Source organism: Meleagris gallopavo, chromosome 7 (genome assembly GCF_905368555.1).
Source record: "Meleagris gallopavo chromosome 7, MGAL_WU_HG_1.1, whole genome shotgun sequence".
Taxonomy (NCBI): Eukaryota; Metazoa; Chordata; class Aves; order Galliformes; family Phasianidae; genus Meleagris; species Meleagris gallopavo.
Genome location: NC_139410.1, coordinates 2,429,695 through 3,497,957, shown reverse-complemented (window position 1 = coordinate 3,497,957; position 1,068,263 = coordinate 2,429,695). Strand labels below are relative to the sequence as shown.

General features: G+C 37.2%; 6 protein-coding genes, 4 long non-coding RNA genes and 1 pseudogene across 40 annotated transcripts; 7 read left to right on the top strand and 4 right to left on the bottom strand.

Moving 5' to 3' along the window:
* Positions 1-58,503: 58,503 nt before the first annotated feature.
* Positions 58,504-289,969, bottom strand: LOC104911625 (uncharacterized). Its single transcript, XR_014884394.1, has 15 exons — positions 289,834-289,969; positions 287,295-287,372; positions 272,815-272,920; positions 221,362-221,515; positions 220,394-220,572; positions 219,423-219,612; positions 206,160-206,196; positions 203,548-205,430; positions 202,320-202,460; positions 201,584-201,740; positions 199,907-200,035; positions 195,541-195,658; positions 183,012-183,151; positions 158,639-158,778; positions 58,504-61,417 (listed from the first exon to the last, which is right to left on the bottom strand). It is a non-coding gene; the product is annotated as an uncharacterized LOC104911625 (long non-coding RNA).
* LOC146543926 (uncharacterized) lies at positions 191,649-216,226 on the top strand. The gene is made up of 3 exons (XR_014884395.1): positions 191,649-192,009; positions 210,711-210,801; positions 211,890-216,226. It is a non-coding gene; the product is annotated as an uncharacterized LOC146543926 (long non-coding RNA).
* Positions 289,970-408,491: 118,522 nt separating the features above from the next.
* On the top strand, positions 408,492-420,623 carry ZC3H15 (zinc finger CCCH-type containing 15). The gene is made up of 10 exons (XM_085227638.1): positions 408,492-408,728; positions 410,078-410,179; positions 412,490-412,601; positions 414,141-414,293; positions 415,652-415,743; positions 416,428-416,610; positions 417,350-417,496; positions 417,644-417,748; positions 418,041-418,167; positions 418,703-420,623. The coding sequence occupies exons 1-10, from the start codon at positions 408,651-408,653 to the stop codon at positions 418,894-418,896; spliced, it is 1,293 nt and encodes a 430-aa protein (XP_085083764.1). The 5' UTR covers positions 408,492-408,650; the 3' UTR covers positions 418,897-420,623.
* An 8,437-nt stretch (positions 420,624-429,060) lies between these two features.
* Positions 429,061-476,558, top strand: ITGAV (integrin subunit alpha V). Its single transcript, XM_085227635.1, has 31 exons — positions 429,061-429,396; positions 432,468-432,595; positions 443,952-444,043; positions 444,536-444,650; positions 446,004-446,065; positions 447,689-447,734; positions 448,793-448,918; positions 450,780-450,824; positions 451,021-451,064; positions 451,151-451,207; positions 451,733-451,785; positions 452,224-452,426; positions 454,490-454,681; positions 454,798-454,843; positions 455,434-455,535; positions 456,848-456,906; positions 457,987-458,141; positions 459,236-459,373; positions 460,010-460,077; positions 461,020-461,167; positions 461,875-461,967; positions 463,158-463,237; positions 465,283-465,363; positions 466,090-466,195; positions 467,112-467,270; positions 468,265-468,378; positions 469,216-469,329; positions 469,424-469,531; positions 470,517-470,639; positions 471,042-471,151; positions 473,496-476,558. Exons 1-30 carry the CDS (start codon positions 429,245-429,247, stop codon positions 471,135-471,137), a joined length of 3,105 nt encoding a protein of 1,034 aa, XP_085083761.1. The 5' UTR covers positions 429,061-429,244; the 3' UTR covers positions 471,138-471,151; positions 473,496-476,558.
* A 3,287-nt stretch (positions 476,559-479,845) lies between these two features.
* FAM171B (family with sequence similarity 171 member B) lies at positions 479,846-515,515 on the top strand. The gene is made up of 8 exons (XM_085227637.1): positions 479,846-480,139; positions 499,615-499,848; positions 500,566-500,658; positions 501,013-501,171; positions 503,038-503,205; positions 506,805-506,921; positions 507,743-507,866; positions 508,188-515,515. Exons 1-8 carry the CDS (start codon positions 479,992-479,994, stop codon positions 509,521-509,523), a joined length of 2,379 nt encoding a protein of 792 aa, XP_085083763.1. The 5' UTR covers positions 479,846-479,991; the 3' UTR covers positions 509,524-515,515.
* Positions 515,516-517,131: 1,616 nt separating this feature from the next.
* Positions 517,132-521,035, bottom strand: ZSWIM2 (zinc finger SWIM-type containing 2; annotated as a pseudogene).
* Positions 521,036-521,326: 291 nt separating this feature from the next.
* Positions 521,327-689,086, top strand: LOC104911628 (uncharacterized). Of its 6 annotated transcripts, none has more exons than XR_014884272.1 (7): positions 521,327-521,518; positions 543,155-543,244; positions 548,918-549,007; positions 622,520-622,580; positions 630,901-631,052; positions 632,870-632,971; positions 635,167-640,783. It is a non-coding gene; the product is annotated as an uncharacterized LOC104911628 (long non-coding RNA). The 6 variants fall into 6 exon arrangements; XR_014884270.1 differs by lacking the exon at positions 548,918-549,007 and adding an exon at positions 682,946-689,086 and having other exon boundaries at positions 521,331-521,518; positions 635,167-635,343; XR_014884271.1 differs by lacking the exon at positions 548,918-549,007 and adding an exon at positions 676,259-677,952 and having other exon boundaries at positions 521,331-521,518; positions 635,167-635,343.
* CALCRL (calcitonin receptor like receptor) lies at positions 640,062-705,108 on the bottom strand. 2 transcript variants are annotated; one of them, XM_010713340.4, is made up of 14 exons: positions 704,976-705,108; positions 701,096-701,502; positions 668,841-668,940; positions 667,680-667,824; positions 666,200-666,310; positions 665,204-665,316; positions 664,072-664,163; positions 658,987-659,113; positions 657,670-657,823; positions 656,397-656,457; positions 656,212-656,278; positions 649,893-650,111; positions 649,510-649,551; positions 640,062-643,801 (listed from the first exon to the last, which is right to left on the bottom strand). In XM_010713340.4, the coding sequence occupies exons 3-14, from the start codon at positions 668,889-668,891 to the stop codon at positions 643,580-643,582; spliced, it is 1,404 nt and encodes a 467-aa protein (XP_010711642.1). In that variant the 5' UTR covers positions 668,892-668,940; positions 701,096-701,502; positions 704,976-705,108; the 3' UTR covers positions 640,062-643,579. The 2 variants fall into 2 exon arrangements, with proteins under 2 accessions (XP_010711642.1, XP_031409989.1); XM_031554129.2 differs by lacking the exon at positions 704,976-705,108 and having other exon boundaries at positions 701,096-703,142.
* On the top strand, positions 699,617-707,588 carry LOC146543924 (uncharacterized). The gene is made up of 2 exons (XR_014884273.1): positions 699,617-700,490; positions 703,130-707,588. It is a non-coding gene; the product is annotated as an uncharacterized LOC146543924 (long non-coding RNA).
* TFPI (tissue factor pathway inhibitor) lies at positions 706,763-891,346 on the bottom strand. Of its 12 annotated transcripts, none has more exons than XM_085227624.1 (16): positions 891,204-891,346; positions 888,951-889,105; positions 839,592-839,664; positions 816,149-816,322; positions 758,274-758,399; positions 744,086-744,157; positions 734,144-734,212; positions 732,819-732,892; positions 723,479-723,597; positions 718,994-719,194; positions 716,054-716,092; positions 715,039-715,215; positions 714,174-714,269; positions 713,593-713,688; positions 707,405-707,587; positions 706,763-707,046 (listed from the first exon to the last, which is right to left on the bottom strand). In XM_085227624.1, the coding sequence occupies exons 8-16, from the start codon at positions 732,821-732,823 to the stop codon at positions 706,937-706,939; spliced, it is 1,026 nt and encodes a 341-aa protein (XP_085083750.1). In that variant the 5' UTR covers positions 732,824-732,892; positions 734,144-734,212; positions 744,086-744,157; positions 758,274-758,399; positions 816,149-816,322; positions 839,592-839,664; positions 888,951-889,105; positions 891,204-891,346; the 3' UTR covers positions 706,763-706,936. The 12 variants fall into 12 exon arrangements, with proteins under 12 accessions (XP_085083750.1, XP_085083749.1, XP_085083752.1 ...); XM_085227623.1 differs by lacking the exon at positions 891,204-891,346 and adding an exon at positions 890,410-890,708; XM_085227626.1 differs by lacking the exon at positions 891,204-891,346 and adding an exon at positions 890,410-890,708 and having other exon boundaries at positions 758,274-758,388.
* Positions 890,785-1,057,040, top strand: GULP1 (GULP PTB domain containing engulfment adaptor 1). 14 transcript variants are annotated; one of them, XM_085227609.1, is made up of 15 exons: positions 890,792-890,967; positions 956,358-956,559; positions 959,651-959,741; positions 972,209-972,270; positions 997,439-997,510; positions 1,003,960-1,004,058; positions 1,006,325-1,006,462; positions 1,007,483-1,007,599; positions 1,007,973-1,008,065; positions 1,014,222-1,014,449; positions 1,017,201-1,017,339; positions 1,023,739-1,023,833; positions 1,033,883-1,033,938; positions 1,034,873-1,035,003; positions 1,036,214-1,036,317. In XM_085227609.1, the coding sequence occupies exons 3-15, from the start codon at positions 959,714-959,716 to the stop codon at positions 1,036,300-1,036,302; spliced, it is 1,347 nt and encodes a 448-aa protein (XP_085083735.1). In that variant the 5' UTR covers positions 890,792-890,967; positions 956,358-956,559; positions 959,651-959,713; the 3' UTR covers positions 1,036,303-1,036,317. The 14 variants fall into 14 exon arrangements, with proteins under 14 accessions (XP_085083743.1, XP_085083738.1, XP_085083735.1 ...); XM_085227608.1 differs by lacking the exon at positions 956,358-956,559 and adding an exon at positions 929,933-930,120; XM_085227611.1 differs by lacking the exon at positions 956,358-956,559 and adding an exon at positions 916,569-916,798.
* The last annotated feature ends 11,223 nt before the right edge of the window (positions 1,057,041-1,068,263 follow it).

Genomic DNA, 1,068,263 nt, shown 5'->3' with positions numbered 1-1,068,263 from the left:
TACCTTTTCCCAGCAATTTAAGTTCAATTTATTCTAAGTTGTTAATAATTTTATAACATTGCATAATTATTTATTTACTGTAATTGCTTTCAATAGTGTATAAACCTAAAATAAAAGACTAATAACCATCAGGTGTAATCATTTGCTAACACGGTATTGCCTTCGGTTCTAGACCTGTTAGTATAGGTGACATAGTATGTAAGAGCAAAACCAATAGAAAAATAATTCACAAGTTAAGTTTTAAATTGAACGCAGTAATTGAAACAAAGTAATAAAATATTTTGAGTTGGAATTGTTATTAAGTATTAAACTTATAGTAACTTATATAACAGTAGCTTCACTTTGACATTTATCTGGTATTTTCAATTAAATGTATGGTTTTAGCAGTCTAATTTATAAGTAAACATTATTTCAAATGATAAATAATGGAATTTTTATCATTCTAAATAAGCTCCACCAAACTTGCTTAATTAGTCTACTTTTGAATCTTCAAGTTTACTCAGAACTTCTGTTTTTTTTTTTTTGTTTGTTTATGTTCCTGTTCAGTTTGCCAGTTCATAGAGTTACTGGATTCTTTTCCTCATGTAAACACTGAAACTGATACTATCCCCTTTAATCCACCTGAATCACAGGAATTAAATCTTCAGCCTGCAGTGATGACCCTAAATTAGGTGATAGATTTTCTTAAGTGGTCCCACAGAACAGCTCTGCAGAGAAATGATTGAAAGTTAATCTGTTCCGCTGAGATGAGAAGTGTATCTTTGTCCTTGGGAAGCTGCAGTCTGTCCAGGCAGTGACCTTCTTGGAGCCGTACCATTTCTCAGGTAACATGAGCCATAGAGTAACGTCCTTATAGGATCTTTCAGGCATTAAGAATCATCATCTCACAGTGCTATCGGCAGTCTGAAGTTATCAGTCACTTTTGTCACGTCTGTAAGTACATAGAATGCCAATACGTAGGAAGAGCAGAAGAATCATTGTTCATTTGGTTTCATTCACAAACTAGGAAGTATGCAAGTTTCTGAAGAAGAAAAACCTTGAGATTCTACTGGAGTGAGCAATGTACGTAGAAACTGCTGATGACAAAGAGTAAATAAAATACCTTTTAAGGAAGATTATAGAATAGGAACGTTTGCTGTTATCTTTTGCTGTTAGCATTTGCTGTAATCAAACAGCAGTCAAAATACTATGAAGCAGTTTGTCGCCTTTACTTGCAACGTTAACTTTTTACTGGTTCATAAACTTTTTACACTCAAAGAAATTAATTTAGATGTGATCTTCAGACTGCGCCTTAAAAGGCCATTGGAACATCCATTTCTCTTTAATACATACTATAGGGGATAATGTGCTCCCCAAATACAGTTTACATTATGGCTGTATTTTTTCTGTTGAGTTCATTTTTCGTAATTGTACGTTTTTTTCGGAATACATCTTTTACATTATAATATCATTAAGTTGACATGCTGCATTTAAAATCCAATTTGTAAATGTGTTTGGTCAGATTCTGAATTGGTGCAAATCAGTGTACAGCTCCTGATTTCAGTGGCATTTTATTGGTTTGTGCCAGCTGAAAATCACTCATGCTTTGGCATTAAAGATTATGTTAACTTTCTCAGAAGAAGGCAATACGTTGCGACCACACGAATGTATTTCTAAGACAGTTATTTGTCTGTAATTAAGGTGGCAAATTTTAATCTATTGAGTATTTCAACATGGTGCTCTGTCTACATATTCTGATCCCCATACATTAATTTCCTGATTTATGACTGTACATTGCCTAAAGACGTGTATGTACCCAGCAGTGTACATATGTATGCAATATGCTTGCCTTCTGTACAATTAAAAAATGTTAACTCTTTTTCTTCAAAGGACATTTTTACTGTGTAGAGACCATTTGATATTTTTAAATTAAGATGAGTTATTAATGTGTATGTGGTTTTGTAGATCACTTTGTTTTAATGTTTACATTAGCTGTGACCTTGTATATTATTTTATTTATAGCCTTCCTTTTTGTCCTCATTTCAGGAACTCTATAAAGTATTCTCTTTTTCTGTTTGTCTCCGACTAAGATTCTCAGTATTTCTTGAAACGTGTACGTTTATGAATAAGAACCAGATTTTCTTCTTACTTTCTATTTTTTACTATTTTATTTTTTGGAAAAAAAAAAAAATACCAACTGTAAGAATTATTAGACTTCCTGATTTTTGTTTCAAGGTTCTTTCTTATTTCATGCAGTTTATATAAGGCTGGAAGAATCTCTACCAAGTCTGAATTTTGACCTATTGGTGAAACTCTGAAACCAACGAATTTTAAGGAAGCTTTGCCATTAATATAACTCAGGATTTATTTTGATCTGGGACATTAGGGCTCTTTATTTATGAAATGCCCTAATCTTGCTTTCAATTGAATAATAATTTCATGAGGTATTTTGAAAAGCACAACTCAGTAAAGAAGGCTTAATCCATTCTAAGTCATTCTTTTACCTCCTTTGCTGTCAGGATATTTTTGTAATTAATGGCCATAAAGCTATCTTTAAAGTTTATTTTGTATGTCATCTGTGCTTGAAAACATGTACATGCACCTTCTATTCTGATACCAAAGAAGAAAATGCAGTCAATCAAAAACCTGGGTTTTCTACCTGTACAGGCATGTTTAGAAGGTTTTAGTAAGCAGGACTATGTTCGTACCACACTGAGATCAATTCATGTATCAGTGGTCTTTATTTTTGCTGGGATAAGATCAAAATGTGCAAATCCCTGTAGAGAAAAAAAGCATAATTAAGTAAGCTTCAAATGTGAATCCACGATGAGTATAATATTATGTATATTAATTAAAGAAGGTTACTGTAAAATAAGCAGTGGTGTTTCTGTTTGCTATGAATGAGATTTCCAAGATTGTTTTGGTTAAAAAAGAAACAAATTCTTTGTCTTTTTTTTTTTATTTTTTAAAGAAACAACAAACAGGCAAGTACATTTGTAAATGGATTTTTTTAACGAATTGTAGGTGGTACGTGGACACTTTCCTTGTGGATGAGAAACAGCAGGTAAGTATTGCACATAACAAATCATACGTTTTCTAAAGAAACATCTTGCATTTCTAGTGCATTCATATGTCAGTACTTGGTTTAGCCCAGTGATGGCTCTTATGTTAAGAGTTAACTATTGAAATAAAGACGAGGCGGTCTCTGTAAGACATTCTGAAGAGATGAAACCTGCAACTGTCAGTGCCTAAATAGTACTTTTTGCTTGTGAAATGGTCACTGGAAATAGAATTTCACTTGGATTTTAGTGGTGATGCTTATATGTATGTATACAAGTGTGCACGTGTGCTGTGGCACGCGCATACCGGGATACTGGTTCAGGATTCTTCTTTTCTGAACGTAACTTTGCAATGAACCATAGTGAAGCAGTGGTGAGAATGGCTTGTTTGAGCAGAGCTGAATGGAAGGAACTATTGAGAGGGAGGAATAGTGACACAGTATGAACAGAGAAAGTAGGTGATTACTGTGTAATAAGCATGTTTTTTTCTCTCTAGCCTGCAGAAAATTTGTTTCAAAGTATGTATTTTTTTGTTGTTGTATTTTTTTTTTTTACTGTTCTGCTCTATTTTTATGTCTTTTTCCACTTAAATGAGGAGTGCTATTTTCCTTAGTATGCCTTTTGGTGGCTGGTCTGTCAATCCATCGTATTGTTGGAAAAAACAAAAAGCAAAAGAACAGTATATAGAGAGAAGATTTGCATAAGTTTGCTGTAAATAGAATCCCACTTCTCTCTGGAGAAATTATTCAATAGAATGAGTCTTCTGTGTGCAAAGCAAACGTTGCTCTCTGCCACTGCTGGCAGCTGCATAACTGCTCCCTCCTTCTGTTATCATGCTGCCCTCTAGAAGCAGAAGAAATAAAGGGAAGGTGTTTTGATCAGCCAGCTCTGGTTTACCCAGAACTAGGTACAGAGGAACCTGCTGGAGAATTATCCATGCTCTTCACAGCAGAGTTATGATCTTAAGTACAGTGAACGTTGCAGTCACTGAACGTTTTTCAGCTCTTCTGTGAGTAAATTACAGCCAGCTTAAAAGAAGCACAGAAGTGGAAATACTATGTAAAGGTGGTTTTCAACAATGAATAAGATATTTAAAAAATTAGGTCCTATACTGCCTCTTTAGTGATAGGCATGCTGAGTTTTCCAAATTGCAGACTTTCTGCAATGGAAACTACTAAGAAATTGCCAAATAATTGGTTGGGCAAGGAAATGAACTCCTAGCAAAAGGTCACTGTCTCATGGGCATCTGAGCAGATCCTTTGGTAGGACAGAGTGCAGGACCTGCTTCTTGTTCTGTTGCTAACACTCCTGTTTTTGCACTGGGAGGTGTTGAAGCCGGCAGTAGGATAAGGGAGCACGTACAGCCTGTCTGGTGCTGATGCGTGGCTTGTGGACATGTCCACCAGCTGTCTGCAGACTGATGTCATGTTAGCTGAAAGAGCTGGATCTCAGACTAAGTTACTGGGGTCCACTGAATTAAGGCACCGATGCCCATGTGTGGTAGAGATCAATCAGGACTTTGCTCATGGGGTGGGACAGGGAGTGCTTCGGAAAGGTAAGAGAAAACCTAATCTAGGTTTGTTTTCCTTAAAACGACATGGATAATATATGTATTGTTGGTTAAGAAAAAAAGGGAAAACATTATTCAGCTTTTAAAAGCAGAGTAAAGAGAAGTTTAGGGATGAGATAAGGAATATCAATCACAAAGCTACCAGGAAGGAATTTTCAGATGTAAGAAATGGATAGCGTAGAATAAGAACCATATAACATTTACAATATAAAATGTCCTTAGACATACAATATCTGGGTAACTTTAACCAGTCCTGTAAGTCTTCAGTGCAGCACTGGGAGTACATGTGCAGCCCTAAGTTATGGAAGGAGGCATGCCCTATTAGAACCCACAGAGTGACTGGTAAACAGGGTGCTCTGTTAGACTTTGATTTCATCACTGGTCTTGAAGGACAACAGGGAATCCTTCACAGATCACTTCCTAGAGGAAAGCATACTTACTTTTGTAGAAAAAAAAACAACCAAAGTTCGTGGAGGTAACATTCACAGAGATAGATGGCAACAGGAGCAGCAGGATAGGTGAATCCTGAGGCACCAGGGGAACTAATTACCTGGAAAGGTTTCAGCAGCAAACCCCTATCAGAATGCTTTTCACAGAGAACGAAGCTGTGTAGAAACATGAGTGGAGACTGTCTGCAGCTGCACATCTGAGAGGTTCTATTTGAGATTTAAATGCTTTTAGACTTCACACTGCTGTATCACAGTGTGATGTACTGTATCAAAGCTGCTTCGTTCCATCATTTGCCATTATCATGCAGGGTTTTGTAGCTTAACATAGCTGATAGATGTGATTTGATACATCACAAGGAGATGCGTCAGCAGGAACATCTGAAAACGACACAATTTTCGTAAATGCTGTGGTTACAAAAATGTTCTTCTTGTGAGTTACTTGAACATAAAAGTGTAAGCATTTTGAGAATGGTGCTGAGACCTCTTTTGGGGATATTTGGGGAACTTTAAAGACATAACTTTGCAACAGGAAGAAATAACAAAGGATTAAGCAGATATTATCAGACAGAGAATTTTCTTTTTGGTAAGTTTTATATGATTTTGGCAACAAGAAAACAAAATTTTTATGATCACCAGGGATTCTTCGTTTGTGGCCACTCAGCACGCACAGCTGTCTGAAATCCAGCAGTCTTGTAGGCAGAGAAAGCTCCATAGAATAACTGGCAAGCTGTCTTTTCATCTTCAAAATCCATAATGCATGTATATACATACTGTTAATAATTCATTACTAATGGAGAGCTCTTGCCCAAGAGCACATTTCCCTATCACAGAAAATGAATTGTTTAATGATGTCTAGGATAGATCTAAGTAGATCTAAGTCCTGCCCTTATAGAACAGTTCTATCTATGCAGTGCACACTTCCATAAACAGTCACTGCAGTTTAAGAAGAGTGAAAATAAAGAGTGTAAGACTATTTAAGCAATATGCAAAGTAAACATATATATATATATATATATTTTTTTTTTTCCTGGAGCCAAAATACCAACTGCTCACAGTATCAAATATTCTTTGATAGCTTTCAAGGCTGACCCTAGTGCTTCTAGAGGATGAACTTCATGATAGACTGGATTTAAATTAGCAGGTAGGCAAAACTCTGTTTTGGAGTTTCTAAATGTTTCAGTTGAGATGTTAGGTAGAAAGGAGTCTCTAACTGCTCAGTCTGGTGCTGTCACTAAGTGGAGAGTGGCTTTCAAGACTCAAGCAGAAGGATGCACCTACTGTGTCCAGAGTGTTGACAAAATGCAGGGTAAGGAGATGGCAGTGGGTGTGTTGCAGAGATGGGTGAAACCACGAGGAATGGGAAGGGGGCCATTACAGCAGTATTTTGTGTATTTCCTAGGTCCTCTGTGCATTAGGCAACTGATAGTTTTCATGTTTTTCAATACGAGATAGGATTTTGTTTTTCCTTGGAAATAAATAATAATGGAAGACTCAATAGTGACTGAAATCTTGTTTTTCAAACCTCAGCAACTGAGATTTTCCTCATGAGAGTAAGAGCCTTGGTAATGCTGTGTCCTGCTAGAGCTCTCCCAGAGTGTCTTCCACAGAAGACTGCTTCTGATCATCAGAAGTGAGCATATCCAGGTACCTGACGGACTGAGTTTCTCATGTTTTACATGTGCTCAGTTTTCCCTATAGTTTCACGTATCTCTGGTAAAAATGCACTATTTCAGTGTAGAGTTCCTTCAGACTGAAATTATTTTTCATCACGATTTGGTTATACATATTTCCGGTGTTCACTGTGGGATAATTCCACTTCTTTTTTTTTTTTCCCTTTTCTACTAAGTAATTACTTGTTACTAGTACACAGAATTTTGTTTGTTTTGCCTCTGAAACTGAATTAGTGATTCCAGCAAGCAACATGTGGCTCTCTTATGTGATATCAAATATACAAATACGATGGGGGTCTTTTGCTTTTCAAGATTCATTTAAAACATTAATAAATAGGTACTGGATTGACCTAAAATCATGCATTTTTTTCTGCTCATCTACAATATCTACATCTGATTGAGTTGCTCTGAATGTGTCTTTGTAGCTTGAACTACTCTGTCAGTACACTTATTTATCTCAGAAATCTCATGCTGAGGTCTGGGTAATTCATTTTTGCAGACAAACTTTTCAACAGGGTCTATGTTTGACAGCTTTGTGCATCTTGGGGAATTTCCAAAGCCATTAAAAGGCTCTGAATGCTCTTTTTGATTCTATGTTAAAAAAAAAAAAGTTTTGACTTCTCTCTTTCCACAAATCTATCACGCTGCTTATCAGTCTCATGAACTCAGCCATTTCCTTGGGGTTTTAGCATAATAAGCTAAACTCAATTCTCATTTCCTCCTAACTCTGTGGTCTTTTGATGCTGTTTGTCAGGCTAAAGCAATGTTTTTTTAAAGCTACTAGTACCTCAGCTAGAGAAAAAGAAGATGAAGAAACACACTTCTCTTCATGGGGACTCATTTTGCATTGCAAAATGCAAAGGGAAAAAAAAAAAAAAAAGGAAAAATACCCCTTCTTACTACTGGCTTGCACTTGAGGTATACAGCCTTCTAGTTGCATTGTAGGGGTTCAGGAAGGATTTCTGTTACTGCTAGGCAGATGCTTCAACACATGCAGGATCCTGGAACTGCTGTTATACTGTGAGGAGTGTGGGTTGCAGATGTGATATTCATCTCAGTCACAAACATGTTATGTGGCTTAGGACAAATACTTTCCCTCTTTATTCCTTCAGGAGACTGAAACAATTGCAATTACCTACTAGTGTAGTGGGTACACTTATCTTCTACCATAGTACGAATAGATGAAATGCATTTTAGTGACTTGTAAGTTAAATAATGTTTTCAGGCAGAAAAAGACAATGTTTTCCATGTTAACAAATTGACTTTTAATGAAAAAAAAACACTATTTACATCATAAAAACTTGTGAATCAATTTTCAACTAGCATCTACAAGCAATGTTAAGTAGAATTAATCAACTTTTCTGATAATTTTTTTTCCACACCATCAATAAAATGTATAGTTCTTTTACTTTAGAATAAGGAAGCATAATCTGAAATTGACTGTGAATTCTAATGGATATTACCTTTTCCTGAATAATTACCTCCAATCAATTAAAACGATTATAGAAACACACTTGCTTCAAGTTATTTCATTCATCACTATAATGGGCTCATAACCCACACTAACATTACGTAACAGGCTTGATCAGGAAAAGGTAAAGATATTAGGAGAATAAACCTTGTAAAATCGAGGCAACAGGGAGGCATTCCACAGCAGCTCTGGTGATACTTGGACACCTTGCAAGCTGTTCCACAGGATGTTCTGTCACCTAACTAGGACAGAAATAGAGACAAACACTGCTGTGCAAATGAGTTGGGTCCAAGATTCTATTTAGACTGTAAACACTGGCCAAGTTTCATGGAGATTGCGGCACTCTGGAGTGATGATGCTCACTAGTGTCACTAATCTAACTTAGAATCAATTTCTTCAGACCCTGGCTCTTAGCCTCTGCTCAGTTTGAGTAATAAGTTCATAAAAGGGAATGGTCCAAATGACAAAGTTCTGTTCCTTTTAAAGGACGTGAAGAATTATCCAGGACCATATATTTATCTTGATTTTGATCTAGTATATATTGTGAAGACATTTAAACCGGTTTTAACAGTTTTCTAAAGTAAGAGCTCATTCCACTCTCACTAACAGTAAATAACTCTTTCATGAATATGGATATCTCTCCGCATTTTAGAATGGTAATTTTTTTTTTTTTTTTTATATGTAATGAGAAAAATCTATGTTGGAAAATAGCCTGGAAAGAAGAGTACAATCAAACAACAACAGATTCCAACGTATGTATGTGCACATGGGGATATGTATGTATATTGAGAAAACAAGCATAGAAAGCCAACTTATCTTGCATAGCAGAAATTACAAAATATGGATGGTTGTCCATTCAACCCAAATTCTGCTTAGCAAGATAATAAGAAAAAATAAGCAACCAAGAGAGCCTGCCTTTCAGTTAACAGACTGGCAGATTTCATATGCAAAGTGCTTTCTCTCAGGGGGAAATAATAAACTAAATAGGCTTTCCAACATTTGTGGGTGCTGCAAGTACCTTACACAGTGCAGTGCAGATTGATTTGGGCGGATCTGCTACTGTGCCAGTGAAGGCAGCTGCATGCGAGCAGTGGGACAATGGTCTTCAACATGTCCAAACTGCAGAAATTGTACCTGATAATTGCTTGGAAAATGCTAATTGGTGCATGTTAGGTCTGTGCTAAGCGATATATTGAAACACATAACCAGGTACAATCAGTGCTCTGTAACTATCTAAAGCAAACCTGAATTTATCAGTGATAGGCAGCTGAAATACCTAGGATAAAGTTAGAAAGTGCAGGAAATTGTTGATCAATGACATGGTTTACTTCTTACCACAAAATATATAGCTCTTACAAAATGAAATAACCCAAAGTGCTGGAGTGAAAGCAGTATCACGTGGTCAGCCATTCTTAAAAACACAATCATCCTTTTTTTTTTTTTTTTTTTTTTTAAGCAAAAATTGATTTGCAGGTAGGCTTATGGCTGCTTGAATGACCTCAGAAGCCCATCCAGCTCATTTTCAGCTTTGTTTCTGAAGAACAGCATAGGAGAGGTCAGAGACAACAGATCTGGTAATGCTCTGGAGATGGCTGCTAAGCAGGTACTACACGTATCAGGCGCATCTGATCTTACCAAAAAAGCAATTTCTTGTTTTTCTTTTGCTACACAACTGTTTTGCTGTTTTGTTTTTTTTCTCCTTAGTGTGTTGTTTAGTGTACTTTAAAATCAGAAACTAATTGTGCATTTTGGAAATGCACAATTTTAAATAACTCTCTTTACAGGGAGCGTGACGACCAGTGTTTTTTTTGTGTGTATTTATAGTAGGTTATTGCTGGCTACAAATTTCAGATGGAAAAAAGGCAGCATAGCCCACAACAAAAGTACAGATACATTTCTTTCAGATCATATTGAAAGAATGTGATTTTTTTTTTCCTCTATTATTCAGCGATTAACTTCCACTTAGCTTAATGTTCTAGATGGATGCTGTGTCATGAGATAGAGCACGTATGGTTATCATAGGTCTGGTACATACAGTGAGCTTCTAAACAGAAAGTAGTACATTTGAATGGCATATTTTGATATCAGCAATGAACTATTTTCAGATAGGATATTTACCAGCCTGATATTTGGAAATAAGCTTTATCCAAAAAAGTTAAGAAACTTAATATGCACGCCATCAAAAGACAAGACTTTTCTAGCCACGTGTGAACACGTAACTTCTTGTTAGCTTGTACATGTTCCATAGCTAAAGAGACCTGAACAGGCCTTTCATGCCTATTGCATTCTACTTCTCATCAGGTTTACTCTGTCATGATTAATGTTTTCCCTTCCAACCACCTTAATTCTTTTTGGAGGCTAAGGAGCATGATCTTAGTTGAAGCTGTTATGAATTTAATTCTGATCTGTAAAGAGATTATACTCTAAAGCAAACAGTTTCATTTTGACCGTTTTAATCAATGGCTTTCAATTACATAGAGGGAAAACCTGATAGCTGTAAGCATTCCTTACCAGAGGGTAGATCCTAACCCTGTTACTTATTTGCATTGCCTGCTATTCAGATGTCCATGGTTTAAAATGCAAGCTCCAGAATCGATGCCGTATCTGCAAACGCATTTCAAGTGCAGGGTCTCTAACTAACAAAGGGATCTTAATATGAGCAGCCAGGCAGGTAACCATTTTCTCTTGGGCGCACTGAATCTATAAAACGAGTGGGTATTCTCATTTCTCTCGTCATCTCTTAGCTGCATTTTGTTTTGAAGATTCCTGATGATGTTTGCCTCAATTTAAACTTAAACTTTAGACTCATCTACTAATGACTCAAATATTCTACAGTAACTTGCTTTTCATGTGTATAATTAATGAATATAAAGATCTTATGAAATAAACAAGAGTTTGGCTAAGCAGGTTATAATAACAAAAAGAGAATAGAGAGAATGCTTACCCGCATCCTAGGCTTACTGGAAAACTCCAGAGGAGGGATTTCCAGAAGAGATCCTTCCCCACTGACAGTCAGCTCTTAAACGGGTCTAGGAGAGGTGCAGCCAGGCTCCACCCCTTCCTGCAGCACGGGTGAATTCCTCGCCTCAGGAGATCAATCAGAGGTTCAGGCTATGATTCAGCAGTTTCCATACATCATGCCTTGGTTTTGGTTAGTTGGTTGGTTTGGTTTGTTGATCTTTTTTTCCCTCTGATTCGCATTTCCATTTACAATGGTGTGTAATCCTCCCACATGTGCATTCTGGTGTTGCAGTAGAGAAAGTATTGGGAAAATAACAGTTAATCTTGGGAGCTTATAAGGCAAAATCTAATCTCATTAAAAAATATGTAGGCAGGACTTCACTTGAATAACTAAAGTTCAGCTTGTTGTGAATTTCATAGTGCAGAGACAATAAGCAATGAACTAAAGATGAAAATATCCTGGTTGAAATAATGCCCAGAATTGATATTCACTCTGTGCCAAAGATATGCACATGGTTGAAGTCCAACAGAGCTCTTTACCGAGTGAATTCAAGTAAGTACACCTTATGAATGGGCAAAGAACTTTTTCTGAAACATTCATTGGGTTTCCTCGTAGCTACTTCAGATTACACTGTAATAATTCTCTGTAAGAAGAACTTATCTTCATAAATCATCACGTGAACCTATTATAGCTGCTTTTGTATTTTGGTGCAACTCTATACAGATACATCAATAAGTATCTGCAGAGTAGGTAGAATACATTTTATACATCCATCAAGACTGTTAGGTAAATTATAGCCATCTGTTGCATGGCAACAAAACGTAGCAGAATATTGGTGGGAAGCTTCAACCCCTACTGCCATTTTACCAGCATCCACTGCTGACACTGTGGGCCAACAGAATAAAGTGGGAAGCAGTACTTTTGGAGCAGCCCTCGTATATGCCTGACTCATTTTCTAGTATAATAATATTCAGAGTAAAGTAATATTTTCAAATTATGAAAAACAACAAGTTAAACAGAATGACTGATTTCATGCAGCTATGCTTGTGTCCCATCTTCTTTACAATATTTGAATAGAGTAAATTGCTATTAAGATTTTTTCCTCTTTAATGTTTTAAAAACCAGGACATAAAATACATTGTGAGGTGAATTGTAACATACTGCAGCTGTTACAGCCTTCAACTGCTTAAATTTGTCACAGATAAAGTCATTCTCCTGGATTTTGGAATGTATATTTACATGAACATAATGGAAACGTATATTTCAAATGCAGTATTACATTTGGTAAGTATTTCATGTATATTTCTTACAATTCAGATTTTATATTAATCAATCAGTGAGTATTCTTCAACACAAAAATCTCAAAACATGTGAGGAAAGCCAAACTTCACTATGTTGCCATTATCTTTGCTGTGATGGAAAAATTTCTCAACAGTTCCAGCTGATAAAACTAAAAGCCTTGGTTAGATCTCAGTGGGGGAATACAGCGTGATTTTTTAAAACATTAAAAAAACCCACAACATTCTTATGTTTTAAAACTATTAATTTTTTCAGTTGCACAGAAGTGTTGGGGATTAAGTCTGAACATTTTGATAGAATCTCAATGCCAACTTCTATGGGAAGAAAAGAATTTGAAGTTCCTCATGCATGTAAATATGCATGCAGAAAATATATATAATTTAATTCAGACAGTGGTGGGAGAGGTTATTCAGAGACAGTGTGGACCATTAATCATTAGAGGCTTTCAAGTATCAGGTGGAGCTATGGCCAACCCACTACCTTGAGTAGAATACAGATCCTACTGATTTTAGCAGGGGTACATGGCTAAAAGTCAGCTCTAACAGGAGTGATATTTTTCAGGGATCTCTGACAAGTCTCAGGCTTGGAGGCAGAGGTAAGTTGGCATCTCCATTGGGATCTGTCAAAACAAACTCTCAGCAATTCAGATCTGGATTTTTGTGGGTGGCATTCAAATCCCAGACTATTTTAGAAATGAAGAAAGGCTTTAAGCAACTCTATTTGAATTTTCCTTCGCCTTATATCACGGGCACAATAATCATTTGTGAAATTGTGAAACAAAAGAATGACAGGTGACTACACATAATGGCAGCTTTCATGACAGCAGAAGTGAAGTACAAGGAGGAAATCAAAACATACGTCAAAGAGAGGGCTACTTTGCAAGTACTGGAAGAATCTGACTCAGACTTTCATACAGTGAGTATATTTGAAAAAGCTGTAATAATACTCTCATTTCAAAGACATCCCCCTCTGATGATTTAATGCCATCCATAGGTCTTACCCCCACCTTCAGGCTCACTGACGTTCCCTGAGAGGTTCTTCTTAACTTACTGAGTCTGGCACTGATGTAGTTTACAGAGATTTTTTTTGAAGTCTTGGTTCTGGTCATTTTGAGATAACAGGAATAAACTCATGGCTCCTTAGGTAATTATAACATATCTGTGTGCACTCAAGATTTCATCTACTTGATGAAATGGAAGATATTGATCAGGAGCTTGTAATTCTTTCATGGAAAATCAGTGATCCAGATGAACTCTGTGCTAGTTGCCTCCCTAAAAAGCACCAGTAGTTCAGTGTGTGCATGGCACTCCCATTAAAGACAGTGATGTTTCAAGGAGAGTGAGGACCCTGGACTGAACCAGTGTGAAATTGGTGAAGATACCTCCATATGGAGACAAAACTTCTTGTAATATGTTTTAAAAGGTACATTGTTACACTCAAAGTTCTGTTATGGGAAAAAAAGACATGCATATAATGTGTAAAACTAAGAATTTATGGTGATGATAATTGAAATCTTAATCATGTAATTACTGTTATTATTAGTTCAGGTTTAACAATTACAGGATGGGAAAAAAAAAAAAAAAAGGTAAGGAAAAGAGTATCATTACATTAAGGCTCAGTAATAACAATACAGTTCAATTAATTGTAGACATGTTCCTTGCTGCCATCCCCTGCGCTAGGAGCAACATAAAGTTGGTGTTGATGCTTCCTTTCTCCTCATCCTGGGGATTACTTAAGGTCTTTTTTGAGTATCTACTAAAACCTTTTACAACTTGCTTTTTCTTCATTGGTCTGTAAGTCTATGTAACCTGCAAAGCTGCTGTACGTGGAGCAGTTAGATACATTTTTTTAGCCCTAAAAATGTTTCTGGTGTGCTCCAAGATCTTCAGTCTGACTCTGCCCGTTGTCCTCTGTTTGTATCCCATGTCCTCATTCGAGGCTTTAGCCATCACACCGGGCCTGTGTTTCTCCATGCTGTGTCATTACATTAGAAGCATCACTATTTTGTTCTACACAGAACAAGAGCTTGTTACTACTGTCTGTACAAAACTATTGCAATGCTGTACATATAAAAAATATATATGCTTTTACAGCAAAATAAAGACCAGTAAAGCCAAGAGAAGTCCAGACCGAATGCACCCCACAAGCTTCTCTCCAGAGGCTTAGTGAACTTGGTAGCTGTGCAGGTGACTCGTTACTAGAAATGGCAATCAGGAAACAGTGCCACTGATCCCCCTACATTTTAGTAGTAATCATCTTCAGTGATTAATGCTGTTTCTCCTTTTAGAGCCTGAGAATTGAATGAGTTCAGTGTAATAAATTCTTTCAGATTTTGTTATGCTCACTGAGATAACTGCAGAGCTCTGTGACAGAGGGACACTTCAGCCACTAAGCATCTTGGCCTTAGCAAATGACATTTACTTTACCTCTTCTGACTTGTAAAAGGGAATCTTCCTTCTCTCTGTAGTGATCAGGAACTTGATCCAGTCTTTCTTGGATGCATCGTTGAGTCAGATCACATTTTTTATTTATGCTTTCCTTATAATACAGGTTATCTTCTGTTCTGACAACGGACATTGTCTAATTTGTATAGATTTCATCAATAGTTGATGCGTTTTTAACAAATCATAATCATTCTGTATACTCATTCACTACAGGAAGTGAAATGTTTTCATTTGTAGATAGTAAGGGAATTGCTACTTTTATCAATAATTTTAGTGTTGTTTTCTATCAATACAGAATGCATTAAATATCTTTCAAAACTTCAAATCTTCAAATTCAAAGTAGGTAGGTCACTCTGAAAGCAACGCCTCCTATTTATTTCCATGGAAACGAAAACAGCACTATTTGATAGAGAAAATTCTCAGCTACAAAACACTCCTTTTCAGCACGCTCACCACCATTAGCTTTCCATTTTTACCAGCAATGACAAAGAGCCTACATGCTGCGCTTGCAAAAATCTGTACTGTGGAGAAGATTCACTGTTTCACAGCTGCTACAATGGTGTTGTTGCTAGGAAAATGATGCCACAACATCCATCTTTTATTGGGCTGAACAGATGGAAGTCAAAAGGCACCAAATCTGGACTATTATGTGTGTGCATTAGGAAGACTGGCAGTGTGCTCCATGGTCTTTAAATTGGTTTGGGGCCTGGCATTATTATGTTACAAGAAAAGGTTATCATCTTCTCAAGCCTGACTCAGGAAGTGCAAACCTTCAGCTCAGTCAGTGTTGCAGTGCAGCAGTAAGAGATGGTGGCTTGCTGGGTTCCAGTAAATCCAGAAGCACCATGCCTTTCCTATCCAAAAAAACAGCGCACATCACTTCTACTTGCTGAGGGCTGCATCTTGAACTTTGTCTTCAGTGAGGAACTCACATGTTGCCGCTCCATCGACTGCTGTTTTTACTCCAGCTCTTAGTGGTGATACGTCTCATCACTAGTAGTGATGTGATCCACGAAACTGTCACCTTCAGCCTCATATGGGTTCTCTTGGTCCTGACAAACACACATACAGTGTTCTTTCTGTTCCTGTGTGGGACCCAAGTGGTGCAAACTTCATGATTTTTCAATGTCACCACTATGGTTTCTAACTCACTGAAGCCGATATTCACCTCTGTACACAATTGCCTGGTCATAATCAGACGATTCTCTCTGATGAGCTGATCGGGATGCTCTTCATTTTGTGGGGTGACAGCTGTGCATGGCTGTCTGGAATGTGGGTTCTCTTTCACGTCTCTGTTGCCACCGCTGAAATGCACCACCCAACCCTCACTGTGCTTGCATCCACTGTTTGGTCTCTGTAAACATTCACCAAGTGTTGATGAATGTCAGTGGCTGCCATTTTTTCCATATGGAGGACACACTATTGCTTCATGTGTACTTCCACGTTGGATGCTATTTTGTCAGACTCCTCCTCTGGTTGCCATCTGTCACACAGCAACAAGTTATGATGGGATATTGGTGGGACGGTTCAACCTCTACTGCCATACCACCAACATCCGCCTCTGAAGTCGAGGGACAGCAGAATAAAATAGGAGGCATTACTTTTGGAGCAGACTTTGTCATTTAAGGTACTGTTCAGTTACAGTGGCAGGACTGTTCTGGATTCTGCTTCAGCATCGAGAGCTTCAAGTCATTCTTCTACTCCTGTGAGATTATCTACCTTATCTACCTTATTTGCCAGCCATCATTTACAGACCACACTGATAGCAGCAGTAAAAATATACTTTCTTATATACTTAGCCTTAAAACATATGCCTAAGTATTTCTACTCATAAACTTTCTTAGCTTGCTCTGTAGCTTTCATTCCGATTTTCCTTTGAATATATTTCTGTGTAGAAGTTACTTAATGGAGGTGCATTTCCCATTGATAATAGAATCATGGAATCATAGAATCACAAGGTTGGAAACGACCTGTAAGATCATCCCCAAGCATATAACGCTGCATGGGGTTGTTGCGGCCAAAGTGCCGGACCTGACACTTGGCTTTGTTGAACCTCATCCCATTCATCTCGGCCCAGCGATCTAGCTTATCTAGATCCCTCTATAGGGCCTCCCTACCCTCAGGCAGATCCACACCACCTCCCAACTTGGTGTTATCTGCAACTCAATCCCCTCATCTAGGTTGTCAATAAATATATTAAACAGGATAGGCCCAGTACTGGCCCCTGGGGGACAACACTCGTAACGGATCGCCAGTTCGACTTAACTCCACTAACCACTACCCTTTGGGCACGGCCGTCTAGCTCGTTCCTTACTCAAAGAAGGGTATACCTGTCCTGGCCATGGGCAGCCAGTTTCCCCAGAAAAATCCTGTGAGAGATCATGTCAAAGGCTTTGCTGAAGTCTAGGCAGACTACATCAACAGCCCTTCCCTCATCTACCAGACTGGTCACCCAGTCATAGAAGGAGATGAGGTTGGTCAAGCACAACCTGCCTTTCAGGTCGATCCCCTGGACACCACGCATGTGCTGTGCAATCTCACCCAAGATGTTTTGCTCAATTACTTTCCCCAGTACCGAGGTCAGGCTGACAGGCCTGTAGTTCCCCGGATCCTCCTTACGGACCTTCTTGAAGATGGGAGTCGCATCAGCGAGCCTCCAATCCTCTGGGACCTCTCCAGTTAACCAGGAGCACTGATAGATGGCGGAGAGCGGCTCAGCAATCACCCCCGCCAGCTTCCTCAGCACCAGACGGTGTAGCCCATCCAGTTCCATGGACTTGTGACAGTCCAGATGGAGGAGGAGCTCTCTGACTGTCTCCACCTGAATCGCTGGGGGTATATTCTGAGTAGCATCCCAGACTTCAAGATCAGGGCATAAAATGCCCGGGGGATAGCTGGTCTGGCTATTAAATGCAGATGTAAAGAAGGCGTTGAGGACCTCAGCCTTTTCCTTATCCTCAGTGGCCACATTCCCTGCTGCATCAAGTAAGGGATGAAAATTATCCTTGGTTCTTCTTTTACCGTTGATATATTTATAAAAGGATTTGTTATTCTTCTACTGCAGTGGCCAACCTGAGTTCAAGCTGGGCTTTTGCCTTTGTAACTTCCTCCCTGCATACCTTAGCTACTTTCTTGTAATCTCCCCAAGTAGCCTATCCCTTCTTCCAGAGGACGTAGACTCTCTTTTTCTCCCTGAGTCTCAACAATAGTCCCCGGCTCATCCACACCGGTCGTCTTCCCCTACGGCTCGCCTTACGGTACTCAGGGACAGCCTGTTCTTGCGCCTTTGAGATTTCCATCTTGAGGAGCATCCAGGCCTCCTGGGCCCCTTTACGACTCTCGAGGGATTTGTGCTACAAGCATCCTGACCACTAAACCACTTAGGAGAAGGAATGAACGAATGCATCTTAGACAACTAATGTGTTTTTTTTTTTAATTTTAGTTTGCACATACTTCACTTTTCTAGAAAAGGTAATTTTAGTCAGGGTTATCACTGTACTGTAAAACTACAATTAAACTTTTGCCTGAACTTGCAAGTATTGCTCTGCAACACAAACCCAAGGCAAAGATTGCTGACCTGCCAGTATAGATCTGAATTCTCTGTTGGCGTTTTGCAGCAATGGTCTCCACAGTTCCTTGCCAAGGAAACATGCAGCTTGTAAGAAAATCCATTAACTATCTGCCGTTTGTTTTCTACAGCAGTTTCCTCTTATTCCTCACCTGGCGAAGTGACAGAATATCTATAAGAACATGAGAGTCTCTCCAGTCTTTTATTTTCTAATAACCCTTCCCATAGCATCATAGTTTTGATCAACTCCACAATACTGCAAATTCATGACTACTTTGTGAAAGGGAAAGAGCCCAGAATGCAGCAGAGGAAGATACTGATGGTAATGCAAGATAATAAGAAATTAATTTACATTGGCATGAGCTGGCAATTTTAGGGAGGAAATAATACAGCAGATGGTGACTTTATTCCCCAAACGAAACCTGAAATGCAAGGACTTCCGCAAGGTCTTTGTTGAGCAACAAAAGCAGTAAATTTGCATTCTCTATTCATCACTACCCCCATCACTATCAAATAACACCAGGTAGGGGCAAAATATATTTCAACATTATATGCGTTGCACTAGACAGAGATTTAAGAGGAACAGGATGGAAAAGCTATTATACTGACTGTTCTCAACTGACATGTCTCTAGACTCCATAGATCAAACTTTGACCTGCATAGAAAGCGTAGTGGCCAAATAAGAGTGATAGATCTGACTGTATTTCTGATACATATTAGAACAAATGTGGCTCCAAAACCAGTAGTGAAAAGAGAAAAAGAACGAACAGAAAGCAGTTACAGCCAATAGAATTAGCTATAATTTGCAGTGAATGGTTATATAAGAATAACTGGTAAAAGCACTCCTTATATAATTTCTTGTTAATTTTCTTCTATGTATTGGTTAATTTATGTAGTCTTACTATATTAAGCAATTTTTTGTGGTGAATATTATTTAGGTTGCTCAAGACAATTAATATGCTACAATTTTGCTTCTGGATCCTCTGAGCAAATTTAATATTATTTATCGGTGACGAGAAGAAAGGAATTCACATTAGTAGCATTTTGAAGTCAGCAAACAATGTATGCAATAAATAATGCACCTATTATTAGTTAACAAATGACTGGCCGTGGGATGCTGGTGGCTCACAAAATAATGGGCAAAAGTTAATTTAATTAGCCTCTGTTATGTTACTTGGACGTTTCATTAAATGTATTTTCTCTGGTCAGAGCAGACTTAGGAAAAATTGTCCAAGTTGGAAAAGGCTCAGCAGAATACACAAAATACAGCGCTGATGCACAACGACGCCGAAAACAAAAGAACAAAAAGATAAGACAGATGTGGTAACACGTAGCATAGGAGAGAGAAATTGTTATGAAAACAAGGTATGGCCTGTAGGCTAATAGAAATTAAAATAATTAGGAGCATATAAAATGTTCATAAAATTAGGACAGGGAGAGCCTGTTTAAAATTTATTTTTAACGGAATTAATTAAGAATAAAAAACAATCTTTTTTTTTTTTTTTTTTTCTTCTGATGAGCAACAGTGAGCACAGAACTTGAGGTGTTCTCTAGAAATGGGACTTCTGAATTACTCCAGGCTGCTTTTTAATGTCAGTGCAAACTTAACAGGTGAGGAACTTCCATTCAGCCCCAGTCTGAAGCAAAACGGGAATCAAGGAGGCCACTAAGTAGGAATGAGGGAAAAAGGGAAAGAATTTTAGCAAGTTTTATATAGAGAAACAATTTGGATTTGGGGAATTCTGGAATCGCTTCCAACTCTGATTGTTGTAGGAGAAACATCAGGTTTGTTTGTGTTCAGCAAGTACTGTTTTTCTTTAAAGTTAAGTAAGGTACTACTGAGTATCCAGGAAAGTTAGGCAAAAGGAGCCCCTTCTCTGCAAAGAAACACACTTCTCAGCTACTAAGTGCCCAAACCTTAAAGTTCCCAACAAACTGAATCTCTAAATCCCAAATGGTGTTTTCCTACTGCATGGCCAAGATCTTTGTCACTTTTCTTCCCCATAAATGCCTATTACCTTGCATATAGAATAGCATTATTTTGCCGTGTGTCCAGATGACAGATGATGCCTTACAGGCTGTGTTTAAAGCACTTCACCCTCCTGCCCATGTGTTATTTTCATGTAAACTTCAAATACTGTGCTTTTAAATTCTTACCACATCAAAACAATTTTTCAGTGGATTCAGGTTTAGGTGTATCTGCGTTCATAGTTCATTCTCTAATTGATGCATAACATGCATCTGATTCAAAATTTTTTTAAAAGGACAGCTCTTTCCTGATGCATTTGTTTAAGAATTCCCCAAACTTAATTTTAATATATACTGTGAGACTTTTTAGGGATTCTTGTCCTTTTCCTGGAGAGCCAATGATGGCACTCAGTGTGTCTCTTAACAACCTGCCAAAACAAAGCTCTGCTCCTATTACTTGTAATCTGCCAACAGTTTGGCCAAATTCCTCCAATAAGAGTAAGGACAGCCATACCAGGCAACATGTAGCGTCCCACAGTCCCATGACAACATTTGTCCCAACTTCCTACTACGTTTGGCTCCTGGGAGTAGACTTTTAGAACAACTCCTAGTTCCATATCGCAAGATTTATTTATTTCATCCCTTGGGTTCCTGTCTCAGGGGCAGCAGAAAACCAAGTACCACACAGAGCTCAAACCTGAGGCAAAGCCAACAGCAGCAACAGGAGTCGGAGTCAAGCAGTGCTTCTTACAGCACAATTCCTCTGTCACCCTGTCACAGCAACCTATAGAACACCCTTGAAAGACTTGGAAATTAGGACTCTTCCTGATGAACACACATATGAATGTTATCATTTTAAACTGCAAGCTAGTCAAAAAAAGATGTGGCACTGAAGGGCATGGTTAGTGGTATGGTGGTGATGGTGGATGGTTGGACTATGTGATCCTAATTGTCTTTTCTGACCTTAACAATTCTACGGTTCTAATCGTAGCTGAGTCATTTCCTTCTAAAATGAACAAAACAATTGTTAGAGTTATTAACACGAAGCACAGCAAATTGTTGTTACTGTCTAAAAAAAAAACAAAAAGCAGCTGTAAGTTCCCTAATGGGCTGCCACATGGCTGCAATGGAAAGCATTCCAAGGTGTCAGTGGAATGAACGTGCCTCTACATAAATCCTTACAGCCAAGTTCTCACCTTTGCTACTGAGGGCTGAAAAGGCATTGCCTCTATTTTGAACATACCTAAAAAAAAAATAAAGATTAGCACTGTGTTTGGAGTCTTACAAATGAGTACTTATTTGTCTTCGGCAGTTGTCCCTGTTTTGTGTTCCACTGCAAATAAGGAGCTTAATCTGAAGCTAATTCAATCCAGCACTGCATCTTGGAGCTCTAGCGACAGGCGTGAAATTGTTTTATCTTTTTTGTTCTTGGTGCACGGCGCTGATTGGGTGAGCATGTGGACCATCTGCTGCCGAGGTAACTCTGGGGATCCTTGTCAAATTGATTGTGCTCAGAAACAACTGAGACAGAGGAAAAATAGAGTTTCTAATTACATTTTACCCGGGATCTTGTTCGACTCTAGGAAGTGGTAATTCAAAAATAAATGGCTTTGGTGGGCATCTTAGAATCTTTAATTAACAAATTACTCCATTAACGCACACATTGTTTTCCAGGTGAGTGAGATCATTTGCCCCTGGGGCTTTTCTTCCATATGCCTTCTTTTCCTCCAGCTAAATGTGTAGCAAATTGAAGTATTCATTTTGATTATATAAAGCACACGGGTATACAATTATATAAAAAGAAAGATGACATTTGTTTCCCCTTTTCCCCAGGGCCCCTGCAGACTCACCCCTCCCTGAAAAACATGGCATACGTTTATTACGCTATATATTTTCTGTTATTGAATTTTTCCTTTCTTTTTCCTCTGTCTTTTTGTAAGGGTGTTTTTGAAACGAGCCTTTACTGGAAACAACAGGAGAATGGTTATTTACAAGTTGCCACTAAAATAATGAGATTTTCTCCCAGAGGTTTTGTATGATATGTGTCTCTGCTGTGTGACCAATTTGGAAATTTTAGGAATGGATTTATTTCACGATGTCAAACGTAAACAATATATTTTCTAAACTTAATGAACACGTATCAAATATTTATGGAAATACAGTTAGCTTAAAGTTTAGTTTTATTAAATGCTTCTTAATTATTTATGCCTTATTGAATAACTAATCTGTATTTGACTTCCTTTTTATATATTATTTTACACAGAAGCTTTCCGTATAAACGGGGAATCAATTCCGGAGCCTATACTCTGCTGGATGTGCTCCCGTTCCACTCCAGTCCCAATGGTTACTGGAGCAGTAAATGAAATAATGGGAAAGTTAGCTTGAATATGTAACATGGCAACACTGTCTGTGAACTAAATGAAATCGCCAGTGATTTCTGAAGCATAATTTAATGGTGAAACATGCAGGGTAATTTTTTTTTTTTTTGGGGGGGGGGGGGAGGGTAGAAGATGAATGTAAAATAGGGTCTGAAGTGTGTAAAATAGATTCAAAGCAGTGCTCCCAAGTCGTGGTTGCTTTTCTTTCACAGAACTATAGAATCGTTTGAGTTGGAAGGGATCATGAAGGACATCTAGTCCAACTGCCCTGCACTGAACAGGTACACCTAGAGCTCCATCAGGTGCTCAGAGCCCTGTCCAGCCTGGCCTTGAATGTCTCCAGGCAGGACATCCACCACCCCTCTGGACAACTTGTTTCCGATGTATAGAACATTTCATGGACTTTGAATCTAACCGCTACTGCTTGATGCTCTTCTTACTCCATATCCTCGGTCTTAGGAATTATTCCTTTCTCCAAGAAAAGGGCTCAGGATTTTATCCACATCTGACCTCATCCCACCACGTCTTTTGGATGACTGTTCTGGTGCTTCCTCCTGGAAACTCAGCTCGAGGAAGTTCACTTCTGATTCCTCATCTCCTCTGCTGTTCTCACTGCTCGAAGAGGAGAATGTGCATTTATGTATATAGGTATGTACGGATCTTTTCTGTTTTTGTATTTTTATATAAAATCTGCTTCCAACTTCAACATCCAGGCTGCACGTTACACATTCTGCGTGGAGTTACTTTGTATGACAACACCTCCCTCTCTGATATTTTGCTCTGTGACAGTTATGATGAGTGCTATCTTCCATGTTATTAAATGACAACGTGAGCATATGCTGGCTTGTCACTGTAGCAAACAATGACTTGTAGCTCTCTTGAAAATTCACATGCTTTTTATTGCTCCTTGAGAAAATAGCACACATCACTGCTGCGGTTCTGGTCGTTTTCCTGATTGCTGGAGGATTTCCCCTCTATTACCTCTGCATTTTCTGTGTTGCCAGGTGTGAAATGAACAGAATCATAAAGTCAGGCTGGTTTGGAGAACAAAAACAGCAGCACAGCCTGCACTGATGGGATAAGAGCATACCAAGAATGTAAAAATGCTTGGAGCTATTGGCTATTCAACACAGGTGAGATATAGTACAGTGTAAAAGATATATTTACAAATTATTGTAATTAGAAGAGCTTGTAATATATATTACTTACTCAGGAAAATATTTCATCTTGTCCTTAAATTTAAATATGTGCTAAAACCCTCCTGAGGGCAATAGGACTGCTACGCTTCCTTAAAAGCAAGCTATATTGATTTTAAACATCAATAATTCCCTAAAAATGACTGGGACTGATCTGTTTACTAGTTACAATAGGGGTTTCAGCAGTTAGATGACAGTATCCTTGATTCAGTTCCCAATGAGATATTATTGGGAACTGTAAGATATTTTGAAATGTTGCCGTTGAGTTGAATAGCAACTGTCTCCTAAGATGTAGCAGTGAGAATGGGTTTTAAAGCTGGTTTCCAAGCCTTATGAATTCCAGATTTAATGAATTTTGAGTGCTATTAATGAGAACGGCCAGGTAAGTTGTATGGGGATTGTGATCCAAAGAGTTAGAAATGATGAGAGACCAGTGAACTGAGGAACTGTGCAGCTTCAGCCTGAGTGCTGTGTTAGGGACAGCAGTACACTTAGACTAAAAATTCCTTCGGGGCCTGATCAAAACCATTCCAGGTACAACAGGTTGGCTGTATCTGAGGCCCAAAGGATAAAAATGGCCAACAGCAGCCGAGGAGGGGGAGAGCAGTGGGAGGTGACCTTGTGCCTTAATGACCCTGAGCAGCAACACCTGTGTACCATTCCCACCTACCTGTGTGGACTCTTTCAGTTATGCCTGGGGCAGCCTGTGCTACACAGTCTTGTTCCAACTTCTGGGGGTGCAGGACCTGCAAACAGCTAGGAGACAAAATGGTGAGTAATGCATTTTGGCTGGCTTTCTCTGTTTTTATTGCCTCATCTACGAATAACGTTTATTTCAGACAATATGCAAACATTTATAATTAATTATAGGCACCTAGAGTAAAATAATAGGATTTGTTAAGGTGTTCTGCTGGTGGTATTTTTTCTCTATGAAGTGTTAACAAGGAGCCAGCGTTTAATTATATTCATTCTGATTTATAATCTTTGAGGAAAAGAATAAATGCCAAAAGCTTATCAATAAGTGAGTCAGGCGAAGCATATGAGGAGGAAAAACATATATCGGTAAACATTTGTTGTGTTTTGAGGAGAGCGTCTGAACATTTGTCGTCTTTTGCCTTATGAGGAAAGAGATGTCTTTCTGTTTATGAGGTCTGGGAATAGGCGATTATTGAACACGTTGTCTTACTGGAAGGATGAGTGGAGCACGAAGGGCTCCGCAGACTAATGGCAGGCAGGTGGAGGAGCTGACAGTGAGTCTTTTGTTGTACTTAAAGCATTGTTGCATTTGAATTAGTTTTAACGTGTTTAATCCTCGCCATAAGGCCGAGCACGCGGGGCAGGAGGCTTTGCTGGTGCTTTACCGTCCTTCGGAAGGATGCAGAGCTGCTCTGCACCTTTTCCTCCCTGCTGCTTTGTTTGTTCGTTTCCTGATGTCATTATTAGTTGCGGATTGGCCTTAATGGGCTCTTCTAAAGCTGCGATCTGTTCAACGTGGAGTTTGTCGGCCGGTATTGCTCTAGTGTTAGAGCACAGTTAGAGCACAGGCCGCCATTTGGCCAGCACGAGTAGGGGCTGCCATCTCCGTCACCCCCCAGGCAGGTGCTGTGGAACTGCTGCAGGGTAACGGAAGCGTCGTCTTCGTATCTGTAAAACACCCTGACGAATTTTCTTTTAAACGCCTTTTGAAGCGTGTTCTCTACAATAAGTAAATACTGCTCATCAACTAGGAAGAGAAGTGCTAGGTTGGCCTTTGTTGGTTTTGTTTTTCCTTGCAAAACGTTCTTCTGCTGTTGCTAACAGGTGGAAGCTGCTCCGCAGCAAAATGAGACGAAGCAAAAGGCCTGTCCTGAACAGGTGTTGAAAGCTGAAAGGTGTTGAGCTGAGTGCCAGAGGGCTGCTACGCCGCCAGGGCAAAGCCAGCGCTTGCATGTAGATGCAGCTGTGATGGGTGCACCCTCCAGCTGTACCTATTTCCATAGACCAAAATACTTAAGCGCTTTATTTTGGAGCGGAAGGCAGAAGCAGAGCGTTCGGTGAGGCTGGTTACTGATCCTGAGCTCAGCAGGGTTCCAGAACGTCCCTTTTGTCACTCAGCTCCTGTGCTGAGTCACCTGCAGTCCCTGTGGAAGCGATAAGGACCCTTTAACGAGGCACTGTTAACTCGGGCATTTGCTCTGATGTATTGAAGCTGTGAGACATCTCAGTGAGTTCTCACGGTGTTGGTCAGATTTGTCATCAGATTTCTCCCCTCCTGTTCTTCAGCCGTAAAAAGAGCTGTTCACAGACGGCGGAGATGGTACGGGGAGCGGCTGCGGGGTGAGGGGTGTTTTGCTCTGGTAAGGTGGGGCTCAGAAGTAAAGGGACGAGTGCAAATTTCTGAGTTGAACGTCCGATTGCAATTCTGTGCGCTCCATTTGAGAGTTCCCGGGTGATGTGTTTATATCAACTGGAAACGAAGCTGAACTATACAAAAGGAAATAGTTTTGGAATCTTGAAGCCTGTCCTGACATCCCTTTATGAAAACGGAGAGCAAGGCTGTATATTTTTTTGCTTTTCACGGGACTGTTTAGCCAATAGATCAAATACAGGCGCTCTCCTCGAGCCCCGGCTGCAGCTCAGCGGCGTTCGGCTGTTGCAGAGCGCTGGGCAGGAAGGGTGTGCCTGGGTTAACCCGTGCTGTTAGTCCCATCCATAGGAATGCCTGGATAATACATTCCACTTTCAGAGCAAGAGGTAGCATGTTATTTTAGGTGTGTTTTTTTTTTTTCTTTCGCCTTCAGCGCTTAATAAGATATTTTTTCCTCAGCTAATTCCAGTACCCGACTGAAATGCCACCAGTGTTAATAGGATAGCAGAGTAAATGTCAAGAGCCAAAGGGACCACGGCAGTGTGTATTTGCCACATGCAGGAGCAGTACTTTACGGACGATATGGAATTTATAGGCACTGCTGTAATATCGTAGATGTGCCTCTTTTGTTGGAATGTGACATACATCAGTGTTCAAGTAGTCAGGCTGTTGCAGCAGCAGCTCCCTTTGCTCTCTGTACTTTTGCTGTGTTGCTGTGGAGCTGTGCAGTCCCCCTGATGTACTATCAACTGGAGCAGGTAAAACTGGCCCCTGAATATTATTTATTGGCCTGTGAATGCAGATTACATACACACTTTATTACCTGCTAATTTACCACCTGCTGGTTGAAGGATGGGGGAAGTCTGCTATTTGTTTTATAGGAATACATTATGCCATTAACCTTTCACTCCTATGGGCCATGAGGAAGAATTCCCTCAGTTAAATCACTGCTCTAATAATGCTCTACAAATGAAAACAATGATTTATTGAACCTCATGGTGTCTAATAAACATAAATTATATGCTAACGCTCTGTATATCGCAAAGATCATACATACAGCTAGTTGCTCTTTTCAGGGACTGCTTGCCTTCTCTCAGAAATGCAGAATCAGAGTCATTAAGGCTGGAAATGACAGCTAAGATTATCTTACCCCCCCAGGGGGGCGGCTGGCTGCAGGGCTCTGGCTCTGTGCTCCATGGAAAGGAGGTGGTGCCTTCGCTGGTCGTCACTGCTTTGCACAAATTCGTGTGTTAGTATTCCAGCTGAGCCTGCTCCTGGGGTGTTTTGAGAATCACCACTATTGGAGCAGAGGTGGCCGTACTTGATGCAGGTTTGTTGAGGTGCTCACGCGCTGAGGTTTCTGACTGGTTCAGATCATCGCTCCTGTACTGCCCGTGCCTGATAGAAAAGGGAATGCTGTTCAGGAAGAGCTCTTCTGGAGTCCTCACAAACTGAGGAGCTCTATCAATGTACACAGAGGGTCTGGCCTCATAGTGCTGTAAATTGCTTTTGTCTCCTTTTCCCTCTCGTTCCTCTGTCGTCTTCATTTCCCTCTCTGTTTTTACAGACTTTAGACCAAGTTCGCTTGTTGTTTTTTTTTTTTTCTCTCTGAGAGAGTACATTTGCAAAAAATGCAGCATTTGTGCTGTATCACCTCCAAAGTCTCTCCCATCTATTTCAAGCATTGCCAATTAGAATTCTTTGCGATGTTTGTGACACTCACCTTGGTAACTTGGCATTCAGAGTGCCTGCTGCTTTTTAAGCTACTGATAAAGAACTGTCTGAAATAGTTTCACACGTGGTTTGTGAATCCTCAGTCAGAGCTCTTCTGACACTGCTGCTGTGAAGCATTTCTCCTTGGCTTTACAGTTGTTTAACAAATTGCTTTACAGGAACTCTTGGTCTTGAAAATTAAGTAATCTCTTTTCCTCTTGTAAACATTTATTTCCTACAAATAAAACATCAGTGGCTCTAACGCCATTTTTAGTAGATAGAGATAAGTCTAGGATGCGACCAAGATGCAGCAAACATTGAAGTGATTAAGCATGTGGTCTCTCTCGTGTGACCTCATTTTTCTTTTTGTTCTTTGTCCAGGTGTTTTTCCCATGCCATTAAGTTGCTTCCTAGCAAAGCCATTTCATGCATCTTTGTTCTGCCTCTAAGTTTAAGAACTAGTTTAGAACCTGAAATAAAATGGATGTAGTTGCTGTTTTCCCTTTGATGGTATTTCTAACCGTCTTCAATAAATGTATCGATTTGCTGCTCCTGTGATCAGTAAGCTTAAAGCTAAGGCACGAACATCTTCCTTCTAACAGCAGGTTAAAAGAAGATGAATCAAACTTAAATAATTAGATCCCATGTAGATGACTTAAAAATAGAGCTAACAAAAAAGCTGATCTTGTACGGTGAAGGAATTAAGCCAGAAATACTCTCCCCTCGAAAGTATACTGTTCTGTAGTTCCTTGTACTTAAGGCACTCAAAGAAAAGGTTTACGTGATCAAATGATGAGAATGGTGGCATCAATTTACTTTAATTGACCACAGATAGCAGAAATTAATGGGACAGCCATGGTCCTGTTTGATACTTGTAGTGTATCTAGGAAGAGTACTGAAAACAAGGATGTTTACTCTAGGCCCTTGTCAGAAATTTTATGCCTAATTTTCAGCGTATTAATTAGTACAGTTAGATTATATCCTTGAGGTTGTTTCTATTTTAAAAACAGAACTCTGAATTCTATGGGTCTGGGGTGTGAATTGGTCGCTAACACGCTTTACCCATGTAATGCTCCTTTCATCTTACTCTTTTTCTTTTTTTTTCTTTTTTTTTTTTTTTTTTTTTTTAAATTGCAGGGTTAGGTTGTTAAGAATGAGGTGGAAGCTACAAACAGCTTATTCAGATACTGTTACAAACAGCAACAATCGCAGATTACAGCAAACTGTAAGAAAGCCGCGGACTGGAAGGTAGATGTCATCTCCTAAAAGCTTCTTCCATTTCCCCAAGTGCTGCCTGCTAAATTTTTTTTTTTTTTTTTCTTGTATGAGTATTTGGTAAAGTCAGTTCAGTTTCCATTTGAAATAGTTGACCATGGCACATGAAGGTGAGATGCAGTTGATCTTGTAGAAGCAGGCATGGGTAGGAAAAGTTAACTAGCTCTATAGGTATGTCACATCCTAATCTCTGCAGCTTGTTCCAAATCCTGGCTAGCAGTGCATGTGCTGGTTTGCAGGTTGGGTCAGATGTTTGCTTAAAATTTTGGTGAGCAACTACAGTTTCAAGTAATTATCCGTTCAGTTTGGCTAATGGGTCTAAATACTATATTCAAAAGTTAATTATCAAATTACAGGATGCATCCCGTCAGCGAGTGGGTAGCTGTGCACAGAGGGTTCCTCTGTGTGCTCCCAGCTTGTTTGAGGGAGAATAATCCAATTCAAGCATCCACTTGAGGGAAATCAAATGATCTGGAGACTCTTTAGAGTCAATCTAGTCAGCTTCTGCTTACCTTCAAGCTTGATAACTTAGGAAAATGGCACTCTATCATCATGATCCAGATATTTATAAACAACCATTTTTCACATTTTTATTGGAGATATAATCATGATTGATGCCACAACTGTGGTGGCTCATATCAGGGACTAATCAATATATGTTACTGAGCCGAGGTCACAGTTAAGTAATAGAAGACCTTCAGTGTTCTTTTGGTTCCCTGGTTTTCAGAGAAAAAGAAAATGCACTCAGACAGTTTGCTCTTGCTCCTCCTGTGCTTCCTTACAGCTTCTGCGTTTATTGCACTACTACAGCAAAACCTGACAACTTTGTGGTCTCACAGCTATGTAGTTCCTATGGTTGTCTCTAAAATTGCTCCTTGGGCTTCTTGTTGGAGGTGCAAACATTTCTCACTCTACCTGGCTGCTGTTTGCTGCTCCCTGAGCATGCGTATAGCCACAGTGTGAGCTGTCATTCAAGTGATGGACCAAATACAAAATGTGCATGGGGGAAGCTGAGGGCCCTGTGGAGGGGCTGTTAGCAACAAGGGGAAGCTGGATGCTTGGCTGTTCCTCACAGTACGATGCAGGAGGAGTGGGGTAAGGCGAGAGGTACGAGGTGGAGTAGCTCAGTGGGTTAACAGTGCACAGACTGGGTAGAAGATGAATGTCTTGTGTAGGAAATCAGGGTTCATTAGCTCTGCTCCTTGCAGAAAAACATGGTATTAATTGCCTTTGGTCTCCTGGGGAACCAGTAGCTGCGTTTGAAACTTTTCTGCTTCTTATTGTGTGATCACTGAGGCATGCTCTGAACAGGAGGATGTCTTTGATGCTGGCAGATCAAAACCTGTAAGGGAAATCTTCTGAGATGAGGCAACCTGAATCGCCCGAGCCACCTTTTAATGAAACAGAGACCTCTCTCTGGAATAAAGGAGTAAGTGTTGCTAGGGACTGGAAGTATGAAGCCTGCGTTCTGTAACAGCTGATGCTTTCTGGGGCACAGCCGGTGCCTGCAAGGCAAAGGAGAAATTACTTGAGGATTTCTATTGAAGGTGGGGAGAAGAGCTGAGTAGCTGTAAGTGGGAGTGAAAGGGCAGCCTGACATGATTTGTGGTTAACATGAGTTCTGCTGCTTGCAAGTGTGAAATACATGAAGCGGGAGCTTTAGAAAATAGCTCTCAGTGCTGGGTAGCGTGGCCCAGGACTTTCTTTCCCTGTAGATGTTGTTATATTTTGAATCTCTATGTTTAATTTGAGGCTTTCCGTCCATTTGAGCGTCGTGACACTGAGAATTGACTTCGTGTGGATGAAGTCTACGCTGAGGGATTGTTTCATCTCTTTAACAGTGAATATATGAGAGGTGGAGAGAGAGAACTTGTTGTGCGTGGTGTTTGCATGAGACATAGTTCCCAGTTGTGATTTCCCTCTTCATCCTCTCTGCATTCTTCTGCTCATGCATCACTATTCTTAGTGATTTCTTTCACCACAGTCACCTGAGATCGGGCTGTTTATTTTCTTATCTGTAAAGGTAGCCAGTTTGCAGATATGCCTTTGGAATGTATGGCATAAATTACTAGATAGTGCTGATGCAGAGAGAAATACCGTGATGTGCAAACCCCAACCTCCCTGAAGGATGACACGATGCATAATTCTCTGCAACAGCTCTTTACCTAGACAGGCTCTGATTCCATGCTGCAAGCCCTGTGGTGTGCAAAACCTTGGGCCAACTCCACAGTGGTAACAGTTTGTTTTCTGTGCTGTTTCCGAAGGGGCACTTTGAACAAAAGCAGTAAAACACAGGTGGAATTTAGTTTGAACCATCGTACTATTTGACAAAATTCATGTCACTAGAAAGTGCTTTGGTAGGAATGGACGGCCCTGGGTGTAAAACATAAGCTATGTGTTGTGTATGTGTGTGACTGAGTAAGCCGTGGAGTGATGTGACTGGGGAGTTCTTAGGAGCTTTCTGATGAAACCTATTGCCAGCAAGCTTATCTACATTCATCCAATATCCTTAATTGATTTTTTTTTTTTTAACATAACGCAATTGATAACAGTGATTAGTCTGCAATAATTGTGAAACAGGAGAGCTCCCAGTTAGATGGTAGAGTAATAGCTCAGAAGCAGAAAAAATCTGGGAGATTAGTTACTAGAAATGTTATTTTGCTGAAAATACAGAAATGCATTAAAACAGACAAGTGCATTAACAAACGTAAAATAAGCTTTTTATTACTTCATTTTTTTTTTCCTGTAGAATTCAAAGCTTTGGCATTCCAAGTAACACTGGAAGTGGAAATCTCAGCAGCACTGCATTAATTTTTCAAGCCTTAATGTGCCAGATAGGGAATAAGTTATTACATCTGTTGCCCTCTGGGAGAAAGAATGAAAAGCAAAAATGATTCTCCACCATTAGGATGGAGCCACTGAATAATGGCTGATACAAGCAGCGGCGTGGTGGAAGAAAAGCTTACAGCAGCTTTTGTGTCATCATTAGGGGTGAACATTTCTCTGTATAACTAGTGTAGCAAGATTAGGAAACATGGCAGGGCTTATTTGTTCTTCTCAAGGGGCTCTTTACAATTATGAGAGAATTTCAAATGAGTACCTCGTGCGCAGCCGTGGCTGATCTATGTGAGACTCTTATTTTTTTCCTAAGTTAAATTTACAGCTTGCACAAACTGCTTCAAGGGTACATGGGAGAAAATGCAAGCCAATGAGTGCACTGTGGCTCTCAAGCTGTGGTGCCTTCAGGCAGGTTGATGTGTTGCTCATCTCTGCAGGGAGGGACCTGGAGCAAGGAAGGAGTGGGCTCCTGCCCGGTAGGAACAAATCCATGGGGTTCTTGTCCCTCTAGGTTTCTTACTAACTGTTGTCTGGGTAGTAAGTACAGCTGTGAAGCTTTGTAAGGGATAGCCTGGCAGATAAACAGAGAGGTAGCCCCAGTCTTGAGTAGACAAGTATGGGAATTACGTAGGTGTCCATGAAGGCTCCAGGAGACAGAAGAGGATGCCAAATCCCTGCTACGCTGTTGCTTTTACGTGTCGCAAAGCGTCTCAGCCATTAGGCATCTTTGAGCGGTATGAAAGGCTTTGCTAATACGGTACAGAGCTGAAGAAGATCAAGGGATTATCTTCCTAGAGGTCCAGCTACTGTGCTTTTATATGCTGTTAAAGCCGTTGCTGTGTTGTTTAGACAAGTTTGTTGAAAAGATACTCAGATCATGAAAGAGGAAAACCACTGCAGGGCTTTTCCTAATTATTTATTTCCGTGATTCTGAAGGGCATGACCTCTTCCTGGCTCCTCATTGGAATGTCAGGTGCTATCATGACATGTGGAGGAAGGAAGCCAGCTGAGATCAAGTACTTAAGGCCTTTTAGAATCTCTCTTTCCTTTGGTGAAAAGAAAATTAGAATACTAAGTATAGATTTTTCAACTTCATCTTTATTGAATCAATCTTAAAGTAGCTTTTTAAGTTGCTTTATTGTAGGCTGCCATTGACTGGAGATCTAAGGACAGCTCATTTCACCCGATGGAGCTGGCTGTTTTGTCTGAGAGTCTTCGTGGGTATTTCTGCTAATTAGTATTGAAGTGATATTATTTTCATGGAATGGCTATGCCTTGTCAAGGGTTTGTCTGAGATCTGTGATACTGAATGCTGTGGCAATTTACTGGACCGCAGGACATAATGCATCAACAAAGCATGTTTTAAGCCTGATGTGAGCTAATAGAGAAAGTAAGTGAAAACTAAAGCAGCTAATGGAAATGTTCTGTTGCTAATTCATTGCAAATTCTATCCAACTGCACTGCTTTATTGAGGCAACCTAGCAACAGCGTTTGATTGTTGCTTCCATTCATTCTTTAATTTTCATGATACTTGTATTTGGGCAAAGCCAGAGCAGTTGCTAGTATGTAGATTTAGCTGAAATCACCCTTGATTCATCACTGTTTAATTAAAGGTTGTTGGACATCTTGGGTGTAGTCTGTGTGGAGTGGATATACCTTAAACCTTACCCAGCTGAATCTGACAGCTCATCCCTAAATCCTGACAGGTTATGTGCTCATATTGAATAAATCAACATTGTCCTTTGAAAATCAACGTAGTTGTGCTACTGTCAACAGGTCTGAAATGAGGAACCTTCCTAATCATAAGCACTTTACGTGGCATTGACAGTACGGAGCAGTGGTGTGCTGAATGTGAAATCGTTTGTTTGTAAATGCAGAGTAAATATGTCTCTGTATTGTGTGTGTAAACATGCAGAAAGCCAAAAAGCTTTCTCACTGTTCTTGCCTCTCTGCTAACTTGCAATTAGCTCTATGTGTTGAACTAACAGAAGACTCCTCGAAAACGTGTGTAAATTATTTTTTCATTCTTGAAGTCCACCTTACCTGAGAGGTCAGCTGTAGCTAAAGGCATGTAGAGGTCACTGCACAACAGCTTGGGAAAGGATGATTCTGCAGGTGTTAGAGTGAGTCCAGCAATTATAAGTAAGGGGTAGATCTTCTCTTGCGAAGGGCAGTCTGTCTCAGAGGTAGATTAATATTGACATATCCCCTTTAGAGAAGAAGCTCAGAAATGACAGCCATTTGGATTTCTGTCTGGAAATGCTGTCAACACCCATGCATCGTGGGGAAAAAAAAAAACAAACTGTGGTCTCTTGGCTGCCTGCGGCTGCAGCCATCTGTTTGGATGGCATATTCCTCTCCTAGCTTGGTTGGAGTGGTTCACTAGGACTTTGTGGGTGCCAGGCAGCAGTAGCTGGAGAAGAGCAGGCCGTATATCTCAACACAGACTGCGTTTTGTTATCAGGAGCCCTCATTCTGCATGACTGCAATAGCACTGCAAGTATCCTTGCTTTGCCAACATTTGTTTGGTACTTACTTGTCAAAGTAAAGGAAGAGAGATGAGGGAAACAATCCTTGTACAGTACTGCAGTGAGTACTTTAAGCTATATAGTGTGGGACAATCCAAATGCCTTTGAAGTGATAATCTCCCAAGCTTTCAGACCGATTGTGAAGAACCACTGCGTTTTTGTTACCCAGTGAATCAGCTGGGACTTGTAGTATAGAATTGCTCATTCAGTTCCAGGATGGAAGGCAGTCAAAAGAGCTAATTGCATTGCTATTGGGTATGGACACAGCACTTTAAAAAACAAACAAAAAAAAAAACAACCACATTTATTAACCATGTCTTAAAAGTGGGAAGATGTGCAGAGCTAGAAGATACTGCAACTGTAAGATATTTTTATATGCTGTGGATTTCACTTATTTTTTTGTTCTACATTTAAGAATAGGATGATTTTGCTCAGGAAAAAAAAATCACCCCTGATTATTAATTTATTAGATATTTAATAGACTGATGTTTATCTCAGTTAACTTCTTTGGTTTTGTATAAGAGCTTTTTAGGTAACAAAAAACTACCAATTCCCTTACGCTCAATCAAAGTAACAGCGCTCAAGTGTCACTTGGGGTATGATGTTACAGAGCATCAAATCCCTGAAGATTCAGAACAGCACGTGTTTCCTGTGCTTTGTGTGAAGGTGTTGCACTCTGGCTTCCACATTCTGTGGAACATGCAGTGTCTCTGCCTTTGAAGGTGACAACAAGTATTCAGATCCGCTCTCTCTGTTACAAACTCTGTGCTGTGTCTGTTTGCTTTCCATATCACAGAATACCACGTCCACAGGTGCCACTAAATGACATAATAGCCGGGCTGTGTGGTTAGATTGAAAAGAGTTTATCTTCTCAGTTGTGTGTTTATTCAAGTGTGAATGTAACCAGAGCCTGTGCTGGAACTGCAGAAGGGGGCTGTGCGTTGTCAGACCTTGTGGGAAGGAGAGGTTCCTTCTTCCTGTCAGCACCTTAGATTTTAGTTCTTCTGGTTCTGCTATCTGAAAGTGCAAGGTGCTTGGGAGGATTGAAAATGCAAGCTATCCGCTAACAAGACAGGCTTTTGAGGTTAGTGGCTGAGAGCCCCACGAGTTCCCTTTGTAAAACAGAGCTAGATTTATAGGTAACATCAGGTACTAATTTTCCCTTTGTCAAAAAGCAGTGTTTTAAAAGGTTTTTTTTTTTTTTCTTTCAAACTGTAGAAAAATGAGATCTCTTTATTACATGGTTCCTGTTCAGTCTTTCCTGATTGTAGAACTGCACCTAGTCTTCATCTGAAATGTGTGTTGTTTGGCCTTTTTACCTAAAAAGCCTCATTGCTTCTTACATGTAACTATTATTCCTTTTTTTCTCTAACCACATCTTTCTCTCTCATATGCCATGATAATTTAATAATTTTCTTTTTTTGTGAGATCCCTGATTATTTTTTTTGACCATGTCAGTATTCACACTGAACATCACATTAATATTCACATTAATGTCACCATCTCACAAAAAGAAAAAAAACTGCTGAGTGTTCTTGGTTTGTATTTTGACTAAATTGCTTGAGAACTATTAAACACAGAACAGTTTCCTAGCACAAACTACAGATTACGGATAATCTTCCTGAACCCAGCGGCCTCTACAGCAGTGAAATCAGGAAATAGCGGTCTGTCAGCAATGTGTGGACTGGTGGCAGTGGGGAAGCTGGACCACTGTACCTCCAACTCCGCTGCAACACATGCAGGTGTACGTGAGGAAGCCATCCAAGTCCTCCTCAGTGACCTAGTGCCTTCCACATCTCCCCTGGTGACAGGGTGCCTTTCAATCACTATCATACTCAGCATTGCCTGCACTGGGAGGAGCAGTGCAGGAAGCACAGTCCACCTGTGCCTGGCTTCCAAGAACCTTTCACCCTTGGCAAGACAAATGATGCCACCACATTAATGATCTTGTAATTTCAGAGGGTTTTGTAAACACTTCCAGCAGACTTTCTCCCCATGATGATGCAAGGCCTAATGGTAGCACCTTTCCCAATCCACTCAGGGTTGACTGAGGGTAAATATTGCAACATGTTCTGTGCACATACTCTTTGCGATTATGGGACTGCGTCTGTAGGAAAAGCCATGTTTTGCAAGCAGTTAAAAAATCTCCTACAGCAGCTCTTCTTTGTCTCTTACGTACTTTGTCTCTAGAAAATAGACTCATTTTTCTTTGGCAGGTTTCCGGCTATAAAAACTGACTGTGGGCTAAAAAGCCAGCACGTCAATGAGATTGTTAATTTCCTTTTGAGAGGATCATTAAGTGGAAATACACTTGTTTTGGGGAAAAAAAAAAAATATATAAAAAATGTAGCTTCAATTTTATTTAATTTTATTTGCTCCTAATCTCTTTGTAAATTTATTTTTCTGCTTTTATCCATTTTTCCTTTTCGCACTTTGTGAATGTTGCCATAGTTACACATAAATTGCTGATAATTTCGCTCACTAAAGGAAATAAAACAATTTTTTTTCTCCATCTATATCTTGGTAGTTAAGAAGGAAAAAGCTTTTGCTTGTAACAATAAGAGCTGTCCTCCTCCACCACCCACCTTCTTGTTGGTTGTGACCATTGCAGTGGCAGTATTTTTCTGGCTTATTTTTAACTGATGATTCAGAGTCTTAGAAACGCAATTCCACGATCAGAAACAACTGCGGTAGGTGTTAATATTTGAATGGGATGTGGTAAGACCTGGAAATCTGTAATGCCCAACACGTCAGGCTCTGAGAAACCATGCTGATCTCCTAATGTTTTCAGCAGTTAAGTATCGCTGGGCAGAGGTGTGAAAGTTTAAGTTCATTCTTCAAATGTGGGAGGTGTCTCCAGTTTCTCCTTGCTTAAAGAACATGAGAATTTCAGTGTCTGTCATGAAGTTTGACACTGTCTCATCCCTTTGCTTTTGTGGTTTGTTTCCTTTGGAAAAGTGCTGGTCCCTATTCTCCAATGTCTGCTTTCACAATGTTCATCTCCAAAGAGAAAAATCAGTAGGAATTTGAAAGTAAGGATTGTAGGGCTTGAAGAATTTCAGCTTACACTTCAGATGTCTGACAGGCTGGAGAATACATTCAGGCATAACAAGAGGAAATGATGCATCTCTGTGTAAAAATGCATCTTAATCTGTCTTCTGTAATACTGTTGTCTTAAAATGAAACTTTTTAAAATAAACACAGAAAAGGAAGCCTCGTAAAAAGGGTATTTTCTCTTGAAGAGGTATGAAGTCAGATGGTAGACTTTTTCTTTAAAAGGAAACGAACGAAATTTGTTGTTTTGCTGTTTATACTCATTTGAGGTGGGGCAAATTGAATATAATGGCTTAGTTCTTCATATGGCAATTCCTGTTTTTCTCTAGGGGAATGTACTTCTGTATATGAAAATGTTTCCTTAACAATAATTCCCAGATGCGTGGCAGAAATATCATCTTCTGTGTCACTCAAAGTTGTTTGCGTCATTATTTGCAGTATTGCTGAGTTTACCCTTCTGGTTTCTGCAGTTGAATATTCTATTATGCTTAATTTCAGTAGTTAGTATGGTAGAGTCGTAACTGTGTTTCACAGTGATTTTTTTTTTTTTTTTTTCCAAGTTGTTTTGGGGCATTCATTTGCACAGACTTGTACATTGCATTGTAGAGTGATGCTGTGAAATTCATACATCTGTCTGGATTTTGAATGGGAAGTTATTTTTTTTTCAAGTGTTTTGGGTCACTTTGCTGTCATACCGTATGAATAGAACTATAGCTGCACAAGTGTCACTGTGTATTGTTGTTACAGGTGAGTGCCCTGCATGCAGAAGGAGACTGAGATGATGTTTTAGAAATACATCTGTGTGTAGGTGCAAGTGGAGTACAAGCCCAGTGTGCACTTGTGGGTTTCATTCTGTGCTCGAAACAGAGCAAAAGCAAGTAATGCACGCAGCTGTAAGAAGGAAATCATTGCACAATGCAAGTGGATGCCTGGCAAGCCCAACAGTGTGCCTAGCTCTGAGCAGCACTTTGGTGTTGGCCAAAACTTGGGAATTGGCATCAAGGACAGCTGGTTGTCAGTCCTGAGTGCAGCAACAGGCTCGACTGTCTGTGACCATCTACACTTGGCCACCCACCTCTATCTGCAGTCCATCAGCTCACAGAATCATAGAATGGCCCAGGTTGGAAGGGAACTCAGGGAACTGTTAATCTCTGGCTTGAAAGCTCAGCCCTTAATTGAGCTGGTTTTGGTGTGACCGCTTCCAGTGCTGTTCCTGAATTATTGGTTGGGCTTAGCATTTACTGAGGACCCATGCATTGTAGATGGCCCTGTTGCTGTTACCATAGCTGCTCACCTGTATCAACGGCCACACCAGCGAGGTCTGTGCCCAGGCTGCACAGGATCACTCTTGTCTTCTTGTTGGTTTGTAGTATATTTTTTTTTGCCTTGCTTGGTTGATTTTCCTTTTTTTGGTTTAAGAGGAGGGTAATTGAGTGACCTAATAGACGGTGTTTTTTCTAAGTACTGACCAAGATGAATGTGCCTTACACTTACCAATGTGCTCAAACTTTAACTCTTTGCTTTGAATTCAGTTTAATGCTGCCCGTTCAGTAGTTCCTCCTTTTTTTGCTGAAATTATCAGGAACTTCACAATGAATTCAGCTGAGTTCACTACAATGAATGAATATATTAAAATAACATATTACAATGAGAGGAGCTAATGGTTTAGTATTTCAAAGTAAGTTGTGTCTGGGAAAATAGCAGATATGTTACAGATGTTTTCCTTTCCATGGCCTTTTTAAGCACAGTATATCTGAGGGAACTTAAGTTGTTTTCGTTTTTTTCCTCCTGGATGATTCCAGACGTTTGTGCCAGGGGAGGTTTAGGTTGGATATCAGGCAAAACTTCACAGAAAGGGCTGTTAAGCACTGGAATAGGCTCCCTGGGAGGTGGTTGAGTCACCATCCCTGGATGTGTTAAAAAAAACCATTTGGATGTGGTGCTCAGGGACGTGATTTAGCAGAGGGTTGTTAGAGTTGGGTAGGATTGTGGTTGGTCTTGATGATCTTTAAGGTCTTTTCCAATTTGAGTAATTCTATGATTCTATGAAATGCTCTTTAAGGAAAATTGCTGTGTATTAACAGGACATGATGAAAAAAGAAAGCAATAGGAAATGTCTGAACTATAAAGGCTGTTCAGTTAAGAATTATTATTATTGTATGTAAGAATTAAATAAATGAACCACAAATGGGAAATAAGTCCTCAGGGGTAAATTGATGAATCTGTATTCTAACTTTCACCCCTTGTAGGAATTGAGGGTGGTGTTGTGTTTGTGAAGATCTATATGAATTTTCATTGAAGTCCAAACACTTCGGACTGTGCTTTAAAGTTAATAGCTTTTTGATGTGATTGAGCTAGCTATTTTGAGGGGAAAAAAATGTCAGGAGCAATGCTAATAAGTTTTAGGCAAACTATAAATTCAGTTTTTGGAACATAAACTTGAAGTGTTGTAAAGGTAATAGATGTACTAAAGAACTGGTATGTGATTTCTATGAAATGTAAGAGCAAACTTTTCTAGGATGCAGTTCTTTCTTTATTATAGTATCCAAAGCTACGTTAAGTTCTAACAAAGCTTTGCATATATTGAATCTTCACTAATTTGCTGAAAAATATGTTATTTCCCAAGTTACTCTCTAAAACTAGACCTGTGGGTTCCTGGTGAAGCAATATGCAATAGAATCATTTAGAAAGCATTTGGAGTTGAGAAATTCTATGTAGAAAAACATTTATCTGAACTTCTTATGGTCTAATGCAGTGGTCTAAGATTTTCTGGACTAAGTTGATTTTTAATTGCACAGTGGTAATGGAGAAATGGGTATGTTACTTAATAGCCTTATAAGAAAATCTGAAATCTAATTTTGTCTAGCTGGTAGCTTGGCAAATTTATAACGTTGATCTGACTTCTGTATTTCTGAAGAACACAGTGAAAAATATCAAAGTATATTACTGCATTAATTTCCTCAGAAGTGCTTTTTCTTCGAGTCACCATCCATGGACGTGTTTAACAACCATTTGGATGTGGTGCTCAGAGACATGATTTAGCAGAGGGTTGTTAGGGTGGTATGGGTAGGTTGTGGTTGGACTCGACCGTCTTGAAGGTCTTTTCCAACCTGAGTGATTCTATGATTCTGACATATACATGCCAGCTGTCTTTGTGAAACCACGTGAAGTGATCACTGTAGTACAATCAGTATGAAAATAATAGAGTTTTTACATCATTCTTTTTGTGGCTAGTGCGTGTTACTTAGTTTTATGTGCAGCTTCTTCAGTTCTCTGCCTGATGAGTCCGTATTATTTTGTTCAAATCCATTCCAGTTGTGCTTCGGTCTCCTAGCTAGCTAGTGTATTTTTTCAGCCAGTAAAAGGAAGAGGACAAGTCGACCCTCTTATTTTGACTTGCTGAAGAATTCCTTTTGTGACTTCGCCTCTTCAATATCTGCAGTGCTGGGATAAGAGATTCAGAAATTGCAGACTTTTTGGAGATAAGCTCAGTAATAGTAGGCGAGGCAGTATTTTCTAATGCTGCTCCATGAAAAACTTTCTCATAGAAATACTAGTTTCGGCAAATGCTGACAATAAGTGGGTAACTGCTGCACGTGTTGATGGATTATTGATCAAAAATACTTGCTGATTAAAAATGTAGTTTGTTTTGATACTTCATTAGACCTTCTTGACTGTAATCATGCAAGCTTGGATTTAGGAGCACTGAGTGGGTTAGCCCAGCAGCAAATGAGGTATGCAGCATTCACTCCTGTATTGTTTAACTCCCAAGACTCCAACTTAGACCACTGTTGTCCCTTGTATCTTTTTATGTTTTCCAGTGCCAAATACTGTGGACTAATTATTTTGTTTGATATCCGTGGGAAAAGTTTAAATCTGTTTAGAAGTCCTCCAAGTATACAGCTACTACATTTTGATATGATATAGAGGAAAAGATATGAGACTTGACAAGATCTATAGGGAGTTAGAGGGATTTTTGCTTAGGAATGGTATGCATTCCTCCTTTTAATCTTCTGGGATTATTATTGCTATTTTATCAAGGTTACAACACACTTGTCGCCTTACTCCATCATTCATTAATTTCAAACCCATGATTCCCAGGTTGTCATCTTCAGTATTTTCACTGAGTTTAGCTTCTGTAATGACATTAATTGCAACATACATACATTACTGCTGCTTCGCTAGGTTTAGCAATGCCTTCAAGGTTTTGCTGAATGGTGGAACTTTAACTGCTCTTCCAGTTCTGTGACTCCACTGCATGTCTTCTAAAGAACTATCCTTTAAGTGCTTAACTCCCTAGTAGATTTGATTGTTAAGATGAACAGATGCATGGTGTTCACAAAACTCTTGTGTCACTTCATGGGTGGATTTGCTACCGTTAGAGATGAAATACCGGTCTGACGTATTTTGTTGAAAGCTGATGCAGAGAACTGAGGACAGGGGTGTGTGGAGATCAAGCGAAGGTGAGACAGCAAAATTACTGTTCAAGCGGCAGAGCGTTACTTGTGTAACTTAATGTTACAAGTTAGTGCCATCGAGAGTGTAGGGAAATCCTGTCTGGCTAGCATGGGGAGCTCAGGGTCAGAAACTGCCAGAAGGAAGTGCTGAGATGCAAGACCAATAAACCTGAGGATGTGGCCTTGCATGCTGCACTGTGCGGGGTGCTCTGAATGTAAAATGTTCACGCTTGGATTATGCAAAGCACAAGCAGTTTGTATCAGTTCTTAGATGTGCTGCAGGTATGGTTTAACTGAGAAACACTTGTAGAAGATCAGACAGATGTAGGATTCGACACCTATGCATTATGCAGTTATTAACTCCCCGTTGAAGCTCTGACTGGGTTACTAATAGCATGTAGGAGTGCATGTGTTGCCCTGGGTTTTAATGAAGAGTCAATTATTACATTCTTTCACCACGTTGACATGTGGATCTTGATTCATAAAGGATAGTTGGAATAACAAGACACATTAGCAGTGTTGTCAATAACTGCATAATTATAATTAAAAGATACTGAGGCTGTTTCAAATGAATTTTGAAGGCTAACGTTCTTCAGTATTAACCATTCTGGTATGATGATAATATAAAGCTGATCTGGGCGTAGTTTCACAAAGCATCGTCTGACTTGATTAGCTAGGAATTAGACATCAGAATATCTGTCTGTTTTAAGATAGCAAAAACTCTGAGGACACGAAAGAAACAAACTTGTGTGTAACCACTCAGAATAGTCAGTAGATAGTTGGGGGTGGGGGAGTGGAGGGAGAAGAACCCAAGGCCTTTAAATGGAGGGGAAGAACTTGGGAAAACTGGCAGGACAAAGAATGCCTGGAAGTCTTCCAACAGATTTTAGTAACATCTGTGTCGTAAACTGGAGAAACAGAATTGCTTGCTTGTCTGTTAATTAGGAAGGCTGATATGTTGATATGTGAAAAATGAAATTTGAATAATAAACCTGTCATGAGGACTGCCAGGCATTTTTCTCCCTATATGAATATTCCGAGGTGAGAAGAATGTCTTTTGTGCTTTGATGAATTGCTTAGTACAGCTCTGGGCTGAACGCTCCAAAAGTTGTTCTGAAAACCAATACTTTCTCCCCGTTCTAAAACTTAAAAGCTTTAGGGAATGCCAGCTCAAGGCTGAGTTCTCAGCAGTCTTGGAATTTCTGACATCATGCTGAAAAGCTCTTTCTTTTCAAGGTAGAAGTCAACACTTCCATGGCAGGATGGAGCTCTCCCTCAGCATGGGAAGACCATGCTCACTGGTTTCATTTTGGCTTCATAGAGTGAGCAATTCTTTGAGATGGGCTAAAGCTGCTAAATAAATGCAATAAATGGGATCGAACAAGTCTTGGGGGAAAAATAAGTAAGCTGGGCATTTCGAGACAGTTGCCTTTGTAGAAACTGAGATTACAGAGCACGCCTTTGTAAGAGTTTAGCTAGCTATAATAGAGGTTAAACAACATTTAAAAGATGCTATTTACTGCTACTGTTGTGATTATAGAGGAATGATCTGATCGTTGTGTTCGGTACTTTTGTGCAGCAGTCAGGAAAGACAATATAGAGTGTTGAAACACAGCTTTCTTCTTTAAAGCAGCGTTCTTTGCTGTTACTGGGCATTTGTATTTCCTGGCCATAAGCACATTGTATTTCAAACAAAGCTTAATGAAAAAGGAAAACACTTTGGTTTTTCTTAAGACGTAGAACTGAAGTTAATCTTTCTTGGATAAGAAAGCAGGTACTAAACTATTTCTACTACTTGAGCTGATGTTTAGCCCACCAGAACCAAGGCAGGACAGGGAAGCCTGTTGGAGGCATTCAAGGCCAGGCTGGATGTGGCTCTGGGCAGCCTGGTCTAGTAGTTGGCGACCCTGCCCACGGCAGGGGGTTTGAAACTAGATGGTCTTTGAGGTCTCGTTCAACCCAGGACATTCTATGATTCTGTGAAGCCCCCAGACCATTTCTTCCACTCTTCTGAAGACAAAAATACCCACTCTGTTTTTTTGGTTGCTGACTGTAAATGACTCTCCTGCCTCCATCTGCCTGCACTTGTCTGGGGATTCTTCTGCTGATCTTAAATAACCAGGTAGAGAAGGAGCAATTTTATCCTCAGCACCTTAAAACCTACTATCTGCAGAGCAGGGCGTAAGGAAGGTACGTCTGTGTATTTCATCGAGCGCTTGTTGTTCATGCTTCAGTTAATGCCAGCCATTAATCTGTCATTTGTGTCAATGGCATTTAAATTATACAACACAGGAAAGCGGTTAGGACCTTCCAGAAGATGACAACAATTAGTGCACTTAACTTGTATGGAGAGCTACTGCTTGTTTTCTGAATGGTTTCTCTGAGATCCCTCATACAGCCTGGACCTTCTCTGTATGTCTGTAAATGTAATTTGTAAATTGATTTCAATGAGACATTATTTTAAGTTGTCTCTTCTCTGCTTGTAAGCCCTGAATGTAATTGAGCTAGTTTAGTTGTTGAGTTGTTGCTAGTATATACATACCAACAACTGTGGTGAATTGACGGGATGCTAATTCAAAGTGAGCAAATACTATTCAAAGGTCAAAGTAAGTAAGAAATGATGTGAAATATTTCCAGATCACTGCCTGAATTGTGATGCTAATGCTACTATTTTTAAGTCGTATTGGCTTTTTTTTGTTGTTGTTCTTAGCAATAAGTCTAATTAAAGAAGAATAACCTATTTTGAAAAAAGTTTAAAATATGTTGGCTCCTTCTCACAGGTGACAGTGACAGGACATGTAATTGTTTTATGTTGCGCCAAAGAAAGTTCAGGTTGAATATTAAGAAAAACTTCCTCTAAGAGTGGTGATGAATTGGAACAGGCTGCTCAGGGAGGTGGAGTCCCTGGAGGTGTTCAAGGGATGTGGATAGCTGGCATGGTGGGGGTGAGTAGGGATTGGATTAGGTCATCTTAGTGGTCTTCTCCAACCTTGATAATTCTACATATCACAACTGTGATATCTCAAATATATAATAATGTGCTGTCCTGGTCCCGCAGTACTGGTGGAGAAGCTGAGGAGGTGCAGGCTGCTCTGGTGAGGACTGACCTGTCCTTTCCTGGTCTGTGCTTGGATCAGGCCTGTTAATTCTTGTCGGTGAGGAACATCTGAGAGATTTCAGGCCAGCTGATGCAGTTCGAAAGTTTGGACAGAATGATGGTGATTTATTACACCTCCATTTTTTTCAGCTGAAGTTGAATGAGCAAATAAAATGCAAACATATATTAGCTTAGAAATACATTTTTATGTTGTTATACCCAGGGTTTTCCTCTTTAAATATTTAGAGTAAATGTATTCGTAGCATTGTATATTATGTCTGTAGAAATGCCTTTGCAGTTTGTCAATGTGTTACAAAAAAAATGGCAAATACTCTTTTCTAATAGAAAACATAAAAATTGAAGGCAGTAGGACTAGCAAAAGTTATGTCCCAAAGAGACATTGCTCCCTGTGTTCCGTATTTGAAATTCAAATTGTAATTACAATATTGTACTTTGAGATCTTTTTAACAGTGACTTAGATCCTTCCCAGTAATCATTTCTGTATAATGACGAGGTACTGCAGGCGATACATAAATATCTGTGACGGTTATGGTTGGCTATTTTAATCCTGGGTATGGACTGCTAGATGAGCGTTAAAATGACTTGAAAATATTGCACGTGCCACTAAGAAATGCCTGGAATGTTTATAGTGACCATCTAAGATGTCGGTTTTCAGGACAATAGAGCTGGCATTTTTTGGAGTACAAAACCATGCACCTCCTTAAACATTCCCGCCAGTAGCCCCAGTGTAATATCTCATGCATGTGCTGTCGTTGTGGTGTATCTGTGAGAATGTACCTGTAGTGCCATGCCGTGATAGTGTGTAAACTGCAGTACATCAGACTGTGACTTGACCTTTTATCATAGCCAGAGGTTGGTGAGATGTACTCTGCATCATAGTTAGTTTGGTGTGGCATAAATGTGGTTTTCAAGGAAGCTTGTGACTGGCTGGTAGAGAGTGCAGCAAAGTGGGCTAATGCTGTGAGGTATATGAGTAGGTTTACTGCAATAAATTCTTTGCTAATCTGAGGTATTTCAGTAGTCATGTCCTCATCCTCCCTGTGGAAAAAGTCTAACCTTTTCACTCCAAAAAAAAAAAAAAAAAAAAAAAAAAAAACCTTCAAAATATGTGCGTGCATGAATTGACATCAAAGACATTTATTTTAAGAAAGTGTACTTTAAGGTTAGCATGTATATGCGTAATCAGGCCCTCCTATGATATGAAAAGCTGGAAGTCAGGTTGTCAGAACTACAGTTGTTTTCGTGAGGACCAGTGCTGCAAAGCTGAGATAAAGTATCACTAATTTACATTGGACACTTTGATACACTTTTAATAAATGCATCTTGTCTGTGTTGAAGGACTGTAAAATGCAGTAGGTCTTCTGCTGAGAGCAGCGACAACACCTCATATATGTTTAAAATGCTGTTACTTTTCCAGAACCAATAAACTACAAACAATATAAGCATTCCTTATTGAATTTTAAGGAACCGAAGTACCCGACTTCAAAAACAGGAAAACAAAATACAACTTCTTTTGTGGGTGGTAGGGAGCAGGCAGTGTGCGTGCCTGAAAGAAAGCTGCATGGTGGTAATTATTACAGCTCCACAGAGAAATTAATCAGTACTGCTCTAACATAGTCATTTTAAATTTTTTTTGCTACATGTTCCTCACATTTCTACAAACCTTTTTCATTCTAGTGCTTTTATTCTATTGCAGCCCATGCTATTGTACTTGTTTTGGTTCCTGTGGTGTTCTTCCTATCCTAAAAATCCAGAAGCAATTGTTTTAAACAGCAGCAGATGGATTCTGTATATTAGTACCTGGAGGCTTTTCTACCTGGAGAAGAATATCTTGGCTTGAGCTTTGGGTAGCTTTGCAGTATATAAATCCCTACAGTACGTCATGAGGCAGGAAATACAAAACTCCATTCCTTGTTGTGTGACAGCTCCAAGCTGTCCACAAACCAGGTACAGCGCCTTGTGTCCTCACTTACTCATCTTTGGTGACGTATTCCATGTAGAAGAACCTACAGTCTACTGCAGGAGGTGAAAACCAAGAGAAAAGACTGTGATAAAAATTACAAACCTGAGCCGTCCAACTGCAAGTAGTGCTGGCTGATTTATTTTTTGTGCATTGTATTTAATATATAGATCTAGTTCTTAGTACAAAACCAAGTTAATTAGTAATTGGAATGATTTCATTTCCTTTAACTACAGGCATATCTATTTGCAGTGATATTCTTAAAATGAGTGATTTAGAGTGAGTCTACTCTAGGAATACTCTGCTTATAAATAACTCATTTTACAGGTTGATGCATGAAAACCAGTAATCAGCAGTGAGTTATGATATGGTTTGGCTTTTTGTAGCTACCCATTGAGGAAGCGCAGAAAAGTTAAAATTGGTCCATCTGTTCTGAAAGAAGGACAGAAAAAAGAAGCATCAGCATAGGATTGCAAAGCGAGAGAAACTAGAGGCTTTGTCCTTTTCCCAAATTTTATGTTGTTAACCGTATTTACAGAAGTATGTATTTGAAGGATGAATCTCTAAATAAAAATCTTGCATGCATATAGATGTCTATGTAATATAAATCTATGGAGACAAAAAATCATATATAAGCACTCAAGCATGTATTCTGTTTTTGTGTTCACTATTATGAATTGTGATTTTTTAATAAGGAAAAAAACAGGATTAGTGTCAATATCTTGGTTTTTTTTTTCCCCGATCAAGATACTAAGTCACCATTTGAGGAACACTGGCAAAGATCGCAGATAGGCTGGACTCCACGATCCTTATAAGTCTCTTTCAACAATTCTGTGATTGAAATGAGAATATTTGAGTTGGAGGGGACCTTTAAAGGTCATCTAGTCCAACTACCCTGCAGTGAACACAGACATCTATATCCCAGGTGATAGAACATGAGTTGCACTGTTCAGCTGCAGAAGAAAGACTTCAGCTCACATGTTAAAAAAAAAAAAAAAAAAAAGGGGGAAAAAAAAGAACATAATGGAACATCCACAACAGTTCAGTGGAGCTCAAAATTACAGCTGAGGAATGATCAGTTAAATCTCAAAAAATTGCAGGAGGGAAATAGAGTGAAAAATTAGTTTTTGAATATTAGCACGCAATGGTCCAGCCATCATTATAAATAAGATCATCATCTGATGTCATTTAGGTTTTACATATGGATTTCTTGTCTCACAATGCGTCATGAAGATCTGCTCGCAGGCAGGCAAAATCCAAGCAGTTCTTTTTGAAACAGTCTGGTATTCTTTGAACAAAGGTTTCTTCAAGGAGCATAGGTGTGTACGTTGCTGCCACCTACATTAGCCAAAGACCTTTATACAGAGCAGTTGCTCGTTGACCAGCCAACGTGGCTGAGTGCTCTCCGTGAGGGTTTGTGAAAGCTTGGTGCAATTTCTCAGGGTTGTTGGAATACAAAGCACTAAACATCAAGCTGGAATCAACTTTGGCTTTCACCATTTGTCAGTGATCAGGTACAAATCTCTAAGCCAAGGGGAAAACGTTCAGGACTGTCAAGTCAGCAGAGGTTGGATGTGAAGAACGTGTCTATTTCCTGACAGAATAAGCAAGAACTGCTAATTAAGGCTGAATTCTCATTGTAGGAGTTGAGGAAAACTTTCTGGATTTTCCTTGCATTTTCCCCCAAGGAGAACTGAACTCTACACTGGAGTATGCTGCTTTTCAGGCATCCAGATGAATCTCACTCAAGTCTAAGGATGGAGTTGCTCTTACTGATACACCATTCTTTTCTTATGTTGCATTGATTCATACAAATTTTGTCTCTACTTTTCCAGACCGTTTCATTGCTATATGAAATATTTTTTTGCTGGAGGGTTAGGTGTCTGTAAGTCCATGACTCATGTCTATCTGAGCAACTACAGACTTGTGAACTAAGCGAATGGGTAAGGTTGGAAGGGACACTAGGAGCTCATCTTGTCAAATCCAACATTAATGTTGTTGGTAAAATGTTTCTTCACGTATACTTGGCAATGCACTTCTCCCCCCAGATCTCCTTCCAGTTTGTCTGCATCTTTCTCGGCTGTGTCAGTTCTTCAGGAATGGTAGATTTGGGATCAACGGTGTGTAATGAATGCATTTAATTAGCTCCATTGTCTGCGATGACATCTTTATTATATAGTGTAAAATCTAAGTAATGCTATTTGCTGCCACATGACTTTGTCTAATTAGGTATCAGTTCTTTATCTCAGTTTGTTTCTTGCTTACTTGTATAACATCATCTTTGTGTCAAAAAGCTGTTTTAATGAGACCTCCTCCCTCTGGCCACAGCATTCCCAATGTCCTAGCTTTTTTTTTTTCCTCCTAATTTGCTATGTTGATTACTAATGTATCTCTTTTGGTATTTTACTGTTGGTAAGATTGTGAGGGGTTTTACCTAAAAGCTGAAGTTCTGATGTGTCCTTTGAGACTTGCCCTTATTTGTACCACTCTGCTCTTCTACTTAGGCTGGCTGCTATGATACAACAGATCTTTTTGCTCTGATGCTGGTGGTAGGATGTCTGTTTTGTTTGGTTGGAAAACACATACGTGCTCTGTGACTTATTTTGTGGACTGTGTTTTTCTTCCTGAAAATTCAGTGGATCAGGAGAGTTTCTCAGAAGAGAAGGGCTGGTCAGGGAAATATGAGGAGATGGCCATGATCACGTGAGTTTGCCTTAGGGGGAAAAGGGTGTTTTTTATTTCTCTCCAGGTAAATTGCGTTATTCTTGGTAGTTTATAATTTTTTAATGATCGTTGAATTTTGTCTGACTGCAGAAGGGACCTGGATGTAATTTGGACTGCATTTACTTTGTAACTATGTAATACCAGGATTGTATAGACGTAAATAGATATGTCAGCTCCCAAGTGTCTTGTTTTTGAATATGTTTTACCTTCTGAGCATCCTTACCTTGTTGGCTTTTTGTTTGTTTCCAAAAGACCATCTTACATATATCAACATGTTGACAACTCTGCATGTGCTATATATGTTGAACGCTTTCAACTTTGTACAACCTGTCTTAGGTATTGTTCTATCTGATTATTTGCTACTCCTTCTAGTTTAGGAATTTCTTAGGAATTTTTCTGTCATCTGCTCGAGGTGGGTAGTGAAGCCACTGATCACTTACTTAGAGCCAGATTACTCACAGCTGTTACCTTAATGAACTTTGTTACACCAAAACATCAAAAAGGTCTTTACTAAAGTATTTTGAAACTACTGGGTGATTTCAGACACATCTAGAAGTAGTCCATATAATAAACAACTGTTAATTTCAAACCAAAATATTAGAGAGATAGAAGTGTTATCTCATGGAACTAGGAATTCCTTTTAAAATCAAATCTGTTTTCTCTCAGATGATTACAACAAAAATGGTTAACTTTTCAGTGAGGCTTCAGTTGGGAGATTCAGAGCTTTAAAGATGTGTTTTAAATGAAGCACATATCTGGAAGCCTGCTTTAGGAAACTGCATGGTGCAAGTCATTGTCATAGCAAACGCTGTAACCTATACATCCCTTTGCTCTTTATCTCTTTATTTTTATTTTTTTTCTTACCCTTAAGGAAAACGGTCACAGGAAAGATTTCTGCTTATTAAACAACAGAGGTGTTATTAGTTTACTGCAGCTGTTTTCAGGTCCCAGTAATGGAACTCTGACTGCTGGCCTGGAAAGTCTTTTCTATCTAAGAAGCCTGAATTCAGTCAAGGGTGCAAACAAGTAATGGGGAAAATTAGGGAAATGATTCTGTGTTGAAGGAGTGTGGAAAAGTTTTCTGTATTTAGCCTAGAAGTACGGGGCAAGAAAATCTACTGGGTCTTCTCCAGTCCTGCGTACTGGTGACGTTAGGACCACATCAGTTCTGCTTAGGTGATGTTTATTTCTCCAGTAGTGTTAAAGTATCTAATCCATCAGAGTTCAGCATTGTGTGTCGGCAGCCTTCTGATGACCTAAAGTGTAGTACTGCGTCTGCATTGCATTCATTAGAATAATTCACTTAAAGACAACAGGTTAATCCAAGGCTTACCATCGCCTTTGTTCGTGCCTTGACGTACATCAAATATTGTTCTATGGTCAAAGCCTATCCATTTTGAGATTGCTCCAATTGGTCCTGGAAAACAGCAGTATTTAACAAGAGTATCCAATTGATCAGGGAGGGAAGGCATCACAAAAATGTCTCCAACTGCTCATGCTTGCTAGTCCTCATCTTTCTGAAGTTGTGCTCTGCAGCTCCAACAAGTCAGACATCTTTCCCTTAAAATCTAAGGGAATACCTGAAGTAATGTCTCCTGATTAAGTAGAGGATGCCTCTGCCTATGGCTCCATGTTTTTATTTTTTTATTAGCATATCAATTCTGACTTAACAACAGGTAATATATCCAATATTTATTCTCTACAGACTCTTAGAGGCTTGGTGCTATTCATAGACCAGAAGTCTCTTTCTTCAAGATTGTCTTAAATAACTCGCATAGACTATAGAATTTTAAGGGTTTTGTAAGGATGCAGGAATGAATAAATGCTACTTTGGTTGCTAGAAGGAAATCCCTTTCTGTATGTGAGATGTTACACGTTTAACGTTGCCATTGCAAAGTAGGGAATTAGACTATCTGTGTTAAACTGATGGTTAAAAGAATACGTTTTGGAAGGTAAAAAAAACAAACAAACAAAAAAACATTCTTAAATCCAGCTGAAATAAATTTTGTTTAGTTGTTACTTGATCTTTTATTCTTTAGCTGTTTTTTGAGGTCCTAGCTGAAATCAGGGTCTTACTTTAATAAATAACTGAATTTACATGTAACAAGAGATGGGATGTGCACAGTAGAATTTGCAATGGGCTTTAGAGAAAATTTACAAAAGGTCAGAGAAAGGAACCTTTATCTCAGTTGAATGAATAGAAAACCAAAACACAGTGAACAGAAGTGATTTCCATATAATTGCTCAGCGAGTTTCTGCGGGAACAAGAGCAACATCTACATCTATGAGACCTGATGACTTGCCTGGAAACTAAGTCAATTCTCATTTAGATTATTATTATTATTTTTTTTTTTAATGAGATTGTGTATTGAAGTTCTTAATGATTCTTACTTGAAAGAAGCTTTAGAAATAGTAATTTCTGTAACTGAGTAACTTCAAAAGCACCTCAGCATGGCTCAGAAAAAAAATCTCAAGTGATAGTTCTGCTGTAAGATGTAAATAATAGAGGTAAATGGGGACTAACTGCTGGCTTAGAGAGGGAAAAGCCCTCCAAAGTGTGATACGGATGGTATTTCAGAGTTGCTGAATGTTGTCCTGTGGAACTGGGAAGTGGGTGTCTTGATGCAAGGATTTCCAATTGCAGTAAATTTCTGGTTTTATAGCTTCCCAATAAAATAGACTTTTTTGTATTTCCAATTATTTCTTCAAGGTTTCTGATAGCTAATGCCAGATGTTGTGTTAGCCTGACTGACTGCTGAAGATGTGCTCATCTGTTTTGATCGTGTCCTATGCAAATTAATTATGGTCATTGTTTCTCATATTCTCTACATAATAAAATTGCAGAATCACTTCATGATATGCTTTTGCCTTATTAATTGTGTAGTATGAAACTTAATAGTGGACAATACTAACAATGTTAAAGAATAATTTTCAGTTAAGTATGGTCTTACAGCTTTCCAGGGTTAATGGTTTTCTCTTAGAATCATCATTGTTCTCTCTAACTCTGTGAGTATGTAGAGTTCCTTAACATAATGATGCACACACACACAAACACACAGTACTTGTTTTTCTGCGTAGCGCGATAAGCGTCGCAAAGAAGCGGTGAGATTTTTATGGTAAAGCAACCTGGATGTCAGTCACTCCTGACCCTGGATTTTCCAGACACAATGAAGTCCAAAGAGGTGACACATACTTGTGGAGGAGAAATTGGCTTTGAGTTTCTCTTTTGTTAGCAAAGACAATTTTAGTAGCAAGAAATGAGGTGAATGTAAAGTGTGCCTGCCAGTTGTCTGACATTTCAGAGCTCCAGAACGAATGCCCTCTTGAGTGGGGGAAAAAAAAACAACTGTGTGCTAAAATACCTGGTGTTCACAGTCCATACATCTTCTCAGAGAGAAGAGCTCAAGAAACCCATTGTTGCTGTAAACAATTTATTCTTCAGTGATTTTCTGTAACAATGCTTTCCTGGGTCTAGCTGGTGTTATTTGAAACTACTCATGAAAAATGTAAGAGATGTCAAGCAGCTGAGCAGCATTTAGGGAAATAGTTAGATAAAAACCTACAAAATCATGATTGAAATACTATTTGATGAATGCAGGGAAGCCTCCTTACTCTGCTGAGCTAATGAATAATGTTTGAGCAGGACGGACTTTATCACTGCCATTTGGACAGTGCCCTCAAATACAGACTGAAAACACCCAGCACCTCTGAAATGCTAAGGTTTCATTGGTGATGCAGGTGGTGTTTATGAGGACCTATGTTTCGTTGGTTTACTTTGAAGTCCTTCTTTATGTGGATGGGACAGGTTGGATACTAGGTAAGTACGTTCTTTGCAGGAGTGATCAGTCACTGGAATGGGCTGCCCAGGGAGGTGGTGGAGTCAGCATCCCTGGAGGTGTTCAAGAAACATTTAGATGCGTCACTGAGGAACATGGTTTTTTGGGAAGTGGTGGCAGTAGGTGGATGGTTGGACTACATGTTCTTGGATGTCTTTTCCAGTCTTGGTGATTGTATGGTTCTGTGTGCAGTGCGCTGTTTACGGAGAAGCTCTGTTTACTGGGTTAACTCAGTGCAGACTTAATGTTTTTCCCATAGGTCATCCAGGACATTCAGCACATCATTTTGCTGGTTTGTGTAGAAAGTACTCTTGATCTCTACACTTAAAGATAGATTTATTTATTTTTTTCTTGTGAACGTAATACAGAATTGTAATGACCATAATCTGTCTATTTACAGTCACAGGAAGAAAATAGGTTTTTTCATGCACATGCTATTTTACTTTTTCTGTATCTTAATTTTGTCCCGTAGCAATCGATGTACAATCAATGAATATACAGATAATATAGTATATCCAGGAGTTTGGCTGATGTAATTATACTAGACTAGGAAAGAAGGACACTCACCCTATCCTGGGCTCGCATGGTAAACTTTGGTGGAATGGATCTCCAGAAGAGATCCTTCCCCACTGGCAGTCAGCTCTTAAATGGGTCTAGGAGAGGTGCAGCCAGGCTTCACTCTTTTCTGCAGCACAGCTTCACCTGTGCTTCTGTGGCTGACTCATTGCTCATCTCTGGTGACCAGAGGTTCAGGCTGTGATTCAGCAGCCCCATACAAATAGACATAAGGTTTGTTTTCCTGCTGATCTGTTCGTTGAATGAAAACTCCTCCTAAGAACATTGCTATATGCGAGGTGCTTCAGAAGTGTTGTGTATCATTTAAATATGCACCTTAGATAAAATGGAAGGATACCACCCTGTTTAAATAGAGACATTAAAAAATTTGTCTTTATTTCTCTGTATTGTACGTTAGGTATATTTTTTCATTTTTTCCTGTGGAAAGTGTATTCTGTTATCCCATGTTAACAGCAAGAAATTAACGGTGTGAATAGAAAGCATAGAGAATAAAATGGACCCAGAATGCCTAGGATCTGTTCCTAAGTCTGTTGTTGAATAATTATTCTGGCTGATGCCTACAAACAAATATACCTGTGTTTTCACCTTGTGTATTCTTCCTTCTCTCCCTTTTTCTTATCTCTTTCTCTCATTTCGCTGCCCAAACTTGTTTGCTCACAGGTACATTTGTTTGGAGCTTTCAAGAAGGAGAGTCCCAGGGAGCAAAGCTTACTTAATGTAAGTTGCATATCAAAACAGATTCAGGGCATACACGTGTGCCCTGAAAGGTATCATGCACTTTAAAACTGAGTTTTGTGTTTTCATTAATATTACTGTCTAGAGAGATAGCATGTATATGGATGACATGACAGCGCAAGTTTCTTGGGAGTGGTGAGGAATCATACATGGCATTTTGTTTCTGGGTAGCTGGTGATGTAGTGGACAGGCTGCTGGCTCAGGCGTTCGTCTTCTCAGCTGTATCTGTAAATGAAGTGTCATGTTGAACAAGTCCTCCTTTATTGGTATTTCATCTCATCTTTTCCTGATTAAAATTTATGCCTGTGCATGTATGTATAAAAACGGGGATAAAAAGATCCACGTATTACGGATGACCGGGGATTACTTTCACACATAGAGTACCCAATTTTAGAGCGCAGATGGGAGAAAAACCCACAAAGGAAGTCAGAGCACCTGTTCTTAGCAAACATGACAGCCTGCCAACATTTCAGCCTGAGATGTGCTTAAGACTGTGACAAAGATAACCAGAAATTACTGTGCACTGGGATAGCAAATTAAAATGCAGAAGTCAGCGAGGCCACAGGATATTGGATTTAAGACCATGACGAGGTTGTCAGCGCTGATGACATTACGTGGCTGGGAAAATATATTGGTGTGCTTGATGCGTACACTGAGAGCATCTGATATTCAGATGCTGAAACCTGGCAAAGTCTGAGTCAAATCCTTGGAAAAAAATGCCACGTTAAGCAACTGAGCATCCGTGAGTTAGTTAACGACAGGGATCTGAAGCAAGTTTGAATGTATGTAATGTGAAAGATACAGAAGAAATATTCTGGAATAATTTCCTGTTTCAGACATAAGAAATTATCTGAAATGGTACCTAAATGTGGAGTTTGCTACAGTTAAATACTCACTGAGATAGCAACTGATAAATTTAAACTGCTTTTGCCTTTTCATGTGAAATGTGCATTTGACGAGTTACTTTGCACTAATCTGCCTTGTTGAACTTTGACTGTGTTTGTGATGTGCGACCCTATCTCTGTCAAGGACAAAGCTGGCCCCAGTCGGTGTTTCCAGAGTTCAGAGTGGATGCAAGGAGGCAGCTTTCAATGGAGCATGTGCATTTCATAACAAAAAAATTCTATAGGTAACGGTCAAACTTCCAGGAAAAAAAAATGATAGAGAGCCATGAAAAGCAAAAACACCAACTGAAGCTCAGGAAGTTCCTTAGCTGCAGGCTGGTGTAAGCTGCAGGGTTTACCTGGCGATGTGACCGTATCCTTACCTTGTTCCTGTGCTCCCTCCTGGCACATCCAATCGTTGCTGCTCTTGGAGGTAGGACAGTAATTGTTAATTATAAACTGAACATCCAGGAAAGTGAACTGGCTTGGAGAACCCTGTGATCTGCTTTCTGACTCTGAGTTTACCTTGCCGTGTTCCTCCTAGTGTTGCCACTGAGGTTTTAAGAAAGAAAGGATAACATCCATAAGTTAGAGCTGCGAGTTTTCTGAGCGATGCACATTTGTTTCGTTGCTGCTAAGAAGATAAAAGTTGTGTTATTTCTCAGAGCACAACTTAAATACCTAAGTTCTTAACTCATGTGTTTTGGCGTGGCATTTAAGTCAGTATGAATTTCATTCGTTCGCATCCACCTCCCAATTTGCTAATCGAGCAGAACATCTTGTATTTTTTGATCTTTGGAACAGGTGTGAGTTTTCTTTTGTTTGTTTTACTAGGCCAGATGATTTTGTGAGTGTTTTATGGATAACAGTATGAGATGTGATGGACACATTAAAGCATTTTGTCCTTTGCCTTGTCGAACTTAATCTTTTGACTCAAAAAGGGCAATATTTCTGACAAAACATAATCTCCTATCATTTCTGGCCACACATCCAACCTATAATGTTATCTGACAGTAAATGCAGAGCTTCATCAAATCACTCATCTTCCCATGTTTCAGCAATAATTTTGAGGGAATCTGAATAAATTACTTCTTGAATGGTACAGCTGCTCTCCAGCAGCAGAACTAATGAATTGTCATGACTGGGAAAAAGGGAGAGGTGCCTTGCATCCCTAATCTGAGAGAGTTGACAGGATGATGCCTGATCAGCTTTAGTCACCATCCCTAATTACACGCGGAGAAATTAGAGCCACTTTCAAGTTAATGGCTGGTAAACACCTTGTGACAATTAAAGTGCCTCCATTTAAGAAGGGAATGGGAAGAATGCCTTGTGCTGCTCCACTGACCCTGCTGTGGTTGGTGCCCAACCCAAATTAGTCTAAATGGCCCTAGACCCTAGGGGGCTAGCGGGTCTTTTTGAAACTCCTTGTAGTAGCTTTTCATTACCCATAGCCTTCTGGTTCCATAGTCATTCTGGGCACAAAAATGATCGACATTCCCATTAAGCTTTTGTTTGTACAGACATATTAACACTTTGAAGGCAAGTCCGCTCTGTCATGAGGAAGAATCCATTATTCTCCTTCATAAAATCTTCTGAGTAGGCAGTGCCGTTACGATAATGGCAGTGGTGCATTGGTTATGCCAACAATAAAAATCATCTGCACTGTGTTTATATCTGTAGATACTAAATCTAGTACACCAGTTGTACCTTCAGAATGAATCTGAGTGAACTGTGAATAGTAACTAAAGCTGCAGAGCTTTAAATCAATCCTAGTGCTCCATAAAAGCCAGGAGTACCTTGTCAGGTTTGGAAATGTTAATGAAGTAGCTGGCAGACCTGACTCGAATTAGAATTTGAAAATCAAATTTCACTGTGCTCATCATTTTTTCTTCTTTTCCTTCCTTCTGGTACGGCAGAGCAAGTACAGAATGCAGATCTCTGATATGCAGACTAAGGTGGAAGCAGTAAGTGAGGAAGGTAAGTAAAGATACTAAAAATTGAATGAATTGAGGAGGAGTTTAAATATGAAATACTGTGCGCTATTCTGTGCTGCTTTAATGCTGCTCAATATTTATGACCTCTGGAATTTTCCTTTCAGGCCTATTGCAGTATTCATTCCCTCTGCTGTGTAACAGGCGAAATCTAAAATCAGTATATTTCTTCATATTCTGATGATGTCCTGATGAGGCCAGTATTTTGTCAAGGAACGAAAATTAAAGCATTTAAGAAGAAAAAAGATGATTTTAAAGCTAAGGAAAATCATGGAGTTTATTTATATCCAGTAAACTAGAGTAACTCAATTCGTTTAACTTTTCAAAAAGACAACCTAGAAGGGATTTGATTGCTATTATGTGAATAGTTCATCCCTGACAAAAAGGAGTTGACGGAGAGGCCTCTGATTTTTCAGAGAAAGACATAATATACTTTGATTTATGGCGAAATTCTAATGAGATACTAGTCTCAAATATTTAATCTTCTGAAAATAAAGGGGAGTCCAAATGCAAATTTTCTATGTCCTGTCATCTTATGCCTAAATTCTGGAAGTTATTCCTTATGAGAAGATGAAAGAGAAATAGGGAAACTAAGTGCAATAGAGGTTTAGCTCACTTGTTTGTATCACCCTTTGATATGCTTATTGGTCTGGAAGGTCTTTACAGTGTGAAAATGATCAGTGAAAGTTAAGATGCTGTCCTGTTTTTTATTAACTGTAATTAAATACTGAGTTCAATATGATTTTAAAAAAATAAAACAAAACACAGAGGGTGTTGCAACTGAATTTCTGGTTTCTTCCTCCTCATTACATTCACTTTCTGTGACTTGACATTTGTATTTGAATGCAAAAAAGATCTTTGTTATCAGACAACTATCTAAACCTCATTGGAGAGGCTTTCCCCAGTTAGACTTATGCACAAAGAGTTGGTCTGTGCAGAAGTCTGCATAGGAATACAGGTAGAGATGAAAGCAAAATAAACAACTTAATTTAGAAAATAGGAAAATGTAGAGATGAAGTTTGGTTATGCATTCCAATTTCAGAAAGTCACGGATATGCCTATCACTGGGTTGATACCTGCTTACGTATATGGAAACTTTTTATAGGAAAGCCCTATTTATGCATTCAGCTTGAGGGAAATTAAATCTGATTGAAGTTTGTAAAATTTAATTTAAGTGAAATCGCACCTGCTAGTGGAGGAGAAAAATATTGAGTTCAGAACTACGCATTACTTATTTTCCTCAGGAGGTGCTCATTCATGCTCCTAAAGCTCCAAACTGAGTTGGAGCTTTGAAAACGTGAGTTGGTAACCAGTCTTATCTATTAGACTGCCTCTTTTGGAACAATTATGGACTCTTTGTTCTTATTTTCCTCTGATGTTACATGACATGTGACTCCTATTTGACTATCACGAAAGACTCTTGAAAGATGAAATTCAGTTCCGTCGGAACATCTTTCAAAATCACAAATATGAGGAATTCATAGGCTTCTACCTCCATAATTGTTTCATTAGATAGAGTTGGGCCAAAGTAGTAGTAGTCACATTTATTTAAATCTTGTGACAGGTTCATGTAAGAAAAGTTACCAACAGCACGATGATAAATATATGTGAAACCATTACATTTTGATTTCACTTAATATTACCATTGGTTATTTTTTACACTGTACCTTCTTACTATCATAGCATTAATCTTCACCAAGACTAACAGTTTTCCTGAATGCCTTTCTAGGGGTACCTTTACATTCTCGAAATAATATAGTATTGATTAAAAAAGATTATTCAGAAATGTACTAGCCACTTCGATTTTGTGTGTTATGTGGCTTGATAAGTAGTTTTGTTAGTTCCAACAATCCTTCCAGTACAGAGGCAAAGATTTAACTCAAGTTTTTCATCCAAGCACAATTACACATGGCAGTTCTTTTATGTATTTTATCCACTAATAATACAGACTTTTAAGCAATAGCACTATACCAATAAGCCTTCAGTTTTTAAAGGTTTTTTTTCTTAATTTAGAAATATTTACACTCAGTGTTTGGATTATTTTATTCCATGATTCCCTAGTAAATGTTAGTATGTCTATCAGAAAAATGTTGTTTGTGTTGGATTAAGAATTGTTCTTGTAGGTAATATCGGAAAACTGCTTTCAAGGGGAAAATTGCTACTTGAATATATTTCTCATGAAGTACTCACATAATCATCATTCTGCTGTCACAATAAGCCGTAAAGTTATTTGATTTTTAAAAAGCTTAAGCCTGGTAAGGAAACAATATTTTCTTGTTGGCATGTCTAAAACTATTTCTTTTTTTTGCTGTACTTTATATGAACTTAAGAGCCTCTTGTAAAAATAAAAATAAAAAAAAAATGATACAGATCAACATACGTTGACTTTTGTTTTCTGCCAGTGGTAGTAGTTGGATGGAATGCTTATCTCTACATATTCACAAATATTCCGCTGGGAGCATTACAGCATTCACCATGCAAGTAGAGAGGTCAGAAATGCCAGTGAGTTGAAATGTTGATGTGGAGAAAAAAAACATTATCTTTTCAAAATTAATGACTGGCATTTTTCATACGTCAAGCTTTATGTAATAAAATGGATGTAAAGGAGTTATCTTTTCTTGTAATATGCCTTGGTTGTCAAAAAACAAAGTAGTTGCATAAAATCATAACTTCTGTTAAGAAATAAGAGGTAGTGTTCTTGACCAACTCTTTGCAGACCTCATGGCAACTGGAAATCGAAGTGCAGCCTTGTAGAGTAGCTTGCTTTCATGTTTTCTCCATGGTGCTTAATGGTATCTACAATGACTAAATGCAACATGTTCCAAAGGGTGCAGTAAATTGAGGCCTTAATTAACCAGCTTTGGTTTTGGGTCTGAATTAATTAAAACCTTGACAGGTACAAAACTCTTAATAGCTTTCCATTAGAAGCAGCTACACAACATTACTACACTTCGACGACATAAAAGCAAAACAGAGGAACACCTGTTAGTGCCCAAGGATCCATTTAAATTTATTCAGGAATGTCCTGCACAGATGTGGGGCTCTTATTTTTATTATTTTTTCTTTTTAGAAAATCTCGTAACATGATACGTGACCACTCTAGTCTTAGTGTCTGCCATCACGTCTAAATTGACTGCAAACAACTCTTTTGTTGTTTGTTGAGCTGCTTTCCACTGCTGTAACTTCTTGAAGTAGTTTCCTGCATTGTGAAAGAGAAGGGGCTGCTGAGTAGTGAGCCAAAGTGACGGACCACCAGCTTCAGAGGAGGACACGTGGAAGAGGCAAGGACTTCACGTATAGCCTGGCACCTTGTTAGGCTGGTGACTGGTGAAATGCAGTGTTCATCTTGCTGTAACCTGTGGTATGTTCTTTTTCTCAGAAAAAAAAGAAGGAGGAAAAAAGCAGAAGATCGTTTTAAGAGAGAAGCAGCAGCTATGGTAAGCTAGCTTGAATTTCTACAGATGCTTTCAAATCGTAGATTTTCTTAAATCTTTCTTAGAAACGTACTGTATAGTTTGTATAATGCTTAAAATGTCAGATATCACTTTGCCACAGATTTCACATGACAAGTTTGTTTTACACTGATGGATTTCAGACTTTTCTGAAGAGATAACTTATACCTTAATTATATTTAATGTTTGATTTTTACACGGAGTTCATTTTATGCAATAATCGTTCATAGCTTTCAACAGTCCAGACTGGAAGGGACCATTACAAAATTTACCAGTAAGATAGCAGTGTCACAGAAGAATAGGAATTGCTTTGCACAACAAGAAGAAAAACCCAAAAAATGTCAGATGTCTTCAAAATGCAGGAAGTCAGCTGCATGTGAAAGCTTATTTCCTATCAGATGCTTTTCTTACATTCAGTTCTAGACTTTTGCTTTAAAGGTGCTTTTCACTTCTATTCCTCTACTTGAAATATATTCACCCAAATATCTGAACTGCCATTTCCCAAGGAAGATCAGAGCTTATGGCAGTGCTGCTGCAATAAAGTTAATCTTTGACGTTAGGGGCATCAGGAGCAATACCATGGTGTAGAAATAATGAGCTATGAGGGCAGCCGTGTTTTTTCAGGCACTGGTGCCGAGTGAGGAATCCTAGTGCAGAATGAGGGCGTGCTGCCTTCTGGTGAATATATCTACCAGATTTTAGGCTCACCTGCAGTGATGCTGGCTGCAAAGGCATTTGGCATTAATTGACCACATATGGTGCGTGAAAGATGTCAAGTTGTGTGGTGAAAGGTGATAGATAAATGTAGAGTGAACAAACAAAAGCATTTTACCAGAGTATATGAGGCAACTGAAATAACTCGTGGTAATGCTGTATGTTAAGGCAAGGAAGCCTCCTAGATGAAGTAATACCCTGTAGCAGTGCCTGTAGAATCACAGAATCTTTTGAATTGGCAGGGATGCTCAAAGGCCGTCTAGTCTAGCTCCACTGCAATGAACGGCAAAGTGCACGGCTATATCAGGGCGGTCAGAGCCTGGTCCAGCCTGACCTAGAAAGTCTCCAGGAACGGGGCATCCACCACATCACTGAGCAACCTGTGCCAATGTCTCACCACCCTCACTGGAAAAGACTTTTTTCTTACAACTAACCTAAATATCCCCTCTTTAAATTTGAAACCATTTCCCTTTGTCCTGTCACCACGCTGCTGAAGAGTCAGTCCCCTTCTTTCCTGTAGCTCCCCTTTAGATACTGACAGGCTGCTGTCAGGTTGCCTTGCAGCCTTGTCTTCTCCAGGCTGAACAGCCCCAGCTCTCTCAGCCTGTTCTCCTAAGGAAGATGTTCTATCCTTTGGATTGTTTTTGTGGCCCTCCTACAGATGCTCCAAGAGATTTTTTCAAGCATTTCACTTCAATTTGCATTCATGGAAGGGTACATTTAGATGTTTCTTTTTTATTTATTATATCTTTTTAATTTGGACAAATTATGCTTCTAGGATTTTCTGCCCTGGGGATAAAATCTTACTCTTTGCTTACCATTTCAGCATGTGTCCCGCTGCCATTACCAACTTCTCGTGTTAAAGTTTCTCTTGTACAAAGTCCACTTGCAATGATGTGGTTTTGGGATGTGTTTGTTTTTCCCAAGAGCTGATGGGCTGCTGTCATTCCAGGCATCTCTTAAATGTGCTCATCTCGTCATCCTGCTGAACCTGCCTGTTTCCACAGTTTGCATAATTGGTGTTTCTGTAGGTGATGCACTTACACAATTCTTGGAGGTGCATGTGAAACGATCTTGAATGATGGGGGAGTGTTGGAAAAGACAGAGATGAGAAGTTCCAGCTGTTTGTACTCCTATTTCATTTTTAAACATGGATGGACAAGGGAGAGAAAAGCAAGGGGAGAGAAAAGAAAAGATTTGGGGATTGCAAATGTTTCTGTGCCGGTAACACGCTGTTTTTCAGCTCCAAAATAATTCTCTGTTGTGTGGAAATGAAGTGGTTTACCCAGCAGAAAATAAGTGTTGCTGCTGTGTTGTTTTTGGCAGGAGTTGGTGGTTCATCATTTGGACACATCAGGTACTTACTCTGTGGCTGTCGTGTAATTTTAAAATGACAGTGTTGCAAACGTTGACAAAATTATGGAGTATTGATTGGTGGTAGAAAAGTAGCAGGGCTGGGAACATGCATCTATGCAGTACTGTTTTGAAAGTGAATTGGAAAAGCACTTTTCTTTTTGCTAGTTTGTTTGCTGTGCTCGATCTCCGATTCACCAGGAGGGGAACTAGGAAATTGTGGACTATCTGGGAATCTCCCTCTGTTGTGTTGGATATTGTATCGCTAGCGTTTCCTGTTCCCAGCAATTTTAAAGACTTCAGGATGGGACACAGCTGTTTAGGCTGAACTTGGTACAGAGGCATAATGCCACTTCTTTAGTAAGTTCCTTGTATTGCTGTTAAAAACAAAGGTCACTTCCACCTGTAGTGTCTTTCTAAGACAAAAAGATGATGCGCCTCTAAGCTTTCTGGTATTATTGATACATTTTAGTGTTGGCTGGTTTACTACTTGTTTCTTACTGATCCTTGGGTTGGCAGTGACATTGCAAAGCTGAACTCAGTAAATGTATTTGTTCTGATTTCAGTGAATTTTAGCTTTCTCTAAGCGTAACCATTGTTATGGTTCTTCTTCTACGTTTTCTACACTACAGACAGTGCATAGTGTATGCTTAAGCATCTGAAAAGTATTAGAAAGTGTGGCTGTGGTGGCACATGAGTAATGCTACTGGCAATAGAAGAAAACAACCTTTTGAAGGTCAGCTTACCACAAATCCAGAAAATGTTTGTCATGCCCAGAGAATTGATCTGAAATTTGATCAATCTGGGAGAACAAATCACAGCAGAAAGCATGCATTAGAACTATCCCTTACTGAAATTCCCAGTGGAGTTTGTTTTATGGAAGCAGACTTAAATATGTGTATTAGTAACAGGCATAGCATGCTGGAAGGAAGCTTTGTAGAATATGTGCAACACAAAACAAAATTCAGTGTACAATGCAAGAGGCATACAAGTGTATTCTCCCTGCTCCCCACTGTCATCCTCCCAGAGATGGTAACACTGGAACTACAGAAAAATGGCAGGGGCAGCAAAAAGAGTAACGTGTACATCAGTGCTTCCAAGCAGACTAACGCTTTTCCTCTGTGCTGTGGAAAGCTGGCTTTAAATATGAGTAGTTAAAAACATTAACCATATGAAACTGATTTTGTACATCTTAGTGGTAGTATTTTATATTATATAACCAAAAAGAAATGCTAACTATATCCTTAAGGGGACAGTAAAGCAGAAGGGACAGGAGTGACTAACTCCTAAGGGTTGCTGCTAGCTGCTAGCTCCTTGTAGTGCAAACTTGACCTGAATTTAAGAAAAAAATAATAAAAAAAAAAAAAAAAATGAAGACTCTTTGTCATAAAACTAAGTGTATGTTGTAGTGCCAATTATTTTAAAATAACAAAAACGAAAAAAAGATGTCTTTTTGAGAAAGAGTAAAAGCCATTGTAAAAGTATTAGATTTATCTCAGGGTTTCTCTGGGTCTACAACATACAATTGTTTTCATTGTTTATAGGTCAGGGCAAAGGGGCGAGGAAACCTTTGTCCTATAGCTGTGCCAATGCATGTTACGAAGTCAGTGTCTACATAAACTGAGAGAAGGCAAAACCCAAATAAAAAGCTTTGTCTGGTATTACTGGTGATACCTAAGGTTACCAGTAAACAACAAAAGGTACTTCTACAAAACAGAGAGCTTGCACAGGTCTTTTCCCCTGAATAGCAAATAAGGCATAACCCTAAACCTGGCAGATCTGCTCTGCACCTATTGAACCAATTTTGGCTTTCACAGTTCGCGCTAACATGAGTTGGAACAACTGTAATATCTGTAGAGCAGAGGAGGAGGAAAAAAATCTGCTGTAGTATTCGGTTTGAAATTATTTTCAGCCAGAATGCTGAATTTAGTACACAGTACAATTCCTCCTAAACAAAGGGGGATAGCTTGGAAAGGAAGGAGACGAGCAACATAGCTTAAGAGAAATTTCAAGTGCAGCTGTATAAACTGAATATTACTTTTGCTCCTGCTGTTTACCTATAATAATTATTGAAGAAACAAGTCTAGGTAATTTATCCCTTTCTTCTGCTATTTTTTTTCTACTCACCTTTATTCTAAGAATTTCTAATCAATAGCTCTATTTTGTCTTTCATCCACAGTATTGAAGGACAGAGCTTCTATGCAAAATTAAAAGCGGTGTAAATCCACAGCAATTGTTAGGATTGGCTGTTGATTACTTGCCCGACAGTAATGATTTCATTAGCTCCTAGCAGTAGGCCTTCGTTCTGGGGTCAGCAATGGCTAAGTAGTGATGTGTAAGCTCTATTGTGCTAACGTAGCCTCAAAATCTCCAAATCAAACACAGCTTTATCCCAGTTCTCTCATTTTTTTTTTTTTAATTAGCTAATATGTATTGGGCTTTTTTCTTTTTCATCCCCTTGCTTTCTCGGATGAGCTCAGATGATCTTTGATACTTGCATTTGCTTGCTCTGCGATTGGATCACGTGAACTCAAACCCACGGGGCTCCGAAACAAGAGCAGCAGCAAAAGATGAAGATTGCAGTAAGGTAGAAAGGACATATGTTTGCCGATAGATCGCTCTGGTTTTGATGTGGCGAGCATCAAAATGTAAAGATAAAGCAGCAGTGGCGTTTTCAACACCGTGCTGCAGAAGTAGACAATGTGAATCTTATTGCTTGGTTTATGATTATGCAGTATTGCTTTCAGAAGCTCACTTGTTGGTCTGTGGTCTGCTATGGCAGGCATGTCCAACCCGTGGCCCAGCACATCTCGCGTTGTGGCTGCCCCTGCTCTACGCCATCATGGCAGCAGCTCTTCCTGTCTTGTGCCCAGCACCAACCAAACGTTGGTGTGATGCAAACCCCTTCTGGTGAGAAACCGGGGCACGGGGAAGGTGCGGTGCAGTGCCAACTCTTATGGTAAACTTATGGCGAGTAAGTTTTAGAGCTTTGGCTAAGTCCTGTGAGCAGTGAAAAACTCGCAGCCGTGCTTTCCATTTTGATAAAGGAATTTGAGTTTTAAGATTGCTGAAAAAATCATCCATTTTTTTTGGTTCATTTACAACTCTATTTTCAGTCGACATAAATAAATTATTTGTGAATTTTGAAATGGAATATTTTATCTCTTCACCAAACTTTCCTAAGTCCTCTCTTACCAGAGGGAAACATTCCTCAGTTATAGCAGAATAGCATCTGACGTGGAAATGCGTACGAAGCAAAGGTTGAATTCTCCCCTGTAGAAAAAAATGTCACCCGTTGATGCTCATACACTTACTGAATGTGTATGGAGACCAAACAATGGATGTGAGCATGGTGAGGCTGTGAGTGGTGTGTTTCAGCAGTGACAACAGGGACAGTGGATCATCTCTGCTAATCTCTGTTGAAAAATCTGGTACAGATTTTTCTAAGTGTGGAATGTGGGCTTTTGTTCATCACTGGCAAAAATGCACAGCTAACGGGAGTTGACAACGTGGAAAAATACTGATTTGTATTTGGGAATTTGCTCCATCAAATAGTGTTATTGTGCTCTTTGTATCTGCTTTGGTTTCCATGGAAATACACGTAGGTCACTCCTACAAAAGTAATGTCTCCTGTATACGTGGCCCAAGGCATTTCCTCTTCACTCACTGTGGCCCAGGCAAGCCAAAACGTTGGACACCCGTGTGCTATGATCTCCTTCACAGCCTCCTGCTTTCACAGAAGCACTCTGGGGGCTATTTTTAGCTGAACGTAATGATTGCTGTAGCTGCTATTCCAGTACTTCACGTTGGTGTGGATTGGGTTTTCGTGTTGCTTGCATTTATTTTTGAGAGGGCTTTAAATCTTGTTAGAGGAGATAACTTGGCCTTTCACGTACTGTATCTTGATCTGAAGACGTGAAGATCTTGCAGAGCAGTAAAAAAGAAGTCCTAACTTAAGTGAAGCACTTGATCATTTATGAATCAATTAATAGGTGTGATTGGCTAGCTTCCCGTGGCACAACTGTATACCACTTGCTTCATACATCAGATGCATTTTCTATATAGTAAATTGTAAAATCTGAAAGCTTTTACTCAGTTTTTAGGCACAAAATGTTATTTTTGTATTAAATATAAGGGTAAGATTTTGTCTTAAAATACAAATCTAGTTGTCTTGTAACGGCAATTGGTTCTGACTAGATTTCTTTGCCTTAAAAGGGAACTTAGAGTCATAGTGTAAGAGCCTTCTTGATTGGCCATCTAGCTATGGGAAATATAAACTGCTTCATACAAATACTACTCTTCTCAATTTTTATATGAATTTTCAGAGGCTCTACCTAAGTGTTAAGCTTCCTTTATAGAAGCGCAGGCAATAAAATAGTTGCTGCTGCCAGCTTGTATGCCTGAAAGCTCAGGGTTTTTTGTCCTAACTGTATGAGGTGTTTTTTTTTTTTGTTGTTGTTTTTTTAATAAAAAATGTTAACTTTTTACACAAACTTGTCTGACATAGAGGAGAAAAATATCTTTCACTTGAAATAAAATATCAGTTATATTTAATGATTAAAACAAATCATTGTAAGGGAAGACAGAAGGCAACTGGAAGAAAAATCTGGGGAGTGGCAAGCTGTACAAGCCCCTGGTTCTGAAAATGGATCTTAGTTTTCTTGGTAGAACTGAGTTTTCAAGAGTAGTTGCAAGTAGCAAATTAACAAAGTATTCAATAGAGTTTAAATCTTGTTCTATTAAATACCAAATAAATCCTAAACTAAACAGTAAATGGTTTGCAGCTGAGCGATGCCTCATCTTTCAAAAGCCCCGATCACTGAAGCTAGAGGAGCTCAATAAGCATTAACCAATTCTTAGTGGGTAAATGGAAACTGCGAAAGCAAAAGGTGGCGAGAAGTATTTGAGGGCTTTGCTTGTGTATGCACAAGGGTGGAGCCGTTTTGCAGTATGTCAGGGGAAGAAGATGGAGCTGTGAGTGATGCTTGCAGTACAGCTTGATGGCACTGCACAGGCTTGGAATACTTCAGAGCTTCAAAACCACTTGTTTTCGTGCTTCCATACTTTGGGATCTACAAATGAAGAGAATCTGTCAGTCAGATTGTACACAGTGCTCTGGATCGAAAACAAGGAGATGCTCACAGAGGTGGTGTATACCCCTCTCCATAGACGCTCAAGGTAAGACTGGATGGGGATCTGAGCACTCTGAGCTGTGAGTGTCCCTGTTCGTTGCGGGGAAGTTGGACTTGATGCCCTCTGTATGTCCTTTCCAATTCAAACAATTCTATGATTTTAAGTGTTAAGTATGTTACCTGGCCAAGATTAGGGTTAGCTCTCTAGAGGCAGAAGAGGAGTATGCTAGGCAAAAGTAACACCCTTAACGGTTGCGGGCTTTTAAGGGTTTCAACCGTGCATGTTCATAAAGTGGATCAGAAAGGTCCAGCCAACCAGATAAGCTGTCAGCAAGGGTTTCTTTATTCTGAGGTTCTCTTTTCTTGGAAAATTTCTTAACAAAAAGAAAGAACACTAAGAGCGTTCAGCCTTGGAAATTATATTTCACCATGTGAGTGACATACATGTTGTTAAAGCATGCCTCAAATTTGCCAATCGTCATCTTCATCGTAAAAATTCATGCTATTATGGATATATAGAGCACACAGTGTGATAATATCTTGCTTCTTGCAGCTCATGCATTGTCTCCCCAGAAGTATATCTGCAACCACCTGAGAGCCCAAGCCTGTAAGATCTGAAACCTTTTGCATGGTATCTGATTGGCTGAGGGACCTGAGAGGTCACCTGTGCAGCTCAATTTCTCTCCGCTTCACAAGCGGAGGTGTGTGCATGAAAAACCTTGCCTTCCTTTTTTTGCAGCTGTGAACTAAAAATATTTGGCATAGGTAAAGCTTCTGCCTTGTATTTTTCAGTTTCCTCATCGAGGTGCTTTCCTCCTTCTCTAACTTCAGCTGCTCCAAAGGATGCAAGGAACAAAACGGTCTGCAAATGCTTCTCTCCGCTGACACTAGCAAGGTAGGAGGTCAATTACGTGGGACAGCTAAAAGGCACTTCCTGAGCTGAGGACAACTCAGTGTGGCATGTATCAACGATGACAGCATTTTTATTGAGAGCTCTGCCAGGGAGGGCTGCCTTACAGCTGCCTCTGTTGAGCAGCCAATGCATGGTCTCTCCTCCCTCCTTTAGCCAAAATTCTGTTTTGTGACAGAAATCTTATTTAAGTCTCATATCCCAGAACAGCAGTCAGTAATGTGCAGCTCAGACAGTTTCTGTAGGAAATAAATTTTCCAATTGTGTCACAGACTAGAATTGCAAACATGGAACGTTTAGAACTAGAAACATTCAGCTTGCTGGTCAGTTATCAGTGTGCCTTTCAGCTGTCGATTATATTAGTGAGGCTGGAAATAAATATATTTATTATTGTTATTTTCAGAAGGGATTTAATGTGTTTAAAATGACGATTGTGTAAGCAGCGTTAGATGCTAAATGCTGCTATCTTACTATGAAGAAATAAAATTACCATGAACTAAGACCAACTGAAAAAAATAAATAAATGCAGTCGTATGGATTTGTTGCTTTGTTTTCTGCCTGCTACAGACAGTTTAAATGAAAGAACAAATGACAGGATCGTTGCAGAACAAGTCTGCTTCGCATGATGATGAATAGCACAGGCCAATGCCTAAAGGAGCACTGAGCACCCAGCCCTGGAAGTCTGAGACACCATTTCCTAGGGGAGAGGGAAAGGGACAGCTCTCTCCTAGCACTTGCTCTGGTTTGTCAGCATTCAGAGAAACAGACTCACATGATAAAAGCTGCGTAGTATAGGTCATTAACACAGTATTCTATCTGCTGCTTCAGTGCAAAGGTTTTAACATAGCACCTTCTTTCCCACGTGTGTTTGATATTAATGCTTAAAAAAAAAAATTATGTTATGTTTGTTTTCTCTAGGGTGTTGTGCCAATTCCTACATCAGCGCCCCTTCATCCGGGTCCCCAGAACTCTGCGAGTGCTGTACTCTGTAGCTAGGAGCCATAGAGTTGGGCATTCTGACTGCATGCTGCCTGTGTGCCTAAATGGCATGTACAGTGAACTAGCTGTGTATTTGAATGTGTCTTTTCTGGGCTGTGCTGAGATCTGCAGACTTTCATGAAATGGTTTCAAGTTTCCATTTACGCTTACTGCTCCTCATGAGCGTTCCTTGCCTCCATCTTAAGGTGTTTGTCAGATGCTAACAGTGCAGTCCAACTGGGACTGCAGTATGCTCTGGAACTCAGTCTGTGCGTTCTGAGAAATTTGTTAAGCTAAACACAGTGGTGTTCTCCACAACCACGACTCTGAAAACATACGGTTGATGAAAGCAATCACTGGAGTCACTTCACTAACGCAGTTTTGAGCGTGCTTTTCAGCTTGCTTCTCCAGCCATCTCTCGTCTGTGTGTGTGTTGTGGCAGCCTTAGCAAACCTTTTGCGTGCGTGGGAGAACTGCAGTCCTCCTCTTGAACTGTATCCGTGGGACACACCAACACTGCACGTTTCTTTTCCAAATGCTGCCAGTGAATTTTGGGCGTCCATTTTCTGAAAGCGTTTCTGATCTATTTAATGAATGGTTTCTGTGAATATTAATTCTGTGTGTATATTGTGAGAAGTCTAATGATGCTTTACTCTCTCTTTCATTCTCTGCCTCCGTCACCCAGCAGTTATAAAGGCAGGGACTTTGCCTCCTCAGTGAAACACTTACTGTCAGTAGCAATATTTTAGAGGAACAGACTTTTATGTGAAGGTCAGGGAATTTCGTAAGGATCATAATTGCCTAAAGGCTTCGTTAACCTTTACAAAATACTTGCCGCTGCATCGCACAACATACGATTAAACGACCGTTAACATCCAGAGCGATAAATGAATGTAACAACCTCGAGGTATCGCAAAGAGTATTGATGCTGCCCAATACTGATCTCCCATCATGAGTCTTATTGCAGAGAACAGACTAGAAATACGATGCTCTGCCTATGATGAAGCCTTGTTTCTGTGGTGTAGGTAATCCAAGTATTTACCTGCGTTAGTGCTGGTGGAACGTTAGGGTCAGGTGGCACAGTAGCATAGCCTTCTTTCTGCAAGTATTCCAGAAACCATCTCGAGATCTTAAACATTTAAAGTAATGAGTCCCAGCCCTTTATTTTGAGTAGATACCAGAGACTGGAATCCTGTGATATCCTGAAAATTTTTTTATCCAGATACATGGCTTATGGTCCACGTTCTGTTAAAGAGCCCCAGAAAAATTAGATGAGCACCTTCTTAAACTACCTGTCCAAACTCTTGTTTAGCCGAAAGAAATGAAGATTTGTGTGCTATTAACATAGCAGAAGCAGAAAAGCTGGTCCAGTCTCAGCTTTGTTATTTGTGTTTATCTCTAGCATTCATGTGTAGCAAGCGGTCAGGAACTCTTCTTTGTGAAGCCAACAACTGACGTGAAATAAAGCAGACAAGTAACGTGTTGAATTGGGAAAAATTCATGCTCTGTGAACCAGTGACACAATTAGAAATTTAGAGAAAATATTGACGTGCACACTGAAACAAAGGTAAACACAACCAAATAAGGTTGAAGATAACACACGTATTCTTGTTGGACAAAGTAGAACTGTGGTGCTTTGAATCTTTAATTTAGCCTCATCTTGGTACTTTAGTACTGGAGAAGGCCACCTGAGGAGTTCCTCTTTCCTTCATTTATTCAGATTCTCTGAATATGGCTGTGTAATAATTTTCTTAAATGCTGTCCATGGTGCGCTCGTGGCTACAGTATCCAAACTTGAGGGAATAAATCTATGCAGTACCATTTAATTGTACAGAATTACACAGAGATGAGAAACCAAAAACGACTGACTTCACTGTGTTAATAATAATTTCAGATGTAATGGAAGAAATGTTTTCAGTGCTGGCTTGCTGTTGTTTTGCATTTGCTTTCAGCGAGTTTGTTATCTTTTGTGGGTTTGTCTTAAAATTTCAAGTTTTAACTAATGTTTAAAGCTGCACATGTAGTTTTGTGTGCCTTCAGATGGAGTTATAAGTAGCAAGCACTGAAAATCTGATTTTTCGCTAGTGAATTCTCATATTGCAGATGGAGAACAACACTCACAAAGCTCACAGGCCAGCTTATCATAAACTTTTTTTATGCTGAGAGTATTTCCATAATAAAGAAGGAACTGAGCTATTCTATTTTTGCTTGTCCATTTGTAATCTAGCCAATTTAAGATAATTTAAATGGATTTGAATTAGAGGCGTACCATACATTGCTTTAGAAGTCTTTGCTCTCTCTTTTGTGGAAAAAATATTGTCTCTGATTTCCTTATTTTCCTTTTTTCTTGTGCCAATCATTCCTTTAGTAAGCAAAAATGATAGCATGAGAGGTGATGAAGAGGACAGAGCGCTGTGTCACGCAAAAGACCCAGAGGCTGAGGCTATGAAACCTGACTGAGATTAGAGCGGGCAGAAGAAAGCAGACAGGGAGAGGCAGAGAAGTAGAAAAGCTAAGTGTTACGGACTGGCTGAAACTCAGAAATTAGTTACAGTCAAGGATTGTGCTACGGCTATATAAAAGAACGCACAGCAGTGCAACACGTGAGCTGTATATACGGGATTCTCTTAAAAAGGGAGAAATTCACATGTTAAAAAGATAGCGGAGAGTTCTGAATGGGAAAAGCAAAGGCTCTCAGTGAGCTTATGAAGAGGCTAATATTATTCTCCAGTCCTGTGAGCTGCTAAGCTTGTACAGGTTCTAGTAAATATTGGATACCAGCACTGCAACAGAGGCATAAAATTCGTACTGAGGCATTGTCAAATACTTTTATGTGGCTTTTCATTTATTTCCTAGGTAACTTGCCCCTCATTTTCTATGGTTTATTAAATAGTTGGGTAAGCACATAATGATGCATAATGCCACTCTGAAATGAGATTTTTGATTCTCCCTCTGCTAATATCAGGCCTGTGCGTACGCGTGATTGGGCTGTTCTGCAAAGCTTCTTTCTTTCCACCTTCTCTGGATATTTTTTGTTTCTTTGTGAAAACTTAAACTTGGGCTTTCTGTTTTTTCATGAGTCTGCGAACACCATGCCACTTGAAAAAAGAATTAGGGTTAGCTGAAATAGGCTTGTACTACGAAAGCACCAGGAAAACAGTTTTCTACCTATTTTGTTGTTGTTTGCAAGTTTGGTTAAAACATTTAGGGGGAATTACCACCTGCTCATCATCACAAGCAGGAAAGAAAGGTGATGCTGTTACCTAGCAACATCACCTCCAAATAACCGGGTATTTTCAGATATTGTGCAACATTATAAAGAAGAAAAAATCACAGTTTGAACTCAGGTGAATGTTTTATTGGAAACTTAGTTCTGAGCCTACTGTTAGAAAAGCCATTTTCCTTAAGCTTCTTTGCAGCGTAGAAAAAAAGTCTGAAATGTGACTTCTTTGTTTTTTACTTTTTTTTTTTCTTTGAGAGCCAAAACTTACACTGCATCTATTCAAAAAAGCTGTAGTGATTTCTCATTATCCCAACATGTTCTGTATTGAGCCATGCACAGGCTTGTCTTCAGATGAGGTACTCCGTAGATCTCTGTTAGGAACTTCCAAGTAAAACCATGAGAGGTGTTGGCCTTCTCAATAGCACATAATAAAGAATCTAATGTCTAATTATACAGTGAGAAGCAGCGCATTGTGTCAGGTAAAAATCATACTTGCAGCATTATGGGCGCGATGTCGTTACGTTCAAGTGCATCATCAATCCCCAGCAGGCGGAGTTTACTGTATGCCCTGATCCTGTAATTAGTTGTTATTGCTGCTTTCACTGCAGAGACCTCAGCCTGCCTAGACCAGTGGCAATACACTAGAAAAATAATGAGGAAATGTGTATTATACTAATTTTCCTGTAATCTAAAGAAATGTAAATAAATAGGAACAAACAAAATAGAAGATAATGAGAGTTAAATGAGGTGAATTTAAACTATGCAAAAATAACATTAAATCGATTTTTATTGCTACCTTTTTGAGGAGATCTTCTTGGTTTAAACGTTAGTCTGTCAAGGAAGTAGATAGGGAAAAAAAAAATCATCTTTTCTGGTTTTAAGGTAGTCACAAGTTAATGTTCTTGGCCTGCTAAAATAGCTTTTTCTGATCTTAGCTCTGATGCGGCAATTCCCATCTCGTTACTGTTTTGGTAGAGCTGAATGGGTACCTATTCCTACCACGCCAGTCCCATGCAGTACACTTTCTTGTGTTTGCCAAAACAATGTAAGAATTACAAAAAGGAAAAGCCTAGGAAAGGAAATCCAGAGTGCAGTCTCATACAAGGTCCTGCACATGCCATGGTGGGCATCCGTGCTACGTCGGGACTGTGACAATGATTGCGCGTTGTTGGTTTTGGAACTGAGTTTGTGTATGCGTGTGGTAATTTGAGCAGTATTTGGGAGACAGAAGACCTTGTCAAATAAGTAAAGCTGATATATCAAGTAGCATAATCACAATCTTACATAACCTAATATTCAGACGTCGTATCAGTGGTTCCCTAAATCCATTGGATCGGGTTGGAAGTAATATGCAATAAGCCAACAATACCATTTAGTCTTTTGAATGTAGAATGTCTATCCTCCTCACATTGTTTGACTGCACTTAGACATTTCCTATTTAAATTTGCATTTTCGACTTCATCTGCTTCTTGTCTGGCCAGTCCTTGAATTCTTTTTTAAGATTCCTGAGCTGTTATAGTCTGCACGGTACTCATTTTAGACTGTGGATGAACATGACGCAGTAATGGTGATGGATTACTTTTATACGTTAGCATTTGAATTTCAAATCTGCAAACCATTCATACTTTCTCCCCTTCTCTCATGAAAAAAAAAATGAACGTACTGAGAAATAGTCAACTTCTTCTACTGTCTTAAATGAAAAAGAACAGGACCAAACTGTAAGCCATCATCAGCAGTTCAAGTAAATATTATTAATTGATTTATTTATTTTACAGAGCTGTCATTGGGCAAGAGGAGGAGAAATGAGACTGGAGAAAATAAGAGATAAAATGACATCATTCTGTAGGAAAGGTAACAGACTGGCTTTTTTTTTTTCTTAATGCCCCATACTGAGACGTCTGCAGATTTCACATGTACGTGCCATGGTGACAGACATGAAAGCGTTCACAAAAGTTAATGTAGTCTCAAAGTAATTAACTGGCAAAGAAACTACTTAGCCCTATCTGGGGTATTGCTGTTTTACTGCAGCGATAGCTTTGATTTCACTTCATGTAATATAATTTATTCACTTTTTCCTCTATCACTATATAAAGTGTTAATGGGAGAATGCTTTCAGTGTTCCTCTGGGGAGACACCCTGCTGAAGGGTGAGCTCACAGATCACTAGGCTAAAAATTGTTCTTACAACATGTCCGGTATTTCCCAGCCTCGAGACAGATTATTAAGACTGTTATCAGATGACTTCTGTACCAGAAATTTATCTCGTTTTTGGTAATAGCTTAAAGAAGGTAGTTGCAGTACTTGGGAGGCCTTAACTGGATAACAGGGTGGCTATGGAGATGGGAAGTGTTTCCCTCCCAGAGACTAGCTGTTTGGTGTGTTGTTTGGGAATGAGATGTTACTAAACCTAAGAACAGCAATTGTGCTTTTAATCTCTTTTGTTTCTGATGTATTGGAAACTGGGAAGGGTAAAAAGAAAGAATGGAGTTAAAGATTTCAGCCACAAAAGGTTTTGTGAGAATTATTGAAAGCGTACTTTCTGTATTTATAAATATTTATGTGGTTCCACAAACAAATGACGGGAAAAATGTGTCAAAATACTTCAGTGAAAGCCTCTTGTCTCCCCAAGAGAAGAGGGGGAAAAAAAAAAAAAGACGGTATAAAAATTCTTCTAAAAGTGTTTGTAGCATGCTGTAAAATATTGTTGTAATCGTTATTGATATTTGCAGTCTGGGAGCCATGAGGATTAATCATGCCCCTAATTTCTGAAGCTATGAATAAGCAAAGTAATTTAGTTGAACTTTCATTGACGTCTTGCCAGCGTATGTGCTCATGAATGTAATTTGTCTGTTAGGCACATACTTCGGCAGTTAATTTAATACTTAAATGCCAATAAAAATTACCTATATGGTAATCTGTGGAATTCCGATGTTGTGGGGGGAACGTCGTTCCTTTAATGCTGTTGTGCCTCAGGATTGCATCCGCAAATAGAAGGTATGTAAGAAACACCTGAAGTCCAATGATGTTAAAAGATGCAATAATTGGTCTTGAGAAAATGCAGACAAAAAAGTATTTACCTCAGGGATGCAGTATGGTTTCAGCTCTGAAAAACCATGTATTTATGCAGATTGCCCACTATGACAGTGGAATAACCAGGTGGACCAAACAGCCCAGAGTTTTTTCTACTTAACTGCAGTGGCAAAAAAGCCAAATGCCTCGCTTGCGTTGCACTTTAGTCCTATAGATCCAATAGATTCACGACATCTCACAATGTCTTCTTATCTCCACAGTGAAGAGAGGAAGAGAGAGAGAACTCCTTGGCTAACAAATCCCAAGACGCAGAGCATGCTCAGTGAGACTAAACATAGCCCTGGGTCAAGGAGATGGAACTATAGGTGCCAGGCTGCTAACGAGGATTGCAGCCAAAAACTATTAATTTCAAAAGTAAGAGTGGATAAGTAGCTTTTGCAACTGATGTTTTTCTATGTGATGCCAGCCTATAGACTCATGTTGGAAATGTTATATAGCCGTGAGCAGGTGCAACTGATGAGCAGATCAGTGCATCCACTGAAAAGCCTGAAGAACACAGAGGTAGAGCGGAGACGAGAGATACTATGGGCTAAAACAGGAACCACAACTTAATGAATGAGAAATTCCACATCCTGGGACAAGTTTTGAGAGAGCGCATACTCTCCCAAGTTTTCCCCAAATGAAGAGACCCAATTAGATGTATTGCAGCCTTCCACATACTGACTGCATCGCAACCTTGCACACGTTTGCATGCCTTTACATGCACTTAAACAGGTTTGAACGCATTTGAAGGCCTTTACACGCATAAGCAAACAGTTGCATGCCTTTGCACAACTTTGCACGTTTGCACACACCTATATGCCTTTGCACACATTTACACATTTTTGCACTCATTTGCACATACATACGTGCCTTTGCACGCTCTTGTATGCTCTTACACGAATTTGCATGCTCTTACACATTGTTGCACGCCCTTACATGCTCTTGCACGTTCTTACATGCAATTGCACGTCCTTACATGTGATTGCATACTCTTAAACACTGCAGCACGCTCATACACTCTCCCACACGCTATTGCACGGTTTTACACGCTGTTGAATGCCATTGCATGCTGTTGCACACAGTTGCACACCGTTGCAAGCTGTTACATGCTCTTACACGCTGTCGTACGCTGTTGCACGCTCTTACAGGCTGATGCACACTGTTGCACGCTCTTGCAAACCGTTGCACATTGTTGCACACCCTTACACGCTACTGAACACGGTTACACACAGTTACACACCGTTGCACGCTCTAACACGTCGTTGCACGCTGTTGCACGCTCATGCACACTGTTGCACGCTGTTACACGCTCTTACACACTGTTGCACGCCATTGCACGCTCTTGCATGCTGTTGCACGCTGTTACACGCTCTTACACACCGTTACACGCTCTTGCACGCGTTACACGCTCTCACGCTGCTACACGCTCTTAACGCGTTGCATGCCGTTACACACTCTTACAGGCCGTTCCCTGCTCTTACACGCCGTTGCACGCTCTTACACGCCGTTGCACGCTGTTACACGCTGTTACACGCCGTTGCACGCTCTTACACGCTCTTACACGACGTTACACGCTCTTACTCGCTGTTGCACGCCGTTCAACGCTCTTACACGACGTTACATGCCGTTGCACGCTGTTGCACGCTCTTACACGCCGTTGCACGCTGTTACAAGCTGTTGCACACCGTTACACGCTGTTACACACCATTGCACGCCGTTACACGCTGTTGCACGCCTTTGCACGCTGTTACACGCTCTTACACATGTAAGAGCATGCAACAGCGTGTAAGAGCCTGCAACGGTGTGTAACAGCGTGCAACGGCGTGTAAGAGCGTGCAACAGCGTGTAAGAGCGTGCAACGGCGTGTAAGAGCGTGCAACGGCGTGTAAGAGCGTGCAACAGCATGCAACAGTGTGTAACAGCGTGCAACGGCGTGTAAGAGCGTGTAACAGCGTGCAAAGGCGTGTAAGAGCGTGTAACAGCGTGCAACGGCGTGGAACGGCGTGTAAGAGCGTGTAACAGCGTGGAACGGCGTGTAACAGTGTGTAACAGCGTGCAACGGCGTGTAAGAGCGTGCAACGGCATGTAACAGCGTGTAAGAGCGTGTAACAGCGTGCAATGGCGTGGAACGGCGTGTAAGAGCGTGCAACAGCGTGCAACAGCGTGTAAGAGCGTGCAACGGCGTGTAAGAGCGTGCAACGGCGTGTAAGAGCGTGTAATGGCGTGCAACAGCGTGTAAGAGCGTTCAACGGCGTGTAAGAGCGTGCAACGGCGTGTAAGAGCGTGTAATGGCGTGCAACGGCGTGCAACAGCGTGTAAGAGCGTGTAACAGCGTGCAACGGCGTGTAACAGCGTGCAACAGCGTGTAAGAGCATGCAACGGCGTGTAAGAGCGTGTAACAGCGAGTAACAGCGTGTAAGAGCGTGCAACAGAGTGCAACGGCGTGTAACAGCGTGCAACAGCGTGTAAGAGCGTGTAACAGCGTGCAACGGCGTGGAACGGCGTGTAAGAGCGTGTAACAGCGTGGAACGGCGTGTAACAGCGTGTAACAGCGTGTAACAGCGTGTAACAGCGTGTAAGAGCGTGTAAGAGCGTGTAAGAGCGTGCAACAGCGTGTAAGAGCGTGTAACAGCATGCAATGGCGTGGAACGGCGTGTAAGAGCGTGCAACGGCGTGTAAGAGCGTGTAACAGCGTGCAACAGCGTGTAAGAGCGTGCAACGGTGTGTAAGAGCGTGCAACGGCGTGTATGAGCGTGTAAGAGCGTGCAACAGCGTGTAAGAGCGTGCAACGGCGTGTTATAGTGTGCAACAGCGTGTAACGGCATGCAACGGCGTGTAAGAGCGTTGAACAGCGTGTAAGAGCGTGTAAGAGCCTGCAACAGCTTGTAAGAGCGTGTAACAGCGTGCAACAGCGTGTAACAGCGTGTAAGAGCGTGTAAGAGCGTGTAACAGCGTGCAACGGCGTGTAAGAGCGTGTAATGGCGTGCAACGGCGTGCAACAGCGTGTAAGAGCGTGCAACAGTGTGCAACGGCGTGTAACAGCGTGCAACAGCGTGTAAGAGCGTGCAGCGGCGTGTAAGAGCGTGCAACGGCGTGCAACAGCGTGTAAGAGCGTGCAGCGGCGTGTAAGAGCGTGTAACAGCGTGTAAAGGCGTGTAAGAGCGTGTAAGAGCGTTGAACGGCGTGTAAGAGCGTGCAACGGCGTGTAAGAGCGTGTAATGGCGTGCAACAGCGTGTAAGAGCGTTCAACGGCGTGTAAGAGCGTGCAACGGTGTGTAAGAGCGTGTAATGGCGTGCAACAGCGTGTAACAGCGTGTAAGAGCGTTCAACGGCGTGTAAGAGCGTGCAACAGCGTGTAAGAGCGTGTAACGTCGTGTAGGAGCGTGTAACAGCGTGTAAGAGTGTGCAACGGCGTGTAACAGTGTGCAACAGCGTGTAACGGCATGCAACGGCGTGTAAGAGCGTTGAACAGCGTGTAAGAGCGTGTAAGAGCCTGCAACAGCTTGTAAGAGCGTGTAACAGCGTGCAACAGCGTGTAACAGCGTGTAAGAGCGTGCAACGGCATGTAACAGCGTGTAACGGCGTGTAACAGCGTGCAATGGCGTGGAACGGCGTGTAAGAGCGTGCAACGGCGTGTAAGAGCGTGTAACAGCGTGCAACAGCGTGTAAGACGGTGTAAGAGCGTGTAACAGCGTGCAACAGCGTGTATGAGCGTGTAAGAGCGTGCAACAGCGTGTAAGAGCGTGCAACGGCGTGTAACAGCGTGTAAGAGCGTGCAACAGCGTGTAAGAGCGTGTAACGGCGTGCAACGGCGTGCAACGGCGTGTAAGAGCGTGCAACGGCGTGTAAGAGCGTGTAATGGCGTGCAACAGCGTGTAAGAGCGTGTAACGGCGTGTAACAGCGTGTAACAGCGTGTAACAGCGTGCAACGGCGTGTAAGAGCGTGCAATGGCGTGTAAGAGCGTGCAACGGCGTGTAAGAGCGTGCAACGGCGTGTAAGAGCGTGCAACGGCGTGTAAGAGCGTGTAACAGCGTGTAACGGCGTGTAACGGCGTGTAAGAGCGTGCAACAGTGTGCAACGGCGTGTAAGAGCGTGCAACAGCGTGTAAGAGCGTGCAACGGCGTGTAAGAGCGTGTAATGGCGTGCAACAGCGTGTAACAGCGTGTAATGGCGTGCAACGGCGTGTAAGAGCGTGTAACAGCGTGTAACAGCGTGCAACGGCGTGTAGCAGCGTGTAACGGCGTGTAAGAGCGTGTAACAGCGTGCAACAGCGTGTAAGAGCGTGTAAGAGCGTGTAAGAGCGTGCAACGGTGTGCAACAGCGTGTAACAGCGTGCAACAGCGTGTAAGAGCGTGCAACGGCGTGTAAGAGCGTGTAAGGGCATGTAACAGCGTGGAAAGGCGTGCAACAGCGTGTAAGAGCATGCAACGGCGTGTAAGAGCGTGCAACAGCGTGGAACGGCGTGTAAGAGCGTGTAACAGCGTGTAACGGCGTGTAACAGTGTGTAACAGCGTGCAACAGCGTGTAAGAGCGTGCAACGGCGTGTAAGGTTGTGTAATGGCGTGCAACAGTGTGTAACAGCGTTCAACGGCGTGTAAGAGCGTGCAACAGCGTGTGTGAGCGTGCAACGGCGTGTAAGAGCGTGCAACAGCGTGTAAGAGCGTGTAACGGTGTGTAAGAGCGTGTAACGGCGTGCAACAGCGTGTAAGAGCGTGTAACGGTGTGTAGGAGCGTGTAACAGCGTGTAAGAGTGTGCAACGGCGTGTAAGAGCATGCAAAGCTGTGTAAGAGCGTGTAACGGTGTGTAGGAGCGTGTAACAGGGTGTAACAGCGTGTAACGGCGTGTAAGAGTGTGCAACAGCGTGTAAGAGCGTGCAACGGCGTGTAAGAGCGTGCAACAGCGTGTAAGAGGATGTAACGGTGTGTAACTGCGTGTAAGAGCGTGCAACAGTGTAAGAGTGTGCAACAGTGTGCAATCGCATGTAAGAGCGTGCAAAGGCGTGTAAACGTGTGCAAGTGCATGTTAATGCATGTGTGGGCATGCAAATGCGTGCAAGAGTGTGTAAGGGTATCCAAACGTGGATAAGAGCATGCAATTGTGTTTAAGGGCTTGCAAATGCATGTAAGAGCATGGAAACACGTGCAAATGCGTGTAAGGGTGTGCAAACACATGTAAGAGCATTTAAGAGCATGTAAGACCCCTGATTTTCCCCATCGTTATTCAGAGAAGTAATTAAAAGCTTAATTCTTAGTGTCTTACGCATTTTTACACTTTTTACACTGATAGTGTTCTAACATTACCTCTTGGTGAGGTCTCTCTGGTTATACTCACAATATTAACGTGCTGCTGAATACAAGATCGTTTTAACATTTTACTGCAAATAGGTGCTACCGCATTTCAAGGATCATCTCATTAATTGACTTAGAAAGCTCATAGGCCAAACAACTTGAGATGCCTGAGCTTCCCCATGTGAAATTCTTCACACTTTCAGATTGTTACTGTCACTGTACCTTTGTCCCATATAGGTTATTTACGCTATTATATGGAGGTAGCATAGTAACCATTCCAGATGGAACACCAGTGACTCTAAAGAAAGGTTCCCAACTCTCAATCCCCTGAACTTTAAGAACATCAGCTATTCAGAACATAACAAATACTGAAAATTATCTATTTAATGGAAAAGGAAAACAACAACAACCACCAAAACAGCTATTTTATAAAATAGTCATTTTGGCACCCTGAATATACAATGGTTTGGACAACTTTTACATTGTAAAGCATCTACTATTTTTCTGTATATTTTAAGTTAGTCCTAATGAGAAAAAGAGTTTCTAGTCTGTCCTTGCGATGTTAAATTAGCCGCCATTCCAAACATTACGAAATAGAATATCTTTCTCTATTCAGTGTAACAGAACCAATTTGCTGCAATTGTGTCATTAAATGCCAAATGCAGCTAGTATGAAAAATGGGAGCAGCTTGGCCATTTTTCTCTGGCCCTGTCATCTGAACACAACTGCCTGCAAGAAGGAATACCATCATCCATATGCTTTCTGTCAGCCTGCATGACAAATGCAACACGTTCTTTGTGCTTCCAGCAAATATACAGAGAAAATGATATACAAAGCCTCACTCTGTTCTGATTTTTGGAGAGAAGGCATTACACACAAAAAAATGTATCATCTGCACATTGATCAGCATATTCAATCATTGCAGCTGGGAGCTTTTTTTTTTTTTCTCATTTCAGTTCTACGGAGTTTGAAGCCAAGCAAAATATATTTTTGAGTCACTGGGGCTCAATGGTCTGTGATCTCCATCCACCAATACGCGCAGTGTGACCACTCAGTCAGGGCACACACATGCTCTCAAGGCCTTGCAGTACCAGCAGTTTCCCCTCCTTGCCACAGCTGGATCAGCAACAAGAGGAGAACCAAGGCAACAGAGAAGCTTGCTGTCCTATGCCACAAACATTCCCTGAACTTACAGGGAAAACTACCTCATACAGATTGCTGTTATTTCCATTACCTTTCAGTGACTACCCTCTTTGACTAAAAGGCAAAATTAATTTTCCAAGTGACTCTTTTATCCAAGTGGTAGCTCCAAAAAAAAAAAGTAAAAATAAAAAATCAGGATGATCATAGATTTAGCTTTCCGGATTGCAATGACAATGAACCAAAGACCACAGCCAAGCAACTAATATCTGTGCATAAAAACCACCAAGATGATCATGGATTCACAGATCATAGATTTAGCTTATTAAACTGCAATGACAGTTTACTGTATGTGGTATTAGGTTCAATAAGAACTGAGGGGAAAAAAAAAAAAAAAAAAGCTGATCATAGATTCAGCTTCTTGCAATGGAATGATAATGAACCAGACTACCTCCAATCAACTAAGATCTGTGCAAAAAAACCCACCAAGAGTATCATGGATTCATAGATAATACATTCAGCTTACCACATTGCAATGCCAGCAAACCAAAGACGACACCCAATCAACTAATATCTGTGCAAAAAACCCACTACGATGATTATGGATTCATAGATCGTACATTCAGCTTACAAGGCTGCAGTGACAACAAACCAAAGACCACAACCAATTAACTAAGATCTCTGCAAAAAAAAACCCACCAAGCTGATCCTGGATTCATAATCATAGATTCAGCTTCCTACACTGCAATGACAACAAACCAAAGACCACATCCAATACTCTATGATCTGTGTAAAAAAACCACCACGCTGATCATGGATTCATAATCATAGATTCAGCTTCCTACATTGCAATGACAATTCAGTGAATGTGGCCTTACAATCACTAAGATCTGTGGGGGAAAAAAAAAGTTGATCATGGATTCATAGCTCATATATTCAGCTTCTTACAACGTAAGGACAGTGAACCAGAGACCACATCCAGGCAACTAATATCTGTGCAAAAAACCCACCAAAATGATTGTGGATTCATAGATCATAGATTCAGCTTCCCACATTGCAGTGATAACAAACCAAAGACCACAGCCAATCAACTAAGATCTGTGCTCTTGATGATTTCTCCATTTCCATTTTACTTGCCTCATTCTGCAAGATAAGGCTTCTACAGAAACATAAGCTGATTGATTGAAAAATATTGTATGGAGAAAATTAATAATGTTATGCTCATCCTAAAAAGAAAGGTCAAATTACTGAGACCTGTACTGCAGCTACATGGAGTGGGAAAAAAAAAAAAAAAAAAAAACAAAAAACAAAAACCAAACAAAAAAAAAAAAAAAAACACCTCTAAAAAGAAGCAGTTTCCCACTAGATGTCTGACTTACGACAGCATCCCTAAAGCCCATAGAGTGATACATTAACATGTCTGGTTGACCAGAGAGACTCTAGATGGCTAGAGGGTTATCTTTATGCTTTTAGGCAGCTAAACCTAAAAGGCATTAATGTTAATGAAATAATTAACCTTTTAACTGATATTTCATGTTTATCACTCAATCACTTTCTCTTTTAATTTCTTTCAAATTTTTCAAGTAATATTTCTGAATATTAATAGTTGTATATTTCACAACTGCTAGGTAACTCTGGTAGCAATTCCTCTTCCAGAAGAACACCACTGAAGTAGGAGATGCTAGTGATTATCTTATTGAAGGGACTATTTTTGAAAAACTCCTCTAAAATCCATATGCACAGTAACCGCTATTTGCTAGACAAAATAGTTGCCCATGTGTGCAATTGTTTCCACTGAATACTGAAATAGACATCTGCACAGACAAATGGATGCACATGCCAATTTCCTCCTAAGCTTTATAGACAGAGGATTGATCCAAAAACCACAAGAGCTTTTTGGAATTATTCCCATTCATTTCAGGGATTTTGCCCACAGATGTTATTTCCAATCTTACTCCATTGCTCTTATTTAGACTTATAGCATAGCAAACCTGATATTAAATCAAATCAAGCTCAAATACTCTAAGCAGGGATAATTTCAAGAGGAAAGCTTGATAGTCACTAAGTAAGCAAGCACGAATCATTAGATATCTTTTCCTGCAGTGGACATTTCCAAGCAAAGGTCAGTCTCACACACATATGCACAGGGCACTGTGAGCGGAGCAAATACGGCCAAGGAGGCAGCAGTAACCTCTGGAACTGCTCAATTAGCACAGGAATGGATTTTCCTCTAGAAAACCTCAAATTTCCTTTCTTTTTTTTTTTTTCCCCTCTCTTTTTTTATTAAGTAATGGCAGTTTAGTAAGATGAGTCATTCTTCTGGGCTTGCTGATTACGGTTTGAGCATGTTTAATTCACATCTGATTACGCGCAATATAGAAGGGTCCAAAAGGAATAGTTTATAAAGGAGATAAATTTATATAGAGTAGCCAAGTGCCTACTAAGGGAGAGTACAGCCATCTATAAATATTTAGAATTAAACAGCAAAGAAAGTATAACTGCAAATAAACAAAAACAAGGGAAGATAAAAACCAAGAAGGCAGGACGCTTAGCAGCACAGCCAGTTATAGAGAAAGAGGCAGAATCTCTGTAGTAAGTTCTGTACCAACAGATATTCATCTACAGTCAGTCCAAGTCTACAATCTCAAACATTGTTCATGAAGTATCAGAGGACAGCTAAAAGGTTCAACTAATAATCTTAGTGGACGTACGTTTCTAATTTTCAGTTACGGTTTAAGATAAATATCTACAAATGCCTGCTCTTCCTACCTATTAGAAAGCCGTATCTGGTCAAAGTAGCAAAATAGTTAGTAATTCACCAAAATAGGCATTACTACATTTGAAACATCATTTTATGCTAACAATGTGCTGAAAATGTCAACTCTTTTTCATCTCTCTCCGGGATTTGATTTCTATCCTCCCTCCTTTATGTTTAGGAGCACTTCTGTATATAAATGCGTGTACACGACGTATGTACCCTTGTGCAGGGATTACGTGGTGCACCCCTCCCTTGATTTGGCAAACAGGTTTCATTCAGTATAGTTAAAATATTGACACAGATTCCAAGTTGCCTTCCAATTCCACCAATTTAAGAGGAGGAAATATTCCATTGCTTCTATTCAGAATACAACACCATCAAAAAGAAAGATTAAGCAAAAATTTTTTTAATATTTCCAATGAAACCTACATCGCTTTTGTGACGGTTCTCCCCTCCCTTAGCACGTCTCACTGGAGTGCTTTATAGCTAGTCTATGCTGTGCCATAGACTGGTGCTTTTTGCCGCATCCCACGAGCCACAGCTGATTATTTCCACTGAGCTCAGCTTTATTGTAGTATTCAACGCTCTCGAGATACCTCCAAAACACTGCATCTTTCACAGTCATACATAGTCACTTTTAATTACAGACAGGCTTAGATCAGAAGCTCATTTTAATCAGTAGATATTATTTAATTAGTAGATAGGGAAGAATTTTGTCTTATTTCAGACAAATTAAGGTATCTAATTCCTGAACAATAAAGCAGGATTTAGGAGAGGGAAGGCCATGTTGCTGTTTCCAGTTTTGGTCAAGAAGCACCAAAAGATTCCAGCGTACAGACAACTTGGGCTTGCACTCAAGCCTTTCCACAGATTGCAGGTAGTGCTCAGCTTGTGCAAGGAGACTGTCACATCATCTCTCAACAAAAGACACCTGCTTGTTTGTTTTTTTCTTTTAACAGAAATTAAAATTATATCCTTGCAAGAATGTATCGCAATTATTGCACGTATTTTTCCCCAGGCTACAGAAGATATTGCACAGAGATCACCTTTGGAGTATCTAAATTCTATCTATCAGTATTCTTCCTTTCAAAATTCTTCTAAAAGGTTAAAAAAAAAAAAAAGCTACACTGCTCATCAGTTTTACACTTCTGGATGCAGATAAGTTTGAAAGAATAGAAAAAGGTTAAGAACAGAAAGAAATACCAAGAGAAGTGAACAATGGATATTTCTCCACAATTTATTCTATGAAGATTTTGGCAGAGAGTTAGTAAATTAATGTGTATGTTGGGAGTAAGAGGCATAGTGAGTCTTTTGGAAAAGCAGTATTTTACTGATGTGATTTTTTTTTTGTCTTAATTAAGTAGGGCTGGGTGTGAGAATTAATTTGTATTAAAAATGTGCCTATGCTTTTATTATACGCTCTTAAAGTATCAAATTCATAATCTCTAGAGTACAGAGAAATAACTCTGAATAATCCTAGTTACTACTCAGCTTCATCTTGGTTGCACTGCTAAATTCTGAAGTGGTTATTGCCTGTATATATTGAAAAATAAATAATGAGATCTTAATCTCTTCTTGTAATCTTTTGCTTTCATAGGCAGCAAATACCATAACCTGTATGTAACACTGTGTGATTTATGCCTTATCTCCTACTCAGTTATTAGATTTCCTCTCAGAGAACAGTGTTTTGTTTTCTAAGTATGCATAAAAATAGAGTGGAATATCAAAAAGAATTTAGGGTTTTCTGTAATGCTTTTGGAAAACTTGTGGTTACTTTAAATAGTTCCCTTATTCTCATAAAATCGTAATCATTCCCATTTTCAGTTTGAATTAAGTGGAAAATGTCAAGTCTCATTTTCATTGAAATTTCTTACTTCAGTGTGAATGTGACCAAAACAGGCTTCGAGCGTAGATAACTGCTTAAGCTAGAAAACATTTCAAGTACAATAGTTACGTCCTTACTGTAGGCAGAGCCTACAGCATTGCTGCTATTCATTTATCAGCATATGTAAAAGTAATGAATATATAGGAGAAAAGTTCCTGGCTCAAAATGAGTTCTGGAAAGCGTGATTTTACCCTGCCTTTTGGCCGATAACATCCAACTTCAGTTTTTGCTTGCCTGCTATTTCCATCTTACTCAATGAATTCCCAGATAAGAATTTTACTAAGCAATTGACTGAGAAAACTTTCAAAACCAGTTACTCTGACCTTGCCAATATAAATGGTAGCAATTAATGTGAAATTTAAATTTTTATATCCTCCTTTATTGTTGTTGTCCTGTTCCCATTACTTTTAGTGGTGCTAATTATTTTTCACTTGTCTCAGAAATTCATCTCACTTTTCATTATGTTAGACTACATTTTGCACCCTCAGGCGACCAAGTCTAGGCTTTTCTCAAGATGATGAGAAACCTTTCAAAGAAAGTTGATAGTGTCCAAAGAAGTCATAGAGATGGGCAAGATGATTGCACTCTTCATTTCCTAATTTCATTTACAGCCACTACAGTATAAACAACTCATAGTATCTTTTATCTGTGTGTTATCAGACAAAACAAGACGATGACCACTAACTTTGTCCCCTTAAATCACATCCTGCCATAGCTTTTTAAAGTCAAAGACAGTTTTGCTATCATTGATATTAAAAGCAGCAAACCTTTTAAAGTTTTTAACAACATCTAAAATGGCAGGGAGACCTCCACTCCCTCTATGAAAAGAAAGGGAAAAACCAGGTTGGAAATCTTAAAAAATAGCAGTTTACTATCAAAATGGAAGTGGTTTTTTGTTTTGTTTTGTTTGTTTGTTTGTTTTTCCCTGACAGGCTTATTCTCATTCCTTGACACTTTTACGTTAAAAAAAAACCAAAAACCTTATATGTTTCTTTTTATTGGATTCTTGTGGTCAATTAATGCTTTTGTAACACTGCAACTAATGACAAAAACATCTATTTTGCACCTAGTAATTATTTAACCCAGTAATTTAAGCTAATCTTTGCAATGAACTATTAACGTACTACTTACTGAAATTGCACATAGCTAAGTATTTCTGCATAAACTAAGATATTATTTTCAGGTGGTTTTTTTTTTTTTTCCAATGCTTATCCTTTATTAAAGTATTTGATTATCCTTCTAAAAGAGCTATAGTCCTATTCTATTAAATCTGTTAGCTCAGTGCAGTGTCCATATAATGCTAAAACTCCATTGTCCTGGTACTAGGAATGAGAATCTATGTAGATTGCTCCAAAAGTAATGCCTCCTATTTACTTCCAAGGAAACTACAACAAACGCAAAGAGCACAATCACACGATTTGTTAGAGCAAATTCTCAGCTACAAAACACTATTTTTCAACATGGCCACCACCACTAGCTATGCATTTTCACCAGCAATGAACAAGAGCCTGCGTGCCAGCTTAGAAATATCTACATGGCTGTCCTGAATGTGGTTTGTTTTTCACGTTGCTGTCACCACTGCTGAAACACATCACCCACCACCTCCCTGTGCTCACATCCACTGTTTGGTCACCATAAGTGTCCAGCAAACATCAGTGAATGTCAGTGGATACCATTTTTTCTGCACGGAGGAATTCAGTGACACACCTTTGCTTCATCTGCACTTCCATGTCAGATGCCATTCTGTCAGCCTACCCCTCTGCTGCCTTCTGTCACACTGAATTTTTGGTCCATATATTTCCAAAGTGATGAATATTTCTCTTATTTTCATGATCTGTGGTACTTACTCGCAGTAACAAATACAAAGACACACAGTCCAGACCCTTTATCTATGAAATAAATTGACCTAGAGAGTCCTGCTTTAGCTTTGGACAGAGAGTTCAGTGAGGCAACTCAGTCCCATTTAAGACACTTTGCAATGTTCTTTTTTTTGGTGCATGCGTGTAGAATTTTAGATTTCACTGCTTTTCTCTACAATTTTTAGACTGTGAAGAGCATTTTTGAAAACGTCCTTATGAAGATACTACTAAAGGTATACTAAAGTGGGACGTTCTGGAAAACATCCTTTATGACAGAAATTACTCATACTATCACCACAAGGTGGTGGGTATTTTGTTGTTGTTTTTGTTTTTTTGTTTGTTTGTTTGTTTTTTGCTCAGGTGACTTCTTTAGCAAAGTAGCTGATCTTTAAGAAAAGGGAGGTACGAAGACCTAGAGAGAGAAAGCCAAGTCATGGCAATGGCTGGCATTGCGCTCACACAAAGGCAGATGTTAGACTATCATAGATGATTGTTTTATTTACCCTGCGTTTTCCTATCAGTGTGCTACGAGAGAAGTTTTTGCAGCTAGAAACCTACTTCTCTTTGAAAGAGATTCTGTATGTAATTGCTTGTATTTATCAATAAATTCTTTAAGTCTTTTAAGGCAGCTAATAGCAAACTGTTAGGGAAGCAGCTAGGTATAGCAGAAACTATGCTTCTTAAGTGAAAATAAAAGCATGCTAGTTTATGCAAAATCATAGCAGAGGGAACTAAAAGGAATATCGCAACATACCAAGTGACGAAGTTAATATTGAGCACACCACACATGATGCTGAAATACTGGACTGTGCTGAGCACAATGCTTTCTTCTTTCTAAGCATTCAGAGTTATTTTCTGTCCAGTCATGTATAAAATTCCACTTCGTATTAAGCTCTTATGTAGCATGCCAATAAATAAATAACAAATCCCCCTTGGCAATATACATTACCTTGCTCTGAATTGCTATAAATTTTTCACATAATTCAGTTGCTCTCATGTTCTGAGAACATACAGACAAACTGTTCACTGTACAGTCATTTGCAGCACAAATCATTTGTAAACCCATTCTACAGAGAACTCTTTCTCCCCATACGCACACATACTAAGCTTTTAATAAATTTCTGGGATAATTTTTCCTGAATTCACTGGATTCCAGTCCAAATGCATCCCTTGCTATGTCTGAGTGGCATCACTTGCTATCTTTAAGTCCTTTAAAATGCCAGGAGGTAGGGAAGCGTATTTCTGAGAAAGTGGAATCCCTCCAAGTACTTTCGTGATGCAAAACAAAAATCAACTGAATTCAGAAAGAAGCCTCTACTGTTTTTCTGGTAACAGGAATTCCATTGGAAAAAAAAAAAACAAAACAAAACAAAACAACCACAAATCTAGAAAAAAAAGTCTTGCATTACTGGTGCATTTCAGAGCTCAAAAGCAACATGAACACAGCTCAGTTGTCTGAGTAAACTGAGCTCCTTCCTGTAGAGAAGATCATACCTAGCAGAGTACCTCCAAGAGAATACATCCCATTCTTTGTTCCTTTGCTCTGTTTTTGTATCTTGCTCAACAATAGCAGTTTTCACTTTCACATCTCATTGTTGGTTGTTTTTTTTTTTTTTTCTCACAATATATGCATTCACCACATACAGCAGCTTCTGCTTAGAGTAAAAGACCTTCAGTGCACTGCTCCAACCATTTCTGTCTCAGACATATCCAGAGCATTGCTTACTTCAACTACACTGAACTCTCTCTATAACCAACTTGTTCCTTTGGCATTGCTTTAGAGGAGAAAGCGACAAAGCCTCTGAGCCTGTGCAATTTCTGTGCTTCAGCAGCTCTTCCTTGAATACTTTCAATGCCTGTAAATCAGATTATTCTTGCTCTGCTTTCCTAACGTAAAGGGAAGGAAAGGAGAAGATAAAGATGACTTTCAGAAGTGCTGAGAATTCATCAGAGTTGGCCGACGTTAGGTGCTCTGTTGCTCTTAATATCACTGCCAAATTTATGAGAACCTGAATTGAAAATGCAGCTCTGTACACCTGAAAAGTAGGTGCAAACAGGGCTCACCAGGTAGTCTCTATTTACTTATTTCTTGCTTACTAGTTTTGGCTTCTTGTGTTCATCCAACCATACGAACAACTCAGGTACTCCCTAACTCAACAATGCAAGTTCAGACTATTTACTGTAATCTTCCTGGCTTTGCAAATCCATAAAACACCACATAAATTACTGCACAAGGGTAAATGTGGGAGTAATTACAAAAACAAAAGATTTGCAGAACATCTGTACAAAAAGCCAATTCTCATTTGGAATAACTGTTTTCTTGCCTATTGATTTGTAACCACAGCATGAAATCCAGAAACTTAACTAAGCATTTGCTTTCCAAGAGGGGAGGATACGAACACTGGAAACAACGTTGTTCACTATATAATTACTCGCATTCCAAAATCACAGATACAAGCTTCACAGGGCAGGATGCATCCTCCAGCACACTCACAAATTCTTAATATGAGTTAAATCTGACACAAAAAACTAATGTCTTGTGTTGGAGCCACACTGCTCAGGTCAGTGAGGTTAATGAGGCTGGGGTCAATGCCTAGGTCAGAAAACACCAAAAACCAAAGCAAGGATGGTCAGAAACACAAAGGTAATACAATCTTATTTCGGCCCTGTGATTCAACGCTTCCCTTAAGAAGCGTCCTGGAGAGGTTAACTGCTGGCAACCTTTAACGGAATGACTAAATAACACCTGTAAGATCTGCTCCTTAAATATAGACTAGTTACATAAAAGTAGCATTAAGTACGTGTTTTATCCAGATACATCTACATTTTATACATATTAATAAATTAAATATAGGTATATAACCTACAGAAGACATTTTATATTCCACAACTTAATTTCCACTTTACATCTGATTTTTAGAAAGAAAAAAAGACAAAATGGCAAGCCCTTTTTCCTCATTAGATACAACCGTAAGCATTGTTTTCAACAGCCAGCTCTTTCATTTCACACCCAGACACTTGCTCTATCTGGGGGCAGGAATAAAGCGCAGAGCTGTCGATCTTAAATGTATTCAGGAATCTTATTTTTTCTGAAATTCATACAGGGAAATGTAACCTGCCCTTTAGCTTCTAGTTCTGTAAAATTGCTGTCATAACGCTGAATAATAGCATTAAGTAGTCTCCGTGAGATAGTGGGACAGTGATCTTAAGCACTGGGAATGTTACGGCTGTAGTTGACTTTCACACCCACGCTGCCAGACTTCCACAACAAGCAGCGTGCCCGTGAATTAGCATGAAATTCAGAGTGGCTCTCACCCCTACAGCGTGAAGGAATAATTCACAGCTCTGAGCCTCTCCAGATCCTGAGAGCATCAGGCGGGAGCCCCAGCAGACCCAGCCTGGCAGACGGACGGCTGCGTGCACAGCTTGGGCTCACCAGACGGCCGCATGCCGTGTGAGAATTCAGCTCCAGTGCTAAGCGTCACTACTACACTGATATCAAGAGCAAAATTATTTTTTCTCAAGTCTTGGGGGAACACTAGCTCCCAAATACGCGTGCTTTCACCTGTAATCCGTGCCTGTCACGCTGATAACAGACTAGTTCTGCTCCTCAGTGAGGCTAGAGATGTTATTCTGGTGAAACAAAACCACGTATGGCAGCATCCATTTGTGTTTGGCCTTGCCTCAGTGTCTCCATTTTAATAGATAACAATATCTTGCAGGGAAATTCAGAGAATTAGGAAAGACCTCCAAGATGATCAAGGTCAACCATCAACCTGACCTACCATGAGATGTCTGGCAGTAAGGGACGCGTGGTGAGTTCTTGCACGTTCTTGCACAAACAAGAGAATAAAAATTGCACAACTGAAAAGTATTTTGCAAATGGAAGAGACATGCAGTAATTTTCATGGAAAAAGTTTCCAAAGTATTATAGGTGGGAGACTAAGCTTTGTAGTCCTGCGGTTTTGATTTTCACATTAGCAGCCATTGGAGACTGTTCCTCTAAATGGTTCAAGTGCTAATAGAGACATACCAAATTTCTGGTGGTACCTGTTACTATGGTGAATATCACTACTTGTTGACAAAAAAAAAAAAAAAAAGTAGTTCTGCTGTGACCGAGCTTTTGTTGAAAGCTTCTGGAAATCCTATAAGAACTTAATTTTGTTCTCCCAAACCGCTTACACTTGCCAAAGAAGTCAAGTCTATGACACAATCTCTAGAAATCCTAGCTGACGTTCACAGTTGCTTTTCAGTGAGTCCATTTTGCAAAGAGACTCAGTAAAGGTCAGTCTCTGATGAAACAATAGAAGACAGAGTTAATGACTCACATCTGCAATTTTGAATTATTCAGCTAACGCTGGAATACTAACCAGAGACACAATAAACAGTGGCTAATACAAGTTATGCATGTTTTATAAAGGAAAACTGTACCCTCTGGAGTATATTACACTCATTTCTGAAAAGAGCAACAGTATTTTCACAAGCATCTAAGACCAGACTTCAGCTTTCTGCAGTGAAACTTCCCACTAAGTTAAACAGGACTTTTATCTAGTTAAAGTAGACAGAGTCCAATCTATCAAACACACATATCTACTTTTATGTCTTAAAAACAGGCGGAAATTTCACCATCACGATCAACTACTGACTAAAGGATATTTTCCCTGCAGCGTATGCAACTCTCCTTTGCAAAGACACACTCACAAGGAGTAATAACATGTTGGCCACATCAGTACGATCACAGCGGTGCAAGATGTCTTGATGAATGCCTGGGATTTGCCAGGCTCTCCTCAACTGTTCACAGCTTTCAACACTCCTCCTACGTTGTTCATAGCTCTCAACAGGGAGATTATGGGGTTAGCAGAAGGGGTTAAATGTGACCAAATTACCTTTTCCCGCTGTTGGGAAGAGAGTCTAGCACGGAAATGCCAAACAAAACCCAGAGGAACTGAGAAAATAGAAAATAGCAATTACTGGACTGTGCATAATTGCACACAATTTCAGGCAACTCACAGGCAGACTGCAGTCTTAGGAAACCTGGGCACTTGCAATGTTCCAGTCAGCCACTACCTTCTTCCAATCGCTTATAGCTGGAAAAACATGTACAACTTTGTTTCTCAGTTATCCAGGAGAACTTTCCAGTGAACTTGCGGGGGTGATGTCTCCACTGCTACTGGTCTCTGTGTTATTAATATCAAGCTTGCAAGACAGAGAATAGTAAAGCAAACAAGCAGGATTAACAGCTAAGCTCCAAACATCCACAGAAGTGCTTGGCATGAAATTACAGTCTGCAAAGGCATAATATAAGGTGAAAAGAAAATTTCACTTCAAGTAAGTGACTCATGAACACCTCTGATGATGGAGAGAGGCATCAGGAGAGCACAGCCACGGGCTGTTAGCTCCAGACCTGTATTTATCTATATCTGGCCAAGTCAGTATTTTTGTAACTGACTGTGCTACACTGAAAGCGCAGCTCACTGAGCTGTTAGCCATTTCCTTGCACTTCTCATCTTTTTCTTCTATAACTGTTTCCCTATCCTTAGCTTGGGAAGATAGTACCATGTAACATCGACCTGCCAGCAGAATATTTGTTCCTCCAAGGAATAAGCGGCGCTACTTCTAAACAAAAAAGTCTCTACTGAACCGTTACAGCTGCTCTTTTAACTCCATTACAGAGCAGTCAGCCAGGAACAGAAGATGACTTAAGGCAGGAGAACTCACGACCCACCAGGAATGCTACCTTATTTCCAGCTGTGGAGTTGTGACCCCTCAGGAGCTGAACCATTTAAGAAGTGCCCAGCTATCATAGAATCTGTCATCCGAATGCTGCACTCTGTCTTCAGAAGAGCTCTTTCATTCACAAAGATACTAGCAGGGAGTTCAAGTGCCATCTCTCTGTCATCTCTTGCACGGCGATTCCATCTCCTCCAGTTAATAAGGTTAAAACAGAGTCTGACAGTAAAGTAGCACTGAACTAAAAGTGAAACTTCAGTTATTTCTATTCCAGAGTTTCTGCTAAATGCGCCATCTTCTCCTCTAGATTTTACTTCAAGGGAAAGACTCGAAATGTTTGGAGAAATAGCATCACTGCACTCACACTGCACATCCCTGTCCAAGCAACAAATTCAGTTTTCCATTACTCCAAGCACAAAGATGGATGAAACTCTTTAAATTCAATGCATGGATTTGGAATTAATAACTAAGTTTATGATCAACTTTGAGTGGGCCGGCTGTCTTCAAAGTTTCAGTAAACTTCTGCCAGTTTTAAATTCTCTACGTGTAAATAAAACATATACTTTTCCCATAGGTTTCAGCTGGGAGTCCATACCATAAAGCTGCATTTGAACTGATTTTGCTCATACAGGGCCGGTTTGCTCTTCTGAAGAGCCAAAAAAATTGGTTTGCTAGTTTTTAAACAACCTGATGGTTCCTTTTCAAATATACAGAACAGCATTTTCTGCAGGATGCCTTTGCTCAATCCTGTAGAGCAAAAGAATTAAGATGTACGAAGTTAAAAATGGAGATTAAAAAGAATACAAGCAGAGCTCAAATTAAATGAGTCTCTTATTTTTTTATTTTTAATAAAGGCAAGGTGGAATACCAAAGCCATGGCAGGTACTACTGGGAGATAAGAGAATAAAGCCACTGCAACTAGATTATAAAACAAAATGCAAAGAGGTATTCGAGGTAAAATAATTTAGGTCCATGAATCTGGAAGGATCGATAGTACTGGATATGCAAATGGTTTAAGGGACAGAAAATGAAAATAATCGCACCTTATTTTTGTTGTTAAATACAAAATTCTCATTTCCAGACCATTTCTTCATACTGGAAGGAAAACACAACTCCAACTCATATTTCTGACTCAAAAACAAACAAACAAAAACAAACCTGATAAAAATCTTTTTTTTTTTTTTTTTTTTTTTAATCTCAAACTTAAACCTTCCTATAAAGTAGAGGCAAATAACTGTCTTTTAAGTGTCCCTTCATCAAAAACCAAATACATTGCTGAGACTGATGTAACAGTTCTTACCATCTATTTGGTACTCACAAAAAAAAAAAAAAAAAAGAATCATTCATCAAATCTACTGCTGTAACCCATGGCTCATAGCCACGTTTCCCCCTTCCGTCCAACACAAACTGTGTAGTACTCATCACCATTGTACACTATTATGGCAGATCTGCTAAATGCAAAAGTTAGGCTGATTGGAAATTCTACTGGTACACAGAATACCTTTACAATATATTACACCTTCCTATTTCGATTAAACTTATTACTTCATATTTCAGCAGAGGTAAATATTCCCTTAGTGGGAAAATATTGTCTGTGTGTGTAAGACTTAATGACATAAAGTAAATTGCGCTGTTGGTTTGAGTTAGACATGCAATACACTTCAGTAATGTGCTATTTCCTTCTGTATATGATGCAATTCTAAGGAAAACATGATTAAAAAAAAATTGCTTGAGATTTCCGTTTATTGCTTTAAAGGTTATTACTCACATCAGCTTTGTACTGTTTTTTCCCTCATCAATTTCCATTATCATTTTGATTCAGAGCAATTCTCTCTTTATAGGTTTGCCCAACAGACTTTAAGTGAATGTAGTACACTGATTAAAAAGAGAGCAAAATAAAATAGAGGCCTGCTGATTCAAAACATTTTGAAAGATAGTTCAGTTAACAAGATCCTTGTTTCACATTTTCATTGAAAGACATTTTCCTCTGAAATCTCTACATGCAGTCTTCTCCAATCATTACCATACGTTAACTTCGCCCAGGAACTGTTCCTATTTATTAGAAACTGCACAGAAAGATGCAACCAATGCTTTCCTTTCCAATGCTTATTTTCCAACATAGCAAAGAATGTTTGCCTCTCTAACAAAAGAACATCAGATATACGAATGCCAAGCAAACTGCAGTACAGCAGAAACAGAAATCAGAGCTGTTTGTGATTAGTGGCTAAGTCAGACTTCCAAAACACTTGTTGAAGAACCAGAGTGGCTGGTCCCACGTGTTGTATCACTTGTTCACCTCAAACTGGTTCCTGTGCAGTCAAGAAACCGAATGAACTGAGGGCCCTCTGATGAGAAACAATTTTCTACACAGACATAAAATAGTCTACGATGCTTTTAAAACAAGTCTGTTAAGTATAGCTCTTTACACTGACTTTCATCTTTCCTTAAATACTAATTACTATTCAAGACAAGATTTTAGGATAACAATACGTTAAGCAGAGATGTCTCATTTTTCACTTGCTGAGTCTTGCCTAGCAGATTTTCATTGAGTTCAGTCTGACTAGAATTAATTTCTTATTCAAGTTGTTCATTCATGCAGTTTTTACTCCTTGCTGCTCAGCTGCCTGGAGTAAGGTACTCTAACAGTACTGAGTGTCTGAATGTACAGAAGAGATAACGGTATATTGTCGCCATATCGCTGTACGTTGCTCATTACTTGTGGACTAATGACACAAAGTCAAGTATATAATGCAGATACTCTAAGCATATGCAGGTGAAGTTCATTACTGAAAACGTAACAAAAGATAATAAAACAGTTATGACAAACAGTTGTCAGGAGTGCTGTAGACAGGATTGGTCCATCTTCAGCTGAGGTGCACAGTCTCCTACCAACCTGAGAAGAAGCACCTATCCTGGAGCAGAACAAGGGACCATCTCAACCTGTACCCTCTGCCTGCTATTAGCCAGAAAATGATACATGGAAAAGATGCAGAATAAGACTAATAGTTACAATGGCTTCCCCAGTTATGTACTAAGCATCAATCATTCTCAGCTAAGACGCGATGTAAAGCTATCATTTACTTATCCACTACAAAAAGAAAAAAATGGAAATTTACAAAAGGCTTTCCACAACTGAGAACAAAAGGTTTAAAAATAAATGAGTAAATAAATAAGAACCGAGACACCACCCTGGGAAATGTAATCATTTCATTAAGTCTGTATCTTAAAGTTCTGTGTGACTGTATGCGTGCAAAATTATAATAAACTCAGAGTCTAGAAAATAAGCTTACAACTAATACCAAGCTGGCTGTTTTGGGGCAGAGAGAGGCCACTTTGCAATTCCTTACGGCTGTAGTTCTCCACAACACAGCTATTTTCTGACTCATGCAGTAAAACTTGGGCCAGCTCACTAGAACTTGCCATGTACATCACTGGAGGACCTCCCGTGGAGCCTTCCAAACGCCTGTCCAGGCTGATTGCTACCCTTCTGAATTGCAAATCGTAATTCTCATACCAGTTCTACCTTGATAAACACATTTTTGTAGAATGCATTAAAGCAGCTGCGCTGCATAGTGCAGCAGAATTTTGCAGTGTCAAGAGAGAGTTAGAAAGCTCTGTTATTGGTGAGCATCTTTGAAACCTCCTAAACTTATGATATGGCTGGGGATTTCTTGCTTGTTCCCAGTTAGTTTTCTGTACCTGGATGTTCTATGGTGAGTTCCACTTTGCACTGCAAAAGCACTTTATCAGTTTAGAGGTACGGTTTGAAGGACTAATGCTTCTTTCTTAGGGGGCAGTTACATGCGGCGGGGAAAAACTAACCGATTCACTGAAGGTAGCACTTCCCTAATTCCATCTGCAAGAATTCAGCCACCTCTAGGCAGTGCATTCCTTTACTACATGTAGACCCACTTCTGTGTATCAGTAGAATCACAGTTTAACCTGAATTCCTTCTTTCCAACTTTATCCTTTGCCTATTTGGAAACGCACACGAGAAATTCAGCCTCCTAGTCTAGTGCAGAATTCTGAAAGGATTAAATAAAATTCTGAGCAAACATAATATTGTTATCCTTTTTCTCAGGAAGGCTGATGGATTATTAAGTGCTCTGTGGTTTTCCGACTAGGGAAGCAAGCTAATTTGGGACATGCCTTGGCTTACATTAGCAGGATTTTTATACATTTGCCTCATCAACTGGATTATGAGAAAGAGCAAAGTCTTTTAGAGAGAATTTTTTAGGTTTGCAACAGCAAACCTAACAACATCTAAAAATAATTTCTAAAAGCTAAAAAGATTACTTCATGTATGAACAACTGGCAACATGCAGTCTTTTATAACTGCTAGGGGAGGTTTCTGTTACCCATCTGAACTCTCCTCAGACCAAATGAAAAAAATAGCAAATTTATGTTTATTTTAAGATATAAGGTAAAACACCTACCTTAGAAAAAAAATGAATGCCATATATCAAAGCCACAATAAACATGAGTGGATGTAGCACATACATACATACCCACTGATAAAATACTGACTAGTAAAAATAGCCATACTCTTGAGCTTTCTGTATTCAGGTACCTCTCATGCTTGATGCAATTTGAGATGTAACCCAACAAGTGAGCTTTGGGCACCAACAGATAAATTCTTTTGTGGGATGAAAGAAAACTAATTACTACAGACACTTCTATGCTGGAGCAGTTTTGGGGCTCCAGATCTGACCTCTGATAACACAGCTGCTGAGTACATGGGATTCCCTTGCTCAGTGCTCACGAAGCATCACACGACCCTACAATTTTATCGCAAACAATATTTTTGCAGACTTCCATTCAGTTTGCTCACTAGTTGCATGACATCAGACCTGAGTGCTCCCGTGTGGCATATATTCTTTAGGTGACTTGAACATTCTGTTTGATGAGAAGTTCTTCAGCTTAGCTTTCCTGCAAGTTTGTTTAAGACTATGTTCTTTCCCTTCTTTTAGCAGGTGCCAGGGGAAAAAAAAATAAAAAAAAAATAAAAAAAAAAGGCAGGCAACTGCTCATTTCTTTCTGGTGCTTTGCTATACGGTTATTCTCTTTTTAGTCTATCTAAAATCCGTGACTGCTAGGTAACTCTCCCCAGATATGAAGCAAAATTTTAGTGAGCCATAAAGTCTGGAATTTAAATTTGTTTATTTTGATTACCATTAATTCCTAGTGTGACCATCGCTGCTCACTGTAATTTAACACATACTGCACACTTTAATACAGCTTAGGCAGTGGGCTCCAGCTCCAATGAACAAATGACCGTATTGAATGGCCCGTTCAAGTCACTGACTTTTCCTATTTTTTCTTGGTCACACAGAGTACCGTATGTAAAGGACTGAAGCATTAAATTAGGTGATGCTCAGAACTTGTAAGTTTCTTCTCACATTGCCAAGCTACTGAAGCTGAAGTGTAAACATTTGTTGGGTTAAGAATCGCATTCGTTTTTTCAAAACAGAAACATTATTGTGTGCACATTTGCTCAACTTAAGGGAAGATTTCTTAAGGCCAAGAGAGAGAAACTGCTCTGATCTTGGGGTTCCAAGTTGAATTGGAATTGGAGCAGTTTGTTGATTCATTAATGATGTAATTAATTGGAAATAGTGAGCTCTAACTGCAGGATCCGATTCAACAATAAAGCAGCTAAACCAAGCTATTCAACATGTATTTTCTAAGCACTCATCACTAAGTAAGCCCAAGAAGTCCAAAACACACAGAGCTACGTGCACATACTCAACTGACATGAAGTAATTTCAGGCAGAATGTTTTCTATCCCCGATGCCTTCATACCTAAGCAAAATATACCTGATACTATATTAACCATTATTTTCCATAGTTTCATTTGAAGCTGTCACTTTTGCAACATGACATTTTTTACTCAGATTTTAAGATATGAGTATAACACAAACTTGATAGGTATTTGATAATGAAAAATTTCAGTGTATATCCAGGAAAATAATTAAGGTGAATTAATCTTCAAATTTAATACGTTGCTATTGAAGAAAAAGCATAAATGCATACACCAAAAAAAAAATGAGGCAGTCTCAGTCAACTTTTTTTTCTTCCTTTCTAAGCTTTGGAAGGCAACCTACATTAAGAAGGACTGAATTTTAAGTTGTTTGCCGCAAGTACAAACAGCATTTCTTATCACATGACATCACTGCTGGGAAGACACGTTCAACCAATCTATAAAGTTCCAGCACTGCCCGGATTGAGTGAAAATCAAGTATTTATCTGATTTGCTGTATTGGACTGTGCTTGCTGCCAGCATCCTTGAGAACAAGGACAGCATTGCCCACTTTGCTATTAACAATTCTTCAGTTCTCAGGAAAGTGCAGCTTTGTTTCTAGTACATTAAACATCTTCCCTAGCGCATTTCTTAAGCTTCTCCAACAACAACAGAACCCAACATCATAGTGTTTATCCGTATTACACCTTTTCAGGGTCCAAAGAACATCTATTCTTTTATTACTGTTAAAAAAAAATAATGAGTCATCATGTAAAGCATCAGCAGGAAGCTATTAAAGAAACACCAAGCATTATTGATCTTACTGTCTGGAAATCCATCATACTCACAAATCCTGTCAGAAGCCAGCTTAGATAGTAACATCTCAACTGATCACTGCTGGAAGTACCTCACATAAATAAAGACACAGCCACACATTTGAGAACCACCATGGATTATACACTGTGTAGTACTGTGCTGTTTATGTTCACTTCAAACCTTCCCATGCCAACTTAAACGCCAAAGTTCTGGGCCTACTAAGAGTCAATTTACAGCAATCTGTAAAGACTGATCTGTCACAGAAAACTTACTTCCACAAAGATTCTCAATATCTCTTTAGCCTATACTGCATGCTAATGTAATAACCTGATGCAGCGTCTGGGTATGGGAATATCCATCACTTCTGACATTCCAGAATAAATTAGTAAGCTTTTCAGCACTGAAGGACTTCTAATTCTCTCTGCCTTTAATAAGCAGTAAGGATGGCCATGCCACTGCCATGTCCTAGCACAGGAAGCCTCAAATACAGGGTTAGAGTGGAAGACTGCACCTGAACCAACAGCTGCAATGCATTCTGCTGATTCACTGTTTGCAGGCGATGCACCTACTCTCCTTCAGACAACTTGGTTTTTACATGTTTGGATTAAGGGGTATTTCTGAAGAGAAAACAGGCTCCTCTTTAGATGCTTACAGGGATGGAAGAAAGATTCTTACCATTGTGAGAAAGGACAAAGTTCTTCATTAGCTGGAAATCACACATTTCAGGTATACTGCATCTCTGCAGTGTTCTGCCATCCATTCATAAAGAATACTTATCCACTTCCCTTTCAAAAAGGATCAGGACGTACTTAAGCTGGTCTGAAGATACACAGAACTCATCTAATTACTATTATTAGTGTTTAATCCTCATATATAAATACAAGAGCAACCAGATGGGAAGTTACTCAAGTGAGAAGAGAAATTCAATTCTTTTTCTGCATGACTTTTGAAAATAATATAATGGAAGATTACATTCATTATATTGTTGCATTTTCCCTCGTTAGTGAGGGCTAAAAATAATAAGTACATCAAAATACAGATGGTGATAGATTGATGGTTGGACTAGATGATCTTAGTGGTCTTTTCACAGAATCACAGAACGGCCAGGTTGGAAGGGACCTCGAGGATCATGAATCTCCAACCCCCTGCCACACACAGGGCCACCAACCTCCCCATGAGGTTTTTCAACCTTATTGATTCTGTGATTCTGTACTAACAGACGGTATGCAGATATTGTTAGTATTCATTTAAGGCTGATTTTTACCACGAAATTGCCACAAAAAAGAAGCTACCACAGCAGCAAAGCCTCCAGAAGGGAAGACCTTAAAACTTCTCAAAATATTATACTAAATTAAAACATCTGTAGCCACGTGCCTGTAATTTTACATTTGGACAGATTACTTGAGTGAAATGCAATCAACTTACTTTTAAAGATCTCACTACGGTTCGCAGATGCTAAAGCAATCATAATTAACATCTGAGTTGTCATTCCTTACACACCAAGTTTTTATTCAGATCTGATCTTCAGACTCAAGGTCAGGCTTTGGAATGCTGAAATCTCTTGTCACCAAATATCTAGCATGATTAAACTAAAATGCTTAAACATCTGGTTAGACTAAAATACAGTTGTTCAACGAGTTTTAAAAAATTAAAAAACAGAACTGATTGCAGATTTGTTAACCTGAGGCAATAATTTGACTGCTTATCTCTATTTCATCAGCGTATCTTTTTATGTTGAAGAAAGCAGACGCTAGATTACTGCTTTAATCAGCATCATAAAGCATCCTGCTTCTCTCTGCTTCCTAACAGCTGGTTTTAGAGGAAAAAGGTTTATTTGGTGGCTGAATTGGAAGATCTCCAAGGACATTCTGAGCTGCCACATCTGTAAAGTTGGACTTTCAAAGCAGGCTGGGAGTTATAATAAATTGCAAGCTTATAGTTTCCCAAACCATGAGGTTTTCTATGTAATAAAATAAAAAATCATCAAGATAAATTCGTTATCTCCAATACAGAAGTCTACTTCTGTAGACTCATAATTTAACATAATGTGAATTATATCTTGTTTTGCCATCATGACAGAAAAAAAAATGCTACTTCCTTTAGATAAATCAACTTAAAGTATAATTCCATAAAACAGAAGCCATATTTCACTATGAATAATGCTACTAAACTGAGAAATTTGTGTGGAAATTCACTTTTTTAAAAAAGAAAAAAATCCCAAATCTCCATTACAGCAGAAGAGACCATGCAAGCAGAGCAAACTGAGACTGTATGGCATGACAGGGATGTAAAAAGCCTCCTTTTTTGCCCTAATTGCAGTAAGGGGCCCAAGAAATTTTATTTTAGATAGAAAATGAGATTTTTAGAAGCCCTTTATGTCAGCTCATTACTACTTCTACTGAAATCTGCTTTTATGCGATTCTGAGCGTCTATAAAATTCCAAAAGTACGAAGTAAAAATAAAATTAAAAAAAAAAAAGGAAAAAAAATCACACAAAAAGTAGTGTTAAGGAAAAATTCTGATATTTAAAGCCGTGTAACTAGAATTACCTCAAGTTATTATTATAACAAGAAGATATTTCATTTGAAGATGGCATTTAAGTTTGTTACCACCAGCTTGGATCTGGGAGCTTTCTAGTGAGGATTACTGCTAGAAAAAGGAGTATCTCTTCTCATGTCACATTACTTTATATCATGCAAATTTCACTGTTATATATATCCAAAATACTGCTGTGCAGAACTATTCTAAATGTCATACTTATAGGTGGAATGAAGCTCCCAGATCATAAACGCTCTGAAAAGAGGCCCAGATTTGCTCATGCTGCCTCAGTTTGAAGATTGATTCAGCTTCTCTTTGGCGATATGTTTAGTCCTTCTACTGCCGGTGTTAATTCTTCTCTTAGGGAAATTGAACTACCGTTACACTACACATTATCTTCACTTTAGCTTTTGAACAAATACTACTGAAAAACAAAAATCCCTCACTCTCCCAGTGATTTCAGCTTGAGTCATCATGCAATCAGTTACAAAGAGTAAGAAAAGGTAAAGAACAACGCACCAAAACTTAGACATTAAGCATGTCCAGGTTGCAACATCATCATTTGATATGTTGACTCAATCTTGCACTAAGAAAACCACTTCCAAGTAGAATCATAGAGGTACATTAGACTTGAGCATGTGTTTCCATATAATACTGCAAAGATTTCTTATTCTGCTACAGAAGAAGCCAGTAGTAATTCAATTGAATTAGAACAGACTGCCTGAAATCCACAACCTGCACCTGGGAACTCTCTGGTCCCACCAGGATTACTTTCTTTTGCAGGTATCTCTATTACACCTCCAGCAATATCGATTTTGAAGAAAGGAAAGAAAAAAAACGGGGGGAAGGGGAGAGGCAAAAGCATGTTCAACAAACCCATACTTACTTATTAGAACATTCTGCACAGATATAATAATTCATTTCAAGAGGTTAAGGTCAGGCTTAGATGTTTTCCTAAGTGGCAACCTAGACCTTAGTTCTGTACGTACCCACTGTACAGTCAACTAAGTGTGGTTGGAAAGAGTAGCGTAGTGAGATAGCAAAGGATCAAACAGAGAAGGAATGCTCACCCAAAGATTTAGGCTCACGATGAAAAGCTCCACAAAGGAGGAATCTCCAAACAGAGATCCTCCTCCAGTGTTAGTCAGCCCCTAAATGGGGTCTAGGTGAATTGCCTTCACTTGTGCTCCCATAGAAGGGAGGTGGGGGTGAAAATTCTATCTAGAAGACAAAATGTAATTCTTTTTATCTCTCATTTTATATCTCCTCCTTCGAGTGCGTTGACAAATTTACATTTTGACTTTGGCATTATCCGTTTTATAACAGTACATGCCCATATACACCTACAGTATATAACCTTTGCAGTGTGTGCCTAACATACGTGGTATATTACCTGTGTTTGTACCCTGGAAAACAAGTGGGAAGCTTTTAATTCTTTCTGAGGTGATTTCTATGTACCAAAAAGACTTACAGAGAGGTTAGCCTGGGAATTGTTTGATTTTATTGCTGGGGCCTAGGAATATATTCTCTTCTCCCATTTACGTGAATTGACAGTTTCTATTCACCAAAGGAAAAGCAAGCAACAGAAAAGCTTCTTGGTTTGATGGATGGCCAGGTGAGTTCTGAAAACATTTTTAGACTAGAATAAGCACAAGGTTTTCTTTGTTTGCTCCTTTTTTTTTTTTTTTTTTTTTTTTTTTTTTTTTTTTTTTTTTGAGTACTAGAGCATTCTGGAAACAAGCTGCCCCAGAGCTAACAACATTCAGTTATTACTTTACTAGCTAAGAAATCATTGAAATTTCAAGAGCTAAAGACCAATGGCTTCTGTTCTGCCTGACATAAAAATTCTTCCAGTACACGATAATTTGGAAACAGTTTTGTTACATTTTGATTAATCTTGATATAGTTTTTGCAATTTCCATCTGCAAATAGGAACATTCTAGTAAGTGGAAAGAGGAAGATCCACAATTCGTGTGGGGAAAGAAAGGAGGAGAAAAAAAAAAGAAAGGTATTTCACAAAGCTTTGTTTCATTTTGTTTTCCGCAGCACATAAAAAAGAAGAAAAAGGAAATAACACCTGAATAGGGAACCAGGCACCAGGACTATTCTCAAGGGAAGAGCTTTTTACCAAACCCAGGTACAGCATTTCCAAGCATCAAGAATTAACATGCAAACTGGAGAACACTAACGACACCAAACTCCTGCTTTTCCTCAAGAACCTTGGCTCAGCAAATGCCTACAACAGAAGATTCCCACACACTAAGCAGTTAATCACCAGTCCAATTCATTAAGTCCACATCCAAACCCAACCTTGACAATTGTGATAGAATGGTTAACAGATACGTGGTCTAATTGTTAATCTGTAAATGACAAATCTGATAAAGCACCAAACCTGACCTCTTATGCTTTTTTGTTTGCTTTTTCATAACCTCCGTCTACCAGCAGAGAGTCTAAAGCTCTGCGTAGTCAATTGTTCCTTACAATTAACTGTGCTTTGTACTATCAAAAGAAAATAAATCCACCTTTGGAGAGGGAGAACAGACCGAAATGATGTTGGCAAATAAAGCTAAAATAAACTAACAAAATGAAACAAAGTGCAGTGTATTCAATTACATAAAATTAGTAAATATTCTCCCACACATATGGGGAAAAATGAACATAAGATTGAACTAATAGGATTATGCAAAAGAAGCTACTAATAATAGGCCTGTAATTAATCTCTTTCAGTCTAGGGGCTTGCCTATAATCATTCTTCATGTGCATAATCTAATTTGGGCAAAAACTAATTTTATTCAAAGGACACATCTTACAACAACCCTCCAATTTGAGAGGACTACTGCTCCTAATCGAGTTATGGTTCGGCAGATGGTACAGAGTCCACACATCTTCTGTGCTTAGTCCTTTTCCATGCTGTGTTTTCTGATAAGGAGGAGAAAGTTTACTGGGACCATTAAAACACAGTTCACTGGGTATGCTGAATGGTAACGGATTAAATACAACCGAAGAGTATTTCTCAGAAAACCTCATGACTTCCATAAGTTATCATTATGATAACTGTTTTGCTGTCTTAGTACTCTTTCCCTCTACCCCCTAGCACTTTATTTTCCAGAGGTAATAAGGTGATTTTGGAGGGAGGAAAACGTAACAAACCCATAAAAACACACTACACAGTATTTTAGTATGTGTGCACGTCTGTATGTTTATCTAAAGCAACACATTCTTATATAAAAGTTTTCTACATTTAAGAAATAGGTTATATTTGTAACAACTGTTGACTACGGATTTAATAAAATATCTCAACATTTTAGTTTCACGGAAGAACAAGAGCTCAAACAAGGGAAAAACCCAGAGAAAGAAGGAAAAAATTTCTGCAGAAATTCTTTTTGAACCACTAAGTTTTTTGGGGAGGAGAAAAAAACAAACAAACAAACAAAAAAAAACATCAACCCATGAAGTATATTCAAAATACTTTTCCACTACCCTCAGCAAGTTTGCTGATGATACGAAGTTGGGAGGATTGGCTGACACGCCTGAAGGCTGTGCTGCCATTCAGCGAGACCTGGACAGGATGGAGAGCTGGGCAGTAAGAAACCGGATGAGGTTCAACAAAAGCAAGTGTAGGGTCTTACACCTAGGGAGGAATAATTGCATGCACCAATACAGGCTGGGGGATGAGCTGCTGGAGAGGAGCTCTGCAGAGAGGGACCTGGGCGTCCTGGTGGATGACAGGTTGGCCATGAGCCAGCAGTGTGCCCTCGTGGCCAAAAAGGCCAATGGCATTCTGGGGTGCATTAAGAAGAGCGTGTCCAGCAGGTCGAGGGAGGTGATCCTCCCCCTCTACTCTGCCCTGGTAAGGCCTCATCTGGAGTACTGTGTCCAGTTCTGGGCTCCCCAGTACAAAAAAGACAGGGATCTCTTGGAAAGAGTCCAGCGGAGGGCCACAAAGTTGGTGAAGGGCCTGGAGCATCTCCCCTATGAAGAAAGGCTAAGTAAACTGGGTCTGTTTAGCCTTGAGAAAAGAAGACTGAGAGGGGACCTGATCCAGGTTTATAAATATCTGAGGTGTGGCGGCCATAGTGGTGAGGCCAGTCTCTTTTCAGTGGTACGTGGAGACAGGACGAGGGGAAACGGACATAAGCTGCAGCATAGGAAGTTTCGCACGAATGTGCGTAAGAACTTCTTCACGGTGAGGGTGACGGAGCACTGGAACAGGCTGCCCAGGGAGGTTGTGGAGTCTCCTTCTCTGGAGATATTCAAGTCTCGCCTGGACGCCTACCTGTGCGACCTGGTGTAGGGAACCTGCTTTGGCAGGGGGGTTGGTCTCGATGATCTCTAGAGGTCCCTTCCAACCCCTACAATTCTGTGATTCTGTGATTCTGTAATAAAATTTTTTAACCTCCATAACCAAGTCATAGCTCCTCAGAGGACTAACAAAACATTCTCTCTCCCTCTTTAACCCAATTTATTTTGCCCAGTTACTTCATTAGGGAACACCACTGCTGGAAATCCAGGAATTCTCTGAAATGTATTCATTTTCTGCCTTCATAAAGTGCAATGTATTGCAACTAATAAATGAGACCAGTATTGCTTCACAGCTCTTACAGCGAGACCTACTATCTTTTGGTTATGAACCATGCATAAAACAAGCCTCCAGCTGGTGATCTTGAAGGCTTCAAGCATTGTCACTTCAGCCCCATAAGTCTCACATTTGCTCTTCATTCTTGAGCCTCAAAGAGGCAGCCTTTATTTAACTGATTCCATATGGAAATTTAAGTTTGCTCTGAACAAATGGGATGCATTAGTACAGCCTTCTGTGAGAGATATTGCAAGCTCCATGTTGATTTATTATTAATACATAGAAAAAGTGGGCTGATGTCAGAAACCTCAACTGCATGTTAATTAAAAAACCAACATAACCAACAGTTCCCTATCATGGGCTATTGAGGTCTTACTAAGAGTGAAAGTAAGAGGAAAAGGACTAAAGCTGGAATTCAGAGGAACTAAAGAGACTATGGAATCACAGAATCATAGAATGGCCTGGGTTGAAAAGGACCACAATGATCATCTAGTTTCAAACCCCCTGCTATATGTAGGGTCGCCAACCAGCAAACCAGGCTGCCCAGAGCCACATCCAGCCTGGCCTTGAATGCCTGCAGGGATGGGGCATCCGCAACCTCCTTGGGCAACCTATTCCAGTGCCTCACCACCCTCTGTGTGAAAAACTTCCTCCTAATACTCAACCTAAACCTCCCCTTTCTCAGTTTAAAACCATTTCCCCTTGTCCTATCACTAGAGATCAATCTCAACAGAACTTGGAGCAAAGTCTGTGGAGCTGCTGTGTCATTTGGATTGTGACATGAAAAGATGTATTCCTTTGTTTACAGTTTAAAAGCTGACTGAAATGGAGAAGCTGCAGTAATGCAGGGCATAGGCATAGATCAACACAATACACAACCTGTCCCAAGAAATGACAGGAAACGTAACTATTCAGTGGACAAACCCTTTGGAGTTAGAAGAGATGCAAGATGCTTCCATGGCTACCAGAGTTTTATATGAAATTAAAACAAACCAGTATAACTACCAGTCAGAACAAAACTGAAGAGTACTTGGAAAAATAAAAGAGGAAAAGAAGCCACCTTGGAAGGTAAAGGGTAGTTAAACAATTGTTTTGCATGCAGAAGAATTAAAAGAAATGATCCTTCCTACAGGCACAGCATGCACAAATCCATAAACAAAGAGTAGGCACCAGCAACGCAGGACATAAGGGTATCTATTACATCTTAACAGTAATATGAGAATGCTGTTATAATAAAAACATTAAAAAAAGCAATCCAGAAAAAATGATCTTAAATCCCAAGTCTGTGTTGATTGTATTGCAAAGGCACCAAATTCTGTTTTGCCCAGAACCTTTTCAGAAGTCTTCCAGGAAGAAGCATCGTAAAGCAAGCCCCTGTGCCTGGCAGCATGCCAGCTGACTGGGTTCATAACACTGTATGTCTTGGTCTCTCCATGAACTGCACCAGAAGCCAGTGAGATACAAAATCTGCTTGTACTCTGTTCATCTCAAACATACTATGTCGGGCTCAATTAGTCAAGGTAGATTTTTTTTTTTTTACTACTCGTATGTACATACATAATCTGACCCCAAGACAACATACAGATACTAAAGCACGCTTCTGTTTCATCTCAATTCTCCCTGTTACTCACTTCTCTTCATAAACATGCTGTTGCCCTTCCATACTGTTATCTGCTTGCAGTCTGGCAATGCCAAGTTGGACAGAAGTTCTGAGATTTCATAAAAACACTTATAAAATGTCACAAGCTTCAGTGACTCTAGGGATTAGATGTATTTAGAAATGCTGTGTAATCTTCAGCGTGCTGCAAGCAACCATGTCTTGGGATTAAAATATATAAAGACCTGTCATGACTCTGATATACTTAATATCTGCTTAGTGACATCTCATTTAGAGAAAGGATTCATTAGCCTCAAAATGCTATTTTTTGGTTGTTTTTTTTTTTTTTTCTTTTACCAGCAATATGAGATGTGAGGTTGAGCTAATGCTTTCTTTTTGAAAGTAACATTTTCAGAGTTACTGTCTGAATGGATTCCGATCATAGCAGCCTGAAATTTGTCACAATGTGGTGTCAGGGGAGAAAAAAATATCGAAATCCATTAAATGAACCTCACAGAACATGACTGCAACTTGATGTCCAGTTGTTTCAGCTCCCTAAAGAAAGGAAACCTTATATCAAAAAGACTAGATTTTGTCTGCTAAGCATCCTCAGAAACAGCCAGTCTTAGAGTGCTATGGTGAAAACTGAATCAAGCTAGGTATTTTTATGCAAGAAGGAATAATAAATCCTGAGCAGGTGCAGTGGTTAATTTTCATAATGTTCTTGGTTCTGCAGCAAATACAGCGTTACAAGGTAAAATAGATTTTAACAAATTTTGTTTTGACACCAACTGCCATTCAAATGAATGTGAAAGCACCCTCATTTATTTTAATGACAACTGGCTTGAAAATACTTGCAAATAAGACAATATTATATAAAGGAAAAAAAATCAATCACATTTCATAAATAAAATGCTAAAAATAATGATGCTCTGGTCTTCACCGTGCTTGAACATCATAGAAAAGAGTGAGTAAGCAAAGCCAGAAAAATAATAGATAACGTGTGTGTTAAATTTACACTCAACGCCTCTGTCATTCCAACAAAAGAGCACTAATGCTGAAAGCCAAACAATGCCAAAACCAAAGTGAACCTCCAGGTACCCAAAGAAAGACAGCCTCTTAGGGATTCTGGTGAAGCAGCTGCCTCCAAACAACTAGAGGTTCTGAAATAATAGTTCTCCCAATCCTTAATTCAGCAGCCTCAGGTTTATAGCCAAACCCACCAATCAATACATACAACAAAAAAGAAGGATGCTGCTAGCCTGGTCCGGAGCTAGACTCAACCATTTCATTAATCAAAAAGAATGAACACATACTTTGTCTTGTATGCTCTTATTTTTATTTTCTGATGTTTGTGATATCTTCACTTTCAATATTGACTAAATCCCAAACAAAAACTCCAAGAGAAGGTAGTCTGTCATATTTGCTATCTATATTTTCTATATTTCCCAGCATATTTTCAATTTCCTGTAAGTAACAGCATCATTGTATTAAACAGTGCAACTGAAATGCAATTCATTTTGATACCTGCAATCACGACCTGTAATTATCATGTAACTGGAGAACTATAATCAAGGAGGTAGCTCAGTTTCATATTTTATACATCTCACAGGGAGAACTCTATGATGGTGCCACTAAATAGGAAAAAGTCTACAAGCTAAAAGGTTAGCTCTCTGAGTACACTTTTTAAAGTCATTGTTATTTGAGAGGGTCAACCAAAAAAAAAAAAAAAAAAAAAAAAAAAAAAAACCTGTTTTTTTGGTGAGAGAAGTAACTAGCTTCTGCAATGACACCTTTTAAATGAAATTGCAGTGTAAGTCCATGAGATGCTTCTATAAAGACATTACAAAGATGTCTTTTATAGATCTGCTTTAGACATATTGAGTTCTCTGTGCTATCACGGTTCCACAATAGCAATGTGGAATTTCAATTATTTAAAAATTAATGACCCTCATATCACCCTACTTCTGAGGGCTTGCATTCTCAGGTAGAGCCCTTATAGTGTCAATAAAATGATAAGTTCTGCTTTTTAGCAAACACATGGAAAAAGGAATTATTAAAATATCCTAAAACAAGTAACCACAAAACTATTTGATATTTGTTTATATTTGCTTAAAGCAGAGAATTTTAGCACCTGTACTATTGCTGACGGTTACAGAAGAGATCATCAATGGCAAAATTCCTATCACAACAGCTTCTGAACTTTATTTCAAAGAACATATTTTAACATTTTTATTATAGTGGGTTTTGGTTTGTTTGCTACATTGTGGTTGGTTTTGATTTGCTTTTCTGTCCAATACACCGCGACACCCAAGTCTCAGGACTTTGCACTTGCCATTTTTCTGATTTACTAGAAATAAATGCTTCATTAATTGGCAATGTACTTCTGATTTTCCCTTTTTCCTTTAGAAGTGCAGATGATCCGCTAAGGTTTCTCAAATTATGAAGTCAACAAAAAAAAATAAATTGGTACAAACTGGAATCCATAAGATTTCCATCTATCTTACACAAGCACCTGGTAATTTTTCTTTTGCTGCATGCTGTAAATCCATACCGATGTTTCACATATCAACACAAGCACTGAGATCTGAGTCACCAGAACAACTTTTGAGGCTTCTGTAGTATTCACTTTGAATAGCCCGGTAACATTGTGCCAGCAAAGCTAAACTCGTGAAATTAATAATTATAACACGGTATTTCTCATTTTCCTGTACCCATGCATTTGCACGCATTAACACACGTGCACTGATGCCTATTAGTCTACTATTATGAATTGTGTTGTTATGGAGCAGAAAAGATACCACCTACCAAGATTTCACATCTCCAGGGCTGTTCTTAGAAAGGAGACAAAATATGGCTGTGCTTTGCATACCTTTGGGGACGGTGATTCTGACCTTTACACCGCCATTCAGTGGCACCCTTGATGGAATAAGACAATATCACTGCTTTACACACTGACTTTTGTCTCTTTAATATTTGTCTCTTTATTTGAGTGTGAGATGGTGGCAGTCTTGGTCCTTACCTTCACTCCTAACAGCTTCTGTCTACATATTATTTCAGAGTCTCTTTTTTTTATTCACCAATCTTAGGGTCTCAAAAACCTTTATGCAACTGAGTTGTGACCTTGTTGATCTAGCTACCGTCAAACCCTGCTTCATTTGTCCTTCTATCATTTATTTCTTCTGGTGCTTCCACATCCTTATATTCCTACCCACATTTCTGTCACGCAAATCTTCTAATTTCTATTACAGATCTCTACAATGTGTTTCATAACGGACCAGCGCTCAAACTTTGGGCTACCCTATTTCCTTCTAGATTAAATAGTTCCTAGAAAGGCCTGAAAATGAGATGCAGAATCAGATGAACGGAAAACTGATCTCTCAATCCACCCACACAGGATCTGAGCCAACAAAATCATTCGTATTCTTTTAATTGCACAAATTGCCAAGGTTTTGTTTTGTTTTTTCAATTTGAGATGACAACCAAAGTGAAAAAGAAATTCTGCAGATGTGTCCAAGTTTCCTCCTACACAAACAAAAATTCAATTTGTTCCAGCACTTGGGTGACCCATGCTGTGATGAACTTTTCCATTATCTTCTTATTCTGTGATTGTGTAATTATCTTGAGAGATATTCATGTAAAAATGACATTTTATCTGGTGAATAATTTACAGGTTGGCAAAGTTTAAATACATACAAATGACACAGTTATTATTAATGTCAGTTAGACCCAAGAGAACAAGTAGGAACCTGAGGAGATGACATGCTATTCTTTCACCAACTCATGCAAGCAAGACTCATGGGGTCTCTCAATACAATACTCTCCATCTCACCTGCAGTTCCCAAAATTATCTCAAATACGAGCTGGGCATGGATTTATTTTAATTCAGTAAGACCAGTGAAGGAATTCCATAGGCAATGTACAGAGTGCCATGCCCTGACAGCAATACCTGCCGCACCAAAAGATATTTTAGCTCTATACGATACACAAGAAACATGATTCTATTTAAAATTGGAATACCGAAACAAGACTGCCAGTGTTCAGGTAAATTAGCCATGCTAACTTAATACCAGAACAGGCGAAATTCTCAGCTGTCCGCTGCAGAAGGTTTGGGAGAACACTTGCATTTAGGATGCAATGTATCAAGGCAATGTGTGCTCTTCAGTGTCATAATCCAATGAGAGTATACCAATCATATATAAAGGGGTCTTTTTTTCTTCTTCTCTCATACTTATCCTTTCCTTACTAGCTGATCTAAAAGATAGATTCCTATTTTTTTCAGCTATCACAGAGCAAATATTGGTTTGGCAAAGGGCAAAAGAAAGATGTGGAGGTCAAGACTAGAAGATGATAGATGGTGAATGAGCTAGATGACAGGCCCAAGAATAAGGGTGTTCTGTCTAATAAGAACAGGAAGACTGAAAGAAGAAGATCAAAGCTCACATTCTGATACTGACACTGATCAAAAGGAGAAAGAGCAAGTGTTAGATAATACTTCACAAGCTGAACTGACTGAAAATAATTTGTACAAGCTTCAGGTACTAAAAATATACTTAAAAATTACATAAAAATTGCAAAATAAGCCTTAGCTGAGTTTTGGCTTACTAAAAAAAACCTTCAGTGTACTATGTCAGAATGTCATGGATTTGATTTATCCTTTATCTCTCCAGTGGGCAATCTAATACATCAGTACTCGTCTCCAAAACACTTAACACATGAGTATACACTATTAATCTCAAAAACCAAATCATTTTATCTAAATTTCAGGCAACAAAATTTCTTAGTAAAAAAGCAAGAAAAAGGATTAACAGAAAAGAAATCTCTGCAGAAATCCCATTTCATACTTGTCTTTTGAACCTGATGGATGGATGTAGAAAGCAACTAATTATTATGACAGCTAGCGACTGAAGATAAACTGCTCTTTTTAAGAATTCCCTCTGCAACCATTTCTCCCACTGAATCCAACCCAAAACATAATGAAAAGATTTCCACTACATCCAAAGGAGGGATTAAACAGCCATAAGTTTTCAATAACGTGCTGTCTGGAATGCTAATTATGAAGCTCCTTTTATGAATAATTTTGCTTTGGATCTTATGTCCTTGAGCTAAAGCCCATAACTTCTATCAGTATTAATGAAAATTATACATTCTGATCCACAGAGATCAGAAAGGTTTTCTAAAAAATCTCAATATAGCCAGTCTTGTTTAACTATGTTAATTTTCATCTTGATTTTTAGCAGGTGCTGCATGACAAGGATATATATACATATTTTCATTCCTTTCCAAAAATTCATGTAAATAAGCATGGCAACATAAATGCAGTAATTTTTAATTAACATCTGAGTTAACTGGTTAATTAATTCAAACCAAGCTTTTAAAAGATATCCTTAAAAGGCAGCAAACACAGACACTTGTGAGCAAAGGTGACGCAAAAAAACCAGAGCTTGAATGTAGCAAACACAGGTGATGGGAACCAAGAGTCTAAAGAAAATTCTTCAGCAGCAGGGTCTTATTCTGATATATAAACTCTCTCTGCATAAGGAAAGAGACCAGTAATGCCTGCATCATCATAGAATATCCCAAGCTGGAAGGGATCAACGGCATGAAGTTCAACTCCTAGCTCCACACAAGGCCATCCAAAATCCAGCCTACGTTTAAGAGCTTCGTCCAAACACCTCTTGAACTCCTGCAGCTTGGGGCCATGCCCACTGCCCTTTAATGAAGAATCTTTTCCCAGCACTCAGGTGGCCTTTCCCTAACATCTTCATGCCATTCATAAAATGATACAATGGCTTGGGTTGGAAGGGGCCTTAAGGACCTTCAAGTTCCAACCTTCCTGCTGAAGGCAAGGTTGCCAACTGCTAGATCAAGCACCACATCAAGTTGCCCAGGGGTCCATGCACCTGGCCTTGAACACTTCCAGGGACAGAGCATTCACAACCAATCTGGGCAACCTGCGCCAACACTTCACCACTCTCTCAGTGAAAAATTTCCCTGTGACATCAAATCTAAATCTTCCCTCCTTTAGTTTAGAACCATTCCGCCTTGTCCTATCACTATCTGCCTGTGTCAAAAGTTGATTTCCCTCCTATTTAATAATTTCCCTTTGAATACTGGAAAGCCCTAATGAGGTCTTCCCTCAGCCTCCTCTTCTCCAGACTGAACAAGCCCAGCTTCTTTAGCCTGTCTTAATAGGAGAATTGCTCCAACCCTAACACCATTACAAAAAAACCTTAACTATGATCCTATGTCAAAGATAATTGCAAGTAGTATACTAGGTGTTACAGTACTGATTATCTGGAATTAACAGTGATAAGGACAAAAAATAAAACAGACTACCCACTAGACTCTAGACACTCCATCAGGCCTATACCTGAAAAACTTGGTGCGGGCAGGTAGATTCACAGCACATATATTTGCAAGAAAGGCTTGTACCTTGAGTATGGTAGGAAAGAAAACAGAATGGCAACATTAACACTAGTCATGTGTGCCATTAATATAATTCCTCTTCAGAAATATTATTGTTTCAATATTGCTAATAAAAGGTGTGTTGTTTATTAGCACATTAAGGTGGCATCCATTTATCAGAAATGTGTTTATGCATGTGTTTTAAGTATTATAACTACATTTTTCACTTACGTTTTATGTCTCCCATTTAAAAGGGAAAAGCCAGACTTCAACTAACAAAACTACAGTGACTTTGCTTCAAGTTTTAAATTGAGTCCATCAGCCACACAACATTACACCACGCAGAGAGGTCAGGAAATAAAAACTGAAATATATAACAATTTTGCTGACAAATAGGCTTTTAAAGATGCAAATATAGGAAGATATTCTGCACACTGAATCAGTCAGCTTGTATATCTATAAGTTTGAAATAAAAAAGAAAAAAGGGAACTTAGAGAAAAGAAGAGTGTTAGGAAAAAATAAAAAGATTAACTACAGTCATGCGTTAGTATCTGTCAAAATCTAAGGAGAAATATTTATGGCTTATATCCTACTCACTCCTATACTGTACAGACTAACAAAGATAGCCAGGCTAAAAAAAAATAATCCATAATCCACTAAAGCCAAATGGAAAATTAAAAATAAAAATGTTGTCAAGTGAAGCAAGATTCTATCCAAAGGCTGGATCATAGAAGCACAGAATCATTAAGGCTAGAAAAGACTTGTAAGATCATCCAAGTCCAACTGTTTACCTACAACCAATATTACCCAATAAACCACGTCCCTAAAATCTACGTCCCTAAAGATTGTCATATCGGAACCTATTTTAGAATTTCTTGGATCAGGATAAGTTTGATCCTATGCTAAACAATTTCAGTATAAGTTAGCAAAGTGAGCAAACAAGCACTCCAATGATGGTCAGTAAGAAAGCTACTTCAGCAAATCAGCACATTTCTACCTCACCGGGTGTCTTGCCTCATTTCAAAGTTAGTGTATTTTGCTTTTATGGTGGTGGAATATCATGTCATTCCCTCAAATCTCCTACCATAGATACTCAAAGTCACTCCCAGATTTCAGTGGACAATCATAAGATTATTTAAAATACACACCAATTTTAGAAAGCTTTACTTAACCGCTGTAATTCCAAAGGCAGATGCATTACAGACCCACAAGGAGTACGCACAAAATCACTGTTCTAAACATCTTCTTACTTATATAGCACAAACTGTCCCTATTCTCCCATTTTATACCCCTGAACAAAGATTTCCAGAATCCAACTCTGCTAATAGTACTCTCCACCAGTTGCTGAGACTTTGAGAAATTCCCAGAGTTCGAGAAATATTGACTCTGAATGCCATTATATGCATTACATTTAGCAATCAGTTCCCTCCATTTGTGCGCCTCCTAAAACAGATTAAGAAAGCTTTGAGGAAAAAAGGTTCTTTCACCTTTTTTATTCATGTTGAAGAACTTTTCCGTTGACCTCATTCTGACTTTTAATGCAGTAAGGAAAAAAAAAAAAAAAAGTGACAGATTTTCCTTTTTGGGGGAAGAAAAACAACATATTTTTCTTCCAAATTGCTTTTCAGGATTTCATTTCTACAGAAACATACCGAAAAATACAATCTTCATAAATTCCTGAAAGCTTTAGTTTGAAATTATTACTTAATTTGACCAAACTGAAGTACTCCATACATTCACAGATCTCTACTACTGGGAGCTTCCAAGTCTGAATAAGTTACTAGAAGATCTCCTGCTGTGCTATATCAAGTTCTTCATATTCCCCTCTGCTGAAAGTAGTACTGAAAGAGCTGAAAGTTCTTACTTTTGAGGAACACAAAACTGTGCTTTTCCAAGTGAAATTAGTTCTGAATGACATACTGTGAGCATAAAGAGCAGCTCACAATTCAGACTGGAATTCTATCAGCATAGTTTTTACATTTATCTACTTGAAGTATCAATTTTTTTCCTCCTGAAGATTACCACGGATACCTATTTTTGTCCTACATTCTCATACAAATGTATTTCAAGGAATAGAGTTTTTCAACAATTTTCTTCTGCATGTGGGAGATCGAGGGCTACATTTTGCTAAAAGCACTACAGCAAAACTCATATCAGCTTATCAGAAGGAATGTGAAAAATATCTTACTATTAGAAGGGATTCTATAGGTACATTGGTGAGAAGGCAGACCAAGAGGAGTGTATTCCCCCCCGCCACACGAAAACAGAGAACTCACTAATAGAGACATGGAGAAGTCGGGGACTTAAAGAGAGCTCATAAAACAGGAGGGAGGCTGACTTTTTACATGGGCAGATAGTGACACGAGCAGGAAGATTGGCATTAAACTAAAAGAGGAGAGATTTAGATTAGATGTTAGAAAGAAGTTTTTCACCGAGAGGGTGGTGAGGCACATGCAGGTTGGATAAGGCCTTATCTATTCCTAACAATACGTGGTCAGGTACTCATATCAAGAGCCTGAGCTCTTGACCAGAAATTGACATGGAAAAGAGGGGAGAACACCTTCGGCAAAGACGCAGAAAATATAAAACCATGTGATGATGATTACCACAGAAACAATCCCTCATGTTTTTGGAAACTAAAAATGAGGTCTTAAGGAACCAACAGAAGTTTCTCATCCTTTCTACAAGTTATGTGTTTTCCGTATGCATGTTTATATCTCAGCTTGCGTACCTTATAACTTAGTACCTACTTGTTTATCATGAAAAACCGTTTGTGGAAAGGGTACGTAGCCAGGATGCGGGAAAACAGCTTCTGAATCTCCCTCTCAGCTGGCCTGGGACCTCCCCAGTATGCAAGCCCATGGACCCAAACCTGCAGCTGATGCATCAACAAGAGACATCATATAACCTTACCTACCCTAGTTTACTTTCCCTGGAATACCGATTAGTTATGGACTGTAAGTGTAACAGCCTGCTCAGAATACATTTAATAAACCTGTCTGAGTGCACCTGATCTGTATCAGGGAAGTGTGCACTAGTCACCACCTTCCCACAGAACATCAAGGGTTTCATATGCAGACACACGTGTTCTCGGGAAATGAGAAAAACAGGAAGAAATGGAGCATGTACGAAAAAGAACAAAGATGAGGAAGGTTCAGACAAGCAAAGCATAGTGTCTGAAAATGGATGACTAGCTTTTTATCGATTTCTTTCCACATCTTTAGGAATCAAATTACTTAAGACTCACTTTGGAGCTCCCAGGTTCTTGCTCATGAGATTTAGCTTTGACTTAGTAATCCTAACCTGTGACACATCTGTTCTAATTTATTATATTCAAGTCCAAAAAAAGGATTCATGCCTCCTTCCTGTCTTTCTACTGATGTGATATTCTCTGGGTACAAAAGAGGTCATTAGGCTTAATGTAGGTCATCAGGATGCATGCTGATTTTCTAGTGAATGTAATGCAAAGTGATATTAAGCGTTTAAAAAAAAAAAACAATAAAAACACACAGCTAAAACATAAGGCACTGCAGAGACAGTCAAAGATTGAGATTGATACTCTCCTGAGGGAGAAAGTAATTGCAGAGCACACAGAACACAAGTTACATTCTGCTTTCCAAAAATGAACTTCTCTGTGCAGTAATAATATAAAAATAAAGGTTACAGTTAAGAACAGTGGTTACAGGTGAATGCACAAGGAGTCTACTTAGCAAGATGAGAAGGAGGAAGACCCAGCCCAAAGGGGATGCTGAAACTTTTCATCAGTGGGCCCTCTGTGATCACTGTGGACTTTGTAGAGCATAAAATAAGTGTATTCTTCTAAACTTGTATCTCTAATGTTGCAATTAGCAGTCACTAATCCGTCATTGCCTTAACGTGTTTGAGTTTGAGTTACAAAAATAATACTGTAATGCCTCTGTTTAGATCAGGAGTTTTCTAAAATGTTATTATAATCTGTTGTTTTAGCCAGAGGCTGTGCAGCAAGCTTTGATAAGTAATGAGTTTTATTCCATATTCCTAGCCAAAGCCCAGTTAACACTCTCATTTTTCTACTAAATCCTTTGTGAACTTTTACATATAAAAATATTTCTGCTTTGAGCTGTTTCAAAAGCCACGCATTCAATACAGCAGGTCAAGGAGAACCTCCCACATCACGGCTGACTGGAGTTTGTTATGGAGATAAATCATCCTACGTGCAAACTTCATAGTCATTTTGTGTATCCTCCCATGCACTTCTAAACTTTTAGATAAAAATATGAACTTTGCATGTAGTAGTTACACTAGCTGCTATTTAAGTGGTGATCATTTTGCCTACTAGGAGAAAAGTGAGATCGTGGCAGGTCAGGTCAGGTCTAAGAAACAGCTCGGAAGAGAAAAAAATACATAAAATAAATGTGTGTATTTTCATGGAATCACTTGCTCCAGTGCAGACAGACCTATAAGAAGTTGTCAGCAGTGAAATAAGAAACCTACAGTCATATCCAACAAGAGGTGATAAAAACAACTCACACTGTGTATTTGAATAATTTCATGATAAGGGAGATTACATCAGAATCCAAAAATTCTTGTGTTACTCCTTCTGACAGCAGGAAGAGCCTGTAACATCATTTCAGTATGTTAGAAATGGATTTCTGGAAAGAGAATGCAAAACTCTGCTTACATACAGAGGGCTTATATAGTTAGGGCTTAGAGTTGTGTGTGCTTGCAGCCCAGAAGGCCAACAGCATCCTGACCCGCATCACCAGAAGGAGGGGCAGCTGGGAGAGGGAGGGGATTGTCCCCCTCTACTCTGCCCTCATGAGCTCCAACATGAAGTTCTGCGTAAAAGTTTTGGGCCACCAGCACAGCAGGGATGTGGAGTTGCTGGAGCGGGTCCAGAGGAGAACCAGGAAAGATTGACCAGGTGCTCCTCTCCTATGGAGAAAGATTGAGGGCATTGAGCTTGTTCAGCTTGGAGAAGAGAAGGTTTCTGGGAGATTGTTGAGGCCTTCGAGTACTTGAAGGGAGATTACAAGCTGGAGGAGGACTGACTGTTTACATGGTCTGACAGTGATAGGACAGGGGCAAACAGCTTTAAACTAAAAGAGGGAAATGGTACTCAGTAATTCTCATTTTCCAGTACTGACTGTCACAGACCAGCAAATTATGTCAAGAAGTCCTTAATATTTCCGTTTCTCACTTCATTATTTGTAAATAGTGGAATAATTATTTTTTTCTTCACGATGTGGTGACAAGATGAATTACTGCTTACAGCATACATCGCCACTGTGTATGCAGAAATGTAAAATATCAAAGATGGTAACAGGGAAATCACTGCAGTTCTTTTGTAATTTCTTTATGCTAGACCGTTCATTGGGGGCCTAAGTCATCCAACTGCAACATTACATTTATGTATGTACATGTACACGTATCACATATTTGTATGTGCATATGTATGTACACGTTTGTGTGGGGGTGTGCATAAACAGATCCGCTGTAATAAGGCACAAATTAGAGCCATCTCATTTCTGCACTGTGGCCCAGAGTAGAAAATCCAGGTTGAATTCTGTTATCAGATCATCATTACAGCTGTGGAAGGATTGGGAAATGCACTCTCAAAAAACTTCAAATTACCTTATATGAGGCATGTCATTACTGGATCATACTGATAATTGAACTGAGAGCATGAGATTATTTTTGTTATGTCACTCAAAATTCACAGCCACAGGGCAGTGTATTCTCCTTACCTTAAGTTTCATTTATGCAATACTGAAAACATGTAATCAGCTCAGAGGTTTTAAGCCATTTCAAGAATTACAGATTCGAGTTTTCCTCTCTCCTCATCACATACACCTTATACAAACAAAATCATCCTATCTGCTGTTAATAAGGGAAGGCAAATCCCATGAGGATCATGAGCACACAGCACATCTTAATAATGATTCCAAAATTAAAAGCCAGAGGGACTTATTTTCCCTCTCTCTGAGGTCTTCCAGCAAAATATTGATTCTTGCTGATCTCTTTCCATTAATATATTTCTTTCTTACAGCCTGAATGATTGCGTTCAAGTGCTTAGTAACTCTCAAATCATGTACATCTCCTGGGGCTGCAAAGAGCTTTGGTTTTAAAAGTAATTTGTTTCAAATGAGGCCTTATGAATCCTAATGTGAGGGTCAGGGCCTTGGGGAAAAAAGAAAAAGTAAATTTTCAGGGATAACGTGTGTGAGAATCCACAAGTTTTAAAACCATGTAGGGGTTTGACAGAATAAATATTCAATTACAGAACTTTTAAAAATCACCTACCCTTAATAACCTCCTGTGAAAACCTAATACTGTTAGAAAGAGTGTTTTTGAGCCTTTCTGTTCACAAAAATATGGACTACTAGAACAACAAGAAACGTAGCTAGTAGCCTGCAACCTTTGGTAACCCTGAAGTGAGATGGCGTCAATTCAAAGGAGGAAAAAAATTGAGCCATAATGCTTAAAAAGACTTAGTTCCAAAATATTGTCAAGGCAGTACAGTCTCATCCAACAAGTCCATAGGGGCTGTACGATGCCCAAGGATTTCTCCTTGTTGAGTTACCCCACCAGGCAGAGAACTCAGCGCTACCATTTTATGAAATAATCACCAACTATCTGCAAGACATGTTTCTACTACATTACATTTTTTATCAAATCCAGTTCCCTTGCCATTAAAATTCGACCAAGATAATGAAACACGATCGTATATGCGAACCACAGAATACATCAGCACAGAACAGATCCACTTACAGGAAAGACATCAGGATTGTACATTTTGGCCACACAGGATGACAAAAGATGTACTCCCCCAACGCATCCTACTTAGCTAAAGGAAATCTTGAAGCTTTTTTTATTTTTAATTTCAGTGCGATATATGTTGAACACCTTCAGTGCAAAGCCCATCGTAACACTTAAGCTGGAACTGAAGTACCAACTAAGCCTCAAAGGGACAGTGGGATGAGTAAAAGGTTTCACTTCCAACGACATAATCTTTATGTTGTTTTGCATGAGTTCTTTAAAAACTACCAGTGGTTGCAAGCTGTCTGGAAAGCCCTGGTATGCCAAATTCACAATCACAAGCAGTCACAAAATCCCATGCAGCAAGGTCAGAGAACCTGCAGCAGGAGTAACTAACACTGAAGGAATGGAGCTGAAGGAGAAAATACCGTTCTCTAGAGGTGGATTAGACACTTTGCCTCTTCTGAACAGCGCTGTAATCCATCTAGGTAAAGCCAGATATGAGACTATTATTACAAATGCATAGAATTGGGATGTCATTTTAAGATCTGTCCTCTTCCGGACAATCTTTAAGAGAATTGTTCAGTTATCAGATCTGTCAGACTATAAGACCTTCAAGTTTTCCTACGATAGCTAAACCAGACAAGTCTGCAAAACAAAGATTTGGGCACTAAATTTCGAATCTACTCAGTGACAGGCTCCCCAGGGCAGTCACAGCAGTGAATTGCTAGAGCTCAAGAAGCACCTGGACACCACTCTCAGACATATGGTCTGATTTTTAGGTGGTCCTGTATGCAGCCAGGAGATAGACTCAATGATCGTTATGGGTGCCTTCCAACTTGGGATATTCTATAAGTATCAGTCAGGTTCAGGCCTTTTGTCAACAGAACGAAGTAGGTCAGATGGTTCATCCCTCACCCTAACAGATCACACCAGGTGAAACCTTGCAGAAGTTTCAAAGGAAGGAAAACATTTCCTTTTTCATTATATGCAAGTCAAATGATTTTCAATACAAAATAAAAGATTCAACCTGAGACTCATGGACCGTCATTTGTTCTGCTTCATCCATCATACCTGCTTAGCAGCATAATGCCATTTATTGGTGCAGGCAGAGGAGGGGGCAGCCACAGGTCTCTCCACCACAGTTGCTAAAGATATAAGTTTATACTGGTATATTGATGGAGTGGGCCTGTCAGAGAAACCACATTTCCCCTCCTAAGAGGATTTGGTTCCCTGAATAAATAGGGCATGCTATCAAACTATTTTTGCTTATCCAGGGGATATGCTGCAACTTTCAAAGTGCAAAATTTGATGGATTGGAAAAATTGCCAGCTGTCCACCCTGTAATATGGTTTGTTACATCTCAGAAGAGGTCCTATCTCTACAACATAAGAAGCCTGGAGACAACTGCAGCTCAGCATAAATTTCTTAGCAGGGACTCTAAGCTTTTACAGATAGGTTTAGCTTCAGTTTGAATCCAAAAATTGACCAAATTGAACCAGACCCCAAATTTAAACACGTAGAAACGTGAATCACTGACAACTAAATTGCTTCCTTTCAGAAAGCTCTGATTTTCCAGATCTGGTTATTTTCCATTTAGTTCTCTCTACTCAGATATGCAATATCTAAAATAGACAGCAAACTTATTAACATTCATCATCCGTTGTCAATAACTTAAGACACTGCCAATCCCCAAATTATCCAATAAAGCAAAACTACATACTGAATTTTCACTTCATATATCATCTTTGTCTTCAGTGAACTTGCTGCAGTCTGAAGATGTGGGAATTTCTTTTTCTTGCAGAAAGAACATAAAGCAACAACAAATCATTAATTAAAGGAAGCAAACAAAAATACACTGTACCACTTCTGTTAGCTGCTAAAATTACTATTAAATGAAATCAGAGGATAGCTTTTAGTTCCCTTCACTTTTTTTTTTGTACTGTTAAAGTCAATTTGATTTCATGCATACACTAGGTATCACATTACTTGACACATTTTTCACCAAGTACTATGCTAAGAAGCAGATGTTTTAGATGTTATTGCCATCCAGAGGAAGATGCCTTAAGCACATGGGTGCATGCACGCATACGCATGCCTAGAGACCCCTGTTGTAGCTTTATGTATGTACCAAGTAATATAAAATAGGGCTGTTATGCTTAGATTGCTGAAAGTAAACCTCCTAGTTCAACATTAAAGTGATTAACAGGAGCATGGCTGAATGTGAAAGCGGCAAGGTAGGTGCAGAAGTTAATGTACTCTTTGTATTTATGACATTACTGCATCTTCCCACCTGCTCCCACTGAGGCACAGATATTTCTCCCCATTTCAACAACAATACAACCTACCAGCACATCCTGATCATCATAATTCCCATCTGCCACCACAAACACGAGATCACCAGAAATGATATGTTCCACTTCATTTGACCTTTTCTTGTAAAAATACATTAAACATGTATAAAGATTGCACATTTGCTTTCATTGATTTCAGAAGGTATTCAACCTGAAAGCAACAGAACATGGATTTCAGGACCTGTCAGACACTCAATTTACTGCTATTCTGGGTACCAAAGCACACAGGGCTCAGAGAACATAAAAAACAAAGCTATAGTTACATGCTCAGAATACAGAGGATCCAAAACACAAATATTTGCCAAGTTTCCCAAGTCTGACTTTCATTAATTTGCACGTTTGCTATGCAGGCTACTTAGGGACAGTATATTTTCTGTTCACTCTCTCATTTGAATACTAAATATTAATATATTCTGTAGCTATTGCTGCATAAAAGTTTATATGTGTATGTGCACGAACATGAGTATAAATATTTATACGCACACCTACCTAATTATTAGGGCTTTTCTCCTGCACATTTACATATAGGCTTAGAGGCAGAAATGTCCTTACTGACTTCCAACTGGACTACACCCACATTTAAAATCCTATATCCCGGCACTAATGTTATCCTGCACAAAACAGGATCAGACTTTCGGGCTTTGCAGATCATCTTCTTGCAGAAAGAGATATCAGTGGCAAAAGGCATAAAAACAATCTATGTGCAAATCCAGTGTGCAAAATAAATGAATAATTATTGATAAATAATGATCTTTCTATAGAGTTCAACAAGCCATGTGAAACAAACACGTGGAAGAGCACTGATCTCCAGCCACTCACCCACAGTAACACAGAAGATTTCACAGCCTACTGGTGCATGCTGCAGCTGGTTACCCAAGGACTGTGGATTATAAGACAGTAATTAAAAAAAAAAAAAAGAATTTATCATGAGATTTCAACAGTTGGTTTAGGAATTTACTGTTACTATTTCATCTCATCAGGCCCCAATCAGGATTTCTGTCACATTGCTTATAATTCATGTAATTAAACTCATTGTGTTTCTGAAAGAATTTAGGCTATTTCAGTTTTCTGAAAGAAATTTTTTTAAGCCCTCCAAATGAGGTACTAGCCATATAAACGGGCACAGAACTTGCATTCCTTACATTTGAGACTGGAAGGATCTTTGTGTAGAAGACCTACGTGATGTAGAAGGCAGCGCACTAAGTATGGCAGCTTTTTTTTTTTTTTTTTTAATTATTTTAAGCAAAGAGGGGGGTGGGGGGCAAAAAAGACATTCATAGACTTTTTGTTGTTGTTGCAACAGATTGCCAGTTGTTATGGGCTTCTAGTTGATTCCCATTTCCTTTATTTTGTAATGAGGAGTTGCTAGACTGGTTTGGAGAACCATTGCTATTTGTATATCCTCGCTCCATATTGCATTGCATATCGTAGGTGTAAATCAAGACTCTTCTTTCTTTTAAATTGCTAGCTGGCCCACAGAAGTGCACAAGCAGCTGCTTCAGTCCAGATGAAGCCACTGAGTGCTTTCGGTAATCACACTGCACAGGGAATACCTCCAGTTACTAGATACTCTCAAGCCATTCTCTGCAATCAATGCTAGTTTTCTTGGTCACATAATTACTGGATGGTCTGGACAGAAGTAAGTGATACTAAGAACTTAAATTTTGGTTCTTTCTGTCATCGGATTTTTATAATTGGTATTAGCATTAGTATTATTAGTATTTTTAGGAAGGCACAAAAGCCTATTCTTTCATTTAAATAAGTTTACCATTAAGCTTATTTGTAAAGACAGGCCTCAGATGAAATTAGAAATCCCAAATGATTCATGATGAGGTCCACACTAATTTTACAGCATTACTTCTTATGTGAAATTTCTATGTGCCAGATTGGAAGGTTTGTTTTTTTTTTTTTCTGGTAGGGAAAAAAATGCTTCAAAACACTCCCTAGAGAACAAAATATGGCTGTCACATTGAAGATAACATATTTAACATAACATATTTAATCTCTTTGTTACATTACAGCAACTTTAATAAGCTTTATTGTACCCTGCTTCTGTATAGCAACCCTCAAAAAAAAAAAAAAAAAAATCACTTCGTAAACAGCACGATGGTCTGTATGTCTCTACCCACTTAACAATTAGATTAGTGCCTTCGAAATAGTCAAAGGCAGCAGTAAATTCCTTTCATAAAGGCTGGCAAACACAGCAAGCACATCAGTCATTCGTCAAAGCACAGATGACAGCTACTTTCCAATTTTCAGTGATTCCGTTCAATTTAGATTCAAATTAAATATGATTTCTATCTTCCTATTGTAAACCTTGCACCACTCAAGACCCATATACTGGTACTTCATCTTTATTTATCTTAACGCCTCACTGAAACACATTCCGTTACTGACATGAAATTCTTTAAGAATGCTGACTACGCACAAAATATGTTCCAGTTTTTAAACAATTCTTTTAAAACTTGCACCTGGAGACCAGAAATAAATTATGCAATTACATCTAAATGTATCATAACAGTTAAAAAAAAGTGCTTTAGCCTCATCCTTATCTCCTGCCTGAGGTGGCTGATGCAAACTTAGTCTCCATTTGCTACATGCTCAAAATGAACAGCAAAGTGCCACACGTTGTAATGAGTAGCACTGAAGCACAGAACCCATGTAGCCTGTGTATGGATCATGCAGCTAACTCAGTAACAACCACGAGCCCAAGCAGCACGCTTCTGTTTTGTAACAAGCAGTGCAAACTCACACTGTGGCTTAGACCTTTATTTCTATTATTTGGTAGTGTGAACTGCTGACATTTTCCATTCTCATATGAGCAGGGCAGAAAACATCTTGTATATTATCTATAACTGCAGGAATGAATGAAGCTATTCAGAACCTCATAATCTGTGCAACAAAAGAACAGCCAGGGATGATTATCTGGGATAAAATACTTCAGTATAAGAAGAGATGATCTGACAGAACAGAGCTAGCTGTTGTCACAATCATAGCTCAAGTGGTGAGACATGCAAGATAAAGCAGCATTAACTCAATCAACTAAAAGCCAAAGAAGAGTTAACAAGTAGTTAAGTGGAATCATACGGATGAAATCCATAGGAAAAAAACTCACAAATATTATAAAATTACCTAATTAAAAGTAAATGGCGAGACCAGCAAGTTATCTATAAGCATTTAAATACATTCACAAACTCGCCGTGCTAATATATCTCCACTCAGGCAGAGCACACAGCTCATCTTGGAAAAGACTGCTGAGAAAGATGAGCTTTCAAATACTCCCTTGAGGATGAGCAAAACAGAAGTTTTGGAGTGTGCTGGAAAAAAAAGCTAATTTAGATATTTGAGACTTTGAAATGCTTCATGGCTTCTTTTCCATCTACAGGTCTGCAATTAAAGACAGATGTTAAACATATGCTTCAGTCTATTTCAATTTAGAAAGTCAGTCAAGCGTACGCTCCAGGCTTACATTCTGCACAGGAATCATTGTTGAAGTGGGGAGTTTAGTAATAAGTAATACTTAACTCTTAAATAATGGCTTGGATTAGTGATCTGAAGGTGTTTAATGGAGGAAATCACTATCATTAGCTTCATTTTTACTTCTGGGAGACAGATGTGAAGCGATTTGTCTCCAGACATACAAAAGGCCAACAAAAATCCTATAAGTAAAACGCACATCATCCAGCTCTAAATTCAAACTTCTAGTCTCTGCAGTTGTCCAATAATGCAACTACCCCAAATCTTCTATTTGGTATAAAAATGGAACTATGTCAATACAGTAAATCATTAAACGGTGCTCCAAAAATAGTTAACTATCAGATCCTCATATGTTCAACAATAGAACATACATAGAACATAGCCAAATTGAATTTCTTGCAATGATGCAAACAGATACACAAATTGATTAAGCAATTCAAGTCCTGACCTGCGAAAAAGTTGGCAGTCCGCACTCAAGATGTTTTCCTCCACTGCATTCATGATTTCTAAAATAGTCTCCTCTTCTGGCAGCAGCACGTGCAGAAGAGACACTCATGTGACCAAAACCCTGATGTTCCTTCATTGCTTAATCATCCAAGCAAGCCTTACCACTGCTTCTTTGAATTCTCCAGCATAAGATTCACGCAATGTTTAAAAAGATGTGCCATGGGACCCCTCAGTAGCCAGCATAACAGCTCAAGCGATTCCAGCTTTTAATCACTAGCAACAGTCATTGAAATAAGATAATTTCAGATATCATCGGAGAAAAGCTGGTTGAACAGACAGAGGTGATCACAAACCAGACGATTTATTCAGGATTCATGGGTGTTTTAACACAAGAGTCGGTGTTTTGCAACTGTTATTTTAGTATATTCTTGAGAACAGCATGTTAACAAGACTACAGTAATGCTTATGTTTGGAAAAATCAGACCCTCAGAGTTTCATTACTTATTTTGTAATTATTTTAACTATTCCCTCAGCAAGAGTGTTGTTGCTTACTTCTTTAGATTTCACAGTTTCCGTACAGAATTGCCTTTTAACAGCCTCTCTCTGGGCTCCCACAACCTTAATTCACTTGAAAACTGTATACAAATCTCTGTGCCATCTGGTAACTTTTTGCAATGTAATTATCCTGATAAATGTATGCAGGATATTAGACATTTTCCATTACAGAGGTGACTAATGTTGCTTCCGTATTTACAAATCTGTCTGCAGAATTCTGTTGCAGGTCCACTTGAGACAGCTAACACACTTGTTCATTTAAATTTATATCTCACGGAAACCTGACGCCAAGGTTTTGTGCCAAACGTTACTTAAATTATGCACTGCTATTTAATAAAATCAATTTTCTGCCTTGTAAACTAGACACACAAAGTAATAAAAATATCTTAGAATGTGTTTGCACATTTTTACTATGTTGCCAAATGAAATTTTGGATCAAGTTATTTTTGTGCGACAGGAGGGAAAATAATACTGCAATTCATTTTTTTTTCCTCTCCCTCTGGGAATTTTAGGAAGATTGGTAGTTGTGTGTCTAGACGTTCAGGTAGGAGAGCAGATTTTGAAGTTTATGTCTAAGTACAGTATGTGATGACAGTCACATGAATATCATGCTACAAAATGTGAAGAAAAGCCAAGACAATCCAAATACTTAGCAACACCAAACAAGTCTGGAAAATAAGTAGAAATCATTCAAAAATGAAAAAAAAAAAAAAACAAACAAAAAATCAACAAAACAACAAAATTTGCCACCGAGCAGCTCAGGGCTATGCTCTAATGTAAATAAGCATTTACCTAAAAGTTTGAATATGACATGTCAAAAGGCCCAACTTCTGTCACCAAGTTCAACCTTCCTCTAAGTATCCGCTCTTTACTTCTGAACATACAGAAAACTTGCATCGTAACAATCCAAATTCAAGAATGCCTCAAAACACAAAGGCTGTAAGGGTCTACTTTTGAAACCTTCTAAAAACTACAGAAATAAAAGTGAAAATAAGGATGCGGCTCATCTGCATGTAGCCACTGCTTTGACACACAACACTTGATCACAAAAGAAGTCATTAAGGTGTTGTATTTACCCTGCTGGAGTGTTTTGATTTCTGTTTCAAATACTAAATCACTGTTTATTTACTGCTGTTTCTTGGGAAAGTTTTAAAAATAGAAATTATCTACAGATGCGTTACATAAAACTAAGTACTTTTAACACTAGAATCATGCAAGTAATTGATTATTTTTCAAGTTTTTCAGCGAAAAGAAGTCAATTGAAATAATTTTTCTTCACTCCAACAAGTTTTTCAGGAATTATGACAGTTTCTTTAGAAACTGACATTTAGAGTAAGAAAGAAATGCTTTTTAAAAGAATTCAGATCAAGTGTTTTCTTTGCTCTCCTCAAGATGTTCAGAAAATAACTGACATGAATTTTTAAACACCTCAGTTAATGCTGAACATACTGTTTTAATCATTTCCTTTTTTAAAAAAAACACCTGGAAATTTGATGTTAGTATAAATCTTCCTACAGATACCATTATGAGTACAGAAATGCTTTTTATCGGAATCCTTATTTCCTTCCATTTCAGTGACGCGTTGTGCTATAACAACAACTTCCAACCGTATCCAAATCAGTAGCTGGAAGGAGGGAGCCCAGGGAGACGTAATGGATAAGAGAGAGCAATTTAGCATCACAGCAAGGCAGTTATAGTAAAAACTGGGGGAAAAAATGCAATAGGTGTGCAGCAGGTAAGTTCTTTGGGCACCTTACGCATGAAGAAATCACTCACTAGGGCACAGTGAGGCATGCAAATGTTTGAAGTATATAAAACACCCAGCATTCTGGTGCAATCAGGAAACAGGGAACGAGAGCATTTCTAGATGATTTGTACATTAGGAATGGTACATCTTCCTCGTTAGATTAATTGAGAAGTAGGAGAGATAGCAATTGTGCAGATGTCACTGAATGCTGCAGCAATATGCACAGCTGTCAGCATCAGGTATGGTGCCATTGTGCTTAATGCTTACATGGCCTGCATGTGACAGCCTCAATAATGAAACGCTAGTTAGAAAGAGAGCAGAAATATAGCTGCCTGCTCCAAAGAAATTAGATGGCACCAAATCGCCTGGAAACAGCTGCCAGAAAACTGTTTGAGTTATACAACTTGAGGTTTTCAGAGCAGTAGCAATAGATAATTTGCCCAAGCTCAGCAAAAACCATCTAGCAGTGCCAGAGGGACCAGAACTGGGTTTACTTAGTGCTCCAAGGGGAGACAGAGTAGATGTCTTTTCACAACTGAAATATATTCATTCATACTCATTTGCAGTTTCGACGAGACACAATTAGCCATGGGAAATAAGGTTGATTCACAGAAAAGGACAAATTATTGCAAGTGTGTGATGGAAAAGTTCAGACTCACTCTTTTCTGCAAGACCAAACAGTGTAAATCTGATTTCTAATTACAAGTCTACCAGGAATGATACAAAACATGGACTGGAAGTTACACAGCTTCCTCAGTAGGTTACTGTGAGCTATGCGAGCAGCGTCAGATGCACTTATGTAGAAGAAAAATAATTAAAAAACAAAACCAACAACTTATGTTATGTCAGATGTCACAGTCACTCACTAATTATTTCAATAATAATTTTTCTAAGACTTTTCATGCAGGAGATTCTCCTGTGTTTACAACTACCTATCACCTGCTGTGCAAATCTCTTAACAGCTGAACTGCCGCAGCGAGCAAAGCCACAGGAGGAAATAATGATGTTCAGCTCATCATGCTCACATCTCAGCGAGCAGCGTTTAAGTTGACCATGACTCTCGGCAGCAGTAAAATAATTTAAAAATCTTTGTTCAAATATATACTCAGACTCTAATTAAACATAGCAACTTCGGAGTCTAGATCAAAGTATTTGCAGCATATCGTGGCATCGTCCACAGAAACCAGATCCCAGCCATTCAAGAGTATCAAAAAACCCCTTTCATGTTGTCAATGTCCTGCTGGAGCTTTCTTATACCTCGCATATACTTGAAACTTGCTGACCTTTGCGAGAAATATGAATTTTTAAAAATTGAAAACCCAGGATTGAAAGATAAGGAAAGGGCTATTTTTCTACTAATCAGATTGTATTCAGCCACTGAGATCACTACCACAATTAGCTTAGAATTTCTCCTTAACTTAACACTTATAATCAAGGATACCAGTGAAGTTGATCTTCTAAAATCTCACAGTTATGTTGCTCTATTTTTCATAGCTTCAAGTATTTCTGCAAACTTCAAAGACAGATCTAACTTCCTAATTTTTTCTACTAAAGACTGATTTCTCATCACAAATCTCCCGAGGAATGCAGTTTATTTATCAAGTCACAAATCATTCCTCTTGTTTTGATGACAGTTATTTAAATGTTTTGATGATTTCTTTGTGTAAAAGAAAAGAAGAAGCTGTCTAAAACACACAGATGTTCAGCACTGATTCCCAAACATTCATTTACCGATTATTTCATTATCAATATAAAAGCAAATATTGAGAAAAGTTAGCAGAGTCTGTTGTCAAGCTAATTACTTTTCCTATACCACTGTTTAATTCTTGTAGGAACGTGCTGACAACACCATTCTCTTTCAGTGACTTGCTACTGATGTTGCTTTCCAGTACTAATTGTGCATTATTAAAAATTAGGATGAAATGATGACACTCAAGTACTACGATATTCACACAAACTTGCATCAGTTAACTTGCAGTAAAGCAAAACATACATCTCCACAGGCAGTGAATACAATTCCTTCTAAGAAAATAGTTAAAAATACTCTATTTAGCTTACTGACTTGCTGAATTCACTTAAATGCTTTCTTTATATTTTATTGGCAATATAATGCTGGTTCTTCAGTATATTAATAGAGCTCATAAATGAATATAAAATATTAAAGAAGGTTGGACTTCATTTCTGATAAAACCAACATATATGCGCTGAATTCTAATACATTGGTTAGCAACCCTCTCATGGACAGCAGCAGGGACATCCACAAACAAAGCAGGTCATGGTTTGCATTTGCATAAACGCAGATTTTTTTGTAATTGTAAGGAATGTAGAATACTGTCCTCAAATCTCTCATGTAAGTGCCCAAGACAGATTATTTTTCAAGCATTATTTCAAGTGAATCATTTCATCCACTCCTCAGACCAACTTAACCCTATAATCATGGCTGAGAACTTTGTTCTCAAGTCTTGCTTTTAAAAGAGAATTCATATGCAGGCAAACATTTTCTATCAATTACATCAGTATACTTTAAAAATCCCCACATAGCTATGGAAAAGAACCTCTCAGATACACGATTTGATGTGATACATCGAAGCACAGAGTTCACAGTATAAAAAGAAAGCGTAGCCAAGATTACCCTTTATTTTAGGCTCACCGAACCTGGGTAGCAATGTATTTGAAAATGTTAGTGTGCCATTTTAGGCACTTCATATCTTTAAAATTTCCTTAATTATTTCTTTTACTCTTGACAAACTGGTACAAGGATTTATATTGCTGTGCAGCAACATTTTTCCCCCTGCTCCATAATCACTTTCAAGTACGTAAACAACTGAATTAAACAGCACCACACTGTCTTCCCTATAAAAAGCTTACAGGGATAAGAAGCCTTGCTTCTCAGAAGTTTCAGCTAAGAACTAAGTTGGGGGTCCTTTACTCCCTCAGAAACTCTACAAAACAAACACGACAGTTATCCCTGCCAGCTGCAGTTCTACCAAGTTTTACTAGCCAATCCTGATATGCGAATCATGTAGAGGCAATAATTATTTTGTTAATAAGCTTATGGCTTCACATGTACACCTCTGTCCACCCTTCGACGGCAGGAAACAATAGCAGCTGCTTTGCCATGTAATACTCAAGGTAATGCACTCTACAAGCCCTCACAAAGCAGGGTAAGTACACAGTTCTCCAGCAGCTATTCAGGGTGAGGAAAAGGAAAGGAATCACATGCTGTTCTTTGAAATGAGAATCACAAACAAAAATTACTGAGGAAAAGTAAATGGGCATGGAGGTAAACAAATAAAAACCTTTGCTGCTTTGGCTTTACCTTTTGATGTGCTCTTTTTACCCAAGAGAAGCCAACAAGCAGGCTTCAACTGGGATGTCAGTGACAGCAATTCAGGGACAAGATGCATTTATTTTTAATCAAGAAAGAGGGAAGGAGCTGTTAAGACAAATTCAAGAATTGAAGTGGAGAAGGCCATACCGAAGGCTGATCCAGCAGGTCAAGATCCACTTCGGATTTACAGCAGCTAAGACAAGAAAGTAAGTTAAAGAAACACAGAAGACTGTTTCAACTTGTTACTGGTGCAACTTATTTCAGTAAACATCCATAAAAGCAATAAAGGACAAAAACAAGGATTTTATCTAACGTTCTCCACAGTACTGAAGTTAAATTCCAATCAAACTTACGGCCTAAGGAGATTTTTCCTCAATATTCTGACAGTCACAGGGCTGTTTACCACCAACCTACTATCTTATCCAGTCTCTCTATTCCTAGCAAACCAAACAGTAGGAGGAGAAATATACTTTACGAAAGATGACTACAGTAAAAGAGACAAATATTTGGAGAATGAAAAGGGACGTCTTGACTATTTCAGTCAAGGATCTCCAGGTGAGAAAAATGAGAGCATATTTTGCAGTCTCAGGGTGATATTTCTCTGTGCCTCTTTAGCTTCTAATTTGGTGTATGATTCATAGGTCCTGACTTTTACCAATGCCTTTGTATCATCTCACAGTGCAAATCCAAAAAGAAAAATCTTTTGACAGCAAGAAAAATAATAAAAATAGTGTATTTCTCATTTCGACATAATTATAATCTAAATAAAAGTAGAAGCAGAATGACGCTTTAATTCACTTTCTGGTTATTCATCAAATAAAAGCTAACAGCACTGTATGCTGTGAATTTGTTCTTTCCTTTGTTATAATCAAATATGTCAAACCACAAAACAAAAATTCCTCAGTCTCCACAAGCGATACTGAGCAGTGCTTTGTGTGTCTGCTTTCACTCCCGAAACCTTTCTTAGCTTCACTTTCACACAAAAAGCTCATTGCTCAATCGTCTGATTTTGCAGAATGCTGCCCAGTTTATATCTCCTGTCCGGTTCTTTCTTGAGATCCAAGTGGCTTTGGTATCGATTTCTCCAACAGGACATGGAGTGCATACTACTGAAGAATGCTGAAGCTGTGGCATTCTGATCTTCAACATTGACCATCAAGTGCCTGCAGCTATAAAAGGACTTCCACACTGACACTTAAATTGCAGTAATTTTCAGTGACTTCGGTGCCTACTTTGCTATTTGCATGCTGCAAGTGTATGAAAAACAGTTGAAAGGCCAGAGCAGAGAATAGAACTGAAGGTTCTCGCCCCTCCCCTACAAAGCACAGGAAAACAATTCAAGCCCTCCTGCTTATTGTCACAAAAAAAGATGGTGGCATCAAAAATAGAAGCTAACCAGGTGAAATGGCAGGGACTCGATGAGAAAAGAACATGTATGCTGTGAAGGAAATTGCTCTTTCAGTAGACTCCACGAAAAAGAATTAAATACAATAAACTGTATGTAATTCATATACCTGACATTCTTGATAACCTTTCTTTATCATGATGGCAGAGGTGCCCACAGTGATTTCAAAGAACTACAGCAGCTCTTCTATGAACCTGCATGTCTGCAGGTAACTTATTAGCTGGTATCGATAGGCAGGGAAAAAAAAAAAAAAAAAAAAAAAAAAAACAGAATTTCCTGCCTTCAATAAAATGAAATCTAGCTTAATTATAACACCTTAGCACAAGCTGCACAACATGAGCGTCACAACAAGCTCTCGGCATTTTCAGAAGTTATTCTGAATGACATTTTCATGTAAAAGATTTGGGGAAGGTGACTAATTTTTTATAAAGTGTTACTCAATTATGTCTCTAGTGTTTGCAATTATGGAGTTTTGAGAAGCTGAAGCAATAACATGTTCTCATTAATTTATACAGCAATAACAATTCTGGCATGAGGTTAGCATCACAGGCCAATAGAACAGATGAGCAGGCAAAACTGTCTCTCACTGAAAAGACAATAAGGCCTCAGTAGACTTGCCTGCAAAGTCCATAACTAATAAGTATTTGCACAGAATGATTGATGGGAAGACCTTTGCCAACCTTTTGGGATGTGTGCGTGGGAGGCAAGCATCCAAGAACAGGACAAGAAAAGAATTCCATATGGTTACACATACCTCTTGCTTTCACTAGAGTTAATGAGATACTAGTGAAGTGATGCAAAAAGATACAAACACTTTATCATGATTTAAGTCAGTATTTACTGCATTTCAAACCTCTATCGTAGCCAGTATTGGCCTTGAAAAACTTTTTGCAAATATTAATTACAGCTAAGTTTGCAAAAATCAAGTTTGCAACAGAGTACTCTAATGAGCACTTCATTCAAGAACGCCCTGGCATAGGAAACATTGTTTAATTATTTAATCACGTTAAACCTGTAAAAGATGAACAATGAAACATTTTGACATCAAAGCCCACTGACAGGTTTCTTCTGTCAAATGGTGATTTTTTTTTCTTTTTAGTGATCAAATATTTCACTCTTCATCTAGGAACACGGTCACCCTGGGAATTACAGTCATCATACTTACTCCTGTTGGCATAGTTACACTTAAACTGGTAAGACACACCCAACACTAAATGAAAAACAGGATTTTTAGAAATAATGGTGTACTTTCATATTTACTGTTGGTTAGCCACGTACCAAAGTGCCTTGATATAAAGCTGAAGATCGCTAACTGAAAAATACACAATGTAAAAGTACAATGCTTTACTTGGTTTCTAAATCAGATGGCTCGCCTATACCTGTTGCCATTTTCAGCCAATTTCTAAAGACATCGCTCATTCCTGATTCTCCAAAGCCTGATTGTTCTTAACAGAAAAAAAGCAGTATTTATCAAAATATGTGTCAATCTTTTACTTTGCATTTCGTTTTGCACAGCCCTGCATCCTGGACAAACACATACATTGTTCTGTTTCAGAGATCTAGTTAGATTTTCTTAATCCTGTAAATAATCTATTAGTGTTCTAAGGGAAGGTAATGATGTTTATTTATGTAACAACTAATTTCAGGATTAGATATTTGATAATACTGAAATGAATATTAGCTTCCTATATTCAATCTTTTGTTCTACGCTTCAATTTTCTGCCAACTCTTCTACTAATGTTATTTCTTTACACATTACCTTCTTAAATAAAATAAAAACAAGTAATTACACTGAAATCAAGTATATTGAAGGAGAAAAAAATAGATTTACCAGGACTTCAAAATGAGAAGGCATAGTCTTTACTTTTTCACTGCTTTGTCTGTATCCCTTGCTGTGGGACCAAAATTGACGCCATCATCAGGCAAAATTCTCCTCTGCAGTAACTTCTACAACCCTCTGCTACCCAGTGATGCCCAAGTGCCACTTCAGCACAGAACAGGTTCCCCAAATCAAGTGGGTACTGCTGTTTGGGCCAGGGTCCCCTTCTCACGTCAGAGCAGACCATGGTCACAAGGAGATTGGAGGGAGCAGCCTGCTCTCACTTTCATTTGCCTCCTGAAGTCAAGGAATTCAGCCATCTGGATTTATGCACAGAGTTATCACAGCAGACCATTTAAATGCAGAGTAGTTATTACCATTAATTACTTTTACAATTCAATTAACAAATAACTTTCATTGAATGAGCACAGACACCGAGACACGTTTCAAAATTGATTTAGCATGGACCACTCCCATGGATATTCACTGAAGTTTAACGTACAAAGCAACAGCAGCAAACTCAGCTGTAAGGAAAGGGTTTTGCAGCATGGACTAAAGCACTTAGCTTTGCTCTTGGCTTTCCCACCACCTCTGAGAAGGCACCATCAACACAGAGAAGGACCAGTGGTGTTGGTGCAGTGGCCTCATAGCAACTGCGTACACAAACTGTCAGAATCTCACACTCAATAGAAGGTGGTAAAAGGGTATTTGGCTGTCTGTATTTATTTATTCCAAACACTGCAGAAACTAACACTGGAGGTGCTGAATGAAAACAGCATTGGAAGGGTGGAGGAGAAGAAAAAAGGGAAACACAACCGCAGGGTCAACTCAGCGTAGACATTTTTGTACAAAGGTGCTGATATCCTAATGCATTTCTTTCCTCCTTCTGGAATAAACACTTGAGAACGGAGATAGATGATTAAGAAGGAAAATAAGTCCTCTTTGTTGTATTTTCCAAAATGCTCTAAAACAAAAGGAGGCAATGGAATCTTGACTTATTTTCTGTTGGCAGGTAGATGAAGGCAATGGGCTTTGGAAAGATTCTCGGGATTATATTTTCATTTCAGCAAGTCACTTTTTGTCTGTGGGATGGATGACTGGACACAAGGTATGTTAAAGTGAAAGGCTAAGAATACCAGGTGATCATTTGCTACAAGACATCAACACAAACTGTCTCCTTAGATTCCTAATCTCGATTTCTAATCTTCCCAGGTTGGCTCCTCACCAGTGACTGCAGAGGCAGCGAGATGATTCATCTTTGCCTCCAGCTCAAGTGCCAGATGCTTTTCACAGGGTTAATTAAAGGCACTTGCTAATTACATGTCCTTAACATGTATAGATAGCCACATGCACTGCCCTTTTTTCTCTGCACTGTCAGTCCTTACAATTGCTTTAAGAAGGTGAAGGCTATGCAGTGTGGCCACGTGCTGTGTGACCGACTCTGTGGGAGCCTACCCTGGTGATGCTTAGCCATCTGCCACGCAAAGCATTTTTTCCACTGACAAGTGTATTCTCTTCCCCTCCTCGAGCATTTTTCCCCGTTTTGCCAGTGCTTAATATACAGGTTACAAACCAGCCCCTCAATCACATGCTAGAAAGGAATTCACATTAAAAAGAGTTTATTTTTTATACGATGTAATTTGAGATTTTTCTCCCATATAATGATGCTACTCTCCTTTATATTGGATAAAGTTACAATTAGTGAATAAGTAAGAAGGGTGAATAATTGAAAAAGACAAAATACACTGTTATAAATATCAAGCTTTTCAGAACAGATAGGTGGGTTGTGACAACGCTGCAGTAATGCAATAGGATGCTCCCAACAGGCACACAGCATTTTCAGCCTGTTGTTATGCAAAACAGAATATGAATTCTATTAAGGAAATCACCATTGCTGGCCCCCTGATCCTCCAGGCACAGTCTTGTATAGAAGACAGCCAGGATACCAGGGACACTGTTACACACAAAAGTGCTTTCTGTGTTTTTTACAATGACATTTTGATACCTGACACGTTTTGAAGACCTGAACTTTCTTCTCCTCCACATCCTCATTGCTGGAAACACTGGCTATCAAGAAGGAGGAAGCAATTCTTTTGCACTAATCTCATTTCGTGTTCTTTCTTACTTCATCTGAATTTGCAATTTCAATGGAGGAAAGAAAACTGTAACCTCATACATGAAATCTGAATGACATTTTCCCTTCCCTGCAGGCTAGATGTCACTAATACCATTAGGAGAAATCACTTGGAACAATCTGCACACGGGACTTACATCCTGCCTAGAGCCATAGCATATGAAAACTGAAGTGAAAAATGAGAAAACATTGCAGAACCAGAGTGGATTTTAGTTTCTCTAAATGAAAATAGAGAAAAAAATGTGGTCACTTACTACAAACACTCCAGGAAGATAAACACCAGAGAGTGGAAAAGGTGATGTCAGGACAAGAATAAATGACAACAAGAGGGGCATCAATATGTTTAGGCTGAAATAGTAGTCAGCTGAGCTTCTAGAACAACCTCTGACTTGGAAAGGTAAAGTCCATCATCTAATACTACGTTGTATGTGATGGATGACTCAAGATCTCTTTTGTGTTCTTATCTCCTTAGGCCTTGATCTCTTATTGTTACTGAGGTGCTGTTAGTCAGCGTGACTGCAGTGTTTAAGACATAAAACAGCACATGAATCTATTCAGAACTGTGCAAATGGGTATACCCTATCATTTTATGTTGAATATGGAATCTGCTCTGATTATTCAAAACAGTTAATGTAAGTGTACAAAAAAATATACCGACGATAGATCTAAAGCCTTCCACTTTTACCTCGTGTATACTTAGAAAATAGAAACAGCACTGACCTTTTCAGTTATGCTTTAGCAGCGGGATCTGCCTGCTAATATTTCAATAATTTGTTCTTAACTAGCTTTCTTTTCTGAGCATACATAGCTGACACAGTGGCTTAATTCGTGACAATTCAATTCTCAGGTGACAAAGCACAAATCACAGCAGCTGGGTACACAAACAGTCAGAATCTCATACTCAATAGAAGGTGGTAAAAGAGTATTTGGGACACTTGCTGTTATTTGCACCTCTAACAGCAGTTGGGAACGTAGCCAAAACTCTGTGATGCTGGTGACAAGCCGACAAATCCCTTCTATCTAAGTGACTGATAAACTCTTTCCCATAATAGTAATTGTTTTCCACAACCTCTGAGAATTATTTCTACCCTTTCTACCCAGCCTCCTATAGCTGTTCACCAACCACGTCCCAGCTTCTCATAGTTAAACAAGCCATTTCTTCAGAAGTGCTGAGAGCAGAAGATGAATAGAGCTTGCTCCCACCCCAACACCCAGCACTTCCTCCATCATTTCTTCTTAACAAGATGACTGGCTTCAAAAAATAGGATGATAAAAAATTAAGCCAAATAGAAAGAGAAGGGCAGAAGAGAGGACTAGAGGAGAAAATCTGCACATTGGATACAGAAAATAAATGTCTCTTTACTAAACCAACGTATAATTTTCAGGTTTACCCAGCCTCCCTCCCAGAACTTATTCTGCACAGTGTCATAGGACCTAACCTGTTGTACAAGCATTTACTTTAGAGGTCAATGTGAGAACCAAACACCAGCCTTAGGGCTGCTCAAGTCCTCACTGCAGTTCATGTACCATGAAAGTATCATTCTTGGAGAAAAAAGCATATTTTGTAGCAGTAAGATCTGGTATATTGTTCTATACAAATATTAAGTGTCATCTAAATTAAGATTACAGAACCATTTTGACATGGTTATACCTGAATAAAAAGTGTTATTGCCAGTATTACCGTCATATAAAATAATTACATCCCAAACAATACTCTATTAATAATTGGCAAATCAGGTCATCTCATTATCTCTCACCTAGGATCACACTGTGATGGCAGCATTTACTGCATGCCTCTGAGCTGCTCTCCTTTCATTTTACTTCAGACTTGCGGAACAGGAGGGGGTGAATCATGACAACGTTCAGAAAGGAATTATTTATAAAGAAGCACAGTAAAAAAGCCAGACTATTCTGGCACTGTAAAGCAATTACAGCTTGTATTTACTTTGGGGCAGCGTCGTGGTCCTATTATTTTTATAGGAAAAAAGAAAGGCCTCTGTTTTGGTTCCAGACTTTTTTGACGATAATACATGGTTATCAAAGCTGCAGCTTTGGCCATGATCTGGACATGCAACCTTGGTTTTAAAATTTTCAGTTACCTTTGAAGAACAAAGGGATTTTTTGGTAGTTTTTATTCAGGCTTTTCAATATCAACTCAGAAGATCAGTGTCTCTAGTTGAAACTCCTCATTAAAACGCTTAATTGAAATAGAGTCTATATAAAAAAAAAACAAAACAACAATCCCTAATGGTTCAGTTACTTGTTATTTAATGCTCCAAACAACTACTGACTTTCTTTCAATGATGTCTTACATGCAGAGACTCAGTGGTGTTGAAGAATTATAAATCACTTCCATGCATTCCTTTCCTTGACAAAACATGACATTTACTAAAATTTTACTTGAAATTGTGTTAATAAAAAAGGAAAAACCATATTTGGAAATTATAACAAATGTGGTAAGTAAAACTGAATGAACTAATTGAAATGTTAAAAATATGATTAGAATGCACATGAAAATAAACACAGTGCAAGCCGGTAATAAAACCATATTTATGGAGAACTAATAAATCAGTTCCTGCTGGTGAATAAATCTTCATGCCGCATACAGAAGAAGCCAATTTGACCATCCCAGTTATTAGGACAATATTTACCAAAACACAAACTGTCTGAATCACTAAAATTCCACGAGATGATTTGGGCATTATCTGATATAAGAACTGAGTGAGTACAACAGGATCAAAGCACGGTGACCATCAGAGCCTGTGGGCAGGGAGGAAGGGAAGCACCACCATCAGAAAAGGTAGGTTTTCATTCCACCTCAGTGAAGTTACATTTATTATATATTATATACGTTCCATATAAAATGTGCTCTTTTAAATGAATGACATTTCAGATAATAGTAAAGATGGATTTTTCCTTATTTTTGCCTTCTAGTTTTGGGTAAAATACTTTTATTTCTGATACTTATCTTCCATACGAAGCTTCGGGTTATATTTATGGCCAAGTCATAAAGCAGAAAGACAATAGTGAAATTTCAGGACACATTTTTCTCACACTGTTTACATCTAAAGCAAGCTATATTGAGGTTGGTTGGCACCCCTGTAGAGTTTGTTGGCAGTTGTAGTGCTAACACTGACTCTGGAGTCAGTCTCCTCATTTAACATTCTGAAAAGATGACACCTTGTACTAAATTTACTCTTGTTATGAATAATACGTTGTCTGTTAACATAAAAGAACAAACAGCTCCTTTTATGAGGAAAAAATGTGTATTTTCTTATGTTTTTCTAATCTACTCAGCATCTAGAACCATCACTTTATGACTGGGTGTGTAAGACAGCAATAGGAGAAGTAAACAAACATCAGAACAAAATTTTGGCAGGAGGACAGCCTTTGGGAACTGCTCGGAGATGCATTTTTTTTATTTTTTACTTTTAAAGGCTGGTCAGTCAGCCTTTAATCAGGGGCTCACTATGCACAGTCACTCTTAGCTTCATTCCCCACCACACTGAAGAAACACAACAGAACAAACAAGGTACGACGATAAGATGCAAATGCCCATGACAGGGCTTCACTTTCATGCCTGTGCACCTCCTCCTCAGTTTTGTCATATATATTCAAGATGAAACATAAAACTTACAACACTACTTTCATGAATGGATTACATTATCACAAAATACAGTTGAGTCATAAAATATAGGTATAATTAAATCTCAGCATTTTAGTCTACCCCTCGCACCATACTAGGTAGAGACATATTTTGGGACAGCTAACACAAATGACTGAGATTTAAAAATACTTACTATGGGTTACTTAATTTCAAGAACTTTCCCTGTGGATTAAATTATCTTTTAATTAATACATTTGCAAAAATATAGAATAAAGCATTTTTTCTCCTTTCTGTTTAAACACAATAAGTGTTTTAAATCACTCAGCAAATCCTACAGAAAATTCAGGCATCTGATACTGCTAACAGTAACACAACCTGACCCATTTGTAACAGACAATCCATCAGACTTCCTAAATGCCCGCTCCTGGTCACAGGTGACATAGGGAATCTTATTCTGATAGCAGAAATGCATGGGTTTTAGACAGCCACACATGCACCCACTTCATCAACATTTACATCACAGTACAGTCTTAAATTTGACGTAGTCACATTATATAGTCACTTACAGATATGCATGGTCAAATAAACTAGAAAAAAAAAATTACATGTGCCATGACATACCAGAGCAAGATAAAACATTCTCCATACTGTAAAAACTACTTTGAAAGCAGTTGTTCTTTGTTTACAGCAAAGTTTATCTTAACTAGTAAAACTTTTTCTGTACATGCAGGTGATAGCTTTCTTGTGTCAGAATTCAGACTTGGCACCTATTCTTACATGTGGTCACTGAGAGTTGTTTCTGACTCTGCATTTGAATTCTGTATATGAATGTAATGCAATTAAGTAAGTTTTTTTGTTGGTGTGGTTTTTTTGTTTGGTTGGTTTTTTTTTAAATAATATCACGTATCTATACAAATAATATATTTGCTTTCACCTATATGTTTCATACATGCAGTATCTAGTTTAAAACTTCCCTGAAAATTAAAGAGATGCTCCTTCACTCCCACATGGAAGATGAAGGAGCAGATTTGCACCAGGTTTTCACCCCCACAAAATTTACCAACCAGACATCATCTACCTTCTAGATGATACCATATCTTTTCTAATTTGATACTAACCTAAGGTTTAAAAGCCTCATTTTTTGCAGAACATCCCAAAAAGGACAAAATCAGGTTTGTTTTATAAATTCAAAACCATAACCACTGTAAGCATGCCTGCCAAGGAGCACACATCTTTGTGTAGCATTTTCACTTATTCACAAGTGATGGCCTTTAATCCCCAAGCTAGTCACTGCTGACTACTTTGAAGATTATGCAAACAACTAACTCTGCTTAGTCAAGCAGGGAAAGGGAAAACTGCTTATCTACAGTTGTTACATGCATGCATGCACTGTCTTTCTGAGATCATTCAAAAGAATGAAAACTTCACAACAATAACAAACATCCCTGCTATTAAAGGATTAAACATGGGGATATGGGACCAAGTTTTCTGATGATGTCAGATCTCATTCACATGTTACAAAATGTGTATTTTCAGAACATTTTTAAAAAGCTTAAAATAATTGCCATGGTTTCATGCTGGCAAATTGACAGAACTCTCAGAACAACATAATCTTCAAAAGATAGTACTGGCAAAACAAAAGAAATCCTTGTAGCTGATAACCTTTAATCTATGATACAGTTAAAAAAAAAAGCCCAAACAAAACTTAGATTTAAGGATCATAATAATGCTTCCAGTTACATGGATTAAGAGGGAAAAAAATGTAAGCAGGTAGTATGCTTATTAATTAAGAATACATTAAGAGTAGACACAATGAGTTTCACAATGAGAACAGATCATTTCTTCTGGCTTATACTTAATATCATGATGCACATTATTTACTGGATTCCTAAGAACCAAGCCATGTTTTTTGAACATCACACTTACACCTGAGTAAAGCACCTGTTCTGCAGCGGTCATATTGACCAACCTCGAACACCCAAAAGAGGAATTAAACCAGAAATTAAACCAAATAATGCAGCTAGCTAAACAAGATGCTAATATAAACATAACAAAAAAAATAACAAATTTAAGGCAAAAAAAACACAACACAATACAAAAACCACCGACCAAATGAGACAGTATTCATGTGGGTAAACAAAAAGCTCTAAGTATATTAGGACACTGCGAGCTACCTGACTACTGAAGGTCAGTCATATTTCTGCCTGAAAGCCCATAAATGCCTCAACAAGTAATGAGGAAATTCCTCTTTATCTCAGGTGGGTGTGATCAGAAAGATATATAGTACCAAAAAAAAAAAAAAAAAAAAAAAAAAAACCACAGTGCACAGTGTCATGCATACATTTTATGCTATTTTATTGCTAGCTTTCTATCTTTCCTGGGAGCTACTGCTTTTATCTATAGATAGCAATTGTTTCAGGTTACAAGAGGCTGGAATAAATTTGCAAACAGTTTACTTCAACATCAATTTCTTCAGTGCCTAAACATACTTACATTTCCCATTTTCTTGAGAAGATAACTTTTTATCTACCTTGTGAGCATGCTATTGGAAACATGCTCTGCAGTGGTCCCCTAAACGCTGTACAATAAAATGCTTAAAAGTAGTATTATTGTCATGATGTCTTGGTCCATCCAACATGAATTGCTGATTAGTCTTACTAAACAACTTACAGAAACGAGTGGTTTGAAAGCACATTGCCTTCCTACACATTAGTGTTCTGCAGGCTACTGACTCATGCAACCTCTTCCAGTGACTGCACCAGCTTGGTGGTCTTTTGATCCTTAGTCTGAAAACCTTAGCTCACAGTCTAACAGACGTAGGTCTCATACAGCCTTCCTTTTATTTACCAAAGTATTATTGGCAATAACTTCAAGGTCCTGACCTTAATTTTCAGAGGCCAACAAAAACTAAGCCTGCAATGCAAATCCTCAGTCTACTCTCTCCTCACAACAATAACCTTGGTTATTAAATGTGGGAGGAGAAAGGCTGCAGAAGGAAGTTCTTCAGACAACACTATTGCAATTTGATCTATATAGTACATGTCACGTGGCAGAACCTAGAGTAAGCTTTGAGGCTTTTGCTGTTCAGGTGTGCAAGGAAAAGCAGCTGAACTGAAGAGCAATCACCTTGCACTTAATGCTGCAAGTCTCTAACAGAATCTGATCGTCGATTAGAAAGACCTGAAAATCACTTGAAAAAAAAAAAAACAAAAAAAAAAACAACCAAGAGGCACTGGACACCACAATTTGCTTATGAAAGAGCAAGTTCACAAACTCTCAAAAAAGAAAAACTAAAACAATAATGCCATAAATGTTAAGCTTCAGTACTATGCATAGCAATTTGAATGGCAAGGTGGGAGAAAATGATATGCAACTATTTTAGGAATGATCTTTGCATTCAACACATCATTTTAACAGTAACACATAGCACGCCAAAGTGTGCCAGCAGTTTTGAAGACTAAAATTATCAAGTGAGAAAAGAGAGCATCATTGGGCAAGCTTTAGAGGCCTGAAAGAAACATCAGTTGACAATGTGATACGTAACTATTTTAGCCAACTTTTGGACACAACTTTCTATCTATATGTAACCAAGTGGTAATCAGCTTCAAAAACCATGGGGGATTTGTCTTCCTCTCTTTTCTTGTAGAAATCTACAACTGTGTAAAACAAAATAAAACAAAACAAAAAAACCCAAACATTAGTTCTACAGTCAGTACAGCTTCGCTAGGGATAATCACAGCTATTCCAAGTTTGTTAACAGGTTTCTTCATTGATGAGAAGCAAAGAAACTGATTTCAAATGGTTGTTTGGAAAAAGCAGAGCAGATTATGTGTCTCTTCAGCTTTTTTTTTTTTTTGCTTACCCTCTTTATTTAGATTTGATTTAGCTTCAGCAACACAAAGCTGAATACAACAATTTTAAAAATCTGGTCAAAGTTTAATATGATGGGTTTCATTCTGGGGTGACACTTCACTATAACAATGACATAAAATACTTGGGAAACAAAACAACAAGGGGATAAAGAGATAAGGTTTTGGTTTATCTGATTGGGCTCAACAAACAGAAACAAACAACAAAGTTTTCTGTTTTGAGGCAACAAAACAGTGAAGAAAAAAGTAAAATGGATGAAATCCACATAACCACCAGTTAGTAATTATTTTTGAAGCAAGCCATAAGAGATATGAAACCGAGGAAGAAGAACATCGGGACCAAGTTTTGCAGGCTTCAACCTGTTTGTGCTGGCCAGGCAGAACTCTTTCAGGGTGACTAATAGATAAAACTACCAAAAGGAGGAAGGGTGAGGCACACCCTTATGCTACCATGAAGTCAGTTCCATTCCTTCCAGGTGAAACCATGTCAAATTGCTATCTAGAATGCTGTTCATCTGGGTGACCTTAAAAAATTATATCTACACAATAAACAAAACAATTGCAGTAGAATTATTTGTAGAAAGACCCTGCCAGGTCAGACACGGGTATCTAAATCTAAATCTGACATACTATTTCTGAATTGCATTTATTAAATTCAGTAGGAAATCTGGTATTACCAATACAGAAACAGTAATCCACTTAAGCCAAAGAAAAATCATTTAAGTCTAATAACTGACAACTAATGCAGCTCAAGCACTGTGTGGTTGGAAACTACATTTCAATTCTGAGAGAGAAGTGGGAATATATTTATTGATACAATATAATGACTTAATAAAGACAACTGACTTAAAAAGATATGCAGTGGCAAGGTACCCTTAATTATTTACAACAAAGGCATAGGGGTAAACACCCATCTCTGAGAGGCCTCACTGAGTCACAGGGTTCAGAATGGATCCCTTTTCTTTCTAAACTCCTTCTCAGAGGAACCTGCATGCAGCTGAATCCAGTCCTAGACTCAGACTTGTTTAATGGTTTATGTTTAAGGGATTACATGTGCACAAAGATATAACCTTAGCAAAGCTAAGAAACCTTAAAGCTATTAATCACTGAATGAGGATCTGAATGAATGAGAAGCTGAATGCAAGGTGTCAAGCTACAGGGAATCTCTGTGCAGGCATAGTCTTGAAGGCATCCCTACGCGAGGAGGGTTCTCAGTTGCTGAACCTTGTGTCTGATGGTCTTTTTTTCAGCCCTTCAATGTGAGACAGATTTATGGTTGCTATTTCTCTTAGCAAGACAGTCTTATCAGTCCTGAGCTGGGCCTTGGACTTCTCATTGCCTGTCTGAACGAGGCCTTGTGCATAACGGCCAGGTCAAAGGAGAAACTAGAAGGGGAACAAGCAGGACACCATTACATAGTTCAAGCCTATTTCATATATTCTTGGAAAATAAACTCATTTTTCCACTTAACATTTTAAATGGGGAATCATGGTTTTGATGCTTGAACAAGCCTAACTTGTTTCCTTAGTCCAAAATTTCTAAGAAGACTAGGAAAACATACAGTGAAAATGTTGAGAAAATGTATTCTAGACTTGATTTGTTTTGTAGTTTAGTTCTTGAATAAGAACTTATGCTTAGATATTTCAAGGCTAATGAACAGCATGATCTCAAGAGGCAATATCAACTGATAGATGCAGTAGAACCATTAGAAACAATTGCATTATATTGCCAACACTAATACAAATCTTAAAAAAGCAATTCTCGTAGAGACTGTTTTCATAAACCCTGTTATAACCCAATTACATCTTAAGCTATCAGCAGATTTAGTTGTTATCATTCTAGAAAGCAAGATAAAAATTTAAATTATTGCTCCTGTGGAGCACCAAGAGCTCTGATAACACTTGTGTTGTTCTGTTGATTGTTTGGAACAGGCTGCACTGACGTGAACTGGAACTGAATTGATTACTGAACATGCTACTTCCATTACTATCCTTCCCAAGAACATCACATAACTTCTCCTTCTTTTAATCACATTTCATTTCTGGAGAGAGACCGATTCCACGTCTAGGAAGTAGAAAAAGATTTTAAAGAGCACCATGAGCTGCCCTGTTATCAGAATTGATATTGCATCCCAGAGAATACAATAAATGTGCTCATTTAGACAAAGTTATTCTTCCTACTAGCAGAGCAGATAAGCAGTTAGTCAAAGCTGAGTATATTTGTTCCTTTGTTATTTCAGTTGCCCTTCCAGGAACACATGAGCAGACTGTCACCTTTAATTGAAGGAATCTATGAGGTATGCATTACGCTGTGTACTCTCACCATCGCTTAAAAACATCTGTGCCTTTTAAAGAAAATAATAAAAAAAAAGAAAGCAAAACAATCCAACAAGTCACAAGAAGGCAATCACCTTCTCTTGATCAAATCCAGCCAACGGACTGAAATATTTAGGGAGGGGATGACAAAGAACACACAGAGTAAGAGGCTGCATAAAAATTGTTTCCATAGAAATCTTGTCCTCTAAAGCAGTGATAGAAATCACCATGGTAACTAACTTGGAGAGTTATGATGGAGATTTGAAATTCTTCCTGTTTAAGGACTGCTGCACTAGCAACTGCATTCCTCTCAAGGAAAAGTTCAAGATGTATGCTTACATACACACACACACACACACACACGCACACAATATTACATAGAATTTCTTAGCAAATTTCTGTCTGAAAGTTTAATACACGGTTTAAATGATTTTAGAGCTTTTGTTTCAATTAACAACATGAATTGCAAGCCAAAACAAATAAAAATAAAAATACACATCAAGATATGCCAGATACTGTTTGAGAGCACTCTATAAAAATAAAAATCAAGAATTTGGTAGAAGATAAGGAAATTTCAGTGATTCTATTTTCATTCCAAACAACAGCCATAAATACTTTGGTGCATCCATCTCTTTTAAAGGAATCAGCATTACCATAGGCATACAGAAACAATTTTTCCCTGTTCCTGTGAACCAGACAACGTATTCTCTATGACGTACAAATTATGTCAGCTACCTTTATATCCTAACTCTAGGAGTGTTTTTGGTCTGTTTATTCATAGTCATACTATTTTAGAAAGAAAAAGCAATCAGACAGTGACCTCCAGCTGCTGACCACATTTGAGAAGAAAAAAAAGCAGCTGATAAGAATGATTAAATAACTCTCTTATCTGAATAATACTTAATTTCTCACAGGAGGTTGCAAAGCCTTAAGGTATAAACAAATAGTTCTTCATTTTCCCCTCATTTTCACAGAATAATTTTGCTGCTGCCATCAGTTTCAAGCAGTGACATTCACTCAGAAATCCTATTCCGAGGAAATTTGCAATGGAAGCTAATTTAGATAATTGAAATGGTGAAAGTTATCATGATGAAGAGCTCTCTTGGCCTTCCTTAAGTCCATCCTCCCTGCTGTTTTTAAGTCAGAGACAGGTGAATAACTCCCTATCAAATATTAGCCTGTTTAAAACATAAATTTATTTCAAATACAAGGGCTATTTTTGGAGATCAGGCGACATACTACTATGAAGCTTTAACATGTTCACATCTTCCTGCTTCATTATTCTGTACATAGTGTGCTTAAGACTATACATAAGAATTCCAGCATTTAAATGTAATCATAAAACAGAAGATGCTGTGGTGAAACTCAGCATAATGCATTTGCTGGTCCAGTGCCTTTCCTTAACTGAAGGGTAGCCACCCTTCAGAGTCTGAATGTGGGAGCTCTAACTAATAAGCTAATGGGAGTCTTTACAGTTTTCTAACAGCTGGCTTGTATAGAAACAAGATATCTTGGCACAGAGAATTATTTACACCCATGTAATTTCAGCACAACAGATGATTTGCCACATAACAATAGAAAGCTGCAAAATAAGTGATTTGAGAAAGAAATGATTATCCCAGCTTTGGCTGAACTTCTCTTCCATCATGAACTCAACAATCGAGATTGCTGATATGGAGAGGGACTATTTTAGCAGTTCAAGAAAACCTCCATACTTGGCATGCAATCAGCAGCAACAAAAACAATACAAAAACAAACCAACTCATCACACAACACTCATTCTCTAAAGTATATGTAGTTTTTATGTAGTTGTACTCCTCTAAACTATTTTTACAGGACATTTTAAATGGGCTGGACATTTTTCTTTACGTCACAGATTTTTACATGTTATCCTATTGCTAAATATGACTAGTTGCTAAAATGCTATATTTACGCAATGTAGTTAAATTTCTCTTGCCCTGTGAATTATAATCAAGAAGAGAGAAAATGCAATTGTTTTTTTTTTTTTCCTACTGAAAATAGTTGTTTTGCCTTTCAGTGACATACAGTTTTTCTCTGCTTTACAAAGCCATTTGAAACACTCATGAAATACTTAAATTAATAGTAAGAAAAAACCATCTCCAGAAAAATACTTCTGCTTCCTTCTACAGCTCTAGCTCAGGTTGAGGTCAGAAGGTTTGATAGCAAGACTTATGCCATAAAGATGTACAAAGAAAGAAGAGGATTTCTAACTGGCAGAACAAGTTAAAACCATATTACAAAGATAGATAAAAAATGAATCAAATTTTTAAATCAATGTCACTGATAAAGGCAGGTGGTTCCTTTCACCTTGTTGCTTTTGTGGAACACCTCATACCTTTGCTGTACTACATTTATTCACGATTAATGCCTAGGACAAAAGTAGGTAACTGCAGGTTCATCAACTGCAAAACAATTCTTTAAAAATTGCAGATTATCTTCGGGAAGTCTGGATTGCTCTGTGCCTGCCTTCAGCTCACAGTCTTTGAGAGTTCAAGTTTGGACTGAATCCAATGCAAAAGGGAAGCCTTCACCACCAGTCAGCTTTTCTCTCATTACTACCTCCTTGATTCTTTTCCCCCTTGATAAAGCTGATTCATTTATCTGTGTAGACCTAAGCAGCCACCATCAAATGCTTCTTCCTGATGCAGTTCTGATATTGTTGATGGCAACCTCCCTCACCTAGTATAACAGTCATCCAGGCTTTTAATTATAAAGAAGGGAAACAGACTTGGGCCATACTAGCCAGAAAAAAACATGCTCATCCTTCCACTTCTCCTGAAGGTTGATAGGTGTTTTTCACTAATGTATAAGGGAACAGCAAAGAATCACAGAATGGCTTGGTTTGGAAGAGACCTCAAAGATCATCTAGTTCTAGCCTCCTTGTCTAGCAGACATTCGGGTGGTTGAAATCCCTAATCAAGATGAGAGCCTGTGAGTGCAGCACTTCTTGTAGTTGAAGCAAGAATGCCTCATCATTGAGTCTCGTAGCTCTATAATACTGGAGCTGTCACTGTGGCAGCCAAAATACTGACACATGTGAGTCCTTAGCTCATAAGAAACCTTCTTGGAAAGAGAGATGGAAAAAAAACTCTCTCAGCCTCCATGAAATGGTTGCTTCCAGTTAAGCATCTGAGGAAGAAAATCCACTGCCCTCAGTGCATATCTATAATCATCTGTTTAGCCAACTGCCATCTCTTCAGTAAGGTGAATCAAATAAGAAACAACAAACATCGCTACTAGGGAAACAAACACACCTACTCTACCAACATAACAACCAATAAGTAATGGTATCAGCATAGAAAAAATAGATTAAAATCTATAGAACAAGGCAAAAACATACTGTCAGAATATCAGAAACAATACATTCAAGAGTATTTTCTTGCTGTAATACACTTAAGATTAAATACTCTTTGGATGTATCTTTTGAATTCAATAATAACTCCTTAGGGAGCGTTTCAGAGAGTAGAAGTTACTGTGTATTTGGAATTACTCAGATGATTTGTCACCTCACCTTTATACGGCTAAGCTCATCACAGGAACCACTACACATTTAGCATCCTTTCACTAAAGGCTTAATGATATCGCTATGTCATATCCTTTAGAGGAGGCCACATCAAATTTGAAGTCAGCCTTTCACATCCCCCTGCATGAGACTATTAAATCCAAGTGCTTGAAACAAGATCTTATTAAGATTACACAGTAAGACTGGGAATACTACCGAGCACCTTAGAGTCAGCTTCACACTAATGCTGATTTCAAAGATTCACTGGTTGAGCATCTTAATTAGCCATAGGCCAATAGACTGTTCAGCCTCCTCAGCTCAAATTTTCTGAAAGGTTGACAATTGCAATGTTTTGTTTTCCTTATGTGCTTAGTTTTGGCTATTTCACTCTCTTCGGTCACCCTCAAAGTATTTTTCAGTAGTGCATCAGCCTCGTTCAGATTTGACCTGGAATATGCCATATATGTGAAAAACACCCTTAGAGTTCTTTACTTTTTGAAATTTAAAAAGAATAAATAAAATTATCTGTTGTAGACAAGGCAGCAATTAAATGGTTGTATTATGCAGCTACATTAATATCTTCCTTCTGAAGTCCCCAGTCATTCCCCATTATTAACACAAGATTCAGTACCTAACCCTTTCCAGAATTTATTAGACAAGGAGTTTCCTTCAATATTGCTTCTCGTGGTCTATTTTTTTTAATATCTTGATTGCAACTCTGACAGAGAGAGACAGCTCCACAAACACCAAACCTAATTTTCCTTGTGCTTATCTAAACAGAAACAAAATACATTGTCCATAAAAATGAGACTTCTGAGCCTGAATTGGAATCAAAAGCAAAATAAAACCCAAATTGCAACATGCACAAAAGCCTTGTTTTATCTACATGATCAATGTTATTTGAGTTCAAATGAAAATCCTAATGACTCAGTGAATGAAGAGACATGGGAACATTTTATTTGTAACACATGGAGTTCTATTTACAGAAGGATTCTACTCACAGGTTTCAAACACAACTCATTACACTTGTAACTTCTAACTGTGCTCTGTTCTTCACCCAATACATACCCTTAGCAAAAACCTTTAAAACTAAAGATGTTGCTTGCTATTCAGTACCTTGACAACTCACCATTTTTGGTGATTTAGTCCTCAAAAGAGGGGGGAAAAAAAAAAAAAAAAAAAAAAAAAAAAATCATGAAGAGAAAACGATAAAACAACTCTTCTCCTCTGATTAACCAAAATCCAAAGTCTTTTTGTCTTGAGACAGTATTCCCAGAACCTTTACATCATCTGAAGGATCTGCAAGGACAGTGCTCTGATTTCCATATCTTATACTGGTCACAAATATTCTCAGTGATATCTGTTTTGGTTTATCCCCTCTGGACAAGTACTGACTGAATACCCGCAGGAACCTTAAGAATGAATCTTTAGGTCTCACTTGCTGGAGACATTAGTGATTTCCATAATCACTAGTTCATTAATTCATTCTGCCCAACTAAGTGAATATTTACATTTCTCATGGAAACCCAAGGGGTTAGAACAGGTTCATTAGGACAGATTAAAAAAAATCATTTCTCCCTAGTCTAAAATAGCTCAACTCTAAAGGATGAATTAAGTGTCTTTAGAAATTGGGTATGTCTCAGTTTCTTTAAAGTGAGAATTCAATTCATTTAAATCCCATCAGAACCATAAGCACTTGTTGGTGAAAAGGGTGGAAGGCAGCACAGCCTTTTCCTGTGTATCTTGTTTTTATCTTTTATTGTCTTGCATTTGTTAAGAAAAAAAATCAAAATACTACTACAAGAGGAAGAAATTCACTTCTTAAAAACCATTTTCTAATTTTATATTTTACAAAAAAAAAAAATCAAAATAAACAGCAAAAAATCTAGAAAAATAAATTTCTAATTGTAATTTTGTTTTGATCAACCAGTCCTCTCTTCCAACTTATTTCCAGATGTGGAGAAGGAATGAAATATGTCAAAACAGACCAGCACTGATAAGAAAAACATGCTTCTACAAATGCTGTGTGCTCACTTTACAGAGTGAGTATCCAAATTATAAACAACACTTCTAAAACCTAGTAGAGGCCAATCAAATGCACCTGAAAGTTGTTAAATTTTTCTTTGATCAAGCTACATTGACTATCTAATTACTCAGAAAAATTATTGCTGTCTAATGGAGAAAAAAAGGAAAAAAAATTCATCTAGGTTCCCAATTAAATGTTTCTCTTGGGATTCAAGAAAGCAGTTATGTCAGCTATATCTGAGAGTTCTACATAATGCCAGGCTTCCTTCCTTGAGCAGCTGGAAATGGTTCCAACAAAACCCAGCAGCACAGTACTCCACCTCTTGTCATTTTGAACCAGCTTGTGAAAGTCTGATAGACTTCCCAGAAGCACTTGGTATGGGGATTGAATTTCACAAGGCAAAAATTCTTTTTGAACTTTCTCAAGAATGGCTAGGCACATTTTAGATTTAAGTGTTTCTGACCAACTCTTCAATTAGCAGGCATACATCCTGACCAGAAAGTTGAAACAGTATCTGCTGCATGGTCCCAACTCTAAATACGCTCTTATTTAGTATGAAGGAAGAAAAAAACCAAACCTTCCTTGCATGATCAAAAGATATAATACTTTCAAAAGATGCTTTAATGGACCATCAGTTCCTCATCACAACTTTTGGTTACAAATTCTATAAGGAGGGGAAAAAGGGAATAAATATTCTTTTCTATATTTTCTTTATCCCTTGGACAGGTAAAATAACACAAGAAAAAATCCATGGGATGTAATAGTAATGTGAAATAACTTTAGCTTAACATTAATCAAGCTTAATGGCTTGATACTCATTCACCAATAATAGTTGTGAGATACTAGCACAATATGCATTGGCTGGTGTGTTCTATTCAGTTACCAGTAAGAAAAGAAAAGAAAGCACAGTTGCATAAATGACAGAAAGAATTTCATACCGATTATAACAAGGCATGAATCTTCTCTCTGAGGGCAAGCCATTTGTGTCCTGTACTGGACAATTAATGTCATTAAAGAAAGTAGAATTAATAGCTCTCATTAAAAGCATCTGGAGAATTTCAGAGCTACAATAACTGTGATCAACCCACAATGCTGAAGTAGAAGTCAAGGTTACATCCTTTACTCCTGCCTTCAACTTCTGCTGTATTAGCTTTTATTTATTACATTACAAAGTCACTGTGTCACACATAGAATCACAGAATGGCTTAGGTTGGAGGGGACCTCAAGGATCAAGTTCCAATCCCTGGCCACAGGCAGGGTCACCAACCACTAGATCATGTACTCGATCAGGTTGTGCAGAGCACCATCCAACCTGGCCTCGAACACCTCCACAGATGGGGCACCCGCAGACACTCTGGGCAACCTGTGCCAGCACTTCACCACCCTCTCAGTGAAAAACTGCTCCTTGAAATCTAATCTGCATCTTCCCTTTAGTTTAAAACTATTCCCCCTATCTCTATCTACCAATGTAAAAAGTTGATTTCCCTCCTGTTTATAAACTCCCTTTAAATATTGGAAAGCTATAACGAGGTCTCCATGCAGCCTTCTCCAGACTGAAGAAGTTCAGCTCCTCTAGCCTGTCTTCATAGAAAGAGGTGTTGCAGCCCTAAGACAGTTATGGAAAAACCTTAACTATCATCCTTATCAAAGATAATCACAAGCAGTATATTTACTGTGTTAGAATACTGATTACCTGGAATCATCTTACAGTTATCATCACAGAGAAGAACATCCTGAGTTGGAACAGACCCTCAAAGATCAAGTCCAACTCCTGTCTCCACACAGGACCACCCAAACTTCAAACCTTCTAAGTGAAAACATTGTCCAAACTCTTCTTGAGCCCGGGCAGCTCAGTCCCTGGGCAGCCTGTTCCATGCCTATTGCCCTCTGGTGCAGAACACTTTACTCACACCCATACTGACCCTCCTCGGCGCAACTCTATGCTGTTCCCTCAGCACGTGTGATCTCAAAGAGCTCTAATTAATAAGATTTGTAAGAGTTTTTAAAAAATGGCAACAACAGTCGGCACATAAGAGAACACTTGAACCTTCCAATCAAAATAGCTGTCCTACCTTTTGCAGTCACAGTCTGAGCCTCTTGACCAGCAGAATTTATGCAGCGCTCAAAGTTTTAAGGTCAAGACTTGCACACAGCGCTTGCGGAGAGATCCTGCATCAAGAAGTGAAGGAGCACCGGTTCAGATCTTCCACATCTGAAAACAAACAGATTAACAGAACCTGCATCATCTTTACCACAAGTTTTTGTAAACCTCTTGCCAGGAGCCTAGGTTAATTTTTATACACCTCAGCAGTGCAAACTTGTCTTGGATACAGTGAGACAACTGCTAAGTTGTAAAAAAAAGACTCGTGAGAAACTTGAGAGAGCTAAGCAAGGCAGAAAGGTAAAACTACAGGGAGAGGTGAGACTGCTCTGGCCGTGATAGCTAGCACCTCCTGAATTCAGGAGGCAAAACAACAGTATGAGAAGGTGTAAAACCGTATGGGGGGAAAAACATCAAGCTGGAAGACAGCAACTCACTAACTGTGAGATTAAGCGCATTTCAAGTACAGCAGTGAGAAAAAAACGTAACTTATCTTCATACATACGTGAAGATACATAAATGAGCCAGCTGAGAGAGAAAGAGACAGCTGCAACAGTCTCATACCCTGAATATTTCCTTTCTATACCTGGGAGAAAAGATTAAGCTATATCAAACATTCTGGACATAAGGTTTCTGATGTTGAATTGCCAAGAGAGTACTAGCTTTGATTTAATAACAAAATCCAGTGACCTTATTTAAAAGAGAGTAGGACTTGAGCTTAACATCCATTAGAGCAAGAAGTCAAATATTCTTCTATTTTCTGTAACTATTTAAAATTGTCATTTTGCAGTGCACTGTTTTAGAAAATGCTGTTTTTCTTCATTCTATTGAAAACAATAGTCACCTAGTAGAAGAATTTGTTGATATATCATTAAAAATTAAGAGAGGGGAGCATTTTCTTTAAAACTATTCACCACCAAAATTTCAAAAGGCATCTTAAATCTACCATTTGTATGCCTATTAATTCTTTCATGATAACATATAACAATTTAAGCACTTCACAAATGAAAAGCACCTAAGAGGTTGGAAGTACAGCCTTGTGAAATTTCCAGAAATAGCTGCAAAATAGGTGATGCATCTACTAGAGAATCTTGTGAGAAAAGAAGATAGAGCATTGAATACTGAATACAAGTTGTGCCTTAAACTTGTTTCTCAAGGTGATTAAAAACCAGTCAATTTATTTACACTGATCAAGCACCCTTCAATGACACTTCACCAAAACTGAAAAAAAAAGAAAAAAAAAAATCCCCACCAAATTATCTCCTCTAGACCAAATATTACTGGACGTGAAATAGTATCAATGGTATAAAATGGCATGAGCATTTCAAACAGTATTTCTCAATAATGTAGAGAAAACATCTATATATGATATATAAAACATTGGAGAAAAACTCAAATATGATGCCCCAGCAAAGGAGCATTGATGAAATATCCTTTCTAGACCTCCTGCCCCTACAAGGGTACAGTATATTTCCCATTTACAGGCAGAACAAATCATGACCATCAAATAAGTTTTAGGTGCAACTTTGCAAAGATCAAGCCTTCACATCTTCTTTAGTATATATAGCCATTTTAATCTCCTTTAATATATATATACACACACACACACTAAAATATATTTAAGTATTAATAATTAGTATATATATAATATGTATTAGCATGAAAGAAGAGCTCTACTGTGCAGTGTCTGAACACTGGAAGACATTGCTCACAAAGGCTGTAAAGTCTTATCCTTGGAGATTTTCAAAATCTCCTAGACAACTGCTTTAGATGCCCTTGCTTGAATAGGGGGATCTGGTGACCTCCAGAAGTCCCTGCCAACATCAGTCGTTCTGAAATGCCAAAATGGAATTCAACATCCTCACATAAACACAGGAAATCTTTGTAGTTCATTAAGTTCAACCATAATCCTTAATTTCTTTACCCAGAAAATGGAAGCTATATTGATGTGTTTCTCATCAGCTAGCAGGAAAGGGGAGAAAGGACGAAGTGCAAGAAAATCTCCCATTAATTCACAAATACAAGCAAGGAAGAGCTGAAGCATGTATCCACAATAAAGTTCACCTCTTCATATGAAACTATCCTCCCCTGCCTCACTATTTCTCAAGTTACAGTTACCACAGTCCCTTAGTTCCAAGGCTCTCATTAAGGTGCACAACACGATGCTGACTTGCCATCAGGCAACCACCTGTCCTGTGCAGAGCTACACAGAGCCCATGTAAGAAATGGTTTACGCTCACCTAACAAACATACGTGTGCATTATCTTCCATCTGTTATCACCACAAACAAGCAGCAATAAATGCTGAAAGAAAATTAAGTGGATGCTTCTAACAGCTTTCCTTACTGTTTATCAAACAAAAATGCAAACTTGAACTCCCTGGATATAATGCCAAATCCTGGGGAAGAATCACTCCTCTTTCTTATCATGCTTCTCCTACTTGCTGCCTACTTTCTCCAGACCAACAACCACAAAGAATTTCCACATCTCAACTAGTCAACACTCAAGGCAATAGGCCTTTTATGGGAAAAGCTAGGACCACATCACAGGGAACGTAGAGGAAAAAACCTTTTCTTCAAATAAACATTTTAGCTTTAGGGTTTGATGAGAGCATGAGTTCAGTTTTAGCATTTAATTTACATTGTGACTACCAGAATTAAGGAACGAGCTAGAGGTCATCCTAATTTAACTTGGTCACTCAGGAATTATCTTCGCAGTACAGGCCTTGTAATTGGCCACAAGTTGCTTAGTTTATCATGAGAAGCAAAGTGGCCAAAGTGCTGTTTAAATCCAAGTGTTGCACTACCATAAACCCTGTGACAGGTTTATGAATGATGCTTAGTCTACTGTTTTGAGATCGAGTAATCGGCAGCACACAGTGAGGTTAAACCTAAGACTGTTGGTCCTCCAGATAATAGAGAATGCTTGTTTATCATGCCTGTGAATAGGTCAAATGTTTAGCTCTATTTCAGTTAAAATATGATAATTTAAATCTGTAGAGCAGCGCATCCTTTTTTCTTCACAGAATGGTGTAATCTATAAAGGCTTTAGGAAACAAAACCACAACATTATAAATTATAGATATTCAATCAGTTGCTCTCCAATTTTAACATAGCTTACTTCCTCGTCTTGTCAATAAATTTCAGCAGAAGGTTACATACACTGAAGTTTGAGTTGTGTCAAAAACAAAGCTGCAGCCTGCTTCCCAGGATGTGTTTACATGCATTATTATTGTTTAATCTTCTTTCTAATTTCCCAAGCAATGCATTTTCCCTCCTCTGTCATTTATTTTGAATGCATCATGTTCACAAATGCTGATTACTTTTCTGCTAGGGATTTTCGCCATCTGTGCTAACACAGTTCTGAAAGAGCTGTATACAATAGGAAGAAGAGATAATAGTCGTTAACATGAAACAACAATAAGAGACCTAAATTTGTAAGCTCCAACTTTGCCTATAGTTTATGATTAATGGAAACGAGCGCTTACTGAAAGCTGATTATGTGCTTCATTTTGTGTGAAGCCTAAGGGGCTGAGACTTAGAAGACTAAAATCCCTCAAATTCCACCCAATTTGATGTCCCTCTCAAATTAACTTAGTTGGTTCAATCACTGAGTCAGCACAATCTATGCAATAAAAGTCATTAGAATAGACTTTCTTTTGCCTTGCTAAGGAAAGTATCAAGATCAGAGCTGATGAAGCAGCACAAGACAGCACAGCATCCACTGAAAATTACATTTTCTTTGAGCTTAAAATTAATGATTTTTAAAGCATTACTTGAACTCTAACTTTCGCTTTGAGTTTAGACAAAGGCCATATTTCAGTTCTCTAGCTGGGTGTACAGGACAACCAGAAAATTGTGAGAGCTGGGATCGTCATTGCTATGGGAGTTGGGGTGCAGAGAGGAGGTCCCCAAGCCCATGCAGCCCTTCACCAGCCTCTCAGCTCCCCTCACCACATCACTTTCACTTATGTGAATTTTTACCCGACCTTCACACACTCTTACAGACACAAATCGACTGATCTTGAGTAACTTTTGTACTTAAGTTTTGTAATTTACTCTTAGTGCCTCACCCTGCCAAATGAATAGAACTAAGAGAACTCACTAAAACATAAACCACGCAATTAGAAGCAACAAAGGAAGAACACAATAAAAATAAAACAAAACCCTATAAAACAGAAATATCCCTACAACTCATCCCTCCATTACCCCCCAAAAAACACAGCCTGCAGCTGCTTTAACAAAGTCCTCATTCAAAGAAAGGATACCTCTACATTAATAGCAGTCAGTTTGGGTTTCATTTGACATTTCCAAATAAGAGTATTAAAGATGCCTATAGTGTTTTCAAGAATGTTATTTGGAATCATCAGGAAAGTGGACAACACCATCCCTTCCCTTCGTCTCCTAAGATAAAGACTTCGATTACTCCAACTTTAAACAGACAAAGGATAAATGAAACACTAGGCTCAACATGAGTACTAACAGCATTTCTGTAACTGTACACTGTGCATCTCAGAAAGAAGCCAGACCGTACCTTGTAGCAATTGAATTCCTTTTTGTTGTTGTTGTTTGAAGAAATAGCTACCAATTGTTTCTTATGCTACTGTTCATTAATTCTTATGGCCTTCTTGGCATTCATGTCTTCTATTCTGCTCCACCTACCTCTCAAGCACACTCAGACTAGTGCATCCATGTCATTTCTATGCAGCTGTTCCCAGCTTCCAAAGACAGAGCTCCAGCTGCCACAAGTCAGCAACACACTTTTTTTTTTTTCCTTCTAAAAATCAAACCTACCAACTGCTTGCAAAGTGGCAAGCAAATATTATAGTGTCCTTTACACAAACAATCAATATTATTGAATCTAAGTTGTTCTATTTTGGAAGAAAATTAAGTTCTCGGTTGCATAAGAATTGAGGGCAAGAAAAGGAAGAATAAACCAGCTACTTTACCCTTCCTTTCTTTTCTCTCAATAGCTGCCTCAAGGTTTTCATTGAATTACCAGCGAGCGGACATTCATGGCAAATAAATTACCAGGTTAAAGTGGTTTAAACAATCAAGGCCACAACTGGAGAAAAACTGTTCAACAACATCCAGCTTCGTGTTCTCAAATTGCTACGAGGGGTGTGAGCTCACAGGTTTTTGAAGATACATCTAAGGAGCTGATACAGAGAGACTTTGTATGAAAGAGGCACAGTGAGACAACTGTCTCTAAGTAGTGGTCATCTCTCCACCCCCCGAGCCTCAGCCTTCCCAGTCTTTCAGTTCCCTCTGCTGTGCTGGTTTCTGACCTTATGTGCTCACTCCAATAAGCCAGAACAAGATAAGAAGTAGTTAGTTTCTAGCTTGTGCAGTGAAAGACTGGGCACAGGGAGAATGCTCTGAAAGAAGTGCAGTCAGCTGCTTTGCCTGACTCCTGAAATTGTACCCCTGTGATAACAAATAATTTTGGTTGCTGTTGCTCTCTGAAATTTTTTTGAAAGAAGTAATCAAGTATGCTACTTCATTTAATTCCTATTCATTTATCTTCAAGGTCCTAACTAATAACGACCTTGTGACTGGCAACCACACAATAGCTCCGTATTTCTGTAATTTATTCCAATACTTTTCTTTTTCCTTTTTTTTTTTCTGTTAATTTATTCCACTATTTGATGGAAGATAAGAGTACTTCTGAGATGTCTATCCTAGAGAAAAAATTAATAACCCTAAAGAATGTTCCTTTTCCGATCCTTTGAAAAGTGACAGGCTATAATCCCAACATAAAGGATCTAAATTAGAGCTAAAATAAAGGCTTAAAATTATTTAATGATTAGGGTATTTAATATAATTACTTTCAAATGGCAAAAATAATCAGAACATTCAGAATTATCTATATAAAATAAGTAATAAAGTATCACACTGCAGTCTCAGTAGTGCAGCAACTAAATTTAGAAATGACATTAAAATGCAGATTCCCCTTTCAAATCCTATCCCTCCACGCCTTAAACCAAATCAGTTCATCAGACTGTTTCTAACTAAATATGTAGGTTGTTCTGAAAGTAATGACACACATTTATATACATGAGAACTATAACTGATACAAACAGCACAATAACACTATTTGACGGAGCAAATTCCCGCCTACAAAACACTCTTTGTCAACACAGCTACCACCATTAGCTGTACTTTCCACCAGCAATGAACAAGAGCCTGCGTGCTGCACTTTATAAGACTGCTCCAGCAGAGGTGACCCAGTGCAGCCACTGCTGACATGCACCACCCACCACCTCTCTGTGTTCGCATAAAACAGGAGGCAGAACTTTTGGAGAAGCCTTCATAAAATGGACCTGAGTTCACTATCAAAGAAGTTCCACCTGCAATATTTCTTGCTCTATAGCTTTCAGTTGCAACAGTTTAAAATTCATTCCACTACATTCGGCTCACAATTATGCAGTCCTTTTTAATGCCTCATCAGCACTCTGAGAAAATCATAACCACCCATTTTATACTTAAATTCCCAGATTTTCATATTTTTAGAAAAATCAATAGCTATAACCTTAAGTTACAATAATAAAAACGTCCATGTTACTGCAGTTTTAGATAAGGCTTTACAGTTCTTGGTAAATGTTAGCTTTGCAGAATATGCAAACACTCTTCTACTGCCTGTCAATAGAAAACTATGGCATTGAAATCAAGTTATGTTCTACTTTATAGATCTTATTTTATCTGAAATATATTTTCAAATCAATTCAGATTTTTATATATATATATATATATAAAAATATATATATATATATATATATATATAAGAAATTAATTCTATTAGTTGCATCATATAGAGAGGAGGAGTTCTGGTGCCTTTTAGAAACATCTACCATAGCAGACTGTTTGCTTCCTTCCAAGGCAGCTTTGCCATGATACGCTTGTTTTGTATAGGAATACCAAAGCAAATACTCTTCTCTGAAATATTTGATTGATATTCAGCTGAGGTTCTACAATTTTGGGGCTTCTCTGACAGAAGTTGCACAGTTTTGCTTAACAAAGAAATTATTTGCAATTCCCTCATTGTTACATTTTTGTACCAGCTCTCAAAGAACGTGAACGATTGTGAACTATTAAAACATAGTCCCACTATTTGTGATACTTCATGACAAAAAAATACAAAAGGGAAAAAGTTACTCAAGTTTCAGCTACGTGAAATCCACTTCAGTCCTTCAGGAAACAGTAAATGAAGCATTGAGATTTTGTGGGGTTTTTTGCTTATTTAAGAAAAGTTAAAATTGTGAGATAATTACATTTGTTATAGAACTACTCTCAAAGAATGAACGCAGAAGTTTATTTTGAAGATTTAAGTAAAACAAGTAATCACACATTCAAGGTCATGCCGGATGGGGAAAAATGGAAATCTAACAGCAAAGTCAGAAGTATGAGATCTAAGATATCCCACCCTAAATTCTGGTACAAGAGTCTGTCAAGCAGTACTAAGAAGAAAAATACTGATAATAGCATATTAATAGCTGTCAGTAGTCTTATGATGAGGATCTATTAGTAACAGCTATAAATGCTCCTATATTAGCCTCTTTTTTCCCCAGTATGAACTAATCATATTGCAAGACAGATGCAATCCTTTCCCTCTGCCATCATGAATTAGAAAGCTCTTGATTAAAAAAAAAAAAAAAAAAATCTTTAGAGTACAAATTAAGAGAGTCATCTGAAGATTCAGAATTGATTTCCAATAATTCCTGTAAGCCTGGAGGGACTCCAAAAGCAGTGGCTATATTTAAACCCAGTGAGATGACTCAGCCAACCTCTGCCCATCAGAGATCTAAATAAAGGAATGGCATTCTTCCATGCAGAACTATTAATAAAGTTTTTACCAAGATTAAATAGATAAGACAGTCAGGTTTTTTGCAGATAGAATTTATTTATTTATTTATTTATTTTAAAGGTTTTGATGTGAGGTCCTTTGTATTTAAGCCCTCTCTTACAGGCTGGATCACAAACAAGATTTGTTTCCTAGGAATTTCAACTGTAGGAGGATCCACACTTAATTGTTGACTGTGCCCCAATTGCCTGACATTACACAAAAAAAAAAACACAGCTGACATGCCTAGCTCACATCCATTACTTTTCCAATACCACTTTAAGGATTGCATTCTAATACACAAGATTGAGAGTGCAATGGCACAGTACATGGTTTACTTTAGACTTCATCTGAAAGCTAGAACCTACCAGTGTAGCGAGGAGCACTGCTGTTCAATTCAGTGGGACTAGTTTTATATTTCCAAAGTTTTTACAAGCATGTGATGTTTAAATTTCTGTCTGAGAATAGAAAAAAAAAACAATTTCTGGTCAACAAAACCAGTTTATAGTTTACAACTTGCTAGCAGTCCTAGAGACAGACATGAATTCCAAGGCGTTGCATGGAAAAAGACAGAGCAACACTAAAGGAAATGCACATAAATATTACTGTAATTACTTTTCTGATGGATCAGTCTGGTCTAAGCCATCACTAACATCTTCAGCTGTCATTGCAGTTACAGGAACTAAAGATACCCAGCAGGTCATTCGTATCTCTTGGGATGTGTCTTAAATTAACTCCAATGACGTGACTTCAGCAATAGCTAAGAAACTCGAACTTGGTCTATTAAGGGGACAATTTAAACTTAACTTCCACAGTTCCTCATTTCAAATTTAATTTTTACTACAAATTCTGCACAAAATAATTGCAACATAAATAAAAAGCTGAGGTGCTCTCCTGATAGACCTCAAAATCATGAAAAAAAAAAAAATAACAGTACTAAGAGGGCTATCCAGACCAAAATAAGTCAAGTAAAAAAGTCATTTGTAACATTTTCAAGTGCTATTTTCCTCTTTTTCTGTTTTTGGGAGAAACCTTGGCAAGTACATCCAAACCTGTCCCAAAAGGAGTGTTAATCAAAACTTTTCAAATATCATCAAGGATCTATTGAAATAATTTCAACATCTTTTTAGGGAAGATTCACTCATCATTAATCAAATGTCAAAGAGCTCCTAGGACTAACCGTTTGCAGATGAGCGGGAAGGCTAACATACTGACTCCAACCCAAACTGCCAAATATTTCTAGTGAGAGTAAAGAGATCAGATTGCATTCTTCAGCCAACAGCATTGGCAGGCTACTGTTACCAAAACTCACTGTATATAATAGCATAAAACCTAAGGCGTTTCTTAACAAGGAGGAATATTTATCATTGTTAAAGCAATAATGCTGAGCAAAATACAGCTGCTTTGAAAATATTACTCTATTACAAGGTTATGTATAGGCAAAGTATTTGTTTACAGTAAAATCACAACACTACTCAAAATGTGAACATGCCCATTTCAATTTCTGCTAACAGCTAAAAGAAGAGCCATGTCTTTCTCAGCTATTAGAGTGCTCTGGCAGCAAGACAGAATTCCAGCTATTTTCTTTAATAAGTGGATGGAGGCATTGTTTGGCTCGTATCAGACTGAGTTTACACATGTAAGTGTTTAATTTGCCCCTAAGATGAGGAACAAAATAAGCTATGCACAGAAGTTTTGCCACATCACAGCTATACGTAATCTCAGAAGGCCTCAGTGCCAGGGCAGAAAGAGGCCACTGGTGTCGCAAGCAGTGTCAGAAACATCAGGGAAAGGGTTAAGGATGCAGATCTTCACTTCTCCAGGCGTTGGATTTGGCTTAAGACTTGTTCAAGAACTTGATCAAGCTGTAACAACAACAGCACAAGCCACCATGAGCTGTACAGTCCAGGAGTAATCTCCATGCTCATGCTAACCAAGGAGTTTGTCTGTGTCCCCTCGGGTCACCACCACTTCGAAGCCTCACACAACAGGTATCCCATGACCCAGCTGTGTTTTGGGATCATTATTTAGTCCCAATTTTACTCCAATATTCACGCTCAGGTACCAAGCTTGCTGCTAACAGTAAGACTGCCAGTGTTAAAAAGGTAGGAGAAAAGAACAAGAGAGACAAGAAATTAGTCTTCCCATTAAAAAAAAAAAACATAATAGCATGACTGGAGTATTAATAACTGCTCCTACACTGCATGATTAGAACCTAGAAAATACAGCTTTCATTATTTTTAGCAGAAGGAAAATAGGCCAAATATGCTGGCATCCTTTTACTAAAGCTTTCTTACAGATACCCTTCAGGCAAGAAGCTCAGGTCAAGTTAAACATATGAATATGCATACTGAATGAAATGTAAATATATTTACAGTTATGTCACTCTGCAACGGAAAGACAGACTTGCATTCCCTTGAAGTGAGGTCAGAGGAAAATAGAGAGAGGTAAAAAAAAAAAACAAACAGCTAAATACAAATGTTGAGAACTTGGGATAATAGAAAACTTAGGCATAATCTTTAAGAAATGAAGATAAATATGCTATACCTGGGGAAATGGTAACTTCATGGATTATGTCAAAGATGAAGACATGCATAATTGATTTAGCTAGCTTAAGACAAATGAGACACATGGGGAGCCAAGAAAGTAATAGCTTTAAGGAACATCCATTAAGCTTAACTAAGTAAAATACAGTTTAGAACATGAAGAGTAGCTACCATAATTTAGATGTTTCTAGTTCCCATATTTTCATTAGTGGATACATTTCAGACCTCGCTGACAAAGGAACAGTTCTAGTTTGAGGAAAAAAATCCACACACACACACACACACACGCACAATATATATATACACACACAAGAACAGATCAATTTGCCATCAGTGAGCTTAGGGACCTGTTCACGCTAATATTAGTGATAAACGTAAGCATGATCCTGTGCTTAAAGCATGGAAAATGAGAAAAAAAATTCAGTCCAGTAAAATTCAGCCTGGCTGCAGATTCACAATTTGCATAGCACAGTTAAGCTTTTTTATATTTTTTTTCTTAAGAATTCTACTGCAATTCAAGACAACGCATAGAAGCAAAACTGATTTGTTATTTATGTTCCCTAGGAAAATGGTTTGAGCACCTTGACAGCTTTTTGGGCATAGCTGCTCTGCATGGACTGTAGACAAATTTTTTTTTTCTTTCAGAAACATAAAAGAGGATTTAACCACGAGACAACCTCTGCACTTGCTGCCCTTATGGGTTCTCACTCTTGAAATCTTTTCCATCTTCCTTGATCTTCCCTTGTGTATATGTTTCCATATACATAACCATTCTTCTATTACAGCCACACATACACATAAATTTAACTATATTGGTTTGCCATTCAGTGAGATTACGTTGATCCTTCCTGGCAAAACTAGATGCAAGAACTGAATGAGTTCTGACTCATTCAGTATGTAAAAAAAACCTAACTAATCACTGGATTAAACAGCACTAAACTTTTCACTGTCACTGTAAACACACATTCAAGCACTTATTTTTGTGGAGAAAAACTTAAACAAAGCATTAGCATGGAACACTGGACATTATACAATATACTTACCATGCTCTAGAAATCATAAAGTAACACAAAAAGTTCATAGATTCCAATGCTTTTAAATTGCAGTCAAACTACTTGCAGAGTACAAGGAATAGATCAGGAAATAGATGTTGTTATACACACTACTATTAAGTTGCATCAAAAGCAACTTCAAAAACAGTTAAAAAAAAAAAAAAAAGCAACCAACGGTTTTTACTTCAAGAATATCAGCATTACCAGAACTATTTGTAAATATAAGCCTGAGAAGCTGTTTGCACAGAAATTCTTAAAGCCTTGATCCATGCATGTTATTGTTAACATCCCAAAATTAAGTTCCTTAGAGGTAGTATTAGAAGTGCTATGCAGAATCACCATCGCTGGATCTAAAAAAAATTCAGTAACATCTGATTTTCTTCTTCAGAGCTGGAAACAGCAGTTGTTACAGCTCAGCAACTTATTGTGTTCAAGGTCTGTCTGCCTTGAGACACGTCCCTGGCTATTACACAGCCTTTGCTTTTGCCCTCAATCTTTCAAGGAAGGAAAGATATAAGGAAGGACTACACGTTTGTTTGTGTAGTCAAGCTATCCCAGCTGTTCCCTCTTCCTTCCCCTACTAGCTGCAGTCAATAGTGACGTGGTTAAAAAGAAATAACAAATTTTTAAAAGTTTTCTGCACTGCAACTGTCCCAATTAATAACTGAGCCATCCAAGGAGCCATCAGTTGGATTAATCATCCTTATCAGAAGGCAGTTCAGAGTTTTCCTAATGGCAACACGCACAGCGGTAGTACGGTACGAACACAGATTTGTTAATAGACACGAGGGCTCTGAGGTTGCTGCAGATCAACAAAGAATTTCTTGTGCAAAAAAAGCTAATCATGTCATCTTTGGATACTGCAATATGCAAATAAGTGAGCTGCTCAGAATTAACATTTGTAATTTGTTTTGACACTATACTGCCCCTGAATTTTAAATTATACCACACATTTTAGTAGATGGCTTTCTTTTTCAGTAGATTTAATTTAGATACATTTTGATTTAAATAAATTTGGACAGTTGCCGTGCATTTTGAAGAAGAGAAATAAGATTCAAAATAACTTGTAGAAGAAAATAAGGGGGCTGCTCTGAAAGTAACGCCTCCTGTTTTGTTGTGTTGGCCCACGACATCAGAGGTGGATGTTGCTGGTATGACAGCAGAGGTTGAACCTTCCCATGAATATTTCATTACATTTTATTGCTGTGTGACAGATGGCAGCACAGTATACGGCTATGCAGATATTTTTTTTTTTAATTTTTTATTTATTTATTTTTTACAAGCATAGCATGCAGGCTGTTGTTGATTGCTGGTGAAAATGCATAGCTAATGGTGATGTCTATGTTAATAAATAGTGCTTAGTAGCTAAGAATTTTCTCTATCCCATGACATTCTTGCACTCGTTGCATCTGCTGTAGCTTCCACAGTAATAAACAGGAGGATTTAATTTTGGAGCAACCTATGAGTAAGTAGGCATAGGCAAAAGCAGCATTTCCAGTCTGTTCTGTTGCTTGCTAGTCATAGTAAGTCAAGAAAAGGACCCAATAAATAGGATCACAGTGTAAGTTAGCTAGGTTAAAGGTAATTGTTAACCTTCTCCTACATTTTTTTTTTAATTGAAGGCTGTCAAATACAATTTGTTACTAGAAAACATGATCTGATTACTGTGACTACTAGCCCCACCTCATTAATGATACAAATCTATAGTGCTAAAGCCAACTATTATCAGCCAAAGATCTGTTCCTGCACCTTCATGAAGAGATGCATGATTATTTAAAAGCAAGACTTCAGACTTGCTTTTAGACACAATCAGCCATAACAATTGGAAAGCTCCCACCTGACATCAGAAAAATATATAAGTATATATTTTTTATTTCCTCTGCAATAGCAATGCTATTGAAGTGGCATACTATGAGCACACACCATATTCAAAGATGTTGGTAAACACAAATTCTACAGTAGCACAAATGCTTTCTACTCCAAAGACAAATTCTTTTCTATATATGCACACACACAATTATTACAGAAGATTTGTCTGTTCTGCTCAAAACATTCTTTACAGAGATATATTTACCAATAAATACATGTTTTTATACAGAAAGCTACTAAGTTAGATGCTTTAAGAAGTAAAGTGATAAGAAAGTTTTTTGGGGGGGGATGGAATATATGTTGCATCCCAATTAATTCTTCATTTTGCTTAGCATGACATAATTTGTTCCATGCAGTGTAAGTTACAAGTATGCTATTAAACCAGTTCTGCTCATCTTTTGGAACACGATGCTTGTCCATGCTTGCTGTATGAAAAGCTTTGTTTCTGCAGATCCAGCAAAGCTGATCATGTCTACATAAAAATGCTGAGACGTAGTATGTATACACCTCTACTGAAGCTTTAGGGGATTTGGTGGTTTGTGTTCATTAAAATTAATATACAGGGAGAAAAAACTGTACTAATTAGATGACTGACTTTCACCTAAGCACAATTTAACTTCAGGAAAATACATCTCACTGGGAATGGAATGCAGTGATGCTAACACGCACCTACCAAGCCTCACTTACCCTAGCAATACTCCTCAGCACATCTTCCCATCTGATCACGCAGCCAACCAAGCTAAGCAATTACTTAGCTTCTTCCTCTGATAGGAAACGTGTCTCTATGTGTGTCTAGATAACATTTAATATAAGGCAACTTCCTCTTAGTCAAACTGATCAATAAATTTAGTCAGTTTATCTGTGCCAGTTCTAAGGGTAATTTCCAGGACCATATGAGAAGCAGTATCACCCACTGAAATCAAGCAAAATTGTCACTCCTCTAACTTTGGAAGAATTTTACCCACAGAACTCAATGCTGAATGTATTTAGAGTGCCTTGCTGACTTATTTTCAACATAACATATTTTCAACAAGAAAGTTGAATTCATATCTGTAAAAAGGGAATTGTTCAAGTATTTCTTCCTTACTAGTTGTAGTTTTTGACTCCAGAAAATATAGGAAAGTTGAATTTCATTATGTTTGTGGGTGTTTGTTTTTTTTTTAAACTATGCTTTAAAATAATATTAATAATTAAGTACTTTCCAGATATTTTTTGCTTCCTTTTACAGCCTGAGCAGTCATGTTTCATGTAATCATTCAGATATTTTTAAAAACAGAAAGCACTGTGAAAAACAAAGTTAAGTGAATACTTAGATGTTTTGGAAGAAACACAAATATTCCCAGGCACTGTAAAAGCTCAATTGAAAAGGTGATACCTAGCACTTTCAATCTGTACAAGAGACTATTTGTCAAGTAGTCAAGCCAAGAAATGACCACAGAACATCTGGCAATTTATTTACAGCTCCGTGCATTTTAGTTCTAGAAATTTTATTTCTAAATTCTTTGGAAATCAAGAATTTGGATAGCTTAACTGTTTCCTCCAAACACCAAGATGAAAAATGAGGGGGGATACTGTTTCTCTCTTAATTACCTGTTATTACAGTGAAATAAAGGGGGAAAAATTGACACAGACATACAAAATATACAAAAACACCGAATCTAATGTTTGGAAAAGTTACTTTACATTACAGTGTCAAATGTAAAATAAATAAATAAATGATTTCCCCAGATATTTGGGTTACATTTTGAAGAGCTTTTCAAATTTCACTTGGACCTTACTGGTAATTTTGCAAGTATGGGATAAAAGGAAAGTCAAATGATCACAGATGTGTAGAGACATGTGCAGAAATATGGCAAACCACTGTAGAAGACCACTACCTTGGTACACACAGTGCCGGTTGACCAGATAGCTTCAGTTAATACACCCTTCAGAACAAGTGCAGACAGATAAGATGGCAGCTCTGAAGAATTATTTCAATATTAAAACAGCCCTTAATTGTGTAAGATGTGTTTCTGTCAATACATATCAATGTCTACCATAAAATATACACCTCTTTTTTTTTTGTTTTTGAGGGAGTAGCTGCGATTAAATAATGCTGATCTTCCCAGTTTTCCAGTGGGGTTAGAAGAGCTGAAGTAGCAGGTTGGGAAATGGACTTTTCATTAAACAAGCAGTCAAGCAGCATGTGTTACTATTGTCTACTGTACATCAAGTTGCAAAATTTTTCTGAGATCTCAGAGTCCCTGGCTGATGGGCCAGCAAGTATAGATTTTTCAAATTAGACAGAAGTGACAGCCTCACATCAGCTTTTGTGCTAGTAAAGACATGCAGAAATGTCTTCAATAGTCATTTCTCTGGTTTTAATTAGAATTTGGTCTTCTCTGTCCAGAACCTAAGGGGAATGTTTAACCAGTAACCTCTGAAACCAGCAGCAGTTAATGAAAAACACTCAGAAATTCAGAGCATTAGTTACAATACTGAAAATTAAGATCTACTAGAACAGGCACTACTGGTTCTCCTATAGCACATGGCTTTTGAGTCCACTACAAGCTTCAGAAAACTGAACCATCACCGTCTATCACTGCATGCTACACTCTAAATAATAATTTCCGTAAGTTGATTAGGAAAGCATGCAAGATTCTCAATATTTTATCAGAGATATAAGAGGCTTCTCTTATTCTTGCACTGTACAGGAGCACATATATGTTGCCTTCATCTTTCCTTGTCCTCAGTTGAATTTAACGTATTTCATAACTTCTGCTTTCCCCTAGAGCCCCTCAGCCTATTTCTGCTTAAACTATAGAATGTAAAACATTCACAAAAGCATCTAAACGGGGAAAGGTCCTTATGAATCACGGAGCTAATCATACAGCTTCACTCATGCCGTCACCTGAATGGTTAATCTCACAACAGTGCAAAGGGAATACAGGCAATGCAAGTCCGTACAGTTAAATAGCTTTCATTCAGGACCTGTATCAAATGACTATTTTGCTCTCCCGTTAACGTCTCCCTTTCTTTGTACTGCAATTTTCTTTAGCTTTCAGTAAGTCACTAAAATTAATTAAAAAAAAAATAAAATAGAGAGAGTGACTGCTTGTTCAAGAAACAATCACAAGCTTTCTTTAAAAAAGGTTGCAAAGCCCCCGAATGGTCAAGGTGACATCACTTTCCCCCTCAATTTTCAGCCACTTTGTTTAGTTTACAGTGCATAACTTGGGTCCGAAAAGCTGTAGGCTATTATTAAAAGAAACATTTAGCAGATTGTAGTATCAGAAATTTCCCAACACCTAATGATGATAAGGATTACAAAAAACAATTTTAATGCTGGCTGATCATTATCCTAGCAACACTAAAGCAGAGAAATGATCCCCTGCTTTCTATTTTTTTTAAGGAAGTTCTTCACACAAAAAAATAAGTATTCTCTTCAACCTTTATGACTTAACTTTAGGCAAAGGGAAAATACAGCCAAGAGAACAATCAAAAGTTCTTCTCTCTCAGTAGTGCAGCTATACCAAGACTACTTAACAGAGTGTTGCAGACAGTGTAAGCCAGCTAAAAGTTCCCCGGGTAGAGTAAATCAACCTAAGTACTGAGATCAGAGGAACTGTATTCTCATGCCTCCCCTCCAGCTCAGGCCCTCAGACCCTGGAATGGACCCTTTCGATGTTTGATTTGAAGTGTTAGGATGCTGTAAAGTGCAAATTGTGGATGTAATCAATTGCAGTAGCCTGTAATCTTCAATGGAAGCAAATATAGCTCAACATGGGGTCTTTAAAGAAAACTATCCCCAGAAATCAGCAGCCACAAGCAGTTCTTGACATAAACCTTGCTAATACAATCATATCCTTTCTCACATAGTGTCTTTTTGTTGATTAATGAAAATAGCATTCTAGCTTCTGTATCAGTCCAAGTAGTGGCTGGAAGTTAAGGACAATACAACTACTCTATATTTAACTGATTACATCTATAGCTTTTCCTTCTTTCTTTTTCTCCCCTATTTCACCAGCTTCCTGGTTACTGGTCTTGTTGAAGGATCACTTTCTGAAGAAGCTTTAGATCCAACTGAACTGCTGGTCAAGCTTCCATTTCCCATGTAAGTTTGTTCACTGGCTATTTATGACAACATGCGATGGTAAGAAATTAAAACAAACAAGCCAACCCCTAAAACCAACCCATTTAAATGTAAACAATTTATTTTGTTCCTTAACTAAAAATAATAATGGGCATTCCCAATCTTTCTCTTGTTGCGCAAGTACAAGGTAATCCTTTTATCAGACTGTCTAGTGAAGGCATGACTCTGTGGCAGCCTTCCACCTCTGATACTTAAAACTTCTACCTTTCATAATTCCAGAGGGAGTTCAGCTTCTTCCCATTAAAAATGAATAATAAAATTCAAAGCATTCACCATAATGGGGTTAGAAAGAGATGTTTTGCTTCTTATAGCTATATCAGTGATTGAAAAGCCAGTTGAAACCATTGTAAAATTAGGGAAGAGGTCATCAATACATGGCCAGTGAGAAAAAGCTTCTTAAAAAGAGCTTTTGGATTTAATTAAAAGATTATTTCTTGCTGGAGGGAAAGAAGACCAGTGCTAATTATTTATTTCTCTTGACCTGAGTTGAAACTCTAAGAAAATTTCTATTTTCTTCTCTTTTCATTTTTTTCCTTTATCTGTAATACCTACTCCAAGGCCAGCAGTCATGGCAAGGTCTGCTTCTTGTCTACTCTGCCCTGGTGAGGCCGTATCTGGAACTCTGGGTCGAGTTCTGGGTTCCCCAATTCAAGACAGACAGGGATCTTCTAGAGAAGGTCCAGTGGAGAGCCACAAATGTGATTAGGAGCCTTCTGCGTCTCCCTTATGAGGAAAGGCTGAGAGATCAGGGGCTTTTCAGTCTGGAGAAGACTGATAGATCCTATCAATGCTGACAAATAAAAGGTGGGTGACAAGTGGATGAGCCCAGCAACAGAAGAAAGGGCAAAAGTTATAAAACTAGAAGATAGGAAGTAAAATATCAGCACTAGAAAGAACTTTACTTAGAGGGTGATGGAGCAGACAGCTGGAACAGACAGCCCAGAAAGGTTGAGGAGTCTCCTCTGGAGATAACGAAAACCCACCTGGATGCTTTCCTGTGCAACCTATTGTAGGAAACCTGCTTTAACAAAGGGGTTGGACTAGATGATCTCCAGATGTCCAATCCAAACCCTATGATTCTGTGATTCCGATAGATTCTCTTCTCCAGACTGAAGAAACCCAGCTCCTTCAACTTCTCTTCATAGGACAGGTGCTCCAGCCCTCTGATCATCTTCACAGCTCTCCTCTGGACCTGCTTTAACAGCTCCACGTACATTTTGTGCTGGGGTCACCAGATCTGGTTGCAGGACTTCAGATAGGGGCTCATGAGAGCAGAAGGGAGGGAGACATTTACCTCCTTTGCCCTGCTGCCACCCCTCTGTTGATGCAGCCCAGGATACTATTGGCATTCCAGGCTTCAAGAGCACAGTGCTGGCTCATGTCCAACTTTTCATCCATCAGGACCCCCAGGTCCTCATCCATAGGGCTGCTCTCAGTGCATTCTTCTCACAGTCAGTACTAGTGTCTAGGATTGCCTCGACCCAAGTGCAGCACCTTGCACTTGGCCTTGTTGAACCTCGTTAGATTCTCAAGGGCTCGCTTTTCAAGCCTGTCCAGGTTCCTTCTGGATGGCGTGCCTCCCTTCTGTTGTGCCAACTGCACCACTCAGCTTAGTGCTGTCAGCAAACTTGCTGAGTGTACATTCAGTCCTACTGTCTGTATCATTGATAAAGATGTTGAAGAGCACTAGTCCCAAGACAGACCCCTGAAGGACACCACACATGACTGGTCTCCATCTGAACATAAAGTCATTGACAGCAACTCTGGCTATGACCATCCAATCAATTTCTAATCCACCTAATAGTCCAGCTTTCAAATACAGATTTCTCCAACTTAGAGATAAGGATGTTGTATGGGACCATGTGTAAGGCCTTGCACAAGTCCAGACAGATGAAATCAACTGCTCTTCCTTTGTCCACTGATGCTGTTACACCATAGCATAAGGCAGTTAGGTTAGTCAGGCACTTATCTCCCTTTTGAAGCCATGCTGGCTGCCTCAGATCACCTCCTCATCTTGCATGTGCCTTAACATCTCTTCCAGGAGGATCCACTCCATGATCCTCTTAGGGAGAGAGGTAAGGCACACGAGCCTCACTGCTGTCTGCAGTGGATATGTTATTGTTGTCTAGGCAAAATTTACATTTAGCTTGCTCCAAAAGTAATGCCTCCTTTTTATTTTTATGGGAACTACAACAGCTACAAGGAGTGCAAGAGCACCATTGGATAGAGCAAGTTCTCAGTTACAAAACACTGTTTATGAACATAGACACCGCCATTAGCTATGTACTTTCACCAGCAATCAGCAAGAGCCTACATGCTGCGCTTTTAAAATCTGCATAGCCATCCAGAATGTAGCTTATCTTTTGTGTCACTGTCACCATTAATGAAACGCACCACCATCTGCCTCACTGTGCTGACATCCGCTGTTTGCTCTCCATAAACATTCAGCGAGTGACAATGCATGTCAGTCAGTTCCATTTTTTCCAGTACGAAGGAATTCAGTGACACACCTCCTTCATTCACACTTCCATGTCAGACGCCGTTCTGTCAGACTGCCCCTCTCTTGTCGTCTGCCACATGGCACCAAAATGTAACGGAATACTGGTGGGACGGTTCAACTTCTACTGCCATACCATCACCATCCGTTTCTGACATTTTGGGTCAATATAATAAATTGAGGCATTACTTTCAGAGTAGCCTTCATATATATACATAAATACATACATTTTGTTACCATCACTTTCCACAAGAGGGTCCGCGTGTTAAAAAGTTGAGACCATGTGCTATACCATCTCCTTTATCATTGCTTTAAACACAAGTTTTGCTAAACACACTTAATATACTTTAGCCAATAAATTCTCTATACTTCCAGACATAATGCTATATTGAAACAAGTTTAAAACTGTGCCAAAGAGCTAATAGCAAGGAAATGTATAACTACAAAACATACCATATGCCTCACTGTTAAGAGAAAATTTGTGATCATGCTCATCAGTTCTATAGGAGGCACACTCATTCACAACGCTGACAGAAATTACTGCAGTATTTTGTTTGAAGTTGAGAGTTATTTACCAAATAGATTTGAGGATCTTCCAGCTTGTTAAAGGTGCTAGCGGTTAATGTGTGCTATTTTTGAAAAAGGAAATGAGCTTCAGAAACGAGTTTGATTTTTCTGTCAAAAAGTCAAACTGTACTTGAAGTTGTGCATCATTTATCTGTCTGAATGTGCCGAGATGCTTTAAGGAAAAATTATACTCCATATTTCTCAGACAATGTGCCTTCAATAAGGCAAATATACATGAGCTTCCTGGCTATTGTACTGTACCTCTTAAACTAAGAATGTTTATATGAGTATTCAATTGTGCTATTCACACTGCTCAAAAAAAAAAAAAAAAGTATCTACAAAAAAGTGCTTTTTAATCTCAATTTAACTTTAGCACACATTATCAAAAGTCATCTGAATAAAATAGACAAGGGAAAGCCTGATAAATGATCCTTCATTTCTACATTTTGTATGTGATATCATGGACAACTTTTGCTGCACTGCACTCGTCTGTCAGGTTGCCTGTGAAAATGAACAGCCAAAAACTTATGTTGTCTTTCTTTACAGAAATTTCCATTAGAAGCACAAGAAAAAAAAAAAAAAGGGAGGTGGTCATTGCACATGCAGGGATGGCTTAAACAGCCAGAAGTGGTTTAGAGTAAGTTTTATCTATTTTATTGATTAATCATGATTCTAAATTTTAGCATGCATTTCCCAAAATGATTAATTTTCTAGTTAATTCAAAACAATAAATAAGGCTTTCAGAAAGAGATCATTAAAGTGGGAAGAAAAAAAATAACTAAGTAGCGTATTACGTAGTATGTTATTTGGGGGGAAGGAAGGAAGTTTTCACGAGAAAAAACACAGAATTCAAATCCTGGTGCCAAAAGATAAGTGGATAATTTGACATCTTGTTTCCAGCCTCACAGCTGGAAATTCCCTGTTAGCATCTGGTCTTGTATCACAATCTTGGAGGTGCACAGGACAGCTGTCTGTACACAACCTGTTAACTAACCAGCAGTTGCTGGTAATGACAAGTCACTACATTACAAGTCTAGATAAATCTAAATTATGTATAAAGATGAATATGACAAAAATACATATGTGAGTAGCTGTAAAAGTAATGGATTCTATTCTCTCTTTCAAGTGAGAATAGCTGTCAATAAATGGTTCAATTGAAAATACCTCGTGCTTAAACATAAACAACAGCAAGAAAGAGAGATCAGAATCCCCAGAAAAATTCCTCTTGCAAATTCTGGTAATGGTTGGAAAGCCTGCTCACAGAAATCAAAAAGCATGGAAGATGTTCTTTGCGCTCAGAGCCCACACCTGCGTATAAACGAAACATGGCAGTGATCACCATGAAAACAGCAAAGTAATCCTCTTTACAAATCATACATGTTCAGTACAAAGAAAACAAAATTGCTCAAAGAAAGATTTTCTGAATGAACTCAGAAAGCAAATTGGGAAATGTTTAATCTTTGTTGCTTTTCCTCAATTTAATTTTGAATCCATACTTTGTGTTACTTTACTTTACCCTTGTTGTGTTACTTTACCCCAGCTACATGAGTGTATAGCAGGTTTTTTGATAGCAAAGCCTGAGTAAGGTAAGTTGTGGTACTGTTTTTGATACAAGTGCTATGTGCTATGGCCCAGTTCCAAGCCCAGCTGTCACGCTCGGAGCACTGCAAACTTACTGTATCTACATCTGTCCCATACTACATCTTTGAAACATAACATGTCATTAGCAGATAAATTCATGCGTATCAGGGAGATAGTCATGGTACTAGATAAACTTACAGTAAAATAATAATAACATACTATATTATTTATTATATAATTTTATATAATTTTATGTAATTATTATATATTATTATAACTCTATTTCTAAGTTATATATAAAAAAAAAAAGCTAACAAGCAATGCTTCAAACTATCTTTCAAATAATGCTTTCCTGCTTGTGCAATCTAACGTGAACATTCAGATTCTTAAGAGCATTGTCTTTTAAACTTTTCTGAGCTGCTACAGCAGATCATTCAAACAAACTGTACATACCAGGTTTTCCAAGCAAAATGCTGGAGGCACAACCAGAGCACCGTTAAATCTAAGCTGAACAAATACACACAGAAGCATCGTTGGTTTACCCCGAGTGACTCCTGTATTCAGCTGGTTACCCCACTACTGAGTGAACACATCATAGGCTTGTCAGCCTCTGGTTACCACATGTTCCTGTGGTACACCCTCAGAGCCAGTGAAGTGGGAATCACCCGACTACAGGGCGGGTGGACAGAAAGTGCACCTCAGGCTGGAAGCAGCAGATGGTGGTTATGCTCGTTTGTATTAGATTCATACACAAAGCAGTTTTAACTTATTCATAAAAAGAGCCACTGAAAGATTTCATGGAAGTCTGAGACACCCTTCTATTCATTTTTGAAAGTGGATTTCAGGTTAGAAAATGAAAGAGATGCACCGGGTAAGGCTGCTTCAAAGAAGCCACACAATCGGGTTACCTAATTTTTCATAATGTAATCTTTTTCATAATATAATCATAAGCCATTTATTAATTATTGCCAGGTAGGCACATTATTAGTTGCATTAACACAAAGAGGCATCACCTACATGGTGGAGCACAGCCTCCACAGGAGCCTGTGGTACCATTTCAGCCCTCAGAGAGCAGTAAACCCAACATACGGCAACACAGACTCCTAAAATACCAGGAAATATGAGAGATGTGCAGAAAAATCTAGTTAGCTCCATTAATTACTGAGCAGGAGTAGGAACTTTATGATCTACCCACTGATTCATATGAACTAACCCCATTCAGTGGATGCTGTTTGAAGATACTCTGTGCTGTCTCCAGGCTCAAAGCTGTGTTAATGAGGGCAGCTCTCCCACAGAGGGAGCTGACAACACTGCAGCAGGCAACAGAGGCTCTGGCACCATGCTGAATCTTGAAAAGAAAGCCTGCTTCCACCCATTTTAATGCCTTCATTTCCACGTGAACATTCAGCAAAGATAATTCAATATACAGTGATTTGCTAGCCAAGTTACAGAGCAATAATGTACATAAAACAGAAGAAATAAGCATAAATTGTTGAGGAACACTAGTCTGAGAGTTCATTGTAATGAGCTGAGGCAGGGATATGTAATGGCTATTATGTTTCACTAACACAGATGTTTCCTTGCTTTTCAAATACATCTTACAAAAACATTTGCATCTATGAAATATTTTTTTACTGATTTCAAGCTAGAATTCCATGACACAGTACATTTGAGGCTAATGTTAGGAAATATGTAGGTGCACAAGGTGTCCCAACGCTACAGTTTAAATAACTGAGTTTCCAGACACGAGTGTTCTAAACAACACCAGTGCACACAACTTTACACGAGCAACTCGCTACGCCATCCAGATAACAGCATATAGTTCAAATGAACTGTTTCAAACATCAGCAACACACATTTTGTGCAAGAGTACAGTGCTGTACTGTACCAAATCCATTTGTACAACACGAACTTCTGAAATCTACATCTCCCTAATGCAGTCTCCTCCACAGATGAAAAATACTTCGATAACCTGAAACATAAACTCTCCCTAAAGCACTAGGGAAGAAGTACTGCAGATATAAATTAACCTTACTCCTTACTTGACATTAGATATACACTCCTCCTCACTCCTCAGGGGCTTGGGTTTTGCTTTAATAGTCACCTTTTGAACTGCTCTACTCATACACAAGTTTTAAAAAAATGCAGTTTCCCACTCTTAAAGAAGAGGAGAAAAATGACTTCACTCTTAAATACAAGTGTAATGTTAAAGAAACAGTGAGTAAAGTCATGAAATAAACTGTAAAATTAAATTAAACTTACCTGATTTCTTGCTAGCGTGCTATTTCAGACAACAGGAAGTGATTATATTTTCATGAAGGTAGAAAGTAAGCTTTATCTCACTGACTTTATTCTCAACACTTCAATCTTCCAGAGGTACTCCTGCTGCAAGCTCCATTACACTGAAAGAATAAATAATACAAATATAACTTGGTCACAAAAAAAAACACCGTAGTTGTAGTTACTTATAACAATCCCATTGATTACCAGTCATTATCTCATAATTATGCTTGTAAATAATTATGCACATTTTCAAGGAATATAAACTTTAAACCTTTTCGTATTTACAAGTTCTATCTTTTTACCTTGTTTTTTTTAATGCTGTTGAAGATGTCTAACTGTAAACCATTGTAATTGAAGTCGTGAATAATATAGCAATTAAGGAGGTATCAATCTTGCTCTTCAGCAGAGTTGGAAAACCTTTTTTGCAAATTAGGGTGCATGTACTGAAGGCCCTGATGGCCAAGTGTATACCATAATTCCCAACTTGCTAGTCTAGTTATCTTGCAAAGATTTCATTCCAACATTCCTGCCTGGCAACAGGCTTCTACTTCATGAAAAATCTATAGAAAAAAACTGGCATCCTCTTCTTTTCCTTTTCAGTCGGGGAGAACACCAGCTGGGCTAAATAGAGAACACAAATGTTTTCAATTGTATTCACCTGGCAGCAGTAGAGACAATTCTTCAACAGAGAAGGAACAAACTGAGAGTGGTGTAGATGCCTCAAATGACTAACCAGGTTTGCAAGAAGATAAATCAGAGTTTGGGAAAGGAAGGCTGAAAATTTTATTAAGGTAAAATCAGAAATCATTGATATGTTTTTCCAACAAATCCGTATTTATTTATGTATAACTAGAAATAATGAAGAAAATACATTTTAGGTGTGTAGAACAAGTCTAAAGGCCCAGAGAAAGACAGACAAGGAAGAATAAGAATCATGGGTTTCTTTCTTATTTAAAAGAGATGTACTGAGTCACAGTGACATCCTTCACAGAAATACACTTTTTATGTGTCATCCAAGGCATTTAATTGTATCTGATAAATTCCGCATAGATTGTATTTGATAAAATTAATTGGCTACAAGTTGCACTCTATGAAACTGTCCTGTGCCACACTTTCTGACTCAGTGATTCCTGAACACCATACATTATCGACAATAAAACTCAAAAATCCCAAACAAAAAATACCAACCCTCTGAGAGTATGTAAAAAAATAGAAATAAAAAGGCAATGAAAGGAGGTTAGCTAGAAATACAGGATTCCCTTTGCAACACCTGGCAAAACATTTGCTGTTTTGAAGGATTACAGTAAATCTGTTCATCAATAAATCAGGTAAAACAACTTCCCTGTGCAGAGTATTTTTGGAGGAGTACTAAAGCTGCAGGAGGAGATTGCTGCATTTCATGTAAGATGACAGCTGCCACATAGGTTTGCATTTAAAATTTTTCAGAGGAAAAAATATGTTGCAGAAATAGATAGATACATGCAGAAGCTAAAGATTAACAATGATGGAAGTTCTATTCTTGAGAAATAATATAACTGGGAAAAAGGTTAATACAACAGTTCACCCACTTAGAGCACGAGCTTGAAGTTAACATCCATCTTTTTCTCTCAATAATAAAGGAATGAGTCGCTCAGATTCTTCAAAACAGTGAAAGACACAAATGTTTAGCTAATCAAGTTTCTTAACCTTGCCGAAATTACAAATGTTATAATTTAAGAGTAAGCCATATTGAAATGAAATTAATTTAGAAGTACATATTTAAAATTTCCATTTACATAAGAGGCAAGTTTTGAAACTTGGCAGAATAAAGTGTGAAAGAGAACACTTTTAACATAACTGAGCCGATGTAAGTGGCTGCAGTAAGAAGACAATGGCTGTCCTTTTACATCAGGATACACAAAAACTGAAGCCTAGAAGTTTTCTGCATTTTGATGCTAGGTCAAAAATTGAGCTCAGTTGTTGAATAGGAAAGGTGGCCTGAACATTCACTGATGAAGATAAAAGGTGACACGTTGTTAAAGAGCAGTGCTGCAGAACAACAAACTGCCCTGAACTTGGGGGTGGGCCTGTGCAAACTTTTCCTCTTTTTGTGGCTGCCCTTTATGTCCTCCCAAAAAGATTAAAAGGATTTTAAGCTAGAAGGAGTTGCGTTGGAATATAGGCCAACATATTTAATGCTGGAGAAGCAACTGGGCAAGTAAAAATAGAAAAAGGATTTATAAGCAACTCTGCCTTCTGCAATCTTCATTTCCACTGAAATTCTGAGTTGAAGCAAATTCTGCCCAGTCCTTTCCAGCCCCCAGGAGCCTCATTTATTTAATCCCCTCTGATGCTGCTCCTTGCTGTAGAATCCTAACTGCTACTGTGAATCACTTGTGTCCTCCAAGATGGTCTTTCCCTGACTGTGCTCAATGGATCCCAGGGGAAGAAAAAATGTCCTGCTACTATTTTTCCCCATGGGGATCCTCTGTCCTGGTCACTCCATTGAAGAACCTAGCGTGTAATGGGAGCACATAAGTAAAATCATCCTTCAGAGTTAACATTAGCTGAAAATACTAAAAGCAACACAATAACACCATCAGTAATAGAGACATGAACTGGGAGAGATTTGGAGCCTGCAGGCACACCTTCTAGAGCATTACATTAAAACAGACTGAAATTAAGTCCAGAGCTGCATCTTGTCAGTGCTGCACCATGTGTGTGCCCATCTGATTCAAAGACAACAGAGCTGCTCAATTTCACTTGAAACGTAGACGTTAAGATAACGATTTTCAGAAATACTTCCAAGAAAGTCAGCTATAGCTAACAAAGCAGGGTACTCAGCATGGCACACTTCCAACCTGTCTTAACAATTTGAAATAAAACTGATAAGGCTCACTTCATAAGCCAAAAATGCAAGGGCTGCCTCCTATTTTATTCTGTTGGCCCATGTCAGAGGCAAATGTTGGTATACTGGTATATACTCAGTGGAGGCTAAACCTTCCCACCAATATTCTGCTACATTTTGTTGCTGTGCAACAGATGGCAGCAGAGGGGCAGGCTGACATAGAAGTGCACAGAAAGCAAAAGGGTGGAATTGAATTCCTCCATGTGGAAAAAACGGCACCCAGTATGCTTGCTGAATGCTTATGGAGACCAAACAGTGGATGTGAGCACAGTGAGGCAGTGGGTGGTGTGTTTCAGTAGTGCTGACAGTGATGTGAAAGACAATCTGCTGCAATCTGGATCGCCATGCACAGCTGTTGCATCACAAAATGAAGAGCGTCTTGATCAGCTCATTCATACAAATCAGCTAGTGGTGGTAAATGTGCTGAAAAATAGTGTTTTGTAGCCAAGAATTTGCTCGATCAAACAGTATTCTTGTGCTCTTTGTATCTGTTCTAGTTTCCATGGAAATAAATAGGAAGCATTACTTTCAGAGCGACCTATGTACAGGCTAAGTAGAAAAGCTAACTGTGCCACAAGAAAAATTTACCCCCAAAGCAAAGCCAAGATTTGTTTCTCTAGTCTTGGAAACAAGCAAGCAAACAAGCCCTAGCTCTGGAAATCTTAATTCTCTCTCTCTTTTCTGCCATCCTTTTCTAGAGCATACTTGGCTAAACAAGAAATTACATACATTTGTTTTCACTAAGCATACGGTATCAGAAATGAACATCTCTGGCAACAGTCTGCAATTTAATGGGAACGGATTTAAGGAACGTTTCATGTCATATGAGTAACATCATTTTAAGCTCTTCTTATCCTCAGCTCCTAGACGACAGTGATGTGCAAATTAATATAACGCTTAAACTGCAGAATTATAAAAAATAATCTAATGTTTTTTTTTTCCACCAGAAAATTAGACAAAAAAATATCCGGGTTAAAAGAAACGGACATCAGAGTTGGTTACTTGCACATAGATAAAGCAAAACAAACATAATTATGCTTCTTAAAAATGATGCTGTGCATAACTTTGAGGGGAAAGAGCAGCTCTAAGTAGTTGTGTGTTACCCAAAGCCTTGCAATGCTTTGGAGTCGGAAGCCAGGACTAAGAGTACGTCAGAGAAATATGTGAAGTTATCTCCTAATCATTTGACTTGTTGGATGTCCTGACATGGGACGCAGATTCAAGCAGTTTTATCTGAGTGCAAATGCCTTCTGTGAAAGCCTTGGAGGACTATGAAGACAGAGAAGAAGGATTCTTTATACAGTCTCGTTGAAGATGTCAATTTCTAGTGTGCATATTCAAAGTAACTCAAAAAAAACTTAGCTGAAAGCAATTCAACATTAGGTTTTTTGTTTGTTTAATCTCAAACAAGCATATTCTGGCACAAGACCAGTTTCCAATCAAGGAATTGAATAATTCAATAATCGCTAGCATTTTCTGTCAAAAAACTTCACAAAGTCTCATCAAAAGGACTGCATTCTTCTAGGGCTAAACAGAAGGATGAGAGACAACTGCATTTCAGCACATCATTGACAGAACTCAGCAGGTATCACTACAAGAAGAGTTACAAAGCATATTTCATTGAAGGCAAAGTACTATAATAGGAATTTCATTTTGCACATGAATGTTTCCTGTGTGATATTTTCCAGTTTGTTTATTCATCAGCTGAAACTTACGACTACAAATGTGAAGGTGACACGAGCAGTGAATTTTGTATTTTCAAAGTGTAAGACGGGGTATTAACCTTTTAATGACTCTTCATTCAAACCCAGATTTCAGAGTAAAAAGTAAAATAACCTATTGTCTCTGTAACATTAAGCAAGAGAGGAAATCCACGTTCACAGTGTGGAGAAACACTGCATACAAAAGATTTGATGCTGCCTGAATGTGTTTGGTCACATAGTGACCCACAACCAGCAGGATCATCAATGGAGCAAAATAAAAATATACTTGAAAATTTAGCTCAAAGGCTTCCTATTGGTTCTGATCCAGAAAGACATCTTCCAAAAGCTTTTTTTTTTTTTTTAATTTAATTAAAATAAATATGCAAGAGAGCCTAATTCCAAACGTCAGTAAATGCATAGTGAACTTACTTTAGTAGGGGTCCAACAGGCTCAGAGAACTGATAACAGATGTTACAGAGAAAAGTTACGAAGACTACTTAGAAAAGAAGGACAAGAACAAAACAGGAAATACAGGATTTCAATTTCCTGGGATGTGAACCACAGGTAGTTTAAAAACATAAAAATCTTATGTATGACTACCATCAGATATTTTTTCTTTTTTGAGTACTCTTCTTTTAAGGCAAGAATCTAGATACGAAGTAGATAAATGTTATCTGAAAATAATTCCTAAGAGCTGTAAAATGTTCAATCACTAGTTTTCCACAACCCAGAAAATAAACTAGCAGGCATAGCAAGCGACTTTTTTTCCTGTGCTCTATGGGGTTTTATCAGGAAGAATATACCTTTTCCTATGCCCAATTTATCTAGAGGAGGAATTAGATGTATTACCCAGCCAGGCCTTTTCCTACATTGGGTTACTGCTGTATGGCATTCTAGACAGGCAGTTTTCCTCTATTTAATTATGCCTACCACCCACATGTGTGAAGTCAACCTCACATACTTGACTTTCCATTAGGAGCAGCGTATACTTTTTGGGAATATTCTGTCAACCTGTAACATATCATGAGTTAGCAGCTTTCTTGACATTATCAGCTAAATGTGAGACAGTAAGAATGTGGAAAATCCTCATTCACTACCGACTTCAAGCCAGGGAATCAGGGCCAAGGGAACTCTGGAGAGATAATCTATGGCATCAGTATCCAAAATAGGAAAGTATTATTTTTCTTACACTGACTAACTGTCAGAAAAATTAAGACCCATACCTTTGGTTCCTGAGTCGTTCCAGATTTTAGATCGTTAAGCTGAGTGTCTTGTTTATGGCCATGCACTTAATGTGCAGCATTTACTGAGATGCTGTAAGTGCTTTCTAGCATTAGAAGTGATCATTTATTGCAACTAACTTGACTTCAGTCTACTTCAGACAAAATTTCCATGATGCAGGTCATAGATTTTCTCACTGGCCTCTAAAGAGAACCAAAACCATCTCCTCCTTCTGCCCAATTTCATTAATGAAAAAACAGGGCCTTCATACAGCCCTCATCCAAGATCTACAAACGAAAGCTGAGTATCAGTGCAGTTTCCTTCCAGTGCAGAAATACCTTGTCTCTTTAATTCTTTTAGATGTTAATTAAGACATTTTTTTTCTCTTAAAAAGTGCTCTGTAGATTCAGACTAGCAAAGGATATGTCATGCTATGTTTTAGTTGCTATGGTAACTAATTCTTTCTGAAAGAGAGAAACAAAACAAATTTGTACATGTCCCTTTTTCACTATGAACAAAGAAGTTCTAAATAGTCTTTATTTTGCAGCCCATTGCCTTCCTTTGTTTCATTCTTATGTAAAAATGTTTACAACTGATTTAGTACAGAAAATAAGTTTTTTTTTCTTTCCAAATGAGCATTCTGAGTTTCTCATTTTCATGGAGTATCAGAAAAGCAATTCAAACTCAGAAATAAAAGGAATTTGTGAAAGAGGATTGATTCAGATCCAGCTCTGTGAATGATTTTTTCATTTGTGTGAAGGTATAAGACGAATGAAGAGTCTTTAGAGGACATAGTTTGGGTTAGAAATGGTTACATTTCCTAGAAAAAGAATAGCTGGTGCAGAATTAGGGCAAATCTTACCATATTGCTCTACTTCTATCTGTCTTGAAGCAGAAGAAGAACTTCAGGTCTGGAAAGATTCTTCGTGTATTAACAGCCTCTATCCTTGCAGTGGAATGCAGATTTGGTTTATATTGCCCTCTTACTCATTACGAGGTATCTCATGCCTTACGTATTGTTTACTGCTGACAGAGAAATTCTGAGCTGTGCTTGCTGTGTCTGACAGTGGCACAGAATAACTCTTCAAAGAGAACTATTGCTATCAACTGGATAAAAGAGAAATGGCCTCCTGAAACCTCTGTATCACTCAGTAGCCTTCTGAAGCTCTCCCAGTTTGGTCAGCCTTCTCTACAGACCCTCAAACAAAACAGCCACTGCAAGCAGCAGCCCTTTGCCCCATCACAGCAGTGCACCTGCTGCAATGACAACACAAAAACACTGCAACAAAAGAGAGAAGTGGCCGTTTCTAAAGCTAAAATAAGAAAAAAAAGGTGATGGTGGTTGGTAAGAATGAAAACAAAGTTTTGGTTTAAAAAAAAAAAAAAACTCCCCAAATGACATAAAAAGAAGCATAATTTGTATTTCTTCTCTCCTTCTTTTCCTTCTCTCCTCATTACAAAAAAACGAGCAATTACATTCATTGGCTTTGTTATCAATGTGCGGGCAAAGGACATCCATGTTTCACCACACAGAAAACTGCAGAAAAAAAGCTTTTCCACAAACATCACTTAGGAATTACAACCATTCAATAAATGGCTCCACTTGAAAAAACTCCAAGCATCAAATTATATTTGTTCACCTGCCTACAACAACAACAAAGTCATCTACATAAGATAAATGTAGCTCAGCTGCAACAATGCTCCCCTTCAAATGGTAGCATGTCAGAACTGGTATTCTATAAAGGAGAGGAAAATCCTTAATTGCTGCCTTCCCTTAAGAGGAAACAAGCACAACGAATATGTGCATTGCGCATCACCATTTTCTGTATTTAGAAGAAAGAATAGGGGGAAAAAAAAATGCTTATTGCAGAAAAGAGTTCAATGATCATGACTGATTTTCCAGTATCCATATCAAGAGCTGGATGAAGTCGTTTGCACCCTCAGATAAAATCCTGCATGTCCTAAGAGACGCTACAACAGAGATGAGAGTTATCTGGAGAAGCTTTAATTCTGGCCTCTATTATATGGAATATTTTGTTTTAATGGTGTCAGCAAAGCAACTGCAGGAAAGAAAGGAAACCAGGTAGAAACTAACCTGGAAGTATGACTAGCAAATAACGTAAAGGATGTAGATCTCTGAAAATAAAGTGGCATACCCATACCTAAGGGGAAAGGAAGAGCTGCAAAGGCTTCTGGAAATGTTTAGGGCAATTTCAGACCAGCTAATTACACAGTTGAGGGAGCTGAGCTCAGATAGCTCTGGTGATGGCAATAGAGCTGCTTCATCTAGGTCACAGAACTGCTAAGGCTGAGGTTTTTCTGTCTGAAGGACTTTTATAGCTCCCATCTGCATAGTATCTAAGAGTCTTACACACTTTCAATGTGTTTATTCTCAAAACATCCCTGTGAGGCTCCGAAGCATCAATATCACCATTTTATTTATAGGAAACTAAAGTTCAAAGACCAGCAGGAAGGTCAGTTAGTTGTCATCGTGCTCCCCACTCCACCCCCAGGTCTGGGATCTTACTGACCCTGTCCTCATGGGATGCACCAGATGAATGCGACCCTAGGGCTCTGTCCTTTGCCAGGGCCCAGCTGCCAGCAGAAAGCAGTTGCAAGCTGAATGTATTATATCTTTCAAAGCCATTATCTTAGCATCCAAACACTCAGTGTAGTTTGGCCAAATACCAGCAAAAGTCCATGAGGAGAACAAAATAACAAATCACCAGTGTCTGGGGCTGGTAAACAGGAAGACTGTTACTCTACTAGCAGCAGAAAGCTCTGGAACTCCACAGAAGACACTAGTTCTAATGGAAATGAGGCTGGGAGACTAGCATGCAGAACTGATACATTTTTCCAAAATTAACAGTCAGTTCTTACAAAAGTATTTTCACTGAATTTAAAACACTTAAATTTCATATTTTTGATACAGAAAAATATTTTATCCATTTTTTATACATTAGCAGCAACAAAAATCAACTAGAGAACCCTCTTCCTGCAAGTTGCTGTGCGTATCAACTGCTATTCTAAGATACATTTTATCTTTTGAAACTGCATCTGTCAGCCTTGAACAACAGTCATTACATCTGAAGTATTCAACTAGAAAACCTGCCAAGACTCAACACAATGAACAGGGATGACGGATGTCAATCATTTCTTCTGACAGGTCAGATGCTAATTTTTGCTTTAACAGCTTCGGTTTTGCAGCATTTAAAGTAAAACAGTAATTCCCACTGGAATTACGAAAGACCAATAATCTACAATTACTAGCATGTGAACTAAGTATCAAGTAGGTACAATAGGGGCAGCAAAGGCAGAGTACTGCTATCTATCGAGCCAGAAACAGATTTGCGCCACGATGGAAATACTCTTACAGAAGTTAAAAGGGAAACCTCAAACCTGACGAGAAAGGTTTACTCTTTATTTGCTCTATTTGATTCAATTACACAAGTCCAGAAGGTCCTAATTTGAAAAAGTGACATCTTAGTTTTTCCCTCCTGGACAAATACCAAGCTTTTTCCTTCTACCGTTCTGAAGAATGCTGTAGGAATGTAAGAAATGATCTTTGGAATGTAACTGATTCTTTAAGGGTTATTGACCATTGCTTCCACAGAAAAATGTCAGGGTGACAAACGTGTTTAAAAGACAACCATTTTTAATGTTGGATTCAATGTCAGGTAACTAATTAAATATGCACTTTATGTTTTATTTGTGCAATGATGATGCTATCAGCAGCATACTAATGCAATACAATAGGCCAGAGAAATTCTGCTATCCAAATATCTATTCTGCACAGAACCTACAGCAAGTCCACTTTGCTATAAGAGAAATGAACACTGCAGTAGGAGAAAGTCAAAGTTATGATGTCAGATGCTGAGCTGTCTCCATGTCCACAAGTTTTGTTCTTTCTGGCAGACAGCTTTGAGTATACTCCTCCACCTCAATCCATCCCATTCAATCCAGGATTGATAAAGTAGGAAACAGACGTGAGACGTGAGACAAAATTACAGATGAATAGGCAAGGGCAACTAGGAGGAGAAAAAAAGATTTAAAAAAATTTAAAAGATTTGTCCTCACTATTAATTCTATCTGTTCTCCATCAATATCTGCATGTGATAATTTATTAAGTGCCAGACTCTACACTTCAGACATAAATGGGAAAATCTATAGACAGGTTTGGAATGTATCTATAATGTACCTCCTAGTTCTCGATAAGTAAAACCCAGGAACCTACTTGCTTAGTCTTAAAAATGACAGCTTAAGCAATTTGTAGCTCCTCTTATATTCAATGGATTTGATTCTGTTATCATACAATAATCACGCATTGGCATATCTCAAGCATGTACAACAGTACATACATAGAAATTGTTGCAGTTTTCAGGAGTCTGTCTCAGCATCTAGGAAGTATTTTGACAAACATGACTGCAAAGTCTGTGCACGAGGCCCACAGTCTGAACAGCCAGACACTACAGCAGACCACATGCTGCCACACTCACAAAGCAAAGCAAGCTCTTTTTAGCAGGAGTTATTAGCTTAGCACAAAGCACACACACAGACTGACAGGTACGGTTATAAAGGCAGCACATACAGAAAGCTTGGGATATGGAAGGAATGAGCTCTCACCATTCAGAAACAAACAAACAAAAATCAACAAGCAGAAGGATAACAAAACTATGTAGATACATCTCATTCTTGATGACAGAAAATGAAAATAATGCACAAATCAAAACACTGGAATCTGGTCAGAAGACCAAAAGTAGGAATCCAATACTGAGGCCAGTTCAGAAGCCTCCTATCAATCATGTGGAAAAGCAATGAGATGGATTTATGACAATTTAATGCTCTTATTTTCCTATAATAATAATATTACATTTTAAGAAGAGCAAGTCACTGGAGTGGACAAAAAGATGACAACTTTTCTGTCACATAAAACCTTCAGGAGCCTTCAGCTTTTTAATCTGAACAGTTTTTCTTTTGTTTACATTAAGCACCATAGTTACAACCACATTAACACGACATTTCTCTCCTGTATATCACAGTCTCTGCCCAAAAACAGTAAGAATACTGCATCCTATGAACGGCACAAATCCTTTGAACTTTGATGCTTACTCACTAATGTTAAACATCTCATCACCACCATCAGAGAGCTTTTTACATTTTATTCATGAACAGTAGAAGAGATGCTAATAAGTTTTAACTCAAGGGTGCTATGTAACATAACTAAGCCCATATGGTTTAGCTCATGCATCCAGCTTTCCAAGATTATTTTAATATGCATACTTTGGTCCTTGCAGTCAGACCAGACAAGCTGGGATTTTACTTGTTATCTTTTTTTTTGTTGTTTTGTCCTCACCATCTGTTTTAGGAATCCTTGAATTTATAACATAGAGGTCATTTTTTCAGCACACAGGAAATTGGGTTTTATTAATAAGGAAGAAGTTGGCAAGAATTAAATGAATATATACATTTTAATTAATGTATAGTGTTTTTGACCGTGTAATTTTGAAGTATTTGATAAACTGCTTGTGTGATTCCTAGGGGGAAATCTGGAAAGAATGGGCCGAAGAAAGAGTTTTTTAGTCAGATCATCTGGAATCTGGTTTAGATTCGTCATATTTAAGACACATTCTCATTTTTTTGGTGTGTGTATAAGTAGGAAACTGTAACAGCACCATAACAAAGTGCAGCAATGTAGCGAAAGGGAGGAAGTTGTCTAAAAGTAAAAGTTGACCTGAGAAACATTTCACTTAGACTCTCAGATTCTCACACTTGCCAGAACATGAATATTTGGTTTCCTGTGCTTCTTGTCCAAGATTTGTTGTGATGACAGGAATGATAACAGATGGCAGCTGTCAAGGTTTTGTCACATCTAAGTGGTTCTTTGTAGGGTGATGACAATGTTCAAGTCATGGATAGATGTTTTTGAGACCTTCCAGAGCTTGCAGAGCAGCTCTCCATCCTGACCTATCTCTGTGGGACATCAGAAGCCATTATTGTCCTGTGTCTCCAAAACTGGGTGCCTCATGAAATCAGACCCAGGTACACTGATTTCTGGGTGGCCTTCCAACTCTGGTAGATTAAAATAAGCCATTCAGAAAGCCTCCTTCCTCATGTTTGCTCCTTTGGTGCTTCCCTACTCTGATATTCCCACTGGCCTATTACAGTTCTCGGCATCTTTCTGCATGCATGTTTGTATGTATACTGCTTTTAGAGGGAATCATCAATGCTTAGAGTCAAGCATTACTTTAGGGAATACTTTGTAAGATATGAATGATTATTCAAACATACCTTTCGGATGTAAAAACACCTGACAAGAGAACCCTACGCTCCTCATAGAGTATAATGCGGCAGATCTGCACAGCTACATGGAAATACACTTCTCCTCTATGACAATGGGAAGAATCTCATAAAACAGCACTTCTAGAGATATTGAAACAGTGAGCACTACCATGAAGTTTCCCACTGCTTCACTCATATGGAATGTCAACAGCATCACTGTTCTTTCTGGGAAGAAGGACAAGGGATGTAGGTACTGACATTCAAAGGACACAGAATACGTGGAACCTCCACCTGAAAATTTAGGCAGAAAACTCAACAGTTAATGTTATTTAACCAATTTTTGAAATAATGCAGGAGGAACATGAGGATTTAGGATTGTGATACCATAGATATGTGTATACTGCATGCGTATACTCACAAGGCTGTTGGTTCACAGCTGGATGAGTTTCCCTGATATCAAAATGGCAAGAGAGGCACAGGCATGCTCGATAATTCTTTTGCATTTCTTGGGATAGGACAGCATTTTCCTTTGCTATCTGAAAAACAGTCATAGAGCAAGTGAAATATTAGTTACATGGTACATCACCTTTAGTAATGACTTTCGTAATAGATTTCTGAGATGTGATTTTTTTTTTTAGGATTTAAAGAGCAAATTTCTTACTATTATACTATTGACAATTCTGGGAATAGTTTGTTGTTGCTTTAACTAGATAACTGAAAAATTTTATTTTGAACCTTACTGTGTTGAGGAATTCAAAGCTCTGGGTATTTCTTTCAGTGAGTATTTGTGTGGTTTTGTTTCTCCAGCTTTACAGAATGCATACACCACGCTACATAAAAATAAGGTCAACTTTTATGAGTCTTTGACACTTGAAAACAGTTAAGAATCATCTGGAAGCTCAAAAGTTTCTTGTTGATTTCCCTGCTGTATACAAAATGCCAGACTGAGTTCTAGAAAACCTTCACTTCTATAACAGATAATATATTCCATCTAAATTAAATGCACAGAATTTACAGGAGAAAGAAATAATGGTCAAAATCCCAAAGACCTCAATTAGCAACACAACAGGATCCAAGCTTACTGAATATTCAAATGATACCAACAAAACACAGCAGGTTTTACACCTTATTTCAGCTCCCACTTCCCTCCATACACCCATCCTGTATTTGCAGGTCAGACAAATTTAATGCATGAGCACATGAGCTTTTCTCAGCTCCCTCTGAGGGGAGGCCCCCCCACAGCATCATGGCCGTCCATCACATTGAAGTGATGGGACAGAGCTTTGCTTCCCCTGGCAGGGACGGGTTAGTGGTGAGCCTCTGCCAGCCCCTGCTCATTCTTCACTGACTCTTGCAGCCCAAGACAAAATCCTACAATGTCTTGTCATCCCCAGCAGCATCCGTCAGAGGCTGCCCATCAGCTCAAGCACTCTGCTGGTGTCTCCAGCTTACCATGCCTCAGCACGTTGGCACTACAGAGTAACAGGGACAAAAGGTTTGCCTCTCCAAATCTGAATTTTTATCTGCCTTTGTTTTTGTTCTGAAATCATTCTAAAATGCACAAATGTTAATCTGTTAATCTGAATGGAATAAATTATCAAGTCCCAACATCAGCTATGATGACAAGTAGGGAGGAGTAACCTTAACCCCAATGGTCTCTGTGAAAGGCGATGAACTGTGACCAGACAATGGTAAATGGTCAGTCATATATTCACACGTACAAATGATGCTTAGTGTTATTATTGTGGAGGATACTGTGGACAAGGAGCAACGTTTAACCACTTTGGTAACTCTTCACAATTAAAGCATTTAATTCAGCAAGCTGCAGAAACATAAGCATTATGTGCAGTGCTTTTACAGGAATGCTCAAACCATTTTAAAATTGTTTCCGGTTAGATAACATTTATATACATAATTGAAGGTTACAACCCCAATCAAGCTACTTTTTCTTTGGACTTACACATCAGCAGCCCACAAAGTTTTAAAAGTTCTAAGCATTTCTAAAAATTAAATTCTCACATTGCACTTAATTATATGTTTCTTTCCAATTGTCAAAAGTAGAGCAGCTTTTGAATGGAAAGCGGAACTTCTGAGTGCAGCCACTCACGTGAACACAACCTGAAAATGAGTACTGTTAGAGGATCTGTATCATGCCTCTAAGAGGATGGGAAATAACTTGAGCAGAGTCCTTCAGAGGTTCTGCAGTTGTAGAATGACAAACAGCAACACAACGCCGTGCCATCTCTGAGATTCTTAGAAATCACAGATACTGAGACATCTTTTTCTACTGTTGTACACATTCACATACAGGTACTAGTTTCCCAACAAAACTGCTACTATTTTTTTTTAGACAAAAACGTAAATACTGAGGAAATGATTCCAGATGTTCCATACAGAGGTACTTTTTTTTTTTTTTTTTTTTTTTTTTTTTTTGGTAACAACATTGTATGAGTCTGCAGCAATTTACTGCTTTTCTTTCTGAAGAATTTTTGAGGCAGGCTCCTAAATTAGGTTGGCTCTTCCCTCACTCCAGTTGCAGAGAGCTCATTGATTTCACTGTCTGCAGGCTGATGGAGATCAAGTCTTTATCCTTCACTTTTTAATTTTTTTTTTTCAGCTCAGTATTGTAGCAAAGCACGTACAGAAAGTTCCATGAAACTTTCAGAAATGTACTACAGAATCCCATTAATATTAGTGACCGTGTTGGCCTGCCTGAATCTTAATCTAGGTATTTTCAGTACTGATCTTAACAATGCTATTGAGACTGCTCTCATATTAAATATGTTAATATCTCCTACATGTACTCAATAGATTGAATTTTAATTTTTAAAAAGGTTTTTTAACACTCCACAGCAATCACAGTTTTTGAGTAAAAACATTTAGTGGTACACAACAGTAATCAATATTTACATGACTGAAGGAGAAAGAGAAGAACTTAAGTACAAGCATGTGTTCCTCCCATCGGGTATATCTGGAGAGTGAGACAGTTACAACTCAATAGACAGCAAAGCAGTTTTCCCACAAGATTAAATGTACCAGTAGGGGTGTGCATACAGAAACTCAAGATATATGCATAATTTAAGTCCGTAGGGACAGCATACACCAATATAAGATCTTCCCCAGTCATATGCCAATGAAACTGTCCAAAAGAGCATGAATTAAAGAATATGAAGACAGAACAAAGTCAGAAGTGCAGCCATATACGTGATGCTCTTTGCATTCCAGCTTTGGCTTCATGCAAAAATAATATAGAGTTGAAGTGCGAAAAAAAGCATTTACTGTGTGTGATGTTTCTTGCAGTTACTTGAATAAACTGTGAAAAACAAAACAGTACTCTGTGTTTGGGCAGTGTAAAGAAGAGTGACTGAGTAATAAGGACAGTAGTTAATGGAGCAGGCTATTAAATGAATGATAATGAAACTTGGAACAACAAATAGATAAGTGACTGATCATGCAGTATTGCTAGGCATTCAAAATACAAATGCAGAGGGGACGTGGTCTGCCCATAGGTTATACAACTCATCACAGCTACCTAAATGCCAAGGAAACCCAGAACACAATCAGATCACGTGGAAATTTTGCCCAGACTTAATTCAGCTATGAACAAGCACAGGTCTGAGAGGATGAGTATGTTGTTAGACAAAGCAAGGCAACAGATAACTTGGAATTGAAATACAACGAACAATTAGAGATAAATTATTGAATCTTTGGAAAATGTTGTTCCTGAGGCTCACGGGGATTTTAGTTCTAGCACTGCATTGCAACCAAGGGGGTTACAGTAATGTATCTAAACAGAGGACTACTTCATGCACAGAAGTACTGTACCCTTTAAAAATAACCATTTTTGGAAGCTCAGGACAACTGTATGAGCCTGGGATGAAGTGATGCTTCCCATCTCTGAGCTTCCAGCAGCTTCCAAGCTGACAGTTCCCTCCCCAGTATTGATTATGCAACTTTCCATCATTTTTCTAATCCTATTTTGAATCCATCACAACTTTTTGTATCTAAAAAAGTCCCTGGCTCAGAGTTTCTCGATTTAATTATGCACAACACAAAGAAGTTCCTCTTTTCATTTGATATAAACTGTCTGCCTGATCATTTCATTTTGTGTGCCTTGGTTTATTTCTTTTGAATAGTGAATAATCATTCCCTCAAGACTTCCACCATGTCATTCAGGATTGTATAGATCTCTATAATAACCATTCACGGTCATTTCTTTTCTAAGCTGTAGAGTCTTAGCTATTTCAATTCTTCTGCATGTTGAAGGTGTTCAGTATCTCTGATCATTATTCTCTGCATTTTTCTAGGTTACTACACCCTTTTCTGAAATGAGGAGAGCAGACATAGCTTACATTTAAATGTGAGTCCCCCACAATTGTGTGGAGCTGTACAATGATTTTCCATTTCATCTTTTTCAGTGTTTTCTGACACCTTCACTTTTCTGCCCACCATCTAAAACCAAGATAACATCTGCAGGTAACCACAGACCAGCTTACAATAATGGCATATTTAGAACATATCAAGCTATTAAAAAGTTTTGTTCGTTTGTTTCTGTCCGTGTGTATGGTGTTTTATGATCAACCGAATTTAATCTGCTACCACTTGGCACTATGAGATCATAAAACTCTTCATTCCATGCTTTTAACTCCCTAATGTCAGCTAACTTTGCTATTCATCCCTTCTTGCTTACACAGGAATATGTCAGATAGGAACCACTCCAGCATCCCACTGAAAACAAAAGGCCATTTTCCCCCCTTTTTGCATTCTAAATTTACGTTGCTTACCAGTTTCTGAGAATACCTTATTTTTCATCTCCTTATGGGGTAATTCCATTAACACACAGTCAGAAAGTCTCAATGAAGTCTTTAGTGTGCTTCAAGGCAAGTTTTCAAATGAAGTGGCACAGAGTATAGCTATGGAAGAAATGAAGAGCTGTAAATACATATGTTTCAGAGAGGGTCAAAATACTCAAGGATCACAATAAAAGATGAATTTATTGCAATTAAATATGCCTTTAAAAAAAAAATCTTCAAGAAATAACAACCTAATACTATAAACAAAGAAATAGCTGTGCTGGAAGTTGCAATTATTTAGATTAGAACTAGAATGCATTGTTTTTAAACAGTGAGAACAATGAAACACTCAGAAGCATCCAAACACATAACCAGCAACAGCAGTGGATTCTCTACCATGAACAATATTTCTCAAAAGTATCTGTTAGTCTAAGTAAAATTATTTCTTGTAAATTCTATGTTTTATTATATGAAAGTTATTAAACCGTTCTAATGGCATTTTCTGAGCTCAGTCTAGAATCTACTTCTTGCTTTATTAATTCCTTTTTTTGGCTCAATTTTCTGTAAAACATACAATCGATCTATTTCCATGGGTTTCTAGGCACAGTCTGGAAATCACAGTCTGGACACAGATATTAGCTTGCTAAAACAGTTAATAATTTTCTCTCTGTATTCCCATCCTAAGAAATGTACTATATTATATCCCTTCACACTGAGTCATTTGCAACCAGTGTACCACTTGAGACTCCTCTTACGCAAACACTTGGGTTAAGTATTTAACTGCTACCAAATCTCTTCCTTGCTTCCTCTGTCTAGACAACCTGTGTTCAGTACTACATCTACATGCAAAAGAAGTAGCTGACCCCTTTTGATTTAAATTTCAAGCTAAACTGCTGTAGAGAGCCTATGATGGATGCAGAATAAATAAGCTGTTTAAGAAAGCAATAGATGTCTGCTCTTATCTCCTTGAGTGATGCTGATCTAATGCCTGTATTCTAAAATTGCTGTGTGGATCTCCCACGTGGCAAAAGGCAGCCAGCATGGACAATGAGTGGGCTCACTGCTTCCAGCCTTATAATTATACAATTATCTCTGTCTAATACACTGTTTCAGAATTGTCTGAGCTGAAAACCTTAAGTTTGATCAATGCTATATTGACTTGTACAGCATTTTTTTTCTACAGTCAAATGCCATATTTATGTTCTAGCCAGCTTTAGCTTACACTGAGTGTACTGACTTCAGCTTTTTCATACGATCTCAGTGTGTATCTACATCTACTGTCCTTGCTCCAAGCTCCATTAAGAAAAAGAAAATATATTTGTTTGTAACGCAGAGGCTGTGCTATTTTTATTTTTTTTTTCCTGCAGTGCTGAAAAATGTGCCCAAGCACATCACAAAGCAATGCTTGCAATCTGTAGCTTACTGTCTGTACCGCTGACAGTTTAGAGATCAAATAATGAAGTGTGAGGGGTGTGCTGATCACTGCCGACCTGGTTATGTTACATTTCAAGAAGAGATGTGGAGCAGACTCACAACATCCAACACCACTCAACAGCTCATTAATCAGCAGCCTGCTGATCTCTTGTCCTCTTTGCTATTCCACTCAGCTAGAAACTATGTTTATACAGGAGCTCTCAAGGAAGTTGTTTCTACAAAGGAGACAAATACCTGTCTGGTCTTTCTTCTGGCTGTGGAACGTGCTCATTGCCAAGCCCGGCTAAGGCTCTCTGGATAAACAGATGTTTCTCTCAGAAGCAAGAAACATGGGAAACCACATAACCATAGATCTCTCTTCAGTCCAACTAGGATCCAATATAAACTCTCTCTGAGAGGATTAAAAGAACCGAAGAGGCATTTTCAAACAGTTCCCAATGCACATACCCTTCCTTCTCCAACACCCCCCCCAAAAAACTACTAATATGCTCAAAATGCAGAAATTAAGCAGACCCAAGATTAAGCACGAATTCAGGTAAACAGAGGAAATCCAGTAAAGTTTGCTTCTAAATTGGGCAGCATAATGAATGCTCACTCTGAGCTGCCTGGTTTTGCAAAACAAACAGGTAAGCACACCTACTTGCTATTTACTCTTAAGCATCAGGGTAGCCCTGTTGAGGATTTCCTTCTGCAAACTGCAACTCGAGAAGCACAAAATGAGGAGTGGGAGGTTTGGCAGAACTGTACAGGGGCAGTAGAAATGGGACTACACAATGGACAATGTCATGCAGTCACGGAGATGGAAGGGTAGGGCAGTGAGATTTCAGTGAAACTTGCTTGAGAAGGGCTTACTGAAGATCCAAGGATTTAGGCTATCGCTTTTTGTTGAAAACATTGCTTTCCAAGAGATTTCTTTGTGTTAGTGATGGACAGATACACTGTTTGAAACTAATTGTGGTAAGAGACTTACAACTCTTGAAATATTGCATTCTATTTCCACAGAAAACATTCATTTCTTATGCCTTTGGGAAAGGCCATGCTGGGAGGCTGTATTTCATGTTCCTGATGTCCTTCACAAGAGCTCCACACAAGATCAGCACTATGGTGAAAACTGAAAGCATAGAAAGAAATGGTTTTCAGACACACAATTGCAGAATCATAAGGATTGGAATGGACCTCTGGAAGTCATCTAGCCTAACCTCACTGCTAAAGCAGGTTCCCTAGAGTAGATTACACAGGAAAGCATCCAGGCAGGTCTTGAATATCTCCAGAAAAGGAGACTCCACAGCCTCCCTGGGCAGCCTATTCCAGTGCTCTGTCACCCTCGCAGTAAAGAAGTTATTTCTCACATTCAAAGGTGGCAATCCTTAGCCTTTACTGAGTTCCACAGTAATGAGGATCATTACAGCCCAGATACAATATGCAGAATTATACACATACTCCAGTAAAGATTAAAACCCAAAAACATGAAGATTATCTTCACTGTAATGAAGACAAAGCCAAATTAAAGCAGAAGTAGTCTTTAGCCAGAATTAGTAAGACAAAGCACAGTTGAAACTTCACCTGGTAGCAGTTTTCCACATAATTCTTATTTACTATTCCAACAGATATTTTTGTATCTTATTGTCAGCAATCACCCGAGGATTTATGCAACAAGGATCAATTATTTAAAGGAGCAACAAAAATGCTAAAGATTTTTCTTACTGTAAACCGTCTATGATCTTATACGAGAATGGAATAGAATAATACAGAACAGCTCTATTGGAAGTGACCCCAGAAACCACCAAGTACAACTGTCTGACCACGTCAGAGACAAAAATTAAAGCACATTATCAAGGGCACCGTCCAAATGCTTCCTGCACATGGACAGGCATGGGGCACTGACCACCTCCTCCAGGAAAGGTGTTCAGCATTTCATAGGGACCACTAAAATCACCTGTTAAGAGAACAGCTACAACACCATAAACACTTTACCTGTTGTTAACCATCCCACTCTGAAAATAATATTTTAATAAATCTTTAAAGAAGTGCCTTTTCATTAAGCACAGCTCATTTACGTGCATTAGAAACTGTGCTGCTGGTTGACTTGAAATAGAAGATGATGCATGGAGAGACTAATTTCTGTAACTGTAGAATGTTGTGGGATGATGGAACTGGTGTGAACATGCAGAAATTTCACAGTAAGAAATATTACTGACCTGTTAACATGACAGGGAGCCAGTGCCTCATTTATGTGGTTTTCCAGTTCCTTCATTTTTCTTTCCTTTTTCTTTTTATCTTACAGAACCCATTCACTTTGCATGGTTATGTCAATTAAAAACAAAACAACAAAACCACGCACAACAAACAAGAAAAAAACATTTTTTTCTTAGAGGTGAAAAAAAAAAAGTAATTATTTTGTCCTGGTAAATCTATCAGTGAATATATGAAAAAAACCATCATTTGTTAGAAGTGATACACACAGCATGGCATACGATAGTAGAAATTAATTTTCTTGCTGCAATTTTTTAATAATTTATTACTTGTAAGACTTCTGTGCTCAGCACTTTAAACTGAAATCAAAGCTCTGTCACTTCAGATGCTCCTTAAAGCAAAAGTGGGGGGTGATGGGTAATGGAAGCTGAAGGTGAGTAAGGGACTGACAACCACAGTAATGGTTTTTCACATCACTGACATTTAAAAATTCATTAAATTAAATAATTCTGCCTGCAGAAAGATAATTAACTGGCCATCTGGGCAAGTGCTATTAAAAAAAGAAAGTCAGAAAAGGACAAACAACCAAAAAACCCACCACAAACAAACATAATGATTCCTATGCATTATATCAATATTTTCCACTAGCAGTGGGAAATGTTAGGTCGAGTCTCTAATTAAATGGACAGAATTACTACCTCTTCAAATTCAGATAATGCTCTATCACAATTAATACATAATTGGCTTTCTATTATTCTGCTTTTCCACTCCTAAGTTTAAAACATTGGACTATTTTTCACACTCACCTGCTGATGAAATTAGAATTGGCACTATCTTTGGATGCTTGATGTTAAATTGACAATATTTCAAGAATAATGCAAAAACTGCGTAACAGGAGAAAACCACCACATGATCCAAGTGCATTTGCTTACACACAGCCTGCTCCACAATTGCAAAATCCATTTTCACTCTTGTACCTCACAACTTTCTCCCTACAGGAAAGCATCTCCTCAGCTCTAACTTCCAATAGTCTTCCATAGTTATGAACAAACAAGATATAAAAATGAACATATATATGCTGAAATCAGTATATAAAGCATCAGTGAGGTAACTAGCTGTTCTTTACAGTCCAAAGTCCAGCTCCGCATGGAGCCTAAGAATGGGAGGAAGTGAGGCAAGGAATTTAAGCAGCCCTTCAGACTTGTCTCTTCTGTTTGGAAGCAGCCAGCAGGCAGGGAAGCACGGCTGAAGGCAGGAGGATATCACTCACTTCCTTGCCTAGTCTGCTGCACACACAATAGGTTATTTTAAATTAATGATGCCCTACTTTTAAGGGAGAAAGAGGCTACTCAACTTCAATATGGACTGCTGAATTAGACAGCAGTGGCAGCTTCTAAACTCATCACTGGGTAATGTGATATAGTGATACCATGGTGTACATCATACTTCACACACAAGACAAACCCTTCACGAGAGGGCAGAACACCGCAGAGCATCCCAAATTTTTACTCCCTGTCAGTATATGCTAGAAGTGAATATACAGCTTGGGCAGGGGAATGCTATTTTCAGCAGCCTTTATCAAAAGTCAGGAAGCCTCATTTAAACAAGAAACATCATCTGTCAATGCAGGAAAGAGAATGAATGATAATATTTGTTTAAAAACTGCCAAGCAATGATTCAACATTCATCAGCTCACTTCATTCTCATCAGCAATATTGAAATATCCAATTTAGAAACCTTTCACTTTTCCTTTTCAGATGATGGTATGTTTTTAAACTTGTTTTATAGAGAATAATCAGTAATAATACTTCCCTTATTTCTGTGAAATCAGGAGACGATTCAAGAAATAATTTCCATTTCATCTGGAACATTTTCCCTTCTGCAGTACCTGTGGAATCAAGTCGATTGTCTGTCTTCTTCAGAAATCATTAGCTCTCTAGTGCAAACCCTCTCTTAAGATGCTTTTATTACTTCTGAAAGCTCTGTCTCCTAATGGACCGAATGTAATTGAGTACAGATGATATTTGCAATGGATAGACAATCCAAACTTCCAAGCAATTGCTCAGCATTGAGTTACCTTGAATGCACAAATAAGACTGTTATTGTTATTAATATTTATTCATTGAGCTCTACACTGTGGGCATATGAAAATGTTATGCAATCTTCTAGCCCACAGGCCCAGTTCAGACTCTCTTTTCCCTTCATTAGAAAAACAAAGAAAGCACTACATCCCACAGAAAAACAAAGACTTTATGATCTTCATCTTATTTGCTTTGAAAAACCTCCTGCAGACTTCAATGGGATTTGGATTAGACTTTCTATGAATTACAGAAACAAGATCCCTTTTTTAGTATACTGTAAAAGTCATCTAACTAGGAACTAATTAATGTTTTGACATTTTAGAATAGTACTTGGTATTTAAATGAAATATTTCCAAAGATCATTGACCTTGATATCAATCAATGTGATTACCAACATGAAAAATATGTAATTCTCGTAATGCTATGGATTAGCATGCTCAGAATGATACACAAGTCATACTAGCAGTACTAAAGAGCTTAAGAAAAAAATCTTAAGAAAAAATTTAAATAGCAAAAAAGAAAATTCAAATACTGACCTTTTAGAAACATCCAATAGCTTAGATATTTGTTTATCTGAAATGACAAGAAATCAAAGAGGGAAGGAATTAAGATTGAGGGTTAGCGTTTCAGGATTCACATTTTTGCTCTTATCCAGAATGGAGGCTCATTAATTAATTCCTTTATTCTACACACACAGAGAAGTGAGAAAGTAAAAAGAAGATCTGCTAAACTGCTAACACTTGCTAAAATTATTATCACTAATCTAGCTTGTTTTTTTTTTCCTATTCATATTTTTCCACCTTAAGTTGGATGTGTGAGAATAATTTCATAAAAACTTACAAAACTGAAAAATACATCCGAGGGTTTACAGATGGCATTGAACTGTCTTTGTTTGAATCTGCTAGTAAAAAGCACCAGCTTTTTTTTTCATGTTGGTAATCACATTGATGAAACCAAAGGGCAATCAGTAGGGTATGCCATGGTTTTGTTTTCAGGGGTGGGTTCAAAGTGCATTCAGAGTGGGTTGGGGATGCACATCCCAACATTCAGCTTTTGTTGCTGCCACTTGCCTACAGTCATGCTCAAGTTATGTTGGTACCTCCTATGTGCCTCACATATGAAGAAGCACACGTGGAGGAAAAAAATATATATATTATATTGTGGTTTGCATGCAAGACAATGACTGTCTATTCAGAACAAGATTTCTTAGCTATTTTCTCCCTTTGATATGTTTCATTTGAAAAAGGAAAGCAGCATCAATTAGCAGGGGTGCCTACAAATCAAAAAAAGTATCACAGCATTCGGAATATAAATCCTTTGCTGTTTTAGTGTCTTTCGCTTATTTTATATACATGCAAAAACCTTTTTTAAGTGTAATCTTGGATGAAAAACTAGTCCATAGCCTTCTCTAACTGCCACTTTTGTCATATTTTTGTCATTTAAAGCTTTCATGAAAAATGAAAGAAAATCAATTCACAGCAGAACTGTTTTCTACAGCACTTTATCAGGAAGAAATCTAAGCAGGTTGTTCAGTGCCTTCAGTTATTTATCAACTTATTCTACTTTTGTCTTCTTCCAAGCTTCATGCCTCCTCTTAAATTCCACTTCGGATATTTTTTGCCACTTTTCCCACTATCTTCTTTCATGTGACAATGTGTCAGTCATTTGCTAGCATGGGAATGTTCCCCAGCTATCAGTCAACAATCTTATTCCTTCAGGAGTCTGACAGCACATCACCAGAAAGCAATCCATCCCATCAGTCAAGCATCAGACAAGTCTGTTAATGCACATAGCTATTCATATCATAAAAATATATGAAATAAATAAAAAATCAATTGTATTATTATGCAGTAACTTTCTAACAAGGCACTAACAAAACCTCCATTCGATTTGTGTTTTATCATATAAAAACTTAAAACCTACACTGGGGTTGAGTACCTTCCTGGATGGAGACTCACTTCACTTTACGTTTGTCTTCACACACCATACCCAGATTTCCAGGCTTGAATAAATCTGTCTGGTCTGACTTTATCACAGCTAAATCTAAGCACATGACAGAATTTCCAAAATTTTGGAGCACTGGCCCCTCCCTCATCAATGCATGGAGGCAGACATATCCCAAAGGTAACAGAGATGCTAGGAGGGTTCTGCCACCTCTGGAAGTACCTACCTACTACTCTTTACAAATACCCTAAAGAGAACCTGGGTGATCATGGCTCTCTGACCACACATATTTCAGTACCAGCATTAGACATACATTCTTCTGTCCTTTCCTGCTGTACCTAGGTAAAGTGCCAATGTTTTATTTTTATGCAGTGCATATAGTGTTCCAATTTTCAGCACAGGGATGCTGTTCTGTGGGCCACGGGCACTTGTGGGCAGGTTTTTCAAGGCGCAGATACACGTTTAAATTTTAAGACATCCTTAGGCAGAAATTAAGAGCTCAGGCAGCTCTTTGCATCTGTAAACAACATTAGAAGAGACGCAGAACGCTTAAAGCAGAATGATTAACAGCAACAGCATAAGCACGGAATAACTAAAGATTTGTACCCGCACAGCAAGAGCAGCTCAGTGAAAAAAATGAAAATGCATAAGCCTAATGTGTGCTCCGTCACAGGAGAGTTAAGATGTAATCAGTTATTTAAATTAAAATGTCTAAGCATCAAAAATGTCTAAATACATTAAGGCAATGGCGTTTAGCCAGAAAATGCTGAAGTCCGTATCTAAGAATATTTCCAACTGGGGGGTGGGTATGAACTCAAGAGTCTAAAGGTGGGGGGAAAAAGAGCTCAGAGCATACTGCTGTTCAGAATTGAAACTTTGAGGAGTTAATACATACAAGATGCTACACGGCTATAAGATGGCTCTTACTATCACAGAGAAATGACGGCTACGGTTACAAGAGCTTCTGCTATTTTATGCTTATGCTAGAAGCAGGAAGCAATACATGAATGGAGAACGAAGCACATGCAAATGCAGTAATGACTCATTGAATATGTCCTCTCCTTACACCTGTAATTCTGAGCAAAAATACTCTGCCATTAAACAAAACTGTAAGAAACAACATCAGTAGGAAATGTTTACATTAGGCCCTAACAAAGTGCCAGCACTCAAGTATTCCTGGAGGTGTATTCAGCTCTACTACAGAAGAGTAAAAAGGTAAGAAAATACATGCAGAATGAGGTCTAGATAAAATATCTGAAATTACAATTCTTTTTTTTCTCTCACTGAAAAAGAATCTGATTGAGATAAATAGGTCATAAAAGGACAATCTTGTTTTACCTGTGCAGTATTAAGGTTGCAAGCATACTAGGAAGCACAGCTGGAGAAGAACTGAAGAAAATGTCACGTTTCAAGGGAAGTATTATATGACTGCCTTACATAGCATTATTAGCACCTGCAATTTTTCCCACAACCCTGGAAAATATGCCTATCCAGTGTGTTGAATTGAGGGCTGCACTGACATTACTCTCATTTCAACCACAAGTAATGCTGAACGTCTGCCAACATTAAAAGAAGGTACTTCAAAACTGAAGGCAGCTAGGACTCAGTGTCAAAAAAAGAAGTGCTTTTTACTTTGAAACTGAAATGCAGACTACAGGACTCAGGAAGAGAGGAAAACTGTTTCTATGAGAGGCAAGTTCATGACAACTGAATGAATCTCAGTAATGTTGAAGACAGTTTGGCATGTATGCATCTACGTAAAGAATGGATCTTCTTTGTTATGTCCTATATAGTTGGACCAATTTTGTAAAATAATGTGAAAACACCCCCCAAGAAAGGTTATTTAGGCGTATTTTAATATACTCTTCCAAGCTACAGTAAAACAAAAACCTAAAAAATCAAATAGAATTATTAAAAAAAATCACTTTCAGAATGTCACAAAATTCCTTTTTATCAAGCTGGCATGTAGTACATGACTTGCAAACCTCAGCAGTGAAGTTCACCAGAGCAGCTGGCTGTGCAGAGTACTCAGCTTTTGTCTGAAACTCAGATGATTAAGTCCTAGTGGGCAGCACAACACCAGCATGGATCCTCTCTCTCTTTACTTAAACCAATCTAGCTCAGCAGTGGTCCTAGAGATTGTATTATTCATAGAAAATTATAATTAGACACCTGTAAAAGTTTCATCCACTAGGGGTAGAGAAAATCAGAGGATCCTAATGTTATCTCAAAGGCAGCAGCATGTAGTGTCTGCTGTTAGGGTAAGGTCAGGAATACAGAAATAGGGTTATAAAATCATTGTAAGCTGTGTAGCACAAAATTCATCGTTCATTCACAAAACAAGACGAGCTGCTTGCTTCAGCTACACACTATTCTTTTCTTGTGAGTGAAATCCATGGTTTATAAATACATAGAACAGATCTCAAAAAAGCAGCGAAGAGATATCTGCAGCATCACATGTAGCAGAAAAGGCTATTGTTCCTTCTTGTTCATGAAAGCCTGAATTCTGCCACAGATAGACTTTGTACATCTGTATTAATAGCAAATGTTCCTATTAAAGGAACTGCATGTTCAAGAAGGTTACAAGGACAAGGAAAGGTGTTGAAAACCAATTCTACATAACACAGAATGCTCATAAAACATTTCTTAGGCAGGTTCTTCCAGAGGCTTGGTCTCAAATATTACATGTTATTTTAAGGATCCTCTGAAATAAGGGTGAAATTAATCGTTTTTTAACATTCTCATTTCCATCACATAGTCCAGTTTCTAAATCTTGGTTTTTACGTGTTTGTTTGTTTTTTAAGAATGGGATGAATACATTGTTAAAAGAAGTTTGTACAAAGCAATTTTTTTCCTAAATCTATAATCTCTGATGAGATTAAACCTTCATCAGCTTTGGATGGACAGGAAGGCAAGCACAGAGCTAATCCAACCCAGGATGGATGAACAAAGTAGAGCAGTAGTGTGATATACATACAGTTAAGCCAAAAGAACCTGACATGTATCAGATGCCTTAAGAGCATAGAGTCATAGGCCCTCCAGAACACCACATATCATTCAGGCATCTTGCTTTCTAAGAGCACTTAAGAAAATAACTCTTGCACTACATGGCTTTTTTTTTTTTTTTTTTTCTCTCTCTGAAGGAAAAGAGGCCAAGATGTAGTGCATCTTTTTAGGAACGCTGGACAGCAGGAGAGTCTACAGAACTGAGCAGCTGAGAGATTGAACGCTAGGGTAAGAGAGCAAAACTCTCCACATCTAAGATTTCAAAGAAAAAATTTATCCCTGTAGCTTTAAAAGCATGTATTTTACTTTGTAATCTAGGAATAATAATTGGCTCAACACTGAGCCGAAGAGTGACATAGCATATAGCTATGTTGTGCTCTTTCTCTTGTTTTCTGTCTATGCAGGTGAATTTTCCTCTTCTCTCTGTTGCATGATTAATATGAAGTGGCGTATTTCTTGCAGCAACTAAGTAGATTATTTTCTTGTGAGCAGAAGAGCTGCTTTAAAAAGGCCTGTATCACTTTTGAAAATAGGAGTTAAGCATGTGAGTAAATTATAAATCTCTGCTGAGAATTTCACCCTTATTCTACCGTGTGGCTCATATCTCCATCTGTAGCCTGGAGATAAGAGCTTTTCAATGTTGCTGTTTCTAGCATCTTGGGAATACGATGGCTACAGAAAAAGAGACACAGCAGCAATGAGCACTCAAGCTGGCACAATGGCAGTGCTGAACTGATAGCATCCTTTTTCATATGCCATGGAAAAACGCTACTAATCGTATCAGTTTAACTATGCAGATTCATACCAACCTAGAATTTGGCCTCTTGTGGTTTGTTTGACATAAAACTTATGGAGATCTATATATGAAATCATATAAAATAACGAGAGTATATTCCTGTTCCTGTCTGACTTCCTGTACCATAACCAAAATAAAACACTTACTCTTACATTATGAGAATTTCCTTAATGGAATAGCGGGCAGATATATGTGACACAGGATCACTAATAAGACAGTCTGAAAAACAGCTGATCTTCAAATTCATTTACTTACTCAGCAAAACTGATGCTCCCTGCTACATTTACCTTCCAAAAGGTCTCTGTCTAGGCAAAGTAAGAAAGTAAAAGCAGCAGGCAAAAAGATAGTTAACAACCTGAGCTGAACCTGAAAGTAGAGTGTTTCTCTCAGGTGCTGACTGAAACCACTGCATTAGCTCTACCTTGGGATACACTGTAAAGGGGAAAATATTTAAAACTTTCGAGCACTTTCTGATAAGCTGTGGTTATTTCCATCCAAGCTCACAGATTTAATTTTTCAGCTGCTATCAGAACCCAAGGAAAGCTGAACTTCAGAAGATGTGATGGCTTTGGAGAAGAACCCATCAATGCCTGAACTGAGACAAGTGCAACGTGGTCTTCTGTGGGTGCACAGCTAAAGCATTTCCCTGTGCATGTGAAAACGCACCTGGGAGACCAACAAAGAATTTGTATTTGTTAGAGTCAAAATACTTTAAAATATTCTTTTCTTTTATATTCAATTCCTATTTTTGCTGTACTCAAATATCAGAAAGCAATGCTTAATGCCTCAGTTACAAAATGAGAATACCCACTGGAATAACGACGATTTAGCACTTGTTTTTTCCTCTTAATTTCACATCGCCACAGGCAGAATTTTTGTTGCAAAGCAGCCTACTCGCGGAAAAGGCTTTTTATGTTTCCTCTCCACGTGGTGGCAGCAGTGAGGGAGCTGAGCCGGCCGTGAGGCGCGGGTCGGGCACAAAATGGCCGCCGGCTGAGGCACCGCGTGGGCTGCGCTGCGCACAGCTCCTCGGCCGCGGGGTGGGACTGAGCGCCTCGTGTGGGGCTGCACGGAATGCCGGCCAATCTGGTAGCGTTGTCTCCATTGTAAAGGGCTGATTTGGCCCGGGTTCCCTTCTGGCCCGGGCCTGGAGTGGACGCCTCACTGGAGACCAACCCCCACCTCTGGGTTCTGTTTGATCCACTCAGCTCTGATAATGTGATGAATATGAGGTTTGTAACAAGAAATATTAATAACAAAGCCCTCACATCCTTCAGTATCACAGATTCCCACAAACTCTCTGCTGCTTTTTCTATACACACAGAGCATGCAACTTCCCCCCACCCGCATGACTCCTGTGCCAATAGGGAAACCCAGAGTTTATGACTAAAACCAGAATGAGTATTCACCCAAGACACATGTAGTCAGCAGTAAGCATCACAGCATCGTTGGTTCTAGCAAGATCCATGCATGCTCTCGGTTCATCACACCTGGTAAACAGCACATGCCCCCATCTTGCACAGAGCACTTTCTGTCTAAGTACTTATTATAATGACAGTATTAATTACAATTATCATCAGCTGATAGTGCTGCAGTATTTGCACACCATTTTGTCAATTACTCTGCTGATGTAATGAAATGTGAGCACAGCAGGGAAGCAAAGCGATCCTATGCTAATCGATCAAAACCCAGAAGCTGCCAGGCTCTCAGCAGTTTGAGGGCACAATCACTCCAGTTTGGACGACTGTGAAGGCAAAGGCATAATAATTTGCTGACATGCCAGCTCTTAATGAGCAGAGCAAGCAAAAATGCAAGGAGTCTCTCTCTCACACACACACACACACGCACGCACGCACAAACAAAGGCACTTTGAAGCTGTAGGAGCAGAGCAGTAGACACACTAATGGGAAATTGTTTCCTGTTTCTAAGCAAGAAAATAGGGTGGTTGAGATCTGGCTACTCTTTTATGCCCCGAATTTCATTCTGAGTATTTATAATCAGAGCTAGCACTTTCTGGAATTTTATAATTCAAGTCTGCTAATACTGCTGATGCAAATCACGCGTGAAATATTAATCTGGGTTAGAGACACATACTCTGCTACTTTCCTTCCTCTTTCACATAACATTTTGGTATGTGCTTTCTGTAGATTTCTTTTTCCTCATTCCTTGAAATTCAGTAAAGGATCAGAATCAATGCTCCAACATAACTCCCTAGAGAAAACTAGTCCTAGTCTAGAAATTCATTAAATGACCTAAATAAGGATGTATGAATAATACTTAACTGTGAATGAGAGGAAGCAGAACTATTCAGAAAGGATATTCAGAACTTCTGTTATGGGAGAATACAATTAGTCAATTAATCAATGCAATGAAATGCTGCCTCTGTGAACCCCCCCTCTAGTGTCCTTGTAGTAACAAATTTTGTACAGCTGGCAAATTCAAAAAAAAGCAATCACAAGAACCATTTTGCAAGTTAGGGAAACCATAAATAGCATTCAAGACTAAATATTAATTATAACAAGTATCATTCAAACGCCTTACAGAATTCTGAGATACTAATGAAGTCTGTTAAGAGCAATAAACAGGTTTACAAATTAAACTACTGGGTTATGTCTTAGACAAGCTTCAGTTTGCTGGAGCTTTTTGTATCATGAGGTTCTTTTGCCTCTTGATACAATAAATTCAATTTCACATGTTCACTGTGACATCCTATTAAACTGCTATATAGGTAAAACATCAGAGAAACATTTTGCAATTTCTCAATAACCCTGATAATTTTTTTTGAAAACAGAACAGAAAGTGTTCCTCTGTAGCATTATAATTTTAATTCATTCACTAGAAGAAAAACAAAAAAAAGGCAAGTATAGTTTCTGCTTCAGCTAAAATAAGATTATGCAACATATTTGTGCTGAGTTTTAGCACCTGAATTTTTCATTATGATTAATTTGACTGTGTTTCTTTTTTTGTTTGTTTGTTTTTTGTTTTTAATCCTGAAGTCTTTAATATTATCAAGTCACAAAAGACTAATGATCACAGGATTTCCTTTCACTTGTGCATCTGCTACCCAAACAAACTGTTGAACCAACTCTGGACACTTAAATTTAGACTAGAAATGAAAACTAGAGATGAGAAGCAAGGAGTGAGATGGTCAGAAGACAAAAAGAGAAAGAAAAAGAGAGTTTCTATGTACACATAACGTAGGAACTATCTATGTGTTTTGATTGATCAAAACAAATGAAGGCTGAGCAGGACAGAGATGTTTTTTAAGCCAGTAGCAAACACACATATTCTGATCCATCGAACTTAAAGCAGTTGGATTAAGAAGAAATTAAAAGGAAGAAAAGTCATTTTTTTTTTAATTAAAAATCTTATAAAATCTCAGTGTACAAGGAATCTTGCTGCATGCAAAAAACAGCTTCTAATAATGGCTACAAACATCACAGAAACTTTTAACTGTAACTTTTCATTAACCAAAGCTTACTAGAAAGTTGTTGTTTTTACTTAAAAATTTATAATTAAACTGCACCACCATGGATATGGGGTGACAATAGGAACACATTGCAATGTAGCTAGTGGCAGATGGATTAAAAAAAAACCAAACCACTTGTGATGTTTCCAAGAGCTTATTAAAAGCAAAGGACTAGTTGAAATATTACCAGAAAGTTAATTTGTGAAAAATTATACATATTCTACTATAATTTCTATATAACTTCTTTTTATTTTAGCATCCAGTGCCGAAATTGACTTATTTTTACTGTCAAGAATTCATCCAGTATTTCCCTGCAAAGCAAAACAATGCCACTGATAGGGAGAATTCGAGCCTTTGTTTGATTTTCTTTGTTCCCCCTGGCAATAACTGAAGGAAGATTTTGTGCAAAAGCCTGAAGGAAATCACTCAAGTGTATAAAGCTACATGCCACTGGAAACAAAGCTGCTGGTGACAGAAGTTAATGATGATCGTTACTGTGCCACTACCTAAGAGGGTTTACAGCCCAAGCAGCAAAACAACAGGTGTGATAATATTCTACTCTGTTTTTTTGTTGTGTAATTATATATATCTCTTAGAGAAATGGTCTGTAGATTGAAATCCCAGATAATGAAGGCAGCGGGGCTCTACAGAGCAGGCATCACCATCAGCCTGCTCACTCCTCAAGGCAGAGAGGCATCTCCAAGTCCTCAGAGCTGGGCAAGGTGTGGGATGCTGGGGCATGCCTTTCATTATGAGAGTTTTAATGTATCGACCTGTGCTTGGAGTCATTTCTCTATAGCTCTATGTCATTTCCAGCTTATTTCCTACTTACTCACCTCCCTTCAATCACAGTTGAGCAACTGCTGCACACCATGAGGATATGGAAGCGTCATGCTACTTTTTATGACCTTCTGCAACGTATAAATAGCCTGACATTAAGATCTATTTTTCTTTCAACTTAGACTCACTTCAAAACCTTCTTTTCAAGAGTAAGACTGAAAAAAAACAACCCCAAACCAGACATGCCTCATAGCTCATCCTGTTACCTGCTTCTTAGGTACTGAGGCCAGGCGAGAGGAATCAAGCCCTTTTCTTAATACAGTCTTTGTATTACAATTTATCTGCTTTGAAGAAAGCTACGATTACCTATTCACCTAATCCCTTTGATTCAACTAGTTAAAGGCAAAGTAAAAACAGAGTATAATATAATCCTAAAATATAATATTAATATATTCCTAAAAAATGCTCACTGTTAAAGCTGATGTCAGCAGCACGCTCCTAGTCAATCCTGATGTTAACCCTTACTTTATATAATTGTTTTATATAACATTCACATATAAATGTGTGAAAAAAGGATCTGAGGACTTTTTCCATTATTTTGTGACTTATGTTCCACTAGTGTCATTAGAAATTGAAATGTATATTACAAAAAAAACTGCTGTTTTTTCAGCTTCAGCTTATTAGTGAATACATACTTTATTATAATGTTCTTTTTATTATTCTAGGTTTTGATAACGTTGGTTATCTTTAATTACTAACTTCTAGAAGGTTAAGAAAACTTTTTCCTTCAAATTACTATAGGAAATAGGCTACATGAAAAAAAATTTCTCTACCCCCTTATAATAAGAATTCCACATTTCATGTTTTGTGCAGCATTAACAGATGTGAAGTTAGTGAAAAACCTATATTCCTTATTCCCCTCAACTTTTTTGAATCAGAGAGAATGAAAGAGAAAGATGTCCATAAGGGCAAGCCAGGATGTCCGAAATCTGTGCTGGAAATCTGTCACCAGCACCGCAGGTTTTGCTGCAAAAAGCACAGCAGTTGGTGGCGTGGGCAGCCAAAGAAGCAACAAGGTCGTTCAAGGAGCTGCCATCACAGACCTGGAGGCTGCTAGAAAAATACTGGAGTTGTAGCAACTGCATTTAAAAAACAGAAAGCTCACGATTTAAGCTGTTTCAAGCCACTAGGACTGCTACTCCATCCTGTTCTGGTTTAGTCAGTAATAAAGAAGATCTGTGCATTCAATTCTTTGCAGATGGTGCAGAAGCCATTTTTCTAAGGTTAAACATTGAGTTTTATTTTATGTTAGGTTACACAGGTCCAGCAGGCCACCAGATAGCAAAATTAAAAGTTATTTCTCACGGCATCCTTGTCTGGCTAATACGATAAGGACCTCCTTTGACAGTGAAGCATATGAGAACAGAAAACATGCATTTTGGCTAGAGAGCAAATAAACAACGAGACACTTCTAAGAGATACAGAAGAATCTGGGCCATTGTGACAAACTTCTCCGTTTGCAGTCCTGTACATTCAAGATAGATAAGAGTAAAGAATATGCACAGAGGTTATTTTTGTTTCATGGCATAAATCAGCTGGTACCACTAGAGCTGGGAACTCTCCTGATCACAAGAGATGCACGTAAGCAACTCAGCAGATGTGCTTTCCAAAAAAATGTACACTCCCTACTTTGTAGAGGGAAATTTAACCTTAAAATCATCTAGTGCTGTGCACACAAACAGAGATCTCTCACTGCTTAACAATGTTGAAGGGGAAATGAGAAAGGGAGAAAGTAATTTCCTAGTTGTTATTTATCTGGATTTCTGTGCACAAGTTTTGTCTCAAAAGCCATAGGACAAAGTGTCTCAATTCAGATCTTTCCAGTTCAGTAGAGAAAAGGATGGGGAATGTTTTTAGTAACAGAGAATCATGCGAGTCCTAAGTTGGCACACTGCACTACTATTCACATAGCACTAACTTCAGTAAGCTAAAGGCTGTTTGTGCCTTATGTCTTCTGAACATTGTTTTACTTTTGGATGATATGGAAAAAGTTGCAGGGAAGATGGGAAAAACCAGTCACTCTGGCACTTTCAAACCCATGGGTATAAATTGCTGAATGCTATCTTTGTCTTGGAAAGGCAGCACTGCAGAGATTTTTTACATTACCTGTTTAATTCATTATTGGCACTCTGTGGAGTCAGTGGACCTCCTCTGCAGATAGAAGCATACATTTGGGGCCAGGATGGTAATAAACACGTAAAAAGTTTGGATTTACTGGTTAAGAATGCTGGCGTGAAACTTAAACAAAGTTGATCTTACTGCGGATGCGTCCACTGCTTCTTTCTGGTATAGCATCTTAAACCTCCTGTAGTTTGTAAATTGTTTTTTCTGGAATTTATTCAGATGTGAGTTCCTTATCTGCCTACATAACCATGGATTAACCAAGCGGAATGGCAGCCATGAGACCACAAAAAACATTTTGCCCGAACAGATGGTAACTCCCAAAAAAATCCTAACCATCACAGACCAAAATAAATGATATTCTACAAGTATCGGAAAGTTTTGGTAAAAAGCAGCACCATGAAAATGGGAAGAGTGGAAGAGAAAAACCTCAAGATGAATTCACGTGTTTAAATTAACAGCTTTTAATACCGAGACTCGTAACCATTGCTTTTTCAAGGCAATCAGTCTTGTGACAGCCACTAATAGTAATGATCTGGATTTCTTAATGAAATAGGTGTGCAATAAGTAAGCCAGACAGCATCTAGAACATTGGTTTTTCTTTCCTTAGTCGTTGATAACATCAGAAAGGTGGCAGTACCTAATAAACAACTCTCACCACTCTGAATTTGAATTAGGAAAGTTAATCAAATTTTCTGGGTGACTAAAACTTTCCATGCTAAAATGCTGATCAAGAGAATTTCCAAAACTGAATAACAGGTAATATCAAGGAAGCAATTAATTTTTATTTTAATACTGTATTCTGATAAATTTTAAAAAATATGGAATTATTAGCAATCATTTATGCTTTCTTAATAAGGATTGTGATATTAACTTCACATATATGGAAAATTGCAGTAGCGCTAAGTGTTACAATGTGAAAGTAGATATTTATGGCATAAAAATGACTTCTGTGTATTTACTCATTTTCAGCAGCTATAAGCTGTTTACTTTTACCTCATGCTCCAAAGCAGACTGTTGTCAAGCAATGTAAGAAGGTATTTTTAGGCTGTTTAGACATGACTACTGAAGTAGAGTGTGTTAGAACCAGGTCTTGAAACTAGTTTTCTTCACTCATACGAGTTGAAGAATTCAGTTTCACCCAACCACTTAACAAAATGATTATACTTCATAGTCATTCCATTCATTTCTTTGAATTCACATGCATACTTTGATTTGAAAAGTTCAGATAATTCTGTTGATATCTCAAGACGAATAAACAGAAAAGGTTTTCACAGAAAAATAGGTTGGGGATGAAGGGCCAGGAGAAATGTGGCAAGAGAGGAAAAAACTATTTAGATTTGAAATAAATAACTAAATAAATATACAAGTAGGAAATGCAAGTGGACTAGAAGACAAGCAGACCTCTTGTATCTCCCTTAAAACAAGCATATATCTCTGAAAAAAAGTTACTCATCCAAGACAGAAAAATAACCTGGGGTAGAGTAGGACCTCTGGAAAGATCACAGTTCAAGTAACAACTCGTGTAAGCTTGAAACCACTCTCATATTTCACTATGATTTTCATAATCACTGAACACTGCAGAAAGCATTTTCTAAAACTAATTTATCTATTTTTACTCACTTGCCTGTTTGCTGTGATCTTCTTAGGAGATCCATTTCCAGAAGTCCTCGGTTGAAATTGAGATGTCATTGCTTTAGAATGAAGATGCATTAAAATGAGAGTGGAACAGCAATCAAAGGGAGATTTTATCTTCTCCCTGTTTTTTTTTTTTTTCTTTGTTCATTTGTTTTTTCCACAATGGCCACAGAACCTGAAAAAAAAAATCAAAAACATCCCAAAACTTAGAGCATATAGTTTAAAAAATAATCACAAAATAAGCATATGGATACAATATATTCTTTTGTGCTTTGAACTTTGAGGTGAAACTAAGACATGTACTCTGAAATGCTTTCCATTCTACTGTTTCAAATACTGTTTCAAATCAGTAACTTGATTTAGTGAATTGTGAGTCTTCTATTTGCAATACCAGATTCCAACAATGACAAATACTGAACTGCAAAGGAGAAACCACTGGAATTACAGGATCAGGGATCTACTTCAGATATATTTTTGGATACTGGCACACCATAATGAATAATTTAGCAATTCTAGACTTAATGGGTAGAAGTGCAGCATTCGGCTGCCCGCCAATCCCAAATACATGGATTGCACAACTACATAAAGTAATGATCTGCAACTTTACTGAACCCAAAAGTATCACCTAGAAGAGATACAGACAAAAGTGTTGTGCGATCTTTAGGTTTTTCCATTAATTCAGTGTTTAGAAAGTATCAGGTCAGTGTCCCTTCAAGTGGAATGTCTTCATTTGTCCTTACTATAACCATTTTTAAATAAGAGATCTAGCTTCAATGAGCAACACTATCAGAAGCAAGGAAGTGCAAAAGCATCAGGAGGTCCCAGTGATGAATAATTATTAGGTGGTATGATAAGGCTGTTTGAGGGTCTCTGCTCCATCTTACAGAAAAGCAACATTCCCCCAGAATGTCTCAGAAAAAGAGCAAAGATTATGAAATAAACATTGCATGTGTTACCAATAGTTACTGATTCCAGGAATACTCATCATGGAAAGCAGGATCTCCTTTTGCAAACTGTATTTGTCCAGCTTTTGTTTCACATTAGAAAGAGCGAAGAATTTCTTTGATTCAGCACAATAACATAGGCATTTTTTCATGTCATCTTCAATATGAGTCCTCTTTTTTCCAGTGATTCACTGGCAGGGCAGAAATAATAAAAAAAAAATATATATATATATATATATATAGCCACAAAGCAGCTATATGAAGCAGTACACCAGTTGGAGACTAAAGTGGAAGAAAATCAAAACGATGCTGTCAGAGCCAGGATAACTTAAAAGAGACACAAAGTAAGAAGAATAGACTTCAAAAGAGAAGACATTTATTTTTAAAAATTGATGTATTTCATGTCTTAAGAGAACCCAGCCTGGAAAATTCCAGTCATTTAAAGATCCAAATAGTATAACTTACTAGAGCAAAGTTTTGGGTTTTTTTTTCCACTCTTCTTAACATACCATTAATCATAACTGAAATTAATCTACTTTTATTTTTTCTTTATTGACAACTTGTCAGGTTAGCTCAGAAATCAAGCTTAATTTTCAAAGTAAACTTCTATAAACAAACAATATCTTCACGACAACTTATAACGGTTCTGGGGAAAGAAACACCATGAGGTGATGTTAATGTGTTGTAAAAACACTGTTAAGATAGTTAACAGTCTGATTTCACATTCATCTGTGCATACACCACAAGATGGAATAATTGCAATAAACTTTCGATAACAAACCAGTGTTGGATGCTCATTTAATAGGGGTTAGTTAACCTTCTGAAACATGGCATGTTGGACTCCAGTATCCATATCTAAGGAACTAACTGTGAAAGCAGTGTGGGTACTGCATTTTTCACAGACATAAATTGCACATTTCAAACCCTATGACTCAGCAGCAAGTAACATGCATTGACAACCAATAAAAAGAAAATCTCACCATATCTCTCACTCTCAAGAGCTGCCTTCCTTCCTTCCACCTGAATTCTCAGCCTCTTCCCTCTGTCACCACTTATTTTATGCAAGTATATGAGGTTTTGGGTGATCTGGAGATTTATTCACACTTAACAGGAATGAAATGTCTCAAGACAATGCTGCAAATAGAAAGAACAATCCCAAATTACAGTACATACATTTCAGGTATTTTATTCTTATATTTTTCAGTTTGCTGTATCAAGCAGGAACGCCCTCAAATTTCACTGAAATAAAATAATAATATGTTTCATATAAATAACTTCATAGTCAATAAAATTATCTCTCATTTATTTTTCACACTGTTTCACAAGACCAATTTAAACAGAATAAGCCAAATTTCTGTTCAACTTTAAGTCAATGTGCAGTCATTTCACCTAAGCAAAGCTCACCACATGTATGTTCTGGGGTTTGTGCACATTACTAAATAAACAAGTGGGATAATGAACTCAAACCAAATAAAACCATATTTTATTCATTTTATTCCACATTCAAAACCACGAAAGGTCCTTCAAACATGTGACAGAAACAGTGCTTTGCACAAGCAAGGTTTGTGGACCTGTTTGTGGATGTTTTTCAATATTTCTAAGATATATGCTTGAAGTAATGTGTGCAATTTAGCTTCTGCTTTATTTACTTTCCAGGCTATGTATACTTTGAAGGTACAGTGAATAAAGATTAGTACAAAATGAAAGCAACTTTTCAGAAGTGGAAGACGTCACTGCAAATGAAGTTTACTCTTTTTCTACAGTATAATAATATGCAGTAAATAACCTAATATATACGAGCCATACATTTTAACGTAAGGCTAAAATATAATTATACCTACTTCAAACAATTAAGTAACAAAGACACTAAGGCCAAAATAATATATAAACCATATGAATACAAATAATTGTCTTCAAATTCATTTTAGCAGCTTAAGAGAAAATAAGCCATATATTTCTGCATGCCTTGAGAACTTTTATGAACAACTGCAGACTTAAAATTATCAGGAGTATCAGAGATAATAAAAGGCTATTTCATGTTTTTACATTTATTCTTATTGGAGACAACTGAGAACAGATGTGAAAAGGCAAAGTGTGCCCCCATACTTTCAGCCAGATTCTCTAACCTCAGTGCACCAGAACTTCACCCGTTCTGTACAGAAACCACATCAAAACCAAGTTCCAAATGTCAACAAGCTCAGCAATAATTTTCAAAGGAATCTGAACACAGAATCAGCTCCTTAACTGTTTTACGTTTGCCTTTCGAGGATGCTTCACTACACACATATTTAGTTACCTGGTTTTACAAACTTGCTTATTCTAGCGGAACATCAGGGAAAACAAGAGTTTAATTTAACACCTCTGTTTATCATAGACTTAGCTATGCTACAAGACCTTTCCAATTTCAAATAGAGTGAAACAAATAAAACATAGGTGCCAGGTTCATTAGCATTTAATGAATAACAAATTAACTTGCCTCCGCTAGTAATCTGAACTTGTCTTACTCCAGAGTTTTTCAATTATATTATCTTCTTTCATGCAAATTAAAGGACTACACAAGCACAATTAAATGTGGCAGCCACAAACAATGGGAAAACTACTCAAAAAAGAAGGAACTTTTTATTCAGAGCAGACAACTGGCAGCTCTCTTCAACTTTATCCATTGTAATTAACCCAAGAAATAGATATTAAGATTGGATTTCTAAAATAAACTAAGACTTGTTTCAGCTATTTGTCTTCTTCCCTCCTTTCCTTTTCGATTTTGGTTTCTTAAGATTAAGCTGATGAATACTCTATCTCCTCTGTTGTACTCACGGATTTGCACTGAAGGGCATAAATGCAGACCCAAGAGCTGACTGTAGCTCTTTCTCTCCTTTACAATATTCTTTATCATTTTTCTGATTTTCAGAAAGGGAGATTTTAGGGTAGGACAGTGAGGAGAGGAAGTGGGTGGCATAATGTACATTGATTTTGTATTAATGAATCACAAAGCCAATCTTAATCAATACTTGAAACGGCCCCTATTTAAACCAGTGGACATTTGTCCACTGGCCTGAGCAGAGATGCAACCTGTTGCACATCAAGCTAGTTAAACTAGTAAAATTCATTAATAAATGGGTGCAGTACTCTTTTTCCCTTCTGTGTACTACAGTAACTTAGTATGCAGTCTGGTTCTGAGTGACTTTTCCATGCCTATAAGCACCAACTCTGTTCAGCTCAGTGAAAACACTGCTCTGTTTGCTGATGTGAATAAATATCTGCGTTTTCCTCCTCCTTTGTAACTGACAAACGTTAAAGGACTTAATTAAAGTTTAATTAATCATAAAGGACTTAGTGTTTAATTAAACATTAAGCATTAAAGTCACAAACACACTTCTGCAAACAAGAGATGGAGCAGATGAGTCACTGGGAGACTTTGTAAAGAATTGTTTCATCAGTCCTCTGGACTCCAACCATCCCTTCCAGAGCTTCAAGCTTACAGAAGCACAGCCACTGCATTGAATTATGGCACAGCTGTAGTTCAAAATAATGATCTCCACAAATTTTTTGTATGCTCACGCTTGCATTTCAGACCACAGAAGTTCTTTTCAAGAAATCAAGGGATTTTTCATCACAGGGCAGGGTAGAACCTACAAAGTTCTACTGTTGTGCCCCATGACTCGCTAATGAAGGCATAGTTGATACATATATACACCAGATAACAGGAAGAGGAAAGACCTTAAAACGTGTTGATGCTAACAGTTTGGAAGACTCGACCATAAGCTGCTGGCAAAACAATTACATGAAATTCTGTCCATGAAGTTTCTGGTATACAAGAAACCAAACAACCGATCTTTGTCACTTCCATGCCATGTTACACAGAATACATACTTCGAGGTTAGACATGAGAATAACCTATTTAAAAGCAAAACCAACAAACTGTGCCACCTATTTCAGATGAGTTAGTTTTGTCTTGCAGATGTTGCAGAACTTTCTTCCCCCATAAAGTCATCCTCAGGCATCTCAAAAATCATTTAAATTACTTTTTATCATTATAACCTCTCAAGGAGATTGGTGATTATTTGCATGCTTTTTTGATATTGATCTCTACTAAAAGTAACATAAAGCTTGTACCGCCAAGTACTAGGAGCAAAAGTACAGGTATCTGGATTCTCACTATTCAGCAGCAAGACACCTCTGACTCTCCAGTGAGCAATGAATGCAGGCCAGAGAGTAAATCAGCGTTAGAGCACACTGCAGCCCCTTCTTCTGCCCTAGAAACCAAGCAAAATTAAATGAACTCATTTTGTAACCTCTGGAGAATGTTCTAGGTAGGTAAACTGGCAGAGCAAGGACAGCAGGTTGATTTCCAATAGAAGTCATCTTTAAATTAATAGGATATGAAAATCCTTTCCTTGCCATGTAACATTTGTCACCAGTATTTACTGGTATAAGCAGAGGTAACGAGGACATAAACAAGCTTTGACTTCCTCAGAGAAGCATTCTGGCAACAGTATTTAAGTCCGATACAGTCACATAGCTGTTTGCTCTATTTCTGCATTGTACTTAAATACACATTTAGGACAACACTGCATTTGTTATAATTTCTAAGTGGGTATGAAAAGTGATTTCACAGCACAAAGAAAACTATAGAATCTGCAATCCAGTGCAGCAGCAGACTGAGCTGTTGTTTTTTTTTCCCCTGTAATATCTCATTTCCTTCTATGCTTTAAGGTTGAACAAGAACAGATGTGAAATGTTGTGATCACTGGTTTTTTCTGCAAAGAGAGTAGTTTAATGGCTCTGTGTCACAGGCAACAGCTTCCCACGCTTAATTCTGTGATCTTAGCAATGTTGCAAACTATCTAAGCAAAAAAATGCATTCTGTTGTTTAGAGCCTTCTCTAAAGTTTTTTGGTTTACAGTGATTAGCAAAACCACCAAGTTTTTAACTCGATTTTCATGTGTAAATTGGAATGTTAGTAGTACAGAAAACTTCATGGGCAGGCAAGGAGGCTTTGGGGCTTTTCTGTATTACTAAAGAAACTTGCAAAAACTGGGAGATGTACAGCATTAAAAAAATCAGAAGTACTTATCAAATGTAGACAATAACAATAAAAACTCTGACACCAAAAGGACAGAATAAAATAAAGCAAGATGTATGTGAGTGCACGAGGAAGTACCTTTCCATCTCTCTCTGTAAGAAGGTGTCTCAAAAGGGTTTGTGCATGTGGAATAAATAGAGGGATGCCTATTCTTGGCATCATTCAGATCAGTTGTGCAAATTGTGCAGTTACTGTGCTTTAAAGATTATAAAACGAGTGTTTCACTTGTGCCTTTTGTTCAGATGTTACAGACATGTTCTAGCTCACTTGCAAGACTGGATGAGATTTATGATGCATCTCTGTTCCTACAAACCTCCACAGATGGTATCCAGCACTTCAGACCTCTTAGCATTACTGTTATCTTAAGGAACAACACTGACCATTTCTATCCTATTTGATGTCAAAAAAGTACTTCTGAAAAACTCAAATCTAGACTTCAGTGCTCCACACTGCCTTGTCCTGACTTTTTCCACTAAACTTTGGCTATACAGAAGTAGTTATTAACTCCATATTTTCTAATGGCCCACTTGTGTCCACTGATGGCAGTAACAAACATTTCAGTTATCAGATCTCAGTGCAGAAAACAGCAAACCCTTAAGTACAGGACCAATTGGCAGTCCCCCCTATGAGAGCTGAACCAAAGCAAACCCTCAGTAAAACAGTGACTACAAGAGCAGAATGCCCCTGGATTCTTTGTCTTCCTACCAGCAGTCTGTATCATGTGCACTTAATGATGATTCTGCTCAAACTGAACTCTCTTACCCTGTTCTCTACTCACAAGAACTACATTTACATGTCTACATAACTCTGATTTATTTTTAAATGCTTTTGCCATTCTCAATAATCAGAACAAAATTATGAAATGTAAAGCGCTTCTAACAACACGTTTCAGTTTTCAGTTTAGTTGATAATGTTGATTTAGGTTTAACTTAGTACAATTACACTTGCATTTCAAATCATCTCTCTTTTACTGAAGTCATGCTATTTCTGCTCCAATTGCCTTTCCACATTCTCTACCACAGCAGTATGCTTTTAGCACAGTTTTTTTTCTCTTGAGTCAAATTAACTTGCAGCTCATTGCATAGTCTTACTTTTGAAAATGCTCACATTTCAATATTTTGATTAAATTATGGGGTTGATTCAGATAAATTCTTCACATAGCAATTCTTCTGTCTTCAGCAGAGGAGTTAGGTGTGTAATGAATGCAAAAGTTTTTGCATGTAACAAACACAAATTAAAATATCACGGCTGCTTTGCTGGTCATTCTCATGTTTTGTTTTGTTCTGTTTTTCAGTAACTTCTGACAAAATAAATTATTGCAACTTATTGCTTTCATTTATATACATTAGACATTGATCTATGTGTAGGGTCCAAGTGAAACCGTTGGTTTTTATCACCCAGCCTTGAATTTGAGGGAGTTTTCTATCTAGGTATGCATAAACAAAGGTAGGAATAATTAAAAACTATTCAGAAGCCATACGATAATAAATGGAGTCAATGACATATCTTTCACGAATATTTGTCTGATATTTTCCTGATCAGAAATTTCTCTTTGTTTACCTGCACATTCCAGGGACTTCAGATTTATGCATGTTGGTACATGGGGACGATGAGGTGGCAATACACACATCTCTTCATTCTCCTTATTCAGTCAGTGTGCCAAGATGACAAGTTACCTGACTTCAGTACTACGCTTTTCAGAGGTTTTGGCTGTTACTAAGAGGTATACAGGGCAACGGATATGCAGAAGAGTGGAGATGTCAAGCTGTAATCAGGTTTCTAAATGTGGGCAGACAACAATTCACCCCAAATACACCTATAGTCCTTTGTAAAAGCATATGTACCAGGACATTCTCTCCTTCAAGGAAGTGTGTCATTTTGGAAGTAACGTAGTACCTGTTGCAGAATAAGAACCCTCAAATTTATGCTTCTAAAGATAGGCATACAGGGAAAGACTTAAGAATATTCTGGCACAGCAAATCATTAAAAAAGAAAAAAAAAAAAGATGACATAAAAGAAAATAAATAGGGAAAATTACTTAACTCTCTTTCATCTCTACTCCTATTATCTAGAGCAGTTTTACCCAAGCCTTCAAGAAAATACGAAGTTCAGCTGATAGAAGGTCAAAAACAACACTTTTCAGTATGACAAAGCCTGAAAGTTGGATCACAAAGGGGCACAACAGACCACAGTCCTGCAAAAGTTAAATGCACCGTCCAAGTTGCTCACTGCTCATTTTATAGGCTTTTATTCTATTTCTTCCAATTGTTTCAAAATTTATTTCCACACTCATTCCGTGCTGATGAAAGGCACTGCGAAGCAACAGCAGTAAAATGCTCCTGAAAAGTCACGCAGGGCTTTATACATAAAACAGCTGGAGAATGGGCTAAATTGAGAACTGCACGTGCACTCTGCAGGAATTGAAACTTTAAAAAGAGACAACGGATGCTATTCAGGGAAGACAGAAAAGTGACAGTGAGAATGGATTTAGATGAGATACAGTCAAACCTCTCATTCAGTTTCTATCTGCAAATCACTAAATGTGGTTGTAGCAATAATAGTCTAGGAAGTCATACACTGTTTCAACAATCCATTTATCTTAAATTAAATTTCTAAAGTATAACCTAAAGCAAAGTTATCATTTTTCCTTTTTTATTCAAGCTATGGTTCACTTATTGTAGTGCTTTTGGGAGCTTTGCCAGTTAATAATTGAAGAGGTCATTTTGTTATGAATTGCTTCTTCCTTTACCGTCCTATTTATTTACTATGTCCACAGTGAAGTGAAATTTCAAATTTCTGAAGGCCTCCCAGATGTCACAGCTACTGCCAGCTCCATGTTTTAGCAGTCTTTCATACCTTTTTATTTATTTTATTTATTTATTTAACAAGAGGTTTTCTAAGCTAAGCCAATAACAGTATGTAATGTAGGGAACATATTTGCCTGTTTTTTTTTTTTTTTTTCTTCAAACAAACTCACTGCTCATCAAAAAATAAAATATCATAGTAAAGAAAAAACCCATAGTCACAAATATTTTTTATCAAGGATAGGCCAAAAACAGAAAGAAGTAAGGGAACAGCCAATATTTTAACCGACTGTCGTGTCTTCTGATGGTAAGAAATATACTGTTAGAAATTCTTTAATTAAATTCAAAACTGGGAAGATAATCTGCCATTCCCATATATACAAGAAGGAGTCGCATGTGCAACATTAGCAGCCAGGTCAACAGATCTTCCCACCTTTTTCTACTGAATTGAATTTATATGGCAAATAGCAGTTCTTATAAATTTATGTCCACAAGTATACCAATGATGCTGTAGTTACAGTTGTGTATGTTGCATGGAAAGGACTTGGATTGTTCTAAGCGATCATAGCTCATTTCCTTCCACGTACATTCATGCACTTCTCGGATCGTAACATGCTATTAATTAATACTGAAAAATGCATCCAGTACTTCCCATTTGCCAACACGTGATCTTTGTGAATAAACTGATACGGTGGACAAATTGTTACATTTGGAAAATCTGGGGGACAAATGATCTTTCATTGGGTGCAGAAGTTCTGACAGTCATTTTTCCTATCTTTCAGATAAATCTTTTCTCCCGATTTACTATCAGAGATTATTTCCTCTACATTTACATCCAAAAAAATTTAGAAAAATGTAGAATGAATGTAACAAAATACTATAGAAGTACTATCGTAGATTAGTACAGCTTAATATTATATAAAACTCAGACAGTAAGAAACAGTAAGAAAAATAGAAATTGATTCATTTAAGTAATAAAATGGCTTTGGACTTAAAACTCAGACATCTTCCTTTCACCAAATCATTCAGCAACTTTTCTTTAAAAAGAAAACCCAGCAGCAAAGATCTCACGTGGAACAATCACTGCTGTCTTCCTGCACTTCATCTTCCCCTTAATGACATACCTATCAGCCTAGCCATTCAAAAATGTTGTATTTCGTACTTCTGATCAAGCTCAATCCACTGTCCTTCAGTCTCCAATGGGCACATTGAGACATACAAATGTGAAAGTAGGACATGGCTTAGTGGGCATGGTGGGGATGGGTTGACGATGGACCAGATGATCTTAGCAATCTTTTCCAGCTGTAAGGATTCTGTGATTCTGTGAACCTTTTAGTTGGACAAATGCCACTGACATCTGAAACACCCATCATCTATTGGCACTGTACAATTGTACAAAACATAAAGAAAATGCAAGCAGAAAAAAAGCTTAGCAAATCCTACAAGAGACAACCTGCAAAAATAATTACACAGAACTTTGTGTATGAATTTCCTAAGCAAGAGCTCAAATGTTCACCACGCTCTGTAGTGTGCCTATACATTGGAACCCATTGTGAGCAATGTGTCAGATAGGAGCGATGCTGCCAGAAAATTCTCAGGCCAGCAAACACCCTGCAGCCCTGATGGCAAGAGCTGAGGAGATGCGAGACAACCGATGCTTTGCTCTTGTGTGCATGCAGTTAATAACATGCGGAGCCAATCCACACATTACAACCAGCTTTAAATCCTTTCAGTACCTGGCTCTGCTGCCCTGTGTAATCACAGAGAAATGCTGTGTGTACAACCTAGCGGCAGATATAAAAACGGACAGCCCGATGCCAATTCATAATGTGCTTTATTGCTTCAATTACAGAGCAATTAAAATGCAGTTCTTACTCCAGCTTTGCAACCCATGACATTTGACTTTTCTGGAGGTAACACTTTGGGATTTATCTAACATCCTGTTGGAACAGTCACAGACAATTTAACTTCTCTGGAATATATTAGTTTATGCTGCTGCTATAAAGGATCCAAATTGAATTCCCCACAGGGATTTTTAACTGCCACACTAAGATGTACAAAGCAGTTTTTTCTTTAACGACAGGGACTGCAATAATGACTGCTGAATTTCATTTTGATAATGACAGATGTTATGAAGACAAAACAGGAATTCTTAATGAGACTTTGAGTGATATTACCCCATTTTCATATACTTACATGATTTCAAATTTCATGCTAGTAAAAAGATACCGCTTATTTTTATTTGCTATGTTGCATCAGTTTATCTCTGATTCTCAGTTTCTCTATTCATAGTTTTTAACTTGAACTACTGTAAAAATCTCAGCTTCTTGCAGTACTGTACTGCCTGCTTGCCAAAGTTTCCGTGTACTTTTTAAATTACATTAGGTGACAATATTATAGCACATTCTTAGTTTTCTACGAATCTATAAACCACCCAAACTGCCTATGCCTTCAGAACACAGCACACTTCTCACTCCTGCCTACCAAGAGAACAGCGGTGTCCCAGTTATCTCCGGGCTCGGATGTCACCCATTGGATGCACCAAAAGACGAGAACGCTTACCCTTACACACACTGAGCTGATAGACAGGAAAAAGAAAGCAGTACTTCCGAAGGCCCTTACATTTTGTGTGGAATACTAAACCCACACCACCGCCTTCTGAGTTTATGACTGCACATACAAATAACGCCGTATATTCTGCTTATCTCCTGAAAAGCCAGCAGCACAATGTATTTGAGAACAGCCGCCAATTTCTACCCACATCCTCACATGATATTTTCAATGCACAGTAGCTACTGTATCCAACACAGCCAGCATGAAAGTGAACACAAACTAATGGCAACCATTTGAGTAGTTCTCTGAATTATTAATAAACGACAACTATGGAAACCATTTAATATGACTCATTAAGCTGATTAACTCCCTGTTTCAAGAGTTAACGGCTGTTCTAGTAGAAGGGAAGGTAGGAATTAGTAGATAAATAATGATTATTAGAAAAGCAGAGCTTTTTGGAGCAATTGTCAAGCTAGAGAGAAAGCGTTACTCAAAAGTCTCAGGGAGGACTTTGAGAAATCGGTGCAACAAAATGAGAAGGAACCAGTAAAGAGATAGATTATTGGATGACACGTGGAGAAGGGAGTAAGGAGAAGTCTGTAATTTGTACGGGCTGTAAAATGCAGCCACCATAAATTAAACCTGGAGATATAGAACTAGTGCTGACCTGAGAGCTACTGTTCCTCTGGGGATGCTTCAATTCACATTCCACTATTTGTGTTTTCCAGGGCAGTTTCAGCATTGTCTCACCATACTGTTTATTATGTTATGATTGATTAAGGGAATAAAATTCACACGCACAAAATCAGAATATATCTTGACACAGTTAATGAGATTATCTAAACCGCTTTTATCTCCTTTAGCAATTTAAATGTGAACTGGCTGAAGGAAGAATTAGCCATTTTACGGTGTACGGAATTAAATTAACGATGATTATTTAGTGATGTAAAATTGATGCATTTTAATCAGCAGCGCATCTATTTTCATGCAAGTATTTTCCCCACGTATCAAGTGCAGAATAAAGACAAAGCAGATAAAAATTCCACAAATAACTATAGCCTGTATTAGAGGATGTATTTTCTTCTATTTTTAGAAAAACTCCATTATTATCACACCTCCTTTTCTTTTTCCTGTACAGAAAAGCACTATTAGAGGAGAACCTACAAAGATGTTACAGAATCATGACGTTCTGTATCCCATCCACACGGCAGCTTTTCACAAGACAACTGGCATTAACATTACAAATTCTTTAATATTCAATGAAAGCCCAATAAAATCCATCCAAAGCCTGCAGCAACATATTCGAAGTGCCACAAAATAGCTTGTAGATACCAAAAAATGGTATCTACAAGCTCTCATGGTATCTGCTCTCATTATTTGAAACCAATTCCAAAAACATCCCACAGGTGCCGACACAAACACCATAAATTCTTATCTCACATTGAAATTCTCCAATTAATTTGGAAGAGTCATAAGATTTGAATAATTATGTATTTGGTTGTTATTAAAAACGAGTCACTAAGTGCTATATAAATATGTTATATAATAACCAACTGCTTTGTTGTGTATATTTGCGCATCTATATTTTCTCTGGAATTTATTATACTCTTTTAATGTACCAGAACAAGTATTTACTATTACTATTTATTAGCTTTCATACCTTGCAAATTAATATAAAGCAGTCTAAATTATAAACAGCTGTATATTTTTCCTAATTTTTATTCCATCGTGTAAAGAACTCAAAGACTGACCAAACAAAATCCCACTTGTTTATAAAGGAGGCTTTTAATGGGTATTCTGTTTTTAAAAAGTAAAGAAATAACTTCACTTTTTCTTTTCCCTATGTGCAATGCAATCTATAGCAGAACCTAGAAAAACTAGGTGAAAATTCTGATTTAAAAGAAACTATAAATATAACACAGAATATATAAAAGATGTAATAACTCCTTCAGAACGTAAAACTAATAATTTTTAAATAAATATTTGAGACCAGACAAATCAAAGCTCGTGAAAAGTGACTATTCTGAGACAATCACAGGCTTGACTCAATCTGTTGTACTGGACAAGGCCAGAAACAGATTTATGTAAATAACAGAGCGAGAAAGAGCATCAAAAATTTAACAACATAAGAAGTTATTGTATGGTTGCTTGCTATATGTAGAGCTCAAAGTACATACCTGATTCATAGGCATATGAACTGGGCATGCACATTGCTTAAATATACCTATTTAAGGCTGTGCAGAATACAAGCCCTCAGTTTCTTACACAGGTGATGAGGCGCTGGCACACTCTGCTCAGAGAACCTCTGGATGCTCCATCCCTGGAGATAATCAAGGCCAGGTTGGATGGGGCCCTGCACAGCCGGATCGGGTGGCTGGCAGTGCTGCCCCATGGCAAACGGTTGAAACAAGATGATGTTTCCAACCCAAGCTATTCCATGACTGTGATTCTCTGTTTCCCCTTGACCCCCGACCAACCAGCTGGACAGGCCCCCTTTCACTGCAGAATCCACAAGGATGGCACTCAACTAGGTTGTACCTTGACACGCAGTCAGGACACAACCAGAGTGTACAGTAGGTGTAAAGTCTGCTGGGGAGGCCCACCAACTGCTTGAGTATCTACATAAGCTGATGTAGCTGGTTTTGTAAATGTCTACACATTTGATGAATAAAGGCAACTCTTAAATTTTTCCTTCTTCAGATCAATTGTATGTTAAAGCTAGGACTAATTCAGTTTTGTGATTCTTCCAAACACATGCTTATTTGAGAGAATTTTTATAATTTCTTTTAGTATTCTAGCTTTCTATTTAAGTAATAAAAGAAATTTCTTTACCTATACTGATATATAATTAATTTTGTAAAGAAAGCTAAGAATTCCAGTGGAATTCAAATGAGTCTGAAAAATCTTATATATTGATATTACATTGCTAACGTTTCAGGTAGATCACCTTATCTGAGTTCTCTTAGCTACCAAGTTGCCTTTGAAAACAGCATAGCCATGTTTTTCCTTGAAATAAATCTCCTTTTCTATTGTATTTATATAAATAAAAAGCTGCACCTATGCTCAGAAGGGATTTATGCAAGCAAAAGTTTGTCTTCTGCAGAAGACCAAACTGCATAATCATAATGGGTCCCCTCTGCCTTAGTATTTATGAATCAATCTCTGAATTATTACTTTTATTGTCCCTGATGAATGCTATGCTGCATTTCAGTTTCTGTTGATAGTGCAATACCTCAAGGAGCAAATACAAACAAACATGTGGAGGATCTACCAACTCAGGCATAATGCTTTAGCTTTACTTGTGCTACTGTGGGGATTTAGATACTAATACTAAATTACTTCATTATTGGACTGGAACCCTCCAAAGGCAATCCCAACTTTCCAAATCATACAGTCTTTATTTGATAAGCAGGAAGAATAAGAGTGGAGCAGAAGCTCAAATCATCTTATTTTGTCAGTTAAGAAACTACACAGCACTAAATATGTTTTACTGATATATTTATGAAGACTTTCTTGTTATCTACACTAGTACACAGGCAGTGAAGTAGACGTACTACTGAGACCAGGCTGCATTCCCAGTTCAGTTGTTTTGCACAGATCTGATGGCACAAAGCAGACAGAAAGCCAATTTTTTCAGAGCTAGAGAACTGCTCTGAACAGCAACAGATTAGCTATTGTTTGTCCTTCAAAAAATTAAGGCTTGGGGAAAAATGCCGCAGCATGGCTATTCCTCCTCATTTGTAATTCCTCTTAACTCACCAGTCACACATCACCACGCAAGGTTATACAGACCACTGACATCTCAAAGGTGTGGGGAATGTTTTGTATTTGCATCATGAAAGCCAAGCTGCCTCATTCCAGATGGAAAGACAAGGGAAGAGCAGGAAAAGGGAGAAGCCTCAGGAGTGGATCTGGGGAAATAGAAGGATAAGTTCAGTGTCACCAGGTGATGTGCACAGCTTGCTTCTGCTTGGGAACCCTTGTGGACAGCACTGAATTAGATACTCTAATGCACTGAGAGACACTGAGGCAGGACTGCAATGTGAAATATTGCTGGTAGGGACCAAGAGGTGACATTTGCAAGGTTAGAAACTAAGTCAGGAATCTCTTCTCCCACTCTCAATAAAAACAGTTAATACTCTCAGTTCAAGGCATGAGCTGCCTCCCAAGGGGAACAAATTGTTTCACACAACTCCTTTAGCAGCCAATATTTTGTCAATATTTTTCCAACACTGGGATTGCTAGAATTAAAACATGGCCTTTTCTAAAAGGCTATTTCAGAAATGTATTCTCTCTTACTGCAATAGTTACTTGAATACCTAAGTGCATTCCTCACAAATACAACTTTTAACAAAATGTATTTCTATTATTTGTATCACCATACTTTCTAAAATAGAAGGTATACTAAGAAACTGTAAAAGTGCAATGTACCTTACTGCTTGCTCTTTCCTTTCATCTTAAAGCTTGATCACGTGCAGCTGTTCAACCTGCTTTTGGACTGCTACCTTCTTTGCTGAGGGCAGTGAAGCCTTTACTCAACCAAAGCAATCACACTGCATGATTTGTCAACCATTTTATTAGTTCTAAGAGGGAAATGTTTATTTGTTAAGAATAAATCTGACAAATTAATATTGTGTTTAATATACTAGTGCTTAAGCACAGCTGTGCAAACAAAGGACAAAAGCAAAATTTAGATAACGTCCTTTTGCTCATAAAATGCTTCTTCAAGTGTTTAGCCTTATGTTACACCATATGTCATTGACTGCAATGAAGTTGAGTAATACTGCTGTCATTTTACTTGGTATGTTTACTACTTTAATAGATTGAACAGATATAAACCCATTGCCATGAATTAAGTAGAGTTGTTTTGTAGTGCTGGACTGCACAATGACTACAAATATAGTCACTGCCATAAAAAAACTAAAAATCAAGAGAGACTGTCGGTACAGAAGAGACAACTTCATGTTGTCTCTAAAGAAATGAAGTGCAAGATGTAAGGCAATTTTTGAATCAGATTTTCAGCATCCAGGTAGGGGACACAGTTAGATGTTAGGAGGAAATTCTTTACTCAGAAGGCAATGAGTCCCTGGCACAGGCTGCCCAGTGAAGCTGGAACGAAATTAAAACAGTAAATGATAAGACTTTACATGATGCCTGTGAGTGGCAAAAAATACATATATAATTAAATCACAACAGATTTTTTTTTTTTTTTTTTTCCAGGACCAGAGCATCATTCTGTTAAATTGTTATACTCATTAATAATATCAGGATAAACTTACCCTCATCTCTAACATACGCATCTTAAGGTCTTAAACATGTATATAGGACCTTAATTTGTTTGGAAAAACAGCCAGGCACTAGAAGAAGGCATAGAACACCCTGAGTTGGAAAGGACCCACAAGAATGAGAGGTTTCAACTCATTACATTGCAGCCATCAGCCCTAATTTCAAATCAGAACCACTCCACATTTTCCCTCACAACAATCTGCTGACTCAAATAATGGAATCCTTTAAGAATAATCTCATAGGTTAGCATAGCAATCACACAGAGTTGTCTTCATCTCTACAGGAAGATATGCCTAGAGAAGATATAAATTAAGCCAACTGCGTAGTGTGAAAGACAAGGTTTAAATCGAAGTATCTCTTAAAAGATTAAACAGCCACTTAACACTTTTTTTTTTCCATTATATATCTATTAAAAAAAAACAACAACAACAGAACTGAGATCTAAATTTGAGATGAGTCAAGGAGGTTCGAGATCCTGGTTTTGAACAAGAGCAAAATCTCTAAATGCCCTCTGATGTTCCCTCTGTCCCCACATACGTTATTGTCTAACAAAGCTGTGTCTAAGAGATTCCTTTCAGATTGTATGAAAACAAAAGGTCTGGGAGTCACAATCATGACACCGTAAGATCAGGGATGGAAAGTTCGGAGGTGACAGAAAGGCAAAATAATTAGTTTACACAATTCAGTGTCCAAATAACCTGTCAGATGAAAAGAGCTTTCAGACCTCTCTTTCCTCATCAACTTTGATTCCTTTTTACTTTAACAGTTCACAGAGAGACTTACTAGGAGAGCTGTATACCTATTGACAGTTAAGATTTGAATTATTAAGGTGAACTGAAATGAAATGCCCTTGTTTCCCGCACCACTGAACATCCCAGATGTGGCATCTCTTTTATTAGTGATGAAAATACTATCTTATTCTCACCATCCCAAAGTTTTCTGAAGGTTCAAGATAGCAACTTCAGTGGCAGCCTAGGATATTGAATATACTTATTCAAGAGACAAGACTTCTCTTGTGATTGTTCAATGGTATTTCTGCCCTTGAAATTTTGAATGGTACAATCCAAACTCAAATTCATAAAATGAGTATTACAATATTGAAGTATGCCAGTGCATATTTATTAATTTTTTCTGCAATAGCGCAATGTAAGATGACACACATCTCAGGACATTCATTAATTGAAGCAATAAAATTCATCAGAACTTTATAAACTAAAGATATCAGGAATAGACATATACTATACTATAGACGTATACTAGAATTATATATATATATATAAATATAGCATATATATACAATATGCTATATTATATAGCATAATAGATGTATACTAGAATTCTCTACATTCATTCAACAGTCTGTAAGTTTTTATAAGTTCCAACTGACTGAAACTATCTGACATCTTACCAGTATCTCTTATATATATATTTACATATATGATATATATATATATATATATCATATAATATCACAGAATCACAGAATTGTAGGGGTTGGAAGGGACCTCTAGAGATCATCGAGACCAACCCTCCAATATATGTAACATATATAACACTTTAAACATTTAAACTTAAATTTAAATATATATTACATAAAATATTTTTCGTCAATCTTATCTCTGTGCCAGGAAATATTACAGAGCAGATCCTCTTGGAAGCTATGCTAAGATTCATGGAAGGCAGGGAGCTGACATGGCTTCACCCAGGGCAAATACTGCTTGACCAACCTAGCTATCTATAATGGTGTCACTGCATCAATGGACTAGGGAAGAGTCACTGATGTCATTCATCTTGCCTTCAGTAAGGCCCACAGCATCCTTCTCTCCAAATTGCAAAGATGGATTTGATGAATGAATTCAATGAATGAAGAACTGGCTGCAGGATCGAGTCAGAGAGTAGTGGTCAATGGCTCAATGACTGGATGGAGATCAGTGATGAATGGTCTCCCAGAAGGATCAATGATGGGATCAGTACTCTTTAATATTTTCATCAATGACAATGATAGTGGGGTCAAGTACACAAGTTTGCTGATAACACCAAGCTGTGGGGTGCAATCGATGCACCAAAGGGACAGGATGCCATCCAGAGGGACCTAGATGGGCTGAGCAGCGGGCCCGGTTTCAGTGAGTCACATGAGGTTCAACAAATCCAAACGCACCTTGCATTCTTGCACCTGGGTCGAGGCTGCCCTCACTACCAGTATAAGCTGGGGGTTGTAAGAATTGAGCACAGCCTGGTGGATGGGAAGCTGGACATGAGCCAGCAGTGTGCTCTGGCTGCCCAGAAAGCCAACATTGTCCTGGACTGCATCAAAAGAAGTGCAGCCAGCAGGTCAAGGGAGGCGATCCTCTCCCTCTGCTCTGCATTGGTGATGTGTCACCTGAAGTAATGCATCCAGATGTGCAGTTCTCAGTACAGAAGAGACAAGGATCTGTTGGAGCATATTCAACGGAGGGTCACAAAAATGATCCAAGGGATGGAACACCTCTCCTACAAGGACAGGCTGAGAGAGCTGGGACTATTCAGCCTGGAAAAAAGAAGGCTCCGAGGTGACCTCATAGCAGCCTTTCAATATCTAAAGGGGAGATATAGAAAAGAAGGGACAGACTCTTTAGCAGGAAAATGGTGACAGGACAAGAGAAAAGACAGGACAAGTAAGAAGATCTACGTTGGATATGAGGAAGAAGTTTTTCATAGTGAGAGTGGTGAGGCATCAGAACAGATTGCCAAGATGTGATTGATGTCCCTGCAGACTTCCAAGGCGAGGCTGGATTAGGCCCTGGGCAGTCTGATCTAGCTGTGCATGTCCCTGTTCATCGCAGGGGAGTTGGACTAGATGACCTTTACAGGTCCCTTCCAACTCTAAAGATTCTATGATTCTGTATATGCAAAACATGTCTTCAATAACTAGTGATTCTAGGGGAAAAACGGACAAGAATCTATGCAAGTATTCCACAGGCTCTGCTATAGATTATCAGCATTCATAGGCATTCTTAAATAGTAATTCCAAGTACAGTATTTTATATACCAATACTCAAGTGAGTTGTACTATTGATCACTGCATATTCTATGTTTTGTAGAAATACATTGTTGGGGGCTACATCCAAGACATAAATTATACAGTCCTATTTGAAACAAATTTATTGCCCATGTTTGACTATCACTAGAGGCCCTAGACTTACTGTAATACGCCAGCCCTCTGAGAACCTTTGTCTACTTTCTAAAATCAGCAATTTGGTCAAATATTTTACTTTTCCCCCTTCACAGTGTTCTTTTCAGCTTACTCCACCCTTCTAAATGCAACAATAATAAAACACACACACATACACAAAAAAAAAAAAAAAAAAAACCAATAAAAATGTCAGGAGTTATATCCACTGTGAGTAAACATTTCATTACTTCAAAATTCCTTTCAGGAATATACAGAACTTGACTACCTCTGAAGAAGTTCCAGTGTAGATTCACAGAATGACTTGGGTTGGAAAGAACCTGAAAGCCCACCCAGTTACAACTTCCTGCCATGGGCAGGGGCCCATCCAGCCTGGGCTTGAACAACTCCAGTTGCTGTCCAGTTGCGTCTCTGGGCCCCATACGCCAGTGCCTCACCACCCTCTGGATAAACTACTTTCTTCCTAACATCTGATATAAATTTTCCCTCTTTTTGTTAAAAGCTATTTCCCTTTTTCCAGTTACAATTGTTATTAAAAAGTTTTCTTTTTATTATTCTTGTTTTCTTTTCTTTTCATACCATACCATCTGCTAGCAAAAAAGACCAAATGTATGACAAACACGACCAAGTGTAGAAACAATAACTAGAGCAATTTTTCAGCAAGTTAACAATTTCATTCTTCACATTTTACCTCCACATCAGTTAAATAAATCATTATAACCACCCAAATACTGTAATCGAATAAAATACCTTATTACATTTTTATCATTTCTGTCCTTCATGAAAAGTACTTATGATCTTCTCAGAGTCCCAAAAGAGATTTCCAACTGACACAGCTTTGAAGAGCAATCAGGTATTGCTCTTTAAAAGGAGGCTTAACCATAATCAAGCAAGGCAGGCTGCCAGTTCTCCCGCAATCCCAAATGGATCCTATTCCATTATGCATCCTCCCTCTTCTTCAATTCATGCTGAACTTAACTAAAAGCCTTGCGTGAGCAATTTGAGGGGTTGCATCTTGCTTGAAAATGGCAAGCAGTCACTCACTCCAGCAAGGATAGATCAAAGAAAACAGGATAAAAGATAGAGCCAATTACATCATTGCTTTTTCTAAGCTGTTCGATAAATCAGCAGCTCAGCATCTGTGATATTTCAAGAAGCTCGGTTTTAAATTATTTGTAAAAATTCATCCCCCACTTAGTCCATATTTTTCAAGCCATTGAAGCAGTTGCTGTTGAAAACATGACCCACCATAGTGATAAAAACCAAATGCAAAGGGGACTTATTCAGCCAAAATAGAAAATCTTTTCACTAAAGAAGAATTTAGCATAGCAAGGTTGGAAAAGACCTCTAAGATCATCAGTCCATCCATCCATCTCCAATATTTCTCCTTAAACCATGTCCCTCAGTACAACATCTAAATGTTTCTTGAATACCTCCATAGACAGTGAGTCCACCACCCCCCTTGGGCAGCCTATTCCAGTGCCTCACCACTCTCTCAGAGAATTTTTTCCTAACATCCAACCCGAATTCAACTTGAGGTCATTCCCTAAAGTTGTATTGCTAGTTAGGTGGAAGAGGCTGGCTCCCACCTCACTACAGCCTCCCTTCAGGCAGTTGTAGAGAGCAATAAGGCCTCCTCTTCAGACCAAACAATCCCAGATCTCCCCAAGAGACCTGCACTCCAGATCCTTTCACCAGCTCCACTGCCCTTCTCTGAGGCTTCAGGGACGCAGTCTTTCTTGTACTGAGGGGCCCAAAACTCAACACAATAGCCAAAATGCAGCCTGACTAGGGCAAAGCATATATCTTCATAAATGCAGATGTTTTATAACTGCTTGCACTTACTTGTAATGCATTACTGTTTTACTTTACTGTTGTAAGTGGATAAGTCTTCAAGCAAAAATTAAGACAAACAATAACTTAGACTTTATGTTTGACTTAGTCAAAGCTGAGTACTTCATGCTTTATCTGCCAGTGCTAAAATTTACTGAGAAGGCTATGCTTTTCGCAGAGCCAACAGCTCCAGCACATAGAAATCATTTAATTTCAAAATCCCAACTTCCTTGAAGCTCTTTGAAAATATCGCCCACAAATATTTTTCATTGGGTACTTTCCACGTTTAATAAAATAGGTGCTCATATTTTATATAATGCAGCTATGATGGTCTAAGGACAATAAGCAAACTAGTGTAGTTTGAAATGTTTGCATCTGTTTGGGTTTCACTACAGAGGCAAGAAATTTAAGCATTAGTAGTGAATCATTAAGCATGGAATAGTCAGAAGAAAATAGAAAGTTTCTTCAAGATTCTGCTAAGTTTATATTCTCAGTAGGATTTTTTACACTGCTATATCCTCTTGTGAAGTAGTATTTTAGGATGGGGAAGAACTTTATCAATGAAAAATAGACAAACAACAATTACAATTAAAAAAAAAAACAAGCAAACAAGTTTCTTGTGTGGAGGAAGATTCTGTATGGTGGCTTAATTGCAATGAAGAATTACCAGAACTGGCTAACAAAAGACATGCTTCAATTGAATTTGGGGATGAATAAATAAATGATCCCTTTTTTTCTCTTCAATAGGCACAGCAAAAATTAGTTGTATCTTTTCAGTATGCTAGGTATTCAGGAACTGTAACAACACAGACAGGGAAAGAGTGTGAATGGTAAATACAACTGTTCTATGTTCATAAACTATAAATGCAAGAGCTGCTCCAAAAGTAATGTCTCCTGTATTATGATGTTGGCTCATGATGCCAAAGGCAAATGGTGGTATGGCAGCAGAGGTTGAACCTTCCCACCAATACTCCACCACATTGTGTTGCTGTGTGACAGATGGCAGCAGAGGGGCAGGCTGACATGATAGAGCATATGAAGCAAAGGCGTGTCACAGAATTTCAGCATCTTTAGTCTGAAGAGAAAACAAATGCAATATTGTCCTTTATGTGGAGACAGTTCATTGTCAAGTAGGGTCCTATAAAATGAGCAGAAAATGTAATACTTATCCCAATTTGACTGTCTTCTTCACCTAGAGCACATAAGAGTACATTTAACACTGTGTTCTCATTAAAACCATATTGAGCAAGGTCTAGTTAATTGGAGCAGGAAGGAGGCATCTTTCCTATTAAAGCCTTCAGCCTCGGTGCCCATGTTAATCTGTATTCATTCCTCTTTTCTGACAGCAAGTGTCATTGGATTTATTTCACTGAATTACAGTGGTGCACTAGTGAATTCTACTTGCAGTTTAAATTGATCATATTTTTTAGGCAGATAATAGTATAACCATTAGATGAGCCAAACTCCTAATTTATCAACATCTTATTTAGGTAACTCTTGAAAGAAGCAGCTATCTTAAGATTCTAGGAAAAAATTAAATACTTATTTTTAGCAAAAATGAATTAAATTCCTGTCCTATCCTGATCAGAGATATTGTAACAGTTTTGTTTCAGACCTCTATCTAATAAAGCCCTGTGAAATTCTGAAACCTTTGAAGCTGAGTTGCTTAAGTTCTTTGGATGGGAACAGTAATGACAAATACTTCTCTTACAAATGTTTTACTCCACCTTCCATAAGGCAGAACTCCAAAGACAGGACCTTGCTGCCCAATGCATCATGCCTGGATGTCTGCACATGCTGTAACTTGATCACATGCTATGAGGCAACAGAAATTTCACAGCTCACAGGAGAATTAATGACAGGCTGGAGACAGTAGGCAGGTGAGAACATGTAATTACTTCCCCAGTGTTGGCAGAGTAATAAAATCTATCATGGAATTTCTTACCCTGCTTTTTCCCATCATTGTTGCTACAACTCCTAGCACATTTTCTACTACAGATTCAAAGATTAAAAAGTGACAGATTCATATTCATTTTAAATCAGCTTCTTTCTCTACTACAGAAATACTTTTTTTTCTTTTTTTCCCTCCATGTTAATACCAGGTAGCGATTGTTTAGTTCACTTGACACTGAACTGTAGAAAAATCAAATCTTTTTAATATAGTGATTCATGCTGATGACAGTTCTTCAATGTGACATCTCCCCCATCACCCCCCCGGACTTAAGTAATTAGGAATTTGTTTCCTCATCTTCTAATATTACAGAAAGGAAATGCGAAAATGTAAAAGAAAATTCATTAAATGCTGAAAATCCACTCAAAAACAAGTTTTTGGTCATTTATTATCCATCAGTTAGCCTGAACTTATGTTTTTTTTTTTTAAGCTGTCAATCAAATTCCATGTGACTACAACAAACCTTTGCAACAAAACACTGATACGTGGGATCATATATAGGTATGTACATAGATTGTGGTACCCATAAATCATTCTGCTATTTGACTACAGTTCCCTTTTCATTTGAATGAGATTTCTGACGTGACAGTTTTTACTCCAAGCCATCTTCCTTTAAGAGGCATGGAATTTAATGTGCCAGAATACCAAAAATATTCTTCCTGAAGCAGAAATTCATAGTGGGAGGAGTGTTGGAGGATGGTAAATAACGACAGAAGAAAAAAAAGCAAAAGCTGCAAAAATGTTTCTCCTTAAACCCAAGTACAGTAGTGGACCCAATTAATTGTCCACCTGGTGCCCTAGTCTTTTCTAAGCTAAAAGTTACTTAGGGAAAATAAAATCAATGAAAGCATACATAGCTGCTTCCCTTTCATATCCTCCAGCCTCCAAACATCTCTATCTCAGAGGAATTCCTTTTAATTTTGAATTATTCATTTTATTTTTCTCCAATATTTGTTAATTAATCCTTTTAATGGGTAATAATTTGGCAAGTACCACTTAATCTCTTAATTCTTGTTTTCAATTTATATATGATAAATAATCCTTATTCCCACTTGTCAGCAAGATTTACTGCAGATTTTTATAAGACCAAGTACATGAGCATACTTTTTTGTAGATCATACTAAGTTATGGAGCGCCTGCTGAAAAAGTTCTGCTCTCATTTTTGCTGTGATTTGGAATTTAAACGGAAAATCAGAAGTCAGATATTGCCTTTAAAGAAAAACAAACAGAGACCCAAATCAACCAAGCCTCAAAAAGAGAACAAGAATTTTGATGTAAACTACTTAGATTCAGTCCCAGGATCCATTTTTTCTGTTCTCTGTCTCAACTGGATACAAACCAGTTGGTAATTCAGGCATATAAGTACAGTCATGCACCTTAACTATCTCGATTAATAGGATGAAGATAAATATTTTGGATATAATAATCAATTTTCAGTTTTGTTAACTGTTAGAAGAATAACTATTGGTTGGGAAGTTAGCTTTAACTAACAGCTCACAAGTAACTTGAAACATTAGACCCAGCCTGTAGTGGTCAGGACTTCTGTTCACCATACAGGATTTCTAACTTGCTTTAAGCTTGCATAACTTTCAAGTGAAGCAAAGCTTTTACTTGCATTTGATTTCTGTCTCTCTTCACTAAGACTTCTATTCAACTACCCATTCAATTATTTCTCTACCGTAGTTTATGCCAACAGACTCTCCTCCTGATTAGATGTATTTTGGTCTTAATTCCACTAATATATTTGGTTCACCTCTAAGGTTCAACCTTACCATAAAACTTGAACCAATTAATTCTAGTGAACAAATAATTTAATTCCATCAGAGAAGCGTAAGACATTCTACATAATTTGTTCTGCTCAGGGAAACACAGAAAAGCAACCCCCAAAATGTTCTAGGATTGAAAGATAACAACCATACACATCCTTAAAAAAATCTAGAAAGACTACAATGTATTTCTTGTGTCTTTCTGTACAAATAAGGTGCTCACTTCCTTTTTGACCAAAAGCCCTATAACTCTATCACATTATTTTCTCATTGATGAGATGCAGTCAGGTCATAAAAAGTCAGGTCATAAATTTGAGAACAGGAATAATGATAAATCCATTCCTGATTTTTTTTTTTTTTCCTCTTCAATAACTATTTACCTTATATTTTAGTGTGTTTCAAAGGAAAAACATTGTTCACGAGGTTGGTTTTTAGCAAAAGGTGCAAGTTAAGCTGTGATCGCCTGAGGATGACAAAAATTAGTAAGGCTAGCAGCCAAAGACAGTGGGCAGCGTGCAGGCAGTCAGTGTGAATATTGAGAGATCCTGTTTTTGAGAGGTATGTAAATGGTTAGAATAAACAGTCGAGTGAGGTATAAAAACTAAGATTTCTATAGTTAAGAACAAGTATGTAAGAACCGAAAAAAAAACAACTAAACCAAAATAAAATAAGAGAACATTTGGACCTGCTTCCTTCAGTCATGAATCTTCCCACCACTGTTAAACCACAGAAAAAGAGCAGGAACTAAACCATGAGAAAAATCACCAGCTGCCTAGAATATCCTTGCATTAAGTGATTTTTTTTCCAAGTATTACAAAAACTGTGCACCTTTCATAGATAAAACACTCTTCTTTTTTTCATTTTATTTCACTTTATATATATTAACATAAAATATTTCATGTGAAGTTATGCACTAGCTAGTTTAATGGTCATTTCTTTTTGCCTTAAATATAATTCTTGGTCAAGTGCACAGTGCTGGGGTTTGTGAAGCTATAGTGTTCAGAATAACAAGTCATGCCTGGCTGCCAGATGGAATTCAGGCCTTCCATAAATGCCTGCAGCTTGTTTATAACTGGCTCTTTTTATTGGTGGTTATTTTGCATATCTTTTATTGGCAACTTCTTGTAGATGAAGCTGCAAGGTAAATGGAATCATTCAGACCCGAGGGGAAAATCTACATGCATTCCAAGAGAGGAGAAAATTCTTCACTTGAATTAGTGTCCTCAAACTCCTTGGCTTGCTTTCCCCAAGAGAATTTTTTTTTCCTATCATTTGATCCCTACCATTCAATCCATTTCTGCTAGAAAAACATTTGGGAAGTAAAGGTCATCCAGCCAGCTCCTGTTGAGTTTTTCACAATGGCATGTTGCTATTTAGAATCACCCAGGTTGGAAAAGACCTTAAAGATCATAGAGTCCAACCACAACCTAACCATGCTACCCTAACAACCCTCCACTAAGTAATGTCCCTGAGCACCACATCCAAATGGATTTTAAACACATCCAGCTAAGGTGATTCAATCACCTCCCTGGGGAGCCTATTACAGCACTTAACAGCCCTTTCTCTAAAGACGTTTTTCCTAATATCCAAACTAAACTAACCCTGGTGCAACCTAAGGCCATTTCCCCTCAATTTATGGCTATCTGAAGTCTAGACTGGGAGGTGATCATTTATCCCTCTTGTCTGGCTTTAGCACTATAATATCACTTTAATAAGACAGCAGACTACCACAACACAGTGATAGCTTTCAGTTATTACCCATCTGCATCAGCTGTGAATCGGTGACCAAAAAGCAAAACACTGCAAGCCCATTTCCAAATGCCTGAGCTTTCCAGCCTTCTAGAACTCTTAGCACTCACCTTTCAGGGTATGCATAGTTACAGTGGCTCACCATATGCCACTGCATTCTGTAATACCTCATCCTTCTACTTTACCTTGATCAAAATAAAATGTAAAATGAAATTCACCAGAAATATCTTGCCTTACATGTATCTGTGAGAACTGTCTAAAATATCTGACAGAAAAACATCACGTTTGTTGTCAACACTGCACAGACAACATACTGTATGAAAAAGTAGTTGGGATGTTCACTAGTATTTTATCAATAAAGTCACTGGAGAAATAGAAAGACGTGCATGCAATCAAAGTGAGTTGTAAGTCGTATCGGAGATTGTCAGCAAGAGTTTTAATATAATGGCAATATTTTAGAAGATCATGATGAGAACTACACAAAAAAATTAGAAAGTGATTTTTTAATATAGTGACTTAAAAAGAATTACATTTTTACAGTACTTCACCAGACTGTATGAAAATTATTTCTATTTGCCAGCTCCCTTTTAAGTATATTTTTTCTAGTTTTTATGACTGGCTGTAATCACTAAGCCAACTGCATTGTTTTAAGTAGATATAATGAAATTAATACAAAGAATATTCTAAAATGACACTATTAAATGAGGCCAATTCATCACTGTCCAATATGAGGTAGATACCGCTATTATTGCTTCTTACTTTCAGAATAATTGGATTTTTTTTTCCACAACTGCAATCTTCTTGGAGCAATAATGACATCTCAAAGCCAAAAAAGCTGATTCACTTTTTTTGAAACTTAATTTTAGGAGTATGTGCAGATCAGAAGAGCGATTTTCCTCCAGAGATTAATTTTCAGAGTGGCAAAGAGAGAGAAAGACCTGGCTGATAAGAAACACTTCATTATCTGCCAAGTGCAAAAAAAAAAAATATATATATATATATATATATATATCTTTCAGGATCTTCTGCGTGCAGTTTTCCATTTGCTCACCCTGCCTTCGTGAGAAGACAGAAATTCTTTGTGGCAGTGTAAAATAGTGCAGATGTAAGCATGCGCAGGAAGAGCCTCTAAGAATTATTACCTAAACAAATTGGTATCTTGTATGTAATGTTCAAACTACAACTAAAACACAGAAGAGAATGCAATAATTAAAGATTACATTACTTATGGTACAGAAGATTTTCCAGATATAATTAGGATATATAACCTGATGGCTCCATACTGACACAGAAAACTTTCTGTTATCATGGACTAAAAAAAAAAAACAACTATCTTCTGAAGTCTCACAGTAAGACAGTCTTGTGGGTACAAGCAGCCAGCCTATCTGGAACTAAGAATTCATATCAACTGGCAGTGACGTTATAGCAGGCTCATAAGATGTGATAGAAAAGAGAAATATTTGTCCATACTATAGATCATAAAAACAACAGTTGATACGATCTGAAAAGTAACAGGATAACTCAGGAGCAGTATATGCATGCATAGCCTGACAGAGATTTAACAGGTTGCCTCCCACTATCATGTAATGAAAAAAAAAACAGAACATTCGTGAGATGATGATTTAAGAGAGGACAGGATTCGCTGCCTGATTTTCAGAACCTATTTCATTACAACCTTCACAAATCATGAAGCATTAAATTCCTAAGCGTAGGTTTATCATCTGGAAAATGATGTGAAAAAGAAAAATCTTCTGCCAAAAAGTAAACATTCTGCTATGCCTATTACATGAATGTTCCGTAAAACTTAGATGTTATTATCCTGCCACACACTGCAAAAAGAACTTTTTTTTTTTTGAGTACATCTGCCAAGGTTTTACAGAATCACAGAATCACAGAATTGTAGGGGTTGGAAGGGACCTCTAGAGATCATCGAGACCAACCCCCCTGCCAAAGCAGGTTCCCTACACCAGGTCGCACAGGTAGGCGTCCAGGCGAGACTTGAATATCTCCAGAGAAGGAGACTCCACAACCTCCCTGGGCAGCCTGTTCCAGTGCTCCGTCACCCTCACCGTGAAGAAGTTCTTACGCACATTCGTGCGAAACTTCCTATGCTGCAGCTTATGTCCGTTTCCCCTCGTCCTGTCTCCACGTACCACTGAAAAGAGACTGGCCTCACCACTATGGCCGCCACACCTCAGATATTTATAAACCTGGATCAGGTCCCCTCTCAGTCTTCTTTTCTCAAGGCTAAACAGACCCAGTTTACTTAGCCTTTCTTCATAGGGGAGATGCTCCAGGCCCTTCACCATCTTTGTGGCCCTCCGCTGGACTCTTTCCAAGAGATCCCTGTCTTTTTTGTACTGGGGAGCCCAGAACTGGACACAGTACTCCAGATGAGGCCTTACCAGGGCAGAGTAGAGGGGGAGGATCACCTCCCTCGACCTGCTGGACACGCTCTTTTTAATGCACCCCAGAATGCCATTGGCCTTTTTGGCCACGAGGGCACACTGCTGGCTCATGGCCAATAAACTTAATATATATTATAAATATATTATATATATAATATATATATATATTATATATATATATATATATATATTTATATATATATATTATATAATTATAAATAAGTTTTACCTTCTAATTCAACAGCTGAGATTGTTTGTAAAAGAATTTTCCAAACTTGTTAGTGAATTTGAGTCAACAGTTTTATAAAAGTATCCGAACCCTGAAAAGCAAATTTGTTTGGATGTACTCAACTTAATAGAGCCTCAAGTGACCCATTAAATTTTGTTCATTAGACACACTGAAATAGTTTACGTAAATCACTTAATCCCAACAAATTTTATGTCAAGCACCATTTGTTTTGTACTCATGTGAGACATCTAGTCAGCAGAAGTTCAAGTAGGATGTAATAGAAAGAACAATGTACATTAGTGATAGCTACTGATAATCCCATAATACACTCAACAAGCCTATTTCTTAGCCCAAGAGACACCTAAGCACCAGTAAGAAAACAGATATCCTCCTTTTCATTGTGTGCAGGTACATTCATCCCACAAATCTATAGTTCATAAAACTATTTAAAAAAACCTTATTGTTTTTTTTTTTTCTCCTCAGTAAATCAGAAAAAAAACAGAAGGGCAAGTGGCTGATGCTTCCATGTATTATGAAAAATCAAGCTAAAGATGTGTTTTCCTATTCTTCATATCTAAGGATCATGATCTGTGCAGTTAGCTCATGGTTTCTCAGCATATAAGCAGAATGAATTTATTTTTTCCTTTCTCAGGATTGCCCCTGCTATGAAGAGGGTAACAGTTCAGTTAAGGCTGTCATGAAGGCAGTTCTAATTTGTCTCAATAAAATAAGCCTGACTTTTTTTCTCTAATTGTGTCATCTCTGTAGTTTTCAAATCAATACATTCAAGAGAGGTCAGTTACCACACTGAGTTACTGACTAACTCCCACTGGGAGATACTGCTGAGATGAACAGAATATTTACCTACTGGGCAGACATGCTGATGTATATGATTTTGTCTGCATATGCACTTCTTAAACTTTCATTCAGATGCATATTTCAAGCCTGGCAAGAAAATTAGATGTTCCATGAGCCTTCATATTTGTCCCCTAAGGTCCATCTACTCTGAATGGACTAGATGGATGGTCCATCTAGTCTAATTCTTTATCAATAAAGAATCTAGCAATTAATGAGGAAGGGGGAACACTTCTTCCATAATGAAATCAAACACTCCTCCTAAAAAAAACCTCACAATGCTAACTGGAAACAGCAATGTTTTCCAGATAGTCACTCACCTACAGTAGGTAGAACCACATACTTTGTTTGCTATATATCTGCATGTTACCATGCAGGCTTACAACAGGTTTGACTTATACTTTGAAAGAAGGACAGAAAATTGTCCATTTGAGCCTCTGTACTCCCATTTTTCAAGCAGATTAATTACAGTCCATAAACTGTAGAACTGTTAGTATAGCAGCACTTCAGAGAATGGATGATTAAAAATATCTACATTCTTCTAGAAAGAAACAATTAATTGATATTGGTGTTTTTTTTTTTTAATCCAGTAGAAATATATAATAAAATCTAAAGGCAAATGATGAGAGATTCAAAAGACATCTGTGAAATCGGACAATATAAAATAAAAGACACTATAGATCGTTGCAGAAGCATGCACACTTAAAAAACATAATCTACTTGGATAACTTGTTGAAAAAAACACTAAGAAAATCTCAGTATTCCTACTAACATCATTTTCACAGTTTCAGTACGCTTACAGAGAAGATGACTGAACTTAGACAAACAAAAAAAAAGAGAGATGGAAAAGCAAGAGTAATTTGTTTTTGTTTCTTCATCTCAGAAAGGAAATAAAAGAGAAATGAAGAAACGAAGGATTTACTTACTTGGTGGGAGTTAGGGCACGTGACATTAACCCATGAGTTACAGCATCGCCTAAGAGGTTACTTGTGTGCTCTATATACTTTGTCCTCACAAAGCAATATCAAAAAAATCAAAGCAATTATCATTAAAAAAAACCAATGTATAAGTCTAAGCATGATAAGCGATTGAGATTAAGGGACAGCGAGAAGGCCAGGCATACAGTAGCTTTAGCAATTACCATTTAACAATTTATTTTACACATGTGAAGCATTGTACATTTAAAGTATCCAAAGATTAGGTTTGATATAGTAACACAAAGAATGGAAATTCTCATGCATCATGAGTGTAAGACTTGATTTAATTGTTGTGATTAGGGAGATATAAGGCCTAGAAGACACTAATTTGACTTAATCCATTAACTTTTACACTCACTTATTCTCTGAGACACTGGACAAGCTGTAAGAGTAGATGGACAGATAGCCTACCATAATGGTGGGAGTCTTAAACTGCTACATAAATTGAATTTGAAACAGTCCTGATATTTTATTCTTACCAATTACTTATCCTTTTTAAAATGAAGAATCAGGTTTTTTTTGGATTCCTAAAGAGAATTATATTTAAGGTCATATGAATAGCAGAAAACTAATTTGAAGTAATTTAAAGAATGTGGAAGATCCTGTGGAAGACCCAGCAATCCCTAGGACAACTAAAGCTATCAGAATACAGACTTTGAAATTAAAAACATTTATATTGCACACCATATTTCCCCTCTACTGCCTGAGGTCAAACCATTACTAGGCTTTAATACTGATACATATAATCAGTTTCAATTAACTAATAACCACTCTTAGTTAGTTATGACCAAAAATGCATTTTGCTCTAAATACCTCTATCTCTGTTATTCAGAAATACAATGCTGTGAAGACACGAATACGTTTTCTTTAAATAGTATTTAAATCATAATGTACAGTAACTAGAACCACAGATTAAAAGCAAGCTAGAAATATGTTGGTGATTTCCAACTTGTCCCTTTCCTACAGTTCACCTCTTATGTTCCCCTTGTTAACAGTTTTACAAAAAAATCTACAGAAAGGCGCTTCATTTCCCTAAACATCTCCATGACGACTCTTCACATTAACAAAACTTGTACTTACAATGAAATTTTGGGATGAATTTCTAGACTTTAAAGACTACCAACATTTTAACAAACAACTTAATGTGCTGAAGATTTCCTTTCTGACAGAGGCAATAATTCTCCTGGATTTGGATGGGCTTCTGTTTATTCAATAATTCACTTGTGACGGACAAGCATATTGCAGTTCTAGCACTGGAAACGCATTAGGACGGTGATTCATCTGTAATACCTGCACTTACAGAGTACCTATTTCTCATGATAAAGAAAAAAGCTCAATTAGAATCACAGAGTATCCCCAGGGATATTGCAAGGGACCAACAAGGATGGTCAAATCCAACACACGGCTACGCAGAGAGCCACCAAAAATTCAAACCCCATGTCTGAGAGCATTGTCCAAATGCTCCTCAAACTGGAGCAAATTGGGGCTGGGACCACTAAGCAAAACGGTCTGTGTAAGCTGTTTTTTTTTTTTTCTTTTTTTTTTAATACCATCAAGAGAAGGGCTAAATTTGTTTCTTTTGTTTAAGTTAGATACCATTTTCTCTTTTCCATACAATTCTTACATAAGTTCTGTGTAGTAAACTCAGCTTGATGTTAATCCTCTGTATTTGTTGACATTTTATGGCCTAAAGACTTATAGTACATCTCAGTCATTTTGGTGTGGTTTTTTTTGTTTTGTTTTGTTTTTTTTTTCCCTGCTGGAAAGTAGGTAGTTGAAATTCTTTAAGGAAGTACAGATATATTGAATGATGCTGATAATTGACTCTTCATATTTGTTATGGATATTAGCTACATGTGACATTGTATCACGTTTAAAAGTTTATTATTTTATTTATTAATACGAAGTGACTTAGTGGGAGAAAAAATGTTAACCAAATAGCTAACATATTGTCAAGCAGGGCTTTTTGAATTTTTTTTATCCGTCTCTTAACTTCTAAGACGTAAAGAAAATTACACTTTGTTTTATAAATATGTTGGAGACGTGCACAGTAAATTAATATGACTTTGTCTGCTTGGACCTGAGAACTCATATTTCCAGCATTTGGTTAATACGACAGAATACCTTTGTAGGTTATGACGGAAAGCAACCAAGTGTACGAATGCACAACACTCATTCTTAGGTTGTTAGTTGTTGTGTTTCATCTGAAGGCAATAGAGCAAGGACAGATTAAATCAGCTCAGGTTCTGGCCTGATATGGACAGTAAAACTCTGCCCTTATAAAGAGCACTGAGGAAATGCGTGCAGCTCCCACAACAATGCTGGTGAACCTAAAAGAATGTTTACTACATGTCAGTTTGGTTCCTCATTTCTCTTCTGTTGTTGCTATTCTATACTGATAGAGGAAATTCTAATTCTTGTCTTCTCTTTCTCTGAATAATAAATGAGATACTTGCAAATTACCTCATTTGAGCGGCTCCTGCTTACCACTGTCACATGTGATATCCTGTTACATCTTCCACTTTGATGCCTTGCATCATGTTTCACATAGACAGAAATTAAATGCAATGGTGAGAAATTGCAAAGCAAGAAGAGGAATTTATTTCTCCAGTATTTATCACTTGATTCAGAAACATGGACAGAAATCAACACATTTAAATGAATGTCAAGCTTTTCATCTCTGCAGTACAGTGCAAATAACATCTGAGTATGTGGCTGCACTGTGTGATAAGACATACCAAAATATTTTGACGTATTCAATAAGCTGCTGAACAAGTCTAAAATACTCAAGGAATTGACAAGCTGTAAGTAAGAGACATGTCAGCATGGCAGGGGGGGTGAACTGAGAAATGCAGGAAAGGGATAAATTCTTGCCTGTTTTGTTTCTGTAAAGAAGCAATAGAACGAAAAGGAGCATGAGCTAGTAAGTGAAATTTCATTTAACATACCAAAACCTTATCTCAAGTTTGACACAGCCAACCAGCCTCTATTATCAACACGAATGTAACAGCGTTAAAGAAAATCTCATTTTCTTTTAAAGGACAAACCAGTGTATCTGTTGGGCCAGAAGTATGAACCTCCCTATTCTCTATAAACTGCCTAACTCCAATTGTTTGCTTGGTTGGTTGCTAAATGCTCGTTTACACATTTATTGAGGACGCTGCCTTTCAGAGGCTTAAATGGTAACATCCCTTCTATGTCAGATCCTGTTCGTCTCTCCAAGAATTTATTTCTGTAAATACACATATACACTTTTACAAAAAGGAAATGTCAAAGATGTTGCAAGAGAACAGCGATTTACTCGATATGCTCAAAATGTCACTACTACTCTTTCAGTAATATGAAGTATCATACAGCAAGTTTTAGCTGTACTTTTTTTTATTAAACACTTCATTGATTTTCAGATGCCTTTAAAGTCATTATCTTTTTTTTTTTTAAAGACTACCTCCTTTGATTTAAGCTGCTGCAAAGAAATTTCAGTTTGACTTGTCAAGAAATAACTCCTTCTCAACAATTTGAAGAAAAATGTTTGTCCTAGCAAAAAAAGTAATACACAGAACTCTCCTGTCCTCTGACAGCAAAACATGAATATTTTTTTCCTTAAAGAAAGCAAGAGAAGCTAGATTAAAAAACTGGGGCGGGAGAGAAAAGAAAATAGGATTGAAATATGAAATCTGTGCTTCATGTGACCCCGATGCAGTCCAAATTGACATCAGTGTGGTCAGACTTTGGCAGTCATCTGGTAAGGCTGAGCTGTAAGTGCTTGGTGTCAGGAGTTAACACTGGCAGCGAGCTGAATTCCTCATCAGAGCACACTTTGTGTCACTCGCCCTCCTCTGCTTATGCATAACAAGCACCCATTCTTCTTTCCCTTTGGCTATTTTAACCTAAGGTCATCTTTAGTCAGTGTATTTTTAATCTGATGCGAATTTTTATCTATCTAATGGAGGCTCCCATCTCTTCCAGGCCTCCTTTTTCAGCACTTCTGCCTGCCTTCTTAATCAACTGTATGCTCTTCATTCCCAATCAGCTCCTCTTTCCTAATTTCCTTGTATTTCTGACCTTACTGTATCCATTCATCTCTGCCAAACCTCCACCCTTGCACCACTACTGCTCACCTGCTATATTAATTCCTGCCATCCTGTATCAGTGCTATTTGAAATTAATAATGTGAAACATTTGGTAAGTCCCGTTTGCATTAATGCAAATGGTTTTAAATTGCCTGGCTAAATCACAGCAGAGATTGGATAAATAGAGCTTTTAAGATGGAGTAAAAACTAAAAGGGGAGGGAAAATACCCACCTCCAAAAAGAAGCAAGCACACGACAGTCATTTCAAATTGATTTGGGGGTGTATGTGAAAATATTGAACTTATTAGTTTAGTGCAGAGCAACAATAACAGAAAGCAAACAAGGAATGAGTTCACAGTAGAAAATGGAAAGAACAAAAATCAATTATAGTTTAATGTATCAGTATTATGCAAGGCAGCCTTATATTCCACTTGAAGCACCCAGGAAAATATTAAGCAATATATTATAGAAAGATATTGAGTTACAGGACGAGAAAACCAGAGAATTATTGAAATATTTCAGTTACTCCATAAATTAAAGAGTTCATCTGACTCACAAGCTTTGGAAGGAGGGGAGTAAGCTCACATTAGGTCTAGGAAATACTAAAACATACCGTAATTTTTACTGAATTTTAAAAGCATTTGCTGTTTCTCATGGATTTCCTATCAGCAACTATTTATGAGTACTGCTCAGCTGATGGAGCAACTCCTAATTCTTTTTTTAATCTTCAAGTAGTCAATATGAATAATCATATACCCTCAAATGTGTATGCATATGCATACGGAATTGCGGGATAACAGATCAAGTATTTGCAGTTGCCCACACACACACTTACAACAGCCTGATTAAGAAATATCAACCTAAAGCAAACAAATGTAGCATCTCTTCTGAAGACACGCGTATTGGAAAAGTAACTCAATTTACGTAGTATCACAGTTGTTCCTAGAACCTCAGCCAAAAAGGGGGATTTTTACCAAGGCAAAGACAGCAGTTGTTACTTGCACACACACCGCTAGATGTTCTGAGCTCCTCCTCCCTTATACTACCGTCTCACTTTAAAGCTCAGATAGAGAGCAAAAAAACACAAAGTCAATACAGTATTCACTGAAAGTGCCATAAATTTCTCATTAAAAGACCGCTTCATATACAATATGCAACTTCGACGTATTTAAACAAAAAAAATCCAACCTCTCCAAAAACAATTTTCAATCCTTCTATCAATGCATTTTGCACAGTTAATAACAAGCAGCTTGCGTATGGCAGCCCATCAAAAAAATCTGTGTATATGAGGTACGCACAGCACTGTACAGTGAGTGTAAGTAATCAGTGAGATAGTATTCAAAGCTGTAGAAAACGTACTGCGCGCCAGCTATTATGATTTTAAAAGCTTGAGTACATTTCAATAGATAAAATGCACTGATAAGAAACATGTGAAGATACTAGTAAGAAAATACATAATTCTACGCAAAATAATCAATTACGGTTTATAATAGGGAGCCACTGCCAAATTTGATTTATCAAAGCATCCCCGCAGCCATCGATACTGTGCTGCTCGTTCCCAGGAACAGAAGCTGCATGCTGCCTTGAGCGATTAACAGAAATTACAGCAACAAATACCAAATCCCAGCTTTGCCTAAATATGACAAATAATCAATATATCTGCATTCACTTTTGAACACAGATGAGGAGGAACACGATATCCTGAGCTTATACAAGAACTTGGCTGAAGAGAAGCACGATAGCCTGAGTTTATGCAAGAATAAATAATGCCAGAACTATCCACTGCTCCTATTTATTTTCCCCTTCATCGCCTTGTCAGGATTTCTTTTTCTAGCTGGAGCCAGGATTTGAGACATGATATATTGCCTAGCTTGCATGAACATGGCTCAGGTTATACACTGTTCCTATGGTCTCTCATGACATATAATCCTCCTGCAAGGCCAAATAACGAACCATTACATTTCACATTGCTCTTTATGAGTCAATAGAATTCATAAATTTGAAACAAGCAGCTCCTAGAAGAGTGAAGCAAAGCTAACTCAGCAGAAGTGAGCTGTAATACAGCTGTCTGCAGTATGCACTTGTAGTCCTTCACCCAGGTCATTGAAATCTTCTTTGCCTCAAAACTGCCACTGAAGCTAAAATAACTAAAACAGGGACCTTCCAAGAACTGCTGCAAAGAGGAACTTGAATCTTAAAATCTGCACAGAAATTCATTTCCCAGCCCAATGTGCCTGATAGAGGTAATGCATCTTTGGCTTAAAGCAAGCGACAAAAACAGAATTTGAGGGACTAAGATTAGAGTAGTTATGCACAAAACTTCCTTGAAACAAACACTCTGCAAAGAATCAACAAGGAAGACTGGATCAATCACTTCAAAGTTAGATGAGCATTATCTCCAGTTCATCATTAGAGCTGCTGGCAAGACTCCTTAAGTGCGAGAGGCATTCATTGTGCTGGTCCTCAGCCATGGCACATACGTCTCCCACTAAGCCAGATGGAAGAGACAATGGAGCATGAAGAGCTGTAAGCCTGAAATGGATTACGATGCTTAGTGATTATATTCACTGCACTTTATCTATTTTTTTTTTTTTTCAAATTCGCACTTACTTTCAAAGATATGAAAAAAAAAACAACTAAAAAAATTATATAGTTCTCCCTAGCTTTTTATGCGCAAGATTGCATTCAAAATGCAAACAAGATACACAAAACCTGGGCATATCTGACCACACCTGGAGATTTTTCCCTCATTCAATCCTGATCATTATAATTAAGCATGATTACACAATTCAGAACTGAATTCCATACTTTAAAGCTATTCTTCATCCTGAACTGAAAACAATATTTTCCATCCTTAGAGATAAAGATAGCAGACATAAAATTAAGCACAAAGCATCCTCACAAATATTGGCTTGATAGCAGCACCTGCAATTGCTCAGACTATCACCTGGCCATTTTCACTTCAAAGGTGCACGTGTATCCAGTAGATCCATAAGGATGGAATGCACCACTCCATTTCCTAGCTAGCACCAAAAAGGCCAGGCCTTTCTGTTCTTTTGTCTGCCTCCATTTTATAGGAAACTATTTACATAGGTTGCTCAAATAGTAATGTCGCTTACTTATTTCCACGGAAACTAAAACAGATACAAAGAGCACAATTTGAGAGAAAATTCTCTAGTACAAAATACTATTTTTTAACACAGTCACCACCATCAGATATGCATTCTCACCAGCAATGAAGAAGAGCCTGCGTGCTGTGCTTGTAAAAATCTGCTCCAGCAGAGGTGACTGACTGTCATTTCGTCACTGCTGAAACGTACCACCCACCTCCTCACCACGCTTGGTCTCCACAAACAGTCAGCAAATATCCATTAATGTCAGTGGGTGCTTTTTTCCCACAATGAGGAATTCAGTGACAGAGATGCCATTGTGCCAACCTGTCCCCCTGCTGCCATCTGTCACATGGCAGCACGATGTAACGGGACATTAAAGGGAAGGTTCAACCTCTGCTGCCATACCACCAACATCCACCTCTGACATCGTGGGCCAAAAGAATAAAACAGGCGGCATTACTTTCTGCACAGACCTCAGACAGTGCTTCAACACAACACTTCACTGAAACGTATCATGCCAGATGCATTCCATTACAATGATGAGTCAGAACATTCAGCTCACTATTTCTTGTAATGTGCAGGAAACTAACCAAGCAGAGGTAAACATATTGAAATACCATCTTTGATATCAGTAGAAATTTGATCAAGCAGTGACCGAAAATCTTTTCATATTTCTTTCTGAGCTTTTATAACCTCACTGAAGGTTTTTAAAACAGGACAAATTCGTGACCTTAAGAGGGAAAGAAAAAGAGAAGCAGTAAAATACTTCCATTAGCATTCCCTCTGTATGAGCTTTTCAACCATCACCAGCCACCTCAGAACCGGATCAAATCAGAAGGCGTAGACTTAACTTCTTCCTAAAATAGCATTTTGTTGCTCTGCAGCACAGAACTATTTTTAGCTGGTCATCATCAACTCATCTATCCCTTGCATGCTGTAAAGGGTCCATAACTGCTTTGTTTTCTATTTAATATGTTCTTAAGACATATATCTGAAACAGCATCTCAAAACTACTGCTGGCAAAGATGTGCCACGGGAGCATGAATAATAGATTTGAGAACAAACTCATTCAAGTCAATGCAAGTCTAAAATATTCTGGTGATTCTCAACACCTCTGTGTGACTCTTTGAGCACAGCTCATCGTTTTAGGTAGAAGGCTAGAAGGCTGCTTTTAAGCATTGTACAAGATGTTGTTCATTAATAGCAGTAGTTAATTGTTAACTTCATTTAGGAAAAGATAATGCCTGGAGCTGCATATGTTTAAGTGTGTGTCAGCAACTAGCTGAAATGACTGAGTGATAGCTGGACACATGAAGAGATCCTCCAAAACCATTACATGCAATATATTATCCACTGAGAGTCTTACAATTATATCAAGTTTTCTTCTAACATCTGCAATTTTGACATGCTTGTATAAGTAACCCTCTGTCAGCCATGTGAAACATGCTTTGTGGAATTAAGAATTCGGCAAGAGAACTGCAAACCATTGCTACAACCAGCTGGAGCACCACATTTCCTTATTTTTTAACTCTCTTTTTGAGAACTGAATTGTGTAGATCAGTATATGCCAAAATAATACAATGTATTTTCTCTACACAATCCATACATTTACAGATCTACCTTTCAAAGAGTATATTAGACATAGCTGTATTTCACAAATTATTGATCTTTTTTCATTAGTCAGACAGAAGCAGCTCAGTTCAGGTTTAAACACTACCTTCCCAAGCAGTTACTCCTTTTATATCATGTATTCAGATGGAAGAAATTTCTCTTAAGACTGTTTGATGTTGCAGCGTTCTAAACATTAAATGACATGTTGATGTTTGCCCATTATATTTCTGGTATCAGATATAACAAAGAAGAACAAATGCAAAACGAAACGCTATACTTGTCATCTAATTCTAGATTGAAGATAGATGATTTGACATGCAATTGTGCAAAAATGTCAATGGCAGTGAAGTAGTTCAAGGTAATAAAGCTACTTTCATTGGATAGAACGCCATATCCCATGCATGTACTAAAAATAAATAGATACAGATACTATATACATAGAGAAAGGAAAACTGGGAAACTGAAGATCTTACAATTGCGTGTGATACTAGGAAAGAAGCTTACCTGTTTCTTCTCAGGCCCTTATACAGACTACTTAAATATGGAATACAATCTGATTTATTAATAATACAGAGCTTTATTTTTTATGACAAGACAAGGGAAGAAGTTCCTCCTACTGCCTCTCCAAATAGAAAACACACTAACCGATAGGTTTGATTTTCCTTTGGGCTGGTAGTTTCTAAACATTGCAGTGATTTTGCTTCAATGCAAACAGATACTACAATTTTTTTTTCCTCTTATGGCAAATTTAGATGTCACTGAAACGTCCCATAGTTCCCAGGTTAACTTCCAATGTGCCTAAGCAACACAGATTATTAACATGAATGCATACGTAGAAGAAACAGATGCAAAATACTGATTAGATACTTGCTGAAGTGATTGAACGTCCCCTCAAGTTAAAAGACGCAGGGCATATCCTTATCAGCTTTCTGACAAGTCAGCAGAATCAGAAGGGTTTGGACAAATACAGACCAATTTTATCTGGTGTTGAGCGTAGGATTACAGGGGAAATTGTACCAACACTTCCAAAGTAAACTTACAGCTTATGGTCTTGACTCCTTTAGATCTATTTGGATTTGCTTGCTTACTCAGTATCTTGGAAACTGGATCATGAGTCATCTCAGATAAAAGACAGTCAGTGAAAACTATTTATAAAAAGGAATAGCAGTGAATGGATAAAGCCAGTGAGGATTTCTAAAACTAAAGTACAGCTTAAAGAATTTACTTTTTCCCAATAAACTTGTTTTCTTGCCCATATTTCTACTTAAATATGGTCTTAGTTAATTTAATAGAATGACAGAATGGTTTGGGTTGGAAGGGACCTTTAAGATCATCTGGTTCCAACCCCTTGCTATAGGCAGGGACACCTCCCTTTAGGCCAGGCTGCTTACAGTACCATCCAGCCTGGCCTTGACTGCTTCCATTTCTACCTGCTGTCTTCTTCACCCCAGTTCCCTTACAGTTCTACTCCTGAACTTTTGTTTTCTATTTTTCACCCAGAAGTCCTGGAAAACTTTAAAAAAAAAAAAAAAATCCACAAAAAACAACATATATCCTGTTGCACTAGAGAGAACATGATAAATGTAATTTCATAAAATTCTTAACCAAGTTTCCAGGTCAGAAAATGCCAGTAGTGTTCAAATCTCTAACATGTAAACTTCTTGAACACTGTTGGTGCTTATTATTCCATGAAACAGTAGAAAAAGTTACTTACTATCTAAATTATGAAGCATCAACTGCATTCTTGAAGACAAATCAAAATGCAACATGTTCAGAGAGACATGATCAAAATAGGATGCAGAACTCTTAGAATAAAAAACAAACAAATAAGCAACAGCCTGGTTTTCAACTCAATAAGCTAATGAACATTATTTTTCATTATAATTTTCAAATATTTGATTCCGCATGGTGTCAAATGTAATGTGACAAACAAGAACACATGTGAATATAAATTTTTAGTAAATATTCAGTCAAGGAAAGACGCTTTTCAGATTTGCAAAACATGTCATGAATAATCTCACTCATTTTAGAGCAAAATAGTTGATTCAATTAAATAAAAAGAACGACTACTGTGCTTTTCTAACTAGATATACTCAAATACTAAATATATTAAAATTTAGATGAAAAACTAAGGTAGCTCCTTCAGGATTCAAGCTATTTTATTTCCTATTGTCCACACTTAGTTTATTTCTTGATAGTTTCAGGATTAAAGCAAAGTTGTGTACTTCATATTTAGTGGTACAATCTAGAAGTTTGTCTTAAAAATAAGATATTTCTGTTCCAAGTAGATTTTCTACAAGTTGTTATAGCTTCTTTTCACTTCTATTTTGGTAATCAGCTATTAAATCATTTCTATCTCAATGTCTTCCTAGAGAGAATTTATTTAAATAAAAGCAATTGGAAAGAACCCCTCCATGGCTTCAGCAAAGCTGCTAGTCAGACTTCCCTTTAATTCATCTTGTAAAGTTAAAGCTTTAAAAACCGTAACTCCTTTCATTGTACATCATGGCTTCTCTCACAGTCTATGAGACTATGAGAGACATTTCCTATGACTATCCAGAGGCTATCAGTTCCAAGTCTCAGATAACTCTAGTTTTCTTTTGCACTCTTATTTTCAGTCTAAAACAACATTAATCAACTTTAATACGATGTCTCTTAAGGTTACAAAACTTGATTGCCATTTGAAAGATTTCATTTCTAAACTCTGATTAGCAATATAATCAACAACAATACGATCCCTCAAGCCTTCCTCCTGCACTAAAGCTTCTTTAAAGCTTTTCATTAAAGCGTCTTTCTTCCTCCTTTCGACTCAGTGCATCATTTCAGGGCCAATTCTCCATTTTTCATATTATAGAGAAATTTATCTTCAAACTCTACTCCAGTACTCACAATTACTTAAAATCTAGAAGTTGAGATTGTAAGGTACAAGTCCACAACCCCTTGAAATAGTATTCCTACACATCAAGTTAAAAGAAACCAATTTCACGCTGTCTATTCAGAAGTTTTTTTCAATCCCTTGAAGAGGAGTTAGCTAGAGAAATCTTTACAGCTAGAATTAATGGTGACTCTTTTTCTGTGAGATGATCCAAAAATACTGTAATATGGCCCATACTGACAGCACAGAAGTCTCTTATTATGAGAGCCTCAAGGCTGCTGGCAGCAGTCCTGCTAAAGTCCAGGAAATCACAAGCACACCTGGAGCTGCCCTTTGTGCCACTGCTCATTCACCCATCATTAGATTCAGAGAAAAAAAAAAATTACATTATCCTTCTATATACGTTAAAGTAAGTCTTCTGTTTCCACAACAGAGTGGAAGCTAAGACTGGTGGTATTCCTTCCAACTTTTTCCTACCAATAGCAGGAGAAAGGTGAGTTTGGTCTAGATTTTCACTTATGGAAAGATGGATTTTATTTCTGTTTATACGAAAACTGGACCAAGATGGGCAACATGGAGTTACACACTGTAGTATTTTATGTCATGAAAAATTAGATGATTTCTCCATGAAAATCTTCATGGTCCCTTTAAGTACTTTGTGCACATCACAGATTGCCTTATTTCTTTCTTCCTGCTCTGCCACCTCCACGACATCCATTCCACTATTCACAGCCTTGAGCTACGTGCCAGCATTTGCAGATACAAGTTGATCTGCTGTAACCTTTTCTTGTTTGGCTGCACCCATGCTGAATTTTCTCCTGAGAAGCTGGAGGCAGGAGGCAAAACAAAACAGCACATACAAATCTAACAGAAGTGTGATTCTAAAGGACAAGGACAGTTGAGAAACTGTACAGATGACAGAGTCCCAATGGTTTGAGCATGCGTGCATGCACTCCTTACTGATTTCAATCATTTACATCGTCTTTAACGCTACACAAGTTGGCATCACTGAAGCGAAGTGCTGCCTTGATATAAAATTAGTCCCAGAATAAATGTTACAATGATCTATTTTAATGAAGGGGGCTCAGAAGGTTGAAAAACCTTCTCTCTTTGCCATTTTTTCTAAAGAGGAGTCCTCAAGCATTTCTTTATACCGCAAAGTACAAATTCCCTCCTGCAATAGTCCATATAGAAAATAAATCACAGCAGTTTTCTTAAACTCTCATCATTTGAAAACCAAAATCACCTTTATGCTCTTTGCAAAGCTTAAACATTCCGTATGCCTGAAAGCAATGCGCGCTTCCATTGCTTTTTTTATACACAGTAATTTTATTAAGGGGATTTCATTTTCAAAGGAAATTGAACAAAGCAATTTAGAAGTACTCAGAGGAATAATGAGCAGTAGTGAATTTTGGTGGATGAAGGAGTTATTTCCTACTTATTTTTCTATTACACGTTCGAATTAGAAATGTGTATAAATGATCAAGTAGGAAAAAGCCACATAATCAGCATCATAAAAAGAGAAAAAGAAACAGTACATGATACCACAGATCTGTTAATAACTATTTTGTTAAGATGATCAGAATAGACTTGAAACTGCATGATTAAAAAAAAAACCTATTTAATAGTGGGAGAAAACACTCATATTTGAAACCTCAAAGAAGCCTACTCCAGAGAGAACATTTGAGGTAAAAAGGAAAAAATGAAAAAAAACTTAATTGTTCGTTACCAGTGGTGTCCTCGATTGTAAATCAAACAAGAGAGTCTTGAAACTGGAATGATATCCATAACTACTCTGTACAATTAAGGAATGCAAGGACTGGGGCACAAAATAAACAATGAATGAATGAATGTAGATGAGCACAAGATCGTGAATTCACATTCACAATAATACATAACACATCACATAAGGTATCACAGGAGAATTGTGGAAACATAAGTTCTTTGTTGGGGTCTTTGGAGGGGGGACAGGGGGGCTTTTTTTTTTATTTGTTTTGGTTTTGTTTTTCTTTTTTTCTTTAAGAGTTAAGAGCAGAAAAAAGAGATTAAAAAGAATTCTGCTAAGGATCAGGATCACTGACTCGGAGACACTGCATGTGGATCAGAAGAGGAGGCACTCACAGACCAATGCCCTCAGAAAAAGTAAATAAAATGTGAAATTGAGAAGTCAAAGATCAGACAACTTGCTCTGTTTCATGAGATCAGTTTTTAGATGTAAGTAGACAGAAAAATGATGTAATGTATTAGGCAGTGAAGAAGTTGTTACCTAAAACAGCAATAACAACAGCAGAACTACAAATACTGACTGCATGTATTTGGTTCCAGCACATGCTGAGGGAATATTTGGAAAGGTTGAACACACAGGATCTTCTGAAGAAATTAAATTGAAGTAATGATCCACCTACTACTCTGTACAAAACAAAAGTTAAGAAAAGTTTGGAGGCTTGCAACAATAGAGAATAACATTGGTGATACACATATAAAAGCAGCAAGTGATGATTTCATCATTCTGAATCTTATTTATCGTCCACAAAAAGTAGCAAAATAATTAGAGAATCAAGCAGCTAAAGAGATACAAAAAGGGACAGAATAGCTTCTTAATATTTCTACCACAAACTCTTCTGAGAACATTTCACTTTTCAAAAGAATTAGAAAAAACGAATAAAATGGAAAACATATTCATTGTGCTGCAGTCAAGGAACTTCTAAAGACTTAAAAAGTGCTATCAGAATAATTTACTCTGAAACTATGAGCATCCATGAAAATTGCTATTTAGTGCTACTCCAATCATGTAATTTTACAGAGTACAAAGGAATTCAGTAGAAATCAAACTATATACTAAATTTGAAAGGGTTCCAAGCAACAGTAAAGAGAAATAAAACTAGGGAGAAGAAAGAATGCGTAATTAACCATTTAACCCTGATCCAAACTTCACTCAAATCAACCAGAGTATTTCTGCTAGTATTAATGAACTTGATATGATGTGATTTCCTAAGTTACGGGCAAGACAGACACTAAGAAAGAAATATTCTGAGGGAAGAAAGAATTTACAAAAAGAATCATGCTGCAACGATTAACCTTAATAATAAGTAGAGTTAATAGCTCAGCTTTACAAGTATAGACGGTAAATTTTCAGAGGTGAAATTTGAGATTCACATACAAAAATAAGGCTTGTGACAGACTCAATTCTTATACACGTACCTCCTTGCTTCTTCAGTTCAAAGTAGTGATGGAAAGTGGAAGAAATATTTAGATGAAAAAATGCATTTCTGAATCCAAGATTCATCAGCAACCCACTGAAATCTCCTCGTGTGGCCTCTCAGAGTTCAGCGTGGTTTCAGTGACTTCTGAATGAGATTGCAGGAAATTCCAACTTGAGTAGGTCAGACCACTACTATATATGCCAACATAACTGCGTATTATCTTTTTACTTTTACATTCAATTAACGTTATATCAAAATCACTCAAAGAAAGATTTTGCTAAGTTATCTTAAGTACTGGGATTTTCATTTTTTAAATTGTTCTAGGTAGAGAATTAGTGGAGAAGGAAATGTGCTCCCGTAGTTTGAGATAAAAGAAAGCTCTAAGAAATCATGCTGATAACATGGCCACATCACTGCATGCACTGTACTACAACAACTGGCTTGTAAAGGAAGGCGGGGGAAGAAGAAACAGTACCTTCTCAATATATTTGTTTGTTTTAAATACGCGTTCACTTGTGGTTGACCACTGACATCTTAAGCCTGATTAGAGTTGCAGCATAGGGCTTGTGTTTATTTACAAGTTTATCACTATAGATCTCATTAAGAAGGTGCTCAATTTACAAACACTCAGTAAAAAAAAAGTTTTTTAAAAAAGATGTTTAGCATTTATTTTGTGGTTTTCATTTTCCTCGCTCTCTGTACTGCAGCAACCACCAACCACAGTATGTAATTAACAGTCAGGTAATTACAGTGAGTTCAGAGTGCTTTCAGAAATCACTGCCCTCTTCATCCAACTCTGTGCAGACCTACCATCCACGGCAATGCAAGATGAAATGTTTTAGCATATGCATCTTGCTGCGAAGGATTGTTGAATCCATCCTCTAGGCCCAACCTAGAGATTCAGAACATTTCTTCTTTATTTCTGATTTTTAAGCACAATGCATTCCAAATGAGGACATAAACATGTAATTAAAATGAGAGCTAAATTGTTATTCAGAGTGAAGAGATAATCCTGCAGTCATAATTCACTCCTAGAAAAGTTGCAGCTGCCACAAAGTCCAAGCCTTTCACCAAAGCCATGTAGAACAGATTCTGCGTTTCTGAGAAGTATGTCAACACCTCTGACTTTCTGAATTCTCTGTTGGCAAAACCAAGTTGTAGCAGATGCAAAGACTTTCCATTACTGTCACAGAAAAGCTCCTCTAGCTTTTTTTCTTCCACAGAAGCTTCTTCTTCAGTATAATAATATCAGTTACATTAAAAATATTTGGAATAAGTTGATTATTTGGTGAGTTATCTCCTATGAGTGGTCTTACTAAGCACAGCACGTTGCAATTACAAAACTCTTCTTCGATTGCATATTAGATAGCTCATAAATTTTTCAAACCCAAATATAACCGATGAGTTACACTAAACTGTCTCTTAAAAATAATGCTCTAAGAAGACGGCTGGAAGAGCACAACACATGCTACTGATCCCAAGGGCTACAGTCATTCCATACCTGCACCCAAATCTGCCTCTAGTCTGATGAGGGATACACACCAGACCTCTTCTTCCCTTGCCTACACTCACTTCTGCATCTAAGAACTCAAGAATTATTAATGGTGATCTCTTAATACAAGAGGTGACACTTCCCCAAAGCACATCTGACAACTTTAAAGTCATCCCTGCTGAGAAAAGCAGCTTTTGAACACCATCCTGGAGATCTTTACAATGACTATTGTCCTGCACAGGCAGGCATTCAACTTTGAGCTGTGCTGATATTTTATGTGAATTAATGTTTTAACTGAGATTATTTCTGAGGTATGAATAAAACAACAAGGAAGACAAGTTCAAGAAATACATGCAAATTTACAGACTGTGACCTTAATCTCTCTTAACAGTACTGTATGTCACTAGATTATTTTTCATTTACTCTGGAGAATCCTGTGCCCCATCACGCTGCATACAAGGCACTGTGAATCTACAACAAGCTTTCAGATAAGCTGGGTGCAGCAACATCCATCAGTGACTTCGTGCTCTCAAGTGCTTTCATGCAATTATACAGTGCATCATGTTACTTCAAAGCTGAAATAGCTTGTCTGTTTCTACACAACTGTTAAAAATACATCATATTTTTTCAGAGGTATATATATATTTTCAAATATTCTAAGTTCTGTGCAAATTAACAGTTGTTAGAGGTTTTCTTGTTTATTGTTGTGAAGGCAATAGGACAGGAATTCTTGTTCGGTAGAAGTTAATAATTTTCATGCAATTCAAAGTATTTTAGCTCCACATTTTCCAACAACAGTAAAGGAAAGTGTTATTTGGCCAGTATTAGAAAGAGCTTTCATTCTCACGGATTTATATGTATATGCAATGCTCTCATTCATGTCTGAAGCTCATCACAAATAGCTAAGAACACGCAGTGCCTATCCCAGTAAATCATACTCTATTCAGATTACAAATGTACTAGGACTTGCTCTTTGGTGAGACTTAAGACGTTTTTCTCCTCATGTTCGAAACAGTATTTTCTCATAACATTTTCATAAGATGAGAAGCTATTATTTTTTCAGGTGCAGTAAATGCTAAATTAACATGCCAATAAGACTTGCGAATTTAAATTGATTATCTTTGATTTCTTTCAAGTACCAATTAACTGCCATTTTACCAACTAGAATTAGAAACAGTTACGTGCATGCAGACGGTCACATAGCAGGGACGTTTCTCCATTTACAACAGAGAAATAATTTACTGCAGGCATGAAACACAATGCAAATGCTATAGTAAAACAGTACTGTTGCTGATCCCACTAGCAACTGTGCTATGTACTGTAATTCTTCCAGCACATTATCTCCTACAGTATAGAGGACTTGTAAGACATTTACTGCACATCATCATAAAGTAAGGAATCATCTCTGAGAAGTCAATAATTACTTGTCTAAGTTCATTTTTATTAGCAGAGCTGCAGATGTTAACGGGTTAAATCCTATAGTTAGGTAGGCATGTTTTTTAACTGCTCTGTCAAAATGATACAATTCCAGAGAGTATCTACAGAAAACTTCTAATTTGTAAACAATGCTTTATACATGCATAATTGTACTCCTAAAGGGAAATATATCTAAGTTAATAAATGCAGTGAGTAAATTAAGCCTTTTTTGCACAAAACACATCTACACAGCCATTAATTTTCATTCATTATACAAGTTTAGCATGCTCCAGTATCACCAAAGCAGCAAGGCTGACTTCTCTGAACTGCTGTCTTCCTCCAGCCCCTTCATCAACAGTCTCCAGGCTGAGGTCCTCACACCTAGCATGATGCCTGCTTTCCTAACAATGCTTGCACTGCATGTTCTTTATTTCTCTTTCCTGTATTTTCACTGCTCCTCCTTTTTTTTTTTTTCCTCCACATGGAATGAGAGACAAATGCAAGTCAAAGTGAACAGCATGTTAGGTGTGCTCAGCAGGGGGATCTCCAGATTGCACTGTGTGGCTGATCCCCATCTTGGCTACAGAACAGCAGTCCCTTACAAATGCCAACCCAGCATTCACAGATCCATCTCAATTAACTGAATCCTCAGACCATAGAGTTTTACAGAGACCAAAGACCTGCAGTTACTGACAGATCCAACAGCTGAGTCAGCACTGCACAAAGAAGGCTTCTTTACACTTAGATCCAATTTAGACTTAGTTTTAGCAATCATCATAACTATTTTATTATCAAATACTCTATAATCCACAGAGATAACACAGGAAAACAAAAAACACCTAAATAGCAGCACTCAGAGCTGTAAGAATTAAAACTGATAAATTGTTTCACGTCTGCTTCACAAGCAATTGGAAACTAAGAGGTTTATTGTTGGCTTGCTGTTTGCTTCTAACTGATCTGCAGTCATTTAAGCAAGATTTGTATTCACACTTTAATATTTAATAAAATACGTTGGATGCTAAGTGCATCACTCTAAAGATGCTGATTATATTACAGTAAAATGCTAACTTTCCAACTTGCTGTATTAATCAATAAGGTTGCCTCAGTTGCACAAAGATGATTAAATTTTCATTGCAATTCACTAAAAGTAAGATTAGCTATAAATATTTTAACAAAGATAATAAAAGAAGACTTAATATTTTATTTATTGTGAATAGCATTTTTAAAACACCTTTCAAAAAAAAAAACAGTTTTAAAGATTTTTTTTCTAGAAATTGATTTTTAAGAACTAATGAAAAAGTTATGGAGATGAAATTCTTTGCCTGGGTATCTGGCTTTTCACAGTACTCACAGAATGAGTCTTCTTACCTTCAGTGTTTTGAACGAGAACTGAAGTGAGGGACACCTTTCAGAATCAAGATGTAAGTTTGGATCCTACGTACCTCCAAGAAAGGAATAGAAACAGAACTTCTAAGTCTTACCCATTTGGTTAACAAAGTACAAGGCCTGAAAGGTCAAATTTATTCTACTTTTCTTCACATAAGACAGTGAAGTTGCCCTGGAAGATCACACAGGTAGCCAGGGAGAGCTTAACTCTCAGCAATTCCTCTTGAAGAACACAGAAGGCAACTCCAAAGTCAGGTTAGAAATTGTGTGTGCTGGAGTGGCCACGTTCCCAGTTGGATTGCCCTGAAACAGTGGTTCATAGCAATAGGAAAGTCACTGCATAAAGTCTGTCTTTTGAAGCTCAACACAGATGCTGTTGTCTGCTGCTCTTATTGTAGCTGTGACTAACAGAAACATCACAGGAGCAAGAAGAGACTGAACAATACCATGGGGAATACATGCCCATGCTCAAACTGTTGAGGAGCAAATTCTACACTTAAGTAACTTGACCAATTTGGACAGATATATATATGTGTAGCAGAGAAAGGTTAATTTCATATTTTTCTGATGTAATCAACCTGGGTTTTAGACTATACTTAAAGAAATATGACAAAGGATCAATTAAAAACAACATTCCTGTTAACACCATTTTGATGTGAGATTTCAAAGAAAGCACTCTCAATGTATCAAGCAGAATTTCTGCCACGGCACTACCAGCAGCTGGAACTGTATACACATATTGAAATCTCACATTTGACTCTGGAACTTCATCCTTGGTTGTTTCCCATAAGAAGGAACTTTTGATTGCACCTATATTTCATCAAAATGCTACCAGTACAAGAGAGATCTCACACTGATTGTGCTACGGTTCCCCTGGCCTGTAAAAGTGCACATCAACCCAATCACCCAGTGGATCTTGTAGCACATGTACCAACCTATACATCAGAAATGCTTACGGAAAAAAAGGTTTTTGCAAGTAGATCACACTAGCTCTAGAAACAAGTTTTAGAAATTAGCAGGCATTGGAACCATAAGAGAAAATAGAATAAAATAGAACTGTACCCCAGAAGGATAAAAAAAAAAACATAGAAAATAAGGTAGAGCAGCATGCACCTGGGGTACATCACCTCTAGCAGGACCAGGAACAGAAATTTAAGTTTGCAGCAGCAACTGCTGTTCATGTACCAGTGCCTGGTGCAGCCAAGCCTGGCCTGATAATGCATGCTAAGTAAGCATAAATTAAACAACGCACAAGGAACACGACAACAAAATATTTTTATAATGCAGTTTTACATGGAATAACTTATTTCAGACTCAACCGTTGGATACCAGACCAGTGTTCATGTTTAGAGAAAAAGGAATAAAGAAAAAAAAGACAGTTATGAGGTAGAGTGGCCAGAGGAAGCAGATTTCAGTTTATGATTACACTGGGCAAACTGCATTACATGGACTGGAAGGCTCATCGTTACTTTTTAAAAACGAGATTGAAAACATTTTAATGGGTTTTATTTTCTCTATTGATTGCATTCTGTTGCAAAATCCCTCGTGTTTTATTTTTTTAGCTGCAAGTGGACAGCAGCAATAAAAGAAAAAGTCGTTATTTACTTTTCCTTCTTGTACCTCTCTTCCCTTTGTAATTATCACAAATAAGTTTTAGAAGTGACATCCATTCACTTCTTTCAATCATGATAGATTCTGACTATACACAAGGATAAGAGTTATTTCATCTCTGGAATGTACATTTCCACTAACATTAACTGTTGCCTGGCTTGCTACATCTGAAGAAGTAGTTTATTTTAATTTATGATCACATTAACTGTGTCTGGGGTATTAGTCCCACAGTGCTTTAGTTCTAGGATAATTCTAATTGTGTTAAGTCTCTCATTTGAGTAATTCCTGTAGGTAGCATTATCTCTTAAATCTAGCCTACGCAGTCATGAAGGACACACAGTTTATTAAGTAAGGTTGTAAATGATTCAAGTATATAATATTCACACCATTAGACGCTTCATAGGTAGCTTCAGCCTAGTTTGAATTCATTCCTCATTTAGAAAGCCAAATTTAAAAGTATCCCTAAGGCACAGAACGTGAAAGACAACTCAATACCATCTGTGCTGTGCAATCTAAGATATTACTTCTCATATTGATGCATGAAATGTAAGAATAAAGAATAAATACTCATTTGAAGGCCCTATACAATCTGCTAGACTCTAGGAGCTGGGAAAATGTCTCAATGCTATCAGTGGTTATCGGTAGTGGTAGATTCAAAGGAACTGAATATTTTTATTAGAAGCAGCAGAATTCTGCCTGAAATTAACTTCTACGTTTTGAAATGAAGAATGATTTACCTTAGCAGTTGCAATTTTTGTCTAGCAAATATATTTCAGCACTTATTTCTATGATTAGAAAGACGTAATCTCAGCAAATAGGCAACAGTTGTCACCCCCCACCCTTTCTCCTTTTCAAAAAACTTATTCCCTATGAAATTTCCAGTTCATTTAACTACTATTCCAGTAAATATAAAATTATCTTTTAAAAAAAACCAAACAACTCTACTTGTCACAGTAGTTTGTAACAACTTCCCAGAGTGACACCTAGTGATACCTGTATTTATAGGCAGCATTCGGTTTTTCTTTTCGAGTCCTTACTTCATTCACCAAGGCAGGCTACTCCAATACTTCACAATGCTTTCATGTTTCTGTTTTCAACTCTGAGTAAAAAAAATAATAGTAATAATAATAAAAAAAACAGTAATTCAAAAAGACATAAGTAAGATGTTTGAGCTTTATCATAACTTGGCTAGAACTGATGAAAGAAATGATTGGATCTAACCTAGATTAATTAGTCAATTAGCACTGTCCACAAAAAATGATTACGTACGTCAGATTCAAATATAATGCAATTTTTCATTTTCTGAAACCTAAGCACAAGTGGCCCACGTTTGTACTATTCAGGCAGGAGAACAATATTCTTAATATGTACCATGCACTTTGTACTCTTTGCAAACACTAATACATCAATGAGTTTTTCAAGTTCCAGAATTTGAGTACTGCCCAAACTTTCTACTGCATCTTACCGCACGTTAAAGCCTTAAAGCACTGTAAAGCTCTTCATCATAATAATTCACCTGAAGCTCAGTTTTCCTCTAAAAATTAGTTGGCCTATTAGTAAATTTAGATAAGAAAACGTGCGAAGATCAGAACAAAATAACTAGGGTTTTTTTCTGTTTGTCCTGTTTTTATTTTTGCATGATAATACAAAAAATAGTGCAATAAGAAATCTCTTCAGTTGAAAAACAAAAGTATATTCAAAGACTGTGGATGTGTCATACGTTAACATTGTGGACGGTTGCAAACAGTTCTTAACAAAAAAAATATTTTAAACAGGGTATCAGTAACCATGTTTAAAGGTTGACTTTGAGGACTTGTATGTTGAAGATGCCTGGTTTTAACATTAGAGGGGTGACAGCTTAGGACAATTTTTGTCTTCCTGACCTGATATAATAAAGATGCAGCTTGCAATCCTTCAAACTGTAGTGTAGAGATTAATAAACTTTACATTTTCCTTAATGAAAATACACTGCGTTTAGATTTTAATTGTTGCATATAAGATAAAATGTACTTTGTTGTTATACATGCGCCGCATGCCAAGACAATCATAGCATGAAGAAGAAAGGTGTAACCAGTCTGGCAGATGTTTGCTGCATCTCATTGCAGTACCATTTCCCCGGGCACTGCCTAAGGCAACAATCAGCAGCAAAGCCCAACGTGAACATCAGAAAGAGGAAAATCACAAATGCAAATATTAATAGTCGCAGCCAATCCCTTAACTTCAGACAGACTGGCTGAGCAAACTGACTACGCAAACCTTACTTACATCACCTGCTCATTCTACTCAGGCCCAAGGGTTACAAATCATATCAAAGGAACATTGATCAAAATGAAAAAGAACTTGGAGATTTTGCCAGAAACATTTATTTGATCCAGAAATTGGCAATTCTTTTTAGAGTAAGATAAAGTAGATTTCAGATATTTTACAGGAAGCATCAGAGCCCTTTTTTTATGCTCTTGAGTATTCTAAGTATTATAACACAACTGAGTTTTGGTATTAAAAAAAAAAAAACAGCACGCTGGTTTAATCTCCAAGACAATTATTTAGCTATTATTTAATATGAAGCCCTAAACCTACGCACATGTGTGAGAACATACTCAACTCAGTTTAATGTGAAAAACTCAAAAACATTACCAAATGGCCACCCTTACAGTAAGGTCCAGCAGAAATCAAGTAGCATACATTAAAAGAAATATGTAAATGAATTAAGAGAGTATTCTTAAATATATTTGGTAATCAACTAACCCCAATTCCAGGCTCCCTTAGGTACAATATCCGAAACAGATGGTTATCTTTTCACCTCCCAAAAGAAGTGGCATTTGATAATTAAATTTTGATCACCTACCATCTGCCTGCTAATGATTAGCAGCAACAGAATCATTTATCTGAACATACTTGAGGAGAAATAAATTTTGGACACTTTTGAGGAATTTGATCATCTTATTTACCTACGAAGTAATACAGACTCCAAGGTCTTCATTTCTTCTGTCAAACTATGAATCTTTGCTCAGAAATTAACTGAAAAAGCATCTGTATTGAAATATTAAGTTTACTCTAAAGATATGCACATAGATCCGTAGCCACAATTCCATAGTTTCTAAGAAAGTCAAGAATGTTAAGTGAAACCAGAATAGCTCCGCAACAATAAGAAAACTAAAACCTCTTGATTTCAAAGCTATTAATTGAAAACAACAGGCAAAGCTCAAAGCTGACCCTTAGACAGTCGTACATTTAATGTAGGGAGGCTTCTCCCCTGCGCAGCTGCTTCTTTGAAGCAAGCCTTGCTTTCAGCGACTACAGCAAGGTTTTTATAGAGCATAAAATTATCCAGCAAGCACAGTCTAACTTCAAGTAGAAAAAAATCATTTTTCCTCAGTGGAAAACATAAAATGGTTTGGAAAAAAAGGTCCTTGTACTCTCTGTGAGGCTAAGTTCTTGTTCTTTTTAGTTCAGCAACTCTTAGACTGCCTGAAGTTAACAAAGACCAAAAAGTCACATCTGTGGATCTACAGGAAAGACCTCATTTCTTCAGTTCTGAGGTTTGGCTGCTATCTCTGCAAGTAACATCCACTGACCCTCTCAGGACTCTCCTACTCTACTGCTTGGACTGTCTTCCCATACAGTATCCAGTTCTCTCCAGTCATCATCATGTTCCTCTCCCTGCCTATTGAGCCCAGAAGTACCTAAGCTAGAACATGGTAGACCAGTAGTCTTCTTAGCTCTTGTACTACTTGTAGATTTTAATACAGCACATACAAGGCTGAAAAATAAATATGTTGTCCATTTCTACCATCTGTCATACACCTCACTCCAACAGAAGAGTGAGAATAATTCTTTCAGGATGTGGAATTGCAATGTTTGTCCCTACGGGGATGCTCCTGAACAGTCAGTGGCATTGATACCTTGGCCTGTCAGTGTTTCTATTTGCATGCCATATGTTTGCAAGAAAAAAAATTAATTCATGTCTTTTGAATTCTCGTTCTTTACAGCATTTTATCATTTCAGAAGTGTAGCTTCAGTAAAAGGTTTTCCACAAATACAAGGTAGTTCTTTAAGAGACTTTGCCAAGCATTCCTTCTCCTTGCTTGGATACAGGAAATTATGCTTTTTCTGACACAAACTTTAGAGTATTTAACATTCCCTTCTCATCCTCTGATACTCAGCTGCCACCAGAGCAGATTCTGAAATACCTGTGGATAGAGCAGTAGACTATTTTGAGGGAGAAGCCTTATGTCCATTCCATCAGACCTGACTTAGGTTTTCCGTATTTTAGTCATCAGCAGTCTTTGCGTTCAGTAAACCAACGCAGTAACATCCCACAGGTCCTGTGAATAACATGATTTCTCTTTTGTGGTAAGAATTTTGCACTTCAGTAACACATCTGATATGACTGGATGTGAATTTATGGTGTCATATCTGTTGGGAGTCTTGAAGCCTCACCAACAAAAATGTCATTTTCTGTTAGTTTCCAGCAAAAAGAAAACAAGATCTATTAAACAACTACCTCTTTTCAGTAACATTAAGATGCATTCCAAAGAGGTACAGGAATTCCTCAAAGTCTGGCCAATGGTTCACTTGGTTACAGTTTTTTTTTTTTAAATCAGATAATCAAGCACACACAGATTCCCTCAAATTAAAGCCATTCTCCTACCTGAAGTAAAATTGGGCCTCACTAGAATATAAGGGTCAGAATATTGAATGACAGAATATCCCGAGTTAAAAGGAACCCACAAAGACCACCGAGTCCAACTCCTGTTTTCACACAGGACCAAACAAAAATCAGACCGCATGTCTGAGAGCACTATCATATATTTATATATATATATATATATATATATATACATACACACACACACACACACACGTGTATGTGCATGTATGTTTATACACACCTTTAAATAGAATGCATATAAATTTATGAGGGCTGCTCCAAAAGTAAGATCTCCTATTCTGTTCTGATGGCCCACAACATCAGATGCTGAAGTCATCTGTACAGCAGTTGTGGTCAAACCTTCCCACCTACATTGTGCTACAATTTGTTCCCATGCCACAGATAGAAGCAGAGATGCAGTCTGACTAAATAGCACCTGAAATTGAAGCGCATATGAAGGAAAGGTGTGCCAATGAATTCCTCCGCGTGGAAAAAATGGCACTCATAGACATTTAATGAATGGTTGTTGGATGTTTATGGAGATCAAACACTGGATGTGAGCACAGTGAGATGACGCCTTTCAGCAGTGGCAACACTGAAAGACAAGCCATGTTATGGACAGCCCTGCAGTTTCTTACAAGCATGGCGTGGAGGCTAGCAAAAATACATAGCAAATTGTGGTGACTGTTGAAAAAGACTGCTTTGCAACTGAGAATTTGCTCTATCAAGCAGTGTTATTGTCTTCTTCGTATCTATTGTAGTTTCTATGAAATTAAATAGCAGATGTCACTTTTGGAGCAACCTTCGTATTTGATGGTTTCTTACTCGGTCTCTCTCTGCTAGCATTATCTGAAATCTATTCTACTTTTTAATAGCTGAAGATAAATACTACCATCTAAAACAAAATCAACAATTAGTTTAATATATTTTTATAACAAACAAGTTAAACAATAAGCTTCAAATCTGTACAGAGATCATATTCAACATTCCTATTTATCAGACTTTTTTTGTACCTTAACTCGCATTTTCATACATCTTCTCCTTTTCTCCTTCATATACCTTTAGAACATCTGTTATTATGTGAATCATCTTGCCAACCTGAATAATTTAAAAGGAGTCTCTTAATCTACAAGCATGGAGTCTATTTTTGTTACATTTTTCTTCCCAACTGCCACCAACTCTATTTGTTGAAAAAATGATTTCTACATCTGTAGCTGTATAATACTCAAATTCTAAATACAAGAAATGGCAGGCATCTATTCCATTTCAGAGTGTTTTTGCACGAATCTTCAAACGTGATGTGCTGCAAAGTTTCTCTTTTTTTTTTTCCTTCCAGAATAATTTTTTTTTTTTTTTTTTTTTTCCAAAATGCTTTTAATGGGGAATTCCCAGTGTTGTTCAGCCTGGGAAGTTTAAGGAGAAAAGATTTATAAGTATTAAAAGGTTTTATAAGACTCAGCATTACATAGTTACAAAAAGCAAGTAAATTGTTTGCTACATGACTATTTTTTGAAGTTTGAAATGGAAGTAATAACTTCAATGCTAATTCTAGCTATTCCTGACTTTCTTTACTATAAACCTACCCTCTATTACTAGCATGAATTTGTTGGCATTTAGACTCTGGCAGCCCTTGCCCTCTCTAACCTTCTCAAGGTTTTATCATCCCCGAACTCTTGTCAAACAAGATCTAGACAAGCAAATAATACCTAATTCCAAAAGCCAAAGCCAGTCACAAAATGATACTCCAAAACAACCATGCAAATTTGTACAGAAAGACTGATTCCAAAATTTATCTTCACAGATGAGCAATGTGGAACACCCCTGAATATCCCATGACCCACCTAATCTTCCTTGTTGAGATAAACTTATTTTCTTCCTAAGAATGTTACATGAATAAATTCTGCAAAATCGGGCATGGAGCACATCACCCCATATGTGTAGAGTTGTTCATTTCCTCAAGGTTCTAACTTGAGTTTTAGTGCTTGCTTATTCCTGAATGCTACAGAGGGAAATATTTGTTTTATTAAACGCTGGCTTATTCATAACTTAAGTCATATTCTCCTTAATATGGTTAAATTAACCAGTACGCAATAATTAAATAGCAATTCTGCACCAGCTTGAATGCTATGGTGTAATATCAATTACACCACCACAATAAAAAGCCTTGTAGTATGAATGGCCCTGCACCAGTGCAGTGAACAGGTGGCAGATAAATACCACCTGAGGCATGTGCAGCTTTTTAAAGACATTACTGAAGGAAATGTCCATTAATATCTCACACTCGCAGAAACCTCGTACTTTTTCAGGTTCTCAGTTTTATTTTGTTCACTGCTACACACTGAGGTAGGATTTATTTATTTTGTGCAGAGCGGAATAGCTCGATAAACTCCAAAAACTGGGAGAGTGAAAGGAAACGTAACACGACGTGGGAAAAGACACACGATTTTGTTCATCTGCATACGCAGCATGAGAACAAGTTTTTATTATCCTCCTCTGAAGCTGCAAGTATTAACCCCAAGGCAGCCATCACTTAACTACTTCACCAATCAAATAAAGGAGGCAAGTGAGTTGGCTGGAGCTTCTAAGTGGTGTTACGCATCAATCAATCATTTGAACTACTGCACAGCAGTAAGAAAATGCAAACCAGATAGAAAGCTAGATTTCTCTCCTTTTTGTCAAGTTTTGTTTTCATAAAATTGGAGATGCCCAGAACACAGTGCTTCCAACAAGTATAGGCTAGCCACTAAGATCATCGTAACAGACATGGGTTTTGTATTTTTTTTTTTTTCATTTTTTCTGTTGCTTTGAGGACATCAGAGACCAACAGCATGTAATAGTTGTTAAATAACAGCAGAGCAGAAAACAGCTGGCACTACACCTGCAGATTTAGTCCTCGTTATTCTGCTCCTGATGAACACTTGCAGTTAATTCATTTTGAACTTCTCTTCCCTTCTCTATTAACTTCTGCAGTAAACTGCAGAAAAGAAATCCTTGATAAAATAATAATACATAAAGTAAGGAGCAGCAGGCTTTTCTCAACACCTATCTTAAAGATTATGTTTAGAAATAATACATGATAACTGACTACAAGAACCCTGAAATGCCAAGAACACTGGAAAACGACCTTGAGTGAGAGAAGAAATACTTGGCTTCTCTGAGAAACTGCACCTCCATATAAATGTTTTGTTGTTTACACAAGAATATTTCTGGGTTATTAGGAAAACTAAACTGAACATCAGGAAGGTGTATTTGGGGCTCTGGTGTTCTGTGTCCAAATTCAGTTGCACACCATCTTCTGCAGATCCAGTGTAAGGCATTCTTAAGTACTGCCTTATGTCTCATGGTCCATTTCTGGATCAAACTCCAATCTCCTATTTACCTTGCATTAGCTTGCTACTTCATGCAGAGCTAATGGCATCTGAAGTCATCAGTCATTCCCACTGTACTCTGAGGCTGGCAGTGAAAGTCTAAGGTAGTAAATGCCCATTACCCACTCCTCTTCATCACAGCACGTACCAAATGGGGACAGTTATGTTTATAGAGAGGAAAACTATCATCTCTGCTATTGTAAGATTATATTGATGGCAAATTTGCTCCCACCTGTGATATTACTTGTGGGCATTTCGAGTCATCACTCACTGTGGCTACAAGGAGTCACAGAGTAATGAGGTAACATGTAGACAGGCAACTGGGCTCCCACACTGATTCAAGTGTTCTCCTTTCTCATCCACACACTATCTTATGAGGACAGAACAGAAAAAAATATTCCAGACTTGCTACTGATCTGCATGTTTCTGACGCAAATGTCACCCTTAATGCTGTGAAGCCAAATATTTTGATGGCCTTCTAAACATGGCAAAATATTGTCTTTCTTGACTTGTGATGAACACTTGCTTCCTAGTCATAAATCCTACACTGTTATTAAATTCAGCTGCTGCATTTTTTCTTCTCTAATAATTTACATCTGACTGAGTATAGAGACAGGTATTTACTTGAAGTATATTTATTTTGGTATTATCTTCAACTTCAAATTTCTAAGAAAAGCCTTGAATGTTACATATTGCCACATTCATTTTTGAGGATTTACACATTTACAGTTTCAGCATCAAGATGAATTGCATGAAAATGTAAGGCATTAGAGCAAGCCTGGGAATATTTTTCTAATCACTTATAGTTTAACAATCTGAGCACGGGGCTTTCATTTCCACAAGCATCACACTGCCTACTCTGTATAGCAATGCAGTCAACTCCTCATTTGCAAGCAGTGTGGCAACTGGGAAATTATCCCTCTCACGTCCAAAACGGTTCACATGTGATTCACCTAAGGTGATAAACACAATTGTTCCAGATACATTGAGCCTTACTGCAGATGACAGTTAAACCAAGAGGTTTGGGGGTTTTAATTACTTGCCATTAGTACTATTTTTTGTTTGCATCACTCATTTTTCCCTCCCAACTTCACAAGAAACTTATTTCTTAATCATTTCAGAGCATCAGAGATGCACAGCCTTGCAGAGAATTCAGAATGTCAGCCCTTCTGGAACCGCACAGCTTAGTCTTAGATACGGGTATCAAACATGACAACAGAAAGAAAAAATGAAAGAAAGATGCAGTGCAGTGATGGTATTGCAGAAACTAACAATTCTAATACCTTAGAAACACACAGCACCAAGATACAGAAAGCCCAGCCACTAACTTGTTCACATAGCTCATGTCTTCCACACTCTGCTACTGGCTATGGAAAAGCATCACTAAAGATAAAATAAAAAGCAACACTCCTCTTGAACTCTTCACAGGTTCTTTTGTTGTTTTTTTTTTTTGTCACAAGGACTGTCTCTACACTGCTCTTTTATTTCTGCATGTGTACATTAGCTATGCCACCACGCAAAAGCTGCATGTCTAAGTGCCCTGTACACTTAAGTCCTTGAGACTACAGACAACAGAGTCAAATCTCCTACAAGGAGACTGGAAACATATGTAACAGGCTGGAGGGCAGCCAGGGGTGACCCAGTATGAACAATTTAATCTACTGGACCTTGGATCCTAGCACAAACCTGTAAAAATTATTTCTGGAATTACAAAAGAGGACAACTACTCTCAATTAAAAGAATAAACAGTTCCATTTATCTTAAATTATTTAATGCAAGTCAAAGCATAACAACATTGCACATTAGTAAAATACACATAGAAACTGTAACTATTAGCATGACTAGTATGTGTTGCAACACTGAAGGCATTATTGTATTATAAATATTCATTCAAATTGTAATTTCTTATAGTAATGTTACACCTGCAGGAAAAAATATATACAGAAAACCTGAAGTGTTTTAATAAATATTGAAAGCAAACCATTTAAGTACTACATAAACATATTGGCTACATAAACTTTATTGCTTACTGATGAAGACACAGGGATGCAGAATATCCCTGGGATTTGAAAAGGTATCATTAATTACCACTGCAATCACAAGGCAACTATTTCTGTGCTCTTTTTGGTTTGCCTTCTACTCATTCCAGTTCATATTCCCCTTCTTGGGAAACAGATCTGAACTTGCACATCACATTCCATCTACAACTTCTTTGCTCACCCCAACTCCTAAACACACTGCCCTCACACCATCTTCCTCAGCCATCTCCAGCTATTGAGTCACTGACATCCACTCTTCTGTATTCAGAACTGGGATTATCATCTCGCATTTCTTAGTATGGAATTTTTCCCCTTCTTCATTGCTCCATTCCCTCAGGTGATTCAGTTTTTGCTACACAATTTAATAATGTTCTTCCGTACTGATTTTTCCCTCCTAACTTTTAACAGGACATTTTGATTAGCATATTATAGTTTTATGGTCTAAGGTCAGTAATGCAAATAAGTCAGGACTAGCTCTGAAACAGCTCACTGATGTTATCCAGTATTAGTATTCTTAGGGTCTCTTAGGTTCCATTTTTGGCACAATTTCAGGACTCCAGTGTGCCGTTCATCTCTTCGGTATCCTTTACCACACAAGTCTTCTGCACTACTTTAACTGGGGGCAGCGGCTGTCCTCCTGAAAACACTGGCAGCCAACCTGAGGTTCCATTCAAATAGAAATTAATTAGTGTTTTCAAGATCTACGTTGAATCAGAACCACAGTTTTTTCTCTTACACTCAAAATTTAAGTAAATATATGAATAACAACTGTGGTGATATCACCTATCAGAAACATTTAAATATAGTCTTTGGGATAGAGAAAAAAAGACCTTCCAAGCTTGCAGCTGCTCAGCAAACCCCAAAAGATTGCTTAAGTTAGCTACACAGACTTAGCAACCATCAGGTGCTGCAAACAAATTGCTCTGCAAGATCAGCTGCAAACTGCCAGCAGGAATAGCAGGACACAGTCCAAGCCACAGTGAAACACACAGCCTCAGCCTGGCACATCCCTACCACTGCTCCAGACAGCCCCATCCACTCACACCACATCCTCTGGGAAGGAAACCTAAAGACAGCTCAAGAAAAAACAACTCTGCTACACTAAATCAGATTATTTTAGCGCGATCTCTCTAATCTGTATCAATGCTGAACTTCCCCACATTTATGCCTTTATCATCTTACACATTTTTTCTCTCTTGACCAAAAGGTCTGTCTTGCCTGTACAATTTAGCTTTAATTACCAACTGTGAACGTATTTCTTCTACTCACCTGGATACACAATCAGACTGAAAATATTAAAAGAACTTATTCCTTAGCAAGTGATTACATACATTATGTCCTCCAGTATTCTAAAATTGCTCTACCCAATTTTCACAACATGAATGTTTATGAAATAGGTTAACATTCATACATTCTCAAGCTACCAACTCATCAAGCAACAACAAAATAGCAAGTAACAGGTATCTCAGAATTGTGCTTGGGTGGTTCGTAGGGGATAGAAGTGAAGCAGAATTAATGCATTGAGGTTGAAAAGAGAATTGGAACAAAATCAACTGTTTCTAAGGTTAGAAATCCTCTCCTAGGAGCCTGTATGAGTTAAAACTCCTAATCCCAAAGAGTTATTCGCCTAGAAGCTAATGCAGAAAAACAAACAGATGAATGAAATTCAAGTGATATTTCTACAAAGCAAGAATTCTAAATTAACAATTAAAAATAAATATTAATGCCTTAGGAAAGTAGAAGAGCATTTAGACCTTAAACCTTCGCCAATTTTATGTTTTCTATAGATAAAAATCACAAGTGAAAAGGAATAGTACACACACATTTTTACATATATGTATAAAATGCACGCGGACACACAGACACTGACAAAAATGGGATTTTTTGACCATTAATTATAAATATTATCAACGTAAGTAAAATATAAGTATTGTAAATATGAAATAAATTTAAGTAATAATATAATAAGTATTATTAAAACCTCCGTATTACACAAAAATAATCGTCACCTATTTCCTCATGGGACAACAAAATAAAAATTCAGTTTGACTAATCACTGCTTTATTAACAGAGAACTAATAACTTGGAATATTATGGCTAAACTGTATTGCTAACTCTGGTGTTTTTTTTTCAGCACCATTAACCTAGGAGTTTAAAGATGCAAAATAGCAAATCATTTTCTAGTTCCACTCACAAATTCTGTCTTAAAATTCTTTCTACTAAAAAAGTACTGTTCGTATTAGACTCGCGAGGCACACTCAGTTCTCGTAGGCGCTTTCAAGTCTTTTCAGATGGCGCTTTTAATAGCAGCAAACATTAAGAAAGCCAGCACATCACACCATCAGAAGAAAAGATCAGGGCACTGGACTGTCTGCATGCTTTCCACTAACTGTATAATCATCCAAAATCTATACTATGAACAGGAGAAAACTATATCAAAATAGCCATGCCCTATCTTATCCCTTTCTACCTTAAAGCAGTGTCCTAAAGAAGTGTGAAACCTGTAGCCATTTTTTAAGTATTTTCACTCATCCAAAAACCCGGTTGGAATACTGTGTATATTTGGGACACCTGGAACATCACACCACATGTGCAATTGCCTCCGTCAGTCACATATAACGTACTTGAAGCACACGGGACCACAGTTTTATTTTCCTCACATATGAACTCACATAGATCTAGCTCAGGCATTTACAAGCACATATGCAGCAAGTTAAGAAGCAGCAATCGTTTTACAAGATCTAGAAGCTTAGTCTCAGCAGTGCTTTCTGCTAACATACTACTGAATTGAGCAGTTTTTTTCCTATAGAAACACAGTGAAGAACTGCAGCGAATGCAATACTAGCAAGAGCTTTTACGTATCATATCTATATGCACCTTTGTATTATGGACCAATATCTTCATTTCACATTCTTCAAACTACTTTCTGCCTTGACAGTTCCATTTGTTTCCCATTTTTAATGTATCTGGAGTCAATGTCTACAAACACTTTAAAACTACTCCTAGGATTTCCACGTCTTTGCCTCATGACTTAAGACCTCCTCTTTTTTTTTTTTTTTTGGTTTGTTTTTTAATTTCTCCCATCCTTGATCAAAGTGCTTTTAGTTTAAGTAATAATTAAATACAACAGTAAGGTTGTAGAAGTTTAAAGAGTAAAAGCCACAAGGCTATCAAGTGCTTTTCTCTTCAGTGATGTAATGGGAGAAATGGGCCATACTGATGGCCATGAAATGGGATGTAGCCTGGAACAGGAGACTGAGAAGCCAACAGACAGACTGCAAAGTGTGACACAGACCCTCTGAGGAGAATGAACATTTTATTTTGTTTATGATCTGGACAGACCAACGCAGAGTGCCTGTGGACACTGCCCATGCTCGTGACACCATCTGGTTGTATGATCCACAAATTGATTTCACCACCTAACACCCCTGAAGGACATCACATTTCTATGAACATGCCAGAGAATTTTTATTTCAACTTCACTGCTTTTACATTCTGCACGTGTGACCAATAAAAAAATTACGTGACATTTCTGTAGTGCCTCCCCTAGAATTTCAAGTGTAGTTCATCCAGAAAAGCAAACCCAATAAAGCCATTGCTTTTAAGCAGTGGTGCAAATTTCTGACAATTCTTTTAAACAGTGCAAGCTACTTTGTGTCAGCTCCTCCACTGGTTGGTACTACCATATTGCTATGATGGTGTTCTAAAATACTAGAATATTTTTCCTCAAAGAAATGATCACGTTTTTAGTTTTGGGGAAAAAATATATTACAATCCACGTTTTCACTGACATGACGTTGCCTGCTACACATTGCCTGTGTTTTCATCTCACCAGGTAAGGTTATGAAGCAGAAATATTTCCAGGAAATTACTACCTTTGCTTGGGCTAGAAGAGTGCAATTCCATGCTGTTTCAATCAGTTTTATTCACAGCAACAAATAAATAACAAATAAAATAAATGGCACCAAAGTATAGAACAAAGCAGCGTTGACCTCTCTTAAGAAAGATACGTTGCAGATCTTTAAAATTCCTGCTGCTGCTGAGCTTAGCTCTCCAGTGCTAGGCATTGTCATGCCTTATCATAGCAGATGCAAACGTTAGTAAAATGGACTGCGAGTAGTAAAAAAGTAGGTTTGAAAACACAAAGAGGTCATTTCGCTTGCCCACTCAGAAATTTATTCCAATAGCTGAATAGATCAATGCAGCCCATGCTGTGTGTTGGCTAATGAGCAGGCAAAAGCTGGAGGACACTGCCACTGAAAGTGAAAATTTAGAATTGCAAAAAAAATTATAAATGATTTAAAAGACCAATATCTCAACAATAATGAGACTTAAGCTCTAACAAGTTTCAGTTATTTTGCAAGAGGTGCCTTAACAAGTTAGTAGATTGTTTCACCTGAGCTTACTTGAATTTTAGGAATTAAGACTTTCCTTGCAGGCAAGGGGCCTGCAGTATGACAGCGATGACGTTTTGTTCAGCACAATATAGGACACGGTTGTTGCTACTGGTTTTAAATTTGAGCATTAAGAATGCCAGCTGAAGCAAGTTAAGCACTTTCCGTCTGTTGATTATTTAGAGAAACTGGAGAACCGCCTGGATTCAACCTGATGGTAGTTGTACTTACTGTCTATTTGCTTGTTCCAACACAAAAAAAAAAAACAAAACAAGAGGATATACGCTGCTTGCATTTTTGCCTGGGGGACAGAAGCTTTATATTGTAGTTAATGGACCATCGACAAACAGAAAATTAATCTGGCAAGAACTGACTGATGTTGTGCAAATCAGAAGCATGGTCCATTTTGAAAATAATTAATCCAGCCAACAGAGAAATGAAATGTCAGTTATTCTGGACACAAAAAGTTCAGCATACAAGTCAAAGAAACAAAGTCGTTTTTTGGAAAGAGTTTACCATACGTAGGGAAACATTACGTTTTGGAAATGGCATACACAGTACCCATCCTAATTTAAAGCAATGTTATCTAGAAATGTTCCATTTCTGTAGCTGTTGATAAAGAATACTGATCCTTATCTAGTCTACTGAACATTTTAAACATGACATTATGAAACATCACAGTCCTAACCTATAAGGTCTTCTGAAGTACATTGGTGAACAGAATCAAAAATAATTTTATCAAAAAGATTGTTTAAGCATCAAGAAGATAACCTGAAACAGGAAGAATGCACTGAGGGAATCACCGATTCATTCAGACTTTTATACTGATTAGAACAGTAAGCACAAAATGTGGTTGTAACATTCAAAACCTTAAAGCCACGTTTTTCCTCATTTTGGTGATCGCGTACTCTATCTCACCAACTCTTTGTACTGCAATTTCATCCCTCTACACTGACCTCTTAAAACCAGATGTAAACAGTCCATATCAAATCTATTCTTTGCACACGTGTAAGCTGCTTACCAGACAAGTCTGAAAGGAGGAGCTCAGCAGCACATTGTTCATCTTGTGCTTCAGACTGAAAGAAGTTTTACCTGAGGGCTAGAAACAAACACAACAGTGAGTCTGATTGCATTACTTATTTGGCATACTTCTTAACTTTGGGGGATTATACATCAGCCCATAAGGACATTCTTTCACCATACAAGTTTCAATACAAAGAATACATATCTATTGTAAAAGAGCAAAGATATTCATTGAAACAGCAACCAACTAAAGCGTTAAGGGATTTTTTTGGTAGCATACAGCACTGTATCCAGACACAATCTGACTTCTCACAGTCAAATCAAACTAACATCAAAATAATATGTTTTGTTCTTGAGCAAACAGCTTCCATTACCAGAGAGAGAAAGTAGTTAAAATTAACACGTTGATCAAGCTGTACATGCGTTAGTCACACAATTATTCTTTGCTACATCGCTAAATATATATTGACACAACTAACAAGTTTTTAATTACTTCATATATAAAGACAAGGGCATTTTCATCTTTGCTTAGATGAAGATAAACACGCTGAATTCAACGGCCATTCTCTATGTGCTTCACCTTCTGTGTACTCTAGTTCTCTCATTAACCTCTGCAGATATGCACAACTTCTTTAACATTAAAAACAGATATCAAGTTATTCATATCCAACTCCTTTGAACAACTCAGATCCAGTCAGCTGAAAAAAAAAAAAAACCTCACAAACTAATCTGGGGAAAAACAAGGCAGTTTTCTTCACAACAAAATTCCTTGTTACAATTGTGACTTACGGCCACATCAGGCTCAGAGTCATCTGCTAAACAGTTTAACTGTTCAACAGGGGGAAAATATGGCCAACTGTTACAGAAGGAGTGATGACAATTAATGCTACAAACTACCGAAACTCAAGAAGGTAGGCAAGAACCCGGTCCACTTCACTTGTATAGTGGAGATAGGCTAACTAATTTAACTGTTAGTACATTAGTACAGTACAGGCAGAGATTTGGTTGCCACCAAAATTGAGGAAAAGGCATTTGCAGGCAAAACTTGCTTTCCAACATCATATTCAGATACCTTTTTAAATTTTTGCTGAAAACAATCCTTCTCCCCTTAGTACTAGAATAGAATGTAAAGTGCATGTGTAAATTGAGTACATAAGTATCTTAATTCTATATCTTAATTGGCAATAAAAACAATGCATCTGAGAAGACAGCGTGGTTTACGCGTGAGATTCCTTCATTGTTTGGGTGCCAAAGTGCCTCAAAAAAATTGTTCTATCATCATGTCATACACAAGTTATCATGTATATTATGCTAACACACTAAACAATTAAATCACAATTTGTCCAATTCTGAAACTCAAGTTTACAAGCAACAACTCTTTTGAAGTGGAGAAAACTTGAGAATAATAGAATGTATGACATATTTAAGTTGCAGGAATGAACAAGTATGGCCATTCTGCCTGTACACGCTCAGACAGTGTTCTAAGTAAACTGAACAAAAGTATCTCCTCAAGCACTTAAAATTATTTTAAAAACCATTATTCAGAAATTTTTGTTTGTAGCTACTTCTGAAACTAAAGAACAGCCATGAGCACTAAATTGCATAGGACTTTTGTACATCTAATAAAAAGCACCATGTTTATTGTTAGCTTTAACAATAGCTGAACCAAGTCAGACAGGCAGAGCTGTTTCTTCAGCTACCCTAGGAATGTCTACAAATACAGTTGAAAAATAGTAGGCAGAGCCAAACTAGCAGAAACTCATGTTATTTTAGCTGTACAGATTCCCCAGGGAGATTTTCATTTGGAGTGCTGTCTGGACTGAATACAGAAAATGTAAAATCCAGTTCAAAGAACGGATCAAAACTTCTGGAGCTTATTTTTTTTAACTAACTTTCTTTCTTGCTTTGTTTTTCAACCTCCCAGCAAACAATTATTGCATTACAAACAGCCTCCTTACTGTATCTTCCTTATGTATATAGATCTTACACACATACAAAAGGCCTTTCTACTCTGTTCTACAACTTTCCCATACATATTTTATTCCAAAACAAAACAAACAAAAAACAAAAAACCCATACCAGAAACATATCCCACTCCAGAACAAGGTTCTTTTTGCTGAAAATTGAATATATTTTTTTTATTTTTAAAACTAACACTTGAATTTTGAAAACCTTAAGCCCAGTTCCCTATTTGCAAGTAGCTTATCATTCAAGGAGGAAAGAAACCAAAGCATGTACCGCACAAATCCATTTTTATCATTAAAATTTCTTCATCCAAAAACTTCAGTGCTTATTAACGAATTCTAACACACTTATCAGATGAGTTCTGATGTGCATGTTTGTTGTTTCATGGCTGATAAGCCACTGAATTTAATCTAAAATTCATCATTACTGTAATTCCCTCTTCAGCATTCTGCTCCCACACAAATTCCTGAGTACGTACACTTCCCTGCAGATCCCATCTGAAAGAGATGCTGCATCACGCAACTCACTCAAACACACACAGGTACGTAACAAAAGCAAAAATAAACAAAGACCTGTAATACTGCTCTGTAGTAAGACTTCATGAACTCCAGTGCATGTTCACCTTATTCCAGCGTAGTCCCTGAGCTCATCACAATCTCTTTCAGTGGAGAGGTATTCTGCAAATCGTAGCAATCCTCCTGCTGTGCTCAGAATCACCAACAACTGCAACACATACTTTTCTGGTATTGACATGACCTTGCCGATGGTGAGCAAAGCTTAAGAGTCACTGTCACACAGCTTGCCAGCTAGGGAAAAGAGAACAGCTTCTCTCTTTCTTTTTTCCAAAAAGAAAAAGCCAGTACTTCACATCATCTCCCAAGGCACAGTTTGAAATATTATTTCCATCGTTAAAACCTTTAGTTAAATTGGACAAAAAAATTAACTTCGCTTCTGCTGTTGCAAGTCCTGAAAAAAACATTAAGTGAAATCTCTTCCACTTCTAATACAGGTCTGAAGTAAGTATAACCACCACGTAAATACTGCCTGGCACTGTGACTGCATGGTAAATAAAGAAAAATTATCGGGCAGCAGTTTTACTTGTATTCCTTTGAATAGAGCTTTCAACAAGAGCCTCCTGTCTAGGTGATAACTGAAGTACAAACACCATGCAAAGATATGGACACAGCTCTCTTCTAAACAGTACTTTTTTTTTTTTTCTTTCCATTTTTGGATTTAACATCAAATTCTCCAATAGCTCCAATGGAAACATTTCTGAAGGAAGGACTCCCAATTTTAATCTATCTTCAATGAGCAGATGGTTTTCAGCTGCTAGCTTCATCATTACTGCTATTGTATCTCACTAATGCCACAGCAGAAATATACAAGATTAACACCTAATTTTGCAATGTTGTCAAAGGCCCTACTCAAGATACAAATTTCTAACATAAGGAAAAAAATGACAGCGGGTGCAGAAGAAGCTTTGCTGACAGGAGCACTATCTGAATCAGAATACAGTTCCAAATACCAGATCCAGTCTCATCTACTCATATTAAAGCCAACATTTCCATACTGAAAAACATCAAGAAGTTTAACAAAAAAATGAGTTTAACAAAAGAAATAGTAGATCATTAAACATCATTATTTAAAAAAAAATGTAATAAACATAGGTAGAACTGTGAATTATCTGCAGCCTAAATCCAGCCTCACGGTATATACTTTTCCCATTAATTGCAAAATGCTGTTTATTTCTTACTTGGTTTTAACAGTTTTTTTAAGGACTGCTTAATACTGATTAGGAATTGAAAAGAAGTCATTTGCAATACATCAATAATTAACATACATGGTAGGTCAGAGGCACAGACCAAAAGCAGACTGCTGCCTGCTTATTGAGTATACTTTTTATTTTTCCAAAATAAAAGCACCTCTCTCATTCTTAAGGCAAGAGAGAAGAAATGCACTGATTTTTCTTGTAAAGTACTGCGTGAGGTTGTTCGTTTATGCCTTTAAATATAAATATATTTCAAGATAAAGGAAACATTCTTCAGTGGAATGTTTTTTTTCCATGACTACAGTAGTTACTTCCCTAAATACTTTAATGCATGCCTACATGTATGCAGCTACTACACTCCTCAGTCCTCCATGAAATAGCAAAATGCTATGCTTCCTCTATTTCATACAGATGTTATGGTAAGGACAATGCAGAGAACAACATGTAATAGTTTGTATAATAGTTTCAGCTCCCGCTGGAGGATTCATTTTGCAAGAGTTCTGTCTACATGAGCAAACTGTCACTAAAATTATTTCTAAAGGAGCTGTGTGTTTATTACCCACTGGCCATGGGTACCAGAACACGTAGAAAGACTCTGGAACATTAAGGCAGTAAACCAAAAACATACGTGAAGCCACAGATGCATATAAACGAGTGGCTGGGCCTGAGTCACAGTGCTTAGACACACAGCTTGGTAAAGTAAAACAGGATCAACTACGTATTTTTTAATCTGAGTGCTGGCAATGATGGGCTTTGACCATCAAAGCCGCTCTGACTAAACATTTCTCCAACATCAGACAGGGTAAACATAAATAAAAACCAAAAAGTTGGCTCAAAACACAAAGAAGAGAAATGAAAATGGTGTTTACTTTTAAACAAAAAGTTTAAGGAGGAGCTTCTCAGTGTGTGTGTGTGTATCTGAAGGAAGGAACAAAGACTACAGAATCAGAGTCTTCTCAGTGTTGCACAGTGAAAGGACAAGAGGCAAATGCTCAAACTTAAACATGGGAAATTGCATTTAAACAAAAATAAAGGGGAGACCATCTTTTTTTCTTATTTATATATCAACTGTAGTAGTAGTTAAGCACTAGAATTGGTTGCACAGAGATCCAGCTTTGGAGATATTCACAGATGTTGCACAGGCTCAGTGCAACACTTCAACTACCTACTTTAGCTGACCCTTCTGTAAGCATGAGGCACAACTAGATGAAACCAAAACATCACTACCAACCTTAAAGGTTCTGAAATTCTAAGTACATAGATCACTCTGAAATTAAGATCTCCTGTTTATTTTCATTGAAATTTAACAGTGCCATTGCAGTAATTCAGATGAACAATCAAAAGGAGAAGAAAATCTTATCCCTGGCCCCACAGCAACAAGTAATTAAATACTGCAGAAAATAAATTAACTCTAGCAGAAAATAAATTCACTTGAGCTGTTTATACAATTTCACAAAGCATGTAGCAATTGTCTTGTTTCTTGTAACACCAGCTTTAAGTACCTGATTCAGATCCCATATAAATCGGTGAAGTTCCTTCTGTTTACTTCAATAGACTTGGAATGGAAGTTTATCAGATTTGTATGCAATTTACTACGCAGACAAGTAGAGAGCTTAGTAAAGAGAAAATTTGTTTCCTTCTGAAGTCAGTGGGAAAAATGCAATAGTGGTGACAGTTTGTGTTTCTTCCTCTAATTCAGTATAACTTTTTCTAGTCCAACAGAAAATCCTTAACAACAGCAATAGAAGAGCTCACATTGAAACCCCAGAAGAAATCAAAACAAGGCAGTGAGCCATCTCTGAACTTAGTTCAGCTACACAACACTGAGAGAGCTAAAATCTTTTGCAAAAAAAAAAAAAAAAAAAAAAACCAACATAAACAAGCCAATCCCAGAGGGTAACACGCAGAAAAAAAAATTTAAAGCACTGCAAATCCTATTTTTTTCCTGAGAGAAGCACACTAAGTAAACGAGAAATACTTGGTAGAAGCTGCCTACACGTGTTCAGATTTTGACAGAACCTCCAAATTTCAGATTTTTGTAAGCTTCCACGTGGTTACTAGTTACCTATTTAGTCACTTGAATCACATAACATCCAACAGCATTATACCAAAGCACATAGACTCCTCTGGCTCTCTCTGAACCATTTTAATACTGAATATAAAAGTTTGTTATTGTTTATGAGACAATTGTCTTCTAGCTAACATACCTATTTCTTTATGTAAAACATACCCTAAATCTCATATTTTTCAAGTATTGCTCTTTTATAATAAGCCCTTAGTTAACTGTACATCAAATAACTCTCTTGCAAAGCACCTTCGAATTAAGGCAAGGGGCTGAACCACCACCAAAGGGAATCCTGTCAGTAAAGTAAGCAAACAATGGGGTAACAAGTAAGCAGGTGAGATTGGTACAAAAATGCAAGTCCTCATTGAAATATATTTTCATCACCTGTTTTTTTTTTTTTTTTTTAAACATATGAATCACATAATTATCTTACGATTTATCTTTCCCTTTGCTTTTTCCTCCTCAAGGTTAAGTCTTCCCCAACATTCCATGAAACGCACAGACTGTTTCTACCACAAACTTGACTGATGAAAAAATACCATCTGCTGTTAAAAGAGGGAATAAGTTGACAATTTAGAAGAAAAAAAAAGGGCATTTAAAGAAGAGTTAGAATTTTAGTGGACCTAATTAAAAACTATACATTAAAAGCAATCTTTTTAAGAGGAAATCAACAGGTTGTGATCAGCAATATCAATTTAGTGAGAATGCCCTGCGCATTTTAACAAGCTAGTCATTACAGTACAATCATTTAGATGAAAATAAATGGCACTGTGTAAAACAAACCTGACTGCACAGTTTAAATATTAATAAAGACATCCAGAAGAAGAGAATTGCAGTATCAGGCAAGAGAGTACTTCTAAACAACGTATTGGTCAATTTAAGTTACGGTCATGTCCATAACATTTTCCATGAGCTTTTGAAATTGCTTCAATAGGTTTCAATCAGCAATCAATACAGTGTTTTCAGAAATTGATAGAAGATAAATATAGACACTGCTTCTTACTGACCTTCAGTGAGATAAAAGTTGGGTCTAAGTAAGTTCAAGAGATTGCTTTCTTTAATCACTCTAGGGTACTTGAATTTGCTTTCCCATGTGGAAGGAATTTCATCGTAACACAAGTGTCCCTAGATCATTAAAGGAGTCTAAAACATATTTAAGACAAGTGGATGACTCAGGCAGCAAGCAGTGCAGCAGATGAACACAAACACATAGACACATAAACATAATGCATCAGTTAAGGCATGAATTTCCAGTTAATCAGATGCTTATTATACGTACACGATTCATTACGTTTCCTCTCATCTTTCTTTCACCCCGTTACCATAAAACCCATGGCACAAACATACCTTCTGTAAGCCAAGATCTACTAGCAATTCAACAGTAAACTTAAAATTATAAGATCAATAGCTGTGATTAACCAATCCATCCTCTCTTCTTTAAACATGAATAAAAGTGATCCGGATAAAACCTCCTCTTACCTTTGAACATAGAGCACCAATCAGCATTGACTTGGCTTTGATCCCTCAAAACAGCTATCAAAGAGCAGATTGGGTACAATATAACAGCCAGGAAACCATCTCTTGAGGTCTGGGGGGGGTCTTTGGATCCTTTCCTAAAAGCTGTTTGCTATTACCCATCATCTAGCACTTAAAAGGTCAAAATACGAGAACAATTTAGTATGACTATTTCTTGTATTTTTTTTTTTTTTTAATTTACACAGTGATACAATGTGTATTATTGAATGACACTCCACACAGGAAAAAAACAACAACATAGATATGGTATAGAAACATAGAAACTTCAAGGTGAGCTGTATGCTTCTTTTCAGTGGAAAAGTATTTGCTGAATGTTTAACTCAAAGACAACACTTAATATTTCTTAAATAAATGAATATTAAGCACTTTGCCAGGCCTTTCAGGTCTTGACTGGCTCTCCTTCAAGACACGTTGCTGCATATTAACAGGGACTTGCTGGAATTGGCCAAACAAGAGGAAATATTTCTAAGAAGCACTCACTTAACTCCTTACACAACTTTTGTCAAATGGCAAGTTCTCAAAATTAGAGGTAGTACCTGATGGAATCTTCACCTGAGATCAGGGATAATTGCTCCCCAGATATTAAGGGGACTCTAAACAAAGCTAGCAGCAGTTATGACATAGTAGAATGTGGTTAACACCACAGAGCACTTTGGAATAGAAACTTCACCAGTCAGAAGACATGCTGACTATTAAGAGACACGTATGACAACTGAAACCAAGGAGTGAACACTGGACAGGGCTATACAAAGGTACAATGAGACATGAGTTTATCTGGAAGGAAATAATGCTGTTTCAAATTGTAGTGTACCAAGACTTACTTGTCTTTGCTTTGTTTGATGTTGAATATTTTACTACTGTTTTCTTTGTTGTTATTATTGTTTTTCATATTAGATGTTTGCCTCCATGGACTAAGCCTGTTGCTTGTCTTAAAACAGGCCTATGATATACAGTTGTTAATGGCAAGACAACAGGCCACATAACTTCATTATTTTGCTTGAGTTCAGTTACTAATCGCATTTAAAAACGCAAGTAACTCTACATGATCTTTTGCCAGTTTAGGAATTGGGTGGTTACTTCACGACAACATGAGAACAAAGGTAGATCCTAAGATAACGCTTTGAGATAAACATAGAGAAATCTTGGTTATATTTACATCAAAACAGATTCTCTACATGTATCAATACAATCCTTGCTTCATCATAGTGAAAAAAAATCAGCATATGTGATAGAAACAGGCCTCTACTGACAAAATAACAGTCTGTAGTTTAACAAATTTAATTATATGTATAATTAATTATGCATAGTAATACATAATACAGCTAACCACTGCATAGGGACCAAAAGCAGATACATGCAATTTGTTTACATATCACACTTTAATCTGCTAATTCCGCATACTCAAATTCAACATATTTTTTCACAACAACAGTGATTCTTTGGGAACTGTTACTTACAGTTACTTACAGTTCAGTCAGTACAGTCTGCTGTAATATTTTTTAGTAAGAGATTTGAATTTTTTTTCCTATAGGACTATATAAAACACTTTACGATTCATCTAGAAATATACAAAGGCTTGGCTCCAATAAGCAGAACTTCTGAAGCTTAATTATACTTTTTCTAGCTTGTCCTAATGCTGTAGCATTAAGGAAATCATTAAATTCAAAAAATTTCAGTTCACATTTTTAGTCTGAATTGATTCTGTTCATTTATTTCTAATCTGTTGCTTCGAAGAAGAAAAGAGCCACACTGTGTATACATGTCCAGTATAGGTGTTTCCAGATACTCATATAATCAAACAGAATTCAGTGCACTCCAAATTGGCTCATTTTTTTCTGTGCAGAGCAGAAACAACTTTCCAGAGAATTAAAGAAACAGTTACTGTTATTTGGTAGATAACAATGAAGGTTTACCTGATAAAATTTACTTTTGCTAAAACCACAAATTATTACAAATGCAGGCAAGCGTGCATTTCACTTTGTTTGGTATTGATGGTACTGTTTGTTATTCATTACTTTTCTCCCATGTTTTGTCTATATTTTCATAACAGTGTCTGTTTCCAGCTATAGCATCTACCTCAGACTGCCCTCATTATTAACATGCGAGAGAATATTCTCTAAGACTTGCACCATGCTGGCTGTGAAGCATGATTCAAATCCACAGCTCTCCAATTTAGAGATTAGTATATAGTGCAGAACCACGTCAAAAGCCTTGCACAAATATGATATCAATTGCCATTCATTTGTTCACCATTGCCATCACTCCATCACAGAAGGCCACAAGATGGATGAGGCACATTCTGCCCTTGGCAAAGCCCTTCTGGCTGTCTCAGATCACCTGCTTATCCCTTACATGCCGTAACATCCTTTTTCAGGAAAATCCACTGCATGATCTCCCCAGGCACAGGCATGAGGATCACCAGCCTGTAATTCTCCAGGCCTTCCTTTCTACATTTCTTAAAAATTGAGAATGATGTTTCCTATTTCCAGTCACCAGGGACTTCACCTGACAGCCATGATTTTTCAAATACAATGGAGAGCTGCTTGGCAACCACATGAGCCAGTTCCTTTGGTACCCTGGGATGCACGCCATCCAGTCCCATAGGCTTGTACGTTCAGTCTCATGAGGTGGTCACAGATGTGTCCTCCTCTTACAGTGGGGGACAGTTTGCTCCCCCAGCCTCTGCTCAGAAGTTCAGAGACAAAAGAAGCATGGAAAGCCTGAATGCTGATGAACACTAAAGAAAAAAACTCATTGAGTACACTAGCTTTCTCCATGTCTGCTGAAGCCAGTTCTCTCTTCTCATTTATCAGACGGAGTACGCTCTCCTTTGCCTGCCTCTTCTGACCAACAGAACTCAAGAATCCCATTACTTTTTACACTCCCGTGGAAAAGTTAGCATCCTCTTGAATCCTTGCTCTGTTTGAGTGCAAAGGTCTACATTCCTTGCTCCTACATCAGATAAAATTGGTGGATTAAGATCATTTGTGCCCTTTTCTTTATTCCCCAAACATTTTAATTTAGTTTGTAGCAACTGTTCCTTTTCTCCACCCCCACCCCCACACCACGTGTATTTATATTCTTACTTTTCCTTTTTTTAAAGCTCTTTCTTTCTGTTCAGTAGTGTGGGTTAGCTCCAGGGACAAATACGAACATGAAAACCTGCGCATTCGTATCAAACATGAGAGACAGTTTACATGTAATCCATTTCCAAACTACATATCTCTTCAAAATGAAATTAGGAAATACAACAGAAGTGTAGTAGTCAATTACTTTAAGGCAAGTTATCAAGTGTATGTAGAAGCAAAATCAAATCAGATAACTTACTGCATCTTAATTACTAGCAATGCTCTTTCTTGTATGCGAGGAGCTAAATATTCATTAATTCTGAGCAATTAAAAATAATGAAATGAAATTGTGATGCTGGAGTTTGAAATTAGGTATACCAGAGTTCACTAAGAAATGTGTGAATTAGCTTCTTAACATTTTCTATCAGGAACCTTCCAGGAGTGCTGTACTGACAAAATATTTACTATAAATGTATGCAGCTCAGGAAGCTGAGGAAAAGATTAAAACAAATATTTGTTCTAGACACATGGGAGGACAACAGCCTGTATCGTTACGCATTCTATGCAGTTGTGTGTTTAATACAAATGACAAGAACTGAACTCGCCATTCACAGTGTGCTCAGGGGTACTATTTTGCATCTTGAGAAAAACAGCATTGTGGATCTGAGCCAAAATAAAAAAGCAGAAAAACATCGTCTGCCATTGAACATTCATTGAGTGTACTTAAAGCTAACAGGACTCTGGATCCTGCTTACATAAACACCCTATTACCCAGCTCCCTTCCAGTTGTGAAGTACAATCATTTTCTCTTTGAAAAGTTATTACTAACTGCAAAAACAGTCCATCAAGAATCTTCTGTAGATTTTAGCCAGCTATTATCCAACCTTCAACAAGTAAATGCTATTAAAAGCCTTCAGAGGCATAATGGACAACAATTTATCAGAACTCGCACAACTGATATTGAAGCCTGAAATAAACTAAGAGACACGAATGAAGTAACAGTGGACAAGGTTAGTTTTCTTAAGCTTAACTTACAGAAAGAAATTTAACATTCTTTTAAGTCAACTTACTTTTTCCTCAACAATTCATGCCATCTCACAACAGACCTTTACATTATTACTGTTATATGGTCTATATTTATGAGTACTTAGGTTCACACAAGCAGGTATCATTACATACAAATCTTCTAATTTAGCACTATAGCCATCTCACTGCCTGAGAACTATTTTTACCCACATTGCCATTCCAAATATACAATATTGTTTAAAACTTGAGACTCAACTTTTACCTTGTAAATTCTTGCTAGAAATATGTTGGAACTACTTATTTAGTTGAATAACACCTATGAGAAAGTCATTAAGTCTCTACCTTGAGGAGACATCAGGTAACGAACACTGAGAAACAAGTAATACATTCCTTTTTCAGGTCCTTCTCCTATAGAGAGAATTGTTGTGTAATATTCAACCTGACAGTTAATTAAAGCGTATCTCCAGGATAAGAAAAATTAATTCTTTTCAAAAGAAAGTTTATAATTTTAATGAATAGAAATTCCTCCATTTGGGGAACTTCTTCTAAAATACAAATACAGTGAAATACCAACATGTTCAGTTCTCACTACTTGATTTTGTTTTTGCAGGAAGTAAGTTTTTCCTTCGATAATATTCCAGTATTATTTTACTTCAGTGAGCTGTAAAACTGCCCAGCTTTTAGCAAAACAGTCACTGCTGGAATGCGGGAAGGGAAAACAATACGTGGTACTGGGACACAGGTAGGAAGCTCTGACAGTCTGGGAGCTGGTGCCTATTGCACAAGCGATCTGGGAAGAAGGCTCATAAGCAAGTGTTGGGGTAGAAGTGGTGATGAATGCCACCACAAGGTAAAAGGAGAAAAAAGAAGCAGCAAGTATTTCTGCCTCTTTAAAAATACCACTTATATTTTTGTACAATCTTTCACTTCTGTGGACATTTTAATGCCTTCAGTCTCTACACCTTAATTTCTTCCTGTTTGTATAGCTTCTCTGCCCTAGTAACTTTATATTTTCCTGGAGTTAAATCTCCTACACATTTCAAAGTTGGTAAAATGGAGTAATTTTTTGGTACATTACACCTGGTTGAGTATTTACTGGATCAGGTCATTTTATAGTCTGAAAATAAATGGTATGTGCATGTATATGTTGACTCTTTGCCACACCTTTTAAGTATTAGAAAGAAAAATAAAGTGTACTTTTTCCTTTCAAGTCATACTTTGTAAAGAGCAATGAAGCTGAAACTTACATTCAATTTGAGACAGCATGGACTTCATACAATTCACTTTAGGCTTCATCAAGAATTCATTTTGTATTTAATGTATCTTTTATTTGTTAAAATCACAAAACATAAATTAGTCCTGAACTGATTTACTGGATTATTCTTCTGGATTTGCTTAGAAAGAAATCATACTACAATTACACCCACAACTATTTAGTAACCTTGAGTTATCTCCATTAGATAAATTGTAATTGAATTACTTAAAAGCCAATATGATGATAAGCCAAGTCCTTGCACCTATATTTTATTAATTTTCATTTTAAATTTTTATTTTTAATATTTTTAAATTTAGTATTTAATATTTTAATATTCACTAATCAACATGTAGTGTAAATTAAGATACATTAAACATCTTAGCCTATTACGCTGATGATGAAGTGATGAAGATCTGCTGTAGGTTGTGCTTAATATGCAATAGCTAAACAAACTACTGAAAACAATGGATAACTCCTTCAAGTGACTAGCCTTCATACAAATTTTCTGTTCTTTGATGGTCATAATGGATTGCTTTGTTAGATTGCACAGAGCCCCATATAGCTGGCTGGTGGAAGGGCTGAATAAATAAGGGATGTCATCCATATAATAATGTGCTACATCCCAAAGAATGAAAAATAAACCAGAGTTCGCCCTTCAGGGATGCCTGCTACTTTTCTTTTCTTACTTCTCCTGATCTAAGACTTCACTTGACCCTGATTGGGTTCAACCACATAGGCCCAGAACCTATGAAGCCTCACTACACAAGGGCTGTTCCAAAAGCAATGCCTCCTATTTTATCAAGTCAGCCCACAGTGTCACAAGTGGATGTTGGTAGTATGGCAGCAGAGGCTGAACCTTCCCACCAACATTCCATTTTGATGCCACGTGAGAGATGGCAGCAGAGGGGCAACCTGACAAAATGGCATCCAACAGAGAAGTGCAGATGAAGCAAAGGTGTGTCACTGAATTCCTCCATGTGGAAAAATGGCACCCACTGACATTCCGTGACACTTGCCGAATATTTATGGAGAACAAGCAGTGAATGTGAGCATAGTGAGGCATGGGGTGGGACATTTCAGCAGTGGTGACAGCAGCCGTGGGTCACCTCTGCTGGTGCAGATTTTTCTGAGCACAGCACGCAGACTCTTGTTCACCACTGGTGATAATGCACAGCTAATGGTGGTGGATACATTGAAGTAGAACATTTGGTTACCTATAATCTCATTTTGCTCTATCCAATAGCGTTATTGCACTTTTTGTGTAGGTTGTAATAGGAAAAGAAATAAATAGGAGGTATTACTTTCAAAGCAACCTAATCATGTCCTCTCTCTCACTTCTATTTATTCAAATCTTTATGTGTTTCTCAATACTTACGTTGTATACAACACATTTTTCACAGGAAAGTCCATTTCAAAAATGTATTATTAAAAATTCTCTGACACGACCAGTATGAAGAAACACTTCATCCGGTCTGGATAATCCCATCTCCAAAATCAACTGAAGCTCCATGAATGGAGTATTCAAACCGTCTGCACCAGACACAAGGTAGGAATCAGTGTTCCACATTCAGCTCAACAAAGCTGCCCAGGAATATCCAAAATTTTAGCCCCATGGCACTTCACTGAAAACAAGCAACTGTATCAGAAAAGATTCTCATATGTACGTCACAACCAAACACCACTCTTCTGATCCTTGTTATTCTCACTTGGGAGAACTTTCTCTGAAGTCCTTTTAGGAGGCTTCTAGAACATTTTAAGATTAATTTTATACATTTTTTAAACACATTTATTTGCATTAGCCACAAAATGAGTTGTATTCAAAGACCTGAACAAGTTGACAAGTTCCACCAAGGTTGTAATAAAGTCTCCATCTGAGAAGTTGCTCAAAACCCTACCAGATGGGCGGGCAGCCTGTTACAGCTGACCTGCCTGAGCCAAGAAGGTAGAACAGACTATTACCAAACGTCTCTTGCAACCTCACTGATTTTCTGATTAGTGCTGTCCTTAATAGGGCAGGAGTAAATATTGTTTTCTGAGAAAACTACTTTTATGTCATAGATCCATTACCAAATATGAATTTTCATTACAAAACAAGGTGGACAGTTTACCGTAAACTTCATTTATTTTAGCATCATTCTAACAAAGGAGCATCTTATCTAAGATCTTCTAAATGTCAACAGTACGAATTGTCCTACATCATATAGTTTAAGCCTCAGTAGTCAAACAGAATTGAATGAAAGCTTCGATTTCTCAAACACGTGTTAATAGTTGTCATTTAGCTTCTATAAAAACATCTAAAAGCTCGTCTTTACGCTATAGATCTTTCAAAAAGAAATACATTGATGTCACTTAGGGATATTAGTTCTTTTATTCTGTAAAACAGTAGACAACAGATATAATTACACTGTAATCTTAATGATAAATTGTTTTTATACCACCTGAAGATCAAGTATTTAATTCTTCAGTCTAGGAGTGATCCTAAGAAAACTTGATACTATGTTGACTCAAATTTCTAAATGGTTTATATGTAAATAACTATATATAAATAATAATAAGTTTCTATTTATCATTCAAAGACTTTACTACTGCAGAAATACTGGATTCAAAAGAAGCTCGGGAATACGAGGCTCTCAGAAAAAAGGTTTCCTTTTGACATACAGAGTCATTCAAAACTGCAATGTAGAGAGTTGCAAACAGATCTCACAGCATCTTTGTTCTTTGGCTCCATACAGACATTCACATCACACAACATGTAGGATACCTGACAGCACCACACATCCGGTACAACACTGCCTCACTTCAGTCTTTTAAAGCCATTCATTAGATGTCTATTTTCTGGCATGCATATAGTCCTGCCTAGCAAATAAGGAGGAATCACCAAATACAAGCATAAAATGAGTTCTAGTCACAAAATTGTTTTCCTAATACTTGTCAACAATCAACTGTAACTAATATGTTTGCTACATTCATCAAAAAAATAAGAAATCATGCGGAGAGTACAAAATACACCTATTCAGTAGATTAAAATACACAGCTCAATGTAAGAGCCTGCGTTTATACATATTGAATCTTCCCAGTGCACATCCCATCTCCTCTAAAAGCCTTGAGATAAGAGTTGGTGGAAGGAATAATGCAACAAATACTTATTTAATGCTTTCCATGCTCTTTTTTTTTTTTTTTTTGGCTTTTATATATGCATACTCATTTCCATTTCATTTCCATTATTGCTTTAAGATACACTCCTTACACTGTGTGCCCAATGGACTACCGAGTTTGAAAAATAGCAGAAATAAACAGCAATACAAGGAATGAATTTTTTTGAGCTTATGGGAATCCTAATACTTTCTACAGCTCTGAAAATAGTAGAGGAGCTTTTTTTTTTTTTCTCTTTTTTACTCATTGTTGAATGTCAGCTGTCTAAAATGGCCATGATTACCGTATAAAAGTATCAGATTTAAGATACTTGTTGTAGGAATGTATTATATGTAATACATACTCCTTGAAGTCTCCGAATACCTAATTCCTGCCCCAAAATAAGACTTGCTAAAGTAATTGTAAAAACGTGCTGCAGCCAAACTATCTGTTTCAGAACTACAGTATATATTGCTTCTTTCTCCCTCATATGAAAAAGCAAAGATGAGAAGCAACATAGTCTAATATTGCCAATAAAATTGATAGGTTCAAAAACATTAAAAGTAAAATGCAGCCTAACAGCCGTAGCTTCGGAAGGCTGAAGTCTCTCTAGTGACAAGAGCACCACCTAGAGACTAACCAAGGCATCCTCCTGTCGTTTTTGCCCCGAGAACTATCCTTCAGTTCCCATATCAAAACCTAAAATATTTTAGCTGTCACAAACTGTTATTTCCCAACAGTGTAGTTTTAAAGAATTTTGATCAGCTCACTGCCAGGCTGCATTTTCTTACAAAACGGCTCTACTAGTAGAACGTGAGCATTTTAGGCTAAGAGAGTTGCAAAAATACAGGAAGTAACACTACAATTACCTGTTCTTTATCTCAAGTGATTAAGCGATACTGGTATTTACCAGGCTAAGTTTGACCTTGCAAAGATGCGAAGCCCATTTATCTTGGATTATTCCACTAGAATAAAAAGTTCACTGCATTATCATTATCAAATTATCAGTTCATTCATCATTGTTCAAGTCAATAAAAGACAAAGTAAGAACAAACTCACGTTGACTACAAAATCCTCCTTCAAAGCCTCAGTTAGTGGTCACAAGGCAACCAGCTGGCCATCAAAACTAGAGAAACTGGCTGCCATCCCAAATAATTTAGTAGTACTACTCAACAGTAAGGAGGACATCCTGCTGTTGGTGAACTGCACGGAAGGGAGTAAGTTGTTTTCATTTTCACACAACACTACAATTAAAATGCCATGGTTTAAGCACAGAAGAAAACCTTCAGGGCCAGAATTGTCTTTTATTCATAACTATCTCAAAATACTTGTGCAAATATACAGGCGTTAAATCTTGGTCACTGTCATTTATTTTTTGTTCATAATCTATTACCTTACAATAGCCCTGAAGAATTCTAAGTAGCAGATCATGACCTGCAGAAAACTGCAAGAACTGCAGAAAAGCAAAATAAAAGGGGAGTTGTTGCCTTGAATGTATGTCATAACCCATGGTCATATGCAGAAGACTTCAGGCATTATAACCATACTGATAGAGGAAAACGAAGGAAAAAAAAATCTCCCATTTGATCGTGTCAGTATGCCAGGTCAAAGTCCAAATGTTACCAACTCATAGCCTGTAATTGTTAAAGAACATTCAGGAACAACTTTGAAGCATTTTTCACAACTTATTAGAAAGAAATTTAATTTACTGCTCAGTTTAGAAAAGAGTTATGAGTTCCCAAGTGTTCAAAGACTTTTAGCAATACTGCAGACTCATGGCTTATATACAAAGCTATTAAAGCTGAGAAACTAAAATTTGAATAGTAGATGACGTGGACCAAAATGACAAGTTCAACAAGTCATTCTTGCCGCAACAATCCAGACAGAAACGAGCAGCAAGGCATCAATTTGTCAGAGGCAGAAACACGGATTTTTGAAATGATGGGGTCCTGACACAGTATCAGTTATGTGAATTGATAGGTTAGGGTATATCATAGAGATGTCATGCAGAAGGAATATCAAATACCTACAGACAACCCAAAGGTGAAACAGTAGTTAAGTTCTTGTCAATGAGGCCTATATTGAGTACCAACTTCTTCACAGCTTCAATCAAGCTGTTCTGATGCTTCTATGAACTGCGGGAGAATTCAGGAATTCCGTTTTCACGTAATGCTGCATTAGACTCAACTCAACTGAAACAAAGTCCTTACTAAACAGCTATTCAACTTCTCCCTCTTTCTTAGTCAATGACATAACTGTACTACTTAAATACTAAAAACTCACTGGCCGTGAGAAGCCACTGGAGAATACATCAAGTTCACTACTCTGAGTAAGGGAACACCTGTTTTCTGGATTCTTTATCATAAGCTTATTGCTAGTTCATGTGAAGATTTATGCAATCAACACTAAATACCTGAAAATAACGACTTGATTAAGAGAATGTCTAACAGGAAGTTCAAGACTGAAAAGCAGTGTCAGAAACTATTAGTTTTAGAGCCTCCTTCAATTAGAAAACCAAGGATGGAAAAAGAATTTTCATTCTTTTTTAAGGCAGACAAATCCAATGACTAAAATTGCTTTTCAAGGCACAAAAAGCCTCACACTCTGAAGAAATTTAACTTCATTTCCCCACAAACACCCCAATTACACTGGGAATTGTCCTTAGCTATAGGTAGAAAACGCCATTTTTCTACTCTCAACAGGAGGAACAACTCTTTTTCCCTAAGCCAGGCTCATACTGAGGATACCTATTAGATTTTACTTTTGATGGATTTTTCTCATTTATTTAATCCACCAAGGGCTAGTAGGGTAGTTGTAGGAAGTACATTTGCCAGATTTCAAGTTGTGATTATCACAATCATGACAGTTAGCATTTACCAGCCAAGGCAGCAAACAAAAAAATATCGACTCCGGACCACAGTGCAGCAGGTTCCTGACAAACACTCTAAGGCAAGCATGCACTTATTTTCATGAGGAATTGACAAAAGATGATGGAATTTTTTTTTTTTTTTTTTTTTTAAATACAATGCCACGGACATGATCTTTCTTTTGACACAGTTGGAGACAAATTGCTAGCAATTTAGTAATTCAGAAGGAGCACCAATGCTGTTTCAGAATCAATGTAAAGCATTTCAGGCTGTCAGGGCCTTATCACTTGCCCCGGTATTAAGAAACTCTATATTTTAGAGTACAGATTTAAACCCAACCTTTATGCAATTATCTTTCACGTGAAAACTTCCGCTATTCCCTTCAAAGTCTCAGTACTTTTCAGAATCTATTAGACATCTTCAGATAGAAGTTAATTTTTTATCTCAGTGTTTCTTATTTACATTAGCAAAGTATCTCTGAAAAAACATGAAGCAAAAAAGGACATAATCCTGTTCACATTATTCCTCAGCAGAAAGACCCTCCCAAGCAGCACTTTATCTATAAGTCATTCAAAAATTGTTGTAGTGAATTCCAACTATTAGGTTGTGCTTTGTTTTGATCGTTTTGGTCTAGACTCTCCAGTCCTCTAGGTCTTATTCTATATACCTGCTTGTTACTCAGGTGTTTGTGACTACAGTTTGACAATTGCACCCAATCATAGCATATTCCACAGAGAAGTTTGTTGATATGTACTTATAAGCAAGGGAAGGTAGTGACTATGCAACGGTTTAACTGAACCTATTTGACCACTCATACAAGCTGCTGTCAGGGATTTCATTGTTGGAGGCCCTATACATTCACGGTCCCTTTGACATTGGGCCATTCGAGTCCTTTCTTTTGGTATGGATGATGCTAACACCTGATTATGACTGTTTTACTGTGACTAATACAGCTCTGCTTGTCCAGACCTAATTCCTCTCTTTCTTCTATCTTAGCCACTTTTTTTTTCTCAGAGTAACAAGAGTTCAAATCTTATCATTTAAATGCTGCATTACAATAGCCTCTTGTGAAGAGAAACACAGAAAACTTGAAGACGTTTTTCGTGATAATTCCAGTAAAATTACTTAAGTATTTCTGAAAGCTTTACGCTTCCCCAAATCACAACGTTTTTCATACCTGTCAAGTATTCCCCTTATTCAAAGTGTCTTTCACTTGGTTTCCTTGCAAAGAGAGCATTGTTCGAGCCCTTGTTAGCTGAATACAACCTCGTTTAGCATTTGAAATTAACTCCTGCAAAGTCTATTCAGACAAGCAACTCAAGGACATCTCAAGTTTCAGAAAAATAAGTTAAAAGGATCAACAGAACACTGAACTACCTTAGAAAATAAATACATTTCTCCTTAAGTTTTGATTTTATTTGGGCAAAGTCAAAATCTGGTAGTACCACAACCACCAAAGCAATGAAAAATCTATAAAAACTCAATTTCAAACCAATTGATTTTTTTCTTTTTTTTTTTTATTGTTGTTTTGTTTTTGTTTTTTTGTTTGTTTGTTTTTTGAGAAAGCTTTCCTTTCTAAGTGTTGTGATAATCCAAAAAAGTCAGCAGCATTAAAAGCCTTCTGCAGGGAGAGCCTCAACTGAAAGTGAAGAATTTGGCCAACTAGTTTTATCGATAGGACGGTCTCAGACATTTTGACTCAATTGTTAGGTTTCTCTAAAAGTTGTGTTAATAAGTTTTGAATGTAGGTATAACCTCCATGAAAGATGTAACACAACGTTTAAGCAACACTATGTACTTTGTAACAACGTGAGTACCAAAAAAAAAAATGCATTTTTATGCCTGTAACACTTTAAAAAAACAGCATGTACCAAAATTCAGTGTGCCATAAGAATGAAGTGAAATTAAGTCACGCGCTTCAAGTAATAAAGAATTAGATTTTGAGTGATATTATAAGAAAAACTAAGTAGTAGCCAAATGTGAAGCATATAAAGACATCAATAATGCAGTTAATTTACCATAATACAGAAGTTCATGCCATCAGAGATGGAAAAAATAAATAGCTAGTTAAAACGTTTTTCTTCAAATTAAGTGAACTTTTTTTCTGTTTGCTTGGATCAGAAAGAAAAAAAACAATCTGCCTAGAGTATTTCTTGAAGTGTGAAAGCAATTATTTTGAAATATGTTCAACACTTGAGGAAAACAAGCAGGTCAAATATAATTTTGGCTGATTTTCAAGTGAGATGTCCTCATTGGGTGGGATTAGTTTCACTCTTGCTATTTAGTTTTGTGAAGGTTTTTTGTTTTTTTAAGAGCTTCTTTTTAAAGAAGTTTAGACTTAGCACCAAACTGCTGACTAAATGCAGGATTCTACCCCACTTAATCTTGAAATCAAATTACGCTTAATCTTTTGAGGCCTATGTCTAATTTTTTTCATATATACACAGTAAAACGGGGTCAAACTCTCAAAGTAAGAAAACGTATATGTTTCTATCAGGACTTACACTTGGATGCCTTTCAAATTAACCTACTGACACGAAAAGCCTTTGCAAACTACAAGTCAGGTAGTGAGATTTTGAGCTTTAAAACAACACCGGCTGAAATGATTATTAGAATTGAGCACCATAGAAGAGCATCCCATCTGTAGTTACAGAATAAGTGCTTGTCCAAGCAGAATATTATCTTCCTAACACCTTTAGAAAGGATACAAAGGAAGAGGGGAAATGGACAAAGGCAGGGAATCAAGGCCAACTAACATTGCATAACATAATGTGAAAAAAGTAAGCGCTTCTCTCCAATTAATAGTCCTTTTTTGGGACTCAGCCATTACGCATGCAGAAAGTCACTGCTGTAACTACAGAAGCTAGAAGAATATTGTCAATGTTGAAAGGCCTTTTAATTTTAGCTGACTACTTTTTGATCCATACCCTCTTCCATATGATTATCCAACCTCCACTGAAGATTTCTGAGTGTCAGTAAGTGGAAACATGAGGCTGCGTAAACTGAGTTGTAATTACTTTTTTAAATCTTTAGCTTCAGACAGGCATTCAGCTTTTGCATTACTGCTATCAATCCAGCTACCTGGGGCAGCTGTAAATATGCTCCAAAGGAAATATTCATTGAATATCTCAGTATAACAATATGCAGTGCATCACATTTGTCTAGCACTGTATTACTAACATAAAGCTTAAATATAACATATCGAAGTAGTAGTACTACATTAAATGTAGTTTGCATCCCTGCTGTATATTACCAGCAGGGAGACACAAATAGTTGTCTCAATAAAAAGAAAAATTTCATTTTCTAATAGTATAAATACAAAGAATATGGTTTGCAAATGCATAAAAAAAATCAAAATGGGGTTGAATCCTCTTATCATTCTGATAGAACAGGAGAATGGATAAACTCAGATTAACGCATGTATCTGTTTCCTGGAAACCTTGTGACATTTCAATTAAAAATAGGAATTGATAGGTTACCTTCCAGTATCCTTTAAAAGAACAACAACAACAACAAAAATCACAAAACGCTCAAACATTCCTGATCTCGTTCAGTGAAAAAAAAACCCTCAAAGCTCACTGGGACAAGAGAGAGTTTTTCATTTAAGTCAGTAGGGAATTTTGAAAATTATTACCAGCTCTTTAATGTCTGAACAAAATCCCACAGCGTAACACGGGATTTCCCACCTCTGCTTTACTTTACAAAAAGTTGTTTAGCTGCAAATCTCAGCTTCCAATATACGAAGTACAGATAAGCTGTGACGATTTTTCTGTAATTATCTTCCTAACATAATAGGTAAATAAGAAATTACACTGCCTCTAGTGCTGTGAAATTAATATGAACAAATGCATGCAATAACTGCTTGTGGCAGGCTTTTAAGAACAACAAAAACCTCAGAAGTGCAATGAATAGAACATGTTTTCCAAAAAATCTTGCAAGGTAGTTCTAATGAATCTTTCATGGTTCAATAATCTATTGTATTAGGTCATTCTCCTGATGAAGCTATGTTCAAATCTCATTATATTATTCAGAAGGCGCTAGTGTTATTGAGTTTCTTGTAATTAACAAGCTATTTGTTGGAATTTCCCTTGCTTGTGGCATGCAGTGTTTTATAATTGAAGAAGGGTTGTGACAAATATTCTGCATTTAAGTAGAACATAAAATATCATACACAAATAATACCTTCATTCAGCAGCCAGGATGCACTTAAAGCTTTGGGCAGAATCCTCTTTCTATCAGATCCTTCCTCCACTGTCATCTCTGCTTTTCAATGCAAAGCAAAGAACTAATGTTAATGGTGAATGCTCTGAAGAAAGCACACCAAGTGGTCCCTAAAGCTGTGCATAATTAATAGAAAATCAATCAGTTTTGTATAGGGGATCAAGTAAATCCCACTCAAAATAACCAGCCTCATCGTAAGTTGCTATTTCCAACAGAAATTAATTGTGTGAACAGCAAAAATCTAAAATAAACATGTGTGGGGAAAAAAAAAACAACCAACATTGCCATCATTTCAGCACAGAGAGAAAAACTGGAAGGCACTTTCAGAATAAGGTTTACAGTCTCAGGACCTGTCAGCATATAGGCAATATTTTTCCTGTTATAGTCAGGTAAGAGGAAAAAAAGAAAAAGAATAAATGGCACCGTATGACTTTGCAGTAGGAACATCTGTCACTTAATGTTGCACGAATTTATCATCTTAGATGACCATCTGACAGACATGGATATAATGACAGTTTTATCGATTTTAACTAGGAGCAGGGCTCCTCAAGCTCTAAGTACTAAAGTGGGTTACAAGAGCATCAGATTTCTTGAGCATTTGCTGAAAAAAAAATATACTCGCAGTTTATAAGCTATGAGTTTTTTTGACAGCACAAAGACAGCCTGGAAAAGTTGATATAAAATAAATCTGTTGAAGATTGCTAAAGCCACAGTAACTCAGAAATTCCCAGTTCTCAGAACAGCTGGAGCCTGAAAGAGCTTTAAGAAACATCAGATATGCCTGTGGTGCTACCAAGTAGAAATCTGCTCACGAGAACTGCTGGAAATGGGTTCAGTGAACTTGTTCCCTACCGGATATAATCTATGTAATTGCAGTTCCTTGCAGGTGATAAAGAAGCACATCAATAGTACACTAAATGGCAAAGCATCCATTTCATAAAAGCTCTGTATTCTACTAAACAGACTGAAGCTACTCAGAAAGGGCTTGAAGCACAGATCATGCTATATATATTAAAGTACAGACAGTGAACACAGAATTGAGTGCCAAAACCTCCTCAGCATCAATGAATTGTGGGTTTTGGAAGGGACCTCTACTAAAGCAAGTTTCACAGGAAATTATCCAGGTGGGTTTTGAATATCTCCAGAAGAGATTCCCCAACCTCCCCAGGTCGCCTGTTCCAGCACTCTGTCACCCTCACAGTCAAGTTTTTCCTTGTGTTAGTATGGAACTCCCTGTGTTCCTGTCTGCGACCTCCTGACACCATGGCCATGAAAATGTTTCTCATACAGTAAACATTCTAGGTAGGCTACTTGCTCTATTTCATGCCACTTAACTAAATAATTACAGTCTTATTTATGAGAGGTCTATCCCATAAACACCAAGAACCGTTAAGCTCCAACTGCTTTTACAGTAGTATTCATGAGCTTTAATTACCACAGTACTCAGTTGCATGACAACTCCAGTGCCTTGGAGAAAGTCAATGGCACTGAAACCTTAAATCGTTCCACCCTTATTCACTACCCATTTCTGTGTTACCTACACTTTTGACAGCAAGGTAAGTAGGGTGCTTCAACTGCTGTGTGAAGCACATCCTCCCAGCGCTAACCCCCTCTGCAGCAAGGTCATCTTTAAATGAAGCAGAAAGTAGCAAAACACACACACACACACACACAGATATATATATATATATTTACGTGTGTGTATATATTTACAAAGCTGATTTGATCATGAGTGCAAATACTGGTGAGCCGTCTATGTAATCCCAAGTAAAAAAATTATCCAATAATCCAATTCAAATTCTCATCTTAAAACCTAAAATTATTTCTACACAAGTGCATTGTTACTTTCTCATCTGTTGCATAGACTGTTAATGAGCAAATACAGTCCTGTATTTGAAATCCTGTTCAGAATAGCCACAGGAGAAGTTCCTGTTTTTCTCCACACGTAGTTCAGCACAGAGCTTAATTGCAGCAACACCACACTGTAACTGTGCTGAGTGACTGCACAGGAACTGTTCAATTATGGGGATGTTTGATCTCATCACATCCATCCATCCCATTGCCAAGCTGCCACACTTACACACTACTGCAATTCCCATTGTTTTATTATATCTTACTATCATTTTACAAATTTGCTCAATATTCAAAACCAGTTCAATGATAGATTGTTCGGGGATTTACCTGCAGCTACAAAAAGCTGTAAATTCAGCTGCTCCCTGTAAGTGCAGTCCTGCATAGTCCTGCTGGGGACTGAGATCACATACAGCTGTCACTCACCAAGCAAAGCCAGTACAACCTAATGGATTCTCCAAATTCCAAATTATCCAGGCCAAAAACTGATCTGGAGATGAGGTAAACAAACTCTTACTAATAGCAAGAACAGAAAATTAGCATGCATGTATCTGCCTCTGAAGCCCTGTTAAGTATGAGACTTGCAGAAAACTCACAGTAGACATCCAAATCACTGAATAAAAGTCAGTCAAAAAAAAAAACTAAGCTTTGAATGTAGCAATTTAGTGTAATGTATCAGTTTACTTCCTCCAAGATAAAAAAAAAATTAGTTTTTTAAAAAAAGTAAGACAGTATTGTACAGAAGACAGCATTCAATTGTTTAAAGAAAAGTGTTTTGGTTAAAAGAAAAGACTCGAAAAATATTGTGGATATTGCTTGTGTTTTTGTTTTTTGGCATTGTTGTTTGTTATAATAGCTGATATTTATTATCAAAATTAACGAAGCAGTAAGCAGAGTAAATTACAATTATCTAGACAGATTTTAAATTGGGGAAAAAAAGGTTTTGAAATTATGTGCAAAGAAACAGCATTCAAAGTATGCCAAACAAACAGCAAAATAAATTGTAATGATAAAGAAATATTCAAAGCCTTAGTAAAAACCAGCAGGTAAATTTATGATAGGAAGAAAAATTATTTTTGTTCAAGTTTTAAATACTCTGAAGTACTGAGGACATGCAAACCAATGCCATCTTGGTAGGACAAAAAAAGTCTTCTCTAATAAACAGATCGGACCACCTGTAGTAGACGTGGCAAAACATACAAATTCTTTAAACCTGTCTGCACATATTCATCTTTACTATATTATATGAACCTCATATTCTATAGTATTTTTTTACATGAACGCAAAACTACTACAACTAATGTGAAACTTGGATTCCGTTTTCCTAAGACAAATTAACATAAAGTAATTGAACGTCAGCTTTACGTGGAAAGGTAAATCTAAAGGCACTTAGCATCTCACTGTGGTCTGCATTATTCCAAATGCAGATAGTTTGTAAGACTACTGGTCTTTTCTGTGTTGAAATTATCAGAGGGCTGAAAGATTTTTCAAACAGGTCCAAATCTGTTGACATTCCAGAGTTTACGTCTTCCTCCCCTCCCCTTTCTAATTCTAAATTTCAAAAAAAGCAAACTATCAATGTAGCTGAACTGTTACCATTTCAGTGATTGATTTTAAGAGTAAAGTCATGCAGCACATGTATGCACTGTATAATCCATTTTCATAAAGGTGGGTCATCCTATGATTGCAATGAGCTTCAACTTAGAAAAGCATACTTGTTACATCACTTTGATTAGACTTCCATCTGAAGTCCTACTTAAAATGGAAAATAACAATTAAGTAGTGCAAGTGAAATCTCTAAGTGGAAAAAAATTATTTGTACCTGCTTATATCCTACTTGCAGATATCTTTCAAATGACACAGGGAATGGCACCAAGGATAGACTTGCTTGCATCAACTGAACCTGGATAGAATACTTCTTTAAGTGGACACAATCACTAACGAACTGATGACTTCTGAGCTACAGCAGTCTTCTTTTAGTTTCAGCCCAGAGAAGCTCTTTTGTGAGTGGTTCATCAAGTTCTGGGCTCATCAAGTTTTTAGCTTCCCAAACTGAGATGCCGAATGGCAATTAAAGCAGCATCACTAAATAAATGGAGCTGTATCACAAACCAGCTTGACTCAAAGAAATAAGAAATTTAATAGAAACACTCAACAAAAAGCTAAGGCTAGTTTTCTATATGGAGTTTTTGCTTGATTTCACTGAAAACTTTTAAGAAATGGCCATTTCTTTATGCTTTTAGATTGTGCTTTTAAGAATTTTCATTAAATTGAATTATTATTTGTGATATTTTATATGAATTCATAAAGCACTGTAGTATTTATCTCTCTCTAATATCACGAGGAGTGAATAGGACCGTTTTCAGCAATAGAAGCATATAATGGTCTCAATTTCCTCCTATTTCATCTTCCTTTTTGCATTCATAAATGCACAGAAAATGTTTTAAGTATAAGCACTACACTGATAAAACTCTGCAGCAAACAATTTAACTAAAGCAACAAGCGTTGCCGTGCACAATGCTTTTATTTCATTTCTTTTTGAAGCTATGCAATGTAACCACTGTTTTGTGTTTGTTCAGGGCAATGTTTTGTGGGACTACTGTTGAAATTTAGGTGCCGTACCAAAAACAACAACAAAAAATCCTAAAACAATACTAAGTGAAATGAAGCAAAAAACACAATTGTTGGAAATATTAATTAAAAATAAACTTCTGACTTGTTCAGAACTTCCTTATAGCACAGCTGCTATAAGCAAGAAAATATCAGTTTTTAGGGAGCTGTTCAGTGCTTTAATAATGTCTGTATTGGAAGCAGAAAAAAGCGCAGGAAGATGAAGAAAAATTATTCTACCTTGATTATGCTACAGCACAGGTCAGCAAGAAAAACAACCAAAACATCAACAGCAACAAAACAAAAAACGCTATTAAGATCTTATATGTTAATCATAGATATTAGTTTTCATTAAGAACATAAGCGTACCATTAAGCAGTGTCTTAACGTAATCTAACTAGAAAATATTTTTTTTATTAAATAATTGTACTAATAAGGATGAATTATTCTTGAGCACAACTGAGCAAAGAATGAATGATACATTAGCCAACTTATGGATGTTATTATCAATATGAAGACCTGTGGCAAGCACTCAGCAAGCAGAGGCCACAGTCCTGAGGTTCTGACATCACTGGGATTAATAGCAGACAAAGGTCTAAGCCAAAGCTCCGCTCACAAGGCCATTAGCTGAATCCTACAGAGCCATGTTTCTAAACTTATGTCTGGACGGACAGAAAATATGGCTACATGGGCATTCCCTTTTAAAAAAAAATGTTTATATAGTTATATGGAAAGAACTATAATCAGATCTGTGTACATATCACATTACATTGATGTTGGCCTTTAGAATACATGCAAGTTACACTCAAAGCAGACATGACAGAAGTCACAAATCCTCTAAAACTTCCAGCACTCCTACAGCATCAAAATAGAGAGTGACATTCCTTCTAGCTAAAAGAAAAAGTGTTTATATTTAGTTTCTATGAAACCACTAAGGTTGAAAGCACATTTATTCCCCCAAATGTGAAATAGATTTCTACCTTGAACAATCTGTTCAGAGTGTTGCTTTTCAAATCAGTAGATGTTAATATCTTTTGACAGACTGCTAAACAAGTCCTTGAGTCAGCACACAGGACTACTATTGCCTCTGACACCTGACTCCAACAACAACAGCAACCCAATTTCACCACAAGTAACTAACCCACGCCTCTGTTGACTATAGCTGACAGTGCCAGCTAGGTATATTTTCTTTGTACAGCTTAGAGGTGTCATAACATAGCCTCACAGGAAAGAATATTAGCAATGTTATGACACTGAATTTGTACAACAGGAACACAGAGGCTAGGATCCCAAACACCCCTATTAGTGTTCTTCAATAGCTGCGGATAAATAACACCTTCAAGAAGATAAAATGCAGGGGCTTTCAAGTCAGACTTTTTACACAGCTGTCCTGGAAGTTCCCCTACTCGCTGGTTACAGGCCACGCAAGGCAATTTATCATTCAGAAGGGGGGCTTAGGGATGAGATCCTATGACAGAAAAGTCTTCTGCTTAGAAGTACCTTCAGCACTGTGTTCATCTGCCATGTTAAAATATTATTTCTTCTCTTTCAAGCAATCTGCAATGAAAACAGTTTTCCATTACATTAGTCACCAAAAGAAAAAGCCCTAAACCCTCTAATGATAGCATATGATACATATTTCAGAAATGCACATTTAAGTAACACATGACGAAGGTGTTCTCCAATAGGCAATGCATTCTTGCAACTTCATCTATGGCTCTCTAGGTACTCTCGGTTGTAAAGACCTTACACAGAAACAGAAGCGTTGCTATTAATAAAAGGAAAAATAGAGTATTTAAATTATGTGGTTGAGGAGTGAGAGCATAAGAAGGCAGCAGCAGGTGTGGAAACTTCTAAACAGTCTTACTTGACTTAAGTCTTACTATCCATTCCAGCACAGACTATTCCGAACTGCCCTGACAGATGTCCTGGACTAAGCATGCAAAAAGACAATGTATGAAGCGACACACACATATGACACCACGATAACATTACTATACTGCTTCTTGGACTACTGTATCCCTGGTATGTCTGAACTTTTTCTTATCTCACTGCATCAATTCTTCTATAACTTCAACTACGCATTGTTTTCCTACCACCCAGTTTGTTACCTAAAATCAGACTGTTGTGGATACTATACACAGATATCTCCTACATTTATTGTAAAAAGGAAAAAAATCTTGTCAAAAACCCTGACAGGATTGTAAGATGCAGTTGCAAGGGACACAACTGCATTCAGGGATCTCTCCTTACCAGTACTGCTCAGTTACCAGACCTAGACGCAGGGCCTACGTGCCATCACTGTCATTTTAGCCATTTTATCGGAGCTATACCACGTAGATGACACATTTATAGCACATACTAGCTGAAAATATCGATTAATTACAACAAGCAAAAACAAGAAAACAATTGTGTTTGTATCTAGCGCCAGACTAGCATTGAAGGACAGGATGGTCACCTAACTTCTCTCTTCATAGAATCAGAGTTGTTTGAGTCGGAAGGGACCCTTAAAGGCCATCTAGACCAACTCCCCTGCAATCAAGAGGGACACCTACAGCTCCAGAGTGCTCAGAGCCTGACATTGGACGTCTCCGGGGTGGGTCTTACACCAACCTCTCTGGACAACCTCTTCCAGTGCCTCACCACCCATACCATACTGTAAAAGACTGAAAGACTTTTTCTTTGTATCCAATCTAAATCTCCGAAATTTTTTTTTATCTCAGAAAATAGAAAAATAGATTAATATTTAAGTACAAATCTCAGTCATTCCAAAACCATGCAGAATGCTCTCTCATTTCTAGAGATGTGTGGCAGACTACAAGCATCTATCTTACACTACCATCAGCACAGTAGAAAGCCAACTACGAACCACTACAACAGGCTAAGAAGCTGCAAGAAACTAGCTCTGTAGAGTTCAAACAAAACACTTAGACAATCAGAAACATCAAAGAGAGCTCAAGTCAAAAGGGTGCTAATGCCAGTTAAATGATGATGACAGCTACCATTAAATAAGTAATTGTTCCATAGGCATTCAGAGCCCTACAATGGCTCACAGGAGGGATTAATGGAACAAGACAATAAAGATATCAAGTGGTGGGTCTCTGATTCGCTGGACTTTTCAGTAAGGTGCCTAAGAAAATTGTTTTGTGCAAAACACCACAGAACAGCTTAAGTCGAGATAAAAGGAAAACCTGACAGAATGTTTCCTTTTCAAAGGCAGGTAGCTGTATGTGGCAAACAGAGTCTGAGCCTGGGCATAACACTGTAATCATACAAACTGCTGGATGCAGAACGTCTTCTCAGAAGTGCAGCTTTCTTATTTTCCCCTCCACATTTCTCCTTGTGAGCCTTACTATCTGTCAGCATCAATAACATATGATTAGTCAGATACTGAAGTAGTGAAAAAGCAGACTTGAGCAGACAGTGGAAAAACAAAAAGGGTTTAAAAAAAGGTCCACATGAAACATTTGACTCCATGTATTCTGCACATGTATTTAAAAGTACACATAAATGCAACAACTAAAGTTATCAAATTATCTATATATTATTGAATTTGGGAATATTTAACATCTCTTTGATGGCACAGGAAAGTAATGCATCCATTGTGCATAAGGATTTTCATATCAACGTTGTTTTGTTTTTGTTTTCTTTTTTTCTTTCAATTCAAATAGCCTTTCTTCATTTAAGCTCAAGAGCAAATGACGATTAGTGTAGTTTAAAACAAGGAACAGAGAGCAAACAGGCTAGACTTGGTCACAGCACCTAGAAGTACAATCAGACTACAGGCAGGCATAAACGGGGGAAAAAAGGGAAGGAGTCACAATAAGTGAAATAACAAACCAGATTCTGACAAATCAAATTTGGTATAGGGTTAGGGTATAGGACCACTTCAAACAATAGCTGAAAACTATGACAAATTAAGTATGAAAGCACAAACCACAGAAAACAAAGACTTAACCTGACACTACACAAATGGCCTTCAAAACCTTGCCAGGATTGAATCGCACTTGAAAATTTTTTCTAAATTAATTCATAAACTTTATGAGTTTAATATAATGAAACAACAGATTTTTCAATCGCTTCCAATTTTCTCAGTTACAAATCCTCACTTTTCAGAACTTTAAATAGTTCTTGCATCTTGCTTTTTTTCCTTTTCGCATTCTATCTTTTTACCTCAACCGCTCTTATTTTAAAATCTTCATAATTCTGGATATAAACAGCTCTAGTCTTTTTAATGAGTCATCGTGCTATTTTCAAGTTATTTCTGTGTCTTCCTACTTCTGATATTTTTTCTGCAGGCTACAAAACGCTCAATGTTCTAGCGCCAGCTAATGACAGCAGTAATTGAGCAGCAGTCTGTACACTTGAGGGCAGAGACAGAAAAACATTCTCTCTGCGAGCAAAAAAATTAAACCCTGTTTTAGCACCATACTGTAAGAGCCAGTAAAGCAATCTCAACTTCGCCATCTCCATAGGGCTCTTCTTAGTGCAGTTATGTAAATTTAGTTCCCCTTATCTCCAGTACTGCCCAATATACTGTATATTCTCCAGGTTCACCAACCAACGCAGTAAGAGGACACAGCTCACAGAGACACTTTGCAAAGGAGAGTTGGGGGAAAACTGATCAAGTCCAAGATTCTTTTCTCAGTTCTATGATGAAGCTGACCCAGAAAAAGCCAACACAGGTGAAAATAATGACAGTTAATGAAGCTAATTTGGCTACTTAACAAATAAATGGCTTTTGAAATAACTACTTCACATTAGGTAGAAAAATTGGCACTGTGCTTCCAGTTTTGATTCTATATTCCAAAGCATTCATTAATCAACTGAATATTACTATCCACTTTCAAAACAATGGTAACTAATTAATGCTCACAGTTTGTACTCAGCCAGCAGGGAAATGAACATGGCGAAATGCAATCTTTCAAATTCACAGGCTCTCTCTATAAACAATAAAACCATTCTTTAAACAGAACCACTGTTTTATTACTAGTGGGATCTTAGGTTCATTATGTTCTCATAATGCTCTCAAATATGTATTAATTCCGCAGAACGGCTATAATTTATTTCCAAGAGATGTAGTGAGTTGTTTATTCACTCTTGATTTCAGCAACGATTTTTGTTACAGATATTTGTATTTCACATACATTGCAGATATTTATATGACAAAATGCATTGCTGGCACACAATAAAAAACAGCGTCTTATTTCTAAGCATTTCGTTGTTGCTTTTCGTTTGTTAATTATACATGCAAGTACAGAACTATTGAAATTCTCCTAAATTTGACATTTTAACTCTTTAGAGAAGTTTCCTTTTGAAACTGGCACAATGCTTCCCTACACCCACGTACACTCACGGGCCACAGCAGACCATCCTTTACACTGAACAACAACAGCAGACAGCCTGATCTGCTGACATGACAAGAAATGCAGTTCGGCCAATCTTACAACAATATTTCAGAGTTTAAAGAGTTAAAGTTAAAATGGTGACAGGCAAACGTTTTCTGTTCTTCCCAACTCTGTTTTCAGTTTAGGAAAACAAGGAGAAAAACAGCTGTAAGGAAGTTACAGAATCCAGACAGTGCCTGAGGTCCTACATAGCAAAAGCAGAACCTCAGAACCTCCTCAGAACCACAAGGTGTTGAAGCACAATTCCCTGATCAAACCAAGGACGAAGACCAGAATTGCAGGAACCCTTATTAGGCCCCTCTCCTCCTCTGCCTTTCTCTTCATCTTGAGAAATGTCTATTTACAAATACATAATGCATTGCAATAGCTACGTTTAAGTCTGCAAAAAAAGTGAGCCATGAAGGTATTTGCACACAGGGCACTTTGATACATCCCCTAACGATCCACTTAAAAGGCCTTGAACATCATGTTTAAGGGGGGGATTTAGTAGACAGCAAGGCAAGTATTTTAACACAGTGTATCTAAATGGAAATCAGGTTATTTGTCCTTATTAAAGTCAGTTTTGACCAGGCCACTCAAACGATCGTATGAGTAACTAAGAAATTAGCAACAAACCATCACCAAACCGCAGCATTGCAGGGAGAAGATTTGGCACAGAGTGGAATAAAAACAACTCAGCAGCTAAAGCTGGGCAGGGGAGGCAAACTGGGAAGAAAGGCAGACAGCAGATGAGTTTCAATCCATACACCCACAACCATACCATAAACTGCCACCAGTGAACCAAACCTGAACATGTGTGATAAGCACAAATTCAAGTGAACAGATAGCTGGGGAAGGATCACATCTGGCCGGTCTTTTGCATCATATCACATATTCCAGAGAAACCTGTCTTCCCCTTGCTCATGGTTTTCTCCCAGAGCTAAGGAAAGCTCCAGGCATTTCCTATTACTTTCTATTCTGGAGATGAACTGAATTACTTCTCTTTGTGTGCAGTGTCTCAGAGATGCAAACTGGTCTTAGCAGCAAACTGCTGTCTTGCACTAAGAGTACTTATTCTGTACTACCTGCTTGTAATCTGTTCATTATTTTAGCACATCAGTTTGCACTGAGGGGGAAACAAGGAACTATGATACCTTGAAACAACGAACCAAGGAATTGGGGCAGGAGAAACTAACAGAGCTGACACTACAACATGTATTCACCAGCTCCAAGTGATTAAGCAGGGTTTTGTTTTTTTTTTTTTTTTGTTTGTTTGTTTTTAAACATTTCATACTCCACTTAAACTGAGTACAAAAGTATCTTTCTGTTGGATTATTATGTCAGAAATAGATTCTTTGTGTCCCGGACCTACACTGACACGAACCAGAAATGTTTAGGACTGACTAATCATTTGAGTAATACTTTTTTTTGCATACCGTTTTTTGTCTCAATGGCCATAGTATATTTTTTTCACTGGTTCTTGCATATTACAAGTAATTTTACTGTTTCATGTATTTAGGACTACCATTATTTTGCAAATAAATCACAGCATGCCAGCAAAGCCGTGCATTATTTAAGCAGAAGTATCTTTTTTTAACAGATTAACTAAAAGCTTAATGTCAGTCTTAAAAAAAAAAATTAATAAATATATAGACATTTACATGCTTTTCTTGCTTCCCCTTCTTTCCCAGCTTTTCCATAGGCATGGATGTAGCTACAACAAATGATCACAAGATGTGAGCAGAAGCTGATTTCTAATCTCATGTAAAGCACTCAGCTCCAGCTCTCCCCCAAAAAATCATTCTCCTCAATGTAAAATGCACCAAGGTCAGAGAAATGTCACTTCCACCAAAATAAATAAATCATTATTCTTATTAAGCTGCTTGTTCCAGGAGACAAAAATCTTACATTATCTAGTGTATTCTTTGTTCGGTTTACCAAGAGACCTTCCAAGTTGTCAGTCACGGTACAACACATCTGCAACACTGCACTCCGGAGACACTGAATGAGGTAAATTGTTCAATATTTTATCAGCTGCTCTTGACGTGAGGCATTCCAGCATATTTAGTCTTTTTATTACTCCCTTTCATTTATTGTTGAGAAGCTTTTATCGGTACTCAGACTGGAAGAGCAGGACTGCAAAGTCTCTCTCTGCCATCACTGAAGGGATTAAACTAACTAAACATGATTACCTTCTTGTCTTGAAGATCACCTTAAATGAAATCAGAACGAGCACCTGAAATTTGAAAAACTCAACTGTCAAAGATACAAATAGACCAACACCTAAATGGTTATTTGTTTAGTGCCGGTAGTGACAAGACTAACTCCTCTTGCCTACAGTGAGCTTGAGAAGCACGCTCTCTAAATTAATGAGCTGGCAGGGGACCAGCAAACTGCTGGAATATTCTCCTTAAGCTTCAGTCTCAGCAGAGGAGTGCACTGGGGAGTAACTGCGGTGCCACAGCCACCAACATTAGTAAACGCAACAGGCCACACATGCCTACGGATTATAACAATAGATACGAATTTCCTGTTTCAGGAGATCAAGGGCTACCCTCCCTGTAAGCTACAAATGTGCTTAAGAAAGCTCAACAGGTCTTTTCAAGGAACTACCCGTTATTAATCAGATCAAGTATCCAGTTGTGTCTGCAGCTACCCAAGTTAAAAGCAGTAGGATGCAATGATAACATTCAAACTGAGCATCGCTGAAGTACAGTCTCTTAAATGCATTTCACTTCAAGGAGTGATGGGTACAATTTGAGGTGAGTATAAGATTAGATGTTTGAATACTCAGGTGTAGCTGAACTCCACCTCTCTTGGGAGAAAGATAAAGAGCATGAAATTCCTATATACAGGCAAGGAAGGCTGCAGAAGAGAAGAAGCCCATTTACATACATACAATACAATAACTTCAATTGTACAAGTGCTCTCGAGCCTCATCACCTTGACTTCAGAGAACAAAGAAAAGACTTTCACTGCTGACTGTATGAGCTCAGCTCCATGGTCTGGTGTATTTATAGATCATGTAGGACTTGAACGTTAAAGGACTACAGGTTTGTATATGTAGTGTTGCATGATGGTAATGGTTAAGGACTAACTATGAGGACTATTAGGGTGAACTGTTAACAAGAAGTGACTTTGTCTAGTAAAAGTTTTGTTTTCAAGTTCAAAACTTATGTCATCTGTTAGTCTTCTAAATGCTCACTACAGTCATCTCCTCTATTTCCTTGATACATATCTTTTGGAATTTATGTAGATATACAATAGATATGTATTTAGATACAACACTGTTCTGGTATTACATTTGATTAAGAAACCTGCGCTCATGATAGTTCATGTGACCAGACAGAGATGCTCACTTCCTGTAAAATAATAAAGATAATGCAAAGTTTGGGGCAGATGCCCAAAGCTTACACTGTTTCACACCAAACAGCTATTACATCTGGATGTTTCTACACTTTGCAACTTCCACAAAGTAACTATAAATTCTTCATCTATTTCAGCCCCCTGAATGTTTGAGGAAAAATACAACTGGAAAGAAAAAGAAACAAATGTATTTGTAGTATGATGCCTGCGAAACGCAATGTCAAAAATGGAACACAGAGAACGGCTTGAGTTGGAAGGGACCTTTAAAGCCCACCCAATTCCAACCCCCACCATAGGGTCAATGCCTCTACCAGCTCAGGCTGCCCCATCGAACCTGGGCTCGATCATCTCCAGGAATGGGGCATCCACAGCTTCTTTTCAGTGAAAAACTTCCTCCTAACAACTAAGCTCTCCCTCTTCTTTAAAACTAATCCCCTTTGTCCTATCACTATCAGATTGCATAGATAGTTGATCTCCATATTGATTATAAACTCCCTTTAAGTAATGGAAGGTTGCAACAAGGTCTCCCTGAGCCTTCTCTTTCTCAGGCTGAACATAGAGCTTCCTGAGTATTTTCCTTGAACTTGGCAATAATTTTATGATTTTCTTACATGCTGTCACAGAATGTTAGTAAACCTAAACTTAGCGTTCTTATGCTCAAGAAATGTGGGACAAACTGCATTTTCTCAGTCTGATTTGAACATTTTCTTCTTCCAAGTTTTGAAGGACAAAAATTATTTTGCATCATGATTCTGCAATAGCTCTCTACCATGAATACACCGAAGAGAATTTAACACTGAACCAAGTCTGAAAGCGTTTAAAATTTGACTTGTTTTTCACTGAAATAACTGTACAAGTATTTTTATGGCTATATTAATAGAAGTTTTTTTTTCCAGTTTATTACTACAAATTAATATTCCTATAGAAAGTAATAATTTGATTTTTTTTAACTTATGTACTAAGGGAATTTCAAATAAATGCCTTATTACTATAGTACAGAATTTCTTATAAGTCTGATGGCTGCACTTGATTAAAAGCCACTCTAAATATTGCGCAAGTAACACAGACACTTCACATACTCATTTATGCCTTGACCTTATGCTTCATGAATAGTAAGCTAGCAATTATGTTCAGAAAAGCAGAACTTCATGGATGCATTTTAAATTCAGTGGCCTTATCCTGAGTTTCCCTGATGTCATATACAAAAGCAGACAAATATCTGTTCAAGTAAACAAGCTATAACTAAGCAGTCTTTTGATCCCATCTATAGGAGTTAAGATCATCACTGGATGATGATATTACAGGCAGAATCAGATGTGATTTGTTTGGTCAGATACATTTCACTGGCACAGGCCGCCCAGAAAAGTTGTGGAGTGCCCCTCAGGGTCTTCAAAAGCCTCCTGGCTGTGATCATTGATCGACTTCCTCTGTATGTCTCTCCTTGACCTCGATTTGAGCCAGATGGCCTCCAGACATTCCTCCCAACCTCGAGCATTCTGCTAGCCTGTGAACCTTCATTTCCAATGTTTTCATACAAATCCATCAGATGCTGAATCTAAATAAACGCTACTGATAACATTTTAAAATGGGAAAAATACAGAAACTTAAGAATAGATTTAATAAGGCACACTCCTAATCACAGAAATAAATATACTGCACCTATTTTCTCTAATAGTCTTTCTGCTCTGTCATCTCTTCCTTCTCCCAAACAGGAACGCACTTTGAATTCATAACAATGCATTCATGAATGAAAGAAAGAGTGCCTTTTATCCGGTTCATTGCCATCATGTGAGCAGTTACTAAAACAAGCACTTCATATTTGCTTAAATTTGTTTTGAAATGTAGATTCATGAGAAAGAGTATGTTATGGAAAGCATTAAATTTTTTATGTATTCTTAGGCACTGCAAACCATCTAACAATAAAACTTTGCTAAGGTAGACTTGGACAAACAAGAGTCTTTGGCAGTTAGGTATAACAGTCAGATTTACTGACTCTAAAGGCAGAGAAATTGGAATGAAAAGTGTAATTCCAGAGTTGAAGAGACTTGAAAATTAGTTTTGATGCCAGTCAGGCAATTAAGTGTTACAAAGATACTGGAAAATATCATCCTGTCTATTTTTCACCATCACTAACAATGCTTCCTAAAGGTAAGAACCCTGCAATGGCCCTCGATGCCAAAGCCACTCAAGAATAGAATATTACTGTAATTTTAACTTTTAAGTGATGCAACAGAAAAACAGCCGTACACATGTAAAGTCACTTGGTGTGTAACCTAACAAAAATGGGGACTTCTTTGCTAGCGAAGATCAGCTGTCTGTTTCTTAGCTGGATCAAAGGGGAAGAAAAATAAATAAAAACTGAAACAAGGAACCAAAACACAAAGACTTAAACATTATATTATCATGGTAGTTTATGTCAGGCTGAACATTTCTGAGTCCTGTCAATAAGTCCTCGTTTCCTTATTTTAACTCTTTTCTAATAGCAAAAAGATATAAAATTGAATTTAAAAAAATTATCATACGTTGACTGCAGATAAAATGCTGTTGTATCTGTAGCAAAGCCCAACTAAAAAGGCTAACACTATGGGTAGGTTAAAACATTCACTTACAAGTGGCACTTCTTCCAAGGACATCTGCACACCATCTGATGGACTATATCACAAAACCACAATTTAAGTGACCAGCAACAATCTAAGCACCTGAACTAGAAAATACAGCTGCTCTGCTACAAACTACCCCAGCAGAGTCAAGATCTACAATACTAACACAAAAACAGCTATTTAACACATCCTTGGTTTATCCTTACTTCATCTGAGAAATCTTCCTTGTCGTACTCTTTTCTACTTTCATCCCTTCATGAAAAAGGTTGCAATGCACTGCATCTTCACGCCCTCCTCAACTCATTTTTGTACCGATTTCAGACATGAACAGTGTCTGAGAACATGAACGTGTAGTTTCTGATACAATTTGCAGTCCTCAGATAACTCTCAGCTACCCAAACTCACCATGTTCTCAAGCAGACAACTTCAGCTTTCTATAGCTATTTCCACTTGCTGGGGAATTCTACTGCTACAGAAGAGGAATTATTTTTAAATGGGATGACATTGCACTTGAGTCTGTAGAATGGACACAAATCCTGATCAACACTTCCCTTAGTCAAATACAACACCACAAACGTTACTGAGTTTAAAAACACGTGCCAATTTTCTACAATTATTTTGCTTCCTAGATACATTACAAAATCATTCAGTATGCAATAAAACAGTTTTATTCACCATGAAATTATAACTTCAGTACTTAGCATGTGATTTCAAATGACTAATGACAGTACCCTCTCCACATAAACTAACAAAGGACTAATAGGAAAGAGATTTCGGGACAGTCAGCTTGTCAGTGTTTTTGTATTGTAAGAATGTTTTTTCACTATACAGTAGCTTAACTATTCAGCCATAAGCATTTCTATCCTAAAATTATTTTACTGCTACGGATCCACAATTTTTTCTGTAAGACCGATTTTACTACTCTGGATGTGTGATTTTTGAAAGAATTCAGTGGGAATATGTTTAAACTCCTTGAAAGTGTTGAAGAAGTTGCCAAAGATCACACTGCTCAGATGTCGCCTAGAGCACTAATTAAAATTCCTTTCCAGGGGGCCTGAAGAAACACCCTTACACAATGGAACATCTCTCTACTTGCTAAAAGTTGAGAATCTATTTCAGCCTCAACAATTAGTAACTAGCAGTAAGTCTAGCTGAAAAATCATGTCTAATCTAGAAAAGCAAATACAAAAAAGTGTGAAGATCAAATTAAAAATGATCAAGTTCAAACTGGATAAGCTGGACTAAAAACAAGTTTAACTGCCAGATTCAAAGGCTTGTGAATGCAACACAAAGTCCAGTTGGAGAGCGGCCATTAGTGGTGTAGTCTAGGTATCAATACAGAGGACAATATTTTTTTTATGATCTTCTTTAATGATATCAATGATGGGAGAGCGCAACCTCAGCCAGCCTGTATAAACACAACTCGAAACAACTGTTAATAGATCAGATGTTTGTGCTGCCCAGCAAGCTGAAGAAGCGGGCATACAGAAAACTCAGAGTTCCACAAAGGGAAACGCAAAGGCTTGTACCTAAGACCAACTCCAAACACCAGCAGATGCTATCAGCTGGCTGGAAAGCAGCTTAGCATAAAAGGCCTTGGTGGACATAAAGCATAACCTGAGTCAGCAATTGCAAGAAAAAATGAAGCATCCCTCAGCGTATGAAGGAAAGAACCACGAGCAGGTCGAAGGAGATGGCCATTCCTCTCTGCTTAGTCCTACCAAGATACATCTTTGGCAAGGTCTGCATTCTCCAGCACCACAGAGAACGACACATAGTGAAACCAGCTCAATGAACAGCCGCCAAAGTAGTTAAAGGATTCAGAGCTTCTGCAATGCAAACAGTATGAGATTGCTGGGACTATTCAGTGCAAAGAAAAGGGGCCTCAGGCAGAAACTATCCACATGTCTAAGGGCTTTATGATGGTGGTAAAGAGCGAGTCAGACTCTTCCCAGTGATAGGCAAAAGAAAAACTGAAATACTAGACAATACATTTAATCAGAAATATATATATATATCTTTTTGAACTGAAAACAGTTAAATACCAAAGCAAGTTGCTCAGATATATACCCTTGGAAATATTTAAAATCCAGCTGGAAACAATCCCCAGCTACCTGTTCCAAGTTTGGCTGCACTGAAATCTCCAAAGGTCCTACTCAACATTGAGCGCTCTGTGCTTAAACAATCTTCTTAATGCTTTTAGACAATCGGGGAAGAGTGCATGATCTCTCTATCATTAGGTTACGTATACAACACGGTTTTTATGTCTTTCATCCAAGTCCAAGGAGAATCAGACTGAACTTTTGTCACATTGTTTGACATACATCTTAAAACTTTAGAAAACCAATACAACACATTTTATTAAGTGCCTTTTATCCCTGTAAGGCTTTTTCTCTTCTGTATACACTGTCAAGAATGTAATTATTGAAGTATTCTACTGTTTCAAAGTACAATATATTCTCCAAGAGCATGATATGAATCCTCTCTCTGTGACTTGCTTCCAGGGATATCAGAAAGGCTTTATTTGCTTAGAAACCCTCAAGTTTATTCTGCTGTCAAGCTGTGTCTGCATCTCTGTCTCTTCTGGGGGCACACAGTTTGATCTTCATGTTCCAATATGTCACCAGCATGCAAGCTACTATCCACAAAAATGAGGAGAAAGTTTCTTCTTGACATATCAAAAAAAAAAAAAAAAAAAAGACAAGTAAGAAAAACAAGAAAGGTACCTGTTCTCAAAGAGCATCTATTACTTTAAATGTTTGTCAACATCCATCTAATAGCAATGACTGACAACTGCCCAGGATATAGATATGAACCTGTTCTTCTTCATATCCTAGAATTTTGTTCCTCCTGACTTCTGGGGTTTGTCATGTTATTCACATCACAAACTGTATGTCACATTTGAAAGACTGTATGTCACATTTGAAAGTTAGCTTTTCTATCAGCTTTTCCCTTATATTTTGCCATCAGGTTCACAACGGATTCTGTGGCACTAATCCCATATGATCACTTTTATGCTGACAACCTACCAAGGCTTAGGCAATCTGTAATCATTTTAACCTTTTTGAAAAGCTCTGATGTCATGGTGTAGTTATGTATGAAAAGAAGTTTTGGGATGAGCAATGGCTGAGCTGGGGCGTAGCTTCCCTTAAAAACATACTTCAAAAAAAAAAAAATCAATATCTAATCTAAATGTGCATATAAAGTTAATAGCCTAATTAGATTGGGCGATCAAGTTCTCAAAATAGTAGCACATCTTGAGTACATGCCATGCACTGATTAATGTTGCAACTGAAATTTATATACTATGCCAATTTTTCAATGAAATAACAGCTCTAACAATCTAAAATACTTCCTTCTGTCTATGGTGTCAGTTAGAAAAACTCAGGGTTTCAAGTCATCACAGATGCTGTTGGATTATTCAACTTCAAGACTGACTGCCTACATCTCATCCCCATATTTCTCAGTTGTTTCACATCTATTTCTTATGTTTTTATGTGAACTCACATTCAAATTAAGGGAAACATTCCATAAGTGAGACTCAGCAGCATGGTTATACGAGATATTTGCACTGTGGTCACATTTACTCTAATAGTTAACAAAGTGCAAAGTGCTTTACAATTATTTGTGAGGAAAAAGCCACCTTAACACAAACTACTAGCTTGTAATATCTTCAGTATGACACAACTGGAAAATACAGCTACTCTTTCTACTACAAAGGAAGCACGCATGTCTCTCAATTCAGGCAACCTCCATCTCTCACAGAAAAAAACTATCTTTACACAATCACTCAAAGCTCTGTTTCCCTGGAGGAAACACTTGATGCATTTTGTCAAAAGGTTGAGAGTGTTTTACTGGACAATTTACTTGAAATGACTACAGATATTGAAGAGTATAAGGACGAGAGCCAAGAATTACAAATGAGATTAAACTCAGATTTAATTCTTAATGATTAAACAAGTTTAAACGTTCACCGTTTCTTATTTATTCAAAAACAATAAAATGAGAAACAATGAAATGAAAAAAAATATTTGCCTACATTTCTGTGGTTTGCTACATCCACTGTTCAACTGATACACAAAGTGCAGAGCAAAATTTCCATACGTAGTCTTAATCAAGTCAACACATGTAATCATTAATGCCCAAGTAATCCAAGTAAAACAAGATAGTTTTGTTTCCAAGTCATAGCTCAAAAAGACACAAAAATTGACTCCAAAATGGAACAAATTAAGTTTGTAGTAACCTACACTGAGACCCTGATTTGGGTGGTTGCAGAGCTTTTACCCTTTGCTAGCAAATAGTCTCACATGTAATAGTTCAACAGTACTGACAACTGGACCATCAGTAGCAAGCAGGAGTGCAAAACTCAAATAAAACTACACAATATGAACCTATGTTCTATAGATAAACCTCAGATCATTAGTTTTAAAGGCCTTCCTTTAACTATTCAACAGCCAAAGAAATCGAGCATGCCATTAAACTTTAGTAAGTATTTTACTATTAATCTCAGTGAAGAGAAGTGTCTGAACACCATGCTTACTCAAAGTGAAGTGTAACTGTGCTATTCATTTTCTTAAGCAAGTGTTACAGGAAAATTGACCGTCACAGCATTTCTGATGCAACCAGAGCGAGAAAAACAAAGCATCTGATCAGAAATTACGACCATCCCGTCAAAACAATCAGCAATTCAAAAAGGTTGTACTTCAGAGTCGCTTTTAGTATTTTAATTATATGCTTATTTGTCCTAGTATTGCTTTGTCATAGTACTGTAGGTATACAAATTCTCCTACGAAAAAACAGGATACACTGGGAGCTAAAGAGAACTTATTCGGAATGAACAAAATAACAAAAAAGACCTTTAATGGCACCCTTTCACATCTACTAGGTAAAACCAAAATCAATTGAAGCTGTTCTGTAGACAAAGTGAAATACAACTGATAAACAACTTGAATAACAAGCAGTTGATCAACCACAGCAGTGGAGGAAGCACAATGTTTTTCATTCACTTTAAGCAGTAAATCACTATGTAACTTTTTTTTTTTTTTTTTTTTTTTTTAACTTAACCAGCATAACAAATGGCTAAAAATTAAATCTAAACCATACGGTAGAAGATAAAGGGTAGTACACAACATGAATTATATTATAGAGAACCATATGCTACACTTAATGTCTGTGATGACTTTCTATTTCACCACAGATGATGACTATAAATTAGCACCACAGAGGTGAGAGATGTGTTAATCTACTACCAAACCATCTTGAATCGAATAAAACAGTATTCTCCTTCATCACGCAGAAGATGGATGCATTATATGTGCTGCAAATCATTCTTAAATTATTATGAACAATCATTTTAAAAAAATAGTTACTGAAAAAGCAGTATAAAAATACCCAAACCATTTAAAAATTGTGACTACTTAGAGATCTCTCTCCCACCTTCGTATTTGTTAGGCAGTAATGTCAAGCAGAAATACGGTATCATCGACTCCTCTAGAATCTGAGCTTACATTTAGTGATGAAACCTAAGTCGACAATGGCAAAACTTTGTCATTGCCACACGTGAAAACAGCATCGAACAAATGACAAAATTCTTACAACTGCGTAACTATTCCTAATATTATTTGTAATCTGCCTCTGCCGTTGCAGTTAGCAGACTCAAAGAAAATGCAGCTAATAGTACTGAAAAACCCACCTCTCTCAGGGTCTGTCTACTGCAGCGTTCTTGTCCTCAAGTGGCTTAAGCAAACATGGGAACACAAAATTTGGATGCAGAAAAGGAAATCACCAGTCAACATACAACTCCTATGGTCTTTTCAGTTGGGATGAAGATTTCAATTACAAGCACCTTAAAACTATTGGGATGTCATAGTCCTGTCTACCTGCCGTGTCTTTAATGCCTCTCAATTAGAGAGTTTCAGTATTTCAATAAACAAAGGTGCTCTCACAATAATTACATTTGTTTATAATTGCCATCTATACTGCGGCTACTTGTAAAGAATGTATGTACAAAAACACAGGTGTAATAGTAAAGGGAAAAACAGAAAGAAGGGAAGGGAAATTTACACAATAAGAAATAGAATAGCATGGTTCAAACTTCAGACCTGTTGGACTCCCGTCTAGTAACTGTATTTGATACACATCCCAAAACAGAAATGTGAACTACAAAACAATTGAAGAGAATGTATGAATTCTGTTTCCTATAAAATCTGTAGCAGGGACTTTTTTTCCACATTTATCAGAGAAGTTTAGAAAAATAAATCTCATTTTACTGCTGTATACACAAGCTGAGAGCAAGAGCAGCTCATGCCAATTACACCTATGAATATTGCATATAGTTTTATTAAAACAACCCACACTTGATTTTTGCCCTTCACTTGGCTTCGTTCTCCAGAGCATCGTAAGAGGGCATCTCTCAGAACGACTGCCATCCTCTGCAGTCTACCTAACAGGAAAATTCAGTGAAAAGCTCTTATTAATGCTCTTCTAATGAAATTTGACATGTGCTGTGTAAAATCTGTAGGCTGAAGTTCTATTACACGCATTCTTGTTTCTATGAATAACCATTAATAGCTTTTAACATTAAGTACTTGTAACTTGCATTTCTGTTGTGTTTAGTAAATAAAGTTGGTAAGCACACATTCCAAAAGGCAATACATGAATTTATTTACAATGAACTTTCTGATGCAAGTATGAGCAGAATAAAACCCAAACATATCTCACTGACTTCATATAACATTCTCTTCCCTTGGTATCTACTAGATTTCTCTCTTTCATTTCATGAATAGAGAGTATCATAACCTAAATCTGAGCAGCTCAGGCAAAATAAAAACAGTCAGAATAAATGCAACACCTACCGCAACTCATGCAATCTAATTCAAGTATTGTACCTCCAAATACGGCCTTTCTGTTTATCTAATATACTGACAAATTAAACTCAGCTACTGCACACCTTACAGCAACATCTGTTACCGCCTTAAACACCACTCTAGTTTAGCACTGAAGCTGCACTTGCCTTTGTTCAACTAAAACTTTAAATTATCTAATGGCATCTATTTCTTATCAGCAGATGAATGACATACAAACATCTGAAGTTACTTCTTTTAACAAGTCTGTGAATGACTAGAGGTGTTCACTATAGAGGTCATGTCTCAGTATCAAAACATCTCCAAGACATCATAAAAAATAGAAAAGACCTCTAAGACCATCCAGCTCAATCATCCACCTACCACCAATACTGCCCTCTAAACCATGCCCCTCAGTACCACATCTACCTTTTCCTTAAACACCTCCAGGGACAGTGGCTACCACCTCCCTAGGCAGCCTGTTCCAGTGCTTGACCACTCTGAGAGGAAATGTTTCTTAATATCCAACCTGAACTTCTGCTGGCACAACTTACAGCCATTCCCTCTTGTCCTATTGCTGTTACGTGAGAGAAGAGGCCAGCCCCCACCTCATCCCAACCTCTTTTCAGGGAGCTGTTGAGACCAGTAAGGTCTCCTCTGAGCCTCCTCTTCCCTAGACTGAGCAATGCCAGTTTTCCTCCTCGTAAGACTTGTGCTTCAGTCCCCTCACCAGCTTCATTTCCCTTCTCTGTACATGTTCCAGGGCCTCCATGGCTTTCTTGTAGTGAGGGATCCAACAACAAACACTGTACTCAAGATGTGGAGATGTGGCCTCTCCAGTGCTGAGTGCAGAGGGACCATCACCTTCCTCCTCCTGTTAGCTGCACTACTTCTCATATAAATGACTTAACAGGATACTTGCTGTAACTTCACATATGTTACAATAGTTCAAACTTGCTTAAGTTTTCCATTAATTTAATTTTTTCCATGTGGACCACAACCATACAAAGAAACAGGAACCACTACTCCACTAACATACAAGAAATCCATTTCTTTAGTATCCAAGTCCTGTAAGTTACTTTTGAAGTGATGTAATTGCCAGAAACCTTTACCACCAAGGCAGAGGAATAGACTATGATCACTGTTTACCTGTAACAGATTAGAGCACCAAATTTCATCCATCTCAGTGTAGGTCAGATTAATTTGTTCCAGACTTGGAAACTACTTCTCCCTTCTAAGATGCTGGTGTAGTTATGTAAGTTAAGAATAAACTGAAGGACTTCGTGTGAGAGACTGAATGGCCCAATTCAAATACTAGTATTATTGAAACAAGGCAGTTGAAAAAACGAGGTCCATGTGATAACAGTTTTGTCTATTATGACAAATCACCAATCCCATATTTTATACTGTATCACCTGAGATACTTCTCTTTTAAGCTAAGTCATGTATTCTTACATTTTAAAATTAATTCTGAAGTAATTGTTCAGAATAAAATCTAATCAAGCTCCCTAAAAGAACAGGGCATTTGTTTCAACTTTGACATAGGTGTGTACGTGGGGGGAAGGCTTATCCAAAAAGCGTGAGTTTTGTAGCAGTATCTGCAATATTACCCCCCTTTCACAACACATGACCATCCCAACACAGTTCCCACTGGTCTAGCAACCATGCCTCATGTTGTACAAAATCAGGATCAATGAACCACAGGAGTTTTAACCTAAATTAAGACATCTTGAATCTGTTTTAATCTTATCTGATTCGTGTAAGCATGTTAAAAATAATGATATATATTCTTACCCTTATAAAACATTGTAGCAAACTAGCCTACCACAAGGGCTGCACAGCAGACTGAGCATCACTGTACTTTTCCATCATTTGCCATGGTTGCAAATGCTGGGACAAACATTTCCAAGTGAAAGTTCTGTTCTGTTTACTTTTGGATAGTCAAGATTGGGCAAATATCTACGTACATGTAAGGTACACTTCTCACTGGTGCGACATAATGACCACTTAAAGAGCCTCTGAAGAGACTGAAGAAAACTGTATTTGAGCAAGTAGAAATTAAAAATGGAGTAGACCAGACAACACCAAGCCTATTAAGGTTATTCGTTTACTCATTTTTCTTTAGAATACATGCTATGCTCAGTCTGCAATATAGTCTATTTTTGATATGATGAAGATGAACGGAAAGTTGCATTCTAAATAGGTAATTGTAATAGAATAAAAAGCTGCTCTGCCTGAGCTTTTCACAGATAATTATTTCTTATTAGATCATGACTGTTAACTTCTATATTGAAAAATTATTTTCTCCAACAGCTATAACATGGGAGCTAGCATATACTTAGCAACACTCAACTGTTATCAACACTTAAGAAATTCTAGGACAAAACGCTTTTGTAGTCACTTAAAGTGCTCGTAATTATTTGATAGTAGATAATTAAGTAATTAACTTCAACACTGTCATAAAAGCATTGCGAAAACTCATTACAAATGAATGCAGTTGATTGATTGCATGCTGTATCTTTGGCAATTAGTCCCTATTTCTTTTAAGAAGCATAAAGCTTTTGCTATCTTGTGGCCCATAGAGAGCAATTTTCCAGCAATTATGTTCGTGCAAGAAGGGACAAAAACAATGACACCTGGAAATCTTAATCCATACGTTTCGTGTAACTTAAATAAGTACAATTATAGAATCAGAATCACTCAAGTTGGAAAAGACCTTAAAGATCATCGAGTCCAACTATGACCTAACCATACTACCCTAACTAACAACCCACTGCTAAATCATGTCCCTGAGCACCGCACCCAAACAGATTTTAAAAACAACTAGGGATGGTGAGTCAACTACCTCCCTGGAGAACCTACTTCAGTGCTTAACAACCCTTTCTGTACTTAAGTGTTTCCTGACATCCAACCTAAACTTACCCTGGTGCAACTTGAGGCCATTTCCCCTTGTCCTGTCACCTGTTATCAGTGAGAAGAGACCAACCCCATTCTCACTGTAAGCACCTTTCAGATATCGGAAGAGAGCACTGAAGGTCTCACCCAGCCTCCTCTGCCCCAGTTCCAAACACACCTGGAGATGAAAAACAATGATAAGTTTGGTCTCCAATTCGAAAAAACTCCAGGTAGAAATTCTCTTTAAAAAGGCCTTTTTGAACATTAATTAGAATGGAGAGACTGCATTTTCGAAAGTTGAATGCAAAGAACATCAACTCATCTCACTGCGTACAGCAGTACAATTTCATGGTAGAATACACACACATGCAGGCAAGACTAACTGCAGATCTCAAGCACAAACCAACTTCTAAAATATCAAGCCTAATCAGAAAAAACTGAGTTTGAGGATGTTTGAAATCTCGTTTTATGGTACGATAGAGACACACTCAAGACCACGGAGGATTTTTACAGCAGCAAAGTAAGCTAGACAGAAACAATCCGTCCCCAGAACTGATGTCTAGGAGTGCTAAAGAATTTTCATAAACAGGTTGGAGATACTTAACAATATTTATTTTCATGCTTTTTAGTCTCAAGTTTCTTTCACAGTACTCTTTAGAGGCATTGATTTTCATGTCATTTATGAACAGTAGACTCACAGGGCTTAGAACAGACATCTAAAGAATATTAGGTATTACTTCACTACTTTATGAAGAATGTGTTTTTATGGAAACAAACACTCAACTAATCAGGAAAAAAAAGCATCAGATGTATTCACTATATCATTGTTTATCTCTATTTTGGCATTAACTCTAACTTAACTTTAAAAAAACGAATGTAATTAATATTAAGCCTACATTTAGGAAACAACTGCATGATAAATATTTAGAACACTGCTCAGAAAATTCCCCAGAATGTGTTTCTGAGCAGAAAGAGCAGAAATTCTCTGCATATCTGAACACAATCATTGTTTAATGCCCAGCTGCAAAGCGGCTCACCTTCGGTGCCTGATGCACCGCTTGGTATTTCACATACTTAAAAAAAGTACCAATGCTAGAATACAGTACTTCCAATGCTAAGCAGCCAAGTTTCTTTAAGCAAAAGAAAGAGCCTGACCACAGCAGCACAACACCACCTCCAGCAGCAGCTTCCCAAGTTAGCAGCATGAGAGGAACAGAAGTGAAGAAATAGCTTAATGATAAACCACTTGAGATAAACCCATTGCAGGTATCAGACAAGTTATCTTCAGTTAACCAGTTTGTTTTCTGGCTTCCTACATGGACTGTGACCATCTGAGCATTATTAATCATTATTAACAAAGCAGAAGGCTTTCAACTTTTCGGCTACTAATAAAACAATTAATAACATATAGGAATGTGCTAAGTTTGCTTGGTGAAAACAGAAAAGAAAGCAGTATTTTAAGTAATAGTTCCAAATAATTATTGCTGAAATAGAAACCTCTAGAATAATTATAAATATTTCACTGATGGTGTCATAAGGTGCCTCACTTAAGAAATAATGTAGATGACTGCTCATGGCAAGCATCTCCAAGTAAAGCATTTGTGCCATCTACAAAAAGACAGTTCTCAGAAGGACCATATGAAGGTTATTTCTTCCCAGTTCTCAAGCCAACAACTTCGCATTTAAACTTAATTTTAGCACGTTTTCATCAGTGGATGAGTGTTTTTTATTTTTCAGATGAAGAACTAATTTTACAAAATATACCTTCTACACAACAGAGTAGGAAACAAATTTTAAATCTCCATTTGCACATTCAACAGACTCAGCCAGTGACTATTCTAGGTTTAATACATCTAGAGTTCACCACGGATATATGAAGTCTGCTCCCAAAGTCATGTTTCTTATTTTATTCTGTTGGCCCACGATATCAGAGGCAGACGTTGGTAGTGGAGGTTGAACTTTCCCACCACTACTCTGTCCAATTTTGTTGCCATATGACTGATGGTACCAGATAACAGACCAATAGTCCAACTCTAAGAGCAAATATAAAGTTGAATATTGTGAACTTAATGGAAGGTGGGTTTTTTTTTGTTTGTTTTTTCATCTATGATTCAAGACATGAATTCTTTTCCTAGCATGAAAACATCATCTACTATATCAGCAAGTGAACAGCTCGCGGTCCAGTAGATCTATTGTATCTAAGATACTTTCAACTACCAGCTTTGTACTCACTGAAATGGAGAAGCAGGATAGTGTACTAGCATTGGTACAATACATCCTGCTTCTATTATTTTACACGCAAAGTTCATTTGCAGATGAGAAGACCTGAAAACTGAGTCCTATTGAACCTGTAGGAGGCCATAATAAAAAACTGGCAGCACGTGTATGCCATGATCCACAGCCCAAGCCCAAGCCCACCTCAGCTCACTCTGGAGCAGCTGCACACATACAGCTGCTAATTTTGAAAGGACTTTGTCACTACCAACCCAAGGACAGAACGTACAAAAGCAACCACTAATCACAACATTCTCAAGCTTTTTCAGTATCCAACTACAGAAGCTGTTCTGAAATTCATTCCAGTTGCTACCAAATTCAGTCATGCAGAACTTGTACTAAAAGTTGCTAAATAAAAGCAACTGAATAAAGGAAAAAATACTCATTTAATCTGTAGCATTAGTATTTAGTGCACAAAATCCAGTAGGATACACACATTCATCTAAAAAAATTATATATTATATATATATATCTCCACTTGCTTTAGCAAAGTTACACAGCATGTTTCTAGCCATCCACAAGACCACCTTGGGTTCCTTTTCTAAAGCAGGGAACAAACCTGGCGCTTGCCTCCATCATAACTGCTCTTTCAAGAATTCTGTTTAGTCCAGGAACCTCTGCAGGATTCAACCTCAATAATTCCTCTAACACAAAGGTTACAAGAAAACCAGGTTCGATGTGTCTAACACTCCCATAGGTAGTTGTACAATTCTTACAAAATCATCTCTTCTTCACAGCTTTCCCAGTTACAATTTCTTGCGTTTATTGATATTTTTTTTTTTCCTCCTTGGAAGGGCAGACTTCAAATACTATTAGATTAAAATTATTTAAGTGAATTTTTACAAAACACCATTTTGTAGCTCTTTGTCCACGCGCAGCAGCAGTTTCAGTGAGACCAAAGCAAATGAACTGCAGCCAGATTTGTTTAACAATTGAGATTTTTTGCTGATAATTTTGTAGGATACATAGACCTGCTGTTAGCAGGAGAGCTATTCCAACACAAGACAGTACTTGCCAGGCTTCTCCCAAAAGTATGCCGCCACTGTGCAACAATTTCAACAAGAACTAAACTAAAAATAACCAATTCAAATTGTTTCCTAAGTTCCAAATAAAGATTAAAAGACCTATAATTTTCTTCCACCTTAGATTTCCACGTAGTCATCTGAGATACTGCAGGTCTCATTTTTCATAAATGCTTCGCATACCCAAAAATCTTACTGCATGTTGAGTGTCAACAAACCCAAGTAACCACAGAGGCTACAACCCATGTCCCTGCCTGCCCACCCACAGGGAAACACACAAAGAAGTTCTCTGCTAAGCAAATTGGGTATCACTGTAATATATATATATATATGTAGATGTTTATGTATTCACACACAAGATAGTTGCATCACACGAACTAACACTGTGTGGCATTTACAGCCATTTAATAATGATACACAGAAGTTCATAATATGCAATATGACTACCATCTGTTTGCAATGTTCTTTTGCGATATATAAGTTCAAATATCCCTTTATAAGAGGAACAGCCAACTAAGTTCACACATACTGTGCATTACAGTTGAGTAAACTGACAAAATTGTAACAGATCTCGAAGAGTAACCACATGCACTTGATTATGATCTTTCAGTACTGAACAAAAGCTTACAAAGATCAGATTCATAAGATGAAAGTCTTTGCATAAAGCAACATTTCCATCTTCAGGACGATGGAGGAATTATAATGAAAGAGTGGATAATGAAAGAGTGGAGCATCCCCACTATTTAAGAGACGTTCTGTTCAAATCAAGTCACGTCATTGAACCAAACAGAGCATTGAAGACCAAAAATATTTCCATAACTTATGTCCTGGCTGTATAAACGTCACATAAAATTTTAAATCATACTTAGAATGAAAGTTATTCTCTACGCGTTTGCTTAAATTTTGCTATTGCTGCAAATATTCCTGCTTGTTTTTATTCACTGTAACATTCACTGATTGTAAATACAGGAGGAATGCATCACTTCTGCATTTATTTGCACAACTGTGTACAGTCACACATTTTGACTGCTCAGATACCCTACAGTATGCCACGTTGAAAGCAAAAGGAAGAATCCAATGAAACAGCAAGATGAAGAAGTTATGAAAATCATGTGTAGTAGATATAACAGAAAGAAGGGATGTTATCCAAAGGGGTGCGGACAGGTTGGAAAAGAGGGTCCACAGGAACCTAAAGAGATTGAACAAGGCCTGAAGAGAACTGCTTATTAGATGAAGTTTCCGTGCATACCTTAAATTCCAACAGTAAAAGGTACTTGTTACAGAAGAATTTTTATTTTTTTTTTAACCAGATTGATAATCCACATTCAAAACAGATTCAGAATCACCTTCGAGCTCAGGTAACAGACTCTGTTCCACAGGCTTTCCTTCATTGTGCATATGATGCTCATCACGCATATGATGAATAAATGAGAGCTGTCAATAGGAACTGATATTTCATTCCACAATCTTATTTGAAGAGGATACCTCTAGGGAAAAGAAACAGATTAAAAGCACTTATTTTTCATAATCGTATAAATAACTGAACAAATATTTAGACAGTTGCAAGCATGGTCGTAGCTTTTCTTTTTTATTGAAATTAACCAACCAACCAGTAGGAGTCTTTTTCTCCCTGTCTCCTAACCACTGTAATAACTGTTTTAATTTTTTTCTTTTTTTAACCTTCCTGTAGCTGCTTCTTTTACTTCATGTTTATAATTGTATTATATACTCTACTTTGTAGCATATGCCTTTGCTAGCTGAAATAACTTGGTCATAAAAGTTGTTCGACATACTTAAAAAGAAAAAACAGTAAAACATTAGTATAAAACGTATTTGAGGAGTCAGATGTCTGTTGACATGTTACCTGTGAAATAACTCCGATGGAAAAACAGGCCTGGTACAACAAAGTCAATAGGTTTGTTGAATGCAGATGATTCATTTCTCATGGAAACACATGAAGATTACATCAGGTTCAAAACACCTGACTAAAAAACCCAACAGGACTAATAAGTCACATGCATTGAGTCTCTGAAAACATAAGCATTTCAATGAACTTGTTTAGGACAGCCTTGGGGCCATGCCCACTGACTTCTGCTGAAGTACCTTTTTTTAATACCCACCCTGAACATCTCCTGATCCAGTTCTATATTATTCCCTTGGGTCCTAAAGCTGGTGACCAGAGAGAAAAGATCATAAACAGTTAAAGTGCATAGCAAACTGATGAATAAGATGACAAAAACAGGTTGATTAAATGGCTAAGGAGTAAGGAAGCATTTACAATGGAGAATGTGCAACTGTCCAGGTAAGTGAAGAATTAGTTGGTTAACACAGCTCTTGAACGTCTGCCTTGAGACTGTTCTTTGTTATGAAATTTTAGGATAGAAAATCATTTGAGTGATAGCATGAAGAACTTGATGATTGTCTATGATGAACGGAATGGCCCTAACGTGCAAAATGCAAGATGTGACATAATTCAGTAAAGATAAGACAGTCATTTTAAAAGAGAATTTTTGTAGTAAGAATTATTGTTTCTTTGGTTACGAGGTCATGGAAAAAGGTTGGTTTGGAGCTAAAGAAAATACACACAGCTTTAAGAGGGAAAGACGACAGCACTGCAGTCTGTACTGCTCACATGGGATTTGAGTGAAACACTTGGTGTGCAGATTTTACTTCACTCAGTGTTGTTGTTTCCCTAAAGAATATTATTTACTTAAGTTTTATAGCAGCTGGAAGGCAGAGGGGGAAAAAAAATTCAATACTGCTGTATGGAAAGAACTGGGTTTTTGTTGTTGTTGTTGAAGGAAAAGTTTGCAACATTTTCTATTTTTTTTTTTTCCTTCTGGATCCTAAACTTTACAATCAATGGTGTTCACAACAAAACGGATGAAAGCAAAGCAGCAGCACGGAGTCTGCCACGGTTTGGGAATAAGCCTTCTGTAGTTGGTAGCTTTTGTCTAGCTCATGAAGATTTTGACTAGATGATAAAAATGAAAGATATTTTCAGCTAACAGGATTTATAAGCTTAAACATTCTGACAAAACAGATGTCTCTTCATTTTGAAGAGGCCTGTCGAGCTAATGAATAATTACGCAAAGAATATTAAGTTCTAAAATAAAAATAAGTCCTCTAGTTCTGTACCGACCTCAGACAGTGGGTGTTCACTCACACTTCTACAATTCGTGTTTTTCAGAGATAAAGAGGAAATAATTGAAGGAATGATTTTGAGTTTTATCTTTTCTTTCTGCACACCCACTGTGTCTATTGACAATCTTCTCTCCCTATGTCTTTACTTGAGAAATGTAAATTCTACCTTCCCCTAAGATTTCACTGACCGCTCCCTTGACTCAAACTCACTAGTTCTGAAGCATGCATCTTACAAAGGAAGCTCGTGTTTCTGCAGGCTTCCAGATATAGTTTACTACTTTAAAACACAATTTTAAAGCAAAACTGACTCCTCTTTCATTTTGGCACTGAATACTATAAACTCAATTGCTAATAATGCATTTTAAGGTGAAGATTTTGGGAAGGGCGTAGAAACCATGTTTGTTCTTTTATTTACGAAAATATAAAGTGAAAGGACATGATATTGAAAATCTTAAAAATGGTATAGGATTGTTATTCCACTGGAATGCCTGCTACTGGAATAGCACAAGACATGTCTCATTTAAATTAAGTCAAATCATCTCAAATGGCAATGTTATTCTGTCCTGGAGCGTGTGGAAAAAGAGCAAAGTGAATGGACAATCTCCTTGAATACTGTAGAGACATCAATAACAAACAGAGGATAAGAAATTGCTTATCTCCTTCTACAGAGATGAATTAGCACATTATGATTTGGAAGTCTCAAAGAGGTAAAGTTGTGGAAAAAAACGGTCTGAATCAAAGTTAAAATGTATGGGAAAGAGGGTTTTCTTCATCTTTAAGATGCATCTTGTTTTTCTCCACAAGTCGGGTCTTAATATGGCAGCTTTTATATATAATTCCCCATTCATATCTGTTCACCAACAAAATCCCCAAACGAAATAATACGCAAAAGCTTTAAAGTCCTTATCTCGGCATGTGCACACAAGGGAATATGTTGAACTCTTGATTCCTTTCCTTTATAATGCTTTTAAGGCTTGGGCTTTTGTGTGCGCACTCTAATAGAGCATAATGGCATATTCCTTAAAGTTTAGATATCAGCAGTATGTTTTAAGCTCAACTACAGTTCATGTCGAAGTAATAATGCAACGTGTTCAGTTGTGGGTACTTGAAAGGAATCGGGTTATTTTATTATTCTTTCATGTAAAATATAATCCTGATGGAATTCTTCTATACTTTGATTTAAATATCATGTATCTGTTTCTCTCAGATGAAACACGGGAGATCTCTGAAGCAGTTCAGTAATACAGTTCTTAGGTTCTGTAGACACAGTCATTTTCTTTCCTTAGGGGGTAAAAGAGAAAATGGGCAAGTTTATAAGTTTATAAGCAGATTAAGTTCAACCTTACATAGACCTTCTTGAAACATTACAACACAAAAAGCAAACACTACCAAATTTTCAGTTAATATATTATTCAGGAGTACGTAAGATCTTCCATGATTTAGTACAATTAAATCACATTAGCCTAAATCAGACTGCATGTAATACGTAACGCTTTATAATATTAATAATAAAATACATAGCGGGGTTGTTCCCAAAGGGACTATGTGCAGTAGGTGAACTTTCAATACTTGGCATGGCTCTGCTTATCAAAGTGATGCCTACCAGAGATGCTGGGGATTCTCAGGCTCTTGTACGAAGAGACTTGATAATACCTCTGTTTCCATTCCCTGCCTTCTCATGCATACACGCTTTGACAGGCATCAGGGGAATTACGAAGGCAGCAGATGGTCTGTGCACAGTTCCCTCAAGCATAAAACAACATTTCTGTACTTGTTGTCAGGACCTCAAATTGCACACTGTTCTGTCTGATTATTTTCAAAGTCTAGATTGGCCATGGGGGCTCAGATGAGAAATAATTGCGTACCACAAAGTGAGAGCGAGGGCTGAATTAAAGTGGCAAGCAACTGGATTGAAACTAACTTCTAAGCCAAAGTCACATGCACTCATTTTTAACTAGGTTTGTTTCTTTTAATTTCCATGAAAGCAATGACCTCTACCAAAAACTTTGCAAGGCAGAGGTTTGTGAGCAGTGTACTTATCAAGGGCTTTTCCTGTTTCTCCCTCACTCAGCAAGTACATTTATTTTTAATGCATGATATTCAGCAATGAGAAAAGAACCTGTAGCACCTTAGTTGAAAATAAGAATTCACATGTAGAATTAAGAACATCGACTCCAATTGAGTCTGTTATCAGGTACTACTCTGCTGTAATTCAAGTAACTGTAATGTATTGTTTCTTCAAGGAATGCAATGCCTGTTTTACTTTAAAAAAAAGTAAAAAAAACAGCTGCACAGAATTTTTCCCCAGACATATTAGATAATGTCAAGTTTAAATCCGTATGAGAGTCTGCAGAGATATTCATGCAGATGGAACTGTGGAAAGCTGAAGGAAAGATTTTCCTACACCCTCTGGGTTTAAACCCATTTGTTTAGTTTGTTTTCCTCCCTGGTTCAGCTTTTAACTCTCAGCAACTCACGTACTAACTTACTTGGAAAGTGTTTAACATACATGAAGTCGACATGCAGCCTGAATGAATGGATTGATATTTCAAGGAAGGAAAAAAGGGATGAAGCAAGAGTTTTGCAAATGGTGGTAACTCACTTTTCCCAGTGGAGGGAAAAACCAAGGTCCAAGTTCATTATCACATGGATTCAGTCGCCAAGAAAAATTCTATACTTATACAAGAGCTTTCCCTGGCTTTCATCTCGTCATGACTATCTCTGAGATCCTTCCACCAAAAAAGTACTGAATTTGACAAATTGGGCTTGCAGAAAAGTCTCTGAATATTAAGTCCATCATCTGTTTGATTAACACACAATGTGTTTTCAGGTCAGCACAATGACCTGAAAAATATGACCCAGAGTATGACAGACAACTGAGAGAAACATGAAAATGTGAGAGAAACTTCTACCATCATCATTTCTTGAAAAAAAAAAAAAAAAAAAAATAGGATAGCAGATTCCCACTTATTCCCGGCTTAATCAAGAGAAACCTTTACTGACCGAAAGCATGAAAATAAACCAAGTCAGTAATGGAGTTGTGAACTGACTGAAAGCAGACTACTATCAACAGAAGAGAGAAGTTAATCAGTTTAATTTTCTCAGCGTTTGTCCAGTTTGTCTTTTTGCTTTCACAGACCACAGAGGGCACCGAAGATGCAAGGGAAATGGTATAAAACTAAATACAGGCTTTATTTTAAATAGCAAGGACATGCAAGCCTATCTGCAGTGCAAGGTCAGAACAGATATCTCAGTAGCTGGGGGTTGTTTTCCCCATAGCTTTGAGACAGGTATCACACATTGGAAAAAATTCTGTTCTGGTCAGTGCACACAAAGGTAAAAGAAGAGATGACAAAACAATGCATCACAACAGCATAAAGAATTGAATGACCTGCAGATATTTTTCTCACAACTTGAGGTTCAGGTCTGTAGTACCATGCTTTATTTCAGGTGGCTCTGCTTTCTTCTGTGGATGTTACACATCACAGGGAATTTCATTTTGACCAAATATTCAAAGTCTTTGCCTACCTGTCTGCATGTACTTTTTTCATCAGCCCTTGTAACCTGCTTTCTTTGAGCCCAGCTCATACAGCCATACGATCTGTAGTTAATATGGTCTAGTGATAAATATAACTATATAGCTACGATTATATCTGTATACACATATTTAGGAAGCATCCTTGCAGGAATACATCTTCCAGACAGCAAGTTGACCATGACTTGCCAGGAACGCGCAGTCATTAAAAAACATTAACAATTCTGACTACATATGTTTAAAGACCATGAGAATGGCTAACTACATGCTGTTCAGATGTTGTTGGTGTTCAAGACTGACTCAATTCCCGAACAACCTTATGTGATCAGGTCTGCACTGAGCAGGAAGAGGTTGAACTAAGACTACGCCATATCCCTTCTAACCTTAACTACTTAATTTCTGGCCTAGCCAATTGCTATCTACATAGCATCTTATAGGGCAGTTTTATTAAGTGCAATCCTGAGATTAAACCAATAAAACACAGGTTTGTTTTAGCTCCTGTTATACTTGCTGTTCTGTGAGCAGCTGTAAATCCTTTCTTAAAGATTTTAACTGCTATTACATGCTTTATCCTGTTTGTCTTTCCTTAAGCTTAGGTGACGGTTTTCTCTATTGGATTCCAGAGCAACTATGCTAGAAAATGAACACTGATACAATATAGTGTTGTCCTTTTAAACCACTTGACAACCCAGAAGCCCACTTCAGGGAACTAAGAAGTCAACCTATGATCTTCCTCTATTTTTTTCCTTGTTTTTCTGAATCATCTTTGTTTTAATACTTACTCTTAACTGCATGCACCAACATCTCTTAACGATTCTATCACTCATTCAGAATTCCATTTCCACTCAGTTTCACACCTTCCTACTTAAGTGGTTCTGTAAAAATAGTAGCATCTCAACAGTAACGGAAGTCTCATATCTGTCAAATGCAAGACTACCTTTGTTAACTGTCTCTTACGCATTGCTCCTCTCTTTTTGAACACAGTGAACATTTTCAAATATGCTATAATAGTAGGAGCACTGCAGAATCTTATCTTTACAATGATAAATATAACTGGACAACTTTTTTTTTTTTTAAGTTATAAACAAAGAAAAAAAAACCCACCAATTTTTCTTAAAATGACCTTTCCTGAACTTACATTTTCACCTAATGGAAAAATCAAGTACACATGGAAATCAAAATTCCTGAAAGTAGACTGAATTTCCTGACAACAAACTCACTCTGAGGAAAAAAAAAAAATTATGTCTCCATGTTCTCTCACACATATCAACAAGCTCTTCTTTCAGAGATTCTACTTGAATGCTGCGCAACAACTTTTTCACCTGCATTTCTGACAATAATTACCCATATCCCTTGATATGTGTTTGACAGCATAGAACTATTCAGTTAAATTTAAAAAATATCAACAAGGTTACTTGTTAATAAACTGGTTTAGTAACACCTCCTTTTGAAATAAAGCATCATTCAACATAATCCATTCTCTTCAGTCTCTCATGTAAAACTTTCCTTCAAGACCTTTTTAATTTCATCCTCTCATGCTCTCAGCTGCTATTCATCTCTCACTAGTTATCTACCACTTTCTGGTTTCCCTTTGCAGTCCATCTTTTCACCATCTGTTCCTTCTAACCCTTCACTGCTGATCTTTTCTTATTTGGTTCATTTTACTCCATCCATCCACTCCTTTTGCTATTAAGTTATCAGGCTCATGGTATTTGGTGCTTTTTTTCCCCCCCACTATCTTTGGCATGCATTAATACCCCCCATGTATAAGATGTCACTCAAAAGCTTCTTGTCACCACATTTTAGTACCTCCAAAAAACTCATCAAATGATGAGTAGCTAACTTACTCTGACAAAAAAAGTCAATGAATAAATGAGTATAGCACTATGACTTAAGCTATATTTCATGGAGGATCACTAATTACTTCTCCATCTCATCCTCCTACGAATACTGGGGTATTCAATGACTGAACCTTCTTCTAGGTTCAGCATTAAGTGCGACAAGAGAGGAAGTACCACATTCAAATCAAACTCATTTCAATGAATTATTTCAGTGAAAACCTGTCAATATTAACACACAGACAAGCACTGAAAACGTGTGGTGCACACAACAATATCACACTTGCTGGCCGTTTCAGGGAGAGCCTTGTGGTACACCAACTAAATTCTATACCCTGCCACATGAGCTACCCACAGCTGACTAGTTGTAGAAATAGATGGAAATTTGAATGAAATTCTGACATGGCCTTCTTCAGTAGTGAAGAATAAACGTTCCCACACAGTATATGCTGTGGAGATAAATTATTTCTGTGTTAAAACATACAGTAATAAATAACATCTTATTACATCTTTCTATTACTCAAGTCCGTTAAAAATTTTAGCTAACAGCTCAGCTTGCTCCATCTAGCAATCCATCACAGAATCTTTCCAAGAAAGAGGAATCATAACTGATGTTAGAAATGTCAAGCTTCGCTTTCAAACATGGTTTCCCAAGATACAGTCATTTGGTTTATTGAATTCACTGTATGCTTTCCTAAAATCATTTTGACATGAGGAACAAGAAAGCCATTCTGTCGCAATGGACAGACTTGACTTTAGTGTAAGCATGAGACAAGAAGATTACTCTGAGGTTATTTTCAGAGTCAAAAGTAGGGCAACTTGCTACAACATGACAAACTAGCTTTGGGTACCTGCTGTAAGCCACAACGAACTGAAAGATTCAGTAACACAGCATGGTACCCTTGCACTACAGAATCACTGTTTTTAAGTGATCAAGTGAGATTTGAAAGAGAATGCACAGCATATAGAAATGATTGTTATAATATTAGTGTTCTTCCTCCTTCAGTCTTGTCCCTTGTCCACAAGAAGGTTTACACCTAGCTATAAATGCAATCAGTCAGCCAGGCATCACCTGATGGCAACTGCACAATTAGGGGAAGACAGTCTCCAGTGCACGCTGAATTTTAACACCGACTGGCAAACAAGACAACCACGATAACTGACTGTTGGATGGATATGCTGCACTCACGTAATTCAGGCTACCCCAAGAACCTCTCCTCTGCTCTATAAGCCTTTGAACCTTTACTTAATAAAAGCCAAGATCTCTGAAGTAACTACTACCACATCAATCTTGTAGACGTCAATAATTTTAGTCAGACTGGCGGGACAACACTGTATTAGCAGGCCAAACAACTATTTTCTAATACTCTGAGCCAGTTTGAAGTCACACAAACACAGAAAACACAATGTTGCTTCAGAGCTAGAAAGCACTGCTGAGATCTCAGCTTGGGCTTGACACAGCACTAATTAACTGCATGCAAAGGACATCTGCTTGGCTTGGAACAAGCATCTATGATTTCTGTCCAGCTTCAAACACTGGGGAGATAATAGCTCTGCTCTCAGTGTCAAACCATTTCTGGCCATGCAGAGGCAGCCTTCTTCAAATCCTGACTGCCAGTTACACATTTAGTGAACTTGTGATGAAACTCCTGCTGTTCCAAGAGCCAGATCGAGGCTATCCTGCTTCAGTCCTAAGTTCAGATGACCTCACATCACACAAATGATAGATTTACCCTTGGCACAGTGAAGAGTCCCTCTTCAAGCAAGCTATGTTCTAACATATCAGTTAAGCACTTAGTGATTAACTTGTACAGATCTAGAAATGGTTCATCTGGCTTCCTTGCATTGATCTCCTGGTAGGGACCACGATAGGGGCAAGCTGTGTTATTTGCTGCAGCAGATGAGATCAGCTAATCTCTTCCAATGTAGTTCCCTCAATACTAAATGAACATAAGCTAAAATACAAGTAATAAAAGCCTTATTTTTACTCTGCTTTTAAAGCAAACGCTTCCTCATTGCACGTAAATCAAGCAAAACTTTTCATAATTTTTTTTTTTATGATTGCCACTAATCATCACAATTGAATTGAGAAGATTTAAAAGCTTTTGATCATGAAGCAATCACTTGCTTTAGACTAATTATTTAGTAATCATCTATGTGTCTTAACTGTACTTACATGCCATTTTCCCTCCACGGTTCCCAGTAGCCATGCCTGAACTATAGACAAGCGATGAGAAAATTCTTGCATGGAAAATTTCTTCAATTCCCTCCACCAGTGTATGTTTATTTCTTTAAACTGGAAATTACTGTGAAAACTAAATGGTAAGAAAAGCCGACTCCAAAACCTTCAGGTCAGATGACCCATCTCTACAGAAGACTGACACTGGAACACCAACTACGCTTACTTTTGGCAGCATACCTGACATACTGCAGGACTCACAGCCATACCTTTTTATGCTAAGCTACCAAAATCCATTACAAGTTAGAGTATTTTTTTTTTTTTTTTTTAATTTCAAGTAAAGTCAAGTCTACTTTGTATCAAAAATTACCGTCATGCTTCCCCAACATATTCTAAAAGGAGGAGGTGGGGGAGAGCATCCTTTCAGCAATTTCTTAAGCCCAAAGGTAGCTCCTGCATCAAATACCTCTGTGCAGGTGACTCGGGTGATGTCAAAGAAAACCCTTCTATTTTAGATCTGTGTGCAACAGATAATAGATTGAGGAAATACAACAGGTGACAACTGTCTTTTGCAGCTATTTCTTCTGCAGTGGATTTCGTATTTAAGCAGAAACTATCTTCTTAACAGTTCACATTCCCCTTTAGATCTTCACCTTTTTCTTTCGTTAATGAAAAAGCGACGATTTTTATGCAAATCGAAGTCCTGAGTGCATCTTCCAATCATCAGCACTTCCACTGGCAGGACAGGTATAACAAAAATCAGTACTGATGCATTACTGAGGCTCCCTGCTGCACTGTTGTTCAATGAATCTTTCTGTATTTTTGCCTCTAAAATAAAACAGGGAACTGAGCATTCCCATCAAATTCAACTTTATCACCAAGTAAAGTTGTCCCATTCCTTTCAATAATGAACTCTGGATCCCTGATGAGTAACTTGCATTTAACTGGCAACACTGTGGGCTGCTTATATTAACCGCAACAGTCTGAACAGCTTGAACCTCAATAAAATGTGCAGTAAATGACCGAGCTAATTTACCATCATTAATCCTCAAACCAATAGAATAATTTCACGTCCACACAGCAGCCTGCACACAGTCCCCAACGTAAACATGCCCTAGTAGGAAATCAACACCAAAATGTGCTGCAGCCCTACTACCAAGGATATCACTTTAGGGAAAATAGCTGTGTAATTACCGAGACCTATCTCCAGCCATATTGCATGAGTCACACACAATTTGGGCTTGGGAAACAACACTTGTGCTGTTAACTACTGGATCTGCCCTGGAATCTGCCTGCTGCAACACTTTGCGGAAAAGGCTCTTATTTTATCTGCAAACTGTTTGCCTCTAGTGTCAATACAAACACGGCATTACTAGGGAAGGAAAACACAACGCCAAGCTGAAAATGAGATGGATTAACCTCCACAATAACCAGTCATTGCTGTAACACTTAAATCACTTTTTTAAAGTAGTTTGAAAACTTAGTTGTAAAGACTGGAAGGTCCCCCAAAACATTAATGAACACGATTTCAGCAAGGCATTTAAAACGCTCTTTACACACACACACACACACACACACACACACACACACACTCGGTTCACACAGTTACTGCTTGAACTTTGAATACTTGAAGGTAATGAACACATCTAAACCTTTCAAAGTGTCTGATGAATTCTCCACTCTACAGGGAGCATATTAATCACAAATTACTCTGGTGAGGGTCCACATGGCAGAACATAAACAGTTTTTAAGCTAAGAAAATAAATAGAAAATGGAACATATCTAAGTTTAAATATGTTAATTTCAGTACCACATATGAGAAGGTAATTTTCAAGGGAAGTTTGTCTATCTATAGTTTTGACTTGGACTCTTTGGTGCTTTTAACAAAAATAACTCAAAGTCAGTTAATTGGTATTAGGCAGTTAAGCCAAACATCATTAAACAGTTATGACACAATAAGAATTTATTTCCATCTCAGCTTACTTTAAGTGACACTTCCCTTTGTTGTTGGGTGTTTTTTTTTTTTATTGCTGCTTTTTAAAAATTAAGGTGTTTTTTTTCTTTTACAACTGCATTGCAGTGCACTACAAAAACAGGAGAAAGGATGGCTCAAAAAATTAGAGTTGTGTCATTTGCTTAACTACAATACAACATTTCTATCAGCAACAGAACGAGAACAGAGCTTCATGCGGTACAACATTCACCTGATTGTTTCTGCACCGAAAGTGATCATTAGGATAACTGAGTGCACAGCAAAACTGATTTTTTACCTGAATTAAGTGATGTAATGAAGCTTCCAAGTACTGCCCCTCACTTCAGTTTATGTCAGCTTATAGCTAGGAATTGGTGCTCAACGTAAAGAGAAAGAGTTTTGGAACTATTTCCTATGAAGGAGACTCTTTATAGGACTCCTATAATGGAGACTTGTGTGCATTAGAAATACACACAAATCTTAGCAAGTAAGCATTACCGATTTAAAAGACACAGAACTCAGCAGAGTTTAAAAATTAACCAATAAAACCACACTAAAATCAGTGAGGTTTTGAAATCATTCCTCAAAGTGCAATTTAAGTGTATTCCCCACAAAAGCTAAACAACAAGGAGAGAGTGGCATAAAAATATTTTTCAGCCGTTCCAGCCGTTTCACCACTTTTCTTTGTACTGATGTATTTAAAGGCAGCCATTACAGACAGAAAGCAAGTGCAACCCTCACTTGCATAATGCTCTCTTTCACGCATTTCCAGAACATTTAACCAAAACTCTCTAGACCACCTTTAATCTTGAATAAAACCAACATAAATCCAAGTATAAAAAAATATTATTACAATAGATCCACTAAAGAACAGTGGATATGTTTAAAGAAAGAAAAGATCCTCTCCTTCTCACACTCCTACAGGCAGATTAGATGTTTTGAGAAGACCTCAGGTGGGTCATTATCTTCTGCAAACACAAGAGTATTTTCCAGAATCTGTGTGAAAAAAATTGAATAGAACAAATCTAAATCCAAGTTTAAATTTGTTCCTGCAAGTTAATCTTAAGCTTGAGTCTTCATCTGTCATTTTAATTGTTTTGCCTTCAAGATGTTCTGCATCAAGTTCTCTTTGCAAATTAAACAAGTCACCTCTAGCACAAACACATCTCTGCCTTCCTGTGATCACTCAAAAAAGGTAGGAAGAAAGTCAGTTTCCCTAAAAAGATTAGTACAGTTACATAACTCAGGAGAGAAAGAATTACCGGAACGTATTGTGGGAATTTAAGAGATACACATTCCCACAGATAGTAAATAAGTCTAAGAAGTTACATTTCCCAACCACTAAGCATGTTTTACGGCAGTATTAAAGAAAACCTCAATATTAAAAGAAACCTACATCTCTCTTAGCAATACCTTACTTCCTGCAGTCGTGTGAAAGCTAAAAATAATAGTACACTTATAAGTGTGCACATTACTATTTCTAAGAACTTTCTGACTCATTTTCAACTTCGTGATTAGGTAGTCAATAAAAAATAAGTAGTACAAATGCCATTCATTTACTGCTCAGTCCTCGAGTTCACATTTCTGACCTTTACCCATGTAGACAGATATAAACTGCAGTAAGGACTTAATTATTTGCCTTCTGGGAGTTTTGCTGAAGAGGTTACAATGCTACTTCACAGACTTGTCTTTGCAACCGAGGGTTCATGAGCCCTGAAGAGGAAAAAGGAAGGTAGGTGAGGAGCTGGAAAATGTAGTCGACAGTCTATGTCTCTACAATAAAACAAAATACAGTTACTTCTTCAGTTCTGGGATTCTCGGCCAATGCTCACCAATATTTAACTCCACCCATTTTATGTGTGCACATTAGCCAGTCTTACCAGCAAGCAGGCATCAAAGCAGCTTATTCTCTGTAATTAAGTGCTTTCTCACACACACTAACTGCAGCATTTGACATACCATAGGAAAGCAACATCTAACTCTCAGTGTTGTACTGCTTTATGTCTATCTGTATAAGTACGGATGACATCTCACATGACAATTCAGTACCTGTATGTCAGTGCTATTCTACATAGTCCACACAGATTAACTCTGTTAATTCTAACCTCCTAAGTGAATATTATTACTTAGAATATCAGTAAAGTTGAAAATCAGCTGTGCTTCAACATTAAGAAATAAATTATTGTAGTCAAAATAATAATTTACTCCAGATTTGTAAAAGAGAAGCCTATACAAGTACATCTGCACATCAGCAACTCCACAGCACATGAACTCTGAGCATACCGAAAGGGTACTGATGTCACTGACCCTTCCCATGGGACAAGCAAAGCACAGTAACCTGTGTGGGATGCAACTTGATCCACCTAGTAAGTATTTTCCATGTCTATACCACCTGATATCTGTGCCTTCATTAAGTGAAGAAGCTTAAGTAGTAAAGCCCCTCACAGATTTCATGTAAAGTTACAGCTATCTCTGGATGTAAAGCATTCTGTCTTTGATTAACTAATTATCTTCTATTTTTTTTTTTAATTCTGTTTCTAATTAACCTGCACCTCGAATTTGATACAGAAAGGGCAAAAACCAGTTCCTTTCAGATGGCACTGTTTCATCAGAAAATGCTTTTAAATGCTAGGATGCTGTACATCCTAACAACTACAGTATCCTGGGGGACTTCCTTTATCTTCTATGAAAATGCTGTACCACTTAAGCTTTAAGAACTACTTTATCATCATGTAAATTTAATAATGTTTTGTTTCTGGCTAGGTCTGTTGGTGGGCATCAGCCATTCGATGTGCCTCTACCTTTCACTTAGTTTCGAGGTAAGCTATCTTCTCCACACTATCCATTGGACTATAGAAGCTAACTTTAGTTTACAGAGGATTTGAGCCCATCTCTTGTCTGAGGTCTGAAATCAAAGACTAAGCAAGTACCTAAAACAGCAAAGCAATGAAGGAAAATAAATGCAACTACCGATCTTCAAGCAACAGGACATACAATGCATTCAGTAGCTTTTCAAGTATTCCCCACTTCTGACCAGCAACACTGGATCATGCCTAAGATCTGCTGCTCATTGGTAGATATTTCTTGCGGGCATTTCCATGGTGATACCGCATTGGTGACAACAAAACCACAATTCACTATCATTAATATACTGGTTTCTAAACACCTAAGCAGGTATCGATCCACTGCCTGGCTCAAAAACAGCCCGGACATTAGAAAAAGCACTTAGATGCCAAGTCTTTTTTTAATGAAATTATGTTCTTACAAAAAAAAGATAGGTACAAGTTGTAATAAGTTGTATACATGTATAGAGTTGTATGAAGCTGTATATTGTAATTCTACAAAGAATAAGCCTCTTAATTTCAACTTCTCATATATTTCTCCCATGCTTTCCAATGAACCAAGAGCTTCCCTATAATCACAACAAACTTGGCCAGAAGCAGGGAGAAAGCTATAACCCTGCGCACCAAGGATAAAGCTACACAGTCCTTAAGCTCATGACATCAACATTTGTCTGCCACAGAAGACCCATTTGCAAAAAGAAAATTGAGCATCAAACAATCACGACAAATTAGTTTTGAACCTCATTTCTGCTAGGTAACATGATATTACTGCTACCAAATAAACCTTTCTCTTCCAGGTGCATAAATCACTGCAAAGTCACTTTATCTTCTATTATTCTCCACGAAAGCGGTAAGTCATTCTTCAGATTTTTAATAAGCATCTCCTTTAAGGGCTGTACAATGCATTTCAATACAAGCAGCACTGCCTAGAATATTTCCGTTGGCTGCTGTAAAACGAGATGAATGCTCCAAAGACAAAACCAGCATGAGCATGATGACTTTGTACCTCAGCCCTTCATAAGGGCTCCCGAGACAACCTACTTAAGATAGAAGGAAACAATAAGGGTTTCTGAAACAGTTAAGCTAATTTTCATGGAAGCAACTCACAGGAAAATCTAGCTCACTAAGAGAAAGTAAACCACACACCATAGGATGAATGCCACCTGTACAACGTGGGCAGTGTGGTGTGACCTACAGTAATTTACAGAATGAACTAATTCCTTTGACATTTGAGTTCCGTGTCTCCTCCTTCACTTCCTTCTGGAAATGTTTGTTTCTACAGAACAATTCCAGTCTTCATAGTGACAAAAATCACACAGATTATTTTTCAGAACACTCAACCGAGTTTTAACACCAAGAAGTAAACAACTGAACTTATTCCTAGTACCTGAATCAAATAATCCATTTTCCTGAACTGAGGACAGATAATTTCATCGTGTTAATTTTGCAACCTTCTCCGCTTGGCTTAATCATATCAAAAATGGTCTAAGTGAAAAGATCGTCGTGTGGCACTGCCAAATCCTATCAGCCAGGAGAAGATATGGAGGAGGAGCTCTCTCAGTAAGAGTAAGTAAAAAACAAGCAGTAATTCATTATGTAGTAACAAAGTATCTCTCTTCACCTGTGTAATGCTAAATAAGCAGCGTACTCATTTCTCCTTGATTAGATATCATCCAAATGAAAACCTGGAATTGCTAAAAAATTACATTGCACAACTTTAAGTTCCACTACACCCAATACTTAATAATAAAACTTGTAATATGAGTTAAAACCATTTTTACTCTTTTAGAACAATAAGCTCTTAGACCTGCCAAGTCAGTTCTCTTTATATCATCCAGAGTGATAGCAGTCACTTCATTTTACATTTATTGCATAAAGTAAATGGATAGAAGCAGTGACAAGTCATTAATTTTGTGACATGATCTGGCCATTAAACCTACTGCTATAGCCTACCACATCTTACTGATTTCATTAGATCCGTATTAAAAAATGACAAGTTGTCAACACGTTAGAGACAAATAGAGATGTCACATTTTATTCACTTAACAGCATAATCATCCCAAACCTAAAAATTTTCACACACACATTTTGTTTTGTTGTCCTGTTGCAACTATTTAGTTCAAGCAAGCAGCTTGTAGCCAAAAAGAGCTCTTCTCTTGCTAACCACCGTTTGCATAGAAAAAAGCAAGCACTATCTTGTGAGCATCAGTGGGTGATCACAGAAAATAATGCAAAGCCTACACCTAACCCGACATGGATAGTGAAAACTGCATCAAGATGACGAAAGACCTTAGCTTACATTAGGATAAGAATTATTGGAAATAATTCTGAGGATCACTGCAACAGGGACAAGAATTGGATTAAAAAGAGAGGCAGTGAGTTACCGTAATTTGACATCTCTTTTCCATCGCTATTATACTGAATTATTTTACAGCACTAAGACATACAGATAAATTTGAATGTACTCTTAGTTGAGAACCAATACGGAGCACAGCGTTTACTGAAATACATCCAGCTAACATCTTACAGAAGAAAGAGCACTTATTTTTTTTAAGTGCAACTACCTTTTAATTTGACGAATTTAAAGAAAATACTTTGCCCTCCCATTTTGTCTTGCATCATTCTAGATTTAAAGATACCAGAAAGAGATAAGCCAGCAAAACAATCTGTCAGAGTAATTGCCCCAGCACTCCATTTCAACTACAAAAAAATAAATGCATGGCTTAAGACCCTGCAGAGTATTTCAGAGCTTTAAATTTGGAGCATTTTGTTGAAGATTTACTGTCTTCCCAGCTGTCCGTTCAATTAACTGTGACATAATTCATCCTGGGAAGAGTTTTACCTCAAAAGGATTTTCTTTTTACCAAAGATGTTCTCATAAATCTAAGCAGCAGCAGTGATTGTGGTTAGCAGATCAACTGAACACTGATGATTGAGATAAAAGCAGGACAGGATTAAAGCTCACTGGCCAGCTTGAGAGTTATCTTCTCTGTTTTCACACTAAAAACTATTGGTGTGTGTGTGCACCAGTAAGTTAAAAACATAAAAGGAGCACAGACAGCCCAGAAAAACAAGAGTACTCAAGCTCAGTCAATTTTTGATCAGGTAATTTACATCAATGTCCTCTGTAAGTTAATGCAACACTGCAAATTCTAACACTGTGGAAAGGGGATATTCTTTCCCTTTCACAATATAGTGTGTTGCAAAGAGCAGCTAAGTATGCTACCCTACACTGTGGCAACTGAATATTAACTGGAGCTGCTGCCTGAGATTGCACTACAGCACCATTATGACTTAAAGTGCCGAGAACGCTTCCTTGGTCAAAGGCCTGTGTTTCCCAAGCTGAGTGGGAAACATGTCTATTTGTACCAGGCTCCTTGGAAGAGCTCTTCAAAGTATATTACACTATCTGCTAAGAAACCAAACGTCTGCATTTGTTTATCACCATATTAAGCCATGTTTGATATGATACAGTGTCATCAGTGTGATTACAGCATCTTTCTGCTACTGGAAATCTACTGGTGCTGTAGTCAGCAATCTGCAGAATCAGATTTCAGATGAGTTACATAATCAAGGATGCTTGTACCAGATGATGTCTGTAATCAAAACAGCACTGAATACTGCATAAGGAATAGTCCCAGCCAACTGCCTGGAATAGACTCTAGGTCTTTAGTTATTCCAATAAACTCTGACAACAACTTCAAGATGACAAAGAAATTGAAGTTGGGTTTTTGGTGTTTTATTATTAATTATATTTAAAAGAATACCCTTGATTAAGTCCAAATGAAAACTGCCGTAAATTTTTTAGTGGCTATGTATTACATCCAATCCAAAACAACTACAGCACATTTTTAATTACGTCTACAGAAAATACAGTTAACTTATTGTGCATTCTTGGAGCCAGCTTCCCAGATTACATCTGGCAGATTACTCCCTCCAAGTTCAGCAAAGCTATTATTAGTTCTATACTAACTGAAAGGGGCTCTTTTGTTGTATTATTTCATATTGAAGTAGTCTTTTTTTTTTTTTCTCCAAGTTTACGGTATAATAGCAACTTCTAATAACAACCTATATTAGCTACAAAAACTCTAAGGATGAGCTAAAAAAGTTCAAGCTTTAACTCATTTGCAAGTCAAATTTAAGCCTCCAGGAAAAATACAGCAGATAGAGTTGTGGAGCATTTGTCCCTGAACCTTTTATTCTTGATGACAGCATGGAGCTGTGAAGGACAAAGTGAAAGGCAACAAAAGTAGGATCACTACTACTGGCTAAAAGGCAACTGGCATCTTCATTTATTACAGTGGCAGCAAACCAGCTTCTTTCCAGTTCCAGACCTTTCAGTTAAATGTGTTGGACAGCTGCTGGAAACACAGATAGCTGAACCATCCATTAAAGTAGCACTACTTCAAATGCCATCTTCTCTTCTAATGCTTAAAACACAGTGCAAGTTCTGAAGCAACAGCTTGCTGTTCGGCCAATTTATTTCTGCTGAGGAAGACTACAGATTATCTAAATGGGAAGCAGAATTACCACTAGCCATTAATAACCCAACACGGTCTTCTGCCATTTTTTCAAAACTATCTGTGCTCAAAATGGTACTTTGCTCCTAGATGATGGTTATATACCTTCCTGTAGCAGCTAAAACAATATCTGTTTTGGGGTGCAAGTATAATTGTTATACTAAGATTTAATTCACGTTTCTATACAGTTATCTTCCTCTAAACGTAATCCAAAATGAAGAGCACATAATCAAAAAGCCTGGCCATTAAAGAGCATATCTTTCTAGCTGATTATTAGACACATTATTCTACATGAACTAATTTTGGTAAAAATCTATTTTTGACAACTGCATGACTGTATTATGGTTTTGGGTGAGACAGTTAAATATCTTGGCAGAGGCTCATACGGTGCTGTGTTTCAGAACACTGATGAAAACAGTGCTGATAACACTCCGATGTTTCAGTTGTTGCTAAGCAGTGCTGCACAGGACCAAACACATTTCATCTTTTCCTTTCCAGTGAGGTAGGAGGGGACAGAACCAGGACAGATGACCAAAAATGGACCATGCCTTGGCTCAGCAATAAAAAAACAAGTTGAAGGAGGAGGAAGGGAGCACATTCAGCATAGTGGTGTCCGTCTTCCCAGGAAGCTGGGTGCACACCATGGGCTCTGGCTCCCTGAAAGTAACTGAGCATCTGCCTATTGACAGGAAGCAGTGAACAAACTCTTTGTTTTGCGTTAAGCTTCTGCTTCATCTATCAAACAGCCTTCACCTCTACCCATGAGTTCCTGCAGATTTATATTTTTGATGCACTCCCGCATCCCACACTGTTAGAGTAAGCAGGAAGGCTGTGTGGTGCTCAGCTGCCTGCTGGAGTTAAACCACAGTACTGACAATTCTCTACACAAATACATGCCATACCTTTTATACTCTGAACTACTCTTTAGGGTATTCATAATCCTTTATCTCCACTGGAAAAAAAAAAAAAAAGAAATTAAAAAACCCACCACCAACAACAACAAAAAAAAAAACAATAAATTTAATAGGGAAAGTAACTGAGTTAAAAGTAAGAGCTTACAAATGCAGAATAAAACCCATAATAAGTTATTTGCATTTAAGTAAATTTCAAATAAATTAGAGACAGCAAAAAACTACCACAAAGTATTCAGCTATCTGAGAAGTTAACTAAAGTTGACAGAACAGGCTAGCAGTTTTAGTGTACCTGTAGTCTCTAATAAAGATGTGCACAAATACTATTAAAAAAGATAGCTTTTAATTTATCTCAGCCACAATGATTTCTCACCAGCATCTATTCCTCAAAAATACCTTTTTCTGTTCATTGCTGAATCTGAAGAGTAGGCTTTTGCCTTTTCTATAGTCCTATTTTCCTTTGAGATTGTAACGATGGATGCATTTGGATTGCAAAACAACTTGAGGGACTTGTTTTTTATCATTATACTTAGAGATACTGGCTGTGGAGGGAAATGATGTGATCTAACCTAAAATTTCTAAACCATTTAATCCAGCACAGCACATATGTCTGTCCTTCCTAAGACTAACTGTACTCATTTTTACAACCCTAGCGTATACAGCCAATACAGTGGATCAGCATTTATCATATTGATTCTAATTAAAGGATAGCTCATCTGTTATATAGCACACTTTGGAAAACAACATGCAGCAGTAAACAACATAAGAACTGCAAGGCATGCAGATTCCCTGTGGCTCTTTTCATGAGCAACAGAGTTCAAATGGAAACATTCAAAGAAAAAACGTGTTAAATTAAGAAGCAGCATCACTTCACATTTCTAACGGTGGCAGAGTTTTAACAGAATACTTATATTTTTACAGAATACTTTTTCAGAATATTAATAATTATTATTATTTGAACAAACTTCTGTTTCTCTCACTCTTCAAAAGAAATACTGCAACATACTGGCCTTGAGTCTTGGATCCAGTCCTCCAACTGGAATGGAAATACTAGAAGCCAGAGCTTAGAAGTATCCACTGTGACACAACAAAAAGAAAAAAAAAACAACAACAACAACAACAAAAAAAACAGTAATTTGCAGAAGTCAGGTAAGACAATCCTTCCATGTGGAAGTAGCAAATAAGAGCAATCCAAATTGAGCATACTTATTTTGAGAAAGAGAGGTTACAAGCAGAGATGATTATGATAATTGTGGGTAATGAGTTCTGCACACCTCCAAAGATTCTCTGCTCTTGTTTTAAAGCTTGAGTTGAAATTAAAGAAACATTAGTTGAGACTGTCATCCTCAAATAACATGCTTTACAAAAAAATGTTATAATTACACTGAAAATTCCCACCGAGAGCCTGAAAGGCATATTCATTTTGTCAGTATTGTGTTTGTTTGGTTCTATTTTTCCTCCAGTAACTTCACCAGCAGGATGTCTAGCACAAATAAAGTTACCCCAACCCCACAGCGGATACGCGCCAAGGAGGTTTTGACAGCATAGGTGCAACAGAAAAACTTTTCTAATTCAATTTCAGGCTAGCTTTCCAACAAGAAATTTTCTACTGTCTTGCATCCACTAGGGAATAGTCACAGGAGGAAGGAAGGGGAAAAATAAAACAAACAAGAAACAGGACTTCTCTGCTCTGCTGCTCGTGTTACTCCATACTTACAGGTTTGAAGTATCTAGAAAGAAAAGGAAGAGCTTCTGATTTCAACTACAGAGTCCACTCTCACTCTCTTATCACAATTCTTTGCTTTTGGATGAATATACTAACTTGTCTGAAAACACTACTACCCTCTAGAGAGGTTAAGCTGCATTTTAATTCATCTCAGTTACCTTCACCGACCTCTAACAATCCTTCAGTAACACTAGCAATGAAAAAAAAAAAAAGCAACAGCAAGTTTTGACTCTTCTTCCCTTCCCTCCAAGCCATCTGAAGTCACTGAAATATTTATTAGTCTAGAGGTCATTAGAGAAATAACAAGTCTGACTTCTGTGACTATATGGCTTAAAAAAAATAAATCAAAATAATGAAGAAACAAAAAGTACACAAGCTTCTGAAAGTGTTGTATTTTCCAGCAACGCTTCGCTCTAAATACAGCCACGCAACCACTAATGCTCTCCTGAACCACTTATCTACGTCCACAAAAGTATAGACATCGTACAATGAACATAGTCCTAGCTGTTAACATTCTGAAGTCTCTCTTCAATATCATAACGCATTTCAAAGCTAATGACTGCATAAATCATAAAACTCAGAACTGACTCGACTTGTAGGTCAATGGATGCTTTAGTAGCCTCTATCACATGGTACATATCCATTCTGTTCAGTCTGCTACAAGCTGACAGCCACCCCTCTGGATCTGTCATTACAAGGAAATGTAAAGATCAGAGATACGAACCATGCTGCTGTGAAGTGACCTTCAAGTCGCTATCACACTCAGGATCAAGTGAGAGGAGAGAAAATGAATGTGTACAGGCAGAGGTGTTTTCAGGGCAAAGACGTCGTGTTATCCTGTAAGTAAAGTTTTTATTAAGCAATATTGCCTTCATATGACAACCCCAAATGAACATTTTCAGGGATACAATCATGAAATAATATACTTTCAGTGACAAGTCCCCACTAGGCTAATATCTGCTGTTCTCTAAATCTTTTTCACGTGAATGCCAGTTTGCCTGTTAACCAGCCCGACCAGGATTCAGAGAACACTGAACATCCTTAAAGAGGAATTTCACTGGCAACATCAATTTCACTCCTGGAAGGGGAAGAGGTACATAAAAGCCTTGGCTGCATGCTTGTATCTTTGCCCTACGAGCTATCATTACGTAACTGCAGGTGCTTAGGGGGAACGGCTTGATTTCCCTTAAATTACCACTATTAAATGGTGACGTGACAGACAACAGATTGGTACACATAAAACAGATTTTCTGTCTCTGATTATTAGCTCTCCATTAGGACTGCAGGAGGCCACTTACCCATGCAGCCTGTCAGCTCCCTTGCACTCCCTGTCTGAAGGAGCACAAAGAGGCAGCACTGTGAGTGACACCTGGGCCAGCGCTTGCAGTAATTTCCCAGCACCTGTCAGCCTGAAGACAAAGCTTCGTGGAAGTGTTTTCTTTTACAGAGCACCAGAAGAAATTTAGTGAGATTAAGAGAGACACAGTGCACCTGTGGGAAGGTTACTGCTGTTGTATTTCTTGCAGACATTACATAAGCAAGGCTGGCATCTTCTGGCAAGCTACAGCTGGAGTTCTTAGATGTGGCTGATGAGTTTTGGGACTGCAATGAAGCTGTGAAGAAAGCAATGCCCCAAGATTTCAGTTCTGACATGTATCACTAGAGATGCCAACTGACAGCCCAACAACAGCTACTGGAATGCTATGACCAACCCACTTAAAGCCGTTACCTATATTTCCAGGTGACATCTATCCCTTCGTGAATGTCTGGTCATCACATTCTAATAATCAATATAACACTTCTCTGAAATGAGGGGTATGCCATTTTAGAAAAACAGGACTGGGGGCCACTATAGATTTCACAGGCAATAAGACAGATACAGAAAACAAATCGATTCCCACACCAGAGAACAAAGTTTAAAAATACATTATCTGAAAGAGCTTAAGTTTCCTTCGATCATCCCAGAGAAGCCAAAAGCACAGAGGGAATATGGTCAGTCTAAACCACTTTATTTCTGAATTTTGCTTTGACATATCATCTCTTTATTTTAACTTACAACAGTTCACACTTCGCATGCATCTAGCTGCAAAGCAAATAGACGAGGAATAATTTTTGAGGAGTAAAATATTTTACGAAGAGACAGTTATCATATCTCCTATATGTTTTGGCTGGGTTATTGTTTTGAGTGTACATACACAGAAAATTACATGGGAAGCCTAAAGTAGTTACATAGCTTGCTCCAGAAGCAATGCCTGCTATTTATTTACAAAGTACACAATCACACTATGATGATAGAGCAAGTTCTCAGCTACAAAACATACTTTTTCAACATAGTCATCACCATTAACTACCCATTTTTGCCAGCGATAAACAAGAGCCTGCACGCCACATTCATAACAATATTCACCAGGGGGAGTAACCCACTGTCACTACTGCTAAAACACACCACATCCACTGTCTGGTCTCCATAGACATTCTGCAAGCATCTATGAATGTCAATGGGTGTCATTTTTTTCCACATAGAGGAATTCAGTGACATGCTTTTGCTACATACTCGCTTCTGTGTCAGCCACCATTCTGTCACTCTGCCCCTCTGCTGCCATCTGCAGCTCAGCAACAAAACGTAACAGTATATTGATGGGGAGATTCAACCTCTACTGCCATACCACCAATATTTGCCTCTGACATCATGGGCCAACACAGTAAAATAGAAGGCATTACTTTTGGAGTAGCCCTTGTATTACTGTTTGCGAAGACTTGCAACTTCCCTCAAAAAGCTTATGCAGCAGCATCACATAGGAGACAACCTTTCTTTCTGGTAATTAGAAATATTAAGCAAATATTTGTTTCAGTACTCTAGGACTACAAGAATTCCGCTACAGAGAACTAAAGTTTATCCTTTTACAACTGCGCTTCTTGCAGGACATTTAAGCACTTAACATTAGCATTCCTCCAAAAAGTATTATTACAAATTCCATGGAAAATATTGTTACAGAGATTGGTATTGGGATATAAAGTATTAGATAATTAACAATCTCTGCTGTTATTATTACATAGACTAAGAAAATGAACAGATGATCTCACTCCAGAGGCAAGCAAGAAGGTATCAATTTCAGAAAACCACAGACATTTACAATTAATTGTCACTCAACACAAAATTCATGGATTATGTGATGCTCTAGCCAAAGCCATTAGATGCAAGGCTCTGTAACAGGGTGTATTTTTCTGCTTTCGAGCAACTACTTCATAGAAGCCATCCTCAAATACAAAAACAGAAGTAGACAGTACAAAAACAGCAAGGGCAGCTACTTTAGTGGTTCTCAAAGTCAAACAGAAGTAGAGCCTTAAAACTCATCTGAGTTTATCCCATCTAAGTCTGAAGTGCCTCAAGTTTGTGACATGCCAAGGTTATAGAGAAGTCTTATATGAGCTCTTGTCAGGTTTTGTTAAGCAAGATGAAGACGAGAAAAGTTGAACTGAACAAATACAGTAATTTGTTAACAACTCTTCTACACGCTCTTTTAAGAGGCCTGGGGTAATTAATGAAAGAACATAACTTGACAAACACCACTACTGCTGTTTTCAGTCAGAGAAAAATCTACTGAGATTTAAAAAAACAATTGGAAAGACCAATCCCAGTAGTTCATGTGTCCCAACAAACATTTTATCGGTACAATGCCAGCAGTCTGCTGCTGGTAGCCATTTTTTCAATCCACCTCATTTCTATTCTCATTCAAAATATAATCAGGAACTAAAGTATCGTTTTACACTTCAGAGCTGCATAAGAATAGACCTGGCCAACAGGATTTTAGTTTTTTCATTTCTCTGACACATCACATACGCTAATTTCTTATTACATATAGAATGGTGATGAAGTGTTCTGAATTAAGTAGAAAGACTTAAAAATAATTACAAAGTAAATAATTTACAAGTGCATAAATTGCTTGGAAGATTTAGCATCACTGCAGAATGGCGATTCTAACACTGCGGACTAATGTAGTGGAAACACACAGGACTTGATTCAGGACACATGGAAATACAGGATCAGCAGAGAAAGGACATCTTATGGAATATAGAATTGTTTGAGCTGGAAGAAACCCTTACGGGTCATCTAGTCCAAACCCCTGCAATGAACAGAGGCACATAAAGCTGAGAGCCTCATCCCACCTGACCTTGAATGTCACCAAGGATGGGGCTTCCACCATCTTTCTGGACCGTCTCTTCCAGTGCCTCACTACTGTTCCTGTAACACTAAGTTACACCCATTCAAAACCTCTCCTCTTTCAGTTTCAGAAACTATTTCCCCATGTCCTAATAGAATAGACCCCCGTGAAGAGTTTCCCCTTCCTTTTTATAGCTCCCCTTTAAATACTGAACGCCTGCTATCAGGTCTCTTCCAAACGGTGTTTCTTCCAGGCCAAACTGCTCCAGCTCCCTCAGCCTCTCCTCACAGGATCATTTCTGTGCCCCTCCTCTGGAGGGGCTCCAACAAGTCCACATCTCTCCCATACCGAGTACTCCACATCTGGACACAGTACTCCAGGTGAGGTCTCAGCATGACAGAGGGGCAGGATCATCTCCCTCAACCTGCTGGCCGTGCCTGTTTTGATTCAATCTAGAGTACGGGAAGAAAGTAATTTTAGGGAAGATGCTTTAAGTCTCCATACATGAAGGCAGCTGTCATGAAGGCAGCTGAACACCACTTGAGGACTAAGGCTGACTTCAGTAGCAGAGTTGTTAGGGTAGTATGGTTAGATCATGGTTGGACTCAATCTTTAAGGGCTTTTACAACCTGAATGATTCTATGATTCTAGGCATCTACTGTTAACACACATATCAATTGTTTATATATTAATGCAGAGACTATCAGGAGCTAAACATTAGCTCCCAAACTTGTCAGTGTTACTCTCCTCAGTTTACCACACTGCTAGTGAGCTATGACTGGGGCAGAGCAAAACAGCCTTCTCTCACATCATCTGGAAATCAATACAGCCATATCAACATATATCCTTGAAGTTGTTCTAGCGCTTCCTAATAAGTACCAGCTCAACAAGTAAACAATAGGAATCATCTGCTCAATGGAATGTACTCTGACCACATGTACCCTAATTATCACTTCTAATAGGAAATCATACACCTCCACTCTGTTTTGTTGGGGTTTTTTTTGTTTTTTTTTTTGTTTGTTTGTTTTTTGTTTGTTTTTTGTGTGTGTGTGTTTTTTTTTTTTTTTTTTTTTTTTTTACACATTACCAAAATACTAGCTTTAAGGTTCCACTGTGATTATTATTTATGTTGATATCAAGAGTAGAATTACCCTTCGTACTAATGGGACAAGTCTACCTGCATTTATAACAGAATATATTCCACAAATGGACCCAAAAGAACATGATTAACAACTCACAATCCAACAACATTTAAATAGTATGAAGATCCTGGACTGATATTTTATTAAGACTAAGCAATAACTAACTATGGAAATAGTTTGAAGTTATTATAAATGCAGCCTATCACATAGAATTTGTTTTGTGGGTATATATGAATACACAACAAAGTAATATTTTTGCCATTATATGGGCCTTGAGCTTTTCTTGACCTTTGTGCCTCATCCAAAAGCTTGTAATAGTGCTGTTTCAATTTTGACTCCAGGACAACTGTCTGTATCCATTTATCCTTAAACTGGATACAACACTGAAGAAGAAAGTCTGACTGAATGCAGGTTTAGGTAAACTCATTAGAACCAGCTGCAAGCATCTTGCATGTTTGTTTTTAATGATTAGAAGAAAATATTATTCTACTTCAAAAGACACATAACAATTACCTGCATTTCTCAACTCTATCTACAAACTAATTATTCATTTGGTGCTCCAAGCAATTAGCTTGTGTTACTCTTCAGCAAAGGCACGAGTTTCTTTATTCTAAAACTTTGCCCCTTTGACAGGAAGCTTTTATTTATTTTTATTTCTTTTTAAAAGTACACAGCAATGCTTGGTTGTGGAGGTTTTTGTTATTCCTAAGTAATTATTACCAATTTCAACGTGTTCCCATTTAAGAGGTTATATAATTAAATTTATTTGAAAGGCTGATGAGATGCAACTCCCCATTTGTTAAGCTGCCCTATTTATGAGAGTTGCTTTTTGATTTTACCTGCATCTTCCTTTGAAATTTGGCCCAACTTCATTAAAAGAAGGGGAACAGTTGCTCCCATTTTTTTTTTCCATCTCTTGTTAATTAGAGTGTTCTTAGTGTTCAATTATAACAAGGTGCCTGTTAACCACAAGTGATTAAAGTTTCAACTTCAAGAACTCATTTCCAATCGCTGATTATAATGGAGAGCACCTCCTTTTGTTGTTTTTTTGTTTGCTTTTGATGGGAGGGGTTACGGGGATATCCTTTATCTTCATTAAGTTTGCCCACAGCCTTCTTGACAATACAATTGCTGCACCCCAAGCAGCAAGCACCAAGGCAGATCGATATTAACAGAGTTGTACCTATATCAGAAAAACAGATACTCAAAGGTAACATCTAGACTTAAGAATTACCATTCACTTCTAATGCAAGAGTAATCGTCTATTACCTGAATTAGTTGTTTTAAACAGTCAAGGGCTCGTTAAGTCCCAACATAGGAGAATTATCAGCTCCACAGTACCTCTAAGAACAGTTCCTCAGTCTGATAGCAGTTCCTGCACATTCCAGCTCAACTACTTAATCTCAAGCTTCATCATTTCCCCTTTCCCCACCATCCATGGAATTCAGTCCTTCCCAAACATTCTTCAATTCACTGCCTCTTGTAGATATGTGGATTTTGCCATTGCTTCTAGTTCTAAGGCATGTGTTTCAAATACTCTCCATTTTTAATGCTACATGTAGCTATTTTGCCACCTGTTAACATTGAAATTGAAGATATCACAAACGTGATACTCTCCATAATGAAATAATTCTAAACACAAATGTGCTATCTCTATTAACTGAACATTTTAAAACATTCTTTCCTTTCACATGCAGTGCCAGTGGATAGGAACTGGGACTCGCCTGAACTGTGAAATAACAAATCCATCTCAAACACCCTCCGCATCTATGGATTGCACCAACACCATTCATAGCTCAGATCCTCAGACGCCGAGTACAATATCAACACAAACTGAACCCTTAAGCATTTATTACATTGGCCTGTAGGTACGCATAAAAAGATGCAAAAATTTAGTGCTTCCTGTTCTAAGGAAAATGGAGGCTTGAACAAATAAGCCCTTTAAACACTATAATTATATTATCAGTTAAAACCCCTTGCTAGGAGGAAAGTGAATAAGCATTGCTCAGCCCAAGGGGCTTCTCCAACATATCACATTGCTTTCCACAGTTATATTGCAATAGCTGTACTCTTCAGAGTCCATTTCTATATTCATGCATAATTTACACCTTTTCCAGCTCACTTGACCTCTTTTGCAGATGGATATAGGTAACTATGCTCTAACAAAGCTGCTGTAAGAGCTGTGGGATTATGTACATTTATATGCACTATTTCCAACAAAATGCCCAATAACTCCTCTAACTGGCAAGAACCTAATATTATCTTATATACTCTATAAGGACACACTTTGCAGTTTATATGGACATATAAAAACAGACCGTAGGAAAACAAAAAGGTTAGAGAAGAATAAATGGTGAATAATCTTAGCATCATTTTGAGGGGAAAAAAAAAAAAAAAAAAAAACAGGAAAAGCTTGGAACAAAATTCCTTGTCAGAAATTTGAATTATACTTCTCTTGTTACTTTCTAGAGCACACATTATTAAAGCAGTGATGACCATTTGGGACACATGTACTATCTGTCCCAACTTTATTTTTGTCTCTGACTTCACTTTAAAAGCAATGCTCTTGAAATTTATTAATGCTACGAACATGTCTAAGAGGGATGTATCTACAATCAGCCATTCATTTTGAACTGCTTTCAACTCTAAAATGGTTGCTGTATCTCACTTTTAGCTTTTCTACACTTCACCACACATCTGTTCTGTCTTCTATTATCAGTATGATCTTTGCTCTTCTTCCAAAACATGATTTCAACATTATTCCTGCCCCACCAGAACCTTCTTCAAGCAACATTTCAAGTCAGCAGCTTTCTTAAAAGCAAGATTGCAGATTTATTCTCACGTATCCTGCCTTTGCTCTAAATAAAGTGAAATTTGTAGGATTAGCTCTCTAACAGCACAAGGTTTATATCATTCTCCACGCTTAGGAATAACACCTCTGAACTGCAGTCTTGCACCTTGCCCATGTTTCCCTTTCCTCACAGCAAGAGGCGTCCGTCTCACCCTCTCCCTCCCCCCCGGTGTTCTAACATATTAAGACCACTAAGACATCCCCCAGGATAGGCTGCAGGACAGTTACATGACAGTTGCCCCAAGCTAAATAATTAGAATTGAAAAATAGAGCTTGAAACCTTGTCTTCCTTTCTAGAAGTTCCTATAGTACACAACAGTTACACACACAAAGCCTACCCGCTACCACCTACCATTTTTGGTTAACCCAATTTTCCTCACAACTGAATGGTTCCTATTTTGTTACTGGTGATGTGCTGATGGACCTGAAGTAGTATCACTAATTTGATAACATGTGCAGAGGCAACATCAGCATTAGGAGAGGCTAAAAAAGCAAGAGCATGTCATTGCATAGAACCATCTAATGCTTCATACCCACTTCAGCCCCTTAAACACTGTTAGATGTTCCTAACACGATCCTGTATTTAAATGAGAATCATCTGCCATGTTGCTAACTGTCCAAGATGTGACAATTTTAGTCACAGCTAATTTGGATTATCCGCTTTCATTCTTCATTTTTCCCTCTAATAACTCGATAGGGAGTTAATTTAAGCTATCACCTACTGCACCAAAAGCATTTAAATGAATAGAGATTCCGACTTCAGTGCAACTGCATTAAAGAAAAAAATATCAGCAACAAAGCTAAATAACAGATTACCTTGAATATTTCTATAACCACTACCATTTGGATCGTTCAGAGGAAATGTTTTAAATCCTAAAGCTCCACTTGTCAAGAGAAAGGCAATGCTAGACAACATCTTGAGGAGGGACAGGCTCAAAAAATTACAGAAAACAGACAAATCCTCAGCGCACACATTGCTCGGTCTTGTCTCTTAGACATTCTCATTCTTCTATCTCTAAATTTGAACTGACTATTCTATATCTCTACGAATTACACAGAGTTGCTTGAGCCCCTAAAGTTGCATTTTATCACAAAAGATATAATAACACTCCAAAGAGAGATCAGCATTTCCTTTTCTTTTGCATTCGTATTTCTTCATTCAGATTTGATAAACGCAGTTTCAGGAAAAGGATGAGGTGCAGCAGTTCTCACCTCTGTAATTCTGTAATATAAAGAAACAAGTCCACAATCCTGATCTTGGCTACCAGGTCAGTAAATCATGCTGTCCTGATTATACGTATAAAAAAAAAAAAAACAGCTCTAGAATGAAAGTTCTTCGAAGGAAACTCTTAGAGTTCAAGACAAGCTGAAAATTGTGAATTCAAATTTAAAAGCAAAAATGCCATCGCAAAATAGCATGCTGCATTTACTATTTTTAATGAGACTCACTATTTTATAAGGGAGATTAAGGCTGAGGAACCTGGAAGCAGTCCTTCAAAGCAGCAACATGTTCAAGAAACATTTAAATGTTCTTTAAATGTTGTACTGAGGGATGTGGTTTAGTGTTAAATACTGGTGACAAACGGATGGTTAGACTGGATGACCTTTAACATCCTTTACAACTTGGTGATTCTATGAACAAAGACAACGGACAAAATAACCAGTGACTTTTTGCTCCAACACAAGGCTAAATACCGAAGTTACTGAAAACCAGGAGCTTGTTCCTCTTACACGGGCTTCTTGAATCAATCTTGGTTCCCAACTTTCCTGACAAGTCAAAACAGCCCCGTGTCCAAATTCACTCTCCTTATGATCTATGCATGGGAGCAAAGGGATCATTCCCTAGGGTATTCCTACATTTTTCCTACATTTGTTCCACTTGCTGACAAGAAGCAAGAATTGCAGCAACTTACCAAAGAAGTTTCTAGTAGTACCAAAACAGACATTATAGAGCAATTAAAGTAGAATTACTCAAAAAAATAATGTATTTGCTCAATTTTAACAGAATTCCCCAGAATAATTTTTCATGTTGGCTGTCTTCATTCATACAGCCTCACCATATGCTTGCACTTGAGGCTTAACAGGCTATTCAAAGAAAAAAAATAAAATTGAGCACTAAATAAATCAATTCAGTATTTCAGAAATTGAATTTTCTTCTGAAGTAGTGCTTAATCCATAGAATACTTCTGAACTGAGTAAAATTTCACAGCCACTGAGACAATGTTAACATTTCCATAAAGCATTTAGCAGTACAGTAAATGAAGTGACCAAGGTTTCTCTCAACGGAAAGAAAAAGTGCGAGAGGGCAGTAATAGCCACAACACCCAGCGTCACATTTCATTTCTTGAAGAAAGAATAATGGGGATGTTTTCCTAGATATCTATCAAATTAAAGCCTGCAGTGAGCTGTAAGAATAAAGGTTCACATTTATCAAATGCCAACCGCTCGGTAACTCGTTCTGACTTTCAAGAACTGCGAACTCAGGGACACGGGGCAAACGAAGAATTTCAGGGCTGTAGCTGTGCTGTCTCTGTAATTTCTAACAAGTGTGAAACCATTGGTTTGATGGCTGTAAATAATACACATCCCCCAGCGCATGAATTTATACCTCACAGAGCTTGTTATGCTGGATGATTTAAAGCTCCTGTGCAAAGAAAAAAAAACACACCCTTCTGTTTTGCAAGTACAGTAGGAAATGGAAAGTTAATTAGAGGCCATAAAGAGTAGAAAGGGAGTAACTGGAAAAGTTCTGACACGCAATAATGAATCAGTTCATGCCCTTGTGCATGCAGTCCCAGTGAAGGCAACAGAAAAAAATTAATTCAGCAGAAACTTGCTTTACTTTCAGTGATAGATCTAACATGCATATTACTTAGAATTATGAAAATAAATGAATGTGGGAGGGGAGAAATGATCCAGAGGTTATTTTTTTTTCCTAATTATAATAAACAAGGGCTATCTTATTAATAAAAAACTTTAAGACTCCTGAGCTGCACAGAAGTTAACCATACCAGACATAAGCAATTTCCGACCAGATAAACATGTTTTAGGGCTGTTTATCTGGTAATTTCTAGTGATGCATGATGCACTACAACTGATCTCTGTAACAATTCCTGTTTAAGAATTTAGTCCATATTTGACATGCCTACCCCAAAAAAACAAAGCTTCAGTACAAATATTTCAACTTGCCTGGGTTTTCACAAAGATCTTATTACTGTTCTTTCAAATATATCAGTTAGAAAGTCCTTTGGTTGCCATACATTTTAGAAATAGATACAAAAATACATGAGTACAATTATGTGTATGGATACTTACACTGAAATACACATTAAGCATCTCTATACACATCTAAAAGAAACACAGCTGTCTTATACGTGCATCGATGTATTCTATTGGAGTCAAATGATGTTTGGTTTCCGGGTTTTAGTGCTATTTAAAATAAATGTACTGTGAATAAGTTGGCTTTTTTTTTTTTCCTCCCCTCAAGAAGCCAGATAGAATTTCACAGATGTCATCATTCCTCCAGTGTACTCTTTGCCCCTCTCAAAATCTGACATGCAACTTTTAAAAGAAAAGGTAATCCAGATCAATTGTTATACCCAATTACCTGACAAGTGCAGTTACAAAAAACAGTATTGAATACATTCCTGCGCATGTCTACCAGAGATGTTAAAGTGGTACTACTGTTGTTCCATTTCACACAGTTTACTATAGGAAGCAACAATACCTACATTTTTAATCCACTGATATCAACATCAATTACTCTGACTTCTAGGAACTCATCTCACACGGTTACAGGAGCCTCATGAAAATTACTAGGTACAGACGAGCTCCATGAAATAACGCTATTGATTAACCTTACAGATGTGGTAAGAGAAGTTCACATTCAGTAATTCCCATTTTAATATGCTGGTAGGCAATTAGTAGAAGTAGTAAAGTCAGATCAATTTCATTCTTGCAAAGCATAAGTCAATTCTACATAACCACTGCAACCCAACATTTCCTGAGCTTGCAACAAAGAGAAAATAACTAAGCTTCCTTCACAGGAGGTTTGCTGGGTCCAGCAGCATCTTGTAGCATGGACACGTTGCCGTGCTTCCACCTCACTGCCCCCAGTCCCTCAGACTTGGAGCTGGCAGCCACACTGTATTCCTATGGGCTGGAGGATCCTGCATCAACTTACACCAGAACCAGGCTGCAAATCAAGCCACATGCACACACATCCTGCTCAGAAACTCTTTTGCTACTGCTGCTCTCTACAAGCAGATAAACATGAAGCTGTGAGCAAATCCTTCCACCATAGTACACCCGCCCTCATCCAATGCAGGACTTCACTGACAGGCAACACTTGCATTGCAGACAGGCTGCAGTGCGGGGCAGTGCAGCAGCTGCAAGAAACTGCTTTGTTAGAACAATTTCTATGCACTGTCTCTATTCAACAGGAAGGAAGAAAAGACAAGTGCCAGAACCTCTTCTTTATAACCTCTCTTTATACAAAGAGGGAAATAGGAGAATAGATAGAGCTATACCAGCTCTAAGCTTTTACTTACACATTGGGCAAGCAATGACAGCAGGAGAGACAAAATGACATTGCTTCTAATAACATTTTCAGTAGAAACACAGCTACGTTCGTCCTCCTAGCTTAAGACAACTTGCTGCATTAAGAAATCCAGGCTTCAAAATTAAGAGCAATCCCACTCACCTAGTAATTGTACAATTTCCAGATGCATTTCTTTCCTCAAACCAAGTATTCCATGCAACTAAATTTAGCGCACCCTTGTTAAGAGAGAAGGTGTTGCAAACAAAGAAGTGCTCACACTTTCAAACAAATCTGATGACATGAGAGAATATGATTCTATTTGGTGCTGGTGAGAAGAACATGCTCTTGGTGCAATTGATTTCACACATAAAAGGCAATGGTTCCAAATAAGAGCACTGCTATTTTTGGTCAGTCAGTAGAAAACTATTTCTGAAGCTGATAGCAGCTCTGACCATTAATTACAAGCTAAAGATCAAAAGCGTCAAATCGTTGTGAAATCCCTAGACACGAATTGTAATGATTACCTACTGCTTCAGAAGAGTTCAGAAGGACTGTTGCCTCTTTTCTTGGCTTATCTTTCCGTGTCCCTGAGTAGCAAAGATTATCAGCATGAATATTTTATGAAATAAGACCACAGTGAACGCAGACAGGAGATGCATCTCTCAGATTCTGTACAGCAGACTTACACTAATGAATAACTGTTCTGTTAAGTATTTGCATGCGTTATATTTACAGCCAGGTGAGAAGCAGGGAACAATATTCAGAAAACAATTCAAAAGGCATCCATCCATGCCTGCAGTCTTCATTTTACACAAGCACATTAGGCACTTAAAAACAGCATAAAGGCCTTCTGTGAATTTGTGTAGCAGAAGTATGGGTAAGCAAATACATTAAGGATAAACAAAATGAAAATCAGAAATATTATGCCATAAATGGGCGAAAACGTGTAAGGTAAGAGCTGAAATAGGCTTCCTTATGAGTTAATAATCACAGAAACATAACCTGGGCATTGCTGTCCCAAAGGAAGGTGACTATATTAAGTTGCTGTTCAAGCCAATCAGTGCATCTGACCATCTGGTGCAGAATTTGCGGCAGAGATTCACAGAAATTGTTCAGTGTAAAGGATTTCATTTCACTGAAGTATTAGCTGTAATAGGTTGGCATAGTAATAACTTGCCATTTTCCTCTATGCCATAAAGTTCTGATTATGCTGGAAAACTTAAGTGGCATCTGATGCACCATTAGTGCTTCCTGGAAAGGAACTGCGCAAACAACACAAGGCTATTTTGAATTCGCCATCCATGACTTGGAGGTAATATCTGCAATTAACTTGGATTCTGATCAAATTCAGAAATCAAAACAGCATAAGATGTTATAACAACTTGTTAGTAGCCAAGCTATCTTATTTTTAATTTTTCCTCTCCCTCCCACATTGAATTGGGCACTTGAAAAAAAAAAAAAATGCAGAAAACAAATACTTTAGGATGCTTCTATTTTTTTTTTTTCCTTACAAAGGCATCATACTGACTTTTTGACACTATGATGAAATAAACAGGTTTCTGTTTTTGTTCTAGTTTGTGGAAACAGGTGCTAACCAACACAAACTAAGTTTTAAAGATTAAGTTACACAAAAAAAAGAATAAATTGCCCCTCCCACAGAATTTGTTTAGGAGATGGAGAAATCATTACCAGGTTTACCTTCGTTTTGCATTTCCCTCCCTGATTTTGAAATGATAGCCCTGGTTTCTTAGTTATTTCTAAGGCACTGCGACTTAACTTCTGGCCACCTAAACAAATAACTTCAGCCTACAAGCATTTAGTAGCAAGGTGAATTTCCTTTCTTGCAGCCCATGAAATAAGCATGCCTTCTAAGGAGACCTAATATTCACAGCCACAAACCAGGTCACAGCTACTGCCTTCTAAGATTACCTGACACCTTTTGATTCTTTTGTAAAGTGGAAGAAGTGACCCCACTTAGAAATCAATAGGCATCTCCATTAAGTAAGAGAAATAAGTAGTAGTGAGCTACTAGAAGCTGAAAAAACTCATGCATCTTCAACTTCATAGAGGTATATGAGAGGAAGTAGGAGAAAAAGCTGGTGCACCAATACTTCTTTCTTCCTTCAAGGAAGCACACTGCTACGTCAGTGCCATATTTCAGCCTGTCAGCAGAAAACTTCAAGCCACTATGCCACATAAAACTTACAGAGTACTAGTCCACTCTTGGAACTTCAAAAAAAAGGATTACTCTCAGTTAGTGAGTCAGTATGTTTCCTATAAACTTATACCACAGAGTTTAGAACACAATTTCAGATAATAGCTGGACTATACTGTCTTAAAAGGCAATTACACACAACTGATGAGCCACACAAACATTCAAGCCACTGGCTACATCAGAGCCTTGAACACACACAAAACACACCCAAAAACACCGCAAAAAGAAAACAAAAAACAGCAACTGAAATAGCTTGTTCCCATCCTCTGAGAGACTGGTCTACATGGAATATTGGTTATTTAAGTGAGTCTGAAAGGGCCTCAAAATAAAAATTAGGATTTACATGGAAGAGACATTTTCAATTTCATGCCTTGCTTATCCAGGACAGTGCAGTCCCACATAAAGTCTGCACAGTCAGTTTCCAATTCCCTCCCTCTATCCTAAATAAAATCCCTACTATTTCTTCAGAGTTCTGATATAAGCATCTGCGCCAAGCGTTTTTCTGGAATATTCTTTCCTTGGCAGCCAACCCTGAATCAGAAGACACTTTAAAGCCACAAAGCTATTTTATTTCCCTAGGCATCATCTCTGCAGCTAAACAAGCATTCTTAGCAGAAATTAGGAATTGTTAAGTTGGCAACTTCTTGTATTGACTGTCAGCATTATACACCTACAGTCTACTGTAAAACAGTCTAATAGAGATTAGACTTGGAGAATAAATAACTTCCTTTCACACCCTGATAGTAGTTACAACACATAGCACAGCATAAATTCAAAATTCATTACATTTCTGTATTAGATTGAAGGGCATAATTACAAGCAATAAAAAAAGGAAATAAGTTCCATCCTCATCATGCAATGAAGAATATATCTGGTAGTAAAAAACCATTTTTTAATTGCTTAATTTAGAAGACTGCCACATGAAACTCTTCCAGCTAAACCAAAAAAGCAGGTACACCAAAACTAGCAAGCGCTATGCTTGACAGATAGCAATAACAGATTAAATGTTACCAGCTAAACAGCACGAGTCCAACTCTTGCAGCATAGTTTATTTCAGCTTATTTAGCATTCTGTGAGATTATGATAACCAAGTATTTTCTATTAAAAAAAAAGTACTTGTTAAGATAGAAAACACAAATAGTTCAGACAGAGAAAAGAAGAAAAAAGCAACTCATCCCTCTGAGCACATGGAATTCTAAAGCTTCTCAGACAAGGACTTTTCCTCTCCTTCCACCAAGCCTGTTTGCTCCTTGAGGGATTTAACAAACCCTCTCAGTACTGGCATCCAGCTCTAAGAACACAATGGCTAGCAGAAGAATTCAAACATTACTACAAGAAAACCAACGGTGATAAAGCACAAACAATTCTAACAGCCATGCATTAAGCATGAATAGTAGAATAATGAATTGTAGAATAAGGCATCAATCCAGTCATCCAGTCTTTAAAAATGAGGAATAGTGGGAAGTTTCCTGATTTCCGTGCACAAGGTTCAAGACACAAGCTCTCAGTGCTCTTACTTAACACACACTATCTTCAGTAGCAGCCGCGGCACCCTCAGCCTCCATGAACTAAGATCAGCATGGTCTGCTGTAACCTTTATGGTCTTGAGCTGTTTATACAAGTATGGGATAAGTTTTAAGCTTTAAAAATAAACAAAGAACCAAAACCACCAAAAAATCCAATCTAGCTTTAAACACTGAGTGAATAAATAGCTTTCAAGACCATTTAAAGTCTATGAGAAAAGATACAAAGCACAGGATAGGTTAAAAAAACTGAAGACACTGAAAGCCGCAACTGCTGCTTATGCAAACAAAAGGTACGTAGCCAGTAACTGAAAAGAGTCAGGATTTATTTTACTGATAGGCAAACGAAACAAAATTGACATCAAGCAGAGTGAAAGCTCCATTGCACTGCATTTTTGGTGGGCTTTCCTCTCATTTAAAGTGCTGTAAATACTGCCATTACACACTCTAATGTGGGACTGACATCTTGATAGTGTCCCATTAAATAAAGAAGGATTTCAGATGATAAATTGCTACACAGACATTTATTTATTCAGTTTGGGTTTTTTTTGTTTTTTGTTTTTTGTTTTTTTTTTACGTTCTGTATCTTACTGCAGACTTGGTTAGAGAAAGAAAAACACAACTTATCTTTAAGAAGGTTAAATGGGAAGACATACTACTTTGGATCAATTGTTTGCAGAGAATCATCAGGAAAAAGATATGCTCCGTCTGTAGTTATTGCATCTTGTTTTTACCCAGAACAGTCAGCGCTTTTCCCAGAAGTCAGCACAAAGAAACTCCAAGCATGATTGTTTAGAACCCTTTATAAATTGAAGACCAACACTTTAATTGTAAGAAAATCTAGATGACTAAAGCAGTTTAAAAGTGTAAAAACTTGGAGCTACTTTTGTGTTTGTTTGCTGCTCTTCAAAGGGACAAATCATTCTCTGTTCTAAAAAGCCACAAGTGCCTGATACTTGAACAAGTATCTCTATGAGTAGCTATTGATCAGTGTAGGGGATCAAGGTTACTGTAATACAATTTCACTGTCCTACAATAAATTTCAGTTTATCATTTCTAATCAACAGTCCTTCTTCTCTGAAAGATACATGATCTGCTCTCGTTATCTGAATATGCTATGTGAATGTGAAAAGACTACAGAAGTTCAAGGAGAGGTTGGCCTGATTCACAGAAGAAAAACACTCCAGGGAGTTTTACTCTACTTGCACTACTAAGCTTTGCCTCAGTAAGTCCCTGAGATAGCCTGTTGGATTTTGTGAAACTACCAGGATACTGTCCTACGTTTTCATACACTTTGCTAAGTGGCTGACTTGAGCTGCAGTCTAAGACAGGAATATCATTTTTGGCAGTCTGGATCTGACCCAGTAGGTTGCTCTGGTTCTCATTAGCATCATACTAATACGTCTTCCTCAGCTTATGCACATATAATTATCTCACAGAAACCACATTAGAGTATTTTTCATTCAGATACGAGTTTCAATCTTTCTTGAGAGTACATAAACTTTTAACTCCAACGCAGTGCCCATTTCCAGCTTACCAAGTAGTAAAAGCCAACCTAATTCCATCACTTACTCAAAAAATACTAAATAAAACTGAAGATGAATTAACAAACATCCTGATCCAAGCACTAACAAGGTGCAGCTCTTCACCTCTCTTGTGAAAGTACTCATTAAAAAAAAAAAATAAAGCATCAGCCAGAAAGAAATACAAAAACGTTGAGAGCTGCTCCCAACCTATCCCACCTGCATCTCATTAGGGAGCACACCTGAACTCCTCCTAAACCAGTATACACCTTCACACATAGCAATCTCTGTAGTTTACTAATCCAACAAACATTCAACATCCCCTAAAACTACTTTACTTATCAGTGTTCAGTAGTAGATATTCCCTGTATTTTACATCTGCCAAATTCTTGAAAAAGAATTTAAGCCAGAGGATTCACATACGGATATAACTCAAACAGCTAACTGCAAACTGTTAACAGCGGACCAACTTGCGGTTCAGAGAAGTTGTGACATCTCTGATAAAAGTCCTTTCATACCCCAAATACATTTTTTGAAAACAAAACAAGAAACCATCAAGTTTTGGGTTCTACACAGATTAATCTTCTATACTAATTAAAAGCACAAAAAAGCCTTTTTTTCAAATTAATTTTAGACAACAAAATCATTTCAGGTTAAGGAGAAAATGATTTTAAGCATACAAACTAACTAAAACTGCAAATAAGCTAAAGTTAAAAAAAAAAAAAAACTATTTTCATTATTATCAGTAAATGGTAAGGCCCAGAGCTTTTACTTCACTGGCTAATGGTTTTAGTCTCCCACTAGAACAAAACACACACAGCATTCTTCAGGCCAGTAATTATCAAGTACTAACACAGAAAAAAAAACCCTTCAAGATGCATATACACAACTGCCTCAAGTCTTTTTTAGTACAAGTAATACAAGCAGTATCATTAACTTGCACAAACTTGGTATAAACACACACCACACAAGTCTCTAATAAATATTATAATTATTATTAGTTCTCAAGCAAAAGAGCAGAAAACTACAGGAAGTAATGTTAAAACTTAACAAGTTTTACCTAGGCTAAGTAACCTAGGCATTACATTCTAAACCTAAACAATCAAGAGCAATGTAAACTTCATGCCTGTGTAATAGAACAATCTCAAAACCTCTAGAATCACACCACACAAAAACAGTATCTGTGTTATGAGTCTTTTAGAATTAGCTCACATAGTTTTACTATTATTATTATTTTAATGAACTATTTCTTCCTTTCAAAAACACATACATGCATATGTATGCTTTTGAATTCCCTCTTCCCAAGTGTACAATCAATGAATATACACATGTTATAGCATACCAGAAGGCTTAACTACATAGTTGTTACACCAAAACAGAAAAAATAGGGACACTCACCCATATCCTGGGCTCTCTTAGAAAACCTCAGTAGAGTAGACCTCCAGAAGAGATCCTTCCCCACCAGCAGTCAGCTCTTAAATGGGTCTAGGAGAGATGCAGCCAGGCTCCAGCCCTTCCTGCAGCACAGGTGAATTGCCCTCACCTTGCTCCCATGGCTGACTCATTGCTCATCTCAGGTGATCAATCAGAGATTCAGGCAGAGATTCAGCAATTCCCATACACGAAGGAACTGCCTATGGTAGGATAGTTAAAATAACTCTATTACCAAAAATAATTTTAAACATTAAAAATAATTTAAAAGGTCCCAAGTTACTCAGACACATACTCAAAATCTCACAACATACCATTAGCTAGCATTCATTTTTAACAGAGCTTTCTTACTGCAAAGCACAAGAAGGAGATACTTTGAGACAGATCTCAGTAAAACTCTTGTTGCTGCAAGCTCCTTTTGTTCATGTGCAGGTGTTTCCCATTTATAATAGCTTAGCACAATTCCTTATTGGCTGTGCCTTGATTGCTTCAACCTGAGATGGGCTTTTTTTTTTTCATTTTATTTTTTTTTTTTTTAAGCAGCAACTTCATATCTTTTCAAATTTCAGCCCTGTAGTGACTAAAATGAAACAGAATGAGGAGAAAGGTACATAGTCTGATCAAGAACAGAAAACAGACTATCAGGAATTTGAAAAAGAGTCCCTATTAGAACAGTAAAGATCACGTAATTAAAAAAGAGTTTCTAGAAATTTGTTATTGTGTATGTATATTAGACTCTTATTCTGAAATATTTGTATAATTTTGACAGGTTGCCCTATCAGATTAAGCACCAAACAGCAATAACAAAAACATCCTTTTCATGATTTCAACTAGTCATGATTAGAAAAGGCAAGCATATATTGAAACACAAAGGAAAAAGTTTCTTATAACACACAGGTATGGGGGTAAGCACACCTTGGTTACCCCCCCAAGGAGCCAAGTAGGAAGCGACCTCCTGCAAGTGGGCTGTCACTCACCGCAGCTGCTGCTCATGCAAGCCAGAACCCAAAGGAGTCATGGCAGGCAGTTTGGGACAGCTGTTGCTACTTCAGAAGAATACCTGAACAGTCCCATCGGGAAATTAGATGAAAATTCGTCTCCAGTTCTTAATAGATTGCTAAAAATGAACATGCAGTAACTGGCATATTTTAAGTAACACGTGCCTGAATAACCACCCCCTCAAAAAATGACTTTTTAAAGGCTTGTCATCTGATGGAACTAGTAACTGTACAGCAAGATAAACCTTCTCTTTCAAACGTGGACCATTCGCCCTGTTGTTTGGAGGGAAACAAGCTCCTCTGCAAGCACCAGCAGCAGTCCTCAGCTCTTCTCTCACCTTAAAATGAGTTCTACGTGTTAAAAATTGTATTGTCTAGATAATATTTAGATACCATTGCTTTAAAAGTAATAAATTTTTTCACATCCATACAAAGACTACAACATCCAGCAGCAACATTCAGCCTACCTCAGGAACAAACACTGCAGAACAATTTAATACTAATGCTATGGAACTCATGTCAAATACTTGATTTATACGTGCACCAAACAATTTCTGTGGATTGGTGTTCAACGAGTCCTCACAGCTACTTTCTCTACAAGCTCATTATTCCTTTAGAAAATTAATAAATATCAACATAGCACACACTGTGTTACAGTCCTTGAAGGCAGGTTGCAGCGTCTTTTGCCCTTCCTCCTCAACAGATGACCTGGCAAAATATGGGTTTGCGGATCGCTGCCACTTACAACAGCTCCTGTTTTTTTGCTAAGAATGAGGGAGTCCCAAGGAACAAGTTAGACACCTAAGCTGCCAGTAATGGCTTCTGAAGCTCTGATTCTAAACACGAGGAAGAAGGAGGTTGTGCAGCCACCAGCTACCTCAGCTTTTCTGTGCCTTTGACATGAGACTTTCAGCTGGGCCACACTTCACAGTCTCTTTCCATACAGATTCTCCTTAGGTACAAGAGCAGACATTATAACCAAAGGGCTGAGTCTCTAGTGCATTTACATTAAACAAGAGGAACTTCACTGCGTTATGGCTGCCCTCTTCCCTTTATTCAAAATGGCTCCCACAAGCCCCTAATAGGGACATCGATAGGTCCTCCAAGACACCAAACCACATAAACCTCCAATTGCGGTCCTTCCTCGCACGTTTTCCTATCATACCACACTGAGGTGACATCTGTTTATACTGCAGTACTATGTACCTAGTCTGAGCTATATTGCTACCCCACCTTCCCTATTTGTACCTGCTGCAGATCGTTCTTAACTCTCTTTAGGCTCTGCTCCAAAGCACATTCAAATCAAGGCTTCCAGTTTTCTCTCCTTCCTTCAATTGTATTTAATTATGCTCCTTTTTTTCTCCTTTGAAGTCTAGGGAAAGAGCTCTATTCATTTCAACAGAGATTTGGCCTGCCCTCTTATTTGAAGTGTTCCACCTCATAGTATCTTCAAAACCAGTTGCCCACAGGGACACGAATGCATCTAAATTAAAAATAATAAAAATGGAATGATTATGGCTTTATTAATTAAAGAAATAGGATTGTATTTTTTTTTTTTTAGTGTCAGTGAAATTCAAAACACAAATGAAAATAGTAAATAATATGGAAATGTCTAGGGTCTAAAATAGAAACATCTACATTAAACAGATCTGAATCATTTCCCCCAAACAGTGGATAAATAATCAGATATACTTTGAAATTCAAAAACGTAGCCGGCGCTCCAAAATGAAAGTAAGTGAATTTCACTGAGTGAAATATGTGGAGATTTATTTATTTTCATCTTATAAGCATGCAAAGTATTATAGTTATACTTTCCTCTTGCTGTTTTAAAAGAGTTCCACTGAAAGGACCATTTCCAGTGACCCATCTGTCAGCACACAGTAATTTATGTGACTCGCCTTGTAGGGGTTATTCTTTTCACATTGCAAATCTAAATTTACTACTCACTTTAACATACTCGCTCCTGATTGCACTCTGATGATGTGCCCTCAATCCAGCTCATGACACCGCTAAGATAAATGTGTGCAATGAGAATAAGGGCAGAACACAAATATACATTGCTTAGCTCAAAGAGATGCAATCAGACCCTTACGGTATTAGCTGATCTATTCTAGACAATATTACAAGGCAATTAAAGTCCGTATGTATTGGCTGATGGAGGTGAATTATGCTAAGTTCCAGAAGGCAATCGTCTGAACCTGGAGATGCTGATTAATTACCCAGCAATAATTCATAACTAAGATATTCAGGTCTACCCTTGCTCCACCAAGTCAGAGGGAGACAAAGACAATAGAATGTATAAGCACTATTCTGACAAAATAACGTTTGCAGCTACAGCCTTAAATCTATATGCAGAAGAAGCAACATTTCAGTTTAAAAATTAGATTACCAGAAGCAAATCATGAAATTGAGTGGGTTGAGTTTGTCCACGGCACGCAATATATCTGTCAACACGCACAGCAGCCCCTACCCTAGAAGGCCGTGTGTTTCCCAGCTCTACTGGCTTTCTACAGAGTAGTCACTGTACACCTCAGGGTACAAAGAACCACACTACAGCCTCCAGCTTGCATCTCAGGCTGCTAAAGCAAACCAGTGGGCAGGAATAAAACACAAACAAAAGATGAATCCTGCTTTATACGCGTCCACAGCATTGCTCGTTTCAGTTTTCCTCTATCATGCCAGTAGATCATTGACCGTTATAGAACTGTTACTTAATGTGTTATTAGAGACATGGATTATTACATGGTACTACCTCTCAATTGCAACCGAAGTATTTTACAAAAGGAATTTAGCACAGTAGCACGACTCAGGAAATCACGACAACGTTTCAAATTGCACTGACTTTCCTCCATAAATAAATAGCACCTCCATTTTGGAAGTTATTCAAAATACAACTCTGTATATTCCTTTCCCTCCCCCCCTTATTAATGTCAGGGGGTTTTCCTCAAAGTTGTTTCGTTTTCAAAATTGACTAGCATGCTTAAATGCAAGAATAGAAATTAAAAAACTGTTCTCTTACTCTTATGTGACCAAAGTATTGGAATCATTCCTGATTTTTAAAGCCTATAACAAAGCTCTCTGAAGCTCAAGTATACACTGTTTCTCTGGGAAGAAAGGTACCATCAACTCATGGTCAAGATCCCTCATCTGAGCTGTCCTTATGCAAGCTGTGTTTGTTACTACTTATGCAAAGCATTTTATGAATCCCAGTTTTCTTGTTTTCATTATCTCCTCCTGTTCTCTGTTGTTTAATCAGAATCTGAAGATTTTTCAGACCACAGAATAGCTGAGATATCTATAAGTAATATATTTACTGATTTGCCTAAGGGCTGTCTCCTGTACCTTGTGTATTCTACCTAGAAAATGCTGTCTGGAACACTAGGTGGGATATGTACTATACTGCCATCACAGAATAATCTAGAGACTTGTCTACACTGGAAAAACAGAAGCACCGAAGCAGGAAGTTGAATGAAATCTTGCAGGATGTAAATATGGCACACAGGAACAAGTAGCTGAGATAATACTGAGTTGTAAAAGCAGGATATTTGTATCTATGTAAAACAGCCTGAGAAGGAAAAAGCTGCAAAATCAAACCATCATAGTTGTGATCATACGGAGAGATTTCTTCTTATAAGGAAATAAGAAAACATCACTCTGAAAAGTACAAAACCTCCCTGGTTGGAACCCTTGTCCAGAAGAGTTCTTTATGTAGTATGACTAAACAAAATTTATTATCAAGAATATTAAAAATTAAATATCAAGATTATTCAACTTGACTGTTAGTTTCCTTTCCTAATTAAAGAAGCCTACGATTTTGATTGTTCAGAAATACTTTAGTAAGGCTATCCAATATTTTCTAATCATTTAATCTAACACTTAGCTTTAAACACTTAGCTTTAATGTGTGAACTTATACTGCCAGTCAATTAAAGACAGAATTTATGTTCAATGTTCTACAAGATAATAAAAATCCTTCTTTGGCAACCTAACTCAGATAAAAAAAATAATGAAAACAGAAAAAGAACTTGTCCCCTGATAGTGTAAGAAGTTACTCATAATGCCATATATGCACAGCATTTTTTTTTTTTTTAAACACATGCTTGACTTCAGAAACATTTTTTATTATTTGATGTAAACAGTAGTATCTAGTTTGGTCTTAGCAGTATGGAGCGAAGAGGTAAATTATTATTACACTTGGGTACACTCACAACACCTGGCAACAGAGAGTAGAAATTTATCAACTTCTAAAAACAAGACAATAACTTTTTCAGAGTTTCAGAAAGCACACTTTATTGAGTCAAGTAAGAGGATGAAAAATTCAAATATGGAAAGACCCAGCACTCTCATTTCCAATGTATATCAAGCCCAAAATCTTTCATACATTCTTGTCAAAAGAAAAAAAAATTACTTATTTTCTATGCCTGATGCTTGACAACTTAGATATTTTTTCCCTTCACTGAAAATCTTCATTCCATTTTCTCATAAAGCCAACGAGAGATAAGAGACAAAACTCCATATATTCTTCCAGCTTTCATTTCATTCAAACTCACTACAGCTCAGTCCAGATACATCACCTCAGCACAGAGAAGCACTGGTGAATATTTCTGTATAATCATACAGTGGAACAAAGCTTTCATCTCCTTGCTGGAGTAGCAGCCCTTGGTGTCTCCCGGAAAGTTCTCAGTTACTGTGGTTTCTATATGTGGGTTTCAGTGCAGGACCAGTAGAAATGAACATTATACTCTGTGAAAATATGTGAGGAATTCCTAGTGGATTAATAGCAAGGATTCAATTAAAATCCAACTTGTACAAAGATACAACACAGTCTGTGTACACTTCAATTTGCAGAACTGGTTATTTAATAAACTGAAGCCTGATTATATTTTTGAGCCAGCCTACTCACATATTTCACAGGAGAGGGAGACACCAATGTGGGTTTCAGATGTGTGGTTTTGGTCCAACTGAGTTTGACAACAAACATGCCTAAACAGCCAAGAAACAGATCATTTCCACACTGTGTACTTGAGTCCAGGCATCTAATTCTTCCTCTGCCATTTGCATCTCAGCCATAAGTTTTCTGATCGTTGTCTCTCATGATTTATCCCATTACAAATAAAATGCCACATTTCTTCAAGCGCATAGTTAACTTTTTTCCAGCATGAGGGGTTTTAGCACTTCCAGTATACTTGAAGAAGCTGATTAGGACATACATTGTTGTGTCTCATTCAGGGTAACTTCTATTCAGTAGACATCATTGACAGAGAGGAAGATATTATGTACAGGAGGCATTCTGCACCACATACCTACCCTGAACACAGACAGCAGTTTTAACACATCAGTTCTGCCTACTGTAATCTTCCCCCTCCCAGTGCACACAACTGCTAATGGATGCGAGAAGTTCAGATGGATGGCAAGCTGTTATTTAGTTGTGCAATTTCATTTAATGTAAGTGCATGAGCCTCCTAAATTCCACAGCATAAGGAACAAATTGAAGGTGCCGTTCCATCAGCTGCAGCAGATTCTCTGTACCTGCCAGCAAAACAAACATGGAGATGACAGAGGAATTTTAATGTATTCAGAACTTCCAGGACACCTGAGCTAAATAAGATATGATTACAGTTACCTGCTCTTTACCCATGACTTCTAACCTCTCCTTATGGAAAGTCCTAGAACTTTTAGTGACCGCTAAAGGCCAAGAGTAAGTTTCGCATCCAACCTAAAATATCATGCAATCAGAATGTCCCTTACCAACCTTGGATGCAAGTCCAGGTAAGCTTGAATGTCAACTTACAAGCTGTGAGATGGCTATAAATGCAAATAACATCCACATAACCATCAAGGAATTTGAGCAAATTACATTCTTATTCACTTTAATCTTTAGCAGCAGCACACTTGAAATTTGTAACAAGTTACGTAAATGTTTACTTGTAATATTAAGTAATGTCACTGTAGCTTCTAAATATAACAGCAAACAAATTCTGGTGTCTACATACAAAATCTATAATACAGAATTATCCATGTTCCAAAGCGAATGAATGTGTAAGACTTCTACAAGGTTTTCATCTCTTCAGAATGAATGTTTTATGAAAAATACTTGGTACTGTCAATAACTGAATCAGAAAAGGAAAATAAGTTAGCTAAAAAGCTGAAGTGTTTTGTTATATATGAATATATATCCATGTATATGCTACTCGGAAGGCCTCACTCACATTTGCACAGAAAAACCAATTTGAAGACCTTCTTTTGTTATTTTAAGCAGTCTGAAACCGTTGTTATTTTGGGAAGCCAAACAAAACAGCACGAATTGTGCTGCAAAATCTGAAAGTTACTACAATACATGCAATCTAGTTTTTGAATAAGTTTTACTCTGCTTTGGATAAAAAAAAAGAAAAAAAACAAGAAGTAGCAGTTAACTATTTATGGTGATAGAGACTCTGTACTCCTGTTGATAAAGAAATCACAACAGCACTTTATTACAGACATCCAGAAAACTGAGAAGATATACTCCTATATAAAACAATAATGCTTTTAATTAAATGCCCAAATGAAGTAATCAACATTTGTACTTCACACATTGAATTTCTGGATGACTCGTTCACAGATACGGAAAATCTCCTGAAACACACACTAAGAAATTAGAGCAGATTTCTGATTTGCACAAATGTGGAATGAAAGTATGACCTAAGTGTGAATTTATTCCTCACAGCTATAGTAATTCCTGTGTCCATTGGCACTTTTAGATGAACTACTGGCTTGATGCACCAACAACCAATTTCTTGTAAATGCATTTTCTCTCTTGTAGTGCTTAGTAACTCTGTGTCACTTAAATAGCTCACTCATATGCGTGAAATCCCCTCCAGGATTTTGATCACCTAGAAAGAGTACTGCTCACCAATGATGCCCGCTGTTTTGGGACAACCATACTCTATTTCACATTCAATAAAACTACACTACAGAACTGACGTCTCAACTACTTTTCTAATTTATCCATGTAAATTCTCATCTTATCTTGTTGAGCCTACAGGCAAGTCAAGCACTATTTATATTTTTGGAACTAAAAAGTTACATAACAGCCAAGTGACATCTTCCAAAACTTGCTCACTGTACTTTGAAGACAAATAGAGAAATATCCCTTATTTTCCTCAGCATTTCTGCCAACTTATCATTGTATAAGCTATGAAACAGCAAAGCAGAAGTCACCGATCTGTGGAAGACACCGTAAACTTAGTAAGCAGCTCGTGTTCAGTACTTTCCATGTCTGCCCCAGATACTTGAAAATTACAGATGTTTCCAAGAAAATAGAAGCACTGCACTCAGATATCAATTCTCAAACATAAAATGAGTAATTTCTGTAATGCACAGGTAAAAAGTCATCCAAAACATTACTACTACTATCATTCTTTTACGTTATTATGGAAAGATTGAGGAACAGTCTGCAAATACCTGCATCAGGTTATATATCATTTTTGAGCAATTCAGTACAGGACAGATTCAATAATCACAAGTTAAGAAGTTTCCAAGGCAGTTTCAGAGTTAGGACATGAACTGGAGATGTGTGTTGGCTGCTTAAATAATAGAGATGCATTCAAGGTATTTGGGTGCCTCCAAATTTTTGGTGGAGTTTAATAAAGGTGTGTTGGAGAGAACTTGGTTATCCAGCCAGCACAGTTTATGCTTGACCTTGGTTTATTATGCTAAGGTAGTTTTTTTATTTTAAGCAGTGAATGCAAATAGTTTCATCTGATAGCTGATTCCACAAGACGTATCAAAAATATTCTTATTACTTTTAATCTATTTCTAATCTCAAGAAACAGGTCTACACCCTGAATCTCAAAGCTGTGATGACAACCTCCCTAAAGCTGATTTCTGCACTTAGGTAACCTAGACACACAAAACTTATTTCAACTATTCATAGAAATAAAAACATACAGACCTGAAGCATACTGTATACTTCCTGCTACTCTTAGAAATCCTTGTAGTAGATTTGGAGAGAAACACAATAACCCAGGGAAAAACACTATCTTGATTTCTGTAATGTTGAAGCTAATGCACACATACTCCTATCTTTTAAGAGAAACTGAACTACTCACTTGGCCCTTTGCAGACATGTGCATCACAAATAGAGAACTGCGTAAACATGTGTTCAGGGGCTTATTCCTCAGCAGGATGTTAAAGTTGAACCATCATTCACACACAATAGAATGCCCTATCTCAAAGTTAAATAAAAACACGTGCCCATTAAAATGCAAATTTTGACTACCTTATTTGTCATACTTTAGCAGCAAGCTAAAACAAAATCAATGTTTTAAATAGAATTTCGACAGTCTCTAAGTCATTTTAAGCTTAAAAGCAATCCACACTAAAACTGGAGAAGAAATAAACAGCAAGTCTGATAGTCATTTAAGTCTGTAAGGCAATACTACAATCATGACCATCTTCGCAATATTAATTATTTATTTCAATCAATATTCCTTGCTTCAAAACCATAGCACCATCTTTCAACAAACTATTTTTTTTTACCTGGAGGTAATGATAGCAAGCTTAACATTACTCACACTTACTAAACACTAAGCACACAGGAGTGCAAAACAGGATTTAAGAAGCTAAGTAGATTAATCTTATTATCTTCACAATTAGTGCAAGGAAAAGCATATCGTTTGCTGATCTTAAGCAGGTAAATTCAGACAACAAGAAAGTTTCCTGCTCAAACAACTCAAGTTTTTCCCCTCGTAATTTAAATTCTAAATTAACTTGGTAAACCCAGAGCATCTTTTCTATTTCCATTTTTAATCAGTTTTCATCTAGTTAGGAAAATTTCCAATTCTACCTTTCTGACCACATTCCAAATTCAATTAAGTACATTTCCAACATTAACAATTCACATCTGTTAATCACAGAAAGAAGAGTAGTATAAAATATTGGAGCATCTTCTTGACTAATAATCAAGGCAGGTAAGAAACCTAAGTAACTTTTTTTTCCAAACCTAATCCAATACTTCTCAGACTGCTTAAAAGCATTGTTCCATTCAGGACATTAAATTCATCTTATGAACTAACAATGATCAACTCCTAAATTATTTCAGAAAAAAAAAAAAGAGAAAAGACAATGTAGTGGTAGTTGTAGAGCGTTCAAGCATATAAGCAAGAAAAAAATGGAATGGAAATGCACAGAAATTAAGCAGAAGGTGCTAACACATCATCAGCCAAGCAAGACTTCCGTGCTACCTAGCACCTAGTGTTATATTGCAAATAGCAATAGCTAAATATAGCAGGACCAGACCTGAATTATTTGTGCATCTGAAGTTTATCATTGGCAGTGCTAGCTTTAGTATGGAAAAAATGCAGCAGAAAACACTTCAGCAGAGATGAAACTTTTAATGGGTATTTGTGTGCAAGATGGTGCTTATTAAGAGTCTGTTCAGGTACCCCGAGCAGAAAGAAAGAAAACTAACAACCACACAAAGATGTTTCTTTGCTCAATCAGCTTTTTACTGCTGGCTCTATTCCCATAGAATTGTACATGAATTATGTCACTGACTCTTCTGTGAATAAAACCACACAAGGGAGAACTGATACTCGCAGTCACAAAACTAGCATCACTTCACTGGAAATGCCATGAACAAGAAATAGATACAAAAGATCACAAAATAGGATCAGGTGTGCCCTGAAATCCACTTCAGCACAATTACACTTTCCTGCACACATCAACTTTTCCATAGCTGTTTCTTTCCTGTCACAACACAGAAGGCAGGAAGCATTGCTGAAGGGTTGCAAAGCTCTCCAGCTTCCCCTTTTGACATCAATGGGGTTACAAAAGCATTTTAGAGGACAATCAAGGTGGGATGAGCAGTCACTACAGCTTAGCCAATCTACAGCCTTCCATAAGTTTCTCCAGGTGCAAAGCTTTCATATTTGGCCCATGGTTCATAAACTATGGCAGGGACAGAAGTCATTGGAGTATTTAAGTAATTACTATAAGGTTTTGTTAAAGAATAATTGGATTACCTGCAGATTCTTTTTCTAAAATAATGAACCTCAGTTAACTAATTAGCAGTCAAGACACTGCTATACCATCATGCCCGTGCTATTAGTCTTTAATTTTTTAAGTCACCCGTAATTTATAAAGTTGTGAAAAACAGCAGTGAGACAGAAGATATGAAGATTTATTCTGAAAGCTTTTTTTTTTTAATTGTCTCCAAACAGCCTTCAAAATGATTCATACTGCATATGATACTTAATTCAAGTCAAATGTAAGAAAACATTTAATTTAATTAAGAAAAAAAAGTCAAAAAAAACCTCAACTCTTGTTTATCAAGCTTCAACAGTGCAGGTTCAAACTGAAAGGTAACATTCATTTTGATTATCAGCTGAAATCCTATTACAATGGACTCAAGCTAGCCAAATCCTCCCATTTCTACTAACTTCATTGAGTAATACTCTTGAAATCAACGTGACAGAGAATAAGATCTTTAAAAAACCCTACAGCATCTAACAGTTTTACAGTTACAGTTTATTGAAATAGGTATATTATCTGAAGTTGCCCATGCTCTTTAGCTCTCTTCCCAATTACCTCACAATACACAAATCACAAGATGTCCTTCCCCTGGATAACACTCTTGTCCCAGTGGATAAATGAAACACAATGATCATCACTTCTTCGTGCTTTTTTACTATGCTCTTCTACAAAGCCAATATTCTCATTTTCCATTTTCCATTCTCATCTGCTATATTCTGAAGAGCAAAAAAATAAACAACAACCAGAAAGCAATATTAGAAGAAAGGATAGTACTACCTTAATAATGAATGAAAACCAGCTGAATATACAATAAGAACAGTCACTATGAATGAGCTGTAACTACTTTAAACCTAGAACATGGATGCGTTGATGGAACTTGACCAAATAGGGTCCCAGATCAAAGCTTAGCAAAAATATCCTTGAAAATCATAGTAACTGAGTCTTTTTTTAATTTCCACTATCAATTACCCTTTCTCCACATCCTCCCTCCACCATTGGCCATCATTAATCGAACAAGGTACTTTATTATATAAAGTAGAGAAAACAGTAGATCCAACACTGAGTCCTCGATGAAACCAAAATTGGTAATACAAAAGCTTTTGAAGTTCAAGTTAAAATCTTTCTGCTATCATTACTGCAGAGTCTTGAAAGGAATATTTTAGTTGGGTTTTTAGTAAATGAATGTATTTCTTAACACCTTCCATCATCCTCTTAGGATTCATGTGCTTCACAGTTAATTATCCCAGCTATTTTAGCACAACAAAAGAAAGACATCAAGAATGAGCTCAGAGTCATAGAATGACTGAGGTGTAAGGGACTTTAAAGGTAACTGAGCTCCAATTCTCTTCCAAAGGGCAGGGTTGCCAACCACTAGAGCAGGCTGTCCTGAAGCATAATCCAACCTGGCCTTGTATGCCTCCAGAGTTGGGACATCCACAACAGAGCAGACAGAACAGCACACACAGAACACAGCACCCGGTATTTCACTCAGCACCTATTTGTTCAAGCAGTCAAACACTAAGACATTCTGTTCTACAAAACGCCAACTAGCAAACAGGGAAGAAGGCTACAGGGTGCAATAAAAGGACAAGAGTCCCCAATTCCCATCTAAGACATTCTTTGATAATGCATCACCATGTTTTATTTCATCCTTCTCTTTAAAAGTGTGATTTTAATAATGAAAAATACACATGGACTTGGTTTACTTTTTTTTTTTGGTGTTGTTCATTGGTGAGATTTTTGTTTTTTTTTTGGTTCAAGTGCTATATTTTATAATTTATTATAAAATAATAATTTTTATATAATTTTTAAATATTTATTTATTAACTGATTTTAAAGACACGCTCATTTCCACTTCGATGTTTAAATCTGTTTTGCCCCTTCAATTTGATTCTGACAATCAAGATGGTGCCCAAGGGAACAGGGGCAAAATTCCAGGATTGAATGTGACCTTTCTAGACCACTTCCTGCTTCATCAACATCTGTGCATCTAAAAGTATAGAAGTTAAAGACACCGTGAAGGACATTACTACTGCTACTTTTTATTCTGCTGTAGGAAAATTCATTATTAAGTTAGAGGAGAAAAAGACCACGGAAGAAGGAGTTTTTAGAAGTTTACGTGATAGTAGCATAAAGATTATCAACATAATGCTAATGGGAGAAAGAAAAAAAGAAATTTGGGCTAATAAAAGCCTTCCTTTATTCCTTCTGTAATAACTCCCCATGATTTGGCCATACATGGATCTATGGGGCAAAAAAAAAGTAACCATTGCACCAAAGGACTAGTAGATTTGTAGAAGCTGACTACACCATAACTAGAATACCTTTAGGAATCCTATAGCAGTTTACAAAGGAGCCAAAACTTCATATTTCTCCCTTCACCTGTTTAAGATTAATGCTGGATAAAGTAAATAGTGAGCACATGTATTTTAACAAAATACTTGTTTGATCTAAAACGAAATGTGAAAAGCCATCAAGACTGTTTGAATTAAGAGAATTTAGAAGGTCTTGTCTCAAAAAAGATGCTGCTATCTAGCAACTCAGAATATGTAGACTCAATCATTTTTCTTTCACCTTTCCACTTCTATTCGTTTAAGCACTACGAAAATATTTTTAAGATTGTTGTATGCATTATGTCCTAGAAAATACAATGCTTTGTACATACAATTTTCCAGATCGTTTAAGTTCAAATTCCATTTTTAGTACAGAATTTTTGTGGAAAGGCAACCTAAAAACAAAAAAATACCAATAACAAATAAGCAAAAGCACATTCCTAAGGTCAATGTAGATCTGGAAAATTTCTATCTTAACTTTCACACTTAAGTCTATGTTGCACACAGAAGTTTGTTTCTTGACAGACAAATATTTTTTGTGGAGTAAAAAAAATATATGACATTCTCACAGTTCTAAGAAATTTAAATGACAGATAACAGAAAACGATGATTTATGAATATTTTAAATTGTTATCTAACAGGAACTGCAATAACTCATTCTCCTTCAGATTTACAGCAAAGTAATTTCACTGGCAAAATAACTGCCGTACAGACTGAGGCTTTCAACAATAGAAGCAGTGATAAGTAGCCAATGTAAAGTTACATCTGGCACTACATTGAACTCTAGCAGACAAGAGGATATCAGGATCACCTCTTGTCTCAGTGACTTTCCCCATGCAGTACATCCTGGATTTCAGACCAATTCGGGACACAGTAAAAATGACAAGAGCTACTAGACAGAGAAGGCTCTCAATATTCCTCCATTTTTGCAAGAGAAGGAAATGGCCTTTCTACATCTTGACTTTGTCTTCTACAGAACCTCAGTTACTTTCCTTGCACAAACTTTCTGGCTTTGGGGCTGAAATTACAATTGCACACCCTCCAAGATAAAGAATAAAGTGTGTCCTTAAGAGCAGAGAGAAACTTCTGAAGTTACTATACTTTGCATCAAATTTAAGGTTTCAAGTACAGAGATCTAACAACAGAAGAGTTAATATACGCTAAATCAGAGGAGAAAAAAAAAGCATATCCACAACCCAGGGGTTGGAAATCGTTCATTAAAACAAGCCACCTCCAGCCCTTCTTTCTACTTCAACTTTCTTTCCTTTTGATCTTCATGTGAAACAATTTATAACATCAAAATTGTTATATTTTAGAACTTTTTTAATTGTAATGCCGGCATTCATAATAGTTATAATTTGCTTTTCAAACAACCTTTGAGAAGAAAGGCACGTTAAAAATTACCATAATAAATCCACTAGAGGATTATTGTTGTGCTAGTATATAAAATAATTTAGGATGCACTGAGGATTTATCGTCATACGAAACACTGTAATGTTAAAGACACTACTCTCAAATTGGGTGTTCTTCCTTTGGTTAGGTGCTATACATCAGTCCGACAGTCTTCATACTTTCTGGTTACACTGATGAATGAAATCAATCTGAAGTTATACTAGCCAGTATGCCTGCTAATTAATTTAGACATAAAATTATTTCAATATAAATTTTAGATAATGCTCTATAGAAATGTACAGTACAATGCACGGTGCGCATTGTATTTTAAAGTGGATTTGGGTAACATGTGAACCATTTCTCTCCCAACATGAGGGAATCATGGAAGTTACTCTAGGTTGATTACCTCTTTCTGAGAAATGCTGCAGCCCAGAGCGATCAATACATTTAACACCCTTGTGATCTTAGTGTTTTCAGTAGTAGGATTCGTATCCTCATAAACAGGCTTACAGCATACCTGTAGACTTGCTGATTGAGGATCCAAATGTTTTAAGTCCATGATTATTCTGAAAAACTTCAAAACACATCCTTAAATTCTATTCCTTTAAACTGTTTTCAGAAGCTGCTTTAAGATACACGTGCACTTAAAGTTCTCATAAATGGAGATAAACTTCTGAATTGGTACCAAGCAGCTGACTTCAGTAAATACAAGGGGAAATTCTGCTTCAGCAGAACACAAGATCAAGCTGATGCTTATATTATTTTCCCTCTTTTATATGGTATTTGACACGAGATATCTGTATGAGGTAAAGCATTCTTTTACCAAATCAATTATATATATTCTTAATTATATAGGGAGGGAAAAAAAGCTACTGTTTAGAACACTTGAACTATTGGCCTTTCCTCATCAGCCTTTGAAATTCCTACCCAAGAGACTAGTATGACTGAAGAAGAAAAGGCATGCAATACCATATTTAAAGTGGAATGGGTAAACAAACAAAAGGGAACCACAAATTTCAGATTGATAAATTGCATGAAATTCAATTATCTTGTTAATTCACTGTTACTGAGGTAACAGTAACCCATGTAGTGGATATGTCTTAGTTTCAGCTGGGACCTAATTGTTTTCTTCAGAGAGTTTTTATTAGGAGTGTATTTACTAAGATAGAGAAAAGGAAAAAGATAATTACGACAAATGCACATATATATGTATATTGCAAAAAATGCATATGGAATTGCTTACTGCTCCCCAGTCGATGCCCAGCTCACTCCCAAACAACCGAAGACAGCCAGATGAGCTCCCAGCCCCTGCAAAACTCCTTCCATTTGACACAATGTGGTACGGAATATCCCTTCGGCCAGTGTAAGTCATCTGTCCTAATTCCATTCCCTCCCAGCTCCTTGGGCCCTTGGCTGTCAATCGTCTTGGCTCTACACCAACACTGCCTAGCAGCAACTTTAAACATCCGTGTGTTATCAAGATAGTTTTGCTCCCAGAACTAGAACAGAGGCATGGCATCACACCAGACAATCTAAGAACAGAGTTCCTTCCCATCTGAAACTAAGACATAGGTAGAAGTTTGGCATCCAGATGACAATCCCGCAACCCCATGCATACCCTACTGCAGACTGTGATAAAAAAAAAAAAAACAACACACATCACAGTGATATCAGATAAGAACACGACAACAGAAAATATTCGCAAGCATCTGAAAGCTCACAGAAGATGCCTTAGGCTTCCACTAAGACTACAAACAATACACACTTCTTTGAACAGAAAGACCAGAATGGTGTTCTTAGCCTCACACACTGACAGCTGCAACAAGACAACCAGGAACAACATTCACAACACAGTATCACAGGGAAATGACCTGCCAGCTGTGTATTGCTTCCATTAAGAGATGCCACAGAACAAGGCGTTCTGATGAGACGCAGTCAGAAAAGTGCTCCATATATCAAGCAATTTGAATCTAGTGAGATTATTAAAGAATTTCTAATCACAGAAAATTCCTAATTACAATAGAAATTGCTAACTGCAGCAGAAAATTGGACATTTGACACAAGGCAAGTGAGAACACAGGTCTAACTTACATCCTATACAATAGCTTTGTTTTTGGTTTTTTAAGCAGTAGACTGGTCTAACAGTCCTGTTTCATAGGGCAAAGAAATAAACACTGAGTTGCTAATACTCATAATATTCCTGCTTAACTCTGCAGCAAAATATTAAATACTGAGTTTTCAATTGCAATTAGTTTTGACTTGTAGCCCTCTGATGTCATGAAACACAACCTAGAGAAGCCAACTGAGCTGCCTAAATGAGTATAAATACATTGCTATAGGAACACCCTAAAGGCAAACCCAATACCAATGACTGTTCTGGGCTCCCCATGCTCTGGATGATGTCTGTGGCTTTTTGCTTCAAGACAGGCAACCTGGAGCAGATTTCAACTTGAAAATTTTGTTCCATATTTTCTGAAAACATTGCAGTTCTCCCTGGCATTCCTTACAAGTCCTTACCTATTTCCTGCAATACCACTTAAAGGTTGAGACACTTGATCTACAGCTGACTTATTCAGGAAGGAATGACAGGTTTTCTAGATAACACATTAGTTGTATAGGCTGAGTGCAGTAGGATGTCAGACTACACTAAGTCTTTGCATAAATGACATGGCATGTAATACTACAGAATTACATCCTGGTGCAGATTCTCTTTTAAGAGAAAACCAAAAGCCACCCTTCACTTCATCCCAATCTCTTTATCACTTTCTGGATATTCCTCTACCAACTTCCTTTTCTTTTTCTGTATTAAGCCAATAGTGATGGATTCTCATTCACTTGGAGATGAGTTTTGGAGTTAACTTAAGCATAACAATATGTGCTTGAAGTTTTTTTTTTTTTTTTAATTTCACGTAAACCCAGCTGAAAATGTAAACTGTGATACATCCTCTAATTCACTTTAGATAACTCTACAACAAAATGCTCTCTACTGGATAGCTTACTGTCAGCTACCGACCTGTTCCGTGCACTTAAGAGCTATTTCAATAGGAAGACTTTGGGAACTGTTCACTCATTTTACTCCTTAAATACTGAAATGAAATAAGACTCAGTTAAAGCTTGCTGTTTGAAAACTGAATTTATCACAGAATGGCCAGGGTTAGAAGGGACCTCAAGAATCATGCATCTCCAACCCTCTGCCACAGGCAGGGCCACCAACCGCCCCATTTAATACCAGACCAGGCTGCCCAGGGCCCCATCCAGCCTGGCCTGAAACACCTCCAGGGATGGGGCACCCACAGCCTCTCTGGGCAGCTGTACCAGCACCTTAACACTTTCTGTAAAGAACTTCCCCCTGACATCCAACGTAAACATTCCCACCCTTAACTTAAAACCATTTCCCCTTGTCCTGCTGTTATCTACCCTTTAAGAGAGTTGATTCCCTTCCTCTTTGTAGGCTTCTCTTCGGTACTGAAATGCTGCAATGAGGTCACCCCACAGCCTTCTTTTCTCCAGGCTGAACGAGCCCAGCTCCCTCAGCCTGTCTTCGTAGGGGAGGTGCTCCAGTGATTTTAAGAAATAAAGCTTGATTTAGAATATAGTTAGTGGGCTGCTGGTTACTCTGAACTACACTCTTAAATACACATGTGCTTTAAAGTGTAACAAACATTTTTAAATTAGACTTTGGAGGTTCATTCCTGTGTTAAAATGCATAATAAGAAACTTCTGCTAGAATTAATAAAAAGTATGAACACAAGTGTGTATATTCTCTTCATTTTTTAACAGTTTAGAATATATGTGCGTGCATATCTACATATAAAAGTCCCTGTACCCATGAACTTGCAGCACACAATACTGTTGATCACTTCTACCGTAGGATGTATGCAGAAAGCAAAAACAAGTAATGCTTTGATCTTAGATCACAGAAGACTTATTATTAAAATAGACTGTCAACAACAGTGTTTGATAGCACGGTTCAAAAGTATATCAAAGTAAAATAGATTTGTATGCTCTCCTTTATTTGTTGTCCCTAAATCAGCTGGAAAAGATATCTAGATAAGATGAATTATTCTACTTGTAACACTGAAAAGATTGTAGAGAAATAAAGTGAATTTACTTCAGTATTGTGATACTGGAAACACTGCTCATTTCCCTTAAACAACTTGAAGCATTACTCAAATATCATTAAGTTCAAGCAAACAATTCCTTCTCATCCTGTGATTAAGAATTGAGGCTCATCTTGAGCTTCCTTCAGTTTAATGCTATTTTTCTTTGTTCAAAAACACAAAGTCTTCATTGCTATGATCAATCAGATCGGTTTCAGATGCCAATTGTGGCACTAATTCCCATGAATGAGTCATCTCACATTTAAGTTCTAGATCAGAGCAGCGCTGCTCCTCTACCAAGTGAGCACAGTAACCCAGTTATACAGAGCTCTGAACACAGAGCTGCTCTAAAAAGGTTAAAACCACATCACATAAACCACGACTTTCAAGTCTGCACCCACAGATTTTCTTCAGCAAGTACCAAGCTATCCCTTTCACAGAGATAAGCAAGAGGGCACCATAAAAAAAGCATTAAGCACACAGAATGGGGTTCTTCTAAAGGCAGAGCAGGATGCCATAATAACACCACATTAGATTGAAGTGAAATGTAGTGGGGGTTTTCTTGGGGGGGGTGGGAGAGGAATATTGTAGGCTTATCCATCAGGCTGCTAGATGACAAGTTACTTCAGCTTTCTGTATCCCAGTTAGATATTTGTAAAACAGTGATATCCGTGCTGCCTTTTGCTGTAAAACGTTGGCAGATCAACTGATCTCTTTCAAAAACTGCACATTACAAAATACGGTTTTGATGCCATCGCTTGCTTGGATGGAGACCTTTTGTTATTAATGAAGTTACTTAGCTCTCCTGTAGCTACTTTACCACATCTTAGCTTAGACCAACAGAAAGCACCTCAAGAGAGAGATACCTTCCTCTGTCACTACGTGAACACAAGTGACTGCACAGACACACACATGTACAAACACTGACTCTCCCAAACAGTTCAAGAAATGTTTCTGATGTGCTCAAGTCAGCTTTCCTTCTTCCAGCAGTTACTGTCACCCTCACACTGACACATCCAAAGAGACAGCAGCTGCACAGTCATCCTGCACCAGCTTCTCCTTCCACTTACAGGAAAGGCCTCTACTGCCATCTTACGCAGTGCCTGCCACTCCTCACCTACACCACCTTGTTTTCCGTAGAGAGAGCCTTCTTTCCTAAGGCAGACAACCAAATGCCCTCCAAGAAAGATACAATTAAAAACAAAGTCAGCTCCTTGATAATTAGACCTTGGTGAAGCAATTCGAATATCAAATACAGGCTCAAATCACATCGGAGATTCACAGAACTCAGAACACCGTTTCATTTTGGTTGTTTAAGCCAATTACGCAGACACCGCGGCTTTCAGGGTCAGAACTCAGGAATGGCCAAAACACCATATATATATATATAAATATATAAATATAAATAAATAAATAAATATATATATATATATATATATATATGAAGGAACAAGGACTCCAGTGGTTCTTAAGCTATCCTGAACTCTAACGCAGTTGAGATCCACTTTAAAAAAAAACAATCATTAGAACTTGGAATTTATATACAATAGCATCCACCTCTGTACGAGTCCATTACAGGAATTTAATCCACAGACTAAAAATCAGTTTCTAATACGCTTACGTACTCAATGTGAAATACCTCTGCTGTATTAAAAAAGACATCACAACAGAGACACTAAAAGGAAAAAACACTCCTTACCACTTACTGCCTTGCACTTCCAATAGCCACACATGTAAATTGGAAGTAAAACATTTTCAAGACAAAACCATACTTTTCCCCCCAGAAGGCACAGCCAAGTAGACAATGAAGAATTACTTAACTGCAAGCAGCACACTTTGCTCAAAGAAATCTAGCAAATGTTTTTGTATGTTGTATGTTTGTATGTTGCGTCGTATCCTTGTAAAAGGAAATTCAGAAGATCTGCAGATGACCAAAATACAACAAGGTGGAAGGATGCCCCATAACATATCCTACTAACTGCTAGTAAGCTCTAACACAGGAGCTCTTCCAGGTCTCAGGGTGGAAACAAGAATTGTAATTGCTACGGGCAATTATTAATTTATTCTGGTAGCTGTGTATACACTAATTAGACATATAATTGTTGCATTTTATGCATGCCAATTAAGAAATTAATCTCCTGAATTTTGAAACTATTTCATAATTTCCTACTACTTTTTCCAGGAAGTTTGGTGTCTAACTTGGATGTCACCACTACAGATGTCAATAGCACAAGAGTGTGTTAATGCTGCATTTAAAAGCACGTGTGCATTGTGTATATATATGTAGATCAAAGGTAAACTTGTAGTTTAACAATAGGAACGAAGGACAGTTACCTGAGACATTCTGTAACAGCTCATTGCAGCAGAGATATAAGAGGCACAACTCTTGATCTAATTCTTTCCACTGAAAGAACAAATGGCAGTAGAACCTACTGCTAAAAGTGATCCAGGAACACAGATTCTTGTGAGAAGCAGACCAAGTAACCACTGGTCAGGGATCAGAGCTGCTGTCTGTAATTGGAGCTCATTTCAGAAGCCTAACCATCGGCAGGACAAAGCCTGTCTCACGGATGTACAAGAGACTCTCCCAGCTTCAGACAAGAGAATCAATTAGCACAACCTTCTTTGCACTGAAGGCTGTTACATTATTTTTATCCCAAATCCAAATAACTAACTTACATGCAACTTACAATTTCCCAAATGATATCTAGGAAGGCAAAAAAAAAAGTTAAGTTTATTTTATCTCTACGTTAAGAGTTACATTGTTTTTCCAGCTGTGAATTTTACCAACAGAGACTGCATTCCAATTCCACTTTTCTTCTTTTGGACAGCAGAGACTCATTTCTACTCAGAACGTTAATTTTCTATTAGCACAGCTCAGTAAATGGTCTTATTACCCCATATACCAGCACTGTCATTCCCATTATTTACCAAGCCATTTATTTCTGTATGGTCCATAATATTTATCCGAATACTACTATTACTTCCAGCTTAACTATTAAAATATTCAGCAGAAGTCCCCTCTCTGATCTTGGTAGCTGGGCACTCACTTTTGTGATCTCTCGTCATTCAGTTCTTAACACACTTAATGCAGGATAAGGTGACTTGTTTCGCGTTCTTAAATCAGGAAACCACATGGTATTTATACCTTATGAAAATACATGAAGTTTTGTTTGTTGTTTTGTTTTTTTTAAAAACCTTTAGTGCTATCTGGATTGCCTTCCTTAAGTCAAGGGTGTTCATTAAAAGGCCTCCTTTGTATCATCAAACGCTATTACTACCTTTAATATTCATTAGCTTATTACGGATCGTTCTACGCAGAGCTTACAAACCCAAAGCTACTGACAGTGTATCCCCATCATTTTCAAAGCATTTAATTACCACATCTTAAATTACTTCTCTCAAAATAGCTAAGGCATCAGGCACTGACATACATCATCTATAATTCATGGAACTTAAACAAAAGCATCTATTTCATTCTTTAAAAATCTTTTCTTTCCAACTATTAATAATCTCTCTTATTCTTACATATTCTAGTTCACACGCTATCATACAACAAAAAAAACTTATATACAATTCTGTAGAGAACACCATTTTCTAGGATTCCTCTACAGAGTCAGTGTAAGCTCCGAGAACCCAAGCCAAATTAATAAACACAAAAAACACATAGTACACAACAGCTTTAGATAAGAAATCGTGGGAAAAAAATGACACAAAGGCTATAGCATGCTTCCCAGAACAGAAAAATAGAAAGGGTGGTACCATTCAGTAGACCACCTATGACACAATCGACACTACTTGGTTACAGGGTTATTCCAAATAGAGTTCATGTTACCCTCGTGCAAATTTAGAGAGAGCAGCACAGAACCTGGCAGACACCCCTCCTATCCTTCCTACCCACATCCTGATGTTCCAGGAACAATACCAAAGTGGTTCTCACAGTATGGCAGGTGAGAGGCAGGTAACAACGTGCAAGGCTGTAACCTTCCAGGTATTTTTTACTAAACCTGTCTCTGAATCGTGAAGCTGACAAAATTATTTTGTTCAACTCTGACATTTTGCAATATCTAATGAAAAGCTTTTTTTCAGTCCCTCATTCTTGAGGTAAAAAGACAAATGAACCCTTTTTAAAAGAAAAAAACATAACGACTCCAAAACGATTACTTAAATGTATCTAATCTGTTTATAGATGGCAACTTAGCACAAACACAGCCTGCAGCTTGTGAGCCCTCACAGCAATTCCATGCAAGTCAGTAGACTTTGTGTAAACGACTGGACCAGCTACAGAGTTTTCTAGACAACTGCCTTGGAACACAGAGCAATTGTGACACCTTAAGGCTGCTGCTGTGTATTACATATTACTTTTGTATCCCCACACACAGACACCTCAATTCACTTTATAGCTGATTTTGTTCATTATATCTGGTAGCCCAAACACAACAGCAGCAATGAAGCTTACAGCATCTTCTACTGATTAGCTTATCTTCTACTAATTATCTTATCACCATCCTTTCAAATCAAGCCGGCAGGTATGGCAAGTGCATATACAGAATCTGAGAGCTAACTACATCTCTACACAAGAAGTTATCTCTCACTAGTACTTGGAATAATCACTGAGCCTATTTCACTTACTCTGGATGGGGTTTTTGCAACCTGGTCTAGATGGAGGTGTCCCTGCCTGGAGCAGGGGTTGGAACTAGATGATTTTAAGGGTCCCTTCCTAACTAAACTGTTACTGATTCTAAAGCTAATTCCTAGCACCAGAAGACCGATAATAGTGATAACTTAACCCTTTTTCAAAGGAGAACAGTGCTTCCGCCTATGCTCTCAGTCTTACTGCAAAGGTCAGTAAATGAACCTCACAGCTTTCTAGGATGCTACACGATCCTAAGTTCTCCCACTTTATGGGGACAGAAGACTTAAAGCCAATTACCTGTAAAAGCAATTAGCTACTCTGTGGAATAAGACAAGTTAAGCAGTTGAAGAAATCCACAGAAGTAGCTTAAGATATTCTAAGGAAAAGCCTTTACCTTGGAAAGGAAAAAAACACAACACAAGATACTACTTTTCTCGTATGTCACAAGGCATTGTTATTTTGAAGTAATTTGGGCTTCCAGAATTATGCAAAAGGAAGCAGCTGATGGGCCAAGTAAAGGGACATCCCAACAAAACTGGAGGGAAATCTACTGCCACTCCGGCGCAAGGAGGGGAGGGATACTAAAACAATACTTAATGGGAAGCCCTTGTGGATTTACAAGAACCTATGCTAACAGATTCAATTTCTAGAGAGGAAAACCTGTCTTCAAAACCTTGCAAATGAAATAGGTGATTCTAGAAGCTGAAGGAAACTTAGCTGTGAGTTCATGATGAGGAAAAATTAGCCTAAGTGTAAGTGATTAGCAGAGGACTTAGTTCTCCTATGTGGCTTGCCCCAAATTACCTTCAGCTATTTTGTGGTTGGCAAATGCCTGTTGGTAGGCAAAGATAATTCCATTCATGCAGCAAGACGTGCTCCTCCCGAAAACATTTTACTTAATTCAGTTAATACTGACATCGTAAGATAACAGTCTAAAACGGGTCTTCCTGATGAACTAAGGATTAACTTTTTCCTGCAGTGATGTACATGCAGACTTACTCAAGTTCTCACAAGACTATCCATGTGGAAATTCAACAAAGAAAACCAGAGCTCTCATCATATAAAGAAGAAATGCCTGCATTAGTATTTTTCTTAAAATAATGAATAATTAATTGTTTAAGCCCATTTAAAGACAACGCATACACAAAGTCTTCACTTCTAGCATGTGTTTCAAGTTAGAACTACATGACTGCCAACAACAGCAAACATAATACTCAATTTCTATACTTTTAACATTGTGCCCTGACTTTGTTACTTGAAACTGTTTAAATAAGCCCACAGCTTGTTTCAGCAACGATGCAGAAATAACCTGTTAATTATAACACATCCTAATCAAAACCATACTACTGACCGAAGTTCACCTGTATCCATTATCATCCTTCTACTCAATGAAATTGCAGTTGAAAGCATAATTCACTTCTCTCTGAAAGAAAGCTAAAAACTAATTATTTTATATATATATACACACACACACTTGAGGAAAAGGGAAGTCACTGACTAAAGTACTTACTCAGCACAATACAGCATAACAGCAACTTACTTCTTTAAGACTAATTTTAGTAGATATACTCTCCAATTATCAGACACTGCAGCAAAAATAACATCAGCACAGCAACAAAAAAAGATACTCTAGCACGAAGAGCTCACTGTAATAGTCCCACACTTCTGTGCAATGACAGAAAAAACACAATGCCCTTCTACATCCTGAGGCCAGTTTTAAAGAATTTTGTTCAGATTAAGGTGGAAGAGAAGGCTAATTTTCTCTAAAGTAGAATTTACGACAATGCCTGCAACAAGGCTCCTGTTGATTACCTCCTTGCAGGCGTGTAATTAGGCCACTTTCCTCATCCAACCTTTTCTGAAATAAGAAAATGAGAAGATTTGTAATTTAAATATAATTCAAATAATTAAATAATTTAAAACCTATTATTTTGCATACAAATTAATTGTTCTCTTCTTAAGACATGTTCTTCGATTTTTTTTCTCCTCTTAAAATAATTTTTACACCTGAACAATCTACTCATACATTACACTTTAAACATTATGCACTGAGAAGATTAAGTGCTAAAAGAAATAGTTCGCTTTCTGTATATTTAAGATAGTTACCTCCAAAACACTACTACTACATGAAAACACAAAGTTTTAACTGTTCCTACCAGAATAACACAAATGAACACTCACATTTAATTAATACCAATCAACTCAACATTTCTAAGCTTTTGACCCCCAACATGAGAAGTCACAATCCCCAGCCAACAAAAAAAACATCATCTCATAGAGAACTGGTTAAAGTCTTCTCTAAGCAGTTCTCAGAACTTATCACCACCAAAATAAACAAACAAAAATCAAAAAACTACAAAACACTAGCTTTTTTATAACACGTTAACATGAATTATAAAGCTTATCAATGTAAAAACAACACATAAATTTAACTATATATACAAATACATGAATAAAAATACATGCATACATACCACCCACTAAAACAACAATACATAACACTATATAGACAAATCTTACTGCAAGTCAGAACAACACCACCTTTATTAAGCAATTAAGTATCTTAATTAACCAATTACATTTCACTTTATCTTATAAAATCCTCTGCAGGAAGGTCACTTCTTCTAGTGAAAGGTATTCCCAGACTTAGAGAAATTAGACGTAGTGGGTTAGCTCTATGAGAAAAATATCTATATATTTTAGAAATGTGAGTTGAGATATTGTTACTTTCTAAGTTAATAACCAAAAAATCACTTGAAAATCTGCTTTTGGTTGTATAAAGAGCTTTATAGATCAAAACTCAAGAAAGGATACAACTACGTGATGTTACAAGGGGGCTACTAAAAGCTCCCTTACCAACAAAACAAAGAAGGTAAGGTTCTTTCTAAGCAAGTAGGAGTTATCTCCCCTCCCATTTACACATCCTGGTACTTACAGGAGAAACTTTCTCTACATCATTATCTGCTGGAGGAACAATGTACATTGCAGGAATGCACGGATGGTAACTTGTCCAAGTGGAAGAAAAAAGGTGCTTTGCAGGACTTGGTGCTTCCTGAGGATGCAAATGCTCACAGGCAGCCTTGGTTGCAATGCTTGTCTGTTCTCAGGCAGACTGCAGCTGTTTGCACGCTAAACCTGACCCATGTGTAGCTCGTGTAGTACAGCGTGCCTTCTGCTTGTGGAAAAGATTGCTTATTTCCAAGGCCTGGTGTTTAGCACAGTTCCCCTTTGGCCAGGGTTCACGTGTCAGAGAGCTCCATGGAGCAGCAAATTCCTTCCCTCAGCTTTAGTGAGCATGGAATGCAGTACCTCAGTTGTTCTTTTTAGGGCAGTCCTGAGGGAATGCTGAGTTTCTCAGGTGACCCGAGGAGAGACAATGCAGGGACATGCAGGCGGTGCTTTGCACCTGGCTATAGGCTGGGAGCGTTTCTCTCCCTGACTCCTTTGCTCAGCTTGCAGGTTCTTTTGCATGCACTTGGGATGATAGCAATATGAGAAAAAGTGTTTATTTTCCTTTCAGTGATCTCTCTGTTACTTTTCCCTTCCTGATAAAGAGCAAAATATACATACAGCTGCAAAGATGCACAAATGCCTTGACATGCTTTGTGTCCACTCCCTGCACGCAGCGGTACCGCTGCTGGAGCTCGAGCATGCAGCCGCTCTCACACGACGAGCAGCACCAAACCATCTGCGTCACAGCTCTCTGCTCACAGCTGAGCGGGAGCGCCGTTCTCCAGCACGCTTTTTTCTCTCCTTGCTTTAGGTCGCCCGCGCGCAGCCGTGCCGAAGTCAGCCCCGCAGGACGCACGAGAGGCAGAGGGGAGGCGCGCCCCGCCCCCTCACGGGAGCCACGCCCCAAGATGGCGGCGCCCGCGGATCGCCGCCGACGCCCTCCCTCGGGGCGGGGCCGTTGACGCAGCGCGGCCCGCGTGACGCGCGCCCTGCCGGGAGCCGAGCGGCCCCGCGCGCCCCGCGTCGCAGTCCCGGCGTGCCCCGCGAGCCAGCCTCCTCGCGCCTCCCGGCGGCCGCCTGTCCGTCCCCGCCAGGCTCCGAGCGGGAGCCGCGGCCGCCCCGCGATGCCCCCCAAGAAGCAGCAACAGCCGGCGGGGGGCAGCAAGAAGGCGGACCAGAAGAAGAAGGAGAAGATCATCGAGGTGAGGCGGGCGAGCGGGCCGCGGCCTGCTGTTCCACGCGGCTCCGGGCGGCCTTCCCCCGCGCCTTCTTCGGCCTTGGGGCCGGGCCTGCGGGCCGCCTCCGCCGCTCATCCCGCCGGGCAGCGCTGGCGAGGCCGTGGCTCGGGCCGTAACGCGGGGCCGTAACGCTGAGCACCGCTCCCGGGTGGGAGCCCTGGGGTGTGAGAGTGTGTCTGTATGTGTGTGAGATGAGCGCAGCCGGATCGATGCGTACAGAACAGCCGAGAGAAGGAGGTAAGGAGTGAGTACGACGGGAGGCCGCTGCGGGATGCCGGGTGTTACCTGCTCTAACCCGCCGCGGCCGGGCTGGAGCCGCACGATCTCAGGGTCCCGTTCGAGGCGGGCCGTGCGGGGCTGTGTCGGCACGGCGGCTGCTCAGGCGGAGCCAACCTGCAGTTTTGTTATATGACACAGTGTAAATGGCAACAGGGTGACCACGGAGCTGTTTCCTCCATAGTTCTTCTGGGATAGATTTATTTTTATTCTTATGGTTTCCAGAAGTGTGTTTGAGCTGAGGTATTATTGCCAGATGAACATCTGGTATTTCCTTCTGACAGGAGGGAAAAAAACCCTGCCATCACATCCCAGGCACAGATAGGTTTTATTATCTGTGTGTTTTGCTTAGGAAGATAGCTTGTTTCAGATGCATGTGTGAAAGGAAGCCATCTTCTTTATTAATTAGCTTTCTGAAAAGGTTTGGTATAGAAGTCTTAATGATAGAAGTCTAGCAATAAAACTGAAGATGCAGAGGAAGAACTGGTTCAGGTAATGTAAACAAACTTCTTGCTGTGCAGTTTAGGAAGTATGAACACCTGTCTGGATTTACATAAAGTACTTAGGGGGAGCAGTGAAGGAAGTGCTGTTGGAAAAGAAACGTTTACAATGCTTAGAAATCAATACGTATATATTACCTGACAATATTAACCTGCTTAACATTAAAGTAAGACACTAAGATACGAATGCATGTGAGCGTCACATATACAGGAGGGGAAGAGCAGTATGTATGGCTATTCAGTTTTCACGCATGCATACACTTGCACTAATATTTGAACGTGTGGATCAGAGGGGAAAATCAACAGCTGGTGGCAGCAGCATTTATTAGGTTTTTTGCAAAGCACACTTTAAAGTGATGGGCGGAGGTGACACTGCCCACTGTTGCTTGGATTGTTCGTGCTGCTAGAGGAAACATTTTCAGTTTAACTGAAAGCCCAAGCAGAATGACAGGTTTTTGGTTTTGTTTTTTCTTTTTTTTTGTAGCAACTTGTTCTAGTTCTTGGTCAGTTAGAAATAATTTGTCTTTGAATTTTTAGGACAAAACATTTGGTCTAAAGAACAAAAAAGGTGCAAAACAACAGAAATTTATCAAAGCTGTGACTCACCAGGTTAAATTTGGACAGCAGAATCCACGTCAGGTAAGCATTCAGTTGAATTATTTTTCCACTATGCAGTGAAATTCTCTTTCACTGTAGGAATTGATTGTCATGTAATACTGAAGTAGGAAAAAATACTGAGATGTTACTCAGCTGCCTATTGTGAGAAGCACAGATTTAGCTAGTTGTATTTAAAATAGCACTTTTTGACAGGTCTTTTTGCAAAGATTGTGTAGCTGAAAGTGCATCCATAAAGATAGCACAGTGTTTTTTGTCTACTGAAAAGTAGAAAATACAACGAATAAGAACACCTGTTTACACAGTACATTGTCATAATTGCATTTAAAGTATCCCTAAAAGTAATTGTAACAAACTGGCTGTCACTGAAAGTGCAGCTGTGTGTTCCTTCTCTTTTTTTTTTCCTTTGATTCCCATTCAGTCTGAAAAATAGTGAATCATGAATTGTAAGTAATCTTAAATTGGGGCTTGAGGATAACTTTAAAAAAAAAAAAGTGCACTTGTACTTAATGTTCTACCTATGGAAATATGTATGATAATTGGAAGTGCAAATAAGTCTAACAGTTGTGTGACTACTTCATAAAAAGGTCAGACAAACTGAAATCTGGAGCTCCTGTCACTACTACTTTGATCTACTTTTGCAAGATGAATTAGAATTTGATGTGACTGAGATATAAAGTTTCATTAGTTAGAAAGCAGGATTTGAGAGAAGTATTATTCTAATGGAAGTGTGAGCCAGGTCTTATTCCTACAGTGCTAGAGAGGTTAGCAGCCAGGTATTCATAACGTTCCTACTCTCTGAATAAGCCTGTAGAATAATTATGTTTGCAGCAGTTAACCTCATTATGTTGTGACTGTGCTAGATTTCTTACATAATAGGAGGATGAGCTAATAAATGTCAGGTATGACTTCAAAAGTAAAGTTCACGTGCATGTCCTGAGATGACTAACTTCTTGTAGTATTGGGGTCTATTTGGTGTCACTCAGAAACATTGATGTGACTCAGGCAGTCCTTCTGAAATTTGTGTGAAGTCCCTGAGTCTGAAGCATTGACAGGAATACTACTATGTGATAAAAAAAAAAATATTTTTTTCAAACACTCTTAACTGATGGTGTTCGGAATGTCGTTCCAGACCTGAGGCACCTATTGAAACTTGTAAAAACAATTTTCATTTAGGATTGTCCTGGAGAACTTAAGAATACCTTAAAGGAAGTACTGCTGTGTCCTGAGGAAAAAATGGAAATGCTATCAAGATTTAAAGAGAAAAAAAAAAAAAAAGCAAACCAAACTGCCTTTGTCTTTAGGTGAAACAAAAACCTGAACTACATCTGTTGTTAAAAATCAGGTCACTTTTTTTTTTTGTGGTTGCCATGTTAGGGTCTGCTTACTTTGTAAAACAGAATTTGCGAATTCTGTTTTTTAAAAGCGGAGTGCTCTGTAATTAATTCCAGTTTAAAACAGCTTGGCAACAAAGCTCCTTTATTAAGTTCCTTTGAATATTGCCAATAACGTATCTGAAATATTAAGAGTACCGTTAGCTTCTCTTAAGGATAAAAATCAAGTCATCTAAGAATGTTGTGTTTCTCTCATGACCTTTTTCATCTATCTTTACCCTTCTCTACCAGTTTCGTACTAGACATAGGTCTTTACTGGCTTTTCCAAAAGAGGTTAAGACAGGGGTGCCATTTCTATCTTTTATACCAACTTTTCCTTTCCTAGGTGAGCCTGTCCCTTAATCTTCCCTCCTTCCTTGTGCCTATGAAAACTAAGAAAAAAACATGTTCGTGTTTTATAACCTACTAGTTGGCATTGAAACATTGCTGTGTTGAGTTGTGATATCAATTCAAGCAAGTAATGTTCCAAAAACATTTCCCTGCTTCTACAGAGAGCTCCGGAGCGCTGTTGGTATGCCTGACAAGAAAGCAAAGCAGGGTGTGGGTGACTAAAGAGAAGCTTCTGGCTCAGATCTTGAAGTAGATCTGATTTGAGTAGTTGCTCTGCGAAAGCATCACAAAAGAACAACTAACATTTCGTCAGACCCCAACTTCCACTTGATTTGCTACCCTGTAAAAGTGGTACAGGAATAACAACATCTCACATCTCTGACAGATTCTAATTCAAAATCTCTTCTGTCTAAAATGTCATTACCACTAGATGGCATTTGCCATTCGTGCAAAGGCAGGGATTTGGAGAAATTTAGAATTAGGCTCCCAGCTCATGCCCCTTTACCCCTACTGATTCAGAATGATTTGATATTTTAATGTAAGGTTCTTATGAATTGAGTAATGCCATTATAATTTTCTATTACTAATATCAAATTTGGCATCGTTGTAGGCCGCTCAAACAGAAAGCGAAAAGAAATTAAAAAAAGAAGATAAGAAAAAAGAACTACAAGAATTAAATGAACTCTTCAAGCCTGTGGTTGCTGCACAGAAGATTAGCAAAGGTATGAGTACCTGAAACTTCTGTTGTGTTCTGCTACTCATACATCTGTCTCAGGTAAAACATTTAAAAATACTTTGATACACTGAGGTGTTTCTGGGTGGATGCCTGTTTTTTTTTTTTTTTTCCATAATGATACTTATTTAAAATGGCCTGCATCCCCTTAGAGGCGTGAACATGCAGATGTTACAGGTATTAAGCTAATCATTGTGTTCACAGAAAACTTTTATGCACATCAGAAGAGCAAAACTTTGTCATTTACTTCTGCCCTTTCTCATAGTTAACAGTAGGACTTGATTTCAAAAATGTGGTCTGAGCCGAGATCGGTTACAGAGCAAGCTAGTATTGTGGTGAATTGTGAATTGCAAATAAATTGTCAAGTGCTTGATAACGCTAGGAAACTCTGCATTTGTCTGCCGTAGGGAAGAAAAAAATACCACTATTTCAGGAATGGACTGTATGTCAGTTACTCTTTGCTGTATTGTGCTTCTGGCACAAGAGTTGTTTACCAAAGAAGTGTGGAGGTTTGTTGTTGTTGTTTTTTTTTAATTGAACTTGATGTTTTATCATTGTGTCATTTAGCAACAATAAAGGCTAGGTTTTCTGTTTTTAAATGTAGTAGTAGCTATTGAATTAAAGGTATTTCAAAAAACCAACATTATCCTAATTAAAACTTTGGCTTTCTGCTGAGCTTGCCAGCAAGTTCAACTAATGTTACCTAATGTTCTTGTAGGGGTTCAGTTGCTGATAAACTAGTTCTTTATTTAAGGTTTTAAACAGCTGCTTCTGAGCATAATCTAGTCCGGGGTGACTTGAACCAAGCTTGAAATGAGCAAGTGAGAAACTGAAGCTTAAAATCATATGTTACCACTTGAGAATAGTATTAAATCAGTAGTACTTAATCTGTTATGTCCAGTAGATAAACTTAAACCCCTCTTCATTTCCTCTTTTGCCTCTTGATGATCAAACAATTCATTGCTGTGATATTTACTTGAAAACCATAGTTAATGGTTGAGTACTTCACATTTTAACAGCATTGGCTTATTTTTAAGGCTAAAAACAACCATCTTAGTATTATTGAATGAGTACAGGCTAGGTTAATATAATTTCTTCTAGCATATTTCTGATAATGTTAAAGAAAGGTTGACATTCAAAAGATGCTTTACCACTTATTAGAACCAAAAATGGCTTATGGTATAGGGAAGAACTTGTGTAGAGTGATTTGTTATGTGTTACATGGGCACATTCTTCTCAGGCACACCGCCACCCATACTTACAATAGTGACATCATTGATAGTCAACACAAATATCCTGCTATACAAACTAAATATGATGCTTTCAGAACACAGTGTATCTACTTGAAGAAAGGGCTGATGGGATTAACTTTTCATTAAATAACTTACTTTTAAAAACCTTTTAATTCTGTGCAGATCCTAAATATGGTAAGATCTTAGACAATGTTCTCTAGGCTTTTAAGATGCAACTTCTGTTCTAGTATTTTGCTTACAGATGTTATTAAAATAGAAAAATTTTCTTCACTCAGGTGCTGATCCCAAATCTGTAGTTTGTGCTTTCTTCAAGCAAGGGCAGTGCACTAAAGGAGACAAGTGCAAGTTTTCTCATGATTTGTCTTTGGAAAGGAAGTGTGAAAAACGAAGTGTCTACATTGATGCAAGAGATGAAGACCTCGAAAAAGGTACACTGCTTCTCGAAAACATTCAATAAATGATCTTCTGATTCCGCAGTTGCATTTTTAAGGTTAAGCAAGTTGTCTGTATGATTCCAAACCATCTGGTCAGCAGTGATAGCAACCCATGCTGCTATGTTCAAAATGTAAATGAAGTTTGATTGCTGCTCTTGAAAGCTGGCTCACAATTATTCTATAGACCTTATTTTGAAAAACTGTCACTAAATGAACTTGGATGGGGGTTTCTGAGTTCTGCTATGTGTAAAGTATTGCGTCATACAAGTAGCAGGTCATACAGTATTTGTTCTTCCTCATAATTTCTAAGTTCTTCAGAGTTCCAGATGGTATATAAATAGAGTCACATTTCTTAGTCTTTACCTGAAAATACATTTTACACACATACAGATAAAAGCTTATAAAATCTTTGAGGAGGATGTCTTGTGAGCAGTATAGTGAAGGATGAACACTGAGGTTTATCGAAAGCAAGTGTAGTGTCTTGCACCTGTGAAGTAATAACTGCAAGTATCAGTGCAGGTTGAGGTATGAGCTGCTGGAGGATCTGAGGGTCCTGGTGGGTGACAGGTTGACCATGAGCCAGCAGGACGCCTTGTTGGCCAAGAAGGCCAATGGGATCCTGGGGTTCATTAAAAGGAGCGTGGCCGGCAGGTCAGGGAGGGTGATCCTCCCTCTTACTCTGCCCTGGTCAAGCCACAACTGGAGTATTGTATCCAGTTCTGAGCTCCTTGGTACAAGAAAGACAGGGATCTCCTGGAAAGAGTCCAGCAGAGGGCCATGAAGATGGTAAAGGGCCTGTAACAACCTGGGAAGGCTGAGCAACCTGGATCTGTTCAGCCTTGAGAAAAGACTGAGAGGGGATCTTTTTTTATGTTTGAAAATATCTTAAGTGTCAAAGGGAGTCAAAGAGACATGGCCTACCTCTTTTCAGCGGTCTGTGGGGATAAGACAAGGGGAAACGGCTGTAAACTTAAGCGTAGGAAGTTCTGCATCAGTATTTAAGGGAATTGATTCATGGTGAGGTTGATGGAACACTGGAACAGGCTGCCTGGGGAGGTTGTGGAGTCTACTTGTCTGGAGACATTCAAGACCTGCCTGGATGCCTATCTGTGCAGCCTGCTGGAGGGGAGTGCTTTGCAGAGGGATTGGGCTCAATGATCTCTAGAGGTTTCTTCCAACCCCCACAATTCTGTGGTTCTGTGATTTACTACAGAAACCCGAATTTGTTTTTTATTCTGTAGGTTAACTGAAACATAAGGATTGCATATTAATGCTGTTAATTAGGGGAAAAAGTACCTTGACAGTATTGTTTAGGATTTGGAATGTTTGTGCAAACTTCTGTTGTCTTCTAGACACAATGGATAACTGGGATGAAAAGAAGCTAGAAGAGGTGGTGAACAAGAAGCACGGTGAGGCGGAAAAGAAAAAACCCAAAACTCAAATAGTATGTCTTCTCTTTTTTCATTGAACTGTAGTTTTTGTTATTTAGCAGCAGTGATTGAGTCTTTTTTATTTCCTGACACCTGACTGCCAAGAAGTTAGTTTGTACACTAAATGCTGTAATCTTAATCCTTTGTGCTATTTTTTTTTTTTTTTTTTTTTTTTGATTCTTCAGGACTACTTTACCTTGCTTACAGTCCCAAATAGCCTATTTATACTTGACAGAATTAAACTTAGGTATGACTGAGTGTTATAAATTGCTTGTCAGAAGTTTCAGAATGATGTAATTATGTCGGGATCCTGAGCTGGAACATGTAACATCTGAAATTGATTGCAGTTATTTTGATTAAAAGTACACTTGATTTTCATGACCAAAAATAAATTAAACCATTAGATTGCTTTTACAAGTGCTGCTGGGTTTACTGTAGTACAGTCACCAATCTTCCAAGTCAGCCTTTCTTTGTAAGTTGAGCTTATATTAAGGGCGAAAGCTATTGAGTATTTGAGGTTTTAGATAATTAGTTGCTCTTCTTATATCTACTATTTTTAATAGGAGCGCATGGCATGTTTCTTTTGAACACAGCTAGCTTTGATTTGCTGTACTTTCTGCATGTAATAGCTGTGCTAGTGTAAATTGCAGGGGATGAAAAGGGAATGCAGTACTAACAACAACTGTTGTTTTATGCAGGTCTGCAAATATTTTCTTGATGCTATTGAAAACAACAAATACGGATGGTTTTGGGTCTGTCCAGGCGGCGGAGACAATTGCATGTATCGCCATGCTCTTCCTCCAGGTTTTGTACTAAAAAAGGACAAAAAGAAGGAAGAAAAGCAAGATGAAATTTCCTTAGAAGATCTAATAGAAAAAGAGGTAAAGTTTCAATTAGGTACCTCTTGGTGGTGTTTGTTTTCATTATACTGAAAAGAGGAGGAAAATTGCAACTAATATCTTAGTGAATTATTGAAAAGCATTGACTGGTTTTATATCCATATAGGCTAGAGTGAGGAATTAATAGTAATTCATGATTTTTCATGGTTTTGTTTAGCTAGGTTTTTTTCCTCTCAGTCGGCTGAGTGAGTTTCTAAAAGTATAGCTAGATACTTACGATAAGGTAAGATTGATAATCCTGCTTTAGGAGGATTCTCTTTCTTACTGCTGTTTGTCCTTTTAACTCTTACAACTGTTACTTCCTCAGCTCGAATTCACCATTGCCTTAGTTCTTGCGTAATTCTGTCATGGGTTACTGTATGGTTCTGTTAAGAGGAGTCAACATGAAGAAGGGGCCCTCCCAAAGACATAATATTGCAGTTCTGCTGACACCATTCCCTGGCAGTGCCAGATGGAAAGTAACTTAAACTGATACCACAGGCTTCTTCCTCCACTTACCACGTTGACTTAAGTGTTGATTTGTCTCGCTTGGAAAACTGGTGTGGAGTCAAGCTTTAAGTTGATGAAGCATGTTTAACAGTGGTGAGAATGCAGAAGCAATTGGAAAGAAATGTTTTCAATTAGTTTCTAGAAAAGAGTAATTATATATCCTTAATTTGTTATCCCTAGGGTTTGCCCTTGGAAACAATTTCTAGCATTAATCAGTCTTTCTACTTGACAGCGTGCTGCCTTAGGACCAAACGTTACCAAAATCACTTTAGAGTGTTTTATTGCATGGAAGAGAAGAAAAAGACAAGAAAAAATTGATAAAGCAGAGCAAGATATGGAAAGGAGGAAGGCAGATTTTAAAGCCGGCAAGGCACTGGTGGTATGTTCTATACTTTCATTCTTAATGTAAAGAGTAAATAAACTGACTACTTTTTTAGAAAAACTGGAATTGTTGCAGTTTGCTTCATCGCTTAAGAGCCCTATCAATTCTATGAAATTATAAATGAATTTCTTCTTTTGCAAACAGATCAGTGGACGTGAAGTATTTGAGTTCCGGCCAGAGCTGGTTGATGCTGATGATGAAGAAGCAGATGACACTCGCTACACTCAAGGAACGGGAGAAGATGATGAGGTAAAAAAAAACAAAAAACAAAAACAAAAACAACAACAAAAAAAAACATGAACTGAAATAATATTTCAAGTTGCATTGAAAATTGAAACCATTGTTTTTCGAAAGGCTTGCTCCTACTTTGAGAGCTCTTATGGTACGATTCAAATCTCAAGTTCTTAATTCAACGCTCATACGGCGTGTTTTCTCAATTCGGATGTCAAAAAGAGGATGGAAAAGGTCTGTACAAGTTCTGCAGAAATTACAATCTGTGTAGAAGGGTGATTGATATGGAAGATCTTGGTGCACTTTTCAGGTGGAAGACCCCGTGTGTGTAAATGATGTGGACCTGAGTCTGTATGTCCCAAAGGCTGTAGATGAAACTGGCATTACAGTGGCTAGTCCGGAGCGATTCAGCACATACACTTCAATAGAAAAAGATGGTAAGTTTATTATTTAGGCATCCCTTTTAAGATAATTAACTGCTAAGTGTTTCCAAAAAAGCAAGCAGAAATGAGTTCTTGATTTACCAAAAAGCATCATTTGTATTTCTTAAAAGAAAAGAAGCAAAGTGACTATCATGATAATTGTACTTACGGGAGGCAATGTTTCTAGTAAATGCTGTGTGCACTTCTTATTTTTCTTGAATTCAACTTCTAAATAAAAAGTAGTGTTTAATATTTTTCCAGCTTGCGTGGATTAACTTTCAATTTCTACAAGCTAACACTTTATTGTGCTGCAATTATCAAATGCAAACCCCGATCTTTAAGGTTAACCCGAGTCTTTGAAGTGTGGATGTTGAATAGGAGCAAAACATTAAGACTGATCCTATTATAAAAATAGGAGTGGAGGAGTTACGTAACAGTTGAGTTATTGAACTATTAAGTGTGAAAAACTTCAGAGCTTGTCTGGTAGGATTGTAAACTAGTGATTAAGAAACTTGTGACACTAAAGTGCGTAAAAAAATTGTGTTTTCAGATAATAAACTAAGTGAAGCTTCTGGAGGTGAGATAAACAACAGTGAACGAAATGATTTAGAAGAAGATCGTGATGGCGATGAGGAGTTAGAAAATGGAGTCATTGATGCAGTGCCAGTTGATGAAAATCTTTTTACTGGCGAGGACTTGGATGAACTAGAAGAAGAACTAAACACTCTTGATTTAGAAGAATGAATTAAAAAGCTCATGGGAATTAAAGTCGATGTGATAAAGTGCAAACTGACTACATTTTTCCTCCTTTTTGAATAGAATTCTTAAACAGGATGTTTATGGTTACCCGGCTGATTCTGATGGGCACGTCATATACCAGGAACATTTTACTTCTGTCTTATCTCCAATCTTGCTATGATCACAGTAAAATACTCAGAATAGTTCATAATTACCTGACAGCTGAATTTGCAGAGAATGAGATGATAAAATTCACCTAAAAGTAGGAAGTGTAACTGCTTTGCCAGTATGCAGATGTAAGTGAGAAGTTGATACCAGGTACAGTATGAAATAAAAGTCAATTTTCCTGACCCGAACTGCATTTTCAATAGTGATTGTGTTGATTTAGAAACTGCCTGACTTGCTTTTAGGCAGCGCACTCTAGAGGAGCTGATGCAGATCACGCTTCTTTACATGTTGATTAGCTTTATTTGATCAGCTGGATACCGAGGATACAGACAGTGGACAGATAAGTCGTACAGTACAATATGGTGCCCTCTGTTGAAAATGTTTCAAGTTTTCCCACCGCCTTTTGCCAACAAAACTGTAAATAAAAACTACCAACTTGAAAAGCCCCGTGTTGATTTTTCTCTGCTAAGTTAGGATATGACACCAAATGGATAATAACATGATTTTCTGATACAGTGATGGACGCTTTCTCTCCAGTCCTCATGAAATGATTGATGTTGGCTTAAATTACGTTAGGGATAATGGCAGTTGGATTTTTTTCTACTCTTCCTGCAGTGTGTAAAATTCAACAGCTGACTTCCCCTCCTCTTCTCATCTCCCACCCATCCATTAACAGATTTAATCCAAACTATACAATGCCCATTTTGGATTGAGTCTCATGCTTTCCCTCCTGTGTTTGTATGTTAGCTAAGACTTTGAGCTCTGTGGAGCAGGAATGTTACAGTCGAAAAAATACCTATAATATCTTGGGTACTCTTAAAGTTGTGCAGTAATGACATTTGGCTGAAGGCAGAGCTGTGGATGATGTTGTGTACCCTGCAGGGGGCAGTTGTTGTCAGGTTTCATTGAAGTCAAGGTGCCCTTCCAAAATTTATCGAAACCTTACCGTAACGATGTCTGTAGAGGTGCTTTCTCAAGGGGGCTATAGGTAATGCCTCATTGCCATACTACTAAGTATCTGTAACAGTACTGCTGTACTAAGGGATACCGTTTATATGGCTGTTTTTCTAAAGTTTTCAAGTTACTACTTAAAGTTTAAGCTTCATGGCGTTGTTAGCGAGCTTACTTGAACCACTGTTGAGTGGTAATATGAGCTTTAATGGTTATTTTTGACACTGCTGAGTCAATTCTTGTATCTTTAATGCTATTTCTAACAATAGCTGACTTAAACCTTTTTTTGCCCTTTTTGGGATCTTTGTGGAATTTTTTTTTTCTCTTATAGAAACAAGAAAACAATGTTTGGGGCAAAGAGGTCTACTGAAATGGACTCCTAAATGTAAGTGTTTAAGGACAAGCTGCAATATCAGATAATAAATGTTTATTTCTGCAGTTTTCTCGTGGCCATAAACGAAGAGTGTTGACAGATTATTGTATTATACTGGCCAGAAATAGGCTATCTGGATATCAGGACACTTAAGAATGCAATTCAAATTTGAATGTATGATGCATAATTTTTCAAAGTTGTATATTTTAAATGGGAATAAAATAATTATTAAGGATTGAAATGGCTGTATTTTGTCCTGGAGGCTCATATGCAGCGCGTAATACTGATTTGTCATCTTGTCTGTTTCGTGGATGTAAACACGTTAGATGTTCGCAATTGCAACCGTGTTCTTAAATTATTTGTATTTTACAGGTTAGCTCATTTCAGCTGAAGAAATGTCAAAATCAATGAGCAGAATGTGCCCTCTTTGAGTTAAGTATAAAGGGCTCAGTTTGCAGTGCATGCCCCTGCTATGCATGTTAAAACTAAATAGTAGGATATAGTCATGTTGCATAGCATTTACATAAATTGAATAACCATAACTTAATAGAAAAGAAAAAAAGTTTTCCCGGGCATTAAGTTTTGGCACAACTCCCTGTGGTCAGGAAGCAGTAGTTTGCTGCCCCTCTTATTTGGCTTGACTTATTCTAGCATTTCTACAGACTCCACTTGCTCTTGCTTTGGCCTCTTGGCTCTGTACAGATCTCTAACCACAAAAGCAGGATGGCTGCTTTTAAACAAGTGTTAATGTAGCACTCAGGCATATTTCTGAGGATTCTTAGCAATATGCTGCTGCTTGTTCCTTCTGCTTGAAGATAAGCTTTAATATAACTAGTTTAAAAATTCTTTCATGAGTTAAAGCCTAAATTAGCAGCTAATAGAGTTTCAGTCATTAAATGCTCAGTTAGAAATGGATGCCAAGGCCTTATTTAAGGTAAATTGTGGAAAAGAACAGCTGATTAAAATGAAGTCCACCTGAATGTTACCTACCCATGAGCTGTTCCTACAGATGCAATTGTCTTGTAATTCCTCTGATGTAAAGTGAATAGCCTATGCCATAGATCCCCTTAAAGAACAATGAGAAATCTTAAGATAGCAGTGCCTTCGCTTGTGTGTTTTTAGGGGTCAAAAAAATAGTCGTCTTACTACTGTGGGAAGGCTCTATCCAGAGGATTCAAGTCAGGCTATGGTGTATAATTGAAAAAACAGCTTACCTCCTCTGTGTTACTCAAAGAGCTTCCTGCTTAAAATACACATGGTTTGTAATGCCTGGGGAAAAAAAATGAAGAAAAATTAAATGTGAAGGTTGGCCTTAACTATTCCATCACAACACTTCAACTGCAAACAATTAGTAGATCATTTCTTACTGGATGACATTTTTCAGCTGTATTTTATCAAGGAGGGATTTGATTAACAGTTGATGGAGCAGTGGTGTTTTCCTTGACAATGCATTGTTCTCATACCAGATAGTGTTCATTTCACAAACAGATTGCATAGAAAGAACTTGCACATATAAAATACACTCATTTCTGAATATGTTCACGATTCTTTAGTCAGATGTGTGAAAAAAGTGTTGAAAAAACTTGTCTCGGACATTATGATGGCTGATTGCTATTTATGTTGCCAAGTGAATGCCCCTTTAAAAAAAAAAAAAAATCAGTTACCAAATAGAATAAGTTCTGCAAGTGTTAATTGTTTTGCAGGCTTAATTATCTTGCAAGTAAATAATGTGACAGCTTCAGAAACCACTAATATTCATGTGCTTCTTTGGGGTAACTGAATGGAACTTAAGATATTTTTATTTTAGTCAGACATTCCTACAAGGTTAGATCTTTATTTCCCACACTTGATATTACAGCTATAAGATGAGCCATCTCACTCTCTCAAATGCAAGTATATCTCGTGTGTGTGTGTCTGTGTGTGCATATGAGTCTCTCAATGGCTTTTTTTTAAAAAAAGAAAAACAAAAACATGTGCCCTGTTTCTTCCTTTTCTCCCCTTTGAATCCCTTTACGTTTCTAGCATCTTTTGGCAAGCAGCCAAAGCTTTGCAAGCAGCTCTGTCACATTTTGTCTGGAACATGTCTCCTAACTTGTAGTATCCGATCTCCAGGGAGAACGCTTAGCAGAAGCAATATCTCATGTCTTCCTTTGCTTTGACTTGGTGCCAAGAAGAGGAAGTGATACTGAAAATAAGTATTTCAGTTTGAAGGATACCATTTCTTACTGCATTTCCGTGCTAGAAAAACTTGTGTGCAAAATTAGGAACTTCACCTCCCCAGTGGTGCATGAGTCTTTGCTATGAATAGGCCTTAATCAGCAGAATCTTTAGTGGAGCAAATGGTCTTTGTTCGTGGTAATGTGCCGGATGTGCTTTATGTAGTTGTGATCCCATTAAGTGCTTTTTACAGTGATATCTGCAAATCACCTTTCTCTTCCCCCCACCCCTGGTAGTATTAGAGGCTTAGAAGTGACCTCGGCTTATTTTCTGTCACTTCCAGTTTCTGCCTTTCAATAGAAGTTCTGTCTTTTCACAGAGAGTGGCTGTTGCTGGTGTTAGCAACAAGGCCAAGATGTTTTATTCATTTATGATGTTATAGCCCTAAGATGTGAACACAACAGGCTCCTTCATAACACATTATGGAAACGAATGGCAAAAATAATCAGTTCTTTTGATCATATGTACCAGCATTTCATTTGTGTTAAAGAGATTTCAGATGTTTGTGGCTGAAAATATTCAACCAGTGCAATATATTTGGACACAGGCTTAAGAAAGGCTGGCATGAAACTAAAGAAATATTTCCAAACTGAACCAAATTGAACTTGAAAAGTGTTAAGGTGAACTCCTAAAATAAAGCAAGATATAATGGAAGATAAAGCATACAACTTTTAAAGCATTTCTAGTTTTCTATGTAGAACGCATGGAAAGACACAGGGCAAACTACTGTAAAAAGTTCACAAGACAAAAAAAGTATTCTGTGTACAATAAGGCATTAGGGAAACATTCTACCAATTGTACAACCTTGGACTTGTGTTAAAATGAAACTGTAGAGCATGTTCTGCAGTTCTAGAAAGTTATCTAAAACCTTACAGTTCTCTGACCTGAACTTGGCTGTTCCACAGTACTTGGTCCTGTTTGTGCTTCACTTCCATTCCCGTTTTATTCCTTGCTTTACATCCGGACACTGAGGCTGTCACTTGTGCACTCTGAATGTAAAATATTACTGTAGTGTATCTACACAATAATCCAAATTTCCTCTAAGCTCTTAACGAAAGATTTCTGCTAACTTTGGAAGCATTTAACATTTGAAGTAGTTTAACTGGGTAGGGAAGAGTGAACTTGAAAACTTAAAACAAACAAAAACAAAAAAATAACAACAGAAAACAAGATGAACTGACCTCTACTTAATCATTTCATGGCTGCAACTGAATGCCTCCTTAACATCTCAGACACGAATTGGGTAATAGCCATATTTTTCGGCAAGAAATCTTTGATCTTCTCTCTTCACCCCTTTCTTCTGTTGTCTTCTCTCTCTTCCAAGTATAAACATGCTGTTGCAGAGGGTTTTCTGCCTGACCTCTGCTCTGTGCTGAGTGGCTGCAGTGTATTCCAGCTGGCTGCCTTCTGCCTTCGGCTGCTCAGAGGGGGGTGCTGTGGAGCTCGGTGCTGCCCGGTAGCATGCTCTCGTGTTGGGGCTCTGAGATTTTGTTTATGGAATCAAGAGAAGAGTTACGTTGGTCAGAAAGGACATAACAAAGGCATTGTTTCTAGTATGTAGATGAGTTGAAATTAAGGGATGAGCTGTAAGGGGTGAAGAGGGGTTTATTTAACTGCAGATACCTCACCTTTGTGAACTTTTTCCTTGAATGAAGAGGTAGTGGGTGTCAGAAATATATATTGTTTAGTCATATCAGCCCTAAATTGGTCCCCAGTCTTTTTCCTGTCATTACAGAAAGTCTGTGTTCTGTGAAGCACGATTCTGTGTTATGTGACCCACAAAGTGTCCTCCACACAGGAAACATAAAGCTACAGTTTGACAGAATATGTGCTATAAATAAATGGGTGCACATTCTTGGTATGTATGGGAGGCAGGAGGAAGTGGAACAAGAACCCATAGATGGTAAAAAAAAAAAAAAAAAAAAAAAAAAAAAAGTTTTTAAATATGTTCTTTATTAAGGCAAAGAATTGTCTGCATATTCTATCACTAGGAACTTGTCGACATTAACTGGCAAATTTCTTTTGGTAGAAATGGGGAACAGAAGTTACATTCCAGGAATTCTTCAGCCAGTAGCACCCAACTCAGAGCCTACTGCAACCAACTCCTGGCTATCGCAGGCTAGGCAAAAGCCAAAATTGTCTTCAAAGATAACCGTAAAAATACGAAGGAGAGGGGAAAAAAAAAAAGAAGAAAGAAAACTGAAACAAACAGCTACAGTTATTATATAGGATCAGGTATTTAAAGATTAATCGATATTCCTTAGTTTTATTCATCTGCTTAAATAAATATTTATCTCCAATTAATCAGAGTTGCTGAATAAAAACTTTTGTAGACATTGGCATCCTTTGGTTTAAGATAAGACTGTGTTTGTTTGGTATAGGGGATCAAAATACAGTGCCTTTCAAAAAGAAGGTGAGTTTGGGTTCTTTGTTTTGAGCAAAGGGGGAGATTGGCTTTGTGCTTCTCCAGGGGTAGGGAAGGACGAAGTTGAACTCTGAGACCTTCTGGAAATTGTTTAAGTGCTTCCTGAAGTCAAAACGCTTCTGGATCTTATCTGTAAATGGCAATTCCAGAGATGTGACCCCCATCCTTTATGCCTGTAGATCAGGGCTGTAGGAAGCACTCCATTTCTCCTTGCTCCAGGCGGCACTGTATTTCAAATGTGTTTCTGCCAGGTAGAGTTGCTTTCCGGTAACAGCTGAGTGTGGGTTGAAGCCTTCTCTGTACACATCACAACACATTTTCAATACGTGTTTTCCCAGCTTCGTAGCCCTGCCCCGTTGGCTGGAGATTGGTGTAGTGGCTTCCTAGGCTTTCCCTATCTCCAGAAGGAATGGGGTCATATTTACATTTATTACTGTATTTCTTCCTTTTGATCCTTTTCTCCAGAGTATAAATGCTGTTTATAAAGATATTCGAGTCTTTGGGGTTTTGACTGAGCAACATCAGTTTAAGTTGGTTTGTTGTATCTATAGATCTATAAATTAAAAGCTAAGAAAGATGGGATTTGTAACACTGATTTTATCAGATAGAAGAGATACGAATCCCTTTGTAGATTGTGTGGAGCTGCTTCTGAATTGGGTGATCTGAAATCCCAACATACAAAAACTCCTGTTGAGTAACCAGCATTCTGCAACAATCAGCGGGGATGGAGGAGACGCTGACTAACGCTGAGGTAACGCAGCTATCACAACTGAGCAAACCAGAAAACAGCCTGGATGCGACTCATTTCCTTTCCAACTGGAAGATCTCAAACTTTGCACTGCGAGTGGTTCACCGGTTAGAAACTGCTTTTATAGACACTCTCATATTCTTAAAGGAAACTTTGCCTGAGAGGTTCTGGTAACCAATGAGGGGGGTTTTCCTGCACTGGTGAATTCTGCTGGAACCACAACAACCTGAGCTTACAACACAGCTGCCGTGGTTTTGCCTCACCCCTCACCCAGTGGTGCTTTTGTGGTTTGCAGTGTACATGGAATTTCAAGAAAATAAGCATTAAATGATGAGTGTTAGACAAAAATAATACTGAAGTAATAAGACCAGACCATTTTTAGAGACTGAGTTACTTCTTAAAAGTCTGCTCAGAGCGGTTAAACTCCTCTGCGAATCTGAATGCCTGGATGGCAAAACAGAAGAGCTCTCTGGTGGTTGAAGGAAGCCTTTTGCCAACCAACAGCAGTATCAACAAACAAGTCAGTGGCAATCCATTCTATGCTCCAGATGTTAGTAGAGCTGCTGTAAAACACTGGATCTGCTAAGAAGCTGAAGCTTCTTAGTATAGGATGTTTTGCAGGGCTTTTTCAGTAGAACCACTGTGGAATGCATGTTTTTAACTTCTCCTGAATTACGGGACTTTGGCTTTTTCTTTCATGACTGTAATTTTATGAGAGGGGAACACAGGATTGCAATAAAAAAAAAAACACGTATTCTGAAATACTCTGTTCATTCTACAGGCTGAAGACTAAGGAACAGTTAAGAAGAAAAAGCAATGAGTGCACATTCTCCAAATATGCCTGGCATCCTGCAAAGCCTTATTCAACTGTGTTAATGATCAGTTTATAAGGAAAAGCTAACAAGGTCACAGCTTGCTGTCACTGTTCTGCCCACTTCTAGTGGCTACTTTCCACTACTGTATACCTTAGCAGACTGCAAATTGAAAAGTAGTCTGGAGAGCAAATATAGACGCTCTCTTATAAATATAATTTCTTTGTTTACGTTGCGTGACACAGTTCTACTGGCTGCTAATCTAGTTGTTAATCATACTGAGAGCTAAACAAGTTAGCAAGGAAAAATTACACGTATACTAGAAGGGTGTTTCCTGCTTTAAGTTGATAGCAAAGTCTGTTTGAAGCCATCATTCCTTTGTCTGTGATTCTGTCAGACGTAATAACTCAGTGCCAGCTATAGCCTCAATCACTGTGTTTTTGGCTTTTAATTTCTAGTGAGATATGCTTTAACTGGAAGAGCACCCCAGGCCCACGTTTCTGCTCCCCGTGCTGAGGTGGAGGCAGGAGAGCTGCGGGCTGCCCGGAGCGATGGACGGGTTCTGCACAATGCAGCAGCCCAGGCAGTGCCCCTGTCCCGGTGTGTGACTCATCGTGGGGGGAGCTGAGTCAGGGGAAGAGCGGGCGGCATTCCCTGCCCCAGCCCCAGTGATAAAAGCAGATAGACTTGTGAAGAAATTGTCCTCTTGAGGAAACCGTCTGATGAAGATAGCCTGGGGGATAAGCAACCTCTGATGTATGCCACGGCTAAGTTACTCCCCTGGCTTTTCTCCATCCACTGACAGCGCGCAGCAGTGCTGCACAGCCACTTCTTAGGAAGCCAAAATTTACCACTCAGTAAGCAGCCCTCATATCTTAAATATGAGCTGTCCCTTGCTGTTTGTGTAATGTAAAGGTATATGATCAAACAGAGAAAACAAATCCTCCTTTTGCCAAATCTACAGACATATCGAGTATTCTGTTATTTTATGCTTTTAGTATTTGCTAAGATTTGGAAACTTATTAACCCATCTGAAGTTTTGCTTTGGTCAGGTCCACGGTGTAACAGCTGTGAGAGACAAGTCACTACATCATAAAAGTTATTCTCGTTCATGATTTTACCTATGGAAAGGTGACAAGATAAGGAAAATCAGCAACAAGTGTTGAGCCTGGACATAGGAACTCTCCTGTTTTTGGCAGAATTACAGTTTCTCAGTTGATTTCCTCAAGTAAATATTATTATTACTTGGCAGTAAGAACAACTGGCAGCAACACAGAATGACCAGGTCCCTCTTTCTGGTGGTGCCATGGGTTTACCTGCACAGACCCCACACTGTCCTTGTACTGCAGTGTGCCAGACTGCAGACAGGCAGGCTGTGAGACTCCATAACCAATTACTTAATTTAGCTTGCATATTTTCATAAAATCTGACCATAATAATATACAATGGAATTGAAGTTTTTTACCATAAAGCGATTTTCTCTATTAGGTGAGAAACTGAAATTATCACCCCAACATTCAGTTCTTCTCTCTGAAATCCTTCGCATGTTTTTTTTTTCACGTGTATGCCACAACAATGGGCTATCAGTGAATTTAGACTAAGTAGGCACCACCAAGAACAGTGCAATGCTGTAAATTTGCCATCCAAGATAAACAGGAAGCTGATGCTAATTCTGAAATGTGATTCACTGTGTAGTTGATGACAAAGCATACTTCCTTTTTTTCTCTCTTTTTTTTTGGGGGGGGGGGGGGGGGAGAGGAGGGGGAAGAGGAGAAGGTCCTTGGGTCCTTTGAGAGCAGTAAGTCATTGAAAGATAAGCAAAAAATAACATGCTAAATGGTTCTGGGTCAACGTTTCAATATCATGCTTCGACTGCACCGAATGAAGCCGATTACATCCAAACTCAGGAATGCTCGCTGGCTATGAAATGATGTTTCTTTTATCCAGCGGGTTAACGGGCAGCTCCGTCGCACGGCTTCTGGCCGTATAAAGCTGCCTACAGGTGCTCTGACCGCTTTATTATTTTCTCCGTCTTTCGGTGAGGATTGCTGCCAGCTGGGCTCACTCCGAACGGCCGGCCCCGTACGCCGCGCAGTTCCTATCGCGGAACTATAAAGCAAATCAGAACGCTCTCCGCTCGAACCGAGTCCAATATCTCATCAGCGATCCCCGAGCTGTCGGGAACGGTCCCAGCCCTTTAGAGTGCTCGGGTTGCCGCCCACGGGAGCAGTTTCTCCCGGGCAGTGGCAGCACCGCGGTCCGCCGTCCCCAGGCCCAGGCACCATCGCTCCGCCACCTGGGCCGCTCTCGGGTCGCTGCGCTCGTAGTTCCCCGCGCGGCTTTCGGCACTTTCTCCTCCGGCGGTTCTTCGCTCCGCGGACCCCACCCGCGTGCGGGGCCGCCCTCCCACGGCACGGCCGCCGGAGCAGGCCGCGTCGAGCCGCCGGGACGGGCCGCGGAGGGGCCGGGCGGCGGCGGGAGCGGGGCCCGCCCCCGGCACCACATGATACCGCTCCTCCTTCCTGCCGTCCCGCCGAGAAAAGGGAACTGGGCGCGGGGCAGAGGAAGCGGCCCGCTCCCGCTCTTGCTCCCGCTCCGGCGCCGGCGCCGCCCTCCGCCCCTTCCCTCCGCGCGGGGCCGGGCCGGGAGCGCCGCGGGCTATGGCCGGGCTGCGAGCGCTGCTGCTGCTGGGCTGCGCGCTGACCGCCGCCCGCGCCTTCAACCTGGACGCCGAGCGGCCGGCAGTGTACTCGGGCGCCGAGGGCAGCTACTTCGGCTTCGCCGTGGACTTCTTCGCTCCCGATTCCTCCTCGTAAGTGCGCGGTCCCTCGGCCCCGCGCTTTCGGAGCGGGTCTGGAGCGCATCTTCGCGCGGCTCCGCTGCCCGGTGGCCGTCCTGTCTGCGCTCGCGTGTGTCGCGACGTCTCCGCTATCTTAACCCCGCGGAGCGTGTTATTAAAAGCAAATATGTTCTATTTGCGTTCTTCTCTTTATTTTAAGGCGGCATCTGCGGCTGCCGAGCGGCCGGCAGCGGCGCGGGGCGGGCTCGATCCTTCCTTCTCCCGTTGCAATCGCCCTTTTGCCTTTTCGCGTTTGTTTGATGGTAACTGCTGAGCCCCGGGTGGGTGAGTGTAGTCTGGGGCTTTGTTTGTTTGCAACTTGAAACGCGAACGGTTCTTCGATAGCGGGAGAGACTTCCTCCGTATCTTTAAGAGAAACCTTTCCCCGTGACTTTAGGTGCGGGTAGAAGTTAGTTTGTATCTGCTTAGCTTTCCCATGTTGCAACTCAGATCAAACCTCTAATGAAACAAAGTCGCTCCGCAGCTTTCACAGCCCCGGCGCAGTCAGACTGGTGCCCTGGGAAGCAGGCCGGAACGCTCCGTGCGCGGGATCCGCGGTGCCTCCAGCCGCAGGCAGCGGTGCCGGGTCTCTGAGCTGCGGGAAGGGATGCTCGGGCCGTGCTGAGCCTGGTGGCTGTGGTGGGCGTTTGGTGGGGGCTGAGTCCCGCACAGCTGGCAGGAGTGAGTCCCGTTACACACTGCTCTGAACCTCACCAGTTACAGGATGGAGGTAAAAAGCAGTTGAGTTTAAGTAATTCAAGTTGAATTAAGCTGTTTGGATCGGCTAGTGGTACGGCAGAGTTGATAGCTGTGAGAAGCTCAAGCTGCTGTTTTTTAGCTGTGGACACCAGTGTGAAGCACGTTGAGGAGTCCTGTATGGAAAACTACTCCGTGAGTTGGTGGCGGTCTTTTATCTGGATGCTATTTGTCTCCTGGCTCAGGATGTAACTGCAGTTCCAAGTGATTGAAGGGGTGATTTAGAAAGTAAAAGAGGCCTCGCATACACAGAAGCACTAATTTTGATAGTCTGCTGTTCCCATGTATGAGTCTATTTCCAAACCCGATTCTCTTTATAAGCACGTGGCAAAGCATTGGAAAGAGATGATTGGAAGACTGCACGCCTATGGAAGACTGATTGCCGAGGCAGGAATGCGTTCCCAGTGTTGTCTGCAGCACTATGTTGGGGTGGCTGGTGCACTGTGTAGGGGATGGGTAGTGCCGGAGCACAGCTGATGTATGCCTGTGGAAATTGAAATCTCCCTCAGTTGCTCTCTTTCCCAAAGTATGCGGAGTACAGGCTTCTTTGTAGATAGCCACTGGTCTTATAATTTGCCACTAATGTTACAAATTACTCAAGTCTACTAGTTTGGATTCTGATTATAGAAATGTGTTTCCTTTTTTTGCCTCGGGAAAAGAGGTGGCTGAACCTTTGCAGAGTTCCACAGCAAGTCTTGAATTGGTGAGCATGTTAATATACCTCATCGTGGAGATTGTGTTACGAAAGAAAGGTTAAAATGAGTATGACTCATTTTTTTTTAAGGTAAATATTTAGTTTGGAGGGCTTCTCAAAACTAGTTAAGTTAGAGTGAAGAGGGAGGCAAGTTACCACTTGTTAAATAGATTGTATTCATAATAATTAATGTATTTCTTCACTTGGCATTAGGAATGTTTATTTTTAGACCTTTCTGTTATGCCCAGAGAGAACATTTAAGTCCATTAAAGCATTGCAAATACTTTCTCTTGAAAACTAGTCTGTGAATGCCATTAGGGGAACCAGTGGATTGTGGGAAGTCTGGGTTTTCTACCAAGTCCTCACCAGGGAATTTTGGAGGTTCTGCAAATGAAATGGAGTTGAAAAAAATAACCTGGATTGTTGGTATTCATATGAGCTGAGCTTTGGTAAGGTTCTGTGTGTTTATGCCCGGTATTCATGTATTAAGAAGAAAAAACGTGGCTTGGAAATAAAATTAAGTCTGGAGGATAACCATCACAACCAGAACAAGTCTGCCAAATTTGGATCTATCTACTAGGAGACTTACTCTCCAACCAGCTTATTTGGCTATGCCTACTTCAAAACCAGCTGCCCTATCTGATAGGAAATAACATTGCCTGCGAGTGGAAGACTTCTCTCTTTAGCAGTCTAAGTGAAAGCAGCACAGCAGAGCAGATTCTGATAGAAGGAAGCATTTAGTTATACATCTTTGCTTTTTCTGGATGTCATTGCCTTCAAATGGACTTCCTAAGAAAAGTGCTGATGAGTCGTGTGTCTGAGAGCTGTGGGATTTCCTGGAAGAAGTTAATGGCCTTGTTTGGTCTGGCTTTGTGCTCCATCTGTTTCTTACTCTGCAGCTTCTGCATTTTATCACTTGCACGAGCCCGGTACTGTAGCAGTTCCTGTGCAGAATGGACCTCACTTACATAAGCAAGGATTTGTACATTGACCCATCTTAATAAGAAAATGATTATTGTGTAATGAATTTCAGTGGGGATTCATGAACGCGCAGGTCTGTGGCTGTCAGTGACTTGAGTGCTTGGTGATGACTTTTAGCAGAGGGTTGGCTGATGCTGGGCTGACTCACTGCTCACTGCCTCCTGAGCGCTGCTGTTCTGTGCACACATCACTGAACGCTGACCAACTTCCATGAATTACTCTTACGTACAGCATTAACTAGAAATGATGCCAGACAATTTCTTAGTTAAATTACAAGAAGTACGCGACTACTTCTGTGGTGTAAGTGCAGATTTTTCTGAAAGCGGAAGAGTGTAAGAGGTGTTTATCTCATTTAAATATCATCTCAAGCAAGTCAGAATATGTCATTCTTAATCTTCTTTCGTCTCTTAAGTCAAGATTGGTTTGCCTGCTTTTGCTTGCAGAAAGGAGGGAGCCAAGCCCAGTATCAATTCCTCTGACACCTGAAGTAGTTTTGGCTTTAAACTTAACGCAAAGGCTTTATCCATTCAAATCTGTGAACTGTAAGAATGTCATGAAGTTGCAGTGTCTGTGCCTGAAGTTTTGGAACTTTTATTTCTTCTTTTTACTGCAGGATATTTCTTCTGGTGGGAGCTCCAAAAGCAAACACTTCCCAGCACAATGTGGTAGAAGGGGGCCAGGTGCTGCGATGTAACTGGAATTCCAACAGGAACTGCCAGCCCATCATCTTTGACTCCACAGGTAATGTGTAGTTTGCTGCAGGGGAAGGGGCTCTGCCACGATCATGGGGCATTGCAGGAGTGGTTCATGCTCGCACGGTGCTTCCTGATGGTTGATTTGGATGCGGCAGTTTTTGGACTGACAAGAAGTCAAGACTTGGCCCCTCTATGTCATTGTTATTGTTTTTACTCTCTCTTGGAGAATGTTGTTATATTTGGTACATGCTGAAAGCCAAATCAAGCATACTTGCTTCTTCTTTTATTCTAACTTGATGATTTATTATATTTTTTGTCTGTACTTTCTAGTACTCTTAAAGCACTGAACAATCCAATTCCTGATAAACACTGAGGGACATTAGATGCCTATGAAGAACACAGCATATAGGGTTTGCTATCATGCTTATTTCATAGCCGTGTAGATGATGTATGAGGAAATACTCAGAAGCTTAGTCTGAAACTGGGAGTATAAGCTTTAGACTGTGGAAAGAACACCTTTTCTTACTTTTCTTCTGGGATGTAGCTTTGTAATGTGTGACATTCCTGATAGGAGTTCTCAGGATGCCTCAGGTCAGAGGCATTGCTTACCCATCTCTGAAGTGTATCAGAGCTGAGCAGCAGCAATGCTGACATAAAACATCTCCCTCAGCCTTCATGCTCTAGTACACACAGTGATTTCCACAAGCCGTGGCAGGTCATGTGAGAATGCACCTCGAGTGCTTTTCTGCTTGCGCCATTCAGTGCTGAATCTTGTTTTCCACAGCCTGTTTCAGGCCAGTGGAAAAACCTGTGTGTGTCCTGGGAATGCATTGGCAAGACCTGCATGGCATGGAGGAGGAAACACCTGTGCTTTCAAGTCGGGTAGGGTATAATTCATTTCAGCCTTTGCTGCTGTGACTTGTCAATCCAAAAGCTATGAAGTTTATTCAGCTTTTGTAAATCAGGTATAAATGCACTGAGGAAACTTTTCACTCAGTCTCATTGTCAAGGTATAGCACAAAATGCTGCTGGTGTTAAGAGTTCTCAGATGTGTTTATATATATTTCTGTAAACTGGCATGTTAATCAGCTTCTTGCATGTAAAGCACACGAATAGAAGTGATGCAAATAGTGATGCACACAAAACCTAAGCTGCTATCTGTCTGCAGCAGCCTACAGAAACCTTTCTTTCAGATGATTTAAGAAAACTTTTCTTTTTTTTTTTTTTCTTTTTTTTTTTTATAAGAATAATTTGTGTCTGATGTCTCTAGGTAATATTCTCTAGTAATATAATAGCTGAAGTGCATCTCATAGGGAATGAGTCTCTTGGTTAGGTTCCAGATGAGTCTTCAAATGAGAACTGCTGTGGACTCACCCATATACCAGGCACAATAAATAGATACAAAGGCCTTTCTGCTTTGCTTGATGTCTGTGCTTAAGATATGTGCTACTGAGCAAACAAGCAGCATTTTGCATTTAATCTACTATTTAGGTAATGGACAAGTTAATCGTTTGAGTTTTAGCAGTAGAACAAGCAGGTCATAGTGGCTTAAGAGGATTCATGAGAGGCATGTTTTAACTCATTCCAGCTTGATGGCAGTGAAGTGGGAAATAATGCATTTGTCGATTATTCTCTGGGTGAAAAGGGCGATTGTATTTCAGTGTAATAAAATAATCAATGCTCTGAAACAAAATAAATTGTCTTTTTCTTTGTCTGTAACACAATGGTTGATTCCCGACATTAGAATGACCAAATCTTATGCCAGCACAGTGCGTTCCCTCACTCCTGCTTGCCTCTAACTCACAGTGTAGCACTGGGAGTCAGGGGAGGCTTATGATGCTCCTCACAAGGAAGAAGCAGCTGATGATAATGTGACCATTAACGTACAGTGCTAATGGGAAGGGGGTTTTATAGATAGCTAAATGCAGTCTCTGCAAAAATTCAAGCTCATCCATCATTCCTTCAATATTTGTGTGTTGTGGTTTGTAATTGTAGAGGCATAGCTTAGCTCTGGAAACACAAAGCAGATCTATTTTAGATTATTTAGCTGTTTTGTTAATAGGGAAAGTAGCACGCCTTCTGTATAATTCATTAGCTGGGTTTCTTCAGAGTTCTCTAATTGCTTACAGCTAGTGAGAAACATGTCCTTTGAAAATAATGCGGGCATTCGTATATATGGCTTTCTCTGCATCTCTGTCTTCCTTTCTGTGGCTGCCAAGGTCTGCACAAGGACTGGCATGATCAGAACTGCCCGCTCTAAGGCATGGCCCTGCTCGTGCCTCCTGGCCCCTGTGCCAGATGGCACAGCCAGCAGGCCTGGGCCAGGCCGAGTCACTGCGTTGCACACACAGCATGAGAGAAGAGGCCATGTCCCTGTGCTAGCAGTGCAGAACAGCAATGAGCAAGTCATATTCCGAATGAAATTTTCTATGCCCACTGACCTTCTGGTTGTATCACAAGTAGGGAATGGTAGAGGTAAAGCAAGGGAGGCCCTTCTTTTTTTCCCCCTCGTTTTCCTGTCCTTGTGAATTTGTACCTTATTTTTATTTGTGCTTTATTAATGTTCACCTCAAGCTGTGATTCCTTTTTTCTTCTGCATCTATACAAAGGCCACACTGAGCTCAGTTGCATATCAGTGCCCGAATAGAAATGGGCTTTATTTTCTGTCACTTGCTTTTGGCTTAAATATTATTACAGCTGTTGCATTTGTCCCATGGTATGTAGCTGTAGCAAGAAGGTAGTGCCTCTTTGATACTGACCTCTGAAGGAGTTTTTCAAGTGCTTACTTTCTGCTAGCCGTGCTGGTCACTCACCCTCAGCTCCTCTGGGGAAGAGCAGTAAGTAATTAAGCTGATGCTTAGTCAGCTAAGTACCTACTTCTGCAGTCTTGCTAGTTTTCCTCCTTTCTGTGCATAACCACCCTTTTAGGGGAGATAGCTGGGTGCCTCACAAGAGGATTCCATTCATGGGACTCTTCTATCTCTCATGCTGAAAACGAGTGACTATACATACATTCATACATGTGTATGTTTTCACCTGAACATGTAACATAAAATTCCTTGTTAAAATATATATCACTATTTTTAAGCTGCTGGCCAGAAAAGGTGGCTCTTTTGCTGTTTTATACAGGATGTTTTCTCTCTTAAAGCAGCGGTAGAGTTGTGAAGGGGAAGGAGAATCTCCCTTTGCCTAGGTGTCCGAGGACTCCCTGCATGGTGGGAGAATGTTCTACACGTGTGCCTGTGCGCATGCGTTTCTGTGTGCGCATTACACTAATTGCTTTTGACATTCTGGTATACATGGTGGCTTTGGAAGGCAAAATGTTTATATCACACATTAACACTTCCCAAATGTTAAGATGCTTCACTGTGGGGCTTCTGAGAGTTACAGCACTGACATCAGTTGGCTTTGATTTAACGTCGTTGTGACTATGTGAAAATTGTATAACAAATGCGTGGTAGAGCATGCCCCCAGATTTGAGGTACATATGGCTGTGCTTCATGTGTTTCCGTGTATACAGCCAGAATGTTAGAATACATTTTTTTTCCTCTTTAGAAGGGCAGTATCATTGGACAAACATTTCAGGCAGGTTTTTTACACTTAGAAGTACAATTAAAGAGAAACCAACCACTCAGGCAAGCTTCCCCACATGCATGATTTTGGTCATCTGATGCAAAATTGAAATATGAATCAGTGCCTGTGTCTCTAACAGGTTATCCTGCTGCTAGAAATAGACCTTGCTAAAAAGTGTTGAATATGAACTGAACTTTTTTGCCTCGTTCCAGTTTTTCTTGCTGATTCAGTAGCTAAACATGCCACTGTCAAAAAACTGAAGTTCCTTGTCATTGTGTTCTTCTGTATATTGACTTCTTTCTGCATTTACCACAGCTTCACCACAAATTCAATTGAACTATTACGTAAAATAATTGTTTTGTTTTTTTTTTTTCTTCCTTCTGTCTCTGTCAACTTTCAGAGTTTCAATGTGTAGGAGGGTTTATTTCTTCAGAATGAGCAGCTGGTAGAAACTTAGATTAAGGTAGTATATCATTCAAAGTTGCCCCAGTTTTGTCTAACAAATGATATCAGATCATTTTCTTTGCTAGGTGTTATATATTTCACACTCACATTTCACATTTGTTATTTGGTTGGTTTGTTTTTTTTAAATTATTTCTTTTAATGTGTATTTTATTCCTATTTAGCTGAGGCACTCTTAGTATGATTCATTTAATTTTGCAGGATCTGCGAGCCCTAGTGCTAGTTCTCTACAGAACTGACTGGAGAGGTGGTTCCTCTCTTTGAAATTTGGCTTTGTCTTTTTACTTAGCAGCTCTTCCCAGGAAAATGCATGTTCCTGGTGGGTCCACTGTAAAAGGAATGCACTTAATATAGCAGTCCTTTTTTCTATTACTGACCAGCTCTGCGAAGTCCAAAACCTCCTTGTTTTAAAGATGCACCTCTCTGCTTTCCCACAGTCTTGGTTGGGGCTTTGGCCAAGCTGGTCTGCTGGGAGGTGCCTGTGCTCATGGTAGGGGGTTGGAACTGGGGTCTTTAGGGTCCCCTTCCACCCACAGCATTCTGTGATTATTTGTCAAAGGATTTTATAGAGTGGGTGCATTCTGAATTTTCGTTCTGACAAAAAAAAAATTCTTCAGAGACCCATGTAACCAGCTGGAATTAATGGAACTGTACACGTGTGAACAATATGTAGGAAATTAATGTAAACCAAATGAGTTCCTATGTACTTGTTATCCAAAAGGAAACAGTCTTCTTCATAACTTTATTTTACTTACCATCTTGGAGCCCTAGCTCTGTATCAGTCAAGAATATTGGGAACTGATTTGGTAGAAGTAGCACTTCTTCATACTCCTATGTCTTTTAATAAAATACTAACTAAATAGTTTTGTGACGATGTTAAGTTTATAATCAGAGCTTTAAGTGGGTGATGTACTGGCTCCAGAACAGGGTGCTTGAAAGTGCAGCTCGTTACGGCAGCATAAGCAGAAGGTGCAGTGATGAGACTGTTTCAAGAGCTTCAGTGTAGAATAATCTGATGAAAAGCAGAATGCAGACAGTTCTATAAACTGTTACAAAGGAAAATATGCTCATCAAGCAACTTTGAACCTCTATGCTAATGAGTTGCAGATTTCTTGAACAGATTTTGTTTTTAGCACAGACAGCGCTGGCTGCTCAGATAATGCATTGTTGTGCTCTTCTGATATGCTTGGCATAACAGATTGATGCAACGCTAAGTTTTCATTCCTTCTTTTGGTGGAAAGCTTTTCCTATTGTTGTATTAAATCTCAAGATGCGAGATTAGGGAGTCTTACAGAAATGACTGAATGCTTAAAACAAGGATCATCTCCAGTGATGAAGTCCTGTTCAGCTCTGTGTGGTGTGCTCTTACTGCTTTGGAGAAATAACTTCAAGTAGCCTTTGCCCGCACACAGTTTTGCCACTTTGACAGTTGTTTTGTTCTTCCTCTCCACACCTTTCCATGTTTTTGACGCACCACAGTTGTTTCAAATGAATGACTTCTTCCTAATTATTTTTGGATGAAAATCTCTGAAGACTGGTTATTTTGATCAATGCTAAAAAATGGGGGGGGAAAGATTTTGAAAAAGAAAATACTAATCAAAACTCCCCTGATTCTTCCTTATGTTCCCAACTTGTGTTTTTTTTTTTTTTTCATTCTGTTTCTTTCCATTCCCAAGTGGGTGATTGTAGACAATAGGAGTCTTTGTGCAGAAGCTTAAACCACCAGTTTGGCATAGCTGTATCTATCTGTGACCTATTTAGTTTGAAATGGGGATTTTAACTGCCTTGTGCAGCTTTATTCTGTAGCATTGCACAGTGTAAGATCTGCTGATGTAGGGAATTTATGACTTGCGTGGGTGACATGAGCTTGTATTTTGAGGTTTTGTGATCTGCACAAATGAGTCAGTTATTCATAACAACTTCTTTTCCACCTGTGGAATGAGTGGGAAAGAATAAAGAACTAGGGGATAGTTAAGTATTCTGTGGAAATAGCATGCCTTTGCAAATGCTTTTCATTTGTAGGAGACTGGCTTATTGGGATTAAGGTGCACTTTGTGCAGGGATTTCACTATTGATTTAGTCAAGAGCAAACCAATAAATCTTGAGAAGACTATTCATTCATTTGTAGTAGAATGGACTGATTTTATATCACCGCATCTATGATTACATCAGTCTCATTGAAGTTCAGTTGTTATCCTTATTATGTGCTGGGATGACTCAAGTCAGCCTTGGGCTTTGGGTGCCTGTATGAATACAAAAGAGGGAGGTAGAATGTGTAAAACCTCCTCCATGTGTTGTTACAGCTGAGGGTGGAAAAATGCTCATGCTTTCATGATTAGGTAGGCTCCTGAATGAATGCTGTTGGCTCTTTGTTTGGGTAGCTGGATCCCACCTGTATGACAAGCTATAAAAAAAAGGCTCTTAGTTATAGTAGGCAAAGGAAAACATCCAGTTGTTCCAGCTCCGCCCAGAGAGAGAAACAGGATTCATAGCTCAGGAGAGGGAAGGGGAGTAGTGGGAATCTGTGTGTTCCTCTGTATCCTGAGCCAGTATCAAAGCACTGTTGCTAAACCCTGGTGAGTCATCAGCTGCCTCACGGCACCGGGACTTTCAGGTGAAGGTAAACTTGGACTTGCTCCTTCTTGCCTGTAACTGAGGTTGAAATCTCTGAGGTTTTACATGTCAGATAGCTAGCTTTCTGCTGTGTCAAATTCTGGCTTATGATAATAGTACCCTGGTATATTTTATAAGGTTGTTTTTCTTTTGGCCAGCTGTATTATATTTCTTTTTACTTAAAGCTGGCAACATCGTTTACTTTGGCTTTGTTACAAAGAAGCTTATTTTGACAGAAATATGGTGAATTGGGTGGCTATTTAAGATGTACAACTTCGTAAGTGTTTATAGCATGCTGATACTGAGCCAGGCTTCTTCAGTTCACTGCCCCTTGTCTCATGGTTGTCTCAGTTCAGTCTGGCACTCCAGAGCAAGGGTAAATGGATGAGTGCAGTTGTGTCATTACCATACAAAAACCAGACAGGTTACAAGTTAGAGAAAGCTCCTGTCACTTTATAGTAATTTCTCTATGTTTATAACCAATAGCTTATGCATTGGGAAATAGAAGGCAGCAGCTACCCAAAGCTGATAGCCAAAAGCAAATCAGCATTGGAAAAGCTTTTGATCTTTTTATTTTTATTTGGAAGATGACTTAGACTATTATTTCTAGTTAGCATTCCTTCACATTGGTTTCCGCAAATTTTAATTCTATGTATTGAAGTTCACAATTTTGAATCTTATGTAATCTAGTAAAGTGATGATGCTCCTCTGGTCCAGGAGCACCAATGTGTGGAAATTTTCCTGACCTTGAACACCCCATCACTGCCATCTCTCCCCCCAAGGAGGGAATTTTATGTGACAAAGCACTGTTGGCTTGCCATGGCAGCCTTTTTTCCACAATGAAAAAGACATGTGAAATCATCATATGATGTCTACTACAATGGGAAGGAGCAAAGGGAAAAACCACAGCATAAGTTGTCTTCTCAAATACAATCCTACAGTCAAATGACACAATCTTGGAATTAATGACCCATCATGGAGGAGTCCCTGAAACGGCTGCGTTTTAATCTGAAAAATAGCATTTGTAGAAGAACTCTGAAGTAAAAAAAAACAAAAAAGAAAGTCAGAATCAAATTTGTAGTAGTTGGCATATTTGCTTGAATGCCTGTTTATAGTGTACAGCACTGGTGCAAAGGCACTAATAAGACATTCTTCAGACACTACAGAGGAAATGAGAAATAGAAGCAAAACATCAGTGGCTATGACAACTGCCACAGCAGTAGAGGCAACTATGTTACGTCAGAACACTGGCTTGGATTTATAAATCCCTGTATGTCTAAATCTTATCTGTATTAGTTTGTTTTGTTTAAAGCAGCTCCTGTTTTTAACAGAGGGTGAGGTTTTTTTTCTCTCCTCTCTTCCCTCTCCTTTCTCTCTTCCCCACTTAAAACTTTTGCAATGATAAAACAATAACAAAATCAGACCCTAGACTTCTACTAAAACACAAACATCAAAGTCAGTCTCAATGTCAATTAGCTTCAGAGTAAAGCTAATGTACCTTATTTAACTTTGGTTTGCTCCAATGAAGGCTCACGTGTTCTTTATGTTTGTTTTCCCCAGTCGAGAACAGAAACCCAAATGGCTTCTTATTTAAAGCAAGGGGGTTTTTGATGGCAAGGTGTTTTCCGGATTTCCTCATGAAAATAGTATTTCTTTGGGAAAACTAAAGCTGGGAGAAAGAATCATAACCTACTTCTCTGTGGTTTCTCTTCCTATGGGGAATTTTGAAGGGAGGAGGGTGGACAAATAAAAGTAAATTTTCTTCCTTAAGGAGAGTTAAGAGTAGGCCCGTATTTTAACATTTACAATTTATGTGAAATGTGTATGCTTCCAAAATATTTTTTGCTTGATTTATATTTTTGTGTTCTAGCGAACTTTGCCCCAGCCCAACAGCAGGCCCCCCTTTGGAAAGAATGCCTTCACTTAGTGAAGCACTGAATACAGGATAAACTCACTCTGAGGCATTTTATCCTTGAAGCAGATGTTTTATATTATGTGCACGGGCACTGATATTAGCTAAGGTGTCTAATGGAGCAGTTTTTACTTTAAGTGCTGTGGATTTATTTTTTTTTTTAACTATATGAATTTCCAGTTTTCTCTGGAAGCTTTTTTTTTTTTTTTTCTTAGCTTTCAGAGATCACAATACTGGCTTCTGATGTCATGACACTTGAAACATAATTAACTTGGGGTGGTGCCAGCTTCTGACTGTAAGCCTTGTTGCTTACCTTTTAGTTTTATTTTGATGACAGTTTTCTACTATTATCCTTAATGCAAATACCATAGAAAAAAATGTCTTCCCGGAAAGCCTGAAGAGGAAGAATTGTTTATTGCTGCCATCCTGGATGTTCCTTCTTCCTTGGTGTGGGCAGCCCTGGAGCTTCTGCAGCTCAGGAATACAGTGGGAAAAGGCAGAGAGCTGTTGTTCTGGCAGCAGGTGCTGGATGAACAATTGCTTCCCCTCTTTCCAGCGCAATCACCATAGTCTGTGGATGGATGGCACCACTAAGCAATAATCTGTCTTTTTTTATCACCTCGTTCTGTCTCAGCTGATGCATTCAACTGAAACTTGAGGGAAATAATTTCCTTTAAGTCTACAATAAAATCAGGTTGCTGATAATTCTTTATGGCTGCTTACCTACTATTCTGACAAGATCATTAGTTCTACTTATTGTCTAGTGCTTGAAGCTTACACTGGAAGTCTCTATATCCTCCACATTTTTATAAGACTTAGGATAGGTTTCTGCTTTACAGTATAAAACTGTTATACTACTTTCCATTGTGGTCATAAATAGGTAGTGCTGCATAAATATCCAAGAGCAGACAAAGACATAAAACTCAATACAGTAAGTGTTCCCAACAAGATTTATATTCTTTAAAGCATACTGCTTTGTTTGGCAAGTGAAACTGAGAAGTGGCTTTGTATTTGAGAGTAGCTAGACAAACAGAGGGTAGAAGCCAAATCTGTCTTTAGGCTGCGTAACCTTGGGTGTGGTGTTAGAATGAGAATAAACCGAGTTTAAACCCATAAAGCTGCCAGAGAGGATTTAGATCCCAGTCCTGGCCCTGTATCCCTGCCTTCTTCCCAGGAGATCAGCACTGCCTCCCTTCCCTTGGAGTTAGCAGGGTTGGGCCCTGATCTACCTGTTTTGTTTTTTTTCTATAGGGTTCCTTCTGTATATGTGACTGGAAGGGAGTAGGGCCATGACAAAGGTTAGCAGCAGGAACATGTGGGTAGCATCACATGGAAACTTCTACTCCTTCTGGGGGCAGCTGCATCCTTTAGCGAAACTGTCCATATTTTTTCATGAGTTAAAGGCAAGGAAAGGGTAAGATAGAGCAAAACAGGGACTTCCTACGTGTGCTCAAGTTATCTCATATTTGAAAATTTGTGCAGTCTTCAGGTTGTTTTTTTTTTTTTTTTGTGAGGAGGTGACATGCAGACCTTCAAACTACGTTTCTGGTTGAGCATTGTGTGACAGTATACAGTGTACATGTATTTGTGCAGATATGCTTAATCATTAGGCCCTCCCTGTCTAGAGCACCTTTTCAGTAAGAAAGTGAAGGAGGGGAGGACAGAAGGAAGTGTTTTCTCCTTTTCTCTTCCTTTTCTCATTACCTTTGAAATTAGGAAAAAAAGAAAATGCAACACAATAGTTCTCTGTGATGTTACGTGCTTGGCCTTGACTTCTGCATAGTTCTGATATTAGAACAAAATGAGAGTAGTCCAGATCTTTGCTTGTTTAGGCTGACTGAAGATAAGAACTGCTTTTACTGTACTTTTCATGGGATTTTCCTAATGGAAGTGACACAGTCTCTTGAGATAAAGCATGCCTTCTGAGGTGTCTGACTTGGAAGGAAGTTGTGATTCAAGTGGTCACAGGTCTCGAGCACTAGAACTGCTGATTCATAACAAGGTTGGGTTTGGGGTTCCCCTCCAGTCTGTGGAAGTGATGTAGGGCTGGTGAACTCTTGGACTCTTTGGCTTTAGGCACTGCAAACCAGCAATTTAGGCAACATTTTAAAAAATAATAATTCAGAGTGTTACATTCATTTTCTCAAGAGGCTGGCAAAGTTTCTACTTTTCCATTGAAAGCACATAAGAAATATGAAACATTTTAAAGACTTTTTTTATATTCCTAACAGCACAAAATGCCACTCATGAAGTTGCATCTACCAAACTTCATCACTGAGCAGTGCAAACTGAAATTATTCCTCTGTATGAGCAAATTCATTACCATTTTTATTACTATCTGCCCTCACAACTTCTAAGAATGCTGATTGCTGGCTTTGTATGCTGCAGTCACATTCAGAATAGAAAAGTTAACACTCAATAGAATAGTAGATGAATTGTCTGTCCTGACTCCGGCCAATGGCAAGACTCACATAACTTTATCAGGATAATGTTTCTTCTAGAAGTATGTTCTTAACTTAGCTTTGGCACTGATTCTTGACCAGTGCTGTAATCTGACTTGAAAATGAAATATCTGAAGTATGAGGTATTTACTGTGTTCCTCTCAAAGATGCTGTAACTGTTGCGTGCTTATAACGCTAAAAATAGCTGTATTTTGCCTGGAATGTAAAAATAAATATCAGTAAATCACTTTTAAAGCTTATTTCGCTAAAAGGATGATGTCTTCCAGTGTTACTGTTTTCTGCTTATTTCTGGGTGTGGTAAAAACCGATGACTTAACATATTAAATTTTTACTGTAACAGTTCACCATGAAATTATGCTTCTTTCTCATTTTCTTTGTAGGCAACAGAGATTTTGCTCCTGATGATCCACTGGAATTTAAGTCTCATCAGTGGTTCGGAGCATCTGTGAGATCCAAAAATGATAAAATTCTGGTAAGTTTTTGTTGCTTTTCAGATGCTTGAGTGCTACTGTATTGTAGTAGAAAAGATATGGAAAGATCTGAATGACTCAGAATTTAAGTAAAATTTCATTAATCAGCTTGATTTGTCTTTTTCAGAATTAGCTTTTTCAAGTGTTCGTAGACAAAGGTTGTAGTAATTTTCTCTGACTTTGAGAAAAGGAGTGGAATTGATTTTCTGAAGTTAAAAAGTGTTTAAAATTCTTAAAGAACTCCTTACAAATGCTGCTTGAAGAAAATATCATTTCTAAATTTTTTGCTTTAAGTCAGCTATTTCTAAAAATATAAATACTTCAGCCCAAATGAAATCTCCAATAAGCCGTGGTGCATCTGTTAAAGTGTCTTTGGCTTCTAATCTGTAAAAAAAAAAGAAAAAAAAATTGCAATTCCATGGTATTAGTCCTTTTAGTCTGCACCTCCCAGCATTTTGAAAAAGAGTTAGTTTTCTCACTGCTGTCTTCCTTAGGCTTGTGCCCCATTGTATCACTGGAGAACTGAAACAAAACAAGAGCGAGAGCCTGTGGGAACTTGTTACCTGCTTGCTGGATCTAAATCTGTGGAATATGCACCCTGCAGGTCAAGTAAGTAATTTGTTGTGCTTGCGTTAGGAATTTTTCCAGTTACGTTGTGTTTATATCTGAAGCAAGAGGTTTCACAGATATTTCCCCCTTATAGCAATTTGAAATAAACTAAGCTAGATCCAGTCATCTGGATTCTCTTCCAACTAATGGTCAGGATCCAGACCTTATTTTCTTGACTGTAGGTCAGAAGAAAATCTTTGATCCAAATATAATTGGAACCAGAAGATGCCAGACTTTTTATTGACCACTTCACTACCAATGGCTCTCACATTGAAACTAAGCCCTCTTTTTTCCTCTCAAGATGTGGCTGTTCTTCTGTAGCCAGTGCAGTAATTGTGATAATATTTTTACTTTATGCTCTTCACAGCTGTCTGAGTGGCATAACATTAGAATAACATATCTGGCATTTGACGACCAACTCGAGACATTTCTGAAGCCTAATTATTCATGTAGCTTAAAGAAAAAGCTCATTTGCACAAGATCGTGCAGAGGAAGCTTCTGATTTCCATGAATGTGTATATACATGATGACACAGTTTTAATTACATTCATTGTTCAATGCTGAGTCTTACTCTCCAAATGCTTTGCATCCTTACCATGTAGTTGAGTTGGTATACAGTTGAGAAGCTTATAACCCTATTTTTCTTTATTTTTTGTTTCCTACTATGCAAGTCTAAAGGTTGAACCCTTGCATAAAGTTTTGTTGTTGTTTTTATTATTTTTTTTCCAAGTCATTGGTGAACAGCAGGATTGAAATGCATTGTGGTCCAACAGAAAAAGAGGTTAATTAAGAATGTATGACCTTGAGTTAGTCACACTTCTAGATGAGTGTCTCTGCACTTCTGTTCTGGAGCTATATAGTCATAAGATATGTAGTCATAAGCCAGGGATAAGTCTCAGTATGGGGATATTTTCAGCCAGATATGCAATTTTTCTTTAAAGGCAATACTTCAAATATCCTATCATTATTTACATTTACGTTTTATTTTTTTTCCATAAGAAAAGCAAACCTTATTCTGTATTCTCTTGAATAAAACAAGGTTTTTTTCTTGATAATTTAAGATTAAATCCAGAAGGAATATGGGGTTGCTGTTTAGTTTGACTGAAATAGGCTGGAATGTATGCTAAGGTTAAAATATGTGTTAGGCCAGCCCTGAAGATATTACGGCTTTTGATGGTGAGTTGTTTGCAAAGAGAAAACACTAACTGAGGAGAAAAAAGTTTACAAATTTCAAGGTCAGGAGTGCAAAGTTACCTAGAAAGATGCGTTGGGAAGAATCCACAAAACAACTTGATTTACTAGTGATTATATTTATCTTTGATTTTTTTTTTTCCTTTTATATCTATTCTTTAGCTATTATTGATGCAGATGGGCAAGGATTTTGTCAAGGTGGATTTAGTATTGACTTTACAAAGGTATGTGATTGTTACTTAGTTCCTGTTACTCAGCAGATGGTTCCAATTTTAACAACCACCCTGACGCAGACCACATACAAGCAGAGACATTATGAAACTACGTGTAAACCACCATTCCTGGTGGGGCGGGGGAGAGAAAGCAAACAATAAACTCCTTGTAAACTAAGAACAATCCCTTCAAACCATTCCAGTAGTGCAAACATGTTTCCCCCTACACCTTCGTAACAGCTCGCCACTTCTAGGAGTCATGTCAAAAATAAATAATCCAGTTTTCCAGCCTCATGCTATAAAGCCCTGCTGCAGCTAGTACTCAGGTAAAATGTCTTCAGACACTTTTTCTTCTGGAAGGACTAGTGCATGGCTAATGTTACTTGTTGAGGAAAACTAACATACTGCTGAAGGGAACTTGTAGACACCGTTCTTGTGAATGGAGCTTTGTTTTTCTCAGTGACTAGGAGAAATAGACTTTCTTTTTTGCCCTCTTTATTATATTTTTTTCTACAGTATATTCTCTTTCCTTTTAATATACCTGTATTTTTAATTCACAATGACTTTTTAAGTCTGCTCACAGTAAAACTGTGCCTGAATCTCAGAACAGACTTTATTTCTTTTATCATCATTTTTTTTTTATCAGTTAAATTGTTTAGCATTATCTGGGCGTGATAAGAGACCCATTTGTGATGTGACAATCTTTTGGGTTTTTCAAACCTTATATTGCACAACACCCCTTTGTTCTTTGCTTGAAGACACCCTTGTTTCTGCTCCACAGACTGCCTAAATATTGGCCCAGAAGTGTTTCAGTTATTTTGCCTGTACCCTTCAGGACTACTGTGCAGACTCTAGCTCCTGTTAAAACAAATGCTGGGCTCCAGTCCATCTCCCTAGCTGAGTTGGCAAGACTGGTGTCTCCAAATCTCTGACCTATTTTGTTCTGAGAGTTGAATGTGGGAGTTTCTAGATGAAAAATGAGGATAAGTGGCTTAGTTATGCAGCAAAGCCAATGGCCTGATTGAATAAAGTACTTATGGAGCAAATTCCCAGCACTGGGATAGCTAATGTGGTTCAAGTTGCTTAAAATGGTTTGTGGATTGCGTTTCTACCAAGGAATATGGAGTAGGGGAATTACATCACAGCTTCTCTGAATTAAACTTTTCTAACAAGAAGTTGTAGAAAGAAGAGGGGCAGAAGATGAGTCTAGTTTTGTGTACTGGTCAAAAATCATATTATTGGTTTTAGCAATCTTTATATTCTCCCCTAAATATATTTCTTTTGCCTTACCTGGATATAAAGTTCTACTAAAACAAAAAGCTAAACTACGGTGATAATTTTAGATGGATGAAATAGAGAAGCAAGTCAATGAAGTGATATTGTGGTTTATCTTAGTGTTCTACAACGTATACATTTTTAATTAGGATTAATCAATCATTACTTCAAAAAATGTCAAGGGTGGAGGGGGGTTCAGTGAAGCTACAACTTATTTACATGTGGTTTATTTACATGCTGTTTATTTGCATGTGGTTATTTGATTCCCATGAATACAGGACGTGTTCTCTTGGTCTCTAGAAATAATTAATTTGCAGATTATCTCCCCTCCTCTCCCCCTTATTATTCTTTTCCCCCAAGGGAGACAGAGTCCTGCTTGGAGGACCTGGCAGTTTTTACTGGCAAGGTAAGATACACTGTTTAACAGGATAACTACTTTAATTTTCTTTTCATCTTTTCATTCATATTTTGTAAATGTGGGCTTCAGTGAGTACTTGTTTGCAGGATCACGCAGTGTTTACCTACAGCCCTCAGTTCGGAAGATGGTTGTTACAACCAGGACAGAATGGCTAACATCTGTTGCCTTCATTTTTACCAAATTTACCAAAATATTTAAAAGATTTTATGTATAATGACAGACAACGTGTAGACTTTGCATCACTAGAGACTTCTTTCTAGTTCTATGTTCAAAACTCCAAACAAAATGAAATGAGTGAAATTCAGCTGCAGACAGAATACAACATACATCATGTACCTATATTCATCTTATTGCTTTCTGGCAAAGCTTCGAATTCATCTGTTAAAACTATTTATTTTCTTCTGTTACTACCAAAGAAAAATCTCAGCTCTGAATAAAAGATAGCAATAGCATACTTCTAAAAACTATATTTTTACCCCACGTTCTGAGATGCAGGGAGAGTAGTCGTCCCTATGCTGCGTGCACATCTGGAAACGTGAAATCGGTGCTCTCCTGGAAAAAAATGTCTTGCAATACAATCTAATTTTAAACTGAAAGAAAGGAATGTGATGAAGTCACCATCTAGTGGCTAGTGAAATGAGAACAGGAAGAAGGCAGTAAAGCACTAGCTTGTTAATAGCTTGTTTACTGCCATATTAAGCTCTCATTTTATGGAATTGAGAATGGGATGACTCAGTTCTGAAATAGCACAAGCATATGCTTACTTTTACCTAACTGAGCAGTCTCATTTAAGTCCTGCCTTACATATGGGAGTGGCTTCTATTTTCAGTGAATACACGTCATGAGCTTTTGATTAAATATGTGCATAAATCTTTGCTGAAGTAGGATCCAGATTTCCATCTTTATCCATTCTAGTGCTGCTGCTGTCGGCTGTTTTCTGATTAGTATTGTGGAAGAGCTGTTGCTTTATAAGCAAGTATCTCATAAATCTGTCTTGTTTACTGAATGTGTGCACGTGTGTTTTAAGCTGTTTTCTTTATCGTTAGGCCAGCTCATTTCTGATCGAGTGACAGAGATTGTGGCTAAATATGACTCCAAAGTCTACAGTACAAGATATGATGACCAGTTAGCAACCAGACCTGCTAGTGCTGCTTTTGATGACAGCTACTTGGGTATGTGGTTTGAAAGGGAAGTAAACCTTGTTGTACTTAACAAACAAAACAAACACAAAAGCTCTTGTGCTATTCATATTCTTCCTATTAAAAAATGTAGACCATGCTATTAATTTAAATTTTGTCAGATAAAAAGAGAGCCAAAAATGCTGTAATTAATGTACGGAATAAGCTTAGTTAACTTGCTATTATCTTGACTCAAAAACCAGCTGATCACAAAATAAACTGGACTATTTCCATAAATTTTGGTGCTCTCTTATTTAAGCGTAACATAACTTATGAGGTATGATACACACCTGACAAGTTACTTACATAGCTATTTATTTTAGAAAAGTAGTTGTTTCTAAATAACGTATCAAAATGAAGCAAAAATGGGAAAGAATCATGTTTGGAAAGAAAGCTAATAAGAAGATGGCCTTTGACAAGTAAGAAGTTATGATTTAGCTTTACCTATGTCTAACTGGGTTCAGAAAAATAGAAAGGGTGAATGTGGACATTTCCCAGGAACTCATTCTAAGATCACCTGATAATTTTCAAACGCTCAACTTCCTTGAACGTAATTTGTTTTGATAGCAATTTAAGGTATATAGATGAACATTTTCAAGAATAGGACTAACCATATGGAAAACTACAGAATTTAGGATTCGTGCGTTTTCTTGCTCATGAAATTTTAAGCTTGTTTGAGCTTTCAACTAAACGTTGCTTGTGACTGCAGTTGGCATGGGTTTAGTGATGAGGAAGCCCCCATCTTTTCTGATTCTTTCAAAAAAATCCCTATACATATGTTTATATTCCTTATACGTTTGCAGAGAGAAAGTAAAATTTATGTTCTTGTTTCTGCATGCAGAAGTCACTACACGTTTACAATGCAGATAGAAAGTAGGAAGGATATCTAAATGTAGAAAACTTCATTATGCTTCTAATTAAAATCTACATGAATGTATGTAGACTGATGTGTCATCTCACAATTTCCAGTTGCAAATGGCAAGTTGTTCGTGTCATCTCTAAATAACCTGTTACTAAAGCTCTTAGCTGCAGAGGTGATCAGTATTTAGAAATACACTGTTCTTGTGAGCAACGTCACTAGTACATTTTCTTGGAATGTGGACTGAACTAGCAACTCAGTAGTGTAGTAGGTGAAGAATAAGGAAATAATTCAAACAGAAGCTTTGTGATAACCAGTGATATTTCAAGTCTCTCAAGGTTCTTTGCATTTGAAGTAAAACGGCGTAGTCATTTGGCTCAAGTCTTTGGCTAAGGGGCCAAAAGACCCTTGCTCAATGTTCTATCCTTTTTGCTGGTACTATTCTAAGCTGCTCTCAGTTTTTATTGTTTTTTACACAAAGTAAAGTTTTATTTGCAGAGTCCACAATTAACACTGTTTTACAAACGAATTTTGGCAAGATTACTAGCGAATATTTGCTGAGCTGCACAGACATAAAGTTGTAGTTTTGTAAATTCTCTCAGAATTTCTATTTGAAAACACCTATTATTATGATGGAAACTAAGTTGCTGGGGTTTTTTGCTGTTTGTTTTTGAATTAGTGAAAAATCAAACTGAAACATTTTTATTCTGAACCATCTTGGAGTCTGCCTGAAACACTTCTCATCATAAAAAAACTTGGTATACAAAATTTGTTAAATCCATCCAGTGAATTTGTCTACTCACTTACGTGGAAGCTGATGAGTTAGAGTCTGCTTGTATAGCTGTTCATCACCTAATCTGCTCAGAGGCAAAAAATTGTTTCATAACATTTCAATGTGAAGCAAGAGGGTTGTACATCAGGACTTGTGAAAAGTTTAGAGAGGTGAAAGGCTTAAAAAGGTTCCTCAAGTGATTTACTAATTTTTCTCTTAATCAGGTTATTCTGTGGCTGTTGGAGACTTCAGTGGTGACGGCATAGAAGGTAAGATTCTTGTTTCAGTAAAAAAACAGTAAAAAATGGTAATTCACTGTGCAGGACTTTCAAATAAGTGGTGTAGAACAAATGATAAAGTGCAAGGGGAAATGTATAAAGCCCTAGGAATGAGCTACCCTGTTCAAGAGAAGGCATTCTGCTTTGGAAACTGAATGTTATATAGGTGTCTTGTTTTGTATTTCAGACTTCGTATCAGGAGTCCCAAGAGCAGCAAGAACTCTAGGCATGGTAGGAAATTTGAAGCAGTTAATTTCATAATAAATGAAAAGATTAAAATTGTTGCTTTGCCATAATGTGTTTTTTCTCATGTGCAGGTGTCCATCTATAATGGGAAAAACATGTCTTCCATGTACAACTTCACTGGAGAGCAGGTATGTTCCCTCAGTGTGGTAGATGACAAGGAGGCTGTTTTTAACGAGAAATGATACGTTAAGAAACTATTTTGTGTACTAGATTATGTAAAATTCCCTGTGCTCTGGAGTTTTTCAAGAAAAGGGTAGATATCTACTTAGGGACGTGGTTTAGTAGGCATGGTGGTGATGGGCTGATGGTTGGATTAGATGATCTTAGTTTTTTCCAACCTTAATTTTTCTATTGATTCTTAGACACTTAACGCTACTTAGAAAAACAATCTTATTTGGATAGAGCAAATGCTGCCTACTTCGATAACTGAGAAAGAGTACTGGATCATGAAAGGCAGAACGGGATAAGGCAGTAATTGATAGGTTTACCTTCTAACAGAGTACCGAAGACGAATTAAAAATGAGAAGTTGTTGGTTTTTTTTAGAGTATATATCATCATCTCCCTAATCTAACTTCTAAAAAGCTTTGCACAAGCTTTCTTGTGTGTTTATGTCATTACAACTCAGAAATTCGTTTTGAATTTTGTTTTCCAGATGGCTGCTTATTTTGGCTATTCAGTGGCTGCCACAGATATCAATGGGGACGAGTAAGTGGGCTCCTTCTTTTCCTCCCCCTCCCCCCTTCTACCCAATGTGTTTCTGGAAAGACAAAAAAAAAAAAAAAAAAAGATTTAAAAAAACAAAACAAAAAATGTTTCTAATATGCTTTTTTGTCTTGTTTAACTTGCTTAACTGTATCTATACAATAGACTTTTTCACTAGACTTCAACATTTTGTCAAGTGCTGATTTGTTTTTTATACTCTTACAAAAATGCGTGTGTGTTCACATGCTTTAAATGTATTAAATGGTTTGTTATGTGGCTTTCTTTGCCATAAATATTTGTCTTTTGTTGCAATTCATTGATAGGAAACTTTCATGTTAACATTGGCTTGAGTGCTGAATTATTCCTGCTAATTGGTACTTGAGAGAATGAAACTGGATTTTCATGCTGTTATTAAAAGAAACGTATCCCTCTTTGGTCCAGTTACACAGATTTGTTTATTGGAGCCCCACTTTTTATGGATCGAGGTTCTGATGGGAAACTTCAAGAGGTTGGCCAAGTTTCCATTTGTCTTCAAAGAGCCTCTGGAGGGTTTCAGATTGCAAAGCTGAATGGTTTTGAGATATTTGCAAGATTCGGCAGTGCTATTGCACCCCTGGGTGATCTAGACCAGGATGGCTTTAATGGTAGGACATACTTTTTCACCAGAATTTTAAGTTTATAGATTAAATCTAGACAACATGAAGTTTGGATTCTGCGAGCAAACATTAAATATTCTAACCATGAGTGAATGTTGGACACTAAGGTCTAGACTCCTTTCGATGCTTGTATGCTACTCCCAAGAATGCTAACAGGAGTTACATGTATGCATCGAGCAGAGACTATACCATTTAAACTACAGCATGGATTATTTTAGTTGTTATGATGGTAGTGTATTTCTTTCTAGGTGACAAGTGCAGTAGATATTTTGCTTAAATATCTTAGTCTCCACTGTAATTTGTTTGGACGTCCTCAATACAATTTACCTGTTTCCATTGCTTAAAGCCAATCTTTGTCTCCAGAAACACAAAGATGACTGGAGAATTTGTTTCCAAGAGTTGGTTAAAAATATTTTAATAAAAAAGACTTTCCTGGGAAAAGTTTAGATTTTAAAAAATATATATTTTTTTAAATTGAAAAGTGTGCTGAAGATGTTTTGTGACAGCTACTGCCAACTGTACCAAGAGCTGGGTTTCCTGAGCAAGTATTTGGACAAAACCCTGATGCGACCAAAAGTGTGGAATCCCAAGCCTTTGGCCAGTGCTTCTTGTAACTTTAACTTGGGAATGGACAGCAAACAAACAGACAGTAGTTATATAATTTTGGGTCAGAGGCTTTCAGAATCCTAGGAGAACACATTTCACAAATAAATATTTGTTTTAGCATTTAACTGAGCAATTTACATAATTAACTTAAATATTACTGGATAAAAATCTTATTTTAAGCCAACTATGACCATGCTAACTTACGAATCGTTTTGCAATTTGCCAGTTCGGTACCACATGTACAGTAGCTCAAAATACTTTATGCCATTTAATATGATAAAGTTAATACTTAAATTTTTTTAGTCACTGGTAGTATATAGAATTAGTGCAAGGATGCAACATCACTGCATCTATTCATGGAGGCATCGGAAAGGTTACAGCTGAGAGCCAAAAACCTGTTCACTTGATTAGGTGATCCAGACAATGCTTTCATTCCATCATATTTCAGTCTGAAATACATATAGGTGAGAAAATCGTAGCAAAAATCTTCCTTGTTGTAAGTGTAATTATTATGCCATTATTAGATCTGCATTATTTATTTATTGTTCTGTTCCATTTTGGGAGTGCTAATTAAAATGCTTTTCATCACAGTATGGTTCAAGATCGAAAATTCTACTGTTTGTGTAAAGTTTGTAAAGATGAGTTGTAAAATACAAAATGGTGAAGTATTTGTTCTCTTATGAAACATTTTCAAAATTAAGAGAAGAATGGGGAATCGTGTAATTATTCTCTGTATCTTGTTCAGTATTTAAACACTTGAATGTTAAGCAAGACTTTGAACCTGCTGGGGAAACACTTACTTTAGATCACCAGTGCACTTCTAAAGCTGCTTTTAGAGGTATTATTTCCTGTGGAGTCTGATTAGCATTTTACTTACTACTTTTTATTGTTAACTGTTAACTGCTCACAAACATACTAAACTAAAGAGGGAATGTAATTGACGTAACTGAATATTCCCCGTAAAAGAAATGGCCAAGCCCTGATCACAGCAGATTGGAATTCAATATTTAACATTTGTTTAGGCTGATTTCAGAGTCCTCCACAACTATTAAGATACCACACCCTTTGGAGGAACATAAGCATGTTAATGAAATAGACAAATAGTTCCACTTACTTTTTTGATTTGTCTCCAGCAGTGACTAATTTTGGGTGTTTAATAAACTCAAAACTGTCCCAAATCCATATGATCCATCTCTGAGTTAGTGAAGTGCATAAGTATTTGCAGAACTGTTCCTTTTACTCTCCACACCCAAAGAAAAGTTTGATATGCTCTTACTAAGTTTCTAGGATATCCTAGCATACTATTTTAAAAGTATGTATGAATTATTTAAAGACTCGTTATGTTTTGTTCCTATTGACATAGATCAAAATTACAAGATCAGAAATCACAGATCAGCATCAGCACAAATATCAAAGATGATAAAGATTGTTCTTTTGTTTTACAGATATTGCAGTAGCTGCACCGTACGGTGGAGAGGACAAGCGAGGACTTGTCTATATCTACAATGGAAGAGCAACTGGTTTGAATGCAGTCCCATCTCAAATTCTTGAAGGGCAGTGGGCTGCTCGTACTATGCCACCCAGTTTTGGGTACTCGCTGAAAGGAGCCACAGACGTGGACAAAAATGGATATCCAGGTCCTTGGCTCTACATGTCACTTTAGATTAATAGCAGTCCTGCCTCTAACTAACAGCCTATTTAAAAAAAAAAATTATAATGTGTATTATTTCTCTTTTCTTTACTTTTTTCTTAGACTTGATTGTTGGAGCCTTTGGTGTTGATACAGCTGTTTTGTATAGGTATGTATTACTCTGTGCTTTTACAAAAGTAAATGAAGAAGGAAAGCTCACTGGCATTTGTTAGTTGCAAAACAAAGCAAGATTAGGGAATTCTGAAATTCTCCATTCTGTCTTATAGACTACTGGAGAAAAGAGAGGAGAAAAAGGTTATGCTGCTGTTTTTACTAGAGAGATTTGTAATTTGCAGTTTATTATTTATCCTTCTCAATATATCTGTTGTTACAAGAAAATTCAAAATTGTCTTTAATGCTTTCTGACAGTTTTCTGGATTCTAATACAGAGTTGCTGCTAGCTATTACGCTGTGCAGTCCCAATATTCTCCTCAAGATTTGCTCAATTGGGGGAAAATACCGTATTTGTCTGTGTTGAAAATAGGAAGCACTTTTCCTTAACACAGTTGTCCACGTCACAACTCTGATGGTAGGAAAAGAGTACAAAAAGCTTTCTCATTTTCCTTAATCAACTCCAAGATTATTTGTTTTTCTTGTACTTCCACTAATTATTTTCTAAGTGTGTATTTTGCAGTTTAGTGGGAAGGGCATTGTCTACCACGGTGCTGAATGCTGTTCAAAAGGATGTCTTCTTTATAGGGCCAGACCAGTTATTAGAGTGAATGCTGCCCTGGAAGTTAATCCAACCGTTCTAAACCCGGAAAACAAAGCCTGTTCACTGTCAGATGTAAAAGTTTCATGGTAAGTAGGATATCCCTATTTTCCTTGGAGACGAAGAAACTTTTCAACTTCTTATTTTCATAAACCTCAAGTTTTGAAAGGATTCACGAAGTCTAAACAGGCAGTTAAAAAAAAAAATAAACAACGATGGAATCTCAGATTTTTCTTAAAGAACAGGCAATACAAAATAACTCTTTGACAGCAGTGGAGTGAGAGACACTGCCTTCAGGAGATTCTACACTGGCTGCTAACATAAATCCTTCCTGCAGAGATTGTGAATTGTATCTGTTGAGTAGAATAAGATCTTTACAGCATGGTAATGGATTACAGGGCTTATGGAAGAAATTTGGGAAATGGTCTGCTGTGTAGACTGGTTTTGGTTCAGCTGTAGTAACTTGTTCCTATATTATTATCCAAACCAACTTTTTCTTTCTAGTGATAACTTCCTTTTAAATTCAAAATGTCAGTTCCCTTAAGATTTTAGGATGAAGAAAGCATCTTATTATTCAGGAATAAACACTATGCTTCACAGGTAACTATTCCTATGTGAAGCAAAACTCACAGAATTTTAGGGGCTGGTAGGAACCTCTGGAGATAATCAAATCCAACCCCCCTGCTAAAGTAGGTTCCCTAGAGTAGGTAGCACAAGAAAGCATCCAGGCAGGTTCTGACTATCTTCGGAGAAGGGAAGCTCTGCAGCCTCTCCTGGGAGCCTGATCCAGTACTCCCATCAGCCCCAAAATAAACAAGTTCTTCTTAAAGTTTGTATGGAACTTCTTGTGTTTCAACTAGTGCCTGTTGCCACTTGTCCTGTCACTGGGCACCACCGAAAAGAGCCTGGGCCCATCCATTTACACTCACTCTGCAGACATTAGTAAGCCTTGATGAGATCTGCCTCACCCTTTTCTTCTCCAGCCTGAACAGCCCCAGGTCTCTAAGCTTTTCCTTTTAAGGGAGATGCTCCAGGCCCTTAATCACCTTTGTGGCCCTCTCCTGGATTCCCTCTAGAAGATCCTTGTCTTTCTTGAACAGAGGAGCAGAGAGCTGGACACAGTACTCTAGATGTGGTCACACCAGGGCAGAATAAAGGGGGAGGATCACCTCCTTCGACTTGCTGACCCTCGTTTTGCACCCCAAAACTTTGCAATGCTTTCTTTGCTGTCTGTTTTATTAATAGGTTGCAATTTTTTTTCCACTAGTAGAAATCAGGGCTTGGGATTGAGTTAGTCTCGCAACAGAAGACCTTTGAACTGAGAAAAACAGTAAGGAGTATTAGAAGAAAATGAAATGGGGTAAATGTGTGAAGTTAATGCTTTCTTTTCTTCCAAAACAGCTTCAAAGTAAAATTCTGCTTGAAAGCAGATGGCAAAGGAAAGCTCCCTAATTCGCTCAGTAAGTTTTATTACTTTTTTTGTACTGTCTTTATTTATCCTGTTCACAGACACAAGTACTAGTAGCTCTCTTTCATTCCTGAAACAAATGATAACCACTTAAAACACAATTTTGCCAGTTCAGTAACTACAAATCTACAAAATCTTCTTCAGTAGGGTTTGGTGTTGTTTTTTTCTTTTTTTTTTTTCTTTTTTTTTTTTTTAACTTGAGTCAGTTGAAATCAGTGTGGTTTTTAGAGTGATTGGGACTTGGAGCACATGTCACCATTTTGTGGAATTAGTCTGGAGAAATTCTTTGTATTTTATGGAACTGATATGTAATCTTATTTAGAGGAGGGTTTTAAACAAGAAAATTCAAGCACACACATAGTTAGGCCTTAAGAATATAGACAAAATACAAAGCACTTCTGACATTTTTGTTGAAATCCTCAGATTCCGATTGATATCACTGATTTTCTGATCAGATTTTCCAGATCAGAATCAGAAAAAACTTGCTTCAAACAGGTTTTAAAGTTTTCCTTGAGATTGTATATTATGGCAGATGGCATGCTATAGCCAAGTTGTGACTAGCAATTATAAGTGCTTTTCCTTATTTGTATGGCATGCATAAAGGACGTACGATCTGGGAAGATTAATAAAAATTGCTGTTAATGTTTTGTTTCATCATTTGTATTGATTATCTGAAGTAGTGAAGTTAGCAACACAGTTGAATTATATAAATATTATGTACAAAGTTGCTTTACTGTTTACTGGGCTCAAAAAGCTTTTTTCTTGCAGTTCCAAAGCACTTATGAATTTATCATTGCTCAAACAATAATATAGTTTCCTTTTTGGAAGAATTAACAGAGCAGAGCTTGATTTTTGGATAATCGTGGCACTTCTTAGTTACTGTACTAACAGATTTTATATTTAAATAAATGGAAGTTTTACAAGTTCCAAGTATTAAATATTAACTATTATATTTGTAACATTATATATTATTTAAAAGGTGAAATCAGCTTTTAAGCTCACTTCTGATGCAAATCTGCTTTGTGTTTAATTGGATAAAATATCCCTAATCCAAATGCTTTGTATTGGACAGATTTTCAAGTGGAGCTGCTGTTGGATAAACTGAAGCAAAAAGGAGCTATAAGGAGAGCTCTCTTTCTTCACAGCAAACAGCCTAGCCACTCGAAGAACATGACTATTACAAAGGGAGGCAAAATGAATTGTGAAGAACTTGATGCTTTTCTGAGGGTCAGCATCTATTTATGCTTATTTATATTTATCTAATTTATTTCCTGCACTAGGAAAATCATTACTGGAAAAACTTCATGCCAAATGGATAAACCTAGAACTATTAAACTGGTCTATCTTTCCTGGGTTAATATTGCCAGAGGATGAAGTGGATTAGTATTTTGATTAAGATCTTGGTCACTAAATGGACTGGAAATTCAATTCAAATTCTTTAATGCACTTCTTGGACAAGTCACCTAGACATAAAATTAGTTACAATATACAGGAAACTTGAAAGTCAATAAGAGGTTGTGCTTCTACTTTGGAAGTAAGAGAAATAAAGAAAAACACAGATTTTTCAACTACAAAGCGAAAATCAGCAAATTAGAGGAGATGGAAATAGCTGAAATGCTCCATTTGCTTTTTAATCGGTCTTTTGCTTCAGTCTCTACAAATGTGGACAGATGTCCACAAATACAGTGTATGACCTAGGAGAAGAAACTCTGGCTGGTAAAACATTCTCATGTGGAAGCTAACAATTACAATCTATATGAGATGACTGCAAATAGAACACAAGAATGGTTGAAAACTGTTAGGAAAAGAATTATTAACAATTTTCTCTCCAGAGAAGATAGCTTCTGAAATAAGGTCCTGTAATGAACTCAACAGTGATTTGAAATGAGTAGTGTGAAAACCAAATGAATCCATTCAAATGAATATTTTCAGGAAGTCTGAAGATGAACATCTATGAGGGATTTTAGCAATATACAGATTTTTTTTGTTATAGGAAGGAGTAGAATTGTTCAGGCTCGTCGCTGCTTAAGTTCTGTGAATTAATCTTTCTGTATGCTCTTCTTTTACGTTTGTAACTCATACCTGCTAAAATCAATACTGTATATATTGAAAGTTTACAATGCAGGTTCTTTGAGAAGAGATTTTTTAGTTGGAAAGAGCTCAAGTATTGGAATGCTGTTTTGGCCTCCTAGTTCCTACTAGAAGTTGATCGATAAAAATACTGCTCAATGTTGCTGTTGGGATGGCTGCTAACTAGATCATCTTTGGTTTTGTTTTATTTATGCATTCTAATTGTAATTCAATTTTTTTTGTTTCTTTAGGATGAATCTGAATTTAGAGACAAATTGACTCCCATTACAATTTTTATGGAATATCGTCTTGATTACAAAACAGCTGTAGATGCAACAGGATTGCATCCTATCCTTAACCAATTCACTCCTGCTAATATGAGCAGACAGGTATATTTCTATGTTCTGTCATCATAGATTTTGTAAGAACGTATTTTAAGCTTTCAAAACATGTTCATCTTAGCACTTCTCAAAAATTATGATATAAAAACATGTGCCTAGGCCTTAGCCTTTGAGTTATGTAACTTTAGATTGGACTTGCATGCTTTTTTTCCTGTGTGTCTTTTTTTTTTCCTTCTCTCTGTGACATATTTCTTTTTCTTCAAAATATTTCGATCCTTAGCACTGGACTTCTGGTTCATCTGCAGTGTAACATTTTTTCTGGAGAAAAGAAGATAATAGTACTGAAGGTGTTACCCTTAAAGGGTTGGAGTGTTTTTTCCATTCCTCGTGCTGCACTGCTTTAAGTATTTTATCCATTTATCTCTACAGATCTCATAAGAATTTCTGTTTCTGCTCTTTTGTATATAGTTTCTACTCTTGTTTGTAAAGAGGAAAGTTTTAACTTGTTTGCAAAAACTCAAGATAGATAGATTCAAAGTAAGGAAAGGGGACAAAGCCATGTAGGCGTTAGTCCTGGAGCTGAAAAGTGTGGCAGGTTCTTTGATTAACTGGTGATAAAAAAACAATTGGAAATGTATGTTATGCACAAATTATTAAATCAATATGCTTTTGATTTTTGTATAGGCACACATTCTGTTGGACTGTGGCGAGGATAATATCTGCAAACCAAAGCTGGAGGTTTCAGTAAGAAGGTAATTATATGACAAAAATGCCATATGAAAAAAGAACATCACTATTTGAATTCTAAACTTGAATTCTGGACTTCAAGAGCTTTGTAATACTACCGTTAAAATAATCTCTTGAAATAGGTAGGACCTGTTTGTTGCTGGGAAAACCTTTTTTTTCTGCTTTTTAACCAAATGTCACTAGCATGTAATACAGGGAGAGCAATGCACCCTCTCCAGTACCACTGAAGACAGCATTTTATTTTGTGTTTGCTGACAAAGATATATAACGGTAGTGTTAGTCGTAGCTACACCAGTGTTCCTTTATGTAATACTAGGCAGGAACATGAAAACATGTGCAGGCATGTTTTTCTTCAGCACAGGTGTGTAAAGCTTCTTTTGCCTTTTGTTGGTATTGGCAGTATCTTTTATATATTCAGGAAAAAAAGAACAAGTTCTCAATTGCAGTTCTTGGCCTGAGGCTGAGCTTCTTCTGCTCAGTAGGCCTGAAAGCCATTCTGAATACACTGCACTCATAACTGTTAACTCTTTTTATGCCATTATATCTATAGTGTTTGCACATGTATGTAGGTAGCACAACTGATGGGTGTGCTCATTCATGCAAATGTTTCAGAAACCTTTTACATTAGTGCAGCTATATTTACCTTAACTTTTGGTTGGTAACATGAAAATACTAGAAATAAATAATTTTTTTTTTTTTTAAAGATTTTATATTTGTATTTGGAACAGATGTATTATAGAGATGTGGCTGTAATCTGTATTTGAGCCTTCCTTTCATCAACTTCTGTTATAAATGTGTACTTGTATTTATGTAAAGTAGGGATGTTACTCAAATGTGCACAGGGATTTTGTAGTTGCTAATAATTGTTTACTCTGTTAAAAAACTAAGTGTTGGGCTACGTAATTTATTTATATATTTATTATTTTACCACCCTTGTTTTACTTCAGTGATCAGAAGAAGATCTACATTGGCGATGACAATCCCTTAACACTGACTGTCAGTGCAGAGAATCAAGGGGAAGGAGCCTACGAAGCAGAACTCTTTGTCATTGTTCCTCCTCAAGCAGATTTCATTGGTGTTGTTCGAAATAATGAGGTAAAACAGTGAATATTCTTCTTCTTTTTGCTATTGCAGCCTGCAGGAGAGAGTCCATCAGTGATACTGTTTAAGATTAAGTCTTAAAGCAAAGCTCCGAAGTAATGCTCTAAGATTCATCCAAGCCCTGTGTTTACATGACACCTTGGCAGATGTTTCTAGTTTGAGTCTGCTGGTAGCAGCAAAGGAAAATCTCTGTGATGGGGTCTTGACACACAGATTTTATCTGCTATCAGTCTTTATATAAATGGTAGCCATTCAGATTTAAACATTTCCAAAATCTGATAGCTCCTTTAATACCTCTTGTTTAGTAAGCTAGTCAGTATTCGTGTTGTTTTGCCTTCCAATCTGTATTTTCTGCTGAGAGTTTTAACATTTCCCTGATTGCCAAAGTTTATTCACATAGGTTATAAAGAATTAAGTGGAAAAATGCTTGAGATCACTGAAATAATCAGATCTGTCCAACATAAGATTACTGAATTTCTCCTGTGATAACCTCGGAAAGAGCATCTGTCTCACTTCAGTAACATTTGTCTCCTTGCAAACTTGAATATTCAGATTTCATTGAATTCATAGTGCTTGATTATGTTACGACTGAGAAATCATGTTAAAATTAATGCAGCATATCTAGCACTCTTCTCTGGCCTGTTAAAGAGATGTCAAGATGTAAAGAATGATGTTCCTTAATCTTTTTTACTTTACTGCAGGCTTTAGCAAGACTGTCATGTGCATTTAAAACTGAGAATCAAACTCGCATGGTGGTTTGTGACCTGGGAAATCCCATGAAAGCAGGAACTAAGGTGAGGTTTGGTCCAACAGGTGTTTAGTAGTTCAGGCAGGAGGGCTGCTGGTGCTGTTCTTAATCACAGGCAGTGTTTGAACAGGGTGTTTACTGACAGGAGGCTCAGATTAAATCTAGCAGACATCTAGCTACCCACGATTGTTAGTTCAGTGGAAATTGCTTTCAATTTCTCAAGTAAATTGAGGTCTGAAAGGAGTGTCTGTGTTTTTGAGTTTTACTATGCAACTCAAAATATCTAGTTCAGTGAACAGAGGAATTAATGTATTTTGGACCCTTATGTCCCTTGTGTCTCTAGATTTATTGAATACTAATTTTTGGGTATGCAATAAACAGCTAGCTCATAATACACCTTTCTCTTTGTTATGGAAAATGAATATTGTTTCTGCCTAGTTTTGTCAAGTCTGAGACAGTATTTTGTCTGAGAACTCTGCACTTCAATCAAATGTAGCCAAAACTGCAGGAATTCAAAAACAATTAGTGGTACCTGGCAGATATTATTATATTACATATTATAATATATATATATAATATGTATTTATATATATATATATATACACATATATATATGTATATATATTAGTAATATAATATAATATTATATTATATATTTTTATATAATACTATAAAATATATAATATAATATTATTATATTAGGACTTAAGAGGTCTAGTTTTCTGAAGAAATAAAGTGAAAATCAGTTACAATTATAAACACTTTGACAGTATTTTCCTCCAAGAGGCATCTTGTACAGATGAACAAATGCTATTTCCAAAGTATTTCAGGGTATACCAACCTGAACTGCACGAGTATCGAAGCAACTGTTATGCACTGACCTTGTGAACTGTGAATTTTCAACTGTTAAACTGTGCCCTGCTCTTCCGACAACAGCAATTTTTGTAACACATCTGGATACTCAGATATATGTAAAAATAGCTGAAGCAAGATAGTCAGCATGATGTACACCACATATTTCTGTTTTATGGCATTGGTGAATCGACAGATATCTATAGAGAAAGGAGTAAGTTTACTACTGTGATGAACTGGATAAATTTTATTTGCCAATTCTGTATTGTGTTCTCTTTATGACCCCATGCTCAAGCAATTTCACTGTATCACAATAGTACTAAGAAACTTTTACTTCTTACTTTATTGTACTTCCACTGAACCATGGTGTTTTTTTTTCTAAAGCTATTAGCTGGCCTGCGTTTCAGTGTGCACCAGCAATCTGAAATGGATACCTCTGTGAAGTTTGACTTGCAGATACGAAGGTATGGAAATCTTTGAATAGGCATGTTGCCTGGTAGATAATGTGCTGAGTATACAGGTCATGAACTGAGCAGTTATGGTTTCATGCTGGGACAGTTGTATGGTCTTTCCTTGGTAATATTTTTAAAAACTACACTTTCTTCTATGAATTAAGGTTTTTAAAATATAGGAAAGATAGAGTGTTCTATTTGAATGTATTTTCTTTTGCTAGCAACTTTTACACAGGCCATGGCACAATTTGCTGTTTTAATATTGCTGTTCTAATAATTTGAAGTGTTTCAAGACAAACTACATTTTTTGTACTTGCTGTAATTTCCGGACACTACTGTAGTGTCACATTATAATTCTTGTCTTGGAGTTTCTAGACCTGTTTTAAAACTAGTGTTTGAGCGCCTGATTGCTTCTGAGCTAAAACCAGAATTTCAAATTTTATGTATTTCAAGGATGAGAGATGTAAGTCTTCGAAAAGGCAATGCATGCAGTGTTCTAAGCAGAGGCAATGTGCAGTGAGCCATTTTATGTGCTATACAGTATCCGGTGTAAAAGAGTCTAAAAATTCAAGTGAACCAAGTATTTAATGGTTTTGTTAATCATAAGATATGCACAGCACTTGAATATGTGATACATAAATATGAATTTATATCTACTGATAATATTCAATATTTGGAGATGTGATCAATGGGGATCTTAATACTCAGGTTTCTATTGCTTAACTGACCACACAAATGTGTAGTATTTGGTTTTCCCTATAGTGGAGCAGACCTCTTTTTTTTCCTCTATCAATTAAGGGTTTCATTTTTTCAGATGCAGTAAATAAATAATTCTCATATACATTCATTTTTCAACTACAGGAGTTAAATAGCTTGAAGCCTGGAATTCTGTTTTAATGATACAGTGGTTTGCCATACCGATCAAAGTTAGTGGCAGCATTAAACATCTCTTTGATCTCACATTGCTGTTTATTCAATTTTCTCTCCCTTTTCCAGCAGAAAGTAAGCTATCTGTGACAGTAAAATGTGACTATTTCTTTGCTTAAAGCAATTTCATTTGGGGCATCTGTCTTCACCCTTAGACTACCAGCAGTCACCACCTAGCTTTCCCTAGGAGAGTAAACAGTCAGTAAAGAATTTCTATGTGAGATTCCTCAAGTCCTGCTCCTCTTCTGATGGAAGAGAAATAAAGTTCCTGTCACGTTTTCCACCTTTTATGGAAGCAATTTCCTTAAACAACCTCCGACTACCACTCATTGTCATCGCTCCATACCTAGTCATGAGATCTGACTTACTTTCACTATATATTCCCACATCCAATTCTAAAGTATTAATTAAAGAACTTTTGAGAAAAGTGGCAAACTTAATATGATAAAATTGTAGAACAGTACATGTAAGAAGATGTCGTAGAAGAGAAATATGAACTTAACTTGTTGAAATGCATGTCTGTGAGTACACCAGGCTGGATGAATTCCCTTGTCAGAAGACACAAGACTATTGTTTTCAATTGTTATGGTCCAAATTTTCTGAGTGAAGTGCTTTGAAGCTAGATGGCTCTTTAGAGTTCAGGTGTTAACACTAAGTTGTTTCCTCCCTCTTTTATCCAAAACCGGAATTCTTATCATCAGGTCAGCATTTACCCTAGTCAGCATTCTGGGACTCAAGGTTATACTTAACTATTTTACCTGACAATGGTGTGATTTTTTTTTTTTTTTTTTTTTTTAATACGTTTAATACGTTGTCTCTTTCAGTCTTTCTACATGTCATTCTACAAATACTATTCCCTTCTCTTCGCTTGGTCCTGGCTTTGGGAACACTGCATAGTGGAAAAGTGTTAGTAGCTCGAACAAAATCTTGCTGTCAGCTATCTACCATGCCACTTGGAGGTCCCATCTGGTTGTCTGCTCTTTTAGTTTAATGTATCTGCTATTCTACGGTGGCTCAGGTGTCATGTTCTGATGTTACATCCAATCACTTTAAGGTTTTTTTCATTTGCATATTTGTTTTTAATACTGAGTTTATTTCATTTAACAAGTTCACTTCAATTTTCTTTGCAGTTCCAATCTGTTTGACAATCTAAGTCCCGTAGCATTCTATCAAGTTGACCTTGCCATTTCAGCAGCTGTTGAAATTAGAGGGTAAGGGTTGATACTATTTTGATACTCTTCTTTTTTCTTTTTTTTTTTCCCCTCAAGCGAGCATTATGTGTTTGTTCCTTTATAATTCAATAATCTTTCTCTCAGGTCCATCTGTGCTATTTTTCATGAAACCATAAGGAGTTTTTAATCATAAAGAACGTATCTTTCTCCAGCCACAATTTGGACTTGCCGATCTTAAATAATTCTGACAAATTGCAAAGCTAATTCAAAAAATGATTGTTATGCTTCAGTTATTTCTGGGAGGCAGGGGGTGGGCTGGAGGGAAAACACCCCTCATTTTCATAGTCGCACACATTTCTCCAGATTGCTTTCCTCCTCCACAAACCTTTTCTAAATTTCAAAATCTTTCTGAAGATAAACTTGCAGTGGCTTCACCGTCTTCAATATTAAGCATGGTATTAACATTATCGTGGCTCCATTTAACCTTAATTCTTCTACCTGGCAAACACACTAAAAGCTATGAAATCCTCTTGCTTAGTTAGTTAACTCAGATTCCTGACTTGTCACAATATTTGATTTCTATTACGCTCATTTTCTGATTTTATTTTGAGTATTTGGTAGAAATGCTATGTAGTTTTTAAACATAGAGGGCGAAAAAAATGCAGATTGTATTTTAGGCATGTTGATTTTTTTTTGAGATGTTCTAGAGAACTGCATTTTATGTTTCATAACTGATTATAACTAATTGTTTGCTCCACTGTTTAGCGTGTCATCTCCTGATCACATATTCCTTCCTATTGCAAATTGGCAGCCCAAGGAGAATCCAGAAACAGAAGATGATATAGGGCCTTTAGTTCAGCATATCTATGAGGTATGCAGTTACTACTAATTTCAATTACATTGTCCTGTGATAAAGGAGAATAAAGAAATCTTCAGTTTCGCTTTCTGCTGAAGTAGATGATCTTTTATTTTTCTCTTTCGTAGCAACAAAGACTTTATTATGCTGGGTTAAGAAGTAGTATCTGCAAGAAGGGTTGGAATGCCTGCAATTACTGTAACAGAAGTGACCAAATACAAGAGAATAATTTTTTTAATAACTTCATTACACATTTTATTGCCTGTAAGATTTTTCTAGCCCTTTGAAATCTAGATAAAATATTTGAAGTACTTTGAACTCGGCAGATAACTCATAGCTGTAAATTATTTAGTATTCTCATTAGTATTCCATCTGTTCTGAATCATTATTGTAAAAGTCTTGAACAATTTTAAGTATTTAAAACTTCCTTAAAAGAATGATCACAGCTTAAGTCTAGACAGTTTAATTAAACAGAACTGAGAGAACTGTGTGAATATGAATGGTGAAAGTTCTCGAACTTACAAGAGACCATTTATCAAAAGAAACTTAGAGGTGTATGTTATCTGTGCTCAGAGTGTCTTGGCTGAGGCATGTACAGAGGCTGTGATTCATGATGACGCTACAGAAACTGCATTGCTTCAAGGCGAAAAATTTAACGCTAAAAAGCTTTCCTTGGAACTTTTTTTCCCCATCATATTACAGAAATAATTTCAAGTTTTGACTGCTGCAGAACTGTAGTTCAGTTACCATTTTTAGGTCAAGCTGTTGATGTTACTGCTTTAAGTTGCTGGGGGTAGCGACCTTCATGTCAGTATCATTTGTGGCTGAAATATAAACTAACCACTATATGTGTGTATATATATGTGTGTGTGTGTGTGTGTGTATATATATATAAAAGGATTTTTTTACATCTGTAATTTTTCATAATCAGCTGAGAAACAACGGCCCAAGTGCTTTCAGCAAGGTGATGATGACTCTGCAGTGGCCTTACAAATACAAAAACTATACACTGTTGTATATTGTTCAGTATGACATCGACGGTCCCATGAACTGCACTTCTGATATGGAGATCAATCCATTGAAAATTAAGGTATGTGGTACTTTCCTGTTTGAGTGAAATATGTTTGCTTATTTGGAAAGACATCAAAAAGACCTGAATCAAAATATCTAACACACTGAGTTGGGTGTTCCTCTGTTGTTGAGGAGGAAGATCACAGTGTTTGATCGTACTTGTTAATGTACATGGCGGGTGAAATAAAAATGAAAGGTAGATAACAGCCAAACTAAAGACAAATTTGTGTCAGATTTACTTTTGCTTTTTTCTTGAAAGCCATATTATCTGACTTCTAAGTCCAAAGCAATTGAATTATGTTGAATGTAGCTTTAAAAATATTCCTAGTAATTCAGGGCTATTCATGTAAATTTTCTAGGTTTTGTTTCTTGACGAAATTGCTTGATGTTTAATGTCAATAGCTTTTCTGTTGCTTAGCCACTTCCAAAGATCCCACCTTGGTCAATAGGTGTGTTTTGCTGGAGAAAATAATATTAACTTAAGCCCTATTGAAACAAGTAGCTTGTAAAGAACAGAACAGAGAAGAAACTCCTTTTTCCCAGGTTGGAATAAACTTATTCTACATTTTTTCAGGTCTCTGTTGTATGTCTGTGTACACACGGACAGTGATAAGGTACAGCAATACCATACTAATGCTATTTTTTCAGAACTAAGAAATCTGAAATGACGAGGAAAAATACTTAATAGAACATAACACAATCAGATTTCTATTGCCATCTAAGTATTTTTATGTTCATTGTGCACTTAAAAATGTTTTGAGTTGAAGAATTAAGTTATTCAAGGCTTTTTGTTAGATCTTAGAAATTTAGCAGTGGTCTGGAAATAACATGAGTAATGCTTTGATAACAGCTACAGCTGAAAGCAGGTTCTGAAGTAATGCAAAGCTTCACTAAGACAGAAAGAGGAGGAAACTTGATAAGTTCTATTATTTTCTTGAACTTTTAACTGAACTTTCAAGTTGTTGATTATCTAAAGGTAAGAATTATTGTTTGGGCTTCCTTTGTTTATCCAGATTTCTACTTCGAAAGAGGATGAAAAGAATGAAACATTTAGCAGGGAAGATAATCGCAATCATCGTATCAGTCGGAGAGATTTAACTGCCATTGAAGGAGATGTGCAAACTTTGGTAAGCTTTTGACATTGATATAACCATAGGATGTTATAATGGAGAGATGAAAGCTCTGTGTGACAAAGCTTTGCTTCAGAAAGCATTCTAGAGTTGGTTCTGTGTTTTAAAGGATGACAGACAAAGAATGATATCCTCTGGAGCTGTGTGATGGGTTTTGTTTGTTCTTACTTTTCCCCAATGTGTACGATATTCCCATCGTAGCCATCCAATGATCTGTTTGGCTGCAGGTTTGTGCTGTTACAAGTTTTATGCCTTCAAAAACAGAACTCCAGACATTCAGTGCCATACTTGTCTATTGTGCTATTTCTTGAATTTGCTAGGAGAAAGACAGGCAACGCAGGTAAAACAGAAGCGGATGAGTGCTGTACTCATCGTCTTCGCTACAAAGAGTAGCTTACAGTTTAGGTCAGTGACTCAGACAAGATTGAAGAGCAAAGTGTAGTTTCACTACTCACAGTTACTTAGACCTGAGTTTTGCTAGCGAAACAAATTTGGAGGATGGTAATGTAAATTGATCAGAAATGCCCTTCATCCTGCAGAATTTTTTTCATACGTATGTAGATATATCTACAGAAAAGAAAATATTGTAAATCTACTGACAGAAGTTTCAGCTTTGGGATCCAAAACAGTAGAACTGGCTCAAGTAGCATTTTTCTTATTGTGAACCGATTTAACACTGTCAGTAGTCATTGAAAATTGATCTTCATTTAATGTACTTAAATAGCTAATGGTGCATTGCCTAGAAAATAGAATGAGTATCTACATAAATATTGTCGTTTACAAATATTCAAATGTTTTCATCTTTCTCATATCATGTCTGTTTCTCATGCACAGGGCTGTGGAAATGCTGATTGTTTAAAGATAGTCTGCCAAGTTGGCCACCTGGAGAGGGGGAAGAGTGCAATACTGTATTTAAAATCACGACTTTGGACACAAACTTTCATGAACGTAAGTAAATGGATACAATATGATCCCTCTTCTGAAAAACACCATAAGTGATTTTATATACGTACACAATAATAATTTTGTTTTTCTTGTTTAGAAAGAAAATCAGAATCACTCCTATTCCCTTAAATCATCTGCTTCGTTCAATGTTATAGAGTTCCCTTATAAGAACCTTTCTTTTGAAGATATTCACAATTCCACAGTGGTAAGTTGTGTACATCCATCCTGAGTTAACAAAATTATTTTGTGAATGATACAGAAAGAATGATTATTCAATAACAGTTTGTGGCTTGGTTTAATTCTAATTGTATCAAATATTTGATTCATGCATAAATTTCAGTTACATACAGTTGAGAATAATGGGAACATTTTGTGCTAAAATTAGAGTTAACACTATTTGTGGCTTTAAAGAATTAACTGAAAAATAAAAAAAGGAAGTGATGGTGAAGAGTTCTAAGTATTCTCGTTAACAGCAATTATGCTACAGAAATATTTGATTTTGAAAATTATGCTTTTCTGTAGTAGCACTTACAAGTCTGAATATTGGGCCTTGATTATATTATAATGTGTGAAACTGAAGACCATCTTTGCCCGAGGCCTAAAGAGAAAGGAGACAAGGTGCAAACAGGAAAAAAGATATGGGTCACTCCATTTGGCTGCCAGATTAAGTTTTTGGTTGACATTACAGTGTAAAGGAGCAGAAAAAGGACCTTGGCTTATTTTGGAGTATAGTTGCCAATTACTATTATTAACTGCTTTTTAGCTCCTAGAAATTCTGGAGTTGAATCCCCCCTGCCAAGGAATTTTAAGGAATTTTACCTTTTTAGGGGGAATAAAGAAAAACACTGAAGAATTTTTCTCTAATTTACAAAACATTTCCAAAACCCTGCAGTTGAGTTCTATAATGCTTGGTGATTCTAAGTACAGGTTGCCATGGTATCACTGACTGAAGGGGAAAAGAAAAAAAAAAACACAAACAACTCCTGAAAATCCTATTAAATTTGGGTCACTGAAGCCTTTTTGTCACTACTCTATGGCTGCTTACTCACATTGGAGTGAAAAGTTAATTTGTGCTGGATTAAGATTATTTTAATTACAATAGAAACCAGATAAGCAGTACTTAAAATGCATGAATGAATTCACAATTCAACCGCTGTGCAAAATGTGTTTTTATTGTGTTTTTCTATTAGGTTACTACAAATATTACATGGGGCATTCAACCACAGCCTATGCCTGTGCCAGTGTGGGTTATAATTTTAGCTGTCCTAGCAGGATTATTGCTCTTGGCTGTTCTAGTGCTCGTTATGTACAGGGTAAGTACAGTATTTTGTTTACTTAGGGGTTGATTTCAGTACCGGTGGTGTATTACTTCAAATAGTAGCAGCAACTTGAGGAAATAAATTGTTTTCCTGGTCACCTGAATGTGTGAACTTTTTAGTTAGCCATAAAGACTTTTCCGCTTTGTCAGGAAGAATAATAATAAATTATTCAATAATAAAAAGAAAAACGTCTATGATTGTGCTGAAATAATCAGTTTAATGTGTGTATCTGGTATTTATTGGCCTTAGAGGTCAAAAAATCAAGTGAAAGTGAGTGGCAGGAAAAAAGAATCAATAACTGATAAGATAAAATCTGTTCAAGATGCAGAAAGAAAAAGACCTGTGTATATTTGAAAATTACATCGTTCAATTTCTGTATTGTTTTCTGAATTACAGATGGGCTTTTTCAAACGTGTGAGACCGCCTCAAGAAGAACAAGAAAGAGAACAGCTGCAACCACATGAGAACGGGGAAGGAACATCAGAAGCTTAAGCAGACTTTTATCTGTAAGACATTCTAAAACCTTAAAATGCCTACATCTTAGTTACAAATACAGGTTTCCCCCCATGGAAAAAAACAGTCACGACTGCAAGGATGATGGTGTCAGAAGATATCAGCACACACATAATAAGAGCAATATATTTAAATTCTCTTTTTTGTATTAATCATGTCCATACATGTGACTAACACGTCTGCACTGATTTGCGTGTGAAAACTGTTAAGTAAAATGTAGTGCTATGAGTTTGCTTATTGGGATGCAGGAGACATGTTTTTAACAGACCGACTTTATATGAACTACTACGCAGACTCCTTTTATTAGGCTGAAGCTAACAGCTTCCATAGATACTTGAAAGATGACATGTTATTTCAGTAGTTACTTGTTTTTGTACACTACAGTTTATTTCCCAGCTCTTGTAAGCTAGTTGCACAAAAATGACCACGGCTTGTTTTACAAAATTCAACAACATTCCTTGATTCATTCACTCTGCTGGGGATTTTCCTCTTGCTCAAAAAATACGAGATTATGCAGTGGAATCCCAGACGTGATGCCTGTTGTGCACTCTCATCTGCTCTCCTGTCTAGTTAGTCATTTGTCTTGAACTTTCCCTCTAGATGCTACAGATACAACTCCAGGCCTGAGGTCCCTTATGAAAGGGGTTGAGCCCGCACCATGGGAGGGGTAGAGGGCTGGAGATGATGTACTTTCTATATGGGACCTAGCAAAAACATTCAGGGCAAGATCCAAAGACTGTGCTACGTATTTCTACGCAGCAAGATCCACACGTCCCACACTGACTTGGCAGCATGGTGCCTTTTAAGAATGACCAGGGACGAGTTTTTGGACCGTGGCTGCCCACAGACACATCTGATGAGAAAACCTTTCTCCAAAGATGCAACCTCCACAGGGTTTGGAGTCTGAGTCTGTATATTACTTGGGCTGGGTTACAGTTACTTGCAAAGCAATGGAGGTTGGTTATCTGAGTGACAGTTTACCTGATGCGCCCAGGAGAAGATGTTAACAATTCCCACATTCCATAGTTGACTACATCCAAGTGCAGGATAATAGTGATAACAGGGATGGTTTAAACTACGCCAAATGTATCTAGATTACATTAGTACATGAGCCTCACTTTCATCTACCCCAAGAGAGTAGTGAGATGGTCAAATGAAGCAGAGTATTGCAGGCAAAGCGAAAGGGTTTTAAAAGAGAAGGTTGAGTTGGCTTGTTCCAATTCATTCGTTCATTGTACATTGGATTGCACAAAAGGTATTTAATTATGTTCAATACATTTCATTGCCAGAAGAGAGATTATTTCATATCACTGCTGGTTTATGTACATACAATAATGTGAGTGCGTTCACTGGTTTTTGTTATTCTTAGCTTAATTCTCTCATTGTTGGTCTAGTAAAGTGAAGCCTCATATACTGACGAGAGCACGTAAAAAGTCTGTATGCATTTTAGTAAGTAAGTGCAAATCAAGCAGGTATTTGGCTCGCATATGTAGCTGTGTTGCACAAATCTTAGAGTGAACATGCTTAAACTGATACAAATATGAGATTTGTTTATTCTCTATTCTAAAAAAGAATTCAGCCACATACAGAAAGAAACATTCCTTCTCTAATTATACTGATGTGATCTCTGTGTTAAAAAAAAAAAAAAAAAAAAAAATGTAAGAGTTATTGGAGGGATAAAAACTCATTTTGTAATTTGTAATTTGTGGTTTTCATTCACATCTGCATCTCTCCCATAAATGTTGCAATGCCCAGTGAACCCAGAATTACCTGAAATGAACCATTTGATCTGACTCTCATTTCCTCCTCCTTTCTGAGGTATAAAATCGACAAATAGCTTTCATTAAGACCATTTTTACTCACTAGACCATGAAGGCATTTGAGTTAAGGGAGACAGCAAAAAGGCTGAAAGGGCCAGTTTGTATATCACATCTTGGCTTGTATATTATCTGTGTACGTTTATATTTTAAACAAGTTGCTCAGATCTAATTAGTTTACTTGAGAGAATATAGGGCAAAAATCTGTTTTCACTGAATTTTCCAGGTCTTTATTGTGAGCAAGGTCATTCTTTTGCATTTGCTTCTAATAATGTTACCAGTAATATAGTAAGGAATTGGGAGTGAGGCTTTGATCCTGGCCTCAAAATGTGACTTCTATAAAACACGACTGTAGTTATTTACACAGGCTTCTATTTCTCACACCTCATCAATTAATTATTTATGTGCAAGAAGATTGTTTTTCCCAGTCTTAAACTTAGTAGGTTAAAAGGTTTAAGGGACTGCCAGACAGATAATAGCTCTAATTCTTGTGTGTTTCTTCCTTACATGTACATATCAGGTTGACTTGAAATTATTTAGACTACTTGCATGTCTAGGCACTATAAGGAGATGAGGAGAAAAAAAAACCACAACAAAACATGGTGAAGATCTCTTCAGCTGACGTGGAAGGGTTTTTGTAGCCCTGTTAACATCAATGCTAACTACGTCTTAATTTTGCTGTGGCAACTGGAAAATCATTTTGCTGTTCTTCAAGAGAAAGAGGTATATTTTGTTGGTACATGTACTGTAGCTATGGAAAGTTTCTTCCATTTACTTAAGTTACATAAAAGACTTATTTAAACAATTTTTATTTTCCGACGTTCTGTTTGAGAATAAATGCAAATAGTTACTTCTCCCACATACGTTAACTTCTAATTTGATCGGCTAAAGAAAGAAAAGTAGCATACATAAATGGAGCATACAGAGGATGTCAATAGATGTAACATCCCAAATTCACTTCAAAGTGACGTTATTCTTTCAGGAGGGTTCTGAAGAGACCACTTTTCTAAAAGGATGTACAGGCAGTCTTTGATTTTGCATTTTAAATTTGGTAGTACAATTAAAGAAAATAGATAGGCACTTGTGTCACTATAGATTGTGTAGTGGCGTACAAGCATTGATGTATTCTTATAGCACATATTTTAGAGAGATGTTAAAACTTCTAAATGAACTTTAAAAATCTGTTTTGGAATGAAATGAATGCCCTTGGGTCAAAATTAATGCAAATAAGATGCATACTGCAAGCATTAAAAAGAAGCCAATAAAAATACAGTATCAGATAATTCTCTTAGCTTTCTTTTGAGAGAGTTATGTTTCAGAAGCGTAATTTTTATGTATATAATATCAGCAATTACATAATTGTTTAGCCACTGGAAACATTATCAAGTGCTATATCTTTTACAATGAAAAATGAAATTCTATAACTGCTCCAGTTTACAATCATTGCAGCATCTCATGATGCATAATAGAAGGTAATATACATTTAAAAATGCATATTGTCTGGTATAATACCTGACAATATTTATTAAATGTAAAGAGGAGAATCTAACTGAAATGTTGTTTCTTCGAAGGAACACTACCAAATTGAGATAGCTTTTGTTTAAGCATGACTGCAAAGTCAGACATTTATTAACATAAATTGAAATATTTGAGAGATGTTGGCAGGGTTAGTACCAAGTTTATCATTTTACTTGTCCCACTGTTCTAAATTTTGATTGACATATGGATCTTAGATTCATATAATGCTTATGAAACTCTTAAGAAAGTTTATTATACATGTTTTTTCTTTAAAAAAAAAAAAAGAAAAAAAAGAAAAAAAAAAGTTTATTCCAAGCAAAGGCTTCAATGTTTTTATGTTTCTAAATTTGTGTCCGTGGTTAAATAGCCATTTAGCTAAACTCTCCTGAGTATTTAAAAAATATTGTAGCTATAATCAGCAAGTTCTTGGTCCTTCAAAGGATTCATGTTGCACTTGAATTTTCTGCAACACCGAGCTCTGCTGATGATTATCCATAGGTCCTGAAGAAGTATTTATCTCATACCATCCCAAATAGTCAGCAATGGAGCGACATTGCACCCGTGAAAATCCAGTTAGTTTTTTTTCCTTTGGTCTATGTTGAGGCCTATTCCAAAGTCCAATGAAATGACAGAAAACCTGACATTCATTGCAGTTGCCTTTCAGTTATACTCTTTACGTTCAATGTTAATGAGGAAGACAAAATAAAGGAGTTTATGAAATGAAAATGGAAGTCCAGTATAAAAAGTAGTTGGCAGACCACAGACAAGCATTACAGTAAAGGCAGAGTTATTTGTTTGCTTACTTGAGTGATGGGACGAACCCATAAGTAGTGGCACTGGCCTTCTATTACAAACAAATGGGGCACGCACTGGAGCACGATTCCATGCTGAGCTCTACTGATTCTCACAGATGAGAGTGGGATCTGAGCTCTTTGATACGGAATCTCTAGCTTCTCATTCCCAAGTGCAATATAATGTGATCAGAACTGCCAAGATGTCTGGTTTTGTTGGTCTAGAAAGGGACGTAGCATTTGCTGACTTGCAGTGGTCAATATTTTTAAGAATTATAACAAAACTGGGGTGATGAAATGACATGATAAATGGATGGTGTAGAAAGATGTTGATCCACCCACATTGGGTGAAACAAGATGTATATTCTAAACTGTATCCATTACTAAATGTTGAATCATTGAGAATTGGTACAATATTCTTTAAGTCCACTCTTGAAAACATGACTAGAGACTGTACAATAATGGGTTTGAGTCTGTAGTGCTACTGCTGTTTCATAGAACGTTGGTCTTTTTTGTTTGTTTGTTTGTTTCCATTGTGTAAAAGATTTAAATAATAACCCAAGGAACTTAGCATTACGCTCAGTGACCTCTCCAGATATGCTTCATTAAGATTGAATAACTTGACCTTTGGCTTTTGTAAAGTAAATGAAGAACTGATGTAGCATTTCAAAATCTTCAAAAACATCTTCAAAAGATGTTTTCAGGTTTAGGTGGCCCTTTCTAGTCCAGGAAGGCAACTGGTATTTGCTATGATATAAATAAGTTGAAAACGTAAGGTTGTATTTCTTGGTAATAGAATTTTTGCATTGATTTTTTGCTCGTGCATTAAATCATTATAGCATTGTTTGCACAGGCAGAAAATTAACATACTAATGAGACTGCTGCGTTTTGGATTTCTTAGTTATGTAGTAAATATTTGTAATGAATGGGAATATTTTCAGTAACTTTGAACTTGTTTCCAAGGTCTTCGGTACATATAAAGAGAGCAATATACATTTGAAGTCACCTTATTTTTATTAAATTATAAACCTTGCAAAAAAAAACGTGGGTATTACACCACAGTAATTTTGTACTGATATCAAAAAATAGCTATTAAGCTATGGTTTACTTTTCAATGCATTCTTTTCATCTTAATTGAAAATTGATTTTATTAGGTTGTATTTTTCTGTATGTGTATTCAATTTCAAAACATTGCTGGATAACCTGTTTGAAAAAAATGTATTTTGAGTTGATTTTGATGTTAAGAATTTTGGAATAAAATACCTCTTAACTAACATGGCTTCCTTAGTTTTTCTTTCCTAGACTATTTAAAAAATATATATATATATCTAATTTACCTTAAAGTAATTCATTGTGTATGTTTACAACCACCGTTACGTACTAACCATGAAAAGGTCATATTTACATAACTTCTGCATTTTCAGGTAAAACAGTGTAGGTTAATCTCAAGTCAAAAGAATTCATAACCACAAGCAAAAATGAGGATTTGGTCAGAAAGAATTTTCTCGTCACAAAAAAAACCCCAGTTTTCTTAAAGAAATTTCTGTGTACCAAAAGTAACTCAGGTTTTGTAGCTGTTGCATCATTGTAGAAAATGTTCAATTCTCATTCTTTGTTCAGGAAAAGTCTCAGAAATACTGTTTTTGGTTGTCTTCGTTGTTGTCGTCTTAGCCTAACTTTATTTTAGGATTACAGTCTAAATAACAATCATCCTTGTGAGTAAATACTTTGTGTCATGATAAAGGTATACACTTTTATTTTCCATTGATTGCATATTTGTTGTTGTTGTTGTTTTTTTTTTAAGAACTAAATGTTGGCATTTGTGAACACTTGAGGAAAAACTCCAAAACTGGGTTACCTGGATTGTTAGTAGAGAATTTATTGGCCTAAAGACAATGACAAAAAAAGGATACTGAAATAATGAGAACTTGGTAGTTAGGTTTTAACAGCATTTTGTGCCTTTATAATAGCTACAGTTAAAGCACGTACAAAACACTATTACAGCAATCAAAACATGCTTCTGAGTGTTCTATGAGTACAAGGTGCAGCCAATGCAGGCCTAGTTTTGGATAACTTCAGTTAGTTATCAGCACAGATAGATATACAGATTATATATATCTGCTATACAGATTGCTATATCTGTATAACAGTTCCAAAACAATGCATGATTAAGAAATTAATGACAAGAGCTGTATCGGTACAGCAACATGGGAACAGAGCATTTTTTCACTGTTTTTCCATCTTATGCCATAATCATCTCAAAGAAAATGATGGTCCATATCTTGAGGTTATTTACATCAACAGAACTCTACTATCTCCAACTCCGTTATACTGCTTCACATGCTCTGGGTTTCTAAGTTATTGGTATATTAATAAATATAAGCATATATAAATGCATTTTCAAATTACCTGTTCAAGTAATTCATGAATGTGGTGTTAACTGAGACTTTTTTTTGAGTATTTGTATAAGCCTCCCACAAAGAGATAGAATTAGTGCTGTCAGAAGGCCCTAGTCACACACACAAAGTATTTCAGAAACAATCTTTTATTGCATCTTTCAGATAAACCTTTTGCACATTGGGTGCTGAGCCATTATCTCCTTTCACAGGTGTGTAAGACTTGCCAAGACCAACCTTGTAGTGTCCAAATGTGTAACAGACCTTTGAAGGTAAGAAGCTAAAAATACATAAGTGGTCTTTACAACTTCACATGCAGACCATGTCTGCTTGTTACTTCTATTAGATATCTGCATTTACATTTTGTGTTCCTTTGTACAGGCTTTTCAGTCTCTGACAAAATATTAACAGATATCATGTTGCATCCCTTCAGTGGTTAATGATGTGCAGATATCTTGTAATCTATTCCAATTTTGAAAAGTATGAGGCCAACCTTTGGAGATTGCAGAAGTTTCTGCAGGACATATTACCTCAAATAAATACCCAGTAAGTAATTTATTTCACCTTCCTATCAGTCAACAATCTTTTTTAAAAAGAAAATTTGGTTAAGAAACTGTAAACCTGATTGTGATGTTTCTTATTTTCTGAACTTCATGTTGTTTGTACTTTCTAGGGTGGGTAAGTGCCTTTTCAGAAGTTTATCTAAATGCAGTACCAGCACCAAATTTCCATATAATGCTTCCTTTTGTGAACTGTTTGCAATAATATCATCTCTTACCATGTGCTTAATGGATTTATTTCAGAACTTCATAAAGATTAATTATGCACATTCACAACATGAATTTAATTTAAAATGTTGCAGCTGCAAATGGGTTAGACCATCCATCTCCAACTAAACTTGGTCTATCTTTTCTTTTTCTAAGAGCCCAAATATTTAGAAATGAACATGTATTGGATCCATGTTCACCCAATACCACACCCTTCATCAGATATTAATTAACAAAAGAAACAAATTGCTTACAGCATTTAGTTAGCTTTCTGTGGATCCCTTTGCTCTCTGTGAACATAAAATAGCATGGAAGCAGGCTCTTTCTCTTTGCCCAGATAAAAGGTTGAATAGGAAGCTACTTAAGAGGATGTTACCTGGACACATGGGCACTGAGCAAGCAAGAATCTCTTCACTTTGTGAGCTGCTAGGGGAGAGCTCCAAACCTGCAAATGATGGTTGCATTCTGTGCCCTTTTGCTTAATTCAAATAAAGATCCCTTCAGAAGAAATAATTTCCACAGCATGTATTTTTTGGTGTTGATGAAGAAGAGGGAGATCTAATGTGCTCAAACTATTGTAAAGAAAAATAGCGGATCTTACCTATTTAGGCAGCTGTAAGTTTCCCACTGCAGCACAGCTTGCGGGCACGATGGCTGAATTCATATTTTTCAGCAAACTCAGCAACTGTAACAAAATTGTATTTTCAGTGACAGCCCCAAATCTCTACGAAGTCATTGTTAATGCCAATTAAGCAACCATGTTGTACTGCACAGAATGATGTGAAATTATAAGAAAAAATATATTAATTTTTGTTAGATTTGTTAAAAAAAAACCTGGAAAATACACATTGTAACCAGTGGAAATATTCTTCCACAGTTTGTAATTCTGTTGCATTCCTTTTCCACTATGTAAAAGAAATCTGAGGTCTGAACACCACGGTTTGGCCTGGCTTCTCACTGTGTTAAAAATCAAGACCATTATTTGGCTATTTTTAAATTTAATTTAAGGGAAGTAAATTTCAAAGCAGCTTTGTACCTTCTGAAGAAACTCGTTTACTACTGAAGCAACGCATGGAAAAGCTTCAGCACCTGCCTCTCTGAAATCAAGGGAGGACCACGTTGGTGCCGTCATGAAATGCTCAGCGAGGCGGCCCCCACACGCTTTCAGCGCTCAGCCCAGCAGATGACTGACACCGTTCAGTCAGAGAGCGGTGAGGCCTCGGTGTTTCTGCCCAGAGCTGTTTCACCTCATTGTCACTGCGGGCTCTGCTTCTGGGCAACAGCGACAGGACGGGCTGCGCCAACGGAGGCTGGACTCGAGCGTAAGGGAAAAACTGATCTGAAAGAGCGGCGATGCCCAGGGATGCGGCTGGGTCACCGTTCCTCGAGGGGCGCTTACGGAACGCCGCAACCCCAGCACCGCCCCTCCATGCGGCCCCGCCCCGGCACGTAGCGGAGGGGCGGGCTCAGCGGCCGCTCGGAGCCGGAGCTCCCGGTGCGGTGTTCGCCCGCGATGCTCCTCCGCTGCCCGCGGGCTGCCCGCCATGCCGGGGACCCGCGGGCCGCCATCCTCCCTGCTCCTGGCGCTGCTGCTGATGCTGCTGAGGGGCCGGCCGGCGGCAGCCGCCGCCACTCGCCCGCAGCCGGAGCGAGCGGCGCTGCCGGGGGGAGTCTCCGCCTCGGCGGCCTCAGGTAACGGCCCCCGACCTGCCGTCGCTTCCCGCCTTCCCTGAGGAGAATCCTCCCGCCGCGAGCATCGCGACCCGAGGAGCCTCGTTTGCGCGAGGCGCTAAAATGGAGCGGGGGAGGAAAGCGGCTGTGGTGCAGGGTCGGGCGGAGCGGGGCTGTGTCGGTGCGGCTGTGCCGTACCTGCGCGGAGGATGCGAGAGCGGAGCGGGATCCATCTTTGATAGCGCGGCTGCCCCGCGGCGTGAGGGGAGGTGAGGGGGGGAGGCGCGCGGCGCGCCCCGCGGGGTGCCGTCCGCGAGGTACCGTCCTCAGCCGGCGCGGGGCCGCCGAATCACCGCCAGCTGCCGCCGTATCCGCGCGCGGAGCTACGGCCACTACGAGGCATTAGTCGTTGCGTTTATAGATACGTTCTGAAGCCTTCACGGCTCGAATTAGGAGGAGGCTAACGTTTCTCTTGAAATACGGCGTTTCGCCGGAGGACCCGGCATGGTTTCAGGCGTTAATTATTGAAGCTCTTTTAGCGCCCGGGCTCCATTTGGGGGTTTTGGTGGAGCATATGCTTGACTGTGCCGTGTGTGCGTTTCTATTTCCAGCTGACTCTGAGAAGATAGAGTGTGTACTTAGCTTTGGGCATATGGTTGCTGCTGAACCCAAGTGCATGTACACTGAGTATGTATGTTAACTGGGAAACAAGCACAAGGAAAGGGAAAAAAAAATCCCAAATTGTGGTCTTGTAAGTTCTTAAATGTGGGAAGCAAGAAGCCACATTGGGTAGAATGTGAACAGATGCTTGAATATTCCTGATACGTGCTTAAAAAAATGTATTAATTTGATTTTTGTGGTTTATTGGTTGCTATTTTTTTTAATTGCTTTAAGTCAAAAGGTCTTACCTGTAGGACTGCGAGGAAGGCTGTCCTCCTTTTGAACTGATTCTTGTCTCATTATTTTGGCTCTCTTCTTGTTTTCAGAGGAATGTGACATGCATCACCACTGTGAAAAGGCACTGTCAGCATTTCTACCTTATGCAGCCAGCGTTTTGCTCATTAAAACCAACAAAAAAGACCATTAAGAACGTTTTTTGTGATTTGCTGATTCTCTCTGGACTTGTGTATTGATTTTGTTTTGAGAAGCTCTTGGACCTTACTGCCATCAGTGCTGCCAAAATCCCTGTGCTACCTAGTCTGACCCCAGCACCATTTGTTCACAGTCGTGGCCATTGTAGATCCATGTGCCTGGTGGCTGCTGCTTTGCTTTATTTGCTTACCGTGTCTCATGGCTTTGCAGGTCCTGAAATGGTAATACTGGATGTAGCTTTCATAACCAATCCCACCTTACGGATGTTAGAAACAGTCATTTGTGCTGCCCCTTAGCATTTGTTTATGTCACGTGTAAGCGCAGCTGCAGCTTTGTTTCGCTTGTTGGAAGGCTTTCTAAATCATCATTTATTTTTTTTTCTGTCATAACAAATTGATAAAACCTATAGTGATAAATCTTCAAAAGCAACAAACTAATCACCGTCAGGAAATCTCCTATGAAATCTGCTAAGCGTTGCTGTATTTCATGTGTCATTTCCTTTCAGTCAAGTGCTATTGGTAACGTTTGTTATCTTGACGCATCTGAAATTTTAAAAAGCAATGGCTTGACTCTGGGCCTGGATTTATCAGATATTCGTGTCCCACCCCCTCTCAATAAGCTTTCCTTGTGATGGCTTACTGCCGAAAGGCAGGCAGGATAAATGGCTGTTGCTCTGCCCGCAGGATCCTGGCAGCAGAGCATTCCCTAAGGGCAGTGCTCTGAAAGGCCGCTCCTGCAGCAGCTGCAGGCCCTGTGCTGGGGATCTGCAGGCAGGCGGAAGAGGAGAAACCTAAGTTTGGATTTATGCTGGTTGTTTGTGATTCCAGTGTTGAAAGGGAGCAGGAGCCATAACCTCCTAGAACAGAGAAGGCACAGAGCTGTGGTTGGAGTTCACAACCTTTTCTCTTTTGACACTCCGGTATCGATGTCCCTGCTCTGTCTGGGCTAATTATGCAGTTTTGCAGATCAATTCCCTCCTGGCTTAACAAACTTCTGCCACTGTAATTACCATGCTGCTCGGGAAGAGATGCTCACATCTGCACAGCTGTGTGTGAGGGTGCTGGGGTGCACACTGTACTGCTAACATGGAAGTGGAGTGACGAGGAGACCACTGCACGTGATTGAATAGTTGTTCTGTTCTCCTCCTCTTTCTTCTCCCTTAAAAACAACAACAAATCCACTGCTGCCAGAAGAAATAATAAAATACTAAGGGCTAGGCAATGAAAACATGCACAAAAGAGACTTGGTTCAAGAAGTTACTCTGACTCATGCTCTGTAATGAATGTAGCTATTCTTCCAAATTATAGAAGAAAGTATTCAGGAAGAGAAAGCCAGCCTTTGTGGTGAAGGTGCTGATTGCCAAAGTGGAGAGCCTGTCTTAGTTCCTTGTTATTCATAGGGAGTTTTTCCATTTTCTCTATGTCAGTTCAGACATCTGGGCTCTGCTGTGCAGCGGTGATCAAAGCGAAGTCAGTGTGAGCTTCAAATACTCAGCATTGGGTCTGTGGGTTTGAGCACAGGCTTCAGGAGGCAGTAAATTATATTCGTGGCTTTGATCCTGGCAAATGTTATTTATTTATTTATTTATTTTCTTTGCTAATGTGTATCAATGCACATTCTTTGCAGGAGGTGAGGCGGTTGTAGTTGGCAATGTTTAAGAAGCATGGATATTCTGGAAGTGGTTTGTTGTTATTCTCTTTATAATGTAGATCATATGCGATAATCTGAGCAGAGACCCCTAATTGCATAAGTGACACTGAACTGCCTCGGTTCTGTGGCAGGTCTGATGAGTACTGAATGAACAATGCCAGGGGAAAAACAGCCATTGTGTAAGCAGGAGCTACCACAGTGTGTGTAAGTAAGTAGGAAGATGTGCACCATATTAAGGTCTCAAAAAAAAAAAAAAAAAAAAAAAAAAAAAAATCAACCCCCCAAACATCCAACATTAAGTTAGATTTAAACTGTGTTGAAGAATAGTAATTATCATGTCCTTAAGTATACATTGTATCACTGCGTGTTCTGCTCTGTGGGTACATGCCATACCCTTTGAGATCCCAGCATCAACAAGAAAAGACTTGACTTGCCTTTCGACTTATTATAAATTATCTCCAATCTACATTATATTAGGAATTCAGGGAAAAGGAATTTATTTTGCTTTTCTTTTGCTGTTTTTTTTTTGTTGTTGTTGTCGTTTGTTTTAATGGCAGGTGGCCTTGTACATGACAGATCAGCTTGGTTTTTTGGTGGGTGAAATGCAAGCGGTAGAGGTGGCAGCTCTGTTGGTTGAGGCTGATAAGAGAAATACTTGAATGCTGGGAGGCTCTGAAGAAAATAAGAGGCTGCTTTTGTCAGCCATGTCTGGATGCTGCCTGTGCAATTGGATTCTGTGCCTGTTTCTCAGTATTATCTATTTGCTTCTGATACTGAGTTGCTCTCTAATTTGAAGCTGTGTTCTAGACAAGGGATTTCTCACTAATATTTTTCTAAACTTCCTTGTTTTATTTGTTCTGATCATTCAAGGAGAAGGTAGCTTTCTTTTGCGTCCTTTCTTCTGAAATACTGAAACAAATATTTCTGACACCGTCTTGTGTGACTGGCTGCTTTTCTAATTTTTGCTTTGGTGCTTGTTTTCAGTAGTGAAATACTTTTCCTAATGACACATCAGTGTATAGATGGTACTTAGGAATTCAGAACAGCGTTTGATTTTGATAGCTTGTTCTGTCAATCTGGTTTGAGTTAGCGATAATAAATTGTCATCCACTTCTGTTTTTTTTTTAATAATACAGTGCTGTGTGAACGGTTGGTTTGTTACTTGGTGGAACAAAGCTGGGGTGTCTTGCCCCTCTAGGCAGTGGGCAGGGCATTAATAGGGCAGGAATAAACCCAGTGCTGCTTTAGAGCTTCTGGTGCAGGCAGAGACCCTGAGAAAATGAGTATGGAGTTAAAAGTTGTATAGGAAATGGTGCAGTGCTCTTACTAAGAAGAAAATCGAGCAGTTATAACATACAGCTAAACAAGACAGTTTGTGCTCAGAAAGTCAGGGCTCTCTAGTTAGAGAGCTCTGATCAGCTCTGGGTTAATTGTTTTAGGCAACCAGGAAAATGTTTTTCTTACCCAGTTGGTATTGGAATGTAACTGGTGTCAGGGGAGATGACGTATTTTTAAGATATCAAAGCTTATGAGTTAAGTTATACTACTTGTTTACTATTTGAACGTGGAGGAGCTAGTTGAGGATTTTTGACAGAAGAGAATTTTTAATGGTTTAAATTATTTCAGATGTAAATGTTTGTTGGGAATCGGTATGTTTCGGATACAGAGAACCTCCATGAAACTTAGGAGAGACTGAGTTGCAATATGGTGGAAAATGATTCATTATCAAAAAGAACTGCAAAAGTATTACACGCAACAACAAAATGGCTTTATGCAAACAGCAATAAAAATTCAAACAACCGTCTGCACCTCCTTGATAGGAGCTTGGAAAAGAGCTATTTAGTTGCTGCTGAATTTTCTCAGCCTCTGAAATCTGTAATAATGGTTTCTCAATTAGGTGAGAACGCACAGAAAGATTGCAAGACTTAAACTTGTCCTGATTTATTAGACCTGATGGTCTTAAGTGACTTAGCTTTCTGTGCTGCTGTAAAGCTTAGTAATAGAACAGAACACAAGGAAGGGCATTAGAACACAGATAGAGAGAGGTGATAAAGCATCTGTAGTTTGAGTCAGAAGAGAGTCATGAAAAAAGAGGAGATTTCATTTGTTTGTCCTTGTGTTCTGCAGTTTAAACTATTCAGTCCCGAATAGAAGAAAAAGAAGAGTTTGCAGTTTTCTGTCGTTGAGCGCAAAGAAGAAAAAGTTACTTTGCTAACTTTGGGGAAGTATGTAGGTATGAATGGGAAAGTACTGTGGAGAGTTCCGGACAGGTAGGTAGCTTTCGTGTATTTTTAGTGAAACCTATAATATATTACACAGCATCATGTTCTGAGCTCAGAAAACATGCTTTCAAGAAACTTGGATTGATTTAAAAAAAAAAAAAAAAGCTGGGAGAAGGAAGGGCGGGATTGAAAATGGGACCCGTGGTTCCACCTGACAGAAGTGGCAGGAAGTGGGAGCCATCAGTGATGGCAGGAAGCTGGATTGCAAGTGGTTTGCAATTTTGCCCTTCTTTGTTTTGTTCAACTTTCATTGCTTCGCCTAGTCTCCTGGCAGGCAAGACACCATCAAAGACCAATTGATATGTAAAAAACATTCACCCAGTTGCAGTGATGCTGAAGAAAAAAAGGCTGTTTAGGGATTTGGAATACAACTGCTATCTGTGTCACTGGGGATCTGTGATATGTTTCATCTGTGAGCTTGCTGAGTGGATGAAGCCTCTGAAGACGCAAAGATCTGAAAGGAAAGCTTATTCAGAACGAACCTCATTTTTGGCATTAAAAAAAAAAAAGGGAATTACTATGTTGCCTAGAAAGCTGCATGTTTTTTATCATCACTGTACCTTGCCGTAGTGAATGAGGATTTGAGGTGTGATGTGACTGAACGGGTGAGTCCTCTGTATTACTGCTGGTTTGATTCCAGATTTGGAGGTTGAGAGCAATCCGGTGTGTCATCGGAACACCCAGATCCATTGGTTAGGAATGGCCTTTGCCTGTAGAGCTTAGTGCAGTTTTGAATTATCCTTCTGTGTTCTGTAGGATGAAACCATCACCAGTTCTAGCTTGTCCTACGTAATCTGGTTTGACAGGGCATAGTCAGCAGAATTTCAGCACACTTTATGCGTGCTCCTAAATAGCGTCTTCCACGCATCTGCAGGAAACGGTGTCTAACAGGCTGCAGAGGGGCTATTGCACTTCCTGCTTTGCACTCATTGTTTCATAGGAAACACGAGGCTTGTAATTTTGTTGATAGCACGTTTGAAATGAGGATATCAATGTGCACAGCCATACAATCAGCAGCGTGGAAGTGTTTGATGAAATGACCTCTGTAGGGAACTTAGGGGTGAAAATCTCAAGGGAGTGAATTATTTTAGCTGTACCTTCTGTCCCTAAGTCAGGTGTTTAGTAAGGAAGACTTTACTCGGTCTGTGCCTCATCATTTTGGTTGCGTACTAAGTCTGTTCAGAAGAGCTGGCTCTGGCCAAATACAGTTTCTCAAAGCTGTATCTGAGACTGTGGCACAATTGAAGGCAATGCCTGTATGGGCCTCACCATATGAATCCTATCAGGTTCCCTTTCTGTTCTTCCTCCTTCCCCTTCAGTTTCTTGTCTTTCTTTTTCTTCCAGGCTGTAATTAAGCTTTACAGTGTGGGCCAAGGAAGAGCCTCGAGTGACTGAAAGGCAGAAATGGTCAGACTTCAGGACACAATTATTTCCTTTTTCAACGTGAGAATGGGACATTAGGTTACAGAGTCAGAGTCAGACCTGCTGGGCCTTCCAAGGGACCCTCCTCACTTCAGCATTCTGCATCTCCTCTTGGTAGTGCTGGCTAAGACAGTGCAGTCATACCAATGTGAGAGGCCAGAGCTGGCCTCTACTGAAATGACATGGAAATAGATTGTGGCTCTGGGTAGGTTAGAGAGCAGGAAGAATATTTTAGACCCGTCTCCAGATTTTTTCCCATTTTGAAAGATTTAGTTGCTTTGCTATGAGTCTCGTGTGAACTACTGCCTGCTGTAGCAGGTTTCCCTGCAAATGGTGGATTAATAGCTGTGGTGCCTTTTATATCGAACATAGTGAGTGTGAGGCAGATATTGAGCCATGTGCATTAGGACACAACAGTGTTCTCACATTGAAGTGCGCTATTGACATGAGTAGAGCACCCCAAAAGAGCTGTGATGTCTGTGCGGCGTGGTTTGGTTAGTGTGTGCTTCAGCTCCTGGGTCTGAGCGTTTACTTGAGTGCTTTGGCTGAGAGCAGAGGAGTCGTAGCCAGATAAATTGGTGCACTGACCTGTTAGCACACAGCCTGTTCAGGTTTTTTTTATCTGCAGGTCCAGTCAATCCTTACGTTAGTCAAACTGAAGGCTTTTCCTTTCATAATCATCAGTGCCTGTTTTCACTGACAGTGAGTTACAGTAAGATCATGCAAAGTATATTTTGTCTTTTCATCCCATTTCCTTAGCTGTATGACTTGCATCAAGCTCTGAGCTGTAAACTGCCAGGTGCTTCTGTTCCCCTAAAACAAGCAGTCAGGCCCACTGAGTGTGCTTAAGTAGCAGCTGAACCACCTTTGCGATTTGTTGGAGTTTTTTTTGTTTGTTTGTTTTTCCCTTTGCGATATTTTCTGTGATTTTTGAAGTAACTAACTGTGAGGACCTGCAAGCATGAAGTGTGAGGAGCTCTGTGTCCAACCTTGTGCCTAAAGCACGGTTGTTGCTGAGTTCAGAGCAGGGGTCAGGGTATTTTCCTTTCAGGCCTTGCAACAATAGGGATCCTGAAACCTCTTGGAAAATTTATTGCAAAGATTTCTTGTTCGCAGAGAACAAAAGAATTTCCTCACGTCCAGTCAGATCCTTTCCTTCAATCTCTGACTGCTGTGTCTGATAATCTGATAATCCTGCCACGCACCACAACCATAATATGGCAAGTCCTTGGCTATAGGGACACTTGTTTAGGTCCTCTCAAGCCTTTCCTTTGCAAGGTTAGCCAAGCCTGGTTCCCATAATCTTTCCTCATTGACCTGTGCTCCTGCCTCCTGACCATCTTGATCTTGCTTCTCCTCTCCTCAATGGCTTTTTTTTTTTTTTTTTAAAGCAACCCCCAAATGTAACAAATGCTGTTTCTAGATGCAGTAAAAGGACTTAATTTCTTTGCTTGCTGTGGTGTTGTTGATGCAATGCAGTATGCCTTTGGTGTTCTTCCCTGTATTTCATTTTTGGGGTAGATTCTTTTCCTCTAGTGTGTATAAATTAGAAGGTGGGATTACTTCCTTCGCCGCAGGAACTGCAGCCATTTTCTAAATGCTCTGTGTACAGTTGGCTCAGTCTCTTGAAATCGATAGCAGTGTGCAGTATGGCCTTTCTGCCCCCTGCTGAGGATTTCTTGGGTTGTGAAATCTGGCGAGGCACCAAATTTATTTATTATTAATTATTATTATAGACTTACGTGGGCAGTGTTCCCAAATGCAGCTAATTGGAATGTTCTCCTCTAAGTAATTTTTGATGATGTTGTAAAGCTGGTGGAGGATTTGCCTGTGATTATTTGCTTGCACTAATGCGAGCTGAACTGGGAAAAACGTCAGCGATGGCACGGCATTGGAAGATCCAGGGCACTGTGCTTGAATGAATGAGGTGATGCTTGCCCCTTTGAACTGTTATAGATGTTAATGGAATTAAGAAAAGCTTCTTAATGGCATTCTGGAAAATATTTTTTCTTTTCTGACATCTTTCATGAAGTGGCTGACCAGGAGAAATCAGTATTTTTATGCTGGGTGAATGCAGAACATCGTTTGAGCACGTTAGGAAGAGTGGAAGCTGTTAATAACAAATTACACTCTGTAATAAATATAGCAGGAGCTTAATTGATTGTTTGTGAAAGTAAGGGAGAAAGTGCATATTCTCACTGGAAAGATTTTATTTGGATCATAGGCCACGAACACTGAGAACATTCTATAATTAATTTGGCTGAAATAGAGACCCGACAAAATATTGGTGAAAATATTGCACAGTGTTTTGGTGTTGGGCAAAAGATCGTTGTGTCAGCTTGCTTTTTAATTAGTTGTCAGATTCCTTTTTACTTCTCTCTTTTTCTAAGCTCAACGTAGGGAACCTATCCCTGTGCTGTAGCGTCTCAGATTGATTGATTTTAATTTCATGGGACAGATAGTCTCAGAAAGGACTAAATGGATCCATTTCCCCCCATGAAGTTGGAGCTTTGTCAGCCTTGCAAAAGCTGGCCCCGTGTCACAGGTGCTGGGTGAATCTGAGCGTGTTGGGGAGAACACAGTACTTCACGTCCCATTTTTAGTCTTGGTGTCGATAAAACCCTTTTCATCATCTTGGAGAGGTTTCCATGGTGCTAAGTTGTTCTCCTATTACTCCCTACAGGAATTCGGCTGCTTGCTGTGCAGGGAGAACTTGTTTGCCTCCGGGTGTTTGTGCTGGGGACGCAGCTGGGGGGCAGATAATTGCATGTCCATCTCAAACAGCTGTCCCTAAGCTGGGCCCTGGAGGACTTTATCCCGTGCTGAGCTGTGCTGAGGCGATAATGATTCCAAGTAGTGATGGCCGCTTTGTTCGTGCACTCAGTATCACCCTTAGCTGGGTGGCATCACTGTGTGTGGAAGCGGTGTGTTACTGTGGGGACTTGATAGCAGCTTTATAGCTGTATTGTTGGGGCTGTTGCAGCTTTATAGGTGATCTGGTCTGGGAGCTATTACTCCAAGATCTTTTATGAGATATGTGAAATTTCACTTTATGGAATTAATAATCACAAATGTTTAATCATTGGCATCATCTGCAATTGTATTTGTAGAAGTATCATATTTGTTGATGTGGTATTTAATAATTCAGTTTGTGAAACTCAGCTTTATTAAAACTTGCGTGGGAAAGACAGAGTACGTTACTGGGTGCTCATTTTGTTGCTGCGATATGCATTTCCTATCTACTGCCTTAAACTCCTCTCCTATGTGGACAGGACTTCAGTGAGGAAACATTGGCTTGTGAACTTTGCATTTTCTCCATATCATCTCTGCGGAGTGGCCTTACTGAGGGACTAGGGGACCTTTTCCCTTAGGAAGAGATGGACGGTGCATTTGATTTTGCAGCTGTCAGGGAAGAGAAGTATTTTCAGCCAAGAGAGGTGACCAGTGTGTTATTGAATGGTGTTGTTGAAAGCATCAGTAATTTTCCCTTGCAATTCCTGAGTGAAATGAATTGATGTTTGAGTTACTGGCTTGTAGGTTATGCTATTCTGCTGTGAGTTTGTACAGGCGTATCTGTCTTAAGCTCAAACCTGTAGGGCATTAAATGTCGTGTTTGAAGAGGGTATTGCTTTGTTTTCCTGTACGTATTTTTTCATTCTCTGTCAAATTAAGGGGATGCTTGAACTTGTCCAGGTCTTTTACCAGCTAGTTCTTACTAACCACCACTAATAAATCTGGCCCCTAACCTACGAGGCTTTCTTAAGGTGCCTGATGCTTTAAGGCTACTGGAATATTCTTCGTCTATCCAAGTACGTGGACCATTAAGGGTCAGGATGGACAAATCATTGGAAATTGTCTGAAGGGAATGATATCATTTCATCAAAGAGATGGTGCTGAATGAATTTTTATGTCCGCGTAACAGTGGTTTGATTGTCAGTTTCAGGAGTGGGAAATGCATGGTGTTTGCTTATCACACAGTAGGCATCTGCTGATGGATTTTTATTCTTTGATTTCTGAGTATAAAATGCAGTGTGGGAATTTAAGACATCGTAGTTGAAATAAGCTGTTATGCAGAATTTGATGTTTCCTTCCTCGCTTTCTGCTCAATACCGTGAAAGGAATTGTGAATTGTAGTACTCAGTCTTTTTCATTCCCTCAGTTCTGATGGGAGGTAAATGATACAGGCAGTCGTTCAAGAAATGAGAGAAGAGCATCACAGATTTACTATCAGCAACTGAGTAAACTGAGATCAGAAAACTTACAGTAGCTTCTGAGCTACATGTGCTGAGGTGCTGTGTTCTGAAGGTGTTGGGAGTTATTAATGGCATTTGCTCGTTCATTTAAATCTCTTCCACTCACAGTCTTTTCTTGATTTGATGCATGTTTGAAGATTTTCATGTTGTATATTCATCATCTGTCTTCCCTAGGTAAGATTACAGAACGAGTTACTTAAAATGAAGAAATTAAAGCTCTGCAGACCACAGCAATTTGTCGCGTCTGCCCATCTGCTTTGCTCCAGGAGGTGAATTCCCAGCTTCCATAGTAACCACCCTTCTGACAGCCAGGCTGGCTGATGCAACAAAATAGCAGCCAATAAAAATGCAAAGTTGCTATGGTAATTGTCACCGTTGCAGCATCACTAGTATGTGTTCATTTTGCACGTTACTGAAATTATCAGTAGTTATGCAAGTATACCGATGCGGTAGAATTTATGAAAATCAATTTGATATGAAAAGTCTGGCTTATTGTATATCCTGTGAGCTAACGTGTTAAGTTTTGGGTGGTGAAACATCATGATATCAATACGTAAGTTGAACGGAGAAGGCATCTGGCAGCAGGGAGGAAGGAACATTCAGCTACTTACCAAATGAGTGCAGTGTGTTCTTTTACTGAGCTCCGCGTACAGCAGCTTAAATATTGTATGTTTAAATCATACAGAAATAAATCAACCACATACAGATTGTATAGCTGCTTCTGTATCTGAATTTCTTAGCTCCTGCTCAGGTAGCCAGTAAAAATATTTGAATCGGAATATTTGTTCTCTTCTGTTTTATGTGTATTAATAATTGTGATCCCAAGTGTTTGGGGATATACTCCCATTGGGTAGATCAGTGGGTTGTTAGCAGCTTTATGGATTAGCCTGATGACATTCTTGCATGGTTTTAACAGCCATGATCATTCCTGGAAGGTGTTTATTGATTATGCATTAGTAATCGTGGAAGATGCAGCCTATAATGATCTGGTTTATTTTATAGATTTTTCCAGGGGCTTAGTTTTGTCAATATTTGGTTCTTGTCAACAACTATGGAATGAATATTGTGCTTTTGATCAGTATAGTTCTGTGTTCTGAGATCTTGGTTGGAAGTATAACCATCTACAGTGGTATTACTCAGATATCAGTTGTGAGGGTTGATATATCTATTTTTTAAAGTAATTAATAAGTCTGCTTTTGTTTACAACAAATGAAAATAGAAGACGACGACATGTTAATTTACCTGCGCTGTGGTATAGATTTCTCATTCTGTGTCCAGATCATAGTATTGAAGTAATTAATCTTTATTAATGCTTAAAAACTTTTGACGGGTCTGCTTTGGTGATAGTTCTGTAAGCCCTCTTTTTTATTTGAGGTACTGCTTGCTTCTCTTGGATGCTGAAACAAATTCAATAAAATAAAATAGTACATAAAACATAATACATTTCATATGTTACAAAGTATTATGTAAGCTAGCAAATTATATATAAAATCCAGTGCGATGATAACAAGCATCAAAAGCTTCTGTGTTTGATATGTGGTGATTTTTCTTTTGATGTGATCTCAAGGTAAGCCTGCAATCTGTATTTGTATAGGTGCATATCGTGCAAGAAAATAGCTGGATCGATATGGCATGTCTACTTGATAAATACTGGGATTTCTAAAGTCTTTCAATTCTGTGAAGAATTTCCCCTTGTTAGGCAACTAGATCCTCTATCAAAATACGAGAGCTAAAGTGTGCCAGTGTAGAATGTTGGCTCTACTTAATGCTGAATAAATCTCATTTTTTTTAAGTTCCTTCTGAAATTGGAGTCAACTATTCCAAAAGCTGTAGGGAGATGAGTTCACTGATTGACGCTGACCTAGTGACTGCTCAGTATTTTGGGAACTGCACGAGTGTCTAAGCACCAATGAGGTATGATTGGAAATCTTTTTGAGGGCAGCATTTCCATTCAGAAAGTGATGTCATCCTCTTCATCTCCTGTTTTAAAAACAAAACATACAAACAGAAATGCACACACAGAACGCCTGCCTCGAGCAGCAGCAAACCCTCCTTTCATCTTTTTGGCTTAAGATTTCTGTTTGTGTATGCACATAAAATATAAAACATAGAAATATGGTGTTGGGGTGAAGGGAAAATAAATAATTATTCTGTTTTCAAGTGAAACAAGATATGCTGTTGGTAAATTAATTCAGTGAGGAACATTTTTTGTAAAAGCATCAGTAAATATTCAGTGTTAATTGTTACGTGAAGATATGGTGCTGAGTCTATAAATACCTCTGCTGGAAAAAAAGTTAGGATGTATAACTGGGAACAAAGTCTGTTCCTTAAGTGGTGCAATGGTTTTATTACTTCTTTACTGCTAGAATCTCCCTTAGAAGTGAAATGGACCTTAATCTTATCTGTAAAATACTTAACTTTAAAAAAAAAAAAAAATCTTCAGTAGATAATCAGATTTTCCATCCTATCTGTTAGAGTTTTATTATAGGATAAAACCAGATTTTGGGTCATTTTTGAGCCAGATGACTAATTATTCTCTGACCTACCCATTGACCCTCGACCTTGATGCTTGTTTTGGACGTGTGCTAATTGGCCATGGGCAACCCCATGGAGCTGTTCAGTCTGTTAGATTTGTGCTCTCTGTTTAAAGTGCACATTCTGGCAGGCTTGATTCAATACATCTGATGTTATGTAATTGTCACTTTTTTAAAGCTGATGAAACTTTTAGAAAGACATCTTAGGAGAAGTAAAGGTCTTTGTCCATAGTCTCAGCCTTCTCATAGACTGAAATATAATGCGGAGTCATCCCATAAATGGCCCCAGGACGGAATGAAGGAAACTGAGCAGATGTTCTCAAAGAAAAGTAGGCAGCATTGCAAACGGAGAATTAATAAGACCAATTTTCAGATTAGTGAAGGAGTAGGCAAAGATGAGATGCTGCTGTTAGAGATAACAGTAGATACTTTCATCTCTCTCTCACATTGCTGCTTTGCTCAGCTCTTAAAGCAAACATGCAATTGTTTCAAAGGGTGTCATCTGGTCTTCATGTGGAACTGGGATGGTGAGCAAAACGTTGTGTTTCTGTTTTGCCCAGTTAAGGTAGAAAGAAGGGCCATGTAAACACTGCAGTGTGTGATGAAATAATGCATGCGTCAACATGAATGAACTTGCAGTAAGTAAGTACCATTTTCTTCTTAGAAATTTGCAGATGCTTAAAGACTCCAGCACTGTGGTCTGTATGTGCTTAGCATAGCATATGGTACAGAAGCAAGGAAATGTTTATGTCTGAAATAATGCTGCATTTGAAGTCATTGTAAAATTCAGTGATTGAAAGTCTTCTGGTCGACAGCAACAATAAATTTTTTAGACTAATAATAGCTCATGAAATAGTGGAAGGGATTTTGAGTCCACGCTTAAGCGATAATGAATTCAGTTCTTTTTCCCAGTTCAGCTGTCTCAGTTTTTCTTCAAGTGTATGTCAGTGATATCTAGATCTGAGTAGAATGGGTTAAACTACGTCTGCCATAAAAATGAATGTGAATGCCCTTCTCTGTGAAAGGCACTGCTGTTCCCCTCAGGATCTGGCCTGAGCTCCTTCATAATTAGGATTTTGTTGATGGCTTCTGTGGAAATTGGTTGACCAGAAATAGGGCAGTGTGAATACTGCGGTGTCCTACTTTTTCAGACCCCTCTCTGCTGCTTTGTCCTTGGAAGTCAGTAATGTGTTCTGCTCCATTGCATACATTTTTGCTCTTTTCATTGTACACCTTCATGTTCAATTTTGCATTAAAATATTTTTTTAAGATAGTGCTAAAGTATGGAACTGCACTGTATAGATACTATGGTCTCGCCTTCATGGAATTAGCTGTTTGTGTTCAAGTGGAGCAGATGTTGATTAGCTCTGGGCTCCGATTTACTTCGCGCTTCATTTTCAATATGGCCTTTACATTGCCTAAAAGCAGCTCTCTGCGTGTCTCTATTTATAGTTGAATGCCACTGAGCAGCACCACTGATAAATAAAACTGAAATGCCAATAGGTTCTTTTTCCAAGTGGCGTTTCAAGGAGCAGTCCACGTTTGCTTTAATATTAGAGTTACCATGCTGCTGTTTTGCTTGAAGATGAAATTAGGCATGGGCAGCTCTTATCTGTGGCTGTAACCCGGCTCTGTTCTTATGCATGCACTTCCTTTCCCACCTGCTGCCCGGTTGTTCCATGCCTGTCTGCTGGCTGCCCGGAGGCTGTGATGCTTGGAGTGTTCCTGCAGAGTTGTGCTTCAGCCTGTCTTTCAGAGCAAGAATGAAACCCTGTCAGCTAGATGTCAACTGTTTGTCCTTTTTGGTCGGTAGAAGGTCTGTTTGTTGTTAGTGTCTAAACGCCCAAAAAACAAAGCAAAGCAGTTTTCTTTATTTTGTGCTATTATTTTAAAGCAGAGGAGTACCATGTAATTATCACACATACATATTTTGTAAAGAATCCTATAATTAGTTACTGATTGAGATATTCTGTTATAAGCTGGGAATATGTAGAATTGCTTCTGTGGAGTTAGGAATGACTTTATATGTGTACAGACCCATCTGTATATTGAGTCTATAGAAGGCTGTGTGGGAGAGGAAAGCACTGATAGGAAGGAAGCCTGTGTTAGGATGTAGGGGTTATTAATCAGACTTGCGGGTTACTTGATAGCTATGAAGCATAATAGCATGAGGCATAATGGGTCTGACACTAACCAACAGAATATTACCATGAAATAGCAGAGGTTAGGGTCCACCATTAAGCTGATTGCAATGCACTGTGCAGGGCACTAACATCTGCACTCTCAGTGCATCGCACCGTAATGCAGAACAAAAGGTTTTCCCATAACCTTTTTACTAAAGCCAGATATGTGTAGGTTGCATTTCTCTGACTGTTTTTCACCGGTGCTACGCATGAAATGTTGCAGTGGGTGGATAGCACAGGCTGATATTCTTAGAACATGGGATTGCTTCTTCACAGATCAGTGCACCTTTCATGTCCTTAATTACCTTAAGCCAAAAAATATGGTGGTGTATGAATATAAGAGAGAGGAAAAATAACTGTTCAGTAAGTTAAGGTCAAGCAAATTGCACAGCACATGTTTTATCTCTCTTGTTAGCTGAAAGCCAGGGATTGTTGGCAGTTTGCATAAAACGCATCGAAGTCCATGTCTTTTTGGGACTTTTCTGGCATTAGATTAAACATTCTCTAGGCAAGGATGAGAAAAATCTCTTCTTCAGAAAGGAACTAATAAATAATTTAACAGTAATTCCCATTCCTTCCAGTCCGTAAAGCAATTGCTTAATTGGAGAGTTGTTTGTGTGCTTGAGAAGGGCAACGGCCAGGCAGGAGGCTTAGAACCTTTCTCACTGTAGGAAATTGGTGAGAGATATGGAAAGGGAATTAGGCTGGGGCTCGCAACATGTAGGGGTGCTTCCCAGGCAGTTCCCTGTCCCAGGGTGCAGGAGGATTTCAGTTCCAGCACTCCTTGGCTGTGGGCATTGGAGCTGGGGCTGCGGAGGCATAGCCAGGCCCACAGATAAATACAGCAACCAGGTAACGCGTTTATTTGCAGCTGAGGGATTAACAGATTACATCAGGCTATTATGAAGACAGGTTTTTTCGTTACACTGTTATGCTTGGAATTGAGAGCTGGGTACCAAGTATTTCTTGGGCTTAACACTGTGGTATGATTTCTGGATTAGGATAGTGATGTGAAGCCAAATCCCAGGCACTGAGTGCTTTTGCTCAGTGTGAGATGTTGTTTATTAACTGTGGCATTTCTGAAGCATGCTAAGTGTGGTAGAAGGCATTGTTTCCCTTCTTCTAATTAGCTCCTACATTTGTATGAACATTTATCAGCAAATGTTTAAATGTCTTAAAGCTGGCATTTTCAGTGGGCTTGCCAAGAGGCAAATCTCTATTCCTCAGAGGCAGCACAAATCAAATTAGCACAGACTGAGTTCTTTTTTCTAACTGTGGGAGTTCTGTCAAATCTACTTAATACTGAGATAGAGCTGACCCACTTGTATTTGGCAAGTGGTAGTGACCAGAAAACAGCACGACTTTGGGAAGATATTAAACGTATGAACTTTGGTTTGGTGAAATAGTTAACCACTACTTTCTTTTGTTGTCCATAATACTTTGCTCAGTATGTATTATTGTGATGTTAAAAAAAACAAAAACAAAAACCTCCTTCTTTGAGTCTTGAACATTCTTAAGGACTTGTGCGTTAAGATCTTTTATATAGGAAAAGATCCTCAAAACTGAGGTATCATGAATGTTAAAATAATGTTGTTAATAACTCAGTGCTGTTGAATATGCTGATAAATTTGCACACTGAATGTATGTGAGACATTTGAAAGAGCTAATATGAAAAGTGACTTGGTCCAGGGATGGATGTCAGGTTTGGAAAGGAATAGGTCAGGGGCAGTGCATCACAGATGCATGCACAGTCTGAGCTCTGAGAACCAAAGCATTGTTTTGCTCTTAACTAGGCTGTTGTTGCTGCCCTGCTGCAGGATGCTCTGGTACAGCCAGCTCCATCAGTGCAAGAGTGAAATATGTCTGGGGGAGCAGGAAAGCTCTTGTTTTTCTTGAAAGATTCCGCAGTCTGTTGTTTCAATCAAAATCTGCTAGAGAAGTAGGTTTTAGCACGGCTGTAACTGAAGGAAATGAGAGGAAGTCATATTCTTGCATGATAGTATCTTTGAATGTACTAATGGCTGGAAGATGGATGTAGTGATTCCCTGTATTTTGATGTATTTTGATTTACTAGTAGGAAATGGGAACACACAAATAAAAACATTGATATGAGTAGAAGATGTCAGAAGTTTGAACGTGGTAGGGTTCAATTTTTTTGACTGCATCGAGCTGTTAATGGTAGGATCCTTTCTCAAATGACTTGATTCCAGCTGCTAAAATACCATTTTGTTCCAGGTAAACAAAACTCATTCCTGCTGGCATGAGCTTCAGTTCCATGCTAGTGATTTTATTTTATGTTTAACAAAATACGCTGATAAATATGTTAATAAATACTATTTAACAAATGGTTTCTGGCAACAGGATCAGAATGTTGGACGCAGCCTGTTTTCTCTATTTAGTGCCTGTTTCAGCAGCCATTGCTGAGGGCAAACTGCCTGTCTTCCAAGTTTCAGGAGCCCCTGAAATGATGCTAGGATATGTGTAACTGGACCAATGTTGAAGGATCTGCTGAGTCTCATAATTTGGTTAGTTGACACGAATATATCTAATCGTTAGGGGTTTTAAAAATCCTTTCCCAACAACAAATTAAAAGCAATTGTAATTGAGAAAAGCAGTGAATAAGAAATGACAGCGACATTCTAAGTTCATTGTTTTTTAATTCTATAAGTATGTTTGAGTACTATTTTATCTTTCCCTTAAGTAGATACTAATTTGCTGGATGTGGATTACTCTGTAATGTCCTAGAGGATCAGGCTGGCAAAGCTCTGAGGTTTTTTGCTACACGTGATAAGTAGTAGTAAACTGAGTAATAAGGTATAGCTTTCTGTGCATGAATATATAGTGTGCTCTGTGCATACAATAGACATTAGCCAATACTTACTTCACAGAGACCTCGGTTACGTGTTTTCCTTGCGTACTGTCTTGTTGGATAGGTAGCAGTTGGCTTCCCAAGGCCTTTTGATTTAAATCAAGGTCACTGGTAGTAATCTATTGGTGCGGTGTCAGTCTTGATTATAGGGAAGATAACATAATGAAATTGAGTCTATTTTTGTGTTGAGAAATTTCAAGGAAACTCACCTTGACAAATGACTTAAACATAAATGCATATTTATAACGAATGTATTTAATAACCCTTGTGTAGTAGGAGTGCAGTGGTGTTGAACAGTAATAATTCTGTGATCAGAATATTGGGAAATTGATGTCACGACCTGTCTTAACAGTGGTCCATAGGTACTTTATGCTGAGAACTTCATTTTATCCTGGAAGTAATAAGAATTTTTTTTTTCTGGTTCACTTTCATGTACTTGCTCTCTGTGGAAAGATTCCCTGGTAGCTTAGTTACAGTCGAGGTGGCAGATGAAATTGCATGTAATTCAAGTGCACTTAATGTTTTCAGTATATTACTCAGTCATTATGATTCTCATCTCTGCAAGACACCTGGTATCCCAAAGGAATGAGTAATTAGCTATAGGCAAATGCTGTTTAGAAAGTGTGATACCGAAAGGTGAAAACCGGACCAGAAGGGTAAATCTAATGAGAGATATTAAGCAGTCTAAATGCATTTGATTACTGTTTAAGAACTTCATACATGGAAGAAAAAATGTTGGCCCACCGTTTGTAGATTTTAATTTCTCTGTTCCTAAAAAAAAAATGCAAGGTGCATCTCTAAAAGTGAGAGCCACGCTGCGGGTTACACTTGTCTAACAAGACCAGCTACAACTGTCAGTGTGATATCACAGAGTACTTGCAGGGCACGTTGAGTCTCACATCGTCACATGTGCATTGTTCAAGCTTCAGTGAGAGCAGGAAGAATTACTTCTTAATTTGGGAAGGTGTCTGTTGTTGTTTTTGTTGGTAAATGATTGTCATTTTTTACGTCTGGCATCTCCATTGCCAAGGTTTTTTCTTTCTTGTGGTACAACTCTTCCTCCCTTTTGCAGTAATTTAGCTATGGTGGGACAGGAATGGACCATATATGGAATGGACTGCATAAACACATAAAGCATGCACTATAGGACATAGTTAAGTGGTTAGGTTGTACCAGCCACATTATGATCTCCTTTTTTCTTCTCTTAATAGGATCCGTGTTTATGCTGAAGGTTCAAGTAAATGACATCATCAGTCATCAGTACCTGGCACAAGCGGTAGTGGAAGTGTTTGTTAACTACACCAAGACAAATTCTACTCTCACTGGAAACAACGGAGCAGTGTTAATAAAAGTTCCTTACAAATTAGGATTAAGCTTAACTATCGTATCATACAAAGATGGCTACATGTTAACACCTTTGCCTTGGAAGACTGGGAGAATGCCAAGTATGTAAGCCTCTTACTGTCCTATTATTAAACTGCATCCATTGGTAATTAAAGTACCTCTTCTCAGCAGTCCATGTAGTTAATGTCAAGTGAAAATGACTGCAGTCAGTTGAGGGAGGCGGTGCCTGTCAGTGCTGATGTAAGGGTGAAGGACCTGTTAGATCTGTCACAAATTCTTATTACTGTGCAAGTGAGAAGAGCCCTTGTTAACTCTAAGTAGGTTGTACTGCAAAACTGTGAGTGTACTCTGAGAAATTATTCACTTAAACATAGCAAAGGGCTTTTAATATATTTTGTATTTTCGATAAAAATCATATTTTCTCTAGCAATTCATGGTGTGCCACTGCTTTGAGTGTAGTATAGCAGGTACAGCCTTTTGTTACACCTTATTTTCAGCAGTATTTCCTCCCAAGTTTTTCTCTTCCTAAATAGGCGAGAAAAAAATCATTATTTAAAGAACAAATCAATAAGAGGATGCTCCTAAGAACTCTAGCCACTTGTATTCTATAGAATACATACAACAGTAGCAAATAGCATATATTATTCTGTCTAACCAACATAATTCCTCTTCTGGCCACCAGGAGTCATTTATTTATCTCATCTTCATATGCTCCTTTTCAACTGCCATATTCTTCCATATTCTTTTGGAATCAGAGAGCTTATTAGATGGTTATTTTTTCAGTTGCATAGTATAACAGATACTATCACTTTCCACAGTATACTCGTCTGTGACGCTCTCGTTATTCCCACAAAGTCAAGCTAATATATGGCTGTTTGAAGATACTGTTCTGATCACTGGAAAATTGTCTGGTAAGTTCATTGTGTACTACAGGCCAAACGATTCGTGATACTTTGAAAAGAGAATTACCAAGTTCATGCTCTCGGTAAATGTTCATTTATCAACATTTGCTGATCTTCTGTGGAGATGGAAGCCACTTAAGCAGGGGCTACCTAAGCACTGCTTTTCACAAAAAGAGATAGGTATTACCTATACCAAGGCTGGAGTTTTGTTTGATTGTTTAACCATTTGTGACAGATGCGAGTCTAGGAATTTAAAAGCCTTGAAAAAAGACTGTTCTGCTGAGTGGATTTCTGAGCAATAATAAAATAAGGTGTTTTTTTTTTTTTTTACCATTGCTAAAACAAAATATTACTCTTTTACAGATGCCAAATCTCAACCAAGTGTTCAGTTTCAAAAATCTTTAATAAAGCTTCCAACAGATCACCATATTACAAATGTTACAGCTTATTTGACAGTGCCAGAGCAATTCTTGAAAGTGGACAGTTTTCTTTATACGACAGGAATTCTTCTGAACAAATCAGGTATAGTAGATTTATTATTTACATTTGTAAAGAGATTTTAAAAACATAATGTTCTTTGAGCACACACAGTTTCATTAAAAATATGCTTAAATTAGAACTGCCTGAGCCAGCTTCCATTGCATGAAATTGGTTTACTCTTCTTGCTATGGAGAAAAGCTATGAACACAGCTGATAAGTAATGTTGCTCTTTGATTTGTTCCGTGTATGTTCACTGTAGTGAGCCAGAACTTGTAACAGTGAATTTGTCCTTCAGTCTGCTTTACAGATGTGTATAGATAGTTCTACTTAGTGCTGAAGCACAGTTAAAGGATTCTAATGCGCAGTAAGTAACCTTTTAAATGACTTTCAATTGAAGATACTTGAGATATCATGAGGCTGGAGAGCTAGTCAAATAAAAGCCTTAAAATGCAGTTCTGGACAGTGTGAATTATGGGAGTCTAAAGCAGTCAGTGGGATTGCAGCAGTTAATTTCAGCAACGGGTTTTTCTATATTTTCACTAGAATTCTGTCACTTGGTTGTTAGAGCTTTAACCTAGCCTAAAGGTTTTGTGCAAAGTATATTTTGGCTCACTGTTAACTTGTGTAAGAGACCAAGTAGTCTGTACGTATACAAAGCACAGTTGTAGTAACGTTTTCTATTATTCTGCTTCACAGGAGTAGCAGTGAGTGATTTCTGTAGACATTCAGTCCAACTGCATGTCGGCGTAGTTAGTTTAGGTTTTGCCATTATATCAGATTTATTTTTTAATTATAGTTATCTCTGGCAGATCATGCAGTTCTATCTCTTTTGTTCTTTTATTTCCATTCACAGGGAGCTTGAAGCCTTGTGGCTCCTAATTTGATTACAGCACATGTGGTGGCTACTAGGTGATTTATTTCAAGGAACTGTTCTTTAATTTTCATTGAATATCACATATAATTGATATATTGACTGATGTATTTCATAACTGTTCTCATCTGTATCGCACCTTGTTAAATTTAAAGTGTAAGAGAATAAGCAGCGTTTCTTCCCTTCAGTTTTTCTTCAAATCTGTCTGGCATGTGTTTTAAATTATTCATATACTCCTGTAGGAATAAGCTTCCTTTTAGGGTGGGTGGAAGCTAATTGATATCTGATGCACCAGGAGTTTTGTCACAGCCAGCTTCTAACAGCCTGCATGGATTTATTATTATTCCAGTACTTACTCATTCTGTTTCAGTTTTTTTTTCCAATAGCTTGTCATATTGTGGACTCTGAAGTATTTGCAAATTAGTGCAAAGGAAAACAAAGGAAACAAACTGACAAGCTGCACTGTAAATTTTTGTATATGGAGTTTCCTTTGAATGCTTTGACATGTTTCAGGCTAAACTACTCAGTTAATTGAAACTGCCAAATTAGCAAATTAATTGGCACAGGGAAGTTTATTAAGAGGGTTTGACTAAAAGGAGAATTGTGGCAGTTGTATATTTGCAATTGTGACTTCAGTCGGTTTCAAAGTTGTGTATATTGCATGATTAAAAAAAGTTTATCTATTGGCTAACTCTTTGGGAATCAAATTATATGATTAAGAAGGGTTTCTCCATCTCCAACCCATCTTTTGCGTAGTCATTGATTCTGCAGCCAGTGATTAATCTGTATGTTAGAAATATATTTCTCTTCTACAGATCTGATATACAAATGACTGTTTTGGGCTTAGAACACAAGATTTACAAGTCTAGAAGTGTTCATTTTATTTGTCCAAGTTAGTGATGTGTAAGTATGTAGCTGAATGCAGATGAGAGCTTGACTTTGTTCACTGGGATACATAAGTAATTCTAATTTTTTTTTTTTTTTTGATAAGTGTATTATGAGTGGAGAATTACAGACAAGGTATTTCTCTAATTCAGGTTTCAAAAGCATTGAATTGGCTCCTCTTGCTGCAATATGTGCGAATGTTCTCTTGGCTGGGAAAGAACTGAAAGTAAATGGTCCTATTCAGATTACACTTCCTCTTCCTATAAGTACTGTGAAATCAGGAGATGCTATACCTGCATGGACGTTTGATATGAAAACTGGTAAGTAGGCTAGTTTGTTATTCAACGTTTTAACACATCAATACAGTTCTGAGTGTATGCCATTTCATCATAAAATATTAATAGCACTGATAGATTGTTGTTAAATACTCATCAGATTGGCTAGAGATTCCGTGCTGGTTTTTGGTTGACTGGCCTGAATTGTTCAAAGCCACTTCTTTGCTTTCGCTAGTCTGAAAAGTGCTGCTAAAACTCATTAACATTCCTATTCAACACGTTTGATTTAACAAATTTTTTCGCTAATAATTCAGTGAACATATTTTATATGGTGTTACACGTTAATATCTAACAATCCTGTGAATGTCTTTCTAAAGGAAAGTGAATCAGAATTGAGAATTTAAGTCATTTGTTTTCTAGAGTAAAACTCTAAAAATCCTTTGATGTTAAAACTGGAATAGATGTTACTTAAGTTAATAAAAACAACTATGAAAGTGAAATGGAGGCTATGTGAGAGTTATCCACAGTAATACCATAGTTCTTTAAGTATGCAAGGGAGGCTGGGGGTAAGGGATGCTAAACCTTCTGTCAACACTTCACGTCTAATTTTAGTCAAGAGTAATGAGCTACGTACACTTAACCATTTAAATGTCCCATGTTAGGTGTGCATTGGTGTCCTGACTGTCTTTGCTTGTTCCTTATACCTTCCACCACAGCTCATCTTAAAACGTGCAAGTGAAAGAAGATGGGAGTCTTTACGCCTTACTAAAGCAAATAACTGTTGTAGTTGAAAGTAGAGGAGAGGACACTAACTCTAAAGACTTATTGTTTACACATTTGAGAGAGAAATTAATCATATTAATAGCAACTGAAGAACATAATTGATTTAAACTAAGAGTGTGCTAATTAAAAATTGGCATATAGAAAAATTTCTGACATGAATTTTAAATCTGTCTGTACACCTAGGAGGCTTTCAGAAAGATAAGTGGTTAAAGGTAGCATTCTTCATCAAAGTAAGAGTCTTTATCTGTGATGGCAAAATAGCGTAAGGGGATTTAATTTCTTGTTGCCATAGCCATCTTTGTCATCTCCTATGCTCATCTGTACCTATGCTGAGCTGTTTTGATTTAGTAAACGAACAAAACTAGGTCAGCAGTGCTGTAAAAACAAAGAACTGACAGAAGTAGAGCAGATCAGCATAGGGGCAAATCAGGAAGAAACCATGTTTGGGTGCTGAGAGCCTAACCTAATGTGCCTGATGAGGTGTGTTGGTCTTAAGACTAGAACAAGAACATGATGTACTAACTTAACAACTGCAGCAACAAAGGAGTAGTTGATTTTTTGCCCTTGGGGTTGTTCACTATTAGAGATTCTGTAAAAGTAAATTGTTTGTGATGATCACCCATTGAAGTGCAGTACTGAGGTGGAGCCTGGAGTTTGGTGAGGGAAGAATAAAGAGAATTGAGAACAAGGAGAGAGAACTTTCAGGTATAACTTTAACTTAGATTTTTTATTCCACTTCTTCAGCTGTCCTATAGAGTAAGTATTTGCAACAATCTTTATGGTCCTGGATGTTTGTTCTTACGTACCTTTCTTTATTTTACTTTTACTCTGACCTGTACAAATTGTGACTAATTTCTGAGATAACTGAGGAATAACCAAGTATTTAATGCTGGTGACTGAGGTACCAGCACAGTCAAGAGCATCCACAGGTAGCAGCATGCCCCCCACAGGAGCTGAACAGAGAGCTATCACCACACCGAATAATAGGCTGTGGTGTGAAAGGTCTTACGTGCGGGATGGCCCGACAAGATGTTGACATGTATTTTAGTATTCTCAAGTCCTTGGGTGGTTTGTCATACATAATCAGCACTTCCATGTCAATGCTGATAGAGGTAAGTGAAAGAGCCTGTGTTGTTGTTTAGACTAGTCCACGTGCACTGGAAATAAAAACATAGAAACTGCTTTCTTGTATCAACTTGTGAAGTGCTCCCTGGGGTAGCTCAGTGTACTGGTACTGACACTTCATGAAGTTGTTGTTATTGCAGCTGCTGTAAATGCACGGTCTGTTCACATATGTTCAGTGTGGCCTCACTGTAGCTAAACACTTTGCTTTATTACAACTGACAGCAGAATGATAGAATCCTTAGAGTTGGAAGGGACCTCTGAGGTCCATCTAGTCTAACTCCCTTGCAATGAACAGGGACACCACAGCTAGTTCAGGTTGCACTCAGAATATGCACTTGGAAAAAATATTGTCATTTTTTTCTTAATGTTTACTTTTTTCTATGGAGTATATTGTAGGCAAGATAAAACTTGAGTAGTCAAAAGAGATTATACTACTTCTTACAGATATCTTAATTCAAAGCAGAACTTTTGGAGACTTAGAATCTTTTAAATGTGGTGCTGTGTTATTAATTTATTTTTTAAAAGCCTGTAAGTAGCTCGCCCTCTGTACTTACAAAACTGTTGTTTTGCAGCATAGGGACATCTGACCTTAGAGCTGACAAGAGATAGGATTTGAGGTTCTGTTGTTGCCTTTATGTGGGAATTAGGGATGGAAGACACTTACAGGTGGTGCTACTCCTGAATCCGGACAAGAAGTTCTCTAAGTAACTGAGAAACCACATCGTTCAGGGTTCTAGGTTGTTGCTGTTCTTTCTCTGCCAGCCATCATAAGTACCAAAAGAAGACTGCAAATTTTAGTGCCGAATGGTTTGGAGAGGTGAAAGAGGGGTGCAGACACGTGTGGCATGGGTCAGCTCTCATCTCTACCTTCGCTCTGATAATATGTCTTGGTTTTTCTGGAAGAAGGGTCTTGGATATCAATTTATATAAATCACACTTTATGTAAATCACACTTTTTACATAGTTTGGTTCTTAGTTTCTGTTTTTGTTTGCGTGTTAACATTTTTCTTTCTTGGTATTTGCAGTTTGAAAATAAGATTGTTTATATGAGACAGCTTTCGTTTTTCAGGATTGCACAGATGGTATGCAGTTACTGTATTCAAATAATGCACTGTTTAATTCCATCTCTTCTACTGCATGCTTTATTAGTTGTAGAAGTTGGCATACCATAAAACTTGTCCTTTGCATTGCTTACCAGATGGTGTGGAGTCTGTGGCCTAGCAATAGACCTTCCTTGGTCTAATTCAGCTGTTACTGTATTGGAGGAGGAAAGGAATGCTCATGACGAGCATTGTTTATCCTATTGTAGCTTATTAGATTATGTTGCTTTCCCACTGAGTGGTGTGAGCTGATGGAAAATTTCCACTCGCATCCTTAAATTACCTGCTCCTTGATTTTTTAAGTTTCATACCTGTTTCAGTTCATAAAATAAGGTGGTTTTTTTTTTCCCCAAATAATTTGGAAGAATATGTACTGAAGATATTTGTTATTAAGAAATGAACGATGTGAAAATAATTCACGTAATTGCTGATGATATTTTATCTCCAAGTCAGTGTACGTAAGGATATTTGTATTGTAATTGTCGAAAGAAAACTTGCATTTTTAGCTAAAACTGTAACACATAGTTTATAGGACAGAAGTTTAATTTTTATTGAATTTTTGATACTAGTTTAATTGATAGTGTTTTAGATATAGAGGAATGTGGCATGGCATTTGCAACATCTTATCTTTTTCAGGTGCTTGGGTAAGCCGTGGCCTAGGAATGGTAAAGGAAGCAAACGATCAATTAGTGTGGACATACACTGCTCAACACTTAGGCTACTGGATAGCAGCTCCACTGCCCGGAACAAGAGGTATTGCAAGTACAAGTAGTGAATAACTCAAGTACAAAGTTGTCATCAGGCTGTTAGTTTGATTGTTTTGAATAACAAAAGGGAGGGAAAATGACATGGAATTTCAACATGGATAACTTCTGCTTGTTTGAATTCTGATAATGCGTGCCTTTCTGCATGTGGTTGTTTCCTAGAACTTGCTGCACAGCCTGGATTTCCCTCCAGCAGTGTTAAAAGTTACATGTTTGTATTATTGCCATCTTCTGGAAGAACCTTGCAAGGAAACTGTAACTATGGAGATTTAAAATTATCAATACTGTGTCCCTTACAGCTGAGGATAGTGTAAAACAGGAAGAAATGCAAGGAGGTTAGGCTTAGGTATATGGTCTCAGTGGATCCTTTTGTATGTACACGTGTTGCATACTTGGATTTTGCAGATTGAAAATGAGGGATTTTTCCCAGGAGAAATGTGATGTGAAATTGTAAATATTATAGAAGCACTTTTTAACAGGAACTCTGAACAGAATATATAGATGACGTTTCTAAGACTATTTGGACACCTCAGACAAATGTCATTTGGCTGGAATAGAGTAGATGTCATGGTACTGCTTTAGTACCTAAGATGACCCTTTAGAAATCCGTTATACTGCACGTTTTCTAGACTGCTGAAATAGCAAAGTGAGAAGGGATAGATGAATATAGTACCGTAGGAAGACAAAATTATGGGAAAAGTACAGCATGTTGTATTGCTACAGCTCTGCGTATCAATAACCATTGATTATGGTTATGATTACTTGATTATGAAATCTAATTCTTGTCTGCTTTTGTGTTTGAAAATCTAGAATCAATCATTAGTGCAGTTTCCAAGGACATTACAGCCTATCACACAGTGTTCCTTACAGCCATACTGGGAGGTACTGTTATCATTATAATTGGATTTTTTGCTGTTCTTCTTTGTTACTGCAGGTAAGCAAAAAGAGGGGCTGTAATGAGCTCAGCATTAATGTCATTTAAGATTGATAAACTTGGACTTGACAGGTTTCTTAACACTATGGAAAAGATGTTAAGATATGAAGCAAACAAAATGTTTTAAAGTCTTAATATGCCCAACTCCGATATGTAGCCAAAGATTTCTTTAATTGTGGTGCTGTCAGAACTTCATTTTAAGTTTTTTGACATCATATTATACTAGTAACTTAAATAACATCTGATCTTCGGATATGGAATTGAACAGTTGTTGTATTTCCTAGCCATACTCTGCAGTCACTCTTCATTTCTTTTGCTTAGGGACAAATGTGGTCAGACACAAAAGAAGGAAAAAAATACAACAAAGCTGGATGTCATAAAAAAAGACCAGACCACATCAACAACTCACATAAATCACATCAATGCTGTCAAGGGGTCTTTAAAGTTAGAGGATAAGTCGCAACTGTATACGCCGAAGATGTCTTCATACAGCCCTCAAAGGAGGATGTCCACAGACACAGAAGATGGAAAATCACGAGACAATTTTAAAATCTACTCGGAAGATGCTTCTTATCAGTCATCCTATCAGACTGGTCAGTCAATAAGTTCCCCTCATTCCTTGGAGCCTGGTGCTGGACTCAGACACTTGCAGCCACCAAAGCATACTAACGGTGCTACTTCCCAGGCTCCTAGGGACATTCAAGAGCAAAACAGATACCTTACACTGCAAGAGGAAATATACGGGCTTTCCCATATCCCAGAACATCTAATGCATATTTACAATCAACCTATTGCTATTCTTCAAACTTCAGATCTTTTCCATTCCCCAGAGCAATTGCACGCCGCTAAATCAGCAACTCTGCCAAGGAAAGGACAGTTAGTGTATGGCCCCATGATGGAGCCTGTGAATCGAGACGGTTACATACAAACACTACCTAAAATGCCAGTGCACTCTCATCCACAGCCTTCTGTCTGCAGAGATGAGAAAAGCACCCTGGATGGTGAACAAGGCTTGCCTTCTCAAACATCAAACTGGAGTCGGTACACTAACAGCCTACTGGAATCTGTCTCCGTCCCTGGGACGTTGAATGAAGCAGTTGTAATGACTCCGTTTTCATCTGAGCTTCAAGGCATCTCAGAACAAACGTTACTGGAACTCTCTAAGGGAAAGCCATCTCCGCATCCTCGAGCATGGTTTGTGTCTCTGGACGGAAAGCCGATAGCTCAAGTGAGGCATTCTTTTATAGATCTGAAAAAGGGCAGAAAAACAGAGAGTAATGATACCAGTCTGGACTCTGGTGTGGACATGAATGAGCATCATCCTGGTAGGAAACTGGAGCGAGAGAAAACCTTCATTAAAAATATGCCGCATTCAAAAATCCTTTACTTGGAAGATCTGGATCTGAGTAGCAGTGAAAGTGGGACCACTGTGTGTACTCCAGAGGACCAGGCTGTGAGGCACATTCTGGATGGAGGGAATGGGCCAGCCACAGAACAGCAAGATGAAGAGGGTCTAAGAAGAAAAACTGTGTCAGGAAGTCAGGAATCCGGTATCCCTTCCCCTAAAAAAAGGGATAGGCCATCTCTCACGAAAAGGGATAGCAAGACTAATATCTGGAAGAAAAGAGAGGAGAGGCCGCTTATTCCTATAAATTAAACACAATGTGCTTTGTGTTGTTGCTCTCCCTGCTGGTTGTTGACCTCTTGGCTGCTTGTGTAATTCTGCAGTGTAGGGTTTACAAGGGAAATATTGTTTTCTAGTATCAAGAAAAATTAACGTTTTTTAATGTACAGATTGAGTTACTATAACTTCAACTGGGCAATTGATATTCAATGTGAATAGATAACAGGGAAACACATGAAAAGTTTCCAATTCCTAATTTTGCTGGCAGTGTAGAGAGGGTCCACATTTTAATTAGCCTGTCTTTTTTTTTTTGACACAACTCTTGGAATGCACAGTGAGAAATGTAGGCACATCTTTCGTTTGTTGATTTTTTTTTTTTTTAATTTTTACTAAAGCATCACTATAGTGGCTCAAGCCATTTCTCAGTCTTGTTCCTAATAAATGTGATTATATGTACAGTATTTTATATGTGAATTTTTCTAGGGATTTGTCACTACCACTTTGTATAATGCTTCATCATTTAGTCCCATGGCACCAGAAGAAGAGCTCTGTTGGATTTTTCAGAAGAGTTCTAAAGCATTACTGTCCTCTCTGTGTCCATTGATGTGCAAGAGGTAACTGTTTTGTATAGCAGTGGCAGCAGGGGGACCTGTACCATGCTGTGTGGTTACTGGAGTTCATGATCTCTGCTGTCATAAGATGTTGCTTATCTTTTTTAGTCCACTTGGTTTTGAACTGAAGATGTTGATAACTGGCATCAGCATCCACCTCCTGCAGAAAAGGACTGGTTCTGGTCACATTTAGAGCTGCTGTTACTGCTAATCTCAGTGGCTTCTTTAAGCTTTGTTACTAGTTAAAATCTTCTGCATACTGTTGAAAGAGTTGTGCTCCAAAACATCGTCTTGGATTCGTTCGGATTTGTAAGTTAGATTTTGGACTGCGATGAAAAAGTGTGCAAGTTTAGACAAGTTATGTTATAGTATGTAATAGTGCCCTTTGATAGGAAAGCTGTTGCTTTTTATTTTATGATTTGGAGATGTATGTGCCTACATTTTACTAATTCAAGCTTCTTATGTCCTAGATTGTGCATCACAGTGGAGTTCAGCAGGCTTTAAAAATTGGGGTTTTTTATAAGCATGAGAGCAGATTGCGAAATTTGATCTGTAATGCAATATAAATACTACTTATGACTCAACTTAGAGTTAAACTTACCAAAAGTCATGGATGCATGAAATGTAACTAAGATATGTATAGAGGAAGGGAAAGGCCATCAAAATGTTCTTTATTTTTAATGTTCATCTTGTCGAAGTGAGAGTTTCAACTTTGGCTAACAGAAAAATATACGTACCCTTTGAACGTGCTTTGAACCATATATAGAATATCTTTCTGTGGCTTTTAAGATGCTTCCCTGATTAAATAAGTTCCAGCATCTTGGCCTTGGCAGTTTGATTACGAATCTTCTTAAAATAATGTTATAAATATTTCCTCTAGTTTGTAGTAGTTTGGGTTCAACAGTGAGGCCCAAGCATGAAATGCATGCAGGTAGACTGTAGGGTGCACTTAGTTGAAGCACACGTTGATTTTCTTCCGTGCCAGTGCTTCAGGAATTCTTCTGAGAATTCAGGGGTGGGAGTAAAGTATGGTGGGGGTGTTTATTAACATCCATCCCACATGTGCACTCAGAGTTGGAAATATCCTATGTGGCTGGCCTTCTGGGAGCGTTCACTCAGGAAATTGTTCTGTGAACTATGTTTGTTCTTTTGGGATTGTCAGTTGTCTGGTGACTTTTTTTAGTAGAATATGTAAGATAATTGGGATGGTACTAGCAGTCCATTAGTCCAAGTTTTTCTGATGTCTAATTCTAATTCTCTTTGGCCGAAAGACTCAGATTTAATTATGCAGTTCATCTATTTTAGAGGTTAAGATGGTTTGCCATGTTAGCATCCCTTTGGTACTTTTTCTTGGTAACTAATTTAACTTCTCTATATGAAATACATTACATATTTTCCTGTATTCAATCCACTGGATTATGTATATGACTAACGTTCTAGCCCAAAGTGATGATATTTTCATCTTTTCCTTTGCTTTATAACTTATCCATTATATATTTTGAAGTGTATTTTCATATGAACGCACAATTTATTGAAAGTTACTTTTACTTTAGAGGTTCAGTATTGCCCTGCTTAGAGTTGCATCAGTTGTGATGAGTCCCTTTTAGAAAAGAGACTTTCATATATTCTGTTGAAAATAACAGTAAATCCCTGAAGTGGATTTGAGTTGTTTAAATTTAGTATTGTTTTCCTACAGTAATTTAAATATACAGCAGATTCTTTATCTTGTTTAAAGCCGTATTTTAAATTGTAGGTACCAAGACCACCTAATTCCTTAAACTCACTTTTATCATGGAAAGGCAGAGACTGTAGCAAATGGCTTTATTCATGTGAGTTCAAGTGAATGAAATTTTGCGCTCCAGTGTTCCTGTTCTGCATCAGAGTAGGTATCTGGTCACCAAAGAAAAAGGATTAGAAATTTTGAAAAGATCAGTTCAGGATTTCAAAAGAGCAGTTTCCAAAGATGCACTGAGCTTGTGCTGATTCTTGTCTGCTGTGTTGGTGCATCACAAGCAAGGAGTGGAGTTACTCTCTGAACCTTCAGTCTAAATGGTCTTTGGCTGTCTGGATTAAGCCACAATTTTGCTCTTGTAGTTTAAAATGGCCTCTTGAAAGGCCGTGCATAAGTGCATCAGCTCCTAGGCAGCCAAGCAAGTTGGAGGGGAATATTATTATTAAGAATTTCTTGCTGCTGAGCTTCTCGGTAGTAGGAAGCAAAATGAATTTCTTTCTGAAAACGTTCTTTATGCTCTGATAATTGATAGAGATGACTTATCTGTGCGTAAAGTACGTGTCCTTAGTAGCCTTGCAATAGCTGTAGCTGTGGTGGGACAGCTCCTATCAATATCTTCTTTGTGAATGAAGGGCCTCGGTTCTCTCTTGCCTAATGAGGATATGAGCATTTGTTTGTGTGGAGTATTTAAATTCTTTTCTAGAGTGCACAAGCAGCAGTAAAGGTAATGCAATTTCCAAGACTGTCTTTAACTGTTGCTTCTGTCCATGCTTTGCTTGCTTGGTAGGTCCCATATGTCAACTTGACTGTACGTGACTTGCTAGCATTTATCAGTGTTGTCATATGCTGCTGGTAACACTTGAGAAGACTTTTCTTTAGCTGTATGTGGGAAGATAGATGTATGAAAACAGATGATGCCCCTAAGCGCACAGTGAGAGGGAATTCTTCCCTGGCCCTAACTTGAGCATTAAGTCTTGGATTTCAAAATCCGCATGCAACTCTAAAATACTTAAAACACTTGATATCCGTATGCAGTATTTACAGGTTATATTCTGTAAATATAGTCATCATTTTCCATTCATGTGTTGGAACTTGGTGCACTAGGAACCTGTATTACCTCTTAGTGACTGGAATTCTTTATTTTACTCATCCTTTCAAGAAGTTCTGCTACATTGAGTTCTAATATTTTAATTGCAGATACTGTATGCTATGTGTATGTAGATGGAGAAGACAAAATGTTACCGTGATGCTGAGTTTCTTGCAGCTGGGTATATCTTTTCTATGTGTTAGCAGGTTTTGACGAGGTGGTTGATGGAGTTAGCTGAGACCTTGATTCTGCAATGAATGTGTATGGCTCAGATCAGTGCTTTGATGCACTATAATCATTTTCAGGATCTAAAGGGGGACTAAAAGAAGGGGATGGATTTTTTAGCAGGGTCTGTTGTGACGGACAAGGGGAGGTTATTTCAAAATATAAAGACATAAAAAAGAAGTATTTTACAGTAGGAGTGGTGAGGTGCTGGAGGTTGTCCAGAGATGCAGCGGATGCCCTGTTGTTGGAGACACTTGAGGTCAGGCTGGATGGGGCTCTGAGTACCATGGTGGAGCTGTAGATGTTCCTGTTCATTGCAGGGGAGTTGGACCAGATGACCCTTAGGGGTCCCTTCCAACTCAAAAGATTTTATGATAATGTAAATGATCAGATTAAATAACACATAGCTGTATATACATTAATATGTGTACGTTAACTGGAATACGAATTACCTAGTAAACAGTAATTTTCTGGTGTTTATAAAAAGTCAGGTACTACAGCAATTTTAAAAAAGGAGAAATGCTTAACAATTACATTAGATTAGCAAGGAAAAATCTTTTTAATACTGTCAGAATTAGGAAAAGTCTGTTATCTTATAAACCTGAAAGCACAACTGATTTGATAATTAGGGACGTTATTTACCAATGCAGAGCTAGAGATGTTGCACGAGAGATAATCCAGTATGTAGGACTGCACATTTTTAGTTGTCTGCTCTGTTTCTGTGCAGTAATTTGTACCAAAGAGGGTGAGATGATTAGGCAGCACTTAAAATTCTTCTCGTTAGTTAAAATATGAAGCAGATTAACAATATTATTGTTACAATGTTGTACAAATGAAAATACAGTACACTTAAAACCGTTGTCCACTACAGCATATTGAAACGTGGCATACTAGGAATATTTAAAGAGCTAAATTAGCCTGCTGAAGTGCCTTTCTCTTTCATCAGACTTATTTTATCAGTGGGACACATGACTATCTGAGAAGCACAGGTATGTGTTTTTTTTTCTGTTAGCCAAAAACCCCAATTCAAACTTTCAGTTGTGTAGCTTTTATAATGTTTTCAAAGGCAGATCTAGTGTTTTTATGTTGGAATAATGAATTCTGCATGTTGATGATGATGACTGTTGTACACCCTGTCTTTTTTGTATTTTATGTTTGAAAAGAAATTAAAGAAGTATATCTTTAGCAATCTGAACAGTAGTATCTTTTAAGAAACACATATGGAATCCAGTTCTCTTTAGTAAGCCAGAATGAAGCATCTTGGAAGTCACTGGGATTATGAGTCTGAATCTGTTTTTTTTTTAACTTGAGAAATGAAATTATTATGTTTTTAATGTACAAACTGTGATGATGATAAAAAGCCACTGTCAGTTGCTAACCCTCATTGGCAGTAGGAGGTATATTGAGTTAGGTGTACTGAGTTTTATTTGTGTTTTAAAACCAGTTTATATCTCATTTTGAGGCCTCACCTGCATTGTTTACACAATCGGAGCTTCTTCATTGATTTGTTTTCTTGTTTTTTCAATTTGTTGCAGTTGTTCTCACACAAAACACAGTGATAGACCTACAGAGTTACAAATGAGCATTCTTTTATAGAACTCTTACTAACTTTTGCCACAGTTCTAACAGAGGACAGGTACGTTTCTCTTAAAGAAATCATACTAAAAGTGGGTTAAGAGATTTTAATCTGAAGTTCATTTTCTTTTAAAAGCAGTATTCAGTGTGTTCTGCTTATTAAAAGACAAAAATTACTTAAGATTGTTTTCAAGACTAGCAGAAGAAATCTATGTTTTAAGTCTTTACTATTAACATTTACCCTGAAAATTATCTTACAAAATAAAACTTTTTTCATTCAATTTACAATTACTGAACATTTCTATATTTGCATCTATCCAAAAAGTGTACTGGTACATTTTTCCTCAGTTTAATTTTTCAGTTCCTTTAAAGCACTTGCTGCACTTCAGTCCATGTTAGAAGAGTACTATTTTTACAACATCTTGCTACTGTGTGTGAAGACACTGTTGAGTGCACAATTTGTGCATGCAGGCCATAGACCATTGTTGAGGTACCAAAATGTAGGTGAGCTGATGGTTGTGGTCATCACCTTGCGTGTTGGAGCTTTACACTCAGCAGGCACTTCATTACCTTGGCACTCATTTTCAGGAATGTTCAAGAACAGATGAGATCTTCATTTAGAATGTTCCTGATGTCCAGCATCCAGGTTTTAAGTATTTTTACCTTTTTATATTTTTTTCAGAGGTGTCTTCTAATCTCTGTTTATTACAGTGTCAGTGAATATGTTGCTGAAAATGTAACTAAGACTTGTAAAATGTTAGAGTTTATGCAATATAATAAAATAGTTAAAAGTCATCAGTGCCATAACTTCAATTTTTATGGTCTTTGAAATCACGTGTTGTCCAGGAACACACTGGTCTCACTTTTATCTTTGTTAAATAATGTTAAAATATATTCTGTATTTCTTCCATGGCCATAATTCCAGTGTTCAACCAATGTTATCCTGTTATCCACCTTAGAAGTTCACCAATTCTAATTCAGCCATATTCTGTTCCATTTCTAGTGAAGAAAGCCTTTGATTTCCACAGTGCGTCTAATTCCTCTTCGTTTGCTGGCGCAGCTAAAAGTATTACCTGTGTAAATTGATTTTGTTGAATTGGAAGGAAGTACCCAAAGAAAAAGAATACTATTTCAGATTTTGTTCTTGCTCATAATCTTTGTTTTTTCTCCATTCTTTCATTTAGATACTTTCTGTGACTCCAAGAGCAAATAAGATTTCTGCATGTGTAAATGTGCAGAAGCATCAGTTCTACCTACAGATAATCTCAAAATATCCAGGTAGAAGAACAGAATGATTATATGATATAGAAGAGCTTAAACCAAACTTCAGGGTTTGAAGTAATGATTTTAATTGCATATAGCGCAAGCCTTTTTCTCCTTTTCAGCTTTACAAAAGCCATTTGTCAATTATTTTGTGTTTGTTCAAAAATGCTGCAAGACTACAAGAAAGCATGCAACAAAGGTTTTCCCTACCATAGCGGGCATTCACATGTGTTCTGCAGTCTAGTGTCTGAGAAGCTATCATCTTTGAGGAGATTACTGGCTTTATTCTTATTGTCACAGAAAAAAATATTTTCCAACTTCCTGAGAAGTTGTTTCACTTTATTTAAACCTATTGTGAATCTGTTAGTTGCTTTGAAATGGACGGAGTTTCCTTTGTCTCTACAGGAAAGCAAAGCAATCTTATGAATTTTATTTCCAATTCAGTAGAAGAAAACTCTATGTCAGTCATATTTCATTTTAATCTAAAGATTAATTATCTGGGTCGTCAGATCTGTAAATGCAAATAATTATATGAAAACTGAGCTGAAGTTCAACTTGATCAGCTTGTCATAAGAAAACCCCACAAAACTCAAGCTCTATGGATTACTCATAAAAGATCAATTCAAGTCTGCGAGTGAGTGATACTGGTAAGTTTGTTCTAAAGAAATTGCAATAAATTTTCGTTTCTATTAAAGTTATAAAGATATATACTGTATACTACATCAAGGTTTACTTCCTCTTCTGAGTATAAATTATGAATATCTATAAATATCTGCTGAGTGAACTATAGCAGATCTTCAAGAAAGAACCTGAGACTATAAATAGGTTCTTGTATATCTCCCTTTTATTATTGTACACTGAAAATAGCAGTTGATACGACTTTTTTCAGCAGTAATGTTAAAATCAGTCTGGCTTTATTTCTTACAGCTCTGAATAAGAACTTTGTTGTAATTGGTTTTTCAAGAATATCAAAGCTGTACTCATTTTACATTTCTTGGAGCAATTTACTTGACTGAAGGCTAAAAACTTAAACAGCAACAATTTCACAAGTACACAGCTATTTTCTGAAACATCTACATCAGCCAGGTCAGTTCCTGTGTTTATTTGAGATGATCTAATGTAAACACTTCGTGCAGCAGTGAATTAATTTTTGTGGCATATACAATGAATGACATTTGATTCTTCATTTATTTCTTTGTTACCTGATCTCCCAGAAATCCTGTGTATGGAATACAAAAGCGAAAATACAGCTGTGTTACTTAAAACAAGAAAATTATGAGCTGGTATGGAGAGGAAATCCTTCCAGGAATAAATTTATGCTTGTAGGTTTAAAATTGAGATGATGAGGGAGTCATTGTCTTAAGAGCTTCTGTTGATGGCTGGTCTTTCCCACTTGTTTACTGGTTGTTTGTTTTTTTAATGAAGATTGGCTTGCTACATAGATAGGTGTGAAAATTCAGCAGTCTGGGATGTCTTTGAATTGAGGAATTATCACAGACACCGGTTTTAAAAGCAAATGTGTTATTTGTACTGCCGTTGTCAAAGTGATGTGGGCTTCTCAAAGCTTCATTTGTTTAATCCTTTCTAATGGTATTGGGACTTCCCAGAAAATGCTGCCTCAGAAGAGCTTAGAGAATTATTCTCATCACGCTTCGAATGCTCACTCAGAGTTCTGCTCTTATAATCAGAATCACCTCCTAGATGGGGTCAATATAACTGCTTAAAATTAAATCCTTTTCAGACACTGGCACACTTCGTTATAACGTGTTTTGAAGCTACTTGGAGAACTTTCTGATTGGTGTTCAGGTGATACTTGCTTGATTAAATATTCATTTCCAAAGGCATGTGTTTCTGGTTCCACTTTTTTTGCAAGTTTTCTAATGTGTGTATGAGAACCATTTGGGAAGTGTTCATGTTTGACTGGCATATCCTTTCAAGTCAGAGCACGGTATACAACACATTCATCAATAGGACATGGGTTTTTTGGTGCACTAGCCAACTGTCAATACATTCCCTATGACACTTAAAAGACAAAGGTCAGTTGTTAGCATATTTCTCAGCTAAGTATGGGCTAATCAATTGTTTGACCATACAGCAGTAATTCAATTTTGTCCAGTGTTCAGGGTGTCGAGAGGAACTGAGCACAATGCGAGCTGTGCTGCTGATGAGTAGAGTGAATACATAGAGTGAACCCTTAAACTTCCAAGAACACCAACTAATATGTTTTTTTAGCTTGAACAGTTGCATAATGTATTCATTCAATGTTATTGAATTTTTGCAGTAGTTTGTGTGAGTTTTCTGAACTACGTTGACTGGTTGTTGTATTAGGAATATTGCTATATGTTCTTATTAAAATGTTTATCTTGTTGTGTATAATGTTTACTATTTCTTCAGATGCTATTTAGGGGAGTGTTGCGAGAACATGTTTTTTGTTTTTGTTGTTTGTTGTAGTGGATGGTGCAGAAAAAGACGAGCTCTTAATTCTCTTGAAGACGTAATACTTCCTTGGAACGCTTTGCTAGGTTAAAGCTTTTGTATGTTCCTCTTTGATCTGATGGTTCTGAAAGCAGTTCATACCATTTCCATTTCTTATTTCTCTTCTGTTGTGCAAAATAATTGAGATAAATGGAAGTCAAGATTAAGTGCCTTTGTAAATGATTTAAAAAAAAAAAAAAGTAGCTGACAACAGTTGATCAAATTTGTTTCCTAACTACTTTTGGCGTGGCAAATGCAATTAGCCTTCTTAAGTGAAATCTGTTATTTAGACCTTTGCAAAGCCTGGAACAGAAAGCATTTACTTTGGTTAGAACATCAAGATATTCTCACTTTTTTTCCTAAGACAACTCTCAGGAATGGCAAACCTCAAGAGCTGATATTTCTAGAGATCCTGACACAAAGTGACAGAAAAATTAACCTCTAAGACGTATGTTTGTTTATGGTTGTAATGGTAATCTGAATTAACTGATGTTTTTCACTGCTCTGATGCTACAGAGTAAACCTGTGTATATAAAGCTGGTATAAGGGAACCAGCTTTCTGTAGACCTGTATGTACATGTGTTTTCAGCTCCCCGATTTAATGGGTTTTGTGTTTCAGTTCTAGGCCTGGACTCTTAACAGTCTTCTTGTAGGATTTATTTGGGTAAAAACTTGTTGACAGACTTCCACCAGCCTGCATTTTGTCTCAGGCATGCCTCTCAGAGAAGGTAAGCAGTTAGTTGCAAAAACAAATTAGAAAGGCAGGTTAAGTTAACTTGGATGTATTCACAACTGCTCATATAAGGGTGTCATGGTACAAGGCATAGGTGCAGAGGATAACTTAGCTTGTATCTCAAGGTGTTACTTTTTTCTTATCCTACTATTTTTTCTGTAGTTACTTAGTATGTAGCAAAATGAGTATAATTCAATGTGTAATGCCTGTATGATTCATCTAAGGAGAAGTGAGATAATATTGCATAGCTCAGGGTAGGAGAAAAAAAGAAAACTTTTTTGATACCTGTCTAAAAAAGAAAAACATGAAAAATGGCAAAATCCAGTGCAACATTCATGGCATAGGTGATAATCAGCACACTCAGTACGCTTAAGAGGAAAAAGAAATCACGTCTACAGAACAAGGAGTTAGGGTAATAAGCAGTTATTGTTTTATGGTGAATTAGTAGATAAGACTTGCATTTAGAAAAGGAAGATTCCAAATACATAATACATAATTGTATGGAAGTGGATTGTCTACTCTGTAGTTCAAATCACTTGTAATAAAAAGAGAAGAATAAACAAAGACATAGCTGTCTTAATCTTTATTTAAAAATACCTACTTGTAGCACTTTACCACAATTGGAAACACTCTGCAGTTGTTGCAAGGGACTCTGAGGTGCCTATCTAGTTTTGCTTTCTCTGTTGTGGTCAAAAGCTGGTGAGAGTTTATAAATTCTTCTAGAATTAGCCTCCCTGCCTAGTGGGCACTTGACTATCATTTTCATCTTGGTGGTCAGTCCAAATTTTCATACATTTTATGTGAATGTTGTTACCACAGCCGTATCTACAGAGAAAAGAATACCAGTTTCTGAAATATTTCCATAATCATATTAGAAAAATCACATAGCAATACTTAGCTGTCTCTGCTTTTGTTTTCCTCCTTCCCCTCCCCTCAGAGTTTAACTCGTAGGATTGCCAAATTTTCAAGAGTGAGAAAAGGACTACAGCAACTGTATTCTTGTGTACTGAAGCTAGCAATATTAGCAGGTCTTGTAATTCTGTAATTAGAAAAGCAGCAAGGCAAAGAACAAATTAACCTGCAGTAAGTGATGGGATGCATTTTCTTGAAGAACTCCTGCCAAATGGGACAAACATCCTTTTCATCAGTTCTTTCTCTTGGTGTAACATTTGTGAGAAGGGAGTTTGCTCTGTTTGTGTTCTTGGTGCAATTGCTGCAGTACACCCTCAACTTCTTTCCACAAGACCCAACTTAGAAGCATCTAGCAAAAGTTAATGCAAACATCTAAACTTATTTGCATGCATCTCATTTACAGTAACTCTGTATCTCCAAATGCAGAAGGGATTGTCTCTGTCAAATAAGTATGCTATGTTTCAGCCCCCAAATGATGTAAATTCTTTTTGAACTACCACAGAGGCTTTTTGCAGTATGCAGGTTTTTATCTGCAAACAAAAATGAGAGACAAAAATCTGAGACAAAAAAGAATCTGAGATGTTTCTAAACCATGAAATTATCAGTGACGGCTTACATTTGAAATACGAAAGAATAAATTAAACATGGTTAGCATAACTCATGATGCTTGTAGATTAAATGTTTTTTTTTTTTTTGCTTCTCATGTAGGAGGCTGATCTCATAACTCATACTTGCTGACACTGCAGTAAAAAATTGAGTAAGATAATGAAGAATTCTCCTTAGAGCGATGAGAAAGTGATGCAGGATAGGAAATAACTCTGTTAACAACCACCTTTGGCTTATTAATCTGTTCTCTGGAACTCCGTCTACGTGTAGTTCTGATGCCACAACAACCTGATCGCGCTGCAGTCCCACAGCCAGACCTGAGTCATGCGTTTGTGTCAGTGTGAATGCTGTTTGTGAGCTGAAATCCAACACATTGTCTACTGAAGTTACTTTCACCTCTACACACCTTCAGAAAGTTCTGAAATGTTGCTGCGATAGAAACACAGGCTAGTTTCTGACTGTTTTTAAAACGAGTTCAAACGGAAGGGGCCGGTCCCCCTCCTGCCATCTCTCCCTGCCCGTTTCCCCCCACTATCCAGCCGCTTTCCCCCGCGGCAGCATGCGGCTGAGGCCTGAAGCGCCACCTGCCGGTACCGTCTCGCCCCCGCAGCGGGCGGGCGGTGGGCGCAGCTCCTCAGCAGCGGCGCGGCTGCAGGGGGTTCGCGCGCGCTCCGACAGCCGCTGCTGAGGCGGCACGCGGGCGCGCGACCAACAGTCGTAACGGTCGCTCCGGTTCCTCAGGCAGCGTTTGTTTCTTTCGGCTACGGAGGGATCTCTGCAGAAAACAGAAGGTCGTCACCTCATTCTCGGTACTCGCCGCTTCTTTTCTCGAAATGCACTTGTTCCGTTACGTGCTTTCTTTTTTCTTCAGTTCGTTTTTTGCTGAGAACGGTCTCGAAGCCGTTTGTGTGGCAGCCGCCAGAGGGATCTCCCCGCTCCTCGCAGGAGCTCGTTTTCACTTGTCTGTAACGGGAGAGCCGGCAGTTCTCAGCGAGGGGCTGAAAGGAGGCTGCGGGAGGGGCGGGGATGGGCGCTGCTGGCAGGTAACGGCGATAGGACACGAGGGAACGGCACAGGTTGCAGCAGGGGAGGTTCGGGTTGGGGTTAGGAATCGTTTCAGAAGGAGCGGTGATGTGCTGGAACGGGCTGCGTGGGGAGATCTGTCCCTGGGGGTGGGCTTTAGTAAGGGATGTGGAGTTGTGGTTTCGGTTACGGTTCCTGCTGGCCCTTTTGCCTGTGTGGGATGTGTGTTTGTAGGCATGACCACGTTTCAGGATTTTGTTTAGGGAGCAGGCTTTAGAAAAGAGACTTAAAGCAAATGTTGTGGATCGGCAGCCACGTTGTGCATAGTTGAAACACACGTTTTTCACAAGCTGTGGTATGGAGAATGCTTGTAGCCAGCAAATGAGGAATAGTGTTATAATTAGTTATTGCATATCCAATACAACAGACCCTTCCCTTCTGCAAATATGAGCCAATCCATTACATGACATTTTGTGTGTCATTTTGCTCTTATTAGGTGATGCTTGACTTTCTGACAGTTCCAGAGCCGGTCTGATGCTGATTTGCCTTTTGTTTTGTACAAGTGCTTTTGGTTCTCCTCCACCACTTAGAAAGGGTGAAATGACACCGTTTCCTCCATCTTTAAAGCAGGCCAGCTTGTACAGGTCTTAGCCAGCATGCCTAGCATCTCAAATAGCATATCCACAATGTGTCAGTTCTCACACCATGTGGCAGGTGACTGTATGAATAGTCTTTACAAATAACTGTTATATAACAGGACAGTTTTTCTAATGTTCTTTGAGACAGTGAGTGCCTTTTATTTCATTTTATTGTATTTTAACAGAGAGAGCTTCTTTTTTTCTGTCAGTACATGAAAGCTTCTGGAAGTTTTTCTTGATTTTGAGAGAATATATGTGGCATCATCCATCTTCATCTCTAAACTGTTACCCTGAAGAGTCCAGACAGCAGTGGATTATTTCCCCTTGAACATGAAGCAGTTTTGAACACTGCTAGAGCTCAATTTTGATTTTAGTTTGCAAGAGGAAAACACAGTTTCAGCTCTCACCTCTTAAGAAGGTCAAATCTGTATTTCTTACTTACGTAGGAAGTGTCTCATTTTCAGAGTTAAAACTACATGAAGTCATACAGGAAAGGGTACTCTGAGCCTTTCTTTCTGAAACCCTGTTTCAAGTCAAGGTTTCTGTGGGCCAGACAATAAGAAGGTGACTTTTTATTTTGCTTGTTTGTAAATGTGCAACTACCAGCTCATGTTTTTTTTTTTTGTTTGTTTGTTTTTTTGTTTGTTTGTTTTTCTATAAACCTTCTGTTCACTTTCACTGAACTACAAGTGAGTGGAAGATGTTTAATCTTACACATTTATTTTTTTTCAGGTGAGTATCCTAATTACAAATTTGGGCACTAGGGATGGAGAATGCCTCCACCATTCCCCTTCCATTCCACTGGAAGTTACTGTGAAATGCTGCCCTTCTAATTTCTGGAGAAGCCAGGGCTTCTATGCCTATCCTGGGGTTAGGCATTCCTTTTCATGAGTCTGATCCAAAAGTTATGCCTCCTTTTTCATTCTGTTGGTCCATGATATTAGAGGTCAATGGTGGTGTGGCAGTAGACGTTGAGCTTTCCCATCAATATTCTGGTACATGTTGGTGCTGTGTGACAGATGGCAGCAGAGGGGCGGGCTGAAATGGAAGTGCACATGAAACAAGGGTGTCTCACTGAATTCCTCCATGTGGAAAAAATTGACATTCATAGATGCGTGCTGAATGTTTATGGAGACCAAACAGTGGATGTGAGCACAATAAGGAGGTGAGTGACGCATTTCAGCAGTGATGTGAAAGACAAGCCATGTTCTAGATGTCCATGCAAGCTGTTACACCACAAAATAAAGAGCATCTCCATCAGCTCGTCACTGTTTCATGACTTGTGACAAGTTTTATCTTTCCCTCTAAACAGAAAATAGAACAGTAAAAGTGTTCTGGGATATGTATTCTTCTTCTCTCATGAGAACTAGATGCCTGGAAATATTGACAATCTATTGAACTGGAGCTTTAACTCTTTAACTTCCAGCGCACTACGTGATGTTATGATGTGGAATACCAATAACAAAGATCATAAAACCATAACACAACCTTCCTCTTGAAACACCAGGCTCCATACCAGCATGAAGACCATGGAGCACACTGCCAGTCTTGGCTGGGCTGTCCTTCCACACCCAGCATATAGACTGGATTTTGTGCCTTCTGATTTCCACCTGTTCAGGCCAAGGAAACATGGATGTCATGGCAATCTTTTCCTAGCAACAATGCTGTCACGGCAGCTGTGAAACAGTAGATCACCTCTGCTGGTACAGATTGTTCATTGTGGGTAAAAATGCTAAGTTAGTGATGGTGACTGTATCGAAAAATAGAATTTTGTTATCTGAGCATTTGCTCTATCGCTACTGTTATTGTGCTATTTGTATCAGTTTCCATGGAATTAAGTAGGAGGAATTACTTTTGGAGTGATCTACGTGTTTAACTTCATCCTGCTTGATATATACATACTTGCATTGTGCTTAAGCCCACAGAATTCACAAGGTAAATATTTCTTTTTCCCTAGAATTCAATTTGACAGATGCTCCCTGCCTTGCTTGAGAATGAATTATATCTACTTCCAAGGTGTGTTTTACAATTGCTTTATCCCAGGAGCCTTTAAATACTGTGAGCAACATGACATTTTATTCCAAAGAAGCTCTTTAAAAAAAAAAAGAAAAAGAAGAAAACTTGACTGAGAGATAGGATCAAAGATTCTGAGAATCAAAGAGAATTATTGGATCTGGGAAAATCTCCTGCAAATCCTGCAAACAGAAGATGTTTCCTGTCAGAGATACTGAATTATAAGTAAAAAAAAAAACAAACAAACAAACCTATTTTAAGGCTTAAAAAGCAAGGTGACCTTGTGGTACAGTGATAGACTTTTAGAGATTCTAATTATCCTGGCTCTTCTAAAAACTTCCTGAGCGCTATTGCTCAGTGCCTGTTTTCTAATGGTAGTATTTCATTTTTCCTTTTCCCTGCCTCATCTATTTAGACTGACTCTGTCCCAAAGGAGGGGGACTTCAGTTATATCACTGTATATTAAATTATCTGACTAAATATTGGCAGTGACATATTCATTCAGTTTTCTAATTATGTTCTGATAGTGACTCAGGGTTTGCTTTCCTATATCTGTTTATAATTTTGTGCTCATCTTAATGCAGCACAGAACACTTTGCTGCAAGGCCCCTTTTTCCCATGTTCTTCCTGTTGTTCACCAGGACGCTCAGAGTCTTTCTCACAGCCAGCATCTGCTGGTGGTTCATGGGATTATTCTTCCTCAACTGCAGGAGGCTGCATTTCCCTTTGTTGGACGTGACATTCCTGTCTGCTTTTCTCCAGCCAGCAGCAGTACAACCAGCTGATCCATGAACCACCCCTCCTGAGTTTGTATCATCTGTAATATTGCTGAGATTGTGTTTTGTCCTGCCTCTTAAGTTATTAATGATGACCTTAATCAGTCTCAGCCCCTGTGTCAGGCCTTGGGATTTTCAGTAATAGTTTGATGAATTAGGTGTGGTCTTTGGAATACTTTCTTCTGGTCTTATTTTCTACTAATATATTTGTTTCTTATTTTCTACTAATATATTTTCTGATTCTGTATTTATGATGTGAACTGTAATATGTCCAAATTTGAGATCATTATTACTGTGCTGTGGTTAATAGTTTTGCTCTTGGACATTCTCTTGGCATCCTTCGATTGAAACTTCTTCATTTTTTATGACTTTAATTTTGAAAAGTTGATGATCTATTGTGCTTGTACGTGAGCTCTTTGCATCTTGGAGGGAACCAAATTTGAATCTGTAATTCAACTAAAGTGATTAAAATTCTTACATAAAATAAAATTTAATGAAAACTGTTAACTTACGCTGAGTTTCTTTGGCGTTATACAAATGCATCAGCGAGTTTGAAGGTAGATGAGTTCCAAAGGGTACATTTCATCCTTTTAGTCACCATGAGGATTTTCATAGTTAACTTGTAAACAGTTTGCAGGTGTCTCAGTTCTTTTATTTGATAAATTGTGTTGAAGCCACAAAGCAGCAAATCTCTGCTCTGCTTAATTTCTATGTGTTTGTTACCATGACTAAATTATTGCTGTGTATTACGCAGGCAGGTGAGTGTTGAGAAGAACCAGTACAGTAATTCACACATCTGCTGTAAGACAATCTTCTGTCACTTCTGAAGCTGTCAGCATGGTAGTAACTTGTCTGGAAATTCAAGTGGTTAATCAAATGTACTTTATTGATTTAATTACAGGAACAGGACTATCTGCTCTGTTTCAGAAAATGATGTTTCACAAAGACCTGATGATTTGAAGACATTCTTCCCTGACTCATAACTCCATTTGTATTTATTATGCTATAGGAACATACTCATCACAGGGCGATGTGTCTCTTTTTGTATTATTGGTACTAGAACATCTTAAAAAAAATAAATAAATAAAAATGTGTATTCTCCCATCAAATATGCTTCTTTTGCTAGAACCTAAACTGTGAGACTGCAGTGTCATTATGTCCACTTTGCCTTGTGTAGAATATCGATATAGGGATAACTTAGCAGCTCTAACAAAATAACTTAGCAGCTCTTGCAAATTAAAGAAATAACTTTACTGTGTCACCTCCTACATGTGTTGAAGGATATTGTGGTAGGGATAAGGACCTCTAGTCACAGTAAACACGTTTTCAGGTGGCTTGGCTGTTTGTATTGTGCAATAGGTTGTGTATTGGTGAAAGCATTTTCCAGAAAAATGCATGATTCTGTAAATGGCAACACTCACTACAAAGACGTATCAAAAGTAATAAATCTTTCCCAACAGATGCCTTTTAATATTCTGCAGAGCTGAAGATTTATCAATGTTTTATTTTACATTTATCAATATGTTTCTGTAAATTAGCATCAAGTAATAATTCAATCTAAGGAATTTCATTCCGAGCTATAACCTTTCTAAATAAACTTTTTTGGATTGTGGTGCTGCACAATTTGGAACAACTTCCATTGTGAAACTGTATTCTGACCGTTTATCACAAGAGGGGGCTCAAGTTCTTTTCAGTTTTTAAATGCTGCTATCCCACTCTAGCGAGGAGAGCGATATTGTGTACGTGTGTGTGTTGACAAAAGGAGTCCTCATTATGGGGATTTTTGTTTGATTGTTTTTAAATAATGATAAAACATAACGATAATAATAATAAATAATGATGTTTTTAAATAATGATTTTATTGTTTTTCAATAATGGTCTTCAAAATTGTTGAAATACTTAGATCAAAACACTGGGCAATTACTAAGAAAACAATTTTCATATTGTTTCTTGCTTTGTGCTTTGCTGGCAGATATGTAATTATAAAAACCACGATGTATAGGTAGGTAGATTCTTGGATGTGTTCAAGTTATTAAGCAGTGAAATTCACAGAACATGAGAGAGGTTTCTATATGGGACCTTTTGTATGTCTAGAGAACCAACTAAAAGTGAATCGAAGGCATCAGCTAACCAGGCTAAAGTATGTGAAACAATGCTTTATAAAGCTGAGGCATTAACCCTGCTTATGCCAGTATTTTTAGGTTGTTAGTGTCCTGTATAAATGCTGTCTCATTTATTAACTTCTGAGCACATAGATCCAGGATGAGGAGTGCATTTTTGGCAATGCTTGTGAGAAAAGCCATAGACAGCATTAATGAAATGGCTAAGCCTCTACTTCTTATGGCAGAAGAGGATGATGTGACTGAGAAGATGATATCTTTCACGTTTGGTGATAAAATAGATTTGGAATGGCTTCTCCAGTTTTAGAGGGGGTCTCAAATGTTAGATGATTGCAAAGACTTTGTTTAAGTTAGTGGTAAATTATTATGATGCCAGAAAGGTAATAGAAATATCTGCTATCCATTTTGTGGGGAAACCTCAACCTCCTTGCTCCTTCTTAATCTGGAAGAACTCTAGTTATTTCTCTCTATCTGTCTGTAGGCATCCATGAGACTTGGATCTTCTCCTTGATGTATAATAAATGGATTTCAAGTCTTGTACATCTGGCAGCCATTCAAGACTTTTAGAACTTCAACACACAACTGAGTGGCTTTGCTGTGCCGTGGCAATGGCTTTTCTGTTTTGTGCTTTCATGTTTTCAGTCTTCTAAGAACATTTTTTTACATGAGCTTTCTTAGAGCTAAAATAACAGAATACTTAAAAATGCAGTGCTTTTGGGAAAGAAGTGATTTTCTAGGCAGCAGCATGTGTACTTTAAGAAATACGGCTTTAATTAATGCAACCACAGGAAAAAATAATTAAGACATTGCTGATGTGTGTAGAAATGTCAGAAGACTATATGCAGTCCTTATGAAGAACAGTGGTTATGGCAGCCCAGTTTCTCCCTTTCGCTCTCTCAGTTTTGTTTAGTTTACTTCAATATTCTGTTGAAAATCCTGACCAAAAGAAATGGGGAAAAAAAAAAAAAGAGAGATAGAAGGAGAGAAAATCAGTGAAAGAAAAAACCTCTTGGGCACTGCAGTGCTGAAAAAATAGCTTAGACTTCAGTAGATTTTGTTTTATAGTTACTGCATATTTAAGGAGAGATTGTACCCTCTCTCTTTTTTCTTAACTGTTGAGTACAGCAGAGTTCACACATCAAATGTAGAGTATCATAAAGATTTGACACAAAGTAAGCTACAATTCACTTGGTATTTACTCCTGGGAACTTTGAACAAAGGTCAGCACAAGCTTCATTACTCCTCCCATTTGGGTTTTCCCACACTTGTATGAATCAATCTCGTACTTGCTTATGACCATCATGGTGCTTTTTATTTAAGATATGACGTGTTTTTGAACCTGAATATCATGCAGACTCATAACTGGGGTTGTATGAGATATTGTTGTTAATTAGGTCCTATTTCTCTCAGTGAACTGAGGATTCCTTCTCTCTTTCCTCCTCTTCCTTACATTTGTAATTGATTCACCACTGAGAAATGTCTCGGTCTTTTTTCCTTTCCCAACAGTGTTTTTTCTTAAGAAAGCAGCCTGAACATGCAGTTCCTTCAGAACATCTTTCTTGTGACCAAGACTCTCTAAATATGAGCAAGCATAGCCTTTCCCCTGTGAACTGTAAACTACAACCTCATTTACCTCCTTAGCTTGTTTGCTCTGATCTTGGTCCCTAGCTGAAGGATGTGAAGAACAACAAAACCTTATTTTGAGAGGGATTACAAACAGGACATAGACAAAAGGAAACATTTCTGGTTTTAAGCGTCTGTTTGCAGCATCAAACGTGACATTTTCTATCTTTCGCTTTGCAAAGTAGGGAATTCCTAGTTCTTTGTTTTATGTGTGTGAGTTTAAAATTGTCTTTCAGAGTTATACAGATTTATATTTATTATTATAAAAACAGCTGGTAATAAAAAAAAAACTTCTTGCAGGTCACAGTCTTCCCATTGTAAACTCTTGGCACTGTTCTTCAGCTGTTCGCATGGCGTATCTTTTCCTGCTGACAAATTAGTTCACAAGCTCAAAGGAACAGGTGTCATACTTCACTAGGTAGCCTGAGCAGAAAAGAATTTTCTTTGGGACATACTTTTACTGCTAGTTTTACTTAAAGTCTTATATATATCAACTACTAAGAAATGAACAGGTGTGAAAGTTAACTAGGAATTCACTTTGTATATCCTTTATGGTAAATGTATATTTGAGCCAGAAGTTGGCCTAAATGACATCTGAAAGTCTCTAAGAATGACTTAATCGTTCTCTGTTGGAGACTGTTACCCTCTGATGTGAGTAGTTTGTTTATCCTAGACAGGTAGGTCTGGTAAGAGACCAGATGGGGGCCATCAGCTGTTGCTTTTCTGTTGTAGCTATTGTTTTTAAGTTGTCTTTTGGTGGTTTGTGTACAGGCAGAGCTTCTCTTGCATCACGGAGTGTTGTTAATTTCAGGTGAGATTTGTTTGCGATATAATTTGACCAAAGAACAAAACAGCCTGACAGTGTGACAATTAAATATCTAGGTTTGGAATACAGATACCCATTAAATTTGTATTGACAGGAAAGCAGTGTTATCATGTGGCTAAATCAACCCAAACTGGTTTAGAATATAATATGAATAACACAGATTAAAGGTATAAAAGTAAAACAGGTTATTTCTACTGCCATTACTTTAATCTAAAATGTGTAACAGTAAAGAGAAGAACACATATCGTTCTCTTGAGGTCAGAGAGTTTGGTTTAGTTCTTTTTAGAGAAGGTTACTGCTGAAGAGGTTGCACTTGACCTATGTTTTATCTACTGTGGCGTTTGAAGAGTTTCATCTCAATTTCCCAGGTGAAACCGTTCAATTTTTGGTGATTTTTTTTCCTGAGTTTAGAGCTAACTCTCCATCTCATTTTTAAGAGGGTTCTCAGGAGAGGTAGATCCTGCAGGACTTTAACTGATATCAAGTAATAGCTGGTCAGCTTTGTACCGCAACTTCAACATTCTCTTTTCTGAACTGTGACCAATAACACACTTTTTTAGTTGTAGTCTTATTCTACAGAACTCATTTAATATTTGTAAACACTTTCTGAATGTATTTGTGGCTTCTGCTTGAAAGATAAAGCAAGCAAATGGAAAGTAAAAGATTTCTATGGGTTGTCTTTGCCACAAAAGGCGCAAGAGAATCTGCGTTTGTACTCAAGTCTTGTTTTGCTTTTAGCCTCCCAAATAATACATTTCAGAACCATTCTTCAGCTGCATTCCTTAGACCAGATACTGAGGGATAGAAATTGTTTTACTGCGTCATCAGTTCATTCTAGCGGGTCATTCCCAGCTCTGGCATGCTGTGTGTATAATGATATACCTTGACTTTGTACTCCTTGCTACTGAAACACGCCCGTTTGTTTTTTCTTCAAAAGCTTTCTGGTCTCTCAATTAATCTTTCTGTTAGGTCTTCAAAAGATCTTTGACAACTTTGCCTCAGTAATAATTTTTGGTCTTCTTTATTTCTTCCTATGTGTTCTTGTCTTGAGGATTTCCCCTCAGCTTGAGCAAACGTTTAGTTCCAAAATATCTTCAAAATGTACTATAAAAAATCATTAAGATTTAAGATCCTGCCTATCTTAGTGCAGATATGATTCAACTTTGCCAGATGATGACAGGTACTTAGAAACAAAGGTACTCACTGATGTGATTTATTTGATGAACTTTTTGTTACCGACCAAATCTGGCGTGGTGCACAGATTTTCGGAAGCGATAGCATCCAGTGAAGTACAGTTCAACATGCCAGTGAATGCACAATGCTTTAATGTTCCCTAGGAAAGAATTTAATAGTAGCTGGTGCGTAAGAGAATAAGCTGGGTTCAGAATGTGCTGAGGATATGTCTGAGCTGAAGGTCTACTGTTTTAAACCTTCTTCAAGTATATTCAGGTGTAATTTTGTTGTGTTCTGAAATACTTTGTAAAAAGAAATAAAGTTGTGCATGCAGGATATCCCCTTTCAAAGAGATGTTTCTAAGAAAGCGTTAGAAAAATTAACAACTGCTGATAGTTATTTTAAATCAGAAGTTTTACAGAGTCATAGAGTGGGGCCTTAAAGCCCATAAAGTTCCACCCCTCTTGCTGTGGGCAGGATTGCTTCCTGCCAGATCAGATTGCCCAGAGCACCATCCAACCTGGCCTTGAACACTTTCAGGGATGGAGCATCCACAGTTTCTCTGTTCCCATGGGAAATTGTATGTATCAGCCCCATCAGATGCCTTGTTACAAACCATATATCCAACCCTTTGCTAAGTTAGCTGAATATTTTGTATTGAGTATCACCATTTGTGCTGTTTATCTGACAAAAATACAGATGATTGAGTTAGAGATGTCTTAATGCTGGTGTGAGTTTAAAGTTCAGACGCTAGATACACTGGCATAAGCCGTATCTTCCTTTTTACCATAGAATGTGAGTGAGAAAAGGACTAAATGTGCTGCTTTTGTAGTTTGTTCCCGTTCACTGCAAAGGCACACGCTCAGAATGTGGGAAGTGAATGTCTTCCTCATGGAAGCAGGCTTGAGTGCTGCGATTACCTTAATTTTATCTGTAGAACAGTTGGATTTATTTTCTTTGCAAATGTTTGCTACGTGGATGCTGTTGGCAGTAGTGAAAATGGAGTTAAAATCTCGGAGAGGAGCCTCTGATGCTCCCAAGATTCAGTTTTGCTAGCTGCTGTACTTTGCCATAAATCAAGTAGCCATGCAAAGAAAAAACACTTACACAATTCAGAAGGAAGTGGGATATGATAAACTCCTGTTTCCAGCCAGAATGACTTCCTTTCGAGCCTCCTTCTTATGGGAACAGAAATATTATCCTAAGCTATTTGACAAATTAATATCCATTAAATGTATTTTGTATGTATTAGTTCCTTTTGTGATGAAGCATAGGCACTTCAACTAGAGACTGTGGTGCTTGTTATGCTAGGCACAGTTCAAAACAAGTTGAAAAAACTGAGCTGGCTTTGAAGACGAAGTTTTAATTACCACACAGAGAAAGGAAAGAGCTTTTCCTTCCTGTCTAAAGCTCCATTTGTAGAATACTTCATGCTAGTCTGTAAATCTGGCTAAAAGATGCAACTGAAAGAGGTGTTTTTTTATTAAGAACCACAAAATATGATATGGCTACTAAGTCTGTAAATGGCTTTTCAGAACAAGTAAAGCCGCTGTAGGCTTGTATGCAGTTGTTTTGCTACATTAAAACATGGAATTCAGCTCAGCTTTTATATCAAATAAACTGAAAATGGGCCATAACCTTCAGTTTGTATTCTGTCATTCAGTATAAGCCAAACTGATATATGTATATTGGGTTTGTTAATGAGACACAGCGTAACTGCTGCCAGTGGCATTTCATGGTATTAGTGGAGCATCTATGGTCTCTATTCTTGTGCCACATGCGACACATATACTGTGAAGAGTCTGTAATCTAGGTGTAAGAGGAAGGATAACTGGCAGGTGAACAGATAAGGAATGAATTAAGTGGCCAAGATGGCAAATTAAAGAATACTGTCGAAGTAGAGAGGACATTTCTTGAGCCCTAGATTGCCAGTTAGCCCATTTGTTCCTGGAACAGAATATAGAAGATTTTTAAGCCTTTGCATGTTGTTGAAACTAATTTCTTCTTTTAAAGTCTAGCCACTTACAGATTTTCTCATCGCAGGCCATAGATAGGCTAAGTGACTTTGTTTGGTTTCTTACTAATTTAGCATTCTCTATTTAAATGCAGCTTTGGGAAATAAGAATGAATGAGCAGAGTTAATAGGTTTGTTGCTTAGTCTTCAAATTATGAAGTCAGACCTCTGCACAGAGACACGAGAAGTGTCTATGTACCTTCTGCAGAGGTTTTATTGTTTTTCAGCCCACCAAAACTGCTCTGTAAATTGTGTTATTCTGACTAATACAAGCACATCAAATTTTCCTTCAAATTACTACTGCCCAGTGTTAGATGTGCTCATAAAATACATGTCTTCATTTGTAGCCTGGATTTTAGAAATCCCCACAGACCAATTGAGGAAGTGTAAAGAGACCAACCCGAAATGTCCTGGGAGAATTTCCAAAAAAAGCAAAGAAGCAAGAAATGGAAATCAAAATAAGATCTTTAAATGTCTCTGCCCTAAGTTCTTCCAACAAAACTTCCCTTTCAACTTTCTCACAAAAACACACTGTTGTCATTTTGGTAGTTTGCAGCTACTGCAGATTGAAAAGCATTTCAGACCATAGCTTGAGACTCAGTCCAGCCCTTTTTCCAATTTTTTTTATTTTTTTCTATTTTATTTTTTTTTGTGGTTAAGTGCCTATGTTCAATTTCCCTAGTACATGTGGGACTTACAAATGAGAAAGATGTAAGCATTTAGTGGGAATAGTCAGGCTATTTGCATTTTGCTATTCTCTTAAGTGGCTTACTAAGGAGTAGGCTGTGTGTTCTGTAATTTCTCTTAACGTATCTCTATTATAGTGCTGCTGCAGCTGAATGCATATATGGAATTACAGATCACTGCAATATGACTGTCTAGAAGATTGACCTTAACTACTTCACTCGTTAACAACAAACTGCTTGAACATTTTAAGTCCTTTCGTAGTCTTAAACAAAACGGTTACTTTATAACACATATCAGCACTAAGGACACAATCTACATTTTGGCTTGCTGGTGATAATGCCATATTTTGGAGTGATGGTGAAATCCTTTATGGTTCTTGGTCTCTGAGATAAGGGTGATCGCTTTTGAGATCTCTTTGAGGAAAGTTAGAACCAAGGTGGGCTTGACTTCTGTCTTCTCTGATTTTCCTCGACTATGATGTTCTTATGCTATTGCTCCCTCCCTCTCAAAAAGGATACCTGTATGCTTTTTATCTTCTTTTTGGCTTTACTGCTCACCCTTCTTTTGTAGCTGAGTGGTTGTTCTGTCTATTTATAGTCTCTCATTCTTACCTTGTCTGACAGCATCAATTGTTTGAATGCCCCTTACATGTACCCAGATTCACCTGTTTTTGCCTTTTCTGTCACAACACTCGTATTGATATCAAAGCTATATATTTCCAAACTACTCCAGGAAACCTGTTTTAGCAGAGGGGTTGTGCTAGATGTTCTCCAGAGGTCCTTTCCAGCACATGCCATTCTGTGATTCTTTTAAATATTTGTACATTGTATACAGTTATGCCATCAACAGTATTGAAAAATACTTATGTATTGCTGTTACTTACACTGTTTTAGTATACTGATATTTGGATGACGGCAATTGAATATTAACTGTATTTTAATTAGTACAGTTATGCTTTTGGGGTTTTAGAGTCCTCTATTTCGCATACAGTGGAAATTTAAGCAGATTGATAACACCTCTGAAAAGAGAAAGCATACTGTGAATTTCTGATGAATTTATATAGCAGATGAGAGCCACAAGAATATTCTTTTATTAGATTCAGATTAGTCTTAGTCCTGCAAATCTGGAATAAGGAGTATTAGGGACTAATTTTCTAAGGTTGGTGCTCTCACTAGTGCTCATTTTTCTACAAGGCTGTGATGCCTGACACAGTGCATGGCACAAAAATGGAATCTGGATTATAGCCACGAGAGACACTTCAAAGAGTTCTTTTCAGACTGAACATGAATACGATTAAGCCCTGAAACCATTTACATGAAGATGATTGAATCTCACACAGTCAATGGTTAAGCTAGATATTGCTTCCATCTCGCCGGGACTGGGACATGTTTTCTTTCCTCTACACGTTCTTCTGAAGCAGGAATCAATATTACACTGTTACATCAGCACCTGCTTCTTTCTGCGACTTTCTAACTTCTTTCTTCTCCCCCTATCAAATACTGCTGCCAACAACTGTTTGTGTCAGGATAGAATAGAGATGAGGAGGCTTTTTACTGTTGGAAGCTTTTGGCTGTTGGCAGAGATTTCATTGTTCAAGCAGCTGTTCCTTATAGTCCCTGGGGTAAAGGCAGAAATATGGAAGGAAGCCAGCTGGACTGGATGAATTTGGGTGTCTTTCACTTCAAGTTATTACATTATACTTCATAAGAGGTTCAAGCAGTTTTTAAGAACGAGCTATTGATTGCCAACACATGACAGAAAGTAATTTCTAAACTGCCAGTTTTCGTTATTTCTTCATGCACATTTTTTTTTTAAATGATTTTTTAAACACAATGCAAATACTAAATTTTAAACAGATAATTTTCATTAAGCTTTTTCTTCTCAATATTCTGTTTGAATTGTGGTACTAGATACAGGTATCTGCAATAAGCAGATTACCAGGAGCTCCTTACTCTAATGAGAGTTAGCAGCCTAACCAACAGAAAGGGAATGTCATTTTCATAAGAATACACCATTATCAAGTAATAATAGGAATTTAAAAAGCAGATAATGCAGCCATCAAATCAGTATTGTTTTAAAACTTCTTGTTAAAAACTTTGGTTAATGTAGCTCAACATTAGCTGTATTTTTAAGATATTGTTTCTGGTGGATTGTTTTTCTTCTTGGTGGTGTATATATATTTCAAATTGCTGGACCATGTCTATACATGATTCTATCAGCTATGAGTGATAACTACATGATTGTAATAATTAATTTATTACCAGTGTAATACCAATGTACCAATTAATTATATACCAATGTAAAGTTCCTATGTTAGTATCACTACATACCTCAGAGTGTCCCTTTAATTTCCCTATAGTGCCCAATAAAAACGTGTTTCTGGAATACCATAAGGGAGGGACTATCTGTAACATTTAACGAATTTCAGATTGTACCCATTTTTTTTTTCTGCCTCTTTACTGTCTTCTCTTAAGCTAGGAAGCAAATATAAACTCTGTGGCTTTTCCAGCAAGCTAATAACAATTTATATTGAAGTAATGCTTATCATACAAAGTTAACAGTAGCTATCAACTATACTTGTTCTAAGATAATACATGGGGAATAATTTATATCTCTGTTCTAATTTATGAGATTGATGAACAGAACAAAAATGTAGTTTTCATTATTGGTTGCTTTAACATTATCTGCTAAAACTTTGGTTAATTTTTCAAAGGAACTTGAAAATACACATGAGATTCAAGATTGGTTAATCACATTTTGAAACAATCCACACACATACACTGTTTTCTTCATATTCTTTTGTATTGCGAATTTCCAGGATCAAAAACAGGCATAGATTGCATTTGCCCCTCTTTTCTTCCCTGCAGACAAATGCACATCTGGAGTGTCTTAGACAAAAACAACTTTTAAGTGCTGAAGTCAAGAGATCTTGTCTAAAGTTAGTGCTGGAAATCTTTACGGTGGTTTTGGACTGCATTTATTAAGAACCTTGAAATATTTGTACCAAATGAACAACAACACAAAAAACATTGTTGTGGATCATGCTTACCTTTGGATTCTGTTTCCTTGAGATACGTTTATTTTCTAAATTAGAGATTGAAAAAAGTGCAGTTGATTCTCCGTGTTCTGGAACTGTTGTTCAGTAAAATGCAATTTTCAGCATGTTAGAAGTACAATAAATGTTTTTCGTGTTCAGTTTTACTGAGAATTTGGAACTAGTGCATTTGGAGTGCTGAAAGCTCAAAATGCCATTCTTCAAGTGCTTGAGTCTCCTATGGTAGCAAAGTCTGGGTGCATATCGTGTTTTTTAGTTTCAAGAATGTGGTTCTGCATGGCTGACTGCTTCAGAATGGGGTTTTTCATACGTGTTTTCTCCAAACACCCCTCGTGATCTGTTTCTTTGAGAACGTTGTATCTATGTTCTCATTACTGGGCAGATCTGCCACTTTCTAAAATTTTCACTAAGACCTTAATGAGGGCTGACAACAAGTAGCTGATTTACAGCAGTGAGACAAGAACACAGGCCTTTTCTTTGCACTCTGCTGAGGGAAAAAAAAAAACAAAAAACAGTAGGAGCACTCCTGATGGGACTTAGAAGCAGAGATAGGAGTATGCTGAGAACTGCCTCCCAGCTGACCTGAAGAAAGTACCTGCAGCTGTATCTGAAGCAATTGCAGGTAGTAGAGGTTATGATCTTCCTCAGGTACTACTCTCTGCTTGTTCTGTGGCCAAAATTATTTCAGTGCATTTGTGCTGGTTATTGAAATGATTTGTTCTGTTACCACTGAAATTCCACTTTCTCCCTGGCCTTTTTTGAGGAAAATTTTTGTTCTAAAATAAAAATTAAATGCGATCACTAAGGATACCAGGATTATATGTGCTTTTTAGCATCTTTATCGGTGATATTGGAATGGAATGCACCCATACCAAGTTTGAGATGATGTCAAGCTGAGTGATGCAGCTGACAGAACCAAAGAAAAGCATGCCAATGAAAGGGTCCTGAACAGGCTTCAGTAGTGGGCCCACGTGGACCTAAATGAGGTTCAAGAAGGCCAAATGCAAGATGCTGCACTTGCGTCAGGGCAATCCCAGCTGTATGTACAGACTGGAAGAAGAATTCCTTGAGAGCAGCCCTGCAGAGAAGGACTTGTTGGTCCTTGGGGGGTGAAAATCTTGAACATGAGCCAGAATTGTGCTTGCAATCTTTAAGGCCAACAGTATCCTTGGCTGCAACAAAAGAGATAGGGTGGCCAGCAGGGAGAGGAAAACGAGCGCTCACGTTTGTTCTGTCCTCATGAGGCCCTACTTGAAGTACTTCATTCAGGCCTAGGGCTCCCAAAAAAGAAAAAATGCAATCATGCCCAAGGCTGGGGATTGGAACTGCACGATCTTTAAGGTCCCTTCCAATCCAAGCCATTCTGTGTTTCTATGATAAATTTAAATCAAAACAGCCGACTTTAAATGGCATTTCTATTGAACTCTGTAGTGTTATTTAGCTTTATAGATTTATATTCCTTGTTAAAGCCAATTAATGAAAATTTTTCTTTAGCATAAAATGGCAGCCATCTTCATTTTGCTCTTACATCAGTAATTTTAGTAATTTTCCTCTGGCTTCTCTCTCTCTTTTTTTTTTTTTTTTTTTTTTTTAAGTGCATTGAAGATTATTCCTAACATTTAATAGAAACAGATATTTTTTAATTTTCTTTTAAAAAAAACATTTTGTCTTGATAATGTCTGTCATTTTTGTTATAGCTTCTTTTTTTTCCAAAGCAGATTTTATCCGCAGGACTAATGATATAGACCTAGCATATGCTGTTCACTGTAACTTCAGCATTTTCAAACTACTTTTATGTTAAAGCTTAATACAGCTGAGGTGAATTTTTACACGCAAAAAACCCACAGGGTGTACCACTTATTGCACAAGATATCAAGTCACACAGTCTCTTTCTGGTTCGATTTCCTAACTAAATAATGCAACTTCACATTTGCAACCACAAGCAAAGCTTGGTTTGCGATTTTTATGCATACAAAATTCAAAAGCAAATACCTTGTAATGTGAGAGATCTTTTGAGTAAGCTGTGAATAAATTATGATTCTGGATCTAACTGCAGGGGAAAAAAAAATTAAATAAAGGAAGACGTTAGTGATATTAATTTGACCAACTATCCAGAGAATGAAATCATCAAAAATCATTCTGTTGCAGTAGATGTTCAGTAATGTTTGGCTTGATCTGTTCCTGCAACTGAGGTAGTGACTGCTTTAACAAACAGTTGAAATTGAGAAAAATGTAAACCAGAGAAGAGAGAGAATTTCCTTCCATTTAACATTAAATAATTAAAAAAGAGATCTGTAAATAATTTAGACATAGAAAGAAAGACATAGTTATGAAATCATGGAATGCAGGTTTAGGCACAAATGTTGAAGTAAAAAAATAGAACAAATACTTAAAAAGACATCTCTATTATCTGTACTTTTTAATCAGATGTATGGTTCCAGATTGTATTTTTGTTTCAGTTCAAATACTGAAGTGCCAGCCTTTGGTTCCTTCTGTCAAAGCATGTGACTGCAGGTTTGTATGAATGTCAAAAAAAAACAAAACTTTCATTTTAATAAGACATTTTATAATTTTACTAATCACAGGTGCACATAATTCACAATTGCTTGAAAAGGTTTTTTATATGACATAGTGCTCTTCTGAAAGGGAAACATTTATTTAAAATTAATCATATCTGATCAAACCCCACCCAGTTTTGTGAAGATGCTGCAGAGCTATCTTCTAAAACGATATTATTAATTAAAGCTGTGCCCTGGAATGTAAAATCTCCTTACCCTGCAGGAATGGAACAATGAGTGACAGCAAAGAAGCTACCTTATTTTGGTGTGAGGGACTTCTACATAGCGGAAGGAAAAATCTCATCAGGAGGCTTTCCACTTGCTTCAGGATGAACTGAAATTGAAAGGATTACAGGTTCAAAGGATAAAATTGTACATTTAACTGTGCTGCTTGAAGAGGCTTCTTTTCTCCATGTTGCTAGGCAGAGATTTCTATAAATCTGCTAGTCTAAGAAATTACTAGCAATTCTGCTTGTGATGACTTTCTGATTTAAGTGCAATTGTCCTGTAGCGAATTCTACTCAATCTCCCAGAATCTCTACTGCTATTATTCCATCACTAACTAATCTGGTGAATGAAATGAACTAATAATGAACTATTCTAGAGTGAAGGACAGTGGATTAAAACTACTAAGGTAGCATTAATACTAGTTCGGAGGTGGTACATTGTGGCCTACTCCTGCAATTCACTCTGCAAGTGGGTGGAATTAGCACCATTTTATTACTTGTTGTTACAAGTGAATAAAAACTATGTAGATCAAAAAGGATGAAAGCTGTTCCTTTGGCATTATGGATACATTTTATTCAAACCCCAGGTGTGTTTTCAATATACAGAGTATGGATTTATTGGTGTAACCTTTCTTAGTAGATTACCTGCAAAACTGAGAGTTGCAATTCATATGGAGCAACTTGCCAGTAGAGCCAAAGAAACTATAAACAGGGACAGAAAAAACATTAGTTTTTGTAACTAAAATGTGATTTGTTTAACTTTCTCAGCACAAGGATTTTCTACTTTCAAAACTGTCTTCTCTTACACACTTAAGGCTGGAAATAATGTAATCACCTTGTAGTTGTAAAGCGAAGCGAATTGCCATGGAGACAAAAAATAGAAGTGCTTTCCATAGACTAAGAAATAAGGCAGACTGGGAATGTCAAGCTATTTTTTTCTGGCAATTTTATACATATAAACACAATTATATGCAATTTTACTTGTCAAACTGTTATTAAGTAACTTTAGGAAAGAATGAATATCATGGTAAGCTAAATTGCTGGCCTTTATTTATCCATTTTTTCAATTTGATAGATCTTTTCCTTTCTATTATTTTAGATAGAATGCAGAAGTGAGGCTTAGTATCATTAGATCTGAAGACTGTGTCACTGAGCTGGGAGGTTACCTTGAATGAACACATGTATGTTTGCCTAGAATGTCTGTCTGGCAGTCCTTCTTGCAGGAAACCAGCTGTTAATTGGTCTGGGCAGGGCCCAGAGAGGAAGTTCACTGGTTGTCTCGGTCCAATTAGAATCACTAGAATGATTATTCTAGTAATAGTTGTAGAACATGGACAAATATATCTCATTTGGAAGGTGCTTAATAGGCAGCTGCAATCAAAGTAATGCAAAAGATGCTTACAAAGTGAAGTTTAGATCATCAATGATTCGACGTTTCTGTTTACAAATTTTCATGCTGAAGTTTACTGTGGCACTTTGTCAAAATTTAACAAATACAAAGAACAGAAATGAATCTTGTTAAAGTCTTATTTCCTTTTTAATTAGGAAATTGTGTTTGGAAACTAATACTAAGAAGTATTAGAACTGAAAGCTGGTGACTATAGTTGGTACAAATACATTGATGTGTTTTGAATATACCAGATCTACACGTGCTCACATGTAGTACACATAAAAAGTGAAAAGGCTGTAATATGTAGAAGTGCATTTTCCTTAGTATGTAATTTTAGTGGCCAGCTGTATCTTTGGGTTGTATTGCAGTAAGAGCGGAGAAGCAAGGATGCTTATGAATGGATCGGGTGGAATAGAAATAAATAATAAATACTCGAGGAATCCTGAATAATCCTGTATATTATTTTATTTTCTTTCAAGGGTATGAATATTATATCTAAATGGAATGCCTTGCCATTTTAAGTCTGTTTTTTACCATCTTATATATTTCATTCAAATTAGTATCAGGTCCCTGAGAATAATAAGAAAAAAAGTTTCTTGTTTTACAAAATGTGTTTTGTTAACTCCAGTGGAATTATTGAAACAGAGCTGGTTTGACTCCAGATTTACAGAAAACTTAATAATATGACTTCTCATTGAAAAGGAATTTAATTTCACAAGTGTCTTGAACGCCTATTAGTCAACCTGACCACACTTCTTGTGTGGTTATACAGACACACATAAAGTAAGCAAAAGCAAACTTATTTCAGAAAATTGAGGACTTCATTGTAAGACTGTCTTGCTTACAGCCTGTCTCAGGGAGATGCTGTTCCTGATATCAGTCTCACATTTCTGATATCATGCCTGGCTTGTCATTAGTTCAAGTAACTAGTCCCTATCTCATTTCTAACTCTCTTCCCTATTTTTTTTTTTTTCTGCACCTATTATTTTCTTTTATATGTCTTGTCTGTGCAACCTCTGACCTTTCTTAGCATTTTCTTCACAGTATTACTATGAAATTCTGGACTGCTCATTGCTATATGAACCGCTGTAAGCATTTCTGAATCTAGTATTGGTCTGTGGGACCTGCAAGCTTTGTGCCTTTTGAAGTTTAGCCTTACTTATAATTAATATTATTTTTTGTAACAATTAAACTATTCACTGGCTGTTGACTTCCACAGGGGAATTATTAGTCCATTATGTTACGCACACTACAAATGAAAAATTAACTTGATATCTGAAGATATAGCCGTAAGAAATGGATTCATTCCCATCTGAGCAGCAATAAAGACTAAGAAGTAAGCGGGCTTCCCACCAGAAGGAAAAGTGATTTTAATACAGACATAAGCCTCACTACACCTAACAGCTTCTACATGTTTATAAAATCTTTCTTTGCCACAGTAGGAGATCAGCCAGTTTTGCAGACAATACTTTCTGTAACCTCAAGTCCTAGTCCAGAAAACAAATATTTACGTCTTGGATGTTCTCTTCAGAGTTACAGTAGTTTACCAAGAACTTATATTGAGGGTTTTCGTCCTGTGGGGAAGAAGTGTTGTATTTCAGAAAATTGAGTTACATTGTGCAGACAAAATTAATGGTGTTATAAAACATAGTTATAATTACTCATGCAGAACTTGATTGATGCGGTATGTTCTGAAAGTCCTCACCATATTATTCATAACTATCTTCTTTCTAAAAGCAATGAAATGTTCTGACTATACAGTTTCCTTTCTGGGAAGAAGCTTTTTGTGTCTTGCAACAGTTTTGTGAAAAGACTCTTTATACATTTAACAATAACACAAAAGCAATAAATTGTGATTTAGAGTTTTTGAAGTGTGCCAGTTGGGACGGACTGTTTTACTTATTAGACCTGTCTACATTACATAGAGGCGCATGAAGAAGTGCATGGTAGTTGTGATACTCTTCACTGTGTCTATACAGTGTAATAAAACCTGGCAGAGCTATATCGATCTGTCCACAGTTCTATAGTTTTAGTATTGCATTATGAATTCTTGGAAAATAAAAATGGATGTTGCATGTTATGCCAGAGGTATTATGAAGTTATTATGAAGTTCCATAATTTTCTTTTTCTTTCATTAACATTTTCTCTCTTTGCTCTTTGAGTTTTGAAATTCCTATGGATTTGGTAGCAGTTATACAGAGCCTAGTCAGATCAAAATGTTTTATTTTCTAGATATTTTTTAGAAACTTATCTGATTTTTTCTTTTGCCTAAAGACAGTTTATTTATTCACTTGTTTGTTTGTTTGTTTGTTTGTTTTTCAGAGCCTGAGAGGGTAGACCGTGCTCAGCTCTAACTGTAAACATACTGTACTGGGTACCAAAGGAACAAAGCCTTGCTAACTGAAGGCTATGGTGAGTGATGTTTGCTTCGATATTATAATGTCAGTCTCTCATGAATGATTGTTTATCTCCTGTTGACGAAGGAATTTTTAATGTTTTTGTAGAAACCTTTCTATCATGTATAGTAGTGGATTTTCTGTATTTACTGGGTTCCAGTTTATTTTGTAGAAATGTATCAGAATGGCTACCATTATCACATTCAAAACAACAGTGTACTTTCTGAATGGCTCCATCCCGTTATCTCTTCCTAGGGTATCTGTCTTCACTCATAATAACTTAATCTAAATGTCGTAATATTTTAGTTTATGTTGTCTGTGGTTTCAGTTTTACAGTGTAGTGAATATTACCATGTCTTATGAGGAGCTGGACTATTAACCATATATCTAATGCAGTACAGAACCATCCTGAGATCCCCGGGTAGCACTGCTAAATTTTCTTGTGTAAATGAATAGAGTCATTTGAAATAACTGTCTTGACTAATGGAAATGATATGATTGTGTTGTCACAGTACTGCAATAGCAGTAATTAGCACTATCTCTCAAACTAAGATGAGCATTCTGCCTCTGCCTCTGTGTTTGGAGTTCGAATGTCTGGATGGTGCTGTTCAGAAAGAATGAGCAGTGATGCTTCTCATAGCTGTGATTCCATGGAAGATCAAGACATAGAGGGGATGAACTGTGTGTTAATATGGATTTCAATTATGTAGAAGGAAAGCACATTGACTAAGAGCACAAAAGCTCTCCAAAATAATAAGATTAGTAGTCTAGACCATGCTTGTGCAACCCGGGTATTCAATCTGCAAGCTCAGTTCCACTCTCTGTGTCTGCCTAAGGACTTGCACAAAAGAACATCCATGTGTCCTGCTTGTTCTCTTTACTCACTGTGTAGTGTGAAAAATATACTGCAGATCATATTACTGTGTGGTTCTTTGGGCTTTTGTGGTTTCCTAGCACTAAGTGACTTGTCTGTTAAAGAAAACAATGCCAGGATTTTCAAGAATTCCAGCTTAAACACATGGGAGTTGGATGGAACATGTCCTCTGTTGTATGGCATAGAGTTTAATGGTCAGCTTTGATGGTCTGGTATTCAGGCTCCATTTTTGCTACAAAATAGTGAAGCAATGCATTGGTTCAGTTTCCAGCTACAGAAGGAAAACTCTTTCCAAACTTGTAGGAGTGTAGAAAAATAGGATTGGAAGAGCCTGAAGAAATAATTTAGGTTATCCTCCTGATGAAATCTGCTTGCTCCACGGTCTTTCTGATAGCAGTAGAAATTATTAAGTAACAGCCTGAAACAGTTATATGGAAATCTGATTTATGTTCTGGGTGAAATTTAGCCTTATGCAGAAGCAAGCATAAAGCATCTGATTATCTATTAGAAACTTATGTAAAGAAATAGACTAACGTGATTCTGTTTGATATGTGCGTGGAGATAGCTGCTAGTGAGAAAGGTTCCATGCAGAGAGGGATGAAAATCTAGCGGGAAAGAGCCTTTTGTAATTTAGATCGCGTGATCTGCTTGACTTAATATTTTTTGTCTAATGAATTACATTTTTTTTATTTCATATATCACGTATTTTCACACTGCTGTCAGTATAGCAAGTCAAATTGAGGTTAAACATATAAATGCTTTGCCCATAGCTGGTCATCATTAGGAGAGCTGTGATTTATAGCTGCTCAGACTCTTGGATTTTCATGTAAATACACCAACGCTTCCCATTTTCCTAGTTTCATTTAGTAAGAATAGTCTCAAACAGCTAAGAACAGATAATTTCTGAAAGCATATGCTGCAGACCAACTTGGAACTGTATTCAGAAGATTAGAGCAGTGTTTATTTTTATGCCTATTTGACTCTGTACTATTTCATTTTAGAGACTATATCTAGGGATTGCAAATGTAAGTTTTCTTTATATAATCAGAAAAGTATGCCATTGAAGATGCTTCAGCTTTGAAGAGCAATCAATTTAATATACAAAAAGCTAATGATAATGATCCTGGATGAAAAGGAATGAAGGCTAATGTGAGTGATTACAATATCCTTTACTCTTGTACATTTGACTGTTATGTCAACTGAAGATCGATGTAGTGCATCTGGTTTGAAACAGTATTTCTATTATCCTACACATACTGGGAACGTATATAGATGGCCTTGTTCTCCATCACCAATAACGGACATTTACATTTGTACCAAAGGGAAGGAGTATGCTTTTTTGGGTATATGTAGCAACTATACTGCTAAATGAAGTAGCAGTGTTTTTCTTTTCTTCCCTTTTCCCATTTTTTTCCTATTCTTTTCTTCTCAAATATATATCAAAACACATTTCTGCTCTTGCCATTTTCAGCACTGATTTTTTTCTTTATACTTTGGACTAAAATCTGTCATCAATATATTTTAAATCATGCCCAGCTTGGAGTATAAGCTATACTAAATTGGATCATAGTCAGATCCTAATTATATTTTTAATAATTAAATAATGCTCTTTAGAGGCAGAAAAGGCCTCCTCCCAGGACCTGGCCCTCTTATCCACAACAGAGATGGTTTTTCATAACAAATTGCAGAGTTTATAAACAGAGTTTTGAATACGAAACTCCTTCTTCACAGTCCTCACAAACAATGACTCTACCATAATGCAACTACCATAATGAAGCACATAAATGTTACATGAAAACTCCAGTTTTATGTCTGAAAAGCCACAGCATCTTTTGCTATAAATACCTTAGACCTTATTTCTGTGAGCACTGTTACATGAAAATTATCAGAATATACAGATTATCATAAGGTATATAATTCTTTATTAGATTTGCAAACATGAAACTACATGAAGTACTTCTTTCCTAAGTTGATGTGCCGGTAGAAACAAGGAGTAACCAATGCATTGCCCTTGTAGCATGAGTCAAAGCTGGTAAGATACTGCACTTACTGTAAGAACTGAAGCTGGATTCTTCATCTGCTATAATTTCAAGAAATAAAATCTATCGTAATTTGTACTGAAGCTCTATGGACTCTAGTGAGTTCACACATCAGCATAACAATCTGCTTTCCTTAAATATTGAGGCACATCGTTATTTTACTTAATTTGTTATTTAATCTTCTGGATGCAAACCACTGTAAAGTCCGAGCATTTCAATGTGTTGCTGAGTGCAATCCCACAAGTACACCATTCCTGTTATTGTTGTTTGGAGCTGACAAAAGCAAGAGCAAAAATTATCACAAGTACTCATTTCAGAAATGGAATGCAATGAATAATACAAAATGCAGTGTACTGTCTTAGACTCATTGACTACTATTTAAACAGTTACGTTGTATCTTCCCCAGTCAGTCTTTAGTTCTATAGGTGTGGTTCATGGAGGATTCCTAAAGGCAGACAAGAAGGATAATTAAGATTTAATGTGAAGTAGGTGGAAGGCAGCTGTGGCAAAGAGAAGTCAGTCAGCATTATTGTTTCTAATTAATGTGTACATAATAAAACCTCCTTGGTTTCCATCAAAATTCAGCAAGTGTCCATGAATGTCAATGGGTGCCGTTTTTTCTGCATGGAAGAATTCAGTGTCACACCTTTGGTTCATATGTACTTCCGTGTCAGGCACCATTCTGTCAGATGGCAAAAAAATATACTGGAATATTAGTAGGAAGGTTTGAGCTCTATTGCCATACTGCCAACATCATCAAACAGGAGGCATTACTTTTGGAGCAGACCTTGTATATTAATAGTTCTCTAAGTCCTCTTACTTGAATCTCTCATTTTTACACTTTGAAAATTTAAAAACAGAGAAATTACATAATATTTTTAAATGCAACTTATTAGGGAAAAGAAATACAGAAGGCAAAGTACTAACAAATAAAATGTACTATTACAATTTCTGATTAACATTTATTTTTGATGAAAGCTTGCAATCAACAAGGTCACTTGAATTTACAAAGCGTGGTACAGATGTGACAAAAAAAAAGTAAGAAAAATATACACAATTTCATAATTATTAAATTCATATTTTAATGCAAAATATAGACATCTGAACATTTAGAAGGCATTAGAGTCAGTTTTGGATATATTTAGATAGTGTGTTGGTTAATAAAGTTCTGAGAAAGTGAAAAAGGGCATATGAGTAAGCTTGATAGAGAGAGGTATCCTCTGGCTGAGGACCCTCCCTGTTCTTCCCCTGGTCCCCCCTCCTCTGGGGAGGAAAAAATGCATTTCTCAGATAAAAAACTGGCCCCAAGAAATGGAAGAGGCTGCCTGGCAACAAGGTGAGGAAGTACCATGACACACTAAGCCTTACGTTGGATAACAGATTTACAGTTTTCCATGGTAATGTGGCGTGCTTCTGAACCCTTCTGAACTTCATCTGAACCCAACCGTTGAGCAGTATAAGAGCTTCTACAATTCCATCTACCTTAGAAGTGCCCTTCCAAGTCACCTGCCTTCCATAGCGCTAGAAAATGCCCCCCACAGTAAATCACCTTAAGAGCACTAAATGCTTTCAGAGGAGGAGGACAATGAGTGAGCTAGGCAGAAAAGGAAAGAAGGTACCTATATCTGTGAACTGATATCATTAATTCCTATAAAGAAGGTAAAAATAAAATGAGCTAAATGCTTGGTGAAGGATGGCAGAGCTTTTTTTCAAGCAGGCCTATCTCAACAAAGTAAGCTTTTTTCCACTAGCTAGAGTTCTATGCATGTGCGCTGATATAAATAGAAATATTCTAAAATAGCACAGTTTGACATGTTGGTATAAAAGTTTTACTTATTGGGTGTTTTCAGTGAATTCAGCTTACATTATGACAACCTGACAGATTATTTCCCCTAGACTGTCAAATTTTGCAGAAGTAAAAATGAGCAAAATTAACCTTTGGGAAAACTTAAAGCACGTGATTTTGTCTACCTTCTGTTAAAAAGAAAGCTTTCCTTTCTAAGAAAGAAATGTCAAAAGCATTTCTTAGATTGTTACTTAAAGTTCATCTCCAAACTTTCAAGACCAAGGTGCATCCGTCTTTGCTTTTCTGTTTATAAGTACATGGCTGTGATGAGACTAGTACTATTACGTTCAATGTTTCTCAGAAAATTCTTGAGGATACAACCATGATGAGTGTAGCTGCATAGTAGTGAAGAGATGAGAAAGAGCTCAGAAAAAGTAAATTTATCTTGCTTTTTAGGCAGACAAACCTTTGAGTATTCAGCTTACACATTCACGTAGTTTTTGTGTAAGTACATACAAACCCTGAGAAATATGGTAAAAATTTTCTATTCCTCAGCCTCTGTTTTGTTTGAAGAAAACAACATACAAACCTCTTAGAATTCGCCACAGTGGTTTTCCATTTCGGGACAAATAAAAATTGGGCTAGGCTTTGAAGTACTTTACTAGCCCTATTTTTTTGTTTGTTTGTTTGTATGGGAATATGTATGGTATGGTTTAGTGGGCCTTTTGCACATGGCATATCTTAAAAAGTCATACAAACACAATATTGCTCTAGTTTTGGAACTCTAATATTATGTTACTTTATGGTTACCCAGCATTTTCAGTAGTGGAGGCCCATGATGAGGATTAAATTGTGAAAAGCTGTGCTGATGGCCACCTGTGTGGTCTCAGGTTCTTCGTGTTAACAAAAACAAGCTGTTTCTGTAACGATATATAGAATGCACCTGTGTCAGAATAAGGTTTAATTAGGCTGGTATTCTTTCTCCACCAGTCATAAATAGGAGATGCCAATTAGAGGCTGTGAACCTGGTCCTCATCTGCAAATCATTCCTCTTACACTGCTGTAGGTACTAGGTGAAGGGTAAGTATTTGTTATTTTTCGTCTTTGTAATTGTTCTTTCCAGCTCAGCCTTAGTAAGAGTTGTTGCTTGTTGTTTTTTTATTGCTGAATCGAACTTAAATTCCATTTGCTGTTGCACAAATGAAATCCACTGTGTCTTTTACGTGTTAAAGAGCTGATGTCCTCCTGTGTGTAGCTTTAAATGTATTGTACTGTAGTTCAAGAGGTTGCAAATAGTGAAAGTACCTGGAAAGTATACTTTATTGGGAAGAAGAATATGTACTCCATGAATCACTGAAAAGTTTTATGTAAAACAATTACTTCCAGAGCCGCAGGTATTTTAATTTCCGCTTGTGATCATCAATTTAAATAAGAAATGATGTTAAACAAGTTGATTGCGGATCACCCCTATGTTATAGGATACGTGTTTAAGTGTTTAGTAGTGAAAGTTTTGAGGACTGAGATTGATCACCAGTTTATTCGTAACTTCATCCCAGGTCACTGATGCTGCAGGAATTTGTTTTGTCTGTGTGTGTAAGATGAGTTCTTTTTAATATACGCAATTAAATCAGTGGGTGCTGTTACTGCTAAGAGAAGACTAGAATTGAAGTCATCAGAATTGTCTGTAATTGAAATACTCTCACGTATGCTTAGCTCTTTCAATTTGTTTGCTCCAGAAACTTGTTTTCCATGTCTTTCATTTACATATTTCTTTTTTCATGTTGTATTTTGTTCTCTGATTATTTCACTATTTCCACACTTCTTTTTTTCCTTGTATTTATACAATTGAGCTGAATAACGCAGAATAGTTGCATTTTTTTATTTTCTTTTTACTTCTGCTCTGATTTCTTCTGTTGTAATTTTGTGTGCATGATTATCTACTTCAGAAAGCTGCTACTGTAATCATGTTCACCTGTGCTGCAAAAGCTCAGGATTGCAATTTTAGAGTACTAATTTATTCTAATGGAAGAAGAAGTTGCAGCTGTGGCTCTAGTGGCATTGTTTTTTCTATGATTCCTGCTGGTATATGGACTAGCCTTGCTAGATTCCTGTGTCTTTTTTGGACATCTAGCTCAATACTTGTATTTTACAACCGTTCTTTCTAGTCCCTGGTCTTAAGTTATCTGGTAATTCTTAGATCCATCAAATAGTTCTGGCTATAGATACGCATAATTTCTTCTGTGAAGAAGAAAGAATAGACCTTAGGCAGAGAATAGGTAAGCTTGGAATGACATTAGAAGGTTAAATTCTTTAATATTGTAAACAAGAGTTTCTTTACTACTTGCTGATTCCAACAATTGCTGTTTATGGAAGGCTTGTATCAGAATCTAAGTACTAAGTTTTTTTTCCTGTATTTTTTTTATTATTTAATTAATACTTAAAGTTGTTAACTTATTCAAGCATAAGTAACTTACAATGGTGGAAAAGATGACAATGTGGTCCTGGAGAAATGTGTAAGAAGAGATTCTGACAAAAAAAAAAAAACAGTTTAGGAAATGCAGAATGTTTGAATGAACTTTATGGTGGTGGAACAGAAATTCAGTGCGCTGCGATCTCAAAGAAACTTACTTTCTCATTTTTAGCTGCTGGAACTGCGTGTGGCAGTGACTTAGGTTGGACCATTTTAAAGGGTTTAAACAAAATAATTGAAGCTGTGACTGCAGGTCTATCTCTAGACAGAATAATTAGAGAAAGCTCTATGAGTTGAATAAGTTTTAACAATTTATCCATAGAAATAACAAAGCAGCACTTCTTTGATTTCCCCAGAAATTAGTCTAATACTTACCCTTGAACTTTTAATCTTCATGTGGAAGTGAATAGACGTTATTTCTATCTGTAATAAGGAATCTATTCCCTTTATGTCATGGTTTCATGACAGCCCATAAACCGTTGACACTTTGTTTTATTGTTTTGGTTTGTTCTCTTGTTCCATCAAAACTAAGTTAAAAGTTTGTCCACATAGACATATTTCCAGGGAGTTGTATTATGTTATAGATGCATCAGAAGTTTTCCTAGTAAAGTCATCAGTCATGTCAATGATGACTGCTTCTTTTCCAGGTTCATTTTGATTTCGTGTGATCATGAAGTCTGATTTTTCATAACGAATTCTTTGCCCTCACCAAAGGTCACAGTGACCTAAAAATGTTTTATTTGATACTTCCTCTTGGCTTTATTTTCTCAAGCTAGCTGGCTTAGAGTTATTTCGGTTGTAATTAGACCATTAATAAATCACATTCTATCAGTTAAATTCTCTTTTGAATGCTTGACAGAAAACATCAGATTAGGCTGCAAGGAAGCAGTCAGGGCTGGCAGCTCCAAGAGAGAAGGTGAGCCCAGAGCTAAGCACAGAAATGTGGCTGGCAGCACCCAAGTGAGGTATGTAAAGCAGGTCTGCTGAGAGGAGCCTGAGTCAGTCAGCTCCAGGATGGCTGGGCAAGGTCACCAGGAGAGGCTGGGTGTCAACACAGGTGGAGGCCGGATCAGCATGGTGCACTGCAGGATTTGTAGCTTGTGCAGGGGCCAAATGGTCAGTGATAGCTTAAAAGCAGCTCCCACAGGAAGGACGGTAGTCTGCAGCCTAACCCAGGGTTAAGGCCTGGATATTCTCTGAGATGAGCAAAGAAAGAGAGGCAACTGCATTGTCTGCATCTCAGCCTGGAGCCTGGCAGGCAAACCTCATGGAGGGAAATGCTTTTGAGGCACATGTATACTTTGCAGTTCTTAAACTTTTAAGAAGCATTGAACATTGGTATACCTAATTATTGGTTTTTGTTTTATTTTTATTTTTTAATTTCTAATGACTTTTTAGAATTGGATCCTTGATTTTTCTGAGCCTATTGGAGGCTGAGCATCTGTGACAAAATCACATGTTCTTGGGAATTACATTTTTTTTGGGAAAAAAGATTTTCTTTGCTTTTTTATATCTTCCAAGATGATTCTTCTGCTAATGTTCTGGTACCTGCAGCACCGTCATGTGAAAGATTACCCATGTCCAATACGTAAATTATATTTGTTCATTCTATGTTCTGTTTTGTTGGTAGCAAGTAGCAGTGTCTGTGGGAGATGTTAACAGCTGTGTACAGGGAAATAAAGTTATTTAGTTCTGTGAGATGCTGATTTCCTAGGCAGGTTGTCTTAAATTTGTTGTCACAGTTGCTCTTGCTATTAGTCAGCCAGAGCAGCTGTGGTGGAATTTTTTGTTGTTGTTGTTTCCTTTTTCTTCAGTTTTGCAAACAAAGAGGTTTGCAAGCTGAATGTCTGAAATACAAGTGAAAGCAACTTGTCAAGAAAAGTTATTTCATTTTTCCCTTCAGTTAGTTTAGCAGTTTATTTTTGTCCTAGCTTAAAAAGAGAATGGAGATGGAGAAATAGAGAGAACAAAGGAAGGCTGTAAGCATCCAAGAACCCAGCGTTTCTACATTCTAGGGGTATAAGTCTTTAATTTTAAAGCATTTAATGTTATCAGTTGAGGTTATTTTCTCAATTTTCATTTTCTGCATGGCTTCTGCTTCTCTCTCTCTTACATGGTATGCCAACACTTCAGTTGAAGTGAACTGTCTTAAAGGGATCATGGTGTATGTGGAGAACAATAATAGCTTGTTTTTTTTTTTTTTCCCCCCCCCCCCCCCCCCCCCCCAATTTTCTGTTGTGGAACTGTATATATCTGGAATGCACTGAATTAACTGTGGAAGCATTTACTACACGCTGTACACGGGTAAGCTGCATTAGGTTACCGGTTATTGCTTCTTACTAATAGTAAATATTCTCTCAATGGTGAATTTATAATATAGCTCATCTTTATAATAGGCATGGGAAATGAGTATTTAGTGGGAATTCAAGCCTTGTCCATAAACAAGCACAATCAACTTAGAAGATAATTTTGAAATATGTATCAAGATGGCTGTGATGATACGAGTGCATACAATTCAGCTTGTGCCATAACAAAAGTATATGAGGGCAAGAAGTAAAATGTGAGATGAACTTGAATACCGAAGCTTTCAAGATATTCTTATGTAGACAGTAAATGAGTAAAATGGAGCCTATGCTTCCTGATAAATTTAGGATATCTTCTGTCACCACTTAAGCTGCTAAATGATTACAGTTCTCTCTGAACATCATTTTCAATACAAACCATGGCATTGAAAACAACTATCAAAGGATATGAATTGGAAGGGCTTGTAACTTAGTTTTTTAAATTTAGTGTTTTAAACTTGTGATTGGTGTCACTTTTGCTTATGGAAGTAAGCAGTGTAACTGCTAGGAAGTCAAGCTTCGCTTTCCTTAATTGAACCTTTCCCACAATTGTTGGTATTTGCTTTGGCTATTGAACTGAAAAGTTAAAGCAGTTTCCAATCTACCACTTGTCATTCTCATCTATTTTCTCCACGCTGTGTACATGGGTTTTTGTTTTTTTTTTTTCCCATATAAATACCATGTCTCTTGTGGATTGTATTTCTTTTTGTGCAGTATAAAGCAGAACCATCCCTTCCCGCAGAACAGGAACAAAAGAACAAAAGCACCAAGTTTTACCAGTAACATAAATTTCCATGGTTCTGCTTAAGAAAACCTTTAGTTGTTTTGTTTTGTTTTTTTGTTTTTTTTTTTTGTTTTTTTAGAGAAAAAAGAATGTGGCATTTTGTGTGCAGCACAAGATACAGTCCTGTAAGTCCTTTTGTCTGAATAAACAGTTTTAGGTCTGTAAGAGTGAGATAAATGGAGATTTAGCCCTGCAATTCTAAGTTGCTTTGCTGTTGCTGGCTTTCAGCCAAAGAAACATGGAGTAAACATGAAGGGTTTTTCTTCTTATCCTTTGCATTTGATCATAGAGGCTCTGAACTGACTTTTGCAGCTAGAAAGCAATACAGTGACCCAATAGAATTTCTGAATTTGTATGCAATGACCTTTGCCATTCTGAGCAGAAATGTATGGACATACATTTACTGTGTTGGAGATAGTGATTACATCCTGTTAATTTTACTTTGACCTTATATAAACATTTTAAAATTGTCAAAATGATACTTCTAGTAAAACAAATTCTAATGTAGTAAATCAGATCTATGTTAGACCATTGCCCCATGCATAAAATCATGTTGTTAATGTAGCACAAAAAAAAAAAAAGGTCCTAAAAAAACCTAGCTTTATGCTTCTTAGTTTCTGTGTGGTATTTTTAAGAACTTAAGCATTACTCACACCACACAAAAAAAAAAGGGATGATGGTGTCACAGAGTCTTATGCAAGTTTGGATGAACAGCAGTGTAGATAGCTCTGTAGTCTGAGAGAGAATAGCTGGTCTAAACCTTGGTAATAAATTATGACTGGTATATTTTGTGATTAGCGTATCAACTTTGAAGGCCAGATAGCTGTAGCATATAATTGAATCCTGCTTTTATGTGGAATGAGTAGACCTAATGGAATGCAACAAACCAGCTGCTGCAACCCAACCAATATTGATGGAATTCATATGAAGTGAACAATTGGGTGTTTTCAGGGAAATCAGAGAGTGTTCTGAATAATAGAAAGTCTTGTGGGTAAAGAAAGATCCCTGTGTGCTTTTGGACACAACTATATTCAAATGACTTAGATATGTTCATTTTGATGCCTTGGATGCATTAGGGACATTAGGGAGAGACAGTGCAGGGAAATGATCCTTGGGAGCAACGTGTCTCTCTCTTAGTTTTAGTAATTCTCCAATTCCTCATCTCAGTTAAGAGGACAGAATTATATGTGTTGAAAATACCCATGTTCTCGAGCTCACAAAACAGATGAAGCATGAGCAGGTGCTGGGAACATCTGTTTCATGCTTACTGAAAGTTGGGAAGGAGTTTTCTGCTTCCTTTGATCTGTTACTGGACCTTCTTTCTAAACGCTTCTTTCTAAAATGTCACATACTTCCACAATGTTTTCTCTTAGTTACAATCTTACGCTTCTATTTAGATAATCACAGATCTCAACACTGCTCAGTATTTGTTTTCTCTGAATCTAGAAACAGCCCCAGTACCAAGTATTTATCAGTGCCTGAGATGTAAAGCCCAAACTGCTCTTAAGTATTACTGATGCTGAGTAAATACAATATATTCCACCTTATATAATAGCTTGTGTTAGTCCAGACTACTTTAATTTATGAAAAGTGGGTCCTGAGAGTGATTAATACTAAAAAAGAAAACAGCAAATTTTATAGGTACTTTTTTGAGTGGCTTTGAATTTTTCAGATCGACGTTTTCATGTGTCCATCCCCTGAGAAACAGTTCTTCAGTTGTATTTCCTGTTTTTAGAATTACTGGAAGTTTTGAGTCTTTCAGAACACTTGTGACTCAGAAAAGAAATAAGCAGGGTAAGGTTGCAGAAGAGCACAATAAATATTTCAGTATTTTTGTAAGGCTTTACTTAATAAAGGCAGAGATGACTACCTAAGCTGTGCCTGTTGTAACTGCAGGAGGCAACAAATCATATAGAATGGGAAAAATAAACTAGCATAGTGACTGCTCATTAATATGTGCACAAAAATAAGTATGTACAAAGATGTATGTGACTGAAGCCCAAGTGTGTAAATGACAGAGTTGAAGAGTGCAGAAGGTTGAATATAACACAGTGTGAAAAAGATTCACCTTCACTTGTCTAACAGTATAATGGTAGAGTGGTTCAGAAACCTCGTGCACAATTCTAGGCTTTCTTGTAAGTTAGTTTCATCTAGATATTGATTTTTCATTTTGAGGATAGTATGTTTTAGCCATACTAATGATGAGATGTTGAGAAGATCAAGTTTAATGAATTTCAGAAAGGCAGTGAGGTGCTATGATACTGACTAAACATAAAAAGAGCAGCATCATTCTAGACTAACTTCTGCAAAATCAGATAATGGCGTTTATGTAGGCAGCTTTCAGAAAAAGTATGGTAACTTAATTTTTGCTATTAAGTGCAATTAACTAAAACAATACAAACACCTCCAAGCAAAAGCCAAATGAAACAATAACATGTGCAGTTCATATCTACTGCTGTGTGATACAATGGGAAAAATGTTAAGATTTGACCGTGTGTAAGATGTGAATGAAAATCAATAGAGGGTGAATGATTTTGGAATTTGGGAGATGTAATTTTACCAAGCCTGTTTGCCTACTCCTAATTAGATTACAAAAGTAACATTGTGCTGAACCTGGCTGGACTCTATATTTTGTTGAATTACATGTAGAATATAAAATTAGAATAAGAATAATTGCAAATCATTAGTCTATTAGCTGTGCGTTATTATGATATATTTAACCATAAGATTTATAGTTTATTTTAGGACAAGGCCTGTAATTGTGATTCCTTTTGCCGATATTAAGAACATCCTTCTAGAATCATATGATAAGCTTTAAGCCTGTAATGAAAATGGATTTTTTTGAGATTTCTTTCACACAGGAGGCAAATGATACAAATGGTTCCAGAGTTTACCTTATTATTTGTAGTAGAACACAGTTTTGGTTATCCATTTCTAAAGATGGGCAGCGTAGCTTTCACAAAACAATTTCATCAACTTAATAGTGAGTATAAGCACAAAGAATTAGTGTGCAATTATGTATTTAATGTAATCTAATTATTCCTTATTGAAATTTGTACTTGCATTATGCATATGCTGTTTAGATTTGGCTAATTGTTTTTGATGGTCCTGTATGAAATAACTCGTTTACCTCAAGATTTTCATTATGATTCTTAATACCTACTTCACGAGTGATATTTTACCTCCACTGAAGTTAGTGACAGAAACCTATGCGTTCATAAATCAACTATATTAAAATAGCTCGCGCTTCTATAATTTTTGCTTGAACTATTGAATATTTGGGCCAAAGTACTAGGGGAAAATTGGCTTCCCTGTTGTTTTGTGTTTGTATGTGTTTAGAAATATTGGGAGCAGAAGACATTAATGAGGCAGTTCTTTTAAGGAAATTAAGATCTCTAAGATTCTCTTATTGGTTTTGATGTTGTTTGCTTGATTCAAAAAGCTGAGATGGCTTTTCTTGGCACTGCTCCCAAGTATGACCTGTTGTTTTCTCTTTCACGGATCTGAAGATAATCTGACTTAAGCATTCTAGTGCACTTGGGAAATGCAATCGTGCATCGTGGACAAGACTTTACCAGGGAGCAAATGGCTACTTGCTGTAAAAAAAAACAACAACAACAAAAAAAAAACAAAAAACAAAAAACAAAAAAAAAAAACCAAAAAAAAACAACAACAAAAAAACAACTTGTAACAATGTGCTAAACATTAAAGTAAGATTTGCAAAAATAAAAGACAATTATAACAGTATAGTTTGCATCTCAAAGAAATTATAATCTAGGTGGTTAGTATGAAGAGATAATGTTGTGATATATAACAATGTGATAATTCCATATTTTTATTTTGTGATATGTAAAACTGGACTCAAGTTTAAAGGAAGACAAATGAAAATGTACGAGGAATTCAGTTTTATATTGGTTCATTTTTCTTAGATGACCTTAATTGTCCCTTTGATCTTGTTTGAAAAAACAGTTCCATGAACTGCACTTGAATTGTTCTGCAATGAAGTTGCAAATGATTTGTGAGATAAAAACATTTCTTTTTTGAAGAAAGATCTGTAATACTTTCTACATTTTTGGGGCCATGGATGTGCCTGATTACATATGCATGCAGGTATTTCTCACTCGTACAAATCTAGTTTCACCACCATACTGCTTGTCACTGAAATGGATCACCATACTATTTGCTATGGGAATGTAATCCTGGATTGTAATTGAAAAATATGCACAATCATATAGGATCATCATGTAGGATCATGTCATTCAAAAAGATGTTATCCTGTGTTTGCTAAGGCATGTGACAAATACACTGAAAAGGGAAAAAAGCTGAAGTGCTTTGAAAGTTTGTGATTTATGGGGAATGACATGATATTTTCAGATGTTATATTAAAAATATTCTAATTTATTAATTTTTTTTAATTTGATGTCACTTCTCTAGGGCTCTATTTTGTAAAAAAATGTTGTTTTTTAAGGATAGCTTCCTGCTCGAATCATCAGTGGATGAGCCATAATTCTGTCTGGGAGTAGAGCTAAAAACTTTTCCATCACTTTCAACTCCCTTGCTAAGCAAATGAATCATTAGCATGTAACGTTCTGAGAAAGAATTGGAAGTGATGAATAGAGTTGCACCTTGATGAATTATGGTAGCCTCAGGAGTTCTAATTATTTAGCTGTTCTGAAAGTTTCTTATTCTGGTGCTAAATTGCTCCTGATCCATCTATTAAGAAGTTAGGTGATAAAAATCTGTCTTAATTTCTGCTTTGAGACTAAATAAAGTAGTCTGAGAATCTTGGCTATTCTTACCATGCTATTTCATCCTTGTGTGCTGTTCCTTGAAGTAGGTTATGACATCTGCAGGAAAAGATGAAGTGGTTACAAGTAAGCCGTGATTATCATGGTATGATCGAAATGCAAGCAGACTTCTGTCTGAGATGAAATTAAAATAAACATACGTAACTATTGCAGTTGATGAAATATCTAACTAGATTTTTGTATAGGATATTTACAGTAGCCTTGGTTTTCCAGAGGGAATCTTTCTGGGAGAAAATGCTATATATGTGATTCTTAAGAGATTGTGTGATAGTAAATAATTGAGTTTGAAGAGCATCCTTATTTCTCATCTGTTCCAGTAACAGCGAAACATAAAAACATGGATTCATTGTGAGTTGACACTCCTGTTTTTTTAGCTGCTTTTCTTTTTCTGTATTCAGATTTTTGAATGACAGGAAAGCAATTAAAAACAATTCTCTTAAATTTAAATCAGTAATTCCAAAGGCATACTGAAGGTCATTATGTACACCTTACCTCTTTCACAGCTAGATGGATGCGACTCATGAACTTTGTGAAGTAGCTTGAAATCTTTGGAAGTAAATAATTAGTTATTTTAGTAGTTCTATCAATAGTTCCAGTGTTTTTTACTTGAATGTGGCCAGATGTGGCATAAATATAGTCCCAATGGCAACAACTTACATTAAGGAGAAGACTGGGCTTGCCAAGCAGAGGTTCTGTGGATTGTTCTTATACGTAAACTAATATAGTGCAGTGTAGTGAACTGTGAAACTGATGGGACTCAACACGGCAGATGTTAAACATAAATTTATTTCTATGTTAAGCATAAAGTGTATAATGATTTGTCTCTTCAGTTAAAGCAGGCAATCCAGTTATCCAGATCTCTGAACGTCAAGGGTTACAGTTTAAAAATCTGGTTAGATTCCACAGGTGAACCTCACAGGTTGGTCTCACTTTAATATGAAAGAGACAATCCATTTGTCAAGTCTTCTGTAAGCAATTGGGAATTTGAAGCAAAGCCAATATGTTTTATAAAGCAATCTGAAGTAAACAATATTAGTTCATATAAGCAGAGAGTCACAGATGGAGTTAATCACACTGCTTGCTTAGAAGTGTAGAATTGAAGTGTATTAACGAAGCAGCTAATCTGTCAAGGCTTCTAGTGTCATCAGTAGGCATAAAGAAAAGAATTGTAAATATGCCTTCAGGGTCCAGTTTCAAAATCTTTGGCTGTATTAGCTTTGCACACAGCAAGGAACTATGACTTAACTGGTTCTCTACATTCTCTACTAAATCTTAATTACTTTTCTGTCTGTCATTTTTATTGCGATTAAAAGCAAATTTGCCCAGTCTTTTAGGTACAACACTGTATATGAGTCTGCAATTCAAAATGTTCTTCTGAGCAGATGTTATCACATCTACCTGTTCATACCTGGATTTGGATATGGAAAGAGATAAGAAAATCAGTATTTCTGAAATGTTTTTCCATCAGAAAGAGCCTTTTCTTTCTTTCTTGCCTCACGTAATATAATATACCTTTCCTTCGAAGGCTTATAGAGTATTGCAGCATTTTATTTTATTTTTTTCCCTTAAACTGTCTGATGAAAGTTTCATTGAACAAAAGTTGGGAATGATTGGAATGTGGAGTGGTTTCGGTTTCCTGTGGGTCACGGGAAAATAGATAGCAGAATCAAAGCTGAGAAAATAATAGAGCCAAAACAAAAACAAAACAAACAAACAAAAAAAACCAAAAAAACCCCACTAACTTGGTACAGCATAATTTTGTTTTCTATCACATATCTGTAGCTGATGTCTTACAGTGAAGTCATATTGACAGCACTGACATTTTTGCAACTGATTCTTTAACAAAGAAATGCTTTTCTTTTGGCAAAAGTTGCATGATAATAGCATTTATAGGTAAAATGTCTTGTTACAGTTCTATAATTCCATTGTTTCCTCCATGTTAATTCTACCAGTGTGTCTAATATTGCTCATGTAATTCAGGATATTAGCACACTTAGAAGGATGAGCAGTGGGTATATTTGTCCTGTGCATACAGCTGGAATCATTAGTGTTGTGTCTGGCAAGGAGAAAAGCACTGTTGGTGGGTAGTATTAGAGCTGTTACTACTTAAATATCATTAGATAGTTAATAAAAAGGTAGAGCCTTTTTGCCTTTCTCCCTTTAGAACAAATAATCGGCTTTTTATCTTTATATCTCGTATCTAAAAGAAGATATATTTATACCACTTATATCAAGTGGGTTCGAACTAATTAATTACCAAAATTGCAGTATTCTTCATACCTAATTTTCATTACTCTCTGATTTTGTGTTATGATGGCAATCAGACAAGCATGTTAGAAAGCAGCACAGTTTCCATTAGCTTCTAAATACTGGACAAGGTCCTTCTATAGCCTCTGCTGTACTCCTGTTCCTGGGTATGATATACTTGGAAAGGATTGTCAGGGTAAGTGAAAATTGCTTTATAGAAAAGATCATATGCTCTGTTTACAAGACTTGAGAGCAGCTCTGTTATCTGGTATAGCATTTCAATTGTAATAGAAGAGGAGATTCAGTATATAGAAAAGGAAGGGCAGGCAGTTTTGAATGTAGTTTGTATGTTTTTAAATGGGGAAAATGATAACTCTGATATTAGGGCTGATGAGAAAACCCAACATTTGACGTATGGTGTCAAAGCATTTTGAGTTCTTCAATAACCACCAGATGGTTAAGGCTTTTGGATTTGAGTTTTCCCTGCTTGTCCTCAAGTGCATGAAGATCAGGGATTACTTTTTCTTTTTTTTTTTAAGGGAAAAGTAAAAGGAAGGAGAAAGGTGAAATTCTTAATTTGAGAGATAATTTAATTAAAAAAAAAAAACCACAAAATATCACAGGAGACAGGGTACTGAAATACGGCTGCAATAAATGCACTTGAAATGCAACTGCCATTTTTACATTTTACGGCACGGGACTTGTAGATTCACATCCACATGAATATCAGTCACGTATTGTGTTGTGCAGTAATGTCATTGTCTGTATTGTTGTGCAGAAAAGCTTCCAAGGTGCTCAACATTCATAATATCATTTATGTTCTGTATTATTTCTTTTGCAAGGATAATTCAATTTAAATGACATGGTGGAATCTGAATTTTGCTATTAGCATGCCAGCTTGAGAGTCCTTAAAGCAAATAAAATATATTTTTAAAAGTGTTCTTCAAAAATATATTTTGTTAGAGGACAGATAATGTGCGTAGAGAGAGACATAATCTGTTAAGGAAAAACCTAATACTCTGTTTGGGGAATTGTAATTTGCTGAAATTCCTTAAAGTGAAACATGCTGTCTATGTTATGTCACTCAAGAAGAAAAAAAGCCATGCATTTCAGAACATTTTAATTTTATGTGCTTTCAGAAATTATATTCGTGAAGGCTCACAATAATTGGAACGTAGCTGAAGTCAGATTTCTATTAGTAATGTATCGTTAGAATATGCCCAGCATTCTTAGTGAATTTTCAAGTCACCATAAACATCTTTCAGAGTAGAAAGATGTGAATTTTCAGTGTAAGAAAGAAATTTCTCAGAAAAATACTGTGGGATATTTTAGACTTAATAATAAAGTGAGATAAATTTGTTTGTCTTTCATGGTGATCTTGCTAGGAGCATGTAGTCTGAAAGCAGAACCCTGGTCTATTTATCCAGCAAAATCCAAAGGTTGTAGAAAGAAAAAAAACATAAACAGCCTTGTAAATGGAAACTGAGTTTCTGGCCTTGCACCTGGATTGCTCCCAAGTAGGGCAGAGTGTGTCTTGGAGAGAGGAAAGGTAATTAACATTTCTGAGAAGTCTGTATGTTGTACTGAAAAACACTTTTCTGAGGTTCCTGACAGGGTTGTATCCTTTTTCTATCCCTCGCCACCCTTATTCTTTACTTCAAAGGAACATTTCCTCTTCCCTGCAAGCAGTAGATTTAATATCTTGGGAAGATCTTATATTCCTGACCAGACATATTAAAGCAGGGCTCAGTAGAAGCTTTCCAGCTCATTAAGTAAACTGAATTAACTTATTCAGTTCTCATGCCTGGGGATGGCAAAATTCAATTCTGTGGAGGTGGCAGCCTGGGCAATCTTCAGCCTCCCCTTCTGTTTGCTTCCATTTCTTTTCCTTCTTTATGCCCAGCCCTTTTGGAGAGATGCCTGACAGCTGCATGGTCTTTTTCCCCAGAGCTTCTCACACAACCTCTGCTTTTTTGGTGATTTTTGTTGTCTCAGTTGGGGCCCTAGGCGACTGCTGCCTATACTGATTTTTAAAGCTGGCACATGGGATCAGCCTCATTTAGAATAGAATTTTCTACCAGGAAAAAATAATTCGAAATACAATGTATGCTGCAAGCATATTTCTTAGAAGGTGAAGGTGAGTAGCCAGCTTCCATGTAAATCTGTCTAATACTGTGTATTGATTAAATGCCTTTATTTGAATGAGAATGAATGATGTATTGTTTGATATCATTAACTAATCAAACAAAACAAAGGCAATTTTCATTGCTACACGTATGTGTGCGTGTACAATTTTAAGATGTATTTTAACCAAGGATTTAAAATAAATTTAGATAACTATGGTCTACACAAAAACTGCCCTGGCCAAAAGTGTTCTGTAGCTTGTCACAAGATGGTGACATCATTCACAACATACAAATAGATCCCTGCCAATTTTTTTTAAAACACAACAGCTGCAAGTTTTCTATTAGAGGAGAAAGTTATTGAAATGATATCTTACGGAAACTTATAGCTAGGAAAGGTTCAATCGTAAATATTTTGGGAAATCTTTAAAGTAGAGAATGAAGCAGTTTATTCTAGTAAAACATTTTTTTAGTTAAAAGATAAAGCAAAGTAACCAAGGCAGTTTTAGCTTAACTATCTTAAAAATCTATTTTATTTGAATATGAATAGAGGTGGCGTGCTGATGGAAATTCAAACTTGATCGTAAAGAAAGAGACTAACACTTCTGTTTATGAGTATAGTAATTAAGATGTTGAAAACTTATTGTTTATGAAGAACGTTATCAGTTGCTTTTTAGAGTACTCTAAATTTTCACCTGGATGCAAATTACTATTTTGTGATTTTTGAATTCTAATTTCTTCAGCCACTTAAGTGTTATTTTGTGGCTCAGCATATACATTTAAATGAGATAATCATAAATGATTTTGAAAAAACCTCATACATGAAAACTAAGATTTCTTCAGTGCTTTGAACAAACATCAAGTAATAATTGTTTTGAGTCTTGTTTTCAAAGAAGTCTCGATGCATTTCTTGGCCAGCAATATAACTGGAGGAAAAAAAAAAGAAGCTCTACTTTGCAAAACCAATAGTCTGTCTGGTCCATCAGCATCAGTGAGCCAAACTGTGTCAAGAAGAGGGTAGTCAGAAAGAATATGAATTATTTCTTTATGTACTGGATGTAATTGTGAGAATGACTGTGAAGTCATGAGAAAAGGCAGAACACCTGAAAGGACTTAGACCAGTAGAGGAAAGCATGCTAGAGCTGTGAATTAAGAATTCAGGAGTAGCAGAAGATAAGGAACTGCTGTTAATTGGCAGTTAATGAAATTGAATAGAATTTCCCAACAGTTTTGTTGTTTGTGACACCATGCCTTTCCTTTCCTTCTTGCTCAGCATCCCAAACTGTTATTTTGGAGATGTTGGAGGGGGTATATCCTTGCCCTCTGTTTTCAGGTTTTAGACCGTGAGTTTCTTGATTTTGTTTACTTGTTTCCCTCTGTGGAGTCCCAGTCTGTTTGGTCTGTCCTTATAAGTCAGCTGTTTCACCCACTTGATATTTTAAGTTATCCTTTTTGAGCCTTCTAAGTCCCTGACATCCTTTCTGAAGTGTGGAGATGATGTGTGTATTCAGTACTCAGGATGTGGATATGGCAAGTTTTTATGCAGTTGCAAAATGAAGAACTTAGTCTGGTTTCAGTACCTTTACTGAATGGTGGCTGATGATCTGTTGGCTTTTTTTGGCCACATTGCCTGTTTACTTCACTAATTTTAGAGGGCAGTCATAGGTAATTCCAGTGTCCATTTCTCGAGCTGTAACTGGCAGTCTCAAGTTCAGTGTCGTGATGGCACAGCTTAAATAATTTCCCCACCTCTACAATACATTCTCATACTACTGTCTCATCTACATGGATGGTCTTCTGCCACATTTCAGCCCCGTTCCAGAGTTTAGTGACATCATACTTGAGCTACTTGCCGTAGGCACGGCATTAGTTACCTGAAAGGGCATATTATCCATTGGATGATTTCTTAATCTCTTCTTTCTACAGATGACTGATCAAGATGAATAAAATTGTCGTCTTCTTCCCACTTGATCATGCATACCTTTTCCATCCTCAGATTTTTCCCTTAGTCTGTGTTTTTTTCTTAACCATAAAAGAGGACTCCAGACTTGTGGCTGCTTGATTTGTTTAATAGCATAACAAATATAAAGCAGATTATAGATTTGTGACTTGTTCTATTCAGTTCTGGGGAATTCACTTTGTTGTTTATCAGAAAAGGTAGCATGCAAACATAATTCAACAAACAAAAACTCTGAAGACACAATAATTGAAGTACCTAAGGCATACATTCCTAGAAATAATGTAATATGAGTGTTGGAGGATACCTATAGAGGTTTTTTTATTTCCTTTTTCTCTCCTATTAGTATTTATAAGTTAAAGAGTAATATTTATACCATGCTATGGGGATTATAACTTCTTGCACACTTGGAACAAACCTCAGTAAAAAGTAAAATCTTTGAGGTATAGTAGCTAATATTGAGAGAATATTTAGAATCAAAGTATCTTCTGGGTTGAAGAAGGTCTCCAAAGTCATCCGGTTCACACATCAACGTCACCTAGCTACTCCCATCACTTAACTGTGTCCCTTAATGCCTCATTTTGTATCCTGTAATTGGGTCACACAATTCTGTTGAATTGCAGTAAGCAGCAGTTTGTATTTCATACTACATGTGAAGTGGCTTGTGAACAGTAAACAGAATGTAAGATACGAAATGTTAGCTTTGTTAAGGTTGAAAGAAGTTTGACTAACCAACTTGATCATCAGTGTTTTACAGAGATCACTGTCATACTCTCACTGGCTAAGGTATGGTAGCCAATCCATAGAGATTGTGCTAAAGACTCTGTTGTCTTTTGTTCTAATACGATTTTATCTGAAGGAAAATTCTAGCCAGCAACGATTGTCCCTCTGTATGCTTTTTGAGTAATTTTCTGCTCCTTCTTATTTGCTAGAATTTCTAAGTTGGCAGCAATAAAAATCACATGCCATTTGTGTTTTTTTCCTCACTTAAAATCAAAACATGAAAAAATTTAGGACAAAACAATATTCAGTAAATTTTAAATTACTTTTTTTTCTGTAAAATAGCTATAAGTTCCAGTAATAACACAATTGAACTTCTTAAATTGTTGCAAGTAAGCTGGATTTGTGCTTTTTGACAACAGCAAACAAACAAGTATTAAAATTATTTGACAATATTGTTATGATGTGAATTTTCAGAAGGATTACGTGTTATATTGTGTAAATAGACTCAAAACTGTTTACTATTCATGGTGGCTTCTTGAATTTTCTTGTCTACTGTTTTGTTTCTGTAATTGTCTAGTTTTCAAATAAAAATAAAATGGTGGCATATTTGCAGATTTTCTGTATTCTGCTTTGAAGAAATGACTTAGAAGGACAGAAAGTTTTTACTATTCTTCTAAGGTAGCAGTGATGTTTACTTCCTTAGAAAAATCAGCCTTCTCTCTCTCAGGTTTTTTGGATGTTCCTTAAGTTCTCAAGACACTTTGCCCAATCACAAGCACATACGTCATGACTGTGTACGCATGTTCTTAAATATTTGTCTCAAGTACTCTGGTTAATCTGGTAGTTTTCTCATTCGTTAAGAGTCTTCCTGGTTCAAAGACTTGTCAGATGCTAATGGCAAATCAGCAGTATTAGAGTGATGCATACCGGCTGGGGAATGGATACTGTGAATTATACCTTAAGGCTCTAACCTATTAACTAGTCCTGAAAGCCTGCATTTATCTTTTGGGGACCCTATTTAAAAATAAATAAATAAATAAAATTGTGCTGCAAATTCCTTGCAGTAGCATCAGAAATCTCTAACTAAACAGATATAAGTACAAAAAGAAAAGATATGATCATGCCTGTGATTACTGATTTGTGGAATCTTAAGCTTAGTACATAACATAATTGAGGTTAAATTTTCAATTATTTGCCACAATTTATAATAAAAGACCTGTAAAAACTGAGTTACACGCATTCTTGCATTCCAGACAGTTTGAATTGTCATTTAAAAGCGAGCTGATGCTAGTGACCTGTAGGAAAAGAAATGATACAGTTGTTTTTTTCTCATTTTTTAATTTCTTGTGCAATTACTAATCCGTATTTTAGTATGCTTCTAATAAAACACTTAAAACCTTTCAGGTGTGTGCTCCTTAACAAGTAGGTATTTAAATGATTCCTTTGGTCCAGGTAAACTAACAGTAATTAAGTCCTGCAAATAAAATTGAGTCTTTGATATCACGTGAGCAGGTGTAAAATGGGTGACACTTTTACCCAAGATGAAATCTCTTTTAAGAATTGCCTCTCTACAGAAACATATTAAAGAAAGAAGTAAATAGTCCTTGTCATTTTGAAAATAAAACCTGAAAAGTTTGAGAGGTACATTGAGTACTCTGTGAAAGATATTCTGTTCTCTGGCAACTTCAGTTGCAGTATTCTGTAGAATAAACAGATGTTTTTTTCCTAGACATTGGCATTAAATTCAAACAAAAAACAGTTTTGGCTTCGAACTTCTCAATAAATCTAGCAAGAGAACCAAAGCCAAGTATTTTGTTCAGTCGTTTGTTTCTGCACAAATGCTCTTCTCTTCCTTAACTTGATTTGTAATGAAGGGATTTGAGTTTTTTTGATTACTGTCGATGCATTGTACAGAATGAAATGATAACTTTGTCCAGATGAGCCGTGTTGAGAAAGATGGGCTGTTTCTCTGTGCTGCTTCTGAAGAGCTTTTGAATAAAGGGAGTACAAGTCTGGAAATTAGGAGGAGGCTTATTTCCTACTCTATTTATTTTACTGTTCCATATGAAGTCCCCATGCCTCAGTTATTCCATGCATTAACAATACTATATGTGGATGTATTGCTTATGTTAGTGTTGTCACAATATGAAGCATGAAATTAAGAAATGAAAATAGCAGGACCAGTATGTAAATTGAAGGTATTAATAAAAGTAAAGCTCTAAAAACTTACCAGTTTATGAGTGTCCTGCAGGAGTAACAAAAATTCTGCAAGTCACATGAGCTTTGCTTAAAAACTAGAAATTAAAGAAAAAGATATATTCCCTATAGAACAAAGCAGTCAGTGAATAATTACTCAGTGTAACTTCTTATTTATCTCATCGTGTCTTTTTTTTTTTTTTTTTTTTTCAAATTCTATATTCACATAATGATAATTTCTAGGTATGTTTTCTCTACAGCACTTTTCTTCTTATCCGGTACTGTTTCAGGTGATTTTTTTGAAATTATTTTTTGTACAGTCCTCAATGACTTGGACTTTTTTGGTCTTTTCTTTACATGTTTTTTGAATGTTCAAAAATTATTAAAAAAAAAAAAAAAACAACCCTTACCACTCTCCTACAGAGAAAGTAAGAGAGCAGGTCTTAAACAAACCAAAACCCCACTACCAAACAGCAACAAGAAAAAAAAAACAGCAACAGTGACCACCCTCCCAGACAATAGAAAAACAAACAAACCAACCAAATAAAACAATAATAATAATAATAAAACAAAGTTGAAAATACCAATATAAGACTTCCCTCTTTTGATTTTCATGAACCACCCAGGACCAGCATATAGAGGGATCCTGAAATGTAAGGATTTCTGAGAGCTTTCCTCCAGCTGAACTACTACTATTGTTTTCAAGCATGTCGTCTCAGTAGGGTATGTTAGCACATGTCAGCTATGATTTCCCTGCTTCATAATCTTTGTACAGATCTTTTGACTGAGCAGTTGAAATTGAAAAGATTTTTCTGTGTTGAGAAAAGATTAGTTTCTAAACTGTGCTCCAGACCCATGGTGACACAGGGTATGTTTTACTCCAAATCAGCGTGTTTTCATACTGAAGGTCTGTACCTGGTTGAGCTAGGTACATCGCCTCCCCATGGCATAAATAATCGAGCTTTAAATAAAGGGAATTAATTCAGTGATAAGAAATGTTTGGGCTGCAGGACTGCTAACTAAGCTCTTCTAAGATTTAGAAAATAAGTTCTGCAAACATTTTTTGGCTTCTTAACCTAGGTTGAGTTTTCTTTCTCTCCTGCTTTGCCTGAGCATGTGACATAATGGCTTATGTGAAGAAAGTACTGGGATGAAGTCCAAGTTTGGCAGAAACTAAAAGAAATCAGAAATTAGCTGTATTTACGTTCCCATATGGCTCTATGCTTGCTTGCCTTGTTAATGAGCTAAAGTGATAGACAGAAATCATTGAGTCATGATTGCAAAGACAGCATGAAAAATGGCAAACTCAGATGGTACTTGTAATAGTGTGAGTAGCAGACAATGAAAACATCTATTAACTAGGAAATTATGAGTTCAAAGACAATGGAAACAAATCTTAGCCTCGCCTCTTGGGATCTCTCCCCTATTGATGCCCCAGGAATTCTGTGCTCTGTGGAATTTCAGCTTTTAAATGATTTGGTTGGGAATTATATTCTTCAATCAGATCCATTCAGTCAGTAGTGATCATATCTTTTCAGTTCAAATTATTTTTACTGGTACTTTTTTTTTTTTTTTTTTTTGGTAGTTACTGTGGAAGGAATTTTATTGCTCAGTGGTTGAGAAATATCAAGATTAGGTGACATATTGCCCATTTAAGCCTGGTAAATGCTAAACACCTATAACATACGTACCATCTTACCAGAACATTTAGTTTCCTATGGAAACGACTAACAATTTTGGCACACAGTGTAAGCTCAGTGGCTTTTATCTGAAATTAAGTCAGTCAAAGCAATCTATCTACAGTAAGCTGAGTAAGCTGCAGACATTATTGGGTTGAGAACTGGCTGACTGGCAGAGCGCAGAGGGTCGTCGTTGGTGGTGCAGAGTCTGACTGGAGACCTGTAACCAGTGGTGTCCCCCAGGGGTCTGTGCTGGGTCCGGTCTTGTTCAACATCTTCATCAATGACCTTGATGAGGGGATAGTGGCCACCCTCAGCAAGTTTGCTGATGATACGAAGTTGGGAGGATTGGCTGACACGCCTGAAGGCTGTGCTGCCATTCAGCGGGACCTGGACAGGCTGGAGAGCTGGGCAGTAAGAAACCGGATGAGGTTCAACAAAAGCAAGCGTAGGGTCTTACACCTAGGGAGGAATAATTGCATGCACCAATACAGGCTGGGGGATGAGCTGCTGGAGAGGAGCTCTGCAGAGAGGGACCTGGGCGTCCTGGTGGACGACAGGTTGGCCATGAGCCAGCAGTGTGCCCTCGTGGCCAAAAAGGCCAATGGCATTCTGGGGTGCATTAAGAAGAGCGTGTCCAGCAGGTCGAGGGAGGTGATCCTCCCCCTCTACTCTGCCCTGGTAAGGCCTCATCTGGAGTACTGTGTCCAGTTCTGGGCTCCCCAGTACAAAAAAGACAGGGATCTCTTGGAAAGAGTCCAGCGGAGGGCCACAAAGATGGTGAAGGGCCTGGAGCATCTCCCCTATGAAGAAAGGCTAAGTGAACTGGGTCTGTTTAGCCTTGAGAAAAGAAGACTGAGAGGGGACCTGATCCAGGTTTATAAATATCTGAGGTGTGGCGGCCATAGTGGTGAGGCCAGTCTCTTTTCAGTGGTACATGGAGACAGGACGAGGGGAAACGGACATCAGCTGCAGCACAGGAAGTTTCGCACGAATGTGCATAAGAACTTCTTCACGGTGAGGGTGACGGAGCACTGGAACGGGCTGCCCAGGGAGGTTGTGGAGTCTCCTTCTCTGGAGATATTCAAGTCTCGCCTGGACGCCTACCTGTGCGACCTGGTGTAGGGAACCTGCTTTGGCAGGGGGGTTGGTCTCGATGATCTCTAGAGGTCCCTTCCAACCCCTACAATTCTGTGATTCTGTGATTATTCTTGATATTTTTTTGTCTGTTAGTTTTGTAGAAGTCTATTGTGCTCCATGTTTTCATTCTGAAATGTGTCCTTTTCACCAGTTCACTTGCATGGAAAAAATATAGCAGCCAGATAAGAAGCTGAGAATACATTCTGACTTGATAAGGTGAAATTCCTGCTAAGTATCAAGAAAGCTCTATTCACCTTATTTCATGCAATTTACTTGAGATGCTTGAGACGATATTTGGTTTTAATTTCATATATATATATATATATATATATAATATCTCTGCAATTAAAAATGCTACACCTTTATAAAAACTAGAATAGGTTACACCTAGGAAGTTTTTCTTTTTAAATTTACATGCAAGATAGACATTACATTTTCTAACCTGAGATGATGATTCCCTCAACAGAGTGAAGTCTTTTTTTATGTAACTGTGAAGATGAAGTAAAGAAAAAAAGGTGAAATCTTTCATGCAGCCCATGATGTAATATTTTTTAGCTTAACATGTTCCCTTGTGAGTACATATTCTTGTCTATGAAAAGGCTTCTTTCAGAATGGTACCACTGAAATGCGATCCAGGAGCTCTGATGTATTTTTGTCTGTTTGAAAGAGTGCTGCAGAGAGATGGTATTGAAGGCAGTCGGATTAACACTATTTGTTCTTGTGTGACTGGATCTGAAAATAATACCAAAACTCAAGGACTTGAATACTGATGTGACAGGGAAAGCACTGGAATTGCTGGTGGTTACAGCAAAACAGGGAGAAAAGGAGCTGAGAGGAGAGAGAGAAAAGCTCGTTTTGACATGTTCTTTCTCATTTGGCAAGAGGACATCTGGAGAAGATTCTGTAGAGGCAGTTTGAATTACATGTGTGAACAAAGGGGAAGGGAATGAAGGGGGAAGAAATCTGAGAATCATTGACCCAGACATAGTAATTCAAATCCCTGAGAACGACTAAGGTTTCCCAAGGATAGTTTAGTTGTGCTGTGTGTGTACTGCAGAGCCTCTTACATCTTGAAATATAAATCTTTTAACTTAGATACTAATTCTGAGAAACCTGAAAATAAGGGTGATCTTGAGACATGGAATGTGAAAACGGAGTTTTGCAATGCTTAGTTCTAGTAAAAATATGCATAATTAAGGAAAATCAGGATATGAAGCATATTCGCACTGAACAGTTGCATGCCTTCAGTATAAGAACAGTCAGTTAAAATAAATAAATAAAAATTAAAGGCACATTACATAAAATTCCATAACATTTCCCAGAACAAAGACTGGACAATAGCGATAAAAACACTTCAATTTTTAGCAAGGAAGCATCAAATTCTATTGTAAGAATGACTGATTTTGTATTCTCCGTTTTCCTGTTAAAACAAAAACATATTTCCCTATGTATATATTACTCCTGAAATGTGAGGGATTTTTGTTGTTGTCGTTACTATGTTTCTCTGAAAAATGAATCTAATTCTGAGTTTCACATGCCTGAAAGTTACTGTTCACACCCAGTGATAAAAGCCATGCAGAATACTGACATAACTGGGTGTACTGTAGTTCATCTCCTGCTGACGTATCTGCCTTCTGGATTCAGAAAACATCAGCTGTTCAAAACACTGCAGTTAATAATAAATGGAGAAAAATGTCAAGAGAGTTGTTTCTTCAGACATTCAAGTTTGTGATCAGAGTTCAGTTATCTACTTCAGTTTAGTTCTTAGCTCATCTATTTTCTACAGAATATATATATAAAAAAAGTATATAGCTTCCCTTTCTTGCATAAGTGTATCAATACAAAGGATGTCATTTTCCCTTACAGCTTGATCCTAACTACTTTTTCAACTTGTTTTGTCACGCATAATTTGTATGCTTTGTAATTTCTCTTCTGATTTTTAGGACTACTACACAAACCTGTGCTTACAGCATTTCTCACTTGGACCACTGTTAATTTTCAGGGAAGTTATGATTTTATTAGTGCTCATGATGTATGGTTTAATGCTTCAGTCACCTACTTCCTGAGGAGAGGAAATGGAGAGGGAGGTGCTGATCTCTGCTCCCTGATAATTGAAGACAGGATGTGAGGGAAAGGCACAAAGCTGCTCTGGGAGAGGTTCAGGCTGAACATTAAAAACATTTCTGTACTGTGAGTTGTCAAACACTGGAAAAGAATTCTTGGTGAGATGGCTGATGTGCAGTGCAAATCAGCATTCAAAAGACATTTGGTAAATTTCTTCAGTAATTTGCTTTCAGTTTTGGTTGATCCTGATGTGCTCGGGCTGTTGGGTTGGATGATATTTGTAGGTCCCTAATTCTGATCTCCCTGGTTAGCAGCATTCAAAATATGCAACATTCAGAAATTAGTTATAAGACTGCTTCAGTTTTCTATACTGACTTACTACCCTATTTGACACTGTAATTTATTATATCCTGTGGAGCAATTACGTCTTAATGTTGGACTTCAGAAAAGATCGCAAAGGGTATTCATAGGATTTTCACATCCTTTGACATAAACATGGGTGAATATCCAGAGTTCTCTGCTACTACTTGAAAGGTATAACTATTATGAGTTTTTTAACTAAAGATCTTCTTTATTCTGATAAATTATCTCAAGCTCTGAGTCATGAACAGAGAAATAAAAAATCCCCCAAACCAATGGCATTCAAATTCAGGCCTGCAACAGGCATTTCTCCAAGGTCAGTTTTCAGCCTTGTTGGTTCTGTTCTTGTATTTGTTCTGAGTCCAGCAGAAGAATTTAAAGGAACAGTGGCTCAAACCTGGAGGCTTATATGTAGAATCTTCTCTTTATTTACAAGGGTTGTTCCAAAAATAATGCCTTCTATTTTATTCTGTTTGCCCTTGATGTCAGAGGGGGATATTTGTGGTATGGCAATAGAGGTTTAACCTTTGTGCCAATATTGTTATATTTTGTAGCTATATGACAGATGGCAGTAGAGAGACACTCTGACAAAAGTTTGTCTGACATGGAAGTGCATATGAAACTAAGATGTGCCATTCAATTCATCCATGCAGAAAAAATGGCACCTATTGACACTTGCTGAACATTTATGGAGACCAAACAGTGGATGCGAGCACAGTGAATGTTGCTTTTCAACAGTAGCAACAGCAAGAATGTGTTACCTCTGCTGGTGTAGATTTTTACAATCGTGGCGTGCAGATTCTTGTTCCTTGCTGGTGAAAATGCATAGCGAATGGTGGTGAATGTTTTGAAAAATGCCATTTTGTAGCTGAGAATTTGCTCTATCAAATAGTGCTCTTGAGCTCTTTTTATCTGCTGTCATTTTTATGGAAATAAGTATTGAGGCATTATTTTCAGAGTAAGCTATGCATGTCTTGTGTATTGCATGATTGTGTGAATACTTAATAATGAAGCAGAAAACAAATGTGTTTTATTCAGTATCACCCAGCTTTTTTCCAAGGTAGCTCTATAAAACAGGCGACGATCATTACTTTCTCCTTTAAGTGGAGCTCATGACTCTTGTTGTTTTGGCAGTTGTTTCTGGCAGGAAAACAGTACCACTTCTGTATTCTAAACCTGAGGGAGTGGGATAACGTGTTGGACACATCCATCTACATAATAATACTCTCTCTGATTGCTAGCTCTTTTTTAGTTTGAATATATTTTGAATTTCCTGGTGAAGAAAAGCTCAGAACTGGATGTGAACATCCCTTGGTTTGATTGCTTGTCTATGAAGAAGAGACAAGTGGCATAATGCAGTATAAGTTTGCTTCTGACGTCCTTGAGGTTTACTGTTTCTTTTATTTTCTGCCTAATCCCGTTTCTTTGAATCACAGCATATTGTACTGGTTTTGTACTTTCTTCTTTATGAGATACTAGCAGATCAGATGCTTGGCAACCAGGATTCATATAGGCCTTTCATTGAGATTCTTTTTATACATAGGAAACTAATACAGTATGGTAGGACAGATGTAAAACAGTGCTACTACTGTATAGTAAGTAACTGACACTTATGCATGATCTGAAATACACATATATACACACATACATATATATGTGTATATATATACACATGCACATTTATGGAATCATTGGTTACTTAGCACTGAACAAAACAACTCCTTCATTTTACCTTGAGATTTTGTTCTTGCTGGGCCTTAGTATTAGTCATTAAATTAGAACAAGATCTTTGTTAGGCAGAAGAAAAAGGGAAGATCTGCAACTGAGTTAGTCTCAGAGCTCTCCTCATGAAAACAAAAAGGCGTAATTTCACTTTATTGCTCATGGTATAAAAAGGAGAGGAATCTTGTCTGCAGATATTTTTTCTATACTCAAGGCCACACCTGGTACAAGTCTTACACTCTGGCTATAAAGTTCTAGCTATGAAGGGGGAAGGGGAAAGTGCGAGAAAGAAACAGCCTGTATTTGGGAAATGATATATCAGTTGTATTTGCAGGTACACCAGCACTGGTAATGGACTTGAGGAATAATAGGGCACCATATTGTAGGATATGAATACTTGATGCATTTCCTCTCCGCAGGAATAAAATGCTAACAGTCTCACATGAAAGTCCTTCTGTGAATTCTTAGTGTGATGTTAAAAAAGAAGGAGAAGAAAGAATAGCTGGATTATTGACCTAATTTTCATATTGCCTATGTGGGAAAAATGCTTTTGTTGTTAATTATAACTAATGATAAATTTACGTTATTTACTTCGTGTTGTGGTTGTTTTTCACTTCCCCGCTGTTCACGCATAAATAGTGAACCAGTACACTGCAAATCCTATTTTTACAAGCAGTTCCTGTTAGGTTGCTGTTGAGAGAATTCCCGTGGAATTAGTTATTATCAAGAAGCTGTGTGTTCAGGCTAAAGGTACTGAAAATCAAAACTGTTAAACTCTGTTCTCAGTTCTTCTGCTAACTGTGTGGCCTTTTCTGAGGCTTAACCCCTGCATTTCAGCTTGGAATTCTTTAGAATGAGAGTGAAAATAGGATTTCCTCTGGGCTATTCCAGGTGTGAGAGTGCTTTCTTAGACTGGGAAAAATGCTGAAATGCAGAGCAGCATTATTGAGAAATATACCAAGTGTGCTGATTGAAACAAGCAAACATTTGTAACTGAGATCACCTATTAATTGCTTTCAGAATGTAAAACCTCTCTAGTCCCAATCTTCCCCCTCCCCTTCCCACTACCGTTATTTTATGTCCACCAGAGCTGCTTGTGAACTGGGAGACATACACTTCTGTACCATATAATGCTGTACAATAATCAAGCTCCACCTCATATGGCACGGTGCAAAGCAGGGCTGTGATGCTAACTTGGTCCAAGTAACCAAATCAGCGTAGCGCTGAGCCCAAGATTGCTGAAGAGGATACTCAGTGTTATTGCTTCTTTTTATGTGCATTGTAGGTTTTTGGGCAGAAATATCAGAGCCAATAGTTGGGAAAGGCAAAATACTAAGATCAGGAGTGTAAAATATTGCTCTGGTTCAGCATAAATATAAAAAGAAATAAAAGATGATAAAAAATGAAGGCTCTGTAGAGGGATCTGAACAGGCTGGATTGCTGGGCTGAGGCTGGTGGGATGAAGTTCAACAAGACCAAGTGCTAGGTCCTGCACTTCGGTCGCAAAAACCTCCAGGCAATACTGCATGCTTATGGAAGATGATGTGGAGGAAATGGACCTGGGACACTGGTTGACACTCAGCTGAACATGAGCCAGGATTGTGCCCAGGTAGCCAAGAAGGCCACTGGCATTCTGGTGTATATCAGAAATAGCGTCGCCAGCGGAGGCAGGGGAGTGATCATCGCTTTGTATTCAGCCCTGATGAAGTTGCACCTTGAGCACTGTGTTCAGTTTAGGGCCTGTCACTGCAAGAAAGACATCGAGGCCATGCAGCGTGTTCAGAGAAGGACAATGAAGCTGGTGCTGAGGGGTCTGGAGCACAATTCTTATGAGGAAGGGGGGCTGGGATTATTTAGTCTGGTGAAGAGAAGGCTCACGTAAGACCTTATTGCTCTCTACAATCTGAAGGGAGATTGTGATGAAGTGGGGGTCAGCCCCTTCTCCCATGTAACTGGTGATAGGACTAGAGGGAATGGCCTCAAACTGCACCAGGGAAGTTCAGGTAGGATTTTAGGAAATAATTCTTCTTCAAGAGAATGATCAGGAGCTGAGATGGGCTGCCCAGAGAGGTAGTTGAGTCACCAATCCTGGAGGTGTTCAAGAAATATTTAGATGTTGCACAGAGGGACATGATTTAGTGGGAACGATTGGTAGGCGGACAGTTGAACTGGATAATTTTGGAGGTCCTTTTCTGCGATTTTAATTGCCCTGTTACAGTGGTTGTGCTTCGAGTTGTTTCCTGGGACGTAGTGACTAGCTGGGATTCAGTCTGAAGTTCAGCCATGCATCTGCAACTCTCACCAGCGAGTCATTAATTCCTGGGAAATGTCTTACACTTCAGTCTCCATTACTTATCTCAACGTTCTCTTAGTAAGATATTGTTATGTCTTCGGATCTTGTTAATTAATAATTTTCAGTGTGAAGTAGTGGCTTGCAATAAAATGTAATGTTTTTCTCCTTTGCCTTTAACAGTGAATGAACTTTCATTTGTATAAGATTTGTAAGTTGAGGGCTGTGTTATTTCCAAAGAATTTGCCCCCGCACTCAGTTTTTCAGTAGTATTTCTGCAGTATCCAGTAGTAAGCTTGTTAGGATTCTGCTGATTTTCATGATAGTTATCTTATCTGTCTCCTTTCCAAGTCTTTGCTTCCTGTTTTTATAATGTTTTAATACAAGCACTCTTACACGTACAAGGCACTTACACTGAAGGCATTTGGAGCAACAGCTTTTTTGGGTACCTTTTCTAGTGTTCGGATGATACACTTTATTTGGTTAACTGGGAATGAGTTAATAGGGAAAGGCGCAGGAAATGTTAGAGGAAGGTGCATCTGGGGAGTGTATTTGCCCATCCCTTTCAGGAAGTGACGATCTAGTTCTCTGTCATGTCAGTCAGTTTAAATCCACTTGATGCGGCCAATTTCCTCCAATTCATTGTTGTGTAAGTAAAGTGCTGATAGGAATTTCTTTCCTAAGTTTCAAAGTCCCCTTCTAGGAAAAAAAAAAAAAAAAAAACACCAAAAACAAAAACAAAAAAACCCAGCCTGTAATTCCACCATTTCCTGCATTTGTTCTACCTTAAGCTGAAGAAGATATGTGTGTAGCTGCAAAAAGGCAGGATCCTGGAACACTTAATTGCCTTTGTTACCTGATTTGTTGCCAAAGGCGGGGCAGAAATGATGTTACAACATCTTCATTGATAATGAAATTTTACAGAGGCATATTAAACTGGACAGTCAAATAAGTGATGAGAATTTGCATCTCTTCGTTTGTGGAAGTGTAGAAAGTAGACTCTTAATGTCATTTTCCTGTCAGTCCATTCTGTGGTTTTAACTTTGAAGGCAGCATAGTAAGATAGAAATTTACTGCAGCTGTCAGTTTGTCATGATAAAAATTTGATGCTCAGCCATTCATTATCCACGTTTTGCTTAGCAGCTTGAAAATACTGCTGAACTGTTATGCAGTTGGTAACTGCGTGTTTATCCAAAATATACTGTGAGTCTGGCGTCTTGTAACATATATTGCACAGAATAAATGACTTCAAACCCGTTCAACTGAGTACCATGCAGTCCAAAGAAATAACAATTTTGTTTTACTATGGAGAACGTATCTCCAGGTAACTAACTCTTAGTTACCTATTAACTCCCTTAATTATTTATTACTCCTCAATAACTCTGTTGAATGACAGACTTCACTGGAAATGGTTTGAGTTAAATCATTTAATTATCCGTTTACTTGTCAGTAGGTGACCTTGTGGAAGCTAGTAGGGCAGAACAATTAGGCTTACGATTGACATCTCAGCTTGTTTTTCATTTCCATGGCTAGACGAGCTCTTGTATGATTGCTTTGATGTGCTGGAATCCAAGTACTGATCTTGTTAGGTTTTGTGAACTGCCAAGTGCATGAAATTATTGTTGTTCTTACCCAGTGTTTTTGAGATACAGTCAAATCAGCTCTAATTCACAGTAGCACTATTTCAAGTTTTCAATTTCGTATCTTAATTGCAACTAGAGAGGGTGACTAAATGTGATGTGTGGCTGAAGCTGCCAGATTGAAAGTAAGTAAAATAATTGTAGATATTGTTAAGATGTTGTTTATTTTCTTACTGGTATCGTATCATAGATAGTTTGCTTGTATAGTTATTTTTTATTTTCCCCTTTTATTGCTTCAGGGTAAAGAGGAAACTTTGCTTTGGGGATGGTTGGCATTTTTTCTCACTTAATTTTTCTTTAGAATGCATAACTTTTTCTATGTTTCATCTACTTAATATATTCTCATATTAATAAATGTCTGGGTAAGTATGTCAATGATATTTATTTTGTATTTCAACACTGTGTTCTAGTACAGTCCAAAACAGCAAAAATTAATTTGTTACTTTAAGAAACATGAAGGAAATAGTCTGCTCTTATTTAGATGCTCCAGTAGGGAGCAGTGTATTTCTTGGCATAAATTGTTATATTCTTATTATTTGCTAGCTGCACTATAGCTCACTTTTTTTCTATCAAACTGAACACTTGGAGACATCCTTGTAAGCAAATTGCTGTCTCGAGAAGCAGAATTAATACTGGCAAATCAGCAGAACAGATGGAGTTTGAAAACAAAAGCAATTTTTTGAAAACTCAAAGTAGCTTTTCTTTTTATTAATAAGCTTAATCTCTACCTATCTATCTGAAGGAAGTGATCTTTCTGTTATGCTAGCTGTGAAAGTTGTAGTTAGGTAAAATTCAGCACGCAGAGAGCCTCGTGTGATCCCTTGATTAAAATAGTCGCAAGTGTAAATGCCTTCATGAATCATGCATAAATTAAAAGCTGCTATTAGTTTCTGTGAAATCTGAATCAAATTTTACTATTTATAGATTTAATCCCAGTAGAAACAGGCCCAGGAGGGAGCAGAATTTTCAAACAAGATCTGTTTTTATTTTGTCTTCTTCAATTTTATTTTTCTTTATTTTTTTGGCTGGGTTCATTCCTACTTAATATATTGAAGTTTTAAAATAGTTGTCTCTGCCCCATATGTTACATTAGCTTACTACTTTGATAGTAATAGTAATGTTACTTATTAGAGAACTAAAGATAAGAATAATTAATGAAATCTTAAAATCCTTACTTCCTGTTAGCACATTTTTATACTTGGTGAACCCTTCCAAATGACTTTTTAAGCTAGTTCCCAGGGTGGAGGGGAAAGTGCTACGAAATTGACTTCTTCACTTGGATACCTTTTCTGAGAGCTGTTGGATGTCAGCTCATTAAAAGCAGAAGGACGACAATGTCGGCAAACTACAGTAGAATTATTTGTCTCCTCAGGTTGGAACTTCTTGGTTTTGAATGTGGAGCTATTATTTCTACTTTATAGCGTTTTAAGAAAACAATTCTTTGAGTCTCCTTATACTCCTGTAGGTCTTGGTGTTGAGCCAAATCTTTAATTAACTTCCTGTCTTTTGATTGTTGATTCTGCCTAGTAATAGCAAGACAGAGCCTCTGCTTTGTATTCAGTAGTGCTAGATACATCACGACTTTGCTATTGAAATACTGTTTCTTCTACTATCTCATTCTTAGAATATTATCCTTAGAAATACAAATTAATTAAGGCAGATCATTTTTTCACTTGAATCAATCTTCAGATGCTAAAATACAAAAGGAAGTTCTTGTGTTAAGAATGTCCGATCTTGATTTTTTTCATTCAAGTAAAAGCCAAGGCTTTGTTCTGTGATTTGCACGGATTTGCAAGAATGCAGTTTATTCCACAGATTTCCAGCAGAGTTAAATCTTTTTCAAATATTTAGACATGATGTTGTTTCCCTTTAGTGAATTCCTTTTTTTGCATTAGGTCTGACCGAATAACTGCCATCTGACTTAAAAGATGTTTTCCTAAGTAGTCACTACACTCAGCAATCGTATTGCATGTCATTTGTACTAAGTTAAATGGTAGCTCCACTTCTAGCATCAAAGGTTTGCCTACAGACTGAATTCATCCTGGAGCTGCTCCCCTGTTGCTTGGGAAAAAGTAGAATGCTGTGTATATTAATTAGGAATCTGTGTGTTACTCAGTAATACGATTAGGGATATGGAATGTGGATAATAAAGGAAGCAGGGTAACTGTAAAGGAGTATCTGCGGAGGCAGTTAGCTACATTAAGAAGTTCTTATCAAGGTAGTATATGTTAGATTGGTCTTCACAGGTGAGTTGAAAGAGTTGTTCAGATGGAGGATTTGAACAAACGGTGATGTGTAGGACAAAAGGATATGATTTTCACTTGTCAGAGCAGTAGTGAGTGTCTGTGTAATTAACTGTTGTCAAGAGACAATAGTAGTAGAATAAAAGAAGAGGTGCGTTTGGAAAAGATCATCATTAAGTCCTAGTATGACTGAAATCAGATACATTATGCTAAACTATTTTAGTCTGAAAATTTAATCTATCAATACGCTAGACCATGTCATAACCAATAACACGGGAGTGTCATTCCGTTATGGCATATAAAATCATGCCTCGATGTCCTTCCCTGATTCTTTGGTGAAAAAGGATAAATTTGATTCGTGGCATAAGTGAGAGTGGGTCCTGATAAGCAGAAACAACTACATAAACTTCTCTGAGGCCTCATTTTTACTTAGAGGCTACACCAAAGCGTATGAAAATTCAGTAGAGCTCAAGAGGGAAAAAAAACCTAAACAAACAAGCAGAAGCATCGTAAAATAGCAGGAAGGAATGGTAAGATTATTATTAACAAAGACTGATACATATTTACTGTTTTGAAAGAAAGTTTAAGCAAAAGCAAATGCCAGAGGTGCCCTCCAAGAGAACTCGAAAATGAAAAGGCACCTCCCATTTTTTGAAAGATTTACTTAGAAAGGGCATTGTCTTAAATTGAGTTTAAGTATAGCAAAAGACACTACTTCCAAATGTAGTGAAAGTGAAGCATATCTGCATAACTTCTCTATGCTTGTGGAGCATATTATTAATCTCTTCAACTGAAGGCAAAAGTTCAAGTTCATGGTTTAAATGAAACTGCATACTTACAGTTAAAGCATGTTTTATGGTTTGTTATAAACTATAACTAGATGAAGCGTAACAGATGAGTAAAATTTTGGGTTTTTGAAACAAATGTTAGATGTATATTGTACTTCAACTTCAAGGAATAATATAATAATTTATTGTAGGTGAGACAGTTAGTTGTTCACAGTCAGAAAGAAGAAATGCATAGCTCGGTTTGTAGAGGGCCATAGGAACATGTTAGTGCTTTCTAATGGTTCTGTGTCATTGACAGTAAGTGTAACTTTCATTATGGAGCTTTATTTATCTTTTATAGTTAAGAGCCATTTCCAAAACATTTGGTCCGAAGAATCCATTAACTGGTACAAATCTGACAGATAATGCTTTTACAGATGAGTAAAAAAACTTACATGATTAAAAAAAAAAATAAAAAAAAATCTTTATCTTAGTTAATTTGAGGGGAAAAAGTAAGTCATGAGATAAATCTCTGAGAGGAAAAAAAAAAATTGCAATATCACTAGCTTTACACAGAAGCAGAAGTCTTAGTTCCATCAGCCAGCTGTCTGTATATGTAACATAAATTTAATTAACTGCTAGCTATCTCTCAGTAGTTAAAATAGCCTTGTCTAATACTGCCTAAGGAAACCTAGTTTCCATGCTAGTAATAAAAGAATATACTTAATATATGTATGTTTCTCTAAAGCTAATGCCTTTATTTCCATAAAGACTAGGGTAGATACAAAAATCACAATAATGCTGTTAGACAGAGCAACTTGTTAGCTACAAAACACTATTTTTTTACGTAGTCACCACTGTTAGCAGATTTGTGTGGATGAGCTGATTGGGATGTTCTTCATTTCGTAGTGTGACAGCTGTTCATAACTGTCCAGAATGTGGCTTGACTTCCGTGTCTCTGTCACCACTGCTGTAACCCACTGTCCACTGCCTCATTGTGCTCACATCCACTGTTTGGTTTCCATAAATGTTCAGCACGTGTCTACGAATGGTAATGGGTTTTGCTTTTTCTGCATGGATTAACTCAGTGGCACACCTTTTCTTTATGCACAATTTCATGTCGGACAACATATTGCCAGACTGCCCCTCAGCTTCCATGTGCCACACAGCAACAGCATGTAATGAAATACTGGTGGGAAGGTTCAACCTCTTCTATACCACCAACGTCTGGCTCTGATATCATGAGCCAGCAGAATAAAATGGGAGGCATTACTTTCAGAGCAACTTTATAAATCATTTTTCCTGAAGATATTATTTGACCTTCTGGATGATACAAAGCATCAGTCTATTTGTTTAACTTTGATTTAGCTACAAGTGAAAACAGAAAGAAGCAATCCTTGTCTCTTTTGGCTTTGTCAAAAGGAGCCAAATTATTTCAGTAGGAAGGGGACACACAGTCCTTACTTTCAACTAGCAGTATTGACTATGCCTAAAGGGAAAGCCTGTTACAACTTGGCAGCCCTGTAGAGGCATAGTGAGTTGTGATTTTTCTGTGACAGAATGTTTGGTGGTGAGTTTTTCAGCTGCTAAGTTGTGGTTGTTCAACTTTGAACAAAAAAGGGTTCAAATCATTGTTCAGTGCTTTCCCTGCTTTGTAATCTGTATTCAGACTTGTAAAATGGCATGTGAATGACCTAAAGGACTGAAGCTTTTTCTTTAGAGTGATAGCAGTGCATGTACATGGCAGACAGGGATGTTTTAGAATTAATATGCAATGACAGACAGGAAAATAGAAAGAAGTATACTGTTTAGCATTGGTACCTTTTCAAGGGCATTACTGAAAAATCAAATCCATTTCTTCTTTTCCTAATTGGGAAATCTCATAGTTAAGATTGAAAAGCAGGGTGTTTACCCGTGGAAAGGCATCGTAGAAAAAAATGTCAAGTCTACGACTGAGGAAAGATTAGTTTTATGAACAGAACACGCTTTAATTTGACAGATGTGAAACAGAATAAAGGCACTTATAAGAATGTCATTAAATCTGCTGGAGCTGTTAACATGAGAAGTCTTGCACAGTTTCTGCTTGACAGCTGCATTCAGTGTAATGGTAGATAAGAATATTTTAGACTAAATTCAAAAGTCGTGTGATAACTGAGTATTCTAATTTGCAAAGATACTGCAGACAGCTTGTAACCTGGTCAGTTTATCTCTGAGAAGGGTCTGTGACCAATGGGATAGGCTTTATTTTCCTCTTTTTTTTTCTTTTTTTTTTCCCTGAGGAGGAAGCAACGAGGGAGGGAATTTCAATTTTGTACTCTGTTCAAGAGCAGGTTTGATGTCCAGCAGGGTTCCATGCAAGACTGATAAACTCCAGTAGAGAATTTCTGCTCTCATAACTCAAATGGTGGAGCAAGTCCACCAGTGAAGCCTCATTTTGCCACTTAACTGCAAACCATTGTGCTGATATCCTCAGAAGATAAGAAAGATCTGTTCTGTGGGAAATTCCACAGTTTCATTTTAGAAGATGAATCCTCCTATAAAATTTTTGTTTGCTTGTGAGCACTCTGTAGAATTTTATATTAAATTATATCACCTACAGTGTAGGAAAAATTACAGAGAGATAATAACTATAAAAATCAAAAACATCTTCAGAAAAATTTCTCAAGAATGTTCTGTCCCACGACTCTTCTATGGGATCTATATACTTAAGTTTACAGAAGCTTGTAAAGATGAAGAGCATTGAATTGCAGTGATCGTAGAGAATCTTGTGACCTTATTTCTGGGATTCTGTCAAATCAAAGATGCTTGACTATTCAATGCATAGTGTTAGTAGAGTAATATTTCAGTTAGTTCTAAGAATTCAAATGAATTCTGATTGTACTTAAACTTTCTGCTGAGGAGATCACTTAGATTGTATTTCATAGAGACTGACACCTCAGCACTACTGCTTATTCATTAATCCAGAATTGCATAGTTGATAGCTGGGAGCATTAGTTCGCTGTGCATTAGTGAGCTCCTAATGGCCCACTCAGCAATCCAGCAAGTCAAATAAATGTATGAAGTAGCTGTGAATAAATTATTATAGGCTCAAAATTATAAAGCTTCTAATCATCATCTGAATAGTGGAGAGAAAATATCCCAAATTGTTTTAAAGATGCCCTATGGCAACTTAGCGAGTAGGATTGTAACAGTGGTTGTTTACATGGGACAAGATTTAGTGACCTCCTGTGATATCTGTGTAGCCCTCCCTTTCTATCTTATTAAATGCCGAGCATTATTTATGAACTTTCTTGCTACTTAATAATATTAGATTAACCTTTGCAGATGAAAGGTTCTATCAGTTTAAATCAGTGTTGCATTTGGGTGTATGATCTGTCACTGGAAGTGTGGTGTTTGGTTTGGTATGTGTTTTTTTTTTTTTTACTTTTGTTTTCAGTCTTTATTTCTGTTCTTGACTTTTTCATATTTGAATCGGATAAAAGTCAAGTCTGAAAGCTGTGTGACTCAGACAGTACAAAGATAGTTTCTGGAAAACTTAATTAAATCATTGTTTAAATATTTATTGGGATCATTGCAAATTCAAACTCTAGTTAGATCACATTGTAGGATCTCAGCAACCAGTAATACAGTTGTCATAGATGTTACAGGTAAACAAAGAATGTAATGTGATAATTATCAAAAGGAAATATGAAAACCAGTATTAAGGTATTAACTAATGTAATTAGTTAATTAGAACACTGAAGCTTGCCGTGGGTGAATCTCTACTCACATATCTTGAGCTAAGCCCTTTTAAGAAAGGGCTTAGATGGCAGTTTTATTAAAAAGATGAAGTCTGCTCAGATTTGATATTTTTTTCATATAATGTATTCTGAAAATGTTAGCAGCGTTTCTTTACACTGAGTATAATTTTCTTGATTAAGTACCAGATGCTTGGTGAAGTAGAAAGTATTTGACACAGAAACAGGAATAATCCCAAGCCCTAGATATCAATAAAAAGATTTCCACTGATTTAATTAAGCTGTAAGTCAGGCCAGTGTCGTAGAAATCATATGAGTAATGGACACCCGCATATACAGTTCAAAAGAAATTCTTTATATTTTCGTCCAAACAGCATGTTTGGAATGCTTCCAGCACATTTTGGCTCTGATTTGACATTAAATTATTTCAGCTTGTTAAGCCACTCTTGCACAATTTAAATAAATGTTATTTTAATGAACACAGATAAGAATAGATGGATTTTATGACATATATACTTTGATTGGTGAGTCTTGACTTCTTATATCTCAGTTGTGCCGGAGTTGCAATTTGGATTCCTGTGCCAGCAGTGGACCTGAACCATATACTAGTTATTCTCATGAGAGAAAGTTACATTTGAAACTCAGGAATGCAAAATTAACTGACAGCCTTCTTACCACAAGTTCAGGTATCCACAGTAAATTGTATTATAATATTTAGAAATGGTCTATTCCAAGTTTGGTATCTCTTTCACAAGTCATTTACGGTTTGGAATTTGGACTCTAAAGAGTGAATTGTATGTGATGTTGAAAATTGCATTATTGTTCATACTTGAATAGTGTATATCAAGGCTGTTAGGAAAACGGAAGAATATTTTGGCTATCTGATATTCAAGAGGGTCATATATCAAAGCCCTGTATTTAATTTTGAGAAAGATTAGATTAGAAGGCTTAAAGTCTGAGTCTAGATTTAGGTTTACAGCTTTGGTTATTTTAAGCAAAATGAAGTGTCCCTGGCATAGAGTTTTCAATTATAAATGACAAATAAGCTTTAAAATTATGAAGGGAAAGATCTTCAAATAGCATATCATAGCAAGTAGCATAGTATTTTCTGAGATAAAGAGTGGAATAAATTATTGAAAACTTGTTAATGAGTATTAGAACTGACTTCTTGTTGTGTCTCGTTTGTTTCTTCCCCATTCCAGGCGAAATCTCTGTAAGTCTAGGTAACGATTCTTTCCCTCACTAAGTTACTAGGACCTCTTAGTTTGGCTTCGGTGTGAAACTTTGTTCTCCTTGTGTGGCTGCTGCTGCTGATTCCTGGGATAACTTTCAAATGACAGAAGATTGTCATTTGATCCTTGATCTTTGATTTCAAGCCCTGGTGAAAATTATGCTAATCATCCACTCTTTTTGCTAAGTATAAACCCAGTAAAAGATTTCTGTTGCTCGCGGGTAAAATTGCTAATTCAGTAACTGAGCATCACTCAGTAAAACTGAACAAACATCCTGCCTGCCTCATATGAGGAGTTTTTCTCACTACTCTGTTCAACTGATTAAATACAATTAGTTATGTTGGAAGGTACCTGAACTCACTTCCTTTTTCCTTTTCAGCTGCCTTATTTTAGCTCAGATGGTACTTTACTTCGAATCACATAATATGGTAAAAGGTCTGTTATTTGACCTAGGACTAGGGTCACACAACGAACCTTAGCTAGTCTAGAGTTAAATGTTAGCAATACCAAAATAAACTGAATAATTCACAATTTAAACTTGGAAACTCCCAGGTAAAGTGTTATTTTATTATTGCACAATATAATGCAAGTAGAATGGTGACTGTTAATGATTTAAAGCGTATGCAATATGAATGTAGCAAACCACTTACTCCACAACTCTATTATTGCAGCTGTATTCTATTTGATGAGGGCTTGAGGAGACATTTCCTATTTTGTTTGATTTATAGCTTCATAGCTTCTCAAACAGCAAGAATTTTCCACTGGTGCCTGTACAATGCATGGAAAGGACAAAATTATTTTTAAAGTTGATCGTTTCATAAATTGCTATTTCTCTTCTGTAGTCAATGCTTCCTACTTCTGCAGAGCTTATTTCTCATTTAACTGTAAGAAAATGTATTTACAGAGTAAACTTTCCAACTACACTTGTGTTGCAGAGCATCAGCTCTGGCAATTTCTGAAAAATCATAATGAAAGACTAAGACTAAGAAATGTTGCGTGGCTTGGGGAATACTACAGTGGAGATGCTTTTATTTAAGAAAATGCCTGCAATTACTGTGAATTAATTAACTTCCTTATTGAAGCTTTGGAAAAGAGCAAGCGTGTTACTGTGTTCACTTCTGTTCCAAAATGCTTCTAACGCTCGAAGAAAATCTATTGTGCAATGTATTTTGTGTTCTAAGAACTTCTGTCTAGTGCAGCATTAGTTCACAATCAGCTCTCACTTCGCGTGTGTACTGAGCAAGATGGTTTAGGGAAATCTATTTTGTTTAGTTACTGTAATTCATTTGGATCGAGCAGAAAAAAAGATCTCCCGCATCAGAGAAAGCAAATGAGTATTACTATAAAAATGAAACTATGTGGGAAGATGTGTTTTATATTGGTCACAGAGGCCAGACAAATGTTGTTGCCCAATGATGACTCTAGCAGACAAAAAATGCTTCTTTTACAGTTTAGTAAATCTATTTTTAGCCTATTTAATATAATATTACTTGGAGAGATTCACAAGTAAGAAAAGCCAAAACTATTGTTTGTTTGTTTGGATGTTTCATGTTCCAGAAGTGACACCCTTAAAAAAAAATCTTATTGTGACTGTGATTCACAGAAAATTCTGGTGACTTTGAAAAAGCTGTTGAAGGTCACAAAATGCTCACCTTAATATTTTAGCTTTGCTGTGTGAGTGCAGTAACTCAGGAATCATCTGCATGTTCTCATCATTTGCCTCACAGTCTCACAACCTAACAGGAGCAAAGTTCTCGTGACGTTCACTCACTTATTACATACACTGAGGAGAAGGGGAGTGTAATTTGTAACAAGGCCAGAGAATCAAGACCCTATCTCAGTTTTCATAGCAAAAAAAAAAAAAAAAAAAAGTGCTATATGAAATTGTTATCCTTGTCATTGTTTTTAACTGTTTCATTAGAAGTCTCCTCAGCAAGTTCATATGAAGGTCATTGTACGTGTGTGTCCTTGTGTATGTGTTTTCCAAGTATTTCTCTTCCATTTATTGTGGGTTTTAGCAAACGAAAGCTTAATGTGAACCTGTGAAAGCTTGGCCAGCAGTTCTGAAATTGTCTCTTGAATTCCAGGAACTCGGTTATCATGAGCTAGTTATTCTGAAAAAAGGTGAGTTTCTGTCATTTAAAAAAGCAAAGGAAATGCCAATAAAATCTATGCAGAAATTAAGTATTAAGATTTAAGGGACCTAATGGAAAAGTATTTTTAGATAGGGTGGGATTTAAGCATCTAGATTTAAACTAAGTTATTTGGGTTAGCTTTCAAATCTGAAATATTTGCCTCACAATGCAAATATCCATGGTCATTTGTTGAGAGATTGAAAGTATGCTACAAATACTTAATCTTTGCAATGGAAATCTAATGCATTTGTAACAAAAAGCTAATTCACTTTTCAGTTGTTTTCTTTTGTTTTCAGAATAGAAGCTGAAGTTTTTATAAGCTTTCCTAGCCACTAGTAATTTTCACTGTACAGTACTTAAGAAGACACACTGGGCAGTAAATATCACTAAATTCATTGGTGATGATGACTTTCGTTTTTAAGTTTATGATAAGCAGAATAGTATTAGAATAACCTTGTTTTTTTTGCTGATGATAATCGAATTTGACTTTTTGTCTGAAACTTATAGTCCTGCGCTTTGGAATATGAACCTTTGTTCTTATTGAAAGGGTGGTTGGGCAATCCAGCATCTGTCAGTTAGATGTGTATACGTGTGCCTGAAGGCAAGTACAAATGAAAAGTCCCGCTTGACGTGGTCTGCTAGTCAAGAACCTTGTTGGTATTAACTCTGTTTTGCAACACTAGCTACAGGCTTTTGTGAATTGAGATTTTTGAATCAAATTTAACTGTTAAAGAAAAAAAGTACTACTGTGTGAAATGCATGTACTGAGAAAAGTACATATGGAATCAATGTGATCCAGAAGTCATCCCAGGCAAGATACAATCTTTCATTTGTAATATATGTCTTCTCTATTGCTTAACCAAGTTTTTTGATTCCTTGCATAACGTATACAATTAACTAAAACTCATATTGTTATTTTAGAAACAGAGATTAATGATTAATTTCAAAATAGTTTAGTTGAAGTATTCCTGAAGAATACATAGAAACTCCTTGTCTTCCCTATTTCCGGAAACAGAACAATAATTTCTATTTGTTAAGTAGAAAAGAAACCATACCAAGGGATGGCACTACAGAATCTGAATGCATGTTACTTTATGTGGCACTTCCCACTGATTAAATGATTACTATCCTGACCATAGTAAATATAACAATATTAACTTAGAAATTCTGTGGAATTAACACAATATTAAAGAAAGAAATATTTACTTAGTTGAGCGATCTAAGTGGATGAAAGATTTCTGAAATTTCTCTGAAGGACTATCCTCAGAAAATTGTTTAAACTGTATGTCTGGACGCTTTGTGTACTGAACAGCAGTTTGTCTCAGCATTTTTTAACAGCTGCTGATAAACAATGAAGTAGAAATCCAGGTATGTCCTCCGTTCTGACAGAGAAGCTTGGTACAGGTATTTATGTAGTTTGCTCTGAAAGTCATGCCTCCTGTATATTTCCATGGAAACCACAGCCGTAACAAGGAGCATAGTAACTCAATTGGATGGAGCAAATTCTTGGCTACAGAGCACTGCTTTTAGCAATTAACCTGCATGCTATGCTTGTAGAAGACTGCATCAGTGAAGGTGACCAGTGATGCTGTTACTCTGCTGAAATGCACCACCCACTGCCTGACTGTGCTCTCATCGACTGTTTGGTCTCCATAAAAGTTCAACAAGTAGTAGTGAATGTCAGTGGATATCATTTTTTCCACATGAAGGAACTCAATAACACAAGTTAAAAGGAAAAAAAAAAGATAGGGGGCATTACTTTGAGAGCAGCCATCATAAATCTTCCTACTAAGACAAGGATTGCAATTTCAGGAGATTTTTCCATTAGAACAGCATAGTTTTGTATGCTTTAATTCACTTTTATTGTGCTGTTACTCACATTGCAGAGAAGAATTTTTTTGTGAACCTAGTTCACATTTAGCAAGTTAGATTTCTACCAGACAAATTTAAAAGAGAAAGAAAAGTAGGCTTCAGAAGCCTAAGTACATTCATTCTGCCATGGAAGCAGCAGGGATCCATGTTAGCTCCTTACTGCACTTTTCTCTACAAGTCTTTTCTGATTGCTGCACACTACTCTCTGTAGGCATGCGTGATCTGGTTTGTCTACCACAGAATAAAGAGGCTAAAGATACAATTCGAGTGTTGTATGAAGGTACAAAATTCTGTTTTGTTTACATTTGTAGAGCTGTTAGAAGGCTATATGTGAGATCAAATCGAAGCTAGGAACTTTTCAGGTTGCCTGCCGATTCTGGGTTGCTTTGAAACTTGCTGCATAGATGTGGAAGTCTGCCAATGTTGCTGCGAATGGCTCAGAATGTTTTGTTGGAGGTTTTTTTATGGGGGTTTGTTACTGGAAGAACTACGAGTGCATGCAAGACAATAACACTGACAACAATGCTCTTTTTTTTGGTGTGGAAAAGCTGCCAGCATTTTAGGTAACACTTAGGCCGAAAAGACTTTCAATGACAAAGCCCCTCCATCTTCTATTTATTTTAAGGAAAACAATCTTTGTAAGTAGGATTTTATTAAGGCAATAGGAAACACTCAGCAGTTTCTTTTTCCAGCGGTAGTGTTATTTGTTCTCTGCGCGTAGAAATATGAATACGCATCAGAGAAGCTTGTGTGGCCCAAGCTGAAACTGCTTCTCCTTGTAGATCCGTGACCATTTCATGTGACTGCTTCCCTGCTGAGGGTGTTTTTTGTTCAGGAGGCCCTGTTAGCCTCTGGCTCTTGCACCTCCAACAATTCCTTTTCTGATCTAAGTGCTCAACTGAATAAGAGTAATGCTTAATTCAAATCAGAACAAAATTGTGTTGCTCAGAAAAGCATAATAGCAGAATGATTGAAGAAAAAAAAGGAAAAGGTCTGACTGATACTTTGAGTTTTCCCCATTCATTTTTGTTCTAGTCTGCCAAATAAGCAGTTTAGGAACACTTGGCTTCTTAAAGACTCATTTGGCAAATTTAGGTCACAGAAACCATGTGTTGAGCCATGCTTCCTTGCATTTACTTTGCCCCACGTGGTGGTCTTCTGAGAAGACTGCCATTCATGTTGTGACTGTTGCTGTTTAGTTTCTGAGATGACAGCCTATTTAAGCCCTCATATATGAGGTATGCGGACTGTACGTTGTTAAGACTTTGGCCCGAACTAGCAGCGCTTTTAAGTTCTGTAGGAGTTGCTTTTCAGCAGGTATGATTGTAAAATATTTTGTCTTTCAATTCTCACACCATCCCCTGCTATGATATTACAAATTTCAAAACAATTGTTTCAGAAATACTGAAGATCGTGTAAGTGCATACAAAATCAGCTTACGCAATATTCCTTCAATGTTATTTAAATGAAAATATGGAAATACAGCAGGCATGGGTCTGCTTCAGCACCTGATATCTTACCATGGCTTTTTGGGAGCTGTGAACTGCATTGTAAAAGGCTGTTTTCGTGCAGAAATGGATTATCTTGGACATCTAATGGTGCAGGAATACAACTTTTTTATATGGACTTTTAAATAACATCCTAATTAATGTCATTACTAACGAATCTTGACATTTAACTTATTAATGTCTAGCTCACGTTTTATATTTTGGTGCCAAACCCGATCAACAACTTAATAAAATATTTCAATCCCCCACAGAGTACTAAAAATCATCCTGTGGGATATCTAGTGGGATAAGTATGTTTAAGAGAGCTGTTACCTGCTGAGGTGGTCTTCTCAAACAGAAGCTCTGTTTCTAAGAGCATTGGGGTGAATTGTTTGCTGTTTAGGATCTGAGAAGTTTTCTCCATTGAGTTGAGGTCTGTTAGGGACATTGTTAACTACTGATGTTTCTCTTATAGCTCTCTGTACAAAGTTTGCACATCTGGTATTAATTGTTTTATAAGGACATGAAATGGGCTTGGGGTTGTATGATTGTGTCAATATGTTCTGTCCTGTGGCCAGGCATGAATACATGGCACAGTAAACTACTCACAAACAGGAACTGCAGTCTTCTATGACCCCTGTGCTAAAGTCTATTCCTAGATATGCGTCTACAGTGGGTCCACTGAACAGTGCTTGATAAATGGAGTAACAGCTCACTTTCAACCATTTTTCAGTGTATTTCCTCATATCTGTGCACCCAGCTCTCATTATGTTTCATCAAAAATATGTTTTTTGAAATAAGACTTCCAAGTTTTACTCCTCCACAAAAGAGTCAGTGATTTAACTATATATAATTGGGAGCAGATGTTGTCACTTGGCTACTGGAAGTAACATTAGGAAATTACAAAGTAATGGAGTCGCTTTCATCACCTTACTTTATATTAACGTGAAACAAGAAAATGAAGGACTACTTTAATTGCTTTTGAAATATCACTTTGAATTTCGAACAATCAGTGTGCCGGAGGACTTACTGAATGGAATGATTTCGTTTACAGAATTTACTGGGTTTTTTTGATGGCTGTGCAGTCTGAAATTTATTACTTAATTTATTTTGAGACCATTCGTTAGAAATAATGATGTATTTTGGTGGTGCTATATTTAAATCCTGTGTAATCTATCATGTAATAGGTCTTATCTTAGGTACAAGATTAGATTTCTTCTGTATTATTAAGTTTCAAAACTCATAAAACTTGATAACAAAAGTAAACTCCTTAAGTGATGTTTCTGTTTCTTCTTCCGTGAAAGAGAGAATTGTGGAGTGACTCTTTCAGTTATGGACTTCTGTCCTGGAGAAAGTTAATATCTTAAGAACAGACCTAATTTTTTTGCTGGTAAGTGATGACATCACTTCAAATCTCAGGGGAAAAATCCTTAGTATTAACCAAAAGCTGAATGAATATCGTTTAATACCAGATTGACAAAGGGATCCTTCCAAAACAGTCTGATTTAACCTTCTTTGCAATTACTTCTTGTCTTTTTTAATTAAATCTGTGCATAGGTAGTGCACGTTCAGTTTGATGGGCAATGTAAATATACTAAAAGAACAACTTCTTCACCCAGAAAATTCCTCCTAGACCTACCTGTATTGCTTCATGTGTGGTATGTGCCAAAACCACCCCTCTTTTAGTACGGTCTTGAGCTTATGGAAAACCGAACGGACATTATTTATGGTACCTATTCTATTTACTTTTTGTTCCTTGCTTAAGTACTTATTTTTAATAACAAGAGAAAATAATCCTATATACAGTGGTAAAGTCCTAGCTCATTGCTTTATTCTGTACACAGGGAGACATATGCTTGAAGTTGAAGATTTATGATAAAGTTTAGATCATACGGACCTATGTCAAAGGTCAGGCAAACATTGTCTCGTCCTTTAGGTTCCTCTTTCTTAGGGCTTTCTTAAAACAAGTACTCAGCCTTAACATAATAAAAGCAGCAGAGATGAACTTTACTTAAACAAACACATTTCAGACTCTGTACAATCACTAGTGCTCTGATTCTGATAAATGTTAGATGCAGTGATCTCAGGATCAACAATGAAAACAGCAATAAGCAAGATCCACAGTTGAGCTGAGAACTGTCTCTTGAAGCTTTCAACTTTACCAGAGATTTGCAAAAATGAAGAGAGAAGCTGGTTATGATTATTCAGGGTTTTTAGCTGTAGGCAAGTGAAGTTAATCACATTTGCTATGGAAAGCATGAAAAATGAAAAACAGAAAGAAAATAATAGCATAAGAGATTAATTACTTGGCAGAAACTAATGGTCTTTAAGAATCGTGTAGCATCCGAAAAAACGTTAGCTACTCCTATGGAATATTTTGCAATGGTTTGTTTGTCATCAATAGTTCTGTCAAGCTGCATAAAAATTAAGTAAATTTGATTTGATTAAACCAACTCTTTGCTGAACCGGAGCAGGATATGATTATCATACATTGCTGTAAGCATCTTGTATCCAAGCCTTTTTTTGTGCTATCATGCAAAAATTCTGGGAGCAGCCCCACCTTTGAGTGCACTTCTTCCTACCAATGTCATAAATCACTAGCTAGTTGTTTAGTTCCATATGGGGCATATTTATTTTAAATCAGTGGCTTCATGAAAATTTGTTTATGAAAGTGTGATGCAAGCAGAACTGCGACTTATATTTTTTTTTTTCTTGGAATCAAACAACACTTTTTTTTTTTTTTCCTTATCTACCCAGTTTCTGTGATGTTTCTATTTCAGTATTTTTCTTTTCAATACTTTAAACTGTGTAAATACTTTTTAAAACTCTTCAAACTGTATTTTTGTGGATGATTCAGTAATGAGCTTGGAACAGTTTCATGTTGTCTTCATTTTGATAAAACTCTCTCATTCACTTCTTTTTTTTTTTAAGTGACCCACTGTGTCTGAATTTTCTGTAGTAAGCACTGTTGGCAGGGCTTACAGTTGAAAACTGAAATTTGTTAGTTGTATATAAATATTTAACTTTGCTTGGCTGTGTGGCTTGTTCGGTTTCATTTCTTTTTCTTTTCTGGGGGGAGAAATTAAATATGTTAAAGGAAGACATAGCACAGTTGATCCTTTTTCTAGACAAATATACCTATCAGTCCTGTTTTGTGCTGAATTTCTTTTCAAACAATTCTAAACCGTAGGGCACTTCACTGCTCTTTTAGTGAAATATCAATAGTTAAACTATTATTAAAATTATTTAAATGAAAATAATAATGCTATTTTAAATTATTAATAGATGAAATTGACTTCAGAAATCTTCACTGATATGTTTTTATGTGCAAATAAACTCTGTTCTCAATTTTATCTATGATTTTTCCTGCACATACTCAACAAATATAGAATTTGTGCTGTCACTGAGTTTAGATATGGGACATGCTGCAATTGTTATTGAAGGAAAGCGAGCTTAAAGGGGTGTGCTTGAACCATCTCGGTGCTTGTTCTGATCATTTTATTCCTTTACTTGAGGTGAAAGTCACAGTCCCCTACAGACTTGAGTGTTAGGATGGAAATACTTTAACCTGTAAAATTAGCCGTAAGGTTGTTAAGATATCTTGTTTCATACCCTTGCTGACTGTAAGTTTGGAAATGCGTGTATCTTTTGCTGTCTATGCATATATATAAAATGAGTCACTAACTCATTTTTTTATTATCCAATTTGCTAATACGGTGCTGACCTGAAGCTTTCTTCAAGGCTACCGTGAGAGACAAAGTATTACATATTTGTCAGTGATGCTTCTGTGATAGAATGCACCGGCCAGAGTGTTCGACAGATAATTAAAAGAATAGCAAGGTTGCCTTAGGCATTATTTTTCTGACGTTGAATCAAAGTTTCATTAGTAATGCTTTGTTTAAATAATTTTCTGTTACATCCTCTTTACTTGGTTTGAACTCTGTTCTAAAGGTGAATATTCAGAGATGTGAAGTGAGTGTTCCACCCATTGCACTGATTATTCAGGATCAAGAAATTACTTTACAAAAATTTCCATTCAATATGTAGCGACGGAACAGTTGGGATGACACAACCACTTTCTGTATTTGTGGAAACTGTTGCTATGAGCAGATCCTAATCCCGTATGTAATTCTTCATCTGCAGAAAAGAAAAAAAGATCAACTCCCTGCACACTTCCAAATAACAAAGTATTATTTATTACTGTCCTTAAATTATTCCAGTTTGTCCATAGTACTTGATTGCCTGATGACCTCAAAGCGAGTTAAAGATGCTACTATTTTAAACCTATGTAAATAGTCTTGTTTCAGACTTAGTTCTCATAGCAATGAAATCCAGACAAGTAAATTCATATAATTGTTGGTTTAACTGAAAGATTGAGTAGACAGAGGAACAGAAAGTTCCCATTAGTCTTCAAAATAATCTTCTCAGACTGGGGTTGTGAAGCTGTGCAGTTGTCATAACTTTGTACTTCTCCAAATAAAATGTTGCCTCTAAGAGGTTTAAATCAAAAATTATGGCAAATGGGAGGCTTCCAGTTTAGCTGTGTACGGTAAAAAAACCATGAAATTTTGCTGAAAAGAATGCTATTATATCAAGTAATGAAAGTAGTTTGTTGTGCTGACTAACTGAAGCAGAAACTATGCTATGATAAATGTGTTAGTATAACATAACAGTGTTGTACTGTAAGCACAGTTGTCCCTAAATAAAGATCAATTGCATAGGAAACCCAAGCATATTAAGGAACTGAAGTGAACAGTGAAAATATAGAGTAGCTCTGTTTGATAACAATACTATAGACTAATTACAAAATAAAGATTAATTAAAACCTATTTTCAAGGGAGATGATATAATCATTTTTTCTCCTAGGCTAGTTTAAGAAAGCTAGGGAAAAACCATGGAGTTGTAGGGTCGGAAGGGACCTTGAGACAAACACCCTTGCTGAAGCAGGTTCCCTGCAGTTGGTCTTACAGGAAAGTCCAGACAGATCTTGAATATTTCCAGAGAAGAATATTCCACAACCTTTCTGGACAGTCTGTTCTAATGCTCTGTCACTGTCACAGTAAAGCAGTTCTTCCTTGTGTTCAATTTTCTGCCTGTTGCCCCTTGTTCTGTTGCTGCATGTGACCAAAAGGAATCTGCCCCCATTGACTTGACTCCCTCACTTTTGATATTTGCAAACAGTGATGAGACCCCCCTCAGTCTTTTCTTATCAAGATTGAAGTGTTATAGGTCTCTCTCTGGCAACTGGCAACCTGCCCATGGCAGGGGGATTGGAACTAGATGATCTTTAAGGTCCACTCTAACTGAAGCAATTCTATAATATGTCTTTCTGCAGCGTTGTTGGAAACAGATGTATGCCAGCATTGTGAACTTTTTGTTTTCATAATTGCTATCATTTTGTTCTGCGGTACATTTTTAAAAAGGAGGAGTGTAACCAAAAAAGTTCTTGCATGTGATCTGTGGGATGCAGTGCCGAAGTGTTTCAGTTGTCTGAATGTGATGTTATAATATGAGGTCTTAATTTTTATTTATTTAATTTGAGAAAGTCTCTAATGGCAAGCTTGATGGTTATCTTGTTTGTTGGGTAAAATTTCAGCTGGAACTTGTATAAACGTAGTCAAATGAGGCAAGTGAAAGAGGTATTCAGGCTTGTCACTAACCTCAAGAATTTTAACCTTCTTTTGCAATGTAAAAAGAAGGCCAGTGGTGTAATTTTTTTCTTTTAGTCAAGTTCTCTTTCTCCAAGGTTTTTTTTTTTTTTTTTTAATGATCTCTTTAAACAGTGCTCATTTTAGCAGTGTTTGTATATTAAATGGGCTCTAAAAGGACCAGCTTCTCTGGGCAATCTGTTGCAGCATCTCAACGAATTCTTCCATTCTGTACTTGTACCTGGGATTGCCTTGACCCTTGTTGTACAAGGCTGGTGCAGGATTAGAAATGATTAAGTGTATCTATTCTAAATAGAGTAAGAAAAGTCTAGAAAGTTGAAATATGAAAGTTAGGTAGAGATAGATTTCATTTTCTTCTTTTTCTTTCAACTGTTTTTGAAATTTCCTCCAATACTATGTTTATTTTCATGAATAATCAATTGAATTGGTAGTTTTTGATTTAGATGTTTATAATTTATTTCCTTATTTTTGTTCTTATACAAGTAGGCAAAAATTGTATATAAACACCTTCGCAAGCAGCATCATCTCACTTATATATACATTTATACATACTGCTCTTTTTTTTTTTTTTTTTCCCCCAGAAATAACATTTAAAATCTCCAGAAAGGCCATATTTCTAACAGAATGGCTCAGTAACAATGAAAGCTGGTGATATACTGAAATAAGGTTACTACAAAATTTGCAGTCTGTTGCAACTGATGAAAGTCAGAGCTCTGGTAGACAAGGTCTGTGCTCTACCAGGGAGTAGCCAAGGCTTTGCTGAAGGAAATTTTTGCTACTGCCAGCAACAGTAGAGTGGTAGGAGGCCGAAGTTAAAGTGGGTAAAAGGCAAGTCACTCATGAAATGCTTCTAACAATAACAGCTTTTTACTAATCAGTCTCCCAAAGGGAGCCTGCAACTCTGAGGGAATCCTCTTGGTGCTCTTATGGTATGAAATGAGGCAGTATTAAAACAAGAGAAAAATCTTGCAGAGGCCAGTGAGGATATTTGAAGGGAATAGGTTATGGGGAAAAGTGTAACAAAATGGCCAGCTTGCTCCATGTTCAGTACCATTTGCTGAAACATAAGAACTATGAAATAAAAGCCATAACAAAGGTTTTCTTTCCATCCTATAGCTGCAAAGAAAACTGAATAGGCTTAAGGTTTGCTTTTTTAACCTTGTGTTGCTTAAAACAGCAACATATTTTGTTGATTTTTTTTTTTGTTGATCATCTGGTATGTTGATCCATACCAGTTTGAAGACTGTGGTGTACATTTCCAGTTTTGGCTGGACTGTCTTACCAGACTCACCATAAAGTCCAGATTTGGTGCCTGCTGACTTCCATCTATTCAGGCCGATGAGAGATGGACTGCAGGGGCGATGTTTTCCTAGCAGTGAGATAACATCATGCTGTCTGTGAAACAGTGGGTCACCACTGCTGATGCAGATTTTTTATGAGCATTGCATGCATGCAGATTGTTGTTCATTGGTAAAAATGCATAACTAATGGTGGTGACTAGGCTGAAATATAGGGTTTCGTAGCTGCGAGTTTGCTCTATCAAACAGTGTTATTGTGCTCTTCGTATCGGTTATGCTTTTCATGGAAATAAATACGAAGCATTACTTGTGGAGTGACCTACGTAGTAATGATGACAACCATACTTCTCTATGTTCTTTTTTAAGCTAGAGGACACTTTCAGGGAGATGAAAAAAAAGTACATCCTTGAAGAAATCTAAGCTGAGGATTCTAAAAGGTTGTTTTTTGGGCCCATTGCAAACTTCTGCTTGTGAGAGGGTTCTCCATGCCCAAAAGTAGCTTGGATGTGTAAATAACATCATTTAGGCACAGTCTAATGTTGAGTGTGGTTTTGTCTGTTTGGTGATGTTAGAGGGCAGAATTAATTTCAAGAGAAATTTTGTATTTTAATGATTCCCATCTGCTGACGTAATAATCTTAAATAATTAAGCCAGAGAAGACAAACCTGCAGAAAGAAACTGTTCTGTATTCTTGACTATTCCTGCTTAATTAAAAGCTATAATTATACCGGTTGGATTATAATTGCAAGATGTATTTTTTTAATGAGGTTCAAATGATGTCTGAGAAATTCAGTCTTTCAATCTATTGTTTATTTTTTTTAACTGAACTAATCTAAGAGTAGCTAGAAATGAACAGCAGGACAAAAATCAACCTTTACCTACTCTAAGTAGGGACTGCATTTTACTGTGTGTAATGAGTTTACTTTTTGCTTTTTTTTTTTTTTTTAGAATTATTCTCAATTAAATATAGTCATTAAGAAACTTATTTTTAAGCAATGATTTCTGTAAATATTTTATTTGTCAAATGACTGTTTTTTGAAGAATTTATTTCCAATACTCCATGAATAACAAAACTCAGTCACCCAGATCCTGAAGTGGTGAGATGAAAAATGAACATTGAATAGCATCAGAATTATACCAGTTTTTATGCTCATTTTGCTCTGCTAATGATTGCAGTTATGCAGAAAACAAGGTATCCACGTGTGTGCTGTATTTACAGGGAGATGTTTACTTTGTTTTTATTTTCTTCAGTAATAAAATAAATATTCTTAAACCATAGTTAAATGCTTGTTCTTTCAGCTTGGGGAAACTTTACTATAGAAAAAATGGTTATTGTATCATATACTGACATGTGCCAAAGGGAAAAAAATGAAGTTAGATGTTACCTATGTTGCAAAATATTTGCCAGTGACAATGCAGCTATCTGTTTATTGCAGTGCTACCCCCTGTCTTCTGCAGGTTGATACTTCCTTTATAATGTTTTTTTTTCTTTTCTTTTTTTACCAACAAAAGAACCTTAATCTCCTAGATGTAATGTAAATTGAATATTGACAAGAAGTACTTCTAAGGTTGGAGTATTTTCAACTGTGGAATGCATCAATTTTGAGGATTTAGAAATATATGTTTCTTGTAAACTGTAGGTTATAATGGGAGTAGAATGGTGCACGATCCTTCCTCGCCAGTCGTCAGTAAAATCTCATCAGTAAATGTGCACATTTGTATCTCATTATATCATGGGAAATTCAAGGTCATGCAGAGCTGAGTGCTAAAAACAGAAGTGTAAGAGGAAACATTTCCCTCCTTTTTATATTTTTTTTTCCAACTTCCAGCATTTTCTTGTTTATTTTCAAGTGTACTATAATACAAGTCAAGCTCATCATAAGGTCATAAATGATAAATGCAGATAAAAATATAATTTTAGAATATATCTCATATAAATGTTGTTTTTGGTAGGGTAGTTGTAGTCCTTCATAGGAGTTCATTTTAACTGAAAGGAAATGGAAAAAAAAAAAAAATAAAACGGTTCTAAAAAGGTTCTTCCTTTGATACTATCTGTAAAGCTCAGCCAATGTTCCTGTTGTTAGGATTTCCCTGTCTGGTCAGCCAGCTGCGGTGTTTGGCTATCCTCACAGTCATTGAGAAGGAGGAACTAAACCTAAATAAAGCACTGTCAGTCTGTCATCTAATAACCTTTTGACAAAGAATGCCAATTTCTTACCTGTCAGAGTGTCTCTGTAGCAAAGCTGTGTTAATGTTGTAGTTGTATGCCACTGTGCATACCAAACTATGTTGGGAGCACCTGTAGACAACCAGCAGATTGTCTTCAGTTATTATAGTTTTAGAAACACCTATAATTCCTCTTCTGTTTCTTTTATATTGATGTCTAAAAGGTCAATTCAGCGTTGCTTGAGTAATATTCATAGCATTTCTGACATTTTGTTCTCCTTCGTTTGGCTTTGATTAGTTATACCATTTCATTTCCAGTAAGTATTTGAGTTTTATAATTTGAACTTGTCAAGCACCTTGAGATTGCAGAGTTGTATTGTAAATGTAATGAGGACGTGCCTGTACTTGTTTTCCTGAGATTTAATACTTTAGTTATCTTCTGGTAGTATGTGGATTTAAGCTCTGCATTATTCATTTGAGTTTAGACTGATTCATTTTCTAAACTGCAGGTATCAACAGAAATTTTGGGATCTGGAAAAAGAGCAGGACTGTTAGATAAGTTCCTAGGGCTATGGGTGAGCAAGTTTTTATAATTAGGAAAGGATCAAACATCACCTATTCTGTAATACTGTAACAGAAGATAAAGGTAATTATGTTTTTTCAGAAAACTGCTGAAATGCCTGCTCTGTGCTCCTTCCATGAATCACTTCTCTTGGGAAGCTTTAACTTCTCTGTAATGTGAAAACACTGTGAGCCTGACATTTGTGACCCCACACAGAACGAAGGGTTTGAAATGCCCCAGGGGAACCTTGGCTTGGGATTTCTTTGTGGCGTTCTGTTGTTCACGAAAAGATTGAGCAATCTGAATGTTATTGAAGGGAGGCATTCTGGGCAGAATCCTGAAGAGCTAATGTGGATTATAATTGGCATGGAACAGCCTTGTGAAAAAAAATTCATGGAGATGAAGAAAGCCCCACATCCCTGTGAGAAATGGGCATGTGGGGGGCAGGAATCAGGCAGAGCGAGGGGGGCAGGATGTGGCCGTAATGGTAAAGGCCACAGAGGAATTCTCTAACTTTGCCTTGTCCTCCCACTTCAGTTGTAAAAGAGGAAATGTGGGGAATTTTATGTCTGTTGTTAAGAGCAACTTTCCCTTTGTGGTCAATTCTGTGCTAGCAAATTTCAGTGACTGGCTTAGGAACGTATTTATTAATCCAAAGTCAGTGCAGGTTTGTAAGCTGTCGAAGTCCTTAGTTATGAGTTATAGTTCTTATATCTGGCTAGTATGTGTAATGGGGAAGATCTGAAACTAAACCAGTCACTGCTTCGATTTTACAGTTTAAAGGATGATCAGCTTCAGTTTTTCAGCACTAGGCATGCAAATACTATGCAGGGACATGAAAAAAAAAAAATGAGAGGAAAAACAAAACAAAACAACTTTGATTAAATTTAAGCACATTTTTAATGGCATGTACTTTTCAGTCAGCACATTCTGGTTTGGATAAACATTGTGTTGGCAAATGGTGAGTGACAAGGAGTGGCAAGTTAGCATGTAATCACTGAATGAGTCATGAAACCAATATTATAACAATTATGACATCAGATTTGCAAGACGACATTTGCAAATATACAAGCCAATGGCTGAGAAGTAGATTGCAAAAAGGAACCTGTAGAATAAATCAGTCATAATGAAATGAAATATGACAAAATGCAAACGTCTTCTAGTTACAGGTGGTAGAAATGCTGGCTATTGTTTTTGTGGGTTTGGGACGTTACCTGAAATTATGTGCTTGGGTGTGTGTGTGTGTGTGTAGTTAGGAGAGCTTTTAGTACATATCCAGTAATGTGAGTTTTCTTTGAGTCTTTTCAGAATTTGCCTACTGCTTTTCTGAATGCAATTGTTTGGTTTTTGTTTTTTTTTTTTTTTTTTCTTTTGAGAATTACAAGGATGAATAAAGCAGGGAAAAGTAAAAGCCTTATTGCTCATTGTCTAGATTGGAGTGTGAAAATCTGAAAGTGTGGTAGTTGAGTTTAAAAGCTGTGCTCCCATAACATTTCCTTTTAACCTGCTATATGCTAGAAAACATTTGAAATCCATCAATTCTTTTTCCATCGTACTGTCAATGCCTGTTTTCAATCTTTAGTGATGCAAATGTGTAAAAAGCTATTGCAACTGTTTAGAAACTTGGTAAATCCATTTAAATATCATTAAAGTTGGGATGACTTCTCTGTTCCTAATTGCTACTTTTGAAAGATATGAGTAATATGTAGAATAATTAATGCCACGATGGTATGTTGTTCGATGCAAAATCAAAATTAGATACTCTGTTTAAATTCTTTGCTTCTTAATGTTTGGTTGATGTAAATAAAATCTGTTGGTAAAGAAGTAATTAGTTCTAAAGAACTACTTATTTCCTTCATCAAATCATATTTGTCAAAACAGAGTAATTTACATAGTAATTAATTATGATATTACATGCAGTGGGCTGTTGCTTTGTTTAAGAAATAAGCTTCTGGAGCAGGTGCACTACTGCTGAGAAAAAAGTTCATTTTGGATTCATACACATGGAATAACAGAGTAGAAGATACAACGCTTAAAGTTATTTATGAATTTCTTTTACTAAATTCATTTTGGAAAATTTTAAGAGCAAATGAACTGAACTGTATCTTTGCTTGTTTAATCAAGGATTTCATGACCTCTTCTCTGGTGAGTTGAATGCATAGGTGCCAATATGTCTAAATATAGTTGAAATTTCAATGAAACAATACCGAATATTTTTTTTTTCTTAGTATTAACTCATAAAAAACTGAAAACCTGATATCATGCTGTGAGTTACTGTTAGAAGAATGCCTTCCATGTTTGGATTAGTGTTTGCAGCATATTATTTGGTGTCTGTGTAAGTTCTTAATGCTGGTTGGTTAATTGCCTAGACCAAGTTTATCAAAGGAAACAATAATTCACGAGGCTGTAATTTTTGTTTCTTTTCAAAAAAATTCACCTCCTTTGGCAAAATTATGCATTTATTGAAAATGTTACTCCATTTAAGTCCAAGAGCACAATCTTCGGAGATTAGAATTCCAAGAGAGTATTTCTGTCATTTGAAATAAATACATTAATTCACACAGTAACAAACTTTTCCCACTTTCAAATGTACTGTCAAAAAATGAATTCAGGAGCAGTCTCTAGCACCATACCAGTTGCTCAGGAATCTGATTTACATTTTAAAGAATGAACTGGGAGGTAGGAGGGCAATCTATTACTTAAAGGAGTATGGGTGACTCTAATTAGAAATTGGATAACCTGAAATGAAACTGAAAAGATTCTTGGAATTAAATGTCTCTCTGCAGCTTCTGAGTAGGCAGGAACTATTGATGGAGGTGCTCTAATAAATAGGAAACAATCAAATTGCTTCTCCGGCATCAGTTCCTTGGCCAGTAATCCAAGTTACTTTGTTCTTCTGGTCTGGATTTGTTTTCATTTATGCTATAAATTGGCAGCTGTAAAACGGACTTAATTTGTTTCCCTGTTCTGGTCATTCCTGTAATGTCTCAGGCCTATAGGATGTCTTTCTCTGAGAATTCATGTGTTCTCTGATGACAGAGAGGTAGAAAGATATTTCTGAATTGAAGGCCAAGTTCTGTTCCTCTCTTTGTCTCTCTTGCACAAGCAGAGTAGAGAGGCCAGGTTTCCATGGCTTGATGTGTGCCATGGCTTTGAATTATAGAAATTAGAGCTGGCTTTCTTCTCTGCCTGCTTTTTGCTTTCCAGGAATTTTTTATTTCTTGTGAGATTTCTATCCCAACTTCAACTAATAAAAAGATCATAATAAAAACACTACAGGCTTCAATGTTCAATTCAAAACATCATGTGTGTAGATGTATTATTAAGGTCTGAAATTTCCTTTTCCAATATTATGGGACTTCTCTTTTGTTCCTGAGAGATATGTAGACGATTTCTTGCTCTGTTAATAGAAGATGGAATAAGTGGTACTATCGAAGTATTTTGAGGTGTTCTGTTTGTGAAACAGTGCCAAGAACATAAAAACTTAGGCAGTGTAGAAAGTAAAGAAATAAAAAGTATATGAGCTGAAAAAAGTGTGTACAAGCAAGCCTAATGATGTACTAATATTGCCTTTATACTTAAGTTAAATTAGCCTTTAAAGCAACTATTCTCAGAATTCAGATTGAGATGTAGGAACCTGGGAAAGTATTGAAATCTGTTAACAAATTGATTAATTTAGATCGGTTTACAAATTTTATTGTATTGGGAACTTTTGAAGGTTTCAACAACAAAAAAGAAAAGCCTCATCATCAACAAAAAACTTTTTTTTTGTTTGGTTTTGTTTTTTTTTTTTTTTAGTACTTTTTAAGTCATTTAAAAGTGTGGGAAACTACTCAGTTAGTAGGTTTTTGAAACAGATGTGTATCTCTTAGAATAAAATGGTGATGATTGATCACATGAAACAGTAGAAATTACAGAACTCATCTCAGAATGTTTTCATTCAGAGCACAATAGGAGACACGTTGGGATGTGCATGTAAATCTGGAATTTAATGGAACATTCAGCTGAACCAAACTTCAAAACTTTTTCTTTAAAGCTTCTTAGAGCTATCCAATTTTGGGAAACTGGAGCCTCCAATTTGCAGTATACAAATTTTAATAACTAAAGAATTGTAACTGTGCTGAAGCAGCTTGTCTTGTTTATGAAAGATATCTTTGTATTCAAAGATCTTGTTAATAAGAAAAGTAATTCTTGATTCAAAGCTGAAGAAATTGTTTCAAATATGTTGCAGTTCTGGTCTGGAGTGTTAAGGCAGCAAGTCACTGAAACATTTTCTTAAATGGGCTCTCAATGTTTGGAGCCTATTTGGGGCTCCTTAGAAGCCTAGTGCAATTTGAACAGAAGTTCTGCATTACTTTGCAAGCTCCGCTTTTTCTTTGGTCTCGTCAAGTTGCTGGAGGCAGAGATCTTGGAGATTCGTGTAGCCAGAACAGCTTCCTGCTGCCTTCTCTATCTGATGATTCTGCTTCTTCATGTGGATGCAGAACGAACTGCTGTAATTCAGGTATTATTGCCTTTAGTGTGGTATGCAGTCAATATTGACAGGAGGATGCTACTGTGAGAATTGGGTTTGAATGATTGGATATCATTTGATTATTGATGCTTTTCAGGTTCAGCCTCATTATTTTCACAGGACCCTAGCAAATACCAGTCTTCAAAGTGACAGGGAGAGATGGGTGAGGGCCTGGATGGAGCAAGCCATTTGATTACTTTCTTTCTCTTAGAGATTTCCAGCTCAAGTTTCTGTACCATTCTACTTAATCCTCTTGTTTTGAAGTGCTATGTGGTTATGGCAATGCAAGTCTCTGCTTCTCCATAAAAGAAACAAGGCAGCTTAGTACCTGACAACACAGAAGTGAATCTCATGAAAAGCAGAGAAGCTAGTTCAGTGACACAGAGCAACAATGCACACAACTATGTCATAAATTTGCAGATTCATAAGCAATTTTTAATTGATTAATTAGTATTAAAACTGGTCTTTTCTCAGGAAAAGCGAGGATGTTCAGAAACAAGGGGAACTGATGTTTTTGAAATGCCCAAACTTGCTCTGTCATTCCTTTTAAATGAATATTCTATATAAGCACTTATTCTCAGTTACACTTACATAGGTTTGTCTGGATTGTGCTATTTATGGTATCATAACTGGAATAAGAAATGGTCAAGATGAGTAGAAATGGTATGGATAATAGAATACAATAGAGATCTTGAAGATCTTGGCCGTTCTTTGAACATCTCTTATGCTGTTATTAGCCAACAGAGGCAACAATAAGTATGCTGAGTTACAGAGTACAAGAAACTTCATGGGTTGTCTGGAGGAGGAGAAGGTAGAAATTCTCTGTCTGTACATAAGGTTCTTTGAATCTACATAAGTGATTACTACATCAAAACAGATTCAGTCAGTTTTCTCCCAGGTAGCATCTACAGTGCTCACTGAATTGTTACGAAATGCGAGGAGTAATCTGCTTGAAACATCATTGGGATAAATAAGGGAAAGTGAAGCTTGAAAGTCAGTACAGAATCTGGTCAAATGTACCCACAGCCTTTCTGAGGTGCAGATGTGTATCAGAGTTTGTTCTGTGTGTTTTCGTAGACCAGGCTGCGCACTACTGCCAGAGAACTGACTTGTGAAAAGCAGTATCTGTTGTCTTGGTTCAAACAGGTCATTATCCAGGAACAAACACGCAGCTGACTGCTAAGCTTCCTTTCAGTTATTCCCTTGGCCTGAATCCTAAAGACACTGCATTACTAGTGCAGAAATGGAGTCTTGGGAATTGTTTTAAGTGCTGAAGACTCCCTCCCCTGACTGACTTCCTTCTTTATCAGAGACACAGCTGATTAGATAGGAAAGCGTGCTGGCTGGCGCCTTCCCACCCTGTTTGTTTTTGTACCTCGCTGCTCTGTGGTGCTGGGTCACGTTCCTATTCATTTTTCATGACCTTTCCTCATTACACCCTTCTTAATTGCAGCTTGTTTCTGTGACCTTGGAGTCCTATAAAGCAATCCAAAAGATCAGGCGCTGTTTTTAAGTTACCTTCTGAAAAGGCTGGAAACACAAAACTTTTCAGCAAAAGTTTGTGGCTATCCATTTACTTTTTTGTCTGAGTGCTGTAGAATCCTTTCTTTTTTATTATTGTTTTTTGATTAATTAATTACTTTTCTTTTATACCCATGAAAATTGTAAAAATTTTCATCTTAGACACTTTGTGAAGGCACTGTGCAGCCATTTTATTGTGTGTGTGTGTGTGTGTATGAATACATACCTGTTAATTTTTGCAGCCAGTAGCAAGATTACAAATTCTGTTTTGAAGGATTCTTGATTAAAAATATTTTATGTGTGGTATGTGGGTGCATATTTTATTTATTTCAAGAAAAAAAAATAGTAGTATGATCAACTGGTGTTGGGTTTGTCTTTTTCACAAGTTTTCATTTCCACAGTTTTGGTGCTCTTCTCTCTATTGATGATGTGTGTTTCTATCTTTCTAAAAATCATTCAGTTGTAGTGGCTTTGAACTCACATCTGCTTATTGTATCCACAGGCAAATCAGGTGTTATGATGAACTTTTACTATAGCAAATAATTGGAATTAAAAGTATGTCTTTTAACACATTATTCACATTTCAATAGCCTTGAATAGATATTTTATTTTGATTGTTGGACTTGTTTAACGTTTTATTCACAAGTTCCATCTGCAAGTAGTATTAGAAGTATCACTGCCCTTTACTGATGGCAAAGTGTACCGTGACTCACTGAAACTACTTCCTTCCTACCCCAAACCATCTACCTATCAGGTTTAGAGCCAAAAAGGAAAAATGTGGAAGTCATACGCTATGTTTTGAGAAAACGCAGAGTATGTCTACCTGTGTAAGAGTACAAGAACATATTGTTATAGATCTATTCTCCATGTATTCGAAGCGGGCAGGATGTGAGGCACTTCTGGCCAAAAGTTGTGTAACATTAATTTGTGTGGCACTGAGCCTGTTAACGTACCTAGCTTCTCAGCATGAAGTTACTGCTGTTTCATGGCTTCTGATTGGAGCTTTCTCAGACCTGATGAGCTGTGTAGAGCGGATACACAACTTTCTGTATGGAGTCATGTCAGTATGCATTGGATGCTGCTTGGGAAATCGGAGAGCAGAGACATTAGCATTCTATGTACAGGCCAATATGATTTCCATTGCAGTTTTGTCATCTGTTTACAGCTTTTGATGTTGGGACTTAGTGTAAGGTGTATTCTTCGGGGTTTTTCACTTGGATGCATTGAGTTCTTGCAGGGTAGAATGAAATGTAGAAAATGGAAAATCTGCATTCATCCAGAATGCTTGCTTTGCCATAGATATTTAAATCTATCATTTCTGACATTGATGTCAGAAATTTGATTATAAATCCTGCACTAGGTACAGAGACAGATGCAACTTTGATCTAAATTGGAGGATTCTTGGAGCGAAATATCCTCTTCATCTGGTGTCCATGCCTCGGAGGCAAATTGGATTTCTTTGTTCCTCACTGGTTGTGTTTCCTTTCTGTGTCTCCTTTAGCTCATATGCAGAAGAAAAATGACTGGGATGTGTCAGGTCCTCTTTGTGCATTTTTGCTTCTTTGGAGTCACTGATTGCTGCTGTAAATATGAATGGTCTTGAGACAATAGTAATGATACAGAGATGCAAAATTTTGTTGTATTCTGTCTCCATTTTTTAGTAGCAACAGATTAAAAACTGTGCTTTGAATTATAGTATCATGAATAGTTGTGTACATAAATGCAAAACTCCTTTGAATATAACCTTGCTAATCTTGTTGTTCAATATTTATAAAAAAGAGTAGATTTCTCTCACCCCTTAGTGTATTTGAAGGGCAGAATTTTCATTTAGCAGCACACAGAGCTCTAGCAGAATGTAAAATAATTGCTTCTGTTAATTATCATTTTAATGTTACATGATGATGACGTTAGATAATACCTCTTTTCTATCTAGAAGAACATGTTTCTTCGTTCTCTTAAAGGCAAGTAGATTAATGTGTGCTTATGACCCTAGTAACTAGTGCAGCGAGACATGCTTTGCTGTAGTCAACTGTTTTGAAATAAACATGTTTTTTAAGTTTCTCAGAAGATTCTTTTGAATGTGAAAAGCAACTGTAGTCAGAATGAACATTTAGGTCTTTTAGCCTTTACACTATTGAATTCTAAACATTAATATATCATACATATCAACTATTTCAACAGTTATGTATCAACAGTAATACTGGGTCTTATTACAACGTATGTGTTAAATACCTGCTGGCACTAAAAGATTAAATTCTGTTGATTCTTTTTTTTTTTTTTTTTTGTTGCAACAGCAGCAAAACAACCTTTTGTCTAATAGCTGAAGCATAAACATAAAAATTAAAAGAAGAATTCTGAAAAGAGCTCAATGTTAATTAAAATACACTTCCACTGAAGTTAAGGAGAAGGTTGTCTTTGCTTTCAGCTAAAAATATTGCAAGTGCTTTGTCAGCAGCCTTTTAACATCTCTCTGAAAAGATGTGCTTAAAGAGTTTTTTACAAGAGCATGCATTCCATCTTTGCTCTTTTCTTTGCAGTCTGAAAAGCTTATTTAACCTGATTGATAAGAACAAAAAATTTGATTCGTTAACTATAGTCTGTTCAGGATCCTTCCAGTGACTACTGTAGAACCTGATGCAGGCTCTTACAAATTAATTATGTGAAATAATGTGAAGAACACATTTATTGCGCCTTATATTGTCTTTTTTTTCTATTTTTTTTTTTTTTTTCAGGAGATAGCTTTTTTTTTTTTAAATGCTAGGTAACTAATGGAAATAGTTCCTGGTTGATAAAATCATACTGTTTTTTTGTAAACTTTGTTAGCTGGTTGGTTTTGTTAGCTTTGTTTTTGAAAAAGAATGTAAAAAATGAAGGCTTTCTTTAAGCTTCTCATGATACATAGGATTTGAAGTAAGCCAGGTTTATGCTGAAGCAAGAAACAATATCTGTTTCAAGATGAAACTGTCAATCTTTGTAATGACTTTGTAGAAGATGCTAAAAAATGAGTAATTTCCTAATGCTTACAATGCTACCCAGTAGTAATCATTGTACCGAAGGATAATCCAAACAATGCCTTCCTCATCATTTCTGGAAACAGTTCCCATTGTTCTTGTTCTGATTTCTTCTGATGATGCAAGATAATAATGGGCAGTGATGCTTATTACACTAAATGTTTCCAGGAGTCCCACATCAGTGAAAAAGCTGGAAAGGTAACAAAGTCAAGTATTCTCTTATCAGATCACGCATGGTAGAGCACATAACTTATATTGTTCCTTTTATAAGAGCTTAATCTGTATTTCTCTTTGTCTAAGACATAAATATACTGTCTAATAGTGGGCCAGGTGTTTACAACAGAGTAATTTAAAAGTCAGTGATCTGTATGAATCTCATTTATTTAGTTAGTTCATACTTAAGGAGATTTCTTAATAGTTGACATGGAAATAATTAATATATACGTTAATAATTAATACAAACAACATACAACAAAAATATATACAATATACAACAAAAGAGGCAATGTTTTTCTGTCAAATTTTAATATTCTTCAACTGTTTTGGTGTTTTTTTAAGGCTAATTTCAGCCAGAGCTTAGAAAGTACAAGGTTTAATTGACTAATTTACTTGGAAATAAATTCATCACATGAAAATATTGTTTCTTTAAATATTAGATACTTAATTAATAATTAGATATGACAAGTAGGGAGGGTATTTCCTGATGTTTGACAATCAGTTGAGTGCCAACAGCAAACCTCAAGTCTCTTAGTTGCCATTAATTAATTATCAGGAAATGCTCAGCTTGGGTGGAGTGAGTGATTATGATTCTATTACATGTAAAACTCAGTGTTGAACAGGAATCAGAATCTAATATACGAAATTGACTGTGCAAGACCAAGAACTGTTTTTCCTCTGTCGTTGTACAGTGATACAAATAGAACGTGATGGTTGTCTTGTTCACAAGCATAACTCTGGCACCTAAAATTTCCAAGGTGCTTTTAGAACTGCAAAGGAATGCCAGGATTATGTGTTTACAGTGGGATAGCATTTTGTAAAATGCCTAACTGAGCAATAGTAACAACTCCTGAGGATTCTTCCTAATCTATGCTCTTTAGAGGTAAACTTATATTTATAGCTGAGTATGACTTTGGCTGTTCAGCACTTCAGATGGAGGGTACATTCTCACTCAGGATAAAATTAGATTACAAAAACTGTTGTGAGAGATCAAGATTTCTGCTATATGTCTCCTACTGTTCTTTTTAAATCACTTCATTAGTAAAGAAAAAAGTATAGATAGACCTTGATAGGAAATGATGTCTATTTCACCCAAATGATACAACAAATTTTCCAAAATTTCTAAGAACAAAAAGGAAAAAAATGACTTTTTTGATAGGTGTCTTCATAAAATAGCTTATGCCTGTCATTTAAGGGTTATTGAGGACGGGGAAAATAAAGCTGCACTAAGATTTTGAGATTTCATCAATACCCCTGATACCAAAACTTTCAGAATCAACTAACGTTTTCACAATCCGAAGTTGTCCAGATTCATGCCTATGTGTGTTAATTAAGAAGTTATATGACGCTAGGATTATAAAATCAAAGTCATTAGTATGTATCAAAGATTGGAAATTGTTAATGAATTTCATGCTCTCTTCCTGGTATCAGATTCCAACAGTAGCATCTTAAGATTTCTGCTGCATTGAGCTTTTATCTTAAAAAATTATTGCACTGAAAAAAGTTTTCTCTTAAATTTCAGGGCTAACTCAGAAAATGTTTTTTAGCACTGACCAACAGCACTGGAGAAGGGCAATGAGGAACATCTCATCTTGGAAAGATGATTAAAATGTATTTAAGATATATTTTTAATGGTTTCATACAATTGCAAATCTTAAGGAGCTTTTCTGCCTATGAGCTCGCTCGTACACAGCGCTTGAAAGAGTGTATTATAGCCAGGATGAAAGCCTGGTAATGTGTGGTGATAGCTAGATAGAGATATAGTTCACTGACAGAGGTAAAAGTGCTCTGCCACAGAAGAGCAACAGAGCTTCTCAAAATTTTTATTTAACTCAAGAACTCAGGAAGCTTCTTATCCTTCCTGTTAGATATCTCAGGGTGTCTCTTTTAAAATGTTTCCTTTTTTTTTTTTTTATTTTTTTTAATTCTTCCTCTCCCAAAGATGATATAAAACGTAATTTCAATTATTGATGATTCCAAGGTTACAAAACGTACAACAGGTACTACTTAAATTTTTCAAAATACTGCTAATCAGAAGTCTCAGAAAAACAATTATCTGTGATCTCCATAACTGAAATTTCTGGTTTGAATTAATAAATATTTTTATTCATGTTAGTGTAGTTTTCAAGGTAGTTTCAGTATTATCTGGATGCAGTTTCAAAAAATGATAAAAAAGCATGGTTAAAATGGGACATAAAAGTCCATCGAAGACAGTTTTTAATATCTTTCAAGAACATTCATATTTACATAACCTGCTTTTCAGCTTGTCTTGAAAGGATTATAACTGGATAAAAACAGACATGTTTGAAGGCATGTTGTAAGCGTATTTTTGGTGTACGTTCAGTGTAGGTGTAGTGATGCAGTGCTGTATTTGGAATATACTTTTGTGCTCTCATTCCAGATTGAGCACAGCAAAAGTATTGGGAGCCCCAAATCATTTCAATCAAGGATGAGAAAGGTTATTCAAGTGAGGACTGATAATTATCCCATGAGATGGTTAATAAAGGAGGGAGGTTCTATGCAGTTAACCAGCCATTTTAATATTTCCATGTTTTAAACTTCCCATTAATATCTGCCAGCTCTTCTTACGTGTAAGAAATCTTCAAGTATTACTTAGATAACCAGCAGCATTTCAAATAGTTAGCACTTAGGCTTGTTGTTTTATTAAATAAAACTAAAATTTGATGAAGATTTTGCAAGCTTGCTTCCTGTACATCAATGTGGATCATACTGTTCAGCAGTAGAGTTATCAACAACTTGTGAACATCTGTATGTGCAGTAATTTTTCTCTATCAGCATATGGCGCTTGGGATTTTTTTCCATCATTGAACTTTCAATAGGACGTCTGTACAGAGACAGAAAAGTATTTTAAGTGGTGGTGCAGAAGGTAGAGAAACAAATGGGACAGAGAAAGAAAGGGTGAACTGTAGGAAGTGTACAGTGAAATAGTTCATTTCCTTATATTTATGAAATGAGTTCCCACACATTAGTTTTGACCAGAATTGTAGCTTTTTTTTTTTTTTTTTTTTTGACAACCCTCAAAATCAGTTGGTACCAGGGATAGATAACTTGTTTAGCTACTGGAACCTTGCCTTTCCTTTAATAAATTAATTCCGGTTTTTGTTTTTTGTTTTTTTTTTGCTTTGCTTTGTTTTGTTTTTTCCCCAGAATGCTGTGTGTCAGCAAAATTGTCCTCTGTTTAGAAAGAAAAGGAATTTGAATGTATTGTAACTAAACTCAAGAATGCTGTTATTATTCAATGACTAGTTGTTTAAATAGTGTTTCCATGAGACAGGAAAAAAACTACTGATAAGAAATAATGTAATGGTAAAGGTCTTATGATTGGAAGTTTTTCAGTGATCATGCAAATAACTCATGTATGTTCATAATGTAACAACATACCTTGCATTTATCAGTGAAGGGTGGATTTCACTGAATAATGAATGAATAATGCTCTTCTAGCTTTTTGTTTAGATGCTGCTTAATTTTGTAGCACAAATTCTGCTGTTGCTGGAGCAAATGCTGCAGCTTCAAAGAGAGGAAGAACACTCCCCATTTATTAGATCTAGTAGAGATTGAATGGAACAATGAATACAGTAAGACAGGGGTTTTTTGTTTTTTTTTTTTCTTTTTTCCAGATGTAAATTTAAGGATAAAAAAGGAATGTATATTATTGCTCTAACTTTTCTCTGTAGGACACAACTAGTAATTACAGTAGTATAGGGTTTTTTGTTTGTTTTTAAAATGTGGATAAAAACTGCAGATTCCATTCAAAATATTCAACTACATTTTAAAACTCAGTTTCTGAATCCAATTTCTATTGGGGAAAAAAACAAAAAACAAACAACAAAAAAAACAACTAGTAACATACGGCCTAGAACCTAATGCTAATATCCTTGTCCTGTTTTAAAGTCACCAAAGTGGCCAATATAATATTATTAGAAGGTTACCTCTTATCTTCGTCAGCCATGTTTAGAAGTGCAGACTTAGAGACAAAAATAAAAATCTTAAATGGTCTGATGCTGATACATTCTTAATAAGGAAAACACCAACTGTTTGAAATGTCACCTTTTTTATTAGCTTAATAATCTTGACTAGAAAGTACAGAGAGAGTCCATTTGAAAATCACTTAATTTCTTTTCTAGCATAAATGATGATAAATGTTTTCTCTTTTAATCGTTAGTAGACTCAACATATGTGCCTTTTTAATAAAGGCGTTTTCAGTGAAATTGATTTTAAGGTCCATATGATAAATTATCTGGTGGTCTTCATCAGTAGAGCCTTCTAAGTTGATATCCTCGCAGCAGGACCTCTTCCCACATCTCTTGAAAACTACAGAGTAAGAATAATTATGCTTTCAAAAGGATTTAACTTGACATCTTAGTATTTCAAATTTACCTGTTACACTTTCTCCACTTAAACTTGTGCAAACTAGTGAGATTACGCATGCATAGCTGTGCGTATGATGCTAATTATCCCTGGTTTCATTCATAGATGACTAGTGTTTATGATGTATATCCAAGGTAATGTAGAGTAGTGCAACAAACAACATTTTTGATCCTTCACTCCAGAGCCAATTTTTTTATTGTAGTTGAGTTTTTTCAATTTTTATTTTTTACAACGTTTACAAGTCAAGGGACAATCAGAATGCACAGAGAATTTGTGAGTGTCATTATATAGGAGAAATAATTTTTCAGAATCTTTACCAGCACCAAAACAAGTAAGACAGCAACAGCTTCAAGTTCACATCTTGTGTTTGCTAGGCTGGCAATCACGGGATGGAACTTTTGCTGTTTTCACTAGCAAATGAGGCAATTTGAATATATATGACATGTCAGGAAAATCTCATAGACAGTTCTGAATAGTTCTGAAATAGCAGGCTGAATTCAATTCAGCCTACTATTTCTGTGCTTATTGTTAATATGCTTAATATTTCTGTGCTACAACAATTATGGAAAACAAATTGCCTCTAACATGAAATAATATGCTGCTGTATCTGAGTCACACATTTTAAATGTGGTTGGTTTTTGTTTTGTTGATTTTTTTTTTTTTTTTTTTTTCATTTCTCTGGCTATTTTAATGATTCTTCAATTCACCTGTCTGTCATCTACTATTCAAAACTTTAATTTTGTCTGAAGGGACAATCTTTGATTTAGAGAAAACGGCAATTTTCCGACTTTACTCAATTTTTTTAAACTTAGCCTAAAGATAGCCTTTCTGCTTCCACAGTTATTATCAGTATGGTTATTACATGTACTTGGAAAGCCTTAGACTTGATCTTAAGCTGTGTCTTGCAGGATTATGTGCATGCAAATGTTTACCAAAAGCACCAGAAATACCTTTGGAATACAGTAAATAAAATTTTAACATCCCTACCTCATTCTGTTATAGCTGAAAGCAAAAATCTGAGAAGATCTAAGTTGTTGATTTTTTTTTTTTCTAATTTTTTTTTTCCCCTCTTAATGTTGGCTGCTCTGTTAAAGCTAGGCTGAGTAAAGAGCTAGTCTTGCCTGAGTTAAGTCCCCAAGGTAGACATAAGACATGAAGATAATTTACAATAAAATGCATACATCTTGAAGCATCTGAACAATACCATTGTAAGTAGGCTGTGACAGCTAACCAGCTGTCATCTTCTTTTGTCGTATGAATTATTGTCAGAATGAGAGGTAGAGACAGACTAGTTACTGTAACAGATAAAGGTGAAAGGGAGAGGTACATCTTTGAGTACTCATGGTGAAGAATAGACTTGGTTCTGTATTTGATTAACACTAATATTGCTGCCCTTATTGAAAATGGAAGTTGCAATAATCATATTTTGCAAGACCTCTATCTTGAATGTGTATGTTAGAAAATGCTCTGAGTCTGATAATCAAATGAAACATCCGAGGGTAAAGGGTAAATATCTGGTTCTAAATTGAGTTTAGCTGAGCACTGTGTTAGAAATATACAGGAAGCTGCTCTCAACGGTGGATGTGCTGAACGGGTACAGAAATCTGTCAATTGTGTCCATATGCAAACCTCTTCAGTTTCAGTAGCAAAATGTTCGATACGTCAGTGAAATCTGAATGACAGAGTTTGATGCAGTTTTTCCACAGAGTTCATTAGACCTTTTTGAGCTTTATGAGTTTAAATCTTTGTATTCTTTATGTCACTTGTTGTTGTTGTTGTTGTTATTTCTTAGTTTGATTAAATAATTAGCTTTTTAAAAACACTGAGAATGTTAAAATCTTACAATTGTAGTGTAACTCAAGAAAATGTTTTTTTTGTATTTTGTCAAATATGTAAAATATATATGAATTTTTAATACTCAGCTGTAAATATAGGGAAATATTCTTTGCTTTCTGGCTTTTGGATGCTTTCTAATTCATTCTTAAGGGTCTGTAGCATTCAATGATGATCTCACAAGTGGCATATGTCTCATTCTGTTGCCTATGTTTTCTTGTTTTACTTCATCAGTTATGTCATTCTTTGACGCTTTTCCTACTGCATTCTCATCACTTTTCTTATTTCTTTCCACGTTTGTTTCCTTGTGGCATTGCCTCATTCAGTGCATTATACTCTCCAAGCTCCTTAACAGCATCTAGATGGATTCTTTCTTTTATGTAAAGGTTTCGCTAAGCCTCTGATTTATTTTCCTCTTGTACCAGATCCTTTCCTGCAGTTTAAGTACAGTGTGCACTGCTCCATCAGAGGAATTAACAATTCTGTGTGTTTATTGGAACGTATACCAGTAGGATTTTTCAGTCATGTTGTGGGATATTGTATTCCACTTACTTTTTCTGTACTTTGTTATTACATCTGGAGCTAAATTTGTGCTAAGTTCAATTGCATTTGATTAAGGAAGTGTGCGGGTTTTTAAATTCATCGAGTTAATCTATTCCAAACTTACATTTAAAATCATTTCTCAGACAGGGTTCTTCTGCAGTCTGAAACAACCTAAACAGAGTAGACCAAATTGCATGATTTATTTCCCTTTTCTTTGTTTTATAGTATTACATAGGTTTTGTAAATTTAGCATATTTTCCTCTTTACATATTTTACCTAATTGTGGGATAGCCCACAAGACGGACAGAAATTAATCTTCACTCTAACAATAGGGACTGAATTTGGTATATATTTAAGGAAACAATTTTACTTTTTATGTCTCCATTTTCTCATTCACTTGAGCAGACCAGCCACGGCTACAAATAACTGCATTTGGAATCTCAAATACATAAGCTAAGTACCTACTTTCTTTAGAAAATGGACTGGTCTCAGTTGCTTCACTGCTTTAGGTCGTAATCTAATACTTCTTCCTCCTTATCCCCTCATTTCCTGAAATAAATGTTTCCTCTTCCTGATAGTGGGAAGAGGTGCTATATGATAGGCTAAAACTATGGTAGAAAAAAAAAATGGACTAAGCAGATTTATTGTGCATATATTTCAAATTAATTTTTAGTAGCAATAACAGAGTTCTCTCCTTCCTGCACTGGGCTGAGTCTTGCCATTTTACGTGCTAGTCTTGCATCAATTTCTACCCAGCATGGCAATGCTGTAGCACTGGCAGTGCTTTTTCCAGTGAGAAGGATGGGTTCTTCTACAGTCAGAGGTTTTTGTGTGGGAACCAGAGTTTCCCAGCACTGCAGAATTTAGTAGTATAGAGCAACTGATTTCTTAAAATGTTACTAGCGGTTGTCTCTAGAGGCTTTCTGTGTAGCTTTGCGGAGAAAGATGAGGACTAGCATCAAGTTTTTATGCTGTCAGTAAGGGACTTCCCTGTGCAGAATTGCAACTACTTCTTCGCTTGTTCTTTGCAAAAGCAGCAATTGCCCTGATTTTTAGTGTTTATACTGGTACAGCAGAAAATACAGAGTGCTGAACAAAATGTGCTATTCCTAGACTTTTTAACAAATAGAGCACAAGTTGGAGGCAAAAAAACTTGTATTCTTGCACTTGCTAGGCAAAAACAAGCTTGATGAGTCACAATTTTGTGCTCTTTTGCTAAATGTTCAAGAAGTAGTAGATGACCTGATTTTACAGATGAAGAAGGAATTGCATGTACTTGCCAACATTACAGTTGCAATTGATTGAACTTATTTAACTGTCATGAACAGCATCACAGTCAGCATTAATCAATGCTTTATAATAAACCATAATCACCTTTATGGTTCAATCTGTGTGACTTAAGCTTAGTGCCTCAGACAGTCAAAGAGTCGCTGTAATGACCTGAGATTGGATCCTATGTTACAGTACTAGCCCCATTTTCTGACAAAACGAGTAATCAGGAATCAGGGAAGAAGTAGTAATAATCATTTAAGAAATTTATAGAATTTTCACTGGTAAATTAAAACCATCACAACTGAGGGGAAAAAAAAAAACAAACCAAAACAAAAAATTATTCTGCTATTTTTTTCTAAGAGTTTTTCTATGTGAGTTTTAAATCAGAAGGAGCATGGAAAGATGAGTAGTGATTACTTTAGTAGATCTGCAGGCATAGAAAAGGAGAATTTTAAAACCAGACCACTACAATGTAATAGTATTTTGTCAGCACTGAAAGAAATTTGTTGTAACTTGATGTAGCCTATACTACATAGCGTAAAGGAAGTATATCAACTGACAACACTTTGCTTTTGATGTAATATGTCCATTGTAAGAAAAGCTCTTGTTTATACCTTTGCTAATCCCTTCCTTGAACAAGGCATCATAGGCGTTAATTGGAACTTCGATCAATTTTGATTATATTTCTCATTGGGAGTATTGGCCCCAGAAGGTTCTAGTACTTGTCATGCATTCATTCTAATGTTTCTTGAGGCTAATGGCAGGATCCATAATACAAGTAGGCTAAAGACCAGCAGGATTCCCATGAATCCTTAGTAAGTCTGTAGGGGCCACGGTCCTTTTCAGTATTCTCACTGTAAGGCGGAAGATTTTGTCTTGGGGTCAAATGAAGAGGAGACATGCTCTGAAGAAGTCAAGATAATGCAGACAATTCTGAGAATGTGTTCTCAAGTTAATCTGACTCTGTTTATAGTACGAGAAAACAGAGAGGGATAAAAGGGAGTTCCTGAATGAGAACTATTGTTAGGAAAAGAAAAATTCACTGCAGAATAGGAAAGAACAAATGATTAACTAAACAAACTAAGAAACAATGGGCAAGCAGGTGTAGAACTTGGGAAAAGAAAATATGATTGGTCTACACAGATTAATTTCTCTCCTCTTTAAAGCTACTAACTGCCAAGTTGCTATTGGCAGCAATAGATTTTGTTGATATGAGGAGTCTTTTTGCTCTAATTTTGAATTGTCTTCTTTGTTTCTCTCCTATGTTCTTTCTATGCCAGGTACGGCAAGAAAAAGGATTTCTTTCTCTTTTCTGTGAGTGATAAGTTGTTTAACAGCCTGGATTTGATGAAATATACATAGTTTATCTTGTTTAATGAATTGTGTTTTTTGCTGTAGTAGTGGTTTGCTTTGAGCAAATGCTTTAACTCATTAATGATACGTTATTCAGGCCACTGCTGGAATGCTTCTTGCTAGTTGAAGTGACTGTCTCATGTCAGGCACTACCATTTATTTTTTAAGGATTAAGCATCATTAATGTCTTTTCAGGGCAAGCTTTTCTGTGCAGCCCTTGTTAACATTGAGTAGTGATCTGTTGAAGGAATGATAATAAATTGGTTACCTCTAATATGGTTTAGAGTGCAGATGAAAAATGCACAAGTGTTTTTTTTTTAATTTTGTAGTTGATATTGTCTGACGTGCAGCATAGAACTCATGTTTTAAAACCAGCTATGATGATACAGCAGTACATGTTCTAAAGAAATATTCTCATGTGTTACATATATAAAATTAAATATCCAATGTTTAATTGCAATCCAAGCCCTATGGAACTGTAATTCCAGCTCTGCTGTAAGCCAAGTTGGGTAGATCCTAACCCAAGAGATACAAAAATTGGGAAAACTTGTTTGGCATGTAGTCCTTTTTAACTGAGCTTGAAAAGGGTATACCTCAGATAGAAAATGAAAATTGACCTGAATTTAAAATAAATTGACAAAAATTAACCATTTGAAGTTCCCAGCAATTTGTTACCTTATTCCATAGAAAATGTGTAGTAAGTTGGGCTGTAAAGTGTGTAGAAATGTGGTTTTAAGTGGGAGCCTATTTATTGAGTTTAAGAACTAGGGCAAAACTCGGAGCTTGCACGCTACATGTTCCCAGGCACGTTCCTTAAGCTCTCTTTAATGAATGCCATTCTCATTAGCTTAAATTGAATTCACGTGCAGATAGCATTAATATAGTTGAAGGAGTTCTTAATTTAGAAGCAGTTTATATGGTTATTTCACATGAATTAACAGAGCTGTAAATTGTTAGAATCAGGACAGGCATATGAATTTTACAGGGATAATTTTAATGGTAATAAATGCTAATCTCCGGTGGTGAATCATTGCTTTAATTCTGAGAGGATCTTTTCAGGAAGATACAATATTCACTTTTCTTTAAAGGGGAGGACTCTTTATGCTTGGTAGCTAAATCTTTTGGGGAAGAGTCTCCTTTTATTTTGTGCTTGCATTGCATAGCAAAGTTCTGGAGTGTTGTGGCAGTGAGATGTGGGATTGTAGTCATTAGCTGGGAAAAACACTGAGCAGACTATCTGATGCAAGATGCTAATATATCCTTCCAAGGATATTGTATTAAAATTCTGCTACAAATGAGTTCAAGAACTTCCTGTATATGTTTTCTGGACATCTGTCATATAAAAGTTAGCTTTGTGGAAAGTACAACTACTTCTCATTCATATGACTAGTTTTCCCTAGGTTGGTTCTAGAGTTTGCTTTCATTATACTATAATTTCCATTTTAATGGTTACATCTGAGTGATCCTGCATTGCAAGGCAACTTCTGTTGGATTTTTTTTTTCTTATTATTATTATGTGGACGCTTCTAGAAGCAGAAATTTTCAGGATTCAATAAAAACTGCAAAACCCTTGTGTTCCCATAAGGAGTGACATTTGCTTCAAAGCTTTGTGAACATAATATTAGAATTTCTACCGGTATGGAAAATAAGCAAAATATACTTTTTGTGTGTATGTGTGTGTGGCATTTTGCACATCAGTCTTAAAGACTAAGTAGTAAATTTGTCATTTATTATAGAAAGAGCCTTCATCATAATAAGTGATGTGAACAAATATCTGATAATGTATTTCTACCTTATTGTATCAAAATCAGCAATGTCATGACTGTTTTCAGAAAGTTTAAAACCAGGAGGCGTCTGGAAATTCTTTAAAAAAAAAAAAAAAAAGAAAAATTTTGCAGTCTGTTTTTGTAGTAAGATGGAAAAAAAGAGGTTATAGTTTACACAGTTTATGATATGTTAATTTCAGCAAGCTGAATTTCTAGCTTAGTACTGTATGACCATGTTTGTCTAGTGCAAATAATTCAATGCTTAATGTATCAGAACTACCTTCAAAATTGCATCCATCCTTGTGTCTTTCACAAATCCTAAATCAAATGGCACTCAACATGTCAATGTATACTACAACTGTGGTTAGTAAATTGTTTTTTCAATATGCTGGATTATGTAATTGAGCTTCTATCTTTGCTATCTATACTAAATCCCTTTCTGAATATTCTGTTTTCTCTTAGGAATCTGCTTCATCAACTGTTTGCTACAGAACACTGCTGGCTCAATACTGTACGTGCACAAGTGAGTGCGACTTTTAAATGTCATCATTTGTTTTAAATATCACTTCAAAGATTTTACTCACTCTGTGACCAAATGAAGAGGGAAGAGATGTTTGTGTGTTTTGTAATGTTACTGAAATGAAACAGTCTATTTAAGCATGTTTCTGGCCACCCCTTCTGGTGTTGGTTGGCCTTGAGGCAGGAGAGACCAACGTTACTCTTAGCGCTTAGATGGACAGCTGGCTGTGGAACCAGTTTAAAAAAAAAAAATAAAATAAAAGATGTGGAACAAAGCTCTTTTAAACCAGCTTACAGAAGAGAAGAGAATTAAGTAGTCAAAGCTGAATCTTTGATGCGTTCAGACTATTAAGAAATTAGACCATATTAGGAATAAATTTCCCCTTTGCTGAATTTTACTGCTATTCCTACGTATTTGTAGTTTATCCCCTGTCCCATTGGATCTTTCTTAAGGACATTTTCTCTGAGAAATGGTAAAAATTTGTCTACCTTGACAAATATAACTTTTTGTCTTGTCTTGTGCTTTGTATATTCTTTTCATTTTTTCTTTTTATTCAATCACCCTATGACTCCAGCCTACCTGCTTTGCCTCTTTCTTTTATTGAGTGTAGACTTTTGACGATAGCTTAAATTCTAGTTCAGTCATAGAATAATTCATTTGATACTAACAGTAAAAAAACAGTGAATGAACAGAAATGAAACAATGGCTTCATTGCAAAATGGATACACAGGTTAATTAAAGGTATAGGCAGGATAGGCAGATTCAATTTTTTTTTCCAGTTAGACACCCTAATTTTTCAACATAGTTGGCTAAAATACTTAGTTTTTTTTCTCCTGGTAAAACTGTAAACATTCCAGTGCAAATCTTTTGCTTCTTTTTTTCAGATTCCTACAGAGTGTATTCCTTATCCTTTAGGGAGTTTGGAATAATATAGGTTAGAAATAAATAATGATACTTAATAGTGATTTACTCATGTAAGCACTAATTATGACAAATAAGTTGGATTCAGTTTCAATTTTATGTGAGAGTTCATTCTGGGTGGAACAAATAAGAAAAATGCTCAGTGTTTACTACTTATGAGGCAGTATCATGTTGCAGTAATTCAGGCATTTGTATAATAAGTCTCTAGAAATAGCCTCAGAGCAATTTGGATAGCAGCAAGTAGGTATCATTTTGAAAATTGCCCTTAGGTATTTGTACAGTTGTTGTTTGCGGCATTGACTTAGCCACAGTAACCGGAAGCTGGATGTTACTCTAGTCTGTTGATGATAAATTACATCTGTAAACAGAAATATACTCCCTAAACTTGAAAATGGACTAAAAAAAAATCATTTAAAATGTGAAATAAATAATAGCATTTGTGTTTTGGTGTGGTCTAAAGACTGATCTCTTTGCTATGCACAATATTAAGTGCTCTTCTACTTGAAAGAATGAACTTATAGTGGCAGCACATTTTCATTATTGATTCTCTAGAACTCCGTATTCTGCTTGGATGTCATCAGTGCAGGTTGTCGGTATTCACTGGTACACTTTTTACATCCTGTTTCATAATTGGCAATGGCGCACACTTTCATAAAAAGTGAAATGGTTTGCTCATGGAGTGTGGTTAGGTAGGAAATATTTTCTACAGAAATTCATACGCAAAATACATTTTTTTAAATCAATACCTCATGTTTTCTGAAATATTATTGTGCTCCACTGATGCTATTCTTCCAGCTGTTACAGATTTTTCACAAGCTACAAATATAACCGTGGAGACGCATGTAGTAAAAGTCAGCTGGGATCAAACTAAAATGAGTGACAGTGGTGGAGTTGCTTCTGTATCATATCTCCTGCTTCCAGTACAGAATTTGTCAGGCACAAATACAGTGTATTCGGAAATGCTTTTGCTGTTTTAAAGTAATCATCAAAACTAAGTGCTATTCTAGAGTAAGACTTTTTATATTTGAATCTGGATGCTGCTGCCTCTTTAGTAATTCAGTTTCTGGTGCCTACTCAGTGTAAATGTTTGATTTCATGCACTGTTTGGTATCAGTTTCACTATACCAAAGAACAGAAATAATTAAGTTTTAAAAATAGATTTCTGACTAAAACCTGTGATGCTTGTGTAGGGTTTTTTTATTTCGGGGCAACAGTTGTTGCTCTTAGTAGGGAATAATTTTTTATAAAAATTACTGTTATGCCACTTGGTCAAGTGTCTTGGCTGATCAATGATCACTGTGCTTGACGCTGTAGATAGGCTCCTCTAAGGCTTATATTCTCAGTGATGTAGTCCTTCTACACAGTGGCCATTTCTAACATTTTTAGATGCATTGATGAAATACGCTGAGTGGTAATTTGATGTGTTATTTCAAGTATGTATTGGCTTGAAAGTTATTGTTGCTGCCTCTTTGTGGTGCATTCTGCTTGCCTGAATGCTCTCTTTCAGCACTTCATTATAAAATCTGCTAACTTGTTTGACAGAAGTTTATTTTCAAGTATTTTAAGCTGTGTTGCCTTGCTCTGACTTTGTGCCTCAGTGACTGGGGTATGTACAGAAAAGCCTTTTTTAAGTAGGAACTCCTGCTTCCCACAGGATGAAGAGAACCAAGAATGTGTTAGATTCAATTAAGAACATTTGCAAATCTTATTACTTCCACTTGAGAGTCTATCATCTCTTTTGATACAGAAGTATTTAGCTACATTTAAGAGTGTTTCCATGAAGGATTCATTGTTTTTAAGCATGAGATCAATTATCAATCTTCTAAAGATAAAGAATATACTTAAATTGAATGTTTTCTAGTCAGCAGAACTTTTAAGAAGGTTTTCAAGCTTACAATTACTCTAAATTCAATTGACATTTAAAAAAGTGCACTCAACTGTTCTGAATTAAAGTCATAACATTGAAAAACAGTTACTATAAAAGTGAAAAGAAGAAAGCTACTTCATCTGGCTTGGTTTTTTGTAGAAGCCAGATTATGACTACAAAGGTTCATTGACGTGATGGCAGAACATGAAAGTATATTATTGAGGATGGGAACTGCTTCCAGTAAAACATCAGGAACAGCTTTAATAGAACTTCAAAATAGCTTTTGGAGATGCTTGGAGTTTGTATGTTCTCTTCAACTACATCTATGTTAAAAGGTTCTGCACATGCATTCACCTATGTTTGGCCTTGTAATCTGCCCATTTCAGCTGACCCGCTTTTTGAAGTCAGCAGGAATAGTCATGCTTATTTGGTTGTGAGCTGCCAATTGAAGCTGTGTGCTTCTTGGTGGTGGTGGTGTTGGTGTGGAATTGCTTTTTCCTGAACCACTTATCTTTTCAGGGTAGCAATACTTTCTGTCACTGGTGCCACTCTCAGAAGTTTGTAGTGTATTTGGTACAGAGATGCATGTATTTAACCTACATTTAATGAAAATAAAATCTATTTCTCTGTCAAACCTGCGCAGGGCCTCACTTTAGTGAAGAAAATCGGGGGGGGGGGAAAAAAAAGGCTCAGATTGAAGCTGTGAGTATCTTTGACAGTTGGATTCTTAGTTGAATTCTGTATATTATTTTGGAGTGTAGTATTAGAATTTGCAGCAGTATTCTGGTATTAGTCAGAATAGTACAGCACCGATTGTGACCAGCCAAGAAAACTGAGTTGTTCAAGCTCTGTCATTTATTTATTTTATAAAACAAGTTTGGCAGCTTATCAGGAAGTGACTTCAGTATGGAAGCACAGTGATTCAATTATCAAACAGTCTTTTTTCCAACTCTTCCAACAAAAGGCATGTGAACTTAATGTAAAAAACAAAACAAAAAAACCAAAAAACAAAAAAACCCATATATTTTCAACTTCTCGTCTTCAGTATCTCATAAATAGCACGATTCACCCTCAGACTATATGTGGCATGGGAAAATGAAAAACTGAAAATGAAACGAAAAATTACAGGTACATCTAAAACATATGACACATGATAGACAGTGATACTATTTCCAGGCTCAGTAGCTCAGTCATCTGTTTGGAGGAAGTTCCTTTCCTCCTGGTCCTCTTAAGATCAGTAATTAGAAAATCTCTAGACTGGGGATGTGTTGCCCCTGATCTTCTGCTGCTTTTTGTCAAATATTGAATTTGGATCACAGAAATTGCAATGCTACAGATTGCTGCTTGCACATTTTAAGGAACTGAAATAGAGAGTTGGAGAACAGTCAGAACAATTCAGTCGCTGTTCAGAGTTCTTAGTCTGCTGCTGTCAGTAAGAAGAAAACAGCCATATAGTAGTAAATTCACAAAAAATACAAAACAAGCATCAGATGTCTCTTCGTTCAGAGAAAATCTAGCTCTGAGAAAGCTTTTTGATGCCCATAGTTAAATTTGTGCGCATATATGTATGTTTTAACTTTTTTGGCTTCACACATAAATTCACAAACAGTTGTCTATATTATTGATTGAAGAAAAACACTGTGTCAAATTAATCTTTAGTTTTATTTCAGTTCAGCGATAATCTTCAGCCTGCTTTAGCTAATACCATACATGGCCTTAACACACAACCTATATACTATGAGAAGTTCATACCATACTGATGAAAATGCCAATAACTCATATTTTAATAATTTAAAGTGTAGGGACCATCTGTTATTTGTGACTATAAATGTATGTGGCCTCTCCAACATTCTTTTTAAGCATCTCAGTGTGAATGTATCCTCATGTTTTTTTACCATTATTCCCATTCTGTACGTAACATGAGGAAAGCTGTAAGCAGAGCTTAGCGCTCTTGTGCCTTTAGTTGAGTATTTATGATAATTTGGTAGAATTAAAAATAAATAAATAAATAGGTACTTTGTTGTGGGAGAGGACAAAAGAATTATAAGTGCCTTGTGTGAACAGATTCAAAATATTTAAATACTTATTTATCTATCTTTTCAAATATAATTTTTAATGAACATTTTTCAATAGTTGCTCCTTTTCTGTTCTAACTTGAACAAAAAAGCAGAATGAAAATGCGTGGCCTTCTAGTTTTCCTGTTCCAGAAGGCTGCAATTCATGTTCTCTTCAGTATTTCAGGTGTGTTGCACAATGTAGGAAATTGAGGCAAAAGTAACATCACAAGGATTTAGCTAAAAGCAGAAACCACAGACTTCCACAGAAGCTCAGAACATCTTTGGAAAGAAAGAGAAGTGTCAGGTTACCATTAAATGATAGTGTAAGTTACGTTACTAGATCTAACAGTTTACTTCTGAGTAGCTAATGGTGTGTATGGATTGCTTTGTATGGTGGCCTTTTTGGAGACATTTTTTCTTAGTCTAACTGCATTACTCAGCAGTCTCACACTGCTGTTTTGCAATGGACTGAGATTTGGACAGAAGTCTTAGCGACTAGTCAGAGCAGTTATGTTACTGGGACAACAAGAATACTGGCAGCGTTCTTCTGTAAGCAGAACTCGGCATCTTGTGCAGTGCAGACACTAATAAATCTTAGTGCAATTGTGATGAGATTAAGAAAAGATTTCTAAGCTAATTGGGTTGGGCTGGGGGAAAAGTTCCAGATTCGTGGAAGGGCTACATTGGTTGAAATTGTCCAAAAGCAAAAATTTCTATTGTGAAAATTACCCTGGCAAAGTCTTTTTCAAGAGTTAAAAGATACATGCATGATCATTAGACTGAATGTAAACCTAAAATGGTTAAAGTAGTTGAAAACTCTGGCCAGAGTCCAAAGCATTTGTCTGATTTGGATAACAACAGAAAACACAAACATGCCGTTGTCTGATTCTGCATAAAGTGTAAGTGCAATGTTCAAGATTTCTTGATGAAATCTCACACTACTGCTCAAGATGAGAAAATCCAAATTTAAGCTATAAACACAGTTTGCTGTTGTCTCTATAAGAGCGTTATGAACACATCGTTTTATATCTTAAACATTATTTATGTGTACTATATATACTAGGGATGTATTTGTTTAAAGACATTTAGGTGGTGTATATCTTCCTTGTTACCAGAAATGAGATAACTTTAAATAGCCTGCTTAACTGCAAGTCTATGGAATTTTGAGGTATATGAGAAACACTGAAGTACACATTAATTGTTTTTAAGCTGAAATGGGACACAATAGAAGTGGTTAACTGGCAATCTACATCTGCGTTGTTGTGTCTAGGACATAAATGAAATAGTTTAGTATGGAAACGCTGATAATATGGTTTCTCCTCTAATATGCCAGTGGTCTGGGAGGACAGTCAACTTTGTCAGGGCAGCTGGGGCTGGAGCTAAGGGTAGTAATATAAACTACTAAAGCATAATTCCTTAGAGTTTATTAGTTCATTCAACACAGCTGTTACATGGTCTTCATGAAGATTAAGTAGTGTATTTGAAGAGAGTTTGAAGGAAAACAAATCTGTCCAGAGCATCTGAGAAAGATCGCTCTAGAACTTGAAGAAAGCAGCTGGTAAGAACGTAGCAATTTGCATGTAGAACAGATTTCAGTGGTAGATGGGACTTGTGTTATTTATAACAGAGACCTATACTGCGATAAGAAATTTAAAATCAGGGATCAGAATCAGCAATTAAAGCATGTTTAATGAGTATACCTTTTACTAATGAATTTGAAATGAGTGAAAAAAGGAAAACATCAGGGAAAAATAAATTCAATGAGAAAATGACAGGGAGAGGGGAATATTGTTCCACTGATGAGGAATTTCTCTTATGATAGTCTGCTAAAAATGACACATTATATCCCAGAAAAATAACTCTTTTGTAAATAACTTCTGTTATAAAAGTAAACATTTCTTTCCTTCAGTTTTTCCTCAATTTTTACATATTTGGAAACAGACGGAAAATAAGATAAATAAATACATGATTTATTTTTCAGAGGGGAGTTAAATACTGCATTTCTTCTATACTTACAGAAATTGAGAGTAGTCTGTAATATACATTTTATTGCCATTCTATTTAGAACCGCATATTTCAGGTACTGACAAACCACCTGTGATGGAGATTGACAAGTGGCAAAAATTTCACTACTGCTTTTCTATGAAGAGCACTGATTTCCCCTGATATATTTGTTTCAGACTTCTCCTTAAATGGTAAATCAATTTCCCTTGAATATAGACTGGAAAAGGACAAATTGTAATATGCCAGAGGCTCGCTCAGATAACCCAGCTTTAGAATTTTTACAGAGGCAATTGCTTAGAGCTTTTTGCTGATTGAAAGCTTGATGATTAACCCACTCAGTTGCTATTATTTAAAAAACAAAACAAAACAAAACAACAACAACAACAACAACAACAAAAAACCACGTTGTATGAATATGAACTAAATTGAGAAAAATATTTTTTGTTCTGTTTCCAAGTAGGTTGCCTCTTGGGTCAAGGTTCTGATGTCAGATATTTTGAAGTATATTGAGTTCAGAACTGCAACGTGGGAATAAAGCCAAAGTTAGAAAAGAACTGGCCTGAGAATATAGTCCATGTTAGTGATCTTGCAAATATTGATTGCAGTTTCTGTGCTCTGCATTTCCAAAATACACCCTCACAAAATTCTAGTGACTCTGTTCTTGAAATCTTCAATTTTAAGCTTTCTGTAACAATTTTTTTATTGTCTTACACCAAACCTAGATCTTTTTGCTTTTTTTTTTGTTTTGCTTTTTTTTGTTCGTTTTTTTCTGAAGGAAACAGTTATCCAGAACATAAGATAAATACATGATTTATTTGTCTGAAGGAAAAAAGAAAAAGAAAAAAAAAAAAAGGAAAGAAAAAGAAGAAAAAAAAAAAAAAAAGGTTAGCCAGTACACTATGTTTTACTACCATGACTTTGCTTAGTGGTGGGCAATATCAGACATGGAGTCTTGGGACAATCGTACATGAGCGATAATTTTATAGCACAAAAATATTAACGATTCTTCAAGGATGTAATATAGTGAATGAGTGAACACTGATTTATAGATCCAAAATATGCCCTGGAGTCTTGGAGAGCCTTAAGTTTTGCTTCTCTATTAGCTACTGATAGAACAACTGTACTTGCCATTTTACCATAGTAAATTCTTCAGGTGAAAAAAAAAAAAAAGGTTAAAAGGTTTTATTCCAGCACGAGTAAAACAAACAAAATAAAAACAGAGAATCCTTCTTTTTATTTTGAAGAAAGTCTCCAGAAGGGGTATTTTGGAACAATTTGTCTGGGTTAACTCATCTGGTTAACTGCAGTAACTTTTTGTATTAAAAGCTCTGGCTCTGCTTTTTTTTTTTTTTTTTTTTTTTTTTTTTTTTTAAGATGGTGAAAACAACAGGTTGGCTCATAAAAAGAGCCAAGATTGACTCAAATGAGGCAAGGAAACTGATCAGAGTATGTTTGGTTTTGTTCAAATTCACAGGACAGACTGAAATCTCAAAGAGCTCTGAACTTGCAAACGTCTCTGCATGGTTTACAGGACAGAATATGAGAATAATCCAGCACAAGACAGTGTGGACTGAAGAGGAAACATGAATCTATTTACCATTATGAAGCCCCGTACTGAACTGACAGGTAAAGGTGGATCTTGACTGAAGTACCTCAATTGTTCGAGTTTTACTGTGGTATTCTGGCACTCTGGAAGAACAGGTGCAGCTTTGTTGTAGCCTTCAGTATGTTTAAGACTCACATATTCTTGGGGCTGCACTTCAGAGACAGTTAAAACAGTCTGCAGATAAACTGACTTTGAATCAAAAAGCAAAGTTGAGTAATTTTTATGATACATAGTTGGAGGGAGCATAATATTATAATTCCCAGTCACGTGGCCATGCTAAGTAGTTACAGATGATGAACAGAGCTTGCAAAGAGAAAATGACAAGTTCAGAGCAAATGGTGAGAAGCAAGATCTTTTTTTGCTGAACTATGCTTCCTTTCATCACTGACACGACAGCATTCTGCACACAACATCCATTTGTTACTGGAGGTCTCACGCTCTCAATTTTGAAACTGTTACTTAAGTGATGCTGCAAATCAGAAAAAGTCTGGCATCTTCAGCATGCAAAATAAGATACTGAATGGTATTTTATCTATGTTTAGTATATTGCATGAGCTACATTGTTTGACAGCTAAAATATCAGGATGATGATACAGTAATATCTGCTTGGATCATCTTTAAATTTAAATATTGCTTATTTAATGAAGTATGAATTAGCACTTTTAATTACCAGCTTGCAGGACATTTTCTGGGAGGAGGTTCAAAGGCACTCTTGTGTCTGGAAAAGGAGATTCACTATCTTAAAAGTGATTGCAATGAGGCAGCATTGAAAAAATCTCCATTTTTAGCAACAGTGGTAGGCACTGTTGCCAGATATTGCTGTGTTCTTTTTTAGTCGCACCCTGAAACTAAATGGACATATTGTAATTTTAACAAGTCAGTGCACTCTCAGTTCTGTGTGGGCCTGGAAACATAATGCAAAATGCTTGAAAAATGTAAAAATTTGCATGTTTGCTTGTTTTCTGAAAGTGGGGTTAATTTGATTTTTCATGCTACATTTTAATGTTCTTTAGAGTACATTATCACCCTTTGTGGGAGATGTGCTGACATACTAATACAAGGGTTACGTGAAATCAAGCAGGGTAAATTTGATTTTATTTTTATTTTTTAATTTGATGATGCACGCCCGCTTTTATTTAATCCAAAACCACGCTATTTCTGTGGAGTGTACTTATAGTTGAAAATGAAACATTGCTAAACTAGTAATTTTCATTGCGTTTATGTATTATTGCTTTCAGCTGCAGGCAATTTAAAAAACAATATTTTCAGCCTATGAAATGGTTGTGCTTACTTTTAGATGGTTAAGTTAGTCTAAACATCCTACTTAAAATGAGCTTAACTCCATGGGAACCTTCTTGTCCAGTCTAGAAACTCTACAGTAAATAACTTTGCCAGTAAACATTGCTGTAGCAGAAAAAGGAATAATTTATTTATCCTTTCACCCATTGTAGAGAACTGGATTAGATATCTAAGGATTTCATCATGTAGAGCTGCAGTAGTTAAGGTCAGACGATATTCTGTTGTGAAAAGAAGAAGGGACAGGTGAAATTCTAGGAAAGGAAAGGGAAGAGTGTGTGTAAAATTACCCTATCCTTTTTTTAAAACATACATGCAATATCCACTCTACTAATGGAAGAAACTTCAACCTCCCTTTTAAATTTTAGTCTGGATAGCATGTGTAGGATTGAAAATGGAATGGGTTATGCCTGCAGTTTTGTTTCTTTTTAATTTGAAGTACTTTTCTTCGATAGAAGAGCTGGTATTGTAGTTTTTAAATCACTTACATGCCATACGTGTATTTGGTTGTTATTATTATTATTTTTTTCATGCCATACAGGTATGGAATGTAACATTGCTCCAAAGGCTCGGCATGCTGATATTGTCTTTGTGTATTTGAAGTATTTCCACTGGCCTCGAGAGTGTTCATATATCCAGAATGGTTAGTAATTTTATGCTTTATTTATTACATGCTTCTGCTGGATTAGAAATATAATTAATTCTTAGATAAGTCTGGCTATCAACTTTCAGCTGTCTGTGCACGTAGAAGCTGATGGAGATTCTGTCTCCCTTTAGTTGTTTCAGCGGCATTAAAAAGGCGTAAACTGGAAATAATTGAGGAGAAGGCTAGAGATTCCTCAGCACAAAGATGAGACGACAGAAAAAAAAAAAAAAAAAACAAACAGCTCAATGAATTCTTCCTTGCAGAAAGGCATAATGCCAATTACTCTCCAGTGCCAAAAACAACCTCACTGAGCAAATGGGTATAAGTTAGAGGCTCTCTGAGGCTTAGATTCTTGTTTTCTTCAAGAAGCTTCATTCTTATGCCAAGTGTGCCTCAACCTAAACAGAAAGTCTTTGAGTATTCATGACATGCTTATTGCTCTCTTCCTTTGGTCTCTGCACAGCTGGTTGGGAAAAAGAAGCTGGGTGACAGCAATAGTAGCTCCAATTCCCAAGGTGTTGGAGACAGCTGGTGGTACCCACTTGGTATTGGTGTCTGGTGAATAATAAGGACAGGGAGAATAAGAGGTCATGCCAAGGAATACCAGTGAAATACTGAGCTTAGAGAAAGATGGTGCGAAACAGAGTAAGATGTAGATTGTGAAATATTTTGTTAGAACTCCCAAAAAATGTATGTTGGTTTTGTGACAAAGTGTTATTATTTTCCAGTAAGTTTTAAACAACTTTTCAAAACTATTTTTTCGATGATACAATGAAATACCATGCAGTGTATATATCTGTAATGAAAACACAGCTCTAAAAAACTGATACAAACATATTTCCATTGTTGCTCTCAATATTATTTTAATTTGTGTGGAGGCATCCTGATTTGTATTTCTTGATTAAGATTTTTGTATATTTCAATTACGAATCTTTCTAATTCTCTATTTAATTACAATAAGAACAGGCAAAGAGCACTCCTGACTTAAAAACAAGTCCCTGTAGGGAAAAATAAGAAGGAAAGAAAAAGTGATTTGTTTGAAAAGGGGAAAAAAAAAAAAAAAAAAAAAAAAAAAAAAAAAAAAAGCTACTGTCAAAAAAGAAAAAGAAATATTTTCTATTCCTTGGGGCACATACAGCGTTGAACTGGAACGGACTGTCTGAGTCAGCATCCAAACCTTGAAATTACCTTAATTTGAATTATTTGTACAACAGAAATTTATTTGTTTTTTTTTTTTTTTTAAAAGCTATGCAAGGAATTTATATTCTAACTTTAATTACTGTAGTCATTCTATTGCAGTATCTGGAAAATGCGTATTACAATTATGCTAAACTGAGATTATTTTGAAAAGGTTTGTGAGTAAGAGAAGTGGCAGTAACACTGTATTTTGAACAATCCCCAGAATATTAATACAACTTTGCTATGATTTTTCAAGCCATCTGTGTGATTGCTTTCTGTGAATTCTGTTGTTATCTCAGATCCTAAAGTATCTGAGTAGATGTGAGTAGATGGCAATCTGCTCACAGAATACTGAAAGAGGCTCTTTAACAAGGAAATCCTCGCTGGCATAATCTGCCCAAAATGTCATGAAAGAAGCCCATACTTGACAGCTCCTGGCTTCCATTAGGAATTGCAAGATGAAAGTTCCTTGTGAATAGTAGGAATAACTGAGGTGGTGTTCTGTAGAATATATGGCCATATGGAATGGAATTTATGGGACAGAGCCAAATGTGCTTTTGAGCTCTCTGTTAAATGTGGGTATTTGGCTCATACTTACATTTAATCAAATAAAATATGATCAAGCATTTGTGTTCTTAGATCTTTACTGATATCTAAAAAAAAAAAAAAAAAAAAAAAAATAAGGCAAGCTGTATTTTGAGACCAAGTCCAAGCATGCAAATATGCTGTATAAAAGGCAAAAGGCCTTCAGTTTTAAACGCTCCTACAGCACAACTATAAAAACAAGCGCAATATAGTTCTACCCTTTCCTTTACTGTAAGTGTAATATACCTAATAATGGTTTTGTTATCATATGATGATGTCAGTATAATGGTTAAAAACAAAAAAGTTTTTGACAGGTACTCCTGTATGTAGTGTGTACTGTATGTTTTGTAAGATTGAAATGCTGTTGTTCACTATTAATTCAAGATTTTTTCTCATATATTTACATTCAAAATTTTTTGCATTTACAGTGGAATCCACAACACAGCGCTTTGGAAGGAATAGACTTGACAACCATCAACTTAACTGCATTGTGTCAGAGGAACCACTAGTTTGACAGCAATCCGTATCCAATGCATGCAGGACCTTTGGAAGAAATTTCTCTGCTACAGTCACACATTTGTCATGTTTCATTTCCAAGTATCAAGGTAAGGAGCCAAGCAAGAATGTATTTATATTCAAGTTCATTTTCTACCTTAATATTTTGAGCAGTTGATATTGCTTTATGTATATATTTGCTGTAGAACATCAGGTTTCATTTCTAAACCTTGTCTCGAGTGCTGGCCATAAGCCTACCACAAACTTCAAACCATTTCTCTACAGAAAACAGCATCCTCATTTAGGACAGAGAGAAGGAAAGACTATAACCTTACACTGGTCAGCAGGTGGCTTGCATTATTAATCAACTCCAGCAGAGCTGGAAAACACAGCTGTCCTGCATGCACATGCCATGAAAGCTTGCTTTAATCAGGGACCATAGTACTTGTGTTCAGTTCTCTGTTCTCTCTGTGGCGTTTTTCTGTTTGTCACTGATTGTGAAACCTTATCTTACAGAAAAGCTTTGTGATCTCAAACTAATAATTATCAATGTTCAAATACTTTTTCATAGAATGTGCATTAGAGAGTTGGATTTTTCTGTATTCTGTTACATTATGTGTTTATGTGACATAGCACTATTATAACAGAAACTATTTTTTCGCTTAGAAAGTTGTGACTTAGTAAAATGAGGGAAAAAAATGGAAATAGTCATTAGAAATTATACTTAAAAATATTTTTACAGTTCAATGTGCAAATCTTTAGTTTGGGTTTTTAAAAAAAAAAGTTTAATTTGAAGAGCAATAACATGTTATTTGTCACAAATGCAGTATGAACTTAATGCAGATGAATCTGAATTGTTCATTTACTCAGTTATAAATGTTATTAAAAAATATACAGCTGCGAAATGATGAGAATCATTCCAATTATGATCATGAGGCTGTCAGCTCTGTACTTCCAGACAGGCTCATCACAGCGCACAGCCTGTCTTGCGGAAGCGGAACTGTAGCAGTATATAAGTATGAAGTGGCAGAAGAAAAAAAACATTTTACTTTTTTTAGTTGAGTATTATGTATAGGAGCAGAATATATATAGATAGCACTTGCTCAGGCAATTTTGTTAGATTGGAAAAAGATAAGAATTTCCTAACGTTTTTTACGTCTAGACTTGTTTGCTCATTTATTAAATAAATTTTGTGTTTTATTGCTATTATGAAGGCTGCTACAAAAGTAATGATACTGGCTTTTTACGTAAGTTGCATGACTGAAGGTTCTGCTTGGATGCTGGTAAAAATTTCCTCTCAGAAGGAGGGGTGAGGCATTGGAACAGGCTGCCCACGGAGGTGGAGGAGTTTTCAAGAAAAAAGTAGGTGTCACACTGAGTGACCTGGTTTAGTAGTACAGTGGTGATGGATTGACAAGTTGGACTAGATGATCTTAGTGGTCTTTCCAACCTTGATTATAGAATGCTTCCTATATTTTGATGTTGACCTATGACATCAGAGGCAAATGTAGAAAGACAGTTTGACAAAATGGCATCTGGCATGGAAGTGCTGATGAAGCAAAAGGTGTGTCACTGAATTCCTCCATTTGGAAAAAATGGCACCTAGTGACAGTGCCTGACACTTGGTAAATGTCTATGGAGATCAAACAGTGGATGTGAACAGAAGGAGGTGGTGGCTGTCATGTTGCTGCAATGGCAACAGTGTGTCACCTCTGCTAGGGCAAATTTGTATGAGTGTGGCATGCAGACTTCTGTTCAGCAATAGCTATGCGTTGCCACTGGCAGAGGTGCAATGTTGAAATTTTTCAACTGAGAATTTGCTCTACCAAATTGTGTTACTGTGCTCTTTGTAGTTATTGTATTTTCCATGGAAATAAATAGGAAGCATTACTTTTTGAGAGATCTAAGCTGCAATACATAGAAAATTACCTTGCTGTTTTAGAAGAGCATATCTGTCTCTAGTCATTGCTTCTGCTGTGATGCATCAATCAGCTAGTGTTGTTGTGCAGTGTAGTCTTTACAGTGGCCTTTAGCAGTCAAATGTATGTAGACTGGAATGTGTGTTGGCACAGGCATCTGGTTTCCCCTTCTCCTCTTCCTCATTCTTGTTTCAGAATATAATGTTGGAAAACCGAGCACTGCTCTCAACAAACCATGCTATGATGCAGAGCTTTGGATTTAGTTTCTGCTTGTCCTTTCCCAAAAGCTTACTTGTAACTCTTGATGAAGAGAGTACAGTGTACGTTTACCTACAGCAAAGATAACTAATGTTCACAAGTATTTTAATTGGTCTTAAAATTTTGCTTCTTTATCTTCACTGTGTGTGGTTAGATGCTTAGTGTTAACACTGTGAATGATCCACTGTGGCACTTAAAACAGTTGGACTACGAGAATTCTGTATTTTTTTTAATTTTTGCATATTTTTTAGAACCAGATAACTATGTTGGCTTGTATAATGTCTGTTATGACCAGAACAGATCAAGGTACATTAGCAGAGCATCTAGAATATTTTTAAGTGATGTAGGCTTCATATCGTGGAGAGGGTGGAATTGCTATCATGTTGTAATGGTATTTCAGAAGTGATATAAACTTTGTTCTTGCCCCACCCAATACAGTTTCTGGCACTTCTAAGTATTATATGGATACCTGTGCTGTAAGGGCATTTTCTCTTTCAAGGTAAATGTAATAGAAGTAGTTTTGGAATCCCTGTGTACTCACCTGCAGAGATTAGGAAGCTATCTTAGGTTTTTCTTTAAGGCACAAAGTAGCACGTTTTTATGCACATGTTGTGGGTATCTTGTCATTTTTCCAGCTGCTGAACCGAAGGACAAAATGTAGGTGGTAAGGTTTGGATTTGGATGACTAGCTTTTCCATCTTTTTCTGTATATTTATATCAAAGTGTATGAAAATTGCTAAATGTAAGGTTTGAGCTCTGTAGTTTCAGCACGACAGAAAAGCAGCCAGTGGTAGTAGGCACTGCTAGGGAACAGTAAGCCACACTCTTAGCTGCAATAAATCAGTACAAAAGAATATTAATAGCTTCGGTTAAAAAAAAAACAAGAAAACAAACACAAACCTACAACAAACAAAACAAAAAGAACCACCAATGCAGTATATTTACTAGGAGTTACTTGCAATTAGAGTATATATACTAGATAGTATAGCTACTCATGCACACTAGATTTCTATCAAATAAATTGAACTAGTAAGTTGTACCTTGAGTAAGATACCAATACTGTATCATAGCTCAAAAGAACTAAAATTAATATTTATAACCCCATTTCGGTCAGGTTATTACTTTCCATTTGAAAGCAAGTTATGGATAAGAGGACATTGCAACTCTTAAAGCATTTAATCAACTGTAAATTGCTGTTCCCCCCTCCAATTGTTTTTTGTGCCATTCTAGATTGTAATCATCTAGTATAACAAGGAAACTATGAATGAGAGTCTATTAGTAAACAAAACCTCAGAATTTATGCTAAATGTGATACTGAGCTCCTTTCCAAAGCTACAAGCTAGCTAATGGCAAAGAAGCAAGATAATTTGTTTGCCCATCTAAAACTTTTACCGTGTCTACATGCAAATTCTCTGTACGCCTTTAAAAAGAAGCCTGCTGAAACAGAGATATGCTGCCACTTGAGCTGTAAGCCATACCTTCACTTCATGCAAATGTAAAATCTAAGAGTACCTGAAAATGGAAAACAATGGAGACAATTCATGTGTTATTTAAAACTTTTTGCTTGTGTTTTAACAGCCAGGCTGGAATCTTACTTGAATAAGTAAGTTAATAAATTCTTGAAGCAGTTACGATTCACTTTTAGGACCAGGTAAACCAGATAATGTTATACAGCTCAAGTTTGATAGTTTTTACTTAAGGTCATGCATAAGGAACACCCACCTTCACAGTTTCTGATCACTGATCGAGTTCAACAGTATTCCTGTAGATTTCACTTGGAAATAGATGGCTAAATGGAATGTCCACTATAGTTAGAAATGTACTTAACCCAGTTAACTTATAAAACTCATGACCTGCAGCAGTGCAGGTGAAGACTTTCGATGGCCCAGTGCGATTGTAATTGCTTCTGTACTACAGCTGCCCCCAAGGCTGGTGTCCACGCTGAGGTGTAACAAGGTGAGTAGTAACTTAATTCAAGTTGCAGTATAAATGTTCATGTACCATGGCATTCCTTTTAAGTGGTTTGATCACCAGCTGAGTTTAGCAATTACACACTGGTAACCAATGGTGTAAAAATTAGCTATTATTGCATGCTCAAGAAACACAATTCTATGGATTGAAAACATGCATATTATTCACACTACTGTACTGACACCATCAACCCTATGTGAAGGAAAAAAAAACACAACACAAAAAAAAAAAAAACAAAAAAAAACCACCCAGTCAACCAAAAACTTCATTCTTTCCTCCTATGACTTGCCTTGTTGTGTTGCTGGTCTTGAGGGAACAAAACAGCTTCTGCACAGCTAAGCAATATGGACCTTATTTGGTTGGGGTTTAGTTGAATGCCAATAGAATGGAAAAATGCATTCACGTTAGTCTCAACTCTGTTTATGAGGGAATAATATTTAGTGAGAAAAAAAATTCTAAGTTGTTGAGTAAAGAAATTTAAGAGCAAGCTTACTCTAGATATGCAGTGCCTTACTGTACATTACAAGGGGAATTTTATACACCAATTAACAAACATACTAAATTGTAATGACTTTCTCCTTGAGTTAATACTTCATTAACACATAGATAAAGGTGTCAGTGAAAGCCTATTTCCGTATGTGAATATATACATTAAAGTTAATACTACATTTATACAAATGTAATGTTCTACTATGGAAATATTTTATTGAACGCAAACATAGTATTTTTCTTTCTGCAAATAAAATGCATGATGTCACATATGAAATAAGTAACCGAAAATAAGGAACAACCAAAAAATAACTTCTCACTTTTTCTATTTCATCCTTAGTGGAACAATAAATACAATGGCATAGCTTCTATTAATCTTATTTACACAGTACAATACTTGAATGTTACCGGGTTTCCAGCCCAAATGTTTCATGATGTTAACAAGAGTATGTGTTGCAGCATTTCTACAGCCAAGCACTCCAGGAGATCATCACAAAGAAAAAAAAAAAAATACATAGTTTAGCTGTTAACCTTATAATAACAAACTGAGGGAACCCTGCAGCAGAGAATCCATTTGTGGCACTTACTAGTTGATGACAGTAGTATTAAAAACAGACATTCCCTTTAATACATAACTAACATGCTAGTTACTTATACTAAGTGTAAGACAAGAATTTCTGTAGCCCCTTTCAAAGTGATACAGTACATGTTCACTAACAAAAGAGCAAAGAACAATAATAGTTAACTGCCCGTTGAAAAGAACCTCACAGCCCCCCAAAAGTTTTCTTCCATTTTAGATAATACAGGCAATGACTACAATATTCCATGAAGTAGAAAATAATCCACAGGACGAAATCTCAGCATAAAGATTTGATTTTAATTTATAGTGACAAAAAAAAAAAAAAAGAATAAATTAAGCAGCAGACTCTGCTCTTAGCTATGTAGGAACTGAAAAAGGTGAGGCAGGAAGACAAAATAAGGAATTCATATTTTCCAATGCAAAATAGAAGCTCATGAGGATGAGGGAGTGTTCCTCTCCTTGTACAGCCACAAACCTTTTTTTGCATGTCCAGCTCAATGTGTTTCCTTTTCAAAAGTGCACCTAGAAACACCGTGACTGACCACCTAGAAGCAGGATAGGTTCTGTGGAAAAGCAGTCTCCCCCTGTCAATTACCATTACAATCATCTCTCAACAGAGGACAGTGAACTATTAGCGTTTAGTAGATCGTATCAAAATACACAAATTTGCAGGTTATTAAATTTAAATGCCTAGCTGAGAAGTAAACTGAAATCAAAATCTAATATCATATCATATTCTCAGCTGTTAACATGTTTTAATTATAACAACCCACCAGGTACCATTGAAATAATTGTCATATAATATGCCATACAGGGCTGTGAAGCACTTTCCAACAGACAAGCATGTGCATAGGCTTTGATTCTCAGCTAGTACCCTCTGATTCCAAACATGGAAGCGAAAGACTTACACCAGTTGATGATCTGTTCCCCTCTTTGTGCAAAGCTGGTATACCAGAGCAGGGATGTCCTGCACTACTACCATTTTCAGAACATTGCAAAGATTTTTAAGTAACCCTTAATTAATTAATTAATTAATTACTTTTTTTAAAAAATGAGCAAGTTGAGTTGTAACCAACTTGTAATCATGTTGGAACAGACACCATCAGATGCTGTGATACAGGATTTCCAGATTTCACACTATTATAGTACAGCACATGATATTCATGTTATTTCCATCACTCGAGCAGACAGCCTTGCAGATTAACAGAAATCTCCATTTTAATATCTTAGCTGAGATTCTATGTTATGAAACTACATCATTAACAAAACTCTACACTCAAGCTCTAGACAACAATGAAAGGTGCAAGTGGCATGAATTTACTGCATCCTCTTAACATTTTCCTGCTAAATACAAAGCATGCGAGGCCTTAAAAAGTTACAAGAAAATCAACACTGAAACAGCTAATTAATTTCATGCTAACGAAGCTTACAGAAAGGCTACTGAAAAAAAAATGTTTAGATGTAAAAATCAAGTACTTCATATACAAAAGTATTTAGAACTAAAGTGGTTTAGAAAAATCTGTATTTATGTTTTTTGACCTGCTTACCTGATGCACATGAGCATAATCATCGTTGATAAGCTCCAGTATCCACTCCTCTTTTTTCTCCCCCAACTTTTGAAGTAGACTTTTCTGCAAAATATCCCTATATTACTTTTTTCTATTTCTTAGATTTCTTGTAAGGCTTATACAAATTCATCTCTTACAATTGAGCATTTTGTTTCACTTAATGTAACTACTATTTCTTTTAAGCTTAAGATGTACACAATTTGCTAGACACATTTTTTCAATACCTTCTCCACAACCTTCTCGTTCTTCAGTGAGACCTTTATAAACCAGTACACCCAAAAGCAACAACTTCCTTAAAAAGAACTGGTCTGAATCAAGCACCTCTCAAATAATATTAGAATTCTTAAACATTAAAGTTTTTTTTAAGACAAATCCTATATTGGATTTTCAAAAAAAAAAAAAGAAAAAAAAAAGGAATAATATGGTATTGGTGTTAATTTGCTCGATTAGTCTGTGTCACACACTGGCTTCACAGATAACAAATCATTTTCACTGCGTTCAGTCCAGTCCTCTTTTCTCTAAATATACAAGTCACAAATGTAATCAAAACATTGCCCTCCAAAACAGAGGAATGATGTTATGAGGCATATTGGCCATAGAAATACTTAAAAGAAAAACAAAACAAACAACACGGCTACAACAAAATCTGTATATGATTTTTCCCAGCCAAGTAAAATGCTTAAGCACACAGTGAAGTTCCATCAGCTTAAATTAATATTCAGATGGACTTACAGGTATTCAGGTTACTATTCTTTCTGTACTCTTTCTTACTTTTCAGTAAGGCTTCATCATTGATCTCACCTGCATTCATAAGCTTGAGGAGGAGGAGACACTCCTGTGTATGTGAAAACAGTTTAAATAAAATTGTTCAAGGCTTTCTGTAAACTGTTATGCTGCAATACACAAGTGAACAGAATCTTAGACTTGTATTAGCATCTCTGATGCTTCATTAAAAAAAGTTGCAAAATCAAACTGGCTCAGCATTAGTATCTTGAATCTATTATTTTAGACTATCTGTTACTGTTTTTTTGTTGCTTTTTGAGAATCAAATACTGGACATAAAATTAACCTGGACAATCTACTGTGATTATTGCACCTATTTTCCTTTGTTCAGTTTTAGGTTTGATTAAGACAATACAGTATGGTATTTATACCCTAAGTTTCTATAGGCAAATGAAGTGGCTTCAGTACAAGCCAGTCTTCATAGAAACTTCCAAGAAAATATCAAATCCTTCATTCACTGATTCCCCTTGTACAAAATATTGCCAACTTTGTCTACATAGTAGAAACTCAAGAGGCAACGTCTGTATACTTATGTAAATACACATACATATATAGCTAAGTAGATAGATATATGTATGGATGTCCATACTATATCAATAGACAAAACACAAACACATGTGTATATATACATACGAAAATGAGTTGGTTTAGTTTGCATCATTCAGGAGAATATCATACTCCTAAGTTAGATTCAATCTTCTGGCCATTAAGTCGTCAAAGCAAACTTCAAGTTCATAAACTACGAGGGTGAACACCGGCATATGCAGAGTCTTTTCAGTCAACCATACAACTTTTCTGTTTTTAAAACTACACTCTCCATGTCATGATAGCCTTTGCCATTTAAATGTTCACTGGTGCAGTCGTGGTTGTAGCTGTAGCCTGGAACATCACTGATTGTTGATACTGTATAGGAAACAGTGCGCATAGCATCTGAGTGGCTGAAGCTGTGCTCAAACTGGATTTTGTACTGATTCCAGTGTCTTCGCAAAACAGCTTGGACCTATGACAGGAAACAAAAACAAATGCACATAAAAACACTTGGAAAGTTAAGTCAAACTTAATTATTTGACAAATGAATGCCATAATAAATGTCTCAGAAAATAAGGTAGTAAGGCTCAATAATCCTAGGTACCTAGATGTGATATGTCACATGAGATATTCTGAAAGTATTCTGAAAGAATTAAAATGTAATTAGACATTATTTGTGCTTTTCACACCAAATTTGCTAGCTTAAGAAGGAGTAGCAGCAACACCATGTTCTAGTTTTTCCCCTGTGGGTTGAAATGAAATGTGGACAGACAAGATTAAAGTTAAAAAAAAAGATAATTTCTGTTCATCCTTACATTAAGGATGCAACTGTAGCAACTGCAAATTCTCATACAGTCCAGATACCATAAATTATTTCTGCTACGGTTCTGATACAAGAAAGCCTTTATTAATTTCTGACTACTACTTCATCAAATGACTAGAAAGACTATTTCCTGAACGCCGCATTTCTACCAGAGTTAAAAATAATGATGATAAAATAGCTCAAGGCCCCAGCTTGTTTACATGTCTCCACAGAAAGGATGTTATGTTTATCACAGACTTCCTCTCCTACATTATGCTTAAACACCTGCGCATGTGTGATAGATGAAGTGTCACATAGATTAAATTCACACGGGATCAGTTTTTAGTCAAGATGCCAAGTAAGGAATGCTAAGAATGGCAATAGCTACTGTTATTTTATTCAAAATATCTTTTTTGAAATACCAGCTTTTCAAATGATTGCCTACAGATCATGAGTATTTTGTTTCCTCTTCAGCAAAACTTTGCGCCCAACCGCCAGCAACACTGAGAATCTTTCCTGCACGGACTGGGGAAGTACTGCCATAAATGAAATGCTAGTCAGAAGCTGACAGTTAAATTTATCCAGCAGCGTACCCTAAATCACTGGTGTCATTATAAATTAAGCGCACAAAATAACTAACCTTCCCCCACCTAGGTATTGACATTGCAGTGGGTAAAAACTGTGTTTTCTTTACATTTTTATAACACAGTGGCTTTTTTTTCCCCTAATTTTATCTTTAAATGAAAAATAAATAAATGAAAAAGGATGTACATTTTAGACTTCCTGCATGCAGTACTGACTTCTTATCTGTCAAAACTATCAACAAAGAAAATATGAAATATCAAATGAGTTATACAAAAGATTAGTATTTTAGGGTAAAAGAGATACTCTTCTCCTAAGTTCAAAAAGCTATTTACATCCCTTTAAAATGTCTGAACATAAAATTGTCCTCCTCTGGACCCACTCCATATCTTTATTGGGCTGGAGGCCACAGGCCTGGATACAGCACTCCAGATAGAGGCTCATGAGGGGAGAGCAGAGAGGGACAATGAGGCACCCTGCTGCCACTCCTCCTTTGATGCAACCTAGAATACTGTCAGCCTTCTGGGCTGCAAGAGCACCAGTCCAGAGACAGACCACTGAGGGACACCACTCATACCTGGCCTCCACCTGACAACAACCCTCTGTGACTGTGGCCACCCAACAAATTCTTTATCCACCTAATAATCCAGGCTTCAAATTTCTCTCCCGCTCTCCAGTTAAGAGATAAGGACATAGCACGGGACCGTGTCAAAGGCCTTGCACCAGTCCAAAGAGATTGCATCAGCTGCCCTTCTTTTGTCCACCACTGTCACCACTCCATCCCTCAAAAACACAAGAGAAGAAGCTTTCTGAAAATACCAAATTGTCTGAGAAGGATGCTTTGAATTTATTTCTTGATCATAGCAATCTTTGCATTTCACTAAGTTTCATTTGTTCCAATTTTTATCGTTTCCATAGCAAAGTTCCTCAGTAAGATTAGTATCTTATTGGAGAAAGCAACAACAAGAAAAACCATCATCATGAAGAATGTTCTCTTTAGAAAGAACAGACAATCAGCATGGGATGGGAAAACTTGAACAAGTGCAACTAAATAGCTTAAACAAAGTCAGAGAACCTATTAGCAGAGTTGGGAAACAAAACATAATTGCCAGGTTGCAAAAGAAACTTATGCTGAAGGCCCGCTCCCATATATCCTCCTAGTAGCTTCAGTAATTAGTCTTAATGCAGTTGTAAACAATATTTGTAAATCAAAGGAAATCAGTCCCCACATCTCAAGAGGATTTTTGGAACTTGTGCAGGACAAGTGCCTACTGCCTATTTCTGGTCCGAAAATTCTCTGTTCAGGCTGCTTTCTCACCAGGGACAAATTGCTATAGAGAGTAATTCCTATATCGGCAAACACAGTTTCCCCTATGCCCTCTCTGGTGCCCATCACATCCTCTTGGTGCATTTCTAACTAAGCCACGTACACCTGGTATTTTTCAAAAAGCCTCTCTTTTACTGCCGAGTCAGCATTTCACCTCTGACCTTCTCTGTGTCTATTCTTGTAGGGTGTTACACCCTTTCATTTATTATTGCTACCTTCTGTGCAATCAATCATTCGTAGAAGACAGGAAGAATCAATGAGACAGCTAATTTCCACCACTGTTCATATTGCTTAACAGCATGCAGCACGCACACCTCTACAGATTATGTGACAACAGAAGACCTATTGCTCTTTTCCTCAACTTTGAGCAGTTGGACAGGGCTGTAGATTCAGCTCAGGATGGGCAACATTGTGAGAAAATATTAACCCATGTATTTTATCGAAGTAAGCAGTGTCACAAGAGTAGTTGCATGTCTCATTAATACAGATACCAACTACAGCTTAAGCATTCATACTTCCTCACCTTATTAGTAATGGCTCCTTCCGATGAGCTTCGATGACTTGCACCTTCTTTAACATACTAGTACTGTGATGTCAGTTTAACACAAATCTAATGGTTCAGTAGCCCCACCCGTCCCGCAAAAAAGAAAAAAAACCCAAACCTTGCCTATTTTTATAATCTTGCAGAAATGAGACCGTAGCGTTAACCATGTTTCCAATGACTACTGGAATGAGGGGAAAAATACCACTACCAAAACCAAAAATAAAACAAAAGAACCCCAGAGCCACAAGCTTCACGTGGGTAACATAATCATACCGTAAGTACATATTATGATCTATTAATAGGTCAGTAGGAATCTTTCTACTTCCTTTTTACAGAGAAAGCTGCTACAAGCTTCTCCCATTACTGCAACCTGCATCACCCCAAAGCCAGCCCTAAGCCAACTCCAATTGGGAAGCATCACAAAGTAGTCAAGAAGCATCATACTCTGTAGATGCCGGGACATAAGCAGAACATGAGTGTCCTTAGGGAATTCCTGCCAGAGAATATAAAGTTGAAGGATTTGCACGTATGCCCTTATCTGCTGCAGAAGGTGCAGTGACAGTTGCAACAGATGTTGGCGCTGGATTTGACGGAACACCCCTAGCTACACTGTCTCGAGTATGTGGAGGTGTTTCGTGGCTACAGTCAGCACAACACTTTTTTCTTAAATGTTACTTAGTTGCTTTTCATTCTGTTGGCAGATGATTTTTTAATTCCCTTTTTGACCATTGTCTGAAAAGGCCTGCAAGCCACTCCTTGAACAGTTTTTGGCTCTTAATGTTGATAGGAAACATTAAAAGCTACAGTAGCATTTGGGAAATAGTATTTAGATAAATAAACTAATACTTCTAGCATTTTCAATTGCTAGTATCTCACTGGGGATATCTTTTTTTCTGTTTTCATTCAAAGAGTTGATTCCAGTCTCAGGATTCATCTCCAAACCCCAGACTTGCTACAGAACAGCACACAAGTGTTAACACTGAAGCCATTTGGTATAGAACATAACAAGGAGTTGCTGTGACAGATGCCGATAGGGAAGGTCTTGTACACAACAGCTAAGCTACAGTATCAGGATTAGTTAAGGCACAGTTATGACAGCAACATATGATAATGGCAACAGAACACACATACGCCTACAGGCTCACATGCCAGAAGCAAAAATTTTTTGTATCTACTTTTTTTTTTTTTTTTCTTTTTAAGCAAACATTTTTTACTAACTATATTATCATTCTCCCCATGAGCTTCCTTACTCATGCAGGCAGTTATAAAGCAACAAATCCTCTCCCCAGCAAAGCGTAATGAGTTGAAACAAGGTCAATATTGATAACTGAAGCAGTGCAATCAGAATTATAAACTTATTTAAAAAGCTTAAATTTCTGCTATATAGAAAGCAAATGGAAAGAAATGTGTAAGTGAAAAAGAAAAGACACAGGATCTAAATATTTTGTTAAAACGTCTGAATCCACTTTTTAAAATTAACCTGACCGGAGATGTTCAAGAAATTGTTCATCTGTTACCATCTGCAGGAGCTGCGGAGGAGCTCAACTTATACACTCATCAGCCCAGGGATATTCTGCTAATAATCCCTTAGTGGAACAACAATGTTTTGCTTTTCTTATGCAGCAGAATATAAAAAAACATGAGTTTGTAAAATGAGGAAAATTTTCAGATGAAACAAAATCATTACCAGAGGTAGGATTAAAGTAGCCTCAGAAGACCAAGGGGGATAAAGGGCAGAGCTGAGCATTGGACAATATTGTTTCATAGAAACTGTAGATTTCAAATATTTTTGTCCACATTTTGCATTGAGACAAAGTAAATTGTCTGATTATTTTTCAAATGCCTCTTAGAAGGGAAAGAGCGTATAAAATATTTATTCTGAATATGGGAAAGTAATCAAATCAGATCTGTAATGCCTGGTGATATGTTGTTTTGAATCAAATATGTAAGCACAGACTCAAACTTGGATCTCCTTGCCATAAAACCAGATCAAAACCACTGACCCAGACCTTATAAACTGCAAAAAGAAATCACTCTTCTTCTTCTTTTCTGCCTCCTTAGCTAAAAATAATAATGACAATCACTGACACTCATACTTTTCTTGGAAAAAAAAAAAAAAATCTTGAAATCACATGGAATACTCATTGCAATTCAGACAGCTTCAGATTTAAGAGAAAGAGGAGTAAGCAAGACCTATTTGAATCAAATATTAGCCATGTACTTAACATGTAAGTAAATATTACTGGTCCAATAACATTATGCAAGAACACAACATGATAAAAGAAACTAAGGATTCAGTCCTATGAAAAAACATCTGGTTACTCCCACACATCTGCTTACAGCCCCATACTGCAACTGCACTAAATGCAGAAAAAATGAACAAACAGATGTGTAAGAATAAGGACAGCATTGTAATTGTTCCTCTGCCAGAAGAGTTGGAAAAGCCCTACTTCTTTGGTGGGATCTTTTTATTTGTTTGTTTTGGTTCTTTTTTCAAGCAAGAGTTGCAAAAATTGCAGTGAGAAATTTAGTGTGTGTGTATGCATATATATTTAGCTTTTCTAGTATGTTTATCTTTAACACTAAGGCCCTATAAGTTATTCTCAAACGTAAAGCTTAGTTGACAAGACCTTAATCTATTCCAGTTAACAGAAGTAACTTAGTAGTTGCCACAAGGATCTGTTCAATATATTAATGAAACAGTGCAATTTTCTGGCACAAGAATAAAGAAGTTAGTTGTTGGAATTAACTAATCATGACTTTTCAGACGTACACTTCTTATTCAAGACATTTTGAACCATGCCAAGCACAACGAGGTATTAAGTTCTGTTTGTAAGTATATTTTTCAGATGTGCAATCTCCTTAATTGCTAGAATATAAAAAATCTGTATATGCAAAATCATACAATAAAAACTATTACTTTACCTCTCCGTTGAAGAAGCAGAAAATTGTAGCGACCAGTAGACCCTGTAAAATTAAGATAACCTTCTTTATTTCACATGCATGTGGATTTTTTCAGGTTTGTAATACAATTAGAGGTTACTGATACAATTCCTATATACATAGCAAACAAAATATTTTTACAAATCTTAAGAAGTCTGTGTATAGTTTCTAAGAATACCCTACAAAAAAGTAGTAGAGCATAGTATGTTTCTTTCCTTCAGAGAAAAGAAAATTCAGTATACTGAGAAAGCTGAAGTTGCATAAAGGTCTTTACAAACTAAAATAAGAGAATAATTTGTCCTTTATTTGCTTCATATGCCAACAGCTATTCTAGCTCAAGTGAGCAAAAAATATTTAATTCCTACCTGGTAATGCATAAGGATGTGCATCACATATTCATAGACTTCCTCAGTGATTCGACCTTCAGGTCGCCATGGAAACAGCACAAATTCAATGCCAAGCAGGGGAACCAGAATGAGGGTAGCTCGTACTGCTTTCATGTATAGGTTGGATTCTGCCTTGTGGGTATCTTTCAGCTTGGTTATGAGTACACGGACAATATTTAACAGAAAGAAAAGATTCACCTGTTGGAAAAGAAAAGGACACTGAAGCTATTCTGAAAATAATTTGCAGACTACGTGGGGACACTAAGAGCCAGACTACTCAAAAAGCCATGTACTGCATAGAAAATATTCTGGCTATACAATAAGCAAAAGTTAACACTCTCTGAAAACATTTTGAAGAGAATGAGGCTGACTGAGCTCTGACATCTAATTCCAGAGCCTCTTCTTCTACCCTTTTAAGCAAGTGTCAATCCGGGTTATTCTTCCAGTGTTTACAATCCATATGCCATTTTCTGTGCTGTTACAGTAACAGTACAAATCCAAACGATGCTCATGAGAAATTTGAAGTGCAGCTTCTGAAGAACAGAATGGCAGTTGCTAACTTGTAAAAAAGAATGAATAGAAATGAACTGCTGGCCGTGACTGATGCACAAGTATCATCTTAAGGAAGACCACAGGTACAAGCCAATATACCCAAAGCTCTGACACGCAGTGCAAAGTTGAAGACACTTTCTATCTTGTTTCCAGTTGTGTATTTTAACAGCCGTATATGAGCTTTAATGATGTTCTTTGGAGAGCTTCTGGGAAAAGGTAGGCAAAGCACATGGATATAAGCACAGCATCTGTAATCATAGTCTGATTGAAATTAGCTCCTAAAAATTCAGTGATCCATTAGCAATGTAACACACAACTTGAGCACAGGTCTCTGCAGATGACATCCTTACAGCAATGTAAAAATCTGCCTCTACATGGTTTAAGATCTACCCTTTCTTGTCTATTTAGACCTCAGTAATCAGTTAGATCTATCTTAGAAGCTTGAATTTGAAAACATAAACATTTTTCGTTATTATCGTGATTTTATATTAAAAACAGTTGAATTTATCTTGACCCTTCTGTCTAAAGACTTCAATTCATTTTTACAGTTTAAAAAGCAATAACATAACCATAACATGCTTTTAACATTTCAACGTAGAAAGGGGGGAAAAACACCATTCTATTTTGAAGACCTAGAGTAATAATCTGAAAGGTTATCCTGAGTGCCACCGAATTAAGTGAACTATATCAAATGCTTACAATTTGATTTTGGCAAAATGATTTTAAAAAGTCTCCTGTTTTATACCAAAGGAAAGAAACTGATCTGGGCATTATGTATTTATTAAGAGATTATGCCTTTTAGGTTGGTCCAGTAAAGAATAACATTCTCCCATCTTTGTATTTTAAAACGCTTCTATATCCTTTTTTCTTTTTTTTTTTTTCCCCCTTTTTTTTTTTTTCAACTATGAATATGAATTCACAGGTATCCATACTAAATCTCATTCGGCATGTTAGCACTCATTATCAACCAGAAAAGCAATAGGTTCACATACATATGTGCGTATACACACATCATTTGCAACAGTCTAAGAATGCAAATCACTAGAGAAACAGCAATGGTAGGGTTGTATTTTAATCCAACGTGAAACAATGGCAACGCCCTAGAGACACTACACTCAAGCCACCATAAAACAACAGCTAAAGGCACCCTGAAGAGAGCTCAGCCAATCCAAGCACCTTGCCCAAGGACACAAGAGGCAAGATAATGCTGCCTAGATTCCCACTACGGAAGGCAGAGAAGTAGAGCCTAGTTCAATTTATCTCCTCTTGAGATAAATTGTCTTTCTCGTCAACAGTTACATAGAGAAAACAAGGGAAGAGGGGGAAGAAAGAAATCATCAAAAAGATAAAGTCCCTCCTACAATAAATAGGTGTTCCTGGTCTAGCAAGCCTCTGCCTCTCTGGAGTACAAGTACAAACAGGGAAGCCAACCCAGACCACGTGTGTCTTCATGTTCTCCACAACCCTGGCAGAATTCCTCTCATGTCAATTACGGTTTTCATGATAGACAGCTCTGTATTGTTACAGCAACATGGCCCTTGACAGACATGTTATGTTATTTATATTCTACTTACATGCTATTTAAATCATTTTAGCAGGAAATCGTTTAACATAGGAAACTACTGCATTCATTCTGGAATATTCCAACTACCTCTTGGCTTTGTTTAAGCAACCAAGGTCTTTTGGTTCTCTCTCAAGGGATTCATTAAGATTTTATGCAGCCCACGATTCTCATCCAACTCCCTGTGGCACACGCAGACAATAAATCCACACTCCATTTCTAAATTTAATCTCACTTAAATTACTAGCAGAGCATCAGGCTCTCTCAGAATTTTCACCCCTCTTGTGCTTTGGTAGCGTAACGAATCCCTATAATACTGTCCTTAGAATGCTAACTGAGGATGAAAGTAGCAGCAGATATAAGTAAATACCACTCAGAAAATTATTTCATTTGTAAATGCACAAAATTTTTCTGATTTTTTATTTACCTACCAAAAACAACCACAACAACCACCACCAACCATTAAAATAAACACATTCAGTGCTTGCAAGTAAACATCAGGATAGAAAAATGAGACAAATAATAGGATCCACTTAAGAAGAGCATTATGAGAGTTAGTAAAAGTACATATAACCAATGTATAGGGAGCAAGTATAAGGACAAACCAAATCCTTACTGAAAAGAATAAGTCTTGATTTGAGCGAGATAGAGAGTAGATCTTTGCACTTAAGGAAAAATAGGCCAATGGAACTACTTTAAGGTATTTTATCATCAGATTGACTGTTATGGTTAGCAAAGCCTCAGAGGAGTCCTGTTGTGCCAGCTGCAGCATGAACACACAGAAAAGTACTGGCAGCTGCACAGTGACACGAACATCGATCCAGGCAAGTGAACAGACAGAAACAAAGGCAGGGAAGGGAATCCTAGATGAAGTGCTGGAGCCTATGCTAGGAACTCGGTAGAACTTAAGGTTCTGCCTTCAGAGCCGTTGTTATGTGCAGTCTCTGACTTGCAGTTCCTGATTTAAAAATTCCCCAGGTCTCTGATATTTCTACTTCTGTCCAATGTACAGTTTGTGCTTAGCCCTACTGGTTTAAATTCTGCTTAAATTAATTCTTGGTTGCTATAAACAAATCATTGTTGGATCCATAAACTCAAATATTCTTACACACTAATGGTGCGCATTGCTTGCTTTTAATACAGGTATGCAGCTTCAGATCTAAGCCTATCTGAGCCTGGCTTCCTTGGGCCATGCACCTGTATGTGCTCATGAAGACATGTTTTATACCCAACTTACATACATTCCCTAGGCTGAGCGCATGAATGCTAGGCTTTCAATTTCTTGAACCAAGTCCAGCTTAAATTCATGAAACAGGTCAGTGACAAAAGCAGAAACAAACTGGGGCTCCTGAACTTCCTTCTAGTACAAAATCACTAGATGTCAGTCTAAGACACTGGTAAGACCCTCATACATAGTTTTACTGCTGGACAAAATAACCATTCCTTGCATATTATTTATACAAATAATGGCATAGCTAAATAAAAATCTGTTATTTTAGTGGTGCCAAAGCTAACTAAAACACTAGCATATCCAACTCTGAAATCTCCCTCTACTTTTATCAGTATTTGTCTACTGTAATCATACAATCATAGAATGGGTTGGGTTGCAAGGGACCTTTAAGATTGCCTAGTTCCAACTCCCTCCTATAGGCAGGGACACCTCCCAATACGACCAGGTTGCTCACAGCCTCATCTCCCTGGAACCCCCCGGAGCCTTCTCCAGGCTGAAGAGCCCCTGGTCCCTCAGCCTGTCCTCTTAGGAAAGGTGCTCCAGCCCTCTGATCATCTTTGTGGTCCTCCTCTGGACTCACTCCAACAGCTTTAAGTCCTTCTTGTATTGGGGACCCCAGAACTAGACATAGTACTCCAGGTGTGGTCCCACATGAGCAGAGTAGAGGGGCAGAATCACCTCCCTCAACCTGCTGGTCACACTTCTATTGATGCAATCCAGGATACGGTTGGCCTTCTAGGCTGCAAGTGCACACTGCAGACTCACGCTGAATCTTTCATCAACTGACACTCGAAAAGGGCCCACCTCTCAACCCTGACAAGGTCCTTCTGGTTAGCATCCCTACTCTCTAAGCGCGTCAACTGCACCACTCAGCTTGGTACCGTCTGCAAACTTACTGTAATAACTAACATCACTCTCTACTGTTTCATTCTCACTCTATTTCTTTAATTGTGGCTGCTTAGGCAAACATAAACAATTAAATGAGCAACTGAAGACAACACCAATCAAAAAGCAATTTAGGTCTGCTCCCATCTGCAGATTCTTTGGCAGGGATCTGGTCATAGTTGTGTAATAGCAGGGACCAGCATTTTTGTTGCTAACATTATGTAATTGTAGGATTTTTCAGTAATGTACAAGACTTAAAGACCTAATCCCCATTGGCTTTTGCCAATTTTTTCCAGCACCCCCTTGACAATTCTCTTCATGCCCTTTGAGATCTTCCTCCTGCAAATAGAAACTGTGTCTTTTCCCTTGTTATCTAATTTGCAGTTTAATATTGTTACCTAAACTTCTACTAAAGCAGGTCATGCTTAGTAAAGTGTGAAAATTGTATCTGGCAAGCAAGCTGGGAAGCAAATGAGGGTTCTGTTCACCAAGTCTGAACACATGCATTTCATCTTCTGTCTTATCTCTGGCCTATCTTTTCTGAATCAAAGTATTAATTTTTTTGTTACCTAAAAGAAAAATAAATAAATAAATCTTTTATGGTATTGTCACATTACACATGTCACAGGCAAGATGTGTACTCATGTCTAATCTGTCATTCTTTTCTGCTTTTCAAATATATCTGCTGATTGCACTGAGGTGAGAAACATGCAGTACACAAAAAATATACGAAAATCAAACGTATACTTATTTGTAAATTGCAAAGACAATGGATAGGGATACTGCCAAAATCAATCACACACAGCAGATCATTATGCTCCTAATAAAACCAAAAGACATTCTTAGTGTTGCCTTGAGTGGAAAGAAGACTTGATAGTTTTGGACTGATCCTATACGAGCATCTGAAGTAAGCAGGATCCTTACCACTGTTTCAGTATGATTTTGTTGAGGCCACTGCTGGAAAGGAGAAAGCGATCTTAAATACTAAGTCAATTAGTAAAGAGTGGTATCATTCTCACACTGCAGTTTTTGTTTTTGTTTTTTTTTTTTCTGCTGTTGTTTAAGCAATTATATCTCAGCTTTCAAGAGCTTTTCTAAAGCAACAGATCTGTGAAGTGACACCTACACAGAGGAAGTAATGATCCCACATTACAATGAAAGGTGAAATACGGTGCCGTTCAAGTCAGCAAAAAATAATATTGCTTTCTGAGAAGACAAGATTTCATCTTCTGTGTACACTGAAGAGAAGAAAAGTTTACAGGATTTAGATCTAGTTCTAGCTTTAAAAATTAAAGTACTAGTTAACCTGTCTTTAAGGCAACATGTGTGGACAACCTAACAGAGCAAGGTATTATCAGTAACATGTCAAGGGCCATAGATCTCAATAATATCATGGAGACTACCTCTGGCTTCCTGAGCAGAGGATCTCAGATGTGTCATGGTGTCAAAATGATCTACAAAATATACATTCACCAGTCAACTTCACTGTGACTGAAACGGAATCACAAGAACCACTGCATTTATGTAACAGTCTTCAGAGCAATTTCTCTTATGCATATAAGTGCCCCATGAACATCCAAAAACATTTAAAAGCAGACGAAGTTCATACAGATCAGAAACCAAAGTGTTTCTAAAGGTTACTTAAAGTTATCATTCTTAATTTCCTTGCACAAACTCAAAGTCATAACGAAAATCATTACACACACATTTAATATCTTTGCGAGATGAGCTTCAAGCTTCTGTTTAGTATGTCTATGTTAGCATTTTCTTTTATTATGAACTTATTTCGATTTAGAAATTAACTAGTGACTGAATTTATTTGGTTAAATTCAATCTTAGAATAATTTAAATATAACATTGATTTAAGTAAAGTGAAGTCTTAAATTACTTCAAATTTATTTATTCAGTAGCAAAGATTTGTATAACAGCTCCATAGAAAGGCCAAGACATAGGTTAAATGGGAATCCTGTAAATGAGTGACTGTTAGGAAAGAGCCTAAAACTACTTCATAAGCCACCAAGAACAATTTTAAAAAGTCAAGTAAGAAAAATTATTTGAAAAATGCCTACCAATAGAGCAGCACAAATAGGGCCGTGGATGATGTACAGCAAATGAGTATCAGAGCTGATCCAACAGCTAGGGAAAAGAAGCAAGGAAAGAAAAACATTTGGTATTTTGTTATCAGTTCTATTCCTTATTCTTCTCCTTAAACTGAAAATAATCATTTTGAAAGGCAATTTGAGATTCTACTTACTTGTCATTATAATACAAGCTTCGAGCAACAGCATGTATGCAGGCAGGGATCAATGGAAAACCTGCGAATACAAAACATTTTCTTAATATATAAACTTATTAGCCAATAAATAAATAGTTAACTCAACTTGCATCTTTTGCAGAGATCCTCCACCTCATCCAAATTATTTGTAAGTACAGAGCAAAAAAAGGATCAATCCAGTTTCTATTTTCCCAGATACACTAGAGAGGAGTGTATTAAACCTTATTCTCACTCTCCTATCCAAAAATCCATATCAATGTATAGAAAGAAAAGACAAATCAAAATTTATAATTATTTAGAATGCAACAATTAATATTAACACAGATGGTTTTCTGTAAATTTGCTACACTCTGCAGTAACGCTCAATGCTAAGTAAGATAAGTATACATATGTCTGTAACTGTATATAAATAACATGATTAACAATGTTAACTATGTTCGTCCTGGTGTTTTCTGGGTATCCCTAAGACAACATTCCTTGCAAAAATAAAGAAATAAAATTAAACAGGCTAGAAATCTGGCATGTACAAAATTTAAAAGAATAGTTATTTGAGGTGCTTCCCATCCTGGTGATACCTATTTTTTAGAAACCACTGAGTACAGGTTAGCTCAGCCTCATCTCAGCTGTGTCCACTGTGGTACAGCCAGTGACACAGGCACCGAATCACGCTCTAGCTGAATGTGCCCATGCAATAAGCTGAGGAAAAAGTCCTCACTCGCACTTTGTGCATATGCTGTTCTACAGTATCTGAAACCACCAGGTTTGGCTTGTTAATTCTAACACGGACATTACTTCAGGTTGTTAGCTACAGCTACTCTGTATTTGCAGAGTGAACAATACAGGTCAAATGGAACCGCTGGAAAAATAAGTTCTTAGCCATTCAGTTTTGACCCTCCACCCTAGACATGGCAAGACTTCTCTGAAAACAAACATTCATTCCTGAATAAATATCTTCAGATGAGGAACAATGAATAATTACTTCTTAATGTCTTTTTATAAGAGACTATTTTCTCTGTACAAAGGAGGAGTCACTTCCTGACAAAAGAAACAATCTCTCTTTCAGCAAAGATAGAGCTACATACAACTTCCTATATTCATATTTCTAGGCCTGTTAAAACATAACAGACAAAGAAGAAGGGCACGTTGTCATTGTTCAAATCTACCTCAGAGAAGCAACAGGACAACTGTTCAATTGCTCATGAAAAGGAGTTAAAGATAGCAATGGCTGAAAATACAGTGTGAAATTGCATACCCCAACCAAGAAGGTAATACCACATCAAGTGCTGTTTCTCAGCAAAAACAGCCACCACAATAAGAGTATGCAGGTAAATGCCTTCGCATAGCATCCAGAAGTAGTTGCAACCCATTAGGTACAGGTAGATAAACATTGACACTTTGCAGCTAACCTGTAGAAAAGAAAGCACAGTACAATATAAATTCTTAATTTGCTAAAATCACACAGAGAAGTACTTGGAAAAAATATTTTATTTTATAGATTTAAAATTCCATATTTTATAGTCACTCTATTTTAGCTAAGCAAATATAAGAAGCAAACATCCTCAGTGTGCTTGATTAATTGGGTTGGAAGGAACCTTAAAGATCATCTAATTCGAACCCCGCTGCAACCACGGGCAGGACTGCCAACCACCAGATCAGGCTGCCCAGGGTCTCATCCTCCTGGCCTTGAACCCCTCCAGGGATGGGGCTGATGACCACAGCACTCTGGTTGTGACCAATTATTTATCCATTTAATCGTCCACCCTTCAAAATCCATCTCTCTCCAGTTTAGAGACAAGAATGCGGTGTGGGACCATGTCCAAAGACTTGCACAAACCCAAGTGGATGACATCATTTGCCCTTCCTTTGTCCACCACAACTCAATAAGGCTTTACCGTGTTCTGCTACTTCACATATTAATGATTATTAGCAGCTAACTCAAGCCTGTTTTTCAGCATTTTTATGAGCTTTCACAGAAGAGAGAATTGATCTTTTTCCAGAAGCTGTTGGAATCAGGTATTTTTACCCCGTCACAGAATTAAAACTTATCTTCCACGTCTAATTAAAAATAAAGCCATAGTTAGGGATCTGTATGTGCATTTCAGCTCCTAGCCTTGCAGGAGTGGCTACTCATTCACACTTAACGCAATAAGAGAGAGACAAAAAGAATTTTCATTTCAACTCAAGATTGAAAGCAAAAGCCCTAAAAAAGTTGCTGAGAGAGCCAAAATACACTACCAAATTTCAGCTGTCACAACCTCACTGACATCACGAGAACAGGCTACTTTCTTGCAGTTGTTTCAGTGTATAAGTCATCTGTACAAATTCAGAAGAGTACTTCAGTACACTTAGTCTCTGAGGCTGCTTTATTATTTTACAACCTTAAACGTGAAGTGCCCAAATCACTGTTTGACATCTGTTGCAATACGTAGCATGGATGCATTATTATTGAACATTTTGCCCTTGCTTTACACAACATTTCATCAACTATACATGCTTCATTTATCCCTTCTACATCACTGAAATTTTTCACATACAAATCAACAAAGCTGCCAGATATACTTTCACTTACTGGATTAGCTGCAACTAATTCCTGATTGTTGGCAATTGCAGTCAGTGAAATTATTGTTACAACAGAGTTGCAAACAAAAGAGAAAAAGAGATTTTTATGTAGGGTAATCCTTTGGCAACTCAAACTCCTAGAAAAGAGAAAGAAGAACAAATGAATACACAAGGGGACAGCTATGCGTAATTGGGGACAACTCTGAAATTTTGTAATACTAAAGCTCTTTATTATGTACTCTTACATCAACTCTTTCTTCAACTCCAGTCCAAATTTAATAGAATGATGTGAAAGGCAATACCTTCCCTTAATCTCTAGTTCATTTGACAACAAGAGGAAAACAAATATGTTCAGTTCAAATACATTTACAACTAAGGACTTGCATAACAGTTTTTACCTAAAAATAATTTGGATACAGGTAATAACACGTTTCTGAAAACATTTTGCTTTTGTTAGTGTCTGATGACCTTCCAACTCAACATCACAACCAAGCTTGAGGAAGCTGTGTCAGTCTACGTTTCAATTTACTCACATCTGCCAAGATTTTTGGAGGGCAATTCTATTTTACTCACATTATTGGTCCCTTTTCTTCCGCAATCCTATAGCTAGAGATACCCAAATAAGTGAAGGAGTGAAAAATATTATCTTGGCTTATGTATAATCAAGTTATAAACAGAGTATGAAAGTCATAAAATACAATATGCAAAATGTTTGTGTTTATTTTCAACATTTCTTTTGAAACTTGCAATAGCATGTAAGACTAAAATATATTTTGAAGGGCTATTAAAAAAAATAATAATGCTTAATTACACCATTGTGAGACAGCATAGTTTTATCCTACTGATGATGTATTGTTGTAATCCCAGCTATTAATCCTGCTCAGAATGAAAGAAACCACAGGTCCAGACAATTGATGTACGTACTTGGCTGAAGAGCCACTGGAGTGAGGCTGCCATCTGTGAGATTATGACTGAACACCTCTAAGTCTGAATTCCCCCCTAAATGTAGCAATACTGCAGTGCTGAGGCACCTTGCTGGGCTTGCAATAGCCAGCCACTTTAGCTGCCAGTGCAGAGTAAATGGAAGGGGGAAATGGTTTGAGACTCAAAGAGGATAGATTTAGGTTGGATATAAGGAAAAAATCTTTTACAGGGAGGGTGGTGAGGCAGTGGAACAGGTTGCCCAGAGAGGTGGTTCATGCCCCATCCCTGGAGACTTTCAAGGCGAGGTTGGATCAGGCTCTGGGCAACCTGATCTAGCTGAAAGGAAGTTGGACTAGATGGTCTTCAAGGTCCCTTCCTACTGTAAGGATTCTACAATTCTGTGATTCTCAATTATACCCAACACTGAGCATAGGAATAGCAAATCTAACAGTGTCATTACAAGAGATAGGAGTGCTGTTCATTCAAGTTTTCCAAAGAAACTGATTTTTTCTAACAAACATCGAACAAAATTGGAGTTTCTGCAAATCTCACCTTGGAGCCATAAGGCATTTCCAGCCTCATGCCCCCAAATATAGGTCAGAGAAAGCATTCTAGAAACCAGTGCTGCCATACAGTGTGGCACACAGATCAATTCTGATCCTAGACTGTCTTCTGGTATCCAATCTTTATCTGACTGAGGAAAATACATATGGATATAAATTAAGTGGAAAAGTATACTTCATTAGGCTTCAAAAATACTTTTGTTTTTAATGTTGTTTTTAATGTTTGTGTGTTTAAACAACACATGAAGTTTGATTATCAAAATACGCTTAGTTTTTATATTCTTTGAATATGTATCTCTCTGCACTTTTTTCCTATATGGTTCATATAGAAAGAAGGAAAGCAGCACTGGATTCCAGCTAACAGTTTTGTATAAACAAGTCCTGAAGAACTCTGGAAGCCTGTCTGCTTATTGTTAAGATTCAGTGCAGAGGCAAGGAAAAGCACGTACAACTAATGGGGCCATCTCCCGGGGTCATCCAGCAGCTGTTCCTGTTGAATATTCAAACACACCCATCCACACCCACCTCCACCCAAGCAGAAAAGGATTGAGGGGATCACCGGACAAGAAACAAGAAAGCAAAACTGCTGACATTTAAAAATGAAAATTGCTTTTGGTAATAAAGGGATTTCTTCCTTACACACCCCACCCCTCCCTTTTCTGTTAGCCTTCCTATTTCCTCCTTCTGACTGTTTTTCTTAGTGACACTATGTCCTTTAATCATCTAATTCTCATAATGATTATCAGCATTCAGATGACCTATTATTGAATGTTTTACCCACGTGGCACAAAACAAAAAACAACAACAAAAAAAACCCTGTTAAATTATGTACTTTTATGTATTATAATTATGTATTTTTAATTTCACTTCTGTATGTCTTGGCACTATGGAAAAATTATTTCCAGAAGAAAAGAAGATGTCATTTTCTAATTTCTATTAAAAAAAAAAGTGAGATCCATATACACACCCAAGGGGAATTAGCCTTGATGCTTTGGTGAACTTAAAGTGATTTAAGACACCAATATCTTTCCATTTATCTTATCCAGTGTTTGTCCAGACTAAGTTCAGTGTTAGTAGACTCTGCAAGTGCTGTCAGATCACTGGGTGATGCTTCATCATCAGCTTCTCCTTTATTTCAGATTTTTTCCTTTCTCTCAATGCCCTGCTCTTTTAGGTTTTCTGTTAACTCACTTTTCCTTCTTTATGAAAGTAACCATGGAACTTTTTTAAGAAAAGTTATCTATGAAACTTATGAACAATTTTGAGTATGTAACAGAATGAGAAAGGAGAGTCACTGCAAATCACTACTCTTGTCTTCACTGATGATTTCTCTAGAAAGACTGGACTTCCTAGTCTGTAACCCATTTTAAAACAAAAATCCACTTGAGGAGCACAAGTCACTAATTGAACTGATATTTCCAATGATACAGTTCTCTGAAAAAAAAAATTCAAATAATCTGAAAAAAAAAAAGTTAAAATCAAGTAATTGATACTTGAAAAAGCTGAAGATTTTTGGGGAAAAAAAAAGCTGTCATTTTTCCTATGAATAAGTTTCCCGCTTCTCTAATTAAACCCAAAGATACTATACAGCAAATGTTGTCTGGAAACAATCTAAGAGAATAAATTCATAGGCTTCCCCACACAATAGCAAATAAATAAATAAATAAATAAAGTCCACCTGTTAAGAAGCTATGAATAATTACAGAAGCTTCAGCTGATACATAATGCATCCTGGTATTAATCTAGATCCTTAAATATTCTTCTGGTACTAAAAATACTTTAAAGGAACTGCACATCCCAAGAGAATTAACTTGTAGAGAACTTTCTTTAGTTTCCTTTAAATTCTGTAATTTCCTTTTATATCCCAACATAACCACAGTCTAGAAGTTATGGTGTTTGAGTCTAGATTAATTCCATGTGCTTCTCTGAAGACAGGATCCTTCTACAAAAGGGAGAAAGAAGTTCCTGGAGGGTATGACAAACGTAACAGTTATGATGGTAGTAAAGCAAACCACCTTTTTCTGTAGGAAGTGCAACAAGTGAAGATAAAATTGGCTTGGTTTGCATTTGTAGCACATAAAAATTCACTGTCTTGGAGCTTTTAAAATCATATTCAAAAGCTTTTTGCTTTTACCTTACAAATGTCTGGCAATGCATTTTTTTCTGCCATGTCAGATTTTTTTCATCTATTCAACTTTATTATGAGGTTCGCAATGAAGGGATCACATTTTTTAATGCAAAAATCAAACCTTGGGACCATCTAAAATTTTTATTTTGTGGAGGGAAAGTGAATTTGGAAATAGGAAAAGAAGTCAGAAACAGCTGAAAAATCATTTTAAATACATTTCAAAAAGAGGAACTATAAACTTGAAACACTCTGTAAGGAATTTATTCTAGTGCTGTTCCAGAACTTGGACAAATAACGCATAACTGAATTGGAAACACTACCTTCTGCCAGATCTGACAAAAAAGGGGAATTTTTTAGCAGGTATCTAGTACACCTACCAAATCAACTCAAAGTCCAGAATAAGAGAAAAGCAAAATCTGAAATAGCCCAACCATTACTGATCTAGGTGCTACTCCTATTTATGTATTAGGGAAAAAAAAACTAACAAAAAAAAAGATGAAGTGAAATGGAAGGGTACAGTGATGAGAAACCGCTAAGATTGTGAAATGGATCTATCGTAGAGCAGATCCCTCTCTTCCAATGAGAAACAATGCAGAAATGATTGAAGGAGTGCTAGTTAACAAGGAGAGCCTACACCACGCAATGCAGCATTTGGCAGAGAGAAAAGCTCGTCACTGACAGCTCTGCGCTTTGCCTCAGCTCTGCTCATGTGGCAACCCTGCAGTGACACTGGTTTCGGCTTTCTAAGCCTCATCATCTTACAAACACAAAAAAAGTGAGCAAAGCGTGAAGCAGACAATTTTTAAAGACCCACGTGGTATGCTGCAAGTTATGAAATTGGTTATGTTGGCAACACACTACTCAGGCTTGCTTGCAAGATAACATAGTAACTGCTAAAGAGTGGATAGAACAGAACTCTCACAAAAATAATACAATGAATAAGGAAAATTAAGATTATTTTTATAGTTGTCATTCCTAATGTTGGTCTTAGCTTTATTTTCTTCACAATTTATTGTGTTATGTGGCTATTTACTTCAGAATGTGACTTATATGCCATGTTTACACCATGTGTATGACTTACATACCATCAGTATTTTGGTTTCCATTTACTCTTTAGTAGGACCCATGCTTGACATATCCACATCTTAAGTTAATATTGAAAACAAACAAACAAGCAAAAAAGCAACCCTTCTCCATCAGAAATGCTTGTTTAGTAGTTGGGTGTGTTTTCTAAGTGCCATTTTCCCGATTCCCAACATCTGCTATAATTTTGAATTAGCAGATAGGGAATTCTAGGTTTTTGAGAAAAGAAACCTGAAATTTTATTATAACAGCATGTTCAATGCCAAACCAATATACTGATTTTTTTTTCCACTTTGTTGCTCCATTTAATTAATTGGGAAAGCCTGTGTTTCAAAAACATTGAAACTAGCATTGTTGCAAGCGCTAATATTTGGTAAAGAATTTTAAATATACTTACTTAAAGTAAAAGAATATGCCAAGAGAAATCAGAAGTGAGGCAATTGAAAGACCATGTCCTATGATGGCCAAATAATACAAGTTCAGAGCAGTCTGCAACAGAAGAATAAAACCAAGCACATGTGATTCATACAGAATTATTAAGGAAGAACATGCTTATACATCTCTTCTACTTACAAAATGACTGTAATAGGATCAAAAAAATCAAAACTTTACTGATAAATCCAGAATTCTGCCAATCATTATCTTACTAAAATCTCTTTCTATTGGGCAAAAACCAGATTCATTTAAAACACTTGAAATTCTCTCTTGGATGTTAAAAACATTAGGCTTTTAAATACACACTAAGTTTTTTCTGAGTATTTATATAAAAACTGGTCATTTTTACTACCGTGCTCAGTGCACTCCTATCTGAGAATGGATTCACCTATCGTCCATCTCTTAAAGAAAATAATGTGTTTCACATACGAATGTGTATTTTTTGCTCCCATAATTTTTTTCTCTAGTAAAGATATTTTCTTTGTACCAACCTTTTGTTTGAAGAATGAAAAAGAAATTAACAATGATTCCAAACTATCAAAGACTAAATGGAACAATCAAATAAATCTGCAGCCAAATTATAGTGTTATGAAAAGCTAGATAGAGAGCAAAATAATAATGAAGAACTGGTAAAGTTATCTTAGGCATATGTACAAGACGTTATCATCAACTACTTCAATTAATAATTTCAATGCTACCAATAATAAAATCTTGCTTTCAATTATGGAATCTGCCTCACAAATTTGCTTTTTTTGTTTTCAGTTACAAAAATCATCATCTTACACAGAAAAAAAATGAAGATCTTTAGGTTGAACCTTATATTACCATGATAAAGCATAATTACCTAGATTGTGTAAGACAGAATAATAGCCTGCATACATGGGCTCATACAACCCATACTGTACACGTTCACTGAACCTATTAGTCCAATTTCACGTTTGAATGGCTGCAGATACCGACTTGTGAAATCATATAAATAGATTACAGGTAAAGCTTTAAGAAATGTTATTAGATGAGACACTGTGCATGCCAGAATTGAAAGTTTCACAGATCAGTTTCTTGAGACTAGTGACATGCATTTATTCCTTTCCTACCTTCACTTTTTCATGCGTATAGATATTACACTGGGTGTAGTTGGTCCACGTCCTGTTGCTTTCTGGGTGTCTAAACCAGTTCCCACTTGGATCACAGATCTTTGTAACTTTTTCTACAGGCAGTCAGAGTAGTCGAAAAGAAAAAAAAAAGCAAGGCAAAAACACAACAGTCAGCAGTGAAGTTCTACTTCCTGATCCTCGTGTTTCATGAAAAAGATTGGCAAACAAATGACAGCTTTATTAATATGTCTAGAGAGATGTTGCTTGTTACTTGGAATTCTGAGAAACCAGAGGCGATTGCTTTTGCTTGGCAAGAGCAACTAATGATGTGTTTTTTCTTAAAAAAAAAAAAAACAACAACAAAAAACCCAACAACAACAAACATTTCCCTTCTACAAAATACAATCAAAATATATCAAACTGTTACAGAACTAACAGATGAAGTGACAAGGATACCTAAATGGCTACTTTAACATGCAAGATATAAATGGAAGTCTAACATCCTACCACTGTAAATTGAACAGGCAGGAAAACAACAATAGAGAAACCGCTCTAGAATCAGACGGGAGAATTTCCAGGACCACATAATGATTAAATCAAATAGAAACGGGCACCAAAAGACCCTGGGAAATAGCAAATGCAGCAGAAGCTGACAAGAGTGGAAGTCTATGACATTTTCCACATGCTCACACAGTGGCAAAATTCAGCTTACTGGAAAAGACTCACTTGTGGGAGAAACACTTGTTAACTTCAGCTGCCAAATTGAGGTAAAAAAAAAAATTACATTTCTGCTTTCCTCTCAGAAGGTAAAGCTCATCACCAAGAGCAAAGCTCTTCACTTTTCTGTGATAAAAGTAAAGTGCAAATAATGGATTTCAAGTTACTGAAATTCTGATGCGTTAGCGGCTTGAGTAAGGCAAAGAGTAGGCATCAAGCACCCAAAACCTTATTTCATTAAGCAATATGTTTATGTAGAAAGCCCATGCACACACTTACCTGATGGATTGAAATCCTGGAAGTAGTCGGGACAATGCTGTACTGATACAGTTCCTGCAGCAACATCACTCCAGCACAACCAGCCATCCCATGTCCTGTTACAGTAAGGACCTAGAAACAAGTGGACAACTGGTAATAAAATAACCCTTCCTAGCAGTCTTTCAAAAGTAAGGTATAACACCGGACAAGTTAAGTTTCTCTTTTGCACGCTTTGCTTTGTAAAGATAAAAATGAAATCTTAAAATTTACCAGCAGTTAATATTTCATGTAATAGAAACACTTCCTTTTAGGTATATTTCTCAGAATACATTTTAAAATCCATTACCATTCCTCTTGAAATTTTCTATCCCTACGGTTCATAAAACACGTTAGATCTAGAGCATGGAAGGGTAACATTCTCTGGGCAAAGCAAAGTAAACCAATTCAAACCAAAAAATGCACAACAGAGAGCTTTGAATTTTATCTGCCCTGACAGGAGGGTGATGATCTTTAAGGTTCCGTCCAATCCAAGCCATTCTATGGTTCTATGATTTTGCAAAGACCGTTTTACTGAATTTATTTACATTTTGAATGTATATCTAAGCTATATGTGTGTTTATTAGCTCACTGAAAACTAAGCGGTATCCTAGAAGCAATCAGAAAGCCTATCTGGGAGGCAGCCATGGTTTCTCTTCCTCAGAGATGAGCCTGCAGCTATTTGTCCCGTTCAAGGACAGGGATGTTGCAGTGTCCCTCAAGAGCCTGTTTTAATCCCTCACTGTACTCACGTAGATCTGTTTTAGAACACCTAAAATAAACTTCCTTTGAGAATCAGCTAGGGTTTTATAACAAATTTCTTTCCCAGAATACAAGCAGAATGACTGACCACAGATTGGAAAAATATTTCTTCTGTCTTCCTTCAGTCTTCTATTCAAAAAATAATACCACCTTCTCCCTGCTCCTCAAACTATCTCGAAGGCTCAAACACCATACATCCTCTACTTCTGATCTGGAGATTTTCCAATTTGTCCATGTTGTTCTGAAGTTGTGGTGCACAACTGTATGTGCCTGTACATAAGCTTCTACAGACATACTCTCATATCCATTTCTGGCCTCCAGATGCTTGTTTTCCTCACAGAAACATCTCAGAAGAGAAAAAAAGGTTTTGTAAAAGAGTGCAATTGCCTCTTCTCCCCAGAACCATTTAATATTTTCAGAAATTATAATGCAGAAACAGTCTCAATTTTTAAAATCTGAATATCCCTTTAACATTTTCTTATCAGAAATAAAAGATTCATGTCTTACAAGATGTAGAACAATAGACAGGTGATATACATCATATTACTTTAATGTTGTTTCTATAAAACTGTATAAAGAGCCTGAAAGAATGATTGCTACCAAAACGTGACATGAACATAAATGAAGGGTCAGGATCCTGAATTACTTTAATTATATGTTGGGCACTTCCCTTTGGAAAATCTTATGAAAAATTAAACTCTACCTTCTTTCCTATGAATGGGATCTTGCATAATTTTCTGGTAGCATTCATACTGTGCTGTCATAATTTTATTCCGTGTAAAACTCAGTTGACCAAAGTCCTCTGTCATATTTTGATGACCTTCAGATGGAATAGCAGTGGCAAATAACTAGGAAGAAAAAGACTTCTTTTAACATGTCACCTTTTTTCAACCAATTTTGAAACTACAACTCACATACCAACCGATAATAAAAATTCAATTTCTTAAAATATTGTATTTGAAATATAATTTTACTGAAGCCAAGTGATTTTCAAATCTTACTACTGATAAGCTGATATTGTGTTTTTCTGGCTAATTTAAGAGTTCTTATTATGAATCTTGGCACAAATGACCTGTTTGAGCACGGCGGAATAAATATTTGCAAGACTCATAAAAAATAATTAAAAAATGCAAAGACACCATGGAAACAATCAGAAGTGCATAGACAGTTTTTTCAACATACAGTGAAATATATACGCGTCTATTTTAAGAGGCATTTCGATCAGAAACAAAATGATCCTTCATGACAAGACTGCCCATAAACTCAAAGCTTTTGATTTGCTTATAAGCTGGCTCATTTATCTACGGTCTTGTGAAGCAGTCAATCTTCAGAATACAGAAAAGTATTCAAACGACATGAAATCCACTGAGGTAGTTTTTCAAAATAAAGCATGCACACACACAAAAGCGAATCTTGAACTTTCAACTACATTTTTAAAGAAGTAGCAAGTTTTACCTGAATCGACTAAGCTTCGTGGAAAATAAAACACTTGCAGATAGAAATACTGTATCTTTCTCACGCAAGTGGTGAAATTCAAAGTTCCTAGGATTTCCTTTGAATCTGTGTGATAAGTCTTCCCCTCTCTTCCATGAAATAACACTATTACTTATATGTCACATGTCATCTGTTACCATAAACTTCTATGCTAGCAAAAGATATGTTTGGTTCAGCAGAGGCAATTACTATTACTGTTCCTTAAATAATGGAAATAAAAGGAAGACCTAAGACAGATAGTAATCCTGCTCTGCAGAAACTGTATTTGAATACATCATTACTTTATAGAAAAACAAAAATTCCTATAGTAATCTGTACAGCCTTGTTCAAACTGATACTGATTCAAAAAACAAAAAATGATAAAACTCACCAAAGTAACTGAGACGAAGAACAGCAAGAATGTGATCCGGTTTTTTGTCATTTTTATATCTGACGCAGTGTATTTTATGTTGTGATTGAATTAACTCAAACTGCCATGGAAAAAAATATAGGAAAAAAGTTATTTCATGAAAGCAACAGCTGATGAATGACTTCATATTTTCTTTATGCAGTAGAACAAATCAGTGGAGGTCCGCCCAATTTTTATTTCACCTAGTGTCTTTTGACATACACGGAGATGCACAATATCACGTAAAGAAAATGCATTCAGTTCACCATAGCAAATTCCAGCAGCTAGATCTTGCCTGCACCAGCACGTCCATCCCTCACAGTTCAGGCAGGAAGGGCCCACCCATGGCCTCAACTAATACCACGTGTTCAGAGGGTTTATCTCAATTTGGTAGCCGATATCAACTCTAACAGACAGACAGCAATTAACAGGTCCCAAAGGCCAAGATCTGAGTTGCCTACTTAATTCAAAGATTGAACTGCTACTGAAGCAAGAGGGCTGCTGCTGTCCGAATATCTTCATGCAAACCTTCCTCCTGACTCAAGGCATATCTGACCTTCGATCATACTTGTGCTTGTTTTTGGATGTTTTTTTTTTCTTTTTTTTCTTTTCCAGCATCACAACCTACAATTGGTGCACGAGAAACAAGTGGTAGTACATTGCCCAGCACAGAGAATTTTACACAAGGCTAATACTTCTAGAAGACTCATTCACAAAAAGCAAGCATTCTGTATCTACTTTGCCAATACAGTGACACTGAGTCTTCTTAACTGTAATTCAATAAACAGCAGTTTGTAGGCTGTACAGACTAAAGATACAAGATTACTGTTGTTTACTGTAAATTTTGATAGAAATAAAATAAACCTTTAAAATCAGTTACTGCTTTCCCATTTTAATCCAGAGTTAAGACTGTCTCAGTGATCCTCCCTCTATTTTTACTGCTGGAATGCAAGCATCTAATACTGATTGCTGGAAATTGCCCAGGTAATTCAGTGGATTTCAAATATGCTGTTTTGAAGTTTTTTTAAAGATTAAAAGGAAGAGCAACCGACATACATAAAATATATTTGCAATGTAATCCAATAGTTCTTTAGAAAATCTTTATCTGATGAGAACTATAGTGAACTGCTAATTGCAGAAATCACCATCTGTCACACAGTACGGCAGCTTTTACGGACTTTGTTACTAAACACATTGTTAAATAAAAACATCTAAATATCCATTTTTAACAACTGAACATCAAGTGAATACAAAATATAGCTGGAGACACCTAAATTAGTAAAGACATGATATGCTTTCAATTGTATGGAATAATTGGGACAGGAGTACATTAATTCAAATCTGATAAAATTCTTAAGACATTTTTAGTTGTGCCTATTTACCTGGGAGAGAAAGAACTAAAAGACTAGCATTCTAAGAAAATCAAAATTAACTACTTGGATGGAAAGAAATACTGTAATTGTCTCCTTCTCTCTTCAAGACCTGCCAAAGCACATTTGCAGAGGTTTAAAAGCCATACAGAATGTTCACAGAACAAAGAGAGCAATCGAGTAGAACAAAGCAATCATTACTTATTATCCATTTCTTTGGTTTTTTTGCATATGAAGGAGTTCAAAATAATTTTCCCCACAATAGTTCCAAAAATCCTTTTGCTACAAGAGATAGTGGATGAAAAATTTAAAATGACGATTTAGATATGACCTGTGTTTAACCTTACATTTCTTTACATATATATGAACAACAGCAGAATTTATCTGTTTTTCTTCACAGTCCATGACTATTTCTGTTTTACAATATAAAAAGTCACCCCTTAGATCAGTTCCTTTAAGAGTCTGTATCTAGTGGTTATGTAGACAATGCCTATCAAATGCTCCAGTATCCAGCATTAAATTATTAATTCTCCTCAAGCGATAAAAGATTCAGTCTGTTATTTTCACAATGCTTTCTATTTGTTCCTTGCAATTACTAACTTGTAAATACAAAAACTTATGCATAGAGGAAAAAAAATATCTTCCCAAACATTACTACTGGATTTAATTACAAAATGCAGGGTGAGGGTCATTCAGATGCCTATTTCAGCAAATCATTTTGGACTTCAGCAAAGCATTTCTTGCATCATCAGATGAATTCGTTCTACGTTTATTTCAGTTGGATAGGACAAGAGCTTCCACAGCAAGATTAAAATCTTTCTTAGCAATGGACAGCAATATACTCTGTTATTGAATGAGGTAGCAAGACAGTATTCTTGACAAAGTAAGGTTGTTTTTATATAGCATCTGTTTTGATGAGCTGAAAAACTAATACAATTCTCAGGACTCTCATAACTGGGAGGCATGAGATGCACAGGGCAAAGAAGTTAATAATAAAAGAACCCATTGTTAGATTTCTTTAAACAATAATGCGTCCCAAGGTGCTGTTCTACTATTACACATCTTCAACGATTCTACTTGTGGGGAAAAGTGGATATTTTTATTAGACCAAGATAAAATTTGAGTGTAATGGTAGTTAACCTGTGGGAAAAGATGGTAGGAATCTATGCCGAGTCTCCGACATCACTCACTGTGAGCCACTGGGCACAACCTTAGAACTAACAGTTCTAGTGCCCCGCCTGTTTTCCAAGAAATCAGTGGAATGAGAAGGGCAAATTTCAATAGCAATTCATATCTCTAAAATTTCATATTTTTTTTTTTTAATGCATGTTGATGTCATGGGAGCACAAAAACTGGAAAAGGGGAGAAAAACAAAAGAAATAATAACCAATCCCCCCAAAGTACAAAATAAACCAAACTAAACAAACCAAAAAAACAACAGCAAAAACAACAATAGGAAAAAAAGAAACAAAACATTTGAACAGCCTGCTTTTTGTCTTCATTACAATCCCCAAAAGAGAATGCACAAGACCATGCTGTGTTTCTCACTGATAGCGGTGACCTCTACTGAAGAATGACTTCAAAAGGAACTGCAACGTAGCCAAAAGGGTCACTGGTACAGCTTTAGCAGATGTTCACGTTTCTCTTCCTCCTACTTTCTCTACAGTGCCATCCATCCTGCCTCATCAGCTGCTTCTACTTTTAATCTTTTCCCACTCTCCCAAGAATAAATGTCACCCTTGCTGAGTTCCAGACACTTCCCATTTCAATTATACAGCAAAAGGGTAAAAAAAAAAAAATAATAATAATAAAAAAAAAAAAAATTAACAAGCAAAAAAATAACAATTTTTTTGAACTTCAATCATCTGACTGCATTTAATACATCAAGAAAATACACAGGCTTTTACCTTAAGCACCTGCACTTTAGCTTGACTTGAAGTCAAAATGCATCTCTGTATGTGTGAGATAGGAGAGAGTGTTACTGACATAATTGTACCTACATTCATCCACGTGCACAAATGTATTTCACAAATTCTCTGGTAATCTGTGACTCTCCTGAGAAAAAATTTCCAGTAAAAATTCCATTAGCTTGCAACGATGCTATAACATTGCAACACTGAAGTTGAATGTGCAAATGTAGATGTATATATCCTTCCTCTCTGCTGAAAGTGGGAGTGCAAATGGCTATTTTCTTGACAAAAAACCCCACCCTCTTCCTGTTATTCTAGCACTCCCTACTTTCTTGGGGCTAGCACTCTCCAACCAGGTATTTATTTCTGGTTCTTTTTAGAGATAGGGATACAGTTCAAAGTATTTCATTCCCTCAGGCAAGGTTTGGTTCTTTCAGCCCAAGGTATAGCAAAAAAAAAAACAAGTTGGAAAACGTCCAACCCTTTCCAAGCATCCCTAATGTGAGTTGCTGTATTACACTGTTAGAAAATTCCAGGAGCCCCCACGCAGAGTTACGGAATCACTTCTCTGGTCACATAAGCTTTGGGGGAAAAGTCTCTTCTTATTCAGAGGCACATTCTTTTCTAACTACAATGGCTTTTGTGCACCATATTATTCAGGACTTTTTAGTCCTGAAAGTGAACTACCTCCAAACTTGCACAGAGTCCAATTCAGGGCAATCTGGAAATCCTCCTAACCAGGTAAAATGCTCTTTTATTTCTGAAGGGACTTTTGCTAAATAATTAATTAACTGCTCTGATGGTATTACACAACAGTTCACACCTGTATGTGTAGGAATTTCTCCATCCTCCTAATAATTATGAGGATAATTAAGGAAACTAAGAAATAATGGCCACAGAACAAATGTACTGAACACTGGATAGAACAGTTTCATGACAGAATTCTTTGCTCCCTACTGCTACTTTTAACTAAGACCCAAGCAGCAGTAGTTGCAGACTCCTAGAACAGGTGAGACAGTAAACTGAAAGACTGATTCTGAGACAACTTCTATAGTATAGAAGAACTCTTCACAGCTTCCTACAAACCTCACTGCACTGTTAATCAGGTTTTTTAAAACAACAGCAAAAAAACCACTTGTTCATTTACATACACTGAAATCCATAAGTTGCTGTATTTTACAATAAACAAAATTTAACTTAAATATACCGATTTAAAACACTGATAGGACTATCCTGTGAATGCTGGCATAACTGCTATAAGGCAGTGCTTATAAAATTACCATTGCTGCACTCATTCTTTGAAACTTGTGTGAGCACCACTCTTCAAATCAGATAGGATCACATCATGAAAAACAGATTAACACAAGTAAAAACAGAAATGCTTCCAGTACCATTCTGAACTCCTTCAGAGGACTGGGATAGATCACTGTGCGTACCACTGGCGGGTAATGGGCAGCATCAGAAATATGCAGCAATACAAAGAGTTTGCCTAAGAAATGCAGCAGCACATATAAGGATCAATTGAGATCCCTTCATCTCAGAAAAAGCCTGCTTACAGGCCTACTGAAGATGTCCCCAGGTGGACTGATAACAACAAAAAGATGTGCAATATTCTTCGCATCACCATAAAATAGAATAAAGAAAACAAACTCGAAGTGCAGCAAGCCCAGTTTCTTTCAACTTTTCATTCTCCAGACTCACATCACTTCTCACATGCACGGAGACATCTTATATAAATGTCAAATCCGTTGCTCCACATGTTAACTTTTCTCCCTCTTTTTATTTTCCTTTCCAACAGTTTTTTACTACAAAGTAGTTGTGGTATGACAGCATTTACTCTCTTCTCGTGGACTAAAAGAAGAAATGTATGAAGCAGAAACAAAGGGGCATATCCCATATTTATGGATTTATTATTTTGTACCAACTTCATCATGCATTTAGTAATAGTATAGCTCAATACAAGAGCATTCTCTGCTCATTCCTAGAACCACACATACTGTGTGTTTCAAGGCCCACTTACAGGCTTACAGCAAGCAGAAAACTAGGTTTAGTTCCCAAGACGTATCATATCTTTTATTCTATTAGCATTCAAATTGTTTGGTTTTTTTTTTCACCACTCTAGAAGCTTGCCAGAGGCCTTGCAGAGATTGCAGAACCATCTGTAGATAAAATTACACAGATTAAATTACTACTGTGTACTTCTTCCCATTAACAGCTTTTGGCTACCATTCATATAAGTTTTTTCTCCCACTTCCAAGAGATTATACTAGCAGTTACTGACATCACTGTTGTCCATCTATAACAATTTCTAAAATTATAAGAATGTACCATAAATTGATGGTGGTGCTAGTTCTCTAGGCTATATATTACAGTTAAAAAACAACCAAACTAACCAACCAAAAAAAAAAAAAACCCAAAAAACCACAGCCCACACAAAAACACAAACAACCCACAACAAAATTGTCATAACAACAGTTTTGAGATTAAAACTTGAACAGGTTTCTTCCCACTGAATATTCAGCAACTTCTGCCCTCAGGCATCGTCTCTCCTCTTTACACAGCAGACTGCAGAGCTAAGATGGCTTTGTGTCTTTGTCCATCGCACCAACTTGGCTCTTTAAATCTACACTGACAGGGATTCTATTGACAAAAAAGGATGCATACCTTTCAAGTATAGCTGTTAGAAATACAAAAACATTTCCTTCTTTTGTTCTTGCATAGACAGACATTCTCTCCGCCTCTGTTTCAATGCCTTTATTATAGATGACTGAAGTTCTACTCTTCCCCCTGAAATAAGTTGAACTTTCTATTGACTTAATAACATACGAAGCCAGCAGTACGAAATGCTGCAATTGCACATGGAAGAAATGGAATGACTCAATTACAGACTAACAGAGCTAAAATTCAGCAACTAACTGTGCCAAATAAATGCATCATATGAATGTTAGAAATATTAAAGCAAAATAACAATACTCCACACTTCCAAAATAATTTCACAATGTTTTCTTGGTTATATTTTCTAAATGAAAACCACTATCAAAGTCTGACAGCATGATATAATATAAAACTTCCTTACATCTACCCTAAAAAGAGATAACAAGAACTGCCAGCAAACATAAAATGACCTTTACTATTGAAATCAGTTTCCCAAGAACGCACACTTTTACGTATTTTATCAAAATAAAATTATAATAAAAAAGCAGGATAGTATTTTCTCCACTAATCACATTTTCAAATGATTGAGTTTCATTCATTTAGTGCTTGTTTTACAGTTCCTGCCTCATACTGCCTGGGCCTATGATCCTACTGGAATCATAGAATGTCACAGAATATCCCAAGCTGGAAGAACTCTTATTTCTTCATTCCAGCTGTTTATTCAAGCAGGGACTATCTTTAATATTTTAGGCTAGGCCTTCATTAAATATTTTATTCCAAAGGCTCTATCTTTCTTCCTGTCTCCTTTTACAACTCCTTGGAGCTTGAATACAGGACAAGGATTTGCACAGACAACACTGCCATTCATAGAGTTGCTACAGTAAGGACAAGTTTCATTCATCCCTAAAGAGTGTGGCACAAGCCTAAACTGAGAGCATGAAGACAGAGAACTGACTTCTTTGCTATGATTGAGAGAACTGAGAGCTTTGACAACATGCTCCAAACAAGAATGTTTCTCATCTTGCTTTCCACTCAGCTTGCATCTGCTGATATTAATACCACAAAGAGTAACCTGCAATAAATCTCAGCAGCAGTGCATATTGGAAGGGTGTACAATGCGAATTTTATCCTGTAGCAGAGAGTCTTTGCCTGCTTCTTTTCTTTCCTCTAGCAGCTTCTTCGTTCTCTCACACTTCGCTCCCTGCTCCCTCCTTTCCCAACTGGGAAATACAAGGGAGTTTATTTCAAATATTTTATTTTAAACAGTACAGCTATAAGATTAAATTTTATATGTGAAAAATAAGGCATATTAAGCTCTCTCCTCCAAATATTTCTGCACTTCCAGAAAAATCAGTCTCTCTGAATTTAAACAATGACAGCATGAATTGATGACTTCATCAAATAGACATGAAGACAATTCTACAAAAACTCTCACTCAGATGTTTGACGTTCATCTATTTTCCAGACGCTGCCTCTTCACAAGTGCAGAGAGTGAACTGCTGCGCTATGTAAGTCTTGCAGGTGGTGTTTTTATTTGACGGACTGCTGCAGCTTACCAAGTAAGGACCGAAAAGAAATCCAAAGGTTTCTCTGTGAAAATGGTTACAGCTTGAAGCCATTTACTCAACCGGTCCCCTTATGAAAGCTTCGTTGTTGTTGTTCATTAAAACAAGTTAATTTTACAAGAACAGTATTTTTGTAGTTCAAAGACTTTACTCAAGGTCAGAATAGGAACGGGAGAATGGATTAAGCAAAATGCATTAGGACTTTTGTTTTTTTTCCAAGCTTACTGATCACACTTTTTGTCACTGGCCTCAAGCCAGTTTGGCAATTACTTGTGTTCTGCGAAAGTCACAGGTCTTAAATCAGAAGTTCTCCCAGATTCACGTATAGAAGTGTGAATGCTTTCACAAAAACACAGACAGAAATGCTCTAAATTTTTTTTTAAATCAAGTTTCCTTATATGAAGTTTTATATAAGCATTATTTTTTAGGTGGTACACAGAACACTAACAACTCAGAGCAGGACGGAGAGAGAGCAGGTGGCCAGGAAAGGGAACTGCTCATGCCAGCATAAACACAGTGTTGCAGTAACCACCACATTAGAGCCAGCATCCTAAATTTGAGTTCACCTTTGGTCATTGACTTCAATACAACGGATAAAGCAAACAGAGGTAACTTGGCAAAGGAAGTATCTGAAGCACTATCATCTTTTGATTTGGGGTCGATATACATATATATTTTGAGAAGCCCAACCAAGCAAAACATAATATAAAGAAACAAAACACTCCCACAGTTTTCATCTTGTCAGCAGTAATAATTGGTCTCACTGAAAATTAACATTCAGACAGAAGCTCATTCTGAATATTGACATTTTCACTCATAGAAAATTTCTGATGCATTCACTATCCAAAAAAAGTTCAGATAAATTTAAGGCAATTAAAAAAAAGCTCAGCTTAGCATACTTAATCAAAACAAAATAAACGCCCAGCTACTTCAAAGTCTTTACCAGGTCAACCTAAGCCACCACAGTTCAAGTCATTTCCTCTTTCAGAACACATTTAAAATTTCACATGCCGAAAGTCGTAAGAGCAAGATCTGGTATATTTCAGCCTTTGAATATTAGACATTACAAGTTATACTGTGCTAAATTATCAAAACTATTAATCTTTACTGTAGCAAAAGCCAAGAAAAAGCGGCAGCCAAAACCATTCTTTTGAATTCTAGCAGTTTGAAGCCTGTCTTCTTTCCTTTTTAATTGGCTTGTTATTACCCTTTTTTTCCCTATGCTTTTTCATCTTTTGTATTTCTCAAATGGCACTTTATCAACAAATATTTTAATTGGACTCATATGGAGCGTGTTAGCCATAAAGGAGATTTGTGAGATTCAAAATGTTAAAAATCAGTAGTAGTTAACCCCAACAGTATGGAAAGTATCATAAAACATTTTGAGTTGGGAGGGAACATTAAGGATCATCTAGTCCAACTCCTCTGGAATGAACAAGGGCAGCCACAGCTAGATCAGGGTGCTCAGAGCCCCATCCAGCCTGGCCTTGGTTGTCCTCAGGGACAGGACATCGGTCACCTCTCCGGGCAATCTCTTCCTATGCCTCACCATCCTTACTGTAAAAAAAACCTCTTCGTTAAGCCCAAAATAAATATCCCCTCTTTTAGTTTGAAATCATTTCCCCTTGTCCTGTCACTACAGACCCTGCTAAACAGTCTGTCCCTCATCCTGTCCTTTCAGAGAAGTTGTTCCATCCCTTGGATCATTTTTGTGATCCTTCTCTGGATGCATTCCAACAGGTCCACATCTCTCCCAAACTGAGGACTCCACATCTAGACTCAGTACTCCCGGTGACATCTCAGCAGTACAGAGTAGAAGGGCACGATCATCTCCCTTAACCCACTGGCCATGTCCAAGCCTTCTGGACTGCAAGGGCACACTGCTGGCTCATGTCCAACTTGCCATCCACAAGTACCCTCAAGCCCTTTTTGGTAGGGCTGTGCTCCATCCTTACATCTCCCAGTTTGCACTGACAGCAGGGGTTACCGTGACCAAGACGCAAGACACTGCACTTGAATTTATTGCAGTTCATGAGGTTCACCTGGGCCCATTCCTTGAGCCTGTCTAGTTCTCTCTGTATGGCATCTCCTCCCTCGAGTGTGTCGATCACACCACAGTTTGGTGTCATCCACAAACGTTCTGAGGGTGCACTCAATCCCACTGTTGATGTCATTTTTGAAGATGTTGAAGAGCACTGGTCCCAGTACTGATTCCTAAGGTACAATACTTGTCACCAATCTCCATCACCATTCACTACCATGCCTTTTCAGATATCACCAACAGTGGCTTGGTGACTATTTCAGCCAATTCCCTCGGGACTCAGGGGATGCATCTCATTGAGATCCATAGGCTTACAAATGTTTGGGTTCCTCGGGTGGTCATGAACTTAATTTTCACTTAAAGTAGGAGGAACAATGCTCCCACCTTCCAAACTCTGCTTGAGTGTGTAGAGCAGACACCAGAGAAGACTGAGGTTAAAAAAAAAAAAAAAAAAAAAAAAGTTGTTGAATACCTTAGCCTTCTCTTTGTCCATTGAAAAATTCCCTCCTACATATTCTTTAAAAGTCTACAGCACTGAATAATGTTTTCTAGCTGTTTATCCACCTATACAAGTCAGAGACATAAGTCTTGACTTCCAAAATCATGGCCTATCTCTCTGAACAAGTATACATAGAAGAACAAAAGCTTGTGAATGACTCCTAATGACAGAAAAGAATGAAAGCACATACTCAAGAGACAAATTAAGAAAACAGCAAAATGAAAGCTTTCAGCTTTACATCTATAACCAGAGACCTTATTATATCTCTCTCCTCATTTTCCTCACAGACCAGGTGCAGGGGTGGTCTTAAAGTAGCCATAAGTAGAATGACCAATAAAAGGGTGGTTTTTTTAATCCCTCTACACATAACTCCTTCAAGTGCTACAGCTATAATAACTCATGGATGATTTTTCAACCAATCTGAATTAATATTAGTGTGGACAAATACAGGAAACTATTATCCACCAATATTTCTAAATGGGAAGTCCCTTCAGCTTCATCCGCACTGTACTACATTCAGAGGAATATTCACATCAGCACAACTCTGACACAGTCTCAAGCTTCTAAGTGTAAAAGAAACACTTTTTTTTTTTGCAAGACTTACTGTCAGTTTTAAGAAGAATTGCAGGATCAGAGTAATTAACTAATCACCTTAACAAAAGGAGAAGTGAAATCCTTCAAAGAGGAATCCAAGTGCTACCAAGTGACTACACTAATCTTATGGATAGACCCATAAGTGGCCTTAAATTTGAGCTAACATCCTGTTCTATTTTTATGCTGTTAACAGGAAGGTGATTCTATGCCAACGAAAAAGCTCTACTTGAAGAGATTATGCTGCAGGGAAACATGTTAGAAGTTTGAAATAGCAGAAGCAGTTGGTGTGTCACCTAACAATTTAGCTGGCATGCAGTCTGTAAGCACACATATTTCATGGCCAAGCACCACACTATTTCATCTCCTCTTAATGAGAACTGCAAAGATGACCATTAATAGGAATCCTATTTTAGGCACGAAGTATTGCCTTTTTCCTCTTTTTCGCAGTGCATTCCATCTGTTTCACATGGCCGTGTAGTAACACTGCGGCAGGATGAAATGTATCATTGCACATTATCACATAAAATCCTCCTCTCTTTGTGAAGCACAGATTTTACAGACAGTGCCAGCTGCAATCTGTAGGAAGCAGCCTGAATGTTTCCATGAATTCAGTTAAAGATCATATGCTCAGGGTGTGGCCGTGGGAAAGACTGGTGTATCTTACACACAGTCCCAGAAGTCCAATTAGTCTTCCTTTAATTACAAACAGACTTTTCCATATCCTTTTGCACTATTCCACCCCAGCTTACCTGATTGCAAACCCAATTAAAAATATTAGTTAAGAACATTACAATACAACAGATACTGGACACAATTTCACAGCCTTGATCAAACCTAATCTCTCTTGGATAAGGTATTTCTCAAGAACCAAATATTTAGTTCCAAATGTAATAAAACATCACAAGCACTATGGCCACAGCACAGAGGAATGAGAATCATGCACAGCTATTCAGTTCATTAATTATGTATAAATTCTACTTATATTTCATTCACATATTTAAGCTCATTGTCTCCCCGTCAAACGTAGAAATATCAATAATATTAAGGCACAAAATTGTTGTGGAAAATCTCAATTAAGGATTGTCCAAATGGCAAGCAACTGAACATTTCCACTATAAGCATGGAAAACGAAGACGTCTTTAATGTAGGCATGCATCTTTTCTGCAAATTCATGTCTTGCATTTATTTTCCTAGATTAAAAAAATAAATAAAAATAAAAACCTATAAAATTCTGATAGTGACTTAATTGTTCTCCATTAAAATAATCCTGAGGTAAATAAAATGTGGAATTCTATAGGAAGCTTTGATAATGTTTACTAAAATTAAATTAAAACACATTCTACAGATCAGTGCTTGCCCTGATTTGCCAGTTTCTCAGTGTAGTTACAGTACTCACTTTCAGTAGGCTTGCAGATCAACTTTAATAGCAAATATTTCTTAGACTAAATTACCCAAAGTCATTATGAAAAGATCATCTCTTGCATTTTTCCACCTTTTCCTGTGCTTTTCTACATAAGACACCTTCAAAGGATCATCCAATGCATATGCTCCCATTTTACTCAGAGGATTTGAACTTGCGTCCCCTCCTCATCCCCCTCAAAGCTTTGTGTTTTTCCTGTTCCATACAGTGTGCAAAACTTCAAATTACTTTCGCTGAGAAATTTTGTTCACAGCTGCTTGCTTGGCAGAGATTTGGTTGTGGGGCAGGATAGGGGAAGACAATTTTCCTAGCAATGGGGAAAAACAGAACAAACTTTCCTCATCAATGGCCTTGACATTGCTGGAGCCAACGGAAACCACATCACCAAACCGATTCCATGCAAGGGAACCATACAGAAACAAACAAAACAAACATCTCCTGCATTTATATTGAGGTAGCTTATGCCAAGCTTCCTTTGGTGAAATGCAGATTTCTCCTGCATGGGCTTCCTCTTGCTGTTGATAGAGCAGGATATTTGCTTAAACTCAGCAGGTAATAAATACAATATTCTGAATTAATCAGCATATATGGTAGAGAGAGAATACTGTTCTCTTCTGAAGCTGTAAGTGCAGAAATCAAGTGCTCTTTTTGGTGACATAACTAACTGGGTCAAGCATGGACAGAAAATTTCCATATTAATTCTTAACTAGATGCAAGTATATTCTGTAAGAGGTACGTGCTTTGTGTATTTGCAGAAATAAAAATGCTTAGCTTCTGCTTCAGATCTACAGAATTCAAAGAACACAAAAGATCTGAAGAGCTAACTACTTGCTTCCCTAATATCTCCAAGTTTCTCAATTGAAATCAGAATTTGCAGCTATAAATTTTTTTTTTTTCCTCTCCCCTCCTGCCACACCAAAGAAAACCCATTTCCCCTTCTCAAGACAGCATCAGGGAATAACTATTCTACTCGTATTTTTATTTTTTTTAACTGCCCAGTGATGTGATAGTGCAGAGAAATAAGCCAGGCACCTTTTTTAGAAAAGCTGAAAGCTACTAACAGCTGTTATTACCTGGACAGTCTCTCACATTTCATAGAAACTTTTTCCTCCCCCCACCCAGTTATTTGTTAGGGTGGTTTTTTTTGTGTTTTTTTTTTTTTTTTTTGCAACACTTTGAATCTATACTGACTGTACTTACGCATGGTTGCTGTTGCTGCACATCATTCCAAGTCTAGTGAAATTTAATGAAGGCATTAATTATTCTGGATAGCATATAAATATTTTACAGATTAGGAAACAAAGTACTTCTTGCTTTTCTAAGACAAGTATAAAATGGATTAGACACAGACTTTGATCAAGAGCAACACTGACAAGCTTAGCTGCATCTGATCTGTCCTATTCCAAAAGTCATCATCTTCTAGATATGAATTCATTAAGACTGAGATATCAGTAAGCATCATTCTCATCCTCCAGACGAAAGTATATTCCTTCCCAGACTGTTGTTACCATACAGTTTCTAGCTTTGAAGTCATTACTGATCTGTCTCGTACAACTTCAGGAAGCTATAGAGAATGGAAAGCCTTTGATAAGCATTTTTAAGGAATAGAGAGCTTCAAGTCTGAAGTGGCTATCACCCAGAGAGCTGAACTCTGAACCCCGCACTGCTGAGTACCAATCATTACATAGAAGATGACCTTAAAACATCTGTTGAAAATCAAACTACAAATCTTATGGGAAATTTGAACTAATTCAGAACTGAGAGCCAAATCAGCTACTGAAAGTATATAGTACTACTACATGTAGAATGATCACAGTACAAAGAAGATGAGTTCAGTTCTAAAAACAAGAAAAAAAAAAACAACCCACAACAACAAACCTTCAAATGATGTCTTAGGATATTCCTTTAAGCTCACAGAAGTACCAATAGAACACAAAGGGATGATGATAATCAGTATTTTTAATTCTCCTACTGAATCATAGAGTTCTGAGTCTTTAAGTAGCTAACACAGATCTAATTTTTATTCTCTGCAGGAGAGAATACCAGTGAGAAATGAAGTGTTTAGATTCAGCCTACTCAAAATCTGTTCTCAGGCTACGGTTTGGACGTGATTACCCCTGTTAGTACACTTCATATGCTGAGTTTAAAGGAAGATCTCCCAGGAGGAATTCCCCACATTAAGTCACTTCAGTGAGACAATCTACATCAATTTTCTCTCTGCACCTACGAATCACCAAGCAGGCTTCCAACACAACTAAGTAAACGTATAATTGTTACCTAATGTGACCTCCTATAGCCAGCTCTTCTTCTCATCTCCTGCAACCCATTCTAAGAACTCACCTTATAGAATGAATTGCTTATAACAATCTTGTATAACAAATATTTGCACCCTTCTTAATCATAACTTGACCCCCAATAACCCAAAAAATTCACACTGTAATTAACAAATGACATTCAGGTGTAGCTATGTCATAGCAAAGTGTATGAAGCACTAGTGCTGCATTCCATGAAGTAACAGCCTCCTGCAACATACATGAAGAAAGCTGATTTAAATTTAAAACTCATTTTAATTGTCTGGCCACCAGTCACATTGATTGTCATGAGTCCTCCATTTCTACATAATAAAAAATGTAGGAATCAATGGTCAATCAAGCCACTGGGACTGACGAGAATTCCCAGTGAACTTCTACAGCACCCCAGACAAAATAAATGCGCTTGAAATAAATTGTTTTTTAAAATACTTCTTCATTTTTCAGCTTATCTGGTAACAGCAGCCAAACTCAGGGCTGCTTTTTCATTTTTGCTATCATAAATGATATATTTGTAATGCCAGCACGAACCATTAATTAAAAGCAGTCTGAGCTCTTAAACTTCTGTCAGAAAACAAAAAAGTTAGGAAAGGAAAAGTACTGTAAGAAAATTACCACTACTTTAAATAGAACATATTTCTTGACTAAAAATTTGAAAAATACTGAAGCGTATGAAAGAATTTAACTTACAAATATCCATCTGATTATTATCTTCACTGAGATTCAATTTAAAAAGCTACAGATGTAAGATCTAAAACTTCCTTCAGATTTTGAAGCATTCTCCCAATCAGCAGTTGGGGAAATTTATTATTATTGTCCCAGTACTGTAAGGATTTCTCAAATCTCTGTGCTTAAAACAATAGAACTGAAAGGATGTTAACTTCAGAAGCTAATGATAATTTTTTTTTAAGTAGCAACACCATTAACAATTTTACTATCCAAATCATACCTTGAGGACATTCACAGCGCATGCTGGTGCAGTGGAAATGGACCTGCCTAGCTACTCTTAACATTCATGCCTCTTAACTAATCTTCTGCAGAAAGAAAAAGTGAACATCACATACAAATACTGCAGAGAGTGCAAAAGTGTTACAGATCAAACCACTGGCTCTCATTTTGACTTTTCTACAAATTGCTGGTAGCATAATTGCTCCATAGTATTAACTGTACTTATCTTAAGTTGCAATCTGCAAACACACAGATGTAACTACATACTTATTGCATCTTCCCAACCCGAATTCATCACACATTTCCATACTGAGAGTTATCAAGCCTAAGTTCACTTGCTTGCCCTGAAGGGATAAGAGACATACACCAAAGCTGGCCTCAATGTCTCTCGAGCATCCTGCATGGGAGCAGCTGCCACTGAGGTGCACTCTGCAGGCAGCAGAAGGTGCCCAAGTACTGGGCAATTCCAGCCCACCACAAATATGTAAAATCCTTACAAATCCATGCCCTATTAAATACTTTCCTATACACAGCTTTGCTGAAGGAGCAGGAGATAAAAAACAGACAAAAAAATACGATGGGAACTTTAAGAAGCATAAAAAATACATAGCACATGCACACTTTGAGTCTCCAAGTTATTCCACTAAAGTCATTATGTAATCACGTGCCCAGAGCAAAATGAAAAACAAACTCAAAAGCAAAGGTTGTGTGAAAAGAGGAGAGATGGATGGTGGGTTAAAGACTGAATCACGTCCCCAGAGGGCAAAGAAAGGGCAAATCAGTTAAATAAAGGTTTCAGAATAACTTCACCAAGCGCTAGAAAAGCATTATGAAAATTTTGGGTGAGATCCCAACAAAAAGGTGAAGCATTACGGTATGGCTGTATGAAATCAAAAGAGAGCTGAAAGAACACTGGAAAAAAAGTTTTGCAGATTTCCAGCAACTGTAACCTGTCAAAACAATCACTAAGGAAGATGAGTACAGCAGGCTGTTTAATTTGTCTTGTTTGTATAGACTTAAAATATTGTATACCAAAAGCATAGATAAACAGAAATATGGAGTCATTTTTGCAGCAAACAGCTCCTCCCAGAGTTTAAGCGACCAAATTCAAGCGTTCTTGAAGCAGTGAAAGGGGTGAAGGAAAGGAAGGTATCCATTTGCATCACATATTAGTTTTACTGATGCATCATTAGCAGCTTGCCTCTCTGATTGCAAATGGCACTGCTGGGATTTGCCAAACAGTCATACAATGGCAGCTCTTAAGATACAATTTTATAGAAGTAATTCAGCAACACCATCCTCCATTTCCTATCTTGTAATATTCGTCGATGAAAAATATATCCAAAGACAAGTGGCATACACTGCTCAAATAAGATCATGCTGGAAATCCAGGCAGCCCCTTGAACAATTTGAAAATCCTCTCCAACAAATTATTTTCACCAAAGGCCTTAACAGTTCTAAATTAAAAAGAAAAAAAAAAAAAAGCATTCAGTGCTGCCTTAGTTTTGCTCAAGGACTCTTCCGTGGACCTTCGGTGACTGTTCAACTGGAATTTAAGGACTCAAGACATTTTTTGAAAGTAGCTAGGGATATCCTGAGTCCCAGCCAGAAGCCTAAGAATACTAACAATACCGACTCCAACAGCCAAAACTGTGTGAATTGTATTGTAAACAAAACTCATTACCACGCTGCATGCTCATGGACACTTCATATAATTGTATTTTAACTATATAATGTCTTATCTTTGAAAGATACTAAGTTTATCTCATAGATATCTAGTCTATTAAAAAAAAAAAATCACACTATGGTTTTAAATTACTGTTTATATTTTAATGCATTGAAGTAGTCAGCTTTGAAAGCTATTCAATGTAATTCTCATGTATTTTTTGGGAACAAAAAAATAACTCTCTAAATTATTCCCTTATCATTTGCATTTCACATCTTACCAGTATCATATTAAATTTCCTTGATGATAACTCCTAGGCATAGAGAAAAAAAATAGCTTGCATAAACACAGATGATCTTTCCTTCAAGTGCTTTTAGTCACTGGGTTTTGAAAAAGTCTGGATAATTATATGCTATTGTGATTAACTAAATGTATAGCTAGATAAAGATATGTGAGTTTCAGAGCAATCAGTAAGTTCCTACACAACCAAGGAGAATTTTTATTATTATTATTATTATTATTATTTAGCCAAAGCAAAAAGAAATTTAGTTCCTTGAAATGATACAAACATCTTTTTTCATTTCAACAAGCACTGTGCACAGGATACAGACAGAAGCAATAAGGATATTAAAGCTCACTGGTCTAGAACTCGTTCATGATCAGAAATCCTCCATTTAAAGTGTAACTACTCCAGTTCAATTATATCAGTGCTGCATAATTAAGTGTTCTAAAACAAATGAAAAGATCAAGAGGCACATTACAAAAAATAATAGCCCTGCGATACTCTGAAGCTTGAAAACAACATGACTGCTAACAAATCAAAAACATCTGTTTCCACACAGCATTAATTGGTCTTACGAGCAATTTGTTACGGAGCCAAGCTTTTAAAAACTTAACAAGATCATCAGTATTGGAGAAGAGGTGAGGGTGGAAGATCAGTTGCCTCCAGTATACTTCATGTTCTTCCAACAGGAAGCAGGTCTCTCCATAAGCACAATTTTGAAATAGAACTCATTAATTTTTGAGAAATAGAGGACAACTGTTAGATGTTGGTAGAGGTCTGCACAGTGCAAAAACTACTAGCAAAGTACCAAGAGCTGATTTTTCCCTTCCTTATTCACAATGAATATACTTTGGTAAGTTTTTCACCTCACAGAAGAATTTTGGGAACATTATTCCTACATGTAAATATTACCGGGGAGCTTCTGCAAGAGGACTTAAGTGCTAGAGAAGTAAATTTTTCTCAGGAAAGTGCACGTAACTAAATGAGGACAGAATCTAAAACATAACTCTGTTACATTCTCTAGTTTGCTGATCAGTTATCTAAGCATATGTAATAAATATTATTCTAGGAGGCTGCAGATACAGATACGAATGTCAATAAAATTTGAACCATATTAATGAGCCATTAATAGGAGTGAACTGTGGCATAAGATATAGATTGCACTGAAAGTAATGCCTCCTATTTATCTTCAAGAAAACCGTGATACAAATAGCACAAGAACAATATTTGGTAGAACATTATCAGCTACAAAACACTTTTTCTACAGTCACTGCCATTAGGCACTTTGCATGGACGAGCTGATTGAGATGCTCTTCACTTCATGATGTGGCAGCTGTGCATGGTCACATAGAACATGGCTTGCCTTCCACAGCACTGTCAGTACTGCTGAAACACACTACCCATAGCTACACTGTGCTCACATCCACTGTTTGGTCTCTGGAAATGTTCAGCAAGCACAAATGAATGTCAGTATGTGCCATTTTTTCCACAAAGAGGAATTCAGTTTTAGAATTTTGCCTTATACATACTACCACACCAGAAGCCATTCTATTAGACTGCCCCTCTGCTGCCATCTGTCTCATGGCAACAAAATATAATGGGATATCGGCACGAAGGTTCAACCTGGGCTAGCATTCCAGCTATGTCCACCTCTGATGTCACAGGCCAAGAGAATGAAATAGGATGCATTAGTTATGGAGCAGCCCTCATGTGTTTGTCCACATAGGTAATGAGCATTAAATGTGTTTCCCTTTGAATGATTAAGTTCACTGATATTTATCTGTGAGAGATGAGAAACAGTTCCAACGAGCTCAATCCTACTTCCCTGAAAAAACAAACAAAAGAAAACAAAACAAAAACAAGAAACAGCACCAGCTGCTTGGCAGGGTTCTGCTAGAATGATAGCATGGTCTTCAAGTGCTCTTGATAAAGCAATGGAATTGATTACTGATGAATACTGACACAGTAACAACACTGACAACTGCATCACCTATATCAGCAAAGTAGCTCTGTGCTCATGCTACTCCGATAGACAGATCCTTACATGAGTTGTTTTTCTATAGTAATGTTTGAACAAAGTGGTCAACCAAGTTTAAAACTATGAAACATTTCAATAAACAAAGACTTGTTAGTAAAGAGAATTTGATACACTAATAACACACATATTCTTTATTAAATGTACGTGAACTAAACACAGAAAAGAAAAAAAAAACACAACAAATTTTTCCCAAATGATATTCATTCTCTCACTTGGGTTAACCTTCAGTAGTGATTCAGTTCAGAGTTCATTCTGCATGTGGACTGAAATTGTCATCAAACTCCACTTTAAATTAACAAACTAATGCTCATCAAAAATAACACCTATTTTACAAGGAGATGATAAATTGCATTAAAAACATGGGAAGGGGACAAAAGGATCCAGGAAGTTCTTACATACTCATTTTGCTGAGAAGACGAGAGAAAGAGTCAAAAATAACTTAGATTATGCAAAAAATAAATAAATAAGTAAAATAAATTACAAGGGAAACACTGAAAAAAATCCAAGCAAACAACAAAACCCAGCAGCAACAAAAATAATCCAAAATGTCATCCACAAGTTCTGCTGTAACTCTATGAGCGTCAAAGTATCTACATTTCTTTGGATAATGTTCCAGATTTATTAGTCTGGAAATTTAGACAGGAATCTCATGAGAACAAATTTTCTGATGATATTTTAGATACTCCCAAATTGTAAGCATGCCAAAAATAATGCAAGAGCAGCCTTTTTCCATAACATTTTGGTACTTCAATTCCAAATCTAACAAAAGAATAGGAACTGCAGAGGCATGCGAAAGAGTTATCAGCAATAAAATCTTCACCCATTCATCAACTATGTACAATATGGTACAACTTGGATTTTGGAGAAGACGAGAGAGGCCTCTCATCTCATTTGAATCACTTCATCCCTTTCTAATTTTGAAAAAAAATGCTGTCATTATTTAAAATAAATCAAATTTGACAATAATCACAGTTCTGTTTGTTCTGTTACCAAGTGGTTTTCCAATAAACATCAAAGATTTTTCTTGAACGCTGTGCTGTGAATTTAACATATGACAGTTAAGGATATGACTGGTAAATAAAACTGAGTGCTGCAAAGGTTACCTTCCTTAACCAAAACAGGGAAAAAGTTAATTCATTGAAATGCTGTCAGAAGAGATCCGTCTAGCAGTAAAAATGATAATGTGCTTGCTATATTTTCAAAAACGCAAACCAACAAAGCTCCTATTTTCTGTTAATTAATGCTTAAGCTTAGCTACAAAAATAGGGGCAGTTACATCCGTGCAATTGACCACACACACACCTACCATTCCCACAAGCAAATCTTGCACTTCTTCAAAAAACATGCAGTTTGGAAATAGGTCTTCTGATAACCATGCTCTCATGCAATGAGGATTAAAGTAAATCAAATGGTTTACTCGGGAAAGGGAGGCTTCTGGTTTAATCACCCTTTGCACTATCCACGTAGGTTTGGTGAGGAAGAATGATGTTATCATTTGTTCTAATACAACATATACACAGGTTATATACAGAAAACACAGTAAGTTCTTTCTGATATTTACTGAGAAGTGGGAATCCTCCTAATGATTTGGGGATACAGACAGCTTTGGAAAGGCAGCTGTGAGAGACTACCAAAACACACAAAGAACCAAAAATGTATATACTGGGTAGTTCCATAGAGACTACGCTAGATGAAAATAAGGTTTACAGGATCTCAGATGGAACAACATCAACAAAAAAGAAAGCAAATTTTAATTTACTTTTGCTCTTTATAGCTAGATGACAAGGCCTAGATAGTGAACTTCAGAGGAGCAGTGCTGTTTTCTCTTTGAAAGCTCCTGCTGCAACAGCAGGGCAGGAAAGGCATTTGAATCTCCTCGAACAGACAGCAGTTGCTTGATAACTTGCTGACTTTCCTGTTAAGCCCAAAGGCTGCAAACACACAGAATCCATGTGACCCGTGACATCTTCAAACACTGGAAGTTGTGAACCAACTACCCTTGCCAGGAAACAACTGTTTCACTGTGACAAACTGAGGTTCACCCCCCTCTATGGGACTGGCAATAATTTATACTCTTGAGTGTGCTTACAAATGTAGGCCCATAGTTATTTTCTTCTTAAATTACCTGAACCAGTAAACCAAATTGTATATTAGAAGCCTTTTTCATCTTTTTATGTATGAAACTTAACTGTAGAATAGGAGCAATTTGAAAACAAAACAAAGAACAATTGCCAGAAAATTTCTGATGATTCTTTGAAGGTTCTCTTTTTATAAGAAAGGCCAATGTTATTTAAATTTTCAGTCAGTTAAACTCTGTGAAAGCACATTGGTTGCATCTCCATGTAAATCAATTAATTCTGATGATCTATGGCAGTACGAATCTTGTCCCCTTGGTCAAATTAGTATGACTGGGTGATTTCTAGATTGCAGGCTTCAACTAGTGCATCAACTAGAAGCCTACAAAGGTGAGAGCTATTTCCATCTCACTTTCTTGGGAAGAGAGAGTAAAGAGATATGCTTTCTCACAGGAAAAGCAACCCAACAGACATTTTTTTAAATCGTGGTTCTCATCCTATCCTGGAGACATGACATAAACTCAAGAAATCCAGTGTTATTTCAACTAGTCACTGTCTATGAAAACATGGTCGATTTCAATAAGTAAATCATCATCATATGTCCTTTTCATATGCTCAGTGCTCTAAGCAGTTAAGTGTTCCTTTTGAAAATGGATTCTGGAAGTGCACGTGTACTTTACAGAGCTATTTCCATTAAAATGCTGCATACATACAGACATAATTTTCAGAAGGAATGCTTTAACTAGTGTGCGGTCACAAAAATACTGTTAATTAGTATTAAATGATTGCTTTATTTTTCACATTAAACATTCTCTTTCCTATGCCAAACAATATACTGATATACTTGGTTAAACAGGTAATACCATTGGGCATAGTAACTACTGGGTATCCTCTCAAATAGTAATAGTAGCGTGGCCCCAGCAGCCAACCGACCTTTCTTTCCCCACAGGTACTTCCTTCACTATGTTTTCTTGCCAGTCACTAGCTTTTTTCCTGCAATCTGTACAATTCCCTTTAAATTGTTGCTGATTTTGCAAGCCATTGGCCTTGTTTTGTGCTCTGCATGCCATCCATACAGTTTCACTTAGTACTTTTTAAGTGTCCTACTCTGTCTTTAAGGATTTGCAGGATTAAGACTCAAATGCCAAACTGAGTCAAAGAGCTGAAGTAAAACAGTTGGTCTCTAACACTTCTAGTGAGCCATTCAAGCTGCACAGTAACTTTTCAATTAGAAAAAGATTTTGATGAGTAGCATCAACTCAAATCTCATCCACTGACACCTCATATCAGTTAAAGTGTCTCTTATTCTGAAATAACCAGAATCTTACAGATGAATATTCAAGCAGTGGCTGATTCCTCCACCCCGTTGTCCTCCCATGCAGAAGTTCGTGCGAAAGAAGGCAGCACTGATATATTTAGCTGCCAGACAGACTTCCCCTCACAGTTCTGCTAACCTCAAAATTGTCCTACAGTACCCTTAGTTTTCCACTTCACAGACTCTGTCACACAGCTTCAGCCCAGTATTCCAAATTAGGCTGTATTTATTCCAAGAATAATTTTCACATCTAAGAAAATAACACATCTTGATTAAAGACTGAGATATTCTCACACAAGCCTGAAAACATGCAGTCTTCATCAGCATCCAAAATCCATCTGGGTTGGTTTCTAATCTATTCTACTAATTCCTGGATACCAATTCCAAATTTGCGCCCTCCCAGATGTGACTGATTCCTCTTGCTTGACCTCCTTATTTCACATTAATGCAACACCTTCTTTAAACATTTGCTTCTGTGACCATTTGTGGGTGCCCTTCATCTAGAGTAGCATCAGATTAATTACACATCACATCAACTGTCCACAGACGCTTCAGAGACCCATAGGCACTATTTCCCTCCCCACACTTGTTTAGAGCAGACTGGCCTCCTGTATTATGACTGTTGAAAACAACCTAAAATGTACTCTCTATGTCAAAAAACAACACTTCAAATCAAATGTTTTCTTTTAAAACTTTAAAATCAAAATATTTGTTGTAACAGATTTATCAAGACCTTTAAATTCAGCAGCTCAGCATAAGCTTCTGGAAGTTTATTTTGCAAAGTACACTAAAACTAATTTGCCATTTCACACTGAAGCGTTTCCTAGCTCTTTATCTCATTACCTTATCCACCCTTCTTGTCACTACCAATGATGATAAATACAGAATATTAAAAAATATATGGAAAGTTGTTATGAATAACTTTCTACAAATAGATAAAATGTCTATCAGATTATATAGAACTTCGATAGAAAACATGCAGCTCATAACCTTACTGCACTAATAATAGGGTGCTGACAAATTAAGCAAGCTGGTAAATATGTAGCTTGCTCATAACAGGATTGCACAAGAAAATATTCTGTAATGACCCTGCCTTGAACATCCTGTTATAGCCCATTGTTCCTCTCTATTACTCCAATTCAGCAATTTTTTTTTTAATTGCGGATGAATGGCAGCAAAGGAACCAAAGTAACATTGAATTGCATGTGCACAAATCATGGCTCATCACTAAGCAATAAAATAAATAGAAATAAAAATAAATAGAAATAAAAATTAAAAAAATCCTGAAAAATTGAGAGAAGTTTTGAGCCATCTGATAGCTCGACGAGGTGCCTTAAAAGACAACAAAACTAGCATGGTAATGGAAATAGGAAAATTCTTTTCCTTGCACAGATGAGGAAAAGATACAATAATAAGAATGTTCTACACACGGCGACTGGATGTTTCACCTTCACTCTGTATGAGAAAATACAAGCTAGTTTATCATAGCAGTTACTGGCATCTTAGCTGTATAAAGTATTAAATCCCAGCAACTGTTTTTGTTGCCAAATTTAAATAATGAATAGACAATTAATTTAGGAACGTTACTGTGAATTCCTATCATACACACAACTGCAAACACTGATATCTCACTATCTGAAAGAATCCTTCTCTTTACCTCAATGGTCATGTATGTAAAGAAATGGCTTGTTACTGACCACTGGACACCTGGCTCAGCTTTGTCACTGCAGTCAGAAAATCATGCTCTAGGCACTATCACTCCAATTACTTACTTGCAAACAGTCTGCTTTACAATGGGAACTGTGTTATAATTAGTCTGGATATTTTCCGAGTGTGCGAGAGCAATTTTAATTCCTTCCATCATATGATCTTCCTTGCTACCAGAATTTATCATTTTACTGTTAGCTCAAGAAGGCAGAACATCTTCTACCTCAGAGCTGGAATACTTATATATTGTTTAAGTGCTTATTATAAAGACTTAAAGGCAAAGAAATTCTAAAAGGAAAACAAACTTCTGTGGAACTTCTTAAGCAACTCCTGCATGTTAAAATGCTATTTTTGAACACTTAGGTTTGGCATGCAGGCACTCTCTGAGAAAGCTGAGTTATCATAGGTAACTGCCTATCAAGCCACAAGTGCCTATCACATAGTTTCGGCTTCATTAGATAATATGCATTTAAGCACATCTTTTCTCCCCTTGTCTAATCTGATTTAGAGATCTTATTGCAATTGAGCCCTAAAATCCACTTTGAATCTGAGTTATTTTGGTGCTGGTTTTGCACTGACTGTATACACTTCAACTCACAGATGGTGGTATATGCTGATACGCTCTGGTGCTCTAGTGGCCCCACAGAGATGGTGCGAGTATTCTCTTCCAACATACCATGAAACACTGTCATGTCCTTCATGGGCTGTAATGTGACTCTAAGAGAAGCTTAGCATGTCTGCAGACTGTGCTATCTCTGTAGCTCTAAATAAAAGTGCCCAGTTAAACTACATAGAGTGAATTCTACCCGTGGATTGTATGCATAGTTTTTAGAAGAGAGATGTTAGCTACAGAAGAAATGGGATTTTTAAAATATATTCTGAAATACTGAGGGAGGGAGGGGGAAAGAAAAAAAAAAAAAAAAAAAAAAGACGCAGGCCTATCTACCCCAGTGCAGTGGCTCGTGCTAAAAGGCAAAAACAAACAAACAAACAAAAAATTCCTAGGAACTGATAAGAGCTGTAAAAATACTAAGATAGTGCATCCAGCATGCAAAAGGACAACACAAAGGACAACACTTCTGAAATCCATCTGCGAATGACACTGTCAAGACTTCAAGTCTGTTCAAATCACTTTCTGTAGTCACAAATTAAGCGTCTCCAGTACGAATAACTGAACAAGCATTTAAATTAACACCCAATAATTGTACTCCAGGCAGAATTGTTGGATCTCCCAATTACAAACACTGCACTACATTTGTGATAGCAAATACATTTTCTATTTCTACATTGCTTGCTAGTGTGCAATTTAAGTCTGTGTTCATTTTTTTTTATTTTTTATTTATTTATTTTACAAAATCCGAAAATGATAGAATGGATTTAACCTGTCAGATCTGCTTCACTCAGAGCTGATGGAGAAGTGGAGCTGCTGTTCTGCAGCTCTGCGGGGCAATCAGCTGAGTTCAGCCTTAAGGGAATCCTTATTCTCATGTGCTAATTGTTTTCCAAAGTTACTCTTCTCTAAGACTATAATTTTCCTTGTTTGGTTTTAGCACGACTTTTCTTTCCTAATGCACGTACACAATTAACTGATTAGATTTTTTTTTTAAAGCATTTCTATCTTTACCTACCCAGAACCGAAAAAACAAAACAACAAACATTAAAAAAAAAAAGCAACCCCCCCCTCCAAAAAACAAACAAACAACAACAAACCCACAACCCGAAAAGGAAACAAAGACGACAAAGAGGGGACGGAAAAAAGAAACGAATAGCTTTAAAACCCCAAATTGCGCTGGCATGCACATAACCACAAAAAGGGATACAATTTAGCTCTGTGTTTAAGTACCCACTTAGTGTTAACCAAGTGCTTTATCTGATTGCCGCTAGCTTCGACCGAAAAACAGAATCCTGGAGGTCTTCAATATGTTATGATGCAATATACAAGGCACTTAATTTATAAAAATAGAGAATGCAGAACAGTAGCCATGCAGAGAGTACCTGAACAGCAATCAGGAAGGAGCCTTAATTTTGACTTTCCTGAACGTTTTTCAACTTTTTCCTGACTGAACAATAAATCAACTCTATAAGAAGTTAGCAATCTTGATATTCAGCTGTGGTAAACACGTTGGTTGGTCTTAAGAGCCTTTCATGGAAAAGGACTCCTAGTTTAAATATACACAGTCACTAATGGAAAGGGTTCTAACCCTCACCCTTCCCCTTCCAAGAAACTGGATGTGTTAGGACAGATATTTCTCTTTGAAAGGAAGGATAAGGCAGAGGTTAATTTCATCCACATGAGCTAGTGTAGGATAAGTTTTAGGAAATACTGTCAAGACATATTCTTAATGCCTGGCAAAGTGACTCATTCAGAGCCATCACAGGAAAGGAAGTGGAATAGAATAAAAAGCGGAACAGGATGGAGGCTTACAGAGGAGAAAGAAGTGAGAGAAAGGAAACCGAATTGTTTAAAGAGGCTTGAGGTTACAAGTCATGTAACTACATGTTTGTTTGTTTTTTTTTTTAATGTGTATAAAATATATACTTACACACATGTAAAACACGTGTTCTATGTGCATAATGCACATAGACACAAACACTTAGGTATTATGCACATACATATAAAAGACAACTTCTTTCTGACTGAAAAGAGATGTGCTTCACTTTGCAAATACGCCTGCTGAAGTTCTGCTTCAGTACATGAAGGCTTTCCCATAAAGCCTTCCCATAAGCAATGATTTCCTCTAGAAATCCACACATTCTTCAATACGCTACTCCATACGATACAGGACCTTAGTCTACAGAATCATCCACTTATGCAAAAATCCACTGAAATGCAACACACTGTTACACTCAAATCTACACTCTGTGCAACAGATGTAAAACAAAAACAACAAAAAAGCCCTTCTTTTCCCATTACAAAGCATGCAGCATTGAATTTCTCAAACCAGCAACTTGCTTCAACCTGAAAAACTTGGTCTTCTCCAAGTATTTTGAATGTTGAGACAATTATCTGTGATGTCAATTTTTGGATTTAAATAGAAAACAACACATGGACTATTTCAATAACAAACTGCAATTGTGCAAATAGAATTTCCACTGACAAGTAATTTTGATGCCCAAGGAAGAACACAAAAGCATTTTTTAGTCAAGGCACTACTTAACTGATTCCCAGCTCTCCATGGATCAGATCTGACACCTACGAATAAAACTTTTCATTGAATAGTCCAATACAAATGTATGGGTTTTTCCTGTTCAAATGGACGCTCAGAAAGATCAGACTCACTAAACCACATAATTTTAAAAATGAAAAAAGCATGGTCAAGAAGTTATCCTGGAAAAAATATACTGAAATAAATATTTTAAATTCAACATCTCATCTCCCAAACAAAGTTATATCTCCTTATGGAATATTCCTTATTTAATCCCCAGAGTGACACCTGCTGGATTTCACTACGAGGAAAAAAAGGCAGATATCCCATGTAAGAACATTTCAGGATAATCTGGACAAGATCATGCCCTTTAAGTAAAATAATTGAAGAAAAGAATGCAGTCACGTTTTTTTCCCCCCATTTATGGCATTAAATTAATACATAAATACATGCAGGAAAGTAACGTGATGTCTAAAGTTCTCATTTATGCCTGATACAGACATTTTTTTATAACTTCTAGCAAGGAAAGACGATGGAGTACAACAACACTGAGAGACAGACTACATAGATTTCTGATAATATTGACAAGAAAAGAAAATAAAACCTAGAATGCATGAGCTTGGAGAGAACAACTGTGCACAGTCTATCTTCTGCTTACCTTAATAAATCTTTACCAGCACTGCCACTACTTAAATTAAATGGCTCTACGCTTTTCAGGCTCAGAATTACAAAACAATATGCTTTTAAAGAAGATCCAGTTTTAGGAACTGAAAGGATACTCAGCCTAAATGAAGCTGATGGAACACTGTACATGGAGTAGCTGCTTTGGAAAAAAAAAATAAAATCAAATTCACTGAAGTTTAGTTCCTTGTCCTTGGTATTATAAGGGAAGTGAGACTGGTATGGGCTTTATTAAACAAAGCACTGTTGCTAATTTTGTTTGGGATATTTTCTTAAGTAAGGGCTTCATGCTCCAGGCACAAATCCAGAAATACAACGTTGCTTTTGCTTTCCTAAAATTTGGTTAGTATCTTAATTGTCAGCCACAGCTTAACAGTGGTCAAAACTGCCAGAAATTCATGGGTGATATCTGTGTTATATTTAAAGGTAACAGCTTCAGGGAGACATGCAAATTTACACCAGTTAGGAATCTGTTTTCTTTTTCCTGAAGTAAATGCTTCTCTCATGGATTTTTTTTTTTTTTTTTAATGCATTACATTCAGTTAAATGGATTTCAAATGCATCTTTCCAAGGAAAAGCAGTTCTAAATAAATCATTCCTGTTCTTTTAGACAGCACATACTGCAGCAATGATTGAAAGTGTTTGCACTGAACTAAGGCAGAAAAAGAATGACTGCTGGGAAAATGTAAACATTATAAACAAGGTTGGGAGACAAAGGCAGACGTGCAGGAGAGATGGTTGTAAAAATAAAAATAACTGAAAATTCTAAAGTGTAGCCTTTCAGTTTTTTGTCTTGATTCTAAAATAGGACTAAAAAAATGCTGCTAAAAGAAATTTATTTTCCTAACTATTTTATTAAAATATTATATTATACTGTACTGGCTGTGGACTTTTCCACGAAAATAATAGGTACTTATCATGAAGATAAGTAATAGGCTCATTTCTGCTGCCTTTTGTGCAATGTATTACATTGGATATCAGAATAAAAGACATTCAATACAGTAGCACTGCTAAGGTGAGATGCCAATTTAAAGCAATACTAACTATTCACAGTTTTCTAAACAAAGGACAAGGTTTGAGGCTCATTTACTTTGTATATCTCCTTCAAAACGTGTACATTCCTTCTTTCGTTGATACATTAAGAATCAGCATGAGATACTCCGCGCTTATGTATAAAAACAATAATATAAGGATATAGTTTAACTCCAGCCCTCTAACAATTTGCTACAACAGTTACGTGAACTGTTATGTGAAACAAGCAATCGTTTTCAGAGAGCCCAAAGCTAAATGAAGGCAGCCCAAAGTTAAATGAAGGCAGCCCAAAGCTAAATGAAGGCAGCCCAAAGCTAAATGAAGGCAGCCCAAAGCTAAATGAAGGCAGCCCCTGCACACAGCAACACCCGCCTGTACAACAGAGGTGACCACAACGCTGCGGTGCTGCCATCACTGCGTATAAGCTCTGTAGGAACGACTACTAATCAGAAAGAAGCACAGAAGAAATTTTGCTAGCAGATCACAAACACTGTAAATACGTTGGGAACACACGAGAGCTACTTCTTAAAGAGAAATTCTACTTAAAATAAATAAATAAATAAATAAAAATCTGTGTATTTCGCTTCTCATTGGAGAAATTCCTTCAAATTTTTTCATAATAGCTGATGTTGTGTCCAGCACTTACTATAGAAGTGATTAAATAGATACTTTTAAACTATCATTGTGTACACTTTATTATTAAAAACACATTGATAGCAACAGTTCCCTCCAAATGACTGGGCCGGTTTGAATCCTTTATTAGTATGATTTCATAGCCTTGTGGGCCCGGTCCTACCCATCTCTTCCACATGCTACAAGCGCTTTTGGAAGCAGCTAATTTACTGAAATTCACAGAAAATTGGAACTAAGTTAGTAATTACAGTACCAGCAAAAGAAATATATCTGTACTTTTCTTCTCTCAGTTCTGTTCTTAATTGTATCCTTCTCTAAACCTGGATTGCAATACTCAGCCCACAGAACAGTGCTGCTGTCCCTGAGCGAGCTCCATTTTTTAGCCAGGTAGCCACAAGTCACCAAGAACAAGACATATGGGTCTGTTTAACAAGGAATAAAAAAATAAAAAAATAGGCAAAATTTATTAAAAGAACAACTGCCAGTATATCACAGTATGCCAGTTACAGGATGGGTAACGTCTGTAACCACAATAAATAATTCCTTCAACATAGAAAAACCCACACTGAGGAATATCCTGCCCTTTGACAGTCAGTGGAAAAGTTCCCACTGGCTCTCAGCAAATTAGGACTACAACAGTTGCATTGTATTGGAACAAGCATATTCAAAGGGTAAAACGCTACATTTCTCAATGCAGAGCAAAAACCCAGATGATCAGAAATTCAGAGTATGGCAACATTTGAACAGGACAGACATAAAGCCCTTCTCCACCTTGCCACCCACACTGTATGTTCAGGTAGTCAGTTTTGTACAAAACAACATGGACATTTTTCTGCAACGCCATCTTGCTTGATTCAGTACCACCAAGCGCCTTTTGTGCTGATGGTTTTTGAAGCTGGATAAAGACTTTGGAATTGCTCCTATATGCAGTCAAGTCAATGACAGTTTAAGCAGATTGCAATAGCAAATACTGTGAAGATACACATCTTTATTTTTAATTGAGCATTTCAGTGTGCAGCATGTGTATTTTATAATAAAACATAGATTCAAATATTGTCTCATTCATATTTTTCCAGAACCAGCATGCCTCCACTCAGCACATCAAAAGGACCTCAGAACACAACATTCAGGCTTCTAGCACATCATGAACCTGAACAGTTTTAAAAGGTTATACGCATTATTGTTGCAAATGTATGACACAATCCTCAGGATGCACAATATTACTGCAAAGACTCAGCACTGACATATTTGTAAGAGCAAAATCCAGCCCCAAAGTATTTGGCACAAGTTTATTAAGGTAGAGAGCAATAAAACCACAGCTGATTTTTTTTTTTTTTTTTTAACTATTTCAACATAAGCACCTATGGATGACTAAAAGAACCACTGCAGATCAAATCCAACTGTGGTATCAAACCTATACTGGTTCCTAACTGTCCTTCAGTAATAAAATATCTTCTCCTGATTCTACAGATCCATTACTAGCCCCAACAGGAAGATGACCAGATGTAGTGAAGGCGATCATCATAACCACACAACTGCATTTTTCCAAACAGAATAAGGCATCTGCTTTCAGAAGATGAAGAAGTGGCAACACTCTCAACTATACAGTGGAAGGCATAGAACCACGCACTTCTCACTGACCAATAGCTTCTCAAGGCAATTCAGTAGTAGACAACTACCCTTCAGTAAATCAATTCAGTGAGTGTGGGAAAAATCCCAGCACAAGTATAAGCACTAAACTCAAGGTAACTTTTTCTCAAGCAAATAGATGCTTCATCTTTTCTGTCGTGTAATAACAACGCTAAATCTAACTGCAATAATTCGGATACAATCTCTTTTTAAAATAATAACGCCAGTAAGATTAAAGAGCATTCAGTAAGAGAATTTGCACCACTTTATCATCTAATTTGTCTCCTCTTGAAAGAGCTTCAGTTGTATTGGATTAGTCTCATGGACCGTTTTCAAATCAGGATGCCTCTAATTCTCTCCAGATGCAAAGTCAGAAATATGGTTAACTGATATTAGGGTTTTAGAAGGAAATCTTTAGGCGATGATTGGGATTTTTTTTTTCAATCTTTCTACTTATTTATCATTGGCTACTTCCCCAAATATACATTAAAACAACACCGGCTATAAAATCAGCTCAGGATTTCAGTAACTAAAAATAAACGAAGCTTTTTCCTGAGACCCTTTTCTCTCTGCAGATCGCACAGCACATGCTGAGGTTCACGTAAATGCATGCAAACACATCTAACTCTTCCCTCTAACGTACGTAAAACCAAACGCGTTCAGACGGCACAAACACATCGTTTTTAGGTGAAACAATGAAACTGTTTTGATATGTACTCACCACGCGGAGTTGCTCCGAGCTCGGTCACTTGGATCCCCCTTCCCAGCGAGAGTGGAGAGCTGCTCCTTCGCCTCCCCCGCCGGCCGGCTCGGAGCCGCGCAGGCGCCCGCAGGGCACGGTGCAGTCCGAGAGCCCGACAGAGGAGCGCGGCTCTGGGCAGCGCAGGGAGAGGTTCAGCTGCTAAGTGAGGAGCGGCGGCAGCAGCGAGCCATCAGAGCTTCCTGTTACATCACCGAGACCCCGCCCGCAGCCCGCGTTAAATTACTCTTCGCGCTCATGTGGCGTGGCCCCGGGAAGCGAGGCTCTTCTAGGGTTTCGAGGAGCTGCCCCGTTCTGCCTGCCAGCGTTGCTCCTGCACCATTCCCGAGGTCTGCTGCGGTTCGTCCGCCAGCCGAAGGTTCGCGCTCCTAAACGAGTGAGAAAAGACTCGCTCAACCTACAGAAAAGAGCACGCTAGAAGACTTGTCTCACTTATCTTCCTCCTCACGCTAGACCTAGAGAAACGAGTCATTAAATGAACGTTTCTTCAGAGCCAAAGAATTGACAAGCTGCAGTCCTCCAAAATCTCAGTGACCCGACTCACCTCTGCTGACACTGCAGGGCTGCATCGTGCCCCAGAGTCAGTACGGAAAAATTGTATAGAGAAATACTTGTGTCCCTCAAATACAAAACTGTGCTACGGTGCAGAGTCACATTTAAATTATGCACTTGCTTAAACTGAGGAAGTACCACTTAAATATAGTAATGTTGCTTCGGTATAACATTAAGTAAACGAGCCTTTGAAATACCAAGGATACGAAAAAAGCAGCACATTACTACTGCAGCCCCGAACTCCAGCTATACTTAAATAGCACTGATTCCAAAGCATCCAATACAAGATGCCCAGTTTGAAAACTGCTACAGCTCAAGACAAAGCAGAAAAGCTGACAATCCTTAGACTAATTGCAAAGAAGCTTAGATCAGGACCTAAAAATGTTTCGTTGAGGGCTTTTACTGCTTCCTCTTTGAACAACTGATACTTGTGCTACAGACACAATCTGTGCTCTCCAAATCAACAGATGCCATGTACACACAGCAGTGCTACACTGAACAAATGGGGAGATCATGCAGCATTGATCTGAAATACTAGGAACACCTACAACACCAGTAATCTGCATGGGACACATTCCAGAAAGTCATGTTTTCCTAAATGGTCATCAAAATCACAATGATTTAATTTGCTCATGAAACAAGTTGAAGTATTTCTACTTGCTTCTTAGTACCCACTGTTAATCTGCTATTTTACCAGCAGAAGCATTTGTGGAACATGCAAAATGGAGAAGGGAATACATCTGGACACTGAAAACCCTTTTTCCAAAAATGAAAACAGCCAGAAACCCAATCCAAAGCAAAAACAAAAACCAAGCCAGGATCACAGAAGTCTGAAAAAGAGCAAAGGGAAAAAGAGAACACTTTAAACTCGGTCACTTGTCAGTATAAATTCTGAAATTGCGCTCTGGGGCTACTTAAACAGCAGGTATGAATTTAACGCTCATTTGGCACATCCAAATTATTGGTGCTTCTAAGATCTTCCATCAATGGGAGAATGAGAGTTATAATCAGTAAGGAATGAAGAACTGGCATTCTAAACTTCTAAACAATGTAAACAAAAATAAGACAGGGATTAGATCTGACTCTGAGTAGTAATTGTCTGAATTGTCTGAAATAAGCAAAGTCACCTCACGTGGTGGAATTTCATTAGAAGTGAGCCTGGCTGCATTATTTTAGAGCAATTAGGTCTGGGTAAGAGGCTGCAACATGGTACATTAGAGACTGTAACCGAGAAAATAATCCATATATTCCAGCTAAGTACATATGTTTGGGACAGGCTCAACATCTCAATTAATTGCAGAGATTTATTACATACACCACATTTGATATGGCATGTCAAATTGAGCAGTTGTGTGGGCTTTTGTTGTTGTTTTTTTTAAGTTCTAATTTCTTATACTCTACTTATTTAGCTGTCACTGAAACTTTTTTACTCCCACTCTACAGGTATTTGAGACGTCTCAGCTGGTGTAATTTGCACTTCAAAAACACGGCAGGCCCCCCGCACTACTTCAGTTACCCCTTTTCTCTGGCTGAAAGGCATGTGAATTACACCATATAACTCTCCCTGCTATCAGCAGCGTGGGTGGGAACACTTCAAAAGAGGCCTAAGAAACAGCAGACTGTGCTTCAACCAAAGCTTAAAACTTTGGGATGAAACATTCAACTATTTCCACTTCTTATCACGAGTTTTGATCTGATCGGAGAAACTCAAGAATAAATAGTTTTCATAATGAGGGCCTATGAAACTCGTGCTGTGGTTGTTACAAATGCCTCTCCCAGGCGATGAAGGAGTAGAGCAGAGCAGAGCACAGCAGTGCCCAGGCCAGGACCCCGCCGATGCAGGGGCCACTGAGCCGCACCTGCCAGCCCTCTCCGGCTGCGGCGGCCCCGGGGCGGTGCGGCGCTGCCACCTAGCGCCCGGCTGAGCATCTGCTCCTCTCTCCCTACATCGGGCCCGAAGGACCTCGCCGGCTCGGGAAATCGGGAATAAAGATGTTCTCCACGGGGACAGGACGTTGTCTGCCCATCTCCCGCACGATCCCGTAAACGGTAAAAGAGCTCCGTGAGAAATAGCCTCAGTAACCGAATGAGAATCGCCACGGGTTCAAAAGAAAGTTTCCCTCATTTGGTAACATGCTGCCTATGAGCCAGAGTTCATATTCAAACACTGAAAACCTATAAACGTATATCCAAATATGATTCTTTCCCTGAAGATACCGTCAAATGTCATCTTTATGTCTACATTAAAATGTTTCAAAAATGGATTCTAGGAGGATGAAAACATCATTAAACTCTAAATAAGCATATCAGTTTTGAAAAGGAAATCGATAGGAGATGCAGGTAGAAAACTTTTGTATGGAAAAAAAAAAAAAAAAAAAAAGATACAAGGGATAGAAAGTAAAAGTAAAAAGGAGAAAAAAAGAAGGGCATTTGTTCCATCACCTGCATGGACTGAGGACACATACCAAGTTACACATGAAAAACCATCCAGCCTCTAACTTCACTGCTTCAGCTTGTTGTCTCCCAACACAAAATGTGGGAGAAGTTTCCCACCAATGTGCATACTTGTGCTGAAGCAATGAAAGCACAAACTGGAATGAATTTTCTAGATGAATGGACTCTAGTTTATTAAAAATGTACATTGTAGCCTGTGACTTAGCTTTACATTCTAAGCTCTTCACCATTCTGACATCTAATTCCCTATCAGTTTTTCCTTGTGCTGTGGCCCAACTATTCCCCCATTACATTCAACATGCCTTTGAGAAATGCAGTGATCTCATTATTCTTGCATGTGGTTGTTACGCAGTTATTGAAAATACAGCAGTGAAAAGAAATGAATGAATCAGAAGAACGTAAAAGTGGAGGTAATAAAGATACAATCAGATCGTACCAGTGCAGACATTTTACAGGAAAAATTGATTCAGTGCATTATACAGCCATGCAAAAACAACATAAGGAAGACGGAGCTGGGTAATTGGTATGCGGCTGAACCCAGCACCCACATCAAATTTCTGATAATAATCAAATCAGTTCTTTTATAATATATAACATGCCAGTTTTCTTCCTCATTGCACTAAGTCTAAAAGGTAAATATCTTTGTAATGTCTTTTTGGTTAGCACAGCTAATTAATGTTGAGATGCCGTAATTCAATAGTCTTTTTCTGTCCCACCAATGACAGAAGAGATCCCTGAAATGATCGTTTGTTCAGTTACTGTTACCGCAGAATAAATGCATTTGTGGTTTCTATACTGTATTGTAACTAATGAGTAAGGGAGCATAGGGGAGTACCTGTTAGCCTTGCCTTAGCTACTGCAATTCTTGAAGAAGAGAAGACAGCACAAAGTGACTGAGCACACATGGCAAGGAGAATCTGTTAGTTTGCAGAACTCAGCAAGCAGGAGACTTAGAATGGGAAGCAGCCACAGAGCCAGGTTTCTACTTGGACAGAAAGGATGATTTTTCCTAGATTTCCGTGTTGGATTTGGTAGTTGTGGAATCCAGGCAGACAGGGGCAAGTTGCTGATCAAAACAGAGCCTGAGGAAAGAGATACTACCATGAAATGAGACCTGAATAACACAATATGTTTACAAACGCATCTGTTCTTTTTTACACATTTATCATAGAACAACAGAATGGTTTGGAGCGGAAGAGACCTTAAAGATCATCCAGTTCCAACCCCTTGGCATGAGCAGGCACATTTTTTACTAGATCAAGCTGGTGTTGAACACTTCCTAGAATTCAGCATATCTATTATCTCACAGAGAACTGACTTAAAGAAGATCAAATCACACTTGATAAATCCTAGATTAAGAGTCATTACAAGATTTGGGCACCAGAAATCACAATTCCTGTATAAAAATCTGTGGCTTTTACTTAGCCCCTTAGATTCAGGATGCAAAACTACTTTCATTTTCAGCAGTCAAGCTTATCCTCTTTGGGGAGTTAGTTCAAAGTTCACTGGGTACATAAAAACACGTTTTCTGAAATCACGTGCATTTCATACAGCTCAAGCAAAAGCAGGTTACTTCAGCAGAACATTTATATTCTCTCTTTGTTTTCCTTGCTCCTTGCTGTAGTGTTTGAGACTATCACAACTATTTCAGGTATTTATTTTCAAGCTACCTCTCAAAAATGGCGGTTTAAGTAACCTCAGTAGTCTTCAGCCCCAAGAGAAAATGTGATACATAAAAAAAAGATTTTCAGTATCAGGGAAGGCTGCAGGGTACTTCTAGAACCTTTCCAGGAAACCAGCTATTTTTGTTTTCCTTTAAAAAAAAGTCTTGCTAGATTTACCCAAGATCAGAGAGGTGCATTAGAGAACAGCAGGAACTGAACCACTGTCTCATGTCAGTCTTAAAACAAAAGGTAAAGCTTACAATAACAAGGAAAACAAAAAAAAACAACCAATGAACAAAAACAGAAGCAAAAGAACCCCCAAACCAAGCCAACAAAGTCTACTGTAAAGCATACATACCATTACATCTGAAGCAAATGTATGGATTTCCTCATCCGTGAACAGGGATTGTTCTGTTTTGTTGTTGTTGCTGTTGTTGTTTTTGTTTTGTTTTTAGTAAGAACACGTATTTCTACAAATTATTAACTTGCTAGCCACCTGTCTACTTCAGTAACAAGGATAAAAATCAATGAACCTAGCAAATAAATTTAACGTTTTTATAAATACCTGTCACCATCATTTCATACATTCACAACTGTAATACTGTCTTAATAGTTTCAATGAGTTCCTTCAAATTCACATTCATTGCACAATGGTTTAATTCTATGCACTTCAATGGAGTCACATCTATCTTGCATAACCTAAAATAAATCTGTTTAAAACTCTTTTAAACCTCTTTTAAGCAATAGATCTTTTCCAATCTAGGATTGAAATAATTGTGTATGACAAGTGATTACTCTTTGACAAGTTTTAAAGATCAAAATAGATCTCAGAAAAGAATGGGGAAATAAAGTAAATTGGAATCTTTCCTACTTTCTAATCATGAGTTCTACACCCACATAGCCTATTATGTTCCGTTTCAGCTTTAGTAATTACTGTCAAACTACATTTTAAGAGCTCTTTTCCAAAGTACAAGGCAATGTTTATTAACACAAATGAGGCATACATAATAAAAATATAAACAGCTTAATAAACGCAATCAAAATAATCAGTACAGTAAATATATTTAAATGGTGTATTCTAAAGGCTTTCATTCACAGCTGAACAGCAGTTTACTTCCCATTTTCATAAAAATTAAAGCTGTATTCTTCCACGGATGATTTCCTCTCCCACAGTCTTGAGCGACTGTTTCTTTTTTTTCTTGATTCTTATTAATCTTCTTCCATCTTTTTTTTTAAGGAATCCTGAAGGTAAAATGACAGAGTTAAGACAGCATGACTAACATTCACAATTATCCAAAATGAGACAAGTCTTGTTTTCAAGAAATATACTTGAGAAAAGAAAAGGGAACATTCAGTCTTACCTAAAGTCTTCATATGCCTGACCAATGTTAAGCAGCCGGTTCTGTACACAGTATTTTAGTGTCCATCCTTCTCTCTCTAGCTCTCTCTTCTGATTACCAGTTGCACTTTGCCAGTACTTTCAGCTACTACATTCTATCAGGCCAATACTTACTACTAAGAATTGCAAGAATATTTCAAGCCTATAGCATGCATAATACTTGCCTTTTATGACAGCCTGTGGCAATATCAGTTCCCATACCTTTCCTGCAGATTCTTAAACATGACTTCCTGGAGGTGAAATTATTTTCATTCCCACCACAACCACTGTAGGTAAATGGACGACATCTTCCAGTTGAGTAGTTGAAGAAAAACCTTGTCTCTTTAGCTCTACAAAGTCCTCTATCCATAGGAGTCATGCACAAAGAAGGGATAGGAGGTGGTTCTAGAAATACCAGAAAAAGCAAGGTTATACGCCACTGTCATGTTTTTGTTATTCTGATATTTTTCATGAGAATTGAAGCTTTCAGAACCTTGAAACATATGAAATTTACTGGCAAATTTCATTCTGTCCTTCTGAAAATCCAGGGTACTGAGCATAAGCATTTGTTATTTTATGACCATAAAAAATAACAGCAAATATTATTCTCTATTTCACTTAAAAAAGCAAACAAAACCTTACCTGAAAGCGAGATTTGGTTCATATGCATTTAGTGATAAAATCAATATTTCTGTGGTAGGAGATAATATTAAAATTCAATTGGAGGAAAATGCTTGTAGAATATGAAATGAAAGAACTGAAATCAGGACAGTTTTTTTTTTAAAGAAAATGTAAATATTGATGATAATTGAGGAATTGAAATTTCCAAATTACTGACAGATACTCTGAAATCATACAGAAGGGCTGCTCTGAAAGTAATGCATCCTATTTTATTCTATTGGCCCACTATGTCAATGATGGATGTCAGTGGTGTGGCACCAGAGGATGATAGCTTCCAAGTAATTTTTGTCACATTTTGTTGTCATGCAACAGATGGCAGCAGAGAGACAGTCTGACAAAATGGCTTCTGACATGGAAGTGTGTATGATGTAAGGTGAGACACCGAATTTCTACCTGTGGAAAAAATGGTACTCAATGACATTCATTGATACTTCTCAATGTTTCTGGAGCCCAAACAGTGTATGCGAGCACAGTGAGACATTGTGTGGTGCCTTTTAGCAGTCATAGCAAGTCATCTTCACTGGTGTAGATTTTTAAAAGCGCAGTATGCAAGCCCTTGTTCACTGCTGGTGAAAATGCATATAGCCAGTGGTGGTGATTACGCCGAAAAACAGTTTTGTAGCTGAGAATTTGCTCTACCAACTAGCACTATTGTGCTCTTCGTAGCACTCGTAGTTTCCAAAGAAAGAAAGGAGGCATTACTTTTGGAATGATGTACAAGCATAGCATTTTTAATGTAAGATTCAATACCTTACTGTTTGCTTTTTTTTTTTCTTCTGTTTTTGCTTGTTTGTTTGTTTTTTTAATGAATATAGAAAGCTTGACATAAATAACAAAATTTGTTCTACTGGAGAACACTGAGCAGTTATCAAGAAAATGCTTCTAACTTGCAGAAAAACAAACAATTGAATGCAAAGATTTAAGTGCTCAAAACAACTGCAATGCGGGTGATTTTAGGGCTGCTGTTAAGTTTTTACCATTCACAGAAGTCTGATGGTTTGTTTCTTCAGTGTTGCTGCAAGCGAGATTATGAGAACTGAAATACCAGAAGATAACCCTAATTTAACCGAAGTACCTGTGCACTGGGGCAAATTCAAGCAGCTCATCTATGCCAGAATTCTCAAATCTGGAGAAACTGTTATCTACCATCCTGGAGAGACTCATAAACAAAAGCACAACTGACATATGGTTGCTGTACAGAAAACAAAAAGATGAACAGGAACCATTGTATCAAAAGTTATGAGGGGTCTGAAGGAGTGCCGTTTTCCTTAAAGAAGCTGCAGAGTTGAAATAGTTGAAGTCTGATTGCATAAAAGGACAAGTGAAGCTAATTAAATTGTGTACTTGAAGTTAGAAAGCCATGTAGCCAGCAAAAGTTCTTCAGAGGAAAGACCAAGTTAAAATTTTAGGAAATAACTTGGGTTACAACAGAACTGAAGGCATCCTACTTTTCAGAAAAGTGGGAAGCAGGTGAGTTACTGAAAGCAAGAAGTCATGAGTTAACTTGAGCAATTCAAGAAGCTGAAAAGGAAAAAAAAAAAAAAAAAACCAAACTGAAAAGAATACACTACACTTTATATTTGGCTTATATGTATCTGATTAAAAAGGCTTGTTTGCTAAGTATAATAGCTGAACAGGCATGGTGAAAAAACTACGAAAAATTGCCAAAAAAAGAAATAAAAAGGTAACTTACGGAAGACAGGCAAATTAAATTATTAATATATTCAGAGCCATATTAGCAATAGTGTACTATTCAAGAAGAATGTTGCAAATGCGAAAGCTGAATCATGAAATGGTATTTCAAGTCAGATAAAACTAGTTTCAAGTTACGAAATAAGCACTAATTAATTTCCCTGTATTACCTGTGACATTATTATAACAGAATGTGAAGTTTATTTTTGATCCAGAATACGTGCCTACAATAGATATTAAATCTACTGCCCTATTTGTAATGCAGACGATAGATAAATTGATGACTGCTGGTTTTGGTATTGGCTCTCTGGGAACTCCTGTGCCTAGAAGTAATGACACCATAGCTGGAAGGAAACTAATAGTCAAAAGAAATTTTTTAAAAATCAAAAAAAAAACAACCCAACACAACAAAATGTGCTTACCTATTTTATAGCAATACTAAGGCTTTCCAGTGATAAAGGGGGTAAATTAAATTGTTTTGTTAATTATAACAGAATTTAAATATATACTTCTAATATAAACTCCCTGTCTGGTATGTGGATTCTCTAGAGAGATTCCCAAGTCCCCTAAGGCAGGTGTTCTCAACAATTAAAGCTTTTGGAGCATTGCTAACTGATAAGTAAGGACTGTTTATAGTATGTATAAAGCAACTGGCAGAGTGGTATCCAAATGCTTCTCAGAATCCCTGTTTCTAAAGTTTACGTATTTTATTTTGTTTCTAAATCTGTTCTGTGCCTAAAAAAGATATTATTGTCTAGATCACCAGAAAAATGCCCAAGACGCTAAAACATTATTTCTGCTCATCTGCAAAATATCTGCATATTCTTCACACTGACAGAAGCAATCAACTCCTGAAGAAAACCTCTTAATTTTTTCATATAGCAAAATTCTGAAAATTGTTGAAATGGTTTTTTTTATCTCCTAGCTTTTCTACAAGGAAAAAAAACAAAACAAATGAGCAAATCCTACAAACGACAAAACTGCAGAGACTAAGGGATATACATTAAAAACAGAAAAAACAAACAAAAACTGCCAACACATATCCCACTACCAGAATTATTTTCCCCAATGTAATCATTAATTTTGTATAAGTTAATTACATATGTCAACTTCATTGAGAGATTAGTCCAGATAGAAGTGTTTTTGTTTTTTAATTTTCTTTGCTCTCAATTTAGATTATGCTTTACGAATACCACTTTTATACTGCAATTAGCATTATTCATTACATTTCACATACCAACATATCAACATCTTTTGGATCATACGAAATCACAAATTAACAAATGTCATGAAATGCTTTCTAACTTCATTATGTATGGAGTCACATGGCTGATCTTATGGCATTTGATTCATTTTATACAAAATCAAACCAATACTTGCACTGACATCAACAAGGCCATAAGACTGTCTTCATGCTTGTGCTCATCCTGTTTTGTTTATCCCAAATATCTCATTTAAATAGGTTTTAAATATCCAGTACCAAGCTCATAACCCTTGGATTAGCTATGCATATTATTTGCAAAAAATATGTGATAAAAGTCAGGTCATGAATGGGCATGGCAAAAAAGAATTCAGAATTCATATAGGTAAATGACATCTAATAGCTTCCTACAAGTTGCTACCCAAAAATCTTTCAAAGCTCACAGTTTTAAACACAAATCTTAAAATATTGCCTTTTCTTCAATCCCAGACAGCCTCCCTCTGATGTAAACAAGAGATATGGTCATACTTAGGAATTTATGAAACATTTGCAGTTAGATATGGACTCATATTTACACAAGAAAAAAAATCTCTAACTTAATTTGCAACAAAAAGCACTTTATTTCAGGCTTAGCTGGGGTTGAAGTGTGTGACAATGAACCGTTAATTAATTAAAAACATTAAAAGACGTTTGAAATGATCTTCATGAGCTAGATGAAAATAAGACGTACTCTATGCTCTTCCACTAAACACAGGATTGTGGCATACATGAAACTTCAGACTTAGTGCCAGATTTTTTAAATATTCAGACTTCAGTTTCTCATTCCAGTTACAGCAGAAGGATAATAAAACACTCTTCAAGTACACAAACTACTACAAACAATAATGAGTCATCTCCACTTAACAGTATTCTCTAGGCATAAATTGGTGCAGATCCATTAAAGCAAATAGAGCTATGTCAATTTATATCAGCAAAAGATATGGCCCTAACAAAAAATAATAACAGGAGCTGCTTCCTTCTGCCATTCCATACTTACTGAGTGGAAAGCTGACATTTGATCTTACAGCCCACTTAGATTTCACAAGCTGAGTGTAGTATATAGCACTCTTCATTTCCATAGGTCACTTCACTTGATCTAGAAATAAGAGTCTTGATTCTTGTCTTTCACATCCCTAGAATCTGTTTTAGATGACATCAGAAACATATTGACTCTCTGCAAGAAAGTTAATTGCTGGGAGAGAGCACTAGTCTTATGTTGACATGCCAAAATGCCAGTTTCCTTTGGCCTTGGAAGAGCTTTATCTGCTCAAGATGAAGAATTTTGCTGGAAATATATTAATTTGAGATTATGATAGAGTTATACATACCACCAGTAATACATATTTTTTTCTTGAAATCAACAGAAAAAGCATTTAAATTGCATGGTGAGGTGTTCTCAAATTGACAAGTCCTTGGAATTTTTTTTTTTTTGTAATGGTGGTCAAGTATTTAAAAAAAAAAAAAAGAAAATACATAGCCAGACCAACAAGCACCCAAAATATATATTGGTAGCAGATCAGCTACTTCATCTGTGCTTGAGAAGACAAGAATCAGACACTCCATGCCAAGCAGCTCAACTGAATTTTATATGTGTACAACTATATTCTCATCCCTCTCAGAGGGATGTGGAAAATGCATATTTGTGTGAAACAGCTCTACTTTGCAACTTCAGATGCTGCCTAGTGCAAGACAGACAAAGATTATGAAGTAGAAAGTAAGGTCTTCATACTTTTCACTGAATTTCAACAATCCTTCCAATTTCATGTTTCCCAGCTACACTGACTCCACCTACCCTTGTTACTGCAGCCTTTCTTCCACTAGCCTTCCAGTCTCTTACCCTCCCCAAATCTGCTTTACCTCAAAATTCACCATTGCTGATATAATCAAGAACATTTTTTTTCTTTTTTTCCCCAGTTTTCTCAAAGAAAACACAGTGAATAATGCCTCTCTGCTTTTATAGGTTAGTTGCTTTGTGGATCTGGGGGTTCATATTATGAGTAAAAATCTGAGAGCAGGTAGAATTCTGTATCAGTAGATTTATTACCAGATCTTAAACTATGCAAATATTTTTCAGTAAAATAAGCTGCCAAGAGGCTTATTGTTTTATACTCAGTCATTTTAATGGCAGAGTGCGTTGATGTTTTGTATGTGGTATAAGATCCAGCTATCTCAGAAACTTACCTTAAACCAACTGTACATTATCACAGTACAAGCAAAAAAAATTAGAATATAACATACATTGAAACTTCGTTAGACGTGATTCTGTCAAAGAGCACAGAAATGTTATTCCACATGCTCATTATCTTACAGACTGTATAATACACAAAGGCATTGATCAATGTGTAAACCATCATTCAACCCCCAAAAGTACAAGTAAGAGTAAATGCAAAAAAAGAACAAACAGAAATACTTGGTAAGAATGCTCAGTCTTTTCCCAATTGTTTCTTGTTTCCTCTTGCTTAACTGTGGATCATAAAAATGACATGCCTCAAATTCAATCCAGCTTTACAGTGTGAGCAAGTACCAGCAATCTATAGTGGAAATTATACTACATAGTAGTGCAAAAATACCTTGAACAGGACAAGGTGTGATCAGTATTTCACTATCTGATATCTATAGAAGATATATAAGTAGAAATACATTTCTTCATTTGACTTGCCCTGCTTACCAAAATAACTGACACAGATCAAAACCAATTCTTTAGTCTCAGATACACTGGAAAATAAGTGGAAATGGAAAAGAAATCAAGAGCACAGATAAAAACTGAGAGCTAAGAACTGCAAAAGTAAATTCTTACCAAATGAACTGGGAAACCGCTTGCGCACTTCCTCTGGGTGACTACTGTTCACAATATGGGACTCTTCCTCATTTGGAACAGTTGGCAACAAATTTACTAAAAGGAAAAAAAAAAAGGCAGGAGGGGGAATAAAATATTAAGTGATAGGCTATCTAGACACAACAAAGTACTGAAACTAAACTGTAATTAGTACCAATCTGATTTGTTACATGTTGTTATTAATACTACTATAAGACAGCATTTCTTCAAGTCCCGAAGGCAGAGGAAACTAATGTTTTAAAGCAACTTTAGGTTGGATTTCTTTTTCTCCTTTCATTTTATTTATGTGTGATTTAAATTAAACATGGTTTGGTACGGTTGTTATATTACTAGCAGACATTTTGCAGTGATGGTATGTTTTCAAAATATGTATTATTTACGACAAAAATGGCCATGAAGCTAGTTCTAATGTTCCTGGTTCACTATGCTTATGTATTTCAACCAATGAATAAATCCTCAGATAGACAATTAAAAGAGCAGGCAAGCCAAGGAGAGTTTGCATTAAAAACCAACAGCTATCAACAGCAAAAGTAAATTCTTACCAAAAATCCCAGGAAACTGATTGTGTCCTTCCTCTCGGGAGCTACTGTTCATACGGTCAGGATGTTCCTCATCTGGAACAACTGACAGTAAGTTTGCTAAAAGAAAAATGAAAGGAAAATAATGAGGAAAATCAGTACCACTAAAGCAAAGCAAAGCAAAGGAAAAAAAAAAAAAATCAACAAAACATTTTCTTTTTCAACTATAGCAATATAGCAATGGCTCCTCAACCTCCTGGAGGCTGTGGGTGAGTGAATGTATCTGTCCCATGAATACAACCCCGTGCCCTGAGAAGCAGAGAGGAGTTAGGAAACGTTATTGTATTCTGATACACAACAATTCGCAGGAATGAGAAGGACAGCGAAGCAAAAGAATGATCTGTGGTCATCTAAGTTGCTGTTTCATAGCTCAAGCTGTGCAGCTGAATCATTCAGAACTGAAAGACAGGTTCTTTGATGGGAAGGTAGCAACCCATGGTAGGGAAACAGTAAAAATAGAAATCTTTTCCTCACAAGATCTCTTTGAACGGAGTATATTCAGATGTATGGGTTAAAATATATACATGTGAATATTTTATGGCATTGTAAGGCCAAGCAGCTAGCATATCTAGATTAAAAAAAAAAAAAAGAAAAAAAAAAGCTTTATGTGGATGCAACCAGAGCAGATCCATTTCTCCATTCTCTGTCTTTCTCTGTCTTTATAATCTCATTATATACAAATATACAATTCTGTTAATTTCAGGTGTAAATTATTCCATTTCAGAGTCTCTTAAGCTGTTTGTTTTTTTTTCCCCCATGATAAACACCTTCAAAACACAATGCTGCTTATAGAAGAATAAAACTAAGAATAACAAAGACAACAACTTACGGTTGCCTTGGCAGGTAGTCTGGCATTCTTCTAAACTCCTAAAGTTGTTCTGGTTTCCTAGGCACCCACCATACTTGAATATTTCACATATTTTTGTCTCTTTGTTATAAAAATACCTGGAAAAAAAGCCTCGGCAAATTCCAGGGTCTTTCTCATGATAACAGAAGTTGGGCTTTTCTGTGAATCAAGGTAAATGATGAACAGGGTGAGGGAAGAAAAAAAACAAAATACACCAGATGCTAAGACAACAATAGAGTGGGAGGAAGTTGACATAATAAACTTAGTCACTTTAGAATGCAGACCATCTGTAAAATAAATGCAGTTCTAATGTACTGCTTTTGTTCTATGTAACACTGCAATATTGTGCTAGAACATTATAGGACATTTTCATTGCTTTTCTTTTTTTCAAATAACCACTAAATTATAAAGGAGTCACAATACTCATTTTAAGTGTTCTAAAATGAAGCTTTAAGATTAAAATTAATTTTTATTCTGATTTAAAACCAGATCATTTGAACCTAAGTACATATTCTTCCCATTTATGTAGTTGCTTTAATCCACATTGGTGTGAATTACACAGAAGGTAATGTTAAAATAAAAGGAAAAAGGATATAGCAGTTTTAAAAAAAAATACATTTTATCTGGGATTGCCTACCTCTTTAAAAGGACATAAGAAACTGGGAGGCAAAGCAACTGCTCTGAGTACCATTTTTTAGTCTAGTTCCTAATCTGCAATTATAATATCAAGAAAAATTCAATAAATGAATACTGCATAATTTGACTGAATAATCAGACACGATACCAAGCATTCTGGCAGCAAAGAAAAAAAAGTTGTACAATAATCCTCAAATGCTGATTTCTCAATGCATTTCATTTTCTTTCTAGATTATCATCTTAGAAACACCACGGAAGTAATAAAACCCATCTGGAGGTATTGGAACAATACATAATCTACCCAAAGCAGCTAAATACCTTATTGTATGTTGTCTAAGATTACTTATATAAACATAATTACCTCTCTTAATTTTTGCTAGCATCACCTCCAGAGGCAATTCTGCAATATAAATAAAAAGAAAAATATTCAATAAAAACAATGATGTAAAGTCTCACCTGTAAAACCAGAATGCTTCAGTGACTGTGAGCATCGAAGAACAAGAACATAACACCTCTTTCCCTTTCTTTACTCTCTTTATTAGCGAGGTAGCACAAAATCTTGGTACAAAGGACTGAACTATTGTTTTCTCATGTGGGAAGAACTGATGTACTTGAAACTAGAAGATATGGAAAACAGTGGAATTGTGCCCATATCGAAATGAACTGGCAAATTCCTCACGTTACTGGAGTCAGAATCTTGAATTATATGATCTTAGTCCTTAAGAGACATTTAATCAGCAGACTTATTTAGCCCAACTGCTGTAGCTATTGATACTGCCAGCAGCTCCAGAGAAGATCTATTTAACAACCTCTTATATGGTAATTCCTTTTGTATGCCACATACAGTCAGAGTTAAATGTTCCTTGTGCTATTTATGATATTAAAGCAGAAGGTTGAAAACAATTCTTTCTGGAAAAAGAAATCTGGAATTGCTGTTATGTTCTTCCTTGTTATAGAAGTAGTAAGATAAGATAATTCTGCAATCTTCATTCTTACCCTTTGTGTAATTTTTAATTTTCATAAAACAAACAAAAAATTTCCAGAAACATCATCTGTATTAAATTTTCAAAGCAAATCTTTTGGGTAGAAATTCAATCAAACTACACTTTCCTTGAATGCTAATAAAATACCATCATTCAATTCTGATGGGGGTACATTTTCTACATACATAAACATACAGAATAAATAATATTAATTCCTACTGAAAAAATCAGCCCAATCTGGATTAAGTAGAGGAGGGACATCAGTTTCTCTAGCCAGAAACCTTCAATAGAATGATGATTAGGAAATGTTAAAGGTATGTCATTTAGATTCAGTTTGGTGGATGCTTCAGCCTGCTTGTGAGGCAAGACCAACTCTTGCATTCTAAACCTCAAGGACTAAATCTCTACTTTCCTCGGTTAGAAGTGGCCTATTGTGATTGAAGAAAACAACCCAAATACAGACATGGCAGAATTAGTGCTTAGGCTGTAATAAATGAAATCTTGAAACCTGCTACTGAATATAAGCTGTGCTCTAGACAGCACTGGCCATTTGCTCTTAGATATCACAGGACTCAGTTTCTGAACAGAATCAACAGCTAGAACTTTAGACAGACAGATCTGTAGAAAGTTATGATGAAAAAGAAGCAAATGTCATTTTTGCATTAATTTTGTATACTAATTGCAATTCTAGCAATATCTGAAACTTTAACAAGAAAATAAATCGAATCAGTGATATAAAGGTTCTTTGATTTCTGCATCAGTTCAGTAAAAGCTGAGCTACGACACAATTCAGATCCAAGTAGCACAGTTTCACTGACTAAACACGTACAAGCATTAACTGCAAGATGTTCATATTCAGAAAGATGCTTTTCTTTATACTTTTTTCTTAAATGCAAAATGCTAGATGATGTTATTTACTAACTAATTATGATATCAAAAACATTATTTCTCAGTGATCTCCTTCCAGTTTAAGCCTTCCTATCATTAGGGTTACATTTACACATATATGACTCAACTCCTCAACTCAAATGGAATGAGACTAAAGCTGGTCTTGCTGCTTCTTCCAAGAAGCACATCTTGTCCCCAAGGCTCATTAATGACCTTTATCAGATGCCAATAAATATGTGAAAGTCTCAAAAAAAATTGCCATTCAGTTAAAGAATGGAGTTATCTGATCTTTTTCACTCTGACAAAATGTTGGTAAAACTTCGTGCTATTACTTTCATCCTGCTAGGAATATTCCTATATGCATGAGATTGTTTGAAATCAAAATATAATCTCTTACAAAAATAACTGAAATCAGCATTCATTATTATGGCATTTTGTTTTCCTTCTTTTCTTTTGAGTAGATTGTCTATAGTGCCAGGTACAACAAATGAAAGCATGGGGATCCCAGCAGGTCAGAAAATAGCTGTGAACAGTCCTTCGTATTTAGTGAGGAAACAAAATGCATATAGTCTTTTTGGTAGAAAGGTCAAAGTGATGAAGACCAGACAAAATCTGTTAGGAAGGACATATTTTACTTCTGTTGGCTGTTATGATATCATCCCATCAGTGAAATTTTGCTTATGTAGAGAATATCAGGTTAAACTTTGCTATTACCTATACATACAATTGCACTGAGGTTTGTGCTCTAATCAACCACACTATTCTGGCTCAATATTTACAGGTAAGAAAGAAAACCTGCTTCCTTTTCTCTGTAAAACCTTCACAGTACTGAAGGCCTTAAATAATTATTACCATCATTTTTAATTGCAAAATCAGCATTTACAGGGCACTTGCTGTATATTTTGTATCTCATTTTCCTCTTTCTAATGATTAATTCAATTCCAACAAAACAGATCTTTTAAGTCCAACAGCTGTAACTGATATTTTAAAAGAGACTTATTATTGCAGTTCCAATTTTGTTGAATCATAGCAGCTGTTCAAGATTTTTGACAGCTCTATCAGCTTCTCAAAGAAACAGAAATGTAGAACGAGAAATTGGGTGTGATATTTTCAAAGCAATTAATGTGTTGACCACCAGTTTAACCCAGTGTCAAGATCAATTTCATTTTAACAACTCATGCAAAACATGCCCCTAACTAGAAAATAAGCTTTCTTGCAGATCAGCTAGAAAATCACAATTTATCTTTCCAAATCTAGAATGTCTGCTTGCAGAATCTGAAATAATTCAGATGACTAGAATAGAGTATAATAATTGGGAACATCAGAATTAGAAACATCATATCACCTTATTAACCAGAACTTTACAAAACATAAGGTTTGTGGATGACAGTTAGAAGAACTGCTAGAAGAAGAAGAGAATGGGTACTGGCCTGTTACCACACATTTGTTCTGACATTCTTCCAAAGTTAGAAAGTTGTTTGCGTTGCCGTGGCATCCACCATATTCAAATATTTCACACTCACGGCTTTGAATGTTGAAGTAAAAGCGCATGTGGATTGCTTTGCAAGGACCTTCATCTGCTTTCAGGGCACAGTCTGAATGCCCCAGTTTCAGTGGTGGCAAAGGAACACCTGTGATAAAGAGAAGTAGGACAACTGTTATGAACTTGGATTGCTTCATTGTAGAATTCAACTTCAAAATCAGATTGCTTGCCTGTTCTGCTAGAAAAACACTTGCTAATATAAGTGTGTAAAGCTCTGAACAAATTAAACAGAGATGTAAAAGAAGGTCATCATCTCCATTGGAAGAACAGTTCCATTCAATCAAATGGAAAAGTGGTTACAGTTATGAACCAAAAGAGCTCATATTCTAAACTTTCAGTCTTATCAGAACTCTCTACAACAGCTACACATAGTGATTTATTCACAGGAGCTTGCAAAAAATTCTGAACAACAAATACATTGAGAAAATTCTGGCAGCTCCCAAAGACACACTGACTACCCTTGCATAAATAAAAGGCAGAAAGAGTGTCTGCTGTGCTCTCTCCCTCCCATGCATATCTAATAGCAAACACTGCTCATGAAAACTTCTCGTAAGTAGTGTGGCAAGACAACCCTGCAGAGGGCACCATTCCCCTTCCAGATTAAATGTTACTGGCACATAAACCCATTTGGTATAACCAAAAGGTTATCATCCTTAATTCCTTCGATCTTGCTGTTCTTGCATTCAATCTTTCAAGTGTTTAAAAAAAACAACAAACAACACAACAACAACAACAAAACAGAATTTTTCCTGCTTTGCATAACCAAGAGGAAGTATTTTTACCCTAGAGGATTTTGAAAGCTTTACAGAGCTTATATATTTGCAAGAGCAACAAGAAGAACAGAGTTGAAATCTTTCCCTCACTCTGCCAGAGCTAATCAGAACACTAATGTGTCTTAATGTGTATGTGCAAAAGAAGCACTACACACAACTGCTCAGAAAGCAAGAGAAAAAAGTGATGGCAAGCATTTACATGAACATTACAGAGTTTCCTCTTGCTAATAAGATTAAATTTCCACTTTTAACTAAAAGAATCCACAGAAATAAATGTTATTAGCTAACCCACTCTATGGCTATCTAGATTTAATGTATAAAATTGTCCTTACTATAAAATCTTCAAATGAAATGCACAGCTGAGATAAATCCACATAAATAATGACATCAATGGAAGTTTACTCTTCTAATTCCATTTGGGGCATTTGTAACTATTATACTTAGAGGAAATATGTTTCACCAGTAAAATCTTTTAACCCATAGCATACAGATCCCTGAAAAATTAACACTTATTACACAATTACCATTGGCACAAAAATTGTAGCAGATAGTTAATCTTCTATTTTTAAAACTGACAATTGACAGACTCATGTCTAATTTCAAAATAATCAGTCCCTAAAATAAGTTATTTGCTTATTACTGAAATGATACTTACAGATTCCAAAGTCAGGAAGACAAATTTAAAAATATTATTGAAGATTTTCTAATATGAAATGCAGATGCATTAAATGAATTAAAGAGACAGGAGTTTCATTAAAATTCCTATGGAGTTCAGGTTACCAAACAGATTACTGAATTTTGCTTATTTCCTTATCTAGATCATCCTGAAGAATCAAGATTTAGATGTCACAAGTGATTCCAAAGATCTAAACTTCTCCAGCATAGAGAGTCCCTTTGGAAGGGACTGGGAAAGGCTCAGATATAAAAAGTTGAGAGGACACTACACTGCAAAATGAAACTTCGGAATCCCCATAAGTAAAAGGGTAAAATCATCCTTAAGTGAAAGGGTGAAAAATGCCTTCAGAACATGAAAGGTTTAAGTAACATTTGGATTAACTTCTAAAAGGCTAACATCAAACACTTAGAGCTGCACTGAAACCAATCCAACTCAAATGGGGACAGGTGCGACTTGGCAGCTGGTTTACAAACATGTTATTTTCTTCGCACACAAATAATAAGACCTCATAAATGACCTGTGCCAGAGACTCAGTCCATTCTAGAAGACATGGTGAAAACTTACTACTAGAATTACAGACATGGGGTTATGTTCGATCATTTTGCTTGCTACATTTTGCCCCACCAATGTTCTGGGCTATCAAAGCAGAAATAACACGCAAACATAGTTGCAAAATTATACAAAGATGATGAACAGATGGCTTGGTACAGTTTATCTTAGGAACTTTCTGGACTCAAACTTAGTTCCCACCAAAACCACAAAACTAAATTATTGTTTTTCTTACCTCCTCAGGCTTTCCCTCTGCAGTCACTGACACTGTTACCACCAGATATACCGACATCTGCTGCAAACATAATGACTATTTCTATAGCACTTTTTGCAATTAATGAATCAGCAGAGGCATTTATTTTCTTAGGAGTGCTAGTAAGTTACCATACTTTAAAATAAGTACCCTGTGGAGCCCCAGAAGGCCATGCCCCCCCCATCTGAACAATAAACAAGTGACTCTATAGAAATAAGTCTCAAAAGGATTTATGAAAACTGAATCAATCCTGAGTTTGGGAACAGGGACAGAGTTCTTCCCCACTACTTTACACCTAGGAACACTTAACTCACCATGAATGTCATAAGATTAGGTTTCTTTCTCAGAAAGAAACAATAGAAGAGAAGGCAAGCACGAGTATTTGGCCATCAATACACATAGACACAGATGTGCCTGCACACATTTCACATGCACAAAACACGGAGGTTGGTCTGAAACTAATGCCTCCTATTTATTTCCACGGAAACTACAACAGATACAAAGAGCACAATCGCACTTGATAGAGCAAATTCTCAGCTAAAAACAAAGTTTGTCAACATAGTCTTCACCATTAGTTATGCATTTTCACCAGCAATGAAGAAAAGCCTGCATGCCATGCTCTTAAAATCTGTACCTGCAGAGGTGACCACTGTCACTGCTGGAACTGTTGAAACGCACCACCCACTACACCTCATTGTGCTCACATCCAGTGCTTGGCCTCCATAAACATTCAGCAAGAGTCCATCCATGTCAGTGGGTGCCATTTTTTCCACACAGAGGAATTCAATGAAACACAAATGTCAGAAGCTGTTTTGCCAGACTGCCCTTGTGCTGCCATCTATTGTGTGGCAACAAAATGTAACAGAATACCGGTAGGCCCTCAGACAAGAAAGGCATTTCTGTACATCGAGGTTAAAGAGAAAGAAATTCCTTTCGTAAGAATTTATCTGACTACATTAGCATGCTAAGTATAGCACTAACATGGAATGGCTTATAATTTAAAATGTGGTGACTAATATCAACATGGTATTAAAGCTCTCCCTTCATTTGCAGCAGCTTCGTGATTGTGCATAATTAACAGTTTTTGTCCCAAGAATTACTACTGTAAAAGACCTAAAGAAAGAAACAATCTGGATGGAAATTTGACAAGATGTGTGCAGCTAATCTGCCAACAACAATAACAAAAGGTTTCCCTTAGCTGTATGCTTTGTTAGGCTTCAAAATTAGACCTGTCAAATGAGAGAGGTATTTACTGCATCATTCTCTGCAGCGTAAGAAAGAAGTTAACATTTTCTAAAAGGAGAAAAAAACATTTTAATATGGCCCAAAAAGTGTATTTCTTTCTCATCTGCTTTCTCAAAATTGTTTGTGATGAAACTAAAATATATTTTACATTGATACGCCCTATAGAAGCATAAACCATATCAATCAAGTGAAAGTACAGTGAACAATGGCCTCATAACGGTAAGAGAAACCAAGAAGCTCCCTCATTCTAAGTCACACTTCTGACATTATTTTTCTTGACACAAAGTACTAACTGGTGAGTTTTTGTTTATCCATCTATAACGTATCAGTTGGAATTATACAGAGAACTTATGTGAGGCCAAGGAAAACAAACGGGGCAATCCAGAATTGTATTATCTTTAGAACAAACTCTGAAGATTAACTGTGACTGAAGAGAGCTGCACACAGGAGAAAGCAATATAGACCTACAGTGCTATTCATCATGTTTCTAACTCTCTTTGCATAGGAAGGTAAAATCTGAGTTATACCTGCACATTCCTTACCCTCAACACTCAAGTTTCCCAGGGATCCTAAAGCAGAGCTAAAGACGAAGTAATTCTGATATCTAATACCAGGTTTGATTAGCATTAGACGTTTCAAGAAGCAAGAGAAACAAAAGCCCTTACAGTGGCTACCAATTTTGCTACATCTTAATGCAAAATCCAAGCTGCTCCCAACTATTTAGAGGCAAGTTTGTTTTTACCACTGTTTTACACTTAGCTCAACTTTCAAGTTTCCTTGAAATTTTTCCAAGTACAGAATTACATCTACAGTGCATTTTATCATGGGTTTGTTTGGTTCTTTTTTTATGTGAGATAGTTTTCTGTAAAGTCTTACCCAGAACATCCTCTTCTTCCCCATCATCAGAGTCATCAGCTGCATGCCCAGTGATACAGACAAACAGCAGGATAAAGGTTAAAGGTAAGAAACATCCCCTCTTTCTTCCTTTCATCTTCCTGAATAAAAAAATGACAACATAAACTTGAATCAAGTTCCTCAACAATTCTGTGTAAGTTATTAGCAAGGTAGTACATAGCTTTCAGGTACATATGCAAACCATGAGCTTCCAAAAGAACACAAGATACGCTAGCATAGCATTGTAAGCGTGGTGAGGAATAGGACAAGACTTTTGGTTTGTATTCAGCTGACTGCAAGCCTCTCATCCCATCTCCAGTACAGACTAGATGCATTGCTATTATTTGTAATTTAAGCAACAATTTTAAACAATCTCCCAGAATCCATAAGTAATTAAAACATACCACTTTTTAATATGAAGTAGTTTTTAATGTCAACTGCACAAGCATGGTTGACTGACATTTCTAATTCTTCCAAATAAGTTTTACTCTATCTGAAGACCTAGGATTCATTGTCAAGCATGGGATTGTGATTTTTTTTTAACAAATATTTCATCATTTTGTAGATATCACGTTCCTTGAAATTGCAATTCACAGCAGTCAGTAAACTTTCTGCAACATGGACTTGAATTTTTAAGCAGTGTTTTGTATCTTGCAGACCCTCTTAATATTGAATACTTTAATTAATAAGTGTACTGCTATTATTTTCTATGTAGGAGCAGTGTAGCTGTAGTCATTCACACAAAGGAAACATCTTTATTTCATAGCTATCAGCAAGTTCAAGTTGCCAAAGGTCAAGTTTTACACACATATATGAAAGCACCTCAGGAAAACTTTTGCTTTAATTTTTTAGCAATGAATTTTTAGAAAGAATTTTTTAGAATTTCCAAACTAATTAACAGTTCATTAGGGAACCCTCAAATCTAATTAGAGAATAGGCTCAATATCTCCTTCCCTATAGATACCTTTTTCTCTTTAAGTATAATACTAAACTTTGGCTAAGTTGTTTAATATCAGCTTCACAGAAATCTTAATAAGTAGGGAGTTCTTCGCCTACAGGCACTATTTTGTCTTTAGTGTTTTTGTATTCGCATCTATGAAAACAGCTGGCTACCAAGTTCTAAGTAAAACATCACTGTAGTATCTAAGAAAACACAAGCAAGCAAAGATGTCTCAGATGGGTGAAATACACACAGAAAACCTTGCCACCAAATTGCAATAGCCGCTCAGAATATGTGCCAGAACCGGAAATTGCACTTGTACTTCAACACCAAATCAGAGACAGAATTTTCTCTTCTCACTCTGCAACTGATGAATGTTCTCCCCCTGCATATTCCCCATTTTCCTAACTAGCAGTGTTTGTACTAAAAGGCTATGTTTCACTTGGCTGACCGCAGGATAACCTTACAACATTACTAAAACACAAAAATGAAAACCACCAACTATGGCACTGTGCTAGGCACTCATCAGTTCATTCTAATGTTTCAAAAAAATTCAGTAGAAATAATTGATGCAATTGTCTGCATTTGCTTGTGTACCCTACTACTTAGTTAGTTGCTCTGTTTAGAAGTCTCTTACTTATGTGTGGTAAGGATGTGCATTCCTAATCTCTTTTTACTAATGCTACCTTTCTTCCAACAAGTCATCACAATGTTATCTCACTAACGCACTATTATCATTCTAGTTTAGGTCTTTATTCCTTCTTCTAGGAATTTACACAGTACAGATTTTAGATTGCAAAATTTAGTAAATCCATTTTTACTGTCACCAAATATATTCCCCCAAGTCTGTTTCCAAGTAGAAGAAAAATGTAAGACAATCACCCACAAGTGAAAATTCTAAATAAATTGCTTCTCCATCTGGAGACAAAACTACAAAACAGGACTATGTACACCATGAGCTACCATGACCAATAGTCAGCATGTGATTCTGAAGATAAACTAGTGCATTAATACAGAGAGGAAAAATCTTCCTAAATTATGGTAATTCTATTATTGCATTTAACTCCTATTTTTGCCTGAAAAGAGGATCACATCAGAAATAGGACTTATTGATGCTTTAGTCTAAATTCTTTGTTTTGAGAAATTGCTATCTAACTCAATATCTATTTTATTGTGAAGTCTACTGGCCAGGCAAGAATTCTCTCTTTTCTGGCTAATTTTCCCCCAAGGTCATACACTCCCAAGAGCACTACATCATGCACAGGTAGAAACTGGATGAAGAAGGTGCACGTTTTAGTAGTGAAATGATTAAATCCTTAAACCCTTTAGTTCCTTAAGGAACAGTAAAATCCAGGATCGAAATCAACTTGGCAGTGCTTTTTAAACTAAACAATCCCAGCCCTCTAGAAAAGCCTAAGTTTTCTGACTCCGTATTCAGTCGCCCAGTAACAGTTTTAGAGCTGCAAGCATGACATTGGTTTTTTATTCTTATTATTTTGTCATGCATTTTTAATTCATTCTATTTCTCGTTGCATTAATATGGGAAACAATTCAAAATACTTGATTTATGTCAGTCAGCTCAGTAAAATATCAAAGAACTTGAGTGGAGGATTGCACATCATGGGAATGCTAGGAAATGTTCTGAAAACGCAGTAATTCGTGTTAATTGGCCTGAATATTGAGACCAAAATGTGAAAAATTTGGGGAGTACGTACAGCTCCTTACTCCAGCAAGGTTCTATTCTGGAACAGCCAGGGGTCATTTCAACATCAATACTGGTTTTTCTATACGTCAAAATATCAGTAAGGCAAATTTGCTTGAATTCTTAAGAATGGTTCCTTAGTAACTGGCAGGTTGCTGCTCACAAACTAACCAGCTTTTAGAGATATTTTGTTATCTGAAAACAGACAACATCTAAGTTGCCTGACATCAGAATTAAGTGTTAACACAGTGACTTGGCTACTGATTTAATTCAACTCTTTCATTTGTGAGTAATGCCACTCGCTTCTCTCAAGCTACACAAAGCTTGAGAAAGGAAATTGAATGATGAAGATCTCCATTGTTTGGTCTTATATAACCAGGACTTTTTTACCCTTCTACCTAAATGCAAAAAAATAACAAAAAGTTATCTGTTTTTAGCAGAAAAGGCCAGAGAAGTAGAAAACTTGCACACTCTGAGCCCTTTTTAATGTATGGTTATTTAGCAGACTGTTCTGCACAATTTCTATAGTTACCAGAATGTTTAGAAACAGCCATTTTTTCAGCATGGTTTTTGTCTCTAACCAGTTAATGGGAAAAAGCAAAACAAAAGCTAGCATTTCCGTAGTAGTCAGAAACAGTTTCAGAAAATGCCATAAAGTGACACTGTAATGACTGTAAAAGTGACTCATTCACACTGACAGCCCAGGAAATGGAAGGGAGAGAAAAAAAAAGGAAAAAGGCAAAGAATACAGTACATGGAAGAACAAATAGCAGGAGATAGGCTATGCGTAGTCAAAAGTTAAATTTAGCACAGCCTGACATTAAAGATAAGGAAGTCTAATTAGACATGATTATAGCACCTCCAATATAAAAACAGACTTTTATTAGCTCACCATAGTTCTCAGACATTATATTTGCCCTACAGCATCTTGTACCACCCTCCAGGAGGTGTATGACAGATGGTTAATTGAACATACCTGTAAGCATTGTTTCTCAGCCTGTTAAGTCAGTGAGTTGCCTGAAAGCATTTTTACTGCATGCGCTGTTTTATAGCTAATTGAATTATCATGTTTATTTAATATCACACCATTTCTCAATTCTAACAAAATTGTACTGAGCAGATTAATTGTGTACTGAGCAGACTAAGCAGTGAAGGTGTATACAGGATTCATGTAATGATGCCCAGTCCTACGTTTTGTACAAGAAGTAGCTGATAGTAGAAAAAATATTGATCATAAGCTTTCATTTTCAAACAGGGAACATCTTCAGCATCCTAACAGTAACTCCCCTCACATCACAAAAGCAAACAGAACAGACAAGCAGCAAAATTAGTTAGGCTTTTAGGAACCAGCATGGCAGCTCCAACCACAAACATCAACATTACATAGCTTCTAACCTGTCCTTTTTAGCTCTCCTCTAATGGACCGAATCATTTCAGTGCTGTATACGTGTCATCAATTCAGGTGTGTACATTTTGAAACTGTACACACTACAAAAACATGACTACTTGATTGCTCTTAAGTGGAGCTGTCAGCTACTACAGAGAGGCATAAGAGCGAGCCATCTGCCACGATAAATTTTAACACAACCTGACAATTAACATGAAACCTCATCACAAATCACGTTTTGCACACATAGTTAACATCAAAATAATAATTTTCTTGCTCTGTCAATAATCAAGTTTAGTTCACCCTATCTTTCTCAGGTGGATACAGCAAAAATTTTAAGTTCAGTGGATGTGTGATCTTTGGATTACTGCATAGTTCATGCTGCAATTATGACCACTGGGAATACCCCCAGCTTCATACTGCCTCACATTATTGCCCTGCAGATACTCAAAACCAAAATAAAACAACGTAGCTAGCCAGACAGAGAACTGAAATGAGCTCAACAAAGCTATGGAGAGGAGGCCAGGGGAACATGACAAAAAATGAGTAACAGTTATTCAGGAGAAAAGTAGAAAATGTTTACACAAAAACATTAATGCACAACTTTATGTTAATTCAAACTGTACCACCTAAATATTTCCTTCATATAATTCAGTTATTTCTAAATTTCTTGTTGCAATGTCTGCTTTCAATATAGTTATTTTAAAATCAGTTCATTGAAATCTCTGTGTTCTGCAAGTAGGTTGTTGAACTTTCTTGAGAGTAGGGTCAACACATTAAAAGGCTTAGTTTTTATTTTTTTGTCTGAAGAGCAAATTACATTAACTAGTTAACTTGGAGGGTATAATCAATTGTGTGTGGCACACATCAGGACAACAACATTAACAGAAGAAAATGATCAGTTGCATTAACAGCAAAGGAGGAAAAAAACCCTAAGGAAATTGAACAAAGTTATAAACAAAAATTAAAAGGACTAAAAATAAATCTATTTTACTGTGAAGTAACTATGACAGGAAAGGAGTTGTATGACTTCCCATATGGTTTTGCTTCATTCTGTCCCCAGGGAATCTCTGTCCCATACTCTTGTAAAGTAAAATAAATACAGCTTCATAAGATAAACATGCAGAAATGAGGGTAGTTTGTCCTCTTTTTTTAAAAAAAAAAAAAAAAAAAAAAAAAAAGATAGTTTAAGTGTGAAGATCAGTAAATATTCAGACCCCATTACCAATCCTTAAAAAAAACACCTACACAGCTTTTGTTTCTTTAGGAATGGCAAGCTTCTCCTAGTTTTTAAGAAAAAAAGATAGAAGACTGTTCAAAACAGAATCCAAACAAAAAGCATTAAGTACTGGAAGCTGATCGTAAACAACATGCTCCAAAATTGCAGTATACAAGATTCTGATAATTTCTGAGACTTGGGTTTTTGACCACTAAACATCCAATATTAAGGAGAATTTAAAAATTGGATTAATTGTTCAAACAGCCCTGAATCAAGATGACCATAAAATTACAGTTCAAACTTATTCTGCATGTAGAATATTAAGTAGATGAGTTACAGCTGAGTTTTCATTAGCAATATTAGTAAGTGTGGACACTGCACTGAAAGACTAAATGCACTTTGAAGATCGTGTAACTACATTGACAGCTGAAATACAATTCATCTCCAGACTGCAAATCAAACAGCACACAAAGTAAGGATAAACCGAATTATTGAAATTTTACTTTCAGAAAAGAAATTCAATTTAAAGTATAGTTGAATATTTTCTATCACAAAAGCTATATTAAAAAAATGAAAGATACGGATTTATCAAGTAATTGCTCCTGTGACTATTTTTAATGAAAATTTGTATGGGATGTATTTGATAGGAAAAGAGGCCAAAGCAGAGTGTGTTTTCATCTTCAGCTCCTTAGCATTGTTCTAATTGTATGCATTACACATAATGTAAACTCTTCAATGATTACATACCCCAAATTCAGCTTAAACAAGAATCTAAATTAATTTACTATGGATATAAGTATTTGTCACCTTCACAGGTGATCACAAACTCTCTATTAGTAGAATTAAAGAATAAGAAGGTTACAAAGGAAAAAGGACAATTTTTCTCAAGTAGATGCCTAGAAATTACTTAAGCTTGCCTTAGATGTTCATATCTGTACTGACAGCTTAGACTTCCTGTCTTAGCAACTGTCTGTAAGGCATTCAGGAAGGAAGGTTTATATCTTTATATGTTTTCCATGAAGTACTTTGATGACTAATTTCTATAGTACTGAGTCACACTGACCTTTCACATACTCTCCCCATCTAAACTGTTGTCCTCTCTACTCTACTTTTCTCATTGTTACATGCCTTTTCCTCTTTTAAGTTATATTTTCTAGAACCATTATTTAAATTTCAGTTTAGTTTAGGTTTTGTTATTGTTTTTTTTTTAAATATAGACTAGTATCATTGTTTCTCATTACACAGTTACTGAAAATGAATTTTATGCAAATTCTTAAATAAGATATTAAAGAAGTCACCAGTGATGGTCGGATCACCAAAGTCTGCAAGCCTCACTCACTATCCTATTCATTGTTTGAGTGTGTTACTTCCTTGAGAATTCCTGTAACACACTCTGAGTGAAATTGGATTGTACTAATATCAAATTAATTTAACTCTCCTTAAATCTTCTCATAGTATTAACTGCTTCAAAGACTACAGGATTTGAAATAGCCTGGCAAAATCATGTCTGAGTCAAGCCTTCCTTGAAGTTGCCGTACAAGAGGAATTGTTTTAATTTATTAGAGCTATTTTTTTCCGCCCCTTCAAACTGCAACTAATGGCTTTCTTTGAAATATCTTAAGCTTATTTGGAGCTAAAAATACCTTAATCTGGCATTCTGACAACCAAACATGAGTTGCATTAATATCTGTAAAGCTACATTAATTGCTGTCCCGTTTCAGACCTCTACATGGAAGTCTTCCTTTTTAATCTGCACATATTGCTGGAATCTAAATATTTGAGTATTGCATCTATCACATTCTAAAGAAAGCCTAACAGCAGACACTTTTCTATCATCTGAAAAAAGAGATTTGTAAAACAAAGTATGTTACAAAGTACTCACCAAACTCCTAGGAACAGTTCTTGAACTCAGAAAGAATTCCTGAATCAGAGCAGAATGTGATCCTCCCCTAATTCACGCTTAAGATAATATGTGGGGGTGTGGTGTAAAACTACAAGGGCAAAATTGCAATCTGATCTTTCTAGAGCAGCCCCCTGCCTGTTGATTCATCAACTAGTCGTCGTTGCTTTTGTAGAGCACAGAGGTTTACTCTGGGTAGAAGTCAGAGATCTGCAACAGCAGCCGGGAAGTTTCCTGTTCCAAGTTTTCAGATCTGCCTAAGCAGATTGCTTTCTAAAGAGCAGTACCTAACTCAAAATACACTTTCAAAGAACAACATACAGACTGTAGATACTCTATTATTTGTTCCTAGAAGACTTTGATTCAGGAGAATGCCATATTCACTGCATATTTAAGATAGAGACGTTGTAGTTTATAACTCTACTATCTTGTTTTTGTTTGTTTTGAATTTGTTCTTTTTTTTAATGTTTATCTGTTTTTAAATAAAGCCATGCTATGCACACTAGGTCTAGGCTACATTGCAGTATCTAGAGCCTGACTATGCTAAAGGCTATGCTGCCTTAAGTAAAATATACATAGTCCTTCTGTGAAGCATGCTAGCGTGTGCTAAAACAAAAGGTAAACATAATTATAGTATCCAACCCTTTCCTCAGCCACAGTACTCCTGTAAGACAGAGACATTTAACTTGCCCATATAAAAACAGCAAACTAGAATCCTGTTCCTGGACACAACACAAAGGGAATTTCCCAAGTAATGAATTAAATAGAAACAGAAGGAACAGATGAAGAACAATAACTTATACAATCAGCAGCTGTTACCAAATGCAATTATTTCCAGGCAAACAAGCAAATCAAATCACCCTCATGGAGGATTTTTATTTGTGTATTCATCAACATCCTGAAACAGATAGGAAATTTCTCAAAGCCAATTAACAGGCTTACTTATTCTGAAAGAAACAGAAATGTTTCTGGTAGCATTTTGAATACTCTGTCTGTTGTTCCTGGATTGTAAGCATGTCTGCAACACATCTCAGGGCAAAGTCAGTAGCTAGCTGAGTTGACCATCTATTGACTGGGTCAATAATCAATTGGATTACCTTCCCTGAGGTGGACTAGAGGCACTCAAAATGTAAAGGTGCAGCTTAAATAATGGGGGTTGGGTTCTGCTACAGTTACTAATTACCAGCTCCTAGCTCAGATAAAGGGGAGAGCTTTCAGGAGAAGCTAGCTAAATGGAAGCAGTCAGTCCGTCAAGTACGTAACATTAAACCTTTAAAAAACATTTTGGGGGCCCATGTGTTAGGAACTGATATCTGGTAGTGCTATCCATACATCTCTTTAAGAGTCACAAGTAAGATGGACCAAAACAGAAGTGCTAAAATGATACAGTGATTTTTTTTTTTAAATCTGCCTTTAAATTTCTAATAGAAATAAAATCATCTGTGTTCCCAAAAATGACACACCTCATCATTCTGATATTCTCAGAATTCCTTTACGTGGATGAACAGAAACTCAAATTTACTCCACTATACAAGGTAATCACATTGGAACTGCTTTGTGCAGCCACACTGGATATCGAATCTGTCCAAAAATAATTCAAATCTAGGACTTGACCTGGTCTAAACTTAAAGTGGGTATTTTTTGATTTCATGATAAATGTTGATTCATTTAGAGAATATGCAAAAATTTTTTGCAGGTTTTTATCATAATGTATCAGAACCATTTCTTTCTTTTCCCAGAAATCTTGCTTGGGTCACTCAGTTAATGTGCACAGTAATGTTCTACCCCCCTCTGCATGCTACTTTCTGCTTGCCTATTTTGAAATGAATCGGCGTTTGAAAGTCAAACGAAAAAGAACATTTATGTGATTATTATCCTTTAGCCAGGATAGCTTTACTCAGGGAGTACACCCCAGAACATCACAGATGAGAAAAGCCCAGCAAAAAGGCCTGAAGGACAGCAGACAAGACCAGTGCTTCTAAATACTTTCAAGATCGCTCATATCTCCAAAATTTTCCATTAAGAAATCTGACACAAACGTAGTTTATACTGTAATTGTGCCCCAAAAATTGTCTTTCAGCTCCATTTTTTTAATTGCCTTCTTACCTTTCTATCAGTAAACAAAGTACCAACAGAACATCAGGAAGATGGAAAGAAAATGGTTAATAACTAACCTCATAGCTTAACAGTACTGGAGCAGCAGTCATCTGGAATTTCTGTCATCAGTCTGAGTTGAAGATTACAGAGGCTGAAGTGGACAGAGGGGAGAGACAGTGAGCTTCAGATTTAAATTTTCCAATACTATGCAACTTTACTTTATTTGTGCAAAATTGATAAGTCTTAGCAAAACGTTATACTTGAATGTGGTGGTATTCAGAAACAAAAATTGTGTACAAATGTCAAATACTGCTATTTTACTGCAACAAAATGCAGGCAAAGCATTTGCATTACACAAACTTTTGTGTATGCATATACAATATACATTATATACAATAATATGCACATACAATACATTATTTGGGGGACATCTATAATCTATGAGGAAAGACTGTCAATAAAACACAGCTGGAGAAACACAGAAGTATTTGCCTATACAAGCTGTTCTTCAGGTCATAACACAAGTGACTCTGCCAGTGAGGATGTGACAGTACTTGCATTCTTCTTCAACAATACAGATATTTCTGATGTTTTATTGCCCCCTAGTGATGCCAATTCATTTTTCTATTGCTTAATTCTTTTACAAATTTCCACAGAATAGAATACATCACAGTAACTTTACTTTTGCAGTACTCTAAAATCTCTTTTAAATATTTTTTTCAAGTTTTTCACTTTTCAAGTTTTCCCATTATTTTTGTCCATTCTGCTTTAAAAAGTGATTGAGAGCAGCCTACATTTCTGAGTCTGAGGATGTACCATACTTCTCAGTAATCTGAAGCAGAGGCCCAGAAGGAATACTGAGTCTCAAGCAAGTACGCACACAGTAACTTCCACTGCATGGACTTTAAGCTTGTTCTTGAAGCTGTGCTATCAGTTCTTAATCAGTTTTTCAGTTTATTTCTCTACTTACGATCTTACATAATTTTACAATTATTTCTTCATTCACCAAATTCCAAATGGTAAAATAGTAGGAAACTTGGAACACACTTTAAAGCTGAAATTCTAAATAATTAGTTTTTATCACTACCTTTTTGAAAAGCAAAGACACAAGCTACTTCCTGATACAATTCCAACAACAACAAAGCACAGAATGTATTACATAGCATTTTGAATAATAGCAATATTTCAAGAATCATTTCCAACAAAAAAAAATTGAATAACTGAGGAACTATGGGGTCACGTCAGTACGAGATACCACTCATTCTTTAGAGCCAGAAGCTATGTGTGATTTCAATTTCATTACAAAATTCACATTGACTTTAATTAAAACAGAATCAGGTATGAAAGACTGGTATGAAATTTGCCACCTTACTTACACATGAAAAATTTCTTAATTCTTTACCTCATTATTCTGATAAAAATGGAAACTTTTTCATCATACAGCAGAATTTATCCCTCTGGTAGTTCTTACCTGAAACAAAATATTTAAAAGGTATTGCCAGTTGAACACTTGTTACTGTTAAATTATCAAAACTTATATGAAATGCTGCATGATCTCAATAAACAACGTCTCAATGGAGAAATCAATTGTTTAAAAATAATTTATTCCTCACTTGGCTCATACCATGTCAAATTCTGAAAGACACAATGGATAAATCAACATCTACGTAATTTTAATTAATCACCTTTCACTGTGTTTTCCATTCTCATGCATCCCCTACTTATCATCAGTTTTTTATTAAGAATCTTAGGAAATAAGCCTCCCTTTCCATCTATGTCCTTTAGCATTGAGAAAAACGTAGATTAAGTCTAAAACTTCCTGGCTTAGTCACTGGATGTCACTGTTGCAACACTACATAATTAGATATTTTATCTGAAAACATGAGGGGTTTTTTTGTTTTTTTCTTTAAAGGATTTCTTTCCTATTCAGGATGACAGGATCAAGTTAGTATGATTTTTATTATAGACAGAGATAAGGCCTTAGGATAAAATTATGCTTTGTGAAAAAACTACTACCTCAGTTTTCATTTTATTTCAGAACTGCTTCTCTTTTAGTGAGAAAGCATGCACATCCTTTCCTTTTGTTGCTCTGATAAGAGCTTCATTTCTGAATATATATTTTATACGTACAAAAATGCTCAATTCTGTTAGCGTATACAAATATATATACAATAATTAAATGCATGTATATATGCATATATAACACCGAAATAATATTTCTGAAAAACATTCCAAAATACTTTACTAGTAGGTCTATATAAAAAATTAAATGTAATGCGTAATTACTGAAAATATTACAACACCTCCTGCCTCAGTTGGCTTGAGGAAAAGCTAAACCATAAGAGAAATCCACATGTTTGCAATCTTCAAGCTCTAGTAACTTAAACATGCATTAGTAAGAAGTCAGCCTCCTTACAGACACTTTTCCAAACCCCCTTGATATGCCTTATATCACCATTACAGTTATCAATTATAAATGTATTATCATAGCAGTATTCAACTGTTTCCATCTCTTGTTTAAATTAACCAAAATGAAACTCAATGGAACCCACATTCAGATAGATGACCAAGAACGAGCATTATTTCCTGTCTTTGTACTTTGTATTGATTTCTGAGAAAGTTATGAGCATGTCTGTACTTCCTTTGTCTCAATAAATGATGAACAGAAATGAAAACTATTTTCTCTGTGGTGAATTTTACTGGAAGCCACTGGTTATAGAGGCTCCTCTGAAGAGAGCCTAAGTAGTCTTCTATGCCATTTTGTTTTTCTGTTTTTAAACACAACAGCTTCTCACAACCTGTGAGGCTGAATACTCCTCTATGATATGGCTGGGAAATAAAGTAGGCATGAGAGATGCTCAGACCGTGACATAAGGAGCAACAACAGGAGTTTCACAATATGCTTTCAGAAAAGTATTTTGAGAGGATGAGTAACTATAGGAAATGGCAGCTGAGGACACCAGGAACTGCTGCCAGCTCAGGAAAGTCTAAGCAGCTAGTAACAATGTATTTACTAACAAACTTGCCAAATCTCCATCTACTGCAACATCAAATCAGCTTCCTTCTGCTCACCCCACTTCAAACACTATGTCATTATGCTCTAGATTGGCTCTTTTTGTTATTTGCCCTTGTTGTTATTTGTATGTTCCACCCTCTTGCTCGCTCCTAATGACTATACCAGCTATAGAAAGACAATACAACCAGATGAAAAGCAAACTGAAGGACTGGTAGAAAACCTAAACAAAGCATCATGACCAACTCCTACGATGAAGACCTGCACTATTCTCCGAGCCTGGTCACTATTTCCCCAACTCAGTGGCTTGCAGACAGCTCAAGCATAAACTTGGAGAGAAAAAGGCTTCTTTAGAAGATACAGAGAACATTTCTTGAAAATGCTGCATACATCTTGGTTGTCTTCAGCTGCTATCTTAGAAAACATATCTAAACCTAACAAGTTCCTGAGGTGCTCTCACGAGAAGAAAGCAGACTACTGAAAACAGCCAATTGCTCCTGTCTGACAGTCCTCCTGCAATGCACCTACTTACCAGACAATTATTTATATGGCAAATGCAACTCCTAGAAGGCACAGAAAAATTGTCTGTCCTGTGCCATGCTCACACTCTCCATGAAGCTAAGGACAGTTGGTGCTTCTCAGGTAACAGAATACTAATCCATCTTCAGCAAAGTTCATGCTGCCTAACAGTGAGACAAAAATCTCATTTTCCCAGTACTACATTTTTTTCCCAGCAATTGAGATTAAGTAATACATGATGAGCAGATTAAACATGGATAGGAAGTCTAAACATCAGAGTTCCTATTCTGAAGAGGCAGGTTATAGAAAGGGCAATGAATAAGGAATTCCTATCAGATAAAGCAAATATGAGATTATATAAGTGAAAATCACAATAGATCCCATGAAAATTTATGAAAAATGTTTATAATGCAGACTTATCTGTAAGCATCTTGAAATCCACACAATTTTTACATCTTTGGATTTTGTTACAAAGCAGAAGATGAAGAACAGAGGTGTTTCACTAAATCACAGGCTGGATCAATTAACAGCTCTGCACTGAAACCATGAAGTACTGGCAGCTTCACAGAATTTCCAGCTGCAGTCAGTAGCTCCCTTCTTTGACAGAGAAATGACTTCAACTAACATACAGGGTTCAACACACTTCCTATGAAAAACAGTTTCATGGCACTAACAAAAATAAAAAAACTTGAAAAAGATCTTTTGCAAGATTGCCTGTCTCAAGAGACAGGAAATGGAACATAATACTATGCACAAGAGTTGTCCATTTGGGCTTGATATTTTCAAAATGAAGAGTAGACATCTGGGATGCTGACGAGCCAAAATCCCTTAAGCACGTGCTTATGTCTGAAACACACGAGTAATAAAACTGCAAGAAGGAAGTTTTTTACAAAGGAAAAAAATATTTCAGAGAAATCTACATTAAACTGTATTTACTACTGCATTTTTGTCTCATCAGCAAAAGTATACTGGCCAGTAACTAGATTAATAAATCAAATAAAAATCCATCCATAATAATTTTGTAATAGTAATAATAGATAATAGAAAAGACAATAGTAATAGAATGAATTAATTCCAGCCAGTTCACGTGAAATATTTACTAATGGCATATCAGAGGAAAAGTCAGATTGGAAATGTTAGCAAAATGTGTGTGATCTGCTGAATGCTGACAGTGTCATTACACTGACAACAGAACCATGCTGTATCAGTAACAAGATTAAGTAGTATTTTTGCAGGTTATTCACTGCAACTACGTGCATCCTTTGTAAAACGTAGTTAAACACAGCTGTTCTCGAAGAAGTTCGATTTAAGATGTGGAAATTCATATGACTTCGAAGGAAAACATCAAACTTAATTTCTGTAAAATACTAGCTAGTCAAGGAATAATTTTATGTGACAAACATCTCCCACAAAATATTACATTCACATAGAAAACTTCCATAATCACTATGAAAGACAATACAAATTCAAAACATATCATCACATTTTTGTATACCTCTCCAAACAAAACCTACAGGTGGTATGCTATTCACCAAAGAGATTAGTACCAAAAGGAAATTTTGTGAGTCTGTGGTAATCAATCTTCATTAAACATCATTGTGAAACTGGATCAAGACTTGAAGTCTCCATCCACATTTCCTAAATTAGACCTTTTTAATAAGAAAACACGTCGAGAAGAAGGATTTTTCATAAAGCCTGGGTACTATTGGTAAAAGAAGATTAAGTATTACTCTGTATTTCTATTTGATCCTCCACAATTTCTTTCCAGTACCATACAAATCCCTTTTAGATTCTGGCAGAAACCTGACAGCTTATTTGATTTCTTTACAGCATGTTGGAGAGTAGGGGTCACAGTTTTTGCTTCCTTACACGTCAGGGTAACAAAACCCACCCAAAGCCAAGATAACGTAATACCTAGTCAGCTCTAATACACTGGATGACTATTCTAATGCAAGCATACATATTTATTTCACAGTATAATCCTCATACATGCAAGCTGCTATTGCTTGCACTTGGATTTCAAGGAAGCTCTTAAAACAAACTACTTGCATTAATACAGATAATAAAGCAATTTCCTCTCAATATCTGAACATAAGCTGAACAAACATCTCTGATCGTCACCAGAGAACTTCCTGAATCAAGGAAGAAAACCGTATAAGGATAGTCTGAGTCCAATCAGAAACCTGGGTTTCTTTCCTGAGATAATGCTAAGTATGTGACATGAGGTGAGGAGGGCAGGAGGCCAAATGAATACACACAACTATGAATCAACGTTATTATAAGCTGGTTGCTTTTTTTTCTTTTTTTGCTGTTTCAGCTGCTTATGAATAACCTAAAGGGAAAGAAATTGTTATCAGGTGAGGCAGTGATTATTTACAGCCATAATATGCTTTGAGCAAGCTATGCCATTCAGTGATAACATACAGACAATCTTCATGACTGCGCATGTTATCTTAATGCTGTAAGAGTTTACGAGGATTTACAATCCATTGTTTCAATGAAAAACCATCACGCTGACACTGTAAATAAAGCATACGCTCACATCAGGTAACTCAGAAGATCTACTATTAGAGATCTCTAGTAGTTCTACTGCTCTACCTCTCAGGAGTGAAAGATGCACAGGAGTGAGATCAGAGACCATGTATTAGGGAAAAAAGAAAAAGAATTTTTTGTGTGTGCATGTTTGAATTAATATTCAAAGAAAAAAGGCTGCATCATACATTTCACTGTGATTTCTTCTGAGTATGAATAACTTTTGTTAACTGCCATTTTTAAATGCCCACTTCTGTACATGCAGCCTTGTGCTTTCAGGTTGCTGTGCAGACTGGAATTGCCAGGTAAGTAGTGGGAAGTGCACTGTTCCAAGATACAGAACATGAAGAACTCCACACATTTTTATCCAGAAAACTGCAGAAGCTACAGAATACTCCTTTACTTTGAACAGAAGGATGTCATAAGTCTGCAGCCCACGAAGCATCACAAGGACAGCGTTGCATTTCCTACCTAGTCAGGACAGAAGGATTTTTGAGTGCAAATCATTCTCAGAAGCATTTTTGGTTTATTTTGAGGATCAAAGTTGCATAAATATTTCAGTTATGCTTTAAAGAAATAACTTAATTCCCTCTCTTTGTGTTCCACAGAAGGGAACGAGGTGATAGTTACTTGCACCTAAGCACAGGAATCCTGTAACTCTATCCATTTCATTTATCAGGCCCACAAAGTAGAATGACTGATGATTTTATCTGAAGCATGCCAAATTGCAAACTTGCCTCTCATTTTTATTCCTTTAATGATGAACTAGCAAAAGAAAGGAAAGTTGAAGTGCGGACATATGATCTATAAAAAGAACTTGAATAGGACACGGATCCAGAATGGGGTTAGGATTCTTCAAATGCTGAAGCTGAAGATAAGAAAAATGAAGTTTTTTCAGGACTAGTTCCAGATAGGCATGCAAGATGATGTATATTCATTCATTCAGAAAACAGGGCAACAGTATTTTTTTAAATTCAAGGTTCACTTCATTTCTTTTAGTGTGCTTCAGATGAGGTCAAATTTAATGAGAAAACAAGGCAAAGCATCCTTCTGAGTTATAGGTCATTCATGAGGAAAGTAATACTTTGTGAATACATGCACAAGAACATACACAATTTAATCTTTCCACACCACCACCTCTATGATTTTGTTTCTCAACATGAAGTCCATTAGTTTATTCAGTGATACAGGTCAGTACACAATTTATTTGCAGGTTGCGTCAAAATTTTACAATCAAGAACACAGGCATTGTCATGACTAATGTGTTCTGTTGTTTGAAAAAATCTCACTGGTTTTTGAACTGTGCTTTTTGGACACAAATAGTGAGCAGGTGGACAGGCCAGCTGGAAAGAAGGAAAAAATAACCCAGAAAAGTTGCAATTGCCCAAAGCAAGAGACACATTTATTTAAAGATGAACCCCTACAGAGATTTTATATGTATTTTTGGAAATAAAAATATTCATGCTAAATTAGGTTTCCCACTCAGAAATTTTTTTTTTTCCAAAACAAAATTGTCTTTTACTAAACATAGCATATGTATATATGTATCATCTAAGGTCCTTAGATAGGGAGTATACACATTTGATTTTCTTATCAAAATCTTCCTCAGCTGTCAATCTTTTGGTTACAGAAGACAACAGAAAAATAATTAACCAAATAGCTGCATGAGTAATGGGCTACCAGTTTTTTCTTCTTATGGAATTAAGGGGGCACTGACTAATTAATTAAGTATTGCCCGGGTAATGAGCATATCACAGGGCATGTGCTTAACTCCAAACTGTGACTGATTGGTGACTGATTACTGCTGTTTGGTGAACAACATGACTCTTCACAATACTTCATTTGGTTACCTGCTAGTTATTTTGAAGAAGCACTTGTGACTTTGGTGGTAGCTTTCACTGAGAGATCAAGAGGGGAAAGATGTATTTCTTCCTTTCATCAGTGCATACTAACCCACCTTGCGTGCCTCTGGAATCAAAGAAAAGCACTGCAGCTCTGAAGAAGGCAGCCTCACTGTACAGAGTACAACCAGCCTGGAATTTACTTCTTATCTTGCTAATGGACCTTTCTCCTTTATGCTAATATCCTTCAAAGTGTCTAGAAAAAAAAACCTGCCTACCTTTTATTTCAAAGTAGACTTGAAAATAGAGTCTACTCAGTGTAGCTTTATCACTAGGGCAGTGAAGCCTTGCTCTGTTAGAATATGTGCAAATCAAGGTGGTACAGATTACTAAAGTAAGTATAAGATGAAGACAGGACAGGAATTGTCATTTATTTACTCACTATCTATCTGGTATACACAGAGTTTAGGTACTTCAATTTTCCAAAAGATTAAAAAAAAAAACAACAAACAAACCCAAAGCAAAACACCACGTCTTTTAAAAATGTTGCTCAACTGTGATGTAGCAAGCATTTGGTATGTGTGGTACTCTTCTACGGTTACAGAAAAAAGTCACCTGTCCACAGAATAAATATATTTTTGTAAAGTATATATAATATGAAAAGAAAACACACTGAAACTCTGGTGGTACAGTGGCTAACTGTGAGAGCATCTCTTTTCCTCCAAAATAAGAGGAGTTTCAGTGGAATGCAGTGGAACTCTGAATATTTACCACCTTGCAGGCATAGAGATACTTCAACATCTGGCAAATCTCTGCAGCTGTCTGGCTCAAGCAGATTTTAGGTCCACTATTCAGAAAAGCAGATCAGTCACTGGGGGTGCGAAGGGAGGTATGCCCCAGTTTTGGCCTATTTCAGTGCATAGTTAGTATTCTATTCAAGTCATTAACATCGTTGTTTTGTAGTATTTGCTTAATCGCTGGGTGTTTTTTTTTTGTGTGTGTTATTGTTTTTTTTTTTATCCTTACGTGCAATACCTTTTAGGAACTAAATATACTCATCAAATTATTGAGGCATTTCAGTAAACTGGGCCAAAGAGAGGTCTATGAGGTAAAACCAGCTGGTAAAATAAAGTCTTCTAAGAAAAAAAAAAATGAGAAAGAAAAAATCAGAAAAGAAAATAAAGAAATAAACAATGATATCAGATAAGTATAAAGTATAGTGTCACTGAGGAATTAACAAGTTAACCTGTATTATTTGATTCTGCGAAAGTATAGCGTAGTTCTACTTTGCATGAACAGGATCTGGAAGTTAAGAATTGCACCACAGGCAATTAATCAATATGTAATATGAAAAGTCAAATCATTAAAAAGCAACTTTATGCACAGACAATATGTGATATAGATGGAAGTTGTCTTCAGCAACGCAAGTCAGTTTTCACCACGCAGAGGGAGAACACACACACTGCTTTCTGTGTGCCTAATGTAATGAGACCAGCCAAGGAATTTAATAACTCTCGTGCAACAAAGGTCTGAAGTGAATCAAAAGGGACACTGATACTGACACAGACCTGGACAACTGCAGCAGAACTCAACCCATTTTTTCAGTGGAGTAATACATTGTTAATTTCCACAAACTCCGTAAGACTACACAAAGTATAAGCATTCTATTTCAGCAATGCAGAGCAGAGAGCTAAGCCCACATTCCCTAAAGAGTCTGTGGAGACTCCTCTGGAGATACTCAAAACTCACCTGGACACTTCCCTTTGTAATCTACTGTAGGGAACCTGCTTTAAGGGAGGGGGATTGGAATTGGAATAGGTCTTATCCAGAGATCCCTTCCAATCCCTCTGATTCTGTGATTGTATGATATCTGAACAATGTTCAAACACAGCTGGCTATTTATGCAGAACCACATTCTCGACACAGAACCATTAAATTGGATCATTACTATTGAATCATCAATTCTGAGACATTTAACAAGAAAATCAGGCTACTTTATGGCCAAGACTCCAGCATATTTTCCTCAGTCTTGGACTATTGCACAGGCTTCAAAACTTAGGTCAGATCACACACAGAGGCTCCCCAGTCAAACTTCTCCTACTCCATTTAATACAATATTCGTTCTGAACCAGGTATCAGAGAGTTTGATGAAAAGCAGTATTTCTGGTTTCAGTTTAAGAAGTGTCATAATGTCTTGCAGGTGATTAACTGCCCTTTTTTTGTCTTGGTGCTGGAGGGATGATTTAGCTGCCTCAAGCCAGAAAGCCTGCTGTGTCAGGCATTTGTATTCATCCCATAAAAAAATGAGAAAGCCACATCAAGCAACAGATGTTAATTCTTCTTTTAGACTTTATGGAATAATTTATCAGCTCACATATTTTTATGTTTCTTTCTTTATACATTCTTTACAACACTTTTCTAAACCTGACTTTTTGACAGAAGTTCAAATAACATTTGCAATTGACCCTTTTATCCAAAAAACAAATAAAGCACAGCACAGTAACAGTAGCACAAAGTAGTCTCTCTCTAGAAATAAATTATCTGTTCTATATGCTGCAGGAATATATATTATGTCTTAATATCTCATACTACAAAACATGAAGTTCTACACTGATATTTTCTCATATTACCTGGTATGAATTTTGCTCTTATTAAAAAGTACAATTATTTTTAGAATTTTTGACATCTGCCCCTACTACCAACTATGGCATTTGACTGTGAAGAGTAAACCCTTATTTCCTTTTTTCTTTATCCATGCAAGATAAAGAGATGGAAAGAAATCAGTTAAAGTTTATCTTCTCCACATATACTAATAAAACAAGCAACACATTCAAAAAACATCATGTGGTTGCATTAGTGCCCAAGGAAATCCAGATCCTTGTAAGAAAAGTTAAGAATAGATAATACAGTATGTTTAACCAGTTTATCTACAGCTCATTAGCAAGCAATACAGTAGCAACTGTCATTTAATCCCGGATTAAGAAGTAAAATTGAAACCAGTGGGCTCAGAAAACATTGGGGTAACAGTAATTTTGAAGGGTGTTGCAGTATATTTTTACTTTATGCTAGAGTAATTCTAAATGTCATGTCAATAATTTTTCAATAAACTGACAAAAATACATTGAAATTAACTTAAGATGCGAAATTCATAGAACTTACAGACAATAACAAGTCTGGAAACAATATCTGGAATATTTGGAACTGGAATAAAGGTAATTCTTTAGGAAAGAAAATTATGGTAGGAACACAAGGAGTTTCTTCCAGCCCACATCAATAGAACGTATTTTTTGCACAATCTGTCTTTTGTCGTTATTATTTCATAGATCTTAGCTGCAAAGTGCCAGCTTGCGGAGTTTAATCTACATTTCAGATTGTGTGCCTACACTGTAATTTTCTTATTAAAATCCAATCCATGCTGGTAATGTCAGAATTTACTTACTGTGTCACTGGATCTTGAAATTAACTCCAGAGCTAAATGATGGGCTTGAATTACATGAAAAACCCTTGATAGCTGCAAAAGCAATAAGTTATCAGTTAATTCAAGCCTTTTTCCTTTTCCTTCTCCATTTTCCCCCCTCTTTAATTAGCCTTCCATTTTTTGTGCATAGATCATTGATCATTTTAAGTAACGTCAACTTTTTATTTGCCCAAATTATATTGGAATATAAGCAATAATGCTGACTCCTAACAACAACAAAACATGGTCAAGAATGCAAACTGCTATTTCCAGAAGTCAGAAATACTTTAAAAAATGACACACTAACACAAATCTTCTAAAATACAAACAATGAATAGTCAGTTACGCAATTTCCATGCAATGTAAATTTCAGCACATGATTTAAAGAGAGATTATAAATAAAATGTTACAGGGTATGCCTTAGAATTGTGAGCATTTCATTTCAGTACTACCGTGAGTTTGACCAGTAACATCACATGCCACCTAAATTGTATTTTTAAATGGGGAAAAAAAAAACCACTTAATCTGTAGTGCAGAGATGACAGGAAGGCTCCCTTCAAACACCTCTCCTAAATCAGCAATGGCATCATGACATGTGTGTCAGAAGGCAAAGAGAAGTTACTCAAACGGTTTAAGTAAAAGCCAAAAAAAGGAACCTCTGATACTAGAAGCTACAACTGAGATGCTCATAATTGAGCTGAGAAAATGTTTTGCATGGCTCCTATCACTTACAGACTTAAAGAAAGTCATCCCCAAAACCTATCTGTACTTGTCACATTGAGAGTATAGAAAGCTTGAAATTAAAGCAGACTAGCACATCTTTGTTGTTAGTACTCTACAGCACTGGGCAAAACACACAGAACGTTACTCTAGGTTTATTCTTTCACATTTCCAATCTGAAGAAAAAAGCAACACTTTCACAGTGAATCTCTGTTAACTTGTATTTTCAGCTGTACCCTATTTTGATTTTAAGGTTCAAAACATCTTTTCCTACATTAACAATTCGCCAGCATCGGCAGAAGGGAAAGACACAAAACACCAAACCAAGTTGCTGCTCAAATTTTCAAAAGCTGTATAAGCCTAGATGTTATTCAGAGATGTAGACAGTAAAGTATCAGACAGCATGAAGACAGAAAATGCTAACAAGAATTGCCTTCTTGAAAAATGTCGAGGTACTGGAAAAAAAATCCTCCCTGGAGTTTTATTCCTTCTCCTCCGTTGTTTTTTTTTTTTTTTTTTTTCCTTTTTTTTTAAATTATGATTATTATTTTGTTTTTTTTTTAAATGGATCATATCAACAGTGTGATAAGCTCACATTTCCACTGTCATTACATTCACTAAAACAACACTATCATTATTGATGAGGTCACTTAAGTTGTTCTCCAGCAGATAATATACAGAAGTGTGTAATAATACTATATTGCCTGTCTTCGCTATCCTAGTATAACAAAATAATCAAAAGAGAGGTGATAAAACATTACAGAAGCATGTTAAAAATCCTCGTGGATGGGCAAGAAAGTAAGCAAAACTTAAGCCTGTAAATCATCAGAAGATGGCTTTATTTAGGGGAAGCTGCCCAGTCCTCAATCTCACTGATTCCTGGGAGATAAAACTGAAAAATTGGCTTTGCACCATGAAAGCTCGTATAACCTTTCCCCACCTACATAGGAAAACAGACTGAGTTCTCAAATCTAATCGAAGTATAGCTTTCATAGATTACATTCCAGATCCAGGCTTGAAGCTAAAGGTATCTACTATGACCTCCCACTGTTAAAAGGCTTTATGAATTCTTCTGTTTTGTTTACTCAAAGCAGCTGCCATACTTAAATTCTCAAGAGCATATTACCTCTATGCTTCAATCAAACTACGCATTTCAAATTTAATTTTCTCTTCAGTTCTCCAAGGAAAAATCTGAAGGGTTGCTTCATTGACTAATAGCTTTTAGCCAACAAATAAACAGTTTTGATCATCTAATTAGATTCTAATCCTGAGGTACAGATATAAAATCACAAAGAATGTACAACATGCTCTCACCAATACATCTGGTGGTCGATTATCCTCAGCACATGGATCTTACTTCTAAAAAGAACATACTATCCTTGGTTCCCAAAAAGGTAGCTGTGTTAATAATTCAGCTAAAATAAACTTCTTCCCAGCCTACTATAATTAACAAAATCCTCCACAACTGAACTGTTATTAGAATGAGATTCTTTTTGTCTCTCATCTTTTCTTGTCTATTCACTCTACAGCCAGTAACTGGCTAACAACACAAGCTCACAGAAGTACTCTGAGTGAACTACTAGTACTGCAAGAAATCTATTCATTTTTCAAGCTCTTCTAACAAAACTATGCTGAAGAAAGACAAAAATAAGCTACAAAAAATATATATACATATCTAGGACTTCCTTCTGCATTTTTATATGCATAATGAAGTAAAAAGCCCTCAGAAGTCAACTGCTCAAGTAGCAGTATGGGCTGAACAAGCTATGTGGGACAAATTCAATTCACTCTAGCCCCAAATCATATCCAATGAATGGCTAGTTCTGTGACAGAGCGAATTTTCCCATTATTAATGGACAAGATGTAGCTGATAGGCCACACAATAAAAAAGACTATAATTTTTTGACATGCATTTTATCTGGATTGTAATAAAATACTGAAGAGAAACTAAGCAATTACCAGAAGTGAAAAGAAAAAATATATTCACGTATTTCCATGTTTTCAATTGGATGTAGATTCCATAGAAACACAGGAAAGACAGACTAAAATAATTAAAATGTCAGAGCAAGTATAAATTTCTCAGAATAAATCTTAAGTTATAAGACTGTTGTATTTGAAGATACCAACACTATATTTTGTAAACGTTCTGATTTCAAACACTACACTATATCTCAATGCACATACAGGTAAACAGCTTAACACAAAAAGGAAATAAAAGTTCTTAAAAAAAGAACATTAGAAGAAATGTCAAAGAAATTTAAGCTTCGTACGACAGCTCAGTATCATAATGTTATTAATTTTGTTCTTGCAAAAAACTAATTTCTCCCTAACCTTAACTTCTCTCCCTGCAAGACTCTTAAATTGTGCCTATACACAATCTTATTGATTGCCTGATCTTAGTGACTGCTCTCAAATCCTATTTGAGCAAGTATAAGTGAACTATTCAAGGCAATAAATATTGTTTGTAATATCCTTTCAGGAATTTTACCAAAATTTCACATTATTACAGACTAAAATAATTCTGAATCTTTTCATCTTTTTTTTCCTAGTACTAACTGATTAGAAAAACTCATAATCACCTTCTTTCCTCAAAGTACTTAATTTATTTTGCTTTCTGTTTCTGGACAGTCACTGCTGATGAGACTGGCTGATACTATTTAATTCCTGTCATTTCTTTGGGGTTTCAGGGTATTCTTCACGTTTCCTAGCAAAGCTCTTTCAGCAACAAAATAAATATGAGAAGTATCAGATTTTGGAATCTTAATTACATACTAAGCACCTCCAAAACACACATGTTCAAAAAAAAAAAAAAAATCAATTAAATATGGTATTATAACCCATAAATGGAGAGGAAAACCAACGTTTTATGCAAAAGCAATCAACATTACTAAAAAATGGTAATGCTTGCAGTATCTGCAAAATACATGAGGATAACCAGCTGTTCATTCAAAATAATTTAACCTGATGCTTGAAGGTAATTACAAGATAATCATATGCTTCTCCTACTCCTCATTAACTGATCTTTGTGCTTTTTGGAACTTATCTTATCTCCACCTGAAGAACTCTGACACCAATGATCTTTTGTGTGAGTGCAACAGTCATTCAGTGTGGATCTCACTGGGACAGAACAGACCAATCAGAAATTTTACTGAAAACTTAACACTGAAAAATTAACATTGCTGTTACTAAAAAGAAGTATTCAAATGGTCAATTCACTGAAAAACCTTGCATTAACTGTAACACTCTGCTAATTCACTCCAGCATAAGAGTTTTCTCATTTCATTTATTCCTGTATTTAATCTCTACCCCGTGCAAGAAAAGAGCAAGACAAACTGATGCTGCCAAATTTCACTCAGGTTTTTACATCTGCTTAATAAAAAAGCAGAACAGAATCTCTCTGCTTCTTTTTTAGATAAAGAAATGTGCTGAAGCCTGCAGAAGGTTGATTTCTTCAGAGTTAGAGATGGAAACTACCACATTTATTTACCTGTATAAATAGGCTCATACTCATTGCTCAATAGTTGGCAAAACCGAGTAACCTGTGATGTCATTTTCTTTGTTTCCAACTTAAATAAACAATACTAAGTGTTATCCTCCTACAAATACCCAAATTGAAATATACTAGTGAACCAACAATTTTTTTTTCCTGTTTGCATGCTGAATGGTATCCTTGATGGGACCATCACAAAGTGAGAAAATAACAAGCTCACACCAGGTTTACAACCCACAACCAGCAGATATCACCTTCTTTCTTCTTTTTTTGTCCCCATCCATCCTCTCACATAAACTCTTTTTTCATAAGACTGTGTCTCTGGATTTCTTTAGGAAATAGTGTCCTTGTTTCATTGGAATGGCATTATTTACTGGTTTGAGTCCTAGTCTCTGTTTAGCTGGCTCACTCATTTCAGACACACAGCTTGTAACGTACTATTTTTGTGGGCGAAAAGGAGGAATGTCTAAACAGTTACTGAAAGTTTTATGTTTTTTTTCTGAATAAAAAATTATTTCCATAAGGTAAAAATCATTCTCAATAGCAAATTTAAAAACAAACAACAAATCCATGCTATAGAGAAAAGCCCTTATTTCCTTTGATTGATCTTACTTTCAAATTTAACTTAGTAACGAAGTATTTTCCTACAGGAGAACAAAAAAAGAAATTCTCTTTTGTCTTCCTGCAAGTATAACATACTTGAGAGAAACTAAAAACATTATTATTGACTACATTTAATAAGATTTATCAAGCTAGCTGCTAGGCAAGAAATAGCAGAATATGTGGTAAGATTACAAAGCAAATAATTCTTAATTTTTGGTTCAATCAATTGGTACCACAGCTGTAGTCTTGTATGTTTTGGAGTTGAGATAGTACAAATTTAATTTCAATTTTCAAATGGATATTGGATCAAAAACATACTTTTGCAGCATGCAAATAACTTAGCATGCCAGTAAGAAAAAAAGCCTGGCTAGTTAATGCACGAAGGAATATTGCAAAGTACAAAGTGCACAGCATGAACCAAGGTCAATTCAAATCCACCTACCTGTGCTTTCTAAAGATTCAGAGCACTAAGCTCCATCAGCTGCAGCTCTTGTCTTGTGTAAAGGTTGTAGCAACCTGCCCTTTCAACTCCTCCAATCCTATACTTGAACATTAACTAAAAATGCCAAAAGCACAGCCTCTGAAAAGTCGGAATAGGTATATCAATTTGAAGTGATCACTTGGCTATGCAGAGAGCACATGATTACATTAGAAAGAAATGAAATATTCCCACTGTTTTTCTGCCCCTTCATCCAGTCCCTGCTATGTCCTGCATGTGGTGCACATGATGAGGTAGAGGGAGAATTCAATAGCTTTGTACTTTAGGTTCTCTTAACAGGACCTAAATACAGATTTAGGCAGGTTAATTAAATTAAAATCTTAGGCAGGTTCAAATTAAGAACTTGGATTCAGGGAAGTTAATCTTAAGTAAATACCAATGAAGAATTTAAATCTTTGGAAAGTAGCATCAAATAACAAGAACTGCTAACAAGTATCATCTAACAGCCTACAGCCACATCCACACTGCATTTGGGCCACTTCGAAAAAGCAGACTGGAACAGTTGGGAGATTTTCAAGCATGCATTATAGGTCTTAAAGAGGAGACCACACAAGTCACACTTGAGGAAGATTTAAATTTTGGTTTGTTCTAACAAATCTCTTCACTTTGGACTGACTACATCAGTAGGCTCACAGCTAGGATACTTCAGAAAGAAAATCTTGTATGAAAACTGTAGGACTTGCTAGTTTTGAGCATGCTGTGAACATTCTCCTTCTATCTTCAACATCTACATTGCATGTACTGAAATTTCCAATAGTATCGGTCCACTTCAAATGTGTTTGTTTTTTTTAAAAATAATTATTGTTTCACTTTAAGCACAATATAAAATGTAAGCATGCCATTAAATTATTAAGGATAAGATACTGAGCTTCATTTCAAAGCACTTCGGTAAGAAGTGTAATATACTTGCTGAGAGTAGGTTTTTTAGAATTGTTTTTAAGTATTTCATTTTTTTCTACCAAAGCAAAGGTGACTTTTTTTTTTTTTAAACTAAAAATATCCACCCAGAAAAGAATTCTCAATTGTTTGATTCTTTGTGTGTTCTCAAACAGACAATGAGATTACAGAAAGGGATGGTAAAGGGATGACAAAGTCATGGTTATACTCTCTTTTCTAGAAATAGTCAATAACAATTTCCCATTCATAAATCCAAGCCAGAAAGCTCAGAAGTACAACTCACTTTTGTTGCATTTTATCCTTAAACCACAAGGCATATTTCTCCACTTCATATATGCATGTATATGCATACATACATATATATATCTCCATATATAGAGAGGGAAATATGTATATTTCTCTAGGAGACCTTGGCAACCTCAGTTCTCACATGTTACTCATTTAAAACTGGGATAATAGCACTGCTCTTGCCAAATATTGACATAGGACCCTCCCAATACAAATATGGGAGACTGGATAAAAATGGTACTAGGTATTCTGCACTCTCAGCAACCTGTGCACAAGTTTAAGGGCAAACATTTTCTGTTTTCACTGTTTAAAATCACACTCCCAAAACTGCAGAATATTTGCTCATGGAAAAAGAGGAAGTTTCCACTGTGAAATGTACCGTCTTCATTTCCCAGCCTTTCAGTTACATAGAAAGTATTTGACTAAAAGCAAGCATTTTTGAAAACTGACACTCCTGAAAGGTTTCTGCCACTCTCTATGTTCATTCAAATTCATACAACATATTTCTTATATAAAATAGTACACGATAAGAATTTATATCACTTAAGAACATAAGCAGAAGATACCCATCTGAAGCAGCAGCAACAGGTTAGTTACAATTAAGTCGTATTTTACTTAACTATGAGATCTGATTCTCATCACAGATTTGAATACATTTCCTTTCAATACCTATAGGTGGTGCTGAAATACAATTGTTACTTTAAAAAAAGACCAACTAATTTTGTAACAAAGCTACACAGTTAAGCAGATCTGCTTCAGTGACACATAGCTGAATCAGCAATCAAATTCAAATTTGTTCTTGGTGCTATCTTTCCTCAGGTACTTGTTGCAATGCCATGCTTTACAGCTCCATTTCCAAGACTGGTAGCGCAAAATAACAGGGTATTTTTGAATTGTTTCAAGAGCTCAATAACAAAAATATAAACTGAAAATCTAGCTGTCATAAATATGACACAATCATAGAACCGTAGAACCTTTTGAGTTTGAAGAGATCTTTAAAGGTCATGTAGTCCAACTTCCAATAAATAAGGAAAAAGTCTTAAAGTGAGAGTGGTGAGGCAATGGAACAGGTTGCTCAGAGATATGGGGGATGCCCTGTCCCTGGAGATTTTCAAGCCCCAGCTGGACCAGGCTCTGAGCAGCCTGATGTAGTTGCAGATGTTCCTGTTCATTGCATGAGAGCTGACCTACATGAACTTTGAAGGTTCCTTGCAACTCCAAGGATTCTATGGTCCTGTGACTCACTTCCCGATGTCCAACAGATCCCACTAAACAGGCTGTCCTTTTCATGCCTGTAGTCCCCCTTCAGATAGTCCCTTGAATTATTTTAATGGCCTTCAGCTGGACATGCTTCAACAAGTTACATCTCTCCTGTACTGAGGACTCGACACCTGGATGCAGTACTCTGGGTGACATCTCACCAGCACAGAATAGAGAGAAGGATCACTTCCTTCAACCTGCCGGCCACGTTTCCTTCCATGCAGCCCAAGACACAATTGGCTTTCTGGACTGCGAAGGCACAGTGCTGGCCCATGTCCATCTTACCATCCACCAGTACCCCCAGTCTCTTTAGGCAGGGCTGCTCTTGGATTTATTGAACCTCAGGAAGTTCATCTGGACCCACTGCTTGAGCCTATGGAGGCCTAGGATAGAATGTAATTCTATCCCTTGGGTGTGCTGACTGCATCACGCAGCTTGGTGTCATCCGCAAACTTGCTTAGAATGCACTCAATCCCTCTTTAACATCAACGAAGATGTTAAAGAGCACTGGTACCAGCACTGACCTCGAGGGACATCACTTGCCACTCCAGATCTCCATCCAGATATTGAGGCACTGCCCAGCATCCTCTGGGTATCATCTCACAACCTGTTCCTCATCTACTGAACAGTCCACTACAAGTACAAAGCAAACTGAACGCAAAAGTATTTCTCCAAGAACATCTCTTTCAGGTTGTACATTTCGTCCTGACCCACATAAATTTTACCTCTGAGTATAAACTATGACAGTGTAGCTACTACTAATAGCTGTCTGGGCCATCAGTCCAGTCCACTGGAATAAAACAGTACTAACTTACTTCTCCATAAATATAATGTAAGGAGCAAAATCTTTGCCAGGCATTATTAACATGTGGTAACATAATAACAGCAGATGAGTCCTTAATTTCTGATTCAGAATCAACATATAATAATTCCACACCAGTGATTATTTATAGAAAAAATTCTGAAATTATCCCAATGGATCATTGTAAATGTCATAGTTTGAGTTATTTCCTGTAATACTAACACTTTGCAACTAATTTCCAGGCTGTATTCAGCCATTTGAAGTTATGAAACTTAAGAAAATAGTTAAAGGAAGAAAATAAGTAACTTTTATTAACAGCATTACACTTTTTCTAAAAGTAAGGAACAGTGTAAAATTATATTTGTGAATTTGGTACAGTCATATCATAGGTATAGACCTCTGTATCTACATTTTTTGATAGTAATAGAATGTAGTGAGTTTGAAAATTTATCATCAACTCTCCTCAAGTGTTACAAAATATTTACTTTGGTTTGTACAGCTTTACTTGCATCAACTTGGATTACAGTCATAATATTTCTCAATATGCCACCATTTCTCCCTTGCTATTTTATTTAAGTGTTATTTGTTAAAAAACAGTATAAACAGAAAGGCAAGTTTGGCCATCTGTAAAAGCCAGCTGTATAAAAATGAGACCAATATAAATCAGTTTGGCTCTTCTATTATGAATGGAAATTAATGAAAATCAATGTTAATTTATATAGGTTGGAAATGTGGTTCAATAACGCCTTTTATCACTTCAACAAATAATCCAGCTCTGAGCTGACAGCTACATGTTCCAAATGCCCTAAGAGGCCAAATGCAAAAACTGGCCCTGCTTTAATACAGTATCTCAAAGCAAACAAACAATAAGAAAAACACAACAACAGCTATTTGGTTAAATGAACTACAGAAGCGGGGAAAAAACACGGAACCTCAGAACACCTGATAATCTGTAATAGCTATATACCTTCCAAGGGTGCTGCATCTTGAGAGATTTAGAGTAAACTTGCGTACTGTCTTACTTAGCTACTTATAAATTATCCTTTCTCTGACTCCTACTTCAAATATCACACTTGATATAAAACAACCACTAATTCTTGTTGAGTGCACTCTTTGTACCCTATTTATCTTCAACAGGGTGTCCCTTTTTTGCACTTCTCTATATATTTTGGGGTGGGAAAAGAAAACACCTGGATTATATATAGCCATTCATCTGAGCAGCTGAGGAGAAAGAAGAAAGTAACTACAACCAGATTTGAGCCACGAGCACTGAAGTGGAAACATATCTCATCTCCCACCGTTTTTTTCCAATTTTAGAAGAACTAGTGTTCTCATTTGTCAAATTCTCACAGCAAGACAGCTCAAATACAATATTTCATTTACTACCTTCTTTTTCAATGTACCTTAAAGCTGTTTTGCACTGGAAAATATTGAGGTAAATTATCATTCCTACTGTATGCTATGTATAGGTCAGAATCAGACTTGAAGTCTGGCTTACTTTTTATTGTCTAGTCAAGATCAGAGTTCTGTTGACACAGGGCTTCAAAATTTCTCAGAACCAATCACATGCTACCACTGGGAAACCAACACTGCAGCAGTGTTGTAACTATGTCTGTTTCCAGTCACTGCTCCAGACCCTGGTCTATAAACTGACTTTTCTTGACCTAAACTCCACCACACCATTACGGAACTTACCTAGTGATCCCTGAGCTGTGTCTAACCCTGGTTATCGTGTCTAGAACTAATCGAACCTATCTAGCTCATTCAATTTCCCAGCCTCATCTCAGACCTGCCTCATTACACAGACATGTCCAATGATCTGGACTCTCACCTGACTGTGGTTGCCATCCCCAGACCTGCCATGTTTGCCTCACTTATATTGTAGGACTGTACACTTTTTGGTTGAGGCACAGTCCTTGAATGCTGCCCCATTATTGCATTTGTATCATGGTTTATCTTCTTCTGTAAAACAATCTATCCTTTTATCTTTCTGATGCCTTAATGCATTTTTTTTTCCAGGCGATATTGCAATTTACAGCTAAAATATATCTTACAGTCCACTTTATTTCCCAAAGATGGACTTGCTCTCTCCCTGCTTCCCCCCTTCAACGCTTCATCACTTCCCAGCCATCAACCCTTCTTTTGCAACAACTCAGCCGCCTCTTCGGCCTTCACACTCCAATGCTCAGCAAAGGGATTCACAAGTCTGTTCAAGGAAAAGGGAGGTGAACACTTATCCAGCTGACTGCACCAGAGAAGAAAGGAGAAGGGCGGAATGGACTCTCCCATTTAAGTGAGAATGAGCTGCTACATCAGCTCCGACACAGAACAGCAACTTCTTCTTCGGTTACCTTATTTCACAGTGCACCTTAGCTCTACATTTAACTTCAGTTAAATATATAATTTTCAATCTTGCAAATCCTCAGCAACTACTGTAAAAAATTTTGAAAGGCAATGAAAAAAAAAAAAATCTTGTTTTACATCTAACTGCAGTTTAAAACAAGAGGAAACATGTCCTCCCACAGCAGAGCAAAAGCTAAAGTTAACACTTCACTGAGTGCAAAACTGAAAACATATTCAACGCCTAACTGACCCTTTAGTTTGCTAATCTTGTCAATGATGAATAACTGATCCACTGAGCTCCGCCTATAATTTGTTGATAGAACTACTAGCTGAAAAGCATCAAATGACTGCTTTCTAGCTATACCTTACGGAAACTTACCATGTGTTTACAGAAATAGCTAATTATGTAATCAGTTAGGTATAACTACAGCACACATATATCTGTAATTTCTCTAGAGAAAACTATACAGGGTACATACAGGGTCCCTACACTGCACTGTTGAATTTGCTTGTTGCACTTCTTGAATCCCCAGCTGAGTTTCTTATTCCTCATCTTGAATTAGAACTGAAGTACTTTGTAAATTTACTGAGTGCCTTTTCAGCTCCCTCAGACAATACAAAGCAGCGAGGATAAATACACAGCCACCCCATACACGCATACAGCACAGGAGCATTTAGCAAAAGGAAGTGCTGGACAAAGTGAGTCAGATTGGCTTAAAATGTGAAGGAAACATAGCCTCAAACCACCCATGCAATTTCAGAAACAAAAATATCTGGAATGCCTATCTGGAAGGTCCTGAATGCAATCATGTTAATCATATTAAAACATGATGCCTTGGTAGATCATTGGGTTCAAAGACTATTCTTCGTTAATTTTTGCTTTTCTAGACTAAGATCTCTCTTAAAACTTAGTTATCATACAAATCCATTTCTTTTAACCATTACTTTCCCCATACGTATTTGTTTGCTTTGTCCTAAGATACATACCAATGAAAAATTTTTCATTGCTGTTGTGCAAAAATAACATATATATCTGGGTCCTCCCAGTTCCTATTTCGCTAAGAAGGAAAAAAAAAAAAAAGAAAAAAAAAAGAAAAAAAAAAAAAAAAAAAAAAGCCATGGAAATGTTTCAGCTTGGCCTGTCACAGTTCGTTTAATTTGAAGTACAAGTGGCAGATCGGTAGTAGTAGGCCTGGCAGAGACTCAGGCACAGATGGAAGGTCAAAGCAGGTGGCCTAGATGGCAGTGTTACGTAAAGCAGATGAAAAAGAAGGGCAATGAGTGAAACAATTACTATATTGTAGAACAGCAGAAATGGGGTCTGAAATATATTAAATATATATATATAATGCATGCTAATTATTTAAAACTACAAAGACAGAATTAAGATGAAAGTACAGTAATTGCTGTCCTTACCCTCCTTTTCTCTCAAGCACAATAACTATGCCAGTGTTTTTTTTCTACCTTACTTCTTTTGAAAACAACCTTCAAGTCTCATCTATCTTCTGCTTATCTCTATCAGGAGGAAGTCCTACATGCCTGCGATCAGCAATACAACACATAAGTCACACTGCCTTATTCCAATACTTTATCTAAATATACGCTATATATAGTCATCAGCTGCTGGATCTAGTAATGGGTATCACATAGGGGCAAATAGTACTCAAAACATGACAGAACCACTGCATATTTACAAACAAAGTATGGTCATATAACAACGCATCATTTTTTCAAAGTTCAGATTAGTTTATGATGTTATAAATGGCATAGGACTGTAGAATCATTTGAATTTGAAGAGAATTTTAAATGTTATCTAGACCAACTCCCCTGCAGCATACAGGGACATCTGCAGGTAGATCAGGTTGCAAAGAGACCCATCCAGCCTTACCTTGAGTGTCTCTTACAACACAACTGGACCTCTCTGGGCTTCTTCCAGGGCTTCGCTACACTTATTATAAAAAATTTCTTTTCTTATTTCCAATCTCAATCTCACCTCCTCTCTCTCTCACCTCACAAGGTTAGAGTCTGTCCCCTTTAGATACTGAAAGGCTTCTATCAGGTCTCCTCACAGCCTTCTTTTCTCCAAGCTGAACAGCCCCAACTCTCTAAGCCTGTCCTCATAGGAGAGGGGTACCATCAGTTCGATGATCTCTGTAGCCCTCATCAGGACATGCTCCAACAGGCTTATGTCTCTCCTGCACTGAGAACTCCACATCTAAAGGCAGTACTCCAGGTGAAGTCTCTCCAGTGCAGAATAGAGGGGCAGGATCACTTCTCTTGACTCACTGGCCATGCTTTTTTGATGCAGCCGAGAATACAGCTAGCTTTCTGGGCTGTGAGGGCACACTGATGACTCATGTCTATCATATCATCCACCAGCACCATGTATCAAGGGATATACACAAAGGCCAGAGATTTTGGGGTTGAAAGCTCACCACTTAGGTTGAGGAACACCAAAGCAGCTTTAAGAAAAATCATGTCTAGTTTTCAGAATATGAGATTTGAAAATGATTTTTTTGCTAAGCTTAACTATTCTAGTAACTAGCTATAGAACAAAAGTGGTACTGTTCAATACAGAATTATTTTACCAAATAGAAACATTAGATACATTCATGCAGATTCCAAGTAGGAGGAGTTTACATTTGGTAATATGCTACTCTCAGAGTGAAGTTAGGAGCGTCTTCATAAACCGTTTTAGTAAAAAACAAGCCACAATACCTAAACTTGCAAAGCTTCAGCATTGCAGCTGATGAAAACTCCATCAAGTGTGACAGAAGCACAAGATCAGCCAGAAGAGACCCAGGAATGATCAGAAGCAATTGATACAGATTTCTTCTTATGATTTAACTATTTAACTCTGCCCAGAAGAATCCGCTGAAAATATAGCTGTAGTGTGCCCCTGTTAGTTGCAAGGGAGTTGGACAAGATGGCCTTCAGAGGTCTCTTCCGACTCTAAGGATTCTACGATTCTGCAAAATCTATAAAATATCATTATCAAATTTCATCATATCATTTGGCAGTAGCTGTGTGAGCCTCAGAGCAGAGCTGTGTGACCTTTAGCATCCTTTGTCTCTTCTATTGCACTTATTTTCCAGGTGTGATATGCACACAGCAATCTGTGGTGCTGGGGCTCCTGTTTACACCCCCTTCCTTCAGACTCAAGAACACAAGTCACTTGCACAAGACACAACACAATCAAGACGTTTCTGTAATCACTTCGAGGTTACTCCCAATACTACCAGCATTTCAGACAGCTCTCATTTCTTACCTGAAGCCCACGCACAAGCGCTTCCTCAGCTTCCTTCTGCCCGCCAGCTGCTCCATTCTCTATATCACACCAGAACTTCTCCGCCACGTGCTGAGTGCTGGGCAGGGCTGCTCCTCTAGAGATGATCTGTAGAGGGAGGATAAAAAAAAAAAAAAAAAAAAAAAAAGTTTAGGCAACTTCAGATACACAGCCATATTATTGATTTTTCTACTTCCTTTGTAAAAGCGAGGCAATACACTGCGCTATTGGTAAATCCCTCATAACTCCTCCCTGCTCCTCCTGCACCACCATAACCCGAAAGGTGCACTGATCTTAAATAACTAGGACCTTTAAAGCTGAATTAAACACACGAGAAACGCACCAAAACCACAAAACAAACCTCGTTTCCAACAGCTAAAGACGAAATCTCCACCGAACGCACCTCACAGCCGTGTGGCACGACTGTTAGAAGCTCACCTTAGGGCGCGGAGCAGCGCGCACCTCCCGCCCCTCAGGGCGCAGCACGCGCACCAACGGCCGCTCGGCTACTCAGAGACTGCTAAGTGAGCTCAGCTAAGCTCGTGCAGATACAAGGCCGCCCCTCCCGTCGAGCGCGGCGCTCGGCCGGTTCGTCCCCGCCGTGCAGGTGCTACGGGCGCCTCGCGCCATCCCCTCCGCCGCCATCAGCTCGTGCCGCACCTCGCAGGCGGCACTGCGGCACTCTGATAAACAAATGAAGCGCTTGTCGCACAAGTATTCTGCTAAATGGGATTTCATACGTATCTTCGAGCTCTAAAAACATCTCGTTATTTTCGTGTTTGCAGACAGCTTGGCTCCACAACATCGACAGCAGTCTGGTGGAATGCTACGATCATTTGTCACGCTCACAGCGCACAGTCATTGCCAGGTTCACAGGCCAGCTTTCTGCAAAAGCACAGCAGTGGGGGTAGCTGAGTACATACAGCTCAGTTGGACGACTTTCAACCAGTTCTTGAACTACGTATTTAGACTTCATTCAGCGCACTGCATTTCCTCCATTTCCATCACTGCCCCAGGCTTGATTCTTTCTCCTTTTTTGTACCCACCCAGAGTGAGCTCCAAACCCTTTGAAATGACATGGTGCAGACAAGTGTTGTCCACTCCATTCCTCACTGTCACCCTAGATATATCTCCCCCTTGTCCCATCTACAAATGAGATGACATTGATGGATTCCAAGTTCCACAGTGACAAGTAAGAATATTTTCCACTCGGAATAACTAAATATTTATTCTCACTATAGAAAGTTGATGAAGCCCAAACTGAACGTGGAGGATTAAGGTGAACCTATTTAATAACTCTCTGTTGGTGCTCAACTCCTCAGCAGCTAGAAAGAAAGAACCATTGTGACACGTGCATGGCTGGGAAGTAGGCATCCTTCCCAACCTGGTAGTTTTGCCCTCAGAACCATGTTAAGTTGCAACCTGCCATCATTGTAGTAGTTGACATCACTGCTAATGGGATAGAGTTAATTCCATGGTAGGCACAGAGTTTATCAAAGAAAACGAGTAAAACCAAACCCTTGGGTTGTGTCATGCAGTGCAGACAGATCCACTCATCAGTCCGTTCACCCAACTATAATTTCAGCTGTTCATTTCCTGAATTTGTTTCAATTGCTTAATATTTTCAGATACACAAACTTTCCAGCACAAAGCATGCTTGGAAAAGTCACAATGTAAAACATTGTATTAAACATAAAAAAATTAAGATCATAATTGTCTGTTAAAAACTTACAGTCCAGGATAATGTCACTTAAGAAGGACTGCATATAGTTTAAGTTTGCGTCACAAGCTTCTCATTTTACCTAAACCATACAAGTGAGCAAAAACAGCTTACTTCTATTTTTACATGTGGGGTCCAATGAGGCATTAGAGATTATGAACATGCATATGGAATTTATCTTTCACTTTGTTAGTGTTACCTAATGTATGTAACACAAGTTGCACAGGAACCATTGCTGCATGTTTCTAGACTACAAAGGTCACCTTAATGAACAGAAGATTTAAGACTCAAAATTAAGATCTCAAAATTAAGATCTCAAAATTATTGGTACTGCTAAAAGGCTTCTATTTTTCTTAGGGACTGGAGTGGATGATCCCCAGAAGTTCCTTCCAACCTCTACAGTTCTGTGATCCTGTACTTCTTCATAATGCTTAATCTTCAAAATGGCTGGGTATGCCAGAAAGCAGGTGAATGGAGATCATACATGGACAATTTATGAGAATCTGCTGTGACAGGGCAAAGGGGAACACTTTCAGACAAAAAGAGAGACTTAGACTGGATATAAGGAACAAGTTTTTTACAATAAATGTGGAGCAAGTTGCCCAGAGAGGTGGTGGATGTCCCATCCCTGGAGACATTGAAGGTCAGGCAGGATAGGGCTCTGAGCAACGGATGGAGCTGCAGGCGAGTTGGACTAGATGGCCTTTAAGAGTCCCTTCCAGCTCAGACAATTCTATGATTCTATGAAAAGTAAGGTCAGAGTACTAGAAGTTGAAAAAACATTTCATTGTAACCTCCTGGCTGTCTCAGTGAAGACCCAGCAGTCCTAACTTAAGTCACAGCAAGGACAAAATTATCATGATTGCAGTTCTGCCAAGTATAGTGTCTGAAAAAAAATCTCTCACATTTAAATAATCTAGTGAGTACTTTTTTTTATCTGCAAGTGAAAATCAAAGCAGAAGCATAATGTTCATTTTGATGAAAAAGTTGTACAAAGCTACAAGAAACCTACGTAAGATTTTTGTACTATGTATGAGGGCAACATATAGACTTAGGCAGATTGAGCAAGTGCCTGAGCAAACAACACTGAGGATTTTGAGTGGGAAGTCATGAGGTAGCTCAGATAGGACAGAAAGATTTGGCTGGGAAGCCTTGGTTTACTTCAGCAGGGACAGCAGGAGCATTTGGGCAGGAATCCCTTAGGCACTGCTGTACAGACAGCAGAATGTTCTGAGCAGGAGGTGCTTCTCCTGTATCTAGGCAGGAAATAGTGAGTTATCTGAAGATGGTAGGAGCAGTTAGGTGACAGCTAATACATAATTGATACAGAGTAGACAAATTCATTTACTGGTAAAAATTATGAAGCATTATGTGGGATCTAAGAAATTGTCTGGGTGAACAAGTAACATGGGATAAGTAGCCTTTGAAAGCAGAAAGATAAGAGTAGGTGCAAAAAACAGACAAGAATATTTAGTGGAAAGGGGAAAGAAGATACACGGTAGCATGAGGAGGAGATTGCCCTCAACAAGCAAGCATGAGAAGCAGGAAGCAGGATGAAGGCTTCAGCAGCAAATGCTGAAACAGCTTCCTAAACTACTACTGGCTGTTCTAATCATAGCTGTGCTAAGTAAAATACGTAAATTAGAGCTGAACCAAGGGCCATACCTCATTATTGGAAACAGGAAAGGAGATGTAGCCTTAAGGAGAAGCCGTGCAGCATAAATAAAGCAAGGCAACCTGTGTGCCAGCGCTGTCGGCTGGTGTTTGGAGTAGGTGAGATGAGTTGGGTGGAAGCTACCAGAGGGGAAAGCGGGGGGCTTCCAAGGATGGAGCAGTGTGGACAGCTGTAAGACCGACAGAGGAATGCAGCCTAGGTTATGGCTGCTTTAGCCAGTGGGAAAGAAAGATCCTCTGTGAGGATGGAAGTTCCATCCAGTCATTAGCTCTAACATCGTTATGCCCCCCCTCCTACTAAGTGTTCTCAGCCCCAGAGCTCTGCTCTCAGCTTTGTATCTAGCCAGAAGACAACGTACTGTCCTGGGGACTCTACAGCTATCCCAAAGGGTGAGGGAATGGAAAGTACTGCAAAAGACGACAAATATATTAAAGGCAACAGTTGTACTATTCAGAAAAGATAAAATTCAAGCATTTGTGCAACTAATGCAGCAGTAAAAAGGACTCCCAATTTTTTTACTGTACTTTCTACTCACTCTTAACTCTAGCAATAACAGTAATCCTCTCTGCTCATGGACTCCACATTCCTCATAAGGAATAAATTCAGAGCTAGTACTTATTTACCATCATATGACACAGATATGACAGAAGTATATTACGGCATTCTTCATGAAGCCTGTGTTTCACATTAAACAGGAGCTCTCAGCCACGTAGTCTCCATAAATCAGATGCTGAAGAGCGTAATAAAAATCTATCAATTCTTATTATTGCCAGTATTAAATACTATATCATACCAGTAAAACCCCTAAAACTCCACATTTCTATTGTCCACGTGAAGTAGACATACGCCTACTTCAGTAGTGTAAAGGGCAGCTACCACAGTAACTTAGTTAGCCATGGCATAAGGCATTTTTCTACTGGCCTATTATTTACTGAAAATGACATCACTAATCTATATTTTTACAGCTAATTTAACCCTCCTGATCTGTTTGAATGAAATTTTCCCTGGTTCTTACACAATACAAAAAGGATTAGTAATCACCTCTGCAGAAGCTAGGGAATTACCAATCGTTTCTTTTCTCTCAATTGAGCTTATATTCTTAATATGTTCACTTCTGCTTGTTAGGATCTGGTGGGTATCTGGAGAGCTATAGAATGAATCCCAAAATGACCTTGGAACTGCAAAGCTGTGTATGCTAGCCTCCAGCATTTTAGCTGGAGCATAACAGGTTTTCTGTTTCCATTAGAAACATGACATACCACAGTGATAAACTGTTTAGAAAAGCAGTAAACTTAAGAAGCATCAAATATTACTTCCAAGCTGAAAATCCATGTAGTTTCATGGTAACAAAACATGCCTTCATGTTATTATCTTAGAAGAAGACTTCTGAGGAAATAGAAGTAAAAGATGACTGCTGTGCAACTCAGACTACCTCTAAAATTTAGGAGCTGCCTATTTGCTAATAAACTTCCAATAATGCCATTGAAAAGGCCCAGGATAAAAGACATTTTTAATCTATCTTTTTTCTAAGCGCAGAGCTCACCATCATGATTAGATTGGAGTGTTAAGGGAAATAAATATATTCAATGCCACTCTTTGTAAGCATTTCTCAATTCACAACACTGATGCTAAGTTGGCTTTGCCTTTTTTTTTCCCCCCCCCACTAGTTTTGATTGATTTCATATGAAGAATAATACAAATGGTATCTTTCAATCTCTCTTCTCAGCATGCCCGGCTATCACTGCTTTTACTCTGAGAATTTACTCTGTTAAAGAGACTGCACGTACCATCTGCATAGTTCACTGTGGGAAGCATGAGTTAATGTTATTACTAAATTACTTGGTACGTGCTATAGGAACAATGTCATCTAATTATCTGATAAATACAACCTGCAAGACGGAAGAGGCAAAACACTATTTTCATATTCTATTTTGAAATAGCAATGAAAATGATGTTATAAAACTGGTACACGAGCAATTTTAAGGGCCAAATCCTCTGTCTATGAAAAAGATGGAGAACGACATTATTTTCACAGTACTCTTCATTCTTGCAGAAATCATTTGACAGGAGGTACTGATAGCTATTCAGTCATTGTTATTTATGTTCTACTTAAACTATCTATACGAAGGAGTAAATTAAAATTACAGAATTATCGACTAAGTCATCCCTCCAGAATTTCATTTTTCATAGCACAAGCTCTTGAGATAAATGGTTACTAAATTCATATATTATTCTTTTTTTTTTTTCATCAAAAATATGTTTTGTTTTTTTTTTAATTGATTATTAGTTAATGCTCAGATGGAATGAGGTCACTTTCCAAAGCTTAGCCCCATCAGATGACTCATCTTTACTGTTATTATCATCTCCCACACAGTTGTACAAATCTTTTACCTGAAGAAGGTCAAGCAAGTGAATATTAGAGCTACTTCATACTACATACCCCATGTAAATATATAGGATATATACATACTAAGGAAACCATCTTAGACTACTTTTTGTATGCCTTATCAAAAGTAATAAAATTAACTTTTATGTATTCAGTTACATCTTGTTTCCTGAGATATCAAGTAAATTGAGGTGAGTGCAACTAAAAATGAAGTCCACATATATACATGTTTTTTTCTTTTTTAACAAAAGTGATCTACTGATCATCCAACATAGCCTATAGCAATGTAGTCATCTTTTTGCTCTGTTGCCTATTGAAAAATTTTTTAAAGATATTTCTTTGTTACAAGCAAGATTTTCGAAACAAACTGGAACTAAGAGCAAATGATGATAACACAGCTTCAGAACATTTACATAACTTGGTTTGTGTGGCAGTATACTAACCAGAAAAGTGTATTTTGTTTTTTAATTAAAAATTGAATTATAGTTTAGTTTAGATAGTACATAGCTTCTGAATAATTTTTCACATGCCACAATGCTGGTATAACATCAAACAACTAACATTGTGACATTATAGAAAAATGTACTACAGTGAGTATAAATCAATATGGCTTTGAATTCATACATTGGAAAAGGTGCTCATATGAAAAAAAAAAAACAAACATTATTGAAAGTGATAATCAGTTACTGATAGGTATTCCAAAGGAAACAAATAATTTCTAACTAGGTCAAATGGCTAGCTCAATTTTGCACACAACAGCTTATCTTGTATAAAATCAGATTCTGCCTGTACTGCAGTGTATGTTTTATCTATTTTATCCCTGAATTTACAAGAGGTATCACTGTTGCTGAAATTATGCCTTTTGTCAGAGGATTTATGTTAGCATTTAGAAGGCAAACATTCTGGCTTTAATAGTACTGCAAGTCGGGGTTGGACTGATGATCTCTTGATGTCTCTTCCAACCTCTTCAACTCTGTGACTTAGAAAAGAGATATCTTTTGTACTTTGAACAGAACCTAGAGAAAACTCTCATTTTCCATGAGATACTACAATACAACAATCTTCTTTAGCATCACCTAATGCTCAGTGATAGTTAATTGAAAGATCCCCTTTGTCCAATCGAAGGCCGCTATCATTTCATTTAAAATAACAGCAAAGAAAAATCACTTCCCCCCCTCCCTTTCTCTTTCAAGATGACAGACAATCTAGTATGTAAATTACTACTGTACTAAGGATGACCTCACAAGACTTATTAACTGAAATTGTAACTATTTTGCATAGGATTCTAGATATTACAGAGTTAAAGCAATCAAATGAAACAAAACAACTACAACAAGCAATACTAACATGGTCATGGGACAAATTTCCTTGCTATTCTTTCTTATTTCATTCTTGGGACTCAAGTGCAGTTCTATCAGCAATAAATAAGCAATGAATATCAGTTAAAGTTACCCAAAGAAACCTTTGCAAACAAATGTCATATGACATACAGGAGGATGCTAAGAATTTCTCTAAAACACCATCTTGTCCAATGAACACCTAGAAGCTATCAGTTACACTGGTCTCAAACCAAAGTACAGTGCTGCCTCCTCTCCACCTCCCCTTCTACCACCACTACAGGAGCCCGCTTCTGTGATTATACTCTACTTAAATACTTCTCTCTAAGGCACATTGTTAGGGTTTTGTCACTTATTTAGATTTTTGCCATAATACAATATTATAACTTCAGAAACACACAGGGACACTTTTACAAAGCAGTTAATTACCAAAGGAAGTTAGATGTAAACAAGAAATAGAAGCATCCAGGATAGCATTTAGCTTTTGTACTTTACAACCTGTGTTACTAAAAGAACCTCTGAAAGTGAAACCAACTAGAAACTGTTAAAGCTTACTATCATTCCATCATCTTTCAAGAGAAAAAATAAAAAGAGAAGTGAGGGATTATACAGTATTCATTTGAATAAAAAAGTTCTCAAATTTCATCTGAGAGATCAGGATTTCTCTAACGTTTTGATCTTTGTTGAGATCTCAGCTAGGCAAAACACTTCTAACAGTGTCAGGCTTCTTGCTTACCGCTCCATTCCTGGTCATCTCATTCCTGCAACTGGTTTTCTGGTTCCAGACAGAATATATTTAGAAATTGTACCAGCAAGAAAATTACACTCCACCCTTTTTCTATGTATCAGTGTTAGTGTTCATTAAGAGAAAAAATGTGGAGCCCTGCTGTGTGGGGTTGCGAAGGGGCTGCTAAAGGAAATAAATTTATTATTGTCTGGCCTTCAGTATAAGATTTGATTTCAAAAATGTTGAGTAATACTGTATTTTTACACCCCTTTCACTAGAGACTTGGGCTGGAAACACCGCAGCCAGACGTCCTCAGGGGTATACTGCATAGGAATCATTAAATATTCATACATTTATATATCTCTGTATTTCCAATTACAGTATAATATGTATAACACATACAGTTTAATAATCAGTTTATCATTTATCAGGAGGTGAGTCTGCTTTTCAGAGTTGTTTGTGCATCTGAAACAGACTTCGAAAACATCTTCTTTCAAAATACACAGTATTAGGAAAGATTTTTCCCAAATAGTCTCTCAGATCATAGTTCCTACAGACTTTTTATACATCATCTATGCAGAAAAGATAAAATTTTCTCCCACATAATTTACTTCTTTGTCACTCTGACAACATTAATAGATCAAGCATACAGTAGGAAACATAAAAGCAGCACAATCATGCAAAATCATTCTGATTTGTTTGTAATATCCCACATCAACAGTTTCAGCTAAGTCTAATGTACAGTTAAATCACATCTCCTTTCTTTGAGAGGAATTTGTCAATGTCTCCTGACATCCAATTTGCACCTGAAGAAGAAAAGGGTAAGAAACACCTTCTCAAGGAAAACATTCTAAATTCATATTTTCAATATTTGCTTTATAATATCTCACACACAAATTGCCAGTTCCTTTCAATTCTACCCAAAGCTGCAAATGGCACATTGGGTGCTCAGACCTCCTTGAATTAGAGATAGCATCTACTTTACTATTAAAATTCTCCATCATTTGAAGCCTGGTACTTTTTATAACAATAAAATCCCAAAGTGTTGTTTAGACCATCAAAGACACCATAATCACAAGACGGGGTGATTTAATGGATCATTATAGAGTGAAACTACAGTAATACTGTATTTTTACACCCCTTTCACTAGAGACTTGGGCTGGAAACACCGCAGCCAGACGTCCTCAGGGGTATACTGCATAGGAATTGAATCTCCAGCTGCAGCCAGCTAAGGGGTTGTTATTAGGTTTCACATTCTGAAAACATCCCTTTCTAGTATTGAGGTATTGTAAAGCCCCAAACAGCAAACTACCTGACTACAGACTGTTGGATAGACAAGATCATATCCTAGAACAGCTAAAACACTTATCATTTACTGTTCTTACTACTTCTGCTGCAATAGTCAAACTCAAAGAATAAACGATCTAGGCTTGCCAGTCCATGAGATTTATGCTGAGGACTTATGTTTCCACCATGAAACTGATCAATAAAACAGGAGAAGAATGTATTAAATCAATATTAAGTTAAGATCAATTAGAGAGTTTCTGGTTTCAAATGAAGACCTTCTCTACTGACAACACATTAAATGCTAAATACCTAAATGCAAAAGTGCTGTCTCAAATAGTTATTTTTTATATTTACAATACATTACACCTTAGTTACTGTAACAATTTTCTTCACAATATTATGGTTTTAAATTATATTTTTTTACTATTTTGAATGTGTAGATTTTATTACAAAATCCAACCTTTAAAGTAAAACAAAAACACAACAAACAAAAAATCACCCCGCTGAATTAGCCCAGAATTTAGCCCTACAGAATACTAAAAGGTATATATGTGGTATACATCTAACTTTCTGTCTGCCAGTCAGTCTACAAATCCCTGTGGTAGTTGCTTGCCGTGTAACCAATTAAATAACTGGGGGGAGGGAGAAAGTAGAATAAAAAAGTCAATGAAACAGAAAAAAATAAAACCACGTGAGAGCCCACAGACTGAAAGAAACCTCAGTTTTCTTTTTAAATCTTTGGAGTATTTCCAGGACCATGGAACAGAACCATTCTCGGGTTTTACTTCCTACCACAAATTTTCCAGGAAGAATGTTCTGTGAGCCATAATCACAAACAAATCTTTAGCAGACACGAACTGTAACAGCTCCCTTCACAACATAACTTTATTTGGAAAACTAACAAGAGTCAAGTGGAAAAAAACTGAGTTTCCTTGCATTTCTTCTACAGCTTGACCTTCAGTTAGCTTGTAAAAGGGCCAAGACAAAGCAGTCCACAATACCATATGCTACTTTTACTCTTGTGTTTATAATAAAGCTACTCTCTTATAAGCCCCCAAAAGATTTTTGATTGTTACACCTCTGTGCTTGTGTCTGAAAGGGATATTCCTTTTTTAGATTCTTCTGTATTTTTTTCATCCCTTTTCTATGCCTATTGCAGTATCTTAATGAAATCATTGTTATCTAGGGACCTTAACTAAAGACATTTACAGCTCATGTTCTGATGACTACCTCACTAATAGTCCAGTGTCCTTCACAGAACAGATTACATTCTAATAATCTTTCCAGAGGCCAGAAACATAAACCAGATCATTATGAGTAAATTCAAATCAATGTCCAATGACTTCCTAATTTTCATTTCACGCTTAATAGCATTCATGTCTGCATTTGGCACCAGTACTATTGAAATTTTCTATCAGATATTATTAGGAAGTTTTTTTCATCTTTCTAAAGCCATGTTTAATCAAGCATGAACACAAACCACAGTTCCTTGGTGAAATAACTGGAAGTTAGAACTCCATTTAAATATTACTGGTCTAAAATTTCTTTTGGATTTACACAGAATGAATACAGAACAAAGTGTGATAAACTTCATTCCAAAAATGCTTTCAAATTTTATTTTCTTGACAGATTGTACTGAGGACCCATACAATCTGCATTTATTGCTTACATAGGTAAGCAAGCTTGGACCATATGAAGATATTCAACCTCAAGGTTCTGATAACCTACTAAAAATAGTTCTCGGAACTAGTGTCTGAGGAAGAGTTTAACACAGTTCTATACAACAAGTTATTTTTTTGTCTGATAAGATGGGAAGTAAAATTTCCCTCTTCCTTAAAGCATTTTCATGATAAAAGATTGCCATACTCCTTAAACAAGTGAGTCTATGCTCTTTAAAATAATACAGTCTTATTTTGGTGTCATTCAAATTTTAAAATATGTCAAATTACTTATTCCTTGATTTTGGTTTATTGACTCGTGATAGACTAAAAAATTCGCATTTCTCATGTACACTTTAAACATACACCGCCAAGTCAAACCAAACCCTCATGTGAATGACTTCAACTCTCACACGAGTAAATTTACTGTCAAATTCTTTAAGATAAATCTCTCAGAATCCTGTTGTATGTACCAGGTCACATGCAGAAATGGCTCTCACAATATGTCACAGTTTTCCTTAAGACTATTTGGAGAGACAAGGTAAAACATACAGATGGTTCTCAACATTAAATCTTTAAAAACGAGCAAGTCATGCCAATCACATAAATCTCTTCCTTCAGCATTTCTTTCTATTTGCATGCTCTGATAAAATCAGCGCCCTCCATCAGCCAGAAAAGGGAAATCAGACTCATACAATTTCAAACCTCTATTTTAAAATAAACTATCTTCATTTTTACTTAATTTACATCACGTTTCAGTGTCATAATCCTAATGCCACTCCTATCTGGCAGAAAACACATACAGTTATCTCCTTTAAAATAAAAACAAAACTTAGAAATGAAAATCGATTTTGTAGACACTTATCTTTGAATAAAATTGTAAGATTTTCAACTGATAAGAAAAAAAAGCGGTTCTTATGGAAGTTCTGGCTCACTGGTATTATTTGAAGAGGATTCTGTGAAAACCGATTCAACATACTAGATAATCCTATCAGCCAAATCTGAAACTTAAACTAAATTACCCAAATTAAGAGGTTGGAATCAAGAACTCAGGAGTGGATAAAGGTGGTGCTCTCAGCTGGAGAACGTACTGTTTTGAATGCTCAGTTGACTTATGCTGTTCTAAGGTAAACAGGTTGGAGATGCCTTCTGGAACTGCATTGAAATCTAGTGATTATTTAAGCTAACCTCTACTCCTCACATTCCTTTAACTATCTCTTACTCTGTAGCATATTTCCCCAAGTAAATTCTCAAACGGTGTAGTGTAATTTCTTTTCATTAATTCTATCCTTACTCTTCCAAGTAAAACTTCAGTTATTCAGTGGTAGTCTGCCACTTCTCCATTGCAGACTCACCCAACTAAGGAAGGTAGCTTAGATCTCAGGCTCCATCAGAATTTCACATTCATGAACAGAAAAATCACAGCCTTTATTTAAGTTCTGTTCAATCTAGAAATGATGTTATCCTAACAAGACAAAATCATTATTTAGCATGCAACCATACTCGAATAGGCTGTTCACACAAATTTAATTAGTGCTTACAAGCATAACTTGGATCATGTTGGTTTATTATTGTACTCTTGTCTGCATTTTTTCCTGTTTAAACACACATTACATTGCTACATGTTCAACTGACACTTCAGTATATTAAATTTACACTTACGCTCTGCATAAATATTTCACTCACAGTTGTACATTTGAAGTTTTTTCAGGTTTTATTCCCTTTTCCTTTCTAGATTTGTGTTATAACCACTCATACGTTATGGGGAAGAAGAGGCCTTCTGTTTTTTAATCTTTCCTCCATGCTATGCAATCTTTTTTGCTGTTTGAAATCTTTGAAATAAACCATTTGCTTGACAAAAATGCATAACTCCTAAACACTTATCTGAAAAATAATTCAGCAAGAACTGCTTCATAGATTCATACAAGCTCCTCATAATTTAGCTGAATGGCAGGTGTACACAAGAAGACAATTTACATGAATATTATTTGACATTTTTCTCCCTCTATAAGTCCTTTTAGTTCTGAATAAATGGCATAACATTTAACTTTGATAAAATGTTATTATTTCATTTTGAACCTAGCATAGGCTAAGTATTTATCATTATTTTCAGATGAACATATACAGTCACAAATATCTTAAAACCTGTTGTTTAAGTATTTCTGTATTATTTGTAATAGCAATATCCAGGAGAAAAAAATCTCATAAAGGAACAATACATTTGAAGCAATAGGAAACAAATGGTGTAAAAATAAGTAGAACCAATTTTAATAGATTTATCTTTTCGAGATACTGCCACTTATTTTGATAGACAGTGAAGTGCTCCTCTTGAACTGAAGTGTCTTGGAACATGGTACGTTGGTTTCTTATACTGAACAGGAGGTAGAGTTCTTCTCCACAGTTACAAGTAAAGAGGCTTCCCAGTGAATTATGAGGCTGAAGCACAACAGTGAGAGCTCAAGTTTTCCATTAGGGAGATTTGAATCAAGCCATGTATCCACAAAAGATTTACTTAAGTGTAAACAGTTTTGAAATAACTTGTTATGCACTGAAATCTTCTCTTCTGGAAGATTTTTTGTAATAAACTGCCTTTCACACCTCCAGAGCATGAAAACTCCCTGCATCCTGTAGAAAAATTGCCATCCCAAAGTAAGCCACTTTCAGGAGTTTTCAATGCTGGTTTACTTCCACAAGCTGAGGAACCAGATGACAGATCTACTTATTAATAAAAGTCTCGATTCTTTGCTACTTACTACTCTAGGTTTAGTACTGAAAGACCAATACTACCAATTAGTAACAAAATAGGCAAGGCATGAGTGCTGCTTCACAGTCTGCAAGCTACCTTAACATAATGCTGCTAAAAAATTAACTAGTCTTTTCATTAATTATAAGACACATCCACAGCATGACTCTTCTTTTAAACTACCATGACAATACAATGAGATGTTGTTCAAGACAAATAACAGCCTAAACCTGAATTTTTAATAACCTATTGTGAGAGTACTGCAGCAGGGGACATAAACTGTGATTCTGTGGACAGATTTGCCATATGGTAAGCTTTTAGTGTCAGCATTAACTCCCAGAAACCAACATTTCTCTTTCTGAGTCTGAAAAAAACAGCAAAACCTATTTGTTTTCAGAGGGGAAAGCCAACATCAACTGATGACAGATATGATCTCATACCATAACTGGAGATTATCTACACTAATATAAAATATTTTCTGAGGAAACTATCCTTGCTGGTAAGTTCTTACGTGAGTATTAGATACATACAGATGCTTTCAAGCAGTAGCAGAACACTTCAATACTATAGGCTTCAGTGCTTTTGCTCTGCTTCCAAAGTTACCGATCCATTACTTTCTCTTACCTAACTAACAAAACAGCTTCTCAGTAGCTGCTCTGCAGAGGACTCCCAAGGCTCTTTCTCACTTCCTACTGCTAGGGTATATTCTGCAAGGCCAGAAGTGAAGACATATTCAGTAGTCCCCTATCATGTCGCAAGTATCAAATCACAGAACAGTATCAATTATATCTACTCACATTGTGGAAAGCACCAGTATCCCAGCATGAAGTGATAGGTAACTTGGATATCTCACAACAACAGTAAATTTATATTATGTGCCCTCTGCAAACACCTGAGTATGAAACAAGAGAACTGTACCTGGAATCGAACTGAGCAGAGCAAGATGCCACTGAGATTTTTTGGCCATAAAAAAAATTGAAGTGCTTCTGTGAAAACCTACCCCTGTCATCCCAAAGAGTTACGTAGAAAATTTCTCTTGACTCCAGTGGAGTTTTAATCAACTCTTGAGAACATCACTGAATCATTATTTTCTTTCGTCTACACATACATTTTTTGTAGAGTCCATCTCTCCTACATAATATTCTTAAACATATCTGCCACTGAACACAATGTGCAAAACATGAAGCATTTTTCTTTAAGCCTTGAAGTGATTAACTATGCAATTTTCTTTATACCCGAGTAGAATATACCAAATTATCTTCGCTATTTTCAAGACATGGGGCAATATGGCACAATCACCCTAAGAGTACTTCCCCCCCTAAAGTATCTACTTCAGATACTGAAGGAAAATTATTAGTCAAGATATCTAACTTTCTCAAAAACAATTAAAGTCAGCAGTTCCAATGGGGAAGAGTCACAGAAAGACTGACAGACTCAAAGAAAATAGAGCGAAGGACGGAGAAACTATTAAACTGTGTATCAGAGAGATTATTTTATATGGAGGACAAAAAGCAAGACAATGAAAACTTCCCAATACAGTCAGTATACAGCAGACACCATTAAACAGCTCATAGATTCATGGCTTTTAGTTTATCTATATAATATTTATATATAATATAAATATTTATATAAATATAAATATTTATATATAATATATCTATATATATTTATATATATATTGAACACTAGAGATTTCATTCATATGATTTTTGAAACATTTTGCGTGCATGATCAACACAAAGAGGAACATAATGAAAAAAAAAGATTGTCTTTGCAACTATATTTCCTTTTGGAAAAAAAAAAAAAAAACCCACAAACAGAACTTGAAGAAAAAATCCTGAAAAAGAATATATATATAGGTCATGCTTTCCTGAATCTTACAGAGACTAACAAATTTTTCAGTACTTTTTCCTTAACTGGAGTACTTAAATGTACTTCATTAAGTTTTAATTCCAGTGCAGACTAACACACACAGATATTATCTATTTTCATGAGTCTGCCAGACTAGAATGTTAAGTTTCTCAAAAAAAGTCAGTTTAGTGATATTTCCATCTTGACCACAGACCGAGACAGAAAGAATTATACTAAACTGAATATCTCAGAAATTTGAATGAGTTTCAATTTGGCTGGAGAGAATAAAAACAAAAATAAGTGGTCCAGTTACGAGGGGATCTTATTTTACAAGAAATGTTTCAGGCATCTTTATTCATTCCAACATTTCTTTTATATAACACATCTGTCTTATTAATGCAAAGTCAGACCTGGAAATGCCTGGAGATGCTGGAAATGAATTTTTTTTTTTTTTTTTCTCTATTTAGAGGAAGAAAACAAGCAAAGAAAAAGCTTTAGAAAATCTACTGTTGCAGAAATGAGCAAGTGGAAAAACCCTTAGTATTGTCTGATACGTGGAGAAATAACATGATCCAGAAGCTAGTTGGCTATTCAAAGATAGCGTTGTTTCCAAAACAGATATTTCCTTTTCTTTCATAAAAAATAGGGTGACCATCAGAATAAATTGATTTTTCCCCATACTTGCTTGCTGTTCTCAATGTGGATGTTTTCCTACATAGAGCCTGTTCAAGGACATTTTCAGTTTCAGGATCTCAGAGGATCATGACAGATGAATATAGTTAGCTCCAAGGTAGGTACTCAGGTCCCACAGTGCCAAACATTTGGGGTAAGCAGTATTTTTCAAACTGACTCACAACCGTTTAAGAGTACAGAATGATTTGAAGGGCATAGCAAATGATTTGAAAAAAAAAAAAAACCAACCAAACAAACAAAAAAATATGTAAATAAAGAGAAAAAAAATGAAGTAATGGCTTCAACTAGAGCAGAAGGTTGGAAAGTGAAGAGTATCGCTGTTTCTTAACTTATGGGCAACTTCAAGCCATCAATTGCTTACTCCTTCTACTTGCTGGTAATTTTCTAGTTTTTTCCAGGCCAGAGGATTAAGTGTGCACTATAGTAGCCAGAAATAACACTTGGTTATGACTCCACTATTCTAAAAAGAGTGAAGATATCTTAACTCTGAGTATAACAAGAAAATATTTAAGACAAGATTGGGACTTCAGATTCTGTGGGAAATATGAGAGAATGAGAACAAAAGGTGTGACCAGAAGGGCAGTGGGAAAGATGCTAACATGTTTTGTTTTCACGGACCTCAGAGGATCCAGGAGAGGACAAAAGCTGCCACCTCCTTCCCCTCAATTTTTAGCCCCTTTTCCTCTATGTGGCTACACAACTTGTCCGCTCAGTTCTGCAGGAACAATACTGACCTTTGAGGAAATCAGGGCCAGCATCTTTTCTCAATTGTGGAACAGGACCAAAACGTTTCTTGGTTCACACTAACCAGGAACACAAGGAATAAATCACACCAAATAAAAGATCAGGCCTATAGAAGAATTGATCTTAAAGGAATTTGAGGATGAACAGAATTTGTGTATTTTATAGTAAAAGACAGAGGTTTTACCCATTTCTTGTTTTGTTTTTTTTTTATTTTTTTTTTTTAAGTCAGAATTTAAAAATTCCATGGGCTTTGACTGAACAATATAAAGAGACAATGATTAGGAAACAAAACTGAAATTATTTCTGTAAACACATTCAACTCAGGACTGTTGGCTGTATGGCCACTCTACTTATTACCTTTATTTTTTATTATTTCTTGCAGGAAAATATGCTGAAAATCATAAATTTCTACTTCCCCCCCCCCCCCCAAATGCATTAAAGACACAGCACTTTTCATCCACTTTTCAGGAATATTTGCTTTTACAAAAAATCCAACTATAGAGAGAAATCCAATCAGTTATCCAGCTTTCTAAAGTTTTCAAAATCCAAGAATAAAGGACTACTGGTTATCTTGCTAGAACTTGTCTTTCGAGTGATGAGGAAAACATCTGTGTATAAAGCAAGCAATTAACATATTCTGCTAGCAGTGCGTTCTCTGCTCTTATTAAACCTAATAGAAACAATAATATTTACAAACCTCTGCCCTAGTAAAATATAAACACAACGATTTGAGGTAAGAAATACTTTTAAGTGACCTGGTTTTCACTTTTGCCATGTGCATGTAAAATTGCAGTCACTTAAGCCTCCAATACATATTTATTTCTCATTACCTTAATGGGGCACTGAGTATTACAGAGTTGAATTAGGAATTATAAATAGTTGCCAAAACCCAGTGAATTCATCAAAACCCAGGGAATTCAGTCTCTGAGTTCAAGTGCAAGACTAAAAACACATATTTACAGTGTAATAATATAATTAAGTTGCTACTTAGCTTATTTTTAATATATTTCATGTTGTCTCTCTAAAAAGCATACTTCATTGGTTCAAAGTGGAAATTTTTGGCCTAAAGATGCTTTCAGAGTTGAAATGAAATTCCCGTTGGGGGATGGCTAGCAAATAAAAACATATCTTTCATTTTTATTATTATTTATGGTTCCATTGTTTTTATCTACCAAAAGCAAAGCATTAAGAGGAAAAGAAGTCAAATTTATGGCTAGTGTCAATGGCAACTACTCAGCATACTATACAAGGGTAAAAGTTGGGGAAAAAAATAATCATGAGACGTTTTAAGTTCGTGATTTATAGCAAAAAATCACCATTCCATTTCTATGTAATTCTACTGAAGTCACTGTGTCACTTGAGAAGCAAATGTTACATCCAGTTTCCTTGAAGCTGTACTCAGTGACTAAACACGAGAACAAGGCAAGTCTAAAAGCAATTCTAAAAGTTAAATTATCTTGTAAAATGCAAGGTTCAGTTCTTATAAATCAAATAGCTTCAAACAATGCTGATGCCTTGTGCTTTTTGCAGAGAGGCAACTGATATAAAAGATTCCGTGGGCTAACTCTATTAATCTTAACTTCTAAAGAAATGAAAAATGAGCACTTGAATATTCTACTCCTCTTCCCTGCATTTACTCTTTTGACAACCGTTTCTATTGAGAAAACTTAAAATGTTCTAATTATTCACAGTTCCATTTATGAAATGGGTGTATGTCCCAGAGTGGCTGGTGCTTATAATTACTTTATAATTGCACCATTTTGCAAGGCATTATACAAACAAAAGTGAAGGAGACCTGTGCCCACAGAGCCAGAAGGTAAACGTTCTTGACTATGAAAAACATAAAAAGCAGCTGAAAGACTGATGCAAAAACAGTATCAAAATATTTTTTTAAAAATCTGTTTCTTTTCTTAGCAAAGAAATTAGTCAAAAAGCAGTGTTGGGAGAGGCCTCTCACCTGCAAACAAACCTGCTTTGTCACCGATTCATCAGTGAAAACACATGCAGTAGTCAAGTGCACTCAAGACTTAAAGCATCATCACACCACAGCCTGCACATAACCGTGACTCAAAAAAGCTTTTCTGTATTCTACTTAGAGGCAGGAAAGGTAATTCAGACCAGGAAAGCCGCCTGAAAACCTCTCTGCAGAATAGAGAAGCACCAGGAACCCTACAGCAACGCTTCTGAAGGAGGAAGCTCTTTCCCCATGAGTTTCATAGTCCCTCGGTTACAGCACTGCCCCTCTCTACCAAAATCATCTGCAGTGTCATCTCACCTAGAAGTGATTTATTATGAAGTTATGGCTCTGTTAAGTACCTTCAGGCTATCTTCAGCCAATTTTTCTCTGAATTATATGTATAGTAATTTAAGTGGGATAAATGTTTCTAACAGGGGCACAGGCCTTTACATACCTCTATATTCTCACTGCATGTTTACAGGATTCCAGGAAACTCATCTGGTCCAATTATTGCCTTTGAAGACCCATTCCGTGGTGCTATGCCCCATCCCCTGGTCGCTATGCAAAGAAATGGGGTTGAGAATACAAATGTAAAGTAGGCTTTCACCTCATCCCATTTTAGTACGATCATTTTTTTATATAGAATAATTTACGTGATTTAAATATATTATCCATTGGCAATGTCTTCAATATCTTCGAAAGGAAACGGTTAATGTATGTACATATGAAAGGACTATGAACTCAGATTGAAGAGGGAAATTGGCAGGTCCAGTACTTTCACAGGATGAATCTTTATTTTGAAGTTCAGAGTGACAGTGAAAACTCTCCTTTGTCCAAAGGTGTCAGATGACATTGTGCTACACGGCACTAAAAATCAATCGTTTCCTTACATTATTTTGCTGCACTTGCATAGTAACAACATAAATTAAACAAGCAATTGTTGCATAAAGGGGAACGTGCTCAAGATATCAGAGTGAGCAGGTGTCCCTCAGTATAATTAGCACTTCACTTTTATTTCTTTAGACTCATTTGCCTTGGATTATCTATTCATAATGGCATACAGCTGCTCAATAGATATCCCTACATCTGCCACAGTTTTCAACCCCAAATCATTCTCAGCTTGTCAACAAATTTGAAAGTTGAGAAAATACAAGTTTAAACAAGAGAACTGGTACTTTAGACATGTATGAACTTGGTTACTTTCCTCCAACCTGCTACCTGACATGTTAGGGCAGGATTTTCTAACACTTTCCACTTCTCAGCATTTCAGAAGTAATTCAGAATATGTTTTACAACTCCTTCTCCTAAAGATCCTTTCACAACTGTTTTCGAAACTGAGTAACAAAAGCTTAATACAGCAGATGTGGCTGTATCTTCAGCATTTTAAGCAGTGCACAAAATTAAAAAATCTTGATATAGTTGAAATCTAGTTATGCACCTATGCTCAACTCTACTCTATTTCAAGCCCTAAAAAAGGAAATGGCTCAATTTCAAATATCATTTATAAGGACAAACACAAGCTTCTGGGTTTCTTCCTGAGTTCAGCTCTGATAAGCACGTTCTGTATTGTCAAACTTCAGTAGAAATACATCTTAAAAAAAATACAGATAACATTCTTACATTTAATCTTTAAGGTCCCTTTAAAGCCAGACATCCAGTAGGAAATAATATTTAAGCTTCAACTAATTGACTACTACGCCTTCCCCTCACAAGAGATGTAAAACACAAACCAAGGAAGAATTTATTTGTAACTTGGCTTCAGTCAACCTCAAACTATTTTCAAGAGCAAATAAGCATATAAATTCTGCTACAGTGGGAAATCTCCCAGGAGAAAGGCAGAGAGTTCTGCTCCAGCACTAGATGAGCTAGAGGTGACGTTAAAATAGAAATGCAGGGCCATGTTTGCCAGTAAATATTACAGTGGGGGAAAAAGAAACATTAAAAAAGTTACAAAAATGAAACACCAATGTTACCAAATACGAAAAAAATATTACCAGAAACACTTGGCAAATGTGTTTCTGTCAGACCTATGTCAATATCACTAGTGTTGAAATTAAAAATATTTCCTACAACTTTTATTTTCAAAATATTTTGTTACTAAATTTACTTCCATTTAAATTTAACAGACGAGTAAACAGGATACTGAAGAGCTGGCTCTTTTTTCTGTGCTGTGACCAAAGTTCCGATTAGAGGAAATTTGCTGTGAAGCTACAGAATTCAAAACAAACTCTCCACGCTCTGCCAAGCTAAACCTGCCAGGCTTGAGAATAGGAAAGTAGATTTCCAGTGTGCTAGGATCCATGGAGAACACTGCATGAAGCAGCTCCAATTAGTCTATGCAGACTAAACACTTGATCCTACTTGAAGAACTACCCTTTTCTGACATTTCACTTCCATGGGAGATGATACCCTATTCATAGCTCTGCTTGTTAAGCTCTGAGTTCCACAAAAGAAAATAATTGTAATCCACCCATAAAGGAGCAGGCAAATAATGTACCACTTTCAAGTAGCTATAAAGAAGTGTGTTAGCAACTCAGTAAGCCATTAAATAATCTTGTTCCTGGGCTTGATCTCCCTAGAGCCTCATTTAAAAGAAATTAGAGACCTTTTATATGCAGAAAACTCTCAAGTGCACGCTAAAATTATGTGCCAAAGATTATGTAAATTTAGAAGTGGTTGGTTGACTAAGAGAGCTTTGCCAACAATGCATTTGTAAATATATTATTTGTTATTAGAAAATGCTACAGCTATTACTAAAGTATGTGAATATATTAATAAATCACAGAAATTACACAGCATTTTACATCACTGGAGTGCTCTGCTGAAATGTAGTACATAAATATCTTTCATTATTAAATCTTCATTTTTTGACTAGACGCTTTTTTTCTTACTGCTTGTAGATAACTTCAAAATCAGCTGGTCTTTTAGAATCATCCGCACACATTTTTCTATCTGTTCCTCAAATTAAAGTTACTCTGTAATTAAACCCTTGATGGTTTCTTCTTTATTACCTCAGTCTACAGATCTACCATACTTGTTGTATTTTAATCCCCCACAGAAATGTAATTTTCTATGTACATCTTATAGAGGTCTTCCAGTACCTAAAGGGGGCCCTGCAAAAGAAAGCTTGACATAGTCTTTTTTTACAAGGGTACGTGGTGACAGGACAAAGGATAATGGCTTTAAACTGAAAGAGTGGAGATTTGTATCGGATACAAGAAAGATATTCTTTACTTAGAGGGAATGAAACACTAGAACGGGTTGCCCAGAGAAGAACAGGGCTTTGGACAACCTAGTATAGTGGGAGATAACCCTGTCCAGGTCGGGGAGATAAGAACTCGACCAACTTCTATTCCAATCCAAACCATTTGGTAATTCTATAATTATGTCCTTGAAGGACAGACAAAAAAAAAACTGAAACACTTTCTTGAAGTTTATAATTTACCCTCTAAAGAGGAATAGAGCGATGCACTGAAAGTTTTTCATTTGAAGTTCATATTTCTTAAATAACCACTGAAGATTTAAATTACTTAGTAAAACAAAGAACTTAAAAAAATATCAAAAATGTTCATTAAAAACCTATTTCAAGTCACCAACTCTTTGGCTTTAATCTCTTTGCCTTTCAGTTTTCTTTCAGACTAAAATTTTTTGCTGGGCATGCAAAGAGCATTTTTTATTTCAAGTCTTAAGAATAGTTATATTAACATGAAAGACAGGAAATGATGAGAAGGTATCCGGGGTGGTGTTCTCCCCCTGGCACCCAACCTTGGTGTTCTCCTTTGGCCCAGCCTTGCAAATAAAGCCTTGGAGACGAAAACAGTGAGCAGCAGTACCAATCTATCTCAAACCAGGAGGAGGAGCATGGCTGAAAGAACTGATAGCAGACACCAGGTTCAGTAGCTGAGGACCAGTTGAGCACGTGAGTAGAAAGCAGCCTATGACTATGTGTCAATCATTTCATTCCATAAATAGCTAGGCAGCCCAACAGCCCATTTGAACCCTCCTGATAAAAGCCAGCTGAATGACAGGATCTCCCATTGAGTGGAAATGCCTCTTGAAATTACACCTGCACAGAGATTTCTTTACATCACGATGCCAAGATGCCTCTCCAAAACTGATAGTTTGTTTTAGGCTTTGTTAGCTTCACTAAGATCACATCTCAAATTCACTGTAAGCTTTATTAGTTTTGCTAAGATAATATTTTAGATTCATTGTGCACGTATAATCCCTCAGACATATAAATATAAATATATAAATAATGAAAGAGTTGACCATTTAGCTTATAGTTCGAACAGATCTTCTCTTGGGCAAAAGAATACCACAAGTTATTATTCACCTGAGTAATGCTTGTTTCAGTGCAAAGAAGTTATTTACTGTAATGTAAGTGAACTTGGTCTGCTTGACAGCTGCTACATCAGTCCTCCAATTAAATTTCCTCTAAATTCAAAGAATTCCATTGACTTCAGATGCTAGTACAAGCAGCAGTCATGAATCCTAGAGAAATCAACACTGCTGGAAAAATTATTAAAGATACAGGAAGATGATAAATGCAATTGGCAGAAAAAGGGAAAGAAAACAAACAAAACGTGGAAAGACAAATGATGGCAGAAAACCAGATAAGGACTACATGTCTGTAAAAAGGAAGCAGCACTCTACACGACTGGTTAGCCTGTGAAAAATCAACTTTGTTCTTCTATAATATACTTTTCCCCAAATAAAGAGACCTAGCACTGACGCATGCCTCTTTCTGATGCAATGTTTTGCTTCTAACATCTTCAAACAATTCCAAGGCTCCTACATACGGTCTTTCATGTACACACTTAGAATAAGTTGAAGCAGGGAGAAGAAATTGCTATCAGATCATAATAAGTACAGACCTTGCATCTCTAATGTTACGGGACAACAAACTTGCTTTACTGAATATCATAATGTGCCTCTCCACTGCTCACAGTAGAAGACATACCTTCATCTCATACCAGGTTCTAGATGTCATTTGCAGCACACTGATCCATGCACGCAATGATGTTGGAGGATTGCCTGGTTAGGCAACATCACTGATGAGCTGACTAAAAATCTAGATAATGACACGATAATACGATGGAAATATTTCAATCTGGGCTATATTCACTGAGACATCGCATCAGGTTAACTATAGTAAAGTAGACAAAAGCATCTCTGAACCAAACCTTTTGGTACTGAAAACCAAGTTCAGTAAACACGTTACCATGCCCTTGAACATTCAAGCAACCACGCAATAGACCTCAACAGGAATATTTGTGACCTATTTCAGTATTTATAGTGACAAGTGGCAACTTGGGTTATAGAAAAAAAACATGCATTAAAGAATACTAAAAGGTCCTTTATAAAATGAAGGAATTTTTTTGTTTGCTGGTTTAATATTCTTGTTAATTATCTTGATGATTGGTGACATACATTCTGCTAGTGATTTTTACAGCAGCCTTTTAATAAACACCTGTGCCTATGCAGTATGTATATTTTATATGTCAGAAAGCATGTGCTCAATACCTGGACTGGTGTTGGCCCTAATCAGAGGTTTTCCGTGATCCTTCTCACTCCTGCTGCTTTTCTATTTGACTTAATAGAAAGTCTAGTACTGCACCTGAGCTGCCAGTAGCAACTACATGGTGAGGCAGAAAAGGGCAGGCCCTTCCATGACCTGCACCTATGTGATTTCTAGTGCCAAGTTAAACAAGTTTGCTTCAAGTGCTGGCTGTCAATGTGGCAGAGTGAAGGAAGAGTTGGGTTGAGACAAGCTGTTCAACTTTGTGCCAAAAGAGTATTGGCAGATCACACAAAGCTATGAGCACGCCTAGTGTCTCTCAGTGCAGGCATTAAACATGGCTGTGCTGGTGCTGTGAGCGTTCCAACAAGCTCCTAAAACTACGTAGCTCGACTTTGTGCTAAGAGAGATCAGTAATATTTCATCATGTGTGCTTTCAAAATCTAATTTTAGTACTTCTCTTAGCCTGCATTTCTGTTTATATTCCATACTATTAACAATGCAAAAAGGTGAGTGACACTGGCAGACATTCTGACGTGAATTTAATTGCCCACGAAGGCACAGCTAGAATCGCGCAGCCCTGCCATTAACATTTCTTTGCTACAAGACATTGAAAGCACAAGGTTTCTGACAGAGGATTCCACATAAACGAGAGAACCCTAGGAAGTAGTGCTTATTCAGAACAACAGTTAAGAAACCCATTAACCTGACACAAATGCTTAGTCTATTAATACACTAGTAAAACAGAGGTATGAGAAAATTCCGAAGTCTCAATCAACTGCTATGAGATTATGAGCTTGTCTGCGGCTTTCAACCACTTCCTTCTCCACAAGGTATTTGCATATGAAGACGGCTGTCGTAGAAAGCAGGTAATCACCCAATAGCTCTAGGGCAACAGACACAATTGCTGTCTCCAGGAGACAATTGCTTAATGTGAAAAGGGCTGGACGAATTAGTTTAGTCATAACCTGAAGCTCATAAGCCGGAGTTAAATGATTTTGCTTAACAAGAAAGCTTCAGAATAAAGCTAAGACGTCTATAAAACGGGAACTTAAGTCTCTACTGAGCAAGACTTGCTGTTTAAAAAGAGCACAACATTAATAATGAAATTACTACAGCCTGTTTATTATACCCCATTTTCTTTAAGAGTTCATCTCCTTTCCAAAAGGCCACTAGAACTGTTCTAATGGAGAGAAAAAAAAAAAAGAAAAAAAAAAAGCTGATCTCCATATAAATTAACTGATGGAATAACAGTACAAATTCTCTTGAAAAATGTGAACATGTGCTACTGACTGCATCCAGAGAAGGCTTAATTATACCTCTAAGTATCTGAAGTAAATCAGTTTTTATACGGTACTGGCATCACATTTGTATGTTGGTGATGTTTTTTCATGGGTTGTTTATTTTAAATAAACCTCCCATTTCACACCTACATAAAAGATGAATCTGTGTTCGCGGCAATCAATAGGAAGTACACCACTGCAATTGATACGATTTGAAAATGAGAAGGAGATGCTAAGAATTCATTTGAAATTACACAATCGATCCTGAGTCTCTGCTCACTCCTTGCCCTTATGAAGTTTCCTATCACATTTTCCCCAGAGAAGCAGCACTTAAAGACTTTAGTTACTTTATTAGGTGCTTTTAAGCATCAGTAGATACAACTTTTGTAAATTAGAAAGAAATCAGTAACACGTGACCTCTGTGCACACAAAGCATACTAGTTACTCAATTCAGAATAAACCTACAAGAGTTACACTCCGGAAAAATATAAACTTTAGTGGTTTCTATTCTAATCGTTCACTTATGCGACGGATTATATTTTAAGTCACCTGACTAGCTCACTTCTGAAGTACATAACAAGAGGACTCAGAAGAAATTATATTCCAGAAAAATCTGACATCCAACTCCACTAGCTTCTAGATGTTACTTAGGCTCCTGTGTAGTCATTATTTGGGAGAAAAACTAGCAACATCCACGTAATACAGTGATAGAATGAGAACACGTATGTCAGTAGGCACATTAGGTAGAAAGCTGATCAAATCAAATTCAAGGATGCAGTCTCTACACTAATATATAATCACGTGTATTATAATTATTAATATACAACCATTAAAAACAATGAATCATACAATTTGGACATCTCACTACTCATCAATTTCAGTACTTCTCTAATCAAGGAATCCTAAGATTACTTACCCTGCTTAATTGCTTAAGTGTTTTTTGTTGTATGGCTAACACATACCAGCACAAGAGTTAAAAACATTGAACCAGATTCAATATCCTAAATGATCAAGACTCCGAATTATGTAGATGTTGCAGACAGCTCAATGGACACAGCTTGCTTTCATTCCCAAAATGTCCTGTTATAGTCTAAATCGCAACAGCTCAATGGTCAATTGCTTCTGAAAGTACTGATAATATAAAATACTTTTATGACCGAAGAAAGTAGCAGAGATGCCAAGTGTCCATTTAGCTCATATATTGTCAAAAAAATTTATATTGATTCTATCATTGAGAGCACTTCCTTTAGTGACTTGGTCAACTGAAGGAATTACTTTTTAAATACTTCCTTATAGAAGATTTACTAAGTTAATAACAAGCATTCAAGCACGGAAGTTTAATAATTGTTTTAATGCTTCCCATTCATTGGTGAAAACAGTAAAAAGAGAAAGGATACTTTTAAAACTATTGATTTCAGCAGTCTCAGTGCAGAAGTGAAGATACTGCTACATCGACAGGGCCTTGAACATTTGTACTAAATCAGGAAGGTATTGCCTGAAGCAATCAGCTGTTGCTTGATGAATGGTGAGTTCCCAAACCCAATTTTAATTAAGAGCACCAGCTGATAGTGTGACTTTCTATAATGAAAAATACCAACCGAATTTATAGTAACTGAATGCAACTGGAAAGTATTGCTTTGCTAGTAAAATGACTCTACAGTTCATAAGACATGAATTGATTGTTATTCATTACTTAGTCATGTTGAAAAGTAATTGATTTCACCCAGCTCCATTTCTAACAATGAAACTATTCAAGGAGGAAGATGACTTTCAGAATAAATAGAAAGAATAGTCTAACAGACTGAAGAGGTTACAGAGTGAAAAATAATTAGGAAGAACTAGGAGAGCTTGAAAATATTTTCTCAGATTTTTGTGTATAAAAATCAGACTTCAGTTTTCAAAATCATCAGGAGATGTAGCAGTTACATTTTTCCCCCAGTAACTGAGCAGTTTTAAAGCTTTTTTTTTTTTTTTTTTTAAATGGTGAAGACCTGTACAGAACCTGAGTTTGAGCGAGTCAGAGCTCAAGTAATCCATTTTACACTATTGTCCTAAGCAACAGAATTTACACAACTAAATTTTGGGTAAGTCTGTCCCAGTTGTCAGTGTTGGTGTTTCTCTATTTTTATTAAATGTAAGAGATCCAGAAAGAATAAGTCTTGTCCCACTTCCCTACCCCTAGTAAAGATGCATCTCCAGAAAATGAAAAGCCTGAGTAAACTTGAATCCTTCAAGAAGAGAATTCACATCAGAAACCAGAGAGCTGCCACGTCACATTGAAATATTACTCACTAGTGAGGACAAAGCCTCATCTCATGATGCAATACTAAAATATTCAGTATTGCCTTATGAATCCCTGGAGCCATTTACATCTTGTTCCTATCCTCCATAATTGTTCTTTTCCAAAAATACATGCTTTCAAAATGAAAGAAATCTGTAAACTAAAGTATTACACAATATCTGTTAATGGTGCATTGCCTTATAAGATCCTGTTGTTCTATTTTCCCCTGGTCTTAACTGCAATGAATTATATTATCTTGGGAATTATGGGTTAATATGCATGTTTTGCTTCTGACACCTTTATTATAGCCAGATAACAGCACAGACTAGCAGATGGTTCTCACAGTAGCTCTGAGATGATGATTCAGCACACCTCTCTCATTTGTTATACATGGTTATGGAAAGAAGATCATTAAAAAATAGGGTGCCATGCTGTTTGATGTTTTCCTTAGAAAAAAATTCCTGATGAATTCTTTCCTATCTTGTTTTTGCAGTCAAAGCAAAATTAAAAATGTGATTCAGTTTCAAGAGATCAAATTTCATTTCTAAAGTGTCAGAGGCTGAGGTGCTCATCTCCAAATTATCCTTACTGTATTGCAAATAGAGCAGAAAGCTTTCATCAGCCAATCTCGCCCATGCCTCCCTATTCGTCTGCAGCAAAAGCAGAAAAATTCCAAGTGAATGTTTCCATTAGATAAAAGTCAACAGATTACACTGTTTCCAACTGTATAAGGGTTATTATGCAAATCAGTCTGTATCTGACAATGCTTAACGGCTGATACAGCTGAAAACGATTTTCATCATTTGTATGTAATAACAGCGAAGTTGAAAGTCAAAAGCTTAATCTTCAGTTATGTAATATCTTTTTGCTCATTATCTTTATACCACACATCACACCAAGAATTTAACGCAACACAAAAAACACATTGCTTCAGTAAAGCGAGATGGAAAGAAACAAGTGACAAATAAAAGGGAAATAGCATTCTATTGTCAGAATTTATTTCAGGAAAAGATAAAAAGGAGAGACCTGGCACAGTAGTACTGTTAGATTTCTGTTAACAGGGATGGTGAAAACAGTTACGCTGTTTTCTGTAGACTGCAAACCACAGAGACATCTATGACAGGATATATAGGCAAAGAGCCATTTTTGTCAGCTACAGCAGCCTTGAAGTGCCAAATTCAACTCAGTAACCTATGTTGATAAACTGTCTGCTTTCTTATACTCAGTGATACAAGTACAACTCTTGGTATAAAAGCTTTGTTAGGATATCATGTTGGTTCTGTAGACATATAAGTAGGTTTCTAATGCAAGTAAAAAAAAAGATGACTTATCTGGAATTTAGCAAGGATGTTCTTTGAGGATACTTGCTATCCTTCTGCTATTTGTCTCTTTGGCAGTATTTCAGCTATCGCAAAAAAAAAAAAGCCCAAGCCTTCTGAAATGTTTTAAATCATAATGAGACATCAAAGTACAAAGCAAAAAGAACGAGCAGAATTCCTAAAGCAAGAGGAGAAACAGATGCACACAGTAAGGTTTCCAGCAGTGAATTCAACATACAGTATTTTTCCACAAGATGTTGTGAAGGCCACTTAGATTTATAAAGTGAGTAGAGAATACTGAGGACTTGAGAAAATCTTCAGAGAGAGCTGCGATAGACATATTACTGGAGAGACATTTTGAAGGGGATACATATCTGCACCTCCCTATTCTATAAGCACAACTGTGTGCCAGCTACTTGCTGCTGAGATGGCACAAAGCTTATTGAATTGTTACATCCATGTAAAACCTGATCCCCAATCTAAAACACAAAAGAAAATGGAATGTACGTAGGTACAAGTACTCAGAAAAACTGCGCTCCTTACCAGGGGCACTAAAACGCATAAACAGTGTCAGCCTTCTGCAGTTCCTTAAATTTGGATGAACTTGGAATTAGATCTCAACATACGCATAAAGAAATGTTCTGATCACATCCACTTCATAGTCTTCTAAGAGAATGAGGAATAAGGCACCTACTTACCATTTTGTCAATCTTCTAAACAAAAAATTAATTGCACCATGCACTGAAAACTTGTACACACACATTATTAAATAACTCCATTATACAACAACTTTGGCAAGTTCATCTGTCCCTTTGCAGGTGAAGCTTGCTTTCTGAAAAGGCATTTCAGCAATTAAACATGTTGATTTTAGAAGATAATTGTCATTTTTCCATAAACTCTAGTCCTGCTAACCATGGCTATGTAATCTTTATCTACTAACCTAAGTGAAGGGAATTAAAGTGAGATTTCTTTTTTAATAAATAGGTATAAAATTTTATTTTCCAACTCTCCAAAAAAAAAAATGGATTTTGAGAGAGTTGAAAAAAACACTGTATATAAGCATTTGCCAGTTATGGATAAGCAGAATCAATGGGACTGCAATTATATGGTCTGGATTGGAACTACATGTTTTCTTTATTTCAAGGGGAAAAAGGGAGATCAGTTAAACAGTCTTTTTAAAAGGCTATTCAGTAAGCTAGTTTAGAGATTAAAGACTTATGTTCTAGCTGTGGTCAATTATCTCTCAAAGTTATTGCTGCCAACTGACTCCTTGATGGCTTCTGTGAGCAAGCCTGATAGCTTCTTTCTTGATAGTAATGAGCAGTAAATGTGTGTGCATGTCACAGCACCATCATTACAAGTGCAGTCATCTGGATAGCTTGTTCCAGCAGAGAATCAAGCACCAGGATGGACTGACTCTTGTGCTATCTCAAGACTACTCAACGCTGTGAGCTGTAGCACTGCTCCTCTGGGATGACATATAGTCGCGTGGAAATGGCAGTGCTTCTGTAGCCATTGGCTGTAGGGCATCTGTTGCCTTCTGCAGGCATTAAAGCTTCCACTTGGGCATAAGCAAGCTGTAGATGGCTTTAGGAGCAGATAGCTCTTCTGCATTACAATGGCTGTGAGCTGTGGCAACAAGTATGCAGTTTATCAGTCAGATCCAGGCACCTATATTTAAAATTGTCATCTTAAGAGGGTATTATATTTTAGCTTCTTGCTGACGTTCAGCATAATTGGAACCATTTAGGAAGAAAGTTACAAATGTGCAGACATACGTAAAAAACCGACTTCAATGAAAGATTGATTTTACTAACTACCACTGAGCAGTCATCATTGTAGGATAATTTTATCTCCTTGGAAAATAGCCCTAGGCTTCCAGAGTAGAAATTTTTCAAGCCACTTCTTTGTTTTATCAGCACCTTCCTGCATTTGTCACTCTTTCAATATTTAAGAATAAAGAAAATTAGGCAAATCTACTATGCCCAGCCACTCTAATGAATGAAACTAATTGCTCTGCATCCTTGAGCAACATTCTGAATCAAAAGGAATGTTCCAAGCACAGCAATTTCACTGCAGCCCCCTGTACAATTATTTTCAGTCAACATTTAGTCACTCACAAGTGCTATTAAATAGTGAGTAATATACCAGTCACCTGTATCTCATAATGTTCATGTATGAAGAGATGAAAATATTGTAGTAGGAGAAGACTGAAAAAAATAGCAGATAAACAATGTTGAAAACCTAAGGAAGTCTTCAAACTGGATAAGAATCTATGGCTTTTTGTTTGTTTTAAGACCATTCCATGTTGTTTAGTATTTGAAATTAAACCTCAATTCTGTATTTATTTTCTGCAGTGACATATAAAAAAATAGTTCATCCAAAATTTGTCATTACAGTACAAGATAAATAAGGCAAAAGCAAAAAAGAAATAATGGCATGTTTTCACTGATTTTATCCTAGTGAAAGCAGAATTATGGCTAAATTGGAAATGATTTATTGGACACACATTTGTGAGAGCAATTTTATTGTATAATTATATTAAGAGAGGAACTCAAGGACAACTACTGCTTTCTTCCAAAGTTAATCACCATGAACAAAAGTGATTTGTGGCTATGAAATAATCACTGTTTGGACACACGTCATACTGTGCTTAACTCAATTCTGATACTGTTAGACATCTCTTTTTCAATTAACTATCTTAATATTTTCATACACGTTTAAAAATTCCTAAGACTAGTTCATAACTTGCACATAACATTTGTCCTTTTTAACAAGTTTCTCAAAAATTTTTTGTAAAACCTTCACGTATTGTCCATGTCTAACAGAGAAGTATAACGCTATTTTTATGCACAGTTTTCTTCCTGTCTTTGATTTAAACATTTAACATTAAGATGAAATGTAGCTTAAATTTGTCTTAAAAATCATTTATGTTCAGATTTAAATCAAACTATCCCTAATCTAAGTAAAAATGAAATTCACACAGGACTGTTAAGTGGTGTGCTTGAAACGCTGCAAAATCGTTTTTCCAAAAAGTGACCTACTATTGCTTAGGTAGGATCTGAACAATGAAGTCATATTATATCCCCATGAATTCTCTTCTTTCCTGATTCTCCATGCAGCCTCCTATTACTCCTCTAGTTGAAGAGGGCGAATTTAGAAAATTATTTTTCTCTGAAACATCCTCATGTTAGTAAGTTTATGACTTGAAATGTGTCTGACATCAAACTCAAGTCTCAACATATATTTTGAACTACATGTGTCTAAGTAGTTGACAGTTACTTTTGTGGGGTGCAGAACTGCTAGCAATAAATGGTAAGGGCAAAATCCACTTCTAAATGGTAATTATTTGTAAGGGTATCCTTAAGAGTGTCTTGATCTCTATCTAGACATACTAACTTGCATCGAAAAACAGTCAATATTTATTATGGAACAGAAGGCTTATTTAAAGCTTTACTGACGGCTGAAGTGGCTTCTGCTTGATTGTTTTTCATAATGACAGCAAAGACAGAAGACTTACAGATGGCTTTGAATTTAAGCATCCCATGGATCGCTCATGTGATCAATTCCAGAGTGGTAGCATATAGACAGATCCAATGGAGATCCCATCAAACACAAATAAATTCTCTCAAAATCTCTAAGTCATGTAATATTCATTTAACACATTCCCTACATTATTAAGCTGTTGCCATGGTAAAATTAATAATTGGAAACAGTTGTAGCATTAGACACATTTGAAATGTGTTATTTAACTGCAGCTTGGTGATTGCAAATAGTCAATTCAATAACCTTCCACCAAATAAAGGAAACTCTTTCCCCATCAGTTTGTGCCTTCCCTGAAATATCAAGGTTTAAAATAAAGGAAACTAAGTTATTGTTAATACAGCCATTTTGTTTACCTCAGAAATCATGTAAACTCGAGACAAATTAAAACTCACATAAGGAACAATACAGCGCAAGCCCACACCGTGTGCTCAGAACAGGAACAGGATTGTTCCTTGCTGCAATTTCATTGAAATCTTAAAAGAAAAGTCACCCAGTATTCAGAAGAGAATGAACAACCCTGGCTGGTCATTCCTGTAACACAAGGACACAAAACAACCGTATGGTTCAGACTCCTCTCAGACTCTTCTTAGGATTCTCAGTTGAAGAAAGGAATTTTGAATTGGATTTATTTAGTCTTTTCTTGCATGAATCTTCAATAAAAGACATAAAATTTTAAATGGTGAAAACTGATCGTTCTATTAAGAATAAACTAGTCTGTAGTCCATCCAGCAAGACCTAATTGAAACTATGTCAAGTCATTAACGAGTTTCTTCTAACCAATTGGAATAAATGTCATTTTCGTGTTCTTTGGAGTTTTGAGAATGTGACTGACAATTTTTCAGTGAGTAAATCCATTATTATTGATTTAAATACGATGATTACTTGGAACACCAGATGCTAATCCAAATTTTGCTCTCAAGGGAAATTATTCACGTGGTACAGAAATGCCTATACTCCAAAGAACTTGTGCCAGAAAACTTTAGAATTCAGTTGCATTAAGTACTTATTGGTATCAGTATGTACATAGTTGTTTTTTTTTTTTTTTTTTTTTTATCAGATGGGTTACTCTCAGAATGCTGAGTCAAATATCCGTGAAATACTTAATTAAAAGTCTTCAGGACATGCAGAAAAACTTAGAGGTTTCCATTTTTAATACTCTCATGTCTTCATGCTGGCGCCACCTACTTAGGCTGAGTGGAACCAAGTTCTTTTCCTGCTGCAGCCAATTCCCACCTCTGAGATTCAAGGGACCTTTGTCACCAGCAGAATTTATTGGCTTTTTCAGCTGTCCTTGCTAGTTTAAATTTCCTCACTCTTTGCCAGTAATCTCAGCTATATCCATATTCAAAATAGTTAAGTTAATATAAACAGAATAAAATTTGGCATTTCTGAAGTTTTATATTAGTCCTAAAAACGTACGTCAAAGAAAAATATCAGCTGTTAATCTCTGCAGACTCCACATCAGGCTGTCAGACATAACACTGAGCTCTGTCATTCTTCATCTTATGTCTTCAAGTAGTATAATCCTTGAGTTTTCAGAATGGAAAGCAGGAAATAGCAAACAGTTGGATTCCCCCTCCCTCCCCAAATATGACTGCAGAGATAGCATTATGGTCCCTATCCATTTTGGTAGATGAGCCTTGTGTCTCCTGTCATTCAACTGTAAAATGCCACAAGGACATGGCTATCTAACACAGTAATTACACTCAATGTTTCTCTGTATCAATAACACTGGAGATACAGCCTACGCAGAAAAAAAAAAGCTTACAGGCTTCATTTCTCTTAAGAACTCTAGAAGCAGCTATGTATTTTTCTCTAAACATAAACACATACAGAATTTTTTCTTCAAGTCCGTCATTGTGTGACATAAAAGGTCAGACAGTTAAAATCTGAGCCATTTCAGCAGTGCTATTCTCAAATATGCCATAAGTAAAGAAACATCTTTATATGCAACTTAAGCTGACTTAAGAAAATCACTAATACCTTTATAATTAAGAGCTGTCAAAACTAGAAAAACATGTAAAACAAATTATTTTTCCCCCACTTTCAAAAGACATTTTTTCTCAGTTGTGTATACATGTTCAGAGCAAAAGATCTTATGAATTTTATCTAATTATATTTTTATGCATTAACGGTTTTCTTGTTGGCTTGAGGCATTATGCTTTCAAAACACATGTGTGCTTGTTTCAAGTATTGTTTTATTCTACTTTTGATTAGCTGGCATTATCAATTCCTAAGATACCTTCAATTCTTTAATTCTGCTTCATTTATTCTGTACTGCCATTTTTTGGTAGTTAGTATATACATGTTTAAACCTGTTAGGTGAAGTGCACAGGCCCCGCTCAGTGTATGTCAGCAGTTAACACAGAGTTGTTTCATAAACGTTTAGAATCAATGCTTTTACAATGTAATTTGTGCACAGGAAAGGTGACCATGATTAACGTATCAGAATAATTAAGTATTGTAAATTCTACACATATAGATCTACAGTTTATAGTAAGTCATGCAACCCTACCTGGAGCACACAGGACATAAAAATGGCTAAAATAAAGATTTTGCAGTTCAGAATATTTTTACTTAACAGTTATTACATTTAAATACTTCCAAAGTTTTTTTAAAAAGAAGACAGAAAACCCATACTCCACATTAGAACTCTAAGAAAAGGAAATAACAGATTCTTTTCAAATCAGCTTAGAAGCTAAGAGCTATTATCAGAAGCAATAATCAAAACTACGGACAGCTATGTTAACTACCAACAAGTAATAAGGAAAATACATTCTGAATCAAACTCCTAACAGTTCTAGAGAAAGTTCAGCTGGGAAGCATAGCAAAAATCCAAGGCTCTGCTTTGAGTCTGGGATCATTTTTTTCTACAGAATATTCAGGAGAGAAACCGTCATGAATTACCTGTCATGATGTATATTAAGAAATCTGCAAACCTGTTAAAAATAATGTCATGTGTAAGAAAGCATGGCTTTCTCTACGTGGGTTAATTTCTTTCTTCTGTTAAACTGCAAATGACATTGCAATTTAAGTGACATCTTTTTTTTTTTTTCTCTCCAAGAGACACTCATTTTATCTGCATTCCCTACATGCTTAGGAAAAAAAAAACCAAAACCTCCAGAGCTGATTTACAGTTCATTTTTATATTTCCAGAGCTAAGTTGGCCATTTCAGACACGTATAACTAGCGTGTTTTGTAAATATTCTAATATACAACTATGTTTTAAAAATCCACCATGATTAATTTTCTTTACTTACGGTCAACTCTTTTTGTCACTTTTCTAGCTTATTTCCAAGCACCCAAAATCACTTTATAGGCAAATGTTGCATTTGGAGTGAGATTTCTCCCAGGCAGTGTCTCTCTTTTTGCCTACTCCTGCTCCCCACTGACGCATTCTCCTCATCAGTGATAGACTGCTTATAGTGCTCACTAACCTTACAGTCAAGACACCAAGTGTGAACCACTGTCACTCAGAACAGAGTTCAATCTTCTAGCCCTATGACAGTTCTGTAAATAGCAACAGGAAGACTATGCTAGATAAGTGTTTAATCATTCTGCAGATTAATGAACTGCAGCAAGATTTGAAATGCCTGATCCAGATCATGAAGACAGGCTCAAAGCAAAAATTAGAAATCAGACTCCCACATTATCTAGTGCACCCACTCTATTTCACAATGTCTAATGTTGGGTGCACAGGTAAATTGGTTCAGTCTTTACAGCAGAAACAGTCAGTGCTCTTCTAGTTTGCCCAGTGATTCACTGGTCCCTAGCAAACCCAAGACTGAGGCTTCTTATTTATCAGCAGACTGCTTTCAGTTATCTCATCTGCTTTCCTTATGATCCTAATCTCATGTACACTGAATTAGAAAAAGCAGATCAACGACTTTTAGGTGTGTTCAATCAGCTGCAGAACCAAGATAAGGCTCATTTCTAAGTACACACAAATATCAACTGCCCGGGAATCAGACAGCAATGGAAGGAGTTATCTGTATATTCTGTATGGCAATCTGCAATTTTAAGCCCTTAGCAAAATGAAAATGCTCTCTCCTGTTGCCCTGTTATGCATCAGATTGTTTATGTGCACTGCTTGGCTCAAGTAAAAAAAAAAAGTCATGTTTTTCTCACCCTATATACAGCCTTACACCCATTAGAATAATACGAACCCTTAAACATGATAATTTTCCATGATTCTTTGTCTACTACTATGAGCAATTTTACTACAACTTATAAGATTATCACCTATTCAATAGTAAGCTTTACATAGCAGTGTTGTTCCTGTGATAGCTAAAACAGTGAGACAGTAATAACAAAACAAAAATACTCATAATTAGATTGGAAAAGCTATTTCATTCATGCGGTGCTAGCCAACAAAAATAATATAAGAGTGCTGTTCAAACATGCACTGTGTAATTAAATGAATATTTTATCTAACCCATTTAAATCATGAAAGGGCAGTTTTATATACAAATAAAATAACTCTCTACTGTTCTACAACAGCGTGCTAAACAAAAAAAGATGCTCAATTTACTCATAGTAGTTAAAGATGAGTAATCCTTCCACTTAGAGAATGGGAAGCTTTTCTTTCACTTACAACATAGTTCAAATTCCATTTAACCACAACAGCCTTAAAAAGCTCCTCTGAGAAGTCTGAAAATTACCACTAATTACTAATTATACCTTTTCAGAAATTTAAAGCCTTATTAATACGCATTAAAAATACATGCTTAAATTCACATTTGTTCCACAGCAATTTAACTTCACAGATTTCAGTGAAACCGCCTAGATTTATAGTGTGTAATTAAGATTCATCCTTGACTCCAAGTGGTGCCCAATTGGATTTGATCCTTGCTTTTCACTCTTGTCAAAGGAGAGACTTGCTCTAAAGACATGGGATAAAATGACTTCCTTCAATGAAGCTAGTCAGGACAGAATTTTGTCTAATTGGGTTTACCTCCCTGGACCTATGAAGTATGCAGGGAGCATCAAACTAAAAAAAGCTGTTTAGTTGCAACTGTACTTGACTACTTCTGGCCTACCACAAAGATATAATAAAGAGTACATTGTTTAAATGCATGAAGTCTCACAGAAAATAAAAACATTAAGCCCATTCTGATTTGAATCAAATACATTCCTCAAGGTAGATAACAGTTGATTCTTGAACCCAAGTAACATCAGTGGTCCTTAACAGAAGCTGCTGCTTTTCAGTGACCATCTTTATACTACAGTACTGGCTTAACTTTTGCTATTTCCCCTTAATAAGAGCTTTTTATTAACATCAGGATTTTTCCATAGTCTCTTTAAATATCATTTAAAATATTTCTTGGTGTGGCTGAGCACACTCAATCCCCTTAAATACTGTTTTAGAAGCACATAACCAGGACAGGGGAAGAAATTTGTATTCTTTAAGTGCCATTAAGAAACTCTGGGTCCTTTTTCTCATGGTGACATACCAGAAAAGGCTGTAATTAGCACAGTTACTTTCTGACTTGTTTACACTGTTGAAAATAATTTGACATGATTGCTTTGCATTTGCTCTTTTGTTCGAGTTAGGACAATAGAGCCACTATTCTGGGTGTAAATTAAATAAGCAGAGAAAAAAAGGATTACTTAAAAACCCAGCTGCATTTCTCTGCCCAAATTCTCTCTCATTTGAAAGTATTTAGATTATTTAGAAAATGGAACCTCAGTACAGCTTAAAAAAAAAAAATGTTGACTTGGTAGTCAGTACCTTCACATATGTTGTGACAATAGCATTTCTGCTTGGACAAGTCTAGATGGAGTAAAGAAGACAGAAACCAGAAGTTTTAAAGAATCGCCTGTGTTATAGCTAACTTGTAGTTACTTCAAGTTAGCAATACAAGAAATCAGAATTGCAGAACTTGCTTGAATTTAGCCTTCCTGGCATCTTAGATGCTTCCAAAGGAAAACAAGCTCAAGGACACATGGATTATGTTCTATAAAAACCACCTAAATCCTATTGACAAAGTATCAGATGCTACACACTGCACACAGGAATGAAACATCTGTGACCTCTAATACAAAGGCAGATCTTAGACAAAGTAGTTTTCTTGAATTAAGTTGCACCACTGACTTTTATTTTTAGGCCACACAGGAGTGTCATGCAATTCAATGATTTCTATTGATGTAAACAGCATCTCTTCACTACAGTCACTGGAGTTTTGCATTATCACTAAACAAAGGCATCCACACGAAGCAGATATAAGACAGGAGGCATTGTGATCAAGAAACAAAACGGCAACGGAAGACACAGAAACAGCAGTCAGACAAGCTCTGGGCAACAAAACACCAATTACAGTATTTCTCCTCTCAGATCAATACTAGAGCTATTCTTTCTACCTTGAATTAGCAAGTAAGCTGTATGACCTTGATAACAAATAGCTCATGTATAAAGCAACACTTTCTGGAATAAAAATTTGTATCAACAGCTGGAAATACTGTTCAAGAAGGTGACCCTGGCAGGCAGCCCTAAGGCTGCAGCACAGCAAACACCACCACAGGGATTGTGCAGCATCACAGTGCAGGAACACAGAGGATCGCAGTAGAAAACAGGAGTAACAGATTCAGATTACTCCAGCTGCCAGTACTTGCTAGGACACACAGATTGGTCCTGACAGTCAACACCAACCTAAGATAAAAGATTTAGGAACTATCAGTCTTACCGTGAGGCTTGCAAATAGCCCTGTATATCAAGATAGTAGTAGGGCAGAGAGATGCAAATCCAACTTCCCAGTGTGCAACTCAAGGCTACCAAAATGTTCTGCTCAATATACCTGCCACTCAGAGTTCCTCCATCCTGAAACTGCAAAATCACTTGGATCCATGAGAAGACTTGGTCATATACTACCTCCACTTTAGAAGTGTTAAGCCCTTCTAAATAGTATAAAATACTATTTAAAAAAAAAAAAAAAGTTTATCACCTTTTTAAAGCCAAATGAAACAGCAGATTCCAGAATCTCCTGGAGAAAGCCATTTCACAAGGCAGATTAATAAGTACAAATACTTTTCAAACTACCTCTGCATTAGATGCTGAGTAAACACTAGCACGTGTAGACTTAAGCTGTATTTATGTACATACACACATACTATTCCCTTGTATGTTACTCAAATTGTCTTACTCAAAGTTTTTCCCCCCATAGTCTTCATCTGTTAGAGAAATGCTGATCATTTCAAAGATAATTTTCTGATTCAATCCAGAAGTTGTCAAAGATGCAAGACTGATCATGCTCTGTCTGCCAGCTGATGACAAGACAGCAGGATTACAGCCAATGCAGATAACTAATTCTGCTGCTTATTACTGCAGACAAACACTCTGAGTGCAGCCCTCTGCTCTCCTGGTCTTAAATCAATCCCAAGAGCCAAAAGGCAGTTCACTTTTTACTAGGCTACCAGCTGAACAATTACAGGCTTGCTCCATCTCTCTCCATGCCTCCCAACTCTTACCACAAGAACACCTTGTACAGTAACATCTTCCATATCTTCATTTCCATTCTCAAGGCAGCACTATTTTATAGGGAGACATGCCTATCTCAGGCTGTTTTTCAGCTTAAAAAAAAAAAAACCTGCCCATCAGTGCTTTTGCAGAATGCTCTCATTTTTTTAATGGGCTGCATCAACTTTGTCTGCCAGAGTTGAAGACCCAAATAACTGCTTATAGACAAAACCACCTTAACAATAAATATAATGCAACGTCATCACTGTCACAAACTAAAGCATTGCTTAATATTTTCACAATATGTATCTCCAAATATTTTTCTGCATGAACTATAAAGAAGTGCAAGAACCACAGAATGATCCATCTCAGATACGCATGCCTGAGGTGGGATAAAAATAAATTTTATGTTCAAAAACTTTCCAGGCAATTCCTGGTATTTATAGGGTGGCTCATGAGAATATTGCTTGTCTGCCAGCCTTTACTTTCCAATTCATTACTGTTCTGATGGCATGTGCTTATAATCAAACTTACTGGACTGCATGTAAAATGTTTGCTGTTTTTTAATGGAGTCTACAAAAGATTTGTGCAGATTTTATCAAAACAGGCAAGTATTTTACAGAAATGGGACATACAGAATCACAAAATTAGATATAGACAAATGAGAAATATACGTACATATTTAAGGAAATTTTGTGCATAGAGACCATAATCGCTAGAAGTATATGTGAAGAATGAATGTGGCTTTTTAATTTATTTTTTTTTAATGTTTAATATGATCTTGTGAATGATCCTAATTAACAAGAACCACGGATTTTGATGAAAGGGAACTGCCAAACTTTTTTTTTTTTTAAAGACCTTTGTTATTTTTAATTACAAAACCACAGATCTCATGTCCTTTCACTTCAATACTTCTTTATTTTATTTCTTACTTTCTCTTAGAGCACAAACTAACCAGGTTTCATGCACTGTGGGCTCGCTGACAAGTATCTAACCTTTTTGCCTTCTTCAGTCACATATTAGCAAATGAGCTCACAATCTAAAGAATCACACGTTATAAGACTTCGACAACAATCCACATAACATAAAAAGCATGGAATTGATTTCTGAGTTTAGAATTATATGCACTGATTTTTTTCCTTTTCTTTGCAACCAGCAAGAAATTTGTTCCCACCCTCTCAAAAAAATAATCAAGCACGAGTACAGAAAAAAAACAAACAGCGGTTTGGCAAATGACAACTGTCATTGTCAATACAGATATTTACCTGATAGAGCAATCCTGATGCTCTGTCTGCACACATCTGTAATACATGCTCCCAGAAGTGTAATCTATTAGACAAGTAGATTTTCCTGGACTGTTTCCATCTTTCCAACCTGATTTAACAGTCATGCCAAAGAGTAGCATCTGGCAAGCATTTCGTTCTGCCCTTCTTGCTATTGGCCATTTTCAAATGACTACATATTTTTTTTTTGTTCAGTAATAGAGCAGCACACCTGCTTGCAGATACACTGCTGTTTTACATTTTCTGTTACTCCTCATGTTTTTCTATTTACTATGTTTCAGGAAACAGAAAGCAGATTGGACATTTTTTTTCCTTCCCTTTCCTCCTTCTGATGGTAAAAGGATGAGATATGTCAGCTAATGGCAGACATTTTGAAGGGAAAAACATGTCTAAGCAGTTTATCCTTTTGCTTGAGAGATTCTACTGAGCTGTTGATTTTGCAGCTGCAGCACTGACACCAACTACTTTTCTTCCATATGGCATCTCCCGTAAGTTTAGTGAAAAGTGAAACCTGACAGGATGAATAAGAAAAATGGCCAAGTCTCAAATAATTAAGATACTGCAGCCATTAAGCATTAAACTAAATTTTTAAATTTAAGGGTGCAAGAGTTCAACTGGTAAAGGTCAGGTGGATTATTACAGGTAGTTACTTTGGCTTAAATGATCCTAAACATGCTTGTTGATAGTTGCCTCCCAGCATCAACCATAACTGATACAACAATGATCAATCCTGTACACAAACTGCAATGAAATAGTAGGAAAAACTGCCTAATATACACAATCCTAAGAGGTTCAGGAACAAAATCAAAGCACTATTAGCATAAGATATTATTTTAATTAATCAGTAGACTCTAGAGACAGAAATATACCTCACCCACAGTATTTTACTGTAACCCAAGTGTGATTGCAGCTGCAGTTACAGAAATCTTCTTATCACTGTACTAATTTAAAAACAGCCTGACAGCAGTGCTCTAGAAGAAAATCTTTATAGCCTATATTACTATGGGTAATCAATTATAATTAGTCCCAGAAATAAATTACTAAGTCTGCACCTAACCTCTCCCCTCCCTGTGCTTCTCACTGTCCCAGCTGTCTGTCATCCCAGCAAGACAAACTGGAATCAAGTAATTCTGACTCCATGTGTCTCCCGTGCTGAATGGACTGAAAGAAACAGGAGAAGGACTAACTTCGTCTAAGAAGGCCTCAATAAAATTACTCTGAATAACTCAGCTTGTAAAACATATTTAGAGATAACCAGGGGTCTGTTTAGAAAGGTGATGCTCTCTTTACTCAAGAAGCAAGATTTAAATGTAGTATATTTTTAAGGTAACCTGTGCTAACAGTGGTAAAACACTGATTTTCCACCTTACGTGTGCTTTAAGTATCAACTCCTTAAAAATTCTTCCCTCAACTTCAACTGCTGACAAGTTCCACTTATTTCTCCATCCTGTCTGATTTTAATGCATCTTTGAGACTGAAGTCTATTTTATTTTCCATTTTACTTACCTGCATAAAAGCATTTCTACTTAGAAAACAATTTCATCACAAACAATTGCGATAATTAAAGAAATAAACAATTAAGAACATAGGATTACTTGAAAACTGACAAAAGCACGTCTTACAAAACAGCAGCAATGACAACAATCAGTACATAGGAAATTCTGTCAGTTAGGCAGCTAAACTGAATTTCATTTTCATATAGTGAGTCAATGCTGCCACTTCATGTCTAACAATGCACTGAGGGTAGGGCTAATAGCAAACTTAGAAAGATTGTTACAAGCACAACTGACTTATCATGGAGCATTTTAGTTTAAAATCATAGAGAGCTTTTTTGTATCCCAGTCCCTATTCCAGGCAGAATTTAATAAAAAAAAACCTTTCACAAAGATCAATTTGAAGACAACAAAAATTTTAATGTAGGTGACTGAAAAACATCATCCTAAGCAAGTACCCAAATATCCAACCAGTAAGAACTTGTTAGTAAGAGTGAGAAAGGTTTTGAAGGTAAGGAGGCTATCTTTGTTAAGTTGCTGATTAGTTTTTTTCTTTTTTAGCACATGTGATATAAAAATATTTGTATCATGAATCATTTTATCTGAACTCCCACCTTTAATTGGCAAATATTTACAGCATTTTTCTCCTCCTGATCTCCAACAGCAGAAGTCCTGACCTTCTCTTGGGTACCTAACAATTACATCATTCACTCTCTCTCTGCTTTCATATACAACACCTGAATGCCAAGTTTCTGAAAGTGTTCCTATCCTTATAAATAATGCACTTTCGTAATGTTGCTCATTATGACATGTACATAATTTATTGCTCCCTCGAGCTAATGAAATTTTCTCTCCTACAGAATGCAAACCATTAGTTTTACTAGTGATGATAATTTTGAATGAAATTATCTCAGGGGCAGGAAAGAGGCTGATTTTTTTTTTCCTGTCCCTCCTTGCATTACACTTTCTTAAAAAACAGGAATATTCCTTAAGTGGGAAATGCATGATTTACGACATTAGACTTGCTTAGTAACAACAATGCAAATACGCAGAAAATAGGATTTAAAAAAAAACTCTGTGATATCAAATTAGTCAGGTGCTTATTTGCATCTCTGACTACCTAACTACCTCATAAGTTTCATTTGTAAGGATTTATTTGCATTACTAAGAGCACTTATCCCCCCACAGAATTTTCAATGGCATGTTCAGCAGCATCACATTTGGCATTCCAGACTGCCATTTATTCTACCAAACATCTCCTGGGCAATGATGGCATTCAGTTCTTGTGGTTTTGTTCTCATTGGTGCTGTGTTTTGTTTCTTTTTCCAAGCTTTACTTGGAAGATCTAAGTGGCAAAATATTTTTAGCAAATTTATTGCATGAGGAGAAAAACAGTGCAATAGGCTTTCATTGGTATTATGCACTAAGTCTGGTAGGACTAGACACGAGAAGCCCCAAGATACTGAGCAGTCGTAGGCTTTCCCTAATCATTAGGGATTCAGGATTAAGTTCAATTTTAAAGGTACAAGCTGAGAATTGTGAAAGAAATCTGACTGTTTATAGGAGAGACTCTTTATTTGCTTTTGCAAGTCCTGATTGTTTATTTCTGACTATTCTTCCTCTCATTAAGAGAATTCCTCTTACCACTTCTATTCTCTGGAGAATCATGTAATTGTTTTGACTCTGAAGTTAAATTTCTAAGATCATCTCACACTTGATCTGTAAAAACAACACAACACTGGAACATTTCTTGTTCCCATAAGGTTCACAACCTCTGTTATGTTTTTCTCTTTTGGCATCATCTGGTTCAAGCATACGTGTAACATTTCCAAAGATTTATAGTTTTAGGGTAAAATTAGTTTTCTGCAGAAAGACAAATTATTGTACGTATAAGTCTACATTGCCTGAACTCTCCAGCAGATGATCAACAGAGACCGTAAGCTGGTTTGGATTTTTACTCTTTTTGGTTTATCACCTCACTGATCACAAAGATCACTCCTAAATTATCTAACTTGAACAAAACTTTTTTTTACCCAGAAGCATGGGGTTCTATGCTTACAGTAACAGAATAGAACAGCTAAAGATGACAATTCTTAAACAGGAAATTTTGCTTTTGCTTAAGTAAAATATTATAGAACTCACCTAGACATTGAGGAAGGTTAAATTATCAAGTAACTCTCTGATAAAGAGATCTACTCCATTAAAACCATCTGCAGATGTTTCATCCTAGCATTTACGTACAGAATAGCAAGCAACTACGGCAAATCATCTCATGTTTCAAATTCTACTCATGAAAAAATAAAGCTTCTTAAATTAGTCATTTTTCCAACAAGTCATCATTACCTGCAGTGAACCCTGACAAGCTTATTGAATATACATTTTCTCTCGGAAAACATCATCACTACTGAATTTCTGCTGCAGCTAGAGGATTGGTTTTCTTTCCCATTACATTCTCCCCCCTCCCCCCCCGTATTTAACACAGCAATATGCCTTTTTTATTCATTTGCTGAGACCTGAAACGCCGTGAACATCCTGAGAAGTCCTGAAGTGTTTTTTTTAGGACTAGGGTTGGTGAGAAAAGACAAAGTTAAAATGCAAAAAAAGAAGGTCACCCATGCTTTTTAAACAAAACTAACTCCAGGCTTCCAAAGATTTCCTGAATACAAGGGCTGTTTCCCTGCACGAATCTTGCAACATAGATCTCAAAACCTTCAATTACAGAAGATGTTTCAGCCTGCTTAAGTTGCTTATACATATAATCTAAATTTGCACTACTGTTGTTTGTTACACAGATCTATTATTCTGGAGCAATAAAACACAGATATTAAAAAATATGCTACTTTCAGGGCACAAAACACAAAGTAATTTTGCATCTTGCAAATATCATTTCTGACCCAGAATTACTTTAATAAGTTTTGATTTGCCCTGCTTTGGGATCTACCAAGTACATACTTAAGTGACATAAAAAAAAAAGATACAGAATATATCTTCAAATTTGTTTGCCTAGAGATCAGTATTCAAATACATCATTACAGTAATACCCCTGCTCATCTTTATGGCCCACCAATGGATTCCCTCTAGGAGGAACCTATTCTTTTTTCAACTGCAGAGCCCAGAACAGACACAGTATTCTGTATGTGGCCTCACCACATTTAGGGCTAAGCAAAGGGGAGGATCACCTCCCTCAACCTGCTGGCCATGTTCTTTTTAATGCACATCCATACCATCAGCTTTCCTGACCACAAGGGCATGCAAAGTTCTCTCATTTCACCATTTTGCATTATTAAATTCAGTTAGATTTACTTCTTAACTCAGAGAATGTCAAAGTTGTTTTTTCAAGTATCCTCTCCATAGATAAGCATAATATTTATCTGCATTCTAACGTTACATTTTCTGGATATTGAGAATATTCCCAACTGCAATCTTGTAATTAGAAATAGAGTTAAGTTATTGATCAATGACTAGACTGATAGCTAATTCTAATTCATTTTCTTAAAAATAGCCTTATCATTTAAAATGTTTCTTATCAAGGAACTAGTCAGCCTTTACACATCATAGCAATTAACCCCTCTTACATACATGCATATATTTATATATTTCTTTAGTTATCGATACATCGTGGCTTTGCAATTTGAGCAATGCTCATAGCACAGATATAGTTCTTTCAGAAAACATAAAGAAAAGAGCCTGCAGTATGGGTGAGTCTGAAGCAGTGGAATGGTATTTTATTTTAAAGTACTACTGACAAAGGGATGTAGGCACAGTTCAGCAGAAGTGTGACTTCAGAGCCAAAAAATTTTGCTGGGTGTAAGCCTACACCAGAAGCAGAAGATTTTAAAGAGTGCCTTAGGAGGACATAATATAGATTAAGTTCGTGAAAAAGTTAAATACAGTTTACTGAAATAAAGATCACTGGAGATCCCTCATAACAACAGCTTTTTCACCTAGTAAGACTATCTAAATCCTCAGTGTCAGCTAGATGAGTTCACCTGAAAGGGTAATATTAATTAATGAAATAGGTCTCCTATTGCTTAGGCTGTGACTTACCATTCAGAATGATCTTCAAGAGTCCTGAGGAAAGACTTCTGACTCAGGCACAACAGGAAACATACTGCAGTGTTCTTTTGATCTAGACTGATTTGCAAGGATGAAGGCTTTTATCCTAAAAGAGCAAAGTCAAACCAGATACAAACCTACCCCCAGTCTTTTTTTGACACTGACTTGTTGCACAGCAGAGAGAAAGGGAAACTCCTGAATGCACCATAAAAGCACAAGTCAGTAGATCTTCTAAAGAGAAGAGTTCTAAGCAAAATAACAGTATTCTGTATCTATTTTCCTTCCAGCATCTACACATAGCAAATGATACTCCAAATTACAAAACAGTAAAATAAAAATATTTTTGTTTAGATGCTACAGTATAACCACAAAATGCAGTACAACCACCTTGCTAAAATACATAGGAGAAATAGTTTATTTCCAGAAGGCTGAAATATTCAGCCATCTCCTTCATACTCTAGGGAACTGTACAACAACCTTGAAGCAATGTTGATTAAAATAATGTCAAGGAGGCTATAGTGTCTTACCAGTTAATGCTGAGAGCAACACTGAGACTTCCTACGTTATGTAAAGATGTTTGAAAGATATTGAACTGCTTTATGTAAAAGCACTGCAGTTCTTGCTTGTATCCCTTTCCATGCAAAGCATACATAATTTTAGGCAGTCTACATAATACATGGAAATCAATATCCACATGAATAGGAATAATTAAGTATTGAAAAAGAAAACAAGTCTTTTACAGCTGAACTGCCACATGGGTAGCTATCCTGTCAGGTACTTCATCACCTATGACAGTGACATTGAGCTGTGTGGACACGTCTAACCGCACACCTTGCATGCACACAGCTATTTTCAACCTTTATTAGCAGCACAGACAGCAGATTGAAGTTAGGTATTACACTTACATTTTATTAGCTAGGTTGAAGCTTTGAGAGCTGCAAAAAAAGGGGAAGCTACACAGGAATCATATGAGAAAAATGAGCAAATGAAACTGTTTCATAGTTCATTTTCTTATGAATCACAACTTGCTGTTTTACTTTCAAGCTCCCATGGAACATTTGTCTTTTCTTTCCCGTTCCATTGTTGCTTTAAAAGCCACCAAGAAATGATATTTTGTACGTAGACAAAACTGGTCTGAGCTTTCTGACCTTTGCATCCTCTGGGAAGATGAACCAAGCGAAGATTTTTGGAAAAACATGATCTGCAGACATTATGCAGCCCTGAGAGTAGAAAATTAAGCTACGTACAAGGATCCTCAAACGTTCACTTATTTGCTTACCTCCTTATTAATCAAAGGCAATAGTTTTTCTAATTTTATAACAGACAACCAGTTGGTTGCTATTTTAATATCTTTGGCTCAAGATCAATTTCAAAATTTTTATAGGTAATTAGAATAGAAAAAAATATAATTACATTTGAGTACATTCTAAATGATCGTACTAGGAAAAATCAAATGCTGCCCACATTTTCTTCTAACAGCAGCTAGTTGCCAGCTTTAATAGCACTAGAAATAAGTCTTTCAACATGCCTCAAAGCTAAGTCTGACACTATCCATATTCCTCAAATCCAGAAGCGCTGTAAAGTTATCATCCCTGTCATCTTCAAGCCTGTGGCTACAAATATTCTGAGAAACGATTCAATGTAGAAACATTGGAGATTAGAGTTCGACTAGTCAAAGGAACTGTAGGTAAAAACATACCAAATGCTGAAAGCTAACTGAAAAGAAATTTCCATTGTCAATTAAACACCAAATGTCAACTTAAACTCGGATAACAATTGTTATAAGCCAATAAGGTATGCAGTTGCTCAAGTATGTCATCTATGAAGGAGATCAGAAATGGAAAATGAATGGGAAACTACAGCAGAAAATAGGGTTTTTTTTTCCATCTCCCACTCAGTGTAGCACAATGAATGGTCTGTGCTCACTTTGTCCGTAGAAAGTTCAAGACAAGGAAGCTGAGATTTGAGCTGCACAATTTTTCCATTTAAATTTTCTTGGGAATGTTTAACTTGAGACATTTTTAACTAAGTGAATTCCTCACAGATAAAGCATTGAACTTATCCCTCACCAAAATATTTGAAGGATTTAATTTTAGTAAATTCATAGAAAGATACTAATTTATTTTGTACAACTGTTTGTCTCCTCTCCAGCACTCAGTACTTTATTAAACTCTCCCTTTTAATTTTTTTCCATTCCTCCTCCAAGCACATTTAAACATAATTAAAAAAAACTGGTTGGTCAGCTTTTCTTGCTGTCTCAGCATCTCTGGCCTATATTTCTTGGCAGAACTGCTTGAAAAGTAGCAAGAAAAACAAGTTTTTATCAGAAATCACGAGAGCACATAGCCTTTGATGCCATCTAAGAGGATTCAGGCAGAGGGCCAACAACTCTAACTTCCTTGCTACTCTGCATGGAGCACTCCTGCAGAGCTCAGACTCTGGTGTCCAAAATCAGCGAGGGCTACAGAGCCTGGCAACCCAACAAGGGAGTCTCAGAGCTGTTGCAATTTCTTTCCCAACACTTACAAAATCTTGGAGCAGCCCAAGCGGTGCTCTGGCATGTTAAGTAAGCAGCCACAGGAATATTTGTTTAGAATTCCATAGCTCTCAGCAAAGCCTCGGGAGCTGGACTACAGTACAAACTCCCACAGTTTCCATCCAGCTCATTTCTAGCCATGACTTACAGATAGAAATCATTAACTACTTTATCAGATCCAGTCTTAAAGGAAAATTTTTGAAACCTATCTCTGGTATGGGGTTTGTTAAGTGTACAACACCACCTAAACTTAAGTCTTCAAACTGAGCCAGTTAAACAGTTTCAAAACCAATTTATTCCCTATTCTTTTCCACAAGATAAAAAGATGTACTTACGTTTTTTCTTCTATCACTGAACCCCTGGACCTTTTCAAATATTTTCTGCCTTCCAGTAAGTTTCAGGTTTCCCCCACCCCCCATCCTTCCCCTTCCTATTAATTTGTACTCCACACTGCCTTCACCAGACACATACAAGATGCTTGAATGCCTTTTTTCTCTGAAACAAACTGCTGAAATAGAGACTGGCAAAGTATAACCGTTATCTAGAGGAAAGACTAAACCTCATAAGCACTAAGGACTTTGTTGTTACACGTGCATATATAAATAGTGATTTCCCTCTATTATTGGATATTTAGAAGTTTTTTTTACTGAACATAGGCAATTTAGGTAGAACAGATTCCTCTGAATACAAAACAGTCATAAACATAGCAGTGATCTTCATTAATTCAGTTTTATGGGTAAGCAACTACAGGAACAACTTAGCTGATATTTTCATAGTTTCTAGGAAGGCCTATCAGTTAACAAAAAGCTGTTCCTGCAGCAGCATACCAAGTTATGTCCTCTTATTTCTGCACTTTGCAATTCTTATTTCTATTTTAGTCTCTAAAGACCAAGAAAAAGCTTTCTACATTTTGCCTCGACAGCATTCAATGTAGACAAACATGTATCCTACATTTTAAAAATCTTGCTGCCACTGAAAGTAATTATAAAGCTGCGATAGTATCACATCTCCTCTCATCTTTAAGGTGACATATCAGCTAAATTCCACAAATTCAAGAATGAAGTCTGAAAATGACAGTTAACCTGAGGTAGATCATAACTTTCAGTACAAAAAAAAAAATTGCAGAGCTTGCCATAACAGCAGTATTTGAAGAGCACAAATTTGCAGTTTGTTTTCATTTAGAAACCAGGATGAATCCCAGATAGCTTTACCAAACCAAGTATGTGTATTGGAATTACATTCACAACAATTAGAAAGTATTCACAGGTTCCCTATAACCTTCATATTTGAAAGGGAAGCTGCTCACATTAAATGAGTTCTGAAAGGGCAAACGTTAATCTCATTTCACCTACTGTTTCACTCAGGAAGTTATTTCTATTTGGCAGCTGGCAGTGCACAACAAATATAGATGACTAATGGTGAAGGTCATTTGCTGAATATTCTTTCTTTCTGAAAGAGATGCTTATTTCTCATCTGTATAAAATTAGAAAACTTGGAATAGCAAACAATTTCAGGACACACTGGATTACTTTTTGATTATGATTATTTAAAAGGTTCTTTACAATTACAGGTCAAAATACCATCACAAGGATGATTCTTCTTTAATTGAAACTGCTATGACTGAAACATTTCCAAGTCGCTCTTTGCAGTTGCTAGATACATAATCTCCAAGACAAAAATCTTTTCTTCCTCAAGTGCGAGACTGACAGAGCACTTCAGAACTCCAAACTGGCGTGGAGGCTAAACTTCTGTTTGCACATGCAGAGCAATCCAGAAAAGCCCTATGGCATGGGATTGCAACATTACTGAGCATCTAGATTTATTCACTGTCCTAGTGATTCATTTATTCCTTAACTGTTACAGACCTATGGTTGTCTTGGAACAGTCATAAAGCTGCTCTTGCCTAGCTGCATGCAGATATTTTCTATGTGGATGCAATCCCTACCCTGAGTAGGGCTGCAACTGTTTATCTCCTTTGACTCAGCCAGTGAAGACAGAGGAAAAAAATAACAAAGCAAACATCAAACAGTTATGATGAAAGCAATGTGGTTTTCCACTTGTATCAATAGACTAGTAACAAATTTTGTTCCTACAGAAAAAAGTTAAACAGAAGGGACCTGTGGGTTTACTTAGACTCAAGTAACAGCTACAAACATTGTTCTTCCCTCTGAAAAGACTGCACTGCAGTGAGCTGATTCTTACATACAAAAATGATCATAGCTTGCTTCTGCACAGCCATTCGAGTAGTAACATCCCACAGGAATCAAAGATTAATTACATACCTTAGAAGAAAGGGGATTTCCAAATAAAGACTGCTGTGATTTACCAGTGAACAATTGCTGGGGACACTCATCCCATATTACTGTGATATTACTGCAAAGCAAAGCCTCTTTTAAGGTTGTGTAATGCCTTTCATTTTCCCAACCAGTGGCCTAAAACAGCTAGATGCAAAAACCAGCTTCCCAACCAGTAGATGCAAACAAATCAAGGCTACAAGTTATTTGCACACTACCCTGTTGTGGTTCATTCAAAAATTAACATTTTAATACATAGATAGAATTATACCATTGAGAACGCATTCCCTAGCACATTTACCTTTTCCTTTAACAGTGTAATGTTAGTAACATTCCTAAGATGAAATTTTTTATTTTGAGAAGTGATTGACATTTAAACATTATTTATCTGCATTATTTATTGTATAATACGCAGAAAAAAAAATTAAGTCTAGTGGATGACCATAGGCTACCTCTATAGAGCTCTGATCAGAGAAAAGAAAGGCAGTCAAAAACAAAAGCAGACTTTAAAGTAACCACATTTGTTTTGTTTTATTTTGAATTTGTTTTAATATATCCAAAATATTCAAGTACAATTTTCTCTCTTTAATCAAACCACTCTGTAATTAACAACTAAATTTAACTTGCAATACACTTTTTTTTGCTCTGCTATATTGATGGCTTTCTAATCTACTCCACAGAGCAGAATGGGTCTCCAGGGAAAAAAGGAGTCAAGTAATAACAGCAGTAAGAGAAGGAAAATAATTAAGAAGTGTAAAAGATGTATAGAGCTATCCATAGAAAGGGTATTTGACAAGATCAATCAATCAAATCAATTCATTTACTGAAAGTAAGAAGGACTTAGAAAGAGAGCTGGACTGGTTGGACTGACAGACTGAGGCCAGTGGCATGAAATTTAACAAGACCAAGTATCTGGTCCCACAATTCAGTCACAACAACTACATGCAACATTACAGGTTTGGGACAGTGGCTAGCAGACTGTGCAGAGCAAGACAACCGGGGGATGTCGGTTGATGCTTGTAGTAGACTATAGCAGAACTTTCAAGAACAGGGTTCGTTCTAAGTAATTCTTAACAGCAAATGCATTTTTGAAGTGTTTCAATGTGTTATCCTCAGTATACACTAGCTATTCATTTTAATAATTTTCTCTTCAACACCAGTGACAACTGAATTACTAAAATTTAAAGACAAACTATACATCAACACATAGCTCAAGACTGCCAAAGATCGCGTAGAAATTTACAGTATTGGTATTAAATTATCTATGCAGCTTTTCCAGTGAAAATGCTTAATCTTTATTTTATGGTCTCAATTTTGATTTTCTGAATAGTATCACAGATGCGACTTGCACAACTGATAAAGGAATAATGGAGAGATTATAATAAGGGTTACAAGAAAAGAAATAGAGTATGTAAGACAGAAAGTTGATTCACATTCACAGCCTTACCTGGAACTTGTTTTTGACCTCATTTTCTTGGTATCTAATTCTTTATCATTATTATGCTGCATCAGCAACTTAAATTTATCATTGTCAGATTTTGAATAGCATCTAGAATGCAATTATGTGCCTTATGATACGTTAACAGCAACAAGGGCATTCATTTGATATTCTGAACTGACCCTTTGGGGGATAGTACAAGGACAGGGCCTTATGAGAAAAAAAAATTAGAGTGCCTCACTTGTTCTAAACTAAACCACAAAAAGTGCAAGTTCTCATTAAATCTCTTGAAATTATACACATGGATCCTCACTAATGCATAATCATATGTAATGAACAATCTTATGCTGTGTAGCTCCATCTCTATACAGTGTTTATCAAATACTATTTTATGCTTCTTATGCCCATCCATTTCTTTCTATAAGAAAAGCCATAGAAAACAACATTTCCCTAGCTTCAGGAAATCTCATGGGTAGCAAACCCTTAGCAATATGTAAGAAAAATCAAGTCTAGTCTGCCATCTCAATTTTAAACACTATGCCAAAACTTTTTTCTAATGCCCAGTATCAGATGGTCAACCTTCTCACGCAGTTCAAATTTTTTCATACAGCCTTAAAAGTTGCATTATGTTATGTTTAATTACAGCTACCTAGCATTAGAAATGATAAAGCAGCACAGTTCTACGGAGGAATTTCTTCGAGTGGTTCTGATATGGCTTCTAACAAAGTTCATTTGACTGGATCTATTTAACAGCATGATTAAATGGAGTAATCGGGATACTGCCACAAATCAGCTCTAACACCACACAGCATGACTGCCAATAAAGCTGACTAAATACTCACTCTGGTGAACGGTATTTCGGGAAGGGAGGCACAACTTTTTTCTTAATTACAACACTACATGTTAGATGCATCTAAGTGCTACCAAAAAAAGCATGTCTACTCTGTCATCATATCTAAGCAGGTTACTGGCAGACCAGCTTAGCTGATATCCTTGCATCGATGTTATAAATCTATCACGATTTTTTTCCCTGGCTATAAAAATTCCAGTTTAGGATAAACTAAGTCTCCTTTTATCAAATGGTACCCCATTTGTGGAAATAAGAATTGAGGAGAATCACAGAACAAGATAAATGAAAAGAATATATCCAAAACAAATTCCTAAGGCATACACAAGATTCCCAACAGAATCTCAAACTTGTAATTTCTCCAATCTCAGACAGTTATAAAAGCCATAATTTACCCAAATCATCTTTTGAGAATTTTTTTGCTGTTTACCATTTCTTTGGCATTTAATCTTTGCAACCCACAAAAAGTCATTACTCATTATTTGTATTATACTGCTGCATTCCCTTCGCCTGCCTTCATTGATATAGAACATCAGAAGTCAGAGCTATGTCAAAATCTGTGTGCCAACCATGGAACAAATAGAAAGGTTTTACATTCTTTAGGGTATTTTAATTATATCTACTGTCAGAATCCATCTTTCATACAAATTTATGAGCACATTCTTTGTAATAGTTTTATTATATATACATAGTCTCTGCAGGAACTGTTATTATGAGCTGTTCTAGTCAGATAACATGACAAGTGTCATTCTTTCAGCATACCCTATTTACCTACCAATAATTTTTCACAAGAAAATCACAGGTTCCTTTTCATCACAATATTAACATTTAGTATTTGTTTGGATTAATGACTTGCAAGTTATTTTTTTTTAAATGTGAGATTATGTTATTATTTGTGGAGCTCTTCACAGTGATGGCAGAGGAGAGTGCTTAAGCACAAGTCAGTCATACTTTTTTTTTTTTTTAAGTTTTGTTGGTTTTTTTTTGTGCAACCAATTCACTGAAAGACTCCAAATGGATGCTGCCAAATTGCACTTGCTCCAAAGTTATCTAAAACTGAGACTGAAACTCCTCCAGCCATACTACAGATGTGCAAGCTTCATCCTCTCTGGGCTAGACATCAATAACAGTATCCTTAGAATATTCATTCGGTTATTTCAGTCAAAATGAACTGGCAAAGACCTGCTGTTTACTGGATTTGAACTAGTTTCTTTTGCCTCTAGTACATAGTTATACAAAGAGTTTCATCTGACAGACCTGAGCGGTTAGCAAATCTTGCAAAGGGGACCAAGTGTTACAGCAGGACTGGGTCCTATTCTTCCTCTAAGTTATCAGTAGAACACATATGCTCACAGAGCAAATAGATTTAGCCTACAAAAGAATTATAGAGAAGTAAAACACTATGATAAATATACACACAGCAGCATGCAGCTCCAGAGGGACAGAAGGAGATTAGCAGTCATTTTATTCTCAATATGGGAAAACATTAGTATGCTGAGGTATATTGACTGTATTGAACACAGAGTTGAATTTTAAACACATCAGATGGAATTGTCAAGCCTACCAATAAAACATTTCAATCCTTTCTGATGAAGGAAGTGGAGTTGTAAAATTACAGATAGTTAAGTCTAAATTATTCAAATTTAAATGCATTTTGCAAGGATTGACTGCATTTCTTTTCCCTGGACAATCTCAGCTTCTGTCAATTCAACTTGCATTCCAAATGCACCTTCATGTAAAATATATAGAGTATGGAGTATGCATTCTTAAGTAACCTAAGTTTTGTGAAGGTTGTCTACATTAGTCATAAGCTGTCCCAAAGCACTGAATTCAATGGAATTTTTCTCCCTGATTTTTAACTACCACATTACTAAAATGGAACATTTGAGATGGAGTAGTCAGATTTTAAAAGTGATTTCTGCCACCATTTTGCACTTCGGCTCAATGCAACCTTCCAAATATTCCACACGCAATACCTGTAATATTTTTCTTAACTGAAAAGTTTAACTTAATTGAGGTTAAGTTGTATATGTTTGTCAAGACAGTAATTACAGACCTTTCAAACCCAACTGTGACTGTTTAATGGAAATAAGCTGTTCATTCATTTTACCACACGCATTCAACATTCTGCACAAGATGACATCAGAAGTGTTATGACCAAAAAATATTTGAATACATGAGGGCAACCAAAACCAATTCCATTAGTAATTTTAACTATTTTAAGAGCAGATTCGACTCTGCATGAGAATTAAATTTTAAGTCATGTGCCATTCATCACTGTTCATTTCCCACATTCCCCTCTCCATTTACGTCTATGCTGATTAAAATGAATATTGGGTGAAATTACTGTACCTAAACAGGAGTTCAACCATCTAGCTGCACCAAACAACATTGTCATTTGTCACATTTATAAAGTCACATTTTACAAGCTACAATAAAAATAAAAAAGCAAAGATGATTGAATGAATATATAAATCAATGTTAAATGATCCACTTTTCTTCTATTTTTTCAAATAAATATTAGTGACAGCTGCACCTAAAAAGATAAAAAAGATGCAGCTGTGCTTTCCATTGTGATAAAGGAATTTGAAAATACATTTCAATATTCAAAAAAAAAAAACCACAACATTTTTTTGGCTTGTCTGTGGCTTCATTTCAATCAACATAAATACATCAACTGAAATTTTTCAAATGCATAAAATGGCAATCCAAACCATGACCACGTCTCTTCAATAGACTTTTATAAGCCCTGTCTTACCAGAGAGAAAGATCCCTCACTTTCTAATTCCACTCAATTCCACTGCTTTTTGGCAGTACACACATTTCTAAACAGCTTTTTCAAGGATAAAGCACAGGAAGAGTAGAACTTAATTCAAAGTTTGACAAACACCTTGAGAACTCACTGTGAATTGAAACCACTGCTATCAAACAAGTCGCGCATGTTACTTTCTGCAAAACAAGGTCCCATATCCCTCTAGTTTAATGGTTTTGTTGCCCTGTTTTGTATCTTTAAAAAAAAAAAACTCTAAGTATCAGATTGTTACTTACATAGATTAACTACAGTGCATATTTTATGAGGGCTACTCCAAAAGTAATGCATGCTATTTTAATTTCATTGGACCACAGCAATGGAGGTGGATGTTAGCAGTATGGTAATTGAGGTTGAACCTTCCCACCAATTCCCATATTAGATTTTGTTTCCATGCAAAAGATGGCAGCAGAGAGGGAGTCAGACAAAATGGCTTCTGACATGTAAGTGCATATGAAGCAAAGGTACACCATTGAATTCCTCCATGCAGTAAAAATGGCACCCACTGACATTCGCTGAACATTTATGGAGACCAAACAATGGATATGAGCAAAGTGAGGGGTGAGTGGAGCATTTCAGCAGCAGTGACAGTGGGTCATCTGCTCTAGTGTAGGTTATTACAAGTGCAGCCGGCAGGTTCTTGCTCATGGCTAGTGAAGAAGCATAGCTAATGTTGGAGACTGTTGCAAAAGAGTGTTTTGCAGTTGAGAACTTGGTCTATTAAGTAGTGTTATTGTGCTCTTCGTATCTGTTTCATGAAAATAGCGAGGCATTACTTTTTAAGTAACCTTTCCGGATAATGGCACTAGACAATTGCTCTTCACTGAACGCAGCCCAGGCAACCACAAGCTTGAACATGCATCACTTAAGGTTATACCCCATTCTCACAGCAGAATTTATTAGATAGGTTTAAGACTTACCTGATTTGAAAGACTTCAGCAGCGTTAAACACTTCCTTGAGTCATGTTCTCAGTTACACAGGTAAATCATTTCCATACATCAACATCAGGCAGGCTCTAATTAAAGCAGTTATCCAGTCTAGCCATATAGAAACTGCTCAGTAGCTGACATTTCACATCTTTCAAATTATATTCCTAAAACGAAAACAGAAATGATCACTGAAAAACATTCCATTTTCAGGGTAGGCTCAATATAGAACAGACATTTACATCGCTTTTCATCTCTGACATTTCAGGACATTATTCTTGTGCCACACTAGCAGCAGCAGTTACAATCAACACATCTTGCCAACATATGGAATGTCAACTTCAAGTCTAAAATTATTCTCTTGTTCATCTTCAACTCTACTTTACTTTACCAAGTTAGGTTTTAGTAATTTACGGCCATAATACATTTGAAATCAAAAGCTTTTGATGTAAATTAAAAAAGGTTATTTTGTTTTCAGTATCTTTAGTTAATCTGTAGAGAACAGAGAAATGTTAAAAGTATTTCAATTTAAAAGCAGAGTTCCCTCTAAAGCTTTCCCTTTTGGAGTGGGCTTGAACAGAATGAGAACAAGTGCTGAATTTTCAGATTTTAAGTTTTACAAGATAATCTGCTTAGCATCATCTGTGATTCAAAGTAGCCAAGCGAATTTTTCCTTCCACTAATACCAATACTCTCAGTGTTATATGCTGAGAAATGACAATGCTTCATGTCCAGTAACTTAACTTACTGGTTATCATACTGTTAAAGCTGCCTTTGCTATCACCTATAAAAATACATAAAATCACTGGGACATACTTCAGTAAGAGATTATAAATGCCCAAAGAAAAAGCTAAAGCAACTATTTTTCTCTGCCAATCAAATCATTTCAAACTTGAGCAGTGGAAAACCACAGCAAAGTAAAAGTGGGGATAAATTAAGAGTACTGTATCTGTTATCCAAACCAAAATAAACATAACCAACAATATGTAACGCATTAAGTATGAAATTATCCTTAAACATGAAATAAATTAAATAGTGTTTTCTACTTCGACAGCAGCAGTGACTTGCCAAAACAGATCAGCTTTTACTGTGCCATCTATAACAAACATCAACCTGCTGGCAAATACCTTCCGTTTTTCCTTTTCTGAGCCACTATTGTCAAATAAGATCTTTCCTCACAGTTTATTGATGATTTTAAGTCCTTCTTAGGACTGAGAATTAAGTTTTTTTTTTTTTGTTTTTTGTTTTTTTTTGTTGCTTTTATCTATTTATATATCTTTCCCCCCAGTCAATAGACAGACTATTTTAAAAATCACTTCGGAAAGTACATGTATCAGAACTGCAAGGATAGCTTAGTGTTTTGAACAGAATAATCCACAGCAACTATGTGAATTGAAACTTGCATTCGTTTAGCTTCTCATTAACTTATTTATCATTTACATTATAGAATTAGTGCTATCTTTTTTGCACTGCTCCCAGAAGTGGAAGCAATCTGAATAATCAGTCTGGAGGCAAGAGAGAGAAATTAATATCTTCCTTAAACACAAAATTATGCATTGTTTAATAGCTTTTTCCCTTAAAAAAAAAAAAAGAATAAAGGAGTAAAGAAATGAATACTATTCATTTAAGCCTTTTATATCTTAACAGATTTTTATGCTGTCATTTTATAAATTATTTCATTTTTAGTGCACTTCAGTTTTATTACCTAACACAGCAATGCCCCAAAACATGACTGCGAGGGTGTAAAAAACACCATTTTACAGAGATAAGAAAAGATACCACCCAGACCTATACTGTTTGCTAGGTTTCATCGTTTCTTTGACCAAATTAGTTACAATGTCACTGATTTTCTTCTGTTTCTAATTTCTTTCTGAATTTTCTTTTACTGCTTGAGGGTAGACAGATCACCTGCATTTCAAATCATGAAGTGATATCATTGCATGCCATCAGCTAAACAACGCAACATTTTTCCTTTATATTAATAATCAACAACCCATGTGCTTAATGTCTCCACAGATTAATAAGGCAAGTATTTTACATGCAGAAGCAAATATGACAGCCAATTAGTTATTTTGTGTCGTGGTGGGTTGTTTTTTCTTTGTTGTTGTTTTTTACTATATTTACTATCTTCCACTGAAGTCATATCCCTTTTCTCCTGCCTCTATTGGATTCAGTTTGGAGACGCCAAGGAGCTGCAGTATTTCCTGATGCTGATTGATGGAAATGCTCAGCACCACAGCCAGATGTCTATTAATCTTCTAGTTTTCCCAACTGCAAATTTTTATGGTATTCATTTTTGCACTGCTTATTCCTATTCATAGTTTAATGATCTATTTCCTTTATTTCCTAGCACTAAGGTTCAATAAGCTCATCTTCTCTTGACTCACTATTTTTATTGATTTATTTATTTATTTTACAGATTTTCCTACATTCTTACTAAATACTACTTATAGTTTCAATAGAAGATACTTTAACATCTAGATCTATAAATAACAGCAGGAACAAATGCATTTTAAAGGTGGTCCAACACAACCTGGTCCAACAAACTGAAAAACTCAGTTTCTTCTCCAAGTGGGCTGCTCAGCCCCCAGGACCATCTTCTGTTCTCTCACAGCTGGAAAACAAATGCAAGCTCCCTCAAGGGTTGCTGAACCTGATTTGCCCCTCCAAATAATCTACAACTTCTGGTAAAGCATCTCTCGACCAAGGAAAACCCGCAGTGCAGCTTTCGTACACTCCAAGTACTTCCTCTAATTAATTAGCATGGAACCAGTCTTTCCACATACATTCCCATTTGACATTAAAAGAGCACAAATCTGTAGAATTCTTAGAGTTGGAAGGGACCTTTAAAAAGGCCATCTAGTCTAGCTGCCCCACAATAAACAGGGACACCACAGCGAGATCAAGTTGCCCAGGGCCTCATCCAAGCTGGCGGGGCAAGCCCCCAGGGACAGGGCAACAACCACATCTCTGGGTAACCTGTTCCAGTGTCTCACCACTCTCACCGTATAAGAGTTTTCTTTATATCCAACTTAAATCTACATTCTTTAAGCTTGAAAAGATATTGTAAATCTATCACAGTCTGGCTCAGGTAGACAAGTAGGATGAAAGACATGTTGAAATTACTGAATCTTAGCAGCCCCTACCTGGTCTCAACTTTATTAATTATATTTATGATCTTAAGTCCACACAAGCTACTGAGAGTAAGTGCTATACCTAAGATGACCCTATCCTTAAAGACTTGCAGTCTAACCTGACATGGCATATACCGTGAGTTCTTTCATTCCTCTTATTTATTTATAAAGAGACTGAGTGGAAAAGCAACAGATGAAAATTTGAGGTAGATTTCTGAAACAAAGAGAAAAACACAAGGTAAAAAACTACCAGATAAAAGGAGTGTTACCTTATCTTTTCAATGGACAAAAGACAACAAACAATTCAGATGTGAAGAGATGCAGGAAAGAACAGATAAAAGTAGCAATAGATTATGTTTCATCAAAAGCATGCCAACTTTAACTCTGCTCTCAATTCATGCTCCAACTCATCCTACACCTCCAGTGATCGTCATAGGGTACGTCTAGAAGACAGTCTTCCCGTGTGTAATATCTTCCTCTGTGCCATCGATCCTTTCCAGGAGAGATGTAGTAACATATTGGTTTATTCCAGTACTAAACAAGTTAAGCTAGCAGTGAAAATATCGCCTTAGAATATTCAACATTTCCCAAGGACCTTATTATAAAGATGATAAAGGAGGAAGCATTAGAAAATGGCATAAGCAGTTTTAAAGATTGGGGAATCATACAGATGAATGCTGAAATGGATTTAGTGAGGCATGAAATCACCAGCTCCAAATGGGAACATTTTGGACACATCGTGTTCAGAAAGCATCAAATTGGAAGTGGGTGAGAATAGAGCAGTTGACAGGCAGCAGCACTTTCAAAGTTTAAATCCAATTTTTCCCCACATGAAGCAATACTGAACTAGAAGTAAAATTAAGCCATGGTAGAATGAGGTTGTATGTAAAGGAACATTAGAGCTAGTGCATTTAAACAAATTGTTTTATTAAAAAGCTAAGTAATGCAAAATAAAGAAGAAGTTAAACAAACCCAACACATCTGAAGAATATAATTAACCTTGTTACAACCGTTACCATAATAAAAACTAATTATGAAAGACCCAGATACTTTAGTCTCTGCACTTGCTTTGAGGCTCTGTATTAATATCTGATGCATAGTAATGATGTAGTGCTAAAACTAAGGTTCAGAAGTGATACAATCATTTTCATTCTCAAGCAAATCCAGCTAAGCAAATGCTCTAAGCATTATAAATTATTATTCAAGTATTTTCCTTACTAAAAAATATTCCAGATATTACTGTATTTTAATAGCAGATTCATGGGTCCATACACAGAATCTAATACAAGATTAATTTACCAAATACACCAATTCTGCTGTGTTTGTTTAGTTGGACAGCAAAGCACACTCCACACCAAAAATGCCCTTTCTAGACAATGCTATTGTACCAGAACACGATGAACTATTTCCTCCCCGAACAATTTTCTTACCTACCTATTCCTTTCCCCTAGCTCTCCCAGCTGTCAACAGCCTTCAATCCTGAGGACATGACCACATTGGTACTGATCTTCCCTGACACAGGACTGTTCTTCTAATACCTAAACTGAAAGAAATACTATTTCACCTTACTTCCCAGAACTCAAATCCAGTAATTGTCTGTACTGGAAACGCAAAGTCACAACTTGAACCAATGATGGAGCACCAGCTGAGAAGGCAGGGCCACCCAGGGGAACTCAGGTGCATACAATGCACTGAGCAACCAGAAGGGCTGGAGCCAGGATCCACTCCTTCCCTGATCTCAACTAAGGGCTGGCAGTGGAGAAGTATCTTCTGGCAACCTCTGCCTACTGAAGGGACCTTAAGAGCCTTCCTATGGTAAGCAGATCCTTTCCCTGTCTCTGCACCTACTGCTACTACATCTGAGCAGACTATCCTTAAGGTACCTTGCTACTCCTTCCATCTCGTAACACTGTTCTAAATCAGAACTTCCTTAACAGGCCCAAACAACGCCTGGAAACAGTCAATTGTGCATCATTCCTTGGACATCATCTTGCACAAAATGCAAGAGTACAATTAGATCCTCAGCTAAATAAGATGCCCTATCTCCAACTACATAACTGTATTGTAAACTGTCTTTTCACTGTCTAAGCATCTAAAGGCACTGCTATTATCTAAGTTAACCAAAGGCACTGCATTACATTTCCATAGTTAGCCTGACTGCAGAAATTTCAGGTTACAAAGAATATGTTCCCAGAGCTATTCTTTTCCTTAACATACACCACACTGCCCAAAGATGTCTTACACCCAGAGGACCACTGTCAGTACTGTTTCTTGGAAATAAGGAGCTGGCTTCAGGTTATTCGGATTCCAAGTTATGCTAGGAAGCAATCCACTGGGAAATGACTCGAGTTCTTAGGTGAGCTGAATAGTTCTTGCAATACCTTTCTTTTCATCTTTGGCTAAGTGAAACTGCAAGTCCTGAGTACACATGCTCAGTGTGGCAGCAACATCAGAAATACACAAAGGAGGGCTTCTGAATCATGCTGTACATTGTTTACTTGTTGTAGCCTGCTGTTTTACTACCAAAGCACTCATTTCAAGAGCAATTTGTTGTTCCTTGTGCCCTAGTGGTTAGCACTGATCTAATTGAGGACTTATCTACACAGACAAAAACAAGAAATATGTATGATGTAGGCTTCTTTCTTTCAGAACTTAGTAAAGCTGCTGCATCTGTCTTACTCTATTTATGAGTATAAAGCTGCTTTTTACATAACTCTGGATGAGAAAGCTGAGTAATTGGAATAGGTTTTACTTCATATTTTAGATACTACTTCAGTATTTTAAAGCATGTAGCGAATAACATTTAAATAAGGATAGCTTATGGAATGGCTACAATTTGTAGTGAAACTTGAAGTTGTCCTCTGCAGCTGAACTGGAAGCTATGAGATCCAATGTAGAATCCAAACAGCCTGAAGTAGCAGACATGTATATAGCACAGGACACTGAAATTTAATAAATTCAACAGTTGTCGAAAAAAGTACTTTGGAAATAGAGCAGAATCTGAGGAGGAGGGCTGAAATTAGTTGTGAGAAACAAATATAAGAAGAGCTCTTTCACACAAATTTTAAGTACTTGCTCTCTTGCACTATTTTTAGAAGAGGTAAAGATTACAAGATTAACATCACATTGAAGTGAGTAATTATACAGTCTACATCCAGACAGTGTCTGTTCTTAACAGCACTTGTGCTGATTAACTGGTACAAGAAAATGAAACTGAGCATCAGTATTCCTCAGCCAGGTTCCATAAAATTGGCAGGGAAAAGGACAGGCAGTTGAGCTGATTGATCACAATCAAATTTGATCAGAGGCAATCCTGAGTAACTTTCTCTCCCTATTTTATACTAGTTAGTATTAACTTAAACTGAAAATTATAGACATGAACTGAGCATTTTCATTCCAGAGCAGTAAAAATTCACCTATCACCTATAAAGCTCATTCCTTATCTCATGGGCTTCAATCGCAGCATCGCCTGCTTAATCAACACTAATTATTCAAAATTATGAAGGGAAAAGTACTCGGTATGCAATCCTCCTTTCACATCTAATCAGACTGTATAGCAACAGTCTGATAAACAGAAAGTAAAGGAAGAGGCAATTATACATAAACTTGAAAGCAGTAGTGCTACTAGCTTTATCTGTTGGACTGATTGTATTGATTTTTCTATGAGGAAAAACAGCCTTAGAGCTTGAAAAATATCCTTAGAACTCATGTTTAATAAAAATGCAATTATTGCTTCCAAGTAGATGATTTTCAGCTTGTGCATAAGAAATAGAAATACATCTGCATGAAATGTTTTTCACTCTTTCAGCACTACCAACTGAAGATTTGGAATTATCGGTTGTTATATTCTTACACAAGCATGACTTAAATACCAAAATTGTTCTGTTACCATGAATTAAGAGAACAGCTATGGCAACACCAACTCCAAAGTATCAGAAGGCCCCTTCCCTTTGTAACCCACACACAATTAAATGCAGTGCTGGGTAGATGAAAACATTTTTCTATTAGTACTGCAAGGATGCTCTCAACTCTCCCAGCAGCCTTCTCTTTTCCAGACTGCACACCACTGGCTTTCTCAGCGTGTAACGTAGGAACGTTCCAACATAGTACATCCTTATCATAACACAGAATTAATATTGTCAGAACAAAAACCCCAGAATTTTGCTAAACACTCTGCCTTCACCTGTTTTCTTTGACACTTTAAATTATCTCAGATTACAAGATTCTAATTTTGACAAATAAAATTCTGCATTTGAAAAATATTTTCAGGAATGTTATTTCCATTGTTCACATATAAAGAGATGTGATTCAAGACAACTTGTTACCAAGAGAACAAATAGCTCCTTCTATTTCTTCAAAAATAAGAAGTGTTAAACACTGCTGTTCTCATGTCTGTATTGTTTGCATCTCTGTCAAGTTCTCACAGTTAGCTTTAACATGCCCAATTTATTTATCTAATTATTGCTTATAGCTAATCTGTACCAAGATTAAATGACAGTTTAAGATTATCAATGGTCTAGTGCTTCATCAGGATGTGCAGACATCTTTTCTGACAAAAACATAGAAGAGATGAATCTAACAAGATATTGTTCTTTTCCTAGGGAATATTTTGCCTGAATGTTTAAATTACTTGTTTCAGAAACAATAGGGAGTTGAAATTATTTATGTTCACATTTTCTAAAATAGTAATTTCTGGAGTCAAATGGAAAAGATTACTTGACACGTGCTTCGCATTGAGTGAATAGAGGCATTTCCTTTCCTCTGCTAGGCAGGAGTTCATCTAACAAAAGCCATCTGAGCCAATTTACTTGCTCAGATGTCAAAACATCTTACTGCTCACCCAAAAAGCCATGACTAGTTACAGAGTGCTAAGTTCCTAAACCATGTATCTCTGGAAGTTGCACACTTTTTTTCTTGTGTAAAGCCTGGAAATGACTGTCTGCTTTGCTCATCCTGAGTTGTCTCCAAACATCTGTTGTTGGCACCTGTCCAACCGGATATTGGGCAAAATAGACCTACTATGACTCCTGTCACATTGCTGATCGTTCAGCTCAATTTCTGTTGGCTTTGAAAATGCTAATTTTAACTCTGCCATTTAACACTTCTTTCTAGATTGCTGCTGTAGAAGAGATTTTACTTCCAGAACTTGACTAATTTCACAGAAATACAATTGAAAACAATGCTTTCATTCAATTTTTGTCTGACCTTGCTCTGAAGAGAAAATCTTGCTACTGATAGAGCAATCTTGGCACTTCTACACTACATTTTACAGTTAATCTCTGTTACACAGTCCTCCAAGTTTCTTCAATCAGAGTAGTTTTGTTTATTTGATAATATTTTTATTCTACTCTTCTGTTTGGCCAGTTCTCTCCTCATGGAATTAGCCTTCTTTTCTTACTGCTTCCCATTTTCTTTTTTCAACTCTGCTTACTCCGAAACATTTGAAAAGCAGCTTTTCCTGAGTCAGTCTGCAGAGTACTGTTGGATATTTAAATCTAAGTAGCCTACCCCTGAAAAATACAGAGGAAGCATTTCTGGAAGCTGTCCTCAGAAGGGCTGTATTAACACAGCAGTAAATTCAGGCTCTAAAAGAAACTATCTATCTTCTCTTTTCCTACAGCACCAGTGTCATTACAGCTTAGTATCTCACTGAACAAACATGTCTAGGCAAATGAGAAAATACTTAACTGGATAAATTGCACATAGTACTTTAACACATCATTCAAGCACGCTTTATCTCATAGCTGGAGAGTTCCACAGATGAGATTTGGTTTGTAGTCCATACTGTTTATTTTGTTACATATAGTCATTTATTATTTGAGAAAACTGATTAAGTTCAACTCAAGAGATTTGATCTACCTTTCAAACCATATCAATTCAACTATAGAATAAGATTGGAGGTTAACCTGGTATCAAAGCTTGACAGGATTTGTTCAGAATTAATTCAATTATAACAACACCTGCTCAGCTAGCAACATGAATTTTTAAGAAACTTGTGAAGGAGTGGGAGAAAACAACCCTTCTGTGCATCCAATTTCCGGGCACTGCCAGAGAAAAAAACCTCAAAGAAGCAGTTCATGTTAAACCAATATTTTGTGAAAGAAAAAATCCTGTTCTTTTTTTCCTACCAGATATATTAGAAACAGATCAAAAAAACAAGACTTCAGGCTTGCATTACCACAGACTTAAAAAAAAAAAAGGAGAAAAAATAAATTATGTTCAAGATGGCTATATAAAACAGATGTTTAGTGATAAGTAGTGGTGAGGTCTTATCTACCAGAACACAGTGGCTAACTCATTAATTGGCTTACAAGTGACACTCCAAAGTACTTAACTATTGATATTGTTTTTACTATCACACACCACACAGCTCTCATGGTTTCAGCAGCATTTAAACCTAATTCTCTAAGAATTTTCAAAAGCAGAAAACTCTGTGTTCAGTACATAACTGAGCACTTAATTCAGGATTGAATATAGGTTTCTCAACCCATACAGAGTACTGACAGCAGTTACAGGAAGATAAAAATGGCAGCACAGAAAGCAAGTTTCTTCATGCATGTTTTTGTGACCAAGAATGTCACCTCTTACTTCTGTGTAACAGTCTCACTGCTTGCTCCTATAGGGTACAATAACACAAAGTACTTTTTGTTAGTTGTCTTACACCACTTTCCTATCCCCATTCTTAGGTTCTTACTTTTACCTGGCCACGAACTACACTATAGTGCCTTCAGCATATAGAAGTCATACAAGCAAACAGACGACTTCTATAGAAACAAACACCCAGCACCAAGACACTTTATGTCTTCAGAACTTCAAATTCCATGAAACAGCTGGAAAACTTTCCTAGTCATGAGCTGTTCAAGTATGTCTTCTTATTTAAGCATTTTTTTCATACTGGTTCTGTGAAAGCTCATCAGATAACAGGCAACAGTGAAATTCTATTACTCTCAAAACAACTACAGCTTCATGTCTCGTTTAGAAGTCACTTATAGGGATTACAATTAGCATTTAAATTATGCACACAGGGAATACGTTGTGAAAGATTATGGCTTCGTCTTGAACTCCATTTTTAAGTTTCACTGATGAAGATGCATCCTTTCAAATCACATATACTTCTCAACAGGTTTTGAGTTGATCATAATTTCAAGGATACTCCCCCTACAGAATTTTTTTTTTTTTTTTTTTTAATCAGTTTAACTCATAGGATTCATGATTTTGATGGCACTGGCTGCAGTAACACTAGAAGAATAGCAGGAGTTGGGTGCCACTACTTTCACAGCTGTCAATGTCTGCACAAGACCATCCAGTCACTGTACAATATTGCTTTGGCTCCTAAAACATAATTTAATGACTTAATTTCTTTCTAACTGATCTAGAATTTATACTCAGTTTAAGATGCACAAACATAATTAGACAAGTTTAGGATAACTGCAGTGCAATTACTGTTAGAGATCAGGACTTGCCATGAAGAACTGCCTAATGTTCTGCAAACTTTCAAAAACACAAATGTTTTTCTTTGAACAGCAAAGGTAGAGCTACATAGCAGAATTCCAGTAGCACAAGACATGGCCCAAAACAGTAAGCAAGTTGCATTCTGACAGACACGAAGTACACTGGCTGAGAAAATGCTCCAAATGTTCTGCAACTCATTAACCCAGTCTTCAGATCTGTACGCAACAGCAATAAGGAATAGCTTTTACCAGCCTGAGGATGCCTTAAAGGAAACAGAAGAGCTCTAAATTTTGTTGCAGTCAAGTGAAAATATTTGCTAAGTTAGCACAGTATTTTTAGATACCGCCCCCAAAACACTAGCAGAATTAACTGAGAGTATGCTGTTTTCTCCAGTTAAAAACTCTACTCACAAATTTATCAGCAGACTTCTCCTTTGACTTCTTCTTGATTTAAAAGTTACTCTGTGTGGTCAGGTCATTCACTTAATTTACTTCAAGATGCTCTCAGAAACAACGGGAGCATGCTAGCAGCTTTCTCACATCACTCAAAGAATCAAGGGGAAGCAAAACGGTGCTCATTTACAGAAAGAGTAAGGCAGCACAGAATTAAGAGGAAATAGATAAAAGGGGAGAGCAGGACTAGGAATTCACAAACCCTCCTGTGCTGCACCTGACAATCCATGAAAATGGTTGACACTTCTAGAACCAAAAAAATTAATTTAGAATGCCATATAATACCACCTTCCTTCCATTAGAAGACATTTGCAACATACTTTTTTTTTTGTTATCAATAGCAGTTCAGATCACTATCTTTGGCAACATTCCTCCTTGCATCTCCCCCTCCTGCTGCTCATCCACAGCTTCAGCTCAAGCAACATCTCTCAAGCTGACCAATAGACAGCTGATGGCCACAGCAAGGGTTCCACAACTAACTTGGGAATCACAGCTGGTGTTACAACTGTCACAATAAAAAAATCTGCAGGAAAATTCAGTTCTGACTTGTTGTCACCATGAAGAACACTGGAAATAAGATTTCTGCCTCACTGAAGGCATAATATTCTTTTTTAAACTGTGAAAAAGAAGAAGCTGAGGTATTTTTTTGTGGCTTTTAAATCTGTTCACTCCAGCCCTCTCCAGAAAGAAGAAACAACCAACAACACATAAATGATGGTGCTCTTAGGTATGAAACAGGAGACCAAATAACTAAGTGCAGAAGGATTTTGATGATGCACTTTTACATATTTAAAAGAACATATTTAAGTTCACTTTAGCAGCATTTGTTGCATCTTGCAAAGAAACCAGTCGCTGTTATCAGCAATCTTGTTGGAAATGTTAAGTGCCTGCTTATAGCTCTACAGATGCGAGAGGATAGGAAGGTATTTTTCCCATCAAGTTAAATATACTTTTACTCTCCATTGATGGGAGAGCTTCCACAAAACTGAACGTTACAAAGGCTATTTTGTAAATTGAGTCAAACCTTTACCCTAAAAGCAAAGTATGAAGCTTCTACTCAAAATTAAACTTATAACTGTTTTTTATTGATGTTAATACACAGAAATCCAGGTTCAAGTTGCTGAATGATAGAACGTCAGCACTGAAAAAAAAAAAAAAAAAGAAGTCTGCTCCTAGAAAATTGGCACATTACATTCCATGTTTAAGGAATAGCACTAAATATTATGAAAACAGCATCTGGCACTGTTTTGCACAGCACCAACTGTTCCAATACCTTTCTCAGTGTTATCCTTAGAAATTCAAGGAAATGAAGCAAATGAAAATACAGAATTAATTTTTAAAAACATATTTCTAAGTCAGCATGTCTGCTACTGCCATAAAACTTATTTGTTAGCACAAAAAGCATTTTCAATATAGGAGCAATAAAAAGGCAGGCAAATATTCTGTAAAGCTACAGAAATCTCACTTATAAATTAAATGGTTATGGACCAATGAATCTAGCACACTAGATAATTGAAGGGAATAAAAGCAATAAGACCACTTAATGGAAAGTCCTGAAATCATTCCAAAAATTAAGATGAAAAATTAGCACTTTCTGACTATCGTTTGGGGGTGAAGATTGAAAAATGTAGGATATATTTCCTTTTCATAGAGGACAATTTGTGGAATAGGCCTACAAGCTCAGCAACATACACAGGCTGAAACAAAACACTTTTTATACATTAAACTAAAAGCATGTGATCTGGGGACATAATAAGCAAGTAGACATTTTCCAGTTAACACATACAGTCTGGTCATACTAGATTATTTGGCTCAAGAAGTCTCCAGCTTGCATTAACTATCATCAACTGACAACACTTCACATTCCGGCCTGGTGAAGCATTATTTCATACTTGCAGAGATTAAAATATTAAAAATATTTCCATTCATCTTAACTGTTATGATTAGCACTGCTTCACAGCAAGAAGAAGGAGATTTATGAAGTATGACGGAGTGTCACATCAATTTGAAGATCACTTCTCCTATACACAGCATGAAAGAACTTTTTTACTGCTGCAGCATCTCACATCTCCTGGCAGGGAAATATGCCCAAGGGAAAAAAAAAAAAACTCAATGCTTAGTGTTACATTCTTTCAAAAATGGCAGTAAAATCATCACTATCTTTCATTTCATCAGCTTCATCTTCAAAATCCACACTGCTTATATCCTAGAGACTGAATCACAAGGATGAGTTTTTCTTCCGTGAACATCTGTAAATTATTCCTTACTTAAGTGTCTCCAAACTACATAGAATTTAGTGTCATTACTGCAGTGATTTTGAGTAATAAATCAAGGACTCCCTCATACTTCCACATGGCTGGGTCAGGTGTGTAGAAAGTGCATCCAAAAGCCAAAGCAGAGACTCTTGACAACACTGCCCCCAAGCAAATTGGTTTATGTAATGTAAACTAAATGCCTACAGGAGCATCTTGGTAATAAGCATGCACAACAAAAACAATATTGAGGACTTCATTAATCCATGTACTTGCTCTAAAGTTTCAATGCATATCATAATTACAATAAATGTACAAGTGCCCAATAAAAGCTAATGATGAAAACACCCCCAGAAGACTATTTATAGTAAACTTAACTGTTTGATCTCAAAAAACCACCTTTACTGAGAGCCAATTCTTGCATCAAACCATATATTCTGCAAGGTTATGTTTGCTTCTTAGTACTGAAAAATAAGCAGCACTTTATTTCCTCTGAGAGTACCTGAAAAGAAAAAAATACTTTCAAGGAAACTCCTTGAAATAACATTCTGTATTAAACTTAATGAAATTTGTCTGAAATTCACTTCTGCGAAAAAAACATACTTGGAAAACATTGCTTTCAAAATCTGAAACAGAAAGGGGCTTGCTAATGAATAGTTTATACATTAGTGTAATTATAACTCAAATATTAGTAGATTTTTGTCCTCTGATATCTCTTAGGTACTACTAGGTGAGAAGAGAACCCTATTATGATAGGAATTCCTTGCAAGATTTCATGTACTTAATTTCATTTAAAACACAAGCAGAAGCTGCCTTTTTCCTTTTTGAAAAAGGAATAGGGAAATTAAATGCAAGCATATTCCATTATTTGCTTGATTTATAGCATTCATCACATAGCACGCTGTCACTAATAAGTTGGTTTTTTTTTTGTTTGTTTGTTTGTTTTTTTTAAATTTTACCTCTGAGAGTTGTGTGGGCTGTCATAATCCCATGGATCCTATCAGCCAGCAGAACACCTTTTTTGAAACACCAGAACACTCTTTGGCTTTGATAACACCACATCCATTTATACCTAAAGAAACATTTCAGGCTTTTATTTATTAAACAGACTGTTAGAATATTCTAGAAAGATCGTGCTTGGAATGTTATCAGCCTAGTGGCACTGCCTAAGTGATCAAGTGCTACCAAGAGATACCTAAATTCTTCCAGATCTCACAGTAAACACTAATGCTGAAAAGAACAGTTTGTTCTGCCAGATAAAGGCACAATGCTACAAGTGGCATTTCAAGTATCATCTTGCTATACTAAGATTTTGGATCAGAATACTAACTTTATAGTTAACTGTTCCATTACTTGAAAAAGTAAAACTCTTGACAGCTTATGTTGGCTAATAGCCTTCAAACGAAAGAAGCACAGACCTTTTGCAGACATAACACACCAGGAAATTTTAACGCTGTTCTGAAGCAAGCAACAGGATAGAGCAGGCTGTGCTTTGCAGCCTGCATTATCCATTCCCCAGCAATGCCTGGGCATAGGTCTAGCATCAGCAAGAGCACTACATTTCCCTTCCCCCTCCCTCCCTGCGTCTCATATTGTCTAGGAAGCTCAATCTAGGCAATCCTTCCGCAGGGCATAAGTTAGAACAATTCCCACGAGCTGCAGAAACACATCAACTAATTCAAATTTCCAGATAACCTCTGTGTTTCACAAAGATATCAGGGTCAACACCACTGACAAGTGCCATTTAATCACTTCTGTACCTACATTCTCACATAAAAGGATATTCCACACTTTAACTGTCCCAGTCAATTAAAGAAAAGGGAAGAAAGCCACTGCTTGAGCTACAGACAAAGAGCATAGGGATTTTCTTCTTTATTCACAAGTAATCATGAGCACGATTGCTTCATACACAAGGTAAAAACAAATCATTTCTATTATGTGCATTTAACTTCACTGCATTTAAGTCAAAACATCTGTTCACAAGCTTCAGATATGATTCTAACACGCACAGCCCACTGCCTTGCATCCATTTTATTCAACTTGCCAGTACACACACATCGAGCTCCACTGTTCCCTGACCAGTATTACTGGCACCACAACACTCCCACAGGGTTGAATGCAGTCTCATAAGGAAGAATTAATGCTTCATAACCTTATCACTTGTGTTGTGCTAAACATGGGTAGAATCCCATTTTTAATCTAGGTTGCCTGTTTTCACCGGAACTTCATTTAACAGAGGCACGTCTAAGAGATTTATTCTTTATTATGGATCAAACTTACTCAAGTTTGTCTTAAAAGGTAAAAGCATCCAGCTTGTAATTAGTATGAGAGCAATTAGACAGCCTGGTTTAATTAGTGAGTTTTCAGTTCACCTGTTCAAGTAAAAACAGAGTAAGTTTTTGGAAATACTAATTATAACTGTTTATTCAGATGCTACTATCTCCCTCATACACCTAACTTTTAGAATTTAACACCCTCAATGAGCTCATCGGATTTTCTAGTGTAGAAAACAGACTACCAAAAGTTACATGCAATAGCACTCTGGCAAATCACAGTCGTTATTCAATTGACTTCCAACTAATTTATTCCAAAGCATAAAAACATTTAGCATTAATACAAAGTTGCATTCCATTAGAGATATACAGGCTTTTTACTTAGTGAATTTTATAAAATATTACACTGCAATTTATTGATTTTGTCCTCATTAGTCATTTCTACTGCTCTCTTAGTATTCACAGGCACCTTTTCACCTGCCTCAGTGGGCTCCACTCATCACTATCAGAAGCGAGCTTTAGCTTTCGAACTTGAATGATTTAAATGCTACTCCCTGGCTGAGGCTGTTAGGCTAGACACTGTTTTATGATCCAAGCAGTTCGGCTTTCAGTATTTAAAAAACATACTGAGACAGCAAAAATGAGCAGTCACCAGATACACATAGCCACGTAACCACTGGATTGCTACAGGTCAACTTCCACAACACTGCAATTCTCGTTTTAATTTCATATTTACTACAACACTAAACCTTGCATTTAGTGAAACAAAAGAAGCATTCAACTGTTTCTACAGGAGAAAAAAAAAAAAAGTAGAGATTTTCCCTTACATTTAGGAATTAATTTTTAAAAGCAAAGTTCTGTTTGAGTTCTATTTGCCCGTTCATTTAAAGATCAGGTCTACACTCATCTTGCAAGAAGTAAATAAAATTCATCTAACAAAAATAAGAATCACAAGCAAACAAAATCAAGTTAACTCCTCTACTTGACATCTTTTATTCACTTGCCATATTTCCAGACAGCTAGGAACTTCTCCACAACATTGCTGTAGTTCCAATGGAAGAGTATGAAGACAACCTTGACAAGTACATCTCACACACTTTTTAACTAAATATTCTTCAGCTATTCACAGCCTCATCCGAATATTAATGTTAATTTCTCCAATATACATACATGCAGTACTTTACTATCTAGTTAAAACATTAATATTTCCACACACATTTAACATTTTGCCAACTCTAGATGAATTTAAATCACATAAGAGACTAGTAACACCAACTGGAAAAAGGTGTACAAGACCAGAAAGTGATCAAGTAGGATCTACTTCCAAGATAACACAACTATAACGAAGCTGCTGAGAAGGGCGTAGCTGTAAGATTGCCCCATACTGTAATTTTAGAGCACAAAACAAGTACACAGTAATAGACATTTAAGAACAGCTGAACTACAAATAGATATAATTTTCATAGTTCTTCTCTTTTTCAGGATTAACACGTTTCACAGGGGAACGCTGACACACAACATTAGATCAGCAGGGCAAAACACTAGCCCCAAATTCGTAAAAGTACTGTTGAAGTTTTTGGATTTAACCTTATCAGAGCCATAAAATTTCAGCCATCCTCAAGTGATCTCCCAGGATAAAACGTTACTGCAAAAGCATATTGATTGAAGAAATTTACACTATTTATACAAAGCAACCCTACAGATGCAACAGTTTTGATCTTCAAGCCAATTACATCTATAAGTCTTGACAACTATAAAAACGTTAAGACAACTTGAAGTTTTCTCAAACTTAAGCTACTTAGTTGCTAGAACAAACTCTCCTACCTGGAAAATCTTGAGTAGTTTACCCCTATTTTTATTTTAATTACTGAATTTTTCTGTCATGTTTATATACAGACATCTCTACTGTGTAAATCAGAAAGCCTACTGTAAAACTCCATTGCAACACCAGCGTAAGGAGTGACTAATCTAGGATCTAACTGCACCAAAACTTCATGCATTTTATAGGATGTCTTAGGGAGATAAATCAGGGCAGCCACAATTATAACTGATCACAGGAACTTGTTATCACACAGTATCTATGCAAAGCAGTGTATTCAATAAAGAATTCACTACATCAAGTAACCGTTATAATACTCCATCCCTAAAGAGAAAAGCTCAAATTGGGTTTTGATATTACGCAGGCATTTGCATAACAAAAAGCTGTTAGCATATCAATGCAGTATAAAGCAATTCTATTTTTTGTACCTTCTACTCTTTAGAGAGAATGGGTGCACATATGAGTAGCATGTTTGAACTGTGTGAAATTGTATCTTAAGCATTAAAAATAGCAAATGCCTTATCCATTCACATCCAAGCTGTCTCTGTAAGTTACTTTACTACTTTTCCTTTGCAATTTCTATTGAAGTTGAAGAAATACATCTCAAGCATTTGAGCTAATGTTTTCCTTGCCAGAACCTTCATATCACAGCCCAAACATTTTCATTTCTTTTGCTTGACAGGGCACAAGTAAACGCACACAAGTCCTTCTTTGCCGAAGAAAAATAGCACACTGTCATCTGAGAAATACCCTGAACATGAACAGCAGTCTCCTTTGGCACCTAGTTGCCTCGATTCATCTCATTGATTTTTGCCTTCAGTAAATCTTGGCTGTGTTTCACTTTGAGTGCCATTTTGTATGGTATTTACTTTGCGGCAGATCTTATTACACATAATCCTCACATCACCTCACCCTCTCTAGTCTCCAGCTGAAAACTCTTTCTTACTGAAGGCAGACCGCTTTTTTCTTTCTGCCATGCTCAGCACTATGAGCCAGAGCAATGTTTTATTTGCTGCCAGGGAGGGGAAAAAGAGAAAGTTAAGGAGAGCAAAACAAGTAGAGCTTAAGGGGAAGCTAGTCTGTCCTCTTTAGGTTTAGCTTTTTCCACCTACAGCATATGAACAAACAAGTAACAAGAAAAACATCAACTATTTTTCTCCTTTTCTAATATCAACAGCAGACTGGGACTGACTCAACACAAACCATACCATGCTTTTTCCTTAATACAGTTGTAATCTAGTCAAAAGTGCTTACAGGCAACCACCGCAAAATATAAATTATCCATTATTTTAAAAAGTAACACTGTATTAGTATTGCTCCTTTGATCACCACACATGAAGCTATATTCATTTTACCGAAGTCTGCAGAGTACAGTCAGGAAACTTCAGGAAACGAAGACTAATTTCTACAAGTATATTTTGCGTAACTACCTTTGTCACCTTGCTACTGTTTATCAGCTTAAGTCACTAAAAGCTTGAATTAAAAAAAAAAAAAACACAAATTGCAGACCAGGCTTTTAATCCGGAAGACATTGTGGCAATTCTTGGCTTGCTGAATTATAGACCATATGACTTATAGTATGACAGCCGGCTCTGGTCTAAGAGGACCAGATACCAGCAGGGCATAGATCATGTTGACAAGTTTCTATTTTCAAGCATAAGCCTGCTACTGCAAAGTAAGCCTAAGCAAAAAACTTCAAGAATGAAAATTATCAGCTCTTCATTAGTAGCTGTAGCCACTTCTCAAGGCTAAAAGCAGGCATGCAGGTGGCACTCTGCAAGCATGAAAAGAGAACGCGTTAGTCTGACTAAACCTGTCACATCAGAAATATCTTAAACAGTTTGTTTTCGTTAATATGATCCCCTACGCACAGACTAGCAACTAATAACAATCAAATCCTCAATGTTTCATTAGCCTGAGAGTAAATTTCAAGCTACGCTCTGAGAAACATCTATAGTTACATCAAACAGCCTCTTGTAGCCTTATGTTTAGAGTAGGTCAAAATTCATAAAAGTACTTGGTCTTAGGCACTAAGTATTGTCATCTAACACAAATTATCACTCCACATATTCCTGTTTGATTCTCTTATAATCCAAGATCAAGCATCTATGGTACCACTGCTCAGATGAAGCGCAGAATCATCCCAGCATCTCTCCCAGATAGATTTCTTTCTTGTTACATGTTTGCATAAGCATGAAGTTTTCAGCCTCTGACTATGTGGTAGATACTCAGCCCTGGACATTACAGACTAAAAAGCCAGCCCATGGCCTAGTGAAAATCAGTATAAGAGAATAAACCTCATCCCACTGACATTTGTAGATGAGCAAGTAGGTGATAAATGAAGTGTTTGGCAACCAGCAGAAACAACCTTGAGTCGCTTTCCAAACATCCTTTATATAACCAATGAAAGTTTCCTACACTGTTCTATGATTTTCTTTTCCTTTAGCTACTAAATCAGAAAAGAAATAAATACTACAAGTATGCGCATAAAATATAGCCAGAAGGAAGACAAATGCAACTAACCCAGAACCTTTCCAGTTTACACACTGAATTGTTCTCAAACCCAGAAAACTCTTGCTGATGGGGGATTAATAGCCTGAGAACAGGCAGTGAATTAATCTCTCAAACAAAATTAGTGTTCATTTCCCAGGAACTAAAGCAGGAAATTTTCCGATCCATTTGTAGTGAATGTTTTAGACTGATTAGCCTTAACACTTTCATAACAAGCCACTATTTCAATACAATAAATTCTGTACCGCTCACCTGTATATAGACAGGTAAAGGATTAAGCCCAACACTGTGTTGGGAGTTCATATCATCTGAAGAACTTGCTACATATTAACGTTCTGTTCACATTTTCTATGAGGACATTGTACCAAAGCATGCACAGATGCAAGTATTAAATGGGGAACAGCATGAACACTTACGTACTCCCTACTAGTTAATCTCTATTACTACTTCCTGCATGGTCATTTGGTAATTCTTAAGTGAAAACCAGCAGTAATACAGATGAAGTCTTCAAATACACACAAAAAGCAATCGTTTCCTTTCAAATACTCTGAGGAATTTGACATTTCCAAGTAGGAACATCAAGCTAGGATGCAGTACAACGAGAACACTTGGTTGTAAGGGAGCATAATTTCTAAAACACTACCAATTAAGTAATTAACTGTACCTACCCAATCTCACTACTGACTTTTCTTCCTGCATTTGTTTATACATACATAAAGGAAATCCTTGCTGAAACCCAGAATAGAATGCTTACAGACACTTTTTTTTTTTTTTTAAGGATACCAGTGTATTTAGAAATACTAATTAAAAACCAACGCTCGATGAACAACAGGCATTTGTTCTATTAGTTACCATTTAGGTGTTTACTGCTATATAAATCAAACAGGAAAAACCGATGGCAACCTACATCACAATTCCTCTTATCATATCATTGCCTTAGAACTTCCTTCTAAAGGAGCATTTAACCAGTGGCCCAGATAAAAAAAAAAATATGGACCTTCAAATCTGAGTTCAATGGGAAATGAAAGCATGTTTACAAAGGAAAAATGACACCCCCAGTAATGAAAGGAATACAGCCAAGAAACAGCATATGAGCATAGACACAATCTGACTACAGTTTCACAATACCTTGTGATTTTTCCCACACTTAGAGATATCAGTACCTGTTGGATCAACATACCCACCTGTAAAGAAAATATCTGGGCCAACAGGCTGACTTACGACTGCATTTGCAGTCATCTGCAGAATGCTGGATAGGATTGATGAGGTTTTATGAAAAAAGATTGAGAGAAAAGCAGTTTAGAATCTGCAGAGCTGGTGGCTTTGATCTTTTCCTCTCTGGTCTTTCAAGCAGCCTTATTTAAATGCAGGGCTGCTAGAGAAGTTCACAGCTTCTGGAAGACATCTCCCAAAAATAAGCCAAGTAAAAAAGATGCAGCCTGAGAACAGCTCCTACCCTTTATTCCATGTGGGAGGAACAGCAGGGGAATTAGGAACATTGATCTGTAAGGCACATCAAGGGTAATCAGGTCTACTTCCCTGGCAGACACATACATTATTAATTATTGACCACTTGACAATGACCTTCAAAGAGCACATCAGAAAGAATCTAACACTGTACATGTCTGCACAGACTTCTTCCAAAGATGTTTTTCTGCAAGTTCATGGACATCTACAATGTATAGCTGTGGTAACAAAGCACAAAACAATGAATTAACATATGCTGTGGTAACAAAGCACAAAACAATGAATTAACATATGGTTTAGAATGCGTACTGGGTCTGAAGAGACACCAACTAGCCTTCTCTTAAATTTGTTCCCAGGTGAACTAAATACGGAATGTTAAATTCTGACTTCAAGTTGCTTCCTGGATAGTGATTTATTTATCCTTTTCCCTGAGGAATAAGAATACTTAAGCAAGCCACTTACAGGTGACAGAAGTCTCTTTCAAGGAAGGAGAAGATAAGGTATTAATTTTATAATAAAACAGTAATGCATTAAGGATCTGAAGCAAGCAGGTGCCTTAAAACAAACAAACAAAAAGCAACTAAACACATTTAAACATACCTTATGTTCTGTTCACATATTCTGCTACGTAACTATTTTAGGTTTTTAAAATACCTATAACTGTCGCAAGTATTACCAGAAAACCATAATCCATTTCATTCTACACCTCTTCATATTCATGACAAGGATTTCACAAAACAGTTCTTTCATATTCATGTATATACACCTTGTTTTTCTCAAGTTTTACTAAAAACTATCCCTAAAATCCCTTAGAGTCTGCTAAGAAGGGGGTGTAACCTGCTGCTAGATTTAGAATCAAATCCCCAGAAAGGAAATGCTTGACAAACTACAGGACAGTAATTTTTGTTGAGTCATGACATAAGCAGTCTCAACAATACTGAATAAGTAGGGCTATACTGGTTTACATTAAGGATCTAGGTCTGAGATACATTCCCCTCCACAAATAGAAACAGATGAAAACTTGGAGACCTTGAAGTAGAAAGCTACGTAAATTTTGAAGCAGAATTAAATGCCTCAATAACAACGGCTGGCTTAACATTACTGTCAGAATCTTTGTTAAAGAGAAATAACCTTTTAGCTCTTTTCACAGAAACAGTCATTCACTTCCCCATCTCCTTTTTTCTAATCTCAAAACAGCATGTTTTTTGTACACACCAATTCCTAAATCCTCTGCCTTTGTGTGCACAAGCATCAGCCATTTCCTGATGCGGTCTACTGTAACCCTAAAAATATTTAGCTTTTATTTTACCCATGATACCACCTTCTAAAAGGGAAAGACTTCATGGATAAAGCAAATCAATTATACTGAAAACGTAACATCTTACAATTGAGCCTGTGTTTGTTTACTTGTTTAAGCCATGGAATTGCTTCATCTTCAAACAATGCTCTTAATGTATAACTCTCTACCTATAATCCCAGACCCATTCTCCTAGACAATCAAGAGGAAATAAGCTCAGTCGCCCCATTCTACATCTTTACTTAAAAGCAGCTGCAGCCATCGTGTTCCTCTCAAGCTGATATAAATACAACCAAAATATACCTATGCTACCAGCCCAAAACAGAAAGTTCAGACTAAACAAAAAACAGAACAAGTGACCACAAGTCCAAAAGAAGCAATTGAGAACTAGGAACGTGTCACTATCCTTTAGGCTAAGGGAAGTAGTAGTGGAGTAAGAGTTTCTAGTTAGCATGTTAAAAAAGAGTTTGCATTAGTTGGAGTAATAATGCATCTCAATGCAGTTCACATTCCCCAATTCAGCAAATAGGCATATAGGCCATTAGCAGTTATGCTAGTAGTTAACATAATTTATCCTTTTCTTTGGCTAAGAAATGCCTCCCAAAGCAATTTGGAAAAGACATTAATTCCGAACTACAGGCAGTAGTGTTTGCCCACTTTCACAACTGAATAACAGACTACTTGGTTATATACATCTCACTATATGATCTGGAAGGTATTTAACTAGTTAAGCTCTTGTTTATGGTCTTGAAGGTTTTGAGAGTACTAGTAAAACTCACAGAAATCAGGCGACTTGTTCTATCCATTCTTCTTACAGCTTTCTCTCAGTATGTAGAACCTCCAGGTAGAAGCCTAAAATTCAAACAGAATAACTCATAAGATGTGGAAATTACAGCACAGCTTCTTTAATTTCCTATTAATAGTCATGAACACACACCAAGATAAATTCCAAGTTGCATATATAACCCTAACTAGTAATCTAAATCTTCCTACTATTCTTTCAATGGCACTAAGAATTAAAGCTATTGTACAGTACAGCCACAGTGGAAACAAAGGTGAAACAGATGCTAACAGTGACGTTAAAATATTTAGGCTCAAAGTTAGGCCACATCACCCTAAACGTTCTAGTTTACAAGGGATTCACCTGAACACATGCAAGTCAAGTCAACAGAACAGTCCTGGGAGATGATGCAAAAATAGCTGAATACCTCAAGCCAACAACACAGGCTTTTAAGCCTCACAAGTACAGATTCCTATTAAATTATTTCCTGCAACCACCTCCAAGATATTTACTTAAATATTATTTATTACTTAAAGATGAGGAACATAGCCTCATTGAGCTGGCCATTTATCCATGATGTTACTGTCCCTCCTACTATCAATTTTATCAAAAGTGTCAGATTGGCTGACACGCCTGAAGGCTGTGCTGCCATTCAGCGAGACCTGGACAGGCTGGAGAGCTGGGCAGTAAGAAACCGGATGAGGTTCAACACAAGCAAGTGTAGGGTCTTACACCTAGGGAGGAAGAATTGCATGCACCAATACAGGCTGGGGGATGAGCTGCTGGAGAGGAGCTCTGCAGAGAGGGACCTGGGCGTCCTGGTGGACGACAGATTGGCCATGAGCCAGCAGTGTGCCCTCGTGGCCAAAAAGGCCAATGGCATTCTGGGGTGCATTAAAAAGAGCGTGTCCAGCAGGTCGAGGGAGGTGATCCTCCCCCTCTACTCTGCCCTGGTAAGGCCTCATCTGGAGTACTGTGTCCAGTTCTGGGCTCCCCAGTACAAAAAAGACAGGGATCTCTTGGAAAGAGTCCAGCGGAGGGCCACAAAGATGGTGAAGGGCCTGGAGCATCTCCCCTATGAAGAAAGGCTAAGTAAACTGGGTCTGTTTAGCCTTGAGAAAAGAAGACTGAGAGGGGACCTGATCCAGGTTTATAAATATCTGAGGTGTGGCGGCCATAGTGGTGAGGCCAGTCTCTTTTCAGTGGTACGTGGAGACAGGACGAGGGGAAACGGACATAAGCTGCAGCATAGGAAGTTTCGCACGAATGTGCGTAAGAACTTCTTCACGGTGAGGGTGACGGAGCACTGGAACAGGCTGCCCAGGGAGGTTGTGGAGTCTCCTTCTCTGGAGATATTCAAGTCTCGCCTGGACGCCTACCTGTGCGACCTGGTGTAGGGAACCTGCTTTGGCAGGGGGGTTGGTCTCGATGATCTCTAGAGGTCCCTTCCAACCCCTACAATTCTGTGATTCTGTGATTCTGTGAATTTCTGGTTCAAAGTTGATCCTGCTTTTTAAATTAATTTTGGTTTAAATTATTTGCATGCCATAAGGTGTAATCCTCCAACAACAAAACCACTGTAAATCATACATAATTAAAAAACATTACCACAACATGATTTTCTGCTGTGTTTTGCAACCTCCTCACCCGTTTTTCTTTTGTGCTATTTTTGTAATTCCTTTTTGTTAAACTGGCACATTAACATCATTATCAAAAGGAAAGCAACCATTAATACTAGAAACCCTGAATGTTATTAGGAATGAGAAAAAACATTCAGTGTAGAAAGAAGGGAAGCAGAACGTTATTTAGAGCACCAGAACTGAATTACTTAACTTTCACATACTTCTAGGAGCCTATGCCAATTCTTGAACATTTCTTTTTAATGCCTCTGGACAGTTTCATCAACCACATTGCTTTCAACAAGCTACATAGAGCTCTCACAAAGCCTCTGGAATACCTCCAAGAGAAGAGCTGCAGACAGAAGTGCAAGGAGCCATGTTCTGATTAACTTAAATATTCAACTAGCTTTTTGTTACATTCCTTCTTAGCTAGGACCTTTCTATTATGTACACACAAACACCGGAAAGTAAGAGAAGCAGGTGACAAGAAACAGAGCTGCATGCACCTGGCAGGCTGTGCTCAGAGCATTGCATTGAGTCCTTTAGCCACGTGTAATTACTAGTTATGAAGGAGATGACTAGAACACATGAAGCAGAGAGACACAGAGAAGCTGTTTCTCACTGAAGCTCTTCCACCTATACTAGAAATACAGCTGCACTGCAATCACTGCAGCAGTGAAGAGTAACCAGACATGCAGTAAATAAACAGTATATCTGAAAAACGTACTTTCTAGGAAACACCATTTAGTAAAGATCATCAAGGATTCAGTACAGAACTATATTCTACATGCACAAGAGTTTCACGTGAATGAAATTATCAGTATTGATTTGAGGAAACACAAGCAGTTCTAAAAAGTCAGTGATCCATGGTCCTGTATATTAGGCAAATGTATGCTAGCCTTACAGGCACAATAGGTAAACAAGTATCCTAACAATTAAGACTCATTTATCTATAGTTAGAGGTATTTGTTATTATCTGAGTTTCAATAACAAAGGCAAGGCAATTAAGACCATACTGGCCACATTACCCTATCTCCTGATGGAAAACCACAGGGGACCAGAAAATGATAAAGTTCTCTGAAATCTATCTCATCAAAAGCCTGAGCTAAAAGCAAGTCTTTTGATCCCAGACACCAGCAGTGAAAAACTCCTTTACCAGTATGTAGTTCATCAGAAATTATTCCTTCTGTATTGATATCAGCAAAAATCCTTGCATTTAGAATGGCTTCAGTCATGCAGGTGCTGTGTTTTGTTGCCTGCATTGTTCTCTTAAATCAATCCCACTGTTAACATTATGCAGTTCATAGGTCTACAGTTAAAGAGTCCTAAGACTACCAAGGTTTCAATCAGTTTTTCTGCTAGGACATTTCTTCATTTCTTTTCATCACTATCCACACGTCTTCGACTTTCGCAGCAAATCACTGGCTTCTGGCATTCCTCCTGACTTCTCCCTCCAGCAGCTCAAATGGGGTAGCTATTTACTACAGCACAGTTAATAAGGCCGCTGTCATTTCATTAGTGCTTTATGTGAAATATACTTACAAGATTTATCATTTGCTGGCAGCCAACCCAAAAAACACGTCCTCAGCGAGGACCCATTTTCCTCATTCCTTCCTGAAGTTACAAGACAAGTATAATCACTCATGGATTTCTGCAGAGTGCTTTGGGCTAAAGTGTCACTTTGAGTTGTTCAGCTCCCCAGTAAATGTTTGAACCTGAAGGAAAATACTGAATCCAAAACAACAGTTGGAAAAAGATTCTTGGAGAAATGCAAGAGAATAGCAGCCTTGGAAAAGCTACAGTCTAAATTAACCAAAATAAAAGTCCAGGCAAATCTTGTGGCAAGAATTTGGGGGAAAAGGGTGCTGTTATCAGCTTCAGCAGCTGTGTTGAGAGCCAGTACAAATTTCAACAGGCATCTCCCATTGCAGGTATTGTTGTCATGCTCCTACAGCACTGGGTAGCTCAGGACTTTGGATGCACTGCTCTAGAAGGGAAGGACATAACATGTATTTGCTAGAACAGAGTAGTAGATTAAGGTTTCTGCTCCCCATTTTTGTTTAACTCTATTGTTGTAGAGCCCACTACTCACCCTTCAACATTTACTAAAGAGAAGGAAATCTGACACTGTTCACTTTTGAGATTCAGCTCCCACCAAGTTGTATAAAGGTACACGTTAGCCTAATCACAGAGATTAATGTAATACAGTGGTTTAATTCTCTGTTCATTGTCGAAGAAGCATTTGCAGTGATGTTCTTTTTGGTACAAGGAGAATTTCTAGAACACTGGAGCAATGATATTATTTAATCATGCCCCTTTATAAGTATAGCCTCTTACACTCAGTAACGTAATTTAAACATGAAGTAAAAAAAAAGGTGATTGCAGAGAATTTCTCAAGCTTGTTTTATTAATAAATATCAGGTTCAGTGCATTTCACTGACAAAGGGAAATGAACTGAAACACGGAGGTGAGCATAATTCATCTTCACCTGTTCAGAACAGGATGCCTTCAACAAAAGCAGTAAAAAAAGCAAAGATATCTCTTGATTTAAACCAGGTATAACCAGGATTTGGGTTGCATAATATGCACTATGTTATGGCTATACTTTTTTTAATTGTCATAATATACATTAAAAATATAATACTAACTTCATGTTTATGCTTTGGGCAGTATGGTTCTTAAACAAAACCTACCTAAGAGACTGCTGTGATCTGTATTATTACACTCCAATTTTATCAAAAAATTAGTGGGCTTAAGAGAGTTACGTTCTATAATCCATATATTCTATACTATAAAACTACACTAGAGGCTAGCATGCATTTGCTCTTCATTTCCAAAAATATACATTTCACCAACACTTCATTATATATGTTCTTAAAATGAATACATAAACTTCAACAGTCCTTTCAATTAGCTTGTCTCAGTAACTTCTTTAATAGTAGTGATTGCAGACCTGGGTCTGCAACTCACTAATATGACAACTATACTGCTGTTAACAAAGCTTGTTTGGTCTTTGAAAGAGGTCCACACATGATTTCTGCCTTTTGAGCACTCATTCAGTAAGATAGAACGTGTAATTTGCTTTGGTCCCCACATGATAACTCGGTATTTCAGGACTGTCACTTGGCAGCATTTTAAAAAGGATGCTTCATGAAAGAAATTGTTTACGACTATGATGACACAGAGCACAAATTACAGTTAGATAGAACTTTTGAGCTGCACAGCTGTTGAGATTTGTCCAAGACTGGCAGAAATGACACGTGAAGAGAGGCACTAAAAATTTTAAGACAAACAATGACAAATGTCCTCTCATAAGTTCAGCTTTATCATTAGTGTAAGGCATTAAAACCTTTTAATTATCCCTACAGAAGCTGCCCAAAAAGCTGTCTGGGCTGACATAGCTGAATGTCATCAGTGACAATTACAAAGCAAACAAGAGACAGACTTCTCAGTTTCCACTCATACAAATCCACTCTTTCAAAGTGACTGTGTTGAACCAGTGTAGTAATACAGAGAATATAGTTTTCTGTATCATAAAATGGTATCTTGAGTCTGGTAAAATTGAGTGCAGTTACCAAGTCTTAAAAAAAAAAAAAAAAGTACTACGTTAGTTAGACTTGATTCCACTCATCTCAATGCACAACAGTGATTTTACAATCTCTCCTCTGTCTTTGCCAACAGTTCACTCCTCTCTCTGCAACTCACCAGTAACAGTACACACTACAAGATGTTCCCAAAACTGAAGCAGCACTTCAGTGTAATTTGGGATTTTGACTTTGTCAACATCTGTGTAAGCAGTTTACAAATCAAAGTATCTATTTGTGGAAATAGAAGCCTTTATAAGAACTATACTGGAAATTGTAGTGACTATATAGAAGATGACATGAAACCTATAAGGGCCATTTCACAGTGAACCAAAATGCCATATGGTATATCTCATTCTAATTCCTACAGTTTAAAATCTCCCTTGAATGAACTTCAAATGTGCATTAAGGAATATCTTGGATCATTAACTTTAACACTGCCAGCATGCCCCCATGATTGCATTTACTTTAATTAATGTAAGCTAGTAATTAATGGCACAGTTTACACAAAGGATTGCTTTGGCATAGTGCCTGTTTCCAGTCAATTAAGAATTTTCCAAGTGCTAAAGCAAGAAAATTGAGAAAATTTGTTACAGGTTACAAGTGTAGAGACAAAAGAAAAGCTAAGCTATTTTTTTCATCTTGATTTACTTGTACCATATATTTAACTCATAAAAAAAACAATCTGTAGTATTTTTTAAGTTTTGTAGCACTGAGTTGTACCAGCAATAAACGTAAGCCTGCATCCAACGATCCCACGCAAAAATTACCAGAATTAGAGAGGTGTCAGTAGAAATTTGAAGAAAGAACTAAGAGTTACCCGCATTCCACTACCTCACTGCTACCTTGCCAGAACATTGGTATTGCAACACATTTTCTCATCACTCATGTTTTGAAAGGTTTCAACTTTGGGTGAAACAGTGAAGCACATCTACCATGACATTAATGTCCTTAAAACTGCTTTTACACAAACTTCTGTATGTTCTTGAGAACTAGGAAAAACAAACAAAAAAAATCCTCTCACACACAAAAAAAATAACAGCAGGTACAGCAACACTTAAAGATATAAAGGTAATTTTTGAGCTACTTGAAAAAAATCAGCAGTCTGCTCAGAGACTTCACTGAACTTGTTCACCAAGTTCACGACGTTGTCAAAAAGCCAACAAATATCACTGCAGTGAACGCAGCATTTAGACAATAGATTCTAAGTTGGCACTCTTTAGCAGGGCTAGGTCAGTATGACTATGGAACAAAGCACGAAATATAGCTGAAGCGTAATTATAAAGGAAGCTCATCAAGTGGGAAGCCTACTTGGACTCTTCCTTTTCCTTCCTGGACACTGACTTGAAAGGAATGGCCTACTGTGGTGGCATTTGCATAACATCATTCATTATCGCAAATGTTTACCCTGGCAGAGACTAAAGACATTAGAAAAGAAAATGATCCCCACTAATAGATTTCTTGTGGATCATTCACCAAGTTATCTGTACACCAGTATTAGCAATTTACTTTCAGAGCCATCTGTGGAAGAGAACAGTACCTGTAATTTGGCAAGTACCATCAGTTTCTTTTAGTGACTCATTAGCTCACATTTCCTTTGAGAAAAAAGATTCCATTGGTTTGTTTGTCCTCATCAAGTATGATCTTGGCCTGCATTCCAGTTTATAATAAGTTAGCAAAATGATTACAGCTCTAACACTACCAGTACATTTTCATTGATCCCTACAGTTACTTTAATCTTGCCTGGATAACTGTGTTGCTTTCACTGTCTTCTTTTGATTCTTTTGCAGTCTTTATAGGATTAGACTTACTTAAACCTAGAATACATCTATCCAGCCCTACCTTCAAAGAGCATTAAAGCAGTCACACAAAGTGAAAGAGTCAGCAGAAATCAAGTAGCAGTACTGTAAAAGTTTTTTTTTTGTTTTTTTTTTAAGCTCAGGTTAAAAAGAATCTGAGGCAAAGCAGCCAAAACCCATCTTCCAAAAAACAATCAAAGTCAAAATCATTTAAATAGATACATTCAAAACACATCCCTAAAAAGTCATACGATTTAAAGATGTCACTGTAGGTTTCATAACATGAGCTGTCTGCAAAAACAATAAACAATGACAAGAATTTTATTTCTGTAGAAACATTGCATAATATGGCATCACTTCATAGCCACATAACTCTGGTCTAACTTCATTACAGCCATCCTTGATAGTAACTACACACACAAAAAACCCACAATAGCATGTACCAAACAAGCTAGTGCTAATCTTAATATTCAAGAAACTTATTGCTGAAATTGCTCTTAAACTAGCTAAAAATATTTGATTACAATATCTTAAAAGACAAATCTGAGGAACTGAATTCTAACTTTCTTGCAAAGGCATTAACGAAAGCTTATTTTATTGGTTACAGCAGAGAAGGGAAGGAAACTGAGCAAAATAAATTAGACTAAATGTTTTAAGTGAAGAACCTTGAAGATTAACTTGTCAATGAACAGAATATTGAGAACAATATTTGTGTTCCATTTTAAAATAAAGAAAATCAACTACTATTACTTAAATTAAGGAAAGATTTGAGAAGAAAATTGAAAATAATTACTCTTGGTACTTTAGGAATAGAATTCAGAATATTTGGAGGCAAACTAATAAAAACACAGAACTGGTTGCTGTCACACACTGCATATGAAAAAGAGCGACTGGGTTGTTTGATTTAAGTTGCTTTATTTTTTTTTTTTTACTCCTCCATAATTGAAAAGACAGTCAGGTTAAGTGCTACAATTTCTTACAAGGAGTATCCATATTATAGAGGAGGAAAACATCACAAATCTCCAAATTCTTCAAATAAAGGAACAAGAACAAAGTAGTATAGAAAACTCAACTGCATTATTGGTCTCTTTTATTTTCAGACAATAATTGCTGGCATTGTTGTTAAAAATGAATAGTATCTGACAGAAGTCACTATTTTTGTCATGTTATCATGGTATAACCTACGTTTATCTTAGTATGGATATTCCTATCAAGCTCTTTTACCTTGTTATCTATTAATCATATACACACTTCAGCTTCTTTGTATCAGTGCAAGTTCGGAACTTATAAAGTTAGGTTTCCTGAAAAGAAGTTACCACATGAACACATCTATCAGAGTGCTGTAGCTTCAGAGAACACACTTAGGGATATACACAGAAGTGTTTATCAGCACTTTATGAAACTCCTCAGAACAGCTTTGCTATCCTTGTATTAAAAATGACTAATTATTCCTTTTTTTTCCTCACCAACCTCCTGCACGGACTTAGATGTCTGAAAAATAACACGGAATTTGAGGAAATAATGCAAATCACTTCCTTTTTAAAATCAGCCTAACTCTTCCCTGCATCAGGGCACATTCCAGTAGAATTCTGACATTACTCAAGGGCTATCAATACAGGAACTTCAACAAAATTATCCCAAAATCCTCAAATGGCCTTGGTTGAAAACGACCATAATGATCATCTAGTTCCAACCCCCTGCTATGTGCAGGGTCGCCAACCACCAGACCAGGCTGCCCCGAGCCGTATCCAGCCTGTCCTTGAATGCCTCCAGGGATGGGGCATCCACAACCTCCTTGACAACCTGTTCCAGTGTCACGACCCTCTGAATGAAAAACTTCATATTATCCAACCTAGAAGTGGAATAACTAATTCTCTACAGCTAAAAAGAATAAGATTTCATAAATTTATACACATTTAAACTAAAAAGCACACAAGCTTAATAAATTTGCTTCATAGGCATATCCATTATATAACTCAGCCTACCTGACAAACTGATACAGGATACATGCATAAGTGACAAAAGTAGTCTTTCAGTTCCAAGCATGCCTATACGTACAGCCCTCAAAGATGAATGCATACAGGCTATTTATTTCTACCCCAACCAAATTTAAAAGCAGTAAATTAAGTCACATATAATTAGTTTCTATAGTCTCTGTATAAAGACTCGCAGAATGTATTTTCTTTTTTAGTGGGGAGGACTAGAAATGGTTGGCTACCTTACAGAAAAATCATATAGATGAAGTCTGACAGGACTAAGAGTGCCAAGCCCAAGACCTTTGCTGTAATTTCAACATCAAGCAGTGGATAGGCTGATTAAAACCAACATTTTCAGAGCTTTTATCCCTCTAGGATACGGCCCTTAGTCCAAATTGCTAGAAATTAGTCATGCCCTGTTCATTACCTCAAAGGCATAAACTTGCACTCAGGAATTTAAACATTTGAATAACTGCTTTCTAAAAAGATTTTATAAACAAACTAGAAACTCCACAACCATCCAAATGCAGGCAGGAAAATACCTTGCATTTTTTTCAAAAAACACTTTTATCGAACATCTACCTGGTCTTTTAATACTTTGACCTACATATACCACAGGATTACTACCGTAAAATTTACAGCTTTCTTCACTGCACTGAAACATAGCCAGTAACGTAACTTGAGAAGCCACAAACAAGTTTTGATGCAGCATAAAATATTGGAAAAAGTGTAAGGTGCGTATTTATTTTTATTTCTGCTACATTATTTTGACCAATCTTAGGTTACTGAGGTACAAAACTACTAAGATATAAATATACATTTTATTTCTTATGTTTATGTCCGAGCTGTGACATGAAATTCCTAAGGACAGATAAAGCTATAATGGCCTTGCCTGCAACAAAATATTCTTGTAATTTAATTTAAAACTTGCCATACATCAGAGGAAATGCTGACCAGGCATATGCCAAGATTCTCTTATCCTTATCACAGGAGCACCAAGACAGAAGCATCAAGGTAGAGGGCTTCCTAAATCATTAACTTTATACTAATTAAGAAATGAATCTAAGTTTGAGGTTGAGAATTTGTTTCATTTTTAAATGAGGCAAAGCTGACCAGTAGCATAGTTTTTCCAACTCCTGGCATCAGACTATATTTTAAACAACTCAAAAAACTGTTCAGTCATTTCTATATTATAGATAACATTAGGTGATCATTAACCTCTGTCAAAGAGAACAAAAGGTAGCATTTACCAGAATTTTCCTAATTCAGCGATGCCTCTCAAATCTTCTATTGTTTGATTTGTTTCCAGAATCATTATTAGTAGAGACATTACCGTGCAGGAATCTTTTAAAATAAACATTAATTTGTTAAGGGCAAGTTAAAATAAACTTGCTCTTTGATGCTCAGTAACAAGCTTCCTTTGTGAATACAAACTAGTATCCTCAACTGAAAACAAAGCAAAAAACAGTCGACTGTTTACCCTTGTAAGCATTGATAACCTAAAATCAAAAGGCTTTCAGTAACAGTGCTTTTCCTCAATTTACTTCAAGTACAAAAGATCTACACACACTGATTAGCTGAAAAAAGTTATGTCACACAAATCAACTGGAAATATTATTGTAGCAGCACAAGCTACCCAAATCTACAGTATGACTTTAAACATAATTCCAGAGATGCGTTCTACCTCACATTTCTCAATATGAAGGAATAACTGTGTTACAGCCATGATCATCCAGTGAGTTAATATTAGCAATATCACAAACTACACATTAGCTTTCAATTTTCTAAGCAGCACTGACTAACTTCCCATAATTTTCAGCAACCAGTCAGTTATTGCACTGGTTTTACCTGGCTAATCAGTCATCCTTTTGTAAAAGATGCTATTTTACCTAACTGCGAACTAAATATCATTATTCATACAGGCGACTGTACAACAGAACAGAATGAGTCATTTTTAAGAGTTAGATTTAAGGTTAGAAGCCTGAAGCTGCGTACCAAGCTATGCCCTGCCATCTTTTTAGAAATGCAGTTATGCATTTCAAACCTGTTAATTTCTCAGAAACCTGTGCTGAAACAGAAATCCTTAAACTCATTTTTATGTTTAGTTTACAATTGTCAGTAAGGAAAGTGTCATGACAAAGAAGGCTGCTGGAGGTTTCACAGTTTGACTGGTAAGTCATAACAGAGAGGCTTTTAGAGTCCCCATCACCTCATTGCCATTCAGAAAGCCTGGCCTGTATCACAAGTCCTCATTGCTATAGAAATAGAGTTTGAACTTACAGGCCATCTATTACCAAAAATGAAGTGTCTCTTGTATGAAGAAATATGTGTATTCCCAAAGTTACAGTCATTTCAGCAATACTGTCAGACTGAGTTAAGAGATTTGAGTTTTCTTAACTGCAAGGACACATCAAGAGCTGAGCCAGCAATGCAATTTTTCATATAACTTGGGCAAAGCTAGCCAGTGTCAAGTCTTGTCATAGAACACAGATTTATTAACTGCTTTAACTACCTGTCCTGAGAAATCTTGGTTAGGAAGTTAATTTTTAACTACAGACAGGTTGAGACTCTAATATAATATTTTGTTTAATTTGGATTTAATAATACACAACACTTACTGGAAAATTTGTATGGATATGGTCAGTAAATACACATAAGCTGTTTACATACAGAAAAACAATTTCCTAAGGGGCATTTTCATTTATCATTTAAGTTTCCTTCTACTGCATCCATAAATTGACAGGTTTGTGAAACTGATGATGAAATAAGCATATTCTGAGAAGACCATGTCATTCTCAGACCATAACATAATGCTGACCAAAACAGGAAACTGAGGATCTGCATCTTCACCTCTCTCATTAAGTAATGAAATTTGAAATGAAAACAACCCTAATCGCCAAGTATACAATCAAATGGAAGTAACTTTATATATCCTATAAACTGACCTTGAATACATCATGGTGTCACGATAACTTAGGAAGGAACAAGCTAAAAATAACCAGCTTAATAGAACTCAGCTAGAAATTATCTTTATTTTTTTAACCCCTAGGAAGATATCCAGAGAGTCTGGAAAGGATGGTACACTTCCTTATTGCAAAATACACCAGATTTGAGTTTATTTCCTCTGCCAACATGTTCAACTACTCCTACCTAAAAAAAAGATTATTTTTAACATCTTTCACTGTGGAAAGATGCAACAAAAAAAAGCACCAAGCATACACAGAGGAACTACCTCTTTTCAACAGGATCACTTTTCCTTCTAAAGCAGCTTAGGAGACTTGTAGAACATCTTGAAATACCAAGGCAAATCAAACAAATTCAGATGATAAGTATTTCTGCAGTACCTAATCAGTTTCCTAAGTTCAGGCTGAATTCAAAACACAATTCATTTGACCAGAAAGTCACCTCATCACAAGCACTGGTGAGTAGGTTCAATTCAACAAAACTCTTATGACAAAAGCAATTGCCTTGCATGTCTTATTGCCAATTGTCAAAGAACTACAGTATGGATAGAAAAAAGTCTAAATCAATAAGAAAAAAACTTTTCGCTCATCAAGTTTTATTTCACAGATTGATAAAATTAGTAAAAATAAAAATTTGGTTTTCATTATGCTGCATATTAACTTTAGAAGTCAGTCATGACTCAAAGTACAGAAATTTCTCAAACTGATGATTTGAAGTGCAGCGTGAAGAAAGCCGAAGAGACCACTGCATTCCCAGATATGTTTGATAATCCTTATGAACACTTAACATTATATTATTGCTTAAAGCATTTGCATTCAACTTTAAAGAGTAAAGGATCTTATAATACGGAAAATGACTTCGATCTTACTCATGCTACTGCTTCTCTATTTTCCAGTATTCATGTCAACTGATCGGTAAATGCTACTGAGAGATTTTCACAAATCTCCATTTTGTGATTGCACTCCAAAGGAGTTATCAGCCACTCAAATCAGTTCTTAAGTTTTTCAAATACAACCATCCTCAACCAAAAAACAAGATGCATTTTAAACAGCTTTAGGAGACATATTGCAAGTTTCCCATAGACTTAAAATTGTCAATTTTATAGGTAAAACTCTTCCCAAGTGTTAGCATGGAAAAGATTATCCCACAAGCTAACATCTTAAAATAACCTATGTAGCAAAATTTATATAAGATAGCCTTTCATACTAAGAAGACTACCTCAGAAGTGAGTATTCAGCACGCTCTATGAAAAGGAGTGCAAGTCCAACAATCTGTTAAGTAACAGCTGCATAAGTAAAGAACTGAGCAAATTAAGCATCGAATCAGATGCTTTTTCTCCATCAGTCACAAGAAATGGTTCAAGCCTCAACACCACCAATGTTTTATCAAATGGAAATTGAAAATACCAAAACCCTATAGCCATGCAACCCTTCCCATAGAACTGAACGCTATTTCCTACATAATGTAAGCCTACACTTATGTAAAAAAATATGAACAAAGGAGAACATTACCAGGATACTGAAACAGACCCTATTTCAGCTTTCATGCTTATTCTTGCTTTCAGTATAAATTAACTGCCACTTCTAGGTTTGGAAAACTTTTCTGCAATATTATTTAACATTTCACTATTTTTTTCAAGAAAATATTGCTTTCCTCTCTTTGAGAGTTCAGTTTTTAGATCTTTGGTCAGGAAGCCACTGACAACTGCTCACTGATTTACTGTACTGATACAGCAAGTTTGTTTTGCATATACTTTTCACTTGTCACATGAAGAGCTCAGCACAAGGACATTATATTTTTGATGACAGCAGGAAAGGCATTAGGCTTCCTCATATCAGGCAGGGCATCACTGGTCCAGAGGCACTGTTGCCACAGCAGAGAATTACACACTTCTCAGTGCTGTTGCTCAAGCTGCAACAGAAAGTCACCATTAAAAAGTATTATGCAGGGCAGTACAGTTTGACTTGAGCCCTTTTTAAGCAATATTTCAGTTCCTCATGCCAGGCACCATGAAATTAGCACCACAATTTACCATATTACTAAGTGAGACAACAGTTTAAAGTACTTGGCTCTTTTTTTTTTACACGAGTTGAGAAAAACCTAAGTGTTACTTACTAGAGCATTCCACATTGAATAATCCATAGCAAATACACAGCTGGGGATTTAATTACATTTTGAGCTGAACTAGGTTCTCATTATCATATGTATTCTCCTTATTAAATATCAGATCCAAAGGAGAGCCATGAAGATGATCAAAGCTGTGGAGCACCTGTCCAATGATGAAAGGCTGAGGAAATTAGGCTTATTCAACTTGGAGAAGACTATGAAGAGACCTCACTGCAACCTTCCAGTACTAAAAAGAAGCTTACAAGTTGCAGAGTGACTGACTTTTTACACAACCTGATAGTAATAGGACAAGAGGGGATGGCTCTAAACTAAAAGAAGGGAGAGTTAGGTTAGGTTTTAGGAAGAAATTCTTTACTCAGAGAGCAGCAAGGCCCTGGCACAAGCTGCCCAGAGAGGTTCTGAGTGCTCTGTCTCTGGAGTCATTCACAGCTGGTTTAATCAGACCCTCCTCACTCTGATCCAGTCAATTAGCAACCCTGCACCTGGCAGGGGAGTTAGGCTAGAGGGGGCCTTAAAGATCATCTAGCTCCAACTCATTCTATGATATTTCATTTTTTAAACTTATAACAAGATGAAGTGTACAAGGAATTGGTTTTACTAGTTGGCTATGATCACTATGTTCAGCCACACATAATAAACATGTAGAATGTACCTTCCGCTCCGTATTTTAAGCCAACACTTGAAATGTAATAATCTGTTCACTGTACAATTTCACTATTAATAGATGCAAGCACCTAATATAAAAACTTAAGTTCTGCCAAGAAGCTTTACAACTGTTTTGGACAACTAGTCCTAGCAATATGAAACAAGGCAGAGGTCACTTACAAACAAGTATTTGTAATACTAAATTTGTTACTTAAGAACTTGTTACTTTACAACCCTCTCCTTTTTTCAGTTTTCACCCAGTTCGTATGGTATTGTTTATAATTTCATTCAGAAAAAAACATTAAGCACAAATTTGAAAGCATTTTCCATTTTGCTTATTTGTAACGTGTTTTCTTGAGTACTTCTATTATTCACAGTATCTGCAGAGCTTTAACAAACATGTAATAGACTAAAGATAAATTCTCTAATTTCTTAAGTTGGTTGAAAAAAAAGAGAAATGCTTAGTAAGTTTTTGGCATGTATATTATTCCAATTCAAAATGGTTGGGATTGTACTCAATCTCTACTCTTTTTCCTGAACTTTCACATCTCTTTCAGACCTTTGTTTTTTATACACACTTTAGAAACATTAAATTCATGACATTAGTTTAGATCACACTTGATTTTTAACAGAAGGTAGCTTTAAGGAAAATACATTTCTCCATAATACCAACTTGTATTCTTCGTGGCTACTCCAAGGAAGTAAAAAAAAAAAAAAAAAAAAAAGAAAAGAAAAGAAAAGAAAAGAAAGAACAGCTATGCTTAATACAGCTAACCAAGTAAGTAATAAGAGCAAAATTCTGGTCAGGCAAAGCTTCAGGAAGAAAGCTCAAAGCACATTAAGAGGTTTACTTCCTCACTGGCAGACTGGGAAGAAGAAGGGACAAGGCAGAGCAGTCCCTTCTCTCACTTGAGAATCATTAGCATTTAGAAAGTCTAAGCTTGGAAAGGAAAAGAAGAGCTTCCAGACATTCTGCAAAGGAAACCTTTCAAACATCAACTAAGTGCAAATAAACAATGTGCCAAGTCTGCTACTGAGAGAATACCCAAATGCCAGAAAGTTTCCCTCCCCCCTTCTCAGAGGAGGTCAGAAAGAAAAAGAACAATTGTTTATGCCAAGTCTCATATTGAAGTTCCCATAGAGTTCTTAACTCTTAGTGAACAGAACCATATTTTATCAGTAACCAGGCACAAGAAGTGTTCAGCTACAGGGAATTGTCTTGACAGATCAGGAGATCTTATGAATTGCATCCCATCCATCTCCTACCACACAAACCTGAACTCCATGATGTTAAGAAAACCCAGCATATGTTCTATGTTCTAATCAGCAAGCTCAAAGGCAAGGAACACGCAGAAACTGTTCGTTGTATCCTAGCTGTAGTCTAAAATGAATAAGAAGTTTCTGGTTATTAAAAAAAAAAAATTTAGAAGAGAAATTTAAACACTGTCTTCAAGTTAACCAAACACATGTAAAGATAATTTTTTAAACACCTGAGGTTGTAAATACCACAGCTCTCCACATAAAGATGGATGTTACACTTAGAATTGATTTCCATTTACTATACGGAACTCATTTGTAAATTCCTAAAAGTATAGAAGAGTAGGGATACAAAAAGGAAAGAAGTCTAATGAAATAGCAAAAACATGTATTTTATGTCTCATTCCTATACGGAGTAATAAGCCCTGGAAAAGAAGTTGTTCAGGTATATTCAGAAGAGAGTTTAGAGAACTATTTAAGTTAGTCTACATAGGCTTCTGAGAATACCTGCACAAGACAGTTTGTAACACTGGAAAACGAAAGAAAACACAAATGCTAGTAAAGTAGCAACAACCTAGGCAGCAGCAACTAAGGACTTACTCAAATACAGCAGCTAAGGATACAAAGAAAATAATCTACCTACCCTTGGAAGGCCTCAGGTTTGCAGAGATCTCTAGCAAGATCCCCTTGCCTCCGCTGCCAGCCCTTAAATGAGTCTGGGAAGGGGTGGATCTTGGCTCCAGCTTTTCCAATCACTCAGATTGCATGCACCTGAGCTCGCCTGGGTTGGCCCTGCCTTCCCACCAGGTGCTTAATCACCAGTTCAAGCTGTGACTGAATATTTGCACTACAGTTTCACTCAGGCTTAAAATTCACATTTGTAACATAATCATACTTCACTGCTAATTTTTGTAACATTTGATTACTCTCTCTCAAAATAACAGCCTGTTAACAAACTTAACAACATGAGCTCCTTTACTGCAGAGCTGGATTATTTGTTAAAAGAGAAGCATCTCATAGCATCTTCACAGTTCCTCTTTTCTCAGTTCTTGAGCCCATCTAAAAGCATCTTAAAGATCACCAGTTACTGTTCTGTGCACTTCTCATCTGAATTATACCATTTGCAAATCACCTCAAAATTCAAATTCACCCAGTTTACACAGTTAACTTATCCCACAGGATTAAAAGGTAGCTCTAAGCTTTTCAAAGATCAGTCCCACAGAGTCAGCATTTCAGCAGCACAATCCCACATAGTTCCTAAGAGTAGAAATTGGGACCATGATGTAAATGCTAAATCTCATGTTTGCACTAATAGGCAGAAAACCTTCATGTTACATCTACATTTGGTGCACAATACAAGCATAAATTCTTCTAGAATCACAGCCTTGAATTTAGAGACAAGAATATGCCTGATTGTATTTACTTTCTGTCTGCATAGGGGAAAGTTAGAGAACTTTATATATACCACTTTAAAGCTCAATTCTCCACTGGGTTTTCATTTATCACACTTTGAACCAGCAGGAGCCTATATCCTCAGGTATCTTACCTATCTTTCAGCATAATAATTACTTGCAAAGTTCAAAAGAATATTTTTGCTCATCTGCTTTACTTATCTGGCTGAAAAATTAAGACATTCCCCAATTTACACTTCTCCAAGGACATATTCCTTCAAAACTTATCACTGGAATAATTTTGAAGCTCTCAGATATAAATTAAATCCCATGATTAAGTTATCAGACATCTTATTACCAGTTTTCTTTCAAAGTGTACTTTCACTTTAAAAAGTTCTTAGTTTTTTTAAGGCATTAGATTTTCATTGTCTGCTAGCACAATTTATAGTTATTAACAGTATAGGTAACATCTTCTCACTACTACACTTGAACTAAAAGATTTTGAATCACACAGAGCCTGCTCCATAGGTCTCCCATCTGAATTCAGCTGAAACAAACTAAATATTAAATAGTTTTGTGCTAAAAGCTCCATGTTACAAAAACAGAGCTAACGTCTCCAGCAACTTTAACAGGCATTCCTAGCCACTCCTTTAGCTCCACACACAGAAGCTATTGTTACAGACTTACAAGCTGTATTTTCTTTCTTTATTTTTCTTGGTCCACTTACTAGAAATTAAGTTTTTGTTCAGAAAAAGTAAAACTTCAAATTCTAAATAATTTCTTTTCTTATCTTCACTTTTCAGAATTGCCTTTCTTTCTCCATCTCAGAAATCAAGCCAGTACCACCTCCATTTGGTCACCTGCTTGCAGTCACTTTCACAGCTGTAGACACTTCTACATTAAACCCTCCATTCCTAACAAGCTAACAGGAGTCACCTGTTACAGGCTCAGCTTACGAGGGTGACTCCAATATAATGCATGCCTGTGCTAGCTTTGTGTACTTCATACAACCCATTTCACTTTAATACACATAAAAGAACAAAATGACTAACAAGTTGTTCCTGAATTACCAAATAACCTGTGGTAGAACACAGCTTGCGAACTTCCAAAGTGTCCTGGACCCTGCTAAACACAAGCAACATCTGAAAACAGCAATTTATTTTTTCCCAGTTCGGCTGGTATAGAATCACAGAAGGTTGTAAAAGACACGATAATCCATCTTAATAGGATTATCTTAAAGGATAGGTGTCTACCTACACTAAAATATCCTACTAAGCCATGTCCCTCAGTACAACACTGAGACATTTCTGGAACACCTCCAGGGACAATGACTCCACCACCTCCCTATGCAGCCCATTCCACCACCTGATCACAGGTGGTGGACACAGATCCACTGTGATCTGATCACAGTCTCAGAGAAGTAATATTTCCTAATATCCAACCAGAAATTTCCCTAGCACAGTGTGAGCCATTCCCTCTAGTCCTATCACTAGTGACACAGGAGAAGAGGCTGACTCCCACCTCACCACAACTTCCCTTCAGGTAGTTGTAGAGAGCAAAGCCATTTTCTCTTCAAAAGCTGGGGATCTTCACCAGTCAGGCAAACAAATTACAAGCACATGTCCAAAAAGGGAAGAACAGACAACCAAGAAATTTGAGCACAAGTACAGCTTTGCTGCTCATAGAAGCTCCAATTCGCAGAATGGTTGTTATTCACAATTGGGATGGCAGGAAACTGTAGCTATCTTCAGTGACTGCTTCTTATCAGTACAACTTGCAGCAGCCAAACCTAATGAAGTCAAGCAAAAAATAAGAGGCCATCTAGCAAACCACTGCTGACAAAACAGGACCTACTTTTTCAGGCCAGCTGAGTTCATTAGTCTGCTTAAATGAAGACCAGGCTTTCCTGATTGCAAGCAGTTTTTCCTGTGATAGATACACTGCTAGGCTACAACACTTGCATGATCTAAAGATCAGCCTTCTCATCACTATATATTTCTATACTCCAGTAACCTTGATACAGTTCCATTTTTTCAGTATGTTATCATTCAAGCCTTCAGCTTCCTACTTGTCTCTCTCAGTAGCCGATCTCTCATGTTTTCCCAATGCTATTCTGCAGTTGAGGTGTGCTGTGTTTCATTCATGAACCACTAAGTGTGCCTTTTTAACAGGCACTTGTTTAGACCGTCTCCTTCTCCCCAAGCTAGTGAGATAGCAACGTGAAGGAGTAACATTTTCCCAATTCACAAATTCATGCTCATCACTGCATTGAAATGAGACGCAGTGGTTAGTACAAAACCATCTGTACCCGCTTTCATTATAGCACCTTTCTGTAAAGTAGTTTCAGGGAAGAAACAATCTATAGGAAAACAAAGTTTTGGGGGATGGCTGCATGAGAGCTGTTACTTTTTATCTTTAAGTTTTGTAACTAGAGGTTCCTGGATCTAATTTTCATCATATGACCACCAATGTCCAGCACATAACAACTTCTAACTCCCTCTGCTACTGCTTTCGAATCAGACCAGATAACTCAAGAGAAAGAGTTTATCCTCTTGATTTACTCAGACCTCATCAATACCACTATGTAAAGAAGAGCTTTAATCAACTCCTTTCTAGTTATCAGAAAGACAGTTTTTTTGTATGTAAATTCGATTCAAACAACATTTAACTCTATTTTGCTTCCACAGTGTTATCAAATACTTCAGGGCACACCTGCACACTCTACCTCTTTCCAATACTTGTAGATTCTATGCAGTCTAAAATATGGTGGTGGATAGTTCAGAGACATCCATCCACAGAGATGAAGTGTGTTCTACATCCAGACCAAGGGCAGAAATTTTTTCTGCTTGAAGATACCAATAGTCAGGTTTTATGTAGTACTTAGGCTGAATAAGCTGGTGTCCAGATGAGATGAAGGTGCTGTAAATCAGTGAACTGTTATGTTCCTCTCCCAGCTATACAAACTGCTCCAGATCCCCTTGCCTGCAATAAATTGACTTCTTCAGTTTCTTGTATGTTTTAACACTTGCATCTCCTGACAACTGTTTGACCACAGCTCCTGCCCTTGTTACATCTTCCTTGTTTTGTCAAATTCTGCTCTAGCTAACAGATTAGTTCTCTGCTGTTACACTTATCACTTTTTTTAGAAGTACTTCTACACCAGCACTCCGGCCAGACTTCTCATTGTTTCCTCAGAGAAAAATATTATCCACGCACACTTGAACACGTAAAACTTCTATATTAGAGCAAAGGCCTCCTGTAATCTATTTTGTCATTCATTTGGAAAAATATAACTGTGATCTGCAGTCTCCTATATGGTTGGTGAAGCAGCTTGTGGGCTATCTGTATGGACAATAGGCACTGATGTTTCTATTACTTCAAACAGTTCTATTTTCCCATAGAACATAAAATGCTAAATAATACTATATACAGCCTCAGAGGGAGGGTGAACTTCTACCTGTCAGTATCTCACTGTCAACAGTGTGAGCAACAGAATACACTACCACTAAATGACAGAACTAGCAGTCTCAAAACTAGCATTCTTTCTAACTCACCTTGTCCAGTGATCCTTCGTTTAATGTCAAAACTACTGATTAGCAAGAGTGACTACTTTCTGCGCTCCATTAAGTCGCATTTCTTACCACCTCTCCCCACTTCCATCTTAATTGAAGGCAGTTCTATATTGGAAGTGGAAAACTATAGGCTAGGTTTTTACATTTCATAGCATTAGCATGAAAAACAATTGTAAAATCTTTACTATATCGCCTTCCTAGCGATATTTACTAGCATTTATAGTGACTAAATAACAATCTGTGTTAAGATGCTGTTCTTGTTCACAACACTGATAAATGAAGCATTAGAAGGTTATCATACTCATCTCTACAAGTTTGTACTGCATAAGTATTATTTGTCTTTATTAGTTAAAATAATGCTTCATTCATTGTTCCCTATATAGTACTGATTGACCTTGTAGATTATTTCTTTTAGGATATTTTATACAACTCTTGAGTGTCATTAAGTTCAATTATATCTGGAGTCTTCCATCAGCCTCCTTTTTGTCAAATTCATGTCAAGATGTTCTTACTCTGGCCCTTCACTACACAACTGTAGCATGTAGAAGCTCTCAATTTTCACTTGCTTATATATCTCGGACTCCCTGTCACAGACATCCTAAATTTATATATTGATACACAGTTACTATCTTAAGCTTTTCTGCAGACTTCCCTTTTTCAGCTTCCAGGTGCAGATTTTTTCTTTTACTACTCTTAGTGAGATCTTCATGTCACACATCAGAAAAATCCATACATACGCCTAAGTATACACGGCTATTTGCCTCTATTGTCCTCACTCCCCTTAACCCTCGCAAAGTCAGATTTGTGGCTGGTACCTCAAGTATTAAAGGACAGAGACAGTTACTTGAGAAAACCATAATAGGATAATACAGTATTATATCTGAGAGAATGAGGCAGCAATGCTAACGCATACTCCTCGTATTATCCGTTGTATTGTCTACGCCTGTGTGAGGAAGTTATTTTAGTCTATTATCTTATTCTTCAAGTTCTTTTTACCTCTTTCAGCCTGTTCTGCTTTCACAAAATACTCTCAATGCTCCAAATGTAACAGAGGAATAGAAATGCTCTGTACATTACCAGAATGGCAGAACAACCACCAGAATTAATATTTTTTTATAAATTTCATTTCTGTTTCATTTTTGCTCCATTCTGGAGTTTGCTCCAGAATGCTTACAAACAACGTTTCAAAGTTTGCCATAGTACTCACAGGACTCTTATGAATCCATTTTATTTGTGCTGTACTTTAAATACTGTAGATAAATGAAGTATGATTTAGAACCAAATCTCATACTACATAATTAAAAAAATTCGAGCCCTATAATCACCAGCATTCCCAAATTTCCCACATTGTTCCTTTGCTCTGTTACGATGTGATTCACACATCTAAATAAACCCCAAGAACATCACAAGGTAGACCTCCCGTGAAATACTGAAATGACAAAGTTCCAAATATTCTTCTCATAACCAATCCACACTCAAGTCATTGGTCTCACTGCATCTCACTTCACTGTTTTCCATTCCAGTATTTCTCTGGAGAAAATAGCTTTCCTGTCCCATGAGAAATGTAACTTAGAAATTACTATTTTACTGGCAATAGAGTGCTCTTGAAAGACAAGGACATTTTAATTACGCTTACTATCCTCAATCTGAAAGAGGAAAAGCTTCATAAATCACCTTTGTCTTCTCAGAAAAGATTACATCTGCCTCAGATTCTTACCAGCAATTCTTGGGTGGCAACTTCCTCTGCAAGATTCAACATTCTTCTGATAATTATCGACTCCAACAGCTTAGAAAGTGGAAAAAAACCAACATTCTTAAGTTCCTAGTTTTCTCTCTGCATCTTATTTTAGATTTGTTCATTTTATAAGATAGCAATTCTGTTTCTAATCCTCTTTGAAAGATATGACTCTTTTAAAATACCTAATAAAATACAAAGAAATGCCATTTAAATGAGGTTTAGTATAGATTCCTTTCAGTCAGATTTCAGCCAGATTTGATATGAGCACAGCAAGTAAGAAATACACTTTCTTTCCAGTCCGTTTCCTGTAATTTACAATCACTATCTAAAGATTCCTGTTTGTACTGCCTAATCTGTGCAAAGTGATTCATGAGCTTCCTCCCAAACACTGCTTTCAGATGCTGCAAGTTACATGAAATCTCATCCTACGCTTCTATCAAGTCATACAAATAAGTCCATCTCTGAACAAAACCACAGAAGGAATTCCTTGATTTTTAGAGAAAATGCAATGAATATTTATATGCTAGACCTTCATTAGCTTGTGTCTGTTCACTATCGATGGGTGAGAAGCCATTAAAGGCATTCACAGTCAGCTGAGCAACATCTTTGTTTAAAAATATTTATGATGTGAACATACTGTGTTTGCAAAGGAGTAGGAATGCAAATCTTGGAGTGTTTTCATAACTACAACAAAATGAATATTTACTTTTAAGTATGTTTCCTTTAACCTTTTTTTCAGAAAGTTCAACCACTTCAGCAAAATAAAACCTGCAGATTTAACAAAAGCAGCAAAAGCAGCTGGAATGCCTATCATTAAATCAAGAATAAGTATCTCTTACAGCAGTCCTCTGAAATTCAGCCACTCACATCTGTTCCATAGAAATTCGTACAGGACAGCTAACCACTTTCCTGCACATATCCTCAGAGCACCTGCTCTACCACCACCACAGCTAATGCCTCAGCATTTCACAGATACTTTATGAAAATTATGTGAACAAATAAGTCATGAGTAAGCAGAGTTCTTTTGGATCAGAAAGATTAAAGCTGCAAACAAGTAAAACTTACAGTCAAAGCACAAGTTATTACTCACATTTTTGGAAAGGAAGGAAAATTATAGATAATGTAGGAGTTTATAAAATCTCTTGGGTCAGCAGCATTAGGAGCAACTCAGATTGCATTAATACTGGAAAGAAACCAATTTCCTAAAAACAAATTCATAAGACAAGACCTTCCATTGAGAATGAGAAGCAAGTTGGTAAAACACTATTCTGGTTAGTTTTTAGGTTATCTAATGGTAAGAAAGTGCTACTCTGAACTCAGTGGGAAGGTTAATATGGAAAACTTTTTGAAGACAAATAATTTATTGACTTTTTAAGTCATACTATTAGTAACAAATCTGTAAGCTGAAAGTACAAGCTAAAAAAATACAAAATCAAATTATGTGATGCAACACTTAATGAGCTTTAAGGATTTTATGTCTTCTAGAGTGTACTATTAATACAGAAAAATTTAAGCAGTCTTACTTCAAAGATCAATATCCAGATGTCCCAACTAGCTTACATAAAAAGTAAGGCTGTGGAATCCCAAGGTAGTTTTAAATCTCCTTAATGAAAAAAAAAAACAACAAAGTAATAGTCAGGCATGACTTGTCTACATACCAGGTCCTTAACTGCATTCCTCTTAGAAGAGTAAGCAATTTCAGCAGTTTGTGCACAGTTTCCAAAACACTAGCTAAACACTGAACAGACTGAATGTTTTTGGTATGAAAAGATTGATGGTGTTGCAGGCCAAATATTTAACACTATTGTAATAATGAAGATACGGTACACCCCATAGCTTCACACAATTAACATAGGCTTTCCGGGGAAAATACATGTTAAGACAATTACCTTCAGCTTTCATATTAACATAACTTCATGATTGATATCAGTAATGATTGATTGATGATGATGAATGATGAACGATAAGATTCTTCGTGTTTAACAAAGACTAGCTAAGATAAAGAACTACTGAACTAGTTAGATCTCACCTTACATGATCTAACTTTGCAGAACAAAGGCAGTGAACGTAATTATTTAGATAGCAGAGATTTAGTACTTGAGAAGTGGGTCAGTTGCTCTGAAAGTAATGACTCCTCTTTATTTCCAACACTAGCAGATGCAAAAATATCAATAAAACTATTTGATAGAGCAAATTCTCAGCTACAAAACGCTATTTTTCAATAGTCACCACCATTAGCTCTGTGTTTTCACTAGTGATGAACAAGAGCCTGCGTGCCACGCTCATAAAAATCTTCACCAGTGGAGTTGACCCACTGTCACTGTTGGAACAGCTGAAGTGAACCACCCGCCACCTCACTGTGACAACACACATTGTTGGGCCTCCATTAACATTCAGCAAGTGGTGAAAAATGTCAGTGGATGCCTTTTTCTGCATGGAGGAACTTTACTGTACCTCTTGGATTCAAGATGAGTCATGCAGCTGGGCAGGTATAACCACATGCATCAGTATGGGTTAGGGGGTGACCTTCTGCAGAGGAGATGTGTGGAGAAGGACCTGGGTGCTCTGGTGAACAACAGATTAACCATGAGTCAGTGCTATGCCACTGTCTCCAAAGAAGGCCAATGATATCTTGGGGTGCATTAAAAAGAGCGTGGCCAGCAGGGCAAGGGAGGTGATCCTCTCCTTTACTTTGTCCTGGTGAGTCTACATTTACAATACTGAGTCCAGTTTCAGGCTCTACAGTTCAAAAAGACATAGACCTCCCAAAAGGAATCTAGCAGATGGCCACCAAAACTATAGAGGGCCTGGAGTACCTCCCATATGAGAAAAGGCTGAGTAACATATGTCTGTTCAGCATGGGGAAACGACGACTAAGTGGGAATCAGATTCATGTTTAGAAATATTTAAAGGGAAACAAGAGGCAAACAGATGAGTCAGGCTCTTGTCAGTGGTGTGCAGTGATAGGAGTAATGGCCTAAAAAACTTGAACAAAGAAAGTTCCATACAAACATGCAGAATAACTTCTGGTGAGGGTGACAGAACACTGAAGCAGGCTGCCCTCAGAGGTGCTGGAGTCTTCTACAGAGATATTCAAGACCCATCTGGATGCCTACCTCTGCAATCTATTTTAGTGAACTTGCTTTAGCAGTGGGGTTGGACTCAATCCCTTGAGATCACTTCCAGCCCCTGCAATTCTGTTATCTGTGATACGTAGTACCTTGTCAGAAAACCATTTTGTCAGACTGCCCCCTGCTGCCATCTGTCACACAACAACAAAACGTAATGCCATGCTGGTGAGAGGACTCTAACTCTACTGCTGTACTACCAACATCTGCCTGTTGCGGACCAACAGAATAAAATATGAGGCCTTACTTTTAGCACAGCCTTCATATAATAGTTTGCAGTAAATCCAGTAATAAAATGAATGGCATTACAGTCTTATTTTTCCCCTGATCTCTCTGAGAGATGCTTATTAGTACTGCTTCACCTCTGGGGAAGCTATTAGATAAGACAAATTAAATTAGATTTCCCTGTTTAAGTCTTTAACCATTTATCTTTCTTCTTCATCAAAGATGGAAGGAATCAGTAGTATTTCTAATCTGGATGTCTAGATTTCCTATTTCCTAATTACTAAAAATTACATATATTAATTTACCAACTTGACAGGCAAAGAAACACAGTCATCGTATCTGTGAAGATCAAACTCTACCTGAACTTCACCTGTCTTTCCTATATTCTTAAACAGCATTACTTCAGTCTCTCAAACAATTAATTTGTTTATCATCCAATTTCTAGAACTCATTAAAAACTTTCCATTAAATTAAATGAAGAAATTGTTACTATTACTTCAAGGAGCTCTTTTTAATGTGCACATGCATAGCACACATATCGCCATGCTTCCAACAAAGCTAATCAAACAAGTGGAAAAAATACAGTCTGGTAGGCATCCTGGAAAAAAAACAGCCTTTTAAAAAGTATCTCCTGTTAACAACTTCTGAGGACCTCCAGTCTTCACTGATGATGACACCAATGGAAAGAGAGCTGATTCATCAGTGAAATAAATGTTTCTCAGTTTTTTTTATTATTTTTTTTTTCAAGTGTACTAATTTATATTTGCAGTCATCTATTTCTGTACACCAAATTCAGAAGACATATAGGAAAACCAGTGCCAGAAAGAAACAAGAACTAGTCTTATCCAGAGAAGAAAAACTAGAACACAAGACTAACCACAACATAGATGGCAGCAGCAGTGTCTTCAACCAGAAGGGTACAGTCCTACAGAACAGAAAAGATATTAAAAACAAAAATGGGGACAAAGAAAAAAGAAGGGAGTCAAGACAGTTAAAACAAGTCAAACCAGAAAATAAAAAATTACATCTTAAGCAAAACAAAAACCCTGGAAGCTAAAAGCAACAAATACAGTGCACTCCCAGGAACATACCTAGTAGCACAATTATAAGAAAAATCCAAAATGCCAACTCAGACACCTTGACAAACTATGAAGTTCAAGCTTAATACAACATAAAATCACCTAGAGTTTGAAAAGGAATTCCAAACGGATTTTCGCAAAGGATTAGTGACAAAAGAGACCAGGATAAGCTGATCGGACCAATTAAGGTCCACTGTTGCATTCTGGGCATTAAAAATGAATTATCTGAATCTGATATGACTCCTTGAGATAGAGGTTAATTCATTAACTGGGATGTTTCAATGCAGCTGAATAATGTCTTCCCTAAGGAAAACACTGATTACTGTTACTATGCATGAATTGTCACAGATATTATTAGATATTCTATGGCTATTAGGAACATATTTATGTGCAACACAGCCATTTCTACAAACTTTGTAATAAAACAGAGTAAAAGACAAGACAAATGGCCTTACAGTAGTTCTAAAACAAGGCATGCAGCACAGACAAATTATTAATGATATATAGCACACGTATGCTACTTTAAAGCATTTCCTAAACTGAAAGAGGGAAAAACAAGACCAGAAATACACATTTGAAAAGACAAGTACAATAGAGCATCATAAATTACTTCCTTCTATGTGTTTGAAAACAGAGTAATCAAGATTTATTTTAATTTGTATTGTTTGTTGGTGGTGGTACATCACAGTAAGTACTGAAAACTGCAGTAACAAGACCTTCTCATCAATCTTTATTTCTGTCCGACTTCCAAAGTGCACAGTTATACCAAACAGAAAAAGAAACACAATAGGAAAGCAACACAAGAAATAATAACAACAAAAGAATGAAAACAATAGAAGGATGTTATAGTGAAAGGAAAAGAAAAATAGACTGCTCGTCTACCTCTAAAGATCCAGGTTAACAGAGAAAAATTCTAGAACAGTGAAATCTCCAGAAAAAAAAAGCCTACCCCACTGGCAATCAAGCCTTAAATGGAGTCTAAGAGAGGTGAAGCCAGGCTCCACCCCTTCCAGTTGCACAGGTAAATTGCCTGGCCCTTTCCTCAAACGAACAGTTAGTGGTTCAGGCTGTGACTCAACAGGTCTTGTACAACATCTTCAGTGACATTTAAGAGACTTGTTCTGAATGCCAATAAGCAACTCCCTTGTTACTTATTCAATCTGCTTGGAATAGAACAGTCACTCATCAAATAAAAACGGATCTTGTCTTGCTTAAGACAAACAAATTAAAAAAAAAAAACCCAAACCACAGAAAACAATGTTCTCAGGGAGAAAAGTTGTTCTCACTCTGAAATCTTTAAAGTTAACTTTCTTTCTCATGGCAGCATAGAACTTCTGCTATTATCATGACACAACAAGGTTAACCATGATATAATAACATCATTGCATTATAGAATACTAAACCAGACCTATACTTCTCATTTATCTATGAGAGTCATATTGGACTCAAATCAATTGGAATCAATTTGGAATTTATCAAATTGGAAATAACATCTACAGTGTGAGGCAGTGGTGCAAATGTTAAATCACAGCTTGAAGCAGTGATTGAGCACCTGCTAGGAAGGCAGGGCTGATCTAGGGGAGGTCAGGTGCATGCAGCCAGGATCCACCCCTTCCCAGACCTCATTTAAAGGTTGGCAGTGGAATTGATGGTATTTTATTGGAGATCTCTTTTTTTTTTTTTTTTTTTTTTTTTTTTTTTTTTTTTTTTTGTGGTCTTTTTGAGGTTAGTGGATTCTTTTTCTTGTTTCTGTGGTTTGGGTTGTTATGTTTGGGCTTATTCTTAGTTTTTTAAGTTTAGTTTATTGTTACTTTGTTGTTGTTGCTGTGCTTTTCTGTGTGTTATAAAGGTGAAGATGCTTTTTAGTATTTTTGTTGAGTGAACCTATGCAGTGTAATTCAGTATAAGTTTGTATGATTTACTGTAAAATGAAATCTTAGGGGTTTACTGTATATGATAACATTTTTATTGTAGTAGCATTGTGTATTGAATGTGGTTTCTTTTGTTGAATGAGAGATTAAAGGTTTTAAGTATTACTAGTATGTTGATGAAGCAATATGATTACTTATGTAGGTCAAGACTAATTTTGAGGCCATAACATGACTGAAAGAAACATAGGAAAGCTCAGGAATGTGTTTAGAACTTTCTGTAAAAAAGTATGTAAAAATCAGTTTAAAAAAAGAAGTCAAGAGTTGAAGATCTTTTATCTTAACTTGCATTGTGTATTTGAGTACTTATTTTATCTGGTTTCTACTGTGTGCATCAGGCATAATAACTGTGAGGCGTTCTCAAAACAGCAGCTCTGTTTACTGACATTCAGACATAATAATCTTTATGAGTTTTTTAAGTGGATCTTGATCTTTTCTCAAGAGCAAGCAGTAATTGTTCCATACGGTATTAGAAATGACTGAAACTGTGTAAGGTGTCTTTTCTTCACATAGATTTTTCTCTATTTAAATGCTGCACAAAAGCATCTGGTTTGAGATGGCTAAGTTATTAAATAGACTTCATATGATGTAACAGTGTTGTTGCTAGCAAAATACGGCTTGTATAGCCACCGAACTTATCAATCTCTATCATGCGAAATGACTAGTTGCACTTTTAGTGACATTAGTCAATTAGAATGAGAAAGAAATCTTATGTTCAGATAAGACATCTTTGTGTTTCCTACTAGAATGATGGATTACTTAAAAAGTGTATTATTAGAGGACTGTATCTGTTTCCAAGTTTTGCTTGTTCCTACTTGTTCATCGTTAGAGAAAATTCTCATTTGATTCGTTAGAATAAAGCAGAAAGGAAAAGTTTAACCAATCAGTAAGATCTTTTTACAGCTATAGCAAGTAGTATAGGTAAAACCTTTTTTCCTAGTGTAGTCGGAGTCATAGGCAGTAACAGCATAACTTAGATTTCCTTCAAAAGGTACTAAAGGTTTTTCTTCTGCCACATATGGAATTAAACTGAAAATAGTCTTGTGTGATATAGGTTAAAAGTCACAACGCTGCACTCATTGAAGGATAGGCTACAATAAAGAAAGATAAATTTGATAAAGGTAATCCTTACCTAATAGTCTTTCAAGGAGAAGACTATTTAAGAAGTCTATTTAAGTGCTACAGCTAGCATCTTAAATATGCATTTTTTGTTTCCGTAGCTACATAACCAAGAAAACTTCTTTGAAAAAGGTATAATGTTCTAGAAACTTTGTATGTCGTTAAATATTAGTTTATAGTAGAAAGTAATTAAGTGTTTGCTTTGCTGGTGCCAAATCTTGCAGAGCGATTTGTTCTGTAAGTCCTATATTTTCTGCTTGAAGTCTTTAGCATCTCACTAGTGACCTGCAGATTGATGGCATTAATGGCTTAGGAACTGAGTAGTTGCTATCAGGCATGTTCTTGCCTGGATTCTATTATCCCATTTTCAGTTTGGTCAGGTACCACAATACACGCATTAAGATTTCATAGCCGTTTCATTACAAAATGACACGTCACATATTTGTTATTCAGAGCCAGTATCAGGAAGAAGGTATAATGTGCTTGTAAACTTCAACAGCACTGATTGTAGCAAAAACACTCATCTCCCCAGTTCCCCTCCCTTCTTCCCCCAACAAGATCATAACATCTCCAGGACTTGTTTTCAGGCTGTTGTGTTGGACGGCATTATTTTGTTTGCTTTCAGCTATATGTGGCAGAAATGTAAGGATGGTGGGGAGATGCCCAGAGGCAGGTTTGAAGATGAAGAGAGTTAGACTACTGAGCTGCAACTCAGAAGGTCCCAGAAAATGAATGTAGTAGAACAAGGTAATTATTTGCATTTTCTTAAACTATTTTAAAAAATTAAGCTAAACTCCTTTGCATTATTTGGATACCTTGCAAAGACCAATGGCTGTCAAAAAAAGCAAATTAGAGTGAAAAAGGCCTGTGCTTTTGTCTAATGTATTTGTAATGAAGCCTTGCAGCAGACTGACTATTCAAAGAAATTACAACCCAATCTGCAGTTGTGCAGCTATTACATGTTTTGCTTTAAAAATGTGTAAATATAAGAACTGTATGGAAGCATAAGGAAGGTTCTAATGACCAATTTAGGTTATTGCTTCCCTCTGTTTTGGAGGAGTTCTCTGGTCTCTCACTGAGATAATGTTGAAAATCTGTACTTTAACTCTGGAAAAACAGATGGTAGCCTTTTTTTAGGAAAGAAGAGGAATTTTTCATTTTCAGAAACAAAACAGATGTAGCATGTAGGAGCTGTATAGTTCAATGAAAAATTGTGGAGCAGAGGGCATAGTAGTTAGTGCTTTGTGAATTGGATGCACTTTCAGTGTGTGAAAAACATTTAATTTCATGTTGCATTGTGGAAAAATGCTGTGCTATATATTTCTCCTGTTTGCTGCCTTCCCAGAAGTGCTTGCTTCTATTCAAGTTTGTATTTATAGCTGCTAACTTAACTGCAGTTAGAGAAAAAAGAAATATCCCAGGTACTGTTTTAGGTTCAAAGCAAAACACTTCTACAAAAGAAGTATAAAAATAAGTCAAAACTTAAGTTAACAACTTGTTCTAGTCTTTAGATCTTTATATTGAGTTTTCATATGTCATCCTACAGTCAAACAGCAAGTTCTGTGAACCTTTAGGACAAAAATGTTCTCCTTCAGCTTCCTTGAATCTGCAGTATTTGTCTCATTCTGAATTACTGATGAGTCATTCTTTTAATGCATTTTGATCAATAAATGAATTGTACTGCAGATATCCCTTGTGATGCCTACTTGCCCGTTACAGGTACACTATATTCCTGAAGGAGTAAGTTCATTTTCTTCTGGCATCAGTGAGACACTCTGTAGTTGGATGGTGGATGGTTATCCATATTGTCCAAGAGAAAAACTATTTACTGTTAATTTGACTTTCAAGTTTTCTAGCAAATCCCTTTGATACCTTCAAAAACGTGGAAGGGAATCATTTTAAAAATACAAGTCCTGTAATATTTTTATTTCTTAAAGATGAGTACCGTCATGCATTTTGAAACAACCTCGAAACAATTCCAAGCTTCTGGTTGGGTTTTTCCCCAAGTTATCTTGCTTTTTCTGAATAAAGACAACATGTGAAATGAGACTATGTACAAGTTTCTTTACTTTTACCAAAGAATAAAAACCTGACCCATGACATACACTGAATTTTTTTTAGTCACAAATTGCTGTCACAGCTTGAAGCTAAAAAGTTTAGTTCATACATTTAATTGTGGTACTTATATACTCTAACAGTTGACATTTGCAAGTTACTTATTTGGCAAGGGAAAACGGATATGATTTTCCCCTTTGTAAATAAAACTGCCAGTCTCAATTCGGTTTTACTTTGCATCGTGAATTGGTCTTAATATCACTGCAAAAACTTATTGTACATATTTTATACGATTGGACTAGAAATAAATTAGAAGATAATTGAATTTTACTTGCCTTCAAGTCTGTAGAGAAGTGTCTGCACAGACTTCATAAAAACCCTCAAAGTGTTTACCAGTGATAACAGAGGTGAAGATGGGAAAAAGTTAAGAGAAGCAAGCTGAAGTGACATTCATCAGTTCCATTCTTTAAGAAGGGGCAAACCTCAGCTAAAGGCTATTTCAACAATAGCTGGCCATAAAGCCACATATCTAAGTTGGATCAAAGGAGGATTTTTACAACTTATTCCCTGACAAACTTGTCAGTCTTGGTTTACTTTATCCTGAGGGGGTCAGGATTCGTCCCACAGGAAGTTTTAACTATTTCTGGAGAGCGTATTCCATTACTAACTTAATTTTCAGGCAGTTAGAAGAATAGGTTTTCTGTTATATGCAATAGGATTTCTGTTATATGCTTGTTCTGTAGTAGGAATTGAGTTATTGTGTGTTTACAGTTTTAGTTAAATAATATTTTAGGCTTGTCATCTAAAGTATTTTAATTTTATGACCTCTTTCTATTTCTCCCACCTTCCCTCTTTCTACTATCTGAGCCCTGGGCTAGTTCTAACCAAACATTATCACTGAAAATACCTTTTAGCCACTGTAAGCGTAACTAACTCAAAAGTCTGAGGACACAGATAGCAGAAACATCAAATAAAAGATAAGCTGTCAGTTGAACCACAGTACAAGAAAATTGATAGAAAAGACTGTAGGATACCTATATGTCATATCAGGTTTCAAGATTTACGCTGCTCATATGGAATTTTATCTAAATTGTAATTCAAACTAAAGCAGAAAAAGAGTTGCTGATAACATGAAGGGAAAAACAACATAGATCAGGCTCTTGGAAAAAGTGGTGTGTTAGAGGACACAAGCAATGTGTCACATAAATTCTTAAATGTTCCTGCAAGTGACTTTTCTTTCATATGTTTTCTTCTTTTTTTTCAGTTAACTATAGTAGGTATCAAGCTCTCTGGAAGTCCACTAAGTATTTCCCATACCTTCCTTGTCCATGTTCTTCTTCAAGGGAAACTTTTCTTCAGAACAAAAATCACTAAACAGGCTAAAAATCATTGAATTCATATGCCATGGGAGGATCATACAGAACTAAGATGGATTGCATTTTGACTATTTTACCTGGCATATCTCACTGGCTGGAAATGTTTGTGTGAAGTGAATTGAGACACTTCTGAATGCATTTGATAGCTGGCTGATCTTTCATCCTATGGAAATTCTATTATTTCTTTCCTTAGAGAAATAACTGAAGACAGGTGGTGGTTGTTCTTGCCAAATGCATAAGTTACAAAAATACAAAAGCAAAAATATTTAATGCTGTAAGAAAAATCTGCCCTGGAAATTTATTTATCTGCAGCTAATTTAACTTTTTCCTTTTCAATCTCGTGCATTTGATACTCGTGATCTGGGTGTACGCATGATATCTTGGTCTACTCTGATATTCTGTAAAAACATCAGGATTTCTTTTGGGACTACAACATACTGACATTTTTATCAGTGTTCTCCAATTGCTCTTGTATTTTTCTCTAGGGCTGTTGCTTAGAATTACAGCTGTCAATAAACTACCTGGAGAGCAGAGAATAGAGGGGATTTTGTTTTGTAGGACTACAGAGTCACAGAACCCTTGGAGCTGAGATGATCTTTGAAGGTCATCTAGTCCAACTCCCCCACAGTGAACATGGATACCACAACTAGATCAGTTTGCCTGGAACCTAGTGAAGCCTTGCCTTTCAAGTCTCCAGGCACAGAACATGCACCACATCTCTGGGCAACCTGTGCCAGTGCCTCATCACCCTTGCTGTAGGAGATTTTTTCTTTATACCCAATCCGAATCTACTCCCTTTATGCTTGAAACCAGTTCCCCTTAATTTATCACAGCAGTTCCTGACTTAAAGAAAAATCTTGGCAGTGCTCCAACTTTGTTCATATCAATGTAATTTCAAAACCTTCAGTATTAATCACATCTATATTTGATTGAAGTAACACAGAAATAATTTTTCAAATGTGAGCAGGGATCGCACCTGTATCCAGAAGAAAACGCCTGTATTTGTTTTTGTTCTGCTCAGAATTGGAGGTATTCCTTCTCTTTTCAGCAGTCACCTTTGTTTTGAAATTCATACTGAACAGTGAAGGAAAAAGAAACCCACTATCTGATAAGTAAGATTGTGAAATAGGTTATAAAGGCATTAATATTGTTCTTGGAGATTATTAAGAAAATTCTGTGAATTATTACACACCTTTTTGAGCAATATCCTTCAAAGGGCAATCAGAAGGAAACAATTTCTTGTTTTCTTTTTTTAACATATACTCTCTGAAGCATAGGAATGCAGCACAGAATACATTTTTCCTCCACTGTTGCACATTGGTTTTAACTTTATCCATGAGGATAAGCAGATATGAAAGGCAGCTAATGTCCCTCTGAAAGGGACAGCTCAATAATGACTGAGAAAAGAATTTTACTGGCTCCAGACATTCTTTGTAATGACATGATGAAAGTCTTAAAAGGAACAGTTCTAACCATGAATAAAAAACATATTTTGTATTAGTGCGTGACAGTACTATATGCACCAACCGGTAAGTCTTCATTTACTTACTGAGTGAGTCAAAACAGTTCACATGCTGAATTCCTGTGGTTTTTTTTGTCTGGTGTGTAAGAAGGTAGAATCTTCCCCCTCTCACGATTCTGATACCGAAATATCATGTTGTCAAGATTTCAGTTACTCATTGTTGTAATGTTCTGGACAGATTCATAAATGTTATTTTGCTATGATCAGATAAGATTTCAGGTGAGATAGGCATGGCGACTATCTTGTTTCGGTATCTACTAACACTACTTCTCCCAGGGTACTGAGGTTAACTAATAGCCAGGTGCAACAGTACATTAGTAACTACCTTAAAAGCTTAATGAAAATCCTCAGCAAGGAGGCAATGAAAGTACCTGGTGAATTTCCAGAGGCAGGTAAACAACCTGCACGTAAATTGATTAGCAGCTGGGTGATGGTACCTACTAGAGTGAACAGACAAATGATTTTTTTTTTTTCTTGTATTAATCAGGTTAATAACAGCCATTTTGTATAAAGGACTTTCACTTTATTGACTTGACGTAAACTGCTTTCTTCAGTTTTCCTGCCTAGACAGAAAACAAGGTATGATTCAGAGGAACTGTTCTTCAGATTTTCAGTTGTTCAATATGATATGTAATATGAACTGCCCCTTATGAAGGCTTACTAAAAAAAAAAAGGTAGGAAAGCCTCTGAAGAATATCTGCAATCCAGTTCAGTGAGCAGATAATCCAATATGGTTATCTTCTGATCTCTTGTAGCATCCTATCATCTTTCTGAACTGTTTGCAGAGACTAACCTGCCCTTGAATATGCTTAATTTATCTGAGGACTTTCCTAAAGGAGAAAAAGCCAACTACTGATGATATGAAAATAAGTTAAAAGGGCTTGAAAAAGGAGCTCAAGTGAGGGGTCAGCATTTTAATTCTAGACATTTTAATTCTAGTGTTTTGCTGTGGTACTTGGAATTTTGCTGTTTGCATGCTTGATAGACAGCTACTGATATAAGAAATAGAAGTGATCACACTAGCTGAGAGCTCACACAATAAGACTAACATGAAACTTCATATTGAAAAACTGGCCTGCATTTGTGCTTTTCAGAAATAGATTCAACAATTTAACAGTTAAATCTGAATGTGTAAACTGTCTCCCTTTTTCTTGATCTCTTCAAGTTCTGAATGTACTGCAACTAGTAGAAAATCTGTTGAACAGGATACAGGGAGGTGAATCATTTGAGATGCAGTATTGAGACGCGTTTTGTAGGCTGTATAACAATGATTTGAAATTAACATAGCACTTAGAGCTTTCTATTTGCATGGAATATATGGAAAAAATAGTAAGACCTACTTCAAGAAATGCATAATAGTGTATGCAATTTGTATGCAAATTTACAGCACATTTCTGCTTAAGGTAAATGTGTGGCTTTTATCAGCTTTGCAGCAGTGGAAGTGTTATTCAAATTAGAGTTTATATGCAGTGCAGTTGGCTTTCCAGACATTCTCATTTTGTTCTACAGTCCAGTAATGAAAAGCAAGGGCTATGACCTCACCAATGCTTGGAACTTCCTGAAATATTTTATGTTCTGTACTCTGAGGCTAAGAAATACTAGTTACTGATGTTGTTAAATACACTGAGTTTCTCCTGTTGTTAAGTTGGAGAAGAGAAACCTTATTTCTGCAGGCAATTTTCCCCCAGCGTTTCTTTTAAGTAATTTTTTTCCTGGTTTCCATTTTGAAACATAGCAAGAATGTGACTTAGTGTATTTGTTAGGATTTTCGGGACAGATAAATGTAATCACAAAATATTTTAGGCTTATTTTTAATTATTTTGCATAATTATACATTATGATAGGCCACTAACTGGTGTGTATGTATGGTGGTGTGTCTATATATATGCAACAGAAAATGGCTGGATCTCTATGCGTATATTCCACAAGAGAAACTTTGATTTGCTTAGGCATTCAAGTTTAATCTGCTACAAATAGTTTATTTTAATAATGTCACATGTTCTGTACTTGGCTGTATGGGGCTGCTGAATCATGGCCTGAATCTCTGATCACCTGAGGAGAGCAAAGAGTCAGCCATGGGAGCACAGGTGATGGCAATTCACCTGTGCTGCAGGAAGGGGTGGAGCCAGGCTCCACCTCTCCTACACCCATTTAAGAGCTGACTGCCAGTGGGGAAAGATGGATATCTACTGCACTGGAATCTATTTTGGGAGTCCAGGATAGGGTGAGTGTCTTTTTCTATTCCAGTTTAATTATATCAGCCAAGTTCCTGGATATACTATACCGTCTGTATATTCATTGATTGTACATTTGGTATAGGACTGGGAAGGGGAGGTGTGTCTTCAGACTGCATGCACATCTGGAAAGAACAATATTCTTTTGTTTTAGTGTTTGGATTGGTTTTTATTTTTTTAAGTGTGTGTGTGTGTATACATACGTAGCTTCTAGGATTCAGTGCAAATGAAGAGATGTCTGAACACAGAGCTGAATGACAGTCTCATTATTTAAAGCCTGTTCAGGACAAACTTTATTATAATGGGAATACATATTCTGCTGTATATTTTGTGTCCCATTTAGTAAGGAATACGAGGATAATGTGATAGAATATTACTAGTCATTTCAGTGTGTTTGTTGTGGTCTTAAGTCAGATTTGGTCTTAAAGGTCAGTGTCCTATGCTTAGTTTCAATCAGCAGCTATTTTTCCTAGTTCTTGGAATTAGTGTTTTATCCAGTACAGGAGAACTGTTAGGTGAGGGTTTGAACTGATGATTGGGCACTTGAAAAGGGCTGTGTCTGGCCCAGGAAGCACAGAAAGATTGCACCTATGTTCCCCACCTTATCAGAATGGGTAGACCCAGGATGGATGCACTTTGAGCTCATATGAGGGCCAGCCACTGAAGGAAAAGCACCTCTTGGACCTGGGCTGCTTCTTGTGAAGAGGTGTTGTGTAGCCAGAGAAGCCCCCTCACCAACTGGGTGAGGTTCATTCTCCTTTCTTTGTATGACTGTTGACCTATCCGCAAATACTTTGCTTGGTATTGCCGAGAACCTTTTAGAAGCCATGTCAATTCTTTATAAGCGTAATACTCAGTAAGCTAAACTTAAAATCCACTGCATTATAGTCTATTGACATAAAAACTCTTCAAATTATTTTTAAATATATCTAAGTATGATTATTTTCTTCCTCACATCTCTGTTGCTTTGTCCTTTCTTATGCATGGCTATGTGGTATGAATTTAAAAGGAGGAAGAGTCTGCCACTTGGCTTTTTCTTCTGTGAACAGGAATAGCCTTTAACAGAAGATTTGCTGATTATTATTTGAATGCAAGCCAAGTCACAGAGGGGGAAAAAAAATCTAGTTAAATAAAATTTAGTGATTACTACTTTTCAACATGTACACTCTTGCTTAAGAATAGAATACATTTTTCTGAGAGCCATGTTTCTAACAGAAGGCTATGTTTCTGCTCCCAATTCTGCTCATGTCAGATCTTCTTACAACAGTGCTGTCTGGCAACTGTTTGTTTCATACAACAAGCTAGCTTGAAAAGGCCTTTTTCATTCCCAAAGATCAATATGAACTACTTGGTTCTTTGTAGAATTTTTTATGAAGTATTTCTAACCGAGGGCTTCAAAGTACCTCAAATTTAAACTGCTGACTTGCAACTGTGGTTGTTTTTACTCTGGAATTTTTCCTTTTTCTAACAAAATATTTTTGTAGCAAAGTAATTCTGTTCTTTCTGGAGACAGCTGTTTAAACTTGCAGTTCTGTGCAGTTTGTGTCTCTCTTGCTTTACTTCAGTTACATCTTCAAAGTTTCTTTTGGAAATGAATACACAAACCTAAGCACTTTTTCTGATGGCTATTCATATCAACTTTTTTGTAACCTGAATCATTAAAGCCACTCTTACTTAAGTTCCTTTTTCTCCTATTATTGTTTTTAGAATGCTTTTTTCTTGCCGTATGAGAAAAATAAGCAGGCAACAGAACCTCTATGTTCTGCTGTTCATATGCTGAACACATACAGCCTTTATGCATTATGACTGGGAAATAAAATCCAGCTGGTATTGATTTCAATAAGGAGATATTAATCAAACATCCTATTTTAATATAATTGCAAAAGAATGCTCCCAATTGCATTGACACTGAAGATGTCTCCAAAACAATGAAACTGTAATATGAAAACAAAAAGAGCTTTGCTTTTATGATCACACTTTTTAAATATATATACTTTTTAAAATCCAATGTTTCTTGGCATTTGGTAGCATAGCAAGTTTCAAGAGGAAGAGGTGGGCAGTGGTATGTGATACAGGCTGAGGTCCTGTGGAAAAGTACGTAGTGCTGTAAATATGTTTTAGCTTCACCCATACTATTTTTCTTGTGTTAATCATACCAACCTATAATATTTTCTGCTCTCTCATGCGCTTTTTTTTTTTTCTTTAAGGTCACAGTGAAAAACTGAAGAGTTGATTAAAATGTAGTTGGCAGGGAAGGAACTTTAGAGAGCAGCAAATAGCCAGGTAGAGGCTATTATATATCTGATATATATCTATATAGTAACCTAACTCAGAACAACAATGCCAAAAAATGGTTTGGATGTGGCAAAAAAAGGTAAGGCCAGTACAAGGGAAACTATCAAGAGCAGGCGTGTTATTCAACTGGGATAGGTTAATAGTCTTCTCTCATAGTTTTTATAATTATATGGGTTAATATTTCTCTATCACACAAATTCATTTTGCTGCTGAGGCTCTGTTATCTCATTAATAACTCAATGCATAACCTGTGAGGAAGTTGAAAATCCAGTTGCTTTCATTGTCATTTCCCTTCTTTATGTATCTGCTACTTCACTTTAAATTGCCCTTCTCTTCATACCAGGACTTCGCTAAGTCTCTCTACTGTCCTCTCCAACTTTTTCTTACACACTTCAATAAGTTACTTCTATACACCCTTATCTTAGGGTTACATGGAGTTTATGGGCTGCATTTGTTGCTGGCAGCATGGTTTCAACCATATGCTTTCATTTTTTTTCCTTACCAGCTGTGAAGAAAGGCAAGAGGGCTTCCCTTATGCATCTGTTAGTACACAGTATAAACACATTTCAGGCTCCAGCAATGCCATCAAACACAGGAACAAGGAACTGAAAAGAAGGGATGTTGATTCGCTTCCTATTCCTAACTAACCAAGGTTCTTTTTTTTTTTTTTTTTTTCCCCCAGTTATTTATATATCTAAGGTCACCAGTGTTTAAATGTACCACTCACCACCTCACTGAGCTCACGATGACAGTTCTGTCTCTAAAAATATTCAGTGAAAGGCAATGTTAACGGATGCCATGTTGTCCACATAGAATAATTCAGTGACACACCTTTGCTTCATATGCACTTGGGAGTCAGTTCTGTCAGACTGCCCGTCTGTTGCCATTGGTCACATGGCAACAAAATATAATGGAATATTGGTGGGATGGTTTAATGTCTACTTCCTCACCACTGTCTTCCTCTGACATCTTGGCCCAATATAATAATACAGGCATTACTTTCATAACAAACCTCTTATTTTAAAAAGTTTTGTTTATTTTCTAAACTCAAAGTAATTAAGTACCTTCATGAGTTAATTTTAAGTTAATCTTTTGAATTGAATCATGCCATTGAATCATGGCATTAATCCTCCAAGATAACTGTAACTTCTTTTAAGTGAACGCTGAGACAAAGCAATTCTAATGGGGCTATAGGTTAAAAAAAAAAAAATCTTTGAAGATGTCAACAGAGGGAAAAATTGGAATGCAATAATTACCCGCTTTATGAATCAAAAGCTCAATATGTCCAAGGCTTTAAGTTCCAAACATGAGAACACAAATGCCTCCGTGTCTTTGATGTTGAAACTTACAATAAGAAATAGTTGAGTTGTGTGTTGGTCAGAGAAGCTAAGCCAGAATTCCTTGGGCTGTGTCACAAAGAATAATAAGTTCAAGGATATTTCCAGAATCAGTAGTTTTCTTTGTGAAGGAAATAGATATTCCATAGTAAAACATGATTCCACTGTAGAAGTTTTTCAACCCCCAGAGCTCATGTGATCTTACTCTTTTGTGCCTCTTCTTCAGTTTCTCTCTCACTTGCAGTTTGCTCTACTTGTTCTAACTGATTATACTTAAATTGTACCCTCAAATAGCTAACTGAAAAATTCACAATGAACCCTGTATTTACAGGTTTCTCTTCAAAACGTATACTTAAGTTTATTTACAAATTATCAAGAGGCTTCACAAACAACTCAGCTGGTATAACTAAAAGTGAGGAATCAAGTGCCTAAATGTGAATGAGGAAAATGATCCTTGAAAAGGTTTTAGCAATCAAATTATCAAAAGAAAATGGTGTGATTACTTTGTGTTATTCACAATTGGTTTTTTTTTTTTTTTGTAGCTAAGGAGCATCTGCTGAGGGAGCTTCACTTTGCTTTTCTTGCATTTCTAACATTCATATATTAAAAATCTATCTATGCGGTACCTATTTTAGCACTATTTACTGTAACTGGTTTTAGGTATGAATGATGAAATTTTTGAATAGAATGAATTAAACTATAGAAAAGTTAATGGCAAAGAATGATTTTGGAAATATTGTAAGTCAGAAGCAGAGAAATTATTAGGAAAAATCATCCAGGAAAATACTGAGAAAGTGAACTTTTAGAAAGCTAATTTATATCTGGTGACATTGATGAATGAGTGTATTACTCTAGAAAGCATGCTTTATCTTCCTTGAGCTCTAGAAGAGAGATTGCAGTGGGTAGGTTAGGAGGTTTTCTGGGGGCATTATTAGCTTTCTGTTGCTAACACTTGTTATATACTAACGTTAATTGATGTGCCACGTTGCAATGTTACTTCCTGAATATGGAAATCTTTGACATTCTAAATATCAAAGATCTGAAGGAAGGATGTCTTGCTTCAGGGTGAGCTGAGGAACTTAAATTACTTGATTAAGAAATTGTATTAACTTTTTTTTTTATGGCTTTTTTTAGGCATTAAAAGAAAAATGACTTTGCAAATAATGTCCTTAGCAGCAGAGGAGTTAACTTGCCATTTAATTTAAAGTGGCAAGTTTTACAGGGTCCAGAGACACGGTGGGGAAACTTAATAGGAAGATCTAGATGATGTAGAAAAGGGAGTAACAAGATAGGAAGAAAAAGATAAGAGTTGTTCACCTATTGGGAGTATGTAAGAAATCATAAGTTGGATAAAAATTTCGTGTAGCATTATGTTGGGGTTCAAGGAGATAGTTAAAAAAAAAAAAAAAAAAAAAACTAATCATAGCTGGATTATCACAACATAAGTTGCTGGTTCTTGCAAGATGCAGTAATAGCAACTTATAAGTTTTTTTGTAGGCTGGAAGTGAAACGTTTCAGTTGACAACTGTTAGTAGAAAGATTGAAAACTACAAAAGACGTGGCAACAAATGGACTTTGGACTCATGCTGCATCTAATTCAATTGGTAGAATTCCTGAAACTGAAGTCTGAACCACTGCAGCTGATAAGAAGGAAGGGATGCATCTAAAGCCACACAATTGCTCTAATATACAAAATGTAGAGGAGAAAACACATAAAAGCATGCAAATTAGAGAGTGGGATATCTTTGTTTCAGAAAGAGAATAAAAGAAAATATAGCCAACTAAAGGACAACTATAGGAAATAGTAAATTACTTGGTATTTATTTTGCAAGATGGGAAAATGATGCTAAAATGAGAAGGAAGCAATTAAGAAAAATTGAATGCCAAATTTCAGATCTGTGTATTTCATGCATGGTCTCTATTAAAACTTCACACTGATTTTGTGCTTATTTCTCATGAATCTCAGTGTACTTTCCTCTTGAAAATAAACATATGAAGCACTGTCATCATCCAAACTCTGGGTTAATTAAAATTCTCCTCTTTTATGATTTTGGAGGTGATACTGGTTATTAGGTGGGGAATAAAGGAAAGGAAACAATGCTAAATGGTTTATTTTCTTTCCACAGCTGAAGCACACCTTAAATTTAAGTGACAGCTAGGAAATCAGATCGGTAGCAGAAGTGAATGTTATTATTCTTACTGTTTGTAGGTAACCTTCTTCCCAGTTTTGGAACTGAAACTTCAGTTGACCGAGATATTTAGCTTGAACAAATTCCATGTGCTGTTTCTTGGACAAAATTAACATGCTGTTTCTTGTTTACTGACAAAGATGGAATCGGTTACCTAGAAGTTGAGAAATTCACCCCACTCACAAAGAAATCTTAAAAGTGTTTGTTATTCACATGTAAGGATCAATTTGGTAACTGATACCAGAAGGTGTTGGGATGCAAAAAGGAAATGTACTTGCTCGGTAATAGCTAGTAAGAAAAAGATAATTGGAGAAATACCTTGTCATAGAAAATTAATGACTGAAATATTACTAATATCATTGTCAAAATCCAAGTTAATCAAAAGGAAATTTTCTTCTCTTTCCTTGCACAAAGTGAGGCTACAAAATGTTCAGAACAAGTTATCTTTCTATTTGGCGACAGTTCTCTGAGGTTTTGGTACAGCTACACACTATATTATGTTTTCTTCAACAAAATGTTGCATTATCATAGTTCAGTGAACTATGCTCCTTAGTCAAACTATAAGTGCCTGTGACTTGTTTGAGTAATACAGTAACAATATCAAGCAGCATGGATTAGAATGGTTAATACTTTCAAAGGGATGCGTAGGCTCCATTTTGAAACGTACTTAATGTTAAATAGTCACCAGGGGGATGATGTAGGAGTTGTGAATTAAGTCAGAGTTCATCTCAAACTTTTATTGAAGTATTAAAGTATTGCCTCATCAATAGCAGTTCTAAAAGTTTTGAGTAAAGCATTGCATTTCTTGTGATTCCATGTAAATGTAAAATGGTATCTTGTGAAAACTCAGAGGCCTTTTTCTCTTGTGATTTCATGTTAGCTTAAAGGAGCAGTTATTCTTAGTTACACATGGTCAAAATTCTGTGAAATGATTATTCCTTTAAATTATTGTGCTTCTGTAAAGCAATACAATAAAGAACATCATTATGCACAGAATTGTAACTGCCATTCTGTTAGGTGAAGCCAGTTTTTATCTGACCATGTGAAGCAACTAGATAGCTCTGACCAAGAGACTGTGAAAAAGTAACAGTAATCAAATGTATAGGATTGCTGAAGGCATGACTGTAAAAAAAAAAAAAAAAAACAAAAAACAAAAACAAAAAAAAAAAAAACAAAAAAAAAACCAAAAAAAACCAAGGTTTAGTTTTTAAGACAGTCAAGTACAAGACAGACAATGCATGTGGTTGAGAAGGTTGTTCAATATGGTATTTGTCACAAGTAGATTTTTAGGTGTTTTAATGTTGTTCAGATTGTGTATGTTGTGCCTAATACTGGTTTTTTTTTTTTTGTAGTGCAGTACTGCATAACAGATGAGATGACTTTCACCTGCAGTGCCAAAGTACATTTACGAGCTGTTTATAAGATGAGCAGTTTCTCATCCAGAAAGGGAAACAGATTGTTATCCGTTAAAAGAAAAAACAAGTAATTGTGTGATACTTACCAAGAAGATTGGAAAGAAGTTTTACCTATTTGGCAGGGAATAACTGAAAGCTCTCATGGTCTGATAGCCAGGGAAATATGTGACCTTGCGTCCAATGAAAGCACTTAAGCTTAGGAATATATTCATAAATCACAAATATCAATTGCCAAGACTTCATTTTATATTCTGTTCTCAAGAATAGTGCCACAGAAGCTTAGAGGAAAACATGAATGTTAATTCAAATATCTGGACAAGTTGGTTCAAAGTCTCTATTTGCAGATGCTGACTTAAGAGTTCATTTCAATTACAAGGTGATGTTCCCTTCTTGTTTGAAGAACTTGGTTTATGCCAGCTCTGGAGAAGTCTGCACAAGAATCTGTTAACCATCAATACTATGCACTAAAGTGATGCATCTTTCAGTCTTGGATCTAAAAACATGATTTTGCTGTGTGGCATTTAAGGAGGCCCCTTAAAGTCTAGGAATAGATTAGTGGCACTTATTGTTTTCAACTCATGTATAGTCCAGTACAGAGGATACATACAAAAATATTCAGTGTTGAATTTGTAGAAAGAAACATAGGGCATGTTTGAAAAATCAGGAAGCAAGACACTTTCGTGATTTTGGTAGTATTAAGGATCTGTGATGGAGACAAGTGGTATTAAAAATGCACAGCTTATTACAACGAATGAGAAATCATTTCTGCAGAACATAAATTATGTAGCTAATTAATTACACTCCAGGCATCACAACTACACTGTAGTTGTAATTGAATATATATTTCTCCTGCTCCAGATTACAAAAGCATACTGAATAACATTGCTGTTTCTTTTTCCAGTATTTGCTTCTTTGTTTTCATATTAACCTTGTGTTGTCTGCAGCATTCTTATTCTTCCACCAGCGTGATCAAATTTCATCTTTAATAATTTTTGACCTATATGTTACATGCACAAAATTATTTTAAGTACTGAAACATGAGTATTAAATGCATCACTTAACAAGGTTCTGGATTATATCTCTAGGACAATGTTTTTAATGAGAATACGCACGTACACATTAATTGCAATTAATTGCAAATGCATGTACATCTAATCTTCATCTTGCATTAATAATAATAAAATACGTATAGAAAAGAAGCAAATGAAAACAGCCAAGTCTGTGTTGCAAAGTATGGGTTACTACACATGAATATAAAAATATTGATTTGGCCTTAATTAAAGGTCTCGTGGTGTTTTTTTGCTTTTGTTATGCCTTGCCTAACTATTTTACTTAGGACCTTTGGAGATGTAAGCTTCCTTTTTACCTGTTGAAAGATCATGTATTATTTACATCAAATGACTAGAGATTCTTCTAGAGCTAGCTTTTTACTGAAGATATAAGCCCTAAAAGAAAAGATCTGAATAGGTGTTTTTAGAGCTTTCATTCTTGTGTATTTTATTAATATATTATGATAATACTTAATGAAATGCATGGGAAACTGCTTGTGAGCTCAAATGAGAGTTGTTGTGGAATTTTACTTTGGCTGGGGAAAACTTAAGTACACGTCTTCTATCTGTTAAGATACTAGACAGTTTTGAGAACTGATGTCCATAGGTAGAAGAGATGATAGAGCAATGATTTCTTTTAATCTCTTAAAAAAAGCTAATCGCATAGTCAGTTGTTAGGTCTTATTGTTCTAGGTTCAGCATTTCAAATAACTTCTTAAATAGGTTTTCTGCTATGCTTGCAAGGATAATTAATTGAAGAAGAAAACTACTATGTATTTTTGCACTCTGGTTCTTCGCAAATTAACTTTTTTTTCATATTAGTCCTTCGGTTTTAGTGAAGATCGTCTATTGTGTCATCGTTCTAATGTTCTGAAAAAATTAAGTGCCTTGACTGGTTTTCTTTCCTTCTCTCTTGCCTCTGTAGTTGCATGGTCTATTATCAGCTATTGTCTGTGAGAAGCTGCGTATGAGAAACAACTTGGTTTTGCACGTGTTTTGTAATAGTGGCTACAGGGCATGAAAAACAAAAAATGCTTCCACAAAGCTTCAGGGATACAGATACTTACGCACTTGGGGTGGAAATTCTAAGAGGAGTTGCATGAAGATCTTCCTCTTGAGATATATTGCTAGTTGATGGTGATTTCATGCTCAGGTTTACAATGGTCAACAATAAATTAGTCATTCATCATATGAAATTTAGAATTATTGGCTTCCTATTATGATTTCACATTTTTTATTTTTCTCAGATTCTAAATGGAGTTAAACAACATAACTGTTGAACACACCTGGATAAACCTGATTAGCCTATGACACCTACAGAACTAATAGTCTGTCTGCACTTTTTTTCCAAAAATGAAGGAAAAAACGTGTACAACTTAGTGAGGAAAAACACTATTGTATGTATAGAAAATCTTTTATAGATGAGAGCATGAGGGGAATGTAAGAGGAAAATAAGCAGTCTTGGGACTTTTAACTGAGTAATCCTTCGTATCTTTGAAGTATGACTTGATTTTCAGTTAATCAAACTAGATAAAATACCTGTCTTGTGTTCTCCCCTTGCTTCCAACCAGCTCTAGATCGGATCTTCCAAGGTATACGAGAAATATTCTTTCAAGAGGTTTTGGTGAATTGTCAAACAAATGTAAAATTCAGGTAGCATCTTAAGTGCAGAAGTGCCTTCAAGACATCAACATCTGCTCTGATGAGCTGAGTAATTATCTGGTTAGCCAGATGATTAAGTTTATAGAAGACAAGGCAAATTTGATGTTGCCTGGTCACCCGGCCCTCTTGACCTTTGCTGTCTGTAATGTGATACACAGAAGTCAAACTTGCCATTATGCCCATCCACTGACTTATTGACAGGGCTTTTTATCTCCTCTGGATATCTCCCAGATCAGTTCGGGAACGTGACTTACCGTTACAATTCAGAAGTTGTGAGTTCTCTAGCGAATAGAGGAAAAATAAAAATGAAGATATGTATTGTACCACTAGGGCAAAATTAAAAGGCCTACAAGTTAAATAAGAAACCTAGGGCAGAATTTTCTTTGGCAATTTTTCTTCTACTATGAAAAACAAAAATAAGGCATGGTTGGTTTGCTGATTTGTTGAATGTTTCTGCAGGGTAATGCTTAGTCTAGCTCTAGTCTTTTTGAGGGGTGAGACAGCACTCAGCAGGGAGGTGAAACTTTTCAGGTTGCGTATTTAGTACAATCCCTTAGTCTTTGTTTATTCTAGTAACTATTTTCTGGTAAATCAATACAAGCTATTAATATTGACTCCTTGATCTTGACCTAGATACAGACCTAAATGTATATGGATTCCTTTGTTTTTACTCACTGTGAATTATCTGCACTTATTCATAAGGATTTGCATGATTGACATCTACTATATCATGAGAACAACAAAACAAACACATTCATACAAGGTGCCAGACTGCAAGTATGTTTTTATAAGTGTGATTTTGCTCTCTAAGGTGCATTTTTTCTTTTTGTCTTCTATGTCTCGTTCTTGGCCCAATTTCTCTGTAGCACAGAATGACAGCCCCAGTAATCACACTATTTTGTCCGCTTCAGGTTTTGGGGGACCTAGGCTGCAGAAATTGTCACTGTTTCATTCTTTCTTTTCTCTGAAACTTCTTAAATGAACCATGCCAATTAAAAATTATGATCAAGACCTAAGTTCTCTACAATACTTACTTTTTTTCTCTATTCTTTATCTCATTTTTGTCATTCATTCACATAGGTTGCTGTTTTTGATGGGGGGAAATATGGCAGGAGAACGAAGAAACAACACTTTAGACTCCTGATGGAGTATGCACCAAATATAAGTTAAAAATAGATGTGCTCTACATTTCTTACACTTAAACATAACAATGCAGACAATGTCAAAAATAGCACAGGCAGAAGAAATAAGAAGCTTCCTATGCATTGAGTATTCTTTTCTTGTTTATAAAATCTCATTTTTTTAAGGAACAAATTTGCATGCAGAAGGAGTTTGGATACGTCTTTTTCTGAAGTATACAGTCATAGCATTTTGAATGTTACAAAACGAATGAAATCAATTGTGGACAAAATCTACCCTGACTTAATTAAACACAGTTGTCTTAAGAAAATATGTGATTTTTAACTGTGTTTCTTTTAATTTTTTCCGAAGAATCTGTCCTTCCAAAAGTCCCCTTAACTACACTCCTAAGTTATTTTTCTGAATAACCTTTGGGGTGCTTCAGATAATGTGTTCCTGTAGCCAAAACTTACTCAGTTTTGCCTATTGTGCTCTGCTTTGCTGTTGCGAATAACCTAATGTTACTTAAAGTTTTAGTAAAAATCTCCTGAAGCTTAATTTTGGAAAACATAGAATATGTTAAGGAGTCCGTGAATACACAAATACTTAAACATATATGATAGGTACATCAAAACTCTGACATTTCATCAAGCAAGCTGACTGTGGCTGAGCTTATCTAATCAAAATTTAATTAGTACTGGACATGTTTGAGTACTCACTGATACATATATCAAGCCAGGCTTCGAGGTATGTTTTGAAAAGCCCAATTATAAAGAGATGCTCACAGACATGGAAACGACCTGTCGTTTTGCGTGAGATATCAGCAAACAAATTGCCTTGTTCCTCAGAAGTTTCACATAGAACAGTTCTTTGTATTTTTTCTATCTAACACAGCTAACAAATCAAAGGGAACAGAGGTATCTTGTTATCTCAAAAACATGGGTAGACTGTACCTTAATTTTTTTCTTCCATCTTTGTAGGGAATTCATAGATGATCCTTCTTCTTATCCTTCCTGTCACTGTTCTCTACTGGCATCAGTGGATGAAGAATGCATACTATGCTGTTGTCAGTTCCAGCAAGTTTCCAAGGAGGTGTGCATGAGCGTAGCTGTCAAGAGCAACAAACTATTTTAGATGTTGTGTAATGACCGCTCAGGGATCAGTTGCGAACAAAGTAAATGCATTATTTTCAGACTTAAGTATTTATTCAGCTCTTCTAATATTTCAGTAAAGACAGGTTTATTAGTATTTTTGAGTAAATTGTTTATTCTCTATATGCTGAAAACAGTTCCTGGCTATTTGGTTAGACAGGACATAATTCACAGATAAATTCCCTCCAAAGGTTTTCTGCTTTCCTTCATTGTTCTTACTTCACTGAGTTTAATGTCTATTCATCTTTTGAAATGCTAGAGATGCGTCTCTACCACAGGTGCCACTATGTACACAATGATCCTTTGCAACTATTTTGTAGTCCTTTAGTTTCCATGTGCAATTGAAAGCATGTAACATGTTAGTTTGTTTCCCTTCTGGGGGAGAATTGAACTGATGGAAAATTTCAGATGCCTTATAATAATCTCTAGAGCAAATAAAAGCACTACTAATTTGTCTCGTTTCCATGTATGCATTTTGGAAGCTCTTTATTGAGGTTAGGAATGAATGGAAAAGGCAGCCAGACTAATTAACTTCTTATGTAATTCACATCTATGCTGGTAATTATCTAGGAGTTACCGATCTAAAAAGCCGCCTGGTGTTGATTTCTATACTTCATGTTTATTCCTACACGATCATTCTACTCTTAACCGTAAATTGTTGCCCTTGAATGTATTCTATGTGTAAGAACTAAACAACAGATACAACAACAGAAACCCACAGCAACAAAAAATAACAAGGAAACAAAACACCCGCTGCAAACAAAGCACCAATGCTTTGATTCCCGTGAGGTATTTGGCCCCGTTATGTGGCAGTTCGCAAGCTTTGCATTGAGTCAAGAATGATGAAAGGACTTCCATGGGGTGCTGTGTAGTGGAAGAAGAAGGCACCACGAGGTGAATTCCTGCCTTCCCACACAGTGCGGGTCCCCTCTCTGGTGCTCACTATGGCAGAGTACCCCAGCACCAAAAGGTGTAGAGCCAACAGGAATTCCTTGATTTCTATAGAAAATATGTTGTCTCTAACTTGTATTTCCTGCGGCTGTTATGAAAACATATTGATGCAATGCTCTGGTGTTTCCAAAACACGTTTTGACAGGGATTGCATGCCTCAGGCTGCACGATTCAAAGTTCATTAATCTCTACCAAAAGTCTTTCTGCAGATTAGCCCCAAATGCGTACAGGTGTCTCCGTTAACTTCCTCTCTAAAGCACCGTTCCCTTGAGGAACTCTGAGCTACCACCTCGCGTTCCCGTTTCCTCACCTCATCGCTTTTTCGGGAAAGAGGTCAGAGCTTAACAAAAACAGGCCACGGGGCCGGACGAGGTGCTGAGTTCCGAGCATCCCTCCCGCCGAGGTGACCATTTCCCTTCTCCTGGGGCACGGCTGACGGAGCCGTGCTGCCCCTCGTTGTCCCGGCCGTGACGCTTACAGTCAGAGATGGCGTCACCGGCCCGCTCCGTCACTTCACGCTCTCCGCCGCGCCTCCTTTTCCCGCCCGCTCCCCCGCCTCGGGCCCCTTCCTCGCGCCTCGCTCCCCCGCCTCGCGCCCGCTCCCCTTAGAGCACCGCCAGCAGCGCCCGCAACTGAGCGCCGCACCCCTCGGCGCCGCCTCCCCCTTCTCCTCCCCTTCCTCCTCCTCTTCTCCTACCCAGCGGCCGGCCGGAGGCAGGGGGAGCCCGGGAGCAGCGTCCCGACTTGCGGCCAGCCGGCAGCAGGCGGGGTCCCTCGCCCGCCCGCCCGCGCTGACGTCAGGAAACTTTCTGGGCGGCTGAGGCGTGAGCCGGGCGCCGAGGCAGCGGGCCGCCTCCATCCTCTGCAGGTACGGGGCAGCGCGGCGGGGTTTCGGGAACTGCGGCGGCTCTGCTCGCCCTGGGGGTACCGGGGCGCTCATCCCGTGCGCGCTGGGCGGGGGAGAGGAGAGGGAGCGCCTGTTGAGCGCCGCCCGCGGCTTCAAACTTCGCTGGCGAGCGGGACCGAGACGGGTCCCGGAGCCCCGGGGCGGTGTGAGGGGTCGCGGGGGCTCGGGCCGGGGGCACGCGGTGCGGGAGAGCTCACCTGGAGGAGCGGCAGCGGCTGGGATCGGCGCGCGGACCTGCTCGCTCTCAGCAGGCTACTGCAACTACGGCGGTCCGCCGCTGGCTGCGCGGCTTTCTCCTTTAACTTCAAAGCGGTGGGGAGTACGCAAAGCACCTGAACCGCGCGGCGAGCCGCTGGCGAGCGCTTTGCTCACCGCGAGGCGCCGAACGCCGCCTCCGTGCCCTTCCGCGGCCGCACCGCCCGCGCTCCCCGTTGCGAGGTGCTGCGCGCCGCTCCGCGCGGCTCGGACTGGACGGCTCTCGGGGAGCCCCGCGCTGCCGGCTCGGGAGCTTCGGCCGTGCTGCTCTTTTGTTCCGTCGCCGCTTAAGAAAGGCGGTCGGAGGCCCGCAAAGGTTAACCGCGTTCTTCCTGCAGGGGCGTTTGCCCCTTCCAAACGCTGGCTTTCCTTCTTGATTTTTTTTCTCCCCCTTTCGGTTGCCCTGCAGCTGCAAGTTTTTAAAAGTCATTTTCACGTAAAAACAAAACGCTGAACAAACTGGAAAACCTGGCATGTATGAAGGTGGTTATGAAGCTGCTCTAAATGTGTACTGACACCACGTATTTTAATAAAATACTTTTTGTACTCATTGTACTTATAATGTACTCACTGTAAATATAAACAAGCACTTATTTAGTGAGAATAACTATGAGCTCGTGCTCTGAGAAAGAGTTTGTCAGTAGTCTTCTTCCCCTATGTCTTAGCCTGAATAACATCTTGATGGTTCCGTCTGGCTGTTGAACCGATAAGCCGAACTTCTGTGTTTCTGCTGCAAATGACAGTAGTTGACAAACGTGAGCCAATTCTGTTGAGAAGGAAAAAAGTCTTTTTGGAAGCTCGGTCTTCTATTTTATGGCGATTTGAAAATGAGCTGAAAAGTTTGCCTTGTTGTTACTGAACTGCTTGGTGGATTGCTATGTGAGGGACAACTTCTGATCTTTGGAGGTTGTTCACATGAACCTCATAATAGTGAGAAAAATGATGGTAGTAAACACATGGTTGTTTGCCTTATACTATTTGGTGTGCGTTTGATTCCCCCACCCCCCTCATAGACACATATTTACCTGAAGAGGTTGAATAAAGGCAGCGATTCATGGATTAAAAGCCTAGGAATTATGGCACAGTTTAAGGATGCAAGGTAGCAGCCAGATCTGTGCTTTCAGTGGAGCTGTCAAGACCAGGGATATCATGATGAGAACTGAGAAGTAAGCAGAAGTGAGTAGGAATTAGGCTGCCTTAGCAGTGTGGATGACAGTCTTAAACATGATCTGGGCAGCTCTGGGTGTGTCTTGGGAGTTGTGAGTACAGAAATTAAAATGATTCTGATGCCAAAAGAAAAACAATATATATAAGGAAAATATCAGACTGCAACAGTGACCTAATAGTACAGGGCTCTGTGTAAAGCGTTTTAAGTTGGGTAGGAAAATGCAAAGCTGGTGCTGGATGACTAAAGCAGGGAAGATGTAGCTGGTAAGAGACTGGCTGTTCACACAAACTAATGGCTTATTAGGCTCTGACAGCTTAGTAATCTTTGTGAGGCTTGATTGTTGTTGCAGAGTTCAGAAACTGTGTTTACTGCTGTGCCAAATGTTCACCTGATGGGACATTTCGGAATATCCTTTATGAGCTCATTAAAATAATTTGTTAGTCCTTTGCCTTTAAACAATGCTAGGTCTCATGGCTTAACGACAACAGTGAGTAAATGAGTGTATTCGTACAGCACTTGTAAATATTACTGGATGCTCCTGAAGTCATAATTAAAAGAATTGTACAAAGAACTGGAGGAGTCAGATGCAATAAACTGGCATTACGTTACAGTTACAGAATGACTTTTTCTCTTGAGATAATCTGTCAGGAGTGTATTTCTTGAACTTGTCATAAGAAAATAGTTGAAGTTACAGCATGAGGCAGTTGAAGACCAACTTCAGCTTCGATAGCGAGACAAATGTAGCTTGAAAGAGATCCAAATACAAGCTACCTTCTCCGTGAATTGTTGCTACACCCAGCGTGACTTGTGGCATGATGCTGATGGTAAGAATTTTCTGAGGATTGCAGGACACTGCCCTGAGCCTGAGAGGTCCAGCAACTTATTTTCACCATGGCTGATTTCTTAGGACTCTGACATGGTCAGAGAGCAGCTCAGGCTGTATTTCAGGTTAATCAGCTCTTGAGACAAAGCATCCTGAATTAATCATTTAATTGCATGCTTGTATAAGAATACACTGATTGGGCACAAAGAAATATTTTCCCCATTCCCTTTTACTACAATCTGATTTGGGGAAGGATAAGCACCTTTACAGAATCGGATTGTAGTCTGGATGAGAACAAACAATCCTATCATTGTTACAACGTGCAGAGTGCCACTGTGCCACCACTTAAGTGCTTTCTGCAGCTCTCTTGCCCTGTCTCTGTGTGTATATATATGTCTCTTTCGCTGAGAAATAGTTGTTTGTGTCCTTGTTCCCAATATGTCAGTCCGCTCATGGTGTCCCTTAGATCCCTGATTCCTCCATGCAGTCATTCTCACCAACCAAGCATCAGTGCTTCACAGAAGACGTCCCATGCCTTATATGCATATCTAAGACAAGGAACAATTTGATGCAGCAAGTGCAGACTCTCTATGTACCATTTCATTTGTGTTTTGAGGGCTCACTCGAGTTTTTACCTTTTCCACAAGCATTGAAAGTGCTCTGAAAACGATTGTGAACGCATCTTGAGCCTTAAATATTCTTCCTGTCGAGGCTGCAGCTCCACCCAAATAAGCAGAAGGTCACCTGAAATGCCTCACCTTGCCTTGTATGATTTCAAAACCTGTTATGCTAAATTGAACGCAAGAGCAGGAGGTGATGTTACTTCATAGATTTTATCCAGCATTTCAGTAGAGAACTTATCCAGCTGGAAACTCATCTTGAATTCCCAGGGAGGAATTTGCACTTTAATTCCTCTTCTATTCTGCTGGTTTAAGCAGATGCTCTAATCACCAAGCTAAGAGGGTACTTTGGATTATTATAATTTCTTCAGGTTGAAATAGCTTACTTTTAGGGAGTTTAATTGCATATTAGGCAAGGAGAGAATGTAGAAGTTTGCAGCTTAGTGATGCAGACACTTCTGTAGAAGAGTCATGACATGAGTTACCAACAAGTACATAAGCAGTAAGCTTTCACTGGCACAGGAAGCAGAATTCAGGCTTCATAATGCCCGCAGCTTCTTGCAGCTTACTTGATAAGGAGGCAAACAAGCACCAGAAAGCTCTTTAGAGTAAGATACTGTATTGCTTGAACTTCTGCAAAATTATATTCTATTTTCAAAGCCAGGTGTTGAGAAATACTGTTTCTTCTTTTAATTCCTGAGCCTGACTTACTGGACTCAGTAGTACTGTATGTGCTGCTTGCTCTGTTGGTACTGTATGTGTTTTCTGTCAAACTCTGATCATGGTCAGGTTTTGTTGTGAGGACAGAGCTGGGTTTCTGGTTTTCTGATGATTCTGTCAGTGATACCTGATCAGCACCACTGTTGTGCATGAGTTTGTGCAAATACAGCCTGGTAGGCTGTTCTCTCACTGATGCAGGTACTGCAACTGGCTCTATCTTATTTTTTTCAGCTCTGGAACTAAGAGGTTGCTAATTTTTCTTCTTTGCATTGATTTATATTGTTGCTAGAAAGGCAGGGTGACTGTATACTGTAAATAAGAACGCAGTGTTACCTGAATGCAAAACTGTAGTCCATGGATGTGCATTGGGCATTCCTGTTATTCCTGCACTATAGAAAGATCCTGTTCTATGCAAGCAAAGAATACTTCTGTTTTAAAAAACGTGTGATATTTGGAAGCGTCCAGTGGCTTTTTAGAGCATGCTGTAGTGCTGTAGAGGGGCAGGCCATGCAGATATTCCTGTGTCTGGCAGTAGCTGTGGATAAAGGAGCCTGGTCTCCAGGGTGCTTCACTCTCTTCTTATCTCAAAAATAACATGAAAACTTTAAAACTGCATTCAAATTCCTGCATTATTTTCAGATGAAATGAAGTAGTGTTTGTTGGACACTCTGGAACTGCTCAAGATCCTTAGTGTGATTTTTTTATTATTATTATTTTTTTTTCCCCTTCTGTTCTCTGTCTCTTCCAGTTTTAATATGGGCAATCTTGAACAAAGAAAAGAGGCGGTAGCAACATGGTGTGCAAAGTGGAACCCAAAGTGCTGCCCATCATGGCCATTTAACAATCCGTCTTACTGTCAGCTGGTCCTTTTAAATGAAGATTCTAAATCTTAAGCTCTTCCTAGGGAGAATGCACCACTGGGAACTTCAACGTTGCGCTTGAACTTTCCAAGTACTGTTGAATGCTAAAATTGTAGCAGTGAATGCAAAATCCAGAGCAAAATGTTTCCCCTACATGTAAGGCGGCTGCTGCGTTGGGTGGGGTGCAGCACTGCAGCTTCTGCCCTTCTTCCTGCAAGGCCTGGGGGAGCTGGGAGACAGTTGATCGCTGCGTGCTGCCTCCTGGCTTCCAGCATCTTCTGTGATCGTTTGCTGTTGCTGGCAATTTGTGGTCTGCTGCCCTGTTCAATCAGGCCTTTTCCTATGCGTCACAATATTAGCGATCAGTTTACTCTTATGTCTTAATGAGAGTTTGAGTAGTTTTTTTCTGCGATTCTTTTGACGAAGATGGCTTGAACCGACGTTGTTTTCTTCATTGGTTGTGAAATCTTCTGGAAAGCAGAACAGAAGTGAGGTAATGAGCCTAGATAAGGAACTGTGCTCCCTATAAAAAAAAATGTTTTTCCTGCGATTGCTTCTCAAAATGTCCTTTTAAGCAGCAGTCATCTTTGCATGTCAATTACATGAGGGGTTATTTTAAAAAGTTTGGTGTGTCCTCAAACCGTTTTCCTAATGTTTGTCCAGAGCATCTTTCCAAAGCCTCGCTGTGCAGATATGTGCTGTCTCTCATGCTTTCTTCCTACATGCTGTGTTGGCAGCTGTGTGCATTCAAAGATCATGAGTCAGGTTCCATAACAAAAAATCAAAAAACAGGCGTGAAAACATTACAGGCCTTTATTTTGGCTTTTTTGAATGTTTACTGTTTATTTTTTACTTTCTTTCAAGTTTTTTGTTTTCTTTTGGAAACTTTTTAAATAAAATCAGGTTATGTTCATTTTTTAAGAATTATTTTTATTTTTGTTTCTAACGCAAGCTTGATTTCAGGCAAAGTCTTCAAGAAAAACATGTCTTGCACGGCTTACACAGAAATCATGAATGATAGCATCACTGCATCTGAGCTCCGTTGATATGATCTCCAGCCTTAAACAAGGAAAGCACGTCAAAACATTTTATTGTCATTGCTGTTTATATTCAGGCATAGCAGAGTTCACTACTGATGGTTTTATCTGCTTGTATGCATGAGAAATAAAGCAGATTCAGTGCTAGGGATGAGAATCCCAGCTGATAGTGTATAATTTTCTCCTGCTGGCCACCTTGTAAGGTGACACTGTCGACACAGTCTTCATTTCCAAAGCAGTGGGAAATTGAGGTTACAACTAAATGATTGTTTCATGTTGCAGGGTGTGATATGGTACGCACAAGTGTGTGTATGATGGCTTACACAAGTCATATCTATTTTAGAGTAGCTGCATTTAAAATGCAGAATAAGGAAACATCAAAACAATAAGGAACAGTGAGAAGTGAAGTACGTATGGTGATGAATACGGTCAGAAAATAGTAGCAATGGACTGTGTAGGCAGCAGAAAGTATTTTGAGAGTCTAACCCCCACCTCTGTGCCCCTTAATCTGTTTCACATGTGTAAGCTTTCAAGTAGTGTGTACTGCAGATTTGTAAACACAAAGGTCTTTAACATCTGAGTTTAGGATGATCTGGTTTGTGATTCAGAAAGCCTAAAAATTGCAGTACTAATTTTGTAAGCTGCGTGTTGAATTAATATTTTGTTTATCCTGTTGGACAAATAGGCTTAAAATCGAAGAAATACTTTTCCAGCACATTTTCTAGCTGGAGCTGATACTAATTCTCTTATCTTTCTGTACCATGCAGTAATTGTACTTAATTGTTTGCTTTTGCTATGTTTTCATGGTGGGAAACGCAGTGTGTCAACACAGCTAAACTGCAACATTATGGTATGTGTAGTGCTGATGTTATTGAAAGAAAGAATTCCCAGGTCTCTCATCTAATTGGGTGAAACAGCTCATATGCAGCTGCCAATGCAGTACCTTAAATGTTATCTTTCTTTCTATAACGTTGTATCAAGTCTTCACACATATTTTTTGTGCAGTCTGTTGTGCTGGAAAGATAGAAGGCAACAGGTGAGCAGGACGTTTTCACAGCTGAGAAAGGAAAATATATATATAAAAAAGTAATACTCTCTTACAGAATCACTTAAAAATGTTTGTATTCTCATTAATTTACTTGATATTCATATAATGCAGTGCAGCTCTCCTAAATTCAGTCTGTCCCAGCTTTTCCAAGGCATTTTAGTGCTTTTGGAGTCCAGGAGAACTCGCCTGAATGCATTCCAACTTACGAAACAGATTCTGCAGCCTCCCCTTGGCATGAAGTTAAAGGGAGCTCTATTTCTGGCATGTTCCCCACAGGTACGGCAGTGCAGTTCTGGAGAAAACAGCTAGGCTGAAGGGCTCTGGGGAACTTTGCTTTCCTAACTTCAGTTCTATCCAACTCTGTCGCTTTCTATGCTGAAAGATAGCAGAAATTCCATAAAGATCAGCGGGCTAAGGCAACTTATTTTCCGTAAGCTATTTATATTGTTTGAGAGGTGGGAGGAAAATAACCTGTTGAAAGACTGGAAATCATGAGGGAAAATAGATGGGGTGCTTTTGAATTAAGGTTGAAAATGCGCTTTGCCCATTGTTAGGTTGGGTAGAGGATGTGGAGTTTAAAAGGAGGCAAAGCAGAAGAAAGACAGAAGAAAGCCAGTGAAACTTGAACATTTGAAAAACAGTCTGCTTATTTTACCTCTCTGCAAAAAGTGGGTCTTCTGGGGGAGCAGATTCCCCTAAGTTTTACCTACGTACATGAGGCTTCTGGAAACTCATGCAATACTGGGCTTCTTGTGGAAAGTGCAGCTATGTTCTCCAAACCACACTTGGTTTTGTTTTAGTGGGACTCTGTGTAATTGTGTGTCAGTTTTGAACAGGGTGGCCTGAGGCGGCTCATGGCTACAGATGTGGCAGATCTGCAGACGTGGAAAATGCAGTTCTGACACAGTGTTCATAGGGGTAACAGTCATCTGTTAGGAAATTTGAGCACAGTTGACAGCAGTCTTTATAGTCTCTCCTCAGAAAGTTCTAGTGCTTTCTTTGTTTTTACACTGAGTGGCAACACACAACTGATGTGGCTGCGCAGAGGACGTGGATGCCACGAGGAAGCGGGATATCTGTATCGGAGTTGGCAGGGCAGCGTGCTGTAGTTCAGTAATGACCTTCATGCGTTGTCTTGCGAGTTCTGCATGCTTGCTTTGTGCTCCTGTCCAAATGCAGCAGGGAGTGTCAGCTCGTTACCTGCAGAAGGTGATGTGAAACTGCTGTGCTGGTGGGATTTTCCATTCTGTTCTTCAGTCTTTTGGGGGGGCAAAAAGGAAGAAGAGTGAGTGCCTATCATGTGAATCTATGCTTTTAAAATAGGTAATATACCAACCTTATCTCTTAATTATTTAGACTTAAGTTACGTGAATGTTTTGTATTTGATGCCTTTCTCCCATATAACTGATGCCCTTCGATCTCTTCCCTCTTCAAAATATGAAATAATTAGTGCCATAAATTCTAAAAATGCCCTTAGGTTCCAAACATATTGTCGTGCTGGGGTCAACAACTTGCAGAGTCTTATTTGAAAGCCTTTTTCTTCTGTGTGTTATTCCCAAGCTGGAACTTAATTGATTAAAGGATGTCTTAAAAGTAAACGTTCTTCTGTTGAACAGCAAGAATACACTTGCAAAGTATCTATCTTTACATGATTTTTTTTTAGTCCTGTGTTATTCTGTTCGTGTTCTAATTCCCCAGTTTCATAAATAAAGATGTAATGTGGTGTTAACTTATAGATCTCTAAGTAAAGAAATGCAGCTGCCGAGAACTGATGGAAATAGATGCAGCATCATCTGTTTACGTATTTTATTCAAAGCCAGATGAAAAAAACGACAGTGTGCTGACAGAGATGGGAGATGGTATTGTTCAGAGAAAGGAGTAATTTTGAAGTGCTAATAGACAAGACCTAATGAAATAGAAAGTATGTACATCCTTACACTAGCTAAGGGCATCAGCGAATATGGAGTAGTCATCTTCTTCCTATGGAGGCATTCTGGCAACGGAAGTTTTTTTGGAAACTTTCAATGATTTGTGCACTCTGTGTGTCCAGATCTCTTTGGTGACGAGTGATTCTTCAAGACACTCCTCAAAATCATTGATCTTGCATGAATATTCCTCGCGTGAACCTTAACCTCTTTCAGGAGCTTGCTCATATTGCAGGAAACTGACGTGCCTCAAACAGAACTGTTGTCATCAGCAGGATGGTCGGCATCTGATCTCTGGGCATCCAGTGCGCTGAGGTGATGAGCCAGACTATCAGTCCTTTGTAATAGATGTGGCAGTGATTCCTTTGTGATCTCTCTTGATATCCTACTTAGATTATCCTACATAATGGGAGGCAAAACCTGAAATTATAAAAAATAAGATCAAGCCCAAATTAATTCTTTTGGTAATTCCCACGTACCCAGAAAAACATCTTGGTTTAAGTACTGCAAAAGCTAACTCCCACAGCATCACACCCACTTGTATTATGGGAGTGAGACTGTCCAGCTCTTTTTCTAAGCACATGGATATGTGTGAGCTGGAAGAGGAAGGGCAGACTTCATGGTGGAAATCTGAGGTTTGAATGAGATATGCTTAAGTCCGTTTCCTTTTGCTGACTTAACTACGGATGTAGGAAAACAATTTGCTTTACCTGTAATATTCACTGTTAGTGCCTTTTCTGCTTCACTGTCACAGAGCTGTTGCAACAGTGTATTACAAAATTGCTACTATTTTACTTAATGATTTTTTGTTTGTTTGTTTGTTTATTGAGTTGCCTGGAGAGTTTTCCTGCTTGTCTTGTTGGGATGTTTCAATGTGGAAGTAGTAAGCCTAATCTAAACTTCTTTGCCGTGCTTTCTAACTCAAGTCTTATTGTCCAGACGAACACCAAATTCTTTTCCTCAGGCTCTACTCTTTCATCCATTGTCTTGTGCAGAGATCCAGCAGAAGTGTGCTTTCATCCATTGCTGAGGCTGTTGGCCCTGCTCTGCTTATGCGTGTTAGTGGGAGTTCTTCCTTTTCCTTTCAGTGCAGACAGGCAAGAGGATAATTTGTTACTGGAAGATAATTTGCTATTTGAAGGTTTGAAGAAAATGTGGAATCTGCTCCTATTCTGATGATTTAAGGATATTGCACTTCAGCATTTTTCTTTCTATTCTTGGAAGGTATCCTGAGTATTTAAAATCTCGTGGCTTCTGAATATGCCTCCTTGAGATTTTTCTCCTCCTTCCCAGTCTGGAGTTGTTTCCTCTGTAGCATTGTTAGGATTGATTGTAATCTAGGAACTTTCTGAGCATTGAGTCAGAATGAAAATAAACAAGACTTGAGTGAGTAAAAGGAAAGGAATTGGAGAGATTTTAGTATCAATGTTGCTTAAAAACTTTCTGCTCTGAAGTACAGGAATAATTTCCCTCCTTTCCATGTACACCTTCTGCTTCTTTTTCATTTGTCCCTTTACTTATCTTACCCTTGCACTCTCCAAAAGCTAGGGATGGTGCTGGTGTGCCTTCCTCAGACAAATGTGTGGAAGTACCTAGATATGCTTTTCAAAAAAGCCTGAAGGAAGAGCTTTTTACTTCAATGAATTTGTTTTGTAAAATATTCAAGCATTAAATATGCGTATAATTGTAATCCTTAACGTTTCCACATTAGTCCCCTAAATACTTCCCAGTCAGTTACCTATATTGTGACTATATGTGCTTTTTCAATTTGGGACTGTATTTTTTTTTTTTTTTTTTTACAAGGTAACTAAGCAGTGGTTTAAAACAAATGAAGAAATGCACAATGAAATATTTAGCCACAGATAAGGAAAGACTTTCTTAAGATTAGTGGAATAAGACTGAGATGTGTTATGGTATCTTATGGTGTGCTCATGTCTTCTCAAACTGTGAAATAATCCCTTGCTGTTTATTCCAAATCCATTCCTTTTGGTGGTCATTTGGAAGTTTCTTCTGCTGAATAAAGTTCTTACATTGCTTAGCCAGTCAGCAGGGGAAAAAATGTCAACGTACTGAAGAATATGTCTGTATGTTAAAGAAGAGAATGAAATGCTCAAGACAGTACTAGGGAAGAAAAAAAAAGAAGTGGTTTGCTAGAGATGCTTTGAATATTTTGAATTTGTTATGGTGAATTTTGACAGATGTTCTTAAAAAGCACTGTGTATGTTGTAGTTACTGTGGTGGTTCTTGTGTTTGCTGGGAGGCATGTGTATTTCTGGGTCACTTGAACCTATTTATTTATCTTTGGTCTAATTTATTATTTTTTTTTTAACCCGAACAGCAGCATTTGATTGTACACTAGTTTTTGGAAAATGTGCCACAAATGTAAGTCCTACCCAGTGCTTGTGTAAGGTGGAATGAATGAAGTGTATTTTTTTTCTGTTGACAAATTCCTTTTGAACCTTGCCATGCCTTGCTTGATATGTAAAATTCGCGTTTTGCTATCTAACTAGGAACACTTCACAAGGTCAGATCTTTATGGAGATGTTCAATCCCAAACACATTGTTATAGCACATCTGGATAAGGCAGCTTATTTTAGCTTCTTTCTCAGCCTCATATAGCATAGAAGGATGAGTGGCAGAGGGAGAGATCTGTGCTAGATATCTAGTCGCTCATCTGGAAATGTGTCAGTCCTTCCTTTTCTGTAGGAGGAAATATATTAGGAAATCCAGTATTTGTATATGGCAAAGTATTAGTGTGGAAAAACTGTTGTGAGTGAAGGTGGTTATATTGTTAGTTTTGTTATAGATGTGTGAATTCTGTTTGTATCTGAGCTTAAATTTTTTTCAGACCATGTAATTCTGTAAGCAGATCGAGACAGCAGAGATGCTGCTGATTTGGTAGTTGAAGACTTGCCCTACCTGCTGCCAGCTTTTCCTGTCCTGGTGCCTTTCTTTGGGCCCTGGCTCTGCTGTGTATGACATTGCACTGGGAACTGGGCCAAGCAGAACCAAGCACTTGGAAGAGCAGGTCAATTTGCAAGCTTTCAATTGGGTTGTGATGTACCGTAAAATGAAACGAAGTTGCTTTTTATTTTGGAACCTGTGTAATGTGCTAAGCTGCAAGCTCTCCTCCACTGCCTGTGGGTTCTGTTCACTGCTTCTGTGGAGTTTAGCAGTGAGCTCCAGTGTGATCACAGCAGACCGAGGCAAGTTAACAGTCTGCCTATTCCTCACTGGCAGGGTGTTTTATATTCCTCAAGGCATGTCCACTTTAACAAGTGGGGATAAACAGTGCTGTACTGTGGAAAACACAGCTGCTTCTTACTGCACCCAGTTTATTAAGCTTTGTCATGAATTCAGGTTTCTAGGCGTTTGTATTAGGAAAGTTGTTTTCCTGCAGAGCTCCATTAGAAAAACAGAAAAGCATTTTCTTCTTGGCTCCTACTTTTTCAAAATGAGACTGTATTGATTTCTGAATACAATTGAACGCTTATTTTATCCATTAAAAAGCAATAGAAAAGAAACAGAAATTCAGCAGTCTTTGCAACTTGTATTCTTGGGGCATGATTTCTTGTTTTGTTTTCTTTTTTTAAATGTAGAAGTTGATGGTTTTCTTTGCTTTATTTTACTTTTTAAAAATTCATTGACATAACATATATCACTTACAGTGAGTAAGCATTGTAGATCCCTTGATCTCATGGTAAATAACCATGAATGTTTTGGTGTAATCTTTTCAGTTGCGTCATGTCAGCCATCAGGCTGTTTGTGGGGTAGGTTGACTTTCCTGGCAAAGAAATGTGCATTTCCCCGACACTTCAAGTCCATCGGTAGCCTTTAAGTTCATTATCTGTGTGCTTATACGCCTGTGCTTCTTCATCAGAACTACTCACAAGCGCCTCGGGTTCATTTGCAAATGTTGGTTCCAGATTTCATGTGTATTTAAGATATTACTAAAAGCTTATATTTAAGATAGCTGTTTCACACTGTGAAATTAGAGTTAGTTGAATACTGATCTCCGTTGAGAACGGAAGCTAATCTTTTTCTTATTACTGTTTCATAGATCATTCGAGACTGAATAGCATCATATTGTAGGCTGTGATCTTGTTGATGAGATTCATGGGCTGATAGCTGTTCAGGCCAGAGCAAATGCTGGTATGGTTCTGGGTTGCAGAGGGATTTGTGTCTGTGGAGGCTTCCTCGCTCAATAAAAAGTGCTGTAACTCAACATTTGATTTTGCCTTTGAAGCTTCGCTGTTGTAAGTTCTATCACGATGTAGAACAGAGCATGCTAGCGCTTAACTGCCTCTCAGGGGACCTCTAACACTGGGTGCTGTTGCTGATGCTTAGATACAGAAGGACTCTGATGCTGAAGGATCTGATTGCTCTTAAAAACAAAGGCAGACCATTTCGATTCAGTATTTTCAGACTGATCTCTAATGGAATCAGACTCCAACAGAGTGATCACTTTTTTCCTCTTTTAGCCTCCCTTCCTGACAATAGTTTTGGTACTGGTAGCCTGTTCCAATCAATCTTTTATATGTCTTACATGGATCTGAATGGGTAGAAGAGAGGCATGCTGATTTTTAGTGACAGAGGTACCTGTAGTAAAATTTCTTCTGAAAATACTGTTCCCCTCTGTTAAAAATTCATCCGTTCAGCCCTGTCATCACACCTAGCAGGCACTGTATTTTAAAGTGCTTTTACCGATACACAACATTGCAGAATTCCTTATTGTTCTTTATCGTGCTCATGCAGTTCACTCAGTCTTTTCTATTATTTATTATTCATTTTCTATTTGTACCACACTTCATCACATTCTCTTGTATTGGAATTTTTCATTTTAGCCCTTTTCAGGCTGTTTCTTCACTGGATGGAATCCTTCAGTTTGAGTTCATTGTGCTTCAGTAGAATTGGCATCACACATCCAGTATATATAAAGGATATATATATGTCTCCTTTTTTAAAAAAAAAAATATATATATATATATATATATAAAGTGTTCCAAATTTGAGATGTCTACATCTAAATCAAATCATTTGTCCACTGTTCCCATTGGGAATTTTCTATGTATTCTTTTGGCTTAAAGAAATTTTACAAACTTCACGTGCTCCTAGAATTTACAGTTGATTTTTTCATGCAGTTCTCCTTCAGAAACTTGAAAGGTTTTAAAAAACCATCAGCTGTGTTTGGTTTTGTTCTGTTTTTCTTATCAAGGAAAAGCTTATGGTGTCACTGGAGCTTTTTCAGTTCTGGCTTCTGTATACTTCTTTGTTCAGCAGTCTCCTAATGACCCTTTTCTCAATGTGCCCAAGATCCAAACTCGTCAGATTTTCTTCTTTTTTAATTATGTTGTGTTTTGATAGCTTGCTTCCTATCAATTGCAACAAAAATTAATGGAGTTGGAAATCTTGTGAGTTGTCCTGGCTGTCTGCTTTCCCCTTGAGAGCGGCTGCATAGCAGCACCTACCAAGAGACTTGGAATGTTATTACGTGAAAGAATTTTAGGATCTTTCTGTTTCATCTGATGTTTTGTTGCTTTTGTTGGGTAACTCTTCTATATATTTCTTCTGTTTCTTCTTGTTCACTGCTTGTGGTTTTTATTATCTATGCTTAGAGGATTTTTTTTTTTTTCTTTATTGTCATCCTTTTTAATCAGATGGCCCATTAAATGTTAGTGTCAGGTGTTTTAGTGGTTTGTTTAGTTCCCTTTGTTCCTCTGTCCACTGCATTCTCGCAAACCTTGGAAATGCAGGATCATTGCAATTGCAGTGCTTGGTCACCGATTCCTACAATCACTTTTGCTAATTGCTGCAGCTCTGTATCACATCAGTACTCTTTTCTCCTTGAATTGAAGCAATATGCTTATGTTTCTCTTCATCTCTCTATTCATTTACTGAATTTAAGAGTATTTAATTGGTGCAAAAAAAGAACTCGGAATTTGGAAGAATATCAGCCACGTTGGATTCTGATATCTGACTAAGGTTCCTCAAGAGTAAATAAGCAAAGTGCAAACACCACATCATATTCATGTCTGGCTCTTCTTTAGCTTTCCTTAATAGAAATGCTGCTACATTGCTGCTGCAGGTCAGACTCTGCAATTTTAACTGGGAATACAGTTCTGATCCCTACCATCTTGCATAAATACTCTTTTCCCATCATCACTCTGTTGCTCTCTGCATCCTTTGATTTCTAAGCTGGTTTTTAAGGTCCGATGCAGGTTATAGATGATGAAATAAAACGTACTAGAGCCTCTTGGGTTAAATATGTTCTAGTGCTATCATCTGGATCAAAAGAAAAGGCCAGGCTGTTCAAAATTGTTTTCCCATCATCTACTGCATTGAAATGATGTCATGTAACAGGACATTTTTAACCTCCTGTGGTTTTTAATACTTAACGTGTTTTACAAAGGAGGCCTTTCCTATTATTGTTCCTTTGTCCTCTGTGATGAGAAATGCAAATGCCTGCAGAAAACACCATGTCTAATTTTCGCTGGAACTCATTGCTTATTCTAGTAAATGAGTAGGGCTGTAAAGATACACGTGTGATAATAACAGAAATTTCAGCAACATATTCTGGAGATATAAGATAAGAATTAGATTAAATATATTCCAAGTGTGGTTTTATTTCCATTTTTTAAGCTAAAAGGGAAAACAACTTTTGAAGTAAAAATAAATCTGGGCTGTAAAATTCAGAGTTGTAATATTTCTTTCTTTCTTTCTTTTTTTTTTTCTCATAGAGTGGATACAAAGCAGTAATCCTTAACCAGCTGTTTAACTATTTAACTTAAAATAATAGTATCAATGAGTGAGACAACTGGCAGTTCAGTATCTTGCAGCTTTTCCAGTCCAAAAATACACACTGAGTGAGGCAATAGCTATGAAAGGAGACTATGTATAATTGTACAGAGCTGTGGTCTGCACGTTTTTAAAGAGTATGATGAAAAACCTCCTTGTGATCTAAGAAGGATTTTCAAAGCATCCCTTGCCTAAGTGGCACTAATGAGCAGATTAGATGTTTTGATGTGGCAGACTCGGAAATTGGTGGCAGAAAAAACAATATTTTAAGATTGTCAATCTGCTTCCATTTGGTTCATAGCTGTTGATAAAACATGAGTTTATAGTTATTATTTGGAAATGGAAATTATTTGTAAGTCTGTTTGCTGACTACAAAATTTAGATGCGGGCAGATTATACAGCTTACTGATTTCTGTGGGTGTATACCCAAGGGTGTGTGTTTGTTTTCTTTTTTCCCCTGTTCTGGGGTTGCTTTTGTTTTCAGAAGACACACTTGCCCCTTTGCATGGGATCCAAGCTATTCATGAACACTTTCCACGAAGCGTGTTTTACTGTATCTAGTGCAACATGGCAGGTCTCTGCCCCAGTGTTTGTTGCTTTCTGTGTGCGTTTGAGCTCAAAAAGGGGATAGCTCTTTAACTAGCTTAAGGAAGAGCTGTACATACCTGGTATGACTGTGGCTGAATCGCTGTCAAAAACATTTCAAATAAAATTTTGTTATTTTAGAGCTTATTCAGTGTCTATTCTGAATACGTTTCAATATTTCAACTTGATATTGACTTGACAATTGATCACCTTGATCCTGGCTACTTTTTAGAAATATTTGTTCTCTGTGACAAACCGTCTGTTTCAGTCACATCACTTGGATGATCCCAAAGGAGCAAAGAATGCTGAAAACCTTTTTCTGAACAGTCTAAGTGCTACTTCTGGCACTGACACAAAGTGGCTTGTCCTATTTGAAAGCCTCAATCGCCCAAAAGGAAAAGATTTGTTTATGTAAATTCAGAATTTACAGTTCTATATTGTCCAGAAATAAGTGTGTTTTCAAGTAAACTAGCAAGTAATTTATCTTCTATAGTCCGTGATAACAAACAGGCTAGCAGAACTCTTAGGTGATTGTGCTTTGTTTAAGGAGCTGCTTCTCCTAAGATGAACTGGAGTAGTTAGCAGTTTCACAAAGGTGGGTGGCTGTGCATAGTGTGCATCTTCTGAAGATTTTGATTTGCAAAGTAACAAAGCCAGCATCGTTTTGTCGTCGTCTTTTTTTTTTTTTTTTTAAATTCTTGTATTCTTTGTTTGTAGCCATAGACCTAAGACTTGAGCTGAAATCAATAGTTGTGAGTCTGTGCCAAAGTTTTTAATAGTCTATATGGTACTTTGTCTCATGGGTCTATTTTTAGTAGTATTTGCTGAACCCTGATGCTCACTGAGCAGTATAACATTGACAGCACTGGCTTGCTTAGTCACCTTTCTTAGAGAGGGTGGAAAAAATGGAAAACACGTATAACGGCAATTTCTGCAGTTCTGTTAAGATTCTTATAAATTAAGACCAAGTGTGCAAACCTGTGTTTGAGGATATGTACGTACTTGTTGATCAAACATCTGCAAGAGTCCAGACAAATCTGAGCACGTCAGCTTCTGATTTGAGCGAACCATATGGCAGACAGCTCAATTCCAGAAATAGGGGGTTTGTATTTCTAGAGTTATCTTACCGTGCTTTAATTCACTCAGAAGAGAATTCAGGAGAGGCTAAGTTCTTGACATCAGTGCGAAGTTCCAGAGGTTGCACAGGTCAGCAGGGTTTCATTTGTGATATCCATCACAAGTGGGATGCTGGAAGGCAATTTGTGGAAATCTCTCTCGTGTCAGTACTGCACCTGTTTATTACTGCTGCTCTGCTTCTTCTTTGTAATTTTCTTACTGTAATGTCTGGCTGTCTCTGTACCTCATTGTTAGCTCAAGAGAGTACTCGGAATCTCTCTGTGGATTCTTGACAGGTACATCTGTTAGATCGTTGTGTTAGATTTTCTAGCACATGTGCCATAAGTTATTTGGAGTAACGTATGTTGTGAAGGGGCCGCTAGGTTCATTTCCTTATTTGCCAGAAGGTTGTAATTTTAACAAGGAAAGAATTTGTATATTTGGCTAAGGAGAGCTGTGTCCTCATGAAGAAACTTCCCTCTGAAATACAGATGCTTGCTTTGGACTCCTGCATAAGTAGTACGCGCATAACGTGGAGATTTGATGTGGTTTCTCTATGGAGTGATATTCTTACTGATTAAGATGTACAGTCTGGTAAGCATACTTCGAACTGCTTAAATCATTTAGTTAAAGTGAAGAGATTAAATTGGTTGTGTGTGCCAGATGGACAAGAACTGATGGCAGTCATAGGAATTTTGGGCGGACAGGGGAGCAGAGGTGTGAGGGAGCTTTCGAGTGAATATGGGCACATCTCAAATGGCTGGGTTGTGATTTGCAGGCCCACAGCAGTACTATTTTTAAGATCAGGTCATGAGTTTAAGAACTCGTACAAAATACAGAGATATCCTTAAAATATGTGCAAATGCTCAAGAGAAAGCATTTTCTTATTACTTGGTTTTTGTTATAAATGTGAATGATTGAGGAAAAATTAATTGTTACTAAAAATATGGGAAGTTGCAATGAAATAGTGCAGAACAGCACCTATCATTTCTTACCAACCTTTCTTGAGGGATACGTTTTCTGCTACTTTGGAGTTTAGGGAATTAGCAGAGTTCATTTGTATAAGCTAAGATTTCCTTCAGGTTCATATACAGAATTGTTGAAGAACAATTTGGAAAGGACTGCTGGGGGTTACTTGTTTGCTGCTCTCTTCCATACTGAAGTGAAGAAGCTTGTGGTCAAAAAAGGGATAGAAGGTAACTGGGATGAAGATTTTAAGGCAGGGGACTGGAGACGGATAGAGAGGAGAGCTTGGACTAGAAGCCAGTACTGGATCACACGGCAAATTTGAGAGGAACAGAACAGCAAGTTCTGTAGGAGAGGTGTAATATCTGATCAGAGGAGGTAGATGACATGTGAGGGGCTGGTATACAGGGTAAAATTTTGACTTATTGGAGAAAAAGATTGAGACTGTGAATGGAGATGACATTGAAAAGAATCAATGAGCCATTTGTCTGTTTTATAACTGAGGAGCAACTGGGAATCAGGATCATTGTGGGGCAGGAGGAGGAAGAAGTTTGTGCAAAAAGCTTGGAGAGCAAGCACAAATTATTTTGGAAGGAATTTGGGCAGAAAGTGCTGGTCTTGCATGTGATGGGAAGACAGAACTTTTGTCCTTGAACTCGTTTCCCTCTCAAGAGACTGAGATGGAACTTCGTCCATCAAATGCTCTGGAGAATGATTTTTCTCCCTTTTTCAGCCAGTTGATACTGGTCAAGATGCTGTAGTAAGCTCTTTGCTAATGTTAGGAATACTTGGGCTCTTGGTTCTGATTTGCAGAAGTGCTGACACTCGTACCTGAAATCAAAGGCAGCTTCTTTTGAACGTGAAGTACCTCACAATTGATAGCTCCTTCGTGAATAACACCTCGGGGCTCAGACACGCGTTTCCTTGGCAGAGTGTTTCAGTATTTCCTGCCAATTTACTGCACCTGCAGCAGCAAGTGTGATGTTCCAGTGTCCTCTATGGGTACAGCACCAGTCAGGTAGTCTGCTTTACTTCACTTCTCAATGGAGCAGGCAACTCAGAGTTGGGTATTAAGTGTCTTAATTTAGGACCTCCAACTCTTCCATCTGTTAAATGCTGAATTGCCATAGTGACTAAATGCAAAATGAAGGTAACGCTTGTTGGTGAAGCTGAGATTTGAAATACATTGCAGTTTGTGGAACAACGGAGTGTTGTAGTGAGGGATGCCCCAGAGCTTTCTTGTGGGAGCATTGTGTGCGTATCATTATCAAAAACATATCAATTAAAACGGTTCTTATATTTATTCTTTGTCATTTCCATGTTGTTCAACCCCTGCGTAGTTATCTGGTGTTTGTTTAACATCATTGCTTCTCCCAGAATGGATATTGGGAAATACCGCGAGTGTGAGAACGGTGCAGAAGCATTTCTTGAAGAAATGCTGCGTACATTCTCACTGATAAGCTACTGCTGTTAATACGCCTGTTGGATTTGATGGTCATAGTATTCCTATTGTAGTCCTAGGACTATTTCCCTTTTCTATTTATTTGTTTATTTTAAGTAGCTTATGGAGATTTAATCTGTGAATGGGATTTGACAAATTATTTCTGTAGAATGATTGTTTCTGGATCATCTGTTTCTTGTCTGATTTTCATGACAAAATAGCTTTTTGGAAAAAAAAAATTGAACTCATATCCTACAGGAAAACCTCTGATGTTACAGTTGATCCTCTAATTGGTCTTATTATTTGCATTCGCTAGAGCTCTTCTTTCACAAGTCAGGGCAATAGGACTCTTACGTTTCGTTTAGAGAGGTAGGGAAAAGGGAGGGAAAAAAAAAGGAGAAGAAAAAAGATTGGCAGCTGATTCAAGTTTTCTGTCCAGTAAGCAGTTTTGCAAGACTGTGGGCTATGCTAGTGTCTGATTGGTCTAGGCTGTTAAAATTAAATAAGTGGGGAGATGAAATTTCAGCATGTAGCTCAGTATTGGCAGCTCCGTGGGTTAGTGGTTAAGCTGGCGTAGGGTATCTGCTTTGCAAATGTTTACGTTGATGTTGATGACAACGGGTGTTAGGAAGAAATGAAGTGTAGTGTATAGCAGCAATATTTAATTTTGGCCCTATAAATAAATTACGAATACAGTATTTGGCAGTGTAGCTGGGCCTGACCCATACCAATATTAACATTTCTTCTTTCAAAGAAAAAGGAAGTGACGGAAATGATTGGTACTCGGTATTTTAACCCCTCTGTCTGTTGAAAATAACTTGCGGTGCTTACGTGCTACCTTTCTGGTAGAATATAGGTCTTTTAAGACACTGTTTCTGATGGTCAGTGATTCTGGTAAATATCAAAAGCTGAGTAGTTGTAAACAAGTGAGTGCTTCACTGTCATCTCTTTTTGGGGCTTTGAATAATGGAAGCTTCAAAACACAGATCAGCTGTTCTTTTGTCTCTTCACAATTTACATTCCAGCTGGCAACGATCTCATGTTAATTTTTTTACTTTCTGCATTCACTGTGTTCACGTTTTAGAATATTTCAAGCTTAAGCAAGCCTGGAAATAAAATGATACTGATGCTTTTTTTGCTTTTTTTGATTTTTGAAATGTTTTGGCATGTATTTTCATTGACTGAATACATGACTAAAATGAAATGTACAGTCTCTTTGTCTGTTCTGAAAACACAGGCAGCTCTGTGGTGGAGGGCAGCTTGAAACATCATGCTGTTGTCCTGAAAATTCATTCCCTAATTGGTGTCCATGATAATCAGTGAAGAAATTCTACAATTACGAGTGATCTATGGATCTAACTTAACTGAATGTGTTAACTTTGAATTAAGCTGTGATTAAACACCAAAATGTTTAACTTTTACCATATGCTTCGCCTAAATGCAGAACTAACCTTATTTGCAGGTCACCTCTGAACAGCACAGTAATTGTGGATTGATCTTTTTATGCTACGGATACAAAATGGAGCTTGTTTTCAAGCCTCTACAAATTAGAGGCAGTTTTCAGAAACTGTCTGCATTCACTTTTTGAAATTGTAACATTGTGTGCTTACTGTGAATAAAGACAAAAGAATTAATCAAGTATTTCTGGTTGTATTCATTCTGAAGCTGAGACATGATTAGCAAATAATTAGTTGCCTTTGCATGATTTACGTTGGCTGGATCCCAGAATTTTTTTTTCTTTTTCCCAGTGTTGGAAAAGGTGAAGGATTTCTCATTGATGTTCTGTTCAAGTGGCAGAGTGCACAAGCTCCTGTGACGAGCCTGGCTTCAGGGTGTAAACCCATGGGGCACGAAATGCTGAGCTCATGTGCATGAACTTCACAATGAAATATAGTATTGTCTGAATTCCTAAGCTAAAAGGAGTAGTAGGCATGATTTTTCTTGCGTGTACTTTATTTCAGTTACAGATCTTTATATTTTCTGCTGCTTTACTTTTTTTTCTTCATTACCCAAAGATGACATTTCAGTGGTTTGTAATAACAACTCATAAGGGCCTGTTAAATTCTTTGGAGAGCTGCAGAGGAATGTGTCTCAGAGAGTGCATACCTCTACTATTTTTACATGCATTCCGCCCTAGGAAATTAATTGGTTCTTGGCACCATTGCACTTCTCATTTGCAGGTTTAAATGGAAGGATCAGCTGTACTACGAATCACTTCTTTGTTGATTTGACCAAATATTAGGTAAGATAAATCTTGCTGTTGAAGCATTACTAATACGATGAGACGAGATGAAGATTTTGAGGCCATTTCCTTGAGTCAAACTCTTCATAACTCATGGTTGCAGTTTCTAGATTTTTCTGACAGATACCTTTCGGGTGAGGTGGAAGACAAGTGGGAAGAGATGAAATTCAGTAAAAGCTCTTTTCTTGTCTACTATAGAGTTTACGGAATATCTACACCCAATGATACCAGTGTGCTTGTTCACTCTAAGAGGTAATCACTTGCGTTGTTTACCATGCATTGACAGAGCAAATTTTTGTTACATCTCTGCTTTTCTGTTCCTTCCTGTGTATAAGATCTTAGGCTTGTGTCAACTGTTGTTACTCATTTTTAATTCTCTGTGTTCTCTTTTCTTCTTGGATTTTCTTTCTTTCTCTCACATACAGCATATTTTATCTGTTGCTTTACTTTTATTTCACTGCTTCTCCTTACCGGGTTAGATCACAGAATGTACAGATATAGTTGTCGGGATGTTAGATGACGTTAGATCTATTTATTCAGAATGACATTGTCATTACTGTGTGGAGAGAACAGAAATCTGGCTGGTTTGCTGTGACAGTTTCCTATGAAGGTGTAGTGCTTACAGGGAAAACTACACTTCTGCATTTCTGTTGTGTTTGTGCAGCTTGTGTCATCTCCATTGTGGTTTGCATACTTGCTAGAGGTGCCAGTATAGTGACTTAGTCAGATAGGTTTTGAAATTGCTAGGAGTCTGTTTTTGAGATATGCTTTAGAGGTTGTATTGCTGATTTAGAATTTCAGGCTGTGATACAGGGGTGGATGGGGGAATCCCTTTAAAAGGGATTGAGAAGCACTTCACGCACTAAAGATGTGTAAACAGTAAGTGTGGATTTGTTCTTGGTGAGCCTGCAACAAGAGTTAACCACAAATCAAACAGCAAGATAAATTTGTTTGATCATCTGACTTGCTCACAAACATGACTTCATTGTTCAAGACAAAATGAATTTTAGTCTGTATATTTTATGTCATAAGAGCATGGCTGCATTTCAGATATGACGTCTGTGATGAAGTCAATAAGTGTGGGGGTGGGAGGACGTTCCTGCTCTATATCGTGAGCATTGTTATGGCATAGGCAGTGGGATGGGCTATGTTGCCTTTTTTCAGCTAAAAAATGATGCTCTGACTTGCGTCAAGTATATGAGGCTGATGTTTCTAGATTGAAGTATTTCAGAGAAAGAAAGCAAAATCATAAGCTCCAGCCTTGAAGCTTAGGAGAAATTTTATATAAACATAAATGGAGTTGCTGGGATTGTGCAAATTCGTGTTTGATATTTCATTTCATATATTTACTTGAAAGACATCTGGAACCACCAGAGGTGTTTCAAGGCCGCATTCACTGCATCTCCAGCCTGCAGTCTGGGTTTCTGAGCATCAGACTAACTTGGTCTGTAGCACAAACTTGAACAACACAAGCAAAGAAGGACCCAGAAATCTGAGTTCTGCAGAGTGAGCAGTGTATTGAATGTCTTCTGAATGTCTGATCAGGCTCCTAAAAAGATACATTTCAGCTGTAATTGTTATTGACAGAGAAATATAAATGGGCCTTTTTCTGTTTGCTCTTCTCACATGAGACAGTCAGTTGGCCTGTGTATAAAAGAATCTGTATGAACTTCACTTATCTGCCAATTTTATTTTTTTTTTCTGCCTAAGAATAAACCCCTAAATTTTGGTATACTGGCATTATGGAAATTTTTAGGTTCATTCAGTTACACTTTTCCAGTGACTATTTATTGGGAAAGAAGTGTGGGAATGAATAGAAAACCTGTGTTTATATCTATATTCCTTGATTACACTCACTGGCTTGCCAAATATCTAATGAAAATCTGCCTTGTCACTTACTTATTGAATGAATCTTAGTCGTGTCAGTGTGATCTTATGGTTCCACATAATAGAATACAAATGGCATTTGTTTGAAGCTTTGTCTTGGCCACTGTGAACTCCACCTGTATGTTTAGTTCAAGAGTTTATTTGTTTCCCTTCCTTCCTTTTGCCTTTAGTATTTATTTACACAGGGGTACTGGAGGCTCCCTGTGCTCAAATCAGACAGGTTGTTGATAAGAGGATAACAAATCTTGTTTTTACATGCATGTATATGCACATGTATTTTTAGAAATTGATAGTAGCAGCGATCCAAGTGGAAAGTGAAAACAGAGGAGTATTGTATGGGGCTGCTGAATCACAGCCTGAACCTCCGATTGATCACCTGAGGCCATCTATGAGTCAGCCCTGGGAGCTCAGGTGAGGGCAATTCACCTGTGCTGCCAGAAGGGGTGGAGCCTGGCTCTCCTAGACTCATTTAAGAGCTGACTACCAGTGGGGAAGGATCTCTTCTGGAGATCCACTCCACCAAAGTTTATCATGTGAGCCCAGGATAGGGTGAGTGTCCTTCTTTCCTACTCTAGTATAATAATTACATCAGCCAAACTCCTGGATATACTATATTATCTGTATATTCATTGGTGGTACAAGCACATATGGAAAGAAAAAGGAAATAAAGTTCCTGACCTTGTTGCAGAGGCAAATGCTTCTACCACAAGAGAAGTATTCACCGCATCAGATGTAGTTTTACTTATGTTATGTTCATCCTTTGGGATTACTTAGTTTATTGCAGCATACTTCTGGGCTAGGTGATAACTATCTGACCAACTTAATAGGTCTGATCACTTGTTGGTTTATTGTACAAAACTCTTGAGTAGGGAATATTCTTTGCTACAATGAAAGCATGAATGTTAGTACACCTGTGTTTAGACCTTAAATATCCCTTTACACACTTGCTGTGTATGATGCCTGTAGAATTAGAAAATAGTTTAGTGCCTGCAAAGGAAAAACACAAGTATTTATACTATCTGCTGTACTGAAGTCATTATCGAATTAGCATGATGAGCATAATAAAATCCTAGAGAAATGTAGAGAAAGCCAGGCTGGCTTAGCCTTGAATTTGCTGCTGCTATGTCACTGTGGTAGAGGGATTCGGTCAGCAGATCTGTTAGACAACTGAGGCTCAAATGGTTAAATGATAAATTCTCAGTTGTAGTATTTTTCAGTGGGGTGGGGGAAGAACCTTTGCGACCAAGGTAGTCATTAGTTTGAAATGGCACAGATTAGCTCTTCTTAGAGTGAAATTTAATTATTTGGGAGCAATTAAGTTAACATGGAGTCTGCTGAGTTTGTGGGAAGAAGGGTTGAGAATATGGTTTTGTGCCAAAATCCTGTAGTTAATACTCTCTCAGCTTTTGGATTTCAGTGAAAGAAGCGTATAGCTTTTATCTTGTCATTTGTCATCATGCAGAGACAGCAAGCTCTCTGGCTGTCACTGCTACTGCTTGGCTGTGGGGTTGGTGCCCGGGGTGGGTATTCCCTGCCTGGGAAGCTGGGAAGTGGAACGTCTGTGGGCTGATGGGGCGAGTGCCAGCTGATGGCTAGTTCTCTGCCTGACTGCCCTATTAAAAATAAAATGCTTCACAAGACTTGGTCTTGAGGTTATAGAGGATTTTAAGGTACTCATTTTGCCCCTCGTCCCTATAAAATGCTGGCCACCCCGCAAAAAAACCAGTGCTGCTGTTACTGCTTCACATTTTGGCACGTGACTTGTACTACATCAGATCTTCGGGGAGTGTGTTAGGTTTTAAACAATGTTGCTGTGTTGAGCTCCAAAGAATCCCTTGGATGTGTAGGATTTAACTGTTTTCAGTTAGGGCAGTAGGTTTGCATTTGGCAGTTTTAAGTAAAACTAATAAAATATTCAGTTTTTCAGATATGTCTGTGAAATGACGTTTGGGTGTATGCTTTAAAAGGAGGAATACAAGTTCAGATATTGGTGTTTCTAGTGTTAGGCTATTTTAGAAAATCCTTCGTTTTACTGATAGTCTCTTCAAATTTCTCTTGCCATATTTCTAAGCAGATTACCGGTGTGTGTCAGTCAGCCAGCCGGATTGTGGCATAACAGCAAATGGGACCAAAGAGATGTAGTCATCCGTAACTTATTATGAAACCATCTACATTCTGGTGACCACAAGAATGAAACTGGAATGTAAAATGAATGTGAAAGAGCTGAGCCTGGCTGGCCCTGCTCCTCCTCACCAACTTACTATGCTGTTTTCTACGCAGAACACAAGCACACAGGGCAGTGCTGTAAGTCATCTTTTTCCTTAGCCTCTTTCATTCCTGGCTGGAAAAGACAAAAAAGGCTCTTCCATCTGCATTTCTCTTACCTTTTGGGCTGGATTTGAACAAGGAATTGATAATCCTGTGCCCTCACTCTGTTCTCTTTTCCCCGGAGGGAAAGGGGCTGAGATTCTTGGGATGCACCTAGTTTTTAATGCCTGTTGATTATGTTGCAGAACCTGACTGCGATGCTGCTTTATTTCATAGCACCTTTCACATAGCAGCATGTGCACTGCTTTTCCAGTACCAGCCATGGAAGATGTGACCAGACAGATATGTTTCTCATTGCAGTTGTGAGTAGGCAATAGTCGCATTTGTAGGTTTTTCTTTTCTGGCTGCGAATAAGTTCACTATGCAATTGGTGCAGTTCACCGTGAATGAAAGAGCAGATGTTTCCCTTTGAAAAGGGAATCTTATTTCTAAGCCTGTAGTACAAACATGCTGTGGGAGGGACGCCTTCTTGGGAAGCAGGGCAGCCCCCTGGCCTGCCGGGTAGGAGGCACCTCTGGGGCAGCAAGGACCAGAGACGAGCGTGTGGGTATTTTTAGAAGTGTTTTCAAAGGGCAGCCTGCTGTGTGTCAGTTTGTTTATGGTCCCGTTATGCGGAACACAGTGTATTTCCAGCTGGCTTCATGGTTTAAGTTCCCAGTCTGCCATTTTCTGCTCCCTCTGAGCCACTGACTGGTGCAGCAAGAGGGAGGTTGGGAGATGATGGAGCTGTTTTTCCACTTCAGTTTCTTTTTAAATGGCATCAAATGGTGATTGTTTTTCATTCTGCACAGCAGAAAGAACAAGATACAGTTAGGGTTTGCTTTTCCCTGGGGTGGTGTGGGTGGGACTGCTGGAACAGAGCCAGAAGAATTTGGCATTGTAGCAGACTGTAAAGGGAATAATCCGTCTTTCCTGATGATGGATGGCACTTAGAAGGCAGCTGAGCCTGAAAGCCATTTTTCATGCTAAGACACTGAGATGTGTGGGTCAGCCATTGAGCAAATGCAAACCTTTAAGTGCAAGCTAATAGCTTGACAGGTTGAGCCTGACAAGCAGCAAGAAATTCAGGTGTAGTTTCTGGGCATATGTAAGTCGTATTCTTCTTTTTCTTGGTGGATTGTAAGTTCTAGTAATTGTAATAATTTTTTAATTGCATGATGATTTATTTGTAAGTTTAGAAGCACCTTAAAGAAGCCTTTGCTAGTAAGGAAATCACTTTTTTGCTCCTACATATAATAAGCTGATATAATGCAAAGAGGATACTTCGGTTTAATTGCTTTTAAAAATAGGATTAAAAATATATATATTAATGCAGCTGAGCAGGCGTTTTAAAATATTGACCCCCTTTTTCCGAGGGACAACTCCAGCAAATTTGACAGCTAGCTGTGACGCAACATCTTTGTGTTGCTTTTAAAGAGCTGGTCATGGAATGCTCACAGTGAGATTTGGAAAGCCTGTAATGGTGGAAAGCTACATCCATACAGGGTAACAACAGCTGTAGGAGATGCCTTCAGCCTAATTGGACAGGCATCACTGTTAGCTCCCGGCGAGGAGGTTTATACGTTTGCATTCTTTAACTAACAACAACTTCACAATAAATATGTCTACTTCAGTATGTCTGAAACTCACTGTTATGCACTTATCTTCATTTATCTGCTATATTTTTACTTGTTCATCACAAAGCTGGAGTTTGGCTTTATGAAAAAGAACTGAGACAGTAATTGATTGCAAGTTGTTCATCTTTATTGATGTAGAAGTTTTAATAGCCAATATATTAAATAATTCTCTGGAAGTAGACGTACGTTCATATCCTGATGAAAGTGCACTGTATGGAGTTTTCATACGGATGTTTCAGATTATCATTTGGCCTTAATAAAGCACTTAAGGGAAGTAGGGACATAAATTTTGATTTCCTTACCAGTTATGAAGATCATTGTATTATTGTATTTGGAATTTGTATTACAGCTTTAATTGAATAAAACAACAGCATATGGTAGCTACTAGTTAGCACATTAGTTTAGTAGAGGCTAAGAATCTGTTTCAAATTGATCAGTCTTTTTTGATATGAGATTGGGCAATTCTTAAGGTTCCGGTAGTAATTATGTGTTTTGATGATCCTGAGAAGCAGTTTTTTTTTTCTGGATCTTATTTCTGAACTCACATAATGTGTTTCGTGTTCTGTTTATTATTAACTGGATGTTATGAGGACAGCCAAGTAAATCTTGCAAAGCATTTGTATCCTGCTGTAGCTGCGATGCTATGAAATTGTGTGCTAGGATGCTTGCATGCTGAAGTAGTTGTTTTTATCCTCAAATATTTGTTCAGCAGAAGTTGGAGAACACTTAGCCTGAAAGAGCCAATTAATATTAAATGCAGCGTAAGATGTTGACTGCACAGTCAGTAATTGAATGTGCCGATGTCATTTAAGCCAAGACTGTAAAAATAAGTTCCCCAAATCAGGGGATGTTCATATGATTAGAAACCTATTGATGAGATGGACATGTTGGACTGGTAGAAATACCTCAGTACTTGATCCCTGTAAGAGGTATCGGGGGGAAAAATGTCGATGTGAATACAGTTCATATGGATCTAGTATACCTGTCAACTTTGTCAAAGCTGTCAACTTTAGAAGTTCTTTGCTGATTCATGGGAAAATTAATGATGAATAATATTTGATGGACAGACAGTATGTTAATTACAATGTGAATGTCAGCTTCTACGGAATGTAGAAATAATAAATGTATTCCTGTTTTATTCACAAAATTGCCTTCCAGAAAAATACTGGAAAAAAAAAAAAAAAACACAACAATAAGAACGAAAAAGAATATTAGACTGTATACACCAAGTTCAGGATGACTTTTGGCAAAATCATTCTTTTTCAACTGCGCTTGAAAAACATAGTGATACTACCAAGTTTTAGCCAAGGGAGAAACAGATGGATGAGTCTGCACATAATTTCAATTTCATTCAAGTACACAGTAATCTTTACAGTTTACTCCTGATTTTAAGAGAGAACAAATGCGATGCGAGGAGTGAGGAGTATGATGAGTCTGTCTTGTTTCCATAGTTGTTTTTCATAATTATACTTCTTGTTAAATTAATTCTCCAGACCTTGACTGACTTTTTGCTAATACTGTGATGTGTTTTCTTATCAGGCACTTATGCCCAGCTTTATTATCCGATTAAGCAATCAAGTGGCATAAAGCATGTGGTTTCCTACCACAAGTGCACTTGGCATGGCCGTACCATTACTTAGTGTAATTGGGTTTGCCAGTGCTACTCTGATTTTATAAATGAAAAATATATTGGCTGCCAACTTCTGCCAAGTCCTAACCTAGCCAAGTATTAGCTACAGATTATGAAAACTGCTCATTTGGAATTTGCATCTAATGCTTTCTGCAACGTTTAATGTTGTTTCAGATGGTAGATGTGACTCAGGTAAGAAGCTGTGTGAATGTCACTGTTATTTTTGGAACAATCCCCATTTCTCTTCTGCAGTGTCTCAGTATGGCTGGCAGCTTTCCCGGCTACAGCTATGTGTGCTGGGATGTGGCTGTGTGTACCCACATTCGTAGCTGGATGGTCCCAAGTTATTTTTCCTATTAGTTCTGAAAGTTGCTTCATGCTAAAGCCACAATTTTTCACCTGTCTTCATTGTGAATCTTCCTGGAAAGTTATGAGGAAGAAATAAAATAGCTCTTAAAAAGTTTATCTTCTAAGACTTACAAAAGTTGTCCCACTTATAGGCAGTGGCACAGGGATTGGTCATCCTTTGTTTCTTGTGGAAGTGGGACGCTCGAACTCTTGCTGTGAAGTAACATAAACTGGAAAAAACATGCAGACTAGTTGTGGAAGAGAGCTTTCATAGATTTACTTGACAAGGAATGCCCATTTTTACCTACTACAAGGGAAAAAAAGACTTAACCCTAACAAAATTAGAGCAGCAGAAAGCTGTGTGTCGCTGCAGTTATCGGAATTTACTTTGAGATTTTGGTAGGGATGGGGAAAAAAAAGCTAACCTAGGCTGTCACTATTACTCAGTGTTACACCACTGTAATCTGATAGCTGTCTTGGGTAGAGGAAAAAAAGTTTTCACTGAGCAAAGTATTTTATGTCTAAGTAATAAAAAGACTACATTTTTTTTATAATAGCTGGCACTAGTACAAGTATTTTGTAGCACAAAAGCTTTCAAGAGAGAGATTTTGGCTTCAAGGAGGTCTGTCTTACCCCCTACATTCAGATAGTTTCTAGCAGGAAAGCTCTGTGATCAGTTGACAACATCTTCATGAGTATTTCTGGTTGTGCAGATGAAGTAACTTGTTATTCTTCAATTCTGGAATAACTGTTGTTGAGTTTGTTTTATCATGTTGAATGCTAAGAACACAGTGATTGTTAGCTTAAGTTTTTAAAAAACGTTGTCAGCTGCCCTACAGTTTTTCTGCACTTACCTGATTATTTCATAGTTCAAATGCGTATAAAACCACAAATGACTTCATCTGTTAGACTGCCTGCTAATTTATTTTTTGGGGGTTTGCTGATATAGCAAAGTGCTCTGCAGTGGTTACTGTCGCTGAAATCTGTTAGATGGCTGAGGAGATGGTGTGGCTTTGGCAGAAGAAGCCTTTAGTAGAAGAAGCCACTGATTATCTGACTAAGCTGCTGAGTGTGGCAGGATTTCATTTTTCTGATGTCTTCAGCCACCTTGACTGGGAGATGCCATTTGTAGATTGACTGGACTCTTTACCACAAGGATTGCATGCAGAGTTCAGCCTCGTGGAAAGCTCTGCAAGGAAGGTCATGGTCAAGCCCTAGTCAGGGATAACTTGGTAAAGATGTGACTAAATCATACGGCCAGCCCACAGCAGAGGAGTGGGGGATGGCTTTAGAATGTTGCGTGTAACAAATGTATCGCAAGAAGTGAAGGTACAGACTTGCAAGATGAGATTATGAAAGATGGCTGCTGTATTACATAGGCGCTGCTCACCAAATCAAGATGATGGATGAAAGCATTATGGTAAAAAGGTAGAACAAAAACAGGAAAACCTCTTTTTCTTTTCTTTGTATATAAGGAGGATTCAGTAAAGGCTGCGAAATGATATCCATCTTCCAAATAACTATGTTAAGTTTTCATCTACGTTATTCTTTTGTATGTACTGATATGTTGCCTGGTTTCTGGCAACAACTACAACAGACGCCATTTAGTACTGCATTGATCCCCTTGTAGTAGCAGGAGTATTAGCAAGAAAAATCATCTGTTCTCTTATCAGACTAATTACTGTTATCATAACCTCATTAGATAATGTGGCTTAAATTTAGCTCTTAACTCTCTCAGATTCCGTTTCTTACCTGTCAGAGCAAAATTGCTTTGTTTCAGTGCTAAAGGTTCTCTATCCTTCAGGAAGTAAAGGGTGGGATTTGCTTTTTATTTTTGTAAAGAGAATGTTAGGAATTGTAATTTCAAGAGTACGTGAACAGGTGAATTTTATAGCCATAGATATTTCATGAGCTCAAGTGTTCTGAGGAACCCAAGGACTTTGTTAGAAAGCCTGTACTACTGTATCAGGAAATCCAGTTACTACATGCTCTCAAGAGGATGCACATAAAATACTCCCCAACCACTTAGCCCAAAGAACTCTATGCTCTATAAAACACCAAATCTCAGGGTTAGTAACAGTAACAACAAAATAGTAGTCTACTATTCCAGTTTAGCATCTCTTTCAGAGTTTCTGTAAAGGTTTAGGTAATAAAATATCTAAATATTTGTATCTAAAATTGCCTAGGGCTCAATTGGAAGTGAAAATGTAATCAAGTGTTAATTCAAAGGGTAATACCTTTATGTATGCATAGTTATTTGGATCAGCAATTGTTTTGGTCCGTCAGTTATACTTCCCCTTCTATGCACTAAGGCCTTAGTAACAACTATGGAACAACTCCGTTGTCATTTTCACAGTTGAAGGAGGAAAGAATCTTGTTCCCAATTTTCTCTCTTAAAAGCCTCTTCTGAAAATGATCAGGGAATAGAGGAACAGGTGATGAAGCAAGGGAGCACTGCTATAGCTATGAAGGCTTCACAAACCTTTATCTCCCTCTATCATTAGCAATATCCTTTTGTTCTTATAAGTAAGAAGCAACCTGAAGTTTGCAGTTACAATAGAGGCACCTTCCTTCATTGGGGCAAAAGAATCCGCTGGTGGAAGAGTCATTTGCAGATCCACTACAAAACCTGACTGGTGCTGCATAAAGTCAGCTTGCATATGAAGCCTCACAAACTGCTGCAAGGAGCAGAGATGGCTAGCAAGGCCCCTCGGGGAAGCTAGAAGAGATGGGAAGCACCCCATGTAGTTGATAGCCTCGCAAACCTGCTGCCTGAACTCAGCAAGCAGACATCTTAGGAACAGTACTGTCTTTGTGCTCTCCTGTTCACATGGTGATTTCCTTCCTTGTTGGGGAAGAGCACGAGAATCAAGTAACACTCAGTACGCCTCTTACTGATCTGCAAGTTAAGGTCTTACTGGACCAAAGAAGATTTTTTTAGAGCTTCGTGGTTGTTTTGTCTGCAGGCTTGTGCAAACACTTTTTCAGTACTTGAAAGTTTTGAGCATGCAAAAGGCGTAAGCTTTTATCAGTGTCCAAGTTAGAAACTTCGTATGTGTACATAGTGAATGCACAAGGGAAATTTTTATTAGAAGGCTATAGTTGGCTAACAGCAGTACTGAGCTGTTTCTTTCAGCATATGCATTTAAATTGATTACTTAGACATTATATTTGTTTTTGAGGATGTTTTGCATATTTCTCAGGAGTCAGCTACCTGATTAGTGGACATCTGTTCAATATTTTAGCATGGCAGTTAAAATAATTAGTTGTTATATGATGCTAAAAAATGTTTCTGTTAGAAATCTATGATGGAGGGGAGAGAAGAGGTACTGCAATTTCAGTAGACGTGCACTGTGTTAAGTGCTTGGTTGCCTCCAGAACTATGACAGCTTTCTGCAGGATTACTTCTGAAAGCACTTCTCAAAAGTAAATTAAGCACAACAATGTGAAGTAATTGTCATTCCACTGAATATGAAATATAGAGAATAACTGAATCATGAGAGCATGGAGGTGTTGTAGGAATCATTCCATTTCATTAAAAATCAAAGCAGTGGTACATTCCCATTCTGTGTACTTCAAAATGTGAACAGCTGTATTATTTTATAAAAGATGCACAATCTGTTTGTAAGAGAATGCTGTAATAGGCATGTAATATGTTAGAGAATTGGCTCATGAACTTTTGACTTTTTTAATTGTTTTTTTAAATAAAAAGTTGCAATAACCCATGTTTGTATCTATCAGTCTTACGTAAACATAAGTCTTAACTGAACCTCCTTGTTTTCAGAGGGTTTGCTAATATGTATTTGGGAATGTCAGACCTCAGTTGGCTTTTGGAAAACTGTGGCTCCGTGTAAGATTTACTACTTGATTTGCTCTTTCAATAAAATTCAGTTAACCCTCCAAAATCATAGCACTGTAAGAAGGTGTGGAGTAGTGGTGCTAGAGGTAGAATTTCTTATTTGTACAGGGAGATATTTTGCAAGAAAGATGGAGGAGTGAAATAAGTTTATGATATTTATATATGAATAAAGAAATAGTAGAGCTTTAGTTAAGGAATGGGTTACATAAAAAACCCAACCAGTTATAGAAAATGCCATGGTTAGACAGCATGTCTTGATTTGTCTTTCTCAGCTGATGTACGTAGTAGTAGCAGCTGTGGAAAAGGGAGGGGCTGGATAGTACAGGCAATATGCAAAAGGAGCTAGCTAGAATCCTTTATCTTATAAATTTTACTCAGAATGGCTGTATTGAATGAGACAACTTCATCTATAACGCAGTCAGAATGTCTCAAAAGCTTACTTTTATACCCTGTTTTCTATATTCCTACCTTTCCCAGTTCAATTCAGTACATTGCCTGTTTGTTTGAGCTATTATCACTAGAGTTGAATTTTTGCAGTAGCAGTTGTGATATGTCTGTCTTTTATGTGATCACAAAGTTGCTGTTTCTTGCAATAAATCTCTTGTTCAAATATCCTCATAGTTTAGTTTATAGTTTCCATAAAGAATATCCTGCTTTAGTGTGATGATTTCAGATAACAGTATAAATCTGATACACAAGGGTGTCTTTGTGATTTGCCCAAAACCCATTTTGACATACTTGGTGATGTCTTAAGCTGTGGTAAGTTCTTTCTTACACAGATAACTCAAATGAGATTTAGTTTTCAAATGAAGATATAACTAGTAGCATGCTTGTGTTAATCAACCTAAGTTTCCTTAATAATCATATGTTAATAATGATAACTGTTTGACTTAGGAGTTGGATTCAAATAATACTTTTCTAGAGAAGGAGGCTCTCATTAGCTTTTCCCTATGCCCTAGCTACCTGTCAGGGAAGTTTAGCTGTTAACCAGGTGCTTTAATAACTTCCGATGATGTCCAAAGCACTTCCTGCTCAGGGAAATTGCTCATCTGCAGAGCTTTTGAGGGCTTTGTGCCTCATTTCACCTTGCTGAGATAAATTCAAGTGTCTTTTATTTTGTTCACCCAGCAATCGTGTTCGGGGTGGATGCTCCATTTGGAGTACTGTATGTGCTGAAATAGCTTTGCTGTTGCTCCGGTAATAAGAGGTTGGGTATGAATGTGCGGGGGAGTTTTAAGAGCTAAGGACGTGTCTTATTACATAATAGAAAATAAGCAGATGAAGTGAGGGTAGGCTATCTTACCTTCATTTTTGGTTCCTTTATTGTTATCTTTTATGTCTTTTTATCAGCTCTTGAGGAGTTTGCAATTTATTTCCTGCTGTGTTACCTTCTAATTAACTGGGGGATGTTTGATTTGGCTCAGAAGCCAATACATGAGTAAAATAAGTGATAATTCTGCAGTGAGGCTTTGAAGTTAATTTGGCCAAATACTTTGATATTGTAAAATACAGATTACATTGTTTTGTACAGAACTGAACACGGCCATGGAGGATCGAGCTTAGACAAATTCCATTAGAGTTATTAGAAGGAGCTTGATTTATGTCAGGAGAAATTCATCTCCTTTGAGTTGGCTCGCCTGTTTTCTTCTTAGAGATAGGCTTGGATGGATGGGGCTTCAGCATGTCCAGATCTAACAGCAAAGTTACAGTCTCATCATCAACCATCCCACTCTGTTCAGTGGAAACTCTCAGCAGAGTCTTTTTACTTTTTTACTTGAGATGGCTAGTAGAGTTGGATTTGGGGGGTTAAAATTATTGTCTGAACGGAGGAGCTCTGTCTACCTTTTAGTTTGAGGTATTTTACTGTGTATTTTATGTTTTGTTTCTACCAAAAAGAAAGTTTGTTTCTCACTCAGAAAATGTCTTAAGGTATTGCATATGTACATAAACATCATTCAGACATAACTCACTATAATGGAACATTAGTTCTTGTGAAATTGAACGCCATATTGCCTTAATAAAATTCACAAGTCAGTAGCAAGATATTATTCAGTAGTACAACCTGAATTTTCCTCATGCTGCTATTTTATTTTGTATGGCAATATTACAGTGTGCCTTTGGGTGCGCAAAACAGTCCATGCCATATATTGCATCTAGCAGCAGCAGGGAGAAAAGCAAAATTGAGGTGTCCTATGAGTTCAGCAGGCTCTCAGCCTCTGTAACGCTCAGCGAGGAAGCAAATAACTACAGGCTTGAACTTAACTGTGTTTGAAGCAAACACATCTGTAATATGCAATGAAGGAAGCATGTCCTTGTTTGTTTTTTTTTTTTTCCTCTTGCTAACTACAAATGTTGAATAATCAAAAAGATTAGTGGTTTGGAAAAGGATTGATTCAAACTCTAACCTGGCAAGAAGGTACCGATAGACTGAAGTGATAATATTATCAAAATTATTGTTTCAAACACCATGGAGAAGTAATGTATGTTTTGAAAATAAAAAGGCTGGTTGTTCATTTGGCCAAGAGTAGGTATGGACAGAATTGTTGCAACAGAATCATGTTGCAAGATCATCTAGAAGCAATATCTTCCCTTATTCAATCAACTGCTTGCCAAGCATGACATCACCAATGCTCCACCATGCAATATAATATGATAATGAAGTTGTGTTTAACTGGAATAGATAGCTATTGCTGTCCAACTCCAACAATAGCTGTCTGTGGCAGAGCACAAATTGCAAGGTATTTGTAGCTGTCATATTCAGAAATTGCGGATTACTGCAGGAATCAATGGCTTGTTGTCAGTCTGTGTGAGTTGTGGTTTGTGGCATCTCAACAAAGAAAGGTTTTAATCAAGAAAGCAATGGAGGCATAAGTTCTGTATGCATAAGAGCTTTGCAGAACTGTATTTTAATCTTTGTTTCTCTGAATATTGGTACACACTTGCCACAGAATTCTTAATTAGATATATAGAATGTTTGTTACGAGTGTTGTGCTTTATGTATATATTCTATCACTTGAAACTTCTGTCACAGGTGTTTAAAGTAATCCTATTAACAATTATTGTTCAGAAATAACTTTTGAGTTTCTTATCTAAAAACGGCTTATCTAATTTTTTTCTTCCACTATATTTTCCTTTAGGCTTACTCTTGCACTATTTAAAATGATTTGCCAAGCAAGTTGAACTATATATGGCTTTAAGTCACTGATAACAACTAAATGGGTTTTTGTAATAGCAAATGTTCAGCAAGTTAAAAAAGGAACAAATGAAAAACAAACAACACCTCTGAGAGCTTTTAAAAATTCAGATCAAAATTGAACCTATAGATTTAAATTAAAAAACCTTATGTCCACACCTTAATATCCTTTCCTGATGAGAAATACTCTTACTTAATTGAGAAATCCATCTTAAATACTTCAAAAAAAAATTGTTTTACTTGCTTCTGGCTAAAGGAGTTTTTCCACTGTGAACATACCTATGCAGTATCTTTATATTAGATTAAAATGTGCCAACAAATCACCAATTATCTTAATATGCAGTCTAGTTTAGAAACTGATAATTAAATTTACTGTTGTAGTTCAGCAGTTTGATTTTTTTTTTTATTATTGTCTGGATTAAGTATACTTAATTGGATTTAAAATATATTTGAAGATAGAGAATTCATTTCCTATCAGGTAGGTAACCTGCTGCTTAAGAAATATTTATCTAAATGTTTTATCATGCCAACTGGTTGTCAACACCCCTGTCAAAAAATAGTTGTATTTTATCTTAAAGGAAAGGGAATATCTGTAGCCAAGACTATCTGGAATAATGCCAAGGAAGTAGTCAGGGATGCAAAAAAACGTTTCATTTGTAGTGCTTCCAGCACTGTGCTCTACGCCTTCTTGCTTTCCTTTCTATTGTTGCTGCGTTTCTTTCTCTGTTCTGGATCATTTTTGAGGTGGATAACGAAACATGCAGCATCAAGCTTGCTGGTGCTTCTAACGTCTTACTAATTCTTGCATCAACGAAACCAATTTTCTTTAACGTGGGGGCAGTCTTCTGTACGTGGTGCTGCTGCAATGTTGGTACAATCATAGCAGTTGCAGCAAAGCTTGTGGTGTTAGCAGCTTGCTTTGCTTTTGTTCACAAGTACAGTCACAGCTCGTGTCATGCCTTTAGATGTGTGCTCCATGCTTAGAGTTAAGGATAAAATAGATTCAGTCAACAGCAGATTAATCATGGTAGCAGTGAGAAGATGGTTGGACTAGATGATCTTATAGGTCTTTTCCAACCTTGCGATTCTATGCTTCTATGATATTGTTTTCAACTTATGTACTGTAGTCAAGGAGGATCTTTGAAAGGTGTGATCACAGTAGAGACGTACACCCCAGAAGAGACTTAAAATCATTGGAACCTAATTTGCAAGACTGAATTTTCGGCTTTCACAAATTATTATTTGTTTATAACTTGCTTACAAGTAATATCCTGTACAACATCTGGAGGGCTATATGTGTTTTAAAGGTGTCATTCTAACTGCAGGATGAAATTTTTTTTTCTTTGAACAGGGCTATATGTATTTCAGTAGCTATGATTCTAACTTCCACATTTACTTCTTGAGTAAACAACTGACAGTTATTTGTGTGCAGATGGCAGAGACAGATCTCTGAACCCTGCCAGTCCTTAGCAGTTGGCTAAGTGTCACTGTATGAAATCCTCCAGCTTTAATACTGAAAGCATTTTTCATAAACAGCCCAGAATGACGTTGAATCAATATGTTGACATGACTTCTATTCATAAAAGCATAAATTAAAGTAACGCTATCTGAAGCAAGGTCACATGAATTTTATCTTTTTGATTATTTCCATCAGGTAACATTTTTTGTTATGAAAGTGATGTCAGTGTCAGCTGCTCCAGATTTGTTTGTCTATCACTCTGGCCACTCTGTACATAACATTGAAAGAGAGCAATGAACTGCTTGGGATTGTGTGTTGTGTGATTTGGAACTCCTAACTTGATTTTGTTTCTTGTTTGAAAACATGCAGATTGTTTGAGTTCTTTTCCTAAACCTAGAAGTGAAGAATTAAACTAACTTACATTCTGATGTTCAGTACATATACTTACTACTTTTCTGTCTGGATACAGAGAAAATATGTTATTATTGGAAAGTAACGTGGCTATTTGGAAAATCACTCGGGCTACAGTATTTGTCGGCAGTTTTATTTTCCAAGCATAACAGTTGTATTTCCTTTTTATACCCATTTGTGTAGAGATTAAATCATCACAAATCATGTTTTTTAGGGGCTGTGATGCTCAAGAAATACAGTTCTATGTACTTCTGGGCTATGTGTATTTAGGCGAGCTGTCTTCTGTAACATAGCTTTATTTGAATAGTTTACCATAAGTCACAAATCTAATCAAACTTTGTCACTAGTTAAAACATTTTTTTTTCTTTGAAACTGGCTCCAAATGAGTAACTTGGCTGAGTTCAAATCACAGTTGCTATCCAAACAAGAATATAAAACAATACCAAAAAATAAAAACAAACAGGAGAGTACTTGCTTCCTTCCTTAAATCACTTAAAGGCAAGCAGATGACAGAATTTTAAGAGAAGAGTTAGAATGCTAATTTTACTTTTATGCTTAAGGGACTGAGAACCTGCATTCAATCTGGCTCTGCAGGTGTCACCGCTTGAAACAGTAATTGAGCACCTGGTGGGAAGGCAGGGCCAACCCAGGGGAGCTGAGGTGCATGCAATCTGTCTGAGTGATCAGAAGGGCTGGAGCTGGGATCCGCTCCTTACCAGACTTCATTTGAGGGTTGGCAGTGGCAGCAAGCACACATCTCTGGACTCTGAGGCTTTCCAAAGGTAAGCACATTCTTTCCTTTGTTTCTGCACCCATAGCTGTTGCATTTGAACAAGTCCTTACTTGCTGCAGCCTAGGACCTTGCTATTTTGCTATCCTTGCTGCACTTGCCACTGTGTTACAGGGGACCTCCAGTTTCTGTGGCTGCTCTGGATTTTCTCTGTTTAAATGATAAAATAAATAATAAAAATAAAACTGTTACAAGTCTGAGAGCGAAGTTTAATGCATCCTCAAAAGTATCGACTGAATCTGTGTGATTTAGCTCTCAGCCTCAAACTTGGGAAAAAAAAAAAAAACAAAGCCCACCCTTGACAGCTTGTGCTTCTGTTTAAGAAGAACTGTGGGAATGAATATAGGGCTGCCTCTGGTGTGCAGATGTTCTGATAACAAGCAAAGAAGGAATATAGCACAATATGGAACATGTCCATTGAGCAAAGCTGTTTTTGAATGCGGTGGTACTTCTGCTGTCTAGGAATGAACTCCGAATTGGAATCTTCACCCACCTGAGCCCACAGAAAACCTTAGGCCATGATCTTACGGTTTTTATGTGGTTTACAGTGATTTAGTGATTTGTTACAGTGATACAGTGATTTATTATGCTGGCTTTTCAGTTTTATTTTCATCACTGTGATCTGATTCAAACTATTTAATGTCAAGGTGTTTTGGAGCTAAAGTGGGTACAGATCAGAGAAGTCTTTATACAGTCTTCCTGTTAACTAAAATATTCTGGCAGCTGAGTGTTTTTATTTGGATTTTTTTCATTGATATGCTATATTTTTTGTTTTGCGTTTTCAGAATTTAAATAATAGCTGGTCAGCGAGGTTTTTCTTTTATTCCAGGGCACATCTTAAGATTTAATGCTTTTTTTTAACTGCACCATGGCAGGCTTTTTCTACTTGTTTGTAAACTATGTCATATCTCAAAGTTTATCTGAGAATAAGGATTTTGTACACGTGTGAAGACTGGTAGTGAAGTGAAGCTCATGTGACCTCTTAGGTAATGTGCTCTGGGTTGGCATTTATAAGGCAAGGCAATTTTTCATAGTAGAACTGTCTGGAGTTCTTACCTGCCTGCTTTGATGCAGTTTCTTTTATAAATGTTTTGAATATTAAAATTAATAAATGTAGCGGTTAAAGATTAGCATTCACACGAGGTTCTTTACATTCACATAGCAAAACAAGTGTTAATTTCTGCCACCTTCCTATACTTAACTTGTTCTCCAAAACAATTACTGCTTACCAATACTTCCAACTTATGCGCATCTTTCAGTTTTTTCCACCAATCTTCTGCTTACTCATTTAGCTGTGTGCTCATGCTGTTTCCCTGCCACAGGTCAGCAGCTGGGGTGCAGTTAGGTGACATTTAATGGTCTGATAAGAAATGAGCACAGCAGTGCATCTTAACTCTTGATTCACCGACCTGTCAATTCTTCACAATTCTGTTCTTTCATGGCAATGTGGAAGTTGCTGTGTTTTCTACATTTTATTTTTTTGTAAGAATGATAGCAACAATTAAAAAAAAAAAAGGATAAAAACAGTATTGTTAAACAAAACATGCAATATATTGTCTAAAAATAAAATGGGTTCAGGGACTGCTGCCATTGTGGCAGGTAGATTGCCCCCAGTCACAGCAATGAGGGCTGCAGTGTGAGTGCCGTTTGGCTTGTACTAAGCCCTGTAACTCTGGGTTACCAGATGGCTCATTTTAAACATTGTTGCATTAATGCGTTGAAACAATTCATGCCTGCCCTTTGCTGGACCTGCTGTCCATCAGGAAGCCATAGCATCACTAGGATTTCAGACACACAGCATTTCTTCAAATTCAAGCTTTGGGGAATTCTCTGCAATCCTGAGGAGATATTTCCGTGTCAGATAGTTCCTAACTATTATTTGGGCATTAATTAAACAGTAGGAATAAAATAGTTGTGATAGGGCTGTATGTATTCCTCATTTCTCTAATCTTAGAGATCTTCAAAATATCCCTGCAATAAATTTCTCTCCTACAGAGGATTTAAGCTGTATTCTACTTTGATGTTTCTCTCTTACCTCAGAAGGCCTGCATCTTCATTTTCATCCTTGCAAATACATTCTTATTATATCTACATTGCCTAATTTGAAGTGTAAGACATGAATATGTATTATTGAAGAATTTATTTAATCCTTTATGATGGCTTTTTTCCTTATCTTTTCCTTGTGTGTGATTTTTGGACTGTAAGAAGTCAGAACTTTCCTTCAGAGAAGTATCCTAATGTTCTGCTCCCTGAAATAACCTTAAAAGAATAATGTCTTAATGAATTTTGATTTTTTTTTTTTTTACTAATTGGTTTGCTCATTTTTACTTTTGACAACTCTAACCACCACATCAAAATTATAAAAGCTTCCTGCCCCTCTGACAACATAGGTTGTTTAGACAGCCATCAGACTTGTGAAGATGTTTTTTGTCTACTTAAAAAGTGGTTATCACGTGCATGTTCTAGATGGTGCTTCTTCCTCTAGTTTGCTGTGTCATTATTGGGTGGCACTGCTGTAACATCTGAACCACATGGTTACTTCGCTTTTTCCAGTGCTAACGCTTTGCTTTTCTATGTTCCATCACAAACTGTAGACTTGATCTCAGGCCTTTGCATCCACCAGATCAACTGGGATTTTCTCCTCCAGTTTCTGAAGAATCATGTTGAAATAATAGGGAACCCTTTGTTCTGAGATGATATCAAGCATAATGCGTCTTACACAGATTTGACCTTGACTAAAATGCTGCCTTCAAGAATTGGTTTCGCTTCCATCAAGCTGTAATTACGAACATCTTCTCTGATTGAAAAGTAGAGTTGAAAATGGAATACCCGACAACAGCTTATACCATATAGTAGGACTTGTATAATTTGGACTGTATTCTAGCAGTAGAGTTTGTGTGCTTCCTTTCAATGCATTATATGATGGCTCTGGAACTGACTTGTGACTGTTGAGTTTTTTGACACATTCAAGTGAAAATCTTCCTTACCACTTTACTATTTAGTGCACTTGAAAATACATTTATTGATATCAAGATATGTAAATGGAGCAGGGTATTGTTGCTCAAGGTCACAGATGCTATTTGCCCAACTACTTTATACTGGAGAACTGCTGCTACACTCCAAGACTAATTTTTTGGCCTCTGTGCAAGAACACAGCACAACAAAAGGCCTTCCTCTGATTATTTCAGTATACGAACTTCTCTGCGTGATTTCTGAAATGTCTTTGTCTTCAGCAGAGCTTGTGCTTCTTCTCACAACCAAGTCCTTAAATTAAGAGATGCCCTGTCAGTCTAATTCTTGATATGTTGTTACCCTAACTGTGAATGGTGCAACAGGAATGAGTTGTCCTGAATAACAACTTTCTGGAATGTGCCTATGTGAACGGCTTCAGGCATGGCAGGGTTCTGTAAATAACTACAAAACAAAACAAAAAAAACTTCTACTGGTCCCTTCTAATCCAGTCTTGAACGCTGCATGAGATTTATTTTCCAGAGTCCCCCAGCCTTTCCTCTTGTGCTTTTACTGCAGAAAGTCAAGCTGAAGCAGCGTTGCTATTCAGTTACCCTCCCATTCCTATTTCCTTCCATGTTTAAAGTGATTTTTTTTGGATTAAGTAGGCTTTGACTCATTGGAGTGAAATGTCAGACTAAGTATGAATGACAATTATCTATTTCAGACTCTGCTAGATCGGTTTCTGAGGCAGTAGAAGGAAAAACATTAGAGTGGATACTGTCTTTAAAACTTGAATGTACAGTTAGGAGCAGAGTGCTAAGATCTCTTGTCTCCAGGGTAATGGGAGGTGCTCAGCCATAGGGACTCAAAGACAATCAAGTCATTATGTGTGGTGTAGGTTAATGATTTTTCCTCTGTGTCAAATCTCAAACCCTTAAGTAGTTCATATTTGGAATAGAAACAAAATACATTGGTGCAAAAGATGAAAATAGTAATTCTCTTATTTAAATTCAAGAAATAGAGTATCAGTGTGAGGGGATTAGCATTTGTTTACAGGGTTTGGTACTGTCATGACAATCGAATGGCACTGGGACTTAGTTTACATAAAGCCAAGGGAAAAGTCTTTGTTGAAACTCTATAACATACTCTGACACAAATAACCTTCAGTATTTATTACTTCAGTGTTCCTACAAAGGCATTGCAGAAGCAAATGAAGTAGGTGAGCATGATGTATTGTGTAATTAATAAAATTGACATGTATTTTGTTTGTCCAAATAACGAGGTAGCGAAATTGCAATGTTGTGGTGCAGTATACAGTCTGTTAGAAAGTGTTTCTGATATGTTGACACTCAACTTTTATTAGTAGACTATATCATTAGTCTGGCACATTTGGGGTATGTTTTGGACTTACATTACCAGGTTACAGGAAAATCTAGAAAGACAGAATGCTTTCTTGTTAATTATGAAACGAAAAACAGCCCATAGCAAATAAGAATCATTTTCAGACAGTTCATTTAATTTTTTTGCAAGTGTTACTTTTTAGGTGCTCTTTAAATAGAGGCTTATAGAGAAAAACGAGGCGATAAACTGATGTTTTTTAATTTTCTGCTGGGTTGGTGATTAAAAAACAGCAATGAATGAATGTTATTCTCAATACAAATCAGCAGGTCTGAAGGACTTGCTGGAGTGTTTGAGTTTGTAGTCAAGAATTTGCTGAACCATTTGTAATTAGTTTTAAGTAGATAGATAACTGAGGATACCAGCAACTTGTGAAAATAAATTACTTGGAATATTAACGTGCAAAGATAATGTTTTGTTCAGTAGGTATGGCTTTTGTACCTACCAACGCAAGTAGAATATGTTCCTTGTATAGGTCCTGAAGCCTTTTGGCCTATGTTTGCTGTTCCTCTGCTTGACTGGGAATGTGATACGAACAAAAAGAAGTCCTTAATTTCAAGTTGAGATAAGATATGGACTTGAACTACCACCTGCCTTGCTTTCAGGAGAAACACTTGGAGGCTCATGTTAAATATGAGATTAACTTTCTTACAGCAAACATTTCAAAATCTCAGTTTCATAAACATGAAGTGCATATCTGTTTGTACAAGCTTTTAGCGATAAGTATATAGATATTATTATCTATATACTTATATATAGATAAGATATATAATATATATAATATATATATAATATATATAATCTATATATATAATATAATATATAATTTTATATTATATATAATATTATATATTATATTATATTATAATATTATATAAATAATATTATATAAATATAAATTATATTATATTATATTAATATTATAATAATATATATTTTATATATAAATATATATAATTTATATATTTATATAATATATATATAATATATATTATATTATATAATAATATAATATATATAATATAATAATATAATCTATATATAATAGATTATATATAGATAATAATATCTATAATATCTATATAGATATTATTATCTATATCACCCTTGTGACAGTTGAGTTACTGAACCCAAATAGGTTTTAGAGACCCTTGGGTAGAGGTAAGTTTACCATCATCATCAAGTAGCTGAAAAGAATGAAAACCTGGAAGTGAAAAATATTTAAGAACATTATTTTCTATTTGCACAAATTATTTGTTGTTTATTTTCCTTTTATCCAAAGACACTTGTGAGACTTCATCTGAGGTAGTGGTGCTAAACTTGAGGCATGGTGCTCTCTTAGGAAGCAGAGGATACAGCCTAGAACAATTACCTAGTTTCACACTGTATTTTTGTCTCTTGAGATTTGTTACTTCCAAAGTATTGGAGGAGAAGTGGTAGTGGGATACCAGGCATTATAAGCCAACACAAATTGCTGTAGCTGGTGGTACCGAGTGACAAAACTTAGTAAGGTCTTTTCTGCCTTAGCAGTTGCTGACACTGCCCTTGAAGGAAGGGTTAGCTGAGAACAAGTCATTAGTAGAAATGTATGATGCTGTACCGTTGTGTCAGACTGTGAGAGACCATTTTATTGTTCTTTTTTTAATTGTATTGCGTATTTATTCACGATAGCACAGCGTTGATCATCCTGTAATACTTGTAATACGTTGGCTTTGTGCCAGAGCTGGAAGGCCTTTGACATTTGTTTTCTACAGTTTGTAAGCCCTAGACACAAGAGCTCTGTTCATGGCAACAATGAAATGAAACACAATGATGGATCATCAGAGGATGTTGTCAAATAGGAGGCATTGGTACCTGGTCTGGTTTTATTTGACATCTTTGTCTTAAGAAAAAGGCAAAGCAGTTAATTGGATTGATTTAGTTGAAAAAGAGTTAAGAACTAATGGGAAAATGCTGGCAGTGAAGTCAGTGAAGGAAGGCATCATATGATGAGTGTTTGCTTTTTAAATAAGAAAGAAACTATGGCCAGGAAATAAAAAATGACAGGAATCTGTATTTCTAAAAAAGAGTTACATAAAGGCAGCAATGAACAGAGCAATGAGGGTAAATTCTGCATGGGGTATGCAGGGTCACTAAGTGATTTCATGGATCAGGGAAGTAGTAATCCCTTGCTGGTTAGGTACAAGTTCTAGGTCTTGGTAACTCCATACCTGAATGTTCTTAACAGATCCATGAAGATTGAAAGGAATAGTGTGGCTCAATATTTCTAAGTGAATCATTCAAAATTTCAAAATTTAAATTTGTATGGCTGCTTCAGAAGTTCAGTAGGGCTTGTAAGAGTATTTTAAAACCGATTTTATCTGTATCTTAAAATTGAGAACATTGTGGTGTGAAGGTCAGACTGCTTACTTAGGAGAGACTGTCACGTGCTACACAGGTACACTCAGAAACAGCAAGGTAAGACCTCCTTGGCTCCTGCTTTTGTTGAAGAGTGTGATTGGTAGTAGAGATTGTAGAAGATTGTAGAAGAGTGTGATTGGTAGTATTTGCACAGATGAGCTGGGAGTGCAGACTTGTAGATAGAAAATTATGGGAATACATTTGAATAAGAGTTTCTATCTGAAGATGCACCTTTATTTCTGATCTAGACCTTCCAACAGAATTCTGTTGGAAAGGTTGTGTGAAACATTTCCATTAACCTGATGGGAGTACAGTTCTTAAAATGAGGAATTTCTATGTCTTCATAAAACATCAGTTCATGAGTAATATCTGTCAATTTTTCTTTTTGTTTTAGTACATGAGAAACTATAATGCATCACTGACAACATTTAAGAAATGTTGACAGATGAGTGATTAATTCCATGGGAGAATGCTTGCCCTTTTCCTTGGCAAGTAAACTTAATGTGAAACTGTAAGCTGTTTTAATAGCTGCTGTTAGCTGCACATTTCTGTAAATTAATATGCACGCATTTCAAATCTTAGTTGAGAGGTTCTGATTTTTTTTAAAGCTCGTGGAATTCAAATTAGACTTTCCTTATACTTTGCTGTTTAAAGTGCTTTGAACAAAGCTAAAAGGCTACGTTTATGGACTGTGTTGCTTACAGGGTTGTTCATGTCTAGTTGCACGATGAAGCAATACCCCTGGCATGGTCAGCCTTTGAGTATGGCAGCTCCAAGCTGTTGACTCAGAGCTCTGGCGAAGTTACTGTGTGTAACCATGCTGCTGAGAGGGTTATGCCTGTTGGCGTGAATACTAAAAATCAATTTTTCTTATCCTGCTGTTATGTGTTTTTTTTTTTCCTTTTCTTTCCTTTGATGTCCCTCCCTTCTCCACACGTGGTAACTTGGTGCTTAGATTGGAAGTACTGCTGCAATCTCCCTGCTTCTCTTTAGCTTAGAGAGAAAAGCTTCCTGGATAAAGGAAAGGTAGCAGCTGTGAAGTTCTTATTGATTTAATGGGAAAAATGCAAAACCCAGGAACTTAACAATGATGAATGAGGGTTATTTATGGACGTGGCTGTGATACACTTGTCTAAAACATAATGAAGCTGAATGTTTTTTTTTTAAGTGTGTGTAGAGAACTAGGAGCCTTTGGAAAAGTGAATGTTTTGTTTAGCTCAGTTAAATGAAGGTAAGGTAAAAGTTTGCGGCATTTTTTTTCTTTTCTGATGTGAGAGTAAACATATCACTTGTATATAAATCCAAAAATCCATTGAAAGTAATTCTGAGAAAGTGTTAGTACTAAAAGACAGGTTCAGCTGAGTCAGCCTGATGCTGCTGGCTTTCTAGAGCGTATCCTTAGCCTGGCATCAGGATGGTTCCTGCTCTGTTACTACAGCCTCATAAAAAAGCTCCCTTCATTTCATGACTTATCAAAACCTAATTCCTAGTTGGTATTTCTCATTGACCTCCGTCATGCGTCTTTATGTCCTTGACATTAGGTGTATGTAAATACTAGCTACTTTTCAGTGAGAAGCTCCTTGGATTCGCAGTTATTTTCATGACATCTTCATTTGTAGCTGTTTTTCAGGAAGTCGGTGTGTGCTCGTGACATTATGCTGGTATTTCCCAGCTCAGCCTCAGACATATCGTGTGATTCTAATTTCCTGGTTGGCTGGGATGAAAGGCTGAGAGGCTGTTGTTTTTGAATCTTCTTTCTAAAATAGAACAGGAGATGTGTTAGTCCTTAACTTTCTTCCTTAGACTGCATTACTACTTTCTCAAGCTTTGCTGAAGAATTCTTCTTACAGGGCGAGTGAGAGCTGAGACAAAAAATACCTAAGCTTGTGAGTTGCAAAAGGATCTTGTAGCCTGAGGACAAATTAGAGGACTTAAATTTATTTATTTATTTTTCTTCTAACAATATCACCTCAAAACCTATCCCGTGCATGCACTGCTTTCTGCCTTAATTTCTGCACTTGAAAAAGATTACCACAGCATGGGTCAAAGCCAGAACCGTTGTAGAAAAGTTTGTTGACATGACTGATTTCCTGACCAAAACGTGGAGCCATTCCATAGATGTAGATTTACTTGAAATGTACTTAATATGCTTAGGTACTGAAACCTACACATAAATTTGTGATTTGCAGCAGGCTTGTGCAGCTCCTGGAGCTTAAATACCAAGCAGTTTTTAAGTGCAAAATCCTTTCTTCATTTTAAGAGCACTGAATACTTGAACTTATATAGGTTTATGTAGGTTTAGTATCCATTCTTTACTGTGAGCAAGGAAAGAACATAGTATTGTAAGGTTACAGCAGAAATTACATAGAATATTCAAACACTCTCATACAGTTATTGAGATCTGATATTGGCTGGTGACAGGACTTAAACTTGTGAATGAGTTGTAATTTCACTGCATTGAAGTTAAAAGAAGAGTTTCAAATTTCCTGTATTATTTTGCAGAGGCTTAAAATTTGTTTTTATTATAGTAGTAAGGTATTGCAGTAGTAAATGGTGGGGAAACTCTACTATGCATGACCTGTTTCAGCTAGATAACACTATTGACTTTCTTGTCTTTATTTCAGTGCCTCTGTTTTAGTTAATTCTAACTCCATTTCTGATTCTTGATTAGCTTAGTGGTAGGTTGTCATTAAAGCGTTTGATTCCCTGAGGACATGATCTATAAGGCAGATCTTTCCAGTGGAGAGTCATGATTGAGCCAATTTACGCATAATTTAAACAGCAGTTGGCCTAATACCCTGAAGTGGAATTTGAGATACTTAATGTCCAAGAGCTTAATACCATAAATTAGTTGTTTAGATTAAGTGTTCTTTAGAGACCTGCATGAGGAGCCAGGGGGACAAATAATGCCTGTTCTGTTCACTTTCCAATAGCCACGTCAAGATCTGAAGAAAGATGAAGGCAGCAGTTGCACTTAATGTAGAATTGTCATTTCACATTTTATTGGAAAGGTTTCGTTTCATCCAAGTAGCCATAATATTTATTTGGCCAGACTTTCTATTTGGATTTATATTTTAATGGCCCATTCAAATAAATTAACATAATAAAAATGTCTTCATGCAGTTGGAACAAGCTAATGAACTCTGACTTCTGCATTCCCTGATGTTTTGCATTTCTTGGAGGTTTGGTGCGGAGATGCTTGTAGTTACACAAAGCAATTTTTATAAGATGCTGAGAATTTGTCTTCATATTAGCATCTAAATGGTTTTGTCAAGCTGAGCCGATAACTCACAATGCTGTGCAGAGGAGTCAGACTTGAGGGTAAATGAGTTGGATTCATAATTTCCTGACTGTTTTGGCCCAGCCCCTGGAGCGTAACTGTCATTTCTCCCAAGAAAAGGTGGTTATACACTGAAATTTTTCCAGTGTAGGCTAACGCTGTGGTTTGTAGTTCAGTAGTGCAGTACGAGACAGCTTTGAAGGTGGTGGAGACAGTCCTGCTCTTTTTCCACGTTGCAGTGTATGGTGTCATTCCATACTTCTTGTTACCGCATGTCAGCATGGAATTCAGTGCAGTGCTTGGCCCTAACCAGTCCCCTGACAGTTTGCTGTGCAGGGCAGCGTGACCTGCGGTGTTTTAGGAAACAATTGCAAGGCATCTACCTGCCTGGGATTTTTTCTGCTTGCTTGAGAGGGTTTGGGTGACACAGTGTGTTCCTGTGTACTAGTTAAAAAAAAAAAAAAAAAAATCTATGTGGTTGGTGGTGCTGACAAGCGTCTTTTTATTTAAAGCTCAGTTTCTCTCTGCTGTTTCTGCCAGGCTGACGCTGCACCTCCCTTCTGTCTGTCACAGAATCTCTGCTCTTGCAAGTAGATGGGCTGCTGCTGTCACTGCTTTTTCTTGCTTGGTTACATTGCCTGTGGTATCATCGTATCTGACTGAAGATGCAAAATAGCTTCCAGGTGTGCTTCATGGTATTACCTTGAGCTGCTTCGTATACCTCTGTTACCAGCATCATCCTACCATTTGGGAACGAGTCGTTCCTTTCTAGAGGACCATTAAACTTTTCTGAAATTTAGCAGGTGGTAAAGATTCTGCTGCACTTGTAATTAATTCATTTTTTATAGGCAATTATCCTTTCTTTTAACATGCTTCTAGGTTATATGATTTTTATTTTTAGTCCAACATTAGGCTTTAGTATCTCTGAAAGTCAAGCTGTGATATTAAATGCTTTAAAGTAATCTTAATTTTTTTGCAGTATTATTAAAGGAAACGGGTGCATTGCTGTGCCTGCTGGCATAATGTGTAAGGTCAGACTTTTAATTGCCCTTCAGTTTGAGGTACAGTTGAGAAATAATCCTAGATGCTTTATCCTTGTTAATTTAAATAGCCGTAAGAACTGAGGATTCGCTTGTAGAAGACAGGAGGCCAGCAGAGCCAAGATCTGCTCTGTCATTAAGAACTGTTAACACTGCGGGAACTATTTGATGCAAATGATGAAGACTTTGGATGATCTAGTGCACTAGTGCTTGCCTAATAGAATGAGCTGATTGGTTTAGTGCATGGTACAAGGAACAAAATGTTGCCCCGTTGAATTGCCAACACTTGCGATGCAGCGTGACAGCTTAGCATCTAATCCTCATTCACGGAACTACAAGTGCAAATGTGATATTCCGAATCTTTGGGTGTTTCTTGTGCTTCAAGTTGAATTTCATTGCATTGTCATGATACATATTTGCCAGGGCAGCTTAATTTTTCATGTCTCTTTCTCCCTCTGCATTTTCTTCCCTGACATGGTTATTAATTTACATCTTCCTGGTTAAACTTGCCTTCATTCTGTATGAAATGATGTATGCTACCTTGCACTTTGGTGTTGTTTGTGATTTATACACTTTCCTTGGCATTTCTCATTTCCTGTGATTGAAGAAGGCACTCTCTGGCATGGACCTCTTGCTTCTTTTTCTTATGTATTTATCAGTGCAATGGAAAACCATTTTGGCCTTAAAATTGTTGTTAGGATAATAATGAATAAAATGGTATTATAAAGACTGAAGTAGTATTCTGCTTTGTGTACTGAGTTGTGTTTTGTATTGTTTTTGTCTCTCTGCTGTTGGATAAAGCGGCAAGACAGAATTTGCGGTGGTGAAAAAGTTTTGTAGTATGGGGATGCTTGGAAGTGGTCCAAGATGACATGTTCAGAGATATTACAGGTAGAAGGAGAAAAGACAATGATATGATGTGTTGTGGCCTCTAGATATTACTGGAAGCATTGAGAAAAGAAGGTTGCATTATTTGCTTCCCATCTTTCCTTTTTACTTTTTCCATCTGCCTTAAAAACAATAGGACAAGGGGAAACAGTTTTAAACTAAAGGAGGAGAAATTCAGGTTAGATATTAGGAAGACTTGTTTTTTTTACTCGAAGTTGTTGAGGCACTGACAGAAGTTGCCTAGAGAAGCAGTGGATACTCCATCCCTGGAGGCAGTCAAGGCCAGGTAGGATGGGGCACTGGGCAGCCTGATCTGATGGTGTCAGCTCTGCCTGTGGCAGGAGGGTTGAAACTAGATGGCCTAAAGTCCTTTCCAACCCAAACCACTCTGAGTCCTTGAAAACGAAAGACGTACTTGTATAACTGTGAATAATGTACTCTTATTTTTGCCCTAAATGTGACAGCAGAAACATCTCAGCTGTTTTAGCTGACATCAGCTGTTTGGCTGTTGGTTATAACTTGGCTTGGTAGAAGATGCCAACAACTCAGAACTCCATGAGATCTCTTGTTATAGTTTGTCTTTTATCTTTATCTGATAGCTTAATTTAGCAAAGTTCTTATCTAAAATTATTTTAAAATCTCACATGACTTACTAGGGGTGCTATATAGCTGACTGCAGACTGTCCTCGAGGACAGTTGATAAAGTTACTACTTTAGATATGCGTCAATGCAAAGAAACTTGCCTTTTCTTTGAAGTAAATGAAAAACAAGTCAGAAATGAAAAAGGATGTGATCAGTCCTCTCAGAAATGCAGCCGTGTCAGCAGCCTAGTTTTTACTTTTTAGCTGGATTGAACTCATATAGTGTTCACATCTAGACTGTTCCTGCAAATTGAGCAAATTTATCTACTCGACTGTATGTACACTGAAGAATCATTCATAGTTGCAGAAGTATCTGTAGCTTGTATCAGCCTTAGCCTTATTATTGCATATTTCTGCTCTGGGATTTTCTATTTCTCAATATTCTCAATAGCTAAGACTATTGTGTGCTTGAAGAGGAGACACAGAAGGCTGAAATGAGACAATTCTGCTTACTCACAGCAAGCTCTATTTAAGACAGCTTTGAATTTGGGCAGCTTTCTGTTTCCTGGCAAAGTCTTGGCTTTTTTCCTTGTCAGGGTGCTCTGGGTGTAATATTTCTTAATTGGCCATCTTTTGAGGAACAATACTAAGTCAAGTAGCACAATTCCAGTGGATTATTTATTTAGATGAATTCTTATAATAAGGAATGGGTATCCACCTCAGCAAGGATTGGTTGTTCTGGGGGAAAAACAGGTGATTCAAATTGCTTTCTTTCAAATATGTCTTCAATTACCATTGTAACCAAAATGCCAGACATTGAAACAACTCATTTTGGCTTTAGTATAACCCTAAAGAGGACTGTGAGACTAGTTGAAGTTAGTGAGCTAGCTTTTGTTTCTACTGCCAGAGGTGTGACTGTGTTACTGCTGTAACCTAAAACTTTATATCATTCTTGGGTTCTTGCAAACAATTAGTTGTGATCTCACTGCCTACTCCTTTTGGAATGAGTTAAATGTCTAGATAGCCATTCCTTACTCAGAAGTTTAAGTACTCAGCTTTTAGGCAGATGAAAACATCAGATAGAAGGGAGTGGTAAGTCACAATTAACTTTCAGTTTCCAAACCAGTATACACTTAAATATAAGTCTGTCAAATGAATCTGTGATGATAATGACTATGTTTTGCTTGGCTCACCAGTTCAAGTCGAGGTCTGCTAGTGTTGCATTTAAAACTATGAACTTAGGAACAGAAATAGAATGTTCAGGTTGTCTGCTGTCCTATTGAACGTGGGTGTTGTAACTGCTTCAAAGTGGAGTCTGGGAAATACGGCTAAGATAAATATGGGAAAATGGAAGATTTGTTGATTTTAGACATCTCTTGCATGTCTGGCAATTTTCTCTCCTTTAAAAACTCTTTGGGCTGAAGAAGAATAACAAGTTGCAGATTCTGTTAATAACGTGGACTTTGATTTGTATTTGTTTTTTAATCTTGTAGCTTGCCCTGAAGCAGTTGAGTAATTTATCCATATTTGAACATTCAACCCTTAGAATTGACCAACAGAACCAAACAAAAGTGATGATGGTGTTTGCATGCTGAGAAACGATTTTAGGACTTTGACTTAGTCACCTTATAAATGCTGTTGATTTTTAGATGCTTGCAGGCAATCTACTGGAATCCAAGTACGTTTACAAACTTTTTAATGCTACTGGTAACCAAAAGGCTACCAGAGCTATGGATGAGCATCTAGTAACTTCTGCAGGGCATGCGGCTGCAGTCTTGCTTATGTGGAGAATTTTGTGAACTGAGAAGTAACTGTTTTTGTCATTCTAAATCTGTCTGTAGCAGTGATGGTGCCCAGCCTGTGTCTTAACTGCTTTGGTTGGCTTCTCATCAGGAACATCTAGCTGTCATGCTTCCATGTTCTGTTGTTTTTTTTCTATCCTGAAACTTGGAAGAGAATTGTTACAAGGTCTTCACGCTTCTATTCATGTTCTTATGTTGGTGGTTTTTTTCCATTGTGATCTGTGTACCTCTTAGAAAAGGAAGATGAAATTTTAGTAAAACTGTGTATTCAGACAATGTGTGAAATGTTGATGACTACAGCATGCTGTCTTTGTTTAGATAAAAAATGTTTTATAGGAAGTACTGTATATTATGTCTGTGAATAAAATGAGTAGTAGTTTAAGCGATTTCCAAAAATGTTACCAGCAGCCTGAAAACACAAAATATGATTTTTAAAGCAAACAAGCTAACAAAAAGGTGATGGGTTTTGTTACTGCATTTGTAATTATTGTCATTTCACCAAGCAAACGAAAAATGTTGCTTGAGCTGAGTTGGAAATGACCGTGCCTGTATCTTGCCCATTATCTGTCTGTAATCTGTTAGTGTCTTGAGCTAATAATATTTTGCCATTCAAGTTCCTCCTCAAGGCTGCTTGTTTACCTTATTTACTTACCTATAACAGATGCAACGACTGGCTAGATGAGGGATTTGTATTGGTTGTCACATTCTGCATTTACAGAGGTATACTTCTCAGTGTGACTAAACAAACCCAAATTTCAGAGGCCAGCTGGGATAGTTCTCTGAGACAGCTCTGTCGCATATTGTATTGTTTGTAGGGGAGATGCAGCCCTCCCCATCTACTCCTGATTTATTTAATTTAAAGAAAGCAAAACACCACAACCAAGACAAGTTTGTTCACTGAATTTTAATAGTTTTGAGTCATTGTTAAGTCTTAAATTAAAAAGCAGCCTGTCCATCTGTGGTGAACAGTTCAGTAGCTTTGCACAGCAGATATTTATTTGTTAACTAATTTCATCTTATTTTAATCCAATGCTTGTTACATGAGATGTGAAATGGAAAAAGACTTCCTTCTGAACTTCCTCTTGCCACCTGTTGCCACTTACTATTTTCTTTTATAATTCACCTTAAGATCTCTCTCCTTAAATATATTCTTCTTAAAAAATGTGAAGGGTTTTTTTTTATTGCTTGTATTCTCCTGGAGAGAAAAGAACAACTGCAATTCCTGCCATATCTCAAGAGCAGTCCAAACACATTGCATTTCTTATCTCCATGATTGTGGATATAGTATGCAAGCATGTAGTATTGTTAAAAATAAAGGTACTGTATTGTACTTGATTTTTTATTTATTTTTCTTTATTTGTATATGTTTCCAAGTTTGTAAATCTGTGCCAGGAATTCAGTTCCAGAATTAAAAAATTTAGACTATCAAGGAATCTGGATTACTAGGCTGTTTGATTCAGATTTCTTATAGACATAAACTGTTGAAACACTCCTTTTACACCTGTTTGGATTTGTTGTAATCAACTGTTCCTTTCTTTTCATCGTCATCATTAAGCTTGTGCCACCAAATTGTAGGTCTTCTGTGCATTGTTATTTGTTTCTATGGTTCTGTAACTTATTTTCCTGATTTTATTGACTTGTGTTTGTAAAAAGGACACGTTCAATTCAGAAATGGAAGTACAAACACCTACTAAGCTTAAAAAGATTTGAAAAGTAATGTCAGCTAAGATGTGTTGCTTCACCTAGATGCTGTCTGGGCTGCAAATGATAGCTTAGGTAACAACATCTTGAGAGGTTTTATGTAAATCCTTTCTTTAATGGTTGAAAAATCTTGATGCGTGATTAGCCATTAAAGAACTCAGACTTGATTGGCTCACTTGACATATATGGCAACTAATAGCTCTGGTTTGAGTTTTTAAGTTACTGGAATTCCTAAGGGAGAGGAAAAAATGTGAATGAAGGAGCTTTCTGAGCAAATGTTAGTCATTTTTGCTAGCTTATAAACAAAAATGCACTTCGACAGGAACATTTACATTAAGGTCTATTTTATATATATATATATATATATATATATATATATATATATATATATATAAAGTATTTTTTTGTGTTATGAAAAAAAAATCAGGCTTGAGTAGCTATATAGATCATCTTTCAGTGATGTAACGCAGCAGAAAATCTAAGGTCGCTGTTTTTAGCAAGGGTTTTTTTTTTTTTTTTAACATCATGAAAGTTTCTCTATGAATTTTATAGCACCTAAAGCTAATATAAAAAAACAAACAGCACTGAATATATCAGAAACACGGAGACTAATGTACCACTTGGAAATTCAGTTTTGTTCTTGCACTGATATCAGGTAGCAGCAAGCAGGGCTTTTCTTAGTTTCTCTTCTACGTGCTGCCTTCACCTCCTTCGTTTTCAAGTATGTTTCATTTTCTCGAGTGAATTGAAGACTTGCAGACTTATTCAGAGATTCCATTTACTGTTCTAATGGTTACTCTGCCATACTGGGACATAAATATTAAAGACTTGAGTATGTATGGTTAGCTGCCCATCTGCTTTTGGTGGGCTGAGCTGTGGCAGTCAGTATTATGATCAACTATGGAGAGTCCTCTGCTACCTGTGAATAAATGACACAGCTCAGTGCTTTGCAATTTCTTATTGGGAAGGTGCTGTATATTTGCGGAACAGTTATTCACGAAGTATTTCAACAGATCCTTGGATGTTAATATAAAACCGCCAGTCTTACAACTATTAGTTTTGTTCTTCCCCACCAGTGAGTGGTTCAAAATAAAAACTGGAATTTATTGGAATGTGCTTCTGCCCTCTGCCCTCTGTCGCTGTAATGCAGGTGCCCTGCATGGTTGTGTGCTCCATGTCTCTGTTCATAGGATATCTTCTGGATGCACAGCGTGTGCTTCTAGCACTTTAATTCCTCCATCTCATTCTTCACACTTCACGTATCCACTGAAGTATTTTGTCCTCAGTGTGTTCTAACCATTACTGCTAAATGATGGGAGAAATGTGTTCTCTGGAGCATCGGTCTTCCTGTCCTTACTTGGCTTTTTAGAAAATGCAGCTCTGACCTATAAAGTTGGCAGATCCTTACTCCGTGATTAAATGATGTGTCAAATACAGTGATAGTATGGGAGCTGTATGGATATTTAGGATAACCAGGTAGCCAAGATGGATGCATTCCTGGTACTCGCAATAGCCATAGAGCTTAGACAAACGATTGAGGTGAGTTTCTGCAGTTCAGTGCGTCTGTGTTCATCAGATAAACACTGTTAATTGCACACGTATTCGTTATCATGAAAAATACAAGGTAAAACACAGCATTCTGGTCTTGATTGAAGACAGTACTTTGTTAGCCTTTCAATTTGCTCACTTGAGGCAAATTTAAAAATGAATTCAGGTTGCTTTATTTCCTTTGTCTGAGGAGTTATAACTCAAATTCTGAAATGATAATTCTGACTTTGTACTTGGAAATATCACAATTACATTGTTACACAGCTTGAACTGCTAAAGTATGCAGCAAAGAGTTTAGTGGTGAATATGAGAGCACATGTGAGGTCTTAGCAAATGAAAGCGAAAAAGCATTTTGTACTTAATGTTTGGTGCTACTTGGTATGTCTCTTTTCAACACCATAAATGCAGTTGAGCTTTTTCTGAAGATAAATTTGCATGGTACTGTTATAGCTAAAAGTCTTCTGAGATTTTACCTAATTTCCTGCTCTTAATCAATTAAGATCAGGAAAATGTCAATGTCCGCTTGCAGCTTTCTGTCTATCAGCGAATGAAGTTCTGTACCACCTGGTTACTGACTTATGAGATCTGCCAAGTGTACCAATTTGCTGCTGTTACAATATAGGTAAAGTCAAAAGAGATATCAAGGAGCAGTTGGTTCTTTGTGTAAGTAAAAAGTAAATATAGAATTGTATAGAAATTATAATAGAAAATCAAAATTTTGACTTCAGGAAAAAAAGTGCAGATTTTGTAATGCACAAAGTTATCAATTCAAATAGTTTTGATCACTGTGTTGTAATGGAGAAGTCATGAAACAGGTAAAAGAGTAGCTGTAAATGTCATGAGTGAGGTTGTTCATCACCCTGTGCAAAGATTTGGTATCATGCATGTGAGCCTATTCTGCACTGAGGAATAGGGACACAGTGTTGTTGCTTTAACGTTGTTGCTTTACCATATATTTCACAAAAAAAAAAACCCACCAAAACAAACAAAAAAACCCAATCCCGTATTAAATTCGAGGTTGATACGTGGCTTAGATTTTAGGGCAAAAGTTATTTCTTATGCAAAGCTAACAGGGAAGGAGCACAGGTAACTTATTTTGGTGCATTTGTTCACTTTTGCTTTAACAAGAAAAAAGGTAAACCCTGAGAAGCAACTACCATACTTTTGATAGGAAACTGAATAGCGCTGGATACCTGTATTGGTACCAGGCAGTTAGACCAATCCTGCGAGGTCCTAAGACTGTAATGCTTTAGATAATATAGTGGCAAAGTATTTTAAGTCAAGATATTCTCTTATTGTCATAAAATAGCAGCAAAAAAATGACTAATACTAAGTTTTGCTTTATTGAATGCAGATAGCAATAAACAGCTTGAGGAAATAATATGGTAAATGTAAATACTTTAGATAAATAGAGGATTATTTCCTCATAAGAGAGATTTAATCAGGTAGCTGAGCAGAGTTCCAGATACGGTGGTGGCTAATGAACTTGTACAGTAACATGAACTAAAGCAGCATGGTGTTAACTTGGCGTAAATACACATAGAGAAGAAATTCCCATCTGAGTAAGATGAATAACTAGTAGACAGTATTTTTATGTATATAAATTATTAAATAGGAATGAGGGAGTTAGAAGACATTGGTTCACTGCATCTCTCTTAATTGTTTAGATGACTCTGGGAGGCTATATATTGTTTCTGTCTTAATTGAACTATCTACAAGATGGAATAATGATAATTCCATAGGAAGACTTATGTGGTTAATGCCAGTGGAAACCTCTACATCATTTGTTTAAAAATGCCATAAATAGGGCGAAGCAGCTTCGCTGTTATTAACAAGAAACTGTGTTCCTTTATTATATTAACTTTCTCATTACTTTATCTTAAAATAATAATTTGGCTTTTTAGTTTGCACTTGTTTATATTTTCCCAGGGATCAGAAGGCATTGAGGTGTCTTGTGTAACACTCCAGATAATGTGAAGGAAATGTAGTAGTTAGTTCATTTGTTTAATTTTTAAGTTGCTTTCTAATTGCATTTTTTCTGCTGGTACTAAGTAAGTATTTGATTCTGTGTATGTATTGCAAATGAAAAGACCACAAAACACATCTCGTTTCCCAGTGGCTTGATGCCAGACGTTTGTCAAGTGACTACTTGCAAAATTGTGCAGACTTCAGTAGGATGCTAAAGGCTTCAGTGCTAATGTTTCTCTGCTTGAGAAGAAATCTTAGTCTGGAAGTGATAATATCTTTCTAAATTCTATCTTCTCTAGAAGGAGATATTGATTTCGCTTCTGTAGTCACAATGCTTTGCTGAGTAGGCGCAGTCTTGCTGTTCCTGGTTATAGCAGTTTTAAAACATGGGGCTTCTTGCTAGTCCTTGGGCTTTAAGAATCTGGAGTGCAGCTAGCATGCGTGTTATAAATGAAATGAGAAACAAGGAGCACAGAGGTTTTGCAGATTTTTTGCAGATACTTCTGTCTATAAATATACCACCATACTTAATGCTGCCCATTACACCCATCTGACAATATTTCCTCTTCGGTTCCTTTCCATTTCCAAGGCGCATCTGTAATTGTTGTTTTTCTCTCTCTGTAATAATGCTTTGGGCTTTTAATTTTCAAGGTAATTGTTAATCGTTCATTTCATTTTTCATCTCTGTTCCTCAACAGCACTAATGTTTTTTTTCTTCACACTATGAAATTTGTGTTTTCGTTACTTGCATCAATGGTGTTGAAGAATGTTTATTTTCTTTGACGAGTAGGGTTTTCTAAGAAAGGACATAGTCGTGTTTGTCCTACAATAGCTACTGTAAGTTTTTCATCTTTAATGGCAAAGACGTTGATAAGAATTCACTAAGTCTTTTCTGTCTGCATGCCATCAGTGAGCCACTTCATGCTTACAACTATGTAGGTGCTTGTATTTATATATTCAGTTCCCAAAGGATGAGCTTTGCTTCAGTCTTCCTATGTAAGTTTTCCGTTAAATCAGAATACACTGTGGAAGAGTTTAGCTGAAGATGTGCTGTGTCTCTGAGCTGATTTTTTTTTAAGCACTGTCCTGTAATGACTATTCCCTACTCTAGAAATTCTTATAAGTTGCTCCAGTTTTCAGTCATCATTGTGCTCAGTTTGCTTGTTCACGATGTCACAGCTTGTTCTTTCAGTACTCCTTGTTGTTGCTATTGAAATGGACTTCTGTAAAATACATTAATATAGATACCCTCAATTCTTTCTCTTGTGAGGTTGATTCTTGAATAGTATAGTGAAATTAAATTGTTTCAGAAATGCAGTATACGAGTTATCATGAAGTTGTTCAGATATGCATCTGAAACATTAAATTATTTTTCATTAGCAAATACCAGTATTTTATATGGTATTGTCCTGGGAGTGACTGTAAGTAGTCTGAACAGCTATGAATAATTCATTTTATTGGAAATGAATATGTATGTTGTTGCAGGGACGAGAGAATAGCATGCATATTGATGAAACAATTGGCTATAGAGTGCAATTTTATGTTGGTGGTCCTGTTTTTATTATTTCCCTAGCTGATGCCTAGTTTTAGTTCGCTTTAGCAGTGCTTTCTATAGTGCTTCAATGCTGTAGGGACGCATGTTGTCCTCTGGGGGTTATGCTGTAGTTTATTGTCTCTTGTTTATAAATAAAGATGTGATGTCTATGGTATGATTTTCTTGTTGCTTGCTGCAAGGATCTTATCGAGGATATCAGGTATGCTCACGTTTTGTTCTTTATGTGGGCACTCTTCACCTTCACAAATGCATACGAAAATTGAGCTTGAATCCATGTGCTGAATTCTAGAAAATGTGGCTGCAAAGCTTAAGTAGGGCAAAAAAGATGGTGAAGGTCCTAGAGAGCAAAGTATATGAGGAGCAGCTGAGGTCCCTTTATTGGTTGTAGCAGAGGAGGCTGAGAGGGAGCCACATGGCTTTCTACAGCTCTTCACATGGAGCACTGAGCTCTGCTTTCTGGTGACAGTGATAGGACCATGAGAGAATGGTTTGGAGCTGTGTCAGGAGAACTGAGGTGTTGTGTTAGGAAAGGTTCTTCACCAAAGGGTGGTCAGGCACTGCAACAGGCTCTTCAGGGCAGTGCTCACAGCCCCATGCTGCCAGAGTTCAAGAAGCAGTTGGACAAAGCTCGTAAGACAGGGGGTTTCAATTTTGGGTGGTCCTATGTGGAGCCAGGAGTTGAACTAGATGATTCTTGTGAGTCTCCTTCCAACTAGGGATCATCTGTGATTGTGTGATTGTATACATTTCTTAAAGAGATGGCATGCTGTGCCTATCTCGTGGTTTTGCCTCAGCGTTTGCTCTTCCAGTCACTGTACCCAAAGCCTGAGACGAGTTGATAGCTCATATCTGAATGGCAAGGAGGGCAAAACAAATATTTGGGGGTGAGCATTTGAGCCATTCAATAGAAAATGTTCTGGTAAGGTTCTGTTTCTAGTCCAGTACATGCACTGCTCTGCTGAGGTATTCCTTAATTTTTATGAAACCTAGAATTTTCTTTGTGTGAAAACATGTCAGATATTGGTACTTCCCCCCACTTCTCCCCAGCTTGCCTTTTGCATTCCACAGTTGAGTTATGGGATCAGTCACTGTATCTGCTGTTAGTGGTTTCAAATTTTCTCAGTGTACTTGAGAGAATTACCTGTACTTGTTTCTTCCCCGTGATTGTGAGGATTCAGCGCAGAATGGTGCCCTTCCTGTAGAAGGTATACATTTATGGCTATAGCAACCTTCGTATCATTAGTTACACAAAATGGTGTACAGGTTATGGCTCGAGTCTCATATGCTTTGTGATGGACATATCTACATATTGAAGATGTCCAGTTGAAAGTTTTTTAATGCAAATCTAAAGCTGTATCAGAACTGTGAATTAGATTTTCGGTATGTCTCGATAAGATGGGAGGTAATTGGAGTAGGAGTGAACATTGTGTCATCTTGGTCCCAAGAAGTCAGTGCCATTCTCTGCGTTAAGTGCAGTGTGTGTTTGAGTATAAATTTGCAAATCTGTCAAGATTTTTAAAACATAGACATTTTTCTTCGTCCCAAGCGTGTTTAAACATACAGAAGGTTTCTAGTCAAGAAAGCAAAAGATATTTAAGCCTTGCTAGCTTGGGAAGTCTATTATGTGGGTGTATATATTGCTGTGGTTCTTATCACTTCTGTTAAATTATTCTGGGATGGATCACTTGAAAAAAGATCTCAAAATAAAACTCATAGTAACTGTAACAATTGAGCAAAACCTCAATGTTTCTCTTTAATGTACGTTACACTAAACTACTTAAACACATACCATCTTTATAAGAGATAATGAGATTAATTTACTAATAAATATCATTTTGGTTTCCATGCTTCTATATGAATTTAATATCTCTGCATATCACATTTTCATATCATATTCTTGTCAAAATGTTGAGACTCCTCAGACTATACTCAGAAAGGATTAAAAAAAATAAAAAAAAAATACGTAAGCAAAACAAATCTAATATGATTAAGCTTAAAAAAAACAATATAATCTACTTTGTGAGGTACTCACTAAGAGGTTCATTTGTTTGGAGTGACGGAATGGACGTTGCCAAATGTTTCTCACTTTTGAAAACTGTCACAATCACTTAAACCTCTATTTGTCTGTATGAACACAACTTAATGTTGTCCTTGAGGCTAAACAATTAAATCAATGATTGTGAATGTATTAACATTAATGAGAAATATAGTGACTTGAGTAGCAGGGGATCGGTGTTCAATATCACCAGTCTTACATGTATGTGAAGGTAATGCCATAGCTGTTTTAAAACACAATTCTGCATTTTATAAGTTCAAAAGTATATGAATATATTAATAAATTGGTAATGAGAAAATGAATCATTAGTAGCTTGCAAGGCAGTGGTTTTTGTTTCTCAACCTGACTCATGGCACTTATTGCAAATGCACACCTTAGGAACTGCACTGTAAAATATAAGAAAGTATTCTACAAAGCTGTCTGTATGCCTAAAATTCCTGTATTTTTTCTTTTCCTTGGAGGGAGAGGTGAAATGTGTCTCCAGATGAATGAAGGTATAAAAAGTTTGACTTGAGGCCCTATAGGTATATTTAGGTTTAAATAATGTAGTGCCCCCACCCCCACTTTTTTTTTTTTGACATAGTTAAAACTGCTTTCAGGATATACTTATCATTTCCTTAAGAGAATTATCCATTATTATAATATTGACTTTGTATGCTTTAACAAACAAAACAAAACAAAAAAAACACATCTGTGAATTTCAAGTGTTACAAAACCATTTTATAGCATCCTTGTGCAGAGTTACTGGGGAATGGAAAGTTATTTGTTGTTTCACTTAGCTAATGAATTGTGGCAAGTCTCTTGAGCTTCCAGTGAAAGGATTGAAAAGAGAGAACGTCTGGTGTACATTGTGAAGCCTGTATAGCTGCAAGAATCACACAGGTGCTTGACGAGTTGCAGGCATATTTATCCTCACCATTCTTTTGCTGTCTGTTCCTTGATATTTGCCTAGAAATTTTCTGATTACCTCTGTCGAAACAGACATCTGTGTTTTTCACATCCTTTTCATCATCTGGTGAACTTCAGTAACGTGCTTTTAAACTTCATTTGCACGTTTCAGGAAGTGTGTTGAGTGGTCCTGTGGGATCTGTAGAGCATGTGTTCACAATAGTATGTCTTGTTCTTTTCAAGCTGGGCAGGATAGTAAAATGGGTTAAACTGCATTTGCCTCTGGAAAGATTTACTGAAGTTTTGAGCTTTTGCAAGCAAAACTAAATTACGCTATTAGAAGTGCTGTGTTATTCATTTGGAGAACATATGTAGAAAACTAAAGAAAGAAAAAGCTATTGTTTGGAAACTTGAAGATTGCTTTTTTTTTTTCCTGCAAAGGAAATACAGTGAAGTGATTGTGCTACATCTGTCAGCAGCAAAACAAATGTAGGCCATGTATGCAGCAATCAGTTCTTGCAAGGATAATGCTAATGTAGGAGTAACCATTTTTAGTGTCAGGACAGGTTTTTTTAAAACTGTTTTGTCCAATCAATAATGACTTGTTAAAGTTTTGGAGCCTTACTCATGCTCAAGTCAAAACCAAGCAAAGAATAATAATTAAAAAAAAAAAAAAAAATCACAGAGAACAACAGCTGGACAATCCACTATCCCTTCCACCAGAACTGTGTTAAGAGCTTTGGTATGTTCTGTTACTGGTGGAACCCACCAGTGAATGCACTCCATGGCTTCTAAAAAAGTTCAAGTCTGAAGTTTTCATGCCTGAAAGTGATGGGAAAGGCAACGATCTTGTTCAGATCAGTATAAATGATCAAATGGCTGATGGGTAACACTGACTCCCCGGGGTGCAAGCAGGCGAGATGTTTGCCATCTGTCTGTCTTTCGGATGCAGATGGCAATGACCGAGTTCCTTCTGAGTGAACATGTGGAAAGCTGTTTTGGCTCTAAACATCTGACATCTGTGAGTTCTTGTACAGTAGAGAAAAAACTAGGTTAACATGACTGAAATGCATTACCATGTTACTCTGGACACTGGATCTCCTGGATTTAAGGGAAAAGGAAGCTCTCCTTAAGGTCTGCCATGACTGTGTTATTATAGGGAACAAAATAAGAGTATCAATTTTTCATGCCAAATTGAAGAAGTTTGGGAAGAAGGGAACGTTGCTGGCTTTAAAACTACTTCCACTAATACAGTGTCAACTCTGATTTGATCCATAAGTAATGCAATTCCCTCATAAAGCACAATGTAACCTATTTTTTTTAGTTTTATTTTTTTCACTACTTTAAAACAGTACTTAGTTCTAAGGCTGCCTAAGAAGTTGTTTTTGTTACTAGGTATCTCCTTGTTATCTACTTGTCACTTGTTACTCACTTTCTTTTTGACAAAATTTTCCTATTTAAAGGGGTAGCATATTGTTAAGAAATGGAGGGATAAAAAGCCAAGATGGCAGGTCTGGATAGAACACTATTATTGCTTATAAATTCAAAGGATGGAAATAATTTAATAGCATTAAATGGAACTGCTTGCTGAGGAAGCATTTAAGAGTGGCTGTAAGGACTACACTGAATTTTGTTCTCTGACACATCTATATATTTTATCCTTAGACTCGAGTTTCAGAGGTGAAAGGGTTTGGGGCTAGTTACTCTTTAATTTGTTGTATAAAAGAAAAGGGAATATATCATGATATGGAGTTAACTTGGTTTTGTATATCACATCATGTAGTCTACTATTATTATTTTCTGCCATTGTCTTCACATATTAGAATAATATTTTAATGGTGTTGTGATCTTACCAAAACAGTTTTATAGTTGTTATGTTCCAAAGCTTCTAATCTTTCCTTCAGCAGTAACTTTATAACCCTATGTTTCATTACAAGTCAATGAATCACACATTCCTGTGTGGTGCTGCTCTTTGGAAAACAGGATTTAAGGCACATTGTGTTTCATTTTCTGAGACATGTTACCCAATATGCTCAAAAGATTGGGATCTGATAAGGAAAACAGTCTAAAACTTCAATGTTCCCATCTTAATTTGGCTCACTGTGGGATATTTGTATTTGAAAGGGAGGAGGGCATGTTTGACTTTTTTTTTTAATTTTTTTTTTAAAGCAGATTGTCGGATGCAAGTTGAGGTGTCCTAGGGAGATTTTCAGGGAAGAATTATTTGTCCAATGAAAAAGAGGAATAGAATAAACTGGTTCAGCCCGGGTGATCATTACAGCCTGTGCCATTTGAGGGTGGAGGTTGCAGTGTGGGGAAATCCAAATAAATCCTGAGTCATGTCCAGCGACAAAGAGGAAGTAAGAAAAGCAAGGCAAGTAACATTGGTGGCTTGTTTCATCCCTTTACTAAGTGCTCCCTCATGGCTTGTCTGAGATGGATCTAAATTTAGAAAACAGATTAAAACGGAACATTTCGGAAGGAGACGTCAGGCACACAGATGTCTGTGGGGTGGCCTCCGTGCCATTGCAGCAGCAGGACAGGTTGCAGTTGCTTCTATCTGGCTCTAGAAGGACGTTACTGCTTCACTTTCTTCTGCCTCCTTGGTTGCATAAGCACAGACAGCAACCACCATTAGCATTAATGATCAAATTCAATTACTGAGGTGACAGCTTGAGCTTCAATCCTCATTAGCCTTGTGCCCATCAGACCAAATACCTGCAAACACCTCAGTCACCCACAACCCTGGCCGTTTTGTTTTTGCTCCTCACTGTGAAAAGTAAGGCCTTAATGCCAGTGAACGCAAAGGGGAAGGGGGATGAAGGTACTTGCTTTCTGCTGTTACGGTTGCAGTTTGCTATGGCAGCTTACATTCTCAGCTTCCCATTCCACATGAAAGGCATTCAACCTGACAAAGCCAATACTCATAATTTGGCTGTCATTTAAATTTGTATTATTGTCAGCTCAATTAAATTACTTTTTAAGCTGCCTTCTTTCTCTCTTTTCCTTCTATCTCTCTTTCTTTCTGCCCCCAAATAAATAACTGAAGCAACACAAAATAGCCCAGGTTAATACCGTTTTGTATTTTGTCTGCTAATCACTTAGTGAAATTGTACCTAAGTTTGTTTTTCCAAGTACAGTTTGGTGTCTGGCTGAAGCAAACTCCGAGTAGAAAGGCGGAGGAACATTCTTTACATAGGTGTGTCTTCCTTCATGATGAGTAATTAAATATTTTTGTCCACGTGACTATTCCCCAGTGCTTCTGATTGCTACAGCTGCTTTACCCTATATTAAACAAATGAGCTCACAGGAAGGACTCACCTGTTGCAGAGGGACCCCTGCACCGTCATGGGATTTTGACTTTTGTTTCATTATAAGCTTTTAGCAGAGTGCTTTGCAAATCTATTTCATTCAGCAGCTTTCTGTATTGAGCATTCTGAGAAACAGCATTATATTTTATCAGAAAATATCTTAAATATTCATGATCAAAGAACAGCTTGTGTTAACTCAACAATATTGTCTGTTGGTGTCCCCTAATCGAAACTTTCCAATGTCGCTTACAACAGCCTAATGACACCTCCTTGCCCCATAGGCAACCGAGGACTTTTTATTTAGATGGGGATGACCAAAATTTTATGGGGCATGTAACCATCTGTTTCTTCTGTCTTTGAGAGGTTGGAGGAGTTGTTCATGTTACAGCTGGAGGGAATTTGAAAAACAGCGACTTGTAGCTAATCGTGTTTCCTTCAGTCATTAGCAGCATAGCCAGGGGAAATCAACTATTCCCAGTGGAGTAGGAGTCATGGACAAAGCGAGCTTGTTCTCCTGATGTTTTGTTGAAATTGAAATGGGGAGTGTTTTTGACAAAAACAAGATTGTCCGTTATCACAGAATCACAGGATTATGGATTTTATTGATGTGGATTGTTCTAATACTAATGTATATCTTCTTGTAAAGCGAATCCATTACATCTCCCACATATTTTCATTGTGAAGCAAGAAATAAGAACTTTATTGCATTTTAGCACATTGACTGGTATAGACACGCAGACTTGTAGTAGTTAAACGGATGTTTATATCAGATATAAAGATTAATAGTTTTCATAGTTACCCTGTGTTTTAAACAAAATGCTTTAATGGTGTTCTCTTGAAACACAGCCAGCATCTGACCATGTGCAGATGTAGATGTCTGCTCAGAGGATAGAAATGGGGGGGAGGGAAGTAAGGGTTGGTGGGAAAACTAAGTTACGATGATCCCCTAATCATGGAAGAGAACTCAAGCGGTTCCTCTATTGCTATTCAAGAAAACTGACAGGACTATGAGACAAATCATAATTCTGGCTTTAAACCCAAAACTGTTCTTGTCCTTGAGCCTGGGGTATCTCTTGAACAGGGCAAGTGCTGCAAGTCTTTGAGCTGCGTTGAGTAGCTTAACTTTCCAATGGTATTGATGGCCCTGGATATACTGCCATTTTACCTAATTTCAGAGATAATTGATATCAATGCTTTATTTCATTTTTTTTCTCTTTTGACTTGGTTGCTGTGAGAGAAGGACAGAGGTGCACCTTTAGACTTGGTGATCTGAACAGAATGAATGATAATGTCTTTAAGCAAAGTTGAAAAACAAATGAATGTTACAGAATTGGATTGTTTGAAGAATGCTTTTTTAAGGTGGTTTTTTTATTTAATACGGAAAACTATTTTTAAAGAAAAAAGATTCTGGTAATAGGTGGTGAATCTAAAATTAGGCTAAGAATCCAAGGATTTATATGAAGGAAATACAAAATTTACTTCAAATTCAGTTAAGTTATAAACACATGTAATTGTGTGACTGATATTTGCACTTTACCAGACTTGATCTGTTCAACATCCATGTAGGGACACAATCTGAGTTAAGAGAAGCAAGGAGATAGGTGCACTGATAGAAGGCAATTTTTTTTGCCTTGAATCCCTGAGTGAAGAAGAGATTGTTCTTCATTCTGATTTGTGGGGTTGTGTTTTTGGTGTTTTTTTTTTTTTTTTCAATGTCAAGACCACACGAAGATGAAAGCATAGCTTGAAATAATCTGAAAGCTGAAATGACACAAAACAAGGCAAAGCAAGTATGGACTGAAGGCTTTTATGGAATCTTGTATTTGATATTCATTTTAAAGCTTTCTTTCCAACCTATTTGTACGTAGTAGTTGTCTTAGGTTATATATAAGACCCCCTGCTCTGTTTCTTAGATTTTAGTGTGAGCTTCATACTGAGCTTTGAAGTGTCGTTCTGTATGGAATGCCACAGGGCATTAAAAAAATAAATCTCAGTACAGTAACTTCTTTTTCCGCAAAGCATGCCTCCCTTTTTTACTTTCTGGATCATTCAGTGTAAATAAAATCATTTGTGTTGTATTTCATACGAAGATAATGCACTAACTTCAAATACAGTAATGGACTCTTCTGTGTTCTTGTGTGTATTGTTCTGCAGGTTCAAGTGTAGGAGGAAAACCTACCAAACCCAGAAACACAGTTGAGTAGATACACTTTCAACATGAACCGTGCTTTTAGTAGGAAGAAAGGTAAGCCATTTCATTTTTGTTCCATAGAGAGGGAGGCATAAATACCCTGCATAAATTCTTAAAAATATTAAGATTTATACAAAAAAGTACTTAGGAATAATTATGTCTGATCAATGAAGTAGAGATGAGCAACCTTCTGTGATGTACAGAGTAAAGTGTTCTTGATAGTTAGAAAAAAACTTTTTGGATTCTAAGGCTTAGGTTGAATTTAATACTACTTTATTTACTGAGATGTGCATGCCTTTATATATACAAATATACATGTATACTTCTGTGGCTTTTTTCCTGTGCTCACCAGAGGATGTGTTAGAGAGTTTTAGAACTTCGAAAGACTTGACAGTGACTTCTGCCTTTACATTATATGTTCCCTGGGTTCTTGGATAAGCTATTTTAAAAAGCCATCCTTTAATATTCTCAGAGTATCTCATGCTGCAGAACATCTCTTAGCTCTAAGAAGCTATTTTGAATTTGCAGCAATCTGAAATGTACCCTTTCCAAAAGTATAACAAACCACTGAATATTCAGAGTTGTGCTTCTGGCTTGCTTGTTCTCTTTTCATGGTCTATTTAGGTTTAAGCATACTTTTAGATGAAGCAAAACAAGTGCAGTTTTTATCTTTTTTTCTGTCAACATTTTTGCTTTTTTTTTTTCATTTGTTTAAAATGTAGGAAATCAGTCACGCTACTTTCTTTTTGTTTTCATGTTTTCTTCTAAAGATTCTTAAGTGTGACACACTAAGCCTGAGCCTCTGCTTCAGTAATCAAGTGAACTCTACTGAATTCAGTGCAAAAAATTTTATGTAGCAAGAATTCCTGCTTTTGTATCATTATCAAAGCTGGAAAGAAAAAGAATCTGTCATGCATTAAAGCAGCATGAAGAGATAACATCTCTGCATCCTTTCCTGTCTAGTACATGATTTGCTACAATGAGACTAACTGAGATAAGCAAATCAGAGCACCAGAAGATGTAGTTTGATCACAGAGGAGATAAACATCATCCACAAAGGCTACAGAAACCAATTAAAGATCATTTGATACCTCAGAAGAAAGACAAATGCAACTGAAATCCATATCCGATGCTCGTACGCACTGATGTATTTTTGTAACAACCCTATCAAGAGATCTGTACCTACTAGTTGCTTGATAATGCTGTCTAACTTATTCCAAAGAATTTGAGAGACTGTTCCAATCTCTGTGAACTGTAGATTTACCAGGGGTGGGAAAGAAGCTTAGGGTTTTGATAGTTTGTTGTTGTTGTTGTTGTTGCAAATGCTTTTTTCTTTTTTTTCTAATGACTTCTGATAATTACAACTCAGCATACCACATTTCAGAAACAAACCACTTTTGTTTTATGAGCTATTTGTGGGCTGACTTGCATGCAGAGCTCTGAAATATTCTTTCACTAATTCTACTTGCTCTTGTTGGCAAGGGCACATTTAATCAATTCTGAGGTTGTACCCTCTAGTATCTGAGATCGTTAGTTGAGACTGGATTAATTCCTTTCTGTGCTCACCTACTTGTGGTAGGAAAATTCTTAATAACTTCACCTGAACTATTGGAATTTCAAGGGCATTTTCTTTGTTGGTCAATCAGGTTGTTGTTTTTTTTTTTCTTTTTCGTAAGTAGTTCTCTTTACCCCCAACAAGAACAAGACATTTATCATGAAAGGCAGGCACAGTGAAATCAAGTGAAATTATTGTGGCTTCATAATGATGATTCAGAATTTGAGGGATCAGAAGATTTAAACACTGGCATCCCCTTAGTTCGCTGACAGTGATGCAACACATTTATTCTCATATTCTAATAAAAAGACAAATTCCAGATGAACAATTGTCAAGAAAAAGATATATGTACGCATATATATTGCCATTTGATGTTCAGAAAAGCTCGGCTACATCAAAGTTTAATAAGATGTAATCTGAAAAACAAATCTGTTCAAGAGTGGGCTCAAAGAGGTTTGTCTGTTGAACTAGAATGTATTTCCTGATTTCACTCCCAGATCTCAGCGTTCAAGTGATTTCTGTACCTGGGTTTGGTGAAGTTGAAGTGAGTTTCTTTTGTTCACAAAAACATGGATATTTTGAGGAGCTACATATGAATGCAGTGACTTTACCTGGCAGTTCTCTTTAAATCTAAATTAGCCTCCAGCTGTCTGTGCTGGTAGGATTTGTGCTAATTAGAAGTTTGCAGCAGTTTATTACTGTGGAGCACTTTGAAACAGCTGTTTCAAACGTATAGAATTTCTAGCAGAATTTGAATAGGTGTGATACATTTACAATAACTAAAGATAATCTGAAATGTGTGGAGCTGGTATTGTCCTTAAATCATCTTCATCACAGTAAGTGTATACTGGTCTTTCAGTACGATGCATGTTCAGAACATAGTAGCTCCTAATATCCTTGAACAAATTACGCTGGTGACTGGGCTGGCTCAGACCTCCCTATACTTGCTCAAAAGCTTGGTTCTTGATTCACTGCCATTCAAATGGCACGAGTTTCCTTATTAACAGCAGAGGTCAATAGATAAAGCAAAAAGAAAAGCACTGAAAAACAACCGTATTGAAGGCTGGCTAGCAGAGTGTGCGTTCACAGAAGAGCTGTAAGGAACAAGTTACAAGTAGGAAAAGGATGTGAGCTCTTGGTTAATTAACTGATACCTTTCTAAGAAAAAAAAAAAAATTTCCCACAGACACAGGGTGTGACATGACTGTGTATTGAGCGTTACAGAGCAATGGATTTGTTGTCAGTCATAGTAGTGCTCTTCAGAGATCAAGGCAAGGCTTGGTCAAGTGGTTGGCAACCCTGCCATACAGCAAGTGGATTGATACTAAATGGTCTTGAGGTCCTTTTCAGCCCAGGCCATTGTATGCTTCTATGACCAGACTCTTATCTTTGTTACTTCCACTGCTGCAGTGGAATTTTGCAGTATGTAAGATGTCTGGAGCAAGTACTTGGTGTAAGCTTATTTCTGCCTGGCTATTATACGGACATGAAATAGCCATTTCTAATGACTATAGGTGTGCTGAGGGCTCTGTTTCTAAAAATAGGCATTACAGTCATTGACCTGATGACACACAATAGAACTTTTAGCTTGAATATTTGGTGTTTATATTTCAGTTGAAATTTTTTGTAGTTTACTGATGGCTGTTTTAGTTGAAATCCTAACTGATGTAATAAAATTTAAAATTAAATATAAATTAAGCTTTCATCTTTCACCTAATAATGACAATGAAAAATATAAGAAGATGAGAAGCGTTAACAAATTCAGCTTGTTTCAGGGAGTTCTTACGCAGGTGACTATAAATAAATTGAAGTTACAATATCTGTTCTGGTCAGTTTGCTCATATAACAAGTAACATTTCATAATTTATGAAATAACATTGAGAGAAAAGTTGATTTCTGGTATCAAGCTGATACCACCACCTGCTGAACTCTCATGCTTCAGTATGGGAAAATAACTCTTCCATACCTGTACCAAGTAAAAGAGCTGACGTTCGTGCTGACCGTGCTGGAAGTTGGTTGGGCTACTAATTGCATATATCAGGGAGAAAACTTTCTATTTTAGAAATATGATAAGACTTAGCAACTGTACAAAAACATAAATTCTACATTCTGTTCCTTGGACTATACTCAAAATCTATAATTTTATAGATTATTTAAGATCTCTTTCCTTTTAGTATTCAAAGAAAAAAAACAAACAAAAACATCAAATCAAGAACAATGTATTGTATGTTCATGTTGCATTGTTAATATAACCATGCTTGTGAAAATATGTATCGATCTGTCCACAGTATCAGGAGCTTTCTTTTGGATTTCATCTGGTTTTGGGTCCTTATCTCTGCAAATCTTTTATTTTTTTCCTTTAATGTCTAGTATGGTAGCGTAGTTGCTTTGAAATAATGCAACACTGGAAGTAGCAGACCGAAGTCAGTTTGTCTTTAAGTGTGCCTCTTCATGATTTCAGTCTTCCATGTAGGTAGGCAGTTCAGGAGTAATTCTTTGTAACCTCGTGTAATTTTTTATAAGTGACCTTTGTGAAAGCTGTATTGTCTAACTTTGGGATTTTTTTTTCCATTATTAGTGTATCGTTATCTAAACTGAATATCGTTTTGGTCTTGATCTACATGGTAGCGTGTACATGTTATCTGTATACACAACTATAAACGTGAGTTATGTTGTGGGTTTTGTTGTTGTTGTTAAGAGGGTGTGTGCGTGTGCGCTTGAGTTTTGTTCTTCACATTTCTCTCCTTTCTGGTGAATGGAGGGGATGTTTACCAAATAGGTCCAGAGCACTTATCTGTTCTGTGGATATTCATTCAGAGTCATGAGTTCAAGAAGTGGCGTATCTATGAAACAAAAATGAGCTAGTGTTGTTTGGATTTGGCCACATTGGACATGAGAGGCGTAATCGAGTATGGAATAGCTGTAATTCAAACTTACTGGGATAAAAAGATTGCAACTCTGAGTGTTTCAAAATATTGCTAAGTTTGTAGCTCCATGTATCCACATCTGGCTAAATTTAGCCTTCAATTACAGTGTGTGAAATCCAAACAAGTTTACTTGGTTTGTGTAGGACAAAAAATCACAGCTGAATGTAGTTCATTCTTTCTTATGCCCCAGTGATCCTATTTCATCCTAAAGTACGTCTGTCTTGGTTTACACGTGGCACGAAGTTCAGTTCCAACGCCGCTGTTGGGTGCAGAAATCTGAGTTTGCTAATGGTGGGTTTCTTTGGCCTGTGAAACCTGGTGATTGCTGCCAGGTTATCGGCTCATGAGATGTAGATGGCATTCATAATGTTAAAGGGAATTGTTTATCAGGAATTATACGTTTCAGCAATATCCTTTCAATGTACTGTCTTTTTATGAGTCTTGTCTTCGGAAATGTAGACCGTTGCGTTTAATTGTCAGGATCCTCTTTTACAAGAGTGGACTGTCTCTACTGTGATCTTTATTTGTACTGTAGACTTAAGCTGCATTCCAGAGGGACATGTGTTTTGGCTTGTCTTTCTTAGTTGAATGAGTAGACAACAGGTGAAGTGCTAAGAAGTGTTAAGTATATCTCTAAAGTAAATATATTCCTTGAAAGAATTTAGTATTTCATCTATCAGTGATTTAAATGAATTATTTATTGCATTGCTGCAATTCAACGTTAACAGCAGTGATTAAAATTAGATATATATATCAGTGAATACTCGCATACTCCAAAGAAATGCATGTAGTTACTATCTTCTTCGTTTTGATCTACAGATATTCTTCTGATTACCAAGCAAACAAAAAAAAACCACCATCACCAGAAAACAGCTGCTGCTTGATTAAAAAAAAATTTAATAAGAATTTCTACTAGAGTAAAGCTTAGAAGTTAAGGGTGCATTTTTGTTTATCAAATGTGTTGTTTGACTCTCATTTATTATATTAACACAAAAATCGTTCATCTTAATAGCTTAGAAATACCTACGCAAATATATTTTGTGCTTCCTAGATAATGCTTTGTGGGCTTTGAAATATGGTATTGTGCAAAAACAATATTTAGTAATGTTTTTTAGCTCACTAACTACATATGGTCTTGTTTGTTTATTTTTCAGTCATTTTATTGTATGTTACTGTTCTTGTTAAGCTACTGAGGTTCCCTTTAAAGTATGGTAACAATGAAAGTTGCAGATTTGCTATGTTAATTTGGTAAGGACCAAATCTTCCATTGACGTGACAAGGAAGTGTGTTTTTATTCTGGAGCATGCGTGTCCATGCATGCACTTCTGTGCAAAGATAGATCTGTTCACTTGCCCTGGGGAGCTGAAAACATGTTCCTCATCACAAAAATAATGCAAATAATATCACCTCTGAATTTTAAAAGAGGAGTGAATGGATCTAGCTGACCTGAATTGTTCTGGAATCAATTGGCTGTAGTATGTTTTTAGAGGTTATACAACTGCAAATGAAAAGTACATATTGGGAACTCTATAAGGGTTCATATTGAGTCTGCACAGATAAGCTTATTTTTTTTCCTCTGGAGACTTCATGCAGCTATTCTCTCTCTCTTTGGCCTGGCATAATATTTTGCTCTCTTTTGAAAATAGTGTGGCAACTCCTCCATCATGCCTATATCTTAAGAGTTTGTTAGCTATGAGTGAATTTATTTTCCTCAGCTGTTAACATGAGAATAGGAGGATGGGATTGTAATTTCCCACTGGCTCTTCTACCTGCATTATTTTCAGGAGATTATAGCAGAAATCTATTGCCTGCTTACAGAATATTCAAGGCATCTCAAAGAACAGGTCTATGAATGTTGACAGTAATACTTAGCAAAATAAGTTATTTTTCCTCTTGCAAATCCTAAAGAGCTCCTTTCAGTACATAAACACATTGCTTAATAGTACAGCACAAATTCTGTCCCTAAAACGGGAACAGCATTGGAAGAGACCTAAGCCTTCTGGTTTCCACCCTATTAAAATTTATGCAGCCTCATTTAGCAGTGTTCAATGTTACGTACAGCAGTTAGTCAAGGGTATGTTTTGAGATCTACAAGCAAATCAAGTCTTGATGGAGAATTGTTATTAGTGTGTAATGTAGAGTTGTTGCTGAAGTGTATTGTTTAGGTTGTAAGCTTGGGGAAGTTACTCTAAATACGCTTCATGAGTTGCACACACATCCTCTTATTTAGCAGGATGAATGTCTAATTAAAGATGAGGCATTTTTTTGTGTGTGCGTATAAATGCAGTTTTACAGCTTCAGTGTGACAGGTTTTGAAAATGTGTCATTGAGAGGTCAGCCAATACTTTTTATAACTTCTCAACTTAGAGCATTTTCTGCATTGTTTTCTTTCAGTAATTTTTTAAAATCAAGATTGATACGTTCCTGCATTTATCTATAGTCATACAGGAAAGTTTTACTGCTCTCTAAAAAGCAAAAGCTGGAGGCTTGATTTGAGTGTACTCCATAGTGAAAGCTTTTGAAAAATGTGATCGCTTACAATGGATTATAGTGTGCTAGTCTCTTTCACCTTCAACTCAAATCTTTCAGCAAAGACAAAGAGTTCTACTTCAAGTCTTTCATTGGCAACGTGAAGGTATAGGTTAAAGTTGTGTTTTGTTTGCTGCTGTGATTTAGGAACTTCTCAAAAGTCCTTAACATCAATGAATAAGGAGTGCAAAAGCAAAGACTTGCTAATCACTGATCGGTTGCACCTATATCTTAATTTAATCTGTCTTTCCTCTTGTCAAAACTGTCCTAGATGGTAAAATCCATGTCTTAAAATATGTAGCGTATAATGAGTAGGTCATGCAGTGAGTGTTACTCTTTGAGAAAGCGCAAGTAGTAGACTTTCATTTTGTAACCATGCCAACAAGCATTGCTATGACATCATTTCACTGTTTCAGTAATCAGCTATTTAAAATGATTCATAAGGTTTAAATATTAAAACAGAAGGACATTGAGAGGCTAAACATTCTGCAAAGCTCGTTAAGTTTTGGGAAGATACGGCTTCAGTGTCTTGTCAAAGAGTAGCTATGTCTCCAAAGAATTTTTTTTAGAAAAACAAAGGAAAAAAAAAAAGCAAGAAAAAACAGCTAATTATTATGGAATTATGTATATCAAGTGTCATTTCCATTTACATATTTGGGACAGAATTTGACTTATTTCTGTTAAATCGTATTAACCTGATCATAATTTTAATAATTAACTTCTACTTGAATATATAGATCCTCTGCAAGTTGAGGTGAATGCCCTAGCTGAATTTCTGATTGTAGGTAGGCTTATTTGCAGTGTTTAAATACTGCATTCATATCAAAACTTGGGTCACAGATATCACGTCTTATGGTTCAGTGTTTCAGTTAGCTGTCTGTGTGGATTTCGTAAGTGGCTCGGCGAGCTGGCAATTGTATATTGCTGTTCATAGTAGTGTATATTATACTGTGAAGATGTTCTTTATCGATACAAAGACAGGTACCCTAGATAATATGAAAAAATCTGATACGTATATACACGTGTAAGTAGGCTGCTTGTTCCTTGAATCGGTATTGCACAGATGTAGCAATGATCTTGTGGGATTTTCTCTTCTTTGGGAGACTGCAGGAGACTTGAAATTTGTATAAGATCTTTCCCTTCATAGCAAGTTTCATAAAGCAGAACGGAAAGACGGTTCCAATACTTATTCTCTTCTGCTGCTTAATATCCACTGATGTCAAATAGATTTTGATTCTTAAAGGATTAAGGTATTAGTTTCTACTTTCTAGGTGGGATTGTATTTTCACTGAGGTACTAAAAATACGTTCAAACCAGAGTCTTCCTCTGTTGCATTAACTTGAATGGCCACTTGGGCTTACATTTGATAAATATATGGAAGCTGAGTTAAGCGGAGCTATGTGTAGCATCCATGATGAGTCAGGGATTTAGAGAACCTTAACTAAACTAGCACTACTAAGCACTGTTTTGCAGTTTAGTATTATAGACGAGTTCGCTTACATCTCCCTGCAAAATTCTTTCTACAATACTTACGCATTAAGTAATGCATGAAGAAACCTATATCTGTGAGAGCAATTTCTTGGCACTGTTACTACTTTTCTTTTTGCTAGATAAATGGTGAGTTGTATTGTTACTTAACCTAACGTTCTTCTCTAATAAGTGCAGCACAGTTCATCAGGGTACTTCATGAAGTCTCTGGGTCTATCGACTTCAGTGTGGGGTTTGTCTGCACATTCTCCTTCTGGTCTCTTAATGCCACCAAGGCCACAAAGTGCCTCTTTCTTCTAGACAGTGTGACAAGCTAGTACTTCACATGGATTCAGATTGTGAAGTCTTATCCCCTTTATGGTAGAAAGGGATTGGTGTGATTCAGCAGGGCTACAGAGGAATGAATTGCCAATGCAATCACATCTATCAAATGATTCATCTTCCAAATGTTAGTTTTAGGCAGCTTTCCCGCTGGCAGAGGGCAAAACCCAAGAAACTCTTACGGCAATCAAATCCTCTTAAAATCTAGATCAGGTGCTGTCCTGCTGCTACAGGACATCCATCTCTTTAAGTCTGTGCTGCACAGCAAGCATGTAATATGATTGCAAAACACTCGCATATGGGCATACAGGGTTACTGGCTCTCTTTAAGCAGTGCTGTGGCTTACTCTGCTGTTGTGTTGTGAACAGCGTACGTTCTTCCCGTCTTTTGCTAACACAGTGGTACTGTGTTAGTCAAAACCACCACGTACTCAGCATTTTGCCTCCTAGCATCTCTCATGCTTCATTCCAGTTAAATTCTGTTTATGCTTTAATGGTTTTTGGATGGCCCAAAGTCACAATTCTCAAAAGAAAACACACAAGTTAGGCACTTAAGTCAACTTAAATGTAAATGTTAATGCAACATAGGTTGATAGCTTCAGACAAAGTCAGGAAGAGCTGTGGTTTTCACCAGGTGAAATAATTGTAGTTTTCACTTTCTACCTCAGTTGCGTACCATGCATGCCTGTGTCAGTGTTTGTTTTGTCTAGGTTTTGGTCTTTTCTTTAGAACTTGCTGTTTTATTTATCTGTTAAATGTCTAGAAATCTTGCTTCTATTGAATTAATAAAATCATAATGTGAGCAGTACTTTGCATTTCATTGTAGGATTTCCTATTATGTTTGTTGCTTAAAAATGAATAACTACTAAACCATGGTAACCCATTTTAATTTAATTTGAATAGCGAGGAATTGTACAATCAGCAACCACACTTAAATCAGCTGTTTAAAAGAACACTGGTTTTATGGGTTTTCTTTTTCTGTAGTATTCTGGTCAGTTGGTTGCAAAATGCCTGAAATTTGGTATTTGGAAGGGCTATGAGAAATGAAGCTTAGTAGTAGTTCAGACAAATACTGAAAAATAGAGGCGTAAGACCAAAATCAGAGCTTAGAGCTCAAAGAGAAATGCTGTTAACAAACCTCTGTAACATCTGCTCTCTTATATATTTTTTCTATCAATGTGGATTTTGCTTCACATAGATTCTGTTTGATGTCAAGAGATGTTTCAAAAATGCCACTAGCCTGTGACTGTTGCCTGCCCCTAGGAAATGGGCTTCAACATCTATAGAATACATACTGCCTGGATCACGCTGTCTGCAGACCTGCATGTGGGTGTTGGAAACACTACTTGCTGGCTTGTTTTAATTAATGTCATGAATCTCATAAAATCCAGGTAGCTTTTTGGTACCCGGCAAAGTTAATGATTTCCTTTTGAGTGAACAGAACCTGCCTGTATCGCTTCTCTTAATTAAGTGTGCCCACAGTACTGAAAACTTCCTAGCAGCGTTATCCCTTGCTGCAGACCATATAGTACACAGGTGGGCAACTGACAGAAATGCTTCAGGAAAAGTTTTGTGCCTAGTGATAATAATAGAAAGATTACCAGCAGCTTAACTGAGACAAGTATTTCCAGCTCGGCTCCTAAATTCAATTATGTCATTTTTCTGGGTTTGAACTGTGTCATTCGTGAGATGGGAAGAAGGGAGGAGGAAACAATTTTTTTAAAACAGCTCTTAGTTTTCCTGGTACATGCTTAGTCAATTTAGTCTTTCGAAGCTGCAGTACTATTGCTTGTTTGTGCTTGTAGTACACTGTAGGGTGGTTGGCTTTAGTTCTTTAAGAGATTCAATATTTTATTTTGGAGCGTATTTTGCTAGGTTTTTCTCGACAAATTCATAAGTATGCCAATATGCTGATGAAGCTAGTGAACAGCTGATGTGGAAGGAAGGAGTAAATAAAACATTGGTATTAGCGGTGTGAATGCATAATTGAGAGCTTAACTTTCCACTGGGCATGTCTCTCCTCTGCTGTGATAAGCAGTATGGGGCAGAGGGTGGGCCTGTCCCCTCACCATGGGCCTTCTGGTGAAGACTTAACAGTAGCCTGCTTCCTGCCTTTCAGCTCTTGACAGTCCTGTTCATGGAGCCCGTGGTTAGCTTTTGGCTGTTAGGCTATATTCCCATGCTCCTTTTTCACACCACCTTCATTCCTTTTTCGCTTGTGGATCGTGTCAGCTTCTGGTGTTGTAATTGAAATGGAGACCAGGCTTCAGTTCTTAGAATGTTCTGGAACTCAGCAGGTACTTGGTTTGCACGGCAGTCGCAAGGCACGCTTGAAAGGAATTACAGTTGCTGCAGCGTGTAGCTGTACTTCTGCATGCCTCTGAGCAGAGAAATCCTGCTTCCTTAATTAAGAAGTGATAATATCTCTCTTGAGTAACACATCTGAACCCACTCATCTACAAGGAGATTGGCTTAAAGATAAAAATGTCTTTCAGCTTTGCAGTTTTGATTCGATGACTGTGGTGAATATCTTGTCTAACAGTCTTTTTGCTTCCTTATATCCAAATGATTGTTCAATTGCTTTAGTGTCAATTAATGTCACAGCTTTTGCTCCTAATCAGTTTGAAGTGGTCTAGGTTTTACCGTTCTTATGCATAGCTAATAAAGAAGTAATTGCCGTAACTCCGGCTCCTGTTAAGACAATGAGAATTGTATGTGAACATTCAAGGGAAAAGTTTTGCTTTAAGCTATTATCCTGTTACTTAATGAAGTTACAGATCTGTGACTTGAATTCATGCTAATTAAAACAAGAGTTGTGTCATGTTAGAAATACTACTCAATATCAAAAAGCATGGGATATAAAATACTACTCAGTGACAGATTCTCTCTTGTAGTTGGTGATACAGTTCATTACTTTCAAATTTGCGTGTTTTTCCTTAAATTGGGAAAAAAAATATTCTACATTTTTGATAAAAACTTTGTTTTTCTAACGTTAATATTCATCCTGAATTATTAGAATACTCTAAACTGGAAGCAAAATATATTTAGCTAATAATAAAGTCATGATGTCACCATATTATATGTGCAGTGGGAAAAGTAAGACAGTGGCACAGTTCTGTGATGCAAAAATCATCAAAAGAAAAGTAAGCTATTATTTAGAATATATAACGAAAGATTGAACAAGTTCTAACCTTCTGAATCAGTTACTACAAGCTGACTACTTCTGTTTTCTTATAGGAAGATTAAGGTTTCATTTCTATTTTCCCTGTAATATTTTGTTCAGAAATAATTTCCTTAGTCCCTTTAACGTGTTGGTAATCACGTTAAAGTCAAAACACAACAAAACATCATTAGAAGTGCAAGATGTGGTTAGTGCTTTAAATAATAGGATGCAGGGAATATTGATGTTGAGAAGCAGAAGCAGCAAACTTCCTTAGAGCAACAAATTGAAGGGGAGGAGTTGGAATGCTGATGGTGAATAAATTCAATTAAATGAGGAATGTGTCCAAGAGAAGTAATGAGGTTCTTTCATGTAAATGGGAAGCTGAAAAAAAAGTTTACATCTAGCCCCAGTAACTACTTCAGACAGATGCAAATGTGAGCATAATTAGTACTGTTGATGCTTTTCACATAGGTATTATTATAGGTTAATTAACAATTGAATAACCTATTCAGTGCTTCTTTTATTTTGCTTTTCTGTAGACAAAACATGGATGCACACTCCTGAAGCCTTATCAAAGCATTATATTCCCTATAATGCAAAGGTAAGAATATATGAAGTTATTTTCTCTTCTTACCTTTAAAACACAGTGCATTCTATCTTGCTTTTCATTTAAAAACTGCAGAGACATGGAGTAGTCAAATAGCAAGGAAAAACTTAGTAAGTAAAAGTCTATTTTGTAGATGAATTGTCTCTATTTCTTAAATAGTAGTCAGATGATTCTGTTTCTGTCTTAAATGTTAGAGTTTGTAGAAAGCAAACTAGTGTTTCTCTTCTGCTTGATCCTGTTTGCTTTTAGTGGATGCCAAATGGATGGAAATTCTGACTGCAAAGGAATTTAATATCAAACTGCTTTCTTACAGTGTGTAAAAATTAAAATTAATAGCACAAGATTCTTTTGAACAATAGCAAAGACACTGAGTAACAATCCTATCTGCTGGATGCATTGAAGTGTCAAATGCTTTCAGAATATGGTAGAATAATAATGCAATTTTTGCGCAGAAAAATCACACGTCTTATTCAAATGTTCATTTATATCAGCTACACTGAAGTTCTGTAATGGTATTTTAATTAGCTTAATGACTTTTGTTCACAGGAAATGCATTTTTCCAAAATAATTTTAAAATATGGTCTGCTAAAAGGAGTTGGGAATATATGCTATCCATTATAACTAGGGCGAAGTGAGTTATTACTCGTCATTTTACTGGGAATATATTGCAGTAGGATTGCACCATGTTCTGTTCTGGATCGAGTTATCTATTATCAATTATCCCGTAATTGTTTGGGGTTTTAACATTGAGTTTTTAACATAAAATGGAGAGCAACTTCACAGAGCAGAAACCAGTTTCTTATAGTGGCATTCCCCACTGTCACATATGCAATTTTTTTGTGCTTAGCATTACCACTCAGTGACCAAACATCCATAGTGGAAATTTGAATCTCATTCTGTTAGTTGCCAGGTGAACATGTTTTTATTCTGTGTGCTCTCGACCTGTGTTTTTGACCAAAGAGTGTATTACCAGATGTATTGCAATTTAGCTGGATAGCCTTGCCAGATAGCTTGGCTTTTATATTAAGCTTTTTGAGAGCAAGGAATACATGCCAAGGGTAGTGCACCATCTGTTTTAAGAGCAAGTTGAAACTACGAATTGTATTAATGCACTGAAGTTGCTTCATTTGTGGTCGTCTTTATTAGGAAGAGTTCTCTCTCACCTTCCTTGTCTTGTTGCCGTTCTTAATAGAATATGTTATAAATAGGAGTAATTACACGTATGGAGAAGAAAAATTCAGAATAAAGATGATAGTGGTGGAGTGCTGCTAACTGTAGAAAGCAGTGTCAGTAACTACCCTGGCAGAGGAAAAGGAATGGGAAATTCCTTTTCAAATGAAGTCCACTGTATTTAGGTTAATAAAGGCCCCAGTATGTTCTGGGTTCAATGTTTGTTCATTGTTGGTTCAGACATCATGGGGAGTCCTGCGCTGTTGTCTTTGAGCTCTGTTAGAATGCTTGTGGAGAGCTCTAGTATACAACATTGTATTTTTTTTAAAGGTGACTTTTTTATCTCTTTACTTTAAATGAGGTTTACACATCAATCCTCAAGCGCAGGTGTTTTTGTCAAATTTTGCAATTTATTTTTGCTTAAAAGAAATCAATGGTTATATTAATATATACCATTTGAGTTCGGTAATGTCTTGATTTTTTTTAACTAATATGTCCACTGATTGCATACCTTGGAACTAGATCATGAAATAATGATTAAAAACTCAGGCAGCATCTATAAAGCAAAACTGAGGACAGGTGGTAGGTTTTTCTTTTTGTTTTTACAAATGGTAATAGTTGTTTTTCCCTGTCCAATTCTTTAACGTTGTATCCATACAGCTTTTTTATTTATTGGGTAGAAATGACAGTGCTTTTCCATCTGATTTCTTTCAGAAGATAATTATGTGAGTGAAGAATAATAAAGATGACAAGTTCAGAAAATCAAATTTAGTTGATGAAAAGCAATACTGGAGGTGTTCTTTTATTCTGAGGGCAAGTGAGCTTTGTTCTGCTGCGTAGTTTCTTGAATACAAATTACATAGGAGGAAAAATAACATTTTTTGTTCTTGATTAAGTACAAAAAGCTAATCTTCTGTGATAATCAGAAAACGATACTAAAAAAGAAAAATCTAGAAAAGGTGCGGTTTTGTTTCTTTACTTGATTCCTTAGACATTCTCCTAAGAATCAGTGAAATCCTGTTGATAAAAATGCAGTCCATGTGTTAAGTGCTGACTTACGAAGAACAATTCTAATCAAAGCAATTGAATGTTAAAAGCCACTTGCAATACTACAGAATTGTTCTCTTTTGTACAAACTGGAGAAGTATCCAGGGTTGTTTCTTCTGCTGATAAAATCCAGGATACACAGGTTTCATAAGAAACACCCTTAAACAGGAAATGAGTCCTGAATCTTGCTGTCTTTGTGACCATATCCACTTCTCGTGGCATTTGTTTTGCAGAAATGTCCTGCTTTCCAGGGTGGTTTGAATACAGCATGACTTAATGAGGGACTTGGAGTGTTAATTTCATTAGGGATGTTTGAGTGGGTTACATATTAGTATGGAGGTGTAATGTGGGCCTACTGAAGTGACAGTTTTGCAATCCATTGCTTTGTGAGCTCCAATTGCTCATACATACAATGCTTTGAAAACGTACTGGTTACACAGCTGTTCTTACCTTTCAAAAAATGCACTTATGATCTTGTTAGTAACAGCCCCATTGTAAAATATGGAGGCATAGGACTCATTTAGGTGTAACAGCACAGGAGTTTTCACCTAATAAAAGCTATTTGTTATCAAGGCATGCAATTAAATAACTCAAACTGAAATTTCTATTTTTTTTTTTTCCTGTAATGCTCCTAAGAAAGAACAGATGGGTGCATTATGTTTCTGTACTGTGGAAGAAAAAAAAAAAAAAGCTCTTTTGCTCTGTTAATTCTCTTGCCTTTTGGCCATTTTTTTCTCTAAAACCAAGTGTGATCAAAGTGAACCTGACTGCAGCCTTGGGGGGAAAAAAAAATGGACTGATGGTTGTCATCACATAACTGATACTGCCCTGAGGGATGTGTTTCTACTAAGCCGCTGCTCTAAACAGCAAGAATTTTAGTATATCTCATTGTAGTAAATTACATATATTCTTCCAAGATTCTCCTCATGGTCACTTGACTATTTTTTGGTTTGCATCAAATTTCTACATGCACATCTATCCATTTTGCGGATTATAGGTTCTGCTTTGTAAGTCTAGTGTTTATGCTGGCTTCTAGCAGCCTACAGAGCCAGTAGCTTTGACCTTTCACAAGACCTGGAAAGTTGCTATTTTGTGTAGCAATATGCCATGTTAAACCCTTTGCAGTTTATTTTAACAAGTGATAAGGTGGCTTTATAGTATCTAGGCTTTTGTTCTCCTAGTGCTTACTTGAGGCTTATTTTAAAACATCACATGTTGTTCTGGATGCTCCCCTTGTAGGAGCATCTTGAAAATTAGCATCTGTCTAGCCTGCTGAAAAAGTTAGCCCTGTTGCTAATTATCCAAACCTAAGTGGATACGAGATCTCATGATCATTGCAGACTTCTTTCCAAACATGTAAACATCCCTTTATGTAAGGGATGTACCTTAGTTCTGGTGTGTGCCCATTAGGTGGAGCAACCCTCTGTGCATCGGTGCTGTAATAAAGAATGCCTGCTTCTTTGTTACATCAGCTTTAAGGAGTGTTATTTGAGCTGGGGTTTGCCTGATGCCAGATACACAAACGATTCCAGATGAAGTTTAAGTTGGAGACTTGGAAGATTTGAAGACAATTGATATCGCAGATACTTAATTACTAATTTCTCAAACTTTCTTTATTAAACATTCAAAAATAGCAGAGAATATTTTTCTGGAGAAAGAATTTTAAGTGAAAAGTACGCTGTTCTTCAAGTGTGCTGCTGTACAGTAAAGTACCAGGCAGGGCTCTTGGTGTCCTGTCTTTGAATATCTGTATCATTTGTCTACTCTGTGATCAAAAGCATATTGTCGTGACATAAACTGCACTTCTGCTACCAAGTGATGGAGCTGTACTAGCAAATTCTCCTTTTTCCCTCAGCGAGCATTTTGCAGAATGATGGTGTGTCAGTAAAAGTAATTATGAAAGAATATCAAAAAAGTCTACTTAAATTTGTATGGGGAAATTAGATGTAGCAAAATACTCCATACAGAACAGCAAAGTGTTGCAAATTAAAAACTAATGAAAAATAAGAGGGCATTATAGGAAATGATTTATTTTTCCTGCATTGAATTTATTACAATTAATAAGTGAATTTAAATTAACTTTCACTAGTCTCAAAATGCCTTGGATATAATCATAATAAATGTGTTTAACCGCAAGAATAATGAGTATTATGAAAATATTCCAGTGAATATGAAAACAGCAAACGATAATTTTATAAGTAAATGTGAATTTGAATTACTTAGTTAATTCTGGTATGTTGCAGTCATTGAACTTAGGGCTTATTATTCCAGGGCTGGAATAAGCATGTAAATAAAGCATCTGAAGACTGAAAGGGATAATCTCAGAAGACTTCTCTGACTTGGGGAAAGGAAACTGTTCCATTTTACTTACAAGTTGACACTCTAAAGAGAATGGTAGGAGATGAACTTGCTGTATCCACAAATACTCTACAGAAGAGATGTCTGTGAGACAGGAGGGTTGTATGTAAACTTCCAGCAGCAAAAAGCATTATCCCCTGTAGGTATCTTCACAAGGGGAGTTGCATGTGAGTATCGAGCACTGAGCAGTTGCAGTTGCTCGTTTTAGTCAATGTGAAAACAGAACGTTTTGGTTTCCTTAGAACCTTCACAGTTATCAAGATCCTCAGAAGGCTCTGTGAGATAGAGGGCTTTTGGAATTAATTCTGTGGTATGCCTTGCCCGAGATTACTCCGCCAGTTTGTAAAGGGACAAGTATTACATCTGCATCTCTTGAACCTCAGTCTAGTCTTCGGAGTGCAGAACCAGACCTTAACTCCTGTCAGTACAGTATTGCTGTACCATAATGCAAGTTGAATGGTTTTTTAGACAGCTGTAGACCTCTATCTGCATCTGAATGCATAGAGGTTCAAAGCTGCATGAGGAATGCATGCTGTGAATGGTTGAGTAGCTCTCAGTGCCCAGCACGTGTAAGCATGTCAAGGCCATCTGCAGGAATTAGTGGGCATATGCCTTATTGTGTCTGTTTATCTCCACTTAGGTGTTTGTGTTTTGCATTCACTTCGGTTTGTCCGGTGGCTTTGAAAAATGTGACCTTTATAATTAGGGTACCAATATCTTGTAAAACTAAGTACTGGCTGAGGGATTTATAAAAAATTAGAAGAGCAGCTCTGTGATTTTAATGTCTATGGCCTCTTTCCAGTGTCTGTTCCCTCTAGTTACACGTGAAATACCCAGCTACACAGCCTCAGACTCTGCAGATCACTCTTCTTCCCTAAACAATGTCTTACTTATAGGGAGGACTGATGTTTGTAACTTCATGAGCAATTTCATTTTTTCTTTCTTAAGGTCCGTTTCTGCACGTAGCTTCCATAAAGAGCTTTAGGTTTTATTGAAGCTCCCAATAAGCCATGCTTAAATGAAGTATCTCTCTTAAAGCATATAGATTAGAGAGAATATTTTGATCCAAGAAGTTGAAATTAGCCAAGCTGGTAAACACTTGTTGGAGCTGAGAGGATGAGAAGTGTTTTGAATGTTGCAGTAAAATTATAGTGCTAATGCTACGGTGTAACAAATGAATAGGAAGATGAATAAATATTTGTACAGAAAGCAGGGACGGGATTCATAAAAGCGCTTTACCTAACTCGTGATTTACAAATACTTCAGCTAATTTTATACCAAAGTGAACTAAAGTCAGTGTAGGAGCCTTATACATTTTTTGGTTGTGTCCTTTCAAGTCTTTTGTGTTAATGGCTAGGCTGTACAGTAAGAGGGCTGCTAGCCTAGAAAGCAGCCTATGTGCTGCACCCGCCCTATAGCCAGACCTGGTGGGCTAGTTCCATCTGACTTCTCAGAGAAAAGAAAAAAGTGAAATTTGTAGAACTGTTTAAAATAATGTGTAATTTATTGTCTCAGATAAAACATTCAGTAGATTTTAATTGCAGGAGTGGGGTCTATTCTTCAGAGCTCTCATCCTTTATCAGGTTCAGCTTATAATCTCTCGGACACTTAAATTGTCTAAGCATTGTATCACTTCAGTTAAAAGTATGAAACAGATTTTTGATGCAAATAAGACACGGAAGCTATAATTTCTTGGCAAGAACATAAAAAGTAGATCATAGCAATTAATAATAGTATATCCAACATAGGAACTGAGAGGCATTTTAGGACCCTTTCTCACTAATGTATTGTATTTATGGTTTGCTATAGTGAAGCAATCAAAAATCAAGTAACGTACCACAGTTTTGGAGTTGTTTTCTGGGGAGTTGGGACCAGATTTACTGTATATGCCACATGTTGTCTAATGCCTATGCTGTTTAGCACTTTAGCTGCTTGGTTATGGTCTTGTCCTCTCCTTCTGACTTTGCAAGCAGTCTAAGTTTCCATGTTCCTGTCAGGAAAACAGTATTTTTGGAAAAAATAATAATAAAAAAAAAGCCACAGCTTTAGATACATTCTCATAGGAAGTCTAAGGATCACGTATTTGTACTGTAGATGTATGTTAAAAACTATAATCTAGATCAAAAATAAAAAGCTGCAAGAGATTTAGTTCATTTTTAGATGCTGAAGCACAATTCTAGAAAGATTGAATGCCTTTTTCTTTAAATATTAGAGTTGCCTTTAGCTACAGTTACTTTAGTATTAAGATTTGCTTTGGCACTGAAATGTATGAATTGGGTTGGAAGAGACCTCTGGAGATCACTCGCATGATTCCTGCCTGGAGAAAAAAAAAAAAAAGGCCTAACTTCAAATTCAGTGGGGCACTCCAGAGCTTTATACAGCTGAGCTTTAAATTCCTGCAAGGTCAGAGATGTACAACCTCTGTGCAACCTGTACTACTTAATCGTAGTCACTGTCAAGTTTGTTTCATTTGTTTCCAGTTGTAATTTCTTTCGCTGCAGCTTGTGGTTCTTTGTCTTACGCAGGAGTGCACGCATACTAGCCCTGCCAAGTTCAGGTTGAACAAGCACTGCCCTCTTAGCTTCTCACTGTAGTCTTTATTGTTTTCATAACTGTCTTGTTACGCCTAGATGCGATGTAAGTTTTGTTTTCTTAAATAACGGCTTATTGTTGCTTTATTTCATCTTGAGGTGCAGAGCTGCTGAAGCATGGAACACCCAGGATTTGTATGATTACAAAGGGCAGTTAATATCTGAGAAACTTTTTTCTGGCTCTAGGCTTTTTATATCCTTTTACTGGTTGAATCTCCCAGATATGTTTTTTATTTTGAGTAAATTGGAAAATTTGCAGCAGGAGGTGACATAGAATTGATTTATTTAGTGCAGTCTGCAGTTAGGAAGGCTTGTGCTGAGGGTGTGATGAACACCACAGTGGTTGTCAACACTATAGTATCTGAGAACTGCTGTTCTAGGTATGTTAGATCATAGAATCCTAGAATGGTGTAGACTGGAGAGGACCTTAAAGATAATCTAGATCCAACCCTGCTGCTATGGTTAGGGTTGCCAACCATTAGATCAGGCTTCCCAGGACCCCATCTCCAGAGATGTGGCAAGGAAACCTGTTCCATTTCCTCACCACCCTACGAGTAAAAAATTTCTTCCTGAAGTTTAACTGAAATCTCCACTCTTTTTGTTTAAAGTCGTTCCCCCTTATCATATCATCATCAGACTATGTAAAAGTCTGCCTCCCTTCTGCTTGTAAACTCCTTGCAAGTATTGGAAGGCCATAAGATCACCTCAGAGTCTTTTCTTCTCCAAGCTAAACAAGCCCAATTGCCTCAATCTTTCTTCATAGAATAGATGCTCCAGACTTCTGATCATCTTTGTGGACCATTCTGGACCCTCTCCAACAACTCTGCATCCTTGTCTACTGCAGGCCTTGGTACAGGACACAGTACTCTGGGTGGGCCCTCACAAGAGCAGAGTCAAGGAGGGACAATCACCTCCCTCTCCCTGCTGACCATACCTCTTCCGATGCAGCCCAGAATACTGTTGGCTTTCTAGTTTTTAAGAGCAAACTGCTGGCTCATGCTTTTCATCCAGCAGAACCTCCAAGTTCTTCTGTACAGAGAGAGTGTTTTCAATGAGTTCTTCTCCCAGATTGTATTCATACCTGGGATTGCCTTGACCCAAATGCAAAACCAACGTTCTTGAGATTTTGTTGCATAAATAATAATTGCAATATTTATTCTATCAATTTTGGTGTAGAAGAGTTAGGAATATAGGACAGCTCGTCATTGAGATGTTAATCTAACAAGTTCTGGGAGTACAAGAATATATTTCTACATATGATATACAGAGAAAGCATGTGTAAGTTCTTTTATGGTAGTAGTAGCAACCCTCTTTCAGTAGCAGTTCCTCAAAATACGGCATCTACTATTGAATACAAAACATGAAACAGAAGTTTGAAAATACGCTTTAAACATGAGTATATCACTACTTGTCCCATTAGCTGTCTCAGAGCTGAGCAGTTAGACTGTTGAGACAATGGCTCAAAATCCATATAACTTTGTAACAGCTCTTCTTCAAAGTGTTCTCTTACTCATTAGAAAAAAAATAACTGTTAATTATAGATCTTGACTACAGAAATATACTTGGAATGCTCAGTTCCTTGAGTTTCTCAGCACAGAAAAGAGCAGACATCACAGAGATAACAGGCACTGAAGTGACTCGAATGTCTGCCCAAGGCAACTAAACAACACTCAGGTTTGTCCAAATAAAATAAATTAAAATTAACAAAAGATGAAACAGTACAAGTATTGCAAGAAAAAGGAGAGAACTTTCAAAGGCCTTAAAGTCAGCAAAGTATGTACAAGTCTCTCTGCATCCTTTTTTTGTTCGTTCTCTGTTGCTGTATTTCTTTGCCTCTCCTTAAGTCTGCTTGAAACTACTAATTAGCCTTCTTAGTGTGACCTCCAGGGATTCTTTTTGCACAGTTAAATCCCCATGTGAGCTATCAGCTCTGAGAATGTGAAGTTTGCTTAAGCAGACTTTCTAGCCTCTGGACCATCAAGTGAATTGCAGTCTGGCACTAGAACTAATAGGCTGTAGACTTCAGACATCTGGATTATTGTATCTGTGGGCTAGGTGGCCTGTAGCTGTTTATGGATTGTTCTTGCTTTAAATTAAAATCAGGCCTGCGGGTGAATTAACTTCTCTTTTCATCTCCTGCTTTAACTTTTAACATAGCTGTGTATTTCTGTTTTCTCACCCTTTTCATGTATTTGTGGAGATGTTCCTTCTTACATCTACTCTTCACTAAAAAAGCATCAGGAAGTTCTCCCAAAATAAACTGGAAAATATAAATCATAGAAATAGAACTGGATCATGGAAAACATGAAATTGGCACAGCTTTCTGGACAGGAATGTCTGTAAAGGCATAGTCAATAACACCATGTCTTTAAAACTAAAATAAGACTATAGAAATGTGTCCAACAGCCAGGCAAAGCAGCGTGTAAAATTTATTCACCACTCTGAAAACAAAAGAACTTATGATGTCAATCTTCTCTATGAAGATTCATCATAAAGAAACTACTGAACAAGTTGCGAGCTTCATTCTGTGACTTTATGAACTCTACCAGATTAATAATGTAAGCAGTCAATAGTGGATTCTGAACTGTATGGATGTTTGTCTCAGAAATGCCTCTATGTGTTCAGGAGGAGTAAAGCCCATCTTGCCATATATTAAAAAGCACACTGAACTCGGAACCTGAGAACGTTAGCTGCAGCGTACCAGAGGAACAGGTCACTGCCAAAAATCACATTTGCATGAACTAATTTGTGAAGATTTTAAATTTTTATTAGAAATTATTGGCTGCTAAGAGGGTGTGGGTGTTGGGCTACAGTGGTATAAACCTTTTTTTTTTCCTGCTTCATACTTTTTAATAGGCAACACTTAATTGTTGTTTTTTGTTTCCCTGAATCTTTAAGGAAACAAAATCTAGACAATTCCTGTAGCTTTACAAGTTGTTTTTCTTTTTTCCTGTAATCTCTCTTAGAAGAGGAAAAATGGGGAAATGAAGACAAACATCAAATCTTGGTATGTGTAGAGCCAAGAATTTTATTGGAATAAACTATAATTTCTGTCATGAGCTAAAAATGTCCCTAAGGCATCCTTCTTATTGTTGCAGTAGTGCTTGTATGTTTTCGAAATGGGTTATCCTATAGAGAAGAGAGAAGCTACTTAGCAAATCACATTAATTGGAGCATTCAGCTGAAATTAGGTGGGATGGAAGTATTGTCTCTTGCAGAATACAGGATTATTGCTGAAAATCTGAAGTAAAAAATGTATGGGCTAAGTCAAAATTTAGAGGCGCTATCCAATGTGTTGGTATATGAGGCTTTGAGGAACTGCAAACTGTACTCAGAATGGAAAAGCATACACCAAAACTGCACGTGCGTACTTAATGTTCCAAGCAGTTCTAAGAAATTGTAAACCAGGTAGGGTTATGGGAATTTTGACTTTGATTGTTTGGTCTTGTTTTTATTAACTAATGTCTGACGTAGTATGAGCAGCGCTGCTTTGAGTAGCGGTCAAGTGAATCCTCCTTGCTCCTTCCCCATGTATTTCAGGGGCTTGCAGTCCACCCCTTTGGGTAACAAGGACAGGGAGATGGAAAAGCTTCAGACTCAATCGCGTGTTTTCTGTTTACAAAATTTGATAGTATTCTGTTCATTCTGTAGTAGTTTAAGTTTTTTACTTGTATTTATTATTAGAATGGTGTGCTTGAGGAAGAACGTGGTTCAATGTTTTATACTGATTTTTCTCAGTAGCGCTCAGAGGTACTAACAGAAATTGTACTGTGCATTTCCAAGAAGTTAACGTCATTTATTACTGAATCATGAATTCTTTGAAGCTAAGAGCTATCTTTGCATTGTTTTTGCAACTCTAGAGTAGTGAGATGGACCCTCTAGGTGCTACCGTGATCAGTCAGATCAAAGTTCAGAATAAGAAAGCATCAGAGCACCTTGGTGCTAATGAGCTTAGTTCTCAGAGTAATTAGGTAATATTGCAGACATGAGATGGGGGAGGGGGAGGAAAGGAAGGACTGAGTTAATACTAGACGTGCTCTGTATATTTGTCTCAAATCACTATTCTTAAATCAGATCTCAAATTCTGAATTCTATATCAGTTCCTTGAGCTCAAGACTAAATGTATTCTCAGTGTACTCTTATTAAAAATGTTTGTGGCTATTTTAAAGACTCTAAACCCTTATACAAAGTATTTTAAGATGCATCGTTTTCTTCTGTTAGACTTAGCTATAATGATTCAGAATAGATTAATTTTATAACTTTGTCACCAGAAGACAGGTCTTTTATTGAAAAGCATAATATTTTTTATGGAAAAAATGACAGCCGAGATTACAGTGTTGGATTAATTGCCATTGTAAAATAATTTATAAGGTACTTTCCAGCTCAGTTATGTTTTCTTTGAGTAGTTCGTTTGAGATGTTCGGCTCATTTACTGATTAATCTTCAAGTTAGCAGACGTCAAGGTCATGAAGACTGTGGATTATTTTCATACTCATGCTGACAGGATAAATCAGTCACTATTAAACATTTTTGTAGTTACTAAAATAATTTTCTAATTAAAAATCCTTTCCCTGTTATCTATATTGCAGAGAAGAAAAACATTTTTCTGTATTTAGACAATGATCTGCGAATTTGTTTCAAATAGCCGTGGGAATGGTGCATTTAGAAGGGAATGCTGTATTTTGAAATAAATAGCTCCAATCCTAGCTTTTTTTTTTTTGAAAGACTATTTGTTATTGATACTCTTGAAGCTACTCAAGGCCAAGTGTCGAGTAATAGTGATCACTGTACATAGGTTTCCTAGCTAACTTCAATATGAGATCATGCAAAGAAAAGATTCTTTTCTAAGAAACAGGTGTATAGAACAACAATCAGCTCTGAGAAGAAAGCATTTCGGGTACAAGTAGCAAAAAATGAAAAATGCAGTGCAGTTAAACTAATAAAGGAAAATCAGTGCTATCTTCACTGTTGCTTTTCTTTTTCAACAAGATACCCGCTTCATTTAAAGATTTGTTTTCCTCAAGCTTCAAATTTAATGCAGTTTGGGAGGTCAAACTTATTACTCTGCTTTGTCACCTTTGTTTTCCTCTGTTCAAAGAATTTTTCCCTCTTGAGCTGCGCATCTGTGGGAGTTAACCTGATTTTAACATGGCTACCCCAGTGAATTATCCTCTGAAACTGGAGGGTGTTCTGTGACTGTAGTAACTCAGGTAGATGCTACAGATGTCATTTGAATAAGGTTAACTTTCAACATAGTAGATGTAACTTAGGAAATGGATGTTAGGAAAAGAGGAAAAAAAGGTGTTTTTTAGTGGAAAATGTTGTGTTTTTTCCCCTTGCCTCCCTTCAGTCAAAATACTGCACGTGAATTTAATTTGTGTGCATTTATTTAAGCACATCTGTGTGAATTATTCGTGTGAGTATGAACTACACCTTACTATTGAGTTAGCTTTGTTCCCCATTGAAGTTGTTCTTCTCAGAAAGTGTTTGGTGCATTCTTTTTTCAAATATGACAGTTTTCACTATCTGCTGTCAGAAATACTGTGTAGAAAATAAAAACAAAGCAACAGTGACAAAACCTAGCCAAAGCTAATTCTCACTTTAATATACCTTGTTACGTGTACCTCTGTTGTGTCCATTACCTCCTACATGGACTATTTGTTATGCAAATTAGAATTATAGTATTAGAACACCAAGATCAGATAATCTATGGTAACAAAAGTTAAACAGATGTTCAGATTATGTTCAAAATATTGTCACATGAAATAATTTTTTTAAGCTTCCAGATGCTAAAATGAAAGCACAGCTCCATGTGTTCATTAGCCTTTTTCCAGAGTAGTTACTTTCTGGTGTAGTGCTTGTTCTCCATTTGGCAGCCAAGTGTTTCAGTGAAACAAGGATGAAAATAAGAGGAATTCATTGTCACCAGTGATACTGTGTAAGGCTAACAGCATCACAAGTCCTAAATTAGAGAAGCTGCAATGTTCTTAAAATTGCCATCTTCGTATTTCAGATAAAGCTGGAAAAGAACTTCAGTGAACTGAGAGTACTGGACAATAGTTTCTTGTTCCTCTTACTAAGACTGTGTTTGAATGAGAGTAATGTTCCTGACTGTAACTTTTTTGTTTTATCCCACAAGGAATTCCTGTTTCTGTGTTTATATCGTCGCTGCGTGTTGCCATGGTGAGAGCGTGATACTGCAACTTGAGCATTAGCATTTTAGTGAAGGACAAAAGAGGCAGAAATGAGTTTAGAGAAAAGTAAACTTTGTTCGCAACATGGAAAATGTGTATGGAATTCTGCTTTTTGTAAGATGTGAATATTTTTCAGTACTGGAAAAGTAACTTCAATACTTCTGTTTCTCTTATTAATGTTTTAGACTTTTATATATAAAAATCAATTACAATTTCTTCCATGTCTTTTAGAGTTGATTTATGTTGAGCAGTGGCTCTAATGATTTTTGTCTCTCAGTTCCAGACTGAAGAAATGATTGCCAGCTGAGCACTCAGAATTGCACAATCTCACCTTGAAAAAGCAGATGAAAACTATTTTTTCTCGTACGTGTTGTTTTGAAGGGAAAGAATGCGGAGCTTGTGTTTCTCCAAATGCTTTCCTAATGCTGAAATCATCTGAGAAATATCTCTGAAAGAACAACTGCTCTGTTAATGACCTAGTGACTCTTTACTCATGCAGCTCAGAGTTGCTCCTCCAGTTCAGCAGCCCTGCTTTAACGAAGTAGTGAGTTAATCCAAGTATTCCAAATTTTAGCTTCACCTTATTTATAAAGCAGATAGTTGCTGTCAGTCTAAAAACTAGGATTTGTTTGGTTATCAAATACCTCAAAACGTGTCTTGTTTCTTTTGTCAGCTCCGGTCAACTTTAATTATTCCTAGGGAGATTTTGTTAGCCTGAACACTTGAAACAGTAACAGAATCAGCAGGACAGATGGAGCATGAGTATTGGAGGTTCAAGCTTTAACTTGCTTTATTTTGTGGAGGAAAAAAAAAAAACAAACTAGATTGCTTCTGGAATGCAAAGACATGGTCCAGTTAGAGGAACAGTGATGTTACAAAAACAATCAGATTGATACTTAGGGCAAAGCAGAGCCAGAAAGTAGGGCAGCAATTCTGCATGTTGTACTGGGGTGTTATGTTGATAACTCCTGAGGAAGTGGCTGTGAGAACACCAGTGTTCGGTATCTTCATTGTGCTGTTTCTTTAACGCTAGCTCTGTGCTAGAGTGTGAGCTTCTGTGCATTTTGGATTTAGTGGGGTATTTTTGGGGCTGGGATGTGTTGCAGGGTGTACCTCCACTATTAACTTTATGACAGTGATGAAATGAACTGCGATCAGAATTTGGGTAGGCTAGCAGTGTTATGTGAGTAGTAACAATGAAAACATTTCTTCACATTGCAGTGTAGTTTCCTCTAGACTGGCCTGTGTTGCTGCCCAGCATTCGCAGGGTATTAAGTAAGGATTAATGGAAAAGTGGTCTCCACGTTCTTAGGGTTGTAGCAGTTCATTTGACATCTTTGCAAAGTAATCTGTAAATGTAGACCTGTTTGTACTGCTTCAGTATATCTGAGTGGAATATAGGGACTGCTGAAGTAGTATTTTACTGCTGATTCGATTAAATCACTTAATTATTATTATCTCCTTTATGAAAAAAAGAAGAACAAGGAGTCAGCTATGTTACATTAAGGCATACGTGCCCCCATCCCACGAGCCGTGTGGACAGCTAGTAACGTTGGCCCCAGAAGAACATAAAAGTTTAACATTATTTTGTGGTGGTTGTTTTTTTGTTTTTTTTTTTTTTTTTCCAGCAGAACTCTTTATGAGTCAGTTGCACGTGGATTGGATATGGACTGAGTAGGTGATGATGCAATGCTGCAGAGGGCAGAGCACAGTGCAGTGTAAATCCACTTTCCATGTCCACCACATACAGTCAAATCAAAACTCACTTGTCTTATACTTGGCATCTGCCTGTACCCCTAGGCGTGTAAAACAAAATAATTGCTGACATTAATATAATAATATAAGAATACCAGCAAATGTATGTGCCTGTGAAGACGTGTTTGTTTTCTTGTTAGGCAGACAGGTAAGTTTTCTTATTATTAACCTTGGGCTTGTTATTTCATAAAATATTTTAAGTTAATGTGCTCATGTTAAAAAGCATGTTCAAAAAAATAAGGTCAAACTAATTTTATGGAGATTTTTTGCCTCCTTTATTTCCTGTTTTAGTACAAAGTGTATATGAAAATAGAAATTCTATTACTTACATACATTAACTATATTGTGTTTTATATGTGACCCAAGACAATTCCCTTTCACTCAGTGCAGCCCTAGCAAGCCAAAAGGTTGGACACCTATATATTAAGGTACTTGAAAATATCTAGGATGTGGTGAAACAACAACAGTAAATATTGAGTGCTGAGTCTGACTTTATTACTTCCATTTAAAAAAAAAAAAAAAGGACACTTGAGTCAAATCCAATTCCTGTGGTGCAGAACTAACTTTACTGTCTAATTATGGGCTTCTAAAGCTGAAAATCTGTCTGCTTTTTTTTTTTATTGCATTCTTCCGAAGCTGAACATGTGAAGTTTGAAATAGTGAATATGAATTAGTGTAGGTGGATTCCTTTAGTCAAGGTAGAGTTTTCTAGAAACAAGAAGAGATGATGGTAATACTTCTTCCCTGGCAGTAATCCACTCAAGAAGACAAAATCTTCTAAATTGAGGTATTCTCTAGCAGTATTTAATTTCTTTGAGTATCAGAGGCTTCAGATTCTGAAAGAAAATGCCAAGTTATGTAATTATTCTTGTTTTCCTTGCCTGAATACATGGTTAGCAAGTGTAGGGTTTTACACGTAGGGAGGAATAATTGCATGCACCAATACAGGCTAGGGGATGAGCTGCTGGAGAGGAGCTCTGCAGAGAGGGACCTGGGCGTCATGGTGGACGACAGGTTGGCCATGAGCCAGCAGTGTGCCCTCGTGGCCAAAAAGGCCAATGGCATTCTGGGGGGGCATTAAAAAGAGCGTGTCCAGCAGGTCGAGGGAGGTGATCCTCCCCCTCTACTCTGCCCTGCTAAGGCCTCATCTGGAGTACTGTGTCCAGTTCTGGGCTCCCCAGTACAAAAAAGACAGGGATCTCTTGGAAAGAGTCCAGCGGAGGGCCACAAAGATGGTGAAGGGCCTGGAGCATCTCCTCTATGAAGAAAGGCTAAGTGAACTGGGTCTGTTTAGCCTTGAGAAAAGACGACTGAGAGGGAACCTGATCCAGGTTTATAAATATCTGAGGTGTGGCGGCCATAGTGGTGAGGCCAGTCTCTTTTCAGTGGTACATGGAGACAGGACGAGGGGAAACGGACATAAACTGCAGCACAGGAAGTTTCGCACGAATGTGCGTAAGAACTTCTTCACGGTGAGGGTGACGGAGCACTGGAACGGGCTGCCCAGGGAGGTTGTGGAGTCTCCTTCTCTGGAGATATTCAAGTCTCGCCTGGATGCCTACCTGTGCGACCTGGTGTAGGGAACCTGCTTTGGCAGGGGGGTTGGTCTCGATGATCTCTAGAGGTCCCTTCCAACCCCTACAATTCTGTGATTCTGTGATGAGCAACTGGAACTGCTCAGAACTTCTAACTCATGTAATAGTTCCTGTGAGTGTATAAGTACCCTTCCCTGTGCATTCACGTGAACAGTTGTAATCTGCTGAAATAATCACCTTCTCTGAATGTCTGTTCACTAGTGATAACTCTTACGGGAATCACGAGATACTGTGATACAAGACAACCAGCATGGATTCACTAAGGGAAAGTCATGTCTGACCAGCCTTCTGTTATGGCTTAGCTGCATCAGTAGACAAGAGAAGAGCCACTGATATCATCTATCTGGAATTCAGTAACTACTTAGACGTGGTCCCCTGTAACATTCTTCTCTCTAAATTAGAAAGATATGTATTTGATAGGCAGACCATTGGATGGATGAGTTCTGGTTGCAAGATTGTACCCAGAGGGTAAGAGGTCAATGACTCCGTGTCTGGATGGAGGTCAGTGACGAGTGGTGTCCCTCACAGGTCAGTACTGACACTGATGCTCTTTAATATCTTCATCAGTGATATTAACAGTGGGATTGAGTGCACCCACAGCACATTTGTGGATGACACTGAGCTGTGTAGTGCAGACAATGTCTCAAGGGATGAGATGCCATTCAAAGAGATGTAAGCAGGCTGAGCAGCGAACCCAGGAGAACCTAATGAGGTTCAACAAATCCAAGTACAAGGTCTTGCACCTGGGTCATGGTCACCCGTGCTATTAGTACAAGCTGGGAGATGGAAGGATGGAGCATGGCCCTCCAAAAAAAACAAAATAAAACAAAAAACAAAAACAAACAAACAAACAAAAAAAACAACAAAGAGACTTAGGGAGTATTGGTGGATGGGAAGCTGGACATGAGCCAGCAGTGTGCCCTCACAGCCCAGAAAGCCAACTGTATGTTGGGCTGCATCAAAAGTGTGGCCGGCAGGTCAAGGTGGGGGTTCCTGTCTCTCTGCTCTGTGCTGGCGAGATTTCATCTGGAGAACTGTGTCCTCAGTACAGCAGGGACATCAGCTTGTTGGAGCATGTCCAGAGGAAGGTCCCAAAAATGATTCAGGGAATGAAATACCTTCTCTCTGAAGACAGACTGAGAGCTTGGAGGAAAAAAAAAAAAAAAGGCTCCAGGGAGACCTGAGAGAAGCCTTTCAATATCTAAAGGGGGCCTGTAAAAAAAAAAGAAGTGGACAGGCTCTTTAGCATGGTCTGTTGTTGTAGGGAGAGGGGAAATGTTTTCAAAAGAGGGAAGAACTAGACTGAATAGAAGGAAAAAGTTAATTGCAGTAAGAGTAGTAGAGCACAGGATCAAGTTGCCCAGAGATGTAGTAGATGCCTTATCACTGGAGACATTTTAAGTCAGGCTGGAAAGTGCTCTGAGCACCTGATCTAACTGCAGGTGTCCCCGTTCATTGCAGGGAAGTTGGACTAGAAGGCCTTTATCAGTCTCTTCCAATTCAAATGATTCTATGATTCAGAGTTGATAGTTTTTTTAGTTCTCAGGGGTCAGGAACTAATAGGAGTGTAATGCTGGAGGATTGTGGCAGCTGGTGAGGATGTTAAGTATCTATAGCCAGAGCGGTCTTGGTCATTTGTAGTCAATTCACAATTAAGTGTTGGAACTTTTTATTTTTATTATATTATTAATGATATGTAAGATCTTTATTTTTTAACTTCTCCATTTTATCCAGTCCCTAAGCAAAAGATTCTTACATGTAATGGATGTAGAAGAAATGCTTTCAAGAAAATAAATGTTCTAGTCACAACCAGGCAATATGTGATAGATAATTTTTCTCTAGAGTTAAATTTGCTCATACTCCTTTCTTCCCCTTCACTTTCTTCCCCTTCACTTTCTTCCCCTTCACTTTCTTCCCCTTCACTTTCTTCCCCTTCACTTTCTTCCCCTTCACTTTCTTCCCCTTCACTTTCTTCCCCTTCACTTTCTTCCCCTTCACTTTCTTCCCCTTCACTTTCTTCCCCTTCACTTTCTTCCCCTTCACTTTCTTCCCCTTCACTTTCTTCCCCTTCACTTTCTTCCCCTTCACGCCAAATATTCTCTCTGATTTGTATATTTAATTTTGTTTATGTATCAGCAGCTATGGAAAATACACCTATGATGAAAAGTAAAACAGGCCTTCAAGGAAATATTTTCTGCATGCTTAAAATTTTCCTCTTTCAGCACTTTGCTCATACATCAACAGCTTCATGAACGTTTTCTAAAAATTACTTGAGCTTACACTTTTTCTTTTTTTTTTTTTTTTGCTCAAACCTGGAACCAATCAGGGATGTTCCTATGACCATGCCTGCGTGCCCCCGCTGGGTACTAAATGCTCTCATAGAGCAGCATTGAGTCTATACAGCTCACAGGTATGCAAGGCAGTGCCATAGAGCTGCTTTTTCCTCTAACAAGCATTCCATGTGCTTGTTCGTTTGTCCCATCTGGCTATGGATTAAAATGCAGGGACACTTGAGGAGTGTGACCTTGTGTAATTATTCACATTATTTTGCCTTCAAAATTATACCAAGCTAGATTTACCTAGTTGGGACCAAGTTAAAAAATTCTTGTTAATAAATGGCTATGTGATGTCTCATGACATCTTAACTGTAGGTTATAGTTGGGTGAAGTCAAGATAAGGACTGCTGTATGTCCTCAGTTCCTCTGCCACCTTTACTGGCTTACCTCCACATGTTTCTACCTCCAGCCACTCTGGTTCCTGCTAAGAACCACATCTGTGAGTCATTCTGTAGGATCATGCACAAATGGCTCTGTTCTGCAGGTCTGTCAGCTGAGCTGTTTGAGGGCCTGGGAAGCTGTACTGATCAAGTTCAGTTCTTTGTTTGTTAGTCATTGCAATGGATGTGAAGACTGTGATTATCAGTAACGTTATTTAGTAGAGGATTCTTAGTTATTATACTTCCAGCAAACAGAAGAAAATTAAACAAAAGGAACTTGCTGGTTTAAGCAACCAGAAAGACGGCTTTAAATGAAGCACAACGTGTTTTACATGGCTGCATCTGGAAGATTCTTTAGTTAAGGTTTATCTGATCCTTTTATGGTCATTTCTTTAATGCTGTCTTTATTAACATTTCAGTAGCTTATCAAATGTTTTTAGATTTCTTTATATTTTACTTACCCTAAGTATTTTCACTTGTGCTTTCTCACTTGCTTTTGGCTTAACTCTTGTGATGGATGAAATACCCGGTAACGTTTGATTTCCATTAAAAAGCACTTATTTAACATGCACTCATTTCTTTTTTGCAAATGGTACTGGAACACTCCCTCAGAAAAATGACAAAATTGTTTTTCCTCCGTTGCAGTCACCATTTGTGCCTAACATTATGCATCAAGTTGGGGCAATTCAGTGAATGTACTGATGTCTAGGGTGCGTTCCTCCATGCTTTTCATGCAGTCAGTTTGATTTCTGCTCACATCTGAGCATTAGTTGTGCCTGAGACAGATGTTTGTTTTTAAGGTGTTGAGCTAAGGTGATATATGGCTGCTCAACAGCTCACTTTATAAATAGCAAACATGAATGAGGGAAGAACAAGCCTCAGTATATTTCAGGGAAGCACAGCTCCCCTGAAGACTGAAATCCAAACATTTCTGTACTCTAGCAAAAACTCTGTACTTTGTAGAGAACCAAAGAAGCTGTTACAAGTGGTGGGTCTGACTGTAGGGAATGGGAAGAGAAGGAAGTCAAAATAGAGTTGCGTGTTTGGCAGCCTATGCTGCGTGCTTCTGCATGACAGTAAAGGCATGCGTGTTCAAGGCTGAATAAACACTCCTCCTGTGTTCTGACGTGATTAACAGCTTAGACATATGATTGTACATTTTCTGGATAGATTCAGAACTGGTCCCCTTGCTCCTTCATCCTGTTTTTTATTGTATACTGTCATTCTGCTGCTATCAGAATGTGTATGCGTTTGCCTTCCTTTTGTTGGTAAATCAACATCCCTACAACTTGTGCTGTAAGGAAGGTAATTTGTCAAACCTTGGCAGCAGGTATCCCATACTTTGCCTTGCTTTGTTTCATTTTCTTTGCCAAGTCCTTTTTTTTTTTTTTTTTTCATATAACTGCATCTAAATCTATATAACAGAGGTTTTTTTCCACGTTCAAGGTTTTTTGTGAAACGTGTCACTCTGGAAGACTTATTTTTTTTGTTTTAAAGGTTGAAACAGGATGACAAAAGAAAAGAGTTGGATTCTTCTTTTATTATTAAAATATCCTGTACTGCTCCCTACTGGAAGAGTGGAATTCTATGTTTAATATTTAAAACTGCACCTAAAATGTAGGGTTTTTTTTATTTATTTAATGATATGTTTGACTTGAAAAAGATGACTTTTCCTGAGGGTGAATTTTTTACCCTTTAAGTTCTGAAGAAAAACACAAGGATAGAATTTGTATGAAATAACACTGAGATGAGTTGCCAAAACCTCATCTGATTTTGAATTACTGAAGTGTATCTTATGAGTGGCAAACAAACAAACAAAAAACAACACCTGAAGTGGCCTTAGTAATAGCTATTCTTTTTCATACTGTTTTCAACCAACTTGCAATTTCGAAAGCATTTTTAATGCTTTTACCATGGAATTGGACCAAAGCATTCTATGATTCTAAGTCTTGCTTGAGTTAAATGCATAATAAAATTTTCTTTTCAGCTCTGTGCAGAAGGAGTTATTACCCACAGGGGGTCTGTTTGTGAAATTTGCTGTGTAAGAAAGTCCATCTGGCAGTCACGGGGTGGAATTATTCTCTCAGTTCCTGTCAATTATAAAAGTTCTGTTGATTCTAATATGATGAAAGAGACCCTGGTAATTCTCCACAGCTGCACTATCTAGCCAATCTCAGCACGTGGAAAAGCACATCTGGTCTTCTGCTGTTATTAAATTAGAATTTGATCTGAGGTGTTTGTCTTGTATATTGCTGTTCAGCAGCTCGCTTTCTTAATAGCAAACATCAATGAGGAAGGACAACCTTTAATATTCTTCAAGTGAAAAAAATGTGTTAAATTGTGTGCTAAGATCTGTTGACATCATAGAAGTTATTTTTGACTATAGATTGCTGCAAGTGAGATCAGAATCAGCATCACTTTAGAACCTTAGCCGTTCGTCAGTTTTGTGGGGATGTGTTTGGAAGAATGGCAGACTGCAATGAAAAAAATAATTTGGGAATAAAATGGCACTGATTTGCTGTGTGTTTATACAGAGCATTAGATGTCATCAACTTTTTCGAGTATCTGAAAGGAACTTAGTGTGGTTCTGGTGAAACTTGTTAGCGCTGACCTCAATAACTCAGAATTAGTGACAAAGATGAGTCTGGCACACTCAACTTGAGCTTTTCTCTTTGAATTAGCTTATTATGCATAGAGAACACTGAATTCAAGAAACAGCTCATACTAGTTGCAGGGAGTAGACATTTCTAACATAACCAAATGTAAATATTTTTAATCTGTGTTATGTATTTGATGTTAATGAATCTTTAAGACATTAACGTGCTTATTAAATTGCACATGGTGTTAATACTGAAAGATCTAAAGGAGAACTGCTCCCTGATCTTCTCTTAAACCTCTCACTGTTTGTACTAAGCGTAAGAGCAGCTTGGCTTTTAGTACAGTCAAACCTTGTGGTGTTAGTTCCTTGTCAGCTGGCTCTGCAGCAGGAGGGAACATGAAGTGATCAAAGCAATCGCTGATGTCACAAGTTTCCCCTCTTGCTATTTGTCTGGCTCAGTACTGCTTTCTGAAGGACCCTAGTCTTGAAAATCAAAGACTTGAATTTATCGATTTTATTTTGAAGTTTCTGCTGCAGTACTTCTTTCACAATGAATACTCGTATTCTGAATGCCGCAGTGTGCTGGATTCCTGCTATATAATGTATTAATAGTTTTCTCTGCGTGTTTGTGTGAAATGTGGGGAGAAAAGTCTGCTGAAAAGATGATAAAGAAATGGCTGTCGCCCACTTTTATGAGGATGATGAATTAGTTCTTCATTATTTGCTTTACAAGTCCTGGAGGAGACAGAGCATCTGGTATGTTAGGGTTTGCACAATTGCATAGGGCTTCCATTCCATTAAGATCTTCTTTTTGAGTCTCTATTTTGCAGAAATATTTTTATTTGCTAAACTCTGTTACAAGTAATACCATAAAAATTGCGGCTTAATAGTAAACAAAATGCAGTGAACTGCCCCATGTAGAAAATGTGCAGAGCAGATGAAAAAAAAGTTGTAGAATTGTGTTAATATTTTGCCCTAAAATAAACAAGTCTAATAAAAATACTGGAATTTTTGCTCTAAATTTGTTTTTCTCTTGCTTAGTGTGTCTTAATAAAAAGAGAGAGAGAAAGCTTATGGAGGCTAAATATGATACATAAACAGTTATAATATACAGATAAATAAACAGTCTAAAATTTGAACTTAACTGAATATGAAATGGAGCTGCAGTTAACAGACATACAAACATATATATCAGATACAATATAACCCATAGCGTGTATGTCACATTAACTCTGAGTGATATTGACACCTATGCTACAAATATCCTTTTTATTTATAGACAAAACACATCTTGCTACTTTTTCCTAAATTGAGTAGTCAGTTCCATGGAAGCTCTAATTCCATCCCATCCAGATCAAATTGCTCAGAGGAAAAATATTTCAGTAGTGATGCTTAAACATCAAAACAGATGCTCATCTGGAAGATGGCCCGTGTTCCATAAAAATTGATAAAATACTTCTATGTTTCCATATACATCAAGACTTGGGTTATTGCTTTTGTAATATTTTTATCAAATTTAATTCATGCATATGTTGGAGGCATTGTCAATCATATCAATGTGTGCTTTCGGCAATTTCTTTTGACACTTGGCTGCATACATTAGCTCCCCCTCCCCATCCTCCTTCCCCCCTCCACCCCCCAATCAGGAAAGTGAGACAGGACAGGCGAGGCAGCTACCTGGCTTCTGGAAGCTCACTCAGCACAATCCCAGCCAAGGCCTGTCCTGACTGTCTGCTGGGGGGAGCACCAGTCTGCTTACCTCGGAGGCTCTCCTGGAACTGCAAGTTTCCAAATCCTCCGAAGGGGAGCAAGCTGAAGCATGCCCAGCTGTTTTCAACTCACTGCAGTTATCTGCCATTCAGCTGAACCTTTTCTGTATTTGCAGCTGTTGTCTCCTATCTTTTTGCAGGAGTTTTGCAACATTTATAACATACTAATTTCTCACAATTAGTCACAAATCATACTGTAATTATAATGATGTGTAAGATAGATCAGTGTTGTGCTGAGCATGTGTGTATATGTCTGGTATTGCCAGAATTGCTCTCAGATTCTCATGTGTCCTTCTCTATTTTCTTGTCTTTTTTTTTTTTTTCTTTTGCTTTAGATTAGTTTTATTATTATTAAAACACACAGTTGTTCACTCATCTTTCCCTTTCTGTCTGTTACATGTAGTATCTGTATTGTCCCGGAATCATTCTTGCATTTTCTGCAGTTGTCATCAGGGAAGAAGGCATCCTTTATTAAAATGTTGGGAGTTGCTATACAAAAGACATCAAATCAGTAACCAAGTTTTCTGCTTTGTTATCAGGAAGCCACGGACTCCTAGGTAGGGAATTGCAATAGCAGAGATCACTGAAAGTGGTTGTGCCTGGTTTACAGCGTTTTGATTTGTGTTCAAGGTGACACAACACATTTCAGAATCAGTAGCAGGTTTGTAATGAGATCTGAACATTCACAGAGCTGCAAAGTTTCATTGCTGGTACACAGCTTGAGCATGTTGGCTGTTAAAAACTTTCAAGGTGTTGTTGAAAGCGTCTGTAGTTTCACAAACTTAAGTTGCTCTCTGAACTGTAAAGAATTATGTTAGATACTTTCATGCATCGTGTTATGCATAGAGGTTTCTGTACTTCAGAGAGAAGAGTAAATTCATACTTTTTTGCTAGTGTTACACTGGCATGTTACAGGTATATGGTGTGACTAAACCAACTGGACCTCAGTATGGAAATAAACCGTGTGATTCGTACTTATCACACAAACACGTGTGGTTTGGGCAGGATTTTCAAACCTTTCATAAAGTTTGGTTGAAATGAGCAAAACTGTACTGAAGTATTTAAAGGAATTTCAGTATACGAATGAAGTGGTAATGTCCCTTGGGACTATCGTGATTTGTGTGTCAACAGGTATATACTTGGTTTTTGATAAAGTCTACTAATTTCATTTAGGAAAAAAAATCTTTGAATCTGAGTCTTGCTTTTCATAAGTTAACTTCTGCTTCCTTTAAACCTATGAAGTTCCTGTACCAAGAAGCTATAAGAACAGACTCAGGTCTTTTTATGTTGTTGTACTGCAGCGCATCAGTTTTAGTAACCTAGGCCTTTCAATGCCTAACTTATTTCTCACAATTATACTCTCTTCAGTTTCTTGGCAGTACAGAAGTGGAGCAGCCCAAAGGCACAGAAGTTGTAAGAGATGCTGTTAGAAAGTTAAAGGTAAGAAACCATGAAGTACAATACACCATGACATTTGTGTTACAACACATGGAGTACACATGTAAGTTAAGTCTTTGGTGCCAGAAACCAGCAGTGCGAACGTCCTACCAAGACTTAAGTGAGCTGTGGTGGGTCTATGGGCACTGGTTGTTCCTCGCTGCTATTCATCTGAAACTCGTTTTTTTGTTTCTGTGCAGAGTGACTATTAGTCTGGTGGTGAAGGTTTGGGACACTGATGTGAGTGCTGGTCACCCTCCAGCTGTGTTAACTGTTGATATGTTTGAAAGTAGACTTGTTGTGAGAAGAAAAATGGGTACAAACTAATCTACATGTGTTTATGACAATGGATATGACTGCCTTGTTCTCCAGGTCTTTGTTTTATTGTAAAGGTTTGTGCCCACTCTGTCCATGTTCTGGTATATACTGTTGAGAGGCTGAGAAAATCAGATAGGTACGATTTCTTTTTGATTGTATGTTCTGGGGCACTGAGGGACTTGACAGACAAGCGGAATTAATCACGAAGAAATGACCAAAGAGACAAACAGGAAACCTGTGTTCATCATGTGATAATATTCTTTGGTTTAAACCATGATGTAGTAGCACTTGCTAGTTACAGACTTGTTGAGGGTTAATAACTGATGATACAACCTTCATTTCACTGGTAGAGACAGCTGATGTGCTTTAAAGCACTTCACATACTAAGAATTGTGGTGGGAAATGCTGATGTGATTTATCTGTCAGTTGACCTCACAGCAGAATTGAGCTGTTTTGTACTTAGCTTCCTAATGCTACTGGAACATTGCTTTTCTTAGCTGTAAAAAGTGCTTCCATAATGTAAAAAGTTATTTCCATAACATTTTGAAGGATTTTCAGTGTTGCTTTAAACAGAAGTCCTCTGAAGTGGAAGGAAAATTTTGAGAATCAATATTGAAAAACTTGAGTTTTGTGCGTAATTACTATGATAATAAAAAAAAAAAAAAACAGAGGAAAGAGGGCATGAAACAGACTTCACGTAGTTGAACTTGTAAGGATGAAGGTTCCCTTGAACAAGTCTTGTTTTTTTCTACAGGACTGATTAGTAATTATGTTTTGCTCTACCAAAATACTACAGCTGCCATTAAATACTCGGTTAGTCAGTGCCTAGTGTGTTACGTGAAAAAACTTGACTGCAGTTCGTCAGAGGTTATAAGATAGTTGTTTCCCTATGCAAGTCTATGTAGGTATGATCCTTTTTTAATAGCTGCAGCATGATTATATGGATTGTTTTCAATCACAGGGTTGTTAATTGTTAATCAGTATTTAATGAAAATTATTACTTATTAAAATGACTCTTCGTTAACGTATGGGGCCATTTTTATGACTGGAATGCATTGGACTATTGATACTTCACGTACTATTATGGCAAGCTATTTTTCATCACATCATCAAACGATGGGGGAACATACATCTGATGTGCAGCTTTACTTCAAATCAGAAAGCCTCAGTTCATACAGAAAAAAGAATTTTTCACTTCCTAACAGTTTTGTGCGAGACTAGCACACAACTCTGCAAACTTGCTTTTACCAGCAGGTGGAGCTAACGTCCTACAGTAAGAGATAAAATCGAGGAAATGACTTGATGCTTCATTCTACTTATTTTATCCTGATCATACTTCCTAAACGCTTTTTGATTTTGGTTGGTCAGTTGCAGTTTTGAACACACAGTTGTTTCAAGCATCTATATTTAATTTTCCTAGGTTATGCAGTGAGCGTTTTGTTTTCTAGTCAGAGTTTTCCCTTGTTTTCAAATTTCTTGTGACTGTAGTGCAGGGTGAAGAAGAAATTTGGACTTTAACACTTCCATTCCTAAGATAAAGCAGATTGTTCTCATAATTAATTACAAGCACTTTTTTCACGTTTTCTAATTAGAATAATTTCTAGAATGAATTTAACTTAGAGAAATGTTACCAAGTTGTTGGATCAACATGCTTGTATTCAAATGTGTGAATGTTGTCAAGTCACGCTTCATAAAATAAAGGGTTACTTCTTTTAAGTAATTAAGGCTATAATGTTTAATTGAGACTGTAGAAATGAATTTCAACCTTCTCAAAATGTTCAAGTGTTGACAGGAGAGAAGAGATTGCAAGTTCAGTGTAACAAATGGAAAGGATGGTGTCATCAGACACTGTTAGAAACTGTTTTGGAATGGGCTTTGGTAGAAACCACGAATAAATGCTTGTTTACACTGTTTCTCCATGACTTCCCTTAAAAGGTCCAACCTTGACACTGTTCTCTTTTATTCACTTTCAAGCTCAGTCTCCCCTTTCTCCTCTTTTTTTTTTTTTTCTCTCCTGTAAATGAAGATGAGAGATAATGTCAGTGGCACTTAAAAGTCACTTGAAATATTCTTCATTGCTCCCTGACCATTAACATAAGCAAAATGAAGGATGGATACTCTCACAAAGGATTGCATGACGTGTCAAGCTGCTGTCTTTAGCATGCCGTCAGTGCTAATGTTCTGAGCTTCCTTTCATGGTTAAACTGGGTCACGCTGCTTCTTGAAGGAACAGAGAAGAGCAGAAAACAGAAACCTTTCACTGCTGGGAGGAAGAGATTTCCAGACAGGCCTTACAGCCATGGCATTTTGCTTTGAAGTACTTGAGAAAGCAGAATTTGTGTCTGGGAACGAAAGCATGTCAGATGAGAAGTGTTAAAGAAGAGAATACCCGATTTCTTTCAACAGACAAAAATCTTCAAGCAATGAGAGATGGAAAAAGAATTTTTATTGCATTGTCATCTACAATTACAAGTCTATGTAGTTATTAATAGATCAGAGACTTCTCAGTCCAGTGTGTCTTGGGAGAATAAAATACTTAACTCTTGATGGTGGATTTCTGAGGCAGCTTGTTCCCTACCCAACTGACTATTGAGATATACCTGTAGTCTTTTCATTCTTGTAGTCTTCTTGACACTTTTTCTGAGATGATAGTTTCATTAGATCCACAAAAAGTGTGTGTGAGACCTTGGACCATAATGGGGTCTAGTGGCTTTTTTCTTCAGACATCATCCATTAGAATGGATGGCATGCATGAAGTGCAGTGTGAGGTGTCTGATACTGGAAGTGTGTGCAGGAGGAAGGAATCGAACATGTGTTTCCCAGGCTGAAGATCAACACCCAAATAATAGAAATTTCTTCCTTTGACATTTCAAGTTTATCTCGAGTAAATGATAGAATCATGCAGAGAAGTGTAAATACTAAGTAAAATCTCACTGATTTTATTTGCACAATGTAATTTGGCTGAAAATTTTCTAACCATTTTTTTGTTAGCTTACACTTGTGACAGATTGTATGTGATGTATGTCTTTTTCCTCGTGTTGTTTTTGCTGATTAACCTTCTGATTGTTGTTTGCTAATGCTGTACTGGGGGCATAAGGAATTCAAATTTAACTATTATTAATATGAGAGCATGTTATTTTACCTGCTGCTGTAATGAAAAATATATGGAAGTGTTTTTCTTGTTTAAAAAATTAACAACAAAAAACAACTTAGTAAAAGCATTGAAAATAGTTTGTTTTGTGTTTTTCCTCTTAAAAAAAAAAAAAAAAAAAAAAAGAAATATGGTGTTAATTCCAAAGCAGTTAAATAAAAGCTAGCTCATCCCCCTGAGCTGCTCAAACTACTATTGGACCAAATTTGAGTGCCTTGCCCGAGAACAATAAATGTATAAAGTAACGGCTTAAGAATTTGGCCCATCCTATCCCTTCCCAGGCCATGCTCTGATTCATTATAGTTTTATATCGTTGTCCATTTTGATGCCAATGGGAGGCTACAGATTTTTTCCTTCTTATATAATGTTGTTACTGTGTGCGATATAAATATTTGTTTCAAATTAGTGCTGAATGGACGAAATTGCATTTGTAAGTCTCCTGTGCCCAGAGGCACCCAAATGTCCATTTTACAAAAAAAGGACAAGCAAATATAAGGAGAGAGGGGAAAAAAGCCAAATGGCAGATAGCTGGGTAAGATTTGGTGTTTTAAGGTCGAGTTTGCAAAGTGGCTGAACCAGGCTTTCTGAGGAGGTCAGCTGTGGCATTACCCTGTGTCTGTATGGTATCTGCTCTTACACAGAACAGGGAGCAGGCAGGAAAAGCATCAAGAAAGAAAACAGCTGTACATGCAGATGTTCTGGATTTATCAACATGCACATTTCAGTCATTGGACCTCAGCAGACATTCGGTTAAAAATCTTGTTCATCTCTCCAGATGTCTCTGAAGTCCTTACATGTTTCATCATTAACTTGTTCTTGATTTGCCTCCTCTGTATATCTGACAGACCTTGTAAAGTGGTTTTGCTATCTCTTGCAAATTTTCTCAGTTTTATCAACGTTCTGGATTTGGAGACCTCAGAACACAGAATTTGGGTTGCTGTTTCACTAGCAGCTGATTCAGTGCACTCTTTCTTAAGGATATATTTAAAATTTCCATGGTTTGGGTTCTTTGCTTCATGAGGAGAGTCTCTAGTTTGTAGAAAGCCAACCATGACATCAGGCTATGCTTAATTATGTAGTGTTCTGCTTGGTTGTGTTGCTTTATTTCTAACTCCATCAGCACTGGTATTCTGCAGGTTTTCCCTGCAGTGATTTTAAATTTCACTACAGTTCATGAGTAACTTTTCTCCCCATTTTTTTTTTTTTTTTAATCTTTTTTCAGTCTGCAGATTTTAACAGTTTTCTTCCTGGTCATTTTTCAATACTGTCTTGCTTAAGAAATAAACACTGCTGGAATACATTAGAAACATACCTTCCCAATGACAATTTCCTGTTTATAACTGCATCTGGAGACTAATGTAACTAAGTTCACTAATACTTTCTTGGTATTGCTTCATTTCCTAAATAAAATGACATGCAAAGCTCACTGAAGTGCCTTGTCTATTTTGACAAGCTGCATTTGCACACAAGTGTTGGTGTAAAATCCATATTTATCAGCATTAATTTCATCTTGATAGAGTTCTTCAGTTCGTGTGCCTGATATATACCTTTTGGAAGCAGAGAAATGGAAGGGTCATTCTTTTTATCCTTGCTTAGTATTGGCACAGAATTACCTTCTGGAACATCCTTGTATGTTATAAGACTTCTGGACTACTTGGAGCAAGCTTTGGCCATCTGCTCTAAAACTTGTGCAAGTTACTCAGATCATTTTTTTTTCAATGTACGCTATGGCTTTAACTCAGTAAAATTAAGTGTTCTTTATGCCTGTTGTTCTTACTGCACAGAAATACTTGCGTGCATCTAGCTTGTAAAAGGACATTTCCAAAAAACCAGAGTTGATTCAGGTTTGAGGCTGTTCCAATTAAGTGTGTAGTCCAGGATTATCTGCTGTGAGTGAATGTAAACTTCATTTGAGAAATGAAAGCTCAAAGGTAAATATGTCAGTGTGTCACAGCATGCAGGAATGGCATCACATTACAGGAATGGCATCAGACTGGCAATCCTGCTGTGAACAGGAACAAATTCTCCCCTAGACCCAGTCTTGTGCTCACTGCATTCAGTTATACAAGAGCACAGGTTTCAGGACAGCATACTCGTATGGGTGACGAGCTGACATTCCAGACTCTGGGCCTCAGTGAGGCATCTTCTTTATCTGTTATTTGAAAATATAATTCCTGATTGTCAGAGGTGAGAGAGTACAGGGGCAGTTAATGGAGCAAAAAAAGTAATGCTGAATCTTTGCTAATAACGTTACCTAAATTCACGACACTTGCTTTGACTGTATCACATTTGGGGCACTGCTTATTTTATCAGCAAATCCCCTTGTGAAATTATCAGTTCACAAGGGGAAAGGTAAAAAAATCAGATCCGGCTGCTGAAGAAAGAGTAATAAAAGGATAAAAATTGTGTTAAATAGGACGTGTGACCCAGTCATACAAAATGTCATCTAGTGATCTGATAGTGAACAGATCCTGAGAATACAATAGCAAAGATCAAACACGTCTTTGGTGTGGACAGTTGTAGTGCTTTCATACTCAACCAATTTAAAATAAATGATTTTCTTAAAACGTATGATACACATCCTCCATGAGTGTACAGAAATGAGTACGGAGTTACTGTGTTGTAGGGGGGGAAAAATTCACTGCTAAACAACCAAGCAGATAACAGTCTGTCTGCAGGAGTTTTCCTAGGCAACTGAAGCAAAAGTATGAGTTAGGTACATAAACTACAGATAACAGTTTCAAGAGAATAAGTTAAATAATTTAAAATCTGCTTTCCTAAGTGTAGGAATATTCTATAGCAAGCAGTCAAAAATGCTGTTTCAAGCTCAAATTTGACTTTGGCAATGGTTGATGTTGTTTATAAGTTTTTTGAAGAAGGAAGGAAACACCTTTGGTTTGCAGGAGTTAAGAGAAAAAAAGAAATAATTTAAACAAAATCAGCACAGAAAACTTAATGTGGTGTTATGCTTTACTTTTTACAGTTTGCAAGACATATCAAGAAATCTGAAGGCCAGAAGACCCCTAAAGTTGAGTTACAAATCTCAATCTATGGTGTAAAAATTCTAGATCCAAAAACAAAGGTAGGATACATATTTATCTGTGATGTTAAAAGAATAACTATGTACGGTTTCAGAGGTTTTTATTGTCTTATACTTAAAAAATGCATCACAGTGAAAGCAATTTCATTGTTATAAACGTTATCCAAATTGCTATTTTTTCTTAGTACAAATGGGTAACATCTTCCCCAGAAGGAATTTGATGCTCAGGAATGTGGACCATAGCTAACGTGCTATTTGATTTTTTTGTAATCCTTCAACACCAGAAATTCACAGAAAGATTAAAATGCAGTGACAATTACATGTTAATTCTGAATGCTGTATGTACCCATGTTTGTTTGCACTGACTCATGTCTCATGCTGCTGCTTTGGAATTGCACTTCTTTGTTTCTTCATTCATTTTTTTCTTCCTTTTCCTGTGTTTTTGATATTAATTATGTCCTTGCTTTCCTAGAACGCTGATGTTTTTCAGGTGTTATTCATTTGTCTGTAAGCTTTGGGCTCTACATCTGGCACAGCACGACTATTCCTGTCTTCTCAGTGTTTGTGGTCCTTCGTGTCATCCCACTGATGGGCTTTTGGTTTGTTTGTTTGCTCTGGTATTTTGGAAGAGGTTGCATACTAAGGGAAACATCTTTCTCAAAGACTTCAAAGAGGCAGCTAAATGAGTAACTATTTAGCAATCAGCAATTCATAACATATGAATGCTCTTAAGCTTTTTGTGCAAATGTTAAATTTTGAGTTTGAATGAACTCTTTGTTGCTACTCTTTAGGTCTAAAGTCATTCAGAGAGCGGTACTGCCTTTTAGGAAAAGGTAGCTGTAGTTCAATACTATAGCTGCTTGCAACCTTATTTTGCTTCAAACTCTAGACAGCAGTCCATAAGCCCAAGGGGAAAGAAATACACATATCAACTATTGCAGTTTGTGCATTTTCTTTATGTCACGGAGCAGAAAGGGGTACCAAACCCCATACACTAGCAAAAGCTGTTTTAGCATAAGAGAACGTAATGCCATAATATGTTAGAGTTAAAAAGAAATCTGTGGGACAGACAGTACTGGGGAAGTAGGAACGTCTTAATCTTGTAACGATGTTATTGCCAACTGCGATGGTAATCAGCTCTGACAAGCCTTTTTATCTCCCTCACTACTTTTTCTAAAGCTAGATGTAAGAGCAAATGTGAATCAAGGTTTCTGTGTTTTTGCAAATTTATGGATTCCATACTTAGCATTCAAAACAGGGGAACTACAGCGCAATACTGTCCTTCAATCATACAAAGTAATTACACTGATTTATGAACCTGTAAGAGCCCATACAGGCACGTGCTCTTACATGTAACTGTTAAAGAGCTATAGTGGAAGGACAAAATGTGAGAGATGTGGGGACATGGGAGAGAAGTAGGATGCACAGAAGAATAATTGTAAAGAATGACAAAGAGGAAGCCTTCTCATCCTAATTGGGGTAGGGGGAAGAAAAGGGGAAAGCGTTGCCTATGGTGTATGTTTGTGGATAAACTGCTGAGAGAAAGCATGCCCTTGTTTATGAGGTTATAGCAATCTGTGAACTCCTGTGCTGCAAAGAAACACTTTGTTCTGTAGATGATAGTTCATATCTCAACTGCATGTTTTCCTTTAAAGCCAATGCTGTTTTCCCATGTAAGAAGCCAAATAAAATAAAAATACCAAGAAGAGATTTGTAGAAAAGAAGCAAAAGGAAAAAAAAGAATTTATTATTATTATTATTCTATTGCAGTCTTAGTGAGATATTTCAGCTGAAGAGCATTGCCACTACAACTTCTAAGTATCCGGGGCACGGTTTTTAATAGGAATTGAATCAGTATTTTAAATATGCAAACAATCATGTTTAAAAATGATTACTGTTACAATGGATTTCTGTATTTAAGGTAGAAAGACAAGGACTCATTTCAGCACAACCATTTTAGCAAAGCCTAGGAAATGATGAGATCCAAAGATGGTGTACGCGTGGACGAAGAGCAAAACCTTTTACATAATCAGTCTCCAAATAAATTGCACTGGGACACAAAGCAGCAGTCAAAACTAATTTTCTAGTACGGAAATTACTGCCCAAATAAATGCTTCCAAATAAATACTGTCCAAATAAAAACTTCCTGTTCACATTCAGTAATAACGTGAAAGTTTCTTAAAGAAGATGAGTTTAACTTCTGTTACATTTTTAAGTTCATTTCTTCAACTCTCTCATGTGTGGAGATTTTCTGTATCCCGCATAACTATAGCATTTCCTTGAAAATAATCTTTGTTATTTTTTCTAGGAAGTTCAACACAATTGCCAGCTCCATAGGATATCATTTTGTGCTGACGATAAAACTGACAAGAGGATATTTACTTTCATATGCAAAGACTCAGAATCAAATAAGCATCTGTGCTATGTATTTGACAGTGAGAAGTGTGTAAGTATGCAAGATTCTTTTTACAAGACTGAGCGTCTACTATGGAATTTGTTTTAAAGTAAAGCAAGAACAGTTAGCAAAAGGAAATAGCCTGCCTGCTAAATGAGGTCAGTGTGGTATAACCTTTAATGCTAACATAGTGCCTTGTAAATGAGATGCATCAATTTGTCGAGTCTATTTTCCTTTAAGGTGATTTTCTGGGAGAATTCTTCTTACTACCCAGCTCAACATCCTAGTCCAATCATCTGAAATACTCAGAGAACAGTGCATCCCACTAAGCTTGAAATGTTTGCACAGCTGTTTTGCAGAGATTACTGTAACCCTGTAGCTCAGATATCCTCACAGGCACTTCTGGCCTATGTGTCAGCCTCAGCCTCTACTCAAATGTTTTAAATATTTTTTTCATTATAGCAGAGTTCCCCCTACCCTCCCCCCTGCCACATCTCAAGTTCGTAATACTGTGATGCACTACCACAGAATTAATTTCACCAACTGCTGACATTCGCTCGTGTCTGAGACAGAACGGTGCAACTGTTCCAAACTGCGCAATAGCAGGAGAAAAGTTACAGTTCTGGACAGGAAGTGAAGAAAATGGTGCCTCATTCAAGCAGGGTCGTGCATTTTCCTTGGCCGAAAGTAATTAAAAAAATAAAAACATCAGAATCAACACAAAAAAAATGGGTGCTTGCTTTTTCTTGTTTTTAAATCCAGATCATCTCTGATTTATTCTGAAGTAGGTGAGAAAATAGGAAGGAAACATTGTTTGTTTGTTTTTAGAAAAAAATTACATCACTGTCATAGAATTTGCTTGTAATTATGACATGTTCAAGTTGCACCCACAGTTATCTGTATTTTGTGAAGTTTTTTCCATGCCTCTTTGCAGTGTTGAGTTCATGAGAGATGAAGCAAACCATTAGAACATGATATACTGTGTGAGGTATTTTGTGATCATGTGAAATGAAAGTGTAATTATATAAATTATTTTTAATACACCACTTTCAATTTATGTTTTGTGCAAAGGCTGAAGAGATAACTTTAACAATTGGCCAAGCATTTGACTTAGCTTACAGGAAATTTCTGGAATCTGGAGGAAAAGATGTTGAGACAAGAAAACAGATCGCAGGTTTACAGAAAAGAGTAAGTTCTGATCTATAATTTTCAAAGATACTAAAAAAATCCCATTGTAATTGTTACATTTTTCTATGACAGCATTATTTTCAGCATTCTCAGGTTGCTAAGACTATCAGCAGGTACTTTAAAAAAAAAAAAGCTGAATAAAGACTTGATAACTGTGAAACAACTTCTTGATTTTCTGTCTTTTAAGATGACTAACAGAAATGAAGGGCTCAAATATGCATGATGCAGGTATTCAAATATGTTTAAATTACTTTTTGTAGTCAGATAAAATTACCAGAACTCCAGTGTTTTTAATTGTAAGCAGACAAGTAATAGATACTATTGAAATGAAATAATGTTCCAATAGCTGTTGCAATAACCACTTGCTTTATAGATTCAAGAATTAGAAACTGAAAACACAGAACTGAAGAATAAAGTTCAAGATTTGGAAAACCAGTTAAGAATAACACAAGTACACGCACCTCCAGTAAGTAGATGAAATTCACTCTTTTTCCAATGTTACTTTGAATTTATAATCATCTGCGTTATAATAATCATCATCTCTGCTGTTTCCAGTGATTATGATTAACATCAAGTGATCATGTATCAAATCTGATGAAATGCAGTAATGAAGTAACAGTAGGACTGTGACACAAGTGCAAATGCCTATCTCAATAACTTGTGGTTCTTTATGTGTCTTGTTATATGTATTTGTTGCCACGTAAAACCAATATATATTCCTATGTAGACACCTAAGTGTGCTAGCTAGGGAATAGAAACTGTTCTGCACTGATTTGACAACGCTACTTTGGATTTTTCAAAGTACTTTCTGTCACAAGCATATCATTACTTATACCTGTCATTTTCTAGATGACCTTCTAAAAAATTTGTCTGTCTTTCAAACGAGTCATGAGGGTCTCAGGGAACAGCGCGGATGGGCAGGTAGAAAGAATCATATGAGGGCTCCTCATCACTCAAATTTTTTAGTGCTTTCTTCTATTCTTATTAAAGATAGTACTGTTTGTAATGGCTGACTGACATTACTTATGACTAGACTACTCCTATTCTTACGGGACTGTTCTGTCTATACATCATGAAGTAATTGTCGAAATAAATAAATAGAACTACTAACTGGAATTATACTCAAGTCTTAGAAAAAAAATCGGGCTGCCTTTAATCTGTGTCCTTTGGGCCACTTTGTTCCTGCCCCAGATGCATACCATTTCACTTCCGTAAGTCTGGGCAATGTAAAAATGTGTTGATAGCAGTGACAATAATTTTTCTCTTGTGTCTGTATGCTCTTTTGATATTGATGAGATGTTTGTTTCCATGAGGAAACATTAATTTTATTTCATTTTACAAAAGTCTGTTTAGCGGGGAGAGCATCATAAATTATTAATATTGTGTAACTCTCACAGTGAAAATTGTTAATAATGGATGTCTTTTCACTTACGAAGCATTCAATAAACATTTTCCAAATGCTAGATTTAAAAATGAATGTGGTAAGTTATAATTTTAATTTGAATGACAGCTAGTTTCCTCTATTTATGAATATAAATAATTTAATTCAATTAAAGAATCTTTCATAAATTCTATTAAATATAGACTTAAGTCTTTTATGAGAGGCACAGCTCATTTAAATTGAGAAATTTGGTAACTGCATTTAGCAAATAAAAAAATAATGATAATAATGAGCAAATAGTATCCTGTAGCGCACACTTGTTTGCCTTTTTAGACAGTGGTATCGCATTCCTCGTTAAAGACCTAAAATGGAACAGTCATTTGTAAACTCTAGATAGTGTTTTTTGTTAACTACTCTTGGTTCAATGATATGCATGTTGCTGAATTATCACTTACGCTTTAACAAATGGATATTTTAATTATTCATAATTACTAATGCTATAATAATCAATTTACAAATATATTTATCATGATTACAATTACACAAAGAGCAATGTAGCAGCCTATTTATATTAAATAGGCATTGATTTTTGTCACAGAGTAGTCTGAGATGAATGGTTTGGATAAAGGCTGCCCAGAAGGACTGACGTAGCTGTGCTCCTGGAATTATTCAGCACTTTGCTGAACGTGGCCCTCCGCAAAGTCAGTTCAAGCCCTGCTTGAGCGGGAATTCACATTAGGTGATGTTCCAACCTAAGTGGTTTTTCAATGAGTTGTGTAGATGGCAATTAAAAAAAGGCCATTGTAGGGGAATATCTTTGTTAAATTACATGTAGGAGCGTAGTCCTAACCACCAAACACTATTAACTTCTGTTCCTGATCAAGAGACATGGTTCAAGTTGGTTTCCTCCAAACTATTTTGTATCCAGTATGTATCAAAGCTGTTAATAGTGCTAGCAGAAAAGCATGTATGTATGTATAAATGCAAAAGGTTGAAAATAAATGAAGGAATGGAATAATGAGGTTATGAAGTGACTTATTCAGTGCAGGGAGGAGGAATCATGCATATTTCCAAGACTGATTGTGATTAAAGCAATCATAAAGGTGCCTGGAAGAGCAGTGGTTGTGATTTGGTGATAAATATTTCATCTTTTACTATTTGAGCAGCAAGTTGGTTTGCAAGTAGACTACAAACATTTCATAAGATGATTCATTATCTGTTATTTTTGAATTGTGTTTTATATACTTACAATTCATATCAACCATCGTTTAAAGAGAAACTCTGTAAAACTCCAGTGCTATTAGAGGAAAGCAGCAGCTTTGTTCTCTACTTAATTTCAGTGAAGAAAAAGATCAATTCATTTTATAAAATGCAATTAGTGGAGAATTGGTCGGATTTTTTCTGAATTGAAGTTTAAACTTTTAAGTACCATGTTTTTTAAAATGCCTGTAGTTACGCTGCAAAATTTCTCTGAAGTCAGAAAAGAAATGTAACAGCTCTGTCTTGTGATCACTTGGTCAAAGTAAAATTTTAACATCTGCTGACAGTAAAGTATTTTGTTAAATATGGAAATATTTCTATGCATAAATGAAGCAGGATATTCATCATAGGGGATCATACTTCATGTGAGTCGATTTATAAGCATTTGCAGTTGAACAGGTGGGAAAACTTGCTTATCTGCAGATGATATTCATGCTGCATGTTATGAACGTGACATACTCATTCTCGTGATGTAGAACATTTATTGAACAGTGAAGTCTGTTTTCTCACGGACACCAAGTGATGACGCTGCTGTGGTTTGTTAAAATGCTGATCTAGAATAGAATCTTTCCCTCTTGGCAGTCATTTGAAGACCTTGGGAGTGTTGGTGTGCAACCCAATCTAGCATTTTTTCAGTCCTGCTTATTTCTCCTGAAGTTTATCAGTTTTGATTTCTGTAATGATTTTACACACATTAGTCCTCCTGTTAATTTTTAATTAATGCATAGGATCTCCAAGGTTGGAAAAGACCTCCAAGGTCACCCATTCTTATTGCCCACCTATCATCAGTATTTCCCACTAAATCTTGTCCCTCGATACAAGAAAATGAAGTCGATGGAAAATAACATTAGAAACTTCAAGTTCTACTCTTAATGTTTTATTTCATCGACCTCCCTGATATTAAAACATGTCCAAAATGTGCCAGAGAGGAAAAATGCAAGCAGTGACTTACAAGCTTACAGCTTCACTTCAGGTACAGAATTAAAAGTATTTGGGAAGATGGTATTTTACCAGCTGAAGCATTCATGATTACCTCTTTTAAATGCATTCTTTTTTTTTTTTTTTTTTAGATGATGATAATGAATGGCTGTTAGCATGTTTGTGTGAGCCCTTGGTCGCTCCCTTAAAAAATCCATTCATAAAAATTGTAAAGAATAACCAAAATAACCTTTAAAAAGAAGACTTTTTATTTCAGTAGGTCAAACTATAGGCTTGTGTTTAGCGAAGGGAAACAGTCTAAAGCTGCTTTCCTGGTTCTTCCTCCTACCACTGAACTGTTGAAGGACGTCTAAGGGTTTATTTGAGGACTTATTTAAACTAATGGCAGGCTGAAATGGGTACAAATTATGTACATGAAAAATGCAATTATGTACGCTTTCATATTTTTGGAATGTTCACAAGGATGCAAAGTACTGATAGCAGTATTTTTCTGCTTCTGAGGGATACATCTATCAAAAGTCTTTTACTTCTTGATAGACAGTGTTGCTACTAAAATGTTTGTTTGGTTGCTGTAAATCTAGGTAAATTGTCAAAGTAACATCAAGCTAATTTAGTTGTCTTCATTATCTGCTCATAAACGGTATGGGAAAAAATTTTCTGAACCCATTAAAGAAGCTATTAAAAGTAGTGAGAATGTAGTTGGAAATGAAAAAAAGGAAAAACTAGATTGTTTAACAAAAATAAAGAGTAAAATTTAGTGTTAAAATTGAACATGATACTGTCAGTCTTCTTCATGCTTTCTTTTTATCTCTTTTAACTATTTAGATGTTTGTCAGTAAATAATAAATTGCTTAGCGTTTTTTTTTTTCTGCTTTGGGGTTGTTGTTTTTAAGTATGTTGGTCTTGCTAAAACTTCAGAAAGTCAGTCACTGAAATATGAACATATGTGTTATTCAGTAGGAAGGGTCACTTTTTGTAATTGCCTGCATCAATGAGTGAGGGGCATAATGTCTTATAAAGTATGATTTCCTTAGGATGGTTTCCTTTATAGCTGCACTTAAAGGCCATGAGAAATGTTGGTATGGGGTGGATGTGGTTTTTTTTTTCTCTCTCTCCCTTGTTCAGCTGAAATTTCCATTACTCATGTATCTGTGCTGTTTACTTTTCATCTCTTAGTGGTTTGGCAATACATAAATCACAGGTCTTTCTTGCATTTGGTTTTGATTACATGAGGATGATCTGATTTTCATTTTGTTATTTGCCTATGATGAGGCTGCTTGAGTTTGTCTCATTAGTGTTTGGATACTGCTCCTATGTATAAATCCAACTTCCAAAGATCACTGCTTCCCTGGAAGTGCTATGATAACTGCGTGACTCTGACTTCAGATAGGAGAAAAAAAAAAAAAAAGGAATATTCAGGAAAATAGGTCTGTAATATCTACATGACAGCTCAGTGCTTCATACTCTGGCATTGTTACCAAAGCCTCACCTTTTTTTCTCTTTGTAAGATATTTATGGATTTGACCATTTTAATGTTAAGCAGTAACCTAGAAGAGTGCCTCTTAGCCTCTTCAAAAGCTTTAACGTATGCATGAAGTGCAAAAACGAAGCAAAACCAAGATAGAAGTTGGAACTGCAGAATTCTGAAAACAGTTCTGGAATGTGTTTGGGCATATCACTTGATTCATCTTTTTCCACTAAGAGTGCCAAGAGGGAAGATGCTCGTGTTATTTCTTTCTTTGTTTTCTGATCCTTCAGTTTTACAATATTCCGTATTCAGTTTATCCTTATAGTTTTGCATCCTACATGCATTTTATTGCCATTTCATTTGTTATACTTGCAGAAGTTACTGTTTGGTCCCCTAAAAGGGTTGTTTGGGCATGTTTCTTAAACCAAGTATTTGAAGACATTACTTTTCGGCTTTTATTTCCAAAGCCAGTCATAAAGGCTCTGTGTTTCACCTGGACAAGATCCAAATTTTTGGTAACCCATTACGATTTGCAGACATCTTCCATTCAGGCAAAAAATTACTTGGTTATTGAATCAAGGTGTACAAAACCCTTAGCTTCCCTTTCACAGTGCAAAGAATCTTGCTGGAATGTAGAGGTAAACAGACCCTGATCGTGTGAGGCAGACTGATTCAAGCTTGTCTGTCTAATTCAGACCAGAACCATGCAATTAGCACTTAGTCAGCTTAGGTGGATGCTCTTACCAGCTGTTGCAGTGGTTATGACTGTTATTTGCCTTCGTGACAAGCTGTTTTGTGAGATTTCAGAGATTCAAAGAATGCTACACACCTCAACGTTTTCATTTCCCCAGCAGTGAAGTTTTACTTTGTTCTGGGTCTGTGCTACTGTTGTACTGGAATAAGGATTCGTTTGCTGCTTTTGAGATACTTACTGAAAATACTGTTTTCTACATTGAATTATTCATGTGCACAGAAAAGATAGCAGGAGATTACTGTCTGTAAATGTTAGCTCTCAAGTTCTACAGTTAAGGAATTGAAAGAAAGGCTGATATTAATGTAAGCCTTAGAATGTATGTGCTGTTAGCTTCTACTTTAAGAAAATGTAAATATTTCTTTTTCTATAAATATCTGTGGGATATAAATTTTTTGCTCCTGGTATGGAGCAAAAAAAAACTCAGGCCTGTGCCATAATCACTACGGTAACTTTACCCTCCATGATATGTCCTGACTGCCCATATAAATGTGCAGACGTGAGATGTTGCTGTTTGTTTGTGAATTTGGACTTCTGTTAGTGCACCTGACATGTCCACTCTGGAAAGATCCCTGTCGTCATTTTATTTTAATGTAATTATTGAGGTGCAAGTCGTCTTCATTGCAGTTAATGCTGGGCTACCTCTTGTTGCAGCAGTGTTTAGATTTGGTTCTGAAATATTACTTAGTTTTGTGTCCTGTCGCTAGAGTACGGACAAGTTGCAGGCAATCTTTTTTTGAAGTATGAAATGCCTTTTTATTCTTTTCCCTGACGCCTCATTCAGTTCCTCAGAATGTTTTCTCTTTCTGTGATTCCTTTTCAGCTGCTGCACATAAAGTGTGATAATGATGAACATATGTTTCAAAGACCCTCTACTTTTTTCTGGTGTAACAATGAGGATTCACCACCTCCTTGTTTAGATATCTCTTCCATTACGCTTACTCCTAGGAGTTCTCCTGACTCTAGACTACCAGCTGGATTGTTAATACCACCACCTTCAAAAAGTGGTCTTCCAAAGCCATCCAGTGAATACAGCTGCCCGAGACCTCGTGTAATCCTGCTGTGCAAAAGCTTTCTCTTATTTGACTTTCCTGTTCTTTCTCAGCTGTGTATTAACATGTTAAAATTAAACATTTTGTACAGTGATGCAAGGACAGATCAAATTTATCCTTGATTCTCTTGGAATTCTCTTAAAATACGGAATTTGGAAAGACTTGCTGTATTTTCTATGTAGCTTTTTTTTCCTTACGGTCCTAAAATATAAGGTCTTATTTTAGCAACATTTCTAATTTAGTCCATTAATGAATCTCTCATCTATCAGACTTTTGTTAAAATCATTATATGAAGGATAACTATTCAAACCAAGCAATTCTAAAGATCCAGTCTGAAGGTTTTTTTCCTTCATAAATTAATGGAAAAGTAATCAGCTGTTCAATACATTTTAGTATACTTGATAAAAACTGTGCAAAATGGAGGCTTGAAATTATTTTAAAATATGAACAGTGCATATTTTGTCTGCTTTCTCATGGCAATGTGCTAAATACTCCCAACATTTCTTCCATTTGCTAATAACATCTGGCTGTATTTAGCAATCCATGGCTTTCTGCATGTGTTCACTAAATACAAGTGCTTCTTGTGTTCATAGGCATTTAAAATATGCATTTATTTAAATAATTGAATTTTAGTTTTGAAGAAATGGTATGAATAGTATCAAAATGTCTAGCAACTTCAACTAAATAACATAAAAGCAGAAAATGTCAGAGTAAAGTCTGATTTTTGCTTTCATGCTAAAAAGACTTATGACTAAACATAATTGGTGCTTATTTATTGTAGCATCTACATATCCATAAACACTTAGCAAATAAGGAGAATCTCCACTAGCATTTATACCTCTGAGTCATTCTAGGACAATTGACCAACATTAATGGGCAGTGTAGATTAACATACATGGCATGTACTTACATGCTGAACCTGATCCTACCTCACTGATGCAGGCGAAACCAATCTACAGTCAGACGTGGTTTGGTCTCTGTGAAGAACAGGATGTCAGACTCTTAGTATGCTTATGATGAGTCAAGCACATGCATTGCCCTGCTTTTAGTGGCAGCAGATGGCATTGGACGATCTCCTGCAACATTTTACTGGGTCTCTGACAGTGCATGAAAGCACCACAAGGTTAATGCAAGGTCCATAAAAGCAGCAGTAAGAGCCACTTGTGTCTAATGAATATTCACTGATACCTTTTCCACAACAATCATTGAAATTGCTGAGCAAGCTCATACTGAAGTCAGTAGAAGTTCTGCATATGTAAAAATCTTGCAAGTTAGTTATTTTATGAAGTTCAGCTCTGATCCTGTGAGGGAATATCAAGATGGAAAGAATTCTATTATTTGTTGTTTTTTTTTAATAGGAAAAAAACAGTATGTGACATGTGGCTTGCTTTTATGCTTGTCATTTCAGTACACCTAGGTAGAAATATCCTTGTTTTTTAGGAAGTAATGAAGTGTTTCAGATCTTTCCAAACCCAAATTTAAAAGTATGAGCTCAAAATACCTAAGAAATAGGTAATGTTGGACTTAAGAGTAGAGTTTTCTTCTTAAGCAACGTACAGAGTGAAAGGTCATGGATCAAAGTGCTTTCTCTGTCTCCAGCCACTGCAGCCTCTGGAGAGGAGGAGAGGCAGTTTGAGGTTTGCCTTAGAGATTTGTTGTGTGTAATGAGTGACAGCTTCAGTTGCTGCAGCAAAAACAGTTAAAAACACATAGCAAATTGAGTTTTAGGGCCCTGAAACTCTCAGCATTGAGAAAGACAAATCTATTTGCCATATTTCATGTTTTTTTTTCAGTAAAAGTGTCTAATTAAAACCGCAATTATAAATTTTTATGTGAATATTCTAGCCAAACTGAATCTTATTTTAAAGTAGCAGACTTTCCCTCTGCCCGACAGCACAGTCTTTCTTATACATGGTAGGAATTTTTTTGTGCTGTCTAGTTAATAAAATTAACATTAGTTTTGCATATATTTTTTGCCTCCAGCTTGTCAATCAGAATTCTATTTCATCACCTGTTTTAGTGTCAATGTCAATTAAAAAGTCCTCAATTAATGGACTGATGGCAGGAGGAATGAGTGATTGAAAGACAAATAAGGCTGTAGAGTGGTCGCAATTGTTGTATTTAGGGTTTATTTGCTTATCTGTTATTTTTTAGAAGCCGGTCTAAGTTTTGTGTCTTATGAATGACATCACTTCTGTTTCACATTGAAAGATAAGAGTTTAATTTCTGATACCAATATTCAGTGTATTGTACGTCCAGGTTGTTAGCAAAAAATACATGTGACGTTTCCATCCCCGTGGGTTTTTTGATGGCAAAAGAAAGAATTAGTGAAGAAGCAATTATTGAGATCGTGTCTTTTAATTTTAGCTGCTTGTTGCCATATTTTCTTAACAGGGTCTTGCTGAACACATCCGTATTCACAGTTTGGGAGTACAGAACTGCTAATTACCAGCTTTTTCGGGTTTAACTGTGGTACTTGTCTGGTTGTACTAGATTTACTGAAAATGGAATAATCACAGTGCTGCTTATGTATTTGGAGAGTTTTAGCATGTCTGAGGCTCTAAACTGCAAATGCCATTTGCTTGGTGTCAGGAGCTGTTTTGTGCATGCTGATGTTTTGTTTTTTTTGTTTTTTTTTTTAGACTTTTTTGAAACTGTAATTCTCATCTGCATGCTGAAAAAAATCAGTGTTGTGATTTTTTTTTTTTTCATGTGAAACATTGCTCTAATATTTATTGTCCTTATTGTAGGCAGGCTGTGTGACACCTAAATCGCCCTCCACTGACATCTTTGATATGGTTCCCTTTTCTCCCATATCCCCTCAGTCATCAACACCTACTCGCAATGGTACACAGCCTCCTCCAGTACCCAGTAGATCTGCAGAGATCAGTAAGTTCTTTGACAATTAACCTAATTTTTGCTTAATCTTACTTTTTTTTAGGAAATAAAAAAAAAAAAAAAAAAACAAAAAACAAAAAACCGTGTTTTGCATGAAAAGTCAGATACAGGTTCTCTAAATTACATTTGATAATACCATTCAATTTTAATACCATCTTCCTAAAGTTGTTGATGTTGCTGCCAAGTTGCATTACGAATAAAAATATATACTTGCTGAAAATGTTATTTAAACAGTGTGAAAGAGTCTGTTTGGGGACGATGATGTGGCCTTCCTTTTGCCATGTTTCTTGTAGTTAATTGAGGAAATATTTTTAGTTCCTTGTTCTTTCCTTGATACAGCTGTAGCATCTGAAACCTATGTTTCTTGGAAATACAGTATGTAAATATGGTGATGACGATACAGAAGGAAGAGCTGAAGAAATCCATCAGAATATGGTCTAATTAAATAATATTTTTAACACCACTTTTCGAATCACGTACTGCTTTGTTTTTCAGTTATAGTCAATGAAATTCTGCAGATTTGTGGACCGCTCCTGAATATCTCTGAAAGATATTTAATAATAGTACTTTTAGTTTTCAAATGCTTAAAGGAGGTTAGGATAATGTTTTCAGCTTCACTGGAAAACTTTTGGGAATCCAGAGGTAATTTCTGAAAGCTTTGCAAACTGCTCAAGGAGGAGGAGGAAGCATACATACAAGCAGTGCTGGAGGTTGTAGGAATATTTGCTAGCATGCAGCATTTTCTGTCATTTATGCCTATTTTAGTATGGATTAAGAACAGTAATGTCACTGATCATATTTGAAGAGTTTCTGCCCGTTTTGGGGAACGCTCCTAATGTATAGAATTTTCAGGTATGAATGCAAGCCATGCACAGTTGTAATGATAAAGTGTAAAACTTGAGTTGATGAGCATCTTCCCTAGTGCCTTATCTACACAGCTTTAACTGTGTCTTCCCTTCTCCCTCCCCCCCCCCCCCAAAAAAAAACCAAAAAGCAAAACAAAAAAAAAACCCACAGCTTTTGAGTTTTTTTCATCAAACTGCAGATATTGCCAAAAAATTGATTTCAATGTACGTATGCAGCTTCAAAAGTAGTAACTTGGATTACGAGATGAGATGTTTGGTTTTAGCTGTTGTCCTGCATCATTGCCATTGAAATCACTACTAGAAATTTTGTGGGCTTACATGGAAGTCAGAGTAGTTTTGAGTACTCTACTTTTCTGGTTTCTGTATTTGTTTAAACACTGGGCTTCATAATACAGAAAATAATTGGGCTAACTTAACGATATGCACTATTTAAAAGTGTTGTATTTATTCTGCAATTATTTCATTTGATTTTCAATTATGATTACAGAGTTCAAAGACGTAGCAGGGCAGTACCACATCTCACCAGCTGCCTGCTAATTCTGTGCACTCCTCTGTGTGCCTTGCTTCACAGAGAGAATTACAGAATGATATGGCAGTCTGTGTATACTGTTGAGCCATGCATTTTCAGGCTACGTCACAGAATCATAGTCATTAAGGTTGGAAAAGACCTCTAAGACCATCTAGTCCAACAGTCCACCTACCACCAGTATTGCTCACTAGACCGTGTCCCTAAGTATTACCTTATCCTTAAACGCCTCCAGGGATGGTGACTCAACCGCCTCCCTGGGCAACCTTTTCCAGTACTTCATTGCTCTTGCAGAGAAGAGGTTTTTCCTAATATCCTAATTTCCTAATATTCCCCTCAGCTTGGTTCTTTGTACATTGCAAATTATAGCATTCATCAGCTATTAACATCTTTTGATGTATTTAAAAAAGGCAGTTATGAAGCAGAATATTTTCTAATCGAACAAGTACTTAGTGTGTTAGATGAGAAAGTTCAGATCCCTTAAGAACTTCATTGAAGCTGAGTAATTTTGCAGCACTAATAGTGTACAATAATAGATTGTTTTATATGTTATTCGTGCCAGTAGAGACAGACTGGCATTTCTTTCTCCAATACAAGTCAGATGGGTGGCAACCAAAGGAGCCAAAGTGCAGTCTCACTTTTTCTGAAGTCATCTTTTCATGTTCTTCTCACTCCCTTTGCCACAGCCCTTGAGAATTATAAGATAATGTTATAGTTTTTTATAATTTTATAACTTTTATAATTGAGTTATACCTTTTGCTTTGACCAGCTCTCAGCAAATAGTTCTTAAAGCCTAGCGCTCTAAGAAGAGTGCAGCAGTGGCCTTTTTTGAAAGATAGTTATCTCCAAATCATTTAAGATTTTTTAAAAAGTGAAAAGATTGTTTAAGTTTGGAATTCCTATTTAGCAGTGTAGCAACACAACTACTCAGTAAATGTCTATGCGCTACTGGATATGTCAGTAATAGTGGGATGGTGGTTGTTTTTTTTTCTACTTCAAATGAGAAAATTTAATATTCTTTGGGCAGGAATTTGTAGATTGAACAAATACGTGATGTCCCTATAGGTAACAATTACAAAAGGGGTGATTCTTTTACACACAAAAGTCCTTTCCAGAGTTGAATTTTTACCTGAAATGTTGCAGAGAATTACTACTTTTAGAGATGATTTTACAGTCCCTGGCTTGCAGGCTAAACATAAACATTGCAGCCCAGTATAATGATTGCTTAACTGAAAAACTGATGTACACAACCAAAAATGCAGTGTTGACACTATGCTGCTGCTTAGTGAGAGCATTGAGTAAGGGACTGCAAGGGTACTTGTAAGTTATTGTGAAGAGAAAATAATTTGTATATTTCTTGTTGGCACAACTGGAGAGGAACATGCTGTCGAATTACCTAAAATTTATTTCTCTTAAAGGACCTAAAAAAAACCTAAGGTCCCAACTGACAGGTGTAGAAATCTGCTCCGAGAGTTATCTTTTCAGAATCTGTTGTTAGAGTAATGACGGAACCGCTTGTTGTGCTGTAATAATTACAAAAGAAAAAAGTATGGAGTAGCCTGCAGCTAAGGGAAGGGCTTCCTGGCCCTCATTCCCTTAGCCTAATCCAAATATTTTCTTGGGTACTTGTCTTCAGTGTGATTAATTTGTATTTGTCATTACAGCTGCTCCAGGACATTCGGGGAAAGCATATATCAGCATAACTCTGTGTCTGGATGATAGCTAATGTAAAGAAGTTTGGGATGCAAAACAAAGCAGAAATGCCAAATATTTGCAGAGTTTTGTTGGTTTAATTCTTGCTATAGTTCTGAGTTCATTACAGAATGTAGACTGCTATTCTCCAGTATTACTTATTTCTTGTCCTGAATGTCAGGGCAGCCACAGAAGTAACAATTTACTACTTGTTCGTGTCTTTCTGCACTTTGAGTTACAGATGTAAAGCATCACTATTTTATGTTCTTGAATTTGTTCATTGGTTTCCTAAGCAGTGAGTTTATTTTCCTCATGTAAGGAAAGGGATTTTCCAGAAGGAGGGAAAGGAAATTATATGTGTTGCTCAAAGGGATTGCTTTCATAGGTTTACCTATTTGTACTGGAAAAAGAAATGCCTATCTAAACTACAGGTATTTTGGAGAGTGTGCCAGGCAAGCTACTATTGTTGTATTTAACATATTTTCTTGCCAGTACTTCAGCATGAAATAAAACATTACTGATTTGTGTTGTTTCTGCTAAAATGAAGCTAAAAAGTGAACAGTAAACACCAACAGCAAAAGGTTACAGAAATGCCATGCAGCAGTGAAGCTTTGCAGTGAATAAATTTCATATCCATATGAAATTTGGATCAAATATCCAGCTTCGAAATATTCATCTTTTGTTTCTTTTGTTTCAAAGAGAAATACTGATTGAAAGTATTTCATGGTGCTCTGACTCAGCAATGCAGTCTCTGACAACACACAAAGTTAAAATGCAGAAAAGCAGTGAGCCTATTGTCCTACAGACTTTTACAGCCATTTCACTGAAATGGGTATCAAATTGTAATAGAGATGGTTTCCCAAAACATTTAAGGGAAATTCAGCTAGGAAATAATTATTTTTAAAATTTGATTCCATACAAGGCTTAGTAGCTCCATCATTGATAATAAGTTCTTCTCTGTTTAATTTTCAAGTCTGCCTTGAATAACAATTTGAATGAAATTATCTTTGACATGAAGGCATGTTCCACTGAAGGAGTTAAAGCTTCTACCATTCTCCTTTTAATTAGCTCAATACTGTCATAAATAAAAGCATAATACTTGAAGCATGAATAAGATGTCCGGAGTAATGTTCATAATACTTGCTTTCAAAAATAGTGATGTAATTACAGTACTTGGAAATTAAAGAACTGTTTTCTTTACTGTTCTTTTGTAAGTACATTCCTTGAATGTTTGCAAAGGCTTGGTATTGAAACTGGCTGCTTTAAGCTATCTGACCACATAGAAAACTGTCAGCTCTTTGTGATTCTGATTCCCTTTTTAGGGTAAAAAGAACTTACGAAAAAGAGGAAAAAAGAGAAGAAAAAAAGAAAGAAATGGACCTAGATAATGAGCAAATAAACTTAGGATGGACATAGAAGATAATCATTTTTTCCCCAGTAAAGGTCAGATTGAAAGTTAAAGCTGCTGCACATCTGAAGATCTCTGAGTAGGAGTATAAGAACATGTAAGGATGCTGATAGTACTTACTGTACTTGAGCAGACCCATTTTGGCTGTGAGAGAGGCAAGGGATGAGGTAGATCCTAATTTTTCCATTAGGTTATTCTTGTTGATGTCTCTTTTGCATGAGGGTAGTTTCCTCTGCCAGGAAAGACTATATTTTTTATTTTTTCTCAAGTGGGCTTTTGGAATGAGGTTCTCAGATCTGGCCCATCCCTTGTTCCTATGTGTTAGTCTACAGCTGCCAAGCCATGGCTTAAATATTATATAGTAATTAAGATATGTAATTACTCCAGTTCCTACTTGTTCTCGCACAATATTATGGGAACAAAATATTCTAATTATTTAAGAAATACGCTGTACAATGGAGTGTGGTAACACCAAATATTAGGTCAAAACCCATAGGAATTTGTTTCCTCGGTGGAATGTTGAGGAGCCTAGACAAGTACAGGCCTAGAATGTGGACTCTATAAATGATGAAATAAAAACTTTTATTTAGCTATATTAACACTCTTCAGCCCTCTTAATGTGACCTAACAACGTGAATTTAATGTCAGGTTGTCAATTATCAGCTTGAATATCTTGTATGTTAAGAGAAAAATCCGGAGCTAACACAGAAAAAGACATTAATTTCAAAGATATTAAGGGTCCTTTTTCCTACTCACTTATGAATCCAATGTGATTTTGACTTAGGCAGTCTGATTAACAAGTTTCTTCCTGGACAACCATGAAGATTAGCAAGTTCAATATTCTCTTCAGCAATTATGAAGTTGTGTTAACTTTGTTTTATGAGTGTTGCCATCAGTGTGGTTGGACTGTGTTAGCAAAATGTGTTTCATGCTAGTTTCAGTCAGTACAGTATGGGAAAGGACATGTCTGTATAGATGGCACTCTATCACGTAGAGAAAAATATTCTCATTACTGAGAAGTAAAAATATCTGGGCTGTTGGATGTGAGGACGAACTAGCCTTACACAGTTCCAGTAAGGGGGGAAAAAAAAAGATAATCTTGGAGGTGTTTCAAAAAAGAAACACACAAATACAAGAAGCACCTCAGCAGTGAAAAGGATCCTGCTTTTCTAAGTGAGAAACCATATGACATGACAGAGGAAAAAAATTGCAGTCATTGCATCTCTGGATTCAGTTTTAGTGGAATTTTAGGGCAAACAGCATGCCATGGTCTTCTGTGTTTCCTTTTATTCTTCCTTGACTGTTCTTTGGTTGAGTATTACAACTCTAGTAATTAGTTTTATTTATTACTAACAGCACACTGAAAAACTCTATCAAATGCAGAACTGAAATGCCATGAGTAAGGGTAATTTACAAAAGCCCTTAACCTAATGGTCAGAAGTAGCAGGTATGAAGAGATATGAAGGCTAATTGGTTTGTGAAAATTCACTTCTGACATAATGAAATTTGGCAGTTGACATCCAGCTGTTCCCTCTTCATTTATGAAATATTCAGACACTCTGATTCCAGAAGGCAGTTCAAGGGCAGCAACCTTATTCAGACTGAAATTTCTTCTCAGGTCCCTGAAGTTCCTCTAGAAAGCACAACCATTTAATGAAAGGTCTGTAAAGGCTTAAACGGAAGTTGCTGGCATTATTGGAAAAAAATTGTTGAGTATCCAGTCTTGGAAAACTAATCAAGACTTGACTTCTGAATTTGGATGTTTAAAAATTGCAGTTAATCATTTTCATATCTGAAGGTGCTGTTATTCAGCTTGTAAGATGTAAGCTGAGTTTTTCAAAGAGCTATTGTATGGCTCATGCCTTTTCCCTCAGTGACTCATTTTTCTCTTTTTCCAGAGAGAGACCTTTTTGGAGCAGAACCTTTTGACCCTTTTAGCTGCGGAGCTGGAGATTTCCCTCCAGACATTCAGTCCAAGCTAGATGAGATGCAGGTAACTATTGAGTTATCAACTATGCAGTTTTCTGTGGATGCGTGAATATTATTAAAATTTTTACAGTGATTTTAAACCATATTCCAGACTGTACGCTCATAGATACATAGGGGAAGGGGGGGAAAAAATGTGAAAGGAAGACAACCAATGTTCTTGTACTCATGGGGAATTGGAATTTATCAGCCTAAATATCTTCACAGATGTTATCACACGGTAATAATAAAGACAGATGCCTGAAATTATTTAAGGCTTACTAGTGCTGTAAGCAAAATGGACACTGCTTCTCTTCACTGGGAAGGGACTGAGCAAGTTCAAAAAAGAGCTGTTGTTAGAGGCCTACATACGCATTGGCTTGTTATTCCTCAGAAATTTTCTGCTGCCTTTATAAATAGCCATACCTGACTATTGCATTTTGGGCCACAGACTATTGAGAACTGACTCAAGAACTCAGGTCTTTTTTCATCAGGAAATGTTTGTTGATTCTGAAATACTCTATGCTATCTGTTTAGATGTTGATTTCAATTTGAAGCAGTTCTAGGAGAAAACCTTCAAACCATGGGCTGTCTCAAACTGCAGACTGCCAATTCCTTGCCAGCTTGCTGATCTGTTTTTTCACAGCAGCCTGCCAGCAAACGGAAGGCTGAAAACACTGGGAACCTGAATTTCTAGGATGCTGGCTCCTTAGCAGGAAGTGTTCCCGGGGCTTCCAGACCTCTTGTGTCTTGACAGCCCACAAAGTGTGAGAGCAAGTTCTCAGGCTCACTGATTTCCTCCCTTCTGCCTAGAGAATGGCAGAAACATTTTTAAATGGCTTCAGTACAATTAATTACTGTTTAATTTTCCTAAGTAAAATTTTCAAATTCCTGTTCGTTGAGACATCTAAATTTATATGTGGGGGAGTGTTCCGTGTCCTCTCACTGTGAAATAAGAAATGTATATTCTTGATCATCTGCACTATGGCCCGTGTAATTTCAGATAACAGCTAAAAGTCAAAGCGGCTTTCTTTGCGCTTACATTGGAATTACTTGTTTTGTGAATTCCATAACCAAGGTAGAAAACAAAAACAAAACAACCAACACAATCTTAGGAACTTCACATTGACAGAGATCTGTGTTTCCATTAAGTATAGCCAATTCTAGGTGAACTACAGTGTCTGTGAATACTGTGAAAAATGCTGTGTAAAGGTAAATATCAAACACAAGCAATTCTTATTACAAACAGTGTCTTGTCAAAATTTTATATTGTTAGGCTATGACTTCTATGTGCTATCATGTTATCAAGCATCAAGAAATAGATCGGTAGAAATCTTTATCAAAGATTTTTGATAAGTCGTGAAATGGAGAACTCAACATAAATTTCTACTCTGTTGATACAAGAACAAAGTAATCTTGATGTATTGCTATGTTATGTTGCAAGTAATATTGCAGTAAAGTGGTCTGCTGTGTTGTGCGCGTACATGTTGTTCGCTCTTTTTTTGTTTGGTCTGTAAACGTGTGTCACGGAGAACCTACCTTGACACCCAGACTGAAAATTTATTCTTTTGTGTTGATGTAAAACTTGTTCACATTTAATTCAGTTAAGTCAAGTGCAAAACTGATAGGATGTGGAAAAAAATTCACTTTTGACTTGGACAAAGCAAAAGCTATGTGAAGTTACTTTTCTATGACATTCTTCTATCATTTTAGATCAGTGTTACATTTAGTTGCCATATATAAGTTCTTTCTTGTAGGTTGTGTGAATCAGTGGTGCAAAATACAAATTGAAAAATGTTTTTCCTTGTATCTCCTTTATCTTATGCTTTCCTGGGTGCCTAGCGTCAGCGATGGTTGGTATATCATATTTTAATAATGGTATTTATAGCATTTATAACTGAAATGTATATATGCTCATATCTGGTGTTTTTATGCTGTAATTTTATTTGTTTTCCATTTTCATACAAATGTAGATATATAAAAAAGATTTTAAGATTTGTGTTTTATATATGCAATTCTGTATGTCAGGACCATTTGCATTTTTAGAAGCCTAAATTTTTTAAGGTGAGGGTAGCTGAATTTAAACTTACTTCATTTGTTTGATCAGCTGATATTACCGCTCTTTGTTTTCCTTGTGTGATACTGAAATGTCCAGTGCTGTTCTTTGGATGGCCATGAATGAAATGGTCTATGTAGATTCGTTACATAGATTTTTATACCAGTACAGCCATCTATGTAAATGCGCTTTCAATTGGAGATAATTACTTCAAAACTTGAAATGAGTCAAAGATGCTAGAGGTCATTTGTTGCTAGAAACAGCCTACAAGAGGAAAGGTGAAATGGTTGCCACAAAAGGTCAAACCACAAAGCATGTGATGTCCTCTAACAAGTCTAAAATTCAGAAAAAGTTGAGAAGAATGTCAGCCACTTTCACAGAATGTTGGAAGGGACTTCAAGGATCGTGAATCTCCAACCCCCCTGCCACAGGCAGGGCCACCAATCTTCCCATTTAATACCACATCAGGCTGTCCACGGCCCCATCCAGTCTGGCCTTGAACACCTCCAGGGACAGGGCATCCACAGCCTCTCTGGGCAGCCTGTTCCAGCACCTCACACTCTCTCTGTCAAGAACTTCCGCCTGACATCCAACCTAAATCTTCCCTCCCTCAACTTAAAACCATTTCCCCTTGTCCTGCCATTATCTACCCTTAAAGAGTTGATTCTCCTCCTGTTTATAGACCCCCTGTAGGTACTGAAAGGCGGCAATGAGGTCGCCTTGTAGCTTTCTTCTCTCCAGGCTGAATTTCATTTCTTCACTGGAATGAATTCAAAGTTAAGGGAGCTATTGTCTTTACTTTTTCATAGCCTTTGCTTTTTCAGAGTACAGCCTGCATTTCAGTGAATATATATTTTAATTAATATACAAAGGTCAGCGTCTAATAGTTCAGGATATTATATATAATATTGCTAAATTCAGCTTAACCCACACTCAGAGAGAGGCCAAAAAGTGACCTCAGAACCAACCAGTGGCAGATTAGCTGGAAAAGCTCAGGCCAATCCTTCAGCCCAGTCTCAGCAAGCATGCCCTAGCCTGCAGAAAAGCTGTCTTAGAGAACATACATGTTGGAAAAGGATGTGCAAGCAAAGTGGGGGAAGAAAGCACAGCAGAATTGAAAAGGCACTGGAGATAAACTCTTTAAGCAGCAGGTGCTTTTCTTTTGCATCTGATATTCTGAACTTAATGCAATCAGATCAAGTTCCTCAACCTCTGGGGGAATAGTTTTACATTTAAACTTCAGGGAGGATCCAAAATTCTTTCTATTCTATTTCTTAGTCCAACCTCGGCTGATCTTTTTGGAGAGCTCAAAGGTCCAGCGTGTGTTGAGATCCTAGTTATTCAGCACAGGCATCTCTCTGAAGACTCTCCAACCTCCCGTTTCCTCCACCCTTATTCTGAAACGTATTTTCATCCTTTCTGTTTTGACTGCATCCAAACATTATTAAAATAAATCTATTTTCCCAGAAATCTTGGAGTGAGGCAAAGTTTCCCTGGATCTTGAATCATACTAGCAACAGCTGCTATGATTTATTAAAATCTCAAGGTAGTTAACATTATAAAGCCTGCAGGATCTGCAGACCATTCTCCCTGCGCAGCCCAACGTAGTCAGGAGGCTTGTCTAATTTCCATCAGAAATAAGTTATGCTCAGCCTTCTAAATTATCTTCTCAATACATGCTGATTTATCATTGGTTGACTGAGTTTGTGCTGACTTAAGGTCATTGAGTGAAGTCGGGTGGTGAAGGGATAAACAATCTAACCTCAGAAAGAGCCATATGGGTTGACTTTGGCAGATTTACCTTGTGATATAATTGAAATAGTTTGTGTTTTACTGCTTGTTGTTTTTAAATGGAATAGTAAAAAAGAAAGAAAAAAAAACTAACTGGGAATTTTGGAAGATGGGTTGTTTTCAGATTACTTTTCATATTGGAAATAAGCTTTGCATCTCTAGGAGACCCATCACATGTTAGATAATGTTGTTGTTTTTCTGTGTAACTAAGATGTTCAGTGCTTGTGTTAAGTCAACTTGGAAGTGAAAAAGCGCTGTCAAGTAGATATGAGCACGTAAGCAAAGCACAGTGTAGGTGTACATTTTATAGCTCTTCATGTTCCATTTCCTGTCCAGCATCAGGGATGGTCTTTGTCTGCATTCCTTCAAAATCAGCCAATTTGAGATACTTTCTGACCAAATGTTACTGTTCCCTGAGCCCTGACAGAACAAAAAGCTGTGGTGGATATGGTTTATAATGAAAAGGCAATGTGTTATGCTAAGAGCCTGAAATGTTTAAATTTAATATTTAAAATACTCAGTATTAAAATTGATGATACATAGCATGTAATGTGTACCAAGTACTGACCATATGTCATTTTTAAGAAAAAAAATTCTGCCTTATACATTAATCCAGTCCAATAGAAAAGAATAAAAATAAAGTGTAATTTATAATTACTCATCCATTCCAACTGACATCATTATTATTACAGCTGTGAATGCTGGGTTTTGGAGTGGAGAGTAGAAGGTAGTCATATGGTGGATATTATAGTAAGCATATAGCATCTTCAAGCAGGAACCATGAAAAGAGTGTATAAAGGAAGTGTAACCAAGAAAGCTGACGTAAGGCTGGAGGCGTTCTGTTATATGTTCTCTTACCTGCCTTAATCACATTTCAGCTGTGCTTGGACATAAATGAAAATCTTTTCATCAAAACTTGTTGTCTTGCAGCTTGGCTGACAACAGCTGATTGGATAATTTTATTTTTGTTACAGTTATCTCGTATTTTCTGAAGTATAGGTTTGCAGATTCCAGAAGTATTGAAGAATTTGGAGCTAGCTGGCAAATACTGTGGGGCTGGAATGGAGATGGCTGTGGGAGATCTCAAGTTTGTGTTTTCTTAATCTTAAGGAATTTGATTGCAATTCCTTTGCCTTTCTCTGCTGGAGTAGAGTGTTTAGAAGTTTCCCCTTTTTGAATGCCACATTTAATGGGAATATTGATTGAGGCAATACAACTTTCTTTGAGTATCCTGGTTTATAATCGGATGACTTCTTTTCCTCTACCTTAAATAATAATAATAGTAATCTGAATTCTTGGAAATACTGAAAAATGCCCTGACGGTTCTCCAGATGCCCTGATGTCCTGTTTGTGGGTTTTTTTTTGGCCTTGTGGTTGCCTTGAAAAGATGGACCTGCTAGTTACTGTTGATTCTGACCCTGTGAGTTTTGTGTGATATTTAATAGGTGAATATCATCCACATTCACTCCGGTCAGTGTAACAGTGAGATGAGTGCACATACAAAAAGCGCAGATCTGATTTGCTCCTGGCTGGCCAGAAAAACCTCGCTGGACATACAGCTATGTTAGACATGACCAAGCAGTTCTGAAATGTAAAAGGAAAGATAGGAGCGTGCTAAACATGAACAGGATGTGTGCTGGGTTATAGGACTGGCAGAGATCTGAAAGGGCTCCCGGCAGTGATACAAATCAAGTCATGTCCTTGTTAAACCAGTTGCCATGGATTTTTCTACTATTATAGCTGCATCAAGAATCTTCAGGTTGAAGCATAAACTATCCCTTTACAGCCTCAAAACTGGCAGCTGCTTCTAAATGCTTAAAAATATTAGAGTTTCAGACACACTGGAACTGAGAGGTTTATGATTCAGCATTTGAACTGTCTAGCTAATCCTAGGGCTGGTGCTCCTGTGTAAGCAGTCGCCTTCTGACTGCTGTTACATCAAGAAACTGCATCCTTTGGGTAAATAACCAACGTCTCATTTATGACAGAATGCTGGCTTGGAACTTCAAGCGAACTTCTGTTTGCTTGAAATTTCTTTTGCTCTTCTGCTGAATGCTCCTCCTGTTAGCTTGTTGAAAAGTACAGAAGGGAGGAGGGAAAAAAGTCAAATATGCCAGTGAGCATTGTCAACATCATGTCACCTAGGTGTAGGACAAACCTGGCAGCCCAACTGGAGAAGGCTTACAGCCTGGTAACACTGCTGGCTCACTAACTCATAGTATGAATGTTAGGAAAATGCAGGCTTTGCCTGAAAAATCTCAGACCATTTAGTAATCATCTCCAGGAAGTGTATTGAATTTTTCAGCATTGCAGATGGCATTTTCTGGTGGGTTTATTAAATATTCAGACTCTTAAAACCTAGCCTGGAGGTTACATTTGTTTGAAATGAAGCTGTTTTGACTTGTGAATGATCTTTTAAAGCCAAAAGGTATACTCCTGAGGTACTCCTATGCGTTATGAGAAGTCTTGAGTTTCTGCCGAGTCCCAGTGCAGGCTACCTTACAAGAAGATTTAGTTTGATTACAAGATGCTTGCTTTATGAAAGCACACAGTATTGATTTCATAGCACGTAACCAACGTTCTTCAAGTGAATTGGAGGCTCAGAGAGTACTGAGCTGAGCAGTGTGACAGGTGCCACTGGAGCTGATGTTCTTGTGGCATTTCTATTCAGAGCCCTTGTTTCCAGCTGCTTAAAGCTTGACAATACCTCTGCCAAACAGACCGAACATTTCTGGATTCAAAGGTGACTTTTCTTCTGACAGTCAGGCCATAAATGTGTACTTGTGGAAATGATTGTTTTCAATGCAGAGAGCAGGAGCATATAGCTTATAGTAGTGTTTCTACCAGTAAAATATGAGAAACTCTGAGTTTAACTCCTGAAGAATTTATTTGCTCCTTCCAAAACATTGTGTTTTGATACGGCAGAGGGTTTCATGCATTTGAAATTCATCCTTCAATCATTCACAATAAAACAGGTATGATTCTATTTGCCTCGTGGTGAAGCACAGATAACCATAGGCTGTAAAGCATAACACCTCTCAGTGTCATGCTCACCGCCAGCACAGTGAATCACTCAGAACAAGCCTCTGAGATTTTGTTGGGTACCGCTACACTTATTAGTAGACTACTTCTGATATGAGGGATTGCTGAATGTTCTAGACATCTGGTATTAATAGCCATGTCCATGACTTACAGCTCTTTAAAGTGTAAAGATAATAAACTTTTTTTCTCACACAGCAATCTGATCTTTCCTGCTTAGAAACTATTTTGAATTTTGCTCACGTTCAATATGATTCAAGTGAAACTTGTTCTTTTTCTATCAATTTATGTATACAAATAGTCAATATATTTATTCTAATACTACTTAATCTACACACAGTATTTCTTAGAGTGAAGTCCTTTTATAAATTCATGGCTAAAAGAAAGTTAGGAAAACTGACTGACCAAATAGTGTAAATGTGAATTATCCTGTGAACGATCCTCTGGGAACAGTCTTAGCTAATTGCCTCGAAGTTGAGCTAGAAATAAGCTGGAATTTAGGTATTTATAGAGAAAATGATCATCTAGAAATTACTTTATCTTTTATTAACAGTGTTTTGTTTCATTGCAGGAGGGGTTCAAAATGGGATTAACTCTTGAAGGCACAGTATTTTGTCTTGACCCACTAGACAGCAGATGCTGATGCCAAGAAACTAAATGTGAAATTCTTACAGTGTTTTTTAATTCTGAATATGTATTCACAAATATTATCCATGTGCCAAAATATGCTTTTTTTTCAACATGTAAACTCATTTGAGGTTTGCTTCTGTAAAAAAAAAAAAAAAAAAAAAAAAAAAAAAAAAAAAAAAAAAAAAGACTTAGTTCCAGTCTTTCCCTGTACAAATGTATAAAGTTGTATTTGTTTATGAAATATGAATTAAATTACACTGTTGTTTCTTTCCCTCGCACTTTGGCCCAAGTTTACTACTCTTTACTTCTATTTGCCTGGAAACATTCTTCAGAAAGCTCACACGTACCTCTCTGCAGAGATGCAAGCATGATTTTCACGTAATGCTTTACTTGGCAGTATTTTGAAAAGAAGCTTTTAAGCCATTATTTAAGGTTCCATCTGTAAAATGATTAATTGCAGTTGCAATGAAAAAGCAGAAAATATTAACCATTAATATATGCTTAAAAAGTTGGTATGCTCTGTAATTAATTTGTATAACTGTGTACAGTTATTAGACTGCATATCTGTTATTAGTTTATAAAATCCAAAAGATTTTTAGGTCATTAAATCACGTTTTAGAAGCTAACAAATAGTGTGTTACTTAGCGTTTAATAGCATAGGAGAGCTGCTAAATTGCAGAAATGACGAAGTACCTACTCTGTTTTATTTTATAGTTGAACAGTAAAGTGTACCATTTGGAATTCATTACAAAACAAAATTCATAATGAAAATTTGAACTTAAGACTGCGATTTTGCTTTTACTGACGGATTTATGTAATTTTGTGCACAAGCAGGCACTCTTTGCAGAGGTTAATTCTGTGAGCTACTTTCAGCACCTGAGTGTTCAGTTGGGCTGTTGAATATTGTTTTCATAGTCTCCTTTGATGTTCTCTGTCTTAATATAAGTTTGAAGCTTGCTGCAAGATTTCGGTATGTTAGTAAGTCTTTCATACTCAATCGTTTTTCATGTTACAGAAGGAACTGCACATCAAAAGTTTCAGATTCTAATGAGTTTAACGCTGACCTTTCTATGCATACTCTTCACTAATCTTCAGCACAAGCAATAAAATAATATCTGGAGCTTATCTCAGAAAAGGGTTATCATTACTTTTTCAAGGCCCAAACCTCACCTTAGTTCAATTTAATCCTCTTAACAGCTCTCTTATTCTCCCCTTAAAACACAAAGATGTTGATAAAAATAAAAAATTAAGAGCATTTTGGATATTTTTTCTTGTTTTCCAGAGAGGCTTTTTGTGACACTTATGGTTTTGTCCTCAAGGTTTACAGTTTACACAAAAATGTATTGTGCAAATTTGTTGAAGTATGTATATTTTTACTCCCCCTTCAACAAAGTCCTTCAAAACACTGCTGAAATGCTATTCCTTTCTTCATGCTCATATACCCTGCCGAATTGGGATGCCAATGTTCTACATTGCATTAGTCTTCCTCTCTATAATTCTTCATTGAATGTTCATATAGAGTATCATATATATTGAAAAATATATATCTATAAAATCACTAACAAATAGAATAGTATGTTTCATAAAGAAAAGTCTTTATAATTTTGTTTGTCATATAGTATTTTGGAATTTGTATAATGAGGATGTTTAGTAGCCATAGTAATGGCCTTTTTTTAACAAATCGAATTTGTATTTTTATTGTACTTTAAAAAGCTTTACATAATAAGCATATATTTAGTGGTCATTTATTATCGATCATAACACCAAAATAAATAATATTTGCACATTTTAAGAAATGTTTTTCTTCACTGATTTTTATGATAGTTGACTGCAAATGGCATGGTTACATACTGCATAACTGGTCAATCCATACAAAAACACTTAAATCAACACAGCACGACAATTTGAATGAAAAGTTTGTGTGATTCAATCGGAAACTGTATTTCTATGTAAATTCAAATGTCTGTTTGATTTTGCCGAAAATAAATGTTTTTAAATAAATTGCATCCTGGAACGCAATGTTCATTCAGTTGCATGCTCTCTGGATGGGAGGGAGTGGAGGTGCATAAATGTCAGAGGAGCTGCCGTGAAGAATGGTTTGGAGTCACTTCATATGGTGGTGTCAGCAAATACCAGACGTCAGCCACTGTAAAAATACATCCCATTTTTTTGTCCTTTGTTATTGAGTTTGGCCTGAGCTGTAATCAGGAGAGAAAAATGTGTTCTATATGCAGCTATCTAGTATTAGTAATATCGAAATGTTGATTGCTCTTGCTTCTCTAGTCTTTCCACAGTACTGCATGGATTTAATGGACTTTTTATATTGCTTTTTTTCTCCTGTTACACTTAGCTCATAAGCATACCTGGTTAGTAAATGACCTTAATGGCTAATTAAGGAATACAGAAGGCAGCCTCTGTAGGATCCACCTGTGCTAATGGAGTGGACTGCAGAACGTGGTGTTGATGCTTCTGAGAAAACTAATCTTAAGCCTTCTATTAATTGCTGCTTTTTCAAAAACTGTCATCAAGCTAATACTCCTAATCTATTTAATTTCTTGCAGAAATGGGGCTTGGACAGTTTATGGGACTGGACACTGTCAGGGATAGCAAGAAAGGGGTATGTGTAATCTGCTGTGAGTTATAATAAACACAAGCTACTCTTCTTTCTTAGAATTTGTATCAACGTTCCAACTAGTATTGGTGTTCTTTTACAGATAATGCAATAGTATTGTGAGCTAAATTTTCAGGCTATTAGTGTAAATACATATCTTTGAGACCAGTACAAGGAGTGTGGGTAATTGCTTTTATTTTCTCTAGATTAAGTAGGAGTTCTCACATTGCTTAGAAGAGCTTTGTCTTCAGAAGCTCTCTTTAGTTACCTTTTAAAAGCACAGCCTGATGGCTTGCTGATGAGAACATGAAGTGCTTCCACTAACTGTGAAGTTGGGTATGTCACTTAACAGAAGACTTGTATGTTCAAGCCTGAAAAAGGCAGCAGTATCATCTATAAGGTTAGGAATTTGGTGCTAAGGAAGTAGTGAAAGAACAAATTTTTGGTGTTGTGAATTTTGCCTAAAAAAAAAAAAAAATACTGAATTTGGGTGCTATCAGATTTCTGTTACTGCACTTTCTGCTTTTGTTTGAATATCTTTACTTTTTCAAATTTCTTTCAACTCTGCTAACATTGCTGACCAGGTTGTAACGTCACCTTCCGATGTGTAGTGCTGCACTTTATTTCCCCACTATACTGATATATATATTCCCTAAACTATTTTAACAGCTAGAAAATAGATTCCTCCCTTTGTATTCTTTCGTGTTAAATTGACTCTTTTTCTCTTCCTATATGCTTACCGCATCACAAGAGTAAACATGTTGCTTAGGTCAAATTACTTCTTAAACCAACTAAACTCATATATGATCAACTTGTGTGTTTTCTTTAGCATGTGGTGAGTTAGTGAGCATCGCTGCAGGATGCTCTTAGCTTAACCCCTTGCTTTTACTTCAGCTAGATCAGTTTGTAAGTGGCATTCTTTTGTCTCTCCATGTGACAGATTGATCAGGTCATTCAAATTGGCAAAGATAAATCCTTCATGTGGCAGACAGTTGTATTTTATTTTGGCTTCCTTTATGGAAAGAAAGAAAGGAAAAAGACAGTGCCCAAAGTCTTCTCACACTTCTAGAGGTAAGTGTGGCTGAGTAATTCCAAAGGTAATTGAACTTGCCAAGAAATTGAGCTGATTCTGAGACTTCATTATGATGATTATTTTTCAATTTGTTGTATTAAGCATGGCCTCACTCTCACAGAGCAATTCTGCTTCACAAAAAGAGTCTTTTGTGGAAAGGAGGAGTGTGCCACTGCTTGAGAGATCTCTATCCAGAGCCTCAGTTTTCATTATATGCTGCTGGTCAATAAGATTGTCACCTTTTGGACACTCTCTTAAGAAATATTATTAACGACTATAGATAAACTCTCTTTTCTTAATTAAGCACTTTGGGCTTCTGTTACTGCTTTTTAAAATAGAGAATGTAGATGTCACTTAGAAAACTTAAAAAAAAAAAAAAAAAAGCTGAATAAGTGATTAGACATAAAAAAATGTCTGCAACTTGTTCTGTAAGATTCAGCAAAAAGACAGTAAGTAAAGCTAGCAAGTATGCTTCAGCTCCTGATTACCCTCCACTTTTTTCCCCATTCTGAAGACATAGTCTTTAAGAGAATGAGATGTCTTGCATTGTCAACTGGTGAAAATATGTAGCACTTCTCATCAACACAGTAGAGAAAAGAATCTCTATCTTGTTTGATTATTTGATGTTGATGGGGAACTTTTATTTGAAGTAAGGCCTAACATATATAATATATGCACCATTCTTGAGACACTTGAATATTCAGTGTCAGTGCAGAAATTAAACAAACTGCACGTTTCTTTATTGATCAGATCAAAACTTCCGGGAACTTAAAACATTTCAGTGGATTTCATGGACTGCATAACAATTTTATTGCGATGCATAAGGGTTTCTGAACATATGAATATGCAATTTACCATTTGTGTTTGAGAAATATCTTGGATATCTTGGGAGTCTAATTTATAAATAGTCCGGGGTATAAGAAACCTGACAGCTTAGTCTCACAGAGTGAATTTTGGATGATGCTCGTATGAATGGCAGCAACTAGAATCTCTGCATTCAAGGTTTTGAGCTCAATTTTTTTTCAAATTTTCCACTATTTAGTTCAGCGAAGCTTTATCCATTGTCATGAGGAACACAAAAGAGTAGAACAGAAAATAAGTACAGCAGAAAGTTAAAGAGGGAAAAAATGCCATATTATGCAGTTAAGTAACTTTTTTTTTTAGTGAAACTTAATTGATTTAATAACATCTCTTTTTCTGCCACATCAGCATTTATGGCTAACTCAGGATTACAAAAGGGCCACCAACCAGGAGATTTGACACATTTGCAGTCCACAAGAACAGGTAGACCTATGTGAGCTAAACTCCTTATTAATCTCCTTATATTAAAAGAATTTTCCACAAACAGGATTCTTAGAATAGAACCTCAAGGTTTTCCATGTCATTTTCTTTGCAATATTTTGCCACCCCAGGCTTTTTTGACTGAAGAAGTACTCAGAAAGCCTACTAAACTGAGTCTTCATAATGGCTCCTTCGTGCTCTACTAGAAATGGTATTTAAATACTTCCAAGTTGTATTTTATATAAAGGTTGAAGGTGGTTGTATTATAGGGTTGAAGAGCAGCTTTAAGCTTCAAAGCAAAAGACCCGGAGGCAGTATTAATTTGGTGTAAGGGAAGAGCATGAAGGTAGTCTGTTAGGATGGGAATATTTCACTGAAAGCCAAACATTATCTTAGAATCTCTACTGGTTCACTTTCCAAAATATTACTGTGCATTTTAAATGTATTTATGCAACATTTTTTGTTTAGTTTCTTTTTTTTTTTTCAAATAGTGCTAATATTTCATAGTGGAAGAGAGCTGCTATTATAATAGAATAAGATTTCCTGGTATTTTAAGAATGAAGAAGTACGTACCAATGGCCATGCTCCCTGTATTCTTACAACCATGGATTATGATACTGTGAAGAAGTTCTTAATTTCACAGTGACTTCAAGTGACTTCAGCTGTAATTTGTGGCAGTTAAGTGTGAGGTGCACATTAAGAAAAAAAGGTTTTATGAGATGAGTGGGAATTAATGAGAATGAGAATTATTTCTGTTTACGTTTAGCTATGGCCTGTTCCCAAATTAAGCAATATTTATGTAGTATTAGTTGTGGATCAGACATACTGCTTCTGAGAAGCAAACAACTGTCTCATGCTGTTTACAGGTTATCAAAAGCAGTGCCTCATTATCAGGCATTTTAAACTTCCTTTTCCACATTGAGTGCCTGTTTTCTCATCTTTAAGGACATTAAATCTATACTTCAGGGTGTTTGAGGATTGTTAGGAATTTTATTAGTACCTATAGATTGCCATAATATTGCATGCATACTGTAAGAAGATTAGTCAAAGCTGTGATCTTGCTGTCGTAACATCACAAGGATTGATGTATAACACTGAAATAATCAAACCAACTGCACCATTTTATTATTTAATAGGCCTTCAAAGACACAGATATTTTGTAAGAACTAAGTGTATTAAAAAGAAGTACGTGACCAGAGTTCACTAAGTAAACAAGATAAATTACCTCTTGGCACTACAATAAATAAATCAGTAAGATCACTAAAGCCACATGAGTTGCATGGCCAAAATTAATTGACATGAAACTTAGGAAATGGATTTATTTCTTAGGACCACAGATGTAGTCTCTCACAGATCTCCCTGGTTGAATGCCAACAAGTTGAATGCCAAAGAGGAAAAAAATCCCAAGCAGTATTCTACGGAATACTTGACTCTGATCCAACATGTTGCTGCAGATAAGTTTACATTAAGGTTGAGCTAGAAACATGATCATTCCAAGCAATAATGCAGACTGCATATTGAGGCAGTTCAGCCATTTGTAAAAGGCATTCTCCAGTGAAAAAGTATAAAAGAAGGTTATCAGTATTATGACTTCAGCAGTCTGATGCATGCGGGAACATCCTGATTCTTGGTGTGTTTGTAAGCACTTCATGGTCATAAAAGACACTGGAAAACAATGAGAAAGGCCAAGCAAAATGGGAAAGCTTCATACAGACAAACTATCAACAGGAAAACCTGATTTGCGTGACAACAGATACTCCAGCAGACACTCATATGATGTTTGACTGGTCTGAAAAGATGATAAATTTTGGAGCATTTTTCAACTCACAGATGATTCTGCAAATGCTACTGAGCAGTATTTATCATGTGCCTAAACATTACTATGCCATTGTGTTATTGATTTTATTTTTCAGTGAAAAAAACAAACTGTGGGCAAACTGAATGTTTACAGTATCTAAGTTAACATTTTCTTGTTGATTCATTCACCTGAGAGTTGAAAAGCCAACTTGTGTTGCTGTACCCACTGCATGGTGCAGAATGCAGGTAGGAGTGCACAGGTGAGCTTACCAGTACATTTCTACAGGGATTGATGCCTTCAAATACTCCTGAGTTAGGAGGAGGATTTGAGAAGGTGAAACAAAATATGTTTCATACACTGCAACTTGTAGACAAGGATAGAGATGTTGAGAGCTAGCACTGTATGAAGAAATGTCAGATCATTCCAAATGAGGATTTCAAGCACAGTACATGTAACTGCAGGCAGATGCTTAAGGCATTGCAGATATAGCCCTCCTCTGGCTTGTTATAAAGCAGAGAACAATCAAAATTCCCTTTTTTCCTGGAAAACACTGTCTTCAGACACGTTCCTGGAGAATTTAGATTAATCGGGAATACATTCTGACTTACACGTAATTAAAAAGCAAAAAGCTAGGAAAAGAGAGAGTTTAATGGTATTCATGAAATATGCATTTCCTCTGTTTCATAAATGCAAATTTTTGAAAATTAAACAATTCTGTATGCATGGGACATTTTAGCTTCTGTGTTTCTTTTTATTTATTTTTCCCACAATTCTGTTTTTCCCAGAGAACTTTCTGAGAATGTGTGAAGTATGCAGACGGTATATTTCAATTTTAAGACTACAAATAATGGCAAACACCTTTCTTTCTTAAAACCTAAAACCCAGACTTCTTCCTAAGGATCACAAGTTGCACATTGATGTCTCTAAGGGTTAGCAAGCCTACCAAAGGAAGTTGGAAAAAAATATTGAATATTGTGGTTGGCTCCAAGAACTGTACTGACTTCCAGGAATGATAAATCAGTTCGTAATCTACAGCTCCATGTGTTCTTGTAGTTGTGTTTTTTTTCCACAGCATATGAAACAGCATCACCCAACTTGAGCGCTGCTTGAGCCTGCTCCAGTGTTACTTGCTTGGATGGTAGTCCTTGCATCGGCTCTCCAGAAGAACTCAATTTTAAATACAAACAAATGAAGAGTTTTAACCCAATTAGGTGCAAACATACAGAGAATCAAGTTGTGTATGTACTGAGAGTTATAGAAAGATAGGAACAAGTCCAATTATTTTTTTAAGTTTTCCAAATTCCTTTTTTTCTGATGCAAGATACTAGAGACAGGTAACTCACAGTGCCAAGATCACCTGTGCAGGTTGATTACAATTTGATGCAGTCTCTTCTGTATCTATTTGTACAGTTTAATTTATGTTTTGGATTTGGCATGAATTCATAGGAACTCTTTTTCTTTCTTCTTTCTTTTCTGTAGTGTTTGCTTACTTTGCTGTAGCACTGCTCTATTAGATATTTTTCAGTTTCTTTACACTTGTCATTGTGGTAGGATAAAGACAGAAAAATGTTTCTGCCCCTTTTTGTATGCCTTTGTGTCACTAGGTTGTACACCATTCCTTTATTGTCACATGTATCTACACAAATAGTTGTAGAGAAACTAGACAGTATATATGTAAACTCTTTATATCATTCCACCACTATGGCCTTTATCCTTTTGGAAAAAAAAAAAAAAAAATTAGAATTTTAGGATAAAGTCATTAGAGATGTTTACACTAGAACCACATTGAGTCATACACAGGAGATCCCCAGATTCCAGGTGGGCATGCTGTTGAGGAGATTCACCCCAAGTTGCTGATCCCACAGGCCACTACCTCCTGCAAGGTGGTACCAACTGGAGATCGGTGTCACTATGAGAGTTCATCAGACCTAAACATGCAGGAAGGATTGTGTAGCCTGAACTTAAAAGAGCTTCTCTTTGATGTTTCAGCTCCTTCCTTCCTACCCTGTCAGTTCTTTTCCTCACCTCGATGTTCCCTGTATGGCTCTGGAATCATATTGCATCTATTAGTCTGGTCTCTTGACTATTTATGCAGGACTTTGCTTTCTTCGCTTGAAATCCTGCATTGAACATCATTTGATATGCCTGAATTTTACTTTTTTTTTTTTTCCTCCACAAGCTTGAATTGTGGAGCATCAGTCTCTACTGTGAGAGAAACAAGGCTTCTGAACATCACTGCTGTAGAACCTGTTTGAAGAGTAAGTTTGCAAACCTCACGAAAGACAGACTAGACCATTCTTGTGAATCAGTGCCAGCCTCCCCTTAAAGGCTGTCTGGAACTTCTTTCTTTGCATGGCTGCCATCGTGCTCCTCAGCAATTTGTTTGGTGAGATGCTGTCTGAGGCCAAGCCAAATGTATTCTTGATTTTCACAGCCCTCTCTCAAGATCAGTCTGTGGCTTTGGTAGATTAAATGCACATGGAAAAGTGAATAGCTGCCTCACAGTTTTGGCAGGCCTGACTGCTCTAAGTCCACCACCCACACTTTTCTCCATTACCAATATTCAGTTAATATTTTAATCCTCTTGTATCACTGAAGGCTTGTGCATTATTTGTTAGAAATCCCCCCCAGAAAAAGAACAAAAGGCATTTTCCAGACATGTGCATTAACTCAGGAAAAGGTTGTGAAGTTTCCAACTTCATCTCCACCACCAATGGATGGATTAACTCTCAGTGAGCCGCTGTCATGCTTTACCGTCTGGAGTTCTGGGAACTCCAGCGCACAATCAGGACCCCGTGTGAGGGATTTTCTTGATGTTTGGAAGAAGCATGTCAAAAATGGTGGGAAGGCAGACTCATAGAAAGGTCTTGTGGTCAGTATCCTCCCACAGACATCTTCTCTCTTGTACTGTATTTGATATAAATACATTTTCTTTTGAGTCTGTGCCAGTGGCCAGAGACCTTCCTGGCTTTTGCTGTCGGTGAGGTACTCTTTAGTCAGAGATGGGTCCAGTGGAGAAAATGGAAGTGTGAGCTGCAAACAAGCCACTAGAAACCGTAGGATGCAGCATATACGTTTGGCCTATCAAGGCTTTTCTTGGCAGGACAGGTTATGACAGCTTTATCAGTTTTCTCTGGAAGCTGCTACTGGAGCTGGTGCCTGTGACAGTCTGGCTGAGCAAAGCAGCACAAGCCACGGTTTGGGTTGGCTAAAAAATGAAGAGCTTCCAAAATGATCTGTGCGTATTTAATCAAATATTGAATGAACAGAGAAGTACACGACATGTATAGGAGAGACCTATTCCAGTGCAGAATAGTGAGTCAAAATTCAACAGTATTATATTCTATAATCCTCAATGCAGCCTTTAGCCAGTTATCCTTCCTTCAGCTTATTATCAAAATGAGCAGATTATACATCATTATGGGCTTAATATTTTTTTAAAAATCTATGATAACATACATTATAGTGGAAATAGAAAGATATGTTTATTTCATGTGCAAAAAAAGTAAATATTTGACTAATAAATGATATTATCCCAAATATTGCATTTCTTAATCTGTAAGATACTGCACTTAGAACAAAGTAATAAATTTATGTAGATCAACATGGAGACGACGACAACAACAACAACAACAACAACAACAACAACAAAAATCAAGTCACTGAAGCAATGGAGAGCTTTCTAGGTGCTTTTTCTGCCAAACTTATTATTTTATTCTCCTAGTGGATGTTTTAGCTGTCATTAGTAGTACATGCCCTAGAAAATTTTGACTAAAATTATCTTCATTAATAATGCCAGGCTGCGATGTTTTTATATATGATGTTTTCATATCCAGGGGGCTTTTTCTACTACTCATTATTCTCATTATATGTTATCGGCTAGTAAAACTTTAAGTGCTGTCACCAGTAACCTGACTTGCAGTTTTGTGACCACAAGCTGAACTCTGCCACAAAAACGTTACTTCTTTTGTTTTGTCCCTGATCTGAAGTGATATCATGTTTCTGTTCTTTCTGGAAAAGCTCAAACGAAGCTCAACTCTGTGGTTTTGATCTAAGTCTGAATGCACAGAGTGCAAATCTGAGACTGACCTACTAGGAAAACCCTGACAGCCATCCACTTCATTCTAGTTACTAAAATCTTAAGTAATTTTTGTCACTGGCCTAGACTCATTGCTGCTGTCACAGCAAGGGACTCAAGTCAGTCCCATTTACATCTTCCTGGCTGTTTACTCCTTCAGCAAGGAGTAAGGAACAGGCTCCCCAGGGTAGTGGGCAAAGCCCTGAGCTGCCAGAGCTCAGGGAGCATTTCAACACTGCTCATAGACATAGGGTTTAGGTGGTCCTGTGTGGAGACAGGGGTTGGACTTGATGATCCCTGTAGGTTCCTTCCAACTTGGGATATTCTATGATTTTTCGTACCTTAACGGTGGTGGTTTGCTACCCTCTGCAATATCCCACGCTATCTGTGCATAACAGAAACAATCTGAAAAGGGCTGAGATGCTTCCACCTGAGAGAGCAGACCAAAGAAACCCCTTCAGGACACGCGCGTGTCTTCAAATATTTGTGAAATAGAAATAACCTTGTCTAAGGCAAGCAGGTGGAATTTCATCTCATTTCTGTACAGAGTTCACACGCTCTGTACAGAACAAGAGAGCAACAAGAGGAGAAGAACTACAGGAACATGACAGTGGCAAGTGTGCTCAGTGTACACATAACACCTGGATGCTTTTGTTAATCCACAGCATTAACCATGCACAGCACCAGGGGTCAAAACCCCAGAGATTTGAGGGAAAATGCATTAGATTCAGTGGATTCCTCCCTTTGCACCTCTGTGTGGTGTATCACCGAGCAATGGTTTTGAGTTGCTATGGTTCAGCACAGCTGCTGTAAGCACCTCATGCTGGCCCAGGAAATAGCAATGTTGTGTCATCTACACTTTCTAAAACTGCAGAGTTTTTTGTTTTAATTAATTAATTTTAAAAGATTAAGTACTAGCCATAAGACTAGGACTGAAGCCCTTCTGAAGGAAAGATGGAAACTAAAGGTTGTTTGCTTTACAGGGAGGGAGGATAGGAAGAGTTAGAAAATAGGAAGAGAAGAGTTAGAGAAGGCAGCTAGGACAGAGCCCAGGAAAAAACACTGCTGTACTCCTACAAAGCAAGAGATTTAAAACTTAGCATCTGATTACATTATGCTGCTTTTGTGCTTCATGGCATTAGCCTGTGTAGACTTGACAGGAATTAATAAGAAATAGTTCCTGTAAGAAGAACTTTAAGAAGAACCACTTTAAACTGCAGGTATAACATCAGTTTGGTATGAACATGGATATGTGAATGGCAGCTTAATCTCACACTGAAAATCTGTGGCAGGCTCAGTAGCAGACTGCACAATTGCAAATGATGGCGTAGAAAGAAGGGGCAAGAATAATGCTATCTAAACCCTAAACACCACAAGAATATTCATTTCAGATGTTTCTGTTTATTACTTTGGCTGTATCACTCATCTGATTTTATTTCTGCCTCTCTTTAATAAAGTATATCGCACAGCTATAATTTTAAATAATTATATGGGAGACGTATTTGTAGAAGCATAATCGAGGCAGGAGCCTGCAGAGTTCATAACAGCCTTTCAAAATGATTGCCTGATGAAGTGCTGACCACAGCGCAGATGGCTCTTTGTGTGATTTTCTTTACTGTAACAGCAATACATGTCAAGGTGACGCTGATCCAAATTATAGCAAAAATCAGCAAACAAAAATCCTTACTAATGTATTATTAAACTTTTTGTTTTGGAGATTTGTTGATTTTGGCTATATTGACGTCCCTGGGGGAAATTCAACATGTTTTTTTCTCGAAGTGTTTCACATCTAAAATTAATATTACCAGAGATTATGGAATTATCGGGATTCATCTACTGTTTCCATCTGTTAATAAAGAGTGCAACCACAAGCTTTTCTTCTTGTTGATTAACATGTGGTTTACCTTGAAAATACTCTATTTGCAAGAGTGGTTGCATTAAAAACCTGAGACGTTTGAAAATCAAACGTCATAAAAACTGGATTAAAAGATGCTCAGTAGATGTAACCTTGCTTGGATATCTCCGCTTACATGCAAACTGATTTTTGAACAGTGTTAAGGTGGTTTTTCTCAGAACCTAGTGGGAGATCAGTACCCAAATTCCACAGAAATGCAGTAGAAAATACTTCTGACTCAGCTTGCTATTAGTGTAAATAGCAGTGGTGGTGAGACAGAAAGGCAATTCAGAGGACTATCGAGAAGGAGCAGAGCTTCTAGATGCTTTAAGTCACTTGAACTCCATCAGTCCTGAGCTGATCCCTGGGTTTAACTTCACTAACTCAAAGATGCCATTGTGCTCAGTCTTTTCCTGCAGCACCCTATGCAGCAGATTTAACCCCTATCTCATCTATTTCTTGCTGCAAGTGCACATTCCGTGCCAAGCTTTCTGATGAAATCTTTGCAATTAAGCTTTTTAACCAGGTTCCCTGTGGTATATCGCACCGGAAAGCATCCAATTGAGTTGTGAATCTCTCCAGAGAAAGGTACTTCACAATCTCTCTGGACAGCCTGTTCCAGTGCTCTGTCATCCTCAAAGTAATGAGGTTTTTCCTCATTCCAGTTGGAGCTTCCTGTGTTCCTGTTTGTACTCATTGCCCTTTGTCCTAGCACTAAGTACTACTGAGTAGAGTGGCCCAATCCACCAGCCCTTTAGAATATATGTAACTGTTGATAAGATTCCTACCTCAGTCTTTTATTCTCCAGGCTGAACAGCACCAGTATAGGAAATGCTCCAGGCCCTTACTCATCTTTGTGGCTCTCTGCTGAACTCTCTTCAGTAGTTCCCTGTCTTTCTTGAACTGAAGATTCTGGAACTGGACACAATACAATTATTTCTGAAATTCTGTTTGTGAAAATTATTAAGCCAATTCATTATCAAAGCAATGATCATCCTCCAAAAATCGGACATTCTTGATCAGTAGATGAGTAAAGCCCCAAAAGAACATTTTTGTTCTTTTTGTACAACTGTACCATTTATAGACATGTGTGAGGAGCGTGTTGATATTGGGTTTGTGCAGGCTGCACATGTGTAAGTGTGAAGTGATGATGATCAATTACAAATGCAACACTAACAAACTCTAGAACATGAACTTGCTCAGACTGCTAGGCTCAACATGGGTAGTGATAGTAAAAAAAAAAAAAAACAAACCTGTAGGAAAACAGAAAAATTGCACTGAAGACTTAAATTTCTGGAAATGTATGTAGCAGATAGCCTGAACAGTTTTGAGACAGCCTTATATGAGTTCCATTGGTCAATGAGAAAGAGTGCTATCAGAAGTTGCCTGTATTTTTATTTCTGGTCCAGAGACTGTCAAAGTAGTTTTCAGGTCATCTGATTTCAGAAGAAAAGGGAAGTTATGAAATGCAGTCAAAACTCTGGATATTACCTGGAAAGAGGGTGCTGAAAATCTAGTAAAAGGCAGGGTCTTGGACACGGGACAAAATTTTGTCAGAGATTACTGCAGGATGAGAACAAGCTTCGATGAAATAACTAAAGGCTGGCCAGTCAGTCAAGCCCAGGTGGAAAGTGTAAAAAGCAGATTATTTTCCAACATTCTGGAGTTGTAAGTGCCAGAAGAGTGTTCAGTGCATAGGATGACAAGAGCAGTTAGTGCAGGAAAGATGACAGGATCCCAAGCGAAGCAAGACTTTGAGATCTGTCTGCATCCTTATTTAAAGCAAACATACCAAAAAGAAAAAAGAGAAATAAAAATCAAAAAATAACCTTTGTGACAGTTATGAAAATTTCAGGTTAAGTATAAATATATCATAGGATCATGGAATCACCACGGTTGGAAAAGATCTCCAAGATCGTGCAGTCCAACTACTCACCCACCACCAATATTTCCCCATTGAACCACATCCCTTAGTACCACATCTAAACATTTAAATATTTGATGACTGATGAAGCACTGTTTCCAGGTTTGTGGCAAAAATACGCTGATGTAAAGAGTGAGAAACCACATACTTCAGCGGTATACAAAAAATAGAAGCCTGCCTAAACTCCAACAGAGTATGGACAGTAATTGCTGGACCTCCTGTGAAGGATAACATCTATGAAGTGGATTGAATTTCTCAGAGTAGCACGGTCAATAGAGGACAATATTAGTCCTTAGCAGTTCTAGATGGAATCTTTGCTATTCTAAGAAAAATAGATTCTAATTTACATTTAAGAGTCATTTAAGGATTGGGATATGTAACAGATGATTGATATTGGCCCCAAATAAACAGCAAACATCAAGTAAATTGTTAAGGCTTTTCCATGTGCCAAAGATTGTAAAAACTCTCAAAGGAGACCATGTCAGTAACACAAAAATCAGCTCCATGGAATCAGTACAGATAAGCTTAGGCCAGGGACAAAAATAGATATTTGTCTTAATTTCAGACAGTAAAAATGTGAATTGTTTAATCAACTCCAATTTTGCTAGATGAGATGTATTCTAAACGAGTGCCTGGTAACTGACAATAGTTTAGTGAACACCTGAGGACTTGCTGTTTTTTTTTCTATGGAGTGATTATGGAGTCACTGAGATCATAAACCTTGTGATCCCCAGGGACTGCAGCAAGAGAAACAGGTCAGGAAAAAAAAAACAGAAGAAACTGAGTCCAGAAGGTTTTTAAATGAACATTTCAGTCCGGCAGAAAGCAGTGGCAGGAGTAGCTGTACTGTATTTTGAATGACATACTTTCTTCTCAGTTCTAATTTTTGTCATTGACCAAGTGTATTGCTTTGTCTTCTAACCTCCTCTCCTTACTTCATGTCCTTTAGTGCTCTCAGTTCCCTGTCCGCTTCCATGGGGTTACCCTTTTCCCATGTGTCCTTGTTCCCACCTTCCTTCTGTCTCCTCTTCCAAGCTATCTTCAGTTCAGGTATCACTCATTTCTCTAAAACCTTCAGCTCTGAACCAGTAGCAGCTCAGCGTTCTTGGGTTTTGCCATGGTGACTTTTTAATCCCACAGACCCCTTTCAAATAGGACAGAGAAAGGGGATATACTAGTTAGGCCATTTTTCTTCTTTTCTTCCTGGGAAGAAAAACATTGTGCATTTATCCATAATGGTGCGTAAAGTTCTTGGATAGAATGCAAAATCAAGCAGCTTAATGATTTCTTTAGCCAAGTAAGTCTTGGATCATTTTTCTGGATATGACCAGTTGATGCATTGCACATCCCTCTGTCCAAATGGAAAACAGCTCATTCTCTGGACAGATTTGCAGCTGATTCAAATTGTCAGAGTGCTGTTTTATTCAACTGAGTTTTGAACAAGGTCTAGCTATATATCTAGAACATAGTATCTCTCTATTCTGTTTCCTTCTATCAACACATTTCTGTGCAGACTTGGTATGATTAAAAAGAATGTCATTGTTAATTTTGTCATTCTTACTATGTTTATTTTGACAGTTGCTTATTAAAAGAGTTTAACAGTTTCAAAATTAATTCAAATATTATTTAGGAATAATATTTAAAGCTCATATACTTAATTAATACCAAGCCCTTTAGAAATTCAGTTCTCAGAATTTTGTAACAAGTGGTCTCTGAAACGAGGGAGGAAAAAAATAATTAAAAATATAATTTTTATCTTGTTGAAATAAACTCAATGTTCAGACAGTTTCCTTAACCAAAATCTAGATAATGTGTTATACGGGGCTATAGGAGAGGTGGAGCCATTAGAGTAACTGCTTGCTGGAACATCCAAACTTGAAAATATCGTGCAGTTTCCTTCTCCTTCTCAGGGAGGTGCTGGTGCCTCAGAGAAGCGTCGGACAAAATTACACAGTGTATTGTCAGGAGGCCATTCTATCCCTGTAATTTATGTGTGATACCTTTCATTCCTTTTAAATACACAGCAACCCTTAATATTCCATAAGAATAGGATCTGCTTTTTGTAACAGAGGATTATGCATTTCCAGTGCTTCTTTTCTATTTCAGTCCATAGTTGCTTCTTCACTGCTTCAAAATCAGCAGTTGACCACATGGTAAGATGCCAGTTGCTGATGTAGGAGGAGGCCACAAGGCTTAGGCAAGCTTTTAAATGACAGAGACAGTTCTCTCTTTATATGCATTTTTAAAGCCTGAGATTAGCTGCAGATAATTTTTTACGTCCAAATGGATGAGTTCTAAACTGTAGTGAGTGAAAACTAAAATCCTTGGAACAACATCTCCTTGTACTTGCTGCTAAAGATGATTGTAGGATAACTTGTATTTTCCATAAAATCTGAGCATGTTTCATGGCCATTAGAAGTTAGACAGGACAATAAAAAGTAAAAAATCCTGTTTTACTAACTGCAGCTCAGTTTTTTCTTTCGCTTCAGGATGGTCCATACAAAATAAAAAGCAGTGGTTATCTTTTCACGTGCAAAAAATTATCATTATATTGCCAAGAGAGTCAATATGCCCTGGAGAGAAATGAAGTTAGGAAAAGCTGTCAGCCTACCTTCTTTACCATTTACCATGGGAAAGCCATTGTTAACAATCTAGTTTTGCTGCTTTCCAGTCAGGGAATCAAAGGCTATATCCTCACATTCATCTCAGCTAAGGTCCACTTTGTAGCCATGCCTACCTATGTGAAAAGCCATAGAACAGACATGTGGATTGTGTTGTTTGTGTCAGTACTTTGCTTAAAGGTCATTACACGAGCTGGCACCAACTTCTTGGCTTTCTAGTCTCGGAGAACTGTGGTGGCCATCTGTAAGATCTGAAATTTGCAGCTGGATTCAATCAGATACTGTTGGAATAAACCTTGGAAAAAGAGTGGCTAATGCCAAGCTGTCTGCCACTGTCAATTTTTTAGCTCTGCTTTAAACTTACAAATGTAAGTTTTCGTGAACTGTTGGGAAACAATAATAAAATCAAATGTCTTATTAAGCAATGCATGTTTCATCCTAATGAATGTATCGCATATGAGATAAAGGATGAAGCATAATTAGTTACATGCCTGACAGCAGAGATTGCCTGCACCGCACTGGCCTATCCTTGCACTGTAACTCCTAGAAGAAAGTGTTTGCTTTACATAAAAAGGGCGAGGTCATCAGGAGCTTGTCCAAACCAAACTGGCCAAACAAACTGAATTACGACAGTGGTGTCATGCAGATAGCAACTCACTGTAAGCTGCCCTTATGTAAGGCCATTAGACATGAGAAAGCTTCTTATTTGTTCTGCAAGGCAGATAGGGGACGTAGAGTCGTGATCAAATGCCTTTAGATAACTCAGGCTTAAATCAGTTCTCGACTTTCTGGGGGAAAAATAGCACATAGGTAATAAATTTTATAAGCAATTTGGCTCAAGACCAATGAAATAGGAAGCTGTTTAATATTTGCAAGATTGCAGTCAATCCTAAATCATTCAACACTAATGATGCTTTTATCTATTGACTATGAGCCTTATATTTAGACGCAAGCTGTTTTGGCTTCCAAATGGCTTTCTTATAGTTAAAGCAGAAACAATCAATTATAATTTAAAACCATAGACTAGTAAATGTCATCAAAGAAAACAAATGAGCAAGATGGATTTGCTTAATATAAAAACTGGTGTACCCTTTAAGTTGCAAACCCTATTTCAAATAGGGGAAAAAAACCAGAAGATTATCAAGCATTTACTTTTAATGGGTGCTTATATAACATAGTACAGTTTTGAAGAGCTCTTACTATCAAAACTGAATTAGCAAGCTTCAACTATAGTGATGTTAAAATATAATTCAGAAATACATCATTATATTTATTTGTTCTATTCTTGCAGCATCTGATACTCATTTTGTAACCACCACAAAACACTTCCTTTGTTAATGCTGCAATTTCAAACAAAGCCGAAAGTCAAATAAAATAAATAAATAAATAAAAAGATGCTGCTGTTCTAGGAGCAACTTCAGCTTGCACTGCCTTCTGCCTTGTTGATGATCAGCTTGTTGCAAAATGTGCAGGTAGTGGTACAGTTCTGACTTTTTTATTGCTTCATTTTATAACGAAGTTCAAATGAAGAAAGATTTTAAAACCATTTTGATATATGTTGATATACTCAAGTGTGTAGTCAGTGGAAATTGTTTCTAACAGAAACCAGACTTGGCATTAATGATAGTAAAATTCGCAGTACAGGTTCTGAATCTGAAACAAATGTTTCATTATTCTCCAGTTTTCTTATGCCAGCCTTCATATCTCTGGAGCTCTGGTTCTAAGAAGCAGTTGAACGACTCTTCCCAACTCACCTGCAATATATGCAAGATGTGATCTTCAATTTAATGAAGGAGTTTACTGGGGCTTTGATGTATTCTGTTAACTCATGTAATAGGTCAGTAGATTACAGGCATCGAGTGTAGATGACATATAGCTTTAATATATCAAAGCTGATGGAAGAGGGTAGCCGGGTTGTCTGTAGATTTGCCCCAGCAGCACAGTTTAAAATAAGCCTGCCTGTTTTATAGGTAATGAAAAGCAACTGGGGGTCAAGAAACCATCAGCTGAACTGTACAGTGAAAGCTGATGAATAAAAAACATATCTAGCTCTGATTAGCATTTTTTCTCCACGCATGACGAAATGAAGTCTCACTAGGTGCAGAGCTGGCCTTTCTGTTTTTAGCCCAGGGGTGAACATTTAGGTATTGCTTTTGTTACATTAACGCTAAACGGAAAGACTCAGTTATCTGTACCTGTACTGAAGCATTTAACAACGTGCATCAGCTAATACAAAAATACACTTCTGTTCTGGATCAGAGAAGGTTTTTGTTTGGATCTCAGTATCAACACTTAGGATGGCATTTCTCAGCAGTTACTACATAACTGAGATAAATATCATGTAAAATGAGTTAGTTTGTTGAAGGTTGAGACGTACGAGCACATTCAATTGTTTATGCTGTAAGACTTTTCTGGAGCAACATCACCATAAATGAGCATATCTTATATCTTCTGTTCATCTTTCCTGAGGTCTCCTTACTGATGAGAGAGCAGATGTAACAAACTGAGAACAGACAGGAAACTTCAGCAGCTTGCTGCCATGATAAATATACTGACTGGGTCACTGTCTGAGAGTACTGAAAACTAAGAACGTACACAAGTCTTGGGAAGTCTTGGAAAAAACAGTATTTGTGTTACTATAGCGTTCTGTGCCGTAACTTTGATATTTGTACTGGAAACCCCTGTAATATGTCTGGATTTTTAACTAAGGTCTTCCATGCTCTGGCAGAAAGATACACCTTGCAGTCGTAAAGCTAGCAGTTTATTTGCTAGGCTACATGGCACTGTGGGTGTGTGATGGAGCTGGAATCCTGCCAGACAGATGAAAGACGAGAGCAGTGCAGCTGAGGTGTGACTCCAAGAAGGACAGGCTAAGGGTCAGGCTGGAGGAGAGTAAAGTGCAGGGATCCCAAGGCAGGATGCAGAGAATCTTCTGTTTCTGAGCACTGGAAGACATCAAAGAAAGACAGAGAGCAGAATGTAGGCTCTCAGATGGTCCCAGCGAGTGCAATGAGGTTTGCATGGGTGAGGAGTGGCAGCAACTTGCCGTACTTGTTGGTGAGTCCCCATCTTCAATACCAGAAATAAAGCACGCATCTTCAGCACGTAACGCTAAATGCCACCTGGCTGTCTCATGCATTTCTGATCAGTTATGTTTCAAATGAAGATCAGGCAGCTTTGAGAGGATGGCCACTCTCATCTGGCAAAAGTGAAGGAAAAAATTAATAAAATAATAAAAAATAAAAAATATAATCATTATTCAATGATTATAATTACTCGTACTGCAGATTGCCTGTCACAGCATCTCTGCTGATGGAAAAGCCTAAATAGTATATTGATACTGTTCCAGACACAAAGATCTAGAAGTTCTCCAGAAAATTTCTAATGTGTCTAAAGAATGCTAGCCACAAATATATTCAATTATTTCCATAGGTACTCAAGACTATCATCTATCAAAAGTAGGCAGATAGGAGCATTAGAAACGGTGTACTTACAATTTGTAGTCCTATGCCTAGGGTTGTTTTTTTTTTTTTTTTTTTTCAGAAAAACCATCAAGAAGAGTCTGTGATAAGCATCCTTCATTTTGTTTCTTGGCCAGCCTCTTTATTTATTTTTTCTATTTTCCCTTCAACTCTACTTCTTTCTGGAAAATACTCACGGGACGAATGTTTTCAACATTTCTAATTAATGTTAGCTGACATGGCCATCTCTGGAGCCTACACAGACCAAGTGTACATGTTTCAAAAGACACACATATCACTCCCAGTCTGTAATTCAAAAAGCAGTTTAAGTTCTGCAGTGTTTTACTGACAGCCTGGCTTTGTGTCTTATTCTTTAATCATGTTTTGTTTAAAGGCTGATTTTCTTTCCTATGTTTTGCTTTTCTCATTACACAAGCCAGAATAGCCGTTCAGTTCATTTTATTTCCTTTCTCAGTTAATGGAACAGAAATGTTTTCAAATATACATGTTCCTATTTGTGAAATATATCAGAGTTTATTGTCTTCCATGTTGTGAACAGTTCTCACAGCTTTGTCTGCTGCTGAGTCCAAATTTGTGTTACCGGTACAATTTGCCTCAACATCATTTGGAGGATCGAGGCAAACATTTTTGGCTGAGGGGTCATTTGGAAACACATTATCTGAGTTGGCGGTTTTTCCATCAAAGATCAGAATAAGTCAAAGGACAACTCACTTCCATGCATACTGCTCATGTGAGTAAAGGATTTTAAAATGTCTGTTTCTCTTTTCTAAGCCAAACCTCTGTAAACAAAAAGGAACTGGGGATTGGATCTTTGTGCTGAATTTAGTGGTTCCACCACCCTGAACCTGTAGCTTTAATTACGATTTAATTAACTTTGTTAAACTCATGAGCAGTTTGAGAAAAAGATTTTTCCGGACTAATAGGTTTGATGAAAACAAAAAGATTGATAAAAGGAAGGGTTTTAAATGAGGCTGAATACATTCACAATAGCAATTATTACTATCAACAACAGCTTGGTAAAAAATATGGTGCCTATTTTGTGAAAGACTTCATTATTAAACAAAGCTGTGATTCTGTGCTTCAGCATCCAACAGTGCTTGAATACATTAACAGCTTGTACCGAGTGCAGACCATTTAGTTCCAGATCTTTGGAATTTTTATAGAAAATTGGCAAATGAAGTAAATCTAAAACACTTTTATGGCCACTGAGCCTTCTTATGAGTAGATACACATAAACATGCAGAAAGTTTATCTTGATGGAGGCCCTCCCTAAGCATTTCAGCCTTCTGGAAGAGGGTCGGCTCCTTTGGAAAATGAGCAAGCATTTCAACAAATAAATCCCCTATTTCTTCTTGCTGCATGGAAGGCCAGACCTGACATAGGGAATTACAATTCTTTGCTAAATGGGGTTGCCAGTACCAAAGGCAACATCTCATGATTGGTAGAAAATCCTCCTCATCACGAGAGTCCTGCACATATTGCAGCTATCACTAAAATGTCGCTAAAAGCCACAGTTTGCTGCAGACAGCCTTCTAGCAAATGGTTTTGTTGAAAAGCTCAGGATATGTATGGATGCCTTTTAACAGAAAATCCCAAAGCACAGAGAATCCCATCCTTTTCTTCTCAGTCTGCTCATTTTTATTCTTTGCTTATTTCACATTTTAAGGAAATGCATTACATTTGATAGAGATAAAATATTATTGTTTAAATATATTTTACAATAAGCTGAATAATTTCATTTTACCCTTTTACTTAAAAACCCTGCCACCTGGGACTTAATTATTATTGTTTACAACAACTCAGTGCAGTATGAGCTAATCAGATCCCTCTTTTGTTTAAATTCTGCACTGAAGCTGAGAGAAGTTTTGGTTCCTTACTCAAGTCTCTAAATCAGGATCTCCTTTAGCCAACACTCCTATATATGTGGATTTTCACTAGCAATGAAAAAATCTGCATCTTCTAGTCATGAAAAAATGCACATGTTGCTGTTCTGCTTGTTGTTTCGTTTAAAAAGAAAAAAAGAAAAAAAAGAAAATTGAACACCAAACTATAAAGATATAAAATGGATAATCCTATCATTGCTTCTGTCACATGGTAGGGTGAGATATTTGTTTGATTATGGTCATGAAAAATAACATTTCACTAATCCTGTGCATTAATTGTGATTAAATCACACAACAAAACACTGATGGATACAAACATGTTTGAAGGCCACTCCACACACAAGCTTTTCCACTCAGAGATTCAACAGACAAATGAGATGCAGGCTGGTGGGTTTATCCAGTGCACTTCTGGGCCCTGCTCAAACACCGCAGTGAGGTCATTTTTTCCTCCCTTATTTCAGACTGAATTCAATCATAGATCGGCAGCAAAATAAAAAATAAAAAAATTAAAAATAATTAAAAAAAAAAAAAGTTTAAAGGAGAAAGAGGTATCTATATGCCATGAAAGATGGATCTGTAGACTCATTTGTGGCCTGAGATGACCCAGCTTTTAGGACATCTTCCATGGCTTATCTCTAGTCCAAAGCTTTTAGGAAAGAAGGAGATTTGGAAAGGCACTGCTTTTATAACCAGAATTACAAGCTGACCCCAGGGATTTTTCTTTCCTGGAACTGGTGAACATGGGCTTAGCTGACTGCATCAGTGAGCATAGTGTGAATGCTGAAAATGTAATAAATAATGTGTAATAAAGTAATCTACTTCCCCTGATAATTTGTACCAACACAAATGAATAATTATACAAGAAAAAAAACAATAGCTGGCATATTTATAGGAAATTTTGCTTATGCTGCTTCTAACTCTCTGTTGCATGTGACAGTTATTGCACCCTGGGGATTACAAATTAAAAAAAAAAAAGTTATAAAATCTTGCTTCCTCCAAGGTGCACATTGGAGGCTCCATGTAGGTGTTGACTTTGGCCAGCACGAGAAATGGAGCATGGACCCCAGGTGGTGCCAGATGTCTACCCCGCTCGCCACAGAAATGGCATGGGTTTATTCATCACTTAAATGGGCACCTGAATTTTCTGGCTTTCAGCAGTGCACATTTAATTTTTTTGTGTTGGTTTATCTGCTTTCACCTATGAAATGTGTGCCTCATTTTCTACTTGAAGCAATGCCTTTTAAGGTCCAGTTTAGGCTCATGTGCCATCCCTCCCACTTCTGAGTTCCTATGGGATGGGTTGATAATAACACTGATCCTGAGTTCATTCTATATGCTTCTTTTCAGTTATGATCATAGGAGACTGATTTGCTGCTGGCAATGTCTAACAACAGTTTCAAGTCCTGTTCCAGAGCCTCTTTGGTAAAGCGATCTTTGGTAAAGTTACATCTGAGCTCTTCAACATCACGCGAAACAAAGTTACTCCTTGAAAATGTAATCCAGTATTCATGTGGATGATGTTTTGCTCCGAGACTTGGATAGGACAGTGCAATTCTGCATGATCCTTGACTCTTTCATGAAAACTCTTTTCATATCAGGTGTCCAAGAAGATGACCATGGACCAATCCATAGTTGCTTCATTATATGACTGAATTTAGCTTGGGCCTCAGAATTTCTTTCCCCAAGATGAGATATTCACGTGGAAGACCAGTTTTGTCATCCTGAGCTTCTTTGTTCAACTCAGCCAACACAACCTCCTGCAGGTAGGTATAAAAGGATCCAGCAAACAGTTCTATGCCAGGAGCAATGGCCAAGTTATCCACTGGACACAAAGATAGGAGCTATGGACAGATGGCAGACAAGTGCTTGGGATGGGAGTCTTTTCCTCTAATTTCCACTAATTTCCACTAATCAGAGGTGGTGGATATGTGCATTGTGCCAGTTGCTGATCGGTTTCGGATTTTTTGTTTGGTAATGTGCTGCTTTCTGCCCCGTTCCTCTGACACTATTTACTCTCAGCAGTGCTAGAGGTGAAACCTCCAAGGCTGCATACGGGGGTATGATCACACTTACCACAGGAGCACCCATCCCAGCTCCAGATGGTTGCCTCACCAAGTGCATTTTGCTGTTCAATTGTCTAATAGATATAAAATATTGCTTCATTCTGCTCTCTGCTGTAAATCTGTAGTGGTGCTATCTGCATCACGCTGCAATTGGTAATGTTGTAATCAGTGAGGTACCTAACTGTTTCTAGAGCATTTGAGTGCATTTAGTTAAATCATTCACAGTTTCCTCTCTAAAGTTTCAGTGCAATTTTAATTTCTGCAAACATCCTCCAGTTGCTACTGAACATGAATTTAATTAAGATATAATTCTTTGCTAATGAGAGTGAGTCAGTCAGATGAATAACCTAATAGTGCCAGGGCTACTCCTCATTTACAGATCAATGCTATAAATTCTGTGGACTATGCACATATTAAGGAATTAACAGTTTCAGTGCGTGAGCTCTGGATTATATGAGAACTGTTTTTCCTCTATGAAGTTCTGATAGAAATGGGAACATCTGAGCAGTCATTTGCTCTTCTACCACAGTAAAACATTGTTTCACAGAGCACCCTAGCAGTAGATAATTGTGTTCTCCAACCTGCAGTTTCCTCCCAGAATTAATAGATCTTAGAGATATTCTCCCTCTGCCCCGTCATCTGTGTTAACATGAGCCTTCAGTCTTATTTTTTGTGGACAATTTTATTTATCTTTGTGAAATAATTAATTATTCTTGGACAATCAGAGCATCAGATAAGGCCCTTTGGCCTTCACATGCATGTGCGTTCCAAGCCCTTCTGGCTAGGCCAGGCACTTCTTGCTTTGCACTGATGTGAGCTTCTAACAGCATGATAGCCCTCTGCACAAGAAAAGGAACATTTGATCTGTTTTATTGTGACTGTTTTCATTTACTTGTCTTCATTTTGGCAGGCTTTATAGGAAACAGCAAGTTGGCAAAAAACACTTAACTGTGCCTAATAAGTTGTGATGCATCTATATTTTGAATAAGAAAATAAATAATACTAAAATACATTAATTATGTAGATTACATGGCAAATCATACAGATAGACAGAGACTAATTTCCCCACAGTTCATGTGTAAAAGACAATAAACACTGGCAGCCAAGGCACAGTCAGCCAAAACCATGCAACAGGATATAAACAGCCAATGCAGAGACTTGTTCTGGTTTGGTTTGGTTTGGTTTGGTTTGGTTTTTTTGGATACAAGACCCTGCACGTGGTTTAGTACCTTCACAAGCTATATATGTAGCACAGATGCTTCTAATTCATGAGGACGTTTTAGTCATGCAAACAAAGGAAAAAAGTACTTTTCAGTTTGGATTACAAATTACCCCTGAGAGGCACAACCACTTAAGCCCCAGCAGCCTGGGAGCTCTCTGTTTTGACTGATAGAGATGTGACAGTACAGTAAAAGGCAAGATGGTTGTTTCTCAGAGCTATGGATTAGGTCGATACAGGTCCAACAAAGATAACCTATAGAAGGTTATGTACAGTGGCTGCTGTAGGGACATTGGAGATATATGCTGAGGTGCCAGTAATCAGATAGCTTTTCATGGGGGTGAGTCCTAATGTAAGTAAATGGGTGATGAGAGAAAAGCTTAGGAGGGGGTCTTTAGCCTTGCTGTTTAAAAGAGAATAACATTTTAGAAAAAATAATGAAAAAGGTAGAGAGTAAAAAAGTGAGCAATAAGGGGAAAGGAGGCTTTTTTTATGTTCTGCCAAGACAATTCAGAAGAGTAGTGCATGCTTAAAAAAGTAAAAAGAAAAAAGAAAAATAACTATTGAATTAACTACTATTTTATTTGCAAAATAAATGGTACTTACTATACATTTCACGTCTGCTGCCCACCTTCCCAAAATATGTTTTTTCTGCATATTAACCAGGCTATCTCCATCAAAAGACCATCAGGTAGAATTTTATATATATATATATATGTTCCACAAGGAATCCTTGTATGAACCTTTCAGAGAGAATTACCTTGGTTATTTACATTAAAACATCCAGATATTACATAAACTACTTCACCTTCTGAACTAAGAAAAAAATTTTTGAAGGCATACGTTGAGAATTAATTCTTACTGAATTAAATTAATTCACAATATATGCCTTCGAAATGGCTCATGGCTAAAGCGTAGTTCCCAGCACTCCTTAAAAGCAAAGTCAAGGAGCACTTATTTTTAGCTGAATTAATTACTAGCTGTGAACATTCCGTAAATGATGTGGCACAGAGTTGTCATTCTGATACAAAGGTTTTGGAATTATATGTAGAACAACCATACATTCAAATATTTGTTTCCATTATCATAGAAAACAAGAATGATGCATTTTTTTTTTACCCTTTGTTCTTAATTCATTTCCTCATTCTAAAATTTCTTATGAAGGATCAAGTTAGTCTTGGTTTTTGAAACATATTTTCCAGCTCTAGTGAAGAGCTGCAAGGTCTGGGACTGTCATTGTCTTGTCTTACACATACATACAAATAAAATTAAACTGGCCAAAAGAAGGAAAGAAAAAGATGAGTACACACTTACTACTTATGTATGCTTGGTTGCTCCCCTCTCTGCAAAAGGGAAATATGAGAACATTGCTCCACATATCTCTATTGAACTAAGGCAACCAGTCACAGATTAGTATAATAAAATAGATTTGCCTAGGGGAAAACTATCAGGTAAATAACAAATGAAAATACAAAAAGAAATGTGAGGAATGCAGATGGTGAGCACAGAAATGGTGACAGCACCATTTAGCTATGTTACACCTGCATAACAATATTTAAAACACTGGTGCAGGATCTTGAATTGCTTGACGTTCTGATTAATCATTCACTCATAACTTCATGACAGTGCTTTATTTGGTTGGTTGGTTGGTTGCTGGTTTTTGTTTGTTATTTTTGCTATATATATATTGAACTGTAGATGTCTTGACATACATCAGTAAACTAGAACTAGAGAAGTTCTATTCTGCGTTCTGAAGTTCTATTTAAATAACAACACTTTGATGCATTATTCATTTATAGGCACTCTCCTTATTGGAAGAAACATATGAGAAACGAAGGCATTATATCTACCAATTTAAAAAGAAATATTTCATTCCGAAGGACTTTCTGGAATTGCCTGAATGGTAGAATAATGAATATTTTCAATAATAAACTGCTTTCAGCTTTAGCCCATGAGACAGAAATGACAAGTTTGGTCACATGATTGATTAAATTCTTTGAGCACACGCTGCACATCTCATATAATCTGATCACTGTAGTATCTAGATAGCCAGCAAAACAACACAACACTGAAAACTAGAATTATGGCTGGTCCTTGCCTGCTAGTTCAACCTGTGCATTTACCTTAAGGATCATTTTACGTGTAGCCCAGCACCAAGAAACGTATCTCACAGAAGACTTGCAAGCTCCTGTATTTTTGCCTATGTCTGCTCAGCTGAAGAGGAAATCTGATTCTCAAAAATCATTCCTTTAACTTAAATAATAAAAATGGTGACTTCCAATGTTTAAGAGAAAAATAATAACAGTCATACCTGCATATTTCTCAGTATTTATTGTATGGAGAACTTGAATTAAACAATTAATAGTGTTTAATCAATGTGAATGGTAGACAATCAGATCTATACTCTGTAGCTAAAATATGCTATTCAGTTGTTAAGCCTATTCTCTACTAACAACAAGAAATGAGTTGAAGATGGCCACAGGGCAGAAAAGCTGACCTCTGTCTCTCCATCTGCCTCAGGGGAGATCTGCGTGGAGTGCACTCAGCTGCGTGGGTAACCACAATGTGCTTCTCCAACTTCCAGTGAAAATACGTCATTTTTTGATGTTCTGCAGCTGCTTTTACAACATCCACTCTTACTACCTTGTATGGGAACTGCTGAATCACGGCCTGAGCCTCTGATTGATCACCTGAAACCATCAATGAGTCAGCCCTGGGAGCACAGGTGAGGGCAATTCACCTGTTCTGCAGGAAGGGGTGGAGCCTGGCTCCACCTCTCCTACACCCATTTAAGAGCTGACTGCCAGTGGGAAAGGATCTTTTTCTGGAGATTCCTCCTTCTTGAATTTTTCAGTAAGTCTAGGGCAAGGGTTAAGCTCTGTATCCTTTTTGGTGTAATAACCTGCTTAGTCAAAATCTCTTGTATATTTCTTAATTTTAACACATGTATATTCATTAATTATACATCTCTTACAGTTTGGAATATCTCAAAAAGTTAAGCAACATGCCTGTTTCCTCCCCAACGTTAAAACATTGCTTAGACTACCTGATAAGATAGATGAGCGTGAGGTACTACTGTGGAGCCTTAACTAACCCAAGCTAAAGAGGTGGAGTGCTATTAGAAAATCCTGGCACATCTTGCGTGAGGCAGATCCTAATAAGGGAGCAGGAGTGTCATTCTTCTTCCTTGCAGTTTTAAAGAGTGAGCAGGGCTGATGCTTCTTGGAAACTAGAAATCCCAACGGACACTCACAATTCCAACTCATCTTTATCTTATTAAATAACTAAGGCAATCCAACTGTATCAGCATGAGAAAAGCTCAGTACATGCAAAATAACCTATTGTGCTGCAAGCAGGACCTTGTTCTGGACTTAGCAGTATCTTTCTTTCTAACAGTCCCTAGAGGACATGAGCTTTACCATTCTCTGTCGTGAAGGTTTGTCGCTATTGTAGAGGTTATTTGAAATAGTGGGATATAGCTAATGTATATTTTGTTCTTTCAGAACTACTGAAAGTATTACATGACAACCGGGTCTTTCACTGGGGGCTGTGCAACCCAGGCACTGCGAGGTTGCTGTATGTACGTTGTGTTCACTGCAATGGATACTCTAACTTCTGTCTGTTCTGTAGAAATATTACACGTTTTTCACCCAGGTAGGCTGGGTGTGCTCTGTCTGTTAAATAGGAAGGTGAGGCAGTGGTGTGCAGAGGAGCCCAGTTCTGCAGTAAATGCCAGCAAGGTTTCTTGTGAAAATAGGGCTTCAATCTCACCTCAACTAAGAGGAATACTGAATAGCATTTCTACATGCACCAAGCATAAAGATGTTCGTGCAACAGAACCATATAGTTCCTTAAATGCCGAGCACGTTGGCACTGAAAGGGTTTTGAGAGGCCTGTATAATCTTAGGACACAGCTCCAGCTAAAATGCAGCCAATGAAGTGCAGGAGGATGAAATACAACTTAATCTTTAGACAGCCAAAAGCAGAGCTCAGGCGTAGCACTGCAAGTTCAGCCGTGCAGCAAAGCTGAGAGGCTCAGAGTGCACTGCTGTTGGATGGAGTAGCCATGAGCCTCGTGCTGTGCTTCAGGTGGACCACATGCTTTGGCCAGGCTGTGTAACTCCTGTGCAGAGGCTTGCTGCCGATGAAAGTTACTGTTGAGTCAGGGATGCTTTTATCTTGAGCTGCCCCCTGCCAAGAACGAAAATGCACCAGATCTCTTCACTCACATTTACTTGTTCTGTCACATTCTTTCTCCTTCCAAAGGTTATGTTGACATCTTACTGATTTGTTGCATTTGCTTTCTCTTACTAGTTATGTCTGCTCTTCTTCACTCTGGGAAAGCCCATTGCTTTCCTTCACTGAGACATTTACTGTAGAAGGCTGAGATCACTTTTCCAAGCTGTATTAGATGGAAAGCACTGGCTGTATGCTTGGAACCCAATTCATTCCCTGTTTTTAGCTAAGGGCAAGTTTAAATGATCTAACGATAGACTGATTAATAGCCCTATAGCCTCTTTCTGATAATTTATACACTCTTTACCATCGTGGTCGGGAGACTTCTGCTACAGAGCACTTTTTTTGTGCACAGACATTCGTTACTTTTGATGCCTCCTTTTCAAGACCTGTATTTTTTTCAGGTAGCAAGATAGCAATGCATTGGAATGGCTGATTAGTATGATAAATTGTAGCAAATGATTTCTGCAGGAATTCTATCATCACAATTGTCCGTTTTTAGAACACTGTTTCTTTAAGAGCTGAGAGCAGATTGCAGAATGTACTGTTTTAGTTCTACGTCCGAATCATCTTCAGTCCTGCCCTCCCCTCTCCCAAGCCACAACTGTAATGAATAGCACAATTTATAGATTTATTGAGCAAGGAGAGATCTTCCTCCTGCTGCTGTCTGCCAGCCACTGACAATTCCACTCCAGCCTTCCATTCAAAACAAGAACTTTATTCTCATTTTTGGTTGCAAATTTGAGGCTATCAAGAGTGGAAACCTAATCATTCAGTTACACTTACTACCTATGGAGGAGCTACAGAGCAAGGAACAGTCTTTCTGACTCACAGTGTCGTTCTCTGATGCTGTTATATCTACTGCTATTTTTAGGACAACATTTATCATTACTGTACAGGGTTGAGTAATCAAAAGTGCCTAGATTTGTATAAGTAATGTAAATGTACAAAAGCACATAAAGGTACAAACTGATACAAACTCGTGTGCATTGTTGTTAAATCAAAAATTGCATGTCATGTTGTGGTTCCCTTATTTGTTACTGTGTCTTCCTAAGGAGATGAATTTGGGGAACGTGATGCTCTTTTATTTAAAATTGAATCGTTTTTTCTTACCAAACACAGAAGGTATTATTTCAACCTACAAGGCAATACTGATGTCAGCGTGAATGTTTATATACTGGAAATGACCTGTTTTTTAAAGTGGAAACAATTATAGCAGTAATTGAGGTTTCCTCATAGGATTTTATGATTCAGAACAACAACTCATGCCACATAAATAAAGTTGCTCTTAGTCTGAAAGCACATGTATCAGTTTTGTGGAATAATGATCCCAAAATGGCAAATGGAAATAAAGATTTACAGTAAGAATTAATTTTAGATTTAATTATCCTTTTTAGTAAGGAGAAGTTGCATAATTTTAAAAAAGTAGATATAATACAAAAAAGAGAATATACATTTTAGTAGATGCATTATGCCAGAGCAGTAATACTTATATAAATACTTTATCTCAGCTAGAAAGAATCCGATAGTGTTTGTGGAAAAGTGTTTGTTCTATGCAAATTAAATTGGATATGCAAAGCTACAGCAGTGCTTGCTGCATCAATCTTACTTGTAGCACACTGAAGTCACTCAGCCACATACGTGTCTGAACCACCGTCCAGGCATGCTGGATCACTGGCAGACAGTCAAGGCACAGAGTCTGACATGGAATTTCTCAATGACTGCACCCACTGGCAAGCTGCGTCTAGCAAGTGAGGCTCCTTGTCATCTTCTCCGGTAGGGTCACACAAGGCCAGAAGGAGCTGGCTTGAAACAGGCTCCTGCCTCACTTCCTTGCAAAGGGAAGAGCAGAGGAGAAGTTCTGATGTCTTGCATGTGGAGGAGAAACCAGCTCTTCTTCCAAAGGGATCTTGTGGCTTTGGAAAAGTGTCTTGTTTACAGCCTTACCTCAGCTCCCTCTTACCAGCTGATATCACTCCTGCCAATAAGCATCTGTTCTTTATCTGAGTCTCTTACTGACTCAGTAAGAGCTGAGTAGTAATGGCTAATACCTGTCCTTTATGGTGTGATCCTGTCCCTTCACACATGTGCAGGGTTTCTTCAGGCTCATGGCCCATCTGTTGGACAGATTGTCTCTTGCTGTTGTCACAAGATTCACTGTCTACACACAAAGTCAGGAATGAATAGTAGGATAATTCTGGCTTGCAAACTGTTTTAAGTGTGTCAAGCCCACATTTTGTGCTAGTATTTCAGAAGGGACATTGAGTCTTGTTGGAAAGTCTCCAAGGACATAACCATCTCTCATAACGTGAAAGAAGTTGTAATTGCGAATTTCTGAGCAATTACTGATTCTTATTCCACTTTGATTCTTTATCTCTGAACAAGCACTCTCTACTTCTTATTTTGTTTGTAACCGATAAACTAAGAATGCTTTGCAACTTTCTTGCAGACTGAACAGATCACCATATTTTGGGCAAGCCAAGCCACTTGATCTCCATTAGTACTCTGTAAGATAGTCTTCCAGTTGTTGCAACGTTGTTGTGATACTTTTGTTTTTTTTTTAACAATAAAAACTAGAACTACATACATGGTGGTAATTTCCCAGCGGTGAGGTATCATTGCCAGCCACAGAAGGAGTTTCTCTTGATATTCTGTATCTCTTCCTATGCCTCTGTTCCTGTAACTTTATTACCATGAGCCTTCCTGAGTCATATTTTTCCTAACGTAATTCCTAAACCATAAGAGTGTCTTGCCAATCATGTTGATCCTTCATTATGTAAGTGGGAAATATTCTTTTGGAAATTATGTGCTGCAAAGCTTTGAATGAATTACATTCTGTTTCTGTTAACTCTGGTAACTAGCGTACAGAATGCTGGTGTTAAAGAGGGAGAGTGTGTTGGTGAGAATTACTTTGAGATAAATACTAAAGACAGCCCTAGGAGGTAGGAGGCCTGCAGGATGTCAGCAGGATGAGGTATAACGTATAACCACTTGGATTTTCAGGATGATCTTCCCAGGCACTCACTAAAGAAGTCTGTTGTCTGTGAAATGGAAAGCATGAGAGCCATCATCTTTTAAAACAGTTTCTTAACAGAAAACTGAAAAAATAATGATTTTGTATGTCACTTTGTTCCTATGGCCATTGTTCTTGATGTTTCTTTTTAATTAGAGGAGTTGACTCTTGCTGATTCACTTCAGGTGCGATAAATTTATGCAACATGTTCTTAAAAATTATCTCCAGAACCGATAGGATGCATTTTGAAGCCAAAATAATACCTATTCAGTTTTTCAGTGCACACACAGGCCCTTATGCCTCATGCCTACAACTGCTTTGAGTGAAATATAAAGTGAATAATCTACAATATTTTATTTTCAAGAGAACCCAAACTTAAACTAACAACAACAAAAAAAAGTATTTTTGAATATTGATTAGGGTCACTGCCTTTGGGAAAAGGAGGAGTGTTTCTGAACATGATGTCATATCCCTGGATTACCAAAGCAGCATACCCGGGCCGGCCAGGTGAGCAGTGTGTGCTGGATGGAGGTGTAATATCTGCAGATAGATCTAAGCCCATACGGCAGCATCTCCAGCACCAGTGCAGATGTTTTTCATACAGGAAGTCTCTAATCCAGACTTTCCCTCCTCTGCTCTTGCTGGCCTCGCATGGCCTCATTGTGCTTTTTGCTCCTTCTGAAACAATTATCTGCAATTGAATGGCAGCCAGCTCTTTTACAGCCTGTGTTTTTCAAAAAAGTAGCCATTCCTTCCGGAGATCACATTCAGTAGAGCATTCAAACTGATCAAGCTCCAGGTAGAAAGTGTTTTCGTTGTTGTTACTAAGTATGACAGTCCAATATGCAAATCCTATTCCTTCTTCAGCATTGCTCATATATCCCACACTCAGATACAAAGCATATACATGCGTATTTATGTCTTTGTTCATTCTGAAAGCTTTCATGACTTTTAGAAGAGACTGGGGGCTGCACAAAAGAGGTATTTGACCAAGTGTTTTCCTGAAGGATTTCCTCTTTTGAACAGAAGTCAAGGCAAACATTGAAAGATGCTGTGCTGCGCTTAGATTGTGTTATACCTTGCGAAGCCCCATTGAACAAACCAGTTTCCCTGAGGTAAGATGTTACATTCTTGTGAAGTGGGAAGATGTCAGAATGACATGGATCGCTTGAGGAGTTGAATAGCAGACCTGAAATAACATGTTGCAGAGAACATATGTATTCCTCATGTTTCCAGAATTAGAAGTTAGTTTTGTACTTTTTTCCAGTGCCAAAAACGACAGGAAAGCATGTGTAATTTGCTGGAATTCAGTGGGATAAACGAACCCTCTAAAATACTTTGTTTAGATTTTGTGCTGGTCAGAATCCACAGCCAATTATGGGCTGGTTTCTTTTTTTGCAGTTATCTAATGTGCCCATTGTGTGGCTTACCTGCAACATGCCTCCTGCAAAGTGGTGTTATTAAACAGCCCAAGCACCCCACATTTATCCCCTTTCTCATGTCACAAAAAAAGCCAGAACAGTTATATTAGGTAATTACTCCCTCAGAGATTTCAGAACACCGCTAAGAGAAGTAGTATGTGAAACACTGGTCATAAACACACTAAGTAAATCCCTAATATGTGGGCCCCCTTGAAATGCTGTTGTCTCTGCTAGTAAACACAAGCATGCCTGGGAACACTCCCAGCGCTAGGATGTGAGTGTCTGTGCTAGTAGACAGACCTTCACTTGGCACAGATTCAACCTTCTCCAAAAAATACTGTACCCAGGCTATTCCTGGCACGTTTTGGAGCTCTGGCAATTAAACTGTTGGAGTGGATGCTTCCTGTGGGCAGACCCCTGGAAACTCTTGTTTTGGAAGCTACCAGCAGTTGCCTAGCATAGATGTTGGCCACCTCAGGCTACTTGGCCTCAAGGCCCGAACACATTGCCAGGCACAATCAGTACTCTTGAGCAGATGTAGCCAGAAGACTACTACAAGAACAAGAGAAAATTATCTTTCCTGAGAGCTTGTGTTTCATGGAAGGATATTTTGGAAAAAATACATTCTCTCAGATAAAGAAAATCTTTCCTTTTGATTTTAAAAGCACAAGGTATCACACTGGCCTAAAGAAATTATGTGTCTTTAACTTTGTTACAACAGATCATTTTTTGAGAGTAGATTTTTCAACTAAAATACAAGAGCTGCTCTGAAAGTAATGCCTCCTATTTTTTTCTGTTGGCCCATGGCATCAGAGGTGGATGTTGGTGGTATGGCAGTAGAGGATGATCCTTCCCTGTCAATATTATATTACCATTTGTTGCTGCGTGACAGGTGGTAGCAGAGAGGCAGTCTGACGTAACGGTGTCTGACATGGAAGGACATATGAAACAAAGGTGTGTCACTGAATTCCTATATTTGGAAAAAATTGCAATTATCGACATTCATCAACAGTTGCTGAATGTTTATGGAGACTAAACAGTGGATGTGAGCACAGTGAGGCAGTGATTGGTGCATTTCAGCAGTGACAGCAACAGTGGTTCACCTCCACTGGAGCAAATTTTTATGAGCATGGCATGCAGGCTCTTCTTCATTGCTGGCAAAAATGCACAGCCAGTGGTGGTGACCATGTTGAAAAAGAGTGTTTTGTAGCTGAGAATTTGCTCTATCTAGTAGTGTTTTTGTGCTCTGTTACTGTTGTTTTTATGTAAAAAAACAGGAGGCATTACATCAATTTCTCACACCCCTGCTGAGCTCAGTTTTGTTGTTGCAGATCAGTAATAAGAAAACTACATTTATCCTAAAGTTTCAAGGCAGAATATTGATTACTTATTATTAATTTATTATACTGTCACCCATTTAAAATCTCCCCTTTCCCCAAACCAAAACACTCACACTTGTTGTCTATTTAGTTTGTAAGTACATTTCTATAATCTCTCTTAAAAAAAAAAAAAAAAATAGTATACATAAAGTGTTTTTGAGGTATTTTACTAATGCAGTGATGATTTATAACAGGGAGTAAGTTAGAAGTCTTTCAGTATTTTGAAAAGGAGCTATGTTATATTTGTTCTTGGGATGGAATTTGGCCTGGCATATCTGTTATCTCTTAAAACTGGAACCTGAACTTCACGGTACGTAGCTTGCTCCAGTGCAGTAGAGCTGTGGTCTTTCCTCTGTCTAAGGGATACCTCACAACAGTTATTGTGAACTGACTATTGCATAAGAGAAATTATTGCTTGGAGTCTAGCTGAATAGTCGACTTGTACACGTTGTCCTCTTCCATTAAGTTTTGTTTTCAGTAGAAGGGAGAAACTGTGATAGCTGAACTTTATGATGGCGTTATTTCAGATGAGATTCATTTATTAGGAGCAGCTCATATATTTATTGCCTAATGCAAGTTAAAATTTGACCTTCTTAAGTGGAAACTACAAACTGAAAAGCAGCGCTGTATGAGATAATATTGCTGGACTATATTAAGTCCAGAGACACCATGCACCTGGCACCTGATGTTTGAGTGTTTGACTTTGAATACTGATGTCAGCAATATTCAAGAAACTGTTCAGAGGGATCAAACAATTGTAACACCACACTATGGATGATGACTACCTTTTCATGCAGGCAGTAGACAGCAGGATATACGCATTTAGTAGTAATAATTATATTCTGTGCTTCTGTTTAATGAAACACTTCACTGATTTTACCCTGAATTTTTATTTGTATAAAGAACAAGGAAGCTGTATTTATATTGAAAAGAATAAAAAATACATCTATATGTATGGATGGCACTA

What these genes read in the sequence shown, in the direction of transcription:
- TFPI (XM_085227622.1), bottom strand. Translation starts at nt 722,121, where the DNA reads ATGGCACCCACTGACATGGATGGACTCTTGCTGAATGTTTATGGAGGC. An exon ending in GAACAAATGTGTGGTAACAG is followed by an intron (nt 716,093 to 718,993) that starts GCCAGTACCCAT and finishes TTTATATTGCAG; the next exon opens with AATTGCCTCTGGAGGTGATG. An exon ending in GACTACCTGCCAAGGCAACC is followed by an intron (nt 714,270 to 715,038) that starts GTAAGTTGTTGT and finishes TTTTTCTTTTAG; the next exon opens with CAAACTTACTGTCAGTTGTT.
- GULP1 (XM_085227609.1), top strand. Translation starts at nt 959,714, where the DNA reads ATGAACCGTGCTTTTAGTAGGAAGAAAG. An exon ending in TCAGGGATAGCAAGAAAGGG is followed by an intron (nt 1,033,939 to 1,034,872) that starts GTATGTGTAATC and finishes TCCATGTGACAG; the next exon opens with ATTGATCAGGTCATTCAAAT. An exon ending in GTCTTCTCACACTTCTAGAG is followed by an intron (nt 1,035,004 to 1,036,213) that starts GTAAGTGTGGCT and finishes CTGCCACATCAG; the next exon opens with CATTTATGGCTAACTCAGGA.
- ITGAV (XM_085227635.1), top strand. Translation starts at nt 429,245, where the DNA reads ATGGCCGGGCTGCGAGCGCTGCTGCTGCTGGGCTGCGCGCTGACCGCC. An exon ending in ACAGATATCAATGGGGACGA is followed by an intron (nt 451,786 to 452,223) that starts GTAAGTGGGCTC and finishes TCTTTGGTCCAG; the next exon opens with TTACACAGATTTGTTTATTG. An exon ending in ATATTCACAATTCCACAGTG is followed by an intron (nt 469,532 to 470,516) that starts GTAAGTTGTGTA and finishes TTTTTCTATTAG; the next exon opens with GTTACTACAAATATTACATG.
- ZC3H15 (XM_085227638.1), top strand. Translation starts at nt 408,651, where the DNA reads ATGCCCCCCAAGAAGCAGCAACAGCCGGCGGGGGGCAGCAAGAAGGCG. An exon ending in AAAAACCCAAAACTCAAATA is followed by an intron (nt 415,744 to 416,427) that starts GTATGTCTTCTC and finishes TGTTTTATGCAG; the next exon opens with GTCTGCAAATATTTTCTTGA. An exon ending in GAACGGGAGAAGATGATGAG is followed by an intron (nt 417,749 to 418,040) that starts GTAAAAAAAAAC and finishes TGCACTTTTCAG; the next exon opens with GTGGAAGACCCCGTGTGTGT.
- FAM171B (XM_085227637.1), top strand. Translation starts at nt 479,992, where the DNA reads ATGCCGGGGACCCGCGGGCCGCCATCCTCCCTGCTCCTGGCGCTGCTG. An exon ending in CTCCGCCTCGGCGGCCTCAG is followed by an intron (nt 480,140 to 499,614) that starts GTAACGGCCCCC and finishes TTCTCTTAATAG; the next exon opens with GATCCGTGTTTATGCTGAAG. An exon ending in GAAGACTGGGAGAATGCCAA is followed by an intron (nt 499,849 to 500,565) that starts GTATGTAAGCCT and finishes CACTTTCCACAG; the next exon opens with TATACTCGTCTGTGACGCTC.
- CALCRL (XM_010713340.4), bottom strand. Translation starts at nt 668,891, where the DNA reads ATGACAAAAAACCGGATCACATTCTTGCTGTTCTTCGTCTCAGTTACT. An exon ending in ATACGCATGAAAAAGTGAAG is followed by an intron (nt 664,164 to 665,203) that starts GTAGGAAAGGAA and finishes CTTCTGTTGCAG; the next exon opens with ACTGCTCTGAACTTGTATTA. An exon ending in AATTAGTTGCAGCTAATCCA is followed by an intron (nt 657,824 to 658,986) that starts GTAAGTGAAAGT and finishes TCTTTTCTACAG; the next exon opens with GTTAGCTGCAAAGTGTCAAT.